Source organism: Bos indicus, chromosome 1, assembly GCF_029378745.1.
Source record: "Bos indicus isolate NIAB-ARS_2022 breed Sahiwal x Tharparkar chromosome 1, NIAB-ARS_B.indTharparkar_mat_pri_1.0, whole genome shotgun sequence".
Lineage (NCBI taxonomy): Eukaryota > Metazoa > Chordata > Mammalia > Artiodactyla > Bovidae > Bos > Bos indicus.
In genome coordinates, this window is record NC_091760.1 from 15,845,458 (window position 1) to 16,842,406 (window position 996,949).

The 996,949-nt window shown below is 37.0% G+C and overlaps 1 protein-coding gene across 2 annotated transcripts; it reads right to left on the minus strand.

Annotated features, from left to right (window-relative positions):
- Window positions 1-185,832: 185,832 nt before the first annotated feature.
- Window positions 185,833-754,632, minus strand: NCAM2 (neural cell adhesion molecule 2). 2 transcript variants are annotated; one of them, XM_070786214.1, is made up of 18 exons: window positions 754,333-754,632; window positions 422,544-422,618; window positions 418,417-418,623; window positions 416,110-416,253; window positions 407,862-407,999; window positions 374,197-374,314; window positions 367,730-367,890; window positions 364,819-364,964; window positions 339,457-339,607; window positions 296,707-296,894; window positions 292,050-292,146; window positions 280,631-280,804; window positions 256,605-256,724; window positions 251,712-251,833; window positions 235,385-235,565; window positions 200,933-201,137; window positions 196,278-196,397; window positions 185,833-191,307 (listed from the first exon to the last, which is right to left on the minus strand). In XM_070786214.1, exons 1-18 carry the CDS (start codon window positions 754,385-754,387, stop codon window positions 191,196-191,198), a joined length of 2,514 nt encoding a protein of 837 aa, XP_070642315.1. In that variant the 5' UTR covers window positions 754,388-754,632; the 3' UTR covers window positions 185,833-191,195. The 2 variants fall into 2 exon arrangements, with proteins under 2 accessions (XP_070642315.1, XP_070642320.1); XM_070786219.1 differs by lacking the exons at window positions 185,833-191,307; window positions 196,278-196,397; window positions 200,933-201,137 and adding an exon at window positions 225,728-229,279.
- Window positions 754,633-996,949: the final 242,317 nt, after the last annotated feature.

The following is a 996,949-nucleotide window of genomic DNA, read 5'->3' on the forward strand; positions in this document are numbered from 1 at the left end:
GGAACAAGGTATTTCTGAAAAAATATATATATTAAACAGAAATAGAAAGAGATCTCCATTCTCTCATGTTAGGACTGCTCAACCTGCTGGCTACAAATCTTTAAAAGATCACCAGAGTTGTTCGTACAAAATTGAGTTTAGCATCCACTACTATAAGACATTCATTTGGTAAAGTCTTAGTGGTGTGTCTATGGGGCAAATAACAATGGGTTTTCAGTGTTTAGGGTGGCTATTTTAAGATGGATCTTTCACTAGGGTGATATGATTGGAATAAGCAAATTTCATGGAATAATACTTTCAGGATTAGGACACAGTGAGAGTCTTGAAAATTAGTGTGAATGAATATAAAGTTTTTCAAAATTGAATGGCTTGTCAATTTAAATAAAAGGAGTTTTATCCTGAAATGGGGACTTTGGCTCAGATGAGTCATCTACTCTCCTGAGAAGGAAGTTAATTGAGCATTTTAATATTCAGATAAATTGATTTCCTGAAAGTTCCAGAAGTAAATAAAGACATTATTTACTGATTTACAGACTTTCTGGGGGAAGACTTTCTTTGAACAAATAGTAAAAATATAGGCAGTTTTAATTCTCAGTTCTAATAGTCATGCTACATGTCTGCAGGCAGTATTAGTTCTCAGTACTGTTATTCCCATACTTTCAAACAAGAGAGTTTTAGTAAGTTTCTATCACTTATTCTAGAATAAGACTGAAGGCAAACAGATTTAAAAAAAAGAAAAATCACTGCTAGCAAAAGGGTTATTCTAAATGTAAGACAGCATCTGTCTTCTGGTCCAGAGTAGACATTGTATATATATAACACCCATTTAAGTTGATTATGAGAAAAGGGACAGAAAAGTGAGGTTAGAATTGATAGGGGATGATAGTAAGACAAAATGAAAGAACAATTCTCAGTTCTCAGAAGTACAAGTCTTAGGAAAAAATAAATGGGAAATAAGTACTATCTGAGGATTGGATTTATCAGTAAAGTTCCCTGAATCAAAAATGAATAAATTTTAAACAAAGAAAATTAAAAATATTAAAAAATAAAAAAACAATATGGGTGATTTAGTTTCATGTTTGCAACTTTTGCAATATAACCTTTGAAGAAAACATCCTAATTATTTACACAATGAAAAAGTGGCAGAAATTATATTAGAATCTAACAGTATATTACTTAAAAATCTATACTGTTAAGCAAGGATCATGTTATCTTATAAATGATTATATCAAACAAACATGCATAATTGATACTTGATTTGTTGTTGTTCAGTTTCCAAGTCATGCCTACCTATTCACGACCCTATGGACTACAGCACACCAGGCTTCCCTGCCTTTTATCATGCTTGATATATTTAACAGATGCTTGGTAAGTAAATACATATTTTTTGTTTATTTTTTACTTCTCAAAAGACCATCAGAATAGCCTGTTGATCAACCAAAGTTAGGTTTATTACCTGCTGTATTAAGGAAAAGTGTCATTCTGACAGAGATAATAGTTCTGCCATCTATGAAGCTATGAAGTATCCAGCTTCATACATTGATGACTTCACTACTTTAGTTGTATCTGTCTATTATGTACATGTGCATGCATGTGTGAAAGAAGTTAGTATTAATAGCTCATGTAATGACAGCTTATTTTACATTTTGTGACATTAGAAGACAATGTGCTCATTATGATGATACATTCTGATATAGAATTATTTCCAATTATTTTTCCTAATGAGGAGAAATGAGAGGATTTATCATTTTTCTTATAAAAAAACTGTACACTCAGCATCTGTTCAAATTCCTTATTCAACTTTCTTTAAATGCTACTCAGTTCAGTTCCATCCTTCAGTCATGTCCAACTCAGCAATACCATGAGCCACAGCACGCCAAGGCCTCCCTGTCCATCAAAAATTCCCGGAGTTTTCCCAAACTCATTTCCATTGAGTGAGGGATGCCATCCAATCATCTCATCCTCTGTCATCCCCTTCCCCTCCTGCTGAAAATCTTTCCCAGTATCAGGGTCTTTTCAAATGAGTCAGTTCTTTGCAACAGATGATCAGAGTATTGGAGTTTAAGCTTAAACATCAGTTCTTCCAATGAACGCCCAGGACTGATTTCCTTTAGGATGGACTTGTTGGATCCCCTTTGCAGTCCAATGTAATCACAAGAGTCTTCTCCAACACCACAGTACAAAAGCATCAAATATTCTGCACTCAGCTTCCTTTATAGTTCATCTCTCATATCCATACATGACTACTGGAAAAACAATAGCCTTGACTAGATGGACTGTCAGGAGCCACGTTAGGCATTACTAACAAAATGGAGGCACGGCCCCCAACTCCTCTCCTCATTCCACAGGCACAGATCCGGGATGAAGGAGTTAGCTCTTGTGATTCTGACTTGTTCTTTCCTTTCTTCAGTTGAGTTGGCTGGAAAGAATGTCAAGGTGCTTGAGAGAAGCATAAGAAAGCACAAAGCCTTCTACAGTTGTGCCCAGAAAATAATCTATAAAGTAACCATTGACATTTGTTCAAGGATCTTTACAAAGAATGTTCCAGGATGAGCATGTAGGCTGCAGCTTGAGGCCATGGGAAGGATTGTTATCTGAGACCCGTATGTGAGGCAAATATTTGTGGCAAAAGAAGTTTGTTGAGTTTAGGGTTTAGGAATAAATTAAGAATAGCTAGAAGCCTTTGTAGAAGATAGTGATCTTAAGATGCGAGGGGCAAACAGGATTTAGAAAGATAAGAAATAAACTGAGAAATGTAGCATGAGTTACAATGTAATCACAAGTTAAGTATAGGACAGATAAGAGAAAGTAGATAATAGATAGCAAGCCAATTCTGAGAGAATTGCTGAAGCAGGAACTCTGTAGGACTACAATGATTCCCGGGGGCAGTAAATCTGGGTGGGGAAAACTGAAAATGTCAAACCTCTGACCTAATGCTTTTGTCAATAAAAGAGAACCTGAAGCTTGAAATAAACATGTAGTTCCTTACTATGAGTCAGAGACTACATCATCGTCCGTGGACACCGCTCACTCCTTCAGGCTGATTCCCTGGCTGCTGGAGCTGAACTCTGGCAATAGACCTTTGTTGACAAGGTAATTTATCTGCTTTTAAATATGCTGTCTCAGTTGGTCATAACTTTCCTTCCAAGAAATAACCTTCTTTTAATTTCATGGCTACAATAACCATCTGCAGTGATTTGGGAGCCCCAAAAAATAAAGTCTGACACTGTTTCCCCATTTATTTGTCATGATGTAATGGGACTGGATGCCATGATCTTCGTTTTCCAAATGTTGACCTTTAAGGCAACTTTTTCACTCTCCTCTTTCACTTTCATCAAGAGGCTCTTTAGTTCTTCTTCCCTTTCTGCCATAAGCGTGGTGTCATCTGCATATCTGAAGTTACTGATATTTCTCCCAGCAATTTTGACCCAGCTTGTGCTTCATCCAGCCCAGTGTTTCTCATGATGTACTCTGCATATAAGTTAAATAAGCAGGCTGACAATATACACCCTTGACGTCCTCCTTTTCCTATTTGAAACCAGTCTGTTGTTCCATGTCTAGTTATAACTGTTGCTTCCTGACCTGCATATAGTATGCTTAAGAGGCAGGTCAGGTGGTCTTGTATTCCCATCTCTTCCAGAATTTTCCACAGTATATTGTGATCCATACAGTCAAAGGCCTTGGCATAGTCAATAAAGCAGAAATAGATGTCTTTCTGGAACTCTCTTGCTTTTTTGGTGATGCAGTAGATGTTGGCAATTTGATCTCTGGTTCCTCTGTCTTTTCTAAAACCAGCTCGAACATCTGGAAGTTCATCGTTCACGTATTGCTGAAGCCTGGCTTAGAGAATTTTGAGCATTACTTTACTAGCGTGTGAGATGAGTGCAATTGTGTGGTAGTTTGAGCATCCTTTGCCATTGCCTTTCTTTGGGATTGGCATGAAAACTGACTTTTCCAGTCCTGTGGCCACTGCCGAGCTTTCCAAATTTGCTGACATATTGAGTGCAACACTTTCATAGCATCATCTTTCAGCAACTGAAATACTTCAACTGGAATTCCATGACCTCCACTAGCTTTGTTCATAGTGATACTTCCTAAGGTCCACTTAACTTCACATTCCAGGATGTCTGGGTCTAGGTGAGTGATTACACCGTTGTGATTATCTGGGTCATGAAGATCTTTTTCGTATAGTTCTTCTGTATATTCTTGCCACCTTTTCTTAATATCTTCTGCTTTTGCTAGGTCCATACAATTTCTTTCTTTTATTGAGCCCATCTTTGCATGAAATGTTCCCTTTGTATCTCTAATTTTCCTGAAGAGATCTCTAGTCTTTCCTATTCTCTTGCTTTCCTCTATTTCTTTGCACTGAACACTGAGGAAGGCTTTCTATCTCTCCCTTCTATTCTTTGGATCTCTGAATTCAAATGGGTATATCTTTCCTTTTCTCCTTTGTTTTTTGCTTCTCATCTTTTCACAGCTATTTATAAGGCCTCCTCAGACCGCCATTTTGCTTCTTTGCATTTCTTTTTCTTGGGGATGGTCTTAATACTTGTCTTCTGTACAATGTCATGAACCACCATCCATAGTTCATCAGGCACTCTGTCTATCATATGTAGTCCCTTGAATCTATTTCTCACTTCTACTGTATAGTCATGAGGGATTTGATTTAGGTCATTCCTGAATAGTCTAGTGGTTTTCCCCACTTTCTTGAATTTAAGTCTGAATTTGGCAATAAGGAGTACATGATCTGAGCCCCAGTCAGCTCCCGGTCTTGTTTTTGCTGACTGTATAGAGCTATGCCATCTTTGGCGGCAAAGAATATAATCAACTTGATTTGGGTGTTGACCATCTGGTGATGTCCATGTGTAGAGTCTTCTCTTGTGTTGTTGAAAGAGGGTGTTTGCTATGAGCAGTGTGTTTTCTTGGCAAAATTTTGTTAACCTTTGCCCTGCTTCATTCTGTATTCCAAGGCCAAATTTGCCTGTTACTCCAGGTATTTCTTGACTTTCTACTTTTGCATTCCAGACCCCTATAATGAAAAGGACATATTTATCGAGTGCTAATTCTAGAAGGTCTTGTAGGTCTTCATATACATGCTCAACTTCAGCTTCTTCAACATTACTGATCAGGGCATAGACTTGGATTACCATGATATTGAATAGTTTGCCTTGGAAACGAATAGAGATCATTCTGTCGTTTTCGAGATTGCATCAAAGTACTGCAGTTCAGACTCTTTTGTTGACTATGATGGCTACTCCATTTCTTCTAAGGGATTCTTGTCCACAGTAGTAGATATCATCGTCATCTGAGTTAGGGGTGGTGTCTGGGAGGAGCAATCCCATGCTCGAGGCCAGGGGCAGCAGTCGGGTAGACCAACCCCACATCCAAGGAGCTGTGGCTGCACGAGCGCAGGAGGGCCTAGAGGAGCTATCCCACATTGAAGGTCAGGAAGGGTGGTGGTGAGGAGATACCCCTCATCCAAGATAAGGAGCAGAGGCTGCGCTTAGCTGGAGTAGCCGTGAAGAGATACCCCACAACCAAGGTAAGAGAAACCCAAGTAAGATGGTAGGTATTGCAAGAGGGCATCATAGGGCAGACACACTGAAACCATAGTCACAGAAAACTAGTCAATCTAATCACACTAGGACCACAGCCTTGTCTAACTCAATGAAACTAAGCCATGCCCGTGGGGCAACCCAAGATGGGCAGGTCATGGTGGAGAGATCTAACAGAATGTGGCCACTGGAGAAGGGAATGGCAAACCACTTCAGTATTCTTGCCTTGAGTAACCCATGAACAGTATTAAAAAGCAAAATGATCGGATACTGAAAGAGGAACTCCCCAGGTCAGTAGGTGCCCAATATGCTACTGGAGATCAGTGGAGAAATAACTCCAGAAAGAATGAAGGGATGGAACCAAAGCAAAAAGAATACCCAGCGGTGGATGTGACTGGTGATAGAAGCAAGGTCCAATGCTGTAAAGACCAATATTGCATAGGAACCTAGAATGTCAGGTCCATGAATCAAGGCAAATTGGAAGTGGTCAAATGGGAGATGACAAGAGTGAATGTCGACATTCTAGGAATCAACAAACTGAAATGGACTGGAATGGGTGAATTTAACTCAGATGACCATTATATCTACTACTGTGGGCAGGAATCCCTCAAGAAATGGAGTAGCCATCGTGGTAAACAAAAGAGTCCGAAATGCAGTACTTGGATGCAATCTCAAAAACAACAGAATGATCTCTGTTCGTTTCCAAGGCAAACCATTCAATATCACAGTAATCCAAGTCTATGCCCCTATCAGTAATGTTGAAAAAGCTGAAGTTGAACGGTTCTATGAAGACCTACAAGACCTTTTAGAACTAACACCCAAAAAAAGATGTCCTTTTCATTATAGGGGACTGGAATGCAAAAGTAGGAAGTCAAGAAACACCTGGAGTAACAGGCAAATTTGGCCTTGGAATACAGAATGAAGCAGAGCAAAGACTAATAGAGTTTTGCCAAGAAAATGCACTGACCATAACAAACACCCTCTTCCAACAATACAAGAGAGGACTCTATACATGGACATCTCCAGATGATCAACATCAAAATCAGATTGATTATATTCTTTGCAGCCAAAGATGGAGAAACTCTATACAGTCAACAAAAACAAGACCAGGAGCTGACTGTAGCTCAGACCATGAACTCCGTATTGCCAAATTCAGACTTAAATTGAAGAAAGTAGGGAAAACCACTAGACCATTCAGGTATGATCTAAATCAAATCCCTTATGATTATACAGTGGAAGGGAGAAATAGATTTAAGGGCCTAGATCTGATAGATAGAGTGCCTGATGAGCTATGGAATGAGGTTCGTGACATTGTACAGGAGACAGGGATCAAGACCATCCCCATGGAAAAGAAATGAAAAAAGGAAAATGGCTGTCTGGGGAGGCCTGCAGATTGCAGCGAAAAGAAGAGAAGTGAATAGCAAAGGAGAAAAAGAAAGATATAAGCATCTGAATGCAGAGTTCCTAAGAATTGCAAAGAGAGATAAAAAGCCTTCCTCAGTGATCAATGCAAGGAAATAGAGGAAACCAACAGAATGGGAAAGACTAGTAATCTCTTCAAGAAAATCAGAGATACCAAGGGAACATTTCATGCAAAGATGGGCTTGATAAAGGACAGAAATGGTATGAACCTAACAGAAGCAGAAGATATTAAAAAGAGGTGGCAATAATACACAGAAGAACTGTACAAAAAAATCTTCATGACCCAGATAATCTCGATGGTGTGTGATCATTCACCTAGAGCCAGTCAACCTGGAATGTGAAGTCAAGTGGGCCTTAGAAAGCATCACTATGAACAAAGCTAATGGAGGTGGTGGAATTCCAGTTGAACTATTTCAGTTGTTGAAAGATGATGCTGTGAAAGTCTTGCACTCAATTTGTCAGCAAATTTGGAAAACTCAGCAGTGGCCACAGGACTGGAAAAGTCAGTTTCATTTCAATCCCAAAGAAAAGCAATACTAAAGAATGCTCAAACTACAGCACAATTGCACTCATCTCACACGCTAGTAAAGTAAAGGTCAACATTCTGCAAGCCAGGCTTCAGCAATACATGAACCGTGAACTTCCACATGTTCGAGCTGGTTTTAGAAAAGGCAGAGGAACCAGTTATCAAATTGCCAACATCTACTGCATCATCGAAAAAGCAAGAGAGTTCCAGAAAAACATCTATTTCTGCCTAATTGCCTATGCCAAACCTTTGACTGTGTGGATCACAATAAACTGTGGAAAATTCTCAAAGAGATGGGAATACCAGACCACCTGACCTGCCCCTTGAGAAACCTGTATGCAGGTCAGAAAGCAACTGTTAGAACTGGACATGGAACAACAGACTGGTTCCAAATAGGAAAAGTAGTACGTTGAGGCTGTATATTGTCACCCTGCTTATTTAACTTATATGCAGTGTACATCATGAGAAATTCTGGGCTGGAAGAAGCACAAGCTGGAATCAAGATTGCCAGGAGAAATATCAATAACCTCAAATATGCAGATGACACTACCCTTATGGTAGAAAGTGAACAGGAACTAAAAAGCCTCTTGATGAAAGTGAAAGAGGAGAGTGGAAAAAATTGGCTTAAAACTCAACATTCAGAAAACTAAGATCATGGCATCTGGTCCCATCACTTCATGGGAAATAGATGGGGAAACATTGGAAACAGTGTCAGACTATTTTGGGGGCCTCCAAAATCACTGCAGATGGTGATTACAGCCATGAAATTAGAAGATGCTTACTCCTTGGAAGGAAGATTATGACCAATCTACATAGCATATTAAAAAGCAGAGACATTACATTGCCAATAAAGGTCCGTCTAGTCAAGGCTACGGTTTTTCCTGTGGTCATGTATGGATGTGAGAGTTGGACTGTGAAGAAAGCTGAGTGCTGAAGAATTGATGCTTTTGAACTGTGGTGTTAGACAAGACTCTTGAGAGCCCCTTAGAACCCCAAAGAGATCAAACTAGTCAACCCTAAAGGAAATCAGTCCTGAGTAGTCATTTTAAGGACTGATGCTGAAGCTGAAAGTCCAATCCTTTGGCCACTTGATGGGAAGAACTGACTCACTCTAAAAGACCTTTTTGCTGGGAAAGATTGAAAGCAAATGAGAAATGGGCAATAAAGGATGAGATGGTTGGGTGGCATCACTGACTCTATGGACAAGAGTTTGAGTAAGCTCCAGGATTTGGTGATGACAGGGAAGCCTGGTGTGCTTTAGTCCATGGGGTTACATAGAGTCAGACATGGACTGAGGACTGAACTGAACTGATAACATCTGAGAACCATGTAGATTCAGGAAAATGGTAGCCAGTTATAAGTACAGCTGAAGCTGAAGCTCCAGTATTTTGGCCATGTGAAGAGCTGATGACTTATTGGAAAAGACCCTGGTGCTGGAAATGATTGAAGGTAAAAGGAGAAAGGAGTGGCAGAGGATGAGATTATTAGATAGCATCAGGAACTCAATGGACATGCATGTGAATAAACTGAAGGAAATAGCAGAGGACAAGGACCAGGCATGCTACAGTCCATGATGTTGCAAAGAATGAGACATGACTTTGTGACTGAAAAACAACCACAGTAAGTAGAAAACTGAAGTAATGGGTTAATTACAGAGTTCATCATATCTGAATTAATTTGCTTTTAATGAACCTGCTTTCCTGGTAGCTCAGAGGTTAAAGTGTCTGCCTGCAATGCGGGAGACAGGGGTCTCCGATCCCTAGGTCGGGAAGATACCCTGGAGAATGAAATGGCAACCCACTCCAGTATTCTTGCCTGGGAAATCCTGTAGACAGAGGACCCTGGTGGGCTATAGTCCATGGGGTCTCAAAGAGTCAGACACAACTGAGCAACTTCACTTTCACTTTAATGAACCTGCTGTGAGTCCTCTATTCTGCATCTGGATACCACTGGTTCCAAGTTACAGGAATTTGAATTGATAACAGAAAGAATGCAGAGGTAATGAGATTACAGTAAAATTAATCAGAGATTTCCAGAGTAGTAGAGAGCTAGTTTTAGGCAGTGATAGCACATCAATGGCAGAACAGCATGTTTAAGTAATTCAAAGGGACCACAAGGAAACTTCACAAGTTACAACCATTTCCATGGCAACAGCTGATTCAAAGCTCTCAAAAACAGTGCAATTGCACTGATGTTCTGCCTAGTAGCTCTGAGGGGAAGCATGGCTGCCCCACCATATTTCGAGAAAAGGTGTTAAAGGCACAGTGGGTATTTCCAAATCCTCCACAGTGCACAATGAAGGGACCGCTTCCTATCCCCTTAAACAGAAATGACACAAGTATAAATACAAATGCAATACTTAAAACAACTTGCTCAGCCACCATTAAAGCAAACTATTCCAAAGATTTCATATCAATAAACATAGTCAGCAATTTGAAGACACACAAATGAGTTATCTAATGGTATTTGCAGGGGGTGGAATTGGGGAGAATATTCCTATTAGATTCTTTCAGTGAAGTAATGCATTTACAATATGTTTTAGGTAGAGTCACTTATTTGTTTCAAAGGCCATTTGAAATAGTGATTGCAACTTTAGCAAAGCCAAAAACTCCAAAATATGATAAATATTTTGAACTTTTCACAAGTGCCTATATACAGAAAATTTCCATGACTTCCTGAATCTCTTGGAATCACATTCACTGAATTTTTACTTTGGAGTATGTTTTTTTTTTTTTTTTTTAAGGAAATTATAACAAGTTAACAAATATAAATTGATCTTATTGAAGATTTAGCTTTTCAAAGTTGGAAAAGTAAAAGGTGCCTTATGATTTTTTTTTAGCTGTCAATCACATCACAGCATTGGGTAGCTTGTTCCATATATTAGTCATTTAAATGTATCTGTCAAAATGGAAAATATGTGGGTAGTCACTTGAAAGTTCAAGAAAATTTAAATGAATTAAAGGTTCAAATAAGTAATTACTGTCATTGGATAAAAGGTTACTTAGGACTAAACCTGACTACTCCATCTATTTTACAGGCTCCAGTCAAAGTTAGCTGCCATATATCATTGTCACTCTTTGAAAAAAGCTGACACAGCCTTTAGTATGCTGACACTGAAACTAATTTTACAAGATATTTTCAATGAAACTAATCATAAGACCTGAGTTCTAAAGATATTCTATTTCTCTTTAATTCTAAGGATGAATCTCTGATGGCTTAAGTGCTGTAAATCTCTCATAGACACTGTCATGAGTACCTTCAAATGCCACTCAATGTCCCCAAAATGACATCTATAGAAAAAGATCAATTGTAGGTAAACATAAATGGAAAGCAGTAAGAAAATCAAATTTTTCAAAGAATTGTTATGGTGATTTGAATTTTGTAAAATACCAGTATTGCTCAAAATCCTCAGACAGAACTAGTGGTAGTTTAGAAGGTCAATTATAAACTCCAAATTTTTGAGGACAAAATATTAAAAATAAAAATAATAATATAAATTTAAGGAAAAAATTTTAAAGTTATATTAAACCTACATAATATGTAATGAATAAATATAGTAATAGCTTATTGAGCATAATGTGCTAAGTATATTTTATTCATCAAGTTTAATCATCCCCCAAATTGGACAAAATTGTATTACCATGTTTTGTTATGGTCAAACTAAGAAGCAGCAAATTTAAGTAAGACTTAGGGTTGAATAAGCAGAATGTGTCATGCTCCAGATTCAAATCCAGGTCTTCCTCCCTGGTGCTTCAGATGGTAAAAGCATTTGCCTGCAATGCGGGAGACAGGGGTCTCCTATCCCTGGGTCAGGAAGATCCCCTGGAGAAGGAAATGGCAACCCACTCCAGTACTCTTGTCTGGAAAATTCCATGAATGGAGGAGCCTGGTGGGCTACAGTCCATGGGGTCACAAAGAGATGGACATGACTGAGCTATTTCACTTTCTTTTCTTCCTGGTTTCAAAACTTGTCTTTTCTAATTAAGATTTAATAATTGTTCAGATTATGTTATCAGTGTTGATACTAAATTAACCTGAATGGCATTTATAGAAGTTAGCCTTTGCTACTTCACAATGTGTTAGTTCCTAAGTCGTGTCCAACTCTGTGACCAAGTGGACTGTAGCTTACCAGGCTCCTCTGTCCATGGGATTCTCCAGGTAAGAATACTGGAGTGTGTAGCCATTCCCTTCTCCAGGGGATCTTCCCAACCCAGGGATTGAACCCAAGTCTCTTGTGTTGCAGACAGATTTTTTACCATCTGAGCTGCCTGTGCACCCTCTCAAATAATTAGTGACTCCAAACACTTGTTCCCTTGATTCTGTTGTTTGGCCAGGTGATTTTTTTGGTCCATAATGGGTGGTGTAGATTGGCTTAACTCTCATGTCTGAGGCATGATCTGGGACTGGGTCACTCAAGCTCTGTCTCTATGCTCTAAAATGCTACCCTGGGCTTTCTCACACAGTGATCAAAGGGTTCCCATGGGGAAGAGTGGGCAAGCACTCAGCAAGCCTTGGGTTACTTTATCTTTGTTTCTGCTAACCAAAGCAAGTTCCATAATCAAGCCCTGGTCCAAATGGTGAAGAAATAGACTACATTTATTGAGAGCTTGTTTGGAGGTTCTAGCTGGGGAGTACAGCCACTTGTATTGTTGCTAAGTCGCTTCAGTCGTGTCCGACTCTGTGCGACCCCATGGACTGCAGCCCACCAGGCTTCTCCGTCCATGGGATTCTCCAGGCAAGAACACTGGAGTGGGTTGACATTTCCTTCTCCAATGCATGAAAGTGGAAAGTGAAAGTGAAGTTGCTCAGTCGTGTCTGACTCTTAGCGACCCCATGGACTGCAGCCTACCAGGCTTCTCCATCCATGGGATTTTCCGGGCAACAGTACTGGAGTGGGGTGCCATTGCCTTCTCCCAGCCACTTGTATACCCTTGAGCAAAAACAAAAAGACAAACAAACAAAAAAAAAGGTCTTCTTCTATTAGGGAAGGCTGTCCTCTTCAACCAAGCATGCATCTTTGGGAAGGATGAGCATGGCGCTGTGAGGCAGTAAAGGGGCCCCTGCCTACCTAGTCAGATCAGCTCAATCAACCTTGCAATCAATGAAGACACAGATGTTGGAATCACATCTCCTTCACATTCAGAAACAGACTTCATCTCTTGATGATAAGTGACACAGATTATTGTACCCTTTAAAAAAATTAATCCACATAAGACTTATCTTTTTAATAATTTAATTTTTGCTTGCTTTTATAACGAGCTAGAAGGTAAGTTAACTACAAATTACCATCTCTGCCTCAATCAAGATTCAAAAATTTGGTTTGTTTGAAATAGAGTAAATCACATAAAACATCAAGAATATCACTCTTAGTATATGTTTTGGTTTAAAGGTACTTAACTTGCATTTTAATATTATTTGATGCTCATAATAATCATGTGAAAAGCAGGAATGGTAGAAAATTACTTTCCTCATTGAATAAAAGATAATCTAGGAATACTGAGTTTTAATTAACTATTTAAGGTCAAAGCAATTTTGTAGTCAGTGAGGAACTGAAATTGGTGGTTGGTTTTGCTTCCAGTTCTGTGGCCAGTACAATATGCTGGAAGAAACTGAATTAATCTTATGACCATTTTTTAAAATTCCTTTAAAAAGATCTACTCAAAAGCAAAGAAAAACAATTATGCATAACTACATATAAAACTCTTCCTACTCAACACTAAATCTATCTTATAATCAAAATGTTAAAAAAGAATGCTACATTAAAATGCATTACATGCTCAAATTCACATTTGTTATTAGAAAGCCTTTTTCCTTTACCTGTGTTCTGTAATGGTTAATGCGAAAGAGTAACTAGAATTCTGGCAATATTTCTGAGTCAGCAATGATGTCAACAGTTATTTACAAAAAGAAAAAGTTGGCTTAAAGCTCAACATTCAGAAAACGAAGATCATGGCATCTGGTCCCATCACTTCATGGGAAATAGATGGGGAAACAGAGGAAACAGTGTCAGACTTTATATTTTGGGGCTCCAAAATCATTGCAGATGGTGACTGCAGCCATGAAATTAAAAGAATCTTACTCCTTGGAAGGAAAGTTATGACCAACCTAGATAGCATATTGAAAAGCAGAGACATTACTTTGCCAACAAAGGTCCATCTAGTCAAGGCTATGTTTTTTCCAGTGGTCATGTATGAATGTGAGAGTTGGACTGTGAAGAAAGCTGAGAGCCGAAGAATTGATGCTTTTGAACTGTGGTGTTGGAGAAGACTCTTGAGTCCCTTGGACTGCAAGGAGACCCAACCAGTGCATTCTGAAAGAGATCAGCCCTGGGATTTCTTTGGAAGGAATGATGCTAAAGCTGAAACTCCAGTACTTTGGCCACCTCATGTGAGGTGAACTGAAATGAAAATCCAGAGAATTTTGTTCTTGTCAATTTCTGTTATAGTTGCTCACAAACCTTCCAATTATTTTATTTCATTTACATGTTCTGAGTTCAGTTCAGTTGCCCAGTCATGTCTGACTCTCTGCGACCCCATGAATTGCAACATGCCAGGCCTCCCTGTCCATCACCACTCCCAGAGTTTACTCAGACTCATGACCATCAAGTCAGTGATGCCATCCAGCCATCTCATCCTTGGTCACCCTCTTCTCCTCCTGCCCTCAATCCCTCCCAGCATCAGAGTCTTTTCCAATGAGTCAGATTCGATGCACAATACTGGATGCTTGGGGCTAGTGCACTGGGACGACCCAGAGGGATGGTATGGGGAGGGAGGAGGGAGAAGGGTTCAGGATGATGAACACATGTATACCTGTGGTGGATTCATTTTGATATTTGGCAAAACTAATACAATTTGTAACGTTTAAAAATAAAATAAAATTTAAAAACAAAAACAAAAAAACCTCTTCTCATGAGGTGGCCAAAGTATTGGAGCTTCAGCTTTAGCATTAGTCCTTCCAAAGAACACCCAGGACTGATCTCCTTTAGAATGGACTGGTTGGATCTCCTTGCAGTCCAAGGGACTCTCAAGAGTCTTCTCCAACACCACAGTTCAAAAGCATCAATTCTTCAGCACTCAGCTTTCTTCACAGTCCAACTCTCACATCCATACATGACCGTTGGAAAAACCATAGCCTTGACTAGACGGACCTTTGTTGGCAAAGTAATGTCTCTGCTTTTCAATATGCTATCTAGGTTGGTCATAACTTTCCTTCCAAAGTGTAAGCGTCTTTTAATTTCATGGCTGCAGTCACCACCTGCAGTGATTTTGGAGCCCCCAAAAATAAAATCAGCCACTGTTTCCACTGTTTCCCCATCTATTTCCCATGAAGTGATGGGACCAGATGGCATTATCTTTGTTTTCTGAGTGTTGAGCTTTAAGCCAACTTTTTCACTCTCCTCTTTCACTTTTATCATGGGATTTTCCAGGCAAGGGTACTGGAGTGTGTTGCCATTTCCTTCTCCAGGGGATCTTCCCAATCCAGGGATCGAACCTGGGTCTCCCACATTGCAGGCAGACACTTTACCATCTGAGCCAGCAGGGAAGCTATTTACTTGTGTAGTGTGTATATATTCTCACTCCTGAGGAACTTGTTAAAAGTTTTATCAGTAGGCTGGATTGGAAGATCAGTTAAGTAATATTCCTCAAATTTGCATTCAAAATCCACCATCAGTCTTTTTAAGTAGCCTTACCTCAGTGCTCCCTGATGCTTTCTTCTGGGTTGGGAGGTAGCAGGAGGTGGAGGGGTTCCTTCCAAACTCAATATACTGCCCAGGGTATTAAGAGAAGGCACTTGCCCATGTCTTCCTAGGATTCTAGTCTTTAAACATTCACTCTCAGTTTCAACATGTAAAGTGAATATGTTTCCCATGAGTTTCATCAGCCTCTCAAGCAAACTGATGATTTTAATTGACCAAGAAATATTCCATGATGGCTCAGGTGGTAAAGAATCTGCCTGCAATGCAGGAGACCTGGTTTTGATCCCTGTGTTGGGAAGATCCCCAGGATAGGGGCATGCAACCCACTCCAGTGTTCTTGCCTTTAGAATCCTATGGACTGAGGAGCCTGACAGCCTACAGGCTATAGTCCATGATGTCTCAAATAGTCAGACATGACTGAACAATAAATACTTATGTAGAAATAGCTGAAATTACAAAATTTCTGCAAATTGCCCTTCTTCTGAGGCTCTTATTTTGTAAGCTACCCATAGAAAATGTACTTTGAGCTATTTACTTGAAGATTTTATTTAAAAACACAGGTAATTTACATTTATTTATATAGTGCATATTATGAAAACAATCTAAAATGCCTTTTGAAGATATCTTCCTGCTAAAGGCCAAAAGTGAGCATTTGAATTATGATATGCATACAGATTTTAAATAACATTAACAGAATATATAGTTAATTAAGTGACACCCTGGCACTATTGCAACTAAGTTTGTTTGTCCAATTCTCATATGGGTCAATTAGCATCACTCTGTTCTGTCCTCTGACTGCAGCACTAATATTGACCAGATACTTTATGAATCTGTGTTCACTGCTCCTTTAGGACTGGGTCAGATAATATTAGTGATTTCATACCAACCATCCATCCTACTGGGGAAAGAACTTCAATTCCACATGATCTACCAATAGAGGATATTCTGCCATATTTTTACATGTGACACTCATGCTAGAGATGTCAGCTTATAGATACTGGTGTGTTGTTGTTGTTGTTGTTATTGTTGCTTTTGTTTAGTCACTTAGTTATGTCTGACTCTGTGTGATCCCATAACTAGCCTGCTGAGCTTCTCTGTTCATGAGTTTTTCCAGGCAAGAATTATGGAGTGAGTTGCCATTCCCTTCTCCAGGAGATCTTCCCCAGCCTAGTATTGAACCCATTTCTCCTTACTTGGTGGGTGGGTATTTTACCACTGAGCCACCAGGGAAGCCCCATAGATACTGTAGATAGTACATTTACAAAGAAAAATAAATGGTGTTCCACCAATTAGTGGAAGTTGAAAGAGAGGAAATATTTATTATGACAAAATAATTTTATAAAAATGTTATCTTTTAATCTGAAATTTATTTTAAATTTTATATTGAACTTGGATGAACACACATGCACACACAAATGAGTTTATTAAACCTAGTTAGGATGAGTTCAGTATTTTGTGAGTTAGATAGATGACCAAAATTGATCTCTTCTTTAGCAGTGGAAGTAAATCACATTCTAGATTACCTGATTTAGTCTTTACTTAACATGAGAATGGGAAGAAAACTGCACATCCTGAAAGGTATATCTCCTATCATTTGAACAAACTTTCAAATAAATTAAGCATAATAAGCATATTAAACTTTGTATGTATGTCAATACTGTTACATCCTCACTGGACCTTGGAAAATATGTTCACTATTCACATCACTGAGGAATGAACATCAGGCATTCATTGGAAAATTAAAATGAATCTTAATCTGTTACATTTCCAAGGATAAAGTAGTTTTCTCTAACTACAGAAATGCCAAAAGTTAATCAATTTCACAAAGCTGAAAATGGCAACACTATTGCAATATTCTAGAGCCATTTATTCCACATTATATGATGGAAGCTTAATTTTCAAACATGTATAGCATGTATGAGTGCAAATCCTCCATATCAGATTTGCAAGGAAACTAGCGATGCCATTGAATGAACAAGGACTGCAGAGAAGAAAATGGTAAATGTGTGAAACAATACTGGTAAATACTTCAGAATATTATCTCTTAACACATGGTGTCTCTTGAGAAGTGAAATACACTATGAATCATACTTTAAAATAGATTAACACATTCCACAAGTGATATAAACCAAAACATATTTCACATTGAAAATGCCTGAAAATTAATACCTAGAAGATGTATTAAACACAAGTTAAAAAAAACAGTTTAAGTGATATGGTTCTGTACAAGGAAGAAAAGAAGAGGAGAAAATGTATCACATTAGCACAGGTACTTAAAGGGTTGTGATTTAGAATTTTTTTAACAGTGTGCTCACAAACATTCATATCCTGGAGCTACAAGAATGCTGTATATGTCCCAGGGTTGTGTACTGTTTAAATTATGTGACCATGCAAAACAGGTCAGTCACACTTAAAGTCAGGTAAATAAACCTGAGATTCATGAGATGAAGATGAATTTATGATATTGTGGATGTACATGTGTGTGTGTGTGTGTATTTCCCTATCAAAAAATAGCATCACTGACTCAACAGACATGAATTTGAGCAAACTCTGGAGATAGTGGAGGACAGGGGAGTCTGATGTGCTGCAGCCCGTGGAGTCCCAAAGAGTTGGACATGGCTGAGCAACTGAACAACAAACAATAACAGCAAAATTTGAGCATGGAAAAGAAATCAATACAGTGTGTGTGTTCAAGTTCATTCAAAGCAGAGTGGACAGCATGTGCAAAGATCCTGAGGTATGAACAAGGTTGGCCTGTTTGCAGAAAGGCAGAGAGCAGTGAAACAGGCTCTGTGACTACAGAAATGCCAAAAGTTAATCAATGGGTAATGGGAAGATTCTGAAGAGATGGGGCAGGCTAACATCTGATCTCATGTGACCCTGAGCAAGAATACAAGTGCACCTCAGGATTTCACATCTGGCTCAGGATGGTATATCTAAATATGTAGATGTAAACATCAGTCTGCTTGCATACCTCTGTGCTTAGTCACTTCCATCATGTCTGACTCTTTGCAACCCTATGGACTCTAGCCCATCAGGCTCCTCTGTCCACTGGATTCTACAGGCAAAATACTGAAGTGTTTTGTCAGGTCACACATGACATGAAGGGATGTCACACATGATATGAAGGGATGTCACACATGACATAAAGGGTTGTCATACATCACGTGAAGAGTTGTCATGTCTTCCTCCAGGGGAACTTCCTGACCCAGAGATAAAACCCGTGTGCAGGCAAGCCAATGGGGAAGCCCATCAGTCTGCCAACTTCTAAATAAAGTAAAATCTAACTTCTTATGTTGACAAATGCATTTTCCCACAACGAAGAAGGCCATATGAATTTGGAATTCTTTGATTCCTTAGTGTTATCATAGAAAACCAGTGATGACCTAGACAGATGGGATGGGAGGGTGGGAAGGAGGCACAAGAGGGAGGGGACATATGTATACATATAACTGATTGACTTTGTTGTACAGCAGAAACTAACACAACATTGTAAAACAATATATTCCAGAAAAGAAAGAAAGTGGCACAGAGACCCTGCTAGGGTGGCAGTCAGGATCTACAGCAGTAATCCACTTGTGATAATGGTGTTCAATTCAGTTCATTTCAGTCACTCAGTTGTGTCTGACTCTTTGCAACCCCATGGACTGCAGCATGCCAGGTTTCCCTGTCCATCACCAACTCCCAGAGCTTACTCAAACTCATGTCCATCGAGTCAGTGATGCCATCCAACCATCTCATCCTTTGTACTGATGAACAGTAAGATGTGAAGACTTCTGTGGTGGCTCAGTGATAAAGAACCCACCTGCCAATGAAGGAGACATGGGCTCAATCCTGGGGTTGGGAAGATCCTTTGGAGAAGGAAATGACAACCCACTCCAGTATTCTTACCTGGAAAATCCCATGAACAGAGGAGCCCAGCAGGCTACAGTTTAGAGGGCTGCAGAGTTGGACAGGACAGAAGCAAATAAAGAAAGATGTGATAAGTTTCTGAATGTGTTTCAAAGGTAGATTAGATAGGATTTGCTGATAGACAAGAAAGGTGACATGAGATAAAAAAGAAGGGTGCAAGATTTGTGACGTAAGGAATTAGAAGAATAAAATTGCCCTACTTTTTTTTTTTTCTTTAGCATTAGTGTTAGAAGTTTTTTTTGGACACACTAATTTTAGATATCTCTTAGCTATCCAAGTAGAGTGGATATTGCAAGTAGTGTTCCTGATATATTAATATGCAATTAGAGAGAGATTCAGGTTAGGGTTAAACACTTGGGAGTGCTCAGAGAATAGGTGGTACATCTATTTCTGTTTATTTACTATGCCAAAGCCTTTGACTGTGTGGATCACGATAAACTGTGGAAAATTCTGAAAGAGATGGAAATACCAGACCACCTGACCTGCCTCTTAAGAAACTTGTATGCAGATCAGGAAGCAACAGTTAGAACTGGACATGGAACAACAGATTGGTTCCAAAAAGGAAAAGGAGTACATCAAGGCTGTATATTGTCACCCTGCTTTTTTAACTTATATACAGAGTACATTATGAGAAACGCTGGGCTGGAAGAAGCACAAGCTGGAATCAAGATTTCTGGGAGAAATATCAATAACCTCAGATATGCAGGTGACACCACCCTTATGGCAGAAAGTGAAGAACTAAAGAGCCTCTTGATGAAAGTGAAAGAGGACAATGAAAATGTTGGCTTAAAACTCAACCTTCAGAAAAATAAGATCATGGCATCTGGTCCTATCACTTCATGGGAAATAATGGGGAAACAGTGGAAACAATGGCTGACTTTATTTTTGGGGGGCTCCAAAATCACTGCAGATGGTGATTGCAGCCATGAAACTAAAAGACGCTTACTCCTTGGAAGGAAAGTTATGACCAAACTAGATAACATATTCAAAAGCAGAGACATTACTTTGCCAACAAAGGTCTGTCTAGTCAAGGCTATGATTTTTCCAGTGGTCATGTATGGATGTGAGCGTTGGACTGTAAAGAAAGCTGAGAGCCAAAGAACTGATGCTTTTGAACTCTGGTGTTGGAGAAGACTCTTGAGAGTCCCTTGGACTGCAAGGAGGTCCAACCAGTACATTCTAAAGGAGATCAGTCCTAGTTGTTCTTTGGAAGGACAGATGCTAAAGCTGAAACTCCAATACTTTGGCCAACTTATGCAAAGAGTTGACTTATTGGAAAAAACCCTGATTCTGGGAGGGATTGGGGGCAGGAGAAGGAGACGACAGAGGATTAGATGGTTGGATGGCATTACTGACTCGATGGACATGAGTTTGAGTATTCTCCAGGAGTTGATGATAGTCAGGGAGGCCTGGCATGCTGGGATTCATGGGATCACAAAGAGTCAGACACAACTGAGTGACTGAACTGAACTGAACTGAACTGATACTCACCTTGTGGGCAAATGGGTGACCTTGGTGGTCAGAGAGTATAGAAGTTCTCTTCCCATCACTCAATTATCACAGTGAAATAGGAAGCAAGGTCATTTTCTGTGAATAAGAATGATGGAGAAGTTTAGGGACTTTTGAGAAGAGGCTTGTTGTCGTTTTTTTGTCTCCAAGTCATATTTGACTGCAACCCCACAAACTACACCACCAAGGCTTCCCTGAAGTTTGCTCAAACTCATGTCCATTTAGTCAGGGATGCCATCCAACCATCTCATTCTCTGTCTCCTACATTGTTCTCCATGTCTGTTTCTCTATTTCTGCTTTACAAATAAGATCTAGGGATACATTATTGATAATACGTATAAAAAATATAACTAATAAGAACATATCATACACCACAGAGAACTCTACTTAATCCACTGTCACCTGAATGGGAAGGAATTCCAAAACGGAAGGGATATACATATATGTATTAACTGATTCAATTTGCTGTCCAGTAGAAACTAACACAACACTGTAAAGCAAACATATTCCAATAAAAATTAATTTTAAATAAAATAAGATGTGCTTTCCCTCCAAATTTCCTTGAATATTGAAATATCCCTCTTTTGTAGACTGTTTCAGTTGAGACACAGCAAAAAGAATAAAGAGAGACACCAAACTCTCTGTCTCCTTTTTGTCAGCTCCTCCCTCATTTCACTTCAAGGACTCATTTTATGAGACTGGAAACCTAAAAGCAGCTTGCCTAGGGGTCAGGGTATAATAATTATCCTTTATTTGTACCCCTGGCTTTTTTTTTTTTCTGAGCACCCTTGATGATGCTAGTTCATGATCATTGAATCAAATTGAACTGTAATTTTAAATGTCACACTCAACCTAATTTAATGCAGTAATTAAAATGACATATAGCTTCATCATTTTTCACTGTTCAATTTAGATACCCTCCCTCATTCTCACTTTTACTGAATGCCTTACACTTGCCACTATGCTTAGCAGACAGGAGGACACTATTGAGAAGTTATCATGTGAGATTCTTTTCCTCGGGACATTTACAATGTTAATGGGGAGAGAAGAAATGTATGCTTAAGATTTTTCAAACCACTCTCAAATTTCTGTACAAGAATAAAGTCTAGAGAATTACATTTTTGGTGTAGATGAGTTTAGTTTAGACAGTGTCAGTTAAATGATATCAGATGATGGAAAGCCATTCAAATGGAAAAGCCCTGCAGGCAGTTGAAAATGTGGGAATGATGCTCAGAGAATGATGAAAATGAGAGGTGGCAATGAAAACAATACAATACAATAGCTATTGCATACAAGTGGATGGATTTTAAAAGAAGCTCAACTATATAGAGAAACGAAAAATGAGTAGGGATGAAAATGACTGAACAAATTTAAGAACTTTGAGTCAAACCATGGATGAGACCATGACTCTACACTATTTACATATGGGCTATGGTACAAATCACTTGCCTTCACTGAGAGTCTGTTTCTTCTTTAAGTAGTAAAATACAGCAAATACACTTTGAGAGGGTATAAAATAGCTCAAAGTTGTCAGCCATAAAACAAGTATCAACTACTGACACCATCAAAAGAGTGACAGAATATTCTGTTAATCAAATAAACATAAGTTTACTGGTGCTACTGCAATGAGAGAGTCTGTGCATTGTCTCAGAAGGGTATATTCAAGGAAGGATATTCATAGGATTTGGAGGTCCAATATAAAGCAGATTATTTCAGGTCTTTCAAAGAGGGACAGTAATTTCATTTGGGCAAAGATTGTGGCATAATAATTTAAAATTAATGGACACAGTGAGATGTGGTTCTTGATAAGTACAAATGTTTTTCAATAATCAAGTGTTTGGCCAGGTTAGCAACCTATTGTCTGTTGGGAGATTCGGTTGCCCAAAGGTGGTAACTGTTTGCTTGCGGGGAAATAGCTTGTAAGAACTTCCTGAATAAAAGCAAAATTGTTGATTGATTATTTTCCCAGGAAAAAAATCTCTGGACCGAATAGATAAGTCATGCACCTTGCCTTAAACTCAGTTAAGACTGAGTTTGAACTTCTGACCTCCAGAACTGCAAGAAAATGCATTATTTGTGTTATTGGAAGCCAGTATGTTCCTGCAAACTTGTTATGCAGTTATAAGAATGCAAACAGCTTTCAAGCTCTTCATGCATTATAGTGGAAACCGGATGTCCCAAAGAGAGATTTATTTCTCTTCATGTTAGGTACACTTTTCCAATGAGTCACTTCTTTGCATCAGGTGGCCAAAGTATTGGAGCTTCAGCTTCAGCTGGGAAAGATTGAAGGCAGGAAGAGTAGGGGATGACAGAGGAAGAGAAGGGGATGACAGAGGATGAGATGGTTGGATGGCATCACTGACTTGATGGACATGAGTATGAGCAAGCTCTGGGAGTTGGTGATGTTGGTGATGGACAGGGAAGCCTGGTGTGCTGCAGTCCATGGGGTCGCAAAGAGTCAGACATGACTGAGTGATTGAACTGAACTAAGTATACTTGGCTCTTGTAGAGGGAGGGAAGCATTTGGAACCTAGTAGGAACATAGGAGGGATGTGTTTATTTATCTGTTTATTGACTGTGCTGGGTCTTTGTTGTCATGCAGGCTTTACTCTAGTTGTTGTGAGAGGGGGCTATTCTCTTATTGAGGGGCGTGGGCTTCTCACTGTGGTGGCTTTTCTTGGTGCTAAGCATGGGCTCTAGGGTTCACGGGCTCAGTATTTTTGGCACAAGGGCTCAGTACTTGCAGTTCCTCGGCTCTAAGCACTGGCTCAGTAGTTGTGGTGGACAGGTTTAGTTGTTCCAAGGCATGTGGGATCTTCCCAGACTAGGGATTGAACCCATGTCTTCTTCTTTGCCAAGTGGATACTTTTCCACTGAGCAACCAGGGAAGTCCGATGGGAAGCATTTCTACAAGGTTTTTCAACTCTCACTGCATATATAGAATTACTCAGAGAACCAAAACAAAATGCAATAAGCAGACAGAATGCCAAAAATCAGATCAGATCAGATCAGATCAGTTGCTCAATCGTGTCTGACTCTTTGCAACCCCATGAATCGCAGCACGCCAGGCCTACCTGTCCATCACCAACTCCCGGAGTTCACTCAGACTCACATCCATCGAGTCAGTGATGCCATCCAGCCATCTCATCCTCTGTCGTCCCCTTCTCCTCTTGCCCCCAATCCCTCCCAGCATCAGAGTCTTTTCCAATGAGTCATCTCTTCACATAAGGTGGCCAAAGTACTGGAGTTTCAGCTTTAGCATCATTCCTTCCAAAGAAATCCCAGGGCTGATGTCCTTCAGAATGGACTGATTGGATCTCCTTGCAGTCCAAGGGACTCTCAAGAGTCTTCTCCAACACCACAGTTCAAAAGCATCAATTCTTAGGCACTCAGCCTTCTTCACAGTCCAACTCTCACATCCGTACATCACCACAGGAAAAACCATAGCCTTGACTAGACGGACCTTTGTTGGCAAAGTAATAATGTCTCTGCTTTTGAATATGCTATCTAGGTTGGTCATAACTTTCCTTCCAAGAAATAACCTTCTTTTGATTTCATGGCTGCAGTCACCATCTGCACTGATTTTGGAGCCCCAAAAAATAAAGTCTGACACTGTTTCCACTGTTTCCCCATCTATTTCCCATGAAGTGATGGGACCAGATGCCATGATCTTCATTTTCTGAACGTTGAGTTTTAAGCCAACTTTTTCACTCTCCAATTTCACTTTCATCAAGAGGCTTTTGAGTTGCTCTTCACTTTCTGCCATAAGGGTGGTGTCATCTGCATATCTGAGGTTATTGATATTTCTCCCGGCAATCTTGATTCCAGCTTGTGTTTCTTCCAGTCCAGGGTTTCTCATGATGAATAAGCAGGGTGACAATATACAACCTTGACGTACTCCTTTTCCTATTTGGAACCAGTCTGTTGTTCCATGTCCAGTTCTAACTGTTGCTTCCTGACCTGCATACAAATTTCTCAAAAGGCAGATCAGGTGGTCTGGTATTCCCATCTCTTTCAGAATTTTCCACAATTTATTGTGATCCACACAGCCAAAGGCTTTGGCATTATCAATACAGCAGAAATATAGATGTTTTTCTGGAACTCTCTTGCCAAAAATATACCCCCACAAAATTTCAGTCCCTTGGTTATCCTATCAAGTACTCATCTAGGTACTTCTGTAAAAGGAAGTGAACAGAGGAAGATGACCTTGGATTGTATAAGTTGGTCCAGTATAATTACTTGGGCCTCCTGATTGAAAGAGGAAAGAGGGGAGTCAGATGGGTGACAAGCTGGAGGGAAGAAAGGTGAGAAAGGGGGAAAGTCAGAGAGCTCTTATCATGGAAAAGATGCAGTTCAGTCTTATGAGCTTTGGCGATAGAGTAGATGCATCACAAAGCAGGGAATATGGGTGGACTCTAGAATCTGGGAACAGTCCACAGTTTATAGCCTGCAAGGACACAAGCACCTCAGTTCACATCTGCAGGGAATTGAATTCTGACACAACCTTCATGAGCAAGGAGTTTTTCCACAGAACTTCCAGATATGAAGACATACTTGCTGGCATATTGCTTTGGCCTTGTGAGCTCTGCCAGAAGGACCAGCCAAGTCACACTCTACCTGCACTTCTGATGCACAGCACCACGAGATAATAGCTTTGTATCATTTTAAACTGCTAAGCTTGCAGTCGTCTCTTTTAGCCACAGTAGAAAAGTAATACATAAGCAAACATAACAAACCTGACTCCCATCCCAGATCAATTCAAGTAGAATCTGTTGGTAGAAGCTTGTATACATTTTTTTGTTTTGTTTTGTTTTGTTTTTAATAAAACTCCTGGTTAGTTTGCTTAAATTGTGAGAACTGTAGCTAAGGTAACCAAAAAGTCCTGCCTTGGCCATGAACTTTTCTGGTTTGGACACTCTAAGTCCCTTGTCCTGGCAAAGCTCTTCATGTTGGACAGAGGCATTTGGTCAACCCAAAAACCTTCCTAAGTGAAGCTGAAGCCATATAGATACTATGAAAAAGATACTTTGAGAATTCTACCTTTTAAATTTCCTGAAAATTTCTTTTCAAATAGTTCATTTCAGAATGATTCATATAAATTTTTGTTCTCTTTTCCTGGATGATAGTCATTTCCATGCTGAACTTCTGCTTTCCTAAGCATTTCACGTGGGTGCCTGAAGCCTAACTAAACCTTTCACCAATTACATTTTGTGTCCTTTCAGAAAGTTCAGCATTGTCACTTGCACACTTTTTACCAGCCGTTATGGGTTGGAATCATTTCTACCATGCTGGGCATTTCTACATATAATATCTAAAGTAAACTACAAGTGTAGACCCCTTCATGCTGCCTTGAATCCTGGTTCATACGTTTGTTAATTGTTCTTACATTATCTGAAAGAAAATAAAAATTCAGTGTTAGTAGATATATATGGACTATTTGTACAGTATAATGTGAATATGTCCATCTTTTTTCATTTTGAGGAGACTGAACACATTGTACTGTATCTTAAATATAAGTAGTCACTCATTTGTACTCAATTCATCCTCAAAAATCATTTTCTAAGAACAACAGCATATCATAAAAGCAACTATTTCCAGCTATCCATATTATGTGCCCCCTCAATAATATCAATTTTTATGTTTTCTATTAAAATTCTCTTCCTAGTGTTAGATAAGAAAAGCATTTACTCAGCTTCACTGTAGATTTTTCAGTGGAAAAACATACGAAGATAGTAAGGCAAAATTACTTGATATTACTAAGTGTATCCTTAGCATGCAAAGGACAAATATATTGATTTAAAAGTTTACATGTTTACCTACTTAAATAAAATTAGTACAAAAGAATCACAAGTTGGAGTAATTAATAGGTCAAATTGCTGACAAACTGTATACACTAAATAAAATAAATATTAAACAGCCAGCTATATGGGAATGTACTGTTAGAATTTTTTCATTGAAAAAATGATAACTAAGGAAATATTAGAAAGTCTAGTTGTTTTTCCTAGAGCCACCATATAAAGCTTTGGTTAGAAGAATTATAGGCACCAAAGTTAATATACCAAAGCTTCCTTTTTCTTTGAATATACCTTAATTTATCCTTGCTATATTACATTTTGGTTCTATTTCAGTAATCAATACTATTTTACATAAAATTCATTAAGGCATAATATATGCATCAAAATTGTTATACTTTTTATTAAATAGTAATTTTTTTTCAAATTTCTGTTCTAATTTTATATTTTATGCTCACTCTTTGGAAAAGTGAAACAGGAGGTTAGGACTTATATTTATCTTGATGTCATAGCCTTCTTCATGTATAAATAAATGATCATTTTGGCTAAATTGATTTTTAGCTAGGGGAAATATAAATATAGGGTGGATATGAATATCCTGTATTATTTTTACCAAAATCTCCCCTCTAGTCTCAATTTAGATTGATTAAATCTTGTCTTTCTAAAAACTACTTCCAAAAATATCTCATTTTTTTTTCCTTGAAGGACATTTTTTATTGCACACTTTAGTACTTTCTGAACGCTTCAAACATTTTTTTTCTACCCTAGGGAGAATAATATAAAGTTAATATCATCTTATCAAGATTATCCACACTTCTAACCACTCTCTAAATTTAGTATTTTAGATTAAGTTGGATTTTCCACGTGTGTTTCTACAATGACATGTTCAAATTACCTGAAAATATTTGATTTGTTCATTATGATCAGCTTGGTCAAATTGCCAGACTGAATCTAATATGAACAAATTGGATTTTGTTAACCCTATCCAGCTTCCCAGGTGGTGCCGTGGTAAAGAACCCATCTGTCAATGCAGGAGATGCAGCAGACTCGGGTTCCATTCTTGGGTCCCAAAGATCCTCTGGAGGAGGGCTTGGCAACCCAGTTCCTCTATTCTTGCCTGGAAAATTACATGGACAGAGGAGCCTTGTGGGCTACAGTCCATGAGATGGCAGAGTCAGACACGACTGAGTGACTGAGCACACACACACATCCTTATCCACCAATTTGGTTATCTCAAAAGCAGAGCTTGTAAAATTTGAAAACATGCAATTTTTGAGTCACCCATTGTGGTAGACATTTGCGTAGGGACCCCTAGGTGTTATGTCTTTGAGAAAACCTCTCACCTTAAGTGTGGTGGAACCTCTGAGTTGATTCTGCCAATAGAATGGATGGTCACTCCTATGACTGGGTAATGTTATATAAGACCCCACCCTCCTTAGCATAGTAAACCCAGACTCTCTTAGTCTTGAAGAAGTAAACTGTCATGATGTCTGAGGTTTATGAAATGCCATGTGACAGGAAATCACATGGATGATCTCTGGGCACAAAAAGCAGCTCTCAGCTGACAACCAGTGTGGAAAGCAGGATCTTACTTACACAGAGAGGAGATGAACTCTAGCAATAATCACAAAAGCCTGGAACAGGAACCCAAGCTCCCTCTTAGAAGAGGGATTCCCTACCTTCAGAGAGAGGAATTTAGCCTTATTGAAACCTTGATTATGGGGGCCACCCTCACAGAGGGCACACACACACATGTAAAACATATATGTGTGCATGCTCAGTCGAGTCTGACTCTATGAAAGCCTAAGGACCTGGGTCTCCTGCATTGGCAGAAGGATTCCTTACTATCTGAGCTGCTTGCGAAATGTGTATGTGTGTATGTGCATGTATTGATCCACGTTGGATTCATGGGTCAGGAAGATCCCCTGGGGAAGGGAATGGAAATGGGCTCCAGTATTCTTGCCTGGAGAATCCCATGGACAGAGGAGCCTGGCAGGCTACAGTCCATGGGGTCGCAAAGAATCAGATAGGACTGAGCAACTCACATTTCCACTTTCATATATATACAAAATTATACCAAGTCCTCTAATTGCAAAACACAGAAGCCAAAGTTGGTTGCTTTAAGCAAGCAAATAAAGTTAAATGTATGTACTGGCACATGGAAGTCAGAGAGAAATAAAAGAACTGTGTCATATTACAAAAAGAAACTGGATGAAGTCAAAGGACAGACACCTAACACTAACCAAGTGACAGTCAATGTTCAGTTCACCTATTAGGATTAATCAATTCTAACTTAACAGTGTCTGTGTTCCTCGACTCAAGATCCAGAGAAGTGTAGGGTATCTTGACACTTCCCATCAGGACACTGTTCATTATGTGTGTGGTGGTGAAGAGGGTGGTAGTTCACAAAGGTTAATTAGCATGAATACTCAGGGAGGAAAAAAAAGTCAAACTTAAGTGGTTCCAGCAGCTACAACAGATGTCTGCTACATGTGTAATATTATATTAACAGCTTATTAGTATTCCACTTAAGAGATTACTATTATTTATCAATCACTTTCTATATCCCTGGTGGCTCAGATGGTAAAGCATCTGTCTGCAATGTGGGAGAACTGGGTTCAATCCCTGGGTCGGGAAGATCCTCTGGAGAAGGAAATGGCAATCCATTCCAGTACTATTGCTTCAAAAAGCCCATGGACAGAGGAGCTTGGTAGGCTACAGTCCATGGGATCACAAAGAGTCAGACAGGACTGAGCGACTTCACTTTCACTTTATCAATCACTTTATTCTGGACATTAACTGCTTTCTGATTTCTGTCATTTCATAAAGTATTGTGATTATTATACTAGTAGCTAAAGCTTTTTAAGATATCTCCAATGTGCTAGTTCAATAGAGTGTAAATTTAGTTGACTCCAAGATAACAGAGTAGAGGACATGTGCTCATCTTCTCCTGAAAGACCTCCAAAATTACAGCTCACTGTTGAACAACCATTGAAAGGAGAATGTTGGATCCTACAAAAAAAAAAAAAAAAAACATACCCCACATACAAGGGAAAAGTAGAAGCAAGATGGTAGGAGGGGCGAAATTGGATTTAGAATCAAACCCCATTTCTGCCAGAGACACTCTGAGGCATCAAACAAAACTTTGTGTGCACCAGGAACCAGAGATCCCACAGAGACTGAGCCAGACCTGTGTTGGCATCTTCTGCAGAGGTACGGGTCAGCAGTCGCCTGCCGCAGGGACAGGGGCTCTGGATGAAGTAGACCTGTGGCACAAACCCTCTAGGAGGTGGTCACCATTAACCCTACCATAGAGCCACCAGAACTTACACAATACTGGGGAAATGGACTCTTGGAGGGCACAAACAAAATCTTGGGCACACCAGGACCCAGGAGAAAGGAGCAGTGACCCCACAAGAGACTAACCCAGACTTGCCTGTGAGTGTCCAGGAGTCTCCTGCAGAGGCACGGGTTAGTAGTGGCCTGCTGCAGGGTTGGGGGCACTGAGTGTAGCAGTACGTGAATGAGACCTTTTGAAGGAGGTCGCCATTACCTTCATTACCTCCACCGTAGTTTGGTCTCAGGTCGAACAACAGGGAGGGAACACAGCCCTGACCAAAAACAGAAAATTTAATTGAATTTAAGATTTACTGAACATGGCCCTGTCCATCAGAACAGGAACCAGTTTATGCCTCAGTCAGTCTCTCCCATCAGGAAGCTTTTGTAAGCCTCTTATCACCTCCAGCAGAAGGCAGACAGAATGAAAACCACAATCACAAAAAATTAACCAATCTTATCACATGGACCATCAGATCAGATCAGTCACTCAGTCGTGTCCGACTCTTTGCAACCCCATGAATCGCAGCACGCCAGGCCTCCCTGTCCATCACCAACTCCCAGAGTTCACTCAGACTCACGTCCATCGAGTCAGTGATGCCATCCAGCCATCTCATCCTCTGTCGTCCCCTTCTCCTCCTGCCCCCAATCCCTCCCAGCATCAGAGTCTTTTCCAATGAGTCAGCTCTTCGCATGAGGTGGCCAAAGTACTGGAGTTTCAGCTTTAGCATCATTCCTTCCAAAGAAATCCCAGGGCTGATCTCCTTCAGAATGGACTGGTTGGATCTCCTTGCAGTCCAAGGGACTCTCAAGAGTCTTCACCAACACCACAGTTTAAAAGCATCAATTCTTTGATGCTCAGCCTTCTTCACAGTCCAACTCTCACATCCATACATAGCCTTGTCTAACTCAATGAAACTATGAGCCATGCTATGTAGGGTCACCCAAGACAGACAGGTCATGGTGGAGAGTTCTGACAGAACATGGTCCACTGAAGAAAAGAATGGCAATCCACTTCAGGTTTCTTGCCTTGAGAACCCCATGAACAATATGGAAAGGCAAAAAGATAGGACACTGAAAGATGAACTCCCTGGGTCGGTAGGTGTCCCATATGCTACTTGAAATCAATAGAGAAATAACTCCATAAAGAATGAAGAGATGGAGCCAAATCAAAAACAACACCCAGTTGTTGATGTGACAGGTGATGGAAGAAAAGTCCAATAATATAAAGAACAATATTGCATAGGAACCTGGAATGTTAGGTCCATGAATCAAGGCAAATTGAAAGTGATCAAACAGGAGATGGCAAGAATGAACACAAACTTTTAATAATTTGCGACCTAAAATGGAGTGGAATGGGTGAATTTAACTCAGATGACCATTATACCTACTACTGTGGGCAAGAATCCCTTATAAGAAATGGACCAGCAATCATAGTCAACAAAAGAGTCCAAAATGCAGTACTTGGATGCTATCTCAAAAATGATAGAATGATCTCTGTTCATATCCAAGGCAAACCACTTAATATCATAGTAATCCAAGTCTATGCCCTGACCAGTAATGGGGAAGAAGCAGAAGCTGAATGCTTCTATAGAGAGCTACAAGACCTTCTAGAACTAACACACAAAGATGAAGTATTTTTCATTATAGGGGACTGGAATGCAAAGTAGGAAGTCAAGAAACACATGGAGTAACAGGCAAAGTTGGCCTTGGAGGACAAAATGAAGCAGGTCAAAGGCTAACAGAGTTGCCCAAGAGAACACATTGGTCATAGCAAACACCTTCTTCCAACAACACAAGAGAAGACTCTACACATGGACATTAGCAGTTGGTTGATACCAAAATCAGATTGATTATATGCTTTGCAGCCAAAGATGGAGAAACCTTATATAGTCAGCAAAAACATGAGTGGGAGCTGACTGTGACTCAGATCATGACTCCTTATTGCAAAATTCAGACTTAAATGGAAGAAAGTAGGGGAAACTACTAGACCATTCAGGTATGACCTAAATCAAATCCCTTACAATTATACAGTGGAAGTGACAAATAGATTCAAGATTTAGATCTGATACAAAAAGTGCCTAAAGACGGATGGCCAGAGGTTTGTGACATTGCACAGGAGGCAGTGATTAAGACCATCCCCCCAAAAAAGAAACACAAAAAGTTAACGTGGATGCCTGAGGAGGCCTTACAAGTAGCTGAGAAAAGAAGAGACACAAAAGGCAAAGCAGAAAAGGAAAAATATACCCATTTGAATGCAGAGTTCCGAAGAATAGCAAGGAGAGATAAGAAAGCTTTCCTTGGTGATCAATGCAAACAGAGGGAAAAAGTAGAATGGGAAAGAATAGAGATTTCTTCAAGAAAATTAGAGGTATAAAGGGAAGATTTCATGTAAAGATGGGCACAATAAAGTACAGAAATGATATGGACCTAACAGAAGCAGAAGATATAATGAAGAGGTGGCAAGAATACCCCCAATTGCTATACAAAAATGTCTTCATGACTCAGTGAAATGGAGCCAAACATCCTGGAATTGGAAGTCAAGTGAGCCTTAGGAAGCATCACTGCAAAAAAAAAGCAAGTGGAGGTGATGGAATTCCAGTTGAGCTACTTCAAATCTTCAAAGATGATGCTGTGAAAGTGCTGCACTCAATATGCCAGCAAATTTGGAAACCTCAGAAATGGTCACAGGACCGGAAAAGGTCTGTTTTCATTACAGTCCCAAAGAAAGGCAATGCCAAAGAATGCTCAAACTACCACACAGTTGCACTCATCTCACTCACTAGCAAAGTAATGCTCAAAATTCTCCAAGCCAGGCTTCAACAGTACATGAACCATGCACCTCCAGATGTTCAAACTGGATATAGAAAAGGCAGAGGAACCAGAGATCAAATTGCCAAAATCTGCTGGATCGTCAAAAAAGCAAGAAAGTTCCAGAAAAAAACTTATATTTCTGCTTTACTGACTATGACAAAGCCTTTAAATGTGTGGATCACAACAAACTGTGGTAACTTCTGCAAGAGATGGGAATATCAGACCACCTGCCTCTTGAGAAATCTGTAGGTAGGTCAGGAAGCAACAGTTATAACTTGACATGGAACAAAAAGTGGTTCCAAATAGAGAAAGGAGTATGTCAAGGCTGTATATTGTCACTCTGCTTATTTAACTTATATGCAGAGTACATAATGAGAAACACGGGGCTGGATGAAGCATAAGCAGGAATCAAGATTGCTGGGAGAAATATCAATAACCTCAGATATGCAGATGAAACCACCCTTATGGAAAAAATTGAAGAAGAACTAAAGGGTCTCCTGTTGAAAATGAAACAGGAGAGTGAAAAAGTTGGCTTAAAACTCAACATTCAGAAAAGTAAGACCATGGCATCCAGTCCCATCACTTCAAGCAAATAGTGGGGAAAAAGTGGAAACAGTGGCAGACTATTTTGGGGGGGGGGGCTCCAAAATCACTGCAGATGGTGACTGCAGCCATGAAATTAAAAGATGCTTAGTTCTTAGAAGAAAAGTTTTGACCAACCTAGAAAGCATATTAAAAAGCAGAGACACTACTTTGCCAACAAAGGTCCATCTAGTCAAAGCTATGGTTTTGCCAGTAGTCATGTATGGATGTGAGAGTTGGACTATAAAGAAAGCTGAGCACCGAAGAATTGATGCTTTTGAACTGTGGAGTTGGAGAAGACTCTTGAGAGTCCCTTGGACTTCAAGGAGACCCAACCAGTCCATCCTAAAGAAATCAGTCCTGAATATTCATTGGAAGAACTGATGCTGAAGCTGAATCTCCAATACTTTAGAACTGACTCAATGGAAAAGTCTCTGATGATGGGAACAACTGAAGGCAGGAGGAGAAGGGGATGACAGAGGATGGGATGGTTGGATGGCATCACCAATTAGATGGACATGAGTTTGAGTAGATTCCTGGAACTGGTGATGAACAGGAAGGCATGGAGTGCTGAAGTCCATTGAGTCGCAAAGAGTTGGACATTACTGAGCGACTGAACTGAACTGAACTGAAAGCCTTTGACTGTGTGGATCACAACAAACTCTGGAAAATTTTTTAGAAAGGGTAATACCTTACCACCTGACCTGCCTCCTGAAAAATCTGTATGTGGGTCAAGAAGCATCAGTTAGAACTGAACATGGAACAACAGAATGGTTCCAAATCAGGAAAGGAGTATGTCAAGCCTGTATATTTTCACCCTGCTTATTTAACCTATATGCAGAGTACATCATAAGAAATGCTAGACTGGATGAAGCACAAGCTGGAATCAAAATTCCCAGAAGAATTATCAATAACCCCAGATATGCAGATGACACCACACTTATGGCAGAAAGTGACAAAGAGCTAGAGAGCCTCTTGATGAAAGTGGAGAGTGAAAAAGTTGGCTTAAAACTCAACATTCAGAAAGCTAAGATCATGGCATCCAGTCCCATCTCTTTATGGAAAATAGATTGGGAAAGGATTGGAAACAGTGACACACTTTATTTTTATGGGCTCCAAAATCACTGCAGATGGTGACTACAGCCATGAAATTAAAAGACACTTGCTCCTTGGAAGAAAAGCTATGACCAGCCTTGACAGCATATTAAAAAGCAGGGACATTGCCAATAAAGGTCCGTCTAGTCAAAGCTGTGGTTTTTCCAGTAGTCATGTTTGGATATGAAAGTTGGACTATAAAGAAGGCTTAGCAACAAAGAATTGATGCTTTTTAACTGTGGTGTTGGAGAAGACTCTTGAGAGTCCCTTAGACTGCAAGGAGATCCATGCTAAAGGAAATCAGTCCTGAATATTCATTGGAAGGACTGATGCTGAAGCTGAAACTCCAATACTTTGGCTACCTGGGCACAGAACTGACTCATTTGAAAAGACCCTGATGCTGTGAAAGATTGAAGGCAGGAGGAGAAGGGGACAACAGAGGATGAGATGGTTGGATGGCATCACTGTCTCTATGGACATGAGTTTGAGTAAGCTTCAGGAGTTGGTGATGGACAGGTAAGCCTGGCATGCTGCAGTCTATGGAGTTACAAAGAGTCAGATACAACCGAGCAACTCAACTGAACTGAACTGAGACTTTTTCCAGCTATATGTTCATCAGAAGGTTTATATCAATTTAAACTTCAACCATTATTTCAAAGTACTATGTATTTTCTTTTTTTCTTTTTTTTAATTTAAATTTATTTATTTTAATTGGAGGCTAATTACTTTACAATATTGTATTGGTTTTGCCATACATCAACATGAATCCACTACGGGTGTACACTTGTTCCCCATCCTGAACCCGCCTCTCACCTCCCTCACCATACCATCCCTCTGGGTCATAAACTTTTGAGACATTTCTTGTTTTGCTTCATTGATATTGTATTGGCATTTCTTGAACCAGCAAATGTATTAAAAATTTGGATGGCTAGATGATAGAGGATGAGATGGCTGGATGGCATCACCAACTCGATGGATGTGAGTTTGAGTGAACTCCGGGAGATGGTGACGGACAGGGAGGCCTGGCATGCTGCGATTCATGAGGTTGCAAAGAGTCAAACACGACTGAGCGACTGAACTGAACTGAGTCACCATAAGTTTTTCTATTATCCATTATCTGGCCACTCATAGCTCAATTTTTCCACTAGAAAGTTATCTTTTATTTATGTATTTTAAGAGGTCTTTAAATATTTTGGTTAACTCTGTATCTCAGATACTAACATATTGCAATTATTTTTAAGAATTTATTGTTTCCTGTTTACCATTTCTTATAGTATATTGCATCATACAGAAGCTTTGCACTTATACATAATTAAACTGTTAAGCTTTGCTTTCAAAATTTCTGCCTTTTGTTATTATTTAATTTGGTTTCTGTATGGAATCAAGTTGGTCTCTGTTTTGTTTTCAGTGATTAACTGGTTGCACCTGTGTGATCAGTCCACTCTAATATTATATTTGAGATATTATATTTATCATGTGTCACTTTTATTGTATATACTGGGTTGCTGCTGCTGCTGCTAAGTCACTTCAGTCGTGTCCGACTCTGTGCGACCCCATAGACGGCAGCCCACCAGGCTCCTCTGTCCCTGGGATTCTCCAGGCAAGAATACTGGAGTGGGTTGCCATTTCCTTCTCCAATACTGGGTTAGATAGTGACAATTATCAGATAGCTGAACACATATAGGATCTAGAATGTTCACCTTTGAACTCCTTCCACTTCCAGAATTGTCAAAAAGAGGGCATTTCCCCAGGTATGTCTTTGTGTTCAATTGCTCTCCACTGCCATGTTTGCCATTCCTTTTTACCACCATGTTGAGATGGAGAGGAAAGCTGTTTCTTTATATCCTTCTTATCTTGTGGACTTCACTGGTGGCTTAAACAGTAAGGAGTCTGCCTGCAATGTAGGAGACCTGGGGTCGAGCCCTGGGTTGGGAAGATATCCTGGAGAAAGAAATGGCAACCCACTCCAGTATTTTTTTCCTGGAAAATCCCATGGATGGAAGAGCCTGGAAGGCCACAGTCCATGGTGTTGCAAAGAGTTGGACATGACTTGGGAGACTTCACTTTCTTTTAGCTTCTTGCCTGAAATATACAGACATTGTCACGTGGTGATGCCATTGGTATTTCAAACTCAAGTGTCCCCAAATTAATTCTTGGCTCCTGAAATGCTATTTCCAATCACCTGAAAGGCATTTTTATTTTCCTACAGTGATATTTTCATTTTCCAGACTTCCTATTCAAATTGGAGCTCAACATTACATAACATGTAGTAATAATCAATTAATATTATAGTATCCACTCCAAATTCAGTCTAACTTATGTAACACCAAAACTGTTAGTGTAACTTTATTTTAAAATCCACTTCTCAATATTTAACAGTATACATAAAAGTGAATTTTTGTAGACTGAACATTAAGTGATCAAAATTTTTTCTCTTGATTTTTATTATATATTTAAAGGTAAGTAGATAACAAATTTTAAATGATCATAATAGATAACATTTTGTAATGATTTATGATGATGGAATTGACTATATTTCAGCACTTTATTCCCCTAAACTCTTATCTGAATATAGATATGCTACAAGGAAGTCTTGTGAAATAGCATATCTGTTACCTGCAGCTAAGATACTGACAGAGTGCTTTTAGCAAAGTAAGCTGCATTCTAGATCTGATTTGTAAAGATTTGAAAATATTTGAAGCACAACAGTCACAGTCAAACCAACATATGAATTTCTTTGAATGATATTTATTTTTAAAAATATGGATGTAATCATTTTCATTGTCCAAAAGTTATAGAAATTTGGACATTTAAACATTAATGAAGAGCTTGAATACAGTTTAGTCACCATGTAATCCCAGGTATCACAAAATAAACAACTGAATTTTTAAGTTTTTCTTGATATTATAATGGAGAAATAGGAGACATATTTTTAGAAATTTACTCTTAAAAGATAATTATAAAATAGTAAAATTGGAAATTATTCAAGTAATTTCAATATATTTTTACAAATAAGAAAAAGTATTAGGTTACCCAAATTAATAAAAAATATAAAATATTCATACAGTTTTTTTGTGTAAACACAAAGCTATAATGTTTTACTCATTAATCCACATTATTGCCAGATAGATTTTTTAAAGGAAATACTGTCTAATTTCTTTCTCTGACCCAATATCTGTCTTGTCCTACAGTTTGGGAGATTCATTGTGTAAGTCAGTTTTTTCTGGTAGTTAATAGTTGGCTTTGTGATTTCCCATAGTTATAATAGCAGTGATATTTTTTCAGACTACAGTTCAGAGTCTTGCTAACATGAATGGACTTTTTTTTTTTTTTTAATCCTTGTGCAGTCTTTTCTTCTTTTACTCTCATACAACAGCACTTGATTTACAGTGAGAACTGTGAAACAGCAAGTGAGCCAGTTTTGGAATCAGAAGGTCTTGATTTACGCCCTGGCACTTTTTACCTAAGAAGTGATCTCTGGTGGAAGGAGCATGGTACAGTGAATTGAACCTGGGCCTTGGAGGCAGCATGAATGCATTCAAACCCCAGTCATATCTGTTTATAGCTGCATATACTTGGCAGGTTACTTAATCTCCTTGAACTTTGGTTATTTTTCTGCAAAACAGTGATTGATGTTTTATGCACATCACTGCTCAGCATTTTACCCCGGAAAACTTTCTGTTATAAAAGACCAGACTCCCCCCTAAAAAAGTTCTCAGAAAATGTTAGGTGTTAGTCACTTCCCTCACTCTTGCACTTCAATTGCTCATTTATGCCTAAATTTTCTCTTTACTATGTCACCATGCCCAGTTGCCCACTGACATCCTTTCAGAATTATAACTGCAGTCTTGTCCCCTCTAGCACAGATGATGCCTCTTGAATTCTCATTTTCAAAAAGGAAACATTTGTGTTTCTATTTGCTACATCCTCCATAACCTTCCCCCAATTACAGCTCATACTCAGTTGGTTGTGCTCTCATTTCTATCCTATCCATTTCTGTAAAGTTTTTGTTCCATACTAAAGTTATAGCTATGTTTATGAGACCATGTCCATGACATGATTCTGCTTTCCTGGTAGCTTAGCTGGTAAAGAATCTGTCTGCAATGTAGGAGACCCCAGTTCGATTCCTGGGTCGAGAAGATCTTCTGGAGACTAGATAGGCTACCACTCCAGGATTCCTGAGTTTCCCTGGTGGCTCAAATGGTAAAGAAACCACTCATAATGTGGGAGACCTAGGGTCATTCCCTAGGTTGGGAAGATCCTCTGGAGGAAGGCATGGCAACACACTCCAGTATTCTTGCCTGGAGAATCAACACAGACAGAGGAGCCTGGTGGGCTACAGTCCTGCCAATGGAAAACTCTCACTTTTTCTAGGACTATGAGTTGATTCTATGGGGAGCAAGAATTTTGCTGGTTACATTTTTGTATCCAGTGTCATAACTCCTGTGTCATCATGGAGAACGTTTATGACACCAAGTTTATGTTATATCTGAACTTTGTTTAGCCCCCACATTTCTCTGGTCTTCTCCTGGTGGCTCAGAGGTAAAGAATCTGCCTGCAATGCAGGAGTTGCAGGAGACACAGTTTCCACCTCTGGATTAGGAAAATCCCCTGGAGGAGAGCACAGCCACCCACTCCAGTATTCTTGCATGGAGAATCCCATGGACAGAGGACCCTGGCGGGCTACAGCTCATGGGTGTCACAAAGTCTGATGGGACTGAAATAACTTAGCAAGCATGCAAGCACACATGTTTCTTTAATAAATGCCCAAGGTTTCCAGAATACTCAGCCATGTATCATCTACCATTAATACCCCATTTTTACCAAGAAACCTCAATTTACACAAATTGAAACATCTACGTTCCTGAGTGTGTCCCTTTGTCCTGTATTGCCATTTTCATTATAAAATGTTCATTCTTTTTCTATCCTCATACCGGATCAGTTGTTTGGAGGGATATAGAAATATAGGTCAAGTAATTTCTCCAGGGATCTTGAGAGGCTTCGCTCTGCTCTCTTCTAGCCTCTGGTGTTACTGATGAAACACCTGATGAAAAATGATTTTTGTCACTGCTTAGAAGTCTTTGGTTTTCTTTCTGGCTTGTGTAAATCTGTTGGTCACTAAGTTGTTGGAAATTTCTCAGTGCTATGTATTGACTAGGAGTTTTTGTTATTGTTTCAATAACTATTTTGAACAATCAATAGGCCATTTCCATCAGAGGCACGTATTCTTTTTCATCATTGGAGGTGGGGGGGAGTCTTCTAGTAATGCTTGATATTCTTTTCTCCTCTGCTTTCTAATTCTCTGCTTTAATAAATATCTTAAGTCTGTTATTGAATCTCTTTATTTGATCCCTTATGTCTCTGATCTTTTACTGTCTGTATTTCTCATCCCTTTTTCTCTTTCTTTTTTTTTTTTCCGCCTAAATCTAGGAGTTTTCATTGGCTTCCTTTTCCAACTCTTTGTTTATTGTAATTGGTCATTTTAGTGAACTGAAAAAAAAAATGTTGTTTGTTGCTATTGTTCCTTACTTCATGTTGAACAGTGCTGTCTTTGTTTCATGGATGCAGTATCTTCAATCACTCTCAAGATATAATTAATCTTTTCTTCCCCTAGTTATATACTCTTCCTCAATTTTTTTCTAATTACACTAAAGTGAAATTTCCCATTCATTCTTTCTAGTTTTTCTTTTCCATATTCTAAAATATTTATGCCTTTTGTTTACCACCTTACATTTTAGAATAAGGTTATAGAAGGTCTGTAATTGGATAGAGAGCTAGACATTTTTCTGAGGGGCTTTTATATTTATGAAACATTCAAGTAGGAAATAGAATAGATGGAGATAAATACTCCATTTACAAGTTTTTCATTAACCCCTATGATTTTGGCCTCACTTTTCACAACTGAGATGGTTGCGTGGCACCACCAACTCAATGGACATGAGTTTCAGCAAACTCCAGGAGATGGTGATAGACAAGGATGCCTGGTGTGCTGCAGTCCCTGGTGTCACAAAGAGTCAGACATGACAGCAACTGAACAACAACTCACAACCGCAACACAGGGCATTTGCTTCTGTTTCATCCAGAAGTTCCCTCAATTTTATTGGCAGTATTATTTCCCTCTTCTGAACAAACTTCCCATATCTGAACATATTCAAACTATGCTGCCTTTTCTCTTTTGTCTTCATTTTCAGTCAATACTCTTTGACCTTATTTTAATTTCATTTATTTGTTTAAAATCTCTGTATTATTCTCTGAGCCATATGCTGATTTCACAACTCTGTTTTACTTATTCCTTTCTGTTATTTTAATAAATTTTAGAAAAATAAGATGAATGCACGTTTTCAGTGAAGCATTCAGACTTAGTTTCTGAGGATTTAGAAATGTTAAATATGAAGTTAGGCATGAGCAATGAGGGATGGCCTTGCAGAAAAGGATGCAAGCTGATCTCTAAATCCCATTCCAGATAGCCCAGGAGAGCTCACAGTTAGGCTACCACAAATAACCACAGAGACTTTTCCAACTTCTTCACATGCGCCCTAGGCACACAGTTAGTTGAATACAAACTAACCACAGGGGCTTCCTCAAGTAAGCTTAGGCAGCAAGGAGCCCTTTAAGGGTTCATAAATAGTCTATACATATATACATCTGATTGTAACAGGCTGAATTATGGGAAGCCATGCACAACAGAACCTGTTGTTATGCAACTTGCCAACTGTCAATTGGCCTTGAGGGTATGCTTATTTGCATTCTGTTTCTTGACTGGTGATCAGTACAAGCCCTATTTTGCACAGGGCACAATCAAAAGGAGCAGACTAGAAGCCAAGACAGATCCTTACATCAACTACGCCTTTGGGGTTGGCCTGTTCCTATGTCTTGGGAGTGTCTATTTAACAAAAGATTTGTCTGTTTGAGCTGTAACTGAGCTGTAACTCCTCTTGTTTTAAGCCCTTTGATCGATTGTTACAATTTTTTGTTGTGATGAGACAAGAACCAAGGGAGAGGAATAAACCAACTCCATAGACATAAAACAACAAAAGGGGGGGCAGCATATTTTATTTGGGTACAGAATTTTATATTTTCATGTTCTACAGTGATATTCCTGTTGCAACTGCCTAGAAATATTATACAGCAGATACATGTCTGGCTCCTCCTGGCTTTTGCTATGTCTTCTGAGAGAAGGCAGACCACAAGTTCCAGAGATAGAACTCTGAGCACCATTGACTTAAAGCAAAATAAAACTTGTCCTTGGGCCTCAACAAACAGTTAAACTTGAAAACCTCTGAACACAAAGATTATTATTTTTTTTTTTTTTGTTCAGCTAATTCTTACCAAAATATATTTGTGTCCTCCACTGCTTTCTCCAATATTTAGCTGGTTGGCACACTTTCAGAGTTCTAAATATCAAACCAAATGTTGAAAGAAGGATGTTAAATATTTCTTCTACCTCCATTCTAGTGTTCCCTAGAGATTTGCTGAAGTAAGCCTACTCGCTATTTCCAGTTAAGAACCTTTTTATTTAAGCTATCACGTGCCCTGCTTCCTTTACCTCTGTTTGAAAATCTGTAGTGTTTCTTATTTGAGGTTCTTACTACAAGAAGGCAGGAAACTCTTTCAGAATAAGTTTTAATTATTTTCATGTTGTTTGTTGCTGTTGTTGTTGTTTAGTCACTAAGTAGTGTCCAATTCTTTACAACCCCATGGACTGTAGCCTCCCAGTTTAATCTGTCCATTGGATTTCCCAAGCAAGAATACTAGAGTGGGTTTCCATTTACTTCTCCAGGGAATCTTATCAACCTAGGGACTGAATTTGCATCTCTTACATTAGCAGGGGGTTCTTTACCTACATGGGAAGCCTGTAATTACGGATACAGCCAACTCAATTAAAATAGACTCTTCTTGTAGCTTGAGTTGGCTTTGCTATTAAGAAAAGAGTCTACAAATCACTCTTTTATTCCATAAATATTCTATGAAACCTCTAACCTAACTATCTGATATCAAAACGGTTTTCAAAGACCACCCTCTTCATATCTGTGGATGTTCACAAAAGACCAAATCCGCACTAAACTGCCAGGTAAACACTTTAGAAACACTAAACCAAAATTGCTTACAAACTTGGAAACAACAACGTGGTGATTCTGAAATACGTACCCATGGTAAGCTGAAATGCTAAAACTGTATGAGGCCTAAGATGGGAGGTCAAAGGAAAAAGAGGAGACTCAGTGGGTGGACGGGTGTGAATATGGAAAGTGGCTGTTGGGCACCAGCCTCATTCTTCCTCTCTCATAATTTAATTGATTACTATTTGGCACCTTGATCCAATCACAAGATTATACTAAACTCTGAAACACCTTTTTGATGCTCCCTGTGCTCACCTCGCCAAAGCAAAAACAACACCTAGTTGTCGATGTGACTGGTGATGGAAGTAAAGTTTGATGCTATAAAGAGCAATATTGCATAGGAACCTAGAATGACAGGTCCATGAATCAAGGCAAATTGGAAGTGGTTAAACAAGAGATGACAAGAGTGAACATCGACATTTTAAAAATCAGTGAATTAAATGAACTAGAATGGGTGAATTTAACTCAGATGACCATTATATCTACTACTATGGGCAAGAATCCCTTAGAAGAAATGGAATAGTCATCATAGTCAACAAAAGAGTCCAAAATACAGTATTGGATGCAATCTCAAAAATGACAGAAAGCTCTCTGTTCATTTCCAAGGCAAACCATTCAATATTACAGTAATCCAAGTCTATGCCCTGACAAATGTATTACTGGTCTATTTAGATCTATGAAGATCTAAAAAACCCTTTAGAACAAACATCCAGAAAAGATGTCCTTTTCATTATAGGGGATGGAATGCAAAAGTAGGAAGTCAAGAGATACCTGGAGTAACAGGAAAATTTGGCCTTGGAGTGCAAAATGAAGCAGGGCAAAGGCTAACAGAGTTTTCCAAAAGAACACACTGGTCATAGCAAATACCTTCTTCCAATAACACAAGAGAAAACTCTACACATGGACGTCACCAGATGGTCAGTACAGAAATCAGATTGATTATATTCTTTGAAGCCTAAGATGGAGAAGCTCTATACAGTCAGAAAAAAATAGACTGGAAACTGATTATGGCTGAGATCATGAACACCTTATTGCCGCATTCAGACATAAATTGAAGAAAGTAGGGAAAACCACCAGAACATTCTGGTAAGACCTAAGTCAAATCTCTTATGATTATACAGTAGAAGTCAGAAATAGATTCTAAACATTATATCTGAGATACAGAGTGCTTGAAGAATTATAGATGGAGGTTTGTGACATTGTATAGAAGGCAGTGATCAAGACCATCCTCAAGAAAAATAAATGCAAAAAAAGCAAAATGGTTGTCTGAGGGGGCCTTACAAATAGCTGAGAAAATAAGAGAAGCTAAAGGGAAAGTAGAAAAGGAAAGATATACCTATTTGAATGCAGAATTACAAAGAATAGCAAGGAGAGATAAGAAAACCTTCCTCAGAGATCAGTGCAAAGAAATAGAGGGAAACAAAATAATGAGAAAGAGAAGAGATCTCTCAAGAAAATTAGAGATACTAAGGGAGCATTTCATGCAAAGATGGGCACAATAAAGGACAGAAATTATATGGACCTAACAGAAGAAGAAGATATTAAGAAGAGGCGGCAAGAATACACACCAGAATTATACAAAAAATGATCTTTATCACCTAGATAACCACGATGGTGTGATCACTCACCTAGAGCCAAACATCCTGGAATGGGAAGTCAAGTGGGCCTTAGGAAGCATCACTATCAATAAACCTAGTGGAGGTGATGGAATTCCAGTGGAGCTATTTCAAATCCTGAAAGATGATGCTGTGAAAGTGTTGCACTCAATATGCCAACAAACTTGGATAACTCAGCAGTGGCCACAGGACTAGAAAAGGTAGTTTTCATTCCAATCCCAAAGAAAGGCAATGCCAAAGAATGCTCAAACTACCTCACAACTGTGCTCATCTCACATGCTACCAAAATAATGCTAAAAATTCTCCAAGCCAGGCTTCAACAGTACATGAAACGTGAACTTCCATATATACAGGCTGTTTTTAGAAAAGGAAGAGGAACCAGAGATCAAATTGCCAACATCTGTTGGGTCATGGAAAAAGCAAAGAGTTCCAGAAAAACATCTACTTCTGCTTTATTGACTATGCCAAAGCCTTTGACCATGTGGATCACAATAAACTGTGGAAAATTCTGAAAGAGATGGGAATACTAGACCTCCTGACCTGCCTCCTGAGTAATCTGTATGCAGGTCGAGAAGTAACAGTTAGAACTGGACATGGAACAATCTCTGGTTCCTAATTGGGAAAGGAGTACTTAGAGATTGCATATTGTCACCCTGCTTATTTAACTTACATGCAGAGTACATCATTTTAAATGCCGGGCTGGGTGAAGCACAAGCTGGAATCACGATTGCCAGGAGAAATATCAATAATCTCAAATATGTAGATGACACCACCCTTATGGCAGAAAGCCAAGAAGAACTAAAGAACCTACTGATGAAAGTGAAAGAGGAGAGTGAAAAAGTTGGCCTAAAACTCAACATTCTGAAAACTAAGATCATGGTATCCGGTCCCATCACTTCATGGCAAATAGATGGGGCAACAGTGCAACCAGCATCAGATTTTATTTTTGGGGGCTCCCAAATCACTGCAGATGGTGATTGTAGCCATGAAGTTAAAAGACACTTGCTCTTTGGAAGAAAAGTTATGATCAACCTAGACAACATATTAAAAAGCAGAGACATTACTTTGCCAACAAAGTGTCTGTCTACTCAAAGCTATGGTTTTTCCAGTAGTCTTGTATGGATATGAGAGTTGGACTATAAAGAATGCTGAGCACAGAAAAATTGATGCTTTTGGACCGTGGTGTTGGAGAATACTCTTGGGAGATCCTTGGACTGTAAGGAGATCAACCAGTCCATCCCAAAGGAAATCAGTCCTGAATATTCATTGGAAGGACTGATGCTGAAGCTGAAACTCCAATACTTTTGCCACCTGATGCGATGAACTGATTCACTAGAAAAGACCCTGATGCTGGGAACAATTGAAGACAGGAGGAGAAGGTAATGACAGAGGATGAGATGGTTGCATGGAATCACTGACTCTATGGACATGAGTTTGAGTAAGCTCTAAGAGTTGGTGATGGACAGGGAAGCCTGGCATGCTGCAGTCCATGGGGTCAAAAAGTTGGACATGACTGAACTGAACTGTGTTTACCTCTATCATTTCTTTAAAACAGCTTATTTTTGCTTTTTTTTTTATTTTTTATTTTTTTTTATTTTTATTTTTTTCTCTAATTTTATTTTATTTTTAAACTTTACATAATTGTATTAGTTTTGCCAAATGTAACAGGGTTCTATCGCTGGATTGGGAAGATCCATGGAAAAGGGCATAGCACAGCACTCCAGTATTCTCGCAAGGAGAATCCCATGGACAGAGGAGCCTGAAAGACTACAGTCCACAGAGTTGCAAAAAGTTGGATATAATTTAGCATGCACGTATGCATAGGACTTCAGAGGACAGGTGTTTGCACATTAAAATCATTGAAAGAGGCTCTATAGAAAAAATTAAGTGGACCTTCAAAAATAAGCTGTTTTATACAGGATGGGGAACACATGTATAAAACAGCTTATTTTTGAAGGTCCACTTAATTTTTTCTATAGAGCCTCTTTCAATGATTTTAATGTGCAAACACCTGTCCTCTGAAGTCCTATGCATACGTGCATGCTAAATTATATCCAACTTTTTGCAACTCTGTGGACTGTAGTCTTTCAGGCTCCTCTGTCCATGGGATTCTCCTTGCGAGAATACTGGAGTGCTGTGCTATGCCCTTTTCCATGGATCTTCCCAATCCAGCGATAGAACCCTGTTACATCTCCTGCATTGGCAGGTGGATTCTTACCAATTGCTCCACCTGGAAGCTCCCTGAAATCCTGTAATTCATATTAAACCCTGAGTTTAACTTATCCTTTTTTTATGTGTCATATTTTTAGAATCATATATACTTAGTCTTCCAAATAGAAAGATAGCTTCACTAAGACAATGTCTTTTTCCACGTTTCTTTGTATTAATATGTATAACATGGAATGCTAAATACTGAAGATTTATGGATTCATCAAATCCAAGACCTGCTTCTCTTCGTATCTACCATAACAGCATGTGCTTGATAAGCTGTAGTTATTACAAATAGAGTTAAGCCTTAAAGATTTTCCATGTGTCCTTCTGTAAACCTTTTCAATGTTCTGGTTATGTTTATGTGAAGTGCTTTATTTCACAGAAAGTCAAAAGCTCTGAGTATATAGCTGAGGCTAAATTAGAAAAAAAGAATGTTGGCTTTGGAAACTTGTACAGAGTAGGGGCAATGCATGGTGAGGCCCAAGTGAAGTTGTAGCCTTGGCCTTCTGTTTCTTTCCATGCCCATTGCAAGAGAGGATGCAGGATCCAGCCTTCAAGTCTAAAGTCTTGACCATTTACACCCATTTCTGTATCTGCATCAATGTTTCCTCCAAACCAATTCTCTATTCCCAGTTGCTTCAAGTTGTTGTATATATTGTTTCAGTGTCATATAAATGCAAAATAAAATTCACTACCTCACACATTAATTTCCTAATTTTCATCTTTCTTTTTGTTTCTTTAAAGCAAAGCCCTAGAATTAAAATCAAAGATATAAAACTTGAATAATATTTTAATATTTTATTTTTTTCTCAAAGAATATTCTCCACATACTCTTGTGAAATATTTAAGCATACACCTAAATGGAAAAAAATCCTTAATTAATAGTACTAGAAACTCTCATGTTTGTCGATTTTGATTTTTTAACTTCCCTCTCCCCCGGCCTATGGACTGTATGGGAACATGGTTTATGATCCTTCAAATCTAAGTCTGTCTATCACTTATCCCAGGGAGAGCTGTCATATCCTTCAGCATTTATAACTTATGCTTGCCTAATTTTCCTGCTAATAAAAGCCTACAGAGATTATTATCATAGCAGGCCCAGCTTTCCACTTTCCATATCCCATGCTGACAAAATGGTTTGGTAATTTGCATATAACCAATAAAAACAAGGGAGAAAACAGACATACCCTAAAGCAAACCAACAAAAACTGAGTATGAGAGTAGAGTATTTGTTACCTGCTTTAAAACAGGCTGCTAATTTTCATCACTAGTCACCCTGATAGCTCAGTTGGTAAAGAATCCACCTGCAATGCAGGAAACTCTGGTTCAATTTCTGAGTTGGGAAGATCCCCTGGAGAAGGAATAGGCTACCCACTCCATTATTCTTGGGCTTCTCTTGTAGCTCAGCAGGTAAATAACCCGCCTGCAATGCAGGGGACCCTGGTTTGATTCCTGAATTGGAAAGATACCCTGGAGAAGGTAGAGGCTACCCACTTCAGTATTCTGGCCTAGAGTATTCCATGGACTGTATAGTCCATGGAGTTGCCAAGGGTTGGACATGACTAAGTCATTTTCTCTTTCACTTCAGTCTCCCTGAACACTATTTTAAGAATTATCCATTCTTGCCTATTTCACATATTCACTGACAACATATCTGTATATGGATATAAATGGGGATTCCAGTTCCCATTTTATTATATTAACATTTTTACTACCCTCCAATAATCTTTAGTCAGGATAGAGCTTTTCCCAGGTGCATAAATACAGGAAATAGCAAGTAGATGGAGTGCTGGCTTTAAATGTTTCCCAAGTTCCTTATGATGGTCTTGACATTATTTGAAAATTATATGAAGTATGTTTATATTTTTAGGCATTATTTTATAGGAGTCTAAAATCACTGCAGATGATGACTGCAGCCATGAAATTAAAAGACACTTGCACCTTGAAACAAAAGCTATGACAAACCTAGACAGTGTATTAAAAATTAGAGGCATCAATTTGCAATGAAGGTCCATATAGTCAAGGTATGGTTTTTCCAGTAGTTGTGTATGGAAGTGAGAGTTGGACCATAAAAAAGGCTGAGTGCCAAAGAATTGATGCCTTTATACTGTGATGTTTGAGAATACTCCTGAGAGTCCTTTGATCTACAAGGAGATCAAACCACTCAGTCTTAAGGGAAATCAATCCTGAATATTCATTGGAAGGACTGATGCTGAAGCTGACGCTCCAATACTTTGACCACTTGATGTGAAGAGCTGACTCATTAGAACAAACCCTGATGATGGGAAAGATTGAAGGCAGGAGGAGAAGGGGATGACAGAGGATGAGATAGCTAGATAACATCACTGACTCAATGGACATGAGTTTGAGCAAGCTCCAAGAGATGGTGAAGGACAGGGAAGCTTTGCATGCTGCAGTCCATGGGGTTACAAGGAATCAGACACAACTGAGTGACCAGACAGCAGCAACAACAATGGGTAAGTAAAATCATCAACAAGATTTGAATTTCAGCTTTATTGGACACTGAAAACAAATATGTGCTCTAGAAAGCAGATATTTTTACAATTATCCTTAACTGTCCAAAAAAAGATTATCTTTGCACAAATTCCATATAATTTCCTTTTATTTTTATGCTCTTCTTGACCAAAAAAAATGTTTATCTGAGTGTGCCAGTGCCTTCTTTTATCTCATTTCTTTTGCAACCCAGCTGTTCTGGCTACATCAGTAGCTACATCAATTGGACAAAAATGGTAATTTTATAAATACATCAATACTACGGAAAACCCTATATGTAACACATCATCAGTAAATACATACTTAAATTTCTTAGACAGTTAGTAAATGCTAATAATCACATATGTTTAGATCATTTTTTTTCAAGTAAAAAAGTCATGCCATCATTAATCTTAATTATGTAGAGTTTTAAGCACATCAATAAAAACATTCAAGTCTTTTTAAATTATAATTATAAACTTACAGCATCTCTTTCTCTTGCTAGAATGATCGTAATTTCATAGCAACCAAGTTCTGCTTTCTAATGTTTCTCCTTTGAATCACTCAATGCAAAATTGGTACAGCAGAAAGAATTTTGTTTATCTTTTTAACATTGTTCTCTCCTGCATTGGGTCATGTTTAATTTCTTCACACCACTGTTTGAAAAATCAGCTTCCTATTTCAAGGGTAAAAGAAAAACCCTGAAGGATTGTGTTTGTTTTCCAGCTCTGTAAGACAAGTTTAATCTTCAGGTTTCTACAAGTTCAACATGACAATGGAATATAAAACACAAGATTTTTAGGTCTTCATAAGAATGTTTATTTCACAAATTTTTTTGTTTTCCTTAATGACATAAAATATTTTTTTAAAATCAGAGTTTAATTTTTGTATTAGCCACGTGTTCCAACAAGATAGTTTCCAAACCAAGTTTATCTTTTCATTTATTCCCTTTTCCCAGAGGCAGCTCCTGAAAAACTACTGTGCCCTTAGAAGTCAGCCTACATAATTGGAGACAAGTGGTGTAAATAATTTGCCCTGAAAAAGTAAAACTAAAAGATAGCATGTTAAATCTTTTTAGTTCCAATTACTAGCTAACACTGATATTAAATTACAGAGCTCAAGGTTTATCAAATAAATTTAGAAAGTATACTTGGAATGCAATGCCATGTGTGAAATGTGAAATCTAAATCATTATTCTGTCAAGATGTAGATTTAGTGATTGAATATGTATATGATCAATTTTTTGCCCTGATTGAACTTCAACCTTATGAGAACTATGGTATTGGCTCAGATTTCTCCAAGAAATACAGTGTGAGTATTTAAGCCAGAATTAATAATCACCCTAATTTTTAACTTCTCTGAAGAGGCATCCATCTCATCTATGCATGAAATTACCTTTTAACTTAAATGGGTATTCAAAGATCAGAAAAGGCATATGGGTGCACGAAAGAGGATTACAGGGAGCACAATGGCATGCTAGGTTAATGCAGTGTTTGGAATTAAAGTAACTTTTCTGTTTTTTTTTCCTTTTCAGTACTAGCTTGACATACACATGATTATTTAAAAAATAATTCAGTTCTAATGAGGTGGATGAAACTGGAGCCGATTATACAGAGTAAAGTAAGCCAGAAAGAAAAACACCAATACAGTATACTAATGCATATATATGGAATTTAGAAAGATAGTAATGATAACCCTGTATCAGATCAGATCAGTCCCTCAGTCGTGTCTGACTCTTTGCAACCCCATGAATCCAGCACGCCAGGCCTCCCTGTCCATCAACAACTCCGGGAGTTCACTCAGACTCACGTCCATCGAGTCAGTGATGCCATCCAGCCATCTCATCCTCTGTCGGAGAGAGCAAAAGAGACACAGATGTATAGAATAGTCTTTTGGACTCTGTGGGAGAGGGAGGGGGGGATGATTTGGGAAAATGGCATTTAAACATGTATAATATCATATAAGAAATGAATTGCCAGTCCAGGCTCGATGCAGGATACAGGTTGCTTGGGGCTGGTGCACTGGGATGACCCATAGGGATGGTATTGGGAGGGAGGTGGGAGGGGGTGTTCAGGATTGGGAACAAGTGTACACCCGTGGCAGATTCCTGTTGATGTATGGCAAAACCAATACAATATTGTAAAGTAATTAGCCTCTAATTAAAATAGATAAATTTAATTTAAAAAATAAAAATAATGATAGAAATGTAAGATAGATGAATGAATGTAGATTTTACATAATGGTTGCATGATGAAATTATTGAGCATAGGACTCAGGTATAAAGAAACCTACATGAATATGTGTTGTTATTTATCATATTCAGAGAGAATATTTGTATAATAACATTTCCAATATTCTATTTCTCTATTAGAGATGAATTAATAAAATAGTAAACTATAGATCAGTGAAACAGAATGGGTTCTGAAATCAAACATGGTTGTGATTCATGCTGCAATTACTTGATTCATCAACATTAGCATTTTGTATAACTTCTTAAGGATCTCTGAACTAAAATGTCAAAGACATAGTTAAAATGTAATCCACATACATCCTGGAAAACAGTGTAAGTTTTCAACGTAATTTGCGTGTCTTTCCTGATTAACCTTCCTTTGAGGAATAACAATTGTCACTTACCATTAAAGCAGCTTGGCTAATGATTCATTCCAGAATCAGGTGCAGGGATTTCCCTGGTGGTCCAGTGGTTAAGACTTCCTTCCAATGCAGCATCTGTGGGTTTGATCCCTGGTCAGGAAGCTAAGATCCCACATGCCTTGCAGCCAAAATGCCAGTATATAAATAGAAGTAGTGTTGTAACAAATTAATAAAAACTTTAAAATTGGTCCACATTAAAAAAAATCTTAAAAAAAAAAATATATATATATTAGTTGCAGAGTCCTACTGAGGGTCTCCTTTAAATGACATAAATGTATACATACTCTGATCCTGGACACCAGCAATCCCTACTATGTGCCTGGTCTTAAATTAAATGTGCACATGACATGATCTTTGGCACTGAAGCTCACAATAAAGCAGTTGCTAATATTTTGTGATCTGACCATCTCTTAAATGGGATAACAAGCAAACAGCAAGGTGTTCTAGAAAACAAAACAAAACACTGGCTACCTTTGCACTAGACATACTTATCACATGACTTGTATTAAACACTGTTATGCAGAAAATTTTGTCTAAAAGATTTTGAAAGACAATAAAATAGTGTATAAAAAGATGTCTTCATTACTAAAGTAAACTGATTATATGCTTGCAAGCAGACGATTTGCTTACATATTGCCTGGTGTGATACTCAGCAAATGTGTGATTGACAATCCTGGGTCAAGAATCAAAATGAAGATGATTGCTTTTGAAGAAAAAGAGGTTCTGGCATAATGCTTTTCTGATGGTGTTTTTAGTATTAATGAATTTCCACAGTGAGTGGCTCTGTTAGTCTTTTCACTATCAGACACAACACCTGTATTAAAGGCTTGTAAACTCATCTCTCCTGTGCTTGGTGCTTCTCACATATGCCTATAAACTCCTGAACCTGCATCCATCATGATTCTACTGACACATCAACTTTGTTCCAACTTGGAGAAATTTGTATGAAGATCAGGACGCAACAGTTAGAACTGGACATGGAACAACCAACTGGTTCCAAATAGGAAAAAGAGTACGTCAAGGTTGCACATTGTCACCCTGTTTATTTAATTTATATGCAGAGTACATCATGAGAAATGCCGGCCTGGATGAAGCAAAAGCTGGAATCAAGATTGCTGGGAGAAATATCAATAACCTTAGATATGCAGATGACACCACCCTTATGGCAGAAAGTGAAGAAGAATTTAAGTGCCTCTTGATGACAGTGAAGGAAGAGAGTGAAAAAGTTGGATTAAAGCTCAACACTCAGAAAACTAAGATCACAGCATCTGGTTCCAATATTTCATGGCAAATAGATGGGAAAACAATGGAACCAGTGATAGATTTTATTTCTTTGGGCTCCAAAATCACTGCAGAGGGTGACTGCAGCTATGAAATTAAAAGACACTTACTTCTTGGAAGAAAAGTATGACCAACCTGCTGCTAACTCGCTTCAGTCGTGTTCGACTCTGAGCGACCCCATAGACATCAGTCCACCAGGCTCCACCATCCCTGGGATTCTTCAGGCAAGAACACTGGAGTGTTCTCCAATGACCAACCTAGGCAGCATATTAAAAAGCAGAGACATTACTTTGTCAATAAAGGTCCATCTATTCAAGGCTATGGTTTTTCCAGTAGTCATGTATGGATATAAAAGTTGGACCATAAAGAAAGCTGAGCACCAAAGAATTGATGCTTTTGAGCTGTAGTGTTGGAGAAGACTCTTGAGAGTCCCTTAGACTGCAAGGAGATCAAACCAGTCCATCCTAAAGGAAACCAGTTCTGAATATTCATTGGAAGGACTGATGCTGAAGCTTAAGCTCCAATACTTTGGCCACCTGATGTGAAGAACTGACTCATTGGAAAAGATCCTGATGCTGGGAAAGATTGAAGGCAGGAGGAGAAGGGGATGAGAGAGGATGAGATGGCTGGATCTCATGGATCTCATCACATCACCAACTCAATGGACACGAGTTTGAGCAAGCTCCAGGAGTTGATAGACATGGAAGCCTGTCATGCTGCAGTCCATGAAGTCACAAAGAGTTGGATACAACTGAGAGACTGAACTGAACTGAACTGAAGATTATGGATCTTTGGATGAAAAAGAAGCACATGTGTGTGCTAAGTTGCTTATGTTGTGTCCGACTCTATGTGACCCTGTGGACTGGGATTCTCCAGTAGCCTGCAGTGGAGCCCCCAGACTCCTCTGTCCATGGGATTCTCCAGGCAAGAATACTGGAATGGGTTGCCATGCCTTCCTCCAGGGGATCTTCCCAATCCAGCAATCCAGGGACTGAACCCACATCTTTTATGTCTCCTGAATTGCCAGGTAGATTGATAGCTTACAGTGGATGATGTCAGATTCTTGATCGCCGAAGGACATTTAGCTTTGGGACCAGAGACCAGGCTTGATCACTCAAGAGCTTGTGTGTACCAGAGTTTTATTAAAGTACGAAAAGGGACAGAGAATGCTTCTGACATAGACATCAGAAGGGGGGCAGAGGGTGACCCACTCACTAGTCTTTCAGTTCAGTTCAGTCACTCAGTTGTGTCTGACTCTTTGTGACCCCATGAATGGCAGCATGTCAGGCCTCCCTGTCCATCACCAACTCCCAGAGTTCACTCAGACTCACGTCCATCGAGTCAGTGATGCCATTCAGCCATCTCATCCTCTGTCATCCCCTTCTCCTCTTGCCCCCGATCCCTCCCAGCATCATAGTCTTTTCCAATGAGTCAACTCTTTGCATGAGGTGTTCAAAGTACTGGAGTTGCAACTTTAGCATCATTGAATGCCTTCCAATGAACGCCTAGGACTGATCTCCTTTAGGATGGACTGGTTGGATCTCCTTACAGTCCAAGGGACTCTCAAGAGTCTTCTCCAATACCACAGTTCAAAAGTATCAATTCTTCGGCATTCAGCCTTCTTCACAGTCCAACTCTCACATCCATACATGACCACGGGAAAAAGCATAGCCTTGACTAGACAGACCTTTGTTGGCAAAGTAATGTCTCTGCTTTTCAATATGCTATCTAGGTTGGTCATAACTTTTCTTCCAAGGAGTAAGCATCTTTTAATTTCATGGCTGCAGTCACCACCTGCAGTGATTTTAGAGCCCCCAAAATTAAAGTCTGACAGTGTTTCCACTGTTTCCCCATCTATTTCCCATGAAGTGATGGGACCAGATGCCATGATCTTAGTTTTCTGAATGTTGAGCTTTAAGCTAACTTTTTCACTCTCCTCTTTCACTTTCATCAAGAGGCTTTTTAGTTCCTCTTCCCTTTCTGCCATTAGGGTGGTGTCATCTGCATATCTGAGGTTATTGATATTTCTCCTGGCAATCTTGATTCCAGCTTGTGCTTCTTCCAGCACAGCGTTTCTCATGATGTACTCCGCATATAAGTTAAATAAGCTGGATGACAATATACAGCCTTGATGTACTCCTTTTCCTATTTGAAACCAGTCTGTTGTTCCATGTCCAGTTAGCGAGGGAATTAAATACTTTCCTAATTGGTTATTACACTAAATCAAAAGAATGTCTCAAGGTTATAAAGATCTTACTACACCCACTCCCATAATTTACATTTTAAGATAACAGGATTAGCCAGAAGGTTTCAGGAAAGAGAAACTGTCCTCAAGCAAGATATATTGTTGTTATGTAATCCTTCAGTTCAGTTCAGTTCATTTAAGTTACTCAGTCATGTCCAACTCTTAGTGACCCCATGCACTGCAGCATGCCAGGCCTCTGTGTCAATCACTAACTCCCGGAGTTTACTCAAACTCATGTCCATTGAGTCGGTGATGCCATCCAACCATCTCATCCTTTGTTGTCCCCTTCTCCTCTTGCCCTTCTCCTCTTTCCCAGCATCATAGTCTTTTCAAATGATTCAGCTCCAGAGTTTAAACTGAGTTGTTTGTTGTGTAATCATCAGTAAAAGAAAAAAACATTTTAAGTGACTAAGGAATGTAGAGGAAAATAAATACATTTGTCCTTTCCTCCTCCTTGAGAATTCCAGACCCCTATCTCCTCCTTGAGAGCCACAGACCCCTTTCTCCTCCTTGGGGGACCCTGGACTTCTTATCAACCTGCCTAGGAATTGACTCTCCCACTAGTGCCACCTGGGAAGCCCAATAAGAGAAACACCCCAATCCTAACTCAACATAGTGGATAAAAATTTGACTAACATTCAAAAACACATCTAACACAATTGTCCCTCCTTCAAGTCAACAGAGCATTTGGGGATGGGGAGGAGCAATTCTCAAAGAATAGATATAGTCAGCATTTACTGTATTGTTAGTTCTCTTCTCAAAGAAAATGCATTTTCACTAAAACTGATCTAAACCTTCAAAAATCTAACGTCTTATTGATGTTACAATAATACGGAATACAGAATCAAATGTGTGTCTCCAAATGTCACCACAACATTAAATTTGTAAAAAAGCAACTGCTTCCCAGACCCCTTATGCTCTGCTACCAGAACACCTCTGTCAAATGCTAATAAAAATCACATGCTTTATGAGGTTTTGATGACTAAATAGTTCAAATTAGGTTAAGTTCTTAGTCCAGCACAATATAAATGCAAGGTAAATCCTATTTATCATTAATAATTAGTTCACAAGACACATGAAAATTAAAAATTGAAATTATTCAGATTGCTGCGACATGGCTGTTTTCTTTAATATATGACATCATAGCCTGGATTTTTCATGATTATTTCATATCATGATTTTAATGTTATTATATGATTGCTTACAATTTCTCCTTTTCTTTCCAATAATCATAATAAAAATCATAGTCCCTTAGATATTTTAAACTAATTGTTTGTTCAAAACATCAGAATCTAGTCCCCCAAATCAGTAATGAAGTCATATCTTAACTTTAATTTAAAAAAAAAAATGATTTATTTGGCTGCATTAAAAGTCTTAGTTGTGGCACATGGGATCTTCATTGTATCATGTGGGTCTTTCACTTAGAAAGCTCAGACCCTAGTTCTGACACACAGGCTTGGAGGTGCATGGGCTTCAGTAGTTGTGGAGTGCTGGTTTACTTGCTCTAAGGCATGCTGGAGCTTAGTTTCCTGATGAGGGATCAAACCTGTGTCCTCCGCATGGCAAGGCTGAGTCTTAACCACTTAACCACTGGGCCACCAGGGAAGTCCCTTAACTTTAATTTTAAGAGGAGATCTTTGACTATGATAATTCACGTATTACTTGCCCCCTTTGACAGATATACATTAAATGGAGTCCTAATTTGTCTACAGGTACAATACAGGTCATGCAGCAAGGAAACTATCTCTTTATTTTAGAGATGGACTTTGGATCTTTTCTTTCATCAGCTCTTTTGCAACTATCACTTGATGGTAAAAAAAAAAAAAAAAATTGCCCTAGAAGAAAAGCATCAGGGTGGCCAAGGTGAAAATCAAGAGCTTATGAATACATTATAGGCTGAAAGAATTTTTGGAAACTATCTCCAAGTATGTATAATGCACGATTTCTAAAATGAATAAAAGTTTGAAATAAGCTTTAAATAAGATGTTGAGAAGATGTAAGAAGTGCAGCTACTTTAATCTTAATCAATGCAACTTGTGATGAAGTAATGAAGAGCAGGCAATCAGTCAGAACCCAATCTACCCAAATGAAATCTCAAACAACAACAGAGGATATATATATATATATATATTTTTTTTTTAACTTTAGTTTGTGTTAAGAGAAATGGGCAATGTAAGTGCTATGCAGATTTAATGTGCTAATGAAATCAATTCATCAAGTTTTAAATTATGTAGGAAATTAAAATAAGAAACTGTTCTGTACACAAAAGAGACTGCATCCCCAAGAGCATAACCAGCCTTGGTAAAGAGCAGCCACAACAAATTTCAGATAAGCTTTAAAAAAAAAAATGTTATATATCAGCTAAATTTAAAGACTTTCTCTCTCTCTCTCTCTCTCTTTTTTTTTTTTTTCTTAAGTTCCCCAGTAAATCTTCAAAATTTTTACTTAAAAATTCCTCAGAATGGAAATCTGGAAGAAGCAGCCAAGAGATCCGTTGTGAAAACTAACTGTGAGCATGTTGATCTTCTGATCAGTCATCTGCCACCCAGCTTTTGGGTGCTGTTGAGATATCTGGAGACATTCAAGGGTATTTGAGAACAGACAGTTTATGAGAATTGATTTCCAAAGTAAAGAGTCCCATCTTTTATACTGAGAGCCTTTGATGGAGCTTTGGGTCCTAATTTTCTACTACTCCGTAACTGCTCCAACTTGTGGGGAAAACACACACACACACACACACACACCTTCTCATTCAGCTTTAAAGTTGCAGTGCTGATTGTTCCAGAATATCACACATCTACAAGGCATCACTAGAGGGATGCCAGGCTCCTCTGTCAATGGGATTTCCCAGGGAAGACTACTGAAATGAGTTGACATTTCCTTTTCCAGCAGATCTTCCCAACCCAGGGATCAAACCTTTGTCTCCTGCAAGTCTCCTGCATTGGCAGACAGATTCTTTACTGGTCAGCCACTGGGGAATATATTTATGTATTTACACTCTCAAATGTGTTTGATTTTTAAAAAATGAAAAGACAAAAAAGATGTTCATCGCAGCACTGTTCATAATAGCCAGAACATGGAAGCAACCTAGATGTCCATCAGCAGATGAATGGATAAGAAAACTATGGTACATATACACAATGGAGTATTACTCAGCCATTAAAAAGAATACATTTGAATCAGTTCTAATGAGGAGGATGAAACTGGAGCCTATTATACAGAGTGAACTAAGCCAGAAAGAAAAACACCAATACAGTATACTAACACATATATATGGAATTTAGAAAGATGGTAACAATAACCCTGTATACGAGACAGCAAAAGAGACACTGATATATATATATAAACAGTCTTATGGACTCTGTGGGAGAGGAAGATTTGTGGGAAGATTTGGGAGAATGGCATTGAAACATGTATACTATCATGTTTGAAACGAGTTGCCAGTCTAGGTTCGATGCACGATGCTGGATTCTTGGGGCTGGTGCACTGGGACAACCCAGAGGGATGGTATGGGGAGGGAGGAGGGAGGGGGGTTCAGGATGGGGAACATGTGTATACCTGTGGCGGATTCATTTCAATGTTTGGCAAAACCAATACAATATTGTAAAGTTTAAAAATAAAATAAAAATTAAAAAAAAAAAAAGATGAGAAAGACCGGGGCGTATATAAATATCAATTATAAAGAACTGGTTAGGATGAATAAACTGTTGGAGACCTCATGGTCACAACAGTAATTAACAAACATTTAGCAATGAATGAAATTTTGCTTTCTCGACAACTTATTTCTTTCTAGCCAATCTTTCTATTTTAGTTGAAGTTTATAGAATACATCTGCATATCCTTAAAGTGCCTAGAGCAATCTCTGCCTCCTGCTCTAAGAAGGAAAGGCAATTTGAAAAGTACTGGTGTATAAATGTAGATACTCCAAAGCAAATAAAATGCAGTAGAAACACAAAGACTGTAAATACTTAGTTTCATTTCTGTAGAAATTTCTGTTGTCAAACACAGACTGTCCTTAACTTAACTATGATTCTATTTACTACTTTGTTTTTTCTTTTTTTTAACTTTATGATGGAGCAAAAGGAATATGCATTCAGTATAAACTATGTTCCAAATTTTGTATTTTTATCTTTACCCCGGTTAGCTGTGTGGAGTCCAGTCCTCTCTTGTGATTTTGAGCATCTGCAGGAGTCATGGTTCACACTCAGCCATGTAGTCATGAGGGTACACAACTAATACACTTACCACTACTTTGCAGTCAGACAACCATTCTGTTCTTTCACTTTCAGTACAGTACTCAAAAAATTACATGAACTGCTTAACTGTTATTTAGTCACTAAGTCATGTCCTACTCTTTTGCAACCCTGTGGACTGTAGCCCACCACGCTCCTCTGTTCATGGGGTTTTCCAGGCAAGAATACTGAAGTGGATTACCATTTTCTTCTCCAGGTGATCTTTCCCACCTAGGATGGAACACCTGTCTTCTTGGCAGGCGATTTTTTACCACTGAGCCACTACGGAAGCCCACAATACTTAACATTTTATTACAAAATATGCTTTGTGTTAGGTGTTGATACCCAACTATATGCTAATCTCAGTATTCTGAGCTTGTTTAAGGTAGGCTAGGCTAAGCTATCGGAGAAGGTGATGACACCCCACTCGAGTACTCTTGACTGGAAAATCCCATGGATGGAGGAGCCTGGTGGGTTGCACTCCATGGGGTTGCGAAGAGTCAGACACGACTGAAGCAACTTAGCAGCAGCAGCAGGCTAAGCTATGATGTGGAGTAGGTTAGGTGTATTAACTACATTTTTTATTTACTAATAATTTTAAATTACTGTGGGTTTGTCAGGGGCTTCCTAGGTGGCACTAGTGGTAAAGAACCCGCTTGCCAGTGTGAGAGACATAAGATACATATGTTCGATCTCTGGGTCAGAAAGATCGCCTGGAGAAGGAAATGGCAACCCACTCCAGTATTCTTACCTGGAGAATGCCATGGACAGAGGAGCCTAGAGGGCTACAGTTCATGTCATTGCAAAGAATCAGACATGACTGAAGCAACCTAGCACATGAGTTTATCAGGGGCTTCCCAGGTGGCACTAGTGGTAATAAAACCATCTGCTAATGCAAGTAGACATAAGAGATATGGGTTCGTTCCCTGCATTGGGAAGATCCTCTCGAGGAGGAAATGGCAACCCACTCCTGTATTCTTGCCTGGAGAATATCATGGATAGAGGAGCCTGGCAGACTACACTCCATAAGGTCAGAAAGAGTCGGACATGACTCTAATGATTTAGCATAGGTTTATCAGACCTTAGTCCATGGGGTAGCAGAGTCAGACACACCTGAGAGGCTAAACACAGCACAGCAGCAACCCTATTTTAAGTAGGAGGAGATCCATAGTGTTAACACAGATAAATAAATGGTGTTATTTAAATAACCTCAGTTATTTATGTTAATCACAGGTTTTGACTCTGGCCCAATAATTACACACACACACACACACACACACATGCCTGCTTGCTTCTACAGTAGTAAAATAGTAAAACAATGAAAGTGATACATAAGCACATTATGAAAGAGATTTCAGTAATGCCTGACATTTATATTCAAACTTTCTTTCTAAATGATTGGTATGTTCTTTATATAATGTATGCATAGCAGGTGTTTCAACCTCTAAAAAAGAAGCTGCACTGAAGTGGAAATAAAGTAATTTTTCTGCTTCAAAAACTAAGCATATTTTTATTTAAGGGGAACAGAGTAATTTTTGCAACCAAAGTAGAAATGCAGAGGCAAGATAGGGTTTGTCTTTTAATTATTGATAATGGGCTTGAGTGGTTAATTTTCCAAGGCCTAGATAGTTTGCAAGCCATTTAATCAATATTTGCATGTAAACTTTTTTTTAAGTTTTGTTTAAAAACAGTTTTGAATGTGTTGAGATATATATTTAAAGTTAAAAATAAAAAAAATTACAGATGGTGTTTTGAATCACAAACTTATTAGCCTGTAGTATTTTTTTTTTTTTTTGCTGTAGTTGTATTTTTATTTTTTTTAGTGAGAAAAAATCAGAGGTTAGTAAAATAATGTGAAACCGTAAGTTATAATCTTTTATTTTAACTGAAATTATCATTTTGATATTGTTGATGAATTATGGTAGTAAGATGCATTTTGGTTTGTGAAGGACTAAAATCAACTCATATTGTATTTGAATTCACTGTGGTATTACATATACCTAAAACTAAATGATAACCCTGTATGCGAGACAGCAAAAGAGACACAGATGTATAGAACAGTCTTTTGGACTCTGTGGGAGAGGGAGGGGGGGATGATTTGGGAGAATGGCATTGAAACATGTATAATATCATATAAGAAACGAATCACCAGTCCAGGTTTGATGCAGGATACAGGAAGCCTGGGGCTGGTGTACTGGGATGACCCAGAGGGATGGTATGGGGAGGGAGGTGGGAGGGGGGTCAGGATGGGAAACACGTGTACACCTGTGGCGGATTCCTGTTGATGTATGGCAAAACCAATACAATATTGTACAGTAATTAGCCTCTAATTAAATAAATATTTTTTAAAATGACAGAAATGTTATAAAGATTCAATTGGTTTTACCAAGCAAATAATAGAATCTTTCACAGAAGCAGGTAAACAATACGGAATTTGGGGCTTAGGAGTTAACATATTGCTATATTTACTAGGAGCATGAAAACAAGAGAAAGTTTTAAAGCTAATAATAAAGATGATTTTAAGATTATGAACACATTAATGTCATAAATAAGAATTAAATACAGATTTAACAACAAAAAAAAGTCTTGTCTCCTGTTTTTTATGTTCATAAACGTTCAGTTCAGTTTCTCAGTCACGTACAACTCCTTGCAATCCCATGAACTGCAGCCCTCCAGGCTTCCCAGTCCATCACCAACTCCCAGAGGTTGCTCAAACTCATGTCCATTGAGTCGGTGATGCCATCCAACCATCTCATCCTCTGTTGTCCCCTTCTCCTCCTGCCTTCAATCTTTCCCAGCATCAAGGTCTTTTCCAATGAGTCAGTTCTTCATATCAGGTGGCCAAAGTATTGGACCTTCAGCTTCAGCATCAGTCCTTCCAATGAATATTCAGGGCTGATTTCATTTAGGATGGACTGGTTTTCTCTCCTTGCATTCCAAGGGACTCCCAGGAGTTTTCTCCAATACCACATTTCAAAAGCATCAATTCTTTGCTCATCAGCTTTCTTTATGGTCCAACCATTATGTCCATTTGACTACTGGCAAAACCATAGCTTTGACTAGATGGACCTTTGTTGGCAAAGTAATGTCTCTGCTTTTTAATATGCTGCCTAGGTTGGTCATAACTTCTCTTCCAAAGAGCAAGTGACTTTTAATTTTGTGGCTGTAGTCACCATCTACAGTGATTTTGGAGCCCCCCAAAATAAAGTTTCTCACTGTTTCCATTGTTTCCCTATTTGCCATGAAGTGATGGGACCGGATGCTATGATCTTAATTTTCTGAAGGTTGAGTTTTAGGCCAACTTTTTTACTTTCTTCTTTCACTGTCATCAAGAGGTTCTTCAGTTCCTCTTTGCTTTCTGCCATAAAGCTGGTGTCATCTGAATATCTGAGGTTATTGACATTTTTCCCAGCAATCTTGATTCCAGCTTGTGCTTCATTCAGCCCCACATTTCGCATGATGCACTCTGCATATAAGTTAAATAAGCTGATATACTCTGTCCATAAATGTAGACAAGGGCAAAAGATAATATAATGTTTAAGTTATGTATTCTGAATCTTAAGATAACAGTAAACATTAGATGAAGGCAGCCTATTTCTCCTCCCTTGACTTGAAATGATAAATCTTTGCTATAGCTTTTACCCAAAGATTAAAATTTGAGCAGAATTTTGCTCAAACTTGTATCTGTTGAGTCAGTGATGCTATCTAACCATCTCATTCTCTGTCTCCTTTTTCTCCTACTGCCCTCCTCAATCTTCCCCAGCATCAGCGTCTTTTCCAATGACCCTATGCATTTAGTAGGTGACTAATCAGTCTCAAGTGAATTTCATCCCCTCCAATGTTTATAAATTTACCACAAGCTCTCACATATCTCCTCCACTTGAGCCTCACAACTCTGTAAGGACATACACCATTATTTCATTGTACAGATGAAGAAGCTGAATCTCAGAGGAAGGGAAATGACTAGATCAAGATCAGAGGCTGACCTGAGATTTGGACCCTGGTTCGGGCCACTTGAATTCAGCAAGGTTTTCCCTGAGCTGGTTATCAGCATCTTAGCTCCTTCTTCACATCCCTGAATCTGCTCTAACTACCTCCTTGCAGGGAGAAGGAATTTCAAACACCCAAATGCCTGAACAAGCTGGAGATCATATCCGGCCCCCATCATTCTGGTTAGAGTCAGAGAGACCACACAGCCAGGATTCCCTTTGGGCAGGGAGAAGTCCTTTTCTTCAGAGTCTAGGATTCACTGGCTTTGAACCATGCCCCCCACCACCCCCACCCCGCTACTCTGCCTGAGAGAAGAATCTTGAAGTCCATGCTAAATGTGGATGGAGTAGGGACAGGAAATAAACACAAATTCTTCATTCCCAATGGATTGTCTCACCGACAGGGAAGTGGGTTCTGTAAACCAAGAGCCTATTTCCCCATGTGAGGGAAACAAAGAAAAGATCTCACATTTGATATTTCAACCAAAGAGCAAGCGGCATACTTGGAGGAAGAGAGCTAGAATTCCCACTATGATGATTCTCCCTAAATTAGTTTATACACTTAATATGATTCCAGTAAAAATACCAATGATTCTTTTTTTTACTGTGGGAGAGTCATTAGGGTAGTATTAGCTAATTGAAAATTCCGGGGGAAAAAACCATGAGCAGTGGTGGGAATGAGAAAGAAGGCTGCCAAAATCTAACAGGTATTAAGGCTTTGGGGGAAAAAAAAAAAAAGCATCAAATTAGATACAAAGCAAAGCATCCATGAGATGAGTATGTTCATATAGACTATTCTCTTTATTCATGACAGAAATATTTTATGAAATTGCTATGTGCATACTTAATCACTCAGTCATGTTCTACTCTTTGTGATCCCATGAAATACTATACTCTACCAGGCTCCTCTATACATGGAATCCTCTAGGCAAAAATATTGGGATGGGTAGCCATTCCCTTCTCCAGGGGATCTTCCTGACTCAGGGATCAAACCTAAGTCTGTTGCATTGCAGGCAGTTTCGTTACTGTCTGTGTCACTTATGAAGTTACTATTTAGCAAATACTGCTCATTGCTTCTAGGGAAAAAGCAGATTTAAGTTGCTGTGAGACTCTGTCACAACATTTTCATCAACCTTGTGTATAACCTTGTTTTATGCATATTTCTGTTTAAAGACACTTCATTTAATATATATTGCTGACTCATTAACATTGAACTCAGGGCCAAGAGCCACATACCTCATGCCAAAATAAAGCTTATCTAACACACATATTTTCTCAAGAAGGCACATCACAGTCTTCTTGCACTTAGGAAAATTAGACAGCACTTTAATACTATGCTTGGGGGTAATTTTAAACAGATAAATCAATGACACAAACAAAAGATGCATAAAATGCAGCACTAAATAGACCTCCAAAGGACACTTCTTCAAAATATGAGAGTTGAAACTAGAAACCAGCAAGTACCCTTGTTCCACATCAGCTGGGAAGGTGGATTTTACCAACTCTTTTTTTTTTTTTTTTTTTTTAACCGCCCTGAACATATCTGAAAGTGCTCAAAATATGGGTTTGGAGGTTACATATCAATTTTAGCAAGTAGGTAAAATTGTAAATACACAACTTATAGATAATAAGGATTAACTATATCTCTCCCTCTATACCACCAGTCCCTGATAGTAGTGCTCCAAATGTCGCTGAACCAAATAGGTCTGCCCACCCACTTCTGGGGTAAAGCCAAGCTCCTGACATCATGGGGTGGTAGTGAAAAACAGTGCAGTGGTTATTTCAAGGTCAAGCAAGGAGCATGGCTGACTAATGCTCAGAAGACCCAGACTCCTGGATGGATTTCAGAAACGTTTTTAAAGGCAATGTGAGGGGGAAAGCTGCAGGTTGTGTGCTCACCTTGGGCAGGAATCTCTGACTGGTTGATGGTGATGTCTTAGGGGTTAACATCACCAACAATCAGGATCCAGTTGGTCTAGGGGCTATGAGTATGTGGTCATTATTCAGTTACTTCTCCATCTGGTGGAGGTTTCAATATTTGCAAAACAACTCAACAACATGCTCCTGACACAGTTTTTTATGTCTTACAGAGAGGAACAAAAGAGTCTGTGCCTCTACTATATGACTGATCTATTGTTCAAATGTTACCAGTTCTCTTGGCCCAGATGCTAACTTTTGCTACTACATGTTCACATTCTTCTAATCATTTGTGACACAGGGGAGTCCTGGGAGAGTAGTTTTTCTACAAACAAGAGGCAAGTGGGGGGCATGGTGTGGGTGGAAGGGGAGGTGTGTGTTCTGGGAAGTTTCCCATGGGGTCCCTGCTCAGTTCCACAGTGATACTAGCCAGATAGAGTTTATGTAAATTTCAAAGCACTAGAAAGATTTCACAGTTTTAGAAAGTGAAAAACACGGGAAATCCCAGGGACAGAGTAGCCTGGAGGGTTATAGTCCATGGGATGGCAAAGAGTTGGACGCGATTTAGGGACTAGAAAACAACAGTAATATCATTGACAAAGTTTAAAAGCCATTAGCAAGAAAAAACTAAGGTATACATCTATAAATGTTTCTCATATCTAAATTAGATAGGAAGTTTATATATATATATATACACACACACACACACACACACATATATATGTGTGTGCTGCTAAGTCACTTCAGTAGTGTCCAACTCTGTGTGACCCCATAGATGGCAGCCCACCAGGCTCCCCCGTCCCTGGGATTCTCCAGGCAAGAACACTGGAGTGGGTTGCCATTTCCTTCTCCAATGATGAAAGTGAAAAGTGAAAGCGAAGCTGCTCAGTCGTGTCCAACTCGCAGCGACCCCAGGGACTGCAGCACCCCCAAGGACTGCAGCACCAGGCTCCTCCGTCCATGGGATTTTCCAGGCAAGAGTACTGGAGTGGGGTGCCATTGCCTTCTCCGATATATGTGTGTGTGTGTGTATGTGTATATATATATACACATACACAAGAAATATATATATTTCTTTTTGTTTTTGTTTTTATTAGAGGATGGAAAATGGAAGGATTATGAAACAACTGACCTAAAACTTGTACTTCTGGCCCATAACAGGTCTGTGGGTGAAATCAATAATTATGGTATTAAATTGGGGCTGCCATTTCTACCTGACTGGTAGTAAATCTATTTGGTAGAGACCACCAAGGAGACTGCAAAAAATACTTTTGAACCCATTATTGCACAAAATTTTTCTTTTTCAAACTGGCAAGAGCTAAAGTCATAATATACTAGAGTCCTCTGGTAGGAAAGTTTCCTAAGCAAGTGCCTATTAACTTATTAAGATACCTGTGTATATTCACAGACCACTGATTTTAAAGAGATTCTTAAAGTCTAAGTATCATTCTATAATCAGTTTTCAAAGTGACTGATGCACCCTTAAATATGACTATAAAACAAGTCAGGGATATTACTAAAATCTGTTAGCAGAATCTTGGGGACATGAAAATCATTTCTGAGTTGTTTATAATCCTTAATAAAAATTTAGGAAATGAAGGAACGTGGGGGATTGTAAGTGGTGAATTTAAGGGGCAAAAAAAATTCCATTTGGGGATAACATTAAATACAAAGAAGTGACTGTAAAAGAAAAAAGAACCTTTTTAAAAATGTTCAAAGATTCTTTGAAAAATATCTTTTAATATTCCAAAGAGATTATGGAACATAAAATTCATAGATATGGTGGCAGGAACAAAGGAGATGAAAGTGAATGGGGGAGTTTCCAGGTAATCAAGGTAGTTTTGACCACATGTGGTGACCTCCTATCCTATTCAGTGCTGAAATACAGAAAAGAATTTTCCAAAAAGTGAAAATCAGTATGTACAAACCCTAATGGAATTTCAAATTGTTTCCTTTTTTGAAGTCAACAGACTTAGAGAAAAGAAAGGGACAATCTCAGAGTGAACTGATTCCATCAAAGCCCCCCAAATTCAACACTTGTAGGTATCAGGTAGTCTGAAAACAGGATAGAAGACAGCGACCTTCCTTCAAGTTGAGATTAAAAAGAAAAGACAGAAGACTCTAGAACTGTGGTCCCCAAACATTTTTGGCATGAGGGACTGATTTTGTGGAAGACGATTTTTCCATGGACTGGAATGGATGAAGTGGGGGGAATGGTTTCAGGATGATTCAAGTACATTACATTTATTGTGCCCTTTATTTCTATTATTATTACATCAACTCCACCTCAGATCATCAGGCATTAGATCCTGGAAGTTGGTGACCCCTGTACTAGAAAGATCAAGAAAGGAAACTGAAAACTTGTCAGATATATTTGAGCATTTGGAAAATAATATTCATTCCCTGGTAGCTCAGTTGGTAAAGAATATGCCTACAGTGCAGGAGACCTGGGTTCAATCTCTGAGCCAGGAAGATCCCCTGAAGAAGGAAATGTCAGTCCACTCCAGTATTCTTGCCTGGAAAATCCCATGGATAGAGGACTATGATGGGCTACAGTCCATGGGGTTGCAAAAGAGTTGAACACTACTTAGTGACTAAACCACCATAAAAAGTATTTGACAGGTTGGAATGAACATATAAGTGAAACTTATATGATTAGAAAAATTGAATTTTAATTATAAGCCTATGTAACTTATTGGGGAATAACATTGATAGAGTCTAAATATTTATGTAGTCCAAGGAAATACTGGCTCATAATTAGACCACAGATTAAAATTCTACCTGAATTTTGGATAGAGATAGGTAGTAAGGAGCTATCCTCAAATAACTTAACAGGAAGACAACAATATCTAAAACTTACCATTTAAGATGCAACACCAGAAACATAGGCTTCCCTGGTGGCTCAGATGGTAAAGAACTCCCCTGAAATGCAAGAGACCTGGGATTGATTCCTGGGTAGGGAAGATCCCCTGGAGAGGGGAATGGCTAACCACTCCAGTATTCTTGTCTGGAGAATTCCATGCACAGAGGAGCCTGGAAGGTTATGGCCCACAGCGTCACAAAGAGCTGGACAGTACTAAGCGATTAATATACTTTAACAACAGAAACATATTATGCAGAAATGTGTGCGTAATATAGAAAAATAAGATGAAACATTTTAAAGATTTTATTTTTTTAAAATTGCTAGAAGCCTGGGATGGAAAGAAGCAAAAACAGAACACACAAGAGGAAAAAAAAAAAAAACAGCGTTTTTACTATAAAATTTGAATGTGTTACTGTGTTAAAATAAGGATGAAACAAAACCAATAATGTCAGGATGGGGATTTGGGCAATTGCCTGTGATTCATGATTCATGATATCACTGATACAATTGTATAGACCCAGTTGCAGGACAATAACCTAGTCTTCATCTATCTATCTATATATATACATATATATATGTGTGTGTGTGTATATATATATATATATATATATATATATGTCCTCCATTTAGGGCTTCTCCGTTGACTCAGTGGTAAAAGACTCCGTCTGCCAAGCACAAGACACAGGTTCAAACCCTGGGTTGGGAAGATATCCTGGAGGAATCTCAACCTGGAGGAAACGGCAACCTACTTTAGTATTCTTGCCTGAAAAACGCCATGGACAGGGGAGCCTGGCGGGCTACAGTCAAGAGAGTCACAAAGACATGACTGAGAGACGGCACACACACACACATCCTCCATTTTACGCTTCTTTCAATTTCAGTTCTGATTTCCATTGTTTGGCTTTGAGTGCCCCTAAAACATTTTCCAGCTGCTACCACTGGTAAATTAAGTCCTTTCTCTTTTGTAAAACTGTTTTCCTATATTAGGTCTCTGTTACATAAATTTGGACTTAAAACTTCCCACTACATATTTTTCCCTTTACCATGTGCCATCTCAAATGTCCTTTTAAAATGTTTCATCTTCATTGCATCTTAAACAGCACTCAGGTTTCCGTTCTAATCATTCCAAAAAGTCCTCTTGGACCAGTTCAATCCTCCAGTGACTATTCCTCCTATGGAAATCAGTGCTCTTTCAGTGGCTTGTATCATAAATCCGATTCAAACCAGTTTAAGGATAAAAGGGACTGATTTATCAGCTGACATCCCTGGAAAAGTCCAAGAGTGGAAGAGACTCTAGGCACAGTTGGATCCAGGAATACCTCTCTCTGTACCTTTCAACCCTGGATTCCTTACTCTTAATTCTATTCTTAGAAGGCTCTCCTTAACTGAGAGGCAACGATGGGCAGAAAGAGCTCCACAAGTTCATCATACCAGCCTATAACCCACACAAAAACAGTTCCATTTGCATTGTTGCATCAGGAAGCAGATTTTCACACGGACTGAGGGGGAAAGAGGTGCATTTCCCAAGGAAAACTGCAAAAAGCAGATTTCTACCATAGGTCCTTTCTGTGTAGATGTAGATGCCATGTGCCCACTTGTGTCTAACTCTTTGGGACCCTGTGGAATGTAGTCCTTCAGGCTTTTCTGTCCATGGAGATTTCCTGGGCAAAAATACTGGAGCAGAGTACCATTTCCTCCTCCAGGGGATGTTCCCAACCCAGGGATCCAACCGAGTTTCCTGTATCTCCAGCATTGCAGGCAGACTCTTTACCTGATGAGGTCCTCCAGGCTGCTGCATTTCTCGTCAGTAGCCTCTGACAATTAGCATATACCTTATATCTCTGTAATTACTTTGTATCCACCCACATATGTTTACAAATGCTTATGTGTTTTCTCACCTAAAGCAGTAGGCTACATTTTACAGCTTTTTTAAAAAATATTCAGCAACCAATCCAGTGATCCATGCCTATAAGGGTTCAATAAACATTTGTGAGTAATGCAGAATTATAGAGAAGGATGTCTAGTAATTAATGAGTATATGTTATGCCAACTTGTGTGTGAAAGCCTATGATGGGGAGGTTTTTAATACATATCACATTGCTCAATATAAGGATCTGTTTGAAGAAATGTTATGTACAGAAAGTCTAACCTATTAGGCTGTCGCTCTATTTTCCTAAGGACCAAAAATGGATTTAGTTTGTCACACTGCACATACACAGGCAGAAAATAATTCTGACCTTATGCAACCATAGTGCATGGTATTTGTGAAACCAAAAGTTTTGAAGAAACACGTCATCTAATAAACGGGAAATGGTGGTGACATTTTATAGCTTAAATGTGAAGTGAAAGGGCATTTCACCAACATTCATGATGTTCTAAAAACAAAGGAAATTACATTATATAAAATGTATTAAGCAGCCAACCCATGTTTCTCCACATTGTTGATTATTCATGAAGCCTCTGGATAAGTCTCAGCTGGCTCATACATTGCCCTGCCCTGCTCAACTCTGCACCCAGTTCGGTGGCCTGCTCTCACTTGGTCACATCAAAGCAGCCACCTTCTTCCTACCGTTTGGCCTTAACCACCTCTGTGACTTCTGAAGCCTGCTCACAGCTCAAGGTTCTCGGACTCTGCCTTTGGCTGAGACCCAAGTTGCTCATCATCCGAGATTCTGCTCTGAACCTGAACCAGGAGTTGGGCACAGGCTGAAAGTTCTTAGATTCTATAGCTTGTTCTCTTCCATTTAAATCCAAGGGAGAATAGACCTGCATGAAAGGTACCAACAGACTTGGAGGAGACAGAAATTCAGAAGCTATCACACATGAGATTGATAATCAAGCTGATAAATGATTGGCATAAAGTGGGAAAGAGACCGAAAGAGCAGGGAGACTGTGCGGCCATCGAGTAGAGGAACTGGGACCACCATTCATGAAGTGGCCTTGTGGCATTCACTATGCTGTGGATGTTTGCAAAGTGTCATCTGGGGATGCTGGGTGTTCCAAGACCCTTACCTTGGTATCTAAGCATCCAAGCCTATGTATCTCCATAATAATACTAAGATATTTGCCCTTTTCACTCAATCTCTCAGGAACATACAATGTACTTTTCTTGAGACTCATGGCATGATGATATTATATGTTTTAAGACTAATGGATTGTGTGCTTATGTGTTTTGGGTTTTAAAATTTTCTCAGTTCAACTCGTAGCCTTAGAGAATGAACTTATGATTGCCAGGGGGAATAATGGGGGGAAGAGATAGATAGGGAGTTTGCCATTGTTGACTAAAAATTATAGTCACAACCTAAAAGTAGAGAGTTATTTTATTTGGTGAGAATGTTTAGGACTCCAAGCCTGGGAGACAGCATCTCAGTAGCTCTGAGAAAACTGTTCTAAGGAGGCAGGAGGGGAAGTTGGGCTTTATATAAATTTGCAACAAAGGGAGCCGGCAATCTGAGCATTATAAATCGGGTATCAAGTTAAGGAATTTAGCATTCTCTGTATGAGAAGACGCCAGCCTCTAGGCTCAGTGAATTCATTACTTTCATATATACCTCAGCTATCTGTGGCCAAATCCAGTTTCCTTGTTCACCTTAAAGAGTGGCAGATGGCTGCTCCTTGCATTTCCCCAGATCCTCAGCAATCACCATGGGCGAGGGGCAGGTGAGGGGTGTGTGGGTGTGGGGGTGGCAGCACCCATTGGATCCCAGTTTGGGGAGACCTTATTCATGTTTGGAGGCCAGAAATTGCTGGTGGGTGTGACATTTATTGTTTATTTATATGGAAGGAGATACTTCCATTTCACACGATCAACATTGTACACACTGCTATATTGAAAATGGATTACCAACAAGGTCCTCCTGTATAGAACAGGGAATTCTGCTCAATGTTATGTGGCAGTATAGATGGGAGGAGAGTTTGGGGAGGATGGATACATGTATATTAATGACTGAGTCCTTTGGCAGTCCACTTGAAACTATGCCCACATTGTTAATCAACTATATTCCAATTTAAAAGTCATACAAAACATTAACATAGGAATACTTATTAATATAATTGCTTTTGTTATTATTTAGTAGCTAAATCATGTACAACTCTATGCAACCCCATGGACTGTAGCCCTCCAGGCTCTCTGTTCATGGGATTTTCTAGGCAAACATCCTGGAATGGATTGCCATTTGCTACTGCAGGGGATCTTCCCAACCCAGGGATTAAATCCATGTCTCCTGGACTAGGAGGCAGAGTCTTTACCAGTGAGCCACCAGAGAACCCCAATAATTGCTTAAACTTAAAATAAATAAATAAATAAAATTTTCTCAGTTCAAACATCTAATACAGCACACATCCAAAGATATAAACTACATAAACTGAAGCTGTTTGGGTTCCTCAGTTTGGGTATTTCTAGTTTATATGTTTCTGGTATTCATGAGTTTTCTGTTCACACTGTACTGTTCAAAGTGAGAGTTGTTTGTCATTTCTTTAAGTTTTTTTGGAGTATAGTTGATTTACAATCTTGTGTTAGTTTCAGGTGTACAGCAAAATGAATCAGTGACACATATACATAAATTCACTCATTTTTTTCCAAGATTTTTCTTGCATGAAGGCTGTTACAGAGCATTGAATAGAGTTCCCTGTGCTATACAATAAGTCCTTATTACTAATATGTTTTATACATTCTTGTTGTTGTTCAGTCGCCACATCTGACTCTTCGACAACCCATGGACTGCAGCATGCCAGCAGTTTGCCCAAGTTCATGTCCACTGAATCAGTGATTTTATGTGTAGGAGTGTTTAGATGTCAATTCCAATCTCCCAATTTATGCCTCCCTTATCCTCTGGCAAATTTGTTTTTTATACCTTTTGCTTTACTCTGTTTTGTAGATAAGTTCATGTGTACCCTTTTTTAGATTCTGCATATAATGCTTGTAATTCTGAACGTGTAAATGTGTCCTTAGACAAAATCTGTACCAAAAAATAGATGTTTCTAGGAAATAGTTCTGACCCTATGATTCTATAGAAGTTATTTGAATGCTCCTGTGTTTCTTCAAGTGGATAGGATCTAAGAATTTCTGTTCAGTTGATCTCATAGATTAAATATGGATAAACCATTAAGATTATAGAAATTAAAAAAAAAGCTTTAGTAATGATAAATCTTAAGGGTACACCACCACGAACAGCAGCTAGCATATTGATACTCTTTATATGACACATACTAGTGTTCGCAAATGATGCCTGCAAACTGATTCAGCCTTACTTTATGAAGTAAATATGATAACCCACATTTCACACTTAATGAAATTGAAATTGGAAGAGGTTAAGTAACTTTAAAAACAAACTTTTTTGAGCAATTTTAGAGTCACAGAAAATTTGACAAGAAGTATAGAGAGTTCCCATATATCCCCAGACACTAAATGTCCATAATTCACCCTTGGTATTGTAAATTATAAGGATTTTGAAAACTATATAAAACCATGTACACACCATTGAAGTATGATAGAATAGCACAGCTTCACCACACTGAAAATCCTCCATATTCTGCTTATTCATCCCTCCCTCTTCTCTGGTCCCTAGCAACCATTAATCTTTTTACCTCCTCCATAGTTTTGCCTTTTTAGAATGTCATATAACTGGAATCATACAGTATGTGGCCTTTACAGATAGGCTTCTTTCAGTGAGTAAAATTCATTTAAGTTTCTTCCAAGTGTATTCATGACTTTACAGTTAATTTCTTTTCAACACTGCATAAAATTCCATTGTCTGAATGTAGTACAGGGTGTTTGTCCACCCCACAACAGAAGGACATCTTGGTTGCTTCCAGGTTTTGACAATTATGAATAAAGCTGCTATAAATATCCCTGTTTAGGCTTTTGTGTGGACATAAGCTTTCAATTCATTTGGGTAGGTAAACACCAAGGAGCTTGATTGCTGGATCCTATGATAAGAGTACACTTGGCTTTGTAAGAAACTGCTGAACTGTCTTCCAACGTAGCTGTGCCACTTTGTGTTCCCACCAGCAATGAAATAGAGTTCTTGTTGTTAAATAACAGCTTAACTTACCCAATTTAACAAGCTATTACATGGCTAATGTAGGACTTGAATCCAGCATTGGTAGTTGGTTAACTGGCCTCAGATTTTAAAGGAAAAACAAAACAAAAAAAGATATATTTATATATACCTTTAACTCCCACCCCCATCCCCAATACACATATATACAATACAGGACAAACTTACTCAAGCTCAGAGCTTAATGAAAATTTCATAAATTACTCCCTTGTCCAGTTGGAATAGACTAGAAAAACCTATAATTGTATCACAAGAACAGGATAAGAGATATCCCTTGCAAAATGTCACTAAACCAATGTCACGAAACTCTACAGTTTCATGTGCAATATATATGCAAATTCACTTCTGATGGTGACTGCAGCCATGAAATGAGATGACATTTGCTTCTTGGCAGGAAAACTATGACAAACCTAGACAGTGTGTTAAAAAGTAGAGACACTATTCTTCTGACAAAGGTCCAAGTACTCAAGACAATGGTCTTCCCAGTAGTCATGTATGGTTCTGAGAGCTGGACCATAATGAAAGTGGAGCGCTGAAGAATTGACACCTTTTAACTGTGGTGCTGGAGAAGACTCTTGAGAGTTCTTTGGACATCAAGGAGATCAAACCAAGCAATCTTAAGGGAAATCAACCCTGAATATTCATTGGAAGGACTGATGCTGAAGCTGAAACTTCAGTATTTTGGTCATCTGATGCAAACAGCTGACTTATTGGATAAGTCCCTGATGCTAGAATGACTGAGGGCAGAAGAAGAAGGAATCAGAGGATAAGATAGCTGGATAGCATCACTGATGCAATGGACATGAACTCGAGCAAACTTCAGGAGATGGTGAGGGACAGAGAGGCCTGGCATGCTGTGGTCCATGAGGTTGCAAAGAGTTGGAAATGACTGGGGGACTGGACAATGACAACATATATGAAAATACTTAGGAAATGAAGTTACAGTTTCAAAACTTCTGCTAATCACTTAACGTAGGGTTTTTATGATTTTATTAGTAATCAAGGAGGAACTTGAGATAAAGTAACTTAAAGAAAGAGCTTGAACATGCTAAATGTCCATTGCTAGATGAATGAATAAAGATGTGATATGTATAAACAATGGAATATTAATTAGCCATAAAAAGAATGAAATAATGTCATTTGTAGCAACATGAATGGACAACAATTAGGACAACATCCAATATGGTTGTTGATTATCATACTAAGTGAAGGAAGCTTGACAAAGACAAATATCATGTGATATTACTTAGACGTGGTATGTTAAAATGGAACAAATAAGAACTTTTTATAAAACAGAAATATACTCTCAGTGTCTCATTCCCAGGATTTCTTTCTCACACTAGGAAGTTTGCTTGGGCCTATTCTGGTTTGTGCTTTCCTGGTGGCATAGTGGTAAAACATCCACCTGCCAGTGGAGGAGATGCAAGAGACACAGGTTTGACCCCTGGGTCAGGAAGATCCCCTGAATGAGAAAATGGCAACCCACTCCAGTATTCTTGCCGCGATAATCCCATGGACAGAGGAGCCTGGCAGGCTATATTCCATGGGGTCACAAACAGTTTGACATGACTGAGTGCACACAAACATACACACATACAGTTTTCTGGTTTATACCTTTCCTCCCAACATTTATCCTGGACTTTTCGCCTTTTAATAAAGCAGTTTTATTAGTGGTTGCATTTAATAAGCAAAGGAGGTTTTGGTACAATGTCACTAGTATTCCAATTCATTCCAAATTCTCCTTTAGTGGTATAAGGTCCATGTACAGTGAATGAACAAAGTTAATCAATAGCTGGATTTCATCATGACCAGCAATAACCTATCACTCTTCCCAGAAGTTTCCAGTGGCAAGACACATAAGGCTTCCTTTTTAAGGCAGAGAGTTGCACAATTGCTTATAAATTATCTATGAAAAATTGCACCATATAGATTTAAATAGGCAAAGAAGACTTCCTTCAGGACTATTGCAATAGGGAAGAGCGGTTGAACTCAACTCCACTGAAAACACTAGGCAGAAATGTTTCTAAGCATTCGCAAACTAGTGAAAAAGTACTGGAGGGAATTAGGGAGCAGGTGGCATCTGTGGCTGCTAATTGTCTCTTATTGGAAGTTAGGATCCTATTCTGCCACAGAGACTGAGAGGTAGGGGCGCTGTCTTTCTTGATGATTACATTTCAAAGGAATGGCTCCCAGGTCTTTGACAAAAATATTCCTGGGCTGTAAAACCGGCAAGAGTCTATGAGAAGATTTACATCTCAATGAGGCTGGGATAGAATTACAATAGAAAGTAAAGTAAATGCTCTAAGAAGAGGTAGGTCAAAGGCTTAAAGTCAGGAAGAAACCCTGTGGAAAGATTAGTCAAACTGACACAAACATTAACTCCATGTTGGTCAAAATAAAGGTGCAGTTAAACATGAGCAACCAGGAACAGCCAATGCCCTTTAGTCTGTGTCACTAGAGGGAAAAGTCTGCATTGCTACTTCCTTAGCTGGCCACTTCAGGGCTAATTTTACTGCTGCTCATGGCCCAGATGGTGACCTGCAACAAGCTACCAGGCCATCAGTCAGTGAGGTCAGTAAGAAGCATGACAAAGTGTGGGAAATAGAGATTGAGTAGTCCTGACATAGAGCATATACGGAGCAATTCATATACTTGATACAAATGTTGATGTTCAATGAAAGTTTGATTTCTGAATTTCCATGTCTCAAAAAAGTTAAAGGCAAATTTTTAACTTGCACCAAATATCTGTTGACATTTTCTGTTCACCATAGGCAAGTGATGAAACTATGGGCTATGAAAAAACAAATTGATATTTGGCAAAACTAATACAATTATGTAAAGTTTAAAAATAAAATACAATTTAAAAGAAAAAAAAATTTAAAAAAATGGAAAGCATAAATTTACTAGAGAATCACAAATATCTCTTCAAAATGAGTTAGCTATTTTGAGATGTTATAGCTTAAGATGTTGATACACCACTACAGATTGTGATTTACTTATTTTATGAAGCATGATGTTTTATTTCAACTAAATGCCGGTTCTTAAATAGTTAAGTCCACTTATAGCCAATTCCAGGCTTTCCTAAACATATATAAAAAATGAGGATAGGATGTATATTTTTAATTGGATAAATTTATGTTTTATTTTGCAGTGTTACACATTTGAGAAGATGTAGAATTTTATATTGTCTAATTTAATTTTAAAATTAAAAATGTAAATAAAAAGAAGTCATGTCAAATCTTGAACTGCAAATATTTTACCAAAGAAAGGTATTCTTTTTAAGAAAAAGATAGTAACTTTGAAAACATTGGGGCTGAAATATATACTCACTTTAATATCAGAAACAAAAATTTCAGAACCTTTGCTTTACTCCGAACTTACCCATTACATCAGCAACTCTGGATATAGTTTTTCTCAGTTGAAAACAGAATGATCTGCAGAGAATAACCATACATCAGTTAGATTTTCCCACATAATACAAAGCCACCTTAAGTAAAGAGTAGTTTAAAATAGTAGTTATTTTGTTTAGCTTGAGATTCTGCCTTTGGTGGACTTAGCTACTTTCTTTGAGATGTGCTCATACAGTTGCTGTCAGCTAATGAAGTAGCTCAGACTTCCCAGGTGGCTCAGTGATAAACAATCTGCCTGTCAATGCAAGAGATGTGGGCTCTGTCCCTAGGTCAAGAAGATGCCCTGGAGAAGGAAATGGCAATCTACTTTAGTATCCTTGCCTGGAAATTCCATGGACAGAGGAGCCTGGTGGGCTATAGTCCACGGAGTTACAAAACAGACACAACTTAGTGATTAAAATAACAACAGCAATGAAGTGGTTGAGACTAGACAACCTATGACAGCCTCCCCCACATGTTTGTAAGTTGCCTCAGTGTCAGCTGGACTAATGAGGATGAGGCTGTCACTTGTCCGCATCATCCAACAGACTAGCTTGGGCTCATTAAAATGGTATCTAAAATAATTTCCTGTCTCAATCCATTCAGGTGCTATAAAAAATATCACAGATGTTACATATTTGAAGAATGCTTTGAGTATATATTTTTTTTTAAATGGGAAAAGTAGTTGAGCTGTAGGAGTTGCTTGTATATTTTTGAGATTAGTTGTTTGTCTGTTGCTTCATTTGCTATTATTTTCTCCCATTCTGAAGGCTGTCTTTTCACCTTGCTAATAGTTTCCTTTGTTGTGCAGAAGCTTTTAAGTTTAATTAGGTCCCATTTGTTTATTTTTGCTTTTATTTTCAGTATTCTGGGAAGTGGGTCATAGAGGATCCTGCTGTGATATATGTCGGAGAGTGTTTTGCCTATGTTCTCCTCTAGGAGTTTTATAGTTTCTGGTCTTATGTTGAGATCTTTAATCCATTTTGAGTTTATTTTTGTGTATGGTGTTAGAAAGTGTTCTAGTTTCATTCTTTTACAAGTGGTTGACCAGTTTTCTCAACACCACTTGTTAAAGAGATTGTCTTTAATCCATTGTATATTCTTGCCTCCTTTGTCAAAGATAAGGTGTCCATATGTGCGTGGATTTATCTCTGGGCTTTCTATTTTGTTCCATTGATCTATATTTCTGTCTTTGTGCCAGTACCATACTGTCTTGATAACTGTGGCTTTGTAATAGAGTCTGAAGTCAGGTAGGTTGATTCCTCCAGTTCCATTCGTCTTTCTCAAGATCGCTTTGGCTATTCGAGGTTTTTTGTATTTCCATACAAATTGTGAAATTATTTGTTCTAGTTCTGTGAAGAATACTGTTGGAACCTATTATACAGAGTGAAGTAAGCCAGAAAGAAAAACACCAATACAGTATACTAACACATATATATGGAATTTAGAAAGATGGTAACAATAACCCTGTGTATGAGACAGCAAAAGAGACACCGATGTATAGATGAGTCTTATGGTCTCTGTGGGAGAGGGAGAGGGTGGGGAGATTTGGGAGAATAGCATTGAAACATGTATAATATCATGTATGAAATGAGTCGCCAGTCCGGGTTCGATGCACGGTACTGGATGCTTGGGGCTGGTGCACTGGGACGACCCAGAGGGAGGGTAGGGGAGGGAGGAGGGAGGTGGGTTCAGGATGGGGAACGCAGGTATACCTGTGGCGGATTCATTTTGATATTTGGCAAAACTAATACAATATTGTAAAGTTTAAAAATAAAATAAAATAAAAAAAATGGGAAAAGTAATAGTAAACAAAATTAAATATATATTTGAATAAAGTTCAAATATGCATTTGAAAACATTGAATGTTTGTAAATACAGGGAAGTTTACATCTGAAAGGGGACCCATATGTAGATAGATAGATAGAATCAATTAATAGAAAATATCATAATATATTAATATGACATACTAATTATAAAACAAACTATATATTAATATACAATTACTAGATGTTGTAATAAGAGATAATCTCTTATAACTACAAGGTGGTGGAGTCGAAGGATGTGCACTCATCCTCTCCTGCAAGAACTCCAAAATTACAACTCGCTACTGAAGAATCATCAAAAGGGGAATGTTGGATCCCACCAAGAAAAGATATCCCAAGTCCAAGAGCAAAGGAGAAACCCCAGCAAGATGGTAGGAGTGGTGAAATCATGAAACCCTATACCTGCCAGAGATGCTCAGAGGCCCCAAACAAAACCTTGTACATCCAGAGACTCCACAGAGACTGAGCCAGACCTGTGTTGGAGTCTTCTGCAAAGGTACAGCTCAGCAGTATCCTGCCACAGGGGCAGGGTCTCTGGGTGCAACAGAGCCGTGGCATAACCCCCTTGGAAGAGGTTGCCATTAACCCCACCGCAGAGCCACCAAGCAGATGACCCACAAACTGCAGAAAAATTTTACCAGTGAAATTCTCACACTGTTAAGTTCTAGGACCCACAACAGTTTTCCCAACCTGGGAATCTGGAAAAGGGACTGAGATGGTGGTTTCATCACTAAGTTGTGTCCGACTCTTGAGACCCCATGGACTGTAGCCTGCCAGGATCCTCTGTCCATGGGATTCTCCAGACAAGAATACTTGAGTGGGTTGTCATTTCCTTCTCCAGGGGATTTTCCCTAACCCAGGAATCAAACCAGGGTCTCCTGCATTACAGAGAGATTCTTTACTAATTGAACTATGAGGGAAGCCAACATCTCTTTGGAAATCCATAATATATCAATTCTGTCTGAAGCCCATAATCCTTGGGTAGTATAGTCCAAGTTCATTTGAATATTTCATTCTTCCCAGCTACAACTACAAATATACAGATTTTCCCTTATTTTAATCCACAAAGGGGGTTATCTCTTAAGTGTGGCCCTGGAATCCAGACCAGACAACTTGTGCACACCAGAACCCGGGAGAAAGGAGCAGTGACCCCAAAAGAGACTGATCCAGATTGGTCCATGAGTGTCCAGGAGTCTCTGGCAGAGTTATGGGTCAACCGTGGCCTGCTGCAGGGTTGGGGGCACTGAGTATGGCAGTGGGAGTTTTGGAAGATCGCCATTGTCTTCATTACCTCCACCATAGTCTGATCTCAGGTCAAACAACAGGGAGGGAAAACAATCCTGCCCATCAAAAGAAAATTGGATTAATGACTACTGAGCATGGCTCTGCCCATCAGAACAAGACAGTTTCCCATACAGTTAGTCTCTCCCAACAGAAAGCATCCATAAGCCTCTTATCCTTATCCATTGAGGTCCGGCAGAATGGAAACCACAATCAGAGAAAACTAAACAAACTGATCACATGGGCCACAGCCTTGTCTAACTCAATGAAACTATGAGCCAGGCAGGGCCACCCAATTCAGACAGGTCACGGTGGAGAGTTCTGACAAGACATGGTCCACTGGAGAAGGGAATGGCAAACCACTTCAGTATTCTTGCCTTGAAAACCCCATGAACAGAATGAAAAGGCAAAAAGATAGGACACTGAAAGATGAACTCCCCGGGTCATAGGTGTCCATTATGCTCCTGGAGAAGAGTGGAGAAATAACTACAGAAAGAATGACAAGACCAAGCCAAAGCCAAAACAATGCCCAGTTGTGGATGCGACTGGTGATGGAAGTAAAGTCAATGCTGTAAGAGCAATATTGCATAGGAAACTAGAATGTTAGGTCCATAAATCAAGGTAAATTAGAAGTGGGCAAACAGAAGATGGCAAGAGTGAACATCAATATTTTAGGAATCAGTGAACTAAAATGGACCGAAATGGGCAGTTTCATTCAGATGACACTTATATCTACTACTGTCGGCAAGAATCCCTTAGAAGAAATGGAGTAGACCTCATAGTCAACAATAGAGTCTGAAATGCAGTACTTGGATGCAACCTCAAAAACAAGAGAATGATCTCTGTTTGCTTCCAAGGCAAACCATTCAATATCACAGTAATCCAAATCTATGCCCAAACCAGTAATGCTGAAGAAGCTGAAGTTCTAAGTTTAAGATCTATCAACAAGATCTTCTACAACTAGCATCCAGAAACAGATGTCATTTTCATCACAGAGGACTGGAATGCAAAAGTAGGAAGTCAAGAGATACCTGGAGTAACAGGCAAATTTGGCCTTGGAGTACAAAATGAAGCAGGGAAAAAGCTAATAGTTTGCCCAAGAGAACACACTGGTCAGAGCAAACACTCTCTTCCAACAACACAAGAGAAGACTCTACACATGGACATCACCAGATGGTCAATACCGAAATCAGATTGATAATATTCTTTGAAGTCACAGATGGAGAAGCTCAATACACTAAGCAAAAACAAGATCAGGAACTAACTGTGGCTCATATCATGAACATCTTATTGCCAAATTTAGACTTAAATTGAAGAAAGTAGGGAAACCCACATGGCCATTCAGGTATGACCTAAATCAAATCCCTTACAACTATACAGTGGAAGTGACAAATAGATTCAAATAATTGGATCTGATAGAGTGCCTGAGGAAATATGGGTAGAGGTTCATGACATTGTATAAGAGAGTGATCAAGACTATCCCCAAGATAAAGAAACGCGAAAAGGCAAAATGGTTGTCTAAGGAGCCCTGACAAATAGCTGAGAAAAGAAGAAAAGCTAAAGGCAAAGGAGAAATGGAAAGATATACCCATTTGAATGCAGAGTTCCAAAGAACAGCAAGGAGAGATAAGAAAGCCTACCTCAATGATCAATGCAAAGAGGAAAAACAATAGAAAGGGAAAGACTAGAGATCTTTTCAAGAAAATTAGAGGTACCAAGGGAACATTTCATGCAAATATGGGCACAATAAAGGACAATAATTGTATGGACCTGAAAGAAGTAGAAGATATTACGAAGAGGTGGCAAGAATACACAAAAGAACTATGCAAAAAATATCTTCTTGACCCAGATAACCACCATGGTGCGATCATTCACCTAGACCCAGACATCCTGGAATGCAAAGTCAAGTGGGCCTTAGGAAGCATCACTACGAACAAAGCTAGTGGAGGGGATGGATTTCCTGTAGAGCTGTTTCAAATCCTAAAAAATGGTGCTGTGAAAGTGCTGCACTCAATATGCCAGCAAATTTGGAAAACTCAGCAGTGGCCACAGGACTGGAAAAGGTCAGTTTTCAGTCCAATCCCAAAGAAAGACAATGCCAAAGAATGCTCAACCTACCACACAATTGCACTCATCTCACATGCTAGCAAAGTGATGCTCAAAATTCTCCAAGCCAGGTTTCAACAGAATGTGAACACTTGAACTTCCAGATGTTCAAGCTGGTTTTAGAAAATGCAGAGGAACCAAATGGCCAACATTGTTGGATCACCGAAAAAGCAAGAGATGTTCAGAAAAGCATCTACTTCTGCTTTATTTACTACACCAAAGCCTTTGAATAGCTTGTAGCCCCATACGTGACTGAGGTATTAGGACCCATCACTGTTTGAAAAAAAAAAAAAAAAAACCTAAGGTCATGGCATCTGGTCACATCATTTCATGGCAAATAGAAGGAGAAAAAGTGGAAGCAGTGACAGATTTTATTTTCTTGGGCTCCAAAATCTCTGTGGACTGTGGCTGCAGCCATGAAATTTAAAGAGGTCCACTCCTTGGAAGAAAAGCTATGACAAACCTAGAAAACATATTAAAAAGCAAAGACATCATTTTGCCAACAAAGGTCTGTGTAGTCAAAGCTATAGTTTTTCTAGTAACCCTGAACAGATATGAAAGCTGGACCATAAAGAAGGCTGAGCGCTGAAGAACTGATGCTTTCAAATTGTGGTGCTACAGAAGACTCTTGAGAGTCACTTGGAGAGCATGGAGAGCACTAGTAAATCCTAAAGGTAGTAATTACTGAACATTCACTGGACTGATACTGAATACAGACTGATATTGAAGTTGAAGTTGAAAAACCTTGGCCACTTGATGTAAAGAGCCAACTCATTGGAAAAGACCCTGATCCTGGGAAAGACTGAAGCCAATCAGGAAAACTGGCGGCAGAGGAAGAGATAGTTAGATAGTAACAGCAACTCAATGGATTTGAATCTGTGCAAGCTCCAGGAGATAGTGGAGGACAGGGGAACATGGTGTGCTGCAGTCCACACGGTCCCAAAGAATTGGACACGAGTTAGCAATTAAAAAACAAACAACAAAAGAGCAGTGGGTATTTGAGGAAATAAATTGCAGATATCATCAAAATGCTGTACCTCTAGTTAGTAAATAATGAAATTTAATAGTAAACCATGAACTCTGAAGTGTACCCGTGAATCCACTTTAGATTCTTTTGACTATTTTTCCACATAAAATGTGTAGTCAATCATTTAGACTCAAGTATAAATTTAAAGAGTTCCAACAAAGTTGAAACACGACTTAGGTAACCAAGATAAGTGGTTAGGTAACCAAGATAAGCACATTGAAAAAGTGCTCCCCATGTATTGTATTATCTTTAAAAATGTGTATTTAGAATATTGATCAGTGACAGCTTGTGAAAATCTGTGCATCTCTCTATTCAAACTACAACCACTAGGCTCCTGACTGAAAGTGATGAGGGTTTCCAAGAGGTCTGTATTGTTCCTTCTCTATACACCCTTGTCAGTTTAATAGTCTTTCATATGAGTCAGAAAAAACAAGACCAGGAGCAGACTGTGGCTCAGATCATGAACTCATTATTGCCAAATTCCAACTTAAATTGATGAAAATAGGGACAATCACTAGACCATTCAGGTATGACCTAAATCAAATGCCTTATGATTATATAGTGGATGTGAGAAATAGATTTAAGGGACTAGATCTGATAGACAGAGTGCCTGATGAACTATATACGGAGGTTCGTGACATTGTACAGTAGACAGGGATCAAGGCCATCCCCAAGAAAAAGAAATGCAAGAAAGCAAAGTGGCTGCCTGAGGAGGCCTTACAAATAGCTGTAAAAATATGGGAAGCAAAAAGCAAAGGAGAAAAGGAAAGATATAAGCATCTGAATGCAGACTTCCAAAGAATAGCAAGGAGAGAAAAGAAAACTTTCCTCAGTGATCAGTGCAAAGAAAGAGAGGAAAACAACAGAATGGTAAAAACAAGAGATCTCATCAAGAAAATTAGAGGCCAAGGGAACAGTTCATGGAAAGATGGGCTCAATAAAGGACAGAAATGGTATGGACCTAACAGAAACAGAAGATATTAAGAAGAGATGGCAAGAATACACAGAAGAAATGTACAAAAAAATCTTCATGACCCAGATAATCATGATGGTGTGATCACTTACCTAGAGCCAAACATCCTGGAATGTGAAGTCAAGAGGGACTTAGGAAGCATCACTATGAACAAAACTAGTGGATGTGATGGAATTACATTTGAGCTATTTCAAATTCTAAAAAATGATGCTGTGAAAGTGCTGCACTCAATATGTCAGCAAAATTGGAAAATTCAGCAGTGGCCACAGGACTGGAAAAGGTCAGTTTTCATTCCAATCCCAAAGAAAGTCAATACCGAAGAATGTTCAAACTACTGCAATATTGCACTCATCTCACATGCTAGTAAAGTAACGCTAAAAATTCTCCAAGCCAGCCTTCAACAATTTGTGAACTGTGAACTTCCAGATGTTCAAGCTGGTTTTAGAAAAGGCAGAGGAACCAGAGATCAAATTGCCAACATCTGCTGGATCATCAAAAAAGCAAGAGAGCTCCAGAAAAACATCTATTTCTGCTTTATTGACTATGACAAAGACTTTGACTGTGTGGATCACAATAAACTGTGGAAAATTTTGAAAGAGTTGGGAATAACAGACCACCTGACCTGCCTCTTGAGAAACATGTATGCAGGTCAGGAAGCAACAGTTAGAACTGGACATGGAACAACAGACTGGTTCCAAATAGGAAAAGGACTATGTCAGGCTGTATATTGTCACCATGTTTATTTAACTTATATGCAGAGTACATCATGAGAAACGCTGGGCTGGATGAAGCACTAGCTGGAATCAAGATTACCAGGAGAAATATCAATAACCTCAGATATGTAGATGACACCACCCTTATGGCAGAAAGTGAAGAAGAACTATAGAGCCTCTTGATGAAAATGAAAGAAGAGAGTGAAAAAGTTGGCTTAAAACTCAACATTCAGAAAACTAAGATCTTGGCATCCAGTCCCATCACTTAATGGCAGATAGATGGGGAAACAGTGGAAACAGTGGCAGATTTTATTTTTCTGGGCTCCAAAATCACTGCAGATTTTGAATGCAACCATGAAATTAAAATTACTCCTTGGAAGGAAAGTTATGACCAACCTGGACAATATATTCAAAAGCAGAAGCATTACTTTGCCAACAAAGATTCATCTAGTCAAAACTATGGGAGAAGGAAATGGCAACCTACTCCAATATTCTTGCCTGCAGTATCCTGTGGACAGTGGAGCCTGGAGGGTTGTGGTCCATAGGGTCTCACAGAGTTGGACAGAACTGAAGCAACTTAGCATACATGAATGCATTGGAGAAGGAAATGGCAACCCACTCCAGTATTCTTGCCTGGAGAATCCCAGGAACAGAGGAGCCTGATGGGCTGCCGTCTATGGGGTTGCACAGAGTCAGACATGACTGAAGTGACTTAGCAGCAGCAGCAGTCAAGGCTATGGTTTTTCCAGTAGTCATGTATGGATATGCGGAGAAGGCAATGGCACCCCACTCAAGTACTCTTGCTTGGAAAATCCCATGGACGGAGGAGCCTGTTAGGCTGCAATCCATGGGGTCGCTAAGAGTCAGACACGACTAAGCGACTTCACTTTCACTTTTCACTTTCATGCATTGGAGAAGGAAATGGCAACCCACTCCAGTGTTCTTGCCTGGAGAATCCCAGGGACGGGGAAGCCTGGTGGGCTTCCGTCTATGGGGTTGCACAGAGGCGGACACATCTGAAGTGACTTAGCATGGCATGAATGGATGTGAGAGTTGGACTATAAAGAAAGCTGAGCACTGAAAAATTGATACTTTTGAACTGTGGTGCTGTAGAAGACTCTTGAGAGTCCCTTGGACAGCAAGAAGATCCAACCCATCCATCCTAAAGGAAGTCAGTCCTGAATATTTATTGGAAGGACAGATATTGAAGCTGAAACTCTAATACTTTGGCCACCTGATGCAAAGAGCTGACTCATTTGAAAATACCCTGATGCTGGGAAAGATTGAGGGCAGTAGTAGAAGGGGATGAGAGAGGATGAGATGGTTGGATGGCATCACCAAGTCAATGGACATGGGTTTGGGTGGACTCCGGGAGTTGGTGATGGACAGGGAGGCCTGGCATGTGCAGTTCATGGGGTCCCAAAGAGTCAGACACGACTGAGCAACTGAACTGAACTGAACTAATGTGGTTTCTGTTAATAAAATTCACACCTTGGACTTATATAATGAAATAGTGACTCCTAAGCTCAGTTTGGATGCTGAACTATTTATCAATATTCCAAGACAGTTCATGATGGAATAGTTTGTTGAGCCACTGTTAATATTCTTGTGTCTGAACCATTTGTAATTACAATAAAGTGAAATAGGTCTGCATTATACACCCAGTTGTAATAAAACATTTTTTATACAACTGTACATAAGGTCACAGCATTAGCTTAAAGACTGATATTAAGAAATGTGTCATATTTCTTCAATAAATTCAAAACTACCATACAAATATTTTAGAGTCTGTAGCTTCCCCAATTTTATATTTTACTTTCTATTATATTCTATATTTATGTATAAAGATAAGATTATTTGAATTTTAAAATTCTAACACCAAATAGATGGTATACTTCTTGAAAGCCTGTTGTATTTTACTTATCTTTTAATATTGACCCAGAACAGTACAGTTCTTAGGCTCCATTCAGTTCAGGTGTTTCTTTAGTCCTCTAAATAAAATGTTCCTGTTTTGAATATTAAGAAACTTTCATTTATCTGCAATTGTTCCAATAACTTTGTCCTTTGTTCTGATTTTCAAACTGTGTTTTGTTGATATGTGAGCTCTTTAGGGTTGCTTCATTGTTTTCAAACCACCTTCCCCATCTCAATGGCCAGAGAAAACTGGACTTTCCCTCTGCTTCAGCCCTCACTTGTACAAGATCAGTTCCAGTTTTATTGGTTTAAGAGAGAACTGGACTTCTGCATAACTCTTTACTAAGGGGCAAAAACAGGATGTGAGTTTATACTGCTAAAACAGGGTTTGCAATACAATTTTCTAGAATATAGCATGTCAACTGCTAATTCTGGGAATTGGAAATATAGAAAATTTACCTAGTTGGTTTATACTTGTCATCATTAAGAGTCAAAACCTATTGACTTACTCTCAACCATGAAACCACAGTCATTACATAATGAAATTACAAGGCACCCTTTTTCAAAAATTGCTAAGAATTTCAAGACAGGGGCAGCATAAAAATAACAGAAAAACATGAGCTGTGTGTGCTGTGCTAAGTCACTTCAGTCGTGTCCAACTCTTTGTGACCCTATGGACTGTAGCCCACCAGGCTCTACTGCCCATAGGATTCTTCAGGTAAAAGTACTAGAGTGGAATGTCATTTCCTACTCCAGGGGATCTTCCTAACCCAGGAATTGAATTGGCATCTCTTGTGTCTCCTGCCCTGGCAGTCGGGTTCTTTATCACTAGCACCATCTGGGAAGCCACCAAAACATGAGCAAGGCCCTCTAAGAATGTGCACAGGTTGCACACCCATGAAGCCCATCTACCTTGACCAGAAGGAGAACGCTTATATATTGGTAGGTATTTTAAATTATTATTGTTTGAAACTGTTTAAAATAGTCTTTTTCCACTTGGGTGAATTATAGAAGAGTTTTTGGTAAACAAATAAAATCAGTCATTCAAGTAGAGTTCTTTATTGAGAACTGTGCCCCTGCAACTCATGCAGGAAGATATGAACCACATCATGCGTCTTGGAGAGCCAGCACAGCACGATGTTGACAATAAACTGGAAGGAGAAAGAGGTCATTTATCAGCCAGCTTTGGCAAATTGCCTCTTTAAAATTCTCAGTTCCTTAACTGCAATAAATATCCATGTTTTCAACCTCTAGAACTGTGAAAGAGAATTGTAGCCCATTTGGAGGTGATTTCTTTGTTAAAAGTAAGATGACTGATAGATAGCCCTAGAAGGAATAAAACCCCAGCTACTAAAATGAGCAGGTTGATCATTGCTTGTTGTAAAAGGATCACCCTGTTTAGGAAGCAACTTTGTCAATAGAGACTTTAATTAAACGGAAGTCATTTCTAGTCTAGTAGATGTTCAGCTAGGGAAATCATTGCCAAAGGAAGGTTCTGAATGTACTTGATAACCAGAAAGAGTGTAAAAAAAGTTAACTAGGGTTTCTGGGTAGGTGGTATTCAACACTTGTTTTCTTTGTCCCTGTAACTAATATAGTGTCTGTAATAAAAAATAAATTATACATAAGTACACATATATGGGGAGAAGGTAATGACACCCCACTCCAGTATTCTTGCCTGGAAAATCCCATGGATGGAGGAGCCTGGTAGGTTGTGGTCCACGGGGTCGCTAAGAGTCGGACACAGATGAGCGACTTCACTTTCACTTTTCACGTTCATGCATTGGAGAAGGAAATGGCAACCCACTCCAGTGTTCTTGCCTGGAGAATCCCAGGGATGGAGGAGCCTGGTGGGCTGCCGCCTATGGGGTCGCACAGAGTTGGAAACGAATGAAGTGACTTAGCAGCAGCACACATATATTGTCTTGTAAAATAAATAGATAATATGATATATTTAAGTATAGTAGCCTTTCTTAACTGTTATTTTTAAATCAAAAGATATCTTTATGGACTAATATCAAAGCATAATTATAACTAAACAGTTCAAAGTATGAAAGTTTATGACTCCCACACCAGTTTCTATGAGCAGTAAATTAATATTGTGGAACACTCTATTCAATTGACTCACAAATTTTATGCAATTACTATATTCAAGGCATTTTGAAGGAAATATAAAATGGCTAAAGTTAATGTCTCTGACCTCAAGGAACAAACACTATTTGTTGGTGAGATCGTGAGATTGGGTGAGATATACTTTGATTTAAAAATAACAGTTAAGAAAGGCTACTATATGTAAGTACATCATATTTTCCATTTATTTTATGACTATAAAATGTACATGAATATCATTTATTATTTACTACAGACTCTATATTAGTTATAAGAACAGAGAAAACTAGTGTTTAATACCACCTATCCAGAAACCCAAGTTAAGCTTTTGCACACTCTTCCTACTTATTAAGCACATTCAGAATCTTTCTTTGGCAATGAATATTAGTGACAATATGAGGTTAATATCACTGTATATAACTGTTGTAAATGCACTTGAATATTGATACAAGTAATAGCAACCACGTCATTTCATGGCAGAGAACATATGGAATTGCTGAAGAATTCACCATGAAAGGAGAATCCAGGTATGCTTCACAATGAATTAGGTGAAGTAAAGAGAATTTACACATAGAAAAGGAAAATCAAGTTCTAAATACAGAGAACAGAGAATAGCGCTGTAAAGGCACATATACAAAAATGTTTGACACATACAGAAATTTACACCCAGCTTTAAAGACCAAGGGAGTTTTGCTATAAGCATGTATGAGTTATTACAAGTTTTATCTTGCTACTCCTTTCTTAATCTCTCACAGTTGTTGTATGATGCATTCTGTATGAAAAGACTTAAAGAAATTTATGGAGAAGGGAAAAAAAGTAATCAGTTCATAAAACGGATCACTCTGTGATGAGCATAGGAATTTTTAATTCAATTTAATTGTTTAAACCTGAATCTCTATCAGATATCCAAGGGGTAAAGGTCATTTAACATGGTGTAGTTAGCTACAATGACATTTTAAATTATTCATTAATCAAATCATTTAAGGTGCTTTAAAATATGTTCTTTGGCAGTTATATGGTTTCATCAATGCTTTCACTCTTGTAAAATCTTATTGTTCCCATTTATTCATTCTCCAGTGCCATTTTAAAACAATATAATGAGACCTCAGGAAGAATCACTTAAGAGTTGGTTCTGGAAGTTCAAACACATTGCCTCTGGGTAGATAGGGTTTTGTTTAATTTGTTTGTTTATACTGAGTTATCCTAACATGTTCTATGAGAACTTCTGAATAAAACCTCCAAGATTTAAGATATTGGAAGGAAAGTTATGACCAACCTAGATAGCACATTAAAAAGCAGAGACATTACTTTGCCAACAAAGGTCCGTCTAGTCAAGGCTATGGTTTTTCCAGTGGTCATGTATGGATGTGAGAGTTGGACTGTGCAGAAAGCTGAGTGCCGAAGAATTGATGCTTTTGAACTGTGGTGTTGGAGAAGCCTCTTGAGAGTCCCTTGGACTGCAAGGAGATCCAACCAGTCCATTCTAAAGGAGATCAGCCCTAGGTGTTCATCAGAAGGACTGATGCTAAAGCTGAAACTCCAATACTTTGGCCACCTCATGCAAAGAGTTGACTCATTGGAAAAGACTCTGATGCTGGGAGGGATTGGGGGCAGGAGGAGAAGGGGATGACAGAGGATGAGATGGCTAGATGGCATCACCAACACAATGGACATGGGTTTGGGTGAACTCTGGGAGTTGGTGATGGACAGGGAGGTGTGGCGTGCTGTGACCATGGGGTTGCAAAGAGTCGGACATGACTAAGTGACTGAACTGAACTGAACTGAACTGAACTGAATACAACTTTTGGACACTAACCAACTTCTAAATACTCAAGAATGAATTTTGGATTCACCTTCATGATTCAGCTTGTTTGTACTTTGGAAATTCAAATTAATTTTAATGTTTAGTTATGTTAAGTAAATCTTTTCCATAAAGGGGATTATTGTTGTTTTTGTTTTGTTTTACTAGTAAGGCCAGTTATGAATGAAATTCCCTGAAATGGAGGCTTGAGTTTTAACACCATTAACTCAATGAGGGTGGGAAGAAAATAGAAATTTAAGATTTTAGTTTGAGCAGCTCTTGAGGTTATCTTTAATAAAAATAAGGGAAACTGAAAGAGAAGTGAATTAAAAGTACAGAGAATAAGGTCACTGTTCCCTGGTGGCTCAGACGGTAAAGAATCCACCTGTACAGCAGGAGACCTGGGTTTGATCCCTGGGTTGGGAAGATCCCCTGGAGGAAGACATGGCCACCCACTCCAGTATTCTTGCCTAGAGAATCCCATGGACAGAGGAGCCTAACGGGTTACAGTCCATGGGGTTGCAATGAGTCAGACAGGACTGGAAGATTAAGCACACACACAAAATGAGATCGCAATTGTCATTCCATGGTTAAATTGTGTCTGACTCTTTGCAGCCCCATGGACTGAAGCATGCAATACTTCCATGTCCTCCACTATCTCCTGGAGTTTACTCAAACTCATGTCCATTGAGTCATTGATGCTATCCAACTATCTTATCCTTTGCCATCCACTTCTCCCTGAAGTCACAGTAGGACATATTGAATTTAAATTTCTTAGGGACATCAAGTTGGAAATATTAAAAAGGAAACATTTGAAAAGGATTATAAATAGTTTTTAAATAAGTTGTTTAAGCCAAAAAATAAGTATGTGATATGAATAAATGAGTAAATTAATAAATTAATAACTATAGCTTTGGATTTCTGGACAGATTTTATAAACTTCAGTATGAAGATCAGAGTTGAGACTATGAGATTAGATTATCAGGCAGATCATGAGAAGAAATATGAGAAGACTAACAAAATTGAACCTGAAGAAGATCAGCAAATTCTTGTGTGAGAGGAATAAGAGCAATTGATCCTGAGAATGAACACCCAGAAAAAAAGGAGAATCAAAGTAAAAGATGCTTCAGGAACTAAAAATTAAGAGGCATCAAATAATATGAGAATACAAAGTCACTGAGTTTAGCCCTGTATACTTGAACTCAGCCTTAAAATACTGAAATAAAAGAAAAATCATTTTATTTGGATGCATATTTACACAAAATCATTTTGTGAAGTTAAAAAAAAACCCACAACAGTGTATATGCTAGCTCATATTGGTTAATTGGGGCTTTTATTAACTAAGTTTATTTTAATAATCTTGTGCTGTATCCATCCGCATCCATTTTTTCTTAGCCAAACCTAACCACTATACCCAGCTGCCAGTAGTACAAGTCCTGGTTTAAATTTGAGAGCTGACTTATAGCTAAAAATGAGCAGAGACTTGGGAAAATACTTAACTTTAAGCACATGTAAGGAACTGGAATTTAATTTTAAACTATGAACCACCAATATTTATGTTTCCATAATGTATAACAGCCCAGAGAGACTAAGAGAATTGCATAATTAATGGCTATGGTCCTTAAATATATCCTATGGCTGCTGTCATTGGAATTGCCAGGAAAGTTTTGACTTAACACTGAGTCTGTAAATTCAAACAGACAAATCCAATTAGATGAGGCTGTGGAAAATGTGCTGACAAGGAGAAATCTGTACACATTATGGGTTTAAGTTTTCAGTTCACCACTCAGGAGTGACGTAGATCAATTTTGTTGCCAAGCCTAAATTCCCTTATATGTGATAACCAAGATAATACCTTACCCACCAACTTCACACAATTGCTGAAAAGCAAAATGTGTGGTATTATTTCAGTATACTGGGAGCATCTCTGGTGTGAAAACAGGTTCTTAAATTTATACCTGTGTACCATGATTATCATAAAAGCTTAATATGTTTTTTAAAGTGAAAGTCACTCAGCTGTGTTCTACCCTTTGTGATGCCATGGATTATATAGTCTATGGAATTCTCTAGACCAAAATACTGGAGTGGGTAGCCTTTCCCTTCTCCAGGGTATCTTCGCAACCCAGGGATCAAATCCAGGACTCCCTCATTGCAGGTGGATTCTTTACCAGCTGAGCCATAGGGTGTATGGTAAACTATTTTCTGTATCACAATGTAACAAGCTTACCTTTTCTAGGCCAAAAAGAACAAAAAACAAACAAAAGTTTAACAACCCTGGTTAAAAGTTTCTTTTACAAGGCAACATGATGGAATATGAAGATTCAAGCCCTAATCGTCTCACAGAAACATCAAAAAATAACCATAGCCTTACTGTACTAACCTTACAGAAAAACAGTTAAAAGTGAAAGTTGATCAGTCCTGTCCAACTCTTTGAGACCCAGTCCATGGGGTTCTCCAGGCCAGAACATTGGAGTGTGTTGCCTTTCCCTTCTTCAGGGGATCTTCCCAACCCAAGGATCAAACCCAGGTCTCCCACATTGCAGGCAGATTTTTTACCAGCTGAGCCACAGAGGTCTATGACAGTTAGGGACTCCCACGGTAAAGATGCTATGCTAATGCTATGCTAAGTCACTTCAGTCGTGTCCGACTCTGTGTGACCCCATAGACGGCAGCCCACCAGGCTCCCCCATCCCCGGGATTTCTCGAGGCAAGACTGCTGGAGTGGGTTGCCATTTCCTTCTCAAATGCAGGAAAGTGAAAAGTGAAAGTGAAGTCGCTCGCTCGTGTCTGACTCTTCTCGACCCCGTGGACTGCAGCCTACCAGACTCCTCCGTCCATGGGATTTTCCAGGCAAGAGTACTGGAGTGGGATGCCATTGCCCTCTCCTAAAATCTCCCTGCAAATGCAAGAGACACAGGAAACAATAGCAAACTTTGTATCATTCCTACTAACCTTGAAAGTGAAGTTACTCAGACATGTCCCACTCTTTGTGACGTCATGGACGATACAGTCCATGGAATTCTCCTGGCCAAAATACTGGAGTGGGTAGCCTTTCTCTTCTCCAGGGGATCTTCCAAACCCAGGGATTGAACTCAGGTCTCCTGTATTGCAGGCAGATTTCTTTACCAGATAAGCCACAAGGGAAGCCCAACTTACCTTGCCCCACAAATATTTACACACCAATGTTCACAGGAACATTATTTGCAATAGCCAAAAGAGTGGAAATAGCCTTAATACCCATGAATAGATGAATAGATAAACCAGTGTGATATAGACATACTATCGAATATTTAGCATTAAAAGCCAACACAATTCTGATCTATGCTTCAAGATGAATATACCTTTAAAACATACCAAGTGAATTAAGACAGATACAAAAGACAATTATCGTATGATTCCACTTACAGGAGATACCAAGAACAGCCAAATTCAAAGAGAAGAAAAGTACAATAAGGGCCTCCCTGGTGGCTCATTGGTGAAGAATCAGCTTACCAATACAGGGGACTTAGGTTTGATCCCTGGCCCAGGAAGATTCCACACGCAGAGGCAACTAAACCCTGGCACCACAACTACAGTGCACATGCCTGTAGTCTGTGAGCCAGAAGAGGAGCCATCGCAATGAGAAGCTTATGCACCGCAATTAGAGAGTAGCCCAGCTCCATTTGCCACAACTAGAGAAAGCAGGCATGCAGTGATGAAGACCCAGCACAACCAAAATAGGGAAAAAAAAGTACAGTGGGGTTACCAGGGCCTGACAGAAGAGGGAATGAGGAGTTACTGTTCAATGGGAACAGACCTTCAGTTTGGGCTGAAAATTTTCTGAAGGTGGATAGTGGGGAGGCAAATGCACAATACAAGTGCACTTAATGAGACTTAATTGTATACTCACATTGTAACAATGTCTAGAATTACGTATATCTTATCACACAAAGACCTCTCTAGTTTACTTTTTTCTTTTAAACTGTTAGTGCTCCCTCACTGAATAGTAGAAGTTAATCATGTAGACCTATTAATAATCAGAGGGAAAGAAGTCACCAATCATTTTTAATTCACTGAGTGGATATTAATTATTTGGCTCAGCAGTAAAGAATCTGCCTGCCAATGCAGGAGATGCAGGATCCATTCCTGAGTTGGGAGGACTCCCCAGAGAAGGAAATGGCAACCCACTTCAGTATTCTTGCCTGGGAAATCCCATGGAAAGAGGAGCCTGGTGGGCTACAGACCACAGGGTTGCAAAGAGTCAGACACCACTTAACAACAAAACAAGAACTAAAAGGAATTTTAACACTTCCCATTACAGTCTGTTAGAAAAATTAAAACTGTAAAAGTATATAAATGTTTTGTTTTCAATAAAAATGGCCCATGAGTATCATAGAAAATATTAATTAGCTGTTATCCTTTGGCTTCATAAATTAATATTCATGATATATCCAAACACAAAACATTTTATTTTAAATATTTTTAAGTTCAAATTTGGAGAAGGCAATGGCACCCCACTCCAGTACTTTTGCCTAGAAAATCCCATGGACAGAGGAGCCTGGTAGGCTGCAGTTCATGGGGTGGCTAGAGTCAGACACGACTGAGCGACTTCACTTGCACTTTTCACTTTCATGCATTGGAGAAGGAAATGGCAACCCACTCCAGTGTTCCTGCCTGGAGAATCCCAGGGAGGGGAAGCCTGGTTGGCTGCTGTCTATGGGTCGCACAGAGCCGGGCACGACTGAAGTGACGCAGCAGCAGCAGTAAGTTCAAATTAGAAATATTGTCATATTTGAAATTTGGCATATTTTAAATTTTTCAGTGTATTTCCAAATACTGGATACATTTTCTTAACAGTGGAATTCATTCTTACTATAACTGCAAATAATAAATGTTTCAAGCCAAAACAACTTATGCTAATTGAAAGCTGTTCAAATATTTTAGTACAATTTTTAATGCTACAACCATGGCTAAATAGGAAACATGGACTTCAGGTGATTAAGCAAAATGAAAATTATATATATATAATTAAGTAGTAACTCAGGAAGTTATTAGTGTTTTTAAATTTTTTATTACCCAGGTTGCTCAAAATTTATTTAAACAGATTTCAATGATTAGAACATTCATTTCAACAAACTGCATTGCTTTTGAAAACTATTTAGACTAGAAAGTGGGCTTCCCTTATAAAGACTCTGCTTGCAATGCGGGTGACCTGGGTTCAATCCCTGGGTTGGGAAGATCCCCTGGGGAAGAGAAAGGCTACCCACTCCAGTATTCTGGCCAGGAGAATTCCATGGACTGTATATTCCATGGGGTCACAAAGAGTCAAACATGACTGAATGATTTTCACTAGACTGGAAAGTAGCATTTAAAGTATCATGAATATATTGCCATAAAAGTGAGTAGACATAATTGACTGAAAATGCATTTAAAGTTTTTAAATGATAAATCAAAATATAATAGAAAATGGCTTAAAAAGCTCGTGGCAAATTAAAGAACACTAATTTCTTCTGTCAGTTAAAAGATACCATGAAACTTCTTGTTATTTAGTCACTAACTTGTGTCTGACTCTTTCATGACCCTATAGACTGTAGCCCAACAGACTCCTCTGTCCCTGGGATTTCCCAGGCAAGAATACTGGAGTGGGTTGCCATTTCCTCCTTAAGGGGATCTTCCCCACCCTGGGATCAAATGGGAGTTTCCTGCCTTGGCAGGTGGATTCTTTACCACTGAATCACCAGGGAAACCTTTATCATTAAATAAAAACCTACAAATAATGAGTATTCTATTTTGACTGCTTCATCATTTTGATCAATTTGTTTTCAGCCAAATTGTTTTCTACAAATTTAGTTTCCACTGATTGTCTTGGAGTTGGTAGTTGTGCAGAAGAGGCTAGACATTTTATCAGCTAATGGTAGTGGGATGGTTGGAGATGAGCTATTTCATAAGTCAGAGTTTTTCTTTTCAGTGAGGTAATTTCTAAGATTAAATGCTTTGAGATGCTTGGAGTGTGGAGAGTGATTTTAAGGATTTAAAGATTTGAAGCCACCTTCATGAAGTCAGGACAGAACTCAAGGAATGAAGAAACAGGATTTGAAACCTTAAACTTAGGAGTAGCAGTACATTTAGTGTACTGTGAATACTTTCATGAATCCTCTAACCGAAAGCCATGACCCAAAGAACACAAATTCTGTCACTTCATGCTTTCCTCCCTCTTCAGATGATCTGAGGTATAAGTCTGAATCTATTCTGTACTGTATCAAAAGAACACTGTTGTTTGTCTGTTGTTGAATTCAGGTTTTGTTTCAAGCTCAGTCTAATTCTCCTTCCTCCCCTTCCCCCTCACCTCCTCTTCCTTCTCTGTCTCTTTCCATCTCTGTTACCCCGCCCAACTTCTCTCTCTCACACACACACATGTACACATACATTCCTTTACCTGACCTTCCACCATTTTTCTGTCCTACCCAAGGACAGCTGAAGAGTGGGACACAAACTACTGATACGTCTATTTCATTCTAGAAGTAAAGGATTTTCTTTTCACGAACAATAGCTAAGAAGACTATCGCTAAGACACAAACAGGAAAGTTAAAGTCCAGAATTTTCAGAAGTTATGCCAGGCTCCTCCGTCTACTGGATTCTCCAGGCAAGAATATTTGAGTGGTTTGCCATGCTGTGCTCTCCTCCAGTGGCTCTTCCCAACACAGGAACTGAACCCATGTCTCTTACATCTCCTGCACCAGCAGGTGGGTTCGTACCACAAGCACCACCTGGGAAGCCCAGGCTTAAGCACAGGCCGGGATAAACTACAAACTTCTTTCTGAGGTGGTAGGTATTCTGTTGATTCTGTACCATTCCTTTAGAGTGATGTTTACTGTATTTATTTTGTTTCTGTCTTCTCTGTTCCAAAATGGAATTATCAGGTCAATAAAACTTCAGATACAACTAGGAACTCTTAGGAAAAATTTTCTAAGGCATCAGTTCAGTAGGTTCAGTCACTCAGTCATGTCTGACTCTTTGCGACCCTGTGGACTGCAGCAGGCCACCCTTCCTGTCCACCACAAACTCCCGGAATTTACCCAAACTCATCTCCATTGAGTCTGTGATGCCATCCAAACATATTATCCTCTGTCATCCCCTTCTCCTCCTGCCTTCAACCTTTCCCAGCATCAGGGTCTTTTCCAATGAGTTAGTTCTTCACATCAGGTGGCCAAAGTATTGGGTGACCTTCAGCATCAGTCCTTCCAATGAATATTCAGTACTTATCTCCTTTAGGATGGACTGGTTGGATCTCCTTGCAGTCCAAGGGACTCTAAAGAGTCTTCTCCAACACCACAGTTCAAAAGCATCAATTCTTCGGCACTCAGCTTTCTTCACAGTCCAATTCTCACATCCACACATGCCCACTGGAAAAACCATAGCCTTGAGGAGACAGACCTTGGTTGGCAAAGTATTGTCTCTGGTTTTTAATATGCTGTCTAGGTTGGTCATTACTTTCCTTCCGAGGAGTACGTGTCTTTTCATTTCATGGCTGCAATCACCATCTGCAGTGATTTTGGAGCCCCCAGAAAATAAAGTCAGTCACTGTTTCCACTGTTTCCCCATCTATTTCCCATGAAGTGATTTTAGTTTTCTGAATGTTGAGCTTTAAGCCAACTTTTTCACTCTCCTCTTTTACATCTCTCTATAAGTTTAAGGCATATAGCATGATGGTTTGATTTACAAATATTGTGAAATGATTACCACAATAGTTGCAGCTAGAATCCATCTTCTCAGATAGATGCAATAAGCAAAAAGAAGAAAAATTCTTCCTTGTAATGAAAACTCTTAGTATTTACTCCCTTAACAACTTTCCTATATATTATACAGTAGTGTTTGTAATCATGTTGTATATTACTATTCCTTAGTATTTATTAATCTTATAACTAGAAATTTGTAGTTTGACCACTTCCTCTAACTCCCCTTTCCCCAACCCTCTAACCTTGGTCACCACAAGTCTGATACTTTACAAGTCCCACTGTATGTGGGCTGTTGATTGACATATGTAGTTTTCTGTGTGCTCTGGTGAGGCCCCCTGGTTGGACAGGCTGAAGACTTTGTTCAGTGATGAACTGGACTATCAGTTAGATTCCCCACCTAGGCATAGAAGGAGAAGCAACTCCAAAGCTGGCAAAACTCTGTGCTCATTTTCTTAATTCAAGCTGACCCACACCTCAAGGTCATGGAGTGAAACTAATTTTCAGAGCAGAGTCAGGGTCCCTAACACTTTCCAAAAAGTGTTAGCTCTGTCTACCCATCTCTCCCAGGTGACACTGTCAAAGCAAGATCACACGTGACCCAGTTGGATGCCTGGGTCGAGAAGACCCCCTGTAGGAGGAAATAGAAACCCACTCTAGTATTCTTGCTTGGGAAATCCCATGGACAGAGGAGCCTGGTGGGCTATGGTCCATGAGGTCACAAAGAGTCAGACACAACTGAGCAATGGAGCATGCACTTACCCACCTCTCAGTGTGAGTGCTGATGGCTGCGTGGAATTGTCCCCACTCTTCTGGTCAGACAGACACTCTCCGTAGCTGGTGGGACCGCATCTCAGCCTTCTTAACTAGGTGGGAGGGAGAAAGGCTTCTCTGGGATAGTCTCATTTTCCCAAATAGGCTTTTCAGTTGGAAGAGGCCAGGCACTACCCTCAGTTCTTAAGTAACCCTCCTCTGTGTGTGTGTAGCTCAGGAACATTCCATGCCAGCCCTGACTTTGCTCCAGGATGCATTCGGCTCTGCATGCCCACCACTTGGTACCACTGGGTAGTGCAGCTAGTTACCAGATGGGGTTAGAAGATGATCCCCACAGGAAATGAAGCTATGCTGCAGCTCCTGACCTGGCTTTAGGGGCAGCAAAACTCATCAGAGCATCAGAATCAGGCAGATCTGCACCCCACGAATTTCCCTGGTCAGAATGTGCTTTTGACTTTGTTCTACAGATCAACAAAGTCACTGGCCAGGACATGGGCATTGCAGGTATGAACTTTGTCTGTCAAATACCTGTACTGATTTTTGCAAGCCCTTTCTTCTTTCTCCATCATAGTCAGATTCCTAGTGGTTGAGTCCCAATATTTCCCAGTAATTCCAGTGGTGTGAGATCAGAGTACGGACTCCAGCCAAGTGATCCACAATGTTGCAAAAGCTGGTTGTTCCCCTGGGATCTCTTTTCCCACTGGAGAAGCAGGAGGCTTGGGGGAGACCTCTCCATATGGTGCTATGCTGGCCTGGGGGAAGACAATGTGGTCAACATGTAACCACCCCTCTTACCTTCTAGTGTAATCTGTCTGGGTCCCTGAATTGTAGGAGGGTACTACAGCCTCACCCTCACATCCTCAGGTTCTCTCAGTGATGTCTTGTTTTTGAAGAATTGTTAGTTGTTCTTCTTCTGAAGGGTAGAAAAATCAGGAAGGAACAAGTGTGTCACCATAATTGTGATGTCACTAATCCATAAACACTTGACAATCTAACCATATCCACCAAAATATTAAAGAATAGAAAAACCTAGGTATTTATGTCCACACAGTTTGTTTAAAATAAAAAAGAAAATCTTCAACTGTCCAATATGAGTAGGTGGTTTAAAATATATTGCTTATTCATTTATCTAGTCAGTAAAATGAACATCATTATTAAACCAGTAAATGAATAACAGTAAGCGGAGACGTAATTTTCATGTCTGTTTATTTACTGAAAAACAGCTACCACTTATAGCACCTGAACATTACTAAGATTATATGCTATCCACTTCAATGCCATTTCAAAATAATTCTATAGAATTTGTAAGTTCCTAATGACATTAATTTATTTTCTTGGGCTCCAAAGTCACTGTAGATGGTGACGGCAGCCATGAAATTAAAATTACTGTTGCTCCTTGGAAGAGAAGCTATGACAACTTAGACAGCATATTAAAGACCAGAGACATTACTTTGCCAACAAAGGTCCATACAGTCAAAGCTATGGTTTTTCCAGTAGTCATGTATAGATGTGAGACTTGGACCATAAAGAAGACTGACAGCCGAAGAATTGATGCTTTTAAACTGTGGTGTTGGAGATGCTTGAGAGCCCTTTGGACAGCAAGGAGCTCAAACAAGTCAATCCTAAATGAAATAAGTCCTGAATATTCATTGGAAGGAGTGATGCTGAAGCTCCAAAACTTTGGCCACCTGATGCAAAGAACTGACTCATTTGACAAGACCCTGATGCTGGGAAAGATTGAAGCCAGGAGGAGAAGGGGATGACAGAGGATGAGACGGTTGGATGGCATCACTGATTGATGGATATGAGTTTGATCAGGCTCCCAGGAATTCATGATGGACAGGAGAGGCTGGCATGTTGCAGTCCATGGGGTCACAGAGTCTGATGTGACTGAGAGACTGAACTGAACTGAATGACATTAATAATAATAGATATGATAATGCATCTTATAAGAAGATGGTAATTAAATGTACAGGATATTTTAAATAAAATTTTGGATACCATGAAATATGGGTCCAGTAACTGGCTTTGAACCATTCTTTTGGCATGATGTGAATTAAGCCTGTAACAAGCTTACATGTAATTTAATTTAAATTATCAGATCTATTTGAATTGTGCTAGAATAAGAGTCTTTATTTGGGTTGCCCATGGTTGCCACAAAATTCTATGTTTTCTGCCAGTTCTGGTTACCTTTATGGAGATAATGACACTTTTGTGTCTTTCATGAACTAGAGACTACTTGAAAACATGTTTTGAAAAGCCATTCAGGGACTATGGCCATACAATTGAGTCTGGAGTGGAATTTCAGTGGCCTTTCACACTACACTTTCTATTCAGTCATTTTACACTCTTCTCAGGCTCTATGGATCTATTTTGTTATGTGCAGAGAAAAAGCAGTAAGTAATCTTTTCCACACCATTTTTTAAAAATAATAATATCATAAGTATGGATTAGGATGGAGTGTAAATTCTTAGGACAAGTACCTACAGAAGGAGAGGGATGGGGCTCTTCTTAACTATTCCTTCAATAGCTTGACATTTTCTATAAATGTTAACTATTTCTGAGTTTTATTGTCTTGCTTTTGCTAGTGCAACAAGATTTCAACCTTAACATCCAATTCTGTGATTCTTCTGATTTTTTATACTCCTGTGATTCAGTAGGTTTGAAATAAAGAGCTTTCACTTTTATTTCTGAAATTCAGAATGCTGTAAGCACTAAAATAGTTTTAGAGCTCATTTAGAAGCCAAATTTGACCCAACGTGAAGTGAATTTTGTAGTCTTATTATACTGTATTTAATGTAAACATTTGTTTGTTTTGTTTAAAAATGATGTATTATCCTGGAACTTGCTAGAACTACAAAATGCATCTTTTATGCATTCTAATAACTCCCTAAAGTCTGAAAAAATGTCTATTTTACACAATCTGGTACTAAAAGTTTTGATAATAGTTTGTGGAACTCTTGGTTACTTCCCCCTTCATGGATCACAGCCTTGTCCTGGCACGGGGCCTTGTGCAACTCAGTGAAGCTATGAACCACATCATGCAGGGCCACCCAAAATGGACAGATCATAGTGGAGAATTCTGACAAAATATGGTCCACTGACAGAAAGCAAAGAGAAACTAAAGAGCCTCTTAATGAAGGTGAAAAGGAGAGTGAAAAAGCTGACTTAAAATTCAGCGTTCAAAAAACTAAGACCTTGGAATCCCATGCCATCACTTAATGGCATACAGAAGGAGAAAAACTAGAACCAGTGACAGATTTTATTTCCTTGGGCTCCAAAATCACTGCAGACAGTGACTGCAGTCATAAAATGAAAAGATGCTTGTTCTTTGGAAGGAAAGCTATGGCAAACTTATATAGTGTATGAAAACACAGAAACATCACTTGACTGCAAAAGGTCCATATAGTCAAAGCTATGGTTTTTCTAGTGGTCATGCACAGATGTCAGAGTTGGACCATAGAGAAGGCTGAGCACTGAAGAATTTATGCTTTTGAACCATGGTGCTGGAGAAGACTCTTGAGAGTCCCTCAGATTGTAAGAAGATCAAACCCGTCCATCCTATGGAAATCAATCCTGAATATTCATTGGAAGTACTGTTGATGAAGCTGAAGCTCCAATACTTTGGCCACCTTATGTGAAGAGCAGGTTCATTGGAAAAGATCCTGAACTTGGGAAAGATTGAAGGCAGTAGGAGAAGGCGATGACAGAGGATGAGATGAATGGGTAACACCACCAACTCAATGGACATGAATCTGGGCAAACTCTGGAAGATAGAGAAAGACAGGGAAGCCTGGCATGCTATCATCTACGGGGTCACAAAGAATCAGACACTACTTAGCAACTGAACAACATTGGTTGTTGGTTTTTACCTCCATGATTGCCTAAGCTAAAATTTCTCTCTTTCATCTGTTGTTTATTTTACTTCTTTTTCTAGTTAAACTTTCTCTTTGTTTCTCAGTGGAATCCTTTCCTGCATCAACTCTCTGATGTCTGCACTCCTGCCCCTGAATGTGTTAGCTATTGCTGTATAACTAACATGGAATTCAGGGCGGGGTCGGGGGGTCGACGGTGGTAGCAGGTTAAAGCAGAAGTCTTTTATTATCGTTCACATATCTTTAAATTGATTGGATGCTCAGCAGATTTAACATGGTCTCTGCTTCTCACTGTAGCTCTGTAAGTAAGGTGAGGAGGCCCAGATTCTGCCTGCAGTGGATGAGACAACTCAGGTCCCTGGTCCTTCATCTTCCTCGAGGAACCCACAAGAAGATCTCCTATGGTCCTCTCAGGTTGATGCAGAGGTGCAAAAAGCAAAGACTTACAGATAACTTAGAAGTATGGAGGAAGCAGGTATAGGAAGGAGATTAAAATAGAAATTACAGCAGCACATGATTGACTCTGATTGACTTTTAAATATTAAATTTCTGCTTTTGTGTTCCATCCCATGTATCCTTATATCTTTTGGAGTGTACAGGAGCTCATATGGCTTGGATGGCCACTGGTTATGGGAAAACGAGGATTGAAAATTAACACATAAATAAAAAACTGAATAGCATACACGCTAAGTTGCTTCAGTCCTGTCTGACTCTGTGGGACGCTATGGACTGTAGGCTGTCATGTTTCTCTGTCCATGGATTCTCCAGGCTGGAGAATGGAGATGGGATATTGGAGTGGGATGCCATTCCCTACTCCAGGGGATCTTCCTGACCCAGGGATCAAAGCCACATCTTTTACGTCTGCTGAATTGGCAGGGGAGTTATTTACTACTAGCACTACCTGGGAAGCCCCCAAATCAATAAGCTACCCTATTTTATTATAATCCATCCCCACTATTGGAAATAAAGATATAATGAGATTTTCACCACCTAAATACATACTTTCTAATATGACCATTGTAAATACTACTCCCAAGTTTACACAATAGAAATTTATTTTTCATTAAAATTCTTCCAAGTAAGAAACAAGTATTGATTGCATTCTGAGGGTCAATTTCATATATCATACCAAAATTAGATATAAGAACACAGTCATTGAGCATACATAATATATTCCTTTATTTTAAATATCCCATTGTTTCCCTCTATTTTAAATGCATTTCAATACTTTATTTGCTTAAAGGCTACTCAAAGATTTGCAATTTTTCACAGTCCTATGAAATTCAATTTTTGTATTTGGAAGTGCAAAGTAATAAACACTCTCAATTAGAATCATTCAGAAACTGTATGTAATAGTTATTTAGCGTGGAAAAATCTGCAATTGGTTTCAAGTGATTGAAGAATTACTTTTTCAGGTGTTGAAAAATGAAGTCATTTCAATTCATGGGATTTCAAAATCTATATTTTTTTTAAATGAAATTCCCAAAACTATCAACTAGGGCATTTGTTAAAAGTGAAGATACCCACTGTCTTCTCTAGCCTTCTGGAGAGGGAATTCTAATTCCCTGGGGTTCCCTCGAAACTGGGGTTCTTTGGTGTCTTGAGTAATTTAGTGGTTCTTAATTGAATTAATGCTAAAGGGCTCTGGAAGATACATAATTCAAAGTGTTTTTGCTTAAAGCTACATATTTGCTGGCTGAAATAAGTGTACCTTTGTTGTTTCAAATAAAACAAATGCTAATTACCTCAAGGAAAGACTGCATAATGATTTTATCTTTATGAAAATTACCTTTCTCCAAATGTATTTATAATTGTAATAAGAATAAAATTAGAGTTAAAGTTAAATAATCAATTCTGCCATCATAATACATAATACAGCTGTGTCTACAAAAATTGCCAATCATTCAGAGGAGTTTTGCTTATTTGAGAGCAATTCATCCAAATTTGGGCTAAACCATAAAGATGTTAAAACGAACTATGTAAAGAAAGAAACTTCTTTTTATCGTAATATTTTTACTTTCTATAGATAAAACATCTCTATAGCAAAATATAAGAATGAAAACTCACTGAAGTTCAGTAATTAAATTGATACCTCTGGTAATTTTTTTAATGTAAAATTATAACATTAATTCAGAAAAGGCATCAAGTGTTCAACTCTCTGATTTGGAATAGTAGATAAGATTTAAAATGTTAGTGAAGTAATTGAGCTGATACTTTTCCATTTAGGACACATGGATTAGTGATTTCCACAAAATGGCAAAATGATTAAGAACAATTATATAAAGAAAATGTCAAGAAAATGGGGTTAACTTACAGTATAGCCTTAGGGACAGCTATAAATAATGGTTTCTGCTGCTCGTTTAATTACAGTGAAACATGACCATCAATTTTTGTTTTCACCATCTTTTCAGGAGAAAATCAAAAGCAATCCTTTTCCTTTTAATTCCCCTCCTTATTTTCTTTTCCACTTGAAACAGCAAAAAAAAAAAAAAACTGGTATCAGGAAATCTTTAATAATTGTCACATATGACATTAAAGTTTTATTATAAATTTTTTGGAGGTTGCCAATGTTATTTTAGTGTGGATATTATGCATTTGAATCACTTTTTATTAGAAACAGAATAAAATACTTCTAAGCTAAAGAAAAAGAATATCCATATTAATCTTTGTCAAACAGCTTATATAAAATTAAAGGGGCTATTTTCTGGTATGAATTGTAATCGAATGAATATTCTCTTTTTTCTGTCCTCAGGAACTTCCTTTTTTCCTTAACTGAAGTCCACCTCCTGAGCCCAAGCCTACTGAAATTCTGCAACAAAAAGCGACTGCCAATGAAATGCACAAACAGAGGCAATGGAGCTCAGGGAATGTGTTTAAGATTACAAGACATCTCTGATCCTTCAGTAAGGACTCAGTGACCTGGAAGTTTGGTTTCACTTATGTTTTGCTTGAGGGCTTTGCAGGTGGAGCAGTGGTGAAGAATCTGCCTGCCAATCCAGGAGACACGGATTCGATCCCTGGGTCAGGAAGATCCCCTGGAGGATGAAATGGCAACCCACTCCAGTATTCCTGCCTGGGAAATCCCATGGACAGAGGACTCTGGTGGGGCTATACTGTTCATGGGGCCGCATAGAGTTGGATGTTACCGAGGGACTGGGCACACATTCATTTTTTGCTTGCTCTATAGCAGCTTAATATGAGATATACTAAGTAAAGAGAAATTGATATGTAACTAAAGGAGTTTGTTAACTTTTGAGATATCTCTTTTTTCTGTACTTTATTTTTTGAAAAGATATACTAGTATTCACTGTGCTGTTTTCATATGGCTTCTAAGGTATAAAACTGAACAGTTGACTGAAATTAAGCAGTCTAGAGACTTCACTACTAGAAAATCTTGTATTACAATGGTTATGTGTTAGGATGTGACAGAAGTAACTAATTTGAGACAAATGTCACCTAAAATACACATCTTCTCAGATGCACAGTGATAAGAGAGGAGGAGATGCATTGTCAAACATGTGATGCCTTCTGTTCTTATTGGAGAAACTGGGATGTGCTGGAGTTGTAAATAACAGTTTGGCACAAAATCTTAAAGATTCCAACTCATTTCTTTAGAAAATCAGCACAGACTGGAAAGGTGACTTTAAAAACTTTAAAAAATCTTTTGCATTAAATTTCATTATGTTAAATTTTTTTAGTTCCTACTTTACATAATGATTAACAGAAATAGTCTCAGCAAAATTAATCAGAAGACTTCCTTCCTATAAAAGCAGTAAACATCAGCTGGAAGTCTAACAATTGGGCAACAGTAGCTTTCAAAGGGAAAATGATAAACAATTGAGACTCGGGGGCTGGCTGCAAAGACAAAGTGAATTTACTGGCAGCAGGTTGAGTCCAAGACTGGCTGTGAATGTGAGGAGCAGAATGTGTCCTACGAGCATACTCAGCACTCACGGTAGATGTATTTCACACTCTAGGACTCATCCGCTTCCCTTTTGTACCTAACAGGCAGTGACTGAAAGAATTTTATAGTATGGAAAAATCAAAGGAAGGAAGGAAAGAAAGAAGGAAGAAGAAAAGGGAAAGTGAGTGATTGACCACTGCAGTCCCAATTATTTCTTCAGAAAAAATAAATAAATAAATGGGTTTACTTGGGATCAGCAAAGAACTGGAACTCAGGGCCTACATGAATCGCAAGCCACATGTCATTCTCCAGTGAGATAAAGAGAAGAATGTTTGTAGAGAAGGCAAAAGGAAGTTGGGAGGGCATAGTAAACAAATTCTGCATTTAAGAGTTGAGAGTTTGAAGCATAGTAGATTTTCAATGGCTGAATTGGAACAATATCATCAGCTGAACTCCTGGCAGGAATGAAGGGTCTTCTTCCTTTGGGGCTCTGCTACTGTAATAGGGAGCACTTCTCAGGTGGGGCTAACAGTAAAGAACCCACCTGTCAATACAGGAAATGTAAGACTTGGATTCAATCCCTGGATCTGGAATATCTCCTGGAGGAGGGCATGGCAACCCACTCCAGTATTCTTGCCTAGAGAATCCCAAGGACAGAGCAGACTGGAAGGCTGAAGTCCATAGGGTCACACAGAGTCTGATATGATTGAAGTGACTTAGTACACAGGCATTATCTTAGGGTGTGAGAACTCCCTCTCCTGGCCTCTTGACTCTATTTTAATTGACATTTCTGTTTATTAATTTTTACAAAAGAAAGGGAGAATGCAAGAAGGAAAGGAAGGAAAGACAGATGTCATGTGTGTGTGTTAGTTCCTTAGTCATGTCTGACTCTTTGCAACCCCATAGACTGTAACCCACCAGGCCCCTCCATCCATTTGATTCTCTAGGCAAGAACACTGGAGTGGGTTGCTATTTCCTTCTCCAAAAGAAACTATAGAAAGAAAGAAAGTGAAGTCACTCAGTCGTGTCTGACTCTTTGCGACCCCATAGACTGTAGCCTACCAGGCTCCTCTATCCATGGAATTTTCCAGGCAAGTGTACTGGACTGGGTTGTCATTTCCTTCTCCAACAGATGTCATAATTGGGCATAAATGTCCTGTGGTATAGACTTGAGTTGGGACTCTGGAGTTGCAAACTCTTTGCCCCAAGGATAAGCCACTTAATTATTTTGTAAAGTTTCTCGTTTCTCGTTTTAAAAATCTCTACATTTTTAAATTTGTACATTCATTACCATCCTTCAGTTCTACTGCCAACACTTTCCCTATCTTGCTATCTAGGCTCAGAGACCAGAGACTAACATTCTTTAGATGTTGCTTTCTTCTTCTATAATCAAGGGTTGAGTAACCAGTTATCAAGACTTTCAGATCATCAGAATCACTTGCAGTACTGATTAGAAATACTGATTCCTTGACCAAAGGCTACTTTGAAACAGTATTTTGGAAGTCAGGAAAAGCTTGTGACTCAACTTTTTCTTTGGATACAAATTTCAGTCTCCACATGGCAACATTAGAATCCGGCCAGAAGAGATGCTCATTTTAACCATGTATATATGATATTCATCTCAGATCTATTCAATCCTGATCTCCTAAAGTGATACCAATGGTTTATCTTTAACAAATACTGCAAGTAATTTCAAGGGGAATTAAGGAATAGAAAACACTTTGGTTTGATGTCTTCTTAATGCAAAGAAATAGAGGAAAACAGCAGAATGGTAAAGACTAGCGATCTCTTCAAGAAAATTAGAGATACCACGGGAACATTTTATGCAAAGATGGGCTCGATAAAGGACAGAAATGGTATAGACCTAACAGAAGCAGTAGATATTAAGAAGAGGTGGTAGGAATACACAGAAGAACTGTACAAAAAAGATCTTCATGACCAAGATAATCACGATGGTGTGATCACTCACCTAGAGCCAGACATCCTGGAATGTGAAGTCAAGTGGGCTTTAGGAAGTATCATCACTAACAAAGCTAGTGGAGGTGATGGAATTTAAGTTCAGCTATTTCAAATCCTGAAAGATGATGTTGTGAAAGTGCTACACTCAATATGCCAGCAAATTTGGAAAACTCAGCAGTGGCCACAGGACTGGAAAAGGTCAGTTTTCATTCCAATCCCAAAGAAAGGCAATGCCAAAGAATGCTCAAACTACCACACAATTGCACTCATCTCACATCCTAGTAAAGTAATGCTCAAAATTCTCCAAGCCAGGCTTTAGCAATATGTGAACCGTGAACTTCCAGATGTTCAAGCTGGTTTTAGAAAAGGCAGAGGAATCAGAGATCAAACTGCCAACATCCACTGGATCATTGAAAAAGCAAGAGAGTTCCAGAAAAACATCTATTTCTGCTTTATTGACTGTGCCATAGCCTTTGACTGTGTGGAACACAATAGACTGTGGAAAATTCTGAAAGAGATGGGAAAACCAGACCACCTGACCTGCCTCTTGAGAAACCTATATGCAGGTCAGGAAGCAATAGTTAGAACTGGACATGGAACAACAGACTGGTTCCAAATAGGAAAAGGAGTATGTCAAGGCTGTATATTGTCACCCTGCTTATTTAACTTATATGCAGAGTACATCATGAGAAGCGCTGGGCTGGAAGAAGCACAAGCTGGAATCAAGATTGCCAGGAGAAATATCAATAACCTCAGATATGGCAGAAAGTGAAGAGGAACTAAAAAGCCTTTTGTTGAAAGTATAAGTGGAGAGTGAAAAAGTTGGCTTAAAGCTCAGCATTCAGAAAATGAAGATCATGGCATCTGGTCCCATCACTTCATGGAGAATAGATGGGGAAACAGTGGAAACAGTGTCAGAATTTATTTTTCTGGGCTCCAAAATCACTGCAGATGGTGACTGCAGCCATGAAATTAAAAGACGCTTACTCTTTGGAAGGAAAGTTATGACCAACCTAGATAGCATATTCAAAAGCAGAGACATTACTTTGCCAACAAAGGTCCATCTAGTCAAGGCTATGGTTTTTCCAGTGGTCATGTATGGATGTGAGAGTTGGACTGTGCAGAAAGCTGAGTGCCAAAGAATTGATGCTTTTGAACTGTGGTGTTGGAGAAGCCTCTTGAGAGTCCCTTGGACTGCAAGGAGATCCACCAGTCCATTCTGAAGGAGATCAGCCCTGGGATTTCTTTGGAAGGAATGATGCTAAAGCTGAAACTCCAGTACTTCGGCCATCTCATGAGAAGAGTTGACTCATTGGAAAAGACTCTGATGCTGGGAGGGATTGGGGGCAGGAAGAGAAGGGGACAACAGAGGATGAGATGGCTGGATGGCATCACTGACTCGATGGACGTGAGTCTGAGTGAACTCTGGGAGTTGTTGATGGACAGGGAGGCCTGGCCTGCTGCAATTCATGGGGTCCCAAAAAGTTGGACATGACTGAGCAACTGAACTTGAACTTAATTATAATCATGGCAAAAAGATAATTTCCAGAGTACTCAATGTTGTGATATTTGGGAGCGTCATTTGTCTTTAGCAAATAAGGGTGATGCTCTCAGAGATTTTAAATGGTTGAGCTGGGCTAATACCAGATGCTAATAAAACCTATCTTTTTCTCCTTCTCTGCTGTTTGTAGATGAGACAGTTAAGGTGGGGGAAAGAGAAAAAGAATTCTTGAAATTATGTGAGGCCATTAAGTGGTCTTTATTATAGTTCCAAATATCAATATTTCTGGTCATTCTTCTGGGACATATTAGGATTGTCTTATTCTGGAAGAAATTAGGTAGGGCCACATGATTTGCTTTACATAAAATAATCAGAAATGATATGAGCATATGTGTGTATGTGTTTTCTGTCCTGAGATTTGAGGAGTCAGTATTCTTTTCTGTTTTTTTTTTTTTTTTTTCCTTTTTAAGAGACTTTTAGGATCTTAGTAACTTTACTAGGGTTCAAACCTGGGCCCCATAAGTGTAAGTGTAAGGTCCTAACCACTGGACTGCCTGGGAGTCCCCAAGTGTTCTTTTCTATTCTAATTGGTAACAAGATGACAAGCCAAAGCTAATACTTCCTGTTGTCCTTACCACATATAGTAACTGTGGGTTTCTCTAGAGGTGAAATGCCTCATGCAAGCTCAAAATTTTTGAACCTCTGCTCTCTGGTACCATGTCTGGCAATACCTTAGTGAACTGAATCATCATACACATATTGATGTTTGGCAATTTCACTGTATGAAGTCAGAAAAATACACAAACATACTCACAGAAAGAATGTATTTATAAAGTGCCACCAGATATGCTTGTTTTATCCAGAGTGAGCATGAAATAGAATATGGGTTTTCTTCTTCTCTCAGTTATTTATTCATTAATTCCATAATATTTATTAAGTGTTGCATCTTTCAGCTTCTTCAACTCGTTGCTGAACTAAAGATTCCTTGCCTCAGGGAGCTTATGTTCTAGTGGAAGGAGACACCCAATAAATAGTAATTCTAATAAATAAGTAAATTGCGTTGCATGTTGAAATTCACAAGTGCTATTAAAAAATGGGAAAAGTGGAGCAGAATGATGGGGAAAGAGTATCATGATCTGTAGTTGGAGAGCAAGTAGCAGCATTAAATTACTAGTTTAGGTAGATTCCTTTGAGAAAGGGTGATCTGAGAAAAGACAAGAAGGAGCTGAGGGAATTAGGTGAGCACATGTCTTTAGAAATAGTGGTCCAAACAGAAAGGGCATCTAAAACAGATGCCCTACAGTATTCTGCATTTCTGATGAGTAGATTAGCAAGAGATAAGGTCAGGGAATTAACAGTGGGTTTTAAGGCCCTTGTATAAAATGTATTTCTTACTTTGATTGAAATGAGAACTAATTGCAAACTTTTAAACAGAAAAATGACATGATCTGACTTAAATGTTTGACGAACTAATGGCAGGTTTGAAAATAATATGAAATATAGAAGGAAAGGGAAGGAGCAGGGAGACCATTTGTCATGCAATTGCAGTAATGCAGATAAGAGATTACGGTGCTCAGGACAGGGAGGTAACGGTGGATCAGGGTTAGGCAAGTCTCACTTTCCTTCCTCTATGCCTTGGAAGAAAAAATAAAAGATGAGAAAATAAAAGTAATCACTGATATGCAATCCATAATTTTTTATAAAAAAATGTTTTTGATCTGGAAAGCTTTAGAGAAAAATAAAATATCTATGAGTCCACCTGTGTGATAAACTATTCCAGAATCAAATGAAGTATTGCATACCACTATTCAATGACAGTCCCCTACCACTGCACCTAGAAGGAACCATTTTTGATATTTACAAATGCATCCCTAAACCATACATAAGCTTAATTCATCTATATTTAGATTTTATATGTGATATCCTACTACATAATAAGTAAATAAATATTAGATACAATTTTTAAAAATATTTTATTTTTTAAGAATCATCCATGTTTTTAAGGTAACTCTAGTTCCTTTGTTGTAGTTACACTCTTTTATTCCACTGTATGAATATAATTTATTGATTTTGGTGATCATGGAATTTCAGAAAATGTCACTGGAATTCAAGGAATTGAGCCTTATAATAATAAAACCACAATACATCCTTGGTAACACTTTTTTTTTTTTAATTTATTTTATTTTTAACTTTACAATATTGTATTGGTTTTGCCAAATATCAAAATGAATCCACAACAGATATACATGTGTTCCCCATCCTGAACCCTCCTCCCTCCTCCCTCCCCATACCATCCCTCTGGGTTGTCCCAGTGCACCAGCCCCAAGCATCCAGTATCATAACACATTTTGTGAAATGTTCTAAAATTAAAATGTTTAAAAATTTAGCAATAATTAAAATCTAGCAATACTAAGTAGAGCATTAACTTATGGTAATTATCAAAACTGTTGGATAGAAATTTAAAGTGGTACCACTACTTAAAGCCAAATTTTGTATAATTTGTAAATTCAAAGATTTACATACTATAATTTTCTCTCTCTCTCTCTATATATATATAGCCAACATCCGCTGGATCATGGAAAAAGCAACAGAGTTCCAGATAAACATCTATTTCTGTTTTATTGACTATGCCAAAGCCTTTGACTGTGTGGATCACAATAAACTGTGGAAAATTCTGAAAGAGATGGGAATACCAGACCACCTGATCTGCCTCTTGAGAAATTTGTATGCAGGTCAGGAAGCAACAGTTAGAACTGGACATGGAACAACAGACTGGTTCCAAATAGGAAAAGGAGTACGTAAAGGCTGTATATTGTCATCCTGCTTATTTAACTTATATGCAGAGTACATCATGAGAAATGCTGGACTGGAAGAAACACAAGCTGGAATCAAGATTTCTGGGAGAAATATCAATAACCTCAGATATGCAGATGACACCACCCTTATGGCAGAAAGTGAAGAGGAACTAAAAACCCTCTTGCTGAAAGTGGAAGTGGAGAGTGAAAAAGTTGGCTTAAAGCTCAACATTCAGAAAATGAAGATCATGGCATCCAGTCCCATCACTTCATGGGAAATAGATGGGGAAACAGTGGAAACAGTGTCAGACTTTATTTTGGGGGGCTCAAAAATCACTGCAGATGGTGACTGCAGCCATGAAAATAAAAGATGCTTACTCCTTGGAAGGAAAGTTATGACCAACCGAGATAACATATTCAAAAGCAGAGACCTTACTTTGCCAACAAAGATTCGTCTAGTCAAGGCTATGGTTTTTCCTGTGGTCATGTATGGATGTGAGAGTTAGACTGTGAAGAAGGCTGAGGGCCGAAGAATTGATGCTTTTAAAGTGTGGTGTTGGAGAAGACTCTTGAGAGTCCCTTGGACTGCAAGGAGATCCAACCAGTCCATTCTGAAGGAGATCAGCCCTGGGATTTCTTTGGAAAGAATGATGCTAAAGCTGAAACTCCAGTACTTTGGCCACCTCATGCAAAGAGTTGACTCATTGGAAAAGACTCTGATGCTGGGAGGGATTGGGGACAGGAGGAGAAGCGGACGACAGAGGATGAGATGGCTGGATGGCATCACTGACTCGATGGACGTGAGTCTGAGTGAACTCCGGGAGTTGGTGATGGACAAGGAGGCATGGCGTGCTGTGATTCATGGGGTCACAAAGAGTTGGACACAACTGAGCGACTGATCTGATGTATATATATATATATATATATATATATATATATATATATATATATTTGGTTTTATATAGTACCAACATTTTTAAACTCAAAGAATCCAAATTATCCACTGTCCTCAAACTGTGACAGATTATTCAACCAAAACAGTGACAAAACAGGTCATAGGGTATGCACATGATGGATATGCTCTAAAGCCAGCTTCCGGGCAGGGCTAATGGTGGTGTCAGGATGTCTAGTAGTTTTTTTTAAACTTAAAATAGAAATACCATATGAACTGGCAGCCTCACTCCTGGCCATAAGCCCAGAGAAAACAAGAGTTTGAAAAGATATGTGCACCCCAGTGTTCATTGCAGCACTATTTACAAATTGATAGAACATGAAAGGAAACTAAATGTCTACCAACAGAGGAATGGATACTGAAGATGTGACACATATACACAATGGAATACTACTCAGCCATCAAAAGGAACAAAATAATGCCATGCCATTTATAGTTCATATTATTGTGAAACCTGCCATTAGTTCTTCAAACACTTAAGCCAGATCATGTCATTTTTCTGTTTAAAAGTTTACAATCAGCTCCCCAAATGGATTGTCATAATGAGTGAAGTAAGTCAGGCAGAAAGACAAATATCATGTGATACTGCTTATGTGTGCAATCTAAAAAAAGGGGTACATGTGAACTTATTTACAAAACTGAAGTAGAATCACAGACATGGAAAACAAACTTAGGTTACAGGGGAAAAGTTGGGTGGATAAACTGGGAGGTTGGGACTGACATATACACATTACTGTATGTAGATAATTAATAAGAACTTACTGTATAGCACAGGGAACTTTAATCAATATTCTCTAATGGCTTTTATAATAAAAAAATCTAAGAAAAAAAAGTGACTATATGTATATGCATAACTAATTTGCTTTGCTATATACTTGAACCTAACACAACTTTGTAAATCAACTATACTCCACTAAAACTTAGAAACAAAAGCAAAAAAAAAAAAAGGCCTAATGTGCTGAAGTAAAAGATTCTTGCTTGTTCAAAGGTTTCCTCTTTCTAACTTGAGAGATGGTCAACCGAGGGACAGGAGACCTTGGCCAGGCCTAGTACCACTTCCTGTCCCCAGGGAGGTGGTTCACAGGAGTCTCCCTTCAAAGAAGGGAGAGATTCACAGGAGTTACTCTTCCAGTTCTTCCTGCCTCCTACCAGAACAGAACTCAGCCAACAGCTTCTTAACAGAGGAGCATATGCAGAGAGTGTAGATCCTCCTGAGATGGATGGCAGGCTCCCACTGGGCCAGCTGGTTCTGGTGAGAAAACAAGAGAGAAATAGGATAAAGGGTAAGGTGCCCTTCACCAACAGGCATGGGGCAGACCTGCTAGGGGTCATCAGATCTTCAACCTAGGCTTCCAGGAAGTCAAGACACTAGCAGATATCTATATCTATCTATCTTTCTATCTGTTTATCTATCTCCTGCTGCTGCTAAGTCACTTCAGTTGTGTCCGACTCTGTGTGACCCCAGAGACGGCAGCCCACCAGGCTCCCCCATCCCTGGGATTCTCCATGCAAGAACACTGGAGTGGGGTTTATCTATCTATCTATATACAATTAAACTTTCACACACAGGTACATGAAGAAATATACAATATTGTCCACTGAAGCTTCTTTGTTATAGCACACCATTAGAACTCTCCTAAATGTCCTTTGATAGAAGATTCCATCTACAATGACTTTAATGATGGAAACTTAAGATGGAAATATGGACAAAAGCTATACATCACAGGGAGAAGAAACAGTAAGCAAAGGCATAAAATTAAAAAAAAAAAAAAAAAGAAAGAAAGAAAAAGAGAGAATATCTTGAAAGAATCCATGTCAGTTAGAATGTGCGATTTATAAAAGATATAGTATGTGCTATATTAAAAGATATAGTATCTGTGAAAGGCTGATTAACATCAAATCATGGAAGGCTTTGCAGAGCATGGCAAAAAATGCATGCTTTTGTATATGGAGTTGTTTTGTTCTTCAGTCACTAAGTCATGTCCAACTCTTCGCGACACAATAGAATGTAGTAAGGCAGGCTTCCTTGTCTTTCACCATCTCCTGGAGTTTGCTCAAACCCATGTCTTTTGAGTCAGTGATGCCATCCAACCATCGCATTCCCTGTCACCCCCTTCTTGTCCTGTGATATATGGAGTTCAGTTCAGTCGCTCAGTCATGTCTGAATCATTGCAACCCCATGAACCACAGCACACCAGGCCTCCCTGTCCATCACCAACTCCCAGAGTTCACCCAAACTCATGTCCATTGACTCAGGGATGCCCTCCAATAATCTCATCCTGTGTCATCCCCTTCTCCTTCTACCCTCAATCTTTCCCAGCATCAGGGTCTTTTCAAATGAGTCAGCTCTTCTCATCAGGTGGCGAAAGTATTGGAGTTTCAGCTTCAACATCAGTCCCACCAATGAACACCCAGGACTGATTTCCTTTAGGATGGACTGGTTGGATCTCCTTGAAGTCCAAGGGACTCTCAAGAGTCTTTTCCAACACCACAGTTCAAAAGCATCAATTCTTTGGCACTCAGCTTTCTTTATAGTCCAACTCTTATATCCATACATGACCACTGGAAAAACCATAGCCTTAACTGGACGGACTTTTGTTGACAAAGTACTGTCTCTGTTTTTCAATATGCTGTCTAGTTTGGTCATAACTTTCCTTCCAAGGAGTAAGCATATTTTAATTTCATGGCTGCAATCACCATCTGCAGTGATTTTGGAGCCCCAAAAAATGAAGTCTGACACTGTTTCCACTGTTTCCCCATCTATTTGCCATGAAGCGATGGGACCAGATGCCATGATCTTAGTTTTCTGAATGTTGAGCTTTAAGCCAATTTTTTCACTCTCCTCTTTCACTTTCAGCAAGAGGCTCTTTAGTTCTTCTTCCCTTTCTGCCATAAGGGTGGTGTCATCTGCATATCTGAGGTTATTGATATTTCTCCTGGCAATCTTGATACTAGCTTGTGCTTCCTCCAGCCCAGCGTTTCTCATGAGGTACACTGTATATCAGTTAAATAAACAGGGTGAGAATATACAGCCTTGACAAACTCCTTTTCCTATTTGGAACCAGTCTGTTGTTCCATGTCCAGTTCTAACTATTGCTTCCTGACCTGCATACAGGTTTCTCAAGAGGCAGGTCAGGTTGTCTGGTATTCTCATCTCTTTCAGAATTTTCCACAGTTTATTGTGATCCACACAGTCAAAGGCTTTGGCATAGTCAATAAAGCAGAAATAGATGTTTTTCTGGAACTCGCTTTCTTTTTCGATGATGCCAGATGTTGGCAATTTGATCTCTGGTTCCTCTGCCTTTGCTAAAACCAGCTTGAATATCTGGAAGCTCATGGTTCACATATTGCTGAAGCCTGGCTTGGAGAATTTTGAGCATTACTTTCTAGTGTGTGAGACAACTGCATTTGTGCATTAGGTTGAGCAGTCTTTGGCATTGCCTTTCTTTGCGATTGGAATGAAAACTGGCCTTTTCCAGTCCTGTGGCCACTGCTGAGTTTTCCAAATTTGCTGGCATATTGAGTGTAGCACTTTCACAGCATCATCTTTCAGGATTTGAACTAGCTCAACTGGAATTCCATCACCTCCACTAGCTTTGTTCATAGTGATGCTTTCTAAGGCCCACTTGACTTCACATTCCAGGATGTCTGGCTCTAGGTGAGTGATCATACCATCATGTGATCCATCCATATATGGAAAGTGGGTAGTAAAAGCAGTGAGTCCAAAAAAATCACAGACAAAATGAAGGCATATCTATTAATATCTTAATGCAAGAAGAGCCATAACAAACACTAGTGAACAAGTACATTTGTAATGTAGTGTCACTTTAAGAGCACTAGTATATTAACACCTGTATATGGAATCCAGAAAAATAGTACTGATGATCCAATTTGCAGGGCAAGAATAGATATGCAGACCTAGAGAACAGACTTCTGAACACAAAGGGGAAAGAGTAGGTGGGACGAACTGAGAGTGTAGCGTTGACATATCTACCCTACCATGTGTAAAACAGGCCGCTATTGGGAAGCTGCTGTATAGCACAGGGAGCTCAGCTCGGTGTTCTGTGATGACCTAGAGTGGTGGGACAAGGGGTGGGCTGGGAGCGAGTATCAAGAGGAAGGGATATATGTATACCTACAGCTATTCACACTATTGTGCAGCAGAAACTAGCACAACATTGTAAGGCAATTATAGTCCAATTTTTTAAAAATTCACTAGTATAAATCCAAGATCCCTGGAAGGAGAACTATTACAAAACTAGACACTGTATTAAAAAGCAGAGATATCACTTTGCCAACAAAGGTTTGTACAGTCAAAACTATGGTTTTCTCTGTCGTTATGTACGGATGTGAAATTTGGACCATAAAAAAGGCTGTGTTGAAGAATTGATACTTTTGAATTGTGGTGCTGGAAAATAATCTTTAGAGTCCCTTAGACTTAAAGGAGCGGAGAAGGCAATGGCACCCCACTCCAGTACTCTTTTTTTTTTTTTTTCTAATTTTATTTTATTTTTAAACTTTACATAATTGTATTAGTTTTGCCAACACTGAGGAAACCAGAAGGGAAAGAGACACGTGTACCCCAATGTTCATCACAGCACTGTTTATAATAGCCAGGACATGGAAGCAACCTAGATGTCCATCAGCGGATGAATGGATAAGAAAGCGGTGGTACATATACACAATAGAGTATTACTCAGCCATTAAAAAGAATACATTTGAATCAGTTCTAATGAGGTGGATGAAACTGGAGCCTATTATACAGAGTGAAGTAAGCCAGAAGGAAAAACATAAATACAGTATACTAACGCATATATATGGAATTTAGAAAGATGGTAACAATAACCCAGGGTACGAGACAGCAAAAGAGACACTGATGTATAGAACAGTCATATGGACTCTGTGGGAGAGGGAGAGGGTGGGAAGATTTGGGAGAATGGCACTCCAGTACTCTTGCCTGGAAAATCCCATGGATGGAGGAGCCTGGTGGGCTGCAGTCCATGGGGTCGTGAAGAGTCTGACACGACTGAGCGACTTCACTTTCACTTTTCACTTGCATGCATTGGAGAAGGAAATGGCAACCCACACCAGTGTTCTTGCCTGGAGAATCCCAGGGACGGGGAGCCTGGTGGGCTGCCGTCTATGGGGTCGGACAGAGTCGGACACGACTGAAGTGACTTAGCAGCAGCAGCAGCAGACTTAAAGCAGATCAAATCAGTCAATCCTAAAAGGAAATCAACCCTAAATAGTCATTGGAAGGACTGATACTGAAGCTGAAGCTCCAAACTTTGGACCCTGATACAAAACCTGACTCATTGGAAAAGACCCTGATGCTGGGAATGACTGAACACAAAAGCAGACAATGGTACCAAAGGATGAGATGCTTTGATAGTATCACCTACTGAGTAGACATAAGTTTGAACAAACCCTGGGAGATAGTAGAGGACAGAGGAGTGTGGAGTGCCACAGCACATGAGGTTGCAAAGAGTCAGACATGACTTAGTGACTAAACAACAAGAAATAAAACCAAGAAGGACTTAGTATTAAGTTTTATGCAATTATCTACCAGGTAAAAGAAATGAAAGTGAAAGTGAAAGTCATTCAGTCGTGTCTGACACTTTGAGACCCCCTGGACTATATAGTCCATGGAATTGTTCAGGCTAGAATACTGGAGTGGGTAGCCTTTCCCTTCTCCAGGGGATCTTCCCAACCCAGGGATCAAATCCAGGTCTTTTGCATTGCAGGCAGATTCTTTACCAGCTGAGCCACAAGGGAAGCCCAAAAGAAATGAAAGTAATTTTAAAGGAGCACATGGCCAGTGCAGTGGATGAGCGGATGATATCTTAGACAGTAATGGCTAAAATCCTGGGGCTTCTGACCTTTGTGATGGACTTTGCTCATGGTGTGATGCACTTGTGTCTGCAGCTTGATCATCTCCCCTGCTTAGAAAGAAGTAGAGGAGACATCTGCTGAAATCATGAATACCTTGTTTACCAAACTCAGTAACAAGAAAATTCTGCTATAGCTCAGCTGCTATTGTCCTCCCCTAATTAGAAAATAATATCTGATTTCATGGGAAATCAAGAAAACAATGGCAGCCTGAAATACCGAAATGGAAAGCCTCCATCAAGAGTGATTTCAAGCACAATTGTTCAAGCCGTCTCTATTTTATTCGAGTAACAAAAGGGTCATAATCAGAGAGGTGGATATAGTTTTTATTTTCTTGGAAACAAAGTAGTTTAGATCTGAATGAAAATATTATGCCAACACTAAGCTTCATCAAAAACAGTATTAAACATTGGTAAACATCTGTTAACATATTCCCAATATGTTTAAAATATTTTCTTTGACATTTAGCCATATATGTCTTTTGCTGATTTGCTATTTTTTACAAGTTAGATCAGAGCCAATTTTCATATAATCAACAAATATGTTCCCATATGCTATACAAAATGCTTCATTTTTTAGTAGAATGCAATGTGAATTTGATAGTATTAAACACGACTTAAGAAGGCATAAATCACTATCATGACTATTGTTAAAAGTAATTTATTAAGCTTGCATCCACACAGTTGCTCTCTTGTTGTTGGGATTGTTGAGTTGCTAAGTTGTGCCCAAATTTTGCAACCCTGTGGACTGTATCATGCCAGACCTCCTTGTCCCTCACCATCTCCAGGGATTTGCCCAATTTCATCTCCATTGATTAGGTGATGCCATCCAAGCATCTCATCCTCTGCTGCTCTCTTCTCCTCCTGCCTTCAGTCTTTCCCAGCATCAGGGTCTTTTCCAGTCAATTGGGTATGCCAATGCTCCGTTGCGTACTGCATGAGTTGCAGTACACTTTAACGATTGAAGACTAATGACCATACAACTAACAAGCAAACAAAGAAAGAAGCTCTTTTTGGCCAGAAAAAAAAAAAATTATATGTACATATATATATATATATGTATATATAATTGTATATATATCTATAAAGGTAATGAGACTAAAGGTTAACAAATCAATAAAGTCTAATTGAAAGTCAATGTTCTTTATACAACAATTAAATTCAAGTTCCACCAACTTCTAATGTGTTTGCTATCACTTTCCTTTTTGTCAAGGTAGGGAAACAGGCCAAAGGAGTAGAAGATTCAAATATATATCTCTTTGACTTAAAACTTTGACACTTCACACCAATGCCAAAATATATCAATCTAGAGGTGTTTGAAGCCATCTGCACATCTGAGTCATTTGGTCATGGAGACTAATCTTGCAACAACTCCCTCTTACATTTGAGACTTGAACAAACACCTTCCCAAATCCATTCCCTTCCCTTATCAAATTTACATTCTTACAATGTTGGTTCCACATGCAGATTGCTGAATTTGTTGTTCAGTCACCAAGTTGTGTCTGACTCTTTGCAACCTCATAGACTGGCATGCCATGATACTCTGTCCTCCACTATTTCTCGAAGTTTGCTCAAATTCATGCTCATTGAGTTGGTGATGCTGTATAACCATTTCATCCTCTGCCACCACCTTCTCCTTCTGTGCTCAATCTTTCCAGCATCAAGGTCTTTCTAATGAGTGGACTCTTCACATCAGGTGGCCAAAGTATTGAAGCTTCAGCTTCAGCATCAGTCCTTCCAATGAATATTCAGAGTTAATTTCCTTTAGGATTGATTGGTTTGATCTCCTTGCTGCCCAAGACACTCTCAAGAGTCTTCTCCAGCACCGCAATTTGAAAGCATTTATTCTTCAGCACTCAGGCTTCTTTATGGTCCAACTCTCACACCCATACATGACTACTGGAAAAACTATAGCTTTGACTATACAGATCTTTGTCAGTCAAGTGAGGACTCCACTTCTTCATACTCTGTCTAGTTTTTTTTGTGTTTTTTTTTTTTTTTTGCATTTTTTGTAGTTTTCTTTAAATTTTATTTTATTTTTTAATATAAATTTATTTATTTTAATTGTAGTCTTTCCTCCAAAGGAGCAAAAGTCTTTTACTTTCATGGCTGCAGTCACCTTCTACATTGATCTGGGAGCCCAAGAAAATAAAATCTGTCTCTGTTTGCCCCTTTCTCCTTCTGTTTGACGTGAAATGATGGGACTTGATGCCATAATTTTAGTTTTATAATGTTGAGTTTCAAGCCAGATAGAGCCAAAATTTTGCATAAGGTAGCTATAGCATAGGACAAGCAATTTAGCAGGTTCAAGCACCAATGATTGATTCTAATGCAAGGTGACCTATGAGTCAAGTTTGGAAAATACTTTTTTTCTCAGAAGACTTCTTTGATTTTTCAAGCCTAGCAAAACCATACTTTTATATATTCACATATCACACTCTCTGATATTTATTTATCATCCCCATCACATTATCACTGTGACATTCCATTGACTCATCAGTCTCCTTGACTGGGTTTCAATATTCTTAAAGCAAAGATTTATGTTATTAGTCTTTGCTGACCCAGAAGTTAATTCAGTTCTTGGGATATAGTAGATGATGAATAAGTGTCTGAATAAATGAATGATAATGCCATTGATAAATGGCTGGTTGACAGAATGAATGAATGTTTCTATCAATTTTACCAGTCAGATTCTTTGCTATAGACTAACCAATTCTCATTGGTTGAATGAGAAAAATGATTAATTAAAATTAGATGGCAAGAGAGTTCCAGAAAAACATCTATTTCTGCTTTATTGACTATGCCAAAACCTTTGACTGTGTGGATCACAATAAATTGTGGAAAATTCTGAAAGAGATGGGCATACCAGACCACCTGATCTGCCTCTTGAGAAATCTGTATGCAGGTCAGGAAGCAACAGTTAGAACTGGATATGGAACAACAAACTGGTTCCAAATAAGAAAAGGAGTACGTCAAGGCTGTATATTGTCATCCTGCTTATTTAACTTATATTCAGAGCACATCATGAGAAACCCTGGGCTGGAGGAAGCACAAGCTGGTATCAAGATTGCTAGGAGAAATATCAGTAACCTCAGATATGCAGCTGACACCACCCTTATGACAGACAGGGAAGAAGAACTAAAGAGCCTCTTGCTGAAAGTGAAAGAGGAGAGTGAAAAAATTGGCTTAAAGCTCAACATTCAGAAAACGAAGATCATGGCATCTTGTCCCATCACTTCATGGCAAATAGATGGGGAAACAGTGGCTGACTTTATTTTTGGGGGCTCTAAAATCACTGCAGATGGTGATTGCAGCCATGAAATTAAAAGACACTTATTCCTTGGAAGGAAAGTTTTGACCAACCTAGACAGCATATTAAAAAGCAGAGATATTACTTAGTCAACAAAGGTCCATCTAGTCAAGGTTATGATTTTTCCAGTGGTCATGCATGGACATGAGAGTTGGACTATAAAGAAAGCTGAGTGCCAAAGAATTGATGCTTTTGCACTGTGGTGTTAGAGAAGACTGTTGACAATCCCTTGGACTGCATGGAGATCCAACCAGTCCATCCTAAAGGAGATCAGTCCTGGGTGATCATTGGAGGGATTTATGTTGAAGCTGAAACTTCAATACTTTGGCCACCTGATGAGAAGAGCTGACTCACTTGAAAAGACCCTGATGCTGGGAAAGATTGAGGGCAGGAGGAGAAGGGGACAACAGAAGATGAGATGGCTGGATGGCATCACTGACTAGATGGATATCGGTTTGGGTGGACTCTGGGAGTTGGTGCTGGACAGGGAGGCCTGGTGCTCTGTGTTTCATGGGGTTGCAAAGAGTCAGACATGACTGAGTGACTGAAATGAACTGAACTGAACTGAACTGAATTGATGGCATGTAGAATCATTCTGAAGTGTCTCAAAACAGGACTTATGCTCTGCATCTAAGAAAAAGATGTGGGAAAAAAAATTCTTTGAAACCACTGTTGGTGTTATTACCTCTACAAATTAGCATTTAGTACAAGGAACTTGACTGCTCTGTGATCCCAGCTGTCCCACACAAATGCTGCTTCCGTGTCAAGAATTTGACCGTTAATATTGTTGTAATACTAACCTTTAAGACAAGTCTACATTGCTTGCTCCGGCAAGAGAATGACTTGACACAGTTTTGTGTTATCATCTGATTGGGGAAGCATTAGGCTGCATGCCCACAACCTGACTGTAAGGAAGGCTGGGATGTTGAATTATTTCTCTTCTATGTTGAATAGCATAATAGCTTAAACAAACATAAGAAGGCTAATCAAAAGATGATAGGCATGTAACACACATCTACTATACCAATCAAAAAAATTTTCACACCTAATATGTATGACATTGCATAAGAACGGAGGTGGGTGGGAAAAATCCTCTTTACATTCAAAAGCTCAGGACCCACTTTGCTCAGTACTTGCAATGGCTTTAAGTGGGTTTGCAGAGCTGACTTTTAGAACATCTATATATTAATGAATTGACACATTTGGATAATCATAAGATGAAATCAATCCTCCAAAACTTTTTGATTAACTTTAGGAAATAAATTTGAGTGGCAAGTTGGTATATAAGGGTAAAGCTCTTTCTTGTCTCCTGATAGTATTCATAAAAAGGTGAAAATAAAAACTTGGGAAGTGACAATAAAATTTTATTGCTAGAATGAACTTATTGGTATGGAAATAAAAGTCATCTGAAAGTTATTTAAAAGGAAGAAAAGTGGAACACCATATCTTCACAAGGACAAGAAAATGATAAAACCTAACACAGAGAGCGTGGGTAACATCCACAGAGCATTTCTGGATAAAATTTAAAATGCAGCCACAGCAATGATACACAGTTTCATATACCATATTTTAGTTCACACACATCAATATGTTATATGTTAAATTGATATGTAATACATTCCTAAATATCTATACCAATACTCATGAAGGTAAGAAGATTCACCATTTCCTGAAATATTTTTTCTATTTTTTATTGTAGTAAAATCCACATAGCACTTAGTATTTTAAGTACAAAGTTTATTGGCATCAATTACATTCACAGTTATGCAAATAATCCTTATCCATCTCCAGAACATTTTTATCCTTCACGGTTGAAACTCTCTTCCTTAAGCACTAACTCCCATTCGCTTCTCCCTGCAGTCCCTGGTAATCACCATTCTACTTTCCTTCTCTATGAATTTGACTATTCCAGGCAACCTCATACAGATGGAATCATACAATAGTTTTCATTTTGTGACTGGCTTATTTCACTTGGCATAATGTGTTCAAGATTCATCCCTGTTGTAGTATGTGTCCTGAGTTGAATTCTCTCTGAGAAAATCCATGCCAATTTTCCTAGAAGCCATGGAAATATTCAAAATAAAAGGTATGCTTCATTCTCAACAAAGCTGCAAGTCATGCTGACATATATATGCTTTCTGAACCCCCATATATAACCACCTTGTATCATTATGTCCCTCAAATAATTACAAATTATGTATAATAATAATAATAAGTGCATATATGAAATTGGATTTCCCCGATGACTCAGCAGGTAAAGAATCCAGCTGCAATGCAGGAAATGCAGGAGATACGTGTTAATCCCTGGATGGGGAAGATCCCCAATTATGTCAGTAAATGATTTTAAACTGTGTTTAATGAGAATAAATTTAAACAATTCATAATTCATAATGATAATTTAAAACAATCTCATCTTTGTTGGTCCCACATTTGTACTGTCAACAAAATTTCTTGCTTCTGCTATTATATTTTTACTTTCTTTCTCCATTTTCAGTCTCCTGAATCATCTCCATATATTCATATTATTCAGCCATAGTAACCTTTTAAAAATAAACTGAATTATGTCACAGACACTATGGAAAATAGTACAGAAATTACTCAAGAAATTAAAAATAGGACTCCATATGATCCAGCAATTTCATTTCTGGGTATTTATCCCCCAAAAATAAGAAAATGAATTTAACAAGTTATGTGCATAGCAATATTCACTGCTGCACTATTTCTAATAGCCAAGATGTGGAAACAACCTGAATCCACTGATAGACAAATAGATAAAGAAGTGGATATATATATTTATGTAACCACACTTCTCTCTCTCTCTCTCTCTATATATATATATACATACATATATATATAACTAAATGTTAGTCAAAAAAATTAATGAAATCTTGCCATTTGTGACAACATTCATGGCCTAGGGGTTATTATGCTAAGTGAAATAAGTTAGAAAGAAAAATATATATGATCTTGCCTATATGTGAAATGTAAAAATATCAAACAAAAGAACATGATAATAGACTCATACATAAAGAGTAGAAATTGGTAGTTGCCAGAGGAGTGGGCATGAGGGGTAGAGGAAACAGATGAAGAGGATATAGAGGTACAAACATCCTATACAAAATAAATAAGCTATAGGGATATAATACACATCATAAGGAACATGGTCTATAATATTATAATAAGTCTGTATGGCACACATGGTTACTAGACTTATAATGATGATCATTTTACAATGTATGCAAATGTGAAATCAGGTACTATACCTGAAACTAACAAAATATTGTATGTCAACTATACTTCAATTAAAAAAAAAAAGAATGATTTTGCCCATTAACTTAATATCTAAGTACATCTATATCCTCTTGGAATAACTGAAATTCTTACCTTGATCTTCAGGGCTCTATATGAACTAGCATCTTCTCCCCTCCCCAGATTTATCTCTTTACTCAGTTCATTCCCTTCCCTCCAGTAGCCCTTCAGTGATGCAAGCCTTCACCCATCTTTCAGACTTTGCTCTTCTATTTCCCTGGCATGCTCATTCTTAGATTCTACCTAAATTCCTACCCTTCTTTGTTTCTTTACAGAGCACCTGGTTGTTTTTTTCCATTACTGTATTTATTGCAATTTCACATTTCATACTTGTTTATTAGTTAAAAATATGTGCCAGGCACCATGTCGGTTTTGTCTGCTACCATATAGCCAAGACTTAGCATGGAGCCTGGAAGACAGCAGACACTCCGTGAACACTGATTAAATGGATGAGTGAGTGATGTCATGCAATGAAGTTGAAGAATAATTTTTCTTTACCACATATATCTGACAGTGAGTGAATAAAATCTCATGTAGTTACTGAAACTTCTGGGGTTGTCTCAGGCTGCAAATCCCTTTAATTTACCTGTGAAGCCAAGAGGTGTGCATTCCTCATTACCCTTGCCTTAAAGTTGTTTACAGTCATGGGTAATGATTTTCTTATTGTGTGGAAAGTTGCTACCATTGAAAATCAGGTTTAGATGTTTCCGTGACTCTGTTTCATGTCCTAAAATAAAACCATGAGTCAAATAGGTAGCCTGATAGTTAATGGTAGAAGGAAGAATATGAGGGAATTAAAAAAACAAGATTCATATTAAAAAAGATCAGATAAAGTGAAATGTATTTTGTTTAAGAAACAATGATTTCAAAGTAAGAATTTGGTTCCAATTCTGACTCTTAACTGCTTTGTAAAAGTTAAGAGTCTTTTGTGACTTTGCTGCCTCTAATATTAAATGAAATTGCAATTCTTACTGGAGCTACCTTCCTATATTGCTGATCATTTTTTTTTTAATTGCACATTTTAAAGCACTTTACAAATACATTATGATATCAGTGGTAACAAATCCACCAGCCAAAGCAGGAGATCCTAGTCTCTGAGGATCTCAAATGCTGGGAGTACCTAAACCATCACTACTGAGCCTGTGCTCTAGAGCCCTGGAACTGCAATTACTAAAGTCCACATGCCTAGAGCCCATGCTCTGCAACAAGAGAAGCAATGACAAGAAGCTTGCACAGCACAACTAGAGAATAGACCCCACTTGCTGCAACTAGAGAAAAAGCCCACACAGCAATGAAGACCACCACAGCCAACAAATAAATAAAGTTCAGAACTATATATATATATATATATATATATATATATATATATATCTAAGCGTGTTTAAGTGCTTAGTTCCTATGAAATGGTACGAATATAATGCAATATATAGTACATTTGCCTCATAATTTCTTAATAGCTATCGTCTAGGAAATTTACAGAAAGAATGCATACATTTGAATTTTTAAAAAGTAACAATGTCAAATGAGGGAATCTTTACAGGTTTGTTAAAGAGGTAAATAGGTTAATTCATTAATTTTGCTGTTGAATTATCTCAGATAGTAGTTGAGAGCAGTGGCCACACTGTTTTTTACATGCTCTATTTCACAATATAATTCCCAGTTTTCCAATCTACTGAGAATTATGTGGACTGTTTTTCACTAAAATCATGGCATATTTTGATTTTCCACTTAAGTTTTTCAGGGAGAGCATGGCTCTGAGACCAGCCATTTATGCTGCACTCCCCCTTGAGAAGCACCATGATTAATTGGAACAAAAATGTTTGAACAGCAAATGTCACTTAATCTCTCAGGATGCTTTAAGCTTCTGCAGCAATGAGAAAAAAACACAGCAAGTCATGGCTGCTTTATCTGGAAGACCTACAGAAATAAGAGGAATCTTCAATTTTGCCAACTTGTTACAAACAGCCTGAGCACTGAATTCACCCATTAATAGCGTTTACTACATGTCTTTTATGTGTCAGGCGTTTAGCCTAGTTAGAAGGATACAAAGATGAGCAAGTAATCCATCCCTGTGGAAAATACTGTCCACAGAGAAGAAAGACCATATTAAGTCAAAGAATAATGTGATAAGTGGCAAACGAGAGAGTACAATGTGCTATTTGCACACCAGAGGGAATAAATCTGCTTTAAGCAATTAGGACACATGGACTAGTTAGCTATTGCTGTAAACCAATCACTCCAAAGTTTAGCGGCTTAAATCAACAAGGATTTATTTAGCTCTCAGGTTTGCAAAACAGCTAGCAAGTGGCCTTGCTCACATGTCTGTGGTAGGATATGCTAATCTTAGCCGGGCTAGTACATACTCGATGTCTCATCTGAGAAACTGAGCTGGCTCAATTCTATCTGGTCCATGTGGTCATTTACCCTTCAGACTGTTAGCCCAGACTTGTTTACATGGTTGTCACATAAGGGGACAAAAAGAATCAGAAATATGAAAGAACTCTTAAAACCTAGACATGGAACTGAGATTGCATCACATTCACTGTGCTGTGCTTAGTCGCTCAGCAGTGTCTGACTCTTTGCAGCTCCACGGACTGTGGCCCTCCCGGCTCCTTTGTCCATGGGATTCTCTAGGCAAGAATACTGGAGTGGGTTGCCATGCCCTCCTCCAGGGGATCCTTCCAATCCAGGGACAATGTCCTATTAATCCAAGCACATTTCAGGCCCAGCTCAGACCTGAAGGGGTAGAAAAATGGACGATCTCTTGATGCAAAGAGATGCAGAGACATGTTGCAAAGGAGCATGGATACAAGAAAGGCAATAATTGCTGCCATCCTTGCAAAAAATATGCTAAAATAGATAATAAATGCCATATGATTTTGACCTGTGTCTTGAAATTAGTCTATAAATTAGAGGAGGGAAGGACATTCCTTGATGTTACTAAGGATAGGGAACATTTTCTGAGTTTAATGTTTTCTAGAGTCTTTCAGTTCTTCACCACACCAGCACCATTAAGACTATAATTATAGAGGTTTCCCTGGTGGCTCAGATGGTAAAGAATCTCCCTGCCTTGCAAGACACCCAGATTCAATCCCTGGGTCAGGAAGATCCCCTGGAGAAGGAATTGGTAACCCACTCTAGTATTCTTGTCTGGGAAATCCCATGGATAGAGTAGCCTACTCTACAAACTAGAGTAGTTCATGGGGTCACAAAGAGTCAGATACAACGGAATGACTTTCACATATAATTATTGTACTAGAAAATGTTGATTAACTAGACATTTGTTTAGCCCAGACTTGTTTTTTAGCCATAATCAGGAATATGAAAGAACTCTTGAAACCTAGACATGGAACTGACATTGCATCATATCCGCTGTGCTTTGCTGAGTTGCTCAGTACTGTCTGACTCTTTGCAACCCCAGGGACTGTAGCCCTCTAGGTCCTCTGTCCATGGGGATTCTCCAGGCAAGAATACTCTAGAGGGTTTCCATGCCCTACTCCAAGGGATCTTTCTAACCCAGGAGTTGAACTCACATCTCCTGTGTCTCCTGCCTTGGCAGGTGGGTTCTTTACCACTAACACCACCTGGGAAACCCCACTATCTTGTCGCTTGCAGTCAAAGTAAAGATCTGCTGACCTAGATCTCACAATGGCTATTTTATTTATTTTTTTTCTTCATTTTATTTTATTTTTAAACTTTACATAATTGTATTAGTTTTGCCAAATATCAAAATGAATCTGCCACAGGTATACATGTGTTCCCCATCCTGAACCTTCCTCCCTCCTCCCTCCCCATACCATCCCCCTGGGTCGTCCCAGTGCACCAGCCCCAAGCATCCAGTATCGTGCATCGAACCTGGACTGGCATCTCGTTTCATACATGATATTTTACATGTTTCAATGCCATTCAATCAAATCTTCCCACCCTCTCCCTTTCCCTCTCCCACAGAGTCCATAAGACTGTTCTATACATCAGTGTCTCTTTTGCTGTCTCGTACACAGGGTTATTGCTACCATCTTTCTAAATTCCATATAGATGCGTTAGTATACTATATTGGTGTTTTTCCTTCTGGCTTACTTCACTCTGTATAATAGGCTCCAGTTTCATCCACCTCATTAGAACTGATTCAAATGTATTCTTTTTAATGGCTGAGTAATACTCCATTGTGTATATGTACCACTGCTTTCTTATCCATTCATCCGCTGATGGACATCTAGGTTTCTTCCATGTCCTGGATATTGTAAACAGTGCTGCGATGAACATTGGGGTACACGTGTCTCTTTCCCTTCTGGTTTCCTCGGTGTGTATGCCCAGCAGTGGGATTGCTGGATCATAAGGCAGTTCTATTTCCAGTTTTTTAAGGAATCTCCACACTGTTCTCCATAGTGGCTGTACTAGTTTGCATTCCCACCAACAGTGTAAGAGGGTTCCCTTTTCTCCACACCCTTTCCAGCATTTATTATTTGTAGATTTTTGGATCGCAGCCATTCTGACTGGTGTGAAATGGTACCTCATAGTGGTTTTGATTTGCATTTCTCTGATAATGAGTGATGTTGAGCATCTTTTCATGTGTTTGTTAGCCATCTGTATGTCTTCTTTGGAGAAATGTCTATTTCGTTCTTTGGCCCATTTTTTGATTGGGTCATTTATTTTTCTGGAGTTGAGCTGTAGGAGTTGCTTGTATATTTTTGAGATTAGTTGTTTGTCAGTTGCTTCATTTGCTATTATTTTGTCCCATTCTGAAGGCTGTCTTTTCACCTTGCTAATAGTTTCCTTTGATGTGCAGAAGCTTTTAAGGTTAATTAGGTCCCATTTGTTTATTTGTGCTTTTATTTCTAATATTCTGGGAGGTGGGTCATAAAGGATTCTGCTGTGATGTATGTCAGAGAGTGTTTTGCCTATGTTCTCCTCTAGGAGTTTTATAGTTTCTGGTCTTACATTGAGATCTTTAATCCATTTTGAGTTTATTTTTGTGTAAGGTGTTAGAAAGTGTTCTAGTTTCATTCTTTTACAAGTGGTGACCAGATTTCTCAACACCACTTGTTAAAGAGATTGTCTTTAATCCATTGTATATTCTTGCCTCCTTTGTCAAAGATAAGGTGTCCATATGTGCGTGGATTTATCTCTGGGCTTTCTATTTTGTTCCATTGATCTATATTTCTGTCTTTGTGCCAGTACCATACTGTCTTTTTTTTTTTTTTTTTTAAATTAATTTTTATTGAAGTATAAAAAGCAAAGTAGATTTCTTTTTTTTTTTTTTTATTCTTCCAATTTTATTTTATTTTTAAACTTTACATAATTGTATTAGTTTTGCCAAATATCAAAATGAATCCGCCACAGGTATACATGTGTTCCCCATCCCGAACCCTCCTCCCTCCTCCCTCCCCATACCATCCCTCTGGGCCGTCCCAGTGCACCAGCCCCAAGCATCCAGCATCATGCATCGAACCTGGACTGGCAACTCGTTTCCTACATGATATTTTACATGTTTCACTGCCATTCTCCCACATCTTCCCACCCTCTCCCTCTCCCACAGAGTCCATAAGACTGTTCTATACATCAGTGTCTCTTTTGCTGTCTCGTACACCGGGTTATTGTTACCATCTTTCTAAATTCCATACTGTCTTGATGACTGTGGCTTTGTAGTAGAGCCTGAAGTCAGGTAGGTTGATTCATCCAGTTCCATTCTTCTTTCTCAAGATCGCTTTGGCTATTCGAGGTTTTTTGTATTTCCATACAAACTGTGAAATTATTTGTTCTAGCTCTGTGAAGAATACTGTTGGTAGCTTGATAGGGATTGCATTGAATCTATAAATTGCTTTGGGTAGTGTACTCATTTTCACTATATTGATTCTTCCAATCCATGAACATGGTATATTTCTCCATCTATTAGTGTCCTCTTTGATTTCTTTCACCAGTGTTTTATAGTTTTCTATATATAGGTCTCTAGTTTCTTTAGGTAGATATATTCCTAAGTATTTTATTCTTTCCGTTGCAATGGTGAATGGAATTGTTTCCTTAATTTCTCTTTCTGTTTTCTCATTATTAGTGTATAGGAATGCAAGGGATTTCTGTGTGTTGATTTTATATCCTGCAACTTTACTACAGTCACTGATTAGCTCTAGTAATTTTCTGGTGGAGTCTTTAGGGTTTTCTATGTAGAGGATCATGTCATCTGCAAATAGTGAGAGTTTTACTTCTTTTTTCCAATTTGGATTCCTTTTATTTCTTTTTCTGCTCTGATTGCTGTGGCCAAAACTTCCAAAACTATGTTGAATAGTAATGGTGAAAGTGGGCACCCTTGTCTTGTTCCTGACTTTAGAGGAAATGCTTTCAATTTTTTACCATTGAGGATAATGTTTGCTGTGGGTTTGTCATATATAGCTTTTATTATGTTGAGGTATGTTCCTTCTATTCCTGCTTTCTGGAGAGTTTTTTATCATAAATGGATGTTGAATTTTGTCAAAGGCTTTCTCTGCATCTATTGAGATAATCATATGGTTTTTATTTTTCAATTTGTTAATGTGGTGTATTACATTGATTGATTTGCAGATATTGAAGAATCCTTGCATCCCTGGGATAAAGCCCTCTTGGTCATGGTGTATGATCTTTTTAATGTGTTGTTGGATTCTAATTGCTAGAATTTTGTTAAGGAGTTTTGCATCTATGTTCATCAGTTATATTGGCCTGTAGTTTTCTTTTTTTGTGGGATCTTTGCCAGGTTTTGGTATTAGGGTGATGGTGGCCTCATAGAATGAGTTTGGAAGTTTACCTTCCTCTGCAATTTTCTGGAAGAGTTTGAGCAGGATAGGTGTTAGCTCTTCTCTAAATTTTTGGTAGAATTCAGCTGTGAAACCGTCTGGACCTGGGCTTTTGTTTGCTGGAAGATTTTTGATTACAGTTTCAATTTCCGTGCTTGTGATGGGTCTGTTAAGATTTTCTATTTCTTCCTGGTCGAGTTTTGGAAAGTTGTACTTTTCTAAGAATTTGTCCATTTCTTCCACATTGTCCATTTTATTGGCATATAATTGTTGATAGTAGTCTCTTATGATCCTTTGTATTTCTGTGTTGTCTGTTGTGATCTCTCCATTTTTGTTTCTAATTTTATTGATTTAATTTTTCTCCCTTTGTTTCTTGATGAGTCTGGCTAATGGTTTGTCAATTTTATTTATCCTTTCAAAGAACCAGCTTTTGGTTTTGTTGATTTTTGCTATGGTCTCTTTTGTTTCTTTTGTGTTTATTTCTGCTCTAATTTTTAAGATTTCTTTCCTTCTACTAGCCCTGGGGTTCTTCATTTCTTCCTTTTCTAGTTGCTTTAGGTGTAGAGTTAGGTTATTTATTTGACTTTTTTCTTGTTTCTTGAGGTGTGCCTGTATTGTTATGAACTTTCCCCTTAGGACTGCTTTTACTGTGTCCCACAGGTTTTGGGTTGTTGTGTTTTCATTTTCATTCGTTTCTATGCAAATTTTGATTTCTTTTTTGATTTCTTCCGTGATTTGTTGGTTATTCAGCAGCATGTTGTTCAGCCTCCATATGTTGGAATTTTTAATAGTTTTTCTCCTGTAATTGAGATCTAATCTTACTGCATTGTGGTCAGAAAAGATGCTTGGAATACCATCTATTTTCTATCCCCCACCACAAAACTCTTCCTTATAAGAGCTGAAGGGATTCCTGTGCAAAAACTTGACTCCTTCTGTTTACTCAATTACTGACAAATTCATTCAAGGTCATTGTTTTTTATTTATATTATTCAAGGCTTTGATAACCCACCCAACATCTTTCTAGAAATTCAAATTCTTACATAGCCTAGAGTTGATTTCTCAAGATACAATACAGAACTTAGCACTGCTAGTATTAGCATTAGATGGATGGTAAGAAAGTTAGAATGTAACACTGAAATAGATTATTAGAAAAGTAAATTCAAGATAACTTGCAAAGGGCCTTGTTTAACACTCTAAGAAATATTTACTTCTTTCTGGAAAAAAAGTTTAACATTATTACTATCTATGTGAATACAAAGACGAAATGTTATCTGACAGTGGAGTAAAACTTACAATCTCTCGAAATTCAGAAGGAAAAAAAAGCAATTTTATAGCATCAGAAATCTGCCAGTTTGTTTTAAAAATATAACTAGAAGTATTGATGAATGGCGTCTGCAATGTAGATAATAACCAAGTCTGAATAAGATAATCAGGAAGTAAAATATAGCAGTGAAAATGGACATAAGAAAAGATTGCATAAGCATGTGCTATTACTTTCTTACAACATTCAGGAATTTCATAAAACTGAAATAACACATATGTATGCCTTAGTTCAATTTATAGGTATTAAAAGCTGTCAAATCAAAACTTTCCAAATTATATTTCACTGGATATTTTCAGTCAAGTGTAAGATGACAGCAAAGCTTATATTCATGATTTATATCTTATACAAATTTTTTACAATTACATACATTGTCGTTCAAATAAAATTTGTACCTGATATGACAAAAATGGTCTAATTTACTGCTTACGATTTTTTATTTTACATATTTGTTTTCTGTAATTGAAGATCAAGGTAAACATCTAATTGTATTATATTAACAAAGATACAATTTATTATTATGAATTAAAAAAAATCTTGATTAATTTGCCTTCCACATATTACAATGTTATAATTAGTCAATTTAAATTGAGGAATGAATAAGAATAGTTTTAATACTTTGAAACAGAGCAGTCAATAAATGTTTTTATACACAAAACTACAGAGATTGTATATAGTTTATAAAGTAGAAAAATTCTAAACTAAAACAAGCATGCATAAATTTATTTTAATATCACAAAGAAATATTTTTACAATAATCTATATTCATTAAACAAACATAATATTATAATTATAATGGGTAATATGATACCACACATTGTAAATTATATATATAAAACATCCTAGAGATTTATGATTGTCTTACTTTAATATTATATCAATATATTATGTCAAACTAGATTTCAACAAAAATAAACTAACTTAAAGTAAAATGAAAAACCATAACACCCTTGGAACTAAAGATTTCTGGGCAACAATTTGTTTTTCAGTAGATTCAAATATCATTGGGTTTTACAAATTCATTCTGAAAAAGAAAAACTTAGGAATTCTCTACTTTAAATTTGCATAAGGTAGATCATATTTAAGCATAATACATCATTTTCAGAAATAAGACTTTCACTTTGGGACAAAGAAAGTAATTAAAAACTAGAATAATTGATTACAAATAACTTTAAGAAAGTGAAATATATGTCAGTGGGAAGGGGATAGATTAAATAAGAAACATGACTAGCATACATCAGTACTTGAAAGTATGAATATATGGAAAGGTTAGTTAGCTTCACTTAGAGAATGGAAAACTACCATCAGAATGCACAACTAAGTCAATGATTTATTAAATAAATGTTTCTTGAACATCTATTATGTGGCAGTCTTGGAAGTATTTTCTCACTGAAGATGCAGAAAAGCTTTACTCCTCTAGGTAATAAGTGCCCTGAAATATAATTTTTAAAATGATGGAGAAGTAGTATTGAATAGGATCACCTCAAGCTAACTCACATGTAACTGAAGTATTTAAACATAAATTAGGAGTTAACCATAATGGAAACAAATGAAAACAATAGTTTTGCTTTGCCAACATAAAAAATAATAGAATCAATTTATTGATTAAGCAAATTAATAAGATTCCCTTTCAAGGACTTTTCCAGCTCAACTAATACATAAATCCAGAAATTATTTTTATATATAAATTAAGAATAATCTTTATAGATATTTGTATTTGTTGAAAATATAAAATTTATGGAAGGAATTTTGTGATTTCACTTAGAACCATATTTTAATAGCTTGATTGAAGCATCTTTAAATTAATTAGTAATTGTAGTTGCTCTCAATCCCCATTGCACATCTAGAATGTAAAAGTTTAAATGTTGGCTTATCTATCTTCTCTACTGGGTATTCACTTCAAGAAGAAGTCTCTGTAAACTGTAAGTTGTTAGAGAGATTGCTACACCAATTGACAGTAAATGCTATTGAATATATTCACAAATGAATACAGAAATGAATGAATAAATAAACTATGACCTCTGTCCTATATAGCCAGGAGAAGGAAGGCCTCTAACATCTTCAAACAGCACAGTGTCAATATACCTGTGCTTTACTTCAATGACACTTCCCTAGTTTTTAAAAAGCAAATTATGCAAAATTCCCCAAGGAAGACAAATGCACAAAGTGTCATACAGTTGTTGTTTTTTAGTTACAAAGTCAAGACCAACTCTTTTGTTACCCTATGGACTATAGCTTGTCAGGTCCCTATGTCCATGGGATTTCCCAAGCAAGAAGAATACTGGAGCAGGTTGCCATTTCCTTCTCCAGGTAATCTTCCTGATGCAAGGATTGAACCCAGATTTCCTGCATTGGCAAGTGGATTCTTTACCACTGAACCACCAGGGAATATGTATACATATGAAAGTCAAAGTGTAAGTCACTCAGTCATGTCTGACTCTTTGTGACCCAATATACTAAACAGTCCATGGAATTCTACAGGCCAGAATAATGGAGTGGGTAGCCGTTGGCTTCTCCAGGGGATCTTCACATCCCAGGGATCAAACCCAGGTCTCCTGCATTGAGGGCAGATTCGTTATCAGTTGAGCCACTAGGGAAGCCCAAGAGTACTGGAGTGGGTAGTCTATCCCTTCTCCAGAGGATCTTCCTGACTCAGGAATTGAACAGGGCTCTCCTGCATTGTGGGTGCATTCTTTACCAGCTTAGCTACCAGGGATGCTCCTGGTAGCTATATATATGACTTTTCAGGGGGGACTAGTGATATAGAATCCACCTTCCAATGCAGGAAACCCAGGAGATGCCAGTTCAATCCCGGGGTTGGGAAGATCCTCTGGAGTTGGAACTGGCAACCCACTTCAGTATTCTTGCCTGAAGAATCCCGTGGACAGAGGGGCCTGGTGGGCTACAGTCCATGGGGTCACAATGAGTTGGACAGGACTGAAACAATGCAGCAGGCACAAGCACAAACACACACACACACATACACACACACACACACATATATAAAGCATAGAAGGCAGAATAAACAAGGTCAACTATGCATCTGAAGATGTATTGAAGGACATTCTTTGAAAACAAGTCAGCTAAATATTATAAAACTTACATTTATTGAAAAAAAGATTCATACATATCTGAAAAGAAGAAAATTCATGATATTTGTTCAAAGGGATAAGCGAGTTTAACATTAAGGGAAATAAACTGAGTATTTGTTAGTGGAAATCTATACTGCTGGAATCTGTAACATAAAATTCTACTGATTGTGGAAGGATGAAAATTTTATTCATCATTCTCTCCTTTATGTATGTATAAATTCCACATATTTATAGCACATTTTGATCAAGCTATAATAACGTTGGATTTGGACTGAATTACACTGTCTTCCAACACTGATTTTCAGGGACTGTAGCTTGCAGACAACAGAGTGTGGGATTTCTCACAATTATTCACAATAATTGTGTGAATGAATTCATTGTAATAAATCTCTTCTGAGGTATGTATCCTATTGGTTCTTTTTCTCTAGACAACCCTAATACAAGGAGTGATCATTATGCCACTTCCATTGATTCCAGTTATTCCATCTAGTTCTTCTAATAAAAGACCGCAATCCCTAAATTCATATTTTAATTTTCGTCTTTTAGCCTCAAAAAATTTGACTTACAGGGGTCCAAAAAGTGTCTTTTAAAAGCAGGTTTAATAGATAAATTTTATATAACATATAAATCATCCATTTAAAGGCTATAAGTTAATGTTTTTAACATATCACAGAGTTATACAGTCATCACAACTATCTAATTTTAAGATATAATTGTCACTCCAAGGAGCTTCTCAGTTGGCATTAGTGGTAAAGAACCTGCCTGACAATGCAGGAGACACAAGAGATGCAGATTTGACCCCTGGGTTGGGCAAGTGCCCCAGAGCAGGACATGGCAACCCATTCCAGTATTCTTGCCTGGAGAACCCCATGGACAGAGGAGCCTCCAGGCTCTAGTCCACTGGGTGGCAAAGAGTAGGACACTGCTGAATGACTGAGCACACACTTCTTGTCACTCCAGTATGAAACCTCATACATGTTAGCTGCTGCTCCTTATCTTCCCTCCATCACCTGCAAACTCCTAGCCCTGGGAAATCACCAATTTACTTTCTGTCTCTATATATTTGCCTATTCTGGACATTTCAGATTAATTATACCCTATAATGTCATCTGTTGTGTCTGGATTTTTTTTCACTTAGCATAATATTTTCAGGGTTTATTCTTATTGAAAACTCTATTTGTACTTTAATTCTTTTTATTGATAAATGATACCTTTGTATGGCTAGATTACATTTTATTTATCCATTTATAAATGGATAAAATTTATATTATTTCAACTTTTTGGCCTTTGTGCATAATGCTGCTGTGAACATTCATGTGGCCTTCCCTTGTGGCTCAAATGGTAAAGAATCTGCCAGCAATGCAATAGACCCAGGTTTGATTCCTGGGTCTGGCAGATTTCTTGGAGAAGGGAATGGTTACCCACTCTAGTATTCTTGCCTGAGGAATTCCATGCACAGAGGAGCCTGGTGGGCTTCAATCCATGGAGTCATAAAGAGTCAGACACAACTGAGCAACTAGCAATATCGAACACCAAACTTTCATGTAGGAGTTTTTGTGTGGACATATTATCATGTCTCTTGTTATTGCCTTGGAGTGAAACTGAGAGGTAGTAACTCCATGCTTAACCACTCGAGGAAATATCGAAATGTTTTCTAAAACAGTTTGATTTCCAAATTTTTTTTTTTTTTTTACATTCCTGAAAGGAGTGAATGAGGATAACAATTCTTCCAGATAGTCACTGCTGCTGCTGCTGCTGCTAAGTCACTTCAGTCGTGTCCGACTCTGTGCGACCCCATAGACGGCAGCCCACGAGGCTCCCCTGTCCCTGGGATTCTCCAGGCAAGAACACTGGAGTGGGTTGCCATTTCCTTCTCCAATGCATGAAAGGAAAAATGAAAGTGAAGTCGCTCAGTCGTGTCAGACTCTTCACGACCCCATGGACTGCAGCCCACCAGGCTCCTCCATTCATGGGATTTTCCAGGCAAGAGTACTGGAGTGGAGTGCCATTGCCTTCTCCGAGATATTCACTGACACTTGTTATTATCAGTCTTTGACTACAAGCTTCTTAGAAGACATAAAACACCATTTTAAAGCGCCTTTGATTTACACTTCCCTATTATAATGGTTTGTGCTTATTAGCTAGTTGTGTACTTTCTTTGGAAAAATTTCTATTCTCATTTTTTGTTCATTTTTAATTGGATTATTTCTATTTCTACTATTGAGTTGTACTTTTTATACTCTAGATATAAATCTTGTATCATATTATGAATTTTAAATGGTTATTCCTGTTTTGTTGGCTACCTTGATAGTATCATTTGTAGCACAGAAATTAGTAACTATAATGTAGCACAATTTTATATTTTTTTCTCTTGTCACTTTGTGCTTTTGGTGTCATATCTAAGAAACCATTGCTTAGCTCAAAGTCATGAACATTTACTCTTAAGCTTTTCTCTAAGATCTGTAGCTTCCATCACAATAAGCCTTGGGTGGAGGGGGTAGGTTGTGATCAAATGCCACAGACACTGTCTATTTTAACTATGACATAACAGATTTTCTTGAATAATTGTTTTCCATTTGGTGTCTGCCCTTAGCATCATTTCTGGTGACTTTGAATTGTTTATGATTTTCACCTGTTAGATAATTGTTTCGCTGAGAGTGTGGACTGAGTTCCTCACATAGCAGTTCTGGAAGTTCCATCCCCTAAAAAGATACAAATTTAAATGAATTTGATAAATTTTTCACTATCCTTCTATAATCTCAGGATCATAACATTCTTAAAGGTACTTAAAATTATATCCATTAGATTTCAGGATACCATGATATGCTATTAATGATCCATGATGATAATCAAGAGGGTGATTTCAAATCAGTAAAGTTAGACAATGCTTTCTGTTTCATTTACATTTACTAATTTGTATGTTCTTTCTTCGGAGAAGGCAATGGCACCCGACTCCATTACTCTTGCCTGGAAAATCCCATGGACTGAGGAGCCTGGTAGGCTGCAGTCCATGGGGTCGCTAGGTGTCGGACATGACTGAGTGACTTCATTTTCATTTTTCACTTTCATGCATTGGAGAATGAAATGGCAACCCACTCCCGTGTTCTTGCCTGGAGAATCTCAGGGATGGGGGAGCCTGGTGGGCTGCTGTCTATGGGGTCGCACAGAGTCAGACATCACTGAAGCAACTTAGCAGCAGCAGCATGTTCTTTCTTGATACAATATATTAGTCAGTGACAATAAAAAATTAATTAGCAAGATTTAGAAGAATGAATTCTATTATCTCCAACTTCATGAACATGTTGGTTAATAGTTTTGTAAGTGTGTTGCCTTATGGACTCAAGATCTTTTCATAGTCACTGTAAGTTAAACAAATTCAATCAATATTCTTCTCATCTAAAATAGTCTCCACTTGGCCTATATAATCATCTGTTAATTTAATCTCTGAGTCTTCCATATGATCCAACTAAATTTGAGTTGTCTATTTCTCTGACACAGAAATTTATTTTAAGCTTACTTTGTACCTTTAAACTGCAAATATGATGAATCCATTTCTCTAAGGCACCATGATTCCATTTAGTGGAAAAATAGTGTTGAAGAATAAGAATCTATACGCTTGGATAAATCATGGTGTTAAAATTGCTCCTGGGACTTTACAATGGACTAGAAAAATATAATTTTAATTTTATTTTATTTTATAAATTAAAAAGACACATACTACAAGTAAAAGGACACAATTCTGCTTAAATTCTTGATTCTTTACTTGTACTTCTCCTCAAAATCAGTTTAAAATAGATGACCAAGAGCAAGAGGCAGTTTTTCCTCTGAATCTACTTATTAAGCAAAATAAATGTTTTGTGTTGTAAAAGTTCACTAGCCAATATAATTCCAGTGAAACTCAAAGAAATAAAAGGCTGAAAAAGTGAAAAAAAAAAAAGCTTAACCAGTTGCAGATTTCCAAAATGCCTAGCACAAATTGCTAAATAAATCAATATAGTTCTTAAAGAATTCTTCTTAACAATCAGAATTATTAAACTACAGTATTTTTCTTCATGATGAGTGTACAATCTGTGTCCAATATCCTTCTGAGTTATTGAAGCTTCTCCTGAGAAAATATGACTAAAACTATTTTAAATATTAAAAAAGAAGAATGTGTTCCAAAGCAAAGGCACGGATAAAGTATTGGACAGAGAGTGTTTATCAACCGTTAATATCTGTGACTAGCATTTCAGTTTAAATCAAGATAATTTATTTGGAAAAAAAAGAACACTTTAAAAATCAAATTACATTGGAACTATTTACTCCAAATATTCATATAAAACATATATCACTGAAATGAAGATTCACAGTAGCACAGGAAATAATTATTAAGGTGATTCCTCTTTCTTCTACTTGCATTTTGTAATAAAAATTTGCCTCAATTGTTGTCTGATGGAGGCTGCAACAGATGTGCTCCTGAAGGTTCTTAAAACATATGAGGTTCCTGGGGGTTAATTTCTGCTTCCATGGAAACTACCCTGGTGTGCCCCAGTTTTAAATGACTTCCTGCAGTCTGACACCTGGAGGCACCTGCTCAAAGAAACATTTTTCTTTGGGCTGGAGCAACACACAGAAGGAGAAAAAATTTTCATGTTTGTCTTCCCCTGCATTGAATATGCCAGTTAACATTTTCAATTTTGAGGAAATGATTTCTTTGGAATATATTGAGGTATGATTTTTTTTAAGTTCATTTACATGCTTAGCAGACCTGGTAGTTTATGAACATCTCTTGTGACATGTAAGAGATATGCTCTGCCCACTGATAAAATAATCACCAATGGGTCATTTGTTCACTGATTAATTTGTTTGGCAAGTGTTAAAGATTTGATAGGTTTACAGGATAAGAAGAAATGAAGACACAGATGAGGACTCTAAGAATCTAGCAATCCATTTGGAAAACAGACCTACAAAAATCTAAGACAACCTGGCAAGTTCAATGAGAACTAAATATACCAGGTAATTTGTGGGTGTGAGTGTTCAGAAATTATACATTATCAAGCACAGAGAGAAACCAAGCCTGGAGACCTCTTTAGGGCAAGTTAGGAGCTAAAGGAGCAGTGAGAGAGTGAATAAGACATTAAGAAGAGAAAATTTTTTCTATCTAGATAAGTGTAGGATATGACAATTATCTGGAATTGTAGAAATAGAAACTACAACTGAGGGAGTTTAAAAGATGCCTGAAGATACTGATAAAATGGAGGGTCACATAGTTGTATATTATGACATTTAGCTCATATTTTTGTAGGTGAAGGGGAGTCCTAAAAGCTTTACAGCAGAAAAGAAACATACTGAGATTTCAATTTTTTGAAAATGGCTCTGTGACAGGGAACTCTGAAAGCAAGGGATAGATGGACTTCCCTGGTGGTCCAGAAGTTGAGACATTGCCCCCAAAGCAAGGGGAGTGAGTTCGATCCCTGGTCAGGGAAGTAAGATCCCACATGCCTCACAGCCAAAAACCAAAACAAAAAATCACACAGAAACACTATTGTAACAAGCTCAATAAAGATTATAAATATGGTCCACATCAAAAAAAGATTCAAAGAAAAATAATGAAGCGGATAGAAAGGGGAGCTACTGTAGGGTTTTAGAGCAGTAAACATGAAAGCTTAAAACAACACAATGCACAGAGGAATGGAGAGGAGAAACATTTAAACATCTACATTAAAAAAAAAAAAAGATTCGGTCATGATTTGTAGTATGGCAGAAATATCAATTAACACCATTAGTTCTACTAGAACTAATGTTCTACAAGATCACAGGCAATTCCAACAACTGAAAGACCAGTCCTGTATTGGATAGGATGAGTTTGAGATGCCTGGGGGTTACCCAGGTAGAGATGACCGGTAGGAAGTTCTGTATCAGAGTCTGACATATAAGGATGGTACAGAGTTAGACAAACAGACTTAGGGCTCTCCCACTTACAGGTAGTTACTAAATTAAAGCAACAACACAGTAACCCCACATAAATGAATAGACAAAATGATAATGAGTGTGTATAGGATCCAGAGAATGTTGAAATAGCCATTCTGCTCCCCCTTATAGATGAAGTCAGTACAAACAGGAAAGACAGGTCTCAAACTTGTGATGAAAAAATATGGAATTGTTGAGAGTTCAGTGGCAACTAGAGGGCTTGGGATTATCATAGTTTATAAATAATGCATAGCATATATATGAAAATCAAGTCTTTCTTCCTCCATTCTACCTTTAATCTCATTCACAGAAGTGACTTATGTTAATGGTATTGGTTTTCATTAACTTAGGTGGATAATTTTATGACTACTCTTCCATTTCTTAAAGGTTAATATATAACCTTTAATAAGGATACACTAACATCCCTCAATAAAAGATGATCATATTAGCACCTGAGTCTATTTTTCTGCTTCCAATTTTTATGCTTCATGTTCTCAAAGAGTAAATTATTTATATATTTTCCTAAAATTATAATCAAGAGTCTGTTCTCATCAATAGATTGTTTCTAACAGTAAAAACATATCACTGGCATCACAATAATGGAATTATGTAAATATTTATTAATTTAAAATCAAATTATATGATTAGATCCATAGGAACAGAAACGCAAGCTTCAAACTTATATCTATGTCACTTAGAGGAAAATATTTCAAATGTATTTAAAATAGATCCAGCTCCACTTTACGAGTTAGGGAATGGTGACACAAATCAGAGCAATTAAGTCAATATTTAATTCATTAATTTTATTATTTTCCCACATCACACTCCCGCTTTTTAATATTTACTCTGAATTGACATGTTTTTCAGTCCTGCCTAGAAAAGAATAACTGTTTCTTTCAGTGTTCTGTACTACAGTTGATCTAGAAGTCTAGTATCTTTTTATTTCTATTTTACTCAAAATTTCAAAAAATCTGGGTTAGCATCCTCACAAAAGCATAGAAGCCAATGCTTTTCTACAGTATCTTACTGGGATACAGAGGCTGGAAATTTAAAAACAACAAAACCAACAAAAATATAAATTTTCTAAATTCCTTTGCAATTTGGGGTCTACAATACATGTTTTTATGTCAGTTGATTGGGCAAGAAAGGCTGTTGCTCAAGCCTTCATTTTATGGATGTGAGTTGTGGCATGGCTATACTTGCTTTGAAACTTTAGGTCATATGATGGTCTCAGAATCCTTGGATCATAGCAAGGGAGTGTGTGGCTGGGGTCAGTACATCAAGGCTGTGTATTGTCACCCTGCTTATTTAAATTATATGCAGAGTACATCATGAGAAACGCTGGGCTGGAGGAAGAAGAAGCTGGAATCAAGACTGCTGGGAGAAATATCAATAACCACAGATATGCAGATGACACCACCCTTATGGCAGAAAAGGAAGAAGAACTAAAGAGCTTCTTGATAAAAGTGAAAGAGGAGAATGAAAAAGTTGGCTTAAAACTCAACATTCAGAAAACGAAGATCATGGCATCTGGTCCCATCACTTCATGGCAAATAGAAGGGGAAACAGTGGCTGACTTTATTTTGGGGGGCTCCAAAATCACTGCAGATGGTGATTGCAGCCATGAAATTAAAAGATGTTTGCTCCTTGGAAGGAAAGTTATGACCAACCTAGACAACATATTAAAAAGCATAGACATTACTTTGCCAACAAAGGTCCATCTAGTCAAGGCTATGGTTTTTCCAGTAGTCATGTATGGATGTGAGAGTTGGGCTATAAAGAAAGCTGAGCGCCAAAGAATTGATGCTTTTGAACTGTGGTGTTGGAGAAGACTCTTGAGAGTCCCTTGGACTGCAAGGAGATACAACTCGTCCATTCTAAAGGAGATCAGTCCTGGGTGTTCATTGGAGGGACTGATGTTGAAGCTGAAACTCCAAAACTTTGGCCACCTGATGTGGAGAGCTTACTCATTTGAAAAGACCCTGATGCTGGAAAAGATTGAAGGCAGGAGGAGAAGGGGACGACAGAGGATGAGATGTTTGGATGGCATCACCGACACAATGGACATGGGTTTGGGTGGACTCCGGGAGTTGGTGATGAACAGGGAGGCCTGGCGTGCTGCAGTTCATAGGGTCGCAAAGAGTCAGACATGACTGAGCGACTGAACTGAACTGAACTGAATATCTCATCTATATATATTTATGTGTTTTATTAACAATTATAAAACATGTAGAGCTAAAAGTGTACATATTACTATGAATAGCTATACCTTTTTAATGTTTCTGTTGCATAATGTGGATTTAATATTTCTTTATTAAAATATATGTACCATATATTTCTCACTATGAAATCAATGTTGAAGCTATGATAGAATTTAATAGGGAATTAGTAAACTTATATACACACAGTCTCATACTAGTGACTTACACTCCGTTCTAAATTTGACACTTCAGACTATTAAGGCTATGTTCCATTGTCACTTTATTTATCATTTAAATACAGTATCTGGACATTTGCTGGAGGCATATGCAATGCCCAGGACTGTTTTAATTAAATATTAATGAGTAATTTTGTCTAGAAAATTATGTCAGAATACTGATTTGAAAGACATAATTTGGTTAAAATATTTCACTGGATATTATCAATGCTGTTTTTAGGAAAACATCACCTACTCTATGCTATGTTTGTTTATTTTTCCTTGTTTTCACTGACATGAAATTTGGGTTTAGAGAATATAGTTCAACATAAAAATCTTACCACATGAAAGAGTACTTATATTGTACAAAATTTCCCACTTAATATTAATTTTTAGATATACACAAAAACATATCCTAACAAGTTTCAGAAATTGTCATAAGGGAATTAGAGACATAACAGAAGATTTAACAAGAACTTTGAAAAGAAGCTAATTCTTATTAATGATTTTCTCTGGTTCACAGTACTCCAGTTTCAAGGTTGAGCATGACAAGCTGATTAAATAAGGCTCACACATTAATATGACACATGAGCACACGTATGCAAACACAAAATGAAGTGGCTTCTAAGAGGCTCAATTTTCTATAAAGATTAACTTCTTTATGTTAAAATTGCATTTCTTAAGTTTAATGAAATCCTATTTCTAATGCTATGCTGGAAAAATACTGCTTCAAAAAGAGTGTGTGTGTGTGTGTGTGTGTGTGCACACTCAGTTGTGTCTGATTCTTTGAGACTCCTACTGTATCTTGCCAGGCTCCTGTGTCTGTGGAATTTTCTAAGCAAGAATATTGGAGCAGGATGCCATTTCTTCTCCAAGGCATCTTCCCAACCCAGAGACTGAACCCACATCTTTTGCATCTCCTGCACTGGCAGGCATGTTCTTTACCATCTGAACCAACAACTTGTACTTAAAGGGATGTGTGTGTGTGTGTGTTCGGTTGCTAAGTCATGTCTGATGCATTGCTATCCCGTGAACTGTAGCCCACCAGGCTCCTCTGTCCATGAGATTTTCCAGCCAAGAATACTGGAGTGGGTTGCCATTTCCAACTCCAGAGGATCTTCTCGAACCAGGGATTGAAACTGTGTCTCCATGTCTCCTGCATTGGCAGGTGTGTGCTTTACCCCTGAGCCACCTGGGAAGTCCACTCAGAGAAATATAAAACTTAGTAAATGAAGATATTGTAAAGTCGGTGTCACATAAGCAAAGCCACGTTTAACATGGTTAATGTTTCTTTCTTCAGTTTGGGTATGGTAAAAGCTATGTGGAGTAGGAGACCTGGAGATAGATAGAAGCTTATCAGGAAGGAGATTACTAAAGATGGAATACTTCAATTAAATTTTTTCTGCATTAGACTTGCTTAGACTTTGTACTGTTTCAGCCTCAAACTATTCATGAATAAAAGAATGGCTGAAATCATGTCATATGTAGGAACACATCCATGTTCCAACAAAGATTACAACTACCTAGGTTCCATATCAGAAAAATACGTTAAATATATTGCTACGGAAAGGAACAAGAGTAGGTGTGTGTGTGTGTCTGTGTGTCTATGTGTGTGTGGACTGTGAGAATGAGGATAATTGGGCAGGAGGGTGAAAAGGGGAGAATGTCTGGGTGACTCCACAATATGCTGTTATACTCACAGATTCATTAGAAGGCACATAATATACTCGTAAAAATGAACTAAAAAATTCCTCTCAGCCCCCAGGATGCTTTAATGACACATGATATTGGTGAAGCAGTCGTGGTCTTAACTAAGCAGAGTTTCTCTTTCCAATGTAACCAGCTTACCATTGAATCATCATTAAAATGAAGGATGCTAATCAAGCAGAGTCATTATATTGAATACTGGTTTCCATCTGATTATACACAATTAAATAAAACCACACATGGCATTTTCCTACCAAAATCATGAAAGACACCATTTCCAGAATAATGCACATTTAAAGGTCACATATCCTCTGAAAGAAGAATGCATAATTTAAATCTGCCTGGTAGCAGCTGGAACTTGCCCTCTAGCTATGTAAACATATTTTCATTTTAATATTTACTCAAGTATTCATTATGCATGGTTAATCCCACATTTAATCTCTTTCCTCCTTAAAATTGTCCACGCCATTTCTGAAAATACTGAGTGATTCTATTTTGAAGGGTGTTTGGGATTTATAATTTTTTTTTTACTATTGAAAGAGAGTAAAGAGAAAAAATTACTGTACTTAGTGATTGAACTTTTGTAGTTTTTAATGTTCATACTTATGTCTGTATTAGTTTGGTTAGTGTGTATGTACCATAGCTACATAGTACATGCTTTATGTCAAGATGTATTCTAAAAGATTTATTACCTTTCATTTTATTCAGATTTTTTTTCACTTAATGATCTTCCAGTCCTTGTGGGAAATTTTGCATACATAGCACCAAGTGAAACTGAATAATATTGTGGTGCTGGTTGTTGTTGTTCAGTCACCAAGTCATGTCTGACTCTTTGTGACCCCCTTGGGCCGCAGCACATCAGGCTTCACTGTCCCTTACCACCTCCCAGAGTTTGCCCAAGTTCATATCCATTGAATTGGTGATGCCATCCAACCATTTCATCTTCTGTCACCCTCTTCTTCTCCCTTCAACGTTTTCCAACATCAGGGTCTTTGCCAACTTCGCATCAGGTGGCCAAAGTATTGGAGCTTCAGTTTTAGCATCAGTCCTTCCAGTGAATATTCAGGGTTGACTTCCTTTTAGTATTGACTGGTTTGATCTCCTTGTTGTTCAAGGGACTCTCAAGAGTCTTCTCCAGCACCACATTTCAAAAGCATAACTTCTATGGGGTCTGCTTTCTTTATGGGACATGCAATTAAACTGACAGCTAAAGGAGAAAACTCAGTATCATAAATGTGCAATGACCTAAAAAAGCCATTGAAATAAACTTTATTGAGCACTTACTGCAGATTCTCTGCTATGCAATTTCTGCAAGATCAGATCAGATCAGTCGCTCAGTCATGTCTGACTCTTTGCAACCCCATAAATCACAGCATGCCAGGCCTCCCTGTCCATCACCAGCTCCCGGAGTTCACTCAGACTCACGTCCATTGAGTCAGTGATGCCATCCAGCCATCTCATCCTCTGTCTTCCCCTTCTCCTCCTGCCCCCAATCCCTCCCAGCATCAGAGTCTTTTCCAATGAGTCAACTCTTGGCATGAGGTGGCCAAAGTACTGGAGTTTCAGCTTTAGCATCATTCTTTCCAAAGAAATCCCAGGGCTGATCTCCTTCAGAATGGACTGGTTGGATCTCCTTGCAGTCCAAGGGACTCTCAAGAGTCTTCTCCAACACCACAGTTCAAAAGCACCAATTCTTCGGCACTCAGCCTTCTTCACAGTCTAACTCTCACATCCATACATGACCACAGGAAAAACCATAGCCTTGACTAGACGGACCTTTGTTGGCAAAGTAATGTCTCTGCTTTTGAATATGCTATCTAGGTTGGTCATAACTTTCCTTCCAAAGAGTAAGCGTCTTTTAATTTCATGCTGCAGTCACCATCTGCAGTGATTTTGGAGCCCCCCAAAATAATGTCTGACACTGTTTCCACTGTTTTCCCATCTATTTCCCATGAAGTGATGGGATCGGATGCCATGATCTTCATTTTCTGAATGTTGAGCTTTAAGCCAACTTTTTCACTCTCCACTTTCAACTTTCATCAAGAGGCTTTTTAGTTCCTCTTCACTTTCTGCCATAAGAGTGGTGTCATCTGCATATCTGAGGTTATTGATATTTCTCCCGGCAATCTTGATTCCAGCTTGTGTTTCTTCCAGTCCAGCAGTTCTCATGATGTACTCTGCATATAAGTTAAATAAACAGGGTGACAATATACAGCCTTGACGTACTCCTTTTCCTATTTGGAACCTGTCTATTGTTCCATGTCCAGTTCTAACTGTTGCTTCCTGACCTGCATACAGATTTCTCAAGAGGCAGATCAGGTGGTCTGATATTCCCATCTCTTTCAGAATTTTCCACAGAATTTTCTCTGTTCGTTTCCAAGGCAAACCATTCAATATCACAGTAATCCAAGATATACCCCAACCAGTAATGCTGAAGAAGCTGAAGTTGACCAGTTCTATGAAGACCTACAAGACCTTTTAGAACTAACACCCAAAAAAGATGTCCTTTTCATTATAGGGGACTGGAATGCAAAAGTAGGAAGTCAAGAAACACCTGGAGTGACAGGCAAATTTGGCCTTGGATTATGGAAGGAAGCAGGGCAAAGACTAATAGAGTTTTGCCAAGAAAATGCACTGGTCATAACAAACACCCTCTTCCAACAACACAAGAGAAGACTCTATACATGGACATCACCATATGGTCAACACTGAAATCAGATTGATTATATTCTTTGCAGCCAAAGATGGAGAAGCACTATACAGTCAGCAAAAACAAGACCAGGAGCTGACTGTGGCTCAGACCATGAACTCCTTATTGCCAAATTCAGAGTTAAATTGAAGAACGTAGGGAAAACCACTAGACCATTCAGGTATGACCTAAATCAAATCCCTTATCATTATACAGTGGAAGTGAGAAATAGATTTAAGGGCCTAGATCTAATAGATAGAGTGCCTGATGAGCTACGGAATGAGGTTCATGACGTTGTACAGGAGACAGGGATCAAGACCATCCCATGGAAAAGAAATTCAAAAAAGCAAAATGGCTTTCGGGGGAGGCCTTACAAATAGCTGTGAAAAGAAGAAAAGCGAAAAGCAAAGGAGAAAAGGAAAGATATAAACATCTGAATGCAGAGTTCCAAAGAATAGCAAGAAGAGATAAGAAAGCCTTCTTCAGTGATCAATGCAAAGAAATAGAAGAAAACAACAGAATGGGAAAGACTAGGGATCTCTTCAAGAAAATCAGAGATACCAAAAGAACATTTCCGCAAGATAATCCTATTTAAATCCGGCAGTACTTTTATGAGATCAGATTTAATACCCTTATTTCAAGGGACTGAAGAAACTGGAACTTGGAAGGTCTAATGTGTGTCTGTGAACACACAGCTAAAATACACAGCAATAAAAGCTTTCTACTCACCAGATCTGCCCTCTCTACCTCTAGTTCCTGGGAAGACTCCCGAGATTTTTCCGGAAGTTCTTGAGAATGTATGACTGTTTTGACCAATGGTCTATGAGCCAAAGTAGCTTGTGTCACTTTTACCGGAGGTTACCATATTTTCTTTCACTGGTGCTATAGCCTTTGAGGCCATAAGATGTTACAGCAGGGCTATATATCATGACCTCTAAACCTGAGCTGTCGGAGAAGGCAGTGGCACCCCACTCCAGTACTCTTGCCTGGAAAATCCCACGGATGGCGGAGCCTGGTAGGCTGCAGTCCATGAGGTCGCTAAGAGTCGTACACGACTGAGCGACTTCCCTTTCACTTTTCATTTTCATGCATTGGAGAAGGAAATGGCAACCCACTCCAGTGTTCTTGCCTGGAGAATCCCAGGGATGGGGGAGCCTGGTGGGCTTCTGTCTATGGAGTCGCACTGAGTCGGATAGGACTGAAGATTTAGCAGCAGCAGCAGCAACCCTGAACTGTAGCAGAGTGCTATGGAGATCCACACAGCAGCACCAGACTTAGAAAGAGAGCAGGAACACTTGCTTTGTTAAGCTGCTGGAGCTTCAGAGTACACTGGTTCAGCAAGCAGCCTAGTGTGTCTGATGACTAAAGTATAAAAAGGAAATTAGTACTTTTTCCTGTTATCAGTAAATAACAAAGAGAAAAGTCACCTTACAGAATGAGCTTTCTTTTTCTTTTCTTTTCTTTTTTTTTTTTAATACAGCATCGCATGTGCTGTTCTCAGTCGTTTCATTCGTATCCAACTCTTTGTGACCTATGGACTGTAGCCCTCCAGGCTCCTCTGTCCATGAGATTATCCAGGCAAGAATACTGGAGTGGGCTGCTGTGCCCTCCAGGGGAGCTTCCCAACCCAAGGGTCAAATCCATATCTCCAGTGTCTCCTGCATTGCAGACAGTTTCTTTACCCACTGAGCCACCTTGGAAGCATGCAGCATTTCATGATAGAGTAAAAACTATCTTCTCATATAAATTTAAGCTTAAATTAATTTAAATAACAAAATTTAAATTTTATGTACAAAAAAGTTCTTAATGACCTGGATAACTACAATGGTGTGGTCACTCAACTAGAGCCAGACATACAGGAGTGTAAAGTCAAATGGGCTTTAGGAAGCGTAATGCTAAGCTAGTGAACACAGCTAGTATAGTTGATGGAATTCCAGCTGAGTTATTTCAAATCTTAAACGATGATGCTGGCAGAGTGCTGCAGCCAATATTCTAGCAGATTTGGGATACTCAGCAATGGCCACAGGACTGGAAAATATGTTTTCATTCCAATCTCAAAGAAGTGCAATGCCAAAGAATGTTCAATCTACCATTCAATTGTGTTTATTTAACATCCTAGCAAGATAGTGATCTGAATTTTTCAAGCTAGGCTTCAACAGTACATGAACTGAGGACTTCCAGATGTACAAGCTAGACACAGAAGAGGCAGAGGAAGCAGAAATTTGTCAAAATGTTGGATCATAGAAAAAGCAAGGAAATTCCCACAAGACATCTATTTCTGCTTCATTGACTATGCTAAAGCCTTTGACTATGTGGATCACATAAAACTGTGGAAAATTCTTAAAGAGACGGGAATACCAGACCACTTTATCTGCCTCCTTAGAAGATCAAAAACAAAACAAAACAAAAAACAGTTAGAATCAGATAAGGAACATTGGGCTGTTTCAAAATCAGGAAAAGAGTACGTCAAGGCTGTGTACTGTCACCTGCTTATATAACTTCTATGCAGAGTATGTCATGTGAAATGAGGGGCTGGATGAATCACAGGCTAGAATCAAAATTGCCTGGAGAAATGTCAGCAACCTCAGATATGCAGATAACACCACCCTAATGGCATAAACCAAAGATGAACTAAAGAGCCTCTTGATGAAAGTAAAAGAGGAGAGTGAAAATGCTGGCTTAAAACTCAACATTCAAAAAACTAAGACCATGGTATTTGTTCCCATCACATCATGCAAATAGATGGAGAAAAAATGGAAACAATGGCAGATTTTATTTTCTTGGGCTCCAACATCATTGAAGATGGTGACTGCGGCCATAAAATTAAAAAACACTTGCTTCTTCTTAGAAAAGCAAGTTTGTCTTATGACAAACCTAGACAGCATATTAAAAAGCAGAGGTATCACTTTGCTGACAAAGATCTGTATAGTCAAAGCTATGGTTTTTCCAGTAGTCATATACAGATGTGAGAGCAGGACCGTAAAGAATGCTGAGAGTGGAGGAATTGATGCCTTTGAACTGATGCTAGAGAAGACTCTTGAGAGTCCCTTGGACAGCAAAGAGGTCAAACCAATCAATCCTCAATAGAATAAACTGTGAATATCCATTGGAAGGACTGATGCTGAAGCTGAAGCTCCACGACCAATGGCCACCTGATGCAAAGAGCCAACTCATTGGAAAAGACCCTGATGCTGGGAAAGGACTGAGGGCAGGAAGGGGGCAACAGAGTATGCAATGGCTGGATGGCATCACCAACTGAGTGGACATGAATTTGAGCCAACTGCAGGAGACAGTCCAGGACTCAGAACCCTGGCATACTTCAATCCATGGGGTCTCAGAGTCAGACGTTACTGAAGCGAATTAGCATGCACACATGCACAAGTGTTCAATAGTCATATATGGCTAGGTGGCCCTATAATTGAATGGCACAGAACATTCCCAGTATCACTGACAATGTAAAAGGCAATGAGAGGCTGATCCTTTATTTACTCTATCATTCTAAATATAGGTAGTCACTCCATTGCTAGGTGGACATTGAAACAGATTGCCTCTGAAATTCTCTTGAGCCATAAATCCTTTGAAAATGGACTATTTACAATCACTAAACAAAGCTGTTTGGGTGGGGGGAAAGAAAATCATTTAGGTTCTCTTTCCAAATATTTTCTTGAATTTTTGAAAATATATATTCAAACATTGAATATCACTATGTGATATCTAATTGTGCTGGGAGATGCTGACATTTATAGATTTTCCTAAATAATACAAAATTACAAATAACTACTCACGTTGGTGGTGCACGTGCCCTCAGATGCACTCATTCTACTTTCTGTCCACTGGCATCTCTGCTAATAGAATTTCACTGCAGGTGGAAAGAAAACATGGCAAGCAGACATAGCTCTTTTTAATTAAAGTAAAATCTCAAAAGATTTGTTTCTTATTACTGCTCCTAAATCTAAGTAGGGGACTTTCTTTCACTTCATGTGATGGAAGAAGGGAAAACAAATTGAACACGGAAAAAATAACATAAATGGAGAATGAGAAATTTTCTGAGCTAAAACAAAAACAAATAAGACATGAGTACTTTCGTAACACTGAGACACTTTGAGAAGCTATCTTAACCAAAGAATCAAGGTTTTTTAACTTTCTTCTTTATCCAGTTTTCCATCTCAGTTACAAGCTAAGAAATAAAATTGGGGGTGGAAGACAGGGCCCTCCTATCATCTTCTTCTCTGCGCTTGCTTGCGTGGTATTCGGGAAACAAAGACCAGGGGAGGAGTCTGGGGACCCAAAATTTAAAAAAAAATAAAATAAATAAAATAAAATTGAAGAAATTAATATTTTAAGAAATCTCTGAAAAAATTTCTTAGTGTTGCAACTTCAAGTTTTACAAGTGTCCATCTTTATCAAGAAAAATTGGACTATTAGGAAATCCATTTAAGTAATACCTGGGGAAATACCAGCAGCTCTTTCCTCTTCAATCCACGAGAATGAAAAACAGGAAAAAATGAGCACTGGATCCCAGTTTTATTCTATGATCAAATATACTCTTGTACCACACATGACAGCTGTATTTTTTTCTCCTGACTAAATAGTCATATTATTTTTAATTGGAAGATAATTGCTTCACAACATTGTGTTGGTTTCTACCATACAATGACTTAAATCAATTATATGTGTACATATGCCCCTTCCTCTTGAACCTCCCTCTCACCCTCTATCCCATCAACCACTCTAGGTTGTCACGGAGAACAGGCTTGAGCTCTCCTCTTGGTGTTATACAGCACCTTCCTACTAGCTAGCAATTTTGCATATCGTAATGTATGCATTTCAGTGCTATTCTCTCAATTCTTCCCACCCTCTCCTTACCCCACTGTATGCACAAGTCTGTTCTCTATGTCTGAGTCTCTGTTCCCGCCCTGAAATAGGTTCATAAATACCATTTTTTCCCTAGATTCCATATATATGCTTTATTATACAATATTTGTTTTTCTCTTTCTGACATACTTTATATTAAAGGCTCTGGGTTCAAACACCTCACTAGAACTGACTTAAATCAATTCCTTTTTATGGCTTAGTAATATTTCATTGCATATATGTATCAAAACTTTCTTAGCCATTCATCTGTCGCTGAACAACTAGACTGCTTCCATGTCCTGGCTATTGTAAATAGTACTTCAATGAACATTGGGATACACGTGTATTTTTGAACTATGGTTTTTTCAGGGTTTCATTCCAGGAGTAAGCGTCTTTTACTGTCATGGTTACAGTCACCATCTGAAGTGATTTTTGAACCCCAAAAAATAAAGTCTGACACTGTTTCCACTGCTTCCCCATCTATTTCCCATGAAGTGATTGGACCAGATGCCATGATCTTCGTTTTCTGAATGTTGAGCTTTAGGGCAACTTTTTCATTCTCTTCTTTCATTTTCATCAAGAGGCTTTTGAGTTCCTCTTCACTTTCTGCCATAAGGGTGGTGTCATCTGCATATCTGAAGTTATTGATACTTCTCCCAGCAATCTTGATTCCAGCTTGTGTTTCTTCCAGCCCAGCGTTTCTCATGATGTACTCTGCATGTAAGTTAAATAAGCAGGGTGACAGTATACAACCTTGACGTACTCCTTTTCCTATTTGATCCAGTCTATTGTTCCATGTCTAGTTCTAACTTTTGCCTCCTGACCTACATATAGCTTTCTCAAGAGGCAGGTCAAATGGGCTGGTATTCCCATCTCTTTCAGAATTTTCCACAGTTTATTGTGATCCATGTCATGGGAAATAGATGGGGAAACAGTGGAAACAGTGTCACACTTTATTACTGGGGGCTCCAAAATCACTGCAGATAGTGACTGCAGCCATGAAATTAAAAGATGCTTACTCCTTGGAAGGAAAGTTATGACCAACCTAGATAGCATATTCAAAAGCAAAGATATTACTTTGCTGACAAAGGTCCATCTAGTCAAGGCTATGGTTTTTCCTGTGGTCATGTATGGATGTGAGAGTTGGACTGTGAAGAAACCTGAGTGCTGAAGAATTGATGCTTTTGAACTGTGGCATTGGAGAAGACTCTTGAGAGTCCCTTGGACTGCAAGGAGATCCAACCAGTGCATTCTAAAGGAGATCAGCCCTGGGTGTTCTTTGGAAGGAATGATGCTAAAACTGAAACTCCAGTACTCTGGCCACCTCATGTGAAGAGTTGACTCACTGGAAAAGACTCTGATGCTGGGAGGGGTTGGGGACAGGAGGATAAAGGGACAACAGAGGATGAGATGGCTGGATGGCATCACCGACTCAATGGATGTGAGTCTGAGTGAACTCCTGGAGTTGGTGATGGACAGGGAAGCCTGGCGAGCTGCGGTTTATGGGGTCGCAAAGAGTCAGACATGACTGAGTGACTGAGCTGAACTGAACTTAAGTGATGCCTAGTAGTGGAATTACTGGGTCAATATGGTAATTTTGGCATAGTCAATAAAGCAGAAATAGATGTTTCTCTGGTACTGTCTTGCTTTTTCCATGATCCAGCGGGGATTGCCAATTTGATCTCTGGTTCCTCTGCCTTTTCTAAAACCAGCTTGAACATCTGGAAGTTCAAAGTTCACATATTGCTAGAGCTTGGCTTGGAGAATTTTGAGCATTACTTTACTAGCATGTGAGATGAGTGCAACTGTGCAGTAGTTTGAGAAATCTTTGGCATTGCCTTTCTTTGGGATTGAAATGAAAACTGACCTTTTCCAGTCCTGTGGCCACTGCTGAGTTTTCCAAATTTGCTGGCATATTTAGTGTAGCACTTTCACAGCATCATCTTTCAGGATTTGAAATAGCTCCACTGGAATTCCATCACCTCCACTAGCTTTGTTTGTAGTGATGCTTTCTGAGGCCCACTTGACTTCACATTCCAGGATGTCTGGCTCTAGGTGAATGATCACACCATTGTGCTTATCTTGGTCATGAAGATCTTTTTTGTAAAGTTCTGTGTATTATTGCCACCTCTTCTTAGTATCTTCTGCTTCTGTTAGGTCCATACAATTTCTCTTCTTTATCCAGCCCATCTTTGCATGAAATATTCCCTTGGTATCTCGAATTTTCTTGAAGAGAAAATTCTTTCCCATTCTGTTGTTTTCCTCTATTTCTTTGCATTGATCACTGAGGAAGGCTTTCTTATCTCTCCTTGCTATTCTTTGGAACTCTGCATTCAGATGCTTTTATCTTTCCTTTCCTCCTTTGCGTATAGGTTTCACTTGAGAAACCTATATGCTGTTCAGGAAGCAACAGTTAGAACTGTACATGGAACAACACACTTGTTCCAAATAGGAAAAGGAGTACATCAAGGCTGTATATTGTCACCCTGCTTATTTAACTTATATGCAGTGTACATCCTGAGGAATGCTGGGCTGGAAGAAGCACAAGCTGGAATCAAGTTTGCAGGGAGAAATATCAATAACTTCTGATTGTGGGTGACACCACATTTATGGCAGAAAGTGAAGAGGAACTAAATAGCCTCTTGATGAAAGTGAAAGAGGAGAGTGAAAAAGTTGGCTTAAAGCTCAACATTCAGAAAGCACTTCATGGGAAATAGATGGGGAAAAAGTGGAAACAGTGTCAGACTTTATTTTTAGGGTCTCCAAAATCACTGCAGATGATGACTGCAGCCATGAAATTAAAAGACACTTACTCCTTGGAAGGAAAGTTATGACCAACTTAGATAGCATATTCAAAAGCAAATACATTACATTGTCAACAAAGTTCCATCTAGTCAAGGCTATGATTTTTCAGTGGTCGTGTATGGATGTGAGAGTTGGACAGTGAAGAAAGCTGAGCACTGAAGAATTGATGCTTTTGAACTGTGGTGTTGGAAAAGAGTTTTGAGAGTCCCTTAGACTGCAAGGAGATCCAACCAATCCATTCTAAAGAAGATCAGTCCTGGGTGTTCATTGGAAGGACTGATGCTGAAGCTGAAACTCCAGTAATTTGGCCACCTCATGCGAAGAGTTGACTCATTGGAAAAGACCTTGATGCTGGGAGGGATTAGGTGTGGGAGGAAAAGGAGATGACAGAGGATGAGATGGCTGGATGGCATCACCGACTCGATAGACCTGAGTTTGGGTTAACTCCAGGAGTTGGTGATGGACAGGGAGGCCTGGTGAACTGCGATTCATGGGGTCACAAAGAGTCTGATGACTGAGCGACTGAATTGAACTGAACTGATGGTATTTTTATTCCTATTTTTAATACTGTTCTCCATCATGACTGTATCAATTTTTATTTCCACAAATAGTGCAAGAAGGTTCCCTTTTGTTCACATCCTCTCCAGAATTTGCTGTTTGTAGATTTTTTGATGAAGGCCATTTTGACCAGTGTGAAGTGATACCTCGTTGTTGATTTGATTTGCATTTCTCTAATATGAGCGATGATGTGATGCACTTTTCATATGTTTATCGACCATCTATATGTCTTATTTGGAGAAATGTCTCAAGGAAGATATACAGATGGCCAATAAACACATGAAAACATGTTCAACGTGATCCATTCCTGACCCCTGATCAGTGACCTCCCAAGGCAGAGGGGCAATGGGAAAAATATGTCCTGTCTCAAGGAGATTTTAATCGCTGACTTTGTTTGGAACTGTTGGTATATAATGATAGAAAGTAGAACACATTTTAATTGTTTTTCTTATATATATTTTTTATTTCTTATGGAAAACTTGTCTTCTAATTGCCTGCACAACAGGCATATCACTCACCAACCAACCACATTTTGGTAGCTTCTTATAATTGTCTCATGGACATACCAATGACATATGTATTGGACTATATCTGTGGAGAAGTTCAAATATTTACGTTTCTTGTAGCAAATCTATGATCTTGTGAAAATTAAGCAGCATTCTCCTTTTATAATAAGACTCCTGTTTTTCAACTTAAAATTGTGAAATAACTTATTTCCATTCTTTAAATAACTTTCAATTTTGTATCATGTTGCTGCTATTATTGTTGTTCAGTCAATAAGTTGTGTCTGACTGAAACCCCATGGTTTACAGCATGCCATGCTCCCCTTCCTTCACTATTTTCTGCAGTTTGTTCAAATTCATATCCATTGAGTCAGTGATGCTTATTTAATCATCCCATTCTCTCCCATCCTCTTCTTCTTTTGCCTTCAATCTTTCCCAGCATCAGGGTCTTTGCAAATGAGTCAGCTCCTCAAATCAAGTGGCCAAACAATTGGAGCTTCAGCTTCAGCATCAGTCCTTTAAATGGCTATTCATGGTTGGTTTCCTTTAGGATTGATTGGTTGGGTCACCTTCCAATCTGAAGGACACTTGAAAGTCTTCTTCAGTACCATTCAAAAGCACCAAATTTTTGGTGCTCAGCCTTCTTTTTGGTCAAACTGTCATATTCATATATGACCACTGGAAAAACCATACGTTTGGACCTTTGGCAACAAAAAATGGTGTCTCTGCTTTTTAATATCCTGTGTAGGTTTGTCACGGAGAAGGCAATGGCAACCCACTCCAGTACTATTGCCTGGAAAATCCCATGGACGGAGGAGCCTGGTAGGCTGCAGTCCATGAGGTCGCAAAGAGTCGGATACGACTGAGCGACTTCCCTCTCACTTTTCACTGTCATGCATTGGAGAAGGAAATGGCAACCCACTCCAGTGTTGTTGCCTGGAGAATCCCAGGGACAGGGGAGCCTGGTGGGCTGCCGTCTCTGGGGTCACACAGAGTCGGACACAACTGAAGCGACTCAGCAGCAGCAGCAGCAGGTTTGTCATAGCTTTCCTGCCAAGCAGCAAATGTCTTTTAATTTCATGGCTGCATTTGCCACCACAGTGATTTTGGAGCCCCAAGAATTTAGTGTTATATATATATCTTAGGAAATATTTTCATTTTTTGATCTATTCAGTACTTCCTTAGTTATTCTTTCGTGATTATCCTAATATTCTTTTGGGTATAGTTGGTATAAAACATGCTAGAAAAAGTAAGGATACATTATTTTATGAGCCAGTACCAATAAATTTTAAAGGAATTAATTTTTTAAATTAAAACACACACACACACCCCTCATAGCAGGCTGAGGATGAAATCAAAATAAAACTAAACCAAAACCTTTGAAATGCTAATGTTTACCCTGAGGCTGTTTAAAAACACCATGTTAAGTAACACAGGTAAAAATAGTTGATAATACTCCGACAGAATATATATGAAATTCAGAAAAGATGAAATTTTATTCAAGTCAATTATTTTTATGAGAAAAAAATAATTAGAGGAAAAACTAATGATGGAAAATATATAACAGTAATTCACTTTAAAGGTCCGAGGTAGGAATGTTCAATTATTTTCCATTAAATACAAGATATCAAATTGACTGCCATTGAGATCAAGTAATACCTCATCTTTTTTTTTTTTTTTTTCTGCTTTACTCGAGCTTTATCATTGCATCCACACCATTTCTGATTCATTATTATAGTTCCCAACCTACCAATTCTAAGTACAATGAAAAGTGCAGTCAAGACAGTCACAGATATAGACTGACTGATTCATAAACTTATTGAACGAAGGAGAACAACTCAGAGAACACTACCTTGTATTCTTTGAATATGGAGAAGATGGGTCTAAAGATTACCCACAAGGTGCAGAAATTATTCAATAGGTGAACAATTAAAAGTTTGTGATAAACAATCACCTTCTTCCCAATTGCATGTTTTCCTTCCCCTCTCTTTCTACCCTGTCAGGAATTCACAATTCTATTAATCATAGTACATCTATAATGCAGAGATTTGAATACACTTTATAATTTTAGTCAAGTCTTTTTTGAGGTTCAGCACACACACACAAAAATTATAAACTAGAACACTGTAGACCAAAAATAAAAAGAAGTAAATACTGAGGTATATAGAATTATTGAGATAACTTTTCTGAGATGTTATTGCTGATATAATCAATGGCACTTGGAATGATATTGATCATTTTATCTTAGGAATTTAATATAATATTGGCAACTGTTTGATGGCTGGTGCATAATGTGGAACTGCACTTATTAAGTACTGAAATAAACATTCCTGAGTATATATCAAAATAGATAATAAGAGAAACTGAGCAACAGAATATAGTGATCCAGATAATAAAGAACATGGCATTTGATAGAACTAATTTTAAATTCTAGCCTTGCAGATTATTACTGTGTAATGCTGTAATACATTTAGCTCTTCCAAGTGCTCGTTTCAGAATCAGGAGACTTGAGTTCAATCCCTGGGTCAGGAAGATCCCCTGGAGAAGTAAACTGCACCCACTCCAGCAATCTTGCGTAGAGAATTCTATGACAGAGGAGCCTGGTGGGCTACAGTCCATGGGGTCTCAAGAGTCTGATTCAACTTAGTGACTAAACCACCACCACCAGTGTCAAGATACCATTATGTCTCATAGAATTTTACTGAGCATTGAACTTACTAATGTACACAAAGTGCCCCTTACATGTTTCTAAAATGTTTTAGGAAGCTGTACATTTCTGACCTATATGAGTTATGGTTTTGGAATGCATAGCAATCTTAAAAAAAAGAGTATCAAAACATTTTTCATCAGATAGATATAAACTTCATAATCAAAACATGGTCTTGTGATTTTTGTATTTGCAGCTGTGTATGAGCCCCTGTGTAGCAAGTAAAAGTACAATCATATTATATTTTACTGTTTAAGTAGATTTCATTGTAGTTTAAATTCAGAGAAAAAAAAGTGGAAAATGTAAGAGATTGTAAGAGATTTACATTACCCCAAAGTGCAAACAAGTATAGGCATAATGATCTAAAACAAAGCAAAATAAACCAAAAAAAAAAAAAATGAATAAACAAAAAAGCAAGATGAAAAACATTTATCTTTCAAGTAGACTTTTACCCAACAGTGGTTCTTTTACTTAGTAATTTGTAACCGTTCTTTTGCATACATACTGTCACTTCTTCTCTGTTCATGGGATCCTCCAGGCAAGAATATTGGAGCGGGTTGCCATGCCCTCCTTCAGGGGATCTTCCAGATCCAGGGATCAAATACTTGTCATCTTTGTCTCCTGCATTGCACGTGGATTCTTTACCACTGCACCACCAGGAAAGCACCATTGTTCTTTTTTTTTTTTTTTTTTTTAACTTTTGTGTAATGGAGTTTTATTAAAGTATAAAAGAGATAGAGAAAGCTTCTGACATAGACAACAGAAGAGGGCAGAAAGAGTACCCCATCACTAGTGTTAGCAATGGAATTATATACTTTTAAATTACTTATTACAGTGAATCAAAAGAATGTGTGGAGGTTGTAAAGAGCTCACTAGACCCATTCCCATAATTTACATTTTAAGATAACAGGATTAGCCAGAAGGTTTTTTTTTTTTTTTTTTCCAGAGACTGTCCTCCAGCAGGATACATTATTGTTATATAATTCTAAGGAATGTAGAGAGAAAATAAACATTTGTTCTTTCTTCCTCCTGAGAATTCCAGACCCCACTCTCCTTGGGGACCCCTGGACTTCTTATCAACCTGCCTAAGAATGGATTCTCTCAGTATCATGTCATATGCAAGTAATGGCAATTTTACTTTTCCAATTCATATTTCTTTTATTTTTCTTCTGATTGTCATGACTAAGACTTTGAAAAATATATTGAATAATAGTGGTGAGGGTGGACATCCTTGTCTTGTTCCTGATCTTAAAGCAAGTGCTTTCAGCTTTTCACTATTGAGAATGAGGTTTGTTGTGTGTTTGTGATATATGGATTTTATTATGTTGAGGTAGTGGGAATGTAAACTGGTGTAGATGTTATGGAGAACAACATGAGAGTTCCTTAAAAACTAATAATAAAGCTCTCATATGACCCAGGTATCACTCTCCTGGGCATATATCCAGAGAAAACCCAAATATTCATTGCAGCACTATTTACAATAGCCAGTACATGGAAGCGACCTAAATGTCCATCAACAGAGGAATGGGTAATGAAAATATGAAGTAATAAATGATTGACTTCCCTGGAGGTCTAGTGGTTAATACTCCACCCTTTCACTGGATGGGGCATGGGTTCCATTCCTGGTTGGGGAACTAAGATCCCATGTGTGGCATGGATGGAAAAAAAAAAAGAAGGAAGTAAATACTGTATAATCACTTAATTTATCATTTGATGAATTAAGACCTTTTTAATATAGTTCTTCTGTGTATTCTTGCCATCTCTTCTTAATCTCTTCTGCTTCTGTTAGGTCCTCGCTGTGTCCCTTTCTATTCTCTGGAGCTCTGCATTCACTACTCTTTCTCCCTTAGCTTTTGTGTTTCTTTTTTTCTCATCTATTTGTAAGGCCTCCTCAGATAGCCACTTTGCCTTCTTGCATTTCTTTTTCCTTGGGATGGTTTTGGTCATTGCCTTCTGTATAATGTTACGAACCTCCATCCAGAGTTCTTCAGGCATTCTGTCTACCAGATATAATCCCTTGAATCTATTTATCACCTCAACTGTATAATTATAAGGAATTTGATTGAAGTCATATATGAGTGGTCTAGTGTTTTTCACTACTTTCTTCAATTTAAGCCTGAAGAAGGACAACATCACTGAGTCAAATTTTATTGACATTGCAATTTTGCTTGTATTTAATGCATTTGTTTGGTCTTATATATGGGTAAGAAACTTAAACCTTCACATTTTTAGTCATTGAATATACATTATGACTATGCAAATAATATTGTATAAAAATGTTAACATTAATCTTCAAAATTTTGTTGTACAGACAAATCACCTTCTAATAATAATTGAGATAACTACGTAATATCATAATTGATTTTCACCACATTGAAAATTATGTAAAGTGAGGATATTAAATGTTTATATTTGTTAGTTTTTGTTTAGATTGGCAAGATTATCCTCTCTGTCATCAGCAATGTTTTTCTCACCTTATGTTTCTGTGGCATAAAGTCGAAGAAAAAAAACGAAGGATACTTTCCCTTTTTATAAATAAAAATAATATTTATAACATTTATCTTACCTTTTGAATATTTGGGTAGAAGGACAAAGAGATATTGTATAATAATAAGATATTTATTTCATATTCTGATTGTAAAAACAGAAAGGAAGCACAATTGGTCCATTTTATAATTGTAGTGTGAAACATGCTTACAATTTAGGAAAAGTACATAATAACAGGAAGGAAAGAAGATTTTGAGGGAGATAAAAACAGAGATGTTGAAAAGAGAGAAGACAGACAGCAAAGGACTGGTCAAGGTTTGTTGGATAAGAAAAAATTAGAGGAGAGAGAAACAGAAATATGTGAGAAAGGAAGCCAGAAGGGACCAAAGGGAAGGAAAAGAATCATCCATTTATTTATTCTTTCATTCACTCAGTAATGTAGCATATGATCCACTAGTTTATGAAGAACATATGGAAGACTTCCATCATAGTCCAGTGGTTGAGAATCCACCAACCAATGCAAGGGGAACACATTTGATCCCTGGTCTGGGAAGACTCCACATGCCTCAGGGCCATTATGCCTGAGCTCTAGACCCTGTGCTCCACAACAAGGGAAGTCCCTGCAATGAGAAGCCTGAGAAATGCAACTAGAGAGTATACTACAAGTGGAGAAAGCTCTTGGGCAACAAAGAAGACCCAGCATAGCCAAAAATAAATCAATGTATAAAAATCATTTTTATAAAAAGGAACATACCAAGCTCTGGTGTCACCTCTGAGTCAGATTCTGGGCATGTAATAGGGAAACAAGTTAACACTTTGCTTAGTCTAGTAGAAGAGATAAAAATAATGAACAAATGCACTTAAATATATCATTAGTTTTTATAGCTCTAAAAGAAAACAGGGCTCATATTCTTGTAACTACTGCTGACCGAATATAAGTTTGCACCATTAGGTATGAAAAGAATTTATAGAAAACTAAGCCTTAGAGTTGATCTAACTTTATTCTGTAATCACACAAGTAAAGTAGTTTATTATTTTCTGCACTTACATCTTGAGATTTTTTTGTTTTTAGTTTTTTTTTTTTTTCATTTTAGGGCAGAAACAGATGAGTTAATAATTTTGTTGGAGATAAAATGTATTGCACATGCTAATATTCTTTTGCATTTTCCTTTCAATCATTCAAATTGTAGTACTGAGCATTATACAAAGGGCTTAGGATAGCTGTTTTTATTAAATGTCAGAGTTTATACTTAAACTACAATTTTAGCTGCTTTTTCTTTGAGATGCTAATTCATGGCAACACTTCTGAAAATTTATTTGGGATTAGTAATAATATAACTTTTATGGTCATTTTATTATTAAATTAAATATTATGATCTAGTTTGATCTTTGTGGAGATGTTATCCAATAAAAAACTTGAGATGCAAAATAATGTGAGTGTATTTAATGCCACAGAGCCATTCACTTTAAATGGTTAAAATGGTAAATTTAGCTTTATGTATATTTTACCACAATATTAAAGAAAAGACAAAAGAAATCCTAATATATGAGACTGTAAAGAGAAGATTTCCATATAAATTCCCTGATTTTAGCTTTCTTTCCTAATCTCTTAGAGTCATGATCCTTTATTATGTCTAGGACACATTTAAGAATCTTTCTGGGCAAATGATGCTTTCTTTGTGTACATTAGCAAACATATACAATTTCATAAAGAAAGATTTCTTGTGGAAGACAAAACAAATCATCAATCAAACAAAAACTATGCCATTCAAAATGAACAAGTCCTCTTTTTATCCAGGTTATTTTATTCAAGGAATCAGAACCAGATAAATAAAAGAAAAAAAGGATATAACTCAAAAAGATACATGCACCCTATGTTCATGCAGACTACTTACAATAGCCATCTATGCCCATCAACAGAGGAATGGTTGAAGAAGATGTGGTACATACACACAGCAGACTATTACTCAGCCATGGGCTTCCCAGGTGGGTCAGTGTTAAAGAACCCACTTGCCAATATACGAAATGCAGGAGACATGGATTCGATCTCGAGGTCAGGAAGCTGTCCTAAAGAAAATGGCAACCTACTCCAGTATTCTTGACTGCAAAATCCCATGGACAGCGGAGCCTAGTGGGCTTTAATCCATGGTGTTACAAAGAGTTGCACACTACTGAGCAGTTAAGCATGTATCCATTCAGCTCACTTCTGTTCAGTTCACTTCAGTCGCTCAGTCGTGTCCGACTCTTTGCAACCCCATGAACCTCAGCACGCCAGGCCTCCCTATCCATCACCAACTCCTGGAGTTCACTCAAACTCAAGTCCATCGAGTCAGTGATGCCATCCAGCCATCTCATCCTCTGCCGTCCCCTTCTCCTCCTGCCCCCAATCCCTCCCAGCATCAGTCTTTTCCAATGAGTCAACTCTTTGCATGAGGTGGCCAAAGTACTGGAGTTTCAGCTTTAGCATCAGTCCTTCCAAAGAAATCCCAGGGCTGATCTCCTTCAGAATGGACTGGTTGGATCTCCTTGCAGTCCAAGGGACTCTCAGGAGTCTTCTCCAACACCACAGTTCGAAGGCATCAATTCTTCTGCCCAAGGTCAGGGGCGGTGGCTGAGAGGAGCAACCCCACTTCCAAGGAGCAGTGGCTGCACTGGCGCAGGAGGGCCTAGAGGAGCTACTTCACGTTGAAGGTCAGGAGGGGCGGCCGTGAAGAGATACCCTACGTCCAAGGTAACAGAAACCCAAGTAAGACAGTAGGTGTTAAAAAAAAAAAAAAAAAAAAAGACAGTAGGTGTTGCAAGAGGGCATCAGAGAGCAGACACACTGAAACCATAATCACAGAAAACTAGTCAATCTAATCACATGGACCACAGCTTTGTCTAACTCAATGAAACTAAGCAATGCCGTGTGGGGCCATCCAAGACGGGCAGGTCATGGTGGAGAGGTCTGACAGAATGTGGTCCACTGTAGAAGGGAATGGCAAACCACTTCATTAATCTTGCCTTGAGAACCCCAGGTATCCATTATTCAGCCATAAAAAGAAACAAAACTGTGCCATTTGCACAGGCTGTCATATAGAGTAACTTAAGTCAGGGGGAGAAAAATAAACATTGTATACTACCACGTATATGTAGAATCTATAAAAATGGTACAGATGATCATATTTGCAATGCAGAAATAGAGACATAAATGTAGAGAACAAACATGCAGATACCCAGGGGGAAAGGCTGGGGGCTGGGAGTGAGATGAATTGGGAGAGCTCTGAACCAGGCCATCCAGAATGGAAAGGAGATTTACAGATAGAAAGGAAAGGAACATTTTGGCCACAGGCAAGGGCTTCCCTGGTGGCCCAGATCATAAAAATCTGCCTGCAATGTGGAGATGCAGGTTCAAACCCTAGATAGGTAAGATCCCCTGGAGAAGGAAGTGGCAATCCACTCTAATACTTTTGTCTAGAGAATTTCATAGACAGAGGAGCTTGATGGGCTACAGTACACAGGGTTGCAGAGTCACACACAACTGAGTGACTAATACTTTAACTTATTTTCAAGATCGTGAGAGGATCTTTGGGTTAAGCCATGAGAACAGGGATTCCCTCATGAATGGAACATAGAGTGATGAGGACGAGGAGCTCAGAAGATACTGGGAGGGGGTTAAACAGCTTTGCATGTATTAGCCTGTAGTGTGTGGAATTGGTCCTGGGGACCACCGCGGAAAGGATGGAAACGGACAGGCTGAACTATGAAGGTTATTGTCCTTGAAATTGGATCTCTTTCAAATGAGCTCACTGTTGGCACTAGAAATAATGTACTTGGTTTGCTATTGAGCACATCCGCAGGATAAGCACTATGGGAAATGTGAGTGTGATCATTCAGTTTCTCCATAGAGTAAAAGCCTGTCTTTGGGCTTGACAATGCTCTGGCTGAGTGACAGTATGGAGACATATAAAGTGTAAGAACACAACAGGTATTTGATTTTACTGGAGACCTACCTAATAATCCACAAGCAATATCCATTTGAAAGCATATAACTGGAGCCAGGAAGCAGCTATATGATAATTTTTAAAACATCTTTTTGTTCTTTTAGAATTGCAAATCTAGAAAGGCTAAGAATTCAAGCAGCATAATTATCTTTTAAATGTTTCAATTTTGATATAATGTATGTTGAGGCAAAAATGTTATGGTTCATAATACAAGTATATTCTCCCTCAACCTCAATCCTACTTAGGATGTCCTTTATTTAGAGTAAAAAAAAAAATTAATAGTAAAACCTTAATGACTCATCTCATGTTCATGATCATTTGTGGCCATTATAGCATAGGTCACTCCCAGCTTCCATCATTATCAGAATGTTAAAGACCCTGTTGGGGCTTCTTATTGTCATTTGCTTGACATCCATTTATTATTTACCACTAGGGACATCACAGATGGCCCAATAGCCTTCCAATATTCTTTAATGCAGAATGATCATTATTTTTATGGGTCCTCCTTGGGTACCCTATCTGTGAGTAAATAGCTAGTGGAAGAGAAATTGTATTTGGTGAGTGATTAGCAATTGACCACACCTCACAAAGAAATCTGTGCAGTTAAACAGACTATCCTGACTCTTTAAACTTTAATTTACCAGGGAAGATGTGGAGATAATGAGTTAAACAGAGTATAGAGATAAGGTGTACAGATAAATAAATGTGAAAGCACTTTGTTGCATTACTTAGGACTATTTAGGATACATATGACAAAAGACTTTACTCAAATTGGCTTATGCTAAGGAATGTGTTACCTTCTGTAACTGAAAATTCCTGAGAAAGAAATGACTTTAATGTGTTCAAATAAGGTCATTAAATTTGTTTTCTCTTCACTTGAGTCTGTTTCTCTGGGTTATTTCCTTTTCAAACAGAAAACTTCATGTGGTTGCAAGGTTGCTGCCTGGCTTTTGGGGATAACATCCACATTTAATAGGAAAGAGTACTTACCCTGATGCGTGCAGGTGTGCCAAGTCGCTTCAAACATGTTTGACTCTTTGAAACCCTATGGACTGTAGTTCACCAGGCTCCTCTGTCTATAGGATTCTCCAGGCAAGAATATTGGACTGGGTTACCATTTGCTTCTCCTGAGTATCTTCCCAAGGATTGAAACCATGTCTGTTGCATCTCCTACACTGTTGGTGGGAATGTAAATTGGTAACAGACACTGTGGAGAACGGTGTGGAGGTTCCTTAAAAAACTGAAAACAGAGCTACCATATGATCCAACAATCCCACTCCCAGACATACATTCAGGGAAAAAATATGAATTCAAAAAGATACTTCACTCCGACATTCACTGTCATGCTATTTACAAAATTCAAAACATGGAAGTAAGCTAAAAGTGCATCAACAAAGGAATGGATAAAAAAAAAAAAAATATAAATATATATATATATATGGACTGTTACTCAACAATAAAATGAATGAAATAATGCCTTTTGCAGCAATATGGATGGACCTAGAGATGATAATATTAAATGAAGTGAGTCAGAGAAAAATAAATGTCGTATGATATCATCTATATGTGGAATCTAAAAAAGTGAAACCAATGAAGTTATTTACAAAACAGAAGTAGACTCATAGAGAAAACACAAAATTATGGTTACCAAAGGGATAATGGTATGGGGGGGAGATAAATTAGGAGTTTGAGACTAACTATATATACATTCAGAGAAGGCAATGGCACCCCACTCCAGTACTCTTGCCTGGAAAAATCCCATGTGTGGAGGAGCCTGGAAGCCTGCAGCCCATGGGGTCTCTGAGGGTTGGACATGACTGAGCAACTTCACTTTCACTTTTCACTTTCATGCATTGGAGAAGGAAATGGCAACCCACACCCGTGTTCTTGCCTGGAGAATCCCAGGGATGGGGAGCCTGGTTGGCTGCCATCTATGGGGTTGCACAGAGTCGGATACAACTGGAGTGACTTAGCAACATATGTACATTACTGTGTATATATGTATATAGTACAAATATATGAATCAAAGTATCCAGTATGCTACTGGAGAAGAGTGGAGGTCAATCGCTTATAGCTCCAGAAAGACTAAAGCAATTGGGCCAAAGCAGTACTATATATAAAATAGGTAATCAGCAAGGTCCTATTACCTAACACAGAGAATTATATTCAATATCTTATAATTACTTATAATGGAAAGAATCTGGAAAAAAATACATATATGTATAACTGAGGGCCTTCTCTGGTAGCTCAGCTGGTAAAGAATCTGTCTACAATGTAGGAGACCCTGGTTCGATTCCTGGGTTGAGAAGACCCCCTGGAGTAGGGATAGGCTACCTACTACAGTATTCCTGGGCTTCCCTGGTGGCTGAGATAGCAAAGAATCTACTTTCAGCATGGGAGACCTGGGTTCAATCCCTGAGTTGGAAATATCCCATGGAGGAGGGAACTACAACCCACTCCAGTATTCATGGCTGGAGAATATCCATGAACTGAGGAGCCTGGCAAGCTACAGGCCACAGTGTTGCAAAGAGTCAGACATAACTGAGCAACTAAGCACAGCACAGCATGCATAAGTGAATCATATTTATGTACGACTGAAATGAACACATTGTACATTATGTATACTTCAATCTTAAAAAGTTTAATAAAGTAAACATTATAAAGATATAGATTTTTCACTAATATTTTGATCTAGGCCCAAGAAAACTCTTGAAGCATGATGTTCTTACGAGTATCTTTTTTCCCTAAACTTCACACACAATGCATATTATAATTGCCAGTTCTGCTTTTTAAAGTCTAGTAAGTATTTAAAGAAACTTGCGAAATAATCTGATGGAGCAATTCTTATTTGTAAACACTGTTCCCTATAAGTTTACAGTTGTGACCCATACTTGTGTCAATAATTTTTTTTTTTTTAAGGCACTCATAGAGCATGGTTATCTTCTCTTCCTAAAGCATATGCAAAGTACTCCCTTCCAAAATCACAGCCTTATTGTGGCCAAGGGGCTCATGTAATTCAGTGAAGCTATGAGCCATATCGTGTAGGGCCACCCAAGATGGAGGTCATAGTGAAGAGTTCTGACAAAATACCGTCTACTGGAGGTCAGTTCAGTTCAGTCGTTCAGTCATGCCCGGCTCTTTGCTACCCCATGGCTGCCTCATGCGAGGCTTCCCTGTTCATCACCAACTCCTGGAGCTTCCTCACACTCATGACCATTGAGTCGGTTATGCCATCCAACCATCTCATCCTCTGTCATCCCCTTCTCCTCCCACCTCAATCTTTCCCAGCATCAGGGTCTTTTCAAATGAGTCAGCTCTTCACATTAGGTTGCCAAAGTACTGGAGTTTCAGCTTCAGCATCAATCCTTCCAATGAATATTCAGACACAATTTAGTGATTGTAAAACAACAATCCAAAGTAAGTAGATTTCATGTTCATTTTCCTTCAAGTTATATAACTATTGTATAGTTATATATTTCATTTTGTAGTGAGAATGTGTAAAATCAAATTTCTTGGCAAATGTGTGGCATATAATACACATAGTACTGTTGACCCTAACCACAATTCTCTGAGTTAGATTTCCATAACATTTATATTCTGATTACAAGTTTGTATGCTTTGACCAGCATATTCTCACTTTCCCCAAGCCTTTATAACATCATTTACTCTCTTGCTTCTAAAAGTTCAGCTTTTGTAGATTCTATATATAAATGAAGTCATACAGTATTTGTCTTTCTGTCTTATTTCATTTAGCCTAATGCACTAAAGGTCTATCCATGTTTTTTTTCAAATGGCAGAATACTCTTCTTTTATAATTGAATAATATTTCATTTTGTGTGTACACATCTGTGTGTGTACACATGCAATCACCTATTGTCAAATGCTTAGGTTGTTTCCATATTTTGGTTTATTCAACTCAATGACAAAGCCAAAAATCTGACTAAAGAACAGCACCAGAAATGAACAGACATTTCTCTGGTGGAGACATGCAAATGGCCAAAACGTACATGAAAGTTGTTCAACATCACTAACAATCAGGAAATTGCAAATCAAAACCAAAATGAGGTATTATCTCACATCTGTTAGAATGGCTGTCATTAAGAAGAGAAAAGATAACAAATATTAGCAAGAATATGGAGAAGAAGGAAGTCTTGTGCCCTCACTGTTGATGGAATGTAAATTGATACTGCCACTGTGGAAAAAAGCAAAAGATTTCTTAGAAGATTAAAAATCAAACTACCTTATGATCAGCAATTCCACTTCTGAGTATATATCCAAAGGAAATGAAAATCGTATTGAAAAGATAGCTTCACTCTCATGTTGTATAGTGTTATTCACAATAGTTCATTTATTTTATCAGTAGCTAAGGTAATGACTGTCTTAATATTAGACAAAGCAGGTTTTAGAGAAGAGTTTTACCAAGGGTAAGTAGAGTCTTTTCATAATGATAAAGGGGGCAATTCATCTATAAGACTTAATGATCCTAAACATTTCTATATCTAATAATGAGCTTCAAAACAAAAACAGCAAAAACTGATAAGACTACAAGAAAAAATAGGTAAATTCACAACTATGGTTAGAGATTTTAACATTATTCCCTGAATAATTGATAGAACCAGGAGACAGAAAATCAGTAAAGATATAGAACACACAAATAGCATTATCAACCAAATTTACATAATTCACATTCATAGAACACTCCACAAAACTATAGCAGAAAACATATTCTTTTAAAATTTAAATGGAACATTTGCCATGATAGATGATATTCTGGGTCATAAGGCAAGTCTCAATAAATTAAAAAGTATTCAATTATAAAAAGTGTGTTTTTTGAATCTATTTTGTTTATTCATTCCCCTGTTGACATATAATTAACAACCACAGATATTTCTCAATTTATATGGTATAGGCTATTTAAAAATCTACATAAGCAATAAAATGGCTAATTTTAAATCCCCAAGAAACACGGATTATTTTATTTTTTTTATATATGAGTATACTTTATTTTTTTAATATTGCATTTATTTTATTTTTTTAAATTTTATTTTATTTTTAAACTTTACAATATTATATTGGTTTTGCCAAATATTGAAATGAATCCGCCACAGGTATACATGTGTTCCCTATCCTGAACCTTCCTCTCTCCTCCCTTCCCATACCATCCCTCTAGGTCATCCCAGTGCACCAGCCCCAACATCCAGTATCGTGCATCGAACCTGGACTGGCGACTCGTTTCATATATGATATTATACGTATTTCAATGCCATTCTCCCAAATCATCCCACTCTCTCCCTCTCCTACAGAGTCCAAAAGACTGTTCTATACATGTCTTTAGATCAGTGATTTATGAATGCATGCGTGGGTGCATGCTAAGCTGCTTCAGTCCTGTTCGACTCTTTGTGACCGTATAGACTGTAGCCCACCTAACTCCTCTGTCTATGGGATCCCAGGCAAGAATACTGGATTGGGTTGCCATGTTCTCCTCCAAGGGATCTTCCCAATCTAGGAATTGAACCTTGTCTCCTGCAACTCCTGCATTGCAGGCAGATTCTTTACTGCTGAGCCACTGGGGAAGCCCAACTTATAAATAACCTTTGCTAAATAGGAGGAGATAGAATAGTGGTAATAAGAAAAAAAAAAAAATTCTCCTTTTAAAAGTTACTGATTTTCTATTTAAAAGTAATCAGTAAATCAGAAAGGTAAAAACAAATATCATATATTAATGCATATACATGGATTCTAGAAAAACAGCACAGATGAATCTATTTTCAAGATAGGAATAGAGACGCAGATATAGAGAATGGACATGTAGACAAGGTGAATTGTAAGAGTAACATTGACATATATATACTACCATGTGTAAAACAGGTAGTGAGTGGGAAGTTGGTGTGTAACATAGGGAGCTCACTTCCATACTCTGTGAAGACCTAGAGGGGTGAGACGGGGTACAGACGGAGGCTCAAGAAGGAGGGGATATATGTATACATATAGCTGATTATGTTGTACAGTAGAAACTAACACAATATTGCAAAGCAATGATACTCCAACAAAAAAATAAAAATAACAAATAAAAGTAATCAGAATTTCATATACTCATAGACTGAAGAATTAGACTCTGAATGTTCCTTACTACTGTGGAATGAAATCAAGGTAAGTGATTATCCAAATAAGTTTTACTTGACACTGATAATTTTTTCTCTGACTTTTAAAATGGAAAACTTTAATGTATTTTCTATAATGCTATTCCTTATATTTATTATATGCACATATTTTATTCTTATAATACTTAAGTATATCAAAATCAATCATATTTTTAATTGTGTAGTGATTCTTATAATATTGCTTTATTACCAAGTCCAATGTATATATTAATCTAGTCATGCTCTAAGATTAATTTTAAACTTTATCAATCTATGCTGTGTCTTTATATGTAATGCTTTAATGAAGAAAATTGAATGAGTAATTGATCTGAATTTGAATTTTGTTTCTGTGACTTTCCAGATTTATAAACCAAGAAAAGTAATTTCATCATTCTCCTTATCAGAATTCGTCGCACAGAGTCGGACACGACTGAAGTGACTTAGCAGCAGCAGCAGCAGCAGACATATGTATAAGAGATTCACTTTGCTATACACCAAAACTAACACAACATTGTAAATCAACTATACCTCAATAAAATAATTAAAAAAATAATAAGAATGAATGATAAGGTATATTATATAAATGTGCATTACTTTATATTACTACAATTATTTATTTTTTATATTCCATGATTTTCTAACTGTGGAAACTCTATTGTGACTTTTATTTTTTGAGCCATTTCACTGCTTGGGCAGATTCTGTTTTATTTGTTGCTGTTAATAAATCATACTTCTTGGTGAAATACTCTCACACTGACTCAGTTCAGTTCAGTTCAGTCACTCAGTTGTGTCTGACTCTTTGCAACCCCGTGGACCGCAGCACGCCAGGCCTCCCTGTCCATCACCAACTCCTGGAGTTCACTCAGACTCACATCCATCAAGTCAGTGATGCCATCCAGCCATCTCATCCTCTGCCGTCCCCTTCTCCTCCTTCCCCCAATCCCTCCCAGCATCAGAGTCTTTTAAAATGAGTCAACTCTTCACATGAGGTGGCCAAAGTACTGGAGTTTCAGCTTTAGCATCATTCCTTCCAAAGAAATCCCAGGGCTGATCTAATTCAGAATGGACTGGTTGGATCTCCTTACAGTCCAAGGGACTCTCAAGAGTCTTCTCCAACACCACAGTTCAAAAGCATCAATTCTTCGGCGTTCAGCCTTCTTCACAGTCCAACTCTCACATCCATACATGACCACAGGAAAAACCATAGCTTTGACTAGACGGACCTTTGTTGGCAAAGTAATGTCTCTGCTTTTCAATATACTATCTAGGATGGTCAAGAGTCTTCTCCAACACCACAGTTCAAAAGCATCAATTTTACAGTGCTCAGCTTTCTTTATAGTCCAACTCTCACATCCATACATAACTACTGGAAAAACCATAGTTTGACTAAATGGACATTTGTTGGAAAAGTAATGCTGCTGCTTTTTAATATGCTGTCTAGATTGGTCATAACTTTCCTTCCAAGGAGCAAGCATATTTTAATTTCATGGCTGCAGTCAACATTTTGGAGCCCCCCAAAATAAAGTCTGCCACTGTTTCCCCACCTATTTGCCATGAAGTGATAGGATCAGATGCCATGATCTTAGTTTTCTGATTATTGAGCTTTAAGCCAACTTTTTTACTATCCTTTTTCACTTTCATCAAGAGGTTCTTTAGTTCTTCTTCACTTTCTGCCATAAGGGTGGTGTCATCTGCATATCTGAGGTTATTGATATTTCTCCCAGCAATCTTAATTCCAGCATGTGCTTCATCCAGTCCTATGTAGTCACAAAATTTTCAAGCTGTTGTCTATATTAACAAGAGTTATGCAAGCAAAGGATTGATAAATATTTGCACATTGGAACTCATGCTCTGAAATACCTCCTTTTGAAAGCCATTCTCCACACTCTAAAGACCTTTGAATTTTACTGCAGAATGACTTGAGGTCATATGATAAAAAGCCTAGTGGATGAGAGATCATCATCCACAATCCAGTTTCTTGCAATTCCGTCTTATTGCAAGTGTCTAGCTGACCTCCAGATATCAATGAGGCAGAAACAAAACAAAAAACTCTGTCAAGTCAACATACAAAATTATAATATTATAAAATATGACATCATATTTTGCAATGGTTTCTAATATATACTGCTGAGCAGAATAGTGGTCCCTAAAGTATATCCAGATTCTAATCTCCAAAACATTCAAATATATTGCCTTACATTAAAAAAAAAGAAAGAAAGAAAGAAACTTTGCTGACTTAATTAAAAACCACGAGGAGAAGATATTATGTTGGATTCTCTAAATGGATCTAATGAGGCAGGGAGTTGTGAGTTGGAGGAGGAAGTATGTTGACAGAAGCAGAGGCCCAAGTAGGCAATTGCCGGCTTTGCTGATGAAAAGTGGCAACGTTTATGCTATGGACTGAATATTCGTAGTCCCTAAAAATTCATGAGTTGAAATCTAATCCCTAATGTAATGGTACTTGGAATGAAGCCTTTGGGATATAGAGTTAGATTAGATCATGAATATGGGGCCTTCATAATGAGATTAGTGCCCTCCTAAAAAGATGAGAAACAGGAACAAACTCTCTCCCTCTTTCACCAAGGAAAGATCATGTGAAGATATGACTGGGAAGAAGGTCCTCACCATGAACCCAACCGTATTCGTACATTGATCTTAGGGTTCTATTAAGGAACCTCCCACCTTGGCCAGGCCTGTTTGCATGAGTTGTATCACAACAGGAGGACCCGGTAAGGAACATGATGCTGCCCTGGAAAACTAACCAGGAGAATTCAAGACTGACCTAAAGAAGAAGATGACTAATCTCCCTGAGTCTTTTTCATTGGAATCCATCTTGGCTGAGAGATGCACGCAGTGCCAGGGAAGACCCTGAGTCAGACTATTGGTCAAGCAATGTAATTGGTCAGAGACAACCCAGAAACTAACCATAAAATCTGAGATTTCAAGCCAGGTCACAGAGCAGTTCTTCTGGGTTCCCTAACCCTTCTGTACTCCACCCAATCACTCCTACTTAATAAAGCCTTTGCTTTGTCAGCATGTGTGTCTCATCAGACAATTCATTCCCAAGTGTTTTTGACTTTAGCCCAGTGAGGCCCATGTCAGAGTCTGACTTCAAGAATTGTAAAGTGATAAATTGTGATTTGTATGTCACTAACTTCTTATCCTTTCTTAGAGCAGCAATAGGAAACTAATACTAATAAAACACAGAAAAGGGGAAACAGAAACTTATACACCACAAATGAAATACCATTGTAACAAAAAACCCCAAATTTCTGTCTTGGCTTTCTGACTCGGTAGGAGATAGAGGCCTGCATGTAGGTAAGGAGACTGGCTGGTGAAGTCTACTCGAATAGTGAGGAAATTGCTTTTAGAGACTAAAGACTAAGAAAACCACATTTTGTATAGGCAAAACACTTAGAAAATGTGTTGCCTGTGATAAATCAGAAAACAGAAAATGTAACAAGTGAGTTTATGAATCTCTCAGATTCATGGACAGCATATTGAAGTGGTAATTGTCTTTTTTTTTTTCTTCTCAGGTATAAGTTGTTGCAAGAGAGAGACATGCTAAAGAAATTTTAGAGCAGTATTTAGAGGGGTATTTTTCTTTCACAAAATTTTTTCTCTCACTGCCATACTTTCCAGCTGTCAGAAGTTTCTTAGAGTAATACATAGCATAAGGATAAAGAACAGAATCGGGATATTACTAGCAAAACAGTCCTGAGATGAAAAGTCAAATCAAGGGCACCAGTGTTCAGGTAACAAAAATTTAAAGAAGTGCTGTGTAAAGTTTCTCAATTGGACAAATGAGCTTTTAAGAATCTTAAGAAAATTTGTAATTCATCCCATTTTGCATCACATTATAAAGATGGACCATCTTAAAGAGATTTGAAAGTGGGAATTTTGTGTTATGTGGTGGATTACAATCTAACACATATAAAAATCACTGTTTTTAAAGGACTTGTATCAGCTTGAACTTAATGGAATTAGACAGTTTAAATGCAAATAGATTTCTAGGTACTAAATATATCTAGTCAAGAAGCAGGCCCATACATTTACTCATACAATCACACATCATTTCCTACAGAAAAGCAAAGGTAGCAAAAGTCACCCTAAGAGTCCTTGAAAAATACAATATTAGTAACCATTCCCAGGGAGTAGAAACAGGTCTAAATGAAGGAAAATCTTCTATAGCGGCCAAAGAGGGGGATTACATTTCTTTCTGAATTTACCATGAGGTTAGGTCCTGATAAACCCATGTTAAGTATCATATGATGAAAATACATTTATTACACCTTACCTACCAAACATCATAGCTTAGCCTAGCCTACCTTGCTGCTGTTGCTGTTTAGTCATTAAGTTATATCTAACTGTTTGTGACCCCAGGGACTATAGCCCTCCAGGCTCCTCTGTCTATGGGATTTCCCAGGCAAGAATACTGGAGTAGGTTTCTATTTTCTTCTCCAGGGGATCTTCCCCACCTAGGGATTGTATCCATGTCTCCTGCTTGGCAGGAAGATTCTTTATTACTGAGTAACCCGGGAATCCTTAGTCTACCTTAAATGTGCTTAAAATGTTTACATGAGCCTGTGTGCGAGTATGCGTGCCAAGTTGCTTCAGTTGTGTCCAACTCTGTGCAACCCTAGGGACCATAGCCTGCCAAGCTCTTCTGTCCAGGGGATTCTCCAGGCAAGAATACTGGAGTGGGTTGCCATGCCCTCCTCCAAGGGATCTTTCCAACCTAGGGATGGATCCCATGACTTTTATGCCTCCTTCACTGGCAGGCATGTTCTTTACCACCTGGGGAGCCCTTGCATGAGCCTACACTTGGGCAAAGTCATTCAACACATTATGGTTTGTCTCTAAAGGTTATGAAATAGCTGACTAACACAGTGCTGAAATATGACAGATAGAGAGAGAATCATTTTTTTTTTTTTTCTTTCATTCTGTGTGGTAGACACTGCCCAAAGAACTTCATAAACATCATCTCAGTAAATCCTTACATTGATTCTTGGAGATAAATTGTACTTAGTTTGACATCACTATTATTGGTGAGAAAGTCAAGTCCTAAATTTTTGTATAAATTGCTCAGAGTGAGCGATAGATGGTGAGAATTGGGAAGTAGGCCCAGATCTAGTCTAATTCCAATATCTGGATTCTTATTTATTTTATATTATTACTTCAATGATCTAAGTTCTATTCCAACTGTCATTTAATGGGAAACTATTTTCTCATCTTTTTTTCCCCTGGTGAGTGAAAATGTGAATTTCTTGATTTCTGTGTTAGTGAAAATTAAATTTATGCTTTTCAGAAGGTGGTTCCATTAGAATTGGTAAGGGAGTTTCACATAGTCTAACTTGATTATAAAGCCTTTAAGACTACCATTGAGTGCTCCAGAGTATATATTTCACCCCTCTTTACAAAGTTTGCTTCCTTGCTTACAAATAAAATGACTATTTTCTTCTCCCAATCAATGCATCAAAGTTTAAGAAAACTGCAACTTCCTTATAAAACTTGCCATTTATAAAAGACTATTCCAAGAGAATTTGCAATGACTTGATCTCCAGATGTGATAGTATAAAAGGTTTTGGATAGATTTTAATAATACTCATTCTTCTGCATATTCTTTTTTGAATCTTATCAATTAGTCTCAAACATTGATCATGCTTATGATACATGACAGGAAGATACAGTGATCACAGATTTGTCATGGCAAAGTTTCTGGCACAACTCCATGAAATTAAGAGCCATGCAATGCAGGGTCACCCAAGATGGACAGGTCCTAGTGAACAGTTCTGATGAAACATGGTTCACTGGAGAAGGAAATGGCAACCCACTCCAGTATTCTTGCCTGGAGAACCAGAATGTGTCTGGTGATGAAAGTAAAGTCTGATGCTATAAAAACAATATTGAAATTGTTCTTTCCAGCATAAGAACCTGCAGTGCTATGTCTGTGAATCAAAGTATATTGAACATAGTCAAGCAGTAATGGTAAGACTGAACATTGACATCTTAGGAATCAGTGAACCAAAATGGACAAGAAGAGTGAATTTATTTCACATGACCATTATATCTACTCCTGTGGATGAGCATCCCTTAGAGAAATAGGATAGTGCTCATGGTCAGCAAGAGAGTCCAAAATGCAGTATTTGTATTCAATTTCAAAAATGACAGAATGCTCTTGGTTCATTTCCAAGACAAACTACTCAACATTACTGTCATCCAAGTTATGCCCCAACCACTGATGCTGAAAAAGCTGAAGTTCAGAAGTTCTATGAGAACCAACAACACCTTCTGAAACTAACCTTTCTCCCCCTGAAAAAAATGTCATTTTCATCATAGGGGATTGGAATGAAAAAGTAGAAAGTCAAGATACACTTGGAATAACAGACAAGTTTGGCCTTGGAGAACAAAATGGAGCAGGGCAAAACTAACAGAGTTTTAACAAGAGAACATGCTGATCATAGGAAATACTCTTTTCCAACAACATAAGACTATATACATGGACTTCACTAGATGGTCAATACCAAATCCAATTTGATTTTTTCCTCTGCAGCCAAAGATGGAAAAGGTCTATTCAGGAAGCAAAAACAAGATCTAGAGCTGACTGTGACTCGGATTATGAGCTCCTTATTGCAAAATCCAGGATTAAATTGAACAAAGAAGGGAAAACTACTAGGCAATTCAGGTATGACCTAATTCAAACCCCTTATGGTTATAAAGTGGAGGTGATGAATAAATTCTAGGGATTAGATCTGATAAACAGATTGCCTGAAGAACTATGAATGGAAGTTCATAACACTGTACAGGAGGAAGTGACCAAAACCCTTCTAAAGGAAAAGCAATGCAATAAGGCAAAGTGGTTGTCTGAGACTTAACAAATAGCTGAAGAAGGAAGAGAAGCAAAAGGCAAGGGAGAAAGGGGAAAATATACTCAACTGAATGCAGAGTTCCAGAGAATAGCAAGAAGAGGTAAGAAGGACTTGTTAAATAAACAATGCATGGAAGTAGGAGAAAAAAGAATGGGAAAGACTACAGATCTTGTCAAGAATATGAGAGATCAAAGGAACATTTCATGTAAGGATGGACATTCTAAAGGACAGAATCAATAAAGACCTAAGAGGAATGGAAAAATTTAAGATGAGATGGAAAGGATATTTAGAATAACTCTACAAAAAAGGTCCTAATGGCCGGTATAACCGCAGTGATGTGGTCACTCACCTAGAGTCAGACATCCTGGAGTGTGAAGTCAAATGGGCTTTAGGAAGCATAACTACAAACAAAGCTAGTGGAGGTGGAAGAATTCCATTTTATCTACTTAAAACCCTACAAGATGATGCTGTTGAAGAGCTGCACTTAAAATGTCAGAAAATTCAGAAAACAGCATAGACTGGGAAAGGTCAGTTTTCATTCTAATCCCAAAGAAGGGCAATGCCAAAGAATGCTCAAATTACCATATTTTTTTATTTAACTTATATGCAGAGTACATCATGTGAAATGCCAAACTGGATGACACAATTTGGAATCAAAATTGCTGGGAGAAATATCAACAATCTCACACATGCAGATCATACCATTCTAATGACAGAAATGGAAGAAGAAATAAAGAGCCTCTTAATGAGAGTGAAAGAGAAGAGTTAAAAAGGTGGCTTAACACTCAACATGCAAGAATCTAAGATCATGACATTCAGTCCCATCACTTCATTGCAAATAGATAGGGGGAAAGTGGAAGAAGTGATTGATTTTCTTTACTTGGGCTCCAAAATCACTGGGGATGGTGACAGTAGCCATGCCATTAAGAGACACTTGATCCTTGGAAGAAAAGCTGTGACAAACCTAGACAGCATATTAAAAAGCAAAGACATTGCTTTGTTGACAAAGGTCCATATAGTCAAAGCTATGGTTTTTTGAGTGGTCATATACAGGTGTTAGAGTTGCACCATATAGAAGGCTGAGCACTTAAGAATTGATGTTTTCAACCTTGGTGCTGGAGAAGACACTTGAGAGTCCATTGAAATGCAAGGAGATCAAACAAGTCAGTACTAAAAGAAATGAGTCTTGAATATTTATTGGAAGGACTGATGCTGTAGCTGAAGCTCCAATACATAGACCACCTGATAAGAAGAGATGACTCAGTGGAAAAGACCTATCTTGGAGAATTTTGAGCCCTACTTTGCTAGAGTGTGAGATGAGTGCAATTGTGTGGTAGTTCGAACATTTTTTGGCATTGCCTTTCTTTGGGATTAGAATGAAAACTCTCCTTTTCCAGTCCTGTGGCCACTGCTGAGTTTTCCAAATTCCCTGGCATATTGTGTGCAGCAATTTAGCAGCAGTGTCTTTTAGAATGTGAGGCTTCTCTGTCCTTCAGTATTTCCCATATTTGCTCAAACTCATGTCCATTTAGTCGATGAATGGTCAAAAAAATCTGGTGTGTTTCTGTCCATGGTGTCACAGAGTTGGACATGACTTCATGACTAAGCAACAATATCTGCTAAATAAAATTAATTAATATAAGAAACAATACAAAATTTAAATTTCTCCATTTTTCACTCTTCAAAGCTTATCTAATGCTACTCTTAACTATATATACATATATATGTCTATGTATACATATAAGTGTGTGTGTGTGTGTGTGTGTGTGTCTATGTTTGTGTGTGTGTTTGGGCAATTTACAAAGTGACAATGGGACATCATTTAATTCTAAGGTCACCCAAGGGGTCTCTAAAGCATTGGGCATTACTTATTATCTCCATTGTGCCTGGAGGCCTCAGTCTTCAGGAAAAGTAGAAAGAGCCAATCAATTCTTAAAATCAGCAATAAAAAAGATAACCCCGGAGACCTCCCTGGGATGGAAGGAGGCTTTACCAATAGCTCTTCTCCACACCCACATTGCCCCTAAGGAACAGGTTGGTCTTAGTCCTTATGAGATGCTATGTGGGAGACCTTTTGTTTATGTCAATGACCTCTTCCTAGATCCAGAGGTTCAGACCCTCCAATCTTATACCATGGCCATTGGGCAATTCCAACAGGATATACGCTTGTGGGGTATGAACCAGGACCCAAAAGATTCTAAAGAGTCACCACTATATGCTCCAGGAACTCAAGTCCTAATTAAAGTCTGGAAAGATGGGTCCCCAAAGGCTCAACTCCAGCCCACATGGAAGGGCCCCTACCCTGTAATACTTTCTACCCCCACAGCAGTCAAGGTACCAGGACATGACTCCTGAATTCACTACTCATGAGTCAAGCCGTGGAAGAAAACAGAAGAGGACACTTGATACACCTGTGAGCCCCTGGGAGATCTCAGATACCTATTCAGAACTACCAATGAGTGTCATTCTAATGAACACCCCCAAAACCTTGTTTCTGGGGATAAGATTTCTCAGGATAGCTCTAAGGAGCCAACACAGCTTGACAGAGACTGTACTCCAAAACAGGAGATAGATCTTCTGATTCCTGAACAAAGAGGGACTTGAGCTATCCTGGCGATGTGAATTTAAAATTGACCAATGTCCCTACTAGTCCTTGTTACGCTACATTGATGATGCCTATGATTATTCCATGTACTGTCAATTGTCTAACCTGTTTTGTCTCTGCCAAGGTCAACCAGCTACAACATGCAGTGCCAGTTCAACAAAGATATAAAACTACAGCTGACCACGGAAAATATCACACACCCTTGGACACCACTATAAGGACTCTGAGGATTGAGACTAGCAAGAGGGGGAGGACCAATACCCCTTGCCGCCCCAGTTCAGCAGGAAGTAGCCAGAAAGACCTCGATGCCCCTATTCCCAAAGAATTGGGCCTCCCATCTCTTGAGGGGGGGAATGTTAGGTAGGTAGAATAGGGAAAAGGAGTCCAAAATGGCAGTGGCTAAAAGACAAGGAAGGTCCGAGGACCAGAGTGAAGACTTCAGGCAGAACAAACAGAACAAACAGCACTCCTGGCTAAGCCTAATTTGCATAGGGCAGGCCCAGGTGGAAGAAAAAACATATAAAAGGAGGAGCCAAAGCGCTTTCTCACGGATTCTGTCTCCCGTGTGCATGCGCGCGCTCTCTCTCTCACTCTCACTCTCTCTCTCCCTCGCTCCCCACGCACTCCTCCACTCTCTTCTCTTCAAGTCTTGGATTCTCCTGCTATCTTCTAAATAAAATAGAGCTGTAACACTGAAAAAAAAATAATAAATAAAGCTTATACTGAAAGTTATCCCTTGTGAAAGTTTGGTCTTTTTTTTTTTTCATTTTAAGAATGAATTAAATTTAGTTTTAAAAATAAAATTAAAATATTTGTTAAAACTTCTGAGCAATGATTAACTTTTTTTATAACTCACAAAGTCCTAAAAAAATGATCGTGAGAAATAAAATTGTGACATAAACTAGAACTATCTTATTTCTAAGGTGTCTTTTTACCAAGTGCATATCAAATTTCTATGTGCCTCAGAAGTACCGGGATGGCTTGTTAGAAAGACAGGCTCCTGGGCCCCTCTCCCAGATTATTCTGATTTTTAGGTCCATGGTGGGGTCCAGAAGTTCACATTTTTAATAAGTTCCCAGGTGGTGTCAATGCTACTGGTCTAGGGGCCATGGTTTGAGATTCACTGCTCTTACCAAGTGTTTATTCATTACATTCTCTGACTGGACAAGGCATAGAAGCCAAAAGATTGAGTCAGGATGAGGCAAGATGACAGAAAGCATTCTCTTCTTTTGAATGTATAGAGATAGGTCTGGGAACCTCTTTCAAAAAAAAAAAAAAAATTGTAAAGTCATAAGCTCATTCATTGCAAGATACTATTCAAAATAAACATAAATGCAACACTTTATTAAAGTAAAAGTATTTTACTATTAATATACAAATGGTGAAGAGTGACAATTTTGATATACTGTAAGCCATACTTTCAATGTCTTTCATAAATACAAAACTTCAACATTTGCAGTATCATTTTTACAGTTTAGACATATATACACAGCATTTCATAGGGACATACTCTATTGAAACAAAAAGAAAACTTTGTGGTTGCTAACTTAACAATATAGAATTTGAATGGCATATATAAGTTAAAGAAAATAAAAGGCAGCATGTTTCAACGCATACTGAGCACAGCATAGAATTCACATACCAAAAAATAAGATTCTTTTTTAAACTTTATTTCTAAGTTTACAGATGCCTAACAGAGTTTAGAGGCAAATGCTAAACCATGAGCATCCCTTCAAAACTTGGAATAGATATGTTTTCTCTTTAACAGTACCATTTGTTTTACATAATGCCTGTTTTTCTCTAAAATAACTCCTATTTGCAAAGTTGAATCATAGCTTCTATGTATGTTAATTATCTTTTCTGGATTTCTGTAAGTTTCCTCCTTTGCATCAGTATTATTGGCCTTAATTTTTATCTATACAATCTTCCTTGTTCTTGCTCCAACACCTCTCACATGATGGTCCTTCTTACCTACTCCTAGTGTCAGAGCTCAGTTTGCCTTTCTGAATTTTTTCAGCTCTTTGTTTCATCTATTCTCCAATGTCTGGCTGTGATTGAAATGATCCAATAGTCAATACTTCATTTTCCCAAGGAAGGCTAAGACCAGATGCTAAAAGATATACGCTTTAATTTTAGGAAAAATACTAAAATAAGTGGCAATATTAACTTTGTATGGGCAATTTTTATATTAACTATTAAGAACATCATGTGGTTAAAATCCTGAAAATATTTAAGAAATTACAGTAGTGGTACCAACTAATGTAGTTAAGGTGTCAGTAAAATCCTATAGTGAATAATAAACAATTTTTCTAAGGATATTAACTATGTTTACTAAAATATTAAATGTTGCATATAATATGAGCTTAAGAGAAGAAATTATTAGCATTGTGTGTAATGTTGTTAAATAGCTGCATCTAATGAGAAAATACAATTTTTAAGAAGGAAGAAGAGGAACTTGGAAGGAAATCATATTTGTTCAGCAATTGCTACATATAGACTCAGTTACATGTGTAATCATTTCATCTCAACATTATTAAGTCTGTAAGTAGAAGACATTTTTGAGAAATTTTCACTTTAGGATTGAAGTGTTTCATTTTTATGAGCCTTCCACAGTTGAATTTTGGCATATGCTAACACATCAATATGTGATTTCAGTGTGAAAGACAATGCAATAATGATTTAAAGGGTTAATATGAAGATGCAAATCTTTTCTTTCTAAAGATGAATAATGCAATTCATCTCATTTAAAAACTGTAATTTCATCTACTTATAAAGTCTGTTGAATAAGCTCTTTGGATATGATTATGAAAAAGAACCCATGAGGTATTGAAATTGAGCATTTACATTATTCTTCATGAAAAACAACATTGCAAATTTAATATGTAATTGTAATATGCTATTTCAATATTTCCTAAAATTAAGAAATTGAGATTGTTCTTTCTACCACTTCAGCTGTAGATATTTTCATCAATTATTATCTTATCGTCAACAATAAAGGATGGTTTATGATCCCCAGTCAAATATATAACAGGAATAATGTAGACCCAAGTGACACCATAATAATTTATCCTATTTGAAATAGTAGTCTGCTGTCTTTGTTTCACAACTAGTAAAACTCAATTTCAACAATATCTAGAAGGTACTTATTGTCTAGAACAACGATACAGAACAATCTAAGTATGTTTTATGTGTGCATTAAAAGAATCACTTTATCAAGAGTGGAAATAAGTTACACAGAATAATTTGTTTTATTGAGATTTTGTATTCAAGGTGAAGTAGCCTGAACTGAGCTTATTCACTAAATATAGATAAGACAGTATCATTCAAGTGTCATAGATATAAGCAAAATATATCAATAGAGATTGCAGTTCTTTTTTCTTTTAATAAAGATCATGCTAATCCAAAGGCACAAATACCTCTTAATTATTTAAAATAAGAAGCATAAACTTAAGGTATGAGTATAAAGTTACAATTAATTGTTGGCACTCAAATAAATAATTTGATTAATAAAAATCTTCTATTTATATAAATGTTTAATTCAAAGACCAAGATTCATGTAAATGTTTCTGGATCAAATAGCCTTTGAAAAAATGCTTTTGTAGGTATTAGTAGTAAAAAATGCAGGAAAAATTGAGAAGCATTACATTAATATTAATGTTAGATGTTAGAATCAATCGAATGGCCATAAGTCAATCCACAAAAATAATAAATAAATCTTTAGAAATCAAAATTTTAAAATTTCTTTGCAGATCATTGTAAAGTACATTGACACATTAATTTGTGCCAGTCTTAAAAACAAAATACATATTAAAATTCTAATATTACTTTTCTCTTTTATATGTCATTGAATATAGATTGTCACTGCCTAATTGCACATAACCTATCAAGAAATACCAGAATTTTCAGTGATGTTTTTGCTTCTTTAAAATAGCACAGCGTTCCAATTATTTAACACTACCTATATTCAGTTCAATCTTTTGACATTTTATACTAACATTTAAGAGTACTCTCAGACATTAAAAATAATATTTATACAGATGTATGGATATGTTTAGTTTAGAATAATAATGAAAAATAAACAGATCATTTCAGGTCTACTCATATTTTACAATTTACTACAAACCAGCTCTCATTTTGAAACTTTTACAAGTAGAGTCATTTGGAGTATTCCATTGAAATGCTTTGAAAAAAAAAAAAAGAAAAAAAAAAAAAAAAAAAGGTTTATCACAGTATAGCCTTGCTGTTGCAGGGCATGGATTTCAAGGACAAGAGATAAGGACCACTCAGACAATTGAAACAATGCACTTGAAACAGTCTGTTTACAATTAGTTTCAGATTATCTGTTAACTTCAGATCATCACTCCACATTGGTGGCCAAAAATTTAACAGCCTACATATTTATATATAATGTACTTATATATATATATATAAAAGAATTATTTAATCAAACTGCTTTATGGTGAAAAGTCCAAAGAAATGACAGAATCAGAACTTTCAGACTGAGGAGACAAAAATCTTTGTTCTTTATTATGATTTCTCTGCTCTTGAAGTATAGCACAGATATCACAAGAGTAAACATGCTAAACTGCTTTCTTAAGTTTTTCTTTCACTGTATTTACTTTAAAACCATGTAGCCCTATCCTGGAAAAATAAGCATCCATGCCGATTGCTTCCTGGACACTTTGCTAAGCCCAGTTACTCTGCACAAACTAATTCAAGTATTTTTTTTCTTAGTTTTAGCACATTGATACAAAAGGGAAAACAAAGGAAAAAGAAAGTAAAATAAAGCAAAGAGATGATCAGAAAAGCATAACTTAAACAGCAACAGTCAAATTCGTTAAGAGACCAGTTAGATAATTCCTACTCAAATTCCTAGGTAGGCACAGGAAGTTTTTTCTTGAGGATGTGCCTGAAAGGATAGCGAGGAGAGATTCCTGCATCGTATAACCCTGTACATCATGGCAAGGACACTGTGGAGATTTAGTGCCTGAAAGTGCAGATGGGCACCTTCTGTCCTCTAATAACCATAGTTTTGGAGAGTTAGTTGTCTCTCCTAAGTTGACAGTTTTAAGCACTTTGTAAATAAAAGTGTTCATGAGTGATGTTAGTATTACACTTAATATTTGTCAAAAGATCCCCATAGAGAGATACCATACCCTAAAGCAGCAGTATCACTCTCCACTGTTAAGACTTTCCTCCAACGTTCTATTGGTCTGTATTTCCTAACCTGTCTATTATATTTAAGCTTCACCACCTGAAACACGAAAAGTTATGAATGTGATGGGGCCTAAAGAAACCTTTGGCTCTCTAGGGTAAGAAGTAACCTACAACTTGCTCCCATTTGGTATGTCTACTTATAACCATAAATACATATTTTTAACCTCATATATAAGTGAAAAGTATTTTTCAGCCTTTTACCTCTGGGAGCTTGCATAGCTTGGAAGTTAATATGTATTTCTTCTGGTACATATTACTAATAAGTAATATTAGAAAATTTGTGTTGATTATCTGAGGAAATTCTTCAACCAAAATTGTTTATCAAAATCTTAAAATGACTTCTAGCTACCACATCCAGAATAAAAAGACATAGTGGTGATTTAATCATTTGTCACTGACACTTTTATGGCAATGTTTAATGTTAATTTCTCCATAACTTAACCACTAAGGATCTTAAGTTCCATTAGCCAATTACATATAATGGTTAACCTATAACATTGGGAAAATGAATTTTTAAAGAGAGATTATCTAAAATAATGGGGAAAATGTATCTGAGGATATGATTTTTTTTTAATTAAAGACATTGTTTTAATTAAAATTAGTTTAAAAAGTAAAAGATAACCACATATATCACATTTATAAATATATCAAGACAACATTGATATTGTTCCCATTTCAGTTTATTTTATTTGAAGCTGAGGGCAAAAAATCAATATTATTTCACTTGCAATACATTTTCATTGTGTGTAATCCATTATGAGTGAATGTGGCATCTATAAGAGATAGAGATTTATGGAATCTTTCTAATCTAATTTTACACACAACTAATATTCGTTCAAATGGGTAACAATTTTGATCTGGCACTTCAGCGTCTATTTATTAACAATTAACATTGAAGTAGCACTGTAATTATAACTTAAAAAGAATTTCCCAAAGTGTCTCTCAATATTTAACATTTGCTAAAGATAACTAGCTCCTTCAAGTCTAAATTCCCTGAAGTTCTCTGGATGAAAAGTGTAACCTTAAGTATTTTCATCTTAACCTGAAATCCACTTTAATAATCTATTTGCCCAAAATTGTACTAAAAAACATGCAGAGCTTTTTTATACATTTAGCTCACAAAGCTTTTGTTTTGCTTTCTCTTAAACTCCCTATTTGTGGAGAGGTTGTGGTAGGAAATACACTTCTGAAGAAATAGAGCATTTTATCTATATAATAAATTGCAGTACTTCAATCATAGAGTCAATTGAATACACAAGAGTTGGTGCCAGTCAGGTCTCTATTTAAATTCATAACAAAATAAGCAACAACAGTACAACAATAACAACAAAAGGAAATGGACCATGGGCAGGAATATTGGATCTTATGTATACGTGTACAAGCTATTCCAAGCTAGAAGTTTCCCAAGAAATTAAGGTCAGTGGAATAATTTTGGTCATAGGGTCACTGCAATCCAAATGCTCTTTGTAGCATTCATCATTCAAGACTGTAATCTTCCTGTTATGCTTTGCTGTCATCTTCTTTTGATTGAATGATGTCGTTAGAAACCTTAATTTCTATCGTTTCTGGATTTAGGACTTCTTTCCCATTTTCTTCTTTTAAAGGCAATTTTCTGGAAGAGAATATAAAAATAATAGACAATTGGCTAAGGCTCTTTAAGTGATATCCATAAATATATAAATTATTGTTTTGTAGAAGGAAATGGAGTACAATTAGGTGGCTCAGATGGTAAAGAATCTGTCTGCAATGTGGGAGACTGGGATTCAATCCCTGGGTTGACAAGACTCCCTGGAGAAGGGAATGGCAACCATTCCAGCATTCTTGTCTAGAGAATTCCAGGGACAGAGGAGTCTGGCAGGCTACAATCCATGGTGTCGCAAACAGTGAACATGACTAAATGACTAACACACACACACACACACACACACACTAGAATGAATAAAAAAAATCAGGTTTGTTAAAGTAATAATTAAGTTACAAATAGAATTCACCTCTGTGACTTTAACCTCACCATTGTATGGAATAATGAATGCTACTGTGCTAGTTCCTCTGGGATATATTTGCAATTTTTTAATATATCTGAATGAGAAGAGAAAGACATTGTCTTCGGAAAGTCAAAGCTATTACATGAAAACAAAACAATCAAAAGTAAATCATTTCATTGCTGGGAGTGAAGTGTCATCTATCTTAAAACTATTCAGTCAGGCTCTCTTTTATGATTATTATAAATAGTGCATTCAGAATTCTTCTTGTCTGTTTTTCCCAAGAACTGAAAATATCAGCCATAAAGGAGTATAAAAACAATGAGTTACTTCTAGCAGCAAAATATACAGAAACTTAGAGCTTAAACAGGAGTGCAGCAAGATGTTTAAATTCAATATATCTCTTACAGAAGTATTTATTACACTTGTAATTAATCAGTGTTTTCAATTAACTATTGGATGGTATATTTTTGTATATGTATATTTATTCATTACTTATGCTTATGTTAAATTATATTTTTAAAGATTACTGTTAATTTTGTTATTTTTATGTTAAATTTTTTAATTGAGAATCGGAATAATTATTAAATTATCTTGCTTTGATTTTGTTTTGTTTTCTTTCAAAATATAGCCCTGTTCTATATAAGGGCATTTTCATAGCCAGCTTTCATACACCATTATATCATAGTAAATGTTAATTAACAGGTAGGAAGTTTCTTTGTTGTATAATATTTTGTTTATTGAAAAGATTTCTGATTTCTGAAGGGGAGTGTACAGAACCCAAACTAAAAAACTACCTCTGTAAGAGTCAACTTCAAATTAGAGTGTAATAATCCCTAACTGAAGTCATTAAAAAGGGCCTGAAGATTTAAACCAAAATTAAAGCTTCAGAGTAGTACTGCTACCTTTGTCTAAATATTATTATTATTATTATTTTTCCCCTTGAGTGAAGATAAAGGGGATTTATAAAAAAGTCATTTTCTTCACCTGTGACAACACTCAGCCTTTGATTTAGGATGAGAAGCCTAAATCAAATTTATCTCCAAGAGAATACTAGCTAGTAAAGAAAAATGATGTTTTTTAACAATAAAATATAAATGTCGTTTTGGTAAGCAATATTTAAAGAATAATGTGATCACCCTGATTTTGGCAGTATCAAATATTTTCAATTGTTATTGTTGTTCAGTCACCAAGTCGTGTCCAACTCTTCACAACCCCATGGACTAGAGCATGTCATGCTTTCCTGTCCATCACCGTCTCCTTGAGTTTGCCCAAGTTGCTGTCATTGAGTAGGTGATGCCATCCAACCATCTCATCCTCTGTCATCCTCTTCTCCTTCTGTCTTCAGTTTTTCACAGCGTCAGGGTCTTTTCCAATAAGTCAGCTATTGGCATTAGGTGGCCAAAGTATTGAGGGTTCAACTTCAGCATCAGTTCTTCCAATGAATATTTAGGGTTGATTTCCTTCAGGAGTGACTGGATTTATCTCCTTACTGTCCAAGGGACTTTCAAGAGTCTTCTCCAGCAACACAGTTCTAAAGCATCAATTTTTCAGTATTCTGCCTTCTTTACTGTCCAGTTCTCACATCCAGAGAACTGGATGTGAACATCTTTACTGTCCAGTCTCTCCACATGACTACTGGAAAGACCGTTGCCTTGACTATCTGCACCTTTGTTGGCAAAGTGATGTCTCTACGTTTTAACACACTGTCTAGGTTTGTCATAGCTTTCCTATGAAATTAGAAGCAATTATCTAATTGCTTTGACATTTGCAGTGGTTTTAGAGCCCAAGAAGACAAAATCTGTCACTGCTTCCACCTTTTCCCCTTCTTTTTACCATGAAGTGATGAGACCGGATGCCATGATCTTAGTTTTATTTTTTTCAATATTGAGTTTTAAGCTGACTCTTTTACTCTCCTCCTTCACCCTCTGGAGACTCTTTTGGCTTTCTGTCATTAAAGTGGTATCCTAGTAATCAAACTGAGTTTCATCCAGCCAGGCATTTTGCATGATGTACTCTGCATATAAGTGAAACAAGCAGGGTGACAACAGCCTTCACGTACTGTTTCCCCAGTTTTGAACCAGTTTGTTGTTCCATGTCTGATGTACCTTTCCCCCCTTGATTTTCACTTCTCTTTTTCTTCAGCTTTCTGTAGAGCCTACTCAGACAACCACTTCGCCTTCTTGCATTTCTTTTTCTTTGGAATGGTTTTGTTTGCTGCCTCCTGACCAATATTACAAACCTCTGTCCAAAGTTATTCGGGCACTCTGTTACTAGATCTAATCCCTTGAATCTATTCATCACCCCCATTGTATATTCATAGGGGATTTGATTTAAGTTGCATGACTGGCCTAGTAGTTTTCCCCCACTTTCTTTAGTGTAAACCTGAATTTTGCTATAAGGAGCTGATGATCTGAGCCACAGTCAGCTCCATGTCTTATTTTTGCTGACTATATTCATCTACTCCATCTTCAGCTAAAGAATGTAATTATTCTGATTTTGTACTGACCATTTGGTGATGTCCATGTGTAAAGTTGTCTCTTGTGCAGTTGTAAAAGCGTGTTTGCTATAATCAGTTCTGATATATAGCTGTATATAGTCCTGTTATATATTCTGTTCTCTTGGCAGAATTCTGTTAGCCTTTTCTCTGCTTCATTTTGTACTCCAAGGCCAAACTGGCCTGTCTTTCCAGGTGTCTTTTTACTTCAAACTTTTGCATTCCAGTCCCCTATGATGAATTGGACATCTTTTTGGGGGTTAGTTCTAGGAAGTCTCCTAGGTCTTCATAGAACTGATCAACTTCAGGTTCTTTGGTATCAGTCATTGGGGCATAAACTTGGATTACTGTGATGTTGAATGGTTTGCCTTGGGAACAAACCGAGGCCATTCTGTCATTTTTGAGGTTACACCCAAGAACTGCATTTTTCATTCTTTTGTTTATTATAAGGGCTATTCCATTTCTTCCTTTGGATTCTTGCCCATAGGAGTAGATGTAATGGTCGTCTGAATTAAATTCACCCATTCCTGTCCATTTTATTTTTTTTCCAACTATAATGTTTATTTTTTTTAAATTTTATTTTATTTTCAAACTCCACACAATTGTATTAGTTCTGCCAAACATCAAAATGAATCCATCACAGGTATACATGTGCTCCCCATCCTGAACCCTCCTCCCTCCTCCCTCCCCATACCATCCCTCTGGGTAGTCCCAGTGCACTAGCCCAAAGCATCCAGTATCGTGCATTGAACCTTGACTGGCATTTTCACTAATTCCTAAGATGATGTTTATTCTTGCTCTGTCCTGCTTGACCATGACCGATTTACCTTGATTCATAGATCTAACATTCCAGGTTCACATGCAATACTGTTCTTTGCAGCATCGGATTTTACTTTCATCACCAGACACATCCACAACTGGTCCCGCACCTTCCTTCTTCCTGAAGCTGTTAGTAGCTGTCCTCCAGTCTCCCCAGCAGCACACTGGACACCTTACGACCTGGGGGGTTATCTTTCAGTGTCATACCTTTTTGCTTTTTATACGGTCTGTGGGGTTCCCATGCTAGTATATTGGAGTGGTTTGCCATTCCCTCCTCCAGTGGATCACGTTTTGTCAGAACTCTTCACTATGAGTGGTCCATCTGGGGTGGCTTTACATGGTGTGGCTCATATCTTCATTGAGTTATGCAAGCCCATTCACCATGAGGGGAATATATTCAGTTGAATACTGCTGTTATTACTTTCTAATAATACCTTTGTTTCTAAACATTTTAACCTTCATATTCATGAACATCATTTTTGCACATGTCCATTTTTGTGGGTTTAGCTGAAGTATTAATCATGGTTTTAATCAAGTTCTGCTGGATGCAGAACTAAGTAAATAACATAGCTTTGACTGGAGACCAAGCATCATTGAAATAATAGATTATTTAACAGCATCTCTTCTTCTTGACAAACATACATTTAAAAAATAGACATATTTATTTCACACTATTTATTTCTATTTTACAACTCTGTATTCATAGTCAAAGCAGTAACTAATTTCCTGATATATTTTTATTTCAGTAAAATCAATCACATTTTGAAAGTATCACTTTCTTACAGCAAGATCAGTGCAGGAAAGTCCAAATTTGAAACATGCTTCCATTATTCTGCTATATTTGCGTAAACTTATGAATATTTATTTATTTATTTGTTTATTTTTATGGGTGTACATGTGTTCCCCATCCTGAACCCACCTCTCATTTCCCTCCCTATCCCATCCCTCTGGGTCATCCCAGTGCACCAGCCCTGAGCATCTTGTATAATGCATCGAACCTGGACTGGGGATTCATTTCACATATGATAATATACATGTTTCAATGCCATTCTCCCAAATCATCTCACCCTCGATGAATATATATTTAAACAGGAGATTTTCTCCTACACTGATACAAAATCTTTATGTGAAATATCTCAATTTTGATATTCACATGTACTTTCATTGAAGAAGAAACATTGTTTTAAAAATGTTATTTGTCAAGACATGCTATTGATAATGATAATGTGATAGTCAGTTTACAAATATTTATCCAAAAATAATTAAGGATTTCAAGCTACATACTCAGGTTCTGTTAGTGGTGTGGTTTCATTTGGCTCATTTACTGGGCTCCCATCTTCATGATTAGTAATTCTTTCATCCTCTGTTCTCATCTCCACTATTGGTTCTTTTGATCCATCTTTCCTAGAAAAATAAAGAAAAATAAAACCTCACCTATAAAATGCAAGAATGGATGCATTACAGAACATAGCTAAAAATCTCCACAAAATCTCATCACCCTTTAAATAAATCCAATGTGGCTAGAATGGAGTATTTACTAAGAATCTTTTTTCCATTGAAATTTATCTAGCCAAATATTGTTCAGAAAAAAATAGAAAGAAGAAATTCCATTTTGTCTAGAATTCTTTTCATCAAAACTGTGTTAAATATTCCACAAAATAATTCAAATTTAAAATCTGATCACTCACTTTCTTTTGGGAAATAAATAAAAAACATGTTGATGCATAAAATTTATGACATGAGGTATCTGGGTATAACTCCCTTTTCCCATGTGGTAGCAAAGGGGGCTGGATTTGGGTATCCCTCTTCATGCCTGTGCAAAAGCAAATCACACTCATGGGGGCTGCCCAGGTGGTGCAGTTGGTAAAGAATCCACCTGCCAATGCAGGAGACAAAAGAGACATGGGTTTGATCCCTGGGTCAGGAATATCCCCTTGAGAAGGTAACACTCCAGTGTTCTTGCCTGGAAAGTTCCATGGACAGAGGAGTCTGACCGGCCCTAGTCCATGGGGTTACAGAGTCAGACACAACTGAGCACACATGCACTAGAATCCACACACATATACACACACTGACTAGTCATCTGCTATTATTGTTTATATCTTATTATTTTTAAAACTTGCTTATATAAATCTGATTAGGTAAATTCTCTTCTAAAAAGTTAACATTTACACAAAACATTCTTATTTATTTATCCATTTGATGATTTTTTTTGTTTAAGCCAAAGTGTGTTTCCCATCAGAGTAACAAGCCAATAGCAGGGACTAGTTTGTTTTTCCTCACATTTGTATCTCTGAATCTTAGATGTGCATGTGCTCTGTCTTTGTGACCCTTTGTTCATAGCCTGCCAGGCTCCTCTGTCCATGGGATTTTCTAGGCAACAATACTGGAGTGGGTTTGACCCAGGGATCGAATCTGTGTCTCTTACATCTGTATTGGCAAGAGTGTTCTTTACCACTAGTGCCAAAGTGCCTGGTTACCTAGGTGTTCAATAGTATTTGCTATTGCAAATCAATGCCTGGGTAAATGAGAGTATACATGTAGTTTAAGAAAATAGTAATAATTAGCCATTTTGTAAGATGAACTATGATAATACAAGATAGATGCTAATTTGCAATAAAAGCCAAATAATGGAATACTCTAGGAGTTTATACAAATGCTATCTTGTATACCATCGACTTTCTCATTTTTTCTGCAATATAATATTCTTCAAATAAAGATGCTCTAAGTATGTAGTTAATGTGTTTTGAAACGAATATACCCAGTCTTATAACTTCTGATCACATCAAAAGACTAGTCCAAGAATGCTTGAGATCATGTTTAGAAAATAGTATATATTCAATAAATCAAATTAATTATATTCTATCTCACATTGAGATTTTCTATATATTTTTTAGTTGAAACAATGACTCTTTGGAATTATCTCAATGTTTTTGAATTTACCAAGGCTAGATTTATGGCCCAGGATGTGATCTATCCTGGAGAAGGTTCCATGTGCACTTGAGAAAAAGGTGAAATTAATTGTTTTGGGATGAAATGTCCTATAGATATCAATTAGGTCTAACTGGCCTATTGTATCATTTAAAGTTTGTGTTTCCTTGTTAATTTTCTGTTTAGTTGATCTATCCATAGGTGTGAGTGGGGTATTAAAGTCTCCCACTATTATTGTGTTATTGTTAATTTCTTACACTGTTGGTGGGAATGCAAACTAGTACAAGCCACTATGGAGAACAGTGTGGAGATTCCTTAAAAAACTGGAAATAGAACTGCCTTATGATCCAGCAATCCTACTGCTGGGCATACACACTGAGGAAACCAGAAGGGAAAGAGACACGTGTACCTCAGTGTTCATCGCAGCACTGTTTATAATAGCCAGGACATGGAAGCAACGTAGATGTCCATCAGCAGATGAATGGATAAGAAAGCTATGGTACATATACACAATGGAGTATTACGCAGCCATTAAAAAGAATACATTTGAATCAGTTCTAATGAGGTGGATGAAACTGGAGCCTATTATACAGAGTGAAGTAAGCCAGAAAGAAAAACACCAATACAGTATATTAACGCATATATATGGAATTTAGGAAGATGGTAACAATAACCCTGTATACGAGACAGCAAAAGAGACACTGATGTATAGAACAGTCTTTTGGACTCTGTGGGAGAGGGAGAAGGTGGGATGATTTGGGAGAATGGCATTGAAATACGTATAATATCATATATGGAATGAGTCACCAGTCCAGGTTCAATGCACGATACTGGATGCTTGGGGCTGGTGCACTGGGACAACCCAGAGGGATGGTATGGGGAGGGAAGAGGGAGGAGGGTTCAGGATGGGGAACACATGTATACCTGTGGCGGATTCATTTCAATATTTGGCAAAACCAATACAATATTGTGAAGTTTAAAAATAAAATTAAAAAAAAAAACAACAATGACTTTTTGAAAAAGTTAAAAACTTTTTCCCTAAGGCGGGGGAAATCATGATTTTAAAAGATATGATGGACAACAAGCATGAAATGAACCATGCGCTTTCATCTTTCCAAGACTTTAAGGTTAATCGATCTCAGCAGGGATTACAAACAGAAGTGTTGGTGGATAAACTACCAATTAATAAAGTCAAATAGAAGCAAACAACAGAGCTTGGATACACCAGGTTGTTTTGTACATGGTCACCAACATCCTTCTAGACAAGTAAGACAAAACAAGAAGGTTCTTTCTGATTTCTCTCTTGTTGTCACCTCAAAGTCAAATCAGCTCCTAGTAGTTGACTCTACCTTGTCTATATCTGGATGGTATACTCTTTCATATGTCTATATACTACGATCTTGGTACAGAAGACCATGTCTTTCCACCGGAAGTATTTAAAGATTCTCCTATCTAGTCTCCCTAACTTTATATCTTTCCTTTACACCTACCAACCTTCCAGTAATCCATTCTTCAGAGCAACTAAATAAATCTTTAAAAAATAAAATAAAATAAAAACTGTTATTCACTTTCTATTTAAAAAACATTTAACCCAACAAGATTTAATCCTTTTGTACTCAGACAATTCTCCTAACTAATATTGGTACCAGTTTCTTTACCTGTCTTATTCCACTCAGATCCACTTTGTGCTTAACATAGTCAGCTCATTCCTGCCTTAAAAGCCTCTGTACTACTGTTACACCTGATCAGAATGCTCTTCCCCTTGATCATTATATTTGTGACTCTTGATCATTCACTCTTCAGTTTAGTTTCACCTCCAGCTAGAGGTCTTCAGTGACTGAAACTCTAGTAACAGTATACCATTCTGTTTTTCTTTATTTTTTAGTGCCTATCACTATCAGACAGTTTTATTTTTAGCATTTATTATCTGTATTCTTACATTAAAATGTGAATTCCATGTGAATAAAGTTCTTATTTGTTTTGTTCACCACTTTATCCCTAGGTTGTGCTTGTTACCTAATACTTGTTCCATTTAGTTAATAGTAGAGCAAGAATGAATATATACAAAATTCAGTTTTGAGTCATGTGTGCATATATATGTATCATCTGTATATAATATATGTATAATTATGTTAAATAGCATGTTGTTTTCTGTATATGGGAAAATGAACTAAAGCTAAATTTGGTGATACACTTCTTTAGTTAATCAGGCAACTTAAAAGTACAGCAAGTTATAAGAAAGTATATGTTTCTAGGAGGATAGCAAAAGATAGTGAATAGGAATGGATCCCACTGTATTTACTATATCATATGTTCATTATTCTTTCAAGCATTAAAATAGTCTAATTTTATTTTGTTCTTTGCTATCCACTGTGTCCAACAACTGAGCAGGTGACTCTTTGGGATATTTAAACTAATTTTTTTAACTGAAAATGTGTACTATTCAATTTACTATCCCTTAAAGTGAAAATATTCCTTACATAATATCCATAAGAAATGGTCATAGATGAAATGCCTAGTAAGCTTGAAATAGGTTTGGAGATTAAAAGCAAAACAAAAGAATGCAGCCATGCAAAAATGAATTCTCCTCTATCCTTAAGTCTAAGACATAATGCATGAAGCCATGAAATGCCTAAATATATGAATCAAGAATGAATAGAAATGACTCAACAATAAAATGAAATGAATCACTGACAGAATACCATGAATGAATTCTAAAACATTATGTTGAATGAAAGAAGGCAGACACATATCAAGTTTTATAAAAGCTAAAAATGATCTATGATGAAAAAATCAGAATAGTAGTTGCCTGGGAGAGGGGGAGTTACCTGCAGTAGTGTGGTCTTGTCTGGGTAGGAACATGAGAGAACTTTTGAAGTTGATGCTAATATGGAACACTTTTTTTTGCATATCACTCTAAGTTTTGCATAAATAAAATGTAAATTGTGAACTCCCTGTAGTGATTTAAAAAGTCTTTCATTACTGTGACACAGATGTCTGATACTCACAGGTATGCAGCTTTTCCTTCTTCAAGTTCTTTACTTTTACCACTGGAGCCACTTTTCTTCCCACACATTCTCCTGGTGATGCACATCAATAACCCACACTGTCGAATAAAGAAGCAGCTGACATCTGTTACCACCAGGATTAGCAAGAGTGCGGCGACTCCCAGACCAATGACCGCTCCAAGCCCAAGACCATTAAAAAGTGTGTCTTAAAAATAAAAGAAAATAATTGTATTAAACCTCAAGTTAGAAAAGATTATACAGTTATTTTAAAAAAGAAATCATCTTATCTGAGAAATATTCAACTTAAGAGACAGGAAAATATCTTTACTAGCACACTTTAATTTCATGAGCTATTGTCTGGTTTTCAAACAATGTTTTAAGCAACTGACATGTTAGAATTTGAAATATCTCTTACAAATTTTCTTCAGAAAAAACACTCTAACTCTAGTTTACAGTATACTTCTTGATTACCTTTGGGGAAGATAATGAATATTTTATTATAACCCTAATTGTACTCTACAAGAAAGTCAGAGTCATTTTTAGATCATCGCTTTGTTCAAAGAAAAAAGATAATCAAAACTCCTGTAAGAGATGTGTTAAATAGATGTTCTATTTGGAATAATTTTAGTTTTAAGACTTAGTCTTGAAATGATGCTATAGCACTTTGCTTTGACAGAGGATACACTTTAAAATATCATCCTAGAAATATTTCAAAAATCATTTTTATCAGAATCTAACTACTTTTCAACGTGTTAATTTCTGCTGTACAACAATGTGAATCAGACAAATGTGTACATACATCCTGTCTTCGAGCCTCCCTCCCACCACACCTGTCCCGCCCCTCTATGTCACCACAGAACAGAGCTAAGCTCCCTGTGCTGTACAGCAACTTCCCACTAGCTATGTGCTAATATTCAATGCTACTCTCTCAATTTGTTCCATCCTCTCCTCCATCCCCCTGTGTGCACAAGTTCATTCTGTACACCTCATCTCTATTCCTGCTCTGCATCACTTAAAATAAATGATTTATTTGTATTTCTCCAGTTAATAGTTTAACAAATCACATTAGACCAGAGGCAAACTTTAACAGAGTTGTGAACTTTCTGAAGTCATATCCATGATGGACTCAGTGAACATAAGTTCGAGTAAGCTCCGGGAGTTGGTGATGGACAGGGAAGCCAGGCATGCTGCAGTCCATGGCGTCACAAAGAGTTGAACATGACTAAGTGACTGAACTGACTGACTGAAGTCATATCATGAAAAGGTAGGGAAAGATGGGAGCCACTTTTTCATGACATTTGGTTGGAGGAAATTCCACAAGTCATACACAAAGGATTCATGAAGGAGGTGATAGAGAATAGGGTGGAATAGACTGATTAACAGAGTAGAAACAGCAAGAGGGATAATGCAGCAAAAATGAATCAAATATTATATGCCTGTAGTTGAATATGGGGGGCAATTCCTCAATTATAACAATGCAGATAGGAAAGAGTATAATGGAAAGATAGAAGATTAAACTGGAGATATTGTGTTATCTAGAGGTAAAAAGCAGAGTCATATAACAATTATATAAAATTGTTCAAAATGACCTTGATAATGTTAAAATTTGCCTACATAACATTTTAAACTTATAATTATCATTTTAAATGATAAAATACATTTACCACTCAGCATCATAATAGCATGCTCAGTATGTGAGTGGTATGCAATTCAAGTGACAGATACAGAAGCAAATTTGGGTTTTACAAACACTACTTCTGAAAAAATATATATATGCAAAATAAAGATTTTCTAAGTCATATTTTTAAAGTTATGTCTAATATACTTTAAACATGATTGAAGAAATTGTGATCCAAAGGAACTGATACAAGAGTTCTTATGTTGAATTTTCCACTAACAGGCCAATCTTGAATATATCACACCTGTCTGAATACTAGTTTATTTTTCTGAATTTCATGTCTAAAGTTATTTTTTTTTTCAGGAAATGTATGTTATTTATATTCCTTAATAGTCTTCCCTTGTGGCTCGGTGGTATATTATAGAATCTGCCTACCAATTCAGGAGACACAGGTTTGATCCCTGAGTTGGGGAGATCCCCTGGAGGAGGAAATGGCAACCCACTCCAGTGCTCTTTCCTGGGAAATCCCATAGACAAAGGAGCCTCGAGGATTACAATTAATGAGGTCACAAAAGAGCGATACATGACTTAGTAACTAAACAACAACAACATATTTCTTAACACTCCCAGAGCTTGCAGGTAGAGTAATAAAAATCCTTCTGTGACATGGTGCACGGCACTCACTCAGGCAACCTCATGGTTCACCCATGCTAGAACATAGATATTCCTGTACAGCATCCCGTGTTGTTGCAAATAAGAATTCTTTAAGCACAGAATCAACAAACCTGGAACTCACATGCTCTTAAAAAGTGTCATTTTCATTACAATTATTTTATTTCCCATAATTAGAAACAGGCAATAGAAACACAGTGTTGGAGGAAAAAAAATTTTCATGCCTTTTTCAGAATCTGCTTCCCCTATCAAAGTTTACCGTACTATTTAGACGGTTTTAGTGTGGAAAAATTGCCTAGTGTGAATCCAGAGAAATTATTAACTTTGACAGAACTATTCTCTTATCCCATGAACCCACTTTAAGGAAAGACTAGAGAAACAAAATATTTTTCAGCCATGGGAATTTGATATTTTGTCATGCAAAGTTTCAATATACAAATGGACAATGAGATTCCAAATATTATTTTTAAATTTTCAAAGATGTATCTGTATGCGCTATTAAGAAACCTAGTGCCTCATGCTAGAAAAATAATGTAACAAGAAAACTAGGATTTGTTTCAGCACTTTAAATAATTATACTTTTTCTTCCATTATTCCTTTTCAAGTATAAATTCTCCTCACCTAAATCTACTGTTACAATAAAGACAATTGACTTATGAGAGAGCTTTCATTTTATGTAAAGCAAAAGATATGTTTTTCAGTGTTAATTTGTAATCACTTTGGATTTGCCTCACATGATTCAACTACCAAAGCTCGGATAAGAACAGTAGAAAAATAAAGATTTGATTGTTAGCCCATGTGGATATATTGACTCAAATGACCTTTGAACTTCAATCACTTCTTTCCTACTTCATTTAGATTCCTCTCACATGCATTCCTAGTCAAAGTTTTAGGCAACGAATCCCACAGCTCAATGATGATATAGCTGGTCAATGACATAAATCCCCATTTACCATTTTTAAAATGTGAAGACTTTTGCTTTGTTCAGAAAGGCATTGAATCTGGCATCAGAAAATCCTGCTTCCATCATTTATTCCCCCATATCCTTTGCTGAGTCATTTAACTTTTCTCTAAGGCTGAGATGCCTCTTTATTGAAATGGGGACAATTTGGAAAACAGTCTCCACAAACTAAGCCATGAGGTTGTTGGAAAGACTTGTGAATATAATAATGTATTTAAATCACAAGGTAAAAATTTAACAAGTATCATTATTATTACAAAATTCTATGGAAATGCAGTTTTGGTGAAAAAAATTGACCATTTAAAATTAAATTAATTCAATAAATATATTTCTTCATCAGCAACCTTCACAATCTCTTGTTAAGCATTGATTATACTTTTTTAATATAAATTTATTTATTTTAATTGGAGGCTAATTACAATATTGTATTGGTTTTGCCATACATCAACATGAATCTGCCACAGGTATACACGTGTTCCCCATCCTGAACCCCCTTCCCACCTCCCTCCGTGTACCATTCCTCTGGGTCATCCCAGTGCACTTTTGAGAATACAGTCACTGTTTTGAAATGACTTAGTGTTAGCTAGTTAGCTTTTAAATGATAAATATTTTATTTGTGACCTTTTCAGTATTAAACCAGTATATTGATCTGCTTCATTCCTGAGTTCAAAAAAGTGCTTAGAAACATTGTATTTGTAAAGCACCTTATGGTGGGGGAATATTGACTTTAAGAGCTATTACTTTTTTCCTAGAGAAACGAAGTTATACCTTTTTAATGATTACAAAGTTGGATGACTACCTAAAGTTAATTTTTAAGAAAAATATATATTTTGTCAATGCAAAGAATAGGCATGGATATCAAATAGTTTTATGCAATAAATATTTAATTACATTCTTTCGTGAAAGCTTTTTTTAGCTTAACAATGTATTTCAGTTCAGTTTAGTTCAGTCGTGTCTGACTCTTTGCGACCCCATGACTCGCAGCACACCAGGCTTTCCTGTCCATCACCAACAATATATTTAAATGTTTATATTTTCTCATATTCCATGAAGTTAAGCTATAATAATTATGAAAGTTAAATTTTCTAATATTTTCCTTCTTTCTTTTGTTACCAACTTAGTCTATTGTAAAAGTTCACTTATTTGTCTGGACTTCTCACAAAGTCATTACCATATATAGCATTGCATCACTAGGATTTAGGGACTAGGAATAATTTATTTCCTTAGAAATATACAAAAAATCTTTATAAGTAAATTATGGTTTTAATTACTTAATACATTGAAACTAAGCATGGCAATCATTTAAAGGATTTTAAAGCCATCTTTTCTTTTTAGCTTTCCAGAATGGTTACATATGTGCTTTATGACTTCATTTTTATTCAACTCCATTACAAAAACAAAAATATTTTCAGGTCTCCACATTACAAGATAACCCTTAATATCAGATGTGTAGAACTGAAGACTATTTATTTAGCCTGCTGCTGCTAAGTCGCATCAGTCGCGTCCAACTCTGTGCGACCCCATAGACGGCAGCCCACCAAGCTCCTCCGTCCCTGGGATTCTCCAGGCAAGAACACTAGAGTGGGTTGCCATTTCCTTCTCCAATGCATGAAAAGGAAAAGTCAAAGTGAAGTCATTCAGTCGGGTCCGACTCTTAGCGATCTCATGGACGGCAGCCTTCCAGGCTCCTCCGTCGATGGGATTTTCCAGGCAAGAGTACTGGAGTGGGGTGCCATTGCCTTCTCCGTTATTTAGCCTGAAGGCATGGAAACCCACTCCAGAATTCTTGCCTGGGGAATCCATGGACAGAGGAGCCTGGCAGGCGACAGTCCATAGTGTCTCAAAGAATCAGACACAACTGAAGCAACTTAGTGTGTGTGTTTATATATATATCACAGTCCATGGTCCTGGTATCCTAGTTCCTGAATGAACCCAGGCCATGGCAGTGAAAGCACCAAATTTTAATGACTAGACCAACAGGGAACTTCTCAGTTTTATGATTTTTTAATACCTGTGTTTAAGTCAACATTTCGTATTGAATATTCAGCATCAAATGGGAGAAGGAAATGGCAACCTACTCTAGTATTCTTGCCTGGAGAATCCTGTGGACAGAGGAGCCTGGAGGGCTGCTGTCCATGGAGTCACACAGAGTTGGACACGACTGAAGCAATTTAGAATGCATGTATGCATTGGAAAAGGAAATGGCAACCCATTCCAGTGTTCTTGCCTGGAGAATCCCAGGGACAGAGGAGCTGGTGGGCTGCCATCTATGGGGTCGCACAGAGTCAGACACGACTGAAGCAACTTAGCAGCAGCAGCAGCAACATCAAATAGTCAAAAGATGGCAATAAAACTAGTGAATAAATTAAAATGTGTAATTTGCTTACATAAACATGTCAATATCCATTTTTTCTATGCTACAAGTAGAAAAACAACTATTTAAAACTGGTACAATAATGCAAATAATTATTTCTTGCTTTTCTGTATTTTTCTTGAATCCTTGTTTTCAGCTTCTTTTTTGGTGTTCTTTTGTATTTCTCTTTGAAAAAGGATTTCATGTTAGAATTAATAAAATATAAATAATTTAGGTGTCAAAAATTCAAACATCTATTTGTACGTACATATTTTATTATTGAAAGCAAATATGAGAGTCAGTCTAAGAGAGTTTTTACAACATCCCTCCAAGCTGCACCTCCCATACTGTGAAAGTTAGGAATTGGCATATAAACCAATATGTAGCCCAAGAGGTTATGTAATTGCAATTTAATAGTCATCAAAATATAAAATCAAAACACTAAAATAAGGAAAAAAATTCCCATCTGTCATATGTGTGACTTTTTTCATATTTCTGTTGCAGAAATTAGCTTACTGCTAAAAGCACTTAAATAATTTTCCATGAAATATTGTTTGATGCTAATATTTTTTTAAAAAACTGTATATTTTATTTACAAAAGTACCATTGCTTTTTGATTCTTAATTAGTTCAGTTTTTTATTTAACTCTGTATAGGTTGAGAATTACTTTTAGATGTATAAATTTGTGATAAAAATATAGAGAAAAAACTTTAAAAAATTTAAAGGGAGATTAATTTAAATTTAAATGGTACTAAATGGAGATTTGGTTGTTGCTCCCAGAATAGTGGTAATTATTTTCATAAATGATAGTGCTAAATATACCCTGAGGTAGGAAATGGCAATCTACTTCAGTATTTTTGCCTGGAAAATCCATGGACAGAGGAACCTGGTGGGTTACAGTCCACGGGATTGCAAAGAGACAATTATGACTGTGCAACTGAGCACACACACACACACTGATAAATACAGTTAAGTGTACAAAAGACTACAAGGAAAGTTTTTGTTGTTGATCATGACCTTGAACAAATACTAATCTCTTCTACAATAGAGGTAGGTCTATTTGTCTCCTGTTTACACGTTCTTCCTTCCTCTTGCCTAGTGCATCATTTTCATATATCAAATGATTTATGGAAAACCTAGGTATAAATCTATACGCACATATATTTCATCCTATGTGGAAAGAGAAGGAGCAGGCTGCTTTCTACATTTGAGCTCCTTCTAACCTGTCTTGGGGGACTTTCCTAGTAGTCCAGTGGTTAAGACTCTGAGCTTCCATTGAAGGGGGGAGGTTCCATTTCTGGCTTGGGAGCTAAGATCCTGCATCCCATGCATGCTGTGTGGCCAAAAGAAAAGAAAAGAAAACAAGCTGTGTTGGTCAGCAACTCAGCTAATTTTAAATCAGACATCTGGATTATCTGTAGACTTTTGTGTCTATATAGTTTCATTATTTTTTTTTAAAGAACTATTAATTCACTTAGGCTTCACAAACCTTCATTGAGTGCTTCAAAATTAGTTCAGCATTAGAGGAGTTTCCTGATATGTACCAAAAGAGATTAAAACTAACATACGTCTTTAGGCTTAACATACATTGATTGAAGTCCAGTTTCATTTATGAGGCATATGTTTCCCTAATTTAATTTCATTCATTGGATTCCCCAAAGCACAACAAAGGAACAAAAGGTAAGATTTTTAGATTAAGAAGGACCTAGAGTAATCTTCATGCATTATAAAAGATACTCTCTGGGGTAATACATATTTTAAAATAAATCTATTAGATGAAAACATAGGCAGAACACTCATTGACATAATTCACAGCAAGATTCTCTTTGACCCACCTCCTAGAATAATGGGAATAAAAACAAAAATAAACAAATGGGACCTAATTAAATTTAAAAGCTTTTGCACAGCAAAGGAAACTATAAACAAGATGAAAAGATAACTCTCAGAATGGAAGAAAATAATGGCAAAAGAAGCAACTGACAAAGGATTAATCTCCAAAATAAACAAGCAGCTCATTATCAGAAAAACAAACAACCTAGTCAAAAAATATGTGGAAGATCTAGACCGACATTTCTCCAAAGAAGAAAAGCAGATGGTCAACAAACATGAAAAGATGTGCAACGTTGTTCATTAATAGAGAAATGCAAAACAAAATTACAATGAGGTATCATCTACCCCAGTGAGAATGACCATAATAGAAACATCTATATATTAAAAAAAAAAAAAAATGATGGAGAACATGTGGAGAAAAGGGCTTCCCTGGTGGCTTAGTGGTAGAGAATCTGTCTGCCAATGCAGGAGCCACAGGTTAGATGCCTGAGACAGGAAGATCCCCTGGAGAGGGAAATGGCAACCTACTCCAGGATTCTTGTCTGGGAAATCCCATGGACAGAGGAACCTGGCATGCTACAGTCCATGGAGTTGCAGAGTTGGACACAACTTAGCCACTAAACAACAAAAATGCTTGCACTGCAGGCAGAAATGTAAATTGATCCAGCCACTATGGAGAACAGTATGGAGGCTCCTTTAAAAACTAAAAATAAAACTACTGTATGATCCAGCAATTCCATTATCAGGCATATACCCTGAGAAAACCGTAATTCAAAAAGACACATGCACCCCAATGTTCATTACAGCATTACTGACAATAACCAGGACATGGAAGCAACCTAGATGTCCATTGGCAGAGGAATGAATGAAGAAGTTGTGAGATATATACATATATACACACACACACATATATATGTATATATATATGTGTATGTATATATATATATACACACACACACACACACATAATGGGATATTACTCAGTCATAAAATGAAGAAATGTGAGTCAGTTGAAATGAGGTGGATGAACCTAGAGCCTGTTACACAGAGTGAAGTAAGTGAGAAAGAGAAAAGCATATATTTGAGGTTAACACATATATACGAAGTCTAGAAAAGTGGTGCTGATGAACCTATTTTCAGGGCAGGAATAGTCACAGATGTAGGGGATGGACTTGTGGACACAGCAGGGGATGAAGAGAGTGGGAAGAATGGAGAGAGCAGCACTGAAATATATACATTACCATGTGTAAAATAGATAGATGCTGGGAAGTTGTGGTATAGCATTGGGAGAACAGCCTGGTGCTCTGTGACAACCTAGAGGGGTGAGATGGGAGTGGATGGGAAGGAGGCTCCAGAGAGAGGCGATAATATGTATACTTCTGGCTTCACAATATCTCATATTGTCAAATGGCAGACACAACACAGCACTGTAAAGCAATTATCCTACAGTTAAAAATTTGAAAAAACTTATTAAAAAGCATACCTACTGCTCTAATTAAAAAGTGAACTTAAGATGTCAAATAGTTTCTTGCTCTGTTATTTAGATTGTTGCTTTCCAAAATCACTTGTCATTCATATACTTGGAAATGATCTTAAATTGATCATTTAGTGTTCTGTGATATTTTTATAGGATCCCCCCAAATTAACAAAGAATAGGAAAATATAGTAAAAAGAGCCAAAGTATAGAAACAAGATTAGGGTCTAGACTATATCAACAGAAAAAAAGTATTTTTAAGAGACTTAAAAATGTTGATAAACTTTACAGCTTTATCAACAGTGGCAATATTAAAAATGAAGTATAAAAAGAATACATTTGAATCAGTTTTAATGAGGTGGATGAAACTTGAGCCTATTATACAGAGTGAAGCCAGAAAGAAAAACACCAATACAGTATACTAACGCATATATATGGAGTTTAGAAAGACGGTAATTTATTGTTACCCTGTAAGCGAGACAGCAAAAGAGATACAGATGTATAGAACAGTTTTTTGGACTCTGTGGGAGAGGGAGAGGAGGGGATGATTTGGGAGAATGGCACTGAAACACGTATAATATCATATATGAAATGAAAAAATTAAAAAAAAATGAAGTATAATCATAGTATTGCCCACTATAGATTAAGCTGCAGTCTTTGCATCTTTTGACATAATCCACTCAAGAAAGAAAATAATCTTTTCAATTCTGAGGAGTTGGGTAGAGAAAAGTTTCATTTATAAGACAATTTCCTATGGGGAATACCTGACTTGCTAAACAGAACTTATTTGTCTTTACGCTTGATAGTTTTCTCTCAGTTATACTCAATGAGGAATCAGGCATATTCATAGAAATATTATGTACTTTAGGTTTTTAGAAAAATGATTCCAAGTATCTACTTTTATAAATTTGAAACAACATGACTTCTGCAAGTGTAGTCACAAGGAGAAAAAACAATGAAGACTTTTATTCAAGCATGTTATAAAATTCACTATTAAAGGGTGAACTTTTGAAACGATTGATATAACAATCTAAGAACAATGTCCCACTCTTCTCATTTCTCCACATACCACAGTTCTCTTCTATGTCATGACCATGGGTTTCCTGTATTTATACTGACTGTTGTTAATCCTGAATGATGGATCCATTCCATTTAATGTTTGTTAATTTTTTAATTGGAGGAAAATTGTTTTTCAATGCTGTTTGTTTTTGCTATACAATTGATCCATTCAATTTGAATTCACATTTGATAAGCCTGTTTGGAGGGGTGAATTCGCATTTAGAGTTGGACCCCATTCCTGCCAGAGACACTCAGAGGGCTCAGGCAGGCCTTGTGCGCACCGGGACCTGGGGACCCCACGGAAACTGGGACAGAACTGTGCTTGAGTGTCTCCTGTGGAGGTATGGGTCAGAGGAGCGCTGCTGCAAGGATGGGGCCACATGAAAAATGCTGGGCTGGATGAAGCACAAGCTGGAATCAAGGTTGCAGGGAGAAATATCAATAACCTCAGGTATGCAGATGACACCACCCTTATGGCAGAAAGCAAAGAACTAAAGAGCCTCTTGAAAGTGAAAGAGGAGAGTGAAAAAGTTGGCTTAGAGCTCAACATTCATAAAACTAAGATCATGGCATCCAGTCCCATCACTTCATGGCAAATAGATGGGGAAACAGTGGAAACAGTGACAGACTTTATTTTGGGGGGCGCCAAAATCAGTTCTTATGGTGATTGCAGCCATGAAATTAAAAGACGCTTGCTCCTTGGAAGGAAAGTTATGACCAACCTGCTGCTGCTGCTGCTAAGTCGCTTCAGTCGTGTCTGACTCTTTGTGACCCCATAGATGGCAGCCCACCAGGCTCCCCTGTCCGTGGGATTCTCCAGGCAAGAATACTGGGGTGGGTTGCCATTTCTTTCTCCAATGCATGAAAGTGAAAAGTGAAAGTGAAGTCGCTAAGTCGTATCCGACTTTGCAACCCCATGGACTGCGGCCTACCAGGCTCCTCTGCATATGGGATTTTCCAGGCAAGAGTACTGGAGTGGGTATGGCCAACCTAGACAGCATATTAAAACGCAGAGACATTACTTTGCCGAAAAAGGTCCATCTCGTCAAAGCTATTGGTTTTTCTAGTATTCATGTGTGGATGTGAGAGTTGAACATAATAAAGAAAGCTGAGTGCCAAAGAATCGATGCTTTTGAACTGTGATGTTGAAGAAGTCTCTTGAGAGTCCTTTGGACAGAAAGGAGTTCCAACCAGTCCATTTCCTAAAGGAAATCAGTCCTTAATATTCATTGGAAAGACTGATGTTGCAGCTAAAACTCCAATACTTTGGCCACCTGATGCGAAGAACTGACTAATTTGAAAAGACTCTGATGCTGAAAAGATTGAAGGCTGGAGGAGAAGGGGACAACAGAGGATGAGATGGTTGGATGGTATCACCAACTCAATGGACATGAGTTTGAGTAACTCTGGGAGTTGGTGATGGACAGGGAGGCCTGGCGTGCTGCAGTCCATAGGGTCACAAAGAATCTGACACGACTGAGCGACTGAACTGAACTGAACTGAAGACTGTTTGACATAAATGTTTGAAATTCTGAGGTTTTTAATGTCTGATCAATACCTCTTTAATTGTATTAAATAAAAAGAGAGAATCACTGCAAACTATAACAGCAAGGGTGATTAAACATATCATTTTCTATTAATCCAAAATGTTTTAAAAATTCAAACAAACTCAAGAGCTACTACGATTGGAATTTATACTCTCTCTCCAATCCAAGCCACTTTTTTCATTGCTTCCCGTACAACCAAAGGGCTTGCCTGGTAGCTCAGTTGGTGAAGAAACTTCCTGCAATGCTGGAGACCTGGGTCCAATCCCTGGATTGTGAAGATCCCGTGGAGAAGGGAATTGCAACCCACTCCAGTATTTTTGCCTGAAGAATCACATGGACAGAGGAGGCTGGCAGGCTATATAGTCCATGGGGTTGCAAAGAGTCAGACATGAGTGAGTGACTAACACACACACACACATGACTAGAGAAAAACTGAATATCTCCTCCTATGACACATGCTTTTATTTTAAGATAACTTTATAACATATTGATCTTTTGATAAAAATGCAATGTATAATTATAAAACATAAAAAATATAAGAAATTAAAGTTATAGAAAGCTAACATTGATGGAAATTACTTTCATCTCTACCATTTTGTGGCCAAAACACTACAAATGGAAATATCTGTCACACTTTTATTCTATTTAATTATTAATGAAATGTGGACAATAATTCTCATGTAACCTAGCTAAAATATTCTTTGATAATCATATATGAAGCTACTTTGGAAATTCCAAAACACAGTAAAAATATTACTTTACAAACCTGGTGGCTCAGATGGTAAAGAATATGCCTGCAATGCACAAGACCCAGGTTTGAACCCTGGGACAGGAAGATCCCCTGGAGAAGGAAATGGAAACCCACCCCAGTATTCTTGCCTGCAAAATCCCAGGGACAGAGGAGCCTGATGGGCTACATTCCATGTGGTCACAAAGAGTTGGATATGACTGACTAACACAAATGATCATTTTGTTTATGGCAAACTTATTATTCATCACTTGTTTATAGTATCTTCTTTTAAAAAATTAGGATTTCTCTTCTTTTACTCTAAATCTTTCTACATTTTAGCAAGTATAAATACTTTAAAATTGCTAGCATACATGAACTATGGTGCATAAAATAATTGTAAATAAATGTTTATATTTTACATGTATTTTTTACTATTTTTGATAAACACTATTCATTAGGCCTAAGGTTTTGGTATATTTTCATTCTTCCAGTTTTAGATGTGCATCTCACTGTGACTAAAATTTGAGAGTTTTTTAGTTTACTATTATTTTTTAATTTTTTTCATTATTTGTATAGTAAATATACCTTTTTGGTCATTGCCTTGCTTCTTCTATATGCCAAATTAAAATCTTTCCCAATCACTGAAAGTCTGATGTCAAAATTAAACAAACAAAAAAAGATAATTATTGATAATGCTATTATTGTCTCTGACAGATAACACTGAATAAGCTGGTTTTAGAAAAGGCAGAGGAACCAGAGATCAAATTGCCAACATCTGCTGGATCATGGAAAAAGCAAGAGAGTTCCAGAAGAACATCTATTTCCGCTTTATTGACTACGCCAAAGCCTTTGACTGTGTGGATCACAATAAACTATGGAAAATTCTGAAAGAGATGGGAATACCAGACCACCTGACCTGACTCTTGAGAAATTTGTATGCAGGTCAGGAAGCAACAGTTAGATCTGGACATGGAACAACTGACTGGTTCCAGATAGGAAAAGGTGTACATCACGGCTGTATATTGGGACACTGCTTATTTAACTTATATGCAGAGTACATCATGAGAAATGCTGGACTGGAAGAAACACAAGCTGGAATCAAGATTGCCGGGAGAAATATCAATAACCTCAGATACATAGATGACACCACCCTTATGGCAGAAAGTGAAGAGGAACTCAAAAGCCTCTTGATGAAAGTGAAAGTGGAGAGTGAAAAAGTTGGCTTAAAGCTCAACATTCAGAAAATGAAGATCATGGCATCTGGTCCCATCACTTCATGGGAAATAGATGGGGAAACAGTGGAAACAGTGGAAACAGTGTCAGACTTTATTTTGGGGGGCACCAAAATCACTGCAGATGGTGACTGCAGCCATGAAATTAAAAGACGCTTACTCCTTGGAAGGAAAGTTATGACCAACCTAGATAGCATATTCAAAAGCAGAAACATTACTTTCCCAACAAAGGTCCGTCTAGTCAAGGCTATGGTTTTTCCAGTGGTCATGTATGGATGTGAGAGTTGGACTGTGAAGAAGGCTGAGTGCTGAAGAATTGATGCTTTTGAACTGTGGTGTTGGAGAAGACTCTTGAGAGTCCCTTGGTCTGCAAGGAGATCCAACCAGTCCATTCTGAATGAGATCACCCTGGGATTTCTTTGGAAGGAATGATGCTAAAGCTGAAACTCCAGTACTTTGGCCACCTCATGCGAAGAGTTGACTCATTGGAAAAGAGTCTGATGCCGGGAGGGATTGGGGGAGGAGGAGATGGGGATGGCAGAGGATGAGATGGCTGGATGGCATCACTGACTCGATGGACATGAGTCTGAGTCAACTCCAGGAGTTGGTGATGGACAGGGAGGCCTGGCGTGCTGTGATTCATGGGGTCGCAAAGAGTCGGACACGCCTGAGCGACTGAACTGAACTGAACTGATGCTTAGTTCGTGAACAAATATATATATATATATATATATATATATATATATGTATATATATGTATATTTCCTAGGTGGCACAGTGGTAAAGAATCAGCCTGCCAATGCCAGAGATGCAAGAGACACAGGTTCATTCCCTGAGTTGGAAAATCCCCTGGAGGAGGAAATAGCAATCCACTACAGTATTCTTGTCTGAGAAATCCCACGAACATAGGATTATATATATATATATAGGTATATATGTAGGTATATATATACCTATATGTATGTGTGTATATATATATATAGGTATTCTCTTCACTTTTGTCTATTTTAGCTCACCATTAGCTTTGAGTTTTTTGGGTTTTTTTTTTTAGTTTTGAGGTTTTGAATCACATTGTTATTTTTATAGTTAAGGTTTTTTGCACAATATTTTAGACATGTAAATATCCATTTAAATAAAACAATAAGATTAAATCTCTTAAAAGTTTATTTTAATATGAAGTGGATCAAAGTCTCGTTTGTTTTAAATTATGACTATACTTGCTTTCTGTTCTAATCATTTATTCTGTAGTATCAGTTCTTTTTTGGACAATTCTTGTTAATAGTATTTATGAGATAAAGTAATTACATCATTCAGCTTTTTGACAAAATGTGCTCATTAGCAACTTTTTCAGTTCAGTTCACTTCAGTTCAGTCGCTCAGTCATGTCGATCTCTTTGCCACCCCATGGACTGCAACATGCCAGGCTTCCCTGTCCATCACCAACTCCTGGAGCTTACTCAAACTCATGTCCATGGAGTGCCCTTAAACCTTCACTTTATTCAGATATTTAATTGCTTATTGAGCTAGTTGTACAAAAACTGTGTAGGTACAGTGTTCTATCTCCCATGTTTTTCAGGGTACGATTTAAAGGGAAAATGTACATAATGCTAGTATATCTGTGCTGGCTGTGAAGAGAGTATAGTCATCAGTGAAGATAAAACTGCAGTCTTTTATAAAGGATTGCATTTCAGGCAAATAATATTGGAATTTTAAAAGGGTAAAATCTTAAAAATATATTAAAAATAAAAACTATGAGATACTTGAAAAAAGTACATACTTGTATGTAATTACACCAGTTTATAAGTGTTTTGGGACTTGTCTTAGGGATTTTTGGCTTTTAGGATCACACCAGAGGTAATTAGCTGTGTTTTAAATGAACATATATTGAGTTCATTGGAGCTCTTTATATCTACAAATATATTATAAAAGTCATGTTGGAGATCCGTAGTTACATGGAAGTTTATATTGTATGTGATTTTCTAGCTTTCTGGTTCTTTGAAAAAACCCTTTGTAGTATTCCTCATAAATTTAGGAATTGAAAATTTTCAGATTTTAAAAGATATAAGCAAAATTCACCAATAATCTTTCAACATTACTCAGACATATCAATAAAGCCCTATGTTATGTTTTATACATGTTTAAAAGGAAAAGGAAAGTAAAGTCACTCAGTTGTGTCTGATTCTTTGCGATCCCATGGACTGTAGCCTACTAGGCTCCTCTGTCCATGGGATTTTCCAGGCAAGAGTACTGGAGTGGGTTGCCTTTACCTTCTCCAGGGGATCTTCCCGACCCAGGGATCAAACCCGGGTCTCCTGCATTGCAGGCAGACAGTTTACCATCTGAGCCACTAGGGAAGTCCTCATCTATGTTTTAAGTCTTCAGGCTATTTTTGGTACATCTTAAAAAGGTAGTCTTGTCTTCTGTGTGTGTAATCAGTTCAGCAATACTGATGTAGACAACTTACTACCTACTAGCGAATTTCTTTTCATACAACCCTAGTATTTGGGAGGTGAAGATTGTATTTTACAATTCCTATATACTATTTTCTAGTCGTTTTGGTTTTTCTGTCAAAATGATATTACATGTATAATGATTTTTTTAATGCATAAATGCAATGCTAATCTACAATTTCCTTTCAAGTCCCTTTTCCCTACTAACAGGAGAGATTTGGAAGATGGTATCAAGAGGTAGCACTGATAAATCAGACATTTTTTTAAACTAAGTAACTGATTTGAGGTAAGAAAAAGCAGTTAATTGAAGATAATTGGTTTAGTAATGGAAAGGAAATTATACTTTACTATGCAAATTAATATTTTTAAAGCCCTACACTCTTTTCTAAAAGTATACATGTTTATTTACATATATATGTAAATATATATATATATTTACAAAGTAGGATTGTGACTGACATGTTTTTTCAAAATATTTTCTAGTCCTTTATATCATAAAAGTTATCTTTTAGCCTAGTGACAAATTGGTCAAAGACATATGATCATCCTATGTGATAATCATATGACATGATTATCATAATGCTATTAAACAATTCTATCAAGCTGTTGTGAGAATAAAAAAAGAAAAAGGCAAAGGACTCTCTTCACTGGGAGTTATTAATGTATTTGTAGGGGTGACTGAGAATGCTTTTCTAGTGGTGTAGCATAGTGTGACCTGAGAAAATAGGTGGAAGAAGCGTGGAAGCTGATGACTAGTGGTCAAGGAAGGCATGATAGAAAAGATAACTTCTGACATGACACTGAAGAATAAGAAGTTTTCTGTGTGATTATGAGCCCATTTAAGTTAGAACATGATATGAGCAAAGAAGGAGATATATGAAAATATACAGTATAACCTGAAGTTAGCAGATATTTATGGATATTAGGGATTTGATATTGGGGGTAACTGGTGGAAGATGCTGATTAAGTGATAAATTATGAGGTTAAAAAGAATGAAACTTTCAATTGAATAGACAAATGAAAAAATAAATCAACCAAAACAAAATAATCACCACCAACAACAAAACCTAACTGATCTTTTCTTAAAAGATGGTAGGAAGAGGCTAGAAACACACGGACAAGGAAATAAAGCCTGTTGCAATGGTTGGGAGTGGGGCTAGCAGAGGCTTGGGCTACAGTGCTAAATGTCCATCCAGCCTTCCCTCTCTCTTATTCCATACCTTTTTCTATAATGCATATATACATGTCAATATCTGCCTGCTGTTGGGATTGAATAAGCTAGAAGATAGTCTCATATTGCGATTAGTGATTTAATTCACATTAGATAACGAAGGGACTTCCCTACGTTATCTGTAGGGACCTCCCTGGTGGTCCAGTTGTTATGACTTCATCTTCCAATGCAGAAGGTACAGGAAGCTAAGATCCCACATGCCTCATGGCCAAGATAAATAAATAAATAAAACAGAAGCAATATTGTAACAAATTCAATAAAGACTTTAAAAATGGTCTCCATCAAAAAATATAAAAAGTAGACACTGTATAAGATAAAATATACTATATTTTGTATTATATATGTATACATATACATATATACCATAAATTATAATTAGTATGGGCTTCCCTGGTGGCTCAGATGGTAAACAGTTTGCCTGTATACTTATTCTATATACTTTTAATTAGAATGACATTTCAAGTGACTCATAATTTTGACCATTTTTAAAATATCTATCCAATCTCCCTTAAGGTTTTAGTATCTATCTTTTTTAAAATTTAAAACAATTCTGTATAAAAAGTGAACAATCTAAAATATAAAAAGTATTCTTCTTCTATGAGAATGCTGATGGAAACTTGTCAAGTTTTAATATGAGTTAAGGTAACATGTTTTAATGTAAGAAAGGAAATTAAAGAATAAAAAAAAGAATTGTCCTGCCAATGCAGGGGACACGGGTTCGATCCCTGGTCCAGGAAGATCCCATATGCCATGGGGCAACTAAGCCCACGTGCCACAACTCCTGAGCCCACATTCCTGGAGCATCTGCCCCACAACAAAGAGTAGCACCCGCCCATAGCTGTTCTGTATTTCCTAATTCAGTATTCATGGCAACTTTATAGAACTATCGTGAAAGCTCGCAGGTAGCAACAAAGACCCAGTGTAGCCAAAAATTAAATAAATAAAAATGTTTTAAAACCCCCCCCCCAAAAAAAAAGAATAAAATAATTGCATTAATTTTGAAAAATCAACTTGGCTAAAAGAAATAGTAGATAACAACATTTTTCTGATAAATATTTCAAATAACTAAAAACTTAGTAATGAATATTTTATAATGGTTGAAAACCTGGTACAAATATAAATCATGGGAAATTGTGAAATATCTAAAGCATTTGCATAGCAGAATATCTATGCTCCTATCTACACTGACATTTCAAATTGCTAATTATGTTGGAAGGAGACCACCTTCCATAAAATCCCGTCCAAAAAATGGACAGTAATATAAAATATTTTTCTATATGATAATTATTCAAACTGCTATATTTGAAGTTTATTCTTACCTCACTCACTATAATTTCTTCATATTCAGTTTAAATCTTATGGTATGTGTTCAGTTTACTTTCATGGAATTAATTTTGTTATTTCATATAAGACAGTGAAGCTTTTATTGGTTAGTAGAAAAGGGAGCTTCTTAGAATGATATGAATATGATCAAAACAGATATTGATCAGTGTTAAAAAAAAAGTGAATAGTTTAAATTTTAGGTCTTTGTTCACTCATTAAATGGCCAATTTCATTGTTTCTTTTAATATTAAAAGAGTATTCCCTATATTTAAAACAAGGAAATTAAATTTTCTTTACACAAACAGAAAACACCTTTTTTTCTTAAAGACTATATTACAAAATTGAATTACACTTGTATAAGATTAAACTAGAGCTTCCCAGGTGACTCAGGGGTAAAGAATCCACTTGCCAAGAAGCAGAGATTTGCTCCCTGCGTTGGGAAGACTGCCTGGAGAAGGAAATGGCAACTCACTCCAGTATTCTTGGCTGGGAGATCCTATGAACAGAGGAGCCTGGCAGACTAAATAGTTCTTGGGGTAGCAAGTAGTTGGACATGACTTAGCAACTAAAGAGCAGGAGCATCAATATTAAACTACAATTGATGTTTTACAAATTGTTTATTGAAATTCCATACAGTTTAACCTATTTATTATAAAATTCTTAAATATACATACTTTTGAATTCTCTAAATTTATAAGACAATAAATGTAAATGTGAATAAATATATGAATGATATTATCATTTTTTAAGGAATTTATAACCTATTAATTTTACAAAATTTCCATTTTAACATGCATTGTATTGTGTCTTAGAAACTTCCTTTTCTGCATTGGGGTTAAATTAAAAAATTAAGCTACGTTATTAAAACAAAACATTCTAAACATGTAGGGCCAGTTATTATTGCACACTGCATCTGAATGACTATATTGTATACCATCAACTATAAAATAGAAGTGTAGACTTTCACTAAGAAAAATGGAGACAAAAATGTTATTCATTTCATTTGGTGTAAGGATAAAACATGGAACAGCCAGGCAATGGAATATCATTCAATACTACAAAGAAATGAACATGAAAAGATACAGAGGCACATGAAAAGATATAGGAGGAATTTTAAAGGTACATTACCAAGTGAGATAAGCCAATCTGAAAATATTACTTACTGTATGATTCCACCTATATGACACTACAGAAAAGGCAAACCTATGAACATCAGTAGTTGTCAGGAATTAGCAGAGAGACAGGGGTGAAAAGGCAGGCAGAGGACAGAGGATTTTTAGGGCACTGGAACTGTTTTGTATGATACCATAATGGTGGATACATGTCATTATATATTCATCAAAACCCATAGAATGTGCAAAACCAAGAGTAACACTTAATACAAACTCTGGGTAAAAAATGATGTCTCAATGTAGGTTCATTGATGGTAACAAAGGTACCACTCTGCATGATTATAATGGAGAAGGCTATATGTATATCGAGATAAGAGGTATATAAGAACTCGGTACAGTACTCTCAATTTTGGTGCAAAGTTGAAACTAGCCTAGAAAACAAAGTATATTTAAGAGCAGGAAAAAAGTTAATATTTTAAAATCTTAATGGGAATTGTTAATAGGCCTGAATCAACTGAGAATTTCTATAATTATGTTTATGTCCTTTAACAACTACCAAAATGTGACATACTAAGTTATGAGTAACACACAGGCAAGTCAATCACTTTCAGTTTCCTGTTTTTGTATGAGGAAATCTAGAAATGAACCATACTGAATAGTGTTGTAGAGAAATATTTCTATTTCCTTAAGTAAACTTTCCTTCATATCTGAGCCATTTGATGGAAGAGTAAGTCTCAGGATAGTATATGAAAACCCAATTAATTGTTATTCTGTTTTCCAACAATAAGTACCAAAAGTATAATATATTTCTCATCATTTTTCAAGACCATCAGTGAATTTTGCATTTAATCTTTCAGGTAATGTACATATCCAGTTCAGCGTGATGAAATGATATAGAAAGAAGCAATGGCAAATGGAAATTTGTCATTCAGAGATTCTTCAAACCAGAAATGCTAGTTTGAGGAGATAATTTTTAGTTCTGTTTTAACCACATTTAAAAAAAATAAAAGAATATATTCTAATATGATTTTTAAAATAATTTAGTATTTCTCTTGTAATAATAAATGAGAAATCAGTAAAGCAAGCATATAGCCACTGTGCAAATTATGTACTGAATTTTCTTATTTTTAAAATGAAAAGGATAGATGTTGAAATGGAAATGTCTATTTTAGCTTTCATTAGAAAGTAAAAATAGTATTTCATATAAAGATAATATTATTTATTTCAACCAAAAATATAAATAAGTCATTTAAAAAACGTTTTTATACAACGTATAAAAATCAGAAAATAATAAAATTTAACGTGATACTCTAAGACTATATACACCACGTGAGTTTATTATACTGATCATGAGAATAAATGAAGCTTTATGTATAAGTTGAAGTGAGAAATATAACAGCAGCTTAAGAGAAGTACCAGGACTACTGGAAGGCATGGTGGTCAGTTAATACACAGCCTTTCCTTTGCCAGAAAGTTTTTCCTATGGTCCAATCAAGAAGTCAAAGGAATCAGGTCAAAGCTAGAAGATCATATAAGTAATAGACAAGAGATTTAGGTATACCTCCTGTCAGTGTAATTTGGTAAAACAAACATACAAGGAAAACAGAATATGAGTAACTGGACTATGTCAATGACTAGTCGTTCTCTGATCCTCAGATTGTTGCTATAACAAGATAATGGTGTTTTATTAGAATGCTAGAATATATTTGCTCAAATCTCTTTAGTTTCCTTAGTGGTCCCCCAAAATAAAGTAACATAAATCTAACCAGGTAATATAAAATTACTGTGACAGTCACTATGAAAATGTTCAAATATCCCCAGATACTTCCCATTTGATACCATATCATTTTTAAGGAGCTTCAGGAAAAATAAAAACAAGAACAGAAAAAAAAATCAGCTTACCTCTTTCTCTCTCCCAATATATAAAACTTCTATAACTATTTTATCAACTGAAATAAGTTAAGCATTGTAACAAAATACAGATATTATAATTTTCATTTTAAAATGTATGCAAACATTTTAATGAGTGGTCTTTAAGACATATATTTGGGAGAAGGCTGTTCTGGATAAAGGAAGATTAAGCATGCCTTAAAATAATGCAAATCTTGAAAATGAGTATTTTCCCTTTTGTAATTTCTACACTATTTAATTTTTAACTGGCAATGCAACAATTGACTGTTTGTAAAAGAGAAATATATATGCATGTGTTACCATACATGTATTACTTTGAGATACTGAATCTGATCAAGTTAGAAATGAAAACACACAAGACAGAAAAGGTTTGTACCAGTAATAAAGAAAACACATATAGCAAAGTTTTTCCTCAGTTTTCTTTATTACAACAATGGAGACACAGAAGTACAGAAAATAAAATGACATTTAATATACTATGAAACTCATGCATAGGATTACACAAAGTGCTGGATATTATGTCACAGGTTTTAAATAAGAGATGATATTGAGGACAATACATATATAACATACATTTTATTTTAAGAAAATAAGCTATGATGAAAACAAATGCAATTAAAATGATCAGAAATAATCACTTTAAAACAGAACTGTTATATATAAAATCGATGTTAAGATGTGAGATAAAAAATATTCTTGAAAGAAGTTCATGAATTATGGATGTTCTTTAAAAACAGTCATTTTCAATTTCTTACTTTTTAGGGAAAAAAAGGATTTACTAGAGATTTATTTCACTGTGCCCATTTAGTACATAGATAAATATGGCATAATTTAAAAGTTATGTTATCTCTGAATATTATGCAATGTTCCCAGTTTATAACTACATTTCCATTACTTGAAAATGGAGTGATAAAGAATAACTAAATTCAATTTGAACATATACAAATAAAGAAAGTTTACAATGTATGTAGGCTTAAGACAACCAACATTAGATTAGTTCATACTTAAAATTTAATTACACTTGAATGAGTATATCTTTAAAAAGTAGCTGGAATAATAGTCTACAACAAAGACAGGAGGACATCAGTTGCAGTTCAAATCACCTCAGATTCACTACTAGAACTTTTGAACATATGTGTTTTCCCTGGCTATTTTGTTTTTCAATTTTGCTAACTAGTAGCTAAAAACTGATGTTCTAGAATAATCCACTCTTTCTGTAAGATTTACAGACAGGTATTTTAGGCTTCCAATTACTTACTTAATAACCATGAGGGAGGGGAGGATGACTACCAGAGATCTGTATCTGATTCATAATCTTAGGTAAGATAAAGAAACTAAGGTGTTTGGAAAATAAAGCATTGATATTAGATTCTCATCTCTGATTTATTTCAGAACAATGAAATTAGATTGAATCCATTCTCCTACCAAAATACTGAGATGCTATTTACTTTTATAATCATTATGTATTATATTAAATTTTTAAGCACCATGTAGTAGAAAGATATACTACATACATCAGCATGAATCATATGGCTGATTCATGCTGATGTATGGCAGAAACCAACAAAATATTGTTAAAGCAATTATCTTTCAACTAGAAATAAATAATTAAAAAATTAAAGATGTTAACTCTAGAGGATTAGTTTAGATGGTGGTTGGGCAGAAAATATGTTAATTAGATATTTGAAACTTTTTCCTTTTAGTTAAGACCTAATATTTACTGTTAATATCTTCTGCATTCTAAGATTATCAAGCATTAATAGTGATTAAATACTACCTCATTTTTAATGACATAATCAGCTGATTTAAATATAGGCTTTTTACCAATTTCAATTTATATTGAAATCATTCCAGGGCAACTTGTAGAATATTCATATCTCCAATCATTTGAAAATAAATTTAATCTACCCATTCAATGCATTAACTTTGTTTAAGGTTTTATGACATATATATATATACCACAAATTCTGAAATTTAAAAATTTAACAGCAATTAACAGAAAAGGAACAGAAGAACTGCATCTTATTTATCCATGGCCCGAAATTGAGAGGGAAAGAGAGAGAGGAGGAGCAAAGGGAGGAAGGGAGAGAGAGAGAGAATAGTATAAAGAAAAATTAAGAAGGAAGAATGAAAGGAAATAAAACCAAGTAAGAGAAAGCTTACTTGATTTGTACTTATTCAAAAGTGGGTTAAAGGATACTACATTATGTCTCATAGATTTGAGGAATAATAAAATACATAAAATGACAAATTTAGGTATGAACTTTTCATCTAGTATCTTTATTCGGTGAATGGAATTCTAATATATAAGTGCTATGAAATATGTAAATGATAATATTTAATTTAGGTAGTGCTTCCCTGGTAGCTCAGACAGTAAAGCATCTGCGTGCAGTGCAGGAGACCCAGGTTCGATTCCTGGGTCAGGAAGATCCCCTGGAGAAGGAAATGGCAATCCACTCCAGCACTCTTGCCTGGAAAATCCCATGGACGAAGGAGCCTGATAGGCTACAGTCCATGGGGTCGCAAAGAGTCGGACACGACTGAGCAACTTCACTTCACTTCAGTGTCCTAAGAAGTTATTTATTTAAAACTCTTAGTGCTACTAATAAAATAGTTGGGGCGTTTTAGATAATTTTATGACTAGAAATGTTGCTTAACTACTATAAACTGAAAATACACATAATATTAGTTATTTTTGAAAGGTAGATACAAACATATTTACTCTACTGCATTAGTGATGCAAATATTCATCTTGAATTGTTAAAATCATTTGTAATCTAGAAATTTTATTATTTTATTCATGTGTAGGTGTATAATGAATAAAAAGAATGCTTTTCATATATCTGAAAGTAACCACCCAGATCTAAAAGTTCATGGCCTAATTCCTCCTCAAATATTTTATTTTGTTCAATATAAATAAAAAATCATAAATCTACCTGTCTGGATTAAAAAACAGTATAGAATTTTCCTTAGTTACATTATAATTTAAATTAAATATAATTAATGGGAATTATTAAATAGAAAATATAAGTTGTATAAGCATCTCCAAATTGTATAACTGATGAATTACTATGCATACTTGTAATTTTAATTATTAATATTAAAAGAAATGCTGAACGCCCAAACAGTCAAAATTATGTGCAATTATTTTTACATAATTGACATATATATATAATATGTTAATCCAATCTCTAGAATTTATTTATTTAACATTATTAAACCCTTGAGATACTTTAAGCTAATTAAAAAAAATTTAAGGAAAATGAAGTCATTAAGAGTTTCAATCATTTTCATGTCTACCAGCAAAGAACGCAGATAAGTACATAAGTACATTTGCATAATAGTTTGGAAAAAATATGGGTATAGGGTTTATAAAATGTTTTTATTCTCAATGGATAACAGTATTAGAACAGAAAAGACAAAAATGAAATTAACTTAAGGTTCTCCCATATAAGACAATATTTTTCATAGGAAAGGTTTTATTGCTGCCTCTTAGGCATAATCTGTTAACATATCTGAAATGTAGTTTGATCGACCTTAGAGCAATCTGATAAATAATTAGAGCTTGAATTGGGGTCAAGAGATCAGTAGGGATAAATGATAAATGGATAAAAGAAGATAAACTTGGAAAGGGTTGGAAGAAGAAAAATGATTTCAAGTGTATATAAAAACATAATCAGAATGCTCTATGTGCAAATAATGGTAACTATGCATAAGCAAATCAACCTAACTTTATAACTGGTATAATATGGTCTAAGCAAACTGTTAAAATGATCTAACATTTGACGATACAATACATACAACAATGAACATAGGTACATATTTCTGATTAAATATAATGAATAACATAAAACTCACCTTACACACAAGTTCATATTTATACATTTAGGCACAAAATTTTATTGAAAAATCCACTGGATTAAAAAAAAATATTGGATGATGCTAGGAGAATTTTTACATCTTGGTTAGCAATAATCACATTTCCTTAGATCTACAGCAGATTTCAATTAGACAAAACATACTGTCAGACTTGATGGTTGTACATAACAAAAGTAAAACTCAAGTAATAAAAAATAGAATTCAGCAACATTTACATTTATTACAATGTAAAATAACAATCAGACAAGGTAATTTATGCTCTCTAAGGTTTCACTTTTTGAAATGCAACCGCTGCATTGCTTATAGTTTTGTGCTCTCCTATTTCTTATAGACATAAGGCAAAGCACGGGGTTTATATTTTAATATGTCGAGAATATTTTTTAACTTACGCACGTCTTAGAACTGTAAAATAACTGTTCGTCTAAGAATAGAAACTTGGCCAAATAATAAATAGCTTATTAATTTTAGGATTAATATCTTGACTTGGACTTAGATGTTTAAAAAACATAAATGAACAACTTTATTAAGTGCAAGTAATTCCGCTAAGATACTAGAATTTTAATTTTAGGTTCTTTTCTGACCTGTCCAAATATCAGCCAAAGTATCATGTAAGCTAGACTGAGTGTTCTTCATATCACTGTTTGTGACTTTGAATTATAGATTATGAATGGTATGGGGAGGGAGGGGGGAGGAGGGTTCAGGATGGGGAACACATGAGAAATAAAGGAATAAAAAATTTAAAAAAAAATTAAAAAAAAAATAAAGCTCAACATTCAGAAAACTAAAATAAAATAAAATAAAATAAAATTTCAAAAAAAAATCAACTCTCTTATCTTACTAAAGACATATTACATGTTCTCTACAAAAGTATTTCATAATCATGTACTACATCAAGATAATTTCTATGACTATTATGGAAATATTTATAATACTGGCAAGATCCAGTCAGGTTATAACAAATGGAAAAATTTGTTCATGCAAGTGTTCCTGGAACTCCTTTCTTTCCTAGCACTTGTTACACATCAGTAGTCAACACATCTGCAAGTATTATCCAAATCCATGGAATGTGAGATGCAATCATGGAATGTAGTATGAAATTATAGTTAGTTCTTCAATACACAGAAACACTGGTTATTTTAATTTTAAAACTAGAACATTTCCAATAAATAGGTTAAATCCCCACACTGCATGAATTGGTAGGAGGAAATCCCTTTGTCTCAGCAGGGGAGAAAGAAGTGTATTTAACCTGTAAATGGGTCACTTCTGCATTCTTTAGATTTGCTGTTAGCTCAGAAGAAAGAAGTATAGCAGTGGACAGCAAAGAGTTTGGAAAGATGAGTTACAGAAAACAGACTACCAAAGGTTGGTCCACCTTTACATCTTACATAATAGGATCCTGTAAGTATTTCATTGAAGACATAAAAACAATAAATACAACAAAACAAATTGTTTTTGATGAATGAATCTCAAAGCCCAGAAATCAATCATTTGATTTACCATGTGAGCCACTGTCATTCTTGTTAATACATGTAAATTTGATTTCCTCCTAATTATCTTGAATACATAGTAAGAATTACTTGCTAGACTGTAGCTGGGAGTTAAAAAAAAACACACACAAAATACTTCTTTCTTATTTTGTAATGAATGAAATGTGAAAATAACAATCATTACTCATGCTACTCCATCAAACCAAGCCTCCTCTCAGTGCTGGAATCTAGTAACACGTCCTCATCTCAGTTCCATCTTCTGGAAAGTAGTGGCTAAAACATTTACTTCCCTCTGATCTTGCAAAGAAACTGACTCAGGTTTCCAGGAAAAAGTAATAAGATTTTATGTTGGAACATGAATACTAGATGTTACCGCAAAACACAATTCAAACCTAGTACACAGGGTGCAACTTTAAAAATATAATCAGCTTTAACTTACTATTTACTTTGGGACAATTGCAGAAAGGTAGTTTTATTTAATGAAAACTAAAAGTCTAGATTTTTGGTATTCAAATTGAAGAAATGAATCTGGTTCACTTTAATTCCTTATGATATTTTATGTCAATAAGAGGAAAATCAGGCAGTACATAAGACATACACATTTAATGTAATAAAAGCTATCAGGTTTATGTTTTATATAAATAGTAAACTATGAAATATTATGTTTACAAAGTTCTAAACCTACATTCAAAGGAATAACAATCAAGTCAATATGAAAGAGCCACAATTCTACATCACAAAATTTCTATTTATACAATATTTGGCCATGGATATTGAGTTATATTTGTAAAATAATCAAATTAAATAATATTAGATATAGCAAATGCTTAAGTTTTAAATGGACTTCTGTGGTGGCTCACACAGATGGTAAAGAGTCCCCCTGCAAAGAAGGAGACCAGGGTTTGATCCCTGGGTCAGAAAGACCTCTTGGAGAAGGGAATGGCTACCCACTCCAGTAGTCTTGCCTGGAAAATTTCATGGACAGAGGAGTCTGGTAGGCTACACAGATCATGGGGTCACAAAGAGTCAGACACAGCTGAGTGACTAGCACTTTCATTTTTAAGTTCAAATAAAAGTGACATGACAGTTAAGAAGGCCAACTTTAGAAATTAAAAAAAGTTGAGAATGAAACAAGTTACTCTGTGAACTAGTACTTGGAAGAAACAATCTTGGTTCAATGTCCTTCTGTGATTTCCCAACAAATATATCTATTTTAAAGGTCAGCAATTTGGGGTAGGGAAAAAAGGCTCACTATTTGTGGGTGAGGACACATGCATATTTAGTTGGACTTTAGAAAATATTTTATTGCAATTATAGATTAGTCTTGTAAGTTTTCAGGGCAAAAAAGGAAATATATGATATAGCAACAACATTAAAACATGCAAGACAAACTTATGACTATAATGAAAGAAAATGCAGCAGCATTCAGCTGCCATGACTGGCTTCCATTTTCGCTTTTATTCGCTTCACAGCATTTATCTGTATGATGAAAATTATTTTTGAAAGTAGAACAAGAAAAAAATAATTAAGGAAAAAGAGTAGAGTTATAAACATGAAAATAAAGGAAAAGAAAAAAGTGACAGTAGGAAAGAAAAAAGGAGAAAATAATTAATACAAGATGTACACAAAGCTACTACCAATTACCTACAAAAAATATTTTGATACAAGACAAAGAATAAAAAAATCTAGTATAAAATGCTTCTAAATTTTTGTCACATATTAAAAATATAACTGAGACTCAATATAAATAATGTTTATTTCACATAACATAGACATTAGTTATATCACTGATTTCTCAAATGTGAACATTGTAAATATTTTATACTGAAGATACAACTTTTTAGAAAAAGGTCACCAGTCATTCCACAGTGTCACTGGTAAATTCACACTGTTACTTAAATATGAGCTCATCATATTCTGTAAAGTTTGCTAATAGTACTTTTTTTGCTATCATATTTTCTTAGAAAACACATTTAATAAGAATAGCTATATTTTAATAATGAATGAATTACCAAGAAATATAATTAAAATTATAAGTTCATGCAATGAAAATTTGCAAAAGAATAGAAGCGAGGAACATTAACTCAACTGGCCATTGGTACATGTGACACATATGTTATTGTTTCTCATTTAAAATAATTTTGAGAAACAAAGATAATGAAAATAGTTTACAGAAATTTATTTTTATATTATGGGCTAAACCAAATAAATATTGTCTTGAACGTATGATTAGTATTTAAACTTGGCTGAGATTTCCACACTGTTAAAATGAAGTTCTTCCCCATTAATTGAACTTCAACCTCACCATTATTTTAGAATTTCTTTCTATTCTAAAACAATCATAACCTTAAGAAAACATTTTAGTATTTGCCATAAACTTGAATATTTTATTTTCTGTTCATGTTATTTGGAGATGAAATATACACTAGTCTTGTTGAAAGTAGAGTTGAATGCCATCAAAATAATTTCACTCAATAGTTCATTATTTGTATAATCAAAAGTTGATTATAATAAAAACTAACTGAAAAAATGTTAGCAATATATGTATTGGTGATGATTTATGTCACTTCTCTATATGGATAGAATTATGTGTCACCAAATTATATTGAGTCAATGTAAATATTAAACATGTCTTCAATTCATAGTAACAAGAAAAGAAAAAGGAAGCAGTTGCTAAAAGGTACTAAGGTGGTTTTTGGGTTTTGGTTAAACAAACAATATTAAACATGTTGTAAAGCCAAAATAAATTGCGAAAAATATTTTCAGAGTAATTTTATTACCAAGAATTTTTTAAGGCATTATATTATAGTCATTCTAGCATGTTAGGAATATTTTTAGCCATTGAAATTACAGAGAAAATGAATAAATATCATTTTATCAGTCTCTAGTTCCATAGATGATTTTATAGTCAGTTTTACAAGAGTAATTTGTCATCCACCAAATATTTTCAATGTTTATAAAGTAAAATGAGATAGAATTATGCTGTATGAATATCCCAAATTGATTGTGGTTGTTATTTTGCACACTTTTTTTGTGAATCAAGGGACACAACATTCAAAATAAACACATATTTAATAAGTGAGAATAGGAAAATATCACTAATCATAAAATATTTTTAAAATCTGAACCATAAACTATTGACTGATGTTGTGTCCACTAAAATACATACATAGAGAAGCCACTATTATGAATAGAATGTATTACATATGAATGTTAGATAAGCCTATTGTTAAAAATTAGTCCCTCAGTCCAACAAATAAATATACTCTAGATTTAGCTTGTTGCTTTAAAGAGTTAAATATATCTGAATGTACATAAGTAATGTTTTTTTTTAATTCGAAGTCTGTATACTTTATTTTGACAGTCTATAATACATGCTATTTAAAATATAAATTAAAACTAAATTAACTTCTAAATGTCATATATTTTTCCAATTAAATAAGACAAGATTTGCCAGTTTATTAAATATAACTGATTTAAAATATGCTTGAATTTATAATGTGTGTTTTAAAATGGAATAAGAAATTATGAGTAATTATGCTGAAAGTATATAAATATATTTTATTCTATTTTGCTGATACATAATTTTAATTCTATAGTATTTTGTGGGTTTAAAGGCTCCCCAGTCTACCGTCAACCATCACAGCTTCTAAAATTGCCCCAAGAATCCTCCTAGGGCTAAATCAAACAATTTTTGAACTATAAGGGTATATCTTTTATCTGTCTTTCCCTAAGACCTCAGTAGTCTCTGGATTTAGTCACAAAAATTATACATTATTTTGTAACATATTTATAGATAAAATAAATCATGTATTGCTTCCCCTTTTCCAGTAAGCTGCTGTATCAGCTGTACAGTTTAGAGTGTATGAATCCTATCTCCTACCTTCTCAGATAGTTTTGTCTCTACATCTGTGACTTTTCCTTGACTGATTGATCTGTTACATCAGCTGTGTAACATGCTCTAGCCTTTTTCATCATAAAAGTCCTTCTAACACTGACATCTTCCCTGCTCTGCTCACCTTCATACAAAACTTGAAAACCTTAAATTAACATGGAGTCTACACCTGCTAACTTTCCATATGATCCTCAGCCCTTGTCCACCTAATTTCTTTCCCTCAAATTTCAGCACAGCTGTAAACAGACTTCACATTTCTTTCAAATGAGTTTCATTAACCTCTCAGCAGCTTCTGGAGGGACAAATGTGATTGATAACTTTTCTTCTGGAAATATGACTGCCTCTCAACTTTCAAAATATTACAGCCTTGCATTTTTCCAGGAACTCTATGACATCTTAGTCTCATTGGAGGTGGGGTGGGGTTGCTTTCCTCTTCATGTATATTACAGTTCCCTGGGATACAGCTATTAACACTCTATTATCCTTCAATACCTCAACAAGTACCCTGTGAATACCGATGCTGTACCAGACACCCTTCTAGGTACTGGGAAGCACTTATGAGTATCACAGACATCATTTATTTTTCATAAGGTGTAGATATTACTCACTGTGCGGTTTTATCCTCACACAGGCCTAAATACCAGTCACTCTTAAGGCTGACAACATCACAGTGCATGTTTTCAAGTCATGGCTGTCATCTTGTCGCCATACACACATATCTAACATCTATTTGACATTTTAAAGTTAATGAATAACGAACTGATCTTATGTTTGATATTTATTCTAAAACTGCTGCTCTGTTTATAAGATTCTTTACCTGCAGAAATGATACCAACAATGTTAGAGTTGTCCAAGCAAGAAACTCAAAAGTCATCAATATCTACTGAATCCACTCTTTTAAACAGGCAGGATAGTCTACATCTACAGTGTGCCTGGAATTTATTCACTGTTTTCTTTCTTTTTTTTTTTTTACTGTAACCACATTTTTTTAAAGCATTCATGTTCATCTATCTCTTGCTTCTACCAAGATGAACAAGATTAATCTGTGTAAAATGTCCATATGCTCATGTAATTTCCCTGCTTCAAATGATTTCTTATGACTTTCAGGATCTGTTTTATTTACATGGTTTTTAGAAAATTTTGGATTATATAGGTCACATGTCCCTCTGAATCCTTATTTTTGTTCACACACCTCCATGTTCTTTTCCAGCCATGCTTTTGCTAGGTCTTAAAGCAAATCAACATTTTTTTTTTCCCCTCAAAAACTTCTTTATTTCCCTTGAAGGCTCACTCCGTACAAGTTTCTTTCAGAAAGTCACTTTCCAAGGGAATCCTTTCTTAACCCCCATCTAATTCTATAAACTAGCTAAACTTGCCTAAGACTTTCCTGGCAGCATATTGCACCAGCATATCTTAGTTGTAATTACTTGGTGGTTATTCTCATTCTTGGTTTATGTCTATCTTCCCTCTAGATTGTACAGTCTTTGAGTACAGGAGCCAGTTTCATTTTTTTCAGAGATAATTTCTCTGTACACATCATAGTACTTTTTACAAAGCAAGACCCTAATAAATACCCGGAATGAATGAATGAATAAATCTTAATATTGCAGAACCAGAAGAAACTAGTGTAGAGATTAGGAAATATGCATCAAGAGAAGCCAAATGACATGAGCAAAGTTCAAACTATAAATTGTTTTCCTTCTAGGCAGTGCTTGCAAACTGACTTTCCAAAATTGAAATAAAAATTTTTATAGTAAATAAATCATAGAATACTTTACTTATTTCTGTGCCTACATATATATGTTACATATATACACACACACACATATATATATACACACATATATAGTCTGTATTTACTTTTTGAATTATACTTACTATTCATTTTATTAACAACATTGTCTTAAAAAATAGCATAGCAAGAACTCTGGGAGTGTAATGTAACCTGCTTGAAATCTATATATTTATTTTTTTTACAGTTTGTGTTTTATCTATAAAATATAACTAAAATACTGCCTTTCATTTCATAAAATATTCATTTTAATCTTGATAAAAGTAATTATTCTCCCCAAGTATATGAGCTAAATTAAAAATGCATGGGAATGAATTTCACTCTTGCAATCTTCTTTTGAAGATTCTGACTCAGATTAAGAATCATATTTTTATCATGGTCTGATATCTTCAAAGAGGATAATTTCTACAAATGCAATTCCTTTTAACTCTAGAAGCAGTTATTGATGTTTAAACTCACAGAAACAACAAACTTGATAGTTCATTCAACCATTCTTCTTATTTAGGTGTATCATCTTAAAGGACATGGAATTTGTCATATGATTTAGAGCAGCTCTGATCTTGAACAAATACTTTAACTTCTCACAACTATATCTATAAAATGAGGATAGCTCTTACTTGCTCAACTCAGATTCAGGAATAAAATAAGGTCATAAATGCAAAAGTACTTTATAAATTATAAAAAGTGCCACTATAATATAAGATATCCAGCTATCCATATTATTTCTAGATACTTCCAACTTCCTAATTTCAAGTTATAATTGGAAATACTTATTAATTATGTAATACAAAGCTATGATATAAATTAATTTTAAACCAAGCAATAGTAGTTACTTTTTAATAGATTATTGCATAAATCTGCTTTCAATTGAAAAATGACATAACAAAGCCATACCAATGAATCTAATATTAATTTGAAATTACAAGAGGATTAAATAACATGACTAAACTGACAAATTTTATGTTTTCCAGTCTCAAAAATATGCAGCAATACTGATACTCAACTATAATATGACTTAAATAAGTCATGTTTATGAATATACAGTTATGATATCTCATTGATATATAAAATATATGTGTACATATACATGTATGTATAGAATTTACCATTAAATATTAAATATAATATGTGAAAGAACAATTAATATTAAAATATGACCAATATGACAACTCATTGACAGAGTTAACTAACTGAGTCAGGACAAATTCTTGCATATCCACCTTCATGGCATGTATCTGAAAAAAAAATTTGATATACCTTCTACAGATTTTGATAACATCACTAGCATAAAATGATGTAAGCACTATTAACTATTAAAAGTAGTCACCAGTGTGCTGAGACTGCCAGTGATGAGTGGCCTGAAACGTTTTGACCTTCTTTGTAACTCTATTCACTGTTCTTTCTAAGGGGTATCTGTGGTTGTTTCTGCCTCATTGTGTGATAGAGTTTATCTTTTCAAACACAACTTGCTTGGTTAGGCATGAATGGGCTCATCATTATCTTTGGCCATATTTCATAAGTGGAGGACTGGGCCCCATGTGTTTGGCAGAGAAGTTTTCTCCTTTGTAAAAGCTTTTTCTGGGCTCAAAGAATATTTTTCATGTTGATTTTCAACAGTTTCTTTTATCCTCTAACCTCCCCTTCTGCTCATTCTCTCTCTCTACCACTTCAACCACTAAAGTCTAAAATTTTCAAAGTGCATTTACAAATGAACCAATCTTTTGGCAACAGCAATTGAGAAATCATGATTAAGACATGTAAATAACCATGACTAAAACCTAGAATGTTACCTCCTGCTATAAAATTATGCTTTCAATATCAAGAAAAAAATCCAGAAGTGTTATAAAAGATACTATCGTATTTCTTTTTAGCCAGTGAAAGCACATGGTTTGCTTACCTTTAATAATGTTGGGCTTAGGCGGCATGCTGAATTCATAGACTGTTGGTTCTGAATATCCCAATCTATTGGCAGCTGTAATTTGAACTTCATATCCCATTGTCCACTGTAGATGCTCCAAAATAATGTGGTCTTTATTTCCCTGCACTTTTTTCTCTAGCCACTGATCTTCTTTATCTTTCTGCAAAGTCAATACAAACATATTTTGTAAATACCCATGCACTAAAGTTGTGATCTTTAAAAAAATAATTTATCTTGAAATGGAGTGAGTGAGTTTATTAAAATCAAAAAAGGATATTTCCTCTTTCACTGGGATAAATTAAACTATATATAGATGAAGTTATTTCTAAGGTTTTTCTCCACTAAATATTTAATGCTTTTTAAATTTGCTGAAAAGTGATGATTCATAACTAATACTTGACAATTCAAATGATAATTCACCTCCATTAAGAGTTTTTAAAATTTCACATATAATAATTGCTATTTATTCACTTTGTTGATTATTAATAATTTTGTAAATAGGGACTATAAAATATTATATATAGAAAAAGCTTAGTATGTCCATTAAAATAGTTACCAGAGACTATTGTCTGGGGCACGTGGGAGGAGGTGTGTTAAAAATAAAGTCTGTATTTTTTAAATAGATTAAAATTTTAACCATAATTTTTAATACTATGTTTCAGACTTATAATGAAACAACATGTGACAAAAATTATTACCTTTAAATAGGTTATTAGAATAAGAAAATAAAAAGTAATATCCTATTCTTGAACATTCTACACTTAAATCCTGAATCTTTTTCTAAAATAAATATTTTGGAAAACATGATATTTGAATTACCATTTATTTGAAAAAAATACTATGACTACAGTCATCAATAATTGAAATAATATATGGATTAAGCTATCTTTAACAATGCAAACATTCGGTCGTGCAGTGTGTTAACAATCTGAACACAGGTTAAGTGTTGAAACAGTAATCTCTCTGCTACTGTCCCTCAACTCTATTACAGAAAAAGGGTAGCAGCTGCCTCTGTTACTTTCTTGAGGAAGCAATGAGGAACACTGAGTAATTATGCATTCCAGGGCATTAAGAATCATTACCACTTAACAAGTAGTTAATTAGCATTAAAGAGAAAGTAGTTCTACAATGTGAGTGTCCCTCTGTTGTTTGGACTCTTTGCAACTCATGGCCTGAAGTCTGTCAGGCTCCTCTTTCCATGGTATTTTCCAAGCAAGAAAGTGGAGTGGGTGGCCATTTCCTTCTCCAGGGCATCTTCTCAACCCAGGGATAGAACTGACATCTCTTGCATCTCCTGCATTGGCAGGCAGGTTCTTTACCACTAGCACCACCTGGGAAGCCCTGTTTCTATAATAGCTATACAGAGTAGAAATGATATTTTCTGAAATCACATATCTAATAATCCATTCCTGCAACTGAAAATCTCAATTTACCAGAATTGTAATTATAAATATACTGTAACCTGGCCATAGTGATAGATAGATATATAGACAGAGCAACAGATCCATTGATTGATCCTTTTTTAACCTCAGAGCTCAATCTAGTATTACTTAATTTTGAGCCAACATTTTAGAATACTTACTTGACTAGAAAAAATAATAACATTTTCTACATTTATGGTGAAAATTGAGGATTTATTATCTAAAATCAAATTGTGGAAGTTAAATTCACTATTGCATTAAATTGACAGTATCAATAATACAAATATGAAGTATCCTTCAAAAGGAGATAAGACTTCATTACAGCTTTGGTACCATTCTAAGATTCTCTTTTCTTTATAATTATTTTTGGTTCTGCAGAACTTTTATTATAAAGGAAATCAACTGGTCTCTTTTATTGTTTCATCTAAAACTGGAGGTATTACTCACCTCCCCACAGTGAGGCCAAGGACTTTGGACAAGCACTTAGAATTATCATATAAACAAGGGGTATGTTCCTTTGCTTTTAAGACTTATAAATCAATTTATTAGACTAGGCTGGTGTCCGTGTTATAAAGTGTGTTGGAAAAGCCACTGGAAAACAACAATTTGGACCAGGAAACTTTGCAACTCATCTAAGCCACTAAATGACTAGTAAATTTAAGGAAGGATCCTAGGTGTGTTTTTCAAGTGTTTGGGACAACTGTATCACTAGCCATGATTATCCCAACATCTGCTTTCTTCATCATTTGTCAATTATTCAGTCTTTAGTATGGTAGTGAGACTGTTCTAGAAATATGAACACAATAGTTAGCAAGAATGTACAACACTTATTTCAGAGTATACAAACCAGCATAGAAAGAGGACATGAAGTCTGAAAAACAAGAAGGTGTTTTGTGAGTATATATTAATAACAGGAAGGATTAAGACAGTCTAGGAACCCGGAAGGTTTTCTCAAGGGAGGTAACGTCAAATTAATAGGAAATAAGAAATTCCAGTTCCATTTTTCTTTTCATTCTTCCTCACTGAGTTAATGAAGATGTGATTCCTTCACAGAAGTTTTAAATTGCCAAAATAGTCAAAATGATTGAAAACCTCAGAAAGATGCAGAACCACTGGGAGATGCAAAAAAGTAGCCACTTTATGTTTATTGTTATAGGTATTGACAAAAAAAAAGCTACAAAAATCTCCACTTAAAAGTAATTTTAGATCATATATGATATATGACTTATAAACACAAACATACATACACAGCACATAAAATACATATAAAATATTTGATACATTATAAATTGTATGTATACACAATTCAGAGAGGACAAGGTGAGAAATAGGAAGACTGAAGAATTAGATAAGGATAAAGGCTGAGCACCGAAGAATTGATGCTTTTGAACTTTGGTGTTGGAGAAGACACTTGAGAATCCCTTGGACTGCAAGGAGATCCAACGAGTCCATTCTGAAGATCAGCCCTGGGATTTCTTTGGAAGGAATGATGTTGAAGCTGAAACTCCAGTACTTTGGCCACCTCATGTGAAGAGTTGACTCACTGGAAAAGACTCTGATGCTGGGAGGGATTGGAGGCAGGAGGAGAAGGGGACGACAGAGGATGAGATGGCTGGATGGCATCACTGACTCGATGGACGTGAGTCTGAGTGAACTCCGGGAGTTGGTGATGGACAGGGAGGCCTGGCGTGCTGTGATTCATGGGGTCACGAAGAGTTGGACATGACTGAGCGGCTGAACTGAACTGAAAGGTTACACAGAGCAGTAGAAAGTAGCCCCGGTGGGCATCCCCTTACCCAATTATTCAGTATAAATTCTATTTAACTATGAAATACTGGTGAAAGTGAGTATTTGTGCGGAAATTTGGAGTTGAATTTTGTTTTGGATTTGAATGGAGATGTAGGAGAAAGAGCCAGAAAATAAGCCAGCAGCTGATATCTGGATTACCCCAAGATACAATTCATTATTCAGAAGGATGAATAGGCTTCATGTCCTTTAGGTAATCTTCCAAAAATATTTCTGAGAATTGAGCATTTGAAGTGAAACTTCCAGATTAGTCCAAGACAGGCTGATAGACTTTTAAATCACCAATCACTTAACTCTCAGTTGTTGAGGCTCTTAATATAATGAATTAAAAGCCCTTCCATCATTTTAGATAGTTGGACTGATGGCCTAAAGGAACCAAAAGGAGCTCTAATATTTTCCCTAATTTAAATCAATTTCATTTTCCATTCACCATTAGACAAGGAGGTTTTTTAATCCCTTAATTGTTATTCCTAGGGAATACGGAAAAAATAAAGTGGGTGTTACCAAATACTCCCCTAGGCATCAAAATCTCATTTATGCATTTGTAGAGTGCCTGATTTAAGAATTTAAATGCCTAGGGAACAATTTAAGATAATCTAGTTGCAAACGTTACCCTAGGTAATTTAATGTGATGATTTGCTGAATAGAGCTATTATTAATAAGCCAATTAAAAGTTGAAGGGCAGCTACTAAAAAAAAAAAAATGGTCATTTACTTTGATATAGCTTCTCTTAAGCAATCCTTTTTGTTAAAATATAGGCAGCAGAGCCATATGACAGTTAAGGGGACACTTTAAAAGTTATTCTAAAATCATAATATCAGTAAATAGATATCAGTTGTAACTTCTCCCTTTTCATTTTCTAATTTTATTGATTTGAGTCCTCTCCCCTCTCCCCCTCTTTTTTTGGATGAATATGGCCAAAGATTTATTGATTTCATTTATCTTCTCAAGGAACTGGCTTTTAGTTTCGTTGGTCTTGGTTATTGTTTTCTTATCTCTATTTCATTTATTTCGCAATGACCCTTATGACTTCTTTCCTTCTACTAAGTTTGGGTTTGTTTATTCTACTGTCTCTAATTACTTCAGGAGTAAGGTTAGGTTGCTTAATTGAGAGATTTCTTTTTTCCTAAGGTAAGATTGTGTTGCAATAAACTTCCCTCTTAGAACCACTTTTGCTGTGTCAGATAAATTTTAGATACCCAACTGATTGCAGAGTTTCAAAGAACAGCAAGGAGAGATAACAAAGCCTTCTTAGTGAATGATGCAAAGAAACAAAGGAAAACAATAAGAATGGGAAAGACTTGAATCTCTTCAAGAAAATTAGAAATACCAAGGGAATATTTCATGTGAAGATGGGAAAAATAAAGAACAGAAACAGCAAGGACCTAACAGAGGAGGAAGAGATTAAGCAGTGGTGGCAAGGATATACAGAACTATACAAAAAAAGTATTAATAACTCAGATAACCATGATGGTGTGGTCACTCACCTACAGCCAGACATCCTGGCATGTGAAGTCAAGTGGGCCTTAGGAAGCATTACTATGGACAAAGTTAATGTAGGTAAAGGAATACCAGCTGAGCTATTTCAAATCCTAAAAGATGATGCTGGTAAAGTGGTGTACTCAAAATACCAGCAAATATGGAAATCTCAGCAATGGCCAAAGGATTGGAAAAAGTCAGTTTTCATTCTAATTCCAAAGAAGGGCAATCAAAGAACATTCAAACTACTGCACAACTGTACTCATTACACATGCTAACAAGGTAATGCTCAAAATCCCTCAAGCTAGGCTTCAACAGTTTGTGAATCAAAGAAGGGTTCAGGATGGGGAACATGCATACACCAGTGCCAGATTCATGATGATGTATGGCAAAACCAATACAATATTGTAAAGTAATTAGCCTCCAATTAAAATAAATGAATTTATATTAAAAAACAACAACAACAACAACTTCCAGATGTACAAGCTGGACTTAGAAAAGGGAGAGGAACTAGAGATCAAATTGCCAACATCATTTGGATCACAGAAAAAGCAAGGGAATTCCAGAAAAACACCTACTTATGCTTCATTGACATGCTAAAGCCTTTGACTCTGTGGATCACATAAACTGTGGACATTTTTAAAAAGATGGGAATACCAGACCACCTAACCTGCCTCCTGACAAACCTGTATGCAGGTCAAGAAGCAACAGTTAGAACTGGACATGGAAAAACAGACTGGTTCCCAAGGGAAGGAGGAGTACATCAAGGCTGTATATTGTCATCCTGTTTATTTAAATTCTATGCAGAGTGCATCATGCAAAATGCTGGGAAGGATGACTCACAAGCTGGAATCAAGATTGCTGGGAGAAATATCAATAACCTCAGATAGGCAGATGATACCACCCTTATGGCAGAAAGTGAAGAACTAAAGAGCTTCTTGATGAGAGTGAAAGAGGAGACTGAAAAAGTTAGCTTAAAGGTCAACATTCAGAAAACTAAGATCATGGCATCCAGTCCCATCACTTCATGGCAAATAGATGCGGAAACAGTGGAAACAATGGCTGACTATTTTTCTGGGCTCCAAAATCACTGCAGATGGTGACTGCAGTCATGAAATTAAAAGACATTTACTCCTTGGAAGGAAAGTTACGACCAAGCTAGACAGCATATTAAAAAGCAGAGACATCACTTTGTTAACAAAGGTTCATCTAGTGAAGGCTATTGGTTTTTCCAGTAGTCATGTATGGATGTGAGAGCTGGACTATAAAAAAAGCTGAGAGTCAAAAGATTGATGCTTTTGACATGTGGTGTTGGAGAAGACTCTTGAGAGTCCCTTGGACTGCGAGGAGATCAAACCAGTCAATCCTAAAGGAAATCAACCCTGAATATTCACTGGAAGAAATGATGCCAACGCTGAAGCTCCAATATTTTGGCCACCTGATGCAAAGAGTTGACTCACTGGAAAACACACTGATGATAGGAAAGATTGAGGGCAAGAGGAGAAAGGGATGACAAATGATGGTATGATTGGATGGCATCACTGATTCAATGGACATGAGTTTGAGCAAACTCTGGGAGACGGTGAAGAACAGAAAAACCTGGTGTGCTGCAGTCCATGGTGTTTCAAAGAATTGGACACCACTCAGCGACTGAATAACAACACAGATTTTGTGCAGTTCTGTTTCATTGTCACTTCTTTCTAATTTTTTTTTTATTTATTTCTTATTTGTTACAAGGAAGCTTCACCTCACACTGGTCAGAATGGCCATCATTAAAAAAAACAACAAAAAAAAAACTACAAACAATGAATACCTGAGAGGGTGTGGAGAAAAGAGAGCTCACCTATACTATCAGTAGGAATGTAAATTGGTAAAGCCAATTGGGAGAACAGTACAAAGATCCTCAAAAAACTAAAAATACAGCTACCCTATCATCCATCAGTCCCCCTTCTGGGCATATCTCAGAAGAAACACATACTTTGAAAAGATATATGCACCTTAAAGTTCACCATAGCACTATTCAAAATATCCAGGACATAGAAGCAACCTAAACATCCATCAACAGAGAATAAAGATTAGTGTGTGTGCTCACTCTCTCAGTTGTGTCTGTCTGTTTCCTACCCCAGGGACTGTAGCCTGCCAGGCTCCTCTTTACATGCAATTTCCCAGGCAAGAATACGGAAGTGAGTTGCCATTTCCTATTCCAGAGGATCTTCCCTACCTAGGGACTGAACCCACATGTCTTGTGTATCCTGCATTGGCAGATGGATTCTTTACCACTGTGCCACCTGGAAAGCCCAAATATGTGGTACATATACACAGTGGAATATCACTCAGCCATAAAAAAGAATGAATTAATGTCATTGCAATAACATGGATGGACCTAGAGATCATCATTCTGAGTGAATAGTTCAGAGAGAAAAAGAGACATCTCCTATGATATTGCTTATATATGGAATCCAAAAGATAGTACAAATGAATCTATTTAAGAAACAGAAAGTCACTGATGTAGAAAACAAACTTATGGTTATGAGGGCCATAAAGGAGGAGAGAGGGATAAATTGGGAGATGGGATTGACATACAGGCACTACTACATACAAAATATATAATAAGAACCTACTGTAGAGCACAGGCAACTCTACTCAATTCTTTGTAAAAATATTAGTATTTAGGGAAAGATTTGCCATCATCTGTATAGAGAGGAGATTGAAGGAGAGATAGAGAGGGTCTTGGCTTTATTATTTATGAACTTGACTTGTTATTCCTTGACTGTTTTTATTCATAATGAAAAATCTACTAAGTTTCTTTCCAAAGTCTCAGAATATATACGGTCAATATCATCTTAAATAAAAGCTGAATAATTATGAAAGGGAAGGCCAACAGACGAGGTGAGCTCCTGCTAACGATTAATGTTAAATCCCTGTGATTCCAATGTGTTTCAATTTAAGATTTTGTGTTCACGTGCAAGGCACCTTGTAACTCCTGGACTTCCTGGTACATGTATGACTTTACAGAAGGCTGAAAATTTTCTGAAGCTCTGCTTGTTACTCTGAATATGAGCGGTGATTTAGCAATCTGGATAATGTATAGACACACACACACATTTCATTGTGACTGGGAAAGATGCAAGTTTTAAAAGTTTTTAGGAGAGTTTCAGGATCTAACCCCCTTTTAAGTATTATTATAGCTGATTTAAACTGCCTTTCTTTCAGGTACTGAAGCTTGGTGAACTTTTGTAAATTGGACTTTATGTATTTCTACTCTCCATCATCCAGGTATGTCTTGAAGAAAAAATAAGTTCTAATTTTTCCTATTCATCACCTTCTGTGTGCTCATATTCCATGAAAATTCACACAGTGAAAGTTTTTTACCCATATATTTAGTATTTCTTGTATTTATTAATCTAGATACAGGATCATTTATAATAGCATAACATAGACCAACTTATTCATTGAGTTGTCAGTGTACTTATTCATTCAGACAATTAGTCTATTTGATGTTATCACTACAAGGGTGATTACAAATCATTATTTTCACTAGCAGCAAAGAAAAAAATACCCCAAAAAGTTTAGGACTTTTTTGGAGAGAAATATCAATAACCTCAGATATGCAGATGACACCACCCTTATGGCAGAAAGTGAAGAGGAACTAAAAAGCCTCTTGATGAAAGTGAAAGAGGAGAGTGAAAAAGTTGGCTGAAAGCTCAACATTCACAAAACTAAGATCATGGCATCTGGTCCCATCACTTCATGGCAAATAGATGGGGAAACAATGGAAACAGTGTCAGACTTTATTTTTCTGGGATCCAAAATCACTGCAGATGGTGATTGCAGCCATGAAATTAAAAGACACTGACTCCTTGGAAGGAAAGTTATGACCAACCTAGATAGCATATTAAAAAGCAGAGACATTACTTTGCCAACAAAGGCCCATCTAGTCAAGGCTATGGTTTTTCCAGTGGTCATGTATGGATGTGAGAGTTGGACTGTGAAAAAAGCTGAGTGCCAAAGAATTGATGCTTTTGAACTGTGGCATTGGAGAAGACTCTTGAGAGTCCCTTGGACTGCAAGGAGATCCAACCAGTCCATTCTAAAGGAGATCAGTCCTGGGTGTTCATTGGAAGGACTGATGCTAAAGTTGAAACTCCAATACTTTGGCCACCTCATGCGAAGAATTGACTCATTGGAAAAGACCCTGATGCTGTTGGGGGCAGGAGGAGAAGGGGACGACAGAGGATGAGATGGCTGGATGGCATCACCGACTCCATGGACATGAGTTTGAGTAAACTCCGGGAGTTGGTGATGGGCAGGGAGGCCTGGCGTGCTGCGTTTCATGGGGTTGCAAAGAGTCGGACACGACTCTGCGACTGAACTGGAACTGGAACTGGAATGTCCATAGCTATTCAGTGGTTGAAAATATTTCAAAACATAACTGGATGGCTTTAAATAAATGTCAGTATGCACACCTAAATATAATTAAACCTACAAATTAGTTACTAGCAAATTATTTACAATTGATTTTAAAATAAGTTCTCTCAACAATAAAATCTCAATGCTACTTACTATTATTATTTTAATATAAATTTATTTATTTTAATCGGAGTTTAATTACTTTACAGTATTGTATTGGTTTTGCCATACATCAACATAAATCCGCTACGGGTGTATACATGTTCCCCATCCTGAACCCCCCTCCCTCCTCTATTTATTATTTAATAGTTTTTAAAAAATTATCTTTTTTTCCCCCTCTGGTCATTGAGATACTTAGTCAAGCTTAAGAAGTTCAATTACGACCTAGAAACATATGCTAGAGCAGTGTTGCTAGTCCCTAAAGTATATTTTCAAAATTGATGTTATTTTATGAATTTTATATAGCCCTTCTTAGATCAGGCAATTTTTTTAATTTACAAAAATTAAGTGATAGGATCTGATACCTATCATCCAGTGAGAAAAGTGAAAAACTGATGAAAGCATATAAAAAACTTATTAAATTATGTAGAGTTTAATTGACACTACAATATGAAGTAGGTAAAAATATTCTGTACATGAAATGACTACTTTAATTTTTCTATACACATTATGACATTAATGTTTGTCTTTATTTTCCAAATACATTGTTTAATCTCACTGCCTTATTAGAGATGTTAATTTTCACAAAGGGTCCATGGAAACATCTAATTCTGTTTTTATTACCCTAGTTCTGGTCTCATAAATTCTGTCTTCCAACCTAGTCTTCTGCATTGCAGGCAGATTCTTTACCATCTGAACCACCAGGGAAGCCTCCTCTATCTACTAGAGGACAATATATAATGTTTCTTGATTCATTATCTATAGGAAGTTAAACATTCTGTATATTACAATATTATTGGTCTTTGTTTTCCAGTTAAAGGCAGGTGTAAATACTCAGATATGATGTCTGCTATAAGTCAACACTCACATAAGGTATGTACTATATGCATTTTGTTGTTCCTAGATTATAAAACATATAGTCCTGTGCACAGGAGAGTTAAATGATAGTGTCAAAGAAGCAGTCAAGTAAAAATCATAAGCATGTTTCTTACTTTCTGAATTTACCGATTTAATTTCCCTATAGGCTGTCCAATTAAAAATCCATCGCATATAGCTAAATAAAATTTCAAGTTGTTCAACTGCTCTTTACTCCACTGTGTAATTCATTCATTTTGAGGAACTAATATTAATAGATGAAATGGCTTGGAATCATACAAAGGAAAGAGATAATTAAGCTATTTTTGAAATAGTTATTATTTCAATACAAGTGCAAATGTCAAGGCAAATACTGCTACATGTTTAGCGACCTAATTTTGAACATGTAAGTTTTTAACATGAAAAGTGACCTATTGAGAAAGAAAATATGGAGAAAATTATTTTTTCCCAAGATGGGATATTGTTTAACCACATGAATATAACTTTATACTGAATTTTGGAATTTTCAATTGGACCTGCAGAGTATGATTGTATGCAGGAGGAGGAGGGAAAGAAAAATTTAGGGATATGGAGATTATATTAGTGTTTTGGAGTACAAGGCATGTGTGCGTGGTCAGTCACTACTCAGTCCTGTCTGACTCTTTGCAGCCCCATGGACTGTAGCTCACCAGGCTCCTCTGTCCATGGAATTCTCCAGGCAAGAATACTGGAGTGGATTGCCATTTCCTTCTCCAGGGTATCTTCTCAGCCCAGGGATCAAAACTTCACATCTCTCGCGTTTCTTTCATTGGCAGGCAGATTCTTTACCTCTGCATCACCTGGGAAACCCATACAAGGCATACCACTAAATGATTTGGTAAAGATGAAGTGAGTCAGAATGGCTGTATTTGGAGGCAGAGTAGATAGGTAAGCTGAGTTAAGATGGGAGAGTGATTGAGGAGACAATTTAATCTCCGCAGGCATATTTAAACTCAGCCCTTACTGTCACAAAATTGTTTCTGACTATAGACTCATGCTTTGTTCCCATTGATACTCATGACTAAGCCATTCAAATTCTGTAAGTTTCAGTTTGTCCATTTAAAACTGTCAGAAAATGTCTTTTATATATGATTATATATTTTTCTGCCTTTTTTTTTTTTTGGCCTAAAAGTTAGCAATAACTTCCTTGTAATACAGAGGGTGTGAGGAATTACTTTTACAAATCTTACCATAGAAGCCCAATTTCCTTAATAAAGCAGTGTTCTCTGCTAAAACACCTGTAGGCTTTAGTGTAGTAACCCAGTAATCGATTATTAGTCAATTATTGCTTTGTTAAAATTATGCTAACAATCATTTCAATTATGATCTTTAAAAAAGAGATCTATGAATTTTGGTATTTATAAACAGCTGGATAGTGAAAATTAAGAGTAAGTATATGGTGATGAAAGGTATGGCCAGGAGAAATGAGATGGAATTGAGGAAGAACTAAAACTTTCTTTTATTGTCAAAGTAAACTTATATACTGAGTAAACAGGCAGAAGCAGGGCATTGCTAATACTAGGTTGGTTGGGGATAGGTGGGGGAACAAATGTAAAATAATGGAAGCTAGAGATTTACTGAAAGAAAAAACAAAACAAAACAAAATCTGTGCTGGTTCAAATCTTAATCTGAGTCACATCAACTGTGTGTAAAGGTAAAATACCCTGATGACTGCTGTAAATTTGAATCTCTAAAAATTTTCTAGTCTTATTATACTTAATACTATACTTACTTATGTCCATGTATGTTTTGCATATAACTTCTCATAAAACTAATTCTAATCTTCATTAAGGAAAGGACAATACATTTTGGCAGCATTTTAAATGGCAATTTATGTTTTCAAATATATACATATATTTCCATTTGAATGTCTATTTCCATTTTGTGACTCTTATTGGCTCTAAACAGATATAGTAATACTCTAATGAACATTTTTGGTTTCAACTACTTGCAATAGAGTAAGTGGGGTTGGGAGATGCAACACATACTGTAATGGGTGGTTGAGTTCTGGATGGCCCACTATCAGGCACCCAAAGTGCCAACAGTGTGTCTTTTTAGATATATAGGATTCACAACAGACAGTACTGCTATAGACTAAATTATGTATACCCCTTCATATTAATATGTTAAAGTTCTAACCTCCCACGTGATTCTATTAGGAGATGTAGCCTTTACAGAGGTAATTAAGGAGTTGACTCATTGGAAAAGACTCTGATGCTGGGAGGGATTGGGGGCAGGAGGAAAAGGGGATGACAGAGGATGAGATGGCTGGATGGCATCACCGACTTGATGGATGTGAGTCTGAGTGAACTCCGGGAGTTGGTGATGGACAGGGAGGCCTGGCATGCTGCAATTCATGAGGTCACAAAGAATCAGACACGACTGAGCGACTGAACTGAACTGAACTGAAGCTTACATGAGGTCCTTAGGATGGAGTCCTAATCCAAAAGGACTTCTATTTTCATAAAAAGAGGAAGAAATATTTTCATAAAAAGAGGAAGAGATGTGTGCGCACAGAAAAAAAGGCCATGTGAAGACACAACAAGTAGGTAGCCATCTACAAGCCAAGCAGATAGGCCTCAGAATAAACAAATCTGCTGACACCTTGATCTTGGACTTCCAGACTCCGTAACTGTGAGAAAACACATTTGTGTTGCTAAAGCCACTTGGTCTGTATTATTTTGTTATGGTAGCCCTAGCAGATTAATACAGCCTTTATAATGAGAAAGATAATTAACAGTATGTTGATGATGCCAATGTTTAGCCGACCCACCTCCCAGATATAATACTTTTCATTTAGTGATGGTCATGAGCCATATTCTATCTGCTGCTGCTGCTAAGTCGCTTCAGTCATGTCCGACTCTGTGCAACCCCATAGACGGCAGCCCACCAGGATTCTCCAGGCAAGAACACTGGAGTGGGTTGCCATTTCCTTCTCCAATGCATGAAAGTGAAAAGTGGAAGTGAAGTCACGTGGTCGTGTACGACTCTTCACGACCCCATGGACTGCAGCCTACCAGGCTGCTCCATCCATGGGATTTTCCAAGCAAGAGTACTGGAGTGGGGTGCCATTGCCTTCTCCGATATTCTATCTAATGAGACATAATTCTAATTCTGCTTGATGTAGCTTTTGAAAACTGTGTAGAGTCTGCTGGAAAAACAAATTCATCTTAAACATCTTGTTGCTCCTTTTCATCCTTTAGCTCTCTTCATATTCTAAATGGAGATGTGCGGGCAACATCTTAGTACACAATATAATCTATATGAAGACAAAAGCCAGCATGCTAAGGATGAAAGAACATAAGGAAAAGCAATTTGCATGTTTGACTGTATAGGTGAACAAAATCATAGCATTCCAAAAATATACATGCTATGTAATATAAAACCACTAACAGAGGAAGAAAAGATATAATCTGAAATCACATTGGTATCATCAGTCAGAATTAATGATTCTGTTTAAACTCAATAAAACATTTGTGCATTTTCTAATACCAACTCTTTAGATAGCCAAGCATAGCTTTTAGTTTTAGGTAGAAATTATACATACACAGAGTACTTTAAACATATTTTTACAACTTACTGAATTTCTGAGTTCACCATGGTATTTTACTGAGGTTATCTATAAGTTCTTACCATCCATCTGTATTTTGCATAATAAATTTTTCTGGGCACAAAGGTATGCTACAATCTGCGTTCAAGTTTTTTTATCCCAGTTTAATTCCACTAATTTCTTTCAAGCCTGTGGCCCTTACAGAGAGACTTTCACTTTCAAACAGTTTCCAGATGGCCAAGTAAGAATAACCGAAAACTGGGTTTGACTAGAAAGATACCATCAGAGTCAGAGAGAAACAAGTGAGCCATTCAGAGTTGTTTTGGAATGGGGGCATGGAGCCTCCATAGCAGATTAGCCATAAGACACACATAGCTGTTCATCATCCCCAGTATGAAACCTGCAACAAAAAGACATCCTGGGAAGGGGATATCAATCAGAAATTTAACAGGTTGAACTGAGGTCTAAACTTAAATATTGACATAAGACACTCAAAATTAAACTCCCTTTTTTCCTACCCTTCAAAATTTAGATGTTTGAATTTGAAAGCAACAATATTATAACTTAGAAGATTGTGGATTTGTGGGAAAACAGTTAAAAATTCATCTACCTACTGCTGCTGCTGCTGTTAAGTCACTTCAGTCGTGTCTGACTCTGTGCCACCCCATAGACGGCAGCCCACCAGGCTCCCCCGTCACTGGGATTCTCCAGGCAAGAACACTGGAGTGGGTACTATTAAGGAGCAACTGCACTGTTTTTTAAAATATAATGTACTTGGAAGGTAGTAATAAGTTCAGTAAACATAAGCATGAAATTGAGACATTATGGTGCTAATCATAAACATTAGTAAGACAGAAGGTAGAAAAATTAAATTATAAATAATACAATCACTTAAATTTCCAAAGTATGCCTGATGTAGTGAAAAGGGGGAATAATTTTTCAACCTGTTTTGTAAGGGCACTATTACACTGACAACATAAAACAAATACAAAATGCCATCATGACAACTGGAAGCTAGATAAACTTTTAAATTTGGTGTAACACTTCAAAAATTACAAGAAATGAGTAGGTGATATAAATTTAAAAAGATGTATATGAATTAAAAATGATAGTAGCACATGCATTTGAAAAGGAAATAGGCTTAAGGGAACTTATTCACTAAAGTGAATTTTGAAAGGGTGAAAAGGAAAAAAATAAATAGAATTGATATGCTATAATGGGGATAATCATGTTGCTGTTTAGTCACTAAGTCATGTCTGACTTTTTGAGACCCCATGAACTGTAGCCCACCAGGGTCCACTGTCCATGGGATTCTCCAGGCAAAAATACTGGAGTGGGTTGCCATTTCCTTCAGGGGATCTTCCCAACCCAGGGATTGAATCTGCATCTCCTACCTTAGATAGATTCTTTACCACTGAGCCAAGGATAATAATAACCATTAGTAAATAAACTTTACATAATTTAATATAAAATTGTGTTCCGCCTTTTAACATATTCTACACTAAATACTCAGTGGTTCTTATGGTAAAGCTGTTAACAGAAATCACCTCTAGTGAGCTTTGGTATTATTTTTCAGATGAAGGTAGAGTCCATCAGGTGACTTTTCCATCACTCTGTAAAACAAGAGATCCTTCTTTCCCTATATAGATGACAAGTCCCACGGCAGCTTTCAGTTGTTCAAAATCCCATATGAGTTAGTGCTAAGTAAACTTGAAGAAATCTATTCCCTCTTTCTCAAGTTAAATGTGGCCATTATTTGTTAAAAGAGTGATTTATTTTCTACAATCCATTTAAATAGTAATGCACTTTGAGTCAATAAAAATTTAATAATTCATAAAAATTAATTATGAAGTAATTTTGAGTTGTGAATCCTACTTAAAGTAACTAAAATTGAAAAGATAGCTTAGTTTGAAGTTATTAAAATCAAGTAGAATAGAAGGTGAAATATTCTGCTAAACTCAGAAAGAAAGGGAAAAATGATATCTCATTTCTGAAAACGAGCTAAGTTTAGAAATCACAGTATGAATACCATGGCAAGAAATGAACAACATGCGTTTTAGAAATCACATGAACACCATGTTATTTTGATTATCTATGGTTGCTGCTGCTAAGTCACTTCAGTCGTGTCCAACTCTGTGCAACCCCATAGACGGCAGCCCACCAGGCTCCTCTGTCCCTGGGATTCTCCAGGCAAGAACACTGGAGTGGGTTGCCATTTCCTTCTCCAATGCATGAAAGTGAAAGGTCAAAGTGAAGTCGTTCAGTCGGGTCTGACTCTTAGTGATCTCATGGACTGCAGCCTACCAGGCTCCTCCATCCATGGGATTTTCCAGGCAAGAGTTCTGGAGTGGGGTGCCATTGCCTTCTATCTATGGTTAGATAGAAAACAAGCAAACATTCTATAATATATAATGATGAATTTCAGCAATGGAAAAATAGCATTTGAATTTCTATGAGAACTGCTTACATTGTTTAACAACAATGTATGTAATATGCATTTACTTCTGATGTATCTATGAATTAATGCAAATTTAATGCAATTAAATTTGAAAACACTGTGCACAATGATAATAAACAGGGTACTTACACTTCTATATTTCACGATGTATTCTAAAATAGGGGCTCCACCATCATCCTGTTTGGTGATACTCAGCTTAAAGCTCTTCCCACTGCTTGGCTGTCCATGTATGGATGGAGGACTCGGTTCACCTATATAAGCAATAGAACATTCTTGATATTTGCACACACTTCATAGATGTAGAGATACTGCATTTTAATTAAAAAAATACAGTCATATAACAAAATGTATAACATCATCCTGTGTTTACCATTTTCTATTTGTCCTTTGTTGTGATATAACTTTTGGTCCTCTTTTTATCCATCCAAGAAACAGCAACATTCATAAATCGAGAAGTATCATGCCAAAATTGTGAAATCTCAGAATCATATATATAATTCATACTGATGGGCAAATGCTCTAAGAATAGAACTCATCGCATTATACAAGCCTTAAGCTTTATTTCTTGTATTGATAGCATGCTATAATTTAGTTTTCTAATATAAATTTAATTTGTAAACATGTGTAAATATGTATTAATATAAACATATTAAGTCATCAAGCTATCTAAAATATATACCTACCAGAAATATAATAAATTAGCAATTTGTCATCTCCTTTAATGGATGTTTTTAAGCTAGATATAAATTTGAATAAATAAATTTTTATAGTATCCAAACTATACATGGGTTTCAAAATTTATACCTGTGGTAGATTCATGTTGATATATGGCAAAACCAATACAACATTGTAAAGTAAAAATAAATAAATAAATAAGTAAAAATAAAAAGATTGTCACTTAAAAAAAATTTCATTTTATGGTATAATGAATTGTATTATTTTTGTGGAAAAATTGATTTCTGAAACAGTTTTTGACTAGAACAACTTCATAGATCTACCAATAATAAAAAAATAAACAAATATTTCAAAAATTAAAAAAATCTCACTTTATGAAAACATAACTTTGGTGTTATTCTTCACATGAAGATGGTCTTATAATAAATATAATATGTTTAATATGAACAGAGTTCAACAGAAGTGGAAGAGTATCAGCATTAGTGTGAAATATTATGAAATAAGATGATTTATATGCTGTTAACATACTATGTTTTCTGTATATAAATTTAAACTTCTGTAAAAAAAAGTACAATAACATCTTAAAAGGATTCAATAAGAGAATATGAGAAAGACTAAATATGAAGAGTGGGGTTGCTTAGGATTATAAGCAGAGAAAGGATAGCTCTCTATTAAAATGAGGTTAAGTCATTCTAGGGTAATTTTAGTCAGGAGGTGGGGTTTTGAGTCAAGATCTATTTGCAGTGGTCCTGGTGAAAAAGAGGCACTGAAAAAGACTCTGCCATCAGGAATGGAGAATACACAACATATCTGACATTTTATGATAACCAACAGAAAAGACTTGGTCATAAATTAAGACGATTATTGCAGTCAATTTGACTGTACTACATAAGTATATAATGAGCAAAGCATTGCATAGATTGTCATACCAAACACTCTCTTCCAATAACACAAGAGAAGACTCTATAAATGGACATCACCAGATGGTCAATATCAAAATCAGTTTGATTATATTCTTTACAGCCAAAGACGGAGAAGCTCTATACAGTCAGCAAAAACAAGACCAGGAGCTGACTGTGGCTCAGATCATGAACTCCTTATTGCCAAATTCAGACTTAAATTGAAGAAAGTACGGAAAACTACTAGACCGTTCAGTTCAGTTCAGTTCAGTCACTCAGTCATGTCCGACTTTTTGTGACCCCATAAATTGCAGCACGCCAGGCCTCCCTGTCCATCACCAACTCCCAGAGTTCACTCAGACTCACGTCCATCAAGTCAGTGATGCCATCCAGCCATCTCATCCTCTGTCGTCCCCTTCTCCTCCGGCCCCCTATCCCTCCCAGCATCAGAGGCTTTTCCAATGAGTCAACTCTTTGCATGAGGTGGCCAAAGTACTGGAGTTTCAGCTTTAGCATCATTCCTTCCAAAGAAATCCCAGGGCTGATCTCCTTCAGAATGGACTGGTTGGATCTCCTTACAGACCAAGGTACTCTCAAGAGTCTTCTCCAACACCACAGTTCAAAAGCATCAATTCTTCGGCACTCAGCTTTCTTCACAGTCCAACTCTGACATCCATACATGATTACTGGAAAAACCATAGCCTTGACTGGATGGACCATTCAGGTATGACCTAAATCAAATCCCTTACGATCATACAGTAGAAGTGACAAATAGATACAAGGGATTAGATCTAACAGATAGAGTGCTTGAAGAACTATGAACAGAGGTTTGTGACATTGTACAGGGGGCAAGGATCAAGACCATCCCCAAGAAAAATAAATGCAAAAAGGCAAAATGCTTGTCTGTGGAGATCTTACAAATAACTGAGAAAACAAGACAAGCAAAAGGCAAAGGAGAAAATAAAAGATATACCCATTTGAATGCAGAGTTCCAAAGAACAGCAAGGAGAGATAAGAAAGCCTTCTCCAGTGATCAATGCAAGAAATAGAGGAAAACGATAGGATGGGAAAGACAGAAATCTCTTCAAGAAAATTAGAGATATGAAGTGAACTTTTCATGCAAAGATGGGCATAATAAAGGACAGAAATGGTATAGACATAACATAAGCAGAAGATATTAAGAAGAGGGAGCAAAAATACACAAAAGGACTATATAAAAAAGATCTTCATGACACAGATAACCATGATGGTGTGATCACTCACTTAGAGCCAGACATCCTGGAATGTGAAGTCAAGTGGGCCTTAGGAAACATGAATTCGAACAAAGCTAGTGGAGGTGATGGAATTCCAGTTGAACCATTTCAAATCCTAAAAGATGATGCTGTAAAAGTGCTGCACTTGATATGCCAGCAATTTTGGAAAACTCAGCAGTGGCCACAGGAATGGAAAAGGTCAGTTTTCATTCCAATCCCAAAGAAAGGCAAAGCCAAAGAATGTTCAAACTATCGCACAATTGCACTCATCTCACACACTAGCAAAGTAATGCTCAAAATTCTCCAAGCCAGGCTTCAACAGTATGTGGACCAGGAAATTCCAGATGTTCAAGCTGGATTTAGAAAAGGCAGAGGAACCAGAGATCAAATTGCCAACATCCGTTGGATCATGAAAAAAGTGACAGACTTCCACAAAAACATCTACTTATGCTTTATTTACTACACCAAGTCTGTGGACCATGTGGATCACAACAAACTGTGGAAAATTCTAAAAGAGATGGGCATACCAGACCACCTAACCTGCCTCCTTTGAAATCTGTATACAGGTCAAGAAGCAAGAGTTAGTACTGGACATGGAACAACAGACTTGTTCTAAATTGAGAAAGGATTATGTCTAGACTGTATATTGTCACCCTGATTATTTAACTTATATGCAGGGTACATCATGAGAAATGCTGGACTGGATGAAGCACAAACTTGAATCAAGATTGCCAGGAGAAATAATAATAACCTCAAATATGCAGATGACACCACCCTCATGGCAGAAAATGAAGAAGAACTAAAGAGCCTCTGGATGAAAGTGAAAAAAGGAGAGTATAAAAGTTGGCTTAAAGCTCAACTTTCAGAAAACTAAGATCATGGCATCTGGTCCCAACACGTCATGGGGAAACAATGAAAACAGTGAGAGACCTTATTTTGGGGGTTCCAAAATCACTGAAGATGGTGACTGCAGCCATAAAATTAAAAGACACTTGTTCCTTGGAAGAAAAGCTATGACCAACCTAGATAGAATTTTAAAAAGCAGAGACATTACTTTGCCAGCAAAGGTCCATCTTGTCAAAGCTATGCTTTTTCCAGTAGTCATGTATGGATGTGAGAAGAATTGATGCTTTTGAACTGTGGTGTTGAAAAAGACTTTTGAGAGTCCCTTGGACTGCAAGGAGATCCAAGCAGTCCATCCTAAAGAAAATCAATCCTGAATATTCATTGGAAGGACTGATGCTGAAGCTGAAACGCCAACATTTTGGCCACCTGATGCGAAGAACTGATTCATTGATAAAGATCTTGATGCTGGGAAAGATTGAAGGCAGGAGGAGACAAGGATGACAAAGGATGAGATGGTTGGATGGCATCATAGCCTCAATGGACATGAGCTTGAGAAAGCTTGGGAGTTGGTGATGGACATGGAAGCCTGACGTACAGCAGTCCAAAGGGTGGCAAAGAGTCCGACACAACAGAGCAACTGAACTGAACTAGTGCATAGATTATATAATGGTGTTTGCTCTATCACACTCAATTTTCTCATATTTTTTAACAGTTTATTCAACATAAAGGAAATCTATACTATTTTAAATTTATCTAACTTTATGTAAATGCATTTTAACATTTCAAAACAGGATAGTAATGAGAAGGGGGCTTCAGCAGTTATTCTTCTGCAGTCACCATTGCAATGAATTAATTTAGTGGTACCTTTTTCTCACACTTAGGGTCTATGTAATCCATGGAATACAGGCAATGGTCATGCTTCAGCAAAATAGAACATTAAATTTGTTGCACAGATACTTTTCTACTCACACTTAGGGTCTATGTAATCCATGGAATACAGGCAATGGTCATGCTTCAGCAAAATAGAACATTAAATTTGTTGCACAGATACTTTTCTACTCTCTCTTTGAATATAGTCTGAGCACTACAATCTAATTAATCAGACTGAAAAAGTAAGGCACTTTCCTGATGGGAACAAATTTACTCTATATTTTGCAGTGCACTTTTTTCCCCTTTCTTCAAACAGAGTTATTTTTTGTAAGTCTGAGATGCCACCATCTTCAGCAACCACTCCAACAAAGATATAATTCACTTTCTCAAAGTGTTGAAATGTCTCCCTGTATTTTAGTATCCCATTTAAGTTTGCAAGGAAGAGAATGACAACAGAGAGAAAAACACAGATTACTTACGGACTGGTAGTGTTTGGAAAATTTCTATTTTACTATAGTCTCCTTGTCCTTTTCCATTTACAGCTGCAACCCTGATTTCATAAGTTGTATTTGGTTCCAGGTTGCTCAAAACAACCATTGCTAAAAGAAAAAAAAAAACATATGCCTATGATTAATACATTTTAATAAGTAAAACAAATCAAACAATTATAAAGTTGAGTGGAACAGTATCACTGAATTAATCTTTCCATGAAATATCTGAAAAGCATAAGAGCTATACATAAGTGGCAAATTATTTGTGGGTAATTGTCTTCTTCATCTCTATTTTAACTTTTTACCCAGATGTAATAACTTTCAAAGAAGAAAATTAATAGTTCCTTTCATGATACTTACATTCACAAAGTAGAAAATGAAATATTTTTCTTTCATTTTTTCAATATTCAAGAATTAAAAGGATTTAAATAAAACATCTTTACTGAATGCATCTGAAATATTTTGTCTACTCTAATGAAAGCTAAGATGTGTATTTAATGATCTATATCTTGTACTTTCATGTTAGGATGTTTCAAACCATAATACACCCACTCCCAGCATACCTCATGTTATACCAGAAATCCCCAGAACAGAGGGATGCTGCATCATTCATAGTCCTGCATTGTAAATATTACTTGTGAATAAGTCATTGAAACTAATATTCTCTTTGAACCTCAGACTGACTTGCTCCAACCTCTTATACATAAAACACAATAAAATATTCAATATCAATCAATCAATAAATAGATGAGTGCTATAGAATTTAGTGGAGATATGAAATTCAATATTTAGAAGTCTGATCTCCAGTATAAGGTTTTTGAGTCATGTCAAAGAAGTGTCACTCAGCCGATGGTTGTAAAAGTGGATCATTTGCTTGATAATCTCAAATCAAATCAAGTTATTTTAATGCTAGCTTGAAGCCTGTCATCTCTCATATTTCTCTCTGAATTTCTTCTTGAGTATTTACCATACCAGCCCTGGATACAACACAACACAAAGGAGAAGAAAGAATCCGAAAAAGTACAGGCATATACAATTTTATTAGAAATATTCTGTGGGTCATGACAGTCCTTTTAATTTGCTAGAAGGTTTTAAATACATTTGTAGATTTCAAAATTTTACATCTTTACAAATACCTTTGGTGGAACTAATAAAATTCCATAGTTGCCTCTATCCTCACTGCTTTTGCTAAACAGAGTAAAAAGCTTTTGCTAAACAGAGTAAAAATTAAAAAGTAGACATGGAAATGCCTTGATGACCAATCAAAAGGAAGTTATATCTGGTTTACATAATAATTTAAAGTCAAATGTGCTCAGTCGCTCAGTCGTGTCTGACTCTTTGTAACCCCATGGACTGTAGCCTGCCAGCCTCCTTTGTTCATGGGATTTTTCCAAGGGATTTTCCTAGTAAGAATACAGGAGTGGGTTGCTATTTTCTCCTTCCAACTCAAGGCTTGTACCTGCATCTCCTGTGTCTCCTGCATTGCAGGTGGATTCTTTACTGTTATGCCACTGGGAAAACCTCAAATGATCAATTCATAATAGAAAATATAATCATTTATAAAGATTAAATCATAAGTAATCAGGCACCTATCTAAGACTATTGATTAACATGAACAATGGCTGAAGATGAGACAAACTGAATAAAATCCCAATATAGTATATTAACCTGTTTCTGATAATTACATTATAATGTATATTGACTAGATAACATTTTTCATTTTATGTTGAATGAATATACTTAGAGAATTTGATACTTTTTGTGCTCCCTTCTTTTCTCCAATATTATCATATATACCAGATAAATGTTAATGGCAAAATATGGTTCAGATATCAACCAGACAGATATTAATCCAGTATAGATGTTTCAAAATCATTCAAAAGAATACATTTTCCATAATGAAAATTTTATTTCTCATTTTCTCTACTGGGTAAGAAAACTGCACTTGCTTTAGAGAGCACACAGCCTTGTGAAAACCTTGGATGAAAATACACGGTATCAAAGTTAAAGGAGGCCAACTGAGAAAAACCGGATTAGCAGGGGATTCCAACTGATTAGAAGCTACAAGGATAAATCGGAAAGTCAGCCTTGAATTCAATTTCTTCCGACAGGTTTTTTTAGGAAACCCAAACACAGTTGGCTGGTGAGCTGGATTCAGAGAAATATCAGCCCAAGAAAAAGAATTCATTTGCAGTAGAGGAATGGTTAGTGGGAGATGAAACTGGTCATGGAGATAATGGAAAGGGAGAAGGACTCAAGCTAAGAGGCAGCTGAAATGCTTAGAACTTGGAATCCCATTGAGTTTAAGAGAGAATGCTTCTGCTCAAGATCTGCATAAGAAGGAATTTAAATGTTAAAAATTTATCATATTTTATCATTTAATAAGCTAAAAATATAGCAAATTTAAAATCAAAGTGGCACTTCCCCAGTGGCTCAATTGAAAAATAATCTGCCTGCAATGCAGGAGACCCAAGTTCGACCCCTGGGTGAGGAAGTTACCCTAGAGAAGGGAATGGTGACCCACTCCTGTATTCTGCCTGGAGAATTCCATGACAGATCTGGCGGGCTACAGTCCATGAAACTGGAAAGAGTTGGACATGACTGAGCAACTAACACATTCAAAATCAAAGTAAGCTAGACCTGCAGAGATTAATGCTTTATAAAAGTGAGTTTAGTTTTCAGGGGTTGTAACAAAAATGTATGGGCCCTTGGACAATCAGTAATGTCACAGAGTAGTTTGTGTTTGTAGCATGGAGACTTATGAGAGACTAGTACAGGAACTAGCCAGGTTGTAATAACATTTGTAATAAGACACTTAGTGATACAGGCTTTAGATGCATGAAAGAAGTCCCATGGCTCTGGATCTGATTCCACCACTGACTGAGGTTCAACCAAGTCTTAGGGCTGAGTTTTTCTTCTCAACTTCTAAATCAAAACACTTTTATTAAGTTTTATAGAAACAAAAGTATAAAAAATTAGTTGAAAATAAGTGTAGATTGGACTTACCAGGTGGCTCTGATGGTAAAGAATCTGCCTGCATTGCAGGAGACACAGATTTGATCCCTGGTGGGAAAGACCCCTGGCTAAGGGGATGCTACCCTCTCTATTCCACTGTTGCCTGGAGAACACCATGGACAGAGGAGCCTGGTGGGCTACAGTCACAGTGATACTTACAAACATTTATACATATAATCTATATACAGAGTATACTACACAAGAATATAGGAGAGTTTGCCATAGATGCTTTTACTGCTACAGACAACTTTGGTATGTAATATGCTCTCCATATTCTATGATGTAAAGATGCAGCTGCTTACCATTGTTTTATTTATTTATTTTTGGCTGCACTCCATGGCAAGAGGATCTTAATTCCCATACCCCCTGCAGGGGAAGCATGCAGTCTTAACCTCTGGACTACCAGGGAATTCCATTGCCATTGTTTTAAAATCACAAGTTTGACTACCTCAGCTGTGAGGGACTGGTAATGCTTATATTCAGGTGTTTGTCTTTATACAAACAAGAAAAGCGACAGAATTTAAATCACACAATTTTAATTCCAAATAAAATTTTTCATTTCTTCAGAAGCCTGGAGGTCAGACTATTCATCTTTTTAGATTAAAAATGAATAACAATAGTGTTATCAAAGAATCAGAGCATATCAAATTAAGGAAAAAGTTGATATTACTTGGATTAAATACTTGAAGCGTATCTCCCACTACCCACTCCATAACTACACACATTAAAAAAAAGGTAGCTCTGCATTCTACTTGAATGCTCTGAGTAATTCAAGTAAAACTCTTTCTGGCTTGGATCGTCAGCACTCCTCCTCCTGTCATATTTCATGGAGACTGTGAGGCACTTTGCCTCTCTACTTCTGCCACGGGGACACTCATTTCTTGAATCACAGGATGATCAATTCACAATTGATTTTATCCATGTTTCTCTTATTAATATGTTTGTTTTCTGTGCTAAGACTCTTTTCTAATAACTGAATTTCACAGCAGAGCAATTTGTGGAGGAGAGAAGCAACAAGAGCACAATGATGGTGAGCAGCTGTTACAACACTGGGCTAAAGGTAAAGCAGAGGGGAGGCCTTTTATAGAGGACTTTGCAAATTATAGGGGAGCGACATGGAAGAAAACCTGTTAAAGCCAGTTTACAAAGTTCATATATAAGAAGTCAGTCTGCTTTTGAGTTCTGACTCTAAAGGTTTTGGTACAATGACCCTTATTATGAGGCTTATTAACATTGTGTGAACATAAAGATTACTGTGTGAAATTGAAAGAACTCCATAAGTTGGGGCTCATTTAAAGAGAGGGAAAGGTAAGGATTCAGGGGAGGCAAAGCCTGTGTCTGTAATTTGACTTGCCTTTCTTAAATGAGAGGATATATATGTTAAATTGTCCATAATTTACTGACGTATTACCAAACATAGGGTTTCTGAATACACAAGGTAGGGCTTGAAAGCAAACCACCACTTGAAATACAAAGACTGTGTACTCTATAATAGAGCCCCTCAAATTACGAAGTTAGTTAATGAAAGACTTTCTTTCCCCCAATGTGTCCGTACAATAGAATAACAGAACCACAAACTAAGGTGTGGGATGGGTTCTTTCTCTATAATTTATTGAAAATTCAAACTCAAAAATTAGGTGAAAGTAGGTCTGGATTACAAACCACTAAAAGTTCTCCAAGGACAAATGGCAAACATTTAAGTCTTTCATAGTTATATTCATGCTGATTTAGAAACCATAATGCAATTCTTCTGAAAATTATAAACAACCATGAATTCTCCTTTGACATGGCAACAAGGGCAAGTTCTATAAAAACGCTGGTTTCTCTCACTAATGTAATGTTTCTGATTGATTTAAATATAACTGTGTTTTATAAAGGCCATTTTGTTATCTGGCTATAAATGTAAAGGTTACAGTAAATACATGGCAATAATGTATTGAGATACACTAAAAACAGTGACATTTTAACTGACAAATGAAAGGAAAATCGAACTTTTTAAACATTATTTTTACAAGTATGGAAATGATATTACTAGAGAGAAAAATCTGATCTGTATTCTCTAAGAAGGGAATCGAGTTTTATTAAAAGCAGTTGAACAAAATATATTTTGTTTGTTCAGAAAATGGATTGTCAGTTCCTCCCTTTGGCTGTCAAGAGAAGCAGAGGCTACTGAATATTTACAACTCTCAGAGCAAGGTAAATTACATATTAATATTTACATACTAATTAGGTTTAGCAAAGCTCTAAAGTGAGATGAAAATTTAACCATACTCTCTTCACTCTCTTAAACCCCGGATCTCTCCATGGGTTTTTCCTCCATGGGTCATTCAATATACAGATAAGGACTCCCTTGGTGTAGAACTGCTGTATCATCCATCTAACATCGAACTGTTCAGGTTATCACAAACTCGGAAAACATCAGATAGCCAAGAACAATCACAAAGCTTGTCTAGGATAGAACTGATCATTCCAAATTTCACCTGCTCTTAATCTCCTCATATAAATCTGTAAATATAATGAAATCCCCAAAGTTCCTCATCTGAGATTCAACTTTTGTTGTCTAAACAGTTAAAACAAGAAACAAGACAAGATAGCTTTTTTTGGAGAGAGAAAATTCTCTTACTCCTTTCTGCAGAAGTTTACAACAGGTTTGAATAAAAACAAAAGTAATTTTTTAACTTTTATTTCCATAATGCAGAATTTTGACCTCAGTTATTCTTTACATACATGAAAATAATATGTTGGGATGATTTAATTACTAATGCAAAATGTCTTCAAGTTTTCTTAAGTGGTTTATGCAAATACTCATCTCAGTTCAACTATATTTTCATGTACTCTTGAAAGTATCCATTTTATTTTTGCACACTTATATAGTGTTTAAAGATTCCATCAGTTGAAAAAGAATATTATCTCACTTTTTAAAACTATCTTAAAGATTTTTATAGATCATAATATATAAGTTGTTTCCTGCTGCTGCTGCTAAGTCGCTTCAGTCGTGTCCAACTCTGTGCAACCGCATAGATGACAGCCCACCAGGCTCCCCCGTTCCTGGGATTCTCCAGGCAAGAACACTGGAGTGGGTTGCCGTTTCCTTCTCCAATGAGTGAAAGTGAAAAGTGAAAGTGAAGTCGCTCAGTCGTGTCCGACTCCTAGTGACCCCATGGACTACAGCCCACCAGGCTCCTCCATCCATGGGATTTTCCAGGCAAGAGTCCTGGAGTGGGTTGCCATTGCCTTCTCCGTATAAGTTGTTTAAATACATACTATGGGCTTCCCAGGTGACACAGCAGTAAAGAATCTGTCAATGCAAGAGACAAAGATGTGGGTTTGTTCCCTGGGTCGGGTAGATCCCCTGGTGCAGGAAATAGCAACCTACTCCAGTATTCTTGCTTGGGAAATTCCATGGACAGAGAAGTCTGGTGGGCTATGGGTGGCAAAGAGTTGGAGATGACTGAGCACGCACAGATATAAATATATATACTATTAATACAAATAATGTTTAGGGATATACTAATTATAATAAATAATTCAAATGAATATATTCTTTGATGAAGAGTAGAATGAAAAATTAAATTATCATGTACTATTTGTGTTGGGTTTTAACTAAAATAATATATTGATGACACTATTTTAAAACTACAGCTCATCATTTCTGAATTTATGTAAGTTTTTTCTTTCCTGTACTGCTTTTTATGTTCTTTTTCACTGTGAGCATAAATGATACATAAAAACAATTTAACAATTGTCTTCAATTAAATAGCTTATCCTTGAAATATGCTTTTTGCTAAAACCTTGCTTTAAATAAAGAATAGTTTCACCAAAATTATTTTCATAAACTATTCATACTTTTTATGTTTAAAATATAATACTTCTTATCACATAGAAATTATTCCTCTAAAGGAGTTTGACTGATTTTCTTTAGGATCCACTTAGTATGTAAATGATGATAGATAAATAATTACCAAAATTTTTAAAACCTCGAATAGCCAAAGCGATCTTGAGAAAGAAGAATGGAACTGGAGGAATCAACCTACCTGACTTCAGGCTCTACTACAAAGCCACAGTTATCAAGACAGTATGGTACTGGCACAAAGACAGAAATATAGATCAATGGAACAAAATAGAAAGCCCAGAGATAAATCCACGCACATATGGACACCTTATCTTTGACAAAGGAGGCAAGAATATACAATGGATTAAAGACAATCTCTTTAACAAGTGGTGCTGGGAAAACTGGTCAACCACTTGTAAAAGAATGAAACTAGAACACTTTCTAACACCATACACAAAAATAAACTCAAAATGGATTAAATATCTAAACATAAGACCAGAAACTATAAACTCCTAGAGGAGAACATAGGCAAAACACTCTCTGACATACATCACAGCAGGATCCTCTATGACCCACCTCCCAAAATATTGGAAATAAAAGCAAAAATAAACAAATGGGACCTAATTAAACTTAAAAGCTTCTGCACAACAAAGGAAACTATCAGCAAGGTGAAAAGACAGCCTTCAGAATGGGAGAAAATAATAGCAAATGAAGCAACAGAAAACAACTAATCTCAAAAATATATAAGCAATTCCTACAGCTCAACTCCAGAAAAATAAATGACCCAATCAAAAAATGGGCCAAAGAACTAAATAGACATTTCTCCAAAGAAGACATACAGATGGCTAACAAACACATGAAAAGATGCTCAACATCACTCATTATCAGAGAAATGCAAATCAAGACCACTATGAGGTACCATTTCACACCAGTCAGAATGGCTGCGATCCAAAAGTCTACAAATAATAAATGCTGGAGAGGGTGTGGAGAAAAGGGAACTCTCTTACACTGTTGGTGGGAATGCAAACTAGTACAGCCACTATGGAGAACAGTGTGGAGATTCCTTAAAAAACTGGAAATAGAACTGCCTTATGATCCAGCAATCCCACTGCTGGGCATACACACTGAGGAAACCAGAAGGGAAAGAGACACATGTACCCCATTGTTCATCGCAGCACTGTTTATAATAGCCAGGACATGGAAGCAACCTAGATGTCCATCAGCAGATGAATGGATAAGAAAGCAGTGGTACATATACACAATGGAGTATTACTCAGCCATTAAAAAGAATACATTTGAATCAGTTCTAATGAGGTGGATGAAATTGGAGCCTATTATACAGAGTGAAGTAAGCCAGAAGGAAAAACACCAATACAGTATACTAACGCATATATATGGAATTTAGAAAGATGATAACAATAACCCTGTGTACGAGACAGCAAAAGAGACACTAATGTATGGAACAGTCTTATGGACTCTGTGGGAGAGGGAGAGAGTGGGAAGATTTGGGAGAATGGCATTGAAACATGTAAAATATCATGTATGAAACAAGATGCCAGTCCAGGTTCAATGCTCGATACTGGATGCCTGGGGCTAGTGCACTGGGATGACCCAGAGGGATGGTATGGGGAGGGAGGAGGGAGGAGGGTTCAGGATGGGGAGCACATGTATCCTGTGATGGATTCATTTTGATATTTGGCAAAACTAATACAATTATGTAAAGTTTAAAAATAAAATAAAATTAAAAAAAATAATTACCAAAATTTTTCTTCTATAATCTAAATTAATAAATTTTTATAAAATACCCATGAGAAGTATCTTGAATGACTAAAAGTAATCAGAATATTATTTTTTCATTCACAAATATGCTAATTTCCCAAAATATCAAAACAAAATTACTTTTTTATATTATAAACTTTTTTGTTTTTCTCCTTTTTTTAGGGGGAAAGGAATTAGGAGCTGAAGTTAAGCTTTTGTAACTAAATGTGGCTATAAAAACTCGAAGCCACATTTTAGCTATTTAACCTCTTAATAAATTTTATTAAGTCTGTCTAGTCAAAGCTATGTTTTTTCCAGTAGTCATATATGGATGTGAGAGTTGGACTGTAAAGAAAGCTGAGTGCCGAAGAACTGATGCTTTTGAACTGTGGTGTTGGAGAAGACTCTTGAGAGTCCCTTGGACTACAAGGAGATCCAACCAGTCAATCGAAAAGGAAATCAGTCTTGAATATTCATTGGAAGGACTGATGCTGAAGCTGAAGTTCCAATATTTTGGCCACCTGATGCAAAGAGCTGACAAACTGGAAAAGACCCTGATCCTAGGAAAGACTAGGTAGGAGGAGAGGGGGACAACAGAGGAAGAGATGGTTGGATGGCATCACCAACTCAATGGACGTGAGTTTGAGCAAGCTCCAGGAGTTGTTGATGAACAGAGAAGCCTGATGTGCTGCAGTCCATGGGGTCTCAAAGAGTTGGACACAACTGAGTGACTGAACTGAATTGAATAACAATTATACATATTTTTTATGTTATCAACTATGCCTTCTACTTTGGATTCTGAATGTTTTACTGAGAGAAGCTTTCTACTGTAAGATTCTTATGGGCAGAACACATATTCTATGCTATGCTATGCTATGCTAAGTCACTTCAGTCGTGTCCGACTCTGTGTGACCCCATAGACGGCAGCCCACCAGGCTCCCCTGTCCCTGGGATTCTCCAGGCAAGAACACTGGAGTGGGTTGCCATTTCCTCCTCCAATGCATGAAAGTGAAAAGTGAAAGTGAAGTCGCTCCGTCGTGTATCACTCTTCGCGACCCCATGGATTGCAGCCCACCAGGCTCCTCCGTCCATGGGATTCTCCAAGCAAGAGTCCTGGAGTGGGGTGCCATTGCCTTCTCTGAACACATAGCACACATACTGTATGCACTGTCTCTTGCCCTCACAGAGTGTACATATTTCAAATGCATAATGAGAAGTCAATAAAGAGTTTTTGAATTGAAATTTTAAAACATATGCTCAATAAAAGCTCACTTAAAAACTGATCCTAAATGAACACTTTCTAAATCTACAGTTGCTATCCTTGATCTCTAGTTTATTTGATTTATTCTTGCATTACTGAACATTTAAAGAACATTTTACTTCCTCAAATAAAATGTTTTGTTTGATCAAAGAATCCACCACTCAAATTCTATTCGATGATATGTCATTGAATACCTAGACAAGACCAGATCTGTTGTATCCTTCATTTCACAGATAAATAAATGGGGGCTCAGAGGATCAAACAGTCAAGAAGTAGCAAAGCGTGGATTCTATCTTAAAGCTTTGCCTTGTCCCACACTTGCATCTCAGACTGTAAAACCAGAGTACAGAAAATCACTGCAACCAAGGAATCCAGAAAGTCCTCATAAACTCAAAAGTGAGGAAGATGTATCCACTCTCAAACACATGGGGCTCTCCTGATAACTCAACTGGTAAAAATTTCACCTGCAATGCAGGAGACCCCAGTTTGATTCCTGGATTGGGAAGATCTGCTGGAGAAGGGAAAGGGTACCTACTCCAGTATTCTTGGGCTTCCCTTGTGGCTCAGCTGGTAAAGAATCCACCTGCAATGTGGGATACCTGGGTTCAATTCCTGGGTGGAGAAGATCCCCTGGAGAAGGGAAAGGCTACCCACTCCAGTATTCTGGCCTGGAGAATTCCATGGACTGTGTAGTCCATGGGATCACAAAGAGTCAGATGTGACTGAGTGACTTTCACTTTCAAAGACATTAATTACATATAAAAGTAAAAACTATAAAAAATGATAATTCTGCATATACTTTTCTTCCAAGATTTAACTTAAGCTATTAGAAGGCAAAACTTCTTCCTCAGAATATTTTACTCAGTTATGTATTTCTAGGGCTTCCCAATGTGGACCTAGTGGTAAAGAACCCTCCTGCCAATGCAGGAGATGTAAGAGACGTGAGTCTGATCCCTAGGTCAGGAAGATTCCCTGGAGGAGGGCAAGAAAACCCACTCCAGTATTTTTCCCTGGAGAATCCCATGGATAGAGGAGCCTGGTGGGCTACAGTCCATGGCGTTGCAGACAGCTGGACACAACTGAGGTGACTTAGCATACAGGCATGTATGTATTTCTGGATTCTCATTAAACAATGTAAATCCATACTGATGATCTTAACATATTCTCAGCACTGTAAGATGGACACAACTCAGTGATTTTTCCTATAGTTCACAGGAACACATTATAATTACAGTAAGATGCAGTAATGAGAGATTCAGAATAAAGTCAGATTGAACAATCTGATTATTAAGAGCTCTTAAGTTTCTCACTGTAAGAAAAAAAGACATTTCCTTCTGCCTATTGTACATTTTGGGCAACTTGTTCTTTCAGTTTTATGTATTTTTAAATACTCAATTAGTTTAGTTTATATACCATATATATAACCTTATATACCAAGGTTCCTAGACACACTACCAATAATGCAGAATGAACTGATCTTACTCTGTCATTTATGTTCTTATTTATCCACACACCAAACCACAGGACGATCCAGAAATTCCCCCCAAAAAGTGAGCAAGATTCTGAATCAATTCATCAGGTGCAGTGTGGGGAGTTTGTCTCCCCTAGAGTTTTTAGCTTTTATAAATTCTTTATTCCTCCATATTCAAGGAAGTTATATACTATTATTTTAAACTCATATTAATATTCAAAATTTCTCCTAGAGAGGCTTTGCTTTTCTCCACACTGAACTCAGATATCCCCTTCATTTCTAATCAATTGCTTGCTATTTTTGAATTCTGTACATTCCTTTTTGAATTATGGTTTGCTCAGGATATATGTTCCTTAGTACGATTGCTGGCTCAGACAGTATTTTTAGTTTTTAAAGGAACCTCCACAATGTTCTCCATAATAGTTGTATCCATAGTAGTTGTATCAATTTACATTCTCACCAACAGTGCAAGAGAATTCCCTTTGTTCCACACCCTCACCAACGTGTATTGTTTGTAGATTTTTTGAAGATGGCCATTCAGACAAGTGTATGGCCATACCTCATCGTAGTTTTGCTCTGCATTTCTCTAGTAACAAGAAATGTTGAGCATGTTTTCCTGTGTTTTTTGGCCATGTGTATGTTTTATTTGGAGAAATATCTGTTTAGGTCTTCCACCCATTTTTGATTGGGTTACTTGCTGCTGTTGTTGTTTTGTTTTGTTTTGTTTTTTTGATATGAAGCTGCATGAGGTTGTTGTATATTTTGGAGATTAATCCTTTGCCAATTACTTCATTTACAAATATTACTCCCATTCTGAGGGTTGTCTTTTCATCTTCTTTGTGGTTTCCTTTGCTGTACAAAGCTTTTAAGTTTAATTAGGTCTTATTTGTTTATATTTTCATTACTGTGGGAAATGGGTCAAAAAGGATCTTGCTATGATTTATGTCAAAGAATATTCTGCCTGTTTTCTTGTAAGAATTTTATAGTGGTTGTCTCACATTTAGGTCTTTAATCCATTTTGAGTTTAGTTTTGTGTATGGTGTTAGGAAGTGTTCTAATTTCATTCTTTTACAGGTAGCTGTCCAGTTTTCCCAGAACCACTTATTGAAGAAATTGTGTTTTCTCCATCGAAAATTTTTGCCTCCTTTGTCATAGATTAACTGACCATAAATGTATGGGTTTATTTCTGAGGTCTCTATCCTATTCCATTGATTTATATATCTGCTTCATGCCAGTACCATAGAGTTTTGATTACTGGTGGTTTCTCATAAAACTAAAACTAGAAATTCCATATGACCCAGTATCCACTCCTGTGAATATGGCCGGAAAAAACCCAAAACCATAATTAGAAAAGATACATGCACTTCAATATTCATCACAGCATTATGTACAGTTGCCAAGATATGGAAGCAATGTAAGTATTCATTAACAGGTGAATGGATAAAAATGTGGTGCACACACACACACACACACACTGAAATACTACTAAGTCATAAAAAATAAAAACCTGCTTTATACAGCAACATGGATGGACTTAGAGGGTATTATGCTGATTGAAATATGTCAGACAGAGAAAGGCAAATATTGCATGACAGTACTGATAGAAGAACACAAAAATTACAACATACTAGAGAATACAATAAAAGAGGCACAGACCCACAGATATAAAGAACAGCTAGTGGTTATCAGTAGGGAGAAGGAAGGGTGAGGAACAATAAAAGGATAGGTGATTAAGAAGTACAAAATATTTTATATAAAAAGTACATTACACAACACAAGGAATACAGCTAATATTTAATAGCATGTATTAATGGGTTATAACCTTTAAAAGTCATGAATGACTATATTGTATACCTGTAAAGTATAATGTTGCACATAAATTATATGCCCAGAGATAAATCCACGTACTTATCGATACCTTATCTTTGACAAAGGAGGCAAGAATATACAATGGAGAAAGACAATCTCTTTAATAAGTGGTGCTGGGAAAAGTGGTCAACCACTTGTAGAAGAATGAAACTAGAACACTTTCTAACACCATACACAAAAATAAACTCAAAATGGATTAAAGATCTAAACATAAGACCAGAAACTATAAGACTCCTAGACGAGAACATAGGCAAAACACTCTCCGACATACATCACAGCAGGATCCTCTATGACCCACCTCCCAGAATATTGGAAATAAAAGCAAAAATAAACAAATGGGACCTAATTAAACTTAAAACCTTCTTCACAACAAAGGAAACGCTAAGCAAGGTGAAAAGACAGCCTTCAGAATGGGAGAAAATAATAGAAAATGAAGCACCTGACAAAGAATTAATCAAACAATATTCAAGCAACTCCTGCAGCTCAATTCCAGAAAAATAAACGACCCAATCAAAAAATGGGCCAAAGAACTAAACAGACATTTCTCCAAAGAAGACATACAGATGGCTAACAAACACATGAAAATAAAAACCACAATTAGGTACCATTTCACGCCAGTCAGAATGGCTGTGATCCAAAAGTCTACAAGCAATAAATGCTGGAGAAGGTGTGGAGAAAAGGGAACCCTCTTACACTGTTGGTGGGAATGCAAACTAGTACAGCCACTATGGAGAACAGTGTGGAGATTCCTTAAAAAACTGGAAATAGAACTGTCTTATGACCCAGCAATCCCACAGCTGGGCATACACACCAAGGAAACCAGAATTGAAAGAGACATGTGTACCCCAGTGTTCATTGCAGCACTGTTTATAATAGCCAGGACATAGAAGCAACCTAGATGTCCATCAGCAGATGAATGGATAAGAAAGCAGTGGTACATATACACAATGGAGTATTACTCAGCCATTAAAAAGAATACATGTGAATCAGTTCTAATGAGGTGGATGAAACTGGAGCCGATTATACAGAGTGAAGTAAGCCAGAAAGAAAAACACCAATATAGTATACTAATGCATATATATGGAATTTAGAAAGATGGTAACAATAACCCTGTATGCGAGACAGCAAAAGAGACACAGATGTATAAACAGTCTTTTGGATTCTGTGGGAGAGGGAGTGGGTGGAATGATTTGGGAGAATGCCATTGAAACATGTATAATATCATATAAGAAACGAGTCGCCAGTCCAGGTTCAATGCAGGATACAGGATGCTTGGGGCTAGTGCACTGGAATGACCCAGAAGGATGGTACGGCAAGGGGGGTTGGGAGGGGGGTTCAGGATGGGGAACACGTGTACACCCATGGCAGATTCATGCTGATGTATGGCAAAACCAATACAATATTGTAATTAGTCTCCAATTAAAATAAATAAATTTATATTAAAAAATAAAATAAAAAGTTATTTTCATGTGTTCCTGTGTCAAACAGGGATCAGTTGTGGAAATCAAGATCTTTGGCAAAACATTCCAAATGGAAGAAGCTTTGTGGAGTACATTCATTTTTCTGCCATGTGAAAAATATTCTGTCCATTGACATGGCAAAATCACCAGATTATGCTCAGGCATGATCTATCACTAAGGAGATTTCCTTGCTTCTCTAATGATAAGTGAGCCAGTAGCAGCAGGACATGTCATTCATTGGTTTAATGATGCCTTTTGGTATGAAGAGGCATCTTTACATATGATATGAAGGCATCTTCATATATGGGAGGAAAATTACGAATAATTAAGACCACTTTTTAAGGCTTCCCTGATAGCTCAGTTGGTAAAAAATCCACCTGCAATGCAGGAGACTTGGGTTTGATCCCTGGGTTGGACAGATTCCCTGGAGAAGGGAAAGACTACCCACGTCAGTATTTCGGCCTGGAGAATTCCATGGATTGTATAGTCCATGAGGTCACAAAGAGTCAGACACGACCAAGCGACTTTCACTTGACTTCACTTCTAGCCCACTTTTTAGAGGAAGGTAAACAACTACCTCAATTTTCTCAATAGTCTGCTGCTGCTGCTGCTAAGTTGCTTCAGTCATGTCCGACTCTGTGCAACCCCACAGATGGCAGCCCACCAGGCTTCCCTGTCCCTGGGATTCTCCAGGCAAGAACACTGGAGTGGGTTGCCATTTCCTTCTCCAATGCATGAAGGTGAAAAGTGAAAGTGAAGTCACTCAGTCCTGTCCGACTCTGAGCGACCCCTTGGACTGCAGCCTACCAGGCTCCTCCATCCATGGGATTTTCCAGGCAAGAGTGCTTGAGTGGGGTGCCATCGCCTTCTCCGGTCAACAGTCTACTATGTCTACATTTTGAATATGTCTAATATTTTAAAATCCTATAATATATATTTTAAAAATCTTAGTAGGTGGCATGACAATTTATTAATATAAATAGAATTAGGTTTTAAAGGATGGATAAGTACATAGCATTAGTTGCCAGAAGAGCCTGTGTAGTCATTAGAAACTGCAAAGCAAGATGAAACAGCTAACTTGCTTAAGTGTTTTTATATATTATAATTCATTTTCATGAAAAGTGAAAGTGTTAGTCGCTCAGTTGTGTCCGACTTTTTGTGACCCCATGGGCAATAGCCCACCAAACCCTTTTGTCCATGGAATTCTCCAGACAAGAATACTGGACTGGGTTGCCATTTCCTTCTCCAGGGAATCTTCCCAACCTAAGGATCGAACCTGGGTCTTCCACATTGCAGGCAGGCTCTTTACCATCTGAGCCACAGTGGCAGATGTTTGGAAATAGTTAATAACAATTTTATTTTATTATAAACAAACTTAGTAATTACATGATGCATTAATTCATCTTAGGTGATATGGAATATTGATAGGTTCACACATTATGGTATCAGTTCAGCTCAGTCATGTCCGACTCTTTGCGGCCCCATGAATCGCAGCATGCCAGGCCTCCCTGTCCATCACCAACTCCCAGAGTTCACTCAGACTCACGTCCATCAAGTCAGTGATGCTATCCAGCCATCTCATCCTCTGTCATCCCCTTCTCCTCCTGCCCTCAGTCCCTCCCAGCATCAAGTTCTCAAATGTGTGGTCAAGATGGAAAGATGACTCGTGTCTTAATATTTATATTATGAGGTCATTAGCTGGCAGGCAGAGACTGATATAAGCTATACTTATTAAAGACATGCAAAAGAATATAAAATATTTCTACTAAAAGATAATGAAATAAATTTTTACAAATAAGTTCAAGTTTATATTGGGATGTGAAGGATGGACAAAAAAGAGTGAAATTCAAGCATGACCAAAGAAAGTAGAATGTGTGTTTGGCACAACAAGTGGACTGGTTTTGATGTGCCAAGTGTGTGTTTGAGGGAATGTTATGAGATTAAGAAGAAAAGACACAAGAAGCACACACAAACACATAATACATACTTGCATATGTATATATGTATACATAGTATTATTGATCATTTACTAAATATGATTATTTGAATTATGTTTTATATCATTTGATTGGAGAAATGGAATTATTTTTCAGATTACTTTTATGCCCCCTAATGACTGATCTTTTACATATCTTGGAATGTGAGCATCCTATTTTAATGTCACTGATATATGCAATATGATTTTTTAAAATGACATTGACAAAAATCAAAGCAGAACACTATTAGTTCAAAATGCTAATCAGACCTTAATGTAGAAAACTGGAGGACATGAGATAGCAACAGTAAGACAAAATAAGAACATTATCTCCATGGTCCACAGATGATATTAAATTGCTGAGAAGCAGAGCAGTGTCAGTCTCTGAAATCACTTCTAACGATAGTCCATGATGTTCATCCTCCTTAGGAGCATGGTACTATCAAAGAAGGCACTAGAACCTTTCCAACAAAAGAATCTTGAGCCATTTAGTTCATAAAAGTAAAGGTCTATACTCTCTTTAAACGTTCAGTATATTTATAAACAATAATAGAAAAATACTGTTCATTATATTTTAATAATAAAAATCAAATAATTTTAACAAAGCGAAATATTTGGGGGCATGATTTCAAAAAGTTTAGCAGAACAAAATGTAGATGTCTTCTGAAGGCCCCAATTGTTTAAGTTCACTATCCAAATAATCCTGATGCTTAGAGCACAGGGATTGCTCACTGAATTAATAAGAATTTGTAAGCCATATTCCAGTGAAGACTTTATTTACACTGCATACTAACGTATCCAGAAGACTGTATGTTTGAGCAGTGAAATTGGTTCTACTTTTTTTAAGTTTCTAGGATCTATGAATACTTTCATCCGCCTGTGGATTAAATTCCTATAAAATATTCATGTTTCTTTTCTCAATCCCCATAAACATCTTTCCTATATAAATTCATTCCATTTCTTCATAATCTTTATTTCTGTGATTCATAAAATTATAACCACACAGAAAAGCTCATTAATTTTACAGAAAAAATTTAAAAACTTATTTGTATAAAAACTCTCTAATTACCGTAGAGACAATGCTGAGTACAGAATTTTGTATGAATTTGTCTCTTCATCCTGACATACGTGAGGAATTTTATAGCAGACAAGGAATTTTACTTAACACTGCTATTTCACGCAATTTTCCTCTTAGCTTAGTTCCCTCTAAACTTTGTTCTACATAGTTTAAATTCATTAAGATTGCAATTATATATAAATTTGTAATTTAGTTAGAGTTCTTTTTATGGGCACAATGGAAACCGTCCAAGATATTCTTGTTTTGAATTTTAACATACAGAAGTCTTTCCACTACATGCAAATTAGAACAGATTTCCTTTCACTTAAAATATGAAATTACTGTGAATTACTTTTTCTTTCTTTCTTTGCAATTCATAAGAGTTTACGGCACTTGCATTTAACATAGACAGATGGTTTTTGCAGTCAGCTTCTCTTATGCCTTTCACCACTGAAATATAGCCATTTAGAAATGATAGCCACTTTTCTTTAGGTATATTTATGTTGGAAACAGTAGAATCATAAAAAAAGTATTTCTTGAAGAGAATTGTTAAAGCACATTGGAACTTATTAAGTTTTAAAAATCTGCAACAGTTTAGAGCTAACACTAATGATCATTTTAAATAATTTCTAAAATTGCGAAATTGAATAGTATATGTGGAGGGAAATCCAGTTTTGCTTAGGCAATTGCAAGTAATACAGATTCAAAGAAGCATTGGAATAAAAATTGTAAAGTGTAATTTGGAGTAATGTCAAAATATATTTTAGCTATTGAGAAACTAGAAGATTATTTAAGCAAAAACAAGCAAATAAACCAAAGAACCCCTTTAGATCCATTTCATCACAAGTGGTAGGCAAAGAAGTTTGTTAAGAAATGGTATATTATAGCTCTTCAAACATGAACGGGCTATCATAGATTCATATCACTGGATCACATGAATCCTTTACTCAATGATTATGAAAGATATCTGCTAAAATATCATAAAACAAAAAATACATAGTAATATGAACTTTAAGAACATACACACAAAAGAAAAAAAAATACAAAGATAAGAAGGAAAAAAGGAAATTCATTTTTAGTTAAAATAAACCACTGTGTATATGGTTTGAAAGAAGCAGAGACAGAAAGGACCTAAAAGTATGCTCACATTATATTCAGGGATATGTTCTGAGGTGTGTTTCCAAAAAAAAAATATATATATATATAAAAGGAAGTTTTTAAGTAGAAAAAATATATTAATGATTTCTTTATTTTTAATGCTACCACAACATAACATAGAAAATTTCTCATAAATTTAGGAATGTGACAAGTTAGATAACATCAAATATGGCAAAACACATTTGAGGAAATACATGTATGGGATTAATTTTGTTGAATTATGATGTTCATTCTCATTATTTTTATTCTATATTTTAAATAATCACTGGCATTCTTTTAAAATACTAACAAAAGCAGAAATGTTTCATACTCAACAATGACCATGGAAGAAATTTTTATATTTAGTAACATTAATAAAGTGTTTCCACTAATGATTATTCTGAGTTTTACATTCAGATTGAAAGAGGCCTAATCTGTACATTTTCATTAAAAATTAATTGACAATATAATAGAATCATGGCCTCTTACAATATTATGTATGCTGTAGACATAGCGTTATACATATACAATATGCTCCTCAATCACCAGTGAAGAATCCAGGAGCTGTTGAACAAACTGATCACAAGGCTGAGAAGCCCTGTCTTTGCAAACAACACCAAGTGGTTTTTTCTCTCACTTTTTAGTATACACATCTAGACAAGGATCACCAGATATTTGAGAAAAGTTTCCAGTATGAATGACAGAGAATAAAATAAATAAAAACAACAACAAAGTAAGTCTAGGAGAAAATCAGGGAGCAGAAACAACTTTGACAACAGACTATCATGAAGGATTTAGAAATTTAAAAATTGATAACAAACTAAAAATATAAATGTTACAGTGAAAAAATATATAGTAGGATGGTACTAATCTTCAATCTACTTCAGTTTAAGCTTATATTCAAAAGTTTGCTGATCTATCAGACATAGACTTATATGTTATAAATCCAAACAAATACTTCAAAACAATTTTGAAAAATATGCTTATTAAATGCTACTTTTCAAAGAAGAAATGGCTTTTTATACCATATAAATTGATGTTTTTTCTTTCAAATTTTAATTAAAACAGATTTTTTCACTAACACTAAAACCTGCATAAAAAGTTTTGAATTATATGTAACATGAAGCATGCACATAATCTTAACTGTAATGTTTTCAAAATAAATACTTTAATGTTAAATTTGCCATCAAAAAATTAAAATACACACAATGAAATTGCATCCTGCAAAACCACATTTAAAGTTCAATGGAACTATGCAATGAAAGGATTGAAAAATCCAACCGGGTATTTATTTTCAAATTATAGTCAATTATTATATTCCTTGATTAGTTAAAAAGGCAAGAACTCAGAAAGTAAAAGTTTCATTGAATTTTTATTGAGAAAGTGCTCTTATGTTCAAATAAAACTTATCCCCCTTATTTTCAGTAACAAAGGGAAATTCTACTAAAAGCTTAGACCTAAATAAAGCAAAGTGTATAATAATTTTGGTTTACACTGGAAGGACTTCTTGTGTGATTCTAGCTGTGATTTTATGTGTGTTTCTAAACATTTCACAAATCAATAGAAATAGATTATGCTATTTGAGAGAATTATTTTCTTCTCTGTTAAAAAGAGCTTGATATTTTAAAATATTAATTTTCCATTTTCATCTTGAAGACTGAAAACTGAGTAGCAAGTTTGCAAGATTATTATTTTCTCTTCATTTGTGCCCAATGAGGTATATATTAACACTTACAAAATGTTAAATGATATGGCAATGAGTATGTCATATAGCCCTCCCAGTCAAAAAGTCTTACTCCACCTGTAATACATGATTTTCACTCATAATTAAATGTTAGGATGACTCACATTCCATATTTGAATAGTTCAGGTTTTGATATCTGATTTGCTCATAATTCTCTATGTTTTGAAAATTAGTTTTGTGTCACATCAATGATTGGGATGATCAGTAAGGGTTTAGTTAAGCCCTGACAAAGAATATAATAATAGGTCTAGTCTTCAATTGCCCTCTAAGCCAGGTGCAGAGTTAGCAACTGAAATTCACAGAAGATTAATTAATAAGTCATTTAGAGTCACAATCCACTAACAGGAAATTTCCTATTGAATGACATTACAATCAAGCAAGAGCTGATATTTATGTCTAGGTGACTTCCCTGGTGGCTCAGATGGTAAAGCATCTGCCTACAATGTGGGAGATCCAGGTTCGATCCCCGGGTTGGGAAGATCCTCTGGAGAAGGAAGCGGCAACCCACTCTAGTACTCTTGCCTGGAAAATCCCATGGATGGAGGAGCATTGTAGACTACACTCCATGGGGTCACAAAGAGTAGGACATGACTGAGCGACTTCACTTTCACTATGATATTGGCAATTGGAATCAGATACATGAATAGTATATAATGTATTGTAGATACACGGAAAAGTAACTAAACAGACACTAAACTAATGTAAATTAGAAGAAGAAAACCACTCTGAGGGCAAAAAGATGCAGTAGCTGAAACGTTCATGACCATATGCACCTACCTTTATACAGATAAACCTAAATCAATCTTCTAAGAAATGCCTCAAAGGCAATGAGTACGATTATGTTCATAAAAATCTCAAAGTTTAAGATGAATGATTAGCACAAATTATAAAACAAAATATATAGTAATATCATTTTTTCATTATTCAAAAATATATGAGTCCCTTAACACATCTTCAAAGTAGATAAATACTTTGCTGCTGCTGCTGCTGCTGCTAAGTCGCTTCAATCGTGTCCGACTCTGTATGACCCCAGAGACAGCAGCCCACCAGGCTTCCCTGTCCCTGGGATTCTCCAGGCAAGAACACTGGAGTGGGTTGCCATTTCCTTCTCCAACACATGAAAGTGAAAAGTGAAAGTGAAGTCGCTCAGTTGTTCCTGACTCTTAGCGACCCCATGGACTGCAGCCTACCAGGCTCCTCTGTCCATGGATTTTCCAGGCAAGAGTACTAGAGTGGGGTGCCATTGCCTTCTCCGAAATACTTTGCAATGGAAAACAATTAAAAAAATAATGCTAAATAAGATTGCAAATTCTGAGGTTTGTGTATATACATATTCATAACTATACATAGATACACACATTACAGATTTTATTATGTCTCACAATTCAAACTTCAACAAAATTTTGAGGTCTATGAAATGAAATCAGCCTTTTAAATTTATTTTAAATAGATAAATGATAAAAAGGATATTATAGTAAATATGGACATTTTAGCTAAGATGCCTGGGAGTAACTCAGACAGAAGATAGTTAGGGTTTGCCACAGGTGTAGAAATGACTGAGTGACTGTCATTAGTGCCTATATTAAAATATAAATGCAATATAATTAAGAAATATGCAGTTCCTTTCTTGCCACTCATTCTAGGGAAGAGAGAATTTTAGCTTGAAATCACTTCCAAAGCAGGTGTGATTGTGAGAGGATTTTGTAGGTTGGCCAGGGTAAAAGAATAATTCTAGGCATTGTTAAAAGCACCTAAACTTGTCTAGTGAAGAACATGAGAGCAAGATTGAAGTATCCCTTTTAAAGTAAACTATAGTGACTCAATGAAATATGTGTGCTTAAGGCAGAAAGTTTAAGTCTAAACTATCTCATATATTCTAAAAGTCAAATTATTGATGTAAATTTTATAGCAAACATAACCATCATTATGCATTCCACATTTCATATTTCTATTAGTATAAAGCATTTGCTATTCTGATCTTTACTCTATTTTATATCTTTACCATATCTTTATGAAAATGGTACATCTCCTTGCTAAAGGAAGAACAAATGCCAGACACACATATTCTAGATTGCTAGGGTTGGTAATCCCAGTGGGATTACCCAGCTTGTGGAGGGTCTGGCAATGTAAATATTCTGCTAAGTGCAATTTCTATAATGTCCAGACTTGACATTTCTTATCTTCATATCTGTGCCAACTCAACACAGGTGAGTCTAGAGTGATTTTATCTGTTCTGTCTCCATTGTCTACTAGGACACCGTCACAGGAAGGTTCATGCCTTTCATAGAAACCATACATGTTACACCATACATGTTAGGGTCAAGGCAGAGCCAGCAGAGGGAAACCATGCAACAGTACTTTCTTTACTAGTTTATACTATCTTTTTTGGCCACAAGATGTTATCCTATGTCCCAATTGTGCGTATGTGTCTAAGTCGCTCAGTCATGTCTGAGTCTGCGATCCCATGGACTGTAGCCCGCCAGGCTCATCTGTCCATGGAATTCTCCAGGCAAGAACACTGGAGTGGATTGCCATTCTATTCTTCAGGGCATTTTCCCCACTGAGGATTGGAACCTGGGTCTCCTGCATTGCAGGCAGATTCTTTACTCTCTGAGCCACCAGGGAAGCAGTATATCCCAATTAACAGAGTCCCAATCTGTTAATTTACTATTGTTTCCTATTTAGTTTCTTCTCCTAATAATGGCAGAAATATCACACATTCATATGATGAAATTCTACATAAGTGGAAAGAAGTGTTGTAAACTGTTTTAACTTCTCAGATTTAGCTAATTCTATTAATCAAAATGTCATGACTCTCAGTAAAAAATCTGAGTTTTTCAAACATAATTTTGAAGTAAATGTTAGCATGTGAGGTCAAGTTGTATAGGTGGCTTCATAAGTATACATGCAAGGCATCTATATTTTACAGTATGACTTTCATACCTACTTGTGAAATAAATATTATTAATAAATGAAATTTGATAACTGATAATATTCAGCTTTCAAGTGTAACATGTCACCAATTTCTTTTCCAACACACAAAGTTTAAATACAAACTTTTTCCCCTTGGAATTAAACTTTGGTGATTTTGCTCAATTCTTATTTTTTAAATCTTAGTTTTGGCCACACCACGCAGCTCATGGGATCTTAGTTCCCCAACCAGTGACTGAATTCCAGGCCATGGCAGTGAAAGTGCTGAGTCCCAATCACTGGACCTCCAGAGAATTCCTAAAACTCTTTAAACTTTACTAAACATGGAAAATTTTCTACTCTTTATTAATGAATTCTGAAGAAGAACAGGACAGTGGGAATGTCTCCCCATCCTATCTCATTAAAATAAAAATAGCACATTGAAGGGAAAATAAAAAGCTAATCATACAGGTATATTGAAGATGAGCTTGGATTAGCCAACATGCTTTGAAATCATTGACTCACTTTGAACTCCATGGGAGCGTACTATTTTCCAGGTTTCTGATGCCACTTCTTTGACATCCACTTGATAGTGATTAATAGGCACGCCTCCATGGGAGTCCGGCTTGCTGAAAGAAACCTTGGCTGTGGTCTGTGACAGCTCTATAATCTTCACTCCATAGGGACTTGATGGAACATCTACAAAGGAATAAAAACAAAGGAAATATAACCCAGGTAATGTGGATGGCCATTATTAAGATTTACGGTGCTCTGAGAACTAGGAATAAATGAAAATTGCTGCCTCTATCACTTAATATATTTGAATTACAAAGCTTGCACAAACCACTGAATGATATCTTCAAACTACAGGAAAGTATACACTGGTTCATGTTTATTACTGTAGAAAATAGTAAATTCAATATCAAATTTCATTTATTAAGGGAAGTTTTACTTCTGTCTTTACTATCCAATATAAGCATTTTATTTCCATTCAAGAAAAACAAGTTCCTGAGTGTATGTATATATGTGTGTGTGTGTGTGTGTGTGAAAGAGAGAGAGAGAGAGAGAAGGCAGGTACAAGTAAAATATAAGAAAACTAGATTTTATTGAATTATGAACATAAATAATTATCTTTAGTGAAAATGTGATATTTATTTTTGTTTATAAAAATTATATTAATAATTGGGCAAATGTTTAGAGAAATTGTCATTATGAAATAAATAAAGCTTTAAACTATCTTTTAAATTTTTCCTTATGAATCATTTAATTAAAATAATGTTACATATTTAAGTTTTAATCCTTTAGTTGAGATATTTACATTTTAATCCCTGCAATTAAAGGAAACAGTTACAAAATCTTTTTTCTATGTGCTTTGTAATAATCCTTTACTCATATTACTTCAAACACAAGAAGATACCCTTGAGCAGATACCTTTGGGTGAAACTTCATTGTATTTTCTAGTACACAAAGCCTTGTAAAGAATTATCTGAAAGGCCAAACAAGCAACAGGAGAGTGTAAGAGAGAAAAAAGTCTTGATGAGGAAATCAATGAAACCTCTGCTCTGAAAACATGAGCAATTAGAGACATGTTAAACATTAAAGGAATTTCTCTCTGTCCCTTCTGTCTCTCTGTCTCAGTCTTTCTTCAATATCACATTTGAAAAAAATCATAAAGATTAGAAATATATACAATTTAGGTAAATTATATATAGGTATTTTATAAATATGTAAATTAAGTATATACTTCCATCTCAGGAATAAACTTTACAAAACGAAAATCACTTGATTGAGAATAATGCAGTAATTGTAAATTTTTGATTCAGTATAATCAAACATTCATATAAAAATCTCTAATGGCTGTCAAGAGTCAAATGTGCCTTATTTGCTAGAGTTAAAAGAGAGCACTGTAGATCACATAAAAATATGTCTTACAAATGACACTGGACAAGAGCCAAGAGGTCAGGTTTATGGCCTTTTGGATATTAATATTGTAAAGAAATGCAACAGTGTACATTTCAGGTCTAATTAGTGATTGCAAATTATTTGGCAGTCCTATGAAGTGCATTATACTAAAACTCTAAGGTTCAGAAATAAATATGCAGAATATGGATGCATCCCAAAGTCATACAACTATGAAAATATTACCTGGAAATAGACATTTTAAGTTATCTTAATAATTTATTTAAGCTGTCATATACAAACATTATTATAATTTTACAGGGTTTTCCTGGTGGCTTAGATGGTAAAGAAAAGTTTCTTTAATCACTAGGTTATAACCAAAGTTTCTTTTCAGCTGTAGGTTTGATCTAAAGTATGCAGAAGAGGGAAAACAAACACATATTGATTGTTCCACGTAAGACTGAGCCGGTGTTGAGTGACTCTGTAACATCAATTAGGACTAAGTTGGGCATCACAGCAACAACATTTAGTTTGAGGGCACATTTCAAAAGAAAAGTTTTTAAGTACTAGTGGAGGCTGGAAGAGCTTCCCAGGTGGTTCAGAGGTAAAGAATCTGCCTGCCAATGCAGGAGACGTAGGTTTGATCCCTGAGTCAGGAAGATCCCCTAGAGCAGGAAATGGTAATCTGCTTCAGTATTCTCGCCTGGACAATCCCATGGACAGAGGAGCCTGGTGGGATACTGCCCAGAGGTCGCAAAGAGTTGGACATAACTGAGACTGAGCACGCATGCAGAGAGAGGGTCAAAGGGCTCCCACCTTTGACCCTATGGTATGTACACAGTTTGGGGTTCTTACCCTTAGTACAGAAGTATGCACCATTTGCTAAGCTGTATACTCTGATATGGTACACCAACTGAACCTTTAGTCTTAGCATAAATGTACCATTACAAAAGTATAGGTGAGTGGGTATTTTTTCTATCTATTCTCAGACCTCTTGACTCTTAGCTCGGTTTTCATTTACATTTATTTTTTGTTGGCTTCTTCTTTCTCTTACCTGACTAAAAAGAAAAGTGTGCTTGTAATTTGAAGCTCTAAAATCTTTTTTTAGATAAAATCTGATTTTATATGTCCAACCACCCAATGGCTACTAAATTATGAATTTCTTGAGGAAAGGGAAAAAATATTTGCTATACACAATTTATACATGCAAGCATATATACATACATATATACACAGATGAACTGTTGAAAAAAAGTGATGGGCTATACTCAGGCCTCAGGAAATATATGATAAATTACAATTTTCATCAATTAAAAATATGATATAGAGGTACAGATTTTGGCCAAGTAAATAGTGCCTGACACCTAAACTAACACCTCTAATTCTTCTCTCCACTTTCTCAATTGTTTCATAATCACATTCATTCTTGATCCTACCTCTGATATATACATCAGCATTAGTCACAAAGTTATTTTTATTTTTCTTGCATTTTAATTCTTGAGATGAGAAAATTCCGTGAGATGGTGAAGGACAGGGAAGCCTGGCGTGCTATAACCCTTGGTGTCTCAAAGAGTCAGATACCACTTAGCAAATGAATAACAACATCTTTTCATTCCTGCTTGCACTGTGAACTCCAAAGCCCATGCCCCATATGCTTCTTCCTGAAATGCCATTAGTGGCTCTCAGCTTCCTCTTCTGTTGGACAGCCCACCAAGTTTGAATCCATATGGCATGGAAATGCAAAATCAATATTTCTAAAGACCACTCTGATCATGTTACTTTCCTGAGGAGATATTCAGGAGCTTCCTCCTCTTTACAACCTCAAACTTAGACTTTTCTGTCTGGCTTTCAAGATCCTGAAATATCTAACCTCACTGGGTGTATTCAAGCAAAAGATCATATTTTAAAAGATGATCAAACACAACCCACTGTTTCAAATGGGGACTGTGGATGTTGAATTTCATTCACAATGCTCCCATCATTCCATCTCAATAACTAAAGAATGCCACCTATCACTAAATGAATAAAAAGCATAATTGTACAAACACTTTATTTATATTTACTTTTCCTTTTCATCTCTACTAGTACCAACATAGGATTGGGTGAAAAGCCTGGATATATATCATCAGAATCTATAAATCCAAAGTCTGGCCTTTTGTCAGCTGCAACCCTGGACATGTCTGTTAATCTTTTCCACAGTCAGTATTTTTCTCCCCAAAATGGAGATTAGAATAACGTCCACGCTAGGGATGTTACTTGCATTAACTAATGAAAAACATGTAAACCAGAACCTGAAATACATTAATAATACACACTTAGTAAATATTAGTCATCATAGTTTTGCTATCCTTCCCTGATAACCACATTCTTACTATCACTTTATTTTGTATCCACTGACATCTTTCAATATTCAGTAAACTGGTCGGTAAAAGATACAATACTGAGATTCAGCTTAGAAATTTTTGCTGTGTATAGTAGCAAAGAGTTGCTGTCACAGTCCAGGAGTCACATAGGGATCGTCTGTGAAGTTGATGTATGATTCTAGGCAAATAAAACTCATTTAGTATCAGTTTTATTTTAAGCAAAATGTTAATAATAACAGCATTAAAGTTGCTGTTGTGTGGGTAAGTTAATGGGGATATATATCACAGGGTATTTACAAATATCATTCCACTTACCCTTTCTTTAAAACAGCTCTCAGTGTCTAAATAACATTGATGTAAATTTTGATATTTAAGCATATATCTAAGGTCATAGTTTGATCAAAGTATAAAGGAGAAAACATAAAAAATCTTTCTTGGTAATCATTTATACGTTGTAACAGGTAAAGGAATAATAAGAGGAGTTGCTTCTCTGACTTTAATTCTGATAAAATAAAACAATACAATTAAATAAAATGGAACTAGTAAGTAAAGTTAGAGTATAAACAACCTGATTAATAAGGAAGAGGGCAGTAAGCAGATATATATGTGTATGTATATTTATATATACATATCTATATGTATCTCTCTCTCTCTCTCTCTCTCTATATATATATATATATATATATACAGATAGATACACATAGATATTTGGAAACAAATTCAAAACAATACATCAAATATTATGTTCCCCTGCCCAACAACAAAACAGCATCCTAAAATGAAGATACTCCCTATAAAGCAGAATCTTGAAAGCACATGCCCCAAGATATTCATGTGGAGGAAAAGAGTTGAAGAATATAATGTACTTATAAAGGATAATTTGGGTAAGTAAATTTTTAAAAAACATTTTCAACTTGATTATGAATCATGAGATTAAAAAACAGTATTTCTTCAGGAGTCAGGATTAGGTAGGGGCTTATAGAAATCATGATGTTCATTCACTCATATTGCACCCTATCACTTCTGGATTCATGGATATCCAACCTCTGATTTTTCCAAGGCCAAACTCTTCATCTTGGAATAATATTACTTTTACTTTTCTGCAGAACACTGTCATCAGGGAGCTCTTCTCTTCCTTTTATTTTTCTTTGGACTTTCAGTCTCGCTTTCTTCTCTGTCTTATTACGATGAATTAAAAAGATTTCTGCAGTTCTACTCCCTTCTCAGACAACAAGCTCTTTAGTTTCCCTATCACACAACTTAGCTGTTTTGAGTTTCTACCCCAACATCTTTATTTCTGAAACTTTGGTTTCCTGGATTGCTGGGAAAATGGCAATTAAGATACAGTGGTTCAGAGACACTGACTCAGCTCTTTCCCCAGCAGTGAGGGTATAGTATCACTTAACTTAGATCAATCAGAACAATTTGTCAATCTTGTAAGAATTTTAAAATATTTTTTCTTAATATTTGTAATCAATTTTTCTAAAATGGTGTTTGAATCCTTATCTCAAATACTTTCATATGATACCCCTCCTCCATTTCTATCACTATGCTACTCCTCTTTACCAAAAGAAATGGAAGGCTAAAATCTTTATTCCCTGGGCTCACTTGCTGCTATGGTTGTTACCACCATAAAGGCATTTAGGATGAGTGGCACATCCTCATGGTTTAACATGCTAAACCAGTGTGAGTGTCATTCCTATTCTTCTGAGCAGGCGCATGTGGACAAGAGGACATACAGATGTGGATTACAGAAGTACCTCGACTCCTTACTCCACAGTCTATTCAATTTCTGGTGCCGGGGGCTGTGAAATCAGTAGAAGGGTAGCTTGACTGCAAAGTTTCTTGACCTCTGATAAGCAGCCGGGGGCTGTGAAATCAGTAGAAGGGTAGCTTGACTGCAAAGTTTCTTGACCTCTGATAAGCAGTTGCAGACTTGACTTTGGACCTCACTTGAGGTATATTAAGACCTTGAAGTCAGAAGACTGGTGGCTATCTCATGCCTTCCCTCTCCCCTGTTTCTCAAATAAATTTATAACCACCCATGTCTCCATATTAAAATATTATTTCCTGGTTTATTTATCAATCTCCACCTGATAAAAGTCCCAAATATTAAGGGAATTCTCATATAAAGAATTGAGTTTCCTAGATTTAGTAAGACCCTACCATGCAAAGTGTATATATCAACTGCATTCACCTCAAGGATAATGCTGAAATGGCTTTCATCTGCTTCGGCTCTGAGTGGCCACATTATTTACAATAAATTTTATATATTTTTCCTATTTCAATTGTGAGCTTAATCTAACATTATAGCCAATCTGTAGCACATCTGAAACTGTAAATTCCTCATATCATTACCCATCTGGTTTGCTCCAAATTCCAAATCAAATCATTATTCTATTGATCTTTTAACATCATTTGATCACATATGTTTAAAATTTTCTCCTCACAGGTAGTGATACTAAACTTCTGAATAATTGTTTTCAATTTTATTTGTTCATTTACTTTTATAACTGTCAGGTACACTACAGCCTGGGGGGCTGCAGTCCATGAGGTTGCAAAGAGTCGGAAACGACAGAGCGACTAAGCACATATACACAACTATGACTCATAAGCAAATCAAATGACGCATTTTGAACTCTTAATAAATTCAATAATTCATATAAATCTACTATAAGCCAGGTAATTTTCAAAGACAAAACTTTCCCTTATAGTATAGGAAAAAAGAGAAAGATGTAGATTTTTCAGGTTAGATATCTCAAAATTGATTATGTAAGAGAAACTTACATATTAAATAATACATATTAAAAATTACATATTAAAACTCAACATTTAGAAAACTAAGATCATGGCATCCAGTCACATATCTTCATGCCAAATAGATGAGGAAACAGTGGCTGACTTCATTTTTCTGGGCTCCAAAATCACTGCAGATGGTGACTGCAGCCATGAAATTAAAAGACGCTTACTCCTTGGAAGAAAAGTTATGACCAACCTAGATACTATTATTCAAAAGCAGAGATATTACTTTGCCAACAAAGGTCCGTCTAGTCAAGGCTATGGTTTTTCCAGTGGTCATGTACGGATGTGAGAGTTGGACTGTGAAGAAAGCTGAGTGCTGAAGAATTAATGCTTTTGAACTGTGGTGCTGGAGAAGACTCTTGAGAGTCCCTTGGACTGCAAGGAGATCCAACCTGTTCATTCTAAAGGAGATCAGTCCTGGGTGTTCTTTGGAAGGAAAGATGCTAAAGCTGAAACTCCAGTACTTTGGCCACCTCATGCGAAGAGTTGACTCATTGGAAAAGACTCTGATGCTTGGAGGGATTGGGGGCAGGAGGAAAAGGGGACTACAGAGGATGAGATGGCTGGATAGCATCACTGACTCGATGGACGTGAGTTTGAGTGAACTCCGAAATTGGTGATGGACAGGGAGGCCTGGCGGCTGTGATTCATGGGGTCGCAAAGAGTCAGACAGAGCGACTGAACTGAACTGAACTCCTTGGAAGGAAAGTTATGACTAACCTAGATAGGATACTAAAAAGCAGAGACATTACTTTGCCAACAAAGGTCCATCTAGTTAAAGCTATGGTTTTTCCAGTGTTCATGTATGGATGTGAGAGTTGGACTATAAAGAAAGATGAGTGTCAAAGAATTGATGCTTTTGAACTGTGGTATTGGAGAAGTAAGACCCTTGAGAGCCCCTTGGACTGCAAGGATATCCAACCAGTCCATCCTAAAGGAGATCAATCCTGGGTGTTCATTGGTAGGACTGATTTTGAAGCTGAAACTCCAATACTTTGGCCACGTGATGCAAAGGGCTGACTCATTTGAAAAGACCCTGATGCTGGGAAAGATTGAGGGCAGAAGGAGAAGGAGACGACAGAGGATGAGATGGTTGGATGGCATCACCAACTCAATGGAGATGGGTGAACTTCGGAGTTGGTGATGGACAGGGAGGCCTGGCCTGCTGCGGTTCATGTGATCGAAAAGGGTCAGACATGACTGAGCGACTGAACTGAACTGAACTGAAGAGAAACTTAGTTTTATATTTAGTTGAAGAAAATGTATTTTCCAATGAACTGATTTCAAGCTGCTTTCAAATTTTATGGAACAAGGGTCTAGATAAAATGTAGTCCAGGTACAAGGGCAAGTAGATTGACTATAATTACATATCAACAGAATTCTGTTCAACTGATCCAATTTAACCTGTAAGAAGGTCTCTATTCTTAAAAATGACTTGCATAGGCTGAAACATGACATAGGTGAAAATGCAAATGACTGCCTCACGGGTATTTGTGAATTAAATCAATCTTAGAAAGAGAGCAAAAATATTGGATTTGACAAGATCTCAGTAAGTTAAAAGAATGAGCTCAAATGGACAAGATGAAATTTAATAGGGGTAAGTACAGAGTCCTGAACTGAGGTTAAAACAAATCAGTTGTGAAGCATAGCACAGGAGACCTCAGCAGGTCTCCTAGTATTAGCTTGTGTGAAAAAAGGAGGTAGGAAAAGACTTGAAGGAAAAAAGTGGCAAATCAAGTGAAATTTATGAATTGTTTAATAAAATACAATGTCCATAATAAATAAGATTGTTATCCCAGTATCAGATACAACTGTGCATTCATCATCTATGATGTCCTAGAATTAGCCAGTTTTAAAAAGAGACCTAGCTACTCTCAGCTGCTGTTATTGTTCAGTTGCTAGGTCATGTCCAAATCTTTATGACCCCAAGGACTGCAGCTCGCCAGGCTTCCCTGTCCTTCACTATTTCCTGGAGTTTGCTCAAATCCATGGCCATTGAGTCAGTGACTCTATATAATTATCTCATATCTGCTACCATTTCCACCATTTGCCTTCAGTCTTTCTCAGCGTGAGGGTCTTTTTCCAATGAGTCCAGTCTTCGCATCAGGTGGCCAAAGTATTAGAGCTTTAGCTTCAGCATCAGTCCTTACAATGTACATTTTGGGTTGATTTCCTTTAGGATTGACTGGTTTGATCTCCTTGCTGTCCAAGGGATTCTTAAGAGTTTCTCCAGCACCACAATTCAAAAGTAGCAAATTCTGGTGCTCAGCCTTTTTTATGTTCTAATTCTCACATGACTACTGGAAAAACCATAGCTTTGACAACACTCATAGTGAAGAATGATACTTAAAAATTAAGATCTGGCTGCCAAGCATGCTCTTTTGTTACTGGGATGTTGTAGCTCTCAAGTTCTCTCAGTGTGTAGAATTATCTTAAAAATTCTTTTCTAAATCACATTCCTGGCAAAAGGAAGCTCCCTGTAGAAGTGGTTGAACACACACACACACACCTCCACTTCTTTTCTCTATCCAGCTATGTACACAAGACCAGAGTACTCCCAACACCCAATCATCAACTCTGGATCATTCTAATTTTTGCATTTACTGATCTCTTCCCCAAAGGTGAGATAATTATATTGATTTTATTAGCCATGCTAACCCTACAAACTTCAGAAATTAATCATTCATCACTGCCCCCATTTCTTTATTGAAAACTCTCCTTACTCTGATCAGGCTCCCATACTCTTCTCTGGGTTGCTGTCTCTGTCTTAAAACAGGCACATCCTTTCACCGAGCCTGACTTCCAACACCTCACACTGAACAAATGAAAACCATTTAACTCCATTCACTACATTCAGTGTTAAACATCATATGCTGGATTGCCATGCCCTACCCTATCCACAAAAAAACACCCACTTTGCTCAGATGTGAAAAATGAAAGTGAAAATGTTAGTCACTCAGTCATGTCTGACTCTTTGTGACCCCATGGACTGTAGCCCACCAGGCTCCTCCATCCATGGAACTCTCCAGGCAAGAATACTGCAGTGGATTGCCTCCATTTCCTTCCAGGGGATATTCCCAACCCAGGGATTGAACCTGGGTCTCCTGCATTGCAGGCAAATTGTTTACCATCTGAGCCACCAGGGAAGCCAGATGTAGGACTTAATTATTCAGGAGGAAAAAAAAAGGAAGGAAAGAAAGGAAGAATAGAGAATATATTTTGGAAATACATGACATATGAAACTACATAGATATTATGTAATGAATTCAATAAGACTTTAAATCTCATCAGTATAATGTTCTATATTTCATAGTTTCTTGAATTATGAATTTCCAAAAACTAAAAAAAATTTTAAAAGGTCATTTATCAAGTTCTACCTTATAGAAAATGGGGTCATTTTTCAAAAAAGCAATATATAATAGTACATCAATGTTAATATATTTATATTATATTAACTATAATATATATAGCAATCATATGTCTAGATATTATTTATAAACAGTTTCTACAAGGACATTTGCCTAATTTTCTAAAGCTTGGAATTGACATGAGTAGTGGATGCTTCTCATTACTACAATTAATACTTCAATTTATTATAAATGAATTTGATGTGATTTAACACATTTCATTTTCTAGAATTTAGTTTGCTTGTACAAAGATTTATTCATATGACTAACTGCATGCAGTCTACTTCCAATGATTTTCATTGAGATTAGTTTTCTAATGACTTCCTGGTAGACAGTACACTCTAGTTTATATTCTCCCTTATTTCATCATTTTCTGCCTCTTTTCCTTTCTATATTAACTCCTTCTAATTTTAACTTGTTCCTTATCATTTCCTTCCCTAAAAACTCTCCACAGAATCCTTCTCTTCCTTTACCCATAATGTAGTACAATAAAACTTGAATTGGAGAAGAGCAGGTTTTCCAGTTACATAATAATTTGATTATTATTAGCTTCATAACTTTTAAATTTCCCTTTTGATCTTCACAACTAATGACTTTAAGATATATCTACATATCAAAAGAAATACTTCATAACAATATAAAATTACAGCTATATAATTTAACTTTATATAATTTATTTAATATTTTATATTATATAATTTATTTGAAAAAGTTTCAAAATATTTTCATGAAAGTTATTTATTCTATTAAAATATAATAGTATAATGATTTTCTGATATTTCCCTACCTGGACCTAGAAGACAATAAATTATATTTACATCATCTGAACTTTATAAGTATAAACATGGATATTTCCAGATTTCTAACTAGTCTTGTACTAATGGTAAAATCTATATGTGTTTATATATATATACATAAATATAAATATATATATATAATATAAATACAAATAAAAACATAGCTAGATTTCTAGTTAAGGTAAACTTTAACCTGCATGATATTTTATCTATATATTTTAAGCTTTAAGGGAAGAACTGGAATGTTTTTATATATACAAAATGAAACATATTTCAGCAAATTACATAACTCTAAATTTTAACAATAAAGTTACTGTTTATTCTTTCAATTTAGAATTTTAAAACAGATTAATTTTAATTACTCTAAAGATATATTTTATTGGTATTTTTGACAAGATTTTTACTTTACATGAATATAGTTTGATTTCTTAAGACATATGTTTCCTAACACTTTCGTAGATGTGTCATATATAAAGTTGGGGGAATGAGAATGAAAACTAATCTTGATTAGTGAATACAATCTAAGCCCTCACTGTATCATACAGAACTGTTACAATATTTTAAGCACCAGTTCTATCTTTCTCATAGTAACCTGTATCAGGATTATGAAAATATAAAAACTATTTACTTCAGGAAATATTTTATGAGATATCAGAAATTACTACGTTATACTTACCAGCCAAAGCAAGAATATACTCTTGAAATCTTGTTCCTATACGATTAGTAGCTGTGCAATTATATCGTCCAAAGTCATTATCGGATGTAGGTGCAATCTAAAATAATTATAATAATAAAAGTTTCACAATTTTAAAACAATATCACAGAAGTTTTAAAATAGTCTGTAGCATCACTATCATCTTCATATATATACAATTACTGAAAACTTGTCATAACTCTTTTTTCTGTATCAAGTAAGCATTCTCTCCTTTTAAGATATAATCCATAGTTTTGTACTATCCATGTGTGTCCATGTGCTTAGGTGCTCGGTCCTGTTCAACTCTTTGCGACCCCATGGACTCTAACCCACCATGCTGCTGCTAAGTGGCTTCAGTCGTGTCCGACTCTGTGTGACCCCATAGACTGCAGCCCACCAGGCTCCCCCATCCCTGGGATTCTCCAGGCAAGAACACTGGAGTGGGCTGCCATTTCCTTCTCCAATGCATGTAAGTGAAAAGTGGAAGTGAAGTTGCTCATTCCTGTCCGACTCCCAGCGACTCCATGTACTGCAGCCTACCAGGCTCCTCTGTCCGTGGGATTTTCCAGGCAAGAATACTGGAGTGGGGTGCCATTGCCTTCTCCACTAACCCACCATAGGACCAGGTAAATTACAGCTAGTCTATCGATTTATTAAGTAGATAAATACTACCTTTTTGTTTCATGTATTCAAGCGAAAAATCATCAGATATTTATATATGTAAAGTACAGAAAATAGTACCGATTGAAAAATATATATTCTGCAATTGCTACAAATGACTAAAAATAGGAATCTTGTAACAAAAGCATTGTTAACTCTGTTTTCTACCTTGCTGTCTTCGATCAGGCAGGTTTAAAGTTTAAGAAAGGTTCAAAATACCACAGCTTTCTCTTCCTCTTATGATTTTATTAAACATAAAATATTAAGAAAGGGTGAGGATATATTTAAAATAAAAATCTTTCAGGAAGGTATTTTGCAAGAAAATATTTCCCTGTGTACCAATCCCTGTTGGCAGGCATAGTATCTTGGTATCTAATAATGTATCTTGCCCCTACTGTTGTTCAATTCCTATCATTCTCTTTCAGTTTAGGTGGAAAATAGTTGACCTCAGTCCTTACACACTTGAAATCCATAATTAAGTTAACCTTCTGGGATTCTATTGTTGAACAGTGGGACCAACCCTGTAATTCTAATGTACGAAAATTCTGAAGTATCAATTCAGAAAAGAGATTTGGTGATCGTAAAGATATAATTTTCAATTCCAGTAACTGTTATTAAGAGAGAATAAGCGTACAATAGAGTTGCTGTTAATTTCAAGTCTATCCCAAAAGGGGAAAATGGTTTTGTGATAATGGGAGGCTATTAACTACAAGTGCAATTTGGAAGTCCATTGAAGGTGATAATTCTGAAAGGGTACAAAAAGCCGTGTCATTCATCTTCTAGTCAGATGTCCATCTAGGAATAGATTATAGCTCTAAGGACTAGAAGCTTTAACAGCCCATATATAAGTACTTTTAAATGACTAAAATATTAATTTTTCATATAGTCAGGTTATAATAAGCTAGGTTAACTAGAAAACAATTTTACTACTCAGAAAGTTTACTAAAAATGTCTTTATTCTACAAATATATGAGAAAGTCATTTGTATATCCCAAAGGGAAGAATGTGTACTGAATAAAGGCAATGCAAATACAGGACGGATGTGACAAAGAATCCTGACTATTGTACAGTTCCTCAAGATCCATAAAGTAACTTAAATATACCTATTTTAACTGGAACACATTTTAAAAGGCTCAGTTCAGCTTTGATTTTATGTTCCTGGGAGTTCACTTATCAAAAGACAAAGTCTTTGTAATTTTAGCCGAAATAAGTAGTTTCTTTATCATGCTCTATGATTAACAAATAGAGAAATGATCCCTAGTAGCACAGACTATTAAAAAAACACAGATCACACAACTGGGCCAAATCATGTCCCCTCCAGCCTATTTCGTATATTCTAGGAAAGCAGTAGAGTCCAACAAGTGGTTTTTAAAAGTTCAATGCCAGCATAGTGAAATAATAGATAATTTTATCAAAATGCATAATAATATATAACAAAGGTATATAATTCATATATATTCATATTAACTATATTTAATATATAAAATGTTACTTGTATTTATTCAATAAGTACTAGAAACATCTACTTAGGATACTACTTCATATTTTAATATGCAGTTAAAATAATTCAAGTTTACTTCAGATGTTGGGCTTTGATAGAACATTATAAAATACCAAGTGTAGTTTTTAACACCAAAATATTAACTGAGAGAACAATGTTAATAAAGGAATTTGTGAGTTCTTTCCTAAACACTTAAGGGCAGAATATTATTCCAGTCTACCTATTAGAAACTTTCTGAATCAAATTTTCTCAAATATTAAAAAGCTGTCCTATTACCTCAGGGGAACACTTAGGGAAAACAAATGACTAAATCTGTAAGGCCTTGAGAAATATATTTATTGGCAAGAACCAAAAGGATTTATAGAATGTTTTGTTATTTTTTTAAATTCACATTAAAAAATGAACATATGTATGTAATCAAAGGAAAAAACTGTTAATTCAAGGAATCTACTATTAACCAGATTATTATTAATTGGAAAATTTATTTTTATTTTTATATGTTCTTAAGTATTAGCAATTATGTAACTACTATAATAATTTATAGAGAAAAATCATTATAATGTACATCCTAAGGAACTATATATGCTACTAATTCAAAATTAGTAACATTATTACTGATTCTTCTTATTGTTGTTATTGTTATTTTGCTTTAGTGTATTAAGTTGTTTTTGTTATACATTTGTATTATTTATTCAGGATTTAAACTTAATTTTTGAAAATAGTATACACATAAAAATTTTATGCTCAAGGTCAGTGCCCTAAGAAACAGGTTCCTTGGCTATGTATAAGCAAAAATTGCTTAGTTTTGACTTTTGCATTGAGAGAAATGGCATTCTGGCAGAAATGACATGGAACTTTATATTAATAAAATACTTAAATGTCAATTTATAAATCATTGCTCATATCAACTATGAAGAATTATGAGCTATTCCAGAATCTGAAAAGTGGCAAGATGAAGTCAAGCTGAAATTACAGATTACTCTGTCATTTAAACATGAATGTAAATCTACCTGTTCTGGACTGAATCATGGCTATTGACAAAAATCAAATTCTGAAACCCTAATCTCTAATGTGACTGTATTTGAAGGTAGGGACTTGAAGAAGGCAAAGGAGATCGCAAGAGTGGGGCCTGGTATTCTTATAAGAAGAAAAGACATTGGAGCATTTTCTCTTCTTTTTCTGCCTACACTGAGGGAAGGTTATATGAGTAACAGTGAGAAGACATCCATCCACAAACCAAGGAGAGACTTGCAATAAACCAGTCCTTCTGGCACCTGGATGTTGGACTTCTAGCTTCCAGAAATGTGTGAAAAATTATAGTTTCTATTTTTTAAGCCACCCAGTCTGTGTTATTTTGTTATGGCAGCCCTATCACACTAATACACTCCCCCAAACCTAACCTAAATTTTCTATGGTTAAATACGAAAAAGTGCAGTTGAATCTGGTCAAAAGTCTTTGTGAAACTGAGTTCTCTGTCAATTTGCCAATAAATACTTCTAATACATATACAAAAAAATGTATTTGAAATAGATTTAGATAAAATATTCTGATAACCAATTATCCAAACATTTGGTGGAAGTGATACTGAAATCATTCCATCAAACAAATGTTTTACTAAGTCCAGTTACTAGGTGAAAGAGTTAACAGGGCAACAGTGAGAACACTTTTAAGTTAATGCAATAAAGATATCAAATGTTATTGTAAAACAAGCATTATTAAAATTTATGTATATTGAACTAGTAGAGAAAATATAGCATCTTTCTAGCTAAACGTGCTATTTGAGAAAGATTCTCAGTTGTTATGAAAGCATCATAAATTAGAAGGACTGATGATCATTGTCATAGACAGATAAACATTAAAATTGATATACAAACATAATCTACAATTAATAAATAAAAGATACTGTATTCAAACAGAATTTAAAGGCCAGGTACTCGGCAGTATAAAAACAATTATCTACAACCTTAATATAAAATATAAAATGAAATGAGGCAATGAACAAGCAAATCAGGTTTATTTAGGAACTTGTAAATATGTAGCCAGCAGATAGCATTTATATATGCTGATCCAGGAAGCAGGATGATGTAATCACAAACTCAATGCCTAGTAGCAACACTGAAATTGAACTTTGGCCCTCAATAACTTACAAACTATTCATTCTTTCTCCCTACTTTTCCGTGATACAATTTTTTTTTAAAATATAAATTCATGAAATATAATGACTTTTGCTATATAGCCATATATCTATATAAGTAAGCCCATATAAGTAAATAGTGAGACACTAACCATTAATTGACAATGCCCCAAATGCATAAAATTTCTCTTTAAGCAAATAAACATGAAATATACACAACATGGTATATGCATAATATAGGATAGAATTATAGATAATTTATATATCAAGATACTTAAATATATTCTAAAATAGTAGATAACTGCCAAAATAATACAATTTGTTGATACATAATGAAGACTTACCTCTAATATTATTTTTCTCCCTGTGCTATATGTCTTTAAATTAGTGGTGTTTTTAGCTGGCAAGACTAATTTCTCTCTTCTCCAATGGACTGATGCTGGTGGATTTGATTTCACATCACAGCTTATATTGATTGGATTTCCTTCCCAAGAGTAATAAATTGTTTGATTTGATATGAACTTGGGAGCATCTGTAAAGCAATACAATATAACATTATAGACATTTTCTTTAAGATAGTCATTTAATTAATATAAACAATATTAATCATTATTGACTACAAAAAAAGCCACAGTAATTCTAATTGCATATATTTAATATGTGATTTTAGAACTCATAAAAATATATTTGACTGATTCATCAAATCATTTTAATATAAAGTATTCAAAGTTGGCCAATTATTAAAATATGAAATATTAACACTAACAGTTGTTTGCTTTTAATAATCTGACAAAAATTTCCATCCAGCAAGTTAATGGCTCTCTACATATGTGAAATATATTCCTGGAACAACTTTCATTACAAGTGAGAATTTAGGATAAAACAATAAAATCTATGGTCTTATGTCATTTTTCAGCCTTGGCTTAGTTATATAATTTCTCCTATAAAAAACTTAAAGCAGACATAAAATTTAAATGGTAATGTCACAACAATTATTTCCTAAAGTGACTTTTTCAGTATTAAATAAGAAGGTATGTTTTAAATTAATCAACAATAGTTAATTTGAATTTTAGCTCCTATAATGCTATTTTAATTTTCAGGCCCCTACACCAGACCATTATAATTATAGGTGAGAGAAAGAGAAAAAAAATTATTATTTCATTGTAAAAACCTAACTGCAAAACCTAGTTGTGCTGCATAGACATGTTTTTGTTTGTTCCATTCTAGAAGTATGATGGAGCCCAAATGCCAATCAACTATGACTTTTCTGAGTCTCAGTAGCCTGACTATATAATTGAAAGGATTCATGTTTACAATTTTTAAGCAAAAAACATAATCCTAAAATAAGTGCTATGATTATGGCATCCAGTCCCATAACTTCATAGTAAATTGACGGTGAAACAATGGAAACAGTGACAGACTTTATTGTCCTGGGCTCCAAAATCACTGCAGATGGTAACTGCAGCCATGAAATTAAAAGATATTTGCTCCCTGGAAGAAAAACTATGACAAACATAGATAGCATATTAAAAAGCAGAGACATTACTTTACCAACAAAAGTCCATATAGTCAAAGATGTTTTTTTTCCAGTAGCAATATATGGATGTGAGTTGGACCATAAAGAAAGCAGAGCACCAAAAAAGTCATGCTTTTGAACTGTGATGTTGGAGAAGACTCTTGAGAGTCCCTTGGACTGCCAGGGGATCAAACCAGTCAATCCTAAAGGAAATCAGTACTGAATATTCATTTGAAGGACTGATACTGAACTGAAGCTCCAATACTTTGGCCACCTGATGCAAAGAACTGATTCACTGGAGACGACCCTGATGCTGGGAAAGATTGAGAGCAGTAGGAGAAGGGGAGGACAGAGTCTGAGATGGTTGGATGTCTTCACTGACTTGATGGACATGAGTTTGAGTAAGCTCCAGAAGTTGGTGATGGACAGGGAAGCCTGGCGTGCTGCAGCCCAGGGGGTTGCAAAGAGTTCAGTTCAGCAACTGAACTGAACTGAAACAGTGTTAGCTAAAATGCTGCTGATATATTTGTTGTTGTTGTTGTTCCTGGTATTTAAACTGATTATTCTTGTTACTAATTTTAACTAGAACTTAATATCCCTGATAAGTTATTAATTTAAAATTGTACAAATTAAAAGTTTTGCTTTACTACTCAAATTACTTAATAATGACCTGCTCCCAATTTTGTTATATCAGCAGATTATATATCAGATATGTAATGTAAGAATTACAATCTCTGGTACAAATGCATAGATAATTATTTAAATATCCTTGTCCTTTGTATGTTTTACTGTATGTTTTTAATGCCAAAATCATATAGAAGTATGACATTCTTATTGAATACTTTATATATGACAGTAAGTTTATACATTTTATTCTATTGTATTTTTTTAATAACCTGTGAGGAAGGTGTTATTCTGTTATTAAGAATGAGGGCTCTGGAGTAAAAGCTATCAAGCTTATTCTAGTACTAAGTTGTAAGTATGGGATGATCTGGGGTAATTTTAACCAGGGTCAGTTGAATTTCTATTCAACCCAGGAACAGATTTATAATATCAAGTACTAGCAGCATTTTGGTTACATGGACTTTATCGTACATTGCTGAAGAGAAAAAAAATTGGGACAATTCCTCAGGAACAAAAAAGCCTTAAGATTCTGCAGTGCAGTCTTAAATATCTCTCCAGAGAAAAGAAGTATAAGCATTATCAAATGTTAATATAAAGGACTTTTAGCACATTGTTTTAATAACAAAGTTCAAAACAACTTAATGGCTCTCAAAAGAGGACTGGATAAACAGTGACTCATATTAGCACTTTGTTAAATATTACAGACATATCTTCTGGTGGTTTTCCCTCACCTTGCAATGTGCCTGCCCTTCCCTCTACCTGGCTGCCTTCAAAACTAAGCTCCACACTAACTTAACATTGCTTTTCCACAACATTCAGTTGTGGGTTAGGTTCACTACTTTGTGTTCCCACAGATCCTATGCTTTCCCTCATCACGGTAGTAGGAAATGGAATTGTTAGGAAGGAAGTTATTCATGAGCAATGAGGGATGGCCTGGCTGAAGGTGATGTAAGTTGGTCTCTGAAATCCATTCCAGACACACCCAAAACTCACAGATATGCTACAAAACAACCAGAGACACTTCTCCAACTCCTGCATGTGGACCCTAGGCACACAGTAGATGCAACCTAATCTCAGAGGCTTCTCCAAGTAACCTTTTGTAGCAAGGAGCCCATTAAGGATAACAGACTGAGTGGGCCTTCCCTGGTGGCTCAGATGGTAAAGAATCTTTCAGCAATGTGGGAGACCCAGGTTTGACCCATGGGTTGTAAAGATCCGGTGAGAAGGGAACGGCAACCCACTCCAATGTTCTTGCCTGGAGAATCCCATGGACAGAGGAGCCTGTAGGGCTACAGTTCATGGAGCCGCAAAGAGTCAGACATGCCTGAGCAACTAACACATAACAGATTGAATATGGGAAGACATAAACAACAGAGCCTACTGAAATATAACTTGCAATTTCATCAATCGGTCTTGAGCACATGCCCATTTGTATTCCCTCTCATTGATTGGTAGTGGGTACAAGCCCTATTTTGCACAGAGCATAACCAAAAGGAGGAGAACGGAAGTATAAAAAGGGGGAAACCAAGAGGGAAAAGAGGAGGACTCCTTTGGGGTAAGCCTGCTCGCATATGTTGGAAGTGTCTGTCTAATAAAAGATTTGTCGGCTTGAGCTGAACTGAGCTGTAATCTGTGTGTTGTTTTAAAACCTTTAGTCCGGCATTTCATGTTTTGTTGCAATGAGGCAAGAACTAAGAAAGAGAAATTAACTGACCTGACAGAATAACCTATATGACTACTTCTCTACCAAGTGGTCTAAATATTTTGGGTTTAACAAAGAATATATAGTGTTATTCAGCCTTGAAACTGAGCCTTAAAAAAGAATGAAATTTTGCCATCTGTAACAACTTGGATGAACCCAGAGGATATTGTGCTAAGTGAACTAAGTCAGACAGAGAAAGACAAATACCATGTGATTTCACTTACATGTGAAATCTGAGAAACAAAATGAACAAACATAACAAAAATAGAAACAGGCTCATAGATACAGAAAACAATTTGTCAGTTGTTGCGGGGGTGGGGCGGTTGGAGGAATGAGCAAAATAGGGGGAGGAGATCAAAGGAACGTACTTCCAGTTATAAAGTCTCAGGGGTGTAATATATGGATGGCCTTAGGAATATAGGCAATAATTTACTAATAATTTGTATGGTGATAACTGGACTTATCCTTGTGATCATTTCCTAATGCATAAAAATGACAAATCACTATGTTGTACAGTAAAGCTAATAAAATGTTTTAGGTCAATTCTACTTTAATAAAAAAGATTTGTCTTGGTCATGACCACATACCTGATGGCTTATTAAATGTAAGATGCTTACTTGGTTCTCAAAAACCATACACCAAATTTACTGGATATTGTCAGTAAATTTAACCCAATGGTTCAGTTAAAATGAACAGAAGGTATTTTGAAGGAGAGAGGGAAAAAAAAAAAAAAAAAACCTTTTTCATGACCTGGGAAGATTTAGTGAAAAATCTAAGAATATATTTGGGGTGTAACTGTAAGAGAAGACAAACTTCCTGATATTTAAAGTCAAAAGCTAAGTCTATATCCATTTCTATCTCTAGCTCTATCTATAAAATATTTTATTACTGGTTAATATATATGAAATATAATCTCTTATAATTCTAGGTAGAGGTTTATAAATAGTATATCTGTATGTATATGTAGCCCAATATGAAAATCACACGTTAATGTAACTATTAACACCTGACTTACAGTCTACTCCGTCCAAAATATAGCATCTGTGTGTATGTGTATTATATTATTATAATTTAGCCATAAACTTTGGGCATGATTTGACTACTCTATAAAAGCAAGCAATTGCCACTAATTGCTTGCCTGATGATCTCAGTGGGAATTTAATTTGGAATTACTGATGCCAAATGCAAATGTGCTACAGGAAATATATGCTATGCTAAAAGCCACATTAAAAAATGTATTTGAGGTATGAGGCAGGAAAATATTGATAAATCCTATCTATAATAAAACAGAAAATAAATTCCTGTACATTGTATGCTATGCAAATGTCAAGACAGTAGCAAAGCAGCAGTATTCATTGGCACAGGATGGCATATTAATGAAATTGAGCAGTTGATATGGGGCAACTTTCTGAAAAAGGATGTGACTGGCTGAGGCAACACATGAAGACTTTAGGCTAAAATATGTAGCCATATCTCTCATCTCATGATATCATCTCATGATGATAATCAAATCAAGAATTTTAATTTTCAGAAAAGTATGGCTTTCACATCATGAAAGGCTTCAAATGTTGTACAGAGGAAATAACTTATGGCAGTTAAAAAATTTAGAGGAAGGGAAGGGAACATTTCATAAGTAGAACTGTGGAAAGATCAGACTTGATAATTTATAGACAGAAAAAAAGACAGGCATGGACAAATTTTCACCTTGAAGTTGCATTCTTTGCATTTCATGTTAATTCATGACTACATGAAATGTAAAATTCTCAAAGCATCTCTTAAGGCATTGTATGTCCCCTCAATCATATTAACTTTTGAATTAAAATATTTTACAAACTATAATGAATGGAAATACTTTATCAGAAGAACATATTTTTCAATTGAGCAGAGTTGACAAGAAAAATAAGAGAAACCTGAATAGTGACAAATTGAAATATGTCATTCACTGGATAGGAAGGTAAAGACTTTCTTTCAATGAGAATCAAGGGAAGTGGCAAAAATTCCCTCCTTGATAAAGCTTTAGTCAGGCTTACATAGAACCCACTTTTTATATGGTCTTTGTCCTTAGCTCTGTCTCTGATTTACCTTTAAAAGGGAATGCTGCTAAATCAGTTTAGTGAAACTCCTTCCACCCTTGATAGCTGATTACTGTCAATATCTGGTCAAGTTCCTTAATGTATATGTCCATAGCCTGCTTTTAGAAGAACCCTATTAGGTCAGTTTAGTAAGAATTGTATTCTCCTTGAAATTTAATCAAGTTCTTCTCAATAATTTTTCATCCATTGACTCCTGTCACTCTGCTTCATTGGCTATAAATCCCTACTTGTCTTTGTACTCAGAGTTCTGTTTAATCTTCCTCCTTCATTTCAACAGTATTGACCCCTACTGCAAAACTTTTGAATAAAGTTTTCCTTACAATTTTTAGCAAGTTTCAGAATAACTTATCTTTGACAAAAGAAAGCATAATCCCAAGAAAGATAATTAAAAAATAACTACTTTCTTTCTTCTTTTTAAGAGGAGATGACAAAGACAGATCAGAAGCAAATAGACATTGATCTGTTTTCTGTAATTCTGTACATGTAAAGTGTTAGAGTTATAAGTATTTTGTAAATATACCCAACTGGACATTCAGACAGGGAAAGATGGAAGATTTATACCCAAATTTGTGAACTGACCAAGTTGTCGTTGCAAGAAGAAGAGATGCTTGTATGCATAGTATCTAAATGTGAACCAAGCTAAACATGCAACACTTTTGTGCACAGGATCACTATAAATTCTGCAGAACTGGACATATCTTACAGAATCTAATATCTGGAAAGGAACACAGGAATCATCTACAAATCTTTATTCTATATATGAGAAACCTTGTTCTGGGGTACTGGGGAGCATGATGGCTGAGTCAAGACCACAATCTTTGTGTGTGTGCTCAGTCACTTCAGTCATGTCCAATTCTGTGTGATCCCATTGACTACAGCCCACCAGACTCATTCTTCCACAGTATTTTACAGGCAATAATACTGGAGTGGGTTGCCATTTCCTTCTCCGGGGGATCTTCCTGACCCAGGCTTTGAACCTGGGTCTCCTACATTGCAGGCAGATGCTTTACCGTCTGAGCCACCAGGGAAGTCCAGACCACAGTCTTTGGCTTTTTATATTCCTTTCATGAAACTACACTTCTATGCCAATTATTATATTACCAATGATGAATATATTATCAGAGATTAGTTTCTATATATCATTAACAATGTTACTCAATATTGGAACTCATTTTTGAAGTGATAATACCAAGTAATAACCAAGGAAGCATTTTATTATGTCCTTTATATGTATTTAAGCAATAAAATAAATATATAATACAGATCAGAATGATCATGGCATATTAGTACACTCACTTATTTTTAGGTAATGCCAAGAATTTGAGATTATTAAAATGAGCACTTTTCCAATTTCCATGCTGATGGACATGAAGCTAACATGTAAGAAGAAATACATTCTGAGAAATGCGAGTCATTTCCCCACTATGGATTTTATGGCTAGAATGTGTTAGCAAACTACTTTTGAATAAATAGTCCTTAGATTAAAAACTCAGGAAATTAATCTGAGAAATATCAATAGCCTCGGATATGTAGTTGATACCACTCCAATGGCATAAATGAAAAGGAACTAAAGAGCCTCTTGATGAGTGTGAAAGAGGACACTGAAAAATTGGCTTAAAACAACATTCAAAAACCTAAGATCATAGCATCCGGTCCCATCACTTCATGGCAAACAGATCGGGAAAAGTTGAAACAGTGACAGATGTTATATTCTTGGGCTCCAAAATCACTGTGGACAGTAACTGTAGCCATGAAATTAAAAGACTCTTGCTCCCTGGAAGGAAATCTCTGTCAAACGTAGACAACTTACTAAAAAGCAGAGACATCTCTTTGCCAACAAAGGTCTATATAGTCAAAGCTATGGTTTTTCCAGTAGTCATGAATGAATGTGAGAGAGAGTAGGACCATAAAGAAAGCTGAGTGCTGAACAATTGATGCTTTTTTGAATTGTGGTGCTGGATAAGACTCTTGAGAGTCGATTGGACAGTAAAGAGATCAAATCCATCAATCCCAAAGGGAATCGGTCCTGAATATTCATTGGAAGGACAGATGCTGAAGCTGAAGCCCCAATACTTTGACCACCTGATGCAAAGAGTCTACTCATTTGCTACTCAAAAGACCCTGATACTTGGAAAGATTGAAGGCAGGAGGAGAAGGGGACAACAGAGGATGGAATGACTGGATGGCATCACCTAGTCGATGGACATGAGTTTAAGCAAACTCCAGAGACAGTGAACAACAGGAAACCTGGTGTACTGAAGTTCATGGGGTTGCAAGATTTGGACAAAACTTAGTGACTGGAGAACAATAATAATTATATCATTCATAAAATTAATTTGGCTACTGCTTATATACAGATGTTTATTTCAAAGGTAATTTTTAAATAGTGCTGTGTAGCTTTCTTGTGACTAAGAAATATATGAATATGCTAACTCATAGTGTGTGCATGCTATGTTGCTTCAGTCATATCCAGCTCTGTGCAACCCTAGACTGTAACCTGCCAGGCTTCTCTGTCCATGCTGCTGCTGCTAAGTCACTTCAGTCGTGTCCGACGTTGTGAGACCCCATAGACAGCAGGGTCTGCCGTCCCTGGGATTCTTCAGGTAAGAACACTGGAGTGGGTTGCCATTGCCTTTTCCAATGCATGAAAGTGAAAAGTGAAAGTGAAGTTGCTCAGTCGTGTCCGACTCTTCGCAACCCCATGGACTGCAGCCCACCAGGCTCCTCCGTCCATGGGATTCTCCAGGCAAGAGTACTAGAGTGGGGTGCCATTGCCTTCTCCATAGAACTCTCTATATAAGAATACTGGAGTGGAATTCCACGCCCTCCTTCAGTGGATCTTCCCAACCTAGGTATTGAATGGAGTCACTTATGTCTCCTGCATTAGCAGGCAGATTCTTTACCACTAGTGCCACATAGGAAGGCCAACTCACAGTACTTTGCTCTAATCTTGACAGGTTAGTTCTTGCATTAAAAAAAAAAAAAAAAGCCCAAAGTAAGTGGAAGTTACCAGCTGACATCTCAATAAAGAACAAATTTCATCCCCAATTGGGAATATTTACTAATATCTTAAAATACAATTGCCTTTTAAAACACTTCTTAATTTTATTTTCATTTAAAATGTATTTACCATATAATTTTTACCTCAGAAAAATTCACAGAATTTCCCAAATAGAGCTTAATATTCAACTCCCTATTATGATATTGATAAATTAACTCACTTGTTATCTGTTTCCAAATAATTGTTGAAACATTACGATATGAAAATAAATTACATTGTTTCTATCATTGCTTTTGCTAACATGTACTGAGGGTTGCCAATTTGAGTATGTGTCCTCATATTTGAACCTGATAATCACAGTTTATAGATATCATGCTATATTTCATAATTATTTTTCCTGAATATATACTGCCTCTAATAAAAATATTCTAGAATATAATGAAGAGTAAGGGGATTTTGTTAACAAAAACATCATACGTAGGTTATAGCTATGTACTATACTAAACATAACTGCCAATACTAAACATAACTGCCAAAAATATCTTCCATATTCTAAAAATGTCAAATATGAATACTGATATGTTTGCCATTCTGTTCTTTCTCAACAGTGAAATTTTAATTTTGATTCTTTCACGTGTATATATATATATATATATATGTATGTTCATGTATGTGAATATAAGTGAATATATTGTTCAATCATAAGTCATGTCCTACTGTTGAGATCCCATGGACTGCCACACACCCTGTTTCCCTATTCTTTACTGTTTTCTGGAGTTTGTTCAAACTCATGTCCATTGAGTCGCTGATGACATCCAATCATCTCATTTTCTGTCACACCCTTCTCCTTCTTCTGTCTTTCCCAGCATCAGGGTCTTTTCCAATAAGTTGGCTCTTTGCATATATAAATATATATTCACTCTATGTGTCTTCCCTGGAGGCTCAGAGGGTATAGCGTCTGCCTGCAATGCAGGAGACCTGGGTTTGATCCCTGGGTTGGGAAGATTCCCTGGAGAAGGAAATGGCGACGCACTCCAGTACTCTTGCCTGGAGAATCCCATGGATGGAGGAGCATGGTAGGCTACAGTCCATGGGATCGCAAAGAGTCAGAGACAAAGGAGCGACTTCACTTTCACTCTATACTAGACACATATATATATCACTGTTGGAAAATGCTCAGTTTTATTTATCAAGAAACAGTAGGTATTCAAAATTTAATTGTAAGAAAGCTTAATTTCCATTAAAAAATTAAGTCACTGCACAATAATATGCTTTATAGTTAAAAAAAAATAAGTAGTGTATTTTTTCTTATGTTCTCAAGAGAGCAATACTCATATTTACTTCTGACAGCATTGTGTCATCATATATGTTACTTGATCCCTTAAATAATGTCCCTATTTTTATTTAAATGTCTATACTAGATGTTATCGCTAAAGGATGATGCAATTCTGTTTTGCTACAAAACTTACTCCTACAAAATCAGTTTAAAGTTCAGTATACTATTCTATACTTTATAGAATATTGAAAATAATTTGCACCTTGTTTATGCTTTGGTTTTATTTGGTGTGATATTTTAACTATCAGTCATTTCAAACACTGCCATGGTAAGGTGCCTTGCAAAAAGCAACGTTAAAATTTATCTAAATATTAATGACTGAACAGATTGCACATCTCTAGTCAGAATAATATAATAGTTTATGGCTACTGATACTAAGCCATTAGCAAATGTTGGAGATAGTTGCTTAGGTAGAAAAGTTTTGTCCCCTGGCTATTCCTCAAGATCATATTTTGAGCTTGTTGTGGAAAGGAATCAGATGCCTAAGGCTTCCTCTTAAAGATTCTGAATGTTCACCTCTGGGAAGGGTAGCCACTGCACTAATTATACAGAATTATTACTTTGTGTCTGCTTTATGATAAGCAATTTTTAAATGGGGGAATTCTTGCCAACAGGGAATCCTTTCTAGTGGCTCAGGCAGATACAAAAACAAATAACTCTACCGCAAGGCTTGGCGATTGAACAACAAAATACCACAAGGCAAAACACAGTTCAGCAGGAAGGGAATAGGTAAGGTCACTGTCTCAAAAGGTATTAGCAATGACCGCAGTTATGAAGTGCAGGGGATTCACATGGAAAGATTCCCCAAAGAGGATGAACTTTAACCTCTAATATTTGCAAGCATATCAATTTCATAGAGCACAGTGCTTGTCGAAAGTTTTACAAAAAGAATCTGGACATACATACACACAATAGTGGAAGGACTATTTACACTGGAACATAGAATTTTGCGGTTGTTGTTTACAAGCAAAATATTGTACGGGAATCCTTTAAGCTAGGCTTCAACAATATGTGAACTGAGAACTTCCAGATATACAAGCTGAATTTAGAAAAAGCAGGGGAATTAGAGATCAAATTGCCAGTATCCATTGGATCACAGAGAAAGCAAGAACATTACAGAAAAAAAAATCTGTTTCTGCTTCATGGAGTACATGAAAGCCTCTGTGTGAACTAAAATAAACTGTGGAAAATTCTTAAAGAGATGGGAATACCAGACTACCTTACTACCTCCCGATAAACCTGTATACAGGTCAAGAAGCAACAGTTAGAACTGGACATGGAAAAATGGACTGGTTCAAAATTGAAAAAGGAGTGTGTCAAGGCTGCATGGTGTCCCCCTGCTTATTTAACTTAAATGCAGAGTACATCATGAAAAATGCTGGGCTGGATGAATCATACACTGGAATCAAGATTGGTGGGAGAAATACCAATAAACTCAGATATGCAGATAACACCACCCTTATGGCAGAAAGTGAAGAGGAACTAAAGTATCTCCTGATGAAGCTGAAAGGAAAGTGAAAAAAGTTGGCTTAAAACTCAACATTCAAAAAAAAAAAAAAAAAAACAAAGATCATCACAACCAGCCCCATCACTTCATGGCAGGTAGGTGGGGAAACAATCTCAACAGTGACATTTTATTTTGGGGGGGCTCCAAAATTAGTGCAGTGACTGCAGCCATGAAATTAAAAGACACTTGCTCCTTGGAAGAAAAGCTGTGACAAAACTAGACAGTGTATTTAAAAGAAGAGACATCACTTCACAAATAAAGGTGTGTAGAGTCAAAGCTATCGTTTTTCCTGTAGTTATGTATGGCTGTGAGAGTTGAGCCATAAAGAAGGCTGAGCACCAAAGAACTGATGCTTTTGAACTATGATGTTGGATAAGACTCCTGAGAGTCCCTTGGATAGCAAGGAGAACAAACCAGTCAATCCTAAAGGAAATCAACAATAAATATTGTTTTGAAGGAATGATGCTGAAGCTGAAACTCCGATACTTTGGCCACCTGACACAAAGTACAGAATCTTGGAAAAGACCATGTTGCTGGGAGAGACTGAGGGCAGGAGGAGAAGGGAGCAACAGAGGGTGAGATGGCTGGATGGCATCTGACTCAATGGACAAGAGTTTCAACAAACTCCAGGAGATAGTGAAGAACAGGGAAGCCTGGCATGCTGCCGTTCATGGGGCTCAAAGGGTCTGACACAACTGAATGACTGAAAAACAACAAACAACTGTATTGGAAATAGCTTCAGGCTTGCCATTGAATTGAATTTCCAATTCTGCCAGATAGCAAAGATGTAACCTTCATTTTCTGTTTATTAATTTGGACTTTAGGTTTTCTTTTGTACTTTATTTATAGAATTATTGAATTGAACTGGTTTCCTTAATCTCTGAGAGTCCACAAACATAGAAAACATGCTGCTGCTGCTGCTAAGTCACGTCAGTCGTGTCTGACTCTGTGCGACCCCATAGAAGGCAGCCCACCAGGCTCTGCCGTCCCTGGGATTCTTCAGGCAAGAACACTGGAGTAGGTTGCCATTTCCTTCTCCAATGCATGAAAGTGAAAAGTGAAAGCGAAGTCGCTCTTCGTGTCCAACTCTTAGTGACCCCATGGACGGCAGCCTACCAGGCTCCTCCATCCATGGGATTTCCCAGGCAAGAGTACTGGAGTGGGGTGCCATTGCCTTCTCCATAGAAAACATGAACCTAGGACAAATTTTTAAAATGTAGAGGAGAGTTTTAATATTTAACACATATTGGTAAATATCACCTTTGACATTGAACCATATAAAAGCTAACATTTGCTTTTGGCTAGAATTTTATAAACCTCTTCCCTGGTGGCTCAGATGGTAAAGCATCTGCCTTCAATGAGGGAGACATGGGTTTGATCCCTGGGTTGGGAAGATCCCCTGTAGAAGGAATTGGCAACCTACTCCAGTACTCTTGCCTGGAAAATCCCTTGGACAGAGAAGCCTGGTAGACTACAGTCCATGGGGCAGCAGAGTCAGACATGACTGAGCGACTTCACTTGGTTTTGCTAACTATTCTTGTTTTTAAAAGCCTCTGGTAGTTTAACACATACATATTATACATACATTTATATATACATGTACTCACATATATACATTATATATAGAGACTACATTGAATATAAATGCATATTCATTTATATATATATAATGAATATATATTGAAATATATATTCAATATATATATTCATATATATTGATATTCATATATTTGAATATATATATTCAAATTATAATGAAAATGAAGACTAATCTTGCTTTCATAAATATGATTTTAATAAGTTAATATCTTAAAAATCACAGAATTCACAAAAGAGAAATAATACAAGAGGTCCTAGGTGGCAATGGCAATGATATTGAAAAATAGATTATCTTTAGGCTTTCATATCTTCTACTATATGTTTACATGATTAATAAAAATCTACATATTAATTCACAGACTGTAAGAAGGAGATTTTGTAAAACTGGATGTAAAAGGAATACAGATTTTTAAAAAGTCAAGGAACTATGTTCACCTAGCTATTATCACAATGAAAAGATGTAAGGAGACATTATTTGGATCTAATTAAATGGCAGCTGTATAGACCAGAGTATTTTGACAGTGCTTATATCCATTAAGTTCAGTTGCTCAGTCATGTCTCTTTGAGACCCCATGGACTGCAGCATGCCAAGTTTCCCTGTCCATCATCAACTTCCGGAGCTTGCTCAAATTCATGTCCATCAAGTCGGTGATGCCATCCAACCATCTCATTCTCTGTCGTCCATTACCTCGACTGAATCTCTGATTTAAAGTTACCAGCCTAAGAAGAAACTGCAAAACTTGGCAGGATCTGAATTTGTTGCTTCCTCAAAGTTGGAATTAGAAAACTCATATTCTAGGCATAACAGGAGGCATCAAAGCAACTTTTAAGACTACTTCAGACTTATTGATGTTGAGATATTCCTGTTTTGATGACTGCCCTGTCTTTTTATTCCTTTCTTTTCCTTTCCTTTACTCTCCTCTCCTTTCCTTTCCTTGCCTTTGCATTCGTCTCCTTCACCTCTCTCTCTGCTTCTCTCTCTCCCCTTATTGGCTTCTCTCGTGGCTCAGCTGGTAAAGAATCTGTCTGCAATGCAGGAGACCTGGGTTCTATCCCTGGGTTGGGAAGATACTCTGGAGAATGGAAAGGCTACCCACTCCAGTATTAGCTGAGCACACAACACAGTCATCACTGTACCTGACAATTACTTGCTTAACACAAGAATTTCACTTTCTCTGTCATTTCCTCTCAGTCTCTGAAGTCCTTTTTTTTTTTTTTTTTTTTTTCTGAACACATTTTTTTGGTGATTGGTACCTATGACCTGATTTTAGTCTCACTTCTTGCTGAGTGAGACTAAATTTTGCTAGCTGGATTCTTGAATTCTGCCTGCTCTTAGGAAAGCCAGAACTCTTGGGAAAGTCAGAGCTGATTACAAAACACAATCCAGATTATGAGAACTGAAATATAAAAAGCTTTATCTTGAATTTTGAAAGGCTCATGATTAATTGAGTTTCCCATAGCTCCGTTGGTAAAAAATTCACCTGCAATGCAGGTGAAAGTGAAAGTGAAGTCGCTCAGTTGTGTCCAAGTATTTGTGACCCCATGGACTGTAGCCTATCAGGCTTTTCCGTCCATGGGATTTTCCAGGCAAGAGTACTGGACTGGGTTGCCATTTCCTTCTCCAGAGGGTCTTCCCGACCCAGGGATCGAACCCATGTCTCCTGCATTGCAGGCAGACGCTTTTACCCTCTGAGCCACCAGGGAATCAATGCAGGTGACCCCAGTTCAATTCTTGGGTTGGAGAAGGGAAAGGCTACCCACTCCAGTATTCTGGCCTGGAGAATCCCATGGACTCTATAGTCCATGGGGTTGCAAAGAGTTGGACATGACTGAGCAACTTTCAATTTCACTTCGTGATTAATTAAATAGGGCAACTCATTATACAACCTCACTATATGTAATACTCTCCATTTTGTGAATAAAAAGCTTATTAGGGTAAGCTTTACAAACAATGAAAAACAAATTAAGTCTTTTAAAATCGAATTGTTAGCATAATATGTATTGTCCTGGTAAAACAACAAAACTGTTGTTGCTAGTATGTGTGGCTCTTAAAATATTAAATAAAATGTTAAATTAAATTAAAATTTGAAAATTTTATATCACGAATATTAGATTTTAAGAACCATATGTACTAGGAACAACAACTTTATTGTGTAATAGAATATTCTATTTAAAAAGTTTTCCTCACCATAAATCTCAGTATATAAAGATATCATTTGCTTCCCTCCATACCACAATTTTATCCCAGTTCAAGGCCATATTCATTACCTAGTGAATTTTAGAAGTCCTGTTCCAACTGGCTTACTTGCCTACTAGCTTCTATTTCAAGATAATGTTCAGTTTAGTTCAGTTCAGTTCAGTTGCTCAGTCGTGTCCGACTCTTTGTGACCCCATGAATCACAGCACACCAGGCTTCCCTGTCCATCACCAACTCCCTGAGTTCACTCAAACTCATGTCCATCGAGTTGGTGATGTCATCCAGCCATTTCATCCTCTGTCGTCCCCTTCTCCTGCCCCCAATCCCTCCCAGCATCAGAGTCTTTTCCAATGAGTCAACTCTTCGCATAAGGTGGTCAAAGTACTGGAGTTTCAGCTTTAGCATCATTCCCTCCAAAGAACACCCAGGGCAGACCTCCTTCAGAATGGACTGGTTGTATCTCCTTGCACTCCAGGGGACTCTCAAGAGTCTTCTCCAACACCACAGTTCAAAAGCATCAATTCTTCAGTGCTCAGCTTTCTTCACAGTCCAACTCTCACATCCATACATGACCACTGGAAAAATGATAGCCTTGACTAGGCGAACCTTTGTTGGCAAAGTAATGTCTCTGCTTTTCAATATGCTACCTAGTTTGGTCATAACTTTTCTTCCAAGGAGTAAGCGTCTTTTAATTTCATGGATGCAATCACCATCTGCAGTGATTTTGGAGCCCCAAAAAATAAAGTCTGACTGTTTGCACTGTTTCACCATCTATTTCTCATGAAGTGATGGGACCAATGTTACTATGCTGCTTAAACCCATCCAAAAGTTCTCATCATACCTCTTAAGTGAAAAACTTCTTGATGATGTACAAAGATCAACATTAGCTGGCCTGTACCTACTTCTGTGACCTTGTATCCATCAGGTTAACTGTATCCCTTAAACTCTAACCATCCATAGCTCTTTCACGCTTTCAGCCTTTTGTACTATCAGGCCCATCTGTCTAATCACTTTCTTATATATTTCATCTCAATGCAGTTGCATGCCTTCATTCTACCTAATTAAACTGTAAGTTCCATGACAATAAAGATGATGTTGTTTTTTGCTGTACAGCACCTGAATTTATATCTGACATTCAGTAGGTACTCAGTAATAGTTAATTGAATTAATTAAAACCCAGGACACATATGTATTTTTAGACAGTAACACTCCCTTTAACAAAGGAAGAAGATGTTTGGTTGGCTTTCCTAAAATCACAGAACTCAGTACTTCAATCCTCTGTTAAGTCTATAATACTAGAGATCTCTTCAAGAAAATCAGAGATACTAAGGGAACATTTCATGCAAAAATGGGCTCGATAAAGGACAGAAATGGTATGGATCTAAGAGAAGCAGAAGATATTAAGAAGAGGTGGCAAGAATACACAGAAGAACTGTACAAAAATCTTCACGATCAAGATAATCATGATGGTGTGATCACTCACCTAGAGCCAGACATCCTGGAATGTGAAGTCAAGTGGGCCTTAGAAAGCATCACTACAAACAAAGCTAGTGGAGGTGATGGAATTCCAGTTGAGCTATTTCAAAACCTGAAAGATGATGCTGTGAAAGTGCTGCATTCAATATGCCAGTAAATTTGGGAAACTCACCAGTGGCCATAGGACTGGAAAAGGTCAGTTTTCATTTCAATCTCAAAGAAAGGCAATGCTGAAGAATGCTCAAACTACCACACAATTGTAGTCATCTCACATGCTAGTAAAGTAATGCTCAAAATTCTCCTAGCCAGGCTTCAGCAGTAAATGAACCATGAACTTACAGATGTTCAAGCTGGTTTTAGAAAAGGCAGAGCAACCAGAGATAAATTGCCAACATCCGCTGGATCATCGAAAAGCAAGAGAGTTTCAGAAAAACCTCTATTTCTGCTTTATTGACTATGCCAAAGCCTTTGACTGTGTGGATCACAATAAACTGTGGAAAATTCTGAAAGAGATGGGAATACCAGACCACTTGACCTGTCTCTTGAGAAACCTATATGCAGGTCAGGAAGCAACAGTTAGAACTGTACATGGAACAACAGACTGATTCCAAATAGGAAAAGGAGTATGTCAAGGCTGTATACCGTCACCCTGCTTATTTAACTTATAAGCAGAGTACATCATGAGAAACGCTGGGCTGGAAGAAGCACAAGCTGGAATCCAGATTGCTGAGAGAAATATCAATAACCTCAGACATGCAGATGACACCACCCTTATGGCAGAAAGTGAAGAGGAACTAAAAAGTCTCTTCATGAAAGTGAAAGAGGAGAGTGAAAATGATGGCTTAAAGCTCAACATTCAGAAAACGAAGATCATGGCATCTGGTCCCATCATAGATTGGGAAACACTGGAAACAGTGTCAGACTTTATTTTTCTGGGCTCCAAAATCACTGCAGATGGTGACTGCAGCCATGAAATTAAAAGACGCTTACTCCTTGGAAGGAAAGTTATGAACAACCTAGATACCATTATTCAAAAGCAGAGATACTTTGCCAACAAATGTCCTTCTAATGAAGGCCACGGTTTTTCCAGTGGTCATGTATGGATGTGAGAGTTGGACTGTGAAGAAAGCTGAGCACTGAAGAATTGATGTTTTTGAACTGTGGTGTTGGAGAAGACTCTTGAGAGTCCCTTGGACTGCAAGGAGATCCAACCGGTACATTCTAAAGGAGATCAGCCCTGGGATTTCTTTGGAAGGAATGATGCTAAAGCTGAAGCTCCAGTACTTTGGCCACCTTATGCGAAGAGTTGACTCACTGGAAAAGACTCAGATGCTGGGAGGGATTGGGAGCAGGAGGAGAAGGGGATGACAGAGGATGAGATGGTTGGATGGCATCACCAACTCGATGGACATGAGTTTGAGTGAACTCCAGGAGTTGGTGATGGACAGGGAGGCCTGGAGTGCTGCAATTCATGGGGTTGCAAAGAGTCAGACACAACAGAATGACTGAACTGAACTGAACTGATCTGAATGCATTGCTTTTCACAGATTTTATTGCCTATTTTGTGAAGTAGTCAGCCCTTTAAATAAGCTAAGAATTAACTGCACATTTTTAAAGAATAATCTAAAATAGCTTGACTCTTTTTTTCAGTGATTGAGTTTTCTCATTTGATTTATGCTGAGGGAAACTACCAAGGGAATAAAAACTAATATATCCTTTGGCACATGTAGGGGATAATTCAATTAATAATTTCATATATCTGGTTCTACTGTATGTTCACTCAATGAAGAATCAGCTATGGCAATTAACTGGATTCAATTCATGGTATCATGGGAATTCTAATGGCTCCATGGAATACTAAATTAGATGTGTGCTTATTGCAACTAACCATAGCACTGGGTGTGCATTTGCTGTGCTCAATTTCAGCACTCAAGTTATGCATAAATCTCAGCATAATTTATAACTCTGGAGTCATAAGCATCATTTACATTGAGATACCTGTGACTTTTTAGTATATACTGTGTTCTAATTTGACTGTTGTGTCCAAGGAGTCAGACACAACTGAGCAATAAAGAACACTGATCTAACATAAGAAAATTTTGATCATAAGTAAGATGAATTAATCCTCTTTCTACTATTGCTATTTTTTTCTCTTGTCCAAATCTGTCTCCTCCTTAAATCATACATACAAATATTAATAGTATTGTACTACCTGTGGCTAGTCTGTTCCCTATTGCTGCTTTATATAATTGACATCTCCAGAAAAGGCTACACCATTTTAGATTATATTATTATTATTATTATACACAGTTTCACATGTAAATTTAGGATAGAAGCTTAAGTGAATCTCATAAGAATTTCTGAGTGATCAAAGGAAGGAAGACTGGCCATACAGATATAGCAGTGTTAAAGTTGCTTACAAATTACAATGATACTAATTTCCTCAGCATCGGATTTAGCATTAGCACATTCTGTAAGTTATGTAATTTGTGTTTATTTATGTCAAACAACTTTAAAGTTTGTCAATATTACTAGAATCGAAAAGTATCAAGTTAAATGCAAACTCTTTATCTGGTGACTTACTTTGATGTCTAGTTTGTTGATTTTATATGTGGTTAAAAATAGCTCTAAAATGTAACTCTCTTCTTAAACTTTCCAGGTCCATCAAACACTTGACTTTTAAAAAATTAAAAGCAAATGAAAACATTTCTGCTATTATATCTTAAGACCTTGATCACGAATTCTAGAATGCTGCTCATCTGATATATAATGGAATAACTGGGTCACAAAAATAGAAAACAAAGAAGAAAAACTCAGTATTGTTGCCATCATCATCATCACCATTCCAATAAAAACACTGAAATAATGATGATGATAATGGTTAAAATGGTGCATATGACCTGCCATTAATTATTTTAAGTATGTTATATAATTAACAAATTTAACTGCAATTATATCACATTATGTTTTATTATTATCATCATTTAACCTTTATATTTATTCCCTTTTAACTGAAATACTGAAAAGTTGGGAATTATATAATCCTTTTCTACACTCCTTTAAGTCTCTTAATTGAAAACTTAAAATTGGTAACAAGTTGTCATATATTTATAACTTTCAAACAACCACAGTATTATTTAATAAGACTTAGATCATAATTTCTTTCTGCTTAACTACTTTTTATGTTTATACATTTTATATTTTAATGTGTACTTAATTAGAATATTTTTTACTGAAAGAGATGTAAAGTATTATTAAAACATAATAATTTTTTACTTAATAGAGCAAAGCAACTTGAGCCAGATAGAATAAATAAAGCAATTCAATTATGATTAGAAATAAAGCCTATTTGATATATTTAAGAGCATTTGATTCATAGTAAATAAATAAATTGTTAATAGACAAAAAATGTACAGCTTCTCCTAAAATAATATTTTATTTGTATGAGTTTCTCCTTTTAGACAGTATTTTTTGACCTAAAAAAATGTATGTACTCTTTTTTTAAATCTAGCATATTTTAAATATTAGTAACTATCAGTTTAGCCAATGAATATACCAATACATATAAAACATCTGTACTATACTATTATGCACAGATTTATATTATACATAGTTGAGCTTTACAATAATATTAATGCTTTTTAATTAATTTAAAAGTATATAGAAGCAAGAACCCATTGTAAACTACAGCCTGTATGAAAAATACCATAGGTAACAAAATTTAATCAAGAAAGCCTTTTTGTAACCTTTTATGTTTATTAAAAAAAATATTTTCAGCTTAATTAAATAAGCAACCACATAGTTTTTCAGTCACTTACAATTCTAATTTACAAAATGAACAAATCTATGAAGCTGATTTTGACTTCTCAGAATAGAACTTCAAATATAGATTAAAAACATGATAAATATTTTAGGATATCTATTACATGTGAAAACATTTTTGGGATTTTCCCAAGAGCTTCTGAAAAATCAAATATGTGTTTCTTTTTTTCTGTAGAAAAAGAAAGTCACTAGAAATAATTAAGTTTGTCTCTGTGGACATTATATTATAGCATAAAGGTTTTTACTTGTTTTAAGAAGGAAATGTTAGTCGTGTAAAATCAAAACATTTTAATAAAGTTTTACATAAGTGTGTATATATTCTAATGAAATTTTTAACTTGGTTTATTAGGGTATGATCTGGAATTTTTACATATCTAATTCTTATTTTTAAGCTAAGATCTAAAAAAAAAGATCTTTTTATGATAATTAAGCAATCATAATGAGAAATATTGCTCAGGAAAATAAAAATGTTTAAATCAATTGTTTTAGCCTTTAGAGTATTTGAAACAAAAATTAATCATATTATAAACTATGAGAGAAACACAAACAAATAGAAAAGTATGAAAAATAGCTTGTATTTCATGGTATTGGGCTGATTGTATTAATAACTACTCTTTTTTACCTCAAAAGGGCAAACAGACTAAAAACCTTCATCAGAGGGCAGACAGACTGAAAACCACAATCACAGAAAACTAATCAATCTAATTACATGGATCACAGCCTTGTTAATGAAACTATGACCATGCCATGTAAGGCCACCCAAGATGGAAGGGTCATGGTGGAGAGATCTGACAACACGTGGTCCACTGGAGAAGGGAATGGCAAACCACTTCAATATTCTTGCCTGGAGAACCCCATGAACAGTAAGAAATGGTAAAAAGATACAACACAGAAAGATGAACTCCCCAGGTTGGTAGGTGCCCAATATATGCTACTGGAGATTAGTGGAGAAATAATTCCAGAAACAACGAAGAGACAGAGCCAAAGTAAAACAACACCGAGTTGTGGATGTGATTGGTGATGGAAGCAAGGTCTGATGCTGTAAAGAGCAATATTGTATAGGAAACTGGAATGCAATAGGTCCATGAATCTATTAGGCAAACTGGAAGTGGTCAAACAGGAGATGGCAAAAGTGAACATCAACATTTTAGGAATCAGAGATCTAAAATGTACTGCAATAGGTGAATTTAACTCAGATGAGGATTGTATCTACTACTATATCTATTCTTGTGGGCAAGAATTGCTTAGAAGAAAGGGAGTAGTCATCATAGTCAACAAAAGAGTTTGAAATGCAGTACTTGAATGCAATTTCAAAAACTACAGAATAATCTCTATTCATTTCCAAGGCAAATCATTCAATATCACGGTAACGCATCTAAGCCTAAAAGATGATGCTGAGAAAGTGCTGCACTCAATATGTCAAAATTTGGAAAACTCAACAGTGGCAAAAGGATTGGAAAAGGTCAGTTTTCATTCCAATCCCAAAGAAAGGCAATGCCAAAGAATGATCAAACTACCACACAATTGCACTCGTCTTAGTCCAGTTCAGTTCAGTTCAGTCGCTCAGTCCTGTCTGACTCTTTGCGACCCCATGAATTGCAGCACGCTAGGCCTCCCTGTCCATCAACAACTCCCGGAGTTCACTCAGACTCACATCCATCGAGTCGGTGATGCCATCCAGCCATCTCATCCTCTGTCGTCCCCTTTTCCTCCTGCCCCCAATCCTTCCCACCATGAGTCTTTTCCAATGAGTCAACACTTTGCATGAAGTGGCCAAAGTACTGGAGCTTCAGCTTTAGCATCATTCCTTCCAAAGAACACCCAGGACTGATCTCCTTTAGAATGGACAGGTTGGATCTCCTTGAAGTCCAAGGGACTCTCAAGAGTCTTCTCCAACACCATAGTTCAAAAGCATCAATTCTTCGGTGCTCAGCTTTCTTCACAGTCCAACTTTCACATCCATACATGACTACTGGAAAAGCCATAGCCTTGACTAGATGGACCTTTGTTGGCAAAGTAATGTCTCTGCTTTTGAATATGCTACAAAGGTTGCTCATAACCCTCCTTCCAAGGAGTAAGCATCTTTTAATTTCATGGCTGCAGTCACCAAGATTGCAGTGATTTTGGAGCCCCCAAAAATAAAGTATGACACTGTTTCCACTGTTCCACTCATCTCACATGCTAGTAAAGTAGTGCTCAAAATTCTCCAAGCCAGGCTTCAGCAGTACATGAACCATGAACTTCCAGATGTTCAAGCTGGTTTTACAAAAGGCAGAGAAACCAGAGATCAAATTGCCATCATCCACTAGATCATCAAAAAAGCAAGACAGTTCCAGAAAAACCTCTATTTCTGCTTTATTGACTATGCCAAAGCCTTTGACTGTGTGGATCACAATAAATTGTGGAAAATTCTGAAAGAGATGGGAATACACGACCAACTGACATGCGTCTTGAGAAACCTGTATGCAAATCAGGAAAAAACAGTTAGAACAGGACATGGAACAACAGACTGGTTCAAATTGGAAAAGGTGTATGTCAAAGCTGTATATTGTCACCCTGCTTATTTAACTTATATGCAGAGTACATCATGAGAAATGCTAGGCTGTATGAAGCACAAGATGGAATCTAGATTGCTGGGAGAAATACCAATAGCCTCAGATATGCAGATGACACAACCCTTATGGCAGAGACTGAAGAAGAACTAAAGAGCCTCTTGATGAAAGTAAAAGAGGAGAGTGAAAAAGTTGGCTTAAAACTCAACATTCAGAAAACTAAGATCATGGCATCCAGTCCCATCACTTCATGGGAAATAGATGGGGAAACAGTGGAAACAATGGCTGACTTTATTTTTCTGTGCTCCAAAATCACTGCAGATGGTGATTGCAGCCATGAAATTAAAAGACACTTACTCCTTGGAAGGAAAGTTGTGACCAACCTAGATAGCATATTAAAAAGCAGAGACATTATCTTGTCAACAGAGGTCGATCTAGTCAAAGCTATGATTTTTCCAGTAGTCATATATGAATGTGAGAATTGGATTATAAAGAAAGCTGAGCACCAAAGAATCGATGCTTTTGAACTGTGGTGTTTGAGAAAACTCTTGAGAATCCCTTGGACTGCAAGAAGATCCAACCAATCCATGCTAAAGGAGATCAGTCCTTGGTGTTCATTGGAAGGACTGATGTTGAAAGGTGAAACTCCAATTCTTTGGTCACCTGATGAGAAGAGTTGACTCACTGGAAAAGAACCTGACTCTGGGAAAGATTGAGGGCAGGAGGAGAAGGGGACGACAGAGGATGAGATAGTTGGATGGTAACACCAACTCAATGGACACGAATTTTTATGGACTCCAGGAGTTGGTGATGGACAGGGAGGCCTGGTGTTCTGAGGTTCATGGGGTTACAGAGAGTCAGATGACTGAGTGACTGAACTGACTGAATCCAGTCTATGAACTAATCTATAATGCTGAACGAGATGAAGTTGAAAGGTTCTATTAGGACCTACAAGTTCTTCTAGAACTAACACCCAAAAAAGATGTCTTTTTCATTATAAGGGATTGGAATGCAAAAGTAGGAAGTTAAGAAATACCTGGAGTAACAGGACAATATTGCCTTGTGTACAGAATGAAGCAGGGCAAAGGCTAATAGAATTTTGCCAAGAGAACCCACTGGTCATAGCAAATACCCTCTCCCAACAACACAAGAGAAGACTTTACACATGGACATCACCAGATAGTCGACATTGAAACCAGATGGATTATATCATTTGCAGCCAAAGCTGCAGTCAGCAAATACCATCAGCAAAACAAGACTGGGAGCTGACTGGGGCACAGACAATGAACTTCTTATTGCCAAATTCAGCCGTAAATTGAAGAAAGCAGGAAAAACCACTAGAACATTTATGTATGACCTAAATCAAATCCCTTAGGATTATACAGTGAAAGTGAGAAATAGATTTAAGAGAGTAGATCTGATAGACAGAGTGCCTGAAGAACTATGGATGAAGGTTTATGACACTGTACAGGAGACAGGGATCAAGACTATCCCCAAGAGAAAGAAATGCAAAAGGGAACATGACTGTCTGAGGAGGCCTTACAAATAGCTGTGAAAAGAAGAGAAGCTAAAAGCAAAGGAGAAAAGGAAAGATATACCATTTGAATGCAGAGTTCCAAAGAATAGCAAGGACAGTGAGAAAGCTGTGCTCAGTGATCAATGCAAAGACATAGAGGAAAACAATAGAATGGGAAAGGCTAGAGATCTCTTCAAGAAAATTAGAGATACCAAGGGAATATTTCATGCAAAGATGGGCCAATAAAGGACAGAAATCATATGGACCTAACAGAAGCAGAAGTTACTAAGAAGAGGTGGCTAGAAAACAGAAGGACTATGCAAAACAGACCTTCGCAACCAAGATAATCACGATGGTGTGATCACTCACCTAGAGCCAGACATCCTGGAGTGTGAAGTGAAGTGGGCCTTAGGAAGCATCACTATGAACAAAGCCAGTGGAGGTGATGGAATTTCACTTGAGCTCTTTCAAATCCCAAAAGATGATGCTGTGAAAGTGCTGCACTTAATATGCCAGCAAATTTGGAAAATTCAGCAGTGGCCACAGGACTGGAAAAGGTCAGTTTTCATTCCAATCCCAAAGAAAGACAATGCCAAACAATGCTCAAACTACCACACAATTGCCCTCATATCACATGCTAGCAAAGTAATGCTCAAAATTCTCCAAGTCAGGCTTCAACAATATGTGAACCATGAATTTCCAGATGATCAAATTGGTTTTAGAAAAGGCAGAGGAACCAGAGATCAAATTGCCAACATCTGCTGAATCATCGAAAAAGCAAGAGAATTCCAGAAAAACATCAATTTCTGCTTTATTGACTATGCCAAAGTCTTTGACTGTGTGGATCACAACAAACTGTGGAAAATTCTGAAAGTGATAAGGAATACCAAATCATCTGACCTGCTTCTTGAGAAACCTGTATGTAGGTCAGGAAGCAACAGTTAGAACCTGATGTGGAACAACAGACTGGTTCCAAGTAGGAAAAGGAGTATGTCAAGGCTGTAAACTGTTATCCTGCTTATTTAACTTATATGCAGAGTAAACCATGAGAAATGCTGGGCTGGATGAAGCACAAGCTGGAATCAAGATTGCCAGGAGAAAAATCAATAACCTCAGATATGCAGAGAATACCTTATGGCAGAAAGTGAAGAAGAACTAAACAGCCTCTTGATGATAGTGAAAGTAGAGTGAAAAAGTTGGTTTAAAGCTCAACATTCAGAAAACTAAGATCATGGCCTCTGTTCCTATTACCTCATGGCAAATAGATGGGGAAACAGTGGAAATAGTGGTAGACTTTATTTTGGGGGGCTCCAAAATCACTGCAGATGGTGATTTCAGCCATCTGCTGAAATGCTAATTCTGATCATACTAGACAGCATATTAAAAAGCAGAGACATTACTTTGCCAACAAAGGTCTATCTTGTCAAGGCTACATTTTTTCCAGTAGTCATGTATGGATGTGAGTTGGACTATAAAGAAAGCTGAATAGACATTTCTCCAAAAAAGACATACAGATGGCTAACAAGCACATGAAAAGATGCTCAACATCACTCATTATCAGAGAAATGCAAATCAAAACCACTATGAGGTACCATTTCACACCAGTCAGAATGGCTGCGATCCGAAAGTCTACAAATAATAAATGCTGGAGAGGGTGTGGAGAAAAGGGAACCCTCTTACACTGTTGGTGGGAATGCAAACTAGTACAGCCACTATGGAGAACAGTGTGGAGATTCCTTAAAAAACTGGAAGTAGAACTGCCTTATGATCCAGCAATCCCACTGCTGGGCATACACACCGAGGAAACCAGAAGGGAAAGAGACACGTGTACCCCAATGTTCATCGCAGCACTGTTTATAATAGCCAAGACATGGAAGCAACCTAGATGTCCATCAGCAGATGAATGGATAAGAAAGCTGTGGTACATATACACAATGGAGTATTACTCAGCCATTAAAAAGAATACATTTGAATCAGTTCTAATGAGGTGGATGAAACTGGAGCCTATTATACAGAGTGAAGTAAGCCAGAAGGAAAAACATAAATACAGTATACTAACGCATATATATGGAATTTAGAAAGATGGTAACAATAACCTGGTGTACGAGACAGCAAAAGAGACACTGATGTATAGAACAGTCTTATGGACTCTGTGGGAGAGGGAGAGGGTGGGAAGATTTGGGAGAATGGCATTGAAACATGTAAAATATCATGTAGGAAACGAGTTGCCAGTCCAGGTTCGATGCATGATGCTGGATGCTTGGGGCTGGTGCACTGGGACGGCCCAGAGGGATGGTATGGGGAGGGAGGAGGGAGGAGGGTTTGGGATGGGGAACACATGTATACCTGTGGCGGATTCATTTTGATATTTGGCAAAACTAATACAATTATGTAAAGTTTAAAAATAAAATAAAATTAGAGAAAAAAAAAAAAAAAAGAAAGCTGAGCAATGAAGAATTGATGCTTTTGAACAGTGGTGTTGCAGAAGACTCTTGAGAGTCCCTTGGACTGCAAGGAGATCCAATCAGTCCATCCTAAAGGAAATCAGTCCTGAATAATCATTGGAAGGACTCATGTTGAAGCTGAATCTCCACTTTTTGGCCACCTGATGTGAAGAACTGATTCATTTGAAAAGACCCTGTTGCTGGGAAAGATTGAAGGCGGGAGGAGAAGGGGACAACAGAGGATGAGATGGTTGGATGGCATTAGTGACTCAATGGACATGAGTTTGAGTAAATTCTGGGAGTTGGTGATGGACAGGGAGGCCTGGCATGCTGCAGTCCATGGGGTTGGAAAGAGTTGGAAACAACTTCTCGACTGAACTGAACTGAATTGGACCTCAAAAGATATTTTAGTAGGCCTAAGAAAACAAAGTGCCCCTAAACAAAGAGGATTGTCACTGAATTATTAATATTTGTATATAATAAGAACTCTTTGAAATTCCATTTATGAAGTATTTTGAGATAACTGTAGTGCTAATAATAATCATTTAAAGAGGTTATTTACTCTTATTAAGACTTCATCTTCATCACAGGGGCAGAAACAGTTTGACTAATACTAAAAGAGAGGATGATCCCCTGGTGGCTCAGATGGTAAAGTGTCTGCCTAAAATATGGGCAATCCAGGTTTGATCACTGGGTTGGGAAGATCCTCTGCAACAGGAAATGGCAACCCGCTCCAGTACTCTTGCCTGGAAAATCCCATGGATGGAGGAGACTTGTAGGCTACAGTCCACAGGGTCGCAAAGAGTTGGACATGACTGAATGACTTCACTAAAGGAGAGAGGACATTTTTCTCCAGATGACTATATAAATATATCCTACAAAATAAAGGGGCTGCTGCTGCTGCTGCTCCTAAGTTGCTTCAGTCATGTCCAACTCTGTGTGACCCCATAGATGGCAGCCCACCAGACTTCCCGACCCATGGGATTCTCCAGGCAAGAGTACTGGAGTACAGTGCCATTGCCTTCTCTGAATAAAGGGGCATATTTGAATAAATACAGTAACACAAATGAGCCATATAGCTTTTAAATTATATAGATACTGAATCATTATTATCTGATTCTCAGGTTCCACTTCTTTAAGATACCATGATAATTTCACTTTTCTAAGAGGATTTTTTTTCTCTGTTACTGCTCAGTTGTATAATCTCTATGATACATATTTAACTATTTGTGCATTAAATTATGTGATGTTTTCTAAGCAGTTTCACCTAAATAGATTCCAGCTTCCAAGATGTTTTACAATATTTTATGCTCTTTCAATGTTTTCACATCTTAGAAAAACAATGTTAATACACTGCTTCTAGTGTTACACAATAATTATTATGAAACCAAGTAATTATTATGATGTTTCTTAAATGAAGACACACAAATATTATTTCCTTCTTTAAAGTCTTTAAAACAATCTATTGTAAAGTATGTTGGTTTTTCTTATTCCATATGTGGTGATTACATAAGCAGGTCTAAAACAACTTAGAGAAATGTGTTAATATACCTATTCTCAAAACCAAAATATTGTTTTAAAATTAACTACCTGAAATTTCACTCATAGGCATGGACCTCTGATATAGCTTGTTTTACTCAGCCAATATTCTCTCCAGAAGCCCTCCAGGTATAACAGGAGTGCATTTCCTGGGTGGATGGATATTTGTTAGGATGAACCTCATGACTTTTTCAATGTGAGAGGAGCAGATGCTTGAAATTGGCTTTCTTTTTGAGTTGCACTCTTTTGCTTCTGCCATCACCATGGTATAGTTTCCTCCCTATAGTTGCCACCTCTTAAGTCTGGTTTCAGATGTTACTGGACCCTAACATGGAGTTAAGTGTTGCTAATTGCAGTAGAGTTTGCTATTCAGGGTCAGCTGGTTCCAGTTGAGCAAGAGAATTATTAATTCACGTCACTGAGTTTTGGACTGTTTACTATGTATATGTATTGTGACATTAGCTTATGATCTATCTAACAACATGGCTTTTTTTTTTTCTCCTGAGTCATTTTCATTGATTCTCATATATTTTGCTACTTTATTTTGTTTATCATTGGTTTTCATTGCTAAAATGTAAGGTCCATAGAGTCTATTGTTTTTGTTTATTATAATTCTACATTTTCAACACCTGTAAAAGTGCTTGGTGTGTAGTACATGCCTGATAAATATTACTGAATGAAAGAATGTAATTAAAATTTGAACCTTAGTATGCTTAAACTCAGTCTTCCTTGGTGGCTCAGTGGTAAAAATCCACCTGATTAGGCAGGAGATCAGGGTTCAGTCCTTAGTTTGGGAAGATACCTTGGAGGACGGAAATGGCCAATATTCTTGCCTGGGAAATCCCATGGACATACGAGCCTTGACAGCTACTGTCCATGGGGCTGAAAAGGGACAGACATGCTCAGCAACTAAACAACAACAACAATGCTTAAATTGATAAAATAATAAATTTAGAGCAAAGTCTTCCTCTTTGCACACCAAAACACTGAAGCTTTGGTAATTTAAATCACTTGACCAATGTCCTAGGATTAGACCTAGTAGATCTATTAAAATCTAAGAATAGCTCCTATTAATATGACTTTAAATATTATTTTAGTGATGCACGATACTGGATGCTTGGGGCTGGTGCACTGGCATGACCCAGAGGGATAGTACAGGGAGGGAGGAGGGAGGAGGATTCAGGATGGGGAACACTTGTATACCTGTGGCAGATTCATGTTGATATATGGCAAAACAAACACAATATTGTAAAGTTAAAAAATAAAATAAATAAATAGATATTATTTTAGCAAAGTCCAGTATATTAAAAAGAAAAATTGCTATCAAGTTTACACCATCACCTCTTTTTTGGGTGTTAGTTCTAAAAGGTCTTGGAGGTCTTCATAGAACCGTTCAATGTCAGCTTCCTCAGCGTTACTGGTTAGGGCATAGGCTAGGATCACTGTGATATTGAATGGTTTGCCTTGGAAATGAACAGAGATCATTCTGTCATTTTTGAGATTGCATCCAAGTACTGCATTTCGGACTCTTTTGTTGACCATGATGGCTACTCCATCTCTTCTAAAGGATTCCTGTCCACAGTAGTAGATATAATGGTCATCTGAGTTAAATTCACCCATTCCAGTACATTTTAGTTCGCTGATTCCTAGAATGTCGACATTCACTCTTCCCATCTTCCGTTTGACCACTTCCAATTTACCTTGATTCATGGACCTAACATTCCAGGTTCCTATGCAATATTGCTTTTTACAGCAACAGACCTTGCTTCTATCACCAGTCACATCCACAACTGGGTAATGTTTTTGTTTTGGCTCCACCCTTTCATTCTTTCTGGAATTATTTCCCCACTGATCTCTGGTTTGAAGGACAAAAAGATGTCCTTCTCATTATAGGGGACTGGAATACAAAAGTAGGAAGTCAAGAAACACCTGGAGTAACAGGCAAATTTGGCCTTGGAGGACAGAATGCAGCAGGGCAAAGGCTAATAGAGTTTTGCCAAGAGAATGCACTAGTCATTGCAAACACCCTCTTCCAACAGCACAAGAGAAGACTCTACACATGGACATCACCAGATGCTCAACACTGAAATCAGATTGTTTATATTCTTTGCAGCCAAAGATGGAGAAGCTCTATACAGTCAGCAAAAACAAGACTGGGAGCTGACTGTGGCTCAGATCATGAACTCCTTATTGCCAAATTCAGACTTAAATTGAAGAAAGTAGGGAAAACCACTAGACCATTCAGGTATGACCTAAATCAAATACCTTGTGATTATACAGTGGAAGTGAGAAATAGATTTAAGGGACTAGATCTGATAGATAGAGTGCCTGATGACATTCAGAGTTTGTGACATTGTTTGTACAGGAGACAGGAATCAAGACCATCCCTTGGAAAAGAAATGCAAAAAAGCAAAATGGCTGTCTGAGGAGGCCTTACAAATAGCTGTGAAAAGAAGAGAAGTGAAAAGAAAAGAAGAAAAAGAAAGATATTCCCATTTGAATGCAGAGTTCCAAAGCATAGCAAGGAGAGATAAGAAAGCCTTCCTCAGTGATCAATGCAAAGAAATAGAGGAAAACCACAGAAAGACTAGAGATCTCTTTAAGAAAATTAGAGATACCAAGGGAACATTGTATGTAAAGATAGGCTTGATAAAGGGCAGAAATGGCATGAACCTAAAGAAGCAGAAGATATTAAGAAGACGTGGCAAGAATACACAGAAGAACTATACAAAAAAGATCTTCATGACCAAATAATCACCATGGTGTGGTCACTCACCTACAACCAGACATCCTGAAATGTGAAGTCAAATGGGCCTTAGAAAGTATCACTACAAACAAAGCTAGTGGAGGTGATAGAATTCCAGTGGAGGTATTTCAAATCCTGAAAGATGATGCTGTGAAATTGGTGGACTAAATATGGCAGCAAATTTGGAAAACTCAGCAAATAAGGCCACAGGACTGGAAAAGGTCAGTTTTCATTCCAATCCCAAAGAAAAGCAATGCCAAAGAACACTCAAACTACCGAACAATTGCACTCATCTCACACGCTAGTAAGACAGGCTTCAGCAATATGTGAACCATGAACTTCCAGATGTTCAAGCTGGTTTTAGAAAAGGCAGAGGAACCAGAGATCTTATTGCCAATATCTGCCAGAGCATTGAAAAAGCAAGAGAGATCCAGAAAAACATCTATTTATGCTTTATTGACTATGCCAAAGCCTTTGACTGTATGGATCACAATAAACTGTGGAAAATTCTAAAAGAGATGGGAATTCCAGACCACCTGACATGCCTCTTGAGAAATCTATATGCAGGTCAGGAAGCAATGGTAGAACTGGATATGGAACAACATACTGGTTCCAAATAGGAAAAGGAGTATGTCAAGGCTGTATATTGTCACCCTGCTTATTTAACTTTTATGCAGAGTACATCATAGCCAAGAGAAACGCTTGGCTAGATGAAGCACAAGCTGGAATCAGGATTGCTGGGAGAAATATCAATAACCTCAGAAATGCAGATGACACCACCCTTATGGCAGAAAGTGAAGAGGAACTAAAAAGCCTCTTGATGAAAGTGAAAGAGGAGAGTGGAAAAGTTGGCTGAAAGCTAAACATTCAGAAAACTAAGATTATGGCATCTGGTCCCATCACTTCATGGGAAATAGATGGGGAAACAGTGGCTGACTTTATTTTTCTGGACTCCAGAATCACTGCAGATGGTGATTATGCCATGAAATTAAAATATGCTTATTGCTTGGAAGGAAAGTTATCACCAACCTAGATAGCATATTGAAAAGCAGAGACATTACTTTGCCAACAAAGGTCCGTCTAGTCAAGGCTGTGGTTTTTCCAGTGGTCATGTATGGATGTGAGAGTTAGACTGTGAAGAAAGCTGAGCACCGAAGAATTGATGCTTTTGAACTGTGGTGTTGGAGAAGACTCTTGAGTGTCCCTTGGAGTGCAAGGAGATCCAACCAGTCCATCCTAAAGGAGATCAGTCCTGGGTGTTCATTGGAAGGACTGATGCTAAAGCTGAAACTCCAATAACTTCCAATAATACATTGGCCACCTCATGGGAAGAGGTGACTCATTGGAAAAGACTGATGCTGGGAGGGATTGGGGGCAGGAGGAGAAGGTGACAACAAAGGAAGAGATGGCTGGATGGCATCACCGACTTGATGTACATAAGTTTCGGTGAACTGCGGGATTTGGTGATGGACAGGGAGGTCTGGCATTCACAGGGTCGCAGAGAGTCAGACACAACTGAGAGACTGACCTGAACTTACACTATCACATACTGTGAGCTGGCTTGATATAAAAACCATACTTGGACAGTAGTAAAACAAAAGCTTGTACTTGCCTTTGCTCCACTGAAATTCAACTCCAAAATTCTGATTTATGGCCACAGAATTCTGGCTGATTAGATTCAAATTGTTGGATTTGTCTTTTTCAAGAATTAAGTACCTTAACTTTTGATGGTCATGCTATTCTCGACTAAGGTATCCAATAATAAATCCAAGAAGACAAACATACTAGCACCCCAACCTAAGAAGGAGGAGAGGGAGGAGGAGCATTGTTATGCACTGAAGGTCAGTGTTCCCATAAAATCCACATGTTCCAATGTGATAGGAATAGGAAGTGTGGCTTTGGAGAGGTGATTAGGTATAGATGAGGTCATAGGTTGGAGCTCCTGTACCCCAAAGAGTTAAGAGAAAGCTTTTTCCCCTTGTTCCTCTCTCCATCATAGGAGGATAGAACCAGAAGACAGTGGTCTGTAATCAGAAAAGGTCCTCACCAGAACCCAACCATGCTGCCTCCCTGATCTTGGATTTCCAGTCTCCAGAACTGTGAGAAACTGATTTCTGTTTTTCATAAGTCACCCCGTCTATGGTACTTTATTATAGCAGCTCAAACAGACTAAGCCAGGCTGTAAGCAGTCTACCAAAAGGTTTTGGCCTATTTTTTAGGATCTTCAAAATGACAAAACTCAGTGATACCAGTAATGGATTGGAAAGATGTGATCTTAAGGTGCAGCCTGGTCCTGTAAAGTTCTATCTGTGATGAGGTTTTCTCTGCCAAACACAAAAAATTCATTCTTATGAATGAATTTTGTTTCTCCTCCAAATGCACATGTTGATCCCTAATCCTCCATGTGATAGTGCTTAAAGGTGGGATCTTTGTAAGTAATTAATTTTAGATGAAGTCATAAGAGAACCCCGGTCATGGGATTAATGCCCTTAAAGAAAGATGAAGAGAGTGGAGGTGTCTCTTTTTCTATATGAAGGAAAGGCCATGTGATGATAACCTGCAAAAGAGCGCTCACCAGGAACTCAACCAGTATTGGCTTTCCAACCTCCAGATTGTGAGAAATTAAAGGTTCTGCTAAAGCCCTAAGATATTTCATTATAGTTCCACAAGCTAGGACACTCACTGTACCAGTAAGAACTGGGATCACTGAGACAAGGTCTTCATTCCAAGGAAGGGCAGAAAACTGCGGTGAATTGAAGGTAGACTTTGATATTTCTGGACCATTAAGTTAAGCAGGTGCCAAGAGGTAGTGATAAACCCAGTAGTTACACAAAATGACTATTTCATTTGTTTGTTTGATATTTGTTCATATCTAAGATGTATCTTTTCAAGGGTTAAATATTTTCTAAATTCCTTAACAACTTTTCATCATCATAATCTCTAAAGTACATTTTCACAAGATATAATCCGCATCAATTATATCTGTCAGAAATAGACACAAATCTGATAAAACTAGAGTAAGTTATAGTATCTGTACACATTAAGGATGCTAGATATTTCAAGTTTTCACAGAGGGTCCATGTAAAGTCTGGGTTAAAAAATACAGAGAGCAGTAAAATGATTTTTTCGCCTTTCTTTCTCTTCTTATTTTCTTATCTTCTGGCTGTAGACATAAACTTTATATTTCTTTCAGATCTTGTCACTGAAATTCTCATGTTGGGTATAAAATCTAAGTAGTTACTGGCATTAGAATCAAATTACTTCTATAAGTGAGCCATCTTCTTTATTTTATTTTATTTTTTTTTTAGGTTTTCTTTCTTTTTCCTCCTTTGGTGTATATATATTCCTTTTGTTAAAATGGAAGACATTATATGTATGTGTTTCAAGTGGTCACCTATATACTTTTACATAATGTAATTAAACCTTTATTTCATGATTTGTCAGTCTAAACAATTTAAATGTATTATGGTGAGTGCATAGGGTAGGTTCATAAGACAAGATTTTAATCACAGATATAAAATGCTTGTCTGCTATAAACAATGAGCTTTTCTAATTTCTATTTGCTTATTGAGATACTATTTTTAAATGTTAAAATCATGGTCACACCTTACCCACCTCATCCAGTACGTGTAACAGAGAATGCTACCAGAATTAGTTATTTTGAGTGATTGCAAATCTTGAGGAAATAATTGTGTGATACAATAAATGGAATAGGTATGGAAGGAACATGAGTCTGTATTAAAAGATTAATTAATCTCTCTATATCTTTAAGTTTGGAGAAGGCAATGACACCCCCACTCCAGTACTCTTGCCTGGAAAGAGTACTAGACGGAGTACTGGTAGGCTGCAGTCCATGGGGTCACGAAGAGTCGGACATGACTGAGCGACTTCACTTTGACTTTTCTCTTTCATGCACTGGAGAAGGAAATGGCAACCCACTCCAGTGTTCTTGCCTGGAGAATCCCAGGGATGGGGGAGCCTGGTGGGCCACCGTCTATGGGGTCGCACAGAGTCAGACACGACTGAAGCGACTTAGCAGCAGCAGCAGCAGCAGCAGCAGCAGCAGCATATCCTTAAGAGTTTTCTGATATAGCTAACTCCTTTTATACAGGAGAAAATGCATTTAAATATTGCTATTATCTCTAACAAGAAATAAAAACAGGTGCAGAGAGCTCAATGATAATAAAATGCAAATAAAAAATTCAATATTTCTTAACAGGCATTGTTACCATGTAACTGTTAAATTAAATTTGTCACACAAAATAATTAAATCTAATTAACAGATAATAAATAATGAGTACCTAGTCACAAAATTTAATGATACTCTAATTGTAATCAAACATGCTATGTAATCGGTGCTTCTTGTGTTCAACTACATATCACATGCCAGTTATCTCCTGTGTTTTATAAATTGGAACTCTAGTTCAACTCTTGCTTCTTAGAAAGGGTAATGCCTTTGGAATATTGGAAATGAACTGGCAGGATGCCAAAGGAGTCTGCTTAAACTGAAACACAAAAGAGGTTTTGAGCAACAACAACAAAAAGATGTAATCTAAACACCTTCTAAGTTTAGTATTACTGTAATAAATGTCGTTGGTATCAAATTATAAATGGCTCGTTTCTTTCCCACTCATTCTTACAATATTACAATTTAGTTTCTTGAATCACATAGTAAAGACTATTTTGGTAAATGTTTGTGACAATGTATAATTTCTTTGTACTATTTATAATTTTATAGTGTTTTGAATCAAAGATGGAGAATGAAAATATTCTTATCATTTCTAAAATGTAAATATTTATTCACACGAATAACTTCTGATGGCATTACATTCCATTGAATTACATTAAAGAGCTTCTTGATGAGGGTGAAAAAAACTAAGTCATGGCATCCTATGATGCCATCACTTCATGACAAATAGAAGGGGAAAAAGTGGAAGCAGTGACATATATTATTTTCTTGGGCTTCAAAATCACTTCAATATTTGGCAAAACCAATACAATATTGTAAAGTTTAAAAAAAAATCACTGCAGATAGTGATTGCACCCATGAAATTAAAAGACACTTGCTATTTGGAAAGAAAGCTATGATAAATCTAGACAGAATTTTGAAAAGCAGAAACATGACTTTGCTGATAAAGGTCTGTCTAGTCAAAGCTATGGTTTTTACAGTAGTCATGTATGGATGTGAGTGTTGAACCATAAAGAAGAATTCATCTGAGTGCTGAAGAATTCATGATTTTGAACTGTGCTGTTTGAGAAGACTCTTGAGAGCTCCTCAGACAGCAAGGAGATCAAATCAGCCAATTCTAAAGGAAATCAACCCTGAATATTCACTGGAAGGACTCATGCTGAAGTTGAAACTTCAATTATTTGGCCATTTGATGCAGAAAGTCAACTCTCTGGAAAAGACCCTGACATTGGGAAAGATGGAAGGCAAAAGGAGAAGTGGGTGGCAGAGAATGGAATGATTAGATAGCATCACCAACCCAATCCACATGAAACTGAACAAACTCCAGGAAGTAGTGGAGGACAGAGGAGCCTGGTGTGCTGCAGTCCATGGGGTTGCAAAGAGTCGGACATAACTTGGCAACTGAACCACAACATAGACGAATGACAATTTAATGGTATTTACTATGTTCCTGAAAAGTGAAAGTGAAGTCGCTCAGTGGTGTCCAACTCTTTGTGACCCTGTGGACTGTAGCCTACGAGGCTTCTCTGTCCATGGGATTCTCCAGTCAAGAATACTGGAGTGGATTGCCACTTCCTTCTCCAGGGGAGCTTCCCAACCCAGGGATCGAACCCGGGTCTCCTGCATTAGAGGCAGATGTTTTAACCTCTGAACCACCAGGGAAGTTCCTACTACATGAAAAAATGAACTTTAGCAATTAATGACATTAAGATGAATAATTATTTTATTTTCTATCTAAGTATAAATTTATCTTTTACTAGAATATGAATGTTTGCTAAGTTGCTTCAGTTGTGTCTGACTCATTGAGATCCTATGGACTGTGGCCCGTGAGGCTCCTCTGTCTGTGGATTCTCCAGGCAAGAATACTAGAGTGGGTTGCCATGCTCTCCTCCGGGGGATCTTCCTGACCCAAGTATTGAATTTGCATCTCTTTTGCATTTCATTCAGTCTCCTGAAGTGGCAGGCGGGTTCTTACAACTAGTGCTACCTGGAAAGCCCCTACTAGAATATAACTAACCATAAGTAAATTTTCACATAATCTTCATCCATTATAAAACTTTTTTTCAGGATTCAGTTTTAGTAAATTATGCTAAGTAACTAGAAGGTAATAATCTCATATGCCTACCACAAAGTAGAGGTTGGGCACGTACATGGGCACATTTATATCTTGCTATGAACCTAAAATTCATTCTTAAAATGTACCATAAAATTTCAAAAGTGAGCTGGACTTTTAACATTGTGGAGTTAAAGAGTAAATTTGATTGTGAAAAATAGAACATTTTGATTAAAGCATATAAATAAATACTATAAGAATCTGGTTTAATCAAAGAGGAATCTAGACTTCCAGAGATTTTCAATTCATGTATAATAGATATTTAGAAGAAACTCATCATGGGAAGAAAACATGAGGCCACAGCTTAGATATAGGATGTGTATGTTAAATCCACAAGCAAAAGACCTCTCATTTAAAGACTGAGGAAAGGGAAACATGTCAATAGACATATTGACTCAAGTTTGATAATGCATTTAGTAATCTTAAATATAAATATTTTCATTTGCTTTAAGTGAAATTCAGCCTTAACCAGAAGAATTATTCCTTTGCCAGGCTCCTCTGTCCATGGGATTCCCCAGGCAAGAATACTTGAGTGGGTTGCCATTTCCTTTCTTCAGGGGATCTTCCTGACCCAGGGATAGAACCCAAGTCTCTTATGTCTCCTGCATTGGAAGGTGGGTTTTTTACCACTAGCACCACCTGGGGAGCCCTTGTAGGTAAAAGATACTATTAAAAATCTGAATACCTAACTCTAAACCTCAGCTAAAGCCATTTATTTATTTAAGACACAGTGCAGAGCCTACTGAATCTCAGTTCCCTGACCAGGTATTGACCCAAGGCCATGGTGCTCCAAACCACTAGACTCCATCCCACAATTTAGAGTTTGAAATAATTCATATACCTAGAACTTGCTATTCCTTTCAGGTAGATTTCATATGAGTACAGATAAAAATGTCAAATTAAATAAAATTGACCATATAGAAGATTGACACACTGAATGAGAAAAAAGAACTTAACTTGTTCTTAGGCCTTTGCAATTGAACAATCTTTTGATCATGGTAACTGTTTATTTAAAGCTGTGTGTGTGTATGTATGTATCTAAGTTGTTCAGTCATGTTCCACTATGCGACCCCATGGACTGTAGCCCTGCCAGGCTCCTCTTTCCATGGAATTCTCTCTCCAGGCAAGAATACTGGAGTGGGTTGCCATTCTCTTCTGTAGGGGATCTTCCCCACCCAGGGATCAAACCCAGGTCTCCCGCATTGCAGACAGATTCTTTACCAGCTGAGCCAATATGATTATAAAATGTAAAAGTAAAATTTGAAAAAAAATATGAATGGAGGAAATAAACTAAAAATTGCTGGCTGAGCATGCCAATGATAACCCAACTTCCCTACTGGTAATAATTAAAAAGACTGGAAATGGCACAAATCAAACAAAACAACAACAACAACACTACCCTAAGGCTTCTGTAGAGGGAGCAAAACAAAATTGGGGTTGTGGAGGGGAATGAAAACTAGTTTCCTTGTTTTTGTTTCTTTTTTTTTTCCCCCAGCCACATTGCTATGTCTAGAGGGTAGGTGCTAGATAAGAAGTTTCAAAGTGATTCTGGACATAAAACACACCCAGAAATATAGAGGTACTCTGGAAATAAGCCAATACAGGTTGAATAGTTTGGGGATTATCCCAGACAAGAGTCATAGAGGAGATGCCATAATTCTGAGTATAAAACCACAGAATACTCAGCCTAAACTCTGAGCTCTACATACTTCGAACAGATACAAAATGCATAGCAAGGATGTTAAGAAATCAACTGAGATTTGAATAACTGATTACAGGAGACAACACAGAACTCAGGGATGATTATCTACTTAAAATACTTTTTTCCAGATGGTTGTTGAGACCCAGAGTCTGCACAGGATAATATTTATAGTATCCATGACACAATGCCATATTTCTCAACATTCCATGAACCAGGAGAATATGAACAATTCTAAAGGGAAAATACAATTATCATATGCACACTCCAAGATACCTCAAATGTTACAACTATTAAATATGGATTTTAGAGCAGCTAATTTAACTATGTTCAATGAGGTAAACAAAAACATATACAGAATAAAGGTTATATAGGAAATCTCAGCAGAGAAACAAAAAATACAAAATAGAAAAAAATAGAAACTTAGAGCTAAATAAATTAATATCTTAAATAAAACAAAAAATTCACTGAATGAACTCAGTAGCAGCAAGGAGATTATCAGCAGAGAATCAGTTAACTTTAAAAGCAAACAACATCTGTATCTCTTTTGCTGTCTTGCATACAGGGTTGTAGTTGCCGTCTTTCTAAATTCCATATATATGCGTTAGTATACTGTATTGGTGTTTTTCTTTCTGGCTTACTTCACTCTATATTACAGGCTACGGGGGGGATGATTTGGGAAAATGGCATTAAAACATGTATAATATCATATAAGAAACGAATCGCCAGTCCAGGTTCGATGCAGGATACAGGAAGCTTGGTGCTGGTGCACTGGGATAACCCAGAGGGATGGTATGGGGAGGGATGTGGGAGGGGGGTTCAGGATGGGGAACACGTGTACACCCGTGGCGGATGCACATTGATGTATGGCAAAGCCAAGACAATATTGTAAAGTAAAATAAATAAATAAATAAACATTAAAAAAAATAAAGGCAAACAACAGATATTGTCTAATCCAAAGAATAGCGAAACATAAGACTCATAACACTGAACAATGTCTCAGATATCTTTGAGTCAAAAAGTATATGTTTGTAGTTAAAAGTCCTAGAGATGAAAAAGAGATTAGAACAGAATAAATATTTATAGATTGAAAAATGTCAAATATATTGACAAATACAAATTCACAGATTCAAGAAATTTAGTATATCTCAAACAGGATAAACCCAAAGAAAACCACATATAGACATATCCTAGTCAAAATTATAAGCAACAAGATGAAGAAAATAAATTGAACTCAGCTTTATAAAAATGACATATGGCATACAAGGGATAAATAAATCAAATTGCCATGGATTTATCATCAGAATCCAAGGAGGCTAGAAGACAGAGGAACCTCATCTTTAAAGAAATGACAACCCAGAATTCCTTCCAAGGGGAAAAAAAAACCATCAGGAATGATAGAGAGGGAGAACATTTTCAGATGAAAATAATAATAATAAAAAATAATAGATGATATCCCCAACAATCATGCTCTATAATAAATGGGAAAAAATATCCTTAGACTGAAGGACAATAATATTAGAGGAAAATCTGGATCTGTAAGGATAGAGGAAGACAAAAAAGAAATTATAAAAGCATGAGTAAATAATATTTCTCCCCTTCAAGTTCCTTAATATATCTATAATTTATTAAAAAAATCATAATTTCTGGTGACAGCCTCAATTAAAACGAATGTGGGTATAATGCATATGACATCAAATTTTTTTTTTAAAGATCAGTGTGGAGTACTTGTAAAGGCATCTGTATTGTTGCAAAGCTTTTACATTTAATCTAAAGTGTCAGACTCTTAACTCTGAGAAAGCCTGAATAGCTATTTGTACATAAGACAAAACATACCTAGTCAGGGATTAGGGGAGAAAATGAATGGTTCATGAAGAAGACATACATTAGAGAGAAAAAAATGATCCACCAAAGATAAGCACATCCTGGACCTTTGAGCACATTAATTCACATGGGCCAAGGAACTTTGCAGCTGTGACTAAATTAAGGATGTTGGGTTGAGAAGATTACCCTGGATTATCCACTGTGGGTCCAGTGAAATGGCAGGCAAGTCAAAGATAGAGACAATGTGAGGAAGGAAGCAGAATCAAAGTCACGTGATGGGATGTGGGACTCATTCTACCATTATTGGCTTTGAAGATGGAAGGAGATTGCAAGTTAAGAAAAGTGGGCATATTCTAGAAACTGTAGAGCCTCCACAAAGAAACACAACCCTACAAACACTTGATTTTATCCCAGTAAGAATCATTTCTGACCTCTGATATCAAGAGTTTAAAATAATGTATGGTATTGTTTACAGCAAGTAAATTCATGTTCACTGGTTATATCAACAACAGGACACTAACAGAAGATACAGAGTATAAATGTATATTGTGTTACTGAACCTCAAAATACACAAAATGCAAAAATAAACAGAATTAAAGAGAGAGAGAAAAAAGTTCACAACTATAGAAGAGGATTTTAACAACCATCACCCTAATAGAACAAAACAAATCTGGTGAATACATAGAAGATTTAAAGAACATATATTTGTTTCAAGTACATATTATGTATACTAGACAGATAATATGCTGGGACATTAAACAAACCTCAATAAGTACAACAGTAATCAAAATCATATAGAGAATATTTTTTCAAGCAAAACTGAATTAAATTAGAAATTAGTAACAGTAAAATATCTAGGGAAATGCTTAATATCTGAAGGCTAAACATATCCTCACAAATAATATTGACCAATGATGAAATAATCTACAAAAATATAAATTATTTTCAACTGAAAGCCAAGAGAAACACAATAAATCACTATTTGTGGGATGCAGTTTAAGTATTGCTTAGAGAACAATTCCAGAAATAGCTGAATAAACCAATATGTAAGCTTTTAAAAGCAAAGGAGGACTACATCTGTGATCAAAAACAACTTGAATTTGGTTCACAATCAGTCCTTGCAAAACAGAGTATCCTAAATAGTGTATTTTAAATATTATACAATAAATCATGAGGATGTGAAATAATTCAACAAAATTTGAATGAGAAATGAAATTCTCCCTACATACATGAAACGCAGGACCAATAATATTAAGAATAAACAGATAAAAATCTAAGGAGATGTTGATCAATTACTGATAACTAATATAGTTCTGTTTACATTGTGATTTAGGCTAAACGTTCCATTAAAAAGTACCAAGTTTTACGGTAAGCAGTATCAAGACTATGAAATACAGTCAAATCTATATTGTGAAATCTCCCATAACCTCCACTAGATGTCTCTAATAACTTGACTTTGGCTACATTCCTTCTAATGTTATGTATCAAATACTGCAACATGAATTACATCTGTGTTTTGATTTTCCTACAAAATTTCATGTTTTTCAAAGAAGAAAAAAGTTGTCTTAATACACAACTGAAAAAATTAAAATAACTTACATTCAATATCAAGGTACATGCTCTTTTGGTGCCCTCCAATTCTACTTGCAGCTTCACAGTCGTATCTCCCTGAATCTGACAAGTCCACATCTTTAATGTGCAGTGATGAGCTTCCATGCTGCCCTTTGACTTCGATACGTCCGTCTGGGCTCTGTTTACATTGATTTGGGGAAAAAGGAAGATTTTATGCTTATTTTGTGTAAAATGATGATGAAACATATTGCATTTATCATTGACATAACAGTTGAAAATAAACTCTTAACTGTATTCAGTTTTTTATTTCAAAAAAGCACTGTTTCCATATTTATACTTTACTGGTTTTATCTTATCCACTTTAGGTGCCCACTTGCTTACAGGGACACTGATGTGCATGTAATAAAAACATGTTTTGTCAACCTTTTTTATTTAGCATGCTCTTTGCTTGTTAGGCTTTCACCTGCTTTTTATAAAGCTAGTATGTGCTTCTAGGGACTTCCCAGGTGGCGCAAGGACTTTGTTGTTGGCTTTCTGTTGTGTTCTCTGCAAACAGCAAAATGACAATAATGCCTATTTAATTCTAGCTACAGCTTACCAGCAAAAATACCTCTGCCATACTTTAGTTTCTATTTCACCACATAAGGAGAATGTACCAAGATGTATGACAAGAATTTAAAAGGAATTTATAGTTTTCATTTTTGAATGAATGCAACAGTATTGCTTATAAACATAACTGGTACCATATGCATCACAGATACACTATTAAAAGCACCGTATTCTTAGGAAATCATTGGAAACAATATGGAAATGATTACTCACATACCCGCCAAGTATGACTCAAGTCAAGGAATCCTATAGTCTATAGATTGCATTTCAAATAAGAATTATTGTGTGCAACATAATTAGCATATTCAGAATTGTTTTCTTAAATCATGTAAATACCTTAATAGCACACATATTAAAATAGAGGTAGTTTATTCATTCAATGTTACTTTGTACTGTCAAGTTATACAGTGGACTTTTAACATTTCATAACTCATTTAAGACATCTGCTCTACCATTATCGAATTGATTCTTTTTAATATTTAAGGCGTTAGTGTTCAATAGAATATTGTATGTCATTCAGTTGAAATATGTATGTTATTATACACAGTATAATGGTTGTATAATTTTATATATGATAGATTAAAATAAATTTCAATACATGTGTTTACTTTGCATTATTAAAATGATGTTTAATCATTTTTCTTTATTATTATCAAAAGACTATGCTTTTTCATGGCTTGTGGGATCTTATTTCCTCCACTGGGGATCAAACCCAGAGCCATGGAAGTGAAAGCCTGCTTCTTAATCACCAGATCACCAAGGAAGTCCCTCACTGGACTCCCTTAAAGGCCTTTTCAAACTTGTTGATTGGGGCACAATATGGTTACTTTTTTGCTTTTTAATTTTGTATATGAATGCAATCATTAAATAATCCCATTAATTATTGATAAGCTATTATTTGAGAAATAGTCTTCAAAAATAAAGAAATAAGCAAAAGCATATTAGGGATGCAATTTAGACCAAAATTTCTTAGTCAAAAATATGTTCCCCACCTTCCAAGTATTGCTAAAGAAATAGTAAGGTGAAGTTTTCAATATGAAGGGCATTCTATTCTGCCAATTTTTAAGATATTCAGCTTCTAAACCCATTTACTTAATTGAAAGAAAACAAAATGCAAGTATTCACGGAAGTTAAAAATCAGAATGCATGAATAACTGGCCAAAGTAAAATGGCCAATTGTTATACAAGGTAACTAAATGCTGTTTCCTAACTAAAAAAAATATCCTTTGGCCTTTATTGCACCTCTATTCATTAATTCCCTGGTAGCTCATTTGGTAAAGTGTGTCTGTAGTGCAGGAGACTTGGGTTCAATCCCTAGGTTGGGAAGATCCCCTGGAGAAGGGCATGGCGACCCATTCCAGTTTTCTTGCCTGGAGAATCCCCATGGACAAAAGAGCCTAGCAGCCTACTGTCCATGGGGTCATACAAGTCAGACACGACTTAGCAACTAAACCACCACCGCCATTCATTCCTAAATCCTTTTGAACTTGCCTTCCTTTCTTCTGTGCTGACTTCCCTTGGCTTTTAGGACACCCACATGATCCTGATTTTTCTCCCAGTTTTAGTTGCAGCCTCCTTTGTTTTGGATTTGATTACAGCCTCCTTGCTTCCTTGAGGTCTCTGTATTCTGGCCTGAACTCTAGAGCTTTTTCATTTGAGCACTCTTAGCCCTGACCACATCTACACCAAGATCTCTAGTCACTATTTCTCCCTCAGGGTCCTTCTTTCCCTGGAGCTTCAGAAATAAGATACATCACATGCAGGGAAGGTCCATTTGATACAGATCTCAAACCAGCATGCGTAGATGAATCCAACACACCCACTCAGCATCACCTGCCCTCTCCCAGGTATCTTTCTTTCTATGAATGATATTAATACTAATTATTTCCCATGCCTCATGCTATACCATGTTTTCAATCTTGGATCAGTTGCTAACCTTCATTCATCTATTTATATTCTAAATAATGATACATTTCAGTTTAACATCTTGCTTGACATTACATTTCCAATTTTCAGGAACCGTGTTCCCCTAGACATATCTGCTTTCTCCCTCTCCATTCAGAGTTTCAGTTGTGCTGCTGAGTGGGAAGGATATTGACAGGCGTCTCTTGATTTCAGAGAAAACAATCACACTCATGAAGAATGTGACCAAAAAAAGCCTCCCTGACTCTGCAAAATTCTACAACATTATGTTATTTCTTATGTTTCTTTTAGCTAAAAAAAAAATCATTCCAGCTGCAGAAATTATTTCTTGTGAAACTAAGAATAAGGCTTTTTTAAAAAAGCGAACTTTTATTTCTCGTAACTACTTTATGATGGTTTTACCACCAGTAATTTTCTATAAATACACATAACATTATATTGCCTCCACCAACTCCTTAGCCTGATGTTGATGGACTTCCATATGGCATTATCTTTCTGTTTAAGGACACCTTACAATTTGGGTATCAGTAATTTGGGTTCCAATCAATTGGAACTACTTGTACTGCCATGAATATCCTGTGCTGTCTTTCTCTAAGCAGCTTTCACATATCTGTCTCTAATCTTTCCCCCTTTAGCTCTTTCATATCTATGTGGCAGAATTCTACCATCATTCTTTCCATTTCTTAGCCAAATATCAATTTATATTCATAATCCCTCATTGACTACTCTGTGTGTGTGTCTATATAATATTCTTTGAAATTAATGCATTTCTTGGGACACATTGCTTTTTCTGGTCTTATCTGAAACTTTGATTTTATCCTGCAGGTTGATATTATAGTTGTACAAATGCAAGACATTTTAATGACACTTCATATGAAAGTCACGTGGACTAGCATCTAGGACAGAATCAATACATTCTAATTTTTATGAGGCAAATTAACTCATAATGAAATATACATATAATTGTATAAAGAAAGTGTAATTCTTCAGCTATTCTTTACTATGGATGAAAAACTTTGTACTTTTGTAATATATTTATTAGAATGTAGATAAGATACCAGAGAAGGCAATGGCACCCCACTCCAATACTCTTGCCTGGAAAATCCCATGGATAGAGGAGCCTGGTGGGCTGCAGTCCATGGGGTCGCTAAGAGTCGGGAACGACTGAGCGACTTCACTTTGACTTTTCACTTTCAAGCACTGGAGAAGGAAATGGCAACCCACTCCAGTATTCTTGCCTGGAGAATCCCAGGGATGGGGTCGCACAGAGTCGGACTCAACTGAAGCGACTTAGCAGCAGCAGCAGCAGATAAGATACATTATTAAGAATGTAAAACACCCTTCTTTCATTAGGGAAAATATTGTCCTTCTGCACATTAAAAAGCAAATTTATCCACCTTAAAAATAAACAGGTCCTTTGGTTATCACCTGTTATAAATGATATACCTTTGACTTGTGGATAATAATTCATGTAAGTTAGCATGTTATTAATATTAGTAAAAATGGTAGTATGTAAAATACTAAGGCAGCCAGTATGCCCTATCTTTTTTCTTTCTCACATCCATGTGTTAAACTCTTTTGGAATCATTGACACTTTAGAGAAAATTGGGGATCCTGTCACTTAGTTACTCAACATTTTTATCTATGTTTGCAATTTTTTTACAATAAGCAACAATATATCTGAAATTAACAGAAATTTAGGAAGAAGAGAATTTGTTCTATTTCTGGAAGGAGTGTGATTCCCTGAGAAATAAGTCATTTTCAGAGTTAGCACTGTCTCTGTAATAATGCACAATATACATTTGACTAGAAGACCAAAGTCATTTCTTCTCATTTCATATACCAAAGGGCATCTTTCTCTCTGTGCTACAAAAATATATTACACATTTCTGAAAGAAAATTCATTTATATCTTGGCTTTGATTCACCACCTACCGAAGATTCATTTAAGACATTAGATATTTGACTGAGACAGGTTAATTGGTATATTAGCCGTTCATGTAGTATTTTCAGTTTCTATCACTGCATTAAGATGACTGGAGAGCAAAGTGTCTGAGTGTACATTATTCTTTCAATCTTTTACATAAAGACACTCTCAGAAATTTGACTTGATATGATATCTTTTACCTTTCTGAAGGTTAACTTAAGAACTGCGTGCTTGTATAGTATTTCAGTATTTTTATACAATGATTATTCATAGTGCTGATTGTCCTTTCATTAATCTCTTAATCAAATGTCTATCTGAAAACTATTATCTTGAGTTTAGTACAAAATAAATATTTTGTTGTAAATTTTATCTGCTGTACATTTGAAATTATACAACGTATATCATGGTTACTTTGTGGCTTTACTTGACTAGATTTCATTGTCAAATTTAGAATTCAGTTGCAGCAAACAATACATCTGAGTTGGTCATAATTCCTTTCCTTCTTCCTCACATTTATGCCTTTGAACGTTTTTAGGGTCATTGACGCTTTTGGCCTTTTGTGAAATGGTGGTTCACGTCAGTCAGTCACTCAACACTTTTTTGTATGTGTGCAATTGTTCTACAAGAAGTGTCCAGGCACTGGGGATACAAGCTGAGCAAAACAGAATTTCCACCCTTAGTAGAATTTAACTTTAACTGAGAAGACAGATATCATTTTAAAAATAAAATACAAATAGACTGAAAAATACCACAGGTTCATTGTGGGGATATTATTGAAGGGGTGGGTTAGAGTCAGATGTATATTCTTGACACACTGAAGTGTGGACTGGAATCTGGAAATGGTGAAAAAGGCAGTGGTGTAGAGAGAATTCCGTGCTGTGGAGAGAATATGCCACCAGAAAGCTTATGGAAAAACTGAGAGAAGACAACAGGTGTAGAGAAAAGGCTGAGAGCACATGGGATCCCCTGACGTTGGAGGCTGATAGAGAACCCATGGAGAACCCAAGATACACACACACACAACAGATTTTCACCTTTTGTTTACATATTATTTTTTCTCATTATATGCTATGCATTTTTTTGGGGGGGTGGGTTTGTTATTATATATTCTGTTTGCATTATTTTTAATCGCATTCCATTGCATCTCTATTTCATGTAAATTAAATTTAGTTTCAAATATGTAGAGGCAGCAGCGAGACATAACTGTTAAATGCATAAGAGAGAAAACAGACTCTTTCCAAAGGTTATTGGAATTAATTTATGCAAACTAACTTCTCAAAATCATAGGATTCCTATGTTTACTCTTACTATTAAGGTTTTTTTCCTCTGGGCTTGATCCGACCTTCCTAATTTTATTCCTATTTTCTTATTATGTAATAAAACTTATGTACATTTACCCTTCCTCTAAGGAGAGTAAACTGATGAAATAAAGAGTAATATGTCCAAGAAAATTTCTTAACTTACAGTTTCTTCACTGGTTGTAGGGGTAAAAGGCCTTGTTGGTTTTATACAGACATAAACTCTGTGTTACTATTCAATGACTTTAAATCTGTGGGTACTAATAATTATGCCTCACATTTCCAAAATGTATATATTATTTAAAGTTATATTAAGTATCCCAACTGTATTTCGGAGGAGGCAATGGCACCCCACTGCAGTACTCCTGCCTGGAAAAGCCCATGGATGGAGGAGCCTGGTAGGCTGCAGTCCATGGGGTCGCTACGAGTCGGACAGGACTGAGCAACTTCACTTTCACTTTTCACTTTCACTTATTGGAGAGGGAAATGGCAACCCACTCCAGTGTTCTTGCCTGGAGAATCCCAGGGATGGGGGAGCCTGGTGGGCTGCCGTCTATGGGGTCGCACAGAGTTGGACACGACTGAAGTGACTTAGCAGCAGCAACTGTATTTGTATATCACTGTTATTTATTATGGTTATTCATTGTGACTGGATTTCTAAGCAAATAAAATAGAATAAAAGATATGTGTTTGTAGTATAGCTGATCATACTCTGGCAATGATATTGCTTACTCAGAATGACAAGATACCTACTTTTATCAAATCCAAAGTTAACAGAACAAGATATTTGATCTCAAGATTTTTCAGAAAATTCAAGACATGGGAATTCAAGCCATAAGTGTGGGGCTAGTGTAGAAAGCCAGTAGGAAAATCCCACAGATTCAAGCTATCGATCCAAGTAAAATTTCATTGCTTTCTTCAAGGTTAAGAAACTATGAAAAACAGGATGGTCACTACTGTTTTTGATAATCATTGCTTTTTCCATTTTTTTCTGTATATCCTTCATAATGGAAAAGAGCAAAGTAACAACAAATGCTTATTAAAAAATGAATAAGGGATAAAGAAGCCAAGAAGATATTCAAATCTAAAAGTTATATCCTATTTGAGCTAAATTTTAGTTTCAGGGCACACAACACTGCAAAGATAGAAAGGAGATCTAAAAGAATGAGGCACATTATACACTGAAATCCTTCCTATTCAACAATTTATTATAAGATGGTCAGAGATATTGTAATGGTTTATGTACATAATTGAACTTAACTTGTGAACACTGATATCACATGCTTACACTGTATTGCTCTGGAAGTAATGTAATAACTAAAATGTGAACTCTTTTATTGTAAGGATTTGAATAAATGAGAGGTTTAATGTTTTTTAAATTCAGATTTTAAAGTGTTTTTCTCTGTAACATAAGCTTAACCAATTAGAAAACAGATGAAGTGCAATATTAAAAATACTATAATTGGAATAGCATAATATTGGTAATGATTGAAGCTGCAATAGAATGTGAGATGTCTTTATACCATTCTCCCATCTTTGTTTTAAATTTGCATCACGCATTTTATCATGGAAACTTTAAAACAACATAACCAAGATGGAATGTGTCCCTTTATTTTTGTCAGTTGTTAGAACATACAGAGCAGATCAGAACCCAAATTAAAGTCTAGAGCACACTGTTGCAGACGACTCACAAATCCATGGGTTTCTGTACTGAAAGCCAGGGAGGTTTTGCTGTAATTATTTTGCAGTGTTTATCACAGTGCCGGGTGGCTTATACACAGTACATGACTTCTGCTGCTTTCCCCTAGGTCTGATTAGAATTACTTGAGGATGAGATGGCTGGATGGCATCACCGACTCGATGCACACGAGTTTGGGTGAACTCTGGGAGTTGGTGATGGACAGGGAGGCCTGGCGTGCTGTGCTTCATGGGGTCACAAAGAGTCGGATTCGACTGAGCGACTGAACTGACTGACTGACTGAAGTTTGTGTAGACTCAGTGCAAGACATATGATTAGTATAATTATAATCAGTGATGCAGTTAGTGACGAGGGTCTAAGTGGTATGGCAATCTTGTTCAAATTATAGACAAATGAAAGATCTTTGAAAAGCAATATCCAACAGGAAGCAGTACAATAATCTTACATGAGATGTTTAAAAAGTACCTGACACATAGTATATATTCAATAAATTTAACAATAGTCATTAGCCTCTCCCGATAGTATATTTTTATGTAAATCCCTACAACATGTTCAATAGTGGAAAAACTTCAGTATGAAGAAATACAAAATATTTGGGGAACATTTTTTCTTTGCTGTATCTAATGAGACAAATGAGGACCCTGTACTGAGCCTTCTTTGGCCATAACTCACAGGAAGCATGAAAAAGACACATGACTGCTCTAAGTATACGTAGGCCTTTTTCCTGTCTGTTTCATTTGGATAAATTGTATTTTTCTCTTTGATTTTACTAGACATGTCTTCTGCAGTACCTAATCTTCTGTTAATCCTATCTAATCTTTATGTTTTTTTTTTTTAAATTTCTAGAATTTTGATTTAGTCTTTTACGCTGTTATGTTTCTCTGTATTATGTTCATGCTTTCCAGCTACCTTGTATACATATGCAGTATATGTATTAAAAGAAAAAGAAAAAGCATATGTGAATGTTCCTATCTACTAATACTGTCACCTTTGTCAATGGATCTGTTTCTTTTGATTGACTTAGCTTTTTTCCCCTAATATGGGTTATATTTTCATGTACTTGTATACCTCATCATTTTTATTAGATGTCAACACACTGTGAATTATACGCTTTGAGTGATATAAGTATTATATAAATTTAGTGATATGATACATTATATATATAAATATATATATGATCTCTTTTATGAGATATTGTTAAATTACTTGAAAACAGTTTTATTCTTTTGAGGCTTTTAAACTTTGCTAGGCAAGCTGGGGAGAGTCTTTAGTTTAAGACTAATGCAACCGCATTACTAAAGCAACCCACTCCAGGATTCCCGTGATTCTTTCTGTGGCCTTACAGTTTCATCACACACACACACACACACACACACACACACACACACACACACATATATACTTATCAGTATTCAGCGGAAGACTCTTGGGGAAAGCGCTGAAGATCTCTGGAGCTCTCTGTGTGAATTTCTTCTCCACAGAGCTCCCTCCTCTCTGGTGCCCCATTCTATGATTTCTAGCACCCTTAATCATTCAAACTCAAACTCAACACTGGCTCCTCAACTAGGAGAAAAGAGCCAGACTCTTCATCCTTGCGCAGCAGCCTGGAAACTCTCTACACAGTACACTTGGACAGTCACAGGGCTCGGGTCATTTGTTTCTCTTTTCCCGTGGATCAATATGCAATCCATCATGACATAAATTTTGTCTGTTGTCATTAAAAGTCAGAGTATAAATCAAGCCTTTCTTCATCCAATATGCCTGGAAATATGAATTCTAACAAGTATTTTAGATTGTCACTAGTCCCACACTTAACATCAGAAGATGCAAGGCATTTACCACTAGTGACAACATTTTGTCACATATATGCAAATTCTTATGGTATACAACACATTGCTATTAACAGCATCACTTTTACCAGCCATACAGAACAAAGTAGAAGACTACTTGGCAATGTGTGTGTACATTTTTCCTTCTTTTAAAAACTCACATCATTTCAAATACACATTAAATATATACATCACTGGATATATAAGAAATGCTATAAAATAATGTGCACAATTCCTGTCATATGTATTGGCAGTGTTACAGCAAATATACACTCTGGTGTAATGCACAGCTATGCTGAGTGACTCATATATTTTACTTTAGCACCTCATAACTACATTTCAGGTAGGAGCCTCAAGAAGATAAAAAATATTTCTTAGCTCTGTGTTGAACTTTTCTCAGTTGTGTTGGAGTATAACAATTATGGAATTAGCAAAATCACTTTATTGGAAATGTTATATATAATACATGCACATAAATACTAAAATCTAATAAGTATAAACAAAAATATCAAAAACAGTTTCATCAAATCCTTTCAGTAAATAGACACAGAAGCAAACTACCTCTTAATGATGACTAAAAATTGAAATTTTGTATAATATACATGAACTCCCTTGAGCTGATTTTGTTTAGTTTTGGATTTAATTTGTTTGTTTTGTGGTAAAGTATCTCTACATAAAGAAAAGACAAATTAAAAAAATTATGCATATACAAACTCAACTTTTTATAATTGCTAGAAGTCTTCAATTAAAAGAGAAGGTACTCTCTAGAAAGGATCTAAGTTATCAAGATAATAAAATAATGCATAGCAGAAAGGGAGTTGCAAATGGTAACAAAATTTATTTCTTTACCAAAGGCAAAAAGATGTATTAAGACAGTTTCAAAGTATAGAATGAATGAATTAATGCTACAACCCTAAACCATAGAAAGGAAAAGATACAATGTGGACTTTGTCAGAAACATTAAAAGAGAAAGCAAAAGCCAATATTTCTATAACATATTCTTTTATTAAAAAAGAAAATTATGGATCACACAGGTCTGTGATGAATATTTACATTGATATATATCAAAATTAGATGATAAAAATTTACAGATGTTATCATTAAAGGGGAGCATGGTGGAAACAGATAGCCAAGAAGCAGAGATGATCTGGGAAATTATATTACCTTTACTACAAGAAACACAAGTGATAAGAAACACCCCTCAATAAGTTTTTGTGTGCTGGGATATGCAGATATGCAGTGTTTAGTAAACAATTATATTACAGGGCAGATTGTTGTAAATATTATAAGAAGGTATTGGAATAGTATAATGCAATGTGATATCTCAAGGTGCTGATCAAAACAGCAGTTAGACATGTTTTTTCTGATACAGAAACAGGAGATCCAACTCTTTATGGTATACAAAGGAAAAGTGCCATTCAATTGCTTACTAACCTCCTGACTCTATAAAATGTGTCTATGGAAATTCCTTAATTATCACCTTTTTTATCATTTGGCCTCAGAAGATATTTTAGTTTAAATAAGCAAATAATACATGAAGTAATCAGAATATTATGTCAAGTTATTCAAATGTTTATCACTTTGTATGCTACTATTCCTTTAGCATTCTGTTTTTCCTTTTAAATTTTTGTCCCAATAGATTCACAGCTCCTATGACTTGGCTAAATGCAGTGAACTTCAGAATTGAATGCAAGTATTGATATAGTAAGTCAGTTGTACTATTCTGTACGTAGTTTAAATTCTTAGCCAGTTTCAGATTTTGTAAATAAAAGAATAGTGTCCTACAATTTATACTCAGTTTATCTGAATAACTCAGCAATTAATCTAGACATCAGTTCAGTTCAGTTCAGTCACTCAGTTGTGTCCAACTCTTTGCAACACCCAGAGTTAAAAACCAATAGGCTTATCATAGAGACTTCAGTTTGGCAGTCAAGGACTCTCTCTACAAACTCAAACATATTGCATACCACAATTAGTACATCAAAGACTTGTGATAGCTTTTACTACATTTACATCTAACAATGTACATTCGAAGTTGTAGATGGATAAAGTACATACGCTATTGAAAACCTTCCAGCACCCACGGATTGGTGGAGGAAATATGAAGCAATCATACTAGGATTAAATTAATTGATTTTAGTAGTAGGACTTGAGGGAAAAATGAAGGTAATAGAGATTTGAAGAGTGACCTATCATGTCGGGGGCTTCCCAGGTGGCTCAGAAGGTAAAAAAAAAAAAAAAAAAAATCAGCCTACAATGTAGGAGACCCAGGTTAGATCCCTGGGTCAGAAATATACCCTGGAGAAGGGAATGGCAACCCACTCTAGTATTCTTGCCTAAAGAATTCCATTGACAGGGGAGCCTGATGGGCTGCAGTCTAAGTGATCGCAAAGAGTCAGACATGAGTGAGCAACTAATACACACACATGCTATCATGTAGAGCAGTGTAGGTAATAAAAGGGTTTCCAAATGATATCAGAAGCTATTGGAGGCTTCTGAACAACAGAGTAATATTATCCGGCTTATTTCCAGTGGACCAATTTCACTATTTTAACAAGAATAACAAAGGGCAAGGGTGAATGCATTAAAACCTTTATAAAGTTTTTTGCAATAATCTAGACAAATAATTCGGAGAAGGCAATGGCACCCCACTCCAGTACTCTCGCCTGGAAAATCCCATGGACGGAGGAGCCTGGTAGGTTGCAGTCCATGGGGTCGCTAAGAGTCGGACACAACTAAGCGACTTCCCTTTCACTTTTCCTTTCATGCATTGGAGAAGGAATGGCAACCCACTCCAGTGTTCTTGCCTGGAGAATCCCAGGGATGGGGGAGCCTGGTGGGCTGCCGTCTGCGGGGTCGCACAGAGTCGGACACGACTGAAGTGATTTAGCAGCAGCAGCATCAGGCAAATAATTTGGAGGAGGGCATGACAACCCACTCCAGTATTCTTGCCTGGGGAATCTCATGGACAGAGGAATATGGTGGGCTATGGTTCACAGGGTCACAGAGACATCTGAAGTGATTTAGCATGCATGCAGGCAAATAATTATGCTGGCTTGGACCAGAGCCGTAACAGTTGAGTTTTGAGAAATGATCACAATTTTAATATATTTAAAATAAGAATAACAGGAACAAACCCCAATTTAGATCCCTAGATAATTTAGAGGTCAATTAGAAGACCAAGACTGATGAGTGAAAAAACAGGAAAGTATACCATAAGCCAAAGATTCCCAGGTGGTACTAACGATAAAGAACCCGTTACTCATGCAGGAGACATGAGACGCGGGTTCAATCCCTGGATCTGGAAGATCCCCTGGAGGAGGGCATGGCAACCCATTCCAGTATTTTTGCCTGGAGGCATTTGGATAGCATCACCGACTCAATGGACAGGGTGCTCTGAAGTTGATATTGGCCCACTACAGGGTGGTGTTGGATCCAAGGGTGGCTGTATAACTATGTAATACCTTAGTATGGGTACAGATTATAACTAGATTTATTGTGGAAATAATAGAACTGCTGAGTCACAATACTGTATAACAGAACCTCACATAGTATGAAAGGTCAATTATTAATATATTTTAAAAATAAGCAAATTCACAGAAAAAGAGTTCATATTTAGATTTGTGGTTACCAGAGGCAGGGGTGGATTAAGGCAGTCAAAAGACACAAACTTCCAGTTATGAAGTAAACAAGTATTAAGAATGTAGGCTACAACATGATAAATATAATTAATACTACTATAAGTTATATACACTATATATAGCATATATATTTATACATATATAAATTTATATTTAAATGAATATAGTATGAACACAGTTATATATAAATACATATACACACACACACACACACATATATATATATATATATATATATATAAAGAGAGAGAGTGCTCATCACTGACTCAATGGACAAAATTTGAGCAAACTCCAGGAGACAGTGGAGGACAGAGGAACCTGGCAGGCTATAGTCTATGGGGTCACAAATAGCTGGATGCAACAACTGGACAACAAACAAATGTTATATGTGAACACCGAGAGTGCAGTTCCTATCAGTTCTCATCACAAGGAAACATTTTTTCTATTTCTTTAATTTTATTTATATCTGAGATATTGGATGTTCCCTAAACTTACTGTGATAATCACTTCATGATGTACACAAGCCAAATAATTATGCTGTATATCTTAAAACTTACAGTGTTTTATGGCAATTATGCCTCAATAAAACTGGAAGAAAAATAAAATTGGAAATACAGGAAAAATATATGTAAGAATGTTTATATCCATTTTATGTAGAATATACATCATAAATATATTCTATGTATAAATTATATCATGTTATCTACATACTATATGCTATAATATATATGTGTGAGCTGCTCAGTCATGTCCAACTCTTTCAGAACCCATGGACTCTAATCAGCTGGGCTCCCCTGTCCATGGAATTCTCCAGCAAAAATACTGGAGTGGGTAGTCATTTCCTTCTACAGGAGATCTTCCCAACCAAGGGATCAAATGTGGTCTCCCAATTTGTGGGCAGATTCTTTACCATCTGAGCTACAAGGGAATAATGTATATTAAAGTAACAATGAAATAGTTTTGAATGTTTATGGGAAAAATAAGGTGGTGAGTGAAAAAAAAAAAGTTGGGAAAAGATAAATTACTGTGCTAATATCTATGGTATGGTAGAAAGGCTGGAACTACTATCTACATTAAAAACTTGAATATTACATTCATGGTAACATGTAGATACAATCATAGGAACTGGTTACAGTGTTCTTTTTATTGTTTTTATTAGTAAATGAGGAACCAGTTCAACAGCTGAGCTTTCTTAGGACAGAGGAAGTTTGTGAACTTGAGCATGGAGGAAATATATGAGGTAGTTGCCAAGAAAATATGGGCTGAGTACTGCAAAGCAGAGAGAGCATGCATTAAGCTATGGGTCACAGTTTTAAAGGGAGATCATTCAGAATGATTCCAGCTAAGTTTAGCTGTCCTCCAACACGTGTGCTATAGGCATTGAGGTTACTTAAAGGATGACTCGTATTTTTCTGGAAATAGTTTTCAAAGCAAAAAAAGATTGAGGAATGTATATATGGTAATGATTATAACAGACAATGAAATTTAAGCTGGGGAATAAAAGAAGTGAATAGAGTGGGTGATTTGAGCCAGGGAAAAGATGATAGAATCCACAGATATTAAAATTACATCATTTCTATGTATTTGATAGAATATAAATATGATTTTCTTATAAGTATGAACACTATCAAATATGAATTTTAAAAAAATCAGGCATCCAAGAATGAAGAACTTGGAAAGTTGGATAAGAACGTCTATGGATTACAAAACAATAGCAATGATGGTGCTTTAAGATACAGATCATGACAATACATAATAGCCAAGGAAGAGTCGTCTAAGAGGGATTTTTCCCTCAGTAAACACAACTACTTGATATATGACTGAACATAGTTATTACTGAAGATCTTTGTTTAATATATTTTATTTAAATTTATTATTTGTTAATCCATGAGTCAAAAGTAATGATGGGATTATAATAACTGGCTAAAGTACTTTTCATTACTATGAATTCAATTTTACAAATAAATTTTCATGTAGCTAGCATTTTTTTATACATTTGTTTTTGCTTCATGCTTAAAATTGACAATACAAATTTATCAAATGTATTTTTTGCAAGTTCTTTACTAGAATGTTTACTGAAATATGTTCAGATATCTGTGTCTAATTGTCTACTTGTAAAGCAATTCATTCAAATTTATTTCATTTTGTTCTTAAACTTACTGTCTTCCACTAAAATATTTCATAAATAAATCAAAGTTACATTTACTAGGAAATTTGTTGTTTTTTTAAGTCTATGGATATTCACTGAAATCTACATCTTTCTTTGTTGCTATATTATTTTATATTTTCCTCAATAGTATAGATTCTTTCAAAAGATAAAGTAAATAATACATGAAACCTAAAACAGAATATGACATTCACAAGAAAAGGTAATATTATTTTCTGTTATAAAGACAAAGAAAACTAACTTTCAGTATGTAAATAATTTTTTTCCCAGAATAATTTTGGTAAAATCATTAACTAATATATTATCCTATGAAAAAGATAATAGTTTCTTTCTGCTAGAAATACTTAAGCATATTTTTAAATAGCCATTCATTAATATTTAAAAAAAGAAAAATTATATTTTATTTTTTAATTGTTTCCTAGAATTTCCTCAGAAATGTTTTGTTTTTTTAATTATATGTTGGACTTATGACTAGTCATCTTACATACTTTTTATTTGAAGTGTGAGCTGGAAAAGAAATTTCAGAAAGTTGTAAATGATTGAAAACCCACTTCTCAACAAGATCAGAAGCATCCCAGGAAGATTTCCAATATGCCTAATTATATTCTACCATCTACATCAGATGAGGAAAAGAAGTATCCATTTGCCTACTGCCCAGCAGGGATCTACAATACTGCTCTCAGAGCACTACAATGAAAAAATGCATTAGGATGATTTTTAAAATGTCACTCAAATATAATATCCTTCAAAAAAGCCCATTATCTGTGGAAAGACAAAAAAATACAGGCATTAAAATCTACAGGTGCCAGAAGCAAGCTCTTTAGCATTCTTCTCTACAATCAGAAACTTTTCTTTTTCCAATGTAAAGACATTACCAAAGTAATCTTAGCTTTTCTTATAATTGAGTTGTACAGATGAGCAATATGGAAAGAAATTGCAAACACATTGCCTCATAGCTTAAGTTATTATAAAATCATAAACTGAAGAATTAGTAAATATCTGAATTTAAAAAGGGATTAGCATGGAAATAAAAAGTATATCTTAAAATATATGATTATCTACTGACTCAAGAGAAAGATGTACAGAATAGTGAAATGTTGAAGGAGATTTATTTTATCCATCATGGAACTGAAAAATGAATCAAGTTACCTAAAGTCACAGAGTAGGTAAATGGCAAATCCAGAAACTGAAATAAAGAATCACTGTTGCAACTACCATAATTTCAATTAAATAAATCATTTTATTTGAAATGGGGATACAACTCAAATATATTTGAAATTCATGAGCTATACAAACAAATTATTTTTATATATCTTATTCTATGTATAGCTGTATTGGATATCTACATCACATTAATTTCAGTATTGGTGTGTATTTTCATGTGTGTGGGGGGGTTGTGATGAAAGAAATATAGTAAGTTTAAAGGTAGGGGTTCTCCACAGGGTGCCCACAATGAGCAATTTTGGGGAGTTTCAAAATAAATCTGTCTAATCACTATCAGAGATGCTGTAAGAATACTTAGGAACTGGTGCAGTTCCTGGTCACAGCAAACACCCTCTTCCAAAACACAAGAGACTACTCTACACATGGACATCACCAGATGGTTAATACTGAATTCAGATTAATTATATTCTTGGCAGATGAAGATGGATAAGCTTTATACAGTGAGCAAAAACAAGACTGTGAACTGACTGTGGCTCAGATCATGAACTTCTTGTTGAAAAATTCAGATTTAAATTGAAGAAAGTAGGGAAAAGCCACTAGATCATTCACATATAACCTAACGCAAATCGTTTATGATTAGACACTGGAAGTGACAAATAGATTCCAGGGATTAGATCTGATAGACAGACTGCCTGAAGAACTATGGATGGAGGTTCATGACATTGCAAGGAGGCGGTGATCAAAACAATCCCCTAGAAAAAGAAATGGAAAAAGGCAAAGTGATTGTCTGAGGAGGCCTTACAAAGAGCTAAGAAAAGAGAAGCAAAAGGCAAAGGAGAAAAGGAAAGATATACCCATTTGAATGCGGAGTTCCAAAGAATAGCAAGGAGAGATAAGAAAGCCTTCTTCAGTGATCAATGCAAAGAAATAGAGGAAAACAATAGAATGGTAAAGACTAGAGATCTCTTCAAGAAAATTAGAGATACCAAGGGAACATTTGATGCTAAGATGGGTACAATGAAGGACAGAAATGGTAGGGACCTAACAGAAGCAGAAGATATTAAGAAGAGGTGGTAAGAATACCCACAGTTCAGTTCAGTTCAGTCACTCAGTTGTGTCCGACTCTTTGCAACCCCACGAAGCGCAGCACGCCAGGCCTCCCTGTCCATCACCAACTCCCGGAGTTCACCCAGACTCATGTCCATTGAGTCAGTGATGCCATCCAGCCATCTCATCCTCTGTCGTCCCCTTCTCCTCCTGCCTCCAATCCCTCCCAGCATCAGAGTTTTTTCCAATGAGTCAACTCTTCGCATGAGGTGGCCAAAGTACTGGAGTTTCAGCTTTAGCATCATTCCTTCCAAAGAAATCCCAGGGCTGATCTCCTTCAGAATGGACTGGTTGGATCTCCTTGCAGTCCAAGGGACTCTCAAGAGTCTTCTCCAACACCACAGTTCAGAAGCATCAATTCTTCAGCACTCAGCCTTCTTCACAGCCCAACTCTGGCATGCATACAATACCACAGGAAAAACCATAGCCTTGACGAGACGAAACTTTGTTGGCAAAGTAATGTCTCTGCTTTTGAACATGCTATCTAGGTTGGTCATAACTTTTCTTCCAAGGAGTAAGCGTCTTTTAATTTCATGGCTGCAGTCACCATCTGCAGTGATTTTTAGAGTCCAAAAAAATAAAGTCTGACACTGTTTCCACTGTTTCCCCATCTATTTCCCATGAAGTGATGGGACTGGATGCTATGATCTTCGTTTTCTGAATATTGAGCTTAAGCCAACTTTTTCACTCTCCACTTTCACTTTCATCAAGAGGCTTTTTAGTTCCTCTTCACTTTCTGCCATAAGGGTGGTGTCATCTGCATATCTCAGGTTATTGATATTTCTCCCAGCAATCTTGATTCCAGCTTGTGTTTCTTCCAGTCCAGCATTTGTCATGACGTACTCTGCATATAAGTTAAATAAGCAGGGTAACAACATACAGCCTTGACATACTCCTTTTCCTGTTTGGAACCAGTCTGTTGTTCCATGTCCAGTTCTAACTGTTGCTTTCTGACCTGCATACAAATTTCTCAAGAGGCAGATCAGGTGGTCTGGTATTCCCATCTCTTTCAGAATTTCCACAGTTTATTGTGATCCACACAGTCAAAGGCTTTGGCATAGTCAATAAAGCAGAAGTACATGTTTTTCTGGAACTCTCTTTCTTTTTCCATGATCCAGCAGATGTTGACAATTTGATCTCTGATTTCTGTGCCTTTTCTAAAACCAGCTTGAACATCAGGAAGTTTACGGTTCACATATTCCTGAAGCCTGGCTTGGAGAATTTTGAGCATTACTTTACTAGCGTGTGAGATGAGTGCAATTGTGTGGTAGTTTGAGCATTCTTTGGCATTGCCTTTCTTTGGGATTGGAATGAAAACTGACCTATTCCAGTCCTGTGGCCACTGCTGAGTTTTCCAAATTTGCTGGCATATTGAGTGTAGCGCTTTCACAGCATCATCTTTCAGGACTTGAAATAGCTCAACTGGAATTCCATCACCTCACAAGAACTATACAAAAAAGATCTTCATGACCCAGATAACCACCATGGTGTGATCAATCACCTAGAGCCAGACATCCTGGAGTGTGAAGTCAAGTGAGGAAGCATCACTATGAACAAAGCTAGTGGAGGTGATGGAATTCCAGTTGAGCTATTTCAAATCCTAAAAGATGATGCTGTGAAACTGCTGAACCCAATATGCCAGGAAATTTGGAAACCTCAACAGTGGCCACAGGATTGGAGAAGGTCAGTTTTCATTCCAATCTCAAAGAAATGAAAGTGAAGTCACCCAGTCATGTCCAACTCTTTGCCACCCCACCTTACCTGCCTCCTGAGAAAACTGTATGCAGGTTAAGAAACAACAGTTTAAACCTGACATGGAACAATGGACTGGTTTCAAACTGGGAAAGGAGTACAAAGACAAGGCTGCATATTGTCACTGTGCTTATATGCAGAATACACCACGAGAAGTGTCAGGCTGGATGAAGCACAAGCTGGAATCAAGATTGCTGGGAGAAATATCAATAACCTCAGATGCAGATGACACCACCCTTATGGCAGAAAGCAAAGAGGGACCAAAGAGCCTCTTGATGAAGCTGAAAGAGGAGAGTGGAAAAAGCTGGCTTAAAATTCAACAGTCAGAAAACAAAAATGGCATCCAATCCCATCACTTCATGGGAAAGAGATGGAGAAACAATGGAAACAGTGCCAGACTTTATTTTCTTGGGCTCCAAAATCACTGCAGATGGTGACTGTGGCATGAAATTAAAAGACACTTCCTCCTTGGAAGAAAAGTCACAACAAACCTAGACAGCGTATTAAAAACCAAAACATCACTTTGCTAAAAGTCCATATAGTCAAAGCTATAATTTTTCCAGTAGTCAGATGTGGATGTGGGAGTTGGACTATAAAGAAGGCTGAGCGCCAAAGAATTGATGCTTTTGAACTGTGGGGTTGCAGAAGACTCTTGAAAGTCCCTTGGATTGCAAAGGAATCAAACCAGTCAACCCTAAAGGAAATCATTCCTGAATATGTATTGGAAGGACTGATGTTGAAGCTAAAGTTCCAATACTTTGGACACCTGATGTGAAGAGCTGACTCATCAGAAAAGACCGGAATGCGGGCAAGATTGAAGGCAGAAAGAGAAGGGGATAACAGAGAACGATATGGTTGGATAGTATCACTGACTCAATGGACATGAGTTTGAGCAATCATTGGGTGATGGTGAAGTATAGGGAAGCCCGGCGAGCTGCAGTCCATGAGGCTACGAAGAGTCAGGCATGACTGAACAACATGGTGCAGTTCAAAGTCTGGAAGAAAGACTTAGACATTTTCCAGAGAGAAAGGCCCATACAGGTACACATGTATACATCTCTTTATGTGATTCTGATGTACAACCTTGGTTCAGTACCTCTCACCCTTTCCCCCGATTATTAACTCAAATTTAAATATCACAACAAGGAAGAATATCAGGGTAAAAAATATTATTTAAGATTTCCTTATATAATGTAATGTCAAATGAAAGAATTTTCTTTTAGACATTGAGAATCATACAAACTATGATACAGAAATTCATGGGAATGGAATTATGTCACTTGGAATTTAACACATTTCATTATCTATAATCCCTGATTCTTGGAAAGTCTCTGCCATTTTGTAACTTCCATTCACTCTTTTGTCATACAGGCACTTACAGTAAGCAATATGTCTAGTTCAACTGGACATGGCTGCCTTTAAAATATTTGAACAACCATATCATGATTGTTTTTTTCAATTATTTAGTAAAACATATTTGCTGGTTTTATCTGTCCCTAGTTGTTGTTATTGTTGCTCTTTATCAATCTTAACATCAGGCACTAAGAATTGCCTATAATTACACACTAGAATGCATCTTCAGGATTTGGTAAAGAAGTATAAATAAAATTCCTTATAAAAATATTGGTGCAAAAATTTTGCAAAGTATAATTACTTACAAAGGTACATTAAAAATACTTGTGAACTGTCTTTTATTATTAAAGATGATGCTATAAATATGTCACCATATTTCAGTTTTTCATTTCACTGCAGGTTTTATAATAAAGTGCAGATATTTGAAACACGGCTCTCTTTCTTAAATCAGTAATTGTGGATTTGGCAGTCTCATTTTGTAAATTCTATTTAAAGAGACAAAAGAAGTTGAAAATCTTAAGTTGTTTTCTATAATATAAAGGTGTTGCAAATTACACCATTAACTTTTTTAAAGTTTCTTTTAAAATCAGTATAAGCAGTTTTCATCAGCCTAAACAAATTTAAAGGAGGTATTCTGAAGATGATATACTTTCCAAAATGCACCAATGCAGAAGCCTGTCAGAAGAATAAGCAGAACTAAGTCTGTGATAGCACAGGAAAATACGCCAAAGCTATGTCTGGAGGCTGTAGAAGTCCACTTATATACTTAAAATTTCTATTTTGATACGAAATTTCACATTTCAAAATTGCATATTCATAAGTGAAACCCTGCTAATTTTAAATATGCCTTGATTCCTCTCCTGAACAGTATGCACTATGAGGCAGAAAACATTTGTTTTACACTGCTGTATTCTTTGTGCATAGGATAGCACATGGAAACATAAAAGCCCTCAATAAAAGATGCTGATGGTTGTTAAATGAACTTAGGCAAATGGTACAGGAAACATTAGCAATGGAAATTTCTGTAAGTTTAAAGATTATTTTATCATTTACATTTTATTAAATGTAATTTTCAAGAACTCATATTTGCTTTAGAATGAAAAAAATGAGGACATACAAAAAGGCTAATGTAACCTTCATATTTTATATACATAAAAAATTAAGATATTTGGCAGAACTAATACAATTATGTAAAGTTTAAAAATAAAATTTAAAAAAAATTAAGAATTTTTAGTAGAGACTTTCATATAATGTGAAAAACTCACTCCATTATCCTTTACCCTCCATTAAAAGTGGTTTATATAAATAAATCATTTAAAACCGTTCGAGAAGTTTCTTTAGGTCCACAGATGTACCTACTCAAAAAATAATATCCTAGAGCATAAAATAATAATGAACACAATAGTAAAATTATCAATGTCTTTATGCTAATAATTTAATTTGTTATAAAATTTAAAACATATTCAAGTGGTTGTATCAAAGAACTGTCTCCCTTTATGGTTTCTAGAAATCCCTTTTGTCTTGGTATTTCATTCTGCAAGAACATTTGAATCATGGTACAGATAGTGCTTCAACTCATGGAGAAAAATGCTTGCCACTTTTCTACAATCAAAATAGAAACACTTTGGTACAACTATGACTTCTGCATGTATGTATAAAGATAACTGTTAAAGTGTACTTTTTATACTTTGTATTAAGTTTCTTTTTAATCTTAAATGTCAGTTTAAATACATCTATTTATTTGAAGGAATAGAAAGCAATCTGGACTTGAAGAGCTGAAGTTAACAGTGAATCAGTAAGTAGGGTTGTTTTCTTTGACACAGGAAAAAAAAAAACAACACAGTTTTCAAATAAATGCAAAAGAACAGATAATCCTATTATTTTAATCACAAAGTTTGAGCTGATCTAAACTCAGGCTATGACCAACCAGCATTTTATATTTTACTTCAGCAAGATAAAAATAGGTTATTTTTGAAGTTAAATCACTATTTTTTTTCCTAATTTACAACAAATTTAAATTTATTTTGGCCACATTTTCAGGCATATGAGATCTTAGGTCCTGACCAGGGATCAAACACACACCCTGCATTGGAAGCCCAGAGTCTTAACTACCAGTCAGGGAAATTCCACTATACTTTATTTATTGAGTTTATTGGCATCATTTTGAAGGATCATTGGGTGTTAAGGACTGAAAGTAAATGAGTTTTTGCTACTAAGATTTGTGAACTCTCTACCTATTAATTAATAATATAGTATATTTATTTACTGGAGGGAAGTGCTTGACCTCACAAATAGAAATATCTCCCCAAGGCAGGGATCAAACCCAGGTCTCCCAAATTGCAGGCAGATTCTTTACCAGCTGAGCCACAGGGGAAGCCCAAGAATACTGAAGAGGGTAGCCTATCCCTTGTCTAGCAGATCTTCCCAACCCAGGAATAGAACTGGGGTCTCCTGCATTGCATGCAAATTTTTTACCAACTGAGCTATGCTGCTGCTGCTGCTAAGTCACTTCAGTCGTGTCTGACTCTGTGCGACCCCATAGACGGCAGCCCACCAGGCTCCCCCATCCCTGGGATTCTCCAGGCAAGAACACTGGAGTGGGTTGCCATTTCCTTCTCCAATGCATGAAAGTGAAAAGTGAAAGTGAAGTCAGTCAGTTGTGTCCTACTCCTAGCGACCCCATGGACTGCAGCCTACCAGGCTCCTCCATCCATGGAATTTTCCAGACAAGAGTACTGGAGTGGGGTGCCATTGCCTTCTCCAACTGAGCTATAAGGGAAGCAAATTAAATGAGTTTTTGCTACTAAGATTTGTGAACTTTCTACACATTAATTAACAATGTAGCATATTTATTTACTGGAGGGAAGTGCTTAACCTCACAAATAGAAGAAAGGCAAACAGGGTTTGTTCTCAAAATTTTATAGCCAAACTTTGTATCATGTTAATTTGATGCTTAAAACTATGGTGTGTGTACTAGTGAAGGTGTACATGCTAAGTTTAGGGCTTATTTGAAACAAATTTTACTTTATAGTTTCATATTTACTTTGATATACATTTTAAAATGTAACATCTTTTTGCTTATAATTAAAATAAAAACATAATTTAATTTAAAGAAAAATATTAAGTGTATGACAGTCCAGGCAGCACAAAAATACGAAAAAGAAATGAAACTGATAGTCAAATGACTGCAGTTTGAGAAATTCTGCTTTAAAACAGAATTCACAGCTATACATTTCAACTACTTCTTACTCATTGTGCTGCTGCTAAGTCACTTCAGTTGTGTCCCACTCTGCGACCCCAGAGACGGCAGCTCACCAGGCTCTTCTGTCCCTGGGATTCTCCAGGCAATAACACTAGGGTGCGTTGCCATTTCCTTCTCCAACGCATTAGAGTGAAAAGTGAAAGTGAAGTCGCTCATACTAAGTGTAGAGTGGGCTTAATTTCCAGTAGAGGCAGCAGAGGACATGTCTGACTCAATGAACCTGAATTCAGGCAAACGCCGGGAGATAGTGGACGACAGATTACTTGGCGGACGACAGATTACAGACCAGGTTTGATCCCTTAGAGTAATCTGAGAATCTGTCCTCATCTAGCATTGGAAGTAAGGCTCTGGTTACTTGATTATTTTTTAAGGCTAAAATAAGTGAATATAATGAGTCTCTCATCATTGGTATGTATATAAGAGAATACCTATTAAATGAAAAATGAAAGTTATATTTGAGAAGAGACATATCAGAAAATTTATAAAAAATAATGAAAGTATGAATTAGGAATATGAAGGTATAATTAATAAAGGCTTACAAACATGATCATTGTTGAGTGATCCTCTCCAAAGAAATGTACTAAATTGTCAAAAGAACTATCCACAGTTTTATATATCTAATTTTTGGACAATTTTAAAGGATGTTACAGAAATAAAACTCCTTTCAGATTTGGCAATATACCATAGTAATACCTATGTTTATTTGCTAAGAAAATATTAAAGCAAACTCTATACTGTTTTTTTGGGTTGCCAGAAGAATGCAAATGTCATTCACATTTTAGAAATTTGATTTTCAACTTGCATATATAAAATAAGTATATCAAAATAGTATAACTATTGCCAAAAGAGATATACTGTCTAAAAAATGCCATCATGAGGAAAAAAATGAGACAAAGCTGATGTACAGGAATATATTATTTCTAAAGATAAATAGTAAATGGCCAGGGAGAAGCCTGTTATGTAGATTTATGGAGTTAGCAAGTTGTTAAAATTACAAGATAAGTTGGAAGAATAGAAAGCATATTTTGGATAAACTGACTTCACAATTTTCTGCTATCAATGTTGTTAAGTCAAAGGTACTTATATTTTGAAAATCATTTCCTTCTATGGCAATTGACTTAAATTAATGAAAGAGGTTAAAGGAGGTTGCTCTTTAACACTGAGAAAGAAAAGAGACATATAAGTTTAATCTCATCATTTTTACATGTTTGAAAATGCCAATTCAATTAACATAAATTATATAAAAGCAGAAATCTACTGTCCTAATGCACAAAGAAAATATGAAAGAATTAAGAGTTAAATGACAGCCAGGATTTTGAGAATTTAAATTATTTTCATTTTCATAGTACAAGGTAGAGGAATTAAAATTGCAATAAGGTATTTTATGGATTCAGTGTATACAAAAAGTTTGTATGTAGGAAAACTTAACAATTTAAAATTTTGTGTCTTAATGAGAAACATCTTAATATTAAATTTGACATTTTTCTTTTATGAATTTATTTTTAGGTTGACTGTGATAGTTGTCTTTTCAAAAACTAAATCATTCTTGCATTTCTACAAGTTATTTGGTGAATTGGAGACCAATATGAGATTTAATTATATACAAAACACTGCAAATACAATGCTTTTGAAAATCACTGTATATTAAATTGCTGTTACCTTATCACCTTCAGAAAAAGTGATGCCATCCACTGCTCTCTTCCAGGTGATTGCTGGAATAGGCTCCCCTTCTGCTTCACATATCAGTGTGACTTGACCATTCTCATATGTAGTCTCATTTTTAAGCTGTATTATGTGAGGCTGTACTGTAAAAAATATATACATTACTCAATCTGTATTAAAAGAAAATATTATTATTCATAGTGGGCATTTGAGTACACAATAGCCTAGTATTACATTATTAACGTTTCAGTGGTTATAGTATCATGCTTGCTTCATAAGAGTGCCAGTAGAGCTGCAAATTATAGGAGAAATAGCTTTAAAAATAATGTTCATAGATTATGATTATAAAAATAATTTGAAGTGGCTTAGAAACCAATCGACAAAAAATTCTTTTCAAGATTTTGCCAGTTAAAGCTATTTAATTTTTTCCTCTTAAAGGTACAAAATTAAAATATCCTCTTAAAACCACAAGTCTACTACGTATGTGTGTCTGTATATGACATTTGCTTTTGTAGTGATTATCTCTTAAACTTTAAAAACAATTTCACAAAAGGAGGGGAAATAGTGACTGTATCCTGAATATATAGTAACTATAACTATGTACAATACTTAAAATACTGAACAAGTAAATACATATACATACTATTTATCTTTATTATTATGGTTGATTTATTTTGCCCCTAGATTGCCTTAATATTATTAGACGTAATAGATAATTATTTCATTATAGTTATGACAGCTATAAAACCAAACCATCATGTGTACTAATTTAAATTATATTAAAACATGTCCCTTAACAAATTTACATATGCCAAAGAGCTTTAAAATTTTAAACTCTGTATTGTCAGCATTTCTTAAGCTTTTATTTGTTTGAACATAAAAGTGATAAAAGTCAGCACCTGTTACTTCAGAGTAAGTAACAGTTTTTTTTTTTTTTAATCATTAAATGCAATCAATTATGAAATATATGTCAGAGAAGGCAATGGCACCCCACTCCAGTACTCTTGCCTGGAAAATCCCATGGGCGGAGGAGCCTGGTAGGCTGCAGTCCATGGGGTGGCTAAGAGTTGGACGTGACTGAGCGACTTCACTTTCACTTTTCACTTTCATGCATTGGAGAAGGAAATGGCAACCCACTCCAGTGTTCTTGCCTGGAGAATCCCAGGGATGGGGGAGCCTGGTGGGCTGCCGTCTATGGGGTCGCACAGAGTCAGACACGACTGAAGCGACTTAGCAGCAGCAGCACTACCAAATATATGTATGTTGTTCTTAATCTTAGAAAATTAAATTCCTGATATCAGAAATAGAACATATATAATTTTTTAAATTCAATGTTTATTCCATTTACTTTAATGATTTTAGCTTTATTTCCTTATATATGCATGATTTTGTATCAAACACAATATGAATCTGTTCACTGTTTTTACTATGCAAAGAAATTACAACAGTCAAGTAGCATATCATTTTTCATTAATTATTTTCTATTTAAAAGGTAAAAAAAAATATTAGAACTCTTTTGCCTTTGTTCTTACTCAGTGTCACTTAAATTTTAAAAATTAACTAAACAGTATTTCATATAAGCTCATTGAGATCGATTAAGATTATCCTCTGAAATTACCTCAAAGTCTATCATTTCTAATTATGTAGTTTATACTAAGTCATATTTAGCATTGTACATTTTAAAAAGAACATTTTCTTAAGTGGTAAATACTACTTGAATAAATTATATGATTTCTATAATTTCTAATAATTTTGAGAATTATTAGAAATAATGTATTTACTCTTATTCTATGTGAACAGTTTTATCCTGGTTCATAGCTTTGCTGATTTTTCATCATTAAAGATATTTGTGTAATCACATCTAAACATGACCCTTCTGAGCAACTTTCCAACATCATGATCTCCAAAATAATAGCCCTTTTTAGATTGATCTAGTTTCACATTCTTCTTAGAACATCTTATTATTCTAATTTTATTTTAATATACTTTGGTATATTCTTTACTGTCTGTCCTACTTAACTAAAATATAGGCTTTATGAAAATCTCCCTGGTACAGGAAATATTTCTATTACAGCTATTCAAGGACCAACTGACCAAGGGTGTGTCCACAGGTGTACACCATTCATTTTTTGGTCTAAACAGTATTGCTGCATCTGTCAAATGCAAAACCTGGTCCCTCTAGTCTTCAAAGTATTCCTTCCTTCCTGCCCCTCTCATTGTTGGGAAAATGTTGTGATAACAACATTGCTAAAAATGGAGAAAACACACTAAATATCAGTAATGCATATAATTCTTCGTGTTTGTGTTTTAAAGAGAATAATCATATTCTAAATATCCACCACCAAAATCTTTTCCTCTTACAAATATAACAGAAGCTAAATCAATAATTAAAAATAAATACACTGATTTTTGTACCTTTTATAAGTTCCATAAAGAAAGGAATATGGCTCTAATGTGGAAGTTATTTATATTGCATGTCCTTTTAATAAAATGAAAAGTTAATATTTAATCATGGTTACAGGTCAATGTTCCTAATTATAGCCTTTTGAATGAACTCTCAAAGTATATTAAAAGTAAAACTGAACCCAGCGTGTGTTATTTAAACATTTATAAGAACAACCCAAGATATAATAGATTTCATTATGTATAATTTTAATGAATTTTCTTCTAGCCTCCGCTATGAGTTCATCAAATATTTTATAAAAATTTATATTGTAATCTCATATAATTCTTAAATCTATCTGGTAGCTGAAATTTTAAAATATATTTTAGAGATGGGAAAACTAAAACATAGGTTTAGAAATTAATTTAATTATAAGTCGCTCGTATAAGCGACAGAGACTTTTCCAGTTTGACTCAGACCTTCCTCTAGACATTACACTTTTAACCACTGTGCTATAATACTTACCAAAGACTTGGAGAAGCACCTGTTTTTCATCTTCTCCTGCCTTATTTGTGGCCTTGCAGACATAAGGGCCCCCATCACTATTGATTATGTTCCTGACAGTGAGTTCTGTATTGCTTCCTCTCAATGAGTACTTTTCATTTTCTTCAATGAACTTGCCATTCCTAAAGAAGAAAACAGAGGTTGAACTTCATAAATTTGAGTTCATTTTTCAGGAGCAGATCACACTTAGCATTTTGACCTATAATGGTCAATCACTTCATGGCTACTGTCATTGATACATAAAGCTATATTCCAATTAAACATATATTTATTAGCTTAAGAAAATTTAATGCATAAGTAGTAACATTATACTTGAAAGTTGCTTTGACTTTAGAGGCAAGAATAACATTTGAGTTGTGTTGAAATCTTGACACGCATCTTAGGCAAAAAGCACTTAATTTCATTTCATTCTTTATTAGCAAAAATAAAAATAAAAAAGCTTTATTGTGGTGAGTCAACACTTATCGATGAAATATATTTATTTACTAGGTTACAGGGACACAACAGACTTCCCCAATGGCGCAGGGGTAAAGAATTCACTTTCAATGCAGGAGATGCACGCTCGATCCCTGCATTGGGAAGATCCCCAGGAGAAGGAAATGGCAGTTAACTTTCATTCCACTATTCTTGTCTGGGAAATCCCACGAACAGAGGAAGCTGATGGGCTACAGTCCAAGGGGTTGCAAAGCAATCAGACATGACTTAGTGACTAACCAACAACAACAAGTATAAAAATTTAGGATCTCCCTTTAGGTGTTACTTCCTTGGTGGCTCAGATGGTAAGTAGTCTGCCTGCAATGCAGGAGACCTGGGCTTAATCCCTGAGTTGGGAAGATCCCCTGGAGAAGGAAAGGCTACCTACTCCGGTATTCTTGCCTGGAGAATCCCATGAATGGAGGAGCCTGGTAGACTACAGTCCATTGGGTCACAAAGAGTCGGGCATGACTGAGCAACTTCACTTTAGGGGTAGGGAGATTTACCTGTCCATATGAGTTTAAATTAAAAAGGAAATGTATAAAAGATTATTAAAATTTTTCCTAGAAAGAAACAATATTTTTCTGATATTCTAAATGATCTTTTCAGTGAATTCTAGTTCTGCTTTCTAGAAAGTACTGCCATATATCTTAAAATAATCTTAATTTTCTATGACTCAATAACATCCATGTTTGCAGTTTTTATTGACATTTCTAAATATACCACAAAATCTGAAAAAAATTCACAAGTGGTGTACAACATTGGGCAAATACTAAATGGCAAATGTATACAGTGCTCTGCAATTTTATGCTTTTTCATAATTTCAGTAATCAAACATTTTCAAGTATGAATAATGACAAGATTTCAGCATTTTTGTCTAGAATTTTATGTACAGATAGGGCTTTCACCCCAATTCTTAATCTAGTCAATAAAGAAGTATTCATTTGTATCATCGTCAATTAGAAGTTTTAGCAATTTGTGGCTTAAGACTCACTTTCCTTCTCTTATTAACCTGGATAAATACAATTAGCCCATACATGTGCACTCTCCCTCCCATCCTGATTCACAGATGAGAGAACTAAACATTTAAGTATGATTTCCCCACCCCTCAATCCGTAGATGAAAAGGCTTAGGTTTACACAGAATTATAAGCAGCATGTTAACTAAATTCTAGTGTTTTTTATGATAAAGGGATTTTTCTCTACTTTATGTGAAATACTGTTCTAAATGTTTGAAATACAGCAGATGAGTGGGACAAAGCCAGTTATCTTGAAGAATTCATAATCTGACTGGTGGTAATAGAGGGTAATATAGATCCCATTAGTGCATGTATTCATAACTTTGTGTGTGTGCTGGGAGGGGTGAGGGACCTGTTATAATAGAAGAAAAAGAAAAAGATGATGGCTGGAATACTCTGGGAATTCTCTTGGGGAAAATTCCACGATCCAGGCTTTAACATGAATGGGTAGGTCTTGAAGAATTTAAAGCAGTCAATTTGTAACGATTAGAGTGCTCAGGGCCGGTGCACTGGGATGACCCTGAGGGATGGGATGGGGAGGGAGGTGGGAGGGGGGTTCAGGATGGGGGACATATGCACACCCATGGCTGATTCATGTCAATGTATGGCAAAAATCACTACAATATTGTAAAGTAATTACCCTCCAATTAAAATAAATTAATTAATTTTTAAAAAGAGATCATATTTCCTTAAAGAGATCAATTTAAAAATATCATTAAATAATAATAATTCAGGTAATGGTTCTAATTGTGTCTCTCCCAATAAAACTATTATATAGAAAGTATTCATTGTTATCCATAGTACATTTCTGTAAACTATGTCTGGAAAAAAACAAACAAACAAACAAACTCCCAGTGGATTCTGAAAGATTATTTCATGGGCACCTCCTCTGAAACTCTGACTGCTTCTCAAAATGCCACTTTTTCAGGCAAAAGAAAGCAGGGGTAAAGATTAAGGGATAAATGGCAATGATAAAGAAGGGAGAATCATTCTACTTTTGACTGTAATGGAGTAACAAGAACCATAGTTATCCTCTCATTATAAACAACATGAACACTTGACACCGAGGTTAAATAACATTTTCAACCTTGGTCAACAGGTAGCATATGACAGTGACCTCTGAAGACCACCAGAACTTACTACCTGAACACAGTTTCTAAGCTGCTGTTCAAAGAAGAGGAACCCAAACAGAGCCAGACAGGGTCTATGAAGTGTAGTGGAAGACAGAGTTCTCAGCTGGGGGAAATTAAAGTGACTAGAATTTACAGGTTTAAAAAAAAAAAAAAGAAGAAGAAAAATGTTAGAAGAAGGCACAAGAGAGAACAGAAGAATTTGAAGAGGTTTCCCAATCAATCTTCTTAAAAATTTTTCTTGGAATGTAGTTGATTTACAATGTCGTGGTACAGTGCATGCAAGTAAGGCTTCCCCAGATTAAGGAAAGAACCACTGGAATAAATAAAGCACAGTAATACCAGGAGCTCACCAAAGACCAGGAAGAATTTGCATTCCTACCATCCAGAGTAGAAAGACCTCCTAAAACACAAGGTATTAAATTGCTTCCTTACAAAGTATTGCTTCAGTAATGAAGTCAATCTTATACTGAAATCTTATACTTATCTTGCTCTGTATCCATCTAAAAGAACTTAAAAGCAAATCTCAAGATCAACTTCTCCCAAGTAACTTAACTCCATCCAAAGATAAAGTAAAAGAAAATGAAAATATCCAGCACTTGAAAATATAAAACTCTCTACCTGGAACCCAATAAAAATCAACAGGATAATAAATAGGTAGGAAAATATGACCTATAATAAGTAAAAAAAAAAAAAAATCAATTAGTATATAAGATTCAGAAAAGACACAGATGATACAGTTAGTAGACAAGATCATTTAAATAGCTTTTAAATACATTCTATATACTGAAGGAAGTCATACATAAGAGGAATGGAAAACAAACAAAAAAGGCCTCCAGCAAACTTACAGACATAAAAAGTAAAATGATGAAAAACACTCTGGTGGGTATATTAGACACACTAGACGTTACAAGTGGGTTCATTCTAAGGAATGCAAGGTTGTTTTAATATTTGAAAATCCATGGAATACACCAACTAGAACAGCTTACAATAAAAATCCATACGGTATTCTCAAAAGAAGAAACATTGGTTCATCACAGCACTGTTTATAATAGCCAGGACATGGAAGCAACCTAGATGTCCATCAGCAGATGAATGGATAAGAAAACTATGGTACATATACACAATGGAGTATTACTCAGCCATTAAAAAGAATACATTTGAATCAGTTCTAATGAGGTGGATGAAACTGGAGCCTATTATACACAGTGAAGTAAGCCAGAAGGAAAAACATAAATACAGTATACTAACGCATATATATGGAATTTAGAAAGATGGTAACAATAACCCGGTGTACGAGACAGCAAAAGAGACACTGATGTATAGAACAGTCTTATGGACTCTGTGGGAGAGGGAGAGGGTGGGAAGATGTGGGAGAATGACATTGAAACATGTAAAATATCACGTAAGAAACGAGTTGCCAGTCCAAGTTCGATACACGATACTGGATGCTTGGGGCTAGTGCGCTGGGACGACCCAGAGGGATGGTATGGGGAGGGAGGAGGTAGGAGGGTTCAGGATGGGGAACACATGTATACGTGTGGCGGATTCGTTTTGATATTTGGCAAAACTAATACAATTATGTAAAGTTTAAAAATAAAATAAAATTAAAAAAAAAAAAGAAACATTGGAGTGGAAATGAAGAAAGTGGTATTTAGAGTTTCTATTTTTACTCCCATTTTGGTTTTCATGTCCCCAAGTGCTTCTGGTTCTCTTTGTGAAAAATTCTTATTTTTCTTCAATGCTTGGTCTTAAATTACCTTCTTCACTGACTTCACTCACACTTCTTGAAAATAGTATCACTATGCAACAGGCAGTCTGGATTTTCCTCTCTGTGCTGCTGCCCTAATGCTTTTCGGAATTTTTTTCACAAAAAGAACGTGTATGTGAAAGTGTTAGTCACTTAGTGGTGTCCAACTCTTTGCAACCCCATGGACTGTAGCTACCAGGCTCCTCTGTCCATGGGATAAGAATACTGGATTGGGTTGCCATACCCTCCTCCAGGGCATCTTCCCGACACAGGGATCGAACCCCTGTCTCTTGTGGCTCCTGCACTGCAGGTGGATTCCTTACTGCTGAACTTCCAGGGAAGCCCAAACATTTCTATATACACAGATAAATATGTTGCCGTAAAAATGTCCCTGTGATACCAATTTTACCTCCTTTAACAATACTACCATATATTCCAATTCTCCCACTGTATAGTATATATCCAGCAAGTAGAATATCTATTATTTTATTCCATTCAAATGATGAGACTAATGCCATATGAGAAAAAAATGGAGATGCAAAACTATGGAGTTAAGTTGTCCAATTATAGTAGCTTCTGATTCATTCTAGACTGCATAATTATTATATTTTCACATATATATGAGAATTTTGAACTAATGTTAAACCTAAGAAAAAAATCTAAACCAAAAGGCAGTCTCTCCAGAAAGATAAAATGATGAGAATAAGATTCTAAAATGATATTTGTTCATTGTAATGAATGATCTAAGAGCTTTTCCTTGCTGTGGTTAGATCTAATATTGACTGTTAAGGATACACATTAGAAATCAGAAGTCTCTGAGAAAAATGATAATTATCTGGGGTGAATGTATTAATATTTGATGTGTAATCATTTAAAAAATATCAACAGTATATCAGAAAGGAATATTGCCTGCAAAGAAAATCTTAAAAAACCTGTCTGAAGAAATATCGTGTTTATTGCTACCTGCTATGTTAAATGGTTAAATAAAGATTTGAAACCTGAAGATAATATCAGTAAATGCTCAGAAAGTAATGAAAAATAGTTTTGAATTTCAATTATTGTCCTTAAAATCTTATTTAAAACCTAATCCTTCTTATGGGCACTTTTGTCAACTTGAATATATTTTTCTAATTGTTTTCTTGAAGCTATTCTATAGTATATGATTTATAACATGATATTTATAGATTTGCTTCAGTAGTAACCTTAATTAATAGCTAATACATGTTTAAAATACTCCATTTTTAAACTTTCATTGTCTCCATTTTAACAGTGTGAGTCACAACCTAAAAGAATGGAATATTTTCATATCTGTTCGATGTTAACTGAAATCAAATAACATTTAAAAATTCAGAAAATATACAAAAGTGAATTGTAAAACAACAGATTTAGAATAGAGAATTTATTCATTTGAACTTCTTTATATAACATTAAATTTATTATAAATTAGCTCTAGAAAGTTACATTCGTCTGTCATAATACGGTATGCAAACAAAACATACAATTATGTTTGTGTGGGTTAATTGCTCAGTTGTGTCTGACTCTTTGCAATCGCATGGACTGTTGCCCACCAGGCTCCTCTGTCCATGGGATTCTCCAGGCAAGAGTACTAGAGTTGGTAATCATTCCCTTCTTCAGGGATCTTCCCGACTCAGGGATCGAACCCAGGTCTCCCACATTGCAGGACAACTCTTTACTGTCTGAGCTACCAGGGGCATACAACAGTGGCATCTTACTAGATTTCCCACTTCTGGGTACTCTCTAGTAGTAACAGTAAAATGGCTCAGTCAGTCACAGGGCTCCTGGACCCATTTTAGCCAGAAACATGCCTGCTAGACAGACTGACCAGAGCTATGAAAGCAGCCTTTGACTTGTATTAAATCACTATGTTGCTCTCTTCAACAATTTAACCAACTGAACTGGAAACAAAAGCCTCATCATGTTTCAAATGAAATTCAAAAATAATGGTTTCCTTCCAGACAAAATGATAAGATTGTAAGTATTTTCCCAGAAGCCTGACCATGGATACAAGGCAAGGGAGTGTGGATACATAACCTACCTGTACCAGGAGATGGTGGGCTCAGGAGAGCCTGAGGCCCTGCAGGAAAATGTCATCTCTTCTCCTCTCTCTGCTGTGGCGTTAAAGGATTTCTGAGGCATTGTGATCAGCGGTGGTACTGAAAAACAGATGGACGTAGATTAAATAGAGATAAAACACAGTTTACCAACACCACTGAGACTGTTTCACCATTGCCTTTTTTTTTAAAGCTAAGCTTTAAAACTTGATAGCTCACCTCTGTACTTAAATCAAGAGGACTGACTTGACTGCATAGAAAAATGACTTTAAAATCGCTAATCTGCCTTCTAATGTACAATAATTAGATAATTCACTGTAATGCTGTTTTACTATTTTTAATCTATCAAATGAGACAAAAAAATAAATCAGACATTTTAGAAAAAAGTATATATATGTATTTACATTTATATATACACATGCTTTTATGAACAGTTACTTACAAAAAGACAGACAATACCACCCTGGCTTACATCAATACTGTAATCTATTTGGAGCATAAATGGATTTCCTATTTGGGTTCTCATTGGTGTATGTAATTCTATAAGCAATCATTCACAGCTTCAAGACAGGGCTTTCAAATTAAGTGTCAAACCATAATGTTCCCTCTGATTAACCACACTTAATTTCTTTAAACAACTATAGAACTTTTTATGAACAGAGACTGCTTAATCCATAGAGAGTATGAAATAGATTTTCATGAACAATTCAATTTTAAAATTAAGCTTCCCCAATTTCTAACTAATTACATTGCAAAAACTGTATATGTTGCACATTTTGAACATGTTGAAACTGTTACTGAAATGCATTGTTTGCAATAAACAAATCAATGCCATCCATAACAGAAGCTAAATTTCAAAGTAAAACATAAATTTTATTTAATATACACTTTTATGATTTTAAATTAAATATGATGAAAAAATTCTAAAATTAATTATTTAGTATGTTTGATTTTTACTATCCAAACAACATGACCAGACAGGCATTTAAATGTGTGATGATAATTAAATATTTCTACAATAGCATTCAGGTCATCATTGATGCTACATTATTACAACTGATGACAGGGACAGGAACTGTTATATATCTTAGTAATTATGCACATTAAATCAAATTTCTGCCTTTATGAATTTAAATACAAGGTACATGACCTGACATGCTGTCTGTAAACTAACATAAAAATTACTAGCATTAAAATAAGATGGATTTTTTTTTTTTCAGATGTTAACTCTGCATTTTAAGTCATTGAGATTTGACTTTTTGTACTCTGTTTTCTTCTCTTATAATTATGGAAGAAAACAGTTTAATGAACATGAATTGCTTTTCCTTTTGTGATTTATAAATGTAGTGGCAAGGGCACTATATTTTTATTGTAAGAATAAAGATTTTTAGCCCTTAAAGAATTATGATGAAAACGAACTCTTTAATACAAATTCTCTCTATAGTAAAGTATTTATGTAGATAGAAACATTTTCAAATGAAGAATCATATTTTAGTTCTTGTCCAGTTACTGTTACTAGTCTAAACAATTTATTTATTCTTTATCATAACCTTCTTATCTATAAAGTCAACTGTATATGCTGGATGATCTCTCAGAATTAACAAATCTTAATCTCTGTGTTTTATGATATATTAACTCCATTAATGATACATGTGTTCTTATTTCTAGTGCTGCTGCTGCTGCTGCTGCTAGGTCGCTTCAGTCGTGTCCGACTCTGTGCGACCCCATAGACGGCAGCCCACCAGGCTCCCCCATCCCTGGGATTCTCCAGGGAAGAACACTGGAGTGGGTTGCCATTTCCTTCTCCAATGAGTGAAAGTGAAAAGTGAAAGTGAAGTCACTCAGTCGTGTCCGACTCTTAGCGACCCCATGGACTGCAGCCCACCAGGCTTCTCCATCCATGGGATTTTCCAGGCAAGCGTACTGGAGTGGGGTGGCATTGCCTTCTCCTATTTGTAGTGCAGATTAGCAGAAAAATATTAACATTGCATATTTAGATATTTTGAGGAACTCTGAAGAATAATTCTGGAACTATTTGGAAGAAAAACATGCAATAAAATCTGCAGAGGTTTTTACTAGCTCAGATGCCAAGATATTCTGGTAGTCTGTTAGCTCCTGTTTGGACTGCACAGCATTTTTATGCATACTAACTTATGCTTCTGAATTCACTGTTGAGCTGGATTAAATACTTTTAAAAGAGAAAACATTATATTTCATATGAATTTATTTTTTCCTTACAAGTTCAGCACCTACACTATTTTAACTTTTTTAAAATGTCTTTTTTGGCATAGGACCACATATGAAAAATTCAGTTTTAATAACTTTACCAAGATTTATTTTCTGTATCTGTTAAGTACCTGGAGAAGAGCATGGCAACCCACTCCAGTATTCAAGCCTGGAGAAGTCCATGGACAGATTGCCGGGCAGGCCCTGTTCATGGGGTTGCACAGAGTCGGACACAACTAGGTGACAAATACACACACGGATCCATCAGGTAGTCAATTCTTTCTAAGTTTCTCTGTTCACACTTTAGCTTCAAGAAACATGGTACGGGGAATGAGGAGGGAGGAGGGTTTAAGATGGGGAACACGTGTATACCTGTGGCGGATTCATGTTGATATATGGCAAAACCAATACAATATTATAAGGTTAAAAAAAAATAAAATAAAAAAAAAGAAACATTGGAATGTGTAGAGAAATAGCTCTACAACCTATGTGCATGTAGGCTTTAATTCACCTTAACATTACAGTTTCCCTCATTGGCTGCTTATGTATCAAAGATATCATTAATTTGATATCTCAATTCCCCTTCATCAACAGAAGAATCCAGCTAGTCTAGTCCACTCTTCTGTGTCTTGCAGTCTTTGTCTTCACCCACTTTCCCTCAAGTACTTTTGGAAGATAAAGAATATGGTATTAACTGTGAAATACTTGTATAGTCCTAGTTAACCAATACAATAATTTCTCCAATTTTATTCAGGATAAAGATAACAAACTTCACTCTACCACTGTGAGGATACCAACTCTTTTCTAACTTATTGATTATTTGGATATGTTCTAAATATGTATTATCAAATATATTCACATGTACATGCTCCATCTGGCAGAGGACTAGTATCTTAAGACTCAGCCTTTTCTAAATTACTTTTTCTTGTTCATAATTTTTAAGGTTCCGTGACACTTAGACACTCACACAAGAGAGTACTTGGGAAAGACAGTAGAGGAGGAAGCAATAGACATCTGTCTCCACACCTACACAACAACTGCACTAGCAGGATCTTTCTGATGTAACTATCTTGGAACTGCCATGTCTACTGAATGCTTGCAACTTCTAGACAAAGAGATGGAAGGTAATTCTTGGTTAACACTGATCAATTTCTGTTATATGTGTACAGAAACAGCTACCTATCACCCTTCCCATCTGAGGCAGGCAACTGTACACACATTTCTGGCATAAGTTGCACATAAAAAGCCAGGATAGGAAAAAAGAAAATCAAGGATCTGTGCACTAATCCCTGACTGAGGCTTTTGATCACAGGTGAAGATGTAAAGAGGCAGTGGCCATTGTTACTAAACCTCCCACAATTGTGAAATCCTGGGATTTAATTAACTGGCATCCTTTAATTCCTCGCTTTTCTTTTCTTTTTAAATTCCTTTGCAGTGGGTGCTAATTCACTTCAGTTCAGTTCGGTTCAGTCACTCAGTCGTGTCCAACTCTTTGTGACCCCATGACCCATAGCATACCAGGCCTCCCTGTCCATCACCAACTCCTGGAGTTTACCCAAACTCATGTCCATTAAGTTGGTAATGTCATTCAACCACCTCATCCTCTGCTGTCCCCTTCTCTTCCTGCCCTCAAACTTTCCCAACATCAGGGTCTTTTCAGATGAGTCAGCCCTTCGCATCAGGTGGCCAAAGTATTGGAGTTTCACCTTTTCAACATCAGTCCTTTCAATGAACACCCAGGACTGATCTCCTTTAGAATGGACTGACTGGATCTCCTTGCAGTCCAAGGGACTCTCAAGAGTCTTTCCCAGCACCACAATTCAAAAGCATCAATTCTTCGACGCTCAGCTTTCTTTATAATCCAACTCTCACACCCATACATTACTACTGGAAAAACCATAGCCTTGACTAGACAGACCTTTGTTGACAAAGTAATGTTTCTACTTTTTAATATGCTGTCTAGGTTGGTCATATGCAACTCTTTGCGACCCTATGGAGAGTAGCCCATCAGGCTCCACAGTCTATGGGATTCTCCAGGCAAAACCTAGAGTGGATTTCCATGCCCTCCTCCAAAGGATCTTCCCATGTCTCTTATGCTTCTTGCATTGATAGGAAGGTTCTTTACCACAAGCAGCACCTGGCCAGATAGTAAAGACTGGGACAATCAAAAACAACTCCATATAATGGACATATTAGAAAGTGACCATGCACGTTGGTGGCTTAGATGGTAAAAAATCTGCTTGCAATGCAGGAGACCCATGTTCAATCCCTGGGTTGGGAAGATCGCCTGGAAAAGGAAATGGCAACCCACTCCAGTATTCTTGCCTGGAGAATTCCAAGGACAGAGGAGCCTGGAGGGCTACAATCCATTGGGTCATAAAGATTTGGGCACGAATGAGTGAGTAACACTTTCAAGCATGTTCAAGGAAAGGTGCAGGCTAAGAAAATACCAGAGGTTTCCTTAAATTTATCTCAGTTTGATCTTTGTTTGATCAGGAACACACTTTGATAATAATAATAACAAAGAATCAGTCACAGTAAACCCTGTGACTGAGAAAGAATCTGATTTCCATGTGCTGTGTTAAGTCACTTCAGTCATGTCTGACTCTTTATGACTCAATGAATTATAGCTTGCCAGGCTCCTCTGTCCATGCGATTCTCCAGGCAAGAGTATTGGAGTGGTTTGTCATGCCCTTCTCCAGGGGATCTTCCCAACCCACAGATTGAATCCACTTATCTTACATTTCCTGTGTTGGCAGGCAGGTTCTTTACCACCAGTTCCACCATAGTAAATATTTATTATTCAAATGTCCAATTTCCAGCAAAAATATCACAAGGCAGACAAAGAAATAAGAAAGTATAGCACATTAAAAGGAAAAATTAAATCAACAGAAACTGTCCCTGAAAAAGACCTGAGGGCAGATATATTGATAGACTTTCATACAACCATCTTAATGATGCTCAAATAACTATAGGAAGAATTAGAGAAACTGAAGAAAACATTGTATGAAGAAAATGGAAATGCCTACAAAGATATAGAAAACCTCTTAAAAGTGGACTACGAGAAATACTGAAACTTAAAATGACAATCACTGAAATAAAAGACTCAATCAGATCAGATCAGATCAGATCAGTCATTCAGTTGTGTCCGATTCTTTGCACCCCCATGAATCGCAGCACGCCAGGTCTCCCTGTCCGTCACCAACTCCCGGAGTTCACTGAGACTCACATCCATCAAGTCAGTGATGCCATCCAGCCATCTCATCCTCTGTCGTCCCCTACTCCTCCTGCCCCCAATCCCTCCCAGCATCAGAGTCTTTTCCAATGAGTCAACTCTTCACATGAGGTGGCCAAAGTACTGGAGTTTCAGCTTTAGCATCATTCCTTCCAAAGAAATCCCAGGGCTGATCTCCTTCAGAATGGACTGGTTGGATCTCCTTGCAGTCCAAGGGACTCTCAAGAGTCTTCTCCAACACAACAGTTCAAAAGCATCAAAAACTTTTGATGGAAAAACCATAGCCTTGACTAGACAAACCTTTGTTGGCAAAGTAATGTCTCTGCTTTTGAATATGCTATCTAGGTTGGTCATAACTTTCCTTCCAAGGAGTAAGCGTCTTTTAATTTCATGGCTGCAGTCACCATCTATAGTGATTTTGGAGCCCAGAGACATAAAGTCTGACACTGTTTCCACTGTTTCCCCATCTATTTCCCATGAAGTGGTGGGACTGGATGCCATGATCTTCGTTTTCTGAATGTTGGTTTTTCCTGTGGTCATGTATGGATGTGAGAGTTGGACTGTGAAGAAGGCTGAGTGCCAAAGAATTGTTGAGCTTTAAGCCAACTTTTTCACTGTCCACTTTCACTTTCATCAAGAGGCTTTTTAGTTCCTCTGCACTTTCGGCCATAAGGGTGGTGTCATCTGCATATCTGAGGTTATTGATATTTCTCCTGGCAATCTTGATTCCAGTTTGTGTTTCTTCCAGTCCAGCATTTCTCATGATGTACTCTGCATATAAGTTAAATAAACAGGGTGACAATATACAGCCTTGATGTACTCCTTTTCCTATTTGGAACCAGTCTGTTGTTCCATGTCCAGTTCTAACTGTTGCTTCCTGACCTGCATACAAATTTCTCAAGATGCAGATCAAGTGGTCTGGTATTCCCATCTCTTGAAGAATTTTCCACAGTTTATTGTGATCCACACAGTCAAAGGCTTTGGCATAGTCAATAAAGCAGAAGTACATGTTTTTCTGGAACTCTCTTGCTTTTTCTATGATCCAGTAGATGTTGGCAATTTGATCTATGGATCCTCTGCCTTTTCTAAAACCAGCTTGAACATCAGGAAGTTCATGGTTCACATATTGCTGAAGCCTGGCTTGGAGAATTTTGAGCATTACTTTACTAGCGTGTGAGATGAGTGCAATTGTGTGGTAGTTTGAGCATTCTTTGGCATTGCCTTTCTTTGGGATTGGAATGAAAACTGACCTTTTCCAGTCCTGTGGCCACTGCTGAGTTTTCCAAATTTGCTGGCATATTGAGTGCAGCACTTTCACAGCATCATCTTTCAGGATTTGGAATAGCTCAACTGGAATTCTATCACCTCCACTAGCTTTGTTAGTAGTGATGCTTTCTAAGGCCCACTTGATTTCACATTCCAGGCTGTCTGGCTCTAGGTCAGTGATCACACCATCGTGATTATCTGGGTCTTGAAGATCTTTTTTGTACAGTTCTTCTGTGTATTCTTGCCATCTCTTCTTAATATCTTCTGCTTTTATTAGGTCCATACCATTTCTGTCCTTTATCGAGCCCATCTTTGCATGAAATGTTCCTTTGGTATCTCTGATTTTCTTGAAGAGATCCCTAGTCTTTCACATTCTGTTGTTTTCCTCTATTTCTTTGCATTGATCATTGAAGAAGGCTTTCTTATCTCTTCTTGCTCTTCTTTGGAACTCTGCATTCTGATGTTTATATCTTTCCTTTTCTCCTTTGCTTTTTGCTTCTCTTCTTTTCACAGCTATTTGTAAGGCCTCCCCAGATAGCCATTTTGCTTTTTTTGCATTTCTTTTCTATGGGAATGGTCTTGATCCCTGTCTCCTGTACAATGTCATGAACCTCATTCCATAGTTCATCAGGCACTCTATCTATCAGATCTAGGCCCTTAAATCTATTTCTCACTTCCACTGTATAATCATAAGGGATTTGATTTAGATCATACCTGAATGGTCTAGTGGTTTTCCCTACTTTCTTCAATTTAAGTCTGAATTTGGCAATACGGAGTTCATGGTTTTAGCCACAGTCAGCTCCTGGTCTTGTTTTTGCTGACTGTATAGAGCTTCTCCATCTTTGGCTGCAAAGAATATAAACAATCTGATTTCGGTGTTGACCATCTGGTGATGTCCATGTATAGAATCTTCTCTTGTGTTGTTGGAAGAGGGTGTTTGTTATGACCAGTGCATTTTCTTGGCAAAACTCTATGAGTCTTTGCCCTGCTTCATTCCGTATTCCAAGGCCAAATTTGCCTGTTACTCCAGGTGTTTCTTGACTTCCTACTTTTGCATTCCAGTCCCCTATAATGAAAAGGACATCTTTTTTGGGTGTTTGTTCTAAAAGGTCTTGTAGGTCTTTATAGAACCGTTCAACTTCAGCTTCTTCAGAGTTACTGGTTGGGGCATAGACTTGGATTACTGTGATATTGAATGGTTTCCCTTGGAAACAAACAGAGATCATTCTGTCGTTTTTGATATTGCATCCAAGTACTGCATTTTGAACTCTTTTGTTGACCATGATGGCCACTCCATTTCTTCTGAGAGATTCCTGCCCGCAGTAGTAGATACAATGGTCATCTGGGTTAAATTCACCCATTCCAGTCCATTTCAATTCACTGATTCCTAGAATGTTGACATTCACTCTTGCCATCTCTTGTTTGCCCACTTTCAATTTGCCTTGTTTCATGGACCTGACATTCCAGGTTCCTATGCAATATTGCTCTTTACAGCATCGGACCTTGCTTCTATCACTAGTCACATCCACAGCTGGGTATTGTTTTTGCTTTGGCTCCAACCCTTCATTCTTTCTGGAGTTATTTCTCCACTGATCTCCAGTAGCACAGTATGAAAAGATTCAATAGAGAGATTCAAAGGCAAATGGGAGTAAACAGAAGAATCAGTGAATATAAAATAATGTAATGAAAGTTCTTGAATATGAGCAACAGAAAGACAAAAGGTTGAAGAAAAGTGTTTGTAACTGAAGAGCCTGGTGGGACATAACCAAGTAAACCAACAATCACGTGGTAGGAGTCTCAGAAGGGAAGTGGGAGAAAAAGGGACACACTGAATATTTGAAGGAATAATGGCTTAAAACTTTAGCCATGAGTATAAAACTAAGATGAATTCAAAGAGGACCAGGACAAGATTAATTATAATGGAATTTTCAAAAGGCAAAGAGAAAATCTTAGAAAGCAATAAGAGAGGAGTGACTCATTACATACAAGGGATCCTCAATAATTATCAGCAGATTTTGCATCTAAAACTTTGGAGGACAGATGGTAGTGGGTGGATGTATTTGAAGTGCTAAAAGGAAAAAAAAAAAATCTGTCAACCAAGAAATCTAGATCCTGGAAAACTTTCTTTCAACAGTGAGGGAGAAATCAAGACATTCTAGATAAGCAAAAGCCGAGGGAGTTTGTTACTACTAGACCTGCCTTGCAAGAAATGCTGAAGGGAATCCTGCAAGTTGAAACAGAAGGACACTAGAAAGCAATTCAAAGACATATGAAGAAATGAAGAACTCAATAAAAGTAGACATACAGGCAATAAAAAAGCTAGTACTATTCTAATGGAAGATTGTGACTGTACTTTTTTTTTTCCTATAAGACTTAAGAGACTAATACATTTTTAAAAAATATTAATATAATTCTAACAGTGTTTTGTAACTGGATTTTTTCAGTTCCTCTTTTGGGACACAAAAGATATAAAGATATATTTTTTGATATCAGCAACCAAAAAGAATAGGGTTAAGCTGTAAAGGAGCAGATTTTATGTTATTTAAGTTAAGCTGCCATAAATTTAAGTTAGAGTGTTATAACTTTAGGACATTAAGTGCAGTATCATCAATAACCATAAAGAAAACAGATACAAAATATATACAAAAGGAAATGAAAAAGCCATTTTAAAATTTCACTACAGAAAACAATTAAACAAGACGACAGTAATGTAGGAAACAAGAGAAGAAAATTATAAGACATTCAGGAAACAAATAAAAAAATACTAAATTTCTTCCATCCCCATCAATAATTATTTTAAATGTAAATGTATTAAACTCTCCAATAAACATACAGAGATTGGCAGAATGGCTAAAAACTGATAAAGTTATGCCCGAACTGTAAGAGATTCAGTGTCAATATGAAGACACAAATAGACTAAGTCAACAGAGATAGACATGATAGCCATAAAGAGCAGGGATGACTACCCAAATAAACAAAATAGACTTTAAATAAATTTGCTTTCTAAGAATATGTCCATTTCTTCCCAGTTATCCTTTCTTTTGGCATATACCTGCTCATAGCAGTCTCTTATGATCCTTTGTATTTCTGTGTTGTCTGTTGTAACATTTACTTTTTCATTTCTACTTTTATTGAGTCTTTTTTTTTTTCTTGATGAGGCTAGTTAATGATTTCCAAATTTTGTTTATCTTCTCAAAGTACCATCTTTTAATTTTATTGATCTTTGCTATGTCTCCTTCATTTCTTTTTTATGTATTTCTGCTATTATTTTCATGATTTCTTTCCTTCTACTACCTTTTTTTTTTTGGTTCTTTTTGTTTTACTTGCTTTAGCAGTAAAGTTAGATTGTTTAATTGATGGCTCTCTTGTTTCTTAATGTGAGCTTGTATTGATATGAACTTCAATCTTAGCACTACTTTTACTGTATCTCATAAGTTTTGAGTTTTAATTGTCATTTGTTTCTAGGCATATTGTGATTTCTTTTTTGATTTCTTCAGTGATCTGTTGGTTATTTAGAAGTGTGCTGTTTAGCCTCCATCTGTTTGTGTTTTTTATAGTTTTTTTTTTCTCCTGCAGTTGATATCTAGTCTTACAGCATTGTGATCAGAAGAGATGCTTGAATTGATTTCAATTTTAAAAAATTTACTAAGGCTTGATGTGTGGCCCAAGATCTGATCTATCCTGAAGAATGTTTCATGTACACTTGAGAATAAATTAAATATATTGTTTATAGGTGAAATGCCCTTTAACAAAATTTAACATACATGCTTGATAAAATCTCTCTAGAAAGTAGGTATCGAAGGAACATACTTCAACATAATAAATGCTATATATGACAAAGCCACAGCAAACATTATTATCAATGTCAAAGAACTGAAAGCATTTCCTCTAAAATCAGGAACAAGATAAGGGTGTCCACACTCACCATTATTACTGAACAGTTTTGGAAGTCCTAGCCTCAGCAAACAGGAAAAGAAAAAAAAAAAAAAAAAAAAAACATGCTCTTTGCAGATTCTCTACACAGAAAACCCTAAATATGCCACCAGAAAATTATTAGAGCTAATCAATGAATATAGTTAAGTGACAGAATATAAAATTAATACACAGGAATCCCTTGCATTCCTGTACACTAATAATGAAAAAATCAAAAAGAGAAATTAAGGAAACAATCCCATTCACCATTGCAAAAAAAGAATAAAATAATTAGTTATAAATTTACATAAATAGACAAAAGACCTGTGTGCAGAAAACTATAAGACACTGACTAAAGAATAAAAAATGACACAAACAGATGGAGAGATATACTATGTTTTTGGATTGGAAAAATCAATATAGTGAAGATGACTATACTACCCAAAGCAACCTGTAGATTCAATGCAAACCTTACCAAACTCCAATGGTATTTTTCACAGAACTAGAATAAATAATTTAACAATTTGTATGGAAGCACAAAAGATCTTGTATAGCCAGAGTAATCTTGATAAAGAAGAGTAGAACTATTGGAATCAGCCTTCCTAATTTCAGATGATATTACAAAGCTAGTCATCAAGACAGTATGGTACTGGCACAAAGACAGAAATATAGACCAATGGAACAAGATAGAAAGTCCAGAGATAAATCCATGCACCTAAAGACAGCTTATCCTAGACAAACGAGTCAAAAACATACAATGGAGAAAGACAGTCCCTTCAGCAAGTTATGCTGAGAAAACTGGTCAACTACAAGTAAAACAACAAAAACAGAACACTTCCTAACAACATACACCAAAATAAATTCAAAATGGATTAAAGACCTAAATATAAAACCAGAAACTATAAAGCTCTTAGAGAAAAACAAAGGCAGAATAAATCAGAGCAAGATCCAATATGGGACTCTTAGAGTAACAGAAATAAAAACAAATGGGCCCTAATTAAACTTAAACGTGTTTGTAAATGAATAAAGCTAAAAGCAAAGTGAAAAGAAAATCCTCAGAATGGGAGAACATAACAGCAAATGAAACAACTGACAAAGAATTTATCTCCAAAACATATAAGCTCATGCAGCTCAATTCCAGAAAAAAAAAGAAACAAATAAAAAAGTGGGCAGGAAACCCACACAGACATTTCTTCAAATAAAACATAAACACATACCAAGATGGTCAACATCACTCACTATTAGAGAAATGCAAATCAAAACTACAATGAGGTCTTATCGTGCACTGGCCAGAATGGCCATCATGAAAAAGTCTACAAACCATAAATGCTGGATAGCATGTGGAAAAAAGAGAATACTCTTATATTGCTGGGAATGCAAACTGATTAAAGCACTATGGAGAACAGTATGGAGATTCTTAAAAAACTAGAAATAAAAATACCATATGACCCATCAATTCCACTACTGGGCATATGCCCTGAGGAAACATAATTTAAAAAAACCCATATACCCAATGTTCACTGCATCACTATTTACAATAGCTAGGACAAAGAGGCAACCATTGACAGATGAATGGATAAGGAAGCTGAGGTACATATACACAATGGAATATTACTCTGCTATAAAAAGGAATATATTTGAATCAGCTCTAATTAGGTAGATGAACCTAGAGCCAATTATACAGAGTGAAGTAAGTTAGAAAGATAAAGACAAATATTGTATAGTAAGTCATGTATATGGAATCTAGAAAGGTAGTATCAGTTATCTATGGGTAGGGCAGCAAAGGAGACACAGACATAAAGAAGAGACTTCTGAACATAGTAGGGGAAGGAAAGGGTGGTATGATTTGAGAGAATAGCACTGAAACATAAAAATTACTATATGTAACATAGATAACCAGTGTCTGGTTTATGAGGCAGAGAACCCAAAGCCAGTGCTCTGTGACAACCTAAAGAGATGTGGTGGAGAGAGAGGTGCGAGGGGGGTTCAAGAGGGAGGGGACACATGTATACATATACTCAATTCATGTTGATGTATGGCAAAAACCGTCACAATATTATAAAGAGACTATCCCCCAGTATGGACTTAACAGAAGAAGAAGATATTAAGAAGAGGTGCCAAGAATCCACAGAACTGTATGATAAAGGCCTTAATGACCCAGATAACCATGATGGTGTCCTCACTCATCTACAGTCAGACATCCTAGAGTATGAAATCAAGTGTGCCTTAGGAAGCATCACACTTGATGCTAGGAACATCACACTTAATGCTAGGAACAAAGCTAGTGGATGCAATGGAATTCCAGCTGAGCTGTTGCAAATCCTAAAAGAAGATGCTGTGAAAGTGCTACACTGAATATCCCAGCAAATTTGGAAATTTCAGTAAGTGACCACAAGACTGGAAAAGATCAGCTTCATTCCAATCCCAAAGCTGGGCAATGTCAAAGAATGCTCAAACTCCCACATAATTGTACTCATTTCACATGCTTGCAACATGATGCTTAAAATCCTTTAAGTTACAATTCAGCAGTACCTGGACTGAGAAATTCTAGATGTACAAGCTCGATATAGAAAAGGCAGAGGAACCAGAGACCAAATTGCCAACATTTGTTGGATCATAGAAAAAGCAAGGGAACTCAGAAATACACCTATTTCTGCTTCATTGACTACGCTGAAGCCTTTGACTGTCTGGATCACAACAAACTGGAAAATTTTTAAAGAGATGGAAATACCAGACCATCTTATTTCTCTCCTGAGAAACCTCAATGCAAGTCAAGAAGCAACAGTTAGAACTGGATATGGAACAACAGACTGGTTCAAAATTGGGAAAGGAGTATGTCAAGGCTGTATGTTGTCATCCTGCTTATTTAACTTATATGCATTTTATCCAAAAACAATATTGAACACATTACTCAAGAGCATACAGGACATTTTCCAGGATAGCCCATATGTTGTACCACAAAATAATCTTAAACTAAGAGAATAGAACATAAGAATAAACTCAACCTAAGCTACTAGAAGAAAGTTAATACTAAGGATTAGAATAAAAATTTTTTAAAACAGAGAATACAAAAATAGATAATATTAATAAAATAAAAAGTTGGTTGACTATTAAAATCAACAAAATTGAGAAAATTTTAGCTTAGGTGGACTAGTATAAAAAGATAAAACTCAAAAGATTAAAATCAGAAATGAAAATGATATTATGAACAATTCTGGAGTACGTCAAGGCTGTATATTGTCACCCTGCTTATTTAACTTATATGCAGAGTACATCATGAGAAATGCTGGGCTGGAAAGAAGCACAAGCTGGAATCAAGATTGCCAGAAGAAATATTAATAGCCTCAGATATGCAGATGACACAACCCTTATGGCAGAAATTGAAGAAGAACTAAAAAGTCTCTTGATGAAAGTGAAAGAGGAGAGTGAAAAAGTTGGCTTAAAGCTCAACATTCAGAAAACTAAGATCATGGCATCTGGTCCCATCATTTCATAGGAAATAGATGGGGAAACAGTGTCAGACTTAATTTTTCTGGGCTCCAAAATCACTGCAGATGGTGATTGCAGCCATGAAATTAAAAGACTCTACTCCTTGGAATAAAGTTATGACCAACCTAGATAGCATATTGAAGAGCAGAGATATTACTTTGTGAACAAACGTCCATCTAGTCAAGGCTATGGTTTTTCCAGTGGTCATGTATGGATGTGAGAGTTGGACTGTGAAGAAAGCTGAGCACTGAAGAATTGATGCTTTTGAACTGTGGTGTTGGAGAAGATTCTTGAGAGGCTCTTGGACTGCAGGGAGATCCAACCCATCCATCCTAAAGGAGATGAGTCCTGGGTGTTCATTGGAAGGACTGATGCTGAAGCTGACACTCCAGTACTTTGGCCACCTCATGCGAAGAGTTGATTCATTGGAAAAGACCCTGATGCTGGGAGGGATTGTGGGCAGGAGGAGAAGGTGACGACAGAGGATGAAATGCCTGGATGGCATCACTGACTCGATGGACGTGACTCTGAGAGAACTCTGGGAGTTGGTGATGGACAGGGAGTCCTGGCGTGCTGTGATTCATGAGGTCTCAAAGAGTCGGACACAACTGAGCGACTGAACTGAACTGAATTCAGAGACTATTACTACTACTATACAAATAGGTGAACTAGAACATAGAACTTAATTTTTATACTAAAGTTAATCCCAAATAGATCAAAAACCGAAAGTTATAACATAAAAGTATAAAACGATTAGAAGAAACTTGAAAGAAAAGTCTTTGTAACTTGGGGACAGAAGATGATGTCTTATACATGTCACCAAAGACAGATGTTCTTGAATCCTATAAATGAGACCCAGTGCAGTAAAAAAAAAAAAAATAGAATAAATATTTAAAAACTACTCCAAAATCTACATAAGGCAGAAATAGAAGAAAAGGTGAACAAAGCACAGATAAGAAAAAGATAAAACAAATAACACGACTTAAATCCAGCTAAGTCAATAAGATATTTCATGTAAATTATTTAAATATTTCAACACAAAGGCAGTTGTGACCTTGGCATAAGTTCTCTTGGAGGAAGTCGTCATCAACCCCACCATAGAGCCACCGAGCAGATGACCCACAAACTGGAGAACAATTATACCAAAGAAGTTCTTGCACTGTTGCAAAAGTTCAAGGACCTACAACAGCTTTCCCAACCTGGGGATCCAGAAAACAGACTGAGAGTCCCAAGGAATTTGATGTTGAAGGCCAGTGGGATTTGATTACAGAACTTCCACAGGACTGGGGAAACAGGCTCTTGGCATCAAAAAAAAAAAAAAAACACGTGTATGTACCAGGGCCCAGGAGAAAGGAGCAGTGACCCCACAAGAGACTGAGCCAGATGTGTGTGAGTGTCCAGGAGTGTCCTGTGGAGGTGTGGGTCGACAGTGACATGCTGAGTGGTCAGGGGCACTGACTACAACAGTCATGGGAAGCCCAGCATGCTGGCATATGTCCTTTGGAAGGAGGCTGCCATTATGGCCATTACCCCTACCATAGTTTGGCCTCAGGCCAAACTACAAGGAGGAAACAAAGCCCTTCCCAACAACAGAAAATTAGATTAAGGATTTACTCAGCATGGTCCTGCCTATCAGAACAAGATCCAGCTTCCCCCACAGCCAGTCCCTTCTTCAGGGAGCTTCCAGAAGTTTCATATCCTTCAGAGGGCAGACAGAATGAAAACCACAATTACAGAAAATGAACCAAACTGATCACATGGATCACAGCCTTGTTTAACTCAATGAAACTATGAGACATGCCATGTAGGGCCTCCCAAGATTGACGAGTTGTGGTGGAGAGTTCTGACAAAACCTGGTCTACAGGAGAAGCAAATGGCAAACCACTTCAGTATTCTTGCCTTGAGAACTTCATGAAGAGTATTAAAAAGCAAAAAGACATGGCACTGAAAGATGAATTCCCCAGGTCGATAGGTGCTCAATATGCTACTGGAGAAGAGTGAAGAATAAGCTCCAGAAAGAATGAAGAGGCTGAGTCAAAGCGAAAAATATGCCCCATTGTGGATGTGACTGGTGATGGAAGTAAAGTCAATACTGTAAAGAACAACACTGCATAGCAACCTGGAACATTAGGTCCATGAATCCAAGGTATATTGGAAGTGGTCAAACAATAGACAGCAAGAGTGAACATCAACATTTTAGGAAGCAGTGAAACAAAATGGACTGGAAAGGGTGTATTTATTTCATATGACCATTATATTTACTACTGTGGGCAAGAATCCCTTAGAAGAAATGGAGTAGCCATCATAGTCAACAAGAGAGTCCAAAATGCAGTACTTTGTTGCAATCTCAAAACGACAGAATGATCTCTATTCATTTCCAAGGCAAACCATTCAATAGCACTGTAATCCAAGACTATGCCCCAACAAGTAATGCTGAAGAAGCTGAACAGTTTTATGAAGACCTAGAAGACCTTCTAGAACTAATACCAAAAAAAAGATGTGCTTTTCATCAAAGGGGACAGGAGTGCAAAAGTCAGAAGTCAAGAGATACATAGAGTATAGATAAGTTTGGCCTTGGAGTATACTGGAAAACAGCAAACACCCTCTTCCAACAACATAAAAGATTACTCTACACATGGACATCACTGGATGGTCATTACCAAAATCAGACTGATGATATTCTTTGCAGCCAACAATGGAGAATCTCTATACAGTCAGTAAAATAAGCCTGGAAGCTGACTGTGACTCAGATCATGAACACCTTATTGCAAAATTCAGACTTAAATTGAAGAAAGTAGGGAAAACCTCTAGGCCATTCAGACATGACCTAAATCAAATCCTTTACAATTATGCAGTGGAAGTGACAAATAGATTCTAGGGATTAGATATATTATAGAGTGCTTGAAGATCTATGGACAGAGGTTCATAACATCGTGTAGGAAGTGGTGATCAAAACCATTACCAATAAGCAATACACAAAGGCAAAATGGTTGTCTGAGGAGGCCTTACAGATAGCTGTGAAAAGAAGAGATTCAAAAGGCAAAGGAGAAAAAGAATGATATATCTACCTGAATGCAGAGTTCCAAAGAATAGCAAGGAGAGAAAAGAAAGCCTTCCTAAGTGAAACATGCAAAGAAATGGAGGAAATTAAAAGAATGGGAAAGAATAGAGATCTCTTCAAGAAAATTAGAGATACCAAGGTAACATTTCATGCAAAGATAAGCATAATTAAGGACAAAAACGGTATGGATGTAACAGAAGCAAAATAAAAAGAGATGGCAAAATTAAGCAAAATTAAGAGATGGCAAGAATAAACTTAAGAACTATACAAAAAAAGATCATAACGACACAGATAATTATGATGGTGAGATCACTCACCTGGAACCAGACATCCTGGAATGCAAAGTCAAGTGGGCCATAGGAAGCATCACAACAAACAAAGCTAGTGGAGGAGATAGAATTCCTGTTGAGCTATTTCAAATCCTAAAAGATGATGCTGTGAAAGTGCTGCACTCAATATGCCAGCAAATTTGGAAAACTTAGCATGGCCATGGGACTAGAAAAGGTCAGTTTTCATTCCAATCCCCAAGAAAGGCAATGCCAAAAACTGTTCAAACTACCGCACAATTGCACTCAACTCACACACTAGCAAAGTAATGCTCAAAATTCTCCAAACCAGGCTTCAACAGTATTTACTGTGAATTTCCAGATGTTCAAGGTGGATTTATAAAAAGCAAAGGAACCAGAGATCAAATTGGCAACATCCATTGGATCATCAGAAAAGCAAGAGAGTTCCTGAAAAACATTTATTTCTGCTTTATTAACTACACCAAACCCTTTGACTGTGTGTATCAGAACACAGTGGAAAATTCTTTAAGAGATTGCAATACCAGACTACCTTACCTGACTCCATAGAAATCTGTATGCAGGTCAAGAATCAACAGTTAGAACTGGACATGGAACAACAGACTGCTTCCAAATAGGGAAATGAGTACGTCATGGCTGTATATTGTCACCCTGCTTACTTAACTTATATGAAGAGTACATGTGAAATGCAGGAGACCTTGGTTCGATCCATGGTTTAGAAAGACCCCCTGGAGAAGGGCAAGGCTACCCACTCCAGTAATCTGGCTTGGAGAAATCCATGGACTGTATAGTCCATGGGGTCACAAAGAGTCAGACAAGGCTGAGTGACTTTCACTATCAGGAATCCCATGGTGGGAGAATGGGCATGTATTAAAACAAGAGAAGTAATTCTAATCCTCTTTTTAATGCATTTACCCATTTTCTTTGTGTGTGTATGGGTATGTATGTGTAGTATAATTATCCAGTAAACAGATTCAGAAATGTATAGAAAAGATGGCCAGCAAATTAAGCGAGTTAATAGAACTGTCATGAGGTATAATAATAAAATCAAGGTAGCCATTGGGAGGTTAATGAAAAGTAAGGTTTTAGGCATTTGGAAAGCTTACTTGAAGATTCAGTTATGAGCAGGTATAAGTACATTGAAAAAATATTGAAGAGAAACCAGTAGTACATCAATGTTTGGTACATAAGTGAAATCAGTGATTAGAAAGAGGATATGAAGTCATGTGGCAATATTTCTCTCAAATTATCAACCAGACCTACTTGTGAATTAACCCACATTCTCATCCAATTTTGATTCATTTCTTCCAGGCTCAGCATAAAATATCCTCTTTATATTGAAGGTAAATCTTTCTTACAAATGTCCTAACACTGCAGTCACTTCCTCTGTTCTTTAACTCAACTTTGCAATTTTTTCTATTTAATAGTTGATTCGAATAAGCTGAGGTAATAGGTGCTGTTCCTTCAATACTCTTCTTATTCAAGTGACTGTACATGAACGTTTATTCATTAAGTCATTGCAGCCTAAATGTTACCCAAACCACGCAAATGCTATTGTTTACCATAATGTCTTTTGTAAACTCATAATTGCCAAATTCATCATATATGTTTCAGTTCAGTCCTTATTGATCACTTCTGCTTGCATTTATTACTTTGGAAGCCTAGCATCCACAATAAAATCTTCGAATTAAGCCTTTATTGCTCTTATCTCTGTGACACACTTGGAAACACAGTACTTTGTTTCAAACCTTATTGATTATATATCCCTCTGCATTTCTTTGTGTTTTAGCACAGGCTCTACTTACCACTGACTTTAACTCATCCCCTCTCCCTGCCTCCATCCTTCTCTTTTTAGGTTTCCTGCTTCTAAATGGCAGCTCATCTTTGTCTCAAAGAAGAAAGTCCATAGCCCTTCATGATCTGGTCCCTTCTGCTTTGCATCTACATCTCCACCTAAATTCCAAACCATCTGATTAATACCACCATCACTTTCTCCCCAAGATATCAAATCCAGTAACAGTTAAGCTCTTAGTTCTTCTTTCACATCCTAAGCTCTTTTTGTTTTGCCAGGTGATATTTTGTCTGCAATATATTTCCTATATTTGTTCTACAAAATGATACTTTTTAATAATTAAATGTACTTATTTTTAATTGAAGAATAATTGGTCTACAATATTGTGTTGATTTCTGCTAATCATCAATACAAATTAGCCATAAGTATACCTATATCCCCTTCATCTCGAACCTCCCTCTCACCTCCCACCCCATCCCACCCCTCTAGGTTGTCACAGAACCCTGGTTTGAGTTCCCTGAGCCACACAGCAAATTCCCACTTGCTACATATTTTACATACAGTAGTTTTTCATCAACAGATTTATCCAAAATACCAAGTCTCTTCTTGAGCTACGGTAGGTGCCCCTTCTTATAAAACAGGCTGTTAAAAATGCACTTATTGGAGAGAACAAGATGGTGGAGGAGTAGGTGGATATGGAGTACACCTGTCTCCATTAATACACCAGGAATACACCTTCAGACACAGAAGTGCATGCAGAACACCAGCTGAGAGTGGACAGGAGTACCTGTCCAGGAGTAAAGAATATATAGAACCATGCAAAACTCAGTAGTAGGAAGGAACTAGAGAGAAAAACAGGAGTGTTACTAGGACTGGACTTGCCCTTGGTGGGTGGGGGAACTGAAACAGGGGTCTGATCCCCACATTGGGGTAACTGTCTGAGTCAGAGGAGAAACAGTCAGGGCTGAAAGTGAAACAGCTGATCTGTAGCAGCCTAAATGGAATGAGAATCAGACAGTCCTTGCCATAGCCATACATTACCCCAGACAGGGACACAGGTCCCCTAGGAGGCACAGTGGCTGGGAGCTGGAGCTTAGGGATTGTGGAGCAATCCCAGGGCGAGGGCTGCTGTTGACTGCAGAGAGAGAGACTGAGGGGATGTGAGGGAGGAGACTGTGGTGGGAAATGCCTGTGGAGGAAAGTCAGGCAGCCATGGAAGCAAGGCAATACTGCTGAGTCATCTGCAGGGGGTGGCACCATCACTATAACCTCTTCTCTCCCTACATGCCAGCATCAGCAGCAGCTGAACAGTAGAAAGGCTGGCCCATCAAGCACCTGACGAACAGAACTACAGAGTAGGACCCCAGGCAGTGAGACCCTTTAAGTACCTGATGAGCTGAACAACAGAGAAGGACCCCAGGCGAGGGAACCCTCTAAGTGCCTGAACAGGTGGAGCTATGGAGAAAGATTAACTAAAGAGGCTTTCTGATCACCAGCTATTAGAGGCTCAAAAAAAGACTCTAATAGGGCCATAACTCCTGGGGCTGAGGCCATCCATATCCCTGGGGGCTTGGTGCAGCCAGGGTCCCCGTGACCCAAGCAGCTGCACCACCTTCACGCTCAACCCTCACAGGGGCAGAGCTGCCACAGTGAAAAAAAAAAAAAAATTTTGCATCTATGCATACAGGGTCACTTCGGTCATGTTCAGCTCTTTGTGACTCTGTGGACTGTGGCCTGCCAGGATTCTCTGTCATGGGGGTTTTCCAGGCAAGAATACTGGAGTGTACTGGCCAATACTGGTTGTCATATCCTTCTAGAGCACTATATCTACTACTTCCCAATCCGCCAACTCCTCTGAGTACCTGGTGCTGCCAGAACCACTGTGACCCAAGCAGCTGCACCACCTCCACAACTGGCCCTCACTGGGGCAGACCCAAGTCCTCCAGGGAAGCCTCAGGAGCAAACCACTGTGGACGACCCCACATGCAGAGGTGGAAATAAAACCACAATTAAAACCCAGGGGCAGTGCATCTAAAGAAGACCTCAAACCTTCCCACCAGTTGTCCAAGCTGCAGATTAAATCCACACGATCAACTAGGCAGACTTTGTGTATTCGGAATATATAAAAGGACAGTAAGAGCTCCCACAAAAGAAAACACACTAGTTTTGATAGCTGTGGACATTGGAGGCAGAACACACAGGAATAGAACCAGATTAGAATCTGAGCTGCCCACACAGCAGGTCCAGAGTCCAGCACAGTGTTGGAAGGCATTTTAGGAAGTTGAGGTGAACTGTGACTCCCAGCGAAGGAAAGGATCCTGACAGCAGTGACTCAAAAAAAACATTTTTTATTCTTATGGTTTGACTTGTTCTGAAGTTTCCTTTGGATTTTTTTTTTTTTTGTTTTCTTTTCTATTTATTTTTCTTCCCCCACCCCCGACCCTCACTGTAGTTGTCAATTTTATTGGCACTATGAAATCTAATTAGGCTTTTGAGTTTTATTTTTTTATCACACTTTTTATTGTTGTTATAAATTTCTGCCTCTACTTCCGGCTTTTGCAGTTCTGTGAAGCTTTCCTTTTTTTTTTTTGCTTCTTTCCTCTTCTTTTTTTTTCTCTTTATTTAAACCTATTATTATTTTTACAACATTTATACCTTTGTTGGCTTTTTCCTACTGTTCTTTTCCCCTTGCAGTTAATCTTTAATGTACGTAAATCTTCTTTATCTACCCCTATTTTGCATATCTATTCTTGCTTTCTTTTCTTTCTTTCCTTTCTTCTCAACATATTTGTTAGTTTTGTTTTCATTGCTTTATTCCCTGGTTGGGACCTTGCTTTAGTTTTGTTTTCCAGTTTGTGCTTCATTAGTTTTGTTCTTAACTGGTAGATATATTTTTTGGTTTCCCTTGTTCTTCGGGTCCTATTGTACCTTATTTTTGTTGCACTGTGTTGGTTTTGCTTATGGATATATATGTGTATATCCCATTATTTTAATTGTTATTTGCCTGATTTTGTAACTGCCATTCATCTGGGGTTCATCTTTGGCTTCTCATTTTTGGGTATGTGTTTTAATCTCACTTAATGCCATAACAAACCACGTGTGGAATCTTCGTTTCTGAACAGAGATCAAGACCTGAGCCTTTGGAGTGGGAGCATTGACTCCAAGACCCTAGACTACCAGAGAAATAACCCTAAGGAGTATCAAATAGAGAAAACTCACACAAAGTAAACCACTTGAATACAAGACCCAGCATCACCCAAACACCAGCACCACCCTGTATCTAAACAACAAGTAAAACAAAAATAAAAACCCAATCATCAACAGACAAGATTACCACCTCATTCAGCCTTGCCCATCAGAGGAAAAACAAACAAACAAACAAAAACAACAACAACAACAAAAAAAAAAACAGCATAAATCTCACCCTATATGAAGCTTACACAAACCACTGCACCAACCTTAAGGGTGTAGAAACCAAAAGGAAGAAAGAATCCAACCCTGAAGCCTGAGAAAAGGAGATCTGAAACACAATAAGTTTAAAAAAATAATAATGAAGAGGCAGAGAAACACTGCACAAATGAAGGAACAAACTAGAAATATAGACGTCCAAATAAATGAAGAGGAAATAGGCAAACTACCTGAACAAGAATTCAGAATAATGACAGTAAAGATGATCAAAAACCTTGAAAACAGAATGAAGAGAATGCACGAATCAATTAACAAAGACCTAGAAGAATTAAAGAATAAACATACAAACAACAAAATTACTGAAATTAAAAATACTCTAGAAGGAATCAATAACAGAATATCTGAAGCAGAAGAACGATTCAGTGAGCTGAAAGATAAAATGGTGGAAATAACTTCTGAAAAGCAGAGTAAAGTAAAAGGAATGCAAAGAACGGAGGATAGTCTCAGAGACCTCTGGGATAATATCAAACACACCAACATTAGAATTATAGAGGTCCCAGAAGAAAAAGAGAAAAAGAAAGGTTATGAGAAAATTTTTGAAGAGATTATAGCTGAAAATTTCCCCAATGTGGAAATGGAAATAGTCAATCAAATCCAAGAGCCACAAAGAGTCCCACACAGGATAAACCCAAGGGGAAACACACCAAGACAAGTACTAATCAAACTAACAAAGATTAAACACAAAGAAAGAATATTAAATGCAGCAAGGGAAAAGCAACAAGTAATACACAAGGGAAACCCCATACAGTTAACAGCTGATCTTTCAACAGAAACTTTGCAGGCCAGAGTAAATGGCAGGATATATTTAAAGTACTGAAAGGGAAAAATCTACAACCACGATTACTGTACCCAGCAAGGATCTCATTCAAAATTGATGGAGAAATCAAAAGCTTTTCAGACAGGCAAAAGTTAAGAGAACTCAGTAACAACAAACCAGCTTTACAACATATGTTTAAAGGGCATATTGTTAAGAAATACAAGAGAAGAAAAAGATCTACAAAATCAAACCCCAAACAATTAAGAAAATGGCAATAAGACCATATATATCAATAATTACTTTAAATGTAAATGGATTAAATACTCCAACCAAAAGACACAGATTGCCTGAATGGATACAAAAACTAGACAAATATGTATGCTGTCCACAAGAAACACACTTCAGACCTAAAGACACATACAGACTGAAAGTGAGAGGATGGAAACATATATTCCATTCAAATGGAAAGCAAAAGAAAGCTGGAGTATCAATCCTCATATCAGACAAAATAGATCTTAAAATAAAGAATATTACAAGAGATAAGGAAGGACATTACATAATGACCGAGGATCAATCCAAGAGGAAGACATAGTAATTGTAAATATCTATGCACCCAACACGGAGAAGGCAATGGCACCCCACTCCAGTACTCTTGCCTGGAAAATCCCATGGATGGAGGAGCCTGGAAGGCTGCAGTCCATGGGGTCGCTGAGGGTCGGATACGACTGAGCGCCTTCACTTTCACTTTTCACTTGCATGCATTAGAGAAGGAAATGGCAACCCACTCCAGTATTCTTGCCTGGAGAATCCCAGGGACAGGGGAGCCTGGTAGGCTGCCGTCTATGGGATCACACCAAGTCGGACTTGACTGAAGCAACCTAGCAGCAGCAGCAGCATGCACCCAACATAGGAACACCTCAATACATAAGACAAACACTAACAGACATAAAAAGAGAAATTGACAGTAATACAATAATAGTAATAGACTCACCCCACTCACAGCAATGGACAGATCATCGAAACAGAAAATTAATAAGGAAACACAAGCCTTAAATGATACACTAGATGAAATAGATCTCATTGATATCTTCAGGACATTCCATCCAAATGCAGAAGAACACACCTTCTCAAGTGCATATAGAACATTCTCCAGGATAGACCATATCGTGGATCACAAAGCAAACCTCAGTAAATGTAAGAAAAAATTGAAATTGTATCAAGCATCTTCTCCAACTACAACACTATGAGACTAGATATCAATTACATGGAAAAAGCTGTAAGAAACACAAACACATGGAAATTAAACACTATGTTTCTAAATAACCAAGAGGTTACTAAAGAAATCAAAAGGGAAATCAAAAAATTTCTAGAAACAAATGACAATGAAAACATGATAACTCAAAACCTATAGGATACAGCAAAAGCAGCTCTAAGAGGGAAGTATACAGAATACAATCCTACCTCAAGAAACAAGAAAAATATCAAATAGACAACCTAACTTTACACCTAAAACAACTGGAAAAAGAAGAACAACCCCCCCCCCAAATTAGAAGAAGGAAATAAATCATAAAGATCAGAGCAAAAATAAGAGAAAAAGCAATGGAAGAAACAATAGTACAGATTAATAAAATAAAAAGCTGGTTCTTTGAGAAGATAAAATTGACAAACCTTTAGCCACACTCATCAAGAAAAAAAGAGAGAAGAATCAGATCAAGAAAATTATAAATGAAAAAGGAGAGGTTACAGACAATACAGAAATACAAAGGATTATAGGAGACTATTATGAACAACTATATGGCAATAAAATGGATAACCTGGAAGAAATGGACAGATTCTTAGAAAGGTTCAATCTTCTAAGCCTGAACCAGGAAGCAATAGAAATTACGAACAACCCAATTACAAGCACTGAAATTGATGCTGTGATAAAAAAAAATCTCCCAAAAAACTAAAGCTCAGAATCAGATGGCTTCACAGGAAAATTCTATCAAACATTTAGAGAAGAGCTAATACCTATCCTTCTACAACTCTTCCAAAAATTTGCAGAGAAAGGAATACTTCCAAACTCATTCTATGAGGCCACCATCAACTGATACCAAAGCCAAAACAACACACAAAAAAGAAAACTACAGGCCAATACCACTGACGAACATAGATGTAAAAATCCTCAACAAAATTTTAGCAAACAATTCAGCAACACATCAAAAATTCATACACCATGATCAAGCTGGGGTTATTTAAAGAATGAAAGGATTCTTCAAAATACACAAATCAATCAATGTGATACACCATGTTAATACATTGAAAGATAAAAACCATATGATAATCACAATAGATGCAGAAAAAGCCTTTGACAAAATTCAGCACCTATTTATGATTAAAACTCTTCAAAAACTGGTCATAGAAGGGAGCTAACTCAACAGAGTAAAGGCCATATATGATACTGCAGCTGCTGCTAAGTCGCTTTAGTCATGTCATGTCATGTGTGTGACATGTCATGTAGCTGTGCGACCCCATAGATGGCAGCCCTCCAGGCTCCCCCGTGCCTGGGATTCTCCAGGCAAGAACACTGGAGTGGGTTGCCATTTCCTTCTCCAATGTATGAAAGTGAAAAGTGAAAGTCAAATTTCTCGGTAGTGTCCGACTCTTAGCAGCCCCACGGACTGCAGCCTACCAGGCTCCTCCATCCATAGGATTTTCCAGGCAAGAGTACTGGAGTGGGTTACCATTGCCTTCTCCCATATATGATAAGCCTACAGCAAACATTATTCTCATAGTTGAAAAACTGAAAGCACTCCCTCTAAGATCAGGAACAAGACAAGGGTGTCCATTTTTATCACTATTATTCAACATAGTTTTGGAAGTCCTAGCTATAGCAATCAGAGAAGAAAAAGAAATAAGAGGAATCCAGATCAGAAAAGAATAATTAAAGCTCTCACTGTTTGCAGAGCAAAACTAATACAATTTTGTAAAGTTTAAAAATCATTAAAAAAAAAGAAAAAAAAAAAAAAAAGAAAGCCCTAAAGATACTATCAGAAAGTTATTAGAGCTAATCAGTAAATTTAGCAAAATCACAGGATACAAAATTAATACACAGAAATCACTTGCATTTCTATATACTAACAATCAGAAAGAGAAATTAAGGAATCAATCCCATTCACCATTGCAACAAAAAGAAGTAAATATCTAGGAATAAACTTATCTAAGGAGACAAAAGAACTGTACACGGAAAATTATAAGGCACTGCTGAAAGAAATAAAATATGACAAAAAAAGATCTAAATGTAAGGCCAGAAACTATAAAACTCTGAAAGGAAAACTTAGGCAGAACATTTGATGACATAAATCAAAGCAAGATCCTCTATGACCCACCTCCTAGAGTAATGGAAATAAAAACAAAAGTAAACAAGTGGGACCATATTAAACTTAAAAGCTTTTGCACAGCAAAGGAAACTATAAGCAAGGTGAAAAGACATCACACAGAATGGGAGAAAATAATAGTAAATGAAACAGCTGACAAAGAATTAATTTCCAAAATATACAAGGAGCTCATACAACCCAATCAAAAAGTGGGAAAAAGACCTAAACAGACATTTTTCCAAATAAGACATACAGATGGCTAACAAACACAAGAAAAGATCCTCAATATCACTTATTATTACAGAAATGCAAATCAAAACTACAATGAGATATCACCTCACACCTGTCAGAATGGCCATCATCAAAAAGTCTACAAACAATAAATACCGGAGAGGGTGTAGAGAAAAGGGAATGCTCTTGTATTTTTGGTGGGGATGTAAACTGACCCAGCCACTATGAAAGACAGTATAGAGATTCCTTAAAAAACTAGGAATAAAACCACATGACCCAGCAATCCCACTCCTAGGCATATACGCTGAGGTAACCAAAATTGAAAAAGATACATGTATCCCATTGTTCATTGCAGCACTATTTAAAATAGCTAGAACATGGAAGCATCCTAGATGTCCATCGACAGATGAATGGATAAAAATGTTGTAATACATATGCACAATGGTATGTTAGTCATAGAAAGGAATGAATTTAAGTCAGTTCTAAAGAGGTGGATGAACCTAGATCCTATTATACAGAGTGGAGTAAGTCAGAAAGAGAAAGATAAATATTATATACTAATGCATATATACAGAATCTAGAAAAATGGTACTGAAGAATTTATTTGCAGGGCAGCAGTGGAGAAACAGACATAGAGAATAGACTTATGGACATTGGGAGAGGGGAGGAGGGGGTGAGATGTATGGAGAGAGTAACATGGAAACTTACATTACCATATGTAAAATAGATAGCCCACAGGAATTTGCTGTATGGCTCAGGAAACTTAAACAGTGGCTCTGTAACAACCTAGAGGGGTGGGATGGGAAGGGAGATGGGAGGGAATTTCAAAAGGGAGGGGATATATGTATGACTACGGCTGAGGTTTGACAGAAAAGGTCAATTCATGTTGACGTTTGACAGAAAACAACAAACTTCTGTAAACCAATTATCCTTCAATTAAAAAATCAATAAAATTTTTAAAATGTACTTATATGCTTTTGAATTCAGTAGCTCCATAAACAATAAGGAATCTTGCGAAAGTTGATTACTTTAAAATAAAATTGTAAGTGCCTTGGGGGAAATACTGCTCTATTAGATCTATTAGTATTCTAAGCATAACAAAGTATGAAAAATATAGCCAGCACATATGCTTTAAATGCTGAATATATAAAAACAATACAAAGTAACACTTAAACTACAGTCAAAAATATTCAGTTGAATTACCAATATATTGATATGTTAATTTAATCTATTTGAGATGACCACCATTGGGGAGTATAATATGTCTGATGTGTACTCAGGGAAGTAATTTCAGATGTACACCTAAGTCAGACAGTATTTAAATTGCTTAGTTAGGAAAAAGCCACTGTCATTGCATATGTCTGCTTTTCTGTGATAACAAAAGACTCTAAAATCTCAGGGCTTAACAATGTGCTTTATTTCTTATCTATGGTATGTGTTTGCACCTGCAGATCAGCTGTGACTCAGCTCCACACATCTTCTTCATGATGCCGTAGGTAAAGAAGTCCCTATTACAGTCATGCTAGCTTCATGGCTTCCCTTGTGGCTCAGCTGGTAAAGAATCTACCTGCAATGTGGGAGAACTTGGTTCAATCCCTGGGTTGGGAAGGAAAGGCTATCTATCCCAGTATTCTGGCCTGGAGAATTCCATAGACTGTATGGTCCACGGGGTTGCAAAGAGTCAGACAGGACTGAGCAACTTTCACTTTCACTTAGCTTCATGGCAGGAGGAAAGCCTAAGAGAAGTAACATGCGATTCTTCTTGAAGCTTGACTTCAGTACAGTGTATATTACATTTTCTTATCTTCCCATAGCAAGAGAGAGTCAGATCATCAGTTGAGTTTAGTTGCTTAAACCTTCTACTGGAACCACCACACTTCACATGGCAGTGAGCCATGAGTATAACCTCTTAAAGGGAGGCGAGATAAATATTTGTGAAAAACTATACATAGGCATTGAGAAATATAGTAAGTAATTAATAGAGGGAGTTAAGAAAAAAATATCCTTAATATTTGGTATTGCTGGCCTTATAAGCCAGCAAGGATATATTTTAACTAATTGTTAATGTGTTGGAAGAGAAAAAAATGCAAGGGAAAATCTGCAAAGAGCCAACATCAGAGCAAAGAGAAGAACATCTTCCAAGAAATCAGTGAATGTGAAGAAGCTGTTGACTGGAATATTTGGTTGGAACTTCAATATACTTTGAGGTGAAAGGGGTTGAAAGAGGTCCACAATGAATTTTATCAAGGATAAAATAATTTTACCAAGGATAAAAATTAGTAGCAAATAAAAGAGAGGCATGCATTATAAATTGGAGAGAAAAAGTATATAATTCACCAAATACTATAATTGAACAAAAATAAGATAATGTGGATAAAATTAGTGTCTTTGCTTTATTACTAATTTATGCAACTTCAAAGTTTTCATTGAAACAACTTCAAGGGATTTTATAACAGATAAATAAAAAAGGATAGTTTTAGAGAGGGCTCAAGCTTTAAAAGGAGCTGGTAAGCAGGGCAAGAGTCAATAAGCCTGGAGAATAAAGATTTTTCTGACTATATAAAAAGGCAAAATGTGAGAGAAAAGCACAGTCATCTGGTGGCATTAGTGAATGCATTCCCTTGACAGGGTCCAACTGAATCATCCAGAAGGTAAATAAATCAATGGTTGATTACGTGAACACTTATTTTGGAAAACAGTGGTTCTGGTAGTTCTAAGATATGGGAGCTTGTGACCATAACAGGGAAAAATGACTAATAAGAAGAACTGGAGATAAAGTGATATTCAAGCAAAGAAGGTCAAATTAGTATGTGAGAAGAAAAGTAGGATGTGGAAGAAGGGTGATTAATCTGAAGAAGGTCAGTGTGATGCAGTCACAAAAGGACATTACATACATGATTGATGTGAACCGCACAAAAGAACACATATATTCTTTTGTGTCTTTACGAGCCCTGTAATAATAAGTGTGCTGCTGCTGCTAAGTCATTTCAGTCGTGTGCGACCCCATAGACAGCAGCCCACCAGGCTCTGCTGTCCCTGAGATTCTACAGGAAAGAACACTGGAGTGGGTTGCCATTTCCTTCTCCAATCCATGACAGTGAAAGTGAAGTTGCTCAGTCATGTCCGACTCTTCAGGAACCCTTGGACTGCAGCCTACTAGGCTCCTCCATCCATGGGATTTTCCAGGCAAGAGTACTGGAGTGGGTTGCCATTGCCTTCTCTGGAATAATAAGTGTAGATAAAGAAATAAACATTCCAGTTTGAATGTAGATCACGATGGACTTGATGATTCAAACTTTGTTAATTGGACCCACTTATACCCAAATAATCCTTCCTTTAAAATAAATGTCATCACATTCAAACTATCACAGATAATCTAATGTGGAAATAGAACATTTGTAAATGTATTAAAAGAAATCACAACAGCAGAATGGATAATAAAAGCTTAATATGCTACATCTTCCAGATGACATTTCCTTTTTATCATAAGTCTCAAAATAGTGTTTTAGTATTAAAAATATATGCATAATATTACATATGTGCTGAGTTTCTCAGTCATGTCCAACTCTTAGCAGCCCCATGTACTGTATGTAGCCTTCCAGGCTCCTCTGTCCATGGAATTTTCCAGGCAAGAATACTGGTGTGGGTTTCCATTTCCTACTCTAGAAATTTACATAAACATATATATATAACAGGGGCTTCCCAGGTGACTCATTGGTAAAAAAAAAAAAATTCACCTGCCAACACAGAAGCTGCAGGAGATGTAGGTTCAATCCTTGGGTCCGGAAGATCCCCTGGAAGAGGAAAGGTCAACCCACTCCAGTATTTTTGCTGGGATAACCCCATGGACAGAGGAGTCAGGTGGGCTACAGTCCATGGTGTCACAAAGAGTCAGACATGACTAAGCCTCAGCATACACACACACACATATATAACATATAATCATAGTACATATTTATATAGTGCTTCCTATAAACTTAATCCTTTTAAAAAAACTTTACTATTGTAAATGTAAATGTAAATGTCTTAACTATTGTTGTAACCCCCATTTTCATAAGAATATACTGAGCACAAGGTCTTGCCAATGACAAAAAACACAAAATTTCCTACCTTAAATTCTTTCAGAAACAAAGCATGGTAGACAGTTAAGTCAACTAATTAAGAAACTAAATAACCACTTAAGTTACCTTTGCTGATTGTATATAATAAAGAGAGAAAAGTATTAGAAATGCTCATAAATAAAAATACAAAAATATAGATATATATTAATATATAGGGATACAAACATAGTACACATTTCCGTATTTAAACAATTATTCTTCATCTTCACTAAAATCTTCCTCAAAACCTCCACTGACTATAGTAGTCTCAATAAATAATAGACTTTACACATCAGAAAAAAAAAAAAAAAAAAAGCTCTGAAAATCTTCTCTTGAAAGGCCTGGCACTTTGGCCTCACCCTAGAGCATGTGCAGTTTCTACCTACTTCCCTAGTTTTCTGGTCTATTCCATTATTTTATCCATGAAATTGAAAGTGAAAATGCCAGTCACTCAGTTGTGTTTGACTCTTTGTGACTGCATGGACTGAAGCCTGCCAGGCTCCTCGGTCCATGGAATTCTCCAGGCAAGAATACTGGAGTGGGTAGCCATTCCCTTCTCCAGGAGATCTTTCCAACCCAGGGAGGGAACCTGTTGCTGCTGCTGCTGCTGCTGCTGCTGCTAAGTCCCTTCAGTCTTGTCCGACTCTGTGTGACCCCACAGATGGCAGCCCACCAGGCTCCCCCGTCCCTGGGATTCTCCAGGCAAGAACATTGGAGTGGGTTGCCGTTTCCTTCTCCAATGCAGGAAAGTGAAAAGTGAAAGCGAAGTCGCTCAGTCGTGTCTGACTCTTCGAGACCCCATGGACTGCAGCCCACCAGGCTCATCTGTCCATGGGATTTTCCAGGCAAGAGTACTGGAGTGGGGTGCCATTGCCTTCTCTGAGGAGGGAACCTAGGTATCCTAAATATCAATTAATTATACATTTACGGAATAAGAGAAAAAAATCATTGATTTAATATTCTTTTTATCTTTCAGCATGAAATCTGTGGTTAAACTACTTTTACTCCAGGAAAGGAAAAACCAAGTAACTCTTTTTGATCTATTCCTGGTGTTGTTTCCAAATCTCTTAAAAAAAAAAAAAAAGGGGGGTGGGGGGAGAGATAGCTCACGGTGGAAGGAGCATAGGATAGGGAAGAAGACATTGATTAATTTTTCAGTCTCCCAGTCCCAAGTGATAGAAAACTCATGGCTAACTCTTTAAATTCATATTCTGTCCATTCCAAAAGGAACAAGTTACATTTTGGCAATAGATTATGTGATGATGGTTGTTTCTAACTCAGTTTAAAAGACCGGAATTTGTTCAGAAGAACAAATCAAAGTACATTTGTGTAGTGTTACTAATAGAATTTCCATTTAGCTAAAGCACAGGTTACCCAGACTGAATGATTAGGGAAGGTAGCTGATGATCAGCTTCCTATAGGAAGCATAGGCACAGCTTCCTATGCCATGAAGAATGTTTCTGATTTTGTCTTGAAAGTAAAGGCAAATACTAATAATTTTAAGTATTGGAAGGTTGGTAAGATAGAAAAGTTGAAATTGTAAGATTAAGAGCAGAGAAAACAAATAGTGGTCACTCAAGAAAAATTTAATAAAAATTGGAAAGGGCAGCACTCTTATGGAAAGCATGATTGGAAAAGTAGTGTATATTTGATAGATGTTAAAGAAATACAGTGTGCACCTTGGTGACCCATTCGATTCGCAAAGTGGAGATAATTAGGATAACATTAACATATTACTGGCCTCACAGAATAGTATGTTAATGCAAGCAGGCAGTATAGTAAAAGAAGCCAAATTTGGAGGAAGAGATGTCATCTTGATGTCAAAAATTTAGTTATTAATGTCCATTAAGATTCCAAAGGTTAACAATGCATTTAATTATACATTAGGGAAAACCTGTAAATACTGTTAATTAGATTAGTTTAAGCAAGTAAGCCCTTTACTATATTTCATTTGACATTCTTTCAACAACTATAAAACCAGCAAAAGGCAACTACTCCCTAATAGACTCTTTGTAAAAGAGGATAACAATATTAAATAAGTCACAGATCTTGCCCTTGAGGGGCTTTCCAAGTGGCATAGAGGTAAAGAACCTGCCTGCCAATGAAGGAGACATAAGAGACGAGGGTTCAATCCCTGGCTTGGGAAGATCCCTTAGAGGAGGGCATGCCAACCCACAATCTATTCCAGTATTCTTGTCTAGAGAATCTCACGATTAGAGATGACTGGTGGGCTACAGTCCATAGGGTTGCAAACAGTCAGGCACAACTGAAGCGACTTAGCATGCCTGCTTGCCCTTGAGGCTATAGTGCAGCCACAGACTCTATATTATAGGTGAGGCAACTTCCTCCAGGGATAGCAGAGGTTTATCAGTCTTAAGTGCTGTGTTGCCCTTTTAATAAACATTTTGCTAAATGCAACAATAAAATACATACAAATTATTCTCTGCTTACCATTAACAATAACAATGATATCACGGAAGTCAATTTCTCCCCTAGCCTCCACTCTTCCTTCACACCTGTATATACCTTCATCACTTTTATTGATGTTGAGAATCTGCAGATTATTGTTGGCTAACATAGCGAACCGATCTGGAAAGTAAGCAAAGAAGAGGAAACAATATCAGTAATTGAAGGCAGAGTCCAACATGCTCTAAATTGCCAAGTATTAAAATATGGTACTTGTCTGACACTATCCAACTTTTCATCAACAAACAAATTTCAATTTGAAAGTAAAATGTAATTTCATGACTTCGATTTTTCCACTCTACAACTGCCTTGTTACACCTTTTTGTGAAAATACATTCAAGAGTTTATTTCCACATAAAATGGTTAAGCTATTATTTTCCCCTTGGTACTCTGAATGCAGAAAAAATACACAAAAGAACAAAGCTGAGGGATTAGATATTACAGACAAGAAGATATTTTGACTGCAAATATATAGCAACTTGGGGATGGAAATGGGTTAGAGAACTGATTGAATATCCTTCCTCACACAATAATTAAACCAATAATTGCACATATCCTGAGGAGGAAGCTAAATATATAATACTATTCAAGTCAGGTAGAGGACATATAAAATGATCATATCTCAGATTTATTTGAAATATTTTTTTCTAGATCCAAGATAATCCATTTTAGGAAGGAATACATTAGACTTCGTTACCTTTATCTCAAGATTCCATTTTATGTGTGAGTGTATGCACATGCATATGTACAAAAATAGCTGTTATCGGGCATGCATTAGGTGATTGCTTGAAGTACTCTGGCTAGCCTAAGCAGCATCTCAGCCTGACTGTATTTTCCATAATGCCTGGTCTTAAGTTTTACTCATCATGATTTTGTTGCAGTCTTAAGAACTTTTCCCTTGTTATCAAGTAAAGAACATTATTATATCCTGTTCTATTTTGAAACATGTTATAAAGGCAGTATTCTAAATTTCAGTAATTAATTCATCCATAGATAACATCAGACATGATGTTTGCTAAGTACTGTATTTGAGCACATGGATAAGAGAAACACATCCTTGACCCGCTTGGACCTTTTGGTAAGGCAGAAATATCTTTAAGATACCCACTTACGGATATATACTGTTAAAGAGTACTTCTGGGGGCTCTTCCAGTATTTATTACTCTTCCCCCATTTGCTGGCTTAATAGACATGTTAGGACAAACAAAGAAGTCACATGAGAAAGTAGTCTCCCAGCATCCCTCAACCTGGATCACTGAATGAATGCAATGGGTTCAATGCTTGTCTCTCATCCTACAACCCATTGGCCTTCACATGAGTAAGAAACTGCTGTGATATGAAGCCATTCATATTTCGTGTTCATTTTTCATAGCAATTCCTTAAGTCATAGTAGAAGTTTGGGCTTTAAATACAAATAAGGAAATTATTAGACTATATTAAAACAGGTAAGAATGTGGTAATTGATTGTCTAAAAGACAGGTAATAAGGAAAGAAAATTTGGAGATTCTGAAGCTGCCTCAGAGAGAAAATACCAATTATTAAGCTACATATATATAATTTTCAGTTCAGAAGGTTTAAACATTCCCAAAATGTCTATTTCATCTTTTGGTTGACCTTGAGATGACATACAAAAATGTTTATACAGATGCTTTTTCCTGGGAAATTTTCTCACCAAAGAAGAGACTGAAGAGAAAGAAAGGCAATCGGCAGGAAATACAATTTATAGTAAGGACTGGAGTAACTCAGAACTCCTAAAACATCATGACATTCCAAAGCAAATTTAAAAAATATTCTATTCAAGTGTGTTGCTGGAAATTAGAATGAGACCTATACAAAATAGATGCTAATGACCCAGACAACCACAATGGTGTGATCACTCACCTTGAGCCAGACATCCTAGAATATGAAGTCAAGTGGGCCTTAGAAAGCATCACTATGAACAAAGCTAGTGGAGGTGATGGAATTCCAGTTGAGCTATTTCAAATCCTGAAAGATGATGCTGTGAAAGTGCTGCACTCAACATGCCAGCAAATTTGGAAAACTCAGCAGTGGACACAGGACTGGAAAAGGTCAGTTTTCATTACAATCACAAAGAAAGTCAATTCCAAAGAATGCTCAAACTACCGCACAATTGCACTCATCTTATATGCTAGTAAAGCAATGCTCAAAATTCTCCAAGAGAGGCTTCAACAGTACGTGAACTGTGAACTCCCAGATGTTCAAGCTGGATTTAGAAAAGGCAGAGGAACAAGAGATCAAATTGCCATCATCTGTTGGATCATAGGAAAAGCAAGAGAATTTCAGAAAAACATCTACTTCTGCTTCACTGAATATGCTAAAGCCTTTGACTGTGTGGATCACAATAAACTATGGAAAATTCTTAAAGAGATGGGAATACCAGACCACCTCATCTGGCTCCATAGAAATCTGTATGCCGGTCAAGAAGCAACAGTTAGAACGAGACATGGAACAATGGACTGGTTCCAAATAGGGAAAGGAGTATGTCAAGGCTGTATATTGTCACTCTGCTTATTTAACTTACATGCAGAGTAGTATATCAAGCAAAATGCTGAGCTGGATGAAGCACAAGCTAGAATCAAGACTGTGGGAGAAATATTAATAACCTCAGATATGCAGATGACACCACCCTTATGGCAGAAAGCAACAAGGAACTAAAGAACCTCTTAATGAAAGTGAAAGAGGAGAGTGAAAAAGCTGGTCTACAACTCAACATTCAAAAAACTAAGATCATGGTATCTGGTCCCATCACTTCACGCCAAACAGTTGGGGAAACAATGGAAACAATGACAGACTTTATTTTCTTGGGCTCCAAAATCACTGCAGATGATGACTGCAGCCATGAAATTAAAAGACGTTTGCTCCTTGGAAGAAAAGCTATGACCAACCTAGACAGCATATTAAAAGGCAGAGACATTACTTTGCCAAGAAAGGGCCATCTAGTCAAAGCTATGGTTTCTCCAGTAGTCATGTACGGATGTGAGAGTTGGACCATAAAGAAAGCTGAGTGCCATAGAATTGATGCTTTTGAACTGTAGAGTTGGAGAAGACTCTTTGAGAGTCCCTTGGACTGCAAGGAGATCAGACCATTCAATCCTAAAGGAAATCAGTTCTGACTATTCATAGGAAGGACTGATGATGAAGCTAAAGCTCCAATACTTTGACCACCTGATGTAAAGAGCCTACTCATTAGAAAAGACTCTGATGCTGGGAAAGATTAATGGCAGGAGGAGAAACAGATGGCAGAGGATGAGATGGTTGGATTACATTACCGACTCGATAGACATGAGTCTGAGCAAGATCTGGAATTTGGTGATGGACACGGAAGCCTGGCATGCTGCAGTCCATGTGGTCATAAAGAATCAGACACAACTGAGTGACTGAACTGAACTGAACAAAAGATGTTTGAAGAAAGCACTACTTGAGTCATTCATGAGTAACTGGATATTGGGAGTATTTAACTATTAAAGACAATCTATTTATTTCATTTACAGACTTCCAAACATTCATTATTGCAGAAAGGAAATAAAGGAAATCATAATATTCAATAAGGTGTCTGCTTTATGTTTCTTTAAGCAGGTTATTTTATAAGTCCCCTTTTCTGCTCATTCTACAGCAACTGAATGGTTTGTCACATCTACTCTTATGCCTTCAATCAATATTTTGATGATTCACAGTTTTTCTTCAGACCAGATGATCCCTGTGATTCCACAATTGTTTCAGTCATCTAGATATATACACTTAGAAGAACTGTAAATAATTCAATTTCAGTATGTGCAAAATTTGGTTATCTCCACCTAAAATCACTCCCCAACTCTGTCTTTAGAGGTCTTTATATTGAGCTAGATGCCGAAGGCAAATTCTTTGAATCATCTTTGATTTCTGCAGTACCCTCAATCTGCATATCCAATTAAATCCATATCCTATCACTTCTCCCTTTATCACTTCTTAGTCTAAAATTTCCTTTTCCCTCAGCAATTATTTCCTTCAGATTTGAGCAACTCTCTTTGCCTGAAGCTTTGCCTTGACTCTCATCCAATTCATTTTCCTCACTGAAACACTAATGTCCTTCTCAATACATATTAGCTCATGTCACTGTCTTAATTAAAACCCTCTAGTGATGTCACCTTTGGATAAATTCTAAAAGCCTCAATAGAGATGTCAAGGCCATGTTGAAATGGCTCAACCTTCTCTTTCAGATTCCTTTCCTATTAGTCTTTACTTACAAATCCTAGTTGTATTTATCTGTTATTATAAGTATTCTAGTTGCACTTATTTGTAAAGTTTAGTTATAATGAACTTAATTCAGTTCTGGAACATGCCACTCATGCTTTCACCTCTGAGCTACTGCATATGGTGTTCTCTCCATTTGAAAAGTCCCCACCAGTCTTTAGCTGGTTAATACCTTTTCATCTTTAAAGGTTGCTTTTTACTGTCAGCAGGCATTTTGGATACTTCCCTCTGCCCTAACTGATTCAAGTGCTCTTTCCTTATCATCCTCTATCACCGCACTTTCCCTATCATATACCTCAACAATCTTGTGTTCGCAATTCATCCACTGATACTTCTACTAGAGTACTAACATATTAAGGGCACTAGATTAGTTCATCTTTTTAACTATGAATCACCATCACTTAGGACAATAGATAAGTGCAAAATAACTGTTGAATGACTTTTTATTAATATACTGGGAGTAGATTTAATATTTTTTTTTTCTGAGCAAGATGATTTTATCCATAGCTTTTGATGTAAAACTGGTACTTTATTAGAAAATGTTCAAAGCATATAGGAAGTTTCAGAGCTAGCTTTCAGAATGGTTAAGAATGAATGGGCAACTCCGATAATGTACTCTTCCATCAGGGTTGACACTAAAAGTCAACATATTCAACTTTCTAACAAAATGTGACACTATCACTTTACTACCTAAATGCTTGGATTCTCTTATGGATTTCTTTCAACAAACAACATGGAACATCTTCACTTCAAGTAGTCTGGAGAGTATTACTTCTGCATATTTGTCAAACAGCTGCTATCAAAAGCATGGTTAATAAATCAACATTTCCAAACCTTCATTGTTTCATATGGATACTTTAAACTTTACTCCTGTGCCAAGTTAAGGCTTCAGAAAGTTATCTGGACACATTGCATTATTCTAAATCCCCATATATGTTCCATTCATGATTATAAATCTAAATTTATTTCATTGGTTTTGTTAAAAGAATCATACATATATAAAAATCTGAAGAATATTACTTCTTATAAATTCACTATAAATGTAAAAATTGTTCAATAATGAAGTATGTGGCAAGTTTCTTAAATATTAAAAGATTAGAAAAGTGTGTCCATCTTCACAATTCCTCTACATCCCTTATATTCCAAAGTAAAAACAAATTTTACAACTTAAAAAAAAAAAATTCTACATTGTTTTCCCTGAAACTCAGTGTTAAGTTTCTATGTTTAACTCATTCCCAAGAAATAACAACTAATGAGAAGGAACAAGAAAAATAGACATTATTTACTGAGTTAAATAATATTACTGAGTTAAATATATTTACTGATATAAAGTTAATATTTCTTCATTCACTTAACAAATATTTATATATGTCTGTTTTATTTAAAATTCTCAGCATTCTTCAAAATGCATATAATAGGGGTGATATACATATACATACACACACATACTTATGGACCATAGAGAAGGTTGGACACCAAAGAATTGATGCTTTCTAAGTGTGATGCTGGAGAAGACTCTTGAAAGTCCCTTGGACAGCAAGGAGATCCAATGAGTCAATTCTACAGGAAATCAACCCTAAGTATTCATTAGAAGGACTGACGCTAAAGCTGAAGCTCCAATACTTTGGCCACCTGATGCAAAGAGCCAGCTCATTGGAAAAGACCCTGATGTTGGGAAAGACTGAAGCCACGAGGAGAAGGGGACAACAGAGGATGAGATGGTTGCATGGCATTACCGACTCAATGGACGTGAGTTTCAGCAAACTCTGGGAGAGAGTGAAGGACAGGGAAGTCTGCCATGCTGCAGTCTATGGGGTTACAAAGAATCAGACATGACTTAATGACTGAATAACAATAGTGGCTGAATCATATTGTGTGTAAGGCAGAAACCAACATAACAGTGTAAAATAATTACCCTCCAATTAAAAATATTTCAAAAATTTTAAAAAAGGATATGATAATTTATTATTTAAGATTAAGAATATGAGTTACGTACAGAGCACTTAGAAAAGCTGTTCAAAGCTTTCAGTTAAGTTAGTTTAGTCACTCAATCCTGTCTGGCTCTTTGCGACCCCCAGGGACTGTAGCAAACCAGGCCTCCCTGTCCATCACCAACTCCCAGAGCCTATTCAAACTCATGTCCATCATGTCAGTGATGCCATCTAACCATCTCATCCTCTGTCATCCCCTTCTCCTGCCGCCTTCAATCTTTCCAAGCATCAGGGCCTTTTCTACTGAGTCAGTTCTTTGCATCAGGTTGGCAAAGTATTGGAATTTTAGCTTCAGCATCAGTCCTTCCAATGAACAGTAGGGACTGATCTCCTTTAGGATTGACTGGCTGTATCCCCTTGCAGTCCAAGGGACTCTCAAGAGTCTTCTCCAACACCACAGTTCAAAAGCCAAGGAAAGTGTGGAGCCATGATGGAAATCCAGCCTCACATCATTTCATCATGGGGTACTGGGAAAATGTATAAGTATAGCATAGAAGCATCAGCCCTCCATCAGTAGTATACTTGAACATCAGTCTTCGCTTTGAGGGTTTTCCCTTGTGTGTATTAAAACAAACAAACAAACTCATTTTCAAAACCTTTTATAATTAAAATGTACGATATAAATATGTATACTTGAAGCCTAAGATTAAGTTATCTGAAAATGTTTAGACAATGTCATTTAACTGCTATAAATGTATTGCTTCCTTTATTATTGAGGGAAAAAAAGCAAAAAATATGCAGTCTACTCATGCAATTTCATTAGTAAAATCTAAAGCAGTTATCTGAAAATAAATATATGTCTCACTGACTTATGACACTAGAAAAAAAGTTTTAGTCAGTAACTAACAAGCAGTGAAAATGCCACACCCAGAAAAATTCTCTAAAATTAAAAAATAAATTGACAATAGTGATCATGAAATATTATCTGTACATATTCAAAAAGAGAAGCTATCTATTTTCTCTTCTTTATGCTGTAGAAGTTTCATTTCTTAGAAACATAAAACAAAGACATCCCAGATAGAAAGTACTGAATATTTTAAAAGACTCAATTATTTTGTACCTCTCTGTAATGCAGGTGCCATGAAAAATATTCTAAATTGAAAATACTCCCAATTCACAATGGTAAAATAGCATAATGTAAGGAAATTATGCATTCAATTCCAGATGTCATATTATTCTGGAATTTTAGCTCGGTCTGAATCAAAATCATGAAGACAATTGGAATGAATGTACTTTTCTCACAATTATCCACATGTATCTTACCATAATATTTAGAATATGTAGGTATCTTTGAAAGAACAGTGCCAGAAAAACTAGTAGGGGGATCAAGTCTGAATTATAAAATGTAGACTTTCAATAGATCAGGACAGATTCCTTTATTTATTCAGTATCCTTGAACGTGGGCTTTCCTGGTGGCTCAAATGGAAAGGAATCTGCCTGCAATGCAGGAGACCCCTGTTCGATTGAGGAAGATCCTCACTCAGGGAATGGCAACCCACCATCTAGTTTTCTTGCCTGGAGAATTCCACGGATGGAGAAGCCTGGCAGACTACATACAGTCCATGGGTCACAAAGAGTTGGACACAACTGAGTGACTATCATTTTCACATTCTTGAACTGTTTGTATATACATTTTTCTTGACTGGAGCAGAGGTCAGGAAACTTTTTCTGTCATCTCCAGAAAGTAACTATTGTGGGCCAAACCATCTGTGTCACAGTTGCTCAACTTTGTTCCAAAGCAGCCACAGACCATATGTAACAATTGGGTTTGGCTGCATCTCCATAACACCTTAATAAAACAGCAGAGGGGTTGAATTGAGCCTAGGGCCATAGTTTGCCAACCCCTAGTTTAGAGCTCTGATGTTCCCTAAACAATTGTTTGATACTTAGGGTCAATCCAATTGCTATATTTACTCAAGCAGATTCAGTCTCCTTAAAAAAATTGCAATATTGTTAGAACATATAACTTAGGGAGTTACCAAAATACTAACTGTCGGATATAGCGGTGACTTCCTCATTATGATATAACCAGCTGACGACAGGTGCGGGTGAGCTGCTGACTCGGCAAACCACTTCTGCATTCTCTCCTTGTTTGAACTCTTGAGGAGATACCACTTCTCTGAAAGTGAGTTTTTCTGTATAAGAAAGTAAAACAAACCAAAGAAATATTATTGCTCATCCCCCTCAATAACATATTTCAGAATTATTGTTTATAGATGCTGTAATAAAATAATTAGGTAAATCTAGATCATTTAAAACTTTACCAGACCATCTGATTCTCCTACCCAATAAATTCCCACCTCACTGAGAATAAAGTCCAAAGTCTTTACAGTGCTATATGAGGTCCTATATGAACTGGAGTCTATCTCATAATTTTTGATCCCAATTTTTCTTCTCTCCTCCTAATCTCTACTCCAGGCACTTCCTTGAACACTCCAGACTTGCTTTCATTCTGGGGCATTTGCACTCTCTTAAATTCCATCAAATTCTTGCCCAGTCTCCACATACAAAATAGTCATCACCCTTTATTTCTAAACTACTTAATGTCTTCCCTATAGGATTCTATAACATATATATATCTAGCATTTATACATTAGTTTTAGCTTACTTTTTGTCTCCTGTTTCTACCTTCTAAAATGTTAGCACCAAATGGCCAGTGACATTTTCTGTTTTAGTCACTAATGAGTCTTTAGGAATTAGAATATTGTCTGCCATATAGTAGATATCCATAAGTGTATCAAATGAATGCATGGATGTGGATATTTATGCTTAATGAGAAATTTTCACAAAGGTAATTCACTGTTCTTACTAAGAAAAAAAATTACCTTTACAAATAAAACACCAGGAATTTTCCTTTGTATCATTTCAAATGACAGTTTTTTTCCAGATACTAGTCTATGAAATGATGTTTTCAATTTAGTCTTTTGTAATTTATGAAATTAGTACAGCAAATGGGCATATAAAGAAGTAAAACATCCTTCTCTGAGGAGTTTAGAAACTAACAGGAGGGAAAAAAAGGTCAAATCAGGACAAATGAGGACAACAATGTTCCAACAGATTGTCGTCATCTTAAGAGGAAGTATGGCTATGGCACACTTTTGGCCCTTTTTTCAACACAGCTGTAAGGAAGACATGACTTATGAGCTAGCATTCTAAAACTTTTATAGTTTTTCATTGGTATAAATGCTAACTACCACAAATTAATTGCACAGTAATATTCTAGGCACATTGCACATGAATTAATGTAGTCCTCAAAGCAACTCTATGTATGATGTAAGTACTACTATTATACCCATTTTATAAATGGAAATTGAAAATAGAGAGGGTACCCAATTGCTCAGGACCACAGAATTAAGTGATGGAACCTGGTTTCAAAACCAGGGAATCAATGATCTTCAGTTTTCCTAAACAGGTTGCTACTGCTACTGCTGTCACTTCAGTCGTGTCCGACTCTGTGCGACCCTGTACACGGCAGCCCATCAGGCTCCCCCGTCTCTGGGATTCTCCAGGCAAGAACACTGGGGTAGGTTGCCATTTCCTTCTCCAATGCATGAAAGTGAAAAGTGAAAGTGAAGTCGCTCAGTCGTGTCTGACTCTTAGCGACCCCATGGACTGCAACCTACTAGGCTCCTCCATCCATGGGATTTTCCAGGCAAGAGTACTGGAGTGGGGTGCCATTGCCTTCTCTGCCTAAACAGGTTAAGGATTCCTAAAAGTAGGAATGAGGAATTAATCAATTTCAAGTCATAAAATGAGGTCTAAGTGTAGAAAACCTTATTAATGAAAACACCTGGAGCTAAGAATCTGGTTAGAAATTTTTCTTCTTTATATGAGTTTTCAACTTTTTCTCCTACCTAAAGTCTGTCAACTTATCCTTCCCCAGTTCTCATTCTTGACTGTTCACTGCTGTCACACAGGATATTTTCTCTAGTCATGAGCTTTTAAAGTGAAAAAAGCATTCCTAATAAGTTCTGTAACACTAAATAAACTGTTATCTATTACCTAACAGATTCTTAATGGCATCAGAAAACTAAAACATTTTCATCTCTATTATTTACCCAATAGATTTGGCTCCATCTACATGTTTATAATCCACTGTAACCTTTTATCTGTCTTATTTTAGAGATGTACTATGGTAAAATATAAATAAGCTGATATACGTAAAAGTCTTATTATTACACTGTCCAGCACAAATTTAGTTCTCAATGAGTACTAGCTTCTATTGTTAAGTGCATTTCAATTTGAATTTTTATAAGAATTTATAATTTCAATCAATAAAACATAAATACATGACTTACGGTAAATTTCCAAAACGACTGTAGCTTCTTGTGTCTGTCCTTTGGCATCTGTTGCTTGGCAACGATATATCCCTGCATCTTCTATATTTGCATTGTAGATGGTTAATCTTGATCTAATACCTTCCTTTTGCACTGATACCCTCTGTGTTGAAATTATCTTCTCCCCTTGAGGATTATACCAATCTATACTCTCAGGTTCACCAATTGCTGCAGAGAGCCATAGAAAAGAAATGCTTGAAAATATGTTTCAAGTGTTTGTTTTGATATTGGCATTTACTATTATGTAACAACTTTAACAATTTAGAAAAAAAATGTAAACAGAATACTCAAAATCTGAAAATCTTACAAAATTGAAAGTAAACACAAATGCTAGCACACATGTTCATCCTTATTTATCCAACACTGAGGATTAAATCTAGTCTGAGTAAGCAAAACCCATAGGAAATGGGTTTTCCAGTATGGTATTTAAGCTATGATAAGAGTAAACTTTGGGGCTTCCCAGACGGCTCAGTGCTAAAGAATCCACCTGCAATGGAGGAGTCGAGGTTCAGTCCCTGGGTCAGGAAGATTCCCTGGAGGAGGGCATGGCAACCCACTCCAGTATTCTTGCCTGGAGAATCCCATGGACAGAGAAGCCTGGTGGGCTACAGTCCATAGGGTTGCAAACAGCTGGACACTACTGAAGCGACTTAGCACTTGCATAGTGTAAACTTTACCACAGTGATCTATGGATTATGATTATTATATCTAAGTACTGAAACTGGCTAGGCAACTGAGTCCAAATAACATTCCATTTGATAGACGTGTGTGTGCCTGTTTGCGTCCGACTCTTTAAGATCCCATGGACTGTAGCCCACCAGGCTCCTCTGTCTATGGTATTTCCTGGGCAAGAATAATGGAGTGGGTTGCCATTTCCTTCTCCAGGAGCCCTTCCCAACCCAGTAACTGAACCCACATCTCCTGTGTCTCCTGCATTGGCAGGCAGATTGTTTACCCACTGAGCCATCTCCAGTAGACATAATCCAAATTGAAACATGATTATGAACATACTTTCATCTGCTCAATTCTTTCTGATAGAGTCAGGAAATAGCACTGTCCCTGCCATACAGCAGAGCTCATAAAAATGTAAATCTTCTATAAAATAAACTTTGGCTTTTGTTAACAGAATTTTGAATTAATCTCTCAAGTTGTTAAACTTGCATAGATAAGGCCAATGACTATTTTTCAAATGAATCCCTAATCTTCTCTTTTTCCAACTGAAATGAGTAATTTCATCAGTTGATTCTAAAACTGTTAACTATTTAATCATATGATAATTAGAATGTATTGAAACGATACTTATGGTGGTAGGCAATTACAGCCAAATCATTACAGGGTAAACATTTATTTAAGTTTTCCAATTCAGAATCTAGGTTATTATCCTCTCCGTAAAAGCTGAAGCTTCCCATGTTTACTTTTAGACACCAAAAGGATGTATTTCACCTAATTGCTTGTGAGATAATTTGTGGAAGCAGCATGCACTATTAACTGAAAAGTTTCGGGGGAAAATGCATAAAGTTAACTAACATCTTTTGGGACCTTTTTGAAGAAAATTGTTCCCTCTCCTTCTCTTTTCCCCTCAAAATGGCTTTAGAAACAAATTATCTTCCTTCCTATATCAAATTAGACATGATGAAGAAAAAAGTATGAAAGAAGTTTAGTTAAATCGTGAATGATTTTAGTTATGTTATATTCAGTTTTTCTAAACAGAGCCATAAAACCGTAGTAGTTACAGGGTAACTCATCTGGGGGAGGTACTTGTTTTAATTCCCTCTTCTTCCATCAGGAAGTTACAAAGGAATCATTTAAATGTGCATTACTTTATATATGAGAAATACAAAATCCTCATTTTACACAGTAAATTATATAGGATATTTCTGTGAAATATTTTGGACATTTTAATTCTTAATGATATGGAAAAAATTCATTATCATGGAGAGTTTATTCTGGATTTTCATAGTGCAATCATAATTCTTTCTTTTTTTGGCAAATCCAATAAATAGTAATTCCAAATAAAAATGTCCATGTTATATTGCTGATGATACTGGGCTAATGGGAAAATTAATCAGTAGAATTAAATTTATTTTCCTGAAAAGGTAACATAAAAATTCATACATGGGACACATTTGTCTGTGAGGATATGACTGAGCTCCATTGAGTCTTGGGACCTGGGACCCTTTCACTGAAATGCTTGCACCTGAAAAAATGTCTCCTAGAGTAAAAGAATACAAAGAAACTATAAGAGACCAAAAATAACTGCAAGCACATGCAGTTGCAGCAAATTGTGATCAAGATGCATAAAGGCCAAATTCCAACTGCTACGTTTGAGGGAGCAAAAGCAGGTTACTACCCATGACACCTGCATAGTGTACCACCTAGGCTACCTCTCCACAGTGACCCAGTGATTTACACCTACCCTCAAACCACTTAAAGGACCAGCTCACCCCACCTCAGAAAGCAAGCAAGGAAACCTGTCACTCGTTTTCACATCCTAGTGTGTAGCAGAATTTGGGATAAAGCCCTGTCTGAATTTCTCATCTGGCCTCTTACCAATTTCTATTGATTAAAGAGTCAAAAACCCAGTTCCGTAACATGAGCACCTTCTAGTTCAATCTGAAGACATAGTTTTAGATGTCTCAGTGCAGGAAATTTTAGAATCATATCAACATATCAACACTATGATAGAAAAATATATACAAGTGTTCTGATTTGTATAGGTTTCCCACATTTTCATTTTTAGATTTTTGCTTTACTACTGCATTTAAAATAAATAAGGTTTCTTCCAGGACAACAGTACAGCTCTTGGTTAATTTTCTTTATATAAAAGGAAAAAAAAAGTGCTTTATTAGTTTGCCTATTACTAAGAGCCAAACACTAACACTGGATGATGTTAATTCATACTCTTCAATTATGTGTTAATTTATGAATTATCTACAGAGGCAATACATCATATGATTTATATTATAAAGATAATGCAAATCCAAGAAAATAATACAATGGATTGTATTTTTAAGTTCATAAAGGTAATGCAAATCCAAGAATATAATAAAATTTGATTTTATTTTCAAATTCATTTTTTTAAACAATTTCATTTTTCTGTGATTTTGTGATACATTTGAGCTGGATGTGTGCATGTGTACATTTGTACATATAAAGTATGGTTAAAGTTTAGAAACAAAGAGTTATATTTTATGCCAAAGCTGTGCTGACATAAAAAAAAAATACTGAACCAATCTCTCCCCTACTTTCTGTCTTCCCATTTGCAAATATACAACAACATGTATCAACAGACCTATCAATTCAGACCCTTAAGAAGGCAGATTTATGAAGAATCATGGCCTTTACTAGAGATTCATATGAATTGATATGATTTTTAGATACATTATTATAATTGCTTCTATTTTTATTAATTGCAATAATGATTTACATAAGTCATGCTATTCTCAAGACAACTTTTATAATGAATTTTATGTCAGAAATACATATTTAATTCCGTTTTGAAATGCTAAATTATAATCATGAAAGAAAACAATTTTTAAATATATTAAAACACAATTTGGCACTGCATGAATATTTTAAAACTTTATATATGAAGTCCTTTATGCATGAAAATTAATATTGTGAATCTAAATAGCAGTAGAATGTGTTGATTTGTGAGTTTTACATACTGAATAAAATTTTGTTGCTTAAGTAGAACCATATAATTTCTCATAGCATTATGATATATGATATTTCTAAACAAAATTATTCAATTATAACATATAAATTTATTCTAATATTATTATTAGAGGGAAATATTTCAATTTATTTAAAAGTTATCATGCATACATTATATTTTCTAAGCTATCTTCAAAATAATCTAGTTTGTTTGACAGTCAAGATTAGTAACTGGAAAGTAATAAATAAAATTCTTAGTGTTTAATATGTAAAATGTGCTTATTAACACTTTTTCAATCATTATAAGTCCAATGATAATATACAATTTTATTTCTAGAGAATGATACTTTAACTATGAAATTACTCAGTATATTATATAACTAACTGAAGAATGAAACAAGCTATCTGAAAATATTTGTAGAAATACATACCTGTACATGTGAAGAATTTAGATTCACCCACACTAAGCTCTACTTTGCTAAGTGAAATTGTCACTTGAAGAAGAGCTGAAAGAAAATATTTGAGTAAAATTAATTTTGCTTTTAAACATAAATGCTAAAATATTAACACATCGTGTCGATATCACATGATCTAAATAGCAATTATTTATCCTCTTATGCTTTTATTACCTGTAAAGAGAAATGAAAGTTTACAAAACACAATCTAACAAATTATACCCATTATATCATTATGCACTTTACAACCAGGGCAAATAAAAGATGTATTAAAGCTCTGTTGAAATGTTGAGAAAATTCATACTCAGACAACTGTTCCATATTCACAGGCTACGGCTTATGCGTGCTACCAGATTGGGCAACAGCTACAGAAAATTTTTGCTCAAAATTTGGAAACTTGCTTAAAAAGAGTACACCCTACACTGCTATTACAATAATTAAATCTTTAAGTTAAGTACTTTTTGACTAACTACTAAAATATTTCCATGAAAGAAGACAAGCATGTGGAAGAGAGGAGGTACTACATAAAGAGAGGGGAATAAACTAATAAACTTTTTCCTTTTTTTTTTCCCACAAAATAGATAAGTTAATTGAAGTAACTAGAGCAATGGTAATAAAATAAAGATATTCAAAAAAGTTTATTGTCAGATTTGGAATAAAAGAGCTGAATATTCTAACATCAGAAGATAATTAAAATTATGCTTTAACATAAATTAAAAGATTTATGTTTCTAATAATATGTCAAGACAGTGTGACCATGCACTAAAACACTGTTCACCATCCTTTGCTCCCAGAAATGCATTGATAACCTTTTCAGAAAAAGAACTGACTCCAAAAAGACCCTGATGCTGGGAATGATTGAAAGACTGAAGGCAGGAGGAGAAGGGGGTGACGGAGAATGAGATGGTTGGATGGCATCACTGACTGGATGGACATGAGTTTGAACAAACTCCAGCAGTTGGTGATGGACAGGGAAGCCTGGTGTGCTGCAGTCCATGGGGTCCCAAAGAGTCAGACACGACTGAACTGAACTGAACCTTTTCAGGACAGTAATGGTGCTTCAAGGAAAAAAAAAAAAAATGAAGAAAAATCTGAAATTTAGAGTACAAGCCTACATTGGGAATTTGTGGGTCATAGTAACTAAAAGGCTCAAAGATTGCAGAGGATGGATCCAAGCTTGCTGAGAAGAGGGGATGCTATAGAACATCACCAAACACTGGACCAGAAAAAGATTTACCCTTAGTGTTAAGAAGGGTATAGAATAAACTAGCCTACTGGCAAAAGAGAATGACAAGGATAGTTGGCTCTTCTGGCCTGTGTAAAGGAAAAATGTTTCTCCTTAAAGAGGTTAACCATGCTTCTACCATATCCTAGATTTGGAATTTTGAAATTGCAAATATATGTTCTTTGGGAAACCCCAAGCTGAAAATTAACTTATAAAGCTGTTTCACATAGGACTCACAGCTACGTGGCAGAAACAAACACAAAATCCCTTCATAATCAGTCCCAACTCCACAAGATTTTCATAAACGAACCTCTCTTCAAATTTAATTCACATTACGACATTAGAAAATACATGGTGAAATAAGGTACTGTGAGCATGAATTAGTTGAAATAACCTAGAGGAGAAACTATACCCATGAAATTCCAAAAAAATAAATTAGACTAAAGATGTAACTACCATACCTATGTTGACAATGTTTAAGTAAATAAAATGTGAAATCAAAAATATGAGAAAGGAAGACAATATTTATCAACCAAAACTTGTCATACATGTTATTTAAACTTTTTAAAACAATTCCTTGTACGTCCCATACTTGATTGATGAATCCTTTTTCTGGAAACCTCTCTGAGAAACAGGATGGGCTACATCGCTCTCTTCTCTCCAGTCTTGGCCCTTTTTTATTAATAATTTCATCAACACTCAGAGAGTACATATATGATAGGGGCTCAAAAAGTGTCCTATTAAGTCTAATATTTCAGAGAGAAACATGTTAAGAATAACAAAGAATTAGAATAGGAAGAAAATTAGAAGAACCAAGGAAGTGTGTTAGTCATTCAGTCAAGTCTGACTCTCTGTGATCCCATGAACTGTAGCTGGCCAGGTTCCTCTGTCCATGGGATTTCCCAGGCAAGAATACTGCAGTGCCATTTCCTTCTTCAAGGGATCTTTCAGACCATGTTCGAACGCAGGTCTCCTGCATTGCAGGTGGATACTCTACTGTCTGAACCACCAGGGAAGCCCCAAATGAAGGAACAAGAGAGTATCTATTATAAACATTGTCAATTCTAGTGAGAATTGACAGAAGAAGACTTTTTCTTTGTAGAAGTAACTAATCCCCAATGGGGACAATAGAATCAAACTGTAGACAAAGTCAAGGAATTTAAGATTGGCCTCTTAAGAAATTATATCTGTAGAAATGTGTAGAATTTGAGGGGATCCACAATTCTGGACATGGGACTTTACAAACTGGGAAAGGTTTACTCATACTTATGGATAGAAGGGACAGAGGTAGAAAAAAAGGTGATATAGTTGGAATAAAGAAGGGAATTGTGATTTTTCTCATTCTCTTTTTACTATTTATACTTGCTCCTTTAAGATATCATCTTATTTCATGACATCAATTTCCTTTTCTCTTTGGTTCTCCAGTCTATGCTTTCCCATAGTTTAATCCTACAATTTCTAATTCTCAACTCACATTCAATTGAATAGCATATTTTAATTTCAAATTATCCATGTTCAAAATGAACACTTAACCCTTGCATCAAAAATTGCTAACTGTTTACTATTCAATTTTTGGTCATTACCAATCAATTGTAAAGTCTTGGATATATAACCTCTGAAACATTACTTGTATGCATTCTTATTTCCAACACTGTTTCCCTAATGCATGCACTCACTTATTTGTAACCTGAGATATTTCTTCTAATCTGAGAGAGTGATGTATCAAATTCTGTATGTCTTTTTCTGACTTAATATCTCTTCAATGTTTCTCCCCATGAGAATATTTCTCAGGTTGCTGCAAGCGTGTATTTCAAAAAAAAAAAAAATTTTAATTTTACCTGCCTACTCAAAAATCTCCAAACTGCATTTGTTTTATTCAGTTAATTAGTTATTGTGTACATTTTAATTGAAAGAAAACTAACTTTTCCAAGTTTATTTCCAATTGTTCCTTAATACTTTTGCAGCTGTAGACAACTACAATTAATCATCCTCCACTTCCCCACTGACTCACACTTCCTCACCAATGTGCTTTTGTGCAAACTATTGCCTTTGCCATCTCCCTTTCTCTAATCTCCACATGGCTGGCTACATTCTATCTTCAAAATAAAACTAAAGGATCAATAACTTTTCAAAATATTCTTGGATAGTTCCATTTATAACATCAGCAAATAAATGTCTTTGATCCAGAGGCATGTTCACTAAACAAATAAAATGTATATTGTTGATAATGATATGTGTGTTGGAGAAGACTCTTGAGAGTCCCTTGAACTGCAAGGCGATCCAACCAGTCCATCCTAAAGGACATCAGTCCTGGGTGTTCACTGGAAGGACTGATGTTGAAGCTGAAACTCCAATACTTTGGCCACCTCATGCAAAGAGCTAACTCATTGGAAAAGACCCTGATGCTGGGAAAGATTGAAGGCAGGAGGAGAAGGGGACAACAGAGGATGAGATGGCTGGATGGCATCACCAACTCGATGGACACGGATCTGGGTGGACTCTGGGAGTTGGTGATGGACAGAGATGCCTGGCGTGCTGCAGTTCATGTGGTCACAAAGAGTCGGACACGACTGAGTGACTGAACTGAACTTAACTGATTATGTATGTTACTTGCTCAGTTGTGTCTGACTGTTTGTGACCCCAAGGATTGTAGCCATCCAGGCTCCTCTGTCCATGGGATTTTCCAAGGAAGAATATTGGAGTGGGTTGCCATTTCCTCCTCCAGGGGATCTTCCCAACCCAGGGATCAAATCCCCATCTCCTGTGTCTCTTGTATTGCAGGCAGATTCTTTACCCACTGAGCCATCAAGGAACCCTTCTCTACTATATTTAAATGTAAATTTCTAGAAGGGAAATCTCATCACCCTCACTTATATTTCTCCTAAACTGATAACACATATAAATGCATGGCAGAATAATGAAAAAACACTTTACCGAGAGTTTATCGTACACTGGGTACAGAACACTGACAATACTGACAATATCAAATTTTGGAATCACCTCACCGACTTAAATAAAGTTTAAAGATACTAGAACTTTTGAGAAATGTCTGCCAATTCTTACTTAAGCAATTCCCAGTTTGACCCTTTGTAGTTTACAGAAAAGACAAAACTTGAAAGATGCAGCCATTTTAAAAGTCAAACACATGTAGGCATTTAAAAAGTTCTGAACAATTTTACACAGATTTGCTAATGGGTATAATAAATAACATATTCATTGCAATAAAATGAAATTAATCTTGAAATTGATTAGTTAATTTTTATTAAAACACTTGGTTAATTTTCATTCCATACAAACTATCAATTCATCCATTAATCAAGACCATATTTTTATGAACATTTTGGTGACTGGGCACATTGGCTATAAATCGGGGATTAAAAGTATATAGTAAAAAGACAACACATAATTCTCTAGTTTAATACATTTCCCAAAGGCTAGATTTACTCTAATTGACCCCCACAGATATATTAAAACGTGCAGATTAGGAAAAAAAAAAAAAGAACTAAAATTTAAGGTCATGCCTTAATCTTTGCTCTAGAGATTCAACATCATTTACCATTCTTGACTTTTGGTTACCTCCCCCAGAGGAAGATACATATGGTACAAAATGGCCTCCCCCAGAGTCTTTGCACCTAAAGGCCAGAAGAAAGTGAAATAATCTTCTAATGACAATGTTGTGTTCAGAAAAAACTGGTCAGGATTGATATATTTATACCTATCCAGTTAACTTCACCTTCATTTCTGATATTTAAATTTAGGCACTAAAAATAAGTAAATAATGAGAGTTGACAGTGAAATGGGGCCTTTATATCATTCAGAAAAAAATTAAATATTTCAAATTAAAATATCTGTTTAGGGTTGGGTGGAATTTGAGTAATAAAATGGCATTCACTGATGCTGAAAAATCCAATCTTGATATTTTACTCTTCTTATATTGGGAATAGATATAATACCTTTGAAGAAATTGATAAGGGTATAATGTTACATAGATTGATTCACTTGATATAAGCAACATTGATTAAATGATAGAATTACTTAAAAGCCAATCAATCATAATTTTGTATTAAAATTGGTATTGGATAGTCAAAATGCCAGTATATTCACATGAGAGTCTCATTTAAAGTAAGAAAACATTTTACACTCACAGCCTGGATAATGCATTCATGACAAATATATCTTTTTTGAACTACCCTCAAATAAAGAAATGCAGTACTATCTTAAATGTAGAATTAGGTAAACTAAAAATTATTTACCAAAATAAGTAAGTATTTATTGAATACATGCATTTTGAAAATCATTCTTTTAAGATGCTATGGTACATAAAATAATGTCATAGTTTCTAATGTCAAAGTATTTCTACTTTCTTTGGTAAGGCAAAAATACTACATAAAAAGAAGAATGATAAAACAAGATGATGTGTATCAATTATGGCCATTATGACATTTATGGTCAAGAAGGCTGCATAGAGGACAATAAAACTTGAGGGAAAAAGCTGGAGTAGATATTGTAATAGAAGGACAGAAAGAGGATAGCCACTGCAAGTAAGAAATACATGTTGGTGGACATTCCAGTTAAGGCAAAAATGTTCAAGTGATATTCAGGGAATAATTGCTGTTTTTGTTGTTCAGTTGCTAAGTTGTGTCCCACTCTTTGTGCCCCATGGGCTGCAGCATACCAGCCTTCCCTGTCCTTCACTATTTCCTGGAGTTTGTTCAAATTCATTTCCATTGTGTTGGAGATGCTATCCAACCATCTCATCTTCTGTTGCCTCTTTCTCCTCTTTCCCTAAATCTTTCCCAGCATCAGTGTCTTTCCAAATAGTAGATCAATATAGATGAAGTTGATCTCATGTAGAATTATGGTCAAGAATTATGGTCATATATTATAATTAGAGAAATAGTTTTTAAAGTACATTGGAGGATCTCAAAAGTCATGGCAAAATTTCTGGACTTATATTTGTGTCATTATTTGTAAATGGAAACAAAATTGGCATTTAGTAAAGATTAGTCAGAAGATAGAATAAATGACAACTGAATTTCAGGGAAAAGCACTTTAGGGTATATTATGATGAGTATTGGGCTGGCTATTGGCAAAGAACATAGAAAGGTAGGAAAGGATGGAACAACAAAGAAGTCAAAATAAGAATTACTCTAGATCAAATAGAACATTACTGAAAATGGAAAAATGTAAAAAATGTTAAGGTTTTCTACTTCAGTGAAACAAGCATCAACAACATAAAAAAGAATTTCAGGAGAAGAACTAATGGAGGGGAAAATATAGAGAAATAATTTTTATCATAAATGAAAATTACTCCTCAAAATAGAACCTAGACAACATTTTAGCAAAAAATAATGCTATCATAACAAAGTTTAAGTTAATATTTGCAATTTAAGTAAGCATGCATATTAAATAGCAGATTTTCAAAGGAGATTTTCTTAATTTACAGAAGTAAAATATAATGAAGTCATTGGCATTTCTAAGATCCATCAAGGGACCAAGAGAGCCCATTGCAATTTGATACAATATTTAACAGTGACATTTAAAATGGCCAGTTTATCACCTGCAGAAATTTTAAAACTGACAATTTAATTACTCTCCCACATGCCTGACACAAAGCACAGTTGGATCCACTCAAAATTCTAACAGACAGGTGCAGATAACTTAAGGCACTGATTTATCTTAGTAGGATGACTTGTATCATTTTTCAAGCAAGCAATTTTTTCCCCAGGCTTTCACATCAAGGGGCTTCCCTCATAGCTCAATTGGTAAAGAATCCTCCTGCAATGCAGGATACCCTAGTTTGATTACTGGATTGGGAAGATCCACTGGAGAAGGAATAGGCTATCCACTCCGGTATTCTTGGGCTTCCCTTGTGGCTTAGCTGGTAAGAATACGCCTACAGTGTGGGAAACCTGGGTTCAGTCCCTGGGTTGGGAAGATCCCCTGGAAAAGGGAAAGGCTACCCACTGCAGTATTCTGGCCTGGAGAATCCATGGACTTAGTCCATGGAGTAGCAAAGAATCAGACACGACTGAGCAAATTTCACTTTCACTTTCCACATCAAGGGAGTTAACAGAACTAAGATATCTAATAACTATAAAATCTTTCAAAGAGTCTTATTCATAGAAGGAACTTTTAAATTATTGATGAAATCAAATGAATATGATTTCCTCATTTTTTCATTAAAAACATTTTTAAATTGTACCCACTTAGAGCATTATGCCTGTAACTTATTAATTATTCACTTTTTATTATTGAATTTTCATGTCAATATATTAAAGCCATCTATGTATGATCTTGTTTATTCACTTAAATTGCTACATTGTTTGTGAAAACTCAGAACTTTTGGAACACTTAAAAGAGAAATATTCTATCATCAAACATTTTAGGAATTTTGATGGCTGTGAACATTTGATCAAAACTATTTTTTTAATAAATGTTTCCACCTAAGTTTACCAAGACAAAGTAAACATTTTAGTGTAATTCCTTTCCATCACTGTGCTTTTTTCATATTTGAGCTCAACTGTCTTCAATATTCCCATATTAATTTAGAAAAACAAATATCTCAGTTAGATCATGTGGGTCCTTTAAGAGCAACTGGTCAACCTGCTTAATGATTCTTTTTCTATTGACTTCTTCCTGTTAAGCTATAGACACTACAGTTTCCATTCTAAAAAATAATAATAATAATAAATTAAAAAAAATAAAATAAGACAGTCAAACAATATAAAAAGAAAAGATTACTATGGTATATTCTACTTTGTTTCATTATATTAATTTTCCAAGAAAGGGAGCCTACTGAAGACTCTTAAGAGTCTTCTACAACACCACAGTTCAAAAGAATTGATGCTTTCGAACTGTGGTGTTGAAAAAGACTCTTGAGAGTCCCTTGGACTGCAAGGAGATCCAACCAGTCTACCTAAAGGAGATCAGTACTGAGTGTTCATTGGAAGGACTGATGTTGAAGCTGAAACTCCAATATTTTGGCCACCTGATGCGAAGAGATGAATCATTGGAAAAGACCTTGATGCTGGGAAAGATTGAGGGCAGGAGGAGAAGGGGACGACATAGGATGAGATGGCTGGATGGCATCACCGACTCAATGGACATGGGTTTAGGTAGACTCTGAAAGTTGGTGATGGACAGGGAGGCCTGGCCTGTTGCGGTTTATGGGGTCGCAAAGAGTCAGACATGACTGAGAGACTGAACTGAACTGAACTGTAAGTTTTGCTATTTTTATCTACTGAATCTATTTTGCCAGAAAAAAAGGAAGAAAAAAAAAAAATAACAGAGATATCCAAGGTTCTCTTATCCTTGCCTCTTGTTAACAGAAAACTGAACAAGTTCAACTCACTTCCCTTAATTATCTCCCAAATCTGCTTCTGTTTTGCATCCTCATTGCTTTAGTTTTAATGTCTCACCACTGCTAGCTTAGTCTAGTGAGTGGTCTTCGGCTACATTCCAGATTGCAATGGTTGTTTTTATTTGATTCTGGCCCCATCCCTGAAAATCCTGATTCAGTATATCTGGTGTAGGGCCTAAGATTTTCTATATTAAGTAGCTTCCAGGTGCTTACCATTGTTATGTCAAATGTAGGTCCAAATCCAAAACCACTGACCTCAATTAGGAACTTGCTTATAATATAGGATATTCAATTTTATCTCATACTGAATGAACCATAATCTATAAAATGAGAAGACTGTTCCATGTGTACATTAAGATGTGGTCAATACTGGATTGTGAAAATCCAACATGTTTAATCTTTCTGTTGAGTAGGATAAAATCCACACTCTTTCACACTTGTCATGTAAGATATTTAACAAGCTGGACATGATCTAATTTTATTCAATTTTGTTTCTGACAGTTTCCAAATATAGGATCAAAACCAAATCAAAACAAAACACACACAATAGGCAACTATCAAGAAATTTTGTAAATAGGGTCTATTTTCCTATTTATATATTTCTTTCTGAATTATTCTTCTTATTCAATAGAGCCCTTCTCCTTTGTAATAGTGCAATCTTATTACTTTCCATCAAAACCTTATTTGAGTGCTACTCCAGGAGCAAATCAAACTCTTCATTGCCTGCTCAAATCCTATAGTATTACCTCTTAGAGCACCTAAAATAGTATACTGGAATGTATTAATAAGATTTCATAATTATTAGTAAGTATAAATTCTTCATATGCAATTATATAAATATAACTTGAACAAGAGACTATAAAAACACTGTATTCCCTTATAACAAAGACTTTATATTCCCTTATTCAAGTTAACTTATTGCTATTTTATTTAAAATGAATATAAAACCAAGGAAGGCTGTTGTGAGTTTCTGTACCATTCCCCAGCAGCAATTAACATATACTCAAGTTTTTTTTCATACATCTATTTCTCCACTGGACTATATGTCACAAGAGAAATCCATTGCAATTACTGGGAAATAAAAATAGAAACTGTGTAATTAAGTCTGACTTTTTTCTCTTTGTGTTTTAGTCTAGTTTCACCTGCTCATATTATGCCCTTTGTAGAGGTCATGCACCTGGCACTTCAGATAGGAATTCCTAGTGTGAAGTTTCTGCACCCAACACTTTAGCTTCAATGATCCTGTGTGGTAATGTTGCCCCCAACACTTTGATCTGGAATGCCCTGAGCAACATAGGTGTTCCCAATAGACAAGAACACCACTCTTCCCCTCTGATAACAAGAATCCTATAAAGCATCCCTGATAATGAACTTTTGGGAAGAGTGTATACTTTAAAGCAGGAGTCCTCAACCCACAGCCTTTTAGGAACCAAGCCACACAGCAGGAACTGACTGGTATGGAAATAAGTAAAGCTTCATCTTGCACTCTCCATCATTCCCCCATGGCTCACACTACTGCCTGAACCACACACCTACCATCAGTGAAAAAATTATCTTCCATGAAACCAGTCCATGGAGCTAAAAATATTAGGGAACACTGCTCTAGAGCAGGAGCTCGTATGTCTGTATTCTCTGATCAAAGAATAAAGCTTTCCTTTGCTTCTGAACAAAACTTGGTCTCTTCTATCGGCACAAGCAACATCAGGAAGAAGGAACTCTTGCTGGGGACAACTTATTGGAGGTTTGGGGGAGAGGATTGGTAACAAATTTTTGATGACCCAGGTGGGACTGACTGTGGCTCTTCTCCCTGCACCCACCCTCTAGACTCCAGACATGCTCAGGCCTCAGAGGGAGGATGGCTAAAGCTTTGGCATTTGGATCCCTCCTATTTTGGTCACTGAAGAATCCATTAATAGCTTAGTACTGGTTCCAAATTTCCCAAACCAGCAATCTTACTTGTGTCAAATCCTATAGCATTTGTGTGCCAACAAATCACTCTAACTCTTCCCTCAGTAGTTAGATTTCTAAATTATATCATTTTACAATCAGAACCACAATGTCAAAGACAAAAGAAATGGGATAACATTCCTTGTCTAATTTCTTTATGCATTCTTATATAAGAATGCAGGCCTTTAAAAGGGACATGGTCCCTTCTCCATTGAGATGATAGCAAAGAGACTAAGCCTCTACCAGTTCTTGAACTGCCCCCTGATGACTTTCTGGTATGAAAGGAGTTCCTTTCATACCAGCCCCCTTCTCCCAGAATGCAGTCCAGAAAGTACATGAAGTAGGAATAATTATCAGCCAGTGTCCAACAACCTAAGGAAAATATTCCCTTTAAGGTAGGTCCCTGATAGAGAAGGGCTCATCCACATACGTACCCCATTTACCACTTCTGATTTGTATACCAAGAAAAGTCATATTGAGGGGTTGAGGGAAGAAAAGCATATCTGCATCTGATTAGAGGAAACTTTCATACCCATGACCCCACCTGGGTTGAGATTCAGAGCCTCCTAAATGCACGCCTAACAGGGGAAGAAAAGGTCATAACATTTTGAAAAGCCCAAGGGGAAACAGATAAAGAGAACAGAAACAATAAAGGCCATGCCACTTACAGACCAGTGAATCAAGCAGTCCCAGATAACAAACCCAACTGGGACCACCTAGACAATGGATAAAGGGTAGAAGATAGAGGCTGGCCTATTACGAAGACACTGTCTAAAGGGAACCTAGGCAGCGGGGAAAAAAACCAGTTAATCAGAAAAAGAAAAAGGAAATCAATCAGGAGCCAGTGGAAAACCCTTCAGTATTCTTAGAAAGCTCAAGAAATGCCTCTGAATATATACTACTGACCCTTAGTAATTGGAAGGGAATGCAATCCCGAAGTCCTACTTTATTTCCAAAATATTAAAGACAAACTTCAGAAATGAAATACAATCAGACACTCCTATCTTTCGCCTGGTGGAGGTTGCCTACCAAGTGCTTAACAGCTGAGATATAGAGGAGAAAATGTCAGAGGATAAAAATTAGAGGCATGTCTGCCTACTGGCAGTTGATGGTTGGCACAGGAATCTGAACTAACCACCCACAGAGACTCTCATCTACAGTGCTGCTGTTGCTAAGTTGCTTCAGTTGTGTCCGACTCTGTGCGACCCCACAGAGGGCTTCCTACCAGGCTCTGCCATCCCTGGGATTCTCCAGGCAAGAACACTAGAGTGGGTTGCCATTTCCTTCTCCAATGCATGAAAGTGAAAAGTGAAAGTAAAGTTACTCAGTCATGTCCGACTCTTAGTGACCTCATGGACTGCAGCCTACCAGGCTCCTCCATCCATGGGATTTCCCAGGCAAGAGTGCTGGAGTGGGGTGTCATTGCCTTCTCCACATCTACAGTGAGTGACCCTCAATTCCCATCAAGGAATAGCCAGTCAAGGAGACTAGGACCCAATCAGAGTGTCACATGTAAACAAGAGGGACACTGGAAGGAAGAATTCCCTCATCACCCCCAAAGGGGGATGGAAGCAGCAGAGTCTACCAGTATCCTTAAAGTCATATATGCCATGTGCTTAGTCATTTCCAGCTCTTTGTGACCCCCATGGACTGTCACCTGCCAGGATCCTCTGTCCACTGAATTTTCCAGGCAAGAATACTGGAGTGGATTGCCATTTCCTACTCCAGGGAATCTTCCCTGCGAGTGATCAAACCAGAGTCTCCTGGATCTCCTGCATTGCAGGTGGATTCTTTACCTGCCGAACCATCAGAGAAACCCCAAAGTAAGATGGTCCTCAAAGTCAGATGGTCCAAATAGACGGAGAATAATTAGACCAGGAGGCTCCTGAGTTAGCACTCCAATGACCCCCAAAGAGCCCAGAATGACATTGGACATAGGGAGAAAACCAGTCAAATTCTTAGTCAACTTAGTCAACACTGGTGCCACTTACTTGGTTATGAACAACAGATCAGACAAACTGTCACAAGAGTTGTGAGCCATTAGGAAGCAAATTAGATGAACACATTCTCACTCATTCCTTCCCATATGTTCCCTAATGCCCTATACCCCTGCTAGAAGGAATATATTATATAAATTGGAAGCTAATATTCACCTATTGGGAGATAAACTAAAGATTGGTGTTCCCCTAGACATGTGACACAAGATGATAATGTTAATGGCCGAGGACAAACCTCCCAGGACAAAGCAAGTTGATCTCACAGGAGTAAACCCCAAAGTGTGGGTCTAGGGATAGGTAGGAAGAGCTATGGAAGCTCTTGTGATAGTCCATGGAGTATCTCTATGATAGTCTATTTAAAACCTGGACATATAACCCAAGAGAAAACAGTAAACTGTCCATTGAGAGGCTTTACTAATCACTGCCCCTGTTATACAGGGCCTAACTGACCAGGGTCTTATTACACCATGCCAATCATCCAATAAAACCCTCATCTGCCCCACAGAGAAACCCAATGGGGTATACTGGATGATACAGGACCACAGGGCAGTCAGTTAAGCTACCAAAATATACCTTCAATAGTTCCCAATCAGTATACCCTGCTGGCCACTCTACTGTCCACCAGGACCTGGTGTTCTGTATTAAATTTAAAATATGCCTTCTATATTTAATTAACAATACTGTTGGAAAGTTCTGCCACAAAGGTTCAAAAACTCACTCACTGTCTTTGAGGAAATTTTTAGCTAAAGATGACCTAAAACTGAGTTCCCTCACCCAGTATGTAGATGAAATTATGATCGTCAGTCTCACTAAGGAGATCTCTGATGAAAATGCTGTAACTGCTCTGAACTACCTAGTTAATGAAGGATATAGGGTGGCCAAGAAAAAGACCCAAACACCACAAACTAGGATGATCCACGAAGGTTTCATTCTCACAGAAGGTCAGAGAAGCCTAACCCAAGAAAGGAAGGAATAGATTTTCAGGCTCACCCATCCTAAAGCTAGCAGGCAGGATTTCCAGGGGATGGCTGAGTTTTGACACATCTGGAACCCTAACCATGATCTAATAGTTAGGTCTCTATAGGAAAAGTTGAAAGGAAAGGATGATGATCCTTTTTGAATGAAATTCCAAATGTGAAAGGACCTTTCAAGAATTAAAAAAAAAAAAAAAAAAGCCATTACTTCAGTTATTGTGCACATCAAAACTAAAATGAGGTATCATTTCACATCGTCAGGATGACCATCATCACAAAGATCTACAAACAATAAATGCTGGAGAGGGTGTGGAGAAAAGGGAACCCCCTCACACTGTTGGTAGGAATTTAAATTGATCCAACCACTATGGAGAACACTATGGAGGTTCCTTACAAACACTAAGAATTAAACTAACATATTACCCAGCAACCCCACTACTGGGCAAATATCTTGAGAAATTCACAATTAAAAAAGAAACATGTACCCCAGTGTTCACTGCAGCACTATTTACAATAGCTAGGGCATAGAATCAACATAGATATCCATTGACAGATGAACAGATAAATAAGATGTGGTACAGATAAATAAGATGTGGTACATATACACCATTACTCAGCCATAAAAAGGAAGGAAACTGGGTCATTTGTAGTGATGTGGATAAACCCAGTATCTGACATACATAGTGAAGTAGGTCAGAAAGACAACAACAAATATCATGCATATTAATACCTGTATTTGAAATTTAGAAAAACGGTACTGGTGAACCTATTTGCAGGACAGGAACAGAGACACAGATGGAGAGAATGGACCTGTGGACATGGCAGAAAGGAAAGGGAGCAGCGTCAACATATCTATACTACTATGTGTAAAATAGATAGCTAGTCAGAAGTTGATGTATAGTACAGGGAGCTCAGTTCAGTGCTCTAGGAGAATCTAAGGGGTGGGACGGGTGTGGGGTGGGAGGGAGGCTCAAGAGGGAAGCGATATATGTACACGTATAGCAGATTCACATTGTTATTTGGCAGAAACTAATATAACATTGTAAAGCAATTATAATACAATTAAGAAAAAACTAAACGAATTTAAAAGCCATTACTTCAGGTCCCTTCCCTGGCCCTCCCATATTTAGCTAAATCCTTTGACAAAAAAAATCACCAAAATGTGACCAGGAAAATCGAGCCCCAGCAGTGAACCTCCATGTCAGGGCACTCTTCTCTATAGGCAAAGGTCATAAATATATTTTTAGGAAAAAAAAAAATTGGCATCTGACCATTACTCTAGCTAATATTTGGGCCATGAACCCAAAACTGTCTGATGAACTTTGTCTCCAAAAAGTTAGACAAATGGTTGTTACTCAGGAATACAAATATCTAGGGCTGAGGGCTGCTGACAATGAAACCATCAAATGGCACCTGGGGAGAAATTCCATTCCTATACCTGGTGTTATGACGACCCCTGAAATCAACAGTGAACAGTTACAGAAGAGGAACTTTCATCCCTTAAGAATGAGGAACAGGACGAAAGACAGAAGGGATGTGTCCGTGGAAAAGCCCATTAATTCCCAGAGAATAAAAACAGAATCTGGGTAATAAAATCAAGTCTAACCTTTCTCTCTCTCTCTCTTTTTTTTTTTTTTTCCTTTGTGCTTAGTCATAGTTTCTCTTGCTTAAAGTGTGTTGCATGCAGAGACCTCGCCCCTCGCCTTTCAGACCAGAGCTCCTTCTGCTATAGGGACTGACATCTCAGCTTAGGAACCAGATTTAGAACCTGCGCAGACGTTCAATCCAAGATGGCGGCAGCGGGTTTTGTATAAGGACTCTGTGCCTGGCACTATGATCTGGGGTCTGAGCTGTCCTCAGTTAAACTGGCCTCTGGGGAATTCCGTCCCCTCCCTTCACTGGTGAGATCTCTACAAAGCAGCCCCACCCACAGCCTGTCTGGAGAGCCAGTGCTCTAGTGTGCTAAGTGCTTGCTAAGTCGCTTCAGTAGTGTCTGACTCTATGCGACCCTAGGCACCATAGCCCGCCAGGCTCCTCTGTCCATGGGATTGTCCAGGCAAGAATTCTGGAGTGGGTTGCCATGCCCTCCTCCAGGGGATCCAGCCTGTGTCTCTTAAGTCTCCTGTATTGGCAGGAAGGTTCTTTACCACTGGTGCCACGCGGGAAGCCCCAGATTCTCTAAATCAGGTATCTAATGTCTGATGCTCTGAAGTGGAGGTGATGTAATAACAGAAATAGAGTGCACAGTAAATGTAATGCACTTGAGTCACCCTGAATACATACCCCTCGACCCTGTCTGTGGAAAAATTTTCTTCCATAAAATCAGCCCCTAGTGCCAAAAACTCTGGGGACAGCTTCTCCAGAGCACAAGTTCACACCACTCCATTCTCTGATCAGAGAATAAAATGCTCTCCTTTACATCTGAACCAAAATCAGTCTTCTAGTGGGGCAGGTTGGAGAAGGCAATGGCACCCCACTCCAGTACTCTTGCCTGGAAAATCCCATGGGCGGAGGAGCCTGGTAGGCTGCAGTCCATGAGGTTGCTAACAGTCGGACACGACTAAGCGACTTCACATTCAGTTTTCACTTTCATGCATTGGAGAAGGAAATGGCAACCCACTGCAGTGTTCTTGCTTGCAGAATCCCAGGGATAGCGGAGCCTGGTGGGCTGCCGTCTATGGGGTCGCACAGAGTCGGACACTACTGAAGCGACTTCGCAGCAGCAGCAGCAGCAACAGCAGCAGTGGGGCAAGTAACACGAGGCAGAAAGAGCCTTGTCGGGCACTGACTTGGGAGAGTGGGTAACATATATACTCTCAGAAAAAGAAAACATGTCTTATCCATCTTTGTCCATCCACCCAGCATAGGATCTGGAAGACAGTCCATGCTTAAAATACGTGTGCATAAATGAAGTGATACCATGGCAAACAAACGAAGAACAATGAGAAATTTCTTATTCATATCACTCCATGAATGTTTATGTTGCTTGAATCCAATAAAGAGCAGCTTTAAGTTCGTTTTATTCTCAGTAGTCTATTTTATTTTTGAGAATGTATATCTTGCTAAATTTATTTTTAAAATTTGCATATATTAGATTAGAGATATATTAAGTGACTTTAGAGTAAAAAGTTCTGCTACCATGCATTGTTCAATAATGCATTGTTCATGCATTGTTTGCTTTAAATTCAAACACACTTTTCACATATAAACATAAAAATGTATAAAATATCATCCAAATGACTGCTACTCAAAAACTAACACATGTTCAAAAGAGGCTATGTGAATGAAAATAAAGGACAAATGTGGTAAAAAGAAAGAAGCAACTAAAATTGAAGATGAGAAGTGCTGTACAAATATGTCAAAGAATGATGAGCTTGGGAAGACCAAAATGGTGGGGCAAAATATTTATGATCAATACAGTCTCACCTGTCACTGGACCATAGCACTGGATGAAAATCAATTACCTACATATTGAGAATCTCCCACATGTCAAGAACTTTAAAACCTGGGCTTACTAAGAAATTAAAGCGAGTACATAATAAAAGGAAAAGTGAAGTGAAGTTTATGCTGATTTGAATATAATTTTGTTTTGAAAACCAAAAAAAAAATCATTTTTTCTTAAAGTACATTGTTTGGAATTAAATAGCATGCAATAAGTTAGGAAGGAGATACAGAATTTAAAAGTCCAAACTTAATTTAAATAATTTTATTGCATAGAAATGCTCAGCAAAATAATGTATTAATAAAAATAGAATAACTGAACATGACACTTTAACCGTTATAACACAGGAAGCAATAAGACCACTTGTCCCATATTTTAAAATCAGTCCTTTTCATTAATCATTTAAAGTAAATGAACATAGAAAATATCCCTTTATGTCAATCAGCCTGGAGGATGTTCTCTGAATGATGAGTGAAGCAATTTGTGCTCACACGGTAGTGGGGCCTGCAGTCCATAGTAAGACCAGGAAGAGCTCACTCATCACTTATTTTGAGTGTGACACTTAATTAAAACTAAAATATTGTGAAGTGGTAGCTAAGTCCAAATTCTACATCCAATTCAAGTTTATTTCAACAGACACCACTTAGACATGTAAGTTATTAGCTGCCTGATGAAACCAGCAAAGAACATTAGGCAAATTTTGAATCACTGCTAACATTATGCATTAATAAATTAAATTATGGGAGAGTGTTTGCATTGGAATTAGTTCCTATGTCTCTGGATGCCCAAATAAGGGCTTTGTCTACTCCAAGCATGTGGAGTTTCTCCCCAGTTTAAGGCTAGTTTAAATCTTATTTATAAGCCTGACAAATGAGAATTCAAACATCTGTTATACAGCAGTTCAGCCAGAATATTTTGCCTCCCTGAGTGATACTATAGCAAGAGCTATTCAAAACTTACCTTGCTTGCCAGCCTACCTTGATATACATTGTCAGAAAATATGAAACCCATCAGCCTATTGCAAATGCTACTATGAAATAGTGCAGAAAAAAGAAAAACAAAAACACACCTTCCTCAGTTTTACGAACAAAAAATGTTTTAAAGCAGAAGCACTAAAATGAGAAGCCAATGAAAGCTGTCACTCTTAATGTGAGAGGATACTAATTTCCTCTGTGTAGTGCAAATCATAAAACTCCTAGAACATGTGCACATTATGTAATAAGAGTCCAAAATATTTCTATACACTTTTTTGAAGTAACCAATTTTTGAAAAAAAAAAAAAGAAAAAACAGTACAAGGCATGAGCCATATTTTTGTTTTTTTAAATTTTCAATAGCACCTGGTAACAATGAATTACAAGAATAAGATTGATGTTTATAATTCAAAGATATATACAATGATTTATTCATTGAGTTGTTCACTCAGTAAACATGTATGGAAATACTGAGTCGATTTGCTTGAACACATACATAAAGTTTGCTCTTATATAACTACATTGATAATATTTCACAAGGCTGAAAAATTTCCACTTTCATGAAATAAGAGGTTGATATATTTAAAAAGCCAACAGCAGTCCTATTTCTTAGGTTTCCAAGTCCGTTGTAGCATAACTATATTTTATGGCCAGGGGCATTTATACTTAGCTTAATACTAAATATTACAAAAAAAGCATATTTTACAAAAGATGTGTATATAGAGATATAAAGGTATACTAGAGAAATTTTAAAAGGAAAAATTAGTTTTGATGTTAAATATAGATAAGCTCTTTCTTCCCCCAGTAAAAGCATTTTAGGATCTCAGAATCTTATATTATTATATCCTGAAGGTGCCTATGGTATTTATATTACAGCAATCCCAGGTTATAGGTGAGAAGAGGAGCCAGAAGGTTTATATGTTTCTGATCTTCAGGATAATTTAGAGGTGGATCTATGCTTTGACAACTAATTTCAAGGCTGAACTCACCTGGGATCGAACCTGGGTCTCCCACACTGCAGGTAAACCTTTACCATCTGACCCACCAGGGAAGCCCATGCATGCTACATTGCATCAGTCATATCTCAACTCTGTGCGACCCTATGGACTATAATCTGCCAGGCTCCTCTGTCTGTGGGATTCTCCACACGAGAGTATTGGAGTGGGTTGCCATGCCCTCCTCCATGGGATCTTCCTGACCCAAGAATAGAACCTGCACCCCTTATGTCTCCTGCATTGGCAGTTGGGTTCTTTACCACTAGTGCCATCTGATTTTAGATCTCCAAAATTCTTGTGCTATTCTGTTGAAGAATTTGAGAGTAGGAGCAGGTTGGTTGCCTCTTCAGAATGGAGGAAAAGAATCAGGGAGAGGAAGGATAAGATAACTTACCCCTTCTCCCACATTTCTGAGTGAATCAGAAGAGAGAAAATTTTGGACTTGCCAGGATGCATAGTTTTATAGCATGATTTCCTAGCTTGGGATAAAATAATAGACAGAGATGTTCCACAAATTGAAAGGAAGGCTGAAATCAGAGACATTAGAGCTCACAATTATGTATGCCCTGTGTGTGAGAGGAAAGGGACTCTACAGAAAGAAGTTATACATCAACCTTAGACAGCAAAGGAAAAAAAAAAAAAAAAAATCAGTAAGGCACAGTCAGTACAAAAGAGAACCAGAGTTAGTATTACCCTTTTGTCCCTGACTCCTGTGTGTTGTGGGAAGGTGTAACACCCAGAAACCCACACATCTTATGAAACAGAAAGTAGCTTTGGCCATTAGGCTTGCTGTGGGGGCTCCCTGATGAGAGGTAAATCCAGGAGTAGGATAGAAAATGTAGATTAAATCCGAGAAGTCAATAGTACCAACAGCACCTGAGGTGGCGATGAGGCAGCATGAGAGAAGCCGTTGTCCCTGACCAAGTCATGAGTACAAACCACATACTTGCCAGCTATTTATTTTAAGATACCAGTTCAAGAGGTCAGGAACCCAAAACAATAACAAAACTAAAAAACGACAAAAAATAAACCAGAAAACAACAAAACACCAAAACACTCAACTCCTCAAAAAGTAAAATAAATAAAAAAACCTGTAACTGAAGCCAAGACCAGAAGATAAGCATGTACCATAGCAGTCTCCACCCAACAGTGATATCTATGCATGCTCACTTGCTCAGTCACGTCCAACTCTGCGACCCCATGGACTATAGCCTGCCTGGCTCCTCTGTCCATGGGATTTTCCAGGCAAGAATATTGGAGTGGGTGCCATTTCCTTCTTCAGAGGATTTTCCTGACCCAGGGATCGAATTCACATCTTCTGCATCTCCTGCATTGGCAGGCAGATTCTTTACCACTGAACCATGTGGGAAGCCCAACAATGATGACTGACATGCTAAAATTTCCAGTCCTGCCAGAAAGCATTAAACTTTGTGGATGTATGCACAAAAAATACAATAATTTCTGGAGCTCGTTTCCATAATAATCTATTTCTCTGGTGAATGGTAGGAATCTTGGTACCCCTCAAATTGGTATAAAATTTGAAGTTTTATTTTTATGAAAAAAAGAAATCTACTGCTCCAGTCACTATATGCAGAAAACTGTGGACTAGACAAAGATTATTAAAATGTAATGAATATAAATTTCAAATAACCATATTTCTCAATCAACACTAAGAAAAATTATATTATCAAAGTGGTTCATTTCTGTCAAACTAGTATGGTGGTAAATACAGATTATTGTATCTCATGTGCTTCAAATTCTGTCACATGGAAGTATGACTCTTTCCCCAACGGGTCCGCCTGGAGAGTTGCTATGTATATGCCAGAAATCTCAGACTTGTTTCACCCAACCCTTCTTCTCCAACATGGCAAGCTTCTGTTCCTTGTCTTCTCTTTGATCTTCCAGAATATAGTTGTTTTCCTTTCTTTCCCTTTCCTTGCACCCAAGGCTCCTTGGGCATCCTACTCTAAATAACCACATATGCAGGGTAATTATTTGTTTATATGGCCCTATCTCTAATTACAATACAATTTGTTCTGAGAAAGAATAATTCCTTACTTAATTTACTACCCCCATGGAATACTGAAGGTATCTATTACAGTTCCTAAATAATTAATAATACATGAGTTGAATGATTTTTTAAAATCATTATATTTAAGTCTAAATTTTCCAAATAAAAAAGATGCAAATCCAATCATTACACCTGTTCCCAGACAGGTGAGGGCACTTATTTATATGTTGTTAAAGAATTCCTAGAATCAGATTTCATTTAAATGTCTAACAAATAATAAAAGAAAACTGAATATGTGCTATTTGACTGGTTGATTGATTGCAAAGAAAGATGACCAACACTGTATCAGTGAGTTCTATGCTAGATCTCAGAATCAAAATAAGACCCTCGCCTATTTATCAATCCTTTGCGTTCAAACATTCTACATCTCAGGCAACTGACCAAATTGTATGGGTGATAAAATTCTTTTACTTTGACATTTATGACCTAACTTGGTACCTTAACAGAAGTGAAGAAAGATTATTCTCAGTATACACTGAATATACATATACATGCACATATATACTTTAAAATAGAATGTCAACAGTAAAAAATACACATATACAACTCATAACATTGTTACCTAAGTTGTTTTTCAATATACTTAAGCTCTGTGAATATGTATTACAGCTTTGTTTTAATACTTCATCTGTCAGTTCCTTCAGATACCAGTACAAGGGGCAGGAAACTGACCAGAGCCCAAACCATGCAGCCAAATCAAGATCAAGAGAATGATTCTATGGTTTCCCATAATATCTGGAAGTTTACATCCACCACATATGTGCGAGGGTAGCTGGCTCATAAAAATCAACAGTTATGTGCTCTCTCTGTTACATCTCTTGTTCCGGAATTCTTTTTTTTAATTTTCTGTACCATACCATTTAGTCTAGTAAAATTTTATAAGACAGTGTTAGATTGCTCATGTCCTTACAGCCTCAGATGGCTAACAAACTGCTATAATTACAGCTCAAAAATTCCCAAGGCCACATTGCCTGGCTGCAGAGATTCCTGAAGTTTCTGTCTCTCACACAGAATAGGGGATAAAATCATGTGAACAGTTTACCTCACTCTCCACTTCTCTGGCAGAAGGGAGCGTTTGGCTGTCAGTTCTGTGATTACTCCAGCAACGAGCTTTTGTTGCTAATCTCCAGAGAAATTTGGTTGCATTCCAACTCAATCCATCACTTAATTTTATAAGCCAAAGTATTTACAGTTTAATTGCAATCCCAGGCAAGTGCTTTCTTTTTTCATGATTTGTTTATCTAAAAGACTGAAACAGTGCAAAGTTCTCTTCTTACATACACAAAGCTTATAATAAAGACCTGCAGGACTGGCCATCCTAAATCACCACAGAGCTCCACTCTACTTTAGTGGCTTGATTAAAAAGATGAATGGTTGCAGGTTCAATTCAGGAAAGTCAAAGAAAGGAACATATAATGACCTCTTCAAAGATGGCCTTGGCAAAGAACACAGGACTATTCCTTTTCTAGTTTTAATGAATACACACCACTCAAGGTCACTACCCTTTCTGTAATGTTTCCTGGAGCATGACTTGCAAGGTATTAGAGTCTCAACTGGATGATGATTATGGGTATATCCAACGCACTGGCATGACTTCTAAATGTTCTTTAAAAAGTTAGTACTTAAATCTCTAGGTTAGCAAATATTGAATATATACTTGAAAAATATTGTAAATTTGTCTTTAGATTAGACTTTGGCGAGCCTCTGGTGTCTGCATTTGGATGCATAGTCCTTGAGGAATGCACCTCATTGTACACATTGGAACTTTACAACATCAGCAAGTGAAGAAAGGATTCTGTCTCAGGATCCTAAAGTAGGAGACTCCAATAACCAAGGATATCCAACCGTTCCTTGTGTCTGCAAGATCTCTGCAGTCCATCATCAACATTATGCCATCCAGGTAAAATAATTTACCTCAATATGCAAGGAAAAGGACTAGTGCGGTCCCCAGTAACATCTATTGTATTCTAATAGTATATTATTTCTGCCGCCTCATACTAAGCTACCTAGTGGTGAACTGAATGTGTGTGTGCCCCATCCAATATTTATATGTTGAAATACTAATTCCCAATAAGATGGTAGTAGGAAGCAGGGCCTTTGGCGATCAATCAGATCATGAGAGTGGCACCTTTTTGGTGGGATTAGTGATCTTATAAAAGGCAGCCCAAATAATTCTCTTAGTTTCTTTCCATCACATGAAGACACATCAAGTAGGCAGCATGCAATCTGCAAGAGAGACCTCATTAGACCTGATCATGCTGGAATCCTGATCTTGGACTTTCAGCGTCTAAAACCATAAGGAATAAATATTTCTTGTTTAAGCCACCCAGTGTCCAGCACTTTGTTACAGTAGCTCGAACTAAGACATACCCTAACCCAGTGAACCTACGCTACTGAAAGTATGGCTTCAAATATGGGCTGAGGTAGGGCCATACAGTTATACTAAGGAAGCAGTTACCTCAGGGCTTCCTTAGCCTCAATGTCAATCATTACCAGGGACCATGTTTAAGGGCAATGTTTTCAATGGAACAATATTCTGGGGAAAAGGCAATTGTTGAAGGAGTCTGGCATCCTGGAACATTTAGGCTTCATTGCCACAGCCTGGAGTAGGTAGGGTATAGCTCAGCCTATGCCAAATGCAATGGGCACCACATACATGTATGGGAACCAGCTAAATGGTAAGTACCATTCTAGTTAGTAGGATTACCTCTGAAGAAATGAAACAAGAAATCGCTGCCTTTGTGAAGTTTACATTCTAGAAAGAGTGACAGGCAGCTGAACTTGTAAAATAAGCAAATTATACATTAGAACATTACTTGTGCTATGGAAAAATGGGAATGCATATTGTCAAAAATAACTTGACAGAGTGTTAGAGTCAAATGCTTCCAAAGGCTTCTTGTCATATAAGCTGAAACATCATAGGTTAAAGGATATGACATAATGGTAGCAGTGGATTACTCCCTCCCAGCCACAGGGCTGAAATGAAGATACAGAAGTGATGACATCTTAGGGCATTCACATCATAGTGAAGCCTTGCTTGATTAAAACAGCCATTTTTAGATCCTAGGAGGGAAAGTCGTTAGCAAAGCAGCTAACCAGCAGCTGTCTTCAGTCTCTTTAATAATTAGAGCACACTTCACAAAGAGGTCTGAGAGCAATGGTAAGCTATGGTGGGTTGTAATATAGACAAGCATCTGATATCAGTGCTAAGACTAAGACCAGTCCCAAAAGGCATAAGGGTATTTTACAACGTCAGCCTTAAAATGACTGTAGGATACAAACTTCTCCACAGTGTCATAGCCATGTTGTCAATATCATTCTGATAGCTTGGAGTTTGTTTTATCCAATATTTCACACAAATTCTTGTCACAGGATAGATTGAAGGCACACAGGTTGGGAATAACATCTGTCTCTTTCCATATCAGATATACAAACCAACCTTGTCACAGATGCAGGATCTGTCACCCTGAGTCAGGAGAAATCACAGAAGTGGTCCTCTCCTTCTAACACCCTGCACACACTTCATGCGTGTTTATCCTGCTTTAGAGATAACTTGCTCTTAACTCCAGACAACTGAAGAGGTGAAGCATATCACATAGTAGAAAAGGGCAAACTTCAGCAATTGGCATGGTCAGAAAATTATAGTCCAGATGATTGGTTATGTTACAGTCTTTAAAACCAACCTCTTTCCAAAAGATCCTCTAGACAAAGGAACATGAGGGAAAGGATATCACAATTGGTTAACATGCCATTTTCTGACCGTGGATCCCTTGACCTAGCTGGCAAATAAAAATCCAAACCACAAAAACAGCCTCAATTACAATAGGCAATTGGCCTAGATTCTTAAGGCACTGCTGCTAAGTCACTTCAGTTGTGTCCGACTCTGTGTGACCCCATAGACGGTAGCCCACCAGGCTCCCCCGTCCCTGGGATTTTCCAGGCAAGAACACTGGAATGGGTTGCCATTTCCTTCTCCAATGCATGAAAAGTGAAAGTGAAGTTGCTCAGTTGTGTCTGACTCTTAGCGACCCCATGGACTGCAGCCTACCAGGCTCCTCCACCCATGGGATTTTCCAGGCAAGAGTACTAGAGTGGGGTGCCATTGCCTTCTCTGTCTTAAGGCACAGTTAAGAGTTATTGGGAGTCTAGGTTGTAGCATCAGTTTTAAGTAAGAAAACCTAGCTAATAAGAAAATAAAACACAATAAAAAAGGAAGTAACATTTTGGACTGCTATGATTTTCAGACTCCTGCAGTTGAACCCTTGTCTTGACACAAGCTTTTGATCGGTGCTTTTGGTATGACTAAACTTTATATTCTTCTTTTTGATTCTTGGCCGTGGGCATCCTGCCAAAGTTTTGGATTTTATAATCCCTATACGTTTTGAAATTTCTTATATCCTCACATGAGAACCAATATATTTCTCTGAGGTATGGTGTCAAAACTTGCACTCATAATTACCAATAACCCTCAGAAATATCAGCCAATGGCCTAGAATCCCAGTACCTAAGCTCATTGCCTGATATCTACAAGTTCAAGATGCAGTCATTTTAAATTTCAATGATTTACTGGTATAAAAACACAGTAGCTTTCTAAAGATTGGTTGGTTTTAGGATGATTCTTTTAAATAGTATTTATCGAGGACTTACCATGTAAAGAATAAATTGTTCTAGGTACTGTTAAGATTACAAAAAAAAAAAAAAAACACACACACACACAGCTTGAGCTTGAACTAAGTAATTGGTATTAGTTCATCCACCTCACCATTATCAAGTGAAGGATACATCATAAAATTATATATTCACACTCTATTAGGAACCTTTGTAAAAGAATACCATGAACAGATTCTGCATTTCTGGTCATTCTCTTTGAAAGCAAAACTAAGTTTTAAAAAGAGGGGGAAAATGATGAGATGATACTTAAACTAATTTATCTGAGAACATGAGACATAACCACCCATATTAATATTCAAGAAAAACATAAGGGAAAGGAGAAAAAAAGGGGGGGGCACAATCAAAGTGTGATATCAGTAAAAAGAGGTTCATATTAATACTAACAGTATTGTGGACTAATTTTAGAAGAAGCAGTGCAATAATCTAGTTATTCAGCAATCAGAACTGGAGAGAAGGGGGAAAAATACCCCTAGAACATGGAAATCCCTTAGGAGAAATGGAGTAGCCATCATAGTCAACAAAAGAGTGCAAAATGCGGTAGTTGGATGCAATCTCCAAACGACAGAATGATTTCTGTTCATTTCCAAAGCAAACCATTAAATATCATGGTAATCCAAGTTTATGCCTCGACCAGTAACATTGAAGAAGTTGAAGTTGAACAGTTCTATGAAGACATACAAGACCTTCTACAACTAACACCCCCAAAAGATGTCCTTTTCATTATAGGGGACTACAATGTAAAAGTAGGAAGTCAAGAAACACCTGGAGTAACAGGCATATTTGGCCTTGGAGTACAGAATGAAGCAGGGCAAAGGCTAATAGAGTTCTGCCAAGAGAACGCACTGGTCATAGCAAACACCCTCTTCCAACAACACAAGAGAAGACTCAACACATAGAAAAACTAGAATCAAGAATACAAGGAATGGAGTAGAAAGGTCAGTTTTTTCCAGTGGTTTTGTACATTAGGAGATTTGACAATTTAGAGCCAGACTGGGATAATACTTCTTATGCCATAAATAGGCTGAACATCTATATACATATGCACGTGTATGTGAGAGAGACTAAGTGGAAGTCTTGGGCCTGGCTTAGCAGCAGGAAAACAATATTCCTGCAGGGAGAGAAAAGGAAAAAAAAGGGGTGGGGAGGAAAGGAGTGGGAAGAAGAAAAAGAAAAGCTTTGGAAGTTTGACAGAAGATGACTTCATTTTCACTTTAATTTTGGCTACTTGTTACCCAGTATAATTTTATAAGTGTTTATGAACACAATTAAAGTGTGCAGGAATGGGAATTTGTATTTGTTTCACTGCTTGATATAAAACACATGACATTTAGGTTATTAAGCAAATTTATTTATGTCACTCTTTTTTGTGTTGTGTTGGATCTTATTTATTTATTTTAAAATTTTCCTGTGTAACTCTCAGGCGTGGAGTAGAATCAAGATTGCCGGGAGAAATATCAATAACCTCAGATATGCAGATGACACCACCCTTATGGCAGAAAATGAAGAACTAAAGAGCCTCTTGATGAAAGTGAAAAAGGACAGTGAAAAAGTTGGCTTAAAGCTCAACATTCAAAAAACGAAGATCATGGCATCTGATCCCATCACTTCATGGCAAATAGATGTGGAAACAGTTGAAACAGTGGCTGACTTTATTTTTCTAGGCTCCAAAATCACTGCAGATTGTGACTGCAGCCATGAAATTAAAAGATGCTTACTCCTTGGAAGGAAAGTTATGACCAACCTAGACAGAATATTGAAAAGCAGAGACATTACTTTCCCAACAAAGGTCTGTCTAGTGAAGGCTACAGTTTTTCCAGTGGTCGTGTATGGATGTGAGAGTTGGACTATAAAGAAACCTGAGCACCAAGGAATTGATGCTTTTGAACTGTGATGTTGGAGAAGACTTTTGAGAGTCCCTTGGACTTCAGGGATATCCAACCAGTCCATCCTAAAGGAAATCAGTTCAGGGTGTTCATTGGAAGGAATGATGTTGAAGCTGAAACTCCAATACTTTGGCCACCTGATGCAAAGAGCTGACTCATTTGAAAAGACCCTGACACTGGGAAAGATTCAGGGCAGGAGGAGAAGGGGAAGACAGAGGATGAGATGGTTGGATGGCATCACTGACTCAATGGACATGAGTTTGGGTGGACTCCAGGTGTTGGTGATGGACAGGAAGGCTGGTGTGTTGCACCTCATGGGGTCACAAAGAGTCGGACACGACTGAGCAACTGAACTGAAATGAACTGAACTGAACTATGTAACTCTCTTTAGTTTGTTTTGGTCTTTTCTATAATTCAAGGCTTCCTTTTTGTTTTTTTCTCTAAAGAACATATTTAGATAGCAGGTAAGGCAAAGACAGAGTCAAAGGATGATACATTTATCTTTTTAAGAATATTCCTAAGCTAATGTGTGTTAGAGAGAGATAGCACTTAGGTTTTTTAAATGACATATAAAAAAATCACACTGCATTAATTATTTTTCCCATGAGATGGCATAGTTGAGACAGATGTTGAAAAGAATCATGTACTTGGTTTAATCTAGTTCTATAACTGTGGAGAACATATTATTTCATAAGCAATAAGCAATTACTATTATGTAATATTAGGATAACTCTACAGAAAAATCTATGATCAAACTTTTTTGTGTAAATGAAATACAACTGTATCAGAAAGGGAATTTATTATCCTATATCTAAAATAATCCTGATTATTATACTGGATGAAATTGAATATACTTAATAACATTTCACAGATTAAGTGAAAAATTGGAGTTGAAATTTTCTATCAGAGATTACAAATAGATACTCTGTGGTAGAGAATGGCCATTAGAAATGTTTTGTTTGGTCCACAACACTGTTCAAAAATGAATTTGAATGTCTTCTGAGAAATCATTCATACTCAGGTTTTCAAGGGTCTCTATCTTCACTCATGTTTCATAGCAGGGTCTGTATAAACATTAAACTTGCTGATCCATGTGTTTTTTGTGTTACTACAATGTTTGCTTATTTCTTTTTCTTTGTTAGAAAAAAAATGTGAGAAAGAAAACGATGGATCATTACTTTTATATATTTTAAATAATTCTTTGCATCAAATGAAAACATAAAACATGTGGCATATGCCATCACATTATATACAAAAATAAGTGGATTTTTTTTCCAATTTGCTAATGAGCAATGGCAGTAAAACTCCAAGGTAAAATAAAAATCTCCCTGGGCAGTGTGCAGTGATCAGGACTAAAGTACTTTTATCAAAATTGCTGAAAATAAAATTTTTCCTAGCATCCATTTAGGTTTTTGGCAATTCCAAGTCTACTTCCTTCCTTTATAAGCTTTGTCTTGCCCAATTAGCTTTCAATGGTGCTTGAAATTCCCACTTGAAATGCCTTATGTTGACCTGTCCATTTTAATCAAGTTAAATACTACCTGGGAGGAAGATATATTAGCTATCACTTAGGCACAAATTAGTCTATCTGAACCTATTACTGCACATTATCAACCAACACAAAAGAGAGCCTTCGGACATTGGTTCTTAAAATCATTCAAATGCTGGGCCATGGAGAGGCATGATACATTTGGTAGAAAACCATACAATATTAATCTTTACTCTTAAAACCATCAAATATATATGGTTGTGTCAAATTCTATGTTGTTTTATTCTGTAGTCCAATGCAAGTAAGATAAATCATAGATTGAAATAATTTAATAGGAAAATTTTCAATTATGAACTTTTGTCCAATTTGAATGTTAACAATTGCTATAATATTTTACCTATAGAAAAAAATTCTTGTTTTCTTCAAATACACTACATTATAGTCCTTAAGAATGGGGGATAAAATAAATCTGGAAATTGAGTGTTAAACTACTCTATTTTATTGTCCCTACTAAACTATCTTTTGTAAGACAGATCACCAGCTAGGTAAAAATTAATCTGTAAACAAACAAAAAAAAAAATACAAATTTATCAAATATATGTGTTGGCTGTAGGATACATCTAAATTTGAGAAGTGTGAAAAATGTTCATAATACAACTGAAGATGAAGCTATTAATGAACAGTTCTGATTATTTGCCATGGTTGGCCAAATAAAAGGCGGCTGGGGTGGGTAACTTTTTAGTATCTTGGAAATATAGAAGCTCTTCTGAAACACCATTCTATGAGAGAAAAGCACTGGTGCCCTAAGGCACTGTATGCAATATATTAACTTCTTTCTTAAACATCAAGAATGGTATTAGCTACATACCACACTTGAGAGAATTACTCAAATAATATTGTACAAAACTTAATTCTCTTGTGGAATCCCAGTTGAAAAATACAAAGTACTGGGTTACTAAAGAAAGTATTGGTCTCAGGTATAGAATAAAATCTACATTAAACAAAATATTACCTCCTAAGTAAAATTATTTTATCAGTTTGATTTACTATTACTATTCTTTACCATATATTTGGGAAAGATAAAGGCAGATAGAATATCTTGAGGAAATAAAGGCTTTCTCAGAAATGACCATTATCTGACCTTCTAGAAACTTTTCTATTCACACTCAATCAACCCAGTAGATATCTAGACATTGATTTTAGTTTCTGAAAAGGCTTCATTTTCCAAGTAGACTATATGTTACTATTTAAGATGAAATACAAGTTTGATCAAAGTCTTAATTTCTTTTTTTTTTCCTGCTTATTTTTTAATATAAATTTATTTATTTTAATTGGAGGCTAATTACTTTACAATATTGTATTGGTTTTGCCATACATCACCATGAATCAGCCATGGGTGTACACATGTTCCCCATCCTGAACCCCCCTCCCACCTCCCTCCGCATCCCATCCCTCTGAGTCATCCCAGTGCACCAGCCCCAAGCATCGTGTATCCTGCATGAAACCTGGACTGGCGATTCATTTCACATATGATAATATATATGTTTCAATGCCGTTCTCCCAAATCATCCCACCCTCGCCCTCTTCCACAGAGTCCAAAAGACTGTTCTATACATTCTGTGTCTCTTTTGCTGTCTTGCATACAGGGTTATCATTACCATCTTTCTAAATTCCATATATATGTGTTAGTATACTGCATTGGTGTTTTTCTTTCTGGATTACTTCACTCTGTATAATAGAGAAAATAACATTCAGATAGATGAAGTAAGCCATCACCTTAGGGGACTCTATATATTCGTAGGAGAGCAAACATGACAACTCCTCCTGTGAATCAAGGAACATTTAGAAGAACACTGAAAGATTACCAAGGGAAAATGTAAAGTTACAAAAAGCAAAATAATATTCTTTAGATGGTGAAAGGATATTGACAACTAACACATTAAATGGAAAGAGAGCAAAGTGACTTAGAGATCTAATTTCAGTTATAATTACACATCTCCTTAGTCTAAAGAAAGACTGCCGTTTTACGAGAGGTAATGTCAAATCTCAGGGAAGAACAAAGCATATGGACCAGAAAATCAGTTAAACTCTCACCTCCTGAGGATTTACACTCTAAAATGAAAATAATATTGCCTTTCTTCACCCCAGGGAACTCCATACACACAAGACAAATGATAATTTCTATTTAATTGCATTAACAAAAGATTTCTCTCACATACAGGTGCCTTTTCCTTTTCATTATTCCATTCTGTCATCCCTCTATTTGTTCCTTCCACAATTTGAGGACTGTAAAGTCAGTTTAAACACATATTATAAAAAAAAAAAAGAGAGAGAGATGGCAGGTGGGGATACTTTTGTGAAGTAATAAGCATTAGCAGAACAAATTTCTCCTCAAAGTTAATCAAATTGAACTGGACAATCGAAGAAAAAAGGTGTGAATAAGAATGAATTTGCATTTATCCTACTTTATACTTTAATATTGTAATTACATGGCAGTATGAATCTACATAGAGCAAGCATTGGTTATGATAAACAATATGATTACATAGTTACTCATTCCATTTAATGCAGAGTTGATCAGGGGATAAAAAATAATTTATCATAAATTACAGGGTAGTTATATTTCACTTTCACAGTAATTGTTTTAGGAATACCTAGATAGATTTTCATTCATCAAAAGCACAGTTAGTGAAATGCAGATGTTCCAGAATGAAACAAATTTTAACTTTTAATTTAAATTGAAAAATTCATTTTTAATTTTCTTCTTGTCTGCAACAAGTTCCTCAAACTCTGATATAGTGGTAGAACAATGAAAAGTGGCCATTATTGGTCATATACTAGCTAAGTGGCCTTAAAATAAAACTCCCCAAACTCAAATAAATTTGTATCCATTGTACTCAAACAGATAAGAGTCAAGACATACATCTTTCAATTCAATAGAATTTTATTGCACATGTTTAATGTTTAATCAATGACATTAACAAATACTGCAGCAAGTTTGTAGTGTGGAAGATAAAAGATTGGAGAATTCAATCACAGAATTGCTAACTTTAGGCAGATAAGCTAAAGTGGTTCACATGGATAATAACAATGATAGTGTCACTAAATGTACAAATATTAAACATACTGGAAATATCAGTCAACACAAGACACCCATCAAGAGATTTTACAAAGTGTATTTCTGAAATTTCAAAAAAATAGAACCAAATACTGAGTAAGAAAATTACATTGGACAAATAACTTTTTATGGATTCATTCTGTTCCTTGTAATTCAATGTAATTACTGTGAGTATCCCAAAAAGGGTAGGAAATACGAAATAGGTGACAAGAAAAATCTTGCAGATTTATGTGAACTCAGTCCAAAAAATTATACTTATGCTGCTGCTGCTGCTGCTGCTGCGTCACTTCAATCGTGTCCGACTCTGTGGGACCCCATAGACGGCAGCCCACCAGGCTCCCCCATCCCTGGGATTCTCCAGGCAAGAACACTGGAGTGGGTTGCCATTTCCATCTCCAATGCATGAAAGTGAAAAGTGAAAGTGAAGTCGCTCAGTCATGTCTGACTCTTAGCGACCCCATGGACTGCAGCCTACCAGGCTCCTCTGCCCATGGGATTTTCCAGGCAAGAGTACTGGAGTGGGGTGCCATTGCCTTCTATGATACTTATGCTACAACTAATTTATATAAGGACTGTACTTGTGGCTCAGCTGGTAAAGAATTCACTTGCAATGTGGGAGACCTGGGTTCGATCCCTGGGTTGGGAAGATCCCCTGGAGAAGGGAAAGGCTACCCACTCCAGTATCCTGGCCTGGAGAATTCCTGGACAGTATAGTCCATGGGGTGTCAAAGAGTTATATATGACTGAGTGACTTTTACTGAATTTATATAAAAGGACATCTATGTTTCATTCATTATATACATATATGAATTTATTATAGATTATGCAGAGTACATCATGCAAAATACCAGGCTGCATTAAAAACAAGATGGAATCAAAATTGCCAGGGGAAACATCAAAAACCTCAGATATGCAGATGACACCACCCTTATGGCACAAAGTGAAGAGGAACTCAAAAGCCTCTTGAAGAAAGTGAAAGAGGAGAGTGAGAAAGTTGGCTTAAAGCTCAACATTCAGAAAACTAATTTCATGGCATTTGGTCCCATCACTTCATGGGAAATACATGGGGAAACACTGGAAACAGTGACAGAGTTTATTTTTCTGGGCTCCAAAATCACTGCAGATGGTGATTGCAGCCCTGAAATTAAAAGATTGAATTGCTCCTTGGAAGAAAAGTTATGACCAACCTAGACAGAATATTAAAAAGCAGAGACATTACTTTGCCAACAAAGGTTCATCTAGTCAAAGCTATGGTTTTTCCAGTAGAGTCATGTATGGATGTGAGAGTTGGACTATAAAGAAAGCTGAGCACCAAAGAATTGATGCTTTTGAACTGTGGTTTTAGAGAAGACTCGAGAATCCCCTGGACAGCAAGGAGATCCAATCAGTCCATCCTAAAGAAAATCAGTTCTGAATATTCATTCGAAGGACTCATGCTAAAGCTGAAACTCCAATACTTTGGCCACCTGATGTGAAGAACTGATTCATTTTAAAAGACCCTGATGCTGGGAAAGATTGAAGGCAGGAGGAGAAGGGAACAACAAAGGAAAAGATGGTTGGATGGCATCACCAACTCAATGGACATGAGTTTGAGTAAACTCTGGAAGTTGGTGATGGACAGGGAAGCCTGGTGTGCTGCAGTCCATGAGGTCAGAAAGAGAAACAACTGAGCAACTGAATGGAACTGAACTGAATTATATATCTTTCTATTTACAAAGCTATAAGTATCTTTCCATATTTCTACTTCTCTCTTATCAATCATGCATCTACTTATCCCTCATTTTCTGTACTATTGTTTCATATCAAATAATCCAAACAGAATATCTTAAGATGATAGATATTTAACCAAAATTTTCCAGGATTAAGAATTCATGAGGGATTTAGCTGGGTTATTTTGACCAAGGTATATCTTGATGTTGTTATCAGGATGTCACTTGGATGATTCATTTCCAAAATCACTCACCCACATGGCTGGAGGCAGGAAACCCCAATTACTGGTAACATGAAGTCCTTCACGGGCTACCTGTGTGCCCCTGCACTGTGGCAGCTAACTTCCCCAAAATGAGGGATCTCAGAGAAAGCAAGTGAAGAGGAAGCCTAAGAGCCTTTTTGTCATCTAGTTTCCAAAATAGCACAGTATCTTTTCAGCTTTATTCTGTTTGCTAGAAGTGAGTCATTAAGTATAAGCCACTTTAAAAGGGAGAGTATTTTGCTCCATCACTTGAAAGAAAAATGCATGGGCATATTTAAAAGTCAGCACATCTACCATCTTTCTACTCAAATATCACCTCCTACCTTCTACCTATTTACCATCCTTCCTTTCTTATGTCTCTCAAACTATCCACTATTTACCTATCTTATCAGCTTTTTGTCTTCATATCTTTCATCTACCATCCCTCCAACTTCCTTTAGGAAGAATGCAAATGAGGGTCTCATAGGAAAAATATCTGAGAAATGTGTTCAGTTGCTCACTTCAGTTCAGTTGCTCAGTCATGTCCGACTCTTTGCAACCCCATGAATTGCAGCATGCCAGGCCTCCCTGTCCATCACCAACTCCCGGAGTTTACCCAAACTCATGTCCATTGAGTCGGTGACGCCGTCCAGCCATCTCATCCTCTGTCGTCCCCTTTTGCTTCTGCCCCCAATCCCTCCCAGCATCAGTGTCTTTTCCAATGAGTCAACTCTTCGCATGAGGTGGCCAAAGTATTGGAGTTTCAGCTTCAGCATCAGTCCTACCAATGAACACCCAGGACTGATCTCCTTTAGAATGGACTGGTTGGATCTCCTTGCAGTCCATGGGACTCTCAGGAGTCTTCTCCAACACCACAGTTCAAAAGCATCAATTATTCTGTGCTCAGCTTTCTTCACAGTCCAACTCTCACATCCATATACTGACCACAGGAAAAACCATAGCCTTGATTAGACGGACATTTGTTGACAAAGTAATGTCTCTGCTTTTCAATATGCTATCTAGGTTGGTCATAACTTTCCTTCCAAGGAGTAAGTGTCTTTTAATTTCATGGCTGCAATCACCATATGTAGTGATTTTTGAACCCCCCAAAATAAAATCTGACAGTGTTGCCACTGTTTCCCCATGTATTTCCCATGAAGTGATGGGACCAGATGCCATGATCTTAGTTTTCTGAATGTTGAGCTTTAAGCCAACTTTTTCACTCTCCTCTTTCACTTTCATCAAGAGGCTTTTTAGGGTGCCATAAGGGTGGTGTCATCTGCATATCTGAGGTGATTGATATTTCTCCCGGCAATCTTGATTCCAGCTCGTGCTTCTTCCAGCCCAATTGCTCAGTTGTGTCCAACTTCTTGTGGCCTCATGGACTGTGGCCCACCAGGCTCCTCTGTCCATGAAATTTACCAGGAAAGAATACTGGGGTGGGTTGCTATTTTCTACTCCAGGAGATCTTTACCACCCAAGGATTAAACCCATCTCTTGTGTCTCCTGCATTGACAGGTGGAATCTTTACCACTAGTGCCACAATAAAAAGTATAAAATAAATAATCTATGATCCCTGATATGTGCAACATAATTTTGAGAAAGTGGTAAAGTGAAACATCTAAGCAGATATTTAAAGAGGCAATGTCTGGTAATCTGGAACAAAGGAAAGAGATAATGTAACCAATTAATCTTCATGTCTTTTCCTAACAATCTTAATAAAGAAATGGCATATCCAGGCACTATAACTATATCATTCTTATATCTCTCTGGGTGATGAAGCAACATCTAATGTACACCCAACAACAGGGAATAATGTACAATTATGTTAAAGGACTGGACATGGAATAATAGACTGGTTCCAAACAGGAAAAGGAGTATGTCAAGACTGTATATTGTCACCCTGCTTATTTAACGTATATGCAGAGTACATCATAAGAAATGGTGGGTTGGAGGAAGTACAAGCTGGAATCAGGATTGCTGGGAGAAATATCAATAACCTCAGATATGCAGATGACACCACCCTTATGGCAGAAAGTGAAGAACTAAAGAGCCTCTTGATGAAAGTGAAAGAGGAGAGAGAAAAAGTTGGCTTAAAGCTCAACATTCAGAAAACCAAGATCATGGAATCTGGTCCCATCACTTCATGGCAAATAGATGGGAAAACAGTGGAAATGGTGGATGACTTTATTTTTCTGGGCTCCAAAATCACTGCAGATGGTGATTGCAGGCATGAAATGAAAAGATGCTTACACCTTGGAAGTAAAGTTATGACCAACCTAGACAGAATATTAAAAATCAGAGACATTACTTTGCCAACAAAGGTCCGTCTAGTGAAGGCTATGGTTTTTCCAGTGGTCATGTATGGATGTGAGAGTTGGACTTAAAGTAAGCTGAGTGCCAAAGAATTGATGCTTTTGAAATGTGGTGTTGGAGAAGACTTTTGAGAGTCTCTTGGACTGCAAGGAGATCCAACCAGTCCATCCCAAAGGAGATCAGTCCTGGGTGTTCATTGGTAGGACTGATGTTGAAGCTGAAACTCCAATACTTTGGCCACCTGATGCAAAGGGCTGACTCATTTGAAAAGACCCTGATACTGGGAAATATTGAGGGCAGGAGGAGAAGGGGACGACAGAGGATGAGATGGTTGGATGGCATCACCGACTCAATGGACATGGGTTTGCGTGGACTCCGGGTGTTGGTGATGGACAGGAAGGCCTGTCGTGCTGTGTTTCATGGAGTCGCAAAGTGTCGGACATGACAGAGCGACTGAACTGAACTGAATGTTAAAGGAAAAGGCACATTCATGTTTTCAAATAACTTACAAAAAATAGCAACATGATGGTTCAGACATTTAATATGCACTATTTCTATGAGCTGTACTTTCCTAAGAGACTGGGTATTCTCAAATTATTTTAAATGGAGACTGAAGAATTTTGATGACTTCTTGCTCTGCTTGTCACTAAAGACACAAATTACTTGTCATGGATTCAATTTAAAAAAAAAAGAGAAGTTGGGGAAACAGTTAATAAATAAACTTCACAGATATCACACTGAAATACTGTGTAGAGTGTGTCCTTTGTGACATTTAAATATAACATTGGGATTTTATATGGAGGATATATGTAAATTTAATTTCAATCTTTTCCAGCATCAGGGTCTTTTCCAATGAGTTTGCACTTTGCATCAGGTGGCCAAACTAGTAGAGCTTTAGTTTCAGCATCAATCCTTCCAATGAATATTCAAGGTTGATTTCCTTTAGGATTGACTGGTTTGATCTCCTTGTTGTTCTAGGGACTCTCAGGAGTCTTCTTCAGCACCATAGTTTGAAAGCATAAATTCTTCGGTGCTCAGCCTTTTCTACTGTCCAGCTCTCACAACCATATGTGACTACTAGAATAAACCATAGCTTTAACTACAGGGACATTTGTAAGCAGAGCAATATCTGTGCTTTTTAATATGCTGTCTAGGTTTGTCATTGCTTTTCTTCCAAGGACCAAGTGTCTTTTAATTTCATGGCTGCAGTCAACGTCCAAGTGATTTTGAAGCCCAAGAAAATTAAGTCTGTCCTGTTTCCATTGATTCCCCATCTATTTGCCATGTAATGATGGGACTGGGTGCCATGATCTTAATTTTGAATATTGATTTTTAAGACGACATTTTCATTCCTCTCTTTCACTTTCATCAATAGGCTCTTTAGTTCCTTTTTACTTTCTGCCATAAGGGTGGTGTCATTTGCATATCTGAGGTTACTGATATTTCTCCAAGCAATCTTGATTCCAGCTTGTGGTTTATCCAGTCCAGCATTTCATGAGATATAATCTGTATAGAAGTTAAATAGGACAGATGACAATTTACAGCCTTGACATTCTCTGTTCCAAACTTGGAATCAGTCTGTTGTTCTATGTCCAGTTCCAACTGTTGCTTCTTGACCTGAATACAGGTTTCACAGGAAGCAGGTAAGGTGGTCTGGTATTCCCATCTCTTTACGAATTTTCTACAGTTTGCTGTGATCCACATAGTCAAAGGCTTTAGCGTACCCAATGAAGCAGAATTAAATGTTTTTTTCTGGGATTCTCTAGCTTTTTTGATGATCCAGTGGATGTTGGCAATTTAATCTCTGGTTCCTCTGCCTTTTCTAAATCCAGTTTGTACATGTGGAAGTTCTCAGTTCAGGTACTGTTTGCTGAATCCTTAAAGGGATTGTGAGCATTAATTTGCTAGCATGTGAAATGAATACAATTGTGTGGTAATTTGAACATCCTTTGGCATTATCTTTCTTTGGGATTGGAATGAATACTGGCCTTCTTCAGTCCTCTGGCAACCAATGAACTTTCTAAATTTACTGGCATTCTGAATGACGCATTTTAATAGCATTATCTTTTAGGATTTGAAATAGCTCAGCTGGAATTCCATCACCTCCACTAGCTTTGTTTATAGTGATGGCTTCTGAAGGCTCACTTGACTTCACATTCCAAGATATATGGCTCTAGGTGAGTGATCACACCATCATGCTTATTTGGGATATTAAGATTTTTTTGTATGGTTCTTCTGTGTATTTTTGCCACCTCTTCTTAATATCGTCTGCTTCTGTTAGGTCCATACAATTTATTGAGCCCATCTTTGTATGAAATGTTCCCTTGGTATCTCTAACTTTCTTGAAGAGATCTCTAGTCTTTCCTGTTCTACTGTTATCCTCCATTTCTTTGAATTGTTCACCTTCTTATATCTCTTTGTTATTCTTTGGAACTCTGCATTCAGATGAGTCTATCTTTCCTTTTCTCCTTTGCCTCCCTTAGCTCCTCTTCATTTCTCAGCTATTTGTAAGGCCTCCTCAGACAATCATTTTCCTTTTTTCCATTTATTTTTCTTGGGGATGGTTTTGATCAACACCTCCTATACAGTGTTATGATCCTCCACCTGCAGATCTTCTGGCACTCTGTCTATCAGATATAATCCCTTGGATCTATTTGTTACTTCCACTGTATAATTGTAACAGATTTGATTTAGGTCTTACCAAAATGGCCTAGTGGTGTTCCTTACATTCTTCAATTTAAGTCTGAATTTGGCAATAAGGAGTTCATGATCTGAGCCACAATCAACTCCTGGTCTTGTTTTTGCTGACTGTATAGAGTTTCTCCATCTTCAGTACAAAGAATATAATCAATCTGATTTTGGTACTGACCATTTGGTGATGTCCATGTGTAGTCATCTCTTGTGCTGTTGGAAGAAGGTGTTTGCTATGGCCAGTGCATTCTGTTGGCAAAACTCTGTTAGCCTTTGCCCTGCCTCATTTTATATTCCAAGGTCAAACTTGCCTGTTACTCCATGTATCTGTTGATTTCCAAATTTTCCATTCCAGTTCCCTATGGTGAAAGGACATTTTGTGTGTGTGTGTATGTGTGTTAGTTCTAGAAGTTCTTATAGATCTTCATAGAACCATTCAACTTCAGCTTCTTCAGCATTAGTGGTTGGGCATATACTTGGATTACTGTGATAGTTAATGGTTTGTCTTGGATACGAACAGAGATCATTCTGTCATTTTTGAGATTGCAACCAAGTACTGCATTTTGGACTCTTTTGTTGAGTATGAGGGATACTCCATTTCTTCTAAGGGATTCCTGCCCACAGTAGTAGATATAATTGCCACCTGAATTAAATTCACCCATTCCAGTCCATTTTAGTTCACTGATTCCTAAAATGTTGATGTTCACTCTTGCCATCTCCTGTTTGACCACTTTCAATTTACCTTGATTCCTGGACCTAACATTCCAGGTTCCTATGCAATATCGTTCTTTACAGCATTGAAATTTACTTTCACCACCAGACACATCCACAACTGGGCATTAATTCCGTTTTGGTTCAGCCTTTTCATTCCTTCTGGAGCTATTTGTCTGCTCTTCTCCAGAGAATGTTGGACACCTACCAACCTGGGGCATTCATCTTTCAGTCTCTCAGTATTGTATCTTTTTTCCTTTTCATACTGTTCATGGCAGAATAGAAGGACATGTGATCATCTTCTCCTGTGAGAACACTAAAATTGCAACTAGCTGCTGAAGAACCATTGACAGGACAATGTTGGAACCCACCAAAAAATAAAAAAGATACCCTATGACCAAGGGCAAAAGGGAAGCCACAACAAGAAAATAGGAGGAACACAATCATGTATAAAATCAAACTCATACCTGCCAGAGACTCTTGGAGGGCACAAACAAAACCTTGTCTGTACAAAGACTGAGGGAAGGGAGCAGTGACCCCCACAAGACACTGAGCCAGACATGCCTTTGAATGAGGGTTTCCTATGGAGTTATGAGTTAGCAGTGGCCTGCTGCAGGGGCAAAAGTTCTGGCAACAGAAGTCCAGGGAGTCACAGCAGATGGCATAAGTCCTCCTGAAGGAGGTCGCCATTAGCCCCAGTATAGAGCCACCAGGAGGGCAACTCACAAAGTGAAAAACAATTACACCAATGAAGTTCTCACGCTGTTGTGAAAGTTCTAGGCTCCACAACCAACGTCGCAACCTGGGGATCCTGAAAAGGGACTGAGTATCCCCAGGGAATCTGACTTTGAAGGTCAGCAGGATTTGATTATAGAACTTCTACAAGGACTGGGAAACAAAGACTCTTGAAAGGCACAATCAAAACCCTGTGTGCACCAGAACCCAAGAGAAAGGAACAGTAATCTCACAAGAGACTGAGCCAGACTTGTCTGTGTGTGTTTGGGAGTCTCTGGTGGAGGCCTGGGTCTACAGTGTCCTGCCATGGGGTCAGGGGCACTGATACAGCAGTTCTGGAAGGCCTGGCATGCTGGGATTAAGTCCTTTTGAAGGAGATCAGCATTACTACTATTACCCCTCCCATAGGGGAACACAGCCCCACCCATCAGCATAAAATTGGATTAAAGACTTACTGAGCATGGCCATGCCCACCAGAAAAAGACCCAGTTTTCCCCACAGCCAGTTCCTCCCACCAGGAAGCTTTAACAAGCCTTTTATCCTCATTCATCAGAGGGCAGACAGAAAGAAAACCATAGTCACACAAAACTAACCCAACTGATCACATGGACCACAACCTTGCCTAACTCAGTGAAACTATGAGCCATGCCATGTAGGGCCACCCCAGATAGACAGGTCATGGTGGAGAGTTCTGACAAAACATAGTCCACTGGAGAAGTGAATGGGAAACCAATTCAGCATTCTTGAGAACACCATGAACAGTATGAAAAGTCAAAGCTAGCCAACCATAATACAGAGAACAGCTTTGAAAACTCAACAGTAAAATAAATCTTCATTAGTTGGTTAGCTCAAGCATGTCTGTACTTCTTAAAACCCCAAAAGGGTAATATAGCACCAAACACATTTCCATTAGTAGTATTTGAACCTCTTCTAAACTTTATGAGCTATAATATTTCTCCTACAAAGAATTAATAGCATTTTATGATTTTTTAAAAAGGTGTAACTCTGTTTCTCAAATGGCCTGGAACATACATATATGTTCTAAATGGTTTCTTCTTCTGGTTCTAAGCCTTTTGCTTTATTGAGAGAAATACTGAACTTCTAGGATTTCGAATTTCATACAATCATTGCCTGAATTGACATTAAATGTTTCCTTTGGTTTTTAAAACCTTGGAAACATCTGATTAATGGGTTTTCTGTTATCTCTTTTAAGATTCCCTGCTTTATCTCTAAAATACCTCTGTGTATGAAGCAGTAATTTAAGTATTTATGATATTTTAGCCAATAGTTCATTTTGTATTATTGCCTTATTTAAATAAGAGAGTCTGAAATACACAGGGAAAATTATCTTTCTACATATGTTGTCTTCAATCTTTTCTTCTGCTGTTCTCATTTCTTCCCTGATTGGCAAAGCATCATTCACTTCCTATACACTTCTATATGGTGATTCCAAAAACCTCAAACTCTTACTTAAATATCAGAAACAATAATCAGTAAGATTTGTCCATATGTTTCTGACATATTGTTCTTATATTCCTGTCACCCAATATAGTTCCAGTATTCAATGGGTACACAACAATTGTACTATAATGACTGAGTGAATGAATGAATTTCTACAGTCTTTTTCTAAGATCCATTATTTTAATAATTTTTACATCTTTTTTTGATGACATTAGATTTCAAGCTCTCAACCTAGATTTTAAAACAGACCTTAGTTTTACAATTAGCAACATTTTTTTCTTATTTGTACCATCAATTAATGTAGACACTAACCAAGTAATGAAGTCAGTGTTGGAACCTCAGGGCCAAATTTTATTGATCACAAATTTATTGATCAAATTATATTGATCAACAGGCCCTAAGCAGATACTGATCAACATGATGCTCTCAGTTATGTAAGTTTTTCTACCAAAACACAGATTATGTTTGAAAAACTAAAACAGAATCTTTACTTCAGTTCTTTAAATTACCTGGAATAAACCCTTTACAACCTGGCACATGCTTCACATGAATGAAATTGGCAAGATTTTCCAGACAGCTTGTCATTAGAGACCTAGCCACCATCTGCCCTACTGCAGTGGGGTAAAGCACTTGTAACATGGGCTGAATAAATCTAGGTTACAGCTTGAATTCCCTCACACATCCCTGATGAACTGAGCCAAATTAATTAGCATACATGCATTTTAATTTCCAAAGTTATACAATATGCAAAGTCACATCTATATGCTATATATGTCATCAGTTCAGTTCAGTCGCTCAGTCGTGTCTGACTCTTTGTGACCCCATGAATTGCAGCACGCCAGGCCCCCCTATCCAACACCAACTCCCAGAGTTCACTCAAACTCACATCCATCGAGTCAGTGATTCCATCCAGCCATCTCATCCTCTGTTGTCCCCTTCCCCTCCTGCCCCCAATCCCTCCCAGCATCAGAGTCTTTTCCAATGAGTCAGCACTTCACATGAGGTGGCCAAAGTACTGGAGTTTCAGCTTTAGCATCATTCCTTCCAAAGAACACCCAGGGCTAATCTCCTTTATAATGGACTGGTTGGATCTCCTTGCAGTCCAAGGGACTCTCAAGAGTCTTCTCCAGCACCACAGTTCAAAAGCATCAATAGGAGGACTTAATAGTTTAAGTAGATAGGACCAATATACATAAACAGTGAAAATACTACGCAATGTTTTATCATCATTTAGAATGGCGTAGTTAAGGTCTTTTTCATGGAAAAATCATGAGAAACCTATGACTATTTTATAAACTGCTTTATAAATAATTTCTGAAAGCACAAGATATTTTTTAAATGCCACTTTTTGCTGTTGTCATTGTTTTTTCTGACATTTTAAATGTCAGGTGACAGATTTTAACTAAAGTTATTTGGGACACACAATAATCCAAAGTGTATTTTGTATTTATTGATAATACTATTAAGAGAATATTATTCTTATCAACATACTTTCATATCCTTTATTATAGTTTGTTTTCATCAAATAACTATAATATCGTTATATAAGAGAGCTAGTCCCAGGAATGTTAACTGTATCATGATGATACTGTGATATTTATTTGGTACTTATTTGTGCCATTCTAAAATTTTTATAAACATTAACTCAACTAATCATCATGACTCTATGGAATAAATATAATTATCCCCATTTTAAAGATAAGAATCAATTCACAAAGGATAGATATCATGCCCCAATTCACTATAAACCCTTAGTAAGTCATGCCATTTTACTTGACTTAGGGTCATAGTTGATCTGAAGTGGTATGTAGATTCCCTGATACATCACAGGATTGATGGGAAAATAAGACATAGTAGATATAAAGATATAAGTTGATAAACTATTATAAATAGCACAATTTTCCAGAAGAATAAATTGTCAGGCAAATAAGTTGGGTGGTTTCTCCAGAGACAACTGGATAATTAGTGACAGAATCAGAATCAGAATTCAATTTAAGTACTCCCACCACACCAACCTGGCTCTCAGGTAAAGTAAAAAAAGAAAACAGCCTTTCCAATGGCTGCATAAGCAACAGTGTAGGACAAAAATCTATTTTTTCAGGGTGAAGAGGAGGGATTCATGTGGAATGCAGAAAATACTTTAGCAAATTAATCTATTTTGTATGCTAATATTATTTTAGTTAACACTTCTTAAGGTTTTGGGAATTGACATTTATGCTTTTGAACATTACTTTTTAAGTTTGCATGCCACCATCAATGGGAATAGTTTAAATTTTATTTTATTTTTAAACTTTACATAATTGTATTAGTTTTGCCAAATATCAAAATGAATCCGCCACAGGTAAATTCATAATGGCTGTTAAGAAATCTATTGGGCACTTGATACATTCCCTTATAAAACAGTTTTAATTTTGATCTTGCCTTTAATCTTTCTTTAGTAAAGGCATTTTTGCAACATTAAAAATATATATTTATTCAGAAAATGGTGTCCATTTCCTTTTTTGTGGCCACACCTTGAGGACTGCAGAATGTTAGTTACCTGACCAAGGATCAAACCCATGAACCTTACAGTAGAAGCATGGAGTCAAGCACTTAGCCACCAGGGAAGTCCCAGAAGATGGTGCTGTAATCTTAACAAATACCTTGCACAAATATTGTTCTGTTGTGTTTCCTATTGCAAAAAGCCACTTCTTTTAGGAAAACCAAAAGATTTACGGTTATATCTCAAAATGCTAGTTATTTTTCTCAAAAAATATATTTATTTCAAACACATTATATTCTAAAAGAAACAGAATGTAGGTGATGGTATCACTGTTTAAATGATAGCGTCATTTTGTGTGTTTTGTATGTCTGTGTGTGTCTGTGTGACAAACAAATACAGCTAAAATTTTTCTTAAGGTAATTGCTGTTTGCAAGGGGAACAATGTGAGCATACATAACAAAATTGCTGTTGTTGCTGCTGTTTAGTTGCTAATTCATGCCTGACTCTTTGCGACCCCATGGACTGATCCCCTGGAGGAGAAAGTGGCAATGCACTCCAGTATTCTTGTCTGGGAAATCCCATGGATAGAGGAGCCTACCAGACTACAGTCCATGGGGTCGCAGAGAGGCTGACAAGACTGAGTGATTATCACTCTGCTGCTGCTGCTGCTGCTAAGTCACTTCAGTCATGTCCGACTCTGTGTGAGTATACACACATATATATATATGTGCGTGTATATATATATGCGTGTGTGTGTGTGTGTGTATATGCACACATACACATACAAACACATACCTATATATGCTTTAAAGGTCTCTCTGACCTTAATCTATAAAATATTATTTCACAACGTGCATCTAAATTAAATTAAATGGTCTGTGTGCTGCTGCTGCTAAGTCGCTTCAGTCGTGTCCGACTCTGTGCGACCCCATAGACGGCAGCCCACCAGGCTCCCCCATCCCTGGGATTCTCAAGACAAGAACACTGGAGTGGGTTGCCATTTCCTTCTCCAATGCATGAAAGGGAAAAGTGAAAGTGAAGTCACTCAGTCGTGTCCGACTCTTAGCGACCCGATGGACTGAAGCCCACCAAGCTCCTCCGTCCATGGGATTTTCCAGGCAAGAGTACTGGAGTGTGGTGCCATTGCCTTCTCTAAATGTTCTGTGTGATACTAGCAAATTCAATGCTTATAATCAGAAAGTTTTACACTTTACTAATACCACCATAATGCTAAACAATCACAACACTGAACCATTATAAAGAATAATGATTTCTTCAAAGGAAGATAATTAATTTTTATGAACATCAGCTGCTTGCAAAGCGTAATATCCTACATGGATTATGAGCAACACTGTTGCATACCATTTTCTCCCTCAAACACATTTTCTGCCTCTTAAAATATTTCTGCTCCAGATGTCTCCCTGAATGAGCATCGCCTGAAGATGGCTGTGGTGGCATGCTCCTCTCCCTGTTCATTTAGAAACATTTTCTTTCCTTTTTTTTTTTTTTTTTTAATATGGATTGAAAATTCCTCAGGGAAAAATTCATCACCAGCCCTTTGAGTAATGGGTTTGCCCAACATCTGAATTTTCAGTTTGCATAAATGTTTAATTTGAAGAATAAACATTCTGGAGGCAAAGCTAAAGGAGATGAGAAAGCTCTCTGTCCCTGTCTCTCTTGTACAATGCCAAACCCTGAGATGCCTGGTCAATAAATGCTGTCAACATTAGGAAATAGTCTCATATGAACAAATTGGGAATCTAATTTCATTTATTTCCATTGTATCTAGAGATTACAAATGCTCCCATTATCTGTTATAATGACCCACCAAGGGGAATTGCTCTTAGAAGACCACGCCATGCGATTGAAGCCTTTATCAGTATTATAACATGAGAAGCTGTTACTTTGTAGTCCTAGGAAATTGAGGTAAACAACTCTCTGAACTTCCAGTTGATTATGTTAGGGGAAAATGGCCATCTTATTACAACTCTTGACAAGAAAGAATATTGCCCTCATGTTTGTATTAAAATGACTAAAACTTCAAATTTTGCATATTTTATCCTCTTGAAAAGGACTTAGATGTAGGCATGAGTTAAGAAACACTAATGTTAAGAGGGAAAAATACTGAAATGCCTCCATTGTATTCAATTGAAAACAAAAACTGCCTCCTAAAATTAAATTTACAGTTTGATACGAAAGTATTTATGATTCTAAACATTTCTATGATTTCACCTCACTCTGCTTTCTTATTTTCGTATACGATGATACAGTCTTCTCCTATAGTGTCTTTATATAAAAAATAAATTCTACTCCAAAATTAAATGCTATTTCAAAATTTCTAATAAACATTTTCAGAAGAACACTCAGCTAAGAGAAAAACTGAATTTAAATATTTTGACAGGAAAATAATGATGTAAACCAAGTAGTTTTCTTATGTTTTGTCCCAACGATGAATTTTTATTGCTGGCTTCTACACTGAATGAAGGTAATTGATATTCATTTTGTAAATTTATCATAGTGATGTGGTTTTTATTTTTAAGGAATAAAATGCATTTAAAAAAATATTTCAAAGGATTTTAATCAAATAGAAGTTTTTTCAAAAGCCCTGTTGTGTTCTTTCTGTATCTGCAATTCAGCATTTAAGAATGTCTTAAAATTAAATATGCATACTGCTTAAAAAAAACCCACTTAAACCATAATTATATTGCATGCTTTGATGAATAAAGTTTATTTTTTCATTAATGCTCTTCATTAGTATAGTATAAAAAAGTGTGTTAGTTGCTCAGTCCTGTCTGACTCTTTGTGACCCCATGAACTGTAGCCTGTCAGGTTTCTCTGCCCATGGAATTCTCCCAGGCAAGAATACAGGACTGGGTAGCCATTTCCTTCTCTAAGCAATCTTTCCAATCTTGGAATCGAACCCTAGTCTCCTATAAGTGAATTATTTATCATCTGAGACCCTAGGGGAAACAGTACAGCAAATTGAATTTACCTTTAATTAAAATTTCTTAAAAGGCAAGTCTCAAATTAATTTGGAGAACAGTAAACCTTGAACTGACAGCTGCCCAAAAAGAACATGAGGAGGAAAAAAAGGTATATAAGATAGACGCTGTTAAACTGGGAGGCAAATTTTACTTAAACACAAACTTAGGGCTGTGAATTTAGCTAAAAGATCATTTAAATAGAGATTTGTTCAGAGGTTGGGAAGTTGGGGTTCTGATTTTAACAAGAATTGAAAATTCTACTTTGAGTTGAAATGTTAGAAATAGAGCAGTCACAATGTTCAATTTATGCCATACTTTGCTATGGAATATTTAAATATGCTGAGTTTTAGTTTCTACCTTATTTATTGCCATAGAGAGTAGCCAGGTAGAACTTTTCTTCAGAAGATAAAATGATCAGTTCAGTTCAGTTTAGTCACTTAGTCATGTCTGACTCTTTGCGACCCCATGAATTGCAGCACGCCAGGCCTCCCTGTCCATCACCAACTCCCGGAATTCACTCAAACTCATGTCCATTGAGTCAGTGATGCCATCCAGACATCTCATCCTCTGTCGTCCCCTTTCCCTCCTGCCCCCAATCCCTCCCAGCATCAGAGTCATTTCCAATGAGTCAACTCTTCGCATGAGGTGGCCAAAGTACTGGAGTTTCAACTCTAGAATCATTCCTTCCAAAGAACACCCAGGGCTAATCTCCTTTAGAATGTACTGGTTGGACCTCCTTGCAGTCCAAGGGACTCTCAAGAGTCTTCTTCAACACCACAGTTCAAAAGCATCAATTCTTCGGTGCTCAGCCTTCTTCACAGTCCAACTGTCACATCCATACATGACCACATGGAAAAACCACAGCCTTGACTAGATGGACCTTTGTTGGTAAAGTAATGTCTCTGCTTTTCAATATGCTATCTAGATAAAATGATATGAAACCTTAAAAAAATGTGAAATCACAGTGACAGTATAAGCTGATCCCTCAGGGCTCCCTGCAGGATTAAACCTTCTCCTAAATGGGCTTCCTGACTAATTAAAGGATTATGGACTTAGGCAGTCATGCCCATTACAGCTGTATTATTTCTGTTCATTCTCCTGAAATTCCAACCATGTGCCTCCAGAAATAGGATTAAATATCATTCAGCAATTAATGACTCAGAAAGCAGAGAAACCAGGGTTTGAAACATAAATAATGAATAGGAGTCTCAGGTTAACAGGTTTGTTCTTAAGGAAAATAAAACCAAAAGGAGAGAATCACTGAAAATGGACAAATAGCATACAAAAATTGTGTTAAAACAAGATTGTCTGCTTAACTCTAATTTTCTATCCTAAAAACTTCCAACTCTGGCAAAGTGCCTAAGTTAAAGATTCTGTTGCTATTCTGATATTATGCATGATAGGGAAACATGAAGGCTCCAGATTTCTTAAATGCACACACACATACACACAATGAAATGATGCCCGTGGATATTACTTTATTATTATGTATGCGTTATTAGTTTATCAGATATACTGTGACCAAAACAATCCTGAATAAAGTATCTTATAAACACTACAGTGTCCTAGCTTAAATCCAAAATTCTGGAGTTTAATAGACTTTATTTTGAAAAGGCTTACAAAAGTAGAAAACAGTTGCCTTTCAATAGTTTATATCAGTAATAACACTATATGAGAACTGTACCTAGATAAAATTGCATCTTAGTTGCTGTAAAGAAATAAGCAAGTTTCATAATAAAGATAAAACTAAGTATAAATATAAAAATATAATAAATTATTTTGAAAATATCTCATTTATCAAAATTGACAGTTTTATGTATTAATGGTGCTAATATTTTAGATATTGGGTCATTGTGGAAACAAAGAGCCATCTTCACTTTATATTTTAGTTGACTTAGCAACTGCTTGTTTTCATTTATTATCTAAATAAATCTTCATATTTTAGATCTTTTATGTCTACTGACTTTATTGAAATTCTCTCTCATGGGAAAGAGAACCCATGAAGTTGCTTAATATTTATCTTCACATGAATACTAAGAATCATAAAAGGGAACAGAGTTCAATCTCATTTTATTTTACTTACAAATGGATATGAGGAAATCTTATGTAATAAAAATATATTTGTTGTTTAAGAGAATTGTTGTTGTTGTTGTTGCTCAGTCGCTAAGTCATGTCCAATTGTTTGTGACCCCATGGACTGTAGCACACCAGGCTCTTCTATTCTCCATTGTTTCCCAAAGATGGCTCAAATTCATGTGCATTGCGTCAGTGATGCTATCATCTCATCCTCTGCTGCCCTCTTTTCCCTTCAATCTTTCCAGCATCAGGGTCTTTTCCAGTGAGTCAGCTCTTTATATCAGGTGGCCATAGTACTGGAGCTTCAGCCTCAGCATCAGTCTTTCCAATGAATATTCAGGGTTGATTTCCTTTAGGCTTGACTGGTCTGATCTCCCTGCTATCTAAGGGACCCTCAAGAGTTTTCTCCAGGACCACAATTTGAAAGCATCAATTCTTTGGTGCTTAGCCTTCTTTATGGTCCAGCTCTTGCATCCACATGGGACTACTGGAAAAATCATAGTTTTGACTACATGTATATTTTTTCATTTTGTTTAGTTTTAGAGGATAATTCTTTTAAAAGCGAGCACTCTTTCATAGTGTTTAATTTGCACAAATTTGATCATGATTTTGTGAAATCAGTATACAAATCCCTTTCACATTTACAAGGAAACACTGATAGCTGTGAAAAAAATCAAACATTCAAGTCTTTAAGAGGAGCATATCTTTCATCTAATGCATTTATTGATTTAAATATATTTATCAACGGCTATGAATTTCCCACAATGGAATATTGAAAGATGATACAATTTATGCTCTCCAAATTCAATGATTCAGTAGAGAATATTTTCATAAATATCTAGACTATATATGACCATGATCAAGGCCAAAAGAGAGAGGTAATATCTCTCCAGGTTTCAAAGACAGAGAAAACTCTTCTTTCATTGGGGGGTGGGGGGTGGTATGGGACAATAAAGGAAGCTTCAGGAAGGAGACAGGATTTCATCACAGCAAGATACAATGAGGACAGCGAACAAAGTCCAAGAGAAAGCAACATTCAGAGTATTTCTGTTCATGGTGATTCGATATGTTAAGAATGGTGATAGATGTTTGATTTCTTTTTTTTTTAATGTAGACAATTTTTAAAGTCTTCATTGAATTTGTTACAATATTGCTTCTGTTTCATATTTTGGGTTTTTGGCCATGAGGCCTGTAGTGTCTTCAAACTCCCCAACTAGGGACTGAACACACCCTCTGCATTGGAAAGCTAAGTCTTAACCACTGGACTGCCTGGGAATTCCCAGATGCTTAATTTCTTTTAAGCATTCATTAACTTGTTAAGTGCAGATTACAAGCCTTTGAGATCCCAGAAAAGAAAATAATTATAAAGACTTACAATAAGTATATTCCTGTGTACACACACACACACAAAATAGAAGCTGTTTGAGGGACATATAACAAAGGGACTTGATTTAATCCAGTAAATACAGAGTTTGGTGATGGCTGGTCCTCAGAGGTATGACCCTCTGAACTGAGATCTGAATGTAGAGTAGAAATGAACTAAGCAAATAAACAGTTGTGAGTAGACAGAGGAGTGAATTTTCTGCTCAAATCTAGAGTCTGAGCTACTGGACAAAGCTGTATCGACATCAAGTATAATTTATAATTATGTGAGTCCATAAATTCCATTAATCATATAACCAGTTTTATTTGAATTTTCTGTTACATTCAGTATAAACGTCCTAATTAACTTAGAAGTGTACTGACCACTTGATTCACTCCTTTTTAATTTACAATTTTAGATCTCTCTGGAGTGTCACAATTAATTTGCTGTAAGAGAATTTTTAGAAATAATCAAATGGACTAGGTGCATCTAATGATGCAATTTTTTGATATCCAACAATTTAATTTATAAATAAAATAATAATTAATTCAAATATTATTCATTAAGAGAAGAAATGAATAAATCTTGGACTTCATTCCCTTCAAAACTTCTTGAATATGTCAATCCTAGGTACTTACTTGTCAAAACTGAAACTATAAACTACAGCAATATTAATATTTCATTAGGGCTTCCCTGGTATATCAGATGGTAAAGAATCTGCCTGCAATGTAGGAGACCTGGGTTCGACCCGTGGGTCGGGAAAATCCCCTGGAGAAGGAAATGGCAATCCACTCCAGTATTCTTGCCTGGAGAATCCCATGAACAGAGAAGCCTGGTGGGCTACAGTCCATGGGGTTGCAAAGAGTCGGACACTACTGAGCGACTAAGCACAATATTTCCTTAAGTTCTTACGAAAATATAATTGGTAAAAATAATAATAATAATAAAGCTTTATCTCTGTTGCCGAAGCATTTCAATACTTCATCTCTTTTCCTGTGTACCTGTCATAAAATTACCTAAGACAAATGATGTTGGAATAATTGTCCCATTTTGATTTGATATCCTATTTAACTTACCAGATGGATAAGTGGAAATACTTGGAAACTCTTTTGCTATAATGTTTTACTTTTAAAATTGAAATTCACTATAGAAGACAAAAACATAGAAATTATAAAAGTAAAATATGGAACCAAAATACCATTAGCTGCCATTTACTTATTTTGTGTATGCTTGTGTGTGTGTATGTGTTAGTCACTCAGCTGTGTCCGACTCTTTGCGATCCCATGGACTATATAGCCTGCCAGGTTCCTCTGTGCATGGGATTCTCCAGGCAAGAATACTGGAGTAGGTTTCCTTCCCTTCTCCAAATTTACTTATTACTGAATTTCTATTTGAATTGGAAAACAATCCGCTGAGCAATTTATCATTCATTTAAATTCTCAGCACAGTAACAGCAATAATGAACTGCTGGTCAGACATTTCCTGTAAGGTAGTGACTGTATAGATCAAGGATTCTTAACCCTGCTTATAATCTCCTACTACTTCAGACACTCATTAAGATTTAGAGAAAACTTGGGCTAAGAGGTCAGGGGAAAAAATGCACATGTATTTCACACCATAGATAATGTGCAAATGAGAAATGTCATCACTGCGTAGAGTTGTTATAAAGTTGAAAATCAGCATCTTCACAGAATGTTTTAACCTGGAAAAGTTTTCCTTGAGGAGAAAAACACTTCAACGCTTTCTAGGAAAAAATAAATTATTCAAATTCAAATTTAAATTTCTTTCATATACATATGCTCATTTAAACAATATGTCATTTCATATTTTTCATTCTTACATAGAGTCTCCCATGATCCTGCCTCGAAATTGTTTAATACTTCCATTAGTTGATGACAATGTCTTATTCTTTCTCCTATCATCATACATTTTAGCCCATTTTCTTATTGCTTGTTTTCCTTGTTATACTACAGATTTCATGAGAGCAGGACCCTTATCTTGTTCCTTCACTAATCATGGTAACTACTGGACAAGGTGTTAATAAATGCACAGATTACTGCAGGAAAGCCCAATACACATTTTATTCAAAAGGCAATTTTTAATTTTTCCAATATTAATAAATTTGCTTTAGACTAATATTAGTAAAACATCTATGACTACTTTATAGAACTACTCAATAGTCCTTCACTAAGGTTTGCATATCAATGTAATATTCATAATTAGCATGAAAATGTTATGAAGTAATATGAAAGAGTGAATACCTCATTCTATAAAATAGTAAACCTACACATAAAATTAATCAGAATTTCTAATTTATTTTTCAATGTGTATGCGAAAATTATGAATCTATATGCTATTACAGTGTGTACTTTCCATTACTCTACATAGAAATTATAACTATTTTAGAAGGCTGGGTGTAAATATAGAAAATAATATTCAGTATGATCACCAGATTTAACTTCTATTACTGAATACCAAAAAAAAAAGCATTTTTTATTTTTGGTTGCTATTTCTACATTGCAAAAAGAATATGTATCATGATTCTAGTTAATAATTTCATGAAAAATGTAGAACACATAACTTCTTGCAGTGTTACATTTTATTCTCGTCCATGGATGGTAATGTCAAAACTTTATTTGCAAGCACAAAGTACATTGAAATAATTGCACTTTAAATTTAAGTCCAAAAAAATAAATAAATAAATTTAAGTCCATTTGATATCAGTATCATGATAATTAATAACAAGAAAACCCAAATATAGTGATTTGTATCCAAACAATAAAATTACTTTGGTATTGATCATTTCAGGAATTAATCTGATTAAAATATCTATGTAGAAATAAGTGAAGTGAAAGTTTCTCAGTTGTGTCTGACTGTTTGCAACCCCATGGACAATACAGTTCATGCAATTCTCCAGGCCAGAATACTGGATTGGGTAGCCTTTCCCTTCTCCAGGGTATTTTCCCAACCCAGGGATAGATGGCATGTTAAAGGAGGTACACAAAAGTACTTTTTTGACCAATAAAATAAAAATTTGAAACCAAATCTTGGTAACTCAATTTTGAATGATAGAATACCTTTTGTTATTGAAGTTATCAGTAGGAAGTTTCTACAGTAAAGAAAGTCAGCTTTCTTCCTGACTGTGAGCAGTTTGTCATGGGATTACACAGATCATAAGGGAGAAGGGATTAAAACCAAAACTAAGTATAAAGACTTCCCTAGTGGCACAGTGGATAAGAATCCAGGTGTCAGGGGACACCATTTGATCCCTGGTCCAGGAAGATCGCACAGTCTGTGAAGCCACTAAACCTGAGTGCCAACAGCTATGGAAGCCCATCTACAGCCCATGCTCCCAAATAAGAGAAACCACCCCACCGACCACAATGAGAAGTGCAAGCATCACAATAACGAGTAGAACCGACTCCCTGCAACTAGAGAAAGCTCACATGCCACCAACAAAGACCCAGTGAAGTCAAATAAATAATAAATTAAGAAATAAATAATAAAATGAATAAATAAATCTAAGCAGGCCTGTTTAAAAAAAAAACAAGTCTAGAAGGAAGTCATGGAAAAAACCAACTACTTCTCAGACTTAACTGAGACAAGAAAAAACTAATTCCCAGAAAAGAAAGTTAGTTAATATTTTAGCATTAGTAACTAAATATACCTAATAGGAAAAGTAAGGATAAAAGAACTTTCAGAAAAATCCCATAAATCCTCAGAGTATGGAAGTTTTCAGGTATCCAAGAATCAACATATGTGAAATAACTTTATCATCAAAAATACCAAAGGCTTTTGGAGTGCTTTAAGTCCAAGTTGAATGCAAAACATGAGTTAGTTGACTGTAAGATTAGTGACGAAAAGGATCTTATGGAAGATTGAAATAATCACCTAGGCATGATTTTAAAAGTTAAAATCTCTTATTTTTTTTTTAAATCTCTTTTAAAATCTTTGAAAAATAATGCTTATACTTCATTCAAAAAAATGCAACCTGAAACATGGGAGTAAATATTTGCAAACCACATATCTGATAAAGGGTTAATATCCAAAATATACAAGGAATTTATATAACTCGACAGCAAAAACATATACACACAACTAATAACACAACTGAAAAAAAATTGACGAAAAGACTTAAGACATTTTTCCAAAGAAGATATACAAATGACCAACAAATACATGAAAAAGTGCTCAGCATCATTAATCACCAAGGAAATACAAGTCAAAACCACAATGAAATATTACCTTCACATTTATAAAGACATCTATTTCCATAAAGACAAGAGAGAACAAATGTTGGTGAGGATGAGGAGAAAAGGGAACACTTATACGGTGTTGGTGAGAATACAAACTGAAACAGCTACTATGGAAAATAGTCTGAAGGTTTCTCAAGAGATTAAAAATGAAACTACAATATGAAGCAGAAATTCCACTTCTGAGCATATACCCACAGGAAATAAAATACTTATTTCAAAGATAAATGTGCACTTCCATGTTCATAGCTGTATTATTCACAATAGCCAAGGTATGGAAACATTCTAAGTGTCCCTAGATGAATGAATGGAAAAATAAATATTTGAGATACATACCTAGTTACAGATAGATACACACTTGTGAATATATCTATAGGTATACAATGGAATAGTATTCATCCTTTAAAAAGGAGAGCCTGACATTTATGACAACATGGATGACCTGGAGTGCATTACACTAAATGAAATAAGCCAGACAGAGAAAGACATATATTATCGATCTTATTTTATGTGAAATCCAGAGTAGAATCATGGTTACCAGGGGCTGGAGGTAAGAGAAATGGGGTGGAGGTGGTAAGAACCTACAAGCTTTCACATATAAGAAAAATAAGATCTGAGGATCTAATATATAACATGGTGGCAATAGCTGATAGTGCTCTAATTTAATTGAATTTTTTAAGATAGCAAAACTTAAATATTCTCAAAAAAAGGTAAATGTGTGAGGTGATGAGGCAATTAACCCAATGGAGTTAAATGATATTCCTTTGATAGTATATATCAAATAATCACTTTGTATACTTTAAATACCTTACAATTTTGTCAATTATACTTCAGCAAATTTGGGGGGAAATATGCATGTAATATATGCCTAAATATATAATAATTATTAGTCCTGTTAATGGATATCATTCTCCCCATAACAAATTCAATTTGCCTAACATTATTGATTAGATTTTCAAAACATCTAAACTCCATTTACCAGAAAAGCAAACAACCCTTCAAACATATGACTGCCACCAAGTGGCAGTTGAGTGGCAAATTTCGCTGTTAGAATCATACATAAGAATTACTGACTGAGTCTTCTAACAGGAGATACGAAAGTTCTTAGTTCAGACACTTTAGAGTGATAATCTTAATTTTGTAATTAATATATTTCTTGCTCTTAATTCATTAATCTCAGCTTGTTTTCCAGTGATAACTTAAATATGAGTGTGTATATATTTCCTTTGTTTTTCACATTTATGCCATGTAATTTGAGTGTAATAAAAGTTTTAATTCTCATGAGTGGTTTATATTTAACTAATGCTAGTATTGCTTGGGCTTCCCTGGCGGCTCAGACTGTAAACAATTTGCCTGCAATGGAGGACACCTTGATTCAACCCCTGGGTTGGAAAGATCCTCTGGAGAAGGGAATGGCAACCCGCTACAGTATTCTTGCCTGGAGAATTCCATGGACCAAGGAGCCTGATGGGCTACAGTATCAGTTCAGTTCAGTAGCTCAGTCATGTCTGATTCTTTGTGACCCCACGGACTGCAGCACACGAGGGTTCCCTGTCCATAACCAACTCCAAAAGCCTACTCAAACTCATGTCCATCACTTCAGTGATGCCATCCAACCATCTCATCCTCTGTTGTCACCTTCTCCTGCTGCCTTCAATCTTTGCCAGCATCAGGGTCTTTTCAAATGAGTCAACTCTTCGCATCAGGTGACCAAACTTTTGGAGTTTCAACTTCAACATCAGTCCTTCCAATGAATATTAAGGGCTGATCTCCTTTAGAATGGACTGGTTGGATCTCCTTGCAGTCCAAGGGACTCTCAAGAGTCTTCTGCAACACCACAGTTCAAAAGCATCAATTCTTCGGTGCTTAGCTTTCTTTATAGTCAGGATTTTCCTGACTCAAGTATTAAACTGAAATTGTCTCTTGTGTCTCCTTCATTGGCAGGTGGATTCTTCACCACTACCACCATCGGGAAAGCCCAAGAATCAAGTAGCATCACAGAATTTAGTGAAAGGGAAGTTCATAGAATTTAGTGCAAGGGAAGTGGGGAGGAAAACTATACAATTATCTTTAAGTTTAAGCATATGGGAATACCAGACCACCTTATCTGCCTCTTGAGAAATACGTATGCAGGTCAGGAAGCAACAGTTAGAACTGGACATGGAACAACAGACTGGTTCCAAATAGGAAAAGGAGTACGTCAAGGCTGTATATTGTCACCCTGCTTATTTAACTTATATGCAGAGTACATCATGAGAAACTGATGGAAGAAACACAAGCTGGAATAAAGATTGCTGGGAGAAATATCAATAACCTCAGATATGCAGATGACACCACCCTTATGGCAGAAAGTGAAGAGGAACTAAAAAGCCTCTTGATGAAAGTGAAAGTGGAGAGTGAAAAAGTTGGCTTAAAGCTCAACATTCAAAAAACGAAGATCATGGCATCTGGTCCCATCACTTCATGGGAAATACATGGGGAAACAGTGGAAACAGTGTCAGACTTTATTTTTTGGGGCTCCAAAATCACTGCAGATGGTGACTGAAGCCATGAAATTAAAAGATGCTTACTCCTTGGAAGGAAAGTTATGGCCAACCTAGATAGCATATTGAAAAGCAGAGACATTACTTTGCCAACAAAGGCCCATCTAGTCAAGGCTATGGTTTTTCCTGTGGTCATGTATGGATGTGAGAGTTGGACTGTGAAGAAGGCTGAGTGCCGAAGAATTGATGCTTTTGAACTGTGGTTTTGGAGAAGACTCTTGAGAGTCCCTTGGACTGCAAGGAGATCCAACCAGTCCATTCTGAAGGAGATCAGCCCTGGGATTTCTTTGGAAGGAATGATGCTAAGGCTGAAACTCCAGTACTTTGGTCACTTCGTGTGAAGAGTTGACTCATTGGAAAAGACTCTGATGCTGGGAGGGATTGGGGGCAGGAGGAGAAGGGGATGACAGAGGATGAGATGTCTGGATGGCATCACTGACTCGATGGACGTGAGTCTGAGTGAACTCCGGGAGTTGGTCATGGACAGGGAGGCCTGGCGTGCTGCGATTCATGGGGTTGCAAAGAGTCGGACACGACTGAGTGACTGAACTGAACTGAACTGAACTGAGATATGCACAGTGGTATTTCTGAGTCCCTTGGATATCAAGTAGATCAAACGAGTCAATTCCAAAGGACATCAACCCTAAATATTCATTGGAAGGACTGATGCTAAAGCTGAAGCTCCAGTCCTTTGGCCACCTGATGCAAAGAGCTGGCTCACTGGATGAAACCCTGATGTTGAGAGATTGTGGGCAGGAGGAATAGGGGATTACAGAGGATAACATGGTTGGATGGCACTACTGACTCAATGGACATGAGTTTGAGCAAACTCTGGGAGACAGTGAAGGACAGGGAAGCCTGCTGTGGTCCACGTAGTTGCAGAGTTGGACACAACTCAGCAACTTTACAACAAGAAAATTCCTGAAGAAGCTTAAAAACTGAAAGCTCTGAGGGGAACAGTCAATTTCAAATGAATAAAGTTGGTTTTCATAGCAATATAAGAACAGTCATCAGTACATTCAACCTATGTTGTTTAGGTAAGCATAAGAATACATTTAAAATGCTTATGAAGATATTAGATGTTAATTATATCCCTCCCAGTAAGGTTAGATACTTAAAGCAACAGACAGTTGTTCTTTTTTTTTTTTTTTTGGTTCTATTTTGTGTTTGTTTTTTGAAGTCTTCACCCACTAATGGATGGAAAATAATCATGCAAAGATATAGGTATCATTTTGGTTGAAAACAATATAAATCTCATAATATCAATCAATGATATATTTATTTGATAGTTCCTCAATCAAAACAATTCTATATGAGATTGACTTCAGTGGACAAAGGTTTTTAAGTTTTCAGAAACAACATGTGTTAAGCAAATATTCTTCTAAATTTTGCTCTTTTAATAATAGCAATAGTTAAACCATGAAAATATACATAATACATTGTAAAGAAGATAGTTATTAATTAGCAATAGTTCATAATAATATGCATTCATGTTATAGTATAGTATCACAGTAAAAATAACCCAAATCTTTGGCACATATGCTTCATTATATAGTCTGTTATTTTCTCCAAAAGCACATAGCTCATACTGTTTTCCCAGGAAGTAGATGCTAATGATACATATATTCTTGTAAGTTTTTTGTCAGAACTTTTCCCATTAAATCATAAAGGAAAGAACTGTCATATAAATTCTAGAGGAGATCAATTTATTAAGCAATACTTTGGATGTTCCATGAACATCTCTTTTTCATGAAAAGTTCTGTTAAATTTATTGCCCCCTCATCTACTGAATCAGCTCTATAGCTGCAAAAGTTAGGGAACCAGGTACTTTCAGCACTGTACTTTTATATTTTTCTTAGTGCATACCAATATACCACTTCTAGGTTTTTAGCAATGATTAATTTCCAATCACTTCTCTTGCCATCATTCTTAACTGCTTGGCATTTTTGTGAGTATGTCAAAATTCTAACACCCAGAACACATTGGAGTAATGTCTTCAAAAATATTCTATAATTGCACAAATTATTACCACACATCTCTCTCATTTTTTTTTTTTTTTTTTTTTGCTGTAATGAAATATTTTCTGTTCACCTACAACTATGGACATAAAGTTTGGAAGCATGCCCTGTCCATGGCTCTGATCTTCACAGGTCATAACAGAAATGTAATTGAACCAAAAGCTAAATACATTATATGCACTATGTATATTCACTCCTCCAAACAAAGCTGTGATTTTCTTATTTTCTGGTTCTGACATCACTTGGAAATGCTTTAGAGTATAATAAATTTCAACTGTGATAAAATTATTAAAGATAGATTATAGCATAGTATCATGAAAAGTGTTAGCTGCTTAGTCATGTCTGATTCTGCGACCCAATGGATTGTAGCCCACCAGGCTTCTCTGTCCATGAAATTCTCCAGGCAAGAATACTGGAGCGGGTAACCATTTCCTTCTCCAGGGTATCTTCCTGACTCAGGGGTTGAAGCCTGGTCTCCTGCATCATAGGTAGATTCTTTACTATCTGGCCATCAAGGAATCACCCATAGCACCATAATAGCAACAAATATTTTACAAGGATGAATAAGACAAATTTGGTATATTTTTCAAGAGTGAGATAAAGGGGGAGTTGGAAAGAAAGGAATAGCTGGGAAAGAAATATCACAGAATAATATTTTTATTTTTAGGATCAAAAGACATTGTGATTCAGTGGCTCTTAAATATCTTTAGGTTTCCGGCTTGATTTCATGATCTAGTAGACAGCTCAGCTGGTAAAGAATCCGCCTGCAATGCAGGAGACCCCGGTTTGATTCCCAGGTCAGGAAGATCCGCTGGAGAAGGGATAGGTTACCCACTCCCGTATTATTGGGCTTCCCTGATGGGTCATATTGTAAAAAATTCGCCTGCAATGCCGGAGACCTGGGTTTATTCCCTGGGTTGGAGAGATCCCCTAGAGAAGGACCAGCGACCGATGCCAGTATTGTGGCCTGCAGAATTCCATGGGATATAGTCTATGGTATCCCAAAGAGTTGGACAGGATTAAGTAACTTTCACTTTCAGAGTCATAAATGAAACAACAGAGACTCAGACAGAGGGAATGAGAGAGACAGAAAGGGATAGAGAGAATTGTTTTAAAAATCTTTTAAAAAATATATAGACGAAATAACCATAAAGGATATTCTAATTTATTAATTTTCACCATTATTATTATCACTGTTAATATTTTGCCAAATAATGGCATTTGATGACAACAAATAAAGACCAATTAATTGACTCATATCTCGCACTTCATGGCACTTAGACAAATTAACTAAAATCTGTGCCTTAGTTTGTGTTAAATCACCTCAGTCATGTCTGACTCTTTGCAACCCTATGGACTGTGGCCCTCCAGGCTCCTCTGTCCATGGGATTCTCCAGGCAAGAAAACTGGAGTGGGTTCCCATTACAGATTATTCATTAGTAAACAGGGGCAATAATAATTACATAATACTTACATATATATATATATATATATGTTTCAAATAAATCACTATATCTAAAGCTCATAGAACAGTCTCCTAGCACATAATACATTCTCAACAATATTAGATAAATCCGTTTCTGCTGTTGTTATACAGACTTTGGTATCATTTCCAAAACCCCGACCACATGGTTATTCAGATAATAAAAATACCTTGATTGGTAAACACATCTGGGATAATTTATTTAATTTGGGGGCATTAAAAATCCTTATGACTTCCATATACTCAGTCCAATAACAATGACTAATATGAGAATGAATTCACTAAGTATTTACTAAGCTAGTTGGAATAGATTTGTATACATTATGAAGAAAAGATATTCAGAGGCAGAGTAAATGAGATAATGAGATAAGAGCTTTGCTCTAAAGACGGACTATCAGAATGCTATTGCCAGATGTGCCACTTCACAGCTACATGCCCTTGGGCGAGTTACTTGACACTTTTGACTGGCACTTGACACAAATGACTTGGCACTCATTTGTAGGAGCTGCAACATTGGGTTTTATGAGGATTAAATAAATGTGTACATGCAAATTATTTAGAAATGTCCATAGTACAGAAATCCTGGAGAAGGAAATGGCAACCCACTCCAGTATCTTTGCCTGGAAAATCCCATGGACAGAGGAGCCTGATAGGCTACAGTCTGTGGGGTTGCAAAGAGTCAGACACAACTGAGCGACTTCACTTTCTTTCTTTTATAGTACAGAAAGGGCTTCCCTTATAGCTCACCTGTTAAAGAATCCATCTGCATTGCAGGAGACCTGGGTTTGATGCCTGGGTTGGGAAGATCCCCTGGAGAAGGGAAAGGCTACCCACTCCAGTATTCTGGCCTGGAGAATTCCATGGTCTGTATAGTCCATGGGGTCACAAAGAGTTGGACATGACTGGGCAACTCTCACATAGTACAGAAAATCTAATAAAAATGTATGTACTAGTATTATAAGGTTTAAAATGTCAGCTAACCAATTTTTTAAATAAAAATGATAGCTTCTTACAATTGTTTTATACTTCATTATCTATTACCAATGGTATTTAAGGTATAATTTTGACATGAACAAAGTCACAACGTACATGGAAATGTGTCTATATATTTAAGTTGTTAGAATTTATAGTAACTGACCTAGCTAATGAAACATAGGTCATTAAGACAGTAAAATAATTATGCATTTGAGAATGCATTAAGGTATACTTTACTATTTTAAAATTAACCTGATAACTAACTTGGTCCTTCAGTTGTGTCCAAATCTTTGGAACACCAAGGACTACAGAGTACAGGGAATTCTCTAGGCCAGGATACTGGAGTGGGTAGCCTATCCCTTCTCTAGCAGATCTTCCTGATCCAGGAATAGAACTGGGGTCTCCTGCATTGTGAGCAGATTCTTTACCAGCTGAACTATCAGGGAAGCCCAGATAATATCTAATATTTAAAATACACACAAAAAAGTTTAAAGCTTATTTTAACTTAGGATGAAAACTTACTTGTATTAAGCTTAAAGTATACTAATGGAATGCTTCAAATATAAAGTAAGGAATAAAAATATGAAACATAGTTCTGACTCAGTACATATTATCCATATTATTCTCTTTTTCAAAAAATAAAACCAAAGTACTAGTATTCTAGTAGATACCATTTTTTAATCGCTTTCTCTTCTCATTTTATCCTTCTCTGGATGAAAAATTATCCCAAAGATAAGGTTCCTGTGAATTTTAAATCATTATAACTGGGCTCAAACACATATTTATTAATCAAATAGGAACCATTATTATCAACATATGTTTGCAAATGAGAATAAATTTATTCCTGTAGTGAAAAAATCAATGGTTTGGGGTTCAAAGAATTCTTATAAATCATTTTATGCCTCTTGCTAGTTGTGGAAGTGTTTTACTTTCAGAAAGTTGTCAGCATGCTTGAAGAAGTGCTAGTCAGTTGACGAGAGGTCAGGTGAACAAGGAGGATGAGGAAAACTTCTGTAGCCCAATTCATTAAACTTTTGAAGTGTTGGTTGTGTGACATGAGGTGGAGAATCATTGTGGAGGAGAACTGTGTCTTTTCTTGACCAATGCCAGCTGCAGGAGTTGCAGTTTTTCGGTGCATCTCATCGATTTGCTGAGCACACTTATCAGATGCAATGGTTTCACTGGGATTCAGAAAGTGGTTATGAATTAGACAGGCAGCAGACCACCAAACAGTGACCATGACCTTTTTTGGTGCAAGTTTGGCTTTAGGAAGTGCTTTGGAACTTCTTCTCAGTCCAACCACTGAGTTGGTGATCACTGGTTGTCTATAAAATCCACTTTTTGTAGCACATCGCAATGTGATTGAGAATGGTTCATTGTTGTTGCACAGAATAAGAGAAGATGACAGTTGAAAATGCCTCTTTTTTTGATGTGCTGTCAGCTCATAAGGCACCCAGTTATTGAGCATTTCACCTTTCCAATTTGCTTCAAATGCCAAATGACCTTAGAATGGTTAACACTGAATTCTTTGGCAACTTCCCGTGTAGTTGAAAGAGGATCAGCTTCGATGATCTTCTCCACTGGTCATTGTCAACTTTCGATGGCCTGCCACTACACTCCTCATCTTAAAGGCTCTTATCTCCTTTGCAAAACATGATGAACCACTCAACTGTAGTTGAACCATTCAACTACATTTGTTAGCAGTTTCTGGGCCAAATTCATTGTTGATGTTGGGAGTTGTCTCCACTGCTTCATGGCCCATTTTGAACTCAATAAAACTGCTTGAATTCACTTTTTGTCTAACATCATTTCCCTGGTCTAAAATAAATGTAAAATAAACAGTAAGTAATAAGTCATTAGTAAAATAATTAAGTGAGAAATGTGCATTAAAATGATGTATACATAACCACATTTATTAAGAGTATATTTCTACATCAAGGGACTTTCCTGGTGGCTATCATGGTAAATAATTCACCTGTCAATTCAGGAGACATAAGAGACATGGATTCAGTCCCTAGGTTGGGAAGATTCCCTGCAAGAGGGCATGGCAATCCACTCCAGTATTCTTGCCTTGATAATCCCAAAGGACAGAAGAGCCTGGCAGGTTAGAGTCCATAGGATCACAAAAAGATGTACATGACTGAACCAACTAAGCACAAATGCATGAATTTCCATAGCAACAGCAAATTCAACAATGCAAAACCGCAATTACTTTCAGTTAAGTTCAGTCACTCAGTCGTGTCTGACTCTGAGACCCCATGGACTGCAGCACGACAGGCCTCAATGTCCATCACCAACTCCCGAAGCCTACTCAAACTCATGTCCATTGAGTCGGTGTTGCCATCCAGCCATCCCATCCTCTGTTGTCCCCTTCTCCTTCAACCTTGAATCTTTCCCAGCATCAGGCTCTTTTCAAATGAGTCAGTTCTTCACATCAGGTGGCCAAAGTAGTGCAATTTCTGCTTCAGCATCAGTCCTTCCAATGAATGTTCAGGACTGATTTCCTTTAGGATGGACTGGTTGGACTCCTTGCTTTCCAAGGGACTCTCAAGGCTATTCTCCAACACCACAGTTCAAAAGCATCAATTCTTTGGTGCTCAGCTTTCTTTATAATCCAACTCTCAAATCCATACATGACTACTGGAAAAACCATAGCCTTGCCTAGACGGACCTTTGTTGGCAAAGCAATGTCTCTCCTTTTTAATATGCTGTTGAGTTTGGTCATAACTTTTCTTCCAAGGAGCAAGTGTCTTTAAATTTCATGCCTGGAGTCACCATCTGCAATGATTTTGGAGCCCCCCAAAATAAAGTCTGTCACTGTTTCCCCTTTATTTGCCATGAAGTGATGGGACCAGATGCCATGATCTTAGTTTTCTGAATGTTTAATTTTAAGCCAACTTTTTCACTCTTCTCTTTCATTTTCATCAAGAGGCTCTTTATTTCTTCTTTGCTTTCTGCCATAAGGGTGGTGTCATCTGCATATCTGAGGTTACTGGTTTTCCACCCAGCAATCTTGATTCCAGCTTGTGCTTCATCTAGCCCAGTGTTTCTCATGATGCACTCTGTATATAAATTAAATAAGCAGGGTGACAATATACAGCCTTGACATATTCCCTTTCCTATTTGGAAACATTCTGTTGTTCCATGTCCAGTTCTAATGTTTCCTGACCTGCATACAGATTTCTTAAGAGGCAGGTCTGGTGGTCTGGTATTCCCATCTCTTTAAGAATTTTCCACAGTTTGTTGTGGCCCACACAGTCAAAGGCTTTGGCATAGTCAATAAAGCAGAAGTAAGTAACATTGAGGGAACCCAGCCCTACCCATCAACAGAAAATTGGATTAAAGATTACTGGACATGGCCCTGCCCATCAGAACAATTTCCCCCTGCCCCAGTTTCCCCCCCAGTCAGTCTCTCCCATCAGGAAGCTTCCATAAGCCTCTTATCCTTCTCCAGCAGAGGGCAGACAGACTGAAAACCACAATGACAGGAAACTAACCAGTCTGATCACATGGAACACAGCCTTGTCTAACTCAGTGAAACTGTGAACCATGGTCTGTAGAGCCACCCAAGATGGACAGGTCATGGTGGAGAATTCTGACAAAATGTGGTCCATTGGAGAAGGGGATGGCAAAATCACTTCAGCATTCTTGCCTTGAGAACCCCATGTAATTACTTTTGCACCAGCCTAATACAAAGACTTGCTCAGTTTGATAGGTGATGTGGTCCTGAACCTTGTCCTAAGTTTGGGGAGCACAACATGATCTGTGTTTTACCTCCTGTTGACTTTCTCTGTCCAAGGTGACTTCTGAAGGGCAAGACCTGTATAACTGACAGCCAAGCAGAGAGCTCTTTCAGCCACTGGCTGGCTAGGGTGGAAGTTTTCTAAAGTTTTGGGTATAATAGATAAAGATGTCATGGGATAGTTTATTCTAGATAGAAAGTGCAAAGTTATTTTTAAGAACTATCATTACAATGGATCAAGGATGTTCTAGGGTGTGTGAATTCATATGAAAACGTCCAAATCTATCTGACAAAAAATTATAATTCTGACACTGAATTATGAGACTGTCATTTCTAAAGTGATTGAACTATAGTTTTCAGGGTTCCAAATGCTCTATGGTTTATTCTTTTTCAAATATACATTTTGCCTTTGAGCAGGCTTTTATTTCTAAATTACAACCACAAATATAGATATGTCCAGATGGTCCTAGGCGAGTTCACAGTAAGTTCACTGGGGCATCTCTTTCTTGTTATTCTCAAGGTTAGATGGAGTTTTATATATCTTTATTTCTGGAATACATACAGTATACTGGGTAGCATTTAGTTAGCAAAACTTCCTGTCCTAAAATTCAAATGTTCTCTCACTTCTTCAACTTTGCAGTTAAAATTATATTTGGAATTTCTAAGTGTGTTATTCTAAACTGTATTTACAGAGTATTAAGCCTTCAGTTCAGTTCAGTCGCTCAGTCATGTCTTTTTGTGACCCCATTAATCGCAGCACACCAGGCCTCCCTGTCCATCACCAACTCCCGGAATTCACTCAAACTCATGTCCATTGAGTCAGTGATGCTATCCAGCCATCTCATCCTCTGTCATCCCCTTCTCCTCCTGCCCCAGATCCCTCCCAACATAAGAGTCTTTCCCAATGAGGTCTTTTTTGCATGAGGTGGCCGAAGTATTGGAGTTTCCGCTTTAGCATCAGTCCTTCCAATGAACACCCAGGACTGATCTCCTTTAGAATGGACTGGTTGGATCTCTTTGCAGTCCAAGGGACTCTCAAGAGTCTTCTCCAACACCACAGTTCAAAAGCATCAATTCTTCGGTGCTCAGCTTTCTTCACAGTCCAACTCTCACATCCATACATGACCACTGGAAAAACCATAGCCTTGACTAGATGGACCTTTGTTGGCAAAGTAATGTCTTTGCTTTGAATATGCTATCTAGGTTGGTCATAACTTTCCTTCCAAGGAGTAAGCGTCTTTTAATTCCATGGCTGCAATCACCATCTGCAGTGATTTTGGAGCCCTAGGCCATGTATATTAACATGTCTTATGGACACCTGTTTTTTAGTTTCTCTCTGTGTTGCCTATCATAAAATCCTAAACTAAAGGTATTTTAAATGTCACTATGAATGTATCCCTATAAATTATTAAGTGCTTTGACCTTATCAGGAATCAACATTGGAATATTGTTTTAGTAGCTAACCATATTGGAGATTCACTTCAATTTTGGTTTGCTATATATTTTATAATTTTAATTTTAAATGAATTTATGACAAAAAATTTTTACAAATTAAACAGAATATATTACAAAAAGGGATTTTAAAGAAAATAAGTGAGTTACTGTTATTTTCAGTGTTATAATATGCATAAGTATTCTGAGGCTTGTAATAATAGATTGTTTAAAATCATTTTAGTTAACTAATACACTAAAGTAAAAAAGGCCAACTATGACTTTAACTGACAATGTGAGCACGAGTGACTTTATAAACATTCTTATATGTGAATTTTATCAACTTCAGAATAAGTAATGCATGTAAGATTACTCTAAGTAATTTCCAGAATTGTTTAAATACTTTCCCTTGTTGTGTAAAGGAGCTGGCCTTTCATAGATACCACTATAATAATGAACCAGAGGTCTTCTTATATTTCTATCATAGTTGATAAGGATATTTTTTATATTCCTATCATTTTAATTTAAAGATAATATGCAAGGAACTTTCTATTTCATCATCAGCTTTAATCACTTTAAATATCTTTAAGAGAAATTACATTATTGACAATATTTTCATATATAAGATTCAAATCTATTATTTTTCCAAGAGGCTTCTCAAGATAAGGGTGTCTTTCCAGGTTCGGTCTTTGCCTACTATTCGTATATTAAATATAGAATTTTTCTAAATGCTGTATCTGTATAAATGCTAACCTTATTTTCACTTTGGGGGTTTAATTAAAAATTAAAACATAAAATGAGGGCTGTTAAGTAAATTTTATGAGTAAAGCTACATGTACTGTGCTAAGTCTCTTCAGTCGTGTCCAACTCTTTGTGAGCCAATGGACTGTAGCCTGCTAGGCTCCTCTGCCATGAGATTATCCAGGTAAGAATACTGGAATGGATTTCCATTTCATTCTCCAGAGGATCTTCCTGATCCAAGGATGGAACCTCCTGCGCCCCCAGCATCTCTTAAGTCTCCCGCCCTGGCATACAGGTACTTTACCACTAGCGATATACACAATACGTAAAGTTACATATGAACTCTAAAACATATTTAGCACATATTTATGCATGATTCTTCAAATAATCCATGTATTTGTACAATAAACTATTAACAGTAGTTCCTTTGTGAAGTACATTTTTTAAAAAAATATGAACAATAAAAGAACAGTATCTAAATATTTGCTTATAATCTGCCCAGATTATGTTTATTTTTTTAATTAAAATATGTTTTATTTGACCCAAAATACAAAAAATATTATAATTTCTATATATATATACTTCATTATTCAGTTTGTCAAGCTTTCATTAATTGACTGAAACACAGCTCAAACTATCTAATCTTTTTTTTTTTTTTTTTAACATCATATATTACAGGTACAACTAAGCTGTCTTAAGCACAGTAAAATCTAAAGTTGAATAGGAAGGGGTCATTCTATGCCAGTCACAATGAGTAGGATTACTTTTCTATTTTGGAGAAATTCATTTCCTATCCACAGATGAATACAAATGTGAAAAGCCCACCCTCATGTCTTTAAAGGCTTTGCAGCATTTGATAACACCCATGGGTGGGGGAATTTTGTCTTTGACTTTCTGGGCTGACTCTCAAATTGCTGCACATTTGTGTGCCTGGATTGAAAACTCAGTGTGAGTGGCTTCATAAGAAAAGCACTTACAGAGCTACTCTGATAATAGATGTTCTAGGGAGCTCTGAACCTGTCACTCCTCCAACGCTGTCATGCACTGTGTTCAGTGATTGCTTTCTCATTCTCATGGATTATATTTCAGATCCCTCCAATTGTATCTGAAATGTGATGACTGAAAATGCTTTCTCTGCCTTATTTTCATTTCTAGATTATGCATTATTCTCCTTAAGCTTGTCACTTTATCTCTATTTACATTGTATTTAGTTTGGCAGTGTTTTGAGATAAAACATTGGCTTCTGAATCTTATTAATAAAACTATTTTCCCTCTCAAACACAATGCTTCACTCAAACTATAGTCTGAAAGGAACTTTCAAAGCAATGCTCTTTCCAAGGTACTGGCACAATTTGCTATATATCATATAACATTGCATGGCACATTAATTCAAACTGTATGTTTTCCTGTTTCATAAATTCTTTAGAGGCACTACATGGCTCACAAAAATATAATACCTGTCCTCTTTAGGTTGGCCAGCTGAAGGCATGTATGCTTGATTTGAGAAACAGAAGAACAATATCATCCTCTCCAATTCTTCACCATTTCCTTTTTATGTCTAAAACTGTGATCTTGGCTGACAGAGGAGAAAATAAGTACATCGTTTCAGAGAATATAACTTGATGACTTAATTTAACAGTGCAATATTGATCATGTCTAATAGTTTTCATTGATCTAAGATGAAAATAATGAGAACAATAAAACAATTTTTAAACTAGTAAATGTTACTGAATCTGTCTTTACCGCATACATAGCTTTATAATTCTAGAAATTTGATAACTCATTTTCTATAATGTTTATAAAATAATCAAAAAAATCATGCATGAGGTTATATAATGGTGACTGAAAATAAAATGGTCTAAACAAGGAAGTTTGGTGAACAGTATGAGAGCTAAGACTGTGAGATACTCTTTTATTTGAGCTGGACTCTTCAAAAAATACCAGTCATCTAAGACAAGGTAGAAGTACTCTTTTCATAGTCCATAAGACTGTGAGATCAGTGGAGAAATAACTCCAGAAAGAATGAAGAGACAGAGCCAAAGCAACAACACCACCCAGTTGTGGATGTGACTGGTGATGGAAGCAAGGTCTGATTGCACTAAGAGCAATATTGCATAGGAACCTGGAATTCTAGGTCCATGAAACAAGGCAAATTGGAAATGGTCAAACCAGAGATGGCAAGAGGGAACATAGACATTAAGGAATCACCAAACTAAAATGGACTGGAATGGGTGAATTTAACTCAGATGACGATTATATCTACTACTATGGGCAAGAATCCCTTAGAAGAAACAGAGTAGCCATCATAGTCAACAAAAGAGGCCAAAATGCAATACTTTGATGCAATCTGAAAAACGACAGAATGATTTCTGTTCGTTTCCAAAGCAAACCAATCAATATCATGGTAATCCAAATCTATTCCCCAATGAGTAATGCTGAAGAAGCTGAAGTTGAATGGTTCTATGAAGACCTATAAGACCTTCTAGAATTAACACACAAAAAAGATGTTCTTTTCATTACAGGGGACTGGAATGGAAAAGTAGGAAGTCAAGAAACACTGGAGTAACAGGCAAATTTGACCTTGGAATACAGAATGAAGCAGGGCAAAGGCTAATAGACTTTTGCCAAGAGAACGCACTGCTCATAGAAAACACCCTCTTCCAACAACACAAGAGAAGACTCTACACATGGACATCACCAGATGGTCAACACTGAAATCAGATTGATTATATTCTTTGCAGCCAAAGATGGAGAAGCTCTATACAGTCAGCAAAAACAAGACCAGGAGCTGACTGTTGCTCAGATCACGAACTCCTTATTGCCGAATTCAGACTTAAATTGAAGAAAGTAGGGGAAAACACTAGACCATTCAGTTATGCCCTAAATCAAACCCCTTATAATTATACAGTAGAAGTGAGAAATAGATTTAAGGGACTAGATTTGATAGACAGAGCACCTGAAGAACTATGGATGGAGGTTTGTGACACTGTACAGGAGACAGGGGTCAAGACCATCCCCAAGAAAAATAAATGCAAAAAAAGCACAATGGCTGTCTGAGGAGGCCTTCATAATAGCTGTGAAAAGAAGAGAAGTGAAAAGCAAAAGAGAAAAGGAAAGATATACCCATTTGAATGCAGAGTTCCAAAGAATAGCAAGGAGAGATAATAAAGTCTTCTTCAGTGATCAGTTCCAAGAAAAAGAGGAAAACAATAGAATGGGGGAGACTAGAGATCTCGTTAGGAAAATTAGAGATACCAAGGGAACATTTCATGGAAAGATGGGCTCAAAGGACAGAAATGGTATGGGCCTAACAGAAGCAGAAGACATTGGTGGTGGCAAGAATACAAAGAACAATACAAAAAAGATCTTTACAAAACAGATAATCACGATGGTGTGATCACTCACCTAGAGTCACACATCCTGGAATGTGAAGTCAAGTGGGCCTTAGGAAGCATCACTACGAACAAAGCTAGTAGAGGTGATAGAGTTCCAGTTGAGCTATTTCAAATCCTAAAAGATGGTCCTGTGAAAGTGCTGCACTCAATGGGCCAACAATGGAAAACTCAGCAGTGGAACCAGGACTGGAAAAGGTCAGTTTTCATTCCAATCCCAAAGAAAGGCAATGCCAAAGAATGGTCAAACTACTGCACAATTGCACTCACCTCACACTCTAGTAAAGTAACACTCAAAATTCTCCAAGACAGGCTTCAATGATACATAAACCGTGAACTTCCAGATGTTCAAGGTGGTTTTAGAAAAGGCAGAGGAACTAGAGATCAAATTGCCAACATCTGCTAGATCATTGAAAAAGCAAGAGAATTCCAGAAAAACATCTATTTCTTTTTTATTGACTATGCCAAAGCCCTTGACTGTGTAGACCACAACAAACTGTGGGAAATTCTGGAAGAGATGGGAATACCAGACCACCTGACCTGCCTCTTGAGAAATCTTTATGCAGGTCAGGAAGCAAGAGTTAGAACTGAACATGGAAAAACAGACTGGTTCCAAATAGGAAAAGGAGTATTTCAAGGCTGTATATTGTCACCCTGTTTATTTAACTTATATGCAGAGTACATCATGAGAAACGCTGGCTGGATGAAGCACAAGCTGGGTCAATATTGCCTGGAGAAATACCAATAATCTCTGACATGCAGATGATACCACCCTTATGGCAGAAAGCAGAAAAGAACTAAGGAGATTCCTAATAAAAGTGAAAGAGGAGTGACAAAGTTGGCTTAAAGCTCAACATTCAGAAAACTAAGATCGTGGTGTCCAGTCCCATCCTTTTATGTCAAATAGATGGGGAAACAGTGGCTGACTTTATTTCTTGGTTTCCAAAATCACTGCAGATGGTGATCCCAGCCATGAAATTAAAAGACACTTACTCCTTGGAAGGAAAGTTATGACCAATCTAGACAGCATATTAAAAAGAAGAGACATTACTTTGCCAACAAAGTTCATCTAGTCAAAGCTCTGTGTTTTCCAGTAGTCATGTATGGATGCAAGAGTTGTACCACAAAGAAAGCTGAGCATTGAAGCACTGATGCTTTTGAACTGTGGTGTAGGAGAAGACTCTTGATAGTCCCTTGGACTGCAAGGAGATCCAACCAGTCCATCCTAAAGGAGATCAGTCCTGGGTGTTCATTAGAAGGACTGATGTTGAAGCTGAAACTCCAATACTCTGGCCACCTGATACAAAGAGCTGACTCACTGGAAAAGACCATGATGCTGGGAAGATTGGGGGCAGGAGGAGAAGGGGACAACAGAAGATGAGATGGTTGGATGGTAGCACCGACTCAAAGGACATGAGCTTGGGTAAACTTTGGGAGTTGGTGATGGACAGGGAGGCCTGTCGTGCTGCAGTCAACATGTCTGCAAAGAGTCAGACATGACTGAGCAACTGAACTAATTGAAAGTTTGACTTCATGTACAATAAACAAAATAGACAATGTCTACCAAGAAGACAAGTTTTGAGGGATCCTGAAATAAATTTATCATCTGCATAGATAGATTAAGAGAAACCCAAGTAAGACAGTAGGTGTTTCAAGAGGGCATCAGAGGGCAGACACACTGAAACCATACTCACAGAAAACTAGTCAATCTAATCACGCTAGGACCACAGCCTTGTCTAACTCAATGAAACTAAGCCATGCCCGTGGGGCAACCCAAGATGGGCGGGTCATCGTGGAGAGATCTGACAGAATGTGGTCCACTGGAGAAGGGAACGGCAAACCACTTCAGTATTCTTGCCTTGAGAACCCCATGAACAGTATGAAAAGGCAAAATGATAGGATACTGAAAGAGAAACTCCCCAGGTCAGTAGGTGCCCAATATGCTACTGGATATCAGTGGAGAAATAACTTCAGAAAGAATGAAGGGATTGAGCCAAAGCAAAAAGAATACCCAGCTGTGGATGTGTCCGGTGATAGAAGCAAGGTCCGATGCTGTAAAGAGCAATATTGCATAGGAACCTGGAATGTCAGGTCCATGAATCAAGGCAAATGGAAGTGGTCAAACAAGAGATGGCAAGAGTGAATGTCAACATTCTAGGAATCAGCAAACTGAAATGGACTGGAATGGGTGAATTTAACTCAGATGACCATAATATCTACTACTGCAGGCAGGAATCTCTCAGAAGAAATGGAGTAGCCATCATGGTCAACAAAAGAGTCCGAAATGCAGTACTTGGATGCAATCTCAAAAACAACAGAATGATCTCTGTTTGTATCCAAGGAAAACCTTTCAATATCACAGTAATCCAAGTATATGCCCCAACCAGTAACACTGAAGAAGCTGAAGTTGAACGGTTCTATGAAGACCTACAAGACCTTTTAGAACTAACACCCAAAAAAGATGTGCTTTTCATGATAGGGGACTGGAATGCAAAAGTAGGAAGTCAAGAAACACCTGGAGTACCAGGCAAATTTGGCCCTGGTATATGGAATGAAGCAGGGCAAAGACTAATAGAGTTTTGCCAAGAAAATGCACTGGTCATAACAAACACCCTCTTCCAACAACACAAAAGAAGACTCTACACATGGACATCACCAGATGGTCAACACTGAAATCAGACTGATTATATTCTTTGCAGCCAAAGATGGAGAAGCTCTATACAGTCAGCAAAAACAAGACCAGGAGCTGACTGTGGCTCAGACCATGAAATCCTTATTGCCAAATTCAGACTTAAATTGAAGAAAGTAGGGAAAACCACTAGAGCATTCAGGTATGACCTAAATCAAATCCCTTATGATTATACAGTGGAAGTGAGAAATAGATTTAAGGGCCTAGATCAGATAGAGTGCCTGATGAACTATGGAATGAAGTTCGTGACATTGTACAGGGAAAGGGATCAAGACCATCGCATGGAAAAGAAATGCAAAAAAGCAAAATGGCTGTCTGGGGAGGCCTTACAAATAGCTGTGAAAAGAAGACAGGTGAAAAGCAAAGGAGAAAAGGAAAGATATAAACATCTGAATGCAGAGTTCCAAAGAATAGCAAGAAGAGATAAGAAAGCCTTCTTCAGTGATCAATGCAAAGAAATAGAGGAAAACAACAAAATGGGAAAGACTAGAGATCTCTTCAAGAAAATCAGAAATACCAATGGAACATTTCATGCAAAGATGGGCTCGATAAAGGACAGAAATGGTATGGACATAACAGAAGCAGAATATATTAAGAATAGGTGGCAAGAATACAGAGAAGAACTGTACAAAAAAGATTTTTATGACCCAGATAATCATGATGGTGTGATAACTGACCTAGAGCCAGAAATCCTGGAATGTGAAGTCAAGTGGGCCTTAGAAAGCATCACTACGAACAAAGCTAGTGGAGGTGATGGAATTCCAGTTGACCTATCCCAAATCCTGAAAGATGATACTGTGAAAGTGCTGCAGTCAATATGCCAGCAAATTTGGAAAACTCAGCCATGGCCACAGGACTGGAAAAGGTCAGTTTTCATTCCAATCCCAAAGAAAGGCAATGCCAAAGAATGCTCAAACTACCGCACAATTGCACTCACCTCACACACTAGTAAAGTAATGCTCAAAATTCTCCAAGCTAGGCTTCAGCACTACATGAACCGTGAACTTCCTGATGTTCAAGCTGGTTTTAGAAAAAGAAGTGGAACCAGAGATCAAATTGTCAACATCTGCTGGATCATGGAAAAAGCAAGAGAGTTCCAGAAAAAACATCTATTTCTGCTTTATTGACTATGCCAAAGCCTTTGACTATGTGGATCACAATAAACTCTGGGAAATTCTGAAAGAGATGGGAATACCAGACCACCTGATCTGACTCTTGAGACATATGTATGTAGGTCAGGAAGCAACAGTTAGAACTGGACATGGAACAACAGACTGGTTCCAAATAGGAAAAGGAGTACGCACCCTGTTTATTTTACTTATATGCAGAGTACATCATGAGAAACGCTGGACTGGAAGTAACACAAGCTGGAATCAAGATTACTGGGAGAAATATCAATAACCTCAGATATGCAGATGACACCACCCTTATGGCAGAAAGTGAAGAAGAACTAAAAAGCTTCTTAATGAAAGTGAAAGTGGAGAGTGAAAAAGTTGCCTTAAAGCTCAGCATTCAGGAAACTAAGATCATGGCATCCGGTCCCATCACTTCATGGGAAATAGACGGGGAAACAGTGTCAGACTTTATCTTTTTGGGCTCCAAAATCACTGCAAATGGTGACTGTAGCCATGAAATTAAAAGATGCTTAGTCCTTGGAAGGAAAGTTATGACCAACCTAGATAGCATATTCAAAAGCAGAGACATTACTTTGCCAACAAAGGTTCATCTAGTCAAGGCTATGGTTTTTCCAGTGGCCATGTATGGATGTGAGAGTTGGACTGTGAAGAAGGCTGAGCGCCGAAGAATTGATGCTTTTGAACTGTGGTGTTGGAGAAGACTCTTGAGAGTCCCTTGGCCTGAAAGGAGATCCAACCAGTCCATTCTGAAGGAGATCAGCCCTGGGATTTCTTTGGAAGGAATGATGCTAAAGCTGAAACTCCAGTACTTTGGCCACCTCATGTGAAGAGTTGACTCATTGGAAAAGACTCTGATGCTGGGAGGGATTGGGGGCAACAGGAGAAGGGGACGACAGAGGATGAGATGGCTTGATGGCATCACTGACTCGATGGACCTGAGTCTCAGTGAACTCTGGGAGTTGGTGATGGACAGGGAGGCCTGTTGTGCTGTGATTCATGGGGTTGTAATGAGTCGGACACGACTGAGCGACTGATCTGATCTAATCTGATAGATAAATTATAGTTTTTTATATAACCAGTGGAAAAGGCAATGATGACACACTCCAGTACTCTTGCCTGGAAAATCCCACGGATGGAGGACCCTGGTGGGCTGCAGTCCATGGGGTCGTGAAGAGTCTGATACGACTGAGCGACTTCACTTTCACTTTTCACTTGCATGCATTGGAGAAGGAAATGGCAACCCACTCCAGTGTTCTTGCCTGGAGAATCCCAGGGAATGGGGAGCCTGGTGGGCTGCTGTCTACGGAGTCACGAAGAGTCAGACATGACTAAAGCGACTCAGCAGCAGCAGTGATAGGCACTGACTGAGAGAGTCTATTCCTAGGCAGGTTGATTAGAAGTCTGTGAGTCCCTGAGGAGAGAGGGGTGGGGTTCTCAATGAGGAGATAGGGGTCTTGAGTTCTCAAGGAGGAGGAAAGGACACACTATTTTTTTTTTTTCTTTTTCTCTATATTCCTTAGTCTTAGTCACAGAATTTTTTTTTTTTTTTTAAAGACCTGAAGTGATGATTTCACCACAAACAACTCAGTTTAAACTCTGAACTAGGGATTGTATAACAACAGTGTATTCTGCTTGAGGGTAGTTTCTCCTTCCTGCAAACCTTCTGACTAACCCTGATATCTTAGAATGCATACTATGGGAGTGGGTCTCGTAGGATCTTTCTATTGTTAAGTTCTAATCCTGTTATCCTAAAATATAAATTGTGGGAGTGGGTCTGGTAAATTTTTACAACCTTGAGACATTCTTGATTCATTGTCATATTCATTGTTATAACTGATTAAAAAAGAATATAATTCCCTTGCTAAAGACTAGCGAATGGGTCAGTCTCCATCTCCCTTCTGATGTCTATGTCAGAAGCATTCTCTGTCCCTTTTCATACTTTAATAAAACCCTGCTACACACAAGTTCTTGAGCGATCAAACCTGGTCCCTGGTGCCAAAGCTAAATCTTCTTTTTTGGAGTTCACAAATCTGACACTGTTCACTGTAAGCTATCACGCCCATTTTGAAATTTATATTTAACATACAGAACACACACAGAAGTCACTCAGTCGTGTCCACCTCTTTGTGACTCCATGGATTATAGCCCACCAGGCTCCTCAGTCCATGGGATTTTTCAGGCATGAATACTCAGTATGAGAACAAAAGACTGAGAAACTGAGGTGAAAGTAATACAACAGTCAAGTAGCAGTGAAAGGAAGTGAAAGAAGTGAAAAGAAGTGAAATAGTATGGAAGTGAAAGGAATACCTAGAAGATTAAGAACAAACTAATTATGGGAAGTCAAAGTATTTAGAAACATAAGCTTGGATAAAATGTACAACAAAAATAAAATGCAGGACGAGAAGACAGTTCAGTGGCAGAACTTAAGAAAACTCTACATCCATGGCCACAATCTCAAAAGTAAATTATTAATAGTAAGGAAATGCATCTGGTTTTTGAAGTGTGATATGACACTTAGGTATTTTACAAATGCCATCCATTTAATCTTCATAATAAGCCCTACAAGATAGATGCTATTATCATCCAGTGATGAGAAAACATGGTTCAGAAATAGGTGACTTGCCCAATATTACAGGATTCTAATCCAGGCCTACGTCTATAGTCCATTCCCACTCTACAGCAAAACATGCTACAAGTCAATGAGATTGCCAGTGAGAGAGGGGTACAACCAAAGGCACATAGGATAGTAGGGTGTTTAAAGAGCAGAAGGGCTTCCAGGGTGTCAGTGGGCTTTGTGACACAACATAATATTAAAAAAAAAAAATTCTTGGATTTGTGATCTTTCAGATGTTGGCAATATTTGAATGAATAATGTCAGTGTCAGAGTAGAAGAAATGCCATGTTGAAGAACCAAAGACAGCTATCATAAAAGAATTGTGGGATACTGCAATGCAGGATTTAAATTCAGACAAGGTAGCATGCAAATTCTTACTACCATTTAAAGGCATTAGAGTTTCTTAGCATCATTGAGAAAGATGGAGAAGCAATCCACTGGAGCAATCCCACTCCAGTATTCTGGACTGAAGAATCCCATGGACTGTATAGTCCATGGGGTCACAAAGTCTGACAGGACTGAGCAACTTTCACTTTCATGTATCATATTGGAGAAGGAAATGCCAATGCATTCCAGTATTCCTGCCTGGAGAATTCCATGGACATAGGAGCCTTGTGGGCTACAGTCTATGGGGTCACAAAGAGTAGGACATGACTCAAGTGACTTAGCAGCAGCAGTATCTTTGAACATGAGTTAATTTATCCATAATGGAGAGACAAATGCCTTCTTCACTGAGATTGTTATGTGAATTGAGATTATTTTATAAAGCAATAAATATAGGTGATTATAATATAGAAAACTTTATGTATCAGGATATAAGGGATATTCTTAAAAATAATTATATGAGAGAAAGACATGTATGAATATATGATTGTATTGTATGAATGTATGGATTTTTACTATATCAACAATATAATACAAACATGCCATGTATATATCTATTAGTACTGACACTGTGTGCTGTGCCAAGTCTCTTCAGTCGTATGTGACTCTTTGTGACCCTATGAATCATAGCCCACAATGTTCCTCTGTCTATGGCATTGCCTAGGCAGTATCTCTCTGATACTGCAGTGGGTTGCCATTTCCTCCTCCAGGGATCTTCCCCATGCAGGGATCAAACCTGTTTCTCTGATCTCTCCTGCACTGACAGGCGGGTTCTTTACCACTAGCTCCACCTGAGAAATGTTGTAAGTATTGACAGTAATGCTGCTGTAAGTATCCACACTAACGGCTCCTCTGGTGACTTATATGGAAGAATCTGTCTGCAATTTGGAGACTTCCATTTGAACCTAGGTCAAGAAGATTCCCTGGGGAAGGAAATGGCAACCCGCTCCCATATTCTTGCCTGGAAAATTCCATGGACAGAGGAGCCTGGTGGGTTATAGTCCATAGGGTCATAAAGAGTCAGGCAAGACTGAGCAACTAACACACACAATGATTATTTATTATATAAAAACAAGTACATAGTTTTTGTCTTTAATCCACCACCATGAGGAAATATACTATTTCCCCTATTTTAAAGATTAGCTGTGTTGAACTCTGAAGGGTTAAACAATTATACAATTTTTGTCTTTAATCCACCTCCATGTGGAAATATGTTATTTCCCCTGTTTTATAGATTAGCTTTCTTGAAGTCTGAGACGTTAAGTAGTAGTCAATGACTATCAGAAGGACTTAGATTTACATTTTCCAAGCTCTTTTCTTTTTTTCTTGTTTACTCAGTATTGCCACAATGACACCACAAACTGACCACTGAAAAATAACTTATTGCTAAATGTCAATAGCTTTCAGTCAAAAGGAACATTGAAGAGATATTTTTTGTCCATAAATTTAAAAACATAACACTCTTATCTTTTATGATAATATTGAACTACATAGGATTTTGGCTGAATGTGTATATGAAATTTTGCTTTAAATTTTTTGAAGCTTTTCCATTTAAAATATTTTAGCTTCATTTTGCTAATAAGTTGCATACCAGTTAGTTCATTATATAGTCCTTCCACTGTATTCATTCAATTAGGTTTTGTGAAATTGTCATTAATAAAAAGAATTTTATGATGTATTCTAATAGGCACTTCCAGGATACAAGGAAATTAAATGTGTTAGTGGTTAAAACTATATAACTACTCAAATCTATGTATTAACTCATTCACTATCACAAAATCAAACTTCAGTTAGCCAAAAGCTAAAAATATAAAAGTTACTTGAAAAATAAGCCAAAATGAGTAGAAAAACTAAAATATAAAAAGGGAATAGTACAAAGTTGAAAATAAAATTACTAAATATATTAATAGGAGATCAAATATATGAAAAGCCAGTTGACAATTCATTATAGTAAGATTATATCAAAATAAATATCATATAGGCATTCCATAGTCCAATGAACACTACATAAAATTATAACAATGTTTAAATGAGGAGACAATAATTTTTAGATATGCTTAGTGAGCTGAAATCATACTAAGTGGTTTTTCACCAAGCTGATAGGGTGTCCTTCACCCAGATTATATTGATACTTACTTTCTATACCTATAGAGTATTCCAAAGTGACCTTTTCTTTAGTATTTGTCTTTATTCTATACTTCCTAACAAATAAATTACAAAAAAAAAGTGATTTTTACCAACAATTCTGTAGTAATATTAAACATGTTGACTAATTTCCATCAGTATATATTACTTTACCAAAATATGTTAATCAAAATTGAATTTAATTTTGTTCTCACACATGTTCAATGAAATAGAGGATTCAATTTTGACTTGCAGCTCCCACAATCACATAAGCTAGTTCCTTAAAATAAATCTTTCTTTATGTAAATGAAAAATTATATAAAATGATTCATTATATATATATCATTTTATATAATTTTTTTCATATAATGAAAAATTTATTTTAAGGAACTAGCTTATGTGATTGTGGGAGCTGCAAGTCAAAATTGAATTCTTATATGAAAGTTAATAGATTATATATAAATGAAAGAGACTTATTTTAAGAAATTATCTCATGAGAAGAGCTGAATCATTGGAAAAGACCCAAAAGCTGGAAAAGATTGAGGGCAGGAGGAGAAGGGGATGACAGAGGATGAGATGATTGGATGGCATCACTGACATAAGTTTGAGCAAGCTCCAGGAGATGGTGAAGGACAGGGAACTCTGTCATGCTGCAGTCCCAGGGTAGTAAAGAGTTGGGCACAACTGAGTGACTGAACAACAATATAATACACACACACACACACACACACACATATATATATATAACACATATATCCTGTCAATTCTGTGTCTTAAATATATTATATGTATGTATGTACATATTTGCTACGTTGTTCACAATTTTGGTTCTTAGTAGAAACATATGTATTAAAATATATTTTATAATACATATTTTTAAATACCCAACATTTCATGTATCAGTTGAAAAATAATTACACTTCTTAAAGAGAAGAGCAGAAGTAATGAAAAATACAGAGACTAACAGCCAGGCTTCACCTGGATCAATAAAGCATAATACCCACCCCCCCAAAAAAAAAAAAGTGTAGAAAAAGAGTGAGAAGGCAAATTAAAGAGTACATAATGTTGTCTTTGAATTTTCTCATAAAATGAAAGGGTTCTGACTGATGGGGAAACTACTTCTTGCAGAGGAAGAATAACACAATTTTTCCGGCTCACCTAATAAAATATACTCTTAAAAGGTTAATATTCTTTCAATCCTCTACAAATTTTGAACAGAGTTAAGAACAAAGAAGAAATTGAAAGGCAGATGAGAATGCCCGCAACACATAGAGCTACTGTATAAACATTTCCAGAATCACCATATTCCCTTTGAAGACATGAATCTATAATCATTTTCCAACATAAAGGAGGTTATATTTCTCCAATTTTATTTCTTCCTGCTATTTTAGTAGCCATTGAGAAAAGCGAGTCAGCTCTGAGAGATTTATCTTGTTCTATTTCCTCAAGTAATATGTGAGCTCCAAAAATGATGATATCATTGTTTATTTCATTGGTTGTGGTCATTAGAGTTTCACCATCTGAGTATGATATACAGGTAGTATCTTACAGATAAATTTTTTGCATTGAAGAATCACCTGGAGAACTTTTTATTTTTAAAAATACCTTATTGTCAGAGATTCCACTTGAGTTGGTCTGGGAGGAGGCTTAAATACTGGTTTTTAAAAGACCACTTGATGATTAGAAACTTTGATGTGATTTACAATAGAAACCTTGATGTGATTTACACTGGTCCATTTAGATCATCTCTTGAAATTACTGGGAAGTTACTGTTTCTTTCACCACCATCTAACTATAGCTCTCCTTTGAGATAAAGACTATGTGTCAAGATGAATGCTGACTTTGAAAGGGAAGTGGTGATCTTTGCACTTAGTCATAATAGCAAACACACCAGTTGGTTTTTGTAATCTGTACTGAATCCTGGAGAGCAAGTTAAGTAAAAAGGTACAATGTAAAAGAAATTTCATGTTCCAGTACATATCTGTAAAGTGTGTCTGTGTATTAGTCCTGTCCGACTCTTTGTGACCCCACGGACTGTAGCCTGTCAGATTCCTCTGTCCATGGGATTTCCCACACAAGAATACTGGAGTCAGTAGCCATTACCTATATTCAGAGGATCTTCCCAACCCAGAGATCAAACCCATGTCTCTTGCATCTCCTGTATTGGCAGCTGGATTCTTTGCCACTATGCCACCTGGGAAGCCATATCTTTAAAATACAATCACAAATTACCAAAAGGATTTATTTTATAAACAATTCAAAAAAGGATTCAAACTTTTTTCCCCTTAGTATATACTATGGGTTGGCTTCATGGCAACCCACTCCAGTATTCTTACCTGGGAAATCCCATGGACAGAGAAGCCTGGCGGGGTACAGTCCATGGTGTCTCAAAAGATTTGGACACTACTTAGCGATTAAACAACAACAAAAATATACTGTGGGTACTTGGTGGTATAATGCTTTCGAGATTCTCCGGAGCAACACAGACATGACAGTATTATTTAACCACTCAAAATACATTTCTTTTCTCAATATGAAAGTTAGAGCTTATAGCTGAAATAAAAATTGTATAAATATGAGCCTTTTCTTCATATATCTATTACCCAGTTCTTTATAAACTATAGAGATAATTCTGTTAAGACTCAACTGGCAGGTTGAAGGTAGTTCACCTGTGGCAAACACATTAACCCTGAGTATCAGAGAATGATGGACCAGCATTTTATTATAAATACAAAAGAAAATCTAACACTTCACTCCAGACTATGTATATCAGTACTTACATTCCAACAAGATAAGAAGGCAACTACTATGTATATTTTATTTTGAGATACACAGGGAGTTATTTCAAAGGAATGAGATGGTTGGATGGCATCACCAACTCAATGGACATGAGTTTGAGTGAACTCTGGGAGCTGGTGATGGACAGGGAGGCCTGGCATGCTGCAGTCCATGGAGTCTCAAAGAGTTGGACACGACTGAGCTACTTAACTGAACTGAACACTGAATGGAAGTGGATTTGGGAGCTAGAGTAGAATAGAATCAAAAAAAGGATAAAATCATATGAAATCATATGATAAGAGGTAAAGTTGTTTTAAGGGACTAGAATAAATATTTTAAATTGAGTAGAACAAAATTTATAACATGAAGCTATTCACTTTTATATTAGATTTTTATTTGCCACCATAGGAAATTATCAGAAATGTGGTGGTTTTAAACAAGATGAATTTACTGTCTATAAATAAGATTTCTGATTCAGGCCTTACTGTTGTTTAGTAGCTAAGTCGTGTTCCACTCTTTTGCAACCCCACAGAGTGTAACCCACCAGGCTCCTGAACCATGGGATTTCCCAAGCCGGAATATACAGGAGTGGGTATATTACTTCTCCAGGGCATCTTCCCAACCCAGGGATGGAACTCATGTCTCCTGCATTGGTAGGCAGATTCTTTACCACTGAGCCACCTTGGAAGGTCAACGCAGGTCTTACTGGGCTAAAGGACTGTGTTTCTGAAAGCTCTAGGGGAGAATCCATTTTCTTACCTTTCCCACTTCTTCCTTCATTTTCAAAGCCAGCAAAAATGTGTCTTCCTGCCTTTCTTCTGTGATCACATCTCCTTCTGACTAATTTAAGGATCCCAATGATCACATCAGACTTCCAAGGTGGCGCTAGTGGTAAAGAACCTGTCTGCCAATGCAGGAGACATAAGAGACTCAAGTTTGATCACTGGGTCAGGAAGATCCCCTAGAGGAGAGCATGGCAACCCACTCCAGTATTCTCGCCTGGAGAATCCCATGGACAGAGGAGTCTGGCAGGCTACAGTCCATGGGGTCTCAAACAGTCAGACGTGACTGAAGTGACTTAGCATGCATGCACAGCGATTGTAACAGGCATTCCCGATTATCATTGAGGATAATCTTTCTATTTTAAGGTTAGCTGATTAGCAACTTAAATTCCATCTTCAACTTTATTTTCCCTTTGCCATGTAGCATAACATATTCATAGATTCCAAGGACAGAGATATCTCTTGAGGTGGAAATGGTCATTATTCTGCTTAATATAACCATTAACTTAACCACTTCCTGGTGCCTCAGACAGTAAAGAATCTGCCTGTAATGTGAGAGGCCCAGGTTCAATCCCTGGGTTGGGAAGATCCCCTGGAGAAGGAAATGGCAACCCACTCCAGTAGTCTTCCCTGGAAAATTCCACGGATGTAGAAGCCTGGCAGGCTATATAGTCCATGGGGTTGCAAAGAGTTGGACATGACTAAGTGACTACACTTCACTTGATTCCAGTGAATCAAAACCTGCTATCTGCTACCTCTTAAGGGAGCAGGAAAAGTGTCCTCTTCTCTTGTGTCCTCTAGAGAAGTCATTTCTCTTGGATCCCAGCAGGACCAAGTTACAGAATCATTTTGATATATGACAAAACCAATACAATATTGTAAAGTTAAAAAATAAAATAAAACAAAATATATTAAAATAAAATATCTATAGATATATGCTATCAGGTCTTCCATTTAGAGGCTACTATTTAAAAATTCTCATCTTATCACAGCTGCTATTTGCAAATAGGCATGATTTGTTTATGAACTATCCAAATAAATGATGTTATCTTTTTTAAGATATTACGTAGTCCAATTTACTGGCCATTATAGTTCACTTTCACTTTTCACTTTCATGCACTGGAGAAGGAAATGGCAGCCCACTCCAGTACTCTTGCCTGGAAAATCCCAGGGATAGGGGAGCCTGGTTGGCTTCAATCTGTGGGATCGCACAGAGTCGGACAGGACTGAAGCAACTTAGCAGCAGCAGTAGCAGCACAGTGGCAAAAACATTAAAAAGGAAACCATCATGTAGCTGATTTGGGGCAAACCACTTATAATCTTTGTGTTTCTGTGGCTCAACTATAACAAGTACTTTTTAACAGAAACTACAAAGGTCCTGTTCAACCCCATTCTTTAAGAGTTTATGGTATATGCTATCAAACACAGATTTCCTATAAAGATCTTGAATCATTTTCCTTACACATCAATGAATCTAATGCTTCCCAATTTTGAAATACTGACAGGCTGGAGTATGTCTGGGAAAGGCAAGCAAATTATAACTTAGATTATAACTTAGTTCATAAAAACAACGCCCAACATGATTCTTATGGTAATTCACTGTTTTTTGAATTTTCCCTTGTTAAACTTCTGGAAATATCTTTACTTTTAAAACTACACTAGATAGTCTAGGTAGAATTAAAATAACTTTGTGTCCTTCTTCTAAACACAAACTAAGTGATGCAGTGAATGGGCAATGCAGCAGGGCAGCCAATCTACAGACTAGGGTTGGGCCACATATTCAGTTGATTTCCACACAACATCTAGCCCCTGAATATCCTTCCAAAGTGCAAATCCACAATTTGAAAATCTAAACAGCAGTGAACTGGAACCCCAAGAGGGCTTTCTGAAAGTATAATTTGTTGGACACTTCTAAAGTAAGAAATAACTCTGTTATTACTACCCTTTCAATTTCTGCACATGGACTACTCTTGGTTCAGCATACTTATCATGCTTGTAAGCACACAAAGATCTCACCTAAGAGAATATTCTAAATGTATTTGCACAATGTATTAGGTTTCTATTGATGCTATTAGTAACAAATGACTACTAACTTAGGGGCTTAACTAGCACTTGTGTATAATTACACAGTGTCTGTGCTTCAGAAATATTAGCAAAACAGAAAAGACTTGAGTTTTGACATGAGTCCAAGGTCAAGGTGCTCTCAAGCCTATGCTCCATTCTGGAGGGTCTATGATTGTTCACAGAATTCAGTTCTATGTGGTTGCGGGACTAACTTTCCATTTTCTTTCTGGCTTTCTGCCCAGGGTTGTTGTCTTCTTCTGGATGCTGCCTGCATTCCTTGGCTTTGGTTCCTTTCTTCCAACTTCCATGCCAGCAAGTAAGGTTGAATCTTTTCAAGTTTGAATCTCTGACCTCTCCTTGTGCCAAATCTCTTCCCTGTCTTCTTTTTCTGTTGCATCTCTCTGACATTTTTATCTTCCTCTGCTTCTCTTAAAGGTCAGTGTGATTATACTAGATCCAGGATAATCTACTTATTTAAGGTCAGTTGATATGTACTCTTAATTTCATCTGCAAAATCCTTTCCCAGCAGTACATAGACTCGTATTTGATTGAATAACCACAGGATGGGAATCTTGAGGTATCATTTTCAGAATTCTTCCTACCACACATAGGAACTAAATTTAAGACTTTATTTTCATTTTTACAGTGCCTCACAAACTCACTTTTGGAACAGAAACATGATAAAATAAATCAGAGAAATAAAACTGTACACCTAAATACTGATTTGCTATTGGTAGTATATACTCAGTTGGGTGTTTTTATTTCTATGTTCTAAGGCAGGATGCAGATTCTTTACCAGCTGAGCTACAAGGGAAGCTTGCTTTCCATGTTCCTGTGGACAGACTTTGCACTCCAGGGTGTGTGCATAGACTTAGAGAACTGTATATAATTTAACTCAGCATTCAGTTCAGTTCAGTCGCCCAGTCATGTCTGACTCTTTGCAACCCCATGTACTGCAGCACGCCGGGCCTCCCTGTCCATCACAGACTCCAGGCTTCCCTGTCCATCACCAACTCCTGAAGCCTACTCAAACTCATGTCTATCATGTCAGTGACACCATCCAACCATATCATCTTCTGTCATCCCCTTCTCCTTCTGCCTTCAATCTTTCCCAGCATCAGGGTCTTTTCCAATGAGTCAGTTCTTCACATCAGGTGGCCAAAGTATTGGAGTTTCAGCTTCAGCATCAGTCCTTCTGATGAATATTCAGGAGTTATTTCCTTTAGGATTGACTAGCTTGCATTCATTTTCCCCGGGTTGCTTATCAATGTCCTAGTGGCATGTTACTTTATTATTATTGTCACTGGTTGTCAGATATATTGTTCTCCACATCTTCAACTCTTGCCTGTCTGTATTTACACCTTCTGGTAGCAGATGCTGTATTTTTTCACCCAGAAGAAAATCACTGGGTATCCTCAGCATTTCCCCTTTGCTATTGATACTCTCTATACGCTCAATCATCACATTGATTTTCCTTCTTACTTTAAAACAACAGTTTTACTGGGGTGTGATTTCTGCTTATAAAGATTATCATGTGCCTTATGCTCACAGATTAAATTTCAGTCAATGTTTTGAGTGAATTACTTTTCCCACCACCTGCCCCTTGCTGAACACCTTTGGGTTTATTTATTTTCTAATTTGGATCTTCTGGCTCAGGTCTATGTTTTCCAGGCTTTTCCTATATGTACCCAATTGAGGAAGGTTTGAAGTAAGCCTTGTTCACATTTCCAGTTCTCTAGTTCCACCACTTCTCAGCAAAGTCATGCATTAAAAGGACCAGTCCAACTTTCTCCTTGCCCCCTCACATGGAGTAACCCAGAAAGGACAAGTGTAATAAAATTGGTAAGTGAGTGATAAGGAATGGGCAGCTGTGACTCATCCCCTAGCTGAGAAGGATAGTGCATCCTTTTTGTTTTTGGTTGGGCTAGTTCTTTGTTGCTATACTCAGGCTTTCTCTCTAGTTGTGGCAATCGGGGGCTCCTCTTTGTTGCGGTGCATGGGTTTTGTTGCAGAACACTGGCTCCAGGGCACAGGGGCTTCAGTGGTCGTGGCTCTCAGGCTCTAGAGCACAGGCTCAGCAGTTGTGGTACAGGGGCTTAGTTGCTCCACAGCACGTGGGATCCTCCTTGGGCCAGGGATTGAATCCATGTATCCCTGCATTGGTAGGTGGATTCTTATCCACCGTGCCACCAGGAAAGTCATGGATAGTGCATTCTCCAGTCCCACAGAAATCCTACTGGGGTAAGCCTGTAGTTTGGGATGGACAAGTTCATCTAGGAGAACAAATATTAGGAAGCCAGGTTGCAGTCACATATAGAGGTCATGTCCTCCAAATCAGTTTCAGAAGTAATAAAGCTAAAGTTTTGTTCTCCATCTGTTCGACTCCATGATTATTTTCAGTTGGTTTGTAACTCACAAGGGAAGAAAAGCAGTGATAAATTATGACCATTTCAAAACCCAGCAGTGTCTGACATATGCTCTGATTTTTATTCACCTCCGCTGCCACATACTCCATTTATTCAGTTTGTACTCCTGTTATTTTTTTTTTTTCTGTCCCAGGTGTTACAAACTCCCACTGCCTGAGAGCTAAATGTCTGATTTTTTGATTCCCTGATATTTTCCTGATGACTAGCACAATGCCTGGCACACAGTCAAAATTCACTAAATATACTTTGATTACCTCCATTAAAACTGAAAGTCAATGTTGTCTTGGGTATAGCCTGCCTGAGAAATGGACATTGTCTGCTTATGTTATCAAATAAATTATTTTTTTAGCCTTCTACCTTAGCTTAGTTTGAACTTTAGTTCTTTTCCTTCTAAACCATTTTAATTTTTTCCATTTAATTGACCAAGTGAAAAGAAGAAGGATTCTTTATCAAACAACCCTAAATATATGTATGTATAAATATACATATATATATATATATGTATTAAAAAAAGTAATCCTCTTACTTTTTTTATTCTGTGTTCTTCAAACACCTCCTTATAGTGCTGTTGCTCTAATGTGAGTTTATCTCTATGGCTCTGTTCCATATCGCACTGACAAAGTCATTTTACCCTACAAGTTCCTACAGCATGCATTACTCTTTGTTAAAAAAAAAAAAAAAACATATAAATATAAAGAATATTGGGCAAATAACTTCCTTAGATTCATGAAGTTTCTTTTGAAACAGTATCTTAGTATATCCTTAACTTCTGAGATTGGTTCTATTCTATACTCTACACCAGCTCACCAAGCCACCATCATTCCTTCATCACAGCTTTATTTTTTTTTTTAAAGCTTAATCATCACAAGTATAATGATCAGTAAAACTTCAGTACTAGCTTTTCACCTTCAAGGTTTCTTATACTTAAATATATTCAGAAGACTTCTGAAATAAGTGTGTTTCCAGAATTACATCATTCCTCCTGCCAAGAGTTTGTTTTAATGCTACTTCAAGCTAAAATTAATTACATGAAAGTTTAAGTCCCTCCAATAAGCTGATCTTAATTTCATTTATCCTTCTCTCTATGTATCTGTTAGCTTTATTTGAGGCAGTCATGGCTTTGTTGATCCTCCTTTCATGCACATATCCAAATATACATCAAGGTTTAAAGCCTGACTGTAGGTATTTCTCCTTGCCAAATGCATATCTTGTGTTTTCTCAAGAAATAACACTCTCTGGGAATTTCTCAGGAGTTAAAAATAATCATTTTTATTAGGGGAGAAGAAACTCAAATCTTAAGGCAATGTAGTTAAATAGCCAATCATCCCAGTACCCATATTAAATATGTGACTTTACTCATATTAATTTTATTCAAATTAACTTTTCACTGCTGCTGCTGCTGCTAAGTCGCTTCAGTCGTGTCCAACTCTGTGCGACCCCAGAGACGGCAGCCCACCAGGCTCCCCCGTCCCTGGGATTCTCTAGGCAAGAACACTGGAGTGGGTTGCCATTTCCTTCTCTAATACATGAAAGTGAAAAGTGAAAGTGAAGTCACTCAGTCCTGTCTGACTCTTAGCGACCCCATGGACTGCAGCGCACCAGGCTCCTCCATCCATGGGATTTTCCAGGCAACTTTTCACTAAGTGCTGCATAATTTAATAAGTACTTAACACAATTGAGATATCATGGAAAGAAAATTGGAGCTAGATATTTAAAAATACTGACATTACCAAAAATGTAAACTATGGGTAATTAACATACATATTTCAACAGTCTGGACCCCACAAACATTTTTCATGAATGCTTTACTGGGAAAGACTGTAATTCTCAAAAATTCTAAAGTTACATAAAAATAAGAGTGAAACACACAAAAAATTCCACCCACATAGCAACATGATCTTCACTTCCTACACATCTTTAGTGCATGTAAAATTCATTCACAGAAGCAAGGAAAATAAATACTTCAAATTCAGATCTGGTGTATCTTAGCAAGTGGAGCTTAAAATATAATTTTTCAAATAGTGTCTTTAAAATGAATCATAAAGATTTCAAGGCCATATGTGTATTTAGTGGTAGATGTCAAAATGTTGTTGTCAATTACTGGGTTCTGTTGATCTGAATTATCAAGAGGTTTATTTGTAGACTATCTGAAATGTCCTTCACACGATTAGCCCTAATGTGTATGCTTACGTTATGTAGATTTTTTTTTAAATAAAAGATATCAAAGAGCAGGATATGTGCTCTTTGATTGCACTTGGGATTCAGCTAGTTATTTTATATCGTCAGTTTATGTTCTATATGTACACTGGTTGACAATTTAACATCATAAGCAGCCACACTCATGTGAAACCTGAAGCTTTACAGGATGTTTTTTTTTAAATGGGAATGAGTTTATGGAGAACTCTGGACTGAGAAGAATAAAATTCTCCTTAGGTAAAAGGTGTAAAAATGCCATAATGTGAGCAACATCTCAAGATATCCCTAATAGCATCACTTCAAATGCTTTTATCTTAAAAGTTCTTTATAAGGTAAGCGATACTCAAGAGTTTGAGGAATAGGGCTTCCTAGTATATTTTATAAGAGATTATGAACTATATATATTTTTTAATTGATAAGGCAACAATATTAAAATATTATTTATTAAGTAGTTGAAGACTGAGAATTGTTTGCCAAAAAGTTGTGACTTTAAAGTAACTACAACTCTAACTTAACCTTTTGTCAACAATTGGCAATTTAAACTTAGTACTAAAGTCACCCGTTAGATATACTAAATCCATACCACTGATATTAAAATAATGCTTGCCTGACTATTTTGCTGTATCTGACATGAAAGTATTTAGGAAATCTAAAAGTCATGAATAAACAGGTTAACAAGGCAAGACATAAGTCATTATAAAGTCATGCATGCTAGAAATTAACTCATTTATTCATTCATGAGTCTATTTAGTTATCTACAATTTTAGGTTGAGATTTTAATTGAGATTGTTAAAGACCCACATGAAGATTATAAAGAGTAATACAGAGACATCCCATGTACACCCTACCTAATTTTCTCCAATGATACCATTTAAAAAAAAAAAAAAAACATTATTCAATATCACAACCAGGATATTGTCTTTGATAGGTACTACCTGTCTTATTGGAGAAGGAAATGGCAACCCACTCCAGTACTCTTGCCTGGAGAATCCCATGGATGGAGGAGCCTGGTTGGCTACAGTCCACGGGGTTGCAGAGAGTCAGACACGACTGAGCGACTTCACTCACTCACTCACATGTCTTATTCAGATCTCCTTTTTAGCTTGTTCTCATTTGTGCATGTGTGTGTACGTGTGTTTATTAAACTCTCTACAATTCTGTCATCTCTATAGGTATAAATATTCACCACCACAAGAATCTGTCCTCTTGCCTTTTATAGGTTTTATGTGGATATAAGTTTTCATTTCTCTGGAACACATGACCAAGTGTGCAATCGTTGATCTGAATTGGGTCATATGAGTGACTGCACGTTTGGTTTTATAAGAAACTACAAAACTAATATCATGTATGAAATGAGATGCCAGTCCAGGTTCGATGCACGATACTGGATCCTTGGGGCTAGTGCACTGGGACGACCCAGAGGGATGGTATGGGGAGGGAGGAGGGAGGAGGGTTCAGGATGGGGAACACATGTATACCTGTGGTGGATTCATTTTGATATTTGGCAAAACTAATACAATTATGTAAAGTTTAAAAATTAAATAAAATTAAAAAAAAAAAAACTACAAAACTAATTTTGAGAGTGGCTGTTTCATTCTAAATCCTCACCAACAATATACAATGTTTCCAGTTTCTCTGAACCTTCACCAGTATCTAGTGTAAATAATGGAGACTAGAGTTTAAGAGGACTTGCTGCTGCTGCTAAGTCGCTTCAGTCGTGTCCGACTCTGTGCGACCCCATAGACGGCAGCCCACCAGGCTCCCCCGTCCCTGGGATTCTCCAGGCAAGAACACTGGAGTGGGTTGCCATTTCCTTCTCCAATGCGTGAAAGTGAAAAGTGAAAGTGAAGTCGCTCAGTCGGGTTCGACTCTTAGCGACCCCACGGACTGCAGCCCACCAAGCTCCTCCAGGCTCTATACTTAGTGGTTTATAATCTAGCCAGACCAGCAATCTTTCATGTTGCATTTATATTATGAGAACTATGGAGCAAAGGAAGCCCATTTTCAGAGAGAGAAGACAATGAAAGGAACATAAAAGAAGCAGTGACTGCTGGAGAGAGGAAACTAACAACATGTCAGTCTTGGGCCTGACAACTCTTTCTGAAGATGTGTGCCCTGTCCTTTCTGTAACATGGATTCTATAAGATATTTCAGTATATTTTCCCCCTCTTTACCTAGTTAGTTGTCATAGCTAAAAATTAAAACAACAGAAACATTTCTTCCTAATACACTAGGTGGTGAAGACTGTAACTGGATTATGGAACCTAAATTAAGGCTATTTCCTAAAATACATTGAAACTGCCAAAGTGCCAACAACTCTAGGTCAGATTTGAACTGTGCTCACATGTTGTTACATTCTTAACATATGTACATCACCTATGGTTTCAGTAATTATTAAAGAAGTTTTTTCTTAAAGGATTTAGCACAATTCCTGCTGAGAATAAAAGTATATAATTTCTAAGTGTGAAAATACTTTTAAAGAAATCAGATTTGCTATTGTTAAGCAAGAAATTTTCATGGATTTTGGATGAAACTGCCTATCAGCTAAGTCTAAATTTGGGGAAAAGATGGTGTTGGCCTTGGAGCTGAACCCCCAAAAGGTATCATCTTTAAAGTAGTTTTTAATATTTATCTAGTTCAGAGCTTAAGGTTATTAAGATTTATTTAGTGATTAATGAAGGGATGATGGGAAAGAACTGCCTGTAGCAATTCCTAATATTACTAGCCAATGTGTTGTGTTTGTGTGTGTGTCTGGAAAAGTGAAAGTGTTAGTCACTCAGTCATGTCCAGCTCTTTGCGACCCCATGAACTATAGCTGTCCAAGCTCCTCTGTCAATGGGATTCTCCAGTCCAGAATACTGGAGTGGGTTGCCATTCCTTTCTCCAGGAGATCTTACCAACTCAGGAATCCAACCCAGATCTCCCACCTTGCAGGCAGATTCTTTACCATCTGAGCACCAGGGAAGGCCCATGTCTGGGGAGAGAAATAAAAATGTCTTGTACCTCTTCTGTATAGAAGGCTCCTAGGTGATCATTTTGGTGGTTTCTCTTCACTCCCTACCATCCTCACTCTCCCTCTTCTCTCATTTACCCCAATACTAATAATGACTTATTAAAGGATCCCCTTCAACTAGAAAATATGTTCTCCCTCTATGGTAATCCTGGTAAATAAGATACTTTCTGCATCATTGCCTTCCAATGATATTCTGACAATCCTTATAGATTACAGCCCTGGGCAACTGTCCAAATGACTTAACCTATAATCTCTCTCGGGTTGCCCTTTTTGAAGATAGAACACTTCCTTCTGTTTCCAGCCAACAAAGAGACCCTGCTTATTGATTAACAGAGACAAACTTGTCCCCACAAATCAAAGCTCCTCATTCATGGTACATTGGGCATAACTCTGGAAAGAGAAGACAGACTTCTTTCACCTATTCTCGTATTGAGTTTTTAAGAAGTCATATTTAATTCAGGATTTTCAAATTAAATCAATCATGGCCTGGTACTCTTAGTTGAGTTCAGTTCAGTCACTCAGTCGTGTCTGACTCTTTGCGACCCCATGAATCACAGCATGCCAGGCCTCCCTGTCCATCACCAACTCCCGGAGTTCACTGAGACTCACATCCATCGAGTCAGTGATGCCATCCAGCCATCTCATCCTCTGTTGTCCCCTTCTCCTCCTGCCCCCAATCCCTCCCAGCATCAGAGTCTTTTCCAATGAGTCAACTCTTCACATGAGGTGGCCAAAGTACTGGAGTTTCAGCTTTAGCATCATTCCTTCCAAAGAAATCCCAGGGATCATCTCCTTCAGAATGGACTGGTTGGATCTCCTTGCAGTCCAAGGGACTCTCAAGAGTCTTCTCCAACATCAATTCTTTGGCACTCAGCCTTCTTCACAGTCCAACTCTCACATCCATACATGACCACAGGAAAAACCATAGCCTTGACTAGATGGACCTTTATTGGCAAAGTAATGTCTCTGCTCTGGAATATGCTATCTAGGTTGGACATAACTTTCCTTCCAAGGAGTAAGTGTATTTTAATTTCATGGCTGCAGTCACCATCTGCAGTGATTTTGGAGCTCAAAAAAATAAAGTCTGACACTGTTTCCACTGTTTCCCCATCTCATGAAGTGATGGGACTGGATGCCATGATCTTTGTTTTCTGAATGTTGAGCTTTAAGCCAACTTTTTCACTCTCTACTTTCACTTTCATCAAGAGGCTTTTGAGTTCCTCTTCATTTTCTGCCATAAGGGTGGTGCCATCTGCATATCTGAGGTTATTGATATATTTCCCGGCAATCTTGATTCCAGCTGTGTTTCTTCCAGTCCAGTGTTTCTCATGATGTACTCTGCATATAAGTTAAATAAGCAGGGTGACAATATACAGCCTTGACGTACTCCTTTTCCTATTTGGAATCAGTCTGTTGTACTCTTAAGTTTCTCACTATTTGAAAAAGTGTTAAAGAAATGGTCAGCTTTTAGGACTTATGTAATTAAAGCTTCAAGTTATGAGCATCAAGTGATATGACATCTTAGAATTATTACAATTTGTAAATAATGATTTTTTTTCTCTTTTTTATTTTTTAAATTATGAAAGTATAAGAACACATTTACATGAGATTTGGAACATATAGAACAAAGCTACATATAGTTCCACCATATATTACAATTATTTTTAAGTAGAATAATTAAGACTTTAAGTTGGGATTTCAATATCAAACTCTCAAAAATTAATAAAATGAATATACAGAAAAGTAGAAGGGTACAGTCTACCTGAAAAGCACCATGAACCAATTCAACATAATTAAGATTTATGCAATTTTCACACAACAGCAAGATCCAAATTTTATTCACGTTCCCACAGACTATAAACCAGGAGACACTGGATCCTATCCAGGGACATAAAACAAGGTGCAAAATCCAGGATCTAAAGGTAATGAAATCATACAGAGTCTGTTCTCTTATCACTGTGGGATTATGTTAGAAATTAATATTTAAAGATATTTGAAAATAACCCACATATTTTCAAGTTCAATGTAATATTTACCAAGAGAGATCTTTGACTTAGCCATTCAAAACCTCAATAAAGTTAGAAGACTGAAAAAACATGGAGGGTGACTGCAGAGAAGAAAATAAATACTATGTTGAAAAACAAACAAACAGACCAAAAATGGGGAATTGGCATGTGATATTATTAACTAAAATACTGATTTTGCTCACATTTCACAAAATTTTATGCTAAAAACCATGTCTATTATCTGCTTTCATTTCTTATTGAAGATTCCATATTGTATTTAGTTTCATTGAGCAGCTTCAGCTGCATGCAACAAATTCTGATAAATTCTCTTTTCATTTTTATTCTGTTACAAATATTTTCTAACTTTCCTTGTCATGACTTCTTAGATACACCCATCATTTAAAATTGGACATTTAATTTTCAAACACACATGGTTTTTAAAGTATATTTGACATGAATTTCTCATTTAAGAGTGCATTTTAAACTTTCATGTTTCTCATTTATTACCTAATTTAAGGACAGTAAGGACAAACAACCAATGCTCAGCAAATGATGACATTCTCACCAAGTTAGTCTGTTTCCCTAATGAAATTCAACCAGGTAAAATGTACTTCATTGGACACATGGGAAGAAATTAATTGTAGGGTCAAGTTTGACCTACCATAGCATTTCTACAATTTTTTGGCAGAAGGAGCAGTTGTTGATTTTCTATGTCCACATCTAAACAAATGACAGTGACATGAGTTCTTGTATTTATAAATGAAAATTAAAATGGAAAAACAGGGACCCACTGTATAGCACAGGGAACTCTGTTCAATGTTATGTGGCAGCCTGGATGGGAGGGAAGGTTGGGGGAGAATGGCTACATGCATATATGTGTGGCTGAGTCCCTCTGCTGTTCACCTGAATCTACCACAACATTGCAAAGGCTATAGCCCAATACAAAATAAAATGGTAAAAAAAAAAAAAAAAAAAAAAGCCAAAAAACAGCACTTCCATTTTCTCAGATAATGTTGAGAAATTTCAGAGGGCATGGTCTAAACAGGTTTCTCAGGACCTTCTCTCCCCCCGTTTGGCCATAATATAATGCTGCTTTGGGGGCACTAAGAAAGAAGTGTGGTCAGCACCAGTTTTGGAGCATTGCAGGCCTCTACTTTCTGCCACTGCTCTTTTTCTTCCAGCTTCCACTGAAGGGACTCTATCAGCCCTCAGTATTTCATCTTGTGTGTGGGACACACATTCATTTAATTTTTCAACACAGAGCAGAGAGCCAGAGCTTTTATGATAACAGGCTATAGAAAATGGAATTAAAAGACAGACAACCTCTGCAATGACCTCATACATTTGCAGATGGATTCACTTCCATGGCTGGCTGCCTGCTGCATGTGACAAAGACCATTTCCCCCATCATCTGATGTATCATCATGCTTTAAAATGCAAGCTAAACCTATTATGGGAATCAATTCGTAATCCTTGCCCATTATCATTTCATGCTCTCAAATGTGTCTCAATAGGATATTGAGAGTGGAAATGTCACGGTGTCAGCAAAGCAATCACATGGAAGCGCCACACCAATAGATGTCACAGAGTTGGGGTTATTTTTATACATCAACCCCAGGTCTCCTACATTGCAGGCAGAGTCTTTACCAGACTCTTTACTAAGAGTCTAAGCCACCAGGGAAATTAACATTAAACCACAACAAGACATAAATGTGACATTCCAGATTAAAAAAAATGTTCAACTCTTTCTTATTAAGAGTATAAATCATATAATTGAATTTCAACAAGATTTAAGTTAGTAAACATAAATACAGTGAAAGCAAGTGTATTTATAAATTTCAGTTCAGTTCAGTTATTTAGTCATGTCCGACTCTGCGACCCCATGGACTGCAGCATGCCAGGCCTCCCTGTCCATCTCAAACTTCCAGAGTCTACTCAAAATCATGTCCACTGAGTTGGTGATGCCATCCAACCATCTCATCCTCTGTCGTCCCCTTCTCCTCCCGCCTTCAGTCTTTCCCATCATCAGGGTCTTTTAAAATGAGTCAGTTCTTTGCATCAGGTGGCAAAGTACTGGAGTTTCAGCTTTACCTTCAGTTCTTCCAATGAATATTCAAGACTGATTTCCTTTAGGATGGACTGGTTGGATCTTCTTGCAGTCCAAGGGACTCTCAAGAGTCTTACACAACATCACAGTTCAAAGGCATCAATTCTTCAGCACTCAGCTTTCTTTATAGTCCAACTCTCACATCCACACATGACTATTGGAAAAACCATAGCCTTGACTAGACAGACCTTTGTTGACAAAGTAATGTCTCTGCTTTTTAATATGCTGTCTAGGTTGGTCATAACTTTCCTTCCATGGAGTAAGCGTCTTTTAATTTCATGACTGCAGTCATCATCTGCCGTGATTTTGGAGCCCCCCAAAATAAAGTCTGCCACTATTTTCACTGTTTCTCCATCTATTTCCCATGAAGTGATGGGACGGAATGCCATGATCTTAGTTTTCTGAATGTTGAGTTTTAAGCCAACTTCTTCACTTTCCTCTTTCACTTTCATCAAGAGGCTCTTGAGTTCCTCTTCACTTTCTGCCATAAAGGTGGTGTCATCTGTATATCTGAGGTTATTGATATTTCTCCCAGCAATCTTGATTCCAGCTTGTGCTTCTTCCAGCCCAGCGTTTCTCATGACTGCATATAAGTTAAATAAGCAGGTAACAATATATAGCCTTGACATACTCCTTTCCCTATTTGGAACCAGTCTGTTGTTCCATGTCCAGTTCTAACTCTTGCTTCCTGGCCTGCATTTAGGTTTCTCAAGAGGCAGGTCAGGTGGTCTGGCATTCCCATCTCTTTCAGAATTTTCCACAGTTTGTTATGACCCACACAGTCAAAGGCTTTGGCATAGTCAATAAAGCAGAAATAGATGTTTTTCTGAAACTCTCTTGCTTTTTTGATGATCCAACAGATGTTGGCAATTTGATCTCTGGTTCCTCTGCCTTTTCTAAAACCAGCTTGAACATTTGGAAGTTCATGGTTCACATATTGTTGAAGGCTGGCCTAGAGAATTTTGAGCATTATTACTAGTGTGTGAGATGAATGCAAATGTGTAGTAGTTTGAGCATTCTTTGGCATTGCCTTTCTTTAGGATTGGAATGAAAACTGACCTTTTCCAGTCCTGTGGCAACTGCTGAGTTTTCCAAATTTGTTGGCATATTGAGTGCAGCACTTTCACAGCATCATCTTTTAGGATTTGAAATAGCACAATTGAAATTCCATCACTTCCAGGAGCTTTGTTCATAGTGATGCTACCTAAGGACCACTTGACTTCGCATTTCAGGATGTCTTACTCTAGGTGAGTGATCATACCATCGTGATTATATGGGTTGTGAAGATCTTTTTTGTATAGTTCTTCTGTGTATTCTTGCCACTTCTTCTTAATATCTGCTGCTTCTGTTAGATAATTTTAGTTTAATATAAAATCTTACTGGCATGAGATTAAATGGTGGCATGAGAAAACTTATTTTTGGAATTTTAATAGTCTGAATAGTTGCTTATTATTGTACAGTTATCTTTGTCCATAAGCTAACTAAGTACGAGACAAAATTATATAAGATTTTTTTCCCTTAAGGTCTCTTCTATAATAATCTCTACATAGATACTACAGCTTGTCCAGCACTTGTACTATTTTATAATAAAAAGGACATATTGTCAAATACATCTATTAAATAAAAGCTGAAATCTAAATGCATTGTACAAAAAAAGAGGTTAAAAAATGCTAAGTATTTTACCATTGTGCATGCTCAGTTGCTAACTTCTGTCGGACTCTGAGACCCCAAAGACTGTAGCCATCGAGGGGATGGCCTCTGTCCATAGGATTTTTCAGGCAAGAACACTGGGGATACTACTCCAGGGGATCTCCCTACCCCAAGGAGATGTCTCTTGTGACTCCTGCATTGACAGGAAGATGGATTCTTTACCACTAGTGCCACCTGGGAAGCCACATTTCACCCAAGGTCATCCTAATTAAAAGATGAACTAGAAATAAGAAATGAAATTTAGTAAACGTCTGCCTGACTGGGCTCTTAATATTGCAAAGTCTTCTAATTGGTATTAATATTACAACAGAGATGTCAATTCCAGCCTTCCATGCTGCCTAGTACAGATTGCATTTTATTAGTCTAAAGACACAAATGATTTGAAGTGATAATTAAAATGTTTCTTTAGTCAGTCCTATTTTATTCCTTGTCAACTGATTCAAGATCACATGCCATTGTCCAGTGTTACATTCCACACTTTAAGCATTTTTCTAATTTATTTTATACCTATAAAATATTTATGGCTGTTTATATTTTCAATGTACCTTGGGAAGTTATAGCAACTAATTGTAATTAACTTCAAATTGGCTTATGATATAACATAACATTTCCATTAATTTAGTAACTCAAGCTCACAGGCACAACAATTTCTAATGTAAGCAGAGTTATTTCATAATTCAGAGGCATATTTTTGCTTATTTTTCTTGGAAAAATGACAGTCATATCTTTCTTAAGGAACACATTAAATAGCAAAGCTAACCTGATATATTATGGTTTTGGGTTTAATTCTTCTTGACAAAGGATGTGAAAAAGAGATCAGGGACTTCCCTGGCTAAGACTCTGTGCTCCCCATGGAAGGGGCCCAGGTTCAAGCCCTATCCAGGGAACTAGATTCCACAAGTGTCAGTCACTCAGTTGTGTCTGACTCTTTGCATCCCCATGAACTGTGGCCCACCAGGTTCCTCTGTCCATGTAGTTCTCCAGGCAAGAATACTGGAGTGGGTTGCCATTTCCTTTTCCAGGGGATCTTCCTGACCCAGGGATCGAACCTGGGTCTCCCCTACTGCAGGCAGAGTCTTTACCATCTGAGCTACAGGGAAGCCCAAATGCCACAACTAAAAGATCTTGTATGCCTCAATGAAGACCCAGTGCAGCCAAATAAAAAAATAATAAAATACTAAAAAGAAGAGACAAAGAGACTACAAGTTGGGTATCTCCTTGGTGACATGCAGTTTTCTTTTAACTGTAATACTTTTGCAGTCAACCAATTTCAACGCACATAAGTTATCCAATTGTCTATTATTTACTACTTGTATTGATAGGTTTAGCTTTCTACCATTATGTGGTCTCAATTTCATACTGCCTGAAGCACTTTTATGCTATTCCTGACTTTGGAATAGGTATCTGGAATGGGTACCTGAATAAGCCTACTTAATCCATAGCTCAAGTGCACACTGCTGGTTATAGTTATTTGTGGATTCATAAGGACCTTGTATCCCGCTCCTAATTTCAGATTCTTATTGAGTTCCCATACACAAGCCCTACTTGACAATCTAGTTCAAATACCTGGGCTCTGGTTTTGCTCCCTTGTGCTAGAATCCCAGCCTTGATACCCTGCTTATAGCATGATGGATTCAGTAGAATGGCTTTAGTTTTCATCAGCCCTGCAGTTCCATTCCTGAGCCACTATCCTAGTGCCCAGTCATAGCAAAATTGAGCAAACACACAGAGATCTGAAATAGATAACACTCTGCTTCTTCTTGACTGCCCAAACTCACAACTTCTCCAATAAATAGGGCAACTGTGTTTTAACAAAATACTGTGTTTTAACATATTATCATTCACTTGTGAATATTATTCACATGGAGCAATATGCTATGTGATGTATGCATGCAAACCAATATGACTGTATAATCCATATACATGTTTGTTACTATTTCCCCAATTTTACTTTTAAAAAAAATTTTACAGGGGAATTTATTTTCATTACAAAGAAACATTTACATGTCACTTCCGAGGTCCTTAACCAGTAGGGTTCTGATGTTCTATAAAAACATGATTTAATTTATAGAAAGTCAGTATGCACACAGTTTGATTACGAAGTTCAGTTTGCACTGTGCTGACTTTTGCTTTCATTGGATTCATAATGACTGCATAATAAAATCCAAATCCTCTTAATTAGCACAAACGGTTCTTCTCAGTTATTTATATTTCTAGAAGACTCACACAATAAATTGTTTTATTTTGTTTTGTTTTCCTTTTTAGAGGTCTTAATGTCCTTGTGCTCCCCCTTGCTCTGTGTTTGCCTAGCAGACATGTATTCCTTCTCTAAGGTAAAGCGCAAATGACAGCATTTTAGTAAAGCTTTCCAGCACTCCTCTGAGAAAAATTAACTGCCTCACAACTGTAGAGTCTGTATGTGGATTTTAGTATAGCATACTATAGTATGATTATAAAGGAAAATAACTTCAAGGTCCTCTGTTAGTAAATTAAAATCTTTAAAAACATATAAGCATTAAATCTAGAGTTTACAAATTAAATACAAAGAAAATCAAAATATGAAATTCAAATAACAAGAGTAACTTAATATGCAGTTAAATCAATACTCACAGTGCTCTCAGGGTACTTACTACAGTAGTTCAAGTTCCTTTGAATCATAAGAAAAGTCATTTGTCCTAGAACTTTTCTTTGTCAAATTGCAAAATCCAAGTTTACTTCATTATATTAAGTTTGCCTCATTAAAATTAAATACTATTTGAACTTTATTTGAAAGAAAAGATCCTTGTTTTAAAAATCAATAATAATTACAGTATCTATATATTTTTTTTCAATTTTCTAAAGACAGTTGTAAAACTCTGAGAGGTGTCCATTAATATGATTTTGGATTGTTGGATAAATACCTTGTGTATTCTTTTCATTCATGTACAAATTATTCTATCATAATTTTAATAAGATATTACTAGATGTCTATAATAAATCTGAGTTAACTGTAAATGTTAGAGATACCAAGGCAAGCAGTACTCTATATAAGCAGTACTCTACTATGTCAATGAATTCTAGTGCTTTTATCCTTTTCTTTAATAATCATTTCAAAAATAATTATGTTATCACCAGTTTGGGTTAGTTAATGTTAGTTGCTTAGTTTTGTCTGATTCTTTGTGACCCCGTGGACTGTATCCAACCAGGCTCCTCTGTCCATATGATTTCCCAGACAAGGATACTGGAGTGGGTTGCCATTCCCTTCTCCAGGTTATGTGCTGAGAAACTAAGACATAAATTTTTAAATAGCCAGGATTCCAAATTGTGAAAAATCAAAAACTTTATGAAGCATGACATTTATGTTGCAGAAGTATATATTAGCACTTATAACATGAAGTTATTTACAAGATCAGTATTTTAGAAATGGATTATTAAAAATTCTTTTATATCGTAAGAGTTCACTAAAGATATCATTTCTGATGTGATTAAATGGTCAAACTTAGTAAGTCTGTGTGAGATTTTTCCATGCTTAAGGGGTCTGTCTGTAAGATTATATCAGCACTATGGAACATAATTAGTATAGCATATTTAGGTGAATCAGCTATAAAGAGGGCTGACTTTTATACTGTTTTGTGTGTATATGTGTTAGTCACTCAGTCATGTCTGACTCTTTGCAATCCCACAGGCTGTAGCCTACCAGACTTTTGTCCATGGGATTCTCCAGGCAAGAATCCTAGAGTGGGTTACCATTCCCTACTCCAGGGTATCTTCCTCACCCACGGATCAAACCTGCTGCTGCTGCTGCTGCTGCTGCTAAGTCACTTCAGTCGTGTCCGATTCTGTGTGACCCCATAGACGGCAGCCCACCAGGCTCCCCCATCCCTGGGATTCTCCAGGCAAGAACACTGGAGTGGGTTGCCATTTCCTTCTCCAATGCATGAAAGTGAAAAGTGAAAGGGAAGTCGCTCAGTCGTGTCTGACTCTTTGCGACCCCATGGACTGAAGCCCATCAGGCTCCTCTGTCCATGGGATTTTCCAGGTAAGAGTACTGGAGTGGGGTGCCATCTCCTTCTCCGGGGATCGAACCTGGGTCTCCTGAATTGCAGGCAGATTCTTTACCATCTGAGCCACCTGGGAATTCTGTAATTTAAATGGTTGTTGAATGAAGGGCTTTAGTAAAAAAAAAAAAAAAAAAAAGAAGCTCCCAATGCCTGATATTCAGCTTTATACTATGAAAAATCCTTCCTATCAAAAAATAAAATTGAGCTTATTAATGTATAAGAATTTATAACTATGATAGGAAATTATATGCATTATTTTAAAACAATATAAATATGATAAACATCATTGTATATCATCTCTACTAAACAACTCATAATTCATCAATCGACAGTTGTCATTCACCTACTATGTCTAAGAAAGCATGGGAAGTATTTTAGGTGACATTGTTTAAGCAGGAAGTCAGCTAGCTATGAGCAGAGGAAAGCAAGGACGTGGGCCAGGTGGCAGGAAACCATTCATCTTTTGAATGAGAGAGTCCCTTGGGCAAACAAAGAAAAGGAGGAACCTCTGGGATGGCAGGAAGCCACACACCTTTTTGTGACAGAGGTCCCAGAGGCAGACAAAGCAAGGTGGGAAAAGGCGGGAATCTCTTATGTGCAAATGTAAACTTTTGCTCCTTCTGTCTTCAGTAGAGTAAAACTAACCTTGCAAATAAGAAGTACTCATCAGGCTCTGATGCCATGACACTCTGATATAGACTAAAAGACAAAAATCTCTCCTACTGTCAGAAAGTCAGGAAGGTGGATTTGGGATGAAAATCAGGAAAATCAACTCAAAACCCCTCCCTCCTCAATGAATATTCTGCCCAATCATTTTCACACTCCCATCACCAGCTGGCCAAAGAAACTCAGGGCAAGTGCTCACTGAGCCTTCCTGCTCTACCTGAGAAAGTGTGTATGTGTGTGTGTGTGTTTAGTCACTCAGTCGTGTTAAACTCTATGCAACCCTATGGACTGTAGCCTTCCAGACTCTTCTGTCCATGGAATTCTCCGGGCAGGAATACTTGAGTGGGTTGGCATTCCCTTCTCCAGGGGACCTTTCCGATCCAGGGATCAGACCCAGGTCTCCTGCATTGCAGGCAGACTCTTTACTGTTCGAGCCACCAGGGAAGCCCGAGACAGTGTAAGGTTGCTTAATAAATTTTGCTCATTTTGCTTTCTTGAACTCTGTGTCTTCTCTCTCAATTCTTTCCGAGATGAGACAAGAATCTATTCTTGGTAACAACATGAAATTGGATAAGGGGCTAAGAATACTCTTAAAGTTTCATAAAACTTTAAACTTTATTTAAAGACCAAGGACTCTGGAAATTCCTTTTGGGTAGTCAAAAATATAAATATAGGTAATATATAGTGTTAATTGCATTTCATTTTTTTCTATTTAAATGAAAACACATAGTCTTTATAACATCATTTATTCAAAATTCTCTAAATTTGAAACAAAAAGCAGTATCTCAAGGAATTTCATGAAGATCAGAACAACGTGAGAAATGTAAAAGACTTTATGTCGAGACAAAATCCAGCATACACTGATTCAGCTGGTCTGCCATGTTGTCTAGGCACTGCTGCTGCTGCTGCTAAGCCGCTTCAGTTGTGTCCAACTCTGTGCGACCCCATAGACGGCAGCCCACCAGGCTCCCCTGTCCCTGGGACTCTCCAGGCAAGAACACTGGAGTGGGTTGCCATTTCCTTCTCCAATGCATGAAAGTGAAAAGTGAAGTCGCTCAGTCGTGTCAGACTCTTCGCAACCCCATGGACTGCAGTCCACCAGGCTCCTCCATCCATGGGATTTTCCAGGCAAGAGTACTGGAGTGGGGTGCCATTGCCTTCTCCAGGCACTACTATATATTAAAATATAATTTTAAAGGTCCATAGTTAATTCTGACATGCTGAGTATTTTACAATGCTCAGTTGTAAACCCCTAAACACAGTCTTATGTGTAAATTGTGATTTAAAAGTCTGAAAGTATACAGAAAATAAACTAATATTCAGTTTTAATATCAAAATATATTTGTTTCATCAGCATGTGAAATATTATAAAATTCACATTATTAGTGGTAGTTTATGTGAACAAGAAACACATTTTCCCATAAGAATTTTGGTGCATGTTTGTGCATATACCATCATATGTGTGTATATGTGTGTGTGTGTGTGTATATATATATATATATATATATACAGACACACATACATGAACATATACATATATACATAATTTTTGATGAAATAATCAAATATCTTACATGTCTTACAAAGAATGATACATGTGCCTATAAAGCAGAAATTCAGAATTAAACACAGGGGATAAAAGAAAGATGAAATGTAGAGGGAACTATTACCAGAGGATAAGTTCCATATTAATGTAGAAATTGTAGTCAGGAGAGCTATAGCGGTGCCTTGCTGTGCATGACACCCAAAAAAGCAATTAAGCAAAATATTTGCCAGATGGCTGCGTGCAATGATATGAATAAATTGGCAACAAGCCAATTTTTCTAAAATCTTTTGCTATTAGAGAGCAGAAGTATCAGTTTTATAAAGGTTATTTCAAAAAAAAAAAATGTGGACCGTTTCATTTCAGTCTATGTAAATATTCATGGCAGATCCTATAGGGTCCATTTTAACCTCATTTCCAATGAATTTTATCAGAGTATCGGCTATATTCCAAATCTGTTTGTCAGTGTGGCCTTCATTCCGGCCTTAAAAATTATACTAGGTTTGAAAATATATTTCAGTAAAAGAAAAAAAATTTGAGCAAAACAAGCTACCAAAGAAATCCCTTTGTCTTAATTGATTATATAAATTAGGTAGCACAAGGTTATAGAGAATATATTTACTATCATATATAGCAAAGCTACTGGAAATCTCAAAGATAAAATAGGCCCACAAAAATACTTTCAGCAACAACGATTGAGGCACCAAAAATATCCACTGTATATTGTTGCCTTGGCTTGCTAGAAATAAATGTCATGCTTAGATGTTAGTTGTAGATGTCAAGGTCAGAGCTTAAAGCTGCAATCCTAAGAACCAAGGAATACCACAGTAGAAGCACTTTTAAATGACTGTTTTGTCCAATAAGTACACACTTTGCAAAATGGAAGATGGAGTATATGTAGTAACTAGAAGTCAAAGTAACCAGGTATATCAGGAGATAATTGTTGCCACTCAATTAACAGTACTGAATGAATGAATGAATGACATCCAGTGTTAAACAAAACATGGAAAATATTATGTTGATTATAAGAAGAAACATAAACTAAATTAACAAATATAAGTAAATTGATTTTAAATCAATATGGTCCAAAGTAAATGCTTAGTGAATCTAAATTCTAAGTAAGCCTCTGTTTATAACATGTAATAGTAAATATATAATACATAAAATAGATTGACCAATTATATCACAGTGATATAATAATTTCTCAATATCAAAATATTTTCTGAAATGAGGGAATTCTTAAATTTTATTTAACTACTGAGAAATAGGCCAACCAATAGTCAGCTGTGAAATTTTCACACTGTGCCTAGCTTAGGTTTTCTATAGAAAAACAATATCACTTCACGTTTTTTATTCCTTCACTCATCAAGTATCAATTGAGCATCTACCATATGTTAGGAAAGGTTCTAGACCTGAAGATTCAGGAATGAGTAATACAAAATTTGTACCCTATAGGAAATCACATTACTGGGGCATCTTACTCACAATTCAAAACTTTTCTTATTCAGAAGCCAGTACATATGTATATGAGATTATAAATACCCTGAAAGAACTTAAGATAGGCAAAATGTTGTTGTTGTTTAGTTGCTAAGTCGTCCGACTCTTTGTGACCCCCATGGACTGCAGCATGCCAGTATTCTCTGCCCTTCACTACCTCCTGGAATATGCTCCGATTCATGTCCATTGAGTCAGTGATGCTATAGAACCATCTCATCCTGCCATTAAACCCATCTGTGAAAAGTCTGTGCAGTTGACTCTTATAAGCTTTCAGAAAATTATTCCAAAGTATAGAGGTTAATTTTTCAGATCTCCTAGGTGAAATATGCAAGAACAAGAAACAAATAAGAAGATCTTGAGCTAGATATTAATGAGTAAGAGAGAAAAAATCAGACAAAATAATGATCATATCCATAAGGAGCCAATTAACTTAAAAAGCAATTACCTTTATACAGAAGGTTTTAATCCTTTTCTATTTTGAAATTTTTTTTACTGACTCATTTGAGTCTTATAAGAAATAATGTAAGTCTTATAAATATATTATAAATAAGATTATAATTATAATTTTATAAATATAAGTATGTCTCAAAATTATATTTTAAATAAAATATAAATACAAAATATATAATATGTATAGTACATTATACAGCTATGTATTTATGTTAAGTATAAAATAGTTAAATAAATATAATATAAAATTATAAAATAAGAGTCCCAATTATAACAATTATATTTAAACAGAATTCAATTCATAAAATCATTGGTTCAGTAGCCACTGTAACTGGAGACAACTGTTATTCATAATGACCATCAAAGAAGTAAACAATTAAATCCCACATGCTCTGATAAAAAAGGTGGGAAAATACACACTGTAGAAAGTTAGCTCTCTCAAACTGATGGAGAGCTACTGCCCTCAACCTATGGAGACAGACAATCTGAGGCCAGGTGTATATTATCAAGGATTAAAATCGCATCTAGGGTGAATAACAACTGGTTTACATTAACTACTTCCTTGCATCTGTTGAGAAGATTTTAAAAACGTACATTAGAAACAACTGCGGTGAAGTACACTTTGTATGCAGTTTAAGGATCACAGATAGCCATTTAGTGACATTTAAACTGTTTCAGTCTTCTAGCTTGTCTCTTTCTTCTGGATAACGCTTTTCTTTCCATTAATTGATATATGAAGTTCACTGTTGACCTTTTTATGTCAGAAAAAGGTCTGTGGTCATTTGTTGTTGCTGAGCCATATTTAGAGTAGCTGAGCTAGGATTCTTTGTTTGTAAATTCTTAGAAGATTCGTGGTTCTGTAATTCTAGCCTTCACCAACTAGTCACAGAAAATAACGTTTGTCTCCTTAAGAGGCAGGCATGCTCAGTCGCATAGTCACGTCTTTGGGAAGCTATGAACTGTGGTCTGCTAGGCTCCTCTGTCCATGGGATTTCCATGGGTTGCCATTTCCTTCTCTAGGGGATCTTCCCAACCCCAGGGATTGAACCCGTGTCTCCTGCATTGGCAGGCAGATTCTTTAACATTGAGCCTTCCGGGAAGTCCATTCCTTGCTAATTCAAGACTATGGTCTTGTGGGGGGTGTCCTATCTTTAGCTGCTGATCAACAATGTCAGTCAGCCCCAAAAGCAAGTTCCTTGGAACCAGATGCAATAATCACATTCATAGCCTCACTTCTCACATCTCTTAATACCAACTCATAAAATAAACTGTAAATGTGTATGGCAAAGAAATGGAACAAAAATGGGGAAACTGTTTTACTATGGAGATGGAGTTAATTATCTGCACTTATAGTATCAGCAAGTATCAGTAAGTTTTCTCTCTCATTATACTCCATATTCATTATATTATTCCCAAAAAACTGCTTAGAAGATAAAATACACATTAAAATCATAAACAAGTATTTTTCAATCAACTACTCACTACTAGACACTGATACAGTTAGAAGATAAAAAGATAAAAGTTACAGACATAATCACCACATCCAAAAATTTACAGTCTACAGTTAGCAGAGTATAAGATAAGAACACAAACACACATTTAAAACACTGATTTTATTTTTCAAAGATGGAACCAAAATGTTGTTAAGGGGGTTGAGGTTCAAAGAAGTGAAGAACCACAATAATTAGAAAATTGTTTTAGAACAATCGCGCTTTGAGTCTTGTCACTAATTTATCCAAACATAGCAGATAGCATTTTAAGTTAAACAGCAAATACAATTTTAAAAGATGTAATCTGCCTTTGTAATATGCGTTATTGTTTTCTATCTTTTTTATCTCTTAGGACTGGAAAACACAATTAGCCAGAAGGACTACTAATGAAAGGCAGTGAAGATTTGAATGTTCTTACTGGTATGGTGTTGTTTTATACGGAATTCTCAGAATCTACCCTTGAGATTTGATTGACTACATGAGTCATGCCACTTCTGAGCAGCATTATGCAGTGTTTCCTGGTATGAAGTAAGTGTTGACTCAAATAAAAGTTCATTTCATTGTTATACAAATCAAAGCACCCCTTTTCAAGTACATTTTCTATTCTTTTTTCATGGCACTGTTATTAAGAGTTAAGCCAGGATTTCATAGGTACAGTGGATCTATCAGCTAAGCCAGTCCAGTCTCAATTTTGTCTTGGTTTGTAAATCTCTTTCCTCTTTTTAAGTCTGCTTCCTTTAAAAAAGTTGAGACATTTTCTTATTACAAACTCTTCAAACTGTGGACATAGTCTTGATGTGATTGCAAAGAAATAATCTTTTTAATATGTATATCAATAAAATTATGATAAGTTGAACTATCATACCATAATTTACCCTTTCAATGGTCATTTACTAGAATGTATAAGTCACTCACGCAGTATTCAAACTTAGAGCTTCCAGATTCTAACCTTTGAAGTGCTTGGTCTAACAGGAGACATTCAAGACATGACATAAATAGCTCACATACATAAGCATTTTATAGGTATTTTCAGTTCAGTTCAGTTCAGTCGCTCAGATGTGTCCAACTCTTTGTGACCCCATGAATCGCAGCACGCCAGGCCTCCCTGTCCATCACCAACTCCCATAAAAGGGAAACAAAATTTGCATGATGAAGGTTTTACAAACAATCTGGAAGTATAAAGTAAATATACTTTACCCTATTTTACAGAAAACAGTCTTTATGTATATGTGCATTTCCTGTATAGATAATCTTATTTTATTATTATCTTGTTCTCTATTGAGGTCATGAAATAACCATCCACAGCTTGTTAAGTCTATCTTTTGAATGAAGTCCATCTTGATCACTAAGATCAAGGTTAGTAGAATATTAATTTTCTATTGATGTTTGCATTCATTTGTTTTATCCCCGAGATAATGCAAAAACAATTTTTAATGCTTCATTCTGGTCTCTAATATTTACATTCATTAAGAAATTATGTATCAAGTGTATGTTATATACAAAGCACTGTGCTATAGATTTGGGATACATTGCATATTAATATATAAGAGAAGCACAGGCAAGTTTTACAACATCAGGCAGGAACCCTGAAGAACACTATGTCTTTTTCTGCTTCAATATCCTTAGACTAGTAACTATTATTAACAGACCTTGAGAAGAAAGTCTTGAGGACAAGAGTCAGAGTGGTAAAAACAATTTTCTTTCCTTTGCTAGCCTTGGATACCCAACATTTGATTTTATTAAGTGAATCAGCAGGTTTCCTTAGAACTTCCAAAGCATTTTAATCCATCCTTGTATAAGGTCATTCCCTCTTCATGGTATGAAAGTGCCAATTCAATACATGTTTGATATAATTTTCTTCCCAGTAAAATATATTCTGGCTAAATTGAAAGAAAATATCTTCTTTTGTTATATTCTGTATGGTTATTCTAAAAGTAAAAAGAAAAAATAAACTTATACTAATTTTAATTGAATTAAAACACAAATAGAATAAACAGTATTAGACATTTTTGAAAGTAGACTTATCAAGGGAAATATAGATTAAATAATTAAATGTATTCCCTTTGAGTAGATGGGGAGCAGCTAAAAAAAAACGGTCTAAGGAATAGAGATGCAGAAGTAGGATGTATGTTAATATTCTATTGATGTTTGCATTCATTTTGTTTATATGATATATGCACACAGAGGAGGAAGGGGAGGGTAAGACATAATTGTGTAATTGTGATTGACACATATACTACCACATGTAAAAGAGATAGCTGATGGGAACCTGTTATATAGCACAGGGAACTCAGCTCAGGGCTCTGTCATGACAGAGGTGTGTGAGATGGGGTGGGGGGTGAGATGGAGATCTAAGAGGGAGGGAATATATGTATACATATAGCTGATTCACTTCATTGTACAGCAGAAACTAATACAACATTGTAAAGTAATTATACTTTAATTTGAAAAAAAGAATTCATATATATATATACATATATATATAAAATTAAGAAAGTGCTGTATTACTTCCCATAGTCTTAACAAGAGTCATATAAACCAGGTGAAGTGGGTAGTATTGATATTGACAGAGGAAAAAACCAAGGCATGGACAGTATCAGTTATATCTCTGGTCATAACAACATTCAGATCCAATTTTTTGTCACAAATTGCGCAGTGCTTTCCATATCTCATATGTACTGATATTTGGGCTTCCTTTGTGGGTCAACTGTACAAAAAAGAGCTTCACGACCCAGATAATCACGATGGTGTGATCACTCACCTAGAGCCAGACATCCTGGAATGTGAAGTCAAGTGGGCCTTAGAAAGCATCACTATGAACAAAGCAAGTGGAGGTGATGGAATTCCAGTTGAGCTACTTCAAATCCTCAAAGATGATGCTGTGAAAGATGATGCTGCACTCAATATGCCAGCAAATTTGGAAAACTCAGCAGTGGCCACAGGACTGGAAAAGGTCAGTTTTCATTCCAATCCCAAAGAAAGGCAATGCCAAAGAGTGCTCAAACTACTGCACAATTGCACTCAACTCATATGATAGTAAAGCAATGCTCAAAATTCTCCAAGCCAGGCTTCAGCAGTACATGAACCGTGAACTTCCAGATGTTCAAGCTGGTTTTAGAAAAGGCAGAGAAACTGGAGATCAAATTGCCAACATCTGCTGGATCATAAAAAAGCAAGAGAGTTCCAGAAATACATCTATTTCTGCTTTATTGACTATGCCAAAGCCTTTGACTGTGTGAGTCACAATAAACTGCAGAAAATTCTGAAGGAGATGGGAATATCAGACCACCTGACCTGCCTCTTGAGAAACCTATATGCAGGTCAGGAAGCAACAGTTAGAACTGGACATGGAACAACAGACTGGTTCCAAATAGGAAAAGGAGTACATCAAGGCTGTATATTGTCACCCTGCTTATTTAACTTATATACAGAGTGCATCATGAGAAACACTGGGTTGGAAGAAGCACAAGCTGGAATCAAGATTGCTGGGAGAAATATCAATAACCTCAGATATGCAGATGATACCACCCTTATGGCAGAAAGTGAAGAGGAACTCAAAAGCCTCCTGATGAAAGTGAAAGAGGAGAGTGAAAAAGTTGGCTTAAAGCTCAACATTCAGAAAACTAAGATCATGGCATCTGGTCCCATCACTTCATGGGAAATAGATGAAACCGTGGAAAGAATGTCAGACTTTATTTTTTGGGGCTCCAAAATCACTGCAGATGGTGACTGCAGCCATGAAATTAAAAGACGCTTACTCCTTGGAAGGAAAGTTATGTCCAACCTAGATAGCATATTGAAAAGCAGAGATATTACTTTGCAAACAAAGGTCTATCTAGTCAAGGCTATGATTTTTCCAGTGGTCATGTATGGATGTGAGAGTTGGACTGTGAAGAAAGCTGAGTGCTGAAGAATTGATGCTTTTGAACTGTGGTGTTGGAGAATACTCTTTAGAGTCCCTTGGACTGCAAGGAGATCCAACCAGTCCATCCTAAAAGAAATCAGTCCTAGGTGTTCATTGAAAGGACTGATGCTAAAGCTGAAACTCCAATATTTTGGTCACCTCTTGTGAAGAGTTGAGTCATTGGAAAAGACCCTGATGCTGGGAGGGATTGGGGGCAGGTGGAGAAGGGGACGACAGAGGATGAGATGGCTGGATGGCATCACCGACTCGATGGACATGAGTGTTAGTGGACTCCGGGAGTTGGTGATGGACAGGGAGACCTGGCGTGCTGTGATTCATGGGGTCGCAAAGAGTCGGACATGACTGAGCGACTGAACAGAACTGAATTGAACTGTGGTTCAACTGGTAAAGAATCCTCCTGCAATGCAGGATACCCCAGCTCAATCCCTAGTTTGGGAAGATCCTCTGGAGAAGGAAAAGGCTACCCAGTCCAGTATTCTGGACTGGAGAATTCCATGGACTGAATAGTCCATGGGGTAACAAAGAGTCAGACATGACTGAGCAACTTTCACTGATATTTCAGGGCCATGTTAATTTAAGAGAGCTTTTAATTTTCTTCCAACATTTTCCTAGCAAGTTCCTCAGGTAAGTCTACTTTGAATTTCCTACTGATCTTAGTCATCTCTATACTGACAACTCTTTAGCCATGGAGTTGGAAGGAACTCGGCAAAGTGTATCCTTACTGTGAAAAAGTGAAGAAATCGTTTCATTAGAACTGGTACAGTTATATTTTAGTTAGAAAATGTGATATTTTAATCAGAGTTTGAGCTTTGACATCCCTTAATATTGCTTTATTTCTAGTCTCCTATCTCTCCCCCAACCATGACTTTAATCTTTGAAGATTTAGCAATAACAAGCCTTCCCTTTGGTTTCTAAACCACATTTAGTTTGTCTCACCACATTTTATTTTGAATGAATTTTATTAGAGGGGGACTGGGCTGTCCAGTTTCTGGTCCCCATAGTATCACTGCCCTGCTCACTATTACTTGATACCTAAGTAATTATAACAATAAAAATTCATTTGATAAGATACCCACTTGGCTCCTACTACAGGCTGAATGTTTGTGTCTGCATAAAATGCACATATTTAAATTCTAGTGCCCAGTGTGACTGTGTTAGATGATGAGGCCTTTGGGAGGTGATTAGGTCATGAGGCTAGAGCCTTCATGGGTGAAATTACAGTCCACAAATGAGAACCCACAGAGTTCCCTGCCCTTCTGCCATGTGAGGATATAAAGAGAAGTTGGCCCTCCCCACCATGCTGGCACCTTGTTCTTGAACCTCCAGTTCCAAAACTACGACCAATGAATTTTTGCTGTGTATAAGCCATCCAACCAATGACCTTTTGTTACAGCAGATCAAACAGACTAAAACAACTCCTATAGAATTTGATTTGTGACCCGTGGGTCTAGATGGTAAATCTGTTGAGCTCCATACTTCTGATGGATTCTCTGTGAAGCTTGGATTCTCTGTGAAGATGATTCCAAGAGATATTTAGTGCTCCAAGAAAGGAATTGAGGATTGCTGGATTGGGTTGGGGGAGGAGGGAAGTCAGCTGCAAGACAGGATGAAAGCCAAATGGGTTCAGCAATCTTTAAAGGGAGCTGTGGAATTAAAATGTCCTGTCACAGTTATCTTGTAGTGGGCTGAAAAGCTCAGGTCTTTTATCCCCACCTCAATTAGTCATCAGATGTAGGCTGCCTTTTGCAGGAGATGAGCATCTATAGCTAAAGCAAACCCTGACTGTAGTGTCAGCTGAAATCTATCTCCTGACAAAACCCCCAGAAGCAGAAGCAGTATGTCCTTTCTTGAGTGGGACCTGCGTTCATCAGAGGACATGACCTGACTCAAGCCACAGTGTTGGTTAGAATTTAGATCAACTAGGTTCACAAAAATTTTACATTCTGATCCAGCCTAAGATGATGGGGATGTGAATTACATAATTTAGAAATCAGATTATTTTCCTAACTTGAAGTCAGATATTAATCAATCCTATCAAAACTTTAAAGTCTCTCCATCCCCATCCCAGGTATAAAAGGTCAATTTATCTCACACATTTTTATTTCACATTCAGTCACTTCCTTGGTAAGTTTGGCATATCTGAAGGTATACAACTGAGAAAATATTACTGGAGCCTGACTGATATTTCATATTCACACTTTCAATTGTTTACTACAGTTACAGCAATAATATCTGCAACACTGCACATACTGTCAAAAGTCATGTTGAAGAGTGAGTTGATCAAACACAATTCAGAATGATTTTTATTCACTGTATTTTTTATCATTTTATAAGAAACAGAAAATCTCTTCCAGATTCTTGATCTTGTTTTTTATGGTGTCTATAAAAATCTAGCTCTTATTAATGATGTTATATTAGTGCTAAATTTTAGAATTGCATGCTTTTGAGATGATTTACTACAGAGTCCCATGACATAATAGAAACAAAAAGAGTTATTTTGAAAAGAAAAGATGCACAGTCCCTTAATTTTACTACACTTTTCTTTAGACTGATTTTTAATAGAATATGTTAGGTACTTATGCAGGTGCTTCTGTACAGATCTTTAAGAATAAAATAAATACCTGCAACATTTTCTGTAGAATAATTTTACTTGAAGGCATAAACATGATATACTTTTAAATTCAGATTTATTCTTTGGTCTTTTATTAAATACATTAAGAAACTATACTGATATAGTTATGTACAGTTCTACCTAACACATATAGCTTCTAAATATAGTTTCCTTGTGATTTTATTTGTTCTCTTACTGAAATGCAACAATAAAAATGCAGGATGCTTGCTAATAATCTCCATTTTTTTTCACTGTCTCAGTGGTTGCAGTAAAACTTATTCCCTCACCTTAAACTTAAAATAATATCTCTGCCCCTTGAATTATCAAGTAGATCTTGAGTTTCAGTTTTCTTACCTTCTAATTATTTACATTCTAAAATATTGAAATATATTGTATATAAACTTGTTTTTTTGGTTTTCTTCTTTTTTTAATATTTTATTTTTTAACTTTACAATATTTTATTGGTTTTTGCCATATATCAACATGAATCTGCCACAGGTATACACGTGTTCCCCATCCTGAACCCTCCTCCCTCCTCCCTCCCCATACCATCCTTCTGGGTTGTCCCAGTGCACCAGCCCCAAGCCTCCAGTATCGTGCATTGAACCTGGACTGGTGACTCGTTTCATATATGATACTATACATGTTTCAATGCCATTCTCCCAAATCATCCCACCCTCTCCCTCTCCCACAGAGTCCAAAAGACACTTGTATTTCTTAATCTTGTAGATTCTCAATGCCCTACCAGGAAGATTTACTACTGCTACTGAGCTCTAGAGAAACACATGATTATATAATAGAGTGGTTAGGATGCTACTGGGTTTGCCACTCCCTATCTAAATTACTATTCTTTGGCATTACCTTTCTTTGGGATTAGAATGAAAACTGACCTGTTCCAGTCCTGTGGCCACTGCTGAGTTTTCCAAATTTGCTGGCATATTGAGTACAGCACTTTCACAGCATCATCTTTCAGGATTTGAAAGAGCTCAACTGGAGTTCCATCACCTTCACTAGCTTTGTTCGTAGTGAGGCTTTCTAAGGCCCACTTGACTTCACATTCCAGGATGTCTGGCTCGAGGTGAATGATCACTCTATCGTGATTATCTAGATTGTGAAGATCTTTTTTGTACAGTTCTTCTGTGTATTCTTGCCACCTCTTCTTAATATCTTCTGCTTCTGATAGGCTTATACCATTTCTGTCCTTTATCAAGCACATCTTTGCATGAAATGTTCCCTTGGTATCTCTAATTTTCTTGAAGAGATCTCTAGTCTTTCCCATTCTGTTGTTTTCCTTTATTTCTTTGCATTGATCGCTGAGGAAAGCTTTCTTATTTCTCCTTGCTATTCTTTGGAATTCTGCACTCAGATGCTTATATCTTTCCATTTCTCCTTTGCTTTTCACTTCTCTTCTTTTCACAGCTATTTTTAAGGCCTTCTCAGACAGTCTTTTTGCATTTCTTTTCCATGAGGATGGTCTTGATCCCTGTCTCCTGTACAATGTCACGAACCTCCGTCCATAGTTCATCAGGCACTGTGTCTATCAGATCTAGTCCCTTAAATCTATTTCTCATTTCCATTGTATAATCATAAGGGATTTGGTTTAGGTCATACCTGAATGGTCTAGTGGTTTTCCCTACTTTTTTCAATTTAAGTCTGAATTTGGCAAAAAGGAGTTCACGATCTGAGCCACAGTCAGCTCCCTGTCTTGTTTTTGCGGACTGCATAGAGCTTCTCCATCTTTGGCTGCAAAGAATACAATCAATCTGATTTCAGTGTTGACCAACTAAAAAGCCTCTTAATGAAAGTGAAAGAGGAGAGTTAAAAAGTTGGCTTAAAGCTCAACATTCAGAAAACTAAGATCATGGCATCTGGTCCCATCACTTCATGGGAAATAGTGGAAATAGTGCCAGACTTTATTTTTTTGGGCTCCAAAATCACTGCAGATGGTGATTGCAGCCATGAAATTAAAAGATGCTTAGTCCTTGGAAGGAAAGTTATGACCAACCTAGATAGCATATTAAAAAGCAGAGACATTACTTTGCCAACAAAAGTCCATCTAGTCAAGGCTATGTTTTTTCCAGTGGTCATGTATGGATGTGAGAGTTGGACTGTGAAGAAAGCTGAGCACTGAAGAATTGATGCTTTTGAACTCTGGTGTTGGAGAAGACTCTTGAAAGTCCCTTGGAGTGCAAGGAGATCCAACTAGTCCATTCTAAAGGAGATCAGCCCTGAGTGTTCATTGGAAGGACTGATGCTGAAGCTGAAATTCCAGTACTTTGGCCGCCTCATGCAAAGAATTGATTCATTGGAAAGACCCTGATGCTGGGAGGGATTGAGGGCAGGAGGAGAAAGGGACGACAGAGGATGAGATGGCTGGATGGTATCACCGACTCAATGGACATGAGTTTGAGTGAACTCCGGGAGTTGGTGATGGACAGGGAGGCCTGGCATGCTGTGATTCATGGGGTCACAAAGAGTCAGACATGACTGAGCAACTGAAGTGAACTGATCTAAATTACTTTCAGCAAGTTAACTAAAACTTTTGTTTCCCTGTATCAGTTTTCTCATCACTAAAATGGGAGATAAACATACTCATTATGAAAATTAATGATTTAATAGATACAAAGAGTTTAATTTTGGTCTTAGTACATTACCAGAACTCAGCAATTCTGATTTTAAATGGTGCTACATGTATACATCCCGTGCACACATTTATTAACACATACAAAAAGTCACTCCAGCCTGGAATGCTTTTCTAATAAAGAAGTAACACACAATATAGTATGTATAAGAAAACCAGGCTTGTGCTTGTGTATTCTATTTAAATTTATATCTAGTTAAAATCACGGTTTCAATAAAAATATTTAAATCAGTGTTTTTCTCTAAGGTGAGAATTAATCCAAGTGAACTGACTGAAGCTATCTCAAGTGAGACAATTAAATGTGAGTTGTTTTTATTACCATGGATTATTTTTTATCTCTTTCTTAAATTTATTTTTGTAAAATTACTATCTCATATGAAAGAGAAACTTGTATTATATGTAATATATAATTTATTATTAATACAAAATTATCACTAGAAAAATTAGATATTTTAAGTTCAATAACAGTACTTAATTGTGACAACTATATTTCTCTTTAAATTTTAAATTATACCTCAAGAATTTCATACATGATATTTTACATGTTTCAATGCCATTCTCCCAAATCTTCCCACCCTCTCCCTCTCCCACAGAGTACATAAGACTGTTCTATACATCACTGTCTCTTTTGCTGTCTCGTTCACAGGGTTATTGTTACCATCTTTCTAAATTCCATATATATGCGTTAGTATACTGTATTGGTTTTGGGGCTAGTGCACTGGGACGACCCAGAGGGATGGTATGGGGAGGGAGGAGGGAGGAGGGTTCAGGATGGGGAACACATGTATACCTGTGGTGGATTCATTTTGATATTTGGCAAAACTAATACAATTATGTAAAGTTTAAAAATTAAATAAAATTAAAAAAATAAAAAATAAAAAAATAAAAGCACACCAAAAAAAAAAAAAAATAATAAAGTGATAATCTAAAAAAAAAAAAAAAGAATTTCAGTCTATTGAAAACTTCTAAATAGAACTGTGATATTAACTGTCATGAAAATAAAAAGGAGTATATCCATCTGTTCCACTTATTGTAAGCTGTTCTTTGAAGTTTCTCATTATTTTTTTCAGTTTCATGGCCACAGTTATCCTAAGGACAGACTATATTTCACTTAACTTTTCTGCTAGTAATAGGTAAAAAAAGGCTTATCTCTCTCTTTTTCTTAGCATGACTCAGACAGGTCAGATTTTACAGGAAATTTTATTGTAAACAAAAAGGAAGGAAAGCTAAATAATCAATCCATTAATTTGTCTAAATGAAACTTAAGTGTTCATTATGGATATAGACAAGCTTGGACATAAATGATACAGAGATACTTCTGTTAGCATGGCCTAGGATGAAAGACAGAGATGAGGATAGAATTAGTATTTTAGTTAGCTTACATAATCAAGAAAAGAAGCTTAAGTTTAAGACCAGTAGCTATTTAATACAGAACTATTTTAAATAGGAAAACTCCTCTGAAGAATAAATGGAAATACCCCGTTATTTATAAACACATAAAATGTTTCTTGTATTTGTCTTAAAGCTGTTACCTTGGTTGGACAGGGCTTGGCCAGACATGACAGCAACTGAACAATGACAACCTTGGTTTAGTCTACTACTCGCTAGACTCACAATACTAAGATATATGGATAAAACTTTAGGGCAGTTTGCAAACAATGTCTATAAGACATCAGGTCTTCTAAATGTCCTTGCTGTTTTCAGGACCATTTGATCTTGTCCATGAAGACACGGACAAGACATTTGAAAATGTCCATGAAGACATCTGGTCCATGCCAAAAGGCACTTGATTATTGAGCCCTTTTGTAAACCATTTGGCATAGGCAAAATATGCTCATGGACACTTTTATCAGGACCAAATTTCAAGAATCTTTAGGTGTGGTTCAAAAATGTCTTGTGGACCAATGCCTCGATGTTTTAGAAAGGACTGAATGTCCTGCAGGGCACTGAAGCTGCTGTTCGGCTCTTGAACTCTTCCCTTTCAAGTCTCCTCATTAGACTTTTATTGTTGGTATCAACATGAAATTTCATTTTGTGTACCTCCCAGGATATAATTATCTTTGTTCATCCTGGGATTTCTTACCTGTACCATAATTTCAGCCCTCCACTGATCATTCTGTCATATTCTAATACCTCCTGTCTTCAAAACTATCCTGTGAGCCCCTATTCTCCTTCAGTAAACTTCCCAGTTCTCTGCATCTCATACAGATAAACTTTCATAAGAAATGTTTATATTTACCATCTCTACTTCTTCTTCCATCTCTCTCTATTTTTTCCCTACTGAAGTATAGTTTACAATATTGTGTTAGTTGCAGCTATATAGCAGAGTGATTCCATTATATATATATATATATATATATATATATATACACATACACACACACACATATATATATATATATATATTCAGATTATTTTCCATTCCAAGTTATTACTAGATATTTAATATACCTCCTTCCCTGGTGGCTCAGAGGGTAAAGCGTCTGCTTGCATTGTGGGAGACCTGGGTTCGATCCCTGGGTCAAGAAGATCCCCTGAAGAAGGAAATGGCACCCCACTCCAGTACTCTTGCCTGGAAAATCCAATGGACGGAGAAGCCTGGTAGGGTAAGGTCCATGGGGTCGCAAAGAGTAGGACACAACTGAGCGACTTCATTTTGACTTTTATTCTATATACTTAATACATTCTACTTATCTTTTTTATGTACAGTTTTTATCTGCTCATCATATATTCCTAATTTATCCTTCCCCCTGCCTCCCTTTCCCTGAGAAGACAACCTATGGAATGAGAGAAAATATTTGCAAATGATGCAAATAGAAAGGAGTTCATATCCAACATATACAAAACAGATTATTCAACTCAATATAAATTAAAAAAGCCCAATCAAACAATGGGCAGAAGACCTAAATAGACAGTTCACAAAGAAGATGATACAGATGACCAACAGGCACATGAAAAAATGAAAAATGCTCAAATGCAGATCGAAACCACAATGAGGTGTCACCTCACACCAGTCAGAATGGCCATCATTAAAAAGTCTACAAATAATAAATTCTGGAGAGGTTGTAGAGAAAAAAAAAAACTCTTACACTGTTGATGGGAATGTAAATTAGTGTAACCACCTTAGAAAACAGTAAGGAGATTCTCTAAAATACTAAAACTAGAGCTACCATATCATCTAGCAATCCCACACCTGGACATATATCCAGAAGAGATGAAAACTTTTAATTTGAAAAGATACATGCACCCCAATATTCATAGCAACACTATTTACAATATCCAAGACATGGAAAAAACTCAAAAGCCCATCATCAGACAACTGATTCCATTTAATATATGGAATATTACACAGCCATAAAAATAGTGAACTATTGGCCATTTGCAGCAACATGGATGGACTTAGAGAATATTATACTAAATGAAGTAAGTAAGAGAAAGACAAATATCACATGATATCACTTATAGGTAGTATATAAAAATTAATACAAATGAATCTATACACAAAACAGAAATAAACTCACAGACCATTCTCGTTTCTGATTCACTACTAAATCCCATTCAGCTTCAATTAACCTACTCCATTGCAATGAACAGGCTCTGTCAAGTTTTTTGGTAACCCCCATGTTTTTACATCATACATGACATATCAGTGGCAATTTATGACCGTCAGCACCACTTCATATCGGAAACGGTCTCTGCTGATCTGTTGAGAGCATGCTCATGACGTCCATCTGATTTTACTTGTTTCTCTTTCTCAGTCTTATTAGGCTCTTCCCTTCTCCTTAGCTTTTAAAATCAGTCAATCTCTTCAACTTTCCCCAGAAGAACTCATCTGTGCCTTCCACATGCTCACAAGTCTCAAGTGTAAGATTATGATGGTCTGTTTGCATACCAGGTTGTAAATGCCATGAGGACGACGCTAACCTGTTTACATTTGTATCTCCAATGCCTGCTTTTATGCCCTCTGCATAGCAGTAACACAGTAAATACTGAGAAGTATTAATAAAAAATTTTTTTAAATAACGAAAATAAATGCTAATTTACACAGATACATATAAAGTATCTCTGACTCAGAGCTCCTAAATCCTACCAAAAACAAGAGAAATTGGTAATTTTTAAAAGAGATTCCATCATACACTTGTTTAAATAAAGAACATACTATGAGGATTAAGGAATACATAAAATGACTGATCCAAAATAAAACACAGAATCTTATTCTAAGAAATAAATATATATTTAAATACATAATTATAAAACTTTTAGCTGTTTCTGAGAATACTTCTACATGCTTGAATATGAAGAGGTCACAACAGAACTGAAGAACATTAAGAACAGAAGTTAAAGAAATCCATCATTGGTCTTCAAGCCTGTAATCAGAACATCATTACAAGCCAAATGAGCATAATTTGTCACTTTGAAAATTCTCGAGTTGAGAATTGGGTCATTTCAAATACCAATTTTCACAGGGCAAACAGGTCATACGTCCACCTGTCTGTATATTTCTCCCAAATAACTTTCAAAGCAGTTGACTCTCTGTAAAATATCACTCATTACTAAAGGGACCTCCTGACACTTCCTTTCACTTCAGCCTCCATTTGTATGTCACTTTTTCTTTTAAATCTAAGGAGACAGTTATTTGTAAACAACTTTTTAGAGCATAGTTTAACAGTTTCTAATAATTTTGTAAATACGCATGACTTTTGACCTAACATGGTCAGGAATAAGACATCCAGCTCACTAGAACTCTCATTTATAACAATATTAGTACTAATAAATAATTTTATGGAACTTTACATGTGCTGAGATTTTTCAACTCATTCATTCCTTAAAGGATCCCCATCATTTAGGTACCATTTTTATACGTATTTTATAGACAAGCAAACTAAGGCCCCAAAAAGTTATTGATAAATAAATCACCAGAGCCACACCTTTGGTAGAGGGTAGAGCTAGAACTTGATCTCAGTTAGTCTTGATCTAGAGTCTGGTCTCCTAACCTTCTATACTAGACTGTCTCAAGACAAACACACACACACCACACACACACACATTGAATTCAGACAGTAGAAGAAAATCATGATGTTTTATAATCTTAAGTAGGAATGTGGACTTAGTCCGGCTCCCAAGTGTATTGTTAATATTAACAGTAAATTCTTATCAATTAACAGAATAATGAATAAACAGTATTCAAGGTTTAATTTGGAGAAGGAAATGGCAATCTACTCGTGTTTCCCCTGGAGAATTCCATGGATGGAGGAGCCTGGCAGGCTGCAGTCCATGGGGTTCACAGAGAGTCAGACACGAATAAGTGATTAACACTCACTCATTCAAGGTTTAATTATAAGAGCAAATCAAATATGTTTAGTGAGGAAATTTCTTCTCTCATCCCTGGATAAACCGTGGGGGTTGGAGATGGCAGGGTAGATAAGAGAGGCAAACTGTCTTGTCATTGATTGGTAATACCTGAAGATTAGTTTCTGGAACTGGGAGACATTTCATTTGTTCACACACACTATTTGGAAACATCTCCTCAGAATTTTCAGTACATTCAGTAAATTCTCCAACTCTTGCTTGTTCACATCTTAATACCAAGGAATCCAAGGATCTCTTTCCACCTTCTTTCTGGTGAATTTTCATTCCTCAATTGGATAGAATCTATATCAATCCTTCTCTTCTCCAGTGCAACTCTTCTAGATGATCCAAACCTGGTCAGTATTAACACTTAAGCGTTCTTCTCTTGTATAATTCTGGAAATTGAGAATGACTGCATTATAGCAGTCATTATAGGAGAAGGAAATGGCAACCCACTCCAGCGTTCTTGCCTGGAGAATGCCATGGACGGAGAAGCCTGGTAGGCTGCAGTCCACGGGGTCACACAGAGTCGGATTCGACTGAAGCGACTTGGCAGCAGCAGCATTAAAGCAGCAACTTTGTTCCATCACCAAAACAAGCAACTTGCCCATCTCTCTTCCTATAGACTAGTTAGGAACGAGGTAGGCACTATTTTGATGGTGTTCCCCTGACTGCAGGCAATTCATCTCTAAGTGGTTCCATAAAAGACTGACAGAGAAGACATCAACACATACACTGCTTGGGCTCAGACAACAGTAAATTCCCAAGACATTTTCCAAAGAAATTTACTTTGCAAATACACTTGCCCCACAACATTGAACAATTCATCACTTTTATATTATCCTAGTGGGTGAAAAATCAAGAGTAATTCAAAAGTAAATAGTTTTTAAATAACTGTTTTGAAATGTGAATCTTACCTAATTTTGGTTTAGGACACCTAAGGCTTCAGACAAATCTGAAAAATTTAACCTCCAATTACTAATCCTTGACACTTACAGTTCCACAAATTTTAAGTCTTATCTAGAAGTAAAGGAGTTTTATATTTTCAATCATTATTAACTTCAAAGCCAGTCCTTAAGACATGACCCATTTTTATTATTATTTTTATCACATATTTAAAACTCCTTTTAAAAATATTTGCTGCTCCAATAGGGGACAGTTGAAAACAATTTTAAGAACTGAGTGATTTTAATAGCCTTGATAAGATTCAGAAGACACAGTCTGATTACTTCCTGTGAAATTAAAGACAAACCCTAAGGATGCTGAACTTTAATATCTCATTTATACAATAAAGGAGTGACACTAGATAACTGCTAATATTTTATTGGGTATAAGCTAAAATGTACATGTATTCTGCTGAATTCTTGGGATCCCTGAAGGCTTCATGTACATTTCTGGGCTGACTTCCAAGACACCTGCCCCATTTTAATCAGCCTTATTTTTTATACTTTGTATACCATGGGACCCTACATAAAATTGCACTTGACAAGAAGGTTGTATAGTTTGAAGGTTGCTGTTTGTTTTTGGTTTTTTTGAAAACTACTGCTCAAGGGACATTGACTGTATCAAGTTCTTCATATGTTGTTTTTCAAGTGGAGAAAACCATACACTGTTAAAAGAAATCTTTCATCTGTCATCATGTGTCTCTTGTGATCCACAGGACCCATATGGTATGAGGTCATCAGTTCTGTCCTCTCCTGCAAGTCACTGGCTTTATTAACTGTTCCCTTTAGCTAAGTACATAAATGTGGGTCCTGCTTCATGATGGGAAAATCCAGTCTTTAGGAAATTACTTATCAGACACTTGTCTTAAGCTAGAGTTTTGCTTGATTTTTAATGGACTATACTATCTCTAATCAGAATTATAGCTTGCTTTCTTTTTTAAATAAGAGCTTCTTTTGGAGAGAAACATAATTAAATGCGAGTACTGGGTTGCCTTTCTTATAAACTACAGGAAGTTATAGAAAATTTCTAATTTTACATAAATTATGAAATATCCCATTTTATATTTTAATATATATTTTAAAAGAACTTTAATAGGTAGTAATTATACCTTTATACCATCATTAAAGATGAAAAACAATTCCCTCCAAACTTTGTTCTGATTTCTATAGATTACTAAAGTTTGATAAAACCCACAACTATATACTGTCAATTAACAACTATACTAGCCAGTATTTGAAGAGATATTTCCTGCATATTTTGCTTTTTAAAAAATTATTATAAGTTCATGGCTCACTTCCCAGTCCCTTATTGTAACCAAACTGTGTAAGGTTATAATCACTTCATTTTAACCCTGTAAAGCACTCAAAAATAGTTATGTAATTGAATATATAACATTTTTGCAAAAGTATTTATTATTAATAACTGAAAATTATATGGATCACATGTATTTAAAGTTATGATGAACTTGTCTAGAAATAAATTTTTATAAAGTTTAAAGTCTAAAAGGTCAGAAATATTATTTATCTGACCTTGCTGACATGGCCCCCCCTATGGATTTCAAGTCTCATGACAATTTGATGCACTAGCTCACTAAGGTGTTCATTCACCAGAGAGTCGGATTTAATGAATACCCAAGACACAACAATTATATGAACTCATATGGTGTAGTCTCAAGAAAGGAATAAAGCATTAATAACTCGAACCACTTGTGTCACTATCTTGTATTTGCTTGATTTATGCCAGGTATTAGTAATATATATTACTAACCTATGTATTATTTAGTAATACTAAATAATTTATTTAGTAATCAATAAAAATTATTTAACCCTTTATTTAACATTTACACCATTTTTAAAATGAGACAGTAAATGAGGTATCCTTTTGTTGTTCAGTTGCTGTTGTGTCCGACTCTTTGCTGCTCCATAGACTGCAGCACACCAGGCTTCCCTGTCCTTAAACATTTTCCATATTTTAGTGATAGTAACATCCAATTTTTAAACTATTATTTAACTTAATAAGTCACACACATATGTATATACATTCTTGAGAATGTTATGCTGCTAAATTCTGAAAAATATATTGGGATGAACTATAATATAAGGACTACTGTACATTTGAGACAATAGAAATAGTTGAATTTCCAGGAAAGACTTTGCAACCAGAAGCGTCTAATCATAACATTATTTATGTGCATAATTATCACAGTTAAGAATCTCTTAAATTTCCATTTGTTCTTTAAAAATTGCATTTAAATGTCACTATGTCTTTATAAGGCTGTCATACATCTCTTTAAAGAGACAATATGTTTTGCTAGGATTAGCTGTTTCTGGGCAATTCTGCAGACAAAATATATAAATAAGAAATAGGCAACTCTGTGATGCATGAAAAGCAAGTAATAACTCTACTACTTGAATTAATTAACTTGGTTTACTCTGTGAAAGGACAGTGATAATAAGACTACATTTAATAATCAGGATCACATTTATTTTCTAATATTAATTGTTTTAAAAATGTAATAATCTTAATTTCCATTTACTACTTCTTATAATTTCTCAACTATGTAATGGAAAATTACCTGAGTTAGTTACTAAGACACTGAAATTGAGATTAAAAATAAGCACTGAAATTTCTCAAAGAAAACTTATTTTCCATAATTCATAATCAGTTCCAAAAATCAGTATTCTTATTTGCCCACTCACTGAATTCTCACTTTTGAGCCTTTAAAACACACTGTAAGTCAACTATATTTCAATACAATTTTTTTCAATTTATATACACATAAGATTTATATATTCCAAGTTTAAGAAATCTATTAGAAGAAAAAATCAGGGTAATTGCAGACATAGAATAAAGTCTATACTTCCTGCTGGAACATGTAAATGGCTAAAACTCATTATAGTATTAGTTCAAATATCACAAATATAAAAGCAAGGAAGTAGTTGATTTTCAACTTACAAAAATATTGATGTTTTAAAGCATCCAGAAATATGTTTTACCTTTTGCAGTAATTAGAAATTCCATCATTTTGTCAAATGAGAGTTTAAAAAGTTAAAAAAAAAAAAAAAAAACGAGTCGCCAGTCCAGGTTCGATGCAGGGTACTGGATGCTTGGGGCTGGTGCACTGGGACGACCCAGAGGGAGGGTAGGGGAGGGAGGAGGGAGGAGGGTTCAGGATGGGGAACACGGGTATACCTGTGGCGGATTCATTTTGATATTTGGCAAAACTAATACAATACTGTAAAGTTTAAAAATAAAATAAAATTTTAAAAAAAAAGAAAAAAAAAGAAAACCCTTTGGGGAAGAAAAAAAAAAAAAAACAACTCATTTTTTAAAGAAAATGCAAAAAGAAAAAAAAATTACGTTTCAGATTTATAGAGTTTCAGCTTGGGTTCCTGCAGAATTTTGGATTTTCCTTTGTACGTTTTATTAAAGTAAAATAGACATGGAGAGAAAAATACATGCATTGTAAAGCTTGTTGTTGCTTACTTGCTAAGTCACATCTGGCTCTTTTGCAACCCCATGGATTGTAGCCTGCCAGGTTCCTTTGCCCATGGGATATTCCAGGCAAGAATACTAGAATGGGTTGCCATTTCCTTCTCCAGGGGATCTTCCTGAACCAAGGATCAAACCCGTGTCTTCTGCATTAGCAGGTGGATTCTTTACCACTGACTGAGCCACCAGGGAAGCTCAATGTAAAGCTACCTTTCTTTGAATTTTCACAAAAGAAAATAGTAACTAGAGCCTAGATCAAACAGACAATGGCATCTGTACCCCAGAAACATCCTTGTATTTTCTTGAAGTCACTATCATTGCAAACCACCAAGACCACCATGAGCTTGCTTTCTAAAATACAATAATTTTGGTTGTATTTTCACTGCATATTGTTGTAATTGTATCCTATGCATTTTTATCTCATTCTTTTTCCTCCATGTGATATATGGAAAATTCACCTATATTATCCATGTGACTCTAAATCTTTTTATCTTATTGCTGTGATTATTTTGTGACTAGAGTACAATGTGGGTTATTTTTTCCATTTTAATGCTAATTTGTGACAACAGTTTCTAGTTTGGAGCTGATCTGAACAGTGCTGCTATGAACATGTCTTTTCCATTTCTATTGTCAATATACAAAAAAATAGAAAAATTGGAGGAAAGTACAATGCAAGTAAAATTTCATAAGATAAGGCCAAACAACTTTCCAAAGTGACTGCATGGCAAACTTTTAGAGAGAGAAGAAAATGATAAACATTGAAAATTATATACTCGTAAGGAATTAGTGAATATGAAGGAAAAGGTAATTTTTCTATAAGCAGAAACATTCTAGAAGGAAGGTAGCTATTTTAAGAGTCAAAAAGATATGCCTGAAATTGAGTATAAGGAGAAAATTAATCAAGGATGAGGTTGCTGAGTAAATATCGGTATAGAAAATGACTCATGAACAAATGGCTCAGATGTAAAGCTGCTTGCAGTGAAGAGACCTGAGTTCGATCCCTGAGTCAGAAAGATTCCCTGATAGAAGGGAATGGCTATTCACTCCAGTTTTCTTTCCTAGAGAATTCCATGGACAGAGAAGCCTGGCAGGCTATAGTACAAGGGGTTTTAGAGTCAAACATGACTGAGCGACTAACACTCACATGAGCAAGTGACACATAAGTTTAAAGACCCTCCAACATGAGTCTTTCTGACCTCCCATTTGTTCTTAAAATTAAAAGCCTATATCAAAACTACATCTAGGGCATGTTAGATGAATTTGATTTTCAGACAGGCACTTTTACTGATTTATATGCATAAAGTGAAAGAAAGTGAAAGTGAAGTTGCTCAGTCGTGTCCAACTCTTTGCGACCCCGTGAACTGTAGCCCACCAGGCTCCTCCTTCCATGGGATTCTCCAGGCAAGAATACTGGAATGGGTGGCCATTTCCTTCTCCAGGGGATCTTCCCGACCCAGGGATTGAACCCAGGTCTCCCACATTGCAGGCAGACACTTTAACCTCTGAGCCACCAGGGAAGCTCTATATGCATAAATCTAAAACCAAAACCATAATGGTGAATATCGGCATGCATGAACATGTTAAGTGTTAAACTTCACCACTGTAGATAAAACCATCATTTTAACTCACTCCATGTTACTATTGCATTTCTAGAAAATGCTTCATCCTTTTACACATGCATATTGCTATCCTCCTACTGAGAATATGGTGTCACTTGTCCACATTGACTAAATTAGTGCTGACTCCTTTATCACCTCTGACAAATTCATCCGTAAGTGTAATCTATTTACAGTTATCCCTCTTGTTCCAAATCAGAAGCTCCTTTTATAGAAATAGGCTACAGAAGTGCTAAAATGATAGTATCTGCTGAAGTTTCCCAAATAATACTTTTTTTTTTTGCTCTTCCTAGAAAAAGCCTAGGCTTCTCAATATTGATGCATTTTATTAGAAGTACTTGAGAACAAGGAACAATTTCTTTAAATATCAAGACTCTTAAGTTATTTACTAGAATGAATTAAAAAAAGGGGGGGGCAATAAATTGGGACATGGCATAAGGACATGGTTATTTGAATGTTAACTCTTCCCAATGCATAATCACCCAAAATTTATGTTGATGTAGAACTCTCGGTTATTTATTCTCAACAATGGCTGTATATTAGAATCACCTAGAAGCTCTAAAAAATACATTCATGCCCAGGTATGCATCCAGGACAGACTAAATCTTAAGGAGGAGCCCTTACATCATTTTTTTTCTTTTTAAAAAAATTTATTATTACTATTATTATTATTTTTACCTGTATGCGAGACAGCGAAAGAGACACAGATGTACATCAGTTTTTTAACCATTCTTTCTGTGATTGTTAGAGGCAGCCTATTTTGAGAACCATGATAACATCACCCTTTCAAGTGCCAAGAGTTATCATAGGGTAAAACAGAGAATGTTCATGACTCTTTCAACTTAGTAAACAGTAACTTTCTTTGTTTTCCTTCTCTTTTTTTTTTCCCCACAAATCCCAACTTTAAAAATCCCTTTAACTATGAAGTCATTAGCATTTCCCATATATCACAGAAACTGATTTCCAGGTTTTATTGTTTTCTCCCTACTAAGTTAAATTACCTCTCTTAAAATTATTTTAAATACAACTGAAAAAACTGTCCAATAATATAGTAAAACCCCTCCAGAGCACCAAACAACAACAACAACAACAACACTGAACCACCTTCTCCCTGTAATATTTCATGGGTATATAAGTATTAGTGAATATCTTTCTCCTTCCTCATAATTTAATATCTTAGCTAATTAATACTCTGGTAAATTCCTATTATGATTATGAACTTTAAAACGTAATGATCAACTTTCAATTTTATCTCTCTATTAAACTGCTGCACCATTAACATGAAAACATGAGATTATAGAGTTGGTAGGATATATTAACATATTTATTTACTCTTTTGCTACTTTTCTAATTTAGTCTCCTTACCTTAAACTGGACTCTGACATCTAAGTCATCTTGGTCAATAAAGCATTAGATACAATCAACTAAGAATATGACATGGCCTAGAATAAGGACATTCAGATCATCTACATTTGATTAATATGAAATTTTCAAAACGGAATCCTCCCGATTCCATGGTCTGAAGTTTTAAAATTTTGCTTATACCCTTCCCATAAAAGTTGCTGCACAGTAAAGACAGATCTGTATGCTTCTTTCTCTCACAGACAATAACAGCAATGTCTCCACTATTCACAGTTACATGGGAGGCAGCATAGCACTGGGATGAAGAGACTGGCTTCTGAAGTCAAACCACAAGCATTTTCATCCTGGTTTCATAATTTATCAGTTGTATGATGCAGGCAAATTATTTAACCTTGGTATCCCAGCAACTGGAAATTATAAATTGATATCTGTCTCATAAGTTTGGAGTACAGGTGACATAAAATAATTTATATGAAATAACTGCACCATGCCTAAGATACAGTAATTTCTCAAGAATTGTCACCTATTATTCCTATTATTAACATCTAGTATACCATGGAAAAATGCACAGTTGATGCTGGCTGGATGAGCTGTCATCTATATTGCACTATTTAATATACATATTATAAAAGTACATTTTAAATCTTGATTTTAAAGATTATAAAAATGTATCTGCTTCATCTAGATAATTTCACAGAAGAGCAAATGTTCTGTAAAATACTTTGAGTAAGTGACTAAAGTGATTTGGACAAGGGATACATACATCTTAATAGGAATAATACTGCCCAGCCTGTCAAGTTGTCAAGTGCCAATCTCTATCAGAATCATAACTAAAGTATATTTTTACAAAGATATTGGCTTTCCAGTACATTAGGAGTAAGATAGCAATTGTGTGTGAAGTAATATTCTAAATTGAACAGCTAAAATAAAATTGGGTTGGTGAAGATTGCTAATATAAATTTTATCAAAGCCAATTCAACTAGAGCAAAGGACTAATGAATATTTTAAAACAGACACACTACAAAATTTATAGATGTTATTTGGGATCATGAAACACATTAATGACTGGTATAATGGCAATGAATACTGAAGTTGAAGCTATTGTCTCTACAATCCAAGACCAGAGAAAAACTATAGGGATTACTGTTATCTGCACATATGCATTCTGGCTTATGATGAAAGTAGCTGTCACACTAAATCTTAATCAAACGCTAAAGCAATTTTAAACCATCCAAAGACTTTACGTTAAAGATATTTGTTTCGTATATTTGTTGAGATGTGTCAAAGAACAAACTAAGAGGTATTTTCTATTGTAATTGGGAACTTCAAGTTATCATAAAGTTACTAAATAATGCTCTAGAAGAATCAACATGGGAAGGTATACATCAACAGTAGTTAAGATATGCATGTTAAATAAAAAGCCATTAGTATTAATGCTGAGTTATCATGTCCTTAATAAATGCTGCCTTCATTTATTCATTCACTCAAAAGGATTTCTAAGTATATACTCTTTATCAGTAGCTACTCTAGGTGCCTGAATACAGTTACAAAGATTAATAAAATGAAAAAATATTCCCTGTAATCACAGTGATTACCTCTAATAGGATATGGAGAGAGCAGACAGATACCTTAAAACAATATACAGTCTTTCTGATGGTGATAAATATTATGCAAAAACATTTTGGAAGGAGATAAGAAATACCAAATGACTGAGAGGATTTTCACAGAGAAGATAACATTTCAGTAAAAATCAGAGGGATGGATGTAGAAGTAAAGTTGTGACAATTTCTGGAGAAAAACATTCCAGTAGAAATCTTAATAAGTGCAAAGGCCCTAATGTAGACATGAATTTAACTGATGAACAGTTGTCCTAAAAGGGTATGTGGCTATTATATTCATCATCAAACTCATAAGTGTGTAGTTTTTAAATTATTTTATTTTTACTCATTGCAATGCACAATGCAATAAGGTTTGAGAAGGTTTAGAGGAGTACGAAAACATTAGGTATCATCAATTAAATATTTCAGCATCAATTGCCTATCCCACTTGTCCTACTAAAAAATCTTATGAGAATAGAAAGTTTTATTTTTCCATAATGGGATTTTACTTGCACAAAATGCTCACACTATGTGCTACAAGTGGGTAAGTCTGTGAAGTGATATATTCATCTGCTGCCTATTTACAGAACAGCCTTTATACTGTGTCCTATATTAAAAAAAATACAGTATGAAATTAGAAATCAGATCAGAAGAATTTTCCTTCTATCAGCACATTCCCTATTACATTGAAATTCAACACTAGGGAATATCTAAGAAAAGCATGCAAAACTGAGTTTGCATCTTTATAAAATGTAACTCAGTGTTGTTTTTTTTTTTTTTTTCCTTAATATAGAAATGTACAATTTATCAGAGAGTTGGGTTTGAGGTTATAGCCTGTTTTTAACAAAAATGAAGCTGAAGTACCCATGAACAGAGGACATGTAAAAGAAAAATGTTGCTTTCACATACTTGAAATGATTGCATAACACAACATTCTTTTAAAACAAAAATATGCATATACTCACATTCTAAGTAAGATAGCATTAATAGCTTTATAATAAGAGAATGTTCCTAATTATCCACAGTGTTGCTACAGTTTGAGACCTGAGACATATGTGAATTTCTTCATGTCACCTTTTTCTTCCTTCCTAGGACAGCAGCTTCCTATTTTCTGTTTTTGATACTGTTTTGAAGTGTTTTATCACAAGCTACAATAAATACATTTATCTTTTGTGAGGCAAGGGAAGAATTAACGAATAAACAAATAAACAACACCAAAAACATTTTCAATACAGCAAGCAATTAATTGGTATTCGTTAAATAAGCTAATTGTATGTATTTGTAGTCAAAGGAAAGATATAGCATCTGAATGCAGACTTCCAAAGAATAGCAAGAAAAGAAAGTCTCCTCAGCGATCAATGCAAAGAAATAGAGGAAAACAACAGAATGGGAAAGACTAGGGATCTCTTCAAGAAAATTAGAGATACCAAGGGAACATTTCATGCAAAGATGGGCTTGATAAAGGACAGAAATGTTATGGACCTAACAGAAGCAGAAGAGATTAAGAGGTGGCAGGAATACACAGAAGAATTGTACAAAAAAAAGATCTTCATGACCAAGATAATCACAATGGTGTGATCACTGACCTAGAGCCAGACATCCTGGAATGTGAAGTCAAGTGGGCCTTAGAAAGCATCACTATGAACAAAGCTAGTGGAAGTGATGGAATTCCAGCTGAGCTATTTCAAATCCTCAAAGATGATGCTGTGAAAGTGCTGCACTCAATATGCCAGCAAATTTGGAAAACTCAGCAGTGGCCACAGGACTGGAAAAGGTCAGTTTTCATTCCAATCCCAAAGAAAGGCAGTGCCAAGGAATGCTCAAACTACCACATAATTGCCCTCATCTCACATGCTAGTAAAGTAATGCTCAAAATTCTCCAAGCCAGGCTTCAGCAATACGTGAACTGTGAACTTCCAGATGTTCAAGCTGGTTTTAGAAAAGGCAGAGGAACCAGAGACCAAATTGCCAAAATCTGCTGGATCATGGAAAAAGCAAGAGAGTTCCAGAAAAATATCTATTTCTGCTTTATTGACTATGCCAAAGCCTTTGACTGTGGATAACAATAAACTGTGGAAAATTCTGAAAGAGATGGGAATACCAGAGCACCTGACCTGCCTCTTGAGAAACCTATATACAGGTCAGGAAGCAACAGTTAGAACTGGACATGGAACAACAGACTGGTTCCAAATAGGAAAAGGAGTACATCAAGGCTGTATATTGTCACCCTGTTTATTTAACTTCTATGTAGAGTACATTATGAGAAACGCTGGACTGGAAGACACACAAGCTGGAATCAAGATTGCCAGGAGAAATATCAATAACCTCAGACATGCAGATGACACCACCCTTATGGCAGAAAGTGAAGAGGAACTAAAAAGCCTCTTGATGAAAGTGAAAGAGGAGAGTGAAAAAGTTGGCTTAAAGCTCAACATTCAAAAAAAGAAGATCATGGCATCTGGTCCCATCACTTCATGGCAAATAGATGGGGAAACAGTGGAAACAGTGTCAGACTTTATTTTGGGGGGGGTTCAAAATCACTGCAGATGGTGACTGCAGCCATGAATTTAAAAGAAGCTTACTCCTTGGAAGAAAAGTTATGACCAACTTTTTTTATAGCATATTGAAAAGCAGAGACATTACTTTGCCAACAAAGGTCTATCTAGTCAAGGCTATGGTTTTTCCTGTGGTCATGTATGGATGTGACAGTTGGACTGTGAAGAAAGCTGAGCACCAAAGAATTGATGCTTTTGAACTGTGGTGCTGGAGAAGACTCTTGAGAGTCCCTTGGACTACAAGGAGATCCAACCAGTCCATTCTGAAGGAGATCCACCCTGGGATTTCTTTGGAGGGAATGATGCTGAAGCTGAAACTCCAGTACTTGGCCACCTCATGCGAAGAGTTGACTCATTGGAAAAGACTCTGATGCTGGGAGGGATTGGGGGCAGGAGGAGAAGGGGATGACAGAGGATGAGAAGCCTGGATGGCATCATTGACTCGATGGACATGAGTCTGAGTGAACTCCGGGAGTTGGTGATGGACCGGGAGGCCTGGCGTGCTGCGATTCATGGGGTCACAAAGAGTCGGACACGACTGAGTGACTGAACTGAACTGAACAGTCAAAGGGAGGCAAATCTACTTTACTTCCTTTTTTATGATTTCAGCCCACAAACTCCTTTGAAACATTAACTATGGCAAGAGTGACTCTGTGTATCTTCAAGGTCTCAGTCTTAAGAGATGCAGTTTTTGTCATCACCCATAAAATAGTCCTTGTTGGTACCTAGCAAACAAACCCAAGTAGTGATGAAAGTGTTAGTCACTCAGTAGTATCTGATTCTTTGTGACCCCATGGACTGGAGCTGGCCAGGTTCCTCTGCCCATGGGATTTTCCAGACAAGAATATTGAAGTGGGTTGCCATTCCCTTCTCCAGGGGATCCTTCTGACCCAGGTATTAAACCCACGTCTCCTGCATTGCAGGTGAATTCTTTACTGTCTGAGCCACCAGGAAAGCCCTTTATCTAATGATTAACTAATGATGAGGGGAAGCCAATGTGGAGAATAAATCAAGTACCCGTCCAACGATCCAGCTGATATCTCATCAGTGGCTGAGTCTTCAACAGTCAAGAATTTAAATATGGCCATTTTGGACCTTGAAGGAATCCCAATGCTCCACTTGACAGTGAAAAGAATTCCCAATCAACCAACAGAATTATAAGGAATACAAACTTTCTTTTCTTGTTAGCTTTAAAGTTTGGTCTTATTTTTACATGAATAGATCACTGAAACAACAGAGGAATGGTCCCTCTTTAGGAGATTCTGTGCTGCTTCCAAGGCATAGGTCTGACACTGAAGTTTACACCAGAGTCGCTCCCTGGTAGCTCATGTGGTAAAGAACCCACCCCCAATGCAGGAGACCCTGGTTCAATTCCTGGGTCAGGAAGATACCCTGGAGAAGGGATAGGCCACCCACGCCAGTATTTTTCGGTTTCCCTGGTGGCTGAGCTGGTAAAGAATCCGCCTGCAATGCGGGAGACCTGGTTTTGATCCCTGGGTTGGGAAGATCCCCTGGAGAAGGGAAAGGCTACCCCCTCCAGTATTCTGGCCTGGATAATTTCATGGACTACATAGTCCATGTGTTGCAAAGAGTCAGACACAACTGAGAGACATTTACATTTCAGTCCATGGGGTCACTAAGAGTCAGACACAACTGAGCGACCTCGCTTTCACTTTTCACTTTCGTACATTGGAGAAGGAAATGGCAACCCACTCCAGTGTTCTTGCGTGGAGGATCCCAGGGATGGAGGAGCCTGTTTAATATGTAATATTCAACATTTGCATAAGCAAAACCGAGTATAAAGCATTACATACACCTCATGAAAATGATACATACAAAAAGAGTTATTTATTTCTCTATGAAGTAAATTCACTTTCTGGTTTTAATAAAATAGTCCATATATATCATCATAAGGTGAAAGCATAAGGATGATTTTTTGACAAATGTTACACATAAAAGAAGACCACAATTGTTGGGATTCATTAAAGTTAACATCCATAGCATGTTGGGAGAATGCCATTTTTGAACTGACTCAAATTTCTCATTAGTATTTCCATATCATATTTTTTTTGTAAGGCAAAGGAGCTCATGAGGGGAAGAAAACAGAAATTTACATGACAAATTAAGTCTATTTTAGATATATGTAATTTTCTACTGCTTTCAAATTAGTCTTAGAAATCTATCAAGCAAACTATCAGAAAACATTAACTTCATAGTGCAATCAGCAACTCTGGTTAGCACAATTTCCAAGTAACTATGTAAAAATATCAACTCAAGATGTTAATGATTGTTTCAAGCTAAGACACAAAAACTCTAAGTTTACTGAAGAAAAAGACATAACAAGCCTTTCTTTCATGGAAATAGTCATAATAATTTAGAGGAAGCTCAGAAAAGCATTTACCATGGTGCAAGTTAGCCCTTCAAGACTGAGCAACGCTCAAATACCGTGGTCTCTTACCTATGAATCTGTACTCACCAATTCTAAGACTACTAGCAAATATTTATCAGGTACACACTGCTGCTGCTAAGTTGCTTCAGTCGTGCCTGACTCTGTGTGACCCCATACCTCGGAGAAGGCAATGGCAACCCACTCTCAGTACTCCTGCCTGGAGAATCCCATGGGCAGAGGAGCCTGGTAGGCTGCAGTCCATGGGGTCACTAAGAGTCAGACACGACTGAGCGACCTCACTTTCACTTTTCACTTTCGTGCATTGGAGAAGGAAATGGCAACCCACTTCAGTGTTCATGCGTGGAGAATCCCAGGGATGGAGGAGCCTGGTGGGCTGCCATCTATGGGGTCACACTTGCTGTAAATTTTCACTCGGTTTTATGCAAACACTGGACTCTGATCCTCAGCCATAATGCCTGGTCTCTTTAAGTCTGAACTCCAAGCATAATATAACTATTTCATAGGAGTGACAATAGTTAACATTTTGAAAGAAAATTTTAAATATTAGAAATATGTGATTTGAAACAATATGAGATAGCATCACCAACTCAATGGACATGAATTTGAGCAAACTCCATTAGATAGTGAAGGACAGGGAAGCCTGATATGCTACAGTTCATGGGCTCACAAAGAGTCAGACATGATTTAGTGACTGAACAACAACTATAATATCATCTACTTAAGTGATGTCTACCATTGTCAAAGAATTAAATAAAACCAGATTGAGTTTAAACCAAGTAAATTATATGATATAATGTAGGTGAAGGTGGACTATAAATCCTAACATAATTTGTAAAGATACATTTGGAAATTGCAGAGTAGGAAGTCAGCAAACATGTCTAATTCATCTTTTAAAGCCTCAGTGACTGTCATAGTTTAACTATATCCTTTATTTATTATAGTATCTTGCCTTTAAGTTATTTCATAGAAAATGTCTATCTCTCTGACAAAAATTTTAAATAGTTGAAGTTTTGCTAAACTTGTAGAATTTCTAAACATATACAAAAATTAAAATTGTATAGGCAATGAATGGAGTAATCAGAAATTAACTGAATACATGTAAATCTTTAAATTAAAATGAAAATAAGACAATGTTTACTATATTTGACATTTGGCATAAACTGTACTAGCCCCTGGCACTCTCTCTCTCCATATCCTTCTCTCTCACTGTCTCAAAATATTCAGGGTTCATAAACAAATTCAGAGTTATAATTGTTTCATCAGAGATGAAAATAAAGGTGGACTAATTCATCTAGACTAGTTGCTTTGGCAAAGAAAAGTTCATGAGACTCATTTACCATCATAAAAAGAAAGTAGCAATAATATGCCTTTTATTATGTCATTTACTTGCTAATATCCTATGTTCAAATCAATAAGATCCAAAAGACTAATTTTCAACTTAAATTATTAACTTCAATACAATGACATTAAACTTGTTGCTCAATTCCTTATCTATTAAAATAAGATATCAATATATATAAAATGTTTTCCCAAAATATATGCCAGGTATTATCAAGTAAAATTCCTGTTTTTAAATTATAAACTTAATTTAAGTAATATTATCCATGGCAAATGCAATTGTGACAAACAAGATGGAGTACAATTCATTCCACTGAGGGGGAAATGTCCCATTCATTGTTGGAAGGGAAAAGGGAGGAAGGAAGAGAGAAAGACAAGATGGGAAGGCATAAGAGAGGAAGAAACAGAGAGATGGAGAGAGATAAAGAAATAAAAAGAAAAGAGTATATGTTAATATATTATATTATTATATGTTATGCTAATGTATGTTATGAGTTTCTCTCCTGGCTCAGATAGAAAAGAATCTGCCTGCAGTGAAAGAGATCCAGGTATGATCCCTGGGTCAGGAAGATCTAGAGAAGGGAATGGCTACCCACTCCAGTATTCTTGCCTGAATAATTCCATGGAGTCTGAAGAGCTACAGCCCATGGGGTCACAAAGAGTCAGACGCGACTGAGTAACTTCCACACAATGTTTGTTCGAGAAAATAAGTTCTTCATAAAAAAGTAATATATGGTTTTCTGTCATGTTATTGGCTTTAAATATATTCTCTTTCTCCTCCTCTAAACATGACTGCTTATATTTTGATCATTTAAAATTTTTCTGTTCTTAAACAAGGACAATAGGTCCCAAATTGAGTGACTAATGCTATGCCCTAAGTCACCAATGACACAATTTAACTGCAGATTTGACTCTTCCAGAAATGGAGTCTTAGACCAGGAGTCACCTGATCAACAAAAGGTAGGTAACTGGCCTGATAGATCCCATCTACCTGCTAAAGTACCCTTGCAAAAAACAACCCACTTTTTTACTTAATATAACCTTCTTGTTTCTGCTGTTTTCCACCTATAAAAATCTTTTACTTTGTACAGCTCCTAAGAGCTCATCTCTACCTGATAGATTGGATGCTTCTCAGCTCAAATGGATTTTTGTTCAAACACTTAAAATTGTTAATATGTTTCAGTTTATCTTTTAGCAGTATATCATATTATCAAAATGTATCAAGTATCCATTTACATTTTCATAGAAAAAATCTAGAGTCAGTGTTTCTAAAGACCAGACTGATATTACTCATGAATTTATTAGAAAACCAAATTAGCAAATGGATGTGAAAGACAGATGGTTAATAATGAAATTCAATTATGATTATCCATCACCATTAGAAGAATATTTCAACTATATATAGATGCTTGAAAAGACAGTACCATTTCTTAATATTTATGGTAACAGAACTTTCTCTGAATTATTCTGATGATAACTTTTAGTAATATAAACTGGGAATGGCAGTGGAGTAATCAATAGAGAACTATAAAGTATGATTAATTTTATCTAAGAGTCCTAGTCAAATTATTCAGAAAAAAATTAACAGAGTAATACAAATAGACCAGTTCTTCAAAATCAAATAAGTCATAGGTATTTTCTCTTAACTGCAAAAACTGAGCTTTTCTGAATGATTTCACAGCTCCCTCAATGATTTTTTTTAACAATACCATCTACTGCCTAAACATGTTATATGTTCTTGAAATTTAAGGGAAAGTTAACTCACTTATTTCTGGTTTAAACCAGACTTTCTATAACACAAGCAATTAGTTTTCTAGAATATAAGTAGAAAAAGAAAAAACAAAATTTAAACAAATAAAATGGGATATTTTGACTATCAGATGGAAATGTTGGGCTATCCATCATAGCAATCAGTCAAAAAATCATTAGGATGCCTACCATGGTACCATGCTGTTGTTGTTTAGCCAGTATATCGTGTAGGATTCTTCTGAGACCGCATGGACTCTAACCCTCCAGATGCTTCTGTCCATGGGATTTTCCCAGCAAGAATGCCAGAGTGAGTTACCATTTCCTTTTCAAGGGGGTGTTCCCGACTCAGGGGTCAAATCCACATTTCCTGCATTGGTAGGCAAATTCTTTACCACTGAGCAGCCAGGGAAGCCCATAGCACTTCACAAACCCCCTCTCTGAGAAAGTGCACTGTTACTATTTCTACTGCTACTGCTAAGTTGCTTCAGTCGTGTCCGACTCTGTGCGACCCCAGAGACAGCAGCCCTCCAGGCTCCCCTGTCCCTGGGATTCTCCAGGCTAGAACACTGGAGTGGGTTGCCATTTCCTTCTCCAATGCATGAAAGTGAAAAGTGAAAGTCAAGTTGCTCAGTTGTGTCTGACTCTTAGCGACCCCATGGACTGCAGCCTAGCAGGCCCCTCCATCCATGGGATTTTCCAGGCAAGAGTACTGGAGTGGGGTGCCATTGCCTTACTATTTCTAGGCAGAGTGCAAATGTAAGCAGTTCCTTTGCCCTTTTCTGTTTACCTATTTATGCATTTTCTTAGGCTCCCAAGTCACTGTGGACAGTGACTGCAGCCATGAAATTAAAAGATGCTAGCTACTTGGAAGAAAAGCTATGACCAACCTAGACAGTGTATTAAAAAGCAGAGACAACACTTTGCTGACAAAGGTCTATATAGTCAAAGCTATGGTTTTTCCAGTAGTCATGTATGGATGTGAGAGTTGAACCATAAAGAAGGCTGAGCACCAAAGAACTTATGCTTTTGAACTGTAGTGCTGGGGAAGACTTCTGAGAGTCCCTTGGACTAAAAGAAGATCAAACCAGTTAATCTTAAAGGAAATCAGTCCTGAATATTCATTGGAAGAACTGATGCTGAAGCTGAAGCTCCAATATTTTGACCACCTGTTGCAAAGAGCCAACTCATTTGAAGATACCCTGATGCTGGGAAAGATTGAAGGCAGGAGGAGAAGCAGATGACAGAGGATGAGATGGATGGCATCACCAATTCAATGGACATAAGTTTGAGCAAACTCTGGGAAATGGTGAATGACAGGGAAGTCTGGTGTGCTGCAGTCCATGGGGTCACAACTAATTGGACACAACTGAGTGACTGAACAAGTTCTCCTTAAAACTTCATTATAAAAATGAGATCACTAGCTGACATTTACATAACTCCTGACTTTACTAAATGCACACTATACCTTGCCTAACTTGTTGATTATTTTCCTAGATTAAAAGAAGCAGAAATGAAGAATTAAGTAATTAAAGAATGACTAGCACTCTACCCCGACAGCCCCCTTAGCAATCCTGTAGGCAGACCACATGGGTGAGATAAACATCTGAAGAAAGTTGATGAGTCAGCCAGCTGGCATACAACGGAAAATGATGCAGAACCTAACCTTCTGCTTTAGGGATTCACTTAAGTTATTTTCCCATTTTCCCTTTAAAAACTGTTATGGCTGAGCAGAATCTTCATAGTTGGTTTTGAGACACAAGTCCACCTTCTCCTCAGATTGCTGGTCTTCTGATCAAAGCAACTTTCCTTTCTACCAACTCTTGGCTCTCAAATATTGACGTTTGAGCAGTGAGTAGCCAAAACTAAGTTTGGAAACACTGACTCATCCTTCATTCCCATTTTCTGTTAGTCCCAACAATGAATCCTTCAGCACGTTTTTCATTCCTTCATCACTACTGCCAGAGCAAACTGCAAATTTCTTTATTTCTTGCCATCTTTATTGCTATCACTCTGATTTTTCAAGCCTGCCATCAGCCCCCCAATTCTCACACCTGTATTACTATATTCGCACCTTAACTAGTCTCCTAATTTCTATTCATGCTTCTCCCATTTATTCTCCCTACGCTGATCAAAGTTCCATATAGTCAAAGCTATGATTTTCCCAGTAGTCACATAGTAAGACTTGGACCATAAAAAAGATTGAGCACCAAAGAACTGATGCTTTCAAACTGTGGTGCTGCAGAAGACTCTTGAGAGTCCTTTTGGGCAGCAAGGATATTAAACCAGTCAATCCTAAAGGAAGTCAACCCTGAATATTCATTGGAAGGACTGATGCTGAAGCTGAGGCTCCAATATTTTGGCCACCTGATGCAAAGAATTGACTCACTGGAAAAGACCCTGATGCTGGGAAAGACTGAAGGCAGGAGGATAAGGGGGAGACAGAGGATGAGATGATTTGATGGCATCATTTCCTCAGTGGACATGAGTTTGAGCAAACTCCAGGAGACTGGGAAGGACAAGGAAGCCTGGCATGCTACAGTCCCTGGAGTCATAAAGTCAGACATGGGAGTCATAAACAGTCAGACATGACTTAGCAGCTGAACAACAAAACAACAATGCTAATCAAACACATCTATAAATGTAAACCACATGTTGTTTTTCTGCTTTAAGCAATTCAACAGCTTCCAAAATGGGGGGAAAGGAAAGGAGTGAAAAGAAAAAAAAGAAAAATCCCAACCTTTTATTACCTACGTTTTGAAAGAGCCTTCTAAATTTTCTATTAAACTTTTCACTATGTTTAAGAAATAAATTTCTTTTACACTCCACATTGTCTTTTCTTGAATTAGGGCATTATGATTAGAGTCCCACTCTATATATCTTATATCAACTTTTGGTATGACTACTTCAGGTCACTCTTAACCTTCAGGCTTCAGTTCAATGTCTGCCTCCTCAGCTAGACTTTACCTGGTCACTCTATTTAAAGATGACCTTCCTTTTTCTTGCATTACTGTTTAATCTATTTCACAACATCTTTCTCCGTAATGAGAATTATATTCCAAAAGAAATCATAAGTACTTTATTGATATATTTTATCATATCTCTCCTACCAAAACTGTTTTGTCCCTAAATACAGTGATCTATTTATTATTTTACTGCCAATCATCTTATGGAATTCCTTACATCTAGGAGATACTCAATAAATATTTGAATACATTGAATTAAAAAATTAAGTTATGCTTGTTACCTTTCAGAAATATACAGTCTTATAGGAAGTTCATTATCAGTCAGATAGCTCTAGTCATGTATAAGAAATGATGACCATCCTTCTCTGACCCTAGATGTCAATATAGGATTGCCAGACTAAATATAGAACACCTAGTTAAATAAAAACTGATTAGTTAAAAGTATAAATTTCTCCCAAACATTACATGTGTGCGTGTGTGCTAAGTTGCTCCAGTCCTGTCCAACTCTTTATGACCCTATGGACTGTAGCCCATCAGGCTCCTCTGTCCATGAGAGTCTCCAGGCAAGAATACTGGAACACATTGCCATGCCCTCCTCCAAGGGATCTTCCTGACCCAGGGATCAAACCCATGTCTCTTATGTCTCCTGCATTGTCAGGCAGGTTCTTTACTGATGGTGCCACCTGGGAAGCCATAAACATTACATAGGATATACCTACACTAAGAAATTATTCATCATTTACCTGAAATTTAATTACTTATCCAGTATTTTTATTTTCTCAGTATGGCAATCCAATGACAGAACCTATTGTATACTGTATACAAGGGTTGGATGACTGACTCTTTAAGGAAAAGCTTTGTTGGAACCTCTAATTTTCAAAATTGCATGTCAATTCTAGGTCTGGTAACTCTTAAAGCCTACAGATAGGCTACTTATCAGCCACGTGTATCCTTATGAAATAGAACATGACTGTGAACAGACTTCTGCTTAATTTTCATCAGAAGTTTGATTGATAAAAAATAAAATGTATGACAAATAGTTTGAAAGGTATCTGGGATATTTATTTATCTAAGCATACTAATTATTATTCCAAGGATGCAGAAAAATGCAGGACTAAATATACCAGGATATAAGCATATCTGTGTCACTGGGTAACTGCTTTGGCCTCTTACAAAAAAGTTTTTATAGTGTTGTCTTTGGTGTTTCGTTCTTAATTTATCTGAGGAAACCTAAAGAAATAGTTAAAGTCAACTTATTCTTCAGGTCACCCTCTACTGAATCTCTTAATATTCACTAAATGAAGGTCCATACAATTCATTACTTATGAACTCACTGTCATGGTACACATCTAACTGAACACTAGGCTCACTGCCATTGACAACCTTGGAAACTGAAAAAAAAATTAATATGTCTCTAAGCAATTTTGTATTACTCTGAAACATTGCTACTCTGAAACATAATACTGTATAACTTTTCATTACACTGTCATATTTAATTCATTGATTTTTGTCCACATTCATTCCATTGAATAGCAAAGAAATGAGCACCTAAGTACAAACAATTCCCCTCTGGAATATATTTCTATACCAACAGAGAAATTTTGCTGTATGTTAATAAATGCAAAATACAAAATGCCATCATTTTTATAATTCATTTGTGTAACTTTTAAATCCCCTCTCTGCTCCAGGCATTGTGTTACATTAATTATTTATATTACTCTGCACTCTCAAATCCCCAGACAAGAAAGCAAACTGAAGATGCATCCTACAGTGTAGCAGTTATGCACTATTACTAGTCTCATCAATAATATTACTGCGTAAAAATCGAAGGTAGCCAGGATCAAATAGAAGTGAATTAAACAAATATATTTCATCTTATTGTTTATTTCTTCTTTATAAAATATGCATTTGGAAAATAATCTGTTATGAGATATATATGAAGAAACTTCAAATGACTATAAATGTTAGGAAAAATCTCAGCCAATAGCATATTTAATAACAATGTCAGTCTACAGTTTTCAGTTAGATAAATATTTTAAATGTCATATATTCCTCTACTAAAGTATTAATGAATTGCCTGCAGCTCTAGATGAAATTGATGGGGTCGTTCAGTTAGTGGGAGGAAACACTTCACCCACTTAAATGTTGAAACACTTTTAAACCAGTACACTTGTTTCTCCTGTATGATTATACCAAACTTTATTAATGGCAGCCAACTGATTATATATTTATACATAACTACAATTGTGCAGTACGCAATGGACACGTGAAGTATATACTAAGAAGGAATGGATTTATTTTTATCTTTTTACAGGAGATTTTTCCATGCTTACAGATAAATATTACTAGGAATAAAAAGCTTAAAAAACATTCTTAATTTTAAAATTCTCCAAATATTAAAACTTAGACCAAATGACACAAATGTATCTGAGAATAAGATGATTTTATTATTGGGTAAATTTGTAAAACATCACAAATTATTATGATAGTCTTAAAGAGTTGCTGTCTAAAGAATTTATTTTTAAATTTTAGCCTGAGGCTCCAGTATGTAGATTCCTGTTATTTTTTCCTCCCAATTCAACAAACTGATGACTCTGTCACTATTCTTTCAGAAAACAACTGGAAACAAATGCAAGCTTGCAAAAAAAAAAAAAGTTTAAATAGGGCACTATGCTAGAATAGAAAAAAAAATATTTTATTTGGTGAACAAAAAATAAATAAAAATATCAAAAACCCACAGTTTAGTTGTGTTTACTAGCTTACTGGGGAATAAAAGACATAAATCTGATCATTTGCTTACAATAATTAGACTTTTTAAAACTATGAGTAGAAGTTCTTGAAATATAGTATAAAGACCTATTAGTACACTAATTAGGATAATTTCATTTATCCCACAGATACCAAAACAATATTCTTCTGATTAATACTGAACTTTCTGTTGATCCACATTAGCATTCTCAGGTAAAATAGTTTATCTCATGTTTGAATTTAATCAACTCTACACAAAATTTAAGCTATAAAAATATTTCTGAGATAGTCTTTGTTTTGTTTCTCTTTACCTGTCAATCTTCTTGGATGTCCACTGATCTATGATATGGTAGAAGTAAGTATATTCTTAAAACTCAAGAATTGTGTCAAGTGAAATTCAAGTATGAACATGAGAGGCAATAGGAGAGGGTGGGAGGCAATATGGTACCACTCTAGAGGGAAGACCACTGATACCTAAACCCAGCATTTTCTTCTGTGTAGGTTTGAGCCATTTACCTCTCAGAGCCTCATAACTTCCTCAATACCAAAAAGGGACAAAATGTACCCTACCAAAGAGAATTATTAGAGGATAATATTATTCATGTGATGTATCTTACTAGCACTGTTCATAGATTGTTCACTACAGTTTTTTATTACTGTTTTACTATTACTAATGCCTCACCATTTAGTAGGCAATGCAGTAGAGGCATTTTTAATTTGAAATACTTCCCTGAGAGAACATACTAATAGTCTTTGTCTCCCTCCAGTTTAAAACCCTTTTCAAACAGTAACAATTCCATGATCATTACTTAGTGTAGTTTCTCAGCCAATGTTTAATGCATGGTAATTAATCATACCAGAGGCTGAAAGTGTCCCATTATAAATGTATTACCACACCCTTATCTAATTGACCATGTAATCTATTATAATATCAAAGATTAAAGCTGAAATATGTGTTCAAGAACACTTAAATTAAAAGGCAGATGGTTGAAACTGATCTCATAAGATTTTTAAAATGCATAAACTGTATTTTAGAACAATTTTAGGTTCACAGCAAAAATGAGTGGAAAGTATGGAAAGTTCCCATATACCCTTTATTCTGACACACATACAACCTTGCCCATTTTCAATGTCCCCCAACATTATACTGGGGGACAACAGTATATTTGTATTTTATCAATGAACCTATATTGATACATCACCACCCAAAGTTCACAGTTTTCATTACAGTTCACTCTTGGTGTCTGAAAAATATATAACATATATCACCATTTTAGTACTATATGAAGGAATTTCACTGCCTTAAAAATTCTCAGTGGTCTGCCTATTTGTCCTTTTCTCCCCTTAGCCTCTGGAAACTACTGATAATCTTGCAGTGTTCATACATTTTTCCCCCAGATTATCATATAACTGGAATAACTATAGTATTCAGCCTTTTCTGATTGTTTTCTTTCACTTAATATTTATTTAAAGATCCTCCACATCTTAGTTCACTTATTTTTAGCACTGAATAATATTCCATTGTGTGGATGTACCAAAATTTACTTATCCTTTCGCCCACTGAAAGAAATTAATTGCTTTTACTGGGAAATTATGAATAAAGCTGCAAGAAAAAAATCTATCTGCAAAGTTTTTGTGTAGACATAAATTTTCAATTCCTTGGGTAAGCATCAAGGTGTATGATTGCTAGAACATAGAGCAAGGCTATGCTTAGTTTAGCTTGGCAAAAAGTTGCCAAAGTGATTCCAAGGTGCCTGTAGCATTTTGCATTCCCACTAGCAATGAATGAGAATTCCAGTTGCTCCATATCCTCACCAGCATTTGGTATTGTCTATATTTTGGATTTTGACCAATCTAAAAGATGTACAGTAGTATCTCATTTTAATTCTCAATTTTCTAGTGACATATGAAGTTGGATGTATTTTCATACACTTATTTTGTATACATATACCTTCTGTGTTAATGTTTCTATTCATGCCTTCTGTCCATTATTTTTTAATCAGGTTGTTAATTTTCTTATCATTGAATTTTAAGAATTCTTTGTGTATTTGGAAAACATTCCTTTGCCAACTGTGTCTTTTCCAAATAGATTCTCCCAGTTTATGGCTTGTATTCTCATTTTCATGACAGTGTCTTTCATGGAGCAAAAGTTCTTAAGATTTTAGTGGTTTAGTTCATAAATTCTTTCCTTCAAAGGATTGTGCCCTTGCTCTTGAATCTAAATTTTCATGGTCATATCCAAAGTCACATAGACTTTCTTCTATTTTGTCTTCTAGGAGTTTTATGGTTTTGAATTTTCCATCATACATTTAAGTGTATGGATCTATTTTGAGTTAATACATTGAAGGGTATAAGGTCTATATCTAGATTCATTTTGTGTATGTGTGTGTGTGTGTGTGTGTGTGTGTGTGTGCATGTTGATATCTGGTTGTTGTTTCAACACTTGTGGAAAAGGCTCCATTTGCTCAATTGCACTATCTTTGCTTCTATGTCAAAGAACAGCAGACTCTATTTATGTGGATCTATGCTGTTCTACAGGTCTATTAATATTTTTATATCCTTCCACTAATACCACACTATCTTGATTACTGTAGCTTTATGGTAAGCCTTGGAAGTTGGGTTGCATCAGTCCTCCAACTTACTTAATTCCCTTCAACTGAGTTGATTATTCCAGATCACTTTGGGATGAAATATTGATAAAATTTAAGCTTACTATTATAAAAATAGAATATCTCCACTTAAATAGTTTTTCTTTGATATCTTCTATTTGATAAACATGTACAGAAAATCTACATTTAACACCATACTAAATGGTGAGAAACCTGAAACTTTCCCACTAAGTTTTCTGTAGATTTTTTTTATCAAGTTGAAGAAGTTTCTTCTATTACTAGTTTTCTGAGTTTCTAATTATGAGTGAGTGTTGATTTTTTTCAAATACTTTCTGTATTTATTAATATGATCGTGTGAATTTTTTCTATAGCCAATGATGTGATAAATTGCATTAATTGATTTTTAATATAATGTTAAAATGTTGAATCAGTTTTAAATATCAAGTATATTCACGGGATATAATTCTGTTTATACATTGTTGGATTCAATTTGTTACTATTTTATTGATAATTTTTTACATCTGTATTAATGGAAGATATTGGTTTATGGTTGTATTTTCCTGTAACGACTTTGTTTGGTTTTAGTAACGGAGGCCTAAGAGTATGAGTTAAGAGGCACTGCCTCTGATTGTACATCCTGGAAGAGATTGCTTAGAAATGGTGTATTTGGCAAAACTAATACAATTATGTAAAGTTTAAAAATAAAATAAAATTAGAAAAAAAAAATAAATAAACTCACTTAAAAAAAAAAAAGAAATGGTGTATTTGCTTTCTTAAGTGTTTGGTAGAATTCAGCAGTGAACCTATCTAGGCTTGTTGCTTTCTGTTCTGGAACTTTATTAAATATTGATTCAATTATTTAATATATGTATGCCTATTCAGTTTGTCTATTTCTTCTAGTAGGAGTTTGGGCATACTGTGTCTTTCAAGGAATTTGCCCACTTCATGGTTCAAAATTGTGACTACAGAATTATTCATAAGTATTCTTTTATTGTCCTTTTCATGCCTATGGGATCTGTAGTAAGGATTCCTCTTTCATGTCTGATATTAGTAATTTTGTTTTCTCTCTTTTCTCCTCAGTTTTACTAGAGGCTTATCAAGTTTTGATCTTTAAAAAAAAACAGCTTTCAGTTTTGCTCATTTTAACTGATTTCCAATTTTTAATCTCTTGGTTTATGCTCTAACTTTTATTATTTCTCTTCTTCTGATAACATTAATCTATTATTCTTTTTCTAGTTTTCAAAAATAAATGTTCATAAAAATTTTAAGGATAATATATTAAAAGTGTGGTATCTTTCTTTTAAATTACTCAACAAACAAATTCACTTGTCATGTGAAATTAAATCCTAGGTCCTTTGAGATATAAGTTTTCTCTGTTACAAAATCTATACCTAAACATGGTTTATTCTTTTCTGATAATGTAAATTATTTTTTGATCATATAAATAAAGCATTACAAATTTCAAAAGGAGAGTGAGAGAGAGAATACCATTTCTGTCTTAGGTAAAACTGGCAGGCCTCTCTGGAAACTAGACAAGAATATGCATTTTAATTCCCACTAACCTGTTCATAAGCCTCCTTTCCCTTCTTTTCCCACTACTCCCCCAAATTGAAAAACATTTCTTAAGATATTAGTTGTATATGAAAAAAAAAAAATAAGAGTAAAACTAAGAACATCAGTGAAATATAAGACAACAATTAGAGCCAAGTAATTCACAGGTTGGGCTTCCCTGGTGGTTCAGTAGTAAAGAACCGGCCTGCCAACCAGGAGATGCGGGAAGATCTTCCTTGGGTTGGGAAGATCCCCTGACAAAGAAAATGACAACCCACTCCACTATTCTTGTCTGGAAAATCCCATGGACAGAGGAAGCCGGCGGGCTACAGTCCACGGGATTGGACACAACTTACCACTGAGGGCGCACACGCGCGCGCACACACACACACACACACACACACACACACTTCATAGGTTATCACAAATATTTTTTACACAGATATCAATACAGTTTGATGAGATAGAACTCAAGACTGAATATTGGAAATAACTAGAAAGATTCTATTCTAACCAACAAAATTTTAGAAAGAGAGGCAATATGGTGAAGGATAAACAACTGCTTCAAAATAATGAAGGGAATTTAAGGGAAAAAATTAAAGGGAAAGCAATAAAATACAATTTTGCTACATGGATTATGAAATGAAGAAACCGGACTAGGTGCAAAATATCAAAGAACATCACAAAAAGAAGCAAACTAATGTTAATAGAAGATCAAATTGTCTAACTCCAATGCTACTATCCAGAAGATGGAGAAGGAAAGGGAAGCCTGGCATGCTGTATTCCATGGGGTCCCAAAAATTCAGACACAACTTAGCAACTGAACAACAACAATGCCACCACACTAACTACATGGGTTAATGTAGTACATCTTTCTTATCCTCAACTCCTAGTCTCTCTTACTCTTCTATATTTTCTACAATACTTGCATCTATAATATATAATTTGCTAGTTTGTTATATTTATTTTTAGCCTCTCTCAAACAGAATACAAGATCTGTGAGGACATATCTTTCACTCATATATCTCAAGGATATCCATGTGCTCTGAATTTTACCTCCAAAATTTAATTCAGTCATGTCATATTGTCTTGCTAACCATCATCCTATGTAGAATACTGCAACCAACTTCCATTTATTGTCTCTTCTTTCCTACCATGACCAATTCCTTACTCATAAAAATTTTTAAAGCTGTGCAAAGTCTGACCCTGTCCATTTCTTAAATTGCATCTCCTGCCTCACTCAACCTTGACTGTTTTGTGTCCTCATTTAACTTTCTGTAATACCCTGAATATTCAGGACTTTCCCATTTCACACTGATTACTCCCTCATCTGGAGTACCAGCCATTCTATTCTTTTTATGGTTATCACCTTTTCATTCTTTAGGCTTTATTTAAATGTCACTCACTCAGAGCCTTCTTTGACCAACCTCTCTAAAGCTGAATCATTGCACTTTGATTAGGTTATTAACCTTATGTCCAAATTCCTTCAACTGTCAATTAGAGGTACAAATAGTAGTTACCTGGTCAGTGAAAGGTTAACTCTGCAGTTCTGGGTGGTTCAAACTCTGCATATTCCAAAGAAAGCCCTCTCAGCACAATTATACCAGATCCCCCGAAAGGTGAAACCTTATGTTTAACAATATAACCTCTGATTTTAGAATCTGATGAGAACCTATAACCATGAGTTACATTATTCTGGGAAATGTTTTGGTCACACAATATGATGATAAGCTGGATCAATGTGCTGATAACTAAGTGAATTCCAGTAATATATCAGTATTTTTCACACTTGTTTTTCCAATTACATCTATTACAAAAGACATCACTTGAGAAGAAACTTCTATAAACAGAAGTCCGCTATGCCAACTGGACTGAAGTGGCTTACAATTCTTGATAGAAAAGTTACCATGTAACCATAAATCTTGCTGACTAAATTTTTAGAGAGGTTACCATTTACATGGACGAATAAGTACCTACATACCCACAGTATGCTGCCTGTGCACACATACCTAACGTCTTTGTTTCTGTGGATAAATGCTATTAAACAGTATTGACAAAGACAATGGGTAAATAGAACTGAAAAAGGTAATGGGTTTTCATGGCAGTAGGCAATACAGCAGCTTCCCTGATGACTTCCCTGGTGGCTCATGCCTGCAGAACAGGAGACCGGGGTTTAGTCCCTGGGTCAGGAAGATCCTCTGGAGAAGGAAATGGCAACCCACTCCAGTATTCTTGTCTGGACAATCCCATGGACAGAGGAGCATGGCAGGCTACAGTCCATGGGGTCGCAAAGAGTTGGACACAAATGAGCAACCAACACTGGAGGCGGTACGGAGTGGATCCTAAATGCCCTAGGGAATGGCCCCATCTTAAGACAAGGAAGGTTACAGGCGGTCTTTTGGCACACACAAACTAAATTATGTCCAGGTGTGATCACCCCCAGCCAGTCTTGGTATAAACCTGTGACCAAGACAGAGTGACTGGTTTTCTTGTCCAACTGACCTGGAACCTGGAAATGACTAAATCATGGCCAAGATGCTGTGTCTTATATATATGGCATAAGCACAAAGGTTTATTTTAGCAAATATGTCCCATAATTAGTACTGATTTCTTGTGTAAAGGAAAATATAAATACTATACTAAATGCTGATGCTCAGAAAGATGATTGTTTTACTGTAAGAGAGCCTAAGCCAGAGCCAGGCTGGTGGACTGAGGTGTAAAAGTTTAACACAGAAGACCAGGATTCTTCTAACCCTTCAAATCCCAGAGAAAGAGCTTGGCTGATCCTTGAAAGAGAATCTTCTATCCTTTGGAAAAATCTGTCTCAGAAGAGGATTTTTAATAATCTGTCCCAAAGAGGCCTTTGCTCACAGGGTACCAGTTTGGACAAGCCACTTGATTTATAATGAATGGTCTATTTGGTCTGGGAAGGGACTGGGTTTTGAGTAGCTGAGGTCAGTCATGAGGGTGCTACATGCCTATGGGAATGACTCCAATGAGATTCCAGGACACCAATGCTTGGATGATCTTCCCACATTAATCCTTTGCATGTGTTGCCACACATCATTGCTGGAACAATTAAGTTTGTTCACATGTGACATCAATAGAAGGAGACACTTCGAAGCTTATACAGGCTTCTCCTGGACTTTGTCCAGTGCATCATTCCTCTTTGCCGACTTTGATCCATATCCTTTCACTATAATGAACTGTAATAAGAGCTTTCCTGAGTCCCCTGAGTCCCTCTAGTGAATTATCAGGCCTGAGAGTGGTTGAAAGGAAGCACAAAACACTCACTAACAAAGTTACAAGAATTAAAATAGTGCATAAAGAGTACTTAAAATAGCACCTGGCCCATGATAAAGACTGAGTGATTTTACTCAGTTGTTGCCATTTCAAATCTTTCTCTATTGTATTCAGATAATTTAATATAATCTACAATCACAGTGTTTATCTGGGAAACCTCTGGTCCTCCCATTGCAGTGGAGGGACACGATGGCAGGGTTTTGTCTGTTTGACTCACATTTTATTCCTCAATTTGATTCCTCACATCTCACACAGTGCCATGCATAGAGTCATCAATTAATATTTCTTCAAAAATGAATTAGTAAATATAAGCATGGATAAGAAGCAAAGGGACTGTGATTAAATTAGCTTGAGAAATAGTTCTAGAAGAGTTTAAGTTTTATTTAAATCTCTGGATGAAAGTTAGATTGGAAGGTTCTCATTTGATTTTATAGTACCCTCCAAGTTAGTACTAGAAACAGTAAAAACAGTACTAGAACAGTTAAAAAAAATTATAAAATACAGATTTGGGCTTAAATCTTAAAAAGCACTTTCTGCCTTCTGACCACAGATGAATAGTCTCTGGGGATTGTGCTTCTCATTCGACATGTTCAGGCAGTATTTCTACTTTTTTAATACAGTTATTGTAAGGGGACTTGAGTCATTAAATGTGTTTTATAGCTTTTAGACTTCTTTGACACTCCCAGATACTGTTTCAAAAAGCCAAGTATAGTTTTCCCTAGAACTTTGTAGTCTTCTGTAAAATATTAATATTTTATTTTCAGGACTTTTTTTCAACTTCAAATCAAAATATAGAATACTCCACCATAACATATGTGGAGTTAAAAAAAAAAAATCTCAATACTATAAACTAGAGAACTGCAAGACTGATAAGACTCAACTTGCCTAGGGGACTCCGGGACACTAGCTTATCCATTTCTGATTGTATTTGGTGCCACCTGGTGGCCACTGTCCACTCTTAACTTAAATATAAGTACAGCCTTTTCTGGGTACTGGGGTATTGGCTGACATTTCCAGTATGCCTGCAGTGAATTCAGGAATCATGCCTTATTCATTACATTAGTCGAATCCAAGGAGATTGTCCAGGAGGAAATTGGGATCATCAGGACCCCAGGCAATAATTAAGAGCTAGATTACAAAATGCTGGGAGCAGAATGTCAGCTTGATAGCTCAGTCGTACCATCTACTAGATGTGAAATCTTTGGTTTCCCTAAATTTGTCTGGAATGTAGAAGCAACAGCATTAATTTTTGTATAGGGTTTTTGTAGTTATACAATATACAGTCCATAGAAAGTCCTTATAAGCATTCTTGACACTTAGCAAACCAAAAGGAGGTTACTGTCCTCAGGTCAGTAACTGTATATATACGCTAAAAATATACTAATAGTTTATACACATATATAAAGCAACATACATATTAACAAAGAAAATAAAGTATAACAATGAAATGTTTTGAATAAGTAATATTGTAAGCAAAGAAAAAATACAGCAAACTAACATTATGTGAAGATGTTGGGCTTTTGTGTGTGTGTTTTGTTTTTGAGAATTATGTGTGTGTAGAAGAAAGTAATATCTTAAAGTATCACTTTTCAAGACAATTTGAGAGAGCACAATGCTGATTAACCCAAAGCATTCAGCACAGTAAAGAGAGTCAGAGAGCCAGGCTGTGTTCTTAGCTTTATTCTCTTTTCTACCTTCTTAAGTCTTCTGCATTCTCCACTCTTTAGCAAACTACCTTTGAAGTACTTCAATAATGCTCTTTCCTGCAGGTAATCACTGACCTTGATTTTAGCATTCCCTACTGAAAATAATGCATTGATCTATTTATCTTTATTTTTACCGAAGTGTAAGATTCTACAGAGAAACTGTCAAGTTTCTTAGTCTGTATTCCTGACATCATTAATTCAATGCCATACATCAAGGACAGAAATATATGATTACATAAATGTCTCTTTTTACTTCAACACTACTATTTAGGAAAGGGGATGAAAGACTATGCTAATTGGCCACTTCATTATTTTAAGCACAAGGCCTGAGTAAGCAACTGGGACATCCCTTTTTACCTATTCATAAAAGCAGTCTAATCTCCTCATAGGAACTGCCAAATTTCTTCCAAGTGACAAACTTAAACTACTTATTCATGATACTTTTTGACAGATTAAACGCAAGCCTGGTTTCTTTATAAATAAAGGACATATTTCAGATCAGTATTGATGTTAGAAACATGTAGGAATAACGATTATTTGCTTCCCAGGGCTTTGGGTAATCTGACAGGATTTTTACAGGCTTTCGTCTATATCTTGGTACATGCCAATCATTACCAAGAAATTTTTTGCTTCTTTTTATGCCTGTAATCATTTAAGTCCATTTGTCAAATGTAAGACTAGGAGAGAGTAATACCAAATTGGGCCGTTTTTACTAAAGGTGAAGAGTGAAAATTGTATGAACTTGAGAGGACCTTTCTTTTTCATACAGAGTTTCGGCTGATCTAAATGTACCTCGATCCCCATAACTACCCATAGTGATATGTAAATTGCAACATTTCATGCTAGTAATTTACTGGTATTTAAACAGTTTTAAGCACAACTGCTCATGAAAATTTACGACCTGGTGAATCAGCAAACATTTATCTCTATGTTTTATGTATATTTTTAAGACACATGACCAATTTTATTTTTCTATTTCACAAGAAGAATATTTTCCTTAATTTATGTGTAGAGTTGTCATTCATTATATGTTCTGAAATCATGTCCTAGAATTGTATTTTTTTGAACATACTACATTTCAAATGTATTACGGATGAATATCTGGGTGATATAAATTATTTTCTGAATTTACTTCTGAATTGGATGCAGGGTAATAGAGTTTTCTTAAACTGGTATAAAATACATGTGGAGATGCAAATATAAATATTGTAATAAGTATCTCTAAATATATTTCATAAGTTCAGTGAGACACACAATGAGATTCTAGTCATAGAATTCCTCCTGCCAAAATTCCCATTATTTTTAAGAGATATAATGCAGAGTTTGACTGAAAAACAAAGTAAAGATGAAATATTTCAAAATCATCACAATCCATCATGCTATTTCATGAACCAAATTATTCCAAAATTACATAAGCTGTACCCAAGTACTGCATAATTCTAATCATCATACATATGGCTTCAAATTAAAATATGATACAAATGGTGGCTGTTGCATAATAAAAATTTCACTAGCCTTTATCCGTGGTTACTGGGAGGGAGATTCTAACTCCTTGCAATTTAAAGGTGTGTCTTTATTATTCATGAGTTCCTAAGATCTTATCTGATAGTTTATGCTCATAAACTCACTCATAAGCCCCTAAAACTGCAGGATGGACGATGTTCATGCCAAAAACACCAGCCATGTGAATATAGGTCCAGGACTTTGAGCCAGCCCAACCTCTAAGGAATGCATGGCTGAATATTGTGTTCAGTGACATTGCCAATGATTTAATCAATCATGCCTACATAGTGATATAGTGAAGTTGCTCAGTCGTGTCCAACTCTTTTCAACCCCATGGACTATAGCCTACCAGGCTCCTCTGTCTATGGGATTTTCCAGGCAATAGTCCTGGAGTGGATTGCCATTTCCTTCTCCAGGGGGTCTTCCCAACCCAGGGATCGAACCTGGGTCTCCCGCATTGTAGACAGATGCTTTACCGTCTGAGCCACCAGGGAAGTCTGCCTAAATAAGACACTCCAATAAAAATGCTGGACCTCCCTTCAGTGGAGCTTCCCAGTCAGAGACCATCCTGATGTGGTAGGAGGGTGGCAAGCCCTGTTTCCACTGGAAGAGAGCACCAAATCTCCCAGAACTCCTCCACCTGTCTTTATGAAGGCCTTCTGGAGTGGCATCCTTTATAATAATGATGTAACCATTTAGTAGAGTTTTCTTCTTAGTTCTGTAGGTAATTCTAGCAAATTATTCAAACCTCAGGGAGTCATGAGAACACTTGAATTTGAATCCATTTGGTTAGAAATGGACTATATGTCGTATATATATATTTTATACAGTGCAGGTAAATTTTTCTCCACTAGTGGTCCAGGCAGTAAAGAATCTGCAAGCAATGCGGGAGACCCTGGTTAAATCCCTTGGTCAGGAAGATAACCTAGAGAAAGGAATGGCTACCCACTCCAGTATTCTTGCCTGAGAATCCCATGGACAGAGGAGCCTGGCAGGCTACACTCCATGGGGTCACAAAGAGTCAGACACTAACACTTTCACACTTTCACACATACATATACGTATACATATACACACTGATCCTAAAGAAAAAAATAAAAAACTCCATTGCATCCAAAGTTACTAACTTGATCAAGACTCCTTATATATGTGTACAAAGTCGCTTCAGTCGTGTCAGACTCTTTGCAACCCTATGGACTGTAGCCCTCCAGGCTCCTCTATCCATGGGATTCTCCAAGCAAAAACACTGGAATGGATTGCCATGCTCCCTTCCAGGGGATTGAACCCATGTCTCTTAGGTCTCCGGCATTGACCGGCAGGTTCTTTATCACTAGCTCCACCTAAGAAGCCCAGAGACTCGTCAAACAGTTACTAATTACAAAATCCAAAATAATTTTAAAATAATAGTTAAAGCACAAAACCAATCAAATTAAACACCGTATTGGGACAAATGCATTTTGTATTTGTGATACAGACCTAGAATGTTGCTTGGTTTGTACTAACACAAAATCTCTGTTCATTGGTCTTCCCTTGGCCTGAGGTATCAATTATCAATCATTCACCGGTGTACCTCTAGTTCTCTTGCTCGTTTAGTCTAGGGCCTGCATGTTCATATTTGGTCCTTACAGTAAAAGACAAATAGATACAATAGAGATAGATACATAGATATGCATGCCAATCACTCAGATCACTCACCATTCCCCATTTATAAGACTGTCATAAATCCACATAGTGGGCTAACATTTGAAATAAACTTTCTATCGATCATTCAGTTGTGAATGTAATAAAAACAGCTTGCAATAAACTACTCTAAAATGTAGACATTGTTAATTAAGCATTTTATTCATATTTGTTGAACAAACAAATGAAATGGATATAAGTAAAAAATGCAGTAAACACCTTTAAGCACTTTATTATTAACTTAGGCCTTTTCCTGTGTTAAGATTATTGATCTTTTATTCCATATCTACACAGTTGCATTGTCACATGTTACATTTTTGTTTCCAATGATCTAGCCCAATTTTGTTTTAAATGATCCATTTTAAATGATTCCATGCATGTATACGGTGATTGTCCAAAGGTATCAACCAGTATTTCAAGGACTTCTTTGTTATAGTATGAAGTGATGCTGTGCACTTGTAACTGAAATCTTTTTATTCAATAACTCAAACTGAATCAATTTTTCCAATATTTTTCAGTGTTTCAGTGTTCGTTCACATATTATATATCAAGACTATAATTATTTAAATGAATAACTGAAGCAAAATGTCACTCCAAATATAATACTAAACATAATGATGCTGAAGTCTTGTTCTCATACTTCACAGTGTATGTGGAATGCAGATATTTTATATAATAAAATACTGTCATTTATTCTTCCAATTGTCTAGGAAGTCTGAGAAATTTTACTTAAATATATAATACTCCAATATGGAGCTAAGGTTTAAAAAATAAATATTAAGAAATTAAGAAATGTTTGCATAGATGAGGTTTATTCAACTTACTGATAATGAGAATGGAATACAGCCCCTAAATCTTTTCACCTTTAAATTTTGTCCAACTAATTGTAACACTCTTTAGAATGTCAATATAAAGATTTTTGAAATGCTGTAATATTTTAGAATCCTGCATTGAAAAAAAGTGAAATAGACATTATTAAATTTGTTTCAGCTATTCTGAAACACAAATACTCATTAGAAAGCAAATTCCATAAAATTCTTGCCTACGATAACCACGGATTTGAAAACAAATTTGCTACCAGGAAAAGATATTTATATCAAATTTTGTATCATGCAAGTAGATGGACTGCTAATGTGCTCTGCTGTGCTTAGTCTTTCAGTTGTGTCCAACTCTTTGCAACTCCATGGACTGTAGTCCCCCAGGCTCCTCTGTCCATGGGGATTCTCCAGGCAAGAAGACTAGAGTGGGTTGCGATGCCCTCCTCCAGGGGATCTTCCCCACCCAGGGATTGAACCCCGGTCTCCTGCATTACAGGCAGATTCTTTACTGTCTGAGCCCACAGGGAAGCCCAGATTGGTGATATTACTAAGTAAAAGCTAATGTTTCTCTAGGCATATTTTCAGTTTCCATATACTGTCCATTTTTTTTTCCTTTCTTTCAAATGTAGACACTAAATATTCACATTGTAAAAATTAAAGTACAAATATAATTTACTCATAAAAATTTTCACTATGCATGTAGTTAATGGCTTAACAAGAAATGTTAAGTTGTTTATTTAAGGAACACAAAGGCATAATATATTTGAGTACAGGATAACCATAAACTGACTTTTCCCATTTGTTCCTTACTTCAGTAATAATAAATGTTGGCCTTTTAGAAGGTCTTTCTTCTTTTATATATATACTCAGCCAATTATCTAGTCTGACTCCAATGTCAGAATTCAGTATTATTATATGATTTTACTGTATGATAAAATATTTGTATTGTAAATGCTAAGTAGACTATCATAACGCTACACACAATATATACACTATTCATCTCTCTCTCTCTATATATATATATATAATGATACAAATGAGTTTTAAAATATAATTAATTTTAGATTAACATAGAAGAAATCTAAATTACACTCAGCACACTCAACACACATTGCGGTTCATACATTTTATCCATTGTTCTAAATGCATTACTATATTTAATTCTCAGGCCAATAAGGGAGGGTTGTCTGTATATTACAGTTATGCCTGCTGCTTCGGCTAAGTTGCTTCAGTCGTGTCCGACTCTGTGCGACCCCATAGACAGCAACCCACCAGGCTCCCCCGTCCCTGGGATTCTCCAGGCAAGAACACTGGAGTGGGTTGCCATTTCCTTCTCCAATGCATGAAAGTGAAAAGTGAAAGGAAAGTCGCGCAGTCATGTCGGACTCTTAGCAACCCCATGGACTGCAGCCCACCAGGCTCCTCCACCCATGGGATTTTCCAGGCAAAAGTACTCCTTCTCCACAGTTATGCCTAGCATAGTTCAATAGACTTTTTTTAAAGTATCAAATTATACAAAAAATTACTGAGACTACATTTCCAAAGTTTAAATGGCAAATAAGTTTAGAGGTGAGATTCAAATCTAGATCAAGCTGAGTTCAGAGCCTAGCACTTTGTTATAAACGGTGCCCCTCTATTAGATGCAAGTGTCTTATGACAGAATAAGGTACACATCAAGATTCTATATTTCTACAACTGGAGAAAGAAATTGCTATAAAGTATATTTAATTTAGCTGAAAACCAAACAAGAATGACAATGGAATTAAATCTTGACGTTCAAAGACTTCACAGTTTTGCCTGGAGTGGGTCCTTATAACCTTCACCTGGCCTGGTACAAATAGAAACTGTGTACTAAAATATTTCTGTCTTGCAGCTGCAAGTACAGGCAGCTGTTCTTTGCATGTTTTATGAAGATCTTTTTAAAAAGATGACTCCATATAAAGGAAGTTCTTACTGTAGAGATTTTATAACAGGGCACACATTAAAAAGTGTAATTCACCTTATTCTCTTCCTTGATTTACTTAATAATGTCCAAATATGATGATAATACTAATATGGTGATACATGATTACTTTCTAAAATGTTAAACATAGAATTGCTTAACAATCATAAACCTGGTATCCTAAAAACTACCAATTCTGCTGTGCCTAAAATAATTTCTGAAGGTTACAAAAGCAGCACTTTCACCAATTCTTAAAGTTACTGCATTCCGTATCAGTGTGTGCAAAATGTGAAGACTAAAACCCACCTTTTGATAGCCAGGGGGAAAAAATATCCAAAGCCACTGCATAGACATAACAAGGTGTTCATATGTCCTACCAATGTGGAAGCTAATTTTAGTTCAGATTCAAGCAGTGAATTATTACTCTTCCTGCCAAAATTCAGGGCAAGATGTAATTCCTATCTATTAATATGTAGTAGAGAGCAACATATCAGTTGAGTGAAAGATAATAGTCAGGAATCCACAGATGAATAGAGAAGCTATTCCAAGAGAATAAGTAACACAAGACAGGCACGTTACAAAGTCTATTAGAGAAAAGTTTTTTTTTGTTGTTGTTGTTAATTAAATCTAGGAATACAGCTGCTCCTCTGCAGTGAATTCAAAAACTGTGCACACAGAAATTTGGAATACCAGTGATAATTTGAATTTTGATACAAAGAAGAGATATCAGGCCACCATGAGTGATAAGGAAGAGATACTAAATCCTTATGAGAAAGATGCAATTTTCTTAGCCAATCTTGCCTCAGATTTTCTCCAGTATCTTTGTTGCAACCATCCTATTTGATACAGTTATAACAGGTTTCTGGAAGAAATTTTTCATTCCTTTGTAAAAGTTCAGTTATTCTCAATTTACTTTTCCTAGTTTCCTAAAAATGTCAGTAAAAGAATACCATCTACATAGCATGAAATATATCTATAACGATACCCATATTCCTGCATAGCTTAGTCAGTAAATTATTTGCCTGAAATGCAGGAGACCTGGGTTCAATTCCTGGGTTGGGAAGATCCCCTGGAGAAGGAAATGACAATCCACACCAGTATTCTTGCCTGGAGAATCCCATGGACAGAGGAGCCTGCAGGGCTACAGACCATGGGGTTGCAAGGGTCGGACATGACTTAGCAACTAAACCACTACCATAGCTTTATAGAAACTTGTACCTAAATTTATGTATCTAAGTCATTTATTTAGCTATAGCTGACTTCCATAGTTATGACTTGGTGTTTATACTAAGCAAAGACTTCTACTGCTAAATGACTTGGAATCACTTTCGAAGGATTATTAAGTAATTACTGACCAGATTTATCATACTTGTATTATCATATATACTCTATATATTCAGACAAAATATAGAGGGAAAACATTTGTTATAAAATAATTTAATGTGAAAATAGTGTTGTTTTCATGAATATATTCCTTTCTAATTAAAGATGTGTGTGTGTGTGTGTGTGTGTGTGTGTGTCCAAAATAATGAGAGAAATAATACAGGACCAGCATATCACAGTATAAAAGTCCATTTTTAACATTCTTATGTATGAGTGCCTGAGAAGACTGAAGGAGACCAAATACAGTTTGGAGGGACCTCTGAAAATTTTCCAGATACTGAGACAAGGGCAGGAAGTGGAGTATACCCTTAACTACCAGCTCAAGCATAAACGACCTACTTTACAGATAGAAATAAAAGTTTAAGTTGGTGGCTACACATACCAAAGGCTTCCCAAGTGGTACAGTGGTAAAGAATCCACCTGCCAAGACACAGGTTCAATCTCTTGGTCAGGAAGATACTCTGGAGGAGGAAATGGCAACCCACTCTAGTATTCTTGTCTGGGAAATCCCATGGACAGAGGAGTCTGGCAGGCTGCAGTCCATGCGATCACAAAGAGTCAGTTATGACTGGGCACACATGAGCACATAACAAATTAAACTAATTACTTAATATTGTAAACTATTTTTAAAGGGTGTGTATCAAGTTTTTCTTGGTAATTCATGCATCTTCACTTGGGATTAAAATATTGTGAAAAAAAGCCTCCATGGTTATATATGAAAGAATCAACTCCTGACTTAATTTGGGAAGAATATAATCAAATTAAACTGTGTTGCAATTATAAGACTTGTGCTTAAGTCATCTGAAATTGCTCAGCATATTTTGTCTATTATAATAATTTCTGCTTAAGTTCTACTGATTTAAAGACTTTATTTCAAAAAAGAACTCATATCATATATTAAAGCCAAAGCAAACTTCCAGATTTTATCATATCATTAATAAAACATGTATTTAATCAGGAGTTTAACATAGAGTAAAATTCAATATGAAAGTAATAGTGAATTGATGAATAATGTAGGCTAACTAACATAAGACCAGACTGTCCTGTACTAAGTTTCTTTAAAGAAAAAAGGCCTGAAAGACCCACAAGTCATAGACAAACATAAATAATTTTAACATTTTAATGAGTTGCTATTAAAATGTCAAAATTTAAATGAATACAATTTTAAATATATTGAAGTAAAAAGAGTAACATTTCAATAGTGACATTAAGCAAACTCAAAAATCAGAGTGTGTGGAGTAGGAAATGGGGTGTCATTCATTCACTGTTGTGAAGGCTCAAACGGTAAACAAATTCTGAAGTACCTTTTCCTTAAAGCACTATTTTACAGTTAGATCACATCCATTGTATCTCCTCCTAAGGCTGCCTTCATTCTCGGTTTGCTATTTTGGTTGATGGCATCACTATAGTAAAGAACCAAACCTTAGTTCCAAATTGAATCTGTTCCCCTCTCTTGACTCCTTACTTGAAGCAGTTGCCAAGGCTATTGATTTTACCAAGACAACAGTGCATCTTGAATCTTTCCTTATAATTTTTATTTTCATTATCATAGTGAAAGTCCCCCACCCACACCATATATTTCCACATAATTGTATAACTTTTATATCTAATCTTTTTTCAGCTACCTAAATCACTGTTAGCTGTAAGGTACCTGTTTTGGGTCTTCTAACTCTATATGTCATTCGACAGCAACTCTATACAAGCAATAGTGCTTCCCAGGTGGCACAATGATAAAGAATCTGCCTGCCAACACAGGAGATGCAGGAGACGTGGGTTCGAGCCCTGGGTCAGGAAGATCCTCCGGAGAAGGGAATGGCAATCCACTCCAGTATTCTTGCCTGGAGAATCCCAGGGACAGGGGAGCCTGGTGGGCTGCCGTCTATGGGGTCGCACAGAGTCAGACACGACTGAAGTGACTTAGCAGCAGCAGCAGCATACATCACTTACTAACACAGATCTCTTTTCTAATGGAATCACTATGCCATCCTTATACTTAATTAAGTTAAAATAATCTTTAATAATATATACAATTCCAGTCATATTTGATTTCCCTGAAAAATATCTTTTAGAGTTGGTTTGTGCAAATCATGATAAAAACAGCATTCATATATTGCACTGTTGTCAAAATGCATAAAAATATTACTAACAGTTTATACATAAATACAGATAAATGACATCACCCTTATGGCAGAAAGTGAAGAGGAACTAAAAAGCTTCTCGATGAAAGTGAAAGTGGAGAGTGAAAAAGTTGGCTTAAAGCTTAACATTCAGAAAACGAAGATCATGGCATCTGGTCCCATCACTTCATGGCAAATAGATGGGGAAACAGTGGAAACAGTGTCAGACTTTATTTTGGGGGACTTCAAAATCACTGCAGATGGTAACTGCAGCCATGAAATTAAAAGACGCTTACTCCTTGGAAGAAAAGTTATGACCAACCTAGATAGCATATTCAAAAGCAGAGACATTACTTTGCCAACAAAGGTCCATGTAGTCAAGGCTACGGTTTTTCCAGTGGCCATGTATGGATGTGAGAGTTGTACTGTGAAGAATGCTGAGCACCAAAGAATTGATGCTTTTGAACTGTGGTGTTAGAGAAAACTCTTGAGAGTCCCTTGGACTGCAAGGAGATCCAACCAGTCCATTCTGAAGGAGATCAGCCCTGGGATTTCTTTGGAAGGAATGATGCTAAAGCTGAAACTCCAGTACTTTGGCCACCTCATGCGAAGAGTTGACTCATTGGAAAAGACTCTGATGCGGGGAGGGATTGGGGCAGGAGGAGAAGGGGATGACAAAGGATGAGACGGCTGGATGGCATCACCAACTCGATGGATATGAGTTTGAATGAACTCCGGGAGTTGGTGATGGACAGGGAGGCCTGGTATGCTGTGATTCATGGGGTCGCAAAGAGTTGGACACGACTGAGTGACTGAACTGAACTGAACTGATAGGTAAAATAGGTATGATAGGTAAAATGAGTCATTTTATTTATAAAATTCCCCACATTAAATTGACTAATTTCTTCTTTACAGCGTTATCTACCTTGTTATTGGATGTCCTACACTTTCTTTTATCTGGTATCCCAAAGCTAATTGCGTATTAGGCATATCTTCCTGAACTTGATGCAGGCATCTCCAACCTTACATGCTAAAAGTTATATAACCTCTTCCTCCGACCTGTGATGCATTGTGTAATCTACATCTCAGTTAAAAGCATAACTAGATATTCAGGTAAGAACAATAAAAACTGATAACACACTTTGAACATTCCACATCACATACTCCCACACATCTGTTTGAATATTATATCTTGATCTCACTATGGTAATAGCTTCCCATTAACTTTGTCTCCTCTCTCTTTACACCACTATCAGAAATGTCTGCTCCTACAAGTTTACTGCTGATGACTTTTGATGAGTTGAACATACTTTTTTCAATCATCACAGGATTATTCAATAGCCTCCAGATTGTTCCCCAATTACATTTATACTCACGTCTATGTTTTCAAATTTCCAAATTTCTGTGGCTTTGTTCCTTGGTCTCTTATGCCTTCAATGTGGCTCTACATTGTTCATGTGTGGTCATGTCTTATGAAGGTCAAGATGTTTTCTTCTCAACTTGAAATTGATTTCTTACTCCTCCAAACTTGAATTTATTTATATTTATGAGACTAAATAGTTCATATATTTATTCTAATACTTTGGATGAACTCTCAAATTACACCTATAAAGAAGTTAATGGCAAGCAAACATGACAATGTAGTAAATGCACACATGGAGGAAGCATGGAATAATGTGGCAGCAAATAAAATGTACATGTGGGCAAGCAGATACCAGGGACCTTACTGAGGGAAAAAAAAAAAAAACACTAAAATGGCATCTAAACTAAGATCGGAAGGAGTTACACAAAATGACAAGGGGATTGTGTTCCAGAATGAAAGATTAAGATTCTATAAAGGATTGCAATAAGAAATAAGTTATTAAAAAGAGAAAAGATAGTACAGTTTCCATTGCTGGCCATGACAGTGTAGTTGGTTCCAGAAAGGTCCTCTCACATCTAATAAATTAAAATCAGAAAAACATATTTTCAAAACTGGCAACAGCTGTAGAGCACATTGATCCTTGAGAGATGTGAAATAATTCAGTTCAGTTCAGTCACTCAGTCGTGTTTGACTCTGTGACCCAATGGACTGCAGCACACCAGGCTTCCCTGTCCATCACCAACTCCCAGAGCTTACACAAACTCATATCCATTGAGTTGGTGATGTCATCCAACCATCTTGTCCTCTGTCGTCCCCTTCTCTCATCTTCAATCTTTCCTAGCTTCGGGGTCTTTTCCAATGAGTCATTTCTTCGCATCAGGTGAATAAAGTATTGGAGTTTCAGCTTCGGCGTCAGTCCTACCAATAAATATTCAGGACTGATTTCGTCCTACCAATAAATATTCAGGACTGATTTCCTTTAGGATTGACTGGTTTGATCTTGTTGCAGTTGAAGGGACTCTCAAGAGTCTTCTCCAACACCACAGTTCAAAGCATCAGTTCTTTGGTGCTCAGCTTTCTTTATAGCCCAATACTCACATCCATACATGGCTACTGGAAAAACCATAGCTTTGACTGCTGCTGCTGCTAAGATGCTTCAGTCGTGCCCGACTCTTAGTGACCCCATGAACTTCAGTCTATCAAGCTTCTCTGTCCATGGGATTTTCCAGGCAAGAGTACTGGAGTGGGTTGCCATTTGGACCTTAGTTGGCAAAGTAATGTCTCTGCTTTTTAATATTCTGTCTATATTGGTCGCTGCTTTTCTTCCAAGCAGCAAGCGTCTTTGAATTTCATGGCTGTAGTTGCCATCTGCAGTGATTTTGGAGCCCCCAAAATAGGTCTCCTACATTGCAGGCAGATTCATTACCAGCTGAGCCACAAGGGAAGCCCAAGAATAATGGAGTGGGTAACCTATCCCTTCTCCAGTGGATCTTCCCAACCCAGGAATTGAACCAGGGTCTCTTGCATTGCAGGCAGATTCTTTACCTATTGAGCTATGAGGAAAGCCCTGTGAAATAATTAGATGAGGCTTAAGACACCCTAACTTTCTGTCTTAGGGCATATAATAGGAACCAGTAATGGGTGCAGCCAGAGTACAATGGATTCCATGATCCATGGAGATAAAATTCAGGCCGAGAGGACTTAAGATGGATAAAATTCATGTCAGAGTATTAGGGAAGAGGCTATATGGATGAGGAGCACTAGCAGTCTATATTAGTCCTGTTGAGTCTTATGTTGAATATTAAGCTAATTTTTCAGAGGAAAAGAACCACCACTGGAGAATGATAACCCTAAAAGTCATGACTCACAAAGCTGACAGATTTCCAAATTTGAATGAGGGTAGAATAGAAATATTTGTTCAATAAGTGAGTTATTTGGTAGGGACTTTAGAAAGGCCAAAATTTTGAAGTTGAGCTATGCTAGTTTTAAAGTCTTGCTTCCTCAAAGATTCCCTCCTAAAATGCATTAAAATGAGGCTTAAACAGATCAACTTAATCCTCAGATAAATCACTTGTCATCACAGCATAAAACACTTCTTTAGAGAAATACCAACATTCAGAAATTCAATAATATTCACAATTACCAGTGAAAATGCCAACAAAAATATTAGAAATATTAATGAAATATTATCAATAAAATATATAAATAAAATAGATACCAATAACAAAATAGATTTAGCACACATGTTCAAGGATTTAAAGGAAAATATGGATTATAATAAAGAGATAAGTGGAATCACAAAAAAACAATCAAGAAAACAAATGGAACTTTAGAGCTGTAAGTACCATATCTAAAATTAAATATTCACTGCTGCTGCTGCTAAGTCGCTTCAGCCATGTCCGACTCTGTGCGACCCCATAGACGGCAGCCCACTAGGCTCCCCCATCCCTGGGATTCTCCAGGCAAGAATACTGGAGTGGGTTGCCATTTCCTTCTCCAATGCATGAAAATGGAAAATGAAAGTGAAGTCGCTCAGTCGTGTTCAACTCCTAGTGACCCCATGACTGCAGCCTACCAGGCTCCTCCATCCATGGGATTTTCCAGGCAAGAGTACTGGAGTGGGGTGCCATTGCTTTCTCCAAATATTCACTAAGTGAGCTTAATTAACAGCTCACTTAGCAGATTAGAAACTGCAGGGGAAAAAAGATTACTGAACTTGAAGACATGGCAATAAAAATTTTCCACACTGAATGACCCAGAGAAAATAAACAAATGAGTAAAATATCAGTGGTATGTGAGTTAACATCAAACAGTCCAATACACATGAAGTTTGAATTCCAGACAAGAGGCCACAGCATATTTGTAATAGTAGTACATTTTCCTTTTTCAAATTTTATGAGAAAATATAAATCCACTAACTCAAAAAGGTCACCAAATTCTAATCAAGATAAACATTCAAATATCAAACTGAGGTACATTATAACAATATTACTGAAAATCAATTATAAAGATAAGACCATAAGAGTAGCTGGTAAAGAATCTGCCTGCAATGCAGGAGACCTGGGTTTGATCCCTGAGTTGTGAAGATCCCCTGGAGAAGGGAAAGGCTACCCACTCCAGTATTCTGGCTTGGCGAATTCCATGGATTCTATAGCCCTCAGGGTCGCAAAGAGTCAGACACGACTGAGTGACTTTCACTTTCACATAAGGGTAGCTAAAGAAAAAGAGTCCCTTTATGCAAAAAGAACAGATATAAAAGAACCAATGATACTACATCAGAAAAAATGCAAACAAGAAAACAGTGGAAATACACCTTTAAGGGGGGAAATACCACCCCCACATCCTGCTTGAGTTCTTTTGGCTGGTCTATTAATTAAATCGACCCAAGACATATTGACAAGGAGAAAAAAATAATAATATAATAGATGAAAGTTTCATAGAAATGAGACCAACATCGGAGCAACTAAAGCAGGCTGTTTATATATCACTACAAACAAATAATTATTTGTGAAAAGTGGTCCAAAAATATGGGGTTAGTGTTTGGGGTAGCAGACTAGTGAAGAGGTAACAACTTTCTTAGTTTTGAATTCCCTAACTCTAGTGATAAAGTTGCTTTCTATCCTCCTGGTATGGGAAGGATATCCTTATGCAAGAGATTTCTCTCTCACTTTCAGGGGAGAAGAAACAGGGGTGGGAAGGGTACAGAACGCTTTATATATATATATATATATATATATATATATATATATATATATATATATATATATATATAAATTTTTTCCTGTCATCAGTTCTTTCTCAAACCCCAAATGCAGAAAAGGATACTACTAGAAAACAACAGTACAGGACTTTCCTAGCTGGAGACACAGGTTCGATCCCTGGTCTCGGAGGATCCCACATGCTGTGGAACAACTAAGCCTGTGAGTCGCAACTACTGAAGCCTGCGTGTCTAGAGCCCATGCTCCACCACCAGAAAAGCCAGCACAGTGAGGAACCAGGCACTGTGGTGACAGAGTAGCCCGCTTGCCACAACTAGGGAAAGTCTGTGTGCAGCAACAAAGATACAGAGCATACGAAAATAAACAAATAAGATAAACAAAGGAAACAGTCTAGTTATGAACAGGGACATGACAACTGGAAAGAAAACATTAGCAAATCAAATCTAATAATATATTAAAACAGATAAAATATCATGACCAAGTAAAATTTATCCTAGGAATAGAAATCAAGCAACATAAGTTGTCACATTCATAAAAATTATACAGAAAAATCATATAATCATTTGGATACATACACAAAACACATTTGACAAAAATTCAACATCTATTATGATAAAATATCTCATCAAACTTAGAATAGAAGCACATCTCCACTATCTAATACAGAATATCTATATACTACCTACATTGAACATTATATTTCATGGTGAAAGTCTGAATGCTTTCTTGCTTTCTTGGGGACAAGACAAAGATGTCTGTTCTCATCACTTCTATTTAACATTGCCCTGGATTTCACAGTCAGTAGAATAGGTAAGCACATAATTAAACAAAAAGAAAACTATAGATTGGTACTCTAATTCATAGATGATGTAACGAACTTACAGAAACTACAATAAAAACCATGAAAATTAATAAGTAAATATGTTTGCAGAGAATAGGTTAATATATGCAAAATAATTGTATTTCCACATATCAATAAAGAATTAGAATTTTTTTATAAGAGCAATACCTTTTTCCATTCTAAAGGAAAACACTCCTGAATATTCATTGGAAGGACTGATGCTGAAGCTGAAACTCCAATACTTTGGCCACCTGATGAGAAAAACTGACTTATTAGAAAAGACCCTGATGCTGGGAGAGATTGAAGGTGGGAGAAGAAGGGGACAACAGAGGATGAGATGGTTGGATGGCATCACCAACTCGATAGACATGAGTTTGTGTAAGCTCCGGGAGATGATGATAGACAGGGAAGCCTGGAGTGCTGCAGTCCATGGGGTCACAAAGAGTTGACACAACTGAGCGAATGAACTGAAGAACATGAGATATTTATGGAGAAGTTAACAAAATATATGTGTAAAAATTAATAAACAAAAACCTCAATTAAATAGAGTTGAGACACCAAAAGGAGGAGCTCTCAAGACTCCACTGGATTCCTGGCAGAGACTCAGCTAATAAAAAGCTATGTACTCTTTGGTGTTTCTATAGCACCCCCATCTTCCTTTTCTTCTTTGTAAAAGGGTTCTCTTTCATTTGCCATGCGGGAACTTACATTAGGCTTGCTATGGTTGCATACCTCAAATTGAAATTCTCTGAAAATAAAACCAATTTTTTTTTTTTTTTCTGGAGAAATACCTAGCAGTGCATTTGTTTCATGTCAACGTATGTAAGACCTGAACACTGAAAAGTAGAAACATTTTCTGAACTGAATTATAAAGAAGATCTAAATTGAGAAAACTTATCTACAGACTCAATGCAATCCTCCCCAAATTCCTTGTAAACATTTTTTGAGGAAACTGTCAAGAAATTTATAAACATATATCAAAAAGGAAGACATAGAACAGATGAAACAATTTTGAAAATAGAACAAAGACAATGTGTAATACATAATTTAAAGTATTTATATTAACCTATAGAAATCAAAATAGTTTGCTGTTGGAATAATAATAGAAATGTAGACTAATGAAAAATATATAGAATCCAGAAATGGACCCATGTATACATGATCAGGTGATTTCCGCAAAAGCTCTGTAATGTTAAATCTTGGAAAGACAGATTTTCGATAATTGTTGCTAGAAGAACTAGATACCTATTTGAGAAAAACAAAGGTAACTAGCTATACATCAATTACTAGTAAGATAAATATTGTAAATATTGTAATAGATATATAACTTTAGAATCACAATAATCTTATTTATGTTCTAATAATTACAGATTAGTAGAAAGTTCAAGCCAACTTTATGCAAAGATTCAAGCATCAACTGAATATACTGGGAAGTCTAAGGAAAATTTTCAGAACTATTAATAACTATGACAATTAAGCACATGTGAATACTTCTTACTGAAGTTACTGAAAAAGCTATCCACAAAAAAAAAAACTGCAGAGCAGAATTCTTCTTCACTTTTAAAGATTCTAAAGGAAAAATGAAGGTCTTTTCATTTTAAATGTAGTACATTTGCCTTTGTTTAGGTTTGTTGAAAAATCTCCATTTTTAATGGTATCTTTTCCTTTATAGGATAAATGAATTTTTCCAGATAACCTAATTAGAACGAAAAGAAAAAGAAGCATCTCCCCAGTGAAGCTATTTGATAATCTGCTTCTTGCCAAACTATGATGTATATCATCTCTGTATAACAATATTTAAAATAGAGAGGTATTTATTTTTGTGGTCCTAATATTTAAGCTCAGCTCTTAAGAAACTTCGGTCCATATGGGGTATTTAAGATTACCACAGTATTTCAGATCCCACAGAAGACTTTAATATCTGCACAAAAGAAGCAGATCATATTTCCGTCAGAAAGACAATTTAGTTCTTTAGAACGCTGAATAGTCAGTATGAAGAAAAAGAAAAAATCCCTCCCCACAAAAAAACAAAACAACAAAATCACTCTAAATATGAACTAAAATAATGCTGTGATATTACCTGCAGAAATAGCTTATCTTTCTAAAATATATTTATGTGAAAAAGAATGTTTAAAACCATTTTATTCTGTAAAAGTATTACGACTATTTTTAATAACTGCCTATTCTTACATTAAATTATTCAATTCCTACTTTCACTTTATCCATTATTATTTTTTAAAGCTGTGGAAAAAAGTGCCTTTTGCATACATTTCCAGACTCAACTGCTATTTAAAGATATAGCCATCTTTATTGTCTATAAGCCAGCTCCTCTGTGACACCTTACTGGCCCTCCTGCTTCCCTGAGGCAAATTTAATCACAGTCTTCACTATTTTAGTAAACTCCTTAAGTACACTGCTATTGTTAAATTCATAACACTCTACCTGAGTCATCGCCTATCTTTTCTACTGAACTGTGAAATCCTTCCCCTAAAAGAGTCTTATTTATTCATCCTTTTATCTTGAGTGTCTTGAATGGCTCCATGCATATTGGAGATCATAAACCTCCTATGGATAAATCTTTAATTTATAGATTCTCTTGTGTTAGTCATAATTTACTATCCATATTTCCCCTTTGCAATAATCCTCTTACCCTTTTCTATTTTGGTGTGTTTATAGGACTAAGCACACAGACATATAGCATACAGATTTATAATCTACCCTAAATCACTGGGGGCTTCCTAGGTGGCTGAGTGGTAAAGAATCCGCCTGCTAGTGTGGGAGACACGAGACATGGGTTTGATCCCTGAGTCAGGTAGATCCCTTGGAGGAGGGCATGGCAACTCAGTACAGTATTCTTTCCTGGAGAATCCCATGGACAGAAAAGCCTGGTAGGCTATAGTCCATAGCGTCACAAAGAGTAACACATGACTTAGCAACTAAATGACAACAAAATGGTGGAGAATAGCAAAAGACTAAAATTATATTACATAAAAAAATCATTATGTATGGTCATCTGTCATAAGCACCTAACACTTCACCAATATATAATTCTGTATAAAATGGACTGCATGGTTACATGAAAAGAAAACTTATGAAAACTATTTTCATCACTGTGATTATACATATAAATTTCAGTAAGTTGATAGTTTATACTTCACTCTGTATTAAATATTCAATTAAAAATAAGTAATTTTCAAGATGTTGAAAAAACTGCAAACAAATAAATTCTACTTAAAATTTTTGTGTTGTTTCCTGTGTTATATTGAATGAAGCCATTGTAAAAATAATTTGCAATTTCTTATTTGCATGAGCTTCAAAGACTTCTACTTCCATTCTGCTTTTCTTCTTCATTATCAAAGGATTTCTTATTTTTCAATGATAAAGAAAGTTTGAAAGTTTTGTAATCAAAAAACAAAATGACTTTGATGCATCAAACTGCATTTGTTATCAACCTGAATTCTCTATTAGGCTTACATTCTTGTGGAGAATAATATCTCTTGATGGATATTCATATCAGTAACAATAAAGTTATTCAACCCTCAGTGATCATTCTTTCTTTCAACTTAACATACGTTGGTTTGCTTTTCATATGCATGATGATCCTTGACTTTTCAAAGATAAGTTTCTCTACTGGTGACTTGTTCTCTATCTTTCACTGTATTTCCCTATATTCCATGTATTAAATGTTTCATCAATCAAGCACTCTTAGATTTCCTATTCCTACCTCCTTTGTCTACAGTTAAATCTATGAACCTAAAAAGACATAAGTGGGAATGATGGAAGCACATCTTGGGCATTTGGGAACAGGGGGTATCTGATCAAACCATGGAGGATTTTTCTCATGTTGTACAATGATAGGACAGAAGTAATTCAAAGATGTGCCACAAACTGCAATACTAAAGAAAAATATGTGTATGAGAACTGAGGTTGAATGAAATGTTCAATTAGGTTCAACTCAATTAGGGAAGAAATGCTATCTGTACACTATTGAGTCTTCCAAATCATGATCCTGGTGTATGTTTTCACGTGTTTGTGTCATACTTGATTTCTCTCAGTAATGTTCTTTAGTTAGATGTGTACAGGTCTTAAAACCATTTATCAAAATTTTTTTGATTTTGATTTGTTCTGCTTTTCCAGTGTATAGTGCTATTATATCATAAAATATTTTTACTTTGAAATATTGAGGGAAAAAAAAGATCACAGGAAAGCACAAAAGGAGACATGGAAAACTAGAAAATGAATACCATATCCTCAGGTGGAAGCCTCCATATCATAAAGATGTCACTTCTCTGTGAGCTCATTTAAGAATTTATGAGAATCCCAATAAAATCAAAATTCGTTTTTTCTTTTTGTGAAACATGAGAATATGATCAAAATGTTTTTTTGAGAAAACAAGTACAAAAAATTATTAGCCAAAATGTCCTGACAAAAATCAAAACAAGCAAAAAGGTGAAAAGGACTTTAAGACAGCAAACATTTTAAATATAATTCTAAAATGTGCTTTGTGTGAAAGGATAGATGGAAAAACCAAGGAGTCAAAGTAGAAAATTAGAAAAGTAAGGAAAAATGTATTTTTAAATAAGTGGTAATGATAATTGGGATCATATGGAAAAGATTTAAAATTGTTATCTGCTCATCACATCATACATGAGGACGAATTCCAAAATGGCTAGAGATTTAACTGTAAAAAAAATTTTTTTAATTGCATTAACAGAAGAAAACCTGGTTGCCTTTTATATAAGTGGGAAAGAAAAAATCTGAAAAGCTATAATTCAAAATCCAGAAGCAATAAGAAAAACATTAGATCAATATGATTACATTAAAAAAACTTTCATGACATAAGTAACCACCAATAAAGTAAACAGCAAATGTCAAACTGAAAGAATATTTGCAACTTAAATTATCAAAGGGTTAATGTGCTAAATAAAGACCAGTCACTGAAAATTAGAGAACATTTTCAACAACCCTAGAATAAGTAAAACTCTCACTGTTTGCAGATGACATGATCCTCTACATAGAAAACCCTAAAGTTGCCGGCAGAAAAATACTAGGGCTAATCAATGAATACAGTAAAGTTGAAGGATATAAAATTAATACACAGAAATCCCTTGCATTCCTAAATACCAACAATGAAAAATCAGAAAGAGCAACTAAAGAAACAACCCCACTCACCACTGCAAAGAAAAGAATAAAATACTTAGGAATGAATTTATCTAAAGAAAGAAAAGACCTGTATGTAGAAAACTATAAAACACTGATGAAAGAATTCAAAGATGTCACAAATAAATGGAGAAACATACCATGTTCGTGGATTGGAAGAATCAATACAGTAAAAATGGGTATACTACCTAAAACAGTCTATAGATTCCATGCAACCCCCATCAAACTACCAACGTTATTTTTCACAGAACTAGAACAAACAGTTTCACAATTTGTATGAAACCACAAAAGACCCCGAATAGCAAAAGCAACATTGAGAAAGAAGAGTAGAACTGGAGGAATCAACCTTCCTGACTTTAGACTATACTACAAAGCTACAGTCATAAAGATAGTATAGTACTGGCACAAAGACAGAAATATAGATCAATGAAACAAAATAGAAAGCCCAGAGACAAATCCATGTACCTACTGGCACCATATCTTTGACAAAGGTGACAAAAATATACAATGGAGAAAAGACAGTCTCTTCAACAAGTGGTCCTGGGAAAAATGGTAAACCACATGTAAAAGAATGAAACTAGAATACTTTCTAACAACACACACAAAGATAAACTCAAAATGGATTAAAGATCTAAATGTAAGACCAGAAACTATAAAACTCTTTGAGGAAATCATAGGCAGAACACTGACATAAATCACAGCAAGATTGTCTATGACCCCCCTCCCATAGTAATGGAAATAAAAACAAAAATAAATGGGACCTAATTAAAAGTGTTTATACAATAAAAGAAACTATAAGCAAGGTGAAAAGGCAGCCTTCAGAATTGGAGAAAATAATAGAAAACAAAACAATTGACAAAATTAATCTCCAAATATATAAGCAGCTCATGCAGCTCAATGCCAGAAAAACAAACAACCCAATCAAAAAGTGGGCAAAAGAGCTAAGCAGACATTTCTCCAAAGAAGACATACAGATGGCTAATAAATACATGAAAAGATGCTCAACATCACTGATTATTAGAGAAATGCAAATCAAAACCACAATGGGGTATCATCTCATGCCAGTCAGAATGGCCATTACCAAAAAGTCGACAAACAATAAATGCTTGAGAGGGTATGGAGAAAAGGGAATCCTCTTATACTACTGGTGGGAATGCAAACTGGTGCAGCCACTATGGAGAACAGTGTGGAGATTCCTTTAAAAAACTAGGAATAGAACAGCCATGTGACCCAGCAATCCCACTGCTGGGCATCACCTCAAGAAAACCAGAATTGAAAGAGAAACATATACCCCAAAATTCACTGCAGCACTATTTACAATATCTAGGACATGGAAGCAACCTAGATGTTGTTTCAGTTGGCAGATGAATGAATAAGGAAGTGTGGTACATATACACAATGGACTATTACTCAGGTATAAAAAAGGAACACATTTGAGTCAGTTCTAATGAGGTGGATGAAGATGGAGCCTATATACAGAGTGAAAGTGAAAGTGAAAGAAGTCGCTCCTTCATGTCTGACTCTTTGTGATGCGGAATTTAGAAAGACAGCAATGATGATCCTACATGCAGGGCAGCAGAAGAGACACAGATGCAAAGAACAAACTTTTGGACTCTGGGGTGAAGGCAACAGTGGGATAATTTGAGAGAATAGCATTGAAACATATATATTACCATTTGTAAAACATATGACCAATGCAAGTTGATGCATGAAGCAGGGCACCCAAAGCTAGAGCCCTGGGACAACCTGGAGGGATAAGCCGGGGAGGGAAGTGGTTGGGGACTTCAGCATGGGGGGACACATGTATATCTGTGACTGATTCATGTTGATGTCTGGCAAAAACCATCACAATATTGTAAAGTAATTATCTTCCAAATAAAACAAAATAATTTAAAAAAATGAAATATAGGGCTGTGCTTAAAAAAAAAAAAAAAAAAAAAAAACACCTAAAGTAGAATAATGAACACACACTTCACAGAAAAAGAAATGGAAAAATTCAAAAAGTGAAATACCATTTTCTCACCTATTACATCAGCAAAAGGCCAAATTTATCAACACAGCTAACTTGGGGAAGCTAAATATTAATCTTCACACTTTGCTGATAAGATGAAAAATGATAAAACCATCATGAATTTGGCAATATATGGCAAACTTTGTTAATCATTTATCCTTTGACCCAACAATACAGTACCCAGGAATATATCTAAAGTGTACACTGGCAAAAATATTTTTAAAAGAATATTTTTGAAAACTAAGAAATGACTGCGGCACTCTATGTCATGAAGTGGAACTTCAAACAACAAGCAAAGAAGAAAAAAAAAAAAAGCAAAAGCCAAGTTTCTGCCAATGAAGATCCAGTTGAATAAAATGTGCTACATCTATGAAATCACAGTTCAACAAAAGAGTATACAACTATGATTTGATATCCATGCATCACGCATGAAAAAAGTGGAGAGAAGAGTGAATGTTATAGATGTGTTAATACTTGTGTATACACATACTTATGCTACATGTATATTTATATTATACACATTCTCTCTACTTATATTTTTGATCTGGAAACAAACAAAATATTTTACATTGATATCTGAGACTGTTTCATGTGCATTATGCAGTAAAGCAAATGTTAATCTAATTCAATGATTTCCAGTGCTTTTGAAAAGCAGGGGAAAAGAAGTAAAGAGGTAAAATGAACACAATATACAAATAACTGTAATGTGAATTTTAAACAAAAAACTCAGTATAGCTCTTGACTTATTTCATGTCTATATCTATGTATCCAGCTATCTAGCTATCATCTATCTATTTTTCTAATTCTGTCCTCTGAAATGCATAGAAACAGGTGCAATGCATAATAATGAGCATAACTAGCACCCAGATTTTGCCATGCAGATACAATTTCCCACTAAAAAGTAATGCTTTTATTTTTTAAATTTAATTAGAGGATAATTTATTTACAATGTTGTGTTGGTTTCTGCTGTATAACAATATGAATCAGCTATAAGTATACATATATCCCTTCCCTCTTGAACCTCACCCCCCAACCCACCCCTCTAGGTCATCACAGAGCACCAAACTGAGTTCCCTATGTTGCACAACAGCTTCCCATTAGCTACTATTTTACACATGGTTTGCTACTTTCTCAATTTGTATCACCCTCTCCGTCCTCCACTGTGTCCACAACTCCTGCTAAAAGATATTAGTTAACTTTGGAGAGATGACTAATTTCTGGTCTGTGGCAGGAGAGAGACAATTTAAACCTGGAGTACTAATATGCCAGAGAGCATGGAAGCTAATATGCCAGAAGCATGGAGGCTGTGCCAGAAGGATTTATCTAACCTAAAGAGGCTCCTATGAGTAAAATTTGAAAAAAGAATTTGAGGAAGAACAACTTGAGTGTGTTGAAATCCATCAACTTCATTTACATCTGCGCTAATAATAGTGTCTATATAAAAAATAATTGTGCATTGATGAAGACTCTAGGGAAGCAAAATCTTTATTTAGAAAACTCTAAATAAATTGAGTTTTTTTTTTAAACTCTAAATAAATCTAATTGATGAGAAAGAATCAAGTCTTTATACTGCCTTTGTCTTACCACTGGTAACCACAGAGTTCATGAGGAATGTTTTTACTTACAAAAATATCAGCTAGTAAGTGAGCAAAGAATGATAGAATTAATATAGCACCATTTTTAACTGCTGGTGAACTAATAGATCTAGACAAAGATCACCAATAGCTGCTAACATCATGAAAAGAGACACCAGAAAACCTGTATCCTAGGGACTTCCCTGGTGGTTCAACAGTTAAGAATCTGTCTTTCAATGCAGGTAACACGGGTTTGATCCCAGTTCAGGGAACTAAGATCCCACATGCTGCTGGGCAATAAGCCTGTGCACTGCAACAAGAGAAGTCCACGTGCTGCAATGAAGATTCAGTGCAGCCAAAATAAATAAAGAAATAACCTGTGCCCCCAGGTGAAGAACAATTTACAGGAAGCAAAGGAGTATGCTAAATTGTATTGTATTATGTTTACGTGTACACACTTGTAGCCACTCTACAAATCTTCCAGCAACAAAACCAGAAAATATTTTTATATAAGTTTTGAAATTATGAAATTTGGAGGGTTCCAATTTTATCAACATCAAAAAAAAAAAAAAATAAGAATTTGCAAATGTAGGAAAATAGTTCCTGTTTAAGATACTGTTTCTCTCTCCCTCAATGGAAAGAATCAGCTGGCTCTGGAATCACAGACAGATAAATGGATCATTTTAATATTTACAGAGGACTTCAGGGCAGAGGACTTATCAAAGCAGGGTAAAATTAAGATATTACATTCTTGCTGTTCAGTGTGAATCTTCCCAGAGCACCCTCTGCACCTTAGCCACCTAGCAGTATGCACAGACCATTAATAATAAATTAATTTGACTCCTTAAAATTGCATTAGGGATATACACTTTGTTTGTGAACATCAGTAGGATAATGTACTGAAGCCCCAAAGGAAAATAACACTAATGGTGGAATGAATATTCTCATGTTTTTGTTAACAGTTTTTTGTTTTCTTTTTTTCCACTAAGAATCATTACTGGAGATACAGCTTACTGGATGTATTTGCTGTGCCCAGAGGTCCCAATGGAAGTTTTCAAATGCTTTAGCCAACATTATTGAAATAGAAACTTTTGGCTTCAATATCCAGGTATGCACAATAATTTGTCTTTATAACCCACAAAGCTGTGTTTAAATTTTCAGTACCATTTATTTTTCAAAACGTGGTTCCTTATACTTGTTGTTTGATGACTTCTGAAATTAGTACTAAACAATAACATTATACCAGTTCTAATGACTTAAAAGTGTATTTCAATATTTTCTCACTTTCTAAATAGTAAGCTGATGATTTAGTCTAGTCACAGGGAAATACCCTAGCTAAAACTTGAGATAAATCTTAGAAACCATCAATATTGCTTCATATCCTAAATTCTTACAGAGAGAAAATTGTTCATGGTAAATACTTCCTTACAATGGAAGTTACAGTATATTTCCAACATTTAAATGCTAATATATATGTAACTATTTGGTTCTATGCATGAAAACTACAGGAAAATATACAAATATATAAATACTAGAAAAAATTAGGTATATATGTACTATTGGCAACTCTTTGCAAATTTATATTGTAGACTTCATTTCTGTACACATATTTTGAAACCTTATTTCCCCTAGCATCTTCAAATTGTTAAAACTAGAATTAAAAGAAAACTACTTGATTATTCTACATCAAATATAAACAGAAAATGAAATAAAAATACTATAGATTGTTGCAATTATACATATTATACACGCATATATATGTATATGTATATATACATATATGTATGGGTGTGTGTGTGTGTGTGTGTATATATATATACACACACACACAAACATATGGGCTTCCCTGTTGGCTCAGATGGTAAAGAATCTTCCAGCAATGTGGGAGACACAGGTTCAATCCCTAGATTGGGAAGACCCCCTAGAGAAAGGAATGGCAACTCACTCTGGTATTCTTGCCTGGAGAATCCCACGGACAGAGGAGCCTAGTAGGGATTGCAAAGAGTAGGACACGACTGAGCAACTAACATGTTTCATATATATATACACATGGGCTTCTCTGGTGGCTCAGTGGTAAAGAATCCACCTACTAATACAGGAATGTGGGTTTGATCCCTGGATTGGGGAGATCCTCTGGAGAAGGAAATGGCAACCTACTCCAGTATTCCTACCTGGAGACTTCCATGGACAGAGGAGCCTGGCAGGCTACAACCCATGGGGTTGCAAAAGAGTTGGGCACAGCTTAGTGACTAAACAGCAACAGTATTATATATACTGTGTATCTCGTATATTAATTTCCTACTTGTATTCTACAGAGAAAAACTAAATGGGTCAAAAGGGTTATGAAAAATCATTCTAAACCTTCAGGAACAGGAGCCAAGAACTAGAGACATTAACAAATCTACATCCGTTTTCTGAGGCTGCCATAAATAGTATCACAAACTTGGAGGCTTAAAACAACAGAAGTGTGTTCTCTCACAGTTCCTTAAGCTTGCATTCTGAAAATTTGCAGGGTCATACTCCCTCTAAGTCTAGGGAAGCATTTATTCTTTGTTTCTTCCAACTTCTGTTGGCTGTTTATATTCCTTGATTTGTGGATACAATACTCCATTCTCTGCCTCTGTGAATCTAAACCCTTCCTCTAGCTCTTTCTTAGAAGGACATTTGTCATTGAATGGTGATAACATGAAAAAGTTGCAACCCTTACTCTTTATATCAAGATCCTTAATTCAATTATATCTATTGTTATGGCAAGGACTGTGTCCCTGTAAATTTCATATGTGTGTGTGTGCTAAGTTGCTTCAGTGCTATCTGACTTGTTATGACACTAGGGACTGTAGCCTGCCAGGCTCCTGTTCATAAAATTCTACACAAAAACACTGGAATGGGTTGCCATGCCCTCTTCCAGGGGATCTTCTCAATCCAGGTAATGAATTTGTGTCTCCTGTGTTACTTTCATTGGCACATGGGTTCTTTACCACTAGCGCCATGTGTAAAAGGCCTAATCCCTATTTGAGGTACCTTATTATGTGACTGTATTTGGAAATAGGATCTTTACAAAGGTAATTAAGATAAAATGAGGCCATATGATTGGGCCCTAATATAGCCCGATTGATGCCCTTTTAAGAAGAGGAAATCTGTATGCACAAAGAGACACCAGGGATGTATATATACAGAGGAAAGATTTTATCAGAGAAGGTGGTCCCTGCAAACCAAGAAGAATGGCCTCAAAAGAGACCAAACCTGCTGACATCTTGATCTTGGACTTCTAGGCTAGACTTGTGAGAAGATACACTTCAGTGTTTGAGGTCATCTAATCTGCAGTATTTTGTTTTGGCAGCCTTAGCAAAATAACAAATCTGCAAAGAATGTTTTTTGCAGAGAAGGTAATTTTATAGTTTTTGTGGGAGGCCACAATTCATACTCATTATGCTATATAACTATTCTTTACTGTGAAAATATCCTAGCATGTACAAACTAATGAACAAGTAAGACAAAAAATTACTTCAATGATCTCATCAGAAATGCCAAAATATTTAATAGCACTTAAAAGGAGATCCAACCAGTCCATTCTGAAGGAGATCAGCCCTGGGTGTACTTTGGAAGGAATGATGCTAAAGCTGAAACTCCAGTACTTTGGCCACCTCATGCGAAGAGTTGACTCATTGGAAAAGACTGTGATGCTGGGAGGGATTTGGGGCAGGAGGAAAAGAGGACGACAGAGGATGAGATGGCTGGATGGTATCACCGACTCAATGGATGTGAGTTTTGAGTGAACTCCAGGAGTTGGTAATGGACAGGGAGGTCTGGCGTGCTGCGATTCATGGGGTCGCAGAGTCAGACACGACTGAGCGACTGAACTGAACTGAAGTCAACAACTACAGTGTCAAATCAATGGCCAAATATAGAAACAAGAAACATCTTTTTTGGCATTAAAACAATCAGTTATAAAATTATGCTTTAAATATTGGAAATATTTTTTCAGCATTATCAAAATGTGCAAACAAAAACATTATCTAAAATATATCACTTTTCAAGAAAAATATGTCTATGCCACTGCTAAAGAAATTACCTGTTGGAGTCTAATGGTAGTATATACAGGTCACCTTCTCCTTACAACATTGCTGAAGATTTGAGTATTGATAATATGAAAAAGATGCAACCCTTATTTTCATATAATTCATAAAATGGTAGAGAGTACAACTAGTAAATTGATATAAATGGGTCTTCTTAATTGATTACTATTATTTTGTAGGTAAATAAACACATTAAATAGCAGATATAGCTTAAGATTTGAGAACTATTGATCATCATTATATTCTTCACTTTACAGGAAATAAAACAAGATGTGGAAAAGAGAAGTCAAACATATCTGGCTTATTTTAATATGCCAGCATTGTGGGGGTCTTGTTTGTTTTGTTTTCTTCTATTACATCAAGATTTGAAAAGTGCTACAATGGCAGTTTGCAGAGTGGGCTGGAGAAAATTGGAATGCCTGGGTCAAGGCGTACCAGTGAGAGAAATTTTTCTCTGTGTTTCATGCCAACAAATAATGGAGTCTGCTTGCTCACACTTACGGAATACAAAATACAGCTGTTCCCATGATAAAGCTTTAACATGTGGCACAACTTGATTTTTAAAAGCTCTGATCAGAGCTTGGAAGTGAGACAAAATATGTGTTTCTCTGTTCTAGAGAAATGGATCCTAGAGGAGATGACAATAAGCTGGCATCTGCAGAGAGCTGAGTTTAAGGAAACATTGTTATATTTGGTAAAACTATATCACAGAATCTTTGTTATCAGATTCCGTGATTATCTATGTAGAAAATCCAAAATAAAAAAAGAATCTATTGGAATTAACAAGCAATATTAGCAAGGTTGTGGAACACAAGGTTAGCATAAAAACGTCAACTCTTTTCCTAAATGCCAACAATGAGCAAGTGGAATGTGAAATTAAAAATAAAATACAATTTTATCAGCATGCCCCCAAACTACTTAGGTAGAATTTAAAAAATGTACAAGATCTATATAAGGAAAGATGTAAAACTATGATGAATCAAATCAAAGAATAACTAAATAATTGGAGAAATATTCCATATTCATGGATAGGAAGATTCAATATTGTTAAAATGTCAGTTCTTCCCAACTTGATTTATAGTATAAGTGCAATCCAAATCAGTACACCAGCAAGTTATTATACGGACATCCACAAACTGATTCTGCAGTTCATATGGACTTAAGACACACAGAAGAGTCAACATGAATTTGAAGGAGAAAAACAAAATTGAAGGATTGATGATATCATACTTTAAGAGTTACTATAAAGTAAAAATAATCAGCTCAGTATGGAACTGGCAAAAGAAGAAACAAATAAATCACTGACTCAGTATAGACAGCCTAGAAATACATCCATATAAACCGAGACAATTCTTTGACTATCTGTTGACAGTCTTTTCCACAAATGGTGCTGAAATAACTGGATATCCAATTGCAAACAAACAAACAAAAAAACCAAAGAACCCAGATATATACCTCATGCTGCTGCTAAATCACTTCAGTTGTGTCCGACTCTGTGTGACCCCACAGATGGCAGCCCACCAAGCTCCCCTGTCCCTGGGATTCTCCAGGCAAGAACACTGGAGTGGGTTGCCATTTCCTTCTCCAATGCATGAAAGTGAAAAGTGAAAGTGAAGACGCTCAGTTGTCCCCATGGACTGCAGCTTTCCAGGCTCCTCCATCCATGGGATTTTCCAGGCAAGAGTACTGGAGTGGGGTGCCATTGCCTTCTCCGATATACCGCATAGTCTGTTCAAAATTAAAATTTACTTGAAATGGATTGTGGACCTAAACGTAAAATGCAGAATTATAAAACTCCAAGAAGATAACATAGGAGAACACCAAGGTAATCTTAGGTCTGGTTGTGTCTTTCTAGATACAATATCAATGGCATGATCTATGAAAGGAAGAATGAATAAGCTGGAATTACTTAAAATATTAAAATTAAAAAGAGCTGCATTATCAAAAAGTTGTCAGAAGAATGAGAAGAGAATCTGGAAAGCATACTGGAAAAAAATATTTAGAAAGCAACAGTTAACATAGGCCTGTGATCCAAAACATAGAAAGAACTCTTGAAACTCAACAACAAATGAACAACCCAATTAAAAAATGGACCAAAGACCACAAGAGACACTTCACCAAAGAAGATACACAGATGGAAAATAAGCATAAGAAAAGATGCTCCTCAACATATGTCATCACGGAAATTGAAATTAAAACAATAATAAGACAACACTACAAAACTATTAGAATGGCCAAAATCAAGAACATTGACAACATCAAATACAGGCAAGGATATGAGTCAATGGGAATTCTCACTGCTAGGAAATGGGAAACACATCACTGGTAAGAAAGAATAATATTATGACCACTCTGGAAGAAAATATGGCAGTTTCATATAAAACTAAATATACTATTACCAAATGCTCTCTGAGATATTTACCCAAAAGAGTTGACACCTTACATCCACACACACAAAAAAACTATATATTGATATTTACAGCAGTTTTATTCATAATTGCCATAATTTTGACTCAATTAAGATAGTGATGGACAGGGAAGCCTGCAGTGCTGCAGTCCATGGGGTCGCAGAGAGTCAGAATGACTGAGCGACTGAACTGACAAGATGATATTCAATAGGTGAACGAATAAATCGTTACATTTAGACATTATAATATTTCATTAAAAAGAAGTGAGCTATCAAGCTATAAAAAAGACATTGCTGTTTGCTGTTTAGTTGTTTGGTCATCACCGACTCTTTTGCGACCCTATGGACCGCAGCCCACAAGGCTTCTCTGTCCATGAGATTTGCCAGACAAGAATACTGGATTGAGTTGCCATTTCCTTCTAAAGGGTATCTTCCTGACTCAGGGATGAAAGCCATGTCTCCAGCATTGTAGGCAGATTCTTTACAACTGAGCCACTGGTGAAGCCCTAAAAAAGACATGCAGGAACCTAAAAGGCATATTACTAAGTGAAAGAAGGCAATCTGAAAAGGCTGCATACTGTATGATTCTAACTATATGACATTTTGCTAAAGACAGAAAAAAAAAAAAACAAAAAACGTGGGGAGAACAGATCAGCTGCCTTTAGGGTAGGAGTGGAGGTAGAAAGCGGAAGGAAGACAGCACAGAAAAAAGTAAAATTACTCTGTACAGTATTCATCCATGACATTATATATTTGTCCAAACTCACAGAGTATATATTAAGAGAGAACCTTAAAAGAACTATAGGCTTCTGGTGAAAGTGATGTGTCAGCGCAGATTCATCTATTGTAACAGATATACCACTTTGATAAGCGATGCTGAGAATGGGGATGGCTATGGGTGTATGAGGGCAGATGGGATATGAGAAATTTTTCCTTTCCATGTAACATTTTCCTCTCTATTTTGCTATGAATCTAAAACTTTTCTAGAAAATAAAGTCTTTTTTTTTAATATTTTTTATTTTTTTTTATTCTTCCAATTTTATTTTATTTTTAAACTTTACATAATTGTATTAGTTTTGCCAAATATCAAAATGAATCCGCCACAGGTATACATGTGTTCCCCATCCCGAACCCTCCTCCCTCCTCCCTCCCCATACCATCCCTCTGGGCCGTCCCAGTGCACCAGCCCCAAGCATCCAGCATCATGCATCGAACCTGGACTGGCAACTCGTTTCCTACATGATATTTTACATGTTTCATTGCCATTCTCCCAAATCTTCCCACCCTCTCCCTCTCCCACAGAGTCCATAAGACTGTTCTATACATCAGTGTCTCTTTTGCTGTCTCGTACACTGGGTTATTGTTACCATCTTTCTAAATTCCATATATATGCGTTAGAATACTGTATTTATGTTTTTCCTTCTGGCTTACTTCACTCTGTATAATAGGCTCCAGTTTCATCCACCTCATTAGAACTGATTCAAATGAATTCTTTTTAATGGCTGAGTAATACTCCATTGTGTATATGTACCACAGCTTTCTTATCCATTCATCTGCTGATGGACATCTAGGTTGCTTCCATGTCTTGGCTATTATAAACAGTGCTGCGATGAACATTGGGGTACACGTGTCTCTTTCCCTTCTGGTTTCCTCAGTGTGTATGCCCAGCAGTGGGGTTGCTGGATCATAAGGCAGTTCTATTTCCAGTTTTTTAAGGAATCTCCACACTGTTCTCCATAGTGGCTGTACTAGTTTGCATTCCCACCAACAGTGTAAGAGGGTTCCCTTTTCTCCACACCCTCTCCAGCATTTATTATTTGTAGACTTTTGGATCGCAGCCATTCTGACTGGTGTGAAATGGTACCTCATAGTGGTTTTGATTTGCATTTCTCTGATAATGAGTGATGTTGAGCATCTTTTCATGTGTTTGTTAGCCATCTGTATGTCTTTTTTGGAGAAATGTCTATTTAGTTCTTTGGCCCATTTTTTGATTAGGTCGTTTATTTTTCTGGAGTTGAGCTGTAGGAGTTGCTTGTATATTTTTGAGATTAGCTGTTTGTCGGTTGCTTCATTTGCTATTATTTTCTCCCATTCTGAAGGCTGTCTTTTCACCTTGCTAATAGTTTCCTTTGATGTGCAGAAGCTTTTAAGGTTAATTAGGTCCCATTTGTTTATTTTTGCTTTTATTTCCAATATTCTGGGAGGTGGGTCATAGAGGATCCTGCTGTGATGTATGTCGGAGAGTGTTTTGCCTATGTTCTCCTCTAGGAGTTTTATAGTTTCTGGTCTTACGTTTAGATCTTTAATCCATTTTGAGTTTATTTTTGTGTATGGTGTTAGAAAGTGGTCCAGTTTCATTCTTTTACAAGTGGTTGACCAGATTTCCCAGCACCACTTGTTAAAGAGATTGTCTTTAATCCATTGTATATTCTTGCCTCCTTTGTCAAAGATAAGGTGTCCATATGTGCGTGGATTTATCTCTGGGCTTTCTATTTTATTCCATTGATAAAGTCTTTTAAAAACACATTTTCAACAGGTTTTGATTAAATAAGTTAATATTTTTTAAAATACCATAATGATTTGGTAATTCAAATACAAGCAAAGTTATAGCACTTTGTATGGCTCAGCAGGTAAAGAATCTGCCTGCAGGGCAGGAGACACAGGAGATGGAGGTTCGATCCCTGAGTCAAGAAGAGTCTTTGGCGAAGGAAGTGACAATCCACTCTGGTATTTTTGTCTGGAAAACCCCATGGACAGAGGAGCCTAGCATGCCACAGTCCACAGGATCACAAAGAATGGAGAGGACTGAAAACTAAACACATACACAAGCAAATAAAATTAAATTATTTCCTCAGATATTATATTCAATTGAAAAGATGTCTAAAAATCTCAAATTAATATCATATTAATTCCTTTCTAGTTCCTACTGATTATCAACAGACAAATTGGGATTAGTAATAATTATACATATAATTACATATACATTTCCTTCTTATATGTTAAGTTGATGCTTTCATATTAATAAAAATATATGAGAGATGAATAAAAGTTTGGAGTATTTAGGCATATAAACATACTGTAATCAATATTTTAGAGGGATGCTAATATTAACTAAAAATATTTTAAATGAGGCATTCCACTAAACATATTATTAGCCATCTTTAATAAAATCCTGTTTAAAATATTTATTTCCCCAGATGAACAGGATAACTTTTGCATTATTTCCAACAGTACAAAGCCTTGAATTACAAAGTGCTAAATAATGGCAAATGATAATATCAACATTATTCTAAGGAGCACAATATTATAGGAAAAAATCCCAAATTTATTTCATGCAAATTTTGTTTAAAATTTTATTTTATGGGTATTGGTGTATGTACTATATTTAGTCCTACTGAGTAAACAAATTACTTAAATTAATTTTACATTTTACAGAATCTGAGAAGGATGTATACCAATGTAAATATACTTTCACTAGATTATATTAATTCAGAGAAAATTTTTCTCTATAAATAGTTTTAATGTTCCATAATACCACCCGAAATGGAACTCAAATCTTGCCTCCTTTCTCCATAGAATTCATTCCACTCAAAATTCCCTCACTAAACTCTGTGAAGAGCAATTATTTCATTATGTTTTGCTAGCCAAACATTCATTGTAAATGAAACTAATATAATATTTGTATTAGGAAACAAAATTGGATATAGCCAATTTTAAAAAGCATGTTAAATAAATATTACAACATTAGAAGAAGCTTAGGGATTCTCTGGCACAAACAGAATAAATAATAAAGAGAAAGGTTTGTACAGAATATTTTTTGGTTGTATTTGATATGTTATTGTTGTTTTAGTCGCTAAATCATGTCTGATTCTTTTGTGACTTCATGGACTCCTCTTCAGGCTGACTCTTTTGTGTCTGACTCTTTTGTAACTTCCATCAGGCTCCTCTGTCCACAGGATTTTCCAAGGAAGAATACTAGAGTGGATTGCCATTCCTTCACCATGGGTTCTTCCCGACCCAGGGAATGAACTCTAGTCTCCTTCACTGGCAGGCAGATTCTTTACCAGTAAGCTACCAGGAAAGCCCATGTAGCTGATCCACTGGTGAAAACAGGAGTGAGGTATTTACTTAAGTCCCCTTCCTATATTTCTTTTCACCAAATGTGAAAATGAATCAACTATGAAGTCCATTCAAGACTTGTGACATCCTACGACAACACTCCAGTGCTAACCACATCACGGAGTACAGGATTTAGAATGAAGAAAAGTAGAACATAAAATCAAACGTGTTAAAGCAAAAAAATGTAGACACTATTGTTTAGTTTTCAAATAGATATGTTTTAGAGCAGTTTTAGATTCACAGCCATAGTGGGCAGAAGATAGATAGATATTCCATATATTCTCGACTCCAGTGCATGCAAAAACTCTTCCATTATGGATGTCTGTCACCAGAGTGTTAACATTTGTTATAAATGATGAACCTACATTGACACGTCACTACCACTCAGAGTCCATAGTTGACTTCAGGGTTCACTCTTCCTGTTACATATTCTATGGATTTGAAGAAACATATAATAACATATGTCCACCATTACAGTATCACACAGATTAGTTTCACTGCCCTAAAATTTCTCTATGATCCACCTGCTTATCCCTCCTTCCTTTCTAACCACTGTCAACCACTGATCTTTACTACATTAAATTTTATACCTTTTTCCTTAAAGTCATTTACTTGGAATTATACGGTATGCAGCCTTTTCAGATTGCCTTCTTTCAGTTATGCATGTTAGGATCCTCTATGACTTTCTATGGCCTAACAGTGCCTTTCTTTTAAAAGGTAAATAACATTCCATTGTCGGGATGTGCCCCATTTATCCATGTATTCACTGAAGGATATTTTAGTTGCTTTCAAGTAATAGTAAATGTGAATAAAGCTATTACAGACATATGTGTGCAGGTTTTTGTGTGGACAAAAACTGTCAACACTTCTGCATAAAGACTCAGCCAGCTTCCAACTGACTGACTACAGCTTCTAACTGACTACAGATTGTGCAAGTCCAGCCCAGATTAGTCACTGGGGACTTAGACTGGAACTCCTTAGTCCATCCACAGAACTGTGAGGAATGATAGTTTGTGTTTTACCCAAGTAACTATTGGGACAGCTTTTTGTATAACATTATTGTGGAAATTCAGGACTAATGCAAGGAGAAATGATGAACTGTGAAAAAATATTCAGCATTATTTTTATTCTGCCTATTATTAAAATTAGGGTTCTAGATTGCATATTCCAGGAAAACTCAGGCTCTCTATAGTATGTAGAGTACTTGGGTCTTTTACATAATATGGAACTATGCATCATTCCATGTTATCATTTTACCTGATTATGTTAAATGAATTAACAATAAGTGTATCATGATGCATTAAATTATTCTATTATGCAGGGACAATCACATGACTAAGTTCTTCTGGGTAAAATGTTGACTGCGGTTTCTTTTCCTAGCCTAAAAGTGTTTGCCAATTCTGGTGTATAATTTCATAGCTTCTAAACAGTACCAGAATTCCACTAATAATATTAATGGATTTTAGTTCCTTCTAAAACCCAACCTGGCTAAATCCTCACCAGAATGTATTGCTTATTCTTTCTTGATAGCCCATATTCTTACATTTCATAGCTGTGCTTGGAAAAAGGTAGAAATAAGTTTTTCAGATCCAGCTCAACGAACATCCTTTTCCCTTCCATCTGCTTCTAAAGCCATGTAGATCAGCAGCCCACAGCTATGGTTTTAGCTTCCTGATTTATCATGTACTCTCATCATGACAAAAGCAGCAGACCCATTGGTGGGTCACTTAAATAGCATGATCTGGCAGGAATTCCTGAAGGCTCAGGCTATATATAGCCTTTTCCATCATCTATCCAAACACTTCAGAGAGCAAGCTATAATCCATGATAAATCTTTTTTTTTTTTTTCTCTTTACACTGGTTAGAATGGATTCTCTTTTCTTTAACTAAGAGATCTGAACTTAAAAGAAGGATCATAATTGCTTGATATCCTTGATCATATCTATATACATATTAATTTCTTAATAAATATAGAAGACTAAACTATCATAGTTTTACTATTCATAACAAGAGTCCAACTCAGTTATTCAAGACTTAAAATTAATGTAAAATTATGACACACATTTTTCCCCCTATTATTTGGCATTTATTTGTTGTTCAGTCACCAAGTCATGTTCTACTCGTTACAACTCAATGGACTGCACCATGCCAGGTTTCCTTGTCCTTCACTATCTCCCAGTTTACTCAAACTCACGTCCACTGAGTCCATGATGCCATCCAGCCAACTCATCCTTTGTCAACCCTTCTCCTCCTGCCCTTAATCTTTCCCAGCATCAGGGTCTTTTCTAGTGAGCTGGCTCTCTGCATCAAAGTACTGACCAAAATATTGGAGCTTCAGCTTTAGCATCAGTCCTTTCAATGAATATTCAGTGTTGATTTCCTTTATGATTGACTGGTTGGATCTCCTTGCTGTCTAAGGTACTCTCATAGAGCAATACCAATTTTATCCAATCTCTCCTCAATATTAATTAATATATTCAGAATATTATAGCACTTCTTTACAGATAAAATTTAAAGAATAACCCTTAATAAATAGCTGAAAAACAAAAAAGAGGAAAAGAGGAAAAAAAGAAGAATCTGTGATGCTCTTTTCACTACTTGGTAGCTGTTGAAATTAACATTGTCAGAGTGTAATCATTCATTCTTTTCTGAAAAGAAACTTCCATATTTGAAATAAATTCTGAAATATTAAACATAATAGTATAATGATCATATGAAATATCAATGAGCTATAGAAAAATTCAACAGATACATAAAAATATAAGCTCAGTAAATTCTTGAACAATACACAAATAAAGATCAATTTTTAAATTTTCATTGCTTTTAAAAATGCCATTATGTTTTCTTTCCATGTTGGATCAAGCTGGACTTTTTCCCCATCCTGTAGAATTTAGTTTCTTTTTATTACAGGGGGTCTCAATAAGGAGCCTCCATTGCTTGCAAATACATGCACTTACCTGCCATGTGGTATCATCTCATGCTTCCAACACCATCTTTATATCATGTCCTAGGAAGATACACACACACACACACACTGCATATTCTATCCCAAATTAATATTATTTTTTGCTTCATTGAAAATCTTTGAAGTTTAATCAATATATAATGACTGCCAACATTCAAGTGACATCATTTTCCTTCACAACTTCTCATTTTAAATAAAATTCTGGGAATTCCTGAATATATGTGTCATTATTCTTGCAAATCACTGATAAAGTTGTTAATACAACAAAATATCTGTGCTGTGCTAAGTTGCTTCAGTTGAACTGACACTTCTCAACCCCATGGACTGTAGCCCACCAGGCTCCTCTGTCCATGGGGATTCTCCAGGAAAGAATACTGGAGTGGGTTCCCATGCCCTTCTTCAGGGGATCTTCCCGGGCCAGGGATCAAAGCTGTGTCTCTCACATCTCCTGCCTTGGCAGACAGGTTCTTTCCACTAGCACCACCTGGGAAGCCCAGCAAAATATCTATATTTAGAACATGCATTATTATCCCACCTCATAGAATAATGAAGAAGGAAATGCCAACCCACTCCAGTGTTCTTGCCTGGAGAATCCCAGGGACGGAGGAGCCTGGTGGGCTGCCGTCTATGGGGTCACACAGAGTCAGACACGACTGAAGTGACTTAGCCGCAGTAGCAGCAAGAATGTATCTCCCATTCTCTATAACCCACAAGGAGCAAATATAGGAGGGAAAATGTAACTAAACAAGGCAGCATATTAAAACAATTATCAAAACAGTGATGGAGCTTCACTATAATCATCACTACCAACTGGGCAACAAATCAAACACTGAGGTACTATAATAGAGAAAAATCAGTGCTTAGGGTCCAAGGCAGGTCACAGTCACAATGGGATTTTGCAAAATTATAAGTAAAAAGACTGTTCTTGAACACAAACAATACAGTTTCTTTTAATAACCAGCTAAATATTAATGTTTTAAGATTCAAAACTTTCAATAAAATAAATATAAACATTATAATTTATATACCCGTAAGCCACACTTGGAACTATTTTTCCTAAAAGTTCAGATGTAGTGTTAATACCATGCCTCTAGGGAATGTCTTTTTCTTTTGTTCACAGATAGTGTTACCAAAGAAAAACCTGAGTTCACAAACAAATCTTTAGGCTTCCAAGAAACTCGCATTATTTTTTTATATTAGCTTATTAAATAGGACAATAAAATAAAACAGTTACTTTAAAACACATCTGATTAGTTTTTGTGCATTTTTATAATCTATGAATGATATTAGCAATAACAAAAATATATTAGCTGCAGAGCAATTATTACTTAATATGCAACTTAAGGCCACGAAACAATACCACAGTTCTTTTCAAATCAAATACCTAACAGAATAGCAGAACCCTTCATTAAAACACTAATTTCTTCTTATTGATGGGGACACGAAATAGCTGTATAACTATCATAACTGCCAGAAATCTGAGCTTATAGCCAGCTAATTTAAGAAACAAGATATGAAATTAGTACCCTGGGGCTGAAAACAAGCACTTAGAATTGAGATGTGACATTAATTAAAGTAAGGAAAGAACTATAATATTACTGTGAAGTAATCATTATGCTAAGGAGGACATATAAAAAGAATTAAAACTGAAGGATAATGCCCAATTATCTTGCTCTGAATGAAGTTCAAATGCAGTATCATAATCTTCCAAATGAAAAATTACAGCAGAACTTTTGAAAAGTAATCCACAGTATGCTCAAAATGAAAAAAAAATGAAAAACAAGGGAACAAACACAAAAATCATAAAATGAAACAATAACAAAATGAAATAACGTTAGATGAGAATGACTAGAGGTAACCTAACATTAGTAGTCACTAGTCCAAAAACTTAGTACTTCATAATAAATATTATTATTTCTTGCCAATATGGACTTACAGATGTATTGAGGAGGGGTACTTATCTTTTTATTGTAGAAATTAGGGAGCATGAAAAGAGTGAACATGAACTTCTCAAACAGCCTAAATTCACTGGTGCAAAAGGGATTGTTTGTTGGAGGTGCAGAGGGAGAAGGGGATATGAACTAGTGAAAATGCTGGGAAAGAAAAAAGAAGGATGAGGTGGGGGAAGAAAAATATGGAAGAAGACAGAAGGAGGAAATGAATGAAATAAAGAATGGATGGGGGAAGAAAAGAAAGCAAAAAACAAACAAACCAAAAGCCTTCGTTTCAGCCTTTGCACTAACTCGCACGGCTGCTGAGCAGCGCAGATGCACACAGTGTGGAACATGGCATGTCTTCCCTTGCGAATTTGTTCCACCTACAATGTCTCTCGTCTCTTGCTCTTAGCTTGTCTGAATTGGCTAAGTCTTCAAGATTCAGCTCAAATCACTCAACTTGCAGGAAGATGGGATAACCTCTCCCATTCCTGGACTATTCAGGCATTTGTTTTTCAACTTATTGTGAGACTGAATCATATGGTGCCTCCTTTATGTCTGGGTGGTTGTTTGTAACAAATAATGAGGACTTGAACTCAATTTCTGTTGATGAAGCAATTCATTTATCCAGTCAAAGACACTGAGCAAGTAAAAGGAAAGTGATGGTACTTCATTTTGAAGAGCATCCAAAAATATCAAAGAGTATCATCACAAGAACTTTATTATTTGTTGCTGAAAGTTTTGGTAGGCACTTTAACAGGTAAGCACTTTAACAAAGGGAAACTGAGAATTTTTTTCCCCAATTTCAGCATTTCTGAGAGATTTTTTTTCCCATTTAGAATTGAAAAGTTATTCCTAAAAATTTTGCAGTTATTTCTAGTTCTATCAGTAAAATAAAAGTCATGAATACCATACAACATAATTTCATTCATTATTCATTAGTTCAGTCATTAAACAGAATTGGGATAAGTTTTTATATGTGCCTTATATTGAATTATGTCCTTATTTTAACTGTCAATTAAATAGAACACAGGCTTTGTCTTCTTAGAACTTTAAATCAAGTGAAGAAAATAGTCATTAATCAAGGAAACACACACACTTAAATGTGAATTCACAAACTGAGTACTTACAAAATGTACTCATAAAGTGTGATATTTTTTGAAGTTTAAGCACCAGTTCCACTTATCCTCAGTGAGTCTTCACAGATGAAAGCAAATGATGATAGAACAGAGTTTATATTAATAGTGTGGGTGGCTGTTTAAAGACTATGGCCTTGCAATTTTAATTTGTTTATCTGATTCATTTATTTCTCAAGTATGTGTTCAGTTCACTTCAGTCCCTCAGTTGTGTCCAACTCTTTGCAACCCCATGGACTGCAGCATGCCAGGCCTCCCTGTCCATCATCAACTCCCAGAGTTTACACAAACTTATGTGTTGAGTCAGTCAATGAACAATTATTTCTTGAGTACTCAGTAGGCTAAATGGGCCAAACAGTTACTAAAGATAGTTAAAACAAACAAACAAACAAAAACTGACATAGATTTAAACAAAATGTACGAAGTGAAGTGAAATGAAGTCACTCAGTCATGTCTGACTCTGCAATTCCATGGACTGTAGCCTACCAGGCTCCTCTGTCCATGGAATTCTCCAGGCAAGAATACTGGAATGGGTTGCTGTTTCCTTCTCCAAAAATAAAAGGCATCAAAACAACAATTATCTAATTGATGGTTAAGTGATAAGAGGAGGGCATGGCAACCCACTCCAGTATTCTTCCCTGGAGAATCCACCTAGACAGAGAAGCCTGGTGGGCTATGGTCTCCTGCTGCTAAGTCACTTCAGTCATGTCCAACTCTGTGTGACCCCATGGATGGCAGCCCACCAGGCTCCTCTGTCCCTGGGATTCTCCAGGAAAGAACACTGGAGCAGGTTGCCATTTCCTTCTCCAATGCATCCACATATGCTAAGTCACTTCAGTTGTGTCCAACTGTGTGACCCCATAGACGACAGCCACCAGGCTCCCCCCTCCACAGGATTCTTCAGGCAAGAATACTGGAGTGGGTTGCCATTTCCTTCTCCGGGGCTATGGTCCATGGAGTTGCAAAGAACTGGATACGAAAGAGCGACCAAGCACAGCACACATTCAGGAAAATAATGTATAATTGTTGAGAAGGAGGTTTTTAGAACCGTAATTATCGAAATAATGAGAAATTAAAGCTTAATATGGGAGTATATTATAGTGATCTGGGAAAGGTCATGTCAGGGAAGATTTTCTTAAAAGACTCTGTAACCAGGAAAAGAATCATTTATTCAAGAACATTACATGAACCTACCCAAGGAGCTGGTAACAGATCTTAGTCCGTAGGGCTGCAAAGTTGGACACAACTTAGCAATTGAAAAACAATCTGTGGGAATAGCAGTTGTAACTACTAACCTGGCCATTAGAACAAGAATGGATCTAATATTCTCACTTCTAAGACAGATGTAGTTAAGAATTAAATACAGAGAGGAACTGAAAATAGAATTAAAGTTTTTAATAAAATTTAAACTTTAAATTATTAAGTTTTAATAAAGTTTTAAAGTTAAAAATAAAGTTTTAATTTAACTTAACCAAGTCCTATAGAATCTGTATCCTGAGTATTTTATGGTAAGCAAACAATAAAGATACTAAACGGTCACTGAGCATGCAGGGGCAGACACTGAAGAGCAGTGCCGCAAGGACAGCATAGAATTTCCCATACGATGTCTTTTTTACCTGCCATTAACTAGCAGGTATTCCCAAGCAATATCTGCTTACTGCATAGGTCACTTACAGCAGCAGTTTAAGGGGCTCTGAAGGGCTGGAGAAACCATGCATCCAGAAGGCCTGTGTGCAGTTGATTACCAGACCAGTGAAATGCCTTATGAAGGTAGTCAGAAGACAGATCTGTAGGTTTGCTTCTGCACATTCTGATAACCATGAGTTAATGGGAATAAGGTTTAGGGGGCCTTAGTATGCTAATGGGCTTCCCAGGTGGCTCAGTAGGTAAAGAAACTGCCTACAATGAAGGAGACCAGAGATATGGGTTCGATTCCTGGGTTGGGAAGAACCCCTGGAGGAGGGCTGGCAACCCACTCCAGTATTCTTGCCTGGAGAATCCCATGGACAGAGGAGCCTGGCGGGCGAAGGTTCATCGGGTGCAAAGAGTCGGACACGACTGAGCGACTGAGCACAGCACTGAGCACATTCCCAAGCAAATGTAAAATTGACCCGGAGAAGTCATTATTCCAGACTTCCTTCCATCTCTTTTTTCACATTTTTCCTGCAGGAAAATTTTGTCTTCAAATGAAATCAACAGAATGAATAAAGAAGGTTATTAGGAAAAAAGGAAAAAGGCAGAGGTGCTCTGTTTGAAGGTGAGGAAGTCCTGGGAAACCCTCTGCTCTTTTTGTCCTGCTCTTCACTGCCCCACTCTCCCTATCCCCCCAAAAGTCATTGCTCAGAGGTTCACTGGGACAGCTCCTGATAAAACACTCTTCAGTTCTCTTAGCATCACTGAGATAGGCTAAGCCACATCTTGTGCCACCCTCGTTAGATTTGAGAGTCAGCTTTTGGCACAGATGACACCTCCACTGTTGTTACTAACCTGTTCCTACAACAGAGCATTAACACCGACCCTTGTAAACTAAAGGTTATATCCCAAGAGATCCATTAGCACATGATTACATTTGTATGCCCAAACAACTTTACAATCATGTAAAACCAACTACAATTTACAAATGATATTTTTAAACGTGCGATATAGAACAAATGAAATATTGCTTATCAAAGCCAAAATTCTGTTTAAAGAATTGAGGTTTTACACAGGATAAAGGTCTTTTAAAGATAATATCAGAAGAAGAATAAGAGATCAGATGTTTGATGTTGCTCTCAAATTTGTATATGCCTGGAGATTCTCAAGGGAAACTTGCCACGCACTGCTCTCAAAATTTGAGCCGAGAATCAGGATCTTAGGGAATTAGGTGTAATCTGAAAGGTATACTTAAAGGATAAATATTACAGGATTATATTATGAAACTATTTATTATAGTTTATAAATTATCATAAACTGGGAGGTATTTGGTTCATAGGTACTCATAGACTATCTATTAGAATATATTATGGAAACACAGACTTTAAAAGGGAGAAAGTGAGGGATGAAAAAAACATAGCAAAATTAGCTAATTTACAGAAGTGATTATAACTCAATAGTAAAGTCAGAGAATGAGGTGGTACCTTTATACTGTCTCAAGTCTAAAATAAAGCAAGTAGTATAAAGTTGATGTCATATAATTTGAAGTGAAGGCTATCTAATATTATTATTATTCACAGAAAAAAAAAAACAAAAACTAGTATTTGCATTGACTTTCCAGAAGGTCAATCAAAGCAAAAGAGGCATTAATTTAAGACTCAAAATCAGAGATAAATAATTGGACAAAAATTCCACATCATATTCATAATTCAGTCTAATCCTCATTGTTTAGGATCAATTAATTAAAAGCACACATTATATAAATGACAACAAATACTGTCAGTAGTAACTGTCAGTAGTTCCCCTGAAGTGACAAAATACTTTATTTCTGGAGTGGGGGAACAGGAAGTCTGCTAAATACTCAAATATGAAGAGCAATAATTTATCAGTTATTTTCCAAGTAAGAATAATATTCCTATTACAAACAAAAATAGAAAAGCTAGTTTAGTTCACAAGCTACCTTTGTAGCTCACAAGCAAGCTACCCTTGCTTCTTCCTCAAGATAATTATTCTATCTTTGTTTGTAGCAAAAATGATTTGTACACATTATAGTTTCAACTTTGTCACACTAAATATCAAAAATGTATAGTCAAGTGTTGAAATGCAAAACTATACTGTATTTTACTGCGTCTTAAAAAACATTCTTAAATTAAAATTGCCTTTTTTTCTCCTTGAGATTATATGATAGTGAAGAATCAAGTGACCACAAGAACAATTTCACACCATTGTTTGATTCCTGCTTAGGGGGCCAGTTTTGCCCACCTCTGCTTTGCACCACTAGTGAAAAGATCAATACACTGAAAAAGTCCAATTACCGTCTTAGTATTATTATGAATACAGCTTCTCTAACTCACACATCCCCTGAAAGTTTTAGGCCATGGATCTAGAGTATTTCCTCAATGTGACAACCATTGGATAGGTTTTCAATTTTAAAAGCTCCAATGCTTCTAAGTCGCTTCAGTCCTGTCTGACTCTGTGCGACCCCATAAACGGCAGCCCACCAGGTTCCCCTGTCCCTGGGATTCTCCAGGCGAGAACACTGGAGTGGGTTGCCATTTCCTTCTCCAATGCATGAAAGTGAAAATTGAAAATGAAGTCGCTCAGTCGTGTCCGACTCTGTGCGACCCCATGGACTGCAGCCTACCAGGCTCCTCCGTCCATGGGATTTTCCAGGCAAGAGTACTGGAGTGGGGTGCCAGTGCCTTCTCCAAAAAGCTCCAATATCTTATACTAACTCAGAGCAAAGAAGTTTTGTGGAAGAATAGTCATGTGCAGGAAAATAATGTGTTCTAGGCTCAGGAACATGAATAGGAAAGCAACAGAATGCATTGTATTCTTTATAATCCTATGAAGTCAGTTCTAAGCGTAAGTAGCTTAAGGAGGTCTCAAAATATATATTTTATTAATACCTGTTATTGACTCTAGAGTATAAAGATGAATCCGGGGCGACGTGTTCCATCTTTATGTCCAACCTCCTATCATAATCTGCTTTGGGCATTCTTTATGATCAGCACTATTCTTTAAGCTTGACCACTTGCTTGCAGGTGATAAGGCCTGATGGTGACAGACTGATACAGCTATCTCTTCATACATTTCTTAAATGGAGTTTCTCAGGACCCATATCATCTGGCAATCAGTGTCACAAAATAACTGCCAGAGAGAAGTGCCTGCAGCCTTTGAAGTATGAGAAGGAACTGAGACATTTCAATTCACTTTGAGGTGTATTTAAGGTACATCCCAGCTGCCTGTTATGGTTCAATTTTATTTCATATAGGAAATCAACACTATCGATAGAAGTTGTAATAGAAACAGGTAAGAGAAAAAACGAGAAGGACGGGTCAGGCCTTCAGAAAAATAGTCACTTTTTTCAAGCTGCCTCTTTATTCTCCATAGGCATATATGTATATATATGTGTGTGTGTGTGTGTGTGTATGTGTGTGTGTGTGTGTGTGTGTGTGTGTATGTGTGTGTGTGTATATATATATATGTTTTGTTTTCTGTTTTTCTAAATACAAAATCCAGAATTTAGGACAGAATATAAGGGGAAAAAAAGCAAAATATATTTTAGGTAAGAAAGAGGAAAACTGAGATAGTAAGGGTGAAAATAATGGCAATGTAAAAATATAACACAATGACTCATTATATAATGCATCTTTAAAAAGGGCAAAAAACTTCAAATGTTAAAAATAGTGAATTTTGTTTTAACACAGAATGTAAAAAGAAAATTAAATTTTTGTGTGACATGGAATTACATTAAATAAAGTGATAATGGAATGTCTATACTATATTAAAGTTGTTCAGCTATTTAAGATATTAATAAAACAGGTTTGAAACAACTATTGTGTGATTCATTAAATTAATGGTTCAGTAATTCACACAATAAACATTAATCTACTAAGCCAGAAGACATCTATCACACTTTATGGCCAATGATTACAGACCTCAGTTTTTGCTTTAGAAAAAGTACAAGCCAATGAGAGAACAGAGAATCCCCTTAGTCCACTTGAGCTCTGAGTATTGAATTCTCCATGCCTTCCTCACTTTCCTCAAACCTCAAACAGTCCTTCTCACCTCCCTAAAATCGTCTGATGAATGGGCCTCTAAAGTTGCAAAAAGAAATAGTAAAGTCAGAAGAAAACTTTTGCCTTCACCATCCATCCAATCTATCAGGTATCTGGTTTCTGCAGCCACCTACTTTGGCTCTCCCCTTGCTCCACCTCTGTATCTGATCTACCATGACCTGTACTATAATCCACAATTTCTTCCCCCTTGAATCACTTTACTTCTGGAGCAATCCTCTCTTGCTTATTCATTTCAGTCTTCATTGCTCTTGTGAAAATATCCTCATCTTCCAGACCTCCACGTGCTGGAATGTCCTGAGACTTAGCCTGGGATCTCTTCTGCCGTTCATTTTCCCTCTCACATCCAAACCCACAGCATTAAATAAGGTCTCTGTGTTTTTAATTTTTAATGTACAATTCTAGTCCAAATCTCACTATTGAAATAAGGATTTATATTTTAAAAGAGCAGTACTGTATGAACCATAAAATAAAATATAATAATCAACACTTGCAAAAACATACAATTTGTTATTCCCAGGTGGCTCAGTGATAATGAATCCACCTGCCAATGCAGTAGCCTTGGGTTCAATCTTTAGGTCAGGAAGATCCTGGAGAAGGAAATAGCAACCTGCTCCAGTATTCTTGCCTGGAAAACTCCACGGACAGTGGAGTCTGGTAGGCTATAGTTCATGGAATCACAAGAGTCAGCCATGACTGAGCCATTAAACAACACCAATTTTCTTTCTCAGATCAAAGCAAGCATATTATTATTTTTTTTTTTTTTTTTGTGGAGACTAATCCTTTCCTTGAAACTGTAGTTTATGAAGAATTAACTTTGTTGCCTTTTAAACAAAGCACACAATTTTTTCCTGAAATAATATTTGCATTGGATTTCCTCTTTGTATAGTACTTAGATATACCCCTTTATTCAACTGTTGTTATTAAACACACACTATACCTGAACACTTTTTTCCTAATTTTCTGATACTCTAATCAGTTCTGTGATTACTGCAGTATGTACTCAAAGAACTGAGGCTACTAGTTTAAGGTATTACATTTGCTCCACCCATAAATATTGAGTCAGTATTCAGTCACATATTCTTTTCCCCCATCTCAAGAACAGGGTTTGATAATACTTTGTTGTAGAAAAGATGCCATCTCCACATAAATGTTTTAATAAAATCTTAGAATATAATGTTTTCAAAAAATAATTCACAGAAGATATTCCCCAGTACTTTTATTAAAACAGTCTAGATTTATAATAATTTGGAGTTTTAATACCATGATTTATAAAACATGTGGGAAATATTTTTTTCATTACATTCTTGAATCTGAAGAATAACTGTATGTGTGTGATACTTCATGCTTAATATGAATTTTACACAAGAAATACACACTCTATTTCTCCTTTACCTATCCTGACTGGTACTCTGTGTTTAAGGCAACTCTCTTTGAATTTTAAGTGAGATTCTATATGCCAAATATTGTGTTAAGAGCTGGGGAATAAGGAGATGAATTCTGTCCTCAGTGAGATTCTATATGCCAAATATTGTGTTAAGAGCTGGGGAATAAGGAGATGAATTTCTGTCCTCAGAAAGTTAATAAAAATGGAAAACAAAATAATACTAGGATTGAATCAATGAATTGACTATGTATTTACCTGAAAGTTCAAGCTTAATGAGTAAGCTTTCAGAAGTTCAAGAAGTTGTTAAAATCTTACAGTCATGTAAAAAACGAGATGAAACAAATAATTCAGTGGAAGGAGTATTTTCACTAAATTTTAACAATCACTTTATTTCAACAAACACTAAAATAAAATAACAAGGAAGAGAATGTTAGTGATTAAAAATAGACTTACTGTAATTTGCCTCTATTCAGGAAAAAAAGTTCACTTTCACCTTGTGAAAGGTAACTCATTAGTTTAGAAAATATTTATATTAAAATATTATATATTTATATATATATATATAGGCTTCCCAGGTGGTGCTAATGGTAAAGAACCTGCCTGCCAATGGTAAAGAATTTAAGAGAAGCTGGTTTGATTCCCGGGCCAGGAAGGTCCCATGGAGTAGGGCATGGCAACCCAGTCCAGTATCCTTTCCTGGAGAATCCCATGGACAGAGGAGCCTGCTGGGCTACAGTCCATGGGGTCTCAAAGAGTCAGCCACGACGGAAGCAATTTAACACACACACACATACACACATAATGACACACTTCAAATATTTGAATCGCCTTTTTCAAGAGTTTCCAACAAAAGCAGAACCATATTTAATTGGCCATTCAAATGATTAATCTTAAACAGTAGAATGGTATCTTACTCATGCCATGCCTATCATTAGAAAGTATTTTAAAAGCTAGATGTTTTCTTTCCAATTAAATCTAATTATATATTTCAGAAATTGCAAAAAGCATTCTTATCTTTTTATAGTAGCAGTGAGCCTAGCAACTAAACAGTCTTTACATATATGGTATGTTACTTTCATACTTATTTAGTCACCAGAAACAGACACTAAAAATAAAACTAGAAACTATAACTATAATGTCTTTCACATTATTTTATTTATTATTTTTATAAATATATTATATATATTTATAAATATAAATAATAATAAATTATTATTTATTATTTCTGAAATTTAATATTTTATGTGCTAGATAGTCCTCCATATCCAACTGAAAATAAGGAGAAGTTTCAAGAGCTATGTAGAGAATTTTATATCCAGGCAGAAATGTCCTTATTCCAAATTCTATGCTATCTTCACAACACATTAGAAATTAGAAAATCCATCTACTGTGTGACTTTCAAATGTTGGCCCACTTACATAACTTAATAATTCAATTCACCTTAAAATCCACCTTTTTTATAGAGTTCTTATCTCCGCTTGATAAAAAAAAAAAAAAAGCTACTGCACTTAATTTCATAGCTACAGATTTTCAATTAGCATACTCATTTTTGACAACCATTTGGATAGTAGTTTGACGGCTTCAGTATAGCTTCAAAATTAAAAGTGCCATTGATGGCCAAATGTATTCTAGATTGCTGTTTTTCAAGTTTTACAAGAGAAATTAAACTGTGAAAGTAATTCAGTTGTCTAAAAATATAGCCTGACCTTGCAAAATTCCTGAGTAAGACTTAAAGCTTGCACGCAGTAAATTTTAATAAATGTCCTTTGAAAAAAAAATTATGAGCCAGATTACATTTTAAAAATATGTGATTCTGAACCAATTAACCAATTTGACTTTTCAAACATAAGGGCTTTTTTTTGTGAGATAATATTAAAAAATTAACAAAATAACTAAACAGGATTGAAATAAACTACATAATTATTCATAGAATGCAAGTACTTTACTTAGTGAACATGTATTTCCAATCACCATGTGCAATGTAGGTGTTCTAAGGCCTTATATGTTGGGAACATTGAAATGTTTGTTAAAAATACAAACAAGCAATAGAACAATACTAGGTAATACCTAATGGTACGTTATGAATAAGATTCTGAAGAGAACAGATTAAATAAAAAACAGAATTTTTACTACAACATATATATTTAAATCCTAGGAATTTACCAAGGTCGATGCAAAGTCAGTTCATAACATATCCACTAGGTAGTGCTAAAGAGTTAAGACTCAAAATACCAATTATGAACGCACTTGATTAAGAGTTTGACTTTCTACTGAGCATTTTCTCTAAACTGCCTTATATCCACAATCACCTCTATAAACTCCTTAAGACTATCAGATCAGATCAGATCAGTCACTCAGTCGTGTCCGACTCTTTGTGACCCCATGAATCGCAGCACACCAGGCCTCCCTGTCCATCACCAACTCCCGGAGTTCACTCAGACTCACATCCATCGAGTCAGTGATGCCATCCAGCCATCTCATCCTCTGTCGTCCCCTTCTCCTCCTGCCCCCAATCCCTCCCACCATCAGAGTTTTTTCCAATGAGTCAACTCTTCACATGAGGTGGCCAAAGTACTGGAGTTTCAGCTTTAGCATCATTCCTTCCAAAGAAATCCCAGGGCTGATCTCCTTCAGAATGGACTGGTTGTATCTCCTTGCAGTCCAAGGGACTCTCAAGAGTCTTCTCCAACACCACAGTTCAAAAGCATCAATTCTTCGGTGCTCAGCCTTCTTCACAGTCCAACTCTCACATCCATACATGACCACAGGAAAAACCATAGCCTTGACTAGATAGACCTTTGTTGGCAAAGTAATGTCTCTGCTTTTGAATATGCTATCTAGGTTGGTCATAACTTTCCTTCCAAGGAGTAAGTGTCTTTTAATTTCATGGCTGCAGTCATCATCCGTAGTGATTTTGGAGCCCAGAAAAATAAAGTCTGACACTGTTTCCACTGTTTCCCCATCTATTTGCCATGAAGTGATGGGACCAGATGCCATGATCTTCGTTTTCTGAATGTTGAGCTTTAAGCCAACTTTTTCACTCTCCACTTTCACTTTCATCAAGAAGCTTTTTAGTTCCTCTTCACTTTCTGCCATAAGGGTGGTGTCATCTGCATATCTGAGGTTATTGATATTTCTCCCGGCAATCTGGATTCCAGCTTGTGTGTTTTCCAGTCCAGCGTTTCTCATGATGTACTCTGCATATAAGTTAAATAAACAGGGTGACAATATAGAGCCTTGACGAACTCCTTTCATATTTGGAACCAGTCTGTTGTTCCATGTCCAGTTCTACCTGTTGCTTCCTGACCTGCATACAAATTTCTCAAGAGGCAGATCAGGTGGTCTAGTATTTCCATCTCTTTCAGAATTTCCACAGTTTATTGTGATCCATACAGTCAAAGGCTTTGGCATAGTCAATAAAGCAGAAATAGATGTTTTTCTGGAACTCTCTTGCTTTTTCCATGATCCAGCAGATTTTGGCAATTTGATCTCTGGTTCCTCTGCCTTTTCTAAAACCAGCTTGAACATCAGGAAGTTCACGGTTCACATATTGTTGAAGCCTGGCTTGCAGATTTTTGAGCATTACTTTACTAGCATGTGAGATGAGTGCAATTGTGCGGTAGTTTGAGCATTCTTTGGCATTGCCTTTCTTTGGGACTGGAATGAAAACTGACCTTTTCTAGTCCTGTGGCCACTGCTGAGTTTTCCAAATTTGCTGGCATATTGAGTGCAGCACTTTCACAGCATCATCTTTCAGGATTTGAAATAGCTCAACTGGAATTCCATCACCTCCACTAGCTTTGTTCGTAGTGAGGCTTTCTAAGGCCCACTTGACTTCACATTCCAGGATGTCTGGCTCGAGGTGAATGATCACTCTATCGTGATTATCTAGATTGTGAAGATCTTTTTTGTACAGTTCTTCTGTGTATTCTTGCCACCTCTTCTTAATATCTTCTGCTTCTGATAGGCCTATACCATTTCTGTCCTTTATCAAGCACATCTTTGCATGAAATGTTCCCTTGGTATCTCTAATTTTCTTGAAGAGATCCCTAGTCTTTCCCATTCTGTTGTTTTCCTCTTTTTCTTTGCATTGATCGCTGAAGAAGGCTTTCTTATCTCTTCTTGCTATTCTTGGAACTCTGCATTCAGATGTTTATATCTTTCCTTTTCTCCTTTGCTTTTCACTTCTCTTCTTTTCACAGCTATTTGTAAGGCCTCCCCAGACAGCCATTTTGCTTTTTTGCATTTCTTTTCCATAGGGATGGTCTTGATCCCTGTCTCCTGTACAATGTCACGAACCTCATTCCATAGTTCATCAGGCACTCTATCTATCAGATCTAGGCCCTTAAATCTATTTCTCACTTCCTTAAGACTATAGTCCTGCCTTAAATGCTTATGTGAAGCAAATACAATGTATTGGGACTCTGATAAAGTCATTTTTACACTGAATAAACAAATCCAAGTTCTACTCAAAACGGAAACTAAATAGAAAACACAGCAACTGAGGGGTCATTATGTTGGGGGAACATAGGGCTCTCAGGGCTGAGAACCCGGGCTGGAAAGCCCCTTTTCAAACATAATGTGGTTATGGTGCATTAGTTGCTAAGTTGGATTCTTGCGAACCCATGGACTGTAGCCCACCAGGCTCCTCTGACCAAGAATACTGGAATGGGTTATGATTTCCTTTTCTAGAGGATCTTCCCAACCCAGGGATCGAACCCATGTCTCCTGTATTGCAGGTGGAATCTTTACTGCTGAGCCACCAGGGAGGCCCTAAGACACCATGTTTTGTCCCTAGTCAACAGTGAAATCAAAAGGGACATGACGTTACCTCATTGTGGGTTCTGTATTTTTCTGCTCCACTACCGACTAGATTTTAATGCTGGATAAATCATTCAACCTTTCTGAGCCTCAGCTGTCTTATTTTTCAAGTGGAAAGGATTGATCAAAGCTACCCCACATTATGGTAAGTATAAGATGAGACACTGCATATGAATGAAGCACAAATAAGACGAATAAATACAAAAGTAAGACACTTTATATGGCTGTTATTGCTAGATATTTTAAGACCTCCAGTAACCCCTAAACAAGATAGATTACTATAAAATAAATATGAAAAGTAGAAGTGCCTTACTGATTTTAGATTTTACCCTTAGCCACTTTTTAAAGCGAAAATGATAAAGCAATATTCCGGTGGACATGATTTTCTTATTATTACTTCAGAACTTGAATAAACTAAGATTTACTGTGAGAATAATTTTTGAAAAATAGTTTTTAATCCAACCAAATTGTTTTGCAAAGATTGACTCAGAACAAAAACATCATTTTAGCAATTGCTATGGAACATTTGTGAATAGCCCATGATTTATTTGAAAACTAGAGAATTTGATATTTAAATCTGTAGTGGGTATTTATCTTTTTCTCTTTTTTTCCTTTTTTATTACATGTCCTGGTATCTTATTTTCTCCTCAGTGATAAATCCTGTTTTAATTGTTTCTTGTTATTCTTACAATATTTTTTCTACTCTAATTAAAAGCGATAAAAGGAAAATTTTCTAACAGACTCAAAATTAAACACAAATAGAGTACTAAGTTTCCAAAAGTATCACTATAAATAAAATACTTAGAGGAAATGACTAGTGTGATAGAGCTACTTCATAGTTATTTGTTACAATAGAAAATTATAACCTGGGCAGTATTTTATATATTTTTTTTGGCCATGCCAAGGTATGTGGGATGGCAGTTCCCCAACTAGGGATTGAACCTGCAACCCCTACTACAGAAGTGCAGAGTCTTAACCACCGGGCTGCCAAGGAAGTCTAAATAAAGGTAATATTTTAAAACACTATTCTCCTCAGTTAGCTTTTTTTTTTATTTTTACTTTTTACATTTCTGTGAATCATTATGGATTATTTTTAATTGCAAAAATAACATATTGGATCAAAGGCACAATCCATAAAGGAAAGAAGTGATAAACTGGACTTCATTAAGATTAAAATTTCTGTTCTGCCAAAGGCATTGTGAAAAGAGTAAGAAGTAAAGCCACAGACTTGGAGGAAAATTTGCAAAAGACACATCTGATAAAAGACTGTCATCCAAACTATACAAAGAAATCCTATAAGCAAACAATAAGTAAATGAATAACCCAACTAAAATATAGGGCAAACACCTTAAGAAATACTTCACCAAAGAAGATACACAGATAGAAAATAAACATATGAGAATTTCTATACTTCCTAGGACACCAGGAAAATGTAAATGTTCAATCCTGTCTCTTTGCAAATCCTGTACTGTAGCCTGCCCAGGTTCCTCTGTCCATGGGATTTTCCAGACAAGAATACTGGAGTGGGTTCCCATTTCTTCTTCCAGGGAATCTTCCTGACCCAGGGATCGAACCCATGTCTCCTGTGTCTCCTGCACTGGCAGGCAGATTCTTTACCACTGAGCCACCTGGGAAACCCATACACCTGTTAGAATGGTCAAAATCCAGAACAGTGACAATATCAATGCTGGAGAGAATGAATAAGTGACAGGAACAGACATCACTATCTGTGGCAATACAAAAGGGAATAGCCACCTTGGAAGACATTTGGGGCTCTTTTAAAGAACTAAACTCATTGGAAAAGACGCTGATGCTGGGAGGGATTGGGGGCAGGAGGAGAAGGGGACGACAGAGGATGAGATGGCTGGATGGCATCACCGACTCGATGGATGTGAGTTTGAGTGAACTCTGGGAGATGGCGATGGACAGGGAGGCCTAGTGTGCTGCGATTCATGGGGTCGCAGAGTTGGACACGACTGAGTGACTGAACTGAACTGAACTGAAAGAACTAAACCTACTCTTACAATTTGGTCCAGCAATTAAACGTCTTGGTATTCATACAAAAGAGTTAAAAACTTATTTCCACACAAAAAGCTAAACAGGAATATTTATAGCAGCTTTACTTACAACTGCCAAAACTTGTCCTTCAGCTGATGAATGGATGAACTGTGGTAAATCCAGCAAATAGAGTATTTTTCAGTGATAAAAAGAAGTGAGCTATCAAGTCATGGAAAGTCAAAGAGGAAGCTTCAATGCATATTATTAAGTGAGAGAAGGCAAGCTGAAAAGGCTACATACTGTATGATCCCAACTGTATGACAATTCTGGAGAAGGCAACACTATGGAGACAGTAAAAAATGTCAGTGGTTGCCAATGGTTAGTGACGGGGGAGGAATAAGGAGGCAGAGCACAGATGATTTTCAGAGCAGTGGAAATACTCTGCATGATAATATAATGATGGGTATGACAGGGATTAATAGGGTAGTTATACACATTATACAGGTAGTTGCAGAAGTCCCAGTAAGGGCTTATAGATAGAAAGGGAAACCTAGGGAACTATGGGAGACCACTGTAAGTTAATGATCACTCAAGAAACATTGCGGAACAAAGCAAGCTTGCTTAACTGTAAAGCACAAGATATGCCCTAGGTCATTAAGTGAAAGAAAAATGCTACCACTCTTCTGTCGATTTGCATAAAATAAGCTTTATGACAGTCCTAGTTTGACTGCACAGGGTCTGACACTCTCTTGTCTGATAAGAAGGAGGAGCTAGTGATGTAAGTCCGACATCTACTCAAAGAATGAAGATGAAGGTGGTCTTTTCACCCTACCCCACTTGTCTTTGATTATAAAATTGTAGCCCCCACTTAATCCTCAGGGCAGAATCCCCTTGCCTACTCACCTGTATCTCTCCCAGCATCCAATATTAATAAATCTACTTCTTGACACTCACTTTGCTTCTTACTGAATTCCTTCTGTGCTGAGACACAAAGAACCCAAGCCTCAGTAAGTCCAGACACCAGGTGAGTGATTTTAAAGAAAAGACAGTGGGTTCAAGTCCTCACCTGAGTTTGGACTGGGTTTGAGTCCTGGCACGTGGGATCAAGTCCCAGTTGGAGGTGCATGGTTTCAAATCAGATCAGTCGCTCAGTCATGTCTGACTCTGCGATCCCATGAATTGCAGCACGCCAGGCCTCCCTGTCCATCACCAACTCCCAGAGTTCACTGAGACTCACGTCCATCGAATCAGTGATTCCATCCAGCCATCTCATCCTCTGTCGTCCCCCAGATAGATGCCATTAAATACTTTTCCAAATCCACAGAAGGTACAACACCAAAAGGGAATCTCTTAAGTAACCTACCAATTTTGGGTAATAATGACCTGTCTGTACAATAGGTTCACGAACTGTAACAAGGGTACTGTTCTGATGAGGGGTTTTGATAAAGAAGGAGGGCATGTGTTTATGGGGACCAGGGATACTGTACGTGGGAAATCTCAGCACCTTCTGCCAATCTTGCTGTGAACCTAAAACTTCTCTTAAAAAAAAAAAAAAAGTCTGTTTGAGAAACATCTTAAATAATATACTGGCAAAAGCACCTTTTAACAGAGAAAAATCTAAATGCACGATGCTGGATGCTTGGGGCTGGTGCACTGGGACGACCCAGAGGGATGGTGTGGGGAGGGAGGAGGGAGGAGGGTTCAGGATGGGGAACACATGTATACTAATTAAATAATTTTCTATTAAAGAAAAAAGAAAAAAAAATAAAGATGGTAAAAAATCATCTCCAAATCTACTATTCAGACTATTCATAATTGCTAAACATTCTTCCAAACAGTTCTATTTCCTCCTCCTCTCTCTCTTTTTCTCTCTTCGCTACCTCTCGAAAACACACACACACACACACACACTCATGGGAATATGGTATGGGTGTACAGTTTTACATACATGGATTCATGATAACATACCATGTTGATATGCTTATTTTATCATAAGCATGATTCACTAGATATAACATGAAGATCCTATCAATTTCCCACTAATATAAATAACCTCAAAATGAACAATGACTATTTATTAATATTTCAAATATCCATTTAAGGTAAATTCCTAGAAGTTGAGTCTCTGGAACAAAATGTATGTACGTCACAGACTAGTATCAGAGAGTTGATGTCAATTTACACTCACATCTATAATATATGAGAGTGAATAGTTTTCAAGTCTTGTGAGTAAAGAATTGTATTGGTGTGCTTAAATCTGCAAGATAACAAATGTTGTTATTGCTGAATTTTGCCAATAATAATAAGATGGAGCGTCTTTTCGATGAACATTTTTCCTTTGTTTATTCATTAATTACTTGCCTTTTATCTGTCTCATTGATTTTATGCATTCATGTAAATTGAACATCACCATCTTTAGCATTCCTTGTCAGTTCTATCTCTATTTGTAGCCCAGACAGTTCTATTTGTATCTGTCTTTTCTGTTCTACGCTAATCAATGTCTCAGGAACATCAGGATTACTACTATCAACTCAATAGCCTGAGTCATTCTTCTAACCCTCCAACTACTATGTCCTCTAGAGTGAATAAATTTTTATTTATAGCCAAGTCAAATCATGTATCAGTTCAGTTCAGTTGTTCAGTCGTGTCTGACTCTTTGCGACCCCATGAATCACAGCACGCCAGACCTCCCTGTCCATCACCAACTCCCGGAGTTCACTAAAACTCACGTCCATTGAGTCGGTGATGCCATCCAGCCATCTCATCCTCTGTCGTCCCTTTCTCCTCTTGCCCTCAATCCCTCCCAGCATCAGGGTCTTTCCAATGAGTCAACTCTTCACATGAGGTGGGCAAGGTATTGGAGTTTCAACTTGAGCATCAGTCCTTCCAATGAACACCCAGGACTGATTTCCTTTATAATGTACTGATTGGATCTCCTTGCAGTCCAAGGGACTCTCAAGAGTCTTCACCAACACCACAGTTCAAAAGCATCAATTCTTCGGTGCTCAGCTTTCTTCACAGTCCAACTCTCACATCCACACATGACCACAGGAAAAACCATAGCCTTGACTAGATGGACCTTTGTTGGCAAATAATGTCTCTGCTTTTTAATAAGCTATCTAGGTTGGTCATAACTTTCCTTCCAAGGAGTAAGCGTCTTTTAATCTCATGGCTGCAATCACCATCTGCAGTGATTTTGGAGCTCCCAAAAAATAAAGTCTAACACTGTTTCCCCTGTTCCCCCATCTATTTCCCATGAAGTGATGGAACCAGATGCCATGATCTTTGGTTTCTGAATGTTGAGCTTTAGGCCAACTTTTTCACTCTCCACTTTCACTTTCATCCACAGGTTTTTTAGTTCCTCTTCACTTTCTGCCATAAGGGTGGTGTCATCTGCATATCTGAGGTTATTGATATTTCTCCCGGCAATCTGGATTCCAGCTTGTGCTTCTTCCAGCCCAACGTTTCTCACGATGTATTCTGCATATAAGTTAAATAAGCAGTGTGACAATATGCAGCCTTGACATACTCCTTTTCCTATTTGGAACCAGTCTGTTGTTCCATGTCCAGTTCTAACTGTTGCTTCCTAACCTGCATATAGGTTTCTCAAGAGGCAGGTCAGGTGGTCTGGTAGTTCCATCTCTTTCAGAATTTTCCACAGTTTATTGTGATCCACACAGTCAAAGGCTTTGGCATAGTCAATAAAGCAGAAATAGATGTTTTTCTGGAACTCTCTTGCTTTTTTTATTTTATTTTTAAACTTTACAATATTGTATTAGTTTTGCCAAATATCGAAATGAATCCGCCACAGGTATACATGTGTTCCCCATCCTGAACCCTCCTCCCTCCTCCCTCCTCATACCCTCCCTCTGGGCCATCCCAGTACACCAGCCCCAAGCATCCAGCATCTTGCATCTAACCTGGACTGGTGACTCGTCTCATACATGATATTACACATGTTTCAATGCCATTTTTTGATGATCCAGGAGATGTTGGCATTTGATCTCTGATTCCTCTGCCTTTTCCAAAACCAGCTTGAATGTCTGGAAGTTCGTGGTTCACATATTGCTGAAGCCTGGCTTGGAGAATTTTGAGCATTACTTTACTGGCGTGTGAGATGAGTGCAATTGTGTGGTAGTTTGAGCATTCTTTGGCATTGCCTTTCTTTGGGATTGGAATGAAAATTGACCTTTTCCAGTCCTGTGGCCACTGCTGATTTTTCCAAATTTCCTGGCATATTGAGTGCAGCACTTTCACTGCATCATCTTTCAGGATTTGAAGTAGCTCAACTGAAATCCATCAATCTACCAGCTTTGTTTGTAGTGATGCTTTTTAGGCCCACATGACTTCACATTCCAGGATGTCTGACTCTAGGTGAATGATCACACCATCATGATTATCTGGGTCATGAAGTTCTTTTTTCTACAGTTCTCCTGTGTATTCGTGCCACCTCTTCTTAATATCTTCTGCTTCTGTTAGGTCCATACCATTTCTGTCCATTATTGAGCCCACCTTTGCATGAAATGTTCCCTTGGTATCTCTAATTTTCTTGAAGAGATCTCTAGTCTTTCCCATTATGTTGTTTTCCTCTATTTTTTTGCATTGATTGCTGAGGAAGGCTTTCTTATCTCTCCTTGCTATTCTTTGGAACTCTGCATTCAGATGCTTATATCTTTCCTTTTCTCCTTTGCTTTTCACTTCTCTTCTTTTCACAGCTATTTGTAAGGCCTCCCCAGACAGCCATTTTGCTTTTTTGCATTTCTTTTCCATGGGGATGGTCTTGATCCCTGTCTCCTGTACAATGTTACGACCCTCCATTCATAGTTCATCAGGCACTCTATCAGATATAGTCCCTTAAATCTATTTCTCACTTCCACTGTATAATCGTAAGGGATTTGATTTAGGTCATACCTGAATGGTCTACTGGTTTTCCCTACTTTCTTCAATTTAAGTCTGAATTTGGCAATAAGGAGTTCATGATCTGAGCCACAGTCAGCTCCTGGTCTTGTTTTTGCTGACTTTATAGAGCTTCTCCATCTTTGGCTGCAAAAATATAATCAATCTGATTTCCGTCTTGACCATCTGGTGATGTCCATGTATACAGTATTATAATTTCAAACTATTTTATAACTTAAGTTTAATAACTTAATTCAAACTCTACCAAGGTTTGTGAAGTCCTACATCGCATCCTTTCTGACCACTCTTCTTTTGTATATTCATTATTCATTGTTGTACAAAAAGCATCACCAAATATGAGCTCTTAATAAGAAGCTATTATTTCACCCCATTTCTAAGGGTTAGTAATCTGGGAGGATCTTAGCTGAGCAGTTCTGGCTCAAGGTCTTTAAAAAGTTTCAGTCAAGCTGTTGGCTAGCGTTATAATCTCAGACTAGTCTGGGAGTAGAGGACCCACTCAAGGCTCCCTCACGTGGTTGTTGGCAGGAGTCTTTACTTCGTCTTTACTTCCTCTCCATGAGAGCATCTCCATGGCTGCTCAAAATATGGTTTTCCCCAAAGCAAATGATCCAAGAGAAAGAAAAAATAGTAACCGAGAAGGAAGTCACAGTGCCTTTTAAAACTTTATCTCAGAAGTAATGTACATTAATTTTGTTGTATCTTACTGGTCATATAAACCAATCCCTGCCCAATGACAGATGACACAACAGGGATCATCAAGATCCTCAGGGATGATGATCATCAGGGATCATCATCAATGGCGGCTTATTAATACCTCTTTCTAACTATATTCCGATCACAGGACCCTCTTTCTATTCCTTACGTATCCCAAGCTATTTCTATCCTTAGGAACTTTGCATTAGCTGTTTGACTGCCTGGAACAATTTTCTTCAGGTCATAACATGGTTTCTTCTAATGTATCATTCAGTTCTTAGTTCAAACATTGTTGTTAGTGTTGTTCAGTCACTAAGTGCTGTCTGACTCCATGGACTGTAGCCTGCCAGGCTTCTCTGTTCATGGGGTTTCCAGGTAAGTATACTGGAGTGGGTTCCCATTTCCTACTCCAGGCTATCTTCCTGACCCAGGAATTGAACCCACATCTCCTACATGCATCTCCTTTATTGCAGGCAGATTCTTCACCAATGAACCACCAGGGAAGTTCAAATGTAACCCCCCTGAAAAATACTTTTACCACTCTAATTTTGTTTACTTATTAGTTTTTTAATTATTTCTTTATTAGAACGTATGTATCAAGAGAGCACTAATGCCTAAAAGAAATAGTTGGCAAAAAGTAAGGACTTCTGTAAAAGCATATACATACATACATAAATGTGCTTATATGTTAAGTCCCTTCAGTCGTGTCTGACTCTGTGGGACCCTATGGACTGTAGCCCATCAGGTTCCTCTGTCCATGGAATTCTCCAGGGAAGAATACTGTAGTGGGTTGCCAGGCCCTTCTCCAGTGGATCTTCCCAATCCAGGGACTGAACTCATAGCTCTATATCTCCTCCACTGACAGGCAGATTCTTTACCTCTAGTGCTACCTGGGAAGCCCCACAGACATATAAATATATATACACACATACACACACACACACGCGCACACTCATACTGTGAGAAAAAATACATGTTATTTTTTAATGTAACATGTAAGGCAAATAGTTTTCTTGCTTTAATTTTTATATTTTAAATAACTTGCATTTGAGACACATATGTATACAATATACTACCTAATACTGTATATGTGGGTGTACATATCAAATTATAATTACTGCTTATAAAAGACTTAGTTAAGTCTCTATGTTTTTGGGGAGAATGGATGATAATATTTACTGAAAACTTACTGTAGCATATCCTTAAAAAAAAAAAAAAACTTTTCTAAATCCTTCTGTGGCTTATAGTGGTAGTATTTTCACATAAAGAAACTGAGTCTCAGAACAGTTCATTAACTTTCCCAAACTCCCAGAAATAACATTACAATCAGTTTTTGACCTAGGTTTGGTGAATGTCATAGACATTCACCTTTGCTGTTTCACTGCATCGTGGAAAGCATGGATCGACGTGCTGAAAATTCCACAAGCATATTTATTTTCTCAGTTGTTATTTCTCCTGTCAAGGAACTGTTTCTAACATTTAATTTTTCATTCTTAAATCTAGCTTGTTTCTCATCAAGATCCATTAGTAATGAAGGAGTCATTAATGCAAAAAACTAAAATGACTAACACTTAGCAGTGTTCATCTAATTACAAAAACTTAATTTTCCCAGGAAAGCAAAATGCATGACCATCTTCCATAGCAGCACAGCATGTAAGACACAGGTTCTAGAAGCAATATTCCATTAGCATCTAAAAGAGAACATAACCAACAAACGGAGTATGCTAGATACTTAGAAAACTGTAAAAGTATCATAGAGTGTTTTTCTCTTGATAACAATTTTGAAGCTTATTTAGCGCAAGCTCTTAATTTCATGTAGAGAAATTTACTATTTCATGTATTATTAATTTTAATATTTAATATTTTGAAATACATATTTCTCTGGGATGTATATGTATTTATCCTAATTAACTGCTATTGTACAGCCTCATTAATTATTCTGTTTGTGTTTACTGGATTTTTCTAGTATTTGATGACCATTTCCTTCAAATAATCAGCCTTTTGTTAAGTTTTCTGAGTTTATTTGCAGTTCCACACAGATCAAGTAAAAGGAAAGTGTCCAATTTCAGTTTTGTTCATTTTTTAAAAATTTGTATAACGAATGGCAAACTATAAATACTATGTGAGTATTTCTTAGACTAAAATGAAAAATAAGGTGAGACTGTAGGGAAGGCTTCCTTGGAAGATTTTACCCGCAATAATAGCTGTTTTGTAAAACTTGGACTTTCTACAGCTGCTGAATTTTTGAGTTTCCTAGGAGACTGTAAGCTAGCGTCACTTTCTTAAAAACGATGAAAGCTCTCTTTAGTCTGGGTCTATGCCTTGTTGGTTCACAAGAATGAATCCTTTGATAAAAAGACTAGACTAGAATGCATGCATTAGATGATAGGACTTAAAATTATCTATGACAGAAATTATATAGAGTGCTGAAAATCACAAAAGACATCCAGATAAATACCTAATTATATGTGAGATTCAAGAAAAATTTTCCTTAATCAATACCTTTCATAAAAATAACATCATAAATAGAATGGTATCCTTTCCCTTTCTCTTCTCCTTTTTCTCTCTTACTTTCTTTCTTTTTCTCATTTGAAATAAATCCCCAAACTAAAGATAGGTTGATTCACAGAAACACCTTTATACATTCTTTCACAGTACATGAATGATGGTTTCTATCGGAGTTCTTACAACTCAGAAATATTTAGTTATAAGGTCATGATATACGAGTATCTCATTCAAGTATTTTCATTTAGTTTTTCCTTCAAAAAAGTCATCACAGCTTTACCAACACATGACACTTGACAAATGTTCCTGAATTTCATCAAATTTCATTGTAACTGTTTTCATTCATATCTATATGTTATTAGCTAAGTACCAGAGAATCTTATAAATGCCAGTTCATCTACCTTGAAAACACCATTAAATTTAAAGCCTCCTGTACTATACTGGAAGCGCATCATACACAAACTACCACCTGACAAATTATATACTTTGAGGGTTTAAGAAATTAAATAACATTAAATTATTAAGTGCTCACAACCTGTTAAATTGAGAACTACAGGTGAATAGTGTTTCTAATGAAAATTTTTCTATTCTATTAAATATGTTTATAATTTTAAATGTAAAGAATGACTCAAAATCTAAATAAATACTGTGATAGGCAGGATAGTTTAGGCAAATTGTAGTTACCTACAATCCCAAAGTGTCGTAACAAAAGATTTTATTTTGCTTCTGCTTCATCTCCAGTGACGGTCAGCAGGGGGCGCTCTCATCATTGTCACCCAGAGACAGGATGCTAGACCCTTCCCCTCAACCCACAACCAAAGAAGTGAAAGGAAAAAGAAAAGGAAAAAAAAAAAAAGGTTCAATTGCCTCTTCTCACACTTCATTGGCCAAAACTTGTCACATGCCAGACTAAATTTCAGAGGCAGGCAAATACAACCCTAGCACACATTTAAAAAAGGGGAGAGCTGGAAATGTTCAGTTAATACCTTGGATAACTCTCAAAGATATGGCAACAGACAATAGTCTTGCATAAACTAAAAAATAAATATATGATTATGTAATTAAAGATCATACATTAATTTTCCTTCTTTGCCTCTTTGAATTGTTTGTACAAGAATCTAATTCTACTCTACATTCCAGGCCACTTTTATTCTGGTTACATCAAAAGTCAGAAAACACTATTCTGACTTTGTTTGAAAATGTTTACATGAATTACATTACATGGCAGTATTAATTAGTGAAGCATGGATAATTTTTACCTGTCAAAAATAGTAAAAATATTGTTTTACTGTAATCAAAATTATAAATTAGGAAATAAAACTTTATATTGTTAAGTATCTGTAACAAGAATAATCCCTAAGAAAAGCAATTATTTAGTGCTTACTAGGGGCTTTCCCAGAGAAGGCAATGGCACCCCACGCCAGTACTCTTACCTGGAAAATCCCATGGACGGAGGAACCTGGTAGGCTGCTGTCCATAGGGTCACTAAGAGCGGGACACGACTGAGCGACTTCACTTTCACTTTTCACTTTCATGCATTGGAGAAGGAAATGGAAACCCACTCCAGTGTTCTTGCCTGGAGAATCCCAGGGACGGGGGAGCCTGGTGGGCTGCCGTCTATGGGGTTGCACAGAGTCGGACATGACTGAAGCGACTTAGCAGCAGCAGCAGCAAGGGCTTTCCACTTCCCTGTTCAATCTTCACAACACTATAAATAATATACTTCTCTCACCAATTTTCAGATTACAAAACCAAGGCATAGGCAAATTCAAAACATTTCCCAACCAACTGGTAAACAGTGAAGATGGCATTCCTATGTGGGCAATTTGATTCCAGAGTTAGAAAACCAGGAATTATATTGAATCCACATAGATTTGTTTGAGAACATGCATGTTTCAACAGAAGTGGGCTACCATCCACTGCTTATGCTTTTGAAAATAAAAAGTGGTATCTAAGTAATCATTATCATAGAATGAAACACACAAGGGAAATAAAACATAGTCTCTATTTTATAATTAGCTATGATTATGTGTTTGTTATATTTTTATACACATTTTCCCATGTTCAATCAAAATATACTCATTGTCTATTATTTGTACATCTTATGCGTATGTTTTCCTTTGCATATTATATTTCAGGGAAAACTGCATCATGTTATTTATTTGCATAATTCTAAAGTTAAAATTAGATGTGTGTGAATGTGTTTTTTAAAAATTAAAAGCTGTATACTCAGCTTATTATTATTCTCTTTGTAATTTCTAGAAAAATGATTGTATGACATCAATCTGAACTGCAAAGGAAAAAGAAAAATAAAGGATCATTTGACAACCAAAAAAAAAAAAAATGATTGTATAGTACATTACAATCACAGTGTGTCCCCATATACCACCACGATAATATTTAGATTTCACTGAGGGCTAAGGTTAGGAATATTAGAGCATAGCCAGTAAATCAAGGTCACAGATCAAAAGAAGTCTTGATGTGAGAAAGGCTAAAGGGTAAAATGAAAAAGAATGAAGAAAAAATGAAAAGAGGAAAAGAAGGGAAAATATAGCAATAAATACAACAATGCTTAATTCTTTCTATGTGATGGTCAGTAGACACAGCATGCTAGAAATCATGGCAAGTTACAGCTACAGCAAAAGAATCAAGCTGGAACGCAGGTGACTAGAGACTAGAGAGATTTTTTTTTAAAGAAATAAAAAACAAACACGTGAAAAGATGCTCAACATCACTCATTATCAGAGAAATGCAAATCAAAACCACTATGAGGTACCATCTCACACCAGCCAGATGGCTGCGATCCAAAAGTCTACAAATAATAAATGCTGGAGAGGGTGTGGAGAAAAGGGAACCCTCTTACACTGTTGGTGGGAATGCAAACTAGTACAGCCACTATGGAGAACAGTGTGGAGATTCCTTAAAAAACTGGAAATAGAACTGCCTTATGAGCCAGCAATCCCACTGCTGGGCATACACACTGAGGAAACCAGGAGGGAAAGAGACACTTGTACCCCAATGTTCATCGCAGCACTGTTTATAATAGCCAGGACATGGAAGCAACCTAGATGTCCATCAGCAGATGAATGGATAAGAAAGCTGTGGTACATATACACAGTGGAGTATTACTCAGCCATTAAAAAGAATACATTTGAATCAGTTCTAATGAGGTGGATGAAACTGGAGCCTATTATACAGAGTGAAGTAAGACAGAAAAAAAAAACACCAATACAGTATACTAACACATATATATGAAGTTTAGAAAGATGGTAACAATAACCCTGCATTCGAGACAGCAAAAGAGACACTGATGTATAGAACAGTCTTATGGACTCTGTGGTAGAGGGAGAGGGTGGGAAGATTTGGGAGAATGGCATTGAAACATGTATAATATCATGTATGAAACGAGTTGCCAGTCCAGGTTCGATGCACGATACTGGATGCTTGGGGCTACTGCACTGGGATGACCCAGACGGATGGTATGGGGAGGGAGGAGAGTGGAGGGTTCAGGATGGGGAACACATGTATACCTTGGCAGATTCATTTTGAAACTTGGCAAAACATACAATTTTGTAAAGTTTAAAAATAAAATAATATTTAAAAAAAATGAAATAAAAAGAAAGGAATGTGGAGGGGGTGGGAAGAGAAGGGGAGGGGGAAGGGAGGAAGAGGGACAAGAGGAAGAAAGAACGGGAAAAAATGGCAAGATAAGTAAAGTATCATGACTAAAGTACAGTCAATCTTATACAAGTAATGATGCTATAGCAAGGTGGTTGGGTGAATTGGAATAACTATTAAAAATTTTAGCCTGAGGAAAAAGAGGAAAGGAATAATACTATCTACATTGCTTTGGCACTTGAAAATAATCGAAAGCTAGCAACTTTCACATTTCTCTAGGCCTATCTCATTACTCCTCCTCAAACCTAGACAGTGTATTAAAAGCAGAGACATCACTTTATGCCAATAAAGGTCCATAGAATCAAAGCTATGGCTTTTCCGGTAGCCATGTATGGATGTGAGACCTGGACAATAAAAAAGGCTGAGCACCAAAGAATTGATGCTTTCAAACTGTGGTGTTGGAGAAGACTCTTGAGAGTCCTTTGGACTGCAAGGAGATCAAACCAGTCAATCCTAAAGGAAATCAACCCTGAATATTCATTGGAAGGACTGATGCTGAAGCTCCAATCCTTTGGCCAACTGATGGGAAGAGTCGACTCACTGAAAAAGACCCTGATGCTGTGAAAGACTGAGGGCAGGAAAAGAGGGTGGACAGAGGATGAGTTGGTTGGATGGCATCACAGATTCAATGGACATGAATTGAGCAAACTCCAGGAGACAGTTAAGGACAAGGAAGCCTGGCATGCTGCAGTCCATGGGGACGGGTCGCAAAGAGTTGGACAAGACTGAGCAACTGAACAACAAATTATTCCTACTTTACACTTTTAATATATTAACTTAGCTAAGCCAGGTTACCTCCAAACTGATAATCAATAAAGGCTAATACATACTTCACCACCATTCAAGGCAGTGTCCAGAATCTGCCTTCTACACTCTAGGATTCTGATTACTGATCCTCAAGTTTGACTTTCTTTCTCATTCTGTTCTATTCATTCCCCACCCTACCCCCAACCATGATCCTTACGATGAAGTCTGAAAGACTGTTGTTGTTTGTTATTTAGTTCCTACGTCCTGTCCACCTCTCTGTGACCCCAGAACTGCAGTCTGCCAGGCTCCTCTGTTCATGGGATTTCCCAGGCAAGCATACTGGAGTTGCCATTTACTTCTCCAGGGGATCTTCCTGACTCGGGGATTGAACCTGGGTCTCACACATTGCAGGTGGATTCTTTAACAACTGAGCCACCACAGAACCCCTAGCAGGTCATTAATACATACATACTGCCACAAGAGTTAACCAAGGACTTTATGGATGGTCTCACCACCTGGGCATGGGTTCCCCATTAGAGTCTTAGTATTCCTTTCACCAAGTACTTCCACCAAACCTCATCCCCTAGCTTTTCCCATAGTTAAATATTTCAGGCAGCAAATTATCCTTTAATCAGCCTGTTGTAATTGTTTGCTTAAAATTAGTGCCATAGATGAGTCCACTTTAGGCCTCTGAGCAACAGTGAATTAAAAATTTCAATATTGATGGTAATGTCAAAGGTGCTTCTTTTTGTTAATCTTTACATGCTAGAATATGAAGTCAAAGGGCCATAGGAAGCATCACTTCAAAGAAAGCTAGTGGAGGTGATGGAAATCCAGTTCAACTATTTCAAATCCTAAAAGATGATGCTGTGAAAGTGCTGCACTCAATATGCCAGCAAATTTGGAAAACTCAGCAGTGGCCACAGGGCTGGTAAAGGTCAGTTTTCATTCCAATCCCAAAGAAAGACAATGCCAAAGAATGTTCAAACTACCTCACAATTGCATTCATCTCAAACTCAAGCAAAGTAATGCTCAAAATTCTCCAAGCTGGGCTTCAATAGTACAGTAACCATGAATTTCCAGATGTTCAAGCTGGATTTAGAAAAGGCAGAGGAACCAGAGATCAACATCCTTTGGATCATCCAAAAAGTAAGAAAGTTCCAGAAAAGCATCTTCTTCTGCTTTATTGACTATGCCAAAGCCTTTGACTGTGTGGATCACAACAAATTGTGGAAAATTCTTCAAGAGATGGGAATACTAGACCACCTGACCTGCCTCCTGAGAAATCTGTATGCCGGTCAAGAAGCAATAGTTAGAACTGGGCATGGAACAACAGACTGGCTCCAAATCAGGAAAACAGTAGGTCAAGGCTGTATATTTTCACCCTGCTTATTTAACTTATATACAGAGTACATCATGAGAAAAGCTGGACTGGAATAAACACAAGCTGGAATCAAGATTGCCAGGAGAAATATCAATAACCTCAGATATGCAGATGACACCACCCTTATGGCAGAAAGCGAAGAACTAAAAAGCCTCAAGATGAAAGTGAAAGAGGAGAGTGAAAAAGTTGGCCTAAAGCTCAGCATTCAGAAACCAAAGATCATGGCATCTGGTCCCATCACTTCATGGGAAATAGATGGGGGAACAGTGGAAACAGTGTCAGACTTTATTTTGGGGGGCTCCAAAATCACTGCAGATGGTGATTTGCAGCCATGAAATTGAAAGACGCTTACTCCTTGGAAGGAAAGTTATGACCAACCTAGATAGCTTATTAAAAAGCAGAGACATTTCTTTGCAAACAAAGGTCTGTCTAGTCAAGGCTATGGTTTTTCCAGTGGTCATGTATGGATGTGAGAGTTGGACTGTGAAGAAAGCTGAGTGCCGAAGAATTGATGTTTTTGAACTGTGGTGTTGGAGAAGACTCTTGAGAGTCCCTTGGACTGCAAGGAAATCCAATCAGTCCATTCTAAAGGAGATCAGTCCTGGGTGTTCATTGGAAGGACTGATGCTAAAGCTGAAACTCCAGTAATTTGGCCACCTCGTGTGAAGAGTTGACTCATTGGAAAAGACTCTGATGCTGGGAAGGATTGGGGGCAGGAGGAGAAGGGGATGACAGAGGATGAGATGGCTGGATGGCATCACCAACTCGAAGGACATGAGTCTGAGTGAACTCCAGGAGTTGGTGATAGACAGGGAGGCCTGGCGTGCTGCAATTCTTGGGGTCGCAAAGAGTCAGACAAGACTGAGCGACTGAATTGAACTGAACTGAAAAGGACGTTGAAATATTCAGTTCAGTTGCTCAGTCGTGTCCGACTCTTTGCGACCCCATGAATCGCAGCTCGTTTTTTAGTTGTCTTACATAAAAAGGGAATATATAGTGGAACAAAAAAGAAGTTAGGTGTTGATATTGGGGAAAAGTTTCATTTCTTGCCCAACATAGTATTCTTAATTGGTGAGTTCAGGAATGTAGGCTATGTGTAGGCTTGACACATCCTGGCTGTAGCACAGTGTAAAGTCATTTCCATGACCAAGCCTGCCTTCTCTTGATCTCCAGATATTCTGGGATTTGTTAAAATGTGTCTAAAAGTTTACTGAGTTGGCCAATAAAATGTGTGATTGTAATTAAACAAGATGGTGCTTTAAAATTCTCAACTTTTCAGAGTCTGATGGTGATTCAGACAAAGCATCAGGAAATGTGGCGATTTTGACAAAATTTCATATGATGTAAACTTCAGTTCAGTTCAGTCACTCATTCATGTCCAACTCTTTGTGACCCCATGAATCACAGCATGCCAGGCCTCCCTGTCCATCACCAAGACCCTGAGTTCACTCAGACTCACGTCCATCGAGTTGGTGATGCCATCCAGCCATCTCATCCTCTGTCGTCCCCTTCTCCTCCTGCCCCCCATCCCTCCCAGCATCAGAGTCTTTTCCAATGAGTCAACTCTTCAATGAGGTGGCCAAAGTACTGTAGTTTCAGCTTTAGCATCATTCCTTCCAAAGAAATCCCAGGGCTGAAGTCATGTAATTGGAAGCCTGTATTTTGAAGAACAATTATTTTGGACTATGATTATTCAAGCTGCAGGAGTACTAATCATTAAATAAAGCACAGACTAGAAAACCGATATATAGCCCATGACTCATGATGAATAAAACTATATCCGATATATCTAAAATAATTGTTTTCTCTAGATATGTGAACAATAGTGAAGTACTAACATAAAACAGAAGTACATGTAAATTTATCCTTTTTTTAACCATAGAAGTCTAGTTAATCCAACTATATTTTGAAATCATTTCCATACAAAAATAGTTTGCAAAAATATATATCTAAAATGGTTAAATGTATCAGTCAATAAACTTATGAACTTATAACCTGTAAACTTCTCTGGTTTATAGAAGACTTATAGTTAATTTTGGAGAAGGCAATGGCACCCCACTCCAGTACTGTTGCCTGGAAAATCCCATGGATGTAGGAGCCTGGTAGGCTGCAGTCCATGGGGTCGCTAAGAGTCAGACACGACTGAGCAACTTCACTTTCACTTTCCACTTTCATGCATTGGATAAGGAAATGGCAACCCACTCCAGTGTTCTTGCCTGGAGAATCCCACGGACGGAGAAGCCTGGTAGGCTGCAGTCCATGGGGTTGCAAAGAGTCGGACACGACTGAATTGACTTAGCAGCAGCAGCATAGTTAATTTGGCACTGTGATAGGAAACACAGAACAACATACATGCTTCTCTGCTGGCTTAGATGATAAAGAATCTGCCTGCAATGCAGGAGACCTGGGTTCAATCCCTGGGTTGGGATGATGCCCTGAAGGAAGATAGGGGCACCCACTCCAGTACTCTTGCCTGGAGAATCCCCATAGACAGAGGAGCCTGTCAGGCTACAGTCCATAGGATCACAAAGAGTTGGACATGGCTGAGTGACTAAGCAAAGCACACATAGCACTTATACATAAAATTCCATGTAATATTTATATAATATACTTTTATATTAAGTATAAATTTCAAATTATTTTGGTAATAAATAATAAAGTGTTTTAATCATTTCTTGGTTAATGAAACAGCTCCCTTTATTTGGCAACAATCTGAGAAAAAGATACTCTAGCTAAAGCAAGTAATAACTAAATCATTTTATAATAATTATTATTATGTAATAAAAAATTTAATTATATATAAATAGTAATTAAAACACTCATACAATGGATAAAATTAGCCATTAAAAGAAGTAAACTAAAAAGATATAGTGTGCAAATATGTTCATGATGAAACAAAAATATGTTGGTGATGAAACTGCCTTTGTTTCAACTCCCTGTCAACAATCCTGTATGTGTTCCTAGGAAAATATGCCTTGATTTGGCTGATGTAAAGAAAGTGTAATCTAACCCAGTTATACAGCAATCTGTCTAGAAACAGTAAATGATGCTGACTGTAAGAAAGCAAAAATGGAAGAGAGTTCAAGTATAGAATATGTTTAATAAATTATCTATATCCATTAACCCTATAATAACTAAGGTACTTAACTAAATGCTAGGTAAATATTTAAGTGCTTAATATTTTCTACCTATTTACATGTAGCTTTATACTTCTAAAAGTTGTTATTTTTCTCCATTTGAAAGATAATGAAGCTGAGGAGTAAAGGTTTGAAGCTCCACGTCCAATGTCACCCAAGCGTATCATGAAGCTGGTATTTGAGCCTATGCGTTAGGGCTCTTGGGCAGTGCTACCTAATAACATGAAGAAAGTCATAAGACACAATCTTAAACTCTCTGTAAAACACACTGAGAAAACTGTTTAGAAAGAAAGAGGTGACAATTTTTTTGATAATACATTTAATTTAAACCAATATATCTTAATAATATCAGTTTATTATGAGCAATTATAAACCATATGAGCAATACCAAAATGACTAATGAGATTTTTACATTATATTTCATAGTTTTCTTCAAACTTCAGAATATATTTCACACTTACAACACACCCAAATGTGTACTAACCACACCTAACATGCTCAATAGCCATGTGTGGGTAATGGCTACCATACTGGGATGCACTGCTGTAGAATACGTGCTTTTAAGTATCAGGCACACAGTTGGATGGCATCACCAACTCAATGGACAGGAATCTGAGTAAACTCCAGGAGACAGTGAAGGACAGGGAAACCTGGCATGATGCAGTCCAAGGGGTCACAAAGAAGTGACACGACTGAGGGACTGCACAGCAGTGCCTCTCAAGGGCCTCAGTCAACGGGAACATGGACTCCCTTTCCCTGTAATTCTAGTTCTTGCTCCAAGCCCACCAAGTTATCAGCTGATAGTAGAGCTGAGATTCCTATCTGCAAAAGAATGTATTATAAATCTGCTGTGACAACTTTCATTCGATTCATGGTTATGTTCATGATTATCAATTCACACGTTTTATTTGGCGTATTAACTGCTTTTTTGTTCTTTTGGTTAGAATGAATCAATCCCACAGGTCTGGTAAATAATGATGGTTCTGGTATAAAAGGGTCTGGATCTACAGAGCTTCAGAATCTTCCTTGCAGACACTGGTCCTGGTTGGCTTGAAATAGCCGATAGACTTATTTTTGTTTACTCAACTGATATCTATTTTGTGCTCAACTTAGTGCAAAATATACAGAATCATATAATGAAATCTACATGTAATTTAAAATACAGAAGGTCTATATTTAAAATATTAACCCTATGAGGAGTTATAGTGACATCTCACTGTTTTAAAAATTGGGTAATTTTACACGTGTCCACACAAATAATAAAATAATCAATATTTATACTAAATAATAAAAATGCAAGTAGCTCCCCCTTTGCACAGTTGAAGGTACATGACTTTTGATTAGCAGAGTTTAGTTAAATAATATCAATTCCCACACCATGGTTGAGTATATTGTTATTGTGATACATTGACTGTTGCATAAATTACATAATTTGGTCTAGTTTGAAGTTACCCAAATTACTTTATAAATAATAGATGCCTATAACCACCACTGGCCAGTAATATCACTTCTTTCATAGTCTGTTAGTGATAGATCATTGTCAATTGGATGTTCAGTTTACGCACCAAGAGCAAAGCCAATGACTGTATTGCTTCTTTGTCTCCAGTGATGTAATCACATGACATTTAACAGAAATGGATAACAAACAGGAAAGATTAAGGAAGAACTCACAAGTGATAATATTGGAAGTGAAATTAAAGTTAAACATAAACGGAGTTACAGAAGAAATGACTGACTTGGGGGTGTTGACATCGCCATGCTTTAAGAGGTTCTAGATTCAACACAAGCTGGAATCAAGATTGCTGGGAGAAATATCAATGACCTCAGATATGCAGATGACACCACCATTAGGGCAGAAAGTGAAGAGGAACTAAAAAGCCTCTTGATAAAAGTGAAAGAGGAGAGTGAAAAAGTTGGTTTAAAGCTCAGCATTCAGAAAATGAAGATCATGGCATCACTTCATGAGAAATAGATGGGGCAACAGTGGAAACAATGTCAGACTTTATTCTGGGGGCTCCAAAATCACTGCAGATGGTGACTGCAGCCATAAAATTAGACGCTTACTCCTTGGAGGAAAGTTATGACCAATCTAGATAGATAGCATATTGAAGAGCAGAGACATTACTTTGGCAACAAAGGTCCGTCTACTGAAGGATATTGTTTTTCCAGTGGTCATGTATGGATGTGAGAGTTGGACTGTGAAGAAAGCTGAGTGCCAAAGAATTGATGCTTTTGAATTGTGGTGCTGGAGAAGACTCTTGAGAGTCCTTTGGACTGCAGGGAGATCCAACCAGTCCATCCTAAAGGAGAGCAATCCTGGGTGTTCATTGTAAGGACTGATGTTGAAGCTGAAACTCCCAATACTTTGGCCACCTCATGCAAAGAGTTGACTCACTGGAAAAGACTCTGATGCTGGGAGGGATTGGGGGCAGGAGGAGAAGGGGACAACAGAGGATGACATGGCTGGATGGCATCACCAACTCAATGGACATGAGTTTAAGTAAACTCCGGGAGTTGGTGATGGACAGGGAGGTCTGGCGTGCTGTGATTCATGGGGTCGCAAAGAGTCGGAAACAACTGAGCAACTGAACTGAACTGAACTGAGATTCAATACAAAGCTAAAAGAACTTAGTTAAAGCAAAATCAGCACAAAAGAAGAAACCGATTGTGACAAAAGGAATGAAAATATTTCAGAGGAATTGATGCCAATGAAAACACCACATTAAAAAAAGAAGGAAAACAACAACAACAAAAAACTCCTGGAGATACTTAACAATATTGAAAGAGCAAAGAATAAAATGTTGAAATCTGATCTAATCTTTAAAAGAAATATGACAATCTGCCACGGCAAAGAAAAGATGCTTGCCTTTGATATTAATCATAAATTATACAACGATAAGGCAAGCACTGCTCAAACAATTCTGGCTAAGTTTTTTTCCAAAGAAGGAAATCATTTTAATTCTCAATATGCCTAAAGTTTTAAACTACTGTATACTAAATAAATATTAGTTTTACTGTTTTTCATGTCTTCATGCATTTATGACCAAGAGTGACATGCTAGATGTTTTGACCAAAATTTCTAAATGTCACAGAACAATTCTAACTTTCCATCAACTTGTTTACACAGTTTCCGCTTGTGCTGTCACTTTTACGATTTTGCCCCACTCTGAAATATGAGGACTGCCTATAGGCACTGTAAGATATCATTAACATTGGATTCAGTGAAAATATAAAAACAAATCCATATTAAAAACTTGAAAACTTAAAAAGAAGCAAATAAAAACATTTAAAGTCAACATCTTATCTATTTTGAGATAAAGAAAATGCAAGCAACTTAGCAAGCATGCTTGTTGATAAGGATCTGTGGTATTGTTATCTCATGTACTAAATAAAATTAATAGAAATAGGTAATGAGTTTTTGGTAAGACAAAGACAAAGTGCAAGGGGATATAAAAAATCTCCATGGATATTCCCAATGGATAATTAAGATTTGTTTCTGTTGCTCACAGATGTTCTACTCTTGTTGTCTTTGATATGTACCAGCCTCATTAGTTTCTTGTCTCTAACTTCTACTTATTTTAAAAAGTATATCTGTGAATTTCTGATGGGAAAATGTAATATTCAACAGTCAACTCTTAATGAGTTATACTACAATATGTCAGATACCATGCTAGATTAAAGATAAATAAATTACACCTCTCTGAAAGATACTATGGGAAAGATGATCTTGTATAAAATCTGAAGAATAAAAACTAACACGATGACTTTCTTTAATACTCAAATATTTAATATTTTCTTATTTACTGATATTTTTCTTTGTAACACTTTGCTAGTATTTATATTTTCACAGCCACACAAAATCTTCACTCCTTGTAGAAAGAGGCATATTTTAAAAGTTTCTTAACAGCCTTTCTTCCTTAAAAACTTTAAAAAAAAAATCTCTGTTTTTAATTCCATGTTCAGTTTTGGGACACAAAATTCTTCATACTGCACAAATTTTTCATTTTCTTATCTTTTTCTAAAATGATAGAATTAACTGTATACATGGATATGTGGCTAAAAAAAATTTAGAATATTTTATATACTTAACACGACTAATCATGAGTTATACCAGTGTTTCAATTTATCAAGAGTATATATATACATTCATTTATTTCCCTGTGACTAATGCTTCCCTAATGTGATTTGCTCCAAAACTAAATCCCCTCCAAATGAAAAGATTAAACCAGAACACACAAGCTTTTCAAAGGAATCTATCTATTGATTTATAATTATTAAGAATAAAGTTGCACTTTGATTTTAGAAAATAAAATATACATCTTATTTTTTAAAACACAGACATAACCAGAATTGACTTTATATTTCTCAAGACATGCAAAAGAACAGTAGTACTTCAGAAAAGCGAACACATTTAACTAATAAACTGTTAGTTAATAAATCTATATAGAGAAAGCTAATGAACTAATTCCATTTTAATAGTGAATATTAATGTTCAGAGAAACTGAAAACTCCTTTAGAAGTCAACAATTACGCCTCTAACATACACCAATATTCTTCATTATTCACTGATTAAGATGAATGTCCCTGTAGAAATTTTGCCAATTAGAAGTGTTTAATTTGAATTTTCTTAAGTCTTTATAGTTAATATACCCTTTGAGAATTGTCTGTACACATGTTCACTTACATCTATACATAAGCCTTTAATACCATGCCTAATATCCTTGCAGAGAGCTACCTTGTAAAATACACGATTTTTAAAATTCAAACAAAACACTATATTCATTCATTCTGAGAACAAATTTAGAAATGCTGAAATAAATGAAACTCATAAAACAACTTTAAATGTTGGTTCATCCAAATCTCAGCTTTTGAAATACATTTGAAATTTTAAATATTAGGTTATTTAGAAGAATTATACTTAATGATAGAGCATATTCCTTATCTTTCAGATAACAAAAAATGCCCAAAATTTAGAATCATCATTCTATTACCTTTCTTGAAGACCTTTTTATGGTTTGTTTCCATCTTCTTCCTAAGTACATTTATTTTTTCACCAATCTGGCTAATGATTTCTTTGTTATTTGTATGCTTTCAAACTAATTCAATTTTTCTATAAATCACCTTCAAATGTGTACATATATATTTGACAATGAACATTTGAATTTCATTGTTATCTGTTAACAAATTTCAATTTTCAAGTTGTAGCTTTTTTTTCAATATGCAACCTTTACAGTCAGTCACAAATCCAGGGATCATCTATTATAGTCTGTGGCAAAATAAGGCACAGGATCTCTTCTCACAGAGTTGATAAACATAGGGGAAGGGATGTAAACAAATCTCCAAAAATAAAGATACAAAAAAAAAAAAAAAACTACAGAATGGAATAAGAGCTTAGAGAAAAGGCATTTGACCCATTTAGAGATATGTTCTTGAGAGAAACCCCTCCTTGAGGAAATTATATTATAAATGAAACAAAGAAGTAAAGAAGGTGGTAAGAACATTCTAGGCAATGAAAGTGGAAATGGTAGAATTACAAAGAAATGAAGTAAGGATAGCAATAGGGAACCTAGAGGCAACATCAGTCACAGAGACAGATACTACTGGGTGGAGAGATGGTAAAGACGAGTCCGTGCAGAAACAAATCAAAATAAGAGAATTATCACAGTGCTTATACTTAATCCCCAAATTAATGAAAAGTCATTAAATTGATTATAAGCAGGAAAAAAGGTGGTATAATCATACTTAAAATTTTTAAAAAAAGAGAGACTCTTTCTAGAAGAGGGAGTAGAATGGATGGTAACAATCATGAAATGATTACAACATGAGAGTCTGGTACACAATGGAGGCTGTTAAGACAGAACCTAGTGGATGATATCCAAGATAATTTTATTTAAGTGATCAAATCTGCATGATTTGTCGATGGATTGTGTTTAGGTAGGGGAATGAATATCAGATGATTTCATGATCTCTGTTTGGGTAATGGACAGATGTCAATGCTATTATTCACAGACATAAAATATCAGAAGGTTTGAGGATGGGATTCAAACCCATAATTGGAGTGGAAGAATAGGAACAAGCAAGTGAAGCATATCTCCCTCAGACTTCTCAGATTGGTGAAGAGGAATCCCTAACTAACTCCTGCACACCAGAGGGCTGTACGATTTCTGATGCCTCCTTGGAAACTCTAAGTTCTTTACTTTTGTTTATTTATCTACTTGCCTGAGTCTAGGCAGATCCAGGAGTGCTTGTATGAGATTCCCTAAGCTAAGACCTGGACCTATATAGGTCTCATTCCTACATTTCTCTGTATCATGATGCTCTCTTCCAACCTGTTTAAGGGATCAATCTTATGCCCTCACCCTGAAGGAGGGCATGGAAACCCACTCCAGTATTCTTGCTTGGAGAATGCCACAGACAGAGGAGCCTGGCGGGCTACAGTCCATGAAGTAACAAAGAGTTGGACATGACTGAAGCAACTGAACAGCTACTGATATCCTTAAGATCTTTGAACGTTGTGTCTCTGGTATCTTCTAGGGACCCAGAAAATTTCAGGAGGAGGATGGCTTGATGAGCAGCTTATTCTCACTGACCAGTGTAGAAATTCTTTTGTGAAACCATGCCAGATTGATTCACCAGAATTGTCCTGATATTCTGATTTTGGATGACTCAGATTAGTCCTACAGACAAGGGCACTGCAAAGTATTTGCCCAAGTCTCTCTTCTCCCTGACACCCACACATTCCTAGGGGTAGACCTAGAGCCAAGACCATGGGACAGTTTCTGATTCAGAGAAAGATCCATAACTGCATCCCAAACCAAAGCCAAAAGGGAAAGAAAACTGAGAAGAGAGTTTGACTGTTAGGTTGGAAAGAAAGAGACAGGTATTGAACTGAAATATTAAACAACCACTCCCTGAATCATGGTTAGAAACCAAGCTAGAACCCTTAAAGACATAAGCATAGCATACCTTGATGGTTTAAGACCTAAGCAGAAGACAAAGCTTGATCATGTTTGTCTCCTTTTTACTTGGTTTCAGACTCCTGCTGGACCAAGAGAAAGAGTTCTGAAAGGAGCAGTTTTCTATGAAAAGTTGTGGGATTCCAGATCTGAGACTGAATATGATGATTCATTAGTTGAATGAGCTGGGCCATTATTTATTGAAAATAAAATGCTGTGGGTATTTTTGTTTCATTATCCCTAATAACGGATACTGAACTTGATGCTTTCTAGCATCCTTTAATCTTTACATTTCAATTTCCTATATTACATTTGTTTCCTATTTCCTCAGTATCTTAAACTGTGGGTTCAGTAGAGCCCATCCTAATATATAATGTGACCTCAAACAGTATTTCCAAGAGGTGCTCTTACCACAGAAGATGCATTAGTCAGAACTCGGGCTGAGAATTAGAGAATAAATGTGGTTTCAGTCTAAGCAAGAATTATCGGCTCATGTAACCTCATAATGGGAAAGGTAGGGTGAAACGGAGAATTAATGGAGTGGGGACCTGTGCAAAATCAGGAATTTTATTATTCTTTTTGTTTATTTTCCTTAAAGGGTCATCTACATAATTTTTCATGTATATCTATTAGCCCATGATCCAAAGAGTAACAGGTTCTTCTCTGCCATTTTCCCTTTGAAATATCTTTTTAACAATGATTGGTGGTGCGTTGTGGTGAGGTGTGTGCATGTTCAGCTGTGTCTAACTCTTTGCAACCCCATGGACTGTGACCCACCAGGCTCTTATGTCCATGGGATTTCACAGGCAAGAATACTGGAGTGGGTTGCTATTTCTTATTCCAAAGGATCTTCCCAACCCAGGGTTTGAAACTGCATCTACTGTGCCTCTTTCATTGGCAGGGAGATTCTTTATCACTGAGCTTATTATTTATTATCGTGGAAAGCTTAACACTGATTAGATGAGTTTATAGGACATGTCCATTTCTAGATTGGTGACAAAGTCCACAAATATCTATCTGTCACTTGGATCCCTAACTAGGGAAGATGGAGAGGCAGTTCATAAAAGACAGGTATGCTATTCCAGAGAAGGAAAGAGTAAAGAGGCAAAATGATGTCAGCAGGCAGTTGGCAGGATCTTAGTCTATTTTTTGTACCTTAACGGGAGGTGGTGGTGGTTTAGTAGCTAAATTGTGTCTGACTCTTTGCCATCCTAAGGACTGTAGCCTGACAGGCTCCTCGGTCCATAGAATTTTCCAGGCAAGAATACTGGAGTGGGTTGCCATTTCATTCTCCAGGGAATCTTCCACACCCAGGGACTGAATCTGGGTCTCCTGAATTCCAGATAGATTCTTTGCCAACTGAGCCACCAAGGAAGCCCATACAGTTTTTTTTTTTAGCAGAAATAATCTTTATAATGGAAGATTTGCACATTATGCCTGCACTTAAACATTTTATTTAAGCCGTCACCCAATTCATTATCTCTATCAATTGATTTTCTTGAACATGATCAATTGTCTTCCTCATCTTTCTCTAATCCTTGTATTTCCTGTATCTCTGGACTTCATAAAGTTACAGAAAGTTATTTAAAAGTTATGAAAGCTACAAGTGATATCAATTCATTTATATCCTACTTATTGCTACAAAAATCCTGTCCGTTAGAAGAGTTCTAACAGACACTGTTATTTTTTGTTTTGTATTTTATATAAATATTGAATAAAACCACATATTTATAAACAAGTATAAATAAAGTATTATTCTCTATTGTACATTAGATGAGTTATATATCAGTTCAATAACTGAATCATGTCAATAATATGTAATTATTCACTTCAGTTCGGTTCAGTTCAGTCACTCAGTCATGTCCAACTCTTTGCAAACCCATGAATCGCAGCACGCCAGGCCTCCCTGTCCATCACCAACTCCTGGAGTTCACTCAGACTCACGTCCATCTAGTCAGCGATACCATCCACCCATCTTATCCTCTGTTGTCCCCTTCTCCTCCTGCCCCCAATCCCTCCCAGTATCAGAGTCTTTTCCAATGAGTCAACTCTTTGCATGAGGTGGGCAAAGTACTAGAGTTTCAGCTTCAGCATCAATCCTTCCAAAGAAATCCCAGGGCTGATCTCCTTCAGAATGGACTGGTTGGATCTCCTTGCAGTCCAAGGGACTCTCAAGAGTCTTCTCCAAAACCACAGTTCAAAAGCATCAATTCTTCGGCACTCAGCTTTCTTTATAGTCCAACTCTCACATCCATACGTGACTACTGAAAAAAACCATAGCCTTGACTAGATGGACCCTTGCTGGCAAAGTAATGTCTCTGCTTTTCAATATGCTATCTAGGTTGGTCATAACTTTCCTTCCAAAGAATAAGCGTCTTTTAATTTCATGGATGCAATCACCATCTGCAGTGATTTTGGAGCCCCCAAAAATAAAATCTGACACTCTTTCCACTGTTTCCCCATCTATTTCCCATGAAGTGATGGGACCAGATGCCATGATCTTCGTTTTCTGAATGTTGAGCTTTAAGCCAACTTTTTCACTCTCCATTTTCACTTTCATCAAGAGGCTTTTGAGTTCCTCTTCACTTTCTGCCATAAGGGTGGTGTCATTGTTACACAAAATAGATAGCTTAGGTGAGAATCAAGGAAGTCAAGGTCCAGATTTTCCAATATATATCCAGATTTTCCAATATATATTCCAGATTTTTCCAATATATATCCTTCCTATATACTTCCATATCTTTCCACTTTAAAGTAGAAATATTATATCAACTAATTGATGTTCACTTAACCTAATACCTCTATTAGAATTCGAAGAAATGATACTCATGTTTGTGTCTTCTACTAGCAACAATGTGGGTGGGTTATCATGAGATGTCATTATTTGTAAAATGAAACAAACTATACACACTAATGAGTATTTCTACTAAAACTAAAAGGTAAAATTAACTAAATTACTAGTGCAATAAATTCTTCTAGCCTAGTCATATATTTTGTAGTATAAAAAGTTTAAATAAATATTCAAAATTATGTTTAACAATTAAATTAAAATTCAAAAGAAGTTATTAAAAATCCATGAAATATCCTGTCATTAACATAGATTCAATGGTAATTTAAAACTTTCCTCCCTTTAATTTTGTTTGTATACTAAATGGAAATATTTACCAGTGCTATGAGGAGCACATTTTAATTAACTCTTAGTCAAGAGACCTCCTATCAAACACTTATTCCATTTTATATAGAGCATCAGCAACCATTTCCATCATAGGCAAGTTCCTCACATATCACTGAAAATTCAGTGCAAGAACTCACACATCCTTTATATGCAAATATGCCTAGGATAAAATCAGTTTTCAATTGATTCATTTGTTAATAATCAAGTATTTATTGAGCACCTAGTTTGTTAGGCCCTCTTTTATGTATTAAAAATAGTATCTGAAAACTAATTAATGGAGAATACATAAATAAATACTAACTTTCTCCATGTTCCTGTGTACATTATTCAAAATGTCTTATAAAAAGGAAAATATTTAAAGGATCTTTTAAAAAGACATCATTTCTTGAACTTTAAGACTTAATTATAGTAATGAATCACACTGTCTATTTTAAGATATTCTATTGAGAGTAGTCTTTTCAGGCCAGATAATTGTGAGGCTAACTAGTGTACTTGAGGAAAGAAACACACAGGTTCAAATCTCTTTCTCAGAATGATGACTGAGTAGTAGTTAGAATCATATTTATTATTTTCAGCAAAAAGTTTCAAGAAGCAGTTATATAAGGTCATTTGCATTGACACACTGGTTTAGGAAAGAAAATTGTTTCCTAAGGATAACTGATTTTTTTTTTCATTTTACTATGTAGCATTTTCTATTTTATTTTAAATTGCATTTGCTCAAACCAAATAATACAGTTTACTGGTTTAATTTAGAAGAGTTGATAATTAATGATTAGCATTCACAATTTAAAATAACTTTATTAAAGAAAATGTTATGTGCCCCCTGATTATAGATATTATGCTATAGACACTTTTGGAAATAAGTTAATATAGTTGTAAAATTTCCAGGATGACAGATGAATAAATAACCTGCAGATATATGGTGTATCTGAAAACCCAGAGAATAAAAAAAAGACTTTAATCGTTACAGCTTTTATTACATATACTTACATAATAAAATCACCCTCAACTGTATACTATTATCAACAAACCAAAAATTTATAGATAAGTAAGTAGTGCCACATAATTTTTAAGCAAGAATGTAATCCATTCACACCATCTCTACTATTAAGAACCCACTGGGGATAAGGCATGAATAAAAGACCAAAAGCCCCTTCTTCCACAGAACCAACATTCCTGTAGTGCGAGACTGGGAATAAACAAATAAATAAAACAACTCACAGAAGTCAGATGACGGCAAATGATCTGGAGGAAAAGCATAAAAGAGGGGAGTATTGGAGTGAGGACTAGAGGTTATTGTTTCTGGTGTTCATCAGAGAAGCTCTCATAGTAAAACAAAAAACAAAAAACAAAACTGAACAGTGCTGGGGAAGGGCTAGGGCAAGACACACATGTACCAGGGTAGAGAGTATTAAGACTTTTTCTAGGCAGAAAGTGAAGAGGAACTAAAAAGTCTCTTGATGAAAGTGAAAGTGGAGAGTAAAAAAGCTGGCTTAAAGCTCAACATTCAGAAAACAAAGATCATGGCATCCGGTCCTATCACTTCATGGGAAATAGATGGGGAAACAGTGGAAACAGTGTCAGACTTTATTTTTCTGGGCTCCAAAATCACTACAGATGGTGACTGCAGCCATGAAATCAAAAGAAGGTTATTTCTTGGAAGGAAAGTGATGACCAACCTAGATAGCATATTCAAAACCTGAGACATTACTTTGCCAACAAAGGTCCGTCTAGTCAAGGCTATGGTTTTTCCTGTGGTCATGTATGGATGTGAGAGTTGGACTGTGAAGAAGGCTGAGAGCTAAAGAATTGATGCTTCTGAACTGTGGTTTTGGAGAAGACTCTTGAGAGTCCCTTGGACTGCAAGGAGATCCAACCAGTCCATTCTGAAGGAGATCAGCCCTGGGATTTCTTTGGAAGGAATGATGCTAAAACTGAAACTCTAGTACTTTGCCCACCTCATGCAAAGAGTTGATTCATTGGAAAAGACTCTGATACTGGGAGGGATTGGGGGCAGGAGGAGAAGGGGACAACAGAGGATGAGATGGCTGGATGGCATCACCGACTCAATGGACGTGAGTCTGAGTGAACTCCGGGAGTTGGTGATGGACAGGGAGGCCTGGCGTGCTGCGATTCCTGGGGTCACAAAGAGTCGGACAGGACTGAGCAACTGAATAGTCAACGTGCCAGATAACAGGACATAGATTTTAAAGAGAGAAACCAAAGTGACAGCCTTTCAACAAGTTTGCAAGGCACTGGTTTTTATCCCTGAGGACGATAGAAGCCTGTGGAGGAACTGATGGCTTCATCTTTGGTTCTGAAAGGGTCATTGTATTCATAGCTGCTCTATGAATATAATGGGCTTCCCTGGTGGCTCAGGCATTAAAAAAAAAAAAAATCTGCCTGCAATTCAGGAAACCAGGGTTCGATCCCTGGGTAAGGAAGAACCCCTGTAGAAGGGAATGGCAACCCGTTCCAGTATTCTTGCCTGGAGAATTTCATGGACAGAGGCTTCTGGCAGGCTATAGTCCATGGGATTGCAAACAGTCAGAAATGACTGTTCAAAACAACTATGAAAATAAAACTCTGGCGGGGGGTGGGGTGGATGATGACAGCAGGTGGCATTATAGGTAAAGTGAACTCATAGTACTAGTTACTAGTTTGACTCAGTCGTGTCCGACTCTTTGCAACGCCATGGACTATAGCCCACCAGGCTCCTCCCTCCATGGGATTCTCCAGGCAAGAATACTGGAGTGGGTTGCCATTTCCTTCTCCAAAAGTGAACTCATGGCATTTATTAAAAACTAAATCAGGCTTGGCATATCTACTGATGACAATACTTGATTTTTTACCATGAGCAGTTTTACTTAGATTTGTAGATATTACTGTTTCTTGACAATATAAGATTAAGGCTGCCACAGTTACTGGCTGCATGTTTAAGAACAGTTGGCAAACTGGTAGCCTCCCAGACTTAATGATACTTTCAGCTTACATTCTTGGTACAAAAAATGTTAGAAAAAGGAAAACAATAACAAAAACTGCACTGGATAATTTTTTTAATTACAACTATTGCAATTAAAAATTCACATATCTTAACTACAAAAAATCCAGGTGATCTGAGAATAGAAAGGAAGACAAAAATAAACAAGAGAGAAACAAGCAGTGTTTCCTTATCTCTAATGAGTATACACATGTCCGTGCTACGTGGCTTCAGTCATATCCGACTCTGTGACCCTATGGACTATAGCCCGCCAGGCTCCTCTGTCCATGGGATTCTCCAGGAAAGAATACTGAAGTGGGTTTCCATGCCTGCCTCCGGGAGATCTTCCCAACTCAGGGATTGAACCCATGTCTCTTCTGTCTCCTGGATTGACAGGTGGGTTCTTTACCACTAGCACCACCTGGGAAGCTCAATATGTACACACATAGGGCATGAAATCATGGCAAACTCTGACTGAGTACACCTGGAGTATGACCTGGGACTTTATTTCAGACAAGCTTCCAACAGATGGTGAAGCTTCTGGTGCTCAGATCAGATCTGGGGTACAAAGGTGCTGAGGGTCAGGAGCAGTTTACACCCCTCCTTCAATCCTCCCATCCCTGCCCACTCACTGTTGTTGACGTTGCTGGTATTATAGCAGTGACATTTACCGACTCTTGTGTATTCATTTTCTGTTTAAGAAGATGGTTAAAATATATAATAGGATGGCCATTTTAAAACTAGGAGTTGCAATTTAATGCACACAGGAGATATACTAACAAATTCAGGAGAAGAGATATTATCATGTTTTACCATTTAAATGTAATCAGTGGACATTCAGAAACACATAGACAGACAGCTTAAATACACTGTGCAAAAAAGCAGTGATAGATCTCAGTGGAGGATGGGTGGGACAGGGACACAATAACTAAAAGAAATAAACATAGAGAAAAAAGACGGAAAAGCAGAGAACAGTTGTTTTAGACGTCGGGGTATCCATGCTTAAATCCCAGTTTCAAATAGATTCTTTCTGGCACAGCTTCAGTTAGAAATCGATGTTCACAGAAATATTCAGCCTTGCTGCATTCATATCTGTAGTGAGAGCATCTCAGGGAACTAACATGAAAAAAAAGTGGTGGTTTTTAATGTGATTCTTTATGTGGCTTTGATTGCCACTAATAGCCAGCAGATGGGATAGATACTTTAGGGAGAGAAAAAGCTCATCGAAGTTTTCTGGCCAAAATAAGCAGTTATACTTGCAAATGCATCAGAACATTGAGAATTGCAAAATTCTACTAGGGAAAGTTTTATAGAAAACAAATAGGATTTATATAAAACAAATAGGATCAGACTGATCCTGGACTGCAGCATGCCAGGCCTCCCTGTCGTTCACCATCTCCCAAAGTTTGCTCAAACTCATGTATATTGAATAGATGATACCATCCAACCATCTCATCCTCCGTTGCCCCCATCTCCTGATGCCCTCAATCTTTTGTATCATCAGGGTCTTTTCCAATGGATCCAGGGGTAGTTATATTTGATTCAGAGTTTTCTTCTCATATGAAAGCTTGGGGTAACAACACTGCCATTCTGCTTTTAACATTGTCAAAATGAGAAGAATTCTAACACAATTATTTTCTTTGTTTATAGAAAGAAAATCTGTATTCAAAGAATAATCTTTGAAGATTATTTCATTTAATATCATGGATATTAATAGTCAAGAAATTCAATATGAATAACAATTTGGGGATAATCCAATATCTGTTATTCTGGCTTTGCATTATTTAAAATTTTATTGACACGTGTTAGGCTTGAAAAGGATGCAATGCTTTTCTAAAATGATCTGGGTGATGCACTTCCTTAATATCTGTATTGACTGCTAATCTGGGTCACACTTAACTATTTGAAAGCTATTAATTCCATACACAATTTAAAAGCACTGTATTATTATTTAACATAGTGTCACATTTTTGCTACAAGACAGTTACAGTTCCACATTGCTTTATGGTATCTCAACACAAAACAAAGGAGATATTTATTTCAGTATAAACTTAGAGAGCTTAAGAAATTTGAAGAGTGACAATAAGAATAAATTCAATGACATAACTAATTTTGATATACTTATCTTACTTAGATAGAGTCCAATGTGATTACACAATTACTGATTGCATACAAGATCAGGTTTATGGGAAATGATACCAAACAGAGCTTCATTGTTTTGGCTCTCCAAAGGTCAAGACTGAAGCTAAATAACAGACTCTCCCTCTGAATTCTAAGGCCAGAATCCAAATAGGATACATTCTTGGTACTTATGCAATAAGTGTGTTAGTTGCTCAGTCATGTCCAACTCTTTGCAACCCCACAGACTGTAGCCCACCAGGCTCCTTGGTCCATGGGATTCTCTAGGCAAGAATACTAGAATATTCTTGCCTAGAATAACTAGGGTGGGTTGCCATTCCTTCCTCCAAGAGATCTTCCCAACTCGGAGACTGAACTCAGGTCTGTCTCCTGAACTGCAGGCGGATTCTTTACTGTCTGAGCCACCAGGGAAGTTACTTATGCAATAATCTCACCATTTTCTGTCTCACTGGATTCCCAGGGCAGTCTGAACTAAGCGAAATCAGTTTTTCCCCATGGTTCCCACAGGATACAGATGGTACACACAAATGAAGATAACACCTTATTTACAAAGAGACTAATTACAAAGTTGTGAGTGAGGTATAGGGAGACCACAAAGAAGAGTTCAGGGACCAGGGCAAGTAGCAGAGGAGTTGGTGTCATCAGTTGAAACAAGAGACCAATGGGAGGAGAGGTTACGGGGTGCAGTTAGGAAAACAAGAGGCATTAGGGCAGGACACAGACCCAGTGAGGAAGACAGGGAAATAAATGATCAGCCCCTTTCTCTTCCAAGTTAGGCTCTCACTGGCCCATCCCAATTGACTAAAATATACGTCAGTTTTGGGACAAGAGCAGAGTGCGAGGAGGGTAGAGGGAATCTAAGAGGACAAAGGAAAGCTATCCAACATAAATCCTCAACGGAGTATGGAAAGCACGCTTCAGATCTTTTCAAACCTGCAATTTCCTTTCTAATGTGAGCAGTAACAACAATGGATTTAAGGAGGAAAACAGCAGCAATGCATAACCTAAGTCTTAGAGACAATCTAAATTCTCATGCAATTCCTGTCATCTTTCAGGGAAAACAGTTACGATGTTAGGTTTATCCCCAAAATGGTAAATATCATTATTAAAAGAATGGATTGATTTTTGTATTTGAAAAATTTAATTAAATATAAAAAAATCAATACAACACAAGGATATGGCATTCAGTTGTAAAAATTAAATAGAGGGAGGAAATCAAATCCACTCAGGTACAAATTTAAACTGGAAAATTGTGGAAGCATAAACTGTAAAATTTTAACACAGATAAAGCTGCTCTGTCACATTTTTTGTTAAATTAACTGTTCATTTTATTTAGGACTCACATTTTGGCACCACCACAGTCACTGTTACACATCCTGTTATTGAAAATCTTTCAAAATGTCTAATTATGCAATTTATGAGGTGGTGACATTTTGCTACACTGAAGCGCCCTAACTGTTCCTAGATGATCCTGCTCCTTAGAGCCCCTCAAAATCCACATTACATATGCAAGCCTTGCATTACACTCAAATGAAATTGCTGTAGGAAGATGAGATAAACCTGTTCTGACCTTATGAGCTATAGCATATATTCTGAATAGATGTCTACTGTGTGCATGCAATTGTGCCAACTATACATTTCTTTACAAGTACAATGTAAAGCGGGCAATTGTATTTATCTCTTGGTTTATAAACAGAACTTCACATCTGCAAAGTGAGTTTTTGAATCAAAAGAGAAAATATGCTTTGGGAAATTTTTCTTTCTTTTGTTTCCCTCTTCATCACTAAAGTCCTCTTCTGTTCTGTTGTGAAATTCTCTTTCATGTGTCATGGCCATGGAAAAGCATCCTCAGATATTTCAGCATCAGTGATACTAGGTGTCACTTCAATGTCCATACTTCATCCACTTATCTCATTTATGAAAAATGTATTGATAGATTACTAATAACATTTTATCTCATTTAAAGAATATGTCCTCATGTTTTTAACTTTAGGTCATATAAGAAATGCTTCAATGTATTCCTTTCAGAAGGTCATTCTCCAAACGAATATTCAAACATCCTTTATATTTTCCTTTAAATAAGTCGAGGCACAACTAAATTAAATCTGAAGGTTTTTATTTTTTACAGTCTTATGATAAATTAATTTCCTCCTATGAATTTCTATCATAAACCGTATATACTGAATAACAGATCTGCTCCCAGACTTAAAGCAATGAGCTGATACTAACCTACAAGAAAATAGCAACAAAACTAGAAACTAATCTTTATTCACCATACTAGAGGCCTTCAGAACTGCCTTCAGGTACTGAACAATCATATCTTCAGAAATGTACCACCACCCGAGCCCTAGCAGAAAAGGCATACCAGTGCTCTGCATCACAGACCCCCAGCTCTCCAGCCATGACAGCACAACCAGTGGTGAAAATTTGATGAGAAAAGAGCCCGTCTGATGTCTGGCCAGCAGCCTGAGGATTATAAGCCCAGATGCAAGTGGGAGACATCAAACAAAATGGACATGAGATAGTCTGGGCTCGAACCGGCACACCAGAGGCCAATGTAAGCTGAAGAATCTAGCCAGTGGGGAAAGAACTGGAGCAGATGTGCAAAGGGAGAAAATTCCATGACAGAGACGGTGGAAACAAGAGACTGCCCAGTCCTGAAAGTGCCCAGATCGTAAGTTCTTCCATCCAAGTTCCTGAACAAATGCATTCGTTCAAGAAACCCCTTTTTGCATGAAGTTAAATTAAGAGACTCTCCATTCCTTGCAAATAAAAGACTTTCAGCTAGAAAAGGCATAATGGTTAACAACAAAAAATAGAATAAAACAAAAATAATAGTAATATTTTGATAATAACAATGCATTCATTTTATAGGCTTTAACATAACTGAATATATTTTTAATAAAAAAATTCAATTTTAGGCTTTCACAATCTATTATAGGAGTTGGTGATGGACAGGGAAGCCTGGCATGCTGCAGTCCACGGGGTTGCAAAGAGTTGGACACAACTGAACAACTGAACTGAACCTATTATAATGAAATAATTTTAACCATTGATAGAAGATAATAACTGAGGAGAGGAAGTGGAAATAGGACGGGTGCATTGATTTCTCTAGTACCTATAAAAATTCCACAAGCACAATCTTCAACTGCTACATCATAAAATATTATGTATTTTAGATTATACTACAATATGGGTACATGAGTGCTAAGTTGTTTCAATCACGTCCAGTTCTTTGTGACCCTATGGACTGTAGCCCACCAGGTTTGTCTATCCATGTGATTCTCCAGGCAAGAATACTGGAGTGGGTTGCCGTGTCCTCCTCCAGGGATCCCTGGATCCCTCCTCCTTCCCTACACAGGGATCAAACCCACGCTTGTTATGTCTCCTGCAATGGCTGGTGAGCTGTTTTTTTTTTTTTTTTTTTTTGCCGGTGAGTTCTTTACCATTAACTCCATCTGCAATATTCAGAAGCCCATATTGCAATCTAAAAAATATTTAATTTACATGAGGGATGATTATCAAACATGCAAAGATACTATTTTCACTATAAGCCCAAAGCACAGAGCTTTGTAATTTCAAATACAAAAAGCAATTTGTTTATCACTTGGACAAATATTATTGAGTATCAACTATATGAAAGTGAAAGTGTTAATTGGTCAATTGTGCCCTACTCTTTGTGACACCATGGATTGTAGCCCTCCAGGCTCCTCTGTCCATGAAATTTTCTAGGCAAGAATACTGGAGTGGGTATCCATTCCCTTCTGCAAGGGATTTTTACAACCCAGGGATCAAACCCCAGTCTCCTGCATTGCAGGCAGATTTTTTACCATCTGAGCCACCAGGGAAGCCCATGCAGTATATAGCCTGTGCTAAAAAGAAAGATGTGAAATGGTAGAGCTGGAGAGAAAGGCTTAATAATCCCTGCCTTCAGAGCATGGAGAGGAAATATTAAAATATGACAATCACCTAATCTATGATATGTATGACATGCATATATGAAATTATTTTTTTTCAAATTTTCTTGTTTATTTCCTTGTTTTTAATTTTTGGCCATGGTTCAGGGCATGTGGGATCTTAATTCCCTGACCAGGGACTGAACCAGCCCCCTCTGCATTGGAAGTGTGGAGCCTTAACCACTGAAATGCCAAGGAAGTCTGAAAGTAAATTATTATTAATAATAAAAGGATATTATTACTACTGCTTTATTGAATTATCACAATATTTTAGGTTGGAAGAAATTTAAAAGATTATATGCTATACAACTCCATTTATATGACAATTTTGAAAATATAACATTTTAGAAATGGAGGGCAGGTTAGTGATTGCCAGAAAGTTGGGACTGAGGGAAGGTGGGAGAGGAGTAGGCGAGGTTATAAAAGCTCAATATGAGGGATCCTTGTGGTGTTGGAACTGTTTATTCAATGTCTTAACTGTGGTGATGGATACAGCAACCCAAACAGGAGATAAAACTGTATAGAACTGACCATAACCCTGATACACACATTCAAACAAGTAAAAGTAAAACCAGGAGAAATTTGAATAAGACAGGTGTGCAGACTTGACCTAAGATAGGTGTGCAAATATCCTAGTAATGATATGTTTTACCACAGTTTTGTTAACTCTTAACAATGGGGAGAAATGGGCAAAGTATGCAAGAAATTTCCCAGAATAACTCCTTAGAACTACATGGAAGATTGTTAATTTTATGTATCAACTTGACAGGGTCAAGGGATATCTGGACAGTTGGTTACACACTATTTCCAAGTGTGTATGTGTGCACGTGTGAGTTTCTGGAAGAGTCTAGCATTTTAATTGGTGGACTGAGTAAAGCAATGGCCTTCCTTCATGTGAGTGGGAGCCACCCAATCCTTCAAGGGCCTGACAGAAGAGGACTGAGAAGGGCAAGAATTCACTCTCAGTCCTAGTATTTGAGCTGGGACATCACTCTCCTTCTGCCTTCAGGGTTTCTGGTCTTAGGCCTTCAACTTGGTCTAGAGTCTACACCATCAGATCTCTTAACTCTTAGGGATTCTAATAAAACTGGCTCTTCTGCGTCTCTGACTGGCAGGACCCAGATTACTGGATTTTAGCCTCATAACTGTGTGAGCCAATATCTTAAAATAAATCTCTTCCCTGATTATCTATCTATCCATCCATCCATCCATACATACATTTGCTATTGGTTCTGTTTCTCTGGAAGGCCTAATTAACACGTGAATCTACAATTGTCTCAAGAAAAATTTTAACTAAATAAAAAGAAAATGGATTTTAGTGTTCACTGGGGTCTACATTCCAAGCTTAGCTTAAACTATCTGAGCCTCAGTTTTCTGTCCTACAAAATGGAGATAATAATTACCACTGAGGTATTACTCTATTTATTGATGCATTCATTCATTCATTTATCAACTCAAATGCATGCAAATAGAACTCAGTTCCAGCTGCTATACTAACAAGTTGAGAATAAAAATTCTATTATTCTTAGTACTACTACTGTTGCTACTTTTAATCTCACTACTACTAATTATAATGGAGATTCTTGAACTCAAAGAATGAATAAACCATAATAGCGACAAACTAAGAGATATTTTGTTTTGATAAATGCCCTGGTAGAAGGAAAGGATATCTAATGGAGCAAACAATAGCCCTCCCACTCAGAAGAGAATTGGGAGATTTCTACCCTATGTTTAGATATTTGTCCTCAACCCTGAAACTAAGTTTTCAGAAGGAGGCAGGAGAAATGCCAAGGATCAGAGACCCAAGAAACATGATGAACTGGTGAAAATCTAAGGCACCCAGTACAACTGAAACACAGAGTAGGGAATGGGAAAACTGCAGTTCTATTACCATGACACACATAATATAAACATGATCCTGGGAATCAGTCTAACAAAACCTTCGCTTGACATCAAAGACTCAGATAAGAGGTTCTGCATTCTCTACAGATAAGATGCTCAGATTCTCTACAGTTCACAGCAAACATAAAGCACTTTACCTACTATCAGTGGTAGTATCAGCAGGTATAATAGCAATGGTAATAGTAGCAAGAGTAGTAATAATATTTAGTATCACTTTTAATAAAGCCTAATTTTTAGTGAGCTAGCTACTTTCAAACTAAATTTAATTACCATCAAGGTAATGAGATGAACTATTCTGTGAAACAAGACACTTAAGCACCACATGTCAATGGTCCAATGATGATCCATATTTTATTTTGGAAAGTCAAAAATTGTGATCTATTTATCAGTACAAAGGAGGCTGAATTCATACGGCACTATACTCCTTATTACCATCAACAAGCCTTTTAGATCTCCAACAGGTGTAAACCATGGGGAATTCTTAAAAAATAATACACTGCACATTCCAGGAGCTGACAGATACTGTAAGGATAGAAAAGTACCTAAGGGACTCCCAAATAATTCAAAAAGTAATACATGTGATGGGTACAAATCAATGTTTTATAGTGATATTATCACTTCTGACTTAGGAAGTGTTTGGTGAAACTTTAATGCTATCTTTAAAGATAATCATTATTGTTCCAGGCAGGGGCACCAGGGAAGGGTGTTCTAAGCACAAGAAAAATAAAGTGTATGAAGTTAGAAACTGGATGTCTTGTTTGGCCAACAGTGAAAAGCACTGAATGTTTGAAAAATGTGACCCAGTGTGCCCAGATGGTGAAGTAACATCTGAGGAAATGAAGGAGCATGCTCCTAATGTCAAAAACATGAGGGACCATCAGTATTTTTAAGGAGATAAGTCTTATTCTGCTGAGAGTGCGAGGATAGACTACATCAATAGGGAATAGAAATAAAGGTGATATAAAGGGAAATATGGATTCCCAGTTGGCACAGTGGTAAAGAATCCCCCTGCCAAAGGAGGAGATGCAAGAGACGTGAGTTTGATCCCTGGGTCAGAAAGATTGTCTGGAGTTGGAAATAGCAACCCACTCCAGTAGGTATTCTTGCCTAGAAAATTAAAAGTTCAGAGGAGCCTGGCATGCTATACACCATGTGGTAGCAATGAATCAGACAGGACTGAGCCACTGAGTATGCATGCAAAAGGGAACTAAAATACCAGGACAAAGATGAAAACAGCCTCATTGGGGAAAGAGGGCAGTGCATAGAAAAGTCTTAGAGCAAAAGAACAAAGCAAACCAAAGCAAAATAGACAAGTTATAGTGGTCATTTTCTCAACAATTATTGCAGTATTTTGTTTACACTCTTCAAAATGCACATCATAAGCAATTCTGAAAGCATTTGACAGTCTTATTTCCCCTCTGAATATAAACTTCTTGAGGTCAAAGAAATATTTCCATCTGGAGAACATCCATAAGTACTATCACAGTTTCTCACTTATGTTAGTGACTTGCTAAGTCTATTAAATGAATGAAATTCTCTATGAATTAAGAGGAAAGTGAATTTTATATCTAAAATGAAACAAGAAGTCAGAATAATGAGTTATTTACGATTTCATCTTACAAGAAATAAACATTTTATTCAGTACTTCTCTTCAGTTTTTACATATAAAAATCTTCATTTTCAATGCAAAAGTAAAGGTCCTAGGTTACTTTTTAGGGTATTGATTACATATAGTATTATCATTTATACCTTGAGCCTTATTAATATGAAACTGAGAAAGAAGACTGAGAAACAAGTATTTGTTGTTTTTATTACTGTACAGTGTCCCATAGATGATCCTTTCTCAGTAATCCTTCATCTATCTTTCAACGTAATTGAGAAGTTATCTAAGAAAAAAAAATAACAATCCAAACCAAAAATCTTCAACAGAAAGAAAATGTATTCTTTCTTTCCTTGCTTTTTTTAGGTTTAAGTCTTCTAATATGGAGACACTGGGTAGAAGTAAAACATTAGGTCAATTCTGATGCTGCGTTTAATCTACCTTAAATGACTGCCACCTGGGTTGCAAATAATGGAATCACTAATTAATGACTAGCACTTCATCCAAAATATCTTGTCATAGGGTTCTTGAAAAATAAGTGGTATTGCTCATTTTCTAAATAAAAATCTGAAACTAAAAGAATTTGGGTAACTTGCTCCGAATCACAGATCTTATATACAGTGGAGAATTATTCAACATCTTACTTGTCTGAACTCTCTACTCAACACACTGCCTCCTTTTACATGATAAATTATCTCTGATAATAGAAAGAAATCAGCCTCAGCAATTTGACCAAGGTTGCAGTCACCTCACACTCCATGTCAATGTACTCAACTCTGCAAAAAAAAAAAAAAAAAAGTCCTCTTTCAGTTCTCTGACCCATCCTGGCCAGATGAAGGAGGAAAGCTGAGAAACGGTTTGTGCCTTATGGGATTCTCCTCATTTTGCTCCAGGAAAAAGAATTAGTTGGAGCAGAATTATGCTGTTTTTCACTGGGGAAGGAAAAAATAACCAAGCAGAAATCTACAAAGTTTTTCATACACATATACTTTTTTGTGAGGACTTTACAAAGTGTATTTTGTGAATCATATGTAATATCGAATGTCAGGGAGCTTCTTTATTTTAGAACCAGTAATCTTTTGAAAGGAAGGAAATGAAATCAAAGTAGACTGACCCAGTTTTAAAACAAACAATGGTTAGGGATGAAACAAAAGAAGGAAGAGGGAATGGCAAATCTCAAACTTAACTGACAGAGCTATAAAGATCTTTAAAAGAGAAAGCTAGACAAAGCAAATTGTGCACAAAGGAGAACAGTTTTAAAAAAATCAAATGACTCTAATTTTCTAACAATTTTTTGCAAGTATAAGCCTGAAATAATTCCTTAGCAAAGCATTCAAAGAGATCAGAACTGCAACTAAAGACATCCTTTCTGTATATTTTTTTAGTAAATTATAAGTTTCATTATATGCTGCATTAAATGCATAGTCAGCTTTTTAAAAACTCCCATAAAAACACTAGAGAAGAATGTTTTCAGTTCATCTCCCCTTGTAATACAAAATATACTTCTATCAAACTTCTTTTGAAAATGCTCATCTTCATGATCATATTCTTAAAGTACACCATCATAAACAATAAAGTTTCTCATTTTTAAGCAAAAGTTTCTCAGTTTTTCTTTAGAGAAGATTTTCATTTTTTTAACCAAGTATCTCTCATTTTATATTTCTGTAATGAATCATCTCCAAATGGAATTTAAACACTAACTATTCCAATAAGAGACATGAACAGTTACATCAGGTGTTGTGACTTTGGCCAAAGTAGAGATTTATTGAAACTGCATGCTGAAGATTCAAGGAACTGCATGAATATCTCCTAAAACCTCTCTACCCTGCAGCAAAGATAGGCTTATTGTAAAGTCCCTGATTTCATCTAGGCATTAAGAAACAGAGGTAGATACAAAGGCACCACACTCTGAACTGATTATGAATTAACAGTAGCTACTAGCTGTCTTTGAATAAGTTCTTGCTTTTATCACTTTCCTGTCATCATGACTAATACTGACTGATTATGTTCAGAGGCTTTAAAACTATTCATGTAATCCTGTGGAATATCCACTTGCATGGACTGAATACTACCTATCAGCTACTGTGTCCAGTACATACTGGTTTTATCCATCTCAACAAACATTTCTGAAATTGGCATCCTAGTTATCCATGTGCATATGATGAATCTTTCTACAGTGAGGCACTAAACCTAGTTCAGGTAACAGAATGTGGCTCTGTCACCAATTGCTAAAAAAAGAACTGAGTTTCACCTGCGTAATAGTCACACAAAAAACAGGCATGACCATCAACCCAGACATGACTCTTTAATAGTTTCCCTGAATCAATTCTGTTCCAGAAATCTCTTTAATCTGATTTTATTAAAATCAATATGGACAAGGAGAACAGAGTGAGGAAGCAAAAAGTAAGTGTTAACTGAGCTCCATCTGGTCGCAGATGTGATTCAGTTTGCCTACAATCAAACCCAGGATTTTCACGTTCTCCCCCTACCAGATCCTGGCCTGCTGGTGAATTACAGCTCCTGACCCATCAGTTAATTGACCGGGATTCTAAGATTAAATCCCATTAATCTTTCTTTTTTAAGTGATCAAAAATTTGATTTTTTCCATTTTAGTTTCTTTTTTTTTGGCTGCACCATGTGGCATGGGGGAATCTCAGTTCCCCAACCAGATCAAGGATCAAATACATGCCCCCTGCAAGTGGAAGCACAGTCTTAACCACTGGACCACCACATAAATCCACATTAATCTTAATGTAGATTAAATTAGCATTCTGATACTGAATATCAAGGCATATATGCAATTTGGGTATTATCATTTATCATATAAATCAATTTAAGTAAAATTTTTAAATATATTAAATATCTTAAATTATACATTGCATCTTTTTGTAATATCATCAAATTCATGACAATTAATTACATTTCTTTATATATCATATCTTAGATAGGAATATGCCATACTTGGACATTTTTCTAAGCAGATAAATTATTAAATGGAGTTTTAATATAATAATTTCAGCACACAGTTAGGGAACTATAATTAGATCAGACCAAGGCTAAGGAAACAATATTGTAATAAAAATAATACATTAGCAACAACAAAGAATGCTCTAGGGCTAGATAACCAGGATATAGTTCTATTCCTTGCTCTGACAGAAGTATCTGACCCTCAGCAAATCACTTACATCCTCATTCAGTTTCAAGGCCCTCTTCTACAAAATAAGAAAGATGTACCTGCTTAACATACACTGCGGTCACAGAGACCAGGAACATAGGCACACATTTGACTCACTGATCATATTAAGTGGCCTGTAAGTGTCTGCACGTGACAAGCTAGGCGAAGGCTACCTGGAGTGGTTCCAACAAAATGCTGCATACTACTCCCATCACGTGGGAGTAGTATGGAAGTGCTAAAGAATAATTTCCAGAACTCGACAAGATGGTTATATAGAATAGGTTTTAAGCTCCCAAATATAAAACCCTAATTACTTAAACTTGGGAATACTAAAGGTGCAGTGAAAATCAGAGACACAACTCATCTGTGGTTCATAAAATAACATGCACATGGACTTATGGAAATGCTGGGCTATTGTATGACATTTACCAAAATTTTGCATGATATATTGAAATATGCATTATAAGTGAGGGATAACACATTGAACATACTGTAGCACAATGTCATTAAACTTTAAAAGTTTACAGTTACCCTATGACTTTATTCATATAAATAAAATGTCCTCAATGAAACTTGAGGACATTATGCTAAGTGAAATGACACTAAGAAAGAACAAATATTGTATGATTTCACTTATATGATATATATACAATAGTGAGGGCTTCCCTGGTGGCTCAGACAGTAAAGAATTTGCCTGCATTGCAGGAAGCCTAGGTTTGATCCCTGGGTTGGGAAGATCCCTTGGAGAAGGGCCTGGCAATCTACTCCAGTGTTCTTGCTTGGTGAATGCCCATGGACAGAGGAGCCTGGCAGGCTACAATCCATGGGACTGCAAAGAGTTGGACACAACTGAGCAACTAAGAACATACAATTGTCAAACATACAAAAACAGAAAATACAATGGCGGTTGCTAGTGGCTGAGAGCAAAAGGGAGTTGGGAGTTATTGTTTTATGTGTACAGAATTTCAGTTGGGGAAGACAAAGAAAGTTCTGGAGATAAATAATGGAAATGATTGCACATCAATATGAATAAGGCCAGTAAAGTATACACATAAAAATGGTTAACGTGGTAAATTTTATCTTAGATATATTTACCACAATAAAATTCCATAAATAAACCTAAAAATATGTTCAATATATATTTTTACAGAGCCTTTCCTGGTGGATTAGTGATGAAGAACCCACCTACCAATGCAGGAGATATGGGTTCAATTCCATGTCCAGAAGATCCCACATGCCATGGAGTCCATATGCCAAAACTATTAGCCTGTGCTCAAGAGTCCAGGAGCCACAAACACTGAAGTCTGCACACCCTAGAGACCTTGCTTAGCAACAAGAGAAGCCACCACAGTGAGAAGCCTATACACTGCAACTAGAGAGCAGCCCCGTTCGTGGCAACTAGAGAAAGCCTGAGCACAGCAATGAAGATCCAGCAAAATAGTAAATAAATTAAACTTTACAAATATAATTTGACATTTACATTAAAATGAAATAAATTCAGTATATTAAAGCAAAGATGATACCAATAAATTTTCTGCACCTTAAATTAGTAATAATTAATATTCAACTATTTAAAATTATTATTTTGCTCCAAAATCACTGTGGGTGGTGACTGCAGCCTTGAAATTAAAAGACACTTACTCCTTGGAGGAAAAATAATGACAAACCCAGGCAGCGCATTAAAAAGCAGAGATATTACTTTGCTGAAAAGTTTATCTAGTCAGAGCTATGGTTTTTACAAGAGTCACGTACAGATATGAGAGCTGAACAATTAAAAAAGGCTGAGTGCCAAAGAACTGATGCTTTCAAACTGTGGTGTTGGAGAAGGCTCCTGAGTGTCCCTTGGACTGCAATGAGATCAAATCAGTCAATCCATAAGGAAATCAACCCTGAATATTTATTGGAAGCACTGATGCTGAAGCTGAAGCTCCAATACTTTGGTCACCTGATGCGAAGAGCCGACTCATTAGAAAAGACCCTGATGCTGGGAAAGATGGAAGGTGGGAGAAAGGGAGGACAGGAAGAAACGGTTGGATGGCATCACTGACTCAGTGGACATGTGTTTGAGTACACTCTAGGAGATGGTGAAGGACAGGGAAGCCTGCAGTTCATGGGGTTGCAAAGAGTCATATATAACTAAGCAACTGAACCACAGCAACAACAATGGCTTCTTAACGTACAACTTGAAGACCGTATTTATCATCACTACATTTTAGACCAAAATATGTTGTTCTACTTCTCCATTCAGTCTGTAGTTGCTCACTACATAATTACTCACATTTTCTCACTCTTTTCCCCCACTTCATCTACCCACTCAATTTCACAGGATGTTGACAGCTCTTGAAAGAGATTTTGCATTACTATTTCACATTATATGTTTATATCTCCTATCTTCACCAGGATTACTCATAACTTTATCATATATAATATGTAATCTCTATACTCTCATAGCTCTTAGTACAGGACACGTTATTGATCAATATTATTATGATATGAATTACCCATAGGGTGCCTACTTTACAGATAATTGAAACTCAGGATTTCAGGGAATGGTTACTGAAATGGACAAATACTAAAACATTGATTAGATGGGTAAACAGAATGTAACACACAAAAAGTGGTAAAATGATTCTATTTTAGCTTTGATAAAAATCTCATAAAGCTAAAAATGCTTTCCCTAGCATACTGGTTTTACTTTCACTTAGAGGAATACATATAGAGGAACTTTTGGTATTCTTCTTCCATTAATTTTTATAGCCATGTTTTTCTTTTTCTCTTACTGATACTTGATATTTGAAGCTGTTTGCAATTTGATTCTTGTAAGTTCTCCTGCTGCTGCTGCTAAGTCGCTTCAGTCCTGTCCCACTCTGTGCAACCCCATAGAAGGCAGCCCACCAGGCTCCCCCGTCCCTGGGATTCTCCAGGCAAGAACACTGGAGTGGGTTGCCATTTCCTTCTCCAATGCATGAAAGTGAAAAGTGAAAGGGAAGTCGCTCAGTCGTGTCCGATTCTTAGCGACCCCATGGACTGCAGTCTACCAGGCTCCTCCATCCATGGGATTTTCCATGCAAGAGTATTGGAGTGGGGTGCCACTGCATGAAATATAACGGCATCATATTTTCTGGTACCAGGAAAATAACTCTCTGGTTCACTTTGCCAGTTGTGATTTTGTGACATTTTTAGCATCTAAAAGAACTTATTTATAGACCTGAAACTATTACAACATTGTTAATCAATTGTATTCTAATATAAAATCAAAAGTTAAAATATAAAATCACATCAGTAGAATGAGATAAATATATATTATACATATATATAATATATATGCACATATATGTATATAATATATATATATCATATATATATAAACAGAATCTGTTTATGTCCCTTAATACACCCACATATAGAAACACACTCATACACTCTCCACACACACACAACTGCCAGTGTCTACAGAACATGTGAAGAAGGTAATTGCAAGACAATGTCTTAAGAGCAATATTAGAAAGCTAAGAAAGGAAGAAAGGGTATAGGACACCATGAAAAAGAGAATGGTGAACTCTGCCTTAGGTTATCAGAGAATGTCCCTGTGGAAGGTATCATTGGACCATTTAGAAACCAGAAAACTTCTTCAGGTAGACACAGGAGGACTGGAAATTATTAAAGAATCCAATCTGAATTTTCTTATTTTATATCTCTTATCTCTACTCCTGGAAGTTTTATTTTATCACCTATCATTTTTCCAGGCCTTGAACAGTAGCAGCAACATGGACTTTACTCAGATCTATATTTTATATCTTATATTCCATTTTGAAAATTCCTTAAAACTCTGTTTAAAAGAAGTGTATGTAGAAGTGTTTGAGTGGATACATAGGTACAGAATTACCATCAGATATTATTATAGATCTCACCTGTAGCAAGGAAGTACCATTATAGCACAGCTAGGCTAAGAAAGGAAACATCCTCTTTGCAATGGGGAAGAGAATAAAACCTTTTGGGGATTTGCAATTATTACTATTGGTAAATGTTTAAATTAAGAATGGAGATAATGTTGATAGCTAACCTTAAAGGATAACTTTAACCTTAAGTGTCTCTATAATTGGAGAAGGCAATGGCACCCCATTCCAGTACTCTCGCCTGGAAAATCCAATGGACGGAGGAGCCTGGGAGGCTGCGGTCCATGGGGTCGCTAAGAGTCGGACACAACTGAGCTACGTCACTTTCGCTTTTCACTTTCATGCATTGAAGAAGGAAATGGCAACCCACTCCAGTATTCTTGCCTGGAGAATCCCAGGGATTGGACAGCCTGGTGGGCTGCCATCTATGGGGTCGCACAGAGTCAGACATGACTGAAGCGACTTAGCAGTCTCTATAATTGTCAAGGTTGATAAATATTATATTCATATGTGATTCATATTCTCATATCCTCTTTGCTCCCAGAAAGTGATCTGACAAAGCAAACAATAAAAGACACATCAGAATTGATTAAGTAGCAATAAATCACCCAAAATTTAGTTTTGGATATGAACTAGTGAATTCAATTGTTTTCAGGTAACATCAGTGCATGGGGCTTCCCAGGTAGAACAGTGGTAAAGAATCTGCCTGCAACGCAGGAAACATGGGTTCCATCCCTGAGTGAGGAAGATCACCTGGAGCAGAAAATGGCAACCTGCTCCAATACTCTTGCTTGGAAAATTCCATGGACAGAGGAGCCTGGCAGTTTACAGTCCATGGAGTCACAAAGAATTGAACACAACTGAGCCACTGAGCATGCACAACATCAGTACATAAAGTACATCACTCAAAGTATGAAAAACTCACCTGAATTTTAAGGAGTTTCTGAACATTTTCCATAATGAATATATGATTACAACTGTATTTTTCACATGCAATATTTAGAGTATGTCTTCTGATGAAATCAGTTTTTAAAAAGTCAGGTAAAAGTGCATTCCTTTTGAAATTATCAAGTATATATTTCATGGAGTAATTTGGGGATGGCATTTGTCCATGGAAATATGATAGTACTCTACCTTTTATTATGACCTACCTGTTTAAGCTAGTAGTGAAAATAATGATGAGTGGTATGAAAATACGTTTTAGAAATACATAAATCAAATTTACTTTACAAAATAAAATATTAACCATTTAAAGAATTTTTGGAGCACCCACTAGCCAGATAATTATACAGAAAAGGATATGAAAAAAAACTGTCAGTGGCTCACTGCATAAAAATATGTAATATCACAAATACCATAGGACAAACTTCAGTTATTACTTTGGAAGGAGATAATGATTTAACCTTTATTTGGTCATGCATTTTTATTTTCTGGTTAATGCACCTTTATGATACAAACCAAGTCTTATTCACCCTTGCATCCTAACCTTGAAGCATGGTGCACTGCACCTTAACTGCCGAGCAAAAATATAATAAATCAATATCCATTATATCAAAATGAAATCTCTCAAATATTCAAAATATTTTCTATGATTGAGCTTTAAGTTATAATTAAACTATTCAATCCCTTTTTTCCTTTCCCAACATCTTTGTTTTTGGACAAGTTCAATCCCTATGTATATTTATGTTAGCACTTAAAAAATGGGTGCCAAATACCTATTACAATACCTCTTAATCTTGTAACTTTATAGGATAAGTTCTAGTTGAAAAAGTTGAAATAAAATGAGCAATCACAGAGAAAGTAATTTAAACAAATACAGTGAAATAAACAAACAAGTAAATCTCATGTATTTACATCGATGTCTCTCAGACATCCGCTGTAGGCTGGAACCACCAATTCTTTAATTCAATAAAACTGAATGCTACTTTAAACATGTAAATTATGTTATACAAGTATTTTAAAGAGTGTGGAGTGGGATGTGTTTACATGCTTTTGTGAAACACTCTGTTTTAACTTCTTTCACTGAACACCAAAAAGCATTCATCTTGATTACTTTCATAAAGTGTCAATTTTAAACACAACTTTGAAAATTAAAGTAAAAATAAATCACATTTATTATAACCAATCATTTTCCATTATCTTTGAGAAGGAAGTAATTTGGAATAAGCAGTTACAAATTCAAATTCTTAACTGCCAAGAGAGAAAATTTTATCTTATAAATTCTTAACTTCTCCTTTCATGCTTTCTTTACCTGCTTTTCTCCAGAATATTAAGGTTCTTGGTCCAAATCAAGTCTGTGATAATCTATAATTGTTAGTGTTTTCTAATAATGATACCCTTATAAATAACAACATAAAAGTTTCTAATATTTACTACATATCATAACAAGATTTAACTAAAGGCCAAAAAAAAGTCCTATAATTTTTCAAAATATGTCAACAAATCTGTTACAAATTATCTTCATCATTACTTAAAGTGAATGACTTAAAATGACAAAGTGAACCAGTACTTACTTAGATGTTTACATAGGTATCATTATAACTAATAGATATCTCATTCAATTAATAATCCATATTATGGAAAGTAGTTTTACCAATACAACAGGCCATGTTATTAAGATAGGTTGTAGAATTTATTCATATTGTCCTTTAAAGTTGATAGTTGTTGATCTCTGAGGAATGTTAATATAGATAAACTTAAACTTGAACAGTAGGAAACAAAATAATGACATTTGGAGGAGTCTTTACTGATACTATGTAAACTCCTGATTAAAAATGTTTACCCCACTTTAATCTTCTTGAAACTGAAGCATAACTAGTGGATAATAGAAATACACATTTTCATCTTGCCATAATTTAGTCAAGGCACTTACGTTAAGAATATTCTTTCTACAGTGATGATGGGGGAGGTCTGAATATATGTAAACATATTTTGTATTAATTTATTGTATTCTAGAAAGTTAGAGAAACATGATAAATACACAAAAACCAAGTTCCTCAGTTAGAAGATTGATTTTTTTTTTTTGAGAAAGTGAGCTTTACAAATATAGCATGATTTTGAAGACAAAGGAATTAATTTGTTTCCTTACATATCCCAAACACGACTCCACAGTCTCTACCCAATATACATAATACTAGTACCCCATTAAACTAATATTAACAAGTTGTGCTATATAAGCCTAACCCCCATTATCATATAAACATAAATACAACAAACACAAATATGTTTACAGATTGTGTTTATTAAAATATAATTATTTTACAGATACAGTAATTTCACTCAACTATGTCTCTTCTATATCATGAATATGTTCTCAAGTAATCTGTGGAAGTCAGCTTTTTACTTGTTTTCAAGTAATTTAAGACATTTTTATAGAATTAATGTAAACAGAATTAGATTTTATACAGATAAAGATTTATGCCAGTGTTTTACAAATTGCCTGCATAAAGGTATTATGATGCAAAAGTGTATACAGAATGTTTTGGATTTAATTTATGAGTAAGATCAGGGTTTAGATGTTTCTAAAGGTTTGTGTACATATTGAGAAGAACTGAGTGAAATATTACTGGAAAATGCTCATCCTTAAGATCCCTGGATAGGGAAGATCCCCTAGAGTAGGAAATGGCACTGCACTCCAGCATCCTTGCCTAGAAAATTCCATGAATAGAGGACTCTGGCAGGCTACAGTCCATGGATCCACACGGAGCTGGACATGACTGAGCAACTGAAGAGCAGGGGCAATATCAGGGTTTGGATTTTCCTAAAGTTTTCTGCACATATTGAGAAGAACTGAGTGAAATATCAGAAAATGCTCATCCTTAAAATAATCCCCATCATTCCAATGTATACATATCACACACATAATGTAAAATTTATACTCACAATATTCATTAACTTAGTTATATTTTATATGGAAATATGGTATATAGTTCCCTTTTGATATATGTTTATAAAGAGTTTATCTTTTCCTATAAAAAGTATTTTAATTAATCATTTTAATTGAATACTATTCTCCCTATCACACTAGCTTGAAAGATAATTATATCTGATTATTAAATTTTACATTTATACATATCATCTAGTAAAATACATACTGCCTAGTAAGTTTACATGTTTAATTAATTTTTGATTTCCCAAATATATTATAAAATTTACTACCAACTTGTATATGCAGATAATTCCTTTCTTGATAGTTTATATTTGAGATAAACTTAACATGATGCACATATTTTTAATGATTTCTGATAGCAAGAAGGGATTCCCTGGTGGCTCAGACAGTAAAGCATTTGCCCGCATACATTTAGACAATAATAAAATGAAAGCCTCAATAGAGAAGATCTATAACATATGCTACACTTAGGCTGTGGTCCTCTCAAAGTGCTAAGATCAAACGAGTACTTTCAATCAATAATAGAGTAATTCTGGATTTCAACAAAAGCATTAAAATGATTCAACAGTGTGTAAGTACATTAAACACATCATCAAATTTCATACATTTGTTACAGCTTTCAATTGAATATATATATATATATATAAACATAACATCTTTAAAATATAACTGATTCTAAAATCATGCTAAATTCCTAATTATTTTTAAGTAAAAGACGCAGAACATGAGGAAAGCCAACCTAAAATATATCATTAGAAAATTAATTTTACAATGTTACTTTATATCTATATTGAATTTTCCTGTACACTTAGACACTGCCAGAAGTATGACAAAAAGTCAAGCAATGTTTTAACAGCTACATTATTTCTTAGCTGACAGAAAACTATGCCACCCATAATAAGAGCAGAGCAGTGGCAATAGTAACAAAAAACAACTGTTTGAATGAGACACCTTAGAAACATATATATGTTATGGAAAAACAATGCATTCCAAGTCATGAGTACGAATAAGGTGCAATTCAAATCAGAATTAATTTTAAAGTGTGATAATATTTACAAATATGAACTTACAAAGTAGTCTCTATTGCCAATAAAGTACATCCTAATAAAAAATATTTCAGAGATTGAAATTTGAATATAAAATCGAACATTTATTGACTTGTAAAGAAAATGATAAATTCATCAGCAAAAGATGAATCTTTAGTATCATTCTGAATTTTTCCATCTGCATAGAAAACTTCTCATGAGAAAATATTGTCCTTGTGTCCCTAATTTGAAATTCATCCACTCTTCATAGGGACACTAAAACAAGGACACTCCCTGCACAGTAAATCTGGAGGCAGGTCATAGAGGCATCTGTTCTCCATATACCTATTTAACGAGGTCATTTGGTACACATGGCATGCATTGGGGAGCTCTTAATTTTTATTAGTAACATCAATCTAGCTAAGAGTTAGTGAATTAAAATTATCTTTGAAATGAAATAGAACACTCCTTTGTCTAATTTGCTGAAATTCACTGATATATAACTTACCAATAAACGCATTCCCATCAAAATAATCAAGCATTTTTGTGATCTTGAACAATAATTAGAACTCAACAGACTTGGAAGTATTAATATTGAATATTGCCTAGTGATAGCCATCCTCGACGACTTGGGAATCTGCAAACTGCAGTGTATACTGATTATAGAAATAACCTTTCAAGCTGTCATTTTTAATAACAAGTGAGATTTCACAAGTAGAAACACTGTAAAGAAGAGGCACCTATTTAAAAATGAAGAGAATTAGAAGTATTCATGCAATGTAATCATAGTTCATGGTGTTTGTGGACATTGTTTAAAAGTATTTGTTGTTTTGGTGGTTGCCATTTTAGGGGCTTTTGTGGGTCACAGATCAGATTCAGATGGAAACAATAAAGCATTAGTTCTTTAAGCCTGGGGTTCATTTAATTAAAATGAAAGAAACACGGCCCATATGACTTGGGATTTTCAAGCTATTATTTGCATTAAAGGGAATTCAAGGAACAAAGTCCTCTTGTGCTCTAATTTAATTTTCTATTATTTGGAAGTGACACGACCCAAGAAAATAGGTGATGGTAGTAATCAAGCAATCTAATGACCAAGTTCTTATCTGACATGATGTCTAGGTTAACATAAAGGAAAATACAATAAAAATCCCACCTCTACTCGAAGTTCCATCAAGTTAAAAACCATGTGTGGAGACCTGAGATTAACATTTCTAAATTTTGTGGAACATGATTCCTGATTTTAGTACCAGAAACTGTAACTGTGAATTTTTAGTGAACAAGCAATCAAAGTGACACAAAACTACACTTCTCAGAGAAACTGTAGCCCACCAGGCTCCTCTTCCATGGAATTTTCCAGGCAAGACTACAGGAATGGACCACTATTTCCTCCTCTAGGGGATGTTTCCGACCCAGGGACCAAACCCATGTCTCTTGTGTCTCCTGCATTGGCAGGTGGATTCTTTACCACAGTACTGCCTAGGAAGTCCCAGAGGGTTCAGAACCTACAGTAATTCCTAGAATGGCCTAGTATGACTGCTGTCCACTTGCACGTGGGTGGCAGGGTGCTCTTGGTGGACAAAAAGGAAATAAATGATAATAAACCATAACAGGGCAGGAGGCAGAATCAATACATCAATAAACAAGTGAAATTTTTAATGAGTGCTGTAATTGAGAAACTTTGGAGAAAAGATATCTAAGCGGCTTTTAGCACAGCACATTCCATAAAGATCCTTGACCTGTTTTCTCAGAATGCCCAGAAGAAAGATCAACACTGTTCTTCAAAACACCTGGACTGGATCTCCTTTAGTACACTGATGCTTAGACTGAGAATTCAAGGCTGATTAAAGTTATGTACTTGGAGTAATGTCACAATTTTTAACTTGTCCTTGAGGGGCTGGTATAGCCTTAGCCCTTGTATGTATGTCCATCCTCAGAGTCTCCACATTAACTATGCTGTAACCCCAGGCTTTATTTTATTTCTCTTTTTTATTCTAACAGGTACTAACATTTAAAAACTCAGGGCCTTCATGAGTACTATTCCTTCTGCTGAGATTTGTTTTCTCCCAAGTTCTTTGCCTGGCACCTCCTAGAACCCTTCAGTTCTCAGGGAACATATTACTTCCTGATGTCCATCTACCTGTTATTATCTCCCTTCATATCCTTTATTTTTGCCTTCTTCTTGGCTGATACCAAAACACAATTATTTGGGAAAATACCCCATGCCTGTATCCAGACCAAGCCATCCTTTGGCTTCTGCTGATACCGCAGATCCCTACCTTCATCTTCACATGGCTTTCTTTTTGTGCACCATTCTGTCTCTAAATTTCCCCTTTTTATAAGGACCCCATTCATACTGGATTAGGGCCCACCATAATGACCTCATTTTAACTTGATCATCTCTGTGCTGTGTGCTCAGTCCCTCAGCCATGTCCAGCTCTTTGTGACCCCATGGACTGTAGCCTGCCGGGCTCCTCTGTCCATGGGATTCTCTAGGCAAGAATCCTGGAGTGGGTTGCCATGCCCTCCTCCAGGGGATCATCCCAACCCAGGGATTGAACCCACATCTTTTATGTCTCCTGCACTGGCAGGTGGGTTCTTTATCACTAGTCCCACCTGGGAAGCCCTGATTATCTCTGTTAATACTTTATCTCCAAATTAAGTCACATCCCAGGGCACTCCGTTAGGATTTCAACACATGAAATTTGTAGAGATACAAATCAATCTATAGCAGGTGTGTTTGGATATCAATAGATTATGTTTCATTTCAAGATATCACATTACTTTATAGGCCATAAATTGGAATGTGCAGAATAATCAAGAAAGATGTTCCAAATAAATTAATAAACCTAAAAGCTATTGCAAATTAATATTATGCAAAGGTAAACAAGGTCATTGTCAAATAATTATTGGGGGAAAATCTGCTGACAGACCTATTTAATACTTATAAAAATGAATGTCACTATATTGGGTAAAATAAGTTAAAACATAATTAAATATATTTAATTACTATTAAAACTCGGAAAAGATACTGGCTGTGGAACCAGAAAAGGAGGAGTTTTGAATTCCAACTTTACCTTTTACTAGCCGAATATCCTGCTACTGCTGCTAAGTTGCTTCAGTCGTGTTGACTCTGTGTGACCCACCAGGCTCCGCCATCCCTGGGATTCTCCAGGCCACAGTACTGGAGTGGGTTGCCATTGCCCTCTCCAGCCTAATACCCTAGGTAGAGTCAATTTTTGTCTCTGAGTCTCAGTATCCACATAAATAAGAATTATATCATCTCTTCCCCTATTCATCACAATATTCTAATCATTCAGGTATTTATTTATCTCCCTTAGCTTCCTCCCTAGTTACTGAATCTTGAAAGAACACAAATGCTGCTATTCCCATCTTCCTAACACACGACACTTAGTAGATGTTAGATGTATACTGTAGTGGGATAATGAAATTGTGTTTAAGTTGGAACTCACCATCCACGTGTTCTTTTTTATGGTTTTATTACTGTGGTTAAAATATATGTTCTATGACTATGATGTTATGGATGAAGCTCCCACTTCTGTATACTTAGGGAAAAATAACAGCAACAAAAACTAAATAAAGACTTGAGATGCTGACATTAATCAACTTCCTGTAGATGGAAATAATTTTGTGTTGTTCTCTAGTTGCTAAGTTGTGTCCGACTCTTTTGTGACCTGAAGGATTACAGCCTCCAGGCTCTTCTTTCCATGGAATTTCCAGGCAAGGATATTGGAATGGGTTGCCATTTCCTTTCTGAGGGGATCTTTCTGAGCCAGGGATCAAACCTGTGTCTCCTGCATTGGCAGGTGAGTTATTTACCACTTAGCCACCTGGGAAGCCCACACTTAGAGAAAAATAACAACAACAAAACCAATAAAAGACTTGAGACACTGACATTAATTTTATGTCTCCCCAACTACTATCCTTCATCTTTGCTGACACTTCTCTATAAACTGATGGCCAAAAATAAAACACATATTCTCTCTCCTTCAAGACATTTCCTCATTTAAATCTCTTCTTCCTTCAAATTAAATGCTGTGATTTTTCATGTGACCACTTCTGATAACCAAGTAAACATATGAATGATACTTCACTCTATCATTACCTGAGAACTGGACTCTTACCTGGAATAAAGGTGCCTAGACAAGCTCTACCTTTTAAAGTTGGTTCTAAGTACCCTCTCTATTGTGTCTGCTCTCCATGTAGAATACATAATGAATACCAGTATTGAACTAAAGTACTAGTCATATTTCTGTGATATTACAGAACTTGAACATCAGAACACTTTAAATAATTATTTTTAAAGTTCCTCATAAAAATTTAACATATGGATTAACATTATTCAATACTAGCAGTCCAGACTCTGTACAAAGGAAAACTTTAACAGATAACCACTTGTCCAGCCAAATTTATAATTTAAACATCCAACCAATCCCAATACTGTTTAATTTCTATTATTTTGCCCAAGTACAGGTTTCAAAATAAATAGAAGCTACAAAACAGATTCTGTGATTTAAGATAAGCAGTAACAACTGTCTAAACTCCAGCTCATCACTGAATGAATTAATTAAAGGTTTCCATTCAGATTGTCTACTGAGACCTTCATTTTCTTAGTGTAGTAAGCTCTCTCTCTCCCCTTCAATTCAAGTAAGAAAGGCATCATGAATGCTTATTCAGTTTAGTCGTATAAAATGCATATAAATCAAAATGGTCTTGTTTTTTACCTTTAAAATAGGAAAAAATAAAAGCACACCTTACAATAGAAAAAAATAATGTGTCCAGTATCTATAACTGTGGTTGTTAACAGAAGCCTACTAATAATCAACTCAAGCTTTAGCAATAACTTGAAATGACACCTAGACTGCATTTTCAAGAACACTTTGAAAGAGACTGTTTAATATTTAATATGCCCTTTAACTCTCTTTTAGAATAGAAATATCAAAGAGCCTGCAGATTATGTAGATGGGTACTATTCAGGTGAACTCTTCAGCCTTCTAGTCAATGTCTACAGCTGGCTTCTTTGCTCTGAATAGCTACTTTGAACTTTCACACCCTTTCAAACCTGAGAGTAAACTTACTCCCTTTGCAGTCAGCATCTTTATACCTTAGAGAGAGGAGAAAGAAGCCAGCAGATAATATCCTATACATACAGACTTAATTTGCGGTCCATCTTAAGTTGGATTCTTACATTTCCCCCAGCACTTCTAGCTGCATTTATACTGCATATATAAGAAAGTCTCTTGACTTGGGCGCTGGATAACTCACCTTCCATTTATGGGCATTCTCCACTGGGGCTTCCCTCGTACCTCAGTTGATAAAGACTCTGCCTGCAGTACAGGAGACCCAGGTTCAATTCCTGGGTCAGGAAGATCCCCTGGAGAAGGAAATGACAACCTACTCCGGTTTTCTTGCCTGGAGAATCCCATAGATAGAGGAACCTGGTGGGCTACAGTCCACAGGGTCCCAAGAGTCGGACATGACTTGCGACTGACCTTGCCCCACTTCCATTCAGATTCTCCCCACTTAATGACTCCCACTTCTTGCCCTCTGTATGTTCTAGTGTTCCAGTTTGTCACATTAGCGAAGTGAGTGATGTCACTCAGTCATCTCTGACTCTTTGCGACCCCATGGACTGTAGCCTACCAGGCTTCTCCGCCCATAGGATTCTCCAGGCAAGAATAGTGGAGTGGGTTACCATTTCCTTCTCTAGGGGATCTTCCTGACCTAGGCATCGAACCCAGGTCTCCCATATTGGAGGCAAATGCTTTAGCCTCTGAGCCATATGGTATGCCAAAAAGCAGGCAAAACACCTTCTTCTCCCTCCCAATAAGAATGTGTATATATATATATATATATATATATATATATATATATATATACACACACACAAGTGTGCATGTGCACTAAGTCTCTTCAGTCATATCTGACTCCGTGCAACCCCATGGACTGAAGACTGCCAGGCTCCTCTGTCCATGGAATTCTCCAGGCAAGAATACTGAAGTAAATTGCCACGCACTCCTCTAGGGGATCTTTCCAACCTAGGAGTCAAACCTGCATCTCTTACATCTCTTGCACTGGCAGGCAGGTTCCTACCACTAGCACCACCTGGGAAGCCCCATATATATACCACTTTCCCCCCTTAAGCTTTAAGACATATCTCAGTATCCAAATATTTTTCACTTTCTATCTTTGCTTTATATTTTGTGACAGATTCATGCTTTTTCATGAGAACACACCTTAAAATTCTTGTTTCTCATAATTTTTCAATGCCTGAAATTGTCTGCTTAAGATGTATTTTAAATATCTGTACACAAAATTAAAAGAGACAATTGAACAGATATCAACTGACTTTTTTTTCAAATACAGTAATTTTTTTAAAGAATATGTTCCCAAATCTATAGGATTTAGACTAAGAAAATACATATATTAATGAACAGATATCATTATGCCTTTATCCTTAAATTCTAGTATTAATATTAAAATGTCTTGAGTATTGGTGATTATTTTCACTGATGATATGATCATTTTTTCATTTTCCGTAATGTGGTAAATTGAAATGTATCAAAATATTATGCATAAGAAATTTACTAAATTTATTACAATGGAGTAAATATACTGTTATTAGCATTTAAACAGTAGCCCTTCATTTAGAAATATGTGCCAAGTATATACAAACACCACCCACACCCTATAATCAGATTAATTCAGATAGGTAAATGGCATATTTCACATAACGAACTACAATTAGGCAGAATCTGCAAAGTTGGCATTTTCATGTTTGAAAAAACATATTGATAAAAATAATTATTCACACATTACAATGTTTTAAATTCTAGTGCAGAATTTCTCAATGTTGGCCCCACTGACAAGTTGCACTGGATAATTCTCTGTTGACCACTGTGAAACTGTACATGCAAGGAAATTAGCAGCATCCTTGGTCTTTATCCACTAGATATAGCATCACCCCCACATTCATGCACAGCTGAAAACCAGAAATATTTCTAGACACTGCCAAACATCTTCTGGGGAAAAAACATCCCCATTGAGAACCGCTATTTTAGAGATTGAGAATGTGTATTATTTTAAAATCAAAGAGGATACTGTGCAAAACCATTTTTAACTTGTCAATAAAATGTGGCTTGTAAGAGAAATGCTATGTAAAAGATAAAGACTACAGTAATACACACAACAGGCTTTTATAGTCTAAATATAAAAAAGGTTCTTAGGTTAACATGATCCCAAAATAGTGTGATCATTTAGCTCATTGTTTCTATTTATAAAACACTGGTCATATACAACTTATCAGACAAAATCTAGAATGAAATATTAATTTCATTGAAATTATGCTTTTATTTTTTGTTGTTGTTGTTGTTGTTGTTTTCTTGTTTTAAGAACACTTATGGCACCCCACTCCAGCACTCTTGCCTGGAAAATCCCATGGATGGAGGAGCCTGGTGGGCTGCAGTCCATGTGGTTGAAGAGTCAGACACGACTGAGCGACTTTACTTTCACTTTTCACTTTCATTCATTGGAGAAGGAAATAGCAACCCACTCCATTGTTCTTGCCTGGAGAATCCCAGGGATGGCGGAGCCTGGTGGGCTGCCATCTATGGGGTCGCACAGAGTCAGACACAACTGAACCAACTTAGCAGAAGCAGCAGCAGCAGCAACATGAGACCTACCCTTGTAACAAATGTTTATAAGTCTATGATACATAGAGTGCTGGTTACTATAGGTGCAATGTTGTATGATCTTTAGAACTGAACTCCTCAGGCTTTACTGAAACATTATGCCCCTTGATAAATAACTTCCCATTTCTTTCCACCCCTAGATCCTGGAACCACCATTCCTTTTTTTGATTCTAGAGAGTGAGTGAAAGTCGCTCAGTTATCATGGAGTCTTTGCAACCCCATGGACAGTAGCCCACCAGATTTCTCTGTCCATGGGGATTCTCCAGGCAAGAATACTGGAGTGGGTTGTCATGCCCTCCTCCAGGGGATCTTCCCAACCCAAGGATCAAATCTAGGTCTCTCACACTGCAGGCAGATTCTTTTTGGTCTGAACCCCCAGGGAAGTCCTTTTTGATTCTATGTATTTGACCATTTTAGATACCTCGTATAAGTAGAACCACACAATATTTGTCTTTCTGTGACTAGCTCACTTAGAATAAATTCCTCAAAGTTCCTCCAAGTTGTCACATATTGCCAAACCTGCTTCTTTTATTAAGGGTAAAAACCATCCCATTGTACGTTGCTGTTGAGTTGCTGAGACTTGTACAACTCTTTGTGACCCCATGGACTGGAGTCTGTCAGGCTCCTCTGTCCATGGGGTTCTTCAGGCAAGAATACTGGAGTGAGTTGCCATTTTCTACTACACGGGATCTGCCCAACCCAGGGATCGAACCCATGTCTCCTGTAAGTTTTCTGCATTGCAGGCAGATTCTTTACTGCTGATCCACCAGGGAAGCCCCATGTATAGATGACATTTTCTTTATCCATTCATCTGTTGATGGGTATTTAGAACACTTCAACTTCTTGGGAAAAGCGCTACAAAGAATATGTCAATGTTAATCCAAAAGCAAGTCTTTTGGATAAATACCCACGAGTGAAATTGCTGGATCATATGATAGTTTCATGATTAATTTTTGAGTAACCTCCATATTGTTTCCCATAACAAATGTACAATTTTCAACCTCACCAACAGTAAACCAAGCTTCTGATTTCTGGATATCCTTGCCCACAACTATTTTTTTTTAAACAAATAATTAATTTTAACAAATAAATAATTGTCATCCTGACTGGTGTGAAGTGATATCTGATTATGGTTTTAAATTAAACTAACAAAAATCACTGTCTCCGAAATTTTAAAACACTCTGTGTCCACACTTTTTTTTTTTTTTTCCATTCAGTATAATGTCTCATCAATATCCCCAGGTCTCTTAGAGTCAACTTTGGCTTTAAACAACCTCTTCTAGATCAAATGACAGAGTATAAAGATTTTTCTCTGGCTTAAGGCTAACGCTTTCCCTGCCTATATCTATATTTTTTCTATTTAAAATAATGCACATTAGATTAAAAATATAAAAATTCAAAGACGTTAATATACATAAGATAAAGGGAACATCATTATGATTCAATACAAAAAAAAAATCCAACATGTGCATAGTGAATGAAATAGCTAATGAAAACCAATGTTTCATTAAAAGAATTAATGTCCATGCCACAGAAAGAGAGAGATACTCTCACCCATAAATATTAAGCTCAGTTTTAAGTGTCATATTGTAAGCAACTACTGGAAACTGATGACCATGGATAGTCTTTCAAACAGGGCACTAGAAAGTTTGAAAACAGTGTAATGTAAATGAATGTGGAAACAACTGGTTGTTTGAAGTAAAAAACACAATGAACAATAAAAAACTATTTTTAAATACTGAAAAAATGGACTGTGAGAAAAAACAAATTTCTTTTGTTTAGACGCATGGAAAAACATGGGTCAATGTACAAGCGAAATGAACAAGAGAAAAAAAAATGTTCTCTGTGAATATAGATGTAAAGCTGTTTCCACAGATAACTGAATCTATATTTTATAGAACAAAAATATTTCAAAGTCCATGTAAATCTCATCCTTGACATAACACTCTTCTGACTGAGGCAATTCCCTGTGTGTTCTTTTTTATTTTTTATTTGAAAGTGTCAGCAAATGTTTGGTGATGCCTTAAATTGACAATAAAACTAATTTTTTTTATTACAGAGTAGATGTGTAATTAAGGTGATCTTAATATAGTACATGTGAAAACTGCTCTTAAGTGTCCATGACTACAATGAAATAACATCATTCAAAACAACACATAAACACAAACACTCAACTGGGCCCTGGAAATTTTAAAAACTTCTCTAATTGGGAAACAAAAACAAAAACTACTATTTAATATTGTGGATTTTTTTTTCCATTTTATTTTGGTTCCTAGTCTAAAAGCTTTTTTTTTTTTTTTTTTTTTTTTGAGGAAGATACTTGTGAGCCACTTTTGTACAGATTTTTTTGTTAAGCAAATTATAATCAATCCACGAGAGTTGCTGGCCTTACTGCACTGGTGTAGATGGTTCTTGATGATGTGTTAGGCATTAGGTCCAATTATACAGATGTTTTAGCTGGGAGCAGGACATTCTTCTGAGGAATATCATGTTATTTCTTTCCTGGTGGCTGAATTCTAGAGGAGAGAGGAGCTGGAGTTTCTGGTCTTGGTAAGCGTTACATCTGAGGGGTATTCAATAATGAAGGCGAGGGTCTGAGGATAGAAACTGCTGTTATAGGACTCTCGGGGAAGGTGAGGGGCCTGACACCTATAGGGGCAAAGGCAGATGATATTCGGTTTCAGCTAATCAATGTTGTTGTTGTTGTTCAGTCACTCAGTGTTGTCTGACTCTTTGCAATCCCATAAATGGCAGCATGCCAGGCTTCTCTGTCCTTCACAACCTCCCCGGAGTTTGTTCAAACTCATGTCCACTGAGTCAGTGATGCCATTCAACTATCTCATCCTCTGTTGCCCCCTTCTCTTCCTGACCTAATCTCTCCCAGCATCAGGGTCTTTTCCAATGAATTGGCTTTTCACATGAAGTAGCCAATGTATCAGAGCTTTGGCTTTAGCATCAGTCCTTCCAATGAACACCCAGGACTGATCTCCTCTAGGATGGACTGGTTGGATCTCCTTGCAGTCCGAGGGACTCTCAAGAGGCTTCTCCAACACCACAGTTCAATAGCATAATTCTTTGGAGCTCAGTCTTCCTTCTGGTCCAACTCTCACATCCATTCAAACTACTGGAAAAACCACAGCTTTGATCATGAGACCTTTGTTGGCAAAATGATGTCTCTGCTTTTTAATATGCTGTCTAGGTTTGTCACAGCTTTTCTTCCAAGGAGCAAGCATTTTTTAATTTCATGGCTGTAGTCACTATCCTCAGTGATTATTTTCTTTTCAACCCTTAGGAAGAGTTTTTTTTTTTTTTTAAATGACAATTTTAAAAATACTTTGGTTAAATGTTAGAGTGTCAATTACATGGAGATGTTCCCAGGAAGGCCAGCTATGACTAGGGATAAATATGAGAAAGACTAGGTGACAACGGGCAATAAAAGTGGAGGTTACTCCTCTCAAGTCTGGAAACTTTGAGAATAATGGGTTTATATACATGGTATCTCAGGCTTCCCAGGTGGTGCTAGTGGTAAACGACCTGCTGGCCAATGCAGAAGACATAAAAGAGATGACGCAGGTTCAATCCCAGGGTCAGGAAGATCCCCTGGAGGAGAGTGTGGCAACTCTCTCCAGTATTCTTGCCTGAGAATGCTATGGACAGAAGAGCCTGGTAGCCTACAGTCCATAGGGTAGCAAAGAATTAGACACGACTGAAGTGACTTAGATCAGCATGGAATACATGATATCTTTAATAAGGAATTGCCTTCTATAGTTAAATCATTTCAAGCTGTTTCACAGAATATATAAATGTTTAGCTCATTGACAAATAAGTGCATCTCTTTATGACATCTCAGTAGTTTCACTGTTGCTGTACAATAATCTTTCAATTTTCCTGTAACTGCTACTGTGAATACTTTGTAATATTTTCATCAATGTTTAAAGGTAGAAATCTACAGTGTTTACAAAGAAAGCATTTTAACTCCTTCTAGAAGTTTGCTTTTAAACCTGAATTTAGACACTTGGACATTTCTTTCAATATTATGTTTACTATAAGTTTGGGCTTCTTTGGTGACTCAGATGGCAAAGAATCTATCTGCAATGCAGGAGACCTGGATTCAATCCCTGGGTCAGGAAGATTCCCCTGGAGAAGGGAATATCTACCCACTCCAACATTCTTGTCTAGATAATTCCATGGACAGAGGAGCCTGGAGGGCTACAGTTCATGGGGTCATGTAAGTTTAATACTGTAAGTTTTGCTCTTTGAGGTTGTTTTCCTTAAAAGGGTATTTTACAAAGGAATAGGACAAAGGTCCGTCTAGTCAAGGCTATGGTTTTTCCAGTGGTCATGTATGGATGTGAGAGTTGGACTGTGAAGAAAGCTGAGTGCCGAAGAATTGATGCTTTTGAACTGTGGTGTTGGAGAAGACTCTTGAGAGTCCCTTGGACTGCAAGGAGATCCAACCAGTCCATTCTGAAGGAGATCAGCCCTGGGTGTTCTTTGGAAGGAATGATACTAAAGCTGAAACTCCAGTACTTTGGCCACCTCATGCGAAGAGCTGACTCATTGGAAAAGACCCTGACTCTGGGAAAGATTGAGGGCAGGAGGAGAAGGGGACGACAGAGGATGAGATGGCTGGATGGCATCCCCAACTTGATGGGCGTGCGTTTGAGTGAACTCCGGGAGTTGGTGATAGACAGGGAGGCCTGGCATGCTGCGATTCATGGGGTCGCAAAGAGTCGGACACGACTGAGCGACTGAACTGAACTGAACTGAAATGAATTGAGGACTATGTATAATAAAACACAAGTATTCATTTTCTAATCTGTTGTTAAAGAGGTAACAGAAAGCCCAAAAACAGATGGGGATGAAAGAAGTACAAAGAGTCAAAAGTTGGGTTTCTTTCCTATTACATGATTCATCTGTAGCTACTGAAAGGTATCCTTCCAAATCTGCAGGTTCCCCTTGACTTTTTCATCATGTTGTCCTTATCTATCTCTGCTTATTCTCAATCTTAAATGATTTAAATCAAAACTACATTCCAACTTTCTGTAGCAACAATAGTTCAGTGAGTTAAGTAACCCTGAACAGTACTGACCTTTCCTTGTCTTTAGGGTCAGTCTTTCCTTCAGGAAAAGAAACAATAAGTCTTTTGTGATTAAGACAACACATCTCTTTGTCACTTGGCCCTCCATTAACACTTATCCACTTACTTTAGTATGTCTCTTGAGAGATTTTTTCAACTTGATGAACAAGCTAGAAGAATGAGAAACAATCCTACATGTGTAAAATAAAATGATGCCATAGATAAAAAAAAAAAGAAAAATTCAAGTAAAATAGATTCCCTCATTACTTTCAATTGGAAATACACAATGTGCCAATTTTTCTCCAAGTCATATTCAACACAGGTTGTTAATCAAGGTGTATACTACTGGAAATTTTCATGAATAAATAGGACAGTCTGACCCCATGTTTAGATCTGATATGAATCCTGTCAGTACTCTGTACCATTCCTAATACATAAATACACACTGACTTTTGTTCTCTGATTATTTTTCTACCATGTTTCCAGACGGTGGTTGATTCAGTGCAAATAAAAATGCTTAAGCCAGAATTTCTATCCCTGGAGAGAAAAGTTTACTGGATATCAAGCTATTGCTAAAATGAGGTATTTTAAGAACAGGTGAACTATTCTATCTTTTACTCATTTTAATGGACTTTTAGTCCCATAGAAGTGTGTATTATACACTTAGAAGTGTGTAAGTGTTATAATTATGGTGAAATAGTGATATCACCTAATAATTACTGAGCCTGGGATGTACCAGGCATTGTATTCTCATGGATTTTTGTCTTTCAATTTCTATATCAAGTCTGTAAATTAGTTCCCATTATTGTTATGGTTTTACAAATGAAATTAAAGTTGCTGCTGTTGCTGCAAAGTCGCTTCAGTTGTGTCCAACTCTGTGCGACTCCATAGATGGCAGCCCACCAGGCTCCTCTGTCCCTGGGATTCTCCAGGCAAGAACACTGGAGTGGGTTGCCATTTCCTTCTCCAGTGCATGAAAGGGAAAAGTGAAAGTGAAGTCGCTCAGTCATGTCTGACTCTTAGCGACCCCATGGACTGCAGCCCACCAGGCTCCTCCGCCCATGGGATTTTCCAGGCAAGAGTACTGGAGTGGGGTGCTATTGCCTTCTCCGGAAATTAAAGTTCAGAAAGTGTAAATAACAGATCTAGAGTGATGAGGTTATTAGTCTAACCCCACCTGTGGTGCTCCTGAGCTGTTTCCTAACCATTAATTTCTACCAGCATTTCCCCTAGTGCTTTATGTTTTGTTTTGAGATGTGATACGCTTTTGCACTTATAAATTACTAAGGAACTGTTCATGCTTCTGAGAGTTCATTATACCTTAAATTAATGAGCACAGACCAAGAAGACAGTGGTCAAACAGAATTGCTTTCAAAGTATTTTAGACTTCCCATCATTATACTCTACCTAAAAAGTATTTTAAATACATTAAACCTATCATTATTTTTAGTAAAGGAAACTGTGCATGTGGTTTCCTGTTTATGACTTACTGGATAATATCTTGCTAGATCCAGAGAGATGATAAAGGTATTTTTAAACTATCCTTCCAAGGAGTTCAGTGGGTATATCTATCTTTTTCTTTCTCTTTCTCTCTCTCTGTCTCTCTCTCATACACACACATGTACACAAATAAACACGTACACAAACACAAATTATTTGAAAGGTTTCACAGGATGATCACACCATCAATGTCTGTGCTATGGAGATAATTTAACAGACTTTAGAAGCTCCTATGTTCTAACCTCCTTTCTCAGTTTATTCAAGCAATATCAATATATAACAATACTCAACAGGTAACAAAGCTGGTTGTCCAAAAATAAGACTTGTTAAAGAAATACATGTATTACATTCTCAGAGATGATGTCATTATGTTCCATTTTTTGTTAATGTATTTGTGACATACATTTTTCCTGTCAATGTTGAAATAAAAGAAATGGTCCCAAGTTAAGGGCTTAAGTAATAACTCCTTTATTTCTGCATTTAAAAAATTTCATTCAAGAAAGTTTAAATGAAAAGATTTATGTGGCAGAAACAATATCATGGATTATTTCCACAAGGTGAGTAGACAAGTATCTAAAAAAAGATAAAGATTAGTTTCTAGTCAGTAGTACACATTTTGATGCTTCCAGCTTTCCAGGTGACACAGTGGTAAAGAATCTGTCTGCTGATGCAGTAAATGCAGGAGACTTGGCTTTGATCCCTGGGTTGGCAAGATCTCCTGGAGTAGGAAGTGGAAACTCATTCCAGTATTCCTGCTGGGGGAATCCAATGGACAGAGGAACCTGATGGGCTACAGTCCATGGGTTCACAAAGAGGTTGGATAAGAGTGAGCACACATGCCCAGTACACATTTTAGGTTTTTTCATGGTTTTCCACATGAGAAGAGAACACATAGTTCTCTTCAGGGCAATGCTCAGAATCTAAATTTAGCAGCTGATTTGTATTAATTTTTACAAAAATACATTAAGCCAATTTTTTCAATTCATTTTCTCTCCTAAAATTTAGAATGGAGCTTAATGTGACTTCCTTTGGAACCATTTATTTGCACTTAAAATTGCTGTCATATAAAAAAAAAAAAAAAAGAAATTGCTGCCATAGAGTTGCTAGCTATAAACTAACCTGGAGAGAGTAACTTCTCTCATATTTTGAAACTCAGAATCAATATTTATTAAATTTACTTATTTTTTAATTTAATTCAGATGAATATTATATCTACTGTTGAGGGCAAGAATCCTTTAGAAGAAATGGAGTAGCCCTCATAGTCAACAAGAGAGTCTGAAATGCAGTGCTTTCATGCAATCTCAAAAACTACAGAATGATCTCTGTTCATTTCCAAGGCAAACCATTCAATATCACAGTAATCAGAGTCTTGCCCAAACCACTAATGCTGAATAAGCTGAAGTTGAATGATTCTCTGAAGACCAGCAAGATCTTCTAGAACTAACACGAAAAAGGTGTCCTCCTCATCACAGGGAAGTCAAATGCAAACATCAAGAGATACCTGGAGTAACAGGCAAGTTTGGCCTTGGAGTACAACATAAAGCTGGGCAAAGGCTAACACGGTTTTGCCAAGAGAATGCACTGGTCACAGCAAGCACTCTCTTCCAACAACACAAGAGAAGACTCTACACGTGGATATCACCAGATGGCCAATACTGATACCAGACTGATTATATTCTTTGCAGCCAAAAAGGAGAAGCTCTATACCGTCAGCAAGAACAAGACCGGGAGCTGACTGTGGCTCAAATCATGAGCTCCTTATTGTGAAATTCAGATGACTTAAAATTGAAGAAAGTAGGGAAAGCTACTAGACCATTCAGGTATGACCTAAATCAAATCAAACCTAAATCAAATCCCTTACAATTATACAGTGGAAGGGACAAATAGATTCAAGAGATTAGAGCTGATAGAGTGCTTGAAGAACTATGGATGGAGGTTCATGACACTGTACAAGAGGCAGGGTTCAAGACAATCTCCAAGAAACAGAAATGCAAAAAGGCAAAATGGTCCTCTGAGGAGGGCTTAAAAATATCTGAGAAAAGAAGAGAAGCAAAAGGCAAGGGAGAAAAGGAGAGATATTTCCATCTGAATGCAGAGCTCCAAATTGTAGCAAGGAGAAAGATGAAACCCTTCTTACGTGAACAATGCAAAGAAATAGAGGAAAATAACACAACGGGCAAGACTAGAGATCTCTTCAAGAAAATTAGAGCTATCAAGCGAACATTTCATGCAAAGATGGGCACAATAAAGACAGAAACAATACAGACCAAACAGAAGCAGAAGATATTAAGCAGAGGTGGCAAGAATATACAGAAGAACTAATCAAAAAGATCTCCATGACCCAGATAACCATGATGGTATAATCACTCATCTAGATCTTGGAGTGTGAAGTCAAGTGGGCCGTAGAAAGCACCACTATGAACAAAGCTACTGGAATTGATGGAATTTCAGATGAACTATTTAAAATCCTAAAAGATAATGATGTTAAAGTGCTGCACTCAATATGCCAGCAAATTTGGAAAACTCAGCAGTAGCCGCAGGACTGGAAATGGTCAGTTTTCATTCCAAACCCAAAGAAAGGCAATGCCAATGTATGTTCAAACTATAACATAATTGCACTCATTGCTAGCAAAGTAATGCACAAAATTCTTTATGCCAAACTTCAATAATATGTGAACTGAGAAATTCCAGATTCAAGCTGGATTTAGAAATGGTAGAGGAACCAGAGATCAAATTGTCAACATCTGCTGAATTATAAAAAGCAAGAGAGTTTCAGAAAGAAATATCTACTTCTGCTTCATGACTACACTAAAGCCTTTGACTGTGTAGATCACAACCAACTGTGGAAAATTCTTAAAGGGATGGGATATCAGACCACCCTAACTGCCTCCTGAGAAACCTTTTTGCAGGTACAGAAGCAACAGTTAGAACCAGACATGGAAGAAAGGACTGGTTCCAAAACGGGAAAGGAGTACGTCAAGGCTGTATATTGTCACCTTGCTTACTTAACTTATATGCAAAATACATCATGCAAAATTCCAGGCTGGATGAAGCACAAGCTGGAATCAAGAATGCCGGGAAAAGTCTCAATAACCTCAGATATGCAGATGATACCATCCTTTTGGTAGAAAGCGAAGAGGCACTAAAGAGCCTTTTGATGAATGTGAAAGATGAGAGGGAAAAAGTTGGCTTAAAACTCAACATTCAGAAAATGAAGATCATGGCATCCAGTCCCATCACTTCATGGCAAGTAGATGGGGAAACAATGGAAACAGTGAGAGACTTGATTTTCTTGGGCACCAAAATCACTGTAGATGGTGACTACAGCAATAAATTGAAAGATGCTTGCTCCCTGGAAGAAAAGCTATGAAAACCTAGACAGCATATTAAAAAACCAGAGACATTACTTTGCCAACAAAGGTCTGTGTAGTCAAAGCTATAGTTTTTCCAGTAGTCATGTATGGATGTAAGAGTTGGACCATAAAGAAAGCAGAACATTGAAAAACTGCTGCTTTTGAACTGTGGTGTTGGAGAAGACTACTGAGAGTCCCTTGGACTGCAAGGAGATCCAACCAGTCCATCCTAAAGGAAATCAGTCCTGAATATTCATTGGAAGGACTGATGTTGAAGCTTAAACTCTAGTACTTTGGCTACCTGATGTGAAGAACTGACTTATTGGAAAAGACCCTGATGCTGGGAAAGACTGAAGGCAGGATGAAAAGGGGATGACAGAGGATGAGATGGTTGGATGGCGTCACTGACTTGATGGACAAGAGTTTGAGCAAGCTCCAAGAGTTGGTGATGGACAGGGAAGCCTGGCTTGCTGCAGTCTATGGGGTCGCAGAGAGTCTGACACGACTGAACAATTGAACAGTAACAACAACTTCTTCTTGTGCACAAACTTGCAGGTGCAACTATCATATGCATCTAATAATTATTTGACTAAAATCATTCTTCATGATTATTTGAAGTACTAACATATATTTTTCCTATATGCATGCTGTAAATACTATTTAGGTGATTGGTGGTGGTTTAGTCACTAATGGTGTCTGATTCTTGTGACCTCATTGACTGTAGCCTGCCAGGTTCCTCTTTCCATTGGATTTTACAGAAAGAATACTGGAGTGGGTTGCCATTTCCTTCTCCAGGGGATCTTCCCAACTCAGGAATTAGGTGATTACTCTGGCAATATATCTTATCAGATATGTTTACAAATCATGCCTATAATTTTATTATAATCATTATACGTTAGTATGAGTAGTGTATCTTTATATATTGAATAAAATTTATAATGTTAACATTTTAATCTACAAAGTTAGATCAAGGGAATAAATTAGTGGCAAAGATTTTCAAATTAAAGTGAAAATGTTAAAATGCATTTTTTAAAAGCAAACCATAACTCTGAGTACTGTATACCTTATACAGCTGGAAATGTTGATGAAAGTATACTCAATGGTGAATTTATATGTTGCCTAGACTTCTAGTATGTAATATTGTCACAAAAATGTGTAATTCAAATTACATAATAGTGCAAATTTATAAAAAAGCTCTTCAATGACATTTGACTGAGTGGGAATAATGTGTGGTTTATAATAATATGTGCTTATTTGATCAAAATTAGAGTTTCTAATTCTTCAGTTAAACCATTAAAAATATCAAGTTTCATTTTAGATGCTGGGTTAGGCTGAGTAATTAGCTTTACCAGGGATCATCTTTTAAATCTACATGAGAATCAAGACTAAGATTTCAAATTATATGAAATTGCAGAGGTAAAAAAAGGAACAGTTCAAACCCGTGAGATAAGTTACCATTGTACTCAGAGGAATTTTCAAAAGAGTAAAAGTTTTATAATTAAGAAGGAACATAAATGTGCGCACGCGTGTGTGTGTGTGTGTGTGTGTGCATGTCTACATGTATACAGGCTTCCTACGTGGCGTTAGTGGTAAAGAATCTGCTTGCCACTGCCAGAGACATAGAGACTTGAATTTGATCCCTGGGTTGGGAAGATCCTCTAGAGGAGAGCAAGGAAACCATTTTAGTATTCTTGCCTGGAGAATCCCATGGAAAGAAGAGCCTGGTGCAGAGGGTCACAAAAAAGAGTCAGACACGACTGAAGTGACTTAGCACACACATACACACACACACACATATATACAAAAATGCATAAGAAAAAAGTGAGCAACAAAATACATGAAAATATATTCAGGAGAGAAATATAAAAATATTAATTTAATGAAACAAAACACAAAAAGAGCATAAATATAGCCATTACTTTATATAATTTTAAATGATATATAATCTATAAAAATATTGAATCATTATACAGATAAACATTAGTATATCTGAAACTAGTATATTATAATATATTGAATTATAATATTATGATTCAACTGTTCTTCAATTTAAAAATTAAATAATAAAAGCAAGGTTTTTTAAAATAATGCATTTGTGACATAAGAAAGAGAAAAATGTACAGCATAGAAATGATATGAGAATATCGACATATATATGGTAATTACTGTTTTATAATATAGTATCACTGCAAGGAGATCCAACCAGTCCATTCTGAAGGAGATCAGCCCTGGGTGTTCTTTGGAAGGAATGATGCTAAAGCTAAAACTCCAGTACTTTGGCCACCTCATGCGAAGAGTTGACTCATTGGAAAAGACTCTGATGCTGGGAGGGATTAGGGGCAGGAGGAGAAGGGGACGACAGAGGATGAGATGGCTGGATGGTATCACTGACTCGATGGACGTGAGTCTCAGTGAACTCCGGGAGTTGGTGATGAACAGGGAGGCCTGGCATGCTGTGATTCATGGGGTCGCAAAGAGTCAGACACGACTGAGCGACTTATCTGATCTGATCTGATCATGCAAATAAACAGCAAAAGGTTAAACTTAGAGAAAATATTTTTTTATATCTAAAATGCAGTCTGTAAGGTTAACCTCCAGAACTCAGAAAACTGAAGTGGGCAAAAATGTCTTAAAAAATTAATAAAAGTTAACTATTAACATGGTATCAGGTCCATATGCTTCACAGATGAACTTCATTAAAATGTATAATTTAAAAAACAATTCAGCTCAGTTCAGTCACTCGTCATGTTCGACTCTTTGCGACCCCATAGACTGCAGCACCAGGCTCTCCTGTCCATCACCAACTCCCAGAGCTTGCTCAAACTCATGTCCATCACGTCAGTGATGCCATCCAACCATCTCATCCTCTGCTGTCCCCTTCTCCTGCCTTCAATCTTCTCCACATCAGGGTCTTTTCCAAGGAGTATAGTTCTTCGAATCAAGTGGCCAAATTACTAGAGTTTCAGCTTTAGCATCAGTCCTTCCAATGAATATTCAGGACTGATTTCCTTTAGGATTGACTGGTTGAAGCTCCTTGCAGTCCAAGGGACTCTCAAGAATCTCCTCCAGCACCACAGTTCAAAAGCATCATCTTCATATCAAATAATTACAGAATAATATACCCTATTCAGATAAGAATATATATGAAAATTTCCAAAATAAAATATTAATGGATATAAATAAAATAAGAAAATATAAGTAAAAGTTATCAACCATACTCTCAGGTTCACTCCCAAATTTTAAACTGAAAGCTCATCTTTCCTTTAAATATTTAAGTGTACAGCCATCATACAGATATTCAGAAGCAAATTTTTAAACTCTAAATAAAGCCTATTCATAGAATTTGTTAAGTCTATAAAATTAAAATAACTAGCTCTCAATGTCTTCACAACAGAACAAACAAAATCATATTTTTTCTCTCTTATTCAGGAAATAGTAGTCTGCTCTTAGTAAAAGAAAATATATACACAAATCCTTAAAGGATGAGAAATGGTAATGAGAACAGTATAGCATGGCAAACTACAAAAAATATACATGCAAACAAACAAAAAATATCCATCCAAACAAACAAAACCTTTGAACTGCCTATGTCCAGACTTAAGAATTTTTTTTTTATTGTCCCTTAAAAGGCCGAGACTTCTATGCTATATTGTCTAATATTATCTACTTTTATTTTCACTCTTGAGGAAAAGAGTAAGCAGGATACTACACAATCATTTACTTTCTAATTATAATGGAAAACCCAGCCAGAGCCTAAATTGTGCTCATTATAAGGTTTCCAACCTGTCTGAACTTGTCTGGTTGGCAGGATTACAGTGTAGGCACCAGAGATTTATTTGCCTAAGGGACTGAGAGCCTTCTGGAGAACAATTCATTCTAAGGAAGATGGAGTTTCTGGATTTAATGGAAGGTCTGATTTTCAATGTTCACTGTTTGGACAATGCCTTAGATTCTTACTACCATAGGCCTCATGGAATCTTTAACATGCTAGAGAGACACATGCTACAAGTCACAGCTGAAACAGAATTTTTGGAATGCACTGAAAAAAAGCATCATGCCTTTCAGTCTCCAGTTTCAAAATTTACTGCAATCATGATTAAAAGAGTCTGTCCTTCCACTGGAGAACCAGCTTGATAGCAACAATAACAACTACTTTGAAGCTGCTTAGCTGAGCTGCTATATCTGTTACATCAGAGATCTCAGTCATGGAAATCAACACAATAGGAGTTTAGTTAGTAAATGTCTTGTAGAAACAGAGAATGAGGATATTCTCATGCTTTTGTGAGAATCCATAAAGTTGACTTGGAAGAAGGAAACGGAGCAACTGAAGTTGTGAAATAGCAAATGTTACAAAATTACACAAACGTTCTGCTTGTTCTTTCACACAACAGTATTTGCCCCTGTGCCAAAGCTGCAGCACTGAGCCAAAACACCTATTATGACTAATTTTATCCCCAGCTTAACACAGCCTACAAAACCTGAGTTGCAAACAATTTGGATTCTGAAATAGAATTCTTAAAATTTCATTGTTTAGATCAACTTAATAAGCATTTATCAAAATTCAGGCTTCCCTGGTGGCTCAGATGGTAAAGAATCCACCTGAAACACAGGAGACCATTTGATCCTGGGTAAGGAAGACCCTGAGGAGAAGGGAATAGCAACCTACTCCAACAGTCTTGCCTGGAGAATTCCATGGACCGAGGAGCCTGGTGGACTGGGGTTATAGTCCATGGGGTGCTACAGTACTGGGTTTCCTGGAAACAGCTATGTAGGTGGCTATTTATTAAGTAGTGCCTTTGGGATCCCAACACCTATAAAAAGGAAGGGAAAGATGCCAGAATGGAAGGGCAGAGATCAAAAGGCAAGAAATCCAATGACAGCCTCAGTCAACACATGAAAAGTTCAGGAGCCGGAAGGTGGCTTTAAAATTCTTCTGAATTCAAAATTCACTGAAGGCCATGCCTTTATAACCCGCTTCTACTGACCACTGGCTACAGACAGATTCAGGGAAAACTGGGACCTTTGGCATGTGACCATCTAGAGCTGAAGCAATTCCTGAAGAAGTTGAAATGTACTGTTGAGGGCCCTCAGGGCAGTTCAGACAGACAGTTCTTTCATCCGCACCATTCATCACAAGGGCACCACGTAGCCTTGGGCCCAGACCACTTGGGCCGAGAGAGACACATATAATGTATCTTCCTGAAAAGAAAGTAAGATTGTCAAACTGTTACCAAACAAATATTTGACAATTTCCATAGGAAAATTAATTTTTTGTATGGCTATCAAGTTTCCTACAATCTCAAGAAAAGAATGCTGAAGGTAACTAACAATAGCTAATGCTATTAGTGCCTATGAGTGCCAAGCACTGGCTTCCGGCCAACACAGGCATACATTCACTTAATTCTCACAATCACACAGTGATTTAGGCACTGGACTTATCTTCATTTTTTGGATCAAGAGAGTTCGGCACCAAGAAGCCAATACCCCCAACACAAAAACTATAGTCTCTTTGCTAGACTACTGACGGGACCTGTGGGGAATTTAAAAATGAATATGACACAGTCTCTGACTTTGATGTTTTTCTTCTAGTAGGACAAACAAAAATATTACACATTCAAAATTGAAAAACAATACTAAGTGGAGCTGGTATAACATAGAACTGGGAAAAAAATAAGGAACCAAAAGGTGTCAATGTAGAAAAGAGTTAAGCAACATGAACCAATATATCTTCTATGTTTTGGCCAAACTGGTGATATCAAGACACTAAGGTTCTGTTAACACTTACAATGTCCCCACCCCTCAATCAAAAAAAAAAAAAACAATGTCATATGAGTGCCACATAATCTCAGAGTTTACTCCTCCTAAAAGCAGGTTTTAGTATAAAGTACATGAGTTCTAAAAAGGCCATTTCTCCAGTGTATCCTTCAGGAAATTTATACCTTTCACTTGTTTTATCCTTGTTATAAATTGGGATAATTTGTGAAATATAAATTAACCAGTAGAACACATTAAAATGGACTCATGAGGAATAAAACCATTTTTGCATATTACAGTACTTACTGTGAATTGGATAAACATGCACATTTTGCAAGTTCTAGCTGGTCAACTTGAGTGAAGTTATTTGATTGGTCAATTTACCTAGGACAGACTGTAGGATTATTATACTAATAATCTGGGATAATGAATCAAGTTGTCTTTAAATGTTCCTACCCCAATGGTAATATCTCTACTTGCATACTATATTCATTTTTAAAAGTCAATGTATATGCTAACATTATGTAACCCTAAGTGTTTTCCCTGCTAGTTCAGCTGATAAAGAATCCTCCTGCAATGCGGGGACTCTGGTTTGATTCCTGGGTCAGGAAGTTCCCCTGGAAAAAGGGTAGGCTACCCACTCCAGTATTCTTGGGCTTCCCTGGTGGCTCAGACAGTAAAGAATCTGCCTGCAATGTGGGAGACCTGGGTTTGATCCCTGGGTTGGGAAGATCCCCTGGAGGAGGGCATGGCAACCCACCCCAATATTCTTGCATGGAGAATCCCCATGGACAGAGGAGCCTGGTGGGCTATAGTCCATGGGGTCGCAAAGAGTTGGACACTACTGAGCAACTAAGCACAGCACAACACATGTAATATTAACAATATTATTAATGAAAATCTTAACATATAAATCTCTTAGGTAAGCTGAACAGAAAGAAGTGGCGTGATAGTGGCTGATCCAATTCTCATGCTCTTTTTATTAGGCAATTCAGAAGGGTCTTTGACATCAATTAGGAATCCATTAAAAAAGAATCGAACATGTAATTAGAAGTCTAATGTAGTGGTATTTTATGGACATGAAAAATTACATTCAAATTTGATCATTATAGAGTATTTAATTTGTACTGTTTAGTTGTAACAGCATATACATAGAAATAAAGAAAACAAAATATAAAATTTTTGTTTTAGTAAAATTTCCCAAATGACTATAGAGATAAATTAAGGAATAAATTATGATTAATTCAACTCCACTACTCACAAAATGTGTTCCTTATTTAGATGTTGATTGGGAAGGGGGGGGGTGCAGTTTAAAGTAAAAGAATTTGACTTTACTAGCAGACATGAGAAAACTCAGAGAAAAGCTGTGATTTTTTTTAGTTGGTGATAGCTGCAAAGAAATCAAGTAAAATTAAAACACACAATTAATAAAATATAGTACTTAAGGGCCCATAAAAGGAAAATATTTGCACAAATGGAACACTAAAGAATTTTATAAAGGTGGATGCTAAATAACTTGTGTCTTTGAAAATTTTCCCCTAGGAAACAAAAAATTGAGAATTCTGTATATGAAAATTAGTTCTAAATGATAGGCCAAAAAAAAGAATAAAATGAAGAAAGAGCACTTTCAAATGGAAGAGGCATTTGAAAATTGCTGTCTCCTCTCTTCAGATAATGTAAACTCATTTAAAATAGTTTTCCAAATGTTTCACTACTAAAGATGTCTTTAAACTAACACACTTTTAGTGCTTTGTGACTATCTTGTAAGAAATGCATAGAATATAAGAAAACTCAGGTCAGTAAAACTGAACCTAAGATGAAAGAGTCCACGTTTATACAGAGTTTATAAAACAGAGTCATAGAATTTCCTAATCTAGTAAATAAGCAGTAAAACAGGCATTAGCAAGGTAATGAGACACAAAAGAGGATTTAAAATTGCATAATATATTAAATACGAGTTGGTGGTTTTTGTTTCAATAACTAACAATTGCTGCTATTTGTGTATCACTCTGATTTTAAAATTGTATCAATATATATTTCTAAAATTTTAATGGAAGTTTCCTCATAATCAAATGTTATTATTTTAACATATTTCCATTAAGCTCTATCAAGTTAGACACTATTTTTTTTTATCAACCACATCTATACCTTTACTTAGTATGAAATAAACAAGCATAAAAAATTGTCTATTCATTTTTGTTCCTCATTAAACATCTGCTCATTAGCCACCCCCTGGTTAATGAATACTTAGAATCACAAGGCAACCCATTAGCAAAACTAGTTGTTTTCAAGCATATTTTTCTACTTCTCAAACAATTGTTATTTCAAAAAGTATGTATTTAACCAAAATTCACTTCATAATATCAGAGAAATCATTGAAGAATTACAAGCATTGTCTTAAATACCCCAGTAAAAACTGAAATTTCCTTAGTGCATTTTTAAGAATATGGTCATTATCGTATAAAGCAAAACCAACTGAACTATTTTATTATTAATTGGATAGCTTCTCTAACTTATACAAACCAAGTGATATCACAAACCCATTTCTAAGAAAGTCTTCTGTTTCATAAAGCATCTGTATAAATTTAGGTAGATTCTCTTTCTTTAAATGGTAACTAGGAAATTGTAATAGGTGCTACTGCTGCTGCTGCTGCTGCTAAGTCGCTTCAGTCGTGTCCGACTCTGTGCGACCCCATGGACTGCAGCCCACCAGGCTTCTCCATCCATGGGATTCTCCAGGCAAGAACACTGGAGTGGGTTGCCATTTCCTTCTCCAATGCATGAAAGTGGAAAGTGAAAGTGAAGTTGCTCAGTCGTGTCTGACTCTTAGCAACCCCATGGACCTCAGCCTACCAGGCTCCTCCGTCCATGGGATTTTCTGGGCAACAGTACTGGAGTGGGGTGCCATTGCCTTCTCCCAGGTGCTACTAGTATATGCTAACAATTCTATTACAGATTATGTTAATAAAATACAGCAGATGCATAGATGAGGAAGAATAAAATCACTAAACAAATACATTTAGAGAAACAAATTCTCATTCTGACAAAGAAATTATTAATTTTTCTTAAATGTTATTATTGTTTGGTTTTTGCTTATAGTTTTCCCTCATAGTTTCTACTTTGCAAAACAGCACACCCAGAGTTTAGTAACTTTGCTTATGACTCTGTAGACATTACTTCTAATCAAACTTTGAAAAATCAGTAAAAATACATTTTCCCTCAACTGCAGTGTCAATGTAGACATGCAACTGACAAATGAGCTGCAAGCACCTCTAAGTACTGGAAAGAAATCTAAACCAACAGATGAAGCAGTAATAGTTGCTAATAAAAATCTATACAGTATCAGATGGGAGTATGCTAATGAGTTTTCAAGGGAAGAAGAAGTAAAACTATTATAAGAGCTGTTTGCGGGGGGGGGGATATTTTATATTTCCCCATATAACCACACATGTGTAATTAATATACATTATTATATTTACATATTCATATATCTAGTCACATGTATGATCTCTCACATGTATGATCTCTTATCCAATCCCATGGATGGAGGAGCCTGGAAGGCTGCAGTCCATGGGGTCGCTGAGGGTTGGACTAGACTGAGTGACTTCACTTTCCCTTTTCACTTTCACGCACTGGAGAAGGAAATGGCAACCCACTCCAGTGTTCTTGCCTGGAGAATCCCAGGGATGGGGGAGCCTGGTCGGCTGCCATCTATGGGGTCGCACAGAGTCGGACATGACTGAAGTGACTTAGCAACTTAGCAGCATGATCTCTCACATGTCGTGTCCAACTCTTTGTGACCCCATAGATGACAGGCGGGTAGGCTCCTCTGTCCCTGAGTCTCCAGGCAAGAACACTGGAGTGCATATCCATTCCCGTCTCCAGGGGACCTTCCACACCTAGGGACCGAACTTGAGTCTCCTGCATTGCAGGCAGATACTTTACCATCTGAGTCACCAAGGAAACCCCTTCATTATATTTATATATACAATCATATATATGATTTCTCACATATAACCTACACCTATATGTAATACAAAATTAATTATATGTAATTCCCTTGAGAAAATTTGAGATTTAATGTTTGGATTTGTGAAAAGATAATCCAATAGCATTATGAACACCTATGAACAGGGTACACAATTGCACTCATCTTCACACTCTAGCAAAATTATGCTCAAAATTATCCAAGCCAGGTTTCAACAGTACATGAATTGTGAACTTGCAGATGTTCAAGCTGTATTTAGAAAAGGCAGAGGAACCAGAGACCAAATTGCCAACATCCGCTGGATCATCAAAAAAGCAAGAGAGTTCCAGAAAAACATCTATTTCTGCTTTATTGACTATGCCAAAGCCTTTGACTGTGTGGATCACAATAAACTGTGGAAAATTCTTCAAGAGATGGGAATACCAGACCACCTGACCTGCCTCCTGAGAAATCTGTATGCAGGTCAGGAAGCAACAGTTAGAACTGGACATGGAACAACAGACTGGTTCCAAACAGGAAAAGGAGTATGTCAAGGCAGTATATTGTCACCCTGCTTATTTAACCTATATACAGAGTACATCATGTAAAATGCTGGGCTACATGAAGCACAAGCTGGAATCCAGATTGCCAGGAGAAATATCAATAACCTCAGATATGCAGATGATACCACCCTTATGGCAGAAAATGAAGAGGAACTAAAAAGCCTCTTGATGAAAGTGAAAGAGGAGAGTGAAAAAGTTGGCTTAAAGCTCAACATTCAGAAAACTAAGATCATGGCATCTGGTCCCATCACTTCATGGCAAATAGATGGGGAAGCAGTAGACACAATAACAGACTTTATTTTGGGGGCTCCAAAATCACTGCAATGGTGACTGCAGCCATGAAATTAAAAGACGTTTGCTCCTTGGAAGAAAAGCTATGACCAGCCTAGACAGCATATTATAAAGCATATTTGCTGACAAATGTCTGTCTAGTCAAACCTATAGTTTTTCCAGTAGTCATGCATGGGTGTGAGAGCTGGACCATAAAGAAACCTGAATGCCAATGAAATGATGCTTTTGAACTGTGGTTTTGGATAAGACCCTTGAGAGTCCCTTGGACTTCAAGGAGATCCAACCAGTCCATCCTAAATGAAATCAGTCTGAATATCCATTGGAAGGACTGATGTTGAAACTGAAACTCCAATACTTTGGCCACCTGATGTGAAGAACTGACTCTTTGGAAAAGATTGAAGGCAGGAGGAAAAGGGGATGACAGAGAATGAGATCATTGGATGGCATTACCAACTTGATGGACATGATCTTGAGCAAGCTCTGGGAGTTGGTGATGGACAGGGAGGCCAGGCGTGCTGCAGTCCATGGGGTCACAGAGTGAGACACGACTGTGCACCTGAATTGAACTGAACTGATAAACAGGGCATCTAAATTCAAGGGTTCTCCTTTAAAATTAAGTATGCATGCCTACTCAGTTGTGTCCGCCTCTTTGTAACTCTGTGCACAGCATGCTGCCAGGCTTCTTCAGGGGGATTTCCCAGGCAAGAAAACTGGAGTGGGGTCCCATTTCCTTCTCCAAAATTAAGTATAAGAACAACCAAAATATTAATTCTCTGCCATTTGCTTGACACTAGAGCAGTGCTAAAATATAGAAAGGTATGTAGTATTTTTCTTACCATCAGGGAACTCACTGTCAAATAAAATAAATTCATGAGACATTGTTACATATGATGCAGAAAGCAAAAGGGAACATCTACTGAGATTTAAGTTTTTTTGAGAATTTTATGTGTTATATTGAATCTTTGTGCCCATCCTAAGTGTAAAGAACCATTAGAATTATCTTCCTTTTCCAGATAAAGAACTGAGTCATGAGAACTCAAGTAACTTGCTGAAACTCAGACAACTAGTAAGTGGTGCCACCACAATTTAAATCTCTATAATGCAGATTCAGCATGTTTCAAAACTATATATCTGATATAAATCTTGTATCTTGTATAAAATATAGGTCGGAGACAATTTTTTTGGAAGAAGGCAACACTTCTGCAAGGCTTCCCTTGTGGCTCAGATGATAACAAGTCCTCTTGCAATGCAGGAGACCCAGGTTCAGTCCCTGGGCTGGGTAGATCCTCTGGAAGAGGGCATGGCAATCCACTCCAGTATTCTTGCCTGGAGAATCCCCACAGACAGAGCAGTCTGATGGGCTACAGCCCATGCGGTCACGTAGAGTCAGACACAACTGAGCAGCTAACACACACACACACACACACATACACAAACACTTCTGCAGACAGAAAAGAAGGCAACATGACTGATATCATGTGATATATATTATCATGTTAAATTGAAAGAAGTTGAGGGCTTCAATTAATATTTCCCTTCACACAGACCTACTTCAGTTTTCAGAGAAAGTATATCTGATGACAGAAACACTGATTCATTCATTTCCAGTAATACTTCATTTCTACCCCCTAAGAGGCAGGTCTGACTTTGATTTATAATAAGTCACTTAATATCCACAACATTCCTGTAAGGCAAGAATCACTATATTCATCTTACAAAAAGGAAACACTCATCCTAAGGTATTTCTACTGTCTCACCCTTGAGTGTGTTTTAGAGGACTATAACTTTTAACACGAGATTCAAGAGGCACACACCTACAGTGGTGGAGGGGGCTGGCACTTCCTCATGATGATCATAACTGAAAGTTTATATATACTAAATTTAATACCAAAATATCAATATACCAGCAGAGGAACATGGACCATCTATTACAAATCCTGTTCTCTTTTTTATTCAGGATATCCACAACTTTGACAAAGAAGATCAACTCCTTCTGGCATAAGTCTGCAACAAGATTATATTCTTAAAAATTGTAGTAGCTATGAAATGCACCTTAAGGATACTGAATAAAATTCATATTTTTGGAAGGTAAAATATAGGTTTTGTAGTGAAATTCGCATTAATAAAAATATCCTCTTTTTTTCACTATCTACCAGTCTCTCATACACACAGAAACACACACACACATATATAGTCTTAAAATATTTGAAAATAATATTCTTTCTATGGTTAAATAGTCAAGATATCAACTATCTGAAATACTGTGTGCTCCAGCAAAGTGTACTGTTAAGTTCTAGAAATTTTATTTTTTGGATTGCTTTCATCTTCTCAAAGATTCATATGCATATTTTATCTTTTAAATTAAAACAATCTAATAGTATCATCTAATAAAATGGCAAATTACTAACACTGTATACAATAATGTTTCTTCACGAATATTTATTTCCTCTAAAACAAAAGCTACTTACTAGGTACCAGATATGGTACCATGCAACTGATCTACATTATCTTATATCTCAAAATAATCCCATGGGATAAATATTATAATTGTTCTTATTTTATAAAGAATTAAATAACACATCCTAGATCCTACCCTATGTTTCTAGAATTCTATATTAGCTACACTGTCCCAGTGACCTGGGTCTTAACTACTGAACTATTCTTTCCTATACAGATGCAATTACAGTTTGTGATGTTGGCATGGACTTTAACAAAGCCTTCTGCAGAGGGCATGAAGCATGGAAAGGAATGATTTAAGTTCCCTTATATCTGACTGTGTCTTCATAGACAAATGTTTAATTGGATGTAATTTATATTCGTAAATTAGCTAAAATTTCACATTTTTAAATGTTAAAGTAATTAAATAAGGAGGCCAGTAGACTGAGCTGACTCCAATGCCATGCAAGTAGGCGCAGTTTATTTGCTAAGTTGTGTCCGACTCTTGTGACACCAAGGATTATGGCCCACCAGGCTCCTCTATTGATGGGATTTCCCAGGCAAGCATACTGGAATGTGTTGTCATTTCCTTCTCCAGGGGATCTTCCCGACCCAGGGATCAAACCTGGTCTCCTGCAATGAAGGCTGTGTCTTTACTGACTGAGCCACCAGGGAAGAGGCCAATGCCCTGGTAGCCTTCAGCAAAGCAAACAAACACAAAACAAAGCCAGAATCAAGGAACCCAAATCCAAGACAATAAAATGTAACAAAAACCAGTCATAGCGAAGGAGGCTTTCCTAAAGAAGGCAACTGCTCTAACTATGGTCAATCAAATGATTGCTTTGCTTTGCTTCTTCATCTTCTCTACAAAATTCCTGCCCCAAGCTCCTGTTAATGGAATAATCAACCACTTTTGGTTTGGCCACTGTCCTTTTTAAATTAATGTATACTCAAATTCTTAGAAATTTTCACCTGCCTCAATATACCTTTTAACCAAAGAACACCTCCCACTTTTTAAATCTACTGATTTAATAAGCATCAATGATGGGTAAATTATGTTGACAGTACAGGTTACAATAAAATTAAACATAAATAATGATCTTTGGATTTCAGGGATTGCATTTTGTTTCTCTGGCCTTCTTATAATGCTTTCAAAGAGGTAAAATGTAATGGGTTCTCTAAGAAAGAAATGTCATGATTGAAATCTACTGATCAAGGACAGTTCTTGCAGAAAATAAGATTTACATAAAGCTTTGCATTTCATTTACCTAACCAACTCTATTCTTCATTATTGTAGAACCTCTAATCCATTTAAGGTGCCTAACATCTACTTTGTGTAACAGTTGCTATGGGAAATGATGGGTCTGAAAAAGGTAATTCACACTTCATTTTTCAGTTGGCATGTTCCTCATTTACAGAGGGAAAATTCAAGCTCAAAGAATCTAAGATACACGAAAAGAAGAATCCCTGAGATTTTTGCATATTAATATTTATTTCTAAATTTAGAAAGATGAATCTTACTTCCTTGTTAAGTTTAATTCCTATAAATAAAAACTGCTTGCCCCAGAAAGAGAAATGTATGTCTATTAATTCTGCACCACATTCTATTTATGTAGAATCAAGCTGAAGAGTCATTAGACAACTTCCAAATTTTAGATTCTTAATTCTGTATAAACAGCATAAACTTTGTCTTATATGTGTGCTATTATTTAAGAAAAATGTAGAGATATGCTAAAATGTGTTCCACTGTACTTAAAATTAATGAAAGTTGACACAGTCCTTTAACCTGTTACAAAAGAATTCTTTCCATTTCCCTCCATGTCACCCACAAGGTAAAGTGAAATTGAAAGTGTTAGTCGCTCAGTCATATGTGATTCTTTGTGACCCCACTGACTGTAGCCCACTAGGCTCCTCTGTCCATGGGATTCTCCAGGCAAGAATACTGGATGAGGTTGCCATTTCCTTCTTCAGGAGATGTTCCCAACCCAGGGATCAAACCCAAGTCTCCTACATTGTAGGCAGATTCTTTTCTTTCTGAGCCACCAGGGAAGCCCTACCCACAAGGTGAGTTTGTATTAAATGCAGAGCTCAAATTCAGATGTACTGGGTTTAAAGAAGTCCCCTAAATGATTAACTGTAAAGTTTAACAAGATCTAAACAATCACTGGATGAAGCACAAGCTGGAATCCAGATTGCAGGGAGAAACATAAATAACCTCAGATATGCAGATAACACCACCCTTTTGGCAGAAAGTGAAGAAGAACTAAAGAGCCTCTTGATGAAAGTGAAAGAGGAGAGTGAAAAAGTTGGCTTAAAGCTCAACATTCAGAAAACTAAGATAATGGCATCTGGTCCCATCACTTCATGGCAAATAGACGGGGAAACAGTGGAAACAGTGGCTGATTTTATTTTGGGGGGCTCCAAAATCACTGCAGATGGTGATTGCAGCCATGAAATTAAAAGACACTTACTCCTTGGAAGGAAAGTTATGACCAACCTAGACAGCATATTAAAAAGCAGAGATATTACTTTGCCAACAAAGGTCCATCTAGTCAAGGCTATTGTTTTTCCGGTAAAGTATGGATGTGAGAGATGGACTGTAAATAAAGCTGAGTGCCAAAGAATTGATGCTGTTGAATTGTGGTGTTGGAGAAGACTCTTGAGAGTCCCTTGGACTGCAAGATTCAACCAGTCCATCCTAAAAAATATCATTCCTGAGTGTTCATTGGAAGGACTGATGTTGAAGCTGAAACTCCAATACTTTGGCCACCTGATGCAAAGAGCTGACTCATTTAAAAAGACCCTGATGCTGGGAAAGATTGAAGGCAGGCGGGGAAGGGGACAACAGAGGATGAGATGGTTGGATGGCATCACCAACTTGACGGACATGAGTTTGGGTAAACTCCGGGAGTTGGTGATGGACAGGGAGGCCTGGTATGCTGCAGTCCATGGGGTCGCAAAGAGTCAGACATGACTGAGTGACTGAACTGAAACAATCACTTCTTTCCCCTCCTGCAGCTGAAATATTTGAGTGCACATGCACACACACACACACACACACACACACAAACTAATCTACTCTGATTCTTTCATAGAATCAGTCAAGTTCACAAATCTATCGTTTGTTGGATCTACTTTACGAGAAACGCAAATGTTCGCATCTTTACAGAAACACCGTTCTGCTTTGGCTGCTTCAAATATTTCAGAATAAAATGTCCTTACCTAGGTTCAGCTATCACTCTGTGGTGTAATCTACAGGGATAAGGAAGATGAAAATTATTTAGAAGATGGAACTGTTTTTCCTAACCTAACTCTCCTTTCAGCGCTCCTGAACTATCTCGTCTGAAAATCATTCTCAAAGAACTGAAAAACATTTGTGTATCCATATTCTTTTTGACATCAGCTAACCATGCAGTTGTTTTGATAAATATTTTTCTAAGATGTAATGAGTAATAACATCTATTTATACCACACAGAAGCTTCCCAAAGTTACTTTTCCTTGCTGTCAACATTTTCCAAAAGCCTCCTCTCACTCTCAGCTATAATAGTCTCACAGTATTCTGATAGAAAAAGAATGCTTTTTTGTGGTCTTTGTTGGTATTCTTTTACTCTTATGCCCTTTTAAAAGTAATCCTATCAAAACCCCTTTTCAGTTGATACCTCTTTCTTAAATTTATGTCCTTTCTGAGAAAATTACATTAATTCTGTGATATAGTTACTGTAGAATACTGTACTACTCCTACAGTAGATGTTTCCATTGGTTTAATGTAAAACCAAACATTGAGACGGGAAAAGCACTTGTTTTTCTGTAGATAAGAGTTCTTGGAGATAGAAACAGAGTCAGGGAGAATGAAAGAATAGGATACTAGGACAAGACAAACCAGTTGTATAATTTTAAATAAACAAGTTAAACATTTTCTCTGGGCCACAGCATAAGAAGTCCCCAATAATGAAAAGGCATCAGTATCTTCTACAGGAAAATGAAGATTCAGATATGATATCCTGCATAGTCCCCTGTCCCCCTCTCTAAAATTCTATAACTTTATAAAAATGCACTTGGCTGGCAGCTGTTAGCTTGGTAAAGGGAGTAAATAACTTTGTGGTGTGACAAGAATTAAAATGGAGGACTGCAGAGAGAATTATGACGTGCTCACGAAGGTTGCCCTTAACAGTGATAACTGGCGATGTGTAGTCTCCTTACTGGGTGTGAAATATCTGCAGCTACTCATCACAGAGTCCCCTCTCTGGGAAGCTGTCAGAATAAAAAACAGTCCTGTTTTGAAATATAATAACTCTAGTTAATATGCTTCCCTGATCTGACAAGCCCTGATTTATGATGTTAACTGAGGATTAGATATCAACAAGCAATCCTAACGTTTAGTGCTGCACTTGAGAGAGAATCATGCAAGTGACCCTCTGGCAGCTTCAGTGATTTGCATATGTCCAAGGCACCAAGTTATAGAATGGCTAGAAAATGGTCTCATTTTAATTTTTAATGTTTTCACACATTGAAAATCAAAATGATTATTAAGATATTAAAATATGCATACATTTGAATATAGTCCTGCTTTTTTTCCCCTGAAGTTTCATGATTTTGACAAGATTTACTGTTCCCCCTGAAAAAGATACCACTTATTAATCCACTATTGTCAAAGAACAAATTTATATTAATGTACCTGCTACATCTACTTTCTTAATTAACTGAGGTGTCAGAAGCTGTAAAGGATAAGGGAAGGAAACATATTTCTCTATGGAGATTATTAGTGGAATAAATAAACTTCATAGTTAGAGGTCTTAGTTTCTCCAACCAAGAAATGCCTCCCTGGGTGATGTGGTTGGAAAGGTGAACAGTCTAGTTAATATTCCAAGATGATATATATTGAAAGAATATCTTATGATAGAAGAAAGAGGTTCTGCCTTGTTAGGAGTTTTCCCGATGCTGAGCCATCCTAATTGAAACCTGCAGAGCATGGAGACTGCTTGTGCATTCAGTCTACAGTCAAAATGGGATTAAATAAATCAGTACATTTCAAGAGTGACAGCAGAAAATCAGGATTTGGGTTTTCTTAGAAAAGAGCATTTATAGTTTTTACTTCTTTGGAGAATAAAATCATTTAAAATATATAATTAACCTATGGGTTTTCTCTTATATATAAAATTTCAGCTAAAATAATATTTCTATAGATCTACATATATTCTTTTGGGGGCGAGAATGACTAAAACAATCTTAGCAGGCCTATCAATTTGTTTCTTAATCTCTGTATTCTCAACAAAAATTAATTACTGTAAGCCATTAAAACATACAGATTTGGGGTATACCGATTGGTAATTTGAAAGTAACAGCAGGAAAATGCTTAAGATAATTATAAACAAAAGATAATTATAAACAACTCAAACTAAACTATAAACAAAGTTTTAAAAAAAAGGAGAGAAAATCTTCAATATCTTTTTCTGCCATTTTTTCATAATCTTATGAGCAGATAAAGCAGAAGATTTAATTTAATAAGCTATTCCAAATAAATGACATTATTGCATTAATACATCATTAAAATGGGCATTCAGTCTACTAAATAGAGAAGTTTCTGCTATTGCACTGTCAAAATTATCAGAAAATTGAATCATTCTACCCCATAGTTTCCAATTTTAAGTAAACATTAAATATCAACTTTAAATAGACAATCTATAAAGGAATGATATGTTGAAATGAACCAGTCCATTCAACCCATACCTATTATTCTCTACCCACCCACTTTTAGGTTTGAATAGTTGATAGAGAAAATGTGAATTCAAGGAATATCTCCATAATGTTCCATTATGATTTCATTTATGGTAATCACAGAAACTTAACAATTAGGCTGGGAAGTAGCAAATTAGTGCTTATCTGTTGTCTCTTACTGAACATGTAGTCTAACATAGAGCCTATAAGTACAATAAATGCCTTGCATTCATTATTAAGAATTATATCAAACAAAAACAACTTTAAATGAATAATCAGTTACAAATTATTCAGCCTCACTCTTTTATTTTGAAGACTTTAAATGTCATCCATAAAATATTTTGTCTTTCTGGAAATCCTTAGCTGGATTAGTAACTTTTAGAAGAATAACAACCTGCAAAAGGATAGGAAAAAATGGACTACCACTGAAAAGTGTGTTTTATAATCAATATTATTCCCTAAAAAAGACATAAATATATTTTTGACACCACAATCTCAGTAATAGTCACTTAATGCTTTATCACTTCACATACCTGAATACAATGTGGTTTCATTATGAATTTTTTTTTTTGTAAAAACAAGAAGCCACGTGATCTTACAAATGAGAATTACTACCAGAAACAAAACCAGACAACATTTTGCCAAGGTGTGTACATATATTTCTAAACACATTTTTAGGAAAAACAGACTCAGGTCTCACAAAAGTACTGATGAATTTTTTCCTAGTTACCAAAAACCATTAACCTACCTTACAACAAAAGGTAGCAATTGTGTCTCTGACTAGTCTATTGTTTGAATAAATTAGTACTTGAACACTTCAGTGAAATAAGAGTTTGTTATAGATACATAATTCACTGTAATTATTTTCCTTTTAAAAAACACTAAGAGCTAATCCATATTTTAGAACTAAGGCAAAATGAAGAATGCAGATGGGAAACACTGAGAAATTTATTTTGATTTGCAGTAGTCAACACATATTATTCTTTTCCAACTGAGATGAAGTAGACAAAATTATTTGTTGACGGTATTGCAGACAATTACAATAACATTTTCTGGTGTTAATGTACAGTCACCTTGTAATTTATAGACTAATGCCAGTGGTTGTCTTGGAAAAGGATAAGCCTACAGGAGAAGGAAAATCTCATGGAAAACTTTAAAATTTTGAAATAGCTCTTTACATATTATGCTTAAGTAAACATAATTTTTAATTTAATTTCTTTAATAAACAATACATAAAAAATATTTTAACTGCCATAGCTTTTTTTCATTTTCTATAATCACTGGCTATAGTATTCTGCAACTATGCAGAAATCACTTCCTCAGGAACATTATCTATGGAGTTATTCAGAATGCAACTGATTTTTTGAGAAATTAAGAGGATCAAAGTAGATATTTTTCTAACTTAGTAGATTCACTATCACATTGTTATTACATCAAAGATGGTGAGGAACAATCTTTGCTAAGTTTAAAAATATCTAATCAATATTTAAACCTATCAAACCACACTCACTTTGGTGTTCCTCTGCTATAATACATTCACTATATTCATATCTTTAAAAAAAATCCACCTGAATCATTGAAAAAATGTATCACCACATTGAACTTGTACTTTTATAAGTAAAGATAATGAAATTGTGTGTGCATATGAGTGCTTGTGTAAAAGAAAGACATAAAGGGAGGGAGACAGAAGATTTAAGAAATGTTCATAAATATCAAGGCAAAATATTCTGTAAACTTATCAAAGGCATGTTATAGAACATATGGTTCTAGTTTGCTTGTCAGTTCCAACAACCATCCTTGCCTGCTTGCATATTGAAGACCTTCTTGAAGAGTGTTAGATGTGGCACATTTCCTCAGCCAAAATCAAGACAATCGAGATCACACCAACAGAAGACTATTTATTGGCAATTACATATGACAGGAATGAACCTGCATAGGTAGTAGAGTCAAAAAGAAGGGCTCATTAAGCTGTGTCTTAGATTTGGGAGGTGGTGACATAGAGGCAGTCACTCTAAGTGTCCAGTGAAAAAGGAAGCAGGCCTAACTCTGTTAGCAATTAGTTGTGTTGACTCTGGGGAATTTACTAAACCTCTCCATGTTTCATGGATAGTATTTTGCTTATTAGGATTAATATACTATCCGATCTTTAAATACTACAGGAGGCTATAAGACAACTCAATATAAAATGGCAAATTCAAAATTAGAAATGGCAGAAAACATAAACAGTAAAACCAATACATATGGTAGTTACCAGGTCTTAAAATAGGTAATCTATTGATAAAGCAGTTTTTAAAACATCAGTTCTATTACCTCCAAGATTAATGGGGAATCAAATGGGTGAAATTTTTTTGCAAAGAACAAAGTTCTATGCAGTTAAAATGTAGGGGCTTTGAATTTCACAGAAAATGAAACATTGAAAATGAAAAGACTTTATTCACCTTAATCCTTGTCAGTATCTTTTTTAGACTTAAATTCATAAATGTATGACTATCAATTAAACGTATTATGATAAATTCCTTGTCATACAATTTATACAGCTTATCATGTCTGACTCTTTGTGACCCCATGGACTGCAGCCCGCCAGGCTCCTCTGTCCATGAGGATTCTCCAGGCAAGAAGATTAGAGTGAGTTGCCATGGCCCCCTCCAGGGGATCTTCCCAATCCAGGGGTCAGACCCAGGTCTCCCATATTGCAGGTGAATTCTTTACCATCTGAGACACCAGGGAAGCACAATAATACTGGAGTGGGTAGCCTACCCCTTCTCCAGGGGATCCTCCCAACCCAGGAATCAAACTGGTGACTCCTGCACCGCAGGCAGATTCCTTATCAGCTGAGCTACCAGGGAAGCCCTTAAAGCCCACTACCTCAATTTATTTCCACATTATTTAACTTTTAAACAATATTAGTTGCTAAATTTAAACATGCTACTATTTGTCTGAAACAAAGTGAAAGCGTTAGTCTCTCAGTCCTTTCTGAGTCTATGCAACCCCAAAGACTGGATCCCACCAGGCTTCTCTCTCCATGGGATTCTCCAGGCAAGAATACTGGTGTGGGTGTCCATTCGCTTCTCCAGGGCACCTTCCCAACCCAGGGATTGAACCCAGGTTTCCTGCATTCCAGGCAGATTCTTTACCATATGAGCCACCAGGGAATCCCACCATTTGTCTGACTAATCAATTAATAATGAATCAAACCTTCTGAGGTCTTCACAGAGGACAGCAATGCATTCACTAACTTAACTTCCTCACCACCACACATACTGAAAGAAAATGCATTCTCAGCAGTCAGCTGGTAAAGTATATTTGGGGTAGAAAGAATGACCACCCTGAAAATGTCCACATCCTAATTCCAGAACCTGTGAATGTTTCCTTACATGGCAAGAGAGACTGCGGAAATGATTAGGAATCTTGTGATGGGGAGAGTAGTAATGGAGTGAGCTCACTGTAATAGCAGGGGTCCTTATAAAGGTAAAAGGGAAGTAGGTAATTCAGATGGAAATGTAACAGAACAGATAGAGATTGAGAGAGAGGAATGTAAAGATTCTATGCACCTGACTTTGAGAATATAGGAAGGGACCATGAGCCAAGGAATTACAGATGACCTTTAGGGGCTAGAAAAAGAAAGCACAATGATTTTCCAATCCTCAAGACAGAACACACCCCACTTTTAGCCCAGTGAGACTTCTGAACTCTAAAACCATGAGTTAATACATTTGCAAAATTTGTCACTAATTCTGTGGTAATTTGTTACAACAGCAGTAGGATATTAATGTAGCAATGGTCAAAGATATGGATTTCCCTGGTGACTCAGACAGTAAAGAATCTGCCTGCAACACAGGAGACCCAGGTTCAATCCCTGGGTCAGGAAGATGCCACTCAAGAAGGCAATGGCAACCCACTCCAGTATGCCCTTTGAAGTCAGGCCACCTTGTCTTGAAATTTTGAAAAGTCACACAAAGATTTCTGGCATTGCTTTCATCATCTGTAACATGGTTTGATAACAGTATTTACCTTATAAGGTTATGCTTAGGCTCAAGTGAGATAATATATGTCTAACGCTTTGCACAGTGTCTGGGATAGTATATGCACAAGAAACATGATTTATGTCTCCACGGACTTTTCCTCAAATATTCAATAGTACTCGTTTCCTCCCCTCCATCATGATGAGGGTGGTAGGAAAGAGGAGTTGTAGTTGTATCCATAGATACATAGAGTCAAGGCTCTGTGCATTCAAATGAATATGGATTTTGAAAGTAGATAATCGTGGTTTCCAAATTCCAGATTTTTTGCTCATCAGTTGGATAATCCTGATCAAAGAGATTCACCTTCTCTGAAGCTTAGCTGTTTAATCAGTGATTTTTAGAAAATGAACATCCATCCCTCATATATTTGCTCCTAAGTTTCATTCAAAGTGTCTAACAAAACTTGTGTCTGGAGAACAGAACTGATTGTACTTATTAAAAGTGAATTTTCTCACCTTAAATTCCTACTCAGCCTTATTCATTTAAATACCCTGAAGCACATATCCAAGGTACAGTACATTCACATAAAGATATGGAAGCTCAGAGAAATGATTTCAATACTTAATTTTAATTCTGTTTTCAAGCCAAGGGTTTGTTTTTTTTTTTTTCCACTAAATCATATTTGGCTAGAATATTAACCAATCATCCAAGAATAAAGGCAAATCAGTTAACAAGTGCTCTTGAATGTTGCTGATTTTTAACTCCTGCTAAAAACTGGGATATTTTAGATATTGTAGTGCCATGAATAATTATGTAACACAATTTCTGACAGATGTTTTTAAAATACCATCAGTTTTACATGAAATTTATTGACGATTGCAATTCAAAACACAATAGTTTAAAATAGCAAATGCAATGCCATCAAGGTTTTATTATCAAGGAAGATAATTATTTGTTTTCTAATTCTGAAAGCTAGTGCTATTGTTAAATATGCATTAAATACAAACCCACTGTCCTAAGTTCTCCTGACCCTACATTTGTTTTGAGCTGACAACCTCAAAAGTTAATCGTAGACATAGATTTGGCAGACATCCCAGCACAGAAAAAAGGATGTATGGATTAAAACTGCTCTGCATTCTGGTCACAAACAGCACACTAGCAACATGACAACTAAGAATTTTACATCAGAAAGAATCTATTGTTCTCTGAATTGCATTAAATGCTTGTGATTAAGTCAAAGTGTACCTCGACCACTGTCATAGTTTCATCTGAAAAAATAACTATTAAAGTCTGGGTAGTGTAGAAGTCAAATAGAATAAAAATGAAAACTCTAAATATTTGTGTAAACGCACATCTTTGTTAATGAAATGTATGTTTTTTGAAATGAAAGAGTATGAGTTTGTATTTATGGGTTATGACATAATCTATATATGGAAGCTACACTTTTACTTGTTTCACTGTGGTATAAGTCCATACTTCAAGATAACCAAAAAAAGCTATATTTTAATTCAAGTGAGTACTCTCAGCAATTTGTTTTGTGCTTATTAAATTTTAATACTAAAACTAATTCTAAGCACTCACTTGGGTGAAAAATATGGATTATATACCTATGATAATAGATTCCATAATTTAAAAAAATGTATTACAACACTAAACATCACACACACAAATATACACATATTGTTTTGTTTCTCTAAACTCGAATAGAATATTAAGTACAATCAGTAGACTCATACAGAAAAAAAAAAAAACACTGACTTACGTATAACAGAATTAGTATAGATATGTCATATATATATATTATGTGTTGGTACTACAAAATATAGAAGACTGGGCATTTTGTGTAAAGTAGAGGATGCTCATCTAGCATCGTCTGCATAATGCATTGCACCGTCTCATTTTAATTCAGTTAAGGTAGTCTATGCTGCAGTTGTCTGTCCCTGATTACATGCAGGCTGCACACCAAAGTTTTCTGGCAATAACGATGAGATGCTGGAAGATTAAGTACAACTGCAACAACAAAGTGACCTCAAATATGACTCAAAATCATTTAGAGTAAAGGTCTGTTTGGGAAATGTGAATCACTGTATTTGGTTTTCACTCAAAAGACCTGGTCAGACCTCATAAAAGAATCTGATAAGTAAACACATTTCATACAAAATAAATTTTTGAATTGGATTACAATTTTAACATTATTTGTTCAATAACAAGATGAATTGAGTTGGGAGACTTGCACCATTTCTAATGAGAACAAGAACAACAAATTCAGTACATGTGAAAAATGGCAAAACTGTAATGCAATCAACAAGCCAATGAGCATGAGAAATATTTTAGCAAAGACCTCATTCACTCTAAAAACTTAAGATATAAATATGATTCAAAGAAAAGACCATCGTAAGGAAATTATGTAGTAATATTTAGTATCTTCACTTTGGTATATTAAAATTATTGAAATAACTAGGTAAGTAATATATGTAATACAGGATTTCCTCTCTGATTAATTATAAGGAAGTATGGAGGGCTCAAACAATGTGTCCATTTGTAATATGATACCTTTGACACATCTGTAATGTGAACTCACTGTAGTGTGTTAAACTGGAGAAAGTATTTTTATTCATAGTTTTTCCTTTGCAATAAGGCAAGCTTGAGATAAATCTATGCTCTCATTTCCACAACTGGATAAATAATTAAAAAACGGACAGCGGAAAAGTCAAATACTCTGATGAAACTATGTTTCAGTATTATTTCTTGTTTACAAATTATTTCCATGTAAGACAGTATGGTGCTAATTATATGATGGAGAAGGAAATGGAAACCCACTGCAGTATTCTTGCCTGGAGAATCCCAAGGGCAAAAGAGCCTGGCGGGCTGCAGTCCATGGGGTCACAATGAATAGAACACAACTGAGGGAATGAACACGCACACACACATTCTATTTGATCGTAACAGTCTATGTAAGGGCTTTCTCCAGAGAAGACTTAAAGTTCCTTGAGGGAAAAGACAAAGTTTTATTTATCTTTATAAGCCTGACTTATATCATAGTGCTTATCAAAACAACTAGTTGTTTTTCCAAAGATGTCTTAAATAAATACAGACTTGAACTCACCTTATCTATCAATAGGAAATGTAAAGTAATGCTTGTCCCAGATTGTCTGTGGTCAGTTAAAAAATTAGAACTTACTAAGAAAACAAGAAAGTTGTCAAAGTTAAACATTGCTATAGAATGAATGTCTGTGTCCTCCACCCATTAAATTCTTATGTTGAAATCCTAACCTCTGAAGAGATAATATATTAGGAGGTGAGACCTTTGGGGAGTGGGACACCCATTAGTCCCCTCAAAAAAGAGAGGCCAGTGAGCATCCCAGCCCTTTCTTACAGCGAGGACACAGCAAGAAGATAACTGTTTTTGATCCAGAAAGCAAGCTGGATCTGAGGGCACCTTGATCTTGGATTTCCCAAGATTTCAAGAGAATTTTTCATTCTGAGCATTTATTTGCATACTTGAAAAATCATTTGTACATTCTTCTCTCACCTCTTCCTTGTCTCAGACAAACCCTAGCTATGTCCAGACAACTATTCTATTTGCCTTTAACACAATGTTAGAAAACAATCAGTCTGAACCTTGCTTATTCCCAGGTAGTAGGCAACCCATTCCAGTATTCTTGCCTGGAGAATCCCCATGGACAGAGGAGCCTGGAAGGCTACAGTCCACATGGTCACAAAGAGTCAGACATGACTGAGAAACTAAGCACAGCACAGCACATGTTAAGTCTCTGTCTTCCGTCTTCACCACCCTCACCATGCTTCTGGGATAGGTCCAAAGTTACACGAACACTTTATGAGTTCTCAGTACTCTCAGCTGGCTTCACTGGTAGCCCAGAAGGAAACGAATATGCCTGCAATGCAGGAGACCCAAGTTCGATCCCTGGCTTGGGAAGATCCCCTGGAGAAGAGAATGGCTACCCACTCCTCTTCAAACTGATTTCTGAGCTTTAACTTGTCTACCTATCTTCTGTTAACATCCACAGTTTAATAAAAAAAAAAAAAAATATATATATATATATAGGCTGCCCTTGAACTTACCTTTATCTTCACACCATTTGCCCTAAAGCTTTATCAATTTGTTCAACACTCTTCGGCCAAGACTTTGCCTGGACTTGTGGATAAACTCTATATTCTGCAACTCACCCACCCTGCACCGATTTCACTATGATTCACAACAGCTCATACCTCAAGTATACCCAGTTCACTGGTTCCTTCCTATCAACACTGCATTCATAACTCTGGAAGTATAGTAGCAATTGTTTATTTTGCTTTTAAAATGTACCCCCTTTATGGGAAAATAAATATTCACACTGTAGAACAAATTTCTGGAGAATTAAATATACTAGGTTGATTCCAAATAAAATTCACACATTTATTTAGGATGCAGTAAAGACTTTAATCCTTAGTAACAATGCTTTCAGTATTTTAAAAGATAGGAATTGAATTCGTTCAATCAATCACAAACTATTAAAGAAGAAGTGGCACACTCAGTATCTTAGATATGTCCTTTCTGATATAAAGGTATTGTCACTTATGGAGACATAAATCATATTAAACCCATCTACTTTTAAATTTTTAAATCTTTTCTCTTTGGAATAAAAGACTACAATGGATATTTGGATAAAATATTAGAGAGAATACTGTGGCCCATTTAAAATACCTTTACAAACCACACGGAATTCTGACCTAACACTAGTTAAGGTTTTTCTGCTTAAGTCAAAATATTAATTTAGACCAAGTCAAACTATTTGCTAGTTGAATTGACAAGTCACTTATTCTTTTAAGATATATATATATATATATATATATTTAATTTTCATTTGTAAAATCAGGATGTTGATTAAAATAATTTGCAAGTCCTTCCCTTAAAAAGAAACATTCCAGGTCCCTCTGGTTTTTGTTTTTGCTTTTTTTTTTTTTTTACAGAAATTCTCGGAAAACACAACATCTAACTATTTTGCTTGCTTCAGGGGAGAAATCTGTTGAGTAAAAGCAAGGTGTCTCACCCCAACAGTCCTTGGTATCATACAGAAACTGATATATTGCAGGTGGCAGAATAAAACTGTTTGATTTTCCAGCTCTTCTTAGTCTGAGACTTATTTTCACTGTGTTGTTTCAATCGAATTCTCAGCACTTTGTGCACACCCATATAATCAAAATGCATTCACAGGCTGATACCACATTTTGTCACTTATAAGGAAATATCACATATCCTTGTATTATTGCTTTGGGAATAACTGTATTATTGTTGATGCTAGATAGTAAACTCCTTGAGAAAATGATCCAGGGATTATACATCTTTCTCTTACCCACAGGGTTCAATGACTGCACAAAGAAACGATTTGACAAAAAGGAATGACTGAAACAGAAGCCCAAATTCTCAAGGATACATTTGTTAATTTTTCTTCTTTATTCACCACTTTAAAGTATGTTTTACTGCTTTGTTTTAATGCAAAATACTGAACTATCTAAAACACCACTGGAGAAGGGAAAGGCTACCCACTCCAGTATTCTGATCTGGAGAATTCCATGGACTGTATAGTCCATGGAGTAGCAAAGAGTCAGAAATGATTAAGTGACTTTCACTTTCACTTACAAATCATAAACACTAAATACTACTTACATCTTTGACTTATATCTATATATGTATATATGTGCAAATGATATTGTAGATTAACACAGCATGCTATGCATTAGGCACTTTCCAAGGATGGTTATAAGAAATAGTACTATTAAAAAATTTTCTGGGGAATTCTCTCGTGGTCCAGAGGCTAAGACTTCAGGCTCCCAATACAGGGGGCACGGTTTCGATCCCTGGTCAGGGAACTAAATAAATAGTTCTGCATGCCACAATTAGGGCTTCCCAGGTGGCGCTAGTAGTAAAGAACCCACCCATCAATGCAGGAGATGTAAAGACGTGGGCTTGAGCCTTGGGTTGGGAAGATTCCCCCCTGGTGAAGGGAATTACAATCCACTCCAGTATTCTTGCCTGGAGAATCCAATGGACAGAGGAACCCCACAGGTGGGCTACATCCATAGGGTCACAGAGTCAGACTCATTACAAATAAGACCTGATGCAGCCAAATAAATTAATTAATTAAAATACATACATTTTTTAAAATTCTGGATCTTTCCTAAAACTAGTATGAAAGCTATCATCTATTAACCTGTTTAAAATTATCTGACTTAAAAAGACCACATAATAAATTAATTTTAATCTTCCATTTGAGTCATAGTATGGTTTCTACAATTGATAATAAAAATTAAATAACCCATCTTCCCTTTATTCTGTTTACCCAGTAAACTCTGAACTAAACGTAACTTTAAAGGGAACAACATAGTTAGTTTAGATTTTTATGTCATTATCTACCCTGTTCCATTGGAGAAGGCAATGGCACCCCACTCTGGTACTCTTACCTGGAAAATCCCAGGGACGGGGGAGCCTGGTGGGCTGCCGTCTATGGGATCGCACAGAGTCGGACACGACTGAAGCGACTTAGCAGCAGCAGCAACCCTGTTCCATAGACTCATTTAGATTTTTAAGAGTACTGTGGCACATACATACTTTCACAGTATGACCACAAATAAATGTGAACATTTGAAGACAAAAAAATCTTAATCCATTCTAAAGTAAATTGAATATTTAGGAATATTTTATTTTAAATGATAAATATTTTTATGATGGTTGACTTCTATTTTAATTCATATGCTTTTGGTATTGTTATGTTGATTATTCAAGTTTTGTAAGATATGTGCTGCTGCTGCTAAGTCGCTTCAGTCGTGTCCAACTCTGTGCGACCCCATAGATGGCAGCCCACCAGGCTCCCCTGTCCCTGGGATTCTCCAGGCAAGAACACTGGAGTGGGTTGCCATTTCCTTCTCCAATGCATGAAAAGGAAAAGTGAAAGTGAAGTCGCTCAGTCGTCTCTGATTCTTTGCGACCCCATGGACTGCAGCCCACCAGGCTCCTCCGTCCATGGGATTTTCCAGGCAGGAGTACTGGAGTGGGGTGCCATTGCCTTCTCCATGTAAGATATATATTCATGTGCAATTCACTTCTGACTTTCTGATCTTTTCCCTGTTAAAATTAAACTGAAAAATGAGGAGTTGTAACATTTGTTTCATCAGGTAAAACATTAAAATTAATCAATAATAGATTACTCAGAAACTATTAATACTCTATAATATTACATGAACATCCATGAACTATTTAAAATAAATGATGCTGAATTTTTCAATTATATCAAAATACATTATACATGACTATTCTTTGGACAAAAATTTGTCAGAATAAATTAAATGGTATAAATATTAACTAATATAATGGTTTAGCATAAAATTCAAATAACATTTATATGGATAGTGCCATCTGAAAAGTCATTCCACGTATTTTATAACTGAAATTGATTTTGCTATAGAGCATTTAGAACCAGGAAAAAAAAAACAAAACTGGATTTATTTAGGTAGGCTGGACATGCAAATAAGTACCTAAAGGTCAGCTTCTGAGTTTTTGACTATTACATTTAATTGCTATCTTCTCTGAAAACTTGTAACAAATACTATTAACAAGGTTAAATGTAAATATCCCTTATTAAGTTACAAATAAACTATTGAGCTAATATACAGAAGGAAAAGTGAAGTCGTTCAGTAGTGTCCAACTCTTTGTGACCCCGTGGACTTTAGCCCATCAGGCTCCTCCGTCCATGGGATTCTCCAGGCAACAATACTGGAGTGGGTTGCCATTTCCTTCTCCAAGGGATCTTCCCTATCTAGGGATCGAACCCAGGTCTCCCGCATTGTAGGCAGACAGTTTAACCTCTGAGCCACCATGGAAGCCCACAGAAGGAAAAACACACGTTTAAATATATTTATTAAGAATACATTGTCAAAGTACTTAGAGGCAAATTTGGTTATGTGTGTTTCCACTAAAACTGTTCTAATCAGATAAGAGTGTATGTTCATCTTTAAAAATTTTTTAAGAGTATTTATTCCATAACTTTCACAGTAAGTATAATTTGTTTATTTATAACAGCTCCCACAGATGTTTATTTTTTAACTCAAGTTTTTTGTTACAGTTTTTCTTTCTATTTCTACTCTGAATATAATAACAACATGAAAACATCATTTATTTTGTTCAGTAACTATTTCTGAGATCCACTATGTGCAACAGAAAACATAAAACTTTGTCACTAACTATAGTCTGATTTAAAAGACAAGATCAATGAAGTTATATCACTTAAAATAACCCAGAAATAATGCAGGACTGTAAGAGATTACATGTCAAAATAAACAGTACTTATCCAAATTCTAGTGCTTTATACCAGACAAAGCAAGGTGGTTTGGGGCAATTAAGAAAGGCTTCAAAGAATAGTATGTGCCAAATATATCTCAATAAAGCTGGGAAAGAAGAGAGAGAAAGATTTCAAAAGTGAAATAGGGTTTGAGCTTCATTTTATATGATAAACTGAGGTAAGTGTTAGAGGAACCACTGATTGAAACTGCCCACCTTGGCCAGGCGCCGTAGTGCTCAGGCACCCAGTCACACTGCATGACTTGTCTTAAACAGGAGCACTGGTAAGGAACAGGAACTAACAAGCTACCATCAACCGGAAGAATTTTGGAAAGGTCAAAAGCAAAGAGGAGATGCCAGTCTGTACGTCCTACCGACCTCCCAGAATTATCCTCCTTGGAATTCATTTTGGCTCATCAAAGTGTGCACCACCAGGAAGGACCCTGAGTCAAAGTGACTGTTCAGAGACAACCCAGAAACTAACCCCATCCCCATAAAATCCAAGACTGGGAACCATGTGGCAGAGCAGTTCTCCTGGGTTTCCCTACCCTGCTGTTCTCCACCCTAGTGCGCCTTCCCAATACAGTCTTTTGCTCTGTCCAAGTGTTAGACAAGAGCCCACTCAGGCCTAAAAAGGGTCTCCCTTCCTGCATCAAGTGGAGAGAATTTAAAAAGCTATCTCTAAACATTCTTCTGAGATTTCAAATGGGGGGAGCAAATCAATCCTACTTTTTGTAAACACAGTAATCACTATTTAATCAATTTTCTCTCCTCTCATGTATTTCCATTTTTTTCTTACATGTCTACATATTTAGACTTTATCATCTTGCAGATCTCTAAACCATGCTGCCTGTCATTTTCCATCCAGTAAGCCAAGACAGTCATCCATTGCTTGCCTGGATAGCAAGAGTTGAGAGTCAAAAAGTCATTATTGGCTTTGATTCTCAAACAGCACTTTTAACTAGAGCATGGAAGAATGAGTTGAATGTTAAAATCTGAGAGTCAAAATTCAGTCTTTTTGAAAGAAAGCAAAATTTTCATGACAAGTATTACTTTAAATATCAATAGCTAAAGATTTTATAAGAAATGATCCCTAAGATGAAAAGGATGAATGCTGTAAGAACAGTTTCTTATTTCCTGAAAAGGGAAAAATGTGACTAGTTGTTGCAAAGGATGAAAGCAGGAGATTCTTAAGTATCTCTTACAGCAGGGGTCCCAAACTCCAGGGCCACAAACTGGTATTAGTCCATGGCCTGTCAGGAACTGGGCCACATAGCAGGAGGTGAGTGGTGAGCAGCGAAGCTTCACCTGTATTTACAGCTACTCCCCATCACTCACATTACCGCCTGAGCTCTGCCTCCTGTCAAATTTGTGACAGCATAATAAATGTAATGCACTTGAATCATCCAGAAAGCATCCCCTCAACCCCTCCCTGTCCATGGAAAAACTGTCTTCCATGAATCAAGTCCCTGCCAAAAAGGTTGGGGACTGCTGTCTGAGAGGGTTCCCTCTTCCTTCCCTGTGTTGTAACTTTTGGCAGGACCCAGAAGGCAACTGGGCATCTAGTCCTGTCATCTGTTTCATCATAATCTCTACTCCCACCACCACTGACAGATTGAGAGCACCATCCACAAGCCTGGAGCACCAGTGACTGACTGACTTCAGCAGGGAACAAAGATGACCCAGAGAAGTCAAGTTGACCACAGAGGGGCCAAACTGTACCCCTCCTCCAAGTCTGACTACTGCAATGTGGATGTGCTTTAACAGATGTTCTCTAATATACAGATATTAGAGAAGAATTGGAGAAGGCAGTGGCACCCCACTCCAGTACTTTTGCCTAGAAAATCCCATGGACGGAGGAGCCTGGTAGGCTTCAGTCCATGGGGTTGCTAGAGTCGGACACGACTGAGCGACTTCCCTTTCACTTTTCCCTTTCATGCATTGGAGAAGGAAATGGCAACCCACTCCAGTGTTCTTGCCTGGAGAATCCCAGGGACGGGGGAGCCTGGTGGGCTGCCATCTATGGGGTAGCACAGAGTCGGACACGACTGAAGCGACTTAGCAGCAGCAGAGAAGAATACGTTATCACTGAACCACCTTGGCTGAGGCAAGAGGGTTAGGGTTAGGGTTAGGGTTAGGGTTAGGTCAGTAAAGTTTAAACCAAGAAACACAAATGCATAGGCTATAGGTCAGGAACATAACTAGCCAGCTCATGCGAAAGGAACTGCTAATCCTCTGAGTTTAACCAGAACCAGTGGGAGAGGAGATGAAGCTGTATTCAGTACTGTGGGAAACACATGCACTGACCACAGAGACCATGTGGAATGCCCATAGTATAGACACTGTGCAAAGTCCAGGTGGAAACAAGAGTTTTGCTTGAGTTAAGGATGGAGATGAGTAGAGGGTGACTTCCCTGGTGGCTCAGATGTTAAAGCGTCTGCCTACAACACGGGAGACCTGGGTTCAATCCCTGTGTCAGGTAGATCTCCTGGAGAAGGAAATGGCAACCCATTTCAGTATTCTTCCCTGGAAAATCCCATGGACAGAGGAACCTGGTGGGCTACAGTCCATGGGGTCATAAAGAGTCAGACACGACTGAGCAACTTCATTTTTCTATGAGTAGAAAAGTAGAGGAAAAAGAAAACAAAAACAAAAACATAAGCTTATAGCTAAACCCATGCAAGAAGCTCAGACAAGTTGAGAGATGAGGGGTGAAGTCCACGAGAGTAGAAAACAGTCCTGAGAGGGAAACCCAATTTTGCACTGGATTCAAGAAAGATTGAGGGAAGGAGGAGAAGGGGAAGGCAGAGAATGAGATGGTTTGACAGCATCACTGACTCAAAGGACATGAATTTTAGCCAACTCTGGGATAGAGTGAAGGACAGAGAAACCTGGAGTGCTGCAGCTCATGGGGTCCCAAAGAATTGACAGGACTTAGCGGCTGAACAACAACAAGTAACAAACTAAGAAATTATCTTTAATTTCTCATTCTGCACCAGCTGTGGAGCTCTGCACCATGATGGAAAACAGCTAAGAAAGAGGAACATGCATACTGGATACCATCAAAACCTCAAATGCCAAACTTTCCAATTGCCATCTGCCTTAGCAAACTGTGGGAAAACTAAACAGAATGTGGTCAATGGCAACATAATAATGGAGCTTTCCAAAAGTAATAACTGCCTCAAAAATAAACATTCTGACATCTTCTCAGGGAACTGTGTCTCACAGAGCTAAATTCTCTTTGGAAAATTTTTGAAGAAGCTTGGTTAATAAATTATCAATATATGGAATTATACCTTTGCTCTACAGCAATATTAATAATGCCATTAATAGGACAGTTACTATAGGAGCAGCACTATCATTCCCATTTTATAGATGATACTATTAAAGGAGAGAAGTAAGTCTCTTACTCAAGATCTAAATGAGCTCATCAGGAAGAGGGTGATCAGGATTTGAATTCAAGCCTGCCAGGTTTCAGACTCTATGCTTTTAACCATCACACAGCCTCTATGCATGCCCACAAACCAAAACAGGAATTTGTGCAAATAAATTTAGCAGATTCTGCTCTGAAGCTAAAGGGGGTGTCAAGATATTTTGACATTTAATTATAAGTAGTGATCGGGGCTTCACTGAGTGTGCAACAGAGTTGAAATAAAACACAGATGTTGAGGTATTCCTTGAACACAACATCTGGGTCACACGATCTAAATTCATGAGCAGGAAACCCCTACTAACTTGTGTAGGGGAAAGAGTTTCACTGCAGCACTAAATAGCCACTGGCCTCAGTGCCTGGAACTGCCATGTGCTGGCAAAAGTCCATTTAGTACCAACCATTCAGCCAGAATGCTTCAACAACCAGTAACGTGATGTGAATTCTGAACACTCTGGAAACAATTTTGACTGGTGTCAAATCAAACCATAAGGAGCAAAAGAAAATCAAAGAGATCTTTTAAAATGAGACCATTCAATGTCATTTATAGAACAATGAAAGGGCCTCTCAAAATACTTCTTATTTCCATAAAACTGCAAACCAGTCAATGATAAAGATAATAGAAACTATCTAATTTGAACACTATTACTTTACTGCAAATAAGGGAGCTCAGTTGTTTTGAATACCTGCGAATATGGATATGCTTTATAGGAAAAGCATTATCAACATATCTCACAAAAAAAAACTTTTTACACAAATGAATTTGTTCTCTACCACTGGGAACAGAAGGAGATTATCTGCTTAGTAATCCTCAAAAGGGACATGGCAATCAACCACTGAGATATAAGAGAATCTGTATCTACAGTTTTATGATCCAATCCTTACTGTGATATTACAAGATGGTTAGATAATTTTTCAGCAGCTTTGTAACGTGAAATGTTTTAACTCAGTTGTGCAATGCTATGTAAAGGAGGGGATAACACTGTTAGAAACTTAGCAGCCTTCCTCTCTTCAGTTACAAATTGGGGAAAATGGAAATGAAGGATTCAAGCCTGTGCATGCATTTCAATCACAACACAGTCCCTGAGCTGGAACCAAAGCATCCATGCTCCAAATGCTAATCTTATCTATATTCAGGGAATATGTTTTCATGAAAAACATCATAAATTATGAATACTTGTGAGCTAGGAGTTTGTTTTGAAAAAAATAAGGTGAGGGAGCTGTTTAGCTGTTCATTTTGTGAAACAAAAAGACAACAGATATTGTTTTGTAGTCTTGAGAAATTAAACACTGGCTAATTAGTCTTCAGTTATACAAACTGTGAATAATAACTCCAATGTTTTATCATGGAGTACATTTTCTTCTTTGAAGCAAAAATAAGCAAAGGAAAAAATTATTTAAAAATAGTCATGGATTTTAGCAATAATGAAAGTAATGAAAGAAATACAGTAAACATTTTGAAAGAGTATAAAATAATGAGATAGTTTCCCCCAAATTTTATACACATACCTATATGTATGTGTACACACACACATACACTCTCCTACACACATAAATTCATATATAAGTTTACCATTTGACCATTTAGAACAAACACAATGTTGGTAAGTGTACCTAGCATAGGAAAAAAACAGCTAAGAAACAGTAATTATAGAGCAGGCATATAGTTTTATACCCTAAGCACCTCAATCTCTATCCTGCCTTTTAATTCACTGCATAGTCTCAGGGAGACTTCCCTGGTGGCTCAGATGGTAAAGAATCCAGATAGTAAAGACCTGGGGTTCGATTCCTGGGTTGGGAAGATCCCCCAGAGGAGGTCATGGCAATCCACTCCAGTACTGTTGCCTGAAGAATTGCCATAGACAGAGGAGCCTGGAGGGCTACAGTCCATGGGGCCGCAATGATTTGGACACGACTGAGTGACTAAGGACACAGTCTCAGGAAGACACCATCTAGAGCTCAGGAACTGATGTAGTTCACATCTTAGTCTAGGTACGCGTTAGATTAGAACCCTGATTAGTGAGTCTACATAATCACACACATTTCAATATTTAGCCTGTCTCAGCAGTCAATTTCCAATCAATACTCCTTTTTCACAGTTTCATCTTCTCCCTATAAAGAAGACCCTGGTCCCCATTTCTATTTGTCATCCAGATCTTCCAGAAATCAAATGAACATCTTCCCTTGGCTTTCTTAAAGTTAAGCATGCTATTCTCTTGTCTAGTTTGGAAAAAAATAAGAGCAAATATATATAAAAATATATAGGCTTATAAATTATGTTCATTTAAAATTATGTTTGTGTTTAAAATTATGTTCATTTATAAGCTTCTGGAGGGCTAGCCAGGTTTATGCAATTTGTTTTATCTCAAACGCCTTATCCTACCTCATCATACTTTGTCTACAGTCCTTAAGCATTGTATAGACGCAGGCACTCAGGCCTTTAAATTCAAAATAAGCCTTCCTTCAAATACCACTCTGGCCACTTAATAGCCATGCGAAAGTGAAAGTCACTCAGTCATGTCTGACTGTTTGCCTCCCCATGGACTCTATAGTCCTTGGAATTCTCTAGGCCAGAATACTGGAGTGGGTAGCCTATCCTTTCTCCAGAAGAGGGATTATATTCCTGGGTCGGGAATATTCCCAGGAATCGAACCAGTATCTCCTGCATTGCAGGCGGATTCTTTTCCAACTGAGCTATGAAGGAAGCCCTATTCCCAGGAATCGAACCAGTATCTCCTGCATTGCAGGCGGATTCTTTTCCAACTGAGCTATGAAGGAAGCCCTATTCCCAGGAATCGAATCAGTATCTCCTGCATTGCAGGCGGATTCTTTACCAACTGAGCTATGAAGGAAGCCCTATTCCCAGGAATCGAACCAGTATCTCCTGCATTGCAGGCGGATTCTTTACCAACTGAGCTATGAAGGAAGCCCTGTAGGTAAACTGCTTTGTCACTCTCTCTCTTAGCTTTCTTATTTGTAAAATTTTAAAATGACAGTAAGATATGTCTAAATGATAGTAAATAAGAGCAAGTTTAGGAGATTTTACAGGACATAGCCTGTTCACAAAGGAAGTTAATATTCTTACTACTGTTCTTAAACAATAGTAACATGATGAACAATGTTATGTTTCCTTTGGTGGTGACCTGGTAAGGAAAGATGACTTGCCAGCAGGCCTAGGTTCCAATCTCAGCTTTGCCATTGAGCAGCTTTGTGAGTTTGACAAGTCATCTAAACATTTCAAAATCTATTCACATCCCTTTCTATAAAACAGAATTATCCTCACATAGAAGTTTAACAAATTAAATTAGATCACAGGTACAAACCACACAGGTACACTGTAAGTGCTTAAAAGACACTGACTTTTAACACTGTTTACATTCTTTGTCAAAAGGGCCCTTTCAAAATCCTTGTGGCAGACCCTTTTCCTACATACTACATACTGCATACCGCATCCCCTCCCTCATTCTTCAGATCTTCCACTCAGCAACAGAAAGGAGTTGATTGGTCAAGGGAACGATGATAATGTCATTCTCCCCACCAACTGGTTTAGGGGAGCTCATCTGAAACAATTCTAGCCAATGAGAATTGAGGGAAGTCTGCTGAGTGACATGGGGATTTTCCTTTACTATTAAAATAAGGCCATTCAAATCAGTATGTTGTCTTTCTTCCTAGCTTCAGATTTCATTGTCTAAGAATATTAAACCGTTGCAGCCATATTTCTTCTAGAAAGTCAGGGAAAACCAGCCAAAACTGAAGAGAAATTTGAAATCCAAACCTCCAAACCTTCCTCCAGATAGCTCCTCACATTCTTTAGATATTTATTTTTAAACCATTTTGAATGTGTTCTCTTCTTTGCCTCTGAAAGCATCCTAAACTCATATAATTTCATTATGAAATTATTTAATAAATCAACCACAAATTGATGACTTACTCAATTATAAATAATTATAGTGTTTCACAATAGGAGAAGCCACTGAAAAATATAGCTTATATTTAAATATTAATGTCATATAGTTGCTAATGAATTATACTAACCCAAACAACAGAGCTGCTCTACCTTGCAACCACTCAGACCCCCAATATCTCTAAATCTTGTTGGTTCTCTACCTGCACTAATCTTTTCAGTCAATAAAAGATTTACTTTTTCACTAATTGGTCTTTCCTCAGCCACTCAGAAGAAATGGTCAGAAAGAATGACAAAAACTTGAAACTAGAGCAACTGCTAAAGCTTTCTCTCTCCCTTCAGCAATTCCATATTACTTCAAAAGAATCACGTTTCAGTCAGTGGAATGAGTAAAGTTTTAGGATCAAATATTAACTAAATTTGAATTTGAAATTCTGTACTTATTAGATGCTACTTCACTTTTATGAAATTCAGCTCCCTCTTTCAGAACTCCTAGATATGCTGTGAATAAAAAAATGAGATAACTCATCTGAAAGTACCCTGCAGAGTTACTGACAGATCTTCTTTGGAGAAAGATCCTCTCCTTGACCAAACTCTCGCCAGACTCCCTGAACCCTCAGCTCAATTAGGCCTCACCCTCAAACTATAAAGATCTGAACAAAACACTAATGTAATTTTAAACCACTCAAGGCCACATTCCAAGAATGTCTCTCATCCCCCTTGAAGTGCCTGCCTGAGAAAACTCAAGGCTGCCAAAAGGATTTACTGTTCCTCCCAGCCAACACCTGAAGATGGGGCCCCTGTCTCTTAGGCCCTGTAGAAGTGGAACAGGCTTACTTTGATTAGAACCAGTTATTCGCAAATCCAGATGGGATTCACAGGGACCAATTTCCATCTTTTTGTGAGTTTCGGCAATTTTTTTACTTCTCTGTCTCTATGGAGCACCCACTCAACACTTCCCTACTCTCTCATTCTCCCTTTAAAACTTCCAGTTACCTTTGTACAAATTAAAGCTGAGTTCAGTTCATACTGGGCTCTTTATCTTATTGAATATAGTAATAAACTCTTCCCAATACAGTATGTTACTGATTAAAATCTGTCCTTACCATATTAATTAGGTCTAGATTTGGTTTTCTCTGACACTTTCTTTATTCAATTAATTCACCAAATACTTACAAATAGAAATTGTTGAGGAAACAATGTTGCCTGTAATCCTTCTGTGTTTTCTTGGGTATCTCCTTCTCCCATCCTATACATGTAACTATGTCAGCCTTTATCCCAGCTCTTTAAAGTCTGACCCTATCACCCACTTCCCCATTTCCTTTTAGCTGATGAGTTATCCTCCCTGAAACAAAAGGGTGATTGATCTGTATTATTAGTACTACATTTGCTTCCCTTTTTCAGTCAAAGCTCCCTGCATGCATTTCTACTCAGTGGTTAGAATATATTCTGGAATCACAACCAGTAAAAGACACTTCTTAGGACCACTTCATCTCTCCAATCACATTCACAACAAGCAAGTGTTCAGAAAAGCATAGTGGATGGCATAATATGATTTAATAACCTATGTTGAGTTTTCTCCCTAAATTGCAGATCGCATATAATCCCCACAAAAGTGAAATGTATTAGCATGTAGCTTATATTGGGGCTTTGAAATAAAATGACTCATGTAGATAACCAATTAAAATGATTATAAATCATGTGAAATTTGAGAAAGGAAAGTAAAAAAAATAGATGAATTTAAGCAAAAGTAACATCTTTGATTGAAAACTGTTTCAAGCTAGAGACACACACAATAATGGTAACATTAGTGAGTAAATGGCAGACAGACGAATAAAATGATAAAGTGATAAAAATATTCTGGAGTATCTGAATATGTATTTTGTTCTATTAATTTAAATCTTTTTATCACTGACGTCAGACCTAGAAAACACTATAAAACCATGACAAAACACAGCTACCAGGCAAGAGAAGAATTTGGAGGTTAAATTAGATCTCATTTAAAAAAGAGAAAAAAAAAATCTAAGTACTTATGAAACAATAAGGTAAAATAGCCCTTATTTTACTTGCCTTTCTATTCATACAGTTCAGAATCGGCTTCCAATAATCATTGATTGAATAATCAACTTTTAATTAACCCCAAGGGATTATCTTGATTTTTCAGGACTTTAAATACTTTGCTCTGTTGACATATCAGACACTTAACTATTGACAATATCTAATTTGTTTAATTATATCGTTATCAATGTATTATATCTCCCTAATTTATTTCTATATACTGAAGACTTTGAAACTCCAAATAGATAACCATGTCCTATCTCTCAGATAAGGCTTCAGAAGAATATATCTCATAGCAAGATTTTAAAGTTTGCTTTATTCCCAGTCTAATTAACTTTCAGTATAAGAGATAAGATCAGGGATAAGGCAGCTCATTCCTGCTATTTAATTCCTCCTGAATTAAATAATCACTGTGTGATGATTATCTTATTGAAATTAATGTATTTATTGAAAGCCTATCACATGCATGGCAATGATATAAACAAACGTTTGAAATAAACACAGGAACAATAGCAATACTTCTCAACAAACCAAAGCATCATCCAAAGTCAAGGGTAAATATATGTATGTACATATATATACACATATTTATTTTAAAGTACGGCATTTTGTTTTACTTCTGCTTGGTAAAAATATTCATTCAGCATGCATTCACTACGCATCTACTGTGTTCCAGGAATACACATGAATTTACAATAAACTCTCTAATCTAGTACACTGCGTTTAATGGGAAGCCAGCATGGAGAGACATTCTTGTCCTTATGGAGTTCACTTGCAAGGTCATAGTGAAGTTTGGCATGCAGAAATCAGATACAATACCAGAGCGTCTTGTACTTCGACTAGTATGTAGGAGGCAACTGACATGTATCTGACGAAAAGAAAGATGTCTCTGGGGATGAGATGCTTGAGTTGAGTCTTGAAGAAAAATAATAGTAATTGTCCACAGAAAGACAGACAAATATGTAAAATACATGGCCTGTGTACACACAGGGACCAAACTGGGAATTCCAGGCATGGTGTTAGAGTGATGTGCCCACTAACAAGCAAGGGAGCTGAGAGAATAGGGTTGTGTAAACAAACCAAAGGCAAAACTCTCAACAATTCTAAGTCAGAAACTTCCAAATAATTCAACTGAAAGGTAGACCTCTAATTAAAATTAACAGCATGGATCCCATAAACACAGTCCCAAAGCAACTAAGCAGCACAGCAGCATAAAACATGTACTAAGTTATTTTCGAGAATTGCTGCGTATACGTCAGTAAAACACACTCAGATAAAAACAGAGACATCATAACAGAAAAATGTGCTATTCTAGAGTAAAATATTTATATCAAGTCCTGGTCTTACCATGTCTTAAGTATTTCTTCAAGGATGAGCAGTTTTACTTCTCTGAGGCTCATTTGCTTTCTTTCTAATCAGAAATAGTACCTCCTTTCAGGATAATTGAGGTACTTTAAATAGATAATTTTAGTTGACAGAAAAAGTTTTTGTCAACTACTCTGCCTCAATACTTACATACATTTTGAAATATTAAATTTTATAATACAATTGTTTGATAATTAAAACATTGGTATGAAGCATTATATATAATGTAAAGAACCATGTAGGGTGAAGTCAGTTATTCTATGATAACGAAGTGAACAAGCTTTAAAATGTGTTCAGCTTCAGCTGGTTTTAGAAATCTATAAGTGATTTATCTAAGTAAATAAAGCTAAAAAATCAGAAACATGTCAATATCACGGATCAGTACTTTGATAAAGAATAGGTACATATCTCATGTTATATATTAATTGAAATCTGTGTATAGACTTTCTCTCCTGAATGACCCAAAGTTGCTGCTATAATATAAAAGTACAACTTCTCAGCTGAGGCAATGCTGGACATTTTTGATGGGCCAAAAATAATAAACAGAGAGATAAATTAAATGGGACAATAAATATAATCAGAAAGCCTCATAATGAGTAGAAAACTGGTAGGGAGTGGACAAGTTATGCCAACAGAAACCCTGTCCAGAAGCCCACTCATTAGTACTTAGAACAAAGCACAATGCTTTTCTTAAATTGGGACCTATTCTATTCTATGATAATATAGGTCTTAGCCATACTCACTGGTTTCTTTTACAAGTTTTGACATCTGTTTCTATTACACCATATCTGCATCCTTGAAAAATGCTGGTGTCTGCAAAATTGTGCAGTAAAAATATCAGGGCTTATGGAAAAAGACAGGATTGGAGGTCAGAGAATGTGAAACCTTCGGAAATTTAAAACCAAGCACTAACAAAAACTGTAACAATCTTTATCAAAAAAAAAAAAAAAAAAAAAAACCCAGCACAGTTAAATCTCTACTAGTAGTTGTATCCAATTTCTGCATCTTCTTTCAAGATATAAGCCTAAAGGGCACTAACTTTAAAACAAACACTATGATCCAGTGTATATCCTCTAAAAAATAAGGCAACAAACAAGTCATTTTATCATAGAGGAAAGTGATTTACCAGTTTCTCAAAATGCACTCTCAGTGATGCCAGATATATAATGTTGTAGAAATCAAGATGGTTCTTAAAGTCACTAAGAAACTAACACTTGTGCTAAAGAAAGGCACCTGAGTTGACTTTTCACATTTATCTTAATACTCCAGAGATTGCTAAGGCTCTCTATTCAATTGTGACAAAGCTTGCTTTTGGTTACAAAAATTAATGACCTGAAGAAATCATATGTGGATCAACACAATTCCTATCATCCTCATATTTACTAGTTGTGAACAAACTAATACGCATCAAAGAAACACACACTAATGTAGAAAGGAATTACATTTTACCTTAAATGCATTTGATGCTCTTGGCTATAAAGTTGTGTGTTATCAGAACATATGTAAGAGCTCTAGGCAAATCAGACACTTTCAATCTCAAACATCATCTATCAAGTGTGGTTTTATCAGGATTAAATTAGATAATGAGTGAAAATGCCCAGTACAGTTCCCTGGCATAGAGCAGACGTTAAAAAATATTAGTTCCCTTGGATACTAACAGAAGAATATTCAGCGCTCATAGAGAGTTGAACATAGTTCGATACCAAATTTCTTTTCTTGTTTTAGTTTAGGTTTCAGGTTTCTTTCTTTCTTTCTTTATTTTTTCTTCTTATTTTGTCAAGTTTTGTTTTGTTTGCCTGGAACAATACTTTTAAAAAACATGGATAAAACACAGAAAATTAAGAATATATAAGAAAAGCAAATCTGACCCACATGCTTTTGAAATTTCATCTAAAATTTCAGGCAAACTTAATAATCCTCGAGTATAAATAGTGATGAAGAAAGACATAAAGACAGGAGTTAAATGAACTCAGAGAAAGATGCTGAAGAAATAATAAAGATTATCAGTACATCTTTCACAATTTAATACTGACATTTCTATCTAGATGTTCCATGGAATACTCAACTTAACATATAATTAAAAAAAAAGTGGGTTACCCAGAAAGGAAAATCCCAAATGAACGTTTTGGCAAACCCAATACAAAGAAGTAAGAAAAACCGTTGCCCGATATCAGCAGTTTTCTTTACTTACTTAACCTATTTCTGTTAAGATATAACCATTCTTTCTGTCAAACAGGCTTAAAACTTCAGGGGTCACATTCCTTCCAGTTCCCCAAATCTAATGTGTTATTAAGATCCATTAATTCTTCCACAGAGACATTGTGTCCTGTCCATTCACTCCTTTTTCATTTCCCTCTAGTCCACACCACACGTGGCAAGTGGACTTAAAACAAAATTTAACTCCGTGTTATTTTCCTGCCCAAACAATGCTTGAAATTCAGTTCAGTTCAGTCGCTCAGTCATGTCCAACTCTTTGCAATCTCATGAACCGCAGCACACCAGGCCTTCCTGTCCATCACCAACTCCCGGAGTCCACCCAAATTCATGTCCATGAGTCTGTGATGCCATCCAACCGTCTCATCCTCTGTCATCCCCTTCTCCTCCTGCCCTCAATCTTTCCCAGCATCAGGGTCTTTTCCAATGAGTCAGCTCTTTGCATCAGGTGGCCTAAGTATTGGAGTTTCAGCTTCAACATCAGTCCTTCCAATGAACACCCAGGACTGATCTCCTTTAGGATGGACTGGTTGGATCTCCTTGCAGTCCAAGGGACTCTCGAGTCTTCTCCAACACCACAGTTCAAAAGCATCAATTCTTCAGCACTCAGCTTTCTTTACAGTCCAACTCTCACATCCACATATGACTACTGGAAAAACCATAGCCTTGACTAGACAGACCTTTGTTGACAAAATAATGTCTCTGCTTTTGAATATGCTATCTAGTTTGGTCATAACTTTCCTTCCAAGGAGTAAGCATCTTTTAATTTCATGGCTGCATTCACCATCTGCAGTGATTTTGGAGCCCCCCAAAATAAAGTCAGCCACTGTTTCCCCATCTATTTGCCATGAAGTGACGGGACCAGAGGCCATGATCTTAGTTTTCTGCATGTTGAGCTTTAGTGAAACTCAGCTTTGCCGCAAGGCTTGACTGCCTCCCAGTCTCTCCAATATTTCCATAATTGAGGCCAACAACTCACCTTTCTAAATCCTTAATTTGTATTATTTCTTAATTAACTAAATTGGATTATTTCTGTCCTCTGAACATTTACCTCCTTCCCTACAACTTATTCTGCTTGTATTATTTTCTCTATTTAGTCTCACTGTGTTGAGGTCCTCTCTGCTTTAGTGAGCAACAACGTGTTGTCCCAGGAAAGAGGCCAATCTTACACATGTACTGAGTTCAAACCTTTGTCTCCTAGCAGTGCAGTCTTAGCTCCTTCAACTTCCATACCTCACAGACTTCAACTGACAAAGGGGAGTAAGATATGATAATAATTACAAGACTGCTGTATATATTAAGCCAGGTAGTACATACAGAGTGCGTACAACTGAGCCAGGCAGTTAACAAACAATGAACAAGTTTTAGGTCTTTCGAGATGCTGAATTCCTAAGGACTTATTTAAATCATTTAATTTTTAACTAATTATATGATGAAAGTGGAAGTTGCTTGGCTGTGTCTGACTATTTGTGGCCCCATGGACTATACAGAACATGGAATTCTGCAGGCCAGAATACTGGAGTGGGTAGCCTTTCCCTCCTCCAGGAGAACTTCCCAACCCAGGGATCAAATCCAGGTCTTCTGCATTGCAGGTGGATTCTTTACCAGCTGAGCTACAAAGGAAGCCCAATTATACTGGAGTGGGTAGCCTATCCCTTCTCCAGAGGATCTTCCCAACCTAGGAATTGAACCCAAGTCTCCTGCATTGCAGTCAGATTTTTTACCAAATGAGCTATCAGGGAAGCCAATTATATGATATCTTTGTTCATTAGTTGAACACTTTATTAATCTCTCATATGTGGATTTGGGTTCTTAAATTCATTTGTCTATTATCTTCTCAACTATGAATCTTAAATTCCAAGCACCTTCCTCCCTCCAACACACCAAATTTTCATTTTCAAACAAATGCATCAAATACATTAAAAAAATAGGCATTGAACTAGAAGTGAGAAAATTTTAATCCTAATTTCATACTAACTAAAATTTATATAGGAAAACCAGGTAGTTGCTCTAAATTTCTTCATCCATAAGGTAAATACTTCCTTGGATTCTTGACGGTCTTGAGTTACAAGGTAATTGAAAGCACTTTGAATAAGTGATTTTCAATGTTATAAAATGCTGAGGTTATCCACATTGTATGGCCTCAACAAGTATTTGATATTTGATTTACTGACAAAATGGCACATAATTTAAGTATTTACTTTGAGGTGAAGAACCATTAGATAATGTTTTTTTAATATATGCAAAGTTTGGTGTTTGGAGAACTGAAGTGAGAATTTACAGACCAGAACTCTAGTCATTAATCCCTTCATTTTTCTATTTGACCTTTAGCAAGTCACATCGTAATTACATGCCACTGAAGACTCTTTGTGACTAATTCCAGCCTGGTGTTGGTCCATATAAGGGGTTCATGATACAAAAAAGAAACACATTCCTCAAAACGATTCCCTGCCCCCTGCTGGAAATATATATTCCATCACTATGACTACGAGTAGTGCCTCCTAGAGTTGTTCATCACACAATCTATATGATCACTCCCAGGAATTCTGCCCAATGTCTGAGACATGTAATCACTGACTGATGAATAAGTCACTCTCATTAATGAATTAGATTATCTCAGCCCCCTCAATATTTTTCTCCAATCACAGAGCAGCTTATGATGCTATTTTAAATTAATAAACGAACTGTTTTTAAGTCATAGGCAGGTTTATATGTATGCATATTATTTAAAAAATATACGTAATGTCTAGCATAGTAGGATTGACATTTTACAACAGGTCTACACATATGTGTTATCACAACTGCTCCTCTTAACAGTACAGCAAGGTCAACTAGGCAGATATTTTTATATCAGATTTTCAAACAGGCAAATAACGGCTCTGAGAGAGTAAGCTGCTTCTTCAGTCAAGAGGCCCTCAGTGTTCTAGGTCTTCTGCTTCCAAGTCAAGTGTTTGTTCTCCTTCTCCACTCTTTTTAAAAAACAAATTGGAACCAAGACAATTTTCATCAATTGACCTAAGATTCTCCCAAGGTTAATCTGTTGATTGTTATGATTATAGTGAAGTGAAGTCAGTCGTGTCTGACTCTCTGCAACCCCATGGACTGTAGCCCACCAGGCTTCTTGGTCCATGGGATTTTCCAGGCATGAATACTGGAGTGGGTTGTCATTCCCTTCTCCAGGGCATCTTCCTGACCCAGGGATTGAACCCAGGTCTCCCGCATTGTAAGCAGATACTTTACCGTCTGAGCTACCAGGGAAGCCTGTTATGATTATAAATACTCTCAAAACTCCCCCTTCTGCCTCTTACTTATTTAAATTCAGGCAAGTTTATTTCATTAGATCACTGTTCTTGTTGTTCAGTCCCTAAGTCATATCCAACTCTTTGTGACCCCATGGGCTGCAGCATGCCAGGCTCCTCTGTCCTCTACTATCTAATGGAGTTTGTTCAAATTCATGTCCATTGAGTCAGTGATGCTATCTAGCTTCCTCTGCTGCCCCTTTCTCCTATTAGATCATAGCTTTCTAAAATATTTCCCAATGTTTGATGAATTGTTAGTGGCACAAGTGAGTATGCGAAACTAGGGAGTGTGTTGAAAACCATTTGAGATGAGCACTATTGTTATAATTGTAAATAGTTCAAAGTTATTAAAATATTTAAGAGAGTGCCATACATAAGCACTTTTATTTGCTGAACAATTAAAGATACCTCAGTTCTGTGAAACTCAGGAATATTACATTTAATAACAGCACGGGTTGCATCTTAAAGTATTCTCATATCATGTAATTTGGAACATTAAAACTAAAATCTGTTAAATAGGCCTATCTTCAGTATAACTGGGATAGTATAAAGGGCACAGGAAATTTAGACTCTTAAGTCAATAAAATTTGAAAAAAAACAACTATATTCGCTTATAAGAATATTAAAATTATTAAATTTGCATCCACCAACTCCTAGAGGATTATTTTTATTTTGGACGTAAAAAAAAAAAAAAGAAAAGGCAATTCAAAGTACTTTTCCATGTACACTGTTGTGAGAGATGACCCTCAAAACAGAAGAATTAAAGTCATTTCCTGAATGTCAAAAGCCAGAGGAAGCAGCAAGACTAGTTCCAGGGTCTTCAGAGTGACAACCGTTTGCATTCTCACATCTCCCTCTCAAGGAAACAGGCAAAAACAAACCACGCTGTTAGCCTGGTACTGAACACTTTCTGTATCTCATTTCTCAGTCTCAGTACAAACAAGTCCCATGTTTGCAAACAGGCCATTTTATGTATGAAATTATCTGAAGTTTGAGTTTCTTCTTGGGCTGTATGAGGTTCTTCCGTCCCCTTAATTGCTTCTCTGAGAGGGCATTACTTCTGAGAGACCATTAGCCCTGAGTGTCATTGAACAGATTCATGAACACTCAGGACCCACCAATTTCCCTTCCAGTTCTCTAGGCGCCACAATTCATCACTGGACACTAAAGTGACCAAATGTTCCACTGAACTCCTTTGATATAAAGCAGAGAAAGAAATCCTGTGGTTTATTCATTGAGGATAAGGATATTAATTTACATAGCCTATCTTCTCTACAAGCAAATGAACGTGGAGTTGATTCAACTGAAATCGTACAAAGAAAAGCTGACATCTAAGCATTAGAGCCAGGTAGGTAAGACAGGCTGTCTGCTTAACAGCCCCCACAGAAGACAGGTTTGTGGAGACCTTCCTGTAGACCTGAAACCAGTAGTCACCCTCATACCTACACCTCTCTAATGAACAATGACTTGCCAGCACTTCATCAGAAAGCACAATTGTAAGCAGATGCCTGTAAGTTCAACTAACTAACTGGGCAATTCACCCTCCTCTCCCCAATGATTTTGGCTTAGGTGAGTGTCCTAGGTATATATCTTGTACTGGATGACAAGAGAGATCCAGTTGAACAGACACCTCTGTTCTTGCTTAATAATTTTGAACAACAGTGCTTCTAATGTATGTATGCGAACAGTCAGTCATAGATGATTATTAATTGCACTTGGGTAATTTTTAAAAGAAGAAAATTGTTTTAAAAATTTAAAGTTTCAGGAAAGCAGCCCTTACATGTAAATACAAATTTACATAGATCCAAACAGCACACGCACTGTGAATCACAGGCTCAAGTTATCACTTGAGACTTAATGATGACAGAAGCTGTGACCAAGTTCTAAATACAAAGGAAAAATAACTGCAGAAGTTAGAGCTATGGAATAGTTGTTTCATTGACAATGAAATCCAGACTCAACAATTAAATCCCAACTGCACTTCACTGGATATGAATCTTGCAGCGAGAAGGAGAGGCTTTTAAAGGAGCACTTCTGCTACAATAAAAAAGCCTCTCACTACAGTAGAACAATAACCTTGTGTTGAAAGTTAGAAGCAGAACTATTAGGCCTTGTTAGCTAATTATGGTATTGGCATCCACTTAAGTTAGTCAGTTTTTCACTTCTGTCATTTTCTCCTATTCCACGGCCGCAGTTCAAAACGTTTTGACTACTTAAAAGGGAATACATCATCATTGCCTTTCTCCAGTCTAACTGCACACCACTTTCCAAAGCGATAGCTTCAATCATGCTTCATAAAACCTCCTGCAAGTATATTGTTGGAAACATAAATCAGCAAGCTGTGATTTTAGTATTTCCAAGGCAAGCCCAAGGATCACTGACTGGTGGCTTTTCCATGGCCCCATTTACAAAAGAATAAACAAAAGTATGAGTTATGCTAGATGCATTATTTTTTTCCAAACTGCTCCCTGTGGTGCTTCTGATACTTGCTACTGCATCCTTAATTGGAGAACAAAACACTAGCAGAGAGGAACTGGACTCCAGGATCAGGATTGCCGTTTCCAAGCATCTCTGACTTCATTAGGACACATGGTACAGAAGTACCACATGTTCTGTTTCACAAAAGCTTGGGCTCTCTGCTATGCATGCATCTATACCTCTGTGAGTGCCATGCATTTTTAAATTGTACTAGATAGAGAGATCTTGAGAACGACGCTCTCTCCCTTCCCTGTTACATTACAGTGAATATGGGCTCCCTGTGAGGCATGCTTCAGTCTCCAAGCCCCTCTTTATAATCACCCTGCCTTCTGAATTCTAAATTGGTGAATCACAATTTCAAATATGTGTTACATACACAGACCCAAATTATATGTGTCTGTGTGTACTATTTAAACATTCCCAGATTTCTTTTTTATCCCCCAAATTCCAACACACTTAATGTCTATGACAGTAAATTCAAAGACTCCACAACTGACACATTTTTTTCTTTTTCTTCTCCAAATCAGTCACAATATAATCTTAAGTCTGCACAAACTTGCCTTCCACGATGTCCTCATTTTGCCCACAGTGTCTACATTTGGTTAATTGCAGTGGTATTTTAACTGCAATTTTGGGGGACTGCTTCTCAGTATTCAGAAATACCTGTCTATATTACAAATGAACAGTTAAACATAACCAGCAGCTCTCCAACAATTAAAGCAGCGTATCTGTAGGGCAGAGTGTGTATATTGATCATTGCTATTAAAATGATTCAATTAAGTGGCTGGTCTAATATTAGCTTCAGATTGACAAAACTGCAATTTTGCTACGACTGGAATTTTGCATACTCTATTCTTTTAAGAGAAAATGAGCAGCCTCTTAGCAAGTCACTTTACAAACTAAAACAGTGTTTGCGTTCTAATTTCTGAACATAAAAATCTGTATCCAATCGCGTTTCATCAGCGACTAACACTATAGATTTAGGGAGGAGAAGGGCAGAGAAAGGAAGGTTTCATATCCAAAATGTCAAGCCCGGCTGAAGAATGATAGAAGGACCTAGGGAGTGTGGAAGAACAGACCCACCTTAAAATGGAGTTCTACCACCCCCTGCTGGACCAAATGAAAAACACAGAAGAGGCTAAAAAGCTTAGAACTGAATACAGTGGAGATATTTTAACTTGTGCTGTAATTTATTTTTTTCTCAAAAAAAAAATCATGCTACACTAATAACATTCTCTGCTATTATTACACATCAGAAAATCACTGCTATACACACACACACACACACACACACACACACACACACACATATATATATATATATTTTTTTTTTTTTTGGAAGACTTCCACATATGCATGTTTTAGCATTTTGGGTCCCCAATTTAAATGCCCAAACTTGTCTGGACTATTGAAAATGCCTCCATTTATTATAAATATATTTTACGTGAACGTAAACTAAACAATGCAAATGCACATCTATCTCTATAAACAGAGGTAGCTTCCCCAAATTCTCTCAGGTTATTCTAGTAAGCTATTTCTGTTTTTTTCTAAACAGATAAAAATCCCACCAGTTCCCCACAAGCTAAACATCCCTCACAGGTGTAATTACAATCTGATGGCATAAAAAATGTCAACCTTGCTGTATTAACAAGGGGTGGGGGGGGTGTGCTGAAAACGAATGACTGCAACACATTCCTAGTTTTATCCATCTGCTTTCTTACACACATCCATGGCCCCTCTCTCAGTTCTCAACAGAAATAAACCATCATCGTTCACTTCTGTCAGAAACTGGGGGTCTTGGGCAAGGGAATTAAAAAAAAAAAAAGTCTCTAAGAACTGAATTTCCTGCACACAACAGAAATATTTCCCAACGAGTTTAATGCTGATAGTTTTTGCTTCTTCTTTAAAACATCATCGTTCCCTTGCCTTTCGCAACCTCAGACATTTAACTGGTAACACATGCCAACCTACTCATCCAATTTTTTTGATAATGAAAATCAAAGAAAGCCAAGATCCCAGAGAAAGATACAGTTTTCCTAAACCTCTGGCTCACTGATGCCCATCTCCCAGCCTGTATTTTCTTCTTCAAGGGTCTCCACAGACCAGACATCACTGGGGGAAACAATAACAACAACAATAACTATAACTTTAGTCCCGTCATTTAATTCTTCCTGGAGCTCCTTCTGGCTCTCCAGGTTGGGTAGAAGGGGGAGGGAAAGTAAACGCAAGAAAAGCACCGCACTCCTACCTTGCCCGCTACTGACAAGCAACCCGAGCAGGTAGAAGGAGAGGAGGAGGCTCATGTTCAGGACGTGACACCGGTGGACAGTTCCAAAGTTATTAAGTCCAGCCCCGGAGAGAGAACCTTCCGCTGTCACGGCCGCCTCTGCTAGAGCCGCCGCCGCTCCGGGGGTGCCCCAGCCGCCCGCAGCCCGCGCGCTCCTCCTTGCAAAGTGACTGCAAGCTCCGCTCCCTGCCGCACTATATCCAGGCGGCGGCGGCGGCACCAGCACCAGCAGCACCAGCAGCAGCGGCCGCCGCGGCGGCAGCAGAGCCGGGCGGAGAGGGAGGCGGGGGCGGGGGCGCGGGGAGGGGCGGGGGCGCGGGGAGGGGCGGGGAGGGGAGGCGCGGCCGAGGCGTATCCCTCCGCGCCGCACGGCGACCGACCGTCGGCCGGGAGGCACGCGGCCCCCTGGATTCGTCCGCAGTCGAGCTCGCAGCCGCGAGTTCGGTTCCCGGGGCCTCCGGCTACCCCGGGTCGCCGCGATCCGGCTGGCACGAGTGCGTCCGCACGCCCAGCCTGAAGGTGATCCTCAGGGGGACTGCCGGCCCTGGGCCAAGGGAGGGAGGGCAGCCTGGCGCCCTCGCCCCAACGTAGGCAGGTGGGCGGAAGCCAACCGCTGGAACCCGTGCTGATGCTGCCGACGGTTGCCCGGCCCCGCGCGCGCTTCTAGCGCGTCAGGGCTCCGTGGGAGCCGCACAGCTAGGGGTGGACAGTGGATTCTGCAGCTCGCATTCCTTCAAGGGCGTGGGGGGGGGGGCGGGCGGTGGTGATATCCCTCTCCCACGCCCTCTCTCTCGCAAACCTTCTGCAGGCTGCCCGCTTCCCACGCTTTCCACACTCTGCCGGAGCAGAGGGAAAGGAGCCGTCCTCTGGGGGTCTACACCGCCTGTCTCCTAGGGCTCGAGAGGGTAGGCTAGGCGGAAAGATGTGCACAGTGTCTGTTACCCACGTCGGCCCACTGCTGTCGACAGCAGATACCTTAAAGGAGAGAGATCGGGGAGGGGATGAGATATGAGAGGGGCTGCGTTCAACTGGGCTATCAGTGTTTCCTGCGTCCTTGGAGAAGTCCAAAGTCTCCCCTGGACACACTCGGCGGGTTCTGCCCTCGGTCGCCGGCGCACAGCGCCGGCGAGGTCCCCGCGAGGCTGGAGATGCGGAAGGTGCTGGAAACGCACACAGATGAGTTGCGCGGGGATCTTGCGCCCGGTCACCCCCTACCATACGCACACCTGCGTGTGCCCGACTTTAAATTGAAGTGATGGAGTCGTGGCCAGCGACCACAGCTAGCGCTCCTCTCCCGAATGTTGGGATATATCATTCTTTCTGTTGGAAAAGTAGGGATCCTTGTCTCTGCTGGAAAAAATAGGAAAAGGTATGCAAGTTTGATAGCAGACCTGAAGCAAGGGATGCAGAAGGCAGCATACCTGGCCTCGGGGCCCTTGTCCGGTCAGAGCAACCAGCTGGAACTGACAATGGATTCTGCAGTCTGTACATTACGGTGCTCAGCCTCACCCCTGACCCAGAGAGGCCCTTGGCTGTTTCTTTATCAGCGAGGACATGGAAATAGAAGGGGTTAGAAATATTGTCGAGTTCAGAATCCAGCCAACCCCACCCCCGGCAGGATGCTAAAATGGAGATGTCATTGCTTGGAGAAAGGCAAGGGGTAAGAGTGGAAACAAGCTATTAATAACATTGGTAGGAGAGAACTCGTCCACAGCTGGTGTTCCCCAAGCAGATCACTGTAACACAGTTTTCACGTGGAGGGTTCACTTACTTGGTATCCTAGGACTGGGGTTACTGCAAAGGATGGAGGAGGGTCAGAGACTCCTGTCCACACAGACGACGGTGGACTTTCTAACCCAAGGCCCTCTCAGCACCTCACAGCCTGAGAACCTCTTCTTCCATCGTGGTAATATTTAGGACAATATATTTAGAAAGTTATTTTACCAAGGTTCCCTTCGCTCAGTTTTTTCCTCGTTCTGGGAAGCGCCAACTGTACTTGAGTAAGCTCACAGTCAGTTCTTTGCAGGAAAGGGTGGAAACAGCACATTTATAGGTGTGAAAGACAGACGATGCCTTTATTTCACCAGTTCTTGATTTCTCTAGGGAATAAAAAATGCTACACACACACACACGGTCACACCCACACACAAAGTCACAGAAACTGTTGAAAGGATAGTACCAGGGCTAAATAGCCTCTTCACAACAAATCCTGCAGATTTCCAGTGTGACATTTGCTGCTGCTGTTGCTGAGTCACTTCAGTCTTGTCCGACTCTGTGCGACCCCATAGACAGCAGCCCATCAGGCTCCCCTGTCCCTGGGATTCTCCAGGCAAGAACACTGGAGTGGGTTGCCATTTCCTTCTCCAATGCATGAAAGTGAAAAGTGAAAGGGAAGTCGCTCAGTCGTGCCTGACTCTTCACGACCACATGGACTGCAGCTTACCAGGCTCCTCCGTCCGTGGGATTTTCCAGGCAAGAGTACTGGCATGGGGGGCCATCGCCTTCTCTCTGCAGTGTGACATCAGGAGTGGCCAAGGGCCTATGACACACATATACAGACTTACACACAGTGTGGCACTCATGGCAATTGGATTTTTCTCATTATTAGATTATTTTTAATCACAAGCAAAGGTTGAACTCTGCCAGAGGAGAATTTGATCAATACCCTCTGAGGTAATTTTGACATCAAATCTTCTTAGATTGGGGTGAAGGGAGAAGAGAAGGTAGCAAAGGTCCATCAGAGAAGAGTAGAAGCTTCTGTCATAAGACTGTGTACCAACTCTGTGTGAGTGTGTGTGTGTGTGTGTGTGTGTGTGGAGAGAGGGAGAGAGAGCTTGTGTGTATGAAAACAATGAAGGAAATAGCGTTGACCCTCAGGAATATACTACAGATCCTGCCCTCAAATTGCTAATATTAATAGTATCCTGGAAGAGATCAGGCATAAATACAACATTTGATGATATAAATCAGGTTGTAAGAATGTGGTAAAAACTGAAAATCAGCTGCTATTGTGACACGAGGAAGGGATCATTTCTGAATAGGGGTTTAAGAAAGGCTTCATGAAGTTAAGAAATAATGGAGAAATTAGATAGGTCCAGACATGGCAAAGGAGAGAAGAGCTTAAGCGGAGCCTGGGGGCAAGAAAGCACACAGCTTGTGTGAACAGACAGAAGTCTAACTTGGAGAAAGTACAGAGTATAAGACACAAAACTTGGCCAGAGCTGGGAAAGGGTTCTAGGACCGTATTGTGCCAGGAGAAGAAAAATGACTATTATTTATCACCCCTCAGAATGTAAGTCCAGATGTAAATGATCAAGAAGAGCCAGACTGGCTGACCCTGTTCCCCGGGGTTAAGGCCTAATGGTGAGTTGTAACTCATGGGAAGGTTATCAACAGAGACTCTCCTGGGATTTTTCCATGGTTAGCCTGAGTTTATGTTGCTATGAGGTCTCAATAGCATGCCTGCATGCTAAGTCGCTTCAGTCCTCCTGTCCAACTCTTTGTGAACCCATGGACTGTAGCCCACCAGCCTCCTCTGTCCATCAGATTCTCTAGGCAAGAATATTGGAGTGGGTTGGCATGCCCTCCTTCAGGGGGTCTTTCTGACCCAGGGATTGCAGGAGTCTCTTAAGTCTCTAGTATTGGCAGCCAAGATTTTTGCCACTAGCACCACCTGGGAAACCCGTCTCAATAGCAGGTGGTACATATTCAGAGAAGGCCTTCCTCCACTTGTCTGAACTATGACTTAGCAGGTGCCTCTCCAGGGCTCCATCAGAAGCTCTTCCATTCCATATTGCAGTGATTAAGTGATCTAGAGCCTGACATTTGCCTTGGTCAATTCCACTTCATAGCACTGATGGTTGAGGACAACATGTAGACAGATTGCCTTTGCCCAAAGTTCCCATCCCCACTCCAAAGTCATGGTTCCCTCCCGTTGTGCAGACTTGGAGCACTGTTAATGAAGATGCCAAATTACTGAGCATGATTAAGCCATGTCTACTGGGTAGAATGTAAAAGGTATACAAAAGCATCCTCTCCATGTATGTGACTCATAATTTACATTGAATTTACAAATTATCATAGTTTCTATGTACCTAGGGAAGTGTTTCAGAGGCTTAGTTGGAGCTTTAGTTTTTCTTTTTTCTTTTTCTCATTTATAAAAACGAAAGAAAGTTGAATAGAACCCAGGGATCTACGAAAAGCTGAGTGGTAGGAAATACCAACAGGACTGGATGCATGGTTAAATGAAAGCAGATGAATTTGCTTTAAAAGAATCAATAAAATGAACATGAAGGAGTAGCAGAGAGATGGAAAATGATAAGAAGCATGAAGTATGGAAATTATCTTCTTAGAGAAATTTTACCTCTTCCATCTGACATCCATCCTTGCAAAAAGCATGCAGGCACACGGTCCATACATAGAGCCTAGGCATCAGTGAATGCTGGGTTGTGGGCAGGATTTAAACATTATTTTTATCTTTTGTATTTCACATGTTATTTTTGTTTAGTCTCTCTGTCAACAGAATTCATGTGTGTTAAGATCATACTATTAGGAAATGGGACTTTCTGGGTGTTCGTTTATATTTTTAAAATGTCACAAATCATTATACCTATTCATTTACTTGTCTAGAAAATTGCCTGTTTTGACTTTTTTATTACCACAAAGGAAGAAAAATATCCACTGTATATATAGCCAGATAGCCTGAAACCTTTATAAAAAGATGATCACACTAACTGCCTTTTCTTCGCCATTAATGCCACTTTTTCTAACGATCATGTCTTTGAAAAAGAATTTCAACTTTCTTGGTACAACAACACTTTAAATGTTTTACCAGGCTATTTGTGAGCTTTTGACACTAGCTGCTTTAGTGGTAGAATTTAGATTTTAACACCTTCCTTTGTAAATGTTTTACTTACTTAGCCATTTTCTTTGAAATTAAGAAACAGAAGGGAGAGATTTATGGTCCGGAGGCACCCTAATTGTCACAGATTCTTCCTTTTTTAATTTCTTTCAAGATACATGGGGTCATTTTCCTTCATGGCTACTTCATGTTCCCTGTGGGCAAATAACTGCTCACTTAGCTCTGAAACTATGCAATAACTGCCTATAATTTGCCACTTGCCTGAATAATGTTTTCTTAACTGGAAGGGATATTATATATTTCTTCACCAAGACATCTCTGGCAAATATCATGATGCCTGGAGCAAAAAATGTAACGAACCTATAACACATTGACTAAATAGTGACTGATGCAACCTCAAGAACATATTCCAGATAATATGAGATCAGAAGAAGTAGTCAAGCAGTGGCTAGCAGTGGACCTCTCTGATACAATAAGAACCATGATGTGAGATGCAGGTTGCCCAAATACTGATCAATATTCATACTTATGTCCATGGACAATATTGACCTACATGGTGTCTGTACAAACCTTGTCATCCAGGGCAGTTATTAAATACTGCTGCTAAGTCACTTCAATCGTGTCTGACTCTGTGCGACCCCATAGATGGCAGCCCATCAGGCTCCCCCATCCCTGGGATTCTCCAGGCAAGAACACTAGAGTGGGTTGCCATTTCCTTCTCCAATGCATGAAAGTGAAAAGTGAAAGTGAAGTCGCTCAGTCGTGTCCGACTCTTCACGACCACATGGACTGCAGCTTACCAGGCTCCTCCATCCATGGGATTTTCCAGGCAAGAGTACTGGAGTGGGTTGCCATTGCCTTCTCCATATTAAATACTAGATAACAACAAATTATTCATATCTGACAAGAGATCCCATACAAGTATAGGTTTTGGAGGAATGATTAACAGAATGCATTTCTTACAAGGCAATATTATCAGTAATTAAATTTGAAAATCTCTTATTGCATAGGATCATTTGGTTCTTTCCTTAATGGAGTTATGTAGCTATTAATTTTCAAGTTAGATAAGTCATTTTATTAGAAATAGGCAAGCTGCTGGTAGCAGTGGGGTTCCCTCATATACCCACAAGCCATAAATATTCTGTCTAATATTCAACCAATGTACATTGTTGGATGCATGCATTCATTTACTGTAAAGTACATTATGTGCATGCATGTTAAGTCATCCCTTCAGCCATGTCTGACTCTGTGTGACCCTATGGACTGTAGCCTGCCTGGCTCTTCTGCCCATGGGATTCTCCAGGCAAAAATGCTGGAGTAGATTGCCATGCCCTCCTCCAAGGGATCTTCCCTGACCCAGGGACCAATCCCAAGTCTCTTACATCTCCTGCAGTAGCAGTCAGGTCCTTTACCACTGGTGCCACCTGGGAAACCCTGTAGTACATTACTTGGGTTGAAAAACAAAAACAAAAACTTATATTTCACACATACATGAGCTAATTCTCACTCAAAGAAAAATAACAGGTTTTCCTTGCCACATTTAAAAATCATCGGTCCTCATATTTACCGTCATATTTAAATAATTACTTGTTTAAGATCTTTTACTGGATGACCCTCCTAAAACCAAGGAACATAACATCTGTGGAAAACATTGACTTGAAAAGAGATAAATAGCTGGGATATGTCAAAAGTATTGGAATAGAGGAATGAAACCAAATTCTGCTTATATTTTATTATAAATAACTATTTACTAGTCTCAAACTTTTGCATTCTAGTAATAAAAATTTAAAAAAATAGAAATACCTGTACCCTATCAACCAAATGGACACCATCTCTTGAATATTTTGACATATTGTCTCCAATATTTCACACATATACTTTTCTTGATATGGCTTGAGATAATATTATTTGGTATATTTTACTTTGTTTTATATTGGAAATTTATTTTTACAAATATATATCAAATAATTTTATTTTATTACATGAATTGCACCCTAATACAACTAACAGTTTTCCTACACTAAGACATTAAGTATTTTTCTGTAATTTTTATTATTATGAATAACACTACAGTATGAATTACTTTGTCCATTGAGCTTTGAGCATTTTGTAGATTGCATCCTTAGGCCACTAGAAGTTAAATACCTGGTTTAAAAATACAACCATTTGTAGGCACTGAATTCATAAATTGTTCATAAATGCCCAAATTGTTTTCCAAAATGTATAATTTACCCTCTAATCAGGAATTCATAAAAACACTTCACTCACATTACCATTAACTGTTTTTTATTTTTAATTTTGTGTGAATTCCCTGAGAGTTTCTACTGTGTGGTTTCTTCCTTTAATCACCTTCAAGTAAAGTATATGCTCAGTCACTCAGCCATGTCCAACTCTTTGAAACCCCCTGACAGACTCCTCAGACTCTGGAATTTTCTAGGCAAGGATATTGGCGTGGGTTGCCATTTCCTTCTCCAGGATCTTCCCCAGCCAGGGATCAAACACAAGCCTTTTGTATCTCCTGCATTAGTAGGTGGATTCTTTACCACTGAGCCACCTGGGAAGCTCCTTCAATTGAAATATCAGACTCTTAAAAAAAAAAAATGCGTGTACTCATACTTAAGAAATATAAGATATACTGTAAGACTTCTGTTTCTTAACATCTTATGTCTTTTTAACAGTTTTCTTCTGCTCTGGAATCCAGAAATTGTCATTATCCTTATTTAGATGTTGAAGAATTACAGTTGTAAGTGACCAAGTGTTCTCAATTTCTCTAGTTCTCCAACATCAAACTTTTTCTTTTATTTCCACTATATATCCACACAAATGAACAGTAGCCTAATTATCTCAATGCATTTGCTACTAGGGATATCTGAGAATGTCTGAGGACTGCTGCCATGTTACACACCAGATCATAAGCTCTAGTACATGTATGTCATTTCAACCTCATCTCGGCTCTACTCCCTGGAGGTTAACTTTTTGCCATCTTATAAATGACTACCCAAGAATATACTTTTTTTGCTGGATCACTTCACTTAAAGTCTAAATCATAGCTGCTGGTCTTAATTTTTCAGTGCCCAGTGAAGATGTTTAAGAAATAAAGGAAACTGACAACTTGAGAATTACAGGAACACAACAGAACACAAAAGAGAAATCCAGAAGTTCAAGAAATCCTTGAATAATAAATACTGCAATGCAGTGGAAGAGAGTTTAATGAGTTTTCGCAAAACTAAACATACTGTTATTATATGGTCCAGCAATTATGCTCTTGATATTTACTCAGAGGAATTGAAAATTTATGTTCAAAAACCTATACACATATGATTATAGTACTTTTATTCATAATTGCCCAAACTGGAAGGAACCAAGATTTCCTTCAGTAGGTGAATGGATAAACTGTGATACATTCACACAATGGAATATTATTCAGCACTAAAAGAAAATGATCTCTAAAGCCATGAAAAGACATGGTAGGGAGCTTTAACTGTGTATTACTAAGTGAAAAAAAAAAAAAAGCACCAATCCTTGATAAGGCTACAAGGCTGTCCATAGGGATTCTCCAGGCAAGAATACTGGAGTGGGTTGCCAGGCCGCCCTCCAGGGGATCTTCCCAACCCAGGGATTGAACCCAGGTCTCCAGCCCTGCAGTCAGATTCTTGACCAGCTGAGCTACTAGGAAAACTCAATCCTTCACTACTGAGAGTTAATTTGTCCCCCTAGGAAACATTTGACCCTGTCTGAAAACAGGTTCTGTCATCATGCCTAGAAAGATGGTGCTCCTGGCGGCCAGTGGGCAAGGGCCAGAGATGATAGCAAGCTTCCTTCTTTGCACAGCCACACAATAATAATATAGAATGTCAGGTGAAGAACCTGCTCTAAATTATTTTTCTCACTATGACTCTGGGAGCAACTCCCTAGAAAAGGAACAATTGTTTGTTTCTCGAAAGGCTGCCCCATTTTTCTCAGAAGTATTTTTACTTGTACCCATCTTCCAGTACAAAATTTGACACTAAAGAGTGTATGATATTAACTCTTTATAATGGAAAAGTAATTTTCCATGTTTGTTTTATCAACTTGAAGGATAGCCTGCAAAATGAAAACTGCAAGCCCAATATCCTTTACATAAAGTATCCTTATTTAAGTATAAACCTGTAAGTGGAACAACCTATGAGAAGACCAAGCTGCCCAGTCCTATTAACAAACTATCAATTATCTCTTCGTAAATAAATGTTTGGGAATGGCATAGTTTGGGGGCAGTTTGGAAGGCAAACCTTAAGAACCAGCTGTTGTTTTAAGCCAGTTCTGTATATCTTCATTAAAATAAATTTAAAAAGATAAATATTATGTTTCTAGAAAGGCCTAGTTTTGCTAGTCATACACTCAATTTGTGATTCAGAATGATGTCTTTCACATTTAATGTGGAAACAGCTACATGTAGATGACTTCATTAGGTCAGAGATAACTTAGCAAAATGGATGAATATATGCTTCATAGCTCCATACTGAAATAGACTTATCAGTGGAATCCCTCCAAGAACAAAAGCATGTCTGACTCAAGCTCAAACATGCAAAAAATTGCTAACAGCCTCCTGAAATGGCTGTTTATAAAACATTAAGATCCATTTAGCAATCTGCCAGAGTGCTAAATTAATTTCCTCAGTGGATTTTACCCCAACTAGTGAATTATTGAGCAAAAGGTTCATAGATAAGAAAAAGAATCAAGAAAAAGTAAAAATCAGGGATGGCTTCCAGTAGAACTAATAAGAGACTGTGGGTAAAAAGCATGAAGAATTTGTTTTCTTCATTAATATATCTCCAGTGCCTACTACAGCACTGGAGGATGATAAGGATTCAATAAATATCTGTTGAATAAACGTCTAAAAGTTAAAACAATGGACAAGTCCTGATGACTTAAGGGAATTAGAATGAAAATTAGCATTGCTTATATTTGTTGCCTTTTGATTAAAATCCATACCCAAGGTCAAGGCAGAATTAAATGTTTATTTAAATCATTTTTTGGAGAAATTTTACAAGAAATGTTACTTAAATAGTATTTTACATTTAAGTTATATGACTCTTGTTTCAATATACTTAATACTCTGTTGCATATTAAATAAAACAGAAGATAATGTCACATACTGACTTCAGTTCAGTTCAGTCCCAGATTCTTTGCAACCCCATGAAAGCAGCACGCCAGGTTTCCCTGTCCATCACCAACTCCCGGAGTTCACTCAGACTCACATCCATCGAGTCAGTGATGCCATCCAGCCATCTCATCCTCTGTCGTCCCCTTCCCCTCTTGCCCTCAATCCTTCCCAACATCAGAGTCTTTTCCAATGAGTCAACTCTTCACATGAGGTGGCCAAAGCACTGGAGTTTCAGCCTTAGAATCATTCTTTCCAAAGAAATCCCAGGGCTGATCTCCTTCAGAATGGACTGGTTGGATCTCCTTGCAGTCCAAGGGACTCTCAAGAGTCTTCTCCAACACCACAGTTCAAAAGCATCAGTTCTTCAGCGCTCAGCCTTCTTTCCAGTCCAACTCACATCCATACATGACCACAGGAAAAACCATAGCCTTGACTAGACGAACCTTTGCTGGCAAAGTAATGTCTCTGCTTTTGAATATGCTATCTAGGTTGGTCATAACTTTCCTTCCAAGGAGTAAGCATCTTTTAATTTCATGGCTGCAGTCACCATCTGCAGTGATTTTGGAGCCCAGAAAAATAAAGTCAGCCACTGTTTCCACTGTTTCCCCATTTCCCATGAAGTGATGGGACCGGATGCCATGATCTTCGTTTTCTGAATGTTGAGCTTTAAGCCAACTTTTTCACTCTCCACTTTCATTTTCATCAAGAGGCTCTTTAGTTCCTCTTCACTTTCTGCCATATGGGTGGTGTCATCTGCATATCTGAGGTGATTGATATTTCTCCCCGCAATCTTGATTCCAGCTTGTGCTTCTTCCAGTCCAGCGTTTCTCATGATGTACTCTGCATATGACTTAAATAATCAGGAGGACAATATACAGCCTTGACGAACTCCTTTTCCTATTTGGAACCAGTCTGTTGTTCTATATCCATTTCTAACTGTTGCTTCCTGACCTGCATACAGGTTTCTCAAAAGGCAGGTCAGGTGGTCTGGTATTCCCATCTCTTGAAGAATTTTCCACAGTTTATTGTGATCCACACACAGGTTTTGGTATAGTCAATAAGCAGAACTAGATGTTTCTCTGGAACGCTCTTCCTTTTTCGATGATCCAGCAGATGTTGGCAATTTGATATCTGGTTCCTCTGCCTTTTCTAAAACCAGTTTGAAGCCAAACAAATAATATCAGCAATCTAGGTATCTTGTGCCTGTTGAAAATATACTCAGGTAAGCCAGCATGAGGGCTTCTCAAGTGGAGCAGTATAAAGAACCCACATACCACTGCAGGAGACACAGGAGATGCAGGTTTGATCCCTGGGTCGGGAAGATCCCCTGGAGTCAGAAATGGCAGTACACTCCAATATTCTTGCCTGGAAAATTCCGTGGACCTAGGAGCCTGGAGGACTAGAGTCCATGAGGTCACAAAGAGTCAGATATCACTGGGCAGCTGAGCATACAACAAGAATGAGGGCATGCATGGGGGCCTCTGATCCATCTGTGAAATCTCTCCAGACTCACCTAAAACTTCAGTATCTTCCCTTTTATTGTTGCCTCCCTCTGTGTCTCTACTCCATTTTTGGTTTTATATCCTGATTACCCATCTCCTTTCAGCATGTCAGATTTGCAGGCCTTTGTGTTCTGTCTTTACCAGCTTTGATATTGACCCCATCCATTTCTTACTACAGAGTGTATCTTCTGATATTTCACAATGACCTTACACCTGCTACCATGATAACTGCCCCCTCCCTGGATTCTATACCAGTTTTACCTCCCTTGCTCTCATAACTGTTTCCATAGTAACACTAATAAGTGAATACTGAGACCAGGCCCCAGAATTTTGAACTTAGTAATGCTCCAAACTATAGCACTTATACTGAAGGGGTCGGGTAATTCTGAAAAGACTTGTAGAACTATTTAATTTATCAGAGCTAAAGCAGCATTGTTTTAAAACTCTTGAAGATGTTTTTAAATCAAAGTATAGTTGGTTTAAAATGTCATATTAGTTTCAGGGATACAACAAAGTGAAGTATCTATCTATATATTATATAAATTCATATATATGAAAAACAAACACATACATATATACACATGTATATTATTTTTTCAGGTTCTTTTCTATAGTGTATTACAAAATAATAGCACACAGTACCCTGTGCTATACAGTAGGTCCTTATTGCTCATCTATTTTGTAAATAGCAGTGTATATATGTTAATCCAACTTAAGAGGATCGTTTATAATGGATCCCTGAAGCAGAGCATCTGTATTTAAGAATCTAGTGGTATTGAGAAGTCAGTGCTAATACAGGTTGTGGAGGGGGATGTAAAGTGCTATAGGGAGGACCAGGACTATGGCAACATCCATGAAACCTGCCACTTAAATATACTCTTGACTGCTTCCCTTATTAAAAGAATAATTATACCCAATACATCTTGGAAATTAGCAGGTGGCAATATTAAATAGTAGTTATAAAATATAACTTCAGAATTCATTGTTCATACAGGAAATAAAATCAGTGTTCAGAAAATGCAAACTTTAAGTGTATCTTCTTCAAATTACAGGTGGTATCTCAAGAAAGCATCACAGTAACACCTAAGTCTGGTAAAATTAGGTTCACTTAAAATTAGAAAGACCAAAGTGTGGTCTAATTCACTGTTTCTGTCTTAATTCTGTTTATTTGAATATATTATTTGGTAGATTTGTAGGATGATATTTTTCTTCTTTGAAATCAAAAGTCCTAATAATCATAATTATTTATAAGGCTTTTATGTCTGGATCTCCTCTTACTTACAACTAAATATTCAGTAGTAAACTAAACTTTTTGTTCTCTATACCATCATCATGTATGTTCCACTAGTCAATAACCAAATGGATGAGAGATTTTAGATATAACATATGAGTCTTACTCTCTAAATTTACAAATGAAAAAAACCTGATGCTGAGAAAGATTAAATGACCTGCCCAAATTCATTGAGCTTAAAGAGCTAAATTATAACTTGAATCCAGAGTAATATTTTTTGTGCTACAGAATGCTTAAAAATGGAAAAATGCAAGATCAATTTCCTAATCACTACATAATATAATTCTATAATTTATTTCCTAAATGAAGTGTGAGAGTATTGCCTGTTAAGACATTTTTTAAAAGTTAAATTCTATTCTAATGATTTCAGAGGAGCAGTTTTATTTATTGGTGACTCTAAAGCCATTATTATATATTAATAGATTCCTCTTCTCTTAATTCAGCTTTCATCTCTAATTGCTAAAGTGACTATTAGCTACCAATGCCAAAAACTGATTTAAAACTGCAAAACCAAGCCAAATAACCATAGGCTGACAATTTATTGGCTAAAATTACCAAATAACCAGTATTTCTAAATATTTCTAAATGTGTCTTATCAACAAATAGATGCTCAATAAATAATTGGCCCTAATCAATCCTTTAAGCATAAAGCAAAGAGAGAAAATAGGAAGTTAGAGTCAGATTTAATATAGTTAGGTAGTTCATAAAGCATTATACTCAGTCCTTCATAATAAACGTTTTATTTTTCTGTGTTGTTTGTAACATATAGAATTACTTTCTTGATTATAGGTGCTTACTAGATGGCTACTGAAAAAAATTAATTTGAATAGCCTATAATTAGAATGAATAAACTCTTATCATGGTAGCTATAATATAATGAATAAGAACAGCAACACAGGGTAAAACATAATTATAATATGATGTAAAATATGTACCATATCTAAAGCTAGAGAACTTACTAATATTTAGATTTGTTGATTTGAGAACTTGAGCCCTTTCTGGGTGAAATCTGAAACTGGCCCTCATACAAAGAGAGCGAGGAGAGCAGGTGGTCTGAAGAAAGTGGCAGCCCACTCTAGATTGGTAAATACTAAGCTTAATAAGCGAGGAAACTTACATATGAGGCTTACCTTGGGCAACCTGCATGACGAGTAGATCTTTACACCAGCTCACCAGAATCTTGAGAGTATATAGAGGCCATATTTGGGTTCAGTCATGTATGCAATGCAGATGGTCTCAGTGATGCCTTGTTTTCTCAAGGCTGTGTCCGTGAATATGGCTCCTCTGTATGAAAGGTGGACGATTGTACATTCCAAGGCTGGGAGAGGTGAGTGACCTCTGATTGTCTGACTTCAGCTCCGGGGTCAGCCAGCGGCATTATCTTCTTGAGAACCTCCTCCAACAACGTGCATTAGCAAAGTGGTCAGTTTTCAATAGCTAATACGTGCTATGATTCAAGTCCTTTATACACATCACCCAGTTTATTTCTCAAAGAAGTTTTATGAGGCCTGTTGTTATTCCCATGTCATAGACAAGAAGCCTGAGGACAAAGAGCTCTGGCCGCTGAACAAGGTCACAGAGTCATGAGCTGCGGTTTGGATCCAGGCATTCTTGACCATGAAGACTGGTATGTCAATCAGTTTACAGCATCTCCTTTACAAATAATGCACTTAGAAGCCAATTACTGAAGACTATTAAGACAACAAAAACAGTTTTAGAAAGGAAAAGGGAAAAAAAAATGAAAAACATCCCCACAGATTACAATTTTGATATACTTAGTTAACTTTAATGATAAAATCATCAAATAAATTAGCAAAAATTCTAGATGTATAACTTAGCATTAAAAAGGTTCACAATGTTAATCTGTGATCTCTGTCATCAAGTTTTGAAGCATTGATTATGATATATATACACTATATATATTTATCTAAAATGTATAATTTTGTTATTTTACTGGTTGTTAACAATTAGAAGTAATGTACAAATAAATAATACTCAATGTGCTGGTAAATAACTATTAATGACAGAACAACATTATATATGTAGAGATGACGTTTAATACTTTTATTTTGTGCATGTTGGATTCATTTAGACTTATAAGTATCTTAGCATGTATTTAAATGCCCATAAGTCCCCTGGTGGCTCAGATGGTAAAGCATCTGCCTGCAATGCAGGAGACCCAGGTTTGAGCCCTGGGTCGGGAAGATCTCCTGGAGAAGGGAATGGCAACCCACTGCAGTATTCTTTCCTGGATAATTCCATGGACAGAAGAGCCTGGTGAGCTACAGTCCTTGGGGTCGCAAAGAGTCGGATATGACTGAGTGACTAACACACATACACGTCATAACATTTATAATTTTTATTATATGGCATAATAAATTGTACACATAAAAAAGAAAAATAACTTGCTCCTTCATTACCAAAAAAAGGCATTCTTATGAACAACTTAAAAGCACAAAAATGCTTAGAAGAGTTTCTTAAAATATTCTGGTGGAAGGAGGAGGGAAGAAGCACTTATTTATACTCTGTAGGTCTGAGTGTTTGTAGGAAATTCTCTTCTTGCAACATTTTGGGTAATTTTCTGAAGTGTTCGTGAGCCAAATTACTGATCTTCACGAAGATGAGTAATTATCCAAACAGAATGCTTCCTTGTGAATACTGCAAACACAATTAAAGCAGCACTAACATAAATTATGCTCGAGCATACCACCATGTTCCTGTTCTTCTTCAGTTGGTAAAGAAATTTTGAACATGGTCACAGAATGTATTATGGGTACTATATTAGTTCTTACATCTTTAGAAAGCAATTTCATTCAAGATACATCTGGCTTGATAAATAAAGGAGCAGAAGACTAGCTGCTAAGTAGTATCACCTTAAGGCTTCAATCATGCTCAGAGGTGACCACTGTGTTAAGGAAAGCTGTCAGGGTTTGTGATGTTTGATTTACCTCTCTAGTTTGGATCGTAATTATGCCCACTGGGTGGGAAATGTGACAAAACATTGTTTTCTGACAGCACCTGCTGCATGGTTGGATGTTCGCTAAATGTTGAATGATAATCTACAGAAATCAATTTCATAATAGCCAAATAAGGCTTTATGCCATGGAATTATTATTTTTATCTCCATGAATTATTTTTTTTTTAAATGCCAACTTAGCAAAGGATGGACTGTGGCTTGAGACCATTCTGTTCGACATGAGAACGCCATGTGTCTCCAGAGTGCATTTTCTGTCTGTAATACACAAGAAATAAGCAGTGAACTCTGAAATGAATGAAGAGCAAATAGATGAGGGAAAAGGCATGGTCCACATGCCGTACTTTTTCGGTGTGTTCTCTGAAATGTCTGGCATGGATGTTCGAGAAGCAGATGCAACCCTTTAGGCAATCTGTGTGCCATGAGCTAGCCTCTGATAGCATGCTGACGATGAGAGTACATCAGGAGCATGCCTCAGGATCATTAAGACTTTGTAGCTGCAAGGCTTTTCAGCAGAACTCATCTGAGCCCTTAGGCTTAAAACAGAAGCCCAGAGTATTAAATGACATGCTGAGAGTCATGCCTATGACTTAGGCCTTTTTCACTATGCTGTGCTCTGTGCTGTGCTTAGCCGCTCAGGTGTGTCCCACCCTTTGGGATCCTGTGGTCTGTAGACAGCCCTCCAGTCTCCTCTGTCTATAGGGATTCTCCAGGCAAGAATACTGGAGTGGGTTGCCATGCTCACCTTCAAGGGATCTTCCCAACCCAGTGACTGAACCCAGGTCTCCCACATTGCAGGCTGATTCTTTACCATCTGATCCACCAGGGAAGCCCATGAATCCTGCAGTGGGTAGACTATCCCTTCTCCAGGGGATTTTCTGACACAGGAAATGAAATGGGTCTCCTGCATTGCAGGTGGATTCTTTACCAGCTGAGCTAACAGGGATGCCCTTTTACCATGCTACCCTCTCTCAAACCAAAACGAACAAACATATATCTCTGTCACTGGCATAAAAAGAAAGCTCTTGCTTAAAATGATATTTTTTATATGCAACTCTTATCTCTGTCCATATTTACATGTAGCTAGATAGGTGGAACCTCAAACAAATACTGCTATACCACTGTTAAGGGTGGCATTTAATATAGTGATATTATTGGTCACTAGATTCTGTTCCATTATTTGTTAGAAAAGCTGGTATTTTGTTGTGACATCCATGTACCTGTCTTTTCAAATCCTTTGCTAGTTTGAACACTTGTTCAAAGCAATTTCTACCCTGCATTCTTCCCAGTGGGGTTTTGATTGCCCATCCAAGACTCGTAATTGATTTGGTTCTTCAAACCCATTACTCTGATATATGAAATATCAGAATGATAGTAGCATTGGGTCCATCAACAGCTGCATTTCAACACGTCTATCTTTCGGCAATGGGTTCAGAGCAGAGTAGTTTGATCTGTACTATAAAAGCATGATGGTCAGTGAGTCTTTTTTTTTTTTTTTTCCAGTAAAACCATGATGTAAATGAAATAATATAATTTTAAAACATTGGCAATCGTACACACTGAAAATCTTTCCTTGTGTATTATTTGCTATGTATGATATAACTTGAGCTGATTGCTAGATCGTAGGTAACACTTTGGAACAAAAAATGAATATAATTTTATAGTTTGGAATCATATATAAGTATGAGTTTTTAGAATTCCATGGAGAAGTAGGTTTATGTACTTAGAAATAAAAAATACCTTTCAGTTTACCACTCATTTGACTTATACAACTTTCTGGACCTTGCCATATGCCATTTTGAAATAGAAATAGTTAGAATAATTAGCAATGCATATATTATTGCCTCTATTCTATATACATATTGTGTTATGCATATGCCATCACTTATTAATACCTGAAGGTTTATGAAACTTAACAAACATTATTTTACCATTATTTTGCACTTTTTTCCATTAAACTTAGAGAAAATGCATTGACAGAGTTTATATAAATATTCCTACTTCTACCCTGAAATATGTTTGTGTATGATAAAAAAGCAGTTAGTTTTTGGCTAAATAGAATTACAAAACATAAAAAATTAAACTAAAAATGCAAGGCAATATTATAATGACAGACAAATTACTAAATGTACTACAACTAAATATACTGCATTTTAAATTCATAGATTGTTTTTTCAGAAAAGCAAAAAATAAGTGCCACATTTATGTCTAGATGGACTAGAACATGATTAAGGACCCTTCGCCTTCTACCGAAATGGTGGTTTTTTGCTAATAGTCATGGAAATCTATTTATGTATGCATGTTCCTGTCTCTCACACCTCATGTGGGAAGTATTGTTAAGGTGGTATCTTTCATATATCTTTGGTGATTCAGGATAGTCATCTAGAAGAACAGCAGAACTTATTAATTAGTGATCTGTGAAAGATGAATAAATTACTTTTCCTTCCCTGAGAACCCAATGCCCTATATAACTTCCTTAGGCTATAAAAATGCAAAAATTGAGTCCAGGTACATCATGTCGCTTACTGCAGTGTCAGACTTCAAATGAACATGTGCAAGTTAGAGATTAGAGTTTGCAGCTCTAACAGAGAAGTTTTGTTTTTTTGTTTTTACCAGAAAAGGGTAAAGCTTTTCGACCAGCTAGGCTTTCCAAAGCTCTTTTTTTTTCAGATCTCTCAGTATAATCTCCCTGTCAACTGGAGCATCTCAGACTTCCTCCTGATGCTAAAAAGAGCACCTCTTTGTTCATTACGTGCTGCTATTCCCAGAGAGATATGGTGACTGGAGTCTTAGGAAGAGGAAGCACCAAGGTAGGTATTCAACTCAAGTTTATTCTTCCCACTTGGAGATCTGGGGGCTTCCCTGGTGGCTCAGATGGTAAAGAATCTGCCTGCAATGCAGGGGTCAGGAAGATCCCTTGGCGGAGGGAATGGCTACCAACTCCAGCATTCTTGCCTGTAGCATTCCATGGACAGAAGAGCCTGGCAGATTACAGTTCATGGGGTTGCAAAGAATTGGACATAACTGAGCAACTAACACATAAGAGATCTGAAGATGATTTTCTCACTGGTTGACCTAAGAAGCAAACACATTTTATTGAGAGAACTTGTATTTTTTTTTCATAGATAACTATATATTCTCAAAGGAAGAAAATGCATTCTCCTTGTTTGTTTTGTTTTATTTTAGCAGAGTTTTAAAAATATACCTAAGAACTACAATACTGGCATTGTTTTACTAAGGAACTTTAGATTTCTGTCTTGGCCAAGCATATGTTAATATTTTGCAGAAGTTGACACAAGTTCAGATGCTGGGTTTTTTTTGGCCTTCTTTAAAAAAATTTTAAACTTCACCCACCTTGATTAGAAGAATTGTGAATTATTTCTATTATATGAAATAGCTTTGCATACATTTAACTCTTTTAAAATGGCAATCAATAAGTTATCCAGCATCATGTGATATAGTTACAGGTGGCTCAAGGGTGAAGAACCCACCTGCCAATGCAGGAGACATGGGTTCAATCCCCGGATCTGGAAGATCCCCTGGAGAAGGAAGTGGCAACCCACTCCAGTATTCTTGCCTGGGAAATCCCATAGACAGAGGTGCCTGGTGGGCTACAGTCCATGGGATTACGAAGGAGTCAGACACAATTTAGCAACTGAACAAAAATGTGCTTATCTATAGAGCACATTGGAGGAGGAAATGGCAACCCCTTCCAGTATTCTTGCCTGGAGAGGTCCATGGACAGAGAAACCTGGTGGGCTACAGTCCATGGGGTCACAAAGAGTTGGACATAACTGAGCGATAAACACACACACACACATAGAGCGTATGTCTTTGTTAGAGTCTATAGTGCTTTGGAATCACTAGCCTGAGACCAGATTGGTCAATTCAGAACAAAAGAGCAGGGTTTTGGTAAGTTACTCGGAGGTCTTATCTAAGGGGCTCATTTGAAGAAGGCACTGGGAGGCAGGGGAGACTGTTGATCATGAAGACTGTTAAGGAATCATGCCTGTGTGCATGCTTAGTCACTCTGTTGTGTCCGACTCTTTATGACCTCATGAACTGTATCCTGCCATGCTCCTCTGTTCATGGAATTCTCCAGGCAAGAATACAGGAGTGGGTTGCCATGCTCTCCTCCAGGGGATCTTCCCAACCCAGGGACTGAACCCAGGTCTCCTGCATTTTAGGCAGATTCTTTACTGTCTGAGCCACCAGGGAAGCCCAAGAATATTGGAGTGGGTAGCCTATCCCTTCTGCAGGGGATCTTCCTGACCCAGGAATCAAACCGAGGTCTCCCTTGTTGCAGGCGGATTCTTTACCAGCAAAGCTATCAGGCAATTCCATTAAAGAATTATAGTTTAGTTCTGACAACACGTTGTTGTCTAGCACAGGTGCCAAGATGAGGGGTTAGTGTCAGCTTATGGTCACTGCAGGCTACTTGACTAAGCAAAATGTATGACAAGGCAGAAGTACCATGAAGTAGTTTGGCTAATCTCTAGACAGTTATCATCCGTTGTTCTCTTTTTATTTTTTTAATCTTTTCTTCTATTTACTTTCTACTCTGAAGTTGGATTATTATGAAAGCTAAGCATAGCCAGATTCTTACAAAAGAATACTATATAATTTTAGAGAATTATATTTGTATTCAAAATATATATTTTGCTTTCTGAATATTTTATCCAACTTTGATTATTTACTTTTAAAATAGCTCTGCATGTGTAATAATCACATATGAGAATTATCAGTGATGAGTCTTATATTGTAATATGTATTTTATATGTATAATTTATATAAATATTAGTAGTCTATATAAGGGTACACTTCCCAGGTGGCACAGTGGTAAAGAATCCACCTGTCAATGCAAGAGACTCAGGAGATGGGGGTTCAGTCCCTGGGTCAGGAAGATCTCCTGGAATAGGAAATAGCAACCCCTTCCAGTATTCTGGCCTGGAGAATACAATGAACAGAGGAGCCTGGCAGGTTAGAGTCCATGGGTTTGCAAAGAATCAGACAAAACTGAGTGACTGAGCATACACACACATATAAGGGTACATCATGTGTATAAATATACAATCATGTAATTTACAATCATGTAAATACCTAATTTATATTAAATATATATTTATATTTACATGCTACATACATATGGAGCAGAAAGTCCTAACACTGTATAGATCAGATCAGATCAGTTGCTCAGTCCTGTCCAACTCTTTGTGACCCCACGAACTGCAGCACACCAGGCCTCCCAGTCCATCACCAACTCCCGGAGTTCACTCAAACTCACATCCATCGAGTCGGTGATGCCATCCAGCCATCTCATCCTCTGTCGTCCCCTTCTCCTCCTGCCCCCAATCCCTCCCAGCATCACAGTCTTTTCCAATGAGTCAACTCTTCCCATGAAGTGGCCAAAGTATTGGAGTTTCGGCTTTAGCATCATTCCTACTAATGAACACCCAGGACTGATCTAATTTAGGATGGACTGGTTGGATCTCCTTGCAGTCCAAGGGACTCTCAAGAGTCTTCTCCAACACCACAGTTCAAAAGCATCAGTTCTTCAGCGCTCAGCCTTCTTCACAGTCCAACTCTCACATCCATACATAACCACAGGAAAAACCATAGCCTTGACTAGATGGACCTTTGTTGGCAAAGTAATGTCTCTACTTTGGGACATGCTATCTAGGTTGGTCATAACTTTCCTTCCAAGGAGTAAGCGTCTTTTAATTTCATGGCTGCAGTCACCATCTGCAGTGATTTTGGAGCCCAGAAAAATAAAGTCTGACACTGTTTCCACTGTTTCCCCATCTATTTCCCATGAAGTGATGGGACCGGATGCCATGATCTTCGTTTTCTGAATGTTGAGCTTTAAGCCAACTTTTTCACTCTCTTCTTTCACTTTCATCAAGAGGCTTTTTAGTTCCTCTTCACTTTCTGCCATAAGGGTGGTGTCATCTGCATATCTGAGGTTATGGATATTTCTCCCAGCAATCTTGATTCCAGCTTGTGTTTCTTCCAGTCCAGCGTTTCTCATGATGTACTCTGCATATAAGTTAAATAAACAGGGTGACAATATACAGCCTTTATGTACTCCTTTTCCTATTTGGAACCAGTCTGTTGTTCCATGTCCAGTTCTAACTGTTGTTTCCTGACCTGCATACAAATTTCTCAAGAGGCAGATCAGGTGGTCTGATATTCCCATCTCTTTCAGAATTTCCCACAGTTTATTGTGATCCACACAGTCAAAGGCTTTGGCATAGTCAATAAAGCAGAAATAGATGTTTTTTTGGAACGCTCTTGCTTTTTCCATGATCCAGCAGATGTTGGCAATTTGATCTCTGGATCCCCTGCCTTTTCTAAAACCAGCTTGAACATCAGGAATTTCACGGTTCACATATTGCTGAAGCCTGGCTTGGAGAATTTTGAGCGTTATTTACTAGTGTGTGAGATGAGTGCAATTGTGTGGTAGTTTGAGCATTCTTTGGCATTGCCTTTCTTTGGGACTGGAATGAAAACTGACCTTTTCCAGTCCTGTGGCCACTGCTGAGTTTTCCAAATTTGCTAGCATATTGAGTGCAGCACTTTCACAGCATCAACTTTCAGGATTTGGAATAGCTCAACTGGAATTCCATCCCCTCCACTACCTTTATTCGTAGTGATGCTTTCTAAGGCCCACTTGACTTCACATTCCAGGATGTCTGGCTCTAGGTCAGTGATCACACCATTGTGATTATCTGGGTTGTGAAGATCTTTTTTGTACAGTTTTCTGTGTATTCTTGCCATGTCTTCTTAATATCTTCTGCGTCTGTTAGGTCCATACCATTTCTGTCCTTTATCGAGCTCATCTTTGCATGAAGTGTTTCTTTGATATCTCTGATTTTCTTGAAGAGATCCCTAGTCTCTCCCATTCAGTTGTTTTCCTCTATTTCTTTGCATTGATCGCTGAAGAAGGCTTTCTTATCTCTACTTGCTATTCTTTGGAACTCTGCATTCAGATGTTGTATAACTGGAAGTTAAGATAATAAGCATTTCTTGAATATTAAATGTATGGGCATATGTCTTTATGGAAACAGGGAAAGCAGTGAAACAACATAGACTACTAACAGGCAATTTACTAGGCAGGTTTTTTTTAACTTTTTATTTTGTATTGGGGTATAGTCTCTGGGAGCTGGTGATGGACAGGGAGGCCTGGCATGCTGCAGTTCATAGGGTCGCAAAGAGTTGGACACAACTGAACTGAACTGAAAGAAAAAATGAAGTCACTCAGTCGTGCCCGACTCTTTGTGACCCCATGGATAGTAGCCTGCACCAAGCTCCTCTCTCCATGGGATTTTCAAGGCAAGAGTACTGGAGTGGGTTGCCATTTCCCACTCCAGGGAACCTTCCCAACCCAGGGATCAAACCCAGGTCTCTCACATTGTAGACAGACACTGTACAGTCTGAGCCACCCAATGAACAATGTCATGACAGTTTCCGGTGAACAGCAAAGAGTCAACCATGCATATATCCACTCTTCTCTAAATTTCCCTCCCATCCAGGCTGTCACATAACACTGAGTAGAGTTCCATGTGCTATACAGTAGGTCCTTGTTGGTTATCTGGGCATTTTTTTAATTTATATTTTTTAAAAAAAATTAAAGATTGAGCAACATGTATTTCCATGTCTGCTGCTGCTGCTAAGTTGCTTCAGTCATGTCCGACTCTGTGCGACCCCTGAGACGGCAGCCCACCAGGCTTCCCCGTCCCTGGGATTCTCCAGGCAAGAATACTGGAGTGGGTTGCCATTTCCTTCTCCAATGCATGAAAGTGAAAAGTGAAAGTGAAGTTGCTCTGTCATGTCTGACTCTGAGCAACCCCATAGACTGCAGCCCACCGGGCTCCTCCGTCCATGGGATCTTCCAGGCAAGCGTACTGGAGTAGGGTGCCATTGCCTTGGATATCAAATCCTGTTGAAATGTTCATGACTAATCCTACAACATTAATATAGCAAAGTCAAGTAGGTTTAAAGTACTCATTCACATCAGAGAGCTTAAAGAAATAATTGTAATAAAACATTAGGATATAGAGTGTCTTCCATGTAATTATAAGCTGTAACCTCTTTGTTACCTTTCTTAAATCACATAATAGGCTTTTACAAAGTTTATAAAACTTGTGACTTTTTTAGTCTCCTGAAATTTTCTCTCCACTTAAATGAAAGCTTTTGAGGGGAAACAAACATGGTTAAATAGAATACGTTCTTTTTGGATATATAGCTTTGATTTCGGAGAAGGCAATGGCACCCCACTCCAGTACTCCTGCCTGGAAAATCCCATGGACAGAGGAGCCTCCTAGGCTGCAGTCCATGGAATCGCTGAGGGTCGGACACGACTGAGTGACTTCACTTTCACTTTTCACTTTCGTGCATTGGAGAAGGAAATGGCAACTCACTCCAGTGTTCTTGCCTGGAGAATCCCAGCAACGGGGAAGCCTGGTTGGCCGCCGTCTATGGGGTTGCACAGAGTCGGACACGACTGAAGTGACTTAGCAGCAGCAGCTTTGATTTAGTATTATTGATAGTGATACTAACGAGCTCACCTATTAAATACAAATTTTAGCATCAACTCTTAATGATAAGCAACCCATTTTTACAGAGTTTAGAGATTTGAAAGGCAAAAATTCAAAGGACTATTCCAAAATTACATTTGTCTTATCTTATTTCTAGCAAACAGTCTCTGGATATAAAATGTCTATCATAAGAATGCCTGTTTCCTTGTTCCAAATTAACTTAAAAGTCATGCTCACTTCTTATGGAAGGCTATGTAAAAATGTAGGCTATTGTTGCTATTTTATAGAAGTTTTTATTATAAAAGTTGATATTTTACAATTGATTTTTTTTTTTTTTTTTTCTGTCTCTTTTAGCTACTGCAAAAGGGACTAGACAGACACCAGAGGGAGCTCAAGTTACCGAACCTTATTCTCAGGAGCTAAGGTGACATCAGTTAGGGAATATGGAATCTACATGTACAGCTTGCTACATTTAAAATAGATAACCAACACAGGCCTACTGTATTGCTAGGGAATTCTGCTCAATATTATGTGGCATACTGGGTGTGTGGGGAGTTTGGGGCAGAATGGATACTTGTATATGTATGGCTCAGGTGCTTTGCTATAAAACTATGAAACCTGAGACTATGACAACATTGTTAATTCCCTCTACTCCAATATAAATTGAAAAGTTAAAAATATAAAGTGATATCATTTGCCATCCTATTTAGAAGCAGTCGAGCTAATATTCAGAATCAACCCAACATACCTAAGAATAGAAGAAAAAGCAAATAGCTTAACTTACTGAGGTTTACATAGCAAATATAAACTGCAACATAGACATTCACCATTTAATACTAATAATTGGTTTAAATGACTTTATTTCTAATAGAACGCCAAACAACATGAGCAATTCTTAAACAACTTGGAATCTAGAGAGAGTGAAGGGTGAGGTGCGAGATAATGTAGAATCCTGTAGGATTTGAAGTTCAGTGTGGTTGGGATGCAAGGTCTATCATGGCCTGGTTGTAAGAACATACAAATATGTTGTATTCACAGTCTGGCATTCTGCTTTATTATTTTATAGGTGATGAAATTGCTCTCTAAGCTCTTTTTCTCTTCTGCCTCCTAACTTCTCAGATTTTATTTTTTCCCTACAAAGAGTGCATGTAAAAGAAACAATACCTAGCACTAAGGCAATTCACATTTTATCAGGGCCTTCAGCAATAACAAAATAGAGATTGCAATATTTCACCGTACTCATAATTTAGTGGTACAGAGGCACTTTGGAACAAGCACACGAGGCAAAAGACAAGGAGCACCTGTGTTTGGGTTGATGTTGTGTGGTTATGGTTCAGATATCGGGAGCTGCGGCCTTTGAACAAAAAAAAAGAATTTCTAAATTCCCTCTTACTGCTTCTTAGAATTGCTTATTGATTTCATGTTTTCAAAATAATTCTAATGTCACATTCTATGAAGATAATATTCTATTTGTCGTGAATGTTTAATCCTTTCTGGCTTTGTTGTTTTTTTTTTATGTTTTTGTTTTGCTTTTTTTTTTTTGGTATATTCTGTCAAAACAAATGGACAGTGTATTTCTTAATGGTGGAGAAAAAAGAAAAAAAAAGAAGACCTCTGGCTTATTTGCAGTTAATCCAGGCATGAGACTCTGAGAATCTCTTTTGGAAATCAATATTCCAAGTTCCTAAGTTTTAATTACTACTGTTAAATCCTCATTTAAAAATTATTTTGCAAGTGATTTTTAAACTTCATACATTACTTGAATAGACCTTTCAAAAATCAATTTTGTAATATTTATAATGCATATTTCAATTCTTCATTTTCCATTCTGGTCTTTCAGTCCCTGATAAAATGTATCTTAATTATTGAAAGCCCTCTTTTACCTCTACCATTTCCCCCTTGTAATGTGGTTTCTTTCAATATTTTCTTCCTTAGCATCACTATTCTTTTCTTCCTTCTAAAATAACCTTCGATGGCAAAAGAAATGTATATACCAGCTACCACAATGAATATCACATTAAACCCAAGTGCTCACAATCTCGGGAATATTTTCATTTGTCTAATGTGTTGTGCTAAGTCATGTCCATTGTGTCCAACTCTTGGTGACCTTATGTACTGTAGCCCACCAGGCTTCTCTGTCCATAAGATTCTCCAGGGAAGAATACAGGCGTGGGTTGCCATGCCCTCTGCCAGGGGATCTTCCTGACCCAGGGATCGAACTCACTTCTTTTAACATCGCCTGCATTAGTATGCAGGGTGTTTACCACTATCACCACCTGGGAAGCCCTCATTTCTCTAATAAGTTCACTTCAGTCGCTCAGTCATGTCCAATTCTTTGTGACCCCATGGACTGAAGTACACCAGGGTTCCCTGTCCATCACCAACTCCCAGAGTTTACTCAAACTCATGTCCATCAAGTTGGTGATGCCATCCAACCATCTCATCCTCTGTCGTCCCCTTCTCCTCCCACCTTCAATCTGTCCCAGCATCAGGGTCTTTTCCAGTGAGCCAGTTCTTCACAATAGGTGGCCAAAGTATTGGAGTTTCAGATTCAACATCAGTCCTTCCAATGAATATTCCGAACTGATTTCCTTTAGGATGGACTGGTTTGATAGCCTTGCTGTCCAAGGGACTCTCAAGAGTCTTCTCCAACACCACAGTTCAAAAGCAGAGATTCTTTGGTGTTCAGCTTTCTTTTTAGGCCAACTCTCACATCCATACATGACCACTGGAAAAACCATAGCCTTGGCTAGATGGACCTTTGTTGCAAAGTAATGTCTCTGCTTTTTAATATGCTGTCTAGGTTTGTCATAACTTCTCTTCCAAGGAGTAAGCATATTTTAATTTCATGGCTGCAGTCACTATCCACAGTGATTTTGGAGCCCAAAATAAAAATGGGAAGAGGAGATCTTTATATGTGAAGATGTTACTCCTTGACTCTATATGACATTTTATTGTGGACAAATATTTGTCCTTCTGGAAGAAGCAATACTTTATTAACAAAATTTGTACACTCACTATCAATATGTCTAGGATATATAAAAAATGTGTATGCTCTTCTCAGAATTAGTTATTTGGGAAACATTTACTTCTGTATTTTCAAAAAAAGAGAAAAATCAGCCTTACCCTTTTTTTTTTGCTAACAAATATGACACTATACAAACATTTTGCAGCTTTGTTAGGCTGATGGCAAGTGGCATGGCATTTATAAACAAAGGAGATCATCATGTATGCTGGCAACACTCACTCTTACCCATGTGATCTGGATCCCATTTCTTAGACCCTCTTATTCTCAGTTTCCCTGTTTTGTAAAATTCTAAAAATGTTATGTATCTAATTAAAATTTGGTCAGAATACAATGGGTCATCCATATGAATCACCTAGTATACTATATTTATTAGCAGCCCCCCAAATAAATTTGAGGTATCTTTAAACTATTTTCCAAATTAATAACCTTGATATATGGGAAGTAAGTTTACACTTTTGTTAAGTTTTTCCTCTGGCATATGATATTGAAATTTTACCAAGGAAGATGTTAGATAGATAGATAATATGTAGACAGACAATAGATACATAGATAATACATAGGTAAATAGGTAGGTAGATGATTGATAGTTATTAGGCAGATAGAGGCATTATATTAAAATCAATGATATATCATAGAACATATTATAATTGGTCAGAAACATGTTTTACATATCTCTCTCCCACACAAAAAATTCTCTTGCATATTTTTATTTTTCCTTGGTAGTAAGGGCGTGCTTCCCAGGTGGCTCAGTAGTAAAGAATCCACCTGGAATGCAGGAGAATCGGGTTCAATCCCTATGTTGGGAAGATCCCCTGGAGGAGGGCATGGCAACCCACTCCAGTATTCTTGCCCGGAGAATCCCATGGACAGAGGAGCCTGGTGGGGCTGCAATCCATAGGGTCACAAAGAGTCAAACATGACTGAAGTGATTGAGCGTGCAGGCACACACTCAAGGAAACAGAGATGTCTTTGTAGCTAAATCCATCAGTGACTTGAACCCTGAGTTTCTATTTAGTATCTGTAACTAGAGTCCACTTATCATACCCCAGCGTCCACTGTCCTGGCTCCTCATCTCACTCTGTGTCTCACGGACAACAGTGTTGCCAGAATTCTGGAGTTTCTCTCTGTTATACGGAAGCTTTTGTTGTTAGGGGTATTGTTCAGCAAACACAAAAACCCACAAGTGCCTCAGAAGAGCTTCCCTTTGTACTACACACCCTTTGAGTAGGAAACAAAAGCCCTCACATGGGACTTCAGACTCAGAAGCCACAATGACATACGAGGTCCTAGCCCTGCTTTGAGCTTATTAGCACAGGTACCACATAACCAGTTTGACATCTGAATGTTCCTTTTCAGCTCAAATCACTTTTCCCTCAAAATTTATCAGCATTTTCTGATTACTTGTTTGGGATTTAAAAGTGCATCCATAAAATTCAGTGGAAGTCTCAAAATCATATGTCACAGAATTGATAAAAAGGATTACTCAATCAAGTTGGCATCTTAGTTTAATTTAAATACACAATGAATAAATACGTCCTTTAAGCATTCAGAGTGTTGAAAATATAACCTAAATAAAAGAATTTTTTATCTTTTAAAATGTGAGATGGAAAGAATCCTAAGCACATAAGGGGTATGCCATAAATACAGAAAAATCACTGATACTAGTTGTAATGCTATGAAAAATCATACTTATTCACCATCACTCAGATACAAGAAAGCAGGAACAAAAAAATGTATCTTTAATTTTTTAAATTTATTCAGCTTCCACTTTTATTAACCATTGTACATACTTAGGAAAAGTTTCAAAGACTGAGCTGTTTACATCAAGCCAGTTAGCATCTCCATAATTTGAATGTGATTTTGATAATACTCTATATTTTTTAAATCCTGTGGAAAAATTATTTGTACATTCCAACCGTCTTTCAGAAGGTCTGACAAACTCGGAGTGAAGAGGCATTTCTCAATTCATGACATGTCTTCATGACATTTGGGAGGTGCATTTGCTACATACTGATGTAGAGACAGAGCATTCAATTATGCAGAGGGAGCTGGGTACCCAACTCCCTCTGCATGGTCTGTGCTTGGGAGTCTCCTCAGCTCCTGTTCTTTCCATCATTCAGACAGAGCAGGTGGTTTCCATGGGCAGCGAAACCCTAGGGGAAGCAAGATCGTTCAGTGACTGCTGATTCTATGAGCCACTGCAGTCCTCCATGACCTGAGCTTCTGTGTTTCCTCTCAGAATAAAAATCCCGTAACTATTTACTCCTCAACTGGAGATGGCCTGTTTTCCAAAAGATTCCCTTTTTTTTTTTAAATTTATTGTTTACACCTTGGAAAAGTTCAGCCAGCTTCTTGTGTGTTGGTGAAAAAAGGCAAATCATTTGGATGCTATCATTAATCCTGAATTAACTGATATTTTAAGACTGTGAGTCATAATAGAATAAATCAATGGATTTTTTTTCTCCTTAATTTTTTTTGTGGGTTTTAGATATGCTTTCTAATATACCTGCATGGAATGGTTTGTCAAAAAAATAGCTAATTTGTTGAAACTAAGACCCAGTGTAGGCAAATAAATAAATATTTATTTTTTTAAAAAATCAGCTAATCTATTTCTCCATGTAAGAGATAAAATTTATTTTCAATTGTTTTAACTGATAAACACTTACTCCAAAAGAGAGTGTTCAGTAAAATCTTGTTTATCAGAAGGCGTGGAGGGCAACCAGAACATAGATAATCCAAGTGATGAATAATATTAATATCTTTATTTCTAATTACATTTAGCTTTGAATTTACAATTTGAAGACATAGCCTAGTTTAATTTAGCTTTTATTTATTTATGCCTTGTAAAATGAAGCTATTTTAGTAGTTGTTATAAGATTTCTAAACATTATGAAATTTTATGCCAAATTTAATGTGTTAGAAATATATCAGTTCAGCTCAGTCACTCAATCATGTCTGACTCTTTGTAAGCTGTGAATAGCAGCATGCCAGGCTTCCCTGTCCAAAACCAACTCCTGATGCTTGTTCAGACTCATGTCCATCGAGTTGGGATGCCATCCAACCATCTCATCCTCTGTCGTCCCCTTCTCCTCCTGCCTCAGTCTTACTCAGCATCAGAGTCTTCCCCAATAATTCAGTTCTTTGCATCAAGTGGCCAAAATATTGGAGCTTCAACTTCAGCATCAGTCCTTCCAATGAATATTCACTGTTGATTTTCTTTAGGATTGACTGATTTGATCTCCTTCAGTCCAAGGAACTCTCAAGAGTCTTCTCCAACACCACAGTTCAAAAGCATCAATTCTTCAGCACTTAGCTTTCTTTATGGTCCAAGTTTCACATCCATACATAACTACTGGAAAAACCGTAGCTTTGGCTATAGAGACATTTGTTGGCAAAGTAATGTCATATATATATATATATATATGCATTTATTTGCATTTTCCTGAAACATTTTCCAATAACATTACAGCCTTTCTCAATCACTTTCTGTCCCTTCTACCCCAATAAAGAAAGCTTCTCTCAATAATATTTAAAAAATACTTTCTATGCCTCCCTATGCAACAACTCTAGTAGGAAAAAAATACATATATATACACTCAAACCTAAAAAATGAATGATGAAGGGGTTTCCCTGGTGGCTTAGTGGTGAAGAATCTACCTGCCAAGGCAGGAGACTCAGGTTCAGTCCTTGACCTGAGAAGATCCCACATGCCTTGGAGAAACTAAGCTCGTGCACCACAGCTCTCAAGCCTGTGCTCTAGAGCGTGGGAGCTACAACTACTGAGCCCACCTACTGCAACTACTGAAGCCTGGGAGCCCTAGAGCCCATGCTCTGCAACAAGAAAAGCCACTGCAATGAGAAGGCCAAGCACTGCTACAGTCTAGAGAGTAGCGGGTTATATACTACATATGTATTATTTCTATAATTATATATTCTACATAATACTATACATAGGATATGTGTATTAGTACCTTTGTTATATAGCTGTCTAGTGGCTTTGACTCCAATACTTTGGCCACCTCATGCAAAGAGTTGACTCACTGGAAAAGACTCTGATGCTGGGAGGGATTGGGGGCAGGAGGAGAAGGGGAAGACAGAGGATGAGATGGCTGGATGACATCACCGACTTGATGCACATGAGTTTGGGTGAACCACGGGAGTTGGTGATGGACAGGGAGGCCGGGTGTGCTGCGATTCATGGGATTGCAAAGAGTCGGGCACGACTGAGCGACTGAACTGAACTGAACTGAATGGCTTTGAAGGAAATTTGAAACCATATCAAATATTCACCCCCAGGTTATCTCAGCCATAGACATATTTAGAATTATTAGCTAATATTTAAAACTAAGTCCAAAATCTTCCAATACTAGCGACTGACCTAATATGTTTCCCATCAAAGTGATTTCCACCTCGAAATGATGGGCCTGAACATAAATATGCCACATCTCTGGGGCTTCCTCTGAGGTTTTTTCATCCTACAATCCAGTGTTTGAAGCTGATGATGAGTGGTCACTTGATGTATCTGAGAAATGTGTGTCTGAAAAAAATACATATGTCACTAGGTCAGAGAACATCAAAAATTGTGAAAAAAATTGTAAAAGATTGAGTTTAACAAAAAACTGAGTTTGCCATCATTATCTTTATAAATACAATTCTGTGCCAATGAAGGAGTCCAAGCTTTAAATCTAAAATGGAGTTTATATATTTCTTAGTATAATTTCTCTGTCATTTCATGATTACAGTGTGTATACTGAGAACTTTAATTTCTTCAGTTTACAAACAAACATGCAAATAATTATATGTGTTTCTTAAATGTCTCCTTTTCATGGAAATAAGGAAAATTCAGTTTATATTTAAGCTGCACAGACTTTAGTAAAAAAAGTAATGTGGAACAGATTTAAGTATATAGGGACATAATCCTTGATGATAAGCTTGAATTATGGGATAAATTAATAGCAAAACTAAGAATATTTTAAAAATTAAACTTTATCAAAAACACATAGCCAATCATAGGACAAAAGTGAAGAGGATTTGCTGAAAAGAGAAAAGAGTATGTGGATTGCAAAAATAATGTAAAAATGAAAACATTTTATTTATTATTATTTTTAAATTTTATTTTATTTAACTTTACAATATTGTATTGGTTTTGCCATATATCAAAATGAATCTGTCACAGGTATACATGTGTTCCCCATCCTGAACCCTCCTCCCTCCTCCCTCCCCATACCATCCCTCTGGGTCGTCCCAGTGCACCAGCCCCAAGCATCCAGTATCATGCATTGAACCTGGACTGGTGACTCGTTTCATATATGATATTATACATATTTCAATGCCATTCTCCCAAATCATCCCACCCTCTCCCTCTCCCAGAGAGTCCAACAGACTGTTCTATACATCAGTGTCTCTTTTGCTGTCTCGTATACAGGGTTATTGTTACCATCTTTCTAAATTCCATATATATGCATTAGTATACTGTATTGGTGTTTTTCCTTCTGGCTTACTTCATTCTGTATAATAGGCTCCAGTTTCATCCACCTTATTAAGAATTAAGTATGTGGTATGAGCTATGGCTGCCATCTATAGACTAAGTCTGAAGAGCAACAGCATATAAGTAAACACAGGGAAAAATCTTAAAATAAAGACTCAGATTGTGTTAAGAAGAGTTGAGATTCATTAAAATGTAAAAGTTGAAAACACAACAGAAAGTGCATAGGATAATGAAAATTTTAATGGTAGAAATGAAGTCATTTGCCAAGAAAGTAATCCACAATGAAAGGATTTTGCAAAAGTATATTTCTCCCTCCATGTGAGATAGCCTCTGTGTGAGGTTTAGATGGTAAACAGGATTATAAATTGAAAGACTGTTAGGTTTTGTGATGCTTAAGTCTGCTTTCTAAAATGTGCACCCAGATCTTATGGGAACCATGACATATCCTGAATTATACCTGTCAAAGACGCAATATCACCCTGGGTACCAAATTTTATTCACTGTGACGGGTGTCTGTTTAGACCCTGGAGTCATCCTCTGGTCATTAACTTTGTGTAGATATCAGACCTCCCATGCCTGTGGGATCTCAAGGACATATTATACTTTCATTCAGATCATCAGAGAGCTCAAAAGTGCCACTGAAAATTAATCAGTGGTGACACCCAAGCACTTAATAATTTATTCTGAAAATGATTTCACTCTGGGTAACACAGTGTAACCTTCTCTGTTCTACCCTTTGGCCAAGAGCTTGGGGGTTCTTCAATGCATTAACAGGAGAGGCTGAGGCAAGTGCCCTTCTGAAAATGTTCTCTGCCTGATAGTCGAGCAGGTCCTTATTCACATTGTGAAAACATGGAGGATGAGAACTGACCCGGGTGATTTAGGTTCAGGGAAGATTTCATGGCATGGAAAGCTTCACCTTTCCATCATTGGTTTGTCATGAAGAATTTATGCATTCAAACTCCATTTTAAAAAGATTAGAGGTGAAAGGTTTTAGAAATGTGTTAATTCCATGTTCATAAAGGCTTAGTAGCAATAAGAATTGATTACACTCTCTGTGTTATGTTTAAATTTATAAGAAACATTATGGCACTTTTATCCTAGAATGTCTTTTTTTTTTTTTTCCAATTTTAACAATGTCTTTTTTTTTTTATGTGTATTTTTCTTTTTTTTTTTAACTGCAGTGAATGTACTGCATATCTACGATGGGCAAATAACTGCCCAAGATTTTTGAATCTTAACTTTGTCAAACTGCATATCAATATTCATATATGTATAACAGGTGTTATCAAAAGAGAGATTAAGCACAATGCCCTTTTATAAGAGTGTTTAAAATGCCAGCTTCCTCTTAAAGTGCCTGAAGCTGGCTAGATTTAGGAAACAAGTAATTGAAATAATACTTAATTTATGGAGATACAGGTTTTTTTTTTAACTTAACTTTATGGCAGTTTCTGTGTTTTTATGTGGATTACTTATTCAATTGTCATAACAAATATTTAAAAGCAAGTACTGTTTCAATTTTAATTTTATATATAAGGAATCTATGTCTTATAAGTATTGAATGCTTTGCACAGAGTCACACAGATATAAAATTGTGGAAGCAAGATTCTATGGACTGTATTCTTCAGTACAATTCCATAGTGTGTAATAATAAAATTAACAGATGATTTTCAGGACAAGTGAATGTCCATATTGGGCTCTCAGTCCAAGAATAAGATCCAGTAGTTTCATGTTAACTGAAAATCAATTAGTGAAGTGATTATCTCCATTAGTACAAAACTTTATTAGCACAATCTAAAGAAGTTGAAGTTATACATACATAATCTTTAGCTTTTCTTTTTCTCTTATAAACCAAGGACATTAAACTTCTTATGATCATGTGAAATGCTTTTAAGTCAAACCAAGCTTTTACAAGTCAGGAAATTAAAATGCATGAGAAACAACATTCATATGTATAAAAGAAATTGTATTGTTTTTGTTCAGTCACTCAGTCATGTCCAACTCTTTGCGACCCCCCGGACTGCAGCACACCAGGCTTCCCTATCCTTCACCAACTCCCAGAGCTTCCTCAAATTCATGTCCACTGAGTTGGTGATGCCATCCAACCATCTCTTCCTCTGTCATCCCCTTTTCCACCTGCCTTTAATCTTGTCCAGCACTGGGGTCTTTTCTAATGAGTCAGTTCTTGGCATGAGGTGGCCAAAGTATTGGAGCTTTAACTTCAGCATCAGTCTTTCTAATGAACATTCAGGATTGATTAGGATTGACAGGTTTGATCTCCTTGCAGTTCAAGGGATTCTCAAGAGTCTTCTTTAACACCACAGTTCAAAAGCATCAATTCTTAGGCTCTCAGCTTTCTTTTGGAGAAGACTCATGAGAGTCCCTTGGACTGCAAGGAGATCCAACCAGTCCATTCTAAAGGAGATCAGTCCTGGGTGTTCACTGGAAGGACTGATGCTAAAGCTGAAACTCTGATACTTTGGCCACCTCATGCGAAGAGTTGACTCATTGGAAAAGACCCTGATGCTAGAAGGAATTCGGGGCAGGAGGAGAAGGGGACGACAGAGGATGAGATGGCTGGATGGCATCACCGACTCGATGGACATGAGTTTGGGTGAACTCCAGGAGTTGGTGATGGCCAGGGAGGCCTTGCATGCTGCGATTTATGGGGTTGCAAAGAGTCTGATATGACTGAGTGACTGAACTGAACTGAACAGCTTTCTTTATTGTCCAACGCTCACATCCATACATGACTACTGGAAAAACCATCACTTTAACTACATGGACCTTTGTCAGGAAAGTAATGTCTTTACTTTTTAATACACTGTTTAGATTTGTTGCAGATAAGTATTACATATATGAAGGCACAGATCTGAGGTCACCATTGACTTTCTCCCTACTGTCTTCTCACTCATTACGAACTCAAACTCTGCACAGTTGCAGGCTGTGAACTTGGGGGCCTGGACCCTAGAATCTCCCCAGATCTTCAAAGGTCTCTTGTTTGTAAAAGATAAAGTTCAGTGTTGCAGCTGGATGCTTAAAGAGATGCCAGGTTTATAAATTGGGTGTTGGAATTGACATATACGCCCTACTATATGTAATCAATAAGAACTTACTGTATAGCACAGGGAATGCTACATAATACTCTGTAATGACCTATATAAAAAAAATCTTAATAGAAGGAGGGAGTGGCTATAGGTGAGTGTATGTGTTTATATATATATATATATAACTATATATATATATATAAACTCCTTGCTTGAGATTTTCTGGAGTTGCATTGAACGTGACTCTCTTAATGAGAAAATAAAATACAGGTAAAATGCTAGCTAATTAGTATCTGACTTGGACATAAACCAGGGTAAAATTTGATTTGTAATATATTAGCACCTGTTTGGACTAATACATATGTATGTTAAGTTGGGAGATACTATTATTACCAAGCATCACGATTTAATTCATAGAATAAAATTTTATACTCCAATTGACAATTATGCTGGGTTATACTTCTGAGTTATTTGATTCTAGTCTTCTATTCTCTGAGCTATTTTACAACAGTAACTTGTAATTAATTGATTAATATGAAAATTCCCAACTGATAGTTCAGTTTCCCCCTCCATGTAGAAAAATAGAACTTTGCCCCCATGTACATATTTATTTGAATATTCCTGATGTATAAATGTGTCTATCATTTGTATTCTCTTTTCAGTCAACATAACATTTCCTGGGCCTTCATTAAATAAGTTAAATAAAATTCTTAAAAACTATTCATTCTTATATATTTTTCCTGAAATTATTCTGCCTTTTTCTGAAATTATCAGTTTTTTGCCACTTTTAAATTTTTTTTAACTGAAGGATAATTGCTTTACAGAATTTTGTGGTTTTCTGTCATACATCATCTTTTAACACAACTGACTGAAGGCCTCCTTTGCTATTTAATAACCCATATAAAAGGGCTTCTCAGGTGATGCTAGTGGTAAAGAACCCACCTGCCAATTCAGGAGACACAAGAGACATGGGTTTGAATCTTGGGTCAGGAAGATCCTCTGGAGGAGGGCAAGGCAATATACTCCAGTATTCTTGCCTGGAGAATCCCATGGACAGAGGAGCCTGGTGGGCTACAGTACATAGATAGGGTCAAAGAGTCAGACATGACTGAAGTGACTTAGTATGCATGCTCTCAAGATATATAAAAAGAGTAAATTTAAATGAAATAATATGCATGAAAACACTTTGCCAATTATGAAACCTTTAAAAACATAACATAGAGTTATTACAATAAAGATTAGGAGATATAAGAATATATAATTGGGGAAACATCTAGTGTTTTCACTAGGAAGAAAATAAAAGTGTGTGATTTTTTTTTTGTCAGGATAAATTCAGATACACTGAAAATAATAGAAAATGCTGACCAGAGTTGAAAAAACAGGGCATTCAGAGAGTGATGAATTGTTTAAAGAAAATCACCCTGGATCAAAGGAAGACAACCATACCTGACAAACCTGATAGTATTTGGCTTGATAAAATAATACAGTTGTCAGAGAAAATTGGGGACATAATTTTCCTACAGCACAAATCGTTCCCTAAATGACCAGATAGAAAACTAAATCTACAAGGTCAACCGTTACGGAGAGACGTGGAAGACAGCTACTTGGATAAAGAACTGTCTTGAGGAATGAAGACAAATTATAGCAGGAGAAGAAAAGCCTCCATATGGAGAGAAGTGACAAGTGTGCTGTATCAAAGGCCCACGTTACTTCCAGTTGTAGAAAGTCAGACAGCAGTGATGTGAAAGACAGACTACTCAACAAGGTAAGTGGTATTCATTTGAAAAACAAAAAAAAACCTTGAGTCCAAAGTCAGGAATTTATTCCAGGATTAAAGTCACAAACTTTTAAAGCTTAGGCAAGACTGTGTTGGACATCATCAATGTAGTGATTTAAATGTCATTCATTGTGACAAGACTAGGGCAATTAAGCCGCTGACATGAAAAGAATTTCAAATTCTTCAAAGTTATAACATATTAAAAGGAAAAATTGCTTGTGTATGTAGTGTGTGTGTGTGGTGTGATGTGCTTGTTTGAGCACACATGCTCATGCACACAGGCAAGGAAATAATCTCTTTGCCTTTTCTAGTGTCCTTTACTTTTTCACCTAAACCAGAACTTGAAGCATGTCATCATCTCAAGTTGCAAGAAAAGTTGCCTATTTATTTTAGTTTATCAGACATATGAATAAAAAATAGTGCTGAAACCCTCATGAATGAAGCAGTGAGCAGCCAAATAAAAATGTCTTGCAATATCAGTGTCTGGGATTTTGAAGAAGGAATTTCTGAGTATAGAAATGTCTTTAGTTAGCTGCTTATCATGCTACGTCACACAGTTTGATAACTGAATGGTGTCGAGATATGCTAAAATGAGTAAAGAAAAAAATCGCTATTCTTCTCTTTCATAAGAAGGAGGAGGTGGAAGGTAAAAAAAAACCTGTTAGAATATTCCACAATTCTTTCAAATGAACTTATTTCATTTTTCCAAGTTTAAGTTTAATAAATAAATATTATGGAAGTATAATGAAGCATGGAAGAAAAGAGTTAAATAATTGATATTTGATATTTAGCTGGCTATACATGTAATGTCAATTTCATGAGTTTTTGTACTTGTTGGTTTTCTTTAAAATGAAAGAAAAGGAAATGTTTATTGAGTGACCGCCTTGTATTAGTCACTCCTCTAGCAGAAGAATTGATGCTTTTGAACTGTGGTGTTGGAGAAGGTTCTTGAGAGTCCCTTGGACTGCAAGGAGATCCAACCAGTCCATACTAAAGGAGATCAGCCCAGAATATTCATTGGAAGGACTGATGCTAAAGCTGAAACTCCAGTACTTTGGCCACCTCATGCAAAGAGTTGACTCATTGGAAAAGACTCTGATGCTGGGAGGGATTGGGGGCAGGAGGAGAAGGGGAAGACAGAGGATGAGATGGCTGGATGGCATCACCGACTCTATGGACATGAGTTTGAGTGAACTCCGGGAGTTGGTGATGGACAGGGATGCCTGGCGTGGTGCGATTCATGGGGTCGCAAAGAGTCGGACACGACTGAGTGACTGAACTGAACTAGCCATTTTTTAAAAAGCATAAGCCATCTCAGTTTTTAGAAAATACTATTGGTAACCCAGATTAAAATATGTAGTGTATTTCCTGTACATATAGAAAAATGGAGCCTATGATTTTTATATGTAATAATTTAAATGTGTCTCATATTTTTATTTTATATAGCACACTGCATAATATACAATATCAATTAATGAGTAGAAATTTACATGACTAAGATTTTAAAAACTAAGATTCTGTATGAGAATATTAAAGTTTTGTCACCTGATAATTTAATGGAAATGACGTATGTTGTGTGTGTGTTTTTTTTTTTTTTCTTTGATAAGTAGATTTTAAAAATTTATTTTTGACTTTTGGTTCAGTTTATTTTTTTTTAATTTTATTTTATTTTTAAAATTTACATAATTGTATTAGTTTTGCCAAATATCAAAATGAATCCATCAGAGGTATACATGTGCTCCCCATCCTGAACCCTCCTCCCTCCCCATACCATCCCTCTGGGTCGTCCCAGTGCACTACCCCAAGCATCCAGTATCGTGCATTGAACCTGGACTGGCATCTCGTTTCATACATGATATTTTACATGTTTCAATGCCATTCTCCCAAATCTTCCCACCCTCTCTCTCTCCCACAGAGTCCATAAGACTGTTCCATACATCAGTGTCTCTTTTGCTGTCTCGTACACAGGGTTATTGTTATCATCTTTCTAAATTCCATATATATGCGTTAGTATACTGTATTGGTGTTTTTCCTTCTGGCTTACTTCACTCTGTATAATAGGCTCCAGTTTCATCCACCTCATTAGAACTGATTCAAATGAATTCTTTTTAATAGCTGAGTAATACTCCATTGTGTATATGTACCACTGCTTTCTTATCCATTCATCTGCTGATGGACATCTAGGTTGCTTCCATGTCCTGGCTATTATAAACAGTGCTGCAATGAACATTGGGGTACACGTGTCTCTTTCCCTTCTGGTTTCCTCAGTGTGTATGCCCAGCAGTGGGATTGCTGGATCATAAGGCAGTTCTATTTCCAGTTTTTTAAGGAATCTCCACACTGTTCTCCATAGTGGCTGTACTAGTTTGCATTCCCACCAACAGTGTAAGAGGGTTCCCTTTTCTCCACACCCTCTCCAGCATTTATTATTTGTAGACTTTTGGATCGCAGCCATTCTGACTGGTGTGAAATGGTACCTCATAGTGGTCTTGATTTGCATTTCTCTGATAATGAGTGATGTTGAGCATCTTTTCATGTGTTTGTTAGCCATCTGTATTCTTCTTTGGAGAAATGTCTATTTAGTTCTTTGGCCCATTTTTTGATTGGGTCATTTATTTTTCTGGAGTTGAGCTGTAGGAGTTGCTTGTATATTTTTGAGATTAGTTGTTTGTCAGTTGCTTCATTTGCTATTATTTTCTCCCATTCTGAAGGCTGTCTTTTCACCTTGCTGATAGTTTCCTTTGATGTGCAGAAGCTTTTAAGTTTAATTAGGTCCCATTTGTTTATTTTTGCTTTTATTTCCGATATTTTGGGAGGTGGGTCATAGAGGATCCTGCTGTGATGTATGTCAGAGAGTGTTTTGCCTATGTTCTCCTCTACGAGTTTTATAGTTTCTGGTCTTATGTTTAGATCTTTAATCCATTTTGAGTTTATTTTTGTGTATGGTGTTAGAAAGTGTTCTAGTTTCATTCTTTTACAAGTGGTTGACCAGTTTTCCCAGCACCACTTGTTAAAGAGATTGTCTTTAATCCATTGTATATTCTTGCCTCCTTTATCAAAGATAAGGTGTCCATGGGTGCATGGATTTATCTCTGGGCTTTCTATTTTGTTCCATTGATCCATATTTCTGTCTTTGTGCCAGTACCATACTGTCTTGATAACTGTGGCTTTGTAGTAGAGCCTGAAGTCAGGTAGGTTGATTCCTCCAGTTCCATTCTTCTTTCTCAAGATCACTTTGGCTATTCGAGGTTTTTTGTATTTCCATACAAATTGTGAAATTATTTGTTCTAGCTCTGTGAAGAATACTGTTGGTAGCTTGATAGGGATTGCATTGAATCTATAAATTGCTTTGGGTAGTATACTCATTTTCACTATATTGATTCTTCCAATCCATGAACATGATATATTTCTCCATCTATTAGTGTCCTCTTTGATTTCTTTCACCAGTGTTTTATAGTTTTCTATATATAGGTCTTTAGTTTCTTTAGGTAGATATATTCCTAAGTATTTTATTCTTTCCGTTGCAATGGTGAATGGAATTGTTTCCTTAATTTCTCTTTCTGTTTTCTCATTATTAGTGTATAGGAATGCAAGTGATTTCTGTGTGTTGATTTTATATCCTGCAACTTTACTATAGTCATTGATTAGTTCTAGTAATTTTCTGGTGGAGTCTTTAGGGTTTTCTATGTAGAGGATCATGTCATCTGCAAATAGTGAGAGTTTTACTTCTTGTTTTCCAATTTGGATTCCTTTTATTTCTTTTTCTGCTCTGATTGCTGTGGCCAAAACTTCCAAAACTATGTTGAATAGAAATGGTGAAAGTGGGCACCCTTGTCTTGTTCCTGACTTTAGAGGAAATGCTTTCAATTTTTCACCATTGAGGATAATGTTTGCTGTGGGTTTGTCATATATAGCTTTTATTATGTTGAGGTATGTTCCTTCTATTCCTGCTTTCTGGAGAGTTTTTATCATAAATGGGTGTTGAATTTTGTCAAAGGCTTTCTCTGCATCTATTGAGAAATAAATGCAAAAGAAACAAAAGAGACCATAGCAAAAATCAACAAAACCAAAAGCTGGTTCTTTGAAAGGATAAATAAAATTGACAAACCATTAGCCAGACTCATCAAGAAACAAAGGGAGAAAAATCAAATCAATAAAATTAGAAATGAAAATGGAGAGATCACAACAGACAACACAGAAATACAAAGGATCATAAGAGACTACTATCAACAACTATATGCCAATAAAATGGACAACGTGGAAGAAATGGACAAATTCTTAGAAAAGTACAACTTTCCAAAACTCGACCAGGAAGAAATAGAAAATCTTAACAGACCCATCACAAGCACGGAAATTGAAACTGTAATCAAAAATCTTCCAGCAAACAAAAGCCCAGGTCCAGACGGCTTCACAGCTGAATTCTACCAAAAATTTAGAGATGAGCTAACACCTATCCTGCTCAAACTCTTCCAGAAAATTGCAGAGAAAGGTAAACTTCCAAACTCATTCTATGAGGCCACCATCACCCTAATACCAAAACCTGACAAAGATCCCACCAAAAAAGAAAACTACAGGCCAATATCACTGATGAACATAGATGCAAAAATCCTTAACAAAATTCTAGCAATCAGAATCCAACAACACATTAAAAAGATCATACACCGTGACCAAGTGGGCTTTATCCCAGGGATGCAAGGATTCTTCAGTATCCGCAAAGCAATCAATGTTGTGTGTTTTTTTACCTCTTTTTTTTTTTTTTTTTAAAGCAGGCCAGCAGTGAGTATGAGAACTTCCTGCAGTGATAGATATGTTCTATACTTGGTGCTATCCAGTACTAGCCACTAGCCACACTTAGTTATTAAATACTTGAAAAGTAGCCAGTGCAGCTGAGGAATTGGTTTTTACATTTTAGTTAATTTTCAAAAATAACCATACGTAACTAGTGGCTATTATATTGCACAATACACTTCTAGACAATTGTATTTTTCCCCAAGTTAAGGATATATACAAATATATATGTGTATACATATCTGTTGGAGAAGGAAATGGCAACCCACTCCAGTATTCTTGCCTGGAAAACCCTACAAACAGAGGAGTTTGGTGGGCTACAGTCCACAGGGGCACAATGAGTCGGACACGACTGAGCTTGCACACTCATACATATCTGTGCATGCTTGTGTGCTAAGTTGCTTCAGCCATGTCCAACTCTTTGCGACCCTATGGATGGTAGCCTGCCAGGCTCCTTTGTCCATGGGATTCTCCAAGCAAGAATACTGGAGTGGGTTGCCATTTCCTCCCCAGGGGATCTTTCCATCCCAGGGATGGAAACCGCTTCTTGTACGTCTCCTGAATTGCAAGTGGATTCTTTATTCCTGTGCTACTGGTTATATATATATATATATATAATTTGTGCTTTGATAAAGCCATCCACATAGAGATGAGATAAGCACCCACGGATACTTTCATGACATTCAGGAACAAGTTCTCAAAAAGTTCTCCCTATATACAAATTCTCACATTTTTTATCATGCTAATTTCTTTAAAATGACAAAGCATCTAAAAATATTTATTAGTTCCTTTGATAAAATCTGTACACATGGAAACAAAAGGAGATGACTTAAGCTTAAGTGAATGTAGAAAATATAAGAAAGGAAAGATCAAATCACTAAAGTTGTTAATATCACACTGTTTGCAAAGCTTGTTGTCTCTTTTCCTTCCATAGTTTAGCCCAACTTAAATTCATTGAATATATTCTAATGGATTCCATCCTGCTTGTTTCTAGGTAGAGATACAAATATTAATGAGAAATACTTCCTTTCTAGTGTATTTATCCTGTAAAATGTACTTTAATCTTTCCTCTTGTTTTATTTGTAACTCAGTTTTATTGATATTTTCAATAACCCTTTGGATTCTGGTAATAAAATATAGGATATGTGTAAAAAAAATAGAACTTCTCTTAAGATATAGGGCACAGATGGTTCATGTAAACACTGGACAATAAGTTAAGTTTGTAGGATATTTTTGGATTTATTAAAAACTTTTATGTATCAGGCTTGTTTTGAAATTCATAACTTAGTGAGTCAGGTAAAGTTTTAGCCAGTGAAAAAACTTGGACTCAAAGGAATTAACTGATGATTGGCTAAGCAAGGACTTGAACTCCCTTGTTCTGATTTTTAAATCTACGATTCATTTCACTGCACAGAAAATAGCTAACCCAGAAGTTATAGCACTGTCACTACATTAGAAGGCCTATGTTAGAATGATGTTGAATTATTGCACACTTACCTCAAAGACATTTGAAAATATTGAGATAAACTGTGCCATGTGAAAATAAATATTAATGATTCAAATGGAAAACACTTGTTTAAAATCAATGAAGATTAGCTTTATGGGATGACCTGGAGGTTCTAGACATTTACAAGTCCCCAAAGACTTGTTTTAAAACATTGTCTCTGAATATTATGTATAAATCACCACACATGTACTTTCAGGTTGACTTGTTGAATGATTTTAAGATGGTGTAACTTATTCACAATAAATATGTATATTTTAAATAAAAGTATTTGAGTAAACAAAATTAAGTCTAGGGAGCTAATCCTCTGATTTATGGGTTCAAGGAAAGCTCCAATGTGTTAAGGAAAGCATTATCATGGCCAGAAGTCAGAGAGATGGTAATTTTCTCTGAATCTGAGCTCTTGCTTCACGAGCACAAACATAAGGAATTTGCATAGAGAAGCATTTCTCAAAGTATGTTTTTTTTTTTTGCCGTTTTTAAAATATAACATTTATTGCTTGTAGATGGTTTGATACAGAACAGTGTTTCTTCTCATTTTGAATCTGGAAGTCTATACAACTGGACACAAAGAGGGACGAGAAGTACCAAACCCGGACTTGTGATTCTCTGTTCTTGTGGCATAAACCAGTTTTGTACACAACATGTAGCAGCAGTTTTTTAAGTTCCCTTTAGAAAAATATGAATTCTACGCATTTATTATTGTTTCCTGTTTAATGCATTTAGGCCAAATAATTGATGTATTTGAACTGTGGTGCTGGGGAAGACTCTAGAGATTCCCCTGGACAACAGGAGATCAAACCAGTCAATCTTAAGGGAAATCAACCCTGAATACTTAGTGTTGGAAGGACTGATGCTGAAGTTGAAGCTCCAGCATTTTGGTCATCTGATGCTATCAGTAAACTCATTGGAAAAGTCCTTGATGCTGGGAAATATAGAGGACAGAAAGAAAAGAGGGCATCAGATGATGAGATAGCTGGATGGCATCACTAATGGAATGGACATGAACTTGAGCAGACTTTGGGAGATGGTGAGGTACAGGGAGGCCTGGCGTGCTGCAGTCTATGGGGTTGATAAGAGTCAGACATGACTGGGCGACTGAACAACAACAACATTTAGATTGTTGATTATGATCTTTTTTTATTAAAAGAAAAAAATGCTATAACCATGGGGTCATAACAATTTGAATGGTATCATTTACTTTAGGATATCTTTGATCTCTTAAAATGCTGATGCAAATGACAAAGGATGTCAAAGAAAACCATAGGATATATGTTACTGTGGTCAAAGCAGATATTGTTCAGAAAAACTATTGCAATAGGGGAAAGAGACCTCAGCATTGAACTGAGCTCCAATACCAAGTCATCATGACCAAATAGAAATTTATAATCAAGAAGCAGGGTATGGATCAGTGGGTGGAAAACTTACTAAGAGGAAACTTCAAGGGTAAGGAGAGATTGGGACTTCCCTCATAGCTTTGTTGGTAAAGAATCTGCCTGCAGTATAGGAGGAAAAGAATAGAATAGGAAAGACTTGAAATTTCTTCAAGAAAATTAGACATACCAAGGGAATATTTCATTCAAAGATGGGCACAAATAAAGGACCTAACAGAAGCAGAAGATATTAAGAAGAGATGGCAAGAATACACAGAAGACCTATACAAAAATGATCTTTATGACCCAGATGATCATGATGGTGTGATCACTCACCTAGAGCCAGATATCCTGGAATGTGAAGTCAAGTGAGCCATTGGAAGCACCACTACAAACAAAGCTAGTGGAGGTGATGGAATTCCAGTTGAGCTGTTTCAAATCCTAAAAGATGCTGCTGCTAAAGTGTTGTACACAATATGCCAGCAAATTTGGAAAACTCAACAGTGGCCACAGGACTGAAAGAGGTCAGCTTTCATTCCAATACCAAAGAAAGGCAATGCCAAAGAATGTTCAAAGTACTGCACAATTGCACTCACCTCACACGATAGCAAAGTAATGCTCAAAATTCTCCAAGCCAGGCTTCAATAGTGCATGAACAGTGAACGTCCAGGTGTTCAAGCTGGATTTAGAAAAGGCAGAGGAACCAGAGAGCACATTGCCACTGGATCATCAAAAAAGCAAGAGAGTTCCAGAAAAATATCTATTTCTGCTTTATTGACTACACCAAAGCCTTTGACTGTGTGGATCATGACAGACTGTGGAAAATTCTTCAAGAGATGGGGATACCAGACCACCTGACTTACCTCTTGAGAAATCCATATGGAGGTGAGGAAGCAACAGTTACAACTGGACATGGAGCAACATACTGGTTCCAAATCAGGAAAGGAGTATGTCAAGGCTGTATATTGTCACCCTGCTGATTTAACTTATATGCAATGTATATCATGAGAAACCCTGAGCTGGATGAAGCACAATCTAGAATCAAGATTGCTGGGAGAAATATCAATAACCTCAGATATGCAGATGACATTCACCCTTACGGCAGAAAGCGAAAAAAAAAAAAAAAAAAAAACTAAAGAGCTTCTTGGTGAAAGTGAAAGAGGAGAGTGAAAGAGAACTCAACATTCATTCAGAAAACTAAGATTATGGCATCAGGTCCCATCATTTCATGGCAAAGAGCTGGGGAAACAGTGGAAACAGTGGCTGACTTTATTTTGGGGGGTTCCAAAATCACTGCGGATGGTGACTGCAGCTATGAAATTAAAAGATGCTTGCTCCTTGGAAGAATAACTATGAGCAACCTAGACAGCATATTAAAATACAGAGACATTACTTTGCCAACAAAGGTTGGTCTAGTCAAGGCTATGGTTTTTCCAGTAGTCATGTATGGATGTGAGAGTTGGACTATAAAGAAAGCTGAGTGCCTAAGAGTTGATGCTTTTGAACTATGGTGTTGGAGAAGACTCTTGAGAGTCCCTTTGACTGCAAGGAGATCCAACCAGTCAATCCTAAAGGAAATCAGTCCTGAATATTCATTGGAAGGACTGATGATGAAGCTGAAGCTGAAACTCCAGGACTTTGGCCACCTGATGAGAAGAACTGACTCATTTGAAAAGACCCTGATGCTGGGAAATATTGAAGGTGGGAAGAGAAGGGGTCGACAGAGGATGAGATGATTAGATGACATCATCGACTTGATGAACATGAGTTTGAGTAAGCTCCAGGAGTCACTGATGGTGAGGGAAGCCTGGCAAGCTGCAGTCCATGGGGTTACAGAGAGTCGGACAAGCTGAATGACTGAACTGAAACTGAACCCACGCATTTACAGGGATAACATCTTACTCTTCATCTATTATTAAATACACATTTCCTTGTGACAAATTTAAATGTATCTAAAAGCTTCACTAAAGGAAAATCCTTTGTGCCAAAAAATGCTAACTCACATATTTTATTATATGTAAAAGTTTAAGCAATTTCATTTTTTGTTTATTTCTCTAAGATAACAAAATGCAAGTAGGCTTACAGATTATGAAAAAGGCAAACTTGTAGAACTGAATGTAAATCTTACCTTTAAATTCCAGGGATTTCTAGAAACTGAGGAAATAAGACCTGTATTGTGAGAGGTAATTTTATTTTTTTCAACACTTTATTTTTCTAGATAGAATAAAAATTTCTTGTCCCAAGTTGACTAATATTTAGAACAAATAAAGAAAATTCATATAGGTCACAAATTAGGACAATTAGTGAAACAGGTGCTGCAGGTACAAGTTAGTATGCTGCTGCTGCTAAGTCACTTCAGTCGTGTCTGACTCTGTGCGACCCCACAGACGGCAGCCCACCAGGCTCCCCCGTCCCTGGGATTCTCCAGGCAAGAACACTGGAGTGCATTGCCATGTCCTTCTCCAATGCATGAAAGTGAAAAGTGAAACTGAAGACACTCAGTCGTGTCTGACTCTTAGCGACCCCATGGACTGCAGCCTACCAGGTTCTCCGTCCATGAGATTTTACAGGCAAGAGTACTAGAGTGGGTTGTCATTGCCTTCTCCACAAGTTAGTATAAATCTTCAGAATTTTCTAACACTGTTAATGTCATTGATTCATGTGATGGGAATATCTCTTGCTAATATGTGAGCCAACCAAATGTCATTTTCATGGAACAACAAAAAATCTGTGTAGTTTTATTTAAAGTATGAAAACAGAAACTTTTTTTCATGTCTTTTATGATGACATATGTTAACTTTTGCTTGCATGTCTTTATGTTGTGCACATACAGAAGAATAAGTAATGTAGTAGGGAAGAATGAATAAAAGAGAGCGTTTATGTAAAAATAAATCTTTACTAGGATACTTGCTGCTGCTGCTGCTAAGTCGCTTCAGTGTGTCCGACTCTGTGAGACCCCATAGACGGCAGCCCACCAGGCTCCCCCGTCCCTGGGATTCTCCAGGCAAGAACACTGGAGTGGGTTGCCATTTCCTTCTCCAATGCATGAAAGTGAAAAGCGAAAGTGAAGTCATTCAGTCGTGTTCGACTCTTAGCGACCCCATGGACTACAGCTCACCAGGCTCCTCTGTCCATGGGATTTTCCAGGCAAGAGTGCTGGAGTTGGGTGCCATTGCCTTCTCCGGATTCTTGCTAGTTATCTTTATTTTTTAAAAAATCAGTGTAAGTTTTGTTCTCACAAAATAAACTTAGCCATGTCACTGATATATTATAGATCTTAATTGCCATTTTGACTATAATGCTTTTGTCTTAGAAGAGTTATAAGAAAATGAGACAATTCCTGTAAAAAGGAAATAAATTGAATTTTTGAAGCATGATCATTTATTCAAGTTGAGAGAGACTGAAGCTTTCCATGTAAATGTGTTGGCAAAATTTTAATCATATTTATAGTCTTTGTGGTCTTTTCAAATTTAACATAATAAGTGAATAAATATCATGTGAAAATAAATTGAATTCTCTTTCATAGTCAATATAAGCTTCAATATTTTCACTATAAGATACTGTTTATCACTTTGCCGTGGGAAGCCATTTATAATTTGTAAAGGAATAAGAAAATGACTTTAACTAAATGACTTTAACTAATTCACTTATTATTCCAGTAGCAGATACACTATTATACTTTTAGCATAATAAAGTTTCAAAGTACAAACTTAATTTTTAAGGAAAAGTCTGAAGGAATATTATATTACCTGGATGTTTAAGGCAACTTTTCTATATACTCACAACAAGAGCAAGAGGTATAATTCTCACACTCAGGGACCAAAAATGAGAAATAAAATTAGAACCTGACACAAAGCCAAATAGAATCAAGGTTTAAGGTAAAAAGAATTTGAATATTGAATCATTTTTTATCTCAGCTGGTTGGAAAAGTCAGCTTTAAGCCTCACTCTGGCAGATATTGTGAGATCCTAAAATTATTAGTCATGATTGCATGGTATGTAGCTACCTTTTTATTAAAAAAAAACCCTTTAAATTAAAAACAAACAAACAAGATACATAGAATATCATAATACAAAGAGTCAATTTTCCCATAAAAAAATTGTGGAAAATAAACATCTACCACCATCACAACTATTAGAGAGAGTATCTCTCTGCTATTCTTTCATTGCAAAATTTTGGAATCTCCACTGCAGATAAGCTAAGGATGATCACCCATGTAATTTAAATAAAATAAGCTAACTCTGACCAATAAGACATATGCAATCAGATATTTACAATATTTGATTGAAGTACATACTATATGTCAATTAATTATTTTAAAGGAATAGGAAAATTGTTCCTATTGAAAACATTACTGGCTAAATCAGTAGGAATGGCAAATACTTCACTAAATAAGCAGTATTCAATACTGATGGGTGTTAAGAACAATAACTTGAACAAAGGAAAGTAAGAAACTATTTTGGGGAGCTCGGAATTTATAAGACTCCAAATAAGGAAGGTAAGAATTTAAAAATATTTATTATTTACTTATCCTAGATCTTCTTAGCTAATTTTAAACTTCAGAAGCTAATTAGATGTTTGCTATACTTGGGTTTCAAAAGAAATACTTTTCTTGGGCCTTATTCTTTGTCTGTCTTTGCATCTTTTCTTGACTTTTGTCTGACAATGATTTTTCTAGTAAAATAACTGTTTCTTTTCCAAGCTTCTGGAAGAGGAAAGTTTGATCTGTGTCTGGTGATCATTGATTTTGGACAGTAATCATTAAATGTAAAAGCACTTGTGAACTGAAAAAAATGTTTTGGAAACAAAATTATATTAAAAATAGAAACGATCAATTAATGGACTAAAATTATTGGCTCATTTTCAGAGAGAACTATATTGTACAAGTAATAATCAGGAATGCATGTTGTAATCATTAGTTTCATTATTAGAATTTTTAAATATGTCTATAAACTAGTTTGTAAATTAAAAAATGGAAAAAAATACTTTTTTAGTACAAAATAATGAAGGAAGAAGATTAAGAATAGAGATGAGTTAAAAAATAGAAAAGAAGGCATAAATGCCAAATATCTCATTAATTAATCATCTAAATGTGAATCACTCAGAATAAAGGTCCAAGATTAAAAATTAATATACCTACAAGTTTACAAGCGCTTCATATCAAATGAAGTACATAGAACTATTTAAGTTAAAGGGTGGAAAATGATTTGTTATGGAAAATGATATATTATACTCTAATCAAATTTGTATCTGTATGTAACAAGGTACTATATAGACCAACAGGTGCTTATTTCAGCTACAAAAAGTATTTAACATTTAAAGATCAATGGTCTTTCATTGATAATATCACCCCTACAGGTACAGAAAATCTATAAGAAAATTCAACACACATTCATGATATAAATTCTTAGTAAACTAAGGATAGAAAGAACTTCCCCTAACTTGTTAAGGGTATACACACACGCACGCACACACGTATTATTTCCTTTTTCCTAAAATTACTTGGTGGATTTTAGATCCAAATGTAAACAAAAATTTTTATGAATATGGAAAAAAGCCTATGAGAAAATTTTTTCTGATATTCAATAAGCAGTGCGTGCTAAGTTGCTTTGGTCATGTCTGACCCTCTCCGACCCTATGGACTGTAGCCCACTAGGTTCCTCTGTCCACGGGATTCTTCAGGCAAGAATACTGGAGTGAGTTGCCATTTCCTTCTCTAGGGGATCTTTTCTACCCAAGGACTCAACCCGCATCACTTAGGTTTCCTGCGTTGGCAGGCAGATCCTTTACCACTAGTGCCACCTGGAAATCTTCAATAGGCAGAGGACATTTGAATAAAAAGCACAAAGAGATAAATTTGAAATAAACAGGGAAAGTGCTTGCATTAAAATTTAGTCAACTTAAGGTTACTCAAAAGTCAACTTTCAAAGAGTGAAAATGAAAGCCTCCTAGTGAGAGAAGGTATTTGCAATACATATATACAATATATGTATGCACATATATAATATAAGTGCATATCCCATACAATAGTGTACATATCCAAAATGTATAAAGAACTCCAACAATCCCATGAGAAAAGATGCTTTAAGAAAATTGTTTGCCATCACCTACTAAAGCAACATTAAAATGTGCAAATTTTATGTTCCAACAGTTTCACTCCTAGATAAACACCAGAAATGCACTTATGTTCACAAAAGACATGCAAAATAGAATTATTGCCTAACAACCCAATATTGGAAGGAACTCCAAATTCTCAGTTGTCAGTTGGATCAATTGTTGGGTAGTCATAAAATGAAATACAATAAAGCAGTGAGGATGCATGCTCGATTGCCATGTGGAAATGAATGAATTTTCTCAATATAATGTTGAATGAACTAAGCTTAACCTAAAAAGTATACAGCGAATGACTTTAATTATATAAAGTTAAAAATATGCAAAATTCCTATCTGGTATTAATCAGGATCATTATCTCGTGTGTCAGAGTGTAGCAGTGGGACAGGGACATGGAGAATGTTCCTGTAATTCTGGAAATGTGCTGTTAGATGTGACTGGTTGTTACATGGGTGTGGGATTAGACTTCTGTTTCTGTGTAATAAATTCCCACAAGCTTAGTGGCTTAAAACAAGATAGATTTGTTACCACAGTGTTGTGGTTCAGGAGTCCAGGCGTGGCTCAGCTGGGTCCACATGTAAGGTCTTGCAAGGCTGCAGTCTAGGTGGGAGGGGGCTGTGCTCCTCTTTGGAGTTCATGGTCCTCTTCCCTGGTAATGTGGATGCTGGTAGCACTCAGTTCCTTGGAGAAAGAGTACTGAGTCTTTGCTTTCTGGTTGGCTGTTTGCTGGGGGCTCGTTTTAGCTCCTAGAGGCTGCCTGCAGGTCTCCCATAAACCCTGTCACTATGTGATTGACTTTTGAAGCAGTAGGAAAATGGCAACCCACTCCAGTGTTCTTGCCTGGAGAATCCCAGGGATGGAGGAGCCTGGTGGGCTGCTGTCTATGGGGTCGCACAGAGTCGGACATGACTGAAGTGACTTGGCAGCAGCAGCAGAAGGAATATCTCTCTGACTTCAAGTTTCTCCCTTCAGGTCTGGACCCTTTATGAAGAGTCATTTGTTTAGGTAACTTTACCTAGATAATCTTTTGGATGAACTCAAAGTAAACTTATTTGGGATTTAGTGACATCATTTTTGACACATTACAGTGACTTAATTAAAGGAGTGGGTCCCAACAAATTGACAAGTCTTGCTCACACTCAAGGGGTGGAAATTATCAATACAAGCTACATTCACTAGAAGTGGGGAATTTTTGAATCCATTTTATATTCTTTCCGTATGTGTGTTCACTGTGAAAATTCATCAAGCTGTATGTTTATGATATATGTTGTTCAGTCACTAAGTCATGTCTAACTCTATAATCCCATGAACTGTAGTCCGGCAGGTTCCACAGTTCATCAGATTTCCCAGGCAAGAATATTGGAGTGGGTTGCCATTTCTTCTTCTGAAGATCTTCCCGACCCAGGGATCAAACCTGCATCTACAGCACTGGCAGGTGGATTCTTTATCACTGAGCCACTAGGGAAACCCCAATATATGCACATTTCTGTCTATATTTTTACCTTAACGATACAAAAATAAAATAAAAAGGAAATGAACTAGTTGAGCAAGGCAGAAGATGAAGATAAAGAATAAAATAAGTGTCATAGGATAACTGTAGTTATATATTCATCAAATATATTACTTATATATTCATCAAGATACATTAAAAGATGATGCTGTGAATGTGCTGCACTGAATATGCCAGCAAATTCGGAAAACTCAACAGTGGCCACGGGACTGGAAAAGGTCAGATTTCATTCCAATACCAAAGAAAGGCAATGCCAAAGATGGCTCAAACTACTGCACAATTGAACTCATCTCACACGATAGTGAAGTAATGCTCAAAATTCTCCAAGCCAGGGTTCAACAGTACATGAACCATGAACTTCCAGATATTCAAACTGGATTTAGAAAAGACAGTGGAACCAGAGATAAAATTGTCAACATCCACTGGATCATCAAAAAAGCAAGAGAGTTCCAGAAAATCGTCTACTTCTGCTTTATTGACTACACCAAAGCCTTTGACTGTGTGGATCATGACAAACTGTGGAAAATTCTTCAAGAGATGGGGATACCAGACCACCTGACTTACCTCTTGAGAAATCCGTATGCAGGTCAGGAAGCAACAGTTACAACTGGACATGGAACAACAGACTGGTTCCAAATAGGAAAAGGAGTACGTCAAGGCATCACCCTGCTGATTTAACTTATATGCAGTGTATATCATAAGAAACACTGGGCTGGATGAAGTACAATCTGGAATCAAGATTGCTGGGAGAAATATCAATAAACTCAGATATGCAGATAACATTCACCCTTATGGCAGAAAGCGAAAAAAAAAAAAAAAAACTAAACTAAAGAGCCTCTTGATGAAAGTGAAAGAGCAGAGTGAAAAAGTAGGCTTAAAATTCAACATTCAGAAAACTTAAGATCATGGCATCGGGTCCCATTCAGTTCAGTTCAGTTCAGTCCCTCAGTCATGTCCGACTCTTTGGAGACCCCATGAATCGCAGCACGCCAGGCCTCCCTGTCCATTACCAACTCCCGGAGTTCACCCAGACTCACATCCATCGAGTCAGTGATGCCATCCAGCCATCTCATCCTCTGTCGTCCCCTTCTCCTCATGCCCCCAATCCCTCCCAGCATCACAGTCTTTCCAATGAGTAAACTCTTCCATGAGCTGGCCAAAGTACTGGAGTTTCAGCTTTAGCATCATTCCTTCCAAAGGAATCCCAGGGCTGATCTCCTTCAGAATGGAGTGGTTGGATCTCCTTGCAGTCCAAGGGACTCTCAAGAGTCTTCTCCAACACCACAGTTCAAAAGCATCAATTCTTCGGTGCTCAGCCTTCTTCACAGTCCAAGTCTCACATCCATACATGACCACAGGAAAAACCATAGCCTTGACTAGGCGAACCTTTGTTGGCAAAGTAATGTTTCTGCTTTTGAATATGCTATCTAGGTTGGTCATAACCTTCCTTCCAAGGAGTAAGCGTCTTTTAATTTCATGGCAGCAGTCACCATCTGCAGTGATTTTGGAGCCCAAAAAAACAGTTCTGACACTGTTTCCACTGTTTCTCCATCTATTTCCCATGAAGTGATGGGACTGGATGCCATGATCTTCATTTTCTGAATGTTGAGCTTTAAGCCAACTTTTTCACTCTCCTCTTTCACTTTCATCAAGAGGCTTTAGAGTTCCTCTTCACTTTCTGCCATAATGGTGGTGTCATCTGCATATCTGAGGTTATTGATATTTCTCCCGGCAATCTTGATTCCAGCTTGTGCTTCTTCCCATCCAGTGTTTTTCATGATGTACCTCTGCACATAAGTTAAATAAGCAGGGTGACAATATACAGCCTTGACGTACTCCTTTTCCTATTTGGAACCAGTCTGTTGTTCCATGTCCAGTTCTAACTGCTGCTTCCTGACCTGCATACAAATTTCTCAAGAGGCAGATCAGGTGGTCTGATACTCCCATCTCTTTCAGAATTTTCCACAGTTTATTGTGATCCACACAGTCAAAGGTTTTGGCATAGTCAAGAAAGCAGAAATAGATGTTTTTCTGGAACTCTCTTGCTTGGGTCCCATTACTTAATGGCAAATAGCTGGGGAAACAGTAGAAACAGTGACAGACTTTATTTTGGGGGGCTCCAAAATCACCACTGATGGTGACTGCAGCTATGAAATTAAAAGATGCTTAGTCCTTGGAAGAAAAGCTATGAGCAACCTAGACAGCATATTAAAAGCAGAAACATTACTTTGCAAACAAAGTTTCATCTAATTTAAGCAATGGTTTTTCCAGTAGTGATGTATGGATGTGAGAGTTAGACCATAAAGAAAGCTGAGCTCTGAAGAACTGATGCTTTTGAACTGTGGTTTGGAGAATACTCTTGCCATTCCCTTGGACAGCAAGGAGATCCAACCAGTCCATCCTAAAGGAAATCAGTCCTGAATATTTATTGGAAGGACGGATGCTGAAGCTGAAACACCAATACTTTGGCTACTTGATGTGAATAACTGATTCATTTGAAAAGACCCTGATGCTGGGAAAGATTGAAAGCCAGAGGAGATGGGGACAACAGAGGATGAGATGATTGGATGGCATCACCAACTCAATGAACATGAGTTTGAGTAAACTCCAGGAGTTGGTGATGGACAGAGAGGCCTGCCGTGGCAGTCCATGTGGTCACAAATAGTTGGACGTGACTGAGTGACTGAACTGAAAAGAACTGAAGAAACATTACATAGTAGAGATACTAAAATGTGGTGACCAAATTTTTAGGGAATTTTTTAACAGTCAGAATTATACTGATTGCTTTCTTTTAAAATAGAAAGCAATCTCAGTTTAAGAGGGGGAAAAAAGTACAAGAATGCATATACATATACTTGAATGAGCAGATATTAACCACTGAGTATTCTCAAAGGAAACAAAAGAGTAGGAATATTCAAAACAGCAAATTGGAAACAACTGGAAAGAGTTCCCCAGAGAACCTAGGTAAACTGGGGTTTCATGAAAAGAGATTTAATTTGTCTGAAATGATTCACTGATAGTCTTCACAATGACAGATTCAGTGAAATGTTGAAAGGGCAAAACTAATACAATTTGTAAAGTTTAAAAATAAAATTAAAAAAAAAAGGATGGGGGAAAAAAAAGAAAGAATAAACTGATTTGAAAGAACTTTCATAGGTAATGTTTGGAAAGGCAGATGGAAATTTAGAGAGTAGTTCATAATTCTATTTTAAAATGCCAAAGTTCTTCTGTACCATTTTTTTAGATTCCACATATAAGGGATAGTATACAATATTTGACTTTCTCTTTCTGATTCACTTCACTATGTACGACAATCTCTAGGTTCATCCACATCTCTGTAGATGCCACTATCTCATTCCTTTGTAAGGCTGAGTAATATTCCATTCTAAATATGTACCACATTTTCTTATTCATATTTGCAAAACAGAAATATAATCACACACACACACACACACACACACACACAAAGAAATATAATCACAGATGTAGAAAATTAACTAACAATTACCAAGGGGGAAGGGAGAGTGGGTGGAATTGGGAGGCTGGGATTGACATATATTCATTACTATACATAAAATAGATAACTAATGGGAATTTACTGTATATAACAGGGAGATAAATCCTCTATGGTGCAATAAATGAGAAGGCAATTTAAAAAAGAGTTGATATATGTATACCTATAATTGATTCATTGTGCTGTATTGCAGAAACTAACAGAGTATTGTAAAGCAACGATGCTGCAATAAAAATTTTAATTGGAAAAACACAAAAATTAGAAGAAATTATGTTTATTTTTCTTGAAAAATAGTAAATAAACTCTTTACTCTTTAAGCTAGTGATCTTGCTTGTTGCCAATTGAATTCATGATTAAAAGTATATAGTTTCACTCAATGTATAATAAATAATCTATATATACTGCCTATAAAAAAAGGAAAAGTTAAAAAAAATGGAAAAAAAAAAAAAACCTTTAACAACTGAAAAGTGACACATTAAACTATGGCATACCTGTAGAATGAAATACTATATAGTAAATTTTGGAAATAATATTTTTGCAGTCATATATTATCACAGAAAGAGAGATAGTGGACATCTCTAGATTTAAGAATTTTAATCAAGAAAAAAGATAAATTCCACACAACAAAAGAGAAATATTTTTATTTTCTATTTTTATTTCTTTTTAATATTTTAAAATCATCAGGATCATTTAAGGGAGAAAGAAATAACTGTATAAAACAGAAAACTTCAGGCATGCGAGGAGAAATTGTACAATCCTTAGAAACTGAGAGGAGAGTTAGAACGAAAAGTGAATCAGAGAACAGGTTGAATACCCATTGTCAATAACCAACAAGGACATTATTCTGGTCTCCAGCAAAGGAAAAGGTAAGAATAGGTCTCCAGTCCATCATTTAGTTGTTGAGACTATGTCTACTAACATTTAAAATTATTTAATGTCCAATAGGAAAAATTCTTTCAATTTCTAGCTATTTTTAAAGTTTAAAATGCTTCCTTCACAAATATCTGGACTCTGTCTCTCAACAACCCTAACAAGTGCGAAGTGAACCAATCTTTTGGACACTTCCTGTTTTTAAATGACATTTTCAAAATTATACAAATTAATTAAAAATACTTCAACATACTTTATGCCATTTTATACCTTACATGTTTGCTGCATTGTAACAATTTAGATCATATTGCTATTTCTTGAAAGTGATTCTGTCTTTAATATTTTAATAGAAGAATAGACCATTGTCGTTTTAATTTTCTACTTTCATCTTACTTGCTAATATTAGGGTCACATTCCCACAAATTCTGTTATCTCAGTGCCCTGCACATATGATGAATACACTGTTCACAAAGGGATTTCTCACAGTGTCTCAAAGGAGGGCTTAACCATTCCTTTGAAAGATAATGCAGTCAAAGATTATTTTTCACTTTTCCTGAGCTTTAGTTTATTCCCCTTCCTCTTGCTATGAAGTATTGTGGATGAAATGAATCTGCATATGTAAAATGTCAGATGCAGAATTCTGCTTAAATTAGTAGTGATATTGTGGACTGAAGGAGAAGTGTGGTTCTCAGTATATGGATAAAAGTGATTAATTATCTAGCTAATCAAGGGATGTATTAAAGGCTGCATAAGCTTAAATCTGTCTAGGGAATTGCTGTAGCTTTTGATATTTTTGCATACATAAGTATTAAAAATAAGGAACTTTCATCAAATGCCTATCATTTAATAGGCATCAGGAAATAGAAAACTGAATAAAGACCCATCAGGAAATTTAACTCAAACTAAAACAGCTTAAGTCAGCATAATCATTGATATTTTATTAATTTGCTAAAAATAATGATTTTCATTGAGCCAATTCTTTTTGCAGGAAGAAACAGTTCAAACAGAAAAGTAGGTTTCTTCACTTTTTAGCTTAGATCAACTCAAGAATTAAACAGGAACTGACCAAAATCAAAATTATGCTTCTTTCCTCAAATCAGAACCATTTGATTGATTAGGGACAGGCAATATGTTAAGGAGATCAGCCCTGGGATTTCTTTGGAGGGAATGATGCTGAAGCTGAAACTCCAGTACTTGGGCCAGCTCATGTTAAGAGTTGACTCATTGGAAAAGACTGATGCTGGGAGGGATTGGGGGCAGGAGGAGAAGGGGACGATAGAAGATGAGATGGCTGGATGGCATCACTGACTCGATGGACGTGAGTCTGAGTGAACTCCGGGATTTGGTGACGGATAGAGAGGCCTATCCGGAGAAGGCAATGGCACCCCACTCCAGTACTTTTGCCTGGAAAATCCCAAAGATGGAGGAGCCTGGTAGGCTGGTAGTCTATGGGGTCGCAAAGAGTCAGACACGACTGAGCGACTTCCCTTTCACTTTTCACTTTCATGCATTGGAGAAGGAAATGGCAACCCACTCCAGTGTTCTTGCCTGGAGAATCCCAGGAACGGGGGAGCCTGGTGGGCTGCCGTCAATGGGGTCGCACAGAGTCGGACACGACTGAGGCGACTTAGCAGCAGCAGCAGGGAGGCCTGGCGTGCTGTGATTCATGGGATCGAGAAGAGTCAGACACGACTGAGCGATTGAACTGAACTGAAGTGAATATGTTATAAAATCTTTCATCCTTATGTCACTATGCCATCAAGATTAGTCATGACTAAATGTTGTTTTCCTCTTTTTCTTTGCATTGATCACTGAGGAAGTCTTAGTTATCTCTCCTTGCTATTCTTTGGAACTCTGCATTCAAATGGGTAATATCTTTCCTTTTCTCCTTTGCCTTTAACTTCTTTTCTTTTCTCAGCTATCAGGCAACCATTTTCCATTTTTGCATTTCTTGGGGACGATCTTGATTACTGTCTCCTGTACAATGTCACAAACCTCCGTCCATAGTTCTTCAGGTGCTCTGTCTATCAGATCTAATCCCTGGAATCTATTTGTCACTTCCACTGGATAATCATAAAGATTTGATTTAGGTCATACCTGAATAGTCTAGTGGTTTTCCCTACTTTCTTCAATTTAAGTAATAAGGAGTTCATGATCTGAGCTACAATCAGCTTGTTTTTGTTCCATCTCCTCATTCTTTCTGGAGTTATTTCTCCACACTTCTCCAGTAGCATATTGGGCATCTACCGGTCCAGGGAGTTCATCTTTCAGTGTAATATCTTGAATATTCAGTCATGAATATTCATTGGAAGGACTGATGTTGAAACTGAAACTACAATACTTTGTCCACCTGATGCAAAGAACTGACTCATTGGAAAAGACCCTGATGCTAGGAAACATTGAAGACATGAGGAGAAGGGGATGATAGTGGATGAAATGACTGGATGGCATCGCCAATTCAATGGACATGAATCTGAGCAAGCTCCGGGAGTTGGTGATGAATAGGGAAGCCTGGCATTCTGCTGCCCATTGGGTCGCAAAGATTCGGACATGACTGAGTGACTGAACTGAACTAAAATGTTGTTATAATTTGATGGATATTAAGTGACTCATGAAAATTTGCTAGTGGTCTGCTTCAAGTCCTGTAAGGCAAACTCCTATATCTCAAACCCTCGCTCAAGACAGTTATTAATTTAATGCATCAGGCTTTACTAAATAGGTCTTCAGAGTGAACATTCTGTCCTCAATAAAGTAACTCCTAAAAAAGTTAAATTACCAATGTATGCCCCTGAACATCTTCTTTCATGAATAAACACATCACTCTATGATTTGCCTTCGTTTGAATAGTATTTAAAAAGTAATTTTTGTTTAAAAAATTCAAATAAAATGGAGTTAGTGCATTATTAAAGAAATAGATGAATGTTTCCATTAACTTCTTTTTCAGGCCAGGATTATAAAATAGCCTAGTGGGAAATTTGCCACCATTTATTCTTCAGCTAAAAGTATCAGGGCAAGCTAAGTATCTTGACATATCCATTTAACCTCTGCTTTGTATCTAAAAGCCGAACATTTATCAACCTCCACAGCCTTGGCTCTTTGAATTGCTCAGAGTGAGCATCTGTATTCTAACATATGCTGTGGGTAACTACTAAGATATTTTAGCCAGTTTGGCTTAGCAGCTGTTCCGTAAAAGTGAGATGAGTAATTTAATAAGCAACTCTTCTTGACTCTGATACTCTTCCCTCGGTGTATGCCAACCTCAGCCCAAAATGCAGACTAAAAAGGGTTCACTGCTTACGAGACATGAAAACAGAATAATGATTTATGCAGAGGACCATCTTCCAGGCGCTGACAAGTGCTCACTGTCCCACACAAGTCATCACTGCCACTCTAAAGAGAACAGATGGCTTTGCACACACCACTAACAAAGAAGGAATTCTGCATGGATAGCATGAAATTTTGCTACTTTTCTGAACACTTCTTGCTATAACCGAGTAATAAAAAGAACTTGCCAAAATGCAACAAATACGAACCTCGGTCTGGCTCTTAGGAAAATGAAATTGAGGTTAAAAAAATGTTTTAAGAAACAGGCAAGGGCAAACTTCAGCATTTGTAATTTTCTGTATCAAACCAAAGAGATGCTCTCACAATACGAAACTAAAGCGAACACTTTGATGTATTTGAAAATTCAGACAGTAAAGCTATCAATACAAAACAAAATTCTCGGTTAAATAATTTTATGCCCAATATTTGTTCATGATGCTGCTGCTGCTACTGCTAAGTTACTTCAGTCGTGTCCGACTCTGTGCGACCCCATAGACGGCAGCCCACCAGGCTCCCCCTTCCCTGGGATTCTCCAGGCAAGAACACTGGAGTGGGTTGCCATTTCCTTCTCCAATATTTGTTCATAGAACTGTTTAAAATGCTTCTGAATTTTAAATTCAGTTAAAAATGAGTGCTAGTTGTATATTTTGGAAAGTATTTTTCAAAAGAGAACAATAGACAAAATTCTGGTTAGTAATATTTAGTTTTTGATGTTCAACATAAAGATTATATGCAACGATTATTCAGGCAATGTATTCCTTAACAGTTTCCCAGCAGACAGTCCTTTCATATGGATGTATCAATTTCTACTATGTTATTACCATACAGCATAAGCAGTTTGGGATTTATAATACTTTCCAAAATTTATAGATAAGTATTTTTATTCTCAGAGCATATTTATTCGCCATTGGATCCTAGAAAAATGAGTTCAGGTGACATAAACAATGTGTATTGATTTGGCAAAGCATCTTAAACCTCCATTGGAAAAACAATCACCCAAAATTTTGCAATAGGAATTAGTCCATTGTAATGTTTATTTTTTACATGGTTCAAAAGAAGGTTGGGCATTATAATTATGGCTAAAACTTTGGCATTTAGCTGAGTCTGCAGTCTTAGCTGTCATATCTTCTGGCCCCTGCCTACACAAAATGTAGCATAGGCAATGGTAGCTCTGGAATCCTCTAGGAATTTTGTAGAAATAGGCACTTTCAGAACTCACCAATATCTACAAGATCAGCACCTACGTTTTACAAAAATATCCAGCTGATTTACTTGTGAATTATGCTTTCAGAAGCACTTCTCTAGTCCCATAGTTCTCAAGCTTGAGTCCACACTAGAAGAATCTACTGCTGCTGCTGCTGCTAAGTCGCTTCAGTCGTGTCCGACTCCGTGCGACCCCATAGATGGCAGCCCACCAGGCTCCGCTGTCCCTGGGATTCTCCAAGCAAGAACACTGGAATGGGTTGCCATTTCCTTCTCCAACGCATGAAAGTGAAAAGTGAAAGTGAAGTCGCTCAGTCGTGTCTGACTCTTAGAAGAATCTGAGGTGCTTTGAAATATTAGCCATAACTGGGAAGCAAGCCAGGCCAATTACATCAATCTGTGAAATAAGTGTGAACAATATAGTTCAGAAGCCTGATCCTTTCAAGAATACATTCTAATATTTTCTCTGGTAAGTGCACATAATTCCACATGCATAGCATAGCCAAAAATATTGGTATTGAACAATACCAATAAATGTAGTTAATGCTCACATTTCAAAAGCCAAATGACTTTGTTGAAAATATGAAGCATTGTTTGATTTGGGTCATGATGTCTTTTTATTGAACAAAGAACTCGCAGGAGCTCTCTATTTTCTGACTGCTTAACAATAAAAAGAAACCCAGTTTCAGAGGCACAGATTTATCTGTATGCCATTGTTTCTCCAGTCCATATTTTTGTCGATATATGAAAACATGGTTTTTCCTCTTTTTTTGCCATTGCTCAGCTGTAGGTCATTATAGAGTAAACACAGAGAAGACTTCATGAACCTGGGTAAGAAAGCCAACCAGAAACCTATAACAAAACAAAGATAAAACCTTATCAACAGCCAGGGAACTGAAGAGGAGTCCTGAAATATATTTGACAAAATCTGAAGTAACTTGATTTTTAACTCCAGATACATGGTACAGATTCATAGCAGTCTAAACTTGGGTGCCTAATAAAATGAATATGCCATCTGCTATGAAAACATGTCTTCTATTTGAAATCCAACTGCAATTGTTCATGTAAAATTAGGTAAACTGTAGATCAATTTGGTGCATTCTGGGATACTGGTGAAGGAAACATTTAAAATCTGAGAGTCGTTGCATATGAAGCTATATATATTTGTGTATGAATGTATATGTATGTGTAAATATATATATATATATATGTTCATATGTGTATATATATATATATATATGTATATTAATATATATAGAAAGAACATTTTACCTGCAACCTGGAACAGAAATTATATAATGGAAGCAACTGTCTATACATTAGCCCTTAATGTGTATGTACAGAACTACTATTCATTCTTTTCTCACTTCAATCATTGGCATATATAACCTAAAGCCATTTTACCATTTTAGACAGATTAATTTTGGTACTTGGAATTTTTCCTATTTAAAACAAACAAACAAGCAAAAAACAATTTTTAAGCATCTCCTGTGCTGCCGAAACCTTCCAGACCAGGTCTTATTTTCAGTTCTGACAACTTCAAGAGCCCTGCCATCACCTCTTCAAGGTAATAATAGAGTGCCTTGTCACCCGGAGCCTTCACTGACCTGCTCTTCATTTCAGACAACACCAATAGTCCACCCGAGTGCCATTTCTCCTTTCCTGGGTCCTAGGCAATATGTAGTGATTGAATTTCTGATTGTAAATATAACCTTCCCTGGTGTGAATGTCCCCTTCTTGTAGATAAACTGAGGAAGTGTGGTCACATTAGAGTGGGCAGGGTCAGACAAATTGCTGACAGGGTTCTCTTCGACCCTGCTACAGCACATTGGGTAAGAGCTGACAAAGCTTTCCCACCCCAGAATTTATATATTCCCTTGTCAGGAAGTGTTGATTTAGCACAGGGCCAAACTTCCTCATGTATCATTAAATAGGCTTGAGGCATAAGATGGAAAGATGATGGATACTTGAACTACCAATGGCAGATTCGCATCATGTATTTGTGACAGAAAAAGCCCTTGGTGTTTAGCATCAGGTAACTTTTAAGTAGTTAGACAAAAGTATAGTGGTGAAGTTCAAAGACCCAGAAAGGACATGTGATTTACTGTGTCTCTCACATTATAAAAGAGAAGACGATTTGACTTCAGATTATTATAGAATCTGATATTGTAAACGATTAGTATTGGTCAAAGCAATGAATACCTGGATGACTAATACTAAATTGCTAACACAAGAATAGGATGATGGCTGTGGTCTTTGTCAATACAGTTAAGTTTATTGCATTAGAGAACATTTGTGGCAAGATGCCAAACTCCCCAAAGCCATCTCTTTCTGAGACACACTACATCTATATCCTAGCTTTGTTTCTGGAGCAAGATAGGTATCTACTGAATATTTATTGAACAGTGTGTTCCTAGGTGTTACTCTTATGGGCTCTACATCAGTTTTAGACAGGTCCTTCAAATAAAATTATTATGCTTATTATCTCCTGGACTTTAAGAGGGCATAGGGAATTAAAATCTTTGGACTTCTGTAAGGAACTGCAGAGTTCAGTTGTGTAATGTGTCAGTATCGTACTGGGTATCATAAATGATACTAGTTCTCAACTTACCCACCAAAAGGAAAACTAAGTGCCTGAGTTCACAAACAGCATTTAATCAGCTGCAAGCCTGGCAGGCTGTCCTTGACAACTTGAATTTTAATATTCAATATTCTTTCAGGCAAATGCAAGGCTTTAATATGGGTAACCATAGATAAATCCCAATGCTTTCACAAAGGACTGGACCACAAAGAAAAGGGAAAAACTGGTGGTAAATTATAGAAGCTAAAACCAAACAAAAGAATTTAGTAAAATAAGAGGACAAAACAAGAGACTATATAGTACTTAAACTCACTTTTTGGTCTTTAAAAGTATAGGTCCAAAGAATACATATTTTTTTAGCTCATAATACTTGTTGTTCTGCATACACATTCTTACAAAATATAGTTCTGGCCAAAATGTTTACAATCTGTCAGAATCAATTATTTTCAAATCCCACTTAAATGTCTGTGGTGGATAAAATAGGGTAACAGTATCCCCAAGGAAAAGAATAACATTTTTTACTTGAAAACCCGTTTCACATTCTTTGACGAAATGTTACTATTAGAATCTTGGGTGAAACCTAAACTCTTACACAAATCTGTAAAGAGCAGTAAATACTATGTTACACTTGGCTTTCTACTCATCAATTCAAGTTTCTTGGCTTAATATTGTGATGAACAGAATACAAAATGTTCTAGCTTTCAGCGCAGTCAGTTTGGAAAATCTGGATGCCTCAATTCCTAAATGTCATGTGGGCTGTGTGCATGTGCGTGCACGTGTGTGTGTGTGTGTGTGTGTGTGCAAAACAAACACTTTGTAACTATACTCTGATGTTTATGTGTAGCTACTCAGCATACCCCTAGTGATTCAGTTAATGAAGTATGTACTGTGGTAAACTTTAAGATGTCTCTGCTCTGTTGACTGTTACTTTGATTCTCCTTGAAGAATATCTGTTTTGTGTGACTAGTCTACAGAGTCACCCTATCACACACATTTTTTGCTAAGAGGTTTTATTGCCTCTTAATTGAGATCCTTTCTGAATAATTTGATGAGTAAAAGAAATGTCAAAAGAAGACGAGTTAAGGTCTGTTACAATGCCCACATCTTTATCATATCTCAGATGCTTAAGACATCAGTGTGATAATGCATTTTCTCTAAAGTTCACTTTTACTAGAAAATAAAGAAGGGCTTTGACAATAGTTTAGTCAGAGTGTGTGCTTTTGGAAAACAATTGATTAACACTATTAGTCATGCTTCTGAAAACTATACTTTCACAGAGTTTCCTTGAAGTCGATTCTATATTCTTTCATATAGCAACATGACACAGTTTTACAGGTTTTGTGCTTGTTTATATATTTATTTGAGATTTTGTATATTTCTGAGATGATTTACACATTTTTCACCACTTCTACTGCATCTAAGAATATTTTCTACTTTACCTTTGGTAAGTTCTAGCAATGAAAATCATGTGTATGAATTCAGGAAATGGAATGTTCACTCCAAGATAATAATCAATTCTATGAACTTGACATAGTAAAACATCTTTCTCCCTTTGAGACTAGAGCTTAAATGATGGCGGGAGATGGCTGAGTGATGTATGCAGACTTGACAGTCAGCATTTTGCATGCAGCTTTTTTGCACTGATCTGTTTAGAAATGTCTGCTGCTAGGCAGGCACCTTTCCATCCTCTTCTACACTCTTTCTTGTGACCCCAGGGTAACCCCTTTAGGAACATTCTAGGTTAGAGTTTCCTGATGAAAACTACTGAACATCCATTGTTTCTCAGTGGGTTCTACAAACTGGCACAGGGAAATGTGAACACATTAAGATGTGACATTTTGCTATCTGTCTTCAGATAAGCGGGTTATTCATTTTATTTCTACAGGAAGTTGAGATAATAAGCCACAGTGTCTTTAAGATATTGGGACCTCTAGTTTTTCTAAAATATTGTATAAGTTAAATGTTTCCCACATTATAATCCCTCCTGTTAAAAATAGCCAAAATATGCTTTCTTTGATGACCTACACAGTTTTAATATTACACGTAATATTGAAATCTACTACTCTTCTTTCGGAGAAGGCAATGGCAGCCCACTCTAGTACTCTTGCCTGGAAAATCCCATGGACAGAGGACCATGGTGGGCTGCAGTGCATGGGGTCACTAAGAGTCAGACATGACTGAGCGACTTCCCTTTCACTTTTCACTTTCATGCATTGGAGAAGGAAATGGCAACCCACTCCAGTGCTCTTGCCTGGAGAACCCCAGGGATAGGGGAACCTGGTGGGCTGCCATCTATGGGGTCACACAGAGTCGGACACGACTGAAGCGACTTAGCAGCAGCAGCAACTCTTCTTTAGCATTAATATTAATATGTTTGCTACCTGATTCTCCAACTTTGTACCCACATCTCTATGACTGGCTGTGGTATCTCTACAAATGGAAAATCATCACATGCTAGTAATATAATGCTTAAATTCAGTCCTTCCAGCCGGAATTTTAGCAGTGGAGCCAATATCCGTTATGAGAGTCCAAAATGAGTAAATCAATATGCATAGTTTTAAAGGAAATGGCTAAAAACTTCTTTCATGATGTTTGAGCATACTTTTCTTATTTAAACAGCATTTTATTTATATAATTCTGGCTGGAAGGATGGAATTTAAGTTGATGTACGACAGAAACCAGCACAAAGTTGTAAAGCAATTATTCTCTAATTAAAAATAAATAAATTTTAAAAAACAGAGGGTTAACTGCTTTGAGGAGGATATTTTCCAGTTAGTGTGCTCTTAGTTTGCTGTTAGTTCTGTTCCATCTTTCCTGAAAGAGGGAGTAATGCTCTTAATGCCAAGGTTAAAGGGCAAAGGATTTCCCCAGACCTTCATCGGTTCTACCAGCATCGAGGTCACTGTCATTGGCCCATGGGCTTTTGTAGGGCAGAGTGATGAGAGTACTAAAACCCTAGGACTGACCTGATACTTCAGAGTATTCAAGCAAAGGGTATGTGTTTTCCATGATTCAGATGTTTGTTTGCCATGCTGGGGAGAACAAAGAGAACAATCTGGTGAGCAATTGTTCTGTGTCATGTCCAAGAAGAGTGCCCAGATGGGTGGGGCAATCTCAGCCAAAAGAAGCTTCAGGTAATGACCAAATGTCTGCTGCTGCTGCTGCTGCTAAGTCACTTCAGTCATGTCCGACTCTGTGAGACCCCATAGACGGCAGCCCACCAGGCTCCCCCGTCCCTGGGATTCTCCAGGCAAGAACACTGGAGTGGGTTGCCATTTCCTTCTCCAAATGCCTAGAGCGAAAGAAACCATTGCAAGCAAGTGGTCACCTTTATTAAGGATGTAGAGATGCCTCCATCCAAAATGAGATATTTGTATAAAGATCTGGCATGACTCAGTGAGCTTCAATAAAACAAAGTTTGTTTGTTGTTGTTGTTAATTAGGGAATTGTGCCACATTAGCATTTCTCAACTCTAGGTACATATTAGAATCACATGCAAAACTTATAACAAGGTGGAACAATAAACACCAAAACAACAAAAACAATGAAGTCAGACCTCAGCTTCATGAGAAACAAACAAACAAAAATAAGATACCCACAGGAGACAGGATCCAAAGCAGTCCATTAAAAAAAAAAAATGCCAGATCCAGAAAAAGTGAATTCAGTGACAGGCAAACTATCCAGTTTGTTTTCGTGAAGGAGAAAGTAGGGAGGAAAATCAATGCAAAGAAGCTGAACATAAAATGCTGACTGTCCAGTCTACCTACATCATTCAGCAGTCTCCCACCATCAATCTAGCTGTAACCTCACAGGGAGAATTTTTTTTTTTTTTTTTTACTAAATCAAGTTCATAGTATTGACTATTATCTTGGAGTGAATATTCCATTTCCTGAATTAAGATATGCTAAGACAATGAGAAGCCATATGTGTGTCTATTATGAGAGAACAGAAAAGCCATGGAATATATAGGAATTTCCATGCAGGAGCAAGTTAGATTGCACCCATAAATACTGCTTGAAATAAAGATGGGAGACACGATTGAGTTAGAGTTTGGGTCACCATTCATGTGTCATTAAGGTACAACTTAATTACATATTTTGTATTCATGATGACAAATACCAGTACACTGACAAAAAATTGGGCAAGTAAAAATACAATTTTAAGAATTATCTGTTACATCTTAATTAATCCATTTGCTTTTTCTTCATAAGAGAATTTAATCAGTTATATTTAAGAGGAGCTACTTTCTCAAAGCATATTGGACAATTTCTCTCAATGTCACCTTGTAAGGAGCAGCTCCTTGGACAGTGAGCTAATAAAATGAAACCTAATTTTTTAAACGGAGAAAAATAAACCAGTAGCAATGGAATCAGACAACTCTGAGTAATGATTGTTTCAGTAATTAACTTATTAGAGTTTCATTTTCCTGAACTTAAACTAATATGGGGAGATGGGAGAGAGACAGAGAAAGACATAGAAAGAGAGATAGAGAGAATACCAATATCTATCTCATAAGGCATTATTACAAGGGCTACCATTAAATGAAATTCTCAAGATTAAGATAAAGTTTAAATTATTTCTTCATCTTCATATGGAAGCCAACTGACAATGAAGTTTCATCCTATTTAAATTGCACAGTTCATTTTCTGCTGCAATTTAGCATTTAGATAGGAATAGACCCCCATCCACTCCTAAATGCAGGGAAAATAAGATATTTTAAATATTATATCTGGATGTTGAATTCATGGATGAGATTTGGACTACAGATCATTTCATATTTTGTAAAAAGAATGGCAATATTAAAAATGAAGTTATCCTCAAATTTAAATTGGACATAAATTAATAATTTTAATGTGTCAAAGAATTTTCCTCCTGATCGTAAAGCTGTGATTCCCTGTAGGCATGTCACATTAATATATCAATGTCTACTAGGTTTGATATCAAGAACAACTCTTTCCACTATCTCCTAGTTACTGAGGATGCATCCCTCTTACTTTCTTTCTCAGAAAACAAACAGATCTGGGAACCTTTAAAAATTCTTCTTTATTGAGTAATAATTAATATGCAACATTATGTCAGCTTCAGATAGACAACATACAGATTTGATAGCTTCATATATTATTAAATAAACACTGCAATAAGACCAGGTGCCACTCATCACCATAAAAAGTTGTTGAAATATTATTGACTATATTCTCTGTGTGTACATTATATTCCCATGACTTATTTATTTCATACCTGGAAGGATGAAATAGGTGAAGGACATTAAGTGTGAACGACCTACTTTTTTTTCCCCAATTATCAGCAAGAGAAGTCACTAAATGCCAAAAACCTTTAAAAGGCTGCATTTAAAACAGAATTTATACTTATAAGCCCCGAACCCCTTTCTTGAAACTTTGATGGGGAAAAAAAAAAAAATCCTGCTTAGAACTCAGCTGAATGACTTAATGCCTCCTTAGAAAGCTATTGATTAACTCACACAATGTAGTATTCTTTTAATCTTGAAGGCTCCACTGAAATCACCATTTCTCTTTGCCTGGCTGAAGCAGCATATTGAGAGTGGGTGGGTGTGAACATTGATGTTTAGGAACTGACAGCTGAGGTCAGCTTTTAATTTGTCTTACTTTGATCTTCTACTATTAGAATATAATCCATAGCCTCAGGGGTTGAGATTGGGTAAAGGGCTTTGCAGAGATAAGATACATCTTTTTTTTTTTTTTTTCATGTTGATTTCTTCTGCTATTTTTTTTTTAATTTTATTTTATTTTTAAACTTTACATAATTGTATTCGTTTTGCCAAATATCAAATCTTCTAAAGTGCACAACACTGGCTTGTTTTATCAGTGAGTTGGGGGGTGCTCCAGTATGAACTTACAGCAGGTTCCTAACAGTGCATTTGGCTTTCAGTTTCCTCAATTTAAAATAAATAGGCTCTTCATTTAGTCATTATAGAGTATATATTTGGTTACAATTGATTGGGGATGCAAAAGTAAAGCAAGAGAACTCCAGGAGAGGTGCACAACTAAAATACCATGGAAGTTCCTCAGTTGAAGATCTCAGTGCTACTGGCACAAAGGATGAGGTTTTTTTTTTTTTTTTTCTTTATTATTATTATTTTTTGATTTACAATATTGTATTGGTTTTGCCATACGTCAACATGCATCCACCACGGGTGTACACGTGTTCCCCATCCTGAACTATCCCATACTATCCCTCTGGGTCATCCCAGTGCACCAGCCCCAAGCTTCCTGTATCCTGCATCGAACCTGGCCTGGCGGTTCGTTTCTTATATGATAATGAGTTTAGAATCACAGAACAGGGATGAACTTCTTGCTTATTTTTTTTTTTTTTCATGGCTGTCTCACATGTTTATTATTCATATGGGAAAAAAATTGTGCTTAATATGAAAAAGTGTTATGCTAACAAGCTTTACAATTATTTCACTATTTAGAAGAGGGGAAGCAATGGTGACATTTGAAGGGTAGAAGAAAAAAATCAGGCACATCTCAGCAACAGTGATAACCTTTCGTTTAATACCAGAAAGGAACTTTTCTGAGATTTTTACATACATTGAATAAATCTGTCAAGCACCTCCAGACAATGGATACTACTCTGTTTACTATTTAAAGGAAATTAGTCTACAGCAATGGAGAAGGAAATGGCACCCCACTCCAGTACTCTTGCCTGGAAAATCCCATGGATGGAAGAGCCTGGTGGGCTGCAGTCCATGGGGTTGTGAAGAGTCGGACTCGACTGAGCGACTTCACTTTCCCTTTTCACTTTCATGCATTGGAGAAGGAAATGGTGACCCACTCCAGTGTTCTTGCCTGGAGAATCCCTGGGACAAGGGAGCCTGGTGGGCTGCCGTCCATGGGGTCACACAGAGTCTGACACAACTGAAGCGACTTAGCAGCAGCAGCAGCAGTCACAGCAATACCATCCAAAATGCACCTGATCTCTTCTGATCTCAGAAGCTAAGCGGGGTCAGGACTGTTAGTACTTGGATGATGGAAGACCACTTGGGAATACTGATTTCTATAGGCTTAAAAATGAATAAATAAAAGAGAATATTAGCACTTACAGTGGTTCAGTTGGCTCTCTATGGACAAGCAACTAGTATGTGGTAGATTCAAAATTCAAAATTCAGTTTTCTGATGCCCAAAATTTTGCACATAATACCATTTTAACATCTTTCACATTTTCATCTTTAAAAATGTTCACTGGATGTTATATTTTATATATTTTCTGTTGTGAATTGAGAGTTTATTTTCTAATAGCGTTTATCTAATGGAAAGTTTAATCAGTAAAATGTCATAACATTCTAAAATATTATTTGTTTAGCTCTTCATTTATTTAGCCCTTCAGAGAATACCTTCTGTGTTTACTGCTTAACAGACACGGAGGGAAGAAAGAAGGCCACCTTGAGGAATAAGGGAAAAATCCTTCCAGGGCAGTCTCAAAATAGTGGCTTCCTGGTTCTCTTTTTCTTAATCTGAAAACTAGGGGATAGTCATCAGCCTTCTCATTTCTTAGGTTGATTATGAGGATTCAATCAGGTGATTCCTGTAAAACGCTCCCTGCACTGTCAAGCATTCTGCATATTAGGTGTCTATTCTGTTAGTGGTGAAGGAGACCTTAAATTATTCTCTGAATGATCAATGTTTGAGGGGCTTGCCAACTTTCACCTTCCACATATCAAGCTCTGTATACTTTATGTGGGCATTAATATCTGAAAATAATATTTGGTCCATTAGACTTAACATTTTCATAATTTGGCACTAATATAAAATCTTGGCCCAGGGTTAAGCAGTTTGCATCTACTCAGAACCATCTGAACATCAGTGAGCATTTATTACATGGGGATGGTAATATATGATATCTGTTTTTCTCTTTCTGAATTACTTTACTCTGTCTGATGCTCTTTACATCCATCCACATCTCTGAAAATGTCACATATGTACAATGAATATTACTCAACCGTAAAAGCAATGAAACCTTATCCCTTTATTTTCAATGGCAGGATGGCAAGTGGCCATAAAACCAAGCAAGTGGAAGGAGTTTCCATCTCTAACGTACCCCTTGAAGGATAGTGGCCCAGGAGAATTTTAGGACCAAGATCGAACATCCATATTGGACTGAAAAATAAACTTAAATGATGTTAATCCACTGATACTTGGGACTGTTTGTTATACTAGCTCATCTATCTGACAAATGTAATTTTCTATTTGAATCATAATGTAATCTGGAAACAAGTGGTATGTGAATATGAGTGTGTGTGCTTGTGTATATAAAAAATAGGTCAAGTTATATAAATGTCCCATTGATTGTGAAACACAGAGAAAATGGGGTTTTGTTCCCATTTTTGTAGTTCATTTTATAAGAACAACATACATTATAAGCAAAAAAATCCTCTACTTAATTTATTTTTAAAAGAAAGTTAAGTCAACACGGGTTTTGTTCAGCTTTTTCACCATCTATATCTATGAAAGTGAAAGTCACTCATTCACATCCAACTCTTTATAACCCCATGGATTATACAGTCCATGGAATTTTCCAGGCCAGAATACTGGAGTGGGTAGCCTTTCCCTTCTCTAGGGGATCTTTCCAACCCAGGGATCGAACCCAGGTCTCCTGCATTGCAGGAAGATTCTTTTCCAGCTTATCTACATCTATATCTATGGGCTTCCCTGGTGGCTCAGAGGTTAAAGATTCTGCCTACAATGCAGGAGACCTGGGTTCGATCCCTGGGCTGGGAAAAGAAATAACTAATAAGAACCTACTGTATAGCACAGGGAACTCTACTCAATGCTCTGTGGTGACCTAAATGGGAAGGAAATCCAGAAAAGAGGGGATATATGACTATGTACAAGTATGGTTAATTGATTTTGTTGTACAGCAGAAAATAACACAACATTGTAAAGAAAATGTACTCCAATAAATTTTTTAAAAAAATAAAAGAATAAAGTGGAAGCACATATGATGTTTTAGGCCCGGGAGTGGAAGTGCAATACAGCACTTCTGCCATATTCCACTGCCCATAAGTAGCCACTGGGCCCCATCTGGTTAACAGAGGATTGGTGAAAAGGAGCTCCCTCAGTGTTCCCAGGAGAACATTGAAATAGTTCAATCAGATTATAGCATTGTCTTTATGGAGGCCCACTACTGTGACTATATAAGGAATTTTAGAAAAGCACGTACTCTTTGTCATTACAAGTAACTGAGATGTTCTTAAATGAACACCTCACATTTGCTTACCATGTACTTATAAAAATGAGGGAATAGAAAACTAGAATATGTGATTATGAGATTCCTTTGCCAGATGTTAATCCTAGACTTTAACAAGAAGTGGGCAGTTTGGATTACTAAAGATAAATTGCTACATTTCCCTTTATTCACTATTTTTGGTGGAGTCCACAAGATAATAATATTCTCTAAATAACTTTCCATCTACTCTTAATCTTGAAAAGAAGAATTGTATACCAGAACTCAGGTGTTTTCATATAACTAATCTAATCTCATTCTGTTTTACTGAAATTGAAAAAATACAACTGCATAGAAAATATTTTTCCTTTTCTTTTCAGCCATAACAAATTTGAATGAACATAACATCCAAGCTGTTCAGTGGTGATTCTTCTTCTGCCATGGTGAATAAAATACATTTCATTGTGATCTGAGTAAAATTTCATGGCGTGAAGCATATTATACAATAAACACACACACTTAAATTTTGTTGAGTCTTTTTAAAGTTGTTATAGATTTCTGCACCTGAGATAGTCTATAAAAAGCCAGCATAGCACATCACTTATAACTTCACATTTATCTTAAAGTTCATTACTGATGAACTGCTGGGCATGTGAGGAAGGTTTATATATATATTTCCCATAAAAGACGATTTTAAGTTTGTGTTAGGATGAAATATATTTATTAAAATACCTCTCTCATCTCTACATCAAAATTAATGACATTGCATAACATCAGGTTATCTATATCTGACTCTACTTTACATACAATGTAGTATTATCTATGCTTTTGAAAAGACTGTTGCCATGATAGATAACTATTTGGGCAATGATGTTTGAATATTTAATCAAGGATGTGCCATGTATAACAGACATGCATCTGATATCATTGTGATAGCACTGTGATGGCAGATTCATTATTACCAAGGACTTTCATTAAAAACTTAGCAGAAACGAGTTTAACATATTTTCTTTTAGCTTGTCAGCTTTATGTTTATCACAGATAAGTTCTAATTTTCCCCAACTAGTATGTTTGTTAATCTAGTCAAGAAATTAGAACTTACTCCATGTTAAAACAGAAGTGTGTATAATAAAGGGTTGACATATAAATAGCAATTTCTAATTATTACTGTGTGTGTTAGTGGCTCAGTTGTTTCCAACTCTTTTGGGACCCCGCAGTCACAAAAACTTGCCAGGATGCTCTATTCATGGAATTCTCAAGGCAAGAATACTTGAGTGGGTTGCCATTTCCTTCTCCAGGGGATCATTCTGACCCAGGGATAGAACCTGGGTCTCCTGTGTTGCAGGCAAATTCTTTGCCATTTGAGGAAAGCCCTAAATTACCATAATTTTATTTAAAAAATACATTCTCCGATAAGCTAGATGTCAATTTATATGTTAGAACTGTATCAGTACAATATATTTCCTCTTTGTTTTTATGTAATTTCTAGCTCACTAAAACAGTGCAAAGCTTTAGTCTCCACAATCTTCCACTGTGACATCCCATTGAAGTTCAACGACTGTCCCAATAATCTAATTCTCAATCATTCCTTGCATTGATCACCATGTTTCTTTAGCCTATCTCTTTCTGAAATAATTCCTCAGGGCTTCTTTGATCTTTCTAGCCTTAAATTTTTGAAGAATATAGGCCAGTCATTTTGTAAAATGTTACTCAATTGGAGTTTGTCTGATGTTCCCTTATGATCAGATTACAGTATGTATTTTGGCAAGAATATCATAGAAGGGATGCCCTGTCCTCACTGCATGTCAGTCTATCATTTTCCTGGGGATACTGACTTTGATCACTTAGTTGAGGATATGTGCTAGCTTTGTATTGAGTAACATTACTCTTTTTATAATCAATACACATTGTGCTGGGAAGTACTTTCAGACTATGCAAATATCCCATCACTCATCCAACTTTTACTTACTAGTTTTAGCATCCATTGATGTTTGAGTTGATTGTTACTACAATGATTGATGAATGGAGATTTGCTACTTTAAGCATTTCTTTGACACATTAATTACCATTCAGTTTTCAGGAAGAAATTTCCCTCTTTCTACATTTATAGTTAATGTGTCTATTTATATTGGTATAGACTAATTGATTCCTATTTTATTTAAAAGGAAGCAATTTATTATTATGACTATGTTGATTATTATTACTATGTACATACATAAACTTGGAGAGTAGGATGGGGAGTTGCTCACAAATTATGAATTTGGGGCAATTTGTGAATTTTAGGAAATAATATCTCCCTGGAAGAATAAAATCTGAAAAAAATAATTTTGAAAAGTCTTTAATGGTATTGTACTTCCTATTTCAACCACTAAATTATTTATTTTTATAATCCCAAGTTTATCTCTTTTTTCTTTTTTTAATTTTATTTTATTTTTAAACTTTACAATATTGTATTAGTTTTGCCAAACATCAAAATGAATCCACCACAGGTATACCCATGCTCCCCATTCTGAACCCTCCTCCCTCCTCCCTCCCCATACCCTCCCTCTGGGTCATCCCAGTGCACCAGCCCCAAGCATCCATCTTATTCTAACCATTCAAAAAGACTCAAGAATGAGAATACAAGGAGCAAAAGTTCTGAATTTCCTAAGGCAAAACTAGCATATATTTCTACCACATGGACTATGTCAGTAACATGAGTTAACATACACCTGATAATCTGTGAGGGCTCGTTAAAAGGTTAAAATAGTAATATTCATATACCTGTCTCCATGACTAGATAATTAGTGCCCCTATAGTCTTCTCCCACCACTCTGTATTGCATAGAATTTCACATCTAAGTATAATCATTTGTAAAACCTTAGCCATGAAACAGTTTTCTATAAACATATGACACCAAATGTCTTGTAATCACCATAGTGCAAGAATGCTACTTCTTGACTTAGCCAAATTCTACATAAATGAAGGAGTCTGTAGAACCAATCTGAATTTCCACTTTGATAAATTGAGATAATTACCAGTATTCTATGCCCAAATGAAATGCTGAGTATCCACAAAAAGTTGTATAAAATATAGCTATGCGTAAGAACTAAAACTAATCATTCAGTGTGCATTTAAGCTCTTTATTTTGCAGTCTTATTTATTTTGGCCATTGACTTTACTAAATCTCTTTAAAGAGATTTCCATACATACTCTTGAATACTTTCTAACTAAAGTTTAATACTTGACATATTTGAATCACAGAGATTTCAGAGGATATTTTAGGTAAAAATTGAACTGCTCATTATGAAAATTGAAAAAATGAAGTTTATTTCTATATTTTATAGTGCTATATTTCAAAGTGAACACTAAATTGTATTGTTAATATATTTTATAATGAAAACTAAAGGTTAATTAGACATTTTTATTTCCCTATGGTTTATTTTATTTTACTGATTAAACAGATAAATTCTTGTTTTAAAGAATTATTTTTGGCAGATTCTTAGAGAAGAAAGGAAAATTTATTTTGCAAATGTGAGAATGGGCATTCCATCAGTTGTTTACCATAAAGAGAATCTCACAAAAAAGCAACAGGCATTCAGAGGGAAGAAAAGACAGTTTGGAAAGTTGTAGAATTTGAATGAGAAAGAGGCACATAGTGATAATCCTAGCCTTGTACCAGAATAAGGTTAGTATGAGAAAAATTTCATTTTGTCTCTATCCTCAATAGTTTTAAAACTAACTCTGAGTATTAAAGTGTGAAATTTAAGGTAATGACTTACATAAATATTCAGAAATATGAATTGGATTGTTTTTGAATTCCACATGAACAGATATGTGTTATATACTCTTTGATCAGAGAATATTCTTCATTGATCACAGGAAAGTTTCCAAGAATTTAATCTGAAGGAACATCTACTCAAATGTATGTCAAGATAATTTTATACATATATTTTTGGCAATAGAATATAAAGTTAATGTGGTATGTTGTTGTGTCACAACATGTGAATTAGGGAACGTATTTTTTAATAGTCATGGTTGACAGATATAGAGGAAAGTTTGTTATACGCACACAATTGACTGCATGTACAGTATGGTGGTGGTCATGGTTTGGTCGCTAAGTCATGTTCAACTCTTGGATCTCTGCCAGGCTTCTCTGTCCACGGGATTTCCCAGTCAAGAATACTGGAGTGAGTTCCCATTTTCTTCTCCAGTAGACACAGTATACTAGAGTGTTTCCTTTTTCTTTTAGTTTCTTCATTTGTTAAAAAATACTTAATATGTAAACTTTTTGGCACATTCACTCATAACATGTATAAACAAGAAGGCTTATGGACTATCTAGTGTTTTGGAGCTCTCAACTGGGTAGTTTCTGCTATAATACTGCTGATTACTCTTTTATTTTCTTTCTATACATGTCCAGCTAAAGAAAAATATTATGTGTGTTTATGGTGTGGATATGTGTATGACATATTTACTTCTACACGACATACTTATACACTGAATGATATATGGAATGTAAGTCTTGATATCCCATGACATTCAGTTCAGTTCAGTTCAGTTCAGTCTCTTAGTCTTAGAATTGCAGCACACCAGGCCTCCCTGTCCATCACCAACTCCGGGAGTTCACCCAAACTCTTGTCCATCCAGTCAGTGATGCCATTCAGCCATCTCATCCTCTGTCGTCCCCTTTTCCTCCTGCCCCCAATCCCTCCCAGCATCAGAGTCTTTTCCAATGAGTCAGCTCTTCGCATGAGGTGGCCAAAGTATTGGAGTTTCAGCTTTAGCATCAGTCCTTCCAATGAACACCCAGGACTGATCTCCTTTAGAATGGACTGGTTGGATCTCCTTGCAGTCCAAGGGACTCTCAAGAGTCTTCTCCAACACCACAGTTCAAAAGCATCAATTCTTCGGTGCTCAGCTTTCTTCACAGTCCAACTTTCACATCCATACATGACCACTAGAAAAACCATAGCCTGCATAAATTATGACTTAGAACAGAGGCCAATTAATTACAATTGACAGTATACTAGTGTTTTAATTTTCTATAAATTTGCATTATATACAGTGTTTTGTAAATATTCAGCATGTTGTTGTTGTTGCTGTTCAGTCACCAAGTCTTGTCTGATTCTGTGTGACCCCATGGACTGCGGTACACCCGGCTTCCTTGTCCCTCACCATAACCCAGAGTTTGCCCAAGTTCATGTGCATTGAATCAGTGATGCAATCCAACCATCTCCTTCTCTATCTTCCTCTTCTCCTTCTGTACATTTTTGTTATTTTTATGCACTATACCTTTTTTTTCGGATACTAAAATTACTTAAAGTGTATAAATTTAAATTTATTAATTTTATATTTATTATTAAGTTTAACTTATATTGTAGTGAAGAAAATGTTTGATATACTTTATATCATAACCTTCTTTTAGGCATACTTGGTTCAATCATTGGGGAATCCCATCCTTCCATGCCAAAAATTGGTGTATTGGTGGATACTAATAGCTTACTAAGCTTATTATTGTTAAATATGCACATATATTAAAACTGCCTTTGTATGGAACTTCTTCAAGAATACAGAAATTTACCCACTGTTATTCTCTAGTCTGAGCCATTTTAAAACAGTATCTAAAAGAAATGCATTTCCTTCTACAATGCTTCCAAGAATTAAAGCTTATTATTTCAGTCTAACCTGCATCTGTTGCCCATACTTCCAATTTGCCCCCTTTTTCCAATGTATCTTTTCTGATCTTTTCTGGAGTGATTGTAATTCAACTAATCCACAAACCTCTAGTGCCTTACCTTGAATTTTAATAGCTTAACTGTTTTATTTGCTGAAAAATAATTGATGTTTGTAGGAATTCTCAAAAAGCACGCCCTCCAGCTGTCCAAGGGAAATTCTCACAGATAATACTTTAAAAAAGTGTCTTGTATATTGTGTATATTAATTTACACAAAAAAAATAAGAATGATCATTATAATAATGTGTCTGGCATATAATGGTATTCAATATTTGTCAAGTAGACAAATATAAACTAGACTCCACTAAAAAAAAAAAAAAAAGCTTTCACTTTTAGTTGTTAAGACACTAGGTACATTGACTTTGATTGAGGTATGTGTGTGTGTGCTCAGTTGTGTTCAACTCTCTGTGACCCCATGGACTGTAGCCCACCAGGCTCCTCTGCCCATGGAATTCTCCAGGAAAGAATACTTGAGTAGGTTGACATTTCCTTCTCCAAGGGATCTTCTCCACCCAAGGATCTAACTCAAGTCTCTTAGTCTCCTGCCTTGAAAGGCAGATTCTTGACCACTAGTACCACGTGGGAAGCCCATATTGATGTATATTGATATAGTATTTTTAATACCACTCTTCGATGGAGAAATTCAATTTGGAGGGCTAGATAAAGACTTAGTCATATAGCTGGCAAAATTATATGGACTCATAACCTATGGACTTCCATCATATTAGTTCCTTTTATGTGTGTGTGTGCTCAGTCACTCAGTTGTGTCTGACTCTTTGCAACCCATGGACTGTAGCCCACCAGACTTCTCTGTCCATGGAATTTCCCAGGCATGAATACTGGATTGGCTTTCCATTTTCTCCTCCAGAGGATCTTCCAGACTCAGAAATAGAACTTGAGTCTCCTGCGGCTCCTGCATTGGCAGGCAAATTCTTGACCACTGAGTCAACAAGGAAGCCCAGTTCCTTTCATTATATTTATCTTTTCATACAAAAGCTGCATGTTTAAAAAAGAAAGCCTGAATACAGTAGGAATGACCAATGATCAAACTCATGCCCCCTGCAGTAGAAGAGCAGAGTCTTAACCACTAGACCATAAGGGAAGCCCCTGCCTTGGATGTTTAATGATACAGAAGAATGCTCATGAAATAAGTTACTGACAAAGGACTTTATACATTCAAGCTTAAGTACAAAAAAAGTTCATATGTTAAAAACAAATCCATGTTTTCTGAGAAAAGGATGCAATATATATATGCTAAGAAGCTTAGAACTCAATTTACAAAATGAATCACAGAAAGAAATCCTAGGGAAGTTACCTCTGTTACTTTCAAGTGTGCCCTTGAAACAATGTAATTATGAAGCATGTTTTGTTTTCAGCTTTCACCACATCCAGTTGATTCCCATCTGATACGGATTTTGAGTTCCTTTTTATCTTTACTCTACAAATAAATCAGTGATGTGAAGAGAACGTTATCATAGGAGAAAATATTTTCACAGCTGCCTGCCTTTCAGTAATTAACACTTGCTTCTCAGTATACAAAATACTGGGTTCACACATGCACATGTTTATAAAATATTTCTTAGGTGAATAATAAATATAATTTTCCTAACACGTTTCATCCCAGATTGGTATACTTTACATTAAATTCACATGGTGTGGAAAGCAAAGAACACATCTCCTAAAACAACCACAGATCTTCCTTGACTTACAATGAGGTTATGTCACTATAAAACCCATTGTAAGTTGAAAGGATCCTAAGTCGAAAATGCATTTAATATGTCTAATCTACTAAATATCATATCTTAGCTTAGCCCACCTTAAGTTTTCTTAGTACACTTATATTAGCCAGCAGGTAAGCAAAATCATCTCATCATTTAACACAAAGCCTATTTTATAATAAAATATTGAATATATCAGATAATTTATTGAATTCTGTACTGAAAGTTAAAAAATATAATAGTTATATGGATTTTAAATGGTTTTAAGTAGTATTCTGGGCTTCCCCAATGGCTCAGTGGTAAAGAATCTGCCTGCAACGCAGGAGATGCAGGGGATAGGGTTCCATCCTTGGTTCAGGAAAATCCTGTGGAGTAAGAAATGGCAACCCAGTCAAGTACTCTTCTGTGAAAAAATCCCAGGGACAACGGAGTCTAGTGGGCTGTAGTCCAAAGGGTCCGAAAGAGTAGGACACAACTGAACCCACAAGGTCTAATTGTATATATAGGTTATTTACCCTTGAGATGCTGTGACCGACTAGGAGTTATAGTTCCCTGACTTTTTCCAGCATCAAGAGAGAGTATCTTACTGCAAGTTGCTGGCTTGGGTAAAGATCAAAACTCAAAATATACTGTATACTATACTTTTATAACATTTATATGCATTTCTTGACTTCCCATTGTTTTATTTAATTTTTAATTTTTTAAAAATTTAAATTTATTTATTTTAATTGGAGGCTAATTACTTTAAAATATTGTATTGGTTTTGCCAAACATCAACATGAATCCACCACAGGGGTACACGTGTTCCCAATCCTGAACCCCCCTCCCACCTCCCTCCCCGTACCATCCCTCTGGGTCATGCCAGTGCACCAGCCCCCAAGCATCTTGTATCCTGCATCGAACCTGGGCTGGTGATTCGTTTCTTATATGATATTATACATGTTTCATTTTTTTAAAATTTTATTTTATTTTTAAACTTTACATAATTGTATTAGTTTTGCCAAATATCAAAATGAATCCACCACAGGTATACATGTGTTCCCCATCCTGAACCCTCCTCCCTCCTCCCTCCCCATACCATCCCTCTGGGTCGTCCCAGTGCACTAGCCCCAAGCATCCAGTATCGTGCATCGAACCTGGACTGGCATCTCGTTTCATTCATGATATTTTACATGTTTCAATGCCATTCTCCCAAATCATCCAGCCTCCCTCTCCCACAGAGTCCAAAAGACTGTTTTATACATCTGTGTCTCTTTTGCTGTCTTGCATACAGGTTTATTGTTACCATTTTTCTAAATTCAACATATATGCATTAGTATACTGTATTGGTGTTTTTCTTTCTGGCTTACTTCACTTTGTATAATAGGTTCCAGTTTCATCCACCTTATTAGAACTGATTCAAATGCATTCTTTTTAATGGCTGAGTAATACTCCATTGTGTATATGTACCACTGCTTTCTTATCCATTCATCTGCTGATGGACATCTAGGTTGCTTCCATGTCCTGGCTATTATAAAAAGTGCTGCAATGAACATTGGGGTACACGTGTCTCTTTCAATTCTGGTTTTCTCAGTGTGTATGCCCAGCAGTGGGATTTCTGGGTCATAAGGCAGTTCTATGTCCAGTTTTTTAAGGAATCTCCACACTGTTCTTCATAGTGGCTGTACTATTTTGCATTCCCACAAACAGTGTAAGAGGGTTCCCTTTTCTCTACACCCTCTCCAGCATTTATTGCTTGTAGACTTTTGGATCGTAGCCATTGTAACTGGCGTGAAATGGTACCTCATTGTTTTGATTTGCATTTCTCTGATAATGAGTGATGTTGAGCATCTTTTCATGTGTTTGTTAGCCATCTGTATGTCTTCTTTGGAGAAATGTCTATTTAGTTCTTTGGCCCGTTTTTTTCATTGGGTTGTTTATTTTTCTGGAATTGAGCTGTAGGAGTTGCTTGTACGTTTTTGAGATTAGTTGTTTGTCAGTTGCTTCATTTGCTGTTATTTTCTCCCATTCTGAAGGCTGTCTTTTCACTTTGCTAATAGTTTCCTTTGTTGTGCAGAAGCTTTTAATTTTAATTAAGTCTCATTTGTTTATTTTTGCTTTTATTTCCAATATTCTGGGAAGTGGGTCATAGAGGCTCCTGCTGTGATGTATGTCAGAGAGTGTTTTGCCTATGTTCTCCTCTACGAGTTTTATAGTTTCAGGTCTTACGTTTAGATCTTTAATCCATTTTGAGTTTATTTTTGTGTATGGTGTTAGAAAGTGTTCTAGTTTCATTCTTTTACAAGTGGTTGACCAGTTTTCCCAGCACCACTTGTTAAAGAGATTGTCTTTAATCCATTGTATATTCTTGCCTCCTTTATCAAAGATAAGGTGTCCATGGGTGCATGGATTTATATCTGGGCTTTCTATTTTGTTTCATCGATCTATATTTCTGTCTTTGTGGTGGTACCATACTGTCTTGATGACTGTGGCTTTGTAGTAGAGCCTGAAGTCAGGTAGGTTGATTCCTCCAGTTCCATTCTTCTTTCTCAAGATAGCTTTGGCTATTCAAGGTTTTTTGTATTTCCATACAAATTGTGAAATTATTTGTTCTAGCTCTGTGAAAAATACCATTGGTAACTTAATAGGGATTGCATTGAATATGTAGATTGCTTTGTGTAGTATACTCATTTTCTCTATATTGATTCTTCCTATCCATGAACATGGTATATTTCTCCATCTATTAGTGTCCTCTTTGATTTCTTCTACCAGTGTTTTATAGTTTTCTATATATAGGTCTTTAGTTTCTTTCAGTTCAGTTCAGTAGCTCAGTCATGATCAACTCTTTGCGACCCCATGAATTGCAGCAAACCAGGCCTCCCTGTCCATCACCAACTCCCGGAGTTCACTCAGACTCACGTCCATTGAGTCACTGATGCCATCCAGCCATCTCATCCTCTGTCGTCCCTTTTTTCCTCCTACCCCCAATCCCTCCAAGCATCAGAGTCTTTTTCAATGAGTCAACTCTTCGCATGATTTGGCCAAAGTACTGGAGTTTCAGCCTTAGCATCATTCCTTCCAAAGAAATCCCAGGGCTGATCTCCTTCAGAATGGACTGGTTGGATCTCCTTGCAGTCCAAGGAGGTAAATAAATTCCCAAGTATTTTATTCTTTTTGTTGAAATGGTGAATGGGATTGTTTCTTTAATTTCTCTTTCTATTTTCTCATTATTAGTGTATAGGAATGCAAGGGATTTCTGTATGTTGATTTTATATCTTGCAACTTTACTATATTCATTGATTAGCTCTAGTAATTTTCTGGTGGAGTCTTAAGGGTTTTCTATGTAGTGGATCATGTCATCTGCAAACAGGGAGAGTTTTACTTCTTGTTTTCCAATTTGGATTCCTTTTATTTATTTTTCTGCTCTGATTGTTGTGGCCAAACTTCCAAAACTATGTTGAATAGTAGTGGTGAATCTGCTCTTTCACTATCACATTTTCCTAGTAATTTTTATTATGGAAATATTTATTCATATTCTGTTAAGTATTTCATGTCATTATAAGTTGATGTTATCTATTAAATACTATAATATATGTTGTATGTAATGTTTAAGTGACATATATTACTCTATCAAATATATTCTTTACCAAATATAAAAAGATTTTGCATTCCTGATGATGAAAAAATAATTCATTGTAATTTTTTTTATTACTCTAAGGTTTCTGGTTTATGTTTGCTAATAGGTGGTATTCTGTCTTGTAAATTAATCAGATTAACTTATTGTTTTTCTTTTACTGCATCATCTTTGAAGATGCTTATGCTATGCAAGCTTTAAAAAATCTTTCTTTTCATTTTCTGAAACAAGTTTAATATGTGTGGAAACTTCTGTTCCTTAAAATTAAATTCTCCATTATACTATCTGGGCTTTGGAATTTCTGAGCATTTTTGGACAAATTTCTCTCTCTTTTGCAATGAGGTGTTTGCTTGTTTCATGATTTTATATGCACCAGAATTATTTGCTGTAATGTATGTTCATACAAAATTGTCTACTTCATTCAAGACTTCAAATTTATATTCATAGACCTAAGCAAAGTTGATCTCAAATTCATTTTTATAGTTTTGAGCAAAGTTATTCCTAGGTTTCTTTAAAAACCTAGTGATTATTTTTATTGAATCTTTATGTTGTATATTATTCCTTATTTCTGATTACAAAACCTGCTTTTGCGATAAAGTCTTCAAGATCTGAGCCACAGCTCCCACCCAGTCTTGCTTTTGCTGACTGTATAGAGCTTCTTCCTGAATAGTTAGAACCAGACATGGAACAACAGACCATTTCCAAATTGGGAAAGGAGTACATCAAGGCTGTATATTGTCACCCAGCTTATTTAACTTATATGCAGAGTACACCATGAGAAATGCCGGGCTGGATGAAGCACAAGCTGGAATCAAGATTGCCATGAGAAATATCAGTAACCTCAGATATGCAGATGACAGTACTCTTGCTGCAGAAAACAAAGAGGAACTAAAGACTCTCTTGAAAAGAGGGAAGTGAAAAAGCTGGCTTAAAACTTAACATTCAAAAGGCAAAGATCATGGCATCTGGTCCCATTTCTTCATGGAAAATAGGAGAAACAATGCATACAGTGACAGACTTTATTTTCTTGGGCTCAAAAGTCACTGAGGAGGTGACTGCAGCCATGAAATTAAAAGATGTTTACTCCTTGGAAGAAACGCTATGACCAAACTAAACAGCATATTAAAAAGCAGAGACATTATTTTGCCAACAATGGTCAGTCTAGTCAAAGTGATGTATTTTCCAGTAGTCATGTATGTGTGTTGGACCATAAAGAAAATTGAGTGCCAAAGAATTGATGTTTTTGAAGTGTGATATTAGAGAAGACTCTTGAAAGTCCCTTGGACAGCAAGGAGATCCAACTGATTTCTAAAGGAAATCACTCCTGAATATTAACTGGAAGGACTGATGCTGAGCTGAAGCCCTGATACTTTGGCCTCCTGATACGAAGAACTGACTCGTTGGAAAAGACACTGATGCTGGGAAAGATTGAAGGCAGGAGGAGAAGGGGACAACAGAGGATAAGATGGTTGGATAGCATCACCGACTCGATGGTCATGAGTTTGAGGAAACTCCAGGAGTTGGTGATGGACAGGGAAGCCTGACATGCTGCAGTCCATGAGGTCTCAAAGAGTTGAACATGTCTGACCAACTGAACTGAACTGAACTGAAAGCTGCTTATTTTACTTTTCCCATTTTATTGAGGTAGAGTTGACATACAGCATAATTATATGATTTACATCATGAATTATTACCACAGTAAGTTTAGTGAATATCTATTATCTCATATAAGTAAAAAAAACTGGAATATTAATAAAGAATGTTTTGTCCTTGGAATGAGAATGCTTGGAATTTATTTTAATATTTTATTCAGAGAATTGGCTTGAAGATTCTATCACCAAGTCTTATTTTGCTGCTAATAAGCAGGAAATACCAAGCAGTATTTTGCTGTTAATCCAGTAATTATTGTTATCTAATTTTTGTTCTATATTCTTTCATTATTTTGTGCTCTTTCCCTAAGCTTTTGAGCTATAAAAATTCAGAATTATCATTGGGGTCATGATAATTGCTTAATTGTAGTCCAGGTTAAATTTCAGTTTGGATTTCCTTTCAACCCAAGAGTTGTTTGAAGAGGAGTTTCATTGATCTTGTTGTTATGATTTGGTTTTGTTTTTGCTTTAATGTTCATTTGTAGCATTCTTTTCATTTCTGGTTTGCTATCTATGTCTAGTTTCATTCTATAGAGATTTAAAAATGTTTTTGTACTATTTCTTCTCTTTGGAATTCATTAGATTTTCTTTGTGGGGAAGGAGATAATCATTGCTTGAATGTTGCATCTATAAGTTAATCACTGATTAAATGCTCCATGCACAAAAATTATTGAATCCAAAAAAGATTACAATATCACTTCATGGCAAATAGATGGGAAAACAAAGGAAACAGTGAGAGACTTTATTTTCTTGGGCTCCAAAATCTCTGCAGATAGCGACTGCAGCCACAAAACTAAAATATGGTTTCTCCTTGGAAGAAAAGCTATGACAGACCTAGACGGGATATTCAAAAGCAGAGACATTACTTTGCCAACATAGGTCTGTCTAGTCAAAGCTATGGTTTCTCCAGTGGTCATGTATAGGTGTGAGAGTTGGACCATAAGGAAGGCTGAGCACTGAAGAATGGATGTTTTTGAACTGTAGTGTTGAAGAAGACTCGAGAGTCTCCTGGACTGCAAGACCAAACCAGCCAATCCTGAAGGAAATCAGTCTTGAATATTCATTGGGAGGAATGATGCTGAAGCTCTAATACTTTGGACACCTGATGTGAAGAACTGAGTCATTAGAAAAGACTCTGATGCTGGGAAAGATTGAGGGAAGGAGGAGAAGGGGATGGCAGAGGATTAGATGGTTGGATGGCATCACCGACTCAATGGTCATGAGTTTGAGCAAGCTCCAGGCATTGGTGATGGACAAGGAGGCCTGGCATGCTGGAGTCCACGGTGTTGCAAAGAGTCCCACAAGACTGAGTGGCTGAACTGATATTGGAATTAGATTTATGTGCTGTTAAGTACCTGTATATTCTTCCCTATCTCTCTTGGTTTGACTTTAAATGATGAAAGTGAATTCTCTCGTCGTGTCTGACTCTTTGAGACCCCATGGACTGTAACCCACCAGGCTACTCCACCCATGGGGTTTTCCAGGCAAGAATACTGGGGTGGGATGCCATTTCCTTTTTCAGGGGATCTTTTCCACCCAGGGATAGAATTCAGGTCTCCTGCATTGCAGGCAGATGCTTTACCCTCTGAGCCACCAGAGAAGCTGGGACTATATTAAAGTGTTTCTTCCTATGCTCTATCTCCAACTTTTTTTCTTTTTTGTCCCATGTGGTGGTTGTCATGAATAAAGATGTTATGATATTTTGATGCTTAATGTAGGCTTTTGTATAATATACTTTGATATAAATTTTAAGTGTTCGAGTAAAACTTAATTTTTCAAAACTGTGGTTTCCCCCCCTTCAGTTATTCAGAATAGTTCCCAGAACCACCCCCATCATCTCCACCAAATGTGGAAGGTATTGTCCTCTTTAATTTTGGGTAATAAGCTGGATGTATAGTGATATATCATTGTGAATTCAATTTTCATTTCCTTGACCAGTAAGAAGTTTAACATACCATTTGACATCATGGTTATTGGTTTCACCATTTGTGATTTTTTTTTCCATACATCTATTCTTTTTATATGCTGACCTGGATTTAATTTTGTAAAAGTTGCACTTTTTTAAAATAGTAGAAATAGTAATCCTTTATCGGATAACAAAGTTTCAAACATTCTTTCTATTTATTTCTGTATCATAACTTTTCTCCTAACTCTTTTTTCTTTTGTTTTACAAAAGTCTTAAATGTTATATAGCCAGAAAGCTCTGATTTCTTTTTATTTTATACCTTAGTGGTTTTCTGTATTGATTAGAAAAGTGAAACCTTACGTGACATGTATGATTACACTCTTTGCTTTTTTTTTTTTTTAGTTATCCATAATTGTGATTTTTGCACCATGTTACAGGAAGGTGATATTACAGCAAATTTGGAAAACTCAGTGGTGGACACAGGACTGGGAAAAGTCAGTTTTCATTCCAAACCCAAAGAAAGGCAATGCCAAAGAATGCTCAAACTACTGCCCAATTGCACTCATCTCACACGCTAGCAAAGTAATGCTCAAAATTCTCCAAGCAAGATTCAACAGTACATGAACTGTGAACTTGCAGATTTTCAAGCTGGATTTAGAAAAGGCAGAGGAACCAGAGATCAAATTGCCAACATCCATTTAATCATAGAAAAATCTAGAGAGTTCCAGAAAAATATCTATTACTGTTTTATTGACTATGCCAAAGCCTTTGACTGTGTGGATCACCACAAACTGGATAATTCTTCAAGAGATGGGAATACTAGACCACCTGGTCTGCCTCCTGAGAAATGTGTATGCAGGTCAAGAAGCAACAGTTATTTCCAGATATAGAAAACAGACTGGTTCCAAATCGGGAAAGGAGTTACGTCAAGGCTGTATATTGTCATCCTGATTATTTAATTTATATGCAGAGTACATCATGTGAAAAGCCAGGCTGGATGAAGCACAAGCTGGAATTAAGATGGCTGGGAGAAATATCAATAATCTCAGATATACAGATGACATTCACTCTTATGTCAGAAAGAGAAGAAGAACTAAAGAGCCTCTTGATGAAATTGAAAGAGGAGAGTGAAAAAGCTGGCTTAAAACTCAACATTCGAAAAATAAAGACCGGTGACTGCAGCCATGAAATCAAAGCATGCTTGCTCCTTGAAAGAAAAGCTATGACAAAGCTACACAGCATATTAAAAAGTAGAGACTACTTTGTCAACAAAGGTCCATCTAGTCAAAGCTATGGTTTTTCCGGTAGTCATGTATGCACGTTAAGAGTTGGGCCATAAAGAAAGCTGAGTGCTGAAGAATTGATGTTTTTGAACTGTGGTGTTGAAGAAGACTTTTTTTTTTTTTTTCTAATTTTATTTTATTTTTAAACTTTACATAATTGTATTAGTTTTGCCAAATATCAAAATGAATCCGCCACAGGTATACATGTGTTCCCCATCCCGAACCCTCCTCCCTCCTCCCTCCCCACACCATCCCTCTGGGCCATCCCAGTGCACCAGCCCCAAGCATCCAGCATCGTGCATCGAACCTGGACTGGCAACTCGTTTCCTACATGATATTTTACATGTTTCAATGCCACTCTCCCAAATCTTCCCACCCTCTCCCTCTCCCACAGAGTCCATAAGACTGTTCTATACATCAGTGTCTCTTTTGCTGTCTCGTACACCGGGTTATTGTTACCATCTTTCTAAATTCCATATATATGCGTTAGTATACTGTATTTATGTTTTTCCTTCTGGCTTACTTCACTCTGTATAATAGGCTCCAGTTTCATCCACCTCATTAGAACTGATTCAAATGTATTCTTTTTAATGGCTGAGTAATACTCCATTGTGTATATGTACCACTGCTTTCTTATCCATTCATCTGCTGATGGACATCTAGGTTGCTTCCATGTCCTGGCTATTATAAACAGTGCTGCAATGAACATTGGGATACACGTGTCTCTTTCCCTTCTGGTTTCCTCAGTGTGTATGCCCAGCAGTGGGATTGCTGGATCATAAGGCAGTTCTATTTCCAGTTTTTTAAGGAATAACTTTACTCTAGATTTTTAAATTTTTTTTTTTTTTTGAGAGTCCCTTGGACTGCAGCGAGATCAAACCAGTCAATCCTGAAGGAAATCAGTCCTAAATATTTATTGGTAGGTCTGATACTGAGGGTGAAACTCCACTACTTTGGCCTCCTGATGCAATGAACTGACTCATTGGAAAAGAACCTGATGCTGGGAAAACTTGAAGGCAGGAGGAGAAGGGGACAACAGAGGATGAGATGGTTGGATGGCATCTCCGATTTAATGGACATGAGTTTGAGCTAGCTCTGGGAGTTGGTGATAGACACAGAAGACTGGCATGCTATAGTCCATGGGATCACAAAGAGTCAGACATGACTGAGTGACTGAGATGAACAGGAAGGTGTTAAAGCATTATAATTAATTAATTTTACCAATTCCACTTTAAAGTTGAAATCACAAAGATAGTTTAGAATTCAGTTCTCAGATTCATAGCAACTTTATATATCATAATATAGGTTGGAACATCAATTAAATCTCCAATCATTTTGGATTTGTTTGAAAAGGTCATTTAAATTATCAATTAAAATTATAACTATTGCTCATTAATTTAAACTGGATAAATATTAAAATAATAAATAATTATTCATTAATTTGAAATTACATTGTAAGACATATTCAAGCCTTTATCAGTGTTGTAATAGTTTTCATATTCTTATATAAAATAAAATATTTGCATATTTTAGTGCATTATATGCATGAGTGTGTATGTGTGAGCTTATAATATTTTAAAGGAGTCAATTGAAACCTGGGATAGAGAATGCAGATCTAGCCATTTTATTTCTCACAAGCATTCTAAAGTTGACCATGGGCACCTCTGAAGGATTATTGGACTATGTGGAAGTAGAAAAATAACTATTTTACTACTGGCAAAAAATGATAAATATTCATGATAGATTGTCCCATTTTAAAACATTACGTATAAATAAAGGAAATATATATATATATATTTATATATGCAAAAGATACAGCAATAATAATTTTAGGAGACTGTACATTATTATATTAAAGTTTTTAGAAATATTTGTAAGTGAATATGCCCAACTGATATAGTCCTCTCTTCAATCCAAACAGAGGGAACATTGATTTGTACTCCGAGTTCTGTTTTATGTTTTGATTTTCTAGTGGTAAGGCCACCAAAAAATGTGGGGTCTTAGCCCCCTGGACAGGATTGAACCTACACTCCCTGCATTGGAAGGCAGCCTTAACCACTGGACTGCCAGATAAGTCCCCTGAATTCAGAATTCTGTAGACCTTTTGTGAACAACCATAGGCTCTAATAAAGCCCTGGCAATGCCCCTTCATATACACACTGAAGGTATGTTGTTAAAATTTGGCTCAAGATACAGAAAATCCTACAATATAATATATATCTTTTTGAAGCTAATATAGTGTGGGAAGTATTCCTACATTAAGAAGAGCACTTTTAGTTAACTGCTGCTAAGTCGCTTCAGTCGTGTCCGACTCTGTGCAACCCCATAGACGGCAGCCCACCAGGCCCTGCCATCCCTGGGATTCTCCAGGCAAGAACACTGGAGTGGGTTGCCATTTCCTTCTCCAATGCATGAAAGTGAAAAGTGAAAGGGAAGTCGCTCAGTTATGTCCGACTCTTTGCGATCCCATGGACTGCAGCCTACCAGACTCCTCCATCCATGGGATTTTCCAGGCAAGAGTACTGGAGTGGGGTGCCATTGCCTTCTCCCCTTTTAGTTAACCTTACTCTTTAAATCATAACATATGCAATAAGTAACATACATAACATATAAGCATAATGTATAACATCATAATGGAATTATTGTATGAGTAAAATTTACATGGATATCTGCAACTAAGGGACATTTATTTAGAGCTTACTTTCAGAAAAATAAACTGATGCTTTTTTTAAATGTAGACACCTAACTTGTTAATTGTCAAATGGATTCCATAAGAAAAACTTTGTTCCTTTTCCTGAAAAAAGAATATATTATTAGGAATTGCAATATTAATGGACATAGACTACTTGAACTTATGTCTTAATGAGAAAATTGAAAAGTATAAAAATGACAAATAACTGTTTTGTATTGAATATCCCTTCTGCCAAAAGTTGAACTTAATTTGACTCTTTCTGAGTATACTAATCAAACGTTATTTGCTACTACAGAGAAAATTGATTTAAAAAAAGGCATGTTGTATATTCTAAAAAATGACAGTTAATTTTTCCAATGATTTATTGTGTGCTTAGGACCATATCTGACATAAAATTAAGCAACTACATGATAAGTGAATACATGTGTTAATAAATGAATAAATAAAATAAAGCCATTTAATATAGCCATAATATATATTATGATCATTTGATATAGCATTTTTCTCAAATCCCATGGAAGGTATACAAAAATTTATTAGTATATCCTCTCACTCCTTCTTTTCCTCACATCCATGTATATTCATGAAAACCCATTCATCTGCATACACAATCTTATACAGTCCTCAATAAAACAAATAATGCTTTGACTGTAAATTTTGAGAACAATTGACACATCCAAATATCCTCCTTCCTCCAAATGCAGAATTTCTTAAGGATCCCAGATCCTGGATTAAGCTGGGATTGAGAAGACTGGAAGAACTACTGTCACTTTAACTTCTAAATCTCTAAACTCTCCTAGAATTCATTGCCCTCATCACTTGTTTGGTTCTTCAAATATATACAGCTTCATGCTGGTATGAATTATTTTATTTATATTAGACATATATCCTTTTCTAAAAGGGAAAATAAACCTATTGAGTGGGATGTAACACCATCTTTCACTTAATGGTTACATTACTTGCTTGTTTTAAGTCTTGGAAATGCAAGAAAAGCTACTTCCTAAGCCAAAGTCAGGAGCAAACCAGCCCATCACTCATGTACAGAATTATGAAATTCTTAGCATGCCTCTTACAGCTAGGTTTCTTTTCCTGACATGTGGATGGTACTTAAAATTCTTCCAAAACTCTCTAGCTTTGTGTGTAAAGGTGTCTTGAACTACTTAGCACACTGCAGAGACATCTTTGGGCTCCAGTCTAAACTTTTATCTTCCATTCTAAAATCCAAGATCTTTGCAATTGGATTTTTTAAGTAACCCCTCTCAACAACAAAATATTGTTGCAATGATCATGACTATTTAGGTTTCCTTGTGCTGATGTTACTGTTTTCAATTGTAATGAATATGTAGGTATTTCATCTGTTAAATTTCAACAATAACTGTGTACTATCAAGACCATACTGAAGCATTAAGTGATACCCCATCTCTGTGTCCATCTATCTTTCTAAAATATTAAAAATGTGAATTATGAAACATATCTGGCCCTAAATATTTTGAGTAAAGGACTGAAAATCTGTAGTATTTACTGAGTGCATACCTCATGTCATGCTTTCTTAAAACAGTACATGGGCAAGAAATTGATATAAAATTAATGCAGGGACTTTACTGGTGGTCAAGTGGTTAAGAATCTGCCTGCCAGTGCAAGGGATACAGGTTCAGTCCTTGGTCCAGGGAGATTTCACACGCTGCGGGGCAACAACGCTTATGGGGTCACAACTACTGAAGCCTGTGCACACAATTACAGAGTAGCCCTGGCTCACTGCAAGTAGAGAAAGAAGCAATGAAAACCCAGAATGGCTAAAAATCTTTTTTAGAAAGAATACAGAGTTCTTAAAAAAGATAAAACAAACAAAATGCATAACAAATGGTGCTGCAATAATTCCTGCATGGCGTGTTTGCACCTCCCCTGTAGAAAACAGAAAGTCATTTTTCAGATTCTGTAGTTTAATGAGAATTCTAGTAATAAAAGCATTCTTCTAAATAACTCAAATTATCTAGAGTACGTTTCTGTGGAGCAGAGAGAATATGCAGTGTGAAAAAATAATCCATATACTGTTTCCTGCATCTTGTATCTATTTTCATATTGGTAATTCATTTTGAGGGTTGGCACAGTTTATTAATATTTAGTGCACCTAATTCAGTGTTTGCACATTGACTTGAAACTACATATTTCAGAAGTAAATTTAAATGACAGTTTAAATTAAAACCAAAATAAAATTTTTAAAAAGATACAGTAAAGATAATTTTATAATGCCTATTAAGTAGAGACTACTGAAAAATATTCTTTCCATAGCTAACATGTAAATGTTTTGATTCATATAACTTGATCCAACATTTGAATCTATTGCAGTTCTAGCTTTCAAGTTTTTTGTCAGTATATCCAAATCTTCAATATCTATTGCATCATTTATACCCTTTTCATTATTCTTTGCAAGGCACACGACATCCTTGAGAAGAGGGTAGGTAAGGTGGAGGTAAAGAGAGAGATTATATTCATTGTTTAATAAATATTGTCTTTTTATTTGATATAAAATTGAATGTATATGATAGACTTTAAAAAGTCAGTGAAGAGATGGTGTTAATACAAAGATAATTTCTTTTTTGATTTTTCCTGTTTTTTTTCCCTCTTTTAAACCATATAGAGTAACTTGAAGAAACAGAAAACCAAAACCTTATAAACTGAGGTGCAATTTCAGCAAAACCAGAAGGCAGACAATATCCTCAGGGTAAACACTGAATGTAAGTCATGACACACCAGCTCAAAGTAGCAGAGCGTATGGGAAGGAAGAAGCTGTGACCAAAGCATTAAGAAAGAAGAGGAAGGGTCTGGGCCCTTTAGAGTGGCATATCTCAGAAAAAAGAAATCAGCAAAAACATATTCCCTGAAGCAAAGTGCTTTACCCAAAGGCGGAACTGCTGAGAATAGGGACAAGTTAAACTAGAGTAGGAACACTGGGCAAGGTAGAGAGAAAAGGCTCATAAAGTGCCTCAGTTCAGTCACTCAGTCACGTCCGACTCTTTGCGACCCCATGAATCGCAGCATGCCAGGCCTCCCTGTCCATCACCAACTCCTGGAGTTCACTCAGACTCACGTCCATCGAATCAGTGATGCCATCCAGCCATCTCATCCTCTGTCATCCCCTTCTCCTCCTGCCCCCAATCCCTCCCAGCGTCAGAGTCTTTTCCAATGAGTCAACCCTTCGCATGAGGTGGCCAAAGTACTGGAGTTTCAGCTTCAGCATCATTCCTTCCAAAGAAATCCCAGGGCTGATCTCCATCAGAATGGACTGGTTGGATCTCCTTGCAGTCCAAGGGACTCTCAAGAGTCTTCTCCAAAACCACAGTTCAAAAGCATCAATTCTTCGGCACTCAGCCTTCTTTACAGTCCAACTCTCACATCCATACATGACTACAGGAAAAACCATAACCTTGACTAGATGGACCTTTGTTGGCAAAGTAATGTCTCTGATTTTCAATATGCTATCTAGGTTGGTCATAACTTTCCTTCCAAGGAGTAAGCATCTTTTAATTTCATGGCTGCAGTCACTATCTGCAGTGACTGTTTCCGCTGTTTCCCCATCTATTTCCCATGAAGTGATGGGACCGGATGCTATGATCTTTGTTTTCTGAATGTTGAGCTTTAAGCCAACTTTTTCACTCTCCTCTTTCACTTTCTTCAAAAGGCTTTTGAGTTCCTCTTCACTTTCTGCCATAATGGTGGTGTCATCTGCATATCTGAGGTTATTGATATTTCTCCCGGCAATCTTGATTCCAGCTTGTGTTTCTTCCAGTCCAGCATTTCTCATGGTGTACTCTGCATAGAAGTTAAATAAGCAGGGTGACAATATACAGCCTTGACATACTCCTTTTCCTATTTGGAACCAGTCTGTTGTTTCATGTCCAGTTCTAACTGTTGCTTCCTGACCTGCATACATATTTCTCAAGAGGCAGGTCAGGTGGTCTGGTATTCCCATCTCTTTCAGAATTTTCCACAGTTGATTGTGATCCACACAGTCAAAGGCTTTGGCATAGTCAATAAAGCAGAAATAGATGTTTTTCTGGAACTCTCTTGCTTTTTCCATGATCCAGGGGATGTTGGCAATTTGATCTCTGGTTCCTCTGCCTTTTCTAAAACCAGCTTGAACATCAGGAAGTTCACGGTTCACGTATTGCTGAAGCCTGGCTTGGAGAATTTTGAGCATTACTAGCATGTGAGATGAGTGCAATTGTGCCATAGTTTGAGCATTCTTTGGCATTGCCTTTCTTTGGGATTGGGATGAAAACTGACATTTTCCAGTCCTGTGGCCACTGCTGAGTTTTCCAAATTTGCTAGCATATTGAGTGCAGCACTTTCACAGCATCATCTTTCAGGATTTGAAATAGCTCCACTGGAATTCCATCACCTCCACTAGCTTTGTTCAGAGTGATGCTTTCTAAGGCCCACTTGACTTCACATTCCAGGATGTCTGGCTCTAGATGAGCGATCACACCATCATGATTATCTGGGTCATGAAGATCTTTTTTGTACAGTAAAGTGCCTACTGCTAAGTCGCTTCAGTCGTGTCCGATTCTGTGTGACCCCATAGATGGCAGCCCACCAGGCTTCCCTGTCCCTGGGATTCTCCAGGCAAGAACACTGGAGTGGGTTGCCATTTCCTTCTCCAATGCATGAAAGTGAAAAGTGAAAGTGAAGTCACTCAGTCGTGTCTGACCCTCAGCGATCCCATGGCCTGCAGCCTTCCAGGCTCCTCCGTCCATGAGATTTTCCAGGCAAGAGTACTGGAGTGGGGTGCCATTGCCTTCTCTGAGTAAAGTGCCTAGGTAACCTGAATAAGGAAAATTCCAGATTATACTATGTGATTTATCCATCCTGAAAGATAAGCATGGTCTGTGCTTTGGAGTCAGTAGCCAGTGAAGTCATAGGCAACTCAGGGTTAGACTTAGAGGCCATCCTTTACCAATTGAGGTGTGGAGAGAAAGAAGAAGTAAAACTATAGAACTATAATAATTTATTGACACAGTCAAACAGAGGAGCAACAGTGAGGGAGCCATTAATTTGCACATTCTGAAGTCTACCTGGTCTCTTCTAACTCCAAACATCCAAGCTTTTCCAAACATCCAACAAATAAAAGAACAACTAAAATCCAGCCAATTGAAACATGAATTTTTGAAAGAGAACTGTTACAGCGTCCACATAAAAGAATTACAAGAAGTTTGAGGGTGGGAAACAGCCAAATATTCCCACAAGTGAAATGACAATAACAACAAAATCACAAACTGCAGGAAAGTTAGAGGATTTGGCCTAGGTAGAGATGAACTGGGCTTCCAGATGGCGCTAGTGGTCAACAAGTCGAATGTTTGATCATTGGGTCAGGCAGATACCCTAGAGGAAGACATGGCAACCTAAACCAGTATTCCTACATGGAGAATTCCATGGACCAGAGGAGTCTGGCAGGCTATGGTTCATAGAGATGAATTAGAGAATACTGAAGTAGAAATTGAGAGAGATATGGACCTTTCCCTTGAAGAATATGAATGAACAAGAGCAACTAAAATAGGATTGCTGGGTGACAGGAAAGGCCCACTTGAGTTTTATGATTATTAACTGGAAATGAGATAAGTTAGTCTTATTTGTGATAAAAGTAAATTTTTCTCAAGTCCAAGGATTGAGTCAAAAAATTGCATAATATTTCCTGTAAAAGAAGTCATGTTTGGACTATGAAATGAAACAAAGTTTAAATTCTTAGAGCATTTGATCGTTATCATTTATAGTTAAAGGACAATACAATAAAAACTATTCTTTTCAAGACTTAATTGTATTATTAAGCCTTCAAAACGTGAAAACCTCATCATCTTGAAAACAAATTTTAATTAGAAAAAGCTATATTTTCGGTATAAACTACAGTAAGAGGCATCATAAAACAGAAAAAAAATAATTAAAATTATATTAGACTAAAAGCAATTTTATTACTGTGATAAAAACACAAAGAGAATTCTTTTGTTAATAAAATAATAACACTCTTTTAAGAAATATTTTCATTGCTATAAATATAAAATATTAAGAATATTAGCAAAAAAGAACATTGTCTAATGGTTTTTTCTAACTAGTGAAAAATCTGAAGTTGTTTTTTACTGGAAAATAATTTTATTTTATGCTTTAAATTACTGAGGAAAGAAAGATATGTAATAAAGGAAAATTCATGCCTAGTATAATTTTGATAACATTTTCATTGTCTTATCATTACTGTCTATGAAAATTTCTTCTTTATCAAATACTAAATACATTTTTTGCACTTTGGCTATTTTTCAAATCAATCACATTTTCTTTCAAAATATATCTCACCTTCTACTGACAGTGCTATCGAGCCCTTGAAGATATAGGATGTAGGTAAAGTTATGATTAAGCCCTAGAAATTAGGGCCTTCGGGAAAAGCAATAACAGATGTATTTGTCAATGGGTAGGGTAAAGAGAATGACAAGAAAACACTATGTCCAGAGTTACAGCCAGCTTTTCAGATGATCCAAGATAATTCAAGACACATGTATTTCTGGAGAAAAAATGATGCCCTTGTGGTTGTGAACCAGGGAACTGAGTGAATTCTAAGCATGTTTTGTGAGAATCTCAGATACCCTCTAGGAGAACGAATTCTACAAGCTAATGCCAAGAATTTGAAGACTACTTCCTGTCATTCTCTAACTCTCCAAGGCTTTATGATAAGGTAACCTTTCTAACACTTTGAAATTGAAACCAGACCTACATACTGAATGTTTAGGCATATAGAACATGTTATAAATTTCTCCTTCACTCAGTCTCCACTTTGCCACTCAGTCCCAGGTTAAGAGGCTATTTAGTTGTATATGGCTTAATGTGACCAGTATTACTTTTTTGTCAGTACAGTATTGTTTCAATCTGTGTCCCAGCATAATTATTAATAGCATCCATTTTAACTTTAAGAGTATTTTGGTTTTGATAATAAATTGCAGAACTAACCTCCAAGCAGAGGGTGTAGGCCTCTGCTGTTTACTTTGTTTTTTTCCTGTCTAGAGATGAGAAGAACAGAGGTCTCATTGTATCATTTTGAGACAATTGTGTTGTTCAGTATGTTAGTCCTGCCTGACTCTTTGTGACCACATGGACTGCAGCACACCAGGCTTCCCTGTCTATCAGCAACTCCTGGAGCTTGCACAAACTCATGTCCATCCAACCATCTCATCTTCTGTGATCCTCTATCCCCTTCTCCTCCCACCTTCAATCTTTCCCAGCATCAGGATCTTTTCTAATGAGTCCGTTCTTTGCATCAGGTGGCCAAAGTATTGAAGCTTCAGCTTCAGCATCAGTCCTTTCAATGAATATTCAGGATTGATTTCCTTTAGGATTGACTGGTTTGACCTTGCTCTTCAGGGGACTCTCAAGAGTCTGCTTCAATACCACAGTTCAAAAACAACAATTCTTTGGAGCTCAGCCTTCTTTTTCTAAGACAATATTTCTTACCATATTAAGACAATACTTCAGGCTTCCCTGGTTGCTCAGGGATAAAGAATTTGCCTATCAATGCAGAAGATGTGGGTTCAACCCCTGGGTTGAAAAGTTCCCCTGGAGGAGGAAATGATAACCAACTTCAAAATTCTTGCCTGGGAAATCCCTTGGACAGCAGGAGCCTGGTGGGCTAGAGTCCATAGGGCTACAAAGAGTCAGACATGGCTTAGTTACTGAACAACAACAACAAAGACAATACTTCACAAATGACAGTAAATTTGCTACCCAAAGGACATTTGGCAATTTCTGGAGTTTTTTTTTTTTTTCATTGTAAAAAGTTGGGAGTGAGGCTGTTGTTATTTTCACCAAGTGGGAAAACAACAGGAATGTGGCTAAAGGTTCTATGGTGTTCAGGTCAACTCTTTCAGCAAAGGAGTTATCTGGCCTAAATGTCAACTGTGCTGAGGTTAAGAAGGCTGTTTTAAAGGAATGGATATCACACTGACTACAGCAGCCCATCTCTACCATCAGGATGAAGACATTTCCTTGTGCCTTCTTGTCTGCTAGTGTCTGTCCCTTAGAGCAAAGTCAGTTTTTGCTGGTTCCTTTCTCCCAACCCTGCCCACCAGGACTGGTTACAAAAATGGGCAGGGCCTAATGGAAAGTGAAAATGCAGGACCAATTGTTCAAAAATCATCACATCAAAACCCATCATCAAGATAGTAATAGCAAAGTATGAAACCAAGCTCAGAATCCTATCTAACTTCTTAGGTTGTACACCCATACATCGGGCCCTGATGCCCCATCAGCAGATTAATTTATAACAATTTAATTTTATAAAGATCCACTCACATGGTTAATGCCTAGTTTTCTTTGATGTCATTGTAGTGTTTTTTAGAGAGACAAACTTGTAAATTTAATACATGCTGCTGATTGGGTCAACTTGACCAGTTTTATATTATTTTTTGATTTAAAAAAGGGCTGAAACATTTTGAAAACTAAAACCACTCATGTGAATGTTCCTTTTGTGAGAGGAAAACTCACAAATATTTAGCCCCCCAAATACCTAATAAACCAACAGATGCTTGCTTCATTATCTTATCTGGTCCATCAAGGTTAGAGCATCTCAAACAGATCCATTAAGTAGCTCCACTGAGGTGTTGTTAGAATACTGAGACTTGGGAATAACTGATGCAGTCAATCTCCTTCACATCCTAAAGCATATCTATATTAGATAGCAGATTCAACTGTCTTTTACTATCTATAATATTAAGGCTTAAGAAGTTGGGTGATGGTACCATTAGATTTTTTTTTTTTAATCTTCAAGGTATTTCCAACCAGGTGATAGTGATGCTTTCCATCACTATCTATTTCAAAATGTTAAGGATGTATTTCTCAAATGTATTGTTTTATCTACATTTATTCCTTCTCCCATTTACATTATACCCACACAACCTCATCTAATCATAAGCAGTGACCTCTTTATAACAACTTTCTTTACGTTTGGCTTATAGCAGTATTTCAGAGATTTTCAACCTTACCACTAAATCATAATTTGGTCACAGAGCAAAAGACGTGTAATCAGCTATTTCCATAGCAGAAATCCATAGAGATTTCAGATAAAATTTTGATTTAAAAATTATATAAGCATCTGAGCACAGTGACTAGGTTTCTGAGGGGAGGCAAGTTTTCACATTCTATACAACAACTTTTCTCTCTGAAAAGGTAAGAAGCATCTTATTTTTTATTCTTTTAAATGGGGTTTGTCCACCTCTTGGGTTGAATAATTAGGAGAAGCTTCTTCCATACACTGAAGGATGTTGATCAGCGTCTTTGGCTATTATCTATTAAATGACAGTAACACTTTTCCAGCTGTGAAAACTGAAAATATCAGGGGAAAATGTCCCCTGGAGGAAAAAAATAATCGGCCCTGGTGGAGAACCACTGCTTTAAAACAAATATATCAGGTTGAATTTTCCTCAATAGTTCCCAGAAGAGCTCTATGAATTTTCATGCAATGATCTAGAAAGCTACACAGACAAAGAATATTAGACAAAGGAAATCAAGATTCTATTTTATTGAGAGAATAACAAACCTTCCCCCATACAATGGATTCAATGCTTTTTTATATTAAATTTAAATAGGAAATGATGGGGCCTGGACTTGTGCCTTGGCATGTTAAACTCGAATATTACTTCTATTGTCATTGTACTAATCTCACAAATTGTACTAAGGTCAAAATGTGCTCTTATTCACCAAAACAGGGGAACAAAGACAGCATTGTCGTTGGAGCTGAACATTTGTTGGTTTCTCACACGTATTCACATAATCATGTCATTTTAGGCTGTCGCTACTTAATATGACCATCTGAACAAATTAAAAAAAGAGCCGCGTAAAAGATGAACACAACTAGTTTCACTCTTTTTTTACTGTCTACTCACAAAGATTCCCTGGGTCTTTTATGATTATGATCGTCCTTACTTTCAGAGGGTGAAGCAATCACATCTACTTGAATAGTAGATGAAAGATGAAGTAACTGCTTATTTGAATGGATTTCATGTAATCAATTAACTCAAAAATGGGCTTAGACATATTTTGGTGATGGTTGAATTACATACATCTATAAAGAGAGCTATGTTTCCTATTTTTTAAAATCCTTAAAATTAGATTTTATCTAACATCTTCCTGTTTTTGGTCATTTCAGATAAATTAAATTAACCTAAGCCTGAATTCCAGAAAATTCAAAAGTACGTATGTCCACACTGGAAAATGTGGACTGGAGCAAGACAGATGATTATGGTTTTAACACTATTTCTATATGTTGTCCACTAGTGGAAACTATAAAAGTGATTAAGAAAGACTAGCTGCTTCAACAGGAGACTAGTAAGCTTACTAAACTAGTAAAATTAGATTATAGAAGATTAAAAGGTTTCTGTTTAGAGACTCAATTGCATTAAAAATTATTTTATTATTATTTTTGGTTGATTGCTTTGTTGCCCCCACCACCACCTAGGCTAAATGAGAAGTGACATGCTTAAGCTATCAATCAAACAGTGCTCTATCTTGCTTCATTGCACGATTATTTATTTTCATCATACTTTAATTAAAATTTGAGGGGAGGTAGCATTAATTTTATTAAGCATTATTAATATTTTTCTAAGCACAAACTTTTCTTTTAAAAGAGGTCTACATTACAGGGAGGGTCTGGAGTAAGATTTAGTAAAACGTTGGTTTTCCAGAATTATGGAAAGAAGATCATGAAGTTCTGCTGAAAAAGGGACTTCTTTAAAGTCTCATAGTCAAATAGCAACTAGAAATGCCTCCACTTTCTAATCTGAAATGAAAAAGGATTAGAGTATGCAAATATGAAAAACCCTGAGCATAAAGAATTCTGAGTCACTCTTAGTATTATAGTCCTACCACTTAAAAGTGAATTATTTCAGAAAAATATTGCAATCAAGACATAAAATATAATAGACAATCAATATGCAGAATGCCAGCAAAACATCATATAAACTATGCATTTTTCCTTGTTAAAGTCTTATGTGAGCCATGAATTATGCAAAATAACCAAGAGATCCTATTAAAAAGGTGATATATCTTCAGGATCCTAAGACATGAAAGACCATTTGAGCTTTCCTCTCAAGGTTATTACAGAGTTATCAGAAATCCTCAGAGTCTGAAAGTTTTAAATGAAAGTAGGATAGTGAGCATACATCACAAGTTACAGATTGGTAAAAAAAAAAAAAAAATGCTACAGAAAATAACAATTTTTGATGAAGCAATCAAAATCATTTATTTAGTTGTTGTTCAGTTGCTCAGTCATGTCCGAATCTTTGCAACCCCATGGACTGCAGCACACCGGGTTTCTCTGTCCTTCAATATCTCCTGGAGTTTGCTCAAACTCATGTCCACTGAGTCAGTGATACTATCCAACCATCTCATCCTCCTGCCTCTAACCTTTCACAGCATCAGAGTCTTTTCCAATGAATTGACTTGCATCAGGTGGCCAAAGTATTGGAGCTTCAGCTTCATCATCATTCCTTCCAATGAATATTCAGGACTGATTTCCTTTAGGGTTGACTGATTTCATCTCCTTGCTCTCCATGGGACTTTCAAGAGTCTTCTCCAGCACTGCAGTTCAAAAGCATTAATTCTTTAGCACTCAGCCTTATGGTCCAACTCTCACATCCATACATGAATACTGGGAAAGCCATAGCTTTGACAAGACGGACATTTGTCGGCAAGGTGATGTCTCTGCTTTTTTTTTTTTTTTTTTTTTAACCTTAAAAATTTTTTTTTTTTTTACTTTACAATATTGTATTGGTTTTGCCATACATCAACATGCATCCACCATGGGTGTACACGTGTTCCCCATCCTGAACCCCCCTCCCACCTCCCTCCCCATACCATCCCTCTGGGTGTTCCCAGTGCACCAGCCCCAAGCTTCCTGTATCCTGCATCAAACCTGGACTGGTGATTCATTTCTTATATGATATTATACATGTTTTAATGCCATTCTCCCAAATCATCCCCCCCCAAAGAACTAAATAGACATTTCTCCAAAGAAGACATACAGATGCTAACAAACACATGAAAAGATGCTCAACATCACTCATTATCAGAGAAATTCAAATCAAAACCACTATGAGGTACCATTTCACACCAGTCAGAATGGCTGCGATCCAAAAGTCTACAAGCAATAAATGCTGGAGAGGGTGTGGAGAAAAGGGAACCCTCTTACACTGTTGGTGGGAAGGCAAACTAGTACAGCCACTATGGAGAACAGTGTGGAGATTCCTTAAAAAAACTGGACATAGAACTGCCTTATGATCCAGCAATCCCACTGCTGGGCATACACACCAAGGAAACCAGAATAGAAAGAGACACATGTACCCCAATGTTCATCACAGCACTGTTTATAATAGCCAGGACATGGAAGCAACCTAGATGTCCATCAGCAGATGAATGGATAAGAAAGCAGTGGTACATATACACAATGGAGTATTACTCAGCCATTAAAAAGAATACATTTGAATCAGTTCTAATGAGGTGGATGAAACTGGAGCCTATTATACAGAGTGAAGTAAGCCAGAAAGAAAAACACCAATACAATATACTAATGCATATATATGGAATTTAGAAAGATGGTAATGACAACCCCTTATGCGAGACAGCAAAAGAGACACAGATGTATAGATGTCTCTGCTTTTTATACACTGCCTAGGTTTTTCATAGCTTTCCTTCTGAGGAGCAAGTGTCTTTTAATTTCATGGCTGCAGTCACTATCTGCAGTGATTTTGGAGTCCAAGAAAATAAAGTCTGTCACTGTTTCCATTGTTTCCCCATCTATTTGCCATGAAATGATGGGACCACGTGCCATGATCTTCATTTTTTGAATGTTGAATTTTAAGCCAGTTTTTCAGTCTCCTCTTTTACCTTCATCAAGAGGCTCTTTAGTTCCTTTTGGCTTTTTTGTCTTTAGCATGGTATCATCTGCATATCCGAGGTTGTTGACATTTCTTTCAGCAATCTTAATTCCACTTTGTGATTCATCCAGCCTGGCATTGCACATGATGTACTCTGCACATAAACTACATAAGCAGGGTGCCAAAATGCAGCCTTGGTTGTACTCCCTTCCCAATTTTGATCCAGTCCATTGTTCCATGTCTGGTTCTAATTCTTGCTTCTTGTCCTGCATATAGGTTTCTCAGGAGGCAGGTAAGGTGGTCTGGTATTCTTTTCAAGATTTTTCCAGTTTATTGTGAGCCACACAAAGGCTTTAGCATCTTCAGTGAAACAAAAGTAGATGTTTTTCCTAGAATTATCTTGCCTTTTCTTTGATCCAATGGATATTGACAATTTGATTTCTGATTCCTCTGTCTTTTCTAAATTCAGCTTGTACCTCTGAAATTTATTTAGTAGACTATTAATTTACTCAAAATCACAATTTATGAAGTAGCCTGAGTAGAACCGTGATATCACTGGTTAGAGCATGTCCTTTGAAGGTATTCCCAGTAATATGCATAACATATCACCTGATAAGAATTTGTATTTACTCTTATGACAGAATTCATCGTATTTCTTAGATGTGTCACTTAATGCTTTAAAGTATGATTGTCAAATTATCAAAATTATAAATTATAAAACTGTCACTGAAGCATGACTAGGAGACCCTGATTAATTATGAGAAATCTTGGAAATGTAGGTTCAGATTGCCTGTTCTGGGCAAGATTGTACACTTAAAACTGGTACCTTGCTGGTAAGTGACCCAAACTCTTGGATCAGATGTGGAAAACCTGTGTAGTCAGCTAATTTCTTTCTTCATATCATCCTCATCAGTTTATTAGTTTCACCCTTAATAATCCATTATATTGGCAACTCTAAGGTGATGAATTTCAGTCAGAAGTGTCTATGGAAGCAAGAGAGGAGATAATCTGGTTAGTCAGTGAAAGAAATGACCAAACACATTTGGCACATTTAAGCAATAAAATTTCTACCCCCAAAGATGTCTAATTTCAATCATCTATTATGTGTTGTATGGGCTTTCCAGGTGGCACAGTGGAAAAAAATCCACCTGCCAATGCAGGAGATGCAAGAGATGAAGGTTCGATCCCTGGGTCAGGAAGCTCCCCTGCAGAGGGAAATAGCAGCCCACTCCACTGTTTCTTGTGGAGCCTTGGAGGCTATAGTTTGGGATTGCAAGGAGTCAGAGATGACTGACCATGCACATTATATCTTGTATTTATACTAGCACAAAACAATTTCCATTTGTATAAATGCAGAGTAGTAACTATAGCACTTACAATGAAATACAGGATTAGAAGGAAATAAAACATAGTGTTATATGTGAAAATGTTGTTTAAAACCCTTGGAAACACTTTACTTAATTGAATCAGCTTGGAAATAAAGTCCCTTGGTATCCACAAAGTATTGGTACCAGGACCCCAGAGAGTACAAAAGCTTATGCTCAAGTCTCTTACATAAAATTCTATAGTAGTTGCATATAACCTATGAACATTCTCCCGCATACTTTAAATCATCTCTAGATTACTTATAATACCAAACTCGATGTAAAAGGAACATAAATAATTGCAGGTGTGCAGCAAATTCAGTTCTAAGTTTTGGAATTTTATGGAATTTCTTTTCTGAGATATTTTGTGTCTGTGGTTGGTTGAATCTATGAATATGAAACCCGTGATACAGAGGTCCTCTGTATCTCACATACAGTCTAGAGGATCCACATCACCTCCCCTTACAGTCTCCAGAAACCTCCATGCTGTGTGTTTCCCATGAGTGATCTTCAACTGCCTTATCCCTCGTCATAGCCCAAGTTTTCACTGAAAATAGTGAAAGGGGTAGCAAAGGAAGGCTGTTACTCCACCAATGTTCAGTCATCCTGGAGTCAGCAAAGCTGTTGTTTAAGGCAAGTATTTTGGATCCAATAATTTTGGAAGTTATCTAGCTATAACTTCACTCCACTTGAGCAGTTCAACTTATCTAAGCCTAGTTGTCTTCTCTTTGTGGTGCTAGTGGTAGAAAATCTGCCTGTCAAGGCAGCAGAAGTAAGAGACACAGGTCCAATCCCTGGGTCAGGAAGATCCCCTGGAGAAGGAAATGGCTATCCACTCCAGTATTCTTGCCTGGAAAATCCCATGGACAGAGGAGCCTGGTGGGTTATAGTTCATAGGGTCACAAAGAGTCAGACACGACTGAAGCAACTTAGACTGAAGCACACTTTACAACACAACATAGGTTGGGTTTAATAGCATGATAGGTAGGGTTTGTTATGTCTGCTGGCCCCATGCTTTCAGCTGTTCTGCTTTCTATCACATGGCATCTACTCCTGCAGGCTGCACTTACAGTCTCCAAGTTAATGATAGGATTCATCAAGGGGAGGCAGAGATAGGTGGACTTTGCAGCTGGAGGAAAGGAGAAGCCAGAGTATCTCTAGCCTTTCTGTATTAGTTTGCTTGAGCTCCTATAACAAAATACCACTGACGGGTCAACTTAAAGGGCAGAAAGTGTCAGTTACTCAGGCATGTCTGACTCCTTGAGACCCCTTTGGACTATAGCCTGCTAGGCTCTCAAGTGCATGGAACTCTCCAGGCAAGAATACTGGAGTGGGTTGCCATGCCCTTCTCCAGGGGATCTTGCTGACCCCGGGATCAAACTTGAGTCTCCGGCATTGCAGGCAGTTTCTTTACCATCTGAGCTTCCAGGAAGCCCACAGAAGACCTTTGTTTACTCACAGGTCTGGAGGATACAAGTTCAAGATCAAGATATCAGCGTGTTTATTTTCTCTGAAGTCTTTCTCCCCGGCTTGCACTTGGCTATCTTCCTAGTGTTTTCTCATAAGACCTTTCCTCTGTGTGCATGCATCTGTACTGTCTCTTTTGTGTCTCCAAATTTATTCTTCTTATAAGGATGAGACAGGTTGTGACCTGGGGCCCTTTGCTGCCATGCTGCAGTGTTTGCACCTAGATATACCTCTCCTTGAGCAAAAAAACACAAAGAAACTATATGTGATTAAAAAAAAACAAAAACAAAACAAAAATTGTGTGTGTGAGCAGTTGGGGTAAATTCTGGACAGAAGACACAAAGAGACTTGAAAACCTGGCTGCCACTTTTGCAGAGCCTGGAGGAAAATCATGGGTTTCAGGAGCAAAACTAGGTTCTGCACATACCTCTTGCACACAATACCATGTAAGGGGTTAGGAAAACAGCTAAGCCACACCTTCAGCCTGACCCCTGAATGCACCCCTACCCTGACCCCATATAAAGAACAAGCTAGTCCCACCTCAGCGAGAAACAATAATAATAAATAAAAGTCGCTCAGTCATGTCTGAGTCTTTATGACCCCATGGACTGTATAGTCCATGGAATTCTCCAGGCCAGAATACTGGAGTGGGTAGCCTTTCCCTTCTCCAGGGCATCTTCCCAACCCAGGGATCAAACCCAGGTCTCCAGCACTGCGGGTGGATTCTTTACCAGCTGAGCCACAAGGGAAGCCCAAGAATACTGGAGTGGGTAGTCAGTCCATCCCTTCTCCAGCAGATCTTCCTGAACCAGGGTCTCCTGCTTTGCAGGTGGATTCTTTACCAACCAAGCTGTGAGGGAAGCCCAGTGAGAAACAAGGGACCCTGTTGTTTGTTCTCATTCCCACTTGCTGCTGCAGGGCCCCTAATTAAGCCTTGCTGGAATTTTTTGTATTTCCTCTGACCTGTTTCTATTGATTAGGGAGGCCAAGAACTCTGGTAGGTAACAAGAACACTGGTCATATTGGATTAGGGCCCATGTACATGACCTCATAATCATTTCTTTCAAGGCCCTATATCCAAGTGCAGTCACACTGGGGCATACTGGGAATCAGGACTCTGACATATGAATTCTAGGTGGGAACACAATTCAGCTGGCAATACTCTGTCTCTGGTGGTTTCCCTAACAACACCTGGGTATCCTCCATGATTTTGTCTTTCCACAGATGTGTCTGGAGCTCCCCAGCCTGTGTCTCTAGCTACTATTGGATAGATTCTAGGTTGCTCCAGCTTTTCTGGAGTGTCCAAGGCCACCTGGGCAAGTCCTGTTGCTCTCATTTTTTGTCTCCTCTGGAAATAGGAACAGGTTTCTCCTGTTGCAAACTAGGATGCCTCACCTTCTTTTGTTTAGTTACTGAGCTCTGCATCTGTAACCAGTTTCCTGGATTGACTTCTCTTGGTTTTAAATCTAAGATGGATTCTCTTTTCTTGTAAAATAAAGAGTAAATTAAACTGATACAGGAAGAGTAAATGAATCAACGCTTGAAAAGTCAGGGTAACAGAGATCATTGTGTAGTAAGTACCTTGCATGTGTTTCAATAAGTGAACAATGCATCTTAATTCTGTGAATGTTATTCTCTGAACAACTTCTTTGCCTCACAGGAAATTACTTTATAAACAGTTTCAAAGTTGCTCTACTCAGGCTCTTTGCTTTTATTCTTCTCTTTCATTGTCCCTGAAGAGAAGATTTGGAGTAGAACTTGGGAGTTTGGGTAGATATGTAAAGTTTCATTTTTTTAAAAAGGCAAAGAATGAACCGAACAGGTTTTCTGGACTAAGTTATCGTCTTAGTCCTCAAACCATGATCTTCCCAAACATGAATTCAGAAACAAAGCAGCATCACACCAGGTAAACATAATGTGACGAATATTATGTTGTTGTTCTTTAGTTGCTAAGTCATGTCCAACTCTTTGTGACCTCCCTGGGACTGTAGCCTGTCAGGCTCCTCTGACCATGGGAATTCCAAGGCAAGAATACTGGAGTGGATTGCCATTTCCTTATACCTTATTAATTATGTCCCTATTGAGTAGGTGGCAACCCACTTCAGTGTTATTGCCTGGAGAATCCCAGGGACAGGGGAGCCTCATGGGCTGCCGTCTATGGGGTCACACAGAGTCAGACATGACTGAAGCGACTTAGCAGCAGCATTGAGTAGGTAGACTCATTCTCTTCCAGCATGAAAAACAAATCAACAAACAAGCAAACAAAGCCCTTATATTATTGCTTGTATGATTCTGAACTTTCGCTTGAAAGGGAAAGTCACTCAGTCATTTTGGACTCTATGCAACCTCATGGACTATACAGTCCATGGAGTTCTCCAAGTCAGAATACTGGAGTGGGTAGCCTTTCCCTTCTCCAGGGGATCTTCCCAACCCAGGGATTAAACCCAGGTCTCCCACATGCAAGCAGATTCTTTACCAGCTGAGCCACAAGGGAAGCCCAAGAATACTGGAGTGGGTAGCCTATCTCTTCTCCAGTGGATCTTCCTGACCCAGGAATCGAACTGGGGTCTCTCTCATTGCAGAAGGATTCTTTACCAACTGAGCTATCTGGAAATATAGCCTACCTTCAACAAATAACTCTTTTGCTTTATTGTCAAGCTTTTGGAAGAAGTAATCTATTTTCACTCTTCCTCTTCTCTTATTAATTATTCCAAACTCAACTCCATGAATTTGGGTTTCTTCCCTTGACATCTTATTCTAACTGTTCTTTCAATGATTTGGGGATTATCCCCATGAATATTTTGCCAACATCACGTGCATTGATTTCTCAATAACCTCTCATGTTCTCAACCACTGAATTAGTACTTTTTCTTATGTTTTTCTCCCATATATTTGTATTCATCTTCTCAGTCCATTTGGAGGCTTCTTTTTAACTGCCCCTAAAAGCTGGTCTTCTGGAAAATGTTATCCCCTGGTTTACTCATTACAGCTCGATGTGTAAGACTTTACTTACAGCCATGGCATTATTTAATTTCTCTATGTAAAAACTCACAAATACCTATGTCTAAAGCTGGTCTTTCCCTCAGGCATTGCTTGTTGTCCATATAATTAACTGTATGTGAAATATTTCCCAATGAAATACCTTCAGGCTGGTCATATATTTAGATATCTAGGTGAACTCATCACTTTCTTCCCAAGTATGTACCCAGAGCTATGAATAGTTCTACAATCCAATTTTTTTCCTAAACCTAAAATCATCAAAACTCTAAGTATAGACACATAATTATAGCCCTTAGATAGATAAACTCTTCTCTCCCCCATTAACATTGCTCAAAACTTTCCTCGTATTCTCATCCCTTTTTATTTTGCAATTTACAGATTCCCCTCTCATCTCTGTGCCCCATGAATTGTCTACTTTCTGCCTGGAGCAGCTACTGCCACCCCAAACCATATTTCATGCAGCTGTGGAGTGTTCTTTCACAAATGTAAACATTATTAGTTTTTCTCTACTTAAAATAATTCCCGTAGCTCCCAAATGACTCCAGGATGAAATGCATGTTCTTACCATGGCTATAAACCTCATTACGACTTGGTTTCTTACAATTCCAAGCTTAGTTCATCATTTCATGATTCATATTTTGCTCTCTAGCTGTACAAACAGCTCTAGCCTGGAAATAAATAAGTGTAATCGCAAGCTCTCCATTCAAAACCTTAACTCCTGCTTTTCTGTCTGTCTGGTGTCCCCTAAGATTTCTTCTTTGCCCTGCTCACTCTAGTCAGTGTTTTTGTTTATTTGTTCATGTATTTTATAAATTCAGTTTGAATGCATCCATGGTTAAACAGATTGATTACCCAGTCAGGATAAATTTCAAAGATGGAAAGCAGAGAGTAGGGCATCATCTACTACAGTTGATTGCTGTACTCAGGTTTTAGAGTGAGCTGTGTCTTGCCTCCTGTCTTAGAGTCTGGAAAGCTAAATTTCTTCCCAGTTTCCCTTGTGACTGGGGCTATGGCTATTTTGAGATGTTGTCAATCAGACACGATCTCAAAAATTCTGAATTTGTAGCCCATTTATAAAAAGAGAGAATGCTACCACATTATACTACATGAGCCATCCATTTGCAATGAATGATCCAGCAGAGGAGGTGTGGTTCTTAGAAAGAGTTATGGAAACATTAGTTTCCTAATCCTTAGGTGGAAGTGGTTAAGGTATTTCTGGAAACAACAGCTGCAACAATGGCTTATTGATTCCTCAACTTTCTGATTCTGGTACAGAAACACAAATTTCCAGAAGTCTTAACTAGACCTCAGAACATTCTGCCCTGGAGTTACCAGTGCTGTGTCAGCTCCATTCCATATCTTAAACCCCATTCTGTTTAAAACAGCTGGACACCTTCCTAACAATTCTATTAGGTAATTTATTTCCATTATGTAGATGAAGAAACTGAGGAACAGAAAGTAAATTTTCTGTGGTTACACAGAGAATAAGTAGCTAATCCAAGAAGTGAACATAAGCATTCCCTCCCAAATTTTGCCTAAATCTCTATCACCAAGAATCTCTTCTATGTTGGAAAATTTGTCATAGTCTTTAGTCTGGCAAACACTGGGACATTATTTCTTAGAGCATTTTGGACCCATTCATTTTTATTGGTAAATATTTATTAAATGAGTTCACATCAGAAGGCCATTTCTTAACAAAAAAGAGGTACATTTCTCACAGAGATGGAGATGTTTATCTAGGTCTACCTAGCACCATTAAAAAAAAAAATCCTGTAAGAGCCCTATAAGGCAAGTCATTCATAGTTAAAATGTGTTTGGTCAGCCTGAAATAATAATTAAAAAATTAAAGGAATGAAAATGTTGGTAGCTTCCATATTCATAAAGGGTGTGGTCTTGAATACAGGAGTGCATTCTTGGCAGTTAACTACCTTTACCTCCTTGCATAATTCTTAATAATATAATTAAATTTAGCTGCAGAACTAGAATAATTCCAAAAATTTGGCTAAGATCCCCATTCCCATGGATTGCTTTTTGATTAAAACTGGATATATTTGATTTTACAATTCCCTTGTATTTTATTGCTTTTTCCATTGTCTAATCTCTCTTCCAAGTAGCCCATTTCTTCTTTAGACCTGATACTTAAATTCAGTGAATTGTCACATATGTCTTCAGGCTCTGGAACCATTGTTTCTTTGTGAACTCACTTATCACTCAAAAGGTAACGTTGTTTACCTTACTTTAAATTTCTTAAGAAAACCTCAGTGTCACCTCTCTTATCCCAGTACAAACATTATCCTGCCCTTAATTCTAATCATCCCTTACACATCTTTCCAATTACAGTGAAAGCCCCAGGTGAGTAGAGATTGTGCCATATTCATCTTAGTAAACTTAGTTTGAAGCACAGCACAGGGTAAAATTGAAAAACACCCAACATATTATTCTGAGTGAAATGATAATTTATTTGAAGGGACTCTGCTAATTGCAAAATGCCTACTGGCTTAAGATATTATGAGATTTGCTGTTCAAAATATACCTTTAGAATTTAAAGATAATTTAAACTTTGTATGCCAAAGAGCGAATCATTAGAAAAACTTTTATGTTCTTTATTTTGTATCCATTTTCATAGCACTAGCTCCTAAGAACTCAATATGGTGAATTATCATTTTGAGCTCTGAGATAAGAGGGAAAAGATAAATGCATATTATTTCAGCACTTCACACTTCAAAATTGCTCTTAAAATGCATTCTGAAAATATGAATACTCAATTGCCTTATTTGGCATATCTAAGGATGAACAAACTGAGGAAAATATAAGATTGATTTAAACTATCTCTACTGGGGTAATAACTTATTTTCACTATTGTATCATAAATATGCCATGGCAATCTTATTAACTGATTCAATCTAATTAGTGTCAAAGGCAAGGTGCTTGTCCTGAATGAAAGATTGCATTCAACAATAACTATTAGGGCCAAGATAAATGTAATGAGATACATTTTTCAAAGAAATGCTTTCATTGTAAGAACTTCTGAAAAAAAATTTATGGGACTCCATCTTAGTTTAATCCAACCAATATTCCCTGAGAATTTATCATGTATTTCAATGCACTAAGTTCTAGTCAAGTACAAGTGAATTAAAAGCAAGTGCATCAAAAAGTTTAGAGTAGAAAAATTACACATTCAAATAGCAAATACTAAGTACATAAGACAAATGCAATGATAAACGTTTCAAAGATTTTATGGAAGAGAATGACAGTTAACCCTACTTTGAGGACTGGAGTTGGGATAGTGACAAGAAGTATGAAGACTCCCTTGTTATGATGATATGAGAGCTAAATGCTAAAGAAAGTATTCAAGAGAATGGGAAGGGGAAAAGGCTTTTTTCAGACCAAGAGACTTGAGAAGCTGCAGACACATGAAACAACTTGGTGGATCTGGGAATTAAAAGCAGATCATCCAATTTGGAAAATAAACTGTGAAACAGCAACTCGTGGAAAATTATATCCTTTTTTGGTGGCAGAAAGCATCCATGTCATGAAATTCCTTGTCTGCAAGGATTAAGAGTGGTTGATGAAAGCTTCCAAAATTATCACTAGAGATACAGGGTTCCATACATAAGAACTATTCTATGTATGTGCTGTGCCTATCCAACTCTTTGTGACCCTACGGACCATAGCCGACCAGGTTCCTCTGTCCATGGAATTTTCCAGGCAAGAATACCAGAGCAAGTTGTCATTTCCTGCTCTAGGGTATCTTCTTGACCCAGAGATGGAAACTGCGTCTTTTGTGTTGCCTGCATTGGCAGGTGAATTCTTTACCACTGTGCCACGGGGGAAGTTATTCTATGCATGTGATTGCCTTATTATGTCATGGAAGCATTTAGTTATAGAGACAGAAGAGTATACATAGAACTTACTTTTAATTAGCTATCTAATGTGAATTCACTTCAATATTTAAATTATATTGAATTTCATAATGTATGAGAGACAATACTTGAAACTGAATACTGCAGATTTAGGTGAAATTTTTGCATCCGTCATTAGGCAGGCTTTCACTGGTGGGCTACATTTGCATCCTATTATTTTATAAAATGTGTCCTTTGGAACCTGGTCAAAACTTTAATTGGTCTAGCATCCAGGCTATCAGGCAAAAACAATTACAGGTTTTATGGTAAAGTAGAAAGGTCTATCTAGTTCACTCTGGTTGAAACAAAACTCACATGAAATATTGCAGTTGCCCCCAGAAATTACCAACGCTTTTGTACACTTCTCCCCAGAGTTTTTTCCAGATGTCAGTGACATACTCTCTTCAAAATACTAGTTTTATTGTTTACTTGGAGCTTCCCTGGTAGCTTAGTGGTAAAGAATCCGTCTACCAATGAAAGAGATGCAGTTTCAATCCCTGGGTCTGGAAGATCTCCTGGAAAAGGAAATAGCAACCTACTCCAGTATTCTTGCCTGGAAAATCCCACGGACAGAGGAACCTGGTGGTCTACGGTCCATGGGGTCCCACAGAGTTGGACACAACTTAGCCATTTAGCACACACATGAATCCTCTACTTATATTCTCATTTTGGAAACTTTCAATGGATTAGGACTGCATTTTATTTTATGGTCACAGGATGTGTTGGATCTTAGTTTCCCAACCAGGGATCAAACCCATGTGCCCTGCATTGGAATCTCTGAGTCTTAACCCCTAGACCTCCTGGGGCATCCCAAGACCGCATTTAAGATGAAAAATTATATCTTAAAGACTTATCAGGCCCTACATATTCCATTTCCTTTAAGAATCTGTAGCCTCACATTTTGCTCCCAGGAACCCTTTGCTCCTTAAAAGTCAGTCCCATTGTCCTGTTTCCACTTGTTGCATCACTAAAACACTGTATGAAAAGTTATTTCTACTCAATATTTTGTTACAACTCTCCCCAAGCTCCATTCCTCTTTCACAAAATTCACTTGTAATTGACTTTCAGATTTCAATTAACTGGTCACTTACCCAGAGAAACCTCCACCAACCTCTTTACTGGTCCGGCCATGTTTAGAATATGCCTCAAAGCAACATTTAACTCCCTTTCCAAGCATTTACCATAGTTTCAGTGTTATAGTTTATTATTATTATTGCTATCATTATCATTTGAAAAATGTCCAATAATTCTATTCATTATCATAGAATAATATCTAATACAGACATTTGAATAATGTCTATATTATCATTTGAAAAATTATACTTCTAGATATTATGTTCTTTGAGGAAAAGGACCAGAAATATTTTTCACAATTGCATCTCCATGGCAAAGCCTAATATGTAATAGCTATAATCAATAAACTCAAGATTTAATTTAAGTGATGAAAGTATTAGGATTTTAAACTGATGACTGGTAAGTGGTTCCCTTACTCATGTCTGTGATGTAAAATGCTTGTAGAATGGTAGATATTGAAAGAATAAATTTGAGCCTTATTTTTAGGAAATATTTTGTGTCTTAACCTTTCACCACCAAAATAAATGGTGATATGAAGATGGTGTTCTTTCTCTAACCTCATGTTTAGTTAGCTTTCTAGGCCATTCCTAGAACTTATTCTGTACTTTATATAGTTGGAAGAGCAAAGAAAATGAGATTCTATCTCACATTTGAGAAAAGTCATGGTGGATGGCATCAGAAAAGAGGGTTAAAACTTGGAAGAAACTATTGACTAACAGAGGACCAAAGATGCATGCTTCCTGAAATCAGATGAAGCACTCCTTAGAGGGAAGTTAGCCCAAGAGACAGTCAGCCAGTGTTATAAGACCATCCAGTTGGAGGTTGCGGCCTCTCTACAAGGAGGATGTGGTAAAAATCTGGAGTGTGTGAAAAAAAGAAAATCCAAGTCCAAATCAGGACACTTAAGAACTCAGTAAAGAACTCACAAAACTAACCATTAAAGAATAAGCTTTAAATGTATACTACTCAAGAGACTGCAAAACTATCTTACATAGAACCATTCAGTTAACTCTTTCTGATTTCTTCACCTCTTATCCCTCAGCTTCTTTGTTCCTAAGGGAGGCATTGAATAAAACAGCAGAAAAAGAAACAGAAATTGGTGACTGACAATTGAAAGTCCATACCATTTCTGTCCTTTATTGAGCCCATCTTTGCATGAAATGTCCCCTTCGTATCTCTAATTTTCTTGAAGAGATCTCTAGTCTTTCCTATTCTATTGTTTTCCTCTATTTCTTTGCATTGATCGCTGAGGAAGGCTATCTTACCTCTCCTTGCTATTCTTTGGAACTCTGCATTCAAATGGGTATATCTTTCTTTTTCTCCTTTGCTTTTCGCTTCTCTTCTTTTCACAGCTATTTGTAAGGCCTCCCCAGACAGCCATTTTGCATTTTTGCATTTCTTTTTCTTGGGAATGGTCTTGATTGCTGTCTCCTGTACAATGTTACGACCCTCCGTCCATAGTTCATTAGGAACTCTGTCTATCAGATCTAGTCCCATAAATCTATTTCTCACTTCCACTATAGAATCATAAGGGATTTGATTTAGATCATACCTGAAAGGTCTAGTGGTTTTCCCAACTTTCTTCAATTTAAGTCTGAATTTGGCAATAAGGAGTTCATGATCTGAGCCACAGTCAGCTCCCAGTCTTGTTTTTGCTGACTGTATAGAGTTTCTCCATCTTTGGCTGCAAAGAATATAATCAATCTGATTTCGGTGTTGACCGTCTGGTGATGTCCACGTGTAGAGTCTTCTCTTGTGTTGTTGGAAGAGGGTGTTTGCTACGACCAGTGCATTCTCTTGGCAAAACTCTATTAGCCATTGCCCTGCTTCTTTCTGTACTCCAAGGCCAAATTTTCCTTTTACTCTGGGTGTTTCTGGACTTTCTACTTTTGCATTCCAGTCCCCTATAATGGAAAGGACATCTCTTTGGGGTATATTTTTAAAAGTTCTTGTAGGTCTTTATAGAACTGGTCAACTTCAGCTTCTTCAGTGGTACTGGTTGGGGTATAGGCTTGGATTACTGTGGTATTGAATGGTTTGCCTTGGAAATGAACAAAGATCATTCTTTCATTTTTGAGATTGCATCCAAGTACTGCATTTTGGACTCTTTTGTTGACTATGATGGCTATTCCATTACTTCTAAGGGATTCCTGGCAACAGTAGTAGATATAATGGTCATCTGAGTTAAATTCACCCATTCCAGTTCATTTTAGTTTGCTGATTCCTAGAATGTCAACGTTCACTCTTGCCATCTCCTGTTTGACCACTTCCAATTTTCCTTCATTCATGGACCTAACATTCCAGGTTCCAATGCAATATTGCTCTTTACAGCATCGGACCTTGCTTCTGTCACCAGTCACATCCACAATTAGGTGTTGTTTTTTCTTTAGCTCCATCCATTCATTCTTTCTGGAGTTATTTATCCACTGATCTCCAGTAGCATATTGGGCACCTACCAACCTGGCGAGTTCATCTTTCAGTGTTCTATCTTTTTCCATTTTCGTAAAATGGCATGGGCCTATCAGAAGTAGAAGATATTAAAAAGGTGGCAAGAATACACAGAAGAACTATACAAAAAAGATATCATGACCCAGATAATCACAATGGTGTGATCACTCACCTAGAGCCAGACATCCTGGAATGTGAAATCAAGTGGGCTTCAGGAAGTATCACCACTAACAAAGCTAGTGGAGGTGATGGAATTTAAGTTGAGCTATTTCAAATCCTGAAAGATGATGCTGTGAAAGTGCTACACTCAATATGTCAGCAAATTTGGAAAATTCAGCAGAGGCCACAGGACTGGAAAAGGTCGGTTTTCATCCCAATCCCAAAGAAAGGCAATGCCAAAGAATGCTCAAACTACTGCACAATTGCACTCATCTCACACGCTAGTAAAGTAATGCTCAAAATTCTCCAAGCCAGGTTTAAGCAATATCTGAACCATGAACTTCCAGATGTTCAAGCTGATTTTAGAAAAGGCAGAGGAACCAGAGATCAAATTGCCAACATCCTCTGGATCATCAAAAAGCAAGAGAGTTCCAGAAAAACATCTATTTCAGCTTTATTGACTATTCCAAAGCCTTTGACTGTGTGGATCACAATAAACTGCGGAAAATTCTGAAAGTGATGGGAATACCAGACCACCTACCTGCTTCTTGAGAAATCTGTATGCAGGTCAGGAAGCAACAGTTAAATCTGGACATGGAACAACAGACTGGTTCCAAATAGGAAAAGGAGTATATCAAGGCTGTATATTGTCACCCTGCTTATTTAACTTATATGCAGAGTACATCATGAGAAACGCTGGGCTGGAAGAAACACAAGCTGGAATCAAGATTTCTGGGAGAAATATCAATAACCTCAGATATGCAGATGACACCACCCTTATGGCAGAAAGTGAAGAACTAAAAAGCCTCTTGATGAAAGTGAAAGTGGAGAGTGAAAAAGTTGGCTTAAAGCTCAACATTCAGAAAACTAAGATCATAGCATCTGGTCCCATCTCTTCGTGGGAAATAGATGGGGAAACAGTGGAAACAGTGTCAGACTTTATTTTTGGGGGCTCCAAAATCACTGCAGATGGTGATTGCAGCCATGAAATTAAAAGACACTTACTCCTTGGAAGGAAAGTTATGACCAACCTAGATAACATATTCAAAAGCAGAGACATTACTTTGCCAACAAAGTTCTGTCTAGTCAAGGCTGTGGTTTTTCCAGTGGTCATGTATGGATGTGAGTTGGACTATAAAGAAAGTTGAGTGCCAAAGAATTGATGCTTTTGAACTGTGGTGTGGGAGAAGACTTTTGATAGTCTTTTGGAGTGCAAGGAGATCCAACCAGTCCATCCTAAAAGAGATCAGTCCTGGGTGTTCATTGGAAGGACTGATGTTCAAGCTGAAACTCCAGTACTTTGGCCACCTAATGTGAAGAGCTGACTCATTTGAAAAGACCCTGATGCTGGGAAAGATTGAGGGCAGGAGAAAAAGGGGACAACAGAGGATGAGTTGGTTTGATGATGTCACGGACTCAGTGGATATGAGTTTGAGTAAGCTCTGGGAGCTGGTCATGGACAGGGAGGCCTGGTGTGATGTCGTTCATGGGGTGGAAAAAAGTCCAACAATACTCAGCGACTGAACTTAAGTGAACTGAATTGGAAGTCAAATACCATAGTTCTACCCTGTAATAGCAAGCCATTACAGCTTGGCTGTAGGTGGGGGGAAAGAAAAGAAATATTATAATTGAAAGACGCTTGAGAGTTACTTTTAGATATTTTTCATCGCTGAATTGACACTATAATTTCATTATAATGTGAGTATTGGATTTTCTGTTATTTAATACTGATACAAAATATCATGGAATCATTGTAGCTTTTCAAGTGGGATTAAGGGGGAGGACTATCTCCAATACTTTTGGCCACCTGATGTGAAGAGCTAATTCACTGGAAAAGACCCTGATGCTGGGAAAGATTGAAGGCAGAAGGAGAAGAAGGTAACAGAGGATGAGATAGTTGGATGGCATCACCAATTCAGTGGACATGAGCTTGGGCAAACTCCAGGGGATAATGAGAGACAGGGAGGCTTGGTGTGCTGTAGTCCATTAGGTCACAAAGAGTGGACATGACTTGGCAACTGAACAACAATCCACACTGAGATAGTTTTAAAAAACAGGATAAAAATGTAGTTAATTTTATGATTATACCTATTGAGTACTACCAATGTGATATACCTGTTGTGTAACACTTACTGAATATTCATGGAATAAGTGAGTTGCATTTTCATCTTACCTTTTTACTAATAAGCTCTATGACCTCATGAAATGTCTGGTAAAATGGGCCTCAAGTAAGAAATTCTGCTGAAGCTCATACTCCATTTCCAGTCCTGAGTGTCTAATGGGGATCAAACCCGGTCTCTTGCATTTCAGGCAGATTCTTTACTGTCTGAGCCACCAGAGAAGCCCAAGTATCTACTATCCTTCAGTCATCATAATTGCTTAATAAGTCACTTTTTAGAAAGTTCAAAATACTTAAATGTGCCCAAATAATAGCTATTTTGCATTTTTAATAAAGAGATTCTAAATGACTATATATGTATATATAACTGGCAATCATGGTGTTGAACATTTAGCTGAAAAAAACAAAATATAGACAATTCCAATATATTTTATAAATGTAAGGATAGAGCATGGAATCTAAGAATATCATATGAAACATATTTAGCTTCATTAAAATATAGGTGATGGCTCTGTCTAGGTGCTGAGTGCTCAGTAGCTAAGTCGTGTCCAACTCTTTGCCACCCTATAGACTGTAGCCTGCCAGGCCTCTTTGTCTATAAGATACTTTAGGCAAGAAAACTGGAGTGGGTTGCCATGCCCTCCTCTAGGGAATTTTCCTGACCCAAGGATCAAACTCGCATCTCCTGTGACTCCTGCATTGCAGGTGGATTCTTTACGGCTGAGCCACTGGGGAAGCTGATTCTGTGTATGCACAAGCTTGCTGCTAAGTCACTTCAGTCAAGTCCGACTCTGCGACCCCATAGACGGCAGCCCACTAGGCTCCCCCGTCCCTGGGATTCTCCAGGCAAGAACACTGGAGTGGGTTGCCATTTCCTTCTCCAATGCACAAGCTTAAAACCAGAACTAAACTCAGGATATCAAAAACTCCAAAGTCACCCTATATTTGCAACAAATAAATTACTTAATCTATTTAAAATTAAGAAGGTCCTGTTTCAGCAACCAGTCTTATAAAAGACTTTTTTCTTTGGTTTCATGACATGCTTTGTTTGTGTGGGCAATTGTATTAATAGCTTAATAACGTTTTTCCTACTATCATTGAATGCTTGACCAATTTACTCTTCAAGAATGTGGATTCAATCCACAAAGGAAGGGCATGGTGTGAAACGCCTAATTAGTTGTACAGGGCAGTATTTTTCCAGTACATAGGGATAAAACATTGTATCTTGCATTTACTCCTGGGAAAGTAGAATCATTTGGAATCTTTCTTGTTGCTTCAAATCACATAATTTGAATAGTTTTATTTGGGGGATTTCTTATCACATTTTAATTAATCTTATTTAAATGTATAAGATTGACATTACAAAATGTCAGCTATGAGAATAGAGATAAACTGTTAAGTAGTTTGTATCATGAGTTTTTATTTTATTTTATTTTATTTTATTAAACTATTTGTGACAAAATAATCCAACAAGGTTAAACTTTGAACAATGTAATATAGTTGTTATCTTAGGAAAATAATATGAGAACAAATTTTCAGTGTGAGGAAACAACCTGGAATATTACAGTGCTAGAAGATACCTGATAGTCGTAGACACTGAATTAGACAAATTGTGAATGTTAAAATTATAAAGCCTAGGCATTCATGTTTTGAATTTTCTATTCACATTTATTTTGAAATATTTAAACTTTTGAGTTCAACTCCATGAATCTTTTTAGAGCTAAGAAATGTAAGTCACAAATCTCTTATTAAAAATCTAGTAATTCACACTCAATGGGCATGAGTTTGAGCAGCTTCGGGAGGTGGTGATGGACAGAGAAGCCTGGAGCTATCCATGGGGTCGCAAAGAGTTAGACGTGACTGAGTGACTGAACTGAGCTGAATTCACATAGGTCTTTCTTTGACTCAAAAGAAGTTAATCATTCAAACTGAGAAAAAAAGAACATGCAAAGTTCAAACTGTCAGTTTTACTTTAACAGGGCTTAAAACATTTTTTGTTTGAAACAGAACTTCATGTTTAACAACAGTAAGATTAAGGATAGTAGTTAAAAAAAAGTGGTAAAATTAAGGATAGTCAATTAACATCAGAAATATTTACAATATTTTAGAATATTTACCCTTAAGCACTTTAGATATATAAGCAGCATTGTGAATGATATATATCATATTCAACATACTTTTGGATACAAATTTAAATTTTGATTAACTATATAGAGCACTATTCTCATTGAAATTTTAGAATGAGAGTAATAAGTAAAAATTTTAAGAAGTTTGGCAACTGAAGAATCAAAAGGAAATACATAAGATTTTGGTTTTGTAATAGACTCAATTGGTACTGGGTAGTCTAGGAAAATTAAGCCTAAGTAAAACAGTATATAAAAGAGATTAATATGGCAGATAATACTGGTAAGATAGAGGTTTGGTCCAAATGAATGCTTCTCTACCCAACATATTCTTCACAGAGTCCATCTATATATTAAATTTTATTATAATATACCATACATGACACAGTGTACTTTAAGGTCGCTCTTCAACATGTTTTATGAGGGTCTGTGTAACTCCCTGGACATTGATCAAAGTGTAAATACAAGATGGATGTCATCTAATAAATGGTCATATATTTAGGCTCCACTAGAGCTTACAATTCCTTTAATGAAAACATCTGGTAGGGTTTTAAATTAGTATATAATAACACGAGCACTCATTGGATGTGGGAAAGTCTCAGGTTTCTGTCAGTTTGCTGTCTAACCTGCCAGCATCCATAAAGCGCAATAAGAATATATTACCAATTCAATTTCTGTATTAGTTAAATTAACTTTATTGGACATTCTCTGGGTGAGACATTCCTGATGGGAAAACTTACTAATACTACAACAATAATACACACTAATATTAACACTGGAATTGTCGAATCTTTCAACATGTCTAATTTGACTACTACAACTGCCCTTTCAAGTAGATATGGAAGAAAAATGATGCTCAGAGAAATTAAGTGAAGTGAAAGTCGCCAGTTGTGTCCCACTCTTTGTGACCCCATGGATTATACAGTCCATGGAATTCTCCAGGCCAGAATATGGGAGTGGGTAGCCGGTCCCTTCTCCAGGGGATCTTTCCAACCCCAGGATCAAACCCAGGTTTCCTGATTGGCAGGCAGATTCTTTGCCACTGAGCCACTTGGGAAGCCTAAGGTCTCATATAATATCACAAAGCTTTACACTTTCTTTTACTTAGCTTACCCTTTCATTTCCCTGGCCAAACATAAAACTGTTTGCATATATTAAACATGCTTTAAAGTGCTATACTTTCCTTGCAAGAAGGTAAGATTTGTGAGACTTTATTATTGCTTTGGGGTTTCTCTTGTGGCTCAGATGGTAAGGAATCCGCCTGCAATGAAGGAGACCTGGGTTTAATACCTGGGTTGGGAAGATCCCCTGGAAGAAGAAATGGCAACCCACTCCATTATTCTTGCCTGGAGAATCCCCATGGACAGAGGAGTCTGGCCGGCTACAGTCTATAGGGTTGCAAACAGCAGGACATGACTGAGTGACTAAACACAGCACATATTATTGCTTTGGTAGCTCACCTTCATTACTGTCCCCTGCGATTCTCACATCATGGTATTCAGACACTGATAAGGACCTTCTCAAAATGGCATCAAGCCAACTGATGTAACCAATAGAATATGGTTGAAATTAAGGATATGACTTCAAGGCAAGATCATCAAACATATATGACATCTATCGAACCACTCTCTTTGAAAGAATGTAGCTGCTGTGTTATAAATCACTTCCAAGAATCCTAAGCATGAGTCCATGTATGTGCTAAGTCACTTCAGTCATGTTGGACTCTGCGATCCCATCAACTGTAGCCAGCCAGGCTCCTCTGTCCATGGAATTCTCCAGGCAAGAACACTGGAGTGGGTTGCCATGCCCTCCTCCAGGGTATCTTCCTGATGTGGAAAAACCCACCTCTCTTATGTCTCCTGCATTGAGAAGTGGGTATTTTACCATTAGTGTCAGGTGGGAAGCCCAAGGACAGGTCCATATGGTGAAAATCTGAGGACTCCTGCCAATAGCCAGATCAATTTGCCAGTTCTGGGAGTAAGATCAGTGTGAAAACTGATTCTCCAACCATAGCCAAGCCTTCAGATGACCGCAGGCACAGGTATAATCTTAATAACAACTGTATGAGAGGTTCAGACAGAGAGCCACTTCAGTATTCTTGCCTTGAGAACACCATAAACAGTATGAAAAGGCAATATGATAGGATACTGAAAGAAGAACTCCCCAGGTCGGTAGGTGCCCAATATGCTACTGGAGATCAGTGGAGAAATAACTCCAGAAAGAATGAAGGGATGGAGCCAAAGCAAAAACAATACCCAGTTGTGGATGTGACTGGTGATAGAAGCAAGGTCCGATGCTGTAAAGAGCAATATTGCATAGGAACCGGGAATGTCAGGTCCATGAATCAAGGCAAATTGGAAGTGGTCAAACAGGAGATGGCAAGAGTGAACACCGACATTCTAGGAATCAGCGAACTAAAATGGACTGGAATGGGTGAATTTAACTCAGATGACCCTTATATCTACACTGTGGGCAGGAATCCCTTAGAAGAAATGGAGTAGCCATCATGGTCAAAAAAAGAGTCTGAAATGCAGTACTTGGATGCAATCTCAAAAACGACAGAATGAACTCTGTTCGTTTCCAAGGCAAACCATTCAATATCACAGTAATCCAAGCCTATGCACCAACCACTAACGCTGAAAAAGCTGAAGTTGAATGGTTCTATGAAGACCTACAAGACCTTTTAGAACTAACACCCAAAAAAGATGTCCTTTTCATTATAGGGGACTGGAATGCAAAAGTAGGAAGTCCAGAAACACCTGGAGTAACAGGCAAATTTGGCCTTGGAATATGGAATGAAGCAGGGGAAAGGCTAATAGAGTTTTGCCAAGAGAACTCACTGGTCATAGCAAACACCCTCTTCCAACAACACAAGAGAAGACTCTACACGTGGACATCACCAGATGGTCAACACCAAAATCAGATTGATTATATTCTTTGCAGCCAAAGATGGAGAAGCTCTAGACCGTCAGCAAAAACAAGACTGGGAGCTGACTGTGGCTCAGATCATGAGTTCCTTATTGCCAAATTCAGACTGAAATTGAAGAAAATAGGGAAAACCACTAGACCATTCAGGTATGACCTAAGTCAAATTCCTTATGGTTATACAGTGGAAGTGTGAAATAGATTTAAGGGACTAGATCTGATAGAGTGCCCGATGAACTATGGACAGAGGTTTGTGACATTGTACAGGAGATAGGGATCAAGACCATCCCCATGAAAAAGATGCAAAAAAACAAAATGGCTGTCTGAGGAGGCCTTACAAATAGCTGTGAAAAGAAGAGAAGTGAAAAGCAAAGGAGAAAAGGAAAGATATAAGCATCTGAATGCAGAATTCCATAGAATAGCAAGAAGATATTAGAAAGCCTTCCTCAGCGATCAATGCAAAGAAATAGAGGAAAACAACAGAATGGGTAAGACTAGAGATCTCTTCAAGAAAATTAAAGATACCAAGGGAACATTTCATGCAAAGATGGACCTGATAAAGGACAGAAATGGTATGGACCTAACAGAAGCAGAAGATGTTAAGAAGAGGTGCCAAGAATACACAGAAGAATTGTATAAAAAAGATCTTCACGACCAAGATAACCACGATGGTGTGATCACTGACCTAGAGCCAGACATCCTAGAATGTGAAGTCAAGTGGGCCTTAGAAAGCATCACTACGAACAAAGCTAGTGGAAGTGATGGAATTCCAGTTGAGCTCTTTCAAAACTTGAAAGATGATGTTGTGAAAGTGCTACACTCAATACGTCAACAAATTTGGAAAATTCAGCAGTGGCCACAGGACTGGAAAAGGTCAGTTATCATTCCAATCCCAAAGAAAGGCAATGCCAAAGAATGATCACAATGATCACAATAATGCACAATTGCACTCATCTCACACGCTAGTAAAGTAATGCTTAGAATTCTACAAGCCAGGCTTCAGCAATACATGAACCGTGAACTTCCTGATGTTCAAGCTTGTTTTAGAAAAGGCAGAGGAATCAGAAATCAAATTGCTAACATCGTCTGGATCATCGAAAAAGCAATAGAGTTCCAGAAAAACATCTATTTCTGTTTTATTGACTACGCCAAAGCCTTTGTCTGTGTGGATCCCAATCAACTGTGGAAAATTCTGAAAGAGATGGGAATACCAGACCACCTGACCTGCCTCTTGAGAAACCTATATGCACGTCAGGAAGCAACAGTTATAACTGGACATGGAACAACAGACTGTTTCCAAATAGAAAAAGGAGTACGTCAAGGCTGTATATTGTCTCCCTGCTTATTTAACTTATATGCAGAGTATATCATGAGAAACGCTGGGCTGGAAGAAGCAGAAGCTGTAATCAAGATTGCAGGGAGAGATATCAATAACCTCAGATATGCAGATGACACCACCCTTATAGCGGAAAGTGAAGAGGAACTAAAAAGCCTCTTGATGAAAGTGAAAGAGGAGAGTGAAAAAGTTGGCTTAAAGCTCAACATTCAGAAAACTAAGATCATGGCATCTGGTCCCACCACTTCATGGGAAATAGATGGGGAAACAGTGGAAACAGTGTCAGACTTTATTTTGAGGGGCTCTAAAATCATTGCAGATGGTGACTGCACTTGAAATTAAAAGGCACTTACTCCTTGGAAGGAAAGTTATGACCAACCTAGATAGCATATTCAAAAGCAGAGACAATACTTTGCCAACAAAGGTCCATCTACTCAAGGCTATGGTTTTTCCTGTGGTGATGTATGGATGTGAGAGTTGGACTGTGAAGAAGGCTGAGCACCAAAGAACTGATGCTTTTGAATTGTGGTGTTGGAGAAGACTCTTGAGAGTCCCTTGGACTGCAAGGAGATCCAACCAGTCCATTCTGAAGGAGGTCATCCCTGGGATTTCTTTGGAAGGAATGATGCTAAAGCTGAAACTCCAGTACTTTGGCCACCTCATGCAAAGAGTTGACTCATTGGAAAAGACTGTGATGCTGGGAGGGATTGGGGGCAGGAGGAGAAGGGGATGACAGAGGATGAGATGGCTGGATGGCATCACTGTCTCAATGGATGTGAGTCTGAGTGAACTCCGGGAGTTGGTGAGGGACAGGGAGGCCTGGCGTCCTGCAATTCATGGGGTCGCAAAGAGTCGGACATGACTGAGCGACTGAACTGAACTGAACTGAAAATCACTGCAGATGGTGATTGCACTCATGAAATTGAAAGAGAGTTTCTCCTTCGATGGAAAGTTATGACCAACCTAGATAGCATATTGAAAAGCAGAGACATTACTTTGCCAACAAACATCTGTCTAGTCAAGGCTATGGTTTTTCCAGTAGTCATGTATGGATGTTAGAGTTGGACTGTGAAGAAAGCTGTGTGCCAAAGAATTGATGCTTTTGAACTGTGGTGTTGGATAAGACTCTTGAGAGTCCCTTGGACTGCAAGGAGATCCAACCAGTCCATTCTAATGGAGATCAGTCCTGAGTCTTATTTGGAAGGAATGATGCGAAAGCTGAAACTCCAGTACTTTGGCCACCTCATGCGAAGAGTTGACTCATTGGAAAAGAGTCTGATGCTGGGAGGGATTGGGGGCAGGAGGAAAAGGGGACGACAGAGGATGAGATGGCTGGATGACATCACTGACTCGATGGACATGAGTTCGAGTGAACTCCGGGAGTTGGTGAAGGACAGGGTGGCCTGGCTTGCTGCAATTCATGGATTCACAAAGAGCTGGACACAACTGAGCAACTGAACTGAACTGATATATATTTTTTACTTAGAGGGTCACATTTCCACTCCATATTTAAGGGAAAAAATCAACTTAATTTATAGATGTTTATTAAAAAAAAAAAACTCACCTCAAACAACACATAAATTCTTCAAGAGATAAAATAGTAAAAGTCAATAATGTTTTTTTCTAAATCCATGATATTTCTTCTCTCAGAAATAGTTTAGAAAATCTATCAATACAGACAGAGGAAGTAATATATGCATCCCTTCCCTTGTGTAGATTACATTCCAGAGCGAAGAAAAATAGAAAATAAACAATGAAGTAAGTCAGACTATGGTAAGTGTTGGAGAATAATAAACTTCTGACAGAGGAAGAAGCTTGGGAGTGACATGACTTATTTGTTTTAGTAGAGTCCTAAAGCCTGATGTGAAGATCCAGCTCATTGGAGAAGATCCTGATGCTGGGAACTTTTGAAGGCAAAAGGAGAAGAGGGCAGCAGAGGATCAGAGGTTTAGATATCATCACTGAATCAATCGACATAAATTTGAGCAAACTCCAGGACTTCCCACATGGCTCTAAGTGGGGAAAAAAACCTACCTGCCAATGCAGAAGACTTTAGAGATGCAAGTTTGGTCCCTGCGTCAGGAAGATCCCTTGGAGGAGGATGTGACAACCCACTCCAGTATTCTTGCTTGGAGAATCCCATGGACAGAGGAACCTGGCAAGCTATAATCCATGGGATTGCAAAGAGTCAGACATGATTTAGCTGTGAAAAACTGTGAATATTCTGTGCTTTTACCCTACCTGAAAACTAGCAAGTTAGTCTGCCATAGAAAGTCAAGACCAAGTTGCCATGATGAGGCCATTCTGTTGAATGTTGAGATAGTAGCTCCTATGTTTCAAGGCTAACAAAAGACATACGCCTTCTTGGTCAGAGACAAAGACCATTTATCACTCTTGTATTAGTTCCCTATACATTAATTCAGGGCTTCTCAGGTGGCTCAGTGGTAAAGAATTCGCCTGCCAAACAGGAGACTTGGATTCAATCCCTGGGTCGGGAAGATCCTCTGAAGAAGGAAATGGCAAACCACTCCAATATTCTTGCCTGGGAAATCCCATGAACAGAGGAACCTGGAGGGCTTCAGTCCATGGGGTCTCAAAGAGTCAGACACTACTTTGCGACTAAACCACCAAAACCACACATCAATCCCCACAAGGCAATACAATGAGAACTAGAGATTATCTGTACATGCAGTGGGGTACTTTACAGGAGATAAAGCTCAAAATTAGGAAAACCCTAATCTTATGTAGGGTTGCTCATAACTGTCTATCCTCTCCTCCAGACAGAGAGAAAGCAACAAGAATGATACCTTAACTGTGGAATGTAAGCAAATATCTCTGAGGGTGAAGGGGAAGCCATCTCTACATTTATTATCCTGGGATATAAAGACATCCCCACCCAAACTTAGGGGAAAAAGCCACTTAAATATTCTTAAATTCTCCATACACAAAAATTGGCTGTAAATGCTTTTTTTCAAGAGACTTCAGCTTTGTGGGAATGCAAAAAAAAAAAAAAAAAATCCATAGAAAAATGTATCTCAACAGAAGGAAGCCTAGTAAAAATAATATGCTTTTTCAGATTTGATAGTGGGTTTCAGTCTCTTTTTCAAAAGGCAAAATATTTTGCAAATATATAAGAAAAGGGATAGTTGGATGAATGTGTGTGCATTCCTGCATGCTAAGTTACTTCAGTTGTGTCAGATTCTTTGCGACCCTGTGTACTGCAGGTGGCCAGTTTCCTCTGTCCATGGGATTTTTCAAGCAAGAACACTGGAGTGGATAGCCATTCCTTCATCCAGGGGATCTTTACAATCCAGAGATCAAACTCATGTCTCTTGCATTACAGATGGATTCTTTACCACTGAGCCACTGGGGAAGCCCTAGTTGGATGGACAAGAGAAACGTTAAATGTCTGCTAAAATTGACCTCAAAGGTGGCAAATTCATTGGGCCCATAATGTGGACAGAAACTTGATTTCTTATCATGTCTTCATTCTTCCATCTTGGTTAACTTCAACTTTCAGCTGTTGAAAATATAGTTAACAGTAGTGCCTGGAGTCATATAAAAAATCAGTGTCAACAAAGATCACAGCAGCAACCACAATAATAAAAATGCATTTTAAAACAGGAGAGAAACTATGTTTTCCTGTGTCTCTATTTTGTGATTGAGGAAACCTGAATTAGAAGTTTTCCGTCAGAATTTACTTTGAGTTCTGCTGTCTAGAATCGGATCACATGCCTGTCTCTGACTCTCTCGCTAGTGTAAAGAGTATGAACTGACCAGAAGTGGCTTAATCAATTCAAGTAGATATGGAAATGACCACCAGAGGGTGCAGCGGGAATGGCAACTGACCTGGATTAGACAATGATCCTGAAATACCAGGTCGCATAAGAATTAGATGCTAATAGTTGGTGGGAGTAAAGAAAGTTTTCCAGGAGAAAATCCAACATGGTGAAAAAGTGAGGCAGGTAGAGTTTTTCCAAGAACAGAAAGTAGTTCAGCTTAACTGGAACTTTGATTTCAAGAATGTAGTTTCCAGAAAAGACCAAAGAAGTAAATAAGGTTTAATCATGAACAGTCATGTATCAAGAATGTTTAAATTTTCCTTAGGGATATGTTTATATAAATTTTATACAACATCTCCAGCAGAATTGATTCTTAATTCCATACAACACATATCCTACATTAACATTAATTTGAAGATTTGGAACTACTTTCATAAGATTGATTTATACTTATTACTTGAGATTTCAGTCTTCTGTCTCCCAAACTGAGAATAAGTTTTCATTATTGCATACTATCTTACAAGAGACTAAAATTCAAGGTAGACCAATGTTTACATTTATTAATTTATTATTAATAATAAATAATTATTAATTTATTAATCAGAGTAAAACAAAAATGTTGAAAGGGATAAAACTCAATAGTTCTTCAGTAAATCTGCACCCTTAAGGATAAAATGTTGTAATCTTGGTGCTATTTTCAAGATTTTTTTTGTAGACTACTCTGATAATGAGCTACTTTGATGTTTATTTTCATAAGTAATAAACATATGACGTGCTTGGTCCAGATTATGAGAAAATTTGTTCTTCCTGCAGTTTAATCCCATTGCAATGCTATATGACAGTATGCTCTGTGATAGATCTGATGTCACTGAAAATTTCAAAATGGGAAATGTTTTTCAGAACAACCCCTGAATCAAAATGAGTAAGTGAATAATCTTAAAACACACAGAGTTAAATTAAAAGTTACTTTAATTAGAATTTGAAACAGAACAGGAAGAGGAAAAATAAATTTTACAGCACCACAGAAATACATGCATAGGCATTCTTTACCTTCTAATGTAAGACACACTTGTAATTGAACACACTAGACAATGAGAATGTATTATGACTTAGTGCTTTTTGAAAGGAAGTTGTTATTAATACTTTATCTGATTATAGGAGGTTTGGCTATTGCATGTTTCTCATTTACTGTGGTCCTGCCAAATGGTGGTCAGCTCAGTTCAGTTCAGTCACTCAGTTGTGTCCTACTCTTTGTGACTCCATGAACCGCAGCACGCCAGCCCTCTCTGTCCATCACCAACTCCCAGAGTCCACCAAAACCCATGTCCATTGAGTTGGTGATGTCATCTAACCATCTCATCCTCTGTTGTTCCCTTCTCCTCCTGACCTCAATCTTTCCAAGCATCAGGGTCTTTTCAAATGAGTCAGTTCTTCACATCAGGCGGACAAAGTATCGGAGTTTCAGCTTCAACATAAGGCCTACCAATGAACATCCAGGACTGATCTCCTTTAGGATGGACTGGTTGGATTTCCTTGTAGTCCAAGGGACTCTCAAGAGTCTTCTCCAATACCACAGTTCAAAAGCATTAATCCTTCAGTGCTCAGCTTTCTTTACAGTCCAACTCTAACATCCATACATGACCACTGGAAAAACCATAGCCTTGACTAGACAGACCTTTGCTGGCAAAGTAATGTCTCTGCTTTTCAATATGCTGTCTAGGTTGGTCATAACTTTCCTTCCAAGGAGAAAGTGTCTTTTAATTTCATGGATGCAATCACCATCTGCAGTGATTTTGGAGCCCAGAAAAATAAAGTCTGACACTGGTTCCACTGTTTTCCTATCTATTTGCCATGAAGTGATTGGACCACATGCCATGATCTGAGTTTTCTGAATGTTGAGCTTTAAGCCAACTTTTTCACTCTCCTCTTTCACTTTCATCAATAAGTTCTTTAGTTCTTCTTCACTTTCTGCCATAAGCATGGTGTCATCTGCATATCTGAGGTTATTGATATTTCTCCCGGCAATCTGGATTCCAGCTTGTGCTTCTTCCAACCCAGCGTTTCTCATGATGTACTCTGCATATAAGTTAAATAAGCAAGGTGACAATATACAGCCTGGACGTACTCCTTTTCCTATTTGGAAACAGTCTGTTGTTTCATGTCCAGTTCTAACTGTTGCTTGCTGACCTGCATACAAATTTCTCAAGAGGCAGATCAGGTGGTCTGGTATTCCCATCTCTTTCACAATTTTCCACAGTTGATTGTGATCCACACAGTCAAAGGCTTTGGCACAGTCAATACAGAAATAAATGTTTTTTTCTGGAACTCTCTTGCTTTTTCAATGGTCCATTGGATGTTGGCAATTTGATTTCTGGTTCCTCTGCCTTTTCTCAAGCCAGCTGGAACATCTGGAAGCTCACGGTTCATGTATTGCTGCAGCCTGGCTTGGAGAATTCTAAGCATTACTTTAGTAGTGTGTAAATAGGACTTATCTAATGGTTCAGTGGAAAAGAATCCACCTGACAATGCAGGAGATCCAGGTTTGTTTCCTTGTCTGGAAAGATCCCCTGGAGAAGGAGATGGCAACCCACTTTAATATCCTTGCCTAGAAAACCACATGAAATAAAGTCTGGCGGACTACAGTTCATGAGGTTTCAAACAGTCTGACATGAGTTAGCAATTGAACAACAAAAACAGCATAAAGATATGAAGGAGGAATAAATGAAGAAACATTAGCAACTTGTTATAGAATAGTCAAAAAGCCTAACATAATAGGTATACATAATAGGCCTGACATAATAGGAATACATCTTAGAAAAAGGTAGTTACTTTTGGGAACCAAAACATCTTACTGTGGGTTAGAAAGAAAAGCAAATTTCCTTTGGGAAGTTCCTCATCCTTCTGTGTTTGAGAAAGTTGTCATAGAACTTCAGATTATGGGCTAAAAAGACAATAAGCTTTTGTTTTGTTTTGTTTCCCAAATGAAAGTCAGTTCTGTGGATTTTGGAGAATTTTTTATCTTAAAAAGATCTGCTTAGTGAGCACTTTAGTACTAATTGATTTGATTATTCCCTAAGGAGCAGAAAGATCCTTTAATTTCTTGGGTTTAAGGGATTAACATGAACACACTAAATCCTGATTTTTTACCGTTGGTTGGCCTGTCCTGCTCACTTTAGTATTAAGGAAATTAAATATTCACAACAGATACTCCGAATAAGAATAAGAAAATATCATTGTGAACTGCATTATTCAGAACCAAGTGTAGGAAAATTAGAAGGTAAAGTATACCTCCAGAGGAGTCACAGGAGCTGAAAATATGCTGCTATTACAGTGTCATCCCCTCGTCCTGTTTCATTTGGCATCAGTAGTGAGTGCTGGAGTCTATTGGAGGGAGAAAGAGAGCAGAGACAGGGCCCAGGAAATTGTTCTAAGGCATTAAAATGAAATGAAGTTAAACTAGAAAGTATTGAGAACATTTTACTAACATATTTCATCAAAATTGAAGGGGCTTTTCTTCCCTTTCAAAATGAACATCAGACATGAAAAATGACAACTAGATTACTATACATATTTCTGGAAATGAAACTAAGCAGTTCTGTTATTTTATTTTGTGGCTTTTATTTCTTTGATGACTTCATAATACAATCACCACTTTCATAATTTTTTTTCTGCTATTGCACCTTTACTTCTGAAACTAAAGTTGTAGGGTTAAACTTTGCATTTTCTTTCTTATAGAAACTTCTATAAAGGTATTTTTATATATTCTTTTGTAACAGATATTTTGTACAACATTTAAAACATATTCATTTTGATATTTGGCAAAACTAATACAATTATGTAAAGTTTAAAAATAAAATAAAATTTAAAAAAAATTAAAAAAAAAACATAAATGTTTGGTTCCAAACAAGACCTAGCTTATTTTCTACTTGCTGTATATTAAGCAAACATGGTACAATAAAAACAAAAAATGAAAGAAAAAAATGAAACTAATCTTTTGAAGTAGAGTATGGCAGATAGGTGGTAAGGCAAAAGTGGATTAAGAGGTAAAGAAAATATTCATGGCTGATAAGGAAAATAATTCATTTTTCTTTCCTATCCATATCCAACTCTCACTCTCAATTTCTCACAGAAAGATGCTGAAAATAGCATTTATACTTAAGTGCTTAAAGCACATCTACTCCTTGTGTCCCCGAGGAAAGTACATAGAGGTTGTTCAGCAATGTTCAGCTTGTTCCAATATAGGGAAAGTGGAATAATCCATAGATGCATAGAACCAATGAAAAATGATGTCATGAGAATTTTAAAACCTTGTGTGTTTTATCTCTAATTTCCCTCCCTTGAAAAGTTCCATTCAATTACCCATTCCTTTATTCTTAGCACATATGTTCTCCATTTACACTGTATCAATTTGCATTTATTTGTAGATTGCTGTTGGTAAAACATTTCTTAATGTTGTGTGAATGTACATTTATTTTTCTGTCTCCACAACTGGATTGAAATTTCATGCGGGACAAGCACTTAATTGACTCTCTCTGCCCCTAAGCCAGGACAAGTGCTCAATAAAAGTTTATTGAAAAAGAAAACTCTTGTTTCAAATCACTCTTTACCACCAAACACAGAAACCATAAAAGAAAAGATTGACTGATTAGACCTCACAAAAATTTTAAATTCTGGGCATTAAATACTGACGAATAGGCAGAATTGAAAAGTAAGCAAAAACTAGGAAAACATAGTCAGTATTTATAACATACAAAGCTTTAATCTTTTTTACAAAAAAGTAGTTAAATTCAATTAACAGTGAAAAGACAAATGCTACCTCACTTCAATGATATCCAACTCTTTGTGACCCCATGGACTGTAGCCCACTAGGCTCCTCTGCCCATGGGATTCTTCAGGTAGATATTGGGGTGGGTTGTCATTTCCTCCTTCAGGGGATCTTTCTGACCTAGGGACTGAATCTGTGTCTCTTATAAGTGGAAAGGGGTGGTGATCATGTGACTTGCAGTGGAGATGACTCATGGATATATAGATAGATAAATATATACATACATGTGTACACGAACAGATATGTAGAATATGATAAATACACGGACACAATTACTAGCCTCAGAGAATATGATTTAAACTAATGTAAAACTTGTGTTTACTTTTTAAACTGGCATAGAGACTAGGGATAATAAAGTTCAGTATTTTTGTGGTGGAATCAAGACCTCTTTAAACCTATAGGACGGATGCCAATTCTATACACTTCTGGAGGGAGTTTCCACCATCTGAATTTTATATTTAGATATATATTCAAACATTGGCCCATAATTCCATATAATTCTACATAAATTCAACAAAGACTTTATCATAAGAAAGCACTGAGTCTATTTAATAATATAAACTTGAAGATAATTATATTTATTATCTTAAAAGGGTAGTGTGTGTGTGCTAGTCACTTAGTCATGCCCAACTCTGTGACCCCATGGACTGTAGCCCTCCAGGCTTCTCTGCCCATGGAATTCTCCAGGCTAGAATACTGGAGTGGATTGCCATTTCCTTCTCCAGGGTAAAAGGTAGAGTTTTCAGAAAAGGAGTGATAAGCCTAAAAAGAGATAGGATTTATCAACAGATTGCTGACTGGCACATTGTGTAAACATTGCATATGATAGCCTTGCATTTCATTTAAAATGTGAAATATATATTCTATCAAAATAAGTAATTTTCATACTTTAAATGTTTATTCAAATAACTACTTCACAATATTTCTTTTACCTGTAATTTAGACCTTGCTAACTTTAGACCTCAGACCTTGTATGCTAACAAAAATTATTATTCAAAGGCAATCTAGATGAATTAGAAAATAATTAATCCTCTAAGAAGATTAGAGTGTGTACACTGCTCCACTGCTGTGATTAACCTTGTGGCTCACTCGGTAAAGAATCCGCCTACAATGCAGGAATCCGCCTTCAATTAAGGAGACCCAGGTTTGATTCGTGGGTCGGGAAGATCCTCTGAAGAAGGAAATGGCAACCCACTCGAGTATTCTTGCCTGGAATATCCCAAGGACAGAGGAGCCTGGTGGACTACAACCCACTGGGTCGCAAGAGTCAGGCACGATTTAGCGACTAAACCACTACCGCTGCTTTATTTAAAATGGACAACCAGCAAGGACCTACTGTATGTGATACGGAACTCTGCTCTATGTTATGTGGCAGCCTGGATGGGAGGAGGGTTTGGGGAGAATGTTTGTGCTCAGTGGTGTCCAACTTGAGACCCTTTGGACTGTAGCTCTCTGTCCATGAAATTTTTCAGGCAAGAATACTGGTGTGGGTTGCCATTTCCTCCTCCATGAGATCTTCCTGACCCACTAATCGAACAGTGTCTCTGGTGTATCCTACACTGCAGGCTTCTTCTTTACCACTGAACCATCAGGGAAGCCCTTTGGGGAGAATGGACATATGTATATGTATATGTATGACTGAGTCCCTTACCTGTTAACCTGAAACTATCACAACATTGTTAATCAGCTATAACCCAGTACAAAATAAAAAGCTTAGAAAATAAAGATTAGCTTGTGTAATATTGCTCATATTTCTGGCCATTTCTACTTTGTTTTAGAAAACTGTTTGAAATTGTTTTAATCTCAACCAATCTCAGAAATTAGGTGATATCAAATGCAGTATATATAGTGTGTGTGTGTGTGTGTGTGTGTGTGTGTATGTATTTGAGACAATAACTAATAAATGATGATAATTCTTAGGGTAACTAAATTACATATTATTTCAAATTTGCTAGTAATAATATTGCAGTAAATTAAACATTGATATAAAACTGCTGCTTTTGCAGTCTTCAGCAGGACAGACAGAAACAACTTTTCTAGATGGTACCTAATCGGTCAGCAACTGCCCTAGGAACATAGAAGTAGTATAAATAGGTCTCTTTTGCTTCCCTTGTGGCTCGGACGGTAAAGTGTCTGCCTACAGTGAGGGAGACCTGGGTTCGATCCCTGGGTCGGGAAGTTCCCCTGGAGAAGGAAATGGAAACCTACTCCGGTATTTTTGCCTGGAAAATCCCATGGACAGAGGAGCCCGGTAGGCTACAGTCCATGTGGTCGCAAAGAGTTGGACATGGCTGAGCGACTTCACTTCGCTTTTTGGGATAATTACCCTTAGTGGATTAGAGAAAATGATGCCAACTGCATGTTGTGTTTATTATTGCTTTTCCTGGTCTATCATATTTTCAAAATATTTTCATGCCATAAAATCTGTTTGCTTTGCTTGTGGTTGTAGTACCAACAAAAATAAACTGGACAGAGGTATGCAATTTGTCAGCTATATTTTTCCAAATGCAAAGATAGTATAATGACAAAAATAGCAATCATTTTGAAGTAGTATAAATACAACACTTTAAAAAATTAAAGTGCCTCACACAGAGCAGAATGACTGAAGCCAATTCAAGTGAGTGGTTCCAGGGTGATTGTAGAACATCTCCTGAAAAGACGAATGGTACATCCATTTTAAGAAAAATATTATGGCTGGTCATAATACTTAACTTGTATATTTATGGACAAGATGAACTTGAAAGCAAATCTAAAAGTCTGACTTTTTTATATGCAGTGGCTCTTCTCCTTACTCGCTCACCCTGACTCCCAGTAGTGATTTTCCACCTATAGTTCTGAGTAGATTTATGGCTATATATATTTTTTTTTGTTTCAATTTTTGTTCTCCTTGGGGCAGGATGCTCATGTTTTCAATTGCAGTTGAAGTGCCTCTTGAAGGTAAATAGGAACAATTGAATAGCTGTGAATAACTTATCTGCTAGAGGTAAAAGAAATGTTCTCTTACCAATTGTAGTTTTCAACAATGGCTCATCCCCAAACTCCAAAAACTTTGCCTGATGGGTTAACTTTAAAGCCCAGGATAAATTGCAGCCTTCCTGAAGTCTCTGAGCTTCTGTGATAACAACTTTGGCAGCTAAAAAAAAAAAAGCTGGGTTGGGGGAGGGGAGATTCAGCATTGTAACATTTTGGAAAAGGCAAAACTATAATAGAGGCAGTATGAAGACTGCACCAGTGCTCAGTTTCTATAGTTGTGCCTGACTCTCTGAGACCCCATGGACTGTAGCCCACCAGGCTCCTCTGTCCATGGGATTCTCCAGGCAAGAATATTGGAGTGGGTTGCCATGCCCTCCTCCAGGAGATCTTCCCACCCCAGGCATCAAACCAGCCAGTATCACTTTCATCTCCTGCATTGGCAGGTGGGTTCTTTACCACTAGTGCCACCAGATGTGGACAAGTATTCTGCAGATGGGGTCGGGCAGAGAAGAAAGGGATAAATAAGTAGAGCAGAGAGGACTTTTAGGGCAGTGAAACTCTGGTTTGATACAGTAATGGTGGATACATGTCATGATACATTTGTCAAAATCCATCGAATGTATAATACAAAATACAATGTGAACTATGGCTGTTGTTGTTATTTAGTCATTAAGTTGTGTCTGACTCTTTTATGACCCCATGGACTATAGCCCACCAGGCTCCTCTGCCCATGGGATTTTCCAGGCAAGAAGACCAGAGTGGGTTGCCATTTCCTTCTCCAGGGGATCTTTGGAAGCTTACAATATATAATGTAAACTATGGACTTTATTTAAAAATGTGTCAATATTTGTTCCTCAATTGTAATGAATATTCTACACTCATGGAAGAGTGATGGCAGTGTCTGTACCAGGGCATCTGTTACATGACTCACATCCGCTTTGTCTCACAATACATTTTCTGAGCGCTGACAATGCTTCCTCATGATGATGGCAAGGCATAATTTCTGAAGAAATAAAAAAAAAAAAAGAATGATAATAGAATAATCTATATTAGCCACAGCTGCAATTGGTACTGAGGCTAAAAATAATATTCATCATATTCTTCCTCTACATTTTAGTCAGGTCTATGTTGCTCCTCTCACGAAATAACCTAGACCTTCATTATAAAGGGGTGAGACCCTGGTTACCACACTCTTTTCAAACTATGCTTACTTATAACTTTCACCCAGCATAGATGTGTCAAGAAGTGACCCAAACTATCAAGTAGGGTCCAGCCATACTCCTTCCAGTTCCTATCGTATAGCAATTACCCACACTACATGAAAATTAGAGTCAATTACTTCTGTAAGGATGGTGCTTGTTGGTTTATTGTCTGCTGGAGGCCAAAAGTCCAAATAGCAACATTAAAGCTAGATTTCATGAAACCCTAAAAATGTTTCAGTTAACCTAAGAAGGGCTTGTCTAGGAGATTCTGCTTGGCCAGGCCCTGAATTTGGAGCTTAGGTTCAAGTGTTTTCTCAATGTGTTAATTCTGCAACCCAAGATAAAGAAACAATGCCTAATATATTATAAGAGCATGACAGGTGAGACAAAACATGCAAGCACATTAAAGAGCTCCACCACCATCAAATATTCTTATATTTTTGCAAGCCAAAATACTTATCTATTGGCCAAAGTCAGTCTCAAGTCCCATCCCAATTGGGCAGAGTGCTAAACTCATCCACAATGGGTGTATGAGGAAATTAATACTTGCTGGGCAAAATGTATCCAAATTATCTCAGACTCTCCTAGGATTGTTAGATGATTAAATTAGTTAATGTTTTAATCACTTAGAGCAGCTTCTGGCCCAAATACACATCATGTAAAAATTTGCTAAATAAAAATTCATAAATAAGCTAGTAATCACTTGAGAAATCAAATAATTTATCCAGTAATATATAATCCTAGTATTAAAATAAAGAGTGAATATACTGCTGTAGCTCTTCAAGCCATCAGAAATAACTAACCAAATGATAACTCATAGAACTTGATAGAAAAGGAAAACCATATCTGAATGTGAAATGATTATTATATCATGGTAGGAAGGAACTCTTTCAAGAATACTGAATGCTTACATTCATTTTTCTTAAATCAAAATGCTTAAGACTGCAATATTCTTCAAATTCTGCTCAGCTTCCCTATAAGAAGTAAGTTCATTATAGAAAAATATTGAGCCAAAATGTTCTAATGCAGCAAGGTGAATATCCCAATTAAAAAAGCAATTGTCTGTATGAGACAGTATTTGCACAGAATCCAAAATACAGGTCTGTACTGCTGTTACTAACGCTGAGAGTAATGTATTAAAAGCATCATTTATGTTTTAAGGTAATATTTAGTGTTTATCTTTGGAATTCAAAGTTAATATGTTGAAATAATAAGAAATGGAATTCAGGTAATTTTCAAATCTTGAACTCTTCCTGTGATGACAGCATATAATTGTAAAGTGAATCCTTTAAATACTAGTGTATATGATAGTGTTTTATTCTTTTTAATCAGTTTTATAGAGCCTTTTACTCCATCCATGTACAGCTGTTTCATATTTATAAACAAAATCTCTAGCTGTCTGAGACAAGGGTCACAAGTGACTTTCTAATGTGCAATCACTCATAATTACTATGTGTGACAAAAACAATGAGACTTCAGAAACCCAGAAAGTTTTCATTTTTCTGTAGGTTTGAAATTAAACTAGAACTATTAATGCAATCTGCATCTAAGCCTTTTGACTGTCTATTATTTCTCACCACATAATCCAACTCTCTAACTGAAAGTCACACTCTCAAATGACATTTAGAACACAAAAAAGCAGCAGAAATACAACCAGCAGGGAGTCAGTGGTGAGCTCTGTACCCAGTTAAGTCCTGCTCTTAAACAACGCGAAGAGGAAGCATCTTCCAAAAGCAAAGTAACAAACTGACACTGATCTTCAGAGATCAAAAGATCAGAAAATAGGTTTAGAATTTAGCCTAAGATTTTAGCAACTGAGACTTCCATGATATATTATGACATTATATTCTATTTTAACAAATCTCATGGACTCCCCTTGTGGTTCAGTTGGTAAAGAATTCAGCTGCAATGTAGGAGACCCAGGTTCAGTCCCTGGGTGGGGAGGAGTCCCTGGAGAAGGAAATGTCAACCCATTCCAGTATTTTTGCCTGGACCATCCGAAGGACAAAGGAACATGGTGGGCTACAGTCCATGGGGTTTCAAAGAGTTGGACATGACTGAGCATCTAAGCACAACAAATCTCATGATAGCCCATATGCTATTTAAAATACTTTGCACAAATTTATTAGACAGATGCATTATTCTTTTTTTAAAAAATGAAGACACAGGTGTAGAGAACTCCCCAGTGATTACCAGCGGAGAGAGGGAGGTGGAAGGGACAATGTAGAATTAGGTGAGTAAAAAGAGGTAAAAACTAATACGTATAAAATAAGATATGAGGCAGTCTGGATGGGAGGGGAGTCGGGGGGAGAATGGATACATGTGTATGTATGGCTGTGTCCCTTTGCTGTTCACCTGAAAGTATCACAACATTGTTAATCAGCTTTACTCCAGTATAGAATAAAAAGCTTTAAAAAAAAAAAAGATATGAGGTCTTCATAGAACTGTTCAACTTCAGCTTCTTCAGCATTACTGGTTGGGGCACAGACTTGGATTACTGTGATATTGATTGGTTTGCCTTGGAAACGAATAGAGATCATTCTGTCGTTTTTGAGATTGCATCCAAGTACTGCATGTCAGACTCTTTTGTTGACCATGATCACTATTCCATTTCTCCTAAGGGATTCCTGCCCAAAGTAGTAGATATAATGGTCATCTGAGTTAAATTTACCCATTCCAGTCCATTTTAGTTTGCTGATTCCTAGAATATTGATGTTCACTCTTGCCATCTCCTGTTTGACCACTTTCAATCTGCCTTGATTCATGGACCTGACATTCCAGGTTCCTATGCAATATTGCTCTTTACAGCATCAGACCTTGCTTCTATCACATCCACAACTGGGTATTGTTTTTGCTTTGGCTCCATCCCTTCATTCTTTCTGGAGTTATTTCTCCACTGATCTCCAGTAGCATATTGGGCCCCTACTGACCTGGGGAGTTCCTCTTTCAGTATCCTATCATTTTGCCTTTTCATACTGTTCATGGGGTTCTCAAGGCAAGAATACTGAAGTGGTTGGCCATTCCCTTCTCCAATGGACCACATTCTGTCAGACCTCTCCACCATGACCCACCTGTCTTGGGTGGCCCCACAGGCATGGCTTAGTTTCACTGAGTTAGACAAGGCTGTGGTCCTAGTGTGATTAGATGGACTAGTTTCCTGTGAGTATGGTTTCAGTGTGTCTGCCCCCTGATGCCTTCTTGCAACACCTACTGTCTTACTTGGGTTTCTCTTAACTTGCACGTGGGGTATCTCTTCACGGCTGCTCCAGCAAAGTGCAGCTGCTGCTCCTTACCTTGGATGAGGGGTATCTCCTCACCGCTGCCCCTCCTGAACTTGAACGTGGAATAGCTCCTTTAGGCCCTCCTGCGCCCGTGCAGCCACCATTCCTTGGACTTGGGGTTGCTCATCTTGGCCACCGCCCCTGGCTTCAGGCTTCGGGTAGCTCCTCCTGGCCACCGCCCCTGGCCTGGGACATGAGGTAGCTCCTCTCAGGTGCTCCTGCGTTGTCGCAGCCTGGCACTCTTGGCCGCTGCCCCTGATCTCTGACTTGGGGTAACTCCTCTTGGCCACCGCCCCTCGGGCACGAGGTCCTCGTGGCTTCTGCCCCTGACTTCCGACGTGGGGTAGCTCCTCTCGGTTGTGCTCTGTACGTTGTCACAGCCGCCCAAGGTCTTTTAGAACTAACACCCAAAAAAGATATCCTTTTCATTATAGGGGACTGGAATCAAAAGTAGGAAGTTAAGAAACATCTAGAATAACAGGAAAATTTGGCCTTGGAATACGGAATGAATCAGGGCAAAGACTAATAGAGTTTTGCCAAGAAAATGTGCTGATCATAGCAAACACCCTCTTCCAAAAACACAAGAGAAGACTCTACACATGGACATCACCAGATAGTCAACACTGAAATCAGATTGATTATATTCTTTGCAGCCAAAGATGGAGAAGCGCTATACAGTCAACAAAAACAAGACCAGGAGCTGACTGAGGCTCAGTTTATGAACTCCTTATTGCCAAATTCAGACTTAAGTTGAAGAAAGTAGGGAAAACCACTAGACTATTCAGGTATGACCTAAATCAAATCCCTTATGATTATACAGTGGACGTGAGAAATAGATTTAAGGCACTAGATCTGATAGAGTACCTAATGAACTATGGAATGAGGTTTGTGACATTGTACAGGAGACAGGGATCAAGACCATCCCCATGGAAAAGAAATGCAAAAAAGCAAAATGGCTGTCTGAGGAGGCCTTACAAATAGCTGTGAAAAGAAGAGAAGTGAAAAGCAAAGGAGAAAAGGAAAGATATAAGCATCTGAATGCAAGAGTTCCAAAGAATAGCAAGAAGAGATAAGAAAGCCTTCCTCAGCGATCAGTGCAAAGAAATAGAGGAAAACAACAGAATGGGAAAGACTAAAGATCTCTTCAAGAAAATTACACATACCAAGGGAAAGTTTCATGCAAAGATGGGCTTGATAAAGGACAGAAATGGTATGATCCTAACAGAAGAAGAAGATATTAAGAAGAGGTGGCAAGAATATACTGAAGAACTGTACAAAAAATATCTTCATGATCAAGATAATCACGATGGTGTGATCACTCACCTAGCGCCAGACATCCTGGAATGTGAAGTCAAGTGGGCCTTAGAAAGCATCATTATGAACAAAGCTATTGGAGGTGATGGAATTCCAGTTGAGCTATTCCAAATCCTGAAAGATGATGCTGTGAAAGTGCTGCACTCAGTATGCCAGCAAATTTGGAAAACTCAGCAGTGGCCCCAGGACTGGAAAAGGTCAATCCCAAAGAAAGGCAATGCCAAAAAATGCTCAAACTACCACATAATTGCACTCATCTCACATGCTGGTAAAGTAATACTCAAAATTCTCCAAGACAGGCTTCAGCAATATGTGAACTATGAACTTCCTGATGTTCAAGCTGGTTTTAGAAAAGGCAGAAGAACCAGAGATCAAATTGTCAACATCCGCTGGATCATGGAAAAAGCAAGAGAGTTCCAGAAAAAAACATCTATTTCTGCTTTATTGACTATGCCAAAGCCTTTGTCTGTGTGGATCACAATAAACTGTGGGAAATTCTGAAAGAGATGGAATACCAGACCACCTGACCTGCCTCTTGAGAAACCTGTATGCAGGTCAGGAAGCAACAGTTAGAACTGAACATGGAACAACAGACTGGTTCCAAATAGGAAAAGGTGTATGTCAAGGCTGTATATTGTCACCCTACTTATTTAACGTATATGCAGAGCACATCATGAGAAAAGCTGGGTTGGAAGAAGCACAAGCTGGAAACAAGATTTCCGGGAGAAATATTAATAACCTCAGATATGCAGATGAAACCACCCTTGTGGCAGAAAGTGAAGAGAAACTAAAAAGCCTCTTTATGAGAGTGAATGAGGAAATGGAAAAAGTTGGCTTAAAGCTGAACATTCAGAAAATGAAAATCATGGCATCTGGTCCCATCACTTCATGGGAAAAAGATGGAGAAGCAGCGGAAACAGTGTCAGACTTTTTTTCTTTTGCTCCAAAATCACTGCAGATGTTGATTGCGGCCATGAAATTAAAAGACGCTTACTCCTTGGAAGGAAAGTTATGACCAACCTAGATAGCATATTCAAAAGCAGAGACATTACTTTGCCAACAAAGGTCCATATAGTCAAGGCTATGGTTTTTCCTGTGGTCATATGGATGTGAGAGTTGGACTGTGAAGAAGGCTGAGCACCGAAGAATTGATGCTTTTGAACTGTGGTGTTGGAGAAGACTCTTGAGAGTCCCTTGGACTGCAAAGAGATCCAACCAGTCCATTCTGAAGGAGATCATCCCTGGGATTTCTTTGGAAGGACTGATGCTGAAGCTGAAACTCCAGTACTTTGGCCACCTCATGTGAAGTGTTGACTCATTGGAAAAGACTGTGATGCTGGGAGGAATTGGGGGCAGGAGGAGAAGGGGACAACAGAGGATGAGATGGCTGGATTGCATCACTGACTCGATGGACATGAGTCTCTGTGAACTCTGGGTGTTGGTGATGGACAAGGAGGACTGGTGTGCTGCGATTCATGGAGTCACAAAGCGTTGGACACGACTGAGGCCCGAACTGAACTGAACTGAAGCTATGAGGATATATTTTACAAGATGGGGAATATAGCCAATATTTTATAATTACTATAAAAGGAGAATAACTTTTAAATATTTTGAATCACTATAATGTATGCCTGTAACTCCTGTAATGTTGTGCAGTAACTATACTTCAATTTAAAAATGTTTAGATTTTGATGCTCCATTTCTGTCTATCTTCTCATATGTACCATGGTAAGAATAGAAAGCTCTTAATCAAATGCTGATTATTCTTCTATATTTTTAACTATGACAAATATAAAAGGTAATGATTTCTGCTTTTTTTTTTTTTTTTTTGCTTAATATTAATCTCTAAATAAGGAAAACAAGACAATTACTTTGCCTAGAAAATGTCTGGACCCAGTCACATTCATATCTGGCTATTCTTTCTCAACCTCAGAGTCATGGAAAAATATTTGTGTTTTTCTTGGATATTATTATATCTATAAACATATCACTAGACATTATGTCAATTCAGTACTCCAGCATTGTGATGATATCGGATTCCTTTTTTTGCTCCATTTTAAAATCTGTTACAAGATTGAAAAGATGCATGAGGTGTTGTGATATTATTGGGTATGAAATGAAGTCACATAAACTAATTTTGAAAATGAGTTGTTCAGGTAAAATACTATCTGCTGAATAACTGCTTTAAATCAGTAACCAACGGCTTTTGGCAAAGCAGAAAAAACATGAATAGAGACTAGAAAGATTACTATCAGGCACACCAACACATGCACACACATAAACATGTTCATATACAAAACCCATGTGTCATATGTCCTATATATGGAAATATATGCATTTAGAATTGATATATACATATCAAATGTACAACACATACTGTATAATGTTATGAATAGTACTGTATGTATCTACACCACCCTTATGGCAGAAAGTGAAGAAGAATTAAAAAGCCTCTTGATGAAAGTGAAAGAGGAGAGTGAAAAAGTTGGCTTAAAGCTCAACGTTCAGAAAACTAAGATCATGGCATCCAGTCCCATCACTTCATGGCAAATAGATGGGGAAACAGTGGGTGACTTTATTTTGGGGGGATCCAAAATTGCTGCAGATGGTGACTGCAGCAATGAAAGTAAAAGACACTTACTCCTTGGAAGGAAAGTTATGACCAACCTAGACAGCATATTAAAAAGCAGAGACATTACTTTGCCAACAAAGATCCATCTATTCAAGGCTATGGTTTTTCCAGTGGTCATGTATGGATGTGAAAGTTGGACTATAAAGAACTGAGTGCCAAAGAATTGATGCTTTTGAGCTGTGGTGTTGGAGAAGACTCTTGAGAGTCCCTTGGACTGCAAGGAGATCCAACCAGTCCATCCTAAAGGAGATGAGTCCTGGGTGTTCATTGGAAGGACTGATGTTGAAGTTGAAACTCCAATACTCTGGCCACCAGATGTGAAGAGCTGATTCATTTGAAAAGACCCTGATGCTGGGAAAGATTGAGGGCAGGAGGAGAAGGGGACGACAGAGGATGGGATGGCTGGATGGCATCACCGACTCGATGGACGTGGGTTTTGCTGGACTCCGGGAGTTGATGATGGACAGGGAGGCCTGGTGTGCTACGGTTCATGGGGTCACAAACAGTCGGACACAACTGAGCGACTGAACTGAGCTGGACAACCATAAGCAGGAAACAAACATCAAATGCTCTGTGTTATGAGCTGAATCATGTCTCATTCTTGAAAGTATGTTAAAGCCCTCACCCCTAGCACCTTAGAATGTGACTTTATTTGAACACAGATCTTACAGAGGTAATTAAGTTAAAATGACGTCTTTAGTGTAGGCCCTATTCCAGTATGTCTGCTATACTTATGAAAAAGAGAAATTTGTTCATGGGGACAGATACACACAGATGGGAGACAAAATGAAGCAACACAAGGAGAAGTTGACCATGTATGTATCTAGAAGAAAAAAAGAACAAGAGTTACCTCTAGAACCATAAGGCAATGTCTGTTGTTTTAGGCTTTGATAATGTAGTCCTAGAAAATTAATATACCTTTCTGGGCATTACAAAAAAAGAACTCTACTAATGAAAATGCTTTTCATTTTCACCCTTGAGACTTCGTTTTGCCTCCTTAAGCAAGATGAATTTTAATCAAATTTATGGTAAACACAAATGAAATTGGTACTTAATATTATAGACGTGAGCTTTAAGATTTAGAATTATCTCAATACCCTGGAAACATGGGTTGAAACAAACAGCTATCATCTTAATGAGGATAAATGAAGTATAAAAATGCACAAACCCCAAATGATGTTAAAAACTGTGGAGTGTTTCCTAGTCACAAGTATGAGGCAACAAGGGCATACATGGCTAAAAAAAAAAAAAATAAATAACACAACTTTAGAAGACTACATTAAAGAATTTCAATCATAAGAACTATTATTATTCCAGGCTACATGGAAGAATATATGGAAATCACATCTAATTAGAAATGTCACATTTTAACGGGGATTATACAGACTATTTATTAGGGGAAAAGCTATTGGTATAATAGCAACAAGCACTGAAATGAGTTAACTGACTTACATTTTAGTATAAAGCTGGCTGCCTCCTATATATATATACACATACATATATGTATATATATGCAATATATGTATATGTAATTTAACAGAGAAGGCAATGGCACCCCACTCCAGTACTCTTGCCTGGAAAATCCCATGGATGGAGGAGCCTGGTAGGCTGCAGTCCATGGGGTTGCTAAGAGTCGGCCACGCCTGAGTGACTTCACTTTCACTTTTCACTTACATGCATTGGAGAAGGAAATGGCAACCCACTTCAATGTTCTTGCCTGGAGAATCTCAGGGACAGAGGAGTCTGGTAAGAGGCCATCTATGGGGTTGCACAGAGTCGGACACGACTGAAGCAACGTAACAGCAGCAGCAGCGTATGTAATTTAAAACAATTCATGTGTCCTCTTGAACTCAGTATAATATATCAAATAAGAGGTTTATATGATGTGCTTGTTCCCTAGAGTCATTGAAGCTATAGGATGCATCCATTTATTCATTCATATAACAGATGTTGACTGGAAACCTACTATGCATGCAGCATGCTAAGTTGCTTCAGTGGTGTCTGACTGCCACTCTGTGGACTATAGCCCACCAGGCTCCTCTGTCCATGGGCTTCTCCAGGCAAGAATACTGGAGGGGATTGCCATGCCCTCCTCCAGGGGTGGAGGAGGCAAGTGGATTCTTTACTAGGACTACCTGGCAAGCCCCATACCTATTGTGGGTCAAGATCAATATAAGATCTTTCTGAAAGTGAAAAATTAAAATTGAATGCTGCTGCTGCTGTGTCACTTCAGTCGTGTCCGACTCTGTGCGACCCCACAGACGGCAACCCACCAGGCTCCCCTGTCCCTGGGATTCTCCAGGCAAGAACACTGGAGTGGGTTGCCATTTCCTTCTCTAATGCATGAAAGTGAAAAGGCAAAGTGAAGTTGCTCAGTCGTGGCTGACTCTTAGCGACCCCCTGGACTGCAGCCTGCCAGGCTCCTCCATCCATTGGATTTTCCAGGCAAGAGTACTGGATTGGGTTGCCATGCATGAGTTCCCTGATGGTAGGATATTATCAAAATTCCAACATTAAAACTGGTGCCTTCTATCTCTAACATTTAGTATCTTTTTCAGTGATATAAATAATATTGGTCCTTAAATCTGAATGAATTGTTAATCACTCTGGAAAAGCTGTGAGAAAGGATACAAAACTAATAGAGGTTTTCATTTAATTTTTACAACCTGACAGAGTAGCATAATTACTCTAAATGCTGTTTATTTTGCCTAAAGGTGTTGGGCTTTATGTATGTGCAGTGCATGCTTCTCTTAAAGCTATATTCAGTGTTGGATCACATTTTTGTGGGCAAGTACTTAAGAAAAGAGTGGGAAGTGAATTGTAAAAGTAGTGTATCAAGTGTTTTAGAATGAAGATATTATGAACAGGCAATTTGGGCATGGGATGTACCAGAAGGGCAGACAAGCAGAGTGCCCGCTCTATTAGTACTGTGGTGAAAATAGGCTTTTTTTCTGTCTCCTTGCTGCTTTGGGATTTTAATGTGTTTTCCCCCCAGGAATGTCAGATTCAGAAGTTTAAGGGTGAGATGGAGACTGTGGAGAAAAAAAAAGGCAGGTAATAACGTATCTATAACATCTTAATTTTAAACTTACCCAAAATATGGGTTCACCTTAACTTCCAAGACCAATTCTGAATATCTGATTCAAAATCTTCAAAATAATTGCTTCCAGTAAATCTTGACATTTTTTGCAGTCAAAATATTGTATTTTTATGATATTTCTGAGTATAAAGCCCAGTATTTCTGAGCTTTATTCTTGGTTCTATGTCTGAATGCCTGGGAGGCCATTTCTTACAATCTCATAAGCTCAGTAATCCATTTATAAATGGATACAATATTCAAGGTGGATTCAAAGGGCCATGTTAAATTTAATTCATTTTTACATGGTACACTAAGATTTTTGCTTACTGCCTCATTTAAGAAAAAAAGAATCTCAGCCCAGGAATATCTTAATGATATAATGGAATTACCCAAGAAAATTTAAGTGCCAGCTCTGTCCCAGTAATTTTTCAGAACTAAATAGATATCTGAGTTTTGGCCAGACATTTACACCAAGAATGTCCAATATTCTTTGATGAGTTGTAATTCAAAAAAGATGAGTAATTGTTTACAATGTAGTGTAGGTGATCTGAACTGCAGAATGTTCTTCCTTGGTTTCTTTAGAAAAGTCAGAATATGCACAATATTTTTAAAAAGTGGTTAGTATACTTCATAGTTTGGTGGGAAAGTAGTGAAATGGGCAAGACAGGGGCTGACTCATGGCTGCAGCAAATGAGGTGGATATATAATAGAAATGAACCTATTTCAGTGATGCAATGGAGAGTTATGGGCAGTAATTAGGTTACAGACTGTAAGACTATAGTTACAAGAATTCATAATAGCACTGCGCTTCGAAATAGTCATAAAATTCTCTTCCCTTCTTTTGCATATTTCATTGGAAAATCTGCTGAAACAAAGGAGGGATATTCCACATTTTTCAAACTGCATTTAAAGAAAGAGGAAAGAAGGGTGATCATGTGACAAGATCGTGACATGGGAGTCTCCTGAGCTTCTCTCCTCCAGTGAACACACAGAATATAGAGTTAAATCTAGAGCAATTCCCTCTGAGAGAAATTCAGCAACTATATCTGACTGACTCCCACACACTGAACAACTGAGAAAACACTCACATGGAAACACGTAGGAATGGCTGAGACACACTCTCTCCATAATGCCCATTCCAGGCAGTGTCTTACAATGGGGAGGGAAACCTATCAGAGATCGGTAGTTTGGAATTTTCCCTGTCACTCAAAAGGTCAAGAATCTGCCTGTGATGCAGGAGACCAGGGTTCGATCCCTGGATTGGGAAGTTCCTTTGGAGAAAGGAATGGCAACCCATCCCAGTATTCTTGCCTGGAGAATTCCATGGACAGAGAAGTCTGGTGGGCTACAGTCTGTGGGGGTTGCAAAGAGTCGGACACGACTGAGCAACTAACACACACACACACACACACACACACACGAAGCCCCAAACAGCCAACAGGCACTTTCTCACATCCTCCCTCTTGCTTGCTTTCACAGTAAAACCAAACCTCCAGTGTCACCCTAGAAGGACTTGTCCATCTAATCCCACAACATTTGCAGCTTCCCCCCCGCAGGATGGGTGCCCAAACTACCCATCTCTGATAGGCAATGGGGCTTGCATTCACCAATCACGTACAGCAAGAGTAAGCAAAGATACAGTTTTAAATGGGTGCAGGAACAATTCCTGCAGCTACACACCAGAGTTCAGTGTAGAGGGCACAGACGAAAATGCCCATTGCCCAGCTTCTCTCTGGAATGGAGATGACTGCTTTCTTTCTTGCTGCTGCTGCTGCTGCTGCTAAGTCAGGTCAGTCATGTCCAACTCTGTGTGACCCCATAGATGGCAACCCACCAGGCTCCCCCGTCCCTGGGATTCTCCAGGCAAGAACACTGGAGTGAGTTGCCATTTCCTTCTCCAATGCATGAAAGTGAAAAGTGAAAGTGAAGTCGCTCAGGCATGTCCGACCCTTAGCGACCCCATGGACTGCAGCCTACCAGGCTTCTCCATCCATGGGATTTCCCAGGCAAGAGTACTGGAGTGGGTGTTTCCTAGCTGCTGCCAAATGTTCAAGTTTCTAATCAGCTGTATGGGGAATTTGAAAGGGACCTTCCTAAGAGCCTGAAGAAGCTGATGGGTCTCTACTTTACTCTCTCCCTCCAGGCTTCTCCAACAGCAAAGCCAAGTCTTCAGCCTGTTTCTGGAAGGAGCTTGTCCACATATATAGTATCCCTTTGTGGCTGCCACCAGAGGGACTGGCTGTCAAATCACCTAGCTCTGGGTGCTGAAGGGGCTCAGTAACCACTAGTTTCTAAGGATCACACAAAATAAAGAGGCTATTATATTAGATCACATGCATTTCCAGAAACTATTCCCCTGGCGTAGCACACGATGAGTAAGCAAACACCCAATTTCAGTTTCTTCCTGATAGGGGCTACATTGGCTATCTCACGTTCCGGTTTTCCCAGGTGCTGCCTGAAGGTTGGGCTTCCAATTAACCCACATTAGGAAGCTGAAGAAGAAAGCAGTTAGTAATCCGCTGAGATCCTGAGCATCAGGTGTGTAAGCATTGTCTGAGTTTTGGGGACACTGATGCATCTTGGCATACACTGAGCTAAGAGCACAGATGGTGATGTGGACAATCACAAAGGTAAAGGTTTGAGAGGCAACCAGGAGCTCCAGCCAGATGGATTGATGAGATTTGTCTCCTACACAAGTCTACTCTGTCAATACTACAAGAGGTGACTCCTTTCTGTAATGCACAGAAACCATCACAGAATGTCAAGAAGAATAAACAAGGGGACATGCATCAAAAAAAGAACAATATAACTATTTAGAAACCTACCCTAATGAAATGGAGATAAATGATTTACTCACTAAAGGATGAAAAATATAATTTATGAGGATGTCCACAGAGGTCAAGAGAACAATGCATGAAAAACTGGGAATTTCAATAAAGAGACAGAAAATACAAAAAAGGAAGCCTCAAACAAAAATTATAAAGTTGAGAATACAAGAACTTACTTAACTGAAAAAAATCAGTGAGGAGACCAGATTAAGCAGAATAAAGGTTCAGTGTACTCATACGCAAGGTTGTGGAAACCTTTTTATCCTATTGCTAACATGTTGGAAGAGCAGATATTCCATTTTTTGTTTTGTTCTACTATTGAAAATCAAAATATGTTGATCAAATGAAATAAATCAGTTTTAAGCAGCTTCATAACTGTTAACCTATATCTTGCCCCTTTATCATCTACTCATTAGTATATTTAGACTTCTCTATTATTTTAAAGTAATATGCAAAACTTCTTTAAACAAAACATGTGTATGCAAGAGAGTGCCTCTGATAGGAATATCCTTTTATCAGTGTGTTGTTAAAGGCTCTGGTTTTTCCAGTGGTCATGTATGGATGTGAGAGTTGGACTGTGAAGAAAGCTGAGCGCCGAAGAATTGGTGCTTTTGAACTGTGGTGTTGGATAAGACTCTTGAGAGTCCCTTGGACTGCAAGGAGATCCAACCAGCCCATTCTGAAGGAGATCAACCCTGGGATTTCTTTGGAAGGAATGATGCTAAAGCTGAAACTCCAGTACTTTGGCCACCTCATGCGAAGAGTTGACTCATTGGAAAAGACTCGGATGCTGGCAAAGACTAAATGCAGGAGGAGAAGGGGATGACAGAGGATGAGACGGTTGGCTGGCATCACTGATTCAACAGATGAATTTGAGAAAACTCCAAGAGATTGTGAAGGGCAGGGAAACTTGATGTGCTGCATTACACGGGGTCACAAAGAGTCAGACATGACTGGACAACTGAACAGCAAAAAGCTGTTTATTTTCTTGTTTCACACATCAACCAGAAGATATCCTCTTACCATTCTCTATGTATGTTGCATCATCTAATCATTCTGTAAATTATTAGGTCTTGCTAGAATTCTCTTTATTCCCCAGTTTCATGCTTCCATATATAATGTTCCAACTGTCTGGAATGCCCTATATGTCATCTCATACCCTTCCCCAACATGTTAACATGTGCACATGTATATGTATATGTGTATGCACACATGCACACACACACAATAATTTAAACTAGATTTTCCTAGAAGCAGTCCATGAAAAAAAGATTTTAGTATGAGTAGTTTGTTTGTGTTCGCAAGAGGTAATAAAACACCTTGTAGATGCTGCATCCCATGTGTTTAAGAACCAAAGAATGATAGCCTATGATAAAATAATAAATTCATAATATTTGCGTAGTCTGTTTATACCACTGAAGTGTTTTTATATTCAACAGCTGGACGCAATTTCCACCTTTTTACTAAAAAGGACTAATAAATGACAAACAAAAATGTTGACTTAACATTTTTAAATTCCTAGCTCTGCAGTTCTGTTCAAGAAACCTGGAGCAAGCTTGTAAAAGAGGAAAGTATTTAACATTAGTTTTCATACTCTACAGAATCGATTTTACAAAACCAGCTGGCTCCTATCTCTACATAGTCCCAAGTTGTCTAATACAGAAACTCATCTCTTTAACTGTAGCGTCTGCTCTCAATTTCCATTTAAATTGCAGAAGATACTGTATCTTCTAACCCAGTGGTTGAGTTGTGATTTTCTGGGAATCTCATTCTCTGGCGTTTTCACTCTTCATCTTGACTTCTACTTAGCATGTATACGTGCTGTGCTGTGCTGTGCTTAGTTGCTCAGTCGTGTCTGACTCTTTGCGAACCCATGGACTATAGCCTGCCAGACTCCTCTGTCCATGGGGATTCCCCAGGCAAGAATACTGGCGTAGGTTGCCATGCCCTCCTCCAGGGGATCTTCCCAACCCAGGGATCAAACCCAGGTCTTCCGCATTGCAGGCAGATTCTTTACCAACTGAGCTATCAGGGAAGCCCTATCATGTGTATTGCTGACCCCAAATGATCAACTGTAAAGGCCAAAAGGAACTTGGGAGACTATACTGCTCAAATTTTTTGTTTCTCTACGAAACTGAGAAAGAATTAGTTTGCCCACAAGTCACTCAGCAGAGGAGGGGTGATATTAAAAATATTTAGCTACTTGTATGGGTGGGCATCAACCAGTGATAGTGGGACATCAATTAATTAGAATAGTCATTGGTCACCGGGCACAGCCAGGCTAATACATGGAAAATAAACACCCTTCCTTTTGCAGAAACTGTGCCACATCTCAGTAACTGGCTATGCTGCAAGTTATGTACCAGCACAACTGGTCCTCTGCCTACTTCTCTTGTGGATACTTGTATAATAGCTAGAACTGTTATCTTTAACACGAGGCATTCATTATTTTATAATTTTCTTCTTTTTCAAAATGTATGTTATGGGGTATAGTTGATTTGCAATGTTACACATTCTTTTTCATATTCTTTTTCATTATTATCAGAGGATATTTGAATAGTTTCCTGTGCTGTACAGAAGTACCTTACCTACAATAGGACCTTATATGTTTTATATATGATAAAATAATTATATATAGTAGTTTGCATCTGCTAGTCCAAAACTCTCAATTCATTCTTCCCCAACATACCTCCCCTTTGGCAGTGAGAAACCTGTTCTCTATGAGTCCATCTCTTTTTCATAGATAAGGTCATTTGCACCATATTTTAGATTCCATGTATAAGTGATAGTGATCATTATATTGCATTTGTCTTTCTCTTTCTAACTTCTTTGACTTAGTATGATAATCTCCATGTCTATCCATGTTGTTGTAGATAATGTTATTCCATTCGTTTTATGGCCAAGTAGTATTCCACTGTGGAGAAGGCAATGGCAACCCACTCCAGTGTTCTTGCCTGGAGAATCCCAGGGACGGGGGAGCCTCGTGGGCTGCCGTCAGTGGGGTCCCACAGGGTCGGACACGACTGAAGCGACTTAGCAGCAGCAGCAGCAGTATCCCACCGTGTAATGTACTACCTCTTTTTTATCCATCCACCTGTTGATGGACATTTGTGTTGTTTCCATGTCTTGTGTTGGCTATTGTGAATAGTGCTTCTATAAATGTAGGGGTACATTTTACTTTTCTTCTTAAAGAACAACCTAAAGGGTAAGAATCACCAGTATAGAAGTTTACATATGTAAGTTGAAAGTGGGATAGTGAGTAGTGTGAAAAGATATTTTTTCAGAGCTTGTATCTCTCTGGCTCATTTCCAAACTGCAAAGAACATTCCAAACAAAATCTAATAGGTCTTTAAAGTAGAAATAAAAGCAAAAGGGAAAAAAAAAGGAATGAATCAAGTGTCTAGAGAAAGAAAAGTAAGTTACTGACATTGTGTGTTCTTAACCAAATTAAGAAGCCAGTGCATCTTTATTTTTATCTTGCCTGTTTTCCACCGATATAGTCCTGTTGATTTGTTGTGCCCATTGATAGAGACTGCCATTTTCTAAGAACTTTTTTTCAATAAAAGGAAAGAAGATGTAGAAAAAATGCACAATCAAACCGAGTATATAATGACATGCATGCTCAAATCAAGAGTATGTATGAAATAATGAATAGCAGTGAAAATGGTTGCCTTATATCAATAATGGGAGTTAAGCACTATTTCTGAAATTCTTTAAAATGATAACAAAATAAAACTATGTTTCATCTGCTTGAAATGCCTCTGAAAATTTCTGAGAAATGAGATTCATTATGATCTTAACCTTGGTATAGATTAATTTCTCCAAACATCTTCCAACAGTTTAAAAATTGTTTTAAAAAATAAGGAAGATACATCACAGCCTATTTTTGCATTAATGCTATGAGTTTTAGCTTGAAACCTAATGTGTAATTCTTTATTTTAATGCACCAATATTATTTTTTGAGAAGATCATTTTGGAGCTCTCAGAGGAACATTAATTTTCATAGAGTTCTATATTATCACATTTGTTAGCAGGAAATTCAGCCCAATGTAGCTTGGAAATAGTTATTATTTTCTGACTGGAAATAAGGGTGATTGTATTTAGAAATGATTCCTTCCCAATAGTGATTCTTTATCTTAGGGACCCTAATTTCAGACTCAGAATGCTGGCGCCTTGTTTTCTCTAAGAAGTTTACATGGAAATTTTAAACTTTGGTGTTATTTGATTGCATCTTCATTTAGGTTAACATAGTTCCACATATTGATTCTATTAAAATTAATAAAAGTAATTATTTTTAAGTTTATGTAAAAATTTCTACACATATACACAAGCATTATGTAAACTGCATTTTTCTGACTAATAAAAGTGAAATGATTAGCTGTACATACACATTTGCTCAATTGTGTCCAACCCTTGTGACCCCAGGACTGTAGCCGGCCAGGCTCCTCTGTCCTTGAGATTTACCAGGTATGAATACTGGAGTGAGTTGCCATTCCCTTCTCCAGGACATCTTCCTGACCCAGGGAGAAATGATTAGCTAGGAGGCTACTAAAATGTTTAAGACATCATAATAAGACAAGTCTTGAATTGATAGACATTCTTTTTGTTTGCAATCAATATCCTTAGTTACAGGACAGGCTCTTTGAGGTCAGAGAGATCCTAAATGGTTTTACTATCAGTTAGATTCTCCTGCACCAGGCACCCAGGCTTGCATATTGACAGATTTTCAACAATAGTATCATGATTGAAATTATTGAGGTAGTTTAGCAAGCAGGACTCTTCTGTAAATTAGAGACAGCATGTCCTAAATGTTCACACAGTGATGTGATTTGTAGTAGAGGCTATTATTATTAATAATAGTGAGATGCATTCTGTATTATAGAATTCTTGTTACTACTCCAATACACATAAAAACCTGAGACTACTCCACAGAGCAGTCCTAAATATATAGTACAATAGAGAATTATATTTAATAGTGGATAATAGTGTATGAAGTTTGTGCAAAATATATCTTAGCATTTTCAGAAGAATGGTGTGTATCACTGAAGGATTCTTAGAATATTTATTTTTCATTACTATGCATATTAAAGTGTAACCATGTAGAACAATAATCAATAGCATGGTGGCATCCATATTTTTAATTCTTGCCAGGATGACTGGAAATGTCTTTTATTTAATATTATACAGAAGTTAATAATGGATGATATGCATAAATATGCTCATCTGGGAATTATATTTAGCTTGTACTTGAATTTCAACATAATCAAGAAGCTTAGCTTTGCAAAACACATGATTTCTCTAAGAATGTTGCATAGAAAAATGTCTCACTCTTCTCAAACACCATCTTGGAGGGGCTGGGACATAAGACAAGCATGAAAGTACTCAGGAAAAAAAAAAATACTTAGCATGGTGATCGTCCTTTTTCTTATTTGCCCATATCAATTTTTACCACAAAGTTTATATTTTTTATGTCCCAGACATTTCTTGTGTTTTCAATCTACAAAATGAAAAATAATGAAAAGTAGAAACAGGAAAATGAATTTGGGATTAAGAGCCTTTAATGGATTACATATAAACAGGACTCATAGAATGTGTCCATTCAAGATCTGTCAAAGGTCTGCCAGCTTTTGGGAAGGATTAGCACATTGTCTACACATTTACAATATGAAAAAACACTGACAATTTAAAGTTTAAGCTCAAAAACACCCTTCAGAGTTGGTGAGAAAGTGAGAGATAATAGAACTGCCTTATGATCCAGCAATCCCACTGCTGGGCATACACACTGAGGAAACCAGAATTCAAAGAGACACGTGTACCCCAATGATCATCACAACACTGTTTATAATAGCCAGGACATGGAAGCAACCTAGATGTCCATCAGCAGATGAATGGATAAGAAAGCTGTGGTACATTTACACAATGGAGTATTACTCAGCCATTAAAAAGAATACATTTGAATCAGTTCTAATGAGGTGGATGAAACTGGAGCCTATTATACAGAGTGAAGTGAGCCAGAAAGAAAAACACCAATACAGTATACTAATGCATATATATGGAATTTAGAAAGATGGTAACAATAACCCTATATATGAGACAGCAAAAGAGACACCAATGTATAGAACAGTCTTTTGGACTCTGTTGGAGAGGGAAAGGGTGGGATGACTTGGGAGAATGGCATTGTAACATGTATAATATCATATATGAAACAAGTCGCCAGTCCAGGTTCAATGCATGATACTGGATGCTTGGGGCTGGTGCACTGGGATGACCCAGAGGGATGGTATGGGGAGGGAGGAGGGAGGAGGGTTCAGGATAGGGAACACATGTATACCTGTGGCAGATTCATTTTGATATATGGCAAAACCAATACAATATTGTAAAGTTAAAAAATAAAATAAAATTAAAAAAGATAAATGGAAGACTAGATAAAGCATGACTATAAACTGCAAGATGGACTTATATAAATATAAATGAACTTAATTTTTAAGAGAAATGATGTCACACATACGTGCACACACACAAACTCACACCAAAGGCTTCTGGTAAAAGATAAAAACCTGGAATCAATAGCTCATAGACAAATGCATGACTACTAATTGAGCACACTTCCTGAAGTTTTCACACCAAGTTAACTTTTGAAAACTGTAGGGTAAAGCTAACTATTTTTCTTTATCTTTTAGAATATTTATACACACATACATGGCGAGGGAAATACACATATATTTAGGTATGTAGACACATTTATACATAGTGAATGTGTACCTTTTTATCCAAGATATCCCACTTAGATACTAAGATTTCTTAGTCTTCAATGCATCCTAAATTTCATCCTCGAGCTGTTATATGACTGAGCATGAAAGACGGGGTTTATAATAGGGAACCTGACAGAACTTTAATTATCCTGGTATTATTTGAGTGCTACTGTAGTTAATTCTCTCACATACCAATAACAAAAGCAACAACAACTTGTAACCTGCAGCTAACACGTTTCTAGTAACTCCTTCTACAATTTTGACATTTCATTATAGATTTTGACACCTTATTTTGCCTGACTCTTTTTCTGTACTCGTCTTGTCTTATTTCAATACTTTGGAAGGAATATTTTCTATTTGATTTATATTACTCCCTCTCTCTTGCTTCCCCCATGGGAACACCATGTTTTTAGTTAGCTCAATGCATTGTCTTTTTGCTCAGCAAGTGACATCTTCAGGTGGGATCCTCCTGTCAATCCAATTTGTTGTGTTTATGTCACATGATTACAGTTTGGAAACTTTTGAGATAACCAACTATCTCTGACACTTTCCAATAATAGTATCATTTCTAACATTTTTAATAGTGAATACTTGAACTAATCAAAACGCTAATAAATACAAATTATTGACTAGAACTCTTAAAGATCTATTTCAAAGTAGTTTCAAACATAAATTTCAAGTGCATGTTATGTCTGTATCACAATCTGAGCCACTGATAAAGCAGTCATGGAGCATTTTAATAAACATGGACCCAGTGCAAATTTGATTTGTTAAAAATAGAAGCAAGAGTTCATGTAAATTTACACAATGATTTAGAAGGTAGCATTTGATGTGGGCCACAAATAACTATTTTGGTTTACTTATGGAAGTTATGGGGGCTTCACAGGTGGCTAACTTGTAAAGAATCCATCTACTAATGCAGGAGCCACAGGAGATGCAGATTCAGTCTCTGGATCCGGAAGATCCACTGGAAGAGGAAACAGCAAGCCAATTCAGTATTCTTGCCTGGGAAATCCCATGGACAGAGGAGTCTGCTGGGCTACCGTCATGGTGTCACAAAGAGTTGGACAGGACTGAGTGAGCACACACATGCTTCAAAGTTACATGTATAAAGATGTTCTCATATATACATATTTAAAGATCCCCTATCGTATTAGCAATTTAAATACTAACTCATTAACCTTCACAACTCTGACATACCATTCATCATTCAATCTATTTCCTTGTTATTTCCAGGAGAGTGCCTCATCTCCAAGCCTTAATGTAATGCTTAGAGCCCACAATCTGGTCCTTCCTCTCTTTCTGGTACATTTCTGAATGTCTGCCTAGCCAAACTCATCCAAAGGTCATATTTCAATCTCTTTCCCTTGCTGTGTTTAATTTACTTGGTGAGAAAAAGCATAGAGTAAGTAACAAATTTGTTAAAATCAACTGTGAAAAACTCAAATGCCTCCTATTCTAAGACGTGTTTCTTACCTCAATAAAGAAAGTGGAATTTTCCTGCTTTGTTATTCATTCTACTGAGACGACCCGCTAGATCTGTGCTCCTGGAATTTTTATCATGGCTTTATCAGGGAGCAGCTGTGGAACCCTGAACGGATTGCTTTACTCATCTTGTCTCAGTTTCTTCCTCATACATTTGGATTTTGACCACATTGCAGGTTTATAATCCCTTATCTAATTCTGAAATCCAAAGTGAAAGTGTTGCGCAGCAGTGTCCGACTCTTTGAGACCCCATGGACTGTAGCCTGCTAGGTTACTCTGTCCATAGGATTCTCCAGTCAAGAATACTGGAGTGGGTTGCCATTCCCGTCTCCAGGGAATCTTTCCAACCCAGCGATTGAACCTATGTCTGCACTGGCAGGCAGATTGTTTAGTGCCACCTGGGAAGCCCCTGGAATGCGAAGCTCTTTGAAAAATGATAGCTTAAAGGAAAAAAGAAATTAACAAAAGGTTAACCCAGATGGGTGAAAATTCAAGGTGACCTAAGCTCTTTCTAAGCAAAAGCTGACCTAAATTAACCTTATAAACTGTATCATTTTTAGATTATGCATGTTTTACTGCAGAAGTATTTTAGTGAATGTAGCTCTTCCAGATCTCCTGGACATGTTAAAAAATTATTTTTGCATCATCAGTAGTGCTGTGTAAATAAAAGCTTTAGAAATCAATAAACTGCAGCCCTTAACAATTAGGTAGGGACAGTACCAGCCCAGCCTAATTGTGTATACACAACAGATGCCTTCCATCTACTCCTGCCCTGCATTTTCCAGAATGTGTACACTACATTTAAAATGAATGCCCAAATTAGGTAGTCATCTTGGTAAATAGGCCTTAATAACAAAGGACAGAAAGATCTAAGAGAATTTAACCAGAGGCTCTCTATTTAAGGAAGAATATCACATACAGGAAGTGATATTCTCCATCAAAAGGCTTTTTGAGTAGGAGAGGAAAAAAAGTGAGTAGAAATAAGTAAATGAGAACAAACATTAGGAAGTTCCAAGTTGAGGTTAGTTTTGAAATTCATCCTTTTCTCAAATGTGGAATGTGAATTTCACCACAATTCTGATTAAAGCCTTCTATTTTAAGTCCTTAACAGTTGTTTGTCTCATGTGAAAACCTTCTCTGTTTTTTCCTGTGAAAAAAAAAAAAGAAAAAAAAGAAAATGCCAGCTGGCATTTATATTGAGCCCATCCATGTTACCACACATCAGTAAACCCCTAAGTGGGGTGTAGGAGAAGTCTAAAGTGGATTACACCAGAATTAAAAGAGACATGTGTACCCCAATGTTCATCGCAGCACTGTTTACAATAGCCAGGACGTGGAAGCAACCTAGATGTCCATCAGCAGACGAATGGATAAAAAAGCTGTGGTACATATACACAATGGAATATTACTCAGCTATTAAAAAGAATGTATTTAAATCAGTTCTAATGAGGTGGATGAAACTGGATCCTATTATACAGAGTGAAATAAGCCAGAAAGAAAAACAATACAGTGTACTAATGCATATATATGGGATTTAGAAAGATGTTAACAATAACCTTATATGGGAGACAGCAAGAAAGACAGAGATGAAAAGAATAGTGTTTTGGACTCTGTGAGAGAAGGCGAGGGTGGGATGATTTGAGAGAATAGCACTGAAACATGTGTATTATCATATGTGAAATAGATCACCAGTGCAGGTTCGACGCATGAGACCAGGTGCTCCGGGCTGGTGCACTGGGATGACCCAGAGGGTTGGGATAGGGAGGGAGGTGGGAAGGGGGTTCAGGATGGGGAACACATGTATACCCATGGCTGATTCATATCTATGTATGGCAAAACACTACAGTATTGTAAAGTAATTAGGATCCAATTAAAATAAATAAATTAATTTTTTTAAAAGTGGGAATACGTGTATACCTGTGGCGGATTCATGTTGATATATGGCAAAACCAATTCAATATTGTAAAGTTAAAAAATAAAATTAAATTTTAAAAAAAAAGAAAAAAAAGTGGGTTACAATTTTACAAGAATAAACATATAGCATGCATGTCTGCTAAGTTGCTTCTGTTGTGTCCAACTCTTTGCAAGCCTATGAACCATAGCTCACCATGCTCCTCTGTCCATGGGATTCTCCAGTCAAGAGTACTAGAGTGGGTTGCCATGCCCTCCTCTAGTTGCTCTTAGCATATGGCATTTTAAAAGCTTGGGGACTGTGGGGCAGTTGTACATTCAAACTCTTTATCCAAAGATTTGAGGGCTTAGTTCCGTAACTAGAGAAGTCCTAAATGCAGAAGCAGATGGGATGGAAAAAATTGAGCCTAAGAACCCATGTACCTCTTAAGCATCCACAATTGAAGGCACCCAGCATCATGGGTAAGCTCCAATATACTTATAAGAGAAAAATATATAGCAGGTAGATTCATCTTCTTCTTGTTTAGTCACTGGGTTATGTCTGACTCTTTTGGAACCCCATAGACTATAGCTCAGCAGGCTCCTCTGTCTGTGGGATTTCCTAGGCAAGAATACTGTGAGTTGCTATTTCCTTCTCCAGGGGATGTGCCCCACCCAGGGATTGAACCCACTCTGCCTTCATTAGCAGGTGGAATCTTTACCCTGAGCCATCTGGAAAGCCCCTTCATCAGCTTGTTGTTGTTTGGTCTCTAAGTCATGTCTGACTATTTGCTTCCCTGTGGACTCTAGCATGCCAGGCTTCCCTGTCCTTCCCTGTTTCCCAGAGTTTGCTCAAATTCATGTCCATTGAGTAGGTGATGCTATCTAACTATCTCATTCTCTGCTGCTCTCTCTTCCTTTTCCCTTCAATCTTTCCCAGCATCAGGGTCTTTTCCAATATGTTGGCTCTTCATTTTAGGTGGCTAAAGTATTGAAGCTTCAGCATCAGTCTTTCCAATGAATATTCAGGGTTGATTTCCTGTAAGATTGACTGGTTTGATCTCCTTGAGGTCTAAGGGAGTTTCAAGAGTCTTCTCCAGCACCACAATTAGAAAGCATCAATTGTTTCGTGCTCAGCCTCCTTGTTTTTTTTTTTTTTTTTTTTTAGCATTAATTTGTAATAACTGTATTTATTTATTTATTTTTTACTTTACAATATTGTATTTGTTTTGCCATACATCAACATGAATTCACCATGGGTGTACATGTGTTCCCAATCCTGAACCCGCCTCCCACCTCCCCACCCCCCCATACCATCCCTCTGGGTCATCCCAGTGCACCAGCCTCAAGCATCCTGTATCCTGCATCGAACCTGGACTGGCGACTCGTTTCTTATATGATATTATACATGTTTCAATGCCATTCTCCCAAATCATCCCCCCTCCCTCTCCCACAGAATCCAAAAGACTGTTCTATACATCTGTGTCTCTTTTGCTGTATCGCATACAGGGTTATCGTTACCATCTTTCTAAATTCCACATATATGCGTTAGTATACTGTATTGGTGTTTTTCTTTCTGGCTTACTTCACTCTATATAATAGGCTCCAGTTTCATCCACCTTATTAGAACTGATTTAAATGTATTCTTTTTAATGGCTGAGTAATACTCCATTGTGTATATGTACCACAGCTTTCTTATCCATTCATCTCAGCCTTCTTTATGGTCCAACTCTCATATTTGTACATAACTATTGAAAAAACATAGCTTTGATGATCAGGACCTTTGTTGGCAAAGTGGTGTCTCTGCTTTTTATACACTGTCTAGGTTTGTCAAAGTTTTCCTTCCAAGAACAAGTGTCTTGATCTTTTAATTTCATCTACTTAAGCTTCCATTAAAAAATACTACAGACTGTGTGGCCTTAAGAACAAAAATTTACTTTCTGGCATTTCTAGAGGGTGGAGGTTCAAGATCAAGATGCCTTCAGGGTTACTTTGGTGGGGAGGGGGCTCTGTTCCTGGTTTGTAGATGGCCACCTTCTCATTGTGCCCTCACTTGGCTTCTCTGAGTACACAGAAAGAGAAGGATTTCTGTTGTCCCTTCATCATCTTTTAAGGACAAAATCCTACTGGATTAAATTTCCATCCTCATGACTGTGCCAAACTCTTACTACTTCCAAATACAGTCACACTGAGGGTTAGAACTTCAACATAGCAATTTGGAGGGGAACAAATTCAGCCTGCAGCATTAGGAAAAGATCCCTTGAAGGACATTTTTGATTTCTTAAAGACTTTTTTCTCCCTCCCATAAGTAATCTTATTTTGTTCAGAAAATTTCCCCCTCATTCATGATGTACATATGGCCTGACAAAAACGGATCCCATTTTAAATTTCAGGGTTTGACCAGATTGAATTTAGATAGAATAACAATGCAATTATTATCAAAACAGTGACAATATTAAGGTTGAAAGAGAGTGTAAGTATGACAGATAACACTTTGGGGAAAACTGGGCCATAAGGTCACCTTTTGTCATGTCTGGTTCAGGAAGTTGCTGCTGCTGCTGTTAAGTCACTTCAGTTGTGTCCGACCCTGTGTGACCCCAAGGACAGCAGCCAGGCTCCCCTGTCCATGGAGTTCTCCAGGCAAGAATACTGGAGTAGGTTTCCATTTCCTTCTCAGGAAGTTAACTATGGTCTAATTTGTGATGGGGTGTGTGTAGAGGTACTTGCTGGGTTTTAGAAAATCCTTTATCTTTATCCAACTTTGGGTAGTGTCTTATGTCAAGTAAAACTTTTACCAGCTGCTATTATTTTGTTACCAAGAAAAGGAATGTCCATGGTTCACTCACCAAAAATAGTTGAGTTCAGTTCAGTTGCTCAGTTGTGCCTGACTCTTTGCGACCCCATGAATCACAGCACACCAGGCCTCCCTGTCCATCACCAACTCCCGGAGTTCACTGAGACTCACGTCCATCGAGTCAGTGATGCCATCCAGCCATCTCATCCTCTGTCGTCCCCTTCTCCTCCTGCCCCCAATCCCTCCCAGCATCAGAGTCTTTTCCAGTGAGCCAACTCTTCGCATGAGATAGCCAAAGAACTGGAGTTTCAGCTTTAGCATCATTCCTTCCAAAGAAATCCCAGGGCTGATCTTCAGAATGGACTGGTTGGATCTCCTTTCAGTCCAAGAGACTCTCAAGAGTCTTCTCCAACACCACAGTTCAAAAGCATCAATTCTTTGGCGCTCAGCTTTCTTCACAGTCCAACTCTCACATCCATACATGACCACAGGAAAAACCATAGCCTTGACTAGATGGACCTTTGTTGGCAAAGTAATGTCTCTCCTTTTCAATATGCTATCTAGATTGGTCATAACTTTTCTTCCAAGGAGTAAGCATCTTTTAATTTCATGGCTGCAGTCACCATCTGCAGTGATTTTGGAGCCCCCCAAAGTAAAGTCTGACACTGTTTCCACTGTTTCCCCATCTATTTCTTGTGAAGTGATGGGACCAGATGCCATGATCTTCATTTTCTGAATGTTGAGCTTTAAGCCAACTTTTTCACTCTCCACTTTCACTTTCATCAAGAGGCTTTTGAGTTCCTCTTCACTTTCTGCCATAAGGGTGGTGTCATCCGCATATCTGAGGTTATTGGTATTTCTCCCAGCAATCTTGATTCCAGCTTGTGCTTCTTCCAGTCCAGCGTTTCTCATGATGTACTCTGCATAGAAGTTAAATAAGCAGGGTGACAATATACAGCCTTGACATACTCCTTTTCCTATTTGGAATCAGTCTGTTGTTCCATGTCCAGTTCTAACTGTTGCTTCCTGACGTGCATATAGGTTTCTCAAGAGGCATGTCAGGTGGTCTGGTATTCCCACCTCTTTCAGAATTTTCCACAGTTTATTTTGATCCACACAGTCAAAACCAAAAATTAGAGGGCCATTATCAACCCATAAGGAATAAATAGCCAGTAACTGGACACAGTGGCATGGGGATATCTCCCCTTAATTTAGAGTCATTACAGTCACGTATGTTTTGGTTAACACCACTTAGAAAATCATCATGGGGTCCCCTATAACCATTTTTGCCCCTCATTCAGTAAAAGCTCTCCTAAACTTTCCTAAAACTAAACATTTCTCAGGCAGTAGCCTAATTGCCTATGAATTCCTTCTGTTAACTAATCCTCACATAATTCTTTTACATTCTCCAAGCCAGGCTTCAGCAACATGTGAACCGTACTTCCAGATGTTCAAGCTGGTTTTAGAAAAGTCAGAGGAACCAGAGATCAAATTGCCAACATCCGCTGGATCATCGAAAAAGCAAAAAAGTTCCAGAAAAACATCTATTTCAGCTTTATTGACTATGTCAAAGCCTTTGACTGTGTGGATCACAATATACTGGGGAAAATTCTGAAAGAGATGGGAATCCCAGACCACCTGATATGCCTCTTGAGAAACCTGTATGCAGGTCAAGAAGCAACAGTTAGAACTGGACATGGAACAACAGACTGGTTCCAAATAGGAAAAGGAGTAAGTCAATGCTGTATATTGTCACCCTGCTTATTTAACTTCTATGCAGAGTACATCATGAGAAATGCTGGACTGGAAGAAACACAAGCTAGAATCAAGATTGCCTGGAGAAATATCAATAGCCTCAGATATGTAGATGATACCACCCTTATGGCAGAAAGTGAAGAGGAACTAAAGAGCCTCTTGATGAACGTGAAAGAGGAGAGTGAAAAAGTTGGCTTAAAGCTCAACATTCAGAAAACTAAGATCATGGCATCTGGTCCCATCACTGCATGGGAAATAGATGGGGAAACAGTGGAACCAGTGAGAGACTTTATTTTTTTGGACTCCAAAATCACTGCAGATGGTGATTGCAGCCATGAAATTAAAAGACACTGACTCCTTGGAAGTAAAGTTTTGATCAACCTAGACCGTATATTAAAAAGCAGAGACATTACTTTGCCGACATAGGTCCATCTAGTCAAGGCTATGATTTTTCGAGTAGTCATATATAGATGTGAGAGTTGGACTATAAAGAAAGCTGAGCACAGAATAATTGATGCTTTTGAACTGTGGTGTTGGAGAAGACTCTTGAGAGTCCTTTGGACTGCAAGGAGATCCAACTAGTCCATCCTAAAGGAAATCAGTCCTGGGCATTCATTGGAAAGACTGATGTTAAAGCTGAAACTCCAATACTTTGGCCACGTAATGGCCAAAGAGCTGACTCATCGGAAAAGACCCTGATGCTGGGAAAGAGTGAAGGCAGTAGGAGAAAGGGATGTCAGAGTATGAGATGTTTAGGTGACATCACTGACTCAATGGACATGAGTTTGGGTGGGCTCTGGGAGTTGATGGACAGGGATGCCTGGTGTGCTGCAACTTATGGGGTCACAAAGAGTAGGACATGACTGAGCAACTGAACTGAACTTTCTCCCCTCCAACATCTTCCATCACCTACAAATCCCTTGTGACTGCTTAACCCTGAAACACTTAGTCCTTGTGATTATATACCGAAAATTCCATTGAGTAAGGTGACATCTTACGGTTCACTGATGGTTCAAGTTTAAAAGGTGACAATGGCAAATATTGTGCAAGGTATGCTATTATGATTCCTTCTGATGTTGTTGAAGCCATACCTTTATCTTTGGCGATATCAGCCCAAGGGCTGAATTATACACTTTATGGGGGTTTGTGCTTTAGTCCAGTACCAAGCTGCCAATAAAGCTACTGATATTAGGTAGACTTTCAGAGCGGTTCATGATTTTGGAATGTTGGGGAAAAAATGTGGCTTCATTAATTTCAGCTAAAATGAAATTTAAAATGACCCCTCTATTCAGGAATTGTTTGAGGCCATACTTTAACCTTTACATATTTTAATGTTGCTTTAACTACATTAAGATTCTGAGTCATTCTAAACTTGATTCTCTGGAAACTATGTAAAATCATCTGGATGATATTTTCACAAAGAATGCTGCCATTAAAAGAATAGGAGCCAGACCCTTGTCATAGTCCAAAGGGATATTTCCTCAAATAATAACTTATAAAAATTGGCTAGCAAGCTCCAACAATAGGCCTCAGAAAAGGAAAAATGAGATTGGGAATTCATCAGTTATTCATTTGATGAAAAAAAAAAAGAAGAAGAGCACTGGTTTGGACAAAATAGCATTTAGAATCTTACTGGAGACTCTAAAATTCCCACTGATTATTGCTGTGCATGCATTAAACCATTGGTCTGCTGACAAAATGATCACCTTCATTAATCAGTTTTGGTGGGGAAACATTAACAAAGCCACAAAATGCGCCTACCTGACTTGTCCCACTTGTCCAGATACAACCCATGTAGCCTTCTGTAGTGCTCCCAGACATTTTAAACTGCCTAATGGACCATTCAAGTTCTGGCAAATGGATTTCACATAGCTTCTTCTGTCTAGTGGATACAAACATGTTTTACTTATGGTCTGTATATTTTCACACTGGACTAAAGCCTTCCCTGGAAGACAAGCAATTGCTTCTTCTGTGACTAAAGCCTTTGTGGAAAAGATTATCCCTTACCTGGGGAAGTTCTCAATGAACATCAAAGTGATCTAGGAACCCACTTTATAAGTGCTTTGACAAGTCTGTGATGTTTGGGTGGTTTTATAACACTTTCACTGTACATACCACCCTCAATTCTCTGATTTAGTCAAATGCTCTAGAAGAATTATTAAGACTCAATTGGCAAAAATTGAAGAAGCCTCCAAACATCATGGACATCAGCATTGCCATTGATCCTTCTAAATCTCAGAACCATCCCTTTTGGAACTCATAATTCTCACTCTTCATAGTTGTGGGATGCCCAGTGCACTTGGCTCCGCCTTCTTTTGACACACAATAGACAAAAGGAGAAGTGTTCCAATATTGCAAAGGCCTAGTTGTGTGCATTAAAAATATCTGTGCTTTTGTAGATCAATCTTTTCATCATGATTCTTGGGAGACAAAGATTTTAAGCATCACACCCTATAATCTCAATATTTCATCTACTGGAAAAGACATTCCCTGATGACTTTCATCAACCTCACTGAAAAGGCCCCATTCAGGTACTTTTAAGCAACCCTTGCTCTGCCAAGTTCCAAAGAATAAACTCTTGGATTCATGTGACACACCTGAGGAAAGTGTGGAGCCATGACTGGACCTACATAACATATGATGATCTGAAAACAAATATTTTCAAGAAATGAGGCAGATGATATCCAATGAGACAGCTTTCTCAAGATATACAGACTAGGCTTATTGAAAGTCTGTCACAAAACCTTTGATGATGACATAATTCTTCAGATGATCTCCAGTGTCTATGATCTTGATAATATATGGACTTTAGACAAAAATGTACCTAACAGTTCTTCCTTCCAACCTTCCTTCTTACCAGAATTTGACCTTCAAAGGTTTCCAATTGGTGCTTTCCCTTTAGCATGGGACATTGTACCTAAGAAGTTTCCTTCCTTGTATCAAGGGACAAAAGGATTCAAACTAGAAAACATGACTCTTGATCAGAGATGCTTTCAGAGAAAGATCTTAATCAAAGGGGGAAACATAAAATTAATAAACAAAAACCTCAACCAAATTGAGGTGGGAGACCAGAAGGGGCAGCTCCTAGGTCCTGTCACAATAGCAGAAACCAACAGGAAGAAGAAAGACTCTTCTTCCCTGTCAAGGACTCAGTCAATGAAAAGTCATGTACACCCCAATTTTTTTGTTTGCATTCTGTAAAAGTGTTTTCAGTCCTTTGCTCTATAGGAACTTGCACAAGGCATAACATAGTTGTTAACCCTGAACTTCAGTTTTCTGTTGATCCTAAGTAAACCCATCTTCACTGAGGAAATATCTGGCAGCCTATTTATTTCAGGTTGATGATAGGAAGTGTAAAAGACCATTTTAGAAAATACGCCTAGCACTGAAATTGGTAACTCTTAAAAAGATAGTTGACTGTCACTGCTTTCTAAGATTTAATTCATAAAAGATCACATAAACATAGTTAGAAGCATAGTGTTTTAGACTACTGATTATAGAGCAATCGAATGATAACATTCTGAATTCAACTTATAGTGATATTCCCTATTCTAAGTAATTCTTAGTGGGAACAGACTACAAGTTTAAAAAAAAAATAAGATAATTTTAAAACCTTTGCCAGACACCATAGAGACAGATACACCTACTTATCCCACAGCATATATTCTCTATGTCTTTCTTTTTAATTGATGAGTCTCCCATCTAGAGTTTAAACTCAGCACAGATCCAGTGCCTCCATTTCACAACTTTCCTTGCAGTTATGAGCAGTCTCATAAATGAATTCTGGCCAGCTGCTGCTGGACAGAAATTACATGTTCACTTTCAGGCCTTGACTTTAAAATATCATGTATAAGTAAAATACTGTGATTTATAATAAAAAATATGTATTTGATCTTTGTCCCCATTCCTGGCACAGAGCTCCTAAAACACTTAGAATTTCCTAAGTGAGGAGAGCAATCAAAGTGTCTCTTGTTATATTAATGAGATGACTTTGGACCCCATACTCAAGGAAGGGGGCTGGTTGCCAGGAAAACCGACCAAGTGTTTGGCTGTGTGCTCAGTTGCTTAATCGTGTCTGACTCTTTGTGACCCCATGGACTATAATCCACCAGCCTCCTCTGTCCATGGCATTTTTCAGGCAAGAATACTGTGCTAGATCACCATTTCCTACTCAATGGGATCTTCCCAATCCAGGGATCAAACCTGCATTTCCTGAGTCTCCTGCATTGGCAGGCAGATTCTTTAGTACTCTGCCACCTGGTAAGCCCTGGTGATCAGAGGGTTGGACTTTCAGTCCTATCCTCCTGACCTCTAGTGAAAAAAGAGAGGCTGGAGGCTGAATCAATTCCAGTGACTGATGATTCAATCAAACATGCCTGTGTAATGAAGCCTGCATAAAAACCCAAAAGGATGGGGTTTAGAGAGCTTCTGGGTTGATGAACACATGGATGTTCTGGGAGAGTGGCCTGTTTGGAGACAGTATGGAGGCTCCTTATCCTTTCTTTTGCTTGTGCATCTCTTCGTGTGGCTGTTATGAGTTATATCCTTTTGTAATAAACCAGTAACACAGTAAGTGAAATGTTTCTCTCAGTTCTATGAGCTGCTCTAGCAAGTTAATCAGACCCATGAAAGGGGCTATAGAAATCTGCAGTCAATATCCAGTAGATCAGAAGCACAGGTGACATCCTGGATTTATGATTGTTTCTGAGATGGGTATGGGCAGTCCCATGGGACTGAGTCTTCAATTTCTGGGATCTGAAGCTCTTATCAGGTAGACAGAAGGAGGATTAAGTTGAATCATGAAATGTTCAGCTGGTGTCTGAGAATTGCTTGGTTGGATAGGGGGAAAAAAACAAAACAAAACAAATAAACCCAGGCATTGAAAACAGGCACAGAATATTAAAGAGATAAATCATTATCTCTTTTCCTTGCTGTGGGCTTGCATGAGAACCTGACTGGATTCATTCTAAGTGATACAGAAGAGAATCATGGCCTATGTAATGAAGGAACAACAAGCTGAACCTCTGGTAGTTCAACAAGCTGAACTCCCCTTTGTGGAGCAGTGCTGAAGTATGAACCATTTTTTTAATCAACAACTAGAATTTTATTTTTTTTGACCAGATAAACCTTCAGTCTATCTTATATACTCAGTAATATTCATTGGCATTTTAGCACAAATATCCAAATGTTTGCACACATAAACAAATCATGCCTGTGCTTTAATTTTGTAAGTCCAACATAGGATAAAACATGGTCTTAATTCCCAAAATGAGGCCCAAGGAGACACTCACAAATATATGGAAAGAATACAACAAGTTAACTATTTTTATTTGCATAGAGGAATCTTACTTCACTGGATACATCAAATAATAATTTTCTCTTCTCAGTCTACCTGTAAGACAACTTTACTCTCCACAGTCATGAGGCACAGGGCACTAGGAGAGATCTCCTTTACAATGGGTTTTTTGAAGATCTGATTTGTACATTAATTTACAGGATAGGATTTCTGAAATTCAAATTGTAATATAAGTTTTGAAAAGCATTTTCACCTTCTTGAGGCATCAGAAAATAAGTGCTTGTGAGAACCAAAAGCTTGGCCCCTCCAGAGGGGCTGTAGCAACCATACTATTCATATTCATTCTCATCGTTTTCCTGTTCACATGAAGTTTGAAGGGAACAAAACCTTCAATTACTGATGCACAACAGTGATATATGCATGCATGCACTGAGCCACACTTAAAAACTAGAATCTCAATATCTACGATGAGTTAAAAAAAGCATTGGATTGCAAAGGGAAATTTTTTCTGTTTCATTAATTTTACAGTGAATGGAAATTTCTCACATATTTCATCTAACTGAATAAATATGTTCATTAGTCCCCAAATAATAATTCTTATAATGCTTATCCAGGTAAGTAGTCAATTTTTATGTGCAGTCATGGTGCATTTAAAAAATTTATTTAACATTTTAAAAATGAGTTTCAACCATATCACTGATATCTTCTGTCTCTTGGATGCAGTACAAAAACTAAGAACATGCTAGGTAACCTGATTTAACAAGAACAAGTGAATATTCAGTTTAGAATAAATATATGCATATGTGGTTTTATACACAAATACATATGCATGCATACATTAATATATGTATATGAACGTAACTATAGATGGATATGTATTTTTGTATAATTTATATATGTTAGTAAAATTAACATTTTTAACATTTTCCTATGAATTTTGTTTTCTGCTCTTCTTCATTTCCTAGTGTATAAAATATAGAGACATGACTTTGTAAATATTTATGCTGAGAGTATTTAACATTCACTGAAGTTCACTACAAACTATGAATACAATTTCCACTTTAAATAGTAAAGTATTTTTCTTAAGTATGATTTTCCACAAGCTCTGTTTTCCCATTCATAAATTCTTCCTTCAATTGCATTCCAGGGAATTGCCCCTTTACCCTAAAAATTTGATGGCTCTTAAACAGAATTTAAGTTTTATATTTATGGATTGAATGTCATATGGTAAAGTACTATAACTAAAATGAACAGTTTTCAATTTAATTGCTTATATTTGTAAATAGTATTTGTCTTTCAATTTAACCCACATGTAGCAATTGCCTTTTAATGGTCTACCTTACTACAAACAGGTGTAGTGTGCAGAGTTACAGAGATTTTAATAGCTTCGCCTGTGGCATCTTTTTGCAAAGAATGAATTGCACTGCTGTCAAATGTTTTTAAGTTACATACTGCAGGTATCCAGATTTTCTATGAACCTAAACCTTTGAAAATGAGTCATATGCATAACATTATTACCTCCATTAAAACAGCAACCAATGCTATGCTTAAAAAGAAAATGATTTTGAGTTTAATGTCAAAATAAGATCATATGCAAGGCATATTCTTTGGAGAAGTTAACTGTCCAGGCTGTTTGGCCACTCTAGGCATATTTTTTGTTGTTATTTAATCCCTAAGTCATGTCCAACTCTATGCAACCCTATGGACTGTAGTCCACCAGGCTCCTCTGTCCATTGAATTTCCCAGTCAAGTATACTGAAGCGGCTTGCCATTTCCTTCTCTAGGGGATATTCTGAACCCAGGGATCAAACCTATGTTTCTTGCTTTGGCGGGCAGATTGTTTACAACTGAGCCACCAGGGAAGCCCCAGGCACATTCTACCACTTTTACATTTTATGAATTTTATTTCTGTAACCAGCAATGCTTGACTATCAGTTGATTACTCTGAACGATAAGGAGAGGCACTAACATAGTCATCCCAAAAGTCTCGGTGCATATATAAGCTTTGATGGCTTCAAGGAATAAACAATATAATCCTAAAAATGTCAAGATTGGTATTTAAATGTTCTTGAATATTCATTTTCTTTTGTTAATTTTAATAACAATATTCTATATTATTATTGTTTTGTTTGGGGCCCTCAGATTTGAGGATAGTGACACTGATCAAAATATACAAAATTTTATAAAGCACTTCTATTTCAAAATCCAAAACTTTCTGTTTTTATCTTTCACAGTCTATAAACCTAGTGAAAGTCATTCAGTCATGTCCTACTCTTTGTGGCTCCATGGACTATACAGTCCATGAAATTTTCCAGGACAGAATACTGGAGTGAGTAGCCTTTCCCTTCTCCAGGGCATATTCCCAACCCAGGGATCGAACCCAGGTCTTCTGCATTGCAGGTGGATTCTTTACCAGCTGAGCCACAAGGGAAGCCCGATTATTAGTAGACTTGGACCTTAATTTTGCAACTACATGTGGAAATGTGAAGAAAATACCAGTTATCTTTGATGGAAAAAAAAAACAAACTAGTAATACTGCCTTGTAGGGTTTCTATGAAAATTTGTAAAAATATATATGCAATTTTTACAATGAGATCTGAAACTTGGTGGATGCTAGTTAATTCTAGGCGTTATAATTACTTTTTGCAAATTATTCACTTGGTTTTCTTTTACTGAAACACAATAGATGAATAAAACCATGTAAAGACATACTAACATGTAAGTGAAACCCACAATGAAAAGTATTATTCAATTAATATGACACTTCTAATTATAGACCACACTAAATTTTCTGAAGAATAGCCCACCTTTTGATAAGCAAAATACTGCTGAGGGAATCAGTTTAATTTCCAATGTTCTCCTCATTGCAACTAAATATAGTACAGAAAGGTGATTAGAATCCTGGTTTGTGAGAGTAGGCAAATTGAATTGCATTTTTTCATGTAACACTGAATAATTATGTGTTTATGGACAAATATCTTAGTCTACAATCACCAAATCTCAGTTTCCTCATTTGTAGTGTATGGGCACTTCAAACCTAACCTCAAACCTGCATGTGATCCAGACCTTTGTAATTTGGAAGAAATCCTCTCAGTCAGTCTAAGCCGCATTCAGTGTGAAGTCCACGGCCTTTCCAGGGTTTCCAAATATTCCCAGAATCTGATTTGACTTGTATCTTTCTGTTCCAAAAAGAATCTTTTTTTGTTTTTGTTTTTGTTTTTGCCACTAGAACATTAACACTAAGAAAGCATGAATTTTTTCTGTTCTATTGGCTGTTGTATTCCAGTGTCCCAAACTCTGTAAATCAATGATACAATTTTTGTTGCATGATTTAATTAGCAGACTAATTCTTTTTATTTAAACTGCCTGCTGTTCAAAATAAAAATAATCATTACAGAGTTTCTCAACTTGTAACCATATAACTGGCAAAGGATATAAAATCACATCATCTTCTTCCTATCACCAGAGAGTCAGTAGCTCAGAGACTTATTTTCTCCCTGTTATGGTTTGTCCTCCCACCTCTTAGAAGGCTGGAGAAGGAAATAGCTACCCACTCCAGTATTCTTGCCTGGAAAATTCCATGGACAGAGGAGCCTGATGGGCTACAAAGTCCATGCAGTTGCAGAGAGTCAGACATGATTGAGCATGCGCGCGCGCGCGCACACACACACACACACACAAACACACATATGATCTTAGAATGCAAGAACATGTGCAGTATTTTTTAGAACAACAACAACAACAAAAAAACCCTTTTTGCTTCCTTTAGATTGTTGTATGAAAAATGTGTGTGAGTTGGGAGAATATTTCATATAAAATGGTAAACACATTGCTTGGATATATAGAAAGTTCGCAGTAAAAATTATTTCCCGTAAAACAGATGGAGTTATGTAAACAAGAAACTTTATTGTGTAGAGATATAAGAATTTAAGTCAGGCTTCAACAGTATGAGAAATGTGAACTTCCAGATGTTCAAGTTGGATTTAGAAAAGACAGAGGAACCAGAGATTAAATTGCCAACATCTGTTGGATCATCAAAAAAGCAAGAGAGCTCCAGAAAAACATCTATTTCTGCTTTATTGACTATGCCAAAGCCTTTGACTGTGTGGATCACAACAACTATGGAAAATTCTTCAAGAGTTGGATATATCACACCACCTTACCTGACTCCTGAGAAATCTGAATGCAGGTCAAACAGTAACAGTTAGAACTGGATATGGAAAAACAGACTGGTTCCAAATGGGGAAAGGAGTATGTCAAGGCTGTATATTGTCACACTGCTTATTTAATGTATATGCAGATTGCATCATGAGAAATGGTGGACCGGATGAAACACAAGCTGGAATTAAGATTGCCAAGAGAGATATCAATCAGTTCAGTTCAGTTCAGTTCAGTGGCTCAGTCGTGTCTGACTCTGTGCCACCCCATGAACCACAGCATGCCAGGATTCCCTGTCCATCACCAACTCCCAGAGTTTACCCAAATTCATGTCAATCGAGTCGGTGATGCCATCTAACCATCTCATCCTCTGTTGTCCCCTTCTCCTGCCTTCAAACTTTCCCAACGTAAAGGTCTTTTCCAATGACTCAGCTCTTCGCATCAGGTGGCCAAAATAATGGAGTTTCAGCTTCAACATCAGTCCTTCCAATGAACACCCAGGATTGATTTCTTTTAGGCTGGACTGGATGGATCTCCTTGCAGTCCAAGGGACTCTCAAGAGTCTTCTCCAACACCACAGTTCAAAATATCAATTCTTCTGCACTCAGCTTTCTTTATAGTCCAACTGTCACATCCACATATGACTACTGTAAAAACCATAGCCTTGACTAGACAGACCTTTGTTGGCAAAGTAATATCTCTGCTTTTTAATATACTGTTTAGGTTGGTCATTACTTTGCTTCCAAGAATAAGCGTCTTTTAATTTCATGGCTGCAGTCACTATCTGCAGTGATTTTGGAGCCCAAAAAGTAAAGTCAGCCACTGTTTCCCCATCTATTTGCCATGATGGACCGGATGCCATAATCTTCATTTTCTGAATGTTGAGATTAAAGCCAACTTTTTCACTCTCCTCTTTCACTTTCATCAAGAGTCTTTTTAGTTCCTGTTCACTTTTTGCCATAAGGGTGGTGTCATCTCCATATCTGAGGTTATTGATAATTCTCCAGGAAATCTTGATTGCAGCTTGTGCTTCATCCAGCCCAGCATTTCTCATGATGTGCTCTGCATATAAGTTAAATAATCAGGGTGACAATATACAGCCTTGACATACTCCTTTTCCTATCTGGAACCAGTCCGTTGTTCCATGTCTAGTTCTAACTGTCACTTCCTGACCTGAATACAGGTTTCTTAAGGGGCAGGTCAGGTGGTCTGGTATTCCCATCTCTTTCAGAATTTTCCACAGCTTATTGTGATCCACACAGTCAAAGGCTTTGGCATAGTCAATAAAGCAGAAATAGATGTTATTCTGGAACTCTCTTGCAACCTCAGATATACAGATGACACCACCCTTATGGCAGCAAGTGAAGAAGAACTAAAGAGCCTCTTGATGAAAGTGAAAGTGGGAAGTGAAAAAGTTGGCTTAAATCTCAACACTCAGAAAACTAAGATCATGGCATCTGGTCCTATCACTTCATGGTAAATAGATGGGAAAACAGTGGAAACAGTGACAGAATTTATTTTTTGGGGTTCCCAAATCACTGCAGATTGTGACTGCAGCCAAGAAAGTAAAAGACGCTTGTGCCTTGGAAGGAAAGTTATGACCAAACTAGACAGCATATTAAAAAGCAGAGGCATTACTTTGCCAACAAAGGTCTGGCTAGTCAAGGCTGTGGTTTTTCCAGTAGTCACATATGGATGTGAGAATGGACTATAAATAAAGCTTAGTGCCAAAGAATTGACGCTTTTGAACTGTGATGTTAGAGAAGATTCTAGAAGAAGTCCATCCTAAAGGAAATCAGTCCTGAATATTCACTGCAAGAACTGATGCTAAAGCTGAAACTCCAATAATCTGGCCAGCTGATATGAAGAGCTGATTCATTTGAAAAGACCCTGATGCTAGAAAGAATGAAGGTGGGAGGAGAAGGGGATGACAGAGGAGGAGATGGTTGAATGGCATCACCAACTCAATGGACATGATTTTGAGTAAACTCTTGGAGTTCGTGCTGGACAGGAAGCCTGGTGTGTTGCAATCCATGAAGTCGCAAAGAGTTGGACATGACTGAGGGATTGATTTCCATGCTGACCATCTGGTGATGTCCATTTGTAGAAACTTCCGTTGTGTTGTTGGAAGAGGGTGTTTGCTATGATTAGTGCATTCTCTTGGAAAAACTCTATTAGCGTTTGCCCTGCTTCATTCTGTAGTCCAAGGCCAAGTTTGCCTGTTACTCCAGGTGTTTCTTGACTTCCTACTTTTGCATTCCAGTCCCTTATAATGTAAAGGACATCTTTTTGGGGTGTTAGTTCTAAAAGGTCTTGTACATTTTCATAGAACTGTTCAACTTCAGCTTCTTCAGCATTACTGGTTGGGGCATAGACTTGGATTACTGTGATATTGAATGGTTTGCCTTGGAAACAAACAGAGATCATTCTGTCATTTTTAAGATTGCATCCAAGTACTGTATTTAAGACTCTATTGTTGACCACGATGGCTACTCCATTTCTTCTAAAGGATTCCTGCCAACAGTAGTGGATATAATAGTCATCTGAGTTAAATTCACCCATTCCAGTACATTTTAGTTTGCTGATTCCTAGAATGTTGACGTTCACTCTTGCCATCTCCTGTTTGACCACTTCCAATTTGCCTTGATTCATGGACCTGACATTCCAGGTTCCTATGCAACATTGCTCTTTACAGTATCGGTCCTTGCTTCTATCACTTGCCACACCCACAACTGGGTATTGTTTTTGCTTTGGCTCCATCTTATTCTTTCTGGAGTTATTTCTCCACTGATCTCCAGTAGCATATTGAGCACCTACCGACCCAGGGAGTTCCCCTTTCAGTATCCTATCATTTTGCCTTTTCATACTGCTCATGGGGTTCTCAAGGCAAGAATACTGAAGTGGTTTGCCATTCCCTTCTCCAGTGGACCACATTCTGTCAGACCTCTCTACCATGACCCGCCCATCTTGGGTTGCCCCACGGGCATGGCTTAGTTTCATTGAGTTAGACAAGGCTGTGGTCTGTGTGATCAGATTGGCTAGTTTTCTGTGATTATGGTTTCATTGTGTCTGCCATCTGATGCCCTCTCACAAAACCTGTCTTACTTGGATTTCTCTTACCTTGGACATGGGGTATCTCTTCATGGCTTCTCCAGCAAATTGCAGCCTCTGCTCCTTACCTTGGACGAGGGGTATCCCCTCACTGCCGCCCCTCTGACCTTGAACGTGGAGTAGCTCCTCTTGGCCCACCTGAGCCCATGCAGCCACCTCTCCTTGGATGTGGGTTGCTCCTCTCGGCCGCCACCCCTGACCTCAGGCATGGGGTAGCTCCTCTCAGCTGCTCCTGTGCCAACACAGCCTGGCACTCTCAGTTGCCATCCCTGACCTTGGGCGAGGTGTAGATCCTCTCCACCACGCTTCTGCACGGTCTGTCACAGCCAGTGCGCTTCTGCGTGGTCCGTCGCAGCCAAAGATGGAAAAGCTCTATACAGTCAGCAAAAACAAGACAGGGAGCTGACTGTGGCTCAGATCATGAACTCCTTATTGCCAAATTCAGACTTAAAGTGAAGAAAGTGGGGAAAGCCACTAGACCATTCAGGTATGATATAAATCAACTCCCTTATGATTATACAGTGGAAGTGAGAAATAGATTTAAGGCACTAGATCTGATAGAGTGACTGATGAACTATGGACAGAGGTTCCTGACATTGTACAGGAGACAGGGATCAAGACCGTCCCCATGGAAAAGAAATGCAAAAAAACAAAACGGCTGTCTGAGGAGGCCTTACAAATAGCTGTGAAAAGAAGAGAAGTGAAAAGCAAAGGAGAAAACAAAATATATTCCCATTGAATGCTGAGTTCCAAAGAATAGCAAGGAGAGATAAGAAAGCTTTCTTAAGGGAACAATGAAAAGAAATAGAGGAAAACAAAAGAATGGGAAAGACTAGGGATCTCTTCAAGAAAATTAAAGATACCAAGGGAACATTTCATGCAAAGATAGACTTGATAAAGGACAAAAATGGTATGGACCTAACAGAAGCAGAAGATATTAAGAATAGGTGGCAAGAAGACAGAGAAGAACTATACAAAAAAGATTTCATGACCCAGATAATCATGATGGTGTGATAACTCACCTAGAGCCAGACATCCTGGATGTGAAGTCAAGTGGGCCTTAGAAAGCATCACTACAAACAAAGCTAGTGGAGGTGATGGAATTCCAGTTGAGCTATTTCAAATCCTAAAAGACGATGCTGTGAAAGTGTTCAATTCAATATGCCAGCAAATTTGGAAAACTCAGCAGTGGCCACAGGACTGGAAAAGGTCAGTTTTCATCCCAATCCCAAAGAAAGGCAATGCCAAAGAATGCTCAAACTACTGCACAATTGCACTCATCTCACACGCTAGTAAAGTAATGCTCAAAATTCTCTAATCCAGGCTTCAATAGTACATGAACCATGAACTTCCAGATGTTCAAGCTGTTTTTAGAAAAGGCAGAGGAACCAGAGATCAAATTGCCCACATCCTCTGGATCATCAAAAAAGCAAAAGAGTTCCAGAAAAATCTCTATTTCTGCTTTATTGACTATGCGAAAGCCTTTGACTATGTGGATCACAAAAACTGTGGAAAATTCTGAAAGAGATGGGAATACCAGACCACCTGATCTGCCTCTTGAGAAATCTCTATGCAGGTCAGGAAGCAACAGATAGAACAGGACATGGAACAACAGACTGGTTCCAAATAGGAAAGGAGTAAGTCAAGGCTGTATATTGTCACTCTGGTTATTTAACTTCTATGCAGAGTACATCATGAGAAACGCTGGGCTGGAAGAAGCACAAGCTGGAATCAAGATTGCCGGGAGAAATATCAATAACCTCAGATATGCAGATGACACCACCCTTATGCAGAAAGTGAAGAGGAACTCAGAAGCCTCTTGATGAACATGAAAGAGGAGAGTGAAAAAGTTGACTTAAATCTCAACGTTCAGAAAATGAAAATCATGGCATCTGGTCCCATCACTTCATGGGAAATAGAAAGGGAAACAGCAGAAACAGTGTCAGACTTTATTTTTCTGGGCTCCAAAATCACTGCAGATGGTGATTGCAGCCATGAAATTAAAAGACGCTTACTCCTTGGAAGGAAAGTTATGACCAACCTAGATAACACAGTGAAAAGCAGAGACATTACTTTGCCAATCAAGGTCTGTCTAGTCAAGGCTATGGTTTTTCCAGTGATCAGGTATGGATGTGAGAGTTGCACTGTAAATAAAGCTGAGTGCCAAAGAATTGATGCTTTTGAACTGTGGTGTTGGAGAAGACACTTGAGAGTCCCTTGGACTGCAAGGAGATCCAACCAGTCCATCCTAAAGGAGATCAGTCCTGGGTGTTCATTGGAAGAACTGATGCTGAAGCTGAAACTCCAGTACTTTGGCCACCTCATGCTAAGAGTTGACTCACTGGAAAAGACCCTGATGCTGGGAGGGATTGGGGGCAGGAGGAGAAGGGGACGACAGAAGATGAGATGGCTGAATGGCATCATCGACTCTATGAACACGAGTGTGAGTAGACTCCCGGTGTTGGTAATGGACAGGGAGGCCTGGAGTGCTGTGATTCATGGGTAGTGTAGTCAGACATGACTGAGCGACAGAACTGACCTGAACTGAGTGACTGAACTGAACTGAACTGACTGAGTTCAGGAGAATGGCCAACATTTTATAAATGAGGGAACTAATAATTGAGGAAATTTATTAACTTGCCAATAAACATACAGTTTGTCAGAAATGGAATCAAGGCTGAAAATCAAGCTGAACAATTCTGTCAATGACCAATGGTTATAAAAGTTGGTAAATGCTCACTCAATCTGGTGCTGGTCATAACAAAGATGGAAAACCATGGACAGGATGCCAGTAAACTGGAACTAGAGAAGCATGGTTTGTTCAACTATTTCCTAGAACTTTTTTTTGCTTTTGAGAAGGCAGAAGTATATTGAGTTACTCTTTATAAAATACATTTAAAGTATTAACATAGAAATTAGACTATCTCCCAACCCTGTACAATAAGTATGGAGAGTTTCCCAACCTTTATTCTGTTTTCTACCTTTTTTTAACTTCAAAGTCAAAGCTGAATGTAATTTTTGATATGAAGGAAACATATTGGAATATAGAAAGTTTGGACTGAGGTTTAAAAAAAAACGATTCCCTCATCTCACATCCTTTTAGGACAGATTTCTTTGGGACTGGGTAATTATTTGTTGTGGGTCTGTTCAGTGCATTGTAGGTTGTTTTGTGACACCCCTGGCTTCCACCCAGTAGATAACAGTAGCACCACCTCAATTTTGACAACAGAAAATGTCTCCAAAAATGTTGGCCAATGTCCTTTGGAAAACAAAATGGTGAACAAACGCTTTTTGATGATGAATCAAGACAGACTTCTAGGGTGACGTTCGTAATTAGTTGTATGTCAGAATAATCAGAAAAGCTTGTTCAAACCTCCCTAGCTGGGCTCCACTTTGGGAGATGCTGATTACACAGCTCTGCTGTGGGTCCAGTAGTCACTTTTGTACTAAATCCCCAGGTGATTGGGCACACACAAAGATGGATAAATACCACTATGGAGAACAGAGAAGATGCATATTTGCTATTACAGGGAGACAAAAATAGACTCTCTGTAGTAAAAGCATCACAAGAAGTCTGGCGTGGTTGCTCCATATTATTAAGGACTCGTAAGTTTGGGAGATATTTGAGTCACCAAAGGAGTCTGGGGATTATTGATATACACATTAATGAGGACAAAGAGAAAATATAATCTAACTTGTCCACTCTTAGAGAGCCCATTTCAAGCTAGACCCAATACTGTGACATGGAGTCCCTGTCTAGGTATGAGGTCACAATAGGTCAGCCAAGGGTTCACATTTAGGGCTTTATTCCCTTTCAGTTAGCACATAGGCAGAATGACAAAGTGATTAAGAGCTTGAGACTTCACTGTATTTGATTTCAGGCTGTACCATCTCCCTAGCTGAATAGTCTTCTATAAATTGCTTAATTTCTTTCTAAACATAAGTTTTCTCATTTATTCATATAGTTATCTATAGTTAACAAAAAATGTTCCCCCAAATAGATTGACATCTGAATCCCTAGTACTTGAGAGTATGTAACTTTAATGGTAACATAAATTTGGGGGATGTGATTAAGAATCTCGAGATGAGAGATTATACTGTACTGGATTGTTTGGGTGGGTTCAATGCAATTACCTTTGAGCTTCCATGGTGGCTTAGTGATAAAGAACATGCCTGCTAATGCAGGAGACATAAGAGACTTGGGTTCAATTCCTGGGTTGGGACAATCCACCACAGAAGGAGATGGCAGTCCACTCCAATGTTCTTGCCTGGGAAATCCCATGGACAGAGGATCCTGGAGGGCTATATAGTCCAGTGGGTTGCAGAGTCAGAGCTGCATGAAGTGACAGAGCTCGCATGCACAATAGAATTGTAAGCGTTCTTAGAAGAGGAAGATTTGACTAGAAAAGAGGAAAGGGTGATGTGACACTAGAGACGGATATCACAGTGATGCAGCCAGAAGCCAAGGAATGCCAGTGCCCTATAGAAGTTGGGAGAAACAAGGAAGGAATTCTCTTTTAAAGCCTCCAGAAGGACCTGGCCTTGCTAACATCTTGATTTTAACCTCATTTAACTCACTTAAAATTTCTCTCTCTAGAACCGCAGAGAATAAATTTGTGTGGTTTTAGGCAATTAAGAATACGGTCATTTGTTAGAGCCGCAACAAGAAAACTAATACATTATTTCCAGAGTAGCAACGAAGATTGAGTTAACACATGCAAAGCATTCAGAAGATTCTATCACACAAAAAGTCAGTGTGTTTAGTCTTATTATCCACCCTACACTGCATGCCTCTAAATCACAACTTTGTTCTAAATAAGTTATTTTTATTAACATATTTAATAATGGTTTCTCAATTAACATATGAATGATTTGTAGGACAGTAACTGTCCTACATGATCCAGTAGCTCTAGAGCTTCTAAGATTGGGAAGACTTTGACCCAAATTGTATATTAGGTTGGCCAAAAAAATTTTTGGTTGGGTTTTTAATCTTATAGAAAAATCTGAACAAACTTTTTAGCCCACCTGATATTATGCCCACCTTTCACCTAAATGGAGATTATTTCCCTGTGAGGTAGTAGAATGCTATTATTTAAAAGCTGCAGGGCACACATGACCAAAAATCTAAATTTATTGATGAAACTTATAGTTTATGTTCTTGGGTTCCTAATTCCAAACCATAAGATTAATTTCTATGTGTAGATTCTTATCTTTTGCTTAAAATTGTAGCTGTTTAGAAAGTTATATTAACATTTTCTGTCTTAAAATTTATAGTATGTCTTATCTTTCAAAAACAAATTGCATAGATTATAAATAAAAAACAAAATAACTCCCTGCCCTCCTCTCTTTACACAAAGAAGATCTCTTGATTTGAGATCTTTGAAATACTAAGCCTTTTAGGTACATAAAAGAGTTTAGCTAACAACTTTGTCATATATTCAATAAAAATCTTTTGCATACAGTCTTCTTTTTGCATCATATTTATGAGGTAGGTAAAGGATGCACTACATCATGTGAAATGCCAGGCTGGATGAAACACAAGCTGGAATCAAGATTGCCTGGAGAAATATCAATAACCTCAGATATGCAGATGACACCACCCCTATGGCAGAAAGAGAAGAAATAAAGAGCCTCTTGATGAACATGAAAGAGGAGAGTGAATAAGTTGGCTTAAAGCTCAACATTCAGAAAACTAAGATCATGGCATCTGGTCCTTTCACTTCATGGCAAACAGATGGGGAAACAGTGAGAGACATTATTTTTTTGGGAGGGCTCCAAAATCACTGTAGATGGTGACTGCAGCTGTGAAATTAAAAGATCCTTGGAAGAAAAGATATGACCAACCTAGACAGAAGAGTGAAAAGCAGAGACATTACTTTGCCAACAAAGGTCCATCTAGTCAAAGCTATGGTTTTTCCAGTAGTCATGTATGGATGTGAGAGTTGGACTATAAAGAAAGTTGAGTGCCGAAGAACTGATGCCTTTGAACTATGGTGTTGGAGAAGACTCTTGAGAGTCCCTTGGACTGCAAGGAGATCCAGCCAGTCAATCCTAAAGGAAATCAGTCCTGAATATTCATTGGAAGGACTGATGCTGAAGCTGAAACTCCAATACTTTGGCAACCTGCTGTGAAGAACTGACTCATTGGAAAAGACCCTGATGCTGGGAAAGATTGAAGGTGGGAGGAGAAGGGGGTGATAGAGAATGAGATGTTTGGATGGCATCACGGACTTGATGGACATGAATTTGAGTAAGCTCAGGGAGTTGGTGCTGAAGCCTAGCATGCTGTAGTCCATGGGGTTGCAAAGAGACAGACACATCTGAGCAACTGAACTGAACTGAAGGGATGCAGTTACTATTGCTCCTATTGTATACATAAGAAAATTGAGGCAAAGATGTTTGCTTTAATAATTTGCCTCATGTTATCTTCTTATTCAATTGTAGAGAAAAAGGTTATATATTCAATCTTCTGGCTGCTAATTTAGCATTTTAAACATTTCTTCAGTATAATTTATTACATTTTTTAAGGCCTCGAGGAAGAGGCACATTGGGATAACATGGATTTAGTGCAAGGAAACACAGATGGAATGTAGAAGATGCATGGTTTTAGAGGTACCTTCAGCAGTTCGCAACCTCAATATACAACCTCAATATACAGGGTAAGAAAGGATTTCACAAACCCCCAGGGAAGCTTTGTAACATTTTGTTTACCCACCAATCACACCATTTGCCTTACATATGTGCTTTACACAAAGAATCCCCAACAATTTTTTCTTGTGGTACTTATTATAATCTCTATATTCTCCTAGCAACAACCCCAGAGAACTCTGATATGATGGTGCTCAGGCCATAGCTGATCACCTCTGGCTGTGTCTGTCCCCCGGACAATTGATTGTGGCTTTGGCAGAAGACAGCATTGTTTGCAGAGTTCTAGTTCTGTTAGACCTCTAAGGAAGGCCAGTATCCAAGGGTGACATTGTATCGTCCACTGTGCCATGCAGTGCAGGCACCAAGGATGAAGGTGTACTTACTTCAGTCTGCTCAGACCTTAAACGCTTTACAGCATGCTGCTGATTTATGGTACATAAATACTCTCGCACTTAGATCAAGGGAAAATGAACAAGATTGCATTCTGTTATAGGCCATGAATTATTTGTCATTTAAAATATGATTAAGCTGTGTATTTTTAAACCCCTTTATACCAGAAAAGTGAACTTTAAAAATAAGATGAAAATACTCTTAATATTCCATAAGGATGTCATAAAATTTAATGCATAACCTTTCTGACTTTTTAATAACTATGTCATGTCTACTGCCGGTAATTATCAAATAAAATGAAGACCTTACTTAACCTTCTTAGTATAATAACGGAAACAAAGTGACGCCTAAGTCAGCAGATCTATTATTTGATAGTTCACACCCTCACATTTCTTAGAGCAATCCTCAAGGGGAAATTTGATGTTCCTTTTTTTGTTGGTTTTCACTTTTTGATTTAATCATAACAATGTACATCAGAAGGATTTTGCACTTTTTAAGAGAAATATTAAATATTCATAGAGAGAATTTTCTTCATTTATAAAGGATGAGTCAACATGCTGTCATGACAGTTTCACAGAATGAGAGATATTTCTTTAACTAATCAAACATGATCACCCACATCAAGTGCCCACAATTCTGATTTGCCCCCATTTATCTCATCAGTTCTCACACATTATTCTCTCTTTTCCTGGTGGTTGCTGCTGCTGCTAAGTCACTTCAGTTGTGTCCAATTCTGTGCGACCCCATAGACAGCAGTCCACCAGGCTCCCGTGTCCCAGGGATTCTCCAGGCAAGAACACTGGAGTGGGTTACCATTTCCTTCTCCAATGCATGAAAGTGAAAAGTGAAAGTGAAGTTGCTCAGTCGTGTCCGACCCTCAGCGACCTCATGGACTGCAGCCTACCAGGCTCCTCTGTCCATGGGATTTTCTAGGCAAGAATACTGGAGTGTGTTCCTGGTGGTGGTCCTCTAAAAATATAATCCAGAAGCCTGGATTCTGGTTGTTAATGCATGCTCTGGGAAATTCTGCCATCAATTACTATTTTCCTCTCCTTTTTTCTCCTCTCCCTTTTATGATGAATCCCTCACTCCATTGCCTTCCTGTTCTAAATTGAAGAACAAAATTACCCTTTGGCTTTCTCTGTTTCTCAAGGGACACACCTCCTATGTCATTTGTAGGAGTGAGTGTTAAGTCTCAGCCATGGGGTAAACACTGGACCATATGAGTACCACTTATCCTGCTTTATTCTTCCATTTTACTTGAAATTTGGTTCATTTTAAACTTTACCTGAAAAAAGAAAAGGGCAAATTTTCTTGATTTTTTTTTTTTCTGGTTTAGATGATCCTTGGGAGAAGGCAATGGCACCCCACTCCAATACTGTTGTCCAGAAAATCCCATGGATGGAGGAGCCTGGTAGGCTGCAGTCCATGGGGTCGCTAAGAGTCAGACACAACTGAGCGACTTCACTTTCACTTCTCACTTTCATGCATTGGAGAAGGAAATAGCAACCCACTCCAGTGTTCTTGCCTGGTGAATCCCATGGACGGACAAGCCTGGTAGGCTGCAGTCCATGGGGTCGCACAGAGTCGGACATGACTGAAGCGACTTAGCAGCAGCAAAAGCAGATGACCCTTAGCATGCCTGCCATATTATCTGAGCTTTTGAGTTTCCATCATGAAATTAGTATCACCTGATGCATATTTAGTTTGTATAAAACTCTTTCTGACCCTTTTGGCAGTAGCCTACCAGGCTCCTCTGTCCGTGGGATTTCCCAGGAAAGAATACTGGAGTGGGTTCCCATTTCCTCCTCCAGGGGATCTTTCCAACTCAGGGATCAAACCCATGCTTCCTACAGCTCTTGCTTTGCAAGTGGATTCTTTGCCCATTGTACCATATGGGGTTCCCTGCTTAATAAAATTATCCATGATCAGACTATACTTTGATATTGAGTTATACATGCAAAAAAAATTGAAGCTTCATTTCTTCCATGTATGCATCTGAGGCAGGGCAGCCCAAAGGTAAAGAGTTTGGACACTTTGGGGAAGAAAGATACTTCTGTTCATATTCTTCCTTTGATGATGTTGTAGTTGCATGGCATCAAGCAAGTTCCTTAAGATTCAGAGGTCACATTTGTATCTCAAAGATAATGTCTACAGTTTAACTCAGGAAACATGACACTTTAAAACAGAGGCACAATATAATCCTAATTGAGTATCAGTTTAAGTAAGATTGGCTTAAGGACAGTTTGCTTAAATGAGAACTGTAGGTCTAAGGAGTTTGGGTATAAAATAACACTTCTGAATTTCCTGTGAGACTTCTCACTGTTTTAGAGTTCAAAATCACATGAAATATTTTGAATTTTAAATGGCATAAGTGATATAAAGAAACTAGAACTTGTTCATCATTTCAATACCAGTCTAGAAAATTAACATTTGGCATCAGTTTCATACTAAATATGTTTTTGCATTTGGGCATTTCCTAGTTCCAAGGAATTAGAAGTATTTATCTGCTTGAATTATCCCACCATCATCTTTTTTTTTTTAACTAAAAGCAGTTTCCAAACATTTAATGATTTTTTGACAATAAACACCTAAATATAAACAAAACAAACATTCTTTAGACTCTTTTGTATTCAGTATTGTTGCAAAAGATAATAGTATATTGAAGTATAATTTGTCTTTTCTCTTTTAATGAATTCTTGAGGAACTTCTAAGGAGTACATCAAGGCTGTATATTGTCACCATGCTTATTTAACTTCTATGCAGAGTACATCATGAGAAACGCAAGGCTGGAAGAAGCAAAAGCTGGAATCAAGATTGTCAGGAGAAATACCAATAATCTCAGATATGCAGATGACACCACCCTTATGGCAGAAAGTGAAGAGGAACTAAAAAGCCTCTTGATGAAAGTGAAAGAGGAGAGTGAAAAAGTTGACTTTAAGCTCAACATTCAGAAAACTAAGATCATGGCATCCAGTCCCATCAATTCATGAGAAATGAATGGGAAAACAGTGGAAACAGTGTCAGACTTTATTTTTTTGGGCTCCAAAATCACTGCAGATGGTGACAGCATCCATGAAATTAAAAGACACTTACTCCTTGGAAGGAAAGTTATGACCAACCTAGATAGCATATTCAAAAGCAGAGACATTACTTTGCCAACAAAGGTCCATCTAGTCAAGGCTATGGTTTTTCCAGTGGTCATGTATGGATGTGAGAGTTGGACTGTGAAGAAAGCTGAGTGCCGAAGAATTGATGCTTTTGAACTGTGGTGTTGGAGAAGACTCTTGAGAGTCCCTTGGACTGCAAGGAGATCCAACCAGTCCATTCTAAAGGAGATCAGTCCTTTGTGTTCTTTGGAAGGAGTGATGTTAAAGCTGAAACTCTAGTTCTTTGGCCACCTCACTTGAAGAGTTCACTCATTGGAAAAGACTCATGCTGGGAGGGATTGGGGGCAGGAGGAGAAGGGGACGACAGAGGATGAGATGGCTGGATGGCATCATGGACTCGATGGACGTGAATTTGAGTGAACTCCAGGAGTTGGTGATCGACAGGGAGGCCTGGCGTGCTGCAATTCATGGGTCTCAAAGAGTTGGACATGACTGAGTGACTGAACTGAACTGAACTGAGGGACTTCTAAGAATGCCTGAATATGTGTATGTGTTAACTGAGAACCTGCTGTATTAAACATGAATTTAAAATTTTATTTCATTTTTAACACTAACATAATTCATTTCTATAAGAAAATAGAGTTAACCATTTTCAACATTCCAAATAATGAATCTACACAAGTTTTCCTAGAAGTAGTTTCTAAATTATAGACTTCTTGAATTGAAGGAAAATTTGCTAATTAACAAATGTAACTCCTTAGTTCTATAGATTGAAAGATTATAACCTAAAAAATTAGAATTTCCCAGAATCAAACACTATTCTAGATGCAGTTTGAGTTCTAAACATATGACCATTTTCTGTCTCTTTCTCTCTTTCCCTCATCTCATGCTTTCCCCCACCATTTTTTTTTAACCAGGTTTGCTCCAATATTTTTACATTTTCTTCCACTGTAAATAATTTATTTCCTCTAGAGAACAATCCTTACTTTCTGCTGTTTGAGTGCATTTCAAGTTATCCATTGTAAAAATGGATATAAGAAAACTCCATTCTCATCAAAAGTACTTAATGAATGCAATCTTCCGAGTTGCTTAATGCTAGCAGTCTAAAACTGACAGTAATCAGATTTAAGGTTACTCAGAAAGAAGGGGGGGCGCTAAAATTTAAAGTGCTGCTCTTGTACATTTTAAAATTGCTGTCTCTGCTGCCAAGAAGTTTTAGATTTCAGATGATTTACCTTTGAGAACAACTGAGGATCAATAAGTGGGCTGAAGGAGAAGAGAATGAGTAAAATATGGAGAAAAAAACCCTGAATGAAACATTATAGAAAAACGTAAAGATATGTGTCATGAGAAAAATAAATCATGAACTGAATAAAGAGAGAGGATTTAAATACCAAAAGTGAGAAATCTGCCCTTTTGAATTAAAAAAAATAAAGAAAGGCAAACATGACTCAAGAGAACAGCTCACATATTTTCTTCACCATTAAAAAAACCAAAGTCATGATGTTTTCAGGCAGGTTAGGAAGTGAACACATCTTTCAATATAATGTAAGCATATTTACAGTCCTGATAGCAGATCCAGTAAAGAAATAAACAACTCTATCCAGAGAGCAGTAGGTAGTTCCCTATGCTTCAGCATTGTGTCTTTTCAAGCCACACTGCCAACAACTTTCTCAGAAAGACCATTTCAAAGGTAACTTTTTTTTTTTTTAAGAAAATCTCAAAGGTGGGCATATCTCCACCTTTCATAATGTGTGCCTTCTACTAATAGCTTCTTCCTCAGAAATCTTTCCAGACCAGTAATGTTCTGGTACTTAATGTTCTGCTTCCAGAATTTAGCTTCTGCATGGACACCATGTACAAGCCCCTGTGTCCTTGTTTTTGAAGTAAAAGGCTGACTCAAGAATTAATGATTGGGTAATGTGAAGATGTAGAGACAAAGAATAGCTGTTGGGGCAAGGAATGGGTAACGATTTTGACTATAATTTTGCCACATAGTAAAATTCCCAAACTCCCAGTTCCTTGAAAGATATATATAAAAAGACTGACACACATTGCTAAGTTGTTTTTACAGGAAGTAGACCACCACCAGGTGAAAACTGCTGACCACAAGAACATCGACTGTAAGAGTGGTTGAAACCAGAAGATGGTTGATGCTTGAAACTTTATCTTGGTGCCACCCAATCCAAGAATCCTCCACCAGGTGATCACACCCTGCTCCCTAAACACTATAAAACTCCTCACTACCTCCATGGATCATAGGGTCTTCAGAGCACTAGCTCACTATGGCCCCCTCTGCCTGGTAAAGTAACAAAAGCTACTCTTTTTCACTTCACCCAAAATTCAGTCTGAGTTTCTATTTGGCATTGGTGAAAAGAGGCCAAGCTTTGGCAACAGTACCCCTCCTTTACAATATATTAGCCTTTATTTGAATCAAAGATAATAATATAATGGTTCATTATATAATTTTATAAAAGTTGGAAGCATGCTGAGATTCAATCGCCTACTCAGTCATGTTGGAAATATTTGTAAATGTGGTAACTGTTGGTGTATTGTGAGGGAAGGAAATGTACACTCATAAACAGCTCATGGATGAGTCAGCACACTTTTCTGAAGGATTTTTGCAATATATTAAAACATTTACATAAAATTTATGTGTAGCTAGCTAGGTAAGCTCATGCTTTGGATCTGTATGTGTGTTTAGCCACTCAGTCATGTACAAATCTTTGCAACCCCATGGACAATAGCCTGCCTGGCTCCTCTGTCCATGGGTATACCCCAGGCAAGAATATTGGAGTGGGTTGCCATGCCCTCCTCCAGGAGATCTTCCTTGCTCAGGGACTGAACCCAGGTCTTCCACACTCCTGGCAGATTCTTTACCATCTGAGCCATTGGATCTGTATAATGCTGCCATATATGCACAGATTGATAGAGAAAATTAACATGAGACTATTAAAAAATATCATAATTAGACTTCAAAACACAATAGACATTCCCAGAGTTTAGGGACAGAGCCAAAATGCAGAACTATGTGTAGAGTTTAGAGATGAACATAAGCTTGACTTTCAAAGTTGGCATTGGCACTCAGGAATGGACCCAGGGAGCTCAGCTTGCTGGGTGAGATGGGTAGGGGTGGATTCAGGAGGGAGGGGATATATGTATACATTTGGTTGATTCAATCCCTTGTACAGCAAAAATTAAAACAACATTACAAAGCAACTAGAGATGGTAAAAAATATGCCTGCAATGCAGGATAGGTTTGATCCCTGGGTCAGGAAGATCCCCTGGAGAAGGGAATGGATATCCACTCTAGTATTCTTGCCTGGAGAATTCCATGGACCGAGGAGCCTGTCCATGGGGTCGCAAAGAGTGGGACATGACTAAGCACCTAACACAAAGCAATTATACCCAATTTGCAAAAGAGAGAGAGAGAGAGAGACTGTCCTGGGAGGAGACAAAAATAAGTTTAATTTCAGGAAGTTCTGTAAAGAGAACAACCTGGCAACAATTGCATCTCTTGCTTTCTTTGTTTTTCTACAGACATTTTAATTGGGTTTATTTCTTGGGTCAAGTGTAACATGTTAAAGTGAAAGCAGTAAAACTACCTCTCTTTTTCCTTTTTCTGGGAAATGACGGTTGGGATGCTATTTACATTAGCTAAAAACTGCCAGACTTTTAGTTTACAATAAAATTTCAACTTGGTGGGACACATTTGGCAAGGTTTTGCTGTTATTTTTTTTAAGAAAAATAAAATAGATGAAGCAAACATCAAACTCCACACTTATGTCTGAATGTTTAAATTATCACTTCTGATCAATGTCTTCCTCGAAAAATTAAAAAATAAAAATACATAATTTTAGCTACAGTCTAGTAGCTCATAATAGATTACATAAACACTCTAAGACATGAAAAACAATAGGTTTATAGACAATGTCTATATAGAATCCTGCTGCTGCTGCTAAGTCACTTCAGTCGTGTCTGACTCTGCGAGACCCCATAGACAGCAGCCCACCAGGCTCCCCCGTCCCTGGGATTCTCCAGGCAAGAACACTGGAGTGGGTTGCCATTTCCTTCTCCAATGCATGCAAGTGAAAAATGAAAGTGAAGTCGCTCAGTCGTGTCCGACTTGTAGCGACCCGTGAACTGCAGCCCACCAGGCTCCTCCATCCATGGGATTTTCCAGACAAGAGTACTGGAGTGGGGATATAGAACCTTAGATCAGTGATTTCAGAGATTCACAAATAATATGCTGATATACCCACTGTGGGGCTTCCCAGGTAGCACAGTGGTTAAGAATCTGTCTGCCAATGCAGGAGACACAGGTTTGATTACTGGGTTGGGAAGATCCCCTGGAGAAGCAAATGGCAACCCACTCGAGTATTCTTTCCTGGGAAATCCCATGGACAGAGGAGTCTGGCAGATTATAGTTCATGGGTGGCAAAAGAGTTGGAGAGGACTGAGCAGCTAAACAACAAAATATCAACTATTCCCTTTCATCTCCCACTGAATTATTATTTACTGACTGCTCTAATGAGCATGAAAGCACACTAAACTTAACTGTTAAGGAATTTTTATGGTTCCAGTTTATGAAATGCCATCCACATTTGATTCAAACTAAAGCACTTAAGAAATGCAGTCCTTCTCGAAAGGAATACCTCTTGAAGGCAACATGTGCTTTATTGAGATGTTAGATTTCACTAATAATAAGTTGAAGGAGATGTTTGTTACAAAAAGTGAAAATCTTTTAAAAGTGAGTATGTCCTAGGGAGCAACAAGTAAAGAAGTCTTTTTCTGTCATTTTAGGTAATATTTAAGGAATCTAATATTCTGGCAGAATGATGGACAGGCTATATTTAAATTATAGAGAAAGTAGGTTTAGAGGAAATCGCAAAAGTGTTCCTAGCCACACATTGTAATTTTTCTCTCATTATTTTTTATGATAACTCACATTAGTTCAGCATCATAGTCAATGTTTCATTTCTCCAAATTGCTGTTACATAATTTATGAAAAAAAGTGAAACAAACTGGAAGGTGGTTTAGATAACCTTTATCAAGCTTAACCCATTGAAATAGTGACATTAATGTTTTTAAACTGTATTTAATGGCAGTAAGGTACACATACAATCTAAAGAGAAAAACAATTGCACAGGATTTCTAATGGAAAATGGTGTTATTTTGCCACCCACCCTCTGTTTTCCACTCTTCTAAATTTTTCTTTCAATTAACCAGTAATTTTTTAATTTACCCCTTCAAGGCTGAATTATGTGATTATATTTTGACTTTTTAGGTTTAAACATTATTGTAATTTCCCAACACAGGAGATGAAGATTTAACTCTCTTTGCTTCCTTCCTCACCTACTTAAAAGCCCTCATCCTCCCAATTCAGTTACATAGCAGTTTTGGTTTAATGTTTAAGTGTTGGAAGCTCAGTTGTGTCTGACTCTTTACGACCGCATGGACTGTAGCCCACCAGGCGTCTCTGTCTACGGAATTCTCCAGGCAAAAATGGGTTGCCATTTTCTTCTCCAGGGGATCTTCTTGACCCAGGGATCGAACCCAAGTCTCCTGCATGGCAGGAAGCTGCTTTACCATCTAAGACCCCAGGGAAGTTTTGGTTAGATGAATGCTTATTCCATAAAAATAATGCAAATGCAATACATGCCTAGCAATGAGGTACACTGTGATTATTTTTATTTTTCACTAATTTTTTTTCTTATTAGTCTTATAATTCCAAGTTGCTTATTTTTTTGTTTTTGGTTTGGTTTATCTGCTGAGTTATCAATGGACACTTTCTACCACACTAATTCATGTATAAAACTCTTCTAAAAACATGGAGGTCTATTAAATATTCCATTAACTTATTGCAAGAGTGTTGTTTTATCTTTTATATAGTAAGTTTGTTCTTTTTTGTGTGTGTGTGGTTGTAGTATAATCTTTTAACTCCCTGTTATTATTAATGGCAGTTTTTTTTTTTAACTTTTCTACTCTTTATATAATTTCTACTTCATTCAAATAGTTTCTTCCTGATTTATTCTCTTCCTATTAAAGACTTCCCTCAGATATCTGCTAATCTTTTATTATCTGCTCCTATTTAAAGTGGAGACTGGAAAGCTGACTTTAAACTTTGGGCTCTTGGCTGCAACTTGTCTCCTGTGATGTGGTTGGCCTATTTATCTAAGGGAGCTTAGCTATTCGGCTCTTTGTGTCTTTCGGCCTCATTAGATATCCCCACAGAGAATCTGGCAATTTCCTATCTGCAGAGAAAAAATATATTTCCTAGCAGTTGGAGAATCATGTAGAACTCTGTCTGGATAGCTCAGAAAATAAAATACTTAATTAGATACTTCATCCTGCTGTGTCAATAGAGCTAATTAGGAGACAGAGATCACATAGTAATTTGAACAGAGAATGTGATATACAAAGAATTATTAACTATAAAGGGTAAAGAAAATTCAAAAGAATATCCTTTGGCAGAGGGAGAATCCCAAAGAAAGGGACATGGTTGGAAAGGAGGTCCCATTGTCAAGTCTGAAGTTCAGACCTCACTGGACAGGGTGTGCTGGCATCCCTACTGGGTAATGGTGAAATTGGCGTGGTCTACATCAAAGCTAGTTCACAGTTGCTGGGCCAACAGAAAACATACCTCTGGGATGTAGGTGCTGAGGCTGGTGGACAGAGAAAGCACAGGCAGTACTGGCAGGTTAGTTTACATTACTTCTGGGTACAGGTGAGCAAGAAACTGAAGCCTAGAGAGTCAAAGAGGAAATATTCCTCTAAGGTACATAAGGGTAATGCAATGAAAATGACCCCTTGGCACTGCTACAGTGTATTCAGTTGGCATCTACCAGAGGGGATGTGGCTGAAACTTACTGGAAAGCTATTCACTGTGGTGCTGCCAAAACTTGACTGGCCATGATCATCACTGGGTGTCTGCGTTATGAGAGACACTGATAAGTGTAATAGAAAAAAAAAACAAAGGGAAGAACCTCAGGATCAGAAACAAGTTCTTTGTCTTCCAGTGCCCCCACGATGCACTCTACTAATAAGTCTGAAATTGTGCCTGCTGCAAAGGATGAATATTAACAGAGTTCAGCTACATTGTAATAAGCCTAGAAGTATAGATTCAGCACTGAAAGCAATGAATTAAAAACTGGCACGCTCAGTCCTGATGCTCTTTATTTAAAAAAATATATTTATTTTAATTGGAGGCTAATTACTTTACAATATTGTATTGGTTTTGCCATACATCAACATGAATCCACCATGGGTGTACACGTGTTCCCCATCTTGAATCCCCTCCTCTCTCCCTCCCCATACTGCTATCTACTATGTTGCTAATTTTCTGAGTCCAGAGACCTTCTGTTTCCTTATTCTAAAGAAAACTACAAGCATCTGCTAGGTGAGGAAGCAGTGTCCCCTGGAGTGGGACACTCTACTGCACTGAGTAGAGATAGTTCTGGCTGATTCTTTAACAAACTTTCTACATATTTCATTATTTTAGAACTCCCCAAGCCACCAACATTTTAGCTCTGTTGATGTAGTACCTCAGCCACTTGAGGATTTGCAACATATATTTATGTAGTTCATATTTTCCCATACTTTGGCCTTACAATTCAGTTTTCCTAGATTTGTCAAATCATATGCTCAAGTCCAGTTTCACAATGTTCAGGTCAAAACACAAAACGAAGTGAGAATCCTTGCCCCTAAATCATTAAAAATGTCAATATAGTGACAGCAGCCCATTAAACCAACTGCAGGACATGACTATGTGTGGGTACCTGCATGACTACACTCACTGGCCATTCATTGAGCTGACCCTGCATTGACTAACCCTCCCTCTGTTTTCAAAATTCAAGATTTTCTTGTTTTTTTTTTTTCTCTTTCAAATGTTTCATGTCATTATAACATTATGACTTTAAATAAGTAAATTACTAAATATTCTTTTTTTCTTGAGATCCCAAATGAGGTGAGAATAAATATATTTGTCTATTCTGCTGTTTTTACCTGAAACTTTGGTTTTTACATGCCTAATGTAATGAAGGGTTAGCTGTTTCTCACTTCAACTGAAACTTTCAAGTTCTGATTTCATATATAGAGGCATGAAAATATAAATTTTAAATTTTATATTAAAAATTTAAGGAAAATATCAACCATTCATACCATGAATTTGACAACAGATACTTCCCTTAATTTATCTTCCTACGTGTCTGATAAATCCTGATAAAAAAATGAAAGAGAAGTATGAAGTACTATTTTGCTTCAATTTCACTATTAATTTTCTCTCTCCTTTCCCCTCTCTCTGCCTTCTTCCTTCGTCACCTCTTTTACTTCCTTCCTTCTTTCTTTCCTTCCTTTCTTCCTGCATCCCTTCCTATTTTCTTTTTTATTTCTTCTCTTTGCTTCATTCTTAGATATTGACCACGGTGGAAAACACTTAATAGTAAGGAAGTGCATACTCTAGAAAATGAAATTCAAGAAATCTGTGTACTTAAACTCATATGTGCAATACATAACACTCCATTTTATTTCTAAATTCAATTTCCATTTTGAGAGTTACCTATTTTTCCAAGCTATTGGAAATATGTAATCTCAGTAATTCTGAAGTTTTTCTCCATTCTTAAATCTTTCCCAACTTTGCTTTCTAAGTATTTTACCTTAGATTAAACTCACTACCTTAACATATAAATTGCAAACCTCAGTAGTTTACAATGTAAACACTTGTTAATGGAAAGTTCAAATGAATGTTCTTCATTGGTAGACAGTTCAACTCTGAGGGATGATTAAAGGCTTGAGTTCCTTCAGTGTTTTTGATCCACCATCTTTAAAGCCTATCTTCCAAGGCCATGATGGAAGGGATGGGGGACATGGATGAGAGTCTGTAGGAAGTTTATAGTTGTGCATTATATCACATCTCATTCTGATGCTGCTGCTAAGTCGCTTCAGTCATGTCCAACTCTGTGGGACCCCATAGACGGCAGCCCACCAGGCTCCCCTGTCCCTGGGATTCTCCAGGCAAGACCACTGAAGTGGGTTGCCATTTCCTTCTCCAATGCATGAAAGTGAAAAGTGAAAAGTCTCATTCTACTAGCTAGAATTTAACCTCCTCATTGCAAGAGAAGATGGGAAACAAGCTTTGTGACCAGAATGAAGAGAAACTATATTTGATGGTTAGTAAGAAATTTACCTTTATACATGGACATCAGCAAATAGGCAATACTGAAATCAAATTGATGACATTCTTTATAGACAAAGATAGAGGAGCTGTATACAGTCAGGGAAAAAAAAAAAACACCTGGAGTTGACTGGCTCAGATCCTCAGCTTCTCATAGCAAAATTCAGTGGGGAAAACCACCAGGCCAGCCAGGTATGACTTAAATCAAATCCCCTATGAATACACAGGAGAGGGAACAAATAGAACCAAGGGATTAGATCTTTTAAAATTGTGTGTGAAGAACTATGGATGGAGGTCTGTAACTATTGTACAGGAGGAAGCAAACAGAATTATCCCAAAGAAAAAGAAAAACAAGAAGGCAAAGTGGTTATCTGAGGAGACCTTACAAATAGCTAGAGAAAGAAGAAAAGCAAAAAGGGAGAAAGGGAAAAATGCATCCAGCTAAATGCAGATTTCTGAAGAACAACATGGAGAGAGAAGGCTTTCTTCCATGAACAGTGTATAAAACTAGAAGAAAACAACAGAAGGGGAAAGACTAGAGATCTCTTTAGGACAATTGAAGATATCAAAGAAATATTTTGCCCAAAGATGGGCACAATAAGGAACATAAATTGCAGACACTTAGGGACACAGAAGAGATCAAGAAGAGATGGGAGGAATACATGGAAGATCTATACAAAAAGATCCAAATGAACCAGATTACTACAATGGTCAGTCATCAGAGCCAGACATTCTGGATAACAAAGTCAAGTGAGCCTTAGGAAGCACTGCTGTTAGTAAAGCTAGGGTCTGTGATAAAATTCCAATAGAACTATTCAATATCCTAAAGGATAATGCCATCAAGATGTTGCATTCAATATGTCAGCAAATCTGGAAGACCCAGCAGTGGCCACAAGATTGGAAAAGCTCAATTCTCATCCCAATTCCCAAGAAGAGTAGTATCAAAGAATGTCCTAACCATTGGACAACTGCACTCGTCTCCCATGCTAGAAAGGTCATGCTTAAAATCAGGCTTTATGCAAACCAAGAACTTCCAGATGTCCAAGCCGGGTTTAGAAAAGGAAAAGGAATCAGAGATCAAATTGTCAACATTTGCTGGATCATAGAATAATCAAGGAAGGGCATTCCAGAAAAACATCTACCTGTTTTCATCGACGACACCAAGCCTTTTACTGTGTGGATCATAATAAACTGTGTAAAGCTCTTAAAGAAATGAGAATATCAGACCATCTTACATGTCTCCTGAGAAACCTGTATATAGGTCAAGAAGCAACAGTTAGAACACTGTCTGGAACAACTGATTGGTTCTAGATTGAGAAAGGAGTATGACAGGGCTGTCTGCTGTCACCCTGTTTATATAAACTATGTCTTAAGCACATCATGAAATGCTGCGCTGTATAAGAATCTAAACTCGAATCAAGATAGGCAGGAGAAACATCAACAACCTCAGATAAGTGGATGATACCACTCTAATGGCAGAAAGCGAAGAGGAACTAGAGTCTGTTCATGAGAGTGAGGGAGGAGAGGGAAAGAGCTGACTTAAAACTATATATATAGTTTATATATATATAAAGTAAGATTATGGCATCTGGCCCCATTCAGTTCAGTTCAGTTCAGTTGCTCAGTCGTGTCCAAATCTTTCCCACCCCATGAATCGCAGCACGCCAGGCCTCCCTGTCCATCACCAACTCCCGAAGTTCACTCAAACTCATGTCCATCAAGTCGGTGATGCCATCCAGCCATCTCATCCTCTGTTGTCCCCTTCTCCTCCTGCCCCCAATACCTCCCAGCATCAGAGTCTTTTCCAATGAGTCAACTCTTTGCATGAGGTGGCCAAAGTACTGGAGTTTCAGCTTTAGCATCATTCCTTCCAAAGAACACTCAGGGCTGATCTTCTTTAGAATGGCTGGCCCCATTACTTCATGGCAAATAGAGGGGAGAAAGGTGGAAGTAGTGACAGATTTCCTCTTCTTGGACTCTAAAATCACTGTGGATGGTGACTGCAGCCATGAAATCAGAAGATGATTGCTTCTTGGCAGGAAAGCTATGATAAACCTAGAAAGTGTGTTGAAAAGCAGAGACTATTCTGCCGACAAAGGTCCATACAGTCAAGGCTATGGTCTTCTCAGTGATCACATACAGTTGTAAGAACTGGACTGTTTAGGAAGGCAGAGCACTGAAGAATGGATGCCTTTGACCTGAAATGCAGGAGAAGACTTCTGAGAATCCCTTGAATAGCAAGGAGATCAAACCAGTCAATCTTAAGGGAAATTAACCTGGAATATTGTTGGAAGGACTGATGCTGAGGCTGAAGCTCCAGTAATTTCTTCATCTGATGCAAACAGCTGACTCATTGGAAAAGTCCCTGATGCTGGGAAAGATTTAGAGCAGAAGGAGAAGAGGGCAGCAGAGGATGAGATGGCTGGATGGCATAACTGATGCAATGGGCATGAACTTGGGCCAACTTCAGGAGACAGTGAGGGACAGGGAGGCCTGGCATGGTACAAAGAGTTGGACACAACTGGGCAACTGAATAACAACAACTAGCAGTCTACTACATCAGAATTTTAGAAAAAGTTCTTTGATCTTATTTAATAAGAAACTAATTGCCTACAACTGCTCAATTTTAAATAATTATTCGTGGATTTGTAGTATTTATTGATTCAAGTTTAAAAAGTGCTATTATCTAGAAATAAGGCAATCTTATTACTATTTTTCTTAGATATATAGTTCACATCAGAATAAATTATTACCTTATCAATGGAACTTTGAGTATGCACACAATATTATGATAAAGTCAATTTTATATTAAACACTTTCTTTCAATACTGTGACACATACTTTATTGGAAATCACTGGGTTGAATGAGAAAAGTAAACTGCAAATCTTATTCCACTGCTTCTCAGCCACTTCTTTACCAAATCCATTCATTTTCTCACAAAGAGAAAATTGATCTTGAGTATCTAGTTGCTATAGATCTGATGAATTGATTTATTTCCATGAACATCCATCAATGCTCATGTGGTATAAAGCTTCGAATGGCTAACATCATTGGCAAACCAAAGAGAAAATGGTATTGTTGGAAGGAACAGAGCACTAGTGTCTAGGAACCTATCAAATAAAAATGAGAATTAATGAGACAGCAAATTGAGAATTCCTAGAAACCACATCTCCATGATTTTGTCTTAAGGCAAGTGAAGTTAGTGTCAGTCATGGCTTCTTTAGCAAAGAAAAAGGAACCTGCTCCTTTAGCTATTTCTGACCAGTGTGGTTGAATTTCTCCTTCTCATTAGGGAAAGAGCACTGCAGTTTTCCCTTAATGTTCTAGGTGACTGAATATTTCATCTTTTAAAGAAAAAGAGGTTACTAACATTGTACAAAACTCTGATTGCAGATTGGATGTTGTAGAGGCAAAATTAGATTGGAAAACCATATTTTTCAAAATCTGAATTGTAAAGTTTTGCAAAAAAAAAAAAAGATTCTTCATTTGCAAAAATAAACCAGCATAAAGGTACTAAATCTAAGTCGAAGTATTAAATTTTTAACAAATTTTTTTTCACCCAAAATTAAATACTGGAGTAATCAAAAGTTGAAAAAACATATTTTATATTTTCTCTTCTATGAGTACACTATTAGAGTAATCCTTGAATTTTATTGGAACATATACAGTGATAATCTAAAGATGTGATCTGTTCTGATTGCTCTAAACTTGGCCTTAATAGGAATCGATTTTATTATTTTGGATGTGTATTATGAAACCACTTGAACTTTAATGATTCTTTTAAGTAGAGGAATCATTAAATTGTCATACTGTATTGATCGTTGTCTGGGGTCTCTGTTTCTTCTCACTCTCTTTTAATGAAAATTGCATACATAATTTTGGAAATATCTCTTCAATCACCTGATTCAAAAATTGCTGATCTAAGAATCCCCAATGATCTCCTCTTGCCTAAAACATTAATATATTCGAGGTCTTCATAATTAAGTGTCATTCATCAATATATTTAACAGATGTCAGACTGGTCTCTTTATTGATCCACAAGCACAATACATTTATCCCTGTAGTCATGGTTTTGCTTATCCATTTGAAGAACGAGAAATGCCCTAATTACTTTTTCCTGAGGGTTTAAATGTATTCCTTCCAAGTCACGGTTACATTTTTACAGGTTTTACAGCCATGCCAAGGCTTCTACAAGTTACAACCTTCTATTCATCATTTTTGCCTTTGCTGCACTCAATTGTTCTCCAATGATTTTTGTGCTTTATTCCCATTCTTAGGTATCTTATTATAACAGAACACTATTATGTTGCTGAATATTAAAAATTAAGGCATGGAAAATAACATGATATATTTAAGAATGCATGCAAGTTGTTAGAGATCATTTAAATTGATAAGACTTTCTGCAGGGCAAATTTGACAATTTCTATCTTGAGCTGAATAATATCCATGAAACCATCAATTCCTGAAAAATCATCCTATTTTTCTGCATACTGTTAAATATCTCAAACTCAGAACATGTAAGTGAATCTCATTAAGCATAATTCCTCTTATATAGCAAGTACTTACTTTTCAAAATATGTGATAGCTTATAAAAATTAGTAAAGAACAGAACAGCAATGTGGCTTTTACATTTGGCAAGTATGTAACCAGATAGTTCATAGAAAAGCAAGTAAAAATGACTCAGACTTCTTTTTTTAAAAAATAGCTTAATCTCAAACTTTTGGCAAAAGCCTATTTCCATAAAATTCAGTGAATTCTTGCTTTTCCTCACTAGAGGAAATATGCTAATATTTCATATACATATAAAGTTTCTTATGACTAACCTAGATAGCATATTAAAAAGCAGAGACATTACTTGGCCACCAAAGGCCCGTCTAGTCAAAGCTATGGTTTTTCCAGTGGTCATGTATGAATGTGAAAGTTGGACTGTGAAGAAAGCTGAGCGCCAAAGAATTGGTGCTTTTGAACTGTGGTGTTGGAGAAGACTCTTGAGAGTCCCTTGGACTGCAAGGAGATCCAACCAGTCCATTCTAAAGGAGATCAGTCCTGGGATTTCTTTGGAAGGACTGATGCTGAAGCTGAAACTCCAGTACTTTGGCCACCTCATGCAAAGAGTTGACTAATTGGAAAAGACCATGATGCTGGGTGGGATTGGGGGCAGGAGGAGAAGGGGACAACAGAGGATGAGATGGCTTGATGGCATCACAGACTCGATGGACATGAGTTTGAGTGAACTCCAGGAGTTGGTAATGGACAGGGAGGCCTGGCATGCTGCATTTCATGGGGTCACAAAGAGCTGGACATGACTGAGCGACTGAACTGAACTGAACTGAACTGAACTGTATATCAAAAGATGAATCCTTGGGTAAAAATGTAATAACGGTAGATATCTACCCACCCCAACTAAGACCGATATTCTGTCGAAACAAACAAAGAAAAAAAGACAGCAAAATCTAACAAATGCCATTGTCATTTTCTATGAATGTGACTTTGGGCAAATGGCATATCTTTTATCCATTTTATCATCTGTATACTTTACATAGTTCTATTATAAATCCAACAAAAAAATAAGGTAAAAGTTTTAGGTAAAGTGTTTAGAAAAAGTCCCAAGAGATGATAAGCATTCAACAAATGTTAGCAATCACTATTCCCACAACTATTAGCCTGGATGTTACTATTTTGGCTACTTATTAAAATGTAAATAAACCTGAACAAAATGGTTAACAGCAAGGGCTCTGGAGTCAGTTTGATATTTTCATTATAATATATTTTTTTTAATTGAAATGTTGTATTATGTCCTTTCCTTAAGATTTTGTCATTAATATTTTTCCAAATTCTTTGCTGGGCTTTGTAGGAGATATTTTATATCAATTTATGCATGTATGCATGCTGAGTCATGTCCAACTCTTTGAACCCCTTGGACTGTAACCCACCAGTTTCTTTGTCTATGGGATTTCCCAGGCAAGAAAAGTGGAATGGGTTGACATTTCCTCCTCCAGGGGATTTTCTTAATTCAGGGATAGAACCCACATCATCTGTGTCTCCTGCATTGCAGGCAGATTCTTTACCACTGAATCACTTGATAAGCCCATTTTATATCAGTACTTACCTTTAAAAAATCACATGAGCATTTCTAAAGGAAATATGCATTGAATTGCCATCAGCTTAAAATCATGTGGCTATTCAGTATAATAGTAAAAGGAATAATGTTATTCTGGAAATGTAGATGTATATATCCAAGGACATAATATAGTTAGAAGAAACATATTTTTGTAGCACTTTCTTTTCACTTACTTGGAATAAATTGTCCTTTGATATTCTAATGATGCTAAGAGACAGAGATTCCACTGAAAGTAAAACAAACAAATAAATGTCATCAACCTTACATATATGCATTGAAGATTCTTCTCCCCAGCATCTCTATGACATTTACAGAGTAAATGGAACCAGATTCTTATTAGTATTAACGTCAGAATACAGTCTGTCCTATAGTTAGAAAGGGAAAAAGAGCTGAGATGTAACCCTATAATACAAACATTGTAGGGTAGTGCAGGGACAGCAGATACTTACAGGACAGGCTACTATGTTGTCAGGAAGTGATGAACAAGTCTCTAATTTTAAAAACAAATAGTATATGAGTGCCCCATGTTACCAGTATTGTTCAGGGCTGTGCTGATGCGCTGTAGTAATTTACACTACCTGAAGAGATTAGTTAATCAGTTATAGCCAGGCCATTCTATTTTATATGCATGCCCAATGCTACAGCTCACATTTCATCAGTTTTCAAATGTCCTATGAGAATTTGATGCAGATAATTTATATTAATTGACATGTATTACTTTCTGGCCATTTCCTAATATATTTTATTGTATTTATCAGCCTTAGTCTTTTAATAGCAACAATGAATAAAACTTGTTAGATTGAATTAGCATTCTCTCAAAAAAATCTTCATTATTCAAATTGTTGCAGTGACCACAGACAAGATGTCACTCAAAGTCTGTCACTCAGTAAATTGTACACCCTGGCTAAGCACTGAAAACAGAAAGTACAGTAACATCAATGCCTTTGTTCAGATTTGTCAAAGAAAATTACACCAATGCTGAATGGACAAGGATGAGTTTATTCAAGACTATTGCAATACGGGAGACAGGCCATTACTGAGTCTGAATTCAATTGTCCTAACACAAAGAAAGACAGAGTTTTTTTTTTTTTGGAGTGGGGTGCCATTGCCTTCTCCAGAAAAGATTCTGAGACCCTAACTAATACCCACGTTTGGTCCAAGGCCCTCCCCTGCCCCCCACAAGGATTTGTCTGTCCTCTCCTATACCTCAGGGGCCATTGGTGGGGGAGGGCAGGCAAATCCTCCCAGCATTTTCTGAGACCAAGATACGATAAATATTGAAATGTCAAGTTTCTGCTGAAGTTAGGAAAAAGTTAAGATTGGATCCATGTGAGGAAATAGAGAAACATTTTCTTTACACATCAAAAACAGAGTTGAGTATGTTTCCACTTGCAGTTAAGTTAAATCTAAACTCCCTCCCGTGGCCTACAAGGCTCAGCATCATCTGGGCAAAGTCAAACTCCCCCTTAACTGACGTCTGACATTGCGTCATTCCTGAGAGCATATGCACTTCTCTCCAGTCAATCCTGAGTGTTTGTGCACCTCTCACCTCTCAATCCAGAGTGCATGTGCACCTCTCTCCCATCAACCCTGAGCGCTTCTGCCACAAGCTGGGATGAACTAGCGGAAAAGTGTGAAAGGGTTTGGGACTTTGGGATCAGTTGACTATATCAAGTGCATTGAGTTGTTTATGGAGTTAATGATTAAAGTCAACTGGCATGAAATATTTTTCTTTGTGATTAGGCTATCTAGTTTGTGTGAAGTTCAGGGTAAGAGGAAGGGAATCTGACAATAAAAAGGAATTGGTTTAAACTTTAGTCAAGCTGAAGGGAACATCAAGGCCATCTTTGTCAATGCCATTCATCCTAAGGTACCCTTAGAGACAGTAGCAAAGCTTTTCTAGAAGAAAATTAAAGGTATATCTATGATATACTTGTCAAGTACTCTTCCAGAAGCTCTACAGCACTGACTCCAAAAACAGTTTTTTCCATACGGAGCAAGATATTTTGAAAGCATATAGTAATTAGAGTCTTTGAAACAGTGCCAGCTCCATGTCTTTCTTGGATTAGTCATCAGAGGTATTACTGGGTTCCCTAAGGCAGATGGTATACCTGGTGAAGTGATGGATTTGAAAGATGTTATCACTTACACCAAGATAATGTTTTCACAAACTGGCACTCATGAGAATGCCATTATATCTAGTTAAAACCAAAACCACTTTCAGGTGAAAAACAACAGAACAAAACAAATGAACAAACAACAGCAGAAATGGAAGAAACAACAGCTAGAAGCTTATTAACTCAAAGGCTTGTACAGAACAATACAGTTGAGAGAACCACAACAGTTAATGTTTGGTTGGGTACTTTGGACCTGTGCTGTTTAAGGCATAGTTATACCTATTTGGCTTCACTGAAAAAGGATGGAAGTAAAGAAGACAAATGACGGTATCACTTGCCAATGGGGTATTTATTGGGCTAAAACTTCCCTCTTTAAGCTACTGATGAAATTAAAAAAAAAAAAAAAAAGAGAGGTAACAAATTAGAAAATAGGGAAGTAAGGAATAAAAAATAATCCATATTATTTGAGAAGTCAGAGGGTTTCATGCTTTGAAATATGATACTTACTGGCATCAATTATGGATGAAGTAGCACCTTAAAATTTTGCAATGAAGCTTTAAAAACTCACCAAGATTACGGCTTAGAATTCTAATCGATTCAATCTTAATTGTAAGACACTAGTATTTTCAAACTGACTTCATCACTGTGATTAAAAACAGGCAGTAGATAATGCAGTTTTTCTTATAATTTGAGAACCATGTAGATGATGAAGAAGGCCACTGGCACTTTTCAAATAAACTGGTAACCATCTTTTAGTTTCACAAGTTCTAGAAAATATTTTCTTACATTTGTCTTAATGAAGCACAAAGTAGATATTTTGAAAATTCCAAGAATTTATAACATCCATATGTGCTGTGCTTAGTCTCTCAGTCATGTCCAACTCTTTGCCACCCATGGACTGTAGCTTTCCAGACTCCTCTGTCCATGGGGATTCCCAGGGCAAGAACACTGGAATGGGTTGCCATGCCCTCCTCCAGGGGATCTTCCTAACCCAGGTTTCGAACCCAGGTCTCCTGCATTGAAAGCAGATTCTTTGCTATCTGAGCCACCAGGGAAGCCCATTTTTTTTTTATTACATTTGGTAGTGGTAAAACTATCAACAATAAAATCAGGAAGTATTATCAGTACCACATTTGTTTTGTTTTGCTTTTGCTGCCACAGTATTGTGTGGTCTCATGGTTAGGGTTCCCCTGTGCTAATCACTCCTAAAGAAAGCTAAATATGTGGATACTGACAGAAGTGTACTTTAACATAGTATTCATTTACATAAGTACTCCACTATGTCAGTGTGATTGTGCAAAAGATAATTAAGACATTCAGTTCAGTTCTGCTCAGTCGCTCAGTCATGTCTGACTCTTTGCGACCCCATGAATCGCAGCACGCCAGGCCTCCCTGTCCATCACCAACTCCCGGAGTTCACTCAGATTCACGTCCATCGAGTCAATGATGCCATCCAGCATCTCATCCTCTGTTGTCCCCTTCTCCTCCTGCCCCAATCCCTCCCAGCATCACAGTCTTTTCCAATGAGTCAACTCTTCACATGAGGTGGCCAAAGTACTGGAGTTTCAGCTTTAGCCTCATTCCTTCCAAAGAAATCCCAGGGCTGATCTCCTTCAGAATGGACTGGTTGGATCTCCTTGCAGTCCAAGGGACTCTCAAGAGTCTTCTCCAACACCACAGTTCAAAAGCATCAATTCTTCGGTGCTCAGCTTTCTTCACAGTCCAACTCTCACATCCATACATGACCACTGGAAAAGCCATAGCCTTGACTAGATGGACCTTTGCTGGCAAAGTATTGTCTCTGCTTAATTTCATGTAAATCATTACATGTGTTTTTTACTAAAAGTAATGTTTTGAAGTTGGAAACAATTTGGATTCACCTGTGCTTCTGAAACAAGTTTCAATCTGAAAAGTTCTGAAATTAAGTTTGAATACTTCCTTAAATACACAATTCAATTGCTTAAAAGATTGCTTTTCTAGAGCTTGCAATATAAAAAGACATCAGAAAATGATCAACTTGCTGATGCATAGCAAGGGGACTTCAAGCTTAGAGAGAAGCAGATTGATTGTAACAATGCTGTACGTAATACTAGTACCAATAGAAAATCAGGGGTGGGCTCTGCTGTTGGGTTTATACATTTTGCATGTGTGCTCAGTCACTTCAGCCATTTCTGACTCTTTGCAATCCAATGGAATATAGCCCACAAGGCTCCTCTGTTCATGGGATTATTCTGTCAAGTAAACTCAAGTGAGTTGCCATTTTCTCCTCCAGGGATTCTTCCAGATGCAGGTATCAAACCCGGGTCTCCTGTGGCTCCTGCACTGCAGGCAGATGCTTTACCACTGAGCCACCAGGGAAGCCCCATTTATACATTTTAGATACATTTATATTTATGGAAAGCAAGAAAGTTTTGCTTAGAAATTCTTGAAAGATAACAGCTTCTACATATCCATGTGCTTTCTTTTTTTTTAATTAACAGTTAAAATAAAAATGCATGAATATGCTTAACAGTTCTTTCCCTGTATGGCATCTAGTTAGTAAGCATGTGCTAATTCATGTAACCTATTATCCTTAGCATCCTTTCTCTGTGGTCCCAACTTTCAGAAGAATTGGTGTTGATTATACCAGTAGATGGTTGGATGGCATCACTGACTCAATGGACATGAGTTTGAGCAAACTCTGGGAGATGATAAAGGACAGGGAATCCGGGCATGTTGCAGTCCACAGGGTTGCAAAGAGCCGGGAATGACTTAGCAACAGAACAACAAGAGGTATTTAAAATGTCCGTTCAAAATTTTATGGCTTGAAACAGCTCATCTTTTAATAATTAAGTCAATAAAACCAACTTAAACAGCGATGCTGTTTTTTAGGCCTGTGGAGTCATTACCATGAGTAACTCTTAATTAGTATTTTATTGATGTCCATGAAGCATCATCAAGAACCTATGATGATTGGTGGTAATTTGATAAACATTCAGAACTATTGCATTAATTATGTGCCTTCCAATTATATCTGAAGTTAATGAATATATATGAAAATTGTGGAGATGAATTTAAAGGATAGCTCAAATCTAATTATAAGACAGTCTTTTTTTTCTAATATTCTAATTATAACTTTCTTACTTTTCAACTTTTAGATGAAATGAGGCTTATCTAAAATATGAAATTTGAATATTGTTCATATGTAACAATCTGTTTTCTAAAATGTTTTTTTATGTTGCTAAGTAGCTCAGTCATGTCTGACTCTTTGCGACCCCATGGACTGCAGCATCCCAGGCTTCCCTGTCCATTAACAACTCCCAGGGTTTGCTACAACTCATGTGCATCGAGTCAATGATACCATCCAACCATCTCATCCTCTGTAATCCCCTTCTTCTCCTGGCTTCAATCTTTCCCAGCATCAGGGTCTTTTCTAATGAGTCAGCTCTTTGTGTTAGGTGGCCAAAGTACTGGAATTTCAGCTTTAACATCAGTCCTTTCAATGAATATTCAGGGTTCATTTCTTTTAGAATTGACTGGTGAACTCCTTGTAGTCCTAGCGACTCACAAGAATCTTCTCCAGCATGACAGTTCAAAAGCATGAATCCTTCAGTGCTCAGCTTCCTTTATGTTCCAACTCTCACAGCCATATATGACTACTGGAAAAACCATTGCTTTGACTAGAAGGACATTTGTTGGGAAAGTAATGTCTCTGCTTCTGAACATGCTGTCTAGGTTGGTCATAGCTTCTCTTCCAAGGAGCAAGTGTCTTTTAATTTCATGGCTGCAGTCACTGGCAACAGTGATTTTGGAGCCCAAGAAAGTAAAGTCTGTCACTGTTTCCAATGTTTCCCCATCTATTTGCCATGAAGTGATGGGACTGGATGCCATGGTCTTAGTGTTTTGAATGCTGGGTTTTAAGCCAGTTCTTTTCATTCTCTCCTTTTTCACCTTTAAGAGGCTCTTTAGTTCGTTTTTGCTTTCTACCCTAAGGGTGCTGTCATGTACATATCTGAGGTTGTTGGTATTATCCCCACAATCTTGATTTCATCCTTTGCTTCATCCAGCCCAACATTTCTCATGATGTACTCTGAATATAAGTTAAATAAGTGGGGTGAGAATAACATCCTTGACATATTCCTTTCCCAATTTTGAACCAGTCCATTTTTCCATGTCCAGTTCTAACTGTTGCTTCTTGACCTGCATGCAGGCTTCACAGGAGGCTGGTGACATGGTCTGGTATTCCCATCTCTTGAAGAGTTCTCCACAGTTTGTGATCCACACAGTCAAAGGCTTTAGCATAGTCAATGAAGCAGAAGTAGATGTTTTCTGGAATTCTCTTGCTTTTACTATGATTCAACGGATGTTGGCAATTTAATCTCTGGTTCCTCTGCCCTTTCTAAATCCAGCTTGAACATCTGGAAGTTCTTAGTTCACGTACTGTTAACGCCTAGCTTGGAGAATTTTGAGCATTACTTTACACCTAGCATGTAAAATGGTAGTGATTCATTCAAAATAGCAGTCAATGTAATTTTTGCACGATGTGATGGGGAAAAAAAAAAACAAAAAAAAACTATAAAGAATATTTTAGATGAAGCTAAGAGGGAAAAAATGTCCATAAATATGATGACTAGAAAAAACCTTTAAATGATTTCACTAACTTTTGCCTATGAGTTTTCCAGATGGCTCTGCTGGTAAAGAACTGGCCTGTCAATGCAGGAGACAGAAGAGATATGGGTTCGATCCCTGGGTCAGGAAGACCTCCTGAGAAGAGCACCACACCCTATACTATTATTCTTGCCTGGAGAATCCCATGCACAAAGTAGCCTGGTGAGCTACAGTCCATGGAGTTGCAAAGAGTCGGACATGACCAAAGAGACTTAGCAGGGAAATTTTCCTGTGTTTATTTTAAAACCCTTATAGAAATTATGTTAAAACTTTATATACTCAGTTTATAAATTAAAAGAATTACAATAGTAAAAATGAACATTTTCATAGACTAAAAATCCCTTATCAGTCAAGTCTGTAAATACCTTCTTTCTTATATATGAGGCTGGAGAAGGAGGAAAGGGTCATCCTTAGTTGGCACCATTTAAACTTAATTAGCAGAGTGTATTTTTGAATAGTCATTTTAATAGAGAATTAACTGAAAAGAAATATGCAAATATTTTCAATATGAATGAATCTGGAAATCTTGAAATGTCATTTCAATTTGAAATGACAATGTTTACAGAATTCAGGTGATGCATGTTTTCAGAATACTGTCTATAGGGCTTTAAAATCATGAATGTTAGTTAAAGCTATCAGCTCATTGGTCACCCAAACATGTAGAAGATATCCTTGCTCTTGAATGCCTCCTGCTATCTCCTTCTCCTGGCTAAATCTCTGAGATTGAAGGGTCACTGATCAGTCTTCACAGTCTTGAAAATACAGGGACTACTGTGCCCAGAGGAGGGAGAAAAGCTAAAATGAGAAAGAGGATAAGAGAGAAAGTGAGTAAGAAGGAGAAACAATAGAACACAGAAAATAAAATTCTCAGGGAACTAATCTTTATAAAAGTTAAAAAAAAAGTTGCTTTATAGTGTACAAATAGGACCAAGAGTCATAAGTTACTAACTAGCCTTTACTAATTTCCCAAATTTATTTTAATTTACAGTCAGATTGTGGGCCTGGAAATTGGGGAATATGGATTCTTAACCATATTATTTAGATATTATAAACAACTACTATAAATAGGCCATTGAACTTTCTCCAAAATTAGGAGTTTCAGTAGATAAGCTTAAAGCTCCTCACTAACTCAAAAGTCGGTGCTTATGAAAATGCCTATGCAGCTCTTACTCACTAATACCATGGCTTATGTTTAGCATAGGCTTCCCTGGTGACAGAGTGGTAAAGAATTTGCCTGCCAAACAGAAGATGCCTGTTCCATCTGTGGTCAGGAAGATCCCCTGCAGAAAGAAATGGCACTCCACTCTGCATTCTTGTCTGGAAAATCCCATGGACAAAGAAGCCTAGTGGACTACAGTCCAATTCACTTCAGTCCAGTCGCTCAGTTGCATCCGACTCTTCAGCACCCCATTGATGGCAGCACGCTAGGCCTCCCTGTCCATCACTGACTCAAGGAGTTTACTCAGACTCATCTCCATTGAGTCGGTGATGCCATCCAACCATCTTATCCTCTGTCATCCCCTTCTCCTGCCTTCAATCTTTCCCAGCTTCAGGGTCTTTTCAAATGAGCCAGCTCTTTGCATCTGGTGGCCAAAGTATTCGAATTTCAGTCCAAGGGGTTACAAAAGAACTGGATATGACAGCAACTAAACCACAGCAATATGTTTAGAATAGTTTGTTACTCTTGCACTTATAAATCTTAATTAAGGAATATACTCCAAATAGTGTCAAAAAGAGAAAACAAACAAAACTTTATGATCTTTGAGTCATGGATTTTGGTGTGCACTATGAGTGGTTGCATATTTGAAATTAATTAACTATTTTTAATACTTAAAAATACAGTTACATATTGTATTAGTGTCCTAGGTCTACCTGTAACAAATTACCACAAACGGGGTGACCTAAAACAAAAGAAATCTCTTCTCTCACAATTTATGAGACCAGAGGTCTGAAAGCAAGGTGTTGGCAAGGTTGGTTCATGTCAGAACCATACCTCATACCATTTCACAACCTTCACCCCATAAGATTGTTATAAGAATTAAATAGGAATATAGCAATAAGTGTGTAGAGCAATGCCTGGAAATACAGCACATGTTTTTGTTAAAATAAAAATAATAGGAAAGCATTTTATAATTCATTAAACAGCTATAGACTAAATGCCTATTACACGTCAGCTGATGTTCTAGGTGGTAGGCATACAGCAGTTGATAAAAGAATACAGACTGTAAAATGAGCTTTGTATCTATTGATTATAAGGGCAGTATAACTAGGCTGCAACAGTACATTAATCAAGTACTTCTATTTTTTTTTCCTTTTTTTTAATTTAATTTTATTTTTAAACTTTACATAATTGTATTAGTTTTGCCAAATATCAAAATGAATCCGCCACAGGTATACATGTGTTCCCCATCCTGAACCCTCCTCCCTCCTCCCTTCCCATATCATCCCTCTGGGTCGTCCCAGTGCACTAGCCCCAAGCATCCAGTATCATGTATCGAACCTGGACTGGCATCTCATTTCTTACATGATATTTTACATGTTTCAATGTCATTCTCCCAAATCTTCCCACCCTCTCCCTCTCCCACAGAGTCCATAAGACTGTTCTATACATCAGTGTCTCTTTTACTGTCTCGTACACAGGGTTATTGTTACCATCTTTCTAAATTCCATATATATGCGTTAGTATACTGTATTGATGTTTTTCCTTCTGGCTTACTTCACTCTGTATAATAGGCTCCAGTTTCATCCACCTTATTAGAACTGATTCAAATGTATTCTTTTTAATGGCTGAGTAATACTCCATTGTGTATATGTACCAAATCAAGTACTTCTAGATGTTCAAGCTGGATTTGGAAAAGGCAGAGGAACCAGAGATCAATTATGCCACATTTAAAACAGTTTCAATGCTCCCTAATTCATAAATTATTATTATTTTAACCCTTTTTATAAACTTTATGTTACCATCAAAATGTCCATCCATTCATCCTAGATAGTAAGTGGTTTCTTCACTTCCATGTATAAATTTCCTATAATTGCTATTTCTTTAAGGTTCTCCAATTTAACAGGGTTTTGAAATGGTGCTCTGGTTTTTCAAATGGAAACTTCTTAATATACCAAATGTTTCTATGATATGTGAATAATAGGCTGGCTGCTCATCTCTTGATAGAGAATTCTTGCATTTGTTGCAGAGAAAATGCCAAATGCCTCCATAACCACTAGGGACCTTCTATCATGCTGGAAAAATCTAACCAATGAATCCATAAGAAAGCCCTTTAGAAAGACCTGTGTAAAGAAAACTATGCTTCTACCATGCCACCATGAGGAGACTGACTGTATGTCATAATTCTAGGACATATTCAGTCCTGTATCAAAGAGTCAATGAATTTGTAGACAGCAGGCTTGTGACAAGAAAGTAACAGAAACCATTCTCTTTGTGATTTAGGCTCATGCAAAATATTTGAATCCTATAGAGAAATTAAAAAATTGTTTAAGTGCAAGCACTTACCATAACTTCCATTAAAGGCTACATTATCGAGAAGTTTTGCTAATAATATATTTGGAAGTAGCTGTTTAAAAGCAATACCTGTATTTATGTAATCCAAAATTATGACTACAATGCAATATCTAGAAAATCCTCTTATTACTCTAATTGCTAGTTGTGAGGTAAATGTGTTTAAGAGCACTATTCTTTCTTCGTTTTCTATTTTATTATACTAAAAAAAAATTAAACTTTTATTTCAAAAGCCTGGGAAATAGTTTTTTTTTTTTTCCTATGCCTGTTATATTCTCTGTAGAAAAACTTATAATAAAAGTAATAAATTAGCACTAAAACAATTATATGATTTTGTAGGACTCAGAGTGTTTTTAATGTGTCAAGAAAATAAATTTAAATGATATTAAAAAAAAAAAAAAAACTCAAAATGTACTCTAATAGTATCATTTGGATGAAAGCCTGAGAAAAACATGAATGCCTTATGTGCAAGTGGGCCACGATCTTTCATGTTGCTAAACTATAGTCTGACATAACCGGTGCAAGGAGCTTCCTCGCAAGAGCTGGCCCCTGGAGGATGTCTGATTATTTAATCTAGTGATGAAAGCGATTGTGTCATCCTTAATGATAGAGAATGATGTTTCCCACATAGAGTGGGAGCTTTGAAGTCGTAGGATTTCAGTCCTCAAGTTTCCATGTGTCAGTTCTGAAAACTAAATGTAGATAAAAACGACAGCTGCACTAGAATCTCCAGGAATAGCCTGAGTCAGTAGCAAATGAACAGACATTCTGTTGGACATATTGATTTAGTTTGTAATTTTCCTGTTGCTTGTTAAAAACCAGAATGCACTCAGATCCTTCGTGTCTGTACCTCATAATATGCCATTGATCTTTTCACGAAAAAGCAGTTGTTCAGAATATCTGTCCACTTGAGCTTTTGCGTGAGGCATTGTTGGTTCCAAAAGCAAAGCTTAATAGAGATTTATGGATAGTTTTATTGGATGGACATTTGAATGAAGGGAAGGCAGTGAATAGGAAATTATTCCTACCAGGTTTCCAGGGTCATGTAATACAAATGTGAGCCCGACCAAGATGAGTTGGGAATTGCTACTTGTAAATCCAGCCTTGTTACATGTGAGTAATGTACTCCTTTCATTCCACTGGTTTTGAAACTTACATGCTCATGGCTACTACTCTTGCTATAAAGAGTCCCTAGTTCCTTTGCATTGCTTAAAAATAGCCTTTATCAGAAAAACGAATAACTATAGTAAGGTAACAAGAGGAAGTTAAAGAAAACTTCAGAAAATAAATAATATAAAGGAAGCACCATTACAATTCATAAATGAGAAAAAGTTAGTATTTCCTGAGTGAATACTATGTGCACTGGGCTTCCCAGGAGGCTCAGTGTTAAAGGATTTGCCTGCCAATGCAAGAGTTGCAGGAAATGCAGGTTTGATTCCTGGGTCGGGAATATCCCCTGGAGGAGGAAATGGCAACCTACTCCAAGATTGTTGCTTGGAAAATCTCAGGGACAGAGGAAGCCGGAGAACTACAGACCATGGGGTTGCAAAGAGTTGGACATGATTGAGAGACCGAGCAGACACGCAAGCACTGCGTGTACTATATGTGTGGGAATGAGGATGGGGAGAACAAATATGGTAACATATTTCCACTGTTGGCCAAAATTTAAACAATGAATTTAAGCAAATATTAAAAATTCAAATAGAGATTTAAATTTGGGGAAAAAAAGCATAAAGTATGCAACAAGGATGTGAGGGTACAATTACCCTGATAGTTAACAGAGTTAGACACATGAGCATAAATGTGTCCATAAAAGGCCTATAAGAGAGGATATGGACACTAGAAGAAAAATGACAGGGTTGAGATGAGAGGGAGGCAGGTGCTTGGTGAGACAAAGCATTTCAGACAGATGAAACATTATATACAAGAATACAGGGCAGAGAGTCCAGATCAAGGCTCTGCTGTGACAAGATGAGCAGGATGGGAAGGTGGGAGGGAGGTTCAAGAGGGAGGAGATATATGTGTGTTTTCCCCTTCTATTTGCTATGAATCAGCTGATAAGGACCATAAAGAAGGCTGAGTACCAAAGACTTGATGCTTTCAAATTGTGCTGGAAAAGATTCTTGAGAGTGCCTTGGACTGCAAGGAGATCAAACGAGTTAATCCTAAAGGAAATCAACCTTCAATATTCATTGGAAGAACTATCGCTAAAGCTGAAGCTCCAATACTTTGGCTACCAGATGGGAAGAGCTGACTTATTGGAAAAGACCCTGGTGCTGGGAAAGACTGAAGGCAGAAGGCAGAAGGAGAAGGAAGTGGCAGAGGATAAGATGGTCAGATAGCATCACTGGCTCAGTAGACATGAATTTGAGCAAACTCTGGGAAATAGTAGAGGACAGAGGAGTGCTGCATTCCACGGGGTTGCAAAGAGCTGGACATGACTTAGAGGCTGAACAACAGCAGCAGCATATCTGATTCACTTTGTGGTTCAGCAGAAACTAAAACAGCAGTGTAAAGCAATTATACTCCAAGAAAAAAAATAACTGATTTGGAGATAATAGACATATTAAACACGAACAAAATTTGTGTATTAAGTATACCTCCAACAAAAGACTACATCATGTATGATACCATTTATAGGAAATGTTCAGAAAAGGGATATATATGTGCATGCTAAGTTCTTTCAGTAATGTCTAAGTCTGTACCACCCTGTGGATTGCAGCCTGCCAGGTTCCTCTGTCCATGGGATTTCTCAGAAACAATATTGGAGTGTGTTACCATGCCTTGCTACAGGGGTTCTTCTTGACCCAGAGATCAAACCCGTGTCTCTTACAACTCCTACCTCCAATAAAGCTGAAAAAATACAATAGAAAGGAAATGTATCATTAAGAAATAATAATAAAACAAGATGTACTCTAAAAAGAGAAATATGATGAATAGAAATGCTTAGGAAGCCTTCAATATACTACCTTGGCTTCAAAGAAATGTTTAAAAAACATTTGGGAAAATCAATAGCTGGGCATTATTACTGTGATAATATGAGATCTCTTTGACTGAGAGAGAGGATCAAATTTCAAGGCCATACTTTTTGAAATATGCAGGGCCTTTGTGCAAAATAATGCCCTGTGATTACTCGGATTATTTTAAGAAAACTTTTCATAAGTCTTCTTTATTTTGGCAAAAAACTCATTGTACAGTTCAGTAAAAATTACTACTTGTGATGAACTAAAAACTATATCTCTATTTGTGCTTCTTCAGTTGTTAATTTTGAACATGAGGAAAAGAAGCAGAGTTTTGCCAGGGTCAGTGTGTTCACACACACTGAATATTATCCAATCAAATCCTTATCCTCTTTGATTTCCACCACTCTGGGAGAGACAGAGGAGAGAGAACATGGCTTCTGTCTTTTTCTGTAACCTTTTAAAATTAGTTCTCAAATGAGGCATAATTTTAACATTTTAAATATTTTAACATTAAATTAGGTGCTGTTCTTATGTTTGATAAGTTAATTTTCAATAAATTTGCATATTTAAGTAGTTAGATTTAGAATTCCTATTAGAGCCTAGAACTGGTATAAGTTTGAACTGAGATATTATAAATTTCTCACAGCTACACTAGAAGTATTTTTAAAGATTAAGCAAATCCATACAATTTCATTTTGTCCTACAATTCATGTTAGCTATTAGCTGTTTATCCAATGACTAAAACTTCTAGATATTTTAAGAAATGATCCTATTATAAAAGGAATGAGAATTGTTAAAGCTGTATTTAAAGAAAATAAATTTTTTCTATGTTCCATGTGTCAGTTAAAAATTTTAAAAATATGAGACTTGTGAGTTTTCATTGAACTAATATACTTACAGAATGGTTTAGAGATCTTTCTGATGGATATACTGACTATACATTTTTTTCAATAGCCACAATATCTGTCTCTTTGGATTGAAAATAAAAATAAAACAAAAAAACTTAAATATTCTTACAAAAGGATACATTCTATGTTAAGAGGTATTAAATACAAAATTAAGGGGAAAAAATCTGAGTTAGAGATCTTAGGTTTCAGTGTTTTTGCCATTGTTGTTTTGGTTTTTCTGATGTGCAAACTGAATCCACACAAAATGTGCAGATATGTGCTACAGATTGTATCAGTCTAATTTTTCCAGGGCCAGTGTCCATAGCTCTTTGGGCAGCAAGAAATGTATACAGTCTAAAACTGCTGCTGAAGCACTATTAGACATTGTAAATGGACTGCACTTTATATGTAACTCATCTCATAATGAGGACAGATGTAAACCAACATGCGACATTACCCACGTGACATTTCCTCCATTCCCCACATAGACTGGGGAAGAACTCAGTGTGCCAGAGGTATTGGGACATCTGAAGACGGCCATGATGTTAGGTATGAAGTTGTCCATGTGTATATCAGAGAACTGAGACATTCAGAGTATCAGGAGAGAGGCAGGCTGTAGGAGAGAACCTTCCTCCTGAGACAGGTCTGTCTGTCCTGGGTGGTCAGTCTATATTGTAAGCCTGCCTAGGCTATCAGTGTGTCCAGAATGGGTAATATCTCTGAGCTGTTAGTCTCTCCAGAGAGGCTTCTCTTTCCAGATTTTGAGTAGTGAGAATAGAGTTCTCAAAAAACAGGCATTGTTCAGAAGGTGAGAAATAGAATAACCCTTATGTTTTTCCCGCCCCTTATACTAGACCTGGAAACAAACTGTTTGTTTTGGCTTGAATTAGACTATGAGTTGAAAGTATGTGAAAAGAGTAATTGATAGGAAACTTAAAAAGCCCTAGTCTCAAAGAGGGGGGAATCTGCTTTTTATTCCAGCTCTGCCAAAGACCAATAACTATCTTTTCCCCAACATGCAAGGAATGGGGAGGCTAATGAGAAACACAGCCTAGATGCATGGATTCTCTCTGCCTTATCCCCACCCCAACCAGCCCTTCACTCACAGTCCTTTATGTTTTACTGCCCCCTAAATCCCTGTCTTTTCTCCCAGGATCTTTGCATAATAAGGGCTGATGTGATGCAGAGAACTAATTGATTGTGCTAATTGGTTGTATGGCTTGAGCTGCCTGTCATACCTTAGTTTCTATGTGAATTCGGGTAATTTAATTATCCAAACTAACTGCATTTCCTCTTGAGTATAAAGGAATTAATAAGAAGAATGAATCTATATCACAGTTTCTCATACAAATTAAATAAGAAAGATCCATGTAACAAAGTGCCTGTCACACAATTAGAGCTGTCAATAAAATTAGCTCTGGAGTTCTTAACCAGAAAATGCTTAGGCTTGTTTCCTAACCAGGGACTTCCTTGGTGGCTTGGGGGCAAACAATCCACCTGCCAATACAGAAATGCAGGTTTGATCCCTGGTCTGGGAAGATACTGTTTTCTTGGAGAGATTAACTGAGCATGCAGTATGTGTTAACTACTAGGCTAAGATGTCAGGAGTTACCAATGCGCCTAAGTGCCCAGAAGGAGAGACAGACAATGAACCAATGGCTAACCACATGTAAGTAAAATTTTTACTGACCCTAATGTAATAATGAAAAGTGCATAGCACTGTGTAGGCATGTAACTTGGGAATCTGAGCTGAACTAAGTCATCAGGAGACTTCCATAAGGAAATATCCTTTGGGCAGTATAGCATACACATTGCAAGTGTATAATCAGGGGCCAGACTGCCTGGATTGAAATCATCATTTTGCTACATATTAGCAGAGTGGCTTGGGTAGTTGCTTAGTCTCATTGACCCTCAGGTTCCTCATTCATCAATGCAGAGAATGATTGGTGTTGGCCAATGGGGTTATAATGAGGATCTTAGGAGTCAATATTTGTAAATTTCTTAGGACTGGCACATAGTAGACACTATAAGCACTACTATTATTGATAATCTCAGTGCTATAATTATTAGATGCTGTGATTTGTAGATTATTATGGGTTAAGTAGTAAAAAGAAGATGAGGTGGGAGAGAGGAAACAATCTCCTAGGGAATGGAGAGCAAGGGAAGTGTTGCAGGAAGAGAGATGAAAAGGGAGAGAATCACAGGTATCACAGGCCAGCACTAAGGACTCCCTGTCTGATTGCTGCAGAAAGCAAGAGTAGAGGAGGATGGAGAGGAAGCCACTGAAATGGTTCAGATGATTAAAAAAAAAATCTGACTCTATAAAAGCAGTGGTTGAAAGAGGTGCTGAATTAATTTACTTGTTTTATCCTCACATGAATTAGGTGTGGGGAAAAGAATATGAGATGGGATACTTTCAGTCTATATCACAAAACCTCTCTTACTCAATTCTTAATCTCACTTCTAATTAAACAGTTTAGATGGAAAGAAATTCTAGGGCTCTAAGGAGGGGAAAAAAACAAACAAACAAACATGAGATGAAAGAATCCTGAGTCCCTCAGTGACTACGTGGAGCAAACTCTTGTTCCATCTCCCTGTTGATGAGGAATGATAACTGAGGTCAGAAAAGGGTGCCAGAGGGCAGTATCCTCACCTACCCTGGATCACCAAGCAGTGGAATCCTACTCTCATCCCATTTGTCTCATTCCCATAGCACCTGTCTACCTGTTACAGCATCTTTACTTTGGAAATGATTAACATAAGTGAGTTCCTACTTGTCCCTTCAACATTAGACTTTCTGTCTTATGAAAGTAAAAGTGTTAGTCACTCAGTCAGGTCCAACTCTTTGTGACCGCATGGACTGCAGCCCGCCAGGCTCCTCTGTCCCTGGCATTTTCCCAGTCAAGAATACTGGAGTGGGTTGCCATTCCCTTCTCCAGGAGATCTTTCTGACCCAGGGATCAAACCCAGGTCTCCTGCACTGCAGGTGGATTCTTTACCATCTGAGCCACAAGGGAATCCCTAGAAAATTAAACTCTCTGACATATATACATATATTCTATTTATATATTTATTTAGTTAGCTATTTTTAACTGTTGCTGTGGCCTTGTAGTAAGGTTTCACATTTAAATTGCATTTTTGAAAATTAAGCATGTTAATGCAACAGGTTGAGAAATACCAGCTGACACCTTACCTTGACTTATCAACTATTAACATTTTGTTATTCACTCACACTGATAGAGAGGGGAATATATATATATGAGTGATCATCAGGATACTACCTCCCTAAATATTCAGTATGATTTTCCCAAATATAAAAATAGCTTCTTTTCATAATAAAATAGCAGTATCACACTTAAAAATTAACAGAGTCCATGAGTAATTTTTACTCAGTTTTCTTCAAAATGCTCTTTATGTTTTTCCTACCCTCTTCTCCTAAGCGGAATTCAAGCCAGTTTCATGCACTGGATGTGTCTTTTGCCCATCTCATGTCTCCCACCCACCTCTATCCATTGTGATGGAATTTGTAAGTAAGTTTCAGCTGAATCCTTTGATAGATCATGTTATATGACAAAGTGTTAAGTAGAGCTTTGGGGTAATAGAAACCTGGATTCTGAATTATACCACTTTCTGGCTGTATGCCAATTCATTTAATCTCTCTAATTCACTACTTTCTTCACTATAAAATGAGGATAATCGTCATAGTGATAAAAATAATGCCTAATCCATAGGCTAGTTTTGAAGATTATATAAGAAATGAAACAAGTTACTCCAACATTGAATTTAAGTAACACAAGATATAACACTAATGAGAAAGATGAAGATGTGATGATAATATTGCATACATGCATGTTTCAGTCCTGTTCAACTGTTTGCAGCCCTATGGACTATAGCCAGCCAGGCTCCTCTGTCCATGGGATTTTCCAGGCAAGAGTACTGGAGTGGGGTGAAGAATACTGGAATACAAGATTACTGGTTGCCATTTCCTTCTCCAGGGGATCTTCCTGACTCAGGGATCAAACCCTCATCTCCTGATTTGCAGGCAAAGTTTTTACTGCTGAGCCATCGGGGAAGCCCGAGGATGATATTATGGTTAGTGTAGCTGTCATTTTGGGCATGACTGTTGAGGCCCTAATGTTTTCCTCCTCTGATAAGGTACTAGTTTACGTAGGTAGTTGTTTTATTCTTCTTATCTCAGCATATCACATAGCTTTACTTTCAAAAGTGTCCCAATTGGAACAATGATTTATATTATGCTCCCTACAGCCTGTGGGGAGACAGTTCCCTCAATAAAAGCCTTATTTTCTCCCTGCTAAAAAGGAACTCCTGCTTAATTTGCGCAATGCCTTCCTCTCTCACTCTGACTCCCAACATGTCACATCACTGATGGAGCAGGCTTGTCAACTTCCCCACACTTCCCCACCCACACATACTTTCTTTCTTTTTTTTTCCTCCCCAGTAAGACGATTCTTTGGCAAGAGAGTCCAGGTTTATCTTCCTTTTTTAACCTTTACTGATTTGTTTATTCATTTCATTATTATTTGCCGTCTTTATTGTTGTATCACAGATCACTTAACATAATCATTTCAAACACTTTTATTTATTTAACAAGGTTCTTATAAATTCCTGTGGACATGTTCCTAACCAGCTCTCCAGTAACTATTCTCACTCCTCTGCAAACATTTACATTTTCCTTCTGCTTCCCCCTTCTCTAGCCATTCTCAGTCAAGTGAAGAAAGAACATTATGTAGACAAAAGAATAAAATTCTAAAAACAGCAACAATATAAAGCAGACCTGTCCACCACCACAGTGACTAAGGAAGCACCCTGAACTTGGTCCAACTCAGGCTTAAAACATCCCCATGTCCATGTGACTAGCATGGCCTCTGGTGGCTTGATTCAGAACTTCCAGTCAAATCTTGTTTTAAACTACATATCTTCCCTGTCTCTCATAGCTAACTCTCAAAAGCTTTCTAGAGCAAAAATAGCAACTCCTGTTTGTGTAATTATCTTGTTCCAGGAAATTGAGAGCACCCATATGATGCTCCAGTTTCCCATAAGCTTTAAGGATTACTGTTGTGTTTTCATTTCTCTGTCGTTTCCTTATGTGCTTAGATGGTGGTGCTAAAATTAGGAGTAGGGGCAAAATGAGAAGTCACAATAGTAACATAAATGCTTATTCTTAGATCTTACTTGCTATACTGCTGCTGCTGCTAAGTCACTTCAGTCGTGTCCGACTCTGTGTGACCCCAGAGACGGCAGCCCACCAGGATCCCCCATCCCCGGGATTCTCCAGGCAAGAACACTGGAGTGAGTTGCCATTTCCTTCTCCAATGCATGAAAGTGAAAAGTGAAAGGGAAGTTGCTCAGTCGTGTCTGACTCTTAGGCCTACTAGGCTCCTCCATCCATGGGATTTTCCAGGCAAGAGTACTGGAGTGGGATGCCATTGCCTTCTCCGTACTTGCTATAAGGAAAGATCTTATTTCCTTCGTGTCAAGAAAAGCTATAATTAATATGTGACATTCTTAATAATTATTCTTAGGATAAGGTACAAGTTAGGATAACCGACAAGTCCAAGTTTAGGAGCTGTACTTGTTTCTGGTCTTCCCCAGTGTACACTTGATGTTGTCTGGCTGGGCAATGCATTGGGGAGCGTTTATGGCAGGATTGCAGCCATGACTCCCGCTGTCATGATCCATTCGCCTCACTTACAGCCCTCCCTGTGGTCTATCCTTTCTTTCTCACTGAAGAGACCTAAATTTCCTATCCCTCACCCAAATATACCTATCTCATACCTATTATTTTAGGAATGAGACAATAGTGATATAGTTAGTATAGTTGGAGAAGACTCTTGAGAGTCCCTTAGACTGCGTGGAGACCAAACCAGTCAATCCTAAAGGAAATCAACCCTGAATATTCTTTGGAAGAACTGATGCTGAAGTTGAAGCTCTAATATTTGGCCTGATGTGAAGAATCAACTCATTGGAAAAAACTCTGTTTCTGGGAAAGATTGAAAGCAAAAAGAGAAGGGGATGACAGAGGATGAGATGATTTGGTGGCACCACAGATTCAATGGACATGAACTTGAGCACACTGCAGGATATAGTGAAGGACAGAGCTGCCTGGCCTGCGGCAGTCCATGATGTCACAAAGCGCTGGACATGACTTAGCAACTGAACAACAAGATTATAGTTAGATAGGTAAATAGTATTGGGGAACCAGGAAAGTCAATCTTTTCCCATTAATTATAAGAATGTTGATTTTTGTCAATACATCAGAAAATAACAAATTGATCCATATTTTAGTCAACATATATATTTATTCATCATTAATGAACATATATAGCCAAATAATTGGATTTATTGTGTCAGCACAGAAACATTAGACATTTAGTTTATTGCCTTATTTGAATTGCATCCAAATTTAAGTGGGCAAATCACATAACATATCAGGATTTTAATTTGTTTTTTTTTTTCCTGTAAAATGAGATCATTCGACTTAGAAACTTCCTTTGACTTGGCTTTACTAGAAGGTAAACCTAAGCAGTCACATGTATTCACTTAACTTTTTTGTTTGCAACAGATTGTGTCCATTTTAATCAAGGAAAAAATTAGGAAATATTGTTATTTGAGAGCATGAACATAATGTTGGAGACAAATTTTTGGCCTGCACAATAACTTAATTACATATTTAAACTTACCTTAAGAATATACAGCCTTATAATTTGTTATTGCCTAATAATTATCTGATCTAAAATTGCAATGCAACCTTAATTTAAAAATTACTGCAGCTATTTAATTTGATATTGATTTTCAACGTGAAGGATGATTAATGGAAGACAGAATCTTTCCTAATATCCTATTATATATTCTGAACATTTCTGTTCAGTTTTATCCAGTTAGAATCATTAATAAAGTTTCAAGGAAATTAAAGTTGATAATTTCTTCTATTCAACTATGTTCAATATAAGTGTAGTTCAACAAAAGAGTTAAAAAGAAGGCTGAGACAAATGTCAGTAGCTATTTTTTAAAGAGCAAATAAGAGGTTTGACAAAATGAGAGATAGGAAAATGAATTTCTTGACAGGAGAGGTTGTTAAATATCTTACAAAGGTCCTAACAGTTTGTAGAACAGGAGGACTTTAGAAACAGGAGACATCTATCTACACTATAGGTGATGGTTTGGGTGAGATTATGACTAAAGAAAAAAATAATAAATCTGATGAATACAAATGGAATTTGCTAGCCCTGTGGGTTTGAGATTTATTTTGGAGGCTATGATAAAAATCAGATTTAAAAGTCACACCTCATTGTAAAAGCCAAGCAGAGAAAAATCTGATTTTGAGATATTTTTGAACAAAGAAAATGAAAGGAAATTATTGTCTACTTCACATTAATACAGTCAGTCTGTACTGTACACACAACAAAGGAGGTTTACATTCCTATAATCCCTGTAAAATACTGTGGGGAAAAGTTAAAGTCTATGTCGCTGGGAGATAAAAGTAGGAACTGGTGAGAGCATTTCTCTCATAAAGGCAGTCTTTGTTTAGTAAAATGTTGTGTTGGTCTATTTTGGTTGTAGAACGTTAACACACAGAATGTCCCCCTGGTGGGCCAGGGGGCAGGAAAGTATATAGATTGTGAGGAAGAAATTTGTGAGTTTGATCTCTGGGTTGGGAAGATCCCCTGGAGGATCCAGTATTCTTAGCTGGAGAATCCCATGGACAGAGGAGCCTAGTTAGCTATAGTCCATGGGATCATGAAGAGTCGAACAGGACTGAAGGATTGGGCACACAATGCATACCCTATGAGTGTCACTGCACCCTGAACATGTTTCTTGCTCTGATGATACATCTTTGCATTAAGACACAATTTAAGTTTTATGTTACTTGCAGGTAAAGGTGTTTTAAAAGATAAACCAATATTATTTAAATTAAGGTATTACAGATGATTTAACTCTCAATTTTCCTGCGATGAATATTCAATCAGTGATCAACTATATTTTTGTTTTGATTTCTTTTTTCACCATAGTTGAGGACATAATGATTTTACCATGGTGACTGAATTATTTGTGATGCCAGCTAGGCACTTGTAGGGATTGTGGTTCTATTTATATATCATGTGAGACATTAAAAAAAAAATCCCCTTGTTTTGCCAAGGCACTGCCTTTTATTTCTTAAAATCACTCCCTAGTATCTTGGAATCAATACCACACAATTCAGAGAGTATGTGTGTGCTGTGCTAAGTCACTTTGGTCATGTCTGATTGTGACCCTATGGACTGTAGCCCTCCAGGCTCCTCTGTCCACGGGATTCTCCAGGCAAGACAGGGTTGCCTTGCCCTAAATCCTAAAGACAATGAAATCTGGTAGAGTTAGGTCATCATTATCAAAGATGAATGAGTGAAAGAAAGGTCAAATTCTTAAAAATTCTTGCCATTCAGTTGTATCTCTAAATGTTAGATTTTTCCTTAAGGCATACAAGTTAGAAATAATGAAAATGTTTCTTTCAAGATCACATTTATCATGGTTTAGCTCTTTTTATTGTTGTCAGGAATAATAAGGTTTTTAAAAAAATATATATATATAATTGGAAAAACAGTATTAAAGGGGTCTCTGAACTTTTTATGGATATCTTCAATATCCAGAGATAAGCAAGCATACTGAGCCAAAATCCATGTAAAATGATGTGCAAGAAGTTTTCTTCAGATTTTTTTAATCTAGTTATATAGAACAGTAGAGTGTAGATATTGAATTATCTTCTGTATACATCAAAATAAATATGTTAAACATATTTTAAGAATATGGAGGATTAATAAAAAACTTTGTAGTTCATTGTGTGTTTATACATGTGTACTCATATACTTATATAAATATTAATAGTCCAGTTATTCTTAATAGCTAATTGTATGAATTATTTTAAAATTTCACATTCATCACATCTATAGTTCTGTATATTTTATAAATACATGTAAAACATTGACACTCAGACTATAAAATATTCCTAAATGCTTACTTTTCATAAATGAAAATTTTAATCAGTGATTTTTTTCCACGCACATTTGCAATAATGAAAAATTTTCAAATTCTACTTTCAAAATAACATGCTGCTGCTAAGTCGCTTCAGTCGTGTCCAACTCTGTGCTACCCTATAGACGGCAGCCCACCAGGCTCCCCTGTCTCTGGGATTCTCCAGGCAAGAACATTGGAGTGGGTTGCCACTTCCTTCTCCAATGCATGAAAGTGAAAAGTGAAAGTGAAGTGGCTCAGTCGTGTCCAACTCTTTGCAGCCTCATGGATTGCAGCCCTCCAGGCTCCTCTGCCCATGGGATTTTCCAGGCAAGAGTACTGGAGTGGGTTGCCATTGCCTTCTCCATATATATATATATATATATATATATATATATATATATATATATATCGGAATATATATATGTATGTATATATATATATAAAGTGTATATATATATATATATATATATATATACACTCTCTATAGCACAAGTCTCTGAGATATTTCCTCATATTTATTGTTAAAATATTTACATATTGAAGAAAACATTCTAAAATAAAATTGCTACTTATATTTGTGAAAGCCCTTTGTCTTCATAGTAAGAGTCACAAAGTATGGAAAATGTCTTTTTTTTTTTTTAAGTGTTACTTACCTTTATATCTGACATGTAAGTTCTTTCTTATCAACAGCCCCATATACCAGGCTCGAAACTGCATCCTTCCACAGTCCAGTGACTACCAGTATTTTTCTGATCTTTATTCCATTGATTGATATTTGTTTATCAGCATTTATTAGCTTGTTTATTTATCAACTGACTTGACCAGGCATTTACCTGGCCAAGTGAGACATCTGTGAAATATCTGGAGAATGTTTATACAGTTTTTACATATTAAGGAGCTTACAGTGAGCCTAAAACATACTTTGTGCTATGTCATGTATTTAATTCATTTTTCAGTTTTTAAAAATTAGATATAAATTATATATCACTAAAATTTCTTCAGTGATCCTGCTAGAGCTTATCCCATCCCAAATATGCATGAAATAACTAATGTATTTGGAAAACTTCAGATCAGGCCTCCATGATTGCTATGATATGCTGAGTACCATCCTAAGCAAAGGAGTATACAACACAAGGACCTCATCCTTCTGAGTTCAGAATCTAGGAAGAAGCACAATAAATTTAGGTACAGATAAAAACAACAATAATGCAAGTCAACAGGATAAGATTTCCTTAGGAAATGTATGATTAGGAGCTCCAGTCACATTTTAGAAAATAAATGCTGTGAATGAACACATGGAAATCATCACAAATGTTCTCTGTTAAAGACTGGACGTTGCCTTTAATTATGGAAGGAGTATGGAGACATGCAGAGGAGAAGACAGTCTAAATGGACAGACTGTCATGCTAAAGGACCAGTCATGGAAATGCATATGAGAGATTGTGAGACAGTCAACAGACCACTGAAAAGGATGGGAGGCTAGTGTCAGAGAGCAGGCTGAAGCCAGGCCTGGGGTTTTGACTTGTAGGATCTAGCATGACTATCTTCTTTAGACATGAATTCTTTTAAAAGCTTGAAATGCTCAAGCTTTCTGGTCACAGAGGTGCCTCCTGAAGTACAGCAACAACCAAATATATCCAGGGAGACTTTATAGGGGAACCAAAATAATGAAATGAAGATGTGGTCAATATCAGATGTATTTATTCAAAAGCTCAACCATACGCATGACTCAGCTTTCAATATTATCAGAATGCTTTTCCACTGAGTAGCATATATGTGCTTCATTTTTTTTTTTGATTTTTTTTAATTCTTAAATGTTAAGCCTTATTTTATTTTATTTATTTATTTTTTCTTAATTTTATTTTATTTTTTAAATTTTATTTTATTTTTAAACTTTACATTTTAAACTTTACAATATTGTATTAGTTTTGCCAAATATCGAAATGAATCCGCCACAGGTATACCTGTGTTCCCCATCCTGAACCCTCCTCCCTCCTCCCTCCCCATACCCTCCCTCTGGGTCGTCCCAGTGCACCAGTCCCAAGCATCCAGTATCGTGCATCGAACCTGGACTGGCGACTCGTTTCATACATGATATTATACATGTTTCAATGCCATTCTCCCAAATCTCCCCACCCTCACCCTCTGATGTATAAGGTTCCATAAGACTGATCTATACATCAGTGTCTCTTTTGCTGTCTTGTACACAGGGTTATTGTTACCATCTTTCTAAATTCCATATATATGCGTTATTATACTGTATTGGTGTTTTTCTTTCTGGCTTACTTCACTCTGTATAATAGGTTCCAGTTTCATCCATCTCATTAGAACTGATTCAAATGTATTCTTTTTAATGGCTGAGTAATACTCCATTGTGTATATGTACCACTGCTTTCTTATCCATTCATCTGCTGATGGGCATCTAGGTTGCTTCCATGTCCTGGCTATTATAAACAGTGCTGCGATGAACATTGGGGTACATGTGTCTCTTTCCCTTCTAGTTTCCTCAGTGTGTATGCCCAGCAGTGGGATTGCTGGATCAAGAGGAGGCTTGAGTTAAACAGATTTGTTGACTCTTACAATATCAGGAATAACTTGATGTGCAAGCAACTTGCTGTATGTTCCCAAGTTCAAATTGCTTGTGTGACCTTTTCCTTTACTGCTGCTGCTGCTGCTAAGTCGCTTCAGTCGTGTCCGACTCTGTGTGACCCCAGAGACGGCAGCCCACCAGGCTCCCCCATCCCTGGGATTCTCCAAGCAAGAACACTGGAGTGGGTTGCCATTTCCTTCTCCAATGCATGAAAGTGAAAAGTGAAAGTGAAGTCGTGTCTGACTCTTAGCGACCCCATGGATTGCAGCCCACCAGGTTCCTTTGTCCATGGGATTTTCCAGGCAAGAGTACTGGAGTGGGGTGCCATTGCCTTCTCAGAAAATTGGCTTAAATCAATTATCAGTATATGGTGGGTATGGGGAAAAATACTGTATCTCCAATGTCCCTAGAGATTCCCAAAGATTTGAAAGCAGAGTTGCCTATACATTTTTCCTAACTGCTTCAATCTCTACATTTATACTTTTGTTTCTCTCTCTCCCTCCTGGATTTTTTTCCTCTTGTACCTATAGTCTGTGTCCTATATAATGTCACTCTCCAGAAGTCACTTTTTATTTATTGTGTCATTTTCCATAAGCCATTTGCTTTCAAGGACCATGGACTCAAGGCTGTGTATATGCCAGACTTCAGTGAATATTCAGGGCAGTCAAAGAATTTCACAGAAGTTTGGCAAAGCAACAGTCTAATGCTAAATATTTAAGAATGTGTTCTTAAAAGTACCTCAAACATTTCTTCCTCCAAAAAGTTCTCCCTGATCGTCACTTTAACTCAAGTCACAACTTCCCACCACTACCTGTTGTTGTTCAGTTGCTCAGTTGTGTCCGACTCTTTGTGACCCCGTGGACTGCAGCATGCCAGGCTTCTCTGTCCTTCACCATCTTCTGGAGTTTGCTCAAAATCACGTCCCTTGAGTTGATGATGCCATCCAACCATCTCGTCCTCTGTCATTCCCTTCTCCTTCTGCCTTCAATTTTTCCCAGCATCATGCTACTAATAGTCAATATATATGGAGCACTAGACTAGTAGCAATAGCATTACAATAAAAAACAATTACTAGGCATTCTATTTGGGTAATTAGTATCTACATCATACTAGTGATGTAAGTGCTTGGATATCTCTGTTTTGAAGAGAGAAAAAAGAAATAAAAAGAGATGGCTTTTTTCAAAATCTCATTACAGTGGGCCACAGAGTGGAAATTAGAAAGCAGATTTCAGATCATGCCATCGTATTGACCACACTGCACATTTATACCATATTTCTGGGCAGGGCTTACTCAAGAGTATATGGCTGTAAGCAAATATCTTTGGTGTATGTACATATAAGCAATTAGATATTTTTAATGTTTTAAAAATGCATGGGAGTTTCCCAGGTGGTGCTGGTTGTAAAGAACCCTCCTGCCAATGCAGGTTTAATTCCTGGGTTGGGAAGATTCCCTGAAAGAGGACATAGCAACCCACTCCAGTATTCTTGCCTGCAGAATCTCAGAGACAGAGGAGCATAGTGGGCTACAGTAGACAGAGTCACAAAGAGTCAGACACAACTGAAGCGACTTAGCATCAGTTCAGTTCAGTTCAGTCGCTCAGTTGTATCCGACTCTTTGCAACCCCGTGAATTTCAGCGTGCCAGGCTTCCCTGTCCATCACCAACTCCTGGAGTTCACCCATACCCACGTCCATCCAGCCATCTCATCCTCCGTCGTCCCCTTCTCCTCCTGCCCCCAATCCCTCTCAGCATCAGAGTCTTTTCCAATGAGTCAGCTTTTCGCATGAGGTGGCCAAAGTACTGGAGTTTCAGCTTTAGCATCAGTCTTTCCAAAGAACACCCAGGACTGATCTCCTTTAGAATGGACTGGTTCGATCTCCTTGCAGTCCATGGGACTCTCAAGAGTCTTCTCCAACACCACAGTTCAAAAGCATCAATTCATCAATGTTCAGCTTTCTTCACAGCATGGCACAAAAATGCATGAACCCATATGGGGTAGAGTGATTTATTAATGAGAATTTAAAGTAATGGGTAGAAAGATTCTTTGTATTGTACTTAACTATCTTTTCCTATTCAGGCCCAGGGACCTTCTATTCATTTTTTTAACTATCAAATGTGACATTTTTTGCTAATTCTATTACTCCCACCATTTGAAAAAGGTAGCTACATCGCCATTACACATAATGACATGAATTTTCTCAGGTTGTCTAAATTGAAACAATGTGAACTTTTGGCTTTATGGTACCTTAATACCACTTAATGCTGTGTCATGCACTGTGCCATAATGGATACTGACTTCAAATGACTCCCTCAAATGCTGTGATGTGCGTCATTTATAATGACCACAAATGCAGTCTTATTCAGAGTATGCAGGAAAATTCGAATGATAAATAGTCCTCTGGTGCTGTTGTATTTACCATTGGGAGTACACAGTGTAAATGTACAAGCTATTCTCTTGGACAAATTAGACAATAGCAGCATTTGTAAACTATAACCTCTTTCGACATGGACACACACTGCTGCTGCTGCTAAGTCACTTCAGTCATGTCCGACTCTGTGTGACCCCATAGACGGCAGCCTACCAGGCTCCACCGTCCCTGGGATTCTCCAGGCAAGAACACTGGAGTGGGTTGCTATACTTTTCTGCTAATCATGGAGGAAATGGATGAAGACTAGATGAGGGGACTAGAACACTAGAAAAATAGTCCCATTTATCCAAGTAATGTCCATTCCTTCTCTAGCGCAGCTTGTAACATACCTGGAAAAGCATGACATCATATTAATCAGAGGCAAGATAGATGACATTGTTTGGAAGAGCTTGTTGATGTTGCAGAGTGACAAGAACTGCCTGACAGGGGTCAAAGGGCCTGTGGTGGGAATGCCTGAATGGTCCTCAGTGACAGTGTTGGGTGAGCACAGGCTAAAGGGTGTCTGCTGCTTCTTCAGCCACACTTGGCTGTCCCATGTGTGTGTTAGTCACTTAGTCATGTCTGACTCTTTGTGACCCCATGGACTGTAGCCCTCCAGGCTCCTCTGTCCATGGAATTCTCCAGGCAGGAATACTGGAATGAGTTGCCATTTCCTTCTCAGGGGATCTTCCTCACCCAGGGATCGAACCCAGGTCTCCTGCATTGCAGGCAGAATCTTTACCATCTGAGCTATAGATGGGTGCTCTAGTCAAAGGCAGCATTTCAGCTGGAATGAGTGAAAACACTTTCAGCACTTCAGCTTTTATGAATGAGTAAAAATGGCCACCTAAACCTACACATGCAATGCAAGCCCCAGGGTCAGTGGGGAATAACCAGTAACCCAGAGCCTTGCATTCTCTCTGTTAGTGACAGTCACACAAAACCAGCAATATCCAGCATCAAGGAAGAGGCATTGAGGTTAGGAAACAAAGCTCCCAACAAGGTTCCCTAAGGAGACTTAAAGAGTATTTTTCAGAGCCTCAGACTTTCACTATCATCTGATATATGATTGTTAACGACAAACAAAATAACTAATAAAGAAGAATCCAACCTGAAAAAATAATACCTCAAAATTATATTGAACATATTCAATCATAAAAATGTGTTAAAATCATGGTCTAAGTACAATAATAAATAGATACATTGATAACAGTTGAGTAAGAAATAAATGAATGAATGCAGGCACCAGGATTCAAAACAGTTTTCTAATTTCTACTGCAAATCTATTTGAAGTAATCCATGTTGCACACATCAATAATTCTTCTAATGCTCATTGACAAACAGCAATATATAATTTATTCTTTCTACTAATTCTAACGGACCCTGTCTTCCCTCAATTGTTTACCACATTTCCCCATATTTCAATTATACCGTAAGCAATTATTCTATGCTATGTCAATATCTTTGCTATTTTTATTTACCACAATAAAATGTCACTTCTCTCTTCAGATGTAGATTTGCAATTAATGAATGCTTTTGTCCTTACACCTACCATCATTATACTCCATTGTCATGAAGTGGGGCTTCCCAGGAGGCTCTAGTAGATTCTTTACCAGTAGCAGGAGATGTAAGAGACATAGGTTTGATCCCCAGATGGGGTAGATCCCCTGGAAGAGGGCATGGCAAACCACTCCAGTGTTCTTGCCTGGAAAAATCCCATAATCAGAGGACCCTGGTGGGCTACAGTCCATAGGGTGGCACAGAGTGGGCCATGACTGAAGCGACTTAGCAGGCAGAACATGGGTGGGGTAATGGAGGAGGAAACAAGCATCCCTGAGGCTGTTTTTGATGTTAATAAAGATAAACATTTGGCTAGTATCAGGGGTTTATTTTTAACTGTTCCACTTAAGAGTTACTTCTGCTGGCAATGAGACAATATCTTGAATTCTATTTAAACAGAATACAGGTCTTCTAAATTCATATCATTTATTTCAAGATAGTGTATAGCTGGTGGATATTAGATCAGTTTTCTGCTCAAAACAAGATTTGTATCTTCTTTTTATCAATCATTTCCCCCCCTAAATGTTGAGTACAATGGACAAAAGAGAAAATACTTCAAGATGATCCCACTCATTAATAAATAAGAGTCATCTTCACTAAATAAAGTATATCATTTACTGAAATAAGATTAAAATGTCTAAAGGATTTTGGGAGAAAGTATGTCTTAATCATCTTTTAGCTAATACACTATCTTGGCACCTGGTAAGCACATAATGAGTACTGGATCATGGCTGCTGAATGACCAGGCTTGTCTGGAAAATCCCATGGATGGAGGAGCCTGGTAGGCTGCAGTCCATGTGGTTGCTAGGAGTCAGACAGGATAGAGCGACTTCACTTTCACTTTCATGTATTGGAGAAGGAAATGGCAACCCACTCCAGTATTCTTGCCTGGAGAATCCCAGGGACAGAGAAGCCTGATGGGTTGCCGTCTATGGGGTCACACAGAGTCAGACATGACTGAAGCGACTTAGCAGCAGCAGCACGTCTTAATCATCTTTTAGCTAATACACTATCTTGGCATGTGGTAAGCACATAATGAGCACTTGATCATGGCTGCTGAATGACCAGGATAAAAAAAAAGGTTCGCACAGCTTCTGTAATACTTTGCATTTTTTGTTTTAAATATCACTTTTCTAAGCAAAAAATACAATCCCTGCAATTATGTTTTTATTTTATTCTCTTCTTTCTCTTCCTCTTTATTTTTCTCCTTTCTCCCTCCCTCCCTTCCTTCCTTTTTCCTCTCTTTCTTTTATTAAAGCTTATGTGCTGATTTCCTTTAAGGCCATATATCATTATGAAAAGTTGAGAATAAAATATCATGAATGTGTTTAATTAAGGAAAACTAGGAGTTGGTTTCCATAATCTATAAACCTGAAGCTCTGTAAAAAAATCAGTGTTTTTTTCCTAATATTTTGGAAACTCTCAAATATAAATTTTAGATATGTGTGAGTGCTCTGTCGTTCAGTTGTGTCCAACTCTTTGCAGCCCCATGGACTGTAGCTTGCCAGGTTCCTCTGTCCATAGGCTCCTCCAGGCAAGAATACTGGAGTGGGTTATCATTCCCTAATCCAGGGGATCTTCCCAACCCAAGTGTTGAACCAACCTCTCTTGTGTTGCCTACCCCAAGGCAAATCTCATAGAGAAGGAGCACTAGAACTGCAGATACATTTCAAAAGGCATATTGTTCTGCTTACAATAAGCATAATCAGTAGTTCTCATGCCTACCATTCTGTGAAAATTAAAATAACTTCCTAACTCAATACAATGTAGGTATGCTACAGACTGTTGTAGTAATCTTCTCAGCAAAAAGGTTTTCATCTTACTATTCTTTGGTTTCGACAGTAGAAAGTCTCAGGCCCAGGAGTGGTAGATGTCCCCATTCTCTTTGCCAGTGTTTGGGCATGCCATGGCATTCTATCTATTAGAATATGTTACCAGCAGGTGTGCAGCCCTCCTGTATCCATGAGGTATTCCAGAACTACATGAGTAATAACAGAGCAGAAAGAGGAAATGGACTCAGGTGTTTGATGATATCACTGTTCCAGTAAATTGACTAATAAAAAAACCACCCTTTCCTGGACCATACTAGTTACTTGAAACAATAAATCGTATTGTTTTATCCAGTTTTTTTTTAATTTTTTGTAACTTATATCTAGAACTATCTTCATTGATGAAAAGCATACCTACTAAGAAAACATATTATTCCTATTGCTGAATGGAATATGAATGGTTTACTAATAACTGATGGATGAGTCCAATTATGGAGTAAAACAAACTGATTGATTTCAGACTAATTTATCATCTATATATTCATATAAAATCCATTAAACATGTATTATATGTTATACATTATTTGAAATACTGTAAATCACAAAGGGTTATGAAGAAAATGATCTTCACCCAAATCATGAGTAAGTGAGTTTGTAAAATTATATCTAACCTGTGTTTGAGCTATGGGTAAACTTGCAAAGAACTTGGACATATATTCTCTGCAAATGAATTCTTTGCAAGCTTTGTCTACATCCAGTTATTTGATGGAATTGAATATTCAGTCAATTTATTTTTCAGATCGCATCTTATTTCCTCACCTGTAGCTTGGGAAATCTACAAGCATTTTTTGAAGAATAACAAAGAATGAACATTCCAAAGTGAAAAATCTATCAAAGTCTATGCTGAAGGATATATATTTAAAGAAAAATAAGTGATAAACCAGATTGAATCCACCCAGTTATCTAGGAATATACCAATTGTCTATAAAATTTAATACTGGAGATATTATTACTTATGACTCCAGAGATCTGAGTTAGTTTTGAAATAGCTGTGTAGTTTTTATTGAATAATCCCTTCTCCAGGTAGTCTTAATTTTACTCAAATCGAGTCAGACAATTAGAGTCATAATAAGTGATTTGGTGCCTTGGAAATCTGTCTTTCATTGAGGAAAGTTATAAAAAGAGATAATTTGAAGTCACTAGGGTATTTGAGGACATGTGTCTCTGCATCATAAGAAACTTCTTAGAGGCCTTTCACTCAGATATTAGTACCAGGAAAGCAAGCAAGCAAATAAACAAATTTGACTCCCCCTAGACAAATGGTTTCTTTTTAGCTTGAAGAATTAAGAATCTTAATATCAAACATATGTACTCTTTTGATTTAGCCACCAGGAACTTAATGAGATAAATTTGAAACCTCTGTCTCCTTAGCTTGCCCCCACCACCCTGTCAGCTTTATTAAGATATAATTGACATATAACATTGTGTAAGCCATAAAGCTGATGATCTGATACACTTACATATTGCAAAATGTTTACCAGAGTAAAGTAGTTAATTAACAGTTCCTTCATTGCACATAGCTATCATTTCCTTGTTGTTGTTGTTACAGTGAAACATTAAAGGTCTACTATCATAGCAATATTTAAGTACAGAACACAGTATTATTAATTATAGTCACCATGTTACAGCTTGTTCACCTAAAAGTTAGCATTATTTTAATAGTGAGATAATGGTTTTATTTTGAAGATAATTTTTTCTTATAAATATTCATCATCTTTCAACTTTGAGTGTTCATAGTGCCTTCTAAAGATATATTTTATTGCTTATTTAGACAATTTTGTAGGAAATAGTGATGACGAAGTTTATGGCAATAACTCAATAAAATTAAAGAAATAAATTGATCACCCTTTCCTTTATAGTCTTTCCCAGGCTTCAATAATGTATGTACAGTTAGGAACCTTATTTTCCATCCAATAATTTTTTTTTCAAATTTATGTAAAAATTTAAACATCACATAAATAAAATATTGGCTACTAGGAATTTCTTGAACCACTGTTCAACATTTAAAGGGTCTAGTGCAAAGTTATGCAACTTATCAGGATCTCAATAAACATCTAAGAAAAACCAATGAAAGCAGAAGACTTGAACTGTGGCCATAGAGCAGATCTGGCTTAAAGACTTGTTTTGTTTGACCCACACCAGTGTGATAAAACAGTTTTTTAATTAACTGCACATATGTCTGTGTGTGTCTGTATGACATTTCACTGAAAAAAACATGCAAATTTCAGACTTCTAAAAATCAAAACAAGCAAAAAAAAAAAGAAAAACTGGGAGTTCTGGCAAAACCAGGTCTGCATTCCCATATGTCAATAATCACTTTGAGCTGAGTGAAAAACTACACTCTTTAATCTGGTGTTTGGGTCAGTTTGTCACAGTCCCCACCACTCTTAATAGTTTCAGTTCAGTTCAGTCGCTCAGTCGTGTCCAAATCTTTGCGACCCCATGAATCGCAGCACGCCAGGACTCCCTGTCCATCACCAACTCCCGGGTTCACTCAGACTCACGTCCATCAAGTCAGTGATGCCATCCAGCCATCTCATCCTCTGTTGTCCCCTTCTCCTCCTGCCCCCAATCCCTCCCAGCATCAGAGGCTTTTCCAATGAGTCAACTCTTCGCATGAGGTGGCCAAAGTACTGGAGTTTCAGCTTTAGCATCATTCCTTCCAAAGAAATCCCAGGGCTGATCTCCTTCAGAATGGACTGGTTGGATCTCCTTGCAGTCTAAGGGACTCTCAAGAGTCTTCTCCAACACCACATCAATTCTTCGGCACTCAGTTTTCTTCACAGTCCAACTCTAACATCCATACATGACCACAGGAAAAACCATAGCCTTGACTAGATGGACCTTTGTTGGCAAAGTAATGTCTCTGCTTTTGAATATGCTATCTAGTTTACCTTTGGTTAAAAGAGTCTGTGGTTGACTACACATAGAGATACTGGAATAGGAAAAAAAAAAAAAAAAGATGTATTATCTCCTCTGTACTGTAGGTACTTTCTAGATCACTTGCAGGAGCCTTTCCATTCCTTAGGGAGCCTCCCATCCATGCATCTGCTTAAAGTTGTTAATAGACTTACCCTTGAATTTACATGTTCAGACCCCAAATCCAATTCTTTTCTGGTCTTGGCACAGCTAACATGGTTAGCAATGAGTAACATTCATTTGTCTCAAGCAGGATTTTTGAAGATATTCTTGTCTATTTGAATATAGCCATTTTTACATCATATATTAAACTTACTACACACAATGGGCAAAATAAGAAAGACATCCATATAGTTTAATAAATGTTTGCCTTCTTTGACCATCATCTCCCTGTTTCCTCCACCCCTCAGCCCTGGAAACCCTCATTCTAACTTCCTTTTGATCATTGTCAGTTGATAAGTACTCCTGGCTTTATATTACCCCTGACATTCATTATCTTCCTTTACACCTCAGCTCCTTCATCTGTATATTCTAAAATCATGAACTATATCTATTTTTGTTAGTATTTGTGAGTTGAGAGCAGTTAAATGTCTGAATTTTCTCAACTATAAGTCAAGAAAACGTGCATAGATGAGCTGTGTAGCATCTTTGAATTGTTAATGTTGCATTTATCTGTTTCTTCCTTTATTTGATTTGATGCTAATAAGTGGTGACATTAATTATTGATATTGATATTTCAAAGGAAGTTACTTTTATCTCTAGTCTTAAAACAATGGCATAAATCAAAGAAAATCATTTGAAATAAAAAGATTAGTTGTTCCAATCCAAACTTGTCATTAATAAAGTTAATTAAGAAAATATCTAGCTAAAAAATCTATAAGCATATATTGTATTAGCATTAGCTTTACTTTCTTGTCTCTAAAACTAATGGCTATTGCACCCCAGTATATTTATTTTTCTAAATATAGTGATATTTTATAAAAGGTAATAATTACAACTTGTCATCATCTGATATTTTTTAATGGCACACTTTTAAAGAATTATTTAGGCATGGGCAATTTCATTTCCTTAATCATGTTCAGCTATCAATGAGGCATGCAATACTATGTATCTCTTACTGTTTTAAAGGAGAATATTGTTTTTAAATGTGTTCCACATGGATAAAATGTAATATCATTTTGCAACTAAAATACAGACAAGTAAAACTAGATTCTGGAAATTGTCCAGTACAAAATTAAACTGCTGAAGTCTATCTGGAGATTTTCTTCCACATCTTTATTCCTCTTCACTGTCCCTTGGAACCCATTTCAAATGTGGATATCAAGTTCCATAAAATAGGAAAATGTATTGGTCCAGTTGTGTAAAGTAACATTTAAATGGAAAAATTCAAACAGCATATTTCTAATCTCTTCTGACTTTAGTGAGAGGACTAAGAATAGGAATTAGAAAGAACTGGTATTTTATGTAACACAAATCCTATTGCTTTTGAAGGAACTTTTTTTTTCCCATAGACTGAAACCAGAGTGGGTGATTAGTTTAGGTTCATGGAAATTGGAACATCTGGCACAACATTCCTCTTATCCAGCTATTCCCCCTTGTCTGTGGCTGAAACGCTTAGGCAAACTTTGGCATGAGAGTCTATCATTTGCTGTACCATCACTTTCCTTCCTTATTTGCCAGTTAGTCTGTCTTTTCAATTTCCACTTAATCCTCATGAAAATAACATTTTGCCATGTGCTCAGTCACAGTCATGCCCAACTCTTTGCGACCCCATGGACTGTAGCCCACTAGTCTCCTCTGTCCATAGAATTTTCCAGGCAAAAATACTACAGTGGGTTGTCATTTCCTTCTCCAGGGGATCTTCCCACCCCAGGGATTGAACCAGCATCTCCTGCACTGCAGGTGGATTCTCTACTCACTGAGCCATCAGGAAAGCCCCAACATTTTGCAAATTGTAGAATATTTTTATAGGCTCCCCATAGGGTCTTCAGTTTGAAGTATTTGAATATTTTAATGATTCTGATTTAAAATATTTTTGTGTAATTTTAAAAAATTTTCTTAATACCCATATTATGGTTATCTTGATTTTTGCTTAATACTTATACATTCACTTAATAGAAATGACTCAAATGTACTTTAATCTCTCTTTTAAATTATATCCTGAATCATGACGATATCATTCAGAGTTTGTGGGGTAGTTGACCCCTTTAGTAAGGCAGGGGGTTTGAAATGCATGTTTAGACAAAAAAAAAGAGAGAGAGATTTCAAAGCAATATTCTCCAATTAAAAAAAAAATAAAAGATCCTATGATAAACTATAATATAAAATAATACCAAAAAAGAATGTAAATGTATATATAACTGAATCACCATGTTGTATAACATGAATAAACAACACTATAAGTCCAGCTTCTCAGGTCACCCAGTGGTAAAGAATCTGCCTGCCAATGCAGGAGATACAAGAGATATGGGTTCAATCCCTTGGTAAGGAAGATCCCCTGGAGAAGGAAATGGCAA

Coding starts and splice junctions, on each gene's coding strand:
- NCAM2 (XM_070786214.1), bottom strand. CDS start 754,387: ATGAGCCTCCTCCTCTCCTTCTACCTGCTCGGGTTGCTTGTCAGTAGC. Junction 408,000..416,109: donor AGTCACCGCTATATCCGACA/GTTAGTATTTTG, acceptor CTTACTTTCCAG/ATCGGTTCGCTATGTTAGCC. Junction 374,315..407,861: donor TATCATTGTTATTGTTAATG/GTAAGCAGAGAA, acceptor TCTGTTTTTCAG/TACCACCGCTGATCACAATG.